Source organism: Muscardinus avellanarius (assembly GCF_963383645.1).
Source record: "Muscardinus avellanarius genome assembly, chromosome: 9".
Classification (NCBI taxonomy): Eukaryota; Metazoa; Chordata; class Mammalia; order Rodentia; family Gliridae; genus Muscardinus; species Muscardinus avellanarius.
Genome location: NC_137795.1, coordinates 47,199,490 through 48,137,515, shown reverse-complemented (window position 1 = coordinate 48,137,515; position 938,026 = coordinate 47,199,490). Strand labels below are relative to the sequence as shown.

The window sequence follows — 938,026 nt, the reverse complement described above, 5'->3', positions numbered from 1 at the left end:
CATCATGCCGGGCTCTATTATTACCTGTGTGTGTGTGTGTGTGTGTGTGTGTGTGTGTGCGCGCGCGCGCGCGCGCGTGCGCGCGCACTCGTGGGAATTGAACCTACGGACTTTCTACTTCCAAGCTACGCTCCCAGCCATTTTTATTTTTTGTTTTGAAATAGGGTCTTGCTATTGTTGCAAGTCTCACTGAATTTCTGAGACTGGCCTCAAACCTGCGATCCTCCTGTAACGGCCTTCCGGGTATTGGGGTTCCAGTCATGCGTCGTCACGCCTAGTTTATTATTACCCTTTTAATCAATCGGACAGTTACTTCTTTCCACCTGTTTCTTTCTCAAGGCCTCAGATCTTAATTTATCCATTTGTTCATTATAAATCTACGGAGTCTCTACTTCCATATTAGGCTATGACATGTAAATTGTCTACACTTAGATATCAACAAGTTGTATTTTGTGGCCTCAGGAAATCTGCCATCTGACGTCTGAATCCATCTACTTACTTCTTCCTGGTGGGTCTCGTGAAATAATGGAGCACTAGGAGAACACCTAGGAGAAGCTGTGGGGATGGGACTAAAAGATTGTTGGTGAGGAAACATCAATGTTTAGGAAATGAGACCAAGAGCATTCAGTGTATAAAATGTGTTACTATTTTTTCTTACTGCTATAAAATTAATATAGACCACTGTGGGAATATGGAAGTGTATTTTTCTACTTCTCTTTCCTTTTTGCGGTACTGGAGATGGAACCCAGGGACATTCTACCTCGGAGCTATAACCTCAAAACTACTTTTTTTTTTTTTTTGGTGGTACTGGGGTTCCTGGAAACCCTTCTACCTCCAGGCTACACCCCCAGAAACCTATTTTTTATATTTTTATTTGGAAACAGGGTCTCTTAAGCCAGCTAGGCTGGCTTCGAACCTTCACGATCCTCCTGTTTCCGCCTCCCAAGTGCGGGGATTACAAGCGTGCACCACCACGCCCGGCTCAACCCTACATTTTATTCTTTATTTTGAAACAGGGCCTCACTAAGTAGCTGAGGCTATTGGCAAACCACGATCCTCCTGTCTCAGCCTCCCAAATGTTGGGATTATAAGCGAGTGCCCCCACACCCTGCTAGGAATGCATTTTTCTATTCATAAATTATACATTTATATTACACATTTTATATGTATATCTATACATATGGATGGTATATTTACATGGCTGAGATGCCGTCAACATTTTCTGGTTTTAAATTGTTTTTTCATTTGCTAGGTGTGGTGGCATACCTCTGTAATCCTAGTACTTGGGAGGCTGAGACAGGATGATTACAGGTTTGAGGTCAGCCTCAGCCATTTAGCAAGACTCTCAGCAATCTAGTGAGACCTTATTTCATTTATTTTTTTTTAATTTTAATTTTAATTTTTTTGCGGGTCTGGGGATGGAACCCAGTGGCATTTGACCTCCGAGCTATAGCCCCTGCCCTATTTTTTATTCTTAATTTTGAAACCGGGTCTCACTGAGTTGCAGAGGGCCTCACTAAGTAGCTGAGGCCGTCCACGAACCGCAATCCTCCAGTCTCAGCCTCCCGAATGCTGGGATTACAAGCGTGCACCACCACGCCCGGCTTGAGACCTTATTTCAAACATAAATAAATAAATAAGTAAAAATTTAAAAAGGGCTGGGGGTATAGCTTGGAGGTAGAATGCAACTGAGTTTGATCACCAAGTACCACAAAAAATTGTTTTTTTTTCACTTAACATTACATCATGAGCATTTTTCATGCCATTGAAGACCTTTATAAAGTTGCATAATATTTTCTAAAAAAATATATATTCACACACACACCATCATTTAGTTAACCATCCCTTATTATTAGGTACTTAGGCTGCTTTCAACCTTTTGTTATGATAAGTGGGGTTTATTTTGATTGGTGAGCTTATATGGGTTACCATAAAAATAGTTCATATTTAAACAATGCAGATACTGATTACAAGTATTGGGTGACTTATAAGGTAAGCACATTACAACAAACTGACTTCAAATAATGAGAGTAACAGACATTGATATGTGTTTCTTATTTGTCATAGTAGTTAACACTTATTATGACTGTAGTTAAAGACCCATGGCACCAATGGAAGGTCAGATGACATGGCTGAGCCCTGACAGAGATGTCAGCTGGGAGTGGAATTTAGGTTTGTTCTTATCCTATTCTGCCTCATGAAAGGTGTATCAAATTAGTTATGTTAAAAAGTTCATCTACACTGGGCGTGGTGGCGCACGCTTGTAATCCCCGCGCTTGGGAGATGGAGACAGGAGGATTGCCTAGGTTTGAAGCCAGCCTTGCTGGCTTAAGAGACCCTGTTTCCAAATAAAATATAAAAATAGGTCTTGGATGTAGCCCGTAGGTAGAAGGGTTCCATCCCAGTACCACCAAAAAAAAAAAAAAAAAAAAAAAAAAATTCATCTAGCCAGGCTTGGTGGCACATGCTTGTAATCCCAGTATTTGGGAGGCTGAAACCAGAGGATCGGGGTTCGCTGTCAACCTCAGCTACTTAGTGAGGCCCTCTGCAACTTAGTGAGACCCTGTTTCAAAATAAAGAATAAAAACTAGGGCAGGAGGTGTGGCTCAGAGGTCAAATGCCCCTGGGTTCCATCACCAGACACCCCCCTAAAAAAAAAAAGTTCATCTATATCATATGAATTACCAGCATACATTACCTGTCAGGCTATACTCCCAGACCTATTTTATATTTTATTTGGAAACAGGGTCTCACTAAGTTGCCGAGAGCCTCACTAAGTAGCTGAGGCTGGCTTCGAACCTGCACGGTCCTCCTGTCTCAGCCTCCCAAGCGCCGGGATTACAAATGTGCGCCACCACGCCCGGCTAAGATACTGGACTTGAAGGAGCTCTAGAATAATGGATAGAAAGCAAATGGGTGGATGTGATTGTTTACACAAGTGTAAAGGTAAAAATCAATGAGACATAGTCATGGAATACCCAAAACACGGGTAGAAACTGCACTTTCCTACCACTATTTCCTTGCTGGTCACAGGAAGTGTGGGTGAAACTGGTTAGGCTGTGTAATATCAGGTCTTGGAGGACTGTATGAAGCAGTGGCAGGTGCCAATCTGAAGTCATATGCTCTTGTTATTTGACCATATCCCAATCCTCCTTTGTTCTAAACAGAACTGCTGATCAAAAACACCCTGCCACGAAGGACTCATTTAATTCTGTTTTAAAAAATTGAATCCCTTCTAGCACTAATTTGCTGTGACCCTACAAGCTGATAAATTACAAAATGTATTTCCTAGCCAGAAACACTTGAAAGCTCATTATTAATACACGATAGATTCGAGAATCTTTTTGGGGTTAAAAACTCAGTAATTCAACTTGGTGCTTAAGGCTGAATGATAGATACTCTAATAAGAAAAAGTTTTCTGAGTGAAAAATAGAATCGACTGGTTGACTAGTCATTTTTTTGTTCTATACTAATAACTTTTAGTCAAAATAATATAGACATGATAACATTTCTAGGCAGGGCTAATAATGAGAAGCAATAGTTTTCCATCCCACCTCTCCCCAGCTCTAGTTCCATTTAGCAATCACTTTGTTAAAATCGTGCTTTATTATTAGATCTTCTGGTAGGTTGATTTTCAAGACTAATTCAGCAATTCTTAAGAGAGAAATTGGCATTTAGCCAGGCATGGTGGCGCACACTTGTAATCCCGGCGCTTGGGACGCTGAGACAGGAGGATCGCACATGTTCGAAGCCAGCCTCAGCTACTTAGTGAGGCTCTCAGCAACTTAGCGAGACCCTGTTTCCAAATAAAATATAAAATAGGTCTGGGAGTATAGCCTGGAGAAAAAAAAAGAAACTGGCATTTAGGGTGGTATTCATGTTGGTTGTGTGGGATTGTTCTATACATGTAGCATCTCCGTTCTTGACATTAAATATCACTACCACCCCCACATACCTATGATACATTTCTAGAGCTCCAGTAGATGTATTAAATTATGTATCGGTCTCTCATCATTCCTAGCATATTTATGTGACCTACACTCCCAGCCCTTTTTATTTTTAAACGGGGTCCCACTAAGTTGCTGAAGGCCTCACTAAATTGCTGCAAGCTGGCCTTGAACCTGTGATCCTTCTGTCTTAGCCTCCCGAGTAGTGGGAGTACAGGCAGGTACCACTACACCTGGTTTATCAACTATATTTTTAATATAGAACATGTAGATGTGTGGAGAAAGATCGGAAAGCATTTTCCAGTCTCTGGCAAACGGAGATTGTGTTTGATAATAGAATTTTAGGTAATTTTATCCCTTTTTTTTTTAACGGGTTTGGGGATGGAACCTAGGGGCATTTGACTTCTGAGCTACACCCCCTGCCCAATTTTTTAGTCTTTATTTTGAAACAGGGTCTCACTGAGTTGCAGAGGGTCTCACTAAGTAGCTGAGGCTGTCCACAAACAGCAATCCTCCAGTCTCAGCCTCCCGAATGCTGGGATTACAAGTGTGCGCCACCACGCCTGGCTCCATTTTTTGTTTATCTGTATTTTCTAGGATTTCTACAGTAGATACAATTATTTTAGGAATGGACATAATAAAAGTAAAGTGCATGAGCCGGGTGTGGTGGTGCACACTTGTAATCCCAGCATTTGGGAGGCTGAGACTGGAGGATCGAGGTTCTCGGACAGCCTCAGCTACTAAATGAAGTCCTCCACAACTAAATGAGACCCTGTTTCAAAATAAAGAATAAAAAATTGGGCAGGGGGTGTATCTTGGAGGTCAAATGCCCCTGGGTTCCATCCCCAGATCCCCCCAAAAATAAAGTGCTAATAACAAAAGTAATAGGTACAGGAGACCTTTGGCATTTGAGATGAAAAGTGGGTATGGTAGTGCACGCCTGTAATCTCATCTCTTCAGGAGGCTGACACAGGAAGCTAGCAAGTTCAAGGTCCACCTAGACTCTATCTCAAAAGAAAATAAAAGAGCCAGGAGTGTGAGCAAGCTTATAATCCTGGGGAGGCTGAGACAGGAGGATCCCAAGTTTGATGCCACTTAAGTGAGTTTCTCAGCAAGTTAGTGAGACTCTGTTTCCAAATAAAAAATAAAACAGGGCTGGAGGTATAGCTCAGAGGCAGAATGCCCTTAGATTTAATTTCTAGCAAATAAGATAAGATGATAAGATAAAATAAAATGACTGTGAGGGTGTAGCTCAGTAGTAGAGCGCCCCAGAGTTCAACCTCCAGTATCACAACAACAACAACAACAACAACAACAACAACAACAACAACAACAACAACAGCGTGAGCTTTAGATCAACAGACTACTGGATGAGAATTCCGAGAACTACTGCTCATGGAGAGGAAATACAGGCGAGTTGCTTGACTGATTCAAGCGATTCAGGATTATGTTTATTCTTACACACTTCACATGCCAGAAAGCAGGTCTACTTTCTCCACTGCCAGTCAAACATCTGAGGCCCCTATAAGAAGTCAGACTGAAGTGGACCAGGTGGGTCTGTGTCTACTGCAAGGCGGGTTCGAGCCAAGACAGCTGCTACTCAGCTCTTGCTGGATTTCAAGTAACTACCATCTCGTACTCCATTAAGATGTATGACTACAATGCATCAATAAAAGGAAAAAAAAAACAGAAAAAATAAAATAAAAAATTTCTTTTCTTGCTGGGTGTGGTGGTACATGCCTGTATTCCAATATTTAGGAGGCTGAGACAGTAGGATCACAGGTTTGAGACCAGCCTCAGCAACCTGGTGAGACCCTGTTTCCAAAGCAAAAAATAAAAAGGGATGAGCTAACTCAGAGGTATTCTAGAATGTCCTTGGGTTTAATCACTAGTATCACAAAAAAAAACCCATTTTTTTCTTTAAGCAGTCTTCAATAAACGGTGTTGGGAAAACTAGCTATTTACATGCAGAAGAATGAAATCAGATTCCTTTCTTACACCGTATACAAAAATCAACTCAAAATGGGATTTACATTTAAGACCAAAAGCTGTAAAACTACTAGAAGAAAGCAAACGGGGACAGTTCCATTGCACTAGTCTGGGCAATAATTATTTTTGGACATGATCCTGAAAGCACAGAAACAAAAGCAGAAATGGACAGAGCAGCAGCAAACTACACAGCACCTGTACAGCAAAGGGAACACAGTGACGAGAGCCCGCGGAGGGAGGAAGACATTTGCAAATTATACCTGCAATAAGGGATTAATATCTAACATACACTCAAAGAACCCAATCACAGGAGAAAACATGATTAAAAAACAGGCAAAGGACCTGAACAAAAGGCGTACTCAGAAGAAGACATATGGGTTGGGATGCAGCTCAGTGGCAGAGCACTTCCCTTGCAAGTGAACCACCATGGGTTTGATCCTTAGTTTGAAAAGAAAAGGAAAGGAAAGGAAAGGAAAGGAAAGAAAAGAAAGGAAAGGAAAAGAAGTTCCCCAAAATAGCCAGGCAGGGTGGCACATGCCTGTAATCCCAGGGTGGCGCATGCCTGTAATCCCAGGGTGGCGCACATCTGTAATCCTTTGGAGGCTTAAACAAGAGGATCACAGGTTTAAAGCCAGCTTCAGGAACTTAATAAGGCTCTCAGCAAGCTAGGGAGACTCTGTTTCCAAATAAGAAATAAAATCAGGCTGCGTTATAGCTTGGAGGTAGAATGTCTTTAGGTTCAATCTGTAGTACAAAAAAAAAAAAAGACAAAAAGATAGCCAACAGGTAAATGAAAAAGTGTCAGCATTACTAATCATTGGGAAGATGCAAATTAAACCCACAATGGACATTGTCTCACACTTGTTAGAATAGTTTTCATTAAAAAAGAAAATTAAGAGCCAGGCATGGTGGCGCACGCTTGTAATCCTAGCATTCTGGAGGCTGAGACAGGAGGATCGCAGTTCGTGGACAATTTCAGCTAATTAGTGAGGCCCTTTGCAACTCAGTGAGAACCTGTTTCAAAATAAAGAATAAAAAGGAGGGCTGAGGATGTAGCTCGGAAGTAGAATGCCCCTAGATACAACCCCCAGTACTGCAAAATAAGTTAATAAACAAATAAAATAAAATATTAAAGGTAACAAATGTTGGTGAGGATGTGGGGAAAGGAAATCTTATACATTGTTGTCAGGAATGTAAATTAGTATAGCTAGTGTGGAAAACAATATAACTACCACATAAGCCAGTAATCACACTCCTGAGAGTTATCCACAGGAACTGAAATCAGTACATCAAAGGGACACCTGCACTCCATGTTTACTGCGGTGCTATTCACAATAGCCAAGACATAGAAATAATCTCTTGTCCTTCAGGAGATGAATGGATAACGCAGTATATATGCGCAGTGGAATGCTATTTACCCTTAAAAGGAAGGTAATCTTTTCATCTGTGACAATACAGTTAATCCGAAGGGCATTATGCAAAATGAATAACTCAGGCATAGAAAGAAATACTGCATGATGCTATTTATTCTTGGAATTTAAGAAAGCTAAATTCCTAGAAGCAGAGAATTGCTGAGGCTATCCTTGAACCAGTGATCCTCCTGTCTCAGCCTTCCAAGTACTGGGATGACAGGTGTGTGCCACCAAGCCTGGCTTCAAACACTCTCTACATTGATCTTCTATTTCAATATACTGAATTTATAGATCCACATATGGCTTAATGAGTTTTTTGGTGCATTTCAGGCTACTAAAAATAGAACCTTTTGTCATTCAGAAATCTCTTGTCAATCCCTACCATATCAGTTCTAATTTCTATTGCCATAGTTTTTCATATTCTATAACTTTTGTAGGACATCTGTTTTTAAGGAGAACTTGCATTTTTATAAAAACTCTGTTTTTTTTTTTTTTCTTTTTTTGGTGGTACTGGGGTTCCTGGAAGCCCTTCTACCTCCGGGCTACACTCCCAGACCTATTTTATTTTATTTTATTTTATTTTATTTTATTTTTTATTTTATTTTTAGAAACAGGCTCTCTTAAGCCGGCACAGCTGGCTTTGAACCTGCGTGATCCTCCTGTCTCTGCCTCCCAAGCGCGGGGATTACAAGCGTGCGCCACCACACCTGGCACTCTCTCAGTTTTAAATGCTAGAAAGCAATAGTGATGATGATGATGGTGATGATGATGATCTGGTACTGGAGATTGAGCCCAGGAGCATTCTACCTCTGAGATACACCCCAGCCTTATTTTTATTTATTTTGAAACAGGGACTCACTAGGTTTACGAGAGTCTCACTACTTGCTGAAGCTGTCTTCAAACCTGAGCTCCTCCTATCTCAGTCTCCTAAGTCCTGGGATTACAGGTATTTTTTGTGGGTCTGGGGATGGAACCCAGGGGAATTAGACCTCCAAGTTACATCCCTTGCCCTATTTTTATTTTTTATTTTGAAACAGGGTCTCACTAAATTGCAGAGGGCCTCACTAGGTAGCTGAGGCTGTCCGCGAACTGGGATCCTCAGGTCTCAGCCTCCCAAATGCTGGAATTACAAGCGTGCGCCACCACACCTGGCTTCAATAGTGATTTTTAGTGAAACAGTGTGCAGACCCGAAACACAGAGGCTAACCTCAATACAACTAAGACTATTTTGTACTAATTTATTAAAATTTCTCTCATGATTCCTGGCTTGGGCACTACCTGTCAGTTTTTATTGCTTAGTAATTAGGAGCACATTCCTGTTCTTTTTGAAGATAAGGTATCCAGACTTAATGGGGAACCAGAAAGCCCACCCCACAGCCAGCACGTGGGGAGGAAGCACAGGGGAGACTGGGAATCGGCTGCTTGGGTGGGAAGGAAAGGCCAGGAGAACTTCAACGGTGCGACAGAAAGCCAGGGCTGCTGTTATTTTCAACAAAAAGCAGAAACTCCATCCTCATGACACTTTACAAGAATCCACAGCCAAGGCCCTACCAGGCCCCTGTGTCTTTAGCGCCAACCCAATCCCGCCCGCCAGCCGCCTTCCCTGCCCACTTCATTCTATCTACTCCTCACAGCCAGCTCCCGCCACAGGGGCCTCGCTGCTGCTCTGTGACTACACCAGGCACACGGCCCGCCTCGGGCCTCTCCATGGCCTAGAACACTCTACTCCCAGCGGCCACGAAACTTTCTCCTTCACACCTGCCAGCTCAATGACACGTTCTCACAGGAAGCTTTTTCTGAACGGCCTACTGTAAAAATTGTACAGCGCCACCACTGCTCTCAGCCAGCTCTGCCCTCCTCTTGAGAGCTTGTCCCCATCTCACCTACGCTAGGCTTTACTTCTTTCCTTTCTATTTTCCCTCCTCCCTTTGTGAGCATGGAAGCTACTTGAGGACACGCAGTAGAATGCATTAGATATTTGTCAAATGGATGGATGGATAAAGGAAAGAAGGAAGAGAGGAAGAAACGAAAACCCCTGCTACCTTTGGGGGTTGTTGCTAAAAGCATTCAATAAAACAGAGCTGAGTGGAAAAAATGCAATGACTTCTAATTATTTGATGGTGCTTCATTGTTTTGAGGAAGTAAAGCTTTTCTTTTTTCTTTTTATGGTACTGGGGATTGAACTCAGGGCCATCCTACCCTCTTCCCCTTTTTATTTTTTATTTTGAAACAGGGTCTTGCTAAGTTGCTGAGGCTGGCCTCCAAACTGCAGTTCCCCTGTCTTAGTTTCCCAAGCACTGAGATTACAGGTGTGTGACATCATGCTTGGCTGAGCGAGTAAAGATTTAAAAAGCAAACCAAAGATAATTCTAAGCAAAACTCTGGCTATTCTTACTATCTTAAAAAATAAGATGTGTAGGAGAACAAATGTTTCCGTTTAAAAATATGAGTCTATGAGTTTAGTAATAAGTTTTTCAATAGAGTTAAGATTATGACAACAAATCTACCTTTTCCTAATGCCTTTATTACTATCTTTATTCATTTAAACAAGTAGGTAGAGATTAAATTAGGAAATAATAAAACAGCATGTGCCCAATAATGTAAAATCACCGGGAATAATAATCAGCAATAAACATATAAAATAGACCCAATCCTCAAATTTTATTTTATTTTATTAATGGCAGTAAGTACAAACACCTCTACTGGAAGGAGAGGTGGAGGCTGAACTGTTTCTATAGGTCTATACATAAGTGTGTGTGTGTGTGTGTGTGTGTGTGTGTGTGTGTGTGTGTTACCAGGGATGGAGCCCAAGGGCTTCTACCTCTGAACTATACACCAGCCCTATTTTTTTCTTTCTCTGTTTGATTAATGTTTTTGTTTTTAAAAGAGGGTCTTACTAGGTTGCTGAGAGTCTTGCTGAATTGCTGAGGTTACTCTTGAACCTGTGACCCTTTTGTCTCAGGCTCCCAAGCACTGGGATGAGCAGGGTACAGCACCGCGCCCAATTCTATTAGACTCTTAGCATCAGTAAGGGGCAGCTCTGTGAGACAGAGGTTCAGAACACCACAAGCAGTAGTTTTCCACTCTAGAAGACAGTATTCTCCAACCCAAGATATCCTTTAGAATTAAGCCAGGCCCTGGGATTGGTCAATGCTGGGTTAGAGCATGTGTGTCCAGGCAGCCAGTTCACCCGTGGAGCCGGCACTCCACGCGCTGGGTGTGGAAGAGAACTGCAGGAGACCTGCAGGAATCATGGGCCACAAGGCCACATCAATCAACACACACAGGTAGGATGCAATGATCAGCCTCCATCCTAGAAAGCGAGAGAACAAACTTGCAGCAGGCCAACAGAGAGAAAATAAACGCAGGTTGCTTTAACGCCTCTTCCCTGCTCTGCTTCCTCCCTGACGCCTTCCCAGGGTTTCAGCCACTCATGACTCTGATCTGAAGGTCCCACGTGTACACCGTTCTTTTGTCTTTTAAGTATTTTAGGACATAAAGGGTTGAAGGGGAAATAAAGAGTGGAATAAATAAATAAAGATCACAGGCCACACTTTTATAAGTTATATCTTGAAGTCTAAGAATAATTTCCCAACTGTGAACGTCTGCAACAAGACGAGTAAACAGCGTGCACGCCCTGCCCTCTCCCGCCTCTGGTAACTCAATCGTCTTTGACTACTTGAGAAGGTGTGAGGATCATTTTTTGATCTCAGCTTGAACACAAGAGCTCGCATTTCAGCTGCCATCAAGATGGTCATGCTTATCCCTTGCTGACACCTTTCTTCCCCACGTCCACAAGTCACAGATCTACTTAGAGGAGGCGACTTCAAAGAGCTATTAAACACTGGCATGGATACCCAGAGAAGAGATGCAATCATCCCTGGGGACCTTCTGGAACAGCTGATCATCTTGGATAGGCAGAGTTACACCTCATTCAGCTCATCAGAACAGACCTGGAACTGAGAACTGCAGGGCATTGTGGGAGTGAGAGAAGGTGGAAAAGATGCAGCCCCTGCCTGAGCATGCCGAAATGGCCGGGCCTGGGCTGCTTCTTAGAAGGGCACGGCCAGGCTTGGGTTCCGCTGTGTGTAGGTGATGCCAGACAAGGTTATGTAAAACAGTACATAACTGTTTTACATAACAGTACATTACACTGTCCTAAGACGACACAATCTCAGAATCAGTACTTTGTGATTATTTAATCCAGTGATTCTTTCTTTTGGCTAGACATTAGTGTTTCCTGGGGGGGTGGGGTGGGGTGGAGCTTTTAAAAAAGTAGAGATGTCTGGCCTACTCTAATCCAATCAAATAAAAATCTCTGCTGGGGATTTTTAAGAATATACTTTATTGGTGCATTGTAATTACACATCATAATAAGATTCAGAGGGATAGGAACATACGCACACACAGCACTTGGTGTTTTTCTCTCCAGATCCTACCCCACTTCCTCTCCCTCCCTGTACATGCTATTGAGATTGGCATTGGTCATTTCATATATGTACATAGCATTATTTGACCTTTTCCCCTCATCCAGTTTCCTCTCCTCCACCTCCCCTAGGCCTCCTCCATCACTCCACGGGGTCTCTCCTCTATTATCTGAAGTCCCTTTTGTTTTTACCTTTGACATATGAAAGAAAACATACTACCCTTCATTTTCTGAGACTTTTCTGAGACTGGCTGGTCTCACTTAGCATACTATTGTCTGGTTCCATCCATTTTCCTGCAAATGACATAATTTGTTCTTCTTTATGGCCGAGTAAAGTTCCATTAGCGTATATACCCAGTTTCATGATCCATTCAGCTTTTGATGGACCTGGGCTGGTTCCATTATCTGTGAACTGTGCTGCTACAAACATGGCTATGCATTTAATCTATGATCTGCTGGCTTCCGTTTCTTTGGAAAGATATCCACGAGTGGAATAACTGGATCCTATGGTGGTTCCATTCAGCGGAGAATTAAACAAACAAAACTCCCAGGCAATGGGAGTGTAATGGAACTACAGAGTAGTCGTTGAGAACCACTGGTGCCACATGCAATCCTACTTTAGAAAGACAAAAGTCCAAAGAACTTAATGGACTTGTGACTGGCCTGAGATCACGTACCTGGTTAGGAGCAGAACCTGGATTAAAACCATGATCTCCAAGAATTTATTCACCCAATAAACACCTATGAAAGATACTGCAGAGTTTCTTACCAGTCAACTTAGTTGCCAGTCAAGAATAAAGTCAGTCAAAACTGCAGGATACCAAAGGATCAGTTAGGCGGTGCTTGATGGAAACCAAAAGGTGAGAGTAAGGTAAGGTGCATCCGGCCTTCTGTCTTACATCTTCTTCCAAATAGTGGCCGAAGATTCAGGCCTCTGGGGATTTTAAGGATTCCTTTGCCCCAGGTAAAATCTGTCACTACCTATGACACACTATCGAGTTTTACTAGTTCCAGGAGGCCCTTTACTTACCCAGATCCAAGGTACGGCACAGGGGTAGGCGACAGGACTCCAGCTCGGAGCTTCAGTGCAGATCAGTGAAAGCTTGATCAGTGGGCAGAGTGGAGAAGGGAGAGCTCCCTCCTCCCCTGGGTAAAGAAGACAGGAAGTTAACCCAGAGATCGCTGGCCTGTTCTTTGAAAGAAACTATGTTTGAATATTTCTTCATGTTGTTCATTCATTCTTTTTATTTGGTGATACTGGGGCTTGGAAACCCTTCTACCTCCAGGCTACACTCCCAGACCTATTTTTTTACATTTTATTTGGAAACAGGGTCTCTTATGCCAGTAAGGCTGGCTTTGAACCTGCGCGATCCTCCTGTCTCCGCCTCCCAAGCATGGGGATTACAAGTGTGCGCCACCACGCCCAGCTGTTCATTCATTCTTGATACCAACCCAGTCCCTCCTAAAACACAGCTACTGCTATCCCAGTGGTTTACAGAAAATATGGTATTGCCAGGCGTGGTAGCACACGCTTGTAATATCCGTGCTTGGGAGGCGGAGACAGGAGGATCGCAAAGGTTCGAAGCCGGCCTTTCTGGCATAAGAGACCCTGTTTCCAAATAAAATGTAAAAAAATAGGTCTGGGAGTGTAGCCTGGAGGTAGAAGGGTTCCATCCCCAGTACCACAAAAAGAAAATATGGTACTTATACAATAGATCACTCAATCAATCTTCTTAAAGGTGACCTACTAGGGTGTGTGCAAGACAGACCGTTCTATTTCTGAACTCAACCATCCCCATACATAGTAACTCACAGGACGAAATCACGTGTGAGAAACTGTCAGTACTAAGAGCAAGTCTCAGAAGCACTTTTTTTTGTGTGTGTGGATCTGGGGATGGAACCCAGGGGTATTCAACCTCCGAGCTATACCCCCTGCCCTATTTTTTATTCTTTTTAATTTGAATCAGGGTCTCACTAAGTTGCGAGGGCCTCACTAAGTAGCTGAGGCTGTCCAGGAACCGCGATCCTCCAGTCTCAGCCTCCCGGATGCTGGGATTACAAGCGTGCGCCACCACGCCCGGCAGAAGCACTTTTCTTGAAGAGCAAGAACAATGGAAAAATGAGAGAGGCTCATAATCACAAAGAAAACACTGATCTCGCTCAGTTAAAAAAAGTTAATAGGACTAACTTGTCTTTCATTTTTCACAAACAATGCCAATATTACTTCCCATTCACAAAATACTCAAGAGGCCAGGCATTTATTTCAGGTAAAAGTAAATTAAATTGTATCCACTGGGTCTGTGGATTTATCCACACCCCTGATTCATTTCCATTTCCTTCCATCTCTCTGCTCTCTGATTATTTTTTCATTCTTATTTATTTATTTATTTATTTAGTACTGGGGATTGGTCCACAGGGATATTCTACTTCTGAGTCACAGCCCTGCCCTAGTTTATTTTATTTATTTATTTATTTATTTTTATTTATTTATTGAAACAGAGTCTCACTAAATTGCTGAGGGCCTTGCTAAGTGGTTGAGGCTGGCCTTGAACCTGCAGTCTTGTCTCAGCCTTCCAAATACTGAGATTACAGGTGTGAACCACCACACCTGGCTCGCCATCCCATTCTAAAGCACGGTCTTTTAATATGAGCACAAGGAATTCTCTGTAAGGTATACAATATTTTGGGCAGGAGTGCATTTTTTTGGGGGATGGATAAGGTCCCAAATGTTGGCTAGATTTCGCAAGAGACCTGTCCTCTTCTTCAAAGTCCCCTAGACTACAATTGATTTTCAAAGGTGAAAATGGGGAAAAGATAATAATATTGATGGTTGTCCATATCTGCAATGAAAATTTTGATGACATTGGACGCTGGGGCTAATCTTCAAAAGAAGGATTAAAAGTTTTCATAAAATTGCATCCATCGCCTGAAAGAACGAACTTAAATAAAAGATAGTATGGGAGGCACCCGTGGATTAAATTTATCCATGTTGACTCAGTCTTCTTTCATGTGAGATTTCACTAGTTTGAAAGCAAAATAAAGGAAAATGATAATTTCCTTACTTTTCTTGTTGATTCTATTTATTTACTTATTGGCTCTGGGATTGAACTGACGGGTATTCTACTTCCCAGCTACACCCTCAGTCCTTTTTTATTTTATTTTTTGAAACAGGATCTGGCTAAGTTGTTAAGGCTAGCCTCAAATCTGCCATCCTCCTGTCTCAGCCTTCCGAGTACTGGGATTACCGGCGTGCGCCAAGATGCCTGGCTCCTCTTGATTTTTTTTTTTCCCGGTACAGGACATTCTACCTCTGAGCTACACCCCCAGCCCTATTTCTTATTCTTTATTTTGAAACAAGGTCTCACTGATTTGCAAAGTATCTCACTAAGTAGCTGAGGCTGGCCATGAAACCAGGATCCTCCGGTCTCAGCCTCCCAGATGCTGGGATCGCAGGCTTGCGCCACCACGCCTGGTGTCCTGTTGACTTTTAACTGTATGAACTTAATGGTGCAAATACCAGGCAAGATGTTTACTTTGAAATGACTAAAGCACAGATGACCTGCAAGGGTAGTACAATCACCCCATGATTAAGGTACGGGGATATGAAAGGCACTGAGATGAGGTGAAAACGCAACCGATTCTGATTTTCAATCAAAGAGGCAGTGACGACCGGGGTCTCCCTCCACCTTACAGCTCAGCTCGCTGTTGTTTTAGTTAGAAAACCCCCAAGCTCCATTCTTCTTCAGTTCTCAGCAAAGCACCTATGCAGGGAAAGCGCTCGAATCCTTCTTAGATTGAGCCGATTCTTTCAGTATCACTCATAAATTAATGAGGAGCGTGTAACTCTGTATAGTTTCAGAGTAGTTAAAGGGAGAGAGAAAAAAAAGAAATGCTACGAGACAGAATTGGGGCTTCAGGTGTTACCTAACGGCCGAGAAAGCTTTCCAGCAGTGCACTTAAGATATCAGCCCTAGCAACCTTACCCAGGAATTCTTCACCCTAAGTTTTTTCTAATGCAAATTAGTTTGAATTTCTTTTCCCTCCCTCCCGTGTCCCTGGCCTAATGATGAAGGGGTACCATGCTACGGGAATCAGAGGGCTCAACCCGCAAAAATTGTTTCCATAATTTCTCATCCAACACAGTGGGAGGATGCCTGCACATGCTTGGCCCTGAGTTCAATTCCAAGCACAGGAAAAAAAAAGAAAAAATTTCAAATTTCACTTCCAATTGGGCTTATATTTCCTATTGCATATTTGAACCCCCTTCCACTGCCATGCTGGCTTGGCCCCTAAGTTTACTTTAGATAAAACATTGACATAGAATGCACATTTCCTCCCAGTTTTCAGATAAGAAAAAAGCTGATTCTCACTCCCCCCCCCCAAAAAAAAAATAAACCCATATGGAACCCGAGGCTCCATACATGGTAGCCGAGCACCGCGGGACCGCGGAGGGCAGCGCCCTCGCTTAAGTGTCCAGAAGGCAGGAGGTTCTGCGGGCAGGAGGCCAATACCAAGCCTCAGGGCAGGCCGCCTCCTGGCCACGCATGAGCCGAGAGGTCAAAGCCACAAGCCCAAGCTTTGTTGGGCGGGGAGCAGAGGGCTCCCAACCTGGGTATTTTCGGTTCAAAGCCAGCAGAACCCACCATGGGAACTGGAGGTGCTGGTGCCAGGGAGAACTGCTCAGGGGGGTTCTTCTGTCAAAGTGTGTGTGTGTGTGTGTGTGTGTGTGTGTGTGTGTGTGTGTGTGTGTGTGTTTCTGGGCATTGAATCCAGGGGCGTTCTCCCTTTGCTTTACACCCCAGCCCTTTTTATGTTTTATAAGTTTGTAAGTAGAGGAGGTGGACCTCGATCCTGCGATCTTCCTGCCTCGGCTACCCGGTACTGGGATGACAGCCGTGCGCCACCGCGGCCAGTTCAAGCTGGACTGTGATACAGACAGGCTGGCACTAAGAGGGGCAGTGGCCAGGTGTGCTGGATGAGAAACTACACAGAAGTGTAAGCAACCCAAGAACTCCCAAAGGCAGCTGGCTAGAAAAACATCGCTGTTGCCGGGCGTGGGGGCGCACGCTTGTACTCCCACCATTCCAGAGGATCCGGGTTCGCGGCCAGCCTCAGCTACTTAGTGAGGCCATCTGCAACTCAGTGAGACCCTGTTTCAAAATAAAGAATAAAAAATAGGGCTGGGGGTGTAGCTCAGAAGTAGAACGCCCCTGGGTTCCATCCTCAGCACCAAACCAAACCAAACCAACAAAAAACAAAACAACAAAACAAAACAAAAAAAACCACCCAAACAAAAAAACATCGCTGAGGGACGTTTGGGGGAGCTTGGCAAAGAAAGCCTTCTGGGGATGCCGCATCTGGACCCTAGATCCCTAGTTTTAGAAAGAAAGAGACCTAGATTTAAAGCCCGAGGCAGAGGCAGAGGGACAGGCCACCTGGAGGGGGACCGCGGAGCGCCGGAGCCCCCCGCCCTGCCGCCCCGCCCGACTCACCGGCCCGCGCTGCCCGCGCTGCCCGGGCGGAGCCGCCGCGCCGACCGCCGCTCCGCGCTCTGAGCTCGGGGCGCTGCGGCGGAGCACTGGAAGCCGAGTCCGCCCGCCCCGCCCCGCCCCAGGACTTTCTGAGCTGAGCTTGGAAATTAACACCTGGGGGGGGGGGGGTGACTGCGGGGAGACCCGCGCTCCTCCCCAGCGCTCAGGACTTCTCCAGGGGCACTGGGGGCTGGAGATGGAAAGTAACAGACAAATGTAGAAGCTCGAGGCCGGAGACCAGCAGTGAAGGGCAGTCGTATTCAAGTGGAAAGCACTGCCGATTACCATTCAAATGAAGACACCCTAACGGATTTTAGCCACTTTGTTTATGTGTGTGGTACTGGGGATTGGACTCAAGAGCATCCGGCCTCTGAGCTACACCCCAGCCCTTTTTATTTATTTCGTAACAGGGTCTCCTTTAAAGGGCACTGGCCTCCAACCTGAGATCCCCCTGTCTCAGCCTCCCATTCGGAAACAAAAACTAAATGGCAATTTGCACTTTTTTATCTTACTTTTTTTTTTTTTTTGGTGGTACTGGGGGTGGAACCTAGGGGCTTTTCTACTTCCGGGCTACACTCCCAGACCTATTTTATATTTTATTTGGTAACAGGGTCTCATTAAGTTGCCGAGAGCCTCACTAAGTAGCTGAGGCTGGCTTTGAACCTGCGCGATCCTCCTGTCTCAGCCTCCCAAGCGCGGGGATTACAAGCGTGCGCCACCACGCCCGGCTCGTTTTTCTCTTTTAGACAAGCTTCGATGAGCTGCCCTCAAACACTTCACTTGCAAGTAGTGGCTATTGTGCAACAGCGCAAGGTGTGCCACGGTATTGTGCAGACATTAGAGTTAGAATTTACAAAACAGCCTTTATGTTTCTCAAACCAAAGTAACAGAATCCCTTCTCCTTCTTCCCCTCCCCTCTGGGCTGAACCCAGAGGGTTTCTACCGAGGTACCACCCTCGCCCGATTTTATTTTTATTTTAAAATACTATCTCACTCAATTGCTGAGGCTGGCCTTGAACCTGAGACCCTCCCGTCTCAGCCTCCCAAGTACTGCACCACCATGCCCAGCAGCAGAGCCTGTGTCTTAAGAGAAGGGAATAGAAATGAAAGGAAGACGGAGAAAGGAGAAAAGAGAAGGAGAAAAGGAGGAGGGAAGGAAGCAGAGTTTATTTTGTTTCTAACAACTAGAATTCCAGAGGGCTGCGACCAGAGCGCTGGGATCCAGGAAGGCGCGGGTAAAATATGATTTCAGCTCACTTTCCTTCCTCTGGTCTTACTGAGCAGCAAGGACTGCAGATGGCTCTTCAGGAACATTTTTTTTTTTTCCCCTGTGCGTGTACACTGGAATGACATTTGTGATAAGCCATCTATTTGGCAGCTGGTTTTATTTATTTATTTATTTTTAGAATAAATGACATAAAAATTTATTAGCATGGAAAGATGGTAGCAACTAAGAAAATAATACAATAAATTGTTCTGCAATATGATTTCATGTTACAAAGTGTGTTTATTTGTATGCACACACAGAAAATATCTAGAAACTCACATAATTTTACAATTAATTTTTTCAGGGTACTTGAATAAAAAGTTAATACATATGTTAATATATCTGTGTGTACATATAAATGTGTATGTGTGTATTTGTATATTTTTTTAATTAATTAATTTATTTTTTAAATTGGTGCATTGTAGTCATATATCAATCACATTGGAGTACAAGACTTGAGAGGATATACAAGCACACATCATCCAATTAGCCCTCCTCCAGCCCCCATCCCATTCCCTTCCCCTCCCTCCATCCCACCTTCTTTGGTGATTTACTTTGATACATTTGTTTATGTACCTCCTGCATTTTAAAGAGGCTCCATCCTCCACTATTACATACCCTCTGATTGGTCACATTAGTTGCTTCACTATAGGGCCCTTTCTATAGCTCAACCTCTTCCTGTTGCCCCTTTCCTCCTAGTTATTGCTGATTAAGAGAAGCGTCTGATTTATATTTTCTGCGATATTTCTCTGTGCATGCTGCGTTGCAAGTACCGATCCCACTCTTGACGGCCCCAGTAGTGGCCTGGCTACTCAGTGGACTGATCCAGACCTCGCTGGCTCAAGCAGAGGCCTTGCCTCATGGGAGGCCCCGGTTCTAGTCTCGCTGGCCCCTACACTGGCCTAACCCCTCAGCTGGCTTTGGTCCTGGCCTTGGAGGCTGCCTCACGCCAGGCTCCGATGCTGGCCATTGGCCCCTGCACCGGCCTAACCCCTTGGCAGGATTCCAATCCCGGCCTTGGAGGCCCCAGCCCCCGCCTAGCCTCACGGCAGGCTCCAATGCCGGCCTCGTTGGCCCCAGCACCGGCCAAACCCCTCGGCAGGTTCCGCTCCCAGCCTGGGAGGCCCCAGCACTGGCCATGCCTCACGGCAGGCTCCGATGCTGGCCTCGCCTCATGGCAGGCTCTGATGCCAGCCTCGCTGGCCCCAGCACCAGCCTAACCCCTCAGCAGGCTCTTATCCTGGCCTCGGAGGTCCGATTATGGGCCTTGCCTCATGGCAGGCTCCGATGCTGGCCTCGCTGGCCCCAGCACCGGCCAAACCCCTCGGCAGGTTCCGCTCCCAGCCTGGGAGGCCCCAGCACTGGCCATGCCTCACAGCAGGCTCCGATGCTGGCCTCGCCTCATGGCAGGCTCTGATGCCAGCCTCGCTGGCCCCAGCACCAGCCTAACCCCTCGGCAGGCTCTTATCCTGGCCTCGGAGGTCCGATTATGGGCCTTGCCTCACGCCAGGCTCCGATGCTGGCCATTGGCCCCTGCACCGGCCTAACCCCTTGGCAGGATTCCAATCCCGGCCTTGGAGGCCCCAGCCCCGGCCTAGCCTCACGGCAGGTTCCAATGCCGGCCTCGTTGGCCCCAGCACCGGCCAAACCCCTCGGCAGGTTCCGCTCCCAGCCTGGGAGGCCCCAGCACTGGCCATGCCTCACGGCAGGCTCCGATGCTGGCCTCGCCTCATGGCAGGCTCTGATGCCAGCCTCGCTGGCCCCAGCACCAGCCTAACCCCTCGGCAGGCTCTTATCCTGGCCTCGGAGGTCCGATTATGGGCCTTGCCTCATGGCAGGCTCCGATGCTGGCCTCGCTGGCCCCAGCACCGGCCTAACCCCTTGGCAGGCTCTTATCCTGGCCTCGGAGGCCCCAGAACCGGCCCTGCCTCACGGCAGGCTCCGATGCCGGCCTCACTGGCCCCAGCACTGGCCTAACCCCTCGGCAGGCTCTTATCCTGGCCTCGGAGGCCCCAGTACCAGCCTTGCCTCACGGCAGGCTCCGATGCCGGCCTCGCTGGCCTGAGCTCCAGCCCAACCCCACGGCAGGCTCCGATCCCAGCCTTGGAGGCCCCAGCACTGGCCATGCCTCATAGCAGGCTCCGGTGCCGGCCTCGCTGGCCCCAGCACTGGCCTAACCCCTCGGCAGGCTCTTATCCTGGCCTCGGAAGCCCCAGTACCTGCCTTGCCTCAAGGCAGGCTCTGATCCCAGCCTCGGAGGCCCCAGCACCGGCCCTGCCTCACGGCAGGCTCTGATGCCGGCCTCGCTGGCCCCAGCACCGGCCTAACCCCTCGGCAGGCTCTTATCCTGGCCTCGGAGGTCCCAGTACCGGCCTTGCCTCAAGGCAGGCTCCGATCCCGGCCTCAGAGGCCCCAGCACCGGCCTTGCCTCACGGCAGGCTCCAATGCCGGCCTCGCTGGCCCCAGCTCCGGTCTAATCCCTCGGCAGGCTCCAATCCCGGCCTCGGAGGCCCCAGCACCGGCCCTGCCTCATGGCAGGCTCCAATGCCGGCCTCGCTGGCCCCAGCACCGGCCTAACCCCTCAGCAGGCTCTTATCCTGGCCTCAGAGGCCCCAGTACCGGCCTTGCCTCAAGGTAGGCTCCGATCCCGGCCTCAGAGGCCCCAGCACCGGCCTTGCCTCATGGCAGGCTCCGATGCCGGCCTCACTGGCCCCAGCTCTGGTCTAACCCCTCGGCAGGCTCCAATCCCGGCCTCGGAGGCCCCAGTACCGGCCTTGCCTCAAGGCAGGTTCCGATCCCAGCCTCGGAGGCCCCAGCACCGGCCCTGCCTCACGGCAGGCTCCAATGCCGGCCTCGCTGGCCCCAGCACCGGCCTAACCCCTCAGCAGGCTCTTATCCTGGCCTCGGAGGCCTCAGTACCGGCCTTGCCTCACGGCAGGCTCTGATGCCAGCCTCGCTGGCCCCAGCACCGGCCCAACCCCACGGCAGGCTCCAATCCCTGCCTTGGAGGCCCCAGCACTGGCCATGCCTCATGGAAGCCTCCGGTGCCGGCCTCGCTGGCCCCAGCACCAGCCCTGCCTCACGGCAGGCTCTGATGCCGGCCTCGCTGGCCCCAGCACCAGCCTAACCCCTCGGCAGGCTCTTATCCTGGCCTCGGAGGCCCCAGTACCAGCCTTGCCTCAAGGCAGGCTCTTATCCCGGCCTTGGAGGCCCCAGCACCGGCCCTGCCTCACGGTAGACTCCGATGCCAGCCTCACTGGCCCCAGCTCCAGTCTAACCCCTCGGCAGGCTCCAATCCCGGCCTCGGAGGCCCCAGTACCAGCCTTGCCTCATGGCAGGCTCTGGTGCCGGCCTCGCTGGCCCCAGCATCAGTCTAACCCCTCGGCAGGCTCCAATCCTGGCCACGGAGGCCTCAGTAGTGGCCTTGCCTCACAGCAAGCTCCGATGTCGGCCACTGGCCCTGGTGCCCGCCTCAGCAGCTTCCGATCACTGTCTCTGTGGTTATTATTTCAAAGGTGCCAGGTGTAATGTATCAGATGTCTGCTTCCCCTGTTTACTGGCCACTGCCTCCACCATTTCAAATCCTTCCCAGGCTCTTTTTCCACTCTGAATGTTGTCCAGTGTTCCTAAGCATGCGTGATGGTAGCATTCGACATTTGGTGTAATTTCTCCAAAAAAATAAGGTTGGTAGGATCCGGTTTCTGCTTCTCCTGAATACAAGTCTCCACCACCATCGCGGAGACCTCTTTCAACACCGCCTTTCTCCTTGGTCTCCGCTAAACTCTCTCCATACAGGTGATGTCCGAGATTCTTAACAATATAGAGAAATAGCAGTCCTCCTTCACGGGGAATTTTTCCATAAGTTCCAGTGCATTTAGATAAGTTTTGTCTGCATCTCCAGTGTTCTGGCATCCATAACGGCTTTCTTACCTCCTCTCCGATATTTTTCTTTTACTTTTTCTGTTCTTTTTTTTTTTTTTTTTTTTTTTTTAATAAGAGAAGACAGTATATGTGGTTTGAGGAGGTAGTGGGATCAGGCACTCACTCAGTAGCACTGTAACCCGGTCGGTTTCCCCACGGGTCCAGAGTGATCCGCACTACTCCGCTTGGGGCCCAGGATCCTGTGACCCGGCTGGCTGGCGTGCTCCGCGAGACCCCTGCCCGGAACCCAGGGTACTGAGCCCGGTTTCTCCAGGGGTCTGGCGTGTTACACGCAGTTCGGCCTGGGGCCCAGAGTCTCTCGACCGGGCCCTGGCTGGCGTGCCACGCCTGACCCCTGCCCGGGTCCCAGGGTACTGGGCCCGGTTTCTCCAGGGGTCTGGCGTGTTACATGCAGTTCGGCTGGGTCCGGAACCCGGGCCACAGCTGGCGTGCCCTGCGCGCGACCCCCGCCCGGAACCCAGCGTCTTACTGGCTATTTATTTATTTATTTTTGCGGTATTTTGGTTGGAACCCAGGGGCATTCTACTTCTGAGCTACACCCTCAGGCCTGTTTTTAGTCTTTATTTTGAAATGGTCTCACTGAGTTGCAAGGGGCCTCCTTAAAGAGCTGAGGCTGATCCTCCTGTCTCGGCCTCCCAAATGCTGGGATAACAAGGGAGCACCACCACGCCTCGCTTAACAGTTACTTTTTTTTTTTTTTTTTTTTTTGGTACTTTTAAAGCTGAAAAAGCGCCTGGAGACACCAGGGGTTTTTGACCCAGGCGCCCAGGGCGCTGGCGTGTCATTCAAGAAGGGCTGCAATTCCCACTGAACTCCACGAGAGGGCGCTCTCCTCAAGGGCACCGGAGCACTGCGCGTCCTGTATCTGGGTGCGGTGTAAGAAACGGTATTTGGCTTTTCTTCAGGCTTTTGAAGGATCTCTGAACAAATCCTAACCGGCGTTGCTAACGAGGAGTTGGGCTCCCGGGGCATGCATTTCTGGTATCTTTCATTTGTTACTTGGCCTGTGCCATCTTGAGACCACTCTGTTGCATACAGGTCCTGCAGCCCAATAGTTCTTAAACTATGATGTGCACGTGCTTCTTGTTCTGATTCAGTGGGTCTGGGGTGCGGCTCGGCAATGCTGATAGGCTGGTAGAGGACTAAATTTGAGCAGCAACACTATAAACAAATGGTTTACAAATTACCTGGAGTAGCACCCGGGCACTGATGTAATAACACAATAATAACACTGTTAAGTCCCAAGTTTTCAATTCTCGTAATATTTTAATAAAATTGAATCAAGTGCATTAAAATAGGTTGGAAGTCATAATCTAGAGCCTATATATATTATTGTGTTATCTGATATCATATTATAACACATTACATACACTACATAATTTATAAGTTGTTGTTGTTGTTGTTGTTGTTGTTGTTGTTACTGGGGGTGGAACCCAGGGGCTTTCTATCCCCGAGCTATACTCCCAGACCTATTTTATACTTTATTTGGAAACAGGGTCTCACTAAGTTGCCGAGAGCCTCTCTTAGTAGCTGAGGCTGGCTTCGAACCTGCATGATCCTCCTGTCTCAGCCTCCCAAGTGCTGGGATTACAAGCGTGCGCCACCACGCCCGGCTTATACTGTAAATTTTTATATGTGTTCCACATTTGGGATGAAGGAAGCAAATAGGTTAACTACAACAATTTTGTGAGTTGGGCGCCGCTGTTATTTCTAGTTCTGAGATGAGTTTACTTTTTTTCATCCCCTGCCCCACCTCTTTCCCATCTTCTGTGGCTTCTACTTTTTCATTTTGTAGAACAGGATTGAAACCGTGAAAACCACACAAAAGCAGACCCAGAGAAGTTACTCCCTCCTTCGTTCCTTCCATTCTGCTCAATTCTCTGCGAGTAAACGCTTCCCTGGTTTTCTGGCTTACCCTTCTGTGTTTCTTTTTGTGGAGGTGATAGATGTATGTGTCATTTATCTGCTACTTTCTTATACAAAAGGTGAAATGCTGGATATGCTTTTTCTTACTTTCACATAAGATGCCTTAGGGAAGTGCAGAGATCGTGTGTGTGTGTGTGTGTGTGTGTGTGTGTGTGTGTGTGTGTGTGTTACTGGCGATTGGACCTAGGGGCATTCAACCTCTGAGTTACACCCCCAGCCCTATTTTTTTTTTTGAAACAGAGTCTCACTAGGTTGATGAGAATCTCACTATGCTGAGGCTGTCCTCAAACCTGTGATCCTCCTGTGTTAGCCTCCCAAGTCCTGGGATTCCAGTGTGGGCCACCATGCCTGACTTCCTCATCCTTTTTCATAGCTGCCTGGCCCACTGTATACACATTTAATTGTGAGTGGGCAGCATAGTGTGTTCAAATAATCACTGGTGTTTGGAGTGTGTGTGTGTGTGTGTGTGTGTGTGTGTGTGTGTGTGTGTGTGTGGTGAGGACAGAACTCAGGGGCATTCGACCTCTGAGTGATACCCCCAGCCCTATTTTTTTATTCTTTATTTTGAAACAAGTTCTCACTGAATTGCAAAGGGCCTCAATAAGTAGCCAAGGCTGTCTGCGAACCGTGATCCCCGTCTCAGCCTCCCAAATGCTGGGATTGCACCACGTCCGGCTTGGAAATTTTTGAGGTTTCCAGTATTTTGCAGATAAATGATGTTGCAATTAATAACCTTGTGCACGTATGCTTTTACATTTGTGGAGATTATGTGTAGGGTAAATTCCTAGAGTGGGATTGCTATTTGCTGGGTCACCAGGTGATCAATGAATATGCAGGGTTTTTTGTTTTGCTTTGTTTTGATATTGGTTTTAGCTCTTGCGGTACTTCTTTCCCTAGAGCTTGTCATTTTGCTTTCCCGCCCAGCAATGTCGAGAGGGCCCGTATTCCACAGCCGTTTGTAATCTGATGAGTAAGAAATAGTATTTCAGTTACCCCTGTCATCCCAGTACTTGGAAAGCTGAGACAGGAAAACTGCAAGTTCAAGGCCAGCCTCAGAAATGTAGCAATACTCTCAACAGCCTTGAGAGCCCCATCCTGTCTCAAAAGAAAAAATAAAAAGGAGTGAGGGAGTGGCTTGAAGGTAGAATAGCCCTGGGTTTAATTCCCAGCACCAAAAAGAAGAAAGAAAGAAAGAAAGAAAGAAAGAAAGAAAGAAAGAGAGAGAGAAGAGAGAGAAACAGTATTCCAGTGAGGTTTAATCTAAGTTTCTATTATAACCAGTGAAGTTGAACATCTTTTTTTATATTTAAGGGCCATTTTTATATGTTTTTCGTAATTATCTATTCATGTTCTTTACTCATTTTTTTCTATAGAATTTTTGGTTTATTTCTGCTTACAAGTTTGAAAGATCTTTGTGTATTAGGTATACCATCTCTTTACCTCTTATAAGAGTTCCAGACATATTCTCTCAGTTTATTATTTGTATTTTGACTTGAAAGCATCATTTTTTGCCTACAGGAAAATTGCAGCCATTTACAAATGTATTTATTCTTGTACATACACATATATGTAATTTAATTGTGAGTAGTTAACTCTCACAATAGCTCCATAATTAGATGCTATTTCTCCTGTATCAAGACTAGCAGGCTAATTTAAGTGACTTGCCCAAGGAGTTAAGGCTAATAAATAACACAATTTTGGAAAGTACTAATATATCCACTTCTTGCTGTAACAACTGTCAATTTTTAAAACACCGTGTAGCAGGGCACGAAACTATCATGGTAACTGTTCTCCTGATATTTACAGCCCAACAAAAGAGAGGACAGAGTTTGATGAACTAATCACATCAATAAAAGTCTAACTGTAAAATGAGACAAATGCTTTAAAAGAAAAAAAAAAAAAACCCTCACAGATATCTGAGCACATTTAAATAAAATCTGAATCCAGATGGGGAAAGAGGAAGCGTCAGACATGGGAAGACCCAGGTGGGGGTGTGGGAAGGAGCCAGTACTGCAGAGGCCTTAAGTGGAACTAGCCTGGCACACTGGAGGACAGAAGCAGCAGGAGGCCTGGAGGAGAGGGGTGCGGGAAGGCGGGCTGGAGCAGGGACCCTGCTAGGTCATGCGGGGACTTTACTTTTGCGTAAGAGCGATGCAAACTCTTTGAAGAGTTTCCGTACAAGGGGCCAGGATCATATTTGTGTTTTGCAAAGATGAATCTAGTTACTGCTTAGGTGGATGTAGAGGGGAACAAATACTGGCTACTGTAGGAATTCCTGTGAGTAGATAGAGAGGCTGATAAAATACACACAAACAGGAGGAAAATGAGGAGAAATAAGAGGCGAGGGCGTCACTAGGCTGGATGAGAGACAGAAGGACGTGCCTCTCGAGGGATGCCAGCTATAGAGAAGGCGCATCTTCTGGCTGAGACATTTCTACAGGGGCTGAGCGGGGCCGACGACAGGGGCTGTGCAGAGTCAGCTCCCCAGGGCTCCCCCAGGCCAGCTGTGGGCTGTATGTCAGCCCGCACCGCTGCCTAGAGCAGGCATCTTGGCACAGCATGAACTGGTTCATTGTTCCTGGAAAGAGAAGAGAATGTAACCAAAAGGAAGATCAACAGGGTCAAAGCAAAGCTGTAAGAAGACTGACCGATGTTTACTGGATCCAGATCATGGAGATCACTGGAAACCTGGAACAGGATCTTTTGTTTTGTTTTTCTTGTGATACTGGGGATTGAACCCAGGGGCATCCTACCTCTGAGCTACACGCCAGACCTATTTTATTTTGAAACAGAATCTCACTAAGTTGATGAGGACCTCACTAAGTTTCCAAGGCTGGCCTTGAACCTGTGATTCTCCTGTCTGAGCCTCCCAAGTACTGGGATTAAAGGTGTGCACCACCACATCCTGCAAGGATCTGTTCTGGGTGATGGTAATAAAAGTCAAATTGGAGTGGGTCAAGAATCAGATTGATAGAAGCTGCCGGGCGTGGTGGCGCACGCTTGTAATCCCCGGGCTTGGGAGGCGGAGACAGGAGGATCGCGCAGGTTCGAAGCCAGCCATACTGGCTTAAGAGACCCTGTTTCCAAATAAAAATATAAAATAGGTTTGGGGAGTGTAGCCCAGAAGTAGAAGGGCTTCCAGGAACCCCAGTACCATGACAAAAAAAAAAAAAAAAGATAGAAGCTGAGCATGGTGGCGCACTCTTGTAATCCCAGCATTTGAGAGGCTGAGACAGGAGGATCGTGGTTTGCGGCCAGCCCCAGCTACTTAGTGAGGCCCCTTGCAACTCAGTGAGATTCTGTTTCCAAATAAAGAATAAAAAATAGCACTGGGGATGTAGCGCAGAGGTAGAATGCTCCTGGGTTCCATCCCCAGTACCACACACACACACACACACACACACACACACACACACACAATCAAATAGATGGAGAAGAAGGTGCTACTTTGTGTAATTAAATAAAGCCTGCAAGGGGTTTGGTTGGGGAAGGAGACCTGTGATACAGAGGCAGAGTTATTTACTTATCTACTTATTTATAGTTGGGAGAGACTTGAAGGTATTTAAATGTTGATGAAGTAGAATAGAGTTTATACAGGAGAAATCAGGGATGGCGTACAGAAAGCGCTGGCAGACACTTCTCCGTGGAACTTTCACGTTCTGCACATCTGTGGTATCTGCTCCAGAGGGGCCTTTCAGGGATGCTTGCATAGCTAACAGTCTTGGAAGACAGAGAGGGTGTCTCCCTTCAGAAACAGAGGACACATATGTTTTCTAACAGAGATAAGAAAGGTTTCCTTCCAGAGTCAGTACCACAGAAACTAAACTCCAATAAAATATACATCCCTTGAGAAAAAGTTACAGGGTTATTCTATATTAACAATTTTTTGCAGGGATGACTATGTAAATGATTATTACAGTGTCTGATGTTTAGCACATCTAAGCTCCCTGTGTCTCTTCAGAATGACGGGTAGTTTAGCTGTAGGACTGGAACTCAGACTGTTTTTCTGGGTATGGAGATTCGGGCAGGTTCTGATTGCGTGAGAGTGTGTCTTAGGGAGGGAGGTCTAAAGAGATCTTTCCTCCTTTGCTGTTTTACCAAGCTCCAACCACAGAAGATACTAGAATATAAATATTCTGTTCGAATACTTATTTAGAGGAAGACCAAAGAGCCAGTGTCAAATCACTGAAAATACCAATGCGGAAGAAGCTAGCAGGGATGGGACTATTTTTAGCCTTATTCAAGGGGGAGGTTTAGTTTCTGCTAGGTGATCGTGGAGGTATTCAAAACGTCTGACCTGTCACAGCGTCTGCTCTCTATGGGTGGCAAAATTAAGGGGCTACTGTCATAACGGTTACAAGTTAGTTTCCTGTCTCTAGGTTTACTGAGGCAATATTTCCTACACACATTTCTGTGCCTTTTTTATTATTCACTTCAATAACTCCACATATCATGCTAGCAGAACTTGCTCCATACAACGCTAAATTTTCACTCCTTCCCCACTCCCTGGCCACCCCTCCCCCTGACACAGAGCAGTCCTGTGTTGGCGCCAGCAGCCATCGTCAGTGAGAAATGAGCTCGACTCCAACTACGGCGGGGCTGGGGAGACCTGAGAAAGAACAAGACGCAACTGAACGCCTCTGTGGAGGCCAAAATGAAATGGACTAATGAACAAGCCAGCGAGGAGACGCTGAAGTGTGACAGGAGCCGAGCTAAGGGTGCGCGCCTGTAATCCCAGCACTTGGGAGGCTGGGACGGGAGGATCGCAGGTTCAAGATCAGCCTGAGCAACTTGGCGAAATCCTCAGTAATTAGGGAAATCCTGCTTCAAAAAAAAATAATAAAAATAAAAGCTAGGCATGGTGAATATGTCTCTAATCCCAGTACTTGAGAGACTGAGACAGGGGGATTGCAAGTTTGAGACCAGCCTCAGCAACCAAGTGAGACTGTTTTAAAACAAAAAGTAAAGAAAAGGACTGGAGATGTAGCTCATTGGTAGAGCCCTGGGTTCAATCCTCAGTATAATAAATAAATAAATAAATAAATAAATAAATATATAAATAGCAGGGTGTATTTCAGAAGTAGAATGCCCCTGGATTCAATCCCTCAACTCCCCAATTTTGGAGTAATAATATTTGTGAACCAGCCACAAGTGTGTGTACTGCTTGGGAAGAAAATGAAGAGGTGATGTATTATTTGATCAAAGTTGAATTGAAAGAATTTGAAGATGTAAAATCAAGTTACTGAACAGATTTTTATTTTGAAAAAAATGCCTCCTCCTCCTCCTCCTGCTCTTCTTCCTCCTCTCCCTCCTCTTCCTCCTCCTCTTCCTTCTCCTTCTTCTTCTTCTTCCTGTACTGGGGATTAAACCCAGGGGCATTCTATTTCTGAGCTACACCCCAGCCCCATTTTTTATTCTTTATTTTGAAACAAGTTGTCATTAAGCTACAGAGGGCTTCACTAAATAGCGGAGGCTGGCCTCGAACCTGCAACCCTTCTGTCTTAGCCTCTTAGGTGCTGGGATTACAAGCATGCACTACCACGCCCAAATGAAAATCCTTACTTTGAAAATAAAAGTTTTCTCCAAAGAAGTGTCATCAGAGTGAGAGTGGTGATCCGTTGTAGAAGTCCACTGAAGTTAAACAGAAATCTGGAAAGAATTCGACAAAATGTTCAAGTCAACCAAGCAAAATGAAGCCGTTGGGGAGGCAGCGTGGCGAGCCGGAGCTTCTGTAATTGTTCTTCAACCATCCGAGCTCTGGTGCAGCTGAGTTAGGGAACACCATCACAGATGACATCTGGCCAATCCACTGCAGTGTGCCGGGAATCCTCATATGGACGAGGCAGAAGAAGAAGGAAAAGAAGATGATGGGGAGGAGGGTTTGAAGGTACTGATGATGAAGGGGATGAGGATGGAGGGGAAGACAAAGATGCTGAAGGGGAGGAAAGAGAGGAGGATGGAGAAGATGGCCAGTTGAACACTGACAGATTCCAATCTCCTTTTTCGTGGTACTTAGGATTGAACTCTGGGATGGAACCCAGGGGCATTTCGCCTCTGAGCTCCATCCCCTCCACTCGCCTTTTATTTATTTTTTATTCTGAAACAGGGTCTCACTAGTTTGCTGAGAGCCTGAGTTGCTGAGGCTGGTCTTGAACCTATGATTCTCTTGTTTCAGCCTCTCAATTACTAGGATTACAGGCCTGCGAAGCTTCCAATCTTCTTTTTTTTAAAAGTTTCTTCAGTACCTGAGAGCAAGTTTCACCCTCCACACACACATCCCGCTGCCCTTCTCAAGCTCAGTCACGCTGTTCTTGAGGCCTCCTTTCTCAGCACCATGGTTCTTGACTTGTTTTGGGGGCAAATGGAGAATACCTTGAACAGAATACAATGGGAAAAGAAGCTCTAGACGACCCTTCTGTTCTAGATTCCTTTTTATCCCTCCCCATTTTTTGCAGTACTGGGGATAGAACCCAGGGGCATTCTACCCCTGAGATACATCTCCAGCCCTATTTTTTATTCTTTATTTTGAAACAGGGTCTCACTGAGTTGCTGGGAACCTCACTAAGTAGCTGCGGCTGTCCTCAAACAGCGATCCTCCTGTCAGCCTCCCAAACGCTGGGATTACAACTGTGTGCCACCACGCCTGGCTCTTTTTATACCTTTGTGTCTCAACAGAACTGTATGGAATCAATGTCCAATGTTCTGTGGGAAAGGAAAGCTCTGCTGGGAGCTGAGGGCACTGGGCCTCTGCGCAGCAGCGCATAGCATTTCACGTTTCCGTTTCCCTTCTTTCTTTGTGTATTGGGCTTTGAGATTATACTGTGTCTCTCTGTGAATGTGGACAATCAGCACTTATAAACATGTATCTGGCCGGGCGTGGTAGCGCACGCTTGCAATCCCTGCGCTTGGGAGGCTGAGACAGGAGGATCACGCAGGTTCAAAGCCAGGCTCGCTGGCTTAAGAGACCCTGTTTCCAAATAAACATAAAAAACAGGTGTCTGGGAGTATAGCCCGGAGATAGAAGGGTTTCCAAGAACCCCAGTAACCACCAAAAAAACAAAAAACAAAAACCAAAAGAAACAACAACAACAAAAAATATGTACCCGTATATTTCATCTTGTATAACAAAAGAAAAAAGTGGGATGATCAAAGGTCAGTAAAAGCCAGCTTTGGGATGTTTGGGTGGGTTAAGTGAGTGTTTTGAACACATGCCTTCTTTCTGACATATTTAATTGTGATGACCCGAGCATGGTGACACATGCTTATAATCTCAGTACTTGGGATGCTGAAACAGGAGGATCACGCAGGTTCAAAGCCAGCCCCAGCTACTGAGTGAGGCTATCAGCAACTTAGTGAGACTCTGTTCCCAAATAAAGTATAAAATCGGTCTGGGAGTATAGTCCGGACGTAGAAAAGCCCCTGGGTTCCACCCCCAGTACCACAAAGCCAGCCTCGGCTACTTAGGCTCTCAGCAACTTAGTGAGACCTTGTTTCCAAATAAAATATAAAATAGGTCTGGGAGCATAGCCCGGAGGTAGAAAACTCCTGGGGTTCCAGCCCTAGTACCACAAAAAAAAAAAAAAAAAAAAAGACACGTCTACATTTCACTTCTTTCCTAATGATGACGAACGCTGCCTATCAGTGAGACAATCAGCAGAACCTGCAGGGTCTTACTTGGAGCTGACATTCTCTGATGTAATTTTGCTTGTTCATTTTTTAATTTCTTTTTTTGTTTTCACAAAAAAAGGAAAGGAAAGGTGGTGCTCAGTTTTAAACATTAAAAGCATACACGTTCCTTCGTAACAATAAGATTACATGTGTGCATGGGCTCTGCTTTCCAGGGTTAGCGGCTCTGTCTGCTGTTCTGGCTGGAGCTGAGCAGTGAGTCAGGCACAGGAGTGGTAGTAAGGGCGCAGCGGCCGGGCACAGCTTCCCACTCTTGTTGCACAAAGTCTGTGAAGACAGCATCAATTTCCATACATGTTTGATTAAGAAAGAACCCCAACAACTGTAAAAACTCATAAGTTCCCAAAGGACCACATGAAGATGTATTAATAACAAGACCCTCTCACCTCTGAACTGGAATTCTTTAAATAACAGCGATTATTTTATGTTATGTTTTCTTCTGAACAACAAATAAATGCATACTTTTAATCTCTGCAATTGTGTTTTATAGGTGAGCAGTTTCTGGTTACTCTGGGGAAGTGTGAATCCTTACTAAGGCTTTTGTCAGATCATTTAAAATGGTTCCTCAGTTGCTGTCCCAGGCCCATCTATCTATTAATTCTAGTTTCCCAGCTTCTTAACTTATTCCAACTATTCTTTGTGTATTGGTCAGAGTAGACTCATGGAAGGGTATCTGCTTAAAACCCTCTAAAGGCTTCCCATTGACTGCCCTTGTTAAGGCTGAATTGGGTTAATATGAGCAATCCCTCCTGCCTCTCACTCCTTGCTTCCCGGCAATAATGGGCCCTGATCAGAGCCCTTGACAGTACATGCCCGGCTGCTCCTTGGAAGTCCCTCAAATCCAAACGACTGAGAGTACCCCAAGGAGCCAGCTATTTCCTGACTTTGCTTTGTTTGTGTGTGTGGGGTGGGTACTGGGGATGGAACCCAGAGGCCTCCTCCTACCTCTGGGCTACACTCCCAGACCTATTTTATATTTTATTTGGAAACAGGGTCTCACTAAGTTGCTGAGAGCCTCACTAAGTAGCTGAGGCTGGCTTCAAACCTGTGCAATCCTCCTGTTTAGCGTGGGGATTACAAATGTGCGCCATGACGTCTGGCCTAACTTAGAATTTTTATTTATTTATTTATTTATTTATTTATTTATTTATTTTGTGGTACTGGGGTTCCTGGAAATCCTTCTACCTCCGGGCTACACTCACAGACCTATTTTTTTATATTTTTAAATTTGGAACCTGCTCGATCCTCCTGTCTCTGCCTCCCAAGCACGGGGATTATAAGCATGGGTCACCACGCCCCTTTTGACTTTGCATTTTTGCACATTGCTCTTTTTTTTTTTTTTACAGTATATTTCTCCACTGGATCTACCTGACAAATCCTAATTATTCTTTTTTTTTTTCTGGCTACAATATTTTTCACATGAGAATAAAGAATAATAAAACACTTTTATTGTATGCATATAATTCATTTAATATTAACATGTTCAGGCCAGGCGTGGTGGCGCATGCTTGTAATCCCTGCGCTTGGGAGGCAGAGACAGGAGGATCGCGCAGGTTCAGAGCCAGCCGCGCTGGCTTCAGAGACCCTGTTTCCAAATAAAAAAAAATATATAAAAAAAATAGGTCTGGGAGTGTAGCCCGGAGGTAGAAGGGTTTCCAGGAACCCCAGTACCACCAAAAATAAATAAATAAATAAATAAACATATTCTGACTATTTATTTTGACTTTTTTTGGTACTGTGGATTAAATCAAGGGGCATTCTACCTCTGAGCTATATTCTCAGCCCCCCCCCCTTTTTTTTTTGGTGGTACTGATGATGAAACCCTTCTACCTCCGGGCTACACTCCCAGACCTATTTTATATTTTATTTGGAAACAGGGTCTCTTAAGCCAGAGAGGCTGGCTTCTAACCTGCGTGATCCTCCTGTCTCTGCCTCCCAAGCACAGAGATTACAAGCGTGCGCCAGCACGCCCGGCAGCCCTTTTTATTTTGAAACAGAATCTTACTAAATTGCTGAGGGCCCAAGTTGTTGAGCCCTCAAATGAACCTGTGATCCTTGTTTCAGTTTCTCAAGTCCTGGGATTACAGGCATGCACCTTCCTCCCTCTTTTCTTCTTTCTTTCTTTCTTTCTTTCTTTCTTTCTTTCTTTCTTTCTTTCTTTTTTCTTTCTTTTCTTTTCCTTTCATTTTTCAGTACTAGGGATGAAACCCAGGGGCATTCTACCTTAGAGCTACACTCCCAGCCCTGTTTTTTATTTTTTAATTTTAAAACAGGTCTCACTGAGTTGCAGAGGGCCTCACTAAGTAGCTGAGGCTGTCTGAGAACTATGATCCTCCTGTCTCAGCTTCCCAAATACTGGGATTACAAGTGTGCGCCACGTGTCCAGCTGAAACATTTTAGATAGGGTGATGTCTTCCATATACCTATTTATCATCTTATTTTCCTGCCTAAGATAACCACTATCATGAATTGGTACTGCTTATAACATCTGCTTGCAAATTAAAATCCGATAAATGACTCATATTTGTAATTTTGCAATTGTTTTGATGTTGATAGGTGTCCTCTTCATGCCATATAGTAATTTACCATACAAATAATTTATCTATTCTCATACCAAAGCATACTTGTTTCTGACTATTTGCAATTATTCAAAATGCTTCTGGGAACATTCTTGTACATATCTCCTTGTATATGTAACACACACACACACACACACACACACACACAGACACACACACACACACATCAATCCCAGTTATAATAGCTGTAAAAATACCTACAAATAATTTTAACAAAGGCAGTGAAAGATCTCTATAAATACAAAACAAAAATTAAATAAGATGAACAAAGGCAGTCTATATTCATGGATTGGAAGAATTAAAATTATTAAAATGTCCATACTACCCAGTGGTCTAAAGATTCAATGCTATCCCTATTAAAATACCAATGAGCTGGACATGGCGATGCACACATGTAATCCTAGTACCTGGGAAGCTGAGATCGAATCAGGTTTAGGATCAGCCTCAGCAATTTAGCAAGGCCCTCAGAAACTTAGTGAGACTCCGTTTTAAAATAGAAAATAAGCTAGGCGTGGTGGCACACGCTTGTAATCCCAGCATTTGGGAGGCTGAGACTGGAGGATCGTGGTTTGCAGATAGCCTCAGCCCTCCACAACTTAGTGAAACTCTGTTTCAAAATAAAGAATAAAAAATTGGGCAGGGGGTGTAGCTAGGAGGTTGAATGCCCCTGGGTTCCACCCCCAGACCTGCAAACAAACAAACAAATAAAAATAAATAAATTAATAAATAAAATAGAAAATAAAGCAGGGCTAGGAGTGTAGCTCAGGTAGAACTTCCCTGAATTTAATCCCAGTACTGCACACACACACACACACACACACACACACACACACACACACACTGGCTTCTTCATGGATATAGGAAAAAAACCCACAGTATAAAACTACAAAATTCCCCAGTAGCCAAAGCAACCCTGAGCAAAGAGAGCAATGCAGGAGGCCTCGTAATTCCTCACTTAAAAATATACTTCATGCCGGACGTGGTGGCGCACGCTTGTAATCCCCGTGCTTGGGAGGCAGAGACAGGAGGATCGTGGAGGTTCGAAGCCAGTCGCACTGGCTTAGGAGACCCTGTTTCCAAATAAAAAGTATAAAACAAAAAATGGGTCTGGGAGTGTAGCCTGGAGGTAGAAGGGTTTCCAGGAACCCCAATACCACACACACACAACCCCCCGCCCACTATATATATATATACTTCAATGCTAGCAAAACTGAAACAGCATGGTACTTACAATAAAACAGACACAAAGACCAATGGAACAGAACAGAGAATCCAGAAATAGATTCATATACTTACAACCAACTTATTTGTGACAAAAGTGCTAAGAACATACACTGGCGGGAGGACTGTCTTTTCAATAAATGGTGCAAGGAAAACTGGATATCTATATGCAGAATAAGGAAGCTAGACCCCTATATCTGACCCTAAGCAAAAATCAACTCAAAATGAATCAAACACTTAAATGTAAGACCTGGAACTTTGAAACTATTATAAGAAAAGATAGAGTAAATGATTCAGGACATTGGCAAGGACAAAAATTTTTTGGATAAGACTTCCAAAACATAGGCGATAAAAGCAAAAATCGACAAATGGGATCATGTGAGTCAACTTTCTATCACCGTGACAGAACACTCGTGATGAATCAACTTATAAGGAACAGACAGTCTAGCTCACTTTTTAGGAGAGCTGCTGGCCTCTGTCGCTCAGGCCTGTAGCAGTGCATCACTTCAGGGCAGGTGGACTCAGGGAGGAGGCCCCTTCACCTCAGAAAGGCCGGGAAGCAAAGATACAGGAGGAGCAGGGTCCCCATATCTTCTCTAAGCTGTGCTCCAATGACTCAACTTTCTTCCTGAGACCCCACCTTTGAATGATTTTATCTCTTCCCGGTATCATCACAGGCTGGGGATCAAGCCTTTAACACATGGTCTCTTGGGGGACATTCTGTATTCAACTACCCTAGGCATTGTTATTGAATTGTTTTCAATATATTTCTTGCTTGTCATGTGGGGCCTTACTGATTAGGGAGAGGCTGCCTTTCCCAGGATTAGCCAGTTCTTAGAGAGAGCAAGGACTCACTCAGGAGTGCATCTTTCATCTGGTAACTCAGCAATGCCAATGCAGAGTCCATATTCTCCACGCGTCCTGTCTAGCTTTGACATTCCAGGAAGCAACAGTCGTCTGCCCTAATCACCCCAGAGCTAGATGCCAGGCAGAGACAGCCCTTGACCTGAGAGCTTGCAGCAGCAAGTCAAAGGAGACTGTCCTTGTCTGCTTCCTCTGCTCGCCTTTGTCCTGGAAACAAAATCACAACAAAGGCCTAGGCTCCTGTCTTCTTCTCACTCCTGCCTCACGATCAATGCTGCTGCCCCTCCGTGGTCTGAGTGGCACGACCTGGCTCTTCCTCTTACAAGTGTGAGTGATAAACTTTTCATTTCTCTTCCCTCCCTCCCTCCGCCCGTCCCTCCCTCCCTTCCTTTTTCTCTTCTTTCTTTTCTTTTTTGTGTGATGCTGGGGATTGAACCCAGGAGCATTCTGCTTCTGGGCTACACATCCAGCCCTATTTTATTTTTATTTTGAAACAGGGGCTTGCTAAGTCGCTGACGGTCTCATTGAGTTGCTGAGGCTGGCCTCAAAACTTAAGATCCTCCAGTCTTAGTCTCCCAAGCACTGGGGTTACAGGTATGTGGTACACTACTCCCAGCAACAAACTATCTTCTCAATGGCTACCATGTTCTGACCCGTCAGCCTCACCATACCTGAATAATTATAACTCTTTTGTCATTCCAGTGTTTTCTTCTGTAAACGTTCATTTTATTCTTTGTCTATTTAAAAACATTGTTTTCTTCTTCTTTTTCTTTTCTTTTGGATTGGGTATTGAACCAGGGGAACTCTACCATTGAGCTACACCCTCAGCCCTTTCTAAAAAGAATTTGAAACAGGGTCTCACTAAGTTACCATGTACTGGTCTCGAACCTATTATCCTCCTGTCTCAGCCTCCCAAGTGCTGGGATTACAAGTGTGGGCCACTCTGCCTGACAAGAAGTTTTACAAATTATTCCATTCAAACTACAAACCAATATCCCCTTAATTCTTCCTTATGGCATGTGTATTTTGTGTCATGTTTAAGTAATTATCCTTTCCCATGACCACATAAAGATGTTTTCCTCTAAACATTATAAAGTTTTACTTCTCTCATTTTTGTCTTGTGTGTGTGTGTGTGTGTGTGTGTGTGTGTGTGTGTGTGTGTGTGTATGTGGTACTGGGGGTGGAAACCAGGGGCTTTTCTACCTCCGGGCTATACTCCTAGACCTATTTTATATTTTATCGGGAAACAGGGTCTCACTAAGTTGCTGAGAACCAAAGTAGCTGAGGCTGGCTTCAAACCTGTGCGATTTTCCTGTCTCAGCCTCCCAAGAGCTGGGATTACAAGCGTGCGCCACCACGCCCGCCTCATTTTTGTCTTTAATCCACGTGGAATTTGTTTTTGTCTTTAATCCACCTGGAATTTGTTTTTGTGTGATGTTATGCCCAGGGATCTAGTTTTACTTTTTCATTTAACAGTGAATGTCTTAGTAGCACCCTTTCCCCACTTACTACACATAAAGCTCGGTGACTACAGTGACTATGTGCTTTCATTGCTCCCAAGTACATACCTGTGTGCGGACTAGTGGCATCAGAAAGTAGGTGTCTGGGCTGGGCCTGTAATCCCAGCATTCAGGAGGCGGAGACAAGAGGATCTCTGCAGACAGCTTCAGCTAATTAGCAAGGCCCTTTGCCACTCAGTGAGACCCTGTTTCAAAAAATAAAATAAAACAAACAAAAAAAAAAATAGCACTGGGAGTGTAACTCAGAGGTAGAATGCCCCTGGGTTTCATCCCCAGTATTGAAAAAAAAAAAAAGAAAGAAAGAAAAAAAGAAAGCAGGTGTATGTTTAGCATTTTAGCACTGCCAAACTGTTTCCTAAAACGATCTCCATGGCTGTACATGCTCCTCAGCAGTTTGAAGAGTGCAGATTTCCACATCTTTGCCAGTGCTTGTCACTGTTATCTTTAGGTTTGCAGCGGTATTTCTAGGTGGTTTTAATTTGCATTTCCCTTGTGACTAATGATGTTGAGCATAACCTTGTTCTTATTTTCCCTCCTAGTTGTCCTTTGGTGAAGTGTGTGTTCAAATCTTTCCCCCATTTTTATTTTTATTATTTTTTGGTGGTACTGGGGTTCCTGGAAGCCCTTCTACCTCCAGGCTACACTTCCAGACCTTTTTTACATTTTTATTTGGAAACAGGGTCTCCTAAGCCAGCGCGCGTGGCTGGCTTCGAACCTGCGCGATCCTCCTGTCTCTGCCTCCCAAGCGCGGGGATTACAAGCGTGCGCCACCATGCCCGGCCCCCCCATTTTTTTTATTGGGTATTTTTTAATTTATGAGTTTTAAGAGTTCTTTATATACTCTTGGTACAAGGACTTTGTCAGATGTAAATTTGCAAACATTTGCCCTATTCTGTGACTTATCTTTGGTTTAAGTGTTTTACAATGAGAAAAGGTTTTAATTTAGCTAACATTTTAATTTGTTCTTTTTCTGTGTAGTACTGGAGATTGAACCAAGGGGCACTGTACCTCCAAACAACACCCACAGTCCTATTTTTTTTTTTAATTTTGAAACAGAATCTCGCTAATAGCCTCAAGCTTGTGATCCTCCTCTCCTGGCTTCCTAAGTATTGGGATTACAGGCATGTGTCACTGCATCTAGCTAAGTGATTTTTCTTTCTTTCTTTCTTTTTGGTACTGGAACATTCTACTTTTGAGCTATACCCCGACTTTTCTTATTTTTTAATTAATTAATTTATTTTTAATTTTTAATTTTTTATTGAACATAAATGGTATACATTTAAACTATACTTGGTGCCCTCCCCACCACCCCCTATTTTTTATTTTTGAAACAGATTATTGCTAGGTTCCTGAAGGTCTAGCTAAATTGCTGAGGCTGGTTTCAAACCTGTGACTCTCCTATCTCAGCATTCCAAGTACTGGGATTATAGGGGTGTGCCATAGTGCATGGTGGAATTTGTTCTTTTTTTTTTTTTTTTCCAGTGATACTGGGGTTGCTGGAAGCCCTTCAACCTCTGGGCTATACTCCCAGACCTATTTTATATTTTTATTTGGAAACAGGGTCTCTTAAGCCAGCGGGGCTGGCTTCAAACCTGCGGATCCTCCTGTCTCCGCTGCCCAAGCACAGAGATTATAAGCATGCACCACCACACCTGACTGAATATGTTCTTTTGTTGAAGAAAGTTTATGCGTTTTTGATACCATAGCTAAGATCTCTCCAAACAACTCAAGGTCTAGCTTTCTCCTAGAAACTTCACATTTCTAGCTTTTAAAATTTCAATCTATAATCCATTTAGAGTTAATTTTTATATATGATATAAGATGTAAATGTAATTCTTTTTGCATGTGGATATCCAATTGTCTGAACTTTTTTTGTTTAAAAGACCATTATCCTTTCTCTATTGAATTATCTCTGTACTTTTGACCAAAAAAACAAAAAACAAAAAGAGTTGCCATGCATCTGTCCCTGGACTCTGCTGTTTCATTGCATGATCTGTGTGTCTTGATGCTGGTACTATATTGTCTTGATTACCAGCTTTACAAAAAGTCTTGAAAGAAAATGCTGTCCCCAATGTTTTGTTCCTTCAAAGTCATTCAGACTGTTCTTAGGCCTTTACTTTCCCTAAGACTTTTAGAATCAGTTTGTCCACTCTATAGCCATTTGGGAATTTCGATTAAGGGTGCATTAGATGTGTAGATAAATTTGGGGAAGAATTGGCATTTTTTTTTTTTGTATTGGGGCATTATATCTCTGAGCTACATGCCCTTTTTTTTTAAATTTAGAAACAGGGCCCTGCTATGTTTCTGAGGTTGGCTTTAAATTTGCAATCCTCCTGTTTCAGCCTCCCAAGTACTGAGATTACAGGCATGTACCACCACACCTGGGTAAGAGAGTTGACATCCTGATGATATTGATGCCTATGTGTGATCACAGCATATGTCCTCCATTTATTGGGTCTTTAATAGATCTCAGTAACAATTTGAAAGTTTTCAGTGCATAGATCTTACACATAAATTTTCAGGTTTATCCCTATTTTGCATTTGTGGTATTATTATAAGCTGTATTTAAAAAATATCATCTCACTTAGAGTGTAATCTCAACAAGTCAAACTTACAGAAGAGGAGAATAGAAAATGGAGGTTTCCAGGGTGAGGGGGAAACAGGGAGGTGCTAGTTAAAGGGAATGAAGTTTCAGTACAGCAATGCGAATGCAGACAGTAACAGGCCATGTACTTGGAATGTGCTCAAGAGACCCTAAGTATTCCTATCCCCAAATAACGGTGTGGAAGCTACTTGGTGAATGAACGCAGAAATAAAATGACTGCAGTAGGCCATCGCAGGAAGAATCATCTGACATCAAGGTTGCATCTTCCACATTTAAATGTTTAAAAAGACACGGATGTGCCGGGCGTGGTGGCGCATGCTTGTAATCCTCGCGCTTGGGAGGCGGAGACAGGAGGATTGTGCAGGTTCGAAGCCAGCCGCGCTGGCGTAAGACACCCTGTTTCAAAAATATAAAATAGGTCTGGGAGTGTAGCCCGGAGGTAGAAGGGCTTCCAGGAACCACAGTACCACCACCAAAAAAAAAAAAAAAAAAAAAAAAAAAAAGACACAGATGTATCCTTCAAAAAAGCACTAATTCATTAATTGTAGGTATGTTTAGGCTCAACGTTAGCAGCGTCAAAATCTTGAGTTTATCACTGTGTAAACCTGCACATGGAAGCATTTCCCCAAGAAAATCAGTAAATTCAGTCACTTCAACATCCTCTTTATTTTTATTGTTTTGTTTTTTTGGGTGGTACTGGGGTTCCTGGAAGCCCTTCTACCTCTGGGCTACACTCCCAGACCTATTTTTACATTTTTATTTGGAAACAGGGTCTCCTAAGCCAGCGCGCGCTGCTGGCTTCGAACCTGCGCGATCCTCCTGTCTCTGCCTCCCAAGCGCGGGGATTACAAGTGTGCGCCACCATGCCCGGCTATATCCTCTTTATTTTTAGATGGTAAAAGCAAGCAGGAAACATGAGCGAATCACCATTTTATCTTCAACACTGAGCACAATGGCAGACACGTTTGCTGAATGGCTCACGAGCACTTAAGAGCCGGGATCGTGTTTGAAGATAACAAAACTCTTGTTAGCTAAGTCATTTTCAGAACCCTTTATCTGGATAATTGCTGGATGGTTAGTAGCAGAAAAAGAAAAGAATAAGAGAAAAAAATGACTAAATTGAAAATACCGCTTCATAATTACTATTACTTTTTTCTTGTACTAGAGACTGATCTCAGGGGCATTCTGCCTCTGAGTTACACCCCTGGCCCTATTTTATTCTTTATTTTGAAACAGGGCCTTCACTAAGTTGCAGAGGGCCTCACGAGTTGCTCGTGAACCAGTGATCCTCCTGTTTCAGCCTTCCAAGTACTGGGATTACAAGTGTGCACCGCCATGCCCAGCTCATAAACCCAGTAGATAGACTTGACATCTTATTTTCCAAATCTAACAAGGCTTGCAAGATCTGAATACAATTTAAATAAAAGTAAGTGAAGACACATAAACTTCAAGTGGCTTTTGGACATAATTTTATTTAAGCATGGGCTTTAGCTTGGTTTGCCCCAAAGGGCAACCTTCAGTTATGCTAGTAGAGCATTCAGGGCTACGGGGCCATTATATAACGTTGCTGGTGTTGGTTCAGCTTCATCTGAAGGTATGAATATGACCCAGAGGAAAACAACCCACGAAGAGAACACAATAAAAACACCCACTGTTTTACAAAGCACTTTGTTACCACAGACACAAAATGGCAGTTACTGTTAGTAAATCAGCCACAGAACACTTAAAAAAAAATCTGTAGACGAGGAAATGGGAATTTCTTTGTAGGAGTGAGGGTTTTCATCCATGATTTTTAAGTAGAAAATATTTCAAGGTCAGGCATTTTTTTCTTATCCACAAAACAATGCTAAATCAACATACGTTTTAAGGAGTATATTAAAGGAGATACAATATCTTTACAACTATCTTCTCGAATAGGTATTTCAATTAACTTTCTGCAGAATATAAGTAGATCAAAAATCAGCAGCAAAATATTGCAACATAATCAGCAAATACAGTCTCAATGTGTTATACTGGAGGAGAGGATACATAAAGGACAAACAATGATAATTTAATCATATAAAACATGATACAAAGCTGAAATACAGTCCACTTAAATAGCTTTGTGACCGAGAATGTTAAATACTGTGCTAAATGCCGTTTTAAACATAAAATCTCTTAAATTTTTGTGCTTAAAATTTTTTTCTGTTAAACTATTTCTTATTTGTAATACTGCCACTGTAACTGATATTACAACAGATCACAATTTTCACGGACACGTCAACATGAAGACATTTACTTATGAGCAAATAAGTCACTTGTCGTTAGTTCACAGTGTGGGAAAGTGGTATACACTTGGTCTTGAGAAGGGCTTTCAGGTAGCCACCAAGTCCTTCGCAGATACTTCCTGATATCAGATGCAGTGAGAGGTTTAAAGGAACGGGGAGCGACACGTCACAGGTTCGAAGGAAAAGTAAGCTTTATGATTCTTCATGGGTATCGCCTAAGTGACCTTCGTCTTCTGTTGTAGAAGTGCCTGAGCCCATGCTGCCGTGAAAAATTCATCATGTAATTTTGTTTGCGAGTGCTGTTAAAATCAAGATGGATACGGGCAGGGAGGGAAAGGAGAAAGAGCATGTAAGTCCCGTCACTGAACGTGTCATCTACTCTCTAGGTCCTAGGTTACTCTGGTATTTATGCAGAAATCTTCAGTGTCCATAAGTCATGGTGACATTAGCACCAAGGAACAGAGTAACTAAAGGCTGAGCGACGCTTGCATTCACTGCCTTTGGCCCTGAAGAACTCCTTTTCTTTTCAGAACCAGTAAAGGATCAGAAAGGAGAGAGAGAGAGAGAAAGAGAGAGAGAGAGGGGGGGGGAGGGTGGCAAAAGCAGACAAACTATTTCAGATTTTTAACTTTAATTTTATTCTTTAACTCCTTCTGAATGAACTCGTATCCACTATGCCCACTGTCTTACTTATATCTCTAACAAGCAGGTAAATAATTTGGTTACTCTATTAAAGATTTTCACTTAAAGCTTGAAAAAGCAAAACTATGGAAGGAAAAACACTAACATCAGCTGGTGAGCCTGACCTTCCTAATTTATGCAATCTCAAGTGAGTTTTTCTTAGAATGTGGGCTCCATTGTCTTTCTCAAATAATAAGGGGTTGTATTCCATAACCACGAGCTTATGATGAAAGAGACACTGTACTAAAAAGGGGTCATGAATACTGAGAAGGTATAAATTAAATACATAACTGTACATATCTCCCACATATAAACACATATACACATTCATACATACACATTATATGTGATGCTGATGAAAATACTGAAAAAGTCTATCAGAAGCCTGCGTGAAGTTGAACAATATCGATAGTGCTGCTAGGGTTTTGGCATGGCAAACAAATTTTTTTTTTTTTGGTGGTATTGGGGATGGGACCCTTCTCGGGCTACACTCCCAGACCTATTTTTTTTTTTTATATTTTTTAAAATTTGGAAACAGGTCTCTTAAACCAGCGAGGCTGGCTTTGAACCTGCGTGATCCTCCTGTCTCCGCCTCCCAAGCGCAGGGATTACAAGCGTGCACCACCACGCCCGGCAAACAATTTTTTAAAAAGACCGTGATAAAGGATGAAAATATACAAATAAAAAGCCCATGATGTATAACATCACTAAAAAGAATCGTCCTCTCACAACTACCCTGAATGATAACATGTGTGAAATCAACACGTGGTTTATGAGTGTGAGCCTATCAGTATTTTCCAGATTCACGGATTTCTTGAACACATGGTTCCAAAGCCTTTCCTCCTTAATTTTATGGAAACAAATAAATGTAGGGTGAGGTACATGGAGTGTGGTCCCACCATAAAGGTCATTATTATACAAGCTTAGGTTAGGGTAGAACCAAGGGAAAGGATAATTTTGCCCTGAGAAGTGTAATCTGGGTTGTTAATCATCAGTATATTAGCAAGGTATTAAATGGTGCTGTTTTTCCTAGTATGTTATACTTAGGCATATTACTAGTACTTGTGAAATAGAAGAAATTTTTAAGCTGGGCATGGTGGTGTAGGCTTATAAACCCCGCGGTTGGGAGGTGAAGACAAGAGGATTGCATTGGTTTGAAGCCAGCCTCTCTGGCTTAAGAGACCCTGTTTCCAAATAAAAATATAAAATAGGTCTGGGAGTGTAGCCCAGAGGTAGAAGGGTTTCCAGGAACCCCAGTACCACCAAAAAAAAAAAAAAAAAAAAAAGAAAGAAATATAAGAAACTTTTAAAATGAGCATCTTATAGTTGTTTAATTATTAGAAAACAGCCGGGTGTGGTGGCGCACGCTTGTAATCCCCGCGCTTGGGAGGCAGAGACAGGAGGATTGTGCAGGTTCAAAGTCAGCCGCCTGCGCTGGCTTAGGAGACCCTGTTTCCAAATAAAAAAATGTAAAAAATAGGTCTGGGAGTGTAGCCCGGAGGTAGAAGGGCTTCCAGGAACCCCAGTACCACCAAAAAAAAAAAAAAAAAAAAAAAAAAAAAAAAATTCATAGTAAAATGTCTCAAAGAAAAACACATAGTTCAATTTCATGTATAATAAAAATCAATGGCATTGGTTAAAAGGTAGATATGAAATTGACATGTGTTTTTATGAAATAAAGTGCTAGTAACTTTCCTTTCTGGATTTCTGTATTATAAAAATGACAGAAACTATAAAATGAAAACAAATAATATATTCTGAGGACATTTCAGAGAAAAAGACACACACACACACACACACACACACACACACACACAATCAGGTTTTGTCCTTGGGTAGCCTCCCACCCATCCCCCTCTCCCACATGACAATATGACCAACCAAGATGACCAGGTGCAAGGTCACAGTTGAAGGGTACAACAAGTGTATACAATATTTATCAGATGCTGTAAGTATTAAGGCTGCCTATGTAAAGTGGTGTCACTAAAAAAGACAAGGGGCGTTATAACACACAGCACTAATCAAACACCAGGAGAAACGATCCTGCTACTTCATTGTTCATAGACTCTTGAGTCTGGCCCTGGTCATCTTCCCGCCAGGGTCCTACATTACCTCGCAGTCCTTCGATTTCCCTGAGCTATTACACTGGCCCCTAAACAACTCACTTTATCTCAGTTCTCTCCCCTTATGGAACCAACTCCACTGAGAATCTATGAAGCACAAAATAATATACTTTAATACATAACTGCATGTTGAGTGTGTGTGTGTGTGTCTGAGCGTGTGTGTGCATGAGTGTGTGTGTGTGTGTGTTTACTGGGTTTGAATCCAGGGGCATTCTCTCTGAGCTATACTCCCAGCCCTATTTTATTTTATTATTATTATTTTTTATTTTTTCAGTACTGGGGATGGAACCCAGAGTCATTCATTCTACCTCTGAGCTGCACCCCCAGTTCTAATTTTTATTCTTTACTTTGAAACAGGGTCTCACTGAGTTTGCAAAGAACTTCACTAAAGTGGCTGAGGCTGTCTGTGAACCGTGATCCTTCTGTATCAACCTCCTGAATGCTGGGATTACAAGCGTGTGCAACCATGCCTGGCTCTATTTTTAAATTTTGAAACAGGGTCTCACTGAGTTGCAGAGGGCCTCACTGAGTTGGTGAGTCTGCCACGAACCTGTGATCCTTCTGTCTCAGCCTCCCAGGTACTTGGATTATAGGCGTGTGCCACCACACCCAGCTCTTACAATGGACTCTGCACCCCAGTTTCAGTACACTTTCCCTGGGATGTTGGCTTCACCGTATTTAAAAATCATCCCTAATTTTCTCGTGTGCAGAACAGCATCTAAGCCATCTCAACCAGCTATTTCACACTCTCTTCACGTTTAATCCTGTCTCTCCAGGGCTTTTCTTCTATTACATTCCTACATTAAACTTGCCTTTGGGTCTTTTCTGCCTTCCTCATTGGCCAACCCCCGACACATCACTTCCTAATTTTCTACTTGTTGCTCAAGTATCACATTTTCTTTATTGTTCATTTTCCCCCTCCAGAAGTGATTTTTTTTCTACTTTAAACTATCATGGTGTTCATTTCCTGCTCTGAATAGAGTTTATTTGTGTTCCTATCTTGGCTCCTCATGTCTAACCTTCATGGGGCCTGCCCCCCCACCCCACCACCAAAGGCTAAGCCCCTGTCTGACCCTTGGGTGGTCAAGGCATATTTATTAAACTTTTGGTGACTTACTGATTGGATTCCTGTTGTAAATCATTACTCTTTAACTATAAGGAATAATTGCAAAGTTAAAGCAATGAAATTATTTAGCTGAAAACATGTTTAGAGATATGAAGTACTCATAGAGATTTTAAAAAGTTAAAATACTCTACATTAAAAAAGATAAAATTAGAACACTCAGATATTTAGTTATCTAAATGCAACCTAGATTGTCATGGAAGTTACCTCAACATATGTGAACAAAGGAACATTTTAATTTTAACAAAAGTTGATATGAATGTTTAAGAGCTTGAAAAGCAACTTCTGCATGTAATTATTTGCTTATAAGGAAGCTGATATAAATTTTCCATCTGTGTGTGTGTGTGTGTGTGTGTGTGTGTGTGTGTGTGTGTGTGGTATTGGGGATTTAACCCAGGGGCATTCTACCTCTGAGCTACACTCTCATCCCTATTTTATTTTTTATTTGAAAGAGGTGTCACTAAGTTGTGGAGGGCCTCCCTAAGTTGCTGAGACCAGCCTCCAACCTGTGATCTTCCTATTTCAGTCTCCCTAGTAGTGGAATTACAAGCATGCACCACCACACCTGGCTAAATTTTCTGTCTTTATATATGATAAAATATATATTAGTAGGTTTCAGATCTTTGATGCCCTATAAATCAATCCAAGGTAATGGTTTGCAACTAATTAAGCAGATATTTTGATTCATGGGACATTCATAGTTTTTGTAAGTTTATGTAAAAGGATTATATATTTGGATTCCTGAGAATATTGATATGCACACAGTAATGTGTCTGCTTTAGATGTCTAGTGTTTGCATAGCCATATTAAAAGTGCCCACACTTTTAAGGCATCCTTGAAACTAGCCAACGATTTGGCTCTGTGAAACATAAATATCTCTTGAGTCAGTTAGGAATCTATTGAGATGGTTTTTTCTGGTTCATAAACTTTTAAAAAATTACCATGAGGAGTTATGACAAAATGCTGTCTGATTCTAGGACCACTTAATAAGCTGATGTGATTATTAAATAGTTATTGTGCCTTGTAAAATGTCTAGCTTACAAGATCAAGTCTTAGGGAAGTGTTCACCAAGTCTAAAGATTTTTTTATTTCTCATTTTTTGATGCAGCCTCTTTTTGTTTTTGATACATGTATAGTTACAGAACACCTCAGAAGTAATCATAGGTGCAAAGGAGTCTTTAAGATTTATATCTTTGTTGCGATTACAGGGGAAAGTAATTTCTATTATAAGTTCAATGAAAGCCCAGTAATAGCCATTCCAAGGCACATTATGCAACTTGACATATCAATTTGCTTTGGTCGTGGATAGAACTAGGTCTATTTTTAAAATTTCACATTATGAGTAAGTCATTCGAAGAGGGGAGAACAAACATCAGTGGCTTCTTGGAAATGGTGATTTAAATTTCCACTATTGCTGAGAGAAATACGAAATTGAGATGGTATGTGGAATTATAAAATGTGTCTCTGTTTATGCATAGGAAATATGGATATCACAAGATCTTTAAAAAAACTAGTGACTGTTCTTTTGAACCATTACTCTTCATTGGAGTCACAATCTTAGCTCATTTATTATAGTGAAAAAAATCGACTGATTTCTTAATGGATCCTAAAGCAAATGGGAAAGAGCGAATTTGAAGAATTTGAGCTCATAAAAATTTAGACTTTTTTTACTGATCAGAAATTTATTTTTCAACAAAATATGTTAATTTTTATGAATGCCAAGATAAGAATCCAATGGGCTATTAGACATAAGATGAAGCTGACATTCAAACCAACTCATGGGACTCCTGGCACGGAGCAAGTGTACATTTGACTTTCAAGACAACGCATCTTTCAGACGGCTACATTTAACAAAGTTTAAGCACGGACGCCTCACACATACTAAAGACTTGTTTTTCTCTTTTCTGCTAAATGGAGATGAGATTATCCGATAATGTGCACTTCAGGGAGTTTTAAGGATTAAATGAAAACTTCTAGCTCCATATATAGGTGTTCAACAAATGACTGCCACTTTGCTCTTGTAAGTTTTGAAGTATCTCAGCTAGAGGACAAATGCAAATATATATTAAAGGTGGCCAATCTTACCTAAGGACAGGACCTAGAACTCACAGGTATGTTGAATAAACTCACTTCCTTCTGCTAATTGATTTACTAACTTACATTAGAATTGAAAAGCCAAGGCACCTTGATGTTTTTCTAGTAAAATAAATCTTTTGAAAGACATTTCATTTAATCAAGGCCATAGATCTTTTGCATATTCCTGTATTGTCACTTTCCTCATAGCAAATTTGTAAACTGAAGGACATCTAATATAGTGCCAGGCATAAAGGAGAACCCAAGTCAGACCTACAGCGGGTAAATCCTGGTGTTGGGCTGAATATCGGATGTATTGGACACTTCTCTCAATTTGGCTATCTCTGAGTTTGCATGGGTCCAAGTTTCACATGCTTCAATGTATCCCAATATCATTTATAACTGTTTTTGTAGATGTTTTTCTCAGTTGCTTAAGTCTTCTATGAAACTTCCCAGTTAGCTTTGGTAACATCGATGAAACTAATAGTATACAGTTCCCCAGATTTAGTGAGGAGGACTTACCTTACTCTAGTGGAAAACCAATGACAGCAAATAATGAAATATAACACAAGTTAAAAAATGCCTTTCAACGCATGCAGCACTGTGATTAGTCATAAAAGTCTGATCAGGTTTAGACGCAATATAGGATTTTTCATCTCTTTTGAAAATAAAAATTAAACAAGTTATTTCTTATTCTTCTATACCAAATAGATACATACACTTAACTTTTTAGTGTAATGCAACATGCAGTATTTGCTCATAACCATATGTCAAGGTACATGTAGCTATAGTACTACATTTGGCATAAATGTTGCATAAAAAGTATAAACATTGAATCAATTATTTAATAGCTACAATTAATTTTATCTGATTTTCAAATATTGACATTTTGAGAAATGCTAATTCCTGAATATATATTAAGGAATGGGTTCTTAAAATGCAGAAGTCCCCTACATCAGACAATGCAGTCAAATTTAATAAAAGATAAATATGCTTTGCAACAAATGTAATATGCTCATCTCCATAAATCATTTGTGCCAAAAATGTGACAGTATCTTGATGATGAATAGCATGAGGGATGGTCATGATGGAACTCATATTAAAATCTGATAAATGTGCTGAAGGCCAGAGCTGGCAACACGTTTTCAATTCTCCATACGTATGGTAACAATTCATCATTTTTTATTAAGTCGTTTCGCAAAGGCCAACTTTTTATTGAGTGATTCGCTTTCAAGGTACACATGCAAAAATTGGCCCACTTCATATACACATGACGAGCTGTGACGTAGACAGGTACACAGGAAATGAGGTGTGAATGAAACGCGGAGTTGGGTGAGGGAGGCTCTTAGGATAGAAGTCTGCACGCCCGGTAAAGGTTCGGACAGCGAGTTCTCTCTTATCCTAAGAAGAACCCCACCAGCATGGATCTTGTGAGGGATCTGCCCAAATGTATTAACAAACATGTACTGAGAGATAAATATGCTACGCTAGCAAATGAATCCAGAGAAATTAGGTTTCTGACTTGTCAACGGTGATGTTGTGCTTCGTCGTTTAAACTTTAGGGAATGAGGCCTTTTTGTAAGCTAGTGAGGCTGGAGGAAAAATGGTCTGTCAATTTGGTTTATGTTATGTGGCAGATTAGCAGAGGCTAATCATCGCAAAGCATTTTTCATGTGCAGGTTTTATTGGAAAACATCATGAGAGTGGGAAGCTTATACTCTCAAACAAGATAAGTGGCTTTGTTACATGCTAAAAGGGTGGTTTTTATCTTTACGATCAGGGGCTTGTCATTCCGTATATCTATATTTGTGAAATGAATTCTTTTCATGTGTGACCTTTTAGAATTAAACCATTAGCCTAAAAATATATTACGGCTCTTGTTCATTTAGAATGTGCTCCCAAGCCCTGAAATATTTTCAAAAGCGCTGAATTTGTTCTCAACAAACTCATACATCCTTTGGATAACATGGGCAGTGTGGACATTGAACTCAATGTAAGATACCATGCGTGACCACAGTTTCTCTTTCTAGGGGTTTTTAGCATGTGTCCTTGGTGCACATGCACAAAAGCGAAACTATGATAATAAAGTTAGATTAGGGCCAATCTTTACTTAGAGAAGAAAATTTATTCTTAAAAATTCTTCACTGAGATGTTTGCCTCCAACCATTAGTTGCAAAAACATATTAGTAGCCCTGCTTGCCGTGTCCAACCAGGGAGGGCTGGCATTTCCTAAGGTGTGTGCTGCTGGTTACTTCTCCCCTTCCACCCCTGAGGAGTAGACATTACCAGCTCCTAGAACTAAATGCTCTGCTACAGATCGTGTAGCATTGCTACAAGAAGCGTATCTAATAGGAGAATATTTGCAATGAATTGTGCTTTATGAGGACATTCTACTTAATTTTTAAATATATCTGTAGCAAAATTATAATTACTAGCATTTATGAATCATGACATGAGTCCTTGTGCCCTGTATGGTTGAAAGACACTGGGAAGTTTATTATATTCTATTTTTCTGAATTCTCTGGAGCTTTCTATTTATTTTATGCTCATCAAATGAATGAATTATGCTGTAGAACTACTAAGTGCATATCAATGAATGCCTTAAAACATTTTGTCATTCTAAGAAAAAAGAAGTACTTTGAAAGGGTATAGCAGCATAGAAATGTTAAATCATAAGAGCAGAGCAAAACATCAAAACAGTTCTGAAAATTCTTTAGGACTGTGTTCTTAAAAAGTAATTCATTTATTGAACTCAGCTTTGTGAGGCATTTCTTCTTTTTCAAAAAAGAAGGTAAATAATGCAACTCCTATAATTTAAAATTTTTTTGAAATGTTATTAAATAGATAGCATTGTTATAAAATTATCTGTATAATATATGCAATATATTTAAAATAAATGAAAGTATCTAGAGTAATGGGATGGGGTTAGGAGGAACCACAGAAGAGATGCTGTCTGCATATATGAATAATCTTGGCATCTTACTATGATGTATCATTATATTGCACAAATTAAATTCTAAAGAAGCTGTTTGGTAATATATGTAGAGTTATAATCTCTAAGTGATTCACTGAAAGAAAATTTGGAATGGAACAAACTGCAACTCCACTGGTGTGTGGTAATGCCCTTTTCTCACTTGAAACATTTCAGTTCCCTGAGAGTGTGCAACAGTCATATAAGGTAAGAGCAGACAGGTGCCTGGTCAGTGATGGTTTCTTCAAAGTATTACAGTTCTGGAGACTGAGTAAAAACAAAGGGTTACAGATTATAGCTCCAGAAAAATATCTGAATTTCACCCGTGTGCTAGTATAATGATGCTGGTAGTTTTTTTTATAAAAATGAAGACCAACAGTTCTGGAAGGTTCTCTGGGACCTGTGTGGTGAGGCTTTCTGCTGGGGTACTAGGAGCCTCTGAGGCCACAGGTCAGCAAAGGGATCCCAAGTTCTGAGGGGCTACTGTTACTTTACACCAGGGAGGTGACCTGCTCTTTAATTTCAGTCCAAAGGAGGGGATTTTTGGTGATGACATGTCTCTGAAATTCAAAATTCAAAAGAGATAACTATAACTATTTGTTTGGGTGGGAGGAGAATATCTACTCAAGGGTTGAGATTGATAGGTTGAGATTTCTTATGTCTATCAGGGGCAGAATGAGTATCCTGCCTTCCTTTGAGGACTGACAAGTTTTGAACTTCCCATAGGAGTTGGTTCTATTTTGTCAGGCACAGGAAGCCCCATCAGTGCAAACAGTCTTGGCAAGAGACTTGAAAGATAAGAAGTGGTTAACTCTAACTTGGGTCTCAATCAATGTATTAGAATCACCGGGGGTGCTTAGAAAAGGATGCTCAGGTCCTACTGAAGATCAGCTTACATCATCCACAGGGATGGGTTGGGGCATCAAGGACATTTGTTTGTGCTTTCAAAAGCTTCCCCAGTGAGTCTGATATTTAATCAGATTCAGAGTCACTGCTCTATCAGGAAAACTGCCAGCACAAAAGGGCTCTAGGATTGAATTTTCATCTATTTGGACATCTTTCTATGTCCTCAACATTGAATATATATAAAATTTCATTTTATAGCCCAAGTTATTCTATTCTCTTGGAATGATGTAGTCTGAGGAAATTGATAGCTAAGTAAAACGTCAGCCTCTTGTTTAGATTGCAAAGTCTGGACTGTTACTTTCAACTTCAACTTTGTCTGGTGGAGGCAGAGCCCAGCAAGTTGTCCAGAAGCAGCAGAGCGCGCAGTGGGGGCTTGTGTGGGACCGGGGTGCTCTGGATCAGGGGTTGATATGGATGCCATGCAAGCAGGTGCCTCAGTGAAAACTAAGACGAGGGCTAGCTCAAGACTGAAGAGTTCAGCTCATGGCTATGATAGAAAGAAAACAAATCTGGTAGTTGCCCTACCAGTTCATCACTTAAATTTGCTTTCAGAATGACTGAAATCAGCCGCGAGACTGATTTCACTTTGGGTTTGGTAAACAGAATGAACGTTTGAACCTATCTACCGAGAAGATTCGCCTCTCCTTGCCAACCACCTGGAGCCATCAGTTCGAACCCGTCGAGACATAGGCATTCCAGTTCTACAGGAACTAGATTGTTAGAGAAAAAGCAAGTCATCTCTCTGTGAGGGAACAGTCAACCCGGCCAGGGGGAAGTGGTGACAGCCCTATCATAGGGGATGGGGAGCCAAGGAGCAGCCTTAACCCCCCGGGATCCGTCTGGAGGACTCCGAAGCCACAGAGTCTCTGCTTTCTTGTGACCAAGTAGTTAGGTGGAGATGCCTCAGGCAGCCGTGGTCAGGACAGGCATTCGTAATGGGCACATTTGCTGCTCACAGTCTGTATACAGACCAGTCCCGATCCTTTCCCTTTTAGGATGTCATTCTATTTTATAAAGCAACCAAGATCTGGCATAAGACATCATTTCCCGCTTTTCCAATTTAACCAGTACTATCAATCATTAAATACATGTTTTACTTAACTGAAGTTTTTTCCTAAAGTATATTAAATTACATTCGGGGCTTTGTTATTTCTCTGTTGACTTAAGCTATAGCTTGTAGCTGCTGAAGAGTGTAAGCCACAGTGGTCCTGTGGGGACCTCCTCCTCATCAGGAACAGTCTTAAGCAAATTGAGGAGTGTGCCAGATCAAAGGAATTTCAAACCTTTCTGAAACGAACATTCGAAGCCAGGTATCAGATACTCACAGAACAACCTCCACATGGTCCAAAGCCCACTGATCATGACCTGTTCCATTATGGCGCGGTTGCCACCAGCGCAATAAAACTCCTTTCATCCGTGCCTCCCTGGGTCACAGACAGAAAGACAAAAAGGTTAAACATGAGGAAACATCCCGTACTGACAGGTGACTTGCAGGCTTCAGAAACTGTAGTCTCATGCCAGGCATGGTGGCGCATGCTTGTAATCCCTGTTCTTGGGAGGCTGAGACAGGAGGATCATAGTTTGTGTACAGCTTCAGCTATTTAGTGAGGCCCTCTGCAACTTAGTGAGACCCTGTTTCAAAATAAAAATACAAAATAGGACAGGAGGAGTTCAAGTACCTCTGGATTCATCCCTAGACCCACAAAAAAAAAAAAAAAGAAGAAAAAGAAATACTGTTAAAAGGAAGAGGAACATTCAAAGAGTGCCTCTGTATTGAGTTACTGTTCTCTATTCCCTCTTGTCCTAGAAGACAGGAACTTAGCGTGCGTGTGCATGTGTGTGTGTGTGTGTGTGTGTGTGTGTGTGTGTGTGTATGATTAAACTCAGAGGCATTCTACCTCTCAGCTATATACTCTCAGCCCTATTTTTTATTTTGAAACAGGGTCTTACTAAGTTGCAGAGGGCTTCACTAAGTAGCTGGGTTGGCGATGATCCTCCTGTTTCAGCCTCCAAGTACTGAGATTAAAAGCGTGCGCCACCATGCCCAGCTAGGAACTCTGCTTTTGAAATCTAGGTTGGTCTTGGTTTGGCCACTGCCTAGTTTTATGGTTCTGGCCCAGTGGCTTCTCGCAACTTCCACCTCACACTGTGATTCCCATGTATTTCTGTTCAGGCTACTTACAGGGGGACGTTGTAGGACACTCTCTGCGCCTGCGTGAAGTCCTTCGGCTGATGCTGAGCGATGACGTGCCAGGTGATGCCATTGTTGACGCTGTACTGCAGCAGCACCGCCTTGTCCACGGCGTGGGGGCCGCTCAGGTCACTGTTGCAGCTGTCTGTCTGGGCCGTGCTCCCAATTTGCAAAACAAACATAATTTTGCTGAAAAATACAGGGGAAATAACATTCAAACAAAAGTGAGGATGCATTAAGGGGGGGAGCTATACTTGTGTGTGTGTGTGTGTGTGTGTGTGTGTGTGTGTGTAGGTGTGTGTATATGTCTGTTACTTGGGATTGAAACTAGGGGCACTCTACCTATAAGTTATACCCCTCAGTTTTTTTTTTTTTGAAGTACTGGGGATGGAACCCAGGCACATTCTACCTTTGAGCTATACCCCTACCCTTAGTAGGGTACTTAGTGAGCCTCTCTGCAACTTAGTGAGACCCTGTTTCAAAATAAAGAATAAAAAATAGGGCAGGGGTTGTAGCTCAGAGGTCAAATGCCCCTGAGTTCCATCCTCAGACCTGCAAAAAAAAAAAAAAAAGAAGACTGCTTTTCTACACACAAGAAACAATTTTGACTTTCAAAGATGTGTCCTCTTTTCATGATGTTGAAAAACATTTTTTGAGTGTTTCCTCTAGTCTCTGAATGGTAACGCAGGTTAAATGGGCAGATGAGGACACAGGGAGGACGAGGAATAAAATCACAGTATTTATACTATATGCTTTTTACAAATAGCTGGGAGCTGAAGAGCATCTGGATACGGATAAATCATCGCGCCTATTTTAGGAAAGGTTGTCTGGAGATCAGAGCGGAGGGAAAACTAAGTCAGAAAAGCAGGCTCTGGCTCACATCTGCTCCGTCCCTCATGCCTTTCTGCTTCTTACAGGCATCCTTGCCTTTCGCAGATACAGCTTTCAACGGAGGAAATGTATCCCCAGAAGACTTCCAGTGATTAAGAGTGGCCCCATGTGGAGCAGGGGGTCAAACCAAGAGCTAGACTTGAAATTTGTATCTGCATACATAAGTTAAAATGAAGTCCCTTTACAACAACGTGTGACTGTTAACCAGGCACTTAGATGCAGCTGTATATGGGGTCAAGGAAGACATCAGGTTATCCCTAGGTTAACTGTGTATTTTTGATAGGGAATACTCAGGATGGGTGGATATAACTATTAGCATCTTCACAGTTGTCATACAGGGATTAATTTTATTACATTTTCACTGTTTATCGGATTAAGGGCCTGCAGTCCTGCCTTTCTGCCTCTGAAAATACATTACTAATATTTTCCAAAGTGAAAGGTTTCAAGCAAATAGCTCCCCTTCTCTTTAATCAAATGTCTAATTCTCAAATATCTTTGTAGTTCCTGAACAGTTGTTAGCATTCAGTGAGTGCTCTAGTCCAGTATTTTATGGCCTTCTAAAACCCTGGGATTCTTTTCTTAAATCACACAGGTGAAAAACTGTTTGCTCTGGCAAAAGCAGAAGGCATGGGAAGGGCAGGGGTGGGGGGAGAAAGAAAATTCAGCTCTTGGGGTCTCTTTTTCTTGGGGTCACTTCCCTAGTTTATTTGTATGGTTTCTGGTTTGATCTATTCTATATTAATCTCTTAGTTTCTATAGCATGTGAATTATTATTATTATTGGTAGTGGGGACTGAATTTAGAAACATTCTACCTCTGAGCTATACTCCAGCCCTTTTATTTTTATTTTGAAATAGGGTCTCGCTAAGTTGCTGAGGGTCTCATTAAATTACTGAGACTGGCTTTGAACCTGAGATTCCTGTCCCAGCTCCCACCTGGGATTATAGGTGTGTGCCACTGAGCCTAGCTGAATGTGAGTTATTAAAGATCTCCTCTATCCAGCCACCATTCCTATTTATTGAACTTATATATGCTAAATATAGGTACATGTTTGCATTTCTACAAGTCTTCCTGTCCATTTTTATACTTACATACTTGCCGGTGGTCAACATTGTTATCTATATGGCTTGTGTGTGCATGCGTGCATGCGTGCGTGTATGTGTATGTGGTATTAAGGACTGACCCCAGGAATGTTCTACCTCTGAGTGACACCCCCAGACATATACACACACACACACACACACACACACACACACACACACATATATATATATATATATAAACAGATCTCACTAAGTTGCTGAGGACCTTGTTAAGTTGCTAAGGCTGGCCTCAAACCTATAATCCTTTAGTCTCAGCCTCCCCAGTACTGGAATTAGAGGCGTGCACCAGCTCCTAGCCAATTTTTTATTTGGCTATTTCCCAGTTTATGTTTATTTCATTACCATATACCTAGTATGTGCGAAGAAACGCAAAGTGATTCTACAATAAATGTAGAATCATAGTTCTGGGTTGTTAAAACATATAACATGTCCTTGGACCAAATTCAAGCAATACCACTTGAATTAGGTTTCCACTCTTAGTGAAAACTGTTCCATGAAGTTCATGGCAGAACCAACAGACAGTGGACAATAAATGGCCTTGCCACTAATTTCTGGTCTTGCTTGCAACACTGGGGTTTGGTTACCTTGCACGAGTGAGATCCAGAGGTTTGGTAGCAGCTTGCCGTATCTGACAGCCATTGAAATACAGTGAGTCCCCGTGGGCATAGGGTGCCAGCTGCCCACAGCCACTGCCTATCGTGCCTCCTTGAATGGTCTCCCAGTTGGCCTCTGTGACTCTGGCCGATTCAAAATTATCTTTAATATAGCTGGGAAGGTCGTGACTGAACACAGAGCAATCATCACCTGGGGGAAAGGAATAATCGTAGAAATCAGAATTGGCTAGAACAAGCAGAATCATCAGACTAAAGTGTTCAATTTTAGATCAGAACCTTTATGTAAGAAATACCAAGGAGATCCAGACTTCTCGACATAAATGTTTCTCTTCTGTGTGGGCAATCCTTGGCTTACATTGTTGAAAAAGATCCCATTATTTTTGAGTCTGTGTTCATTAAAATTTAGGTGCTCATGTACTTAATTCTTGTGTAAATATATTATGTAAATACCACAGCATCTGGCCAGGTCTCGCCTGTTTACTCACATGGATCTCAGTAGGGAACGCTCACCCGGGTATGAGAGGCCAATCTCATTTCTTTTTTTCCCAGCATGAAATTTTGTAGAAATGTCATGTTTTTGTTCTCCTTCCAGCTCTACACTTGACTCCTGGGTGCAGAGTCTGTATCTTAATTCATTGTTGGACTCTAGAACCTAGCGCAGTACTTCCCAACATATAATGATACTGGGATACATAAATAATGAATACACTGCAAGTGTCTTTCAGAGAACACTGAGCTGAAGTACTGGCATTTAAATAAGATGCTATATTAGCCAGTTTTTATAGTCTTACATTTCTTCTTGATTTGAACAGTACACCTTTTCTAAATGTCCGCAATGGTTCAAAATCAAAAGGCCGTAGTACTGTTGGAATCAGGGAGAAGGCAAATTCCAGCCATCTAGGACCTCTTGTGAGACATTTGATTCATTAGTTTGTCTAAAGTTAAAATTCTTCAGCTAATGCACAGACAGAACCAGCTGGTCTCCGCGGCAATGATAACCGGAGAGAAAAGAGATGGCTAAGTAATTTCCAACACTGGAGATGTGCAGCAGCCTACATTAATCATATTCATTTCATCTGGAGGCCAGGAAATAGCATCAACCAAGATATCAAAATAGATCCTACTCCAGAACTCAAATATATGGATTCCATCATTACAGGCCTCGGGGAAGTTGAATGGTTCTGATCCTATTTGGATAAATCTCTCATCTCTGAGAACTTGGTGAGGCTGATTGGGAAGAATAGTCCCAGTTCTGATCTTCTCTCCAACTTTCGCTAGCAGTGGGTCTTTGGCAAGTCACTTAACTTTCCTGGATCTCAGTTTCTTTATCTATGGGGTGGGAATGAGTATCTTAACCACAAGTAATTTATGGGGATGTTATGAATACTAAATTACTTTGAAGAATATAAATTGGTATATATTATGTAAATAATAAAATATAAGACAGTGTAAAGATCAATTCAAAGAAGGCTTCTTAGCTTGGCTATATGCCAAGTGTTGGCTATTAGAGTATAATAGTAATTATGTAAAATGAACTTTGTATTGACAGACTGAAACATGTTAAAGATATTCACTCAAAGGCAAGCAGGACTCCAGGCCCTTTTAGCAGGCAGACAAAGATTTTCCTATGGTGTAAAGGGCTGAACAGACTCATTGTCCTAGATACAAACTTGGTCTCTAGATAGCCATGCAGTATAAAAGTATGTATTTGATTCTTTTTTTTTTTTTTTGGTGGTACTGGGGATTGAACCCAGGGTTACACCTGTGAGCTACACCCCCAGCTCTATATTATTTTTTATTTTGAAACAGGGTCTCATTAAGTTGCTGAGAGCTTCACTAAGTTGCTGAAGCTGGCTGTGAACCTGTGATCCTCCTGTCTCAGCCTCCCAAGTACTGGCATAGCAAGCATGCACCATTATGCCTGGCTTGTCTTCAAGTCTTTTGAGTAACAAAGTGACCTGGGAAGAACAACTTGAGTTGTCAGCTACATCTTGGAAAGACAGTGGCAGCTGCTATTGGAGGAGGCTGAGGAAGGATGGATACAGGCAAGTGCACACTGGCAAGCAGATGCTGGCAAAGTATTTATGGATGGGCACCTAGGCCAAAAAGGAGAGAGGCCCAGAAGTGGACATTATATGTTTGGGTGTGGATGAGGTAAGGAGTTGTAGGAAATATACGGAGTATGAGGTCCCTCAGATTCTCTTAAGTGGATTTATCTGGATCCAAATTTACTTATACATTTGCACTTATAGTATATCTTGAGCAGATTTAAACCTGTATTTTAAAAATTGCTTTCAGGAGATGAGTGTGGTGGCACATGCTTGTAATCCCAGCATTCGGGAGGCTGAGACGAGAGGGTTGCGGTTTGCGGATAGCCTCAGCTACATTGTGAGGCCCTCTGCAACTTAGTGAGACCCTGTTTCAAAATAAAGAATAAAAAATAGGGCAGGGGTTGTAGCTCGGAGGTTGAATGCCCCTGGGTTCCATCCCCAGACATGCAAAAAAGAAAAAAAAATTGCATTCAGGAAGATAGCATAAAACTATGCTTGATAATTCACTCCAGAGATAACTCCACAATCAAGGAGCATTTTATCCATCTCTAACCCCTCAGTCTGGAATTTCTATGAGTTTCCTCGTAGCCCACTGTGCACATGTTAAGGTGAGACCCCACAGTGCCCGATGTCAACAACAGCCCAGGGTTCAGACCTTGAAAACTTTCGTCGCAGATGCAGATGGCGCCAGTGGTGCAGTACCCATGTCCACTGCAGAGCTTGGGGCAAGCCTCCCCAATGTACACGTGGTCAATGGCCCAGCTTTGCTTCTCAGTTTCTTCCCCCTTCTGGATCCAGCGGAACTGTGTTGCACTGAAAAAACCCGAGAGAACAGAAGAGAGCAGGTGGTCATTTACCCTGGCTGCACCCAACCTCTGCCTCTGGGAGGGGGACCTGGGAAAAAGGACTTCTGACTTCTCCAGAAGTCCCCCCAAAACAGAGGTGAGTGAATTCACGCCTCACAGACTCAGGGAGTGTATCCCAAAGTAACCTTCTGGCAGTTTTTTTCTTCACTGAAAATTTTACGTGAGTTTCTTTTTCTATTCTGTAATAATTCTGTGTCCATTTTTTCCTATGGAGGAGAATCATTTACACATCTTAGAGTTAATGAATGCTGCTCTAGAAAGAATGCACACCATCGAGCTTCTCTCAGCTCTGTGCAAGCCGGCAGCCCTGCACCCCAGGGTGTGTTTGTATCTGGAAGAGAAGCACAGCAGACCACCAGGGGGAGCTGGGCCCACTCCAGTCTTTGTTGACAGTCTGTCCTTCAGGGCTCATGAGTGAGTTTGGCACATGCGTGGTATAGAGTTAAAAGACAGTCTGAGATCTGGGAATCATTTACAGACAAGCTCCCATTTCTTTTTATTTTTTTTCCTTGGGTCACACGATTGTCTTTTGGGAGCATGGGATGGCTCAACTAAAATTCTGGCCTATACCAGTTGCTCTTAGTTTTCTGTATGAACTCTGTAGAGACTTCCGGGCAGTTCCACCAAATTTACCTTCACATGCGGCTCACCTGGAGGAGACGTGGTCAGGCAGCTGGATGGTGATCCTCTTCCAGCTGGAACTGTTGACAGCATTGTAGATGGTGGCTTCATGGAACTGGAAGGGGGAGCAGCCAATGCTGTTCGAAGAGGAGGGAAGGCATTGGGTCTGAACAAGCTGCCAGGAATCAGACCTGCAGAAACCGGAAGGAGTTGCATTATAAGAGAAATATATGATAAATCGCATGTCAAGGTAATACTTTGGGGTAGGGTTAAATTATTTTTTGTGAATATCCTGTTTCTTAAACAAATTAGAGACCATAAAAATAATTTTTTTTTCCTTTGGTGGTACTGGGGTTCCTGGAAGCCCTCCTTCCTCCGGGCTACACTCCCAGACCTATTTTATATTTTTGAAACAGGGTCTCTTACACCAGCACGGCTGGCTTCGAACCTGCGCGATCCTCCTGTCTCCACTTCCCAAGCATGGGGATTACAAGCGTGCGCCACCACGCCCGGCTAAAAATAATTTTTATTAAGCCACTTACTTTCTGTCATTTTTTTGATACTGAGGATTGAACCCAGTGATGTTCTATCTTTGAGCTAGACCTCCAGCCCAATTTATTTATTTATTTATTTATTTATTTATTTATTTATTTATTTTTGAAACAGGGTCTTGCTAAGTTACTGGGAGTCTCGCTAAGTTGCTGGGGCTTTCCTCAAACCTGTGATCCTTCTATCTCAGCCTTTCAGTTCTGGGTTTACAGGTGTATACCACCATGTTTAGCTTATTCTGATTTTTAAAAAGCATATCAATAAGTTCACAGACAACAGAATACAATAATAGCATGTATGACAATGAATTCTAGCCACTTCTTCCCATTAGTATTGTGACTAGGAACATAACTAAAGTCAACTGACCAGACTGACTCTTTACCAAACTTAATTCAATATACTTAATTTTTGAAAGTAGTAGTAGGAGACAGGGCGATCAGCAAGATAAATGTGCCTTGTTGCACTTTTCTTAAGTATTGCTGACATGCTTTAGGAGATGGGACTCTGGCTGAAGCATATTTGGATGACTCATTGATCAAAATTTTTCTTATAGTTGTTTGAAAATAAGCAACATAAATAAAATGGCTCTATTCTGAGGTCGAATTTAGTGTCTTGCTAATTTTAAAATATAAAGTGACATAGCTACTGTCTAGTATGAAAATTGCTTTTTCTTGGTTTGAAGGAAAATTGTGAAGACATACATAAATACACAATTGAAAGCAGTATGAAAATTCACATGAACTTCTGCTTTAATACATAAGATGGCATCTCTATACGCAGTTGACTTAATAATAAGACCAGCATTTGAACTGTATTTAAAACTGGAAAGTATGTAAAATGTCATTTCACCAACCTTGCATCCTTAGTGTATTCCAACATTACAGAATGAAGGTCTCCACAGGAAGTGGCTTCACAACCCACCACAATCTAAAACAGAGAGAAGCAATCTATACACAGGCAAGACTCAACGATATCTAATATCATTAATTAGAAATCCCATTTCTCTCTGTTGTGTCTCTGACAGGTAACTGAGTATTCAGAGGTTCTACAGAGTAGCGTGCCAGAACACCGAGAATGCATCCTATTATGTTCTATTAAAAACATGCAATTTTCCAGGAAGATGAGAACTAAGGCTTTATAAGGTACTATTTTTATTAATTTAATTATTAAAACATATCACATAAATTTGGGTAAGGTAATTTGTTAAAACGGAAGTAGTGTTAGGAGATTCTTCTATCCTTTTCTTCTTTCCTTTAAACCCAGGGGCACTCTACCTTCAAGCTACACCTTCAGTCCTATTTCATTTTTTAGTTTGAAACAGGGTCTTACTAAGTTGTTGACAGCCTCACTAAGTTGCTGATGCTAACTAACCTCAAACTTGTGATCCTCCTGTCTCAGCCTCCAAAGTGCAGGGATTACAGGTGTGCACCACCACATTCAGCTACATTAGCAGAATTAATGGGAAGAAATTGAAAGTATAACTGGTTCAAAAATTTTCACTGATATCTTAACATCCTTGATGGTACTTTAAAGTTTCCATTAGGAACTGAAAATAGCAGGTTTTTTTTTTTAGCTTTCTCTCTCTATGGATAAAAGCTTTCCATATTATATGCAACTAAGAATTTGAATCATTAATAATGCATAAATGCTACACAAACTTGGTGATTTAAATTTAAGTCCAAATCATCTATTTAATCAACAAGACCAATTTCAGTGCGGATACTAGGGAAGGTTAGTGCAAAAAAATGACAGGCAATACACTCATGAATAAAACAACTCTGAATTCAAAAGAAGAGTAATAAGCATATTCCAATGATGGTAGTGGGAATCATAAACGATATAAATAAAATGCTGTAGTGTTTCACAGGAAAGGGAGATTGTAATTGACTAAGTGGTTTAGAAGATAATTCGTCAAATTGGGTACGTGTGAGCTGCTCCTTGAATAGGAAGAGTCTTAGAAGTAGAGACAAGAGAAAGATACACTGGTGAGAGGGTGTGAGAGACACAGGGCTGCAGGGCACAGCATGCCGGATGTTTGGACCCAAGTGGCGAGTAGGTGGAATACACGGGGAAAAGGTTAGAAAGACCAGCTGAGTTCTGCAAATTATGAGTTGCATTGTCAAGTGTCTGATCTGAGTTTGGCAAGTGACAGAGAGTCATTGAAGGTGTATGATGAATTCAGAGCTGTGTTTTGCAAAGCCGATCTGACTGTGATGTCAAAGTCGGATAGGAGTGTAGGGAGAGGCTGGGGTGGGAAAAGTACTTGGTGGCTAATTGACTTGATTAGAGCAAGAATGGAGGAGGTAATAATGCAAAAAGGGGTACCATTTTTTGGTACCATGGAAGCCAACAACACTGGGAATTAGAATGAAAAGGGCATAGGAACTGATCAGATGCAGAAAGTGAAAAGTGACAAATTAAAGACTAATATTTCAAGCTAGTTGCTAGGTGAACGACAGTGCCATCAATAGAAATAGCTAAATCAGAGTGGGGAGCTGGTATGGGGAAGGGAGAGATTAAGTTCACTGTTAGACATGTTAGCTGAAGTACCAATGAGCAAAGGCAGAAAAGTGTAGATGCTATTAAGAATATTGAGCTGAGGATGCAGGCCAGTGGTGGAGCTTGGCTACCAGATGCTCAATCCCCAGCTCTGAGAAAAAGTTGAGTCCTTGTTAGTGCCCTATTACCACTTCCATCTGGCTCCAATTACGTCACTTGTCCACTAAGTGCGTTCCCACCTGACACTGACATCACAAGGCTAGGTATGCAGACCTGAGATTTGCTCTCAAAGATATGATATGTGAAGCTAGAGGATTGAATAAAACTCCCAATCGTGATAATATCTATGGAAAAAGAAGAAATCCGAGACACACTAAAAATGCTGACACTTAGAGGCGTAGGGAAGAAGAGTAAAAAAGGAAATAAAAATAGGTATCAAATAAAGAAGAACCAGCAGAAAATTCCGAAGTCAAGGAGAAAGGTATTTTCTAAGTTGGAGAGGGTGAGGACAGCAGTGTCAAGTGGGTCCAAAAAAGAGGAAGGAAGGGGTGTGGGCGGAAGCTGCTGGATAGAGTAGACATCCCACGGGGAGCAAATACACTTTTACTTCTGCTAATAAAGAGTTTTACTATTAATCACCATTGTAATGTATCTTTCTTTTTTATTATTTTTGAGTTATTGGGGATGAAATACAGAGTCATTCTACCTCTAAGCTAAACCTCGAACCCTACTTTTTATTCTTTATTTTGAAACAGGGTCTCACTGAGTTGCAAAGGGCCTCACTATGTAGCTGAGGCTGGCCGTGAACCCCAATCCTCCTGTCTCAGCCTCCCAAATGCTGGGATTACAAGTGTATGCCATCATGCCCAGCTCTCTTTTTACTGTTAAATTTATTTATTTGGTATTGGGGATTGAACCTAGGGGCATTTCTACCCCCCAGATACACCCCTAGTCCTCCTCCACTTCTTATAAAAAATTTGAAACAGAGTTTCACTAAGTTGCTGAGGTTGGTTTTGAACATGTGATCCTCCTTTCTCAGCCTCCCAAGTACTGATGTTATAGGTGTGTGCTACAATACCTGTGGTATATCTTCTTAAATAAGGGCATTAGAATAACTGATGTTTTTAAAATGATCTCACACACAAGGTTTTTTTTTACCCCATTATTATGTATAAATACAACACACCAATAAAAGAATTGAAAAATAAAATGATCTCACAATAAATGGCATTTCTATAAAGCATTTTTAATGGAAGTATGTTTTGCATTAGAGAGACATCAATTGATATTGCTTTGCTTTTCTTTCTGATTGGTTATTAATTGCCTGTAATGCCTTCTCTTCTATCCTTCTATGCAAATAAAATGCGCAGTTTAAAAGATTCAAAGCTGGACATGGTGGCACACACTTGTAATCCCAGCATTCGGGAGGCTGAGACTGGAGGATTGTGGTTCACGGACAGCCTCATCTACTTTACTTAGTGAGGCCCTCTGCAACTTAGTGAGACCTTGCTTCAAAAAAAGAAAATAGGGCAAGGGGTGTAGTTTGGAGGTCGAATGCCCCTGGATCCTGGGTTTCATCCCCAGATTCGGAAAAAAAAAAAAAAAAAAGATTCAAGAGTCTCCTCTAGTTCTTTGAGGGTCTGGGAAGTTCCAGCCAGGCATTAGCACAGGTTGGTGAAGTCAGAAACAAAGGATAAATGAGACATCTACTGAAAAAAGATAGATGAAGAAGCAAAGGGTTTGATGCACATACAGGTTTAGAGTAAAAAAAAAAAAAGAGGAGAAGGGGGTGGGGAGTTAGAGAGGTAGAAGCAGGCAGAGGCACTATTTGGGCTTTTTATTTATATGGTTTGGGAACTTGAAGTCAACATTACATATGTCACAATATGGTGACATTTCTTGCTGTGTCCCAATATACTTAGAGATTTTATCTATACCATATTAATCACACTTGAACAGGCCTTTGTGAAAGATGACCTCTTTCATTCATTCATCAGATACAGTAATCTCTTTTGAGGAAGGAAATCAATCAGTACTTTTTAGTTGTCCAAATAAAGATTCTTCCCCCCATCCCCAAATATCACACTGCATTCTGCTCTGAAAAGCCACTTTCCCTTACTTTAAACTGCATCATGTATCCAGGCTGTATGATGAGCTCTCGGGAGGACAGAGCGTTGTGAGTCTTGTCCTTCTTTTTATTTGGCCAGTAGAGGTGGAAGGATGGATTGCCGCAGAATCCTGCTGTTCTCACTGCATTAGGGTAAAAACTCCAGTTTTCTTCATGAGAAGTGCCTTCTGTTAAGGGGAATTGGAAGCAATGTGGTGTGTTATTTTCTTGAACTGATTCTTTTATTGTTGAACTATATATTTCTGTTCTAGCTGTGTGTGTGTGTGTGTGTGTGTTTTACTGGAATCGAACCCAGAGGCATTCTACCTCATAGCTACACCCCCAGACTTTTTATTTTTATTGTTTTGAAACAGGATCTTACTAGATTGCTAAGAGGTACGCTAAGTTGCTGAGACTAACCTGGAACCTGTAATCCTCCTGTCTCAGCCTCTCAAGTACTAGGGTTACAGGGGTGCACCACTACACCCAGCAAGCAGCAAGCTTTGAAGATTAATAACCACTGGGTACAACAATAGCAAATATTTTTTGAGCAGAACTTTGTGCCAGGTACTCTGCTAAGTGTTTTTCACGTAGTAACTCATCTGAAGACAAATCGCTTTCAGGGAAGAAAACTATCCAACGCCTTGGTTCTTACCATCATCAAATGTGTCTACCAGTTGACTGGGGTTGATTTCTGCCCCACCAATCAAAATGTTGTCTAGTGCCCACTGAGCGCGCTCCACCCCAGAGACCACGATTCCATTGCTGATCACGAAAGGCTGCCACCAGCGAAGTCGAGTCGTGTTAGTGAGGGCCTCCTCGGGAAGAAGTATGTAGTCGTGCCGGACAGAAATGTATTTCTGGAAATCCATCTCATGGAGCAAAGTCCAAGTAATTCCTGGAAAAATGAATATACCAACACAGTAACATACTCCGAAAACAACCCATGAACCATCAGTATATTACTATAATAACCATCAGTATATTATATATAACCATCATTATAGTACTATAAGCTTTCTCAAGTAATCTTCAATCGGGAAATGAATACTAATTTTATTGACTTTAACTTAAGTATTCACTACTTGTAAGCATTGTTTCAACATCAACTCATGATCTGAGGAAGGACATTTAGAAATACTGGGCCAAATGTATCAAGTAAAAATAATATATTTTCTGCTCTTAAAATTTAATTCTTGATTCATAATCAGCATTATTTCTCATAAATTATAAGATGCACCCATGTTCCTATGATAATAGCCTCTAGTATTTAAAAACCACAGCTATTCTAAAATTCTAGGCAATCTGTAATTATTTGGACTAGTATGAAGTTTTTCTCTTATTGTTTGGTAAATCTGCAGATGAAATGTTTAAATGACTTGAGAAAACCTCTTTTGAATAGGCTAAAGTGTTTTACATTCATCTATCTTTCAGCAACTATAAGGAATGATATTTGTTTGCTAAAACATATTTTTAAAGATTTAATGTTATACTGGCCCATTATTTAAGTATTCCAAAATTATAAAACAGAATTTTGTTAAAGTATTCTACGACTGACTCATGGATTCAGAATATTCTTCATCACAATTAATGAAGTTTTTTTGTAGATTCTCTATTGCATTTTTGTTAATACTAAAGATTAAAAGCTTCAAAATGTTTCTAACTTATCTTTTACTTGGAAAATCATAAAATTTTATAATTATATTATCTGCAATCAATCTCTCTCTCAAGAGAGAGAGAGAGAGAGAGAGAGAGAGAGAGAGAGGAGGGAGCGAGCGAGCACATTTTTTATTCAAAAAGTTTGGAGTTTATTTTATTTTTATTTAAAAAGATATATACTTTTGGTACTGGGAATTGAACCCAGGGCACCCTACCTCTGAGCTATACTCCACACCTTTTTATGTTTTGTTTAGAAACAGGTCCTCACTAAGTTGCTGAGGCTGACCTAATACCTGTAATCCTCCTATCTTGGCCTCCTAAGTACTGGGATTACAGGCATGTGCCACCATACTCAGCTTGGAGTTTACTTTTTTATTTTTTGGTGCACTGTATTCGTACATCTTAATGTAGTACAAGATGGTGAAGGCATACATGCATACATGACCCAATTAGCCCCTAGCCAATTCCCACCCCATTTTCCCCCCTCTCTCCTTCTCATGTTTGGCTTAGTGATTGAATTTGATATGTTTGTGAATGTACATCATGTACATAAATGTGATTCTTTCTTGATCCCTTTTTTGGGTAGATTTTGCCTAACATATAGAAGTCACAGGTATGGAACGTGTAACGTGAACAATATCTATAGCTTTTCTTTGTGACTTTTATTGTTCACACTGTCAGCAAAGCTTTGCAGAGATGCCTCTAAGGGGTGCTGGGTGGAATTTGGGAATCTGCTCCAAGGCTTGGCTTTCTCCCTGAAACATGCCTCCATCTGTAGAGTAGTCCAGCAGCACGCCTTCCTTCCGGCAGAGGGGCCGATGGCAAGAGGTCATGTTGTTTTCACTACCAATTCGTCCCCAGTATTGCAGGAATCTAAATGCAAACACATATTCTCTATCAGAAGAATTCTGAATAATAAGTTCTTCCACACAGGTCTGCTTGCTTTGGGGCCAAGTTGCTATGTTGCAATAAATAAAATCTTGACATACTTTGCACCTCTGAGATCCAGATCTTGAGTGATAGCTTGTCTTACAGTGGAGCCTCCAAAATACAGCGCAGTGTTCTCAGCAAGAATTCCACACTCAGTACAGGTACTTCCACCTTCTAAGGACATCCATAAGTCAGGCTTGATTTCTTCACTGTCAAAGCGTTCCTTCAGGAAAGTCTGGGGAAAAAAGTGAGATATAGTTATAAATAACAATTTCAGATAATAAGTATGGGCAATACAGAGTTAACTGAACTGAAAACAAGTAATGTTGGTGTCACTGCTCTTCCAAAGATATTTTAAAAAGCCAGAAGGTAATCTCCTCAATTTTCTTTCCTATCATTTATTGATATCATTTAAACTGCCTAAATAATGCTTAATAGTTAGAATTTGAAGTCTAGAGGAAACATTAAAAATTAAACAATTATAAAGTCCACTATAGTAATACTCCTATTTGTAAAAAGTACTTAAGTATGTATTCTTAAATATGTATTAATTTATATAACATATAAAAGTACTATTGTAAAAAAGTACTATTTTATTATTATATTATTAAACATGAATACAAAATAATTGTTTAAAGGCTTCCAGTAAAATATAAGTAGACTTGCCAGGCGTGGTGGTGCACACTTGTACTCCCAGTACTTGGGAGGCTGAGACAGGAGGATTACGCAGGTTCGAAGCCAGCCTCAGCTACTTAGTGAGGCTCTCAGCAACTTAGTGAGACCCTGTTTCCAAATAAAAATATAAATTAGGTCTGGGAGTATAGCCTAGAGATGGAAGGCCTCAGAATTCCATCTCCAGTACCACAAAAAATAAAAACAACAACAACAACAAAACATAAGCAGACTTTCACATTTTCCTAATATTTCCAATGGACTGTCTTGGAGGTGTGCCCCCCTACTTAAATGCCCTTCAACTTCCAGCACAGAGTGAACCTACAATGTTTCTACGGTTAGGGAAGGACATTGAAAATTAGAGCTTTCTGTTTAAGGTGACAAGAAAAAGAATTAGAAGGCACTGAGCCAGTGTGGTGGCACATGCCTGTCATCCCAGTACTTGGGAGGCTAAGACAGGAGGACAGTATGTTCCAGGCTAGCCTTAGCAATGTAGCAAGATCTTAGCAACCTAGTGAGACCCTGTTTTAAAATAAAAAATAAAAATAAATAACAAAAAGATATACTGGGTTCAACCCCCAGTAGGAAAAACAAAAGAAAAAAAAACTAGTCTTTAACCCATACAGCTTAGTTTATTTTCTGAATTAGGTGAATTGTACCAGAACTTGATCTTAATATACTTGTATATAAGAAACCTAATCCATAATTTTTTTAAGGGTCTACTCAAAGCATTTATTTACTGGACTGGGACAGGGCAGAGCCAAAGGACCTTATGATAGATTATTAGTCTTACACATAAATTGGTTCCTAGGCATGGTTTATAATGCAAATAAATGCTCTGCCAGGGGCTTTTACCTTCAGAGTGTGAGTCAGAAAGCAGTTTGGCCCGGAGTATCCCAGATCACAGATGCACTGTTCCTTTAAGCAGTCTCCATGACCCCGGCAGTTGTCCAAACATCCAGGGCCCAGGTAGAAGTTATCAATTGCCCACTGCATATCTGAGTATTTCTGATAGAACCTAAACCGTACTGGACTATTGACAAAACAAAAGCAAAGGAGTGAAAAATCAGAGTTAACTTTATTCAGGTTCATTTTGCTGCATGTGTATTTAGTACTGAAGAGAAAAAAACATTTAAGATGCTCTCGCTAGATAAAATATGTTATGTAAAAAATGTTTTCTAACCACCATTATCTTTCTAATTTTAGTAATGGAACCATACATCCAGTTTCAGGTAAAATTTATAATAGCTGAGCAAACTTTCAAAACCAGAGAAAAAAGTCAGTGGAATCTCTAGTTCAAGCAATAAGAATATTCTAAAATACACATCTATAACTTTCATAAATTAATTTTTAAATGAACTGGAGTTCAGTACTTTCAGGGCAATTTAGATTCACTAATTACACTTCTGAAATTATCCAGAAGGTGAGTGAAGCCGTTCACAGAGCCGCCTCAGCACACACACAGCCCTGGGGCGGGCAGGAAACAGCAACTTCTGAATTCCCTGAAGACAGTCAATACTCTCGGAGTAACTAAGCTAATTAGAAAACGAATTCAAAAGGGTTATATTAAAGAACAATTTCCCCAATATTTTTAATTTCATCATTGTTTTCTCTGTCTTCTGGGGTAAAAAAAAAATACAAAAAAACCAAGGCTCATCATTAGCCTTATATTAAAATAAGCCACATGATTTTGGAATAAGGAGTATAAAGTGCGCGGAGTAGCTTCCTGGGGCAATAGAAAGGTTCTGTATCTCATTTTATGGGGTGGTTACATGGGTTACACAATAGTAAAAACTCACTGATCTGAATAATTCAGATGACTGCATTTTACTGGATGTGAATTAGACCTTGTTGGGGAAAGAGAGAATGGGAGGGGGAGTAGTGGTGGTTCCCCAGCGTCCATTCACCCCAAATGATTCATAGGACATAACCATTAGACTATAAATCCTCTAACTAGTGAGTGGCTCCAGAATGGGCTAATTTGTAGCAATGGGGTACAAGGAGGTACTTGTCTGGTCTCTTGGAAAGAAAGGCGACTCTCTTTCTCTTTCCCTGGACACAGCCAAGGAAGCATTCTGCTTCCCTTACTGTTTGGCTGCAGTCTGTGCTCAGTAGTGAAACCAACCCCAGGGCTGAGCACAACAGCAATGCTGTGGACAGAAGAGTAAAGAGTAGGAGCATGAGAGAGACCAGTGCCCACCAAGACACCGCTGGGCTTGCCAAGCAGCCAGCCCTAGAGTCTACTTTTTTGGGGGATTCTTTCATTACAGATAGGATCAAGTTCCTTTTTAACTGAGCCATATTGAATTGAGCTTTTGTTACCCACAGCTGAAAACATCCTGACTTAGATTCCTTGCCTGTTAATGGAATAAGCTCTTCAGATTTATTCCAGAAAACTGTGAGTGATCATATAGTTGAGTGGTATCTACAGGACCCTGGAAAAGCTGTGTGTACACATCTTACTCAGAAGGCCTGTATGTTCTGTATGTTCTGGATATATATATATATATATATATATATATTATCATCTCATTAGAAGGTTTTTCACTTGCTGGACTATATGATTAATTTAGAAGAGGTACACTTTACACTTGTTTTGTTTAATGTATCTCTTGTCTTAATTTTACAGAAGAAGGGGAATCTTTTGAAATCACCTCAAATTAACATCCCCACAGTCTTCCCAGAGCCTAGTTTAATCTCCCTGGCTCGCCACTGCTCTGGTAATTACTTTTCACTGCAGGTGCAGAACATAATGTTTTGAAAAGACGAAAATCAAACCTTTGAGCCACAGTTGTACAAATAGCATGAATAGTTAGCATTTGTGCAAATAGCATGAATTAGGATTGGCAACTTGCATCATGGCTGTAGAAAGCACATGTGCATGGTGGATTACCATCTGTAAGGCCAGTAAGTTGACATACACCTTTTCCCCTGGCTCCAAAGCCATCACTAATGCTCTGTTCCCACTCGATGACACTGGGTTGTGGAAAATGGAAGAGCCTGCTGAGGACCAATTTCTCAAGCCTGAAGATTACAACTTGAGATCTCCTGAATCAGCACATCATGGAAGTCACCAATTGGAGTCTCCCCCGAGCTAGGGAGAACGCTTTACCCGTAATTACACGTAATTTCAGACTTGACAACAATGTCCCTAATCAACTTCTGGATGCTTGGATTCAGGGTTTATTTTAATTTTTCTACTTACTTTCCTACTAAGCTTTCGGGAAGTGGGTAGGTGATCCTTTTCCACCCTTTTGTTGGAAAGAATACAGATGGCTGAGAAACACTTCCAGAGCATTTTGGGTCAGCAGGTAAGCACTGAGGGACTAGGTAATTCCAGCTCACACCGAAGTCAGTAGAATACTGCACATGAATTTGATTCTGGGCAATTTTCTCAGACACTTTGCATCCAACAGAGATCTAAGAAGCAGAAAATTAAGATCATCAAGGCATTGAAATTATATTACAGAAAGTTAAAAACAAACTATGTTACATGTTTCTGCTCTAAGGCTGGAGGAAAGTCACTGGTCACTTGCTGTGCACCTTCCTGAATGTTCAAGTTCACTGTTTGTTCTGCTCTTGGACAGGGGAGGTGGACATGCTGCCCAAGGTAACAAATTATAGAAAGTGCCAAATACATTGTGTAGGGGTTTGGAAGGAAGCTGAAACCTGTGCTTCTGCCATGCTGGCTGACTGCCTTCTGCCTGGGCCCACTCTTACAAATCGTTTTGTTGATGGTCTGGCATTTCTATTTGGCAGAGTACTTGACCAAGAAGGATTGCTAACAGCTTTACCTATTTTATTATTTTGTCATAGAATTTATGACTCTCAATAAATCATTTTCAACTATAAGTAAGATGCAATAAAGGATAATAGGAGTTACATCTAACAAAGCACAACACTCTTTGTCGATGGAGATAACCATAATGTGACTTTTTTTTTTTTTTTTTTTGCTAATACAGTGGTATCTCAGTAGACAGAATACATCAACTGACATAAAAGCTTGGCCAAAATTTTGGCCAGAACTGATGTTGGCATAAATCCTAATCATGCTTTTGTGTTCTATAATTCCCTTTCTCTAGAAACATCCAAATGTTCTTGTAAAAGAAAGAAAGAAAAAAGAACCATTACACTTCTCCTTTTAAAGAAACAATTTGCCTAAATTCTTCTATCTTTATTTTCCATATTTTTCTTAACTATTTAATCTTGAGTGGAAACACATTTGCTCTTATAAAAATTTCACCTTGAAATAGTTAAGAAATAAAAAACTTTTAATCATTAAACAATATAAAGGGCCAGGTGTGGTGGTGCACGCTTGTAATCCCCCGCACTTGGGAGGCAGAGACAGGAGGATCGCGCTGGTTTGGAGCCAGCCTGTTTCCACATAAAAAGGTAAAAAAAAATAGGTCTGGGAGTGTAGCCCATGGGAGTGTATCCCAGAGGTAGAAGGGCTTCCAGGAAACCCAGTACCACCACCACCAAAAAAAAAAAAAAAAAAATATATATATATATATATATATATATATATATATATATATATATATATGTGGTGTATGTTACCTTAACATTAAATTTTATTCCTCCAGGTATATATTAAGTCAATAAAATATTATCTTTGTCTCTATGATTGTTTTTTTTTTCTGTGGTACCGGGGGTGGAACCCAGGGGCTTTTCTACCTCTGGGCTATACTCCCAGATCTATTTTATGTTTTATTTGGAAACAGGGTCTCACTAAGTATCTGAGAGTCTCACTCAGTAGCTGAGGCTGGCGTCGAACCTGTGCGATCCTCCTGTCTCAGCCTCCCAAGCGCTGGGATTACAAGTGTGCGCCACCACGCCCGGCTCTATGATATTTTTGACTGGTTACATTGCTAACATAGTTATTTGTGTCATCGAGATATAATGTGTTCACCTTGAATTGCATAATCCAGCCTTCGGTGGGAGTGAGGTCGTGGGTCACTGCATACACCTCTCGTCCATCGTGACTGCCACAGATCATGACTCCATCAGGCGAGTCACAGAATCTTTCCACTGTACAGTCATCATGGAATAGCCAGTGCTCATTCACTGAAAAAAAGACAAAAATCCGATGACAAAATTATGCCAAAAATATTTCCAGCAAAATTTTTAGGTAGAAATCTCTCTTACATACACCATGTTACCTATAACCCACACTATGGTAAACATATTGTTTTAGGAACATAGACAATAGGATGACTAAGATATACCTACCGTACTTGGTATACACAAATACAGATGTTAGTCTATGCTTGGACAAAAAGAGTGGTTTTATTGTATGCATTTTAAGTAGAGATAAAAGGGAAATGTCTACCTAGGATTTTGATAGATATAAAATTTTTAAGCAGCATCTAAAAAAGAAAAAGAAGTTTTAGTAACATTATGGGGAAGAAAGTTAGCTACTTCTACTTGAATTCTGTTAGTATTATCTGGATAGTTAAAGAGCTAGCAATAGCCGGGCGTGGTGGCGCACTCTTGTAATCCCCGCGCTTGGGAGGCTGAGACAGGAGGATCGCGCAGGTTCGAAGCCAGCCGCGCGCGCTGGCTTAGGAGACCCTGTTTCCAAATAAAAATGTAAAAATAGGTCTGGGAGTGTAGCCCAGAAGTAGAAGGGCTTCCAGGAACCCCAGTACCACCAAAAAAAAAAAAAGAGCTAGCAATAAAAACTTTCTATAGCTTTATTGAGGTATAAATGACACTTAAACATTTCATATATTTTGTATGATAAGTTTGAAGTTTGAACATACAAATACATCTATGATACCATCTCCACAGCCAATGTACTAAGCATACACATTACTTTCCAAAATTTACCTAGTATGATATCTACCTGCAACACATTTTAAAGTGCACAGGATTGTATTTTGTGTGTGTGGTATTGGGGATTGAACTCAGGAACATTTTACCTCTGAGCTACAGCTACAGCCCTATTTTATTATTTTGAAACAGAGACTTCCTAAGTTGTTGAGGGTCTCACTAAGTTGCCGAGGCTGGCCTTGAACCTGCGATCCTCCTGTCTATGCCTCCCATGTGTTGAGATTATGGGGATATGCCACCACACCAGGACCACAACATTATGTATGTGTGTATGTGTATGTATATATATACATATATACACACACATATATATACATACATATAAATATACATACATACATATATATATATGTATGTATATATATACACATATTTTACTTCTTTTTAAAAATTTGAAACAGGGTCTCACTACGTTGTGGATGGCCTCATTAAGTTGCTGAGGCTGGCCATGAACCTGTGATCCTCCTGTCTCAGCCTCCCAGGTACTGGGATTTCAAGCATGGTCACCACACCGGGCTGGTATTCTTTTTTATTTTTTAATGGGATATTGTAATTAGACATCTTAGTGAAGTTCGGATCGACAGAAACATACATGCACACAGTATTTGCTGTAGGTTTTCCTCCAAGTCCTTCCCTACTCCCTTCCTCCACAAATAATAATATTTACATTGATACAACCTCATATATAAACAAATGATTATTTAATTATTTAATCAAATAATTAAATTCATCAGTTCTCCCCTTTCTCCTCCCATCTCCCTCCCTAGCCCCTCCGTCATCCCACTAGTGTCTCTGTCATTGTCATCTGAAATCCTTTTTGCTTACCAGTTTCCCACACATAACCCTTCACTTTCTGTGACTGTCTAACCTCACTTAGCATAATATTTTTGAGTTCCATCCACTTTCCTGCAAATGACATAATTGTGTTTTTTTATGGCTAAGTAAAATTCCATTGTGTGTATTTACCATAATTTTGTAATCTACTTGTCTGTTGACACCTAGGCTGATATTCTTAATAGTAGGTATATGTTGTACAGCAGATATTTAGAACTTTTTTTTTCAGTACTGGGGATTGAACCCAGGAGTATTCTACCTCTGAGCTATATCCCCAGCCCTATTTTACTTTTTATTTTTAAAGAGGGTCTAAGTTGCTGAGGCTGGGCTGGAACCTATGATCCTCCTGTCGCAGTCTCCTATGTAATTGGGATTACATGGTGCGCACCACCACATCTGGTTTAGAATTTACTCATCTTACATAACTAAAACTTTATACCCATTGAAAAGTTTCCCATTTCTTATTTCCCAGGTCCTAGCAAGCATCACATTTAATTAGATAAACTGTTTGAGAAGTCAAGAAATTATTATGGAATAGTTAATATTTTGCCTTATGAATTTTGTTATAAAGGCAACTGTGAAGTTGCATTTAATTTGGAAAAATCAAGAAATTATTTAATAAATAGACTGTCTTTAAAAATACTATCATATATTAAGGACTTCCGGGAATATGGCGACCGAGAAAAGCGGGGCTTAAGAGCTCCGCTAACAACTAATCTCCAGTACCACAAAATCAGCGCCTTTCATAGCCAGAAAACACCATCACCAGAGAAACAAAAAAAATCACCAGGCTCCAGAAAGAAAGCGGACTGAGAACAGAGCTCAGAGCCACAGAGGAGATACACCGGCCTCACGCCCGAGGACGCGGAAGCAGCGCTTTACTGCCGGCGGCAGCGGCGAGTTCACCAGATGGCTACAGCAAGCCGAGGTGAGCCACTGCGGAACAGCCAGGCGGGATTTCTCGGTGCAGGGAGCATCTAAAGCTCCCAGTGGCTGAGCTCAGCACACGCTGCAGGGATTCAGAGTGGAACTCAAAACCAAGAAATATGCCAGCCTCAGGGCCGAGGGCGTAGCAGCAGCGCCATATTGCCACCGGCGGCAGCAGCAGCGAATTCACTGAGTCCAGTACAGCTACATCTGCGAACTCAAGAACAGTGAGTCAAATTGCGGGCCACAGAGGAGAAATCCCAGTACTGTACTCCCTGGGACTTGACCCAGTGGGGGAGTGGTGGTGGCAGAGATATCACATCATAGGAGAACGTGCAACCTGGCACCCCCCCCCCCACAGTCTAAAGCAGCCTCTATCAACTCTCTGGGCCGGAGACTCTGTGATAAAACCCAGTAAAGGAGTAGTGGGGTCTGAGATACTACTGACTCGAGATCCAGAACACCTTAAGTGAAGTCATAGTGACCCAAGGGAAGAACCCAGAGAAGGCACAAACTTCCGAAATCATGGGAAAGAGGAATAACACTGGAGCAATGAATGCCCACAACCCCACAACATCAGAACCCGATAAAACAGAAAATCAGAGATTTCTAGAAGATCAAATCAGGAAAATAACTGTAGAAATAATAGAGGTGCTTCGAAAAGAACTCAGAGAGAGCCAAAAAGAGATAAAGGATACAATTAATGAAGTAAAGGCCTCAATTCAAAGCACAAACAACCGATTAGAGCACATGGAGAACAGAATCTTGTTCTTAGAAGATGATCATTCAAAAAATGAACGCATAGTTTCTAATCTAGAAAAAAATAACCGACAGCAGGAATCTGAAATCGAAGAAATATGGGCCCATTTTAAGAGAGCTAACCTAAGAATAATTGGAATAGAGGAGGGAAAAGAAAGTGAAACCAAAGGGATCAACAATCTCTTCAAGGAAGTAATAGCAGAAAATTTTCCAAACATAGAGCAAGAGGTTGATACACAGATCCAGGAAACGTATAGAACTCCCTTTAGACAGGATCGGAGAAGAGGATCCCCACGCCACATAATTGTCAAAATGACCAATGTGGAAGCCAAGCAGAGAATCTTAAAGGCAACAAAAGCAAAGGGCCAAGTGACATTCAGAGGCAAACCAATTAGAATCACTCCAGACTTCCCAAATCAAGTCATGAGAGCCAGAAGGGCTTGGAGTAACATATTTCAAACTCTGAAAGAAAACAACTTCCAGCCAAAAATTTCCTACCCAGCAAAACTTTCTATCAAATTAGATGGAGAAATAAGAAGCTTCCATGACAAACAGAAACTGAAGGAATTTATGTCTTCAAAACCAGCGCTAGAGAAAATACTCAAAGAGATTAACTACAAAGAAGAAATAGGTAACACACACCAGAACCAGAGAAACAAGATTTTCCATCCAACAGACAACTAAGATTGGTTATCTGTGGAGATTCATTATTTATGTTAGTCTTTTACCTATCTCTAAGTTGTATTGTTTGCCTTTATTGTTGTTAATTTTTAGGATTTCTAGTTGGAATATTAATATACCTTCAGATATAGCATTTGGAAATATTTTATCCCATTCTATTAGTAACTTTTAACTGTTTACATTGTCTTTGGATATACAATATTTTTTTTTTATTTTTTAGGGAGTTTGTATACTCTTCTGTTGCCTGTGCCATTGAAATCATATCCAAGAAATCACTGCCAATTTCAATGTTGTGAGGTTTTATGACCCAAATTTTCTCCTAAAAGTTTATAGTCTTAAGATTTATATTTAGGTCTTTTATCTATTTTGAGTTAATATTTGTATATGGGATTAGGTAAGGGTCCAATTTTATTCTTTTCCATGTAATTATTATTTTTCAACAATATTTAGTTAAAAGATTATTATTTCTACCACCAAATGTTCGTGGAAACCTTGTCAAAAATAACTTGACAATATAGGGAAGAATTTAGCTCTAGGCTTTTATTTAACTCCAATGGTTTATGTATCTGCCTTTAGAATAGTACTACACTGTTTCAATTATTGTAGCTTTATATGGTTTTAAATCAGAAAATATATATCTTCTAGCTTTGTTCTTTTTTGAGATTGTTTTGGGTATCTAGAGTCCATATTCCATATTAGGATAGATTTTTTTTTCTGAAAAATAAATATATAAATATATGATAGTTTCACCTAAAAAAATAGAGAAAAAATATTCTCTGGTAAGAAAGAAAGTAAAAAAGAAATATTGAAATGTTATCTTTAAGTCATCAAAAGCTTGGTATCAGACAAATGAAACTGTTATGAGAGATTATCATTTTTAATTTTGGATAAATTGCTATAATACTAGATGTCAACCACTAAGCCAAGCATGGGAGGGAGGGATGGGGAGAGAATGGGGTGGGGATCGGGTGGGGGCTGACTGGGCAATGTGTGCATATATGTCTACAAAAGTTTGTATCCCACTATGATGTATGAATATAATACACCAATAAAAATAAATAAATAAATAAAATACTATCATATTTATGTTAGTACTATTTTTACTATTTTACTATTTAGATATAGATATTTAAGTATTCAGTTAGATATTTCTCTTAGTAATTCTTGACTTTTCTTCTAAACCAGATTAATAATGTTTGAGGAAATATACTGAGCAAAAATCTACTGATGGGAAAGATTTGGAAAACTATAAAGAAAACTTTAAGCAGCAAGACCTAAATTGATTAATGCAAAGCACACTCTGTGTTAAGTCACACACACACACACACACACACACACACCCCACAATCCTCTTCCTCTTCTGGAAGAAATGTTTTTACAATCATGACTTTTATTCAAGAAAGGTTAAAATTAAACATATTCGTAAACTGCATAGAGTTCATGATACACTTTGATATTACAGGCCCAGCGTCTCTCTAAAAGCTTCCTGGTCAGCCCCCGTGTATGGTGGAGATGGACAGTTGTGACTGGGGGCTCGGGGCCAGTGTACAAGCAGCAGGGTTGGACAAACGCAGAGAAGCCGGGAGGTGACCAGGCCGTTTCTTTGTAACTCAGGCTTCGCCCGTGGTGAGTCTGTTTGGTTTTGTCTGAGTATAACATGGCGCCAGTAGAACAAGCTGCTTATCTCTGGGATTCAAATGGCGACCACAACACCATTATCTGTGTCTCAACTCTGAGGGATCTGGAGCCATGTTTAATCCTACATTACAGATAATGAACTCAAAAGGCAAAGTGCACAGAAATTTAAATTCCCATAAGCATATTCTGAGCCAGTTTATTCTATGGTATATATTTCATTTTATGCTGGAACTCTGCAATTCTGATGAAAGAGGATTAGTCAACTAACTCAGCAATCTCTTCTGCAGCATCAGTAACTACTTCTGTAAGTAAATGTTTCACTCTCTAAGAATGCCATTTTTGTGAGACAGACAGGAGCCAGAAAATGTATTCTCTCAATTTTATATCACCAATAAAGCCTAAAGTAGAAATCAGTATTTAGGTACTTGAAACAATAATCTGTATTTGCTCTTATGTATTTATTGATTGATTGATTGAATTGATTGATTGTACTGGGGATGGAACCTGGGGCATTCTACCTCCAAGCTACACCCCTGCCCTAGTTTTTATTCTTTATTTTGAAACAGGGTCTCACTGAGTTGCAGAGGGCATCACTAAGTAGCTGAGGCTATCTGCGAACCGTGATCCTCCAGTCTCAGCCTCCCAAATGCTGGGATTACAAGCGTGCGCCATCATGCCCAGCTTTTATTTGCTGTTATTAATATTCAAGTTGTGTTTAAAATATTCTCAGATTGAAAGTAACTTATGTAAATCATTACACAGGGCAGAATAAATGAGATGTTTAAGCTATATTTAAAATATAAATTATTTTAGGTAGAAATCCTTCCTATATACAACATGCTATATATAACTCACACTAGTGTAAATATAGTTTTACACTATGAACTGGGATGATTATGATAAACTGTCTTCTTTAATAACACACAAGTATAAATACTAGTCAACACTTGGAAAAAAGAGTGTTTGTATTGTATCCATTTTAAGTAGAAATTAAAGGGAAATACCTTAATTTCTTGACAGATATTTAACTTGTTTAGCTACACCTAAAGAAAAATATTTTTTGGGGGGGTACCAGTGACTGAACCCAGGGACATTCTACCTCCAGCCTGTACCTCCTGCCCTATTTTATTTTTTATTTGAAACAGGGTCTCACTAAGTTGCAGAAGGACTCACTTAGTAGCTGAGGCTGGCCACAAACCTGCGATTCTTCTATCTCAACTTCCCAAGTAAAAGGATTACAGGCACATGCCACCATGCCTGGCTAGAAAAATAAGTTTTAGTAATATAATTCGGTATCGTAAAGTTCAGATATGGAAAGTTCTGAATCAGATCTATGTAAACAAATCTTAATAAACTTAAGGGAATAATTTGATTTGGTAACGATGAGGGACATTTTAAGATTTTTTTTCTATTCACAAGGGTGGTTTTAAGATAAATATCTGTAGATATAGCATTGTGTCACATGATAGACAAATAAATGAAACAAAACTAATTAGCCTGAATATTGAGCAATATAAAATAAATTATGATGAAACATATAGCTGTTAAAATTTTAATTTTAAATATACTTAAGGACATAGAGAAAATCAGGATTCAATTTTAAATTTTAAAAAGTGGGTTGTGAACTATATATAATTAAGATTATAATTGTGCCAAAAATGTGTTCATATAAAGGCATAAAAAGGCCCTAAGAAAATATACCAAAATATTGACAATTCTATCACATGGGTGATATTTATCTTCTTTCTTAGGATTTTCTGCGTTTTCTCAATTTCACATGCATTTTATTTTACAAAATAGCTACACACACACACACACACACACACACACACACCACACACACACACACACACGGGATTGAACACAGGGCATTCTACCTTCAAACAACATCCCTAGCCCTTTTTATCTTTTATTTTTTATTTTTTATTTTTTTTTGGTGGCACTGGGGTTCCTGGAAGCCCTTCTACCTCCGGGCTACACTCCCAGACCTATTTTTACATTTTTATTTGGAAACAGGGTCTCCTAAGCCAGCGCGCGCAGCTGGCTTCAAACCTGCGCGATCCTCCTGTCTCTGCCTCCCAAGCGCGGGGATTACAAGCAAGCGTGCGCCACCACGCCCGGCTTTTATCTTTTATTTTGGAACAACGTTTTACTAAGTTTCTGAGAGTCTCAGTAATTTGCTGAGGCTGGCTTTGAACCTATAATCCTCCTTTCTCAGCTTCCCAGATACTAAGATTATAGACATGTGCCACCATGTCTGGCAATAATTATTTTTAAATTACTAAAATCCCTCACATTTTAGATTTTGTCCCACAATACACCATTCCTCTGGATGCTTCTTAAATTTATTATTGCAAAATTATCCAGATTTTATTTTCTGTCAAAGATGCTAGAGTTTGGTGTGGCACACTACAGTGGTATATTTATGTATTTTTACTGTTTAGATACATTTGCAGTGTTAGTATGAAATATATAATTAAACATCACTATTTTATTTGAAGACACAATGTTTTATATAGTATATCTAAAAATGTGGCATGGTAGACACATATTTAATATGAGATTCACTTTGAAAAAATTACCAGAATAATATCATGAAATAAAAAAATAGTAAACATGAGAATAGTATGTAGCGGTCCTTCCTAGTTTTCCAGCATCACAGAATTACTCCTATTGAGAAAAAAAGACAATAAACAAGACCTAGGATAAGCAAAGCCTGGGAGAAAACTGAAACGTGAAATGCCATAGCAAATGTGCCTGACTTGTAGCAAATACAACATTTTGCCTTTGGATATTTAAACAAGTGACTGTGGCTGGGTGTGGTGGCACATGGCTATAAATAATCCCAGTACTTGGGAGACTGAGACAGGAAGGTTGCAGGTTTGAGGACAGCCTCAGAAACATAGTGAGACCCTTAGCAACTTAGACCTTGCTTCAAAATACAAAAACAAGGTAACTGAGGGTGTAACTCCGAGATGCCCCTGGGTTCAATCCTGAGTCACACACACACACACACACACACACACACACACACACACACACACGACACCACCACCACATGACTAAAAAATGTTGGCTTTCTAGCCAAAGTAGAAATAGAAAACACAGAAATGGAAATAATCTTAAGAAAAGAACCCAGGCATGGTAGTACATGTTTGCGTTTGCTATCCCAGTACTTGGGAGGCTGAGACAGGAGGATCACAGGTTTGTGGCTTGCCTCAGCTACTCAGTGAGGCCTTTAGCAACTTAATAAGATACTGTTTCAAAATAAAAAAAAATAAAATAAGGGTAGGGGTGTAGCTCAGAGATAGATTTTGGGTTCAATCCCGGTACACCACACACACACACACACACACACACACGCACACGCACACGCACACACAACAATCACATTAATAAAATTATAAAATACTATTTATTAAACACTAGCTGGCTTGAATGAATGAAAATATTTAGTTACAATATCAACTGAGAAAGTCGACAGGATAAAGAGTGACGCTGTTCTCACTGGACACCATCGGAGCCTCTGGTGAGGGTTCACCTTTGAGAAGACCTACGGCACAGGACTGCTTGTCCGCAGAACAGCTTACCTGCGGTTTTGTCCTCCATGAACATGTCAAAAGCAATTCTCCCCACAGGGCCGGCGTCTGCGGGGGAGCGCTCGTGCTGGGGCACCGGGGCGCTGCTGAAGGTGTCCAGCATGACTGTCCTCTGATCAGCAGAGCCAGAGATGAGGACATTGTCGATGGCCCAGTCGTTCTGATCCAGTCCGTCGTGTCTCGGCTGCCACCAGCGGAAGCGAGTGGCAACCTCTTTAGCATCGGGAGGGAGAAGGATGTTCACGAATCTGTAAAAAAATGATGGGGATGGAGTGGATGAAGGAGACGCTTCAAATGAGGCTGTGTACATGTATGAAACTATCAATGTCAATCTCAATATCTTGTGTGCATGGGGGAGGGGAGGGACGAGAGAGGGAGTGGGAAGGGAGAGCTCACCAAGTGCTGCAGGCACATATGTCCCTATCGTCATTATGTGTGATCACAATGCACCGATATAAAGATTAAAGAAAGTGATGGCGGTGGGAAAAACCCTTGTCAAAGATCTCATGTGAGTAAAAGATGTGAACCAGTGGTAAGATATTGTATGTCACATGGTAGATGAGGGGAGGACAGTAGCTAAAATAATTTTTTAAAAGCATGAATAAGAGCCGGGCGTGGTGGCGCACGCTTGTAATCCCAGCATTTGGGAGACTGAGACAGGAGGATCACAGTTCACAGACAGCCTCAGCTACTTAGTGGGGCCCTTTGCAACTCAGTGAGACCCTGTTTCAAAAATAAAGAATAAAGCATAGGGCTGAGGCATAGCTTGGAGGTAGAATGCCCCTGGGCTCCATCCCCAGTACTGCCAAACCAAACCAAACCAAACCAAACCAAACCATGATTAACTGGCTTGTAGTCATTAAATCCAGGAAGTAGAATGTGAACAAATGCAAGCATCCTGGAACTTCCCCTGGTCCTGAAGTGTTTGTGGCAGGTCTCGCAGGGACACCACCACTGTCTGCATACCTAAATATGCACACTTTGGTAGACATAACCAATATTAGCTTTTCCCCTGTCACCAAGAGGTTGGTTTCATCTGTCTCTTTCCCTTGGCATCTTGTTTCCACACTAATCCCTTAGGTGCCAGTAACATGGAATGTGGACCTGGATTGTGGCAGGTCCTTTGGGTTTTCAGCCTGAGGCACACTCTCAGTTGTCTATGGTCGACATTGCTTTGCTTATATGCTTTATTGAAACATTTGATTAAGAAATACAGAGTGAGAAATGAAACAACAAGCCCAGCATACTCTCCTTGACTTAGTCACTAAGAGCAGACAGAAAAACATGGCTCCATGCTCCAATAGGAACCTTTTGTTAGCTAGAAAAAGGTTTAAATTTTTTAAAATTATGCATTAAATCCCAGGAAAATATCAAACTCTTCTGAATTTATATTCACGACTTGTAAGGTCTTTTGGGAAACTAATTTCCTTAGGTAGATATCCTCTGAATAAACTATCATCTTTTTTATCTATGCTAATCTACCTCTCTTTACTTTTAAGGACTGCCTCTTGGAGGCAATGCTCCTGGGCCAGCCCAAGTTCATCTCTTGAAGAGCCCTCAAACCAAGGGCTTCAGTGACAGTCCCTTGAGTGTTCCTTTCACATTAAGGAGGTTTCATTATTTTAGTCTTGTTTATATGGTATCTCATTGTTTATTCTTCCTTCTTTTCTTTATGTCTCCCTCAAGGTTATGTGCCCAGAATAGTCGGCAGTATTCCCGTTAGGAATCAAGCATTCATTCAAAGTAGGATACCAAGTTTACTTGGGTTTCTAACACTTAGATCTAAAATACTTTCTTTCTCTTATGCCTATCATTTTGTGCACTCTTTGGGCCATGATCATCCACTGGGTGTTGGTTTTAGGGAAGGGAAGTGTAGTCTGCGAGTCCTGGACCCTCACACGTTCTTATTGCCAGCGTGGAGGCCATCGGCCCGTAGGCCTTCTTCTATAAAGTTCATTCCCCCATGCGTCTCAAGTTTCGAATCTCACCTGCCTCCTCCTCTCTTAGTATGTACACCTCATTACATCTTCCTATAATTTACTTGCACTAATTTGGCACATTTAATTAGCATTTAAAATACATTAAATAGTATCAGAAATCAATCAGTTTCTGGAGGGAGGTACAATCATGCATCTTCACCCAGGGCGATGAGCTTTTATCTCTGTTTTTCCTTTCCTATTTCTAAATCAATTTTCTTTCTCTGAGTTTTAAAATCCTTGGAGTGGAAAGTTATCTCAGGCTCCTTGAAAGTCTAAATAAATTATGACCTCTGTTCCTGCCTTGGTCGATCTGTTTCTCCCTCAGAGAACTAAAGTAGATTAGACAGTTGAGCTTTTTACCACTTACAGACACGTAACTCCCATCTCCCTGTATATTATGCTCTTAAGCGTTCATACTTGGGAGTCTTAATAAATTCCTTCACAAAGACCAAGGGAACCGTTTACTTGGCTTATGTATTATCTCCCATTAGCAGGTGAGTACATGTTTTACACCATTACATCATGTACAACTTGGCTTCGAGCTGGACTCCTTTTTAGTCTCCAACTTTAATGCAAGTTCAGGATTTATAAAAATACTTGCGAGTTCCTAATTTGAATTTTTTATTTGTAGCAGATGACTGTTATTTCCTCGATTGGCGTTCTCTTTTTCTACCTTTGTGATAGGAATCTATCTTTTCATCAGTGTAAGTCACCCAGAGTAAAGACAAATCTAGCTTTCCTTGCATCTGAATGTGGCTATGTGACTAAATTCGAGGAATAAAAATGGAAGTCTGTGCAACTGTTAGGAAGCAGCCTTGAAGAGGCGGCACCTCTTTCTTGCCGCCCCTCCACCCTGAGGGCGGGAACAGGCGGGCGCTAGCTGCCTTTTGGACCATCAGATCCAAGGAACCTAACTGGAACAAGACAGAAGAAATCTGGTTCTCGGATGCTATGAAGCCACTGGCATGGCTCTGGGATACTGTTTTGGAGGTTTAATTTACATGAAAAAAAAAAAACAACTTTTAAGTTATTTTGAATTTAAATTGTCATTTGTATGATTATTTTTATTTTACTCAATTTTCTGCCTGCACCTAGCATGTCATGCACTCAGAACTATCTCTGTTTTCTTGATCAGAGTATACTCCTTTCCTCCTGTCCTTTTCTCCTATTTCCTTCGTCTCCTACTCTAATGAATATGCCTTTTTCTTCTTAGCAACCTCTTTGAATTTTATAATTGATCACATTGCTTGCTTTTAGCCCTTCCATAATATTTTTTCAGTGATATGTACATTGTGTTTGTTCAAATATTTTTAGTAAGGGATTTTAAAATAGATTCTAGGCTTCTTAAGGATATTTATGTCTTGCTGTTGTTTTTTTTTTCCTAGCCCCGAATTCTCTAAAACAGAGCAGACATTATATAAATAAATGTTTTTCTGTTTCCATTTTCCCAACATGTTGTTGTTGAAATTAATTATCATATACTCGCTAGTTTCTATGGATTTTTGCACTGGGTTTATTCAGCGCTGGCATTGTGAAAGCATGTGAAAACTAACCGTTCTTCAAATAAAATCCAAACCAGCTATTTGTTCATCTCAGAAACCTTCCTTCACAGAGGCACCCTCTACAGATGAATAGAGTCCCCTGCTAGCCCCTGAGACTGATCATTGGTAGCCTTATCAACTATTTTTTTAAGAAACAGTTCAGTTATTAAAGATAAAATATAATACAAACCCAGGTTTACTGTACTGGTCATAAAAAATTTCCATTAGCAGGATCCAGGTAATGCCCCCATTGACGGAATATTCCAAGAGAACGCCTTGGTTACGGTTGTTTGGTGTAATCAGGCATCCATACATGAAGTAAAACTGGATAAACTCTGCATTAGTGAGGTTCAGATCCACAGTGACTAACAATCGACTACAACCCTAAAGAAAAGAAGTAGAATAAGGAAAATTTGTATTGATAGGTATTTCTTAGTTGAATATACATAGAAATTTAGGTCACTTGGCTGGGCGTGGTGGCACACGCTTGTAATCCCCACGCTTGGGAGGCGGAGACAGGAGGATCGCACTGGTTCAAAGCCAGCCTTGCTGGCTTAAGAGACCCTGTTTCAAAAGAAAAAATAAATAGGTCTGGAGTGTAGCCCATGGGAGTGTAGCCCGGAGGTAGAAGGGCTTCCAGGAACCCCAGTACCACCACCACCAAAAAAAAAAAAAAAAAAAGAAATTTAGGTCACTTTAGGTGAGTTCCACCTCAGGTAGGGAGAGTATCCAAACACTGCATTCTAAGTCAGTGTTGATGATTATGGAAATTCTATAACAAGCCCTCTTGTTGCTCTTGGGCTAAAATATACTGAATAAAAATAATATACTTCATTTGCACCAGCAGAAAAATAAGGAGTTGATGATTGTGAATTTTTTAGTTCTAAAAAATTAATTTGCCAAGCCAGCTGTGGTGGTGCATGCTTGTAATTCCAGTACCTGCGAGGCTGAGACAGGAGGATGTGGGTTTGTGGCCAGCCTCAGCTACTTAGCCCTGCTGCAATTTAGTGAGATCCTGTTTCAAAATAAAGAATAAAAAAATAGGGATGTGGTCTAGCTTGGAGGTAGAATGCCTCTGGGTCAATATCCAGCACCTCTCCAAATTAATTTGCCTATATAATCATGGTATTGGAGCAACAATATTTTTAAACAAAGTCATTTTTGGCAGCAAAGTAAAATGATTGTAAAATGTCTCAAAGACAGTTCTCAACATTGCTGCTGCCATTCAGAAAATAATATGCTACAAATATAAATTTTTCCCAATTAATAATTTTCCTAATTAATAATTGACAATTATTCTTTCATGAGTAATGTCAGAAAGGATTAATTGTGGTTATACATTCAGGAACCACCCCAAATCTGTTGTAAGCTCAAGCTTTTCAATTACAGTTTCATCCAGATAGAAACCCTTCCCCTCACTGTGAAGTGCTCTCTCTTCCAGGATGGAAATCCACTTAAGATCATTACAAATGTGTGCTTAAATATTCCCTACCCCGTGTTTAAAATTGTTTCAGCTGATTTACGGTGGGAAAATACTGGAAATAATTGGTATTTTCTGATTTGTATAAAGTTGCTAGATCAGATCAGAGCTGAACATTCTGATTTGTATAAAGTTGCTAGATCAGATCAGAGCTGAACACTTAGGTTAACTAACTGCATCTTGGTTTGCCCATGAAATTTCTGAGGGAATCTTATTAGAGGATATAGAAATAAATAACCAACAGCTGAGCCCTCACCCCACTGAAATGGAGAGCCAGCCCCGAAGCCACAGCTCCGCACACAGTACTCAGCTTCCCCCCGTTCACAGTCAGCCAGTTCTGGTTGGAGGGAGCGCGATTGAAGTTGTCTTTGAGTTGGGTTGGAAGGAAGGTCTCAGGTTCATCACAGTACAGGCCTCCCCACTGCTCATCACAGCTGGATGTGGAGGAAGAGAAAGGAAAAGTCAACATCAAACAAAGTCCCCACAAGTGTATCCTCCCATTAGCAAAACCAACTCTTCTATCTAGACCGGAATGATGAAAGGTCATTGACTTTCACAGAGCTTGCCAGAATTCACCTGCTCTCCTTGAATAATGCTTAGGATAGAAGCCAGCTGTGAATGAACTACTTCTGAGCTCTTCTACAGCAGTGACTTTGGGGGTTACAAGTGGAGAGAAAGAAACAACCTCAAAGAATGCCAAAGCTCTGTCTTTATGAGACCCAGCTCTGGGTCGATAAACAGTTACAGCTGCCAAACTAAATTGGGGGTCCTAATAATTTATGAAATTTCTCTAATGGAGGCTTTGGGTCAATAGGAACCCAAGAAGCTGTGCTTTAAGCAGCAGAAGATACTTTGGACTTCTCTGACCAGAAGTTCCATCTCTGACCAGAGGACTAACTCCCTTGCTCAGGAAGGAGATGCGTAGGGGTCTCCAGGGCCAGTCTGAAAATGGGCTACAATCATTAATCAAAGTAAAGACCTTCCAAGGGTGTGCAGAAGGGACTAGAACTTCTCCAGCAGTATTTTCACTCATATCCCATCAAACAGAAGAATCTTTGAAAATAAGCACAAAGGCTTATAGTGCAAATATGCGCACACACACACACACACACACACACACACGCATTCTCTCTCTCTCTCTCTCTCTCTCTCTCTCTCTCTCTCTCTATCTCTTTATATTTTTCCAAATATGTGAAGGCTTTCTAAGAATACACTAGGCTTCTTTGTTAAGTATGCTGGGTAAATTGACCAGACAATTATAGACCTTCTTAGACAAACAACATGGGAATACCAATTAAACCATGACAGATGTGTACCACTACACATATTCAGACTAAGTGAGAAGAATACCTATGATGAATTATTTTTGGTCAGAACATACTGAACTCTTGAACTTCTTCTAATGACTTCTTCAAGGCTCAAGTGTATCGAAGGAACACGGAAAGAAATAAAATATAGTCAATTAGAATTCAGCCTTCCCCTGACAAGGTAGCTGGTGTTCAGTTCCTAATCTCTAAGCAAGAATGAAGATACAATATCCGTCAACCCCACAGTTAGCTCAATCCTATATTTCAGGAAAAATGCATAACCTAAGGTAGCTTGGGAGTGATTCAAAAACAAGTTTCAAAAAAATCTAGATGGAATGTGAATCAGTTTTTGACAGAAGAAAGAAAAAAAAATCTACTTACACACAGTTTCCCTGGATGCACCTCCCGTGGCCACTGCACATGTCTATACAGCCGTCCCCGATATAGACATTATCTATCGCCCACGTCTGCTGTTTGTCAAAAGGAGCTGGCTGATGCCAGCGGAAACGAGTGGCTTGGGACCTTGGAAGAAGAAGAGAATCACAATGAAGGATGCAATAGAAAAGGTAATGTGTTCCAGTGAATTTGAACAAGTGTACGGAGGAGAGTAACACAAAAGCATTCGTGTTCTCCCTCACAGAGAGCCTTCTCTGTCCAATATTCTATGCAAGACTTTAACCAAACCACACCAACTGCACTGTGGCAGCTTCATGATGTGTTTTGCCCCCGTGATCTTTCTGGGCCTTGTAAAAGTAGATTAAATCAGAAACTACAGTTACCCAGAAGCCTCAAGGGAGCAATGGAGCTCTGAATTGTGTGTGGTAACCATTGTGGAGCCACACCAGGGATGTAGCTAACTTAGACCATTACATTCAGAAAGGATGTTTGCCCTTGAACAGCTGCAAGCCCTCTGCATTCAACCTTGGAATGGAATACTGGCTGGACTTTCCCTCACGCCCTAAAGCCAGATAGGGGGTGGGTGGGTACTGGGATTGAACTCAGAGACATTCTTTTTTTTGCGGTACTGGGGATGAAACCCGGGACAGTCTACCTCCGAGCTTCACTCCCAGTTCTATTTTTTTATTCTTTATTTTGGAACAGGGTCTCACTGAGTTGGAAAGGGCTTTACTAAGTAGCTGAGGCTGTCTTCGAACCGGGATTCTCCTGTCTCAGCCTCCCAAGTACTGGGATTACAAGTGTGTACCACCACACCCGACTGAGGCATTCTACCTTTGAGCTAGACCTCATCCTTGTTTTATTTTTTGTTTTGAAACAAAATCTCTCTAAATTGCTGAGACTAGCCTTGAACCTGTGATTCTCTAGTCTCTGCTTCCCAAGTACTGGGATTACAAGCCTGTACTACCATGTCCAGCCAAGGCCCGATATTTTTGTATACACTGGTCAACCTCACACAGCATTTCTGAGGATTCTCCCAAGGAAAGTCTTAGACACAGCATGAATGTAAAACAGAGGGGCCAGAGAAATCCTAGATAACTTTACAGAGAAAGGGACGAAGACTTATTTTATATTGATTTAAAAGCAATGTGGAGCCAGGTATGGCGGCACATGCTTGTAATCCCAGTACTTGGGAAGCTAGGACAGGAGGATCGCGCAGGTTCAAAGCCAGCCTCAGCTACTTAGTGAGGCTCTCGGCAACTTAGTGAGACTCTGTTTCCAAACAATATAAAAATAGGCCTGGGAGTGTAGCCTGGAGGTAGAAGTCCCCTGGATTCCATCCCCAGTACCAGACACACACACACACACACACACACACACACACACACACACACACACTAAATAAAAGCAATATGGAGAACAGAGAGTCTCTATTCCAGAAGCAGAAATGTACTTGCTCATTCACAGTTTGGAGAATGTGTTGTACGCAGAAACAGAAATAAGCATATATTTTCAGAGACACTAGAGGGCAGTAAAATCCAAACAATACTCAAGGATCAACTGAAGTGAAGATTAAAAGACTGGCAGAGAAAATCAATTATGTTTGCTGATCCCTATATGTTTTGGTGTTTGATAGAGGAATGTGTGTTTTAGGCAGGACAAAAGAGCAAACAGTAGCAAGGATCTTGTATTTTCTAACTGAAAACATTTATATGAAAGTTCAGAAAGCAGAAAAGAAACAAATTAGAACTAAAATCTGCATTCTAGAAAATAAATGGCTCAGGGCCAGGTGTGGTGGCAAAAGCTTGTAATCCCCGCGCTTGGGAGGCGGAGACAGGAGGATCGCGCAGGTTCGAAGCCAGCCAAGCTGGCTTAAGAGACCCTGTTTCCAAATAAAAATATAAAATAGAGGTCTGGGAGTGTAGCCCAGAGGTAGAAGGGTTCCATCCCAAGTACCACACACACACACACACACACACACACACACACACACACACACAAAGATATTTGCAGCTAGGCATGGTGGGGCACACTTGTAATCTTGGGAGGTGGAAACAGGAGGATCACAGATTTGAGACCAGCCTTAGCAACTTAGCCAGATGCTCAGCAACCTAGCAAGATCCTGTTTCAAATAAACAATAAATAAATAAATAAATAAATAGGCAGGCTAAGGGGTGTAGCTCAGAGGTAGATGCCCCTGGGTTCAATCTCCAGTACTGCAAAATAAATAATTGTTTCATATTATTCTCTCATAGCAAATTGCTCTTTCCTTTATGGTTTCTAGCATAAGCATTTTATGGTACTTGCACATGCATCTGACGGCTATCTGCCTCCTCCTCAGGACACTGAGTTGTGAGGGAGTGCTCACCGCACGCCATGGCGCAGCACCTAGATGGAGCAGAGCGCTCTGGGTACAGCGAGTTGCTCTCCGGGGCTGCCGGCCTCACAGAAGGCAACGTTGTGAAGATCTTTCCCCACCCTGAGTTGTGCAACTCAGTGGCTCTGCCATTTTTGATGACTAAATTTATTAACAGCTGTGTTTGTTTCTGTGCAGCAACATCTTGCAAGTAGCAGAGTGGAACACCATATTTTCATAGCTCATAGTTTCTTGTACTCTGATAACTAGTCAACATTAATACCTTTATTCCATCTTTATTTTGGACTATAAGATTCTGAAGGGCAGAGAGTATCTCTGTAATCCTTCAGGGAATATTGTTTAATACCCTCACTGCATAGAGATAATAGACTCCCTCTGTTCCCCTCTTATCATATACACATTTTCCCACAGCCCTTATCCTTATATTTAAAGTGCCATTTATATGCATTTTCCTCTGGAGATTATCCTTCTTATTTTTTTTTTTATTGTTGGTGACACCTAAGATGGGACATCTAAACACTTACTGAAATAATAGTAAATTGATAGAAATAAAAATGCCCAGAAAAAGAAGTGAAATGAAAGACACCTTGCAGGGTGGCTGGGCGGGGCCGGAGCAGCTGTGTGGGTGGGGCAGCAGCTTGGTGGCAGCTGAAGGCCAGGAGAGCCCTCAGCAGTTGTGAGAGCCCTGGCTGCCTCGCAGGTGGGAACTTTCTGATCATGGCTGTGTTTAATCACTCTCTGAGCAACAGTGAGCAGAGAGACTGGGCAGAAGTTTCAAGGGCCTGATGTGTTACAGGTGTAGACAGTCTTTGTGGGGACTTTCGATCCTGACACTCAGTTTGTACAACTCTCTGGAGTTGTATGGGAAAGAAGACAGCGGGAGGCTGGGTGAAGAACACACAGCAGTGGGACCGGCATATGTGAGCAAGGGAAAGTGAGGGCTCCAGGCTGTACTCATAAATAAATATATGCTAGAAAGAGGACTCTGTCCATGGAGAAACTCAACATACATAAGGAGGGGGTTAAATTCAACAACTTGGGTGGAACCCAAAGGCTCTTCTACCTCTGGGCTCTACTCCCAGACCTATTTTTTAATATTTTATTTGGAAACAGGGTCCCTAAGTTGCTGGGAACCTCACTAAGTAGCTGAGGCTGGCTTCGAACCTGTGCGATCCTCCTGTCTCAGCCTCCCAAACGCGGGGATTACAAGCATGCGCCACCACGCCCGGCTTTAAATTCAACAGCTTCTAAGGCCCCTTTTCAGATGTGATGATTTTATCTTTTTAGGAACAACTACACCTAATAAATATATGCCCACAAAACAAGGGTACATATATTATCTGATACTATTTTGTAAGAAAAGGAAAACACTTTCATTAAGGGAAGACCTGGGATGTAAGTTAGTGAGAACCAGCAAGTTGGATTCAACATGGAAAGCCTTTCCATAAGACTTCTTATTCCCAGCACTGTCACAGCCTCGCTATGTAAAGGGGCCAAATCACTTATGTTATATGCTGACACTCCCCATCTGTAGACCTAGAAAAACACTACTTCCTGCCTCACAAGGGTATTGTGAAAATTAATTAGTTCATGTACACCAAGACCTACAAGTGTCTCGGTGTATCCCTTGGCAGGTGTCATCCCTTATCTTGAAGGTTCCTTATAATGATGGCCATCACCAGCTGCTGCTTCTGGAGTCGGCAAAAAAAAAAAAAGTCCCAGAGCAGATTTCTCATTTTTATGTATCCTTGAAGTCTCTTTTTTGCTTCCTTCCTGAATTTATGCCATTCCCAGCCTACCCAAAACACATTTCAAGTGCTACATAGTGTTATTTAATAAACGAACATCCATTTGTGCCACCCTTACAGAAAAAGAGGACGGCAAGGACACCATGTCCCTGGAACAGCCCTTTGAGTTCCCAGGGGCCTGGCCAAGTCAAGGGAAGAAAGAGTGGCCAGAACATCTAGATGGCATTATCTTGAAGGGCACTGACTTCCGGTTATGTATGCTGGGAACTAGGGCAAGTCAGTGTTATCGTAGAAAGCTGCTTTTCTGCACGTACGCTAAAATAGCTGCTCCTTGGGGGTGCTGGTCATTAAAGGAACTAGGAAGTTAAGCAAGTAATGATGATGTCACTGCTTCTGCACCTAGTTTATAAAACCCCTCTCACTGTGGTAGCTGGTGTGGAACTGAGGGCACTGGAAAACGATGTGTCCCTCATTCAGCTGGCTGCCACTGAACATCATTCCCTGGGGCACTCTTGTGAGGAGCGGAGGAGCTGTCTTTTTTTGCTGTTGCCACTGAACACTTCCTGGAGTAGAAATGTAAGGGACAGGAGGTGCCACTCTGGAAGCACCTGACAGCATTGCTTTGTTCAGTGGTTGTCACTGGACCTTACGGTTTAATCTCCAGTCCAGCCTGTCCACACCGGATCTTCCCTGAAAGCATTTCCCAATAAACCTTGTTTTTCACCCCTTGTTTTTGGGTGTTGTTTTTGGTCTCTAGCAACCTATCCCACTGTCCTAGCACAACCGGGCTGTGGACACTATATCATTTGTGAGCAGTTAAAATGTTACTGCCAATTGCATGGTTCCCATCACTGGCCTCACCCTCTACTGTTCCCCACACTACCTCCACACCTTTCAGTAGATTCTGATACATATTTCTGAGTATTTGCTTCTGCTTTTTTTTTTCTTCAAGGTGACTCCATCTACCCATGGAAACCCCATTTTTTATCATCACCATCATCATCATCATGAGAAAAAGTTCCTTGAGAGGAATCAAACATAATATTTTCTTTTTTTTTTGTAGTACTGGGGATGGAACCCAGGGGCATTCTACTTCCGAGCTATACCCCCAGTCCTATTTATTATTCTTTATTTTGAAACAGGGTCTCACTGATTGCAAAGGGCCTCACTAAGTAACTAAGGCTGTCCGTGAACCGTGACCCTCCTGTCTCAGCCTCCCAAACTCTGGGATTACAAGTGTGCGTCACCATGCCCGGCTAAACATAATTTTTTAACCTTCTCACTTTCCCTTAACATTTCCTTTACTCCCAAAGTGATATATAAAATATGTAGGCCTAAAAAATCTAGATCAAGCCTTCTACTCTTCTACTGAAGATGAGGCCCAATGCTTAAGTCACAGACTGATTCATTCATAAAACTGAGATGAGGCAAAGATCTCTTGGTTCATTATTGCTTTGTATTCTCATTAAGTAAATCTCTTAAAACATCACTGCATACAACCTCTAAAAAGTTGGAGTTAGCAAATGAAGAATTTAAATGAACCAACCCACATGGGCTTTCTGTATCTCTTGGTAGAAAACAAATGGAGATCTTTATAACAATCTTGGTCCAAGCACTGACTGTGTGAAGTTGGAGAAAATCTAATAACCTCTCTGTGTATTATTCCTCTTCTACAAAAGGGAGGCAGAGGATCAAGAGGTTAAAGGCGATTTAAGAGACATTTTGTCCAATTATATCCTGACATGAGAAAAATCTATGACATATTTTTTGAGATGTTTAAATCTAAACACTGGATACAGAATAAAGATTGAATTAAAATTGCCACTAATTTTTAAGTATAATAATGATATCAGATTTGTTGTTTAAAAATCCCTTTCTGTTTGGGTGTGGTAGCACATGCCTGTAATCCCAGTAGTTGGGAGGCTGAGACAGGAGGATTGAAAGTTTAAGGACAGCCACAGCAAGTAGTGAGACTCTCGTCAACCTACTGAGATCTGTTCCCAAATAAGAAATAAAATGGGGTTGCCGGGGGTGGTGGCTGATGCTTGTAATCCTCGTGCTTGGGAGGTGGAGACAGGAGGATCGCATAGGTTCGAAGCCAGCCTTGCTGGCTTAAGAGACCCTGTTTCCAAATAAAAAATATAAAATAGGTCTGGGAGTGTAGCCCAGAGGTAGAAGGGTTCCATCCCCAGTACCACCAAAACAAAACAAAACAAAAAAATGGTATTGGGGGAATAACTCAAAGGTATAATGCCTCTGGGTTCAATCCCCAGTACCACACACACAGTTCCTTTCTTCTAATGATATATACTGTACTATCTACAGTTGAAATGATGTGAGATTTGCTTCAACACAATATGGGGGCGTGGGGTAGAAGTGAGCAGTGCTACTTATAGAACAAAGTTCATTGGTCATGAGTTGATAATTGCAAAAGCTAAGGAATAGGTATATGGAAGATTGGTAAACTATTCTCTTTAATTTTGTATATTTAAATTTTAAATAGACAAAAATATAAGCCAAAGATAATCTACAGCCCCTTTATTTTATTTTATTTTTTGAGGTACTGGGAATTGAACCCAAAAGCATTCTACCTCAAAGGTACACCCCCAGCCCTATTTTTTATTTTTTATTTTCAAACAGGGTCTCAGTAAGTTGTAAAGGGCAGCACTAGGTAGCTGAGGCTGGCCATGAACCTGCAATCCTCCTGTCTCAGCCTTTCCAGTATTACAAGCATGTGCCACCATTAAAGCCCCTTTAAAATTACAATAAAAATCTGGGCACGGTGGCACACGCTTGTAATCCCCGTGCTTGGGAGGCCAAGACAGGAGGATCACACGGGTTTGAAGCCAGCCTCAGCTACTTAGTGAGGCTCTCAGCAACTTAGTGAGACCCTGTTTCCAAATAAAATATAAGAAAGGTCTGGAAGTATAGCCCGGAGGTAGAAAGCTTCTGGGTTCTACCTCTAGTACCACAAAATAAATAAATAAATAAATAAATAATAAAATTACAGTAAAATGTTCATTTGAGAATTACAAATAAAAGGTAACAGCTGTCACTTTTAGAAAAATTAATTAATTTTTGCAATACTGGGCACTGAACCCAGGGCACTCTACCACTGAGCTACTTCCCAACTATTTTTAATTTTGAGACAGGGTCTTACTAAGTTACTGTTGCTTGGCTTGAGATAGCAATCCTGGGTTTACAGGCATATACCACTGTGCTTGGCTGACTTTTATTTTTGCTGATGATTATATTTAGTAATGATAATAAAAATAACATTATTCCAAGTAAACCCACAAAAGGGTTTGGATACAATGAACTAGTCATCAAAAAGATACAAAAAATTTCCATTTATTTATTTATTCTTTTTGCGGTACTGGGGATGAACCCAGGGGCATTCGACCTCAAAGTGATATCCCAGCCCTATTTTTTATTCTTTATTTTGAAACAGGGTCTCACTAAGTCGCAGAGGGCCTCCCTCAGTAGCTGAGGCTGTTCACAAACCTGAACTTAGGTCTCACAAATGCTGGGATTACAAGCATAAGCTATCACACCCAGCTTCCCATAATTTACAAAATATCTCCTCAATGAGGAGTGACTTATATTTAATCTTGAAACCAATCTTAATAATCCATATATACTAATATGTGAAAAAATATGGCCAAATCTTAAATTCAAACAATAAGGTTTAGAGGAAACACAGAATTTAAGTTATTGTTTTTATTTGCTTTTATAGTAGAAGTATAAATATATTTAATTTGTTTTAGCAGAGTGCCCAAAATATATTAATATAGTATGTGAAAATCAACAGTAACATGACTTATATAATTTTCTGTCATCCTGAAAAAAACAGCAAAATTTTTGTAAATAATATAAGTGATGTTCAAAGTATCAACATGATGCATGAGGATGTAGGAAAGAGAAATTTAATATTTATTTGGCTTGACTGAAAGTTGTTAACAATATGTGCAGCAATACGAGTGCTTGCAAAAAGCCTCTCAAAGGTTGCTGTCGTGTTGGAGGTAATGAAGAACAGAAATAAAGAGAACCTAGGCAAGTAGAGTCTCCCTGAAAAAGAATCAGTTATTCTCTTAAATATCTGAAGAATCCAACAATAGTAAGGTTAGTTAGTTTTCACAGGATAGAATTTTTTCATAGAATTTTTTTTGCTGCAATTATATGAGTAGAAAAATCCTCCCTCTCAACATTTATCAGGCAAAAAGCTCTAACCACCTTCATCCCCATCCCATCATGCCTTGCCTTCACAATCTCACCCTATCTTGTGCTTCCCACCTTTCTTTCCTGCAAATGTTAAGTAGTTTCTGTGCTGCGGCTAAAACCACTCAGCTTCCAAAGTGCAGTAGTTAATCTTTAAAGAAGGCGGTATCAGCAGGGTCATGAGGGTTAGTAGAAGAATGGATCACCTTCAAACTGTGACTTAAAATAGCCACGTCACACCTGAGCCTTCCCGTGGCCACTCCATTCCCCACTTTCTCAGTGGATTTGAGTTACCTGCCCTTCTATCGACTCACTCTGGTTCTCAGGTGACATTTCAAGAACCCTTGCCATTTGAGCCACCTGTTATTTTTAGGTCGGGGTTAGTAAAGAAAGAAGAGGCAGATTCAGATTAGGGGCTATGAAATTGATTTTGGCATCTGGTCTTGTATCTTCTTTTTCAGGCTTTCCCAAGAACTCTCGGCATTCTTCTGTTCCCATTTCTCCTAGGACCGTATCTCTTAGGCAAGCAATAAAGGAGCTGTACTAATGTAGTGTTTAAGCCCATGGGCCCTGGGGCCAGACAACCTGTATTTCTTTTCAGTAGCTTACTGAAACTGTTCTTTTGAAGGTCACTGATTAGATCCTAATTTTAAAAAATCCAGGAAATTTGTTGTGAAACTTTTTTCCCCCTGACTACTCTCTGTAGCTTATGTCACTAAGAGGACCCTTGGTGTTAACTGGAAACTCCTATGCTTTCCTGGGCCCATGTCTAGGGATTCCTGTCTTGCTCACCTGGTTCCCTGATTTAGGATGTTCTTCCCCTTACCCACCTAATTCCTCACCGTCCTTCAAGGCCAAGGCCCATTTCTCCCATGAAACCCTGACTCTGGCACTCAGTGCTGTCTCCCGTTTCCCAGCATCTATAGCACTTCTAGTCCATTCCTCATGGGGCTCTAAATTATAGACGGAGTGAATTTCTTGAAAGTCATTTCTCAGAGATACTTCTCATTGTCCTCCAACAAGCTGTTACCACCTCACAGCGTCCTGCATCCCTACGGGCTCCTGCTTATTAAGCTATACCGGGACGTAGGGAGTATTCTTAGTTTGAAGTTGAAGTCCGATAGAGTTGTGCTATGCACAAGTACAGTTATATGATTCGCTCATAAAAAGTAAAAATAACCTATACCTTTGTAAATCCTTAAAATGCTATAAATGACTCCATGCACAATTATTTTATTTTTATATTATGTTATTTTGTGTTTTTTATATACATTCTAATTTAAAAAGTCTCTCTGATTTTTAGATAAGAAAACTGAAGTCTAGTGACATGAAATGACTTGCCTGCAAGCTGTAAAGGTGGAGCGCGCCACTGAACTGCAATGCTTTTCATTCATTATGTTTTCTTTTCTTTTCTTTTCTTTTTTTTTAGGAAGATGTAACTTAACCAATGTGTAAGGCAAGGAATAAAAATTATGACTCTCAGCTGAGCATGGCAGCAGATGCTTGTAATCCCAGTACCTGGGAGGCTGAGACAGGAGGATCTGGGTTTGCGGACAGCCTCAGCTACTTAGTAAGGCCCTCTGCAACTTAGTGCGATTCTGTTTCAAAATAAAGAATAAAAAGTAGGGCTGGGGGTGTAACTTGGAGGTAGAATGTCCCTGGGTTCAATCTCCAGTACAAAAAAAAAAAATGCCTCTCTGCCACCTGATTATTTAGGTTTTAACACAGCAATGATGGGAGCAAGTGCGATGTATCTTGTGTTGAGTCTCAGTATCTCCTTCCCAGTGAGAAGCACCAGCATCTGTTCAGTCCTGAAACCTGGAAACCAGGAGTCACATCCAACACGGCCTTTCCCTGGCCTCCCAAGCCTGTGTCTTCATCAGGCTCAGTCAACTGCAGGGCCTCGTTCCTTGGCTTTTCTTCACACCCACTGCCAGCACCTCAGTCCAAACTACCGGCCCTTCTACCTCTGTAGGAGCCCCCTACATTACTCTCATCTTCTCCAATTTGTTCTCCAGTTAGAATAAGCGTTTCTGAATGCAAATCTGATCATGTCTCCCTATCCCTGGCCATCTTTATGGGCTTTTCAGTATTCCTATAATAAACCCCCAAATCTTAATAAAACCTCTTCTCCTTGATCTGATACCACGTCACACCTCACTCTGCTCCTCTTTCTTTGAGTCTGATCCTTATGTTCAGCATCTCAAATATGCCTGCTTTTCTTCCAATATAGGCCATTATCTTTGTTTGGAACATTCTTCCCCTTCCTTTTTGCCTAATTAACTTCTATTCCCTTTTCTCAAGAAAGCATTCTTTATTGGGTCAAATCTCATTATAATATTTTGATATCTAATCTTACAGCATCATGTACCTTTTCTCCATCACTTATCATAGTTGAATTTCATATTTGCTTCTGTGATTACTGGCAACTTCTATTTTTTTAATGTGTGTGTGTGTGTGTGTGTGTGTGTGTGTGTGTGTGTGTGGTTCTAGGGATCGAGCCCAGGGACCCTTCCATCCCTTCAGCCTTATTTTATTTTTATTTTGAAGTAGGGTATCACTAAATTGCAGAATGCCTTGCTAAATTGCTGGGGCTGGCCATGAACCTACAATCCTCCTGGGGCAGCCTCCTAAGTACTAAGATTATGGGTGTGAGCCACCACACCTGGCTTGGTGACTTCTAATTAATACCTCTGTCTTCTATCGAACTATAATTTCCTTGAGACAGGAATAAGTATAGAGCGCTCTTAGGCTTTGCACATAATTAAACAGCTCAAAAAATTTGTCTAATGAATGTCTAAATGAATGAATAATTGCTACCGATGATGACTGGCCATTTCAGTCTGGTGACTGGTTTGATGTCAACTTGTGGATAACCAACTTGAGCTGACTCTTACCACCTCTGTGCCAACAATGCCAGAGTCCTAGCTTTATGGCTATGTGATGAATGAGAAGATAAAGCTGAAATTGCCAGATGGTCACAATCCTTCCTAACCCCCTGCTTAGCACACATCTTTCAATTGTCAGTATTATGTTTATTTCTAGCAAAGAGCTACAAACTGAAATTCTCAATTCTAGCCTGGTGGACCACATAAACATTAACATTTCAATACATTTCCCGGCAACGGGGTGGTAAGTTTAACTTAAAACAAAGAAACACCATATTTAACGAGTAACTAGATTAAGGGTAGACAGAGTGTAAGTATGTTAATGTGTGTTTGAGATAAAGTGCTGAGACCTGCATCTTGTTCTAACGATCTGATTGTGGCACAGCATGATAAGAAGTGGGTCTGGCTGGGCCTCCATCCATGTTTATTTCGTTCTGAATGACACAAAGGGCTTTGTTATAAGGCAGTGGCACCTTTAAGACCATTATACACGAGCCTTGAGAGTAATACAGTAAACAAACTGCGTGCCTTCAATACGATAACAGGAGGTAACAGAAGTAAATCTGTTTTTCAAATATCACTTGAAAGGGTCAAAATTCTTGTGGGTATGTGCAAGAAACAATTAAAAGATAGATTAAAAGATGAGGAATAATTACTTTTCTTGAGTAAAGGACTCCAGGGTACAATGACTAGCTGAAGTAAATCTTAGAATGTCGCTTATTTGCAAAATGCTGCCAAGTAGCTAGGTAATAATTCATAGAATTCATAAAGACTTAAAAGACTGCTGCCTTAATGGAGTTTTTTTTTCTATTTTACTTATTAAGATCGCCTTAATAATTCATGCATGGCAATACCTTTAACAAGCAACAAAATCTCGCGTATCTCATTTAAACTTGGCAACTCTGCTGACAGTTAATATAGTCTCGTACCTCTGAGCCAGCAGTTGTAAAGCAGCCCTAGGCTGTTAGTAACCTAAACCATCCCATTTATGATAATCCCAAGAAAAGTTATGTCCAGATGAACGGTTGAATTTTATGGGCCTTTGCTAGGAAGATTTATTCATTCTTCATTTGTGGGGAGGTGACAGAACAATAATGAGCCCAAACTATAACTCCTGTTCTCCATGCTGTGTTGGTTACTTTGCTTCTTTCTTAACAGCAGCAACTGATCACCATTTTCTTGGAGTGAACAGAGTTTCTACCAAGATTTTAAACTTTCCTATGATTAGCATCTACTTTAAATGGTCATATAAGACTATCATTAAGCAAAGTTAATCATTTGCTTCACTCAAACTGGAGCATAAATGCACAGACAAATTAGATTCTTCACCAGCATTTACCAGACAATGTTCTTAAGCCATAGTCATTTCCCGTAGGCACAATGGATGGAGCATTTACAATTGTTTTTCACAGAAGAGAATGCTCCGGGTGATAATTCTCAAGATACTGTTCAAAACTGAATTTCAAAAGCAGATGCTAACGTCAATATACATTTCTTTGCTAAGTCCATTTGTCTGACAACATCACTCCTGTATTTTCAGCATTATGATTGGCAGAAGATAGGCTCAATTTAAATCTATTTTGTATCCAATCGGCCTATTTCAAATGACTTGTTCGTGGCATCTCTGAACAAATTTGGAAAATCTGGGTAATACTGCTATTTTCTTATATAGGAAATTCTTCAAAAATATTCGAGTTTAAAGTCAGGAAAGGTCTGGACTTAGGAAAAATACAGAATGACATGACTATAAAAACTGGCTTCCATTTTTATTATTAAGTTAGGCTTAATTCTATAGGCATGGTGGTACATGCTTGTAATCTTAGTACTTGAGAGACTGAGACGGGAGGATTGCAGGTTCAAGGCCAGCATCAACAACTTAGTGAGATCCTGCTTCAAAATTAAAATGATGATGATGATGATGATGATAATAATAATAATAATAATAATGAAAAGGGCTGTGGGTGGAGCTCAGAGTAGAATGTCCCTGGGTTCAATTCCCCATACCCAAAGCTACAAGATAGCTTTCACTCATACATAGCAATACTATGAACAAGTAACAAAATCTCATGTTTCTCATTTAAAGCTGCTGTGCTAAAATAGCACATGTCAAATCTGAACACACATGGGTTCACTATATGTAGAGTGGAAGCATCCATACCTGGTGTAAGGAGGGAGAGGCAGAGTGATTCTGGTCCATTTGTTGAAAGTATCTGAAACCAGGATCCGCTGCAGATGGTAGCGACTGCATTCAACATTGGTCGGTAGACAGTCCCTCACCAGTGGGTGCCATGACAGGCCAAGATCCACTGAGTATTCCAACTCAATAGCTGAAACAGAGAGCAGTATTTTAGATATAGGCATGTCTGCAGACCCAGGAACCACAGCTACTTAACATGGTTTATTTTCATCTCTCTAGATATAGATATATAGATAAAATAAATATATATTTATATATCTAGATATATGTACTGCAGATTATATATATATATATATATATATATATATATATATATATATTTGGTTTGTGTGTGTGTGTGTGTGTGTGTGTGTGTGTGTGTGTGTGGTGCTGGAGATTGAACTAAGAGGCATTCTACCTCTGAACCAAACTTCCAGCCCTATTTTATTTTTTATTTTGAAACAGGATCTCAATAAATTGTTGAAGGCCTTGCTTAATTGCTGGGGATGTCTTTGAACCCATGATCTTCTTGTTTCTCAAGCACTAGGATTACAGATGTGCACCAACCACACCTGGCTATGTTTTTATATGTTTTAATTTCAATCAATATAAATTTGATTTCTCCCCTGTATTTATTTTTCCTACTTTGAAATGTTTACTAGTCCTATATTTCCCTTTGTACATTAGTATTTTAAAATTTTCATATTGATATACTTTTTCTTTTGAGGGGATATGATCAACGAAACATAAAGTAAATCTTCCCAAATCACTCTTTATAATAAAAAACTTTCAGAGTAAACACAGAAAAATCATTGTTTCATATACAGTTAAATATATATCAGTTACTATATTTGTAACAAAATAATAGTGATGTTATATAAATATACAATTTAAGTACTATATAAATTAGTATAATAATTATACAGTAATATATAATATTAACTGAATGATTATCATACAGAGAACATGTTAATTATATAGTTAATGACTACTTTTTAAATGATTAAGAAAATTTAGCAGCATTCTCAAATTTTGACCATCCTATAGGAATTGTGACCAATGTCAGTTTTGCTCCTGGTATAGGTGGGACTTCTTAGAAATTGTAAGATCATTACCCCATTATGATGTATGAATACAATGCACCAATTAAAAAATGGGCAAAAAAAAAAAGAAATTGTAAGATTGCTTTGGCTCATGTATCTTGCTCTGCTATGCAATGAAATCAGAGAAGCAAAAAGAGGCAGATGAAGTTCACAGAATTTGGGCCAACGCGCAGTCAGGTTGTGGGTCCCTAATTCATGAAGCTTCCTTACATTTGGGGGACATTATTCGGAGCATCCTGTCTTAGTTTTACTCTGACTCCTTTGCTAACTAGCTCAGTTTTGGGAATTCAGTCTCTGTTTCTGGCCTCCTAAGTCTACATGTATACTATTAAGGCCCCAAATATTATCTCTGTGCCCAAACTTCCCAGTTTAATGTCTCAAAGTTGATTTTATTCACTCAACAAATGTTTCTTAAGCCTAGGACTGTGTCAAATGTTTGGAATACCATGGTGAATAGGACAGATGAATCTCCTCCCTAAAGAATCTCTTCACCTAAACTGGACGTGGTGGCGCACGCTTGTAATCCCAGCATTCGGGAGGCTGAGACAGGAGGATCACAGTTCGCGGACAGCCTCAACTACTTAGTGAGGCCCTTTGCAATTCAGTGAGACCCTGTTTCAAAATAAAGACTAAAAAATAGGGTTGGGGGGTGTACTCAGAGATAGAATTTCCCTGGGTTCCATCCGCAATACAGAAGAAAAAAAAAAAAAAAAGGGAGCTAAATATGGCAACCTTTGCTGCTCTCGTAAAACTGCCAGATAACGACTTATCTTCTAAAGCATTTGTGACACAATTTTCTACTTCTGGCAAGAGACAATGATTTAATGACCCAGCCTTAACTCTGTAAACCTGCAGTAAAAGGAAGAGCTGAGTTTTACTTGGGTACTTTGGCTCTTGCCTTGTCTCCCTCTCATCTGAGACCAGGAATAAAGTCTCAAGAGCATTTTTTTCATGGTGTCATCCCGCCCTGCGGGCACAGAGCCAGACAACTCTTCTCCTTCACCCTGTGTTTCCCGTCACCTCGCCCTGAGGTTGCTGCTGCCCCGCTGCTCACACTGTGCCGTACACAGTTACCCGTTCCATTTCTCCTCATGCCACACGGTGCAAGTCTGCATCGTCTGCTGCAGAGATTACCACCATGGTGCATCTACCAGGATTCCCTCCTACTTACCCCCATCAGCCCCCGAGCTAATGTCCCCCCAAACGCCTCACCATACCCTGCTGCACATGTGGTCTCGTGTTCACAACTTTGCCAAACACAAATGGACATGATGGATGTCATCATGCCTCCCTTTCAAGTCCTTCATGACTTGTTCCCAACCCCACTTATCATTTCCTCTTATCATCTTAACCTCTTGTAGAAGGTTATCCCGGCTTTGGTGAGGAAGCACGTGCCCCTGGGCTCCTGATGGCAGAATTTCAGTGTTGGTGCTGCCGCAGGCCCTTCTTGGGCTCTCACTGATGGGGCTCAGGGGTCAATGGACTTAAGGTCTATTTCTGTCTTCAAAATTAACATTTTTTGCTCTCTTCCATTAGATGCAAATGCCGGCTGTCTGGGGTGGTCTTTTCATGGCTTCCCATGGATCAAGAGAATCTTTTCACCTTTGCTGCCAACCCAGTCTGGGGTGTTCTCTCTCCTCCACCCACCCTTAAAACCCACTTCCACTATTAGAGCCAATTGGGACATAGCTCCTTTGTGAATGTCCTCTAGTTCCTTGAATCAGCAGCCGTTGGTCACGCATTTCTCCTCTGAGTGCTCGGTAGGTTTTGTATTGGCACCGCTCCATAGAACATCTGGTTTGGTACTTACTGAACTCTAACCTTTGAGGCATCTCTTCAAGCAGCACATAACTATTGAAGACAGAGTGTGCACAGAGTGTGCTCTTCGTGCCTGTCCATCTCTTTTTCCAAGTTCTACCCCCAATGACTAGTCTAGTGATGACTGATTATGTCTGAGGAAGAAAGAGCCTTCTGGGATTTCTCCTGAGACATGTTCATTAAATTCAAAATAATGTAAATTTTTATCTGTATTCTTCAAGAACTTGGAAGTAACCAATTTCCTCAAATGCTACTTTCCCAGAATGAAAAACAGAACATGTCTCTTTGAACATTCTAGTTTGGATCTTTTATTTTTATTATTTATTTATTTATTTATTTATTTATTTATTTATTTATTTATTTTTTGGTGGTACTGGGGTTCCTGGAAGCCCTTCTACCTCCGGGCTACACTCCCAGACCTATTTTTACATTTTTATTTGGAAACAGGGTCTCCTAAGCCAGCGCGCGCGGCTGGCTTCGAACCTGCGCGATCCTCCTGTCTCTGCCTCCCAAGCGCGGGGATTACAAGCGTGCGCCACCACGCCCGGCTAGTTTGGATCTTTTAAAGAAAAGTGATGAAAGATTAGGAGACTCCCCCAAATCCTGTCAGGTCTATAAGTTCAGATGAAGGGTCCAAATATGCAATGACATCAGTTTTTATTTCTCTGAAGATAGCGTGTGTGTGTGTGTGTGTGTGTGTGTGTGTGTGTGTATGCATATATACACTCAACCTACAAGATACAAATTGGTCACAATGAACGTGCTCCAAAATGTGTCATGCATGACCCATGATAACAAAAAGTATAAGGCAAAATGGAAATAGCAAAATGTCATGATTTCAGGGACATGAAAAGGACACAATACTGGACTCATCCAAAATCCTGTGATTTAGAATCCACAAATATACAAGTATAAGTAGAAATTATACTGCTCACTCCTGGCATTCTGTACATTATGAGAGTCTTTAAGGAGAAAAATACCAAGTTGTATCCTTTATTCTACAAGTCTGATTTCTCAAAAATATGGATTTTCTAATTATTATTATCTATTACTTACTTTAAAGGGAAGTCTCCATGTACATATGCTTAAAAATAAGTTTATATTCTGATACTTTTAAACACAGACTTGTAAAACTCCATCTATATAAAATATCTTCATGAATATAGTTAATATATACAAACTACTTTTAAGAAAATTTCAGTATTTTCAAACATATTTTGAGAACTTAAAATGCACTTGTGTATCACTCATGGGCTTATCAGAGGTTCTGAACAGTCCTGCAGGGATGCTCACATGTCTGTCTGTCTGTCTGTCTGTTTGTCTGGACACAGGATACTTACCATAGCAAGAATCTGTGACTGAGCAGGAGGCAGCAAAATCTATCTGTAAAAATGAGTCCTCATTCACAGCGATGTCTGTGGTGACGACGTAACGTGTGCTGGCCTTTTCAATGAAGACCAGGGCATCACCTGTAGAGCCACACACGGGCATCTTGGTACCTCCTGGGTGGAGCAGCCATTTCCTACTATCTAGAGTTGTGAAGTCATCTTCCAAGACCGTATTGCCAGAAATATTTCCTCCAATAAGAATCTGAAAAAGTATTTAAAAAAAAATCAAATTCTCAAGTTGGTTTTAAGGTACGGGAAAGTTCAGCCTGTTTTGTTTGTTTGTTTTCATCTCTCAGCCTGCTCAGAACTGGCACTCTCTAGCTAGCATCCTGCGAGGGGCCTTTCAGAATGCTCTTGTTTCTGTGGTCTGCTTGCCCATCTGGCAAGAAGCAACAGAAAACAAATCAAAGCACTGACAAAACCATTCACAGTCTTCATGGGCCAAACTGTGCCTTTGGAAACTACATCTACCCAAGCCGAGAAAGCAAAATTTGGCTCACGTGCGACTATTTTCCATGTACAATTTCTATTTAAGGGCAGTTGTACCCTGCAGCGTTTTAGTTCCAATTCTTTGCGTGGGTTCTACTGTGTGCTAACAGGTTCTGTGTGTTCTGTTTGGTACATTTGATTATGCATGCAGATCCTTTAGAGAAGCCCATAAAGACATTAGGGAAATTTATTTATTTATTTTTCTGCGAAGGCCAGGAGAAAATATTTGAGGGCAACTGCTTGTGGCACCAATGCTAATTTGCACATTTTCCTTTTCAGAAAATCATAACCTCATATCACGCTTGATAAAGTCCCTCTCTCCATATGGCGGCATCCTCTACGAGGAAGACCCAAGCCTTCTGTTGCATAGTTTCTTTTTATACGTTTAGGCAATTGAGGAAATAAAACTGAAAGGAAGCTAATGCCCTATCTAATTTAGCTGTGTGCCTTTGGGCAAGTCATTCAGTTGTCCATTCCAGGCTTCCTCTACTAAAGGGGCTAAACTAAATGCTTTCTAAGGCAACATTCAGCTCAAGTGGTAAAATTTATAATTGTTAATCCCAAAGGACTGACCTGATCGATAACCCAGGGGCTATAGAAGTGCCCATTTTCTGATGGCTGCCACCAGCGGAGGCGGGTAGAGCTGGAACGGGCTTTCAAGGGTATCTCCAGGGCAATGTATCTGCCCACGTTGCTGGAGTTGCTGAAGAGGAACTCTTGCAGGAGACTCCAGGAAAGGCCGCCATTGAGAGAGTACTGCAGAAGCACAGGCTGGCTCCTGGGGTCTGGAACACCTTTACCACAGCCAAGTCTCATGAAGAACTGCACGAATCTGACATTAGTAACCTTTACTGTAGACTTTGACTTCAATGAGAAATCCCTATCATTAACAAGACACAAGCACCCAGGGTCCTATGGGGGAATGAACAGCTTTAAGGAACATGATGATTTAATGAATGTCCAAAGCAATCACTTCAAAGTGTGATTTTCCTCTTTAATGTGAAAGGGAGTTAATTAAATGTGAAGTGTGAAAAATGACAATTCTGTGCACATATTTGGCCCTTGAATTTCTCCTTGAAGGAGATTCTGAGGGAAGCGAGCATTTTTTGAACCTGTTGGCTACTTCACAACATGGGTAAAAGGGATCAAAGCCTATTCAAATAATAATCTAAATGAATTAGATCCCCGTCTTTAGTATCTGAAACTAGAATGTAACTAATGTTGATTGTGCCACATTATCAGAAAAAATGATCCACTTGCAGGTTTCACGAGGAATTGTGCAGATCTTGTATTGTTGGTTTGGGGAGAAACATTTGAATGCAGCCATTGTAGCACCTCTTTGCAAATGGCCAGACATCTTTCACAAGAGGTGTGTCCAGCCTGGGCCTCTTTTCTGTCTTTTGTGCCAGGGATGGGGAGCAGGAGTGTGGGTGGTTGGTGGTAGCAGTCTGTGCTAGCTTCTGGCCGTTGCTGGGTCTGGGATGGATGATGCTGGCCACCGGGCGCTGTGGCGGCAGGCCAGTGGCAGCTTTCCTAGCTGGCAGGGAGGTGGACAGAGCGGTAGCATGCAGCTGGGTGCCAATGAAAATTAGCTCACATGTTATCTTTGGCAAGCAAGCTGCTGGTGCCTGATCTGGCCGGTGCACTAGCTGGGAATACAGACTAAATTTCTTGTGGAACTCAACACATATACCCAGTAATGTATGCAAGCCAAACACAGGAAATATAAGGGGACTTAAAATAAATGTGATCAGTACCACACATACTGCCATTCAGTTCTCACAGTTTTTTTTTTTACCCCTCCCCCATTTATTTATCTCATTATCTGAAAAAAAAAACAAAGGATCTTATGTGGAGCATTTTCAGGTCAATATATGCAAATCCTACACAGCATGTAACTGAGATGAGCTATATAATGGAGCTTTTATCACCAGATTAATGAAAACATATATGGTTAGTGCCTCATGATATTTATATTTATAAGAATATTTGCAGACAAAAATTTCAGCATACTGTTTTCTTGTACTGGGAAAGTGTTTATGTTAATTTAGTGATACTGTAACTACCAAATTATGAAGAGTGAAGAAAAACCATATGAGAATTATTTGGAAAACCTAAAATCTGCATTAAGAGAACTCAGCTGCTAGTGAAAGTGTGAAATAATGAATATCAAATTAATCTACAGGCATTAAACTAAAATAAAATTAATAAGAGCTTGCTTTCTATAACTGAAAATTATTATCTCACAGAACTATATTTTCTATGACTTATGATAAGATTTATAATCAATAAATGAAAGGGGGACAAAGATGTTAAGACGTATTTTAAGATACTGTGAAATGTTTCAAGAACTAGAAACATGATTTCTTTGTTCATTTGCAAGAAATAGGTCAGGGTTCCATTTTATCTGTGTTAAACTGCCTTTTTTATTTCCCTTCTTAAGTTTTTGGCTCATCAAATGATCAAGGGATACACATTTTGACAGGACATAATCCTCTGAGCCATTTTAAGATGTTTGTTTCTGAGTGACTGTGCTCAATTTAGAAAACGACTTCTTAGGATGCGTGAGCAAGTCATGGAAAGATGCTTACACAGAATAAGGTTGTGCCTCACACGTTCTTAAGCAAAATTGCTAATGGAGATACAATTAATCGTGAATAATTGAAGGCTGGGGTGCATTTCAACTAAGCCTTTTACCAAGTAAATGTACATAATTTCTACACAGTCCAAGTGCAAAGGAAAAGTGTAGGTGAGAAGGTGGATAAAAAATGCAGCAATATTTTCTCAAAGTAAAAGTAAATGAAGCAATCCTATATTCTAGTCTCATTTGCCAGTCTCAAACTTATAACAGGTATTAGCTTTTTTTTCTATTTAGTAGCATTTCATTTCTGATGCAGTTATTGAACAAAACTCTTAGGGCTGGACTGGAAATGACATGAATTGTGTCTTTTTTTTTTAAAAGGTCCTGGGGACTGAAGGGGGGGGGGTTTCTACCTCTGAGCTATACCCCTAGCTTTATTTTATTTTTTATTTTGAAACAGGGCCTTACTAAGTTTCCCAGGTTGTCTTCAAACCTGTGATGCTCCTCTCTCAGCCTCCCAAGTACCTAGATTATAGTCATGTGCCACTGTGCCTGGCTGTGCTTGGGGAAGAGAAGACCCTGTCCCGTGAGCTCTCTGCTTCTTTCTGATTGGTGTTCACTTCTGTACATCGCAATGTGGTAATTTCAAGAATTACCTAGCATGTGACAAGTCCAGGTCCCGTGTCATCAACATGCGCAGTCCGTCCTCATTGAAAAAGAGGTTGTTTCCGCTGGAAAGGATCCCACACTTCCGAGATGGTTTTCCACCACTCATTAGTAAGAATCTATCAGATTCTAGCTGGCCTGAAAAAAGTGGAAAATGTGGTTTACCTATGACCCCAAATACAATTCTATGACATTTATTTATTTATTTATTTATTTATTTATTTATTTATTTATTTATTGTGGTGCTGGGGATGGAACCCAGAGGCTTCTACCTTTGGCTACACCCCCAGACCTATTTTGTATTTTATTTGGAGACATGGTCTCACTAAGTTGCTGAGAGCCTCACTAAGTAGCTGAGGCTGGCTTCAAACCTATGCGATTCTCCTGTCTCAGCCTCCCAAGCGCGGGGATTACAAGCGTGCACCACCACGCCCAGCTCAATTCTATGACATTTTAAAAAGGAATATGCTAAATGTATTATGTAATTTTATGTTATTTATTTTGCAGTCTTGGGGATTGAACCTAGGGTCTTGGACATGCTAGGCAAGTTGTCTACCACTGAGCTATAATTCCAACTCCATTAGTTTTAAAATATAAAGTCACAAATATTAAAGCATAGCTTGGGACAAGAGGCTTCTTCAACATATTAGCTTGTGTGAATTGTTTAGCGTTGGCCAGTTATAATCTAAGGGTGCATATGGCACAAGGAGGCGTCTTGGATTGCGTACTATAGTTCAACCAGAGGGGTCCTCTCCTTCTACTCCATACTGCTGGTTAGTCAGAAAGTAAGGCAGGCTAGAAGTAAGGGAAAATGTGTGGCTTTCCCACCAGTCTCTTCCCTGTGTCCTTTTTAAAGCAAGGATGAAACCAGGAAGGAATAATAAAAGATTTTTTTAAAAACGTGGTTTTAACAGAAGCAATTTTAGTGTAACTTAACAGTTCCTAATAAGTAATGTCTTTAAAAGGCAGCTCTCAAAACTACTCAGATACTTAGATTGTTGAGATTTTTTTCAATATAAAATACACAATTCAACTGCATTTAGTACATTCGTGGTGTGCAACCACCGGTGCTAATGAGTTCAACTTTCTCATCATTCCAATAGAAAAAACTTGAGGAGACTTCCGGGAAGATGGCGACCGAGAAAAGCGGGGCTTAAGAGTCCCGCTAACAACCAATCTCCATTACCACAAAAAGAGCGCCTTTCATAGCCAGAAAACACCATCACCAGAAAAACAAAAAAAAACCACCAGGCTCCAGAGAGAAAGTGGACTGAGAACAGAGCTCAGGGCCACAGAGGAGACACACGCGCCCGAGGACGCGGCAGCAGCGAACTCAACGGACAGCTACAGCAAGCCAGGTGAGCCGCTGCGGAACAGCCAGGCGGGATCTTTCGGCGCAGACAGCATTTAAAGCTCCCAGTGGCTGAGCTCAGCACACGCTGCAGGGATTCAGAGTGGAAATCAAAACCAGAGAAGAAAAAATACGCCAGCCTCATGGCCGAGGGCGTGGCAGAGGCGCCATATTGCCACCGGCGGCGGCAGCAGCAGTGAATTCACCGAGTCCAGTACAGCTACATCTGCGTACTCAAGAACAGTGAGTCAAATTGCGGGCCACAGAGGAGAAATCGCAGTATTGGGCCTCCTGGGACTTGACCCAGTGAGGGAGTGGTGGTGGCAGAGATATCACACCATAGGAGAACGTGCAACCTGGCACCCCCCATAGTTTAAAGCAGCCTCTATCGACTCCCTGGGTCGGAGACTCTGTGATAAAACCCAGTAAAGGAGTAGTGGGCTCTGAGATACTACAGACTCGAGATCCAGAGCACCTTAAGTGAAGCCATAGTGACCCAAGGGAAGAACCCAGAGAAGGCACAAACCTCCGAAATCATGGGAAAGAGGAATAACACTGGAGTAATGAATGTGCACAACCCCACAACATCAGAACCTGATAAAACAGAAAATCAGAGATTTCTAGAAGATCAAATCAGGAAAATAACTGTAGAAATAATAGAGGTGCTTCGAAAAGAACTCAGAGAGAGCCAAAAAGAGATAAAGGATGCAATTAATGAAGTAAAGGCCTCAATTCAAAGCACAAACAACCGATTAGACCACATGGAGAACAAAATCTCGCTCTTAGAAGATGAGCAATCCAAAAATGAATGCATAGTTTCTAATCTAGAAAAAAATATCCAACAGCAGGAATCTGACATTGAAGAAATATGGGCCCATCTTAAGAGAGCTAACCTAAGAATAATTGGAATAGAGGAGGGAAAAGAAAGTGATACCAAAGGGATCAACAATCTCTTCAAGGAAGTAATAGCAGAAAATTTTCCAAATATAGAGCAAGAGGTTGACACACAGATCCAGGAAACCTTTAGAACTCCCTTTAGACAGGATCAGAGAAGAGGATCCCCACGCCATATAATTGTCAAAATGACCAATGTGGAAGCCAAGCAGAGAATCTTAAAGGCAACAAAAACAAAGGGCCAAGTGACATTCAGAGGCAAACCAATTAGAATCACTCCAGACTTCCCAAACCAAGTCATGAGAGCCAGAAGGGCTTGGAGGAACATATTCCAAACTCTGAAAGAAAACAACTTCCAGCCAAAAATTTCCTATCCAGCAAAACTTTCTATCAAATTAGATGGAGAAATAAGAAGCTTCCATGACAAACAGAAACTGAAGGAATTTATGTCTTCAAAACCAGCACTAGAGAAAATACTCAAAGAGATTAACTACAAAGAAGAAATAGGTAACACTCACCAGAACCAGAGAAACAAGAGTTTCCATCCAACAGACAACTAAGATTGGTTATCTGTGGAGATTCATTATTTATGTTAGTCTTTTACCTATCTCTAAGTTGTACTGTTTACCTTTACTGTTGTTAATTTTTAGGATTTCTAGTTGGAATATTAATATACCTTCAGATATAGCATTTGGAAATATTTTATCCAATTCTATTAGTAACTTTTAACTCTGTTTACATTGTCTTTGGATATACAATATTTTCTTTTATTTTTTAGGGAGTTTGTATATTCTTCTGTTGCCTGTGCCATTGAAATCATATCCAAGAAATCACTGCCAATTTCAATGTTGTGAGGTTTTATGACCCAGATTTTCTCCTAAAAGTTTATAGTCTTAAGATTTATATTTAGGTCTTTTATCTATTTTGAGTTAATACTTGTATATGGGATTAGGTAAAGGTCCAATTTTATTCTTTTCCATGTAATTATTATTTTTCAACAATATTTAGTTAAAAGATTATTATTTCCACCACCAAATGTTCGTGGAAACCTTGTCAAAAATAACTTGACAATATAGGGAAGAATTTAGCTCTAGGCTTGTATTTAACTCCAATGGTCTATATACCTGCCTTTAGAACAGTACTACACTGTTTCAATTATTGTAGCTTTATATGGTTTGAAATCAGAAAATATATATCTGCTAGCTTTGTTCTTTTTCAAGATCGTTTTGGGTATCTAGAATTCATATTCCATATTAGGATAGATTTTTTTCTGAAAAATAAATATATAAATATATGATAGTTTCACCTAAAAAAACAGAAAAAAATATGCTCTAGTAAGAAAGAAAGCAAAAAGTAATATTGAAATGCTATCTTTAAATCATCAAACGCTTGGTATCAGACAAATGAAACTGTTATGTGAGATTATCATTTTTAATTTTGGATAAAATGCTATAATACTAGATGTCAACCACTAAGCCAAGCATGGGAAGGAGGGATGGGGAGAGAATGGGGTGGGGATCGGGTGGGGGCTGACTGGGCGATGTGTGCATGTATGTCTACAAAAGTTTGTATCCCACTATGATGTATGAATACAGTGCACCAATAAAATAGAAAAAACTTTACCCACTAAAAAGTCATTTCCCATTTTTCTCACTTCCACTAGCCCCTGCAAGCCACTACTTTTTCTTCTGTCTCTATGAATTTACCTATTTTGGATATTTCATATAAATGAAATGTGCAATACATGGCCTTTGTGTCCTGCTTCATTCACTTAGCACAGTCTTTTCACCCAGGTTACAGCAGGTGTTGATATTTCATATCTTTTATGGCAGTATAATGCTCCATGATATGTCTGTCTATTCCTAAATCTAGGTTTAACATGTATTATTATTTTTTTTTTTGGTGGTACTGGGGTTCCTGGAAGCCCTTCTACCTCCGGGCTACACTCCCAGACCTATTTTTACATTTTTATTTGGAAACAGGGTCTCCTAAGCCAGCGCGCGGGGCTAGCTTCGAACCTGCGCGATCCTCCTGTTTCAGCCTCCCAAGCGCGGGGATTACAAGCGTGCGCCACCACGCCCGGCTAACATGTATTATAAAACTATCAAGAGCTGGGCGTGGTGGCGCACGCTTGTAATCCCAGCATTCGGGAGGCTGAGACCTGAAGGATCGCGGTTCGCGGACAGTCTCCTCAGCTACTTAGTGAGGCCCTCTGCAACTCAGTGAGACCCGGTTTCAAAATAAAGAATAAAAAATAGGGCAGGGGGTGTAGCTCGGAGGTAGAATGCCCCTGGGTTCCATCCTAGACCCGCAACCCCCCCCCAAAAACAAAAAACCCTATCAATATATAGTTTTGCATAAAACAAAAATATTTTATCTAATTATCTTACTATATAGAGCTATTGTATATGAGCTTCTAGGAAGGTGCTTATCCAGTTTGGCATGTACTACAACTTAGATGTTTTTTTCCATCATTACAGCATATGCACTTTTTGTGGTAAGATTATCTTTGCATGTAATGATGCTAGAATCTAGCTATAAAAACTAAGCTACTGAAATTGATGAGAAGCTGTTAAATGAGTTGGTGGAAAAAATAACAGGGTCTTAGATTTCTGAAAATTAGTTTCTTACATCCAAGATTAACCACTCTAGACTCGGAAATCACATGTGGCATAAAAAAAGGCAAAACTAGCCTTAGTTTTTCTCAGTTCAGGTCTTGCTCTCTCTCGTTGACCATTGTTTCAAAAAATAGAACCCTATAAAATTTCAAAACTAAGTAAACCTTTTGATGTTAACAACTGTAATGATATTGATGAAATAAGAGAGAACTTAATGTTTAATCCTCTATCACAGATTGTGTCTAACACAAAAGTTCTTTCACAAAGATACACAGAATTTATGAGAAAAGAGCACCTTCAAAATCATCCTTGAGAAAATCAGGGTTTTTGGTACTTATTTTGCAGGTTGGGCCCGAGTAGCCAGGGTCACACATGCACTTGGTTCCATTGATACAGCTGCCATGTCCGTTACACATCTCTTCACACTGGGGTCCAATGTAGACATTGTCGATGGCCCAGGTCACTGGCTGAGAGCCAGCGTGGTAAAATCCTTGGTACCATCTGAAACGTACAGATCTGGAAAAGAGGTACAAGTCTTTCAACAGCTAATCAACAGAACGGTATACTTTTAGAGTAAGCACATCTGATCGCTGAACGGTGGGCAGTTGCTACCTGTGAACGACCCCCGAAAAGTAGAAACCGTGATTTGTCATTTCAAGAACACAACTCTATTCTTCAGACTCTAGGATTTTGCCAGTTTCCTGTTTACATTCCCTGTTTCCTGTGAGCCTTTCCCAAACACCTGCCCTTCCTACCATTTTTCAATATTGACTTTTTATTTTTAGTACTGTGGAGGGAAACCTGGGAAATTCTACCTCCAAGCTAAACCTCAACTCTTTTTTTTTTTTGGTGATACTGGGGTTCCTGGAAGCCCTTCTACCTCTGGGATACACTCCCACGGGCTACACTCCCAGACCTATTTTTTAACATTTTTATGTGGAAACAGAGTCTCTTAAGCCAGCAAGGCTAGCTTCGAACCAGCGCGATCCACCTGTCTCCGCCTCCCAAGCGCGGGGATTACAAGCGTGCGCCACCACGCCCGGCTCTTTTTTTGTTTTAAAACAAGGTCTTCCTATGTTTCTGAGGGTCTCACTAAATTGCTGAGGCTGTTCTCAAACCTGATATCCTCCCAGTTTAACCTCCCAATACTGGGACTATAGATGTGTGCCACCATGTATAGCCAAAATCAACTTTATTGATGAAGATGTCTCCATCCGTATTATCTATACTCTGCATAATTGATCTTTTAAAATCAAAGTAAAGCCGGGTGTGGTGGCGCACGCTTGTAATCCCCGCGCTTGGGAGGCAGAGACAGGAGGATCGCGCAGGTTCGAAGCCAGCCGCGCGCGCTGGCTTAGGAGACCCTGTTTCCAAGTAAAAATGTAAAAATAGGTCTGGGAGTGTAGCCCGGAGGTAGAAGGGCTTCCAGGAACCCCAGTACCACCAAAAAAAAAAAAAAAAAAATCAAAGTAAAATTAGTAAAATATAAAAATAACCAATAGCCACAGTTCAGTGGCATTCATAATGTTATCTCCCATTCATAATGTTATCTACCTGTTCAGTTCCAACATATTTTCATCACCCCAAAAGGAAACCCCATATCTATGAAGCAGTCACCCCCATTTCCCCACTTCCACCAGGCCCTGGCAACCATTAATATGTTTTCTGTCTCCCTGGATTTACCTATTTTGGATATTTCATATAAATGAAATATAAAATGTAGCTTTGATGTCTGGCTTCATTCACATGGCATATTTTCGAGGTTCAACCACATTGTAGCAAGTATGAGAATTTCATTCAAAAAATTAGATTTATTTTTATTTTACTGTTTTTCCCCCCTTGTACTCGGTTGAAACTAGGGGTATTCCACCTCTGAGCTATATCTATAGCCCCCCTTTTTGTAGTACTGGAGATTGAACCAAGGAGGGCATCTACCTCCAAGCTATACGCCCAGACCTATTTTTTTTATTCTTTATTTTGAAATAGGGTATCACTAAATTGCAGAGCTGAGGCTGGCCACAAACCTGTGATCCTCCTGTCTCAGCCTCCCTAGTCTTGGGATTACAGTACTTCGGAGGTGCCACCTCACCCGGCTCTCACATATAATTTTAACCTTAATTTCACTGTTTATATCCAGACTCCAACTCTACTAAGCTGCCCCCAAAGTGCCAACTCATAATTAAATTTCATTTTCAAATACTTGTCAGAGTTTTGTCGTGGCAAGAAGCACTTCTTACCTTTTGAACTTTCAGACTGCTGAGCTGAGGGAAATGGCTTGAGTTTTCCTTTGAACAAAAGTCTACATGGATTTTTTTTAACTTCTTATTTATTCAAATGTTCTGCATACAAATGAACCACCTTGGCTGGGTATTTATTGTTGTTCACCTGCCTTGACAGAAACCGCAGGCACTATGATGAATGGGCTGAAGGGGTTGGTTTCGCTGTGGTTCTCGTCTGTGGAATCTCACTTTGAAAACTCCTCACAGCGTCCCTTCTTGGTGGACGTCAGCACCTGCTCTCCCAAGCCAGCCATGTTCAAAGAGTCGTTTTTTAAAACATCAACTTAAAATTTCAAGCACACAACACTGCCTCTATCAAGCAGGGGTTCTGGTAAACTCATTATGAAACCGCATAAAGCAAAAGCAATTAGAAAGTTTTAAAGACAGAAAAATAAGACTCGACTAAAAGAACACAAAAGTGGTGTGAGTAAAATTAGATGGAAACTCAATATTTATGTTTTGAATGTAAATTCACAATATGCAGAGGCAGAAAAATATGGCCATTTGGATCCTGAAAACATTTGATATCCTTTTTTTTGGCATGTGTATCTAGTCACAGAGAAGGGTAACTAAGATATGGGTTTTATATATTTTTTAGCAGCTAGCTTTTGTGCCATTTTTATGTACCATGCTGAATACAAACCAAGGAATGGTTCACTGAGTTGGAGAAAATTTAGCTTTTGCCTTCCAGCAATTCATGCCCGTGTGGGTTTTAAGAACAGTGCTAATTCTTTTCTTGAAACAAGGACTAGACAACACTGTTAAGGCAAATTTTTCCTCTCATAGAAATGGTTGAAGGCAGTTTGAAAGGTAGGTGTAAACCATTCTGAGGGTGGGCATGCCGCCTTTGTGGAAATAGAAATGACACGGAACCCAAATAATATGATAGTCTAAGTTCTGTATGTTATTATGGGAGTGTGTGTGTGTGTGTGTGTGTGTGTGCGTGTGTGTGTTTTGGTGGTACTGGGGTTCCTGGAAGCCCTTCTACCTCTGGGCTACACTCCCAGACCTATTTTTACATTTTTATTTTGGAAACAGGGTCTCCTAAGCCAGTGCACGCGGCTGGCTTCGGACCTGTGCGATCCTCTTGTCTCTGCCTCCCAAGCGCTGCTCAAATTTCCAAAGAAAACTGTCACTCTTTATGAGCAAAGCGCGGTGGACACCACCAAATCCTAAGTGGGGCGGCCACCATGATGCTATGGCACTGTCCTGGCGTAGGTGTCTTCCCCAGTTGACAGATCTCCTTTAGATAGCGTTATTTCCATGTGGGAACTTGCTGAAGCAAGTCTCAGTTGTTAAAACAACCTAAAACCATGGCCTGCCCCTATCTTTAGTGATGTTTTGTATTAATAATTATTTATCTTATTAAAAAAATTTTGGGTACTAGAGACTGAACCCAAGAATGTTCTGTCTCTTAGCTACACCTCCAGTCTTTTTTATTTTTTTTTATTTGGGAACGGGGTCTTGCTACATTGATGTTGATCTTGCTAATTTGCTGAGGCTGACCTTGAACCTGTGATCCTCCTGTCTCAGCCTCCCAAGTACTGGGATGACAGGCATGAGCCACCAGGCCTGGCCCTATTGAATAATTCCTAACTGGGCAATTAAAGGAAATTGAAGATCCACAAAAGAGAAGAAAGAGAAAATCTGGTGCTTCGCAGCAATACGACAAGGGAATTTCTTGGAATGCTCTCATCACAGGCGGCTGTCTTAGTCTCTTTGGATGGCTATAACAAAGTAATATAAACTGAGTGACCTATATACAGCAGAAATTTGCTTCTTTTAGTACTGGAGACTGGAAGTCCAAGACCAAGGAGCTAGCACGTTCAGTGTTTGGTGGGGGCTCACTCTCTGGTTTACACGGGGCTGAGTTCTCACACGTGTAAGAGGCAAGGCACATCTCTGAGACCTCTTTTACAGGGAAGTGACCCCACTCATGAGGAATCCATCCTCATGACCTCGTCTCTTCCCTGCAGGACCCACTTTTTTGTTTTTGCTTTTTGTGGTACTGGGGATTGAACCAGGGTCATTCTACCTCCAAACGACACCATCAGCCCTTTTTTATTTTTATTTTATGAAACGGGGTCTCACTAGTTTGCTGAGAGTTTCACTAAGCTGCTGAAGTTGTCCTTGAGCCTGCAATCCTCCTATCTCAGCCTCCCAAGTTCTGGGATTAAAGGTGTGGGCTACCATGCCCAGTTTGCAGGTCCCTGTTTCTAATACCATCACCATGGAATTAGATTTCCATGTGAATTCCTGTGTGTGTTGGGGGGTGGGGGGTGAGCTTTCAGACCATAGCAGTGCCTAAGTGATTTGGTATCCAGGCCTGACCCTTGTCTACCCAGCCCACAGGCGTGGTCTTTGAAGACTTATGCTCCAGGAACAACATGATTTCTGACTGTAGCTGACTATATTACTTGATTCTTAGAAAATTTAGAATTAAGAACCCCAGAAAATGAGAGCTGTGGTTTGCTGAGTGATATTAATGTTAGCATGATAAAAATAGGATCACAAACTCCTTACGCTTCGGAGTAAAGTTTGTGCAGGTCCTCAATATCTTTCCAGTAAATTCTTCCAATTTCTTGGTAAGAAATTTTATATTCCTTTTGGCAAATGATTTTGTGCATGCAGGTGTGCTGGTAACAGAGATTGAACCCAGGGGTATTCTACCTCTGAGCTACACTCCCAGCTTTTTTTTATTTTTATTTTATTGTTTTTATTATTTCTTATTTCTTTTTTTTTCTTTTTCTTCTTTTTTTGGTGGTACTGGGGTTCCTGGAAACCCTTCTACCTCTGGGATACCCTCCCAGACCTATTTTTATATTTTTATTTGGAAACAGGGTCTCCTTAGCCAGTGTGGCTGGCTACGAACCTGCGCGATCCTCCTGTCTCCGCCTCCCAAGCGCGGGGATTACAAGCGTGCGCCACCATGCCTGGCTTATAAACAAGGCCTTTCAACTAGGAGGAGTCTCCTGGCCATGCTGGCTGAGCTATCAGCTCCATTGATTCCTAGGAGACCTCCAGTGACTCCTTCTCTCCTCTGTCTAGCACTTCTACTAGATCTAGAAGACATTTTACTTAGTGATGTTTACCTTAAAAAAAAAAAGTGGATTTGGCATTTGAATAATGTCCTCATGTAACAGCAAGATTAGTCAGTGATATAGTCAAGAACAGAAGACATTTAAGTCTTTAGCAATCAAATTATGAGAATTGTGCCCGTCAGATGACGAGTGAATAGATTTATGTCCAAAGGGAATCAGACTCTGGAAAAGTCACTTTTATAATCTTGGAAAAATACTAAGTATTAGTAGTTTTGCTTGGAAGACCTAAAGCTTCTAATTATGCTCAGTTTCACATCAGGAATATGAATCTATTTCCATCTTGAAAGTATGATGTTACTACTTTCTTCTTTTTCTTTTCTTTTTTTTTTGACAAACTCTGAAAGAGTAAATTCTTTATTCTGAAAGAATACACAAAAACTCCGAGGCAGGCGGCTTTGTGGGCTTCCTCCCTTTGTTCACGTATATTATTAGTTTTGTTTTTTGAACTTGACTCTTCATTTCATTTCTATTAGGGTTGAAGTCTTTTATCTCCAAATAGCTTTTTAAAAGAAGAGTCAAATACATGTTACAAGAATGCTGAGAGAAGTTGAAAAAGTAGGCATGCCTGAGGGAGAAGTGGTAAGGATTTTTTATGAGACACCAGGAATCCACGGGCTGCGTGCGGCTCAGGGAGAAGTTCAAATGTACTCAATCCTGGCCGCATTTGTATGCTGAGGTGGGAGCCAGGTGCAGCTCACTGAGCGCTCTGAAATCCACCTAAATTGTAAAGTAGTCATTTATCAGTCTAGGTCCTAAGTTTTAAATATCTATTGATCCGCTTCAAGTGAGAACTGAGAAAGAAATAGGAGGTGAAATTTCTCCTCTGATAAAGTAGCAAGGAACACTGCTGACTTCACGGACAAGCTATCAGAGAGAGTTTCCATCAGTAAGAGTTTCCATCTTTTTTTTTTTTTTTTTTGTACTAGGGATTGAACGCAGGGGCTGCCTACCTCTGAGCTACACCCCCAACTCCTTTTACAATTTTTGTTCTGAAACAGCTTCTTGCTAGATTGCCAAGCATCTCACTGTGTTGCTGAGGTTATCCTCAAATCTGTGATCCTTCTGTCTCAGCCTCCCAAGATCTGGGATTATTACAGAAAAGTCTGTGTTACCAAACCCGGCTCCCCCTTCCATCTTACAAGTCCTGTGTTACTATTTTCTTTTTTTTTCTGACAGACTCTGAAAGAATAAATTCTTTGTTCTGAATTGGGACCGAGCAGGACGTGGTACCCGGTCGCAGGCCCTCACCCGCAGAGGTGCAGCTTCCCGAAGTGCACGACTTCCCTCCTCCAGCCCTGGGTGGTCCCTGCGTAGTAGGAGCTGCTGGGGTGGTGCTCCGTGGAGCACAAGGAGCTGACGTGGCTGCTGCTGTGGTAGCAGAGGGGGAGCAGCAGGTGCCAGGTGGCCCCGAAGTCCCTTGAAAACTCCAGTCTGACCGGATCAGCGGATGAGCTATCAGTGGAGCATCCTACGTTGATCTTGGGAGAAAAGAAAAAAATGATATAGATTACCTCGGAGCAGCTAGCCTTGAAATAATTCAGCACTTCATTATTTTCCAGAGTCCATTTTCCTGGGAGCTGCCTTCCTGAAATATTTAACACTGTAAGATTCTGTTTTGCGCCGGTGATATCAGATATTACCTTTAAATTACAATTTTTCATAAGGAACCTCAAAAATCCTCATGAAACATTTATTTTCTCTCATTTTATGAGAAACTATAAAGTGGGTGAGGCCAAGGCTGGAACGATTCAAAATTTTACCCTTCGTCCATTTATGTAATCAAACCAAGTAAGTTGTAATGAAAAGTTGAAAAGACTGTATTTTGTTTGCTTTTTTTTTTTTTTTTAAATTTGGTCCTGGGGATTAAACTCAGAGACATTGTACCTCTGAGCTACATTCCCAGCCCTTTTTAATTTTTATTTTGAAACAGAGTATTGCTAAATTGCTGAGGCTGGCCTCGAACCCTGACCCTACTGTCTTAGCCTTCCAAGCACTGGGCTGTTCCCTAATCCTGATTTTAGGGAGGAAGATTTCTAGTTTTCCCTCTTGTGATAGCTTCCACATAATCCCCAAAGCCTTACATATGAAAGATCTTCAACACATATTAAGTATCAAAATAAGCCTGACCACGATCAGTGTTATTATTTCCCTGGCACAAAGAAAAACCCTTTTAAAAAATTATGCCAGCCATGCCTGGTGGTGCACTCTTGTAATCCCAGCATTCGGGAGGCTGAGACCGGAGGATCGCGGTTCGCGGACAGCCTCAGCTACTTAGTGAGGCCCTCTGCAACTCAGTGAGACCCGGTTTCAAAATAAAGAATAAGCCGGGCGTGGTGGCGCACGCTTGTAATCCCCGCGCATAGGAGGCGGAGACAGGAGGATCGCGCTGGTTCAGAGGCAGCCTCACTGGTTTAAGAGACCCTGTTTCCAAATAAAAAATATAAAATAGGTCTGGGAATGTGACCCTGAGGTAGAAGGGCTTCCAGGAACCCCAGTACCACCAAAAATAAAAAAATAAAAAATTAAAAAATTATCCCTATTGGAAGGTGGAAAGATGCTGTTTTGAGACAATATTCTGGTGGTATGTGTACTACTAGAGTTAAGCAAGTTAGCTCTGCTCCACTTCCACAGTTGCCTTCTCTGTGTGTGTGTGTATTGTAAGGACACCTAAAATCTACCCTCTTAGCCAGGTGTGGTGGCGCACGCTTGTAATCCCCGCGCTTGGGAGGCCGAGACAGGAGGATCGCACAGGTTCGAAGCCAGCCTCAGCTACTTAGTGAGGCTCTCAGCAACTTAGTGAGACCCTGTTTCCAAATAAAATATAAAAATGGTCTGGGAGTATAGCCTGGAGGCAGAAAGCCTTTGGGTTCCACCCCCAGTACCACCTAAAAAAATAAAAAAATAAAATCTACCCTCTTAACTTGTTTTCAGTATGTGATATTTTAAACTTAACCCTCACACAGTACATTAGTCTGATTTATTCACTCTACTTTTGATCTGCTTCTACTTCCTCTCTTTCCCACCTCGAAAAATCACTGTTCTACTCTATGTAAAGACCTCTTCAGCCCTTAGAGAAACAACCATTTCATTCCTTTTTCCAGGATTCCATATGTACTCATCTAAAACCTTAATAAATTATTTCTTTGAAAACATCTTCCCCTTCCAATTGGGATTAACATTTTCTTGTTGTTATGCCATTGTAATATAAAGGAACTGGCGATTGCTTGCATTGTGCATGCGCGTGTGTGCATGTGTGTGTGTGCATGCACGCGTGTGTGCGTGTGCGTGTGCATGAGCACGTGTGTGCGCGCGTGTGTGTTTGTAGTTGCTCCTTTTACCTTCTGATGAGTAAATGACTGCCACTTGATAAATTTTTCGACTACAGGAAGTTGTTTCTGCCTGAATTCTTTTGATAACAGAGCTCTTCAAAGAGATGAAAGTGGTACCTTTTTATTAGCATTTAAAGCATAAAATAAAACTGAAAAATATAATAGATCGTTACAAATGCAGAATGATTTTTCTACTTAGGAATCACTTAGTCTTTAACTTTTGGAGTTGCAAGAGATAAGGCTATTTCGGCACGGTGGCCCAGGCCTGTAATCTCAGTACTCGAGAGGATGACACAGGAGAATCGTAGGTTCCAGGACACCCTCGGCAATGTAAGGAGACTTTCAGCAACCTAGTGAGACTCTGCTTCAAAAAGAAATAAAAAAAAGGGGCTGCAGTGAAGCTCAGAGGTAGAACCAGGTTCTATCCCCAGTCCTCCCGCCCACATACAAAAAAAGATAACTCTAATTTAGGGCATGAAGACAGATAATGTAGAACAAATGTTCAAAGTTATGTTGATGCATTGAAGTGCTATTTCTTTTTCCTTTTTTTTTGTGGTACTTGGATAAAACCAAGGGGCATTCTACCTCTGAGCTACACCACCAGCCCTATTTTATATTTTTAAATTTTATTTTGTATTATTATTATTATTATTATTATTATTATTATTATTATTATTTGGTGGTACTGGGGTTCCTGGAAGCCCTTCTACCTCCGGGCTACACTCCCAGACCTATTTTTACATTTTTATTTGGAAACAGGGTCTCCTAAGCCAGTGCGCGCAGCTGGCTTCGAACCTGCGCGATCCTTCTGTCTCTGCCTCCCAAGCGCGGGGATTACAAGCGTGCGCCACCACGCCCGGCTTTATTTTTTTTAATTTTAAAACAGCGTCTCACTAGGTTGATGAGAATTTCAGTACTTGCTGAGGCTGGCCTCAAACCTACAATTCTCCTGTCTCAGTCCCCCAGGCTGGGATTACAAGTGTGTGCCACCACGCCCGGCTAATGCACTACTTCAAAGAAGTCTGCTGACTGGGTGGTACAGACTCTGCTATGACACATTGCCATAAGACACTTTTTGTGTGTGTGTTGCTGGGGATTGAACCAGAGTGTTCTACCACTGAGCTACACCCTCAGCCCTTTTTATTTATTTTGAAACAGTCTTGCTAAGTTTCTGAGGCTGGCCTCCAACTTGTGATCCTCCTGACTTAGCCTCCTAAGTACTGGGATTATATGTTCAGCTCATTATACACCTTTGGCTCTGATGACTTTATCTAAGTTTTTGAAATATATAAAAGTTTTTATGTTTCTTTCTTGATAAATATAATGAATGAATAAATGAAATGAAATACACAGAACAAGTATATTTAAAATTATGAAACTGTAGAATTATTTTATCTGTAGAATTCATGGCATCATGATAATGACAGAGACACTGACCTGGGTCCTAAGAAATTTCAAATTTCACATGAAAATGCAAAGAGCAATACCATAATAATATGATAGTTTTCATTTTTATAATGTTCAAAACAGTTTATTTCAACAACTTATCATGGTAGGTGGAGAAACTATGTCATAAATAAAGGATAGAAATGCAGAAATGAACATCACTATGATAAAATTGATTTTACTAATTAAAGGGAGGTATGACCCTAAAATCTCTTATGTCCTTCCACAAAAATGGGAAGTCATAATCGATGAGATTATCTAAGGGCTTCTTTTTTTCTCAAAGCTTTTGTGTGAGGTAAAATTTAAATTTTTTTTAATAATACAAATTTAAGTACCTCAAATTGTATGATGGTGTTCTCATTGACATTTAGGTCACGAGTAGTAATGGAATGCTCCCCAACTTCATTTGAAACAAACACCATAGCTGAATCTTCTTCACTGTTATCCAAGAGAAACAAGGAATCCATTTAGGCAAAAATTTAACATGATTTGTACAGAGCAGTGGTCTTATTTTTAGCTCCTCAATTAAATACTTACGGTGCTCCCTTTGAAGAATATGGGCAATAAAGACCGATGTTACCACCGGGATAGAAAAACCAATTGTCTTCTCTGGGCCCAAAGTCAAATGTATCCAGAAGCACCACAGGGTTGTTCAGATTATTTCCATCGATAATGAAGTCATCAACAATCCAGATTTCTTCTTTCTTACCTAAGGCATTTTTGGGATAAAGCAAGTTTTTCCAAAGATAAGGAACATTTTTTCTCATTGGAGAAAAGTAAAGACTAGAAGGAATTCAGTACAACAACAGGTCAAACGCATGCCTTCTAGACCAAACTCACAAGCTCCATAACGGTGTGCTAATAGTGATCAAAGTATGAGCCAGTGTGGTGGTGCACGCTTGTAATCCCAGCATTCGGGAGGCTGAGACTGGAGGATTGTGCTTTGCAGAAAGCCTCAGCTACTTAGCAAGGCCCTTCACAACTCAATGAGACCCTATTTCAAAAAATAAAAAGACCAGCCGGGCGTGGTGGCGCACGCTTGTAATCCCCGCGCTTGGGAGGCGGAGACAGGAGGATCACGCAGGTTCGAAGCCAGCCACACTGGCTTAAGAGACCCTGTTTCCACATAAAAAAGTTAAAAAATAGGTCTGGGAGTGTAGCCCGTGGGAGTGTATCCCGGAGGTAGAAGGGCTTCCAGGAATCCCAGTACCACCAAAAAAAAAAAAAAAAAGACTAAAGTAAATAGGGCAGGGGGCGTAGCTTGGAGGTATAGTGCTGCTGGGTTCTATTCCCAGTACCACAAAAAAGTGTGAAAAAAATTAAGCTTGCAACCATTATAATAAATCGACAGCACAGAACTGCCTCCGTGATTTCAGGGGCTTTAACACACAGCTTGTGAAAACGTGTTGTCTTTCTGATCACAGTGGTGTTAAGCAAGAGTGGGGTTGAGTTGTGTTGAGTGGTTTGTGGGAATCAGTAAGATGCCTGGTCGGTGAGGATGGGCAGTCAGTGGACTTAAAACCAAGGTTACATTAACCAGCAACTCAACTTTGAGGGTCAACTCATGACTTAGCGTTGTGTTTAAGTCAAGTTGAAGAAGAGGGCCATCAAAACTGTCTTGATACATAGTACATTTAATTGCTTTATTTATTTCATATAGAAAAAATAGCCTATGATATATAATACTTAATTTTTCCTCTTAATGCTTTTTAAAACCTCCTGTGTTTATCTGAAGATCTGTGAGAATATATAGAATGAATATGTATGAATGAAATAACTTCTTAGACTATCACCGCATTTGACGTGGTGACTTAGGTCAGGTGTTTAAGGAAGACGTTACAGAGCAGAAGAGAAAGGAAAAACCAAGCCCAGGCTGCCCTGCAGACCACTGCCCGAGCTGACCCTGAAGCAAGATGAGGAAACCATGCCAAGCAGGAACCTCAAATTCTCGAGGTTGCTTCTTCACTAATATCTAAATTTAGTATAACTCTCACAAAATATATAAAGGGATATTTATTTATTTATTTATTTATTATTATTATTCTTGGTACTGGGGTTCCTGGAAGTCCTTCTACCTCCGGGATACACTCCCAGACCTATTTATTTTTATTTTTTTTTTATTTGGAAACAGGGTCTCTTAAGCCAGCGAGGCTGGCTCCAAACCAGCGCCATCCTCCTGTCTGCGCCTCCCAAGAGCGGGGATTACAAGCGTGCGCCACCACGCCCGGCTATAAAGTGATTTATAAACAGGAGCCTATAGAAATAACCTGATGCTTTAAATGCAATCTATCTCTACTACTTTCTAATTCCATTACTGTTCTAATTCTAGTAGCATTCTCTCATTTTCTTTTTTTGGAAGTGGTTGGTGAATATAATGAAAAAAATAATCATGTCAGCATTCCAAGAACAATATAGAGAAAGCCACCTCCTGGATTTTGAAACTGGTTATAGCTCTCTTTTAGATTTTATTTGTTAATTACACAAGATATCTATCTATATCTATCAATATGTGTGTGTATATATGTAGTGTGTGTGTATAAAAGAACTCATTTAGGCAAGAATTCATCATGGTTTTTTTATATATATATGTATGTATTACATATATGTACCCATATGTAGTTGGCAATAAATCAAATTTTTATTTTAAGTTTTTACTTATAAAGAAAGTTATGAAAGAAAAATACCCAGGTTAAGTTTTAGAGATGCAAGTATGTACTTCTTGTTCATTTCTGTTACCTCCGTAAAGAATTCTGCTTAACGTGGTACCTCTGTTTATTTAGGTGATTAAATACAAGATTTGTTAAAATTTGCTCCTTTATGACCAAAAATTAATAGAAACACAGGAAGCAATAAGACATTCAATTTGTAAAATCATTTTCTGTAACCATTTGAAAATGCATTAAATAGTACATTCATTTTAACTTATCACTGAAAGGAGTGTGTGTGACAAGATATTTTATAAGGTGGCTTACAATCTGCTTGATCTAAGTCCCTCTCATTTTGATATGAAATTTTGCTCGACTGTTGTTCTATTTTGCTAGTAAAATTATACTCAAAATCATGCATTCTTTTTTTAAATTTTTTAAATTTTTCTTTTTTGATAAAATCATGCATTCTTAAATTAATTTTACAAAAATGTGGTTACAACTGATGAGTACCTAATGATCATGCCAGATTATGTTTAAAAAAAATCTTAATTCTGTGCCAGGATTCCGCTATATTCACATCATCAAGAGAACGTACTAGTCCGGGCGTGGTGGTGCACGCTTGCAATCCCAGCATTTGGGAGGCAGAGACCGGAGGCTCTTGGTTCGCAGACAGCCTCAGCTACTTAGTGAGGCCCTCCACATCTTAGTGAGATTCTGTTTCAAAAAATAAAAAATACTAAAAAATAGGACCAGGGGTGGTGTAGCTCAGAGGTAGAATGTCCGTGGGTTCCATCCCCAGTACTGCAAAAGTAAATAAATAAATAAAAAAGAGGGAACCTACTAGTCAAGTATGAAGAAATGGTAAAGATTATATAGCAGCTGGGCATGGTGGCAAATGCTTGAAATCTCAGTACTTGGGAGGCTGAGACTGGAGGATCACAGGATCGAGACCAGCTTCAGCTACTTAGTGAGGCCCTTTGCAACTCAGTGAGATGCCGTTTCAAAATAAAGAATAAAAAATAGAGCTGGGGTTGTAGCTCAGGGGTAGACTGCCCTAGGTTCAATCCCCAGTACCACATACACACACAGAAAAGATATATGAAGTTAAATATTGAGACTAGTCAAAAATAAAGCATGCATCATATGTGCAGTGGACAGCCAAGGCCCTCAGTTGACAAATGCTTCCTCCACCCCACTTAGAATCACATACTTAGAGGGTACCAAGTACTGTGTTTATATATGCCATTGTCAACATGATCTACATTTTAACACATCGCAGTCAGTTACGGCCATGGGAGAGCACATGAGGTTTTACCATTATTATAAGGTTGCCAGAGTCTGAATCTCGTCGCGTTGGTTTGGGCGCTGTGCGGCAAGGGAACATTGATGAAGAGTATGTTGGTTGTTTGAGGGAAGTAAAATTCATCCATCAGTTGCCAGGTGATTCCTCCATTGATAGAGAATTGCAGCAGAATAGAGTGAGACCTCTCTGGAGTGCCTAGGAAGAAGATAACGTGGACCTGAGACGTATTGTGACAAGCACGGGGACACAGGATGCTCTCAGTCTATTCTTTCGGCATCGGTGCGTGAGCTGATTTATAGTTATACAGAGGCTTCACAGTCCAAATGCTTTAGCAGCAACTGAAAGTGATGACGGGCTGCTTTATTTTATTTTATTTTATTTTATTTTATTTTATTTTTTATAAATCTGATTGTATCTCAAGAAAAAAGCCACCAGTCTTAAATGTCCACACAATTCCCTTCTTTCTCTTTAAGCTATGCATAGTATTTAGGAAATGTTATTTAAAAAATTTCTGACTCTAAAGAAGCCAAAGGTGAGTGTCAGAGCCTCTTCTTACTCTGTGCTTTTCAACTTCTGTTTCTGACCTTGTACATGGTTGATAATTTTGCATTTCTACCACCAGCAGTCACTCTTGATTATTCCCAGTATGTAGAAATGCATGTGCCTGTGCTTACATTTTAATTTGTATGTGGATCATATTGAAAATGGCATGTATTCACACAGTGCCCGGTGCCCTCCCCCCTTCTTCTTTCCCCCTCCTAACACTGAGTGTCCAGGTTGACCATGCTACATTCACACTTGTACACCTATTTGAATGTAGTTCCTCCTTCAATTAACCTCAGCCTTCTTCCTCTCCTCTCCTTTCTTTCTAGTGTGGCCTAGTTTGTAATGTGGGGTTATACTTTACCATAGATTTCTTGGGAGGGTTAAAAGGTGATATATAGATACAAAAATGTTCAAATTCAAATAAACTATGCTGCACTCTTAAAAAAATTTCTTACTCTAAATGGGCATGGTAGTATGTGCTTGCAATACTAGTACTTGGGAAGCTGAGACAGGAGGATCGCAGGTTCAAGGCCAGCTTCAGCAACTTGGTGATATCCTGTTTAAAAAAAAAAAAAAAAAGGTCTGGGGATGTATCTCAGAGGTAGAATGCCCCTGGGTTCAATTTCCAGTACCACAAAAAGAAAAAAAATTTTTTTACTCTATACTGGCATCATAAGAGTTAAACATTTAATCTTGGCATATAAACAAAATTGCTTATAAATTTATTATATCCCAAATAACATTATTTTTAAAGAAAATTAGTTAAGCATGAAAAGTTATACCAGGTGAACACTTATGTACATCAATTTATGTTAGCTCTTCCATTTAAAAAAATTTATGGTCCCATAAATCCACTATTTCTTTGTGGATGAGGAATTGTACATGGGAGAACTTTTTGAAGGAAAACAATGAATTCATACCCATAGAAATAGCTTACCTTTTGCTATAAATCGGAGTGAAAACTGGACATACATAGTATTTGTACAATCCAGATCTCTTGAGATAAGCATCCTTAGTCCTTCCTAAAAACAAAAACATGTGTTAAAGAGCCTTATTTTGAGCCGGTAGTGGTGACAAACACTTGTAATTCCAGTACTTGAGAGGCTGAGACAGGAGGATCACGTATGTTCGAAGCCAGCCTTAGCTACTTAGTGAGGCTCTCAGCAATTTAGTGAGACCCTGTTTCTAAATAAAAATATAAAATAGGTCTGGGAGTGTAGCCCAGAGGTAGAAGGCCCCTCCCCAGCACTACACAGAACCTTACTTCATTTGCGAAATTGTTTTCCTCTGATTTTATGTACCTATTTTGCATTAGGTAAGTAATAGTTATATCTAATGATCAAGAACCAATCTTTTGCCCAATTCAAAAGGAAAAACGGAATGATCCCTATTCCCCTCTCTTGATGGCCTTCATTTCCTGTGCCTGAGTAATACAATCCCATTGTTTTCCCTCTAAAGCATAAGTTTGCTGCAACTTTTGTAAATAGTGGCACAAAAAATGATAGCATTATATACCTACAGGCCTTTTTAAAAATAGTTTCCTTTGATCACACCCTGCTGTGAGAGAAATAAGGAGAAAAAGCAGATGGAAAATGTGCCAAGTTCTCCTGCTGGAGGCAGGGAGCTAATAGGTAACTTTTCCAGGATTCCAAGGAGTCTTAGAAACTCCGCCTCCTTGGGTGGCTCTGCCAGCCCCGGGAGCTCTCATTCAGGCTGGCACGACATCCCTTCAGTTGGTCAAGTTAAATAAGGCATAAATAAGGCAGGTCCCCATGCCGAGGCTGGAACCATTCAGGCAGAGAAGAAGAGGAATGAGGGAAGAGAGAGCACATCAGCTTTAGTAATTTTTTCTGCTAATTAACTATTTCTGGTTGACAGTTTGAAAGGTTGTTTTCTTCTTGTGTACATAGTATTGTGGTGGCAGTCAGCATGACAGATCTTGCTATGCAAATGTCCCAAGGCTCACAGAGGCCTTTTAGTTTCTCAGCTACAACTTCTCAATGAAGTGACTCCCCAGAGGTCTACAGCTGTGATAGAGTGGACGCTGTCAACTGATTTCTTAATTATCAACTAACAAATGCCAGAGGTAATATTAGCTAGAAAGAGTAAATTTTTCTTCTTGTTCTTAATATTCATTACATATATAAGTCTTCAATAGCTGAACGTGTGTGTGTGTGTGTGTGTGTGTGTGTGTGTGTGTGTGTATTACTGGGGATTAAACCTGGGGAATTCTTAGCTATATCCACACTCCTATTTTACTTTTCATTTTGTAACAAGGTCTCACTAAATTGCTGAGGGCCTCCCTAAGTTGCTGAGGCTGGCTTTGAACCTGCAATTCTCTTGTCTCAGTCTCCCAAGTACTGAGAATAAAGGCATGCACTACCATACCCAGATGAAGATTTTAAAATAAAGATACTTTTACAATAGCAAGTATATATTTGAGTGCCATTGACATTCTGGGCTCTAAAATGGACACACATTTAAAGCACCTAAGCACTACTAAGAGAAAGATATTATTCTCATGTTGCAGATAAGGAAACCAAAACAAGAGAGAAGAGAGAGAGAGAGAGAGAGAGAGAGAGAGAGAGAGAGAGAGAGAGAGAGAGAGTCAAAATTACAGTATGTATATGATAACGGTAGGATGTCAGATTCTGAAACTTATACTCTATCCTTTATAAGATACTAGTGTTTTGACTACTACACCATCCTTGGTTTGAAAAGAAAAAAAATCCAAATAATGTTAAACTTAGAATCTGAGATCTATTTGGTGTTGTAATGAAAAGGCAATCATATTTATTCCTACCTCTTAATTGCACACACCATAGATTCACACATTGGGATTAAAGGTTGCCATGGAAAAGCCGTGTATTTCCAGGCTTTGTTTTATATTTATGCCTAATAGTTCACTGCCTTGCTGGGTTCGTGATGCCTAAGCAGTGTCTTGTCTTTGTATTTCCCTGTCTATTCCTTCTTTCTTCTATACCTGTAAGCAAGAAGCCATGGATTCTTTTACAGCTCAGTGCCCTGTGGAGGTTCAGGTCAAGAGGAAAGGTGACTTTCTTGGCTTGTAATGAAAAAGCTCTGAGATGGATATTTCATAGATTTAACTAATGAATAGAACTTGTTAACATCAAGACAAAGAAATATTATCATTCTTCCCCCTTGATTGTGAAATAAAAGTATAAAACTGTTCCTTTAGGCAAACAGAAGTCACCCATAAAAGGACCTAGTATATATATTTTGTAGGAGCAATTATGTTGAAAGTAAACCTGATCTGTAGTCATGGAAGCATACTTTTCTCATAGGTGCAGCATTTTGCCATAGTTTAGCACATGCTATTGACATTACGTGGTGAAACTGTCAAGCCCTGCTGCCACACATATTTTGGTTCACACAGCTATGTTTCTTTCTTAGTTCTTTTTTCAGGTTCTGCGTTCCTTTTGGGCCCAATGTGAAGAATTCTTTTGTAACCAACAAAAGCCAAACCAACCAAAAAAAACAAAAACAAAAACAAAAACAAAAAAACAACAAAAAACAAAACAAAACAAAACAAAAAACCCCAGCTGTTTTGTTCTGTATGTTCAGTACATTCTATACTGGTTTTTTTTTTATCTCGTACTTCCTATAGTATTTTCTATACAGTACTATAGTTGATAGTACTTCTGAATCTATAACCATTAAAAAGAGACTACCATTTCCTCTTTCACGAAAGGATGCCTTTCTAGGTCAAACTGCACCCTACTGAATGGCACATGCAGAGCCCTCTACAGCTTGCAGAGCTAATAGATAACACGTCTAACACATATGATGCTTGGTTGCTCTTGCATTTGATGCCTAAAGGGAAAATATAAAAAAGACTATGTGTCTTTCTAATTTGTAGGCTCTAAGGACCGGGTTAATTCTACTGCTTAGACATTTATCAGGCAAAGGTCTGAATCATGAAAAGCCACAGGGCCTCTGCTCTTTGGGCTTGCCAGTTGCTTCAAATAGATCAGACGTTAGTTAGTGGTAATGAGTGCTAAAGCTTTAGACGAGACTAAAACCAAAGCCAAACCCAGACAAACAAAAACAAACACCCCAGGGGTTTCTATTCTTCAGTCTTTCAAAACTCTTAGGACCCTGTGAATTTCTCAGGTCCCCCCCAAATTTTTTTTCTCATCTAAAACTCAAGAAGAATTTGCATTCAAACAACATTGATAACTGGTATCTATTAACTATAATTGAAAAAGTTCCAGGGTGTCTAATTTTCTGAGTGTTAGGTATTAGTCATTAAGGTTGTATAGAAACCCATGTGGATTTTCATCGATAATTTATTTGCACACCTAGATTAGTCAGTTCCCCCGTGCTGGGAGGGATGGGATGTAGCATGTATTTGTAAATGAAGATGTGCCAGCTGAGCACAGAGTTTCACTCAGTAGCTTAACATTTCTCTGACCAGGGATATAGGATGAAATACAAAAATATACTAATGGTATTTGGGAAGGCTATTGGACTCGACTTAAATATTTGGTTTTCTTAAAGGCACTACCTTTAAGTAGTTCTACTGGCAGAAAGAAAAGGAAAGAAAAAGAAAAGATTTTTCCACAAATTCCTTTAAAAATATTCCATGCTGAATATTTTAAATAACAAAAAATGCTACATTCTAGAAACCTAGTTTCTAAATATTTGATGCATATACATTTTTATATACAATCCCAGCAGGAAGTAAGGGAAGTCGGATCACCAAAGCTAAGTAAAATTTTGTGCCCTGAGTCAGGCACGGTGGCACATGCCTGTAATCCCAATGTTTGGGAGGCTGAGGCAGAAGGATCAGTTTTTTTGAGGCCAGCCTTGGGAATGTAGTGAGACCCTGTTTCAGAATAAAAAGGCTGAGGGTGTAGCTCGGTGGTAGAGTACTTATGAGTTCTATCCCTGGCACCATACACACACAAAACATTTCTACCCTAATGATCATAAAAATAATTACACTAAATAGAAGAAGAAACATGGCTTGGACTAGAAGCCAGTAACCATGTGCAAAGTGATGCGGGATCTGAGCAGACTGAGCATTGTGTGGAACCGTGAGCAAACACGAGAATGACTAAAGCGGCTAGCTATAGCACAGAGTAGAATCTCATCTGACCCCTTTAAAAATGAGGGACGTTCCAGATTTGATGGTTTCACCATTCAGGTTCCCCCTCTCTGCACCATAGACTTCAGGCCAAAGGTCAGGATGCAGGTTCCCATTGAAATCATCTTTCAGGATCGAAGGGAGAGGAACAGCAGGAACACAGTAGGGTCCGCCAAAGCCGCGGTCACACCTACGGAGAAGATGAGCGGGGAGAAGGCATTGTCGGTCACGAGTTCATCTGGCCAGCTTCACCGCTGCATTGCAAAGAGAGACTCCAGTTTTATCAACTTACACACAACGTCCAGCATCACAAATCCCTCGTCCGGAGCACATCCAAGGGCACCCCGAGGCCAGTACAACATTGTCGATAGCCCAGGAATCGGCTCCAACGGTGTAGTTGGTCTGAATCCATCTGAACCGGGTCCTGGGAGAACTAACCCAGAAAACATACGATTGGTTTGATAAGCAATCTTGAAAGCCCAGGACATTTATTTCACTTTCCTTTTTCTTTTAAAGTGCCCTCTGGATTCCAGGGTCCAGTTCCCTCTTCTTTAAGACACTTTATTCTCTTCTTTCTCTCTCTCTCTCTCTCTCTCTCTCTCTCTCTCTCTCTCTCTCTGCAATACTGGGGATTGAACCCATGGGCATTCTACCTCTGAGCTACACCCCAGTATTACTTTTTATTCCTTATTTTAAAACAGGGCCTCACCAAGTAGCTGAGTGAGGCTGGCAGTGAACTGTGATCCTCCTGTCTCAGCCTCCTAAGTACTGGGATTATAAGCATGAACCCTCACACCTAGCAAAACATTTTATTTTTATACTAAGTTAAGAAAGATGTTTCTCCTTGACCATAAATAGGAAAATAGGAAGCATACTATTAAATTTTTTTTTACCATTTCCTCATGTTAGGTCAAAAACATGTATAAGGTGGATAATTTATTTTGAACTAATGACTTACTGTGTTTTTGAAATATGTGCAGAATTTAGTTTTTGCTTTCAAGGCTTTACTGCCATTCAGTACTGGGAAAGAGATGGAAAGTGATAAAGACACGAGGAAAAGCTGGAACTTACAAAGTTCTGGCTGTGAGGTCCCCTGTGCTCCTGGTCTGAGTGGCTTCTGAGAGCGCACGGGAGCCCTACCATACTTCTGCCCTCTGTCTGGGTTTGTCGTGTTCTTGCGTCTGAAGCTGATGCATTTCCACATTTCCTATCCATTGTAATCTGTTATTTGATGGTATATCGGTTCAGAAGACCACTTAACCCAGAAGCAGAGGCAGTTTTACTAAGCATCAATACTAGTCTGTCTTTGAGGAATGGACTGCCAAGCTGAAGACTGCTAGCTGTTTGGAATATGGAGCACAGTGCGCCTGAAATTGGGTTCCAGGTGCATCATTTCAGGTACTGTCCTTTCTCTGTACAAAATCTCCTTCAGTGCCCTTTGATGGTTTCCTGACAGCTTAAGATGCCATACGTGGCCCCTCCAGCATCTGCCCTTTTCTCCAACTTCAATCTATTGTTATCTGTTTCACAATTACATTCCAACAACACTGAATCCTTGAATTTCTCCATGGTTCATATTTCTCCTGGATTTTGTTCTAGCTTACAGCAGCATAGGTGCGCTCCTGTCTTCACACAGAGTCAGCTGAGACATCAGCTCCTCCCAGAAGCTTGCACCAGTGCTTCCAGCTGAGTTAGGTAGTATCTTTCATGTTTCAGTGATGGCCCTGAGTATTATCTCTGGTATCATTTTCTCTCACAAATAGCTGCTTAGATGTCTGTTATGCTAAATAGTATATTTAGGTCCTGGCATCAGCCTATGCATTTAGTATCAGAGTACTTAAAACACAACACTCAAGCCAGGCATGGTGATGCATGCTTGTAATCCCAGCATTTGAGAGGCTGAGACAGGAAATTGTGGTTCCCAGACAGCCTCAGCTACTTAGTGATGCCTTTTGCAATTCAGTGAGACCCTGTTTCCAAATAAAGAATAAAAAATAGGGCTGGGGGTGTGGCTCAGAGGTAGAATGACCCTGGGTTCCATCCCCAATACCATACACACACAACCCCCCCACAACATTCAATACATGTTTATTGGATTTAAAAAAAAAAACAGATGAATGGATAATGAGAACGTGATATATACACACAATGGAATTTTACTCAGCCATAAAGAAAAACAAAGTTATGTCATTTGCATAAAAATAGATAGAACTAGAGAATATAATGCTAAGTGAGATCAGCCAGTCTCAGAAAGTCAAGGGTCATTTGATTTTTTCTTTTATGTGGAAGCTAGGGAGAGAATAGGAAACAAAAGGAACTTTAGACAAATGAGGAAAGAGATCAATAAAATAATAGAAGAGAAATGGGAGAGGGAAATGGGGAGGGGAAAAGGAGATCTGAAGAAGGAAACAGGTCAAACAATGCTATATTCATATATGAAAGTATCACTAACCCATCTCACTAATGTATGGGGCGGGGGTGGGGGCAGGAGGGTCCAGAGGGAAACAAGTTCTGTGTGCATGTATATCTGTGTCACTTTGAACCTCACTGTGATGTATAATTACAATACACCAATAAAGTGTAAAAATGAATAAATAAACTTCAAGCAAGCAGTATGGAAAGCTCCAGAGCCCCAGTATTTCAGGCCAAACACTATTACCCTATGTTTTCCTGCATTTTCCCTGTCATTTGTGTATCTTTGATCAGAATTGAACCAGGAAAATAGAAACCACTGAAAGCCCTTAATGCAGAGAGGACTTAATGCAAGGTATTGGATGCATAGTTGGTGGAAGAGTTCAGAAAACAGGAGAAGCAGTGAGGAAATCACAACTGGGCAAAATTAGGATATCACTACAAATCAAGGCTGGAGGGACACAGGAAGAGACACTGCTGGTGCTCAGGGGCCAGAGACACATGGTGGGCCACTTAGCAGCCAAAGATTTTGGCTAAGATGCACTTGAAGGGGAAAGGAGGAGGGAAGTTATCACTATTTTCAGCCTTCCATCTCTTGCCAGTGTCTGTTACTGTCACTGGGAAGCCAGTGGATACAAGAGTCTGGAACCTGCAAAGGCCAACTTCCTTGTAAGTCAGAAGAGAGAGCAGGAAGAGGAGGTGAAGATCTGAGGGAGGGGTAGTCACAGGATGGCACAGTCTTGAAACAACCATTAGGTACTCATTAATACCTAGAGAGATCCTCAAAGTAAACACAGGCCTACATCTCAGAGGTGGGAGTCTGATATAAGAAAATACAACTTTTTTTTGGTACTAGGGATTGAACCATGGGCATTATACTTCTGAGCTACACTACCAGCCCTTTATTTTTTATTTTATTTTTTGTTTGTTTGAAACAGTGTCTTACTAGGTTGCTGAGAGTCTCGCTAAATTGCTGAGGCTGGCTAAAAACCTATGATCCTCTTGTATCAGCCTCCCATGTACTGGAATTGCAGGTTGTGGGCCACTGTGCCCAGCTCAATACAATTCTTGAATGTGATCTGAAATGTTGGGGAGGGCAAGGGGGATGCAAAATGGGACGAGCATTCCAAAAGGGATCCCACCTTTTACTGACAAAGTGGTCCTAAGATTAGAACCCAAACTAAAGCAAACCAAAAAACAAACCCAGAAACTCAAGGTACTCTCCTGTATGCAATCATTTCACATTGCTTTGTGTGATTAAGGATCAGTCTGGGTTGTAGGTAGAGACTTTTTGTTGTTCTTGCGGTACTGAGTATGAAACCCAGGGGCTTTCTACCACTTAGGTACACCCCCAGCCTTATTTTTATTCTTTATTTTGAAACAGGGTCTCATTGAGTTGCGGAGGGCCTCACTAAGTAGCTGAGGCTGTCCTCGAACCCGGATTCTTCTGTTTCAGCCTCCCAAATGCTGGGATTACAAGCGTGGGCCACCACGCCCAGCTTAGAGACTTAATTTTACAATAGTGTACAAACTAAATCTGATGGGCAGACATCATGGTGTCAAAGAACAGAAAAATCTAGCCTTGTAAAACTTCTGGAATTCCCTTGCCACCCTACAAAATCACAGCCCAAGGCGCTTTGTACTTTTCTTCTCCCTGGCACATTCCATGCATAATTATCATGAAGAGTAATAGAATCCCCAAGTGGAATCACAATTATTTTCAAATTAGGTGACAGAAACCTAAGGTTCTGACACGTAGCCAAATGGCAATTCTCACTTGGTGGAGAGTGGAAGGTAGACAGTGATCCGCCTCCAATTCTGGAATCTTTCCGAGGTGTAAATTGAACTTTCTGTGTAGTGCAGACAGCCAATGGTTGGAGGAACACACTCTTCGGTGACAAGATGCCAGTCTCTGCCGTTGTTCAGAGAATACTGGAGCTGGACGCTGTGGGAGTCGCTGAAGGGCTTGCTGCAGCCCATACTCATTTCAAACTGCAGGAAGGTAGATGCCGACACGTGAAAGTCCCAGGTCTCTGCAGAACGAGGTTTTCCTACCAAAAAGAAATACACAAGAAACAAAACTTCAGTGAAAGCATGAGGTTGCATTCTTTTTTTTTTTTTTTAATTTGGTGTTTGTGCTTCTTGCTAATATTTTCAGTAGCAAACACAAATCATGGCTTCTCTTTAGTACTTTCTATGTGTTTTTGTTTTTCTTCTTACATTTGCTGTTTTTATGTGGTTACTATACATTTGGAAATATGGAAGGCTGCTAAGCTGAAAAACTTTTACCACCTTAATAAGAACCGAGATAGAATCTTAAGTCTCTAATTTTGTAGACTGTGAAACATAGGAATGTTTTCATGCAGATATTTTTGGTTCTGCCTGTAAGAAAGCTTTCTCAGAAGCAAGGTGTTGTGGCATGCCTATAATCCCAGTACTTGGAGGATCCAAGAGAAGCACAGATTTGAGGTCAGCCCGAGCAATTTAATGAGACCTTCAGCAACTTAGTAAGACCTTTAAAGCACATGATGTACTTAAACATACCAAACTCAGTCACTAAGCCAAGCATGGGAAGGAGGCATGGAGAGGGAACGGGGTGGGGATTGGGTAAGGGCTAATTGGGTGATGTGTGCACAGTATGTCTACACAAGTCTTTTATCCTATTCAGATGTATGACTACAATGCACCAATAAAAAAATTTTAAAAAAGCAAAAAAGAAAATAGGGCTGGGGGTATTGTTTGGAGGTAGAATAACCCTGGGTTCAATCTCCAATAGCAAAAAAAAAAAAAAAAAAAAAAAAAAAAATTCTTCTCATAACACCATGTTATATGAAAGACAATTTCACCAAAAGTGAGACACTGGGCTCACCAAGTTATTTCGGAGGACAATACAACTTTTCCCCTCAAGAGTCTCTCTCAGCAAAGCAAGTTAGCTACATAGTTTTGTATTATAGAATTTTCTTTTGAGTTTTAGTCAGTTTAGTACCTCTAGTTAATCAAATCTCCTCCTTTTATTTTGTGGTAATACATACCTATGTTTTCAGTGAATATCAGAGCAGTATCCATAGAGAGACAGTCAATATCAACTTGACCTCCTTGGATTCGATACCAGTTGGCTTGCAAATCTATGGAGCCATCAAATTTGTCTTGAAATCCAGTTTGAGAGCTGTCATTCATTCCTATAAGGACATCATCCAAAGCCCACTGGGCTGAATGCTTCCCTGCAATCAGATGAATAAAGGCATTTTGGAGAAGGTTCATTATATAAGCAATATGAATATCCTTGAGAACATGACCTAAAATCAAATTGTCTAGGAACTGGCAGCAAATTAAGAAATGCAAAATACAAGGTGGCTATGGATGCTGCATGAACTAAAAGCTCCCACAAAGCTGGGTGTGGTGGTGCACACTTGTAATCCCAGAGCTTGGGAGGCTGAGACAGGAGGATTGTGCAGGTTTGAAGCCAGCCTCAGCTACTTAGTGAGGCTCTCACCAACTTAGTGAGACTTTGTTTCCAAACAAATATAAAATAGGTCTGGGAGTGTAGCCCCGGGATAGAAAGCCCCTGGGTTCCACATCCCCAGTACCACACACACACACACACACACACACACACACACACACCCTCCCAGAAAGGTGGTTGTGAGTAGTCACTTACCATGTTGTGGTTGCCACCATCGAAAAGCTGTTGCAGGCGTCTTTGCCTCCCGTGGCAGGTCAATGGAAATGATCTGTGGCTCCAGAAAGGACATGAAGTCCAGCTCCCGCAGCAAATGCCAGACAATCCCATTGTCATTTGAATACTGAACAACAAGCCCTGAGTTATGAGACATAAATTCAGTTACCACGACAGCTTTCCTAGAGGCAAGAAACGGTATTTTTTAAATGGCAAACCCTCAGCAACTTCAAACCGAGTCTCACAGAATGAGGGCACATCCATCTAACGCCCAAGCAATGAATTAGGAGACCTGAAGGCTCATCAATTTCTTGACAGTTTCTAATGCACTGACTCCCGGTAAATGGACACAAAAAATACAAAAGCTCTTTTAAAGACCACTCAGCTTTGTATGAGTGATGAGTAGTTGGTAAGGGGAACATAAAAATCCGCTCCAGATCATGGACTTGAATTTCAGATTTTGTCCTGAAGATTATAAAGTCCCCTGTCATTATTATAAACTCTGAAGAAACATCTCAATCTCCCTGGCACAGAATCAAGTAGCACTCTTTGCTGCCAGAGTGACAGGCAGCCAGCGTTGCCCAGTCTGAAATTGTATTAAGCAGAAAACCCTTCGACCGGCACTGTCAGGTCTTGGTTAGTGAAGCCTGCATGAGGCCAAAGTATTTAACAGCAAAGCTGACTCGCTCCTATCAAAGCAAGTTCTACTCTCCTTTCTCATCACCATTCTGCCCCCGCACACACAGCCCACCTGCCCGCACTGCTCCGGCCGTCACCAGGGCAACATGATCTAGGCAAGTGCACACTAGTGCCAAGGAACCTCCTGTGCTGCCTCTGCTCTGGGCCCACACACCTTCCCCTCCCTCACTCCTTACAGTACTGAGGATTGAATCCGAGGGTCCTGTACTTCTGAGCTACACCCCCAGTATAATTTTATATTTTACTTTTGAAACAGTGTTAGAGAAATTATGGAGAGCCTCACTAAGTTGCTGAGGCTGGCAGCAATTGTGATCCTTCTGTCTCAGCCTCCTAAGTACTGGGATTACACAGGTGTGCCACCTTGCCTAACTCCCAGAAACAGTGTGTGTGTGTGTGTGTGTGTGTGTGTGTGTGTGTGTGTGTGTGTGTGTAGGATACTAGAGATTGAACTCACAGGTGCTCTACCACTGAGCTATATCTCCAGCCCTTTTGATTAATTAATTAATTAATTAATTTTGCAGTACTAGGGATCCTCCTGTCTCACAGTTCGAGGACAGCTTCAGTTACTACTCAGTGAGGCCCTTTGCAACTAAGTGAGACCCTGTTTAAAAATAAAGAAAAAAATAGGGATGGGGATGTAGCTCAGATGTAGAATGCCCTTGTGTTCCATCCCCAGTATTGCAAAAAACAAACAAACAAACAAACAAAAAACAACCACTAAATCATTTATATTATATATAGTATTTTACTTTCCCTATTATTGAGTGATGAGAACTTCTCACTTTATCATGTTAGATAATAGTTTACTAAAATAATTTTCAAGAAATATTATTTTTAAAAATATTATTTTCAAAAGAAAGTTGTTCAATGCTGAGAGTATGGAATTATGGTTACCAGATCTGACAAGGGATAATAAAGGGAACAATAATGAAGAATATGTTCAAAATTAAAAATCTCAAGAAAACTAAACCTTGTCTACATTAGAAGCCATGACATTGAATGAAAGGGTAAAAATAGGTTGGCATGCAGGACCCGCTGGGTGACAATGGGCTGGATACAGGTGGGGAGTAGGGCTTCACTTGGTTGGGTGAGGTCCATGTGTTGGGGAAGAGAGAGAGTCACATCGAGCTTCATGAAGAAAGTGAAATTCAAGCCATTTGTAGTGTTTAGTCAAGTTGAGGGTTACCTGGTAAAAAGTTCTTGTCTTCAATCTTTAATAATTGTTTAAATTATGTGTAATAGTATAAATATAACATGGTTAACCTGGACACTCTTTATTGGGAGGAAGGAAGGGAAATGGGGGGGAGGGGGCACGAAGCACAATCTAAATGTACACTGTTTTCAATATGTTCAACTTATAAATAATATAAAATATGGAAGAAAAAATAAATTCTTCCTTCCTTCCTTCCTTCCTTCCTTTCTTCCTTCCTTCCTTCCTTCCTTCCTTCCTTCATTTCTTCCTTCCTTCCTTTCATCCTTCCTTTGGATTAAACCCAGGGTAGTTCTACCTCTGAGCTACATCCTAGTTTTTTTTTTTTTTAATTTTGAAACAGGGTCTTGCAAAATTGCTGAGCATGGTCTTGAACCTGTGATTGTCTTGTCTCAGCCTCCCAAGTACTTGGATTATAAGCAGGCACCATTGCTCCTGGCTTCCTATTGGCTTTTTAGTGTGATGGATGGCTGAGAGTTTAGACATTTCAAAATTTAGTTTCTCTTGTTATTGTTAATTTATATTAATTTGGTTTGCATTTAATAAGATGAGAAAGAGGACAGAAGCAAGAGAGAATAAAAATTATTAAAGTGATTATTTGGGGCTGACCTATTTAGACAGTTGATTACATCATAAGAATAAAAGCAGCATGAGAATTAAATCTCCTTGATTTATCCTTTCTAGTACTTTCTACTCAAAGTATGGTCCGAGACTGGCACCTGTTATTACCTTGGAACAGACTGTGTCTGTGGTAGTTTTTAAAATATGTCCCAGATTCTTTGATATAATATTTAAAGATACTCATTTAAAATAAAAGTTTTTTGAAAAAGCTCTATTTGAAAATGGAGGTTTTATTTATTTATTTTTTTAGTTAGGATGGACTTAGTAACTTGCTTCTAATGATCAATATATGGTAGGAGCCACAGAGTGTGACTTTTGAGACTGTGTCATTAGAGGCATTGCATTTGGGGCTGGGGTGTAGCTCAGAGGTGGACCACTTCCATCCCCAGCAGCACATCAAACAAACAAACAAACAAACAAGCAAAAAACAACATAAAAATCAAGGTGTTGCAGAATCTTCTGCACTGTCTCAGATCTCTTGCTCCAGAGAAAGCGAGCCTACATGTACTAAGGACATTCAAGCGACCTATGGATGGGTCTATAAATCTAGAGTCCAAAGCCTCTTGCCAAAGCCAGAGCTGAAGCCTTCTGCCAACTGCCGTCCTGGTTGTAGCTTATCCAGCTCTGGCTGAGCCTCCCAAGGACTATGCTCAGCCTGCCCTTTACCTTACCTGCAACCTCATGAGATTCCGAGCCAGGGGCCCCGGCCATTCAGCTAAGCCGCCCCCACATCCTGACTCACAGAAACATAAGATAGCAAATGTTTGTTTTAAGCCTCTCAGCTTTAGGAGAAGTTGTCATGTAGCATACTGCCCCGCTCCCACCCAATCAGAATTTGCACTTTAGCACATGCAAATCCCAAATGATTTTATGTGTAATTAAAATATGAGATGCAGGCTCAGGAGGTAAAGCCTCCATTTGGTTTTTGCTCGTTGCCTTTCTCCTCACTCGCTTTTTCAGGGATGTCAAGCACACCTTCAGGTAGCAACCAGGTCTTCAGAGATGATAAGTAGTAGGAGACAGGGAAACAGCAATATCCATATTTCCTATCAGTTGCCGAGCCTCATTAGCTGTGTCATCTAACACATTGTGCATCTGCATAAACCAAGCCATTTTAGCTCATCTACTGAGTGTTTAAGGCATGTAAAACATTTCTCTTTTTAAACTACAACTCCATCTGCATTCTGCCTCATTTTATTGAAAACAGCCTAATTTTGACTTTAATTCCAAATATGTAAATTGGTGCTTCAGCCTGAGTAAGTGAAGAATCCTCACTTTCATCACTGGAAGAGATTTGTTCAAGGGTTTAGGCAGATTTACATGTTAACAACCGGTTTTCAATAAAAGACTCAGAAATGCCTGTGGGATGTGAATTACACGGCCAAGATCCAGTCTAAGAAAATGGCAGAGGACTAGCTGAGAACAAGTTGCTTCTTCCTGAAGGGATCCTAAGGGGAATTCGCCCCACAAGGAAGACAACAGCACTTGTAACTGGAGGTAAAGTGCACAGCAGGGCCTCATACTTATGATAAATAGGAACTCTGCACTATACTATATTCAGGGTCTTTTTTGCATATATACAAATAGGGGTACAGAGCTGTAATTTTTAGAAGAGTCATGCATTGCAAACTTCCTTTGAGTTCAAATTTATTAATTGTCACTTCCTGGCTGAGTCTCTAGCCAGACTGTCTTATCAAAATCAGTACACCTTCCCCTGAGTAAGTTTCCTTTCCACGTTTCTGTCTAGCTCTTACAATCTAACATTTTCTTGTTCGTTTCTTTTCTTCATTGTTTACTATCTGACTCCTCTTACTAGATTGTAAGTTCCTTTAAGGTGCTCATTAGTGCTACCCTGGCTCTTCCTGCCTGGCACATGGTAGCTGTCTGCTTCTTGTCCCCTTCACCATTTTGTTTTTCCCTCTGTCACGTGGCTGGCAACATCCAGAATCTACCCACCAGATGCTCACTATCTTGGATGCTGAAACGAGGACCTCAGATGACCCATGAAGAAAATGCACCATCAGGGAAAAAATATTTTTTGGTTTAACTCACTGGTATTTTAAGGGTTATTTGTCATTGTAGCATAACTTAGCTCATCTGTCTTTTAGTGACATGTATCTGCAGTATCTAGAATAGTGTCTGGCTTAGGATTGATCCTTAACAATTATCTGTAGAAGAGATAAAAGAACGCAAAGTAGTCTAGAAAAGTTTCTAGACTGCTACTTCAGTAAATAGATGATTTGGATTATTACTGGAGTAAAGTACTGAGATTCTCAGAGGAAATCATTAAAGCCTTCGGTTAGTGATGCTACAGACAAAGACATTTAGAGTTCAGGAGCAAAACAGTAGTTGGAGTTGACTGACGGGTGCTGTTTAAGCTGGTATGTTTTACACGGGCATCCCAGGCATAGCAACAAGCTTAGATAATAATCCTGTTAAACTCTTTACATGTTGTTTGCGAGGCCCCGGTTTAGAAGAAAGGCCCATGGGTTTTGTTCTAGAAACTATTTCAAATCTGTTACTTGACCTCCTTCTACATCTGTAAAATATACTTAATAATGGTACCTATGGCAAAGGGAAATTATGGAGGGAAAACAAATTAATGCTAGTAAAGCCCTTGGACACAGTGCCCTGCCTGTAACAGGTGCTCAGTAAAAGTGAATACTCATTGTTACAAGGAACTGTTCCTCACACACACTGATTCCCTCAGAATTTTTAGGGGCAGAAGTAGAGTTTGATCTACATTCAGCTTTGCCCTATGCAGATAAGGTGTAGTCCTCACACTGAATGCAAAGTCTCTGCTATTGTTTTTGATCCCTCCCTGTGGAGAATGATGTTGAAACAGAGTTCCCTGAAAGGAATGCCTTCCATCCTGCCTGCACGCAGAGGAGGCACAGTGCTTTTCAGCCTATGGATTTGGATGAGAAACTGTAGGGATATGGTTCCACGCAGCCACTCTTTGGATGAAGGATGAAAGAAGACAAGGAATGATTGAGGATAATATATCAGTTTGCAAAATACAGGCCAAATTTTGGGCAGAAAAAGGACTAATTTGCCAATAGCAAAGGTAATTTCAATGGAAATATTAGCAACTTACCTTCATTTCTAGCCCTTGGTTTGATGCAGGTAATACCTGAAGTTTTGCTTCCAATTTGGATATAAAACTGAACGAGTCTGGGGGAAAAAATAAACCCTTCAGTTTACTTAAAATATATTACTTTAGAAGAGCTGTATTTTGATATAGAAAGGGAAAAACCCTATGTAATTATTAAGTACTACTTTTAAACTCAAAGAATAAATGATGGGCAGAAACTATGTATATTGTAATAAGTAGTTAATTAATTCTGTAATCATTTAGAAAAGGCAATTAATATGACCATTCATTTATAGTGTATAATGTTCTACAAATCCATTGAATCCAATGTCACAGTGATAGTCTGATATAATCTAATGGAGAATTCCTTAAATACAGATGATGGCATTCTTGGAAACTTAGAGAGAAAGAGAGAGAGAGAGAGAGAGAGAGAGAGAGAGAGAGAGAGAGAGAGAGAGAGAGGGGGGGGGGGAGATATCTAACACTAAAATAAGTTGAGCACTATAGTTGTTGTTATTATAAATAATAATGCATCTATTAATAATTTTTTTACAGCTGACTGTCAGTTTGATGTAAATCATGCCTCTGTCCATGGTAACCAGTAGAGACTGCCTGCTTGACAGGCACACTTTTGAGAAAAGAATGCAGAAGAAAAGGGAAAGCAATTGAAGGGAGAAAATAAACATGAAAGGGAAGCCTAGATTTTGGTGAGGACAAAGTATAATAAATTTCAAACAGTTTTCCATTTCCTTCCTTCCAATTCTCAAATAATTTAATTTAAAAAAAAAAAAAAGCATGGTTTAGGTGTGCTACTATTTTATTAGACTTAAAAACAGTTCTTTATTCTACCAGTAGGTGTCAGCCTAAGTTTTTTTTTAATTTTCTGGGGTAGTTTTCAGTAAGTGATTTCAAATAAAGTTAAATGAGAATGCATCATTTCAGACACAGAATTTAAAGATGGAAAAATCTTTGTCTCATCAGCATACATTAGCAACAATATCAAAGACTTCATAGTCATAGAACTTCAGGAAACCAAGATGAACAAGGCATTTGGGTCTTGGTGATAACTGTATGCTGATTAAGGAACTGTGATGTGATTTTTTTCAGAAACCATTTACTTTAGTATAGAGCTCAAGTTATGCTTCATTTTTACATATCAGAATCTACATATAGAAACATTATTACATAATCTCCATTGACACAGAATGTTTTAGGTTGGACCACAGGGTGTGGTTAACACTATTCATAGAAAAGTATACCAGTTCACAACTTACCTGATATTCCTGGTGTCCAGAGGGACTGTCCTCGCTTCCCTCTTCCCAGGGCCGTTGAAATAGAGAGACCTGCCGTCGTTCAGCGTGCCACAGCCGGTTCCCACTAGGCCCCCAGTGATCTTGTACCACAGAGGGCTGAGCTTCCCCTCGAACCTGTCGAACATCTCACTGGGATTAGGGACATTCGACACACAGGTTCCCTGTGAAACTTCAGAGAGGAAAAATATGTTGGATAGATGCTTGTTGGAATCACTAAGTATTAAAAGGCATTTTCAACATATGGGCAAAGGGAGAATTTCCTCAGGAATTAGGAGAAAGGAGTCATATAGAAATTTGATATCTTATAGCGGTCTGCCTGAAAGATAGTCATTTCTAGGATCATAAAACATGCTATTCTGCCTCTCTCTCTCTTTTTATAAAGAGAGATGCCAGGGATGCTGTGTTTCCTAAGTTCTTGCTGCTCAGAGGGTCTATGTGAACTGAGAAGTAGATTTTTGTCCACAATAAAATTTGTCCACTTGTTCTTCTGTTAGAGGATCAATAAGGGAGGTCACTTCTGGATTTTAAAAGTGTCATCCTTTAAGCTACAAGTTGCAATACTCTCTGCAGAAGGCTTACATGAGAGTGTCTGTCTCTGATTATGTGCATTGATAAGATGGGGAAGAGCCTTTTGAAGGTGCCTCCAGGAAAAACTCAAAAATGATTCTGAAGCCAGGCATGGTAGCTCATTCCTATAATGCCAGTACGTGAAAGGTTAAGAAAAGAGGATCACAGGTTCATAGGGTTCAATGACAGCTTCCACAATGTAGTGAGACTCTCAGCGCTTAATGAGACTCTGTCTCAAAATAAAGAATAAAATAGGGCTGGTGGTGTAGCTTAGAAATAGAATGCATCTAGCACTTGGGTTTAAACTTCAGTCTCTGTCTTTCTGTCTCTCTCTCTCTGTCTAGCTCTCTCTCTCTCTCACACACACACACAATTTTGAAGCTCATATTTTCTCCAATTTTACTCTTGAATCTCAGCTCCCTTTAAATTTTGCATATAGTAACATCAAAAGTGATTGTGGTAGCCGGGCGTGGTGGCGCACGCTTGTAATCCCCACGCTCGGGAGGCAACGACAGGAGGATCCTGCAGGTTCGAAGCCAGCCGCGCGCGCTGGCTTAGGAGACCCTGTTTCCAAATAAAAATGTAAAAATAGGTCTGGGAGTGTAGCCCGGAGGTAGAAGGGCTTCCAGGAACCCCAGTACCACCAAAAAAAAAAAAAAAAAAAAGTGATTGTGGTAAAAAAATCCTTCTCTTGTAAAGCTCTTTATCTGGTAATCTTGGACTTATAGTTTCCTAAATTCAATTTAAATTTATTTTTATTTATTTTTTGTGGTAGTGGGAGTAGAATTTTGTGGTACTTGGGCTATACTCCCAGACCTATTTTATATTTTATTTGGAAACGGAGTCTCACTAAGTTGCTGAGAGCCTCACTAAGTAGCCGAGGCTGGCTTTGAACCTGCGCGATCCTCCTGTCTCAGCCTCCCAGGCGCTGGGATGACAAGCGTGCGCCACCACGCCCGGCTTTCCATTTAACTTTAAATGCATAAAGTTACACTTCTATTTAAAAAGGCAGTAGAAAGAACTCAGGGAAACTGCAGCCCCATGCTGAAGAGCTTGGGCTTGGGCTTTAGAGAATGACTGTGAGTTTGAAGTCTGGCTCCAACAACAACCAGCCGTGTGACTTGAGAGTCATTAAACCTCTTGGTGCCTCAGTTTCTCCAATTGTAAGTCGGGTGTGCAGTACTGTGGTACAGGGTCACTGTTAAAATTAAACGATATGAAATAAAAAGCACTTACTTAGTCCTCAGCATGAAAGAAGGCGCCCAGCAATTATCATTAGGATTGCTATTAATAATAAGCGAGTTCTCTTTAGGGAGCTAAATTTATATTATCATCTTTTCTTCCTTAAGCAACTTGAAACTACACAATATCTTAGCACTTCTGGTGTCTGGGTGGCAAATTCCTACAATTCTCGGACTTGAAGAATATATGTGGCATCTACTCCTTTAAATAACTTGAGCCGGGCGTGGTAGCGCAGGCTTGTAATCTCAGCATTCGTGAGGCTGAGACAGGAGGATCGTGGTTCGTGGACAGCCTCAGATACTTAGTGAGGCCCTTTGCAACTCAGTGAGATCCTGCTTCAAATAAAGAATAAAACTAGTTCTGGGGATATAGCTCAGAGGTAGAATGTCCCTGGGTTCAATCCCCAGTACAAAAAAAAAAAAAAAAAAAAAGAATAACATGAAATATAGTAACTAGAAGCTGAAGGTGGTAACACATGTCTATAACTTGGGAAGCTGAGACTGGAGGACCACAGGTTTAAAGCCAAGCTAGGTAATTTAGGGAAACCCTCAGCGACTTAGTAAGACCCTATTTCAAAATAAATAATAATAATAATAATAATAATAATAATAATAATAATAACAAGGGCTGGGGTGTAGCTTGAAGATAAGATTCCATTGGAAAATGGTTGCAGTGTACTACAGTCTGGGTTCAATTCCCAGTATCTTTATATATATATGTATATATGTATATATATACAATATATATAACATGTCATAATATATATCATATTATCATAATATATCATATATGTGATCACATATATCATATAACTCATCACAGATATATGACATATCATATAATAATATATTATCATAATATATATAATCATATGTATGACATATACTATATATTAACTACAGATGAACATTTTACACACAAACTGCCATGACACACATATTCTGCCTTACCAGTGTACCCCAGGTCACAGAAACACACGCCTGAGATGCAGTCCCCATGGCCACTGCAGTAACTGGGGCAAGGTTCAGATATGTACACTCCATCTAAACCAAATGGAGGCACATTCTTCTGTGAGTTGCTCTCCTGAATCCACCGGAATCTGGTTTTACTGTTGAGGGAAAAATACTGTTGTTCTTATGTGCATATCTCATACCAAAGCCCTGGAATACAGAGCACACTCCAGAGAGAGTTAATATTTATTTGGATGTCATGACTGCTTGATTACGCACTTAGCCTTCATAAGTTGTCTCTCTCAGATCTTTCTCAAAATTTCTTGATTTCTTCTTCATCATAAATGTTTCAGTTACCAGGCTGATATCAGGCACAGAAGCCCTACATTTTTTGTATAAGGCTTTTAATATTACATGCTTTACATATTATAGACTTTCACTTGCATATTTTCCCACTTTAGGCTCTTTTAGTAAAAAATAAAAACCAGAGATAATTTTTCTCTCCTCTTCCTCCTCCTTCTCCTGCTCCTTATTCCCCCCACCCCTTTGTCTCTGTCTCTCTTTCTTATTCTGACCATTGAACCTAGGGGTGTTCTACATCTGAGCTATGCTTCCAGCCCTATTTTATTTTTTATTTTGAAACAGGTTCTTGCTAAATTGCCAAGGGTCTTGTTAATTGCTGAGGCTGGCCTTGAACCTGTGATCTTCCTGTCTCAGCCTCTCAAGTATTGGAATTATAGGTATGTGCAACCATGCCTGGAAATTTTTTGTTTTGAAACAGTCTTGCTAGGTTGCTGAGAGTCTTGCTAAGTTGCTGAGACTGGTCTTGAACTTGTGCTCCTCCTGTCTCAGCCTCCTAAATACTGAGATTATAGGCATGGGCTACCGTGTCTGGCTGGCAATCCTTTCTTAATATGTCATCCTTTCATCTTGCTAATTTTATGGCTATTTTCAGAAGAGGCTCTTTGGGAATTTCTGAGACTATCAATGGAATGTTCTTTGTTAGATCACATAAGAGGACTCTGGCTGTTTGCCATTGGCATGACTCAGGGGTACAGTTAAACTTGTACTGACAGCTATTCTTTCAACTGTGACTTCTCCTTCCTCATCTCTCATCTTTAAATCTCCAAGATGCTCATTCCATGAACTCTTATCAACCAGCTGGGCTGCCACTCAGCCCAATAAAAAGCCACTGAACAACAGAGGAACCCAGTCCTAGGACTTCAAAACCCTGTAACACCAAGGGGCGGTGCAGCTGCTCAGACTTTCTTCCTCTAGAATGATAGTTCTGAAGAGTGAGGGGGGAACTCTGTGTACAGATCCCAAGACTTCTGTCACCCAAGAAGCAGAGTGTACTGTTCAGTGACTTGAGAAGACGAAGGACCACAGGGACTCAGTATTAAGGGATGCCTATTTAAGTAAAGGATGGATAGTCGTTTGGTGGAGAGGGTGAATCTAGGACACAGAGCATCACAGTTGAAAGTCCTGGATAGAAGATTGCTTTTTAGAGTGAAGGGCAAAAGACAGTGTCTCTTTTCTTTCTTTTAATTTTTGTAAGTTGAGCCAGGAGTGGTGGTGCACCCTTGTAATCCCTGTGCTTGGGAGGTGGAGACAGGATGATCACACGGGTTCGAAGCCAGCCTCGCTGGCTTAAGAGACCCTGTTTCCAAATAAAAAGGTCTGGGAGTGTAGCCGGAAGGTAATTTTTGTAAATTGTCCTGTAGTTGGAAGATAGAAATCAGAACAAGAAAGGTGTTACTGGCTACAATGTAAGCACGTTGTTTAATTTCCTTTGCTTAATTTCCTTTTCTTCAAGTGTTGTCAGGTTTTCTGAAGCCTGTTGCTACTCTGTTCTCAGTGCTGTAACCTTGAGTTCAAACACAAGTAATTTTGTAACTTCAAGCTTGTTGGAATAGGAGTATTGGTAAAGAAGTCATTAAAAAAAAAAACTAGTTAGAAGGAGACCATCTGAAGAGGGAAGGAAATAAGCAGGCCAAAGTTAAGATAATAAGAATGTCTAGATTCTACTTATTTAAAATAGAGGAAATCCGGGCGTGGTGGCGCACGCTTGTAATCCCAGCATTCGGAAGGCTGAGACCGGAGGATTGCGGTTCGCGGACAGCCTCAGCTACTTAGTGAGGCCCTCTGCAACTCAGTGAGACCCGCTTTCAAAATAAAGAATAAAAAATAGGGCAGGGGGTGTAGCTCAGAGGTCAGATGCCCCTGGGTTCCATCCCCAGACCTGCAAAAATAAAATAAAATAGAGGAGATATAGTTCTTGCATCTGTTAACATTATCAGTGTTTATGTGCACATGTGCATTTCTTGCTTTCCCAAAGAGAAAGAATAATGCAAAGCAACGATTTCCTGCTAAACATAATTAAATTCGTTTTGGAAAACACATAAGAAAGGAAGGCGTCTCCACTGCAGTTTGTTACTATCTGGTCTTTATTGCTCATTCAACATCCCTTCAGTTAAGCAACACTGAGCACGCACGCACGTGTGAAGTTGCATGGTGCCAGGCCGAGCACGCCTCGGGGAGCAAAGCCTGCACTGGCTTCCTGTCTTCATGTGCCCCACAGTTAAGTGAGAAGACACGCTCATTGAGCCTGTACAAAGTTATGTAGAAAGCAACACAGATTACCATCATTACTAACGCAGAATTTCAGAGAGCATGTAGTAGAATTTTTTAAAATTTTTGTTTGTTCTGAATGATTCTGCTAGGTTGTTGAGAATCTTGCTAGTTTGCTGAAGCTGTCCTCAAACCTGAAATCCTCTTGTCTCAGCCTCCCAAGTATTGGGATTAAAGGTGTGCATCACCATGTCTTAGAGATCTTTGACTTGATAGCCAGGAAGGTCTGGGGAGGAAGTGACGGTTGAGAAAAGAGAATTTAATCTTATGTAATTTTACTGCAAATAAACCACCCACAGCTAGAACTTATGAACTCATTCAACAGAACTTCCTCTTCGTTTTGCATGTTTCAGGTAGGCATGAAGGAAGACTCTATATCTTCATCCCCTCTCCCAGTGTTCATCTTTGTTCAAAGAATGTCTGGGTGAGTAGGAGAAGTAGTTTCTACTTCTCACTCTTCTATCTCCATGCTACTCGGAAATGTCACTTCTGCCTCTCAAACCAAGAAGGGTCCCATGCCCCTGCTTGGCCTGTGCAGAGAGGCACGATTGCTTAGTATTCTAATAGAATAAGAAGAAGCTGTATATCTACCCCTGCCCACGGAGTCCCATTTTGGAGCAGGCTGCCCAGCATGCCATCTGGATGGGATGCCGCTGAGAGTGGAGAGATGTACTGACACCAGTGCCTCTGCTCTGTAAGCAAGAGCTAGGTGAATTAACATGAGCACAAACTTCTCCTTTGGGAAAATCAGCTTAACATGATTTCCGAAAGAGCAATGTTCTAGTAACTATTATAAGTATGTTGCCTCCATGGCAAAAGAGTTCTGATTTTTAACAATTTAACACTTAGAATTCTCAGCTTTGAAACACGCGTTTGGAGATATCTGCATTTAACATATTGCAGAAGGCACAACAACAGCTCATTTGCTTGGGCTAAAGTAGAAACATATTTACTATTCTTTAGCAGAGGGCTCTTCATCACAAATGCCATCAACCAGCAAGCTGGATGGTAGCCAAATGAAGCTAGAAGCTGGATTCCAACAGAGAAGATTATTCTTCCAAAAGCTGAAGCCCAAGAAAATATTGATACATCGGGAGCCTCAAAACATTGGCTCACTTTGTGATGTTCAAGACAATATTTTTCTACTTCTCATATGTGACTGCCAATTGGGTTATTCCACCCAACATCAAACAAAGTGGAGTCGCGGATTCAGCTATATATCATTGGGCTTTGGAGAAATCAAGGCAGATTTGTGTTCATTGGCTCCTGGTTGTCACTATCTGCTTGTACAATGATGCATTCCCAAACCTGCTATTCTAGTCATTGTAGCGAAGATGTACCAGTCCATGCTCCTCAGGACACTTGTCTATTTGAATGAGCGATGGCTGGGCTATGCCTTCATAAAGGCACAGGGGAGGAAGGCAGTGGTGGAGGTGAGGAGCACAGGGCTACACTGTCAAATGCACAGTTAGAGATGGGCAGGAAGCAGCAAAGACAGATGTAAAGGATGGAGAGGGAGTGATGTCTCAGGGTGGAGGGGGGAGAGATGGAAGCAAAAGCCGAGAACAATAGACTAGGGATTCATTATCCTAATCCCAGGGAGAATTATCCTAATCAAGGAAACTTTCTTATCCTGGTCATTTCTCTGAGAGGAGGGAACCCTAGTACTAAGACTTGTTTCCTTCTTTTTATTGGTGCACTGTAATCGTACACCACGATGAAGTGCAGAGTGATAGAGACGTACAAACATGCACACAGCACTTGGTGAGCTATTCCCGCTCCCTGCCCACTCCCCTCCCCTTCCCATAGGTGACACTGAGATTGGCATTGATAATTTTGTATAAGTATATTTTGTTGATTGTTTTCTTCAGCTCTCCCTAGTAACAAGATTTTTGCTGGCTTTCAGAATTCCTGTGGGCTAGTGACTGCTCTGTTATCCTCCCTCCCTCCCTCCCTCCATCCCTGTGTGTGTGTGTGTGTGTGTGTGTGTGTGTGCTTTTGTCTTACTTTTTGAGTGAGTATCCTGTCACTGTCTGATTCTTTTATTTATTACTTATTTTAACTTTTGGAACTAGAGATTGAACCCAGGAGCATTCTACCCCAGTCCTGAGCTACATCCCCAGGCCTATTTTTTTTTTAATTTTTTTTTGTTTTGAAACAGGGTCTCACTAAGTTTCTGAGGGCCTCCCTAAATTCTGAGATTGGCCTTGAACTTTCAATCCTCCTGTCCTATCCTCCCAAGTACTGGGATTACAGGCAAGCGCCACCACGCCCAGCTTCACCCATTAATGTCGGGGGTGGAGTGTGGGGTGAATAACTTGCCTTTGCAGACATCCTGATCTGATTGATGTAGGTCTGAAGACCAGAAAATGAGTTCCTAAAACTGTGATGGGTCTTGTGCCTTTCGTGGTTCTTGGGAGAAGAGTGAATGCATTTTGCATGTGAGTTACTGAAGGCAGGACAGATGATAGCGGATTGTCATGATAACGTCCCCAATTAATCACACCTTTCGTACATGCTCCCCTATAATGCCACTTTTATGCACTTTCCATCATAAAAGGGAGTCTATTTTCCCACCTTATGGATACTGAGTGATTTTGTGACTTGCTTTGACCAATAAGATGTGGTGACTTGGATAAGGCCTTGCGCTATTTTTTTTCTCTCGGGACTCAGGAACCACCTAGCTGTGAAAAATACTGGTAGAAAGACCCCATAGAAAGGAAGGTCCAGCTGATCCCAGACACCAATTCCTTAACTGAATGCAGCTACGTGATAGAGGACAGGAGAGCAGCAGATCTACTCACACAATCCCACAGACCATGAGAGATAATTAATCATTGTTGTTTTAAGTCACTAAGTTTGGAGAGGTGTGTTGCAGGACACTAGATAGCTATAGGAATATTATTCTAGGCTCAGCTAAGAAATTAAACAAAGTAGGGCAATTTTTTTAAAAAAAAGTAATACACCCATGCCTCCTTGACTTTCTGAACCAGTTGCTTTGGATGCAAAGATGGAAGTAAACACGTTCAGAATGGCAGAGCTGACTTGTCAACTCTGAGTTGCTCTGCTTGGGACCATGATAAAAGAAAGAATGAACTAACTTGTTTATACCTTGTTAAACATTTGAGTTTCTCTTCAATAAACTACAAAGAACACTGACATGTGAAGACAATAAATTACTTATAAGTTGACTTGGATGCACAGATGGAAAAAGCTCAGTAGATATTTCTTGAAATAGCTGATGTCTAAAGATTATGTTCCAAGGTTTGTCAGACTCGCACAGAATGTTTTTATCTTTGACCAGAGAAATGCCTTCCTTATCCAGGAAGTCTTCCTACCTGAACAGCTGTGGTGTCACCTTTTAAGGTATGCATATGTAAGTAATGATAAAGGTAAAGAACATGACCAGCTTGTCTAGCTAGATGATACATAGTAAATTTGGTGATCAATTAGGTGAAAGATGTCACAGAACAGTCTCTAAAAACTTTCTGAGTAAGCCAGTTTTATGGGTTGCTAAGCATTTACCATTATGCTAGTCAGGATGAAATAGGTTATGCTGTGGTAAAAAACAAAAACAAAACTCCCATTCTTGTGGTTTAACCCTATGAAAGTTTATTTCTTGCTTAATTTATATGTTCAGTGTAGGTTGACAAGGGAGTCTGAATATTGTAGATACTCAGGGGCCCCGAGTGATGTAGTCTTCATTTCAGTACTGCTTCCCTGAAGGAGGGAGTGTGGCAAAATGCACACGGCCTCTTGAAGTCATGTTTCATGTCCACTGGTATTTCATTAGGACATGCCTAACTTTAAAGGAAGTGGAGAAAGAATAATCCCGCTTTGGGAATACTGTTGAATGACATTGAGTATTCCAATCATGTCTTACATCATCAGGAAGCAGACTCCTTATATCATCTCAGCTCTGAACCCAAATGCCTTGACTCATAATCAATGTTATGGTGCAGGATTCAATTAAGAAGTTTCCACTTGAAGAATGCTTCTTTATCTTATGTAAAATGTTATAGTTAAAAATACTTATTGCTGTTACCTCTTCTAACTGGAGAAAAGATGCTATAAATTTATTCTGGAGTATTGAACCTGGAAAAAAGTATTCTTTTCTTTTTAAAGAGCAGAATGTATCTGCTTTCTTTTCTCCATTAAACAATGAGAACTAAATTAACCTATAATTTTCCCCTTTGTTCTGGCTGCCAGAAAGCTAAGAGTTAAATTTGTTGCCCCATTAGTGAAACTGGTTCGCTTCAAATTCTCTGTCCATTCATCTCATCCCTCTATCAATTGATTTTTAATATTTCCCTCTATTTGTATTATTATTTGTTTTAACAGTAATTTAAGAGGATCATTTATATTGCAATACACCTCACTTGTCCATGTAAGGAGGCATTAAATCATTAAAAACTATATATGGTAAAAGCTTGATATAATAATGTCATAGATCACTTAGCCTTTAATATCTTTTGTTCACTGCTGTGTGCTCAGTGCCAAAAACAGTACTTGGCACAGATGAGTGTTAAAGAAATATTTGTTGAATGAACGAATGGACTCACAATTGTGTATATGAGTAAGTGTGTAGCATGCAAATGCACATAAGTGTGCATGCGCGCGTACTCACGTGCACACACACACTATTTTGTAATTTTTGTCCCAGCGTTCTTTTCTACAAGAATCATTACTTGGATATGAATAGTCAGGCTATAGGAATTATTTTAAGTTATTAAAATATTTGAAATATAGATATTGAGATAACGATGTATCCTAAGAAATGGCAGCTACAGCACATGATAAGAATAGTTAATTTACCTGGATGCAAGAGTCCTTGGAATGATGATAGTGATTCTCGTCCACTCATCAAAGTCCCCTGTGTGATACACAGTGGGCTCACTCAGCTCTCGGGAGCTCCCTTCGCACCCTTTGCCTCCAGAAGCTGGAAAACAGCCTTCCTTCACCAGAAACCAGGACATCCCAGCATCATGAGAATACTGAAGAAGAACGGGGGTGGTGCTGCTGAACTGATTGGCACATGCGATATTTAGCTGTTAAAACAAAGGAGAGAATTATATGAGGTTTCAGTTCCAAGACATCAGTCAGCAAAGTAGGTGCAACAGCAGCCAGGGCCTCTTGCAGGGAGTCTGCATGAAGTCGGTGTACAGTGTCAGGAGCTGTGCTGCGCAGTCCCAACCAAGACCCTTCCACAAACTCTGGAATTCTTTGATCAAGTAAGCAGCGGGCACTTTTTAACAGCAAGCTGGGCAAGCTACCCATGTTGTGGATTTCTTGGGATTAGAGAAGAGAGAAGTATAGTTATCTGTGGTTTTGGAGTCCCAGACAAAACATCAGAAGTCAAGACGCTGCTTCCTTCTCCCTTCCAGAGGGAAGACAGGAAGAAGATGAAGAGGCAGCTGGTCTCTTCAGAACACGAAGAGAGGGCTGCCCCCTTGGCTTTCATGGAGTGAACATCTTTTTTCCTGTTTTCTTGCCAAGGTGACGTAAGGAGTCAGTGTCAATGTAGATGAACAAACTACACTTTTGCCACAGCATCAATTAAATATCACCTAGAAATAAAACCATTGCTATTCTGTACACTTGAGTATTGTCATCATCACAGGACTAACAATGTTAAAATGAACTGTAAGAATTGCAACCTAAATCCCATTACTCTAGGACAGCTGTTTTATTTATTCTGTTTTTCTTCCTGCTTTTTATATGGAAGAATATATTTTGGTTATGTAGTTGAAACTATCACAGTTCTAGAACTTTCCTCCCACTTTCAATTTGACATATTATTTTATTATTATTATATGCAGCATAGCAAAGAATATATATTTGTCTTGAGTTGATTTGTTATTGACAGATAGGAGTGAAATTAGTAAGTCAAAAATATAGTAACACTTGAAGTTTTCTGGTTGTATGTATTCATTTAGTATGATAGTTTAAGACAGTTTTTTTTCTGAATTAATAAATGTATAAGTGAATTTAATATTGCTTTAGTTTATATTTTTAATAGCTGTAAATATCAGACTTTTCACCTCTTTTATTTAACTAATCCAGTCTTAGACAAATGGTCTATTCATATCTTATTTGGTGGCTGGAGATATGATAGGGTTTTTTGTATGAGACTTATTCAGTAAGAATAGTGTAATTTAGAAGAAAAATTGAAGTAAGGAACAAAAAGAACATGATCTGACCAAAGAATAAAGAATGATATAAAAGTAGGGCGATAGGCCAATAATAATATTGGATCAGAGCTCATGGGGCAAACCAGTTAGTCATCTAGTCTGGGTAGTTTCACCAAGTAGTAGAGACGTTATTGAGGGCTGAACCCAGGGACATTCTACCTCCACGTTACACTCTAGCCTTTTTGTTTTATTTTTTAATTTTATATACTTTTATTGGTGCATTATAGTCTCACATCATAATGTAGTTGAGAATGATAGTGATATACATGCACACACTAGGTGAGCTCCCACCCCCGCTCCCTCCTACCCCCTCCCCTTTCCATACAGCATATCGATATTGGCCCTGGTCTCCTCACATGTGTCCATAATGTCAATGGAAGGGTTTTCTTTATTAACCCCCTCCCCGTGCTTCCCCGGATCATCTCCCCTGCCCTACTGGAGTTTTACTCCATTATCTAAAATGTCCCTTGTATCCCGATTACACCCTACCTTCCATATATGAGAGAAAACATATGACTTTTCATTCTCTGTAATTGGCTAATCTCACTTAATATAATGTTCTCCAGGTCCATCCATTTTTTTTTTTTGCAGATGACATAATTTTGTTCTTTATTGCTGAGTAAAATTTCATTGTGTGTATATCCCATAATTCCTGTTAGTTTGCCATCCATCCATCTGTTGACAGACATCTAAGTTTGTTCCATAATTTGGCTATTATGAATTGTGCTGCTGTAAACGTGGATATGCATGTGTTACTATGATATTCTAATTTTAGTCCCCATAGAAAAAACCCAGGAGTGGTAGAGCCGGATCATATGGTGGATCCATTCTCAGTTTTTGGAGGAATCTCCACACTGATCTCCACAGCAGCTGCACTAATTTGAAACAGGGTTTTACTAGGTTGCTGAAGGTCTTGCTACATTGCTAATATTGTCTTTGAAACTACTCTCTTCCTGTCTCAGCCTCCCAAGTAGTGAGATTACAGGTATGCACCAGAAAATTCCATATCTTCCTCATTTCCCTACTCAGAGCTAGAAAAAAGAAATCTCTCAGGAGGATTTATGGTTTTGGTAGACTTTAATTAAGACTCACTTATTCAATTTTATGTAGTAAAATGTTGAAGTTGTGATTTAAGATTTGACCCTCTTGAATACACGATTAAATTCTAGCACAACATTCTTTTATTGTACTAGCCGTAAAAATGGTTTTTGACTGGGAGTCATATTGGGCACACATAGTTAGCCTTTTCTTTTGACTCCTATGATTCTTATTAATTCTAAAGTGGAAATGATGGGAGTCTAGTTGGCAAGGTGTTAGAACTTTTAGTTTTGTGACAAGTTTGTGCTTTAGAAATCAGGTAATGAGGTGGGATAGACATACTCCGAGGTCTATTAAATATATTGTTTACCTTAAACTTTCCATTCAGAACCTTCTCATACATATATGAAGCATCTGTTTACTTGGAAACTTTGTAAACATCAGCTATATATTTTTAAGACTCTCCTACCTTTCACAACACAGAAAAAGAAAGTTAAATATTCTCTCTGATTTTGGGGTCTGCCTTTAACTGCACAGCTAAACATATTGAAAGGCCATATTCACTGTGTAGATTCTTTTAATCAACACTTTCAATCCATTTAAATTGATTTTTACAGTTACGAGGACAGTGAAATTACCAAGGAAACCTCCATCTAACTAAATCCAATGGAAAAAAATTCATCCTTATTTTACTAGATTCTATCCCTCCTGGCGCTATCAACCACTTCTTTTTATTGACTGGTTAGCGTGCCTTTTAAGTACTGGTGTTTTAAGAACTGGTGTTTTCTAGGATTCTGTTTTGTTTTGCACACTCCCAATCTCATTTGCAAGTGTAACTTCGAGTTCCTTCTGAATATCTGTGACTCCTAGCTGTAGTCTGTCACCCAGCCAGTCACCAGCACCTGTGGACTGTCTCCTTCAATCTCTCTTGGACTGGCCCTTGTGGTTTCTAGAACATTTTCGCAAACACTCCCACCTGGACGCTCAATGCTCTTTGGTTGCAATGCCTGGAATGATCTTCCCTGAGTGGCTGCATGACACCCTCCTTTAGTTTCCGAAGGCTGTGGCTTAATGACATGTCTTAGGGAGGCCAACCTGGCAGTGTTTTATAAAATGCTCACCCCCTTTATCTCTCTGCTCCATGCTCTCTGTTTTAGATTTACTCCTACAGTGTGCAACAGTGTCTGGAGCATACAGACTTTCTAAATATGTGCTGAGTGAATATACTTGCCCCTAATTTCCCCTTCTGTTAGGTCCATACCCACACTGATGCCAGAATGACCCTTTTAAAATACAGTCTGATTCTGGCACTCAATGAATTAGAATCTTTGTGGTATACACACGATGGGATTTTTACTCAGCCATAAAGAAGAACAAAATTATATCATCTGTGAGAAAATGAATGAAATTTGAGAATATTATGCTAAGTAAGATTAGCTAGTCTCAGTCTGGATTTCTTCTCTTTCTGTTCTTCAGATGGCTAAATCTCTGTATTTCCAGAAACTTTTCATTGCAATTCATTCACCCATCCCATTTATTTTTCCAACTTAGAGAAAGCTTTTTTTGAGCACCTGCCACAGGTCAGGCACTGTGCAGGGCACTCTCAAAGCATCCAGAGCCCATTTCTAAAGAACCCCTGGACTGGGCTGGACTGTGACTGTTTACACTCTGGCTCATTCCCTAGTCTCTGAGCACCTTGAGAGCTCCGGCCATACTTATCATCCGTATATTTCTGGCACCCAGGGCCTGTTAGATGGAAAGCAGTTACAAAAAAAAAAAAAAAAAAAGCACTAGCATTCTCATACAAATGATATAAAAATTATTGCATAGAGGTTTCAAATATACAAAAATCATTAATCTCCAAATAACCTATATCCTATAGCTACTACTAATTAGTGGCAAAAATCAGTAGCTTTCTTCTCATGATGCAAAAAATAAGATTTTTCTCTTGCTCCTTAAGTAATTGAGATATTTAACAATTTTTAAAATATTATTTTTTAATTCCAGAATATCACCTTGCAGAATTTAATGTCCACACTACCATGATTCTGTGAGTAGTTAAACGAAAAATGAGTTAGATGAGAAGCAGCATAGTATTTTGAAAATATATTTCCTATTAATATTGTTTTATTACTATTGTATTACTAACAAGTGAATGTAGATTTGTAACTGTTACTAATGTTTTTTTTCATTGCAGTTCAGCATCAAAATCTAGACAAGCAAGGATAATATTTTACAAGTCATATTACTTATGACTAACTTCCTTGTTTACAGACCTGTGGAAATTATATTTGAAGAGCTGCCTATAAACACCTGATCTCGTTTATAATTCCATTTGTAAATTATTTAGCATCTGCATCCTGCCGTTATGTAGAGACCATGTAGTTGTGCTAGCTCATTAAAACTGCATTACTTTCGACCCCAGAATTCACCGATGGGATTTTATTATAAACACAATGAAATTTTGATTAGGGGTCTGAGACATGAGCTTGTCAAAGTAAATACTTGCTATATATGTTGATATGTTACCACAGTGCTGAAAACACAGTAAGCTTTTAGGAGACCGGTTACCAGTGGAGTAAAAATGTACTGAATTAAAGGAAGAGAAGTTGTTGGAAAATTCTATAGTAAAATCAGAAAATAATCCCAAAGTCTAAACACCACTAGTAATCTGAAAAGGAGAAGGCATCCAGCTTCCTTGCAAAGCACGAGATTCACTAAGTCATAATCAGGGTGCAGTCTTCAAAGTCCACTTTATTATCCATTCATTCATTCATTTATTTATTTACTTATTTTTGGCACAGGGGATTGAAACTAGGGGCATTTTACCTCCAAGCTACACCCCCATATTTTTTTCTATGTTGAAACAGGGTCTCGCTAAGTTGCCAAGGCTAGCCTTGAACCTGAGATCCTCCTGTCTCGGCCTCCCAAGTACTAGGATCACAGGCATGTACTACCATGTCAGGCTCCATTTTATTTTTGATTATGTATGAAAGAGTTCCATGAATACGTAAAGAAATACAATGATGCATCTATAACTCCTGAGCCTTCTTAAAAATGGATAAACTGCTTTCCTTAGAAGCAGAGCTTTTGAGCTTGTTGTTATAAGATTGCAGAAACTTCATTAAAGCAAGACCCTTCTTTAACTGTATAGGAATAATTCATTCTCTTTTTCAGCTTTGCTTATAAATCTGGAACATATATATATATTTTTTTTGTTCCTTAACTTGCTCTGGGAAGACATTTGTGCATGCGTACCTTGAATTGTAACACATATCCAGGTTTAAGGGTCAGATCTCGAGTTACTGCGAACCGATCTCCATCAGATTTTCCAAACACCATGGCTGAGGGCGTAGCAGCACAGAAGGTTTCGTTTTTAACCATGCCTTCGTTAGCCAACATCAACCACACACTCATTTGATTCATGGGGTAATCAAAAGCTGGCTTCTCATAAAAGTTCTATAGAAACAATGCAAATAAAACAGAAAAGCAATTCGATACCTTTGAAAACAAGAAAGGAATTTTCATTCATGACATGCTGGGCTTGTAGAAAAATATAGAAGAACCTCTAAATTAACTTTTTTCTTTTACAAAAAAAAAAAAAACAACCTGCCATTAACGTTTTCTCTTGATGATTTAACAACCAAAAACATCTTGCCACTGTAGAGCTAATCAATTTATAAGCACAGTAACAATTTTGCTTGAGGACTTGGCCAAATTTCCTAGGCTTTTTCGCACGTAAATAATCTGTAAACCAGTAGCCCAGACAGTAACAGAATAATTAATTTACACTTAAATTTATATCACATAATTTACTATCTCTGAGTTATACCCCCAGGATTTAAAAAAAAATTAATTTGAAACATTGGCTACATTGCTGAGGCTGTCCTCAAACTGGTGATCCTTCTATCTCAGTCTCCCAAGTACTGAGATTACAGGTGTGAGCCACCTAGTAATGGTGTTGCTGATAAGCTGTTCTTTATCTCATCTACTTTTACAATCCTCTGCTTCTTGGAGTCCCAACATATGAAAAATACCTGGGGCAAAGTTGGGTTGACAACTGGAATAACCTGCTTCTGCTTCTCTGACAGAATGATGATGTCATCGACTGCCCACTGGTCATAGTCCTCCCCGGAGAACACCGGCTGCCACCAGCGGAACCTGGTGCAAGGGGTCTTAGCAGCCATTGGAAGCTCCAGGTAGACAAACCTGCATAAAAGCAAATCATTTATGGCTGGGGAAGGAAAGTTGTGTTTTCCTAAAAGCTAATAAAACTACAAGTATGCCAACAAAAGAAAGCTGAGTTTTAGTTGATTTTTTTTTTTTTTTTCGAATCTGGGGATGGAACCCAAGGGCATTCGACTTCCGAGCTACAGCCCCTGCCCTATTTTTATTCTTTATTTTTTGAAACAGGGTCTCACTAGGTTACGGAGGTCTCACTAAGTAGCTGAGGCTGTCCGCGAACCATGATCCTTCGGCCTCAGCCTCCCAAATGCTGGATTACAGCGTGTGCCACCATGCCCGGCTAGTTGATCTCTTGATAGTTTTATAATTTCTAAATTTGGACAGATTAGACAGAGGTTTAATATAAGAAACTTTGGTCCTGGTTGTGTTTATTTCATTTGGAATTGTATAGTTTTTGTATGTGTGTGATACTGGGGATGGAACCCAGGGGCATTCTATCTACGAGCTACACCTCCAGCCCGATTTTTTATTCTTTATTTTGAAACACGGTTTCATTGAGTTGCAGAGGGCCTCACTAAGTAGCTGAGGTTGTCCATGAATCGCAATCCTCTTGTTTCAACCTCCCAAATGCTGGGATTACAAGCATGCGCCACTATGCTTGGTTCTGGAATTGTATCTTTTAAAGAACCTATTTCAACTGAGTTTGATGGATAACTTATTTCAATTCTTTATATTAAGATAGCCGGGCATGGTGGCACATGCTTGTAATCCCCTCGCTTGGGAGGCGGAGACAGGAGGATTGTGCAGGTTCAAAGCCAGTGCAGGTTCAAAGCCAGCCTTGCTGGCTTGAGACCCTGTTTCCAAATAAAAATATAAAATAGGTCTGGGAGTATAGCCCGGAGGTAGAAGGGTTCCATCCCCAGAACCACCAAAAAAAAAAAATTAAGATAAGACTTCCTTTGTATATTATTATGTTAAAATAACATTTTAAAAGCAGTTTTTACTCATTATGAGAAAACAAAAATATGTTTTCAAATGAAACATAAATCATTCATAAGGTACTGTATGGAGTTTTCCTTTCTTAACACTCTGATGTATATCATCAGCCTGTAATCAATTAAATAATTGAAGTATTATATGTGTAATTTTGGTGTCCTACATTTAAAACCTTAACATTGTATTATAAGAAATTTTCATGTCAGTAAAATTATTTAAGATCATTTTAATGTGAATCCAAATTTTCATCATACAGACATGTGGTATTTATTTCCTCTTTCCCTATTATATATAATTCTGTGGTGAAAATCCTTATGCATGAAACTTTATCTATATTTCAGTTCATTTCTCTAGGTAAGATTCCTAAACATGAAGCTGTTGGGTTAAATAAAATGGCCATGTTTAAAGCTCTTCATTTCTTCAATTCTTTCCTGGAAGGGCTGTAACAGTTTACAGTAGTTTTCAGGCTGACACCAACGTCCAAGTGGGAAAACAGATAAAGGAATGAGTAGACGCTACAAAAGAAACACATATGTTCAATAAAATGTGACTTACAATCAACTTCTGAACGTTGGTGCTTCTCTTAATAATTTATATAAACCCTTTCTTATATTATCATTGTTTTCTCATATTTGCAGTTTGTTTTCCTTCTTTTCATTTTTAGGTTTTCTTTGATGCTTTTTTTTTTTTCCCATTTCGGAGCACTGAGGATTGAACCCAAGTACACTGAAATAGGGTCTCAGTAAGTTGTAGGAGGCCCTGCTAAGTTGCAAAGGCTGCCTGAGCCTGTGATCCTGCTGCCTCAGCCTCCCAAGTACAGGGTTACAAGCGTGCGCCACCACACTCAGTGGTCTTCTTTAACATACAGATCTTACATGTGCATATAGTTCTTACGTTTGCATGTTGTGAAGTTATACGAAAGTAGTCCTTTTTTTGGTGAATTCTTTCATCAAATTTGCGTTGTTTAGTTCTTCTTCCAAGATCAGATAGTGACCCGTTACTTAAATGTTTAAATGTCAAGTCAATCTCTTAAAGACTATGATGATATAAAGTAATAACCTAAATAGTTTCTAAGTGCCTATTTATGTTTTTTCTAATACTGCATGATTAAATAATTAGCTCATTAACTTTTTGACCTGCCATTTTTCTATGTAAGTTCTTACATATCTCTGAGTCAATTTCTTAGTTATCTATTTGGTTTCATTGCTTGTTTAATTTGTGTACTAATATAATTTCAGTTTAAATATATATATGTGTGTGTGTGTGTGTGTGTGTGTGTGTGTGTGTGTGTGTGTGCGCGCGCGCATGTAGATGCTTAGCTGGGGATTAAACTGAGGGACATTCTACCTCCAAGCTAACAGAGTCTCACTAGGCTGTTGAGAGTCTTGCTACATTGCTGAGACTGTCCTTAAACCTGTGAAACTCCTGTCTCAGTCTCCAAAGTACTGGGATTATAGGTATGCACAACTACTCCCGGTTTATAGGCTTTATAATAAGCTTTAATATGAAAAGGGCATTCCCTTTTTTCTTTCCCCAAAAGCTATTTTTGTCCTTTTATATTTAGTTTTATGCATGTATAAAAATGTAGCCCATTATTTTGTACAATTAATAATGTGCTAATAGGTATAATTTTAAAAATAAAAGATTTTGGGGGTGCTTATTACCTTTAACTCCAAAAATAATATGTTCCAGGCACTGCTCTGTTTTGTGAATTTGCTCTTATTCAAATTTTAAAGATATATATGTATATATGTGTGTGTGTGTGTGTATATATATATATATATATATATATATATATATAGTATGTGTGTGGGGGTGGTACTGGGGATGGAACCCAGGGGCCTTCTACATTTGGGCTACACTCCCAGACCTATTATTTTATTTATTTATTTATTTATTTATTTATTTATTTATTTGGTGGTACTGGGGTTCCTGGAAGCCCTTCTACCTCTGGGCTACACTCCCAGACCTATTTTTATACTTTTTAAAATTTGGAAACAGGGTCTCTTAAATCAGCGCTGCTGGCTTCGAACCTGTGTGATCCTCCTGTCTCCGCCTACCAAGCGTGGGGATTACAAGCATGCGCCACCACACCCAGCTTTATTTTTTATTCTTTATTTTGAAACAGGGTCTCACTAAGTTGAGGAGGGCCTCACTAAGTAGCTGAGGCTGTCCTTGAACTGGAATCCTCCGGTATCAGGCTCCCAAATGCTGGGATTACAAGCGTACAAGCATGTGCCACCACACTTGGCTTCAATAATATATTTTCAATACAACAAGGCTCAGTTGTAATATGCAAAACAGGGACATTAATATATTAAGGCTCGATAATTACTAGCAGTCAACATTTATAAGAAGAATGTTGTCTTTGAATTAAAGTAGAAATATAGAGATTATAAGGAGAAATACTGTAAAAGTAATATCCTGAGTAGAATTTAGTTGTTTATATAAAACACAAATATAAATAGAATTTCAAAATATTGCAAAACTATAAAAGTAAATTTAAATACACACACACACACACACACACATATACATACACACATTGATTACCTAATACAGGTACTACCATTATACATAAATTGTTTCATCAAACTTTTCAATGGTTGTCTGAAATATATATATGCCATATATAATATAATTATAATATAATATGTATTCCCCATCTATCAAGATAAAGAGATATCCAGTGAAAATTTTTACAAAATCAAGCCAGGCATGGTGGCTCACGCTTGTAATCCTAGTATTCGGGAGGTTGAGACAGGATGATTGTGGTTCAAGGACAGCCTCAGCTACTTTGTGAGGCACTTTGTAACTCAGTGAAACCCTGTTTCAAAATAAAGCATAAAAAATAAGGCTGGAGGTATAGCTCGGAGGTAGAATGGCCCTGGGTTCCATCCCTAGTATTGTTAAAAAAAAAAAAAAAACTTACAAAAAACTTTACAGACTGGTTCACACCGTTTATGACTAGATCTTTACGTTGCCATTTAAAAACTTGTGTGTGTGTGTGTGTGTGTGTGTGTGTGTGTGTGTGTGTGTGTGTGATACTAGGGATGGAACCCAGGACTATTCTCCTTTCAAGTTACACTCTCATCTCTATTTTATTTTGGAACACGGTCTCACTAGGTTGATAAGAGTCTCACAACTTGCTGAGACTGCCCTCAATCTTGTGATCCTCCTGTCTCAGCTTCCCAAGTACAGGATGATAGGCGTAATCACACACCCGGCTACCACTGAAAACTTCTAACAAAAAGTCCATCTTGTTGTTCCATCTAATAGCTGAGTATATTTTGTATAAACATAAAAACAAAAACAAAAGCCTCCAAATGGAAAAAAAAGAGCTGTCACACACCTGTATCACACCCTTTCCTTGGGCAGACAGTGGCCAATCATTTTGCTTTACTTCTATTGACAATTTCTTTATTTAAAATCTTAAAAATTCAAACATGAATATAAATGGTTTCTGTCCGGTCCCTTAAATGAAATCTTTATATGCTGGGCTATCATTGGTGTTAAATATTTATGAGTCTGTCTATTTTTGCAACTTTCAACATTTAAAATACACCTCAACAGCAATTCAGTTTGTCCTGGACATGGGGAGGACACGGCGCTTACCTGGGCTTGCTGAAGTCTGAGAAGTACATCTCCGCCAGCAGGTGCCACTGGATGCCCCCATTGTTGCTGTACTGCAGGAGCACACCCTCCTCCCTGCTGTCGGGCTTGTTGCATGCAGCACTCTCTCCGCCTATCTGGATGTAGAACTGGACAAAGTCCACCCAAGAAGTATCCAGATCCCAGCTCACCAGCTGTCTTTTCCCAGCCTTCCAAAAAATAAAAAATAAAAATCAGAGTCAAGCTTCTGGGAGCTCATTCCCATTCTAACTCTCCAGCTTTGAATTCATATCCTAAAACTCTGTGGAGCTGGTTTTTATCCCCAGTTGCTGTTGAGAGGAGCCACTTACACCTGCTCATTGCTCTGCTTTTGCGATGATAATTGTTCTTACACGTGTACTAATTTCTTCATCATGGATCCCCAGACAGACTTAGGAGTGTCTCATTATACCAAAGTTCTAGAATGCTTTTAGAAAATAAAGCAAGCTTAATTTTAATTAAAACAATCCAGGCTTTGCTTTGTAAATCTCCTCTGACCAGAAGAAAGGAGAAGGAAGACCAGATCCTTTGAAATCGGTTAAAACTGGGTTGGAGTCTCAGCCCGTTATTCACACTGGCAGTGTGCCCTTCCAGAACTTTTATTTTCCTCAAAGGTCCAATATGGGCAATAATACCTTCCTTATAGTGTGTTGTGACAATTAGGTGAAGCAACATGTGACATGTACGTTGACTAGCACACTACACGTCTTCTTGAGGAAGCATCCTTTCCAGGTGGTGTCTCTGACCCCCCTTTCCTGTGAGAATTAAAGTGAAACAGGCAAGAGAGAAATTTCCAGACACACAATTTGGGCTTGTTAAATGTGCATTTTAATTTTTCTCATTTTTTTAATCTGAAATATTGTGAGAAACACCTCAGAGATACTAGTATTTTCATGCCCTCAGGAATATTACAAGAAAATGATTGTCAGAAGAAAAACTACAGAACCTAGCAGGTTAATTTCAATCTAGGCAAACTTCTCTGAAAACCTTGGCATGTGGGAAGGAGCCAGAAGGATAAACAGCTAAGGTGAGGAGAATTATAAAAATCCAATTATCACAATTAGCTGATTGGAATGATGTTTCTATTGTGAAACTCATGGGATGGGGTTGTTTATTCCAGGAGATGAGGGTGTTAGTCTGCGGAGGTTTCAGAAGAGTGTTTTGTGGGATTCTTCATGCAAAAGCTTAGTTTGGCACAGAAAGTGTTTTTTCCTATAGAATAGCACAAATAATTTTCTTTTGTTCAGTGACCTGAAATGCTGAACATTGTTCAAAGGCAGTAAAGAGAGAAAAAAGAAAGGAGAAAGAAGGAAAGAAAGAAGGAAAAAGGAAATGGCTCATGGTAAAATTTTTGTTGGGGTTTAGAATATGATGTCAAAGGTCTTTGAATTATTTTCTATTACACTATGACTAATGGACTTATGTATATGTTGACACATGTGTACATGTAATGTGTGTGTTTGTGTGCACGTGTGTCAGAAGTAAAAGCATCTCCTCATTCCTGGATTGTGAAAACTACCCTTCAACTTCATCTCCAAATACGGGGCTAAATGATTCATTACTTTAAGGGGTTAGCGAAAATAAAACAAGTTTTAACAGGTAATGCTTTTAGGACTAGAACTTTTACCACAGAAAACTTATAAAATACTTCATGAATCTGTGCCTTTTGCTTCTCATTAAAATTTCTTTAATCAAATGCCACTCAAAATTAAAAATTCTATTATATTTGTTTTAAAATAACTATTTCTTTAGAAATTTTTCTTCAATCCTTTCTCAACTTCCTCTTTTCCTCTTCTCCCTCCCTCCCTCCCTTCCTTCCTTCCTTCCTTCCTTCCTTCCTTCCATAATGGTACAAGGCAAACATGATTTCATGGAGTCCATGATTTGTGGCAGAGACAGTAATGACAATTAATGATTAGAGCCCGAGCCCCTCACTTTGGTCACATGATCACTTAATTCTCGGGTCTATCTAGTCCTGAGTATTTAATGTTTTCTATCATTCTCTGTCTTTATTTTATTTGCTGATTCTTTGTTCTGCACCTGCATCAAAACAAAACCTATACCTATTTTTGCACTTGTATAAATTAACTTGTCTTGGATTTCTGCCTAAACAGATTCAGCTACTGCCTAGTATATGGCCTGCATTTCAGAGCTGAACACAAAGGCTAAAATTCGGCTCAGTGGACCCTTGCATTCCTTCCAGCTACTGTGAGGGTAAAAATAAAAATATAATGCAATTCTAAGGATAGAGAGGTTGGTATAGTTTGCCTAGCTCCCAAAATCTTCACGGACACAACAGGCTTTGAGTGGGAGTAACAGGGTTATGTGAGTACCGAGGTCATGAAAAGTGTTAAAGGGCAGCGACAATGGAGTCAGCTTCCTGGAGGACAGCTTCCTGGAGTCAGCAGAGGATCCACGTTTACAAAATAAATATGAGGTATGCCAGTTGGGCAGGAGACCTTCCTGGGCTTTTGTGAGGGTAAAGGGAGAGGTTAGCAGTATGTTTTCAGACCAATTAATCTATGGTGGTGTATGCATGGTCTCAAACTGGGTTACTGCCTGTTCTCTGCTTCACGATGCTTATTAGTGGGCATGGCTCACCTCTTTACTCTACCTTCCTGCCACACTAGTGAGCACAGGAGTCTGGCTCTTTCTATGTGCCCAACATTATTCTTTGTTCTTTGCATTACCTCACTTTTACTCCCAATAGGACATCTTACAGACAAGAAAACAGTTACAGAGATGTTATAACTTTGCAAGGTGAAACATCTGAAGCAAAGACACAAACCCGGGTAGTGTGATTCCAGTGACTGTCTTGAATTAAGTGGAAAAAAATATTGACAAGTAACCCAGAGCCTTTATATGGCTGAAGTGTGTGTGTGTGTGTGTGTGTGTGTGTGTGTGTGTGTGTGTGTGTGTGTGTACAGGTGCAAACACTTATTGAGGTGTTCAAATACATACTGTTAAAAATATTCATAATCTTATTTTTAAAATAATACTTATAGAAAGCACAACCTTCTCATTTCTGCACAATTATACAGCAATTCAGATCTATACAAGGTATACTGATAATTTACTGTTATTTTTAACAATAACTATCATGGGACCTTAGATGTCAATGGATAGGAATCCATCTCAGGTTTTCTATCATTCTCTGTCTTTATTTTATTTGCTGATTCTTTGTTCTGCACCTGCATCAAAACAAAACCTATACCTATTTTTGCACTTGTATAAATTAACTTGTCTTGGATTTCTGCCTAAACAGATTCAGCTACATATCACCCTATGGTATATCACCCACACCTGTCTACTTGTTACAGGATGTAAAGTAGGATGCTTCTAATTGCCTCAGAATTTGGTGGCTGTAGTCCCTTCTGGAGAGAAGCAGTTAATATTAAGAACTTCATATTCTGAAAAGAGCCTCCAATAATATAATTAGGCATGTTGCTCAGACTGGAAACTGGACCTGTACTTGTTCTAGTCCCTTTGAAGATTATATAAGGAGGGGCATTGGAGCAAGTGGGAAAGAATGTCCTACCTAGGCTGTAGCAATAGGCCTTGGGAGTGTTTCAAGAGAATCAGTCTTTGTAATTCTGCCTATGACTTCAGTCCCTGGTTGCATTCTACCAGTTCACAAGCCTAATCTGGTAGCATCATAGAGAAGCTGAACACTGCAAGAAAAACTTTTATGTAGAGTTCTACACATCAATAGATGCCACCAGCATCCATTAAACTGAATCAGATGGGACCTGAGACATCTGCTCCCCACGAATAGTTCTCTTGGAATAGTTCTGCACACCCCTACCCCTATTATCTGACTTCTTCATCACTGTGACCAAAATGCCTGACAAGAATGACTAAGAGAAGGAACTTTTTTTTTTTTTTTTTGGCTCATGGTTTCAGAAGTTTAGTCCAATGACAGCTGGCTCCAAGGCAGAAACCTCACGCAATGCATGACAGCGAAAAGAGGCTCAGCTCATGGAAGCTGGGAAGCAGAGAGAGGGCGACAGGGAGGGTCCAGGGACCGACACAGTCCTAGAGGCCTTGCCCTGGTGCCCTTTCCCCAGCCATGCCCCACCTCTGAACCTTGCTGCATTGGAGACCAGGCTTTCAACACGAGTTTTCTGGGGGGAACATCCCAGACCCAAACTATAATGCCTACCATTTTTATTCCTCTTTCTTCTCATCAGAGTTCTGAATTAATGGATTGACAAAATCAGTAAACACTTTTGGAATTGCTTCACATAGAGCTTCTACAGAACTGCCAAATACCAACTCATTTAGTCTACACGGTAACTCTAGCGAGGAAGACTCTTTTATTGTCCCTACTTTACGGAATAGGGGGAGCTGAGCACAGGAGTCGATGTGCTCAAAGTCACAGCGCTAGGAAATGATAGAGGAGACCCGCTCATGAAGTCTGGCTCCCGAGGTGCTGCACTTAATCTCTCAGCTCCTACCCCAGGCCCACACCTTTACTCACCCAAAGGCCAGGGTGAGAAGGGGCCAAGAGCCTTCCCCACCACCAAAGCTTCAAGACACAAGTCTGCTTGGCATGGGAAGAAAGGAAAGCAAGGGGATTTAGGTCAGGTACAAGAGAGCAGGAAATTTAAAGTGGCCCAACCTGGATTTGTAGTAACCCAAACCAATCATAAAATCACAAGATTTTCCCAAGATGTAGGGAAGGAAAGGAATTTGACCAAGCCCAGTCAAAAGCAGGAATGATAAAAACATTTCATATACGTGTGGGGCCAGCCACATACTAAATTAGCTGCTGTACCGGTGAGCTGTCCCAGCTGCTGGCCATACCTTGCTGAAGTAGAGTGATGACCCAGAAGAGATGACCCCACATCCTTGTTCTGGCTTTACAATTTCTCCTCCAATAACTTCTTGCCAGTCAGATTCCCAACCATTCTGATTCTCAAAATCCGACATGATAGTGGAAGGAAGCGCAGCTTCTGGGTGGCACTCGGTGCCCTGGTATCCTTGGTCACACCTGTGAGACAGCGGGACCAGCAGCCATGTCATCAGCTCAGAGGCAACGCCGTGGCCTTCTTACCTACCACACCTCAGACGTCTTGCTGCTCCTCCAGTTTATCACTTACATTAGATTTTCTCCTAAAGCATTATTCTGTATGTGTGGTGTGGTATGAAGACTCCTCAGTTTTTTCATGCTCCCCCAATGGACAGAATCCTTTCTGAAAAGATGTCATGCTATTATGGTAGAAGTTAGGCATCAAGTAATAGTGGAGAAGGACAAAGGTACTGTGTGTGTGTGTGTGTGTGTGTGTGTGTGTGTGTGTGTGTGTGAAGAAATAGTAGGATTTCACTGCGACCTTAAAACATCACATAGAAATGTTTGCTCAATCAACATGTAACTCTGGCCATGCTTTATAGGGGTTCTTTCTAATTAAATCATGCCTCTTCTAAAGTCTTCAGGTATTCAAGTGTGTTTCCCTCTTGTTCTCAATAGTGGCAATCCCCCTCTCCCTGTGTGGACAGTCATGAACTTCTGCGAAAGCGGCACAGGAGAGTGTGTGGCAGTGTTTGGTACTGTAAGACTGTCGGAGAGAAAAGGGAAACGACAAGGCTCTTTAATAAACTCTAAATTTTAAACCCAGCAGCCTTGTCCTTAGGATATATGACTTTATGTATGTGTGTATATTATATACATATATTTTTTTCCAGTACTGGAGATTGAGCCCAGATGTGCTCTATCACTAAGCAACACCCCCAGACATTCTTTTTTATTTTATTTTAAGACATGGTTTCACTAAATAGCCTGGCTGGCCTCAAACTTGTAATCCTCGTGTACTAATGTAACAGTATCCTTTACATCTAAAATAAGACCAGAAAGGAGGTGACAACTGCTCAGATGTCAACTGCTGTTGTATTTCTACAGGTACAGCAAATCTGGAGCAGATAGAATGGACTACACTCTCTGGGGCACGTACCTGCACATGCCATGGTCACAGGAGCCATGCCCACTGCACATGTTGGGGCACTGCTGCCCTATGTAGATGCTGTCCAGAGCCCACTCGTCCTGGGCTGTGTAATAGCTCTGACTCCAACGGAAGCGGGTAGCACTGGACCTAGAAACCAAGTACAATAATAAAATAGTGTCTCTGCCAACAAGTGGTGCTCTAGAGAAAGAATGCCAAGTTCAACAGCTTCCAGAAAACTCTGAAATTTGGCTAGTCATCACCTACTCCACATTTTTCTTTAGCCTAATTTTCCATTCAATTATTGTGCAATACAACAATTCTATTATGAATGGAAGTTTAAAAGAAATCTGTCTATATCAGATACAGATCTTAGTTTGGATTTCTTAATTCATTTGAGATATTTTAAAGGAAAACATAAATATCCTATTTTTGTTGTTGCTTAGAGATTCAATGCTGGAAAAGGAAAGAGGATATATATTATATATTTAATATGCATATTAAATAAAAGATATCTATAAACTGGGCCTGTTTTCCACTGAAAATGTGAGATGTTTTAACCAGAGTAATTTAGGTTCTTAGGCTAAACATATTAGAAGCCTTTCAGATAGTTCTCAACATAAACACAAATTTTGGAGAAGAGTATTTTATTTTGAATAGAGAGGGCATACTAGTATCTTATAAGAAAGAGCACTTGGATTCTAAGTTCTGCTCATTCCTGAAGCCCTATCTTGCTTGAGTTTCACGCACTGGCTGATGGTAAGTGGAAAAAAAAAGTCGAGCAATACATTTCACAGTGTAAAACACTTGGGACCTTAATTCCTGTAAACCAGAGAGAAAGTCCAAAGGAGAAGATATTTTGAGGACAGTGTCAAGAAGGCTTCCAGTCACTGACTACTTTAAAACATTATTTTCAAATTATAGCACATTTTTCATCTGTAGGAATCTTCAAGGATCTGTCATTAGATGTTTTTTTAAACTAAAATACTAAACAAAATAGCAAGAAAAGGACTCTCAGGATCATCGTGGGTGCTCAGTTGCATTGATTGAATCATCCCGTGCATGCCCCTGCACACACACATGAGCTTAATGGTTTTGAACAATCCATTCAGGTTTTCTGCATCAGTTACACATATTAAGTACTCCCTATGTACATAACAGACTGCCAAAATCCAGACTATGCTTTTACTGTTTATTTTGCCAATGATCTGTTGCTAAGAGGTTGCACTTTCATTCCTGGTAGGATTGACTGAGGTACCAGCAGCAGGCTCAGATCTGCTTGCCCAGCAATGCTTGTCATAGAACATAAAATGGATCAGACGCACCACCTCCTCTGTGTAATAGGTTTATGTTTGTAATTAGACACCCAAGATAATTTTCATAGTTCCATTAATAAATGCTTATTTATTTATTTATTTATTTATTTATTTATTGCAGTATAGGGGATGAAACCCAGGGGCTTTGTACCTCTGAGCTACACCCCCAGTCCTATCTTGTAATATTTTTATTTTATTTTATTTATTTATTCTTTGGTGGTACTGGGGTTCCTGGAAACCCTTCTCCGGGCTACACTCCCAGACCTATTTTATATTTTTATTTGGAAACAGGGTCTCTTAAGCCACCAAGGCTGGCATCGAACCAGCGCGATCCTCCTGTCTCCGCCTCCCAAGCGTGGGGATTACAAGCGTGCGCGACCACGCCCGGCGTTATTTTTATTTTTTGAAAAAGGGCCTCACCAAGTTGCAGAGGTCCTCTCTAAGGAGCTGAGGCTGTCCGTGAACTGTGATCTTTTGGTCTCCACCCCCCAAATGCTGGGATTATAAGCATGCAGCACACCATGCCCGGCAAGAAATGCTTTTTTAGAAAAGCCCCTCTCAGAAACAAAAATTTTAGTGCATACTGCCCTACAGAGTAGAGGCAAAGAGAACTCAAGCGGCACTGTCATCATGAAAAGGAGAGCTGACTCTGTTCTTTAAAGATTGTTTATCTTGGAGTCAAATCCAGGGCCATAGGCAACTAGACTGTGAGCTCTTTTGGAGACAAGAAAATCTTTTGTCTCAATAGTTTACACAGGAAAAGAATAAAGTAGGTGCTAAAAAAAAGTGTGCTAAAAATGAGTCAATGAACAGGTCAGGAAAGGGCAGACTGTTTCTCACTTCTGTAGGTAATGGAGAGATGAATGTACTGGGAGTCTGGCACAAGATCCCCAGGACCTTGGTTCTCCAATTTGTCAGCCTCGTGACCTTCAGTGAGTGATCTACGCCTTCAGGGGTTTCTGGTTCCTCACCTCTCAAATAAAGGGTTTAGGCGATGTAATTTCTAAGTTCTTCCAAGTGGCATGTTGACAAAGGTGACAGTTTATTTTCTTTCCAGTTACATGCCTCTACAAAATCTATGGCATAACTTATTATGAGATTTTGCTACTTTCACTATTCAAGTGAGATGCAGGAGGCTCCGAAACCTTCCCAGTTTATTTATGCTTTCAACAGCTACAGGCAGATACATTCTAAATTCTTTTTCTAAGTAAATGAATCCATACACACCTCTTATAAACTCTTGGAAAAGAAATTAAGATAAAAAGCTTAAAGTGGAGTATTCCACTTAAATGCAACCCACAGTTTCATGTGCTGATGTTAATTAAGTGAAAAGTCAGGAAAAAGTGCTTGAATATTGGCTTTATTTTTAGTGAGAAAAAAAATTAGTTGTGTGAGCAGTCTCCAGCTGGTCACACGTAGAAAGACAAGGTGTGATCTCACTGATTTGCGGTTGCACCATGCTAAATACTGCCCTCGGTGCAAATATTTCATTTGCCAACTCTTTCAACTATCTAATCTTAGGAAAATCTTAACATATGCTGGCTTGAATCTCAATGTGGAGCTACTGCTGTGTGGGTTAGGAAATAAAGTTGACTTTCATTTAAAAACCAAACTCCATAGACTCCCCAAAGCAAGAAAAATTGAGTCTGGAGTTAAATTTTCCCCATATAAACTCCAAGACTAGAATAAAATAGCTCTGAGTCATCTCTTGATAGTTGGATAGCCTGAGGAATCAAGGTAAAGGAAGACTGACTAAATTGTATTTTCCACCTTTAGAGTTGCTGTAATTACATTTACCCAATTATTCTGAAACTCATTCAGTCATTATGTGTTGATTTGTTTATGGAGTCGGCAACTGACAGCTGTTCGGGTCTCATTAGGTCCTGTTCTTACAGAAAATCCTCTCATAAAGATGATATTAATTTTCATTGGGTAACAAACATTCAGTTCATATACAATATGATTTCTCTGAGCAGGTGTATCTATTTGATATTCCACTGTAAGTTAGCTTATCTAGTACATTTTCTTGACATTAACAGATCTTTAATAACTCAAGAATCACATTTGCTATTATACATTCAGTTTATATTTCCATGTTTGAATCAAAACAGTCAAACAAAGATTGGGCCAACATAATAGTGCTCCAAACTAAACTGCACTCCTTTCCCTCAGTGGAATATTATCTGCAAAAGTTTGAAATGAACATAATAAAGTTATTGAAAATGCTAAGAAGAGTAAATGTACTCAGTCTTCACAGAGGAGCCTTTAAGCATTATAAATCCAAAAACAATGACAAAAACCAGTTGAACACTATTTCTAAAATGTAGCAATAATATGTAGTTTAAGTATTAGTCAGTAGGAATGCTAACGTAAATATCCTACTAAGCTATTGGTTTTTATTTATTTTTTGGAATGGGGGATTGAACTCAGGGGCATTCTACCTCTAAGCTATACATGTAGCTCTATTTTTTATTCTTTTATTTTGAGACAGGGTCTCACTAAGTAGCCAAGGCCGGCCAGGAACCTGTGACCCTCCTGTCTCAGCTTCCCAAATACTGAGATTACAAATGTGTGCCACTACACCTATCCTATTTTTTTAAAAAATATTTTCACAAGCCAGGCATGGTGGTGCATGCTTATAATCCCAGTACTTGGGAGGCTGAAACAAAAGGATCACAGATTTGAAGCCAGCCTTAGCAGCTTAGTGAGGCTCTCAGCAATATAGTGAGATCCAAATAAAATATAAATGGGTCTGGGGTCACAGCTCAGAAGTAGAAGACCCTTGGGTTCCATCCCCAGTAGCACAATATTTATATATTTACTTTCTTTTCCTAGGGCTCTGAAGAAAAGTTGGAAAAGTAGAATTAAATTATTACAAGTGCTTAAAGGCAATGGCCAACAGAGTAACCTAGTAGATTATTGTTCTTTTGGCAAAATGAGATATCTGATAATAGAACATCTATAGTTCATTGAATTAAAATTCTATTTAAAATAAAATTAAGAGCCAGGTGTGGTGGCTCATACTTGTAATCCCAGTACTTAGGAGGCTGAGACAGAAGGATCCGGATTCCAGGACAGCCTAGCTATTTAGTGAAGCCCTCCACAACTCAGTAAGACCCTGTTTCAAAATAAGTAACAAAAAATTGGGCTGAGGGTGTAGTTCAAAGATAGAATGCCTCTGGGTTTAATCCCTAGCACCACACACACACACACACACACACACACACACACACACACACACACAGAGAGAGAAATAAATAAATAATAATAATAAATAAATTAAAAATATAATCAAATAGAATCATTAAAATTCTATTTAAAATAAAACATCTCTAGTATACCGAATTAAAATTTTTTTTAAGCACCAGGCCTGGTGGTGCATGCTTGTAATCCCAGCATTTGGGAGGCTGAGACAGGAGGATGGTGGTTTGTGGACAGCCTCACCTATTTAGTGAGGACCTTTGCAACTCAGTGAGACCCAGTTTCAAAATAAAGAATAAAAAATAGGGCTGGGGTGTAGCTTGGATGTAGAATGCCCCTGGGTTCCCTCCCCAGACCACACACACACAAAAAAAATCATTTTAAAATCCCAACATTTACTGCAACTATTAAATGGCAGGTACTATGTTGAATCTAGAGTTTAAGGGTCAATATATTTTCTTCAGTGTCTAATTAACACTGATTACAGGGCCGGGCGTGGTGGCGCACACTTGTAATCCCCGCGCTTGGGAGGCAGAGACAGGAGGATCGCGCAGGTTCGAAGCCAGCCGCACGCGCTGGCTTAGGAGACCCTGTTTCCAAATAAAAATGTAAAAATAGGTCTGGGAGTGTAGCCCGGAGGTAGAAGGGCTTCCAGGAACCCCAGTACCACCAAAAAACAAACAAACAACAACAACAACACTGATTAGAATGAACCTTTTCTGAGTGTGCTAAAATTTTCAACTCAGACATAGTAAGTTTGGACTAAGAAATAATAGCACAACATACAATTTGAGTGTAAAATAACCTGTAAATTGTTTTCTAATGTGGACAATATTTTTTGAATATTCCTGTATCTATAATAAATACCACTAATAACTCATCATGTTTCTAGGGATGAAAACAAATCTCTAAAACATATTATCAATAGTATTTTATAAGCCAGGTGTGGTCGCACATGACTATAATCCCAGTACTAGGGAGGCTGAGACAGGAGGATTACAATTTGAGAACAGCCTCAAAAACATAGTGAGACCCTCAGAAACTTAACAAGACCTTGTTTCAAAAAATAAAATTGGGCTGAGAGAATGGCTCAGAGATAGAATGGCCCTGGGTTCAGTCCCCAGTACCACAAACACACACACAATAGTATCTTATCATTATAATTTTGAAATCATACCACACATATCAATGAATAAAATTTGACGATTTTTGCGGGATACTAGGGAATTGAATCCAGGGGCATTCTACCTCCAAGCTACACTCCCAGTCCTATTTTATCTTTGGAAAAAAAAGTCTTGAAACAGTGTATCACCAGGTGTCTGAGGGTCTTGCTAAATTGCTGAGGCTAGCCTAGAAACTGCAACCCTCCTGTATCAGCCTCTCAAGTACTAGGATTCCAGACATAAGCTACTTACTATCCTCCATTAAAAAAAATCACAGCCGGGCGTGGTGCCGCACGCTTGTAATCCCCGCGCTTGGGAGGCTGAGACAGGAGGATCACGCAGGTTCCAAGCCAGCCTCAGCTACTTAGTGAGGCTCTCAGCAACTTAGTGACACCCTGTTTCCAAATAAAATATAAAATAGGTATGGGAGTATAACCCGGAGGTAGAAAGCCTCTGGGTTCCACCCCCAGTACCACCAAAAAAAAAAAAAAAAAAAAAAAATTCACACACACACACACACACACACACACACACACACACACGAGACTGGGGATTGAACCCAGGGGCATATTTACCTTTGAGCTGCACCCTCAGCCCGATTTTTATTCTTTAACTTGAAATAGGGTCTTACTAAGTTGCAGAGGGCTCAGTAAGTAGCTGAGGCTGTCATGAACTTGGATCCTCCTTGTCTCAGCCTCTCAAGTACTAGGATTACAAGCATGTGCCACCATGCCTGGCCTAAAAATATTTTTTAATGATAGAAATATATTTGCTTGTGAAATAATTTAAAAATACCTCAGTATCTCTACACCAAGTATAACTAGTATTTCCATTGTTGGAAGTGTTTTGTATAAACTTCTATTGCTATATAAGGTTAGAATGTCTTTGAAATTAAATAGGTTTTGATTATATTTCTATCAACAGACATAAAAACGTATATATTGTAGAAAATAACATCATACAAAGCATCAATAGAGTGTCTAGGAAATGGCTCACAGTTGGACATAAAAAATCTGTACAAAACGGCTGGGCGTGGTTGTGCACGCTTGTAATCCCCACACTTGGGAGGTGGAGACAGGAGAATCGTGTAGGTTCAAAGCCAGCCTTGCTGGCTTAAGAAACCCTGTTTCCAAATTAAAATATAAAAATAGGTCTGGGAGTGTAGCCCGGAGGTAGAAGGGTTTCCAGGAACCCCAGTACCACCGAAAAAAAAAAAAAAGAAATCTGTACAAATGAAATCCCAATCATTTTATTCCAATGGACACAGTAATGCAGGCTTAAAAACAATCAAGGGAGCATTCTTAGATAATGCAGTAATTCAATCTTTAGCAAAAGGTATTCAAATAATTCTAGGTTGCCACCTAATCAGTTGTTTTTGTGTGGAGCATAACTTTTATATAAAATAATCTGAGAAGAGTTTATTTCAGTTTTCTTTTCAGAAAAAGGGTACTGAAAGACAGATATCACAGAAAAATATAGCCCTTGTCTCTCTTATACCTTTTCTTCTGTACCCATCCCAGAATTTTAGAATTCTAGGACTGAGAGGGACCTTCAGGATAATCTAATTAAAACATGTCTTTATATTCAGGAGGAACTGGCCTTGTAGAAGTTGCCGACGGTAAGGATCACGTAGTTGATCACTGACAGAGTTGTACTGAAAATTCAGACATCTAAGTTCTAGTTGGAGGCTTTTTCTTTGGGCAAAGCTCATCCTGACTCAGGGATTTAAATGTTATTTATAGTACTTAATTCTTCAACCACCATCACTAAATATTGCATTGTTTTGATTAATAAACCTAAAATAAAACAATGCACTATCTGGCGGAAACTATTGTACTTTCTTGCTTCCTTCTCTTCTCCGGTCTCCCTGTCCTCTCTCCCCTCCCCCTCCCCCTCCCCCTCCTTTTCCCCTCCCTCATCATACTGGGGATTGAGCCCAGGGGCATTCTACTTCTGAGCTACACCCCCAGCCTTTTAATTTTTTAAAAATTTGAAACAAGGTCTCACTAGGTTGCTGAGAGGCTTGTTACATTGCTGAGGCTGTCCTCAAAGCTGTTATCCTCCTGTATCTGCTTTCCAAGCACTGGGATTACAGGTGTGTGCCACCACACCTGGATATCTTTCACATTATCATATATTCTTTCTTCATTGATTACTGAGGCTTCTGCTTACTGGGGGATGATTTTTATTGTTACTGAAAAAAATGTGACTTGAGAAAAGTGGGTGTTAAGCTTTTAATACAAAAAGCAGAGCTCTGAAATAAGAAAACAAAGTTGTAACTTAAACTGTTTGAACTTTTAGATTCCTGTGTCATTCTCATCTGTATGTTGAACCTGGAGTAGCTGGCTCTTGAGTTCTCCCATAAAAAGAAGAAGGTGAGATATGAGGGAAGTCAGAAGCAGCTGGGATATGGGAAAACATTATCGTATTTTTCTTTAGCTTTCTTTTTCAAATATTTTCAGTACAAAAGAAAGATGTGGGCCTTTGGATAGTGAAAAAATAAGTATCTTGCCATTGTGCTTAATTCAGCTCACACTAACAGAGATAGTAAAAGTTAAAATGATAGCCATATATAAAATGCTGCCTCTTACCACGTCTTCTGTGGAAGGAGCACTATGACTCTTCTCCACTGTGTAAACTCACTGGCGTGGTACACACTTGCTGCTGTAAATTCTTGACAGCTTGGCATACTTGGAAGGCATTCCTGAAAGACAGTCAGGCAAAATCAGACTCAACTTTTCCTTTTCTTCCAGAGAAAATATGTTTACTTATCTACCATAAATGGAAAAGGCCTTATAGAAATTTAATGTCGTAATACTAATGATTGGTGATAAAGGATACAATCTATGATTTTTTTTTTCCTTCTGCAAAGCAAACACGTTTGGGAAATAATTGTGAGATGGTATAATGGAATCAAATTCCCAGTTCTCACATGTACAAATAGAAATGGATTAGGAGTCATTTTTTGATCTCTTATTAGCATTTGGTAAAATTATTCTATTTATTATGATATTTATGCATTTAACACAATGCCAGATTATCAATGCATGTAGAAAAAAATTAAATTTTATTTCAAGAAACTGAGTCTATGTTTTTTTTGTTTTTTTTTTGTATATAAAGTCAAGAAACAGCACATTCTTTTATTTTGAAACAGAGTTTCGATAAATTGCTGTAGCTGAGTTCTAATCTATGATCCTCCTGTTTTAGCCTCTGGGATTACAGGCCTGGATCATCACTCCTGCCTCCATATTCTTTATCTAGTCTACCTACAGGCAAAGAGACTTGGGAAAGGAACAGGTGAAGACATGGTATTGTTGTGCCCAATTCCTTTGTCCAGGAGAGACCACCAAGGAGACTGTCACTGTATGTAAAAGCAAAGAGCCTTTATTCAAGCTTAAGCTTGGGTGCCCGACATAAAACGAAACAGTGGTTCAGAACGGGAACCCGATCAGATTTTGGTTTTTACTTTTATACCCTTTTAGACAAAGAGCCGCTATTGATTGGACAGTTCTCATGACCTTTACCGTGATTGGCTTAGAAGATCTATAGCATTAGCTGTTCACGGGGGATTGGTTACTATGTTTTTGGACAACTATCTCAAGGCTGAGGTGATACTTTTCTTAACTTTCAGAATATTACCACAACTGCTAGCCCACAGAATGTCATCTTGACCTGGTCAGGGAGGGACCAACAGACCACCAAGGACATCCTATTTTTAGCCCTTGGGCAAGGGGATCAAAAATAGCCCTTTTAGCCATTTTCTTCAGCAATTTTTACTTAACTATTTAACTGCCATTTCACTATAGGAGAGAAGAGGCATATTTATAGAGAACGAGGACAAAAGAAAATAATATTCAAAACATCATTTGAATGCGCCCAGTCTTAACAATTATTCTCATTTATTTTCTTATTTCTAAATATCCTTTAGAAGGTGATAGTGAAGAATGTGGCATCATTATAACCCATTCCTGACATTAATTGACCCATTTACTGTCAATTCTAAGTTATGAATCACACTGTTTCTTTTTAACCTAAAACTTTAGAATTTTAATTGCTTTCCTGCAAAAAAGGAAGAAGCTATCAATCACAAGCCCTAGAGAAGATATACTTACTTCTTGGACAAGATGCCAGGTAAGGCCGTGGTTGGTTGAGTACTCCAGCTTCACCTGGTTGTCCATGTGCGGGGTATATTTCTGGCCACATCCCATCACCAGACTGAACTGAATCATATAGGAAGCCCCTATCTGCATCGACTGTGTTTCCACATAGCGCATGCTTGAGGCAAGTTTAGAGTCTCCTGTAAAACTGAAAGAGACAGAGGTGGAAATCAGAGCAGTGTAAAAAGCAATGCCAGATTAACAATGCATATATTGCGGAAAAAAATAAGCCCTTTACCTTGTGCTGTATGCCAAAATAGTTTCATTTTACTTGGTTAGGCCTTGCCAAGTTCCATAGCAGGTTTCAGTCAATCTAATAGATGTGATTTTAAACAATCTATCAAAGTAGCAACTTTTTAAAACAGTTTATACCTACAGTTGTCAAATGTATCTGAAATTGGATACTGACTCATAGAGTGCTCTCATTAATTTCAGCTCTTGGAATCAGGAAGTAATTCTAAATTCAGATACTTTTATAAAAATGCATTACAGAATTACTTATAATAGTAATTGGTAGCACTCTCATTGGCTAAGTAGAGGGAAAATGGAAGGCTTAAATAATCTGGCATAGCCACCTGGAAGAATATTCTCCATGTTTTAAATATGTATAAAGATAACATAATCATATTAAAATGTATTTTCTGAAATGTTTCAAAATATCCACAAAATGATTTAAAAAGGAAGTTGAACAGAATGTTTGCAGTGGGAAATTTGGAAATTTACAAATTTTCTTTTTTGTTTTTATTTTATTCAAAATAGTTTTTAATACTCAGGCATTATTAAACACTGAAAATAGCATAATGTAATTTTAATGGTTGTGCTGCAAGTCAATAAAATTCCCATGTTTCGCCAGGTTCCAACTGAATGCTATGCGACTGTAATTATAAATTTTTGAAGGTAGGCAAAGTTAGTGTTTTTTTTTTTTTTCCTTAGAAACAGCTCAAGGAATTTGTAATCCATCAGGGTTGAATAAAATACAGACACATGTGCAGCATGGTTCCATGGGTTCACTGCACCAGGGTTGATCCACACCATGACTCCTGTTCAACAGTAGCCCCATCAGTCAGTGGGCGTAGTGGCTGCAGACAAAGAAGCTCATGTGATGCTCTGTGAAATCTGTGATGCATTGAATATATTTTCCTAATTATCTTTTGTGGGTTAGCAAAATAAGGAGTAACTATTATGACTTGCTTCTTGCAGACATTAAGATATTTAAAAATGGAGCCATGTGTGGTGGTGCTTGCCTGTAATTCCTTTATTTGGAAGGCTGAGATAGAAGGATCATAGGTTCAAGGCTAGCCTCATCAACTTTGTGAGACCTTCAGCAAGCCCTGTTTCAAAATGAAGTAAGGCTGGGGGTGTGGCTTGAAGGCAGAACACCCTGTTAAATCCCTAGTACCACTACCACACACACACACATAGAAAAAAGAGAAATATTGTCCATGTATAGAGTCACAAGGAACTTGAACTCACGGTTACAAAATAGATGAAGCTTTTTTTAAAAAAAAAGTGATAACTTTTTTTTTTTTTGTGGTACTGGGGATGGAAGCCTTCTACCTCCAGGCTATACATATATATATATATATATATATATATATATATATATATATATATATATATTTGAAAACAGGGTCTCTTAAGCCAGCACGCTGGCTTTGAACCTGTGCGATCCTCCTGTCTCCGCCTCCCAAGTGCAGGGATGACAATCGTGTGCCACCACGCCCGGCATGGGTGATAACTGTTTTAAACCAAGATCTTACACTTGAACGATGGATAAAGAAACAAAGTAGAAGAACCTAATCTCTGCCTTAGTAGAATGTTTAATAAAGGGAAGCAAAAACTCATAATCACTACTGCTGGTCTTGCAAATCCAATCAAGAAAGAGCAAGTACCACAACTTGCTTAATGTTATAATAATGGTGCCCGTCATGTTGGGTCTAGGCTGAGTCTTAAGAGTGTGCTCAGTTTAATACTCATATCATCTCATTTAGTTTCATCCTTACAGTAATTCTATATAGTGAAAATAATGATTTCTTTTTAACAGAGAAGGACGTAGGGCTAGTAAGTGGTGAGAGTCACTGAGAAATCAGCTTTGCCTGACTTCCAAGCATCTTAACCAACACATAACTCTTTGTCTTTCTATTACTCTAAGATTGGGAGAGAATAACATTGAGATTTGAAATAAATTTTGCTTCTAGCTAACTCACAAATCAGTAACTTTCAGTTATTATGCAATGATACTGTGATGGTGTAGATGTAAAACCATGGTGGCTATTATGCACTAGAGTATACAGAGTAAAATACAAAAATATAGAGAAATGTAGGATACAATTTTTAGCATTATTGGTAAAACAAATCAACATACAACGAAAATAGTATTAAGCCCTGCAGGCACAAACGTACCATTTGCATGGGCTTAAGGCAAAAGAATTTTCCAAAGGTTTTCTTCTGTGAGAAATAAATGCTGATTTTAGCTTCAAGGCTTAAATGCCCTTTCTAGTACCTGTTAAGAGGAAGGTAATTAGAGAAAGCTACTTTGGTTTCATTTACATTGCTTTTGTCTTAAAGATGTGCCATGATATATCCATCTCCTGGATATCCTGGGAGAAAACCCCACAGTGCAATTTGGCACCAGGCCTGATGGTTATGTGTAAAGACAAGGTACAGTTTCCATACTGAAAAAATGGTACTAAAGAAGATAAAGTGGGTACTGTGTTTAGAACAGCCTTAGGACTTGGTGTAGACTCAGCGTTTTTGTTTTAAAGATGTGCCATATCTCCTGGACATCTTGGGAGAACCCCCCCACCCCCAGTGCAAGATGGCACCAGGGCCGTGGGGTCTGCGGGTGACACGGAGCCGCTAGAACTGCAGTCTACCAGGCGTAGCATTTCCCACCCTGGCATTTTTGAAATAATGTAAGATTATGTATCACATCCAGCTTCTAATAAATTCCTTCTTTCTGAGCCAGGTTAGTGTCCTCAGAACTCCCTAGAGACATGGAAGGAAAGGCTGGGTTTTACACAATCGTGCGTACCTTGTCTTTGCATGGTTACAAAGGTAACTATGAAATCTGTCGAAAAGCTGGAGCCTGCAAACTCCAGGTGCAGTGCGTGGCCTGTAAGCTGCTTTGATGATAACAGATTTTAAAGATGCCAAGAAATAAATAAGATAAACATTATAAAAAAATAACAGGTGAAATGAGCAAAATGAAGGCAAACAATGACAACAAAATCCAGCTCAGCGCCTCTGTCAACTAGGAGACAGTTGTGCGGAGGGTCGGTGCTTCTACTGCAGCAGGTCTTTTGGGTATAATTCAGCTAATTCAGCTGCAGGCCACAGTCTCCTCTCCCTGTCACCTTCCAGTGACTGGCCCAGATGTGGCCATATATCCACCAGTGAGTTTCCTCCAACGAGATGTAAGTGAAAGATGCTAGGTGGATTCGCTCGTTTGACTTTCATTATTATAGCTTTTACAAAGAGACTGATGGAACTGGCTGCTTTCTTCTTTTTCTATCGTGCTAGGGATTGCATCACACGTGCTAGGCAAACTCTACCACTGAGAGCTGCATCCCATCCTCAGCTCTACTGCCACACCTTTTTTGCCTATGGCTTGTGGTAATATGGGAACTAGCGTGGGGGTGGAGACCTTCCTGCTGGAATGTGGAGCCTGGGTCCTTCATGGCCTTGTGAAGGTGCTCACTGGCCTTGGACTGTCTATTTGAGGACTGCTTGTTAAAAATGAAAAGGTACCCCTGGAGAAACCGGGCCCAGTAAGATGCTGGGTTCTGGGCGGGGGTCGCGGGCGGGGCACGCCAGATGGGGCCTGGGTCGCGGGACTCTGGGCCCCAGGACGAACTGCGAGTAGCACGCCAGACCCCTGGAGAAACCGGGCCCAGTAAGACGCTGGGTTCTGGGCGGGGGTCGAGCAAAGGGCACGCCAGCTGGGGCCCGGGTCGCGGGACTCTGGGTCCCGGCCGAACTGTGCATAGCACGCCAGACCCCTGGAGAAACCAGGCCCAGTAAGATGCTGGGTTCTGGGCAGGGGTCGCGCGCGGGGCACGCCAGCTGGGGCCCGGGTCGCGGGACTCTGGGCCCCCAGCCAAACTGCGAGTAGCACGCCAGACCCCTGGAGAAACCGGGCCCAGAACAGAAAAAGATAAAGAAAAATATCGGAGAGGAGATAAGAAAGCCGTTATGGATGCCAGGACACTGGAGATGCAGACAAAACTTATCTAAATGCACTGGAACTTATGGAAAAATTTGCCGTGAAAGAGGACTGCTATTTCTCTATATTGTTAAGAATCTCAGACATCACATATAAGGAGAGAGTTTAGCGGAGACCAAGGAGAAATGCGGTGTTGAAAGAGTTCTCCGCGATGGTGGTGGAGACTTGTATTCAGGAGAAGCAGAAACCGGATCTTACCAACTTTATTTTTTTGGAGAAATTACACCAAATGTCGAATGCTACCATCACGCATGCTTAGGAACACTGGACAACATTCAGAGTGGAAAAAGAGCCTGGGAAGGATTTGAAACGGTGGAGGCAGTGGCAATGCCAGTGGCCAATATTCGGGGGAGGCAGAGATCTGATACATTACAACTGGAACCTTTGAAATAATAACCACAGAGACAGTGATCAGAACCTGCTGAGGGGTTAGGCGGGCGCTGGGGCCAGTGGCCGACATCGGAGCTTGCTGTGAGGCAAGGCCACTACTGAGGCCTCCGTGGCCGGGATCGGAACCTGCAGAGGGCTTAGACCGATGCTGGGGCCAGCGAGGCCGGCATTGGAGCCTGCCGAGGGGTTAGGCCGGTGCTGGGGCCTTGAGGCCAGGATAAGAGCCTGCCGAGGGGTTAGGCCGGTGCTGGGGCCAGTGAGGCCGGCATCGGAGCCTGCCTTGAGGCAAGGCCGGTACTGGGGCCTCCGAGGCCAGGATAAGAGCCTGCCGAGGGGTTAGGCTAGTGCTGGGGCCAATGAGGCTGGCATCGGAGCCTGCCGTGAGGCATGACCAGTGCTGGGGCCTCCGAGGCCGGGATCAGAGCCTGCCGAGGGGTTAGGCCGGTGCTGGGGCCAGTGAGGCCGGCATCGGAGCCTGCCTGAGGCAAGGCTGGTAACTGGGGCCTCGAGGCCAGGATAAGAGCCTGCCGAGGGGTTAGGCCAGTGCTGGGGCCAGCGAGGCCGGCATCGGAGCCTGCCGTGAGGCAAGGCCGGTACTGGGGCCTCCGAGGCCGGGATTGGAATCCTGCCAAGGGGTTAGACCGGTGCAGGGGCCAATGGCCAGCATCGGAGCCTGGCGTGAGGCAAGTTCACTCCTGCGGCCTCCAAGGCCGGGACCAAAGCCAGCTTAGGGGTTAGACCGGTTCAGGGGCCAGCGAGACCAGAACTGGGGCCTCCCATGAGGCAAGGCCGCTGCTTGAGCCAGCGAGGTCTGGATCAGTCCACTGAGTAGCCAGGCCACTACTGGGACCATCAAGAGTGGGATTGGTACTTGCAACGCAGCATGCACAGAGAAATATCGCAGAAAATATAAATCATACGCTTCTCTTAATCAGCAATAACTAGGAGGATAAGGGCATAGGAAGAGGTTGAGCTATAGAAAGGGCCCTATAGTGAAGCAACTAATGTGACCAATCAGAGGGTATGTAATACTGGAGGACGGAGCCTCTTTAAAATGCAGGAGGTACATAAACAAATGTATCAAAGTAAATCACTAAAGAAGTGTGGGATGGAGGGAGGGGGAGGGAATGGGATGGGGGCTGGAGGAGGGCTAATTGGATGATGTGTGCTTGTATATCCTCTCAAGTCTTGTACTCCAATGTGATTTTTATATGACTACAATGCACCAATTTAAAAAATAAATTAATAAAAAAAAAGATAAAAAAATGAAAAGGTAGCGGGGCATGGAGGTGCGTGCTTGTGATCCCTGTGCTTGGGAGTTGGAGACAGGAGGATTGCGCAGATTAGAAGCCAGCCATGCTGGCTTAAGAGATCCTGTTTCCAAATAAAAAGATATAAAAAATAGGTCTGGGAGTGTAGCCCGGAGGTAGAAGGGCTTCCAGGAACCCTAGTACCACCAAAAGAGAGAGAGAGAGAGAGAGAGAGAGAGAGAGAGAGAGAGAGAGAGAGAGAAGAAGAAGAAGAAGAAGAAGAAGAAGAAGAAGAAGAAGAAGAAGAAGAAGGAGGAGGAGGAGGAGGAGGAGGAGGAGGAGGAGGAGGAGGGGAGAGGAGAGGAGAGGAGAGGAGAGGAGAGGAGAGGAGAGGAGAGGAGAGGAGAGGAGAGGAGACCCCTATTTATTTTTGTTCATGCCTTGGTCATTCTTGTTTTGCAACCTGGAACCGAATGAATTTTGCCCGGTGACACTCGCCACATTTTATATTACTCTGGGATATCTGTCCAGATGCCTTAATTGGAAATGAAATAACACAAGAACAGTGCAGATGTCCCTGTTTTAAGCCCTAGCTCACTCACAGCACAAGCTCACTTGACTGTTTCTGATTTAAACAAGACTCCCTGGGAGCTGGTAATATTGGGTCTGTTGTTTCCCTCCAGAATGTTTTTCATTCAGTTTTGGAGCAAGAAATGTCACAGGCTACGATACTGTAATTCACAGAACTGCTCCTCTTTGCTGCTTACTGAAATTAAGGTCAGTTTATAAAGGCAAAAATGAAACTCAACTTTTTTTCTGTTACAATCATAGGAACCGAAAAGAACAGCCCACTTCAAGCATTTTGGGGAGAAATTCTGGAGACAGAATGCATTGGGAATCAGACGGGCTTAGCTATATTCATGTTAACTTGCAAGAGTGCCTCAAATAATAACATAATAATAACAAAAAGCTCCTGTATCTAATTACAAGATTTAATGAGAGACTGGGCATATCCCTTTCCACCAGGACACAATTACCTCTGTCTTCATTTCCACCTCTAAGAAGGTGAGGATGCGCTCTATTCTGACACTAGTCAAATGATGAACATTGTCATGTACCGTGAGTCTCTACAGTTCTACAGCCAGTTTGTACTATGGCGCCTTCACTCCCCTCCTCCCTTGCTCAATCTCATATATTGCTAAGGATCTGTTTTCCTGCCCAGGTCAGAAGCCTTCCTACAGAAAGGGATTACGACTACTTATTCATCTCCACATCCCTACGATGCTAAACCAGATCTGCACCTCCCAGAAGCACACTGCTAGACACCGTGGCTTTTCCATGGCTGGCTTATCCACTAGGGATCCTTAACACTATGTAGAAGGGAAACTAGGAGGTGGAGACGCTGGCCCCAGGGTCACACAGTTCCAAGAAAGCTAGAAATTAGGCCTTCTGATTTCTGCTTTTCAGTTTTGGTACTAGGAATTGAACTCAGAAGTATTCTACCCCCAAGATACACCCCTAGCCCTTTGTATTTTTTGATTTTGAAACAAGCCCTCACTAGGTTGCTGGGCCTCTTGCTAAGTTGCTGAGGCTGGCTTTGAACCCATGACACTCTTGTCACAGCTTTCCAAGTACTGGACTGATTTCTACCTTGAATCCCTTTCTACTATTCCATGCCTATGGGAGGCTCTCAAAGGATGTGTTAGGTGAAATAAGCACGCGAGTGGGATCTCTCAACTGGGAGCAGACAGATTTCACGAAATTATAGTTAATTAAATACTGTAGTGAACACAGTCAAAGTTCTGAAGTGACTTTCACTTAATGAAATCACTTTCTGTTTTCTCCAGAGCCTCTCTTACCCATCTCTGGCAGGGGTGGGGAGCCTCTACTGTAAGAAAGGCAGATACACATAAAGAGTCGGGGGAGAACACAGAATATTTGGGTCAAATGATTCCTTAAAAGAAAATTTATGTCAAGCAGCCAAATCACCAGAGACAACCATTTATGACAACTGATCTCATCTCTTTAAGAATATATTTTGGAGCCGGGCATGGTGGCACACGCTTGTAATCCCAGCATTTGGGAGGTTGAGACAGGAAGATCACAGGTTCAAAGCTAATTTCAGAAACTTAGGGAGGGTGTCAGAAACTTAGTGGAACCCTGTTTCTTTCTTTCTTTCTTCTTCTTTTTTTTTTTTTTTGGTGGTACTGGGGTTCTTGGAAGCCCTTCTACCTCCGGGCTACACTCCCAGACCTATTTTATATTTTTTTTATTTGGAAACAGGGTCTCTTAAGCCAGCGCGGCTGGCTCTGAACCTGCGCAATCCTCCTGTCTCCACCTCCCAAGCGCGGGGATTACAAGCGTGCGCCACCACGCCCAGCAAACCCTGTTTCTAAATAAAAAATAAAATAGGGCTGGAGAGCAGCTCAAAGGTAGAATGCCTCTGGGTTCAATCTGCAGTATGAATATTAAAAGGAGAATATTTTTGTTAGATAGTTAATATGGTTGAATAACCATTATTAATGTTCTATAAAAGAAGACACTGTATAAATATTTGCATTTCTTAGAAACCTGAGCAATATTCCATTACTTTCAAGTATCTCACAGAAAAGAACAGATTCACAGAACTCTTTTCCAGAGAATAGAAGAGTCACACATGCTTTGTTTGATACTCTTCAGAACTTCTAGTCATCTTCAGATGTGAATGAATCTAAGCCTCTCAAATAGCCTTTTTTATTATATTTTTATAATAATCAAATATATGTCCAATAAATTTGACAGAATACCCTGTTGATATTGTGTGGTTAGAGGTGGCATTTTAATTTAGTTATTTCTATAATATCATACTTCAAAATAAATAACCATATTATTTTAATGGAATTAATATATTTTATACTTATTAGATTAGAAAAAAATCTAAAAATGTAGAAGCATTTTTTTTTTGGTGGTAACTGGGGTTCCTGGAAACCCTTCTACCTCCAGGCTACACTCCCAGACCTATTTTATTTTTGGAAATAGGATCTCGTAAGCCAGCGCGGCTGGCTTCGAACCTGTGCGATCCTCCTGTCTCCGCCTCCCAAACGTGGGGATTACAAGCGTGCGCCGCCACGCCTGGCTAGAAGCATTTTTAAAAATATTTGTTTACAATTTCACTATCTAGAGATGATCAGTGTTAACATTTTTATATAAATATTTCCACTGTTTTAGGCTTATACAAAGATACACATACATACACACTCACCTTTTTCCTTTTAAAAATAATAGCCAGGTGTGGTGGCACACGCTTGTAATACCAGTACTTGGGAGGCTGAGAAAGAAGATCTGGGTTCGTGGCCAGCTTCAGCTACTTAGTCAGGCCTTCGCAACTTAGTGAGACCCTGTTTCAAAATAAAGAATAAAATAATAAAAATCAGTCTAGGGGGTATAGCTCAGAAGTAGAAAGCTCCTGGGTTCCATCCCCAGCACCACACGCACACATAAAATAAATAAATAAAATTGTGAAATCATAGTATATCTGTCCTTTCTTTTTTTGTGTGTGTGTGGTGCTGGGGATGGAACCCAGGGGCATTCTACCTTCAAGCTACACCCTCAGCTCTATTTTTAACTCTTTATTTTGAAACAGAGTCTCACTGAGTTGCAAAGGGCCTAAGTACCTGAGGCTGTCTGTAAACCAAGATCCTCCTGTCTCAGCCACCCAAATGCTAGGATTACAAGCGTGCACTACCACCCCCAGCTTGTCTTTTTCTTTTTACAATGATTTCATGGTTATTTTCCATATTGAAAAAATATGGTGAGACATTGTTATTTTTAATGAATAAGGCCAATCTCTAAGTATGGTAACTTGGAAAAGTTGTTTTTATCCTTAATTGCTATAAATAATGCTTCTATAATATGCATCCTCGTGTATATTTGTACACTTGTCTAATTATTTCCTTAGGATAAAGTCCTAGAAGCAGAATTGCTTAAAGCAAACACACATTGTAAAAGTTGACATTTACTACCAGGGCCGCCTTCCAAGAAGATTGTACTAAGTTACATTTATCAAGAACATTAACAATGACTGAGGTGCCAGTTCTTACCACTTGTCAGTACTTAACATTGACAATCTTTTTTCATTTTAGCTATTTTATGTGTGTAGTTTCTCCCCCCCCTCTCTTTTTTGTGGTACTGGGGGTGGAACCCAGTGGCAATCTACCATTGATATACACCCCCAGCCCTAATTTTTATTCTTTATGTTGAATCACTAAGTTGCAAAGGGCCTCACTAAGTAGCTGAGGCGGGTCTTGACCTGTCTCTGCCTCCCAAATGCTGGGATTACAAGCCTGTGCCACCACATCCAGCTACTTTATGCCTGTAGTCTCTTAATCTGCATTTTTGACTATTAGAGAAGAGCTATTTGTGATTATTGTCTCTTTGTATTTTTATAATGTGTGTAAGTAGACTTTTCATGTACTTTGTCCATTTAAAAAAATAGGCTTAAACAGCAGGTGTGGTATGCATATGTTATCTCAGTACTTGGGAGGTTGAGAAAGGAGGGTAACAGGTTCAGGAACAGCCTGAACAAGTAGTGAGACTCAGCCACCTAGTGAGACTGATACAGAAACACACACACACACACACACACACACACACACACACTGGGTGGGCTTGGGGTGTAGCTCTGAGGTAGAATGCCCCTGGGTTCAATTCCCAGCACCACCAAATAAAAAAAAAAAGTTAAAAAAAGGATAATCTTTTCTTTATTGATTTGCAACAGTTCTTCGCATATGGAGAATGTAGAGTCTGTCATATACATTAAAAATATTCCCCAGCTTCCAATTTGTTGTAACATTTTATTTTCACGAAAGCTTTTTCTTCCCCAAACACAAGTTTAAAATTTTTAAGTACTGACTGGAATTTTTATGGTCCCAGATTTTGGTGTTAGGGGCCTCTGATTCTGGTGTTTGGTGAGTTTTATTGGTATCTCCTAAGATCGTCTCTGAGTTTAGTTCATAATCATTTTTTCCAAATATTCAATGGACACTTGAGAGGAATAAACAATTTTTATCTGTAGGGAACAACTCCTCCAGCTCTTCCTTCTCCTTATTTTTCTTTTCCTTCTTCTTTTGTATGGAGATTGAACCCAGGACCATTCTTTCTCAAGCTACATCCCCAGCCCTTATTTTTTAGTTTGAAACAGGGTCTTACTGAGAGTTGCTGTTGGTCTAAGCTGCTAAGGCTGGCCTCAAATATGGGATCCTCCTGTTTGAGCCTCTCAAGTACAGGGATTACAGAAGTGCACCACCATATCTGGTCAATTTTTAAAATATATTACATTTTGCTTGTTAATTACCTCCTTACAGATGTCTAGGCCTTCACTTTTTGTTTATTTCCAGTCGTGATCTATAGAGGATTAAAGCAACATATTAAAGCTATACTTTGAATTAGGGAGGCTGGAATTTTCCCTTTGCAATTCTACCAGGTTTGGCATTTGGCCACACTCTTTGGTCTGTCTTCTTGGAGGCCCCGCTGTCTCCATTTCCCCGTGGGCCTCTCCCTCTGTGGCACTCCTGTTATCAGCCTCTGGTCTCAGCTTCGGTCTGGAGGGGGTTAGGCCAGGGTTGACGGGCGGCTAAGCTCTTTCTCACCCCGCTCTCAGCACACTTTCCTCTAATATTGTTTCCTTCAGAAGCTCACTCTTGTTACGGGTTCCCCAAATGGTACAGCATGTCCTCTGCTGGTCTCGTTCCTTGTCAGAAGAGAGTAAAACACCACATGCCATCTTTGTGTGATAAACGGGCTTATTAATATTCCCCTCATTTTTTGTTTTTGCTTTGTTGTGGTACGGGGGATTGAACCCAGGGGTGTTCTACCTCTGAGCTACAACCCTAGCCCTTTTTAGTTTTTATTTGTAACCCCAAGTACTGGGATTACACATGTGCACCACCATGCCCGGCTCTCCTTGGCTTTATCACTATATTTTCTCAGCCAGTTTCCCAAGCAGACTAATTATCTAAGTACCTGTGTCACCTGCAGACCCAGACCATTCACCCAACATCTAGATGGCATTAGCTAACTCTAGTAACTTAAAAAAAAAAAAAAACCTGATATTAAAGTTCCAAGAAACTTGTTGGTGAGTTAACAATTTTGAGGATTTCTGTCAGATTTCAGTTGATAGTTCTTCATTTTGCTCATCTAATAGCACTTTCTGGATGGAACCCAGGGGCATTCGACCTCTGAGCTACACCCCCTGCCCTATTTTTTATTCTTTATTTTGAAACCGGGTCTCACTGAGTTGCAGAGGGCCTCACTAAGTAGCTGAGGCTGTCCGTGAACCGCGATCCTCCTGTCTCAGCCTCCCAAATGCTGGGATTACAAGCATGTGCCACCATGCCCGGCTAGCACTTTTTTTTTTTTTTAAGGATATGTTCATCAGCTGGAGTAAATTGTGGCAGAAAAAAGTGACCCTCTGCTGAGTAGCAGGTAGAGGGGCCTTCATAATACACAGTGGTGTGTGTGTGTGTGTGTGTGTGTGTGTGTGTGTGTGTGTGTGCAGGAGGACTGGTCAGGCATGGTGGTGCACACCTTTAATTCCAGTCTTGGGAGGCTGAGACAAGAGGATCATAGGTTCAAGGCCAGCCTCAGCAACTTAGTGAGACCCTCAGCGATTTAGCAAGACCATGTTTCAAAATAAAAAAATAAAGGCCGGGCGTGGTGGCACAGGCTTGTAATCCCCGCGCCTGGGAGGCGGAGACAGGAGGATCGCGCAGGTTCGAAGCCAGCCACACTGGCTTAAGAGACCCTGTTTCCAAATTTTAAAAAAGTATAAAAATAGGTCTGGGAGTGTAGCCCAGAGGTAGAGGGGTTTCCAGGAACCCCAGTACCACACCCCCCAAATAATAAAAAATAAATAAATAAAAAGGACTCTGGTGTAGCTTGGAAGTAGAATGCCTCTGTGTTCAGTCCCCAGTACTCCAAAATATAGTGTGTGTGTGTTGGGAGGGGGCTAAAGACCCAGAGGAAAGTAGCTCCTCACAACTCTTGGGGAGCCTGCTTATTTCTTTGCCTGGAAGATGTGTGTGTGTGCATGTGTATGCATGTGTGTGTGTGCGTGTGTGTGTGAACAGACACAAGCATGAGGTGCCAGGGCCCCCTTTTGGCTGCAGTCCTTCCTTGGCATCGATGAGGGCTGAGGGGATCAGTGAGCTTTCCCTGTCTCCAGCTCCTCCTACTTCTGCCACGATTCACCCCATATCTGGCCTTTGAAAGGCTCTCCAGAGCCTTCCGACCCCTGTCTTTTTCCTGGTGCATTCACAGCGTCCCCAGGATCAGTGTGGGCAGGAGTGAACTCGCCTCCTCCACGTGACTCCTTTATCATCAGGAACTGTCTTGCCAGCGCCCACTGGGCTTCTTTCTACTTCTTCCCCTTTCGATTTCCTTTTGCCTCCTGTCCTTTCAGGAAGGAGCACACTGGCCCCCGCACTTGGGCCTGGCAGCCCTGGCTGAAAACAGGGGAAAGAGGTAAGAGAAGAAGGAAAATATATGAGGGGATCATTGAAGTGCTCCCCCTCTTTTCCCCTCTATCCATGAATAGCCATGTGTATTAATTAGGGAATATTTATGTGAGACCATATAAGACTTTTATCAGACCTTGATACTTTTAATTTTGGAAGCTTCATCCCACATCACAGCAAACGTATTAAGATGCCTGACATTAAATTCAAATATTTTTAGTTGCAAAAAGTTTCCAAGTGGATTACAATTTGTGTTTAAAATTTATTTGGCTACAGTAAGGTGGATGCATTGAAGATAATCTGACTGTAATTTCTTAGCCTACTCAGGAATCTGACCAAAAAAAAATATTTCCAGCTGGGCATGGTGGCACATGCTTGTAATTTGGGAGGCTGAGACTGGAGGATCGCAGTTCCCGGACAGCCTCAGCTACTTAGCGAGGCCCTTCAAAACTCAGTGAGATCCTGTTTCAAAAATAAAAGAAATTGGGTAGGGGTTAAATCAGTGATGTGTACATGTATGGACACACAAGTTTTTTACCCCAATATGATGTGTGAATATAATGCACCAATAAAAAAAGAAAGCTAAAGAACAAAAAATAAATAAAAGAAGACAAAATGCCCTTGGATTCCATTCCCAGTACTAGAAAAAAAATTATTTCCAGTATCATGAAATGTTGTACATAGTAAGCTTAGTAATTAATGGAGTTTAACGATCTTTTTAATAGTCTGTAAAAATCTAAGTTGCTAAAACAACAAAAATTGGCAAAATTTCTATATAAGTGATAGGCTGTTGTTGCAGGGTTTTTTCTTTTTTTCTTTTTTTGTATTGGAGATTGAACTCATGAGTATTCTACCTCTGAGCTACATCCCCAGCTCTATTTCTTATTTGAAACTGGGACTCACTAAGTTGCCAAGGCTGGCCTGGAACCTTCGATCCTCCGGTCTCAGCCCCCCAAGTACTGGGATTACAGGTATGTGCCACCATGCCCACCTTAGTCGAATGTTTAAAAAAATTCTAAAAATTTTAGTTGGCTATTATTTTTATTCTGCAGGTTGATTAATTTTTTAAAAAAGATTGTCAGTAATATTTTCCTTTATAATCTAAGGCATCAGGAATGTGTCTTAAGTTTTAGCTAGGTACCAATCTCACTTTTCTTTTGTCCATGTTTATAAACAACACAATCTTTACATTAATATCATGTATTTATGGAACTTTAGCAAGTTTCATAAAGACCAGTACAAAGAAATAAAAAATCTACATATGGTAATTTCTGTGACTGGTTCAAACCCCATTAAACACATATTCTAATTTTTAAGTTAACCGAAAAGTAGCAAGAGGAAAGGAATATCTAATTTAAAAATGTGTGGCCCAATGCTTGCTAAGTGTCTGACAAACCCTAGCGTGGGCATGAGTTTCTCTATGGATGCGTGTGACATCTATACAAACATGGTATTGGCTTGAAAATCCTTTGGGTTACCTATTACCTTGCATTTTTGTTGTTTCCTGATGGTCCTTATAACCGCGAAGAACCTTAACAACTTAACAGCCTCTCTCATATGTCTTAAAATTTCACTCATGATTCAGATATGTTATGCTATTCTATCATTAGTATACAATGCTAAATTACTGGTTTTCTTTCAGTACTGATAGAGCCACAGTCCCATTTTATTACTCATATAAAGTGAACTATATTTAATTTATGTTATAAGATAAATGTGTACTTAGCATCTTGTTTAGTCTGAGAATTTTGTCTAGGCAACTCCTGCCCATAGATACCCTACTGATATATGAACACACTTTTGCATGTCCTGAACACATAGGCATTTGCCAGTTCCTTCTGACGTGGGCTATCACGCTGCAACTGTTCTATTTGTCTTAGATCTACCGCTTCCTACATTTCCAGGGTGAAACACGCCACCCCTGGCTGGTGTGAAAAGTTAGGCTTCAAGGAGCAGCTCATCACGTTATCACATGACTCCCAATGCTACCCTCCCCCTCGCATCTTTGTCATCCACAGTTAACTGCGCTTCTTACATGCTGCTCCTTGTCTTTTTCTCTACTTTCACTACTGTTCTAGGAATGTTTTATTTATTTATTTATTTATTTATTTATTTATTTATTTATTTTGGTGGTACTGGGGTTCCTGGAAGCCCTTCTACCTCCGGGCTACACTCCCAGACCTATTTTTACATTTTTATTTGGAAACAGGGTCTCCTAAGCCAGCGCACGCGGCTGGCTTCGAACCTGTGCGATCCTCCGTCTCTGCCTCCCAAGCGCGGGGATTACAAGCGTGCGCCACCACGCCAGCCGGAATGTTTTATTTTTAAAAAGTGAATCTATTCGGGCATGGTGGTGAATGCCTGTAATCCCAGCACTTGGGAGACTGAGACAGGAGGATCACAGGTTCAAGGCCAGACTCGGCAATTTAGTGAGACCCTGTTTCAAAATATAAAATAAAATGGGCTGGTGCTGTAGCTTGGAGGTAGAATGTACTTGGGTTCAATCCCTAATACTAAAAACAAAAAAGTTAATATAACATGACTAGTGCTAATGATTTACTTGTGTAAAAAAAATAAAATTTTAATTAAAATAACATTAGATGCAAGGAATGAATATTTTTTATCTTTAATGCCAATGAAAGTACCCAAGGGTCTCTTTTAATGTTTCCACAAGTCATAGCTATTGTTAAATCTTTTAGTTAAAACTGATTTTTTTTGTAAGCACTATTAATGATAAGCAAAACTAGCTTTTCTTATCCCATCTTAATTTTACTTCAATTATTAACAGGGTCACAGTACTTTTTTGTACTTTTGTGTTGCAAATGGACCATGTTTAAGGTACATTATGAGATTTATAGGCTTTTATAATCTTTTATGTTTGAGATTTCATGGTAACATAACCACCCATGATTTACAAAATCTAGTCTCAACCCCAAATATGACATATTTGGTGTTGCTAGAATATAATCCACCTACACAGAGTCGGCTACTGCTATTTAGATGGGAGGATACTAACAAAAATAAATATGGCCTCAGTGATCTTTTCCTTGCACAACTCTCCAGCCCTTTCTGCAACCAAGTCTAGTTTATGTAAGAAAAAAAAGTCTTAAAAGGTCTATTTTTAACTCTTAATATTTCAGAGACATGCTATTTTTCATTACTCCAGCCAAATGACGTTTTTACAATTCAAAAAATGATGCCTTCACAATTCAAGAAATGACGTTTTTACAGTTCAAGAAAGTTCTCATGACGTGCGCCTAAATGCAAAGGTACAGACACCAGTGTTCTTCCCTTCAGGGAGACAGTGAAGGGCATGGAAATGGCAGGTGTGTTCTGTGACCTCACCTAGTCTTTACAGCAATCTTGGAAGTAGGCATATTGCTTTCATTTTACAGGTGAAAAGCTCGGTTTCCGAGTAGCTAAAAACATTCCCCTGAACTTGAACTGTTACTACTTTGATATGGAGATATGTTTGTAATTAAAAAATGAAAACATTAAAGTGCCATCTTCTAGAAATGACAAAAGAATGTGCATGACCGTTGTTCTCACTCTATGCACGGCTGCTAGCCCATTACTGGGGTTGGCAAGGGATGGAGGATCAGGATTAGGGCAGTGGGTAGAGCTGGAGTAAGGGTTAAAGACACCACTAGGTCATGGAGGAGCTAAAAGGCAGATTGGGCAAGAGATCAGGAGCTGGAAGTCAGCAATGTCTGCTGCACCTTATTTAGTAATAATACTCAGGATTTTCCTGTTTTCAGAGTTTCTTTGATACAACCTTTTTTTTTTTAAATCAGCTCAATCAAAATACACTTCTTAAAATTTCATATTAGCTAATATTACCCTGCTTTCATTTCCGAGCTTCTAAGTGGCGGTGCCAGGGTTTGAACTTAGGTCTACGACCTCAGAGTCTAAGCTTCTACCACAACATAATTGCTAAAAACAATGACCAGTTATGGTAGGTTATAACAACTATCACCTCACAATTGTACACATTTTTAAAACCTCAAACTCTATATGACAGCAATGTCCTTCCCACTTGTTACATCTAGCTAGTTGATTAGATAGGACAATCTGTTAATGCTCCTTGGTATTAACATTAATAGTATTAGTTGGATGCAATCTTTAACAAACCTCCATTAAAATCATTCCCTCAGTGATATTAAAAATACATATTTTATATAAGTATAAATAATTAATTGGGCATGGTGCTGCATGCTTGTAATCCCAGCATTTGGGAGGCTAAGACAGGAGGATTGTGGTTCACGGACAGCATCAGCTACTTTCTAACTCTGTTTCAAAATAAAGAATAAAAAATAGGGCCAGGGGTGTAGCTTGGAGGTAGCATGCCCCTGTGTTCCATCCCCAGTACCGCAAAAATTATAATTCTATATTTATATAATTAAAAACCTTACATATATTTTCACTGTATACTTATATAATTTTCAAAACCCATACATGTAACTTTTATTTATATATTTTACATATAACTTTTGTTTTTTACATGTATATATTTATATATAACTTTTGTTTTATATATGTATATATACATACATAATTTTTGTTTATTTTCTTATTTTTTTTGTACTGGGGATTAAGCTCAGGGCGTTCTACCTCTGAGCTACATCCTAAGCCCTTTTTATTTTTTGTTGGAAACAGGGTCTCACTAGGTTATTGAGTCCCGCTAAATCACGGAGGCTGTCCTTGAACTTGTAATCTATCCTGTCTTGTCTTCCCAAGTAATGGGATTACAGGCATGTGCCACCATGCCTGGCTTGAAAATTACCTTTAAAACTGAAAGCAGAGAGAGGTTTTGATTCAGATACTATGTACGGAAGAAAGGAAAGTACCACCAAGAATTAAAAACAATTCATTTCTCGACTGAAAAAAAGTGCTCTAGGATGACATGCAGTAAAGTGATTTACAGCATATTGACTGCAGTTCCTCTAATGAAAAAGCAATTGTCTAAGTCTTCCCTAGAGATGACTCTCAGGAACAACAATGCATGCTCATGGAGAGTCACGAGTTAGAAAATGAGAAGCAAATGAACTCACAGTTGAGACGAGCTGGCAATAATTAATTCAATACTAGCCATTTGGTAGTGACCATGTCTACATGTCCCTTGAGAGAAAGAAGGTCCTTGAAGGGCAGAGGCCACACATTTAAATATGCTTAAAGAATTTTTTTTTTTTACTTAGTAAGACAATATGCGTCAAGGATTTTACATAAAAAGAATAGCCTTTTTAGGATGAGAAGTTATACTGAGTATAAGTAGTTGGTCAACATCATCACTTGGATGTATCATAACTAGTGTTTCTGAAAAACATCACCAAAGTGACTTTGCATTGGCTTTTGGACAATACATTCCTCAACAGCAGCAGCAGAGAGAAAATAGTGTCATTAAAAGGGCTTTTATTCTGAATCACTGGCTAAGAAAATGGGAACAGTTTGAGATCTTCCATATTATTTAATTTAAATGAGTAGTGAGCATTTTTCATGTCCTTATTAAGACAGTTGTTGTGTTTTTCTAGGCTCATTATCACTGCCAGAGAATCCTCTCTGTTGTTTCATGACCAAAACATGTTTCAGAGATGATCAGAAAGACAAACCTGATTGCTCGCATGTGGCTGTTAATAAAATCCCTATGGTGCTGCTCAAGGTGCCCATGGGGATTGTACAATTATTTACATTTTCTTAGGGTTTTCTATAATTACTGTGATTGTGCTCTCACAAAGTAAATGTATCTCTACCAATTAAAGCAGTGGTGGGTTAAGAATATTCATCAGACTTGTGTGAAAGGATATTGTTCTTAGGGTTTTGATCAAAGCACAGAAATTAAACTGCTGTTATCGTGCATTCAACCCAAGTGTTAAATTAAAATGCTCAGCAACTTTGGAGTTTATTTGAGCAGATGTTAACTATCTATGTAAATAAACATGATACAGGACTTGCATTCGTGATAGGACTCTTTGTTGTATTAAAAGTGCTGGAAAAAAACCCTTAATACATAAACTAGTGGGATACGGTTTATGGTATGTGCCCAATTTGAATTACTTTTGATTCGGGCCAATTTAACTTTTCCTAAGCACAAAATTCTAATAAATCTTATTTTTATCTATCTGCATTTTTATTTGCATGAGTTCACCCTTTAATTTTCTTTGAGGCTACAGGACTAAGAAAGAGCATCCATCAAATAGAAAACATATGATATAACCTTTCCTACGTTGTTGAATAGAGATCCCCTTCTATCTAGTCTGACATGCTTGCAGCGAAAGTGACCAGCTGTACTTCCATTCCATTAGCTGTCATTTTGATGCTAGAATTTTACCCTGCTGTGTGCGAGATGTGACTGTACATGCACGATTCCCATCAAAGGTAATTTTCTGTGCAATGGTGTGTAAAATTTACCTCTAATTATGATAAGGTCACTGATGGGTCATTTATGATATGTTCTCTAGAGACGACGATGGCGAATAGCTTTCAGAGTGATTCATCTGGAGGAAGTAAATTGGTCTGGCCATGACTCAATAGAAAATAAAAGTCTTTTAGAAAATTATTCTTCAATCATGTTTAGAGTTCTGAAGGAACCTAGAGAGGGGCACTAGGCACTGTGTGAAAGCTGTGGGTTTAGGAATCCTGCAGACCTGAGTTTTAACCCAGCATCTGTGGGCCTCAAAGACACTACATGAGCTGGCCTCTGAACATCTTGGTCTCCAACCTTGACAAGTCTTCTCTCGATGTCTGGGCATGAGTTCCCCTTCTTCCTGGTCCTCGTACATGCCATGGACATTCTTGCTTGGGGTCTTTGCACCACAGAGTTTCCTGAAGTTGTAACTCTCTTCCTCCAGATCTCCACATGGCTGGAACCTCTGTGTTTCCACTTTCCAATCAGAATAATGTATCATTTCAGGGTCTGAACTATTCCAAAGTAGTCTCCTCTGAGAGACCTCTTGGGAGCTTCCCACATTTGGGATCCAACTCCTCACCCCAGGTAATCACTGTTGTATCATCTGAGTTATGTTAATAAAGTACTAATTATTGTTGATATTTTTATTTAACGTTTGTTGTATAATTTAAAAATAGAGAAATAAAGGGTACCTTTATTAGCAATATTCCACAATCTTGATACTCCACTGGCATTAACTATATGAGTCACTGATTCAATGTTGCTTGATAAAATGGACTAAAGGGAAATCTTGGTTAATAGATCAGGCCTGAAAAACCTTCCTGGACTTTATGTAAGACAGCCTGAAAAGAGAACTTCTCATGAGAACTTTTATTAAAATAGTAATTAGAGTAATTTTATGGTTCACTATTATCCTCATGGGCCTCTAGGAAGGGAGAATATGATGGTCATTTTAACTCTTAGGGCTTTTTGAAGAGCTTTTTTTATATGTAATTGTGGGAAACAAGAAAATTGAGATTAATAAATATGAATTATTTAAATCTACTTATATTTTGTTTTCAGTCTTCCTGCCCAAGAAATTTTACTTGCAGATATGATTTTTGACTTTTCAAATCATTTGTGTTCACTACATACTTCTCAACAGGTGGCAAAATGCTGAATGAAAAGTAAGATCATTCTCATGTTCCAATCTCTAATGAAATTATAGCAACAAAAACAATGAAATACTTACCAAAGGGTCCAGTCATGGCCACAGTACGGCTGAACATTTCCAAGATAGAATCCCAGAGACTGAGTGACCTCCACAAGATTGGTAAAGTCAAGACTAATGCTGTTGAATAGGACAGAAGTCATGATAATTTCATCAATGGCCCATACATCTTCCCCCTGGGAAGAATGATATGGTTGCCACCATCTGAATTGAATTCCAAACTGTCTGGCATCATCTGGTAATTCTACAGAGATGATTCTAAAGAAAAAAAAAGATTTAGATTACTTTGTTGTCTTAAAATATAAGTATTTACAGCAGGATAGTTTCCCCCCTAAAGTATAGTATTAAAAATAGTTCTAGCCAGGCACGTGGTACCTGACTGTAACCCCAGTACTTGGGAGACAGACGGGAGAATGGCAGGCTTGAGGCTAGCTTAGCAATTCAGTAAGGTTCTCAGTAACTTAGTGAGGTCTTGTTTCAAAATAAAAAGTAAAATAGGGCCGGTGGTGTAATTCAGAAATAGCTGATATTGAACAATCTTGGGTTCAATCCCCAGTAACAACCCCCCACACACATACTTCTATTTCAAATATTCTTTTGTGATGTCTGATTTCTTGTCTGACTCTAACAGTGTCTTAAAACACCCCCCAAAACATGACTGTGCTTCCATTCATTTGCTCACAACAAAGCTAACTCAACAGAACATAGCTGTCAAAGAGGCAGGATTCATCACAGTCTGCTGGAGGATCTCAGGCAGCTTGTTACACATTTACAGTTTGGGGCTGGAACCACATACTTTCTCATTCCCAGGAGTTTAGCAAAGTGCACATAGGTCACTTGCTGTGTCACGGCAGCTATGACAACAAACCTGCATCTGACAAATGGGGAAGAAAATTAAGAATAATATCTAATTTCTAGGAGCAATTACTGTACACAGCAGCAGGAACCATACATTAATTGCCACTGCAATGACATCTGCTTGAAAGCTCCATAAATCACAGTACCATGCTGCTCACATCCACACGCAAGGTGAGACGTGACACAAACCGCGGTGGAGCATTTGTCTCCATCAACGTGCAATTAAACTCCAGGAGAGGGCTGGTACTGAATGAATGCCGATGGGACTCGGGCTTTGTTTACTTTTCTCCTCTTAGCAAGCCAAGAAAAACTTGCTAACCCAAGTGATTAGTTGGGAAAACTTAGAAATAACTTTAATATCCAAGGCCATATTTCATTGACAAATTGGGCTGATGATATTTTCATTGTATGAAAAAACATGTTAAGCCTCATATATAAAAGCTAATGTAGTATATATTGAAATTTCTTAAAATAATATATATTTTCCTTTTAAGTAAATTTGTACATGGATACACACGCACAAATGTATATGGTGTAGAATCATCATTGGTGATACAAAAACTGGTCAAATTTTGCTACATGAGCAAATGCAAACACACACACACACACACACACACACACACACACACACTCTCTACTTTTATGTGTGTAGTATTGGGAATTGAACTCTGGAGGAGTTTTACCATGATATCCTCAGCCCTTTTTATTTTGAAACTGGATCTTGCTACATTACCATGAACTGGCTTTGGACCTACAATTTTCCTATATTTTCACCTCCTAAGTACTGAGATTATAGGTGTGTCCCACCACACTTGGCTCATAGTTTTTCTTTGTGGTGCTGGGAATTAAACACAGGGACATTCTATGTCTGAGATACAGCCCTAGCCCTATTTTATTTGCTTTTTGGAAATGGGGTCCCACTGACTTACTGAGGGCTTTCCTAAAATGCTGAAGCTGGCTTTGCATCTGTCGTCCTTCTGTCTCTGCCTCCCAAATACTGGGATTACAGGAGTGTGACACACCTCCCTGCTTTGGAAGGCATATGTATATGTATACATACACACATATACATATAATTTTATATGCATATATATATGCAATACTGGGGATTAAACCCAGGAGCATTCTAATTCCAAGCTATACTCCCAGCCCTATTTTTTATTTTGAAACAGGGTCTCACTAAGTTGTGGATGGCTTCATTAAGTAGTTGAGGCTGGCTGTGAACCTTCGAACCTCCTGTCTCAGCCTCCTAAGTACTAGGATTACAAGCGTGTGCCACCATACCCAGCATTGACTGATAATTTTTAAATAGTGAAAAATCAATTTGCAAATAAAGAAACATAAATTTCAAAACATCTCTTAACCTAAACAGACTTATCTACATATATTTATGATTTTTAAGTACTTTCCACAGCCTAATGAATTTATTACTAATGGAATTTATTAGAGAAGTAATTTAAGATATATATCAGGAAACTAAATAATAAGCCAGTTAAAAAATGAAAGCATCGATTAACTCCATGCTATTAGAAAGTTATAATTCTCCTTTTCACAAATTAGTAATAATTTTTAAACAAGCTAATATTTTTTCTGATGAAAATAAATATAATTAAAAAATAACAACTGAAACTAGAATTTCCAGGTAAGTTTATTTATTTATTTATTTGTTTATTTATTTATTTACTTATGGTGGTACTGGGGTTCCTGGAAGCCCTTATACCTCCGGGATACACTCCCAGACCTATTTTTACATTTTTATTTGGAAACAGGGTCTCCTAAGCCAGCGTGCGCAGCTGGCTTCGAACCTGTGCGATCCTCCTGTCTCTGCCTCCCAAGCACGGGGATTACAAGCGTGCGCCACCACGCCCGGCTCCAGGTAAGTTTAAACAAAGTGCATAAGCATGTGATAGCAGTAAAGTGACTTACAAGAAGTTAGAGAAGTTAAGACTTGTGGGTCTGTAATCAGACTCTTGGATTAGAGTTGCTTATTTGTTTGTTTATTTATTTATTTGCGTGTTGTACTGGGGTTTGAACCCAGGACATTCTACCTCTGAGCTATACTCTCAGCTCTATTTTATTTTGAAACAGGGTCTCATTAGGTTGATAAGAGCCTCACTACTTGCTGAGGCTGTCCTTGAACCTGTGATCCTACTGTCTCAGCCTCCAAAGGAGGCTTACAGGTCTGCACCACTGCCTGGATAGAGCCCATTTTGAATCCTAATTATATGGTGACTCTGCAACCATAGGAAAGATCCTTCCATATGTCTTAGCATCCTCATATGGGAAACTGTGCTTATAATATCTTTATTTCAAGGGTCTGACACTTTTCTTGCCCATTTTCCACTCATGTCTTAGTACCTAAAGCAGTTCCTATCACTTAGTAAGAACTCCACAAATCTTTACTGCATACGGTATTACTATCAGTATACCCCTAACATAGATGCAGATAATAGAAGATTCTAGGTGACAGTGCCAAGATTTGGACCTAGGGAACTTGGTTCTCGAGCCTTGCTCTTAACCTTTGCATCATATCTTGGGGTGGGGTGGGAGTTTGTTATTTCACTGTTCTTTGCATATTGTAGTGACTGGTTAGTTATGCAAAGGCTTGATTAGAATATTACTAGATGAGAAACCAGAGACTTAGATTACCTTTCTGTCTCAATGTCCCTTTTGTGGTTAAGTACTAAACTCATAAATTTCTTTTTAAAAGCTAGAAGTTAAATGTCTTATGGATAATTATATTTATTATGGTAACAACATGAAACAAGAAGGAGATCAAATGCAATACTCATGATATAAATAAACGAAGATTTAATTTAGTAATAACTTTAGAATATAAGATACCCATAATTAAGAAAAAACTAGAATAATTTCAATGTCAACAGCAATATAATATTTTACATCGAAAACATACCAATTAGTTCACAAGACAGCCTAGTCAGTTTGAATTAAAACGACTAACTTAGATATATTAGTATATTTAAAATTTTATAAATAGCAAGCAGATAGAGTTCTTTTATTTACTGAACGGATCATAGCCAAGCAAATTATTTGAAACAGTCTAGGAGTAATAGCAGTTAGCCAACTAGCATATCTAATTTATGGATCATGCTTCATTTTCAAACAATCATAGCATAAAGGAACAATAAGGAATTCACAGCAATTGTACGCAGCAATTTATACTAAAAGAAATGCAGCAAATGGCTAAAGGCATCAAGATATATATAACTTTCCCATGAAGAATCTCCATGGTTTGTATTATTTATCACATGGAATATAATTTAGTGTCTAGGATAGATCAAATTCTACTCCTGCCATGTCACCTTTTATTAATATTTGAGAAGGGGGAAGATTCTCATGTACAGAGGTCCATATATAGAAAATGAAAGTGTTTTGCTACCACTACCACATTTTCCTTTAAAAAGAAATCTCCATTGCAATCTTAATCTTTCAAGCGATGCACATATCTAATATTGAAAAGCCACCTTGATTCTTAGAAGAAAAATGTTGCTGTCAAACGGCAGGCAAGATTAAACATACCTTTGAAATCGCACATTAAATGTGTAATTATTTTTCATATCAACAAAGATTAATTAAATCTTATGATATAGATTGATTGCTGAATTTTGTAGCAGTTCATCCTTGTCAGAAAAAATATTGGGCTTTAGGCCAAGCTAAGTTAGGATTCTGATATTTTCTTCATGCATTCATCATCTTCTTTATTTTTGCTTAATTTTCTTTTAAAGTTCACTATAGAGAGTCTATAAAATGTTTTTTTAGGATTCATGTATCTCTTTTGAGTGAGAAAGCTGAATTTAGCCCTACATTTATACAAATACAGGGAATATGTACTCAACACAGCTGGTGCATTCTTAAAATTTTATAATGTATAAAATTTAGAAAATAAAAGTTCTCATTTATTTGCAAATACTTAAACACAGGAGTGGCTCTAAGCAAAATTGTAAAATATGTCAAGTGTGTTATAGCTCTCTCTCTCTCTCTCTCTCTCTCTCTCTCTCTCTCTCTTCTCTCTCTGTGTGTGTTTGTGTGTGTCTGTGTCTCTGTCTGTCTGTCTGTCTGTCTGTCTCTCTCTTGAATCCTGACTTTTTCCATGGTGCCAATGCAAAACTGAGTGACGAAAGCCCTTTATCTTCACATCTCTTATGATGAAGATAAAAATTACTTTCAAGAAGGGAAATTATATGAGTCACTCCCTCCCCACTCTCCATATCCAGTTAGTTCTTTCTACATGATGTGAGTGTAAAACCTTACTCACTGCTTCTAATGGTATTTTAATTTTATACCTTAATTTTGAGACTTCTTATCAACTTTCTTTGCTTCTTTAAAGGAATTTTAATGAGCAACTCAATAAGTCTGATAGCAGGGGAGAGTGTAATTAAAACATCTGTGAAATTTTATCACTCAAGGTGGTTACTATTATGTTAACATTGAAGGATGACCCCACCCTTCGGGTAAAGCTTAAACCTGACAATTGTGTCTATAGGTAATGAAATACATAAGCTATAGGAAAATAATAGAAACAGAAAACAATAGGAACAGATAAAAATGCTTTGTCTCCTTACACTTCACCTTTGCCAAGGACTTTATGCATGCTAAAACTATCTTTGTATGCATTACTTAATTACATTACAGGCACAATTTAAAACCATATAGGTTGGCTGGGTGTGGTGGTGCATGCTTGTAATGCCAGCATTTGGGAGGCTGAGACAGGAGGATTGCGGTTCTTGGACAGACCCAGCTACTGAGTGAGGCCCTCTCTACTCAGTGAGGCCCTGATTCAAAATAAAGAATAAAAAAAATAGAGCTGGGGATGTAGCTTGAAGGTAGAACACACTTGGTTTCCATCCCCCATACTGCAAACATAGGTTATCAGATCTTATGAATCATTATATATTCTATCATAATATATTGCTAACAAATATTTGTTAACAGTACTTGCAATTTATGCCATAATAAAATCATATATAATCATTTATCTTATAGTTGAATAAGGAAGATCGTGTTAACATTTTTTCCTAAACATCAAAGAACTTCCTTTGGATGCACGTTTAATAATATTAGAATAATTTTCTCCAAATCATCAGAACTCAGTAGGACAAACTTAGATTAGAAGAATGGGGCTGGCTGGTTTTTCATTTCAAGATACATAAATCTTTGTCCTTTCCACCCCTCAATGTAAAAATATCTGGAATCTGCCACTTTTTGCATTATGATTTATTTTCCTCGGAAGGAGAGACCACCATAGCCACTTGCTCTCCAATTGCTTCCGACGTACCTGGGCTCGTGGTAGTTGAGATATGAATAGTGCTCCAAGAGTTTCCAAGTTATCCCATTGTCATACGAGTAATGTAGTAACACTCCTTCACCAGGCTGGTCAGGGGCTCTGCACGTGCTCAGGACAGACTTGCTCCCCAGCCTCAGCGTGAACTGGAGAAACCTAGACATGAATTGTCTATAATCAGCACAGGCATAAATGCATAACCATTTTATCTGTAATGCTCATTTTGATTCTTAGGAATTTTAAGCCAAGTTAAATGAAGGACCTAAAAGCTGAATGCCTCCACTCATTATTACTCTATTATAAAATCCAAGTAACTTCCCTGTGAGATGTATAAATATGTGGGAAAGATGAGGTGAAGATGTATGTTTATATATAGTTATACCCATAAAAGTATAACTGTATATTCATACATACTTGTATACTATGTACTTGTGTACACACACTTAAAATGCCAATCACTCCTTTACTGCATTATTTATCAGGCACCGAGGGAAGGGAAGATGTGGGGTAAATCTAATCAGCCTCTGCAAGCTGTCAAATAAATAAAACTACATGAATAATTAACTAGCCCTTGGCTTAAGAATACAGTGTTGATGCAAACATCTCATGTTTTAAAAAATCCGGTCAGTCGTTAGTATCTCAAGTTCATTGGTGAGCATTCTAATTTATTAAAAGCTGGAGCACATTAACCCTAAATAAACTGCGATCTCCTTCCATCCTGGTTAAAAATCAGAAGATGGATATATCAACAAATAAAGAAAAATAATACAAATTGAAAATAGTTCTAAATTCTACATTAGTAGCTGGTTTCTGCATATATCAGAAGATGGATATATCATCAAAGAAAGAAAAATAATACAAATTGGAAATAAATCTAAATTCTACATTAGTATCTGGCTTCTGCATATATCCTACCCCACTTTCACTCACCTGGATTGTGAGCTGTCCAGAAAGGATGTAATTAGCTGACGCCTCCCATCTTTGTTGAAAACCAGAGCCTTTCCACTGGCTAAGACCCCACAACCAAAGCTGACTTCAGCACCACGGATAGAGTAAAAGTTGTGGTAGGAGGAGAGTCTGGAGCTGCCAAAGCTTTCAGAAATAAACATTGGGAATGTCTGGGATGCCATCTCACACGCTGGGCCAGAAAACCCGGGGTCACACCTGAAAGAAAGAAAGTATAAAACTTAAATCTTAAACTCTTGGTCCTTTCAGAGGTTCTTCCTCTTTGGGGAGGATGGAATTCAGAAGCCATGATTTGATTATACCCAAATTAAGGTTCATGAGTCTTTGCAGAATATTGAATCTAATAACTTGATAAGAGCTGAGTGACTATAAAAAATTCCAGAAGAATACAGTCCTTGTATGGTCCTTCTGTAAAAAGCTTGTGATTCAAACAATAACAACATGTACTTCCAAATTAAAGCTAGCAGTTTATCTAAGATGCATTGTGTGTGTGTGTGTGTGTGTGTGTGTGTGTGTGCACGCGCGCTGGGGACTGAACCTAGGGAATTCTACCTCTGAGCTATACCCCAGCCTTATTTTATTATTATTATTATTATTATTATTATTATTATTATTATTATTTTGAAAGGGGTTCTCACTAAGTTGCAGAGATCCTCACTAAATTTCTGAGGCTGGCTGCAAACTTCGATCCTCCTGTCTCAGCCTTTCAAAGTATTGGGATCACAAGTGTGCGCCACCACACTCAACTCTAAAATGCATCTTTAGTCTGCACATTTATAACTTAAAATCATTCTAAGGACATAAAATACATGAAGTTTTATTCATAATGATATTCATCGCATTACTAAAAGAAACAACATAAGTAAAATGCTTTAAATAAGATAACTGGAATAAGTTTCCTCTAAGAGCATATACATGATGTGTAAAATACATATTATGATAGGAATTATTTTAAGTATTTGGAAATTAGTGGAAAACAAATCTAACTAATTCAGACCTTGACTGGCATTATGAAGAGACTGTGTACATCCCTGACCGGCCTGGAAGTCCTTAGTGGAACTGAGTTGCTTCTCTGTGGGCTTCTAATCACTGGTGCTTTAAGAAAAAGCAACTATCTTCCTTGTTTCCAACCTGCCACCAATGAACCGCTCTCCATATTTTTTTGATCTCACTAGAATACGAATTGAGCTCTTGAGTCTTCTGTCAGTTAGTAAAACCTCATCACAGATGAATCAATAATTGACTATCAGAGCCAGGGTTGGCGACACACACCTGTAATCCCAATACTTGGGAGGCTGAATGAGGAGGACATTTAAGAGCAACCTCTGAAATGTAGTGAGATTCTGAGCTACCTACTAATACCCTATTTCAAAACCAAACCAATAAATAAATAAAAAGAGCTGGGGGTATGGCTCAGAGGTAGAATGTCCTTGGGTTCAACCTCCAGTACAGAAAAAATTCAGGAACTTCTTATATTTTAAGGCGTTTACTCATCAGAAATTAGGTTCAAACTCATTATTTTTGCTGCACTATTTCCCAGTGGACTTACAATGTTGCCAATTATAAAAGTAGTGTCTTTTTTGGGTGGGGGATTCTCCTGACGTCTGAAACAAGCCTTTTATAAAACAAGTGTCCCAGTGAAGTGATATTCTGGCATGACTCAGAGGAAACTTCTTCGGCAATGGCGGTGACACCGGGGTCCTTCTTGGCTTCCTACAGCGTCCATGAGACATGTGAACATGGTAAAACTGAATGACAAGCTTTATACGTGCGTTGGATTTTCTGGGTGGGGGGGAAGGTTCACATATTTCACCAGATTATCAAGGAAGCTCAACCCTAAAATGCCAAGAACTATTACAGAATGAAGTCTGAGAGCTGCCTTGGCATCTTAAACAGCATTATGGAAGGAGGATGGAAAAATCATTTATTGAAAATATAAATGAGCTTCAAACAGCTTCTTTTGCATGGTATCTTATGGACATAGACTCTGAATAGCCAAGTGATTTAAAAACATGATAAAAATCAGATAAATTGGACACATGTTAAAGTCAGGAAACCGAGTGTAGTTTACTATAATGATTAACTGGAATTTTTGCTCCCAAATAAGACTATTACCAAACTATGTATTTCAGGGTAAGTGTGGTTTTGTGTATCTTACTTTGTTTGGTTGTTTTTAGGACTTAGGGGATTGAACACAGGGGTGTTCTATCTCTGAGATATACTCTCAGGCCTTTTTATTTTTTTACTTTGAAACAGGGTCTCACTAAGATACCATAGGCTGGCTTTGAACCTGCAATCTTTCTGTCTCAGTCTCCCAAGTACTGGGATTACAAGTAAGTGCCACCACATCTGGCTAGTGTTTTTCTGTACTTTTTTTCTTTCTCTTTCTTTCCTTTTGTGGTACTGAGGATGAAACCTAGAGGCATTCTATGTCTGAGATACAACCCCAGCCTTATTTTATTTTTTTATTTTGAAACAGGGTCTCACCAAGTTGGGGAGGACCTCACTAAACTGCTGAGGCCGGCCTCCAACCTGCAATCATCTGGTCTCAGCCCCTCAAGCACTAGGATTACAAGCCTGCACCACCACACCCAGTTGTTTCTATGTACCTCAAGTGTAAGCCCGGTGTGGTGGTACATACTTGTAATCCCAGTACTTGAGAGATTGAGAAAGGAGGATCACCGGCTTGTGGCCAGCCTCAGCTACTTAGTGAGACTCTCCACAACCTCAGTGAGACCTTGTTTCAAAAATAAAGAATAAAAAATAGGGATGGGGGTGTAGTTCAGAGGTAAAATGCCCCTGGGGGGGACTTTTTAGGACAAGTGATGGGGAGAAATTGATGACCACTTAGAGATGAAGTACACTGGACTCAGTTATTCTTTAGTGGTTCTGAAAGTTTACTTCAATAAAATATTTTAAAATTGGGAGAGATGCTGATAAGAATTCCACTTGTATTTAAAAATCACACCAACCAAGCCGGGTGTGGTGGTACACACTTTTAATCCCAGTACTTGGGAGGTTGAGACAGGAGGATCACAGGTTCACAGCCAGTCTCAGCTACTTAATGAGGCCCTCTGCAATTTAGTGAGACCCTGTTTTAAAATAAAGAATAAAAAATAGGGTTAGGGGTGTAGCTCAGAGGTAGAATGGCTCTGGGTTCAACCCCCAGTACTGCAAAATAAGTAAGTTAAAAATAAAATTAAACCAGCCACGCAAAAAATCTTTGCAGCCCTTGTTTTCCAGCAAAGTAGTAAGATTGCATGCACTGGTGATTTTAGGCTTCCTGACTCCAAACATGTCCCTTACTGGTTCTTCTGCCTACTGTTATTTGTTTGCAATCTTATTGGTGCAATATAGTTTCACATCATAATGCAGTGATGATGAGCGGGAGTGACAGACATGCTCATAGCTGGCTTCTCCCCGCTCCCTCCTCCTCCCCACTTCCCCATACATGACGTTGAGTCTGGTACCCTCACATCAGTATGTAATGTCTAAGGAAGTGTCTCCTTCATTAATTTTCCCATCCCCACCTTCCCCAAGCTTCTATCTACCTTTATTTTTATTTTTTATTATTTAATTTTTTGGTGGTACTGGGGTTTTTGGAAGCCCTTCTACCTCCGGGCTACACTCCCAGACCTATTTTTACATTTTTATTTGGAAACAGTTTCCTAAGCCAGCGCGCTGCTGGCTTCGAACCTGAACGATCCTCCTGTCTCTGCCTCCCAAGCGCGGGGATTACAAGCGTGCGCCACCACGCCCGGCTTTCTACCTACCTTTAAATGTCACATTATATTCACCCTGTGTGTCAGAACAAAGGCCCCCACTGTTAAGCTACCTGGAGACACTTGTGGAGGAAAGTTTCCAATGCTCTCTCCCCATCAGCTCCTCTAACAGGGTTAGGGAACTGTCAGTTTAGAAACCCAGGCCTGGGATTGGACACGGCAGGGAAGTGTTAGAGAGCAGGGAGGGTTAGAGAGCAGGAAGGATCCTGGTAGCAAAGAGCAGAAACAGAAAGAAGAGCAAAGTGGGGAGAGAGACAGAAGCTGCAGAAGCCCCAAATTCAAGGATCTGCTCAAGGGAAATAAGTGGTCTTGAATATGAGTTTTTTTCCTGTGAAATTTTGTTCAACAAAGCACATATCCCTGCAAAGAGAGGCAGTGGTCAACTGTTTAGACCAGCTGCAAATGAACAAAGCCAATGAATATTACAGAAAGCTGTCACCACAGGGAAAACCTCCTAAATTTCTAACTGTCAAAAATATTTTATCCAACTTCAGAAAGGGGAAAGGCTTTAATTATTTAGGTAATGTACAGTGTTATAAAAATGACATACAAAAGCACAATACTACCATTCAGATTTCTCTTGTGTCAATTTTATGTGAAATGCATTAAACAAGTGGTTGGCCTGGTGATGGATAATGGATGAAGAAGACAACGGCGGAGAAAACACCAGCCAACATCCCACAGATCTAAGCGACTCAGCATTTTGGAGTGGAAGTTGGCTGTTTTATTGAAGTTGATTGTTTTATTTGAAAGTACAGACACGCCGGGCGTGGTGGCGCACGCTTGTAATCCCCATACTTGGGAGGCAGAGACAGGAGGATCGCGCAGGTTCGAAGCCAGCCTCGCTGGCTTAGGAGACCCCGTTTCCAAATAAAAAAATATAAAAAATAGGTCTGGGAGTGCAGCCCGGAGGTAGAAGGGTTTCTAGGGACCCCAGTACCACCACCAAAAAAAAAAAAAAATACAGACATTTACATTCAGCTTTGAAATAAGAACAAAAACTTTTCAATTTTTCATTTTCATTGTGCAGAGTGATCTCTTTGTTAATGAATCTCATTGAAACATAGCTTAAAAAGTTAACCTGCCAAACAAGTCTGTTTACAAATATTTGCCTTATGCATATAATCGATAAAAGACCAGGTTCAAAGTCTTTTTATAAGTTTTTCATTCATTAATTACCCAATTAATTGATTCTTGTTTTTTATTTGGAACTATTGAAAACTTATCTGTATATCAAAGATGGCATTTGGCTGTGGGAATTCCTGAGATATTTTATAATTAAATATTAATACAGAGATGACATAATAAATGTGAATAACTTCTTGTTATAAACAAAACACAATTCACTAATGGTGATTAAATATTAAACTATTAATGTATAATTTCAGATTTCAAATTCAGCATCATTGTCATGTAAGATACTTTATAATCATTCTGAAGATCCAAATGACTTTTAAAAGTAAATAAGATTGTAAAGTTATACTTAAAGATGATAAACTTAATCAAATCCTTTAGCATTGGGTCTATGGATCATTACTAATTTTTATCATTTGCCAACTATGCTAGGAATTAAAATATGACTAACGAACATGAGAACGAGTTTATGGAAGGGAATGTAGCTACAGACAGGAAAGGCAGTCATCCAGCTATGAGAAAGTAAATTTTTTCACAAATTTACATGAGGGATACTAAATTTGTTCACAATTTAGCCCCAAATAAATTTATTCGTTAATATTCACTTATAAGATGCATTTACATACCCTAAATTCTATGTGGAGTACCCTATTTGGAGTAATAAAACTATCTCAAAAACCTGAGAAAGGATATTAAAGTAAGTTAAAATGACTCTGGCTCAATATAAAGTAAACATCAAAAAGGAGACGCATGCGTATTATTTTCAAATGCTTACTTGCAACCATGTCGAGTGCACTGTCCTCTGCCAGAGCAGAATTTGAGACATGATGGACCGATATAAACTGCAGAGAAAAAGGAACCAGGTGAAAGAGGGCAACAGAATTGGACAAGCCAAGAACACCACCACTACAATTCTGTGAAGCAACACCCATGAACTATGGCCGGTGCTATGCATGCTGGGTAACAGGAGTGCAGGCTGCCATGCAGAGGGCTATATGGCAAGGTTAAGTGTATAGTTATAAATCTGGCTGGAACTGTTTTAACTCCCATAGATAATCCTTTCAATATTTTAATGTTTCATACCTACGAATTCCTTATTAGGGCTTCTTCTGCTATAACAATTTTAGACAGAATAGTAGTGCTTGTGTTTTGAAGATTTTATAACATTTATATTGTGTGTGTGTGTGTGTGTGTGTGTGTGTGTGTGTGTGTGTGTACACACGGGTATGCGTGCTTGTTACTAGGAATTAAAACTCAAGAGGGTTCTACCTCTGAGCTATAACTCCAGTCCTTTTTTATTTTTTATATATTTATTTTGTGTGTGTGGGGGTACTGGGAATGGAACCTAGGGGCATTCTACCTCTAAGCTACACTCCCAGCTCTATTTTTTATTCTTTTTTTTTTTTTTTTTTTTGGTGGTACTGGGGTTCCTGGAAGCCCTTTACCTCCGGGCTACACTCCCAGACCTACTTTATATTTTTATTTAGAAACAGGGTCTCCTAAGCCAGCGCGCGTGGCTGGCTTCGAACCTGCGCGATCCTCCTGTCTCCGTTGAGGAGGGCCTCACTAAATAGCTAAGGCTGGCTGCAAACCCGGATCCTCCTTCCTCAAATGCTGGGATTTTAAGTGTGTGCCACTGTGCCCGGCTCCTTTTTTATTTTTTAAAACAGGGTTTTACTAAGTTTCTGAGGGCCTCACTAAGTTGCGATTACTGGCCTCAAATCTTCAATCCCCCTATTTAAGCCTTCCAATGGGATTACAGGTGTACATATCTACACCTAGCTAACATTTTTATTCTTTAGATAGAAATAAATAATTCATGAATAATTTAAAAAATTGGCAGTACTGGGGTTTGAAGCTAGGAGTGTTATACTTCTGTGCTACACCCTCAGGCCATTTTATTGTTAATAAAATAAAATATAATAAAAAATATAATAAAAAATATATATAATAAAAATATATAATATATAATGATATATATAATATATATAAATATAAAATATATATAAAATTTAAATATACATATATATAATAAAAAATATAATAAAATAAAAGCCAGGAGTGTTCTACTTCTATGCTACACCCTCAGGCCATTTTATTTTTATTTTGAGGTAGGATCTCAGTAAGTTACTTTGTACTGGCCTTGAATCCTCCTGTCTCAACTGTCCTAATACTGAGATGACAGGCATGTGCCACTCTCCCTGCTAATTTCCATTTTTATTTGTGGAAAATCTACAACGCTGCAAGTGACTGTCACGTATGTATACTTCTAAATATTTTAATTCATCCTCCCTGGAAATGATAGATAAAGAATCTATTGTTGAACATAAGGACCATACTGCAGATTGTCTTCCTAAATGCTGGGCTTGACTGACAATGTGATGTTACACATTCTAATCTTTGGAATGCTGAAAAAGGCTTCTCATGGTAAGTCCTGAGGTAATCAGACTCCAGTATATTTATAGTCTTTTGTAGCCAGCATAATCAATAACACACGGTGCAGCATAAAAGTGGGATGGAACCGATGAGGACTGAAGTGCCGTGGTTACTACACCCTCACATATTCAATATCAGGCATAAGCACATTTACCGTCCATTAACACTTCTGTTCTGTAATCATGTCAAAATATTTAAACAATTTAGTTTTAAAATAAACTTTTACCTAGCCTATGCTCTTAGAAGCACATAATTCCTAAAGCCAATTAATAGAAGCAAAAATTCAAATGAGATGCAAAGCAGGCCAAAAGGAAGAAAATGTCTTGGTGAAGGAAACTGCTGGCTCAGAAAAGATTGGATAGTGAGCTGTCTTGCTAAATGTGTTGGTTTAAGACATCAGATAATCCTGGATTTATTTTTCTGGATTCACCTGGGAAGTACTGGATTAGTGATTTATCTTGTCTAAGCCTCAGTGTCTCCATACTTTAAAGTGGGATAGTGATATCCCCGGAAAAGAAAAAAGACTAAAATGTCTCATGTGTAGCACAGTGCATGGCACAATATGGATATAATCATCATCACCATCCCGGGTCAAGTACCCATCACCGCCCTCCTGCCCTATTGTTTCAGAGGCTTTGCTGTACACCAAGTGCTGAGGAACAGAAAGGTGCCCCGTTCTTTAGCCTGAAAACACCAAATGAATCATCTTCCCAGCACACAGAATTTTATGCAAGGGGGAGGACCTGCCCTAGTTTCTGTAAGAGGTCCACTGTACTTTGCAGGGTTTCCCTGGAGGCTGTCCTATAGTGTACTCATGTCATAGTTCAAAAAGCCTCCATTGTAAAAAAAAAAAAAATCCAACAATAACTTAAGATCTTCCAAGTCCATGAAAATATAGCAATTAAGAATTTGCCATTCCTTCATACTAAATGGAGTCATCAAGACTTACGGTACCCATAAGTTTATGGACTCCTTTTCCATAAGGGTGTGGAAGGCACAGATTACTTTTCCTCACTGTTATTGTTAATATAATACAGCTGGAAAAATAAAAATATGACGACAAACATAATTTTCCCTAAGTCTTTCCATTTTGTTAAGATTTTCAGAAAACTTTTCAAAGTATTTTCTCTACAAATAGTAGGAGCTGGCCCTGTTGTGAAGGGAGGGAATACTTAATAGAATTATAATTTTGACCTATTTTTTGTTTCTTTCTATCTACATAATTCTAGACTTTCATAGTAAGATGGGGGAGATTTCAGGGGCAGTTTTTTCGTGGTATTGGAGGTTGAGCACAGGGGCTTTCTACCTCTGAGCTATATCCTCAGTCCTGTTTTATTTTTTATTTTGAAAAACAGGGTTTCTCTGGGTTGCAGACTGTTTCACTAAATCGCCGAGGCTGACCTGGAACTGGCAATTCTCCTGTCTCAGCCTCCCTAGTACCTGGATTACAGGTGTGTGCCACATGCCTGGCTAGGGGCATTCTTCAGCACACATTTCTTGTGGGGAGGAGTGAGGCATGTCCTCTTTCTGTCTTGTGAAGAAGCCAGAGACCGATCCCGTTTTTGTGGGAGACACACAAAATGAGAAGAGAATTGAAGGGACTTGGCCCTGGGTTTTGCACTCAACCTACATTGCTAAGCCTGTGCATTCTCTGTATCTTAACTCCTCCCATTTTACTAAAAGTATGTTGGTAGGAACCCGGAGATGGGTAGTAAACACTTCCTGCCCCCAAACAAGTGGTAACAACTTTCTTGTTTCACAGGCTTCTCTTTCAATGTACTCTTGGTTTCCTCATATATTTTACTTTGTTTAAACTTTAGTTTCTAAAGTTCTTTTGTGATGATTAAAGCAATAAAGGTTCATTATAGAACTTGTAAACAGTATGACAGCAGGAAATCCCCACTCACATCCCATGACCCAGAGGCACATTCTTATTCCCCTGAGTTTATTAGCGGGTGTGGTAATTAAAATGTTAAGTAAAATATTCTACCAACGGAGAAAGTCTATTTTAACAAATTCAGCTTTAGATGTTTTGCTTGTGTACTTGTAACTCATGATCTTTGAAATGTGGGCCTTTTATTGGTTTTGAACAATTGGTTATTGGTTTATTGGTACTGTCTAAATTATTCAAAAGTAACAAAGAGAAGATTAAGATAAAGAAGCTCGACATTAAACAATGGTGTGGGTTTCACCACACGTCTATGTTATTTGCTTAAGTACTGACATTGTGTTCTTCCTTCCCTTCCTATCTTCCCCCCTGTATACTTCTTTGTAGTATAAATCTTCAGTCAAATATATATATATATATATATATATATATATATATACTCTGAGTCAAGAGCAGCGGAGCATACTTGTAATCACAGTACTTTTTTTAAAAAAAAATTCTAAGTCTTTTTATTTTCACTTATTGTGTTCCTCACAAATTCTCATGGCATTTTTCTAATTGTAATTAATGCTGGTTTGAACTAAAAATACAATTCTAACTTACTAGCCCTAGTGTGATCATCCTTAAAATGAAGCATCATATTAAGTGTGAAAACGAGAATATATTTAACACATAAATAAAATTTCTGGAATGAAATATTTTGGGGTAGCTCTTTCTAAAGGGTTTTTCCAGTTGCTTAAAAAAGCACGTGGGAGGCTGAGACAGAAGGATCACAGGTTAGAGATCAGCTCATGATATTAGTGAGATCCTGTTTCAAAACTAAACAGAAATGGGGCTAAGTGATATAGCTCAGAGATAGAATGTTCCTGGGTTCAATCCCCAGTCCCCCCCTACCCCAACACACACAGAAATTTATGTAACTGAAAATAGAAAAACCTAAGAATCTATCTGTAACAAAAATAGGAAATCAGTTGGGAGTAGAGATATATGCCTGTAATCCTAGTACTACGGAGGCTGAGATGGGAGGATCATAGGTTTGAGACCAGCCTCAGCAACTTTGTGACACCCTGTTTCAAAATTAAAAGAAATAAAATAGAGCTGAAGGTGTTACTCGGAAGTAGAATGTCAGTGGGTCCAATTTCTAGTGTAACACACACCCATACACACTCATCACATATAGAGAAATGGCTATTAAATGGCTAATAAATATAAGAAATGTAACCCAATGGCTTGAAATATCTTCTCTCATTGTGTGCCTGCCATAAGTGATGTTGATTTTAAAATGATGCAAAAATATCAACAATTCACCAAAAAATTTTATGCATACCCAAATTTTCCTTACACTATTTTCTGAACAGGAGGTAGAAGTTTCACTAGTATTTTAGAGATGATGTTTCCTTCTGTGTAGTGTCTGCAACTGAAAGATAAGCTTCCAGATGTTGTGGCAGTTACTATGAGAAGAATGGGTCTTATTTAAATACATGCAGAATGATATTTATGTTAATTTTGCATAAAACGTTCAAAGAAAATGTTAGGATATCCCTTGTCATCAACTATGAATTTGAGTTTTAGGGCTTTAAGCATTTTCAGATTATGTATGTTGGAACATTCTAGCATCTAATATTGCTGACTACACAGCCCCCCCCCTCTTTTTTTCTGATTGCAAATCCCTGGGCTTCTAATGGAATGCAAAGGAGAAAAGGAAGAAAGGGTGTTTGATGAATCACAAGACCACGACTTAGAAATGTGATTAAGTCTGTGCGGATTGACAAAAGCCCAGGACGGCTCGACATCAATGGCGTGTGATTATGACAGGCACAAACACTAACCATTATCAATCGCCCACATGTTTCCAAGGATCGGTCCCGTTTGTCTCCAGCGAATCCTGGTGTCTCGGGTTAGCGCTGCGTTAGGGAGGGGAACTGTTATTCGGTTCCACCTGAAAGAAATTTAGCACAAAACCAGCTTTACAGCTATGTTTACATCTTCTGAATCATCACATGCTCTGGTGTTCCTGTTTCTGTGTGCTTGTAATAATACTACTAAAGTTTGTCCATCAACACTACATTTACTTGAGGAGTTTATTTATTTATTTATTTATTTATTTATTTATTTATTTTGCAGTACTGGGGATGAAACCCAGGAACACTGTACCTCCGAGCTACACCCCTGGTCCTATTTTTCAGTCTTTTTAAAATTTTTGAAACAGGGTCTCACTGAGTTGCGAAGGGCTGTCCGTGATTCTCCGGTCTCCACCTCCCGAATGCTGGGATCACAAGCATGTGCCACCATGCCCGGCTTGTTTATAGTTTTAAAATAGATACATGGCTTGTGAAACACATCCGTTATCATGCTAGAGTTTTTTTTTTATTTTTTTTTTTATTTGTGGTACTGAGGACTGAACCAAGCGGCATTCTACCTCAGAGCTATACCCCCAGTCCTATTATATTTTTTATTTGGAAATAGAGTCTTGCTAAATTTCCCAGGCTGGCTTCAAACCTGCAATTTTTCTGTCTCAGCCTCTTAAGTACTGGGATTGTAGGACATGCACCAACATAGGTGGCTCTGGATTTGTTCTTAGCAGCAATAATATCTTAAAGCAAAATATGTTTATTTTGCTTTAAGATATTATTATAGGCATTTTTTAATTTTAGTTTTTAATTCATTTTTAACTGACACATACAATTGTACATATCACTGGGGTACCACATTATATTCCCATATACATACACATTGCATAATGTATAAATCAGGTCTTACACCAATACTCAGGCCTTAGATAGTATTCCATGGGACGTGCCTGTGCAGACATGGGGTTCTAACAACTACTTTTTATTTTTTTTGCTACTTCTTAGCCCTTAAAAAAGGGGGGCTAAGAAAGAAAACAATTCCCAATTTAATTTTGATGTCTTTTTAAGTGTATTTACTATGTATATAGTGCATATTCTGTTAAGTGGAAAACATTTAAATAATGACCTTTAATTCTACATTAGTTCACAAAATGGTTATGTAGTTGTTCTTAATTTGCATAGAAAGAAGTGGTAAGTTAGAATAAATATTACATGGATCACAGGTGGCAGAATAAGATCTTAACCCAGTCTAATTCCAAAACTCTACTTTCCTCTCTTTCTCTATGCTGCCTTTTCCCATAAGTAGGTAATTTGGCAATAAGCCTTTTGGTAATAACCACAGGATCATGATATAGAATTTAAATTTCTGTCATTCAAAACATAAGTCAAGTACATGAAGAATAAATGACCTTATTTATTGTGATCTTGCATCAGATTTAGTAAAAGTATTTTTTTTTAATGATACCACTCTTAAGGAGAAGTCAGGTTCATTAGCTATTATGGAGAAAAATGCCATAGTCTCAGGATTACTCATTGATTTTCATTCCACAACATGGATTCACGCCTTTCCACATGTTGGAGAGAATTTACTCACCCACTGTAGTTCTCGGAGGAGTAGATGGTGCTGTGGGGGAGGTGAGGACCAGCGCAGATCTCAGGTAGGCATTCAGTGTGGAGGAGGGACCAGGAACGCCCATGGTTGGTAGAAAACTCTAAGTTGACACTAATAACACCAGAGCAAGCACAAGAAAAAAGGGGGCAAAGATAACAAAAATTTTTAAAACCTACATTTTTATCTCTGGCTCAATACACTAAACATCTGTAATACTAGTGTGAAATTTCCTAAAGACTAATGTTTCTTAAATGAGTGCTTACTCTTTCAAGAAAGTCTGACCAGCCTCCAAAGGGCAAGCAGTGAAATCACTGCTATAAAAACAACTATGTTTGAAAGACAACAAATGGTAACTTCAGTTGGTGCTCTAGAATCTGATAGATGGCGAGGCAATTACCGTGTCTCACACTGTCACTCCATCCTGTGAATGTGAGACCTGACAAAATTCTTAGGAAGGATGCTAGCAACACTTCCACAGGGAAACTGAGAAGTCTTAGCTCCTGAAGTGTTAATTGATTTCCATGCCTATTATTAGGGGTTCACTAGTCAACAAGAGGTCAAGCTTGTTTTCAGTATCTTTCAGCAATCTGTTGTAGTGGATGGCTACCACCTAAGATCCAGTTCTTAGAATGAAGCCCTTCCCATTGCAAATCTACCCAATCATACCTCACATATTAACTGAGGGGCAGGACTCTTTGGGGGAAAATGTATATTTTATCAAAAACCCAGGTAAAAGCCTCCCGAGAAATTATTTTTGATTCGGTAGCTAAGTCCATGTGTTATTTTAAAAGTCAGAACCCTCACAAAATAGCTCTTCCTACCTGTTACCAGGTTGATGGGTTCCACATCCCAGATTAATGGAAAACTGGATCATATGAGACATTGTAGAAGGAAGGACAGGTAAGACATGGAAAAAGTCAACAGCCCAGACATTCCTGTTATGCCCTTGATGGTTCTTTTGCCTGAGACAAAATTTGGTAGCAGGAGTCTGAAGTTCAGGATTGATGACCACAGAAACCAAAGATGGAACCTTCCAAATGAAAGAAACCAAATTCACTCATAATCTTTTCTTGTTAGTCAATGTGAAGTCTCCCAAATTCTATCTAGTAATCACTATATACATAACTGGCAACTATTGAGCATCAGGCAATGTCCCTTGTGGTCTATTTGTTATTTCATGTAGAAGATGCTGCCAAGGAGTATTGGTTTCAGTGACTAAGAGTTCCTCCTTTGCACACTGGAGGGTCTCCTCCTTTAAGACTGATCAGGCTCACTCTACCTGAAGATAAACTAGCCTAAGTGCTTTAAAAGTTATCAAATTATGTGTACTCGCATTATTTACTTTAGCATAAGGTGAAGGGAACTTGCCCTTTATCATTAGTACTTTTAAAAGTGGATTTGTATAGAATCAATGGTTTTCCAAAGTAGTATTCTAAAAATAGGACTCTAAGCAAATGCAGTCAGAGCCACTGTAGAATAACTTATAAAACTGATTTGGTCTGAGCCATGCTGATGTAATGCAGAGCGGATGTAACAACACCAGGCCACAACTGGAAACATAGCTCATTATGAGACCTCTAGAAGTATAATTTGGGTTACCCTCACATATAGAGCATGCTGACTTTCCCTGGTTGCTCCCCACTTTGGCTGTGTTTAAGCTCTGTAAAGTGCCCCAGGTGACATCAACGTGGCAAGAAAGCTAACTAATAATGAGGTTGTGGGTATAATCTTAGCACAGATAAATCTATTCTAATGAAAAATAATTTGACACCCTATGACAAACATCTCATATGATTTTGAAGCAACAACCAGAGACAACATGTGTCCTATATCCAAAGGGCAAAGGCAAAAGGTCAACTTCAGTCACTCTAGTTAGCAAAAGAGAGAGCAAAGAGAAGAATAATCTGTACCACTAGAGTGTATTCTGCCTGGGAACCCTCCCAAGGCTGGGTAAATACTCATTATGCCCGATAGCAAGCCTGTGAGGCTGCATAATTAAAGTCACTTTTAAGAGCTTTCTTGGGAACAAGGATAACTGACAGTCAGAGTATTGGGTTCCCCATTATTGTTGCTGATGGACTGTAATTCTTTCTTTTTGACAAAATCTGATTTTTCATTTGTATCAGAAATAAGAGCGAATGTTAGAATGTCCATGTCACTTTTTTTTTAAATTATTCTTTATTTCGAAACTGGGTCTCACTGAGTTGCAGAGGGCCTCACTAAATAGCTGAGGCTGTCCGCGAACTGCGATCCTCCAGTCTCAGCCTCCCAAATGCTGGGATTACAAGCGTGCACCACCACGCCCGGCTTTGTCCATGTCACTTAAAAAAAAAAAAATCCTGGTAATTTCCTGGGCTGCCAGAAAAGAGACTCCTTCATCTGTCTTGGGAATTCTGAGGTGAGCCATTTGGCACAGGGATTGGTATTTGTACCTTATATGAGGAATAGGAAAGCGTATCCAGTACAATGTGTTCTTTTCTTCCTTCAGTCTTTGCATACAATATGATATCATTTTCATGAGAGTTTCCAGGGTCACAAATCCCCCCTGTACCAAACAAAAATTTTATGTTGTTTGTACCAACTTGCATAAAAACCTCCCAAATCCCCAAAACCAACATCATAAAATACAATGTTTCAGAATAAAATTATAGTACCCAGATATCACTTAAGAATAGCCTTAAAGATAACCAGATTCAAAGAAATAATTTATGAATATAGTTCAGATAGACCATGCTAAAAAGGACATTCACAAAGGTCAATAACTATTTGCCTAATGGGATTACTCAAATTAATGTCTGAGTCGAGAAGTGACTACATGTCCAAGTTTCAACCCATGTTAAAAAGATGTGCTCTGCTTTTCAATAAACCATTGCTTCCTTATATTTGAGATTTTTATAGTCAAAGTTCAGAATCTATTGATTATATTTAAAAACAAGTTTCAAAGTCTTCTGAAGTGGTGTCATTCAGACTGTTATAAAGTAACATCTATAGTATTTTAGCATATATATTTGTATTTTAAGCACAGTTCATTTTCCAGTTTTCATTTTTATGTTTGTTTTTTTCTAGTTTCAGTATCATTCTTATATTTAGTACCCCATTTACTTGTTGGAAGGTACATGTTACTTCCTATGATGCTACTTTACAGTCACACGAAATGACATATCACTAGAACTGAAAGACAATTAACATCATTTTGATGATGAAAGTGACTTCTTAGTCACTTAGGAATCTGAAGCTCAAGGTCTTTAAATAGTTGGGAGTTAAGACATTATCAGATGTTAAGTCTTCTACCATTTAATCTTCTATTCTTTCTACTGCTATGCTTGGTCAATAATTCTTTCTCTTTCTAGCTTTTATCTAGTGTCTGTATAACCTGGATTTGAGAGGATATCAGACCTAATAAAAGCTTCTTTACCCCCACTATTGTCCTTCATAATAACCTCAATCATACCATAAAGATTGTGGATATATACATGCATTTACTAGCAAACAACCTAGCCCTAAAGTCCAAAGTTTGTAACATTAATTTTTTCTTTTATTATCTTTCTAAAAATTCATTTAGTTCTTTTTTAAAAATATTTTATTGGTGCATTGTATTCATACATCATAATGGGGTAAAAAACTTGTGTGTGCATACATGTACACATCTCCCATTTAGCCCCTACCTAAGTCCCACCCCATTCCCTCCCCATCCCTCCTTCCCATGCTTGGCTTAGTGGTTGACTTCGATATATTTAAGTATATTGTGTGCTTTAGAGAATTTCCTTCTTCCCCCTTCCAATCTCCTCATTTAGGTCATCTTGTTTGCTCCTCTATGGGATTTCCTTTTTTCATCTAGAGTTCCTCCTATGACCCATTTCTCCTTAGCTTTCACATATTAGGGAAAGCATCCAATTTCTTATATTTTGTGACTGACTAATCTCACTTAGTATAATGTCCTTCAGTTCTATCCATTTCCCTGAAAATGATATAATTGTGTTTTTTATGGCTGAGTAAAATTCCATTGTGTACATATCCCACAGTTTTATAATCCATTCATCTGTTGATGGACATCAATCAACCACCATCAATGTTAAGTTTCACCCATAAGCAATTGCTATTGCTAATTCACTATCTGGAATTAAAGAAACCAAGAAAGTGTCAATTGTCTATAACTGTCTGGTTCAAAGTCCATCTGGGTAATTGAGTCTGATCTCAGGAAGAAATGTCTGATAAATGATATTTAAGCAAGAAAGCTAGATAGAATATAATAAACACAAGGAATTTCATGGTAACTAAAGAAAAAGAGAGTTTCCTACAGCAAGGCTTTGATAGGACGACCATACATTGGACAGGAATAGAGGTGTTCTTAGTGACCAAGGCAAGTCTTGGGGATTCATCTGGCAAGATGTATTCTGCAGTGAAGTTATCATAGTTCTGGAACCCTTGCCATTAAGATGACTCAGTTATAGGTTTATCTGATACTATAAACAATGACTATTTCTTCATGTTTAGCAGTTAAATTTTTTTCTAGCCCATTAATGAGAATAATGATCTGTCCTTGAGGCTCCTCTGAGATTACAGCATGAGCCAGTCTCTGAGGTACCACTTCTAGATTATGAAGAAAACTGATTTCCTGAATCTATAAACCTGAGACCAGCCCCCACTAAGGCCCCACTAAGGTCACTGGAGGCCATGCTAATTGGAAAGCTGTCTTGTTTATATATCCTTATTTCATCTTCCCAAATGCAATAATGTTCAATACACTAAACTAATAGCTTAACAAACGACTAGCATGTGGCTTTGGGAGTGCCCCACTGGAATTGTATTGTACAGATACTCTCAATTCTCTTAGGTTAATTATAAAATTATTTGGTATATCTGAGCAACATTAGTGGACACAACCCAAGAAGTTGGTTTGATGGCAGGGCAGAGAAGTCAGGGTCTAGACTGAACACCAAGCTCATTTAAGACAAACTGGAGAACTCTAGGAATGAGCTTGCTATTTTCTAGCAGAGCCAGGAGAGGAAGCTCAGCATATTCCACTCCATTGCTGAGTTCCTAGCACAGCCTGGGAGTTTGTGAGACAACAGGAAGTTACACGTGGAGCTGTTGGAAATGAATTTCCACGTTGTTGAAAAGTTTTGGGGAGGAGATTGAAATTCCAGCTCGGGACACACTATATTTATTTTTGAATACCTTGTGAGAAAATGTGCCCGACAGTTTACTCTATTCTCATGGAGGATGGAATAGATGGATTCAGGGTAGGATGACAGAGAGGTGCTCTTCGGCAGAGGGAATGCCACAGGAAGGCTAAGGGGTGAGAGGCTGCCAGGGACTTCTGAGAGCATTCCCAGTATGCACAGCCTGAAAAGCCAAAGCACATGGACACACACACACACACACACACACACACACACACCTGATAGATATAGGAAAACTCCTTCAAGAATTTCACCAGCAGAGTTAAGAAAAAGGAGTCTGGATCTTGAGGAAACTGCAGAACCCAGGGAAGCTACTTATGGCTTTTCAATTTCATAAAGAATTCATGTTGCTAACGGTGGCAGGCACTATCTGGACCAAGGCTTCTTTTGGACCCAACTCATGGAGCATTAATAAAAGTGATAACATCGATTTATTGAGCAGTTGTCACGTGCCATGCAACAGGTAAAGGTAAATACAAATATTATCTTTTTTCATTTCAAAATAGCATTTTCCAGTAAGTATTAGTATGTATCTACATTGCTGAGTGAAAATGAGGTCAAGAGACATGATATAATGAACCCATTGTACCAGAGTTAAGTCTGTTTTCTTTTGTTTGTTTTTTGTTTTGATAACAGTCTTGCTGAGTTGCGGAGGGTCTCATTAAGTTGCTGAGGTTAGCTTCAAACCTGTGACTCTCCTGCCTCAGCATCCCAAATACTGGAATTACAGGTATGCACTACCATGTCTAGCTGTAGTCTGCACTTAATGTTACTTTTTTTAACTTCAAACTTATATTACTAGTTAATTGGGAAGCCTTATATGAGCCTATTTACAAAACATTAACATTGGCGTGCTACATATGATAGGCATATGTAAATAGGAATGTAATGGATATTTACTGGATTAAGTAAGGTACATTGAGAACAGAGAAGATAGACTGATGACAGGGTCTCATCCCAGTGAATGTGTATTGTTCAAAGGCAATGAGCGGTAGAGAAAGTCTAAGGACTTTAACATTTGCATCTTTTTTGCATTTTATTACATTCTTCACTGTTTTGATAAAGACTGAGTAAAGCCATTATAAACGATGGTCTCTGGGGGAAAGATACATGTAAAAACAAAATTTCTTTTTGAAAATCAGGATTTTTTTGAGTGCTGAACACATTTAAAGAATCGATCACACACACACACACACACACACACACACACACACACACACACACACACACGTGAAAGGTCCCGGGCAGAATGGGTTTAGTGCACCATCACTAAAGCCATGGGCCCTGAACTATCCAATCCCTATAGTTTCATTAGCTTCTTCCCTGCGTTCTGCATTCTCTCTGCTTTCCCAAGAACAGTCTGTGAACTGTATCCCTTTTCAGAGAGAAGGGAAACTCAAGCAGGAGCCTCCCCCAACCCAGAATGTCAGAAGAAGAAAGTCCAAAAGGAGCCGAGATGTTAAAGTGATGACAGATGCAATCTGAAAGCTCCCTCGGGGGGCAATTTACCAGTTCTGTGAAATCTCAGTGACAGCGACTCCTCCAGAAAAAAGTGGATTCCTCCTTCGCTTCGCAGCCTTTGAGGCACTGTGGAAACTAGTACTTAAGGAGCATCTTATACAGCACGAAGGCACAGAAAGACTTCAATAGAAGCTGCTGGACGGCCAGTTTAAAAGTATTTCACGTGCTCTTTTACATAGCATTTGGGATACTTACTTATATCCAGAAAGTGGCTATTTAAGTTTGACTATTTCCAGGTCATTGAGCTGGAAGGGAAATATTTTCCCTGTCTGTGGTTTTGCTTTCCATGGCTTAAACATGGTCTGAAAGTATTAATATTTATCTTGATGTGGAACTACTCATATAAAGAGAGGAAGATCACATCCACATAACTTTTATTGCAGTTTATTTTTGTAATTGTTCCATTACTACTAGTTGTCATTGCTAATCTCTTATTGTGCCCAATTTATAAATCAAACTTTATCATAGGTATGTATATATAAAAGACAGTATATATAGGGTACTGTACTATCTGTGCCTTCAGGTCTCTACTGGAGATCTGGGAACAAATTCCCCAGTGTTAAGGGGGAACTACTTATATAAAAGAATGATAATTAGCAGTAAACTGTACTGTGCTGCCATAATTTCAGTTAAGATCAAAGAAAAGAAATAAATGTGTGAGTTCAAAAAGATGAACACAAAGTAGCTGCTCAGTAATTTTTATTTTTATTTTGGCAGGTCTAGGGATGGAACCCAGGGGCATTTGACCTCCAAGCTACACCCACTGCCCTATTTTTTTATTCTTTATTTTGAAACAGGGTCTCACTAAGTTGTGGAGGGCCTCACTAAGTAGCTGGGGCTGTCTGTGAACCACGATCCTCAGGTCTCAGCCTCCCGAATGCTGGGATTACAAGTGTGCGCCACTACGCCTGGCTTCAGCAAGTGTGTGTGTGTGTGTGTGTGTGTGTGTGTGTGTGTGTGTATACATATACATATGTATCTATTTTTAGGAACAATAAATAGTTGAAGTGGTGCCTGTTTGGTCACTGCAGTCTTGTTTACTACATTCTGGCTCTAAAAATGGCTCTGAATACTGTCCCTCAATGAATTTGTGTTGGTTAAATGAATGTGTGAACAAAAGAAGTAGACTTTGAACTGAACTCCAGAAGTTGAGCAAGTTTCCTGGAAGCTCTACTCACAGAAATCTGATAAAACCCAGGATAGAACACATCACTGAAAAGGACCTGAGAGGGAGGAAGTTTGACTTGGTCTAGATGAATAACTAGCCACTGATTTATCGAAGGTGTCATATTTACTGGGGGTTTACTTCTGCACTCCTTTTAACTATGTTATCTTAAATTTCTTTCCATATTGCTTCCTTTGATAGTCTTTTCTTTAAGGTCTGGTCTTATCTGATCCCACCTTACCATTACCTCACCCTTTTCTATCCATCCTATCCTGTGCTGTCCTATAAGTATCTTCCCGAAGTGCCGTGGTTTTCTCAAGATGCAGACCTCATCTCATAACTCTACTAATGAAATTCTTCAAGTATGGCCCCGTTTCGCTGTTGTTTGTCTTTGTGGCACTGAGGATCAAACCCAGAGACGTTATACTTTCAAGCTACTGTCTCAGCTCCTTTTCCAAATTTTTGCCTTGAACCATTGTCTTGCTAGGTTCATAAGAGTCTTGCTATGTTGCTTAGGCTATCTTCAAACCTGTGATCCTCCTGCCTCAGCTTCCCGAGTACTGGGATTACAGGCTTGTGCCACCATGTCTGGCCCTGTGTGTGTGTGTGTGTGTGTGTGTGTGTGTGTGTGTGTGTGTATTTATAAAATAAACATATGTATGTTTATATATAAATATATAATTTATATGTAAGAATATGTATAATATATATATATATATACACACACACACACACACACACACACACACACACACACACATTTAAATTCCATGTACTTTGGCTTCCTAGCATTATATATTGGAAATGCTCTCTATAAGTCCCTGATGGCCACTCAGGCCTTATTCTGGTTTCTCTTTGTGGCAGTCCCTCTATTGCAGATCACCTCTCTTTCATCCACTCTGAATCACTCTCGCCTATCCTCCTTCAGGACAAATGACACCTTCCTCCAACTCCCTTTGCCCTTTCTTAGTCCCTTTGCCTAATCTTTGCCCTTCTACCTACATCTGGCAGAGGCCTCCCAGCAAGAATTTTTCATGTCTTAGGTTACCTGTTGCTTGGAAGACACAGCAGTCTATCCCAGTGCTCTAGTTTTCACCTGTGTGGGGATGATTTCAGATCTGCTCCAAACCCTGACTAGAATTTCTATCACCACATGGCATTCTAGAGACCTCAATCTTAACATATCTAATATCAAAATCATCTCTACACTTGTCTCCTTTTTTGCCATTTCCTATTTTATGAAATAGGGCCATTCTTCAAATCACCCAGAAGTGAAATCTGTGTCCTCTCTAGTACAGTTCTTATAATCCCCAGTCTCTGGGCACCAACTTAAACTCAGTTGGTTTTGTTTCTTCAGTTTTGCCAGCGGAGCCCCCTCCTTTCCATCACATCACTGCCTTGATTCTTCCTTGGCTGGACTAAGGCAGTAGCCTCCTAACTTAAGAGTTGCCAGATAAAATTCACTGCATGGAAAATGTTTGTCCCCAAAGTTACTGTTTATCTGTTATACACATTCAACTGTGCTGTAGTTTTCTTTCCTTCTTTCTTTCTTCTGTTTTGTTTGTTTTTGATGAATTTCAACAGCCCTACCCTAACTAGTTTATTGTCCTCTAGTTTCTGTTTGCCTCAGTCTTTCTTTCAAACTCAGGCTAGAATTATCTTTCTAAATCACAGGTGAGCTGGGCGTGGTGGCAAATGCTATAATCCCAGCATTCAGGAGGCTGAGACCAGAGGATTGTGGTTCACAGACAGCCTTAGCTACTTTTAGCGAGGCCCTTCACAAATTAGTGAGACCCTGTTTCAAAATAAAGAATAAAAAATAGGCAGGGGGTGTAGCTCGGTGGTCGAATGCCCCTGTGTTTCATCCCCAGACCTGCAATAACTAACTAAATAAATTACAGGTGATCTTACAGATCTAAAAGGGCCCTCTGATCGTTCCAGGCTATTTAAAAAGAAATTACCAAACTCCTCAGTATAAGATTAAAGAAAATCTTTATCATGGCTCCCATTCACTTTTCTAGCTCCATCTTACATGCTTCCATTTATTTATATTGGGAAAAATCACCTAGCCCCAAATATATCACATACTTTCATTTTCATGCTCCCCTTCTTTTCCCCAAAATGGCTTAGCTTGGAATTCTCTTCTTCCTTTAAATGTAAATCAGGCTGGCCTTCAAGACTGACTTTATCAAGTTTCACCCTATCCCTGTACACCTGCAGATGCTCAGAGCTTCCCCTCTGCTTCCACGGCAGCTTTATTCCACTGAGGCATGCCAAATTTTATATATATATATGATATATAAATATATATAAATATATATATAAATATATATATATATTATATATATATTCACATCTCCTTAGGTGTTTCATGTGAACAGGGGCTTTGTCTAATATTTATATCAATGACAAGAAAGATACATAAGTCTCTTATTAGTCACTCTTCCAAGTGATCTGCATGTATTTACCCATTTGCAACTTGGATTTAAGTGGCATTATTCTCCCCCTGTATTCTCCATATATTCTAGCTCAGGACTCGAAATGTTATAGACATGTCTTACTCTTTCAACTGAATGGGGATGATTTTATTTAGGATAAAGTACTTCTTTGGGGGGCTCATTCAAGTTCATTTTTCCTGCAGAGTCAATACTATTGAATTCAAAACTTGATTATCTGCTTTGTTTTAGAAAGAAGGAAAAATAACTCAATGTCTCATAGATGGGCACTTACATAGAGGAATTTATTTAGCAACAACTTAACATTGTGTAGACACACTCAACTGGGTTGTTTTTACTATGAAATAAAGAGAAATCAATAATTTGAATATATTTTACCAAAAATGGTAAAGAAAAGGGGAAATAAATTAGACTGGCATACAAGCCATTACAGCTTTTATTTATTTGTTTTGCTTAAGGCTTTCCAGAAATCACTTAAAACAGGATGAACACTCATTATTTAAAAGAAATGAACTCTGGGTCTTTCATGTGCAAGCCATTTCAGAAAAGGTAAGGACTCCCTGAAAAGTGAGACTGTACTATCTCATATCCAGGACCTCTATGTTATCAAACAGGTCATTTTTGGAAACAAGGCAATGCCATTACTGAAATGTGCTGAAGAGCATGGCAGAAACTTGAGGTCTACCATCCAATCAGGAGCTATGTGATCACGAGCACACAAGGTGAAGTGAGGAGTAAACAGCCCCCGAGGAAGCCTAGACTCGGGAGAGCTGGCCGTCCTGATGAACTGACATCTTTGCTAGTAAGTTCAATAATGTTTGTTTCCTGTTTCACTTGCAGATGTCGCCTGTGCTTTTCCACCCTCAACAAAAGAAGACATGTGACACCCACCCACACTTCTGGGATGACATCAGTGGAAGAATTTGTCACTGTGGCTCTTGTTGACTAGCAGAATGAATTAGAGAGGTCACAAATTCCAACCCCCTGATCCATCTTTCTTTACTTCCCCAACTTTATTTATTTGCTTTGCAATAACTTTGAAGAAAAATATGTCTTATGAACACTTCTTGATGTGTTTGTGCTCAGAAAGTAGAAAATATTATTACAGTATGACAAATATTAGTATTCTGTTTTTTTTTTTTTTTATCCCCCAGCTTTCCACATCTGAAGAGTTAGGCAATGCTGAGATATCCAGGAAAACAGATGACTCACCTTGAGGACTGGTTGAGTGAGGTGACAGGCTGTGGACAAAGGGGTTGCTTTGCTCTTAGCTTCTCTCCCGTTGCCTTTTCAGCCATGACCATGGAGGGAGAGGTGGAGGGAGGAGGGAAGGTGTTTTGGCATTGAGTCTGCAGGCCTAGTCATGGTATGCCCAAACCGGCCGTCTATAAGAAGATGCCACCAGGCTGGTCTGAAGCTGGATGAGTGCCACAGGCCTCTTCTGGGTCCCCAGAGTTCATATTTAATGAATTTTTTTATTATATATGGTATATAACAAATAATCTTACTTTCTCAGGAACAGGCACTGATCTGGAACCTGCCCTAGAGTCAAGGGGTTTGTTCAGAGTGTACCTACCCATCACGAAGTAGAACCTCAGGTTCCCAGAGCCGGTAGTGTCCATGTATGGAGTGCATAACTTCCTCTCTCCATCTTTGAGGAAGACGAGCGATAAACCTGATTCTACTGTTCCACACTCTGTACCAATAAGAGCTCCCAAGATGTCCCATCTTGAGAGAGAGAGAGAGAGAGAGAGAGAGAGAGAGAGAGAGAGAGAGAGAGAGAAATCAAGTTAGAATATATTAAGTAAAAAATTTACCAAGTATAACTTTTATTTTTTTTTTGACAGTATGGGATGGAACCTAGGGGCATTGTACCTCCGAGCTACACCTCCAGCCCTTGTTTTTTTTTTTTTTTTGAAACAGGGTCTCATTGAGTTGTGAATGGCCTCTTTAAGTAGCTGAGGTTGTCTGCAAACTGCCATCCTCAGGTCTCCGCCTCCCAAATGCTAGGATTTAAGCATGAGCCACCATGCCCGGCCCAAGTATAACATTTTTTAATGAAGAACATTTACTTAGAAATGAATAATTCTGAAATAAAGATGTGGTATTGCAGATTTTAGGCAATCGATACAATTACATATTCCATTCACTGTTGAGGTTCTTCTGTTTTTTATTTGAAAACATTTAATAAGTACTATGCCTAGTTTGTCTAAAGTGGGCAGAGCCAGCGCTAGACCAAGACAGTCTTTATGCTTAAAGTACTTAACTGAGTTGGGGAACCAAAATTTTTTTTGTGTGTGTAGTACTGGTGTTCCCGGAAGCCCTTCTACCTCCAGGCTACGCTCCCAGACCTATTTTTTTTCTTTTTTTTTTTTTTGAAACAGGGTCTCTTAAGCCAGCGAGGCTGGCTCCAAACCAGTGCTATCCTCCTGTCTTAGCCTCCCAAGCACGGGGATTACAAGTGTGCGCCCGGCTGGGAAATCAAATTTGAACTAAGAAAATTAATTCTCTTTTAATTCTTTTAATTCTTCTTAGCTCTAACTTTGTTTGTTTTTTTGTACTTCGGGTTGAACCCAGGGTATTCTGTCTACAAGCTATACTCCCAGACCTTTTTATTTTTTATTTGAAAAATAGGGTCTTGCTAAGTTACATAGAATCTCACTAAGTTGCTGAGGCTGGCCTCAAACCTACAATCCTCCGTCTCAGTGCCTCAATGCTGGGATTATAGGTGTGTGCCACTGTGCTGACTCAAAGCTCTATTTTTAAAACTACATAGTAAACCAGGCATGGTGGCGCACGCTTGTAATCCCAGCATTTGGGAGGCTGAGACAGGAAGATAGCGGTTCCCAGACAGACTCAGCTACTTAGTGAGGCCCTTTGCAACTCAGAGAGACCCTGTTTCAAAATAAAGAATAAAAAATAGGGCTGGAGGTGTAGCTTGGAGATAGAATGCTCCTGGGTTCTGTCTCCAGTACTGCAAACATAAAAAACAAAAACAGCTACATAGTGAATATTTAATTTATTTTGTGTGTGTGGTACTAGGGATGGAACCCAAGGCATTCCACCTCTGAGCTACACCCCAGCCCTATTTTTATTCTTTTTTATTTTTGAAACAGGGTCTCATTGAGTTGCAAAAGGCCCCACTAAGTGGCTGAGGCTGTTGGCAAACCTGGATCCTCCTGTCTCAACCTCCCAAATGCTGGGATTACAAGGATGTGACACCACACCTGGCTTGTGAATATTTAATTTCCATGACCGTACTTTTCATTTTTAAAAGTTCTGTTTGGCGTTTTTAAACATCTACTTTAAAAAAAAAACGTTTTTCATAGTATCCCTTCTTTCAAAATGACTTAAGATTCTTAAAGGCTCTTTTAAAATCATTTACTTATTTTATATCTCCCTCATGTTTCTCTTTTCTCTGAATCGCTGGATGCACTTTTCTCCTGTTTGCATATTTGCTGACTGTCCTTTTTGGTGGATCATAAAATCATGTACAATTTCTTACTGTGAGTTCAACTTACATGGATTTGCTTCCATTGTGAATTCCACACACGTAGTGCAGTAGAACTCTGTCTACTGAGGGTTTTTGCATTTGTGTTGGTGAGTGCCTTGGAGTTTCCTGAATTCATTTTTACATTAATTTCTCAGTTTAGAATTTTTTCATCAGCCAGGTGGAATTAATGTGCATTTTATATTTGTTTAGGGTTTCCATTCTCCTGGGAGATTTCCCACCCCTGAATCATGGAGGAGAGCTATTATCCTAAGCATTTCCTTATGGAGAAAGGGCTTCTCAGATGTCTAAATTTAAACAAAGATGTCAGTTCTAGCTGTCATCTGCCAAGTACCCTGTGTGGGTATTCTAACCCTAAACCTGTGCTCCAAATTATATCCAGGTGTGGTATACCTTGAACTTTCTAAGTTTAAGCTAAAAGGCTAAACAGCTAACCATTTAGGTTGCAACCTTTGATTCTGGCACCTGCTCATTTCCTTTCCCTCTCCTACAGTATGTATAAAGAAAATTATCATATTCTACCCCAACATTTCTGTGGTCTTGCAGAGGGAAGGGGACTGCCTTGTAACCACAGTTTCAAAATTTTCAGTGGGCTGATACTGTTAATAACAATGAGAAATTAAACAAAATAAGCCAGTTCATTTTAGGCTCTCATTTAATTATATCAGGGGTATCAACAAAATGAACTAAAGGACTATGTCATCTTTCAGATCTGTGGGCAGCTTTTTCCGAGTTAAGATTCAATTTTCAAAAGTGTTAAATAATCAAATTCTAAATGTAACCTGGTTATTAATTCTTCTACTGATCTTTAAACACTCAAATTACATACTTTGTATCCTGTTGACTTTATTATAAAGGAAGCAACTTCATAAGTAAAAATAAGCAAACAATTGTTCCTGAATATTAACAGTTCTCCTAAGGTATGAAGATTTTTTTCTTGTAAGAAAATAAATATAATGATTATTAGATATAATTTCTCCATCCAAAGCTTATAAGATTTTGAAAAGCCTCTTTTAGCAAGTATTTAAGCTACAGGCTCATCTCTCACTAGATAGACATTAGTTCCATTAAATTTATAAGGCAGACAAACTCTGCTGGAAATGTGCAAACAGAATTATAGCTGTTTTTGCTAAAATGTGTTAACCATCTGGGTTAACGAGAACATGATATTTTAATTCCTCTTACAAAATTCATCGACTAAAATTGACTGCTTAATTCTATTTTCAAATCAAAGTCCATCCATCCATGGAAATAATTTTTAGGTACATACCAAAAAAAAAAAAAAAAAAGAATAGCATATAACTACAATACCACGCATTTGGCAACAGCTACTGAAGGTCATGTGTAAATTTTTTTTTATTTTTTATTTTTGGTGGTACTGGGGTTCCTGGAAGCCCTTCTACCTCCGGGCTACACTCCCAGACCTATTTGATACTTTTTATTTGGAAGCAGGGTCTCTTAAGCCAGCAAGGCTGGCTTTGAACCTGAGCGATCCTCCTGTCTCTTCCTCCCAAGCGCGGGGATTACAAGCATGCGCCACCACGCCCGGCTCATGGGTAAATTATTAAAAGAATCGTATTATATATAGTTGTGTGGATAAGTTTATAATTTTTTCTTTTTTGCAGGTTTGGTGATGGAACCCAGGGGCATTTGACCTCCGAATTTTTAATGGCTTATCTTAGGAGAAAGTTTAATATTCTGGACTTTAAGGTAAAATTTTAAAATCCTAAATATTTAAAAACTAATTTCTTTTTAGTAGTTGTTTCTGGTCATGTCTAAGTGGCCATTTGTTATTCTCACAACCAACTTGTCTATAAATGGAGGAAACCAGGACACACACAGGTAAGTGCTTGCCTGAGGCCAACTGGCTATTTGGCTCTAAAATTGATGTCTTGTGTTTCTCAGTTTGCTGCTATCACAGTAGTTATGGTTCTAAAGAAGGTACTACACCAAGATGATATGTTAAACCATACCAATTTATAATAGATTCAGGACCAAAATCCTAGAAAATGCTTTTTAAATACGCATATTTTAACATTATATCAATCATCCCAGTAGTACAAGTAATGGCTTTTTGTTACAGCTCTTCATGGAACTGGCTCACTTGCAAATGAACCAGGAGTCTCTCTTGACGCATACATGAAAAACTTCACACTGGTTCATTGGTCTTTTACTTGCTCCATTTATCCCAATTAAACCACTCAGCCGACTGATCCACAAAGCAAGTTAAGGTTATAAATGATGCAGGTGATGACTCCTTTTAGACATCTATCTGCTTTAGAGTATTCTTAAAGTGAAAAATTAAATGGAAAATGATTGAACTGTCACAGACTGAAAGAATCTTCTATTTGAATGAAAAATGAGGTTAGTAGTTGTTTTTCTCTTGATTATTTGCTATAAATGAATAGCTTTCCTAGATTAATCTTAAATGAGTTATTCTCACAACCTCTACCATAAAGCTGCGTGAGATATAATCAGAATGTACATGTGTTTTCAGTCTTTATTTTAAAGCCCCAACACACCCAATTTTATTATCAATCGGTCTTTATTTTTCCCACCACAACTGTTGGAAGATAAGAAAAGTGAGACTCATTGCTTTAGAAATATTTATAACAAGTGGGAGAGAGAGCTTAGTCTGATTTGAAGAGAAAGAAGTGGAGAGAAATCTGCTTTTCTAAATTTTTACAAATGATGCCTTTTGTAAAAGTCCTATTGCCTTGAATAAATTACCCTGCACTTATTAAAAATTCAGTAGGATCCTGCCATAGCCAAAACACATTCTTTTGTGAATTTATATAAACAATGGCCGAGGCATGGTTGGAGGCAAAATCTCCTTGAGTGGATCCCGAGTTCCCTCAGCTCCCAGGAGCCTCTTTGGACTTCAGACAAAGTTGTGATACAGGAAGTAAAATTACAATATGATCAAATCTTGGAGGCCAGTAGTGGTTATTTGAGTTTTAGAACTATCTCAGATGGCACAAGATTTCTCTCAAAATGAGTATTGCTTCATTATGATTTAAATTGTTTTCTCCAAGGAAATGATCTTTGTGAACTGCATTTGAAGGAATGCCCGCCTAAGGGGGTGAGCTCTCTACAACACAGCAATTTATATTTATTCTTTTATGATTAATTATAAAATAAAAGCCCTATCTTATTTATTATAAATACATTGATATCTATTATTTATTACAAATAGAGAGAGGTGATGTTGAAGCACAGGGAAACAAAGTCTCCTATCAATAAAATGCCTGAAGGCAACTTTGTTCCTCAAAGATAGCAAGGTCACAATGATATTTAATTCATATCTTTAAAATAAGACTTTCTATTTTTTTGTGTGTATAATAAAAGAGCAATATTTTAGTAAGCAAAAATAACCTGAAAAGTTTCTTAGCTGGCAAGCAGATGGTCCTCTTTGTCAGCTGTTTTAGAATGCTTTATGGGTAAGAGTGTGTTTTAATCAGCTAGCACTTCCGTGTTTTTAAGAATAATATATTTTTTGAAGGGCAACTTGGCATTAACTATCAACACTAAAATTGCATACACACATACATACATATGAATATGTACATACACATACAAATATCGTATTTCCCTCTTATATTTTAGGAATTTACCTTTTAGAAATACTTTAACAACTACACAAGAATTTTCATTACAACAGTCTTTGCTTAATGGGGTTCAGTTAGATAAACAAGTACACTGCCTTTTTGAAATAATGAAGATTTATATTTACTGACTACAAGAGGCATTCATAATGTTTCTAAGTTTTTAAGAAACCAAGTTGAAGAATAATATGGAAAATGTGGTCTTAGTATTGTTGTTTTGGTATTATAATAGAAAAAAAATTTCTGAATATATGCTAACACTTTAACAGCGAGGGACACAAATTAGCATGTAGGTGCTTTTGGTTTTTACTTTACACATCTGCTTTGCCACAAGTAAATAATTTCCAGAAAAAAAAAGAAACAAGAAAGACATTCAGTTTATATATGCTATAATTCATAATAAAATTTAAATAATCTCATTATAGATGATGGGTATATTAAGACTATAAACAAAGGAAATAGAAGTATAATATTTTAATAAGATTTTACCCCTACTAATATTGGGATAAGGGGCAGTAGTGGTAATGGAATATTTCGTATTATATATGTAAATGTGTTTCATCATAATCTCCAGGATATATGAAACCCCATAAAGGTGACAACTTTAGGTATGAGCTAAGATACAGAATAAAGCCTAGGTGTAAGATTCTATGTTTACCAAATTTATAAGTTTTTAGGAAGTCATATGAATTCTCTGGGGTTGAAAAAGTTCATCACACTCATATGGTCTCTATTTGGGAAATATCCTCTGCTATTTAATGCGGGATGAGCCATAGGTAAAGATGCTGGCACATTCATTTTTATTCATGAGGTTTATCTGCAGTCCTCTGAAGTCCAGCAAGGTGTGTCCTTGCACTTTCTTTTGCCACCTTCATGGCATTTCCAAGTTTTCTCTCTACCTCGCAGCTCAGCGAAGGCAAAGGGTGAGCTCCATTGGAAGCCTTCCCTGCATGCACTGCATTGCAGAGATTCTCAGCTTCAGCTGGTTCCCTGGTATTCACTCCAATTCAATTTCGTTTTAGTTTTTTATTACATGCAGCATGCTTGTTTACACTCTGGTTGGAATAACACTAATAAAGAATATTAGTTTCAGAATGGTTAGAAAATACACAGCTTGCTCATTAGTCAGACAATAAAATAACCTTGCCTGGAAATTATTTAGAGAAAGTAATGTATTAGAAAGTAATGTATTAGCTTGGGATGTTGGAGAGTCTCAACAAAGGTTACTTTCTTTTCCTTCTTCTACAAAATGTAGTGATATTTTTCTTTTTAAAATAAGGCAAAGTGGTAATTCAAATGAATTCTAAATTATGATGAGTTTGTTTATACTAGAATTAACAGTACAATCTTGGATGACTTTGCAACACGGCATACAACTTGTTATTGCTAAGACAATCCTTAATCAAGGACATACTTAGTTGAAAGAAAACATGCTTGCACTTTATCTACCCATGAGTCTTTTGCACTGTTAAAAAATTTCTATGAAGCCGGGCGTGGTGGCGCACGCTTGTAATCCCCGCGCTTGGGAGGCCGAGACAGGAGGATCGCACGGGTTCGAAGCCAGCCTCAGCTACTTAGTGAGGCTCTCAGCAACTTAGTGAGAGCCTGTTTCCAAATTAAATATAAAATAGGTCTGGGAGTATAGTCCGGAGGTAGAAAGCCTCTGGGTTCCACCCCCAGTACCACCAAAAAAAAAAAAAATAAAATAAATTATATGAAGAAGTGTCAACTTGGGCGTAGTCACTCACGCCTATAATCCCAATACTTGGGAGGCTAAGGCAGGAGGATTGCAGGCTCCAGGCTAGCTTCAACAACTTTGTAAAGTTCCTTAGCAACTTAGTGAGACCCTGTTTCAAAATAAAAATTAAAAAGGGTTGGGGGGTGCAGCTTGGAGAAAGAGGGCCCTGGGTTCAACTTCTAGTACCAAACAAATAAACAAACAACAACAACAAAGAAACTGGTCCTAGAACAATTTGATCACATGAAGATTTTTTTCTGTCATTAAAAAAATGGTTTTCTTTCTAAAAATATAAAAAAATTTCTTAAAAAAGAAAACAATAATTAAACCAATAAACTAGAAAACTAGAAAAAGGAAAAAGTGCTACATGTCTTTTTATAGCTTGTAGCAGTTTACCCTCATCTATCTGAGGAGCTGGCATGGTCTTTAAACATATCCAATTATTGTTTCCAACTAATTTTTTTCTCCATGATATATTTACTTGCATATTTAAATGACAATTTATGTTTCTCTGGCCTAATTAAATTTGTGTTTCCTCTTTCTTTCTTTTCTTTCTTTCTTTCTTTCTTTCTTTCTTTCTTTCTTTCTTTCTTTCTTTCTTTCTTTCTTTCTTTCTTTCTTTTTTTTTTTTTTCCCGGTACTGGGGATGGAACCCAAGGGCATTCTACCTCCGAGTTACACCCAGCCCTATTTTTTATTCTTTATTTTGAAACAGGGTCTTTCTGAGTTGCAAAGGGCCTCATTGAGTAGCTGAGGCTGTTCACAAACCACGATCCTCCAGTCTCAGCCTCCCAAATGCTGGGATTACAAGTATGTGCCGCCTGTTTGTATTGCTTTTATATCTTATTAATTACTACAAGAATGATTTTCCCTCAAACACTGTTTTGGCCATAAAACAGTACTGATAGTAACTATGCTTGGAATAGCAACTAATATTTTATATACTTTATTTTATGATTATGTGGATCATATTGAAAATGGCATACATTCACACAGTGCTTGGAGCCCTCTGCCCCCTGCCTCCCCTTTTCCCCCTCCCAACAATGAGTGTCCAGGTTGACCATGCTACATTCACATTTATACACATATTCGAATATAGCTCCTCCATTAATCAACCTCAGCCCAGTAATGGAGGGGAAAACTCAGATTAGCAACTCATCTTTAACTTAATTATTTACTGTGTTCCACGTATTGTTCAAAGTCCCTTATAAAATACATGCATGTTAGCCCTTGTAATGCTTAAGAGAATAGAGAATTAATTCTATTTTGTCTAGTTGAAGCCTGACTTAATGCCTCTCTTGTTACCTTTCAAGGTATATTATTTTTTCCTTGAGTTTTTTTTTTTTTCCAGTACTGGGAATGGAACCCAGGGGCATTCTACCTCCAAGCTACAACCCCAGCCCCATTTTTTTATTCTTTATTTTGAAACAGGGTCTCACTGAGTTGCAAAGGGCCTCCCTAAGTAGCTGAGGCTGTCTGCGAACCATGATCCTCCTGTCTCAGCCTCATAAATCTTAGCATTACAAGAGTGCGCAGCCACGCCCTGCTCCTCCTTGATTTTTAACTTTGTGTGTTATTTTCATTTTAATCTCTAATAAAGAGAAAAATATGACTGAGATTTTTTAAAATGTTGTAAGAATCTCATTTAATAGATGAATATAACTTGTTCAAATATTTTGCATTTCTGATATGCCTGGTTTGGCTACTGACAAATTGTTTTCTGTTTTCTACTTACCCAGTTCTTTTTTTTTCTCTTCTTTTTCTTTTTGCAGGTCTGGGGATGGAATCCAGAGGCATTTGACCTCCAAGCTACTTCCCCTGCCCTGTTTTTTTATTCTTTATTTTGAAACAAGGTCTCACTAAGTTGCAGAGAGCCTCACTAAGTAGCTGAGGCTGACTGCTAACCACGATCCTCCAGTCTCAGCCTCCCGAATGCTGGGATTACATGTGTGGCACCACGCCCATCTTACCCTGTTCTTTATTGTCTACTTTTTTTCACTCTCCCAAACCATCCTGTTTGTTCCATGTCAACCTAATGCTGTACAAGTTATATAGCATATATCTGTCTGGCTTATCTACTTTTTCAACATACATATTTCTATTTATACCCATAGTTTTCTATTACATGAAGAGTTAAGCAAAATCTATATCTCAGCTCTAAGCAAGTTAGGAGTTTTCCAGCATTTTAATTCCTTATTCGGCATCTCATCAACCACCATCTGTACTCTTGTGCTGAGGTTGTGCAGGTTTCAGTTCTAAATTTTCATCAAAATTTTAAAATAATCAATACATATTCAGATCAAACCACACGTTTTACTCTTCTACTTGCTTGTTATTCTTCCTTGAATCTCTCAAACTTATCTTGGATTAGCTTACAGGAAAACATCTTCTAGAATTCTTTCAGAGAGAGTTCAAGGATGCTAAACTTTCTAAACTCTGTGCATCTGAAAAGTTTTTTTATTTTTTCCTGACACTTGGTGATATCTAGTAAGAGAAAGAATTTTACACTGTATATAATTTTATTTCTGAACTTTAGGATAACTGCCTCCTTTAAAAACAATTATGCTTGATGCTACAAAAAAGTACAGTGAATTTCATCTACAAGTTTTTAGAGTTTCCTTTTTTATCAACAATCTGAAGTTCCTCCCTGTTGGTTTAAGACTGGGTAGTTTTTCCATTCATCTTTCTAAATATTTTCACTCATGGGAACTATATATTTTCTTTATTCTTCTCCTTTTTCTTAATCTTGAGAACTTTCAAAAATATGTATTTGAATATCTCATTTCATATATTCCCTTTGACTTCTGAAATTCACATTATTTCTAAGACTTGAAGTACCAATTTTCTCCCCACAAGTAACATCTCTTTTCCTATATTTAATGATAAAAGATTTCAAGGTTCAAATTTCCAGCTCACTAAATTATTCTTCAGTTATGCCCATTTGATAGTCCTCCTATATTCAGGGACAATATCAGTATTCAGGGGCAAATTTGTTTCAAACATCATATATTTTCATTTCTCACATCTCTAGTTGCTTTTCCTCATAACTTTTCTCTAATTTTGTAATTGAACCTAGGATATTTTAATTCGGAGCTACACCCCAGCCCTCTTTATTTTTTATTTTGAAACAGGGTCTCTCACTAATTTGTTGAGGCTGGCCTTGAACCTGTGATCCTCCTGTCTCAGTCTCCTAACTAATGGGATTATAGATTTGCACCACCACATCTGGCTGAATTATCCTTCTTTCACAGTCTACATTTGTTCATTATGTTAATTCCACTAACCAAACTCTTAGTTCTTTATTGAGCACCTTGTTAACAAAACAAAGTTGACTTTTCTCATATTTGGTAACTCTAGGATCTCTTAGTTTAAAGGCCCATTGACTGGTGAGGATGACCTTGGGGCCACCGCTCAGCTCCTCCGTGCTCAATGCTTGTTCCTGGAGGCACAGGCCTGTGCTTGGAAGGGGGAGTAGCAAGGGGCTTGCTCACTCACCAGTCTCTGCAGTAGTAACCCATGATCCCATTCTGGTTCCTGTGGCCAGCCTCCTTGACTGGGAGCAGCTCTGAGACCTCACAGCATCTTATTCAAGGTATATTTTGGAATATAGTTGTGTGTGTGTGTGTGTGTGTGTGTGTGTGTGTGTGTGTGTGTGTGTGTTGTGTAGTGCTGGGGATTGAACCCAGAGATATTCGACCTCTGAGCTGTACCCATAGCTTTTTTGTTTGTTTGTTTTTGAAACACGGTCTCTCTAGGTTGCTGAGAGTCTCACTAAATTGCTGAGGCTGGTCTTGAACCTGCGATATTTCTGTCCCAGCCTCCCAAGTACTGGGATTACAGGCTTTGCCACCACTCCTGGCTTGATTTAATCTTTTTCTTTTTTTCAGTACTAGGGATGAAATCCAGGAGCATTTTGCCTCCAAGCTATAACCCAGTCCTATTTTTTATTCTTTATTTTGAAATGGGGTTTCACTGAGTTGCAAAGGCCTCATTACATAGCTGAGGCTGTCTGCGAACCACAATCCTCCTGTCTCAGCCGTCCAGTTGTTGGAATTACAAGCATGTGCCACCATGCCTGGCTTTTGATTTAATTTTTAAATATTCATTATGTTTGTGGAATTCCTCTTTAGCACAAATATTCTGGTAATGCTAAGGACCTTGTACATTCTTTTTTTTTTTTTTGCAGATCTGGAACCCCGGGGCATTCGACCACCGAGCTACATCCCCCTGCCCTAGTTTTTATTCTTTATTTTGAAACCGGGTCTCACTGAGTTGCAGAAGGCCTCACTAAGTAGCTGAGGCTGTCCGCGAACCGCGATCCTCTGGTCTCAGCCTCCCGAATGCTGGGATTACAAGCGTGCGCCACCACACCCGGCTCCTTGTACATTCTAGGTAGGTGTTCTACCCCTGAGCTACACTCCTAGCTCTAATTTTTGAAAGGTATTTGAATAGTAAAATATATAAGTGACACTTACATTTAGGATACAAGCAAAATATACAATTGCACATCATAGCATATGTTGTTCTACAAAGTCCCCTCTTACTTCCACCTAAAGATAGTTCCAGCTAGGTGAGATACGGTAGTTGTTAATTGTTAAGCCAAAGTTTAGCAAGACTCACATAAATTACCAGTATATCTATTAAAGTTTCTCTCCTGCTGAAGTAACAGATATATCTTCTTTTGGACAACAAAACAAAACAACAACATCAACAAAAACCCAAACCTTTCAAATCCTGCTGAAAACACAAACCTCTCCACACTCATGGGACACTTAGTGATGGTGAAGGACCAAGCCTCTTGCCTCCTGGTCTTCTGAGATCAGATATTTTGATTCAAATGGTAGAAAAACACGGATAACTGGGAAAGTGGTTTTCAAATAAAACTGCAATGAGTTAGTGGCTTTCTCTTCTTCTTTGCCAAGAGTGATATTGTGAAGATATCATTAGGGTAGCATTTTATTTTCCCCCCATAACCCTTATCAGAGGAAAACACATGAAAGTATTCCTAATATTGTCATATTAATGACTTAATTTAAAAATATTAAAAAAGTAACCTCAAAGCAACTGGCCATTCTTGGATACAGTGAAGATTCACCACCTATGTTTTCTATCTCTTTTAACAGGTGAGCTCATAGCAACAATAAGTTGGCTTTGTGGATGGTGGTGGTTGAAGGGAAGAACGAGACAAATATTTAATAAAGTTGGCAGAGAAAGAGAATACATCAAGCATTCCCTGCCAAACTCCTATTCTGTTTCTCCTTGTTAGTTCTTACCCTAGGTAAAAATACTTCACATTATTTTGATTTTGTGAAAGAATTTTCAAGAATTTTCTTTTCTTGAAACTATAATTTTTAAAAAGATATATCAGAATTCTTTCTTAGAACGGTAAAGCAACATTTGGTAATGGGTGGGAGTGGGAAATCATACCTTCTAGGCCTCTCAAGTACTGAGATTACAAGCGTGCGCTACCACACCTGGCTCTATTTTATTTTTTATTTTGAAATAGGATCTCACTCCTAAATTGCTGAGGCTGGCCTCAAATCTGTGATCTTCTGATCTCAGTCTCCCAGGCACTAACATTACAGGTATGCACGACCATGCACAACTTAAACCAACATTTTTAATATTGCCCCAAACACAGACGTTCCTAAGTCCTCTCATTAGTTTTTTATACCCTCATAGCATGATGCCAACCTCATAACTGGGCCGCCGGATGGGAGAATGAGGGAAGTAATTCTGGTAGTATGGCCTGATAGCCTAGGAGCAAAAGCCCAAATAAACCCAAGGTGAGGTTGCAAGAATAATTAAACCACTTTTAGGATTCAGCTGAGCTAGCTGCATGGTCATGAGGGTGACACAGGTGCCTTTCTGGCGTACATTATTAAGCATGATCAGAAGAGGCTCTGCTGACAATGCCGGGGGCCGCCCGACAGCACGAGCTTCCTAACTGCGGCGGAGCCCGAGAGCTCAAGCCACTGGTGGGTGGACTTTCCTCTGATGTTGCTCTGTGTCCTTACTGACTGCAGTTCTTTTATTTCAAGCACAGTTACTTTCAGTTCTTTGTTTTGGAAAAAGATGGATTTTTTTTATGACAAAAAAATCTCTTACATCATTATTGCTCTGTGAAAATGTAATGTCTGATCTGTAAATATATATGTGCTTACACATATACATTTATTATGTATATGACATATCTTAAAAATAAATATAATATTTCCAGGTTTATCTCTGGACAACCACATTAACTTTCCTTTTAGTTTTAGTTTTATTGATGTATTATAATTATACATAAGTATAGGATTCATTGTTGTATATTTATATATATGAACAGAACATAATTTGGTTAACTGCATTCCCCAATACCTCCCTTGTTCCTCCTACCACATCAATTTTCTTAAATATTTTGGTTTCTTTTAGTATCAGGTTAATACTTTTATAAGCTTAATTCATAAAGAGAATTTCTATTTTTGAACCAAGTTATCCTAAATATGATTAAGAGATAGAATATTTGTCTTTCTACTAAAGCATTTCTTTTTATTTTTTAATAGACAGGCTTTGATACAACAAGTTAATGACATAAGAAATTAAAATGGGAGACATTCAGAGAGAGGGAATAGCTGGCTGAGAAATCCATAGGCAAAACAAATTTTGTTACTCCTCAGAAGTATAAAAATACTGGGCTGGGGGTGCAGCTTAGCATGTTCTCAGTGGTAGAGCACATGCTTAACACGCACGAAGCCTTGGGCTCATTCTCTATGTCCAAAGAAAGAAGAAGAGTAGTAACATTTAAAACACTGAGTTTTACTGAAAAGACAAGCAGAGGGATAGAGAGAAAGAGAGAGACAGAAAAAGAGAGAAATAAGAATTTATGTGTGTATCAGAATGTTATTCCTAGAGATTGCATTTGTGTCTTATCTCTGTTTTTTTTTTTTTTTTGTGGTACTGGGATGGAACCAAGGGCATCCTACCTCTAAGCTACACTACACCCCCAGCCTTACTTTTTATTCTTTATTTTGAAACAGGGTCTCACTAAGTTGTGGAGGGCTTCACTAAGTAGCTGAGGCTGGCTGAGAACTGCGATCCTCCTGTCTCAGCCTCCCAAATGCTGGGATTACACGTGTGCGCCACCACGCCCGGCTATCTCTGCTTTGGGCTGGTACACTGGGAAGTCATTGGAGTCTCACTGAAGAGGATGACTCCTCACTGACCGTGGATGGTCCTGGCTCAGAGGGATGAGGAGTAAGGTTAGTGAGTCTCGTGGGCCTCCACACTGGGGCTCTGCTCATCGGCAGTCTGGCTGCATTACCAGGAAAGGGAGTTGAGCTGGCCTTCTATATCAAGGGGCAGAAGGAAAGAACTGATACTTTGGTGATGGTTCCTTTATCTCCAGCAGATAATAAGCCCCTGTGCCTTCCCACAGCTCTGGGCTCCATGAGTGGTATCAGTGTCCTTCAGAGGCATACCCTGGTCTATGGCAGAGACTGGACTTGATAGACTCCCCCAAAGCAGGAGCAGGCTTAAGACAGAAATACAGTGTCTATCAGGGGAAGATCCCGGGGTGGCCGCAAAGGCTCTAAGCAGCAGCAGTGGTGGCTCAGGCTGCTGCTCAGACTTCCCTCTTACTGGATCTGAATGAATGTCTTGGACAAAGCACAGAAAATGAGGAGACCAGGAGACAATCCTGGCTTGCCTACTGCTCGGAAGCTCAATGCATCTTCACATAATTTGAGATCAGAATGATGCAATTACACCTCAAATGTCAGTGGGTTCTGAAAAAGTTCTTCGCCATTCATGATTAAATTATTGTTCTATATCATTGTGAAATTAAATGCTACAATAATTTCTTCACCCTCATCAGAGTATTAGAGAATATGCACTAGAAAATAAGGACCTGGTATTCTGATTACATGTGTTTATTGCAAAAGGAAAAGTCAGGAGATTTCTAGAATTTCCTTCCACTATCCACTTCCTCCTACTACCTTATAGACATTGATTCTCTGAATATATTAATTTTTTCCAAGTTGAACTTTCAAAGTACCATTCAATGAGTAGGAGATATCTTGGGGACCCTAGAAACCAGAAAAAGGTACACAGAACAAAATGGCAATGACCAAAACACACCCACTGCTCCATATCTCCTCTACCTCAATCTCAGCCCCCAATTCCTCCTTTATAACCACCTCAAAGATGAATTTTATCCTCTAAACAACTTTTATGGATCAAAAAGACATTCCAATGAAAATCAAGTAGGAGCACATATAAATCTCAAGTCCCAGGAAGACAACCAAAAATCTCACTATAATCATAGTGGGGAGATTTTTATATTCTACAAACATTGGAAAATTTCAATAAAAGCTGACTAAGCTAAAATGAGGTAGAAGGGATTCAAGCAAAGTTAAAAGGTATTTGTAATCACCAATTTTTAAGATGCATAAAAGTAGTTGATTACTTAATAAGGAATCTTTAGGATAACCGTACCCCTTTTGGCTTGTCTATGATAAGAACCGTCAGTGTTGGTTTAAGTATGCTTTTGCTATTTAACAAATATGCATTTAAAATATATCCAGCAGGATAAATGCAAGTGCTGTACACAGCATGGGAGATAACAATTACTTACCCTGTAGGCTGGCTCTCAAATTCTTCTGACCACTGCTCTTGGATATCCTCTGTAGAAAGATCTACGTCCCGGGTGGTGGCAAAATTGAACTCACTGCCTTCATTTCCATGGAAATAAATGGAGTTCCCATCTGACTGACAGCTATGCTGTAGATAAAAAAGAAAGCATGGGGTGGCGGTAGAATTGGTTTTGTAGCTGTATCTGTCTTACTCGTGTATAATTAGAGTTTTTAGAAAAGTCATTATATTATTCTCTCTACAATGGACTCTCAATTCAAAAGGGCTTGTTACCTTCTTTTTCGCCTTGTTTAATTCAATTACAATTTCTTTCTAACTTATTAAGTTATCACAAAAAAGGAGTCAAAAGGGCATTTGAGCTTTGCCACCTCAGTCTGCAGTATGAAATAAGAATATTTTAATTGGAATGATTTCCCATCTTTACCAAAGCCCTTGTTGTGGGAATTAAGTCTGATAATGACTTGTCAGATATTTAAAATTCTGTGGTTATAGGCTAAATCACACTGACCTTTTCAATATTCCATATATTTCTGGCTTGCCATTCAAGTCTTTCACAATTTGTCTGTAAATGGAATATGAGTAGAATAGCCAGCTAATCAAAACATGGAATACAGAAAAGGTCAAAGTAATCCCAGATATGAGCATATATTCTCAGCCAGTGTTTGAGTAAGTTTCTGACCAGACCTAAGAAGTGCATGATGACCACAATGAAGAGATAGAAAACCACAAACCTTTGTTACCTTCCAAATGAACACTTTCAAAGAATAAAGAAAAATAATTTCTTGTGATTTTTATTTTGTGGTAGTGAGGATTTAACCTTGGGGCATTCTAACTCAGAGGTATACCCCCAGCTATTTTACTTTTATTTTTAAAACAGGGTCACATTGCTTAGGGCCTTACTCTGTTGCCAAGGCTGGCTGCGAACCTCAGTCTCCCAAGTACTGGAATTAGAATTGCAAATGTGCACTGCCACACCTGGCTTCTTGTGTTATTTATTAACTTTTTTTCAACTTGAAGTGAATAGTCAAAGGTAAGAACAAACAGTGGAGCCGAATAAAACATTTTAAAATTATAAGAATACGTTACTCATATTTTTGGAAATAAGTCATGTATAGAGAAATGTATATTTATACACACATCCATATATATTATATATATATGGATGCACACACATATAAAGACCAAGCATGCTTTTAGTTTTATATACTTTTAAGATGAAATAGAAATGAAGAGAAATAGCTGGACAAGCATATCCATTAGGCCCACTCACTCTAAATTTTGATGGACAGGGACCATCAGAATTCTAGGTCTCAAATATTTGCTGAATAGTTAAATAAATAAATATTTGCTGAATAGTTAAATAAATAAATGAATAAATGACACCACTCTGACTTCTCAGGCAATCAGCTATTCTTTCATGGAGAATTCACTCTGTAAAAGGCATCAAGTAAGGTCCTGGGGAGGAGTAATAATACATAATCTTTTCTTTCAAAAAACTCAGTCTAGTTGATATATATTAAAGGTAGAGCCCAATTCTGGAAAGCATATTGCCATGTGCCAACGAGTGAGATAAGGTGGCAACCACTACGTCTAGGGCTGGTGTAGACACGCAGGCTTCATAGATGAGCAGGTCTTCAACTGGCTTATGGAAGGATGAGTAGAAATCCAAATAGAGATGAATTACAAAGATGATAACTGTGCATGATTTGAGAATTAGACTGGAGCCTGACTAAAGGATCTTGCATGATAGTCTCATCTCTACACTACCCTGTTGACACTGGGGTTCTAGAGCAGGAGAGAGATTGCAATGACACATATGACAAACTTCTCGAGGTGAGAAAGCCAGCTGGGTTGGAATCAGGCTTGTTACTAGACTGAAAGAATAACCAGTTTCCAGGAGTAGGTGCATCTTATTTTACGGAGTCATCTCACAGCACTGAAGTACAGCGTACCCTCAGGGCTCTGCCTCATTCTAAGGGATTCTGTGAGCTGTGCCACGTGTCAGCTGCTCGAGAACTTTCACACACAACGAATACAGATTATTCATGGATGCTAAACTGAGCTCACTCTGTGTATTAAGCCAGACATATTGAGAGCTAGAGTTCAGTTTACTTGAGAGGAAACAGAAACCACCGAGTGATGACAAATCTAAAAACCCTCTTTTGCCATGCACACTGTAAGGACAATCAATACTAAGTAGAATAACAAAGATTATTTTCCTAATAATAAACACACTGAGCTCTCAGTAAAAGTCTTCACAATTATCTCCACAATCTAGAGTCCTGATAATCTGCGGTCTGTGTTTATCTGGAATTGATATAAAGACTTAGACATATATACCAATATCCAAAGAAATGATGTACATGAAATAGCTATATGTGTGAAGATTTATTTATTTATTTATTTATTTATGCTAGTGCTAGGGATCGAACCCAGGGCCTTGCATGTGCTAGGCAAGCACTCTACCTCTGGGCTAAAGGATGACTCACCTAACATGAAACTGTGGTCATTTCTGGCTAAATATCCCTTTAATTGTTTTAAGCTTTTCATTTACCTCTTAATTATGTATTAATATTTTAAAATTCCATTTAACATATTTTTTCTACCCTCATCCAAGATTTGTGTTATTGACATACTTGATGCCAATTTTATGGTTAGTTGAGGTATAAAATTTATGTAAAAAAGTAAAATCAGTATAATACTGGAGCGCACATTGTTAAGCTAGTTCACAAAATAAATTGATATAACAGAAAAGTGAAGGCATGTTTTAAAGGATATTTTTGTTAGTTGTTTTGTTGTTCAGATTTTATTGTTGAACAAACCATTGCAATTGTTTGCAACTACTGGACAATAGTTATCAAATAAATATCTAATCACGACAACCACAATAGAACCAACATAGGAAATACAAGTAATATTTACTACAGTAAATATGAAGAAAACAATTTGAAAAAATATTAATGCTCACATTAAATGAGTATTAACCAATTTCCATATTAGTAGGGCCTAAAAATAGTAGAATTTTTCTTTTAACAAGTTTCTATGAAGAATAGAATGGTATAGATTTTGATATAGTTTAAAAATCTCTATAGAGCTGTTCTTTACCAATTTAGTGAAAGAACAATATTCAGTACCAAAGCAAAATTCAAACAAATGAGTTAGTGCTTTGTAATAGTCAGTTTTATCATCTGCCCTGAAATCACCCTCATCTTGTCAAATTAAATGGGATGTTCACAGTTAGTTCCATTCTCTTCTCCTAAGCGAGCCCAATGTCCGTTGGAGAGTGGAGAGGGGAGAATTACTGCTCTTGGCATATTCTTTTTTTCAGTCTTAGTACTACAGTCTTAGTAGTCTTTTAGTACAGTGACATCTTAAAAAAGTGAGTTCATGACACACAAACAGCTACCGCTCAGCAGGAGGTGGCTGGCTCCCCTCCCCCTCCCTTCCCATCTCTTTGCAGGATGGTGCTGTCATTTTCAAGGTAGCAGGGACTACAGAGGCAGAAAATACACACAGCTATGGATGGCTTACTTTGTCCTCCTCTATCCTGAGGAGATCAGGATATGATTTCTCTTGGTCATGCCAAGAACTCAGTGTTTTCAAGGATTGGAGTGACAGTAAGATACTTCCTTTAAACAAAGGAGCAGGGTAATAGTGGGCCCATAAAACAGGGGCGGTCTGTGTGACACTGGTGAATTCCTGAGCTAACTGAGAGCAGCTGGAACAATGAGCTGCTCTTTTTGTCTACAATGTTGGTTATATAAAGGCTTTGTGTATATAGGAGTCCTGGGCAGGGTGGGGTCTAGTTCTGGGTTCTCATTCTGAGGATTCCTAAATCAATTATAAGGCAAATTAGAATTTTATCTTAACTCCCTTTCGGGTGTGTCATAGGGACTCAATGTCTTGGAATTGGTTTGGTTTCCTAGATACTCTTCAAACTACATTGAGATTAAGATAGAGTCCCTGGGCCTCCTCCTGTTTCCTCTTTCCATTGCTGCCTCTACATGGGAATCCATGGCCTGCTTGGTGAGGGTCTGTTTGAACTTTCCTCTAGAGCCTCACTTAATTAATTCAGTACTTACATGAATCAAGAAAATTGAGATTGGAAAAGACCCAACTACTAGAAACCTGAAACAAACTAATCAAAAGGATGAAGAATGAAAACTTAGTTAACATCCATCCTTAAAGAGTTTAGCAATTAGACTTAGAAGGTATGTTTAAATTCATTTTCTCTGCTTAACAGCTGAAGTTTTTCACAAGTCACTTAATCACCCTCAGTTTCCTAGGCTGAAAAATAAAATCAGTAATATGTATTCTCTGGAGATGTTTTTAGAAGCACAAATATAGGAGAAAGTGCTTTTTGAAATTTGTGAGTGCTATAAAATAATCATTATTTGTGAACATGAACTTTAAAATATCATAATCTATCACTTAAAAGTAGATGATAGAGAAATAGAATATTTAAGTATATTTGTTTCTGATCAGAGTAGTCACTAAAATTCCTCAGATTCAATTAAAACCTTCAATAAAATGTACAAGAATATATTCCACTATAGAATATGGTAAAAATACTGGAAACATTCATGCATGAACAGGACGGAAAAATCCAACTATTAAAGTTTCAAAAGCCCTTCACATTTTGACAGATTACCAAATATTCTAACACAGAACAACTCAATAATATAAAATAGCTGCTACCACTTTTCTTACAGATGACCTTGCATCATGTAACATCGAACTCCTGTGTTAAAAATCCCACTGAAATGTGCATTGAAAGTATGAGAAAAATTCCAGGATACTGCTTTCAATTTTAATACCCAGCTATTTTTGTTCAGCATCTACCCAAACTCATGTTATTTATATGCAATAACAATTAAAATCAAAACATCTTCAACAAACAAATGTCTGATTTTGTAATCTACATGAGTTCTCAATATGAAAAAATCAAGAATATTTTGGAATTTAGGACTATTTGATTTTGAACATCATGAAAATTTATCAGATTTTCTTGAGCAAGTGTTTATATACCACTTGTGACTTTCTGAGGTATAACTTTGACTTCTATCGGGCATATGTGAGGTAACTGAGCATTTATTTTCGGAGTAAAGTAAAAGGAGAAATTCTTCAGGTAGTTCTAAATTTTTCTTCTCTGTTTAGCCCTTCTAGTGTACATTGATTATTGTGTTAATTATAATTACTTTTACTTATTTCATTATTTTAGCACTGATCAATGAAATACTTCATATTTCTAAGTATGAGCAGATTTCCAATTTATAAAATCCCTTCGTATAGTCTTCCCATATTTCTCTTTGTAGATCACAAATATTTTTCTACTTTGCTGCTAAATGGATTTCCTTTGCTTGACAAGCAGAACACGGTGTTAACTAAGTGACAAGAATTTGCCATTCAGAAAAGTATCAACAGGAAACATCAGTGCAAATTCCTCAGTATAACAAGTCCTTGGCCATAATTCAGAATAGCATTTTTCTAAGGTTGCTCCCTATATTTTGCTGAAAATGTCAATGACTTCACCTCTGTACTTATAATAGTACTCACAGTTGCCTCCACCATTGTTTAATTAGGTTTTCATCAAAGATGAACACTGAGGTGCCTCTTAATACCATCTCCCCAGGGTCTAACAGCCCCAGTGATGCTTTCAGGCATCTTTAGACTTACAATGTATTTTTTGACGATATACTTTTTGTTGGAATGGTAGACTGGGCATTTGGGCAGAGTCAGCTTGCAGAGAGCTGGTAGCAGATGGAGTGAAATCTGCCTAGTACGCCTTCCCCTCCACATGAGCAGAGAGCCATCCATTTCCTCCATTAAGAAGTTGTCACTCAGCCCACCCAGCTGGAAGACCATTTTTGATAGCCAAGCTGGCTGGTGGCAGACAATTCAGATACAAAGTGCACTTTAAAAGGAAGCTAAAGCATCGTTTGTAGGAAAATTGAAAATGCATGGCTTCCACCACCGCCAATTTTTTAATGACTGTAATATTTTAAGTGATTATTTTTGCCACTTCAGATTGCTCCTTAGAGAGGAGAGGTTTTTTTAATTAAAATCTAGGCAATGCAAACAGATGAGATATGAGGAGCCGAGGAAAAGAGAAATAAAATGAATAAAATTAATTAAAATGGCATTGTTGGCACAGCCATAAATTAGCCACTGTCTGGCTGGAAATGAAATATGTTTGGTATAGGAACTTCTGGATTGCAGTGAGGTGTGCGCAGGAGTGAGTGGGAGTTGGCTGACTTACAGCGTAGGTGTCACTGTGCTTCTTAAGCCTTTTGCTATGCTACGGCCATTATCATAAAGGAATGCATATTTCCCAAATCCTCGTTCAATGGCCTTCAAAGGCACAGACTTTCATTCTACAAAAATAATTTGAAAATGGGAAGAGGATTATTTCTCTCATGAGGCGAAATGAATTTTGAACATTTTCCACACATTCGATTTCTAGGTAATTTAATGCCAGTTAAAAAAAACAAAACAAAAAAAAACCTGAAAACTTGGCTGCAGACGTCGTCCAGGTGCAGATGGGTTGAAGTGCATCTTCTGTAGTCAACACAATAGATTCAACCATGGTGAGTGAATTTTGGGGAGCTCAAAGAGTGTTTTCTTCTCATTATTTTCTGGACTCGTTAAACATTTGCACTGGAGCCACTTTGTACTAAGATTTACAAAGATTCCATTTATAGTATATTTTGTGACAAGTGTATAATTACTTGGCGATAGTTAGGACAACTCTTAAGTGACCACAGCAACAGATCTGAATTGGAGGAACGAGAGGAAGAACACCAATATAAAATTCCACGGGGCAGTTGTTAAGCGTGTCTTAGGGGATCAACTTGACTTTCACAGTGTCTGACTGAGGCTTTCAGACCTGCCTCCTCAAACCAAGGCCAAAGACGCCAGCCCCAGCTGCAAGGTGGGAGGCTGCAGGATGGCTTGGAAGGGAAGGGCCAAGTTTTGTAGTAAAACAGACTTGGCTTCAAAACTCAAAGCCATTTGGCATCTCTGAGCCTCTGTTTTTTCATCTGTGAAATGGGGATAATTATAAGGATTAGAAGAGAGACTGCAGGGAACGTGTCTACCCTAAAGGTTGGGAATCTTAGAAAATCCATGAATGCTAATTTTCTCTCCCTCTTTTTCTTGTGCTCTCCATCTTCATTGATTCCACTAAGAATCTTTAATGAATATCACTGTGCAAGTTGTGATGGGTGCTGTGCTAAGTACAAAGAGGAAGGAAATGTTTCTGCATTTTAAAGGTTCATATGGAATAACATAAGTTTCCCCCATTGAATACTGTGTCAATTCAATTAGTGATTAGACGTGTCAGCTTCAGAGTAAAACAAAGCAAAAACAAAAGGTGCATTAGGCAGGGAGGCTCTGGGGAGTTGTTTGAATGGTTATTTTCTGTAGGATTGATCAAAATTAGTTGTTCCTGTGTTACTGACGCTCCTGTCATGGTGATCTGGCTCGTTTCCACGTTTCACTAATGCTATTCCACATTAATTACTGTACAAATCGTGTGGGGAAATTGTGAAAAGCACACTCTTATATTTAACCCTTCATCCCCAAAGTGCTCTTATTAGCCTAACAAATTATATTCTGGCCCCTTCTACAATATCATATATCCACCTCTTGGGGGAAACGGGGCAGTAAGGGCAACACAATCCGGAGTGAAGAATATCCCAAGCAAAGGGAATTTAGGTAGACAGCGTGCAATTAGCCAAGCTGGAATCTAGCCAGAAACATAGTTAACATTCTGATTCTTAATAGAAAAAGACATGGGAACATGGGCTAGCCACAAGTCTTACTGGGCTCAGCTTCATCCTCATTAGAAAGCCAGTGCTCAAACCCCTGAAGTTTCCAGTACACATAGTTTCCAGTACAATGACCCAAAAAGCACCTTTCTGAAATGCAAACCTCATCCTTCCTATTTTGTCTTTTGTACTCTGAGAAAACAAAATAATCATCGGATGTATTGTTGAAATCTTTTTCTGTGGTGCTCTATGGCTTCTGGCATGGGAAATAAATTGGGTATAATAGTAGGCATGCATTGCTCTGCCAGGGTTCTACTCTCAAAAAGTGGGTTTAAAAATAAAGTGTACTCTGAGTATGATCTTCCCTTTCACACTTTGTCTTGCATTTTCTTCTCATTAGTCTCAATTTGTGTTAAGACTAATTTTTTTTTCAGACAAATTAATTTACAAGGCTTCCAAATTGGACATAATGACCTTTCCCCCCAGTGAGGATTCAGCAATTTGTGACAATAGTATTAGACAGGAGGTAGCAGAAGCTTCAGTTCTTATTCAGGACTGGAGACTCGCCTACTGTCCACTGGGACAACGAGTTTGGCAAATGCGTAACGTACAAGAGCGGTAAGAAGATTAATAGACTCTCCTGTTCTGATTTACTGCTTCCTTTAATGGACTGTTGATTTATCTAATGGCTGTTGTCTTCATTAGGGTCTTCTGGTGTTTGCTAAACTAGGAAAATTGCCATTATTGGATATTTATCAACCATAGATGTGGTAAAGAGGAAGCAATCAAACTCAAAGGAGTATGAGGGAGAAGATCCTTCTTAAATTCTGTAAGATAGTTACTCCAAAACCTTGGTATAAATGTGCAAATTTTAATAGATTACTTTTTAAGGAGTTTTAAGTACATGCGATCCAATCACAGCCGATTGTAAAGGACAAATCTTCCAACAGAATCTGTGACATTCAGTGTTGATTTACTTCCCAACCCAGGTTGGCATAAATGTGCAGAAGGAGTAATCTGGAATTCGCTGTGGTCTGCACAATAAACTATAGGGCAATAAATAGAAAAAGATTAGCAGGTGTGGGCACGGCCATTGGAGCGGGAGAGTTTCTTAGAAATAAAAAATAAGGGGAATGACACCTATCTTACAGTGATCTGCATTTAATCTGCAGGTCAATTCCAGAGTGAACAGAAGCCAGTAATTTATGTCTCTGCAAGCAGAGGGTAAGTGGGCTAGCTGAGCAGATAGAAACATGTATTAACATTGAGTGAGCAGTGCACGCTCCTTCTCCTTCTCCTTTCTTTCACACACAGACACCAAGGAGTCTTGGATGATTCGTGCTTTCCAAACGAAAACTTTGGCTGCCACCATCCTAGGGAGTAAATAAATGAGCAAAATAAGCAGCTGCCAGACCAACGTTCCCCTCCATGGTGCATTGATCCATTCCAAAATCCTGCTTCATGAAGTCCTGTTAAAGATGAACAAAACAAAAAGCAAAGCCAGCTCCGGCTCTTCCCAAAACAAATCACTTGTGCCGGGTTCTCCTCGCAGTGCTTCTTTCTAAGTGTAGGGAAGGCAGGCAGCCACAGCAGCTCGAGGCTGACCCTCCAGAAACCTACACTTAATACTTTTCTCTGAACTTGAGATTGAGAATTTTATCAGATTGCAGGATGCGTGCTTGAAGAATTGGAAAGAGATGACTTTGATGGACATGTCCAGATGTTTCAAAAGTGACCAACCCGCACTGAACACTGAGCATCCAGGGTCTTTACAGGCCCCCAGTGTTCACCTACCCTAGAAATAAAACTGATGACTGACCAGGGCTTCCACAAAGCACTGGCACCTATGAAACATTCATTAAGTGCTGTCAATACTATCATTATCATTTTTACTATTATGTATCATCACAAGTATCATTCCTGGATGGGAGAATTCTACCTTCGATGTCTGTTTTAAATGGAGACCCTCATAAAATTCAGTTCATATCCTTTAATCCTTGATGGCAAAACCAAGACCATTCTCATCTTTGGTACACCTTGCAGTTACCTTGAGATGAACCATTCCCCCACATCAGGTGGGAAGAATGTGCTTCTTTCTCTCTTGATTAAATACCTCCAGCAACTGGATAGAGGAGCTGCCTGGAGATGGTAGGCAGGGTAGCAAGAGCTATTCTAGAAACTGCTGCTGCTGAACTGATTCTGCGTACCCCCTATCTGTAGGATAGGATCAACTGACACCAACTTTTGAGCATTCTAAAGATCATATACAAACTTTTTTTTAAGAACACGATGTTCCAAAAAAGAAGGCAAAAGTCTTCGTAACCAATAATTATGACAGGTGACTTAGCATTGAGTGGGTTTCAGGCTCCTTCCCTTGCTGAGTGCAGATCTGCTTGCTGTGGGAGACCGATAATGAGGTGGTGCTCTGGGGAGCTTTTGCACTTGCAGCACTGTTTTTACTGGCATTTAAAGCCTCTCATACTTGGTAGTGAACAAAGGGCTGCTTAGGGATTCGTGGGAAATAAAAAAAAAATGATGATGGTAATTAGGAGCACAATAGAATGCGCTGCAGCTTTTCTTTCACATGGGAAAGTTGTTGAGGCAGACACTGGAAGATGAGTCAGGCAGAGGTACAGACATGGGAGGATGGAGGAGAAACACAAATGGCTCTGCTAGAAGAACACACGGAGTCTGAAACCGCACAGAGTCCTCCTCAGCGGCTGACTCCAAATAGCGAAGCCCACCAAACGTAAGGCCGGGGTCTACAGTGAAAGCTGTATTCTTACATATCTTCCTCATATTAATAACTAACAAGCCAATTTAATAATGGCCATTTATTAACTCATGAAAGACTTATGCCTATAACTGCAGTTCTCCAGATGATGAAATAAACAAGGATGGGCTTATATGAAACAGAGTCAATAGTCTCAGAGAAACGGAAAAAAGAAATCTAAAACAGGTAAGAGGAAGGTCTACTGTGAAAGACAAAAATTTATTTTTATCTTTTCTGTTAGACCTGTCACCCTTAAACATTGTTTTCAAGATCAGTAGCTGATAACCAGGTGTGGTGGCACACACCGAAAATCCCAGCACTTAAAAGACTGAGCCAGAAGGATCACAGGTTGGAGAACAACCTCAGCAACTTAGCAAGGCTCTTGGCAATTTACTGAGACCCTGCTTCAAAATTAGAAATAAAAAGGTTTGAAGTATAGCTTGAAGGTAGAATATACCTATATGCAGTCCCTGGTAACAAAAAAAAAATTAGTAACTGGACAGTTTACATACTCAGTACTCAGTATTACTTTACTAACGGCAGCACTTGAAACACATTTGTAGTTAATGATGAAAACTACCATTAGTATTTTTACATGAACAGCACTGAAACAATTCTAATGAGAATCATTTCTTATTTTATACTATGGGTGATATTAATTAATGGATTTTATCTATATTTTGAGATAGAGTCTTGCTAAACTGCCCAGCCTCCTGAGTAGCTGGGATTATAGGTGTGCACCACCATGCCTGGCAATGCATCTGATTTTGATATTACTTTGTGACATATACAGATGACATACTTGTGAGGTCCTTATTTTTCCTCTCTTATTATCCCCTTCTTCATAACTGAAGATGTCAGCTCAGTCCTTTGCCTTCTGTTTATTTTCATCTATACATATTACCTCCTTATAGAGCTCATTTCTTTTGAACGTGTGTGTGTGTGTGTGTGTGTGTGTGTGTGTGTGTGTGCACGCGCGTATGTGTAGTACTGGGGATTGAACCCAGGGGCATTCTACCTTTAAGCTACATCCCCAGCCCTATTTTTAATTGTTTATTTAGAAACAAGTTCTCACTAAGTTGCCTATGGCCCCACTAAGTAGCTAAGGCTGGCTTCAAACCTATGATCCTCCTATCTCAGCCTCCCAAGTACTGGAATTACAAGCATGCATCGCCATGCCTGGCTCTTCTGAACATGTTTAATAAGAGGGGACATTTATTGAGTCCTTTCAATGTGTGAGGCACTATTCTAAGTGTTCTGTGTGTATTTTATTATTTAATAATCATAACATGAGGTGGACACTATCATTACTTCTGCTGTAGGTAAAGGCATGGAAAAGTTAAATTACCTTAGACCATATGGATAATAAGTGGTTAGACTAAGATTTGAGCCCAGGCAGTGAAGCCCATTTTCTTTTTCTCTTTTGGGGGAAAGATGTTGGGGATTGGACCCAGAGGTGTTTCACCTCTGAACTATACCCCTAGCATTATTTTTTATTTTATTTTATTTTATTTTTGGTAGTACTGGGGATGGAACTCAGGGGCCTTCTACCTCCGGGCTACACTCCCAGACCTATTTTTTATATTTTATTTGGAAACAGGGTCTCTTAAGCCAGCGGAGGCTGGCTTCAAACCTGCGCAATTCTCCTGTCTCAGCCTCCCAAGTGCGGGGATTACAAGCGTGCGCCACCACGCCTGGCATTATTTTTCATTTTAAAACAGGATCTCTCTAAGTTTATGAGACTAGCCTTAAACCTGTGCTCTTTCTGTCTCAGCCTTCCACATACTGAGATTGCAGGTGTGTACCACTGCGCCTGGCTCCGTTTTCTTTATGTTTGTGCTATATCTAGTCCTACTCATAACATTTTCAGTATCTTTAAGAAATCACTGAATAGAAATTCTTCTTCCCTTACAAACTAGATATTCCTAATGTTTTCCAGCTTTTCATAAATATTTAACAACAATCTATCATATTCTAAGCACTGGGGATTCAAAACTGGTTGGAAAAAGTCCCTGAGTTTCAGAAAGTGTGTGTGTGTGTGTGTGTGTGTGTGTGTGTGTGTGTGTGTGTATTAGGAATTGAAGCCAGGGGTGTTCTACCTCTGGGCTATACCCCCAGCCCTTTAAATTAATTTATTTACTTACTTATTTGCTTACATTTGTTTGTCATGGTACTAGGGATTGAACCCAGGGGTGTTCTACCTCTGAGCTATAACCCTATCCCTTTAAATTTATTTATGTTTTTATTTGTATTTGTTTACTTGTTTGTTGTGGTACTAGGGATTGAGCCTAGAGGGTATTTTACCTCTGAGATATACCTCCATCTCTATTTTATTTTTGGAACAAGGTCTCACTAAGTTGCTGAGGGCCTGGTTAAGTTACTAAGGCTGGCTTCAAACCTGTGATACTCCCAAGTGCTGGGATTATAAGCATGCACCACCACATCTGGCAGATGTTAACATCTTAAAAAGGAAAACAGAAGGCTAAATAATCATAAAGCAGGGTTATAAATGCTATTGTAGAGGAATATATCCAGTGTAACACAGTGTTCAAATGGAATTAGTTTAGCCACATATTTAGTTGAAGAAAATAGGTGGTATTCCTCCACATGCCAAAGTGAGGCAACCGATCAGCTGCAGCAGCCTGGAGAATACTGGTAAGATGGGCTGGTCACTCGCTCGCAAGGAGGGTTCGCTGCCTGAAGCTGAAGTGGGCAGGAAGCTGGACAGGAGAGAGTTAGTTTCTTTAGAGATTTTGGTGGGCAAGGATAGCCCTTCTTTTCGCATGGAGCCCAGTGCACGGGGCCTCAAGGACAACACCTGGAAGGCACACTGCTTGTCCTGAGGTGTATGTACATCAATGCCTGGAGCTGCTTGGCAGGTGCCTGTGTAAACAGGGGAATACACTTACAAGTTACTGTTCGCCTCCTGCTGAGACTTTCAAGGTTTACCATAGATCATGCACACAAAAGTCAGCCTAGGTTGTCTGCCCTAAAGAGCCTCAAGGAGGGGTTAGGAGCCCTCAGCACAAGAAGACAGTGCTTATTACAATCAGAGGCCCAATGGCTAACCTGCCTGAGACATGCTTTGGGAAATTGCAGGTGAGAGAATCCAGGCTTTGATGGTGAGTGGAAATGTTTCTAAAAACCTACTGGCAGGCTGGGCATGGTGGCACAAACTTGTAATCCCAGCATTTGGGAGAGTGAGACAGAAGGATTGAGGTTCTAGGACAGCCTCAGCTACTTAGTGAGACCCTCTGCAACTCAGTGAGACCCTGTTTCAAAATGAAGAAAAAAAATAGGGCTGGGTATGTCGCTCAGAGCTAGAATGCCCCTGGGTTCCATCCCCAGTACTGCAAACAAAACAAAACAAAACAAAGAAAACCCTATTGGCAGATTCAGGAAGGAGTCAGCTTTGATCACCTGTCAGGTCCTATGATCAACAATTGACAGCTTCCAATATTACCTGCTTCTTTCCCCTTCTTTCTCCAGACCCAGCCTGGAGGGTATTTATTTTTATTTATTTGGTGGTACTGGGGTTCCTGGAAAGCTTTCTACCACTGGGCTACACTCTCAGACATATTTTTATATTTTTATTTGGAAACAGGGTTTCTTAAGCCAGCGAGGCTGGCTCCGAACTAGTGCGATCCTCCTGTCTCCACCTCCCAAGCGCGGGGATTACAAGCATGTGACACTAAGCCTAGCCAGCCTGGAGGGTTTAGAGCCTGGAGGTGGTGAGGAGGAGCTGCCCACTCTCCTTGTTCCTACTGCGGCGGGCCTAAGCTGGAGTGGGGACGGGGAGGAGGAACTCTGATTGAAACTTGGAGTATACCCCATTGTAATGAATGGATCTTATTTGATATTGAACTGAGATATTTGGTAAGCTAAAGTAACTGAATGACTTTTCTTCTGGTCTAGCATCACATTGGGAACCTCTTCTAGTTTTTGTGCAAAAAGTTAGGGAAAAGAGAGCTGTCCACATGAGTATGGATGACCACTGCAAAAAGAATGGCATCGTTTCCTGTAACCAGACCCCACCCCAACAAGTCCTGCTTGTTCAGCTAATGGTGTGCCTCAGAGGGGAGGGAGACATTCACCACGCCAAACAAACTTCACAGAGAACTGGGCCATGAAAGATGCAGGGGAGGACTTCCGGGAAGATGGCGACCGAGAAAAGCGGGGCTTAAGAGCCCCGCTAACAACCAATCTCCATTACCACAAAATCAGCGCCTTTCATAGCCAGAAAACACCATCACCAGAGAAACAAAAAAATCAACAGGCTCCAGAGAGAAAGCTGACTGAGAACAGAGCTCAGAGCCACAAAGGAGATACACCGGCCTCAAGCCCGAGGATGCGGCAGCAGCACCATACAACCGGCGGCAGCGGCAAATTCACCGGACGGCTACAGCAAGCCGAGGTGAACCGCTGCGGAACAGCCAGGCGGAATTTCTCGCCGCAGGTAAAATCTAAAGCTCCCAGTGGCTGAGCTCAGCACACGCCGCAGGGATTCAGGGTGGAAATCAAAACCAAGAAGAAATATGCCAGCCTCACAGCCGAGGACATAGCAGCGGCGCCATATTGCCACCGGCGGCAGCAGCAGAGAATTCACCGAATCCAGTACAGCTACATCTGCATACTCAAGAACAGTGAGTAAAATTGCGGGCCACCTAGGAGAAATCCCAGTACTGTACTCCCTGGGACTTGACCCAGTGGGGGAGTGGCGGTGGCAGAGATATTACACCATAGGAGAACGTGCAACCTGGCACCCCCCACAGTCTAAAGCAGCCTCTATCGACTCTCTGGGTCGGAAACTCTGTGATACAACCCAGTAAAGGAGTAGTGGGGTCTGAGATACTACTGACTCGAGATCCAGAACACCTTAAGGGAAGTCATAGTGACCCAAGGGAAGAACCCAGAGAAGGCACAAACTTCCGAAATCATGGGAAAGAGGAATAATACTGGAGCAATGAATGCCCACAACCCCACAACATCGAACCCGATAAAACAGAAAATCAGAGATTTCTAGAAGATCAAATCAGGAAAATAACTGTAGAAATAATAGAGGTGCTTCGAAAAGAACTCAGAGAGAGCCAAAAAGAGATAAAGGATGCAATTAATGAAGAAAAGGCCTCAATTCAAAGCACAAACAACCGATTAGAGCACATGGAGAACAGAATCTCGCTCTTAGAAGATGATCATTCCAAAAATGAACGCATAGTTTCTAATCTAGGAAAAAATATCCGACAGCAGGAATCTGATATTGAAGAAATATGGGCCCATTTTAAGAGAGCTAACCTAAGAATAATTGGAATAGAGGAGGGAAAAGAAAGTGAAACCAAAGGGATCAACAATCTCTTCAAGGAAGTAATAGCAGAAAATTTTCCAAACATAGAGCAAGAGTTTGATATACAGGTCCAGGAATCTTATAGAACTCCCTTTAGACAGGATCGGAGAAGAGGATCCCCACACCACATAATTGTCAAAATGACCAATGTGGAAGCCAAGCAGAGAATCTTAAAGGCAACAAAAACAAAGGGCCAAGTGACATTCAGAGGCAAGCCAATTAGAACCACTCCAGACTTCCCAAACCAAGTCATGAGAGCCAGAAGGGCTTAGAGTAACATATTCCAAACTCTGAAAGAAAACAACTTCCAGCCAAAAATTTCCTACCCAGCAAAACTTTCTATCAAATTAGATGGAGAAATAAGAAGCTTCCATGACAAACAGAAACTGAAGGAATTTATGTCTTCAAAACCAGCACTAGAGAAAATACTCAAAGAGATTAACTACAAAGAAGAAATAGGTAACACACACCAGAACCAGAGAAACAAGAGTTTCCATCCAACAGTCAACTAAGATTGGTTATCTGTGGAGATTCATTACTTATGTTAGTCTTTTACCTATCTCTAAAGGGTATTGTTTGCCTTTATTGTTGTTAATTTTTAGGATTTCTAGTTGGAATATTAATATACCTTCAGATATATCATTTAGAAATATTTTATCCCATTCTATTAGTAACTTTTAACTGTTTACATTGTCTTTGGATATACAATATTTTTTTTTATTTTTTAGGGAGTTTGTATACTCTTCTGTTGCCTGTGCCATTGAAATCATATCCAAGAAATCACTGCCAATTTCAATGTTGTGAGGTTTTATGACCCAGATTTTCTCCTAAAAGTTTATAGTCTTAATATTTATATTTAGGTCTTTTATCTATTTTGAGTTAATATTTGTATATGGGATTAGGTAAGGGTCCAACTTTATTCTTTTCCATGTAATTATTATGTTTCAACAATATTTAGTTAAAAGATTATTATTTCCACCACCAAATGTTCGTGGAAACCTTGTCAAAAATAACTTGACAATATAGGGAAGAATTTAGCTCTAGGCTTTTATTTAACTCCAGTGGTTTATGTATCTGCCTTTAGAATAGTACTACACTGTTTCAATTATTGTAGCTTTATATGGTTTGAAATCAGAAAATATATATCTTCTAGCTTTGTTCTTTTTTGAGATTGTTTTGGGTATCTAGAGTCCATATTCCATATTAGGATAGATTTTTTTTCTGAAAAATAAATATATAAATATATGGTAGTTTCACCTAAAAAAATAGAAAAAAAATATTCTCTGGTAAGAAAGAAAGTAAAAAGAAATATTGAAATGTTATCTTTAAGTCATCAAAAGCTTGGTATCAGACAAATGAAACTGTTATGCGAGATTATCATTTTTAATTCTGGATAAATTGCTATAATACTAGATGTCAACCACTAAGCCAAGCATGGGAGGGAGGGATGGGGAAAGAATGGGGTGGGGATTGGGTGGGGGCTGACTGGGTGATGTGTGCATGTATGTCTACAAAAGTTTGTATCCCACTATGATGTATGAATACAGTGCACCAATAAAAAAAAAAATTAAAAAAAAGATGCAGGGGAATTACCAAGCAAAAACAAGGAAAAGTTAGCATCTTACCAAATAGAGGAATAATTTAACAAAGAAATTACATACAGTTCAAATAAACAACTTTTACTTCTAGAACTCTAAATCACTTGGCAAAAGCAAATTTTTTTTATCCTAAGATATTTGAACCAAAAATTAAATGGATGACCATGCGGATGAGTTAAAGGTCAAATTCTCAAAGTTTATTATTGCATTCATTTGAAGTTTTAAAAAGATATATCAGAGAAAGATTTCTATCTAACAGTCATCTCAAAGATAATGACCATCACCACAACGATTTTTTTCATTAGTAGACTTAAGTCACCTGGCCAATCTCCGCTAGTGATTATAAGCTTATGAACAGGATGAAGGACCAGAAAGCAAAAGCATATTCCACCTAAAGCTATAATTTAATTAAAATGCCTACTGAAGCAAAACCACACTTTATGCATTTTATCGTAGGTAGTGCCAAAGCACACGCATTAAGAAACCAATAGCTAATTAGATGAGTATAACAGCTTGTAAAACGAGGCAGACAAAGCGCTGACGATTCTGAGACCAAATGACAAACAATCATCACGAGAAAAGGATGGGAATCCCAGGCTCCAAGTCTCCTAGGTTTATGCATCTGCTTGCCAGAATCTAAGCAGAAGCTCCTCTTATAAGTGGCAGTGGGGTATCATAGGATATCCTGATGAAAGTTCTTCTCTAAACCCAAGCAAAAGGAATGTGTGAACGTTTTCTAAAGGAGCCATGGCTTTTAGATCACAGATTCTCACACTTACTGGCTTACCCGTTCCCCCAAATACAACAACAACAATAACAACAACAACAACAACAACTACTACTACTACTACTACTACTACTACTACTACTACTACTACTCAACACTCCCTGGGTCCCTGGGCACTTCACTAACCCCCTAATTTTATTCAATGCCTCTCAACTTGCACCTGAGGCTACTAATGCCCCTACCCCCTTCCAGATGGTTCCAGTGCCCAGGGAACAATATCACTGCCTTTGGGAATCTGTGCTTTGAGTTTAAACCCTTTGTCAATAAAAATGTTCTGTAAGGTTTATGGGATGTTTTCTGAAATTGAGCAGAGGATGCCTGTTTCTAATAACGGTTAACTGGTGTAATTTCATTTTGAATTAAAATGACAAGGGTTTGATTGATTAAGGAAAAAGTTATTTGTGTCAGGAGAGTTCTTGTGTTAAGAGTTCACCAAATGGCTTGCAACCTTTTTTCCAGTACTAAAATAAATTGCTAAAAGGAGGTGAGCATTTTTGGATCTTCACATTCTACTTGCTACTCTTCCAGTGATTTCACCTCCATCCAGCACAGGATTTTATTTCCTTCCTTCCTTCCTTCCTTCCTTCCTTCCTTCCTTCCTTCCTTCCTTCCTTCCTCTCTCCCTCCCTCCCTACCTTCCTTCTCAAAAAATATTTGTTGAATGAATAAACCAAATTGTTTTTAATAGTGATTTTTCATCCTTAAAAGGTAGGTACGAGATGGTTCTGGTGGCATATGCCTATAATTTCAGCACTTGGGAGGCTGAGACAGGAGAATCAAAAGAATCAGCCTCAGCAACTTAGTGAGTTCTCAACAACTTAGGGAGCCCCTTTTTCCAAATAAAAAAATAAAGCAGTGCTGAGGGTATAGCTCCGAGGTAGAACACTCCTGGATTCAATCCCCAGTGGCCCCCCAACATGTATGGCATGAAAAATTACAAATGTTAATTTTGCTTTTAGTCGTGGCTTTGATAAAATAGTTACCTTTAAAATTTTTGGTTTATTGAATCCTAGGCTTCAGAAGGAAGAATAAAGAATGTGAGCGCAAACCTTAACTGTTGCTCCTGGGAAGAAGAGCCAGTTGCCTGTGTCCACTGGGTCGAGACTGTCTTCTAAAACGACTTGTCTGTGGGCTGAATTGATGACCAGGATGTTATCCAAGGCCCAACAGGCTTCGTACACTTCACCTACATGCAGACTTTCCTGCTTCCACTGAAACTGGACGTTCTCTCCTTTGGCGTCCTCAGGAAGGTAGAGGATATGGATGATGGTGCTGATGTTGGAAGGGGCCCTGAAACATATAGAGAGACGGTGAGCTCGACAATATCCACTTCTTTCTTATAGATAAATTTGTTTCTTAAGATTGCAGTTTCTGTATCTAAAAAATGTTATATCATTACAGGTTGAACACAATTCCATCATCCTTGAATCTCTCAATATCTACAGGTGACTGATCACTCAATTTTCATATTGAGTGATGACAGGTTAAACATTAAAGGTCTTTAAGAGGTTTACATTTAACACAGGGCGGACACTAAGTATAGTCAAGTAAGCCAATAAATGAATAATTAAAGTAGAATACATCGCTATGGTTGAGTTAAAAAAAAAATCAATGTGGAGCCAGGCACGGTGTTGCATGTCTGTAGTCCTAGTACTTGGGAGGCTGAGACAGGAGGATCACAGGTTTGAGGACAGCTTCAGCAAGTAGTTACACTCTCATCAAGCTAGAAACATCCTGCTTCAAAATAAAATAAAATAGTGCTGGAAGTATAGCTCAGAGGTAGAATACTCTTGGGTTTAATCTCCAGTGTGTGTGTATATATATATATATATATAAAACAACATGCATTCAGTACAGTTTGTGTACATAGTAGATATTGAATTTAAAAACGTTGACCTGATAATATGAAAAAAAAGTGAAAAAGTAGAAAATTATCATCTTAATGTTGATTCTTACTTTGAAATTATGCATCTGTTAGATGTCTTTGCATGCAGTGTGCTCAATAATCAGTCTTTATGTAATCATTATTTTATTTCTGTAATCAGATACATTTTCATATTTTAGCCCCTCTAAAATATGAGTTTTGCCATGAGAATTAACTGTACGTATTTAGAAGTCTTTATAATTTCATGCAGATCAATCTTCCAAAAATATGATATAATTTAACATGATTTTTATATTATATCAGTTAGGAACTGGATCTTTCAACTATATAATAAAGTACTTTTATTAAACATTTTATTTGACCAAAGTAGAAATCTGCTGCAGTAAAAATGATCACCTTAGCTAAGATTAAAAATGGTACTAAAATGCAAACTAGTGGTATCTTGAGCCTGCTATCAATCAGTCTTGGAAGGACTAGAGAAAAGTCGTATTTTTTACTCACAGATGAAGCACATATATATCTGTAGAAGTGTCAGTGTGGGTTATAGATGGTGTACCTTACCTTTAGGTATAATCATTTCCCTTCTATTTTAAAAGATTTCAAAATGACTATCTTTTTAACTTGGAACAGAATTTAAGCTGTTAGGAGAATGTATTTTGATTTTGATAGTGACTGAAAACACTTTGATGACCAATGGCAAGGGAAATTTGCATTAATAAGCATGACAGTTGGGTAAATGGACTAAGATAAAAAATGTCATCTAGTGAAATGAATGGACTCAGCTGTAATCTTTATATGTTGCAATTAAATGTGAAGTTTTGTTATTTTATATATCTGTTTTACAAATGTATAGTTTCATTATTTTATTGTTTTCCAACAAGGAGCATGTTATAATTTACTGAAACTGATATATAACATACTACAAAAAATGTGGAGATATAGGTAAAATTCCCAATTTTTATGCAGCCTTGCTTAAATCTATTTACATAAAAAGTGTTTAATATGAATATAGTTTAATAACTGCTGGGAATTAGAACAGCAAATGTTCTGCTATCAAATTGGCATAGCATGTTAGAGCTCAGATTGTACTAAGGTACTTGTAAATTTTATTGTTGCTGAGGAAGAAAATTTATTAAAATTCTTTGAGTTAGAATTACTTTATTCAGTTTTAGTTAGACTTGAGCTAAAACATGTAAAGTTTTTACTTCATTTTTTAAAATACTATCAGAAATTTTATACAAATTGGTTTAACATTAAAAGCTGTGAACTTAATATTTATTATTTTCTAAATAAATCGTGTTCCTTTTAATGTGAAAATAAATTATGGAAAGCTGCTTTTGGAAAAAGAAAAACTATCAGAAACCTGGTGGAAAATAATTTACTTAAGATATGTTAACTTAAGAACTAAGCCAATCATAATAATCACTTCTTAATGGTTCGAGGTATTTTTCCTTTAAATATCTTGTACACAAAATTAAGCATCTATTTTGAATTTTGTGACATAAACTCTGCAGAAGTGGTAAACATAATTTGAGCTTTGCTAATTTAAACAAAATCTTTATGACATGAATGAATTTCTTCTTCAAGCATTCAACCTCATTTTTTATTAAGGGATTTCCTAAAGAAAATATATGATTATAAGTTGCATCACAATTATACACACACACACACACACACACACACACACACACACACATATTGGGGGTACTAGGGATTTAACCCAAGGGGCATTCTGGCTCTGAGCTATACCACCAGTCCTATTTTATTTTTTATTTTGAAACAGGTTTTCAACTAAGCAGAAGGCCTCACTAAATTGCTGAGACTGACTGCAAACCTATGATCCTCCTATCTCAGCCTCCCAAGTACTGGGATTACAGGCATGTGCCACTGTGCCTGGCTACAAATAGATTTTTAAATGTACTTTAGGGAAATGACAGAACTAGAAATGAGATGCAAAAGGTCCAGTGGCTCTGAACTCCATATTTTCGCAGACTAGAAGGGATGTAGGCAGTCACCTGAGGTGCTTCCAGGCCTATTTGCCAGGCCAGACTCTGCAGAAGGTGGTGAGGCTATTTTGTGGAAGATGCTATCATAAAGGTTATAATCCAAAATGTTCTTTTACCTGAGTTAGTTTTGCACAAGAACTATGAACGGTAGGAAATTCTGAATGAAAAATGACCCTTCTCACAATATCTTTTTTAAATAGGAATAGGTCATAATAGGTATACTCACTGAATCAACACACTTAACAACTGGAGTACTTTGAACCATAAAGAAAAAGTCAAGTGTACAAAGAAGGTGAACACAGAAGTAGAAATCAATTTACATTAGAATTTATGAAAATAATTTATGAAACAAACCTAATTTTCTCAAGCTGAATCCAGTCGCCAGTATTATTCTTGGTATATGACACAATGATGCTGGGGTCTGAGTAACTAAAGCGACATGACCCTGATCCTGTAAATAGCAATGACAGTCAAAGATAAACACAGTGTATTCACATATTATCCTTCCTGACAAACATTTTTGACAATTTTAAAAAATACTTAGTAATTAGATGAAATAGTACCTAAGTCATTAAATTGAGAAACAAAATCACCATTCTCTTTGTTATACATTATCTAAATGATGAGACAGTATGACAGGAACTAAAATACTGTAAAGAATATTCAAGCACTGAATGAATGATAACTATTAGAGATGCAATATTACTCTGCTATAGCCCGACACTAGATACTTAAAGATATGTCCCATCGTGACTATTTGGCGATTATTTCTCATCATTATTTCCAATATTAGAAATATGAACACCAAAGAAAGTTTTAAAACTGATTGAGGCCAGGTGTGGTGGCATGGTGGCACACACTTGTAATCCCAGTACTTGAGAGGCTGAGATAGGAGGATCACAGGTTAGCAGCCAGCCTCAGCAATTCAGTGAGGCTCTCCACAATCTAGTGAGACCCTGTATCCAAAAAAAAAAAAAAAAAAATAGGGGCTGAAGGTGTAGCTCAGAAGTAGAAAGTCCCTGGGTTCAATCCCCAGTGCCCCCCCTCACAAAACAAAACAGGAAAAACTGATTGAGAAGTTGTTTCTACATATTCAATGGACTCATAATAAAAAATAGTATGACTATAATTTCAAAGGTCTCAGAAAACTCAAAATAACCATGACACATTTGCTAAAATTTTACTGTAACTAATGTAGCAGAATTTTTCTTCATATTACGTTAATAATAAATGAACAAACAAACAAAAAGAAACAGTGCAATTTGCATTTAACTTACACCCATCTGCTAGAGGAGCCTCGGTGTCGACACAAGGCATCTGTTGACCGTTTTACACTTGCGTTGTTCCCAGCTTCCAAGCTTTCATCAGACCATTCATTTTATTTTATTTTATTTTATTTTACTTTATTTTATTTTTTTGGTGGTAATGGGGTTCCTGGAAGCCCTTCTACCTCTGGACTACACTCCCAGACCTATTTTATATTTTTATTTTGAAACAGGGTCCCCTAAGCCAGCGCAGCTGGCTTCGAACCTGAGCGATCCTCATGTCTCCACCTCCCAAGCGCGGGGATTACAGGCGTGCGCCACCACGCCCGGCTAAGACCATTCATTTTATTTCAGTGGTGTTTAGTATAAAACCAGTTAGTGTGTAATTGCCAAAGTTGGCAATGGGCTAGAAGGCCAAACAGTAGTTTCCCTAGATTTTTTCCCAGAGCCAAAACACAGGTGAAGAAGCATGGAAGAAAGGGGTGTTCAAAGGAGAGCCCCACAGCAGCTCTGGTCTCACAGGGACACCCACCTCACCACTGTTGTTACTGCTAAACTCTACTTCTGTGTGCAGCTGCTTAAAATAAGTGGCAGGAAATGGAAATGGGGAGGATCTGTGGGAAGAACTTGAACACAAACAAGAATGAGGTCTGGTGGGGAATCTGTTATTTTGCAGGGAAGTTCAAATTAGCCTAAAGATTTAAGTGTTGTTATGTGCTTCCTTTACTTATGTCTCAGTTGTCCTAAGCACTTACAAGAAATGGCATGAAGCAAACACTCGAAAAAAGGGTAGAACTAACTAGGTAACCAAAATATTTCTTACAGGCTGTAATTTTTTGAAAATTATTTATAAATTGAAGCCGGGCTTGTAATCCCCGCGCTTGGGAGGCAGAGACAGGAGGATCACGCAGGTTTGAAGCCAGCTGCACTGGCATAAGAGACCCTGTTTCAAAATAAGAATATAAAATAGGTCTGGGAGTGTAGCCCGGAGGTAGAAGGGCTTCCAGGAACCCCAGTACCACATAAAAAAAGTATTATTATTTTTTTGAAAAATAATTGTTTATTGTATTTTTTATTTAAAAAATTTATTTATAAATTGAGAGAAGGAAAACTGATACATATTGAAATAAAGAGTGTGTCCATTGCAGACTTATGACAAAGGATCTCTCTGCCCAGTTTCCTATGTACCGTCTCAGTGTTATAAGATTACATTGATTATATACCTCTAAAACAAAAAGCCATTTGGCAGGTGATTTAATTTTTCATTGCTGCTTAGTCGTTAATTTTTCTCATATTTAAAACATGAGCATTCTTTTGTGGTCCTGGGGGTGGAACCCAGGGGCTTTCTACCTCCGGGCTATACTCCCAGACCTATTTTATACTTATTTGGAAAGAGAGTCTCACACCTCACCCAGTAGCTGAGGCTGTCTTCGAACCTGTGCGATCCTCCTGTCTCTGCCTCCTGAGCACTGGGATTACACGTGTGTGCCACCACATACAGCTCAAAACATAAGTATTTTGAATCCGCCTCCTCGTCACCATTGTCAAGGGACCCTCGTAGCTTTTGCCCCGTTGCTGCAATTGTGATTATGCGTTCTCCCTGTCTCCAGCCTCACCTGCCTTCACCCAGTGCAGTGTCACAGGGCTCTTGCTTCCTCCTTTATCGTACATCTCCTCCTCTTCCTCCTCTTCCCCCCCCCCCTCCTCCTCCTCCTCCTCCTCCTCCTTCTTTTCTGGAGATTGAATCCAGGAGAATTCTACTTCCTAGCTATATCCTCAACTTTTTTCTCTTTTATTTTGAAATAGGATCTCAACAACTAAGATGCTGGGGCTGTCCTTGAACCTGTGATCCTCCTGTCTCAGCCTCCTAAGTACTGAGATTACAGGTGTGTGACACCATGCCCAGCTTGCCACTGCTCTTTCTGAAAGAGAATCAACTCTTGTGAGTCCCTGGTGTATAATCTTTCAGTCATTCTTCAAAACCAATTCACTATGAAGCCACTACATCTCTTCCCTCAGTGGGGTAAAGGTACACGGTTTAGCCAGGAGAGCAAATGTGTGCTCTGCAGAACAGAACTGGCTCAGGGCTATCTTTAAAGGTTCCACATAAAAAGATGGCTGAAGAGGCAAAGGGCCCCTAATGAAAAGCTAGGCACCTGGAACACCATGTCTATGGGTTTGAGCTAAAGAAACTGGGGTGGTTGGCTGCCAGCCCTGGAAGAAGCATCAGGCCTTGGGTATCTGCCTCTCTCAGTGGCAGCTCCCAAACTACCCATCCAAATGGACCGGTCTACTGAATGAACAATTCTCCACTCCTACAGTATAGCTAGACAACTCACATAAACCTTCTAGAGCACAATCCCACTTTCACATAGATTTCAGTCAACAGAGTGAGATTTGCTGTTGCCCAGACTGAACACAGTTGCTTGACTCTGTCTGAGGGACAGGAGGACAGAGTTAGTCATAGTTCACTTCTTTCTTGCATGCCTGGGTATCTACTGCCATGCCCGATGTCCTGTATCCAGATGCTATGTGCAAGACTATCACATTCCCCAAGGCACCTCTCACAAAGTGAAGTGACAGTTATATGTTAGCACCACATATAATAAGCCTCTTTATTTTCTATCTGAAATAAAGGATATTTAATTGCCAAGTCCAAGATGTAAATCCAGAAAGAATCAAATGTCAGATGCAGAATACCATCTCATTTATTTGCACACACACTTCCCCTTTTTTATCACTTCCAATGAGATCCTTTACCCTAATGGAGCAAGTTCTCAAGGGTTTAAAGAATTATTGATGGAGGTAAGAAAGTTCCCTCCATGAGAACCATGAGAACTATGGCCTGAGATTCATCAATGGACTCAAAACTGGTCTAAAGACAAGCAGTTTTCTTTGGCTGTAATAGGCAAGCAGTGAAATTCTGTGCACTTTTAACAAGGACACAAAGTGATTAAGGGTTCCTGCAGCTCGATATTCATAAAAAATTAGTGAACTTTTAGAATGTACTGAAGTTTACTATGACATTTGAGTTTACTAAGAATTTTTTCCCAGGTAGTCTTGGTTGTCAAATCTTGATTTTAAGTTGATAAATAGATTGATAAATGATAAATAGCCAATTATAGCAACTGTCATTTACACTATTATTATAGTTGACCCTGTAGTGTATAATGTTTTATCAACATTTCTGGCTTATTATTATCTTGTCATTTGCCTTCTGGTGTGGGACATATATCCAACACAATATGAATAAACACCATCTCTACTCCTGTGCTAAAGTGTCAAAACTGTCTTGCAACAAACAATATTTCATTCTTTATTGTGATGCACCAAATTTGAACTACTTAATTGACGGCAATGAATCTGTACTATTTTAATAACTTTCCAGTCATGGCTGGGCCCCAGTTAAGTACCAGAACTGGTCTCCCAAGTTAAGTACCAGAATACTGGGTTATCTGTACAATTTCTCAGCATTTTAATGTAAAGTCAATGTCTAACTGCATTCTTCTTAGGTTAACAATGCAATGTATATAGTTAGAAAAACAAAACACATAAATAACCCCCAAATCTACCTGTACCATTCTATCCATCAATATCAGTATTTTCTGTCTTCCCCATGTTACAGTTGACTGATGCCTTCTATCTAACTGAAACTTTGTACCTTTAACTAATATCTCCCTGTACCCTTGTCCACAATCTTCCAGCCTCTGGTAACCACCACTCTACTTCCTACCAGACTCATCTTGTTTTAATGCCTTTCTCCTCTCTTAACTGCTTTGACCCTCTTTAAAAATCTTACCCAGTTTCAAGGATTTGAATAACATCTGAAACAGATAATATCCAGGTTTGTGTCTCCCATGAGAGTTACACTTATGGATTCAACTGCTACTGGCCATTTCTAATGGACATCTTATTTTACTCTAAGTAAAAATTAGAGTTTGGTTTTCTAACTCTAAATATTTGGTTGAGTCTTTTCATTTCAAATCAGACCACTCTAGATGCAAATAAACATATAAATAAATAATGATAACAACAAGAATGGTTGCCATTACTGTTCGCATTTTACAAGTGTGGAAACTGGGGCTCAGAAAGAGTAAGGCACTGTGGGTTCTCAGCTGATTTCCTTAGTTCTTGTGAAAGTAGTTTGGTTTGTGATTAGCTATTCAACCTGGTGTGCTGGTGGGGAGATGATCATCAGAGAATCTTACTCAGCCATCTTGCTCCACCCCAGATGACTCCTTGTGCTTTGGGCTATTTCTCTACTGTTAAGTGGAAATACTGTAAGTTCAATGAGGAAATGCAAGATGAAACACAAATGAATAGCTCATTTTTTAGAAGCACTGGCAAATATTTTAGTAGGGGGAGACAAAAGCATACTTGTAAAAAAAAAGTTTTAAGAGTAGGATAGTAAGACAAATCCAAACAAAGAGATCTATTTTTTAAGGTCTATACAATTGCTAGAGTGGAGTTGAAAATTTGATTTTGCAGTTCTTAGCCATCAGACAGATGCAAATCAAAACTACGCTGAAATTCCATCTAACCCCAATCAGAGTGGCAAGCATAAAGAAATCAAACAAGAACAATTGCTGGCGAGGATGTGGGGAAAGAGGAACTCTTTTACACTGTTGGTGGTAGTGCAGAGTAGTTCAGCCACTATGGAGATCAGTATGGAGATTCCTTAGCAAACTGGGAATAGATCCGCCATTTGATCCAGCTATACCACTCCTGGGTATCTTCCCAAAGGGGTTGAAATCAGAGAACTACATTAATATATGCTTACCCATGTTCATAGCAGCACAATTTGTAATAGCCAAAATATGAAACGAACTTAGATCTCCATCAACAGATGAATGGATTGCAAAATTATGGGAAATACACACAATGGGATTCTATTCAGCTATAAAGAAGAATAAAATAATAGCATTTGCAAGAAGATGGAAGGAACTGGAGAACATTATGTTAAGTGAGATTAGTCAAGCACAAAAAGAGAAGGGACACATGTTTTCTCTAATATGCCCAAACTAGGGAGTAGTGGTAATACCAGAGGGACTCCAGATGATGGAGAGGAAATCTCAGCAAAGCTAGAATGGAAGGATAGGAGAGGAAGAAAGCTGAGGTCGTTCAATGGAGGAGCTACATATATATATATATATATATATATATATATATATATGCGTAATAGTATAAATATAACATGGTTAACCTGAACACTCTCTATTGGGAGGGGGAAGGGAAATGGGGGGGAGAGGGCACGAAGCACAATCTAAATATACACCATTTTCAATATAATATATTCCACTTATAAATAAAATAAATTATGGAAAAAAAGAAAATTTGATTTTGCAGTTCTTAGCATCCAAAGGAAACAGAAAATCTGAGCAGTCAGAATTTTAGTAATACTCATAAAGAAATTTTTTTTCACCAGGAACTCAGTAGAACAGTTATAGTTGCTATGAGCATGTAGACAACACTGTCAGCATTCCCACTCTACAATCAAGGTAAAGAGGATGAGAAATGTATTGATGCCTACCAACAAATGTGATTCAGAACTGGGCAGATCAGAACCCATGCCTCTAACCAACCACTTGACTACTGCAATCATATAGTCTTCTGTTTTTCTTTTACTTTTATTTGAAATAGTGCTATATTTTCATATGATCAGAACATACTGGGACAGGTTTCTGTGCTCCTTCTACTTAGGTTCATGACTTTGGCCATAAAGTCATGGTTCTTAATAAAGACATAAAAACCTAAATAACTGGATCACCTTTAAGTACCTTGTTAGTCAGCACCTCTGCTTTCCAGTTTTACCACAGGTGGAAATCATGGTAGAACTATATGAAGAGGAAATACCATGTTTACCTGGGCATTCCCTGCCCATTCCTCTCCTTTCCTTGCCCCCAGAGCCAGTTACTGACCCTGTGGACCCTCTTCCTGCATATTTCTTGAATCTACATCCCCTCCTTAGATAATCTATTAGCCAGGTCCATGTGCTGACCTCTTAACTGGGTTTAGAACAAATACACAAATGGTTAATTGTCAAAGAATTTTTCCTTACTAGTCATTTGCTTAAAAAATGAGAAGCTATTTTAAAGAGATTTTAAAAACAATTTATTAAAAAAAAAACAGCAACATGCTGACATTTCCTAACTCAGATCATTGTAATTGTGTGAAAAGTGTTAATCTGGTGTTAATCTGATATAATATTACAATCAGGATTAAATTTAAGACAACAGGTTAATCCACATTTGTATTCTAATTAACAAATTCTATTACTGGTTTGCAAATCTGTTTCTGAAATAACCACTTTACCATAAAGCAATAATTAATATTCACATATACAAAACAGTACTCAATACTTATTATAAAATGAGAAAATACCAGCAAAGATTATTTCAATATAGTTGTTTGCTTTTACTGTTACATTCATCACTATAATTATATACATACATTTTTTTTATTATAAACTTGGTCTGATCTATCACTTTACTCAATAATGAAAACAATGGAAATAGCCATCAACTATTACCCCTGGTTCTTTTGTGTGTGTGTGTGGTGGTGTACTGGTGATTAAACCCAGTGGAGTCCTACCTTTAAGCACACCCCTAACCTTATTTTTTAAATTTTATTTTGAAACAGGGTCTGGCTAAGTTACCATGTGTTAGCCTCCAACCTGCAATCATCATCTCAGCATTCCAAGTACTGAGAGTACAGGTTCATACCACCACGCCCAGGCCCTGGTTCTATTTTAATAGCACCCTTTCTACTATAATTTAGAAAAAATAGACAAGTTTCCACTTTTGATATAGGAAGCCAGTAACTTTTCCTTTTGTTACTAGACACACACAACCTTCCTTAATTGAACCAAGAATATATAGAAAATTTAAACCAACCAATAGCAATCAAAGAGATTGAGGCAGCAATAAAGAGCCAACCATCAAACAAAAGCCCAGGACCAGATGGTTTCCCAGGTGATTTTTATAAAACCTTTACAGAAGAGTTAATCCCAATACTCCTCAATCTATTCCATAAAATAGAAACAGGACTCTCCCAAATACATTCTACAAAGCCAACATCACATGAATACCAAAACCAAATAAAGATAGCTCAAGGAAACTATATCATTATATATATATCACTATATATAGGCCTATATCATTGATGAACTTAGACACAAAACTGCTAAACAAAATACTAGCAACATGCATTTAAAACCATGTCAAGAAAATCTTGTAGGGTTCATCCCAGGCTGGTTCAACATATGGAAAACAATCCATGTAATTCATCACATAAACAGAACCAAAGACAAAACTTACATGATTATTTCAATAGATGCTGAAAAAGCATTCAACAAAATCGAACACCAAATATGCTAAAAGCACTGCAGAGAACTGGAATAGAAGGAAAATACTTCAACATCATAAAGGCAATATACAAGCTGGGCATGGTGGCACACGATTGTAATCCCAGCATTTGGGAGGCTGAGACCAGAGGATCGTGGTTTGTGGACAGCCTTAGCTACTTAGTGAGGCTCTCCACAACTTAGTGAGAACCTACTTCAAAATAAAGAGTAAAAAATAGGGGTGAGGGTATAGCTTGGGGGTAGAATGCCTCCGGGTTCCAGCCCAAGACCTACTAAATAAATAAATAAAGGCAATATACAATACACCCATGGCTAACATCATATTAAAAAAGGAAAAACTGTAAGAATTTTCTTTCAAAACAGGAACAAAGATGTCCGTTATCAACACTTTTTTTCAATATAGCACTTGAGACTCTAGCCAGAGCAATAAGGCAAGAGAAGAAAACCAATGGAGTTTCTTTGAAAAACTAAATAAATAATTAAAACTATCTCTATTTGCAGATGACATGATACTATACTTAGAAGACTCAAGAAACTCAAAGAACAAGCTTATAGAATTGATCAACAAATTCAGCAAAGTATCTGGATAAAAAAAATCAATCTTAAAAGATTAGAAGCTATCTTGTATGCCAACCATAAATCCACTGAAAAAGAAATCCATAAGACATTTCCACTCAGGTTATTCCACAGAAAAACATTTAGGAATAAACCTAACCAAGGAGGTAAAAGACCTCTACAAAAAATTATAAAATATTAAACACAGAAATCAAAGAAGACCTTAGGAGATGGAAAGTTCTTGGATAGGCAGAATAAATATAATCAAAATGGCCATTATTGCCAGGCATGGTGGCGCACGCTTGTAATCCCCATGCTTGGGAGGCAGAGACAGGAGGATTGCGCAGGTTCAAAGCCAGCCGTGCAGGCTTAAGAGACCCTGTTTCCAAATAAAAATATAAAAAATAGGTCTGGGAGCATAGCCCTGAGGTAAAAGTGCTTCCAGAAACCCCAGTACAACACACACACAAAAAAAAATGACCATTATTCCCAGATCCAACACTATACCCATTAAATTACCAAGATCATTACTCAAAGACAGAAAAATCAATCCTTAAATTCATTTGGAAAAACAAAAATCCTAGAATAGCCAAACTAGTTTTCAGCAACAAGAACCATACAGGAGGCATCATAATACCTGACTTTAAAGTACTCTACAAAGTCATAGTAATAAAAAAGTATGGTATTGGCACAAAAAAGACACATAGACCAATGGAGCAGAATAGAAGACTCAAAAAAAATTTGTACACTTACATTCAATTGATTTTTTTTTTTTTTGCAGTACTGGGGATGGAAACCAGTGGCATTCTACCTCTGAATTATACCCCCAGCTCTATTTTTTATTCTTTATTTTGAAATAGGGTATCAGTGAGTTGCAAAGGGCCTTGCTAAGTAACTGAGGCTGGCTGCCAACCATGATCCTTCTGTCTCAGACTCCCAAATGCTGGGATTATAAGCATGGGCCACAACACCCAGCTTATATTCAGTTGATTTTTGACAAAAGGGCCGAAAACATACACTGGAAAAAAGATAGCCTCTTCAACAAATGGTATTGGCAAAACTGGTTAATCATACGCAGAAAAATGTAAATAAACCCTACTTTATCATCCTGCACAAGAGTCAACTCAAGATGAATCAAAGATATGGAAATCAGACCAAAGATCTCGAAGCTCCTTAGAGAGTGCATAGGTCCAACACTTCAACACATAGGCATAGGTAAAAACTTTTTCAACAAGACCCAAAGGCACAAAAATTAAAAGGAGGATCAATATGTGGGATTGCATTAAACTGAAGAGCTTTTGTACAGAAAAGAAGTTATCAAGAACCTCAACAGAGAGCTGACAGAATGGGAGAAAATTTTTTACCAACTATTCCTCTGATAGAGGATTAATATCTAAAATATACAGAGAACTCAAGAAACTCACTGCTAAGAAAACAAATAATCCAGTCAAAATAGGCAAGTGAACTAAATAGACACTTCACAAAAGAAGAAATTCAAACAGCCAATAAACGCATAAAAAATGCTCAACATCATTGGCAATCGGAGAGATGCAAATCAAAACTACCCCAAGATTTCACCTAACTCCAGTTAGAATGGCAATCATTCAAAACACAAACAACAACAAATGCTAGCGAGGATGCGGAGAAGTGGGAACTCTAATACATTGTTGGTAGGATTGCAAATTAGTGCAACCACTTTGGAAAACTGTATGGAGGATCCTCAGAAGAATGGTAATGAACTTACCAACTTACCATATGATCCAGCAATACCACTTCTGGGTATCTACCCAAAAAAATGAAAACCAAACTACCAAACTAATGCATATATATCTATGTTCAGAGCCTCACAATTCACAATTGCCAAACTATGGAACCAGCCAAGATGTCTATCAACAGATGAATGGATTATAAAATGATGGGATATGTATACGATGGAATTGTACTCGGCAATAAAGAAGAACAAATTTATGTCATTTGTGGGGAGATGGGTGAAACTGGAGAACATTATGCTAAGTGGGATTAGTCACAAAAAGTAAAATAGCAGATGCTCTCCCTAATATATGAAAGCTAGGGAGAAAAAGAGTCATAGGAGGAACTCTAGATGAAGAAGGGGAAATAATAGATGAGCAAATAAGGTGGCCTAACTTAGGGGGATGAGAGGAAGAAAGAGGAAAATTCCCTAATGTACATGATGTATATTCACAAACATATCAATGTCAATCACTAAGCCAAACATGAGAAGGAGGGAGCAGGGAGGGAATGGGGTGGGAATTGTGGAAGGGCTAAATATGTGATGTGTGCATGTAGGCCTCTACCATCATGTACCCCATTAGATATATGACTACAATGTACCAATAAAAAAATTAAGAAGAAAGAAATAGGTACTGAGAGCTAAGTACCTTCACTGTCTGCCAGGCACCATTCTAGGTACTGGAGATGCAGATATCAATTAAAAAAAAAAGAAAGAAAGAAAGAAAGAAAGCCGGGCGTTGTGGCACATGCTTGTAATCCCAGCATTTGGGAGGCTGAGACGGGAGGATTGTGGTTTGAGGACAGCCTCAGCTACTACTTAGTGAGGCCTTTTGGAACTCAGTGAGACCCTGTTTCAAAATATAGAATAAAAGCCGGGCGTGGTGGCGCACACTTGTAATCCCAGCGCTTGGGAGGCAGAGACAGGAGGATAGCGCAGGTTTGGAGCCAGCCTCGCTGGCTTAAGAGACCCTGTTTCCAAATAAAAAATTATAAAATAGGTCTGGGAGTGTAGCCCGGAGGTAGAAGGGCTTCCAGGAACCCCAGTACCACCAAAAAAAAAAAAAAAAAGAATAAAAAAAATAGGGCTGGTTGTATAGTTTGGAGGTAGAATGCCTCTGGGTTCCACCCCTAGTACCGCAAAAAAAAAAAAAAAAAAAAAAAAAAAAAAAAAAAAAATTAGCAAGGACAGACCCTCAGAACAGCCCTTCCCACTTCAGAGATAAAACACAAGGCCTTGTGGCAACGTGAAACGTGATAGCAGAATACAGGGCGCCACGTGGCCTGGTCCTCCTGCTGGGTTCCCTGTTACACAGTTCAGGCCTCTGCTTGATGGTTATACTCTCAGAGGGTGTACCCTGGCCACTTTTAATAAAATGCTCTCCCTAGCACTCGCTGACTTCTGCTTTATTTTTTCCACTGCACTTATTAATCTCTGGCATATTCATGTATTTGATAGCTGTCAGCTCTGCCAGAGCAAAGATTTTGTTTTGCAAATTCTAACTTCAAGTGCCTTAGACACTGCTCACACTGAAGAGGAGTTCAATGAACACTTGTTAAATGAAACAGATCTTTAGTCAGTTAAACCCGAGGACAGGAGTCTTTTGGAAATACATGAACAGCACTGTTGTTACATTGGCTCCTTTGTGGCCCCCTTTCCTGCAGGGGAGAGATATGCTGTGATGTATAGCCTCTGCCAACTCGCATGGAGACTGACACTCTTCTCAGGGAGCAGCACACTGGCTTCTCTCAAGCTGATGCTGAGGATTGTCTGGGTCATAACATCACATGTTTTTCTGATGCTGTGTTTCTTTTTCTGATCTTTCTCTGGTGATGATGAAATAAACTATAAATATAAATGAACTATAGTTGGCTTAATAAATATATGGCAACTACTATCATATTTCTTGTGTAAGCTGCCTTAACTAAAACAGATAACATGATAATCATGTTTCCAACAATATATTCCTCATCAACTTATGATAGGTTCATTCTTGTCACCCTGTTCTAAGACAGGACCACAGTGAGAAGACATTTTTGAGCTCATGAAGATGAACAAGTTGCCGAGGTGTAGACAGGCTCTACCCATCCATATACAATGTTATGTGAAGTTCAGTTGGCAGAAATTCCCCCATCCACCACTTCTTTCATCTCCCCATTTATACCAACAGTCAAAGTTACTTATCAATATATATGAGTAATAATTTCTCATGCTGTATAATATTCTGAATGCAAAAATATCTATGGCTTCAAATACCTGCATCAAATACGAAGTATTATTTTACATTAATATCATGACTTATCAGGAATCAGAATACTAAGTACAACAGCATATAGAAATTTACATGGCCCTTTTTATGACTATGGAGACAGACAAAAGCAATAAAATGTTAAATAAAGGGAGGATGTTTGGATGCAAGTGGAATTTGAAAGGGAAAATTGAGGCCTTTTGCAGGACAGCGTGAAGAGTAAGAAAGTGACAATAAATTTATTAGCAGAATTTAAACATATATGTATCAATGTAACATATATAAAATGCAAGGCTCAGTTCTAACATGTTTAATGTAGATGGACTGAATTTACCACGAATCTGATTGAGCTTAAGCTTCAGGGCCTTCACATGTCTGAGCACCTTCCACGGTCTGGGAGAGGTTCTAGTAAAGTGTTTTGCATAGCCATGTTTTGTAGTCCTTGCAGTTGGTTTTGATGCTGTTTCCATTCTGAACACTCCTCCTCAGGTCTCCACCACATCAAGGGGTGTTAAAAAAGACCTGGCTACTTTGGGGATTAGCTAAGGAAAGGCTGAGTTGAAGATACACTTATTTGGGGTTGGTATGACATCGTCCAGTAGCCAATGCCATTTTAGAGTGCAGTTATTCTCAGGAAAGAGGTACCAGGAAGTCCTACCACCCACTGTGCTGACGCACCAGCATCATGACTCAAAGACAATGACACACTGTGTAATGAGTGACGTCAATCCAAAGAATAGTTCAGATTAGTCACTGCACAAGGAAAGTTAAAATGCCTTGAATTCTAAATGAGAGATTGTTTCCAGTTTGATAATGATTCCAAAAATCTAAATGACATATGAATAAGGGGTTGGGATGATAAAATATTAAACACATAAAGAAACAAACTCTGAATCACAAGCTAGAGGCAGAACTATCTTTTTTCTCTACTAGAAATATTACAAAGTTGTTTTCATATGAAGAAAACAGCTTAAGAGTATGCAGCTGAAAGACTATAAGAAAAAATGTACTGTAGGGAATTTTAGGCATTGACAAAGATGTTTTACTTCCTTATTGTTTGATATGTGTAGTACTGAGAGCTTCTGACACTTCATACTTTGTTGTGACTTCTTTTCTTTTCCTAAATAAATACTCATATTTGCAACTAATTTTGATTGTGTAGTTTGTATATTTTTTCCTTAGTGCAACCCTAACCCCTATCGACATTGTAAATGCTGCAAAGGTGAATCTGTAAAACCTAAACCCACCCTGGGCATGGATTTCATGCATGTCTTAAATCAAAAGTCCCAGAGCAAAGAAATCCATACTACAAACTTCATTTTCTACTTTGCTTATCATAGCACCATAAATCGAAATTATTTGTCAACATATGTGAGTAATAAAGACAACAATAAATAAGAAAACAATAAACAAACAATAACAAAACACATACTTTAAAGAGCTAGAGTAAGTCACTCTACAATGTATATATACTTTATTTTTAATTTTTTTTATAGTACTGGGGATTAAACCCAGGGGCATTTTACCTCTGAGCTACACCCTCATCCCTATTTTTTATTTTTTATTTTGAAACATGGTCTCACTAAGTTGCAGAGGGCCTCACTAAGTAGCTGAGGCTGGCCACAAGCCTGCGATCTTCAGCTGCCCAAGTACTGGGATTACAAGCATGCACCACCACATGCCCATCTGTATATATACATGTACACAACATGTATATATGTTGTACATAAAATGCATACTATTTTATCTATCGATTTAAAATAAATATTTTTAGAGATTGAAAAGAAAAATAATTTATGAACTTTAAAATTATTTTCTATTACTCAAGGTGGGATTGGCACAATTAAAAAATTCCTATAAAGAAATGAATCCTGTTACATTGGAGTTAGGATTGATAAAAGGATTTGTGTGTGTGTAGTACTAGAGATGGAGTCCAGGGGAATTTTACCTTTTAGCTACACTCTTAGCCCTTTTTTTTTTATTTTGAAACAGAGTTTTCATAAGTTACTGTGCACTGGCCTAAAATCTGTGATCCTCCTATCTCAGCCTTGTATCAACGCCAGGCTGATAAAATAATTTTAAAGCAATTGTTTACACAAGAAACATACCATTCACTTTTGGGCTGAATTTGGAGGTGAAACTGAATAAAACCTACGCTGACACTCATGAACCCCTCTATAACTACATATTTTGGGGTTCAACAAAAACTGGAGAAATGCTATAGCTCCCCAGGCTTCTCACTGGAATGCTGCTATGCCTTGCTGGCTGGGAGAATGCTACAGAGTTATCAGCATTTATACTCTTAAGAGTACACAAACACAAACAACTAGCAATTATGTGCTACTCAAATGAAGCCCATCTACCTGGGTGTGGTGGTGCACACTTGTAATCCCAGTACCTGGGAGGCTAAGACAGGAGAATCACAGGTTCGAGGACAGCCTCAAATCCTTAATGAGACCCTTCACAACTCAGTGAGAACTTGTTTCAAAAATTAAGAATAAAAAATAGGGCTGTGAGTGTTGCTTGGAGATATAATGTCTCTGGGTTCAACCCTCAATTTCCTCCCCTGCAAAAATGAAGCCTTTCTGTCTGTGTGTGTGGGGGGGATTTACTTGGGGTGGAACCCAGAGACCTTCTACCTCTGGGCTATCTTCATAGCCCTACTTTAGTTTTTATTTTGAAACAAGGTCTCACAAGTTGCTCAGGCTGGCCACAAACCTGTGATCCTTCTGTCTTGGTCTCCCAAGTACTGGGATTATAGGCGTGCATTACCACGCCTACTCATTGTGTTCTAGCCTACTTAACATAATGTGTAGTTATGGAGGGGACTGGGAATACCTCCTAGAATCAGGAAGGTTCTAAAATTCACAAACTTCTTTCTTTCTTCTAATCTCTTTTAGGTGGCTTAAAAATAGTAACTTCTAGCCGGGCGTGGTGGTGCACGCTTGTAATCCCCCCGCTCGGGAGGCGGAGACAGGAGGATTGCGCAGGTTTGAAGCCAGCCGCACTGGCTTAAGAGACCCTGTTTCCAAATAAAAATATAAAATAAGTCTGGGAGTGTAGCCTGAAGGTAGAAGGGTTTCCAGGAACCCCAGTACCACCAAAAAAAAAAAAAAAAAGTAACTTCTAAAGAAAATCAAAGAGTTACTTCCTTCCTTGAAATAATAGCCATACAAGTCCATAATTGCTTGAGGTTAGATGAATTTCAGAATTCAAGTAACCTAATCAATTTATAGACTTTGGAAAGGTAATATGGTGTGTATGCCACTTACCATGCAGCATTTGCAGCCAAGCCCAAGGCCATACTCCCTGATGGAACACAATGATACTTCTGTGGTGAAATGCATGAGGTTTCACATCAAGAGTAGAAATAAAGATTAGAAGGAGGCTTAAATCATTTGAGGTCAGGTCTTGCTGTCAGATGGATTCTGGTCATATCAGGCTTTGCTGCCACATTAAAAAAATAAATGGCTTGTGATGTTTCTGAGTTTTTATGTTTTATTTTTGTAATATGGAATTACAGATTAGGGATTGTGAGCCTGTACCATCAAGAGCCTCCTCTATTTCTTTTTCCTTTTATAGTAGAAAGATAAATCATTTTGTATTTAGTTTCTTAAGGCCTGGGGGTTTTGTTTTGTTATGCCCTTTCTCACTAATCCCAGGACTTTCCAAAGTAAATCAGAGCAGAACACAATAGAAGGAGTTATTGTTCTCTTGGGGATTGGTAGCGGTTGTTGGGAGCAGCCTCTTTCCCCAAATTCCTGCCTTAATAACAATATGCCTTTTCAAATGTAGCATGGTACACCCAAGGAGGCAAGACCTGAGCTCCTGGAATTGATAGATGGGGAAGAATGTGCCAGAAATCATGCATCTAGGTAGCACAGCGGGGCCCATAAATACTGCAGGCTCAAGGAGCGTGTGGACAGAAGCCTGTGGAGGATTCCTGTAGTACAAGTGCTGCTGTTGCCATTCCTCAATCTCGGTCCTCAGAGACCGGCCCGATTCTAGGAGCTGCATGCAAACAACAGCATTTGATGCAGAAACATCATAAAGTTTATGGAACGGCGCAGTCTGACTGCTTAGAACTCCTTGCCATGGCTGCAGCAAATCTTAGCAGGATCAACCCGCCCTTTCATCTTTTCAAGATAGATAAATGGGGGACAGCACCACTAACTCAAGGTTGCAGTGAGAGGAAAGAAAGAGATGAATAGTGAACTTTGGGGGAGGCTTTTAAAAGGCCAAGCACTGTCACTCCCAGGAGGTTTTACATATTACTCTAAGCTAAGGCACTCCAGAAAGAGGCTTGCCTTGTTCTACCTTGAAATGTGAAAATCAGCATGAAGATATGGGGAGAATAAGCAGTTCTGACAATTATCTATCTCTTTTTCACTGAGTGATTTTCGAGACGAGTACTAGTCACTAGGGAGAAAGTACTCTCGCTGTACCTCGAAGCATCAAAGTGCACAGTAAACGGTCAATTTGCCACCTTGATACCCTTCAGAGGACTCTGCCCCAGTCAACACCATGGCTATCCAGATGATCCACTCTTTGATAGTGCTTCAAATATCTGCTTAAATATTTCACTGCAGGCAGCTGTGCACACTTAATTCCTCCTAAAATAATAATGTAGAACAATGATTATATTACTCGGATTTTGGTTCCCTTCTTTACTGAATTTGCCAGAAAAATCCTAAGAGCATTAGCTCACCTGGCCTATGGTACCAAACTAATTCACTGTGTATAGAGCAATGTCTTGACAATATAGCAAGTCTAGAAATACTAAGAAATGGTACCTCAAGTATGACTCCCAGTTTTAAGCATATGATGCTACCATTCCCAGGACAGCTCATTGAATGCTTTTTGGTTTGTTTAATTCCTCTCCTACTATACAAAATTTATGCTGTATAAGATTTTATGTATCCACTCACTGTTTAATAATGCGACATATCTACACAAATTTCCATTAATTCATAAACTACAATATAAAGTATAAAATGTAATTAGGTTTGTTTTCTAGAAGTGATCTAGCTTCTTGGCTGACACTGATCAAAGCAAATTGTTTTTATTACTCCTATTATCTTACTGTGCATCAGTTATCTATAGAGTACAGAGTTAAGTCAAAAGGGGGATCTACCTGAAAAGATGGAATTTGCTCCTAAGTAGGTTATTTTACCAATTCTCAAATCATGGGTAAAACAAATACATAAGGAATGATTACAAAAGGGAAGCTGGTTTTGGCAGAGCCACGGCCTCCCTCCATTCAGGGCGGCACACACTAAGCTGTTGTCCCCCGTGTCTGACGGTGTGGGTGCATTCTAACATACAGGGCAGCTTCTGGCTCTCACGCATTGAGGCTGGGTCTGCCTGTGCTGTGCCTGCACAAGGAGGTGGCAGCTTATCCCTTGGTAAATTCAGGGGCTTTGGCCAACGGAGTAGCAGTTTGATTCATGGGTAAAAAGCTGGGTAGGGGAGAGAAAAAAAAAAAAAAAGGTTACTGTGTTAGATGATGCTTTGTGGCAGCCCAAGCAGGAAGTGTCCTGGGGCTTTTCCATCCCAAATGACACGAATGGAAATCGTGACTGAAAGGAGCCCACAGATATTACTTTAATTAAGAATGGTTCCATTCCGCACGAGAGAAAATCCTTAAATTATTCTTGCATCTGTCAAGAGCAAATGAGCTCAATTTTGGTAAAATATGATGACCACAGTTGAGATAAATCATTATTTCAGTAACAGAAATGATCAGTCTAGAGCAATGAATATATCCAAAGTCTTTGGTCAGCCTAAATTATCAATTAAGCAATTATTTAAATATGGAAATCTAGAATTTATTTCTACATTTCTGTCTTGCCCACTAGAAATATCTCTGGGGAAACTTAGCATATTTGGATCAGAAGAAACAGTTTTCAAGGAAGGACTATTACATAGGAGAAACATTTCCAGTTTAGACATTTACTAAAACTGATAATTAAAGATTAAGAGAGGTCAAAAAAGTAGAATAAACACCAACAAAAGTCCTCAAAAACATTATATGCTGGCACTAAAAAATTCTTCCTTTAAACCTGAAAGGCCTCTTTCATAAAATGTAGAAAAAGCCAGGATTTGGAAGCAACTTTTCTTCACCTTCTGTTTTACATTCGTTTCCTTTCAAAATGAGGCTGCTACTGCAGAGTAATCACTTGTCTTGACAGACTTTGTTAATGAGCAGGCTATTGGATTTGCAAGCCCTTCTTTCTGCAGAAGCGTAACAGTGTGATTTACTGTACTCAACATTTTGTCCCGTGGTCACTTCCCTGGCTGAAACTCTCAAACCACATTAGGGGACTTCTTCCAGTTTACGGCAGATGGACAGTGACCGCAGGATATAAAATGAACAGCTGCCCTCCTCCTCTTTGTGCATCTCTCCCTCCTAGTCCCATCCCCATTCCCTCACTTTCATAGTATTGGTACTTTTTCAATACTGCTGTCACTCCTATCGCGAGTTAGAGAAGGATGAATTCTGTCTCAATGTATGGAATTTAACCGCTTCCAGGTGCTTGCTTCCCTGTAGAGAATTTTGCCAGAGCCTATGTTGGAAGAAAACACTTGGGAGAGAAATGTAAAATGTGCAGGGCTTTGCCAGCTTCCCTGCCAGGCAGTCCTCCTTCCCCCTGGGCCCACATAACCTGCCTGAATGCTAGAACCTGGCCCATGTTTTAGTAAGACTAATCTGCCTTGGGATGAGTGGTAAGGACCTCCCTCCCCCCACCAGCGCATTAGCATTCTTCTTGGTCTGACCTTGGTCCCCAGTACTTTGGATGGCCCCAGCCTTGTTCTCCTGCGGGGTGCCGTCCCCCTAATCTTCACCGTGATGGGGACTTTCTGGGATGATGCCATGCCGGCTCTTGTCAATCTCCCTCCCAAATGATAAAGTCTGACCTCTGGCCTCCTTCAAGTAAAGCATGCACTTAACCTCATAAAGCATGGGTATTAACTAATTTTGCCATTAAAATTTTCTAAACTTTTGTTTTTGATGTATGTTTTGAATTTACACCATCAGAAATTTTTGTTATTCTGATACAGATTTCCATATTTCAGAAGAGATTTTATTATTTCATAATAAATTCCCCAAGGTTTTACCAAGGAGAGTGACTTGAAATGAGAATCTAATTTGAAATAGATTTCAGTAAGTTCATGAAGGAAATAAGCAATAATTTACACTGAGATGTGGAGGGCTCAATTTCTCCTCCCCCTGAATTACCTGCTCTAAAAGAGATGAGAGTTTCTCTACTGAATCAAGTTCTGAGTAATTAAGATGTTTATGAATTAGGCTCTAGGGAAAAGAGAACTGCTTTTTTTTTTATGCTGCATGAAACATAATAACTCTCGCAAATGACACTTTATTTCTTATATCTATTTAGGAAAAAATAATGCCAGATCTCTCTTCTTTTAGATAGCAATATTCCAATGTAGCTCAGGCTACCTCTAACTTTGTAATTTTCCAGTTTTTCATTTTGCAAATACATTCATACAAACTAAGTACCTCTCATTTATCACGGTAACTCTGTGGCACACAGTATAGAAAGAGAACAATTCAGGCCTAAGAACATTTTTATAATATGTAAATATAAAGCATTTATGCTTTAACGACTTTCCTCTTTCTTGGGTTGATAAAAGCAAATTAAAACACAGAAAAAAAAAATACACACAGGAACACAAACCTGACTCCCACACAAACCCCTATAAATCTTTAGGATAAAACTAAAGAAAGAAAAAAAAAGGCCGGGCGTGGTGGCACACACTTGTAATCCCTGCGCTTGGGAGGCTGAGATAGGAGGATTGCACATGTTCGAAGCCAGCCTCAGTTACTTAGTGAGGCTCTCAGCAACTTAGACCCTGTTTCCAAATAAAATATATTAAAAAATTAGGTCTGGGATTATAGCCCAGAGGTAGAAAGCCTCTGGGTTCCATCCCATTATCATCAAAAAAAGAGGTGCTAATTCTATAAATTATGAACAAATAATAGACTCTAGTTAGTTCAGTAATTCCATACTAATGAAAATCTGGGTATATATTTCTGCCAATTTGATTTGCTTAATGTATAATTTATTGGTGGTTCTTAGCTTCTTTCTGGATCATCCTTTTCAGTGACAGAGGTCCTCAGGTCACCTCTCCCAGCCCACTTTTGGCTTGAAAGGTCAGAACCACAACAACTTAGCACTTGGCTACAGTTATGATGTTACTGTAACAGTCACTTGTCACTCTGACAACAGATATTTGTGGGCATGTACTTAGTGTAAGTCCTTGGGTTAGGAGCTGAGGATATTATGATATGCAAGACATATCTGCCTTTCAAGACACACTATTTGTTCTTCATAGTGACTGTTTTCAAGTGCTTTACCTTTAATCTTCATTTGGAAAAATTAATCCTATGATTGTGAAGAAAGAGCTGGGCAAAATCGGGTAAGCACATCGTTTGGTCAATGTTTGTAGTGACTCAGTGCAGATTTATTTCAAGAAAGTAACAAGTCTGCTCTTAAATTCAATATTGCTAATAATGAGTAAGAATTCGTTTCATTATATTTTCTTATTGTGCATGAGAGAAAGAGTTCCTTTTGTAGACCTCTATCAAATAGGCTAGACAAATAACAATTACATAGCTTAAACAAATTAAATGAGATAAGATTCCCAATGATCCCCCTATTAAATAAGTTAAAACTCCCAGTTGATATAGGTTAGTTCCTCAGATAGACTCGATTTAATCTGACATTGCTCACAGCTGCCCAGGCCTGTCCTGGTCTAGGAGGGATCTCTTGTTTCCCTCGTGTACCCTGCTTCTGTTCACTTCATCTCCTCACCTGGAAAACCTTTCTTTTCAAGTGTTCGGGTTATTGGCTACCAGGGGTACCCCTGGCCGAGAAGGCTCCCTGCAGGTCCTAACGGAGCCCTTAAACCCTAAGACTGGTACATAGCCCATCCATTTATAACCATTTGACATTGTTCTGAGAGTTCATGCTCTGAATATATTCGGTGCCTTCTACTACACTGCTATGTGCTCTAAAACTATCTTTATTCCTCCTCTCTCTCCCTCTTTCTCTTTTTTGGGGGGTGGGTCTTAACATAGTTAAAGTTAACTCAAGACAAGCTGAATGTTTAGTAAAATTCTGTTAAATTAATGACAGCGATAAAGCCCTAACTACATTTCCCCTGGACCCAGACCCTGCCTAGAAAGACAGAGTGTGGAGGCATCAGGAAGATAATGGTTTGCAAGAGCATCCGCTCAAATTTTTCTTCCTATCCCAGAGGAAATCTAAAGGAAATGGGTAAATGCTCCTAAGGCTACAACCATAAATTCTACAAGTCGAATTGAATGAATCAAGTGAGGATTGTAGCAAATCGATGGCTCAGCATAGAAACGGATATAAGATCTTTCATTGGAATGGAAAAATGAGAAGTTCTTCTAGGAATATTTTAGGACACTTTCGAAATGATTTAGCTATTGATAATCTGATAAATTTCAGCTTGCAAAACTGGGTTTTCAGGATGCTCTAACTTTAAAATTAATTTAGTTAGGATACTGTATATGTTTGCTTAAGTGTGTCTATGTATATACACAGAAGCATAATACACACATGTAATATTTACACATATGAAATATGTATATACTCTATATATTTTGTATGTATATGTGTATATATATATATATATATATATATATATATATATATTAGAATTGGGACAACACAGCTGCTAAACATTGGCAAAATTAAATTCATTTGAGACATCCCTAAATAATTTTAGAAATTTCTAAGTACATGTATCAGAGGTAGTTGAGATTCTTTCTGATAATATCTGTCACATAATTGAAAATGTTTACAAAGCAACATCTAACACAATGTCTCCAACTGTGGTTATATATGCCTAATCACAAACATGATTCATCAATGTTCATAATTATTGAAGCCATAAATAATCATAGAATCCCCTAGAAAATTATCTACATAATTTCTAAATGATTGTGCTCTACAGTGAACACTTAATGCCCTAAAGGGATTTCTAAGAAATTACACTAAAACTAACTGACCATATTGAATCATATTAGTAGCATTAATTTACAGAATTCCAAAATATGCAAAGCACTGTAAATGTTGAACTGCCAACATCTATTTTTATAATACATTCAATATAACTTTTGAACTGAGCATAAATGAAAATGTTACCAAACAGTGGTTGCTATTTTGGTGCTTGGTTACTATGGGCTTGTAAGGCCATATGAATACACACATTTATAACTTCTCTAGAATGTGGTGTGCATGCTCCAGTCTAGCTCGCATACCATCCATGTAATCAGAGTGATGCCCTTTCTTCCAACATATAAATGAATGACAGTGATACAGAAACCATTTCTGGAGAGCTCTGCCCATAATACTATTTCTTTCTTTCTTTTTTTTGGGGGGGTGGTACTGGGGGTGGAACCCAGGGGCTTTTTCTACCTCCGGGCTATACTTCCAGACCTATTTTATACTTTATTTGGAAACAGGGTCTCAATAAGTTGCTGAGAGCCTCACTAAGTAGTTGAGGCTGGCTTTGAACCTGTGCGATCCTCCTTTCTCATCCTCCCAAGCACAGGGATTACAAGTGTGCGCCACCACGCCCAGCCCACAATACTATTTCTATCCGCCATATAACATCATACAGAATACAAACCATGGTTCACTATCTCATTGTTTCTCTGCCGCCTTAACTCTCCTTGGCACCCAAGAATTATTAGTCTCAAATGTAGCAAGTACATTTCTTGATAAAATTTCTAAATAAAAAATATTTCTGTTTTATTTTAAATGGCAATAAAATTTCACTTTAAATTCTCAAACTGTCACCCCTGAAATATTTTAAAATATATCATTAGAGCCGGGCGTGGTGGCGCACGCTTGTAATCCCAGCATTCGGGAGGCTGAGACCCGAGGATCGTGGTTCGCGGACAGCCTCACTTAGTGAGGCCCTCTGCAACTCAGTGAGACTCGGTTTCAAAATAAAGAATAAAAAATAGGGCAGGGGGTGTAGCTCAGAGGTCGAATACCCCTGGGTTCCATCCCCAGACGCACACACAAAAAATTAAAATATATCATTAGATAATAAACTTGGGATTTCTCACTCTCTCCCCATCCGGCTTTCCCTTCTGTTATCTACCTACTACCTACCTCCCTTCCTACTTGCCTGCCTCTTCCTAACTCATCAGTTTTGTTAATCTCGTCTTCAAACTCAGTATTCAAATCCATGCTTTAAATGATGCAAGCTGCACTGCTGGGTTGCAGCTCTCTGGCTTGTGGGGAAATCTAGAGTTCTTATTAAGACATATGTTTGGGTCTAGTCTCAAGACCTTAACATAGTGCTTTTCTGAGTCTCAAGTACTAAACCCTGAATTTTCTAATTAACTCGACTTCAGGTCCTTTTTCATCCTGTAATTGATACTGTAATTGGTGTGACTGAAAGGTAAGAAAATAGGGAATCTATGCCAGACTAACAATATATTCTTTAACAGTCACAAAAATAGGCCTTTAACTAGGCCAAATAATAATTTAATTGTTGCTGAATTTTTCTTTCCTTGAAAATAGTATAAATTCTATTTATACTAGATTGTATAAATTGTATAAATTGAAATTGTGAGATACACAGTTTAAAATAAATTCTTTTGCAATCTTTCATTGTCTAAACATAATGTCTGAAATTAATGTTTATTGTCTAATAAAAGTAAGAAAAAGTACTAAGAATACAAAGAAATTATAGTCATCATTCAGCTTACTTTACCTATTAATAGCATAATGAATCTAAACACATTTGTTCTGGTTAAGAATCTTGAGATTATCTGTCATGCTATAGTTTTAAAAATTTATTTTTGTTACATCACAATGTAAAAATTAAATTTTCTTTCTTTCTGGTTATTAAAGCATTGCATGTTCATTATAGTAAATTTAGTATATATATTGCTACTAAATCAAGACCTTTTTCTTTTTACTCTATTTTGCCAACTTAGTGATTGAACCCAGGGTCTTGAGCATGGTGGGGAAACTTCCCCACAAAAAAGCTAAATTATTTTTGTTTTGCCAACATTTCTTATGACCACAAATGGAATTTTGAGTTGTCCGTCAATTGTTAAAAGTAATACTACTGATGTGAGAAGAAGAAAGCCCAGACTTTAGCCAGGCAGCTTCACATAATAACTACCCAAGCTACAACCAGGAATACAGATGACTACAGGGCTGGGAGAAAATTGCTCTGAACCACGATTAACCACAGTGGATTCTGAGCTGGGGAAAGTTGTCTTGTAATTTGGAATAGAAGGCTACTGAGTAAAACATCCTTTTGCTAATGGTGGATCTTCAAAGATACAAGGGTGGCAGTGGTAGAGACTGGAGAACACCATCTCAGAGCATGCCTGCAAGGCACTAGCAATTCTCACAATAAAGAGAGGGATCAGTGAAGCTGGGCCCCATCTAGAAGACAGGATCTTTCTTCCCCAAGAACATTCTCTTTGGAAATTTGTATTTTACTGTATGTGCATATATGCCCCTACCTTTGAAAATTAAAATTGGACAGAATAGAATAGACAGTAAAACTGCAAATACGTGATCAAAAGGCATCTTATTCTTATTCTACCAAATGCTTAGGGTAGAAACCTTCAGTTTGCATATGAAAGCACTTAAATGAAATATATCCAGCTACCGTCATTTTTTTATTTAAGTCAAAATTAAACAGATACTATGTCAAGTGTGCAGCCTTCATTGCTTTCTTTCAGCTACCAATAATTATCTCTTTTACAACCAGTTGATATGAGTTCAGGAAACTGAACATTTCAATCTTTAATCTAAGTAAACTATAACTACTAAGTAATTCTCCTGTAATAGAATACATAGCCAAAATCATATACAAATCATTTTAAGATGTTTTGAATATTCACATTTTTAATAGCACTCACTATTGGAGATAAGTGGGAACAGAATATAATATCTAAAATATTTAATTTGCCGGGCGTGGTGGCGTACGCTTGTAATCCCCACGCTTGGGAGGCAGAGACAGGAGGATCGCGCAGGTTCGAAGGCAGCCGCGCGCGCTGGCTTAGGAGACCCTGTTTCCAAATATAAAATGTAAAAAGAGGTCTGGGAGTGTAGCCCGGAGGTAGAAGGGCTTCCAGGAACCCCAGTACCACCAAAAAAAATAAAAAAATAAATAAAATAAAATATTTAATTTTACTTTTTAAATATTTGAAACTATTTACTGCAAACTTAAGGCTTACTATTCTATAAATCCAAAAGGATTTGGGAGTACAGCTCTGACTGTACGCTATCTCTAAATTATATCGTTGTAATTGCTAGAAACACTTACCAATTGAGAACTGCAGGACAGAAGCTGTTGTTGTATTTAGGCCTGTGGTAGTCTAGGAAGAAGAAAAATACACAACACTAAGACAAGATAAAACAGAAAACAAAGCCCAGCGTGGTGGCGCACACTTGTAATCCCAGTATCTGGGAGGCTGAGACAGGAGGATAGTGGTTCCTGGACAGCCTCAGCTACTTAGTGAGGCCCTTTGGAACTCAGTGAGACCCTGTTTCAAAATAAAAAAATAAAAAAAATAGAGCTGTGGGGTGTAGCTCAGAGGTAGGATGTTCCTGGGTTCTATCTCCAGTACTGTGTGTGTGTGTGTGTGTGTGTGTGTGAGAGACAGAGACAGAGAGAGACAGAGACAGAGAGACAGAGACAGACAGAGACAGAGAGAGAGAGAAAGAGAGACAGAGAGACAGAAAAAGTTGTTGGGGATCATTGAACAGGGGCATTCTACCTCTGAGCTATACCCCTGGCCCTACTTTATTTTTTATTTTGAAATAGGGTCCTGCTACATTGCTAAGGGCCTCACTAAATTGCTGAGACCTTTGATCCTCTTGTCTCTCCCTCCCAAGTCCTGGGATCACAGTTGTGTTCCACCATGCATGGCTTGTTCATTCATTTTTATCAATATTTCTGAACACAGTTCTATTTCTTGTCCCTCCACAGGGAACAGAATGTGAGAACCTGACCTAGACATGAATAGCAAATTTCTCAGAGTGCAATCAAGACAGATTTTAAAGCAATGTACCAGGGAAATTTGTGAGGGTGTTTACTAAAGCCCTCTCTACTCACCTGCCGCCCCCCTCCCTCCTACCATAGGCTGGGCTGGAATTCGAAGGGAATGTTATAAAAAAAAAAGCTACAAACAAAAAAATTGTGAGGCAAATTAAGAGAAAATGACTAGGATATGATTATTTTAAAAATCAGAACTACAACGGTTAAAGGGTGTGGAATTTCTTTTTCTTTTTTTTTTTTTTTGGTGGTACTGGGGTTCCTGGAAGCCCTTCTACCTCCAGGCTACACACCCAGACCTATTTTTACATTTTTATTTGGAAACAGGGTCTCCTAAGGAGGCATGTGCGGCTGGCTTTGAACCTGCGCAATCCTCCTGTCTCTGCCTCCCAAGCGTGAGGATTACAAGCATGCGCCACCACGCCCGGAAGGGTGTGGAATTTCTTAGAGGGGATGATGAGAGTGTTCTAGAATTAATCATGATAATAGTTGCATAACTTTTTGAAAAGATGCAAACCTTGAATTGTATACTTTATATTAATGAGTCATAGAACCTGTGAATTATTTTTCAACAAAACCGTGGGGAGATTTAAATTATGGACCTAAATAGGCGTCGCAAAACATTTCTGCTACATTTCTTAGTTTCAAAAGAAACTTGTAATCCCAGTACCTGGGAAGCTGAGACAGGAGGACTGCAGGTTCCCGGCCAGCCTCAGCTACTTAGTGAGATCTTGTTTCAAAATAGAGAATAAAAAATAGGGCTGGGGGTGTAACTTGGAGGTAGAATGGCCCTGGGTTCAATCCCAGCACCACAAAAGAAAAAAAGAAAAAAGAAAGAAAAAGAGAAACTTCTTAACCTATTTCTCCCCATCAAAGTGAACAATAATACATAATTTTATTTTAAAATTGTTACACATACACTTTTCCCCTTTTGGAGTAGAGAATAAGCTCAAATGGGATGAAAATTAAGGTTATAATTTTTGTTGGGTTCCCATGTCCCATGTGTTATATTCTGAGATGCTGCACCTGACTCCCATCTCTAACACTGAGAGTGTGTAACTGATTTTGCTGTGGCTGGAGCAGTAAGTTCTCTTCCTTTTGCTTTATTTATGCTTTGACATCTTTAGATCTATCCCTGTCCTTTCTGAGCCCCCATGTGACAGAGTCAACTGCTCTGCCAGAGTACCCCTGTCAAGCTGAGATACAACACATGACACAAGGCCTACACCAGGATTTGGAAAGATGACTAGGGGTTGGCCTTAAACACATGCCTTTACAATTCAAATGGAGGAAGACAGGTAATACAGAAACAAGAGGTATATTTTATACGTTATCCAGCTAGAAATGTCAGCATTAACTAATACATTTTATTTGACTTGTGTGGTACTGGAGGGTGAACCTAGAGGCATTCTACTCCTCAGATATACTCCCATCCCCTTTGTTATTTTTGTTTTGAAACAGTCTCGCTAGGTTGCTGAGAGGCTTGCTTAAATCCTGAGGCTGGCCTTGAGCCTGTAATCCTCCTGTCTCAGTCTTCCAAATACTGGTATTACCGCCACTTTATTTTAAAAACAGCAAAAATCGTTAGTATTATGGTGAAAGAAAAATTCTCTCTGCATTTAGTTTGAATCTGTCCACCATGCCCATCCCTCTGTTTTCTGTTCCCTTTTCCCCACCAGAGTTATCAGAGGAAAATGTACAATAAAATTGCTTAAAAAAAAAAAAAACTGTGTTCTTTTTTAAACTCCAGAGCTTTTAGAATAAGTTTAACTATCTGTCCTCATAGGTTTCCACTTAGATAATTTGGTCTTAAAATCCAAAGAGTCACAATACCAGGCAGAAAATTTTCTTTTAGTTTTCCATAAGCTGAATGATTTTTTTATGCAGTTGAATAGATTCCCAGATGGATTATGAAACACACCGGAATGTAGGTTCTTTAAAATAATGGCATTGTATAAATTAAAAGCACCATGGTTATTGCTACTATCAGTGCATTAAATATACAAGAGGATCTTCAATACTAATCCTGGTGGTGCAATAAATGATGCTGGTGTCACCTGTATCATCTGGTCTGCCACTGTGACCTCTGCTATTGAACTGCAAGTTGCATGAAATATTGCCAAATTTCAAATTACATGGCCTAACTGGCAGTGACCCTAGGCTTTGATTACTCATTGATTCTATGTATTTTTTCTTCCCTAGGGAAGCTCAGGACTGGTGCAATGATTGATTCTCATTTCCTAACCTTTACCTAATCACTTTACTAGTAAATTTGTCAACTATAAGAAAGAATAGGAACGACAAAGAGACAAAAGTTACAAGAAGCACTGCCTATAAAATCTATTCATCTAGATAGTTACAATTTGGTATTATAAATTATTTATTAATCTTGAGTTTCTATGTGTAATTTTAGTCTGCAAAATTATTAAGCCTTTATCACTGACATTCTGAAAACAAAAGAGCCTTTTGATAAATAATATAGCAATTATGAATGTCTGATGGGAAACTTTTTTTTCTACCAAATCTCGGTGCTCTTAAGTAATCAAAGAAATTTCAGACTATAAAAAATTAGCATGGCAACTAAATAAATCTGAAGAATTCATTGTGGGCTCAGCTTGCTCATTCTGTACTTCTTCCCTGAAAATTTTTATTTGGTTTAATTCAGTAAGTAATTTCTTCTTTTTTTTTAAAAAAGTAGGGTTTAGCTGGGGTGTAGCTCAGCTCAGAGGTAATGCTTGGTTAGCACCTATAAGGCCCTAGGTTCAATTCTCAATCCCTCAAACAAATAAAAATAAACATCAAAAGAGAGGGTAACAGTTGAGCATGGTGGCACATGCCTATAATGTTAGTATTTGGGAATCTGAGATAGGAGGATTGTAGATCTGAGTCTAGCTTCAGCAATTTAGCAAGATCCTGTTTCAAAACTGAAAATGAAAAGGGCTAGGGGTTCAGCTCAGAGGTAGAAAGCCCTGGGGTCAATTCCCAGGACCAGGAAAAAAAAAAAAAAAAAAAAGGAAAGGTAACATAACTATATAACTCTTCTTTATTTATCCTCTCTCTCCTCCCTCCCTCCCTCCTTCCCTCCCTTCCTTCCTTCCTTTTGTGTGATACTGGGGCTTGGACCCAGGGCAATTTACGTCTAAGCTATATCCCCAAACCTATTTATTTATTTATTTATTTATTTATTTATTTATTTATTTATTTATTTATTTATTCATTTATTTGTGGTACTGGGGTTCCTGAAAACCCTTCTACCTCCGGGCTACACTCCCAGACACCTATTTTTTATATTTTTTATTTGGAAACAGGGTCTCCTAAGCCAGCGCACCTGGCTTCGAACCTGTGTGATTCTTCTGTCTCCACCTCCCAAGCGTGGGGCTTACAAGCGTGCGCCACCACACCCGGCTTGGCTTATCCCTTTTATTTTGAGATAGGATCTTGATAAGTTACTGCACACTGGCCTCAAAACTATAATATTCCTGTCTTAGCCTCCCAAGTACTATGATAACAGGTATGCATCACCTGGCTATCATAACTCTTTTCACTGTAGATTCTGAGAGCACATTTTCTCTTAAAAGACTGGGTAAATTAATTCCTCTTTACCTGCATAAACCAACCAAGTGAATAAAGTCCAGTGTCACCATCTAAATTTTGGCGACTTCAAAGAGTTAGACAGAATTTATCTATAGGCACCACAGCACAGCAGTCATGGAAACCCAAAGTCCTGGAATAGCAGAGGACATCTCTGACCTTGACTTTGACTGACATGAAATGACAGCTTATCTAAATTCACAGAATAAAGATTACCAGGGTATCTCTTTGCCTTCTGAAAGAGGACCTCCATTTTTCTTCTATGACTAGTTATTCCTTTGACTCATTTCTTCTCCCCAGTTTATCTCTAATTCCAGGAATGGAGAGCTCTGAAGGCAAACACCTCATGACCTGGAACCCAAACTGCTCCCTATGTGGTAAGGAGACCTTGATGTCAGCAGGACCCTGACATCCTGAATGTCAGCATGACCAGACTTGAGATAAAGATTGGCCTGGTTCCAACTGGAGCAAGATGGCCAGCTTGCTCACAGGCTCCCCTGTGCCTGTACTCTTCCTCATAGACTCCTGTGGCTATTGTCAGCGCCTCGAAGGCAGTTCCTAGGTCACTCGACCTCTGCCCTTCATGGGTTGAATTTCTTTCCTGTTCCACTACCACTTAACCTCTGCTGTTTGCGTCCTTTTTGCACAAGTGGCCAGAACTAATCTGCTGGGACCCTCTGGAGCCAGGCCTCTGGCCGAGGACTCTGTAACACAGCTGCTATTTTTTGGCTTTTTAAAAGATGAAGGCTTAGTCTACTAAGGTTCTTTGTCTGTAGTTCTTTGCTTTACAACATTAATAAGAATAATAAGATTTATGAAAAAATAATAAGGCATACTGTTTAAAAGTGATGTTTGGAAGCTGGTATTATTTTTTTAAAAAACTGGAAGTTGAAACCCATGACATTCTTCTTTAGAGCTACACCCCTAGCCCTTTCTAATTTTATTTATTTATTTATTTATTTTTTTATTTATTGTATTGGGGATTGAACCAAGGGGCATTCTACCGCTGAGCTACATTCCCAGTCCCCCTTTTGTTGTTGTTCTTTATTTTGAAACAGGATCTCATTAAGTAGCTGAGGCTGGCCGGAAACCTGGATTGTCTTGCTCAGCCTCCCAAGTACTGGCTTCTTTTAGTTTATTTGATTTTTTTTTTTTTTTTTTTAGTTTTAAAACAGGGTCTTGCTAAATTGCTCAGAGGAACCTCCTGTCCCCGCCTCACAAGGGATTACAGGTATATGCTGCCATGATTATCTGGCAGTTGGTTATCTTTAATCAGTCCCCATGAACAACAGTTTTGACAGGATTCAGTTTTAAAATACTATGCAAATGTTTGAATTTTAGTAAACATGTTAGTTGAAAACTGAATCACTCACTTTTCATTTGATCCAGTTGCTTTCTATAAATATAACTTGGATATATGTATTTGTTTCTGGTTTACCAATACAATATAAAAACCATTGGAAATTTGAAGTTGCTAGTATAAAATGTGGATGCCATGTCAACCTTCTCAGTCTATCTTCATCCTATTTCATTTGAATTTATAGTATAAATTCATCTTGGGTAAATACTTATGATGGGAATATAAAATGGGCACTTTTATTTCTCAGATAAAGAAAATTATTTTGAATATTTTCCTTTTCAGCTGAAAGGTCAATATCACATTTGTTATATTAGCCTACTAGGAAATCAACTGTAATGCCAAGAAAAATGGGAGATAGTCAGACAATCAGGATTAAATACTCATGAGATGAAACAAACTAGATATCTCAATTTCTATGTTATGGAAACATGAGTTCTGTCATTAAAGGTAATTATCCTAAGCTCAATTAACTATGATAAAACTTCAATTTTATTTTAAAGTTTATAGATAATTAATTTGGTCATGGTACATTATTTAAAATGTACTAGCAAGTCTATTTTTTAGGAAGAATTTCACTACCAGAGTCACACTGACTGCAAGAATATTCTAACACCTTGTGATTCTTGAATTAACAGTACCTATTATTTTAATTACATTAAATTAATTCTGTTTGTGTTCTAATTTCAACTACAAACTCTTCAATTCATCAATGCTCTGAAGCTCATATATTTAATAAATTAAATGTATCTATTGCCATGAAAGGGGTATTCCAGCAGCATAAAAGAGAACCATGTTGAAAAAATGAATTGGCTTTCACATTTTAATAACTAAATCATCTTTTAATTGCCTATCTAGCCCCTCTCTTCTACTCTTTACTATGGAAGACAGTCTTTTGGCAACTTTTAAATTTAATGATTTTTAAACACACTGTGCAACCTATGGGGGAAAAATAAAACCCTTTACTAAAGGCCCCAGAAAAAGGAAGATATGGGAGGAAAAAAAAGAGAACAAGCATTGAAACTCAACCTGAGAAAGCAGAAAGGCAGAGCACCATGTGCCAAAAGAGCCATGGGGTCACAGAAGTGAGCCCAGAAATAACCTGGATAACCAGGGCACAGCCACTGCTTTTATAGCCTTTTTTAGGAATGTGGAATGAATGTAATCTTTATGTCAGAAAAAAGTACCCAGTACAACAAAAGGCTTATGAGCCACATGATGGCCAGTGGTTGAACTATTTTAATTTAGAATGCACATGTTCCATTTTACATAGGAATCAGGAAATTATGTTTGGCAACAACAGCTAATCAGTCTACATTAAGGAAAAGTAGCTTACTCTTTAGCAATTTGGCCTAACCAGATTTTTTTTCTAACCAGATTTTTTTAAAAAACTGGTTTATTCAAAGTGCTCTCTCATTTAAAAAAATCTATCAAAGTTATGTATGTTAAGAAGCCAAAGTTTAAAAATAATGTAATAAAACAGAACATCTAACCTTTACTAGCAGAGAGAAAATAAGGACAATTTTAGCCATAAATTGTTGATAAAATATTATACATATAGTATATATCATCCTAGTTATATTTTTAAAAACATTTAATGACGATGATGCATCATGTTTAATGAGACCCAATGATGCTGCCCATTGTATTACTGTATTCTTTATTTTTGGATTTGAAAAATAAGACCATAAAAATCATTCCTCCCGATTTTGAGATATGTATAACAGGGTTCATAATATAAATAATAATTCAAAATTTCATCTGAACTGCAAGAGCATGAGAGAGCCTTTTGTTGGCAAAAGGCTCGATAAACACTATAATGGAAAATTGTACATAAATAGCATATACTTACCAACTCTCGTGGACCATATGGCTCACAGAAGGTGACAGCGTTGCCATGCATAATTACACCACACTGTTCTCCAGTCTCACAGTTGTTACATTCAACCCTGCAGGAACACAGAATGCATTCCCAGTCTGAGAACGAAGTAGCACGAGGTGGTTTAGAGCTCAGCTAAGGAAAGATGTACTAGCTACCGTTATTCAGCCCAAGCAATCATTCCACAGATGGTAATGGTGTTTTGTATCATGACAAGGTTCAGATGACCTGGAACCAGAAAGACTTGAACATAAATCCCAATTCTTTTAGTTACCTGAAGTGGTGGGAAGTTACAAAAATACTCCAGTTTCACTTTCCTCGCTAGTAAAATGAGAGTAACAATGCTGGTCTCAATAGCATATTGTTTTTGTGAGGATTAAATGAGAGTAAATGATAAATATTTACAAGCATTAAAAATAAACATCTACTTACCTAATGAACTAAAAATCTGTCTCTAAAATCAAAAGATGTTTTACAAATTTTAAACCATTTTTATATGGTCAGTGTAAACATTTAAAATAAATGTCCTCAAATAACTTTGCATGTATACATCCCACTATGCTAAAAATGATGGATTCTGCCGGGCGTGGTGGCGCACGCTTGTAATCCCTGCGCTTGGGAGGCGGAGACAGGAGGATCGCACAGGTTCGAAGCCAGCTGTGCTGGCTTAAGAGACCCTATTTCCCAAAATAAAAAAGGTCTGGGAGTGTAGCCCAGAGGTAGAAGGGCTTCCAGGAACCCCAGTACCACCAAAAAATAAATAAATAAATAAATAGATCCAGATGTTATATTTAATCTACATATTACTGTGAAATATACAAATTCTAATCTAATCACATTTGAATACTGAGTATATAAACCTTGCAAATAATTTAGCTATTCTATTACTGTAAAGTTAAGTGGTTAATGAGTAATAAATCAGGAAGCTTGATGAAGGAAGTAGTTATGTTCATATATGATATCATCAGTACCAATTTCAATATTATTTACAAGTAGGAGGAGGAACTGGGGTGAGATCCAGAGGGAAGCACACTGCCTGCTGTGTGCATGTGTTTCTATCACTGTGAACCTCATGAAGATGTATAATTGCAATGTACCTAAAACAGGATCTCAAAAATATGTTTATTCCTGTCTATCTAGTAAAAACTGATGTTCTGCATAGTCAAAATATGTATTGGTTCTACTTTATGTATTTGCGGCAATGTGTTTAATGCCATTTTGTGACATTTCCACCTACAATCATTACACACATAACATGTAGAAAAGAAAGATCTATGTTTCCCCTGTCAGGTCCTCAAACCACATGAGAGCTGTATTTCATGCAGAAAGAACATTTTCAAAGACTTTCACATTCCAGGTGCCAAACTCTGTGGAAAGGGCACTATGCCCTTTGCTTTAGAGATCACTGTGTTATCCCTTTCAGCTGTTTGCTAATTTCAGAGAGAGGGAGTCTGAACTTGCATCTATGTAGAATGACGACAGTGTGAAAAGAAATAAGGTAGCTCAGAAAGCCAAGAAGCAGAAGCACAATAAGTACAAACTTGGCAAATAAGTGTGAGTACTTTATATACATTTTACCATATCAAGTAAATGACCAGCATTATTTTAATCTTTTCGGCTTAAAAGATAGACAAGATCAAGAATGTTAAGGACGTTTAGTTTTTAAAGAAGAAGCAGAAAAGCATATCTACTATGGAGTTTAAAAAGTATCTTATAGCATCACAAATTTTAGGAGGAGATTGAGATCTCTTGATGACTTTGAAGTAAGACTCTAATAAAATGTCCTTGCCATCAGAAGGGACGCCATGGTAGCTTTGGAAAGGAAACACACCTGTCTCTTGTTCTTCATTTATGGAACATACACTTATGGTAAACAGACTTTGAGTGAATAAATGAATATACGACAACTTCATTAACAGAACTAGTATTAAGACCCGAAGTCTCAAGACATTATAATAGTGCCTGGCACATAAGAATGATGTGTTAGCCATAATAATTATATTAACAAAATTTTAATCTCTCATAGATTTCCCCACTTTCATCTACTCCAGAACTGATATATTTGACCCCATCATGACCACATGGAAAAACTCTTGTATGAACTTCATACTACTAGTTTTCTAATTCTTTTTTTTTTTTTTTTTTGAGTGGTGGTACTGGGGTTCCTGGAAACCCTTCTACCTCCGGGCTACACTCCCAGACCTATTTTATACTTTTTATTTGGAAACAGGGTCTCTTAAGCCAGCGCGGCTGGCTTCGAACCTGCGCGATCCTCCTGTCTCTGCCTCTCAAGCGTGCGCCACCATGCCCGGCTAGTTTTCTAATTCTTTAAAATGATTGTGATAAAAGAATAGAGAAGTAGCACAAAACTATAGTGGCCATCTTACTTTTGTGATAGGTGAGGATTTTTTGGTTTCAAAGTCACTGTGAAGTACACTGAGAAAAATATCAACTTTAACAGAGAAAATCAAAAAACTGCTCAAACCGCCAGAATGATTATCTGCCATCAGACTCCAAGGATATTTTACCTCAGGGCATCACTGTGTGGTGATGCCTTGAGGCCTGCTGTTTGAATTTCTACAGCAATCATTCTATCTTTTATATTCATCAGAAGTCCCAAATAAAACACATATCACAAATAATCTCTCTACAAAATACACATTATAGGTATTATAGGTATCCCCTCCAGTAGTTTTGATTAAGTAAGGTCCAGGTGAACCTGGATGTCTATAAAGTAGAGGTGATTCTTCGGACATACCATACACCTATTGTTTATTCACTGGTCCTTGAGTTCCAGACTGTAGGTCATCTACATCAGGACCACCTTTAAACAATTGTTTAGTCTACTTTGTAGACTATAGCAGGGATTTAAAACATAAATGCAGCTGGGCGTGGTGGCGCACGCTTGTAATCCCCGCGCCTGGGAGGCAGAGACAGGAGGATTCCGCAGGTTCGAAGCCAGCTGCGCTGGGACCCTGTTTCCAAATAAAAATATAAAAAATAGGTCTGGGAGTGTAGCTCAGAAGTAGAAGGGCTCCCAGGAACCCCAGTACCACAAAACAAACAAACAAATAAATGCAAAAGAAAATCAGTTACAGCCTTTCTCTCCATTTGGTTTATAAACCCCTCTAGATCTTTCTTTTCATCATTGCGCTATTTTGTATCTCTAGAAATTTATAATAAAATTTAAAAGGACATTGGTACCATATTTGGGAAACTTAACAATTTTCCCTTACCAGATATTATCTACTGGGTTGCTAATTGGAGAAGCAACGACTTCACTAAGAATTGAGGGTGCGAGTGTGTCAGCTACCTGCCAAAGTCTTTTAAATGTCCTTTGCTTGAGTTTCTCACAGTCTGACTGGGTTTGTCAACATAATTTATTTTAATTTACCTTGAATGCCCATCCCTCTAGGTCTGTCAAATCCAACCCTCTCTTAACTGCCAGTGGTGTTATTTATTAATTCATCGCTTAATAATTCATTCTTATATTTAACAGATTTATATTGAGGACTTTACAGGCAATATACTGTCATTTCCCACCCCCACCCCAGGAGTTCACATTCTAGAGGGACTAGGAGAGAAATAAACAAACAGTTACAATAGAGGGTGTCCATGTGACAATAGCTATTTGTGGTATTCTATTATGTGTTAAATATCTTAAAGTTCATTTAAAGCTTTCAACCTCTGTCTAACAGAAGACAGGTTATCAATGTCCTCATTTTACTAATAAAAATTCAACTTCAGAGGGGAGAAACTTTGTTCAAGGTCACAGAGGTATGAAGCTAAAGACCCAGGGCTTGTTAACCCCCACACTCATGACATTTCCCATCATCCCTCACTCCTTATTACAGGAATACACAGTAATTGTGGTACTTCTCCTAGACTAAAACGTCAGAGAAAGCTTCCAAAGGAGGTGGCCCAGAACTGGTCTTGAAAGGGAAATAGGAGTTCCTGGACCAAGAATAAAAGGTGAGTGTGTAGCAACACAGATAAAGCAGAAATAATAAGAAACAAGCTCAGTGGGTCTGTATGTCTGGAACCATACTGGTACATCCAGAAGGATGGCAAAGAATGGGGCTAGAAAATAGAGGGCTTCCTGTACCATTTACCACCTGATAGGTACTGTCCTAGAAGCTCAGCAAGGAATCCCTCAATTCATACAAGCCGGTCTCCCTATAATTAGCCATACTTAGACGGTGCTAAAGCTGAAATTTAGAGATCTTACTGTTCAAGGTTACACACCTAGAGAATTAACAGAACTAGTTTCAAACTCCTGTGATTCTGTTTTACAAAGTCATGATACAAATACAACTTTGAGGAAAATTATTTGACCAAATAATGGACTGGAAGTATAAAAAACTGAGGGCTGTTGATACAATCCAAGTAGGATTAAGAATGCTGCCTTCAAGCCGGGCATGGTGGCGCACGCTTGTAATCCCTGCACTTGGGAGGCAGAGACAGGAGGATTGCGCAGGTTTGAAGCCAGCCACGCTGGCTTAAGAGACCCTGTTTCCAAATAAAAATATAAAAAAATGTGTGTCTGGGAGTGTAGCCCGGAGGTAGAAGGGTTCCCAGGAACCCCAATACCACACACACACAAAAAGACTGCTGCCTTGAAATAAGCAAATAATGGACTGGAAGTATAAAAAACTGAGGGCTGTTGATACAATCCAAGTAGGATTAAGAATGCTGCCTTGAAATAAGGTGGGAATGAAAAAAAAGAGGAGACCCCTTATAAAAAATTAATGTGAGCCACATATATAATTTTCAACATTTTAGTGGCACATTAAAAATAAGGGAAACTGCCGGGCGTGGTGGCGCACGCTTGTAATCCCCGCGCTTGGGAGGCAGAGACAGGAGGATCGCGCAGGATCGAAGCCAGCCGCGCGCGCTGGCTTAGGAGACCCTGTTTCCAAATAAAACTGTAAAAATAGGTCTGGGAGTGTAGCCTGGAGGCAGAAGGACTTCCAGGAACCCCAGTCTCACCCCCAAAAAAAATAAATAAATAAAATAAAATAAAGGAAACAATACACACAATGGAACTTTACTCAGCTATAAAGAACAAAATCATGTCATTTGCAAGAAGATGGAAAGTCCTGGAGAGCATTATGTTAAGTGAGATCAGTCAAGCACAGGAGAAGCTACATATGTTTCCTCTAATATGCCCAAACTAGGAAACACAGAGGATACCAGCGGGACTCCAGATAATGGAGGGGAAATATCAGCAAAGTTTGAATGGAAAGATAGGAGAGGAGGAAGGCTGATCTTGATTAATGAGGGTCTACATCTGAATATGTGTAAAAGTATGAATATGGCATGGTTACCCTGGACAATCATTGGTGGGAGGGGGGAGGGAAAACAGGGGTGGGGGGGGAGAGGGCACCAAGTACAGTTTAAATGTATACCATTTATATTCAATAAAAATTTGTATTAAAATAAAGGAAACATAAATTAATGCTAATAATGTTTCAGTTAACCCAATATATTAAAATTGTGTTTCACATATAATTAATATAAATTATTAATGACATAGTTGATATTCTGCTTTCATACTATGCCTTCAAATTAAAGGGTACATTTTGTACTCAGTATATTTGAATTCAGACTAGTTATACTTCAGGTATAAGCTCAGATGTCATCTAAGACTAGTGGTCACCATGGAAGACAATACAACTTCAAAGAATCAGAAGACTTGGATATTGACTGCTCTCTGATTGTGCTGACAATTGGGGACGATTAGCTGAACTTTCAGAACTTTATGGGACGGACACAACAGCTTAGGATATGGTTGAAATCTCGAGAATGCATACTTTTAGGGGAGAGGAGAGGATATACAAAGAAGAGAAGAGGTTCCTGGTTAACAATCTGTTTGCCCCTAGTCTGGTTTCTGGAAAGCTCAGACCATCATTGGGGCCATTAGGTCTGAGTCCATCCAAGACCATCTATCTCCCTTTACTCTTTTTTTTTTTTTTTTTTTTTTACTGTTCTGGTAGACCAATTTATTTATTTATTTTTTTTATATAACAATTTTTTTATTGAACATAAATAGTATACATTTACACTATATTTGGTGCCCTCCCCCCCCGCCCACATTTCCCCCCACACACACACCAATGGTTGTCCAGGTTAACCATGTCTTATTCATAATTTTACACATGTTCAAGTGTAGACCCTTATTAATCGAGACCGGCCTTCCTCCTCTCCTATCTTACCATCCAAACTTAGCTAGTATTTCCCCTTCAATATCTGGAGTCCCTCTGGTATTCTTTGTGTTTCCTAGTTTGGGCATATTAGAGGAAACATATGTATCTTCTTCTTCTGTGCTTGGCTGATCTCACTTAACATAATGTTCTCCAGGGCTTTCCATCTTCTTTCAAATGATATAATTTTGTTCTTCTTTATGGCTGAATAGAATTCCATTGTGTGTATTTCCCATAGTTTTGCTATCCATTCATCTGTTGATGGTGATCTGGGTTGGTTCCATATTTTGGCTATTACAAATTGTGCTGCTATGAACATAGGTATGCATATGTTGCTGTAGTTCTCTGAATTCAACTCCTTTGGAAAGATACCCAGGAGTGGTATAGCTGGATCATATGGTTGATCTATTCCCACCTTTCTTAGGAATCTCCACACAGATCTCCATAGTGGTTGAACTAGTTTGCATTCCCACCAACAGTGTAAAAGAGTTCCTCTTTCCCCACATCCTCGCCAGCATTTGTTGTTATTTGATTTCTTTATGCTTGCTACTCTGACTGGGGTTAGATGGAATCTCAGTGTAGTTTTGATTTGCATCTCCCTGATGGCCAGTGATGAAGAACATCTTTTCATGTATCTATTAGCCCTTTGTGTCTCTTCTTTTGTGAAGTGTCTATTTAGTTCATTTGCCCATTTCTTGATTGGGTTGTTTGTTTTGCTAGTGTAGAGTCTTTTGAGCTCTTTGTATACTCTGGATATTAGCCCCCTATCAGAATGGTGGCTGGTAAAGATCCTTTCCCATTCTGTAGGCTTCCTCTTTAGGTTATTGATAGTTTCCTTTGATGAGAAGAAACTTTTTAGTTTGATGTTATCCCACTTGTTTATTCTTGCTTTAATTTCCTGAGCTTTGGAGGTTTTGTTGAGAAAGTTACTGCCTGTGCCAATATGTTGTAGTGTTGAACCTATGCTTTCCTCTACTAGCTTCACAGTCTCAGGTCTAATTTCTAAGTCTTTGATCCATCTTGAGTTGATTCCTGTGTTTGGTGAGATATAGGGGTTTAGATTCATCTTTTTACAAATGGTTAGCCAGTTCTCCCAGCACCACTTGTTGAAAAGGCTGTCTTTTCTCCAGCGTATGTGTTTGGCCCCTTTGTCAAAGATTAATTGACTAAAGATGTGTGGGTTTGTTTCTGTATCTTCTATTCTAATCCACTGGTCAGTATATCTGTTTTTGTGCCAGTACCATGCTGTTTTTACTACTATTGCTCTATAGTATAGTTTGAAGTCTGGGATTGTAATGCCTCCTGCGTGTTTCTTGTTATTGAGAATTGCTTTGGCTATTCTAGGTCTTTTCATTCTCCATATGAAATTCATGATTGATTTTTCTAGGTCTCTGAAGAATGTCACTGGTATTTTAATGGGAATTGCATTGAACCTATAGATCAGTTTTGGCAGAATGGCCATTTTGATGATATTTATTCTGCCTATCCATGAGCACGGGAGATCTTTCCATCTTCCAAGGTCTTCTTCAATTTCTTTCTTTAATGTTTTATAGTTTTTGTTGTAGAGGTCTTTTACATCTTGGGTTAGGTTTATTCCTAGGTATTTTATTGGTTTTGAGGTTATAGTGAATGGAATTGTTGTTTTTATTTCTTTCATTGTGGATTCGTTGTTGGCATAAAGAAAAGCCACTGATTTCTTTAGGTTGATTTTGTAACCTGCGACTTTGCTGAATTTGTCAATCAGGTCCAGAAGTCTTTTGGTTGAGTTCTTTGGGTCTTCCAGATAAAGGATCATGTCATCTGCGAATAAGGATAATTTTAATTCCTCTCTTCCTATGTGAATTCCTTTGATTTCCTTCTCTTGTCTGATTGCTGCAGCAAGAGTCTCAAGGACTATATTGAAAAGGAGTGGTGATAGTGGGCATCCTTGTCTTGTTCCTGACTGTAGCGGAAATTCTTGCAGTTTTTCCCCATTCAATATAATGTTGGCTTTGGGTTTGCAGTATATTGCCTTAATGATGTTGAAGTACTTTCCTTCTATCCCAATTTTTTGCAGTGTTTTTAACATAAATGGGTGTTGGATTTTGTCGAATGCTTTTTCAGCATCTATTGCTATGATGATGTGGTTTTTGTTCTTGGTTCTATTTATGTGGTGAATAACATGTATTGATTTGCGTATGTTGAACCAGCCTTGTTTTTCTGGGATGAAACCGACTTGGTCATGATGTATTATTTTCTTGATATAGTTTTGAATGCGTATAGCTAGTATTTTGTTTAGAATTTTTGCGTCTATGTTCATTAAGGATATTGGTCTGTAGTTTTCCTTTCTTGAGGTATCTTTATTTGGTTTGGGGATTAATGTGATACTGGCCTCATAGAAGGAATTTGGAAGAGTTCCATCTCTTTCAATTTCCCGGAACATGTTATGCAGTATTGGTATTAGTTGTTCACTGAAGGTTTTGTAGAATTCAGCTGGGAACCCATCTGGGCCTGGGCTTTTCTTTGGTGGAAGAATTTTTATTGCCATTTCTATTTCTTTGGTTATTATTGGTTGGTTTAGGCTTGCTATGTCCTCTTGGCTAAGTGTAGGAAGGTTAACTGTGCTTAGAAATCTATCAATTTCTTCCAGGTTTTCAAGTCTATTGGAGTATAAATTTTTAAAGTAGTTTCTAATAATATTTTGAATTTCTTCACTATCTGTGGTGATATCTCCTTTTTCATTTCTAATTTTGATAATTTGAGTTGATTCTCTTTTTCTTTTGGTTAGGTTGGCCAGGGGTTTATCAATTCTATTAATCTTTTCAAAGAACCAACTTTTTGTTTTATTGATTCTCTGAATTGTTTTTTTGTTCTCTATTTCATTTATTCATTTATTTCTGCTCTAATTTTGATGATTTCTTGCCTTCTGCTGGCTTTGGGAATAGACTGTTGCAGAATTTCTAGATCCTTGAGCTGTGTCATTAGGTTCTTTACTTGGTGGTTCTCCGTCCTTTTTATGTGGGCACTCAATGCAATAAACTTTCCTCTTAGTACTGCCTTCATGGTGTCCCATAGGTTTTGATAGGTTGTGTCTCTGTTTTCGTTTGTTTCCATAAATTTCTTTATTTCTTCCCTAATTTCTGCTCTTACCCATTCGTCATTCAATAGTGTATCATTCATTCTCCATGAATTTGAATACTTTCTTTCGAGTTTCCTGTTGTTGATTTCTACTTTTATTCCGTTGTGGTCTGAAAAGATGCAAGGAATTATATTACATTTTTTGAATTTGCTGGTATTTTCTTTGTGTCCCAGGATGTGATCAATTTTGGAGAAGGTTCCATGGGCTGCTGAGAAGAAAGTGTATTCTGTAGTTCCTGGTTGAAATACTCTGAAAATGTCTATTAGGTCCATTTGGTTTATGGTTTCCCTTAGTTCTAAAACGTCTTTACTCATCTTTTGCCTTGAAGATCGATCCAGTGGTGTGAGAGGCGTATTAAAGTCTCCCAGAATTATTGTATTTGGGTCTACTTGGGATCTTATGTCCAGAAGGGTTTGTTTTACAAATGTGGTTGCACCCATATTTGGGGCATAAATATTTACTATCATTATATCTTCTTGGTATAGTGTTCCTTTTAGTAAAAGGAGGTGCCCTGATTTGTCTCTTTTGATGTGTTTTAGTTTAAAGTCTGTTTTGTCGGATATTAGGGTTGCTACCCCTGCTCTTTTTTGGTCACTGGTGGCATGGTATATCTTTTTCCATCCTTTCACCTTCAGCCTGTGAATGTCTTTGGCTGTGAGGTGTGTTTCTTGCAGACAGCATATATTTGGATTATGTTTCCTAATCCACATTGCCAATCTATGTCTTTTGATTGGTGAGTTAAGTCCTTTGACATTAAGAGATATTATTGATATATGATTTTTGTTTTCTGCCATTTTGTGTTCTGTCTACTCTTGGGTGGTGTGATCTTTCTTCTTTACTTAAGTGGCCCCCTTATTAACTTCCTCTCTTCTCTGATTCTGAAGTCTGCTTCTTTTTTCTTCCTTATGGTTTATTTCTTTAAGAATTTTCTCTAGTGTTGGCTTTGAATTCATGAATTTTTTGAGATTCTGTTTATCGTGAAAGACTTTGGATTCACCATTGATCTTGAATAGTAGTTTTGCTGGGTAGATGAGCCTTGGTTGGAAGTTATTTTCTTCCAGGGTCTGAATCACATCATACCAGTCTCTCCTAGCATTCATGACCTGGGTTGTATAGTCTGGGGTGATTCTTATTGTTTTGCCTCTATATGTCACCCGTCCTTTTGTTCTCGCTGCTTTTAAGATTCCTTCCTTGGCCTCTATATTGGTCATTTTGGTTATTATGTGGCGTGGAGTGGTCTTTCTTTGGTCCTGTCTCAGTGGAGTTCTGTATGCCTCCTGGACTTGAAGATCGAAGTCTCTTTCCAAATTTGGAAAATTCTCTGAGATTATTTCCTTGAAGATATTACAGATGCCCTTGGTCTGTACCTCTATCCCTTCCTCAATGCCTATTATCCGTAGATTAGGGCACTTCATATTATCCCATAATTGCTGGATGTTTAGGTTTTGTTGCTGTAAAGATTTCTGTATATCGCTGACTGTGTTTTCGGTTTGGGATGTACTGTCTTCTAATATTGATATTCTGTTTTCCATTTCATCTAATCTTCCAGAGTTTCTTTCAATTGCTGTCTTCATTTCACTTATTGCCTCTTTCATTTCATTCCAGACCTCTTTCTGATTCTTTTTTAGTGTTTCTAATTCACCTTTAACCTCCTCTATACTTGTTTTGAATCCTTTCATCATATTGAACAACAAGATTCTGAACTCCCCTTCTTGCATTTCTAGTAGGTCAGTATTCGTGATTTCTGCTGTCTCTTCGTAATTCCTGGTTCTCATATTTGTAGCGTTCTCTGTCCTGTTTTTCTGGTTTCTACCCATCGTTCGTGAGTATTATGCTTAGTCAAATCTTAATATTAGGAGTTGGGGTATCGGCTAGTCAGCAGAGCCTTTCCAGTGTTGAGGGTGGGTGATGTGGGAGGAGCTGGGGTGATTAGTAAAGGAGTCAGATTAGGTAGAGGATATGTTTAGGTTGAGAAAGACTTTGAGTATCGTAAGGTGAAATCTTGCTAGGAATGAGAGAGAGTTAACTACTAGGACTCTTGTCGTTCGTGGAGTAATTATGAATGTAAGAGATACTTAGAGTATTAGACCAGGAGGTATATTATGTGGAAAAGTTTTGGGGGGGAAAAGTATGTAGGGTTAGTGTGGGAAGGTTTGTAAATAGGGGTGATGGAAGGAGCAGACAGACACAAAAAAAGAATAGAAAAAAAATCCACACAAGATACCAAGACTATTATGTAATCCTAGAAAAAGGGAGGAAGACCAATCAAAGGAGGAGAATGAAAATAAAGGAAGGAAAGAGGAAGAAAGAGGACAAAAGAACAAGAATAAAATAAAAGGAGCTAGCAGCTGTGTGAAATAAAAAAATAAGGCAAACTATCCAATATATATATATATATATAAAACAACATGTGAAAGTAAGAGAAGTATGGGGTGAAAGAAAAAAAAATAACACAGCAATAACCATACCAAAACAAAAGCACTGTAAAAGCAATATAAAACAAAACATCCACATTAAAAGTAAAATAAACAGTCCTCCTTATTTACGCATATGGGGTCAGGCCTATATAATATGTGCGTATGTGATTGCTTTAGTAACTTTCAGAATACCATCCAATGTCTCTTAGTTTTCTTTGTACTCTATTTTTTTATCTTCTTAGGTCACTCTGGGTGTTTGGACACCTTCTCTCCTTTAGCTGCTTTAGGTTTATGTGTCCGGATGTCTGGTTTCACTGTTATTTGATTCTATACAATTCACAGGTTCTGCGAAATTCTAACCTGTGGTCAGTACCTCTGCACTCACCACCCTAGACTCCAGCCTGTGCTTCCCTACGACACGGGTGGAGCATGACCAAGGTATAATTAGAACCTCCCCCTGAGGTCCTGTGCAGATATTGTGGCCCGATGGATTTTCCTGTGTCTCTGGAAATTCCAGCTGGGTTAGCCGGTGTGGTCCCAAGATGTACCCTGGGCAAATGGGTGCTGGTTCCTGGGTGCCCACGCTTGCTGCCAGAGCTCTGCCTATTCCAAGGGTGCAGGCTGGGTGTGCTGCTTTTACTGGAACCAGGAGTGAGTGGATGCAGCTGTCTGTTGCTGCTGGTATGCTCTTCCAAGGTGTATTGAGCTGAGTTCTCGTTCTCGCTTAGAGTTAAGCCTCTGGCTAGCAGGAGGGTGGGAACACCCAGCGGTGGGCCAGGAGTGCAGGATAGGTGCTCAAGGATCCAGTGCGTGGTGCCCAGTAAAGGCCTCTGCCTCCCGCGGGACGTAGAAACTGGGGGTGCCCCAAGGAGATTTCCAGTTTACACAGGGCTTTCGCAGCCTTGAAGGCAGTCTCTGGCAAGGTGGCGGGGGGGGGGGGAGCTAGACACCCAGGTAGGCTCCAATTTAGTGGAGAGAGTGGGACAGGCAATGACTGCTAGCAGGGAACCGGGGTGCCGACAAGGTGCGCAGAGGGGAGTGCTCGGGTCTGAGGCTTGGGCGTGCTGGGGGGTTGGAGTGCAGCGCACGCTAGGGTCCGCACTTCCCGTTGCCCGCAGGTACCTGTCTTCCTTGGTCCAGGATTCGTGGGAGTCTCTATGCTGTTGTGATCCAGTCGCTGGTGGGCACACAGAATTCTGACGTGGGAGCTGCTCGCTGTTTTCAGTCCCGGATTATCTTGCTGCGGGACTATCGGGGCTATCGGGCAGGCAGCTCCGCGGGCCCGCGAAAGCAGCCCGCGGCCGCCGATCAGCGCGTTTGCAGCTGGTCCGGTGTCCGGGTCTATGTTCTTCTTCTTCTTCAAGTTCAGAGTTCCCCCGAGGTACCAGGATTTGTTTTGGTTCCTGGTATGTATTTTTTTTTGTTGATTAAGACACAGCTTTCTAAGTATCTGAAGTTTTATTTGCTTCAGCTACTGAGGAGTACTGTGTCCCTCAGTCGCCATTTTGAAAAAAAAAAAAAAAAAAAAAAAACTCCCCTTTACTCTTTCATGATTATTAGTCGTATCATTTCTGTTCCTGATCCTAACTAACCTGTGAAGGCCATCAAAGTGAATTTCTTGATAGTGAATCTATAACATGATCTTCCTGAAAGTTTTTATATCATTAATATTAAGCATTGTTACTTCTACACATATGAATGCCATTACCAAAAAGAGCGTGATGAATCATAATTTTATGATGGGCACCGTGATCCTGATAGAGACCAGATAAGATAGTGCAAAGAAAAACTGGCGGTCCTGGCTTCTCAAAGAACAGTGACCCATGTCAGAAAGATAAGGTGAGGATTTAAAAACTTACAGATGTAAATAAACATGTGAATTCCAAAAAGAATAACGCCTGGCTCGCTAAAGAAAGTGAAACAATACAGAACTGCTAAGTGCTCATTTGCCCTATCTTCCTTACCATGTCAGAGATCTTTATGTTAATGATTTTTTAACCTTGGTTGAGTGGATTTAGGCATTTAGCTCCAAAGGGTGCTCTGTGCAAAGACCCCTGGAAACTTGAAATTCTACTCTTCCATTATGGAAAAATTCTAAAAGTTTCTAAGAACTAAGGGTCCATTTGCTGGGTGATGACCGGTCCAATTTTCTTTATAGGCTCGGGGAGGGAGGGGAGATGCTGCTGTTTGTTGAGATATTTAAATCTATGGCCTCACAACTGATCTTCTTCTGCTTAACTCATTCTGAGAAAAATGACGAGCCTGTATAAATTTAGGTAACATTATTCTTCAGAGATGTGTGGGAAAATTTAAAATAATCTCAATTAAACAGACCTTTGTTTTTCAATTTAAAAAGGATTGTGACCCGCCAGGCTAAAGATTAGAAATGGATTGCTTCTCTACTGAATAGTAAAATACTGATTGTTTCTCTAATCTAAGAAACCTTTTCTCCTTTTTTGTTCTATTTCCCAATATGCAAAAAGAGATAAGAATCTGACAAAAACCATGGCACATCATATAAACTGCCCACATCAAAATATATTACTCTGTGAATGTGGTTAAAAGACAGTTTTAAAAAAAATGCTTGCAATTCTGAAAGACCATGCAAAGCCTGAATTTATTAAACTCTCTCTGAACCTATTTATCACACACTTAAGGTTCCATGTGAGCCTTGTCAATTACTGGAGTTCACAGATCATCAAGTTAGAGCGGACCTGCGACATCAATGCATCTCATTACACCCTCATTTTATAAATGGTAACACAGGACTAAAATACAGGTTCCCTAAGTCCTTGCTCAATATTCATCTCACTCTACCCTAGTGCAGTCAGTAAGAGAAAAGAATTCCAGTCCAACAAGTAAAATATAAAATAGGTCTGGAAGTATAGCCTGGAGGTAGAAAGCCTCTGGGTTCCACCCCTAGTAACACACACACACACACACACACACACACACAGTATAATTAGCAGAATGCTTCTTGGTGAATCTGGTCAAAGAATGCTTGTCCTTCTTACCATGAAGTTTATTTTGAAAATCTACAATGACTGCTCTTAAAAATTGATTTTTTTCAATTATAGGATAAAAGGCCTTTGCATTACTAGTAAAAATGTACAAAAATAAGAGAAATGGATTTTATAGAAAACAAGTGAATTCATTGGACTGAAGTATATAAGAATCAAATTTAGTATTTCCTTGGCTTTATACATCTTTAGATAATTCATGAACATCTCTTTTATGTGTACACTATCTTTTTTTAACCAAGAAAAACATAAGAGAATCAGTAAATATAAAGTACTTGGTACTTGCTGACTAATAAAAACAGGGTCAAACCATAAACATAAAAGAAACATAGATGCTTTGAAGTAGGGTCTTGTTTCTACTGTAGCAAGCTCCTTGGCAGTCTTGGCAGTCTTCAAGCTTGTTATTTTGGTATCAGTTCCCTTTATTTCTTTATATTATAATTTAGATGGTGCTCTTGTCTTGGAACACAGAATTATATGTGATATGCATTAGAGACGTAGAGAAAATATTCTATTGTTGTTTTGTTTTATGGTACTGGGGATTGACTTTAGGGGCATTATTCTACCTCTGAGCTACAACCCCAACCCTATTTTATTTATTTATTTATTGTTTTGAAACAAGGCCTTACTAAGTTGCTGAGGCTGGCTGCAAACCTGCGATCTTCCTGTCTCAGCCTCCCAAATACTGGGATTATAAGCCTGCATCATCGCACGTGGCTTAGAGAGTATACTTCTAATGGCATAATTATCCTTTTTAATCCTATATTTAAATGATCAGGCATGAAAATACACTCAAACACCCTGGTGATAAGCACAGAGGGACCTGGAGTGAAATGTGCCTGGAGACCAAGGTCCCCACACACTGCAGTGACGCAGAGAGCTTTCAGGATGCAGGGGCGAGGAGGAGGAGGATTAATGAGAACACTGAGCGCCTTCGCACCACTGGAGATTTATGAACGCTTATGGTGACATCATCCTGATAACAATAAATAAATAATTGAAATATTATTTTCCCAAGAGTAGTCTACTGACATGACTCATTCCTCTTTTTTAGATCAGAGTGGAATCACTCAGCCTTTAGTCAGGCACTCCGCTGAAACAAGTTAATCACCCGGAAGCTCACTGACAAGCAGTTATCATCGAATTCTCATTTGAGATCCATGTCATTTGTCCCCACGACCCAGGACATCGTATTATCTATCCCTAATTTATTGCTTCTGAAAGGGTCAGTGTCTTACACTCAGCCCTGCAAGAAGCAATGTGACGTTCTATGAGCATGTATTGTCTATTCTCCAGCACTTCTATACAAAGATGTTAAAATAATTTTGACATTAGTTATGATTACAAAATGAGTCCTTTAAAACTGGAAAGCAAAAAAGAGAAATGTCTCGTAACTCCCTGACCCAAAGATAACACGTCTCTGGCCCCAAATATAGATTGTTGTGTGTAGACAAAATCTGATGTGTGAATTTCAAGGCCAGGCCAGGTCAGGAACTGGTGAATTCACCAAATTATAGAAGATCCTGCAGCCCTTTTGGTAGCTGGGTAGTCAGCCCACTGCTTCAGAGACAGCAATGCTTCTCCTACTTTCTATTCATGCCTCAACACCCAGTATACTCCGCTTTTGACCATATTTTATAATAAAAAGACAATGTTGCATAATAAAGAGGTCCCGCCCATTTGCTTGTAAGCAATGTATGTGATCCTTTTCAAAAAGAAAATCAAGCTTAAAAAAATAAATTGGAAAAAGAATCCCACTATCTTTGTAAATGCAGAATATTTTTAGAAAAACACCAAAGAAAGTTCACTCTGTAAGGCTGAGAATAATAGCACCTTCAACTATGTCATTGCCTCTTCTTCTAAGGAGTTAACACATGCCTTAAACGTGAAAATGACAAACTCCATTTATAGTTCATTCTTCTCGTTACTTCTCACTGCAGAAGGCAGGAGAACTCTTCTGATTTCACTAGGGAGTTTAAAACTTTGATCTCGTTAACAGGTACAATGACAAATAGGTTAAAAATAACCCCTCCAAATTCCTACTACTGTGCACGATAGGTCTCCTACTATGGTGAATTCCACGACATGCTGCTTGAAGAAATATTTTCTCACTTGTTTCAAGTGTACTTGACATTTAATTCCATTGAGTGAGTTCTCGTTTCTGTCATCTGAAACACGGATTAAAGAAGGAAATAATAAGACTTCAGATTCCTACCTATTTTATTAGTGGGACGCCTTCTGGTTCACCTTTCTATTATACATGAAGCTTTTCCCCAGAGCAATTACATCATGATAAAAAAATAAGAGGAAGGGGGAGGAAGCAAGAGAGGAAAGTGAGAGGAGAGTTTTGTGAGAAGAGAAAAAATTATGAACAAAGAGAAGAGTGGAGAGATCATGGGAAGAGGTGAAAAATCGAGGAAGAGGGACAAAGTAGGGAAAGATGAATGTAAAATGGAAACACTGCACCAGGAATCTCTTAAATATCAAATTATAATTCAAAGCCCCAAAATGCTTCAATGTATTGGAGGTTTGGGAGAATCCTTATGTTGGCTACTTTTCTCATGCATTCATAATCTCCTGCAGCCACTCACTCTTAGAAGAACTCCAGGGTTGTTCTCTCCTCTCACCAGGCTGTCTTCCCGGCTGTCTGCCCACGGGGCTTCCTGACATTGAGCAAATGTCTGGCAAACTTGGACAAAGGGATTTTATCCAACTTTTTTCTCAGATATTACATCATCAGTCTTACTTCTTCCTAAGTACCTGGACATCCCCCCCCCCCCACACACACACACTTGTCATCCTCATGCTTGGCTACTAAATGGTGCATTTTCCCTTGTTTTTGTTACTTTTGGAGAGGGATAGAGCTCCGGAGTACTAGTGACATAGGAAGCAGTTTACTGTCTGCCTTTTTTTCTAAAATCTAGGTATTTCCATAATCCGTGTTCAGACAATTATGTTTCATAAAGGAAAAGAACTTTAAGAAGCCAAATCAACAACCCTTTTGCTCCATTTTATATCAAGTACAAATTAGTATTTTCAAGAAAATACCAAGATTCTATGATCTTTTAGATGTAAATTGTGGGGCTTTCTGCATCATAACCAACTGATGCAGGTTCTCCTGTACACAGAATCTGAAATAAATGGATGCCTTTCCTCCTGATGTCCCATCTCCTTGTTGGCATCACTACTTACTCATCTAAGATGCTTCTTCTGAGAAGCAGCTCCTGTTTTTCCCTGATCTCTGCTGAATAGGACATATTTGCTATTATCACCGTTCTCTCATTGTGCTGGAGGGGAAACATCTGTTGTCATCTAGCTGCCATCTATCATCGTACTATTTAATAGTCCTGTGTTTCCCTCTAGAACATCAGTGATATTATAGCTCCGTATGCCTTCTGTAATCTTCAGAAAACAAGCATTAAAGGAATAACTTCAGCAAAACAAAGATTCCTCCTTGAATTTGTAATTGCCTGGAGGGTAAAGACACTTCTTAACAAAACTTGATGGGTTTTAAGAATGTATTCACTTTTTAGTTTCTTTCTCTTTCTCAAGTTATAAATCAGAAATTTACCCTATTTCTTACTTTTTCTTATTATTCTACTTCCTACTTTTCTTCTTATTAACATTGCTTCCTGAATCCAATTTACACACAGTAGAATTTCATGTAACCAACACCTTCTCAAGATACATACAACAAATCACTTCCAAGCAAGGTCCTTCTGCCCCATCCCAGTCAATACTCAATTCTTCAAACAACTACTGATCTAATTGATGTCACTTTGAGTAATTATCTCTATTCTGGATTTTATGTAAGTGTAAAAACTCTTTTAAGTCTGGCTTCTTTTCATCCCAAATATTTTTATTTCATTCATAGTTTTTTACATTTACTTATTTTTGGTTCTGGAGGCTGAACCCAAGGGCACTACCTCCAAGCTACATCCTTAGCATTATTTAATTTTTTATTTTAAGACAGGGTCTCACTAAGTCTCTGTCTCACTAAGTTGTTGAGACTGGCCTCAAACCTATGATTCTTCTGTCTCAGCTCTCCAATTACTGAGATTACAAGTGTCAACACACTTGGCTTATTCATATTATTTTCAATATCAGTAATTAATTCTTCTTATTGCTGAGTAAAATTCTATTGTGTGGATGTTTCACTGTTTACCCAAGTTTCTGTTGGTGAACACTGCAGATAGTCCAGGTTTGAGCTCTTAGGTATATATATATTTTTAAAAAGATTTCTCTGTAATAATATGAAATACTGGCAGGGTTTACATCATAATAAATAGTTTAATTCATAAAAACCCTAAAAGTATAATTGATGCACAGTATCTGCTTAAATGAAATGTTAATAATATAAAGCATACTTCTTATTTCTATATTCTTCTAAGTTTAGTTCACGAGGTTTTTCTTCCCATTTTCTGGAGGAGGGCGCTGGTTGCTGCCATATGACTATGACATTACTGATCCCTTCTTAATCAGGAATACAGTTGAGCACATTTGCTGATTGACACTGTCTGCAGCACTAATAAATTTGTGTTGCTCCATAGCGTTTCATCTCCCCTTGGGTTTGATGGCTTCTTGGGTTTGGTGGAGATAATGTTGTGGTCCAGAGGAAAACTTCTGTGTGGTCTAGCATCAGGGTAAAGTTAAAGTAGAGAACTCCCTCTCCTCAAGCCTGAGCTATTGCTAAATTGATTTGTTTGCTCTCTTTGTTTGAAAGTTTACTTCTCACCTCTCATTTGGACAAGGCAACAGAAGAGGCTGGTTACTGGAGAGATAAAGGACCATTTCCCTGGTGAAGTCCCAGGGGCAAAGAATTGAGGGACTCTCTTGTCTCAGGAGGCAGAAGGACCAAACACAGCCATAACACAGCACTGCAACGATGCCATGGCCCAGGTCAGGGGCACACAAGGGTTTCCATGACCTCAAGCAAGATTCAGAACAAGCCAGGCGTGGTGGCACATGCTTGTAACCCCAGTATTTGGGAGGCTGAGACAGGAGAATCACGGTTCATAGACAGCCTCAGCTACTTAGTAAGGCCCTCTGCAACTCAGTGAGGCGCTGTTTCAAAGAATAAAGTATAAAAACTGGGAATGGGGTTGCTGCTCAGATGTAGAATGCCCCCGGGTTCCATCCCTAGTACCACAAAACAAACAAACAAACAAAAAAAAAAACAAAGAAAGAAAGAAAGAAAGAAAGAAAGAAAGAAAGAAAGAAAGAAAGAAATATTCACAACAGAGATGGCCCTAGAAGACAAGGACAAAGGCGATCTGTGTGAACCAGTCATTAAGGACTAGAGGGGAAATGGAAGAATCAGTGAGTATCTGCAGGAACATATGTTTGGGGCCCAGAGGTACATCCCTATCACCTGTTCCTGCAGTAATAAGCCCATGAAACTTAACTTAAAAAAAAAGCCAAAATGAGAGAGGGCAAACTAGAGTTGAATGGAATTAAGTTTCTACCAACCTGATAGATGGGAACAATAAAAAGAAATTAAATTGGGTTATGGAAGAATAAAGAAAGAAATTTCTCTGACCCCCTGGTTTGTGTACAGACTTCATAGCTACACTTGCCAAGCATAAACAATTTCCAGAAGGACTCATAATAACTGTCACCTCGGTTTATGCCTCCGGAGAAAGAGAATACAGATCTAATGTAGAGAAAAGGCTTATTTTTGTTTATGATTTTCTATTAACAACTTTTCAACAAGTAAAATTATTAATTTTTAAGTCAATTCAGAAGTGGTATTGCTAGATCTTATGGTAGATTCTTTCCCATTCTTCTGAGGATCTTCCATATTGTTGTCCAAAGTGGTTGCACTAATTTGCAACCCTACCAGCAATGTATTAGAGTGTCCACTTCTCCACATCCTCCTCAGCATTTGTTGTTGTTTGTGTTTTTAATGATTGCCACTCTAATTGGAGGTAGGTGAAATCTCAGGGTAGTTTCGATTTGCATCTCTCTGATTGCTAATGATGTTGAATAGCAATACCACTTCTTGGTATCTACCCAAAAGAATGGAAACCAAACTACCAAAATAATGCATGCATATCTATGTTCTTAGCTGCACAATCCTCAAATGCCAAACTATGGAACCAACCAAGATGTCCATCAACAAATGAATGGATTACAAAACTATGGGATATGTACACAATGGAATTTTACTCAACCATAAAGAAAAACAAAATACATCATTTTCAGGGAAATGGAAGGAACTGGCAGACATTATGCTGAGATTAGTTGTCAAAAAAAAGTAAAATCTGGAGCTGGGTGTGGTGGCGCACGCTTGTAATCCCCGCGCTTGGGAGGTGGAGACAGGAGGATCGCGCAGATTCGAAGCCAGCCTCGCTGGCTTAAGACACCTGTTTCCAAATTAAAATATAAAAAATAGGTGTCTGGGAGTGTAGCCCGGAGGTAGAAGGGCTTCCAGGAACCCCAGTACCACCAAAAAAAAAAAAAAAAGTAAAAACTGGGATGCTGTCCCTAATATAAACTAGGGAGAAAAAGGGTCATAGGGGAAACTCTAGACAAAGAAGGAGAAGCCACAGATGAGCAAATAAAGCGACCTGAGGGGGATGGGAAGGGAGAAAAGGGGAATTCCCTAATGTACACAATGTACATTCATAAACATATCAAAGTCAAGCAGTAAGCCAAACGCGAGAAGGAAGGAGCGGGGTAGGGAATGGGGTGGGAACTGCGGAAGAGCTAAGTGAATGATGTGTGCATGTGTGCCTCTACCATCTTGAACCCCATTAGATGTATGACTGCAATGTACCAATAAAAATGTTAAGGCCGGCCGGGCGTGGTGGCGCACGCTTGTAATCCCCGCGCTTGGGAGGCGGAGACAGGAGGATCGCGCAGGTTCGAAGCCAGCCGCGCTGGCGTAAGAGACCCTGTTTCAAAAAATATATATATAAAAAAAATAGGTCTGGGAGTGTAGCCTGGAGGCAGAAGGGCTTCCAGGAACCTCAGTACCACCAAAAAAAAAATAAATAAATAAAAATGTTAAGGCCGGGCATGGTGGCACATGCTTGTAATCCCAGCATTTGGGATGAGGAGAGCAAAGGATAGCGGTTCGAGGACAGCCTCAGCTACTTACTGAGGCCCCTTGCAACTCAGTGAGACCCTGTTTCAAAAAAATAAAGAAAAAAAAATTAGGGCTTGGAGGTGTCGCTCAGAGGTAGAATGCCCCTGGGTTCCATCCCTAGTACCACAATAAACAAATAAATAAATATTAAAAATAAATCAATTCAGACACTTAAACTGTGTAATAGTATATTCAAATTGCATTGATGTAAATTTTTTTTCTCGGTTTTATTCCAATTGCCATCAAATACTTAGAAGAGGAACTTAGCTACTACCTTTATTCATAATAATAGTACTACTGTTTTCTGTTCTTAGCTATAGCCATTTGTATATGAGACAATCCACTTGGATATTGAAGGAATCACCTGAAATACAATGTTGATTTCCTTAGGTGAAGTTAATGGAAGCAAATAAGCAGTGAATGATGATTTTATTTATTTATTTATTTATTTACTCATTTATTTTTACAGCACTGGGGATTGGATCCAGGGGTGTTCTACCTCTGAGCTACATTATCAGCCCTTTTTTCTTTTGAGACAGGGGCTTTCTGAGTCACTGAGGCTGCCCTCAGACTTGAGCTCCTTCTCCTCAATCTCTCCCACGGCTGTTAGCCATGAGGGTAAACTGAGCCCAGAAAGTTCTGACTCCTTTCATTTGATTTGTTCATTCAACAAAGATCTATCAGGCACCTAGTTTGTTCCAGTTGCTTCCCAAGGTGACTGGGGAAGCAACAGTCAAAAAAATTAAAGTCATTGATCCTAGATGCCCTGGGCTGACCTCATTCCAAAACAACTGTGATGGAGCCAGCCATACCATCGTCGGGAAGCCTGGCTCCTTAATGCAAAGAGCAGAACACACCCTCCAGCTCCTCAGTCCCGTCTCAGCGTGATGCAGGCCCTCTTCCCTATCAGTAACGTTCTTCCAGTCTCATCTGAGGTTGCTGGGATTACAGGTGTGTGCCACAAAGTTCAGTTGCATGAATTATTTAACTTTATTTTTGTGGTAAAGGAAGCTAGGGGCCTTTTACCCCTGAGCTACAGCCCCCGCCTTTCTTATTTTTTTATTTTGAAACAGAGTATCCGTAAGTTATTGCACTGTGGCCTCAAACCTGTGATCCTCCTGTCTCGTGTTCCCAAGTACTGGGATCATAGGCATGCACCACCACACCAGGCTCATATCTGAATTTAGAAAAGATAGCTACTCCATTGTGCAAATACATCACAGGAGGAAGGGAAGGAGCGGAGAAGAAAGAGAGAGGAAGGAGGAAGAAAGGGAGGAAAAGAGGAAGTAATGAAGGAAAGAAGAGAGGGAGAGATATTAGGGAGGAAGAGAGAGAGAGGAGGGAAGGAGGAGAGAGGAGGAAAACAGGGAAAGAGGGAAGGAGAAGGAAGGAAAGGGTTTAACCAACATATTGAGCACCTATGTTATACCAAGGCATGGTGCTAGACATTTCCATATTTATCCAACTTTAAGAGAAGTCTGTGAGGACAGTATTTGCCCCATTTTTACTACAAGGAAATAGAACTCGGAGAGGGGAAGCAGTTTTTTTAGTTTTCCCAGGGTACCGGGTAACAAGCGGCTTGCTCAAGTGTCAACCAGACAGGCCTTTCCACCTTTGCTTCAACAGTCATCCCTCAAGTAATCAGAATGTTAATTTTTTTCTTTAATCTTAAAGAGCATAAGTCAAGGTGATTGTAAGAAATAAGAATAAAGTAAAGTTATTATGAAGTATCTTTGATAGAAAACAAAAACACTTAGCTTTTTAAGGTTTAAAATGTTTTTTTTTTTTTTTACAAAAGTAGAAAAAAACCCATAGCTTAAATGGAAGAGACACAAAATCCATAAATTTGGTCAAGAAAGCACATATCAGATCAGTCATGAAAATAGGTGAAACAAAATCAATCACATTTTATTGATTTAAAAACCAACAGAATTTGAACCACATAAAAGTCACATTTTGTATTTGTCAAGAAAACTCATTGAAGACCATGAATTAGTGTGACAGAAATAAACTTGACTTGGAAGAAACAAATCATTTGATAACATCTATTTTAATGGGTATAAAAAACCAAATGTCAAGATAGAGAATTTTTCCTGGGTAAAAAAAATGATGCTTAGAAACATATATTTTTGTCTTTTCTTATCAAAGATTTTAATTTATTTTAAGAAATTTATATTTAGGAAATATTTATAGAGGTCTGTTGACAGACTGTTTCCTTAAATGGCATAAATTATGAGACTTTATGACTCCATAAATGGTATATAAATTATAAGACTTTATGACTCTAACAATACTTTGTTCTATATTTATACTATCTGGACTTATATTTCTTCCTAGAAAAGACATAAAAGTTCCTTGCCTATTATTAAGCCCCAGTACTATCTCTGTGTCATATTTGACTACAGTTCAGGGACCACTTTCTCCAAAACCTTCTCCCAAAGCCACCTTTCTTTTTTTCAGATTTCCACAATATCATATTTCTTTTCCTCTAATTTCTATTCTAGATGACAAGATTGTGTGTGTGTGTGTGTGTGTGTGTGTGTGTGTGTACAAGGGGTTAGACCCAGCATCATTCTAACTGTGAGCTATACCCTCAGCCCTAATTTATTTTTTTATTTTGTAACAGGGTCTCACTGAGTCGCTGGGACTGGCCTTGAACCTGCAATCTTCCCGCCTTAGTTTCCCAAGAACATCACAGGTGTGTACCACCATGCCTGGCTACAATTTTTTAGCACATACATTTTTTGTGGAGTTTTTTTGTTTCTTTTTATTGGTGCATTATAGTCATACATCTTAATAGGGTATAAGATGGTAGAGGCATGTATGCACACATCACCCAATTAGCCCTTACCCAATTCCCACCTCATTTCCTCCTCCTCCCTCCTTCTCATGTTTGGCTTAGTGATTGACTTTGATATGTTTGTAAACATCATGTACATTAGGGAAGTTCCCTCTTCCCCCCTCCCATTCCCCTCAATTGGGTTGCCTTATTTGCTCATCTATACTAATACATTGTTGGTGGGATTGATTAGTGCAACCACTTTGGAAAACAGTATGGAGTATTCAGAAGAATGGGAACAAATCTACCATATGATCCAGCAATACCACTTCTGGGTATCTACCCAAAAGGACAGAAACCAAACTACCAAACTAATAAATGTGTATCTATACTCATAGCTGCACATTCACAATAGCTAAACTATGAAACCAGCCAAGATGTCCATCAACAGAAGAATAGATTACAAAACTATGGGATATGTATTCAATAGAGTTTTACTCAGACATAAAGAAGAACAAAATTATGACATTCACAGGGAAATGGATGGGAATGGAAATCATTATGCTAAATTACATTAGTCAGTCACAAAAATAAGAAATAAGATGCTCTCTCTAATATGTGAAAGCTAGAAAGAAAATGGGTCATAGGAGGAACTCTAATGAAGAAGGAAAAACTACAAGTCTTTTTGAAAACATGTTTCTAGTGTCTCCTCTACTGAATTAATAGCTAGTTAAGAAAACTGTATCCCTTCTAAATTTCTATGTAAATAATTACTGCTAAATATTTGTTAAAAACAGTGAAACAAAACCAGGAATGAATATTATATGCTGACACTCAAGGATGAAGCAGCGATTCTCTTTTTACTCTTTAACGTTTTCCTTGGTTTTCCATTGAAACTTGAAAGTTTACATGAGAGTTCTTTAATTCTTCCTTGTCCATACAACATCAGATAGAAACACAGAAAATCCAAATTCAGATATTTCTTCCAAATTATACAGACTGATTACAGCCCTGGATTGATGGATAATCTATTCTATCAAACCAGTAAACAAACAAAATGGGGTCAGGGATGTAGCTTAGTGGTAGAATGTATGGCCTTGAGTTAGTAGAGTCTCAGAACCATGAAACAAAGCAAAAGCAAACTGCCAACAAATACAGGCATCGATTTATGTATGAAGCCATTTTTAATGAGTAATTTTGAGCTCATTATTTCTTCACCTTCAAAAATTCCATGGAATTTTCACTTAAATTGCCTTCTAAGGAAAGACTGGAGAATAAGTAATGAGACAGGAGGATCACGCTGATTTGGAGCCAGCCTGGGTGGCTTAAGAGACCCTGTTTCCACATAAAGTTAAAAAATAGGTCTGGGAGTGTAGCCCGTGGGAGTGTAGCCCGGAGGTAGACGGGCTTCCAGGAACCCCAGTACCACCAAAAAAAAAAAAAAAAGTTTTCTTCTTTCACTTAGTATCAATGTCATGATTAGGCATGTCACAGCATAATATTTTCTTTGTAAAGATCTTATGAAACTGAAAAAAAAATTTCTAACTACACCCATGGCTTTGAGAAACACCTAGATTCAGTTCTTAAAGAAGTCATGAAATAGACGTTATGTAGGTCTACATTAAGCCCATTCCATAGTTTAACAATTCCCACTGATACCTTAGCACTAAAGAGCAATTTAATTTTAAGTAACTGCTCCCCTAGGGAGCAGTTAGCAGCGTTTTGTGCATTAAACAAACCAAAGTGAGGCATATTCCTGCAACTTACCATATATTTGGATTTAATTCTTGCTGGCTGTAGGAGTCAAAGTCATCTCGGAGGATAATGCTGTCACTGTGTATTTCAGCTAAACGAAAAAGAAAGTATTTAGAAAAGAACTATATTACGACAGTAAAGCAGGCTCAACAAAAAATAACAGCATACATTTTTAAAGACTAATAGTATTTAAAATTAAAACTGATTTTTAAAAGAGCAATTAATTGTATTTGCTTTGTCCCTAAACTAGTAAGGGACAAGGGTGAAGGTTTTGCTGTTTAGACCCCTCGAAGTCTAGAACCCAGAGCCTCCAAAGAGAACCCTACTAAACTGCACGGGCAGGAGGAGGCAGGAAGGCCCACGAAGAGAGGCCACACGGCACCTGCCTCTCATACCTTGATGCATATCATCCATGTCTTACAAGACATAGTGCAGGCACTTCCCATATTCACTTCACTTTAAAGCACCAAAAGGGATGGAATAGTCCAGCTGTTTACTGTCAGCTAAAGCTGCTGGTATTTACTCATCCACTTTCTCTTCTCTTCCTTACTATCCCTTTTGCCTTGGCTTGTTTTTTCATTGCCTCCAATCTCTTGATTTTTTAGTGTGCTTCGTATTACCCTCCCCTTCTGCCCCGCAACTGCACAAGAGAAGTCACCTCTATAATGATAAGTAAAATCTCCCCCCAAAAAGTCTAATTTAAAAGCCAGAAAGAATGCCAGAGAACCATCTATGATTTCTGTTTTGTTTTTTTGTCTCTGTCTGTACTGGGGATTAGACCCAGATACATTCTACCTCCAAACTACATCTCTAACCCATTTTATTTTTTTAATTTTGTCTCACCACTTTTCTGAGGGCCTCGCTAACTTGCTGAGGCTGTCCTTGAACCTGTGATTTTCTTGTTTCACTGCCTCAAGTCGTGGGATTATAGGTATGTGCCCAGCCATCTATGGTTTTAAATATATCATTGCTATCTTTGAAACTGTGTTAAATATCCAGTTTTAAGCTTTAGAAGAACTTTGGGCATGCCAAAATCAAAGAATGTTTTCATCAACTATGGAGTATGTATTTTCACTGAAGAAAGGGTGGGCAAAGAAAAAAAAAACTTTATAGCCAACTGTCATGCATGTGTGAGCAATTAAAATACTCCAAATATCAGGAAGCATAATTTCAAATTCTCTTTGGTGACACCCAGCTATGTCAGTCCTGACCCCTTTAGACCAGGTACGCCAGCAGGCAGGCCCATAATGAAGTCAGAGAGAGCAGTGAATCAGCATGTATTGAGCACGCTCTCTGCTCAGACTTCAAGCCCGGGGCAGGAGAACAGGGAGAATATGGATACACACTGGAGGGAGTGCTGTGATGTGTTCTGTGCATGGGGGTGATTTAATGATTCCTCTGCACCATTCCACGCAGAGCCTGAAATGCCTACAGGGTATGGCTCTCTCACATTCCCAACCTGGCGACACTCAGCTGCGCCACGGCGGGTCACCAGCCTGTCTTCTGTCTTGGCTGCCAGGAGGCATGCTTCTAAGCACTTATGTTCATCTGCCAAATAAGAGGAGCCCCGAGCTGTAGCACTACATAAAAGTCCAGCTTCTCGAGGCAGCTTTTCCAAAGAGAAAAATAAATTAATTGGGTTTATAGGTTGAAAGAAAAAGCCCAAGAGACAAATAACTGGCCTTCCTGGAAGGCACACAGGGAGATGCATCTGAAAGGGCTGGAGGTCACTAAGATGGTTTCTTTTCAGTCTTATTAAATTGTATCACATAGGAAATTGCTTTTAAAACAAGTCTTCACTGACACGCAGGAGAGCTTTAACTCTTAAAGATCCCTTGTCTTACAGGCTATGGTTGTGTTGCTGTTTTTGTTGTTGTCCTGTAATTATTTATTTCCAAACATTATCATATCATTTACTATACATTTTTCAAATTATTTAATCCTCATGTCAACACCCTATGAGGTAGGTATTCTTAGTAATCCCATTTAACAGATGGGGAAACTGAGGCACACAGAAGTTTAAGTAGCTGGTTCAATACCATGTGGCTAGCAAGTGGTAAAAGTGAGATAAGTCTAGGCCATGGGCTTTAAAATCTGTACTTATTTATTTATTTATTTATTTATTTATTTATTTTCTGGAGCTGCTAGGTATAGAAACCAGGGGCTGTACACCTTAGGTGCTTTGCCAGTGAGCTATATCCCATTCCCAAATTCTGGACTCTTAATCCCACCTCAAGAACTGTGGGCCACTTAGTAGATGGCACTATGAAAAAAATTGTGGTACCATTTTATAAAGCAGATAGTTAATTAAATAGCCTCCTATCAATTTTTAAAGAAATGGCTAAATTATTTCTCTTTTTCAACCTACTGATTGGAGCAGAAATCTCCAATCTGAACAGACCTCAGTTTCTCCTCCTTGTGCTCACCTCACTCACTGCCTCTGTGCTCACCTCACTCACTGCCTCTGTGCTCACCTCACTCACTGCCTCTGTGCTCACCTCACTTACTGCCTCTGTGCTCACCTCACTCACTGCCTCTGTGCTCACCTCACTCACTGCCTCTGTGCTCACCTCACTCACTGCCTCTGTGCTCACCTCACTCACTGCCTCTGTGCTCCTGTGTTTATGCTGGGAGGGAGTCTTGTGTAAGACCCATTGTTCCAACATACAGCCATAGGTGACACTGAACAGGACCCCAAGAATGAGCATATGAACATATAAAAGTTCCTGTGTGAATTGCCAGGTGAGCAGCATGACTGTGTCCTTGGAGAGGTTCTGTTTTCAAGCCCAATTGGGACCTGAATCTAATTTCAGTAAATTATCGGAGAATCAGGGAGAGCTGAGACTTTGCTTGCCTGTAACACCTGCCCAGCTAGAAGCAAGCACCATGGTTAATGACATCAGGATCTTAAACACTTACCTAGGTGCGGGTGCGTGGTGGCCTCCGTGGGAGCTGGACCAAGAAAGGGAAAAGAAAACATGATTGATCAGTTACAAGAGTAAAATTCACTGATGAACAATTATAAGTGCAGTCACAAAACTTGGGTAATACCAAACAAACAAAATGGCTATAAATTTATTTAGTCTCTTTAGGAATAAAAAATAAGAAGTCTAACTTTCTATTTAGTGATTATATTTACAAGTAATGGACTCAATGGGACACAGCAATATATGACTGTAATCCCAGTACTTGGAAGGCTGAGACAGGAGGATCACAGAGTTGAGGATAGCTTCAGCAATTTAGCAGAGATTCTCAGCAACTAGGAGAGACTCTGTTTTAAAATAAATAATAAAAATGGCTGGGGTATACTCAGAGGTAGAATATTCCTGAATTCAATTCCCACTAGCAAAAAAATAAAAAAATGTCGGTCCTCAAAAAGTCTACTATCTAGTGAATATAATTGTAACTGTGTGTAAAATAAGTGCCATATGGTGTTCAGAGGATGCTGAATGAGGTGGGCAGGAGGAGGGGGATGAGAGGGATGTTACATCCAGGGTGACTAGGAGAAGTGGAGTGTGAACAAAGGTCTCCAGAGAAGACAATTTTTCTGCTGAGTTTTAAAAGACAAATAGGAGGACTATAGGCAGAGACAAGGAGGGTAAAATTGCTTCTTTCTGAAGAAAAATTGGAAAGGCAGAGAGAGCTAAGCGAGAATGGCCTTATGGTGAATCACGAATTCAGCATGATGGAATGAATATGTGACTAGAGAGTAGAATGGATGAAATTGGAAATGCAAGATCATGGAATTGAATGCTAAGAGCTTTGGACCTCACCATGAGAACATGATGATCCTTGAACATCTACAAGAAAGGATGGCATGTTCGCATGAGCATTTGAAGGAAGAGCGCTCTGGAAGAATATGGAGGTGCAGAATACTGCCCAATTCATACTTTATGTTTTTTCCCCCAAAGGATTTCCCAAGCTATGGAGAAGCATCAATTCACTATTTAAAAATTATAATTTGTGACATTGATATATGTTTAAATCTTTTATCTGTCAAAGAAGAATTTCAGCTAGGTATAAAAATTAGTTTATATCACAAAGACCAGTACTTTGGTTGTGTTAGATTAAGATTCCAGATTTAAGAGCCTTTTAAAAAGAAATAATGCATGTTTTGTTGTTTCATGCTAACATATTATACTTACTAAAAATCTTGTGCTCGGTTTTTTAAGGCAAATTCTATAGAAAGTATAATGGACATAGTTGTTAAAAACTTTTTAGCATAGCCAGGGTTGGTGGCATATGCTTGTAATCCCCATGCTTGGGAGGCAGAGACAGGAGGATCATGCAGGTTCAAAGCCAGCCACACTGGCTTAAGAGACCCTGTTTCCAAATAAAAATATAAAAAAAAAGTAGGTCTGGGAGTGTAGCCTGGAGGTAGAAGGGCTTCCAGGAACCCCAGTACCACACACACACAAAAACCTTTTAGCATATATATGCAAATGCTCTGAATAATTACCAGTTTTTGAAAATAAAGATCTTGTATTTTGTACCAATGCTCAGTGGCTAAGTTTAGGAGAATTTCACAAAGATTTAATGAACTGTTGGCTTTAATTGAGATTTTCTTGAAACAAAAGGAATTCTTGACAGTTTTACAACAATCAAAGACAAAAACATGTCACAACAATGTATGTTTGCTCACCAGCATAACATTGAATATGAACAAGTTAAGTTGGAAGCTTCGAGGGAAGAGTTTATTTGAAAACTACTAGGAATAGTAAGGGAATTTGTGTTGATATTAAAACTTCTAAAATGCACATATATAATGACTTTATACATTTTCCTAACATAAATCAATATTTAGAAGGATAATTAAACTGCAAAAGACTGAGAAAATGTTGAAGAAGTTCTTACTGATATTAATTTTGGAATTGCCTTTCTATTTTTGCAACACACTTGTGATTTACATGTTAATAATATTAGATTGACTCAAGAACATATGAATTTGCTTGGACATAGATTTAAAATTGATATAGCCATGTGTGGTAGGGCACGCTTGTAATTCCAGTACTTAGGAAGTTGAAACAAGAAGATCTCAGGTTTGTAGTCAGCCTCAGCAATTTAGTGAGGCCCTCTGCAACATAGTGAGACCCTGTTTTAAAATAAAAAAATACATCTTTGGTTAGGTTTATTCCTAGGTATTTTATTGGTTTTGAGGTTATTGTGAAAGGAACTGGTTTCTTCATTTCTTTCATTGTGGATTTATTGTTGGTATATAGAAAAGAAACTGATTTCTTTAGATTGATTTTATATCCTGCAAATTTGCTGAATTGGTTAATCAGCTCCAGTAGTCTTTTGGTTGAGTTCTTTTGGTCTTCTAGATAAAATATCATGTCTTCTGCAAACAAGGATAATTTTAAATCCTCTTTTCCTATTTGAATTCATTTGACATCCTTATCTTATTGCTGTGGCAAGAGTCTCGAGGACTATACTGAAAAGGAGTAGTGATAGTGGGCATCCTTGTCTTGTTCCTGATTTTAGAGAAAATTCTTGAAGTTTTTCCCCATTCAATATGATGTTAGCTTTGGGTTTAATGTATATTCCCTTAATGATGTTGAAATATGTTCCTTCTATTTCAATTTTCTGCAGTGTTTTTAACATGAATGGGTGTTGGATTGTGTCAAATGCTTTTTTAGCATCTATTGATATGATCATGTAGTTTTTGTTCTCAGTTCTATTTATGTGGTGAATAACGTGTATTGATTTGCATATGTTCAACCAGCCTTGCTTTTATGGAACAAAACCCACTTGGTTGTGTTGTACAATTCTCTTGATACACTTTTAAATGCATATAGTTAGTATTTTGTTTGTAATTTTTTCATCTGTGTTCATCAAAGATATTAGGCTGTACTTTTCTTAAGGCATTTTTATTTGGTTTTGGTATTAATGTGATACTGGATATTAAAGTAAAATGATTTTTTTGATACTCAAGTCAGTTTTCAGAAAACCTTTAAGTAGGCATGGAACAAGCAGGTATGTGAAGCTACTTTTCAACTATAATTTTATGAAATCTTAAACCAGACTAAGTCTTCAATACTTAAAATGCACTCTAAGCATAAAATACATACCAGACTTTGCAAGTCTTAGTTAAAAAATGTAAAATATCTCAATAATTTTTTGTTAACTATATTAGAGTAAAATGCTTAATGTTTTATATATCCGGTGTTAAGTGAAATATAAAATCAAATTATATCTGTTTCTTTTTGTTTTATATGACAATATAAAATATATATTATATTTAATATATAATATTAAATATAATATTTAATATTATAATACTATATATATTATAAAACTATAATATTTAGAATTACTCATGGGGCTCACATTATAGTTTTATTGGACAGTGTACTAGAGCTGAGAGAGAACTGCACTACGCACCAATTAAGGAATCATTGTTAAACAAAAGGTGGAAGAGTCTTGGAAGACAACCAAACAACTCAGAGGTAATGTAGATTATGAGGAGAGAAGCAAAATTTGTTCATGTTTTTTCAAAAATTGAGCCTTCCAGAATCTCATGAAACCACAGCAGCCTAAAACAGACACATTGGGGAAAAAATGAGGTTGCATTTAACTCCCTCAAAGGTTATTCTCCTAACAAATGTGTGTTCCTTCTAACTGACTTATTTTATAAAATACAGTAGTACTGACAAATTTTAGCCAACATGTTGAATAAATTACTCAGTGCAAACGATTGAGATTTCAATATGCTGGGTAAAGAAAGGAAAGAATGACTAAAAACAAACTGAGAGAGTTAATGAGCTTCACGTTAATATGATTGATCGCTTTTACAAAAAGCCTTTGAGTCAGGTAAGCACTGTGTGTGAGTATATTTATCCATATATGAACTCATATATGTACATATGAGTTAACAGGCAATTTTTACAAATACAGGTATTATGTTACAGAACTATATCTCTTGGATCATTCTGGAATTCAAAGACCTTAGGTAGTTTTGCCTCAGGTATCTCTTCACCTAATTTGAAATTCAAATGTATTAAATTTCCAAAGCTAAATATGACAAATTAGACATGGTCTGTGAAGTTAGTATTTAATGAGCTACGAACCTGGACTTTCATCTCCCCAGGAATAATTTCTTTATTACTTTTTGTATTTTATTGCAATAAAACACCGTTTGACCTTCAAGTATGATAATTAAGCTTCCAAAAATGTTATAAATTTAGAGTGAAAATAGTTCTCCCTGTATTCAGGAATATACTTATGATCAGTATAAAAGATTACTTAATTTTTAAAGATAGATAAATTATACACAGAACCTGCAACATTAGAAATTATTATTCTCTTGTCCCTCTCCCATTTCCCACCTCAATTAGATTTGTGTTTTTTAACAACTTATCATCTTTCATATTCTAAAATAAATGGAATAGAAGCAAAATAAAAATAGAGCTTTATAACCTATGACTGGGGGACAGAGCGCACTTTCTGATGAAATTTATTCTACTATGAGCTGTCAGTAATTAGACCTTTATGACTAAAATTTGTGACTCATTGTCTTGCCATGACTATGTCCCCACCTTTTCTGGGAAGAGAGCCATACACTTTAAAAAACTTTGCTTATGGATATGCATAAAAATTTTGAGGTAAAACCAGAACCCCAAATAATATGCCATTTGAACTCTTGTTATATTTTAAATAGTGCTGAGTAATTTTTTTTTAATTCTAGACCTTTGAGAACTTAAAGAAATGCACTTCATAGATGGGACAGATGAAAGGAAATATAGATGTAAGTTGACCTGAAGCAACAACACATATGGCTTTTAAATAATACCAAGAGGTAGTAGAAAGGAGGAGGAGAAAGACACAGAAAGAAAGAAGAGGAAGAGAAGCAGGAATGGTCCAGAAAATGCCCTGAAAACTGGATTATAAACTAGAAGTAAATTAGAGCAGATAAGGATTTCAGGCTGGAAGAAACAGGATGAGATTCGTTTGCATCTAGAAGCAATTTAATGGCTATGTGGAAGGCCTGAGCAACAAGAGAAAGACAGTAGGTATGACGAGAAAAAAGTTGGTTTAAGAGATATTAAGTAAGCTGCTCTTAGACACATTGGGTATAGGGGCAGGGAAGGCAGAAAGGAATGAGCATAAATGCTATCTGGGTTTTGTTTAGTGTCTGGGTTGATTCTGAAGTCATCAGCCAGAACTGCCATAAAGAAATGCAGATTTGGGGGAAAGTGCAGTTTAGAATTGAGTTTAGGATTCTAAATGGAATTGAAATCTAAGTGCCCAGTGATAATGATGATAGTAACATCTATAAAGGACTTTTGTGTGCCCTTCACTAGGGCGTTTAATCTTTACAACTTTATTACATTCCTTTGGGGCATAGATTATTGCCCCAGGCTCTTGGGGATGCTACAGGATGACCAAAAAGGTCAGTTCTACAATTTTTTCTATTTCTTAGATGAGGAAATTGAAACTCAGAATGATTACATAGCCAGAAAGTGCTGGAGCAGAAACTTATACACAGGGATAGCTCTAAACTGCATGCTCTCAACCACTGTGACTTAGTGACTCTGGGTCAGCACCAAGCAAGTGGACAGAGCTCAGGAGATGAAAACCACAGGCGTAAGTGAGATCACCAGAGACAGTACAAGAGTGTGATTAGAAGCTCCAGGACAGCATCTGAGCCAGCCCCAGAATGCATGACTTTGGGAGAGGACGAAAGGCAGCTGAGAAAGAGCAGGGAAGTTAGGGAGACCCAGGACCAGGGTCCTTCCATTGGTCTGCATCCTGGTGGATTACTGGTGACCTTGAGAGTGTCAGTTTCTAGGGCGCACCTGCAATGGAGGCCAGATGGCTGCGTTGGGAGCAACGTCCAGGAACACGCAGTGCTCTTCCAAGAAGCTGGAATGCGAGGGGGAAACATGGCCAGAGGGTACGTGCAGTCCAAAATGACATTCTTATTCCAAGCAGTGATGGATTTAGTGTGTTTAAGTGCTAAGAATGAGAGGGGTCATGAGTGGCCAAGATATTGAAGCTACAAAAATGAGAGGGCATCCTATGGGGAGATGAGAGTTTATACTTTCTTTTCTTTTCTCTTCCTTTCTTTCTCTCTCTCTCCCTCTCTTCCTTCCTTCCTTCCTTTCTTTTTTTCTTTCTTTTTTTTTTTTGCACTACTGGGGATGGAACCCAGCGGCATTCTACCTCCGAGCTATACTCCCAGCCCTAATTTTTATTCTTTATTTTGAAACATGGTCTCACTGAGTTGCCAAGGGCCTTGCTAAATAGCTGAGGTTGGCCACAAACCCAGATCCTCCTGTCTCAGCCTCCCGAATGTTGGGATTACAAGCATGAGCCATGCTTTTCTGGACATGTGTTCTGATTGTTCTTTTCTGGGCTTGGACTAGTATGATTATACTATAAGCTGTGTAAAACCTATCTTATCTTGTCATACAACTTCACTGCGTTGTCTGGGAGAGTGTTCTACACATGCCCACCGGGAACATGTCACAATATGTGCTTATTAATATTAATAAATTCCAATTCTTAAAAACTTGATTATAAAAATCTATATTAATTATTACATTTAATAGCCAAATTCTCACATGTACACTAAAATAAGATTGGATTCATAAGTGGCATGAGATACTATATCATAAACCAGATGAAAATCATAATTTATGTGTTGACAATAGCTCTTTCTCCTCCTCTAAGTAATTAAATAGATCTAAACCTAAGTTCTGTTCTTTGAAATATAATGGAATCAAACAGATTACACAACAGCATGTTTGGAAAACATACTTCTATGGGCATTCAAAAGAATTCAATGTCAAATCCTTCTTGAACATAAATCTTGGTGTTTTGACTTTGGACTAGATAAAGCTGTCAAGTGAGAATGTATACAGCCCTCAGAACTGGACAGAACGGTGTTGAAATCTATGTTCAATCACCTTGGAATAAACAGCCTCAGTCCAAAACACCCTTCTTCAGGAAATTAAAAAGTAGCCAGAACCACCCTGGGCCAGTAGCAAGAAATTCCTTTATGCTCTGTGTGTCAGGTCTCTCTCATTCCTCTTAGGAACACTCTTCGACTGCCATTGCCCCAGGAGGGCTTTAATTTCTTCTCTTGTTGGGTAGTTTGTGTGACCTTGAAGCAAGATTGCATGGGGGGGGGTTCCCTGAGATTTTTTTATGTGCAAACTACCAAGCTTAGGGATGGCAGGAACAGGAGCTGTAATTTGCTAAACTGAAATTCAAGCTACAAAATGACTGTAGGGAAAACAAATATCTTTTTCTAACAAGTGCTTAACATTGAGAAAATTCAAGTGAAGCACACTCTATTTTTCCTCTCATCAGTTGAAATAGGGTAAAACCCAATTCTGACTATTAGAGAGAAATGAGACTGATTTAATAAAGGCTTTGCCTTTCAGGTACTGACAACACAGTAAGTAATATAAGCTATTGAGTAACAAGGATGTAGCCAAAGGAAGATTTCAGTAGATTTGATTTATAATTTATATAATATTTGGGTTTAAAAGGTCCATTTTAAAAATAAATTCATTCATTCATATTTTGGTTCCGGGGATCAGCAGAAGGGTTGGGAGCAAAGCCTTGGATCGGCTGCAAGGGCTCTATCATATAGCCCTTTTTAAAGGTACGGATAAACATCCCATTCACTTGATGGATTTGCTTATTAAACTTTCCCCTTCCCCCTATCTCATAGTTTAAATAAACTTTGACCAATCCTTAACACAAACAATTTTAAAATTCCAAGGAGTTTGGGGTCTGAATGAAGTACACCGCCTATCATCACCACCACCAAGTCCCCAAGAAACACACCCACACTTCCTACTGCTCAGTTTTGAGATGATGAACAGTAGTAAAAGGCTGAGCGGGCAGAAGGCAGCCAAGGTTTCCTGCAGCAGCTGTAAGCCTGACTCCTCTCTTCCTGACATAAAACATTTGCCTTTGGTTATAGCCACTTCCATCAACCCAACAACAGAGAATTCCAGCGTGGTTTGTAAATGGCATGCACCCTTTGGGGGCACTACAGGGCATGACTGCTGTCAGGCCGCTAAGCTTGCCATCTGGCCTTGCTAAATAATCGATGTGTGTGTTTAAAGAGGGTATGCCAAGAAGCTCAGGAGCCATGAATACACACACACACACACACACACACACACACACACACACGCACACACGCACGCACGCACACACACACACGCACACACACACCCATTATCCTTCCAACCTTGACTGTAGATTCGTGCACATCATTACAGGAGCAGCAGCAGCTATATCCATGTGCTCACACCAGCTTCACACTGGACACTCGTGCCTTACACCTGTGAGCTTATTTGTAAGGGGCTCCAAAGTGTGCTGATTCTCTTCTAAATTTTCAGAGAATTTAGGTAGTAGTGATGATCTTATTTACTAAGGGTTTCTAATGTTTGATTTTTTTAAGTTTGAGAATGCACTGGTATAATGGAATCAACACTGAGCTCGGACTCCAGAGATTTGCATCTTACCCCTGCCACCTATGAGTACTGTCTGTTTTGTCAATTTAACTTTCTTGGCATCATCATACCTATAAATGGTCTGTGTTTCAAGAGCATTAAGGGGATTCAGGAGAGTTCTCAAGAAAACCTGTGAATAATTTTCAGTCTACAGATAAGAAACCTGCAGCTCCATGATCAGAGCATAAATTAAGATATTATTAGCTACCCTCAATCGACAAAATCACACTCCTTATTGAAATGTTCGACAGTGTTCATTTTATATGATATGAAGGGATGTGTCTTTGATCTGCAGCTCCTTTTAGATTGTTCAGTAATAATTCCTGTAAAAGAATGATCTCTTCTAGTTTCTTTCAAGGTTTTGTCTCTTCTGAAATTTCCTCTAGTCTTTTATTTGATAATCTCTAAATACTCCACTACCACCTTGCCTTTAAAATCTTATAACCCAAGCAGGGCATAGTGGCGCACGCTTGTAATCCCCATGCTTGGGAGGCAGAGACAGGAGGATGACACAGGTTCGAAGCCAGCCTTGCTGGTCTAAGAGACCCTGTTTCCAAATAAAATACAAAATATGTCAGGGAGTGTAGCCTGGAGGTAGAAGGGTTTCCAAGAACCCTAGTACCACACAAAAAATCTTATAATCCAAATAATAATGACATTTTGGACAATCCTGCAGATAGCCACTTAGCTAAGTTCTTTGACCTGTCTTGGGTTTGCTCCAAGGCCACCTTCTCAGTGACCTCCTGCCGCCCTATTGAAAATTGCAATCTACTTCTTCCTGTTTCACCCAACTGTGTGATCTTACACCACCCCATCTGCAGTTGATATTTTTTCTATAGCATTTGCCACTTTCTAACATATTGCCACAAGCACTTATTTAAAAGTCTCATATTCATTGTCTATCTCCTTTGCACTGGAATGTATGCTTCATGACAGCAGAGATTTTGCTCTGTTCATTGATGTATCTCAAGACCTAGCCTAGAACAGAGCCTGCCCCATAATAAGTGTTCAGTAATCCTTTGTGAGAACTAAAGATTGAACAATCTCTTTTACTGGCAAGACAATCGAGAGTTTACAACATATCACGTGAGTGTGAACACATAAACACATACACTCCATTGGCCCCAGAATACAGATGAGAATACTCTGCCTCCTCATCTGCATTTTGACATGTTAATAGAACTTAGCTACACATTGTTTACAATTACTCAGACCCTCAGAATTCAAGGTAAAGACATAAAAATCCCTGAATCTAGTCTATGTTCCAAGACCACTAAGGGGATTCATTAGAGTTTAAATTAAAACCCGTGAATAATTCTGAAAATTAAAAAAATAATTTTGGTACTGGGGATGGAACCCAGGGGCATTTTACCATGAAGTTATACCCCCAACTCCTATCCTTTTTATTTTTTTATTTTGAAGCAAAATCTCACTAAGTTTCTGAGGGTCTTGATAAATTTCTGAGCTTGGACTTAATCTATGATTCTCCTGTATCAGCCTCTCAAGTGCTGGGATTATAAGCATGTACCACCACATCTGGCAATTTTCAGAATTTTTTTATGATGGTACATATATTTTGCAACCTGAGATTAGTGTAAGGAACATTGGTTGCTTTGATAATTGCCACACTCCTTACAGCATTCCATAGTAAAAGTTGAGAAAGAAAGATTTTTTAGAAAGGGTTTTCAGTTGTAAAATGTTCGAATCAATTGTTGATAATTTATTTTAAAGTGCATGCTTTATGCCAATCATTACTCCATGTTAAGAAAAACAGAAAAGTTAAGCCACGACTCTTGCTTTCATAAAGCTCCCATCTGGGAGAAATGAGCATTTAAACAAATACGTATGACCCAACAAAGACAGACCATGTTAAGAGAGTTGGGCAAGTGGGTGGTCTCACGGTCGCAGCCTGGGAATCAGGTTTAGGATTTCCCTCTCACCCCTGAGAAGTGATTCACTCTACCTGACAAAGAACTGCCCCCCTCCTGGTAAAGTAAAATCCCATATTAGTACTTTTGGGGGAAACTTGTGTTTTTTTTATAACCCAAACAATATGTTTACTATAAAAATTAGAAAATATACTCCAGGCGAGGTGGCACATACTTGTAATCCCAGTATTCAGGAGGAGGAGACCGGAGGATCGCAGTTCACGGACAGCCTCAGCTACTTAGTGAGGCCCTTTGCAACTCAGTTAGACCCTATTTCAAAAGTAAAAAAGACTAAAAATTGGGGCTGGAGGTGTACCTTGAAGGTAGAACACCCCTGGGTTTCATCCCCAGTACTACCAAAAAAAAAAAAAAAAACCAGAAAATACAGATAATCTTAAAATTAACGGTATCATTTACATTCTCAGCACACTGATCAGCTTACACTCTTTATCTCAGCCCAGCTGGCCTTGCTAAAAACCTTTTGCTCCATCAAGAACCCTTCCCTTGAAGATTTACGGAGCCTGCCCTCTGTGCCAGTGTCTCTGGGGAGTAAGGTCACACAGGCAGAGCCTGGTCCACTTCTTTATGATTCAAAAGCCATCTATTGTAAAGTCTGAAATCCAAAGAAAATGATGGCTCACAGCTTTTCTCTCCTCAGCTTGGAAAAGAAGAAAAGTGGCCCCTCACTTCTGGGAGCTGGCCTGGTTTCCCCAGCCGGGCCTTGGTGTTCTCCTACCGAACATAAACAATCTCTCAGAAACGAACTTCAGACAAGGCCACCCCGTGCCCTCGATGAATCAAGAGAGAAGCACTTCTCCATCAAGCCTGAACATAGACACGACTTGAACACTGTCCAAGTCACAATGTACCAAGCAGCTTCTCTCCCGGCTGGCAGGGGGAGATGTTCAAGCAGGGTTTGAAAGCCTATGTGAGCCGTAGCGAAGGACATGAAAGGTTAGTCAGGCAAAGAAAATTTGGAGCGTGTAGGGTGCGAATAACACTTGAGGGGTAGAGCGAGGTTTATTCAAGGAGTTTTAAGGTAGAAGCAAGGAATGACAAGAAATAAGGTAGGGGGGTACACGCTGAAGCCAGATTGTAAGGGATTTTCCTCAGCTGTTTGATAAGTGGTAGGAATTTTACTCTGAAAATAAACTATGGCTTCTAATTGAGACACAGAAGGATATTAAGCAGGAAGATAATAGAATCATTATTTCCGCCTTAGAAAGCTTGTTATCGCAGTTCTGTGTAGGAGCCAAGACAGTGGGAACAAGGCAGCCAGGACGGAGGAGAGTAAGTAATGCCCAAAGGTGGGATGTGGGCAGAGTACAGCTGGGTCAGCTGGAAAGAGGAGATGGGTGAGCCTGCCTCTCCTCTGTCTTCAATAAACCTGCTGACCTTTCAGGATGAGCTCCCTGGGCTGCCTGGCCTAAGGCTCCAGTAGTCTAGCTCCCTCTGTGGCACCAGAGCCTGTGGGTGGAGAACAGGAAACAGGAAACGGATCTCTTTTACTTCCAGGCCCTTGCATTGCACTGTGAGCTAGGAAAGTCTTGCCCATGCTGGACGCATGTTTGCACAATAGTCTTTCAGGAAAAGGCACGGTCTTCTGTGTGTTCTAATACAATCTTCTAATAGCTGTCCCTGACCCAACTCCACAAAACACGACTTGCTTTGTTTGGACTGTTTTTAATTAAAAGCAACACACCTACTCGATATGTTATCATTGAAAGCCAATGTGCTGTGGTATGCAGTAATTGCCATTTTTTTCTCCAATAAATACACCAGATATTTCTCATCTAATGCATAGAAAAATCATTACATGCTCAAATTATGTTATTTTATTTGAGGAGATAATTAATGTTTTAATTAAAAGTAGACAGGGCCAAAATAAATACATAGTTTATTGCACCAATTATTTTCCCTATTATTTCCTGACAGCAGGAAGCCATCAGTCTTGTCAGTATTTTTTTTTTTCAAGCCATCTTTGTTAAACTGACATGATTTTGATGAATCAGGAACCACTGAGGAACACAGTGCTTTCCTGGTCTGTACAGCACTTTTTTCTTTTTTTTCTTTTTTTTTTTTTTCGGTATGGGGATGGAACCCAGGGGCATTGCACCTCCGAGCTACACTCCCGGCCCTATTCTTTTAGTCTTTTAAATTTTTGAAACAGGGTCTCAAAAAGTGCTGTCTACATACTGATCCTCTGGTCTCAGCTTCCCGAATGCTAGGATTACAAGCCTGTGCCACCACGCCCGCTGTGTACAGCACTTTTAATAACAGCCACATATGCCATCATTTAAATCATATTTATGTAGAATACTACTATAGAAGGTATTTTTGTGTCCCTCACTGGTTCAGAATTATTTTCCCACTGATTTTTTTTTTGGCTTTTCATTTCATTTTAAAGGAACCAACCCAATAATTCATTTATAATAGAAAAGATTCCAAAATTCAAAGCTTGAAAAAAATTAGTTTGTAGGCAATGATAAATGTTAATAGAATTAGACATTTCTTCTGACATTACACATTTTTAGGATATTAATGTTCACCGATAGGCAGTATTCTATATTTTTAGCATTGTGAACATTTTTATAGCCTGGGAAAAGATTTATATTGTGACAGCATTCTTGAGCTTACTTACAAAGATATATTTTTATTTTACATACAAAGATATAGTTTCATTTTTATTTATTTATTTATTTTTGCAGCACTGGGGATTGAACTCAGGAGCATTCTACCTTCAAGCTACACCCCCAGCCCTATTTTTTATTCTTTATTTTAAAACAGGGTCTCACTAAGTTGTGGAGGACCTCACTAAGTAGCTAAGACTGGCTTCAAACCTGCAATCCTCCTGTCTCAGCCTCCCAAGTACTGGGATTACAAGCGTGCACCACCACACCCAGCTTACAAAGATATATTTTTAATACTTGCATTATCAAAACCCACAGAATAAAAGTCTATTTAGCCAAAGAACATTGATAATATGTCTGAAAATAGTTTTCTGATTCAATAATTACGTATGTTTACTTATGTAATTTGTCAGAAGTTTGTCAGCAATAATCATCAAAATCATATTACTTGGATAAATTCACATTAATTATATATATATATATATATATATATATACAATAAAGGGCACTTTCCTAGGATTTTTGAAATTCAATGGAATTTTTCTCATAAACTTTTAAATGTTTTTGATCAAAAAGATATTTAGTAGAAACTTCCTTTAAATTCAGTAATCTAATTTTAAAGTTAAGCAATTCCCCCAAATATTCTAAACAAATCAATCCTACATCTGTGACGATCGGTGAAAACAGCATGACATTTCCAAAGACTGGCTTCAAATGCACTCATTAAGATACCTAGTGAAGGGATGTAGGTAAGGCTGAGGCCACCTTATAATACCCAATCTAGCAAAGATTCTGGAGTGACCGTTACAGTCCAGACACTGTGTCAGCTTCTAGGGAATCAAAGGTCATTGAGAGCAGGGCAGGTGGTGCATGTCTATAATCTCAGTTACTTGGGAGGCTGAGACCGGAGGGTCGCAGGTTTGAGATCTGCCTCAGCAATGAGCCCCTCAGCACCTAGTGAGACCCTGTTTCAAAATAAAAGAATAAAATATGACTGGGGGTGTAGCTCAGAGGTAAAATGCTCCTGAGTTCCAATCCCAGTATCAATCAACACACACACACACACACACACACACACACACACACACACACACACACACCATTGAGGCACAGCCTCTATACTTGAGAAGCTTAGTTCCAGGGCCTCATCTAACACTTTTGAAAGGAAAATGCTGTATGAAGAAGTGGTTAATGATGCAATGGAGACACTAAGTTGGGTAGAAACTCAAGAGGTAGGAGGAACAAATTAAGGTTGTATTTCTGGAATAACTAAAGATGATTCATTATTAAAAATTATGAAAACAGCATATACTTTCTCTTGGATTATGTTTTCAAGACTTAATATTTTTAGAAGCCTACAGATCTTTACTAATAGTTACAAAACAAATTATTATTAAGGATGTACAATGGTAAATAATTCAATTTTGAAAGCTTCCTGACCAAGTAATAGTAATGAAATGCTTGCTTTGTACATAGAACACAGGACCTTCCATGAGTAATTTGAGCACAACCAATACAGACAAGTCGACCATGACGCTTACCTCCTTGTTCACACAACTGCTGTGCTAACGCATCCTTGAAAATGACCTGGCCCCTGTGTGTTGCTGTAGCCCTGGAAATGAAGAGAGAAAAAGTTTATTTCAAACACTGCAGTATGTTTGTGCTAATGTAATTTTTAAATTAGGTTTAAATTAAAAGTATTTTAATAAACTTTATTATTAAAAGTTTACTTTCCAATTATAATTTTTTAAAAAGTTCATATGAATAGGGATATAAATGGACAACAGAGTGAAAGCTTAAACCAAGGCACCTAGTTGCCAATTAGCTTCTGCTCTTACTTTACAAAGATATTGTTAACACTTTTGTGGATTTATTTTGAAAACAGCAAAGCCTGGATGGAAGAAAAATTATGGAAAGGATGATTCTTAAATATTCTTTTTCAGGAGATGTTGATATAAAGTGTTTTGTGGACTAACAATAATAGTACTAGAAATAGATGCTCTTAAGGTACTTTTTTCCCCAAATAATCACCATAACACAGAGAGTCAAGGCAAAGAATTACATTTTTAAATGTATTTTTAAAAATGGGCTATTCAGAGCTTTCATAATAAAATCTTCCAGAATAAAACACCCCCTAACCCCACTCCCACTGGGTTTAATTCCCCATTTGCAGGAGATGTGCATCTTTTCCCTCCTCTAATCAGAGCTGTGCACAAGGAGTGCTGAAAAAAAGAACATCCTTGCAGCAGGTGTGTTATTCAATGGCTATAATAGGAAATGTCTTATTAAAAGAAGAATTATTTGTGCTTTGTAAATGAAATGTTTTCCTTTAAAAGTAATTCTTTTGGTACAAAACATATTATGAAAATCAAGTTAGAATAGAAAATTATGTTTAAGAAACTCAATTTTAGAAATTAAGTTAAAATGTTTTACTGAAAAATTAACATTAAATCTTGACTTTACTTTTTTACCCAAATCACCTTTGACAAAAATAATTCAGCCATCATTTTCCGAAGACAGATTATGTACATCACACTGTGCTAGCTCTTGGGAGGGCAAAGTTTGGCCTCTGCATTCCTTGTCTCCAAATAACCTTCAGTCAATATCTTTTTGTGTATGTGTGTGGGGCAGTTTACCTCCGTAAACATGGAGCCATAAACATATGCCTTACTAAGTTGCCAAGGGTCTTGCTATATTGCTGAGGCTGTCTTTGAACCTGCAATCCTCCTGTCTGAGCCTCCCAAGTACTGGGATTACAGGCATGAGCCATTGTGCCTGGCTATACCAACATGGTTGAAACATGATGAGGAAACTGATGACCTGATTTACCAAAATGTATTCTTCATATCAATCAAGCCAAATGCTTCTGAGACCACATGCACTTCTAAATAGCAACATGGAGATCATAAATGTAGAATTTTAATATAACATTTGTTTTGAAGAAGAGATTATTTCTAGAAATCACTAACCACCACCCAAACTCCTACAGTGTACAATGTTTAAATAATTACATATTTTCATTATCTTCTGATTGTAAGCATGTAACGTTCCTATCATAATCTTTCTTGTTGGTCCACAAACATAGTTGTCTTTGTGCGGGCTTGTGCTCCCCAGGAACAAGATGAGCTAAAGTGTCAAGATAAAATATGCCTACCAGGGCCAGGCGTGGTGGCGCATGCTTGTAATCCCAGAATTTGGGAGGCTGAGACAGGAGGATCATAGTTCCCAGACAGTTCAGCTACTTAGTGAGGCCCTCTGCAACCCACTCAGACAAAATAAAGAATAAAATATAAGGTATAAGGTTGGAGATGTAGCTAGGAGATAGAATGCCCCTGGGTTCTATCCCAGTACTGGAAAAAAAAAAAGGCCCAACAGAAGTTTCCAATTTTCTGTTTCAGAGATATAAAAAATCTTGTCAGCTGGGCATGGTGGCACACGCTTGTAATCCCAGCGCTTGGGAGGCAGAGACAGGAGGATCACTCAGGTTCGAAGTCAGCCGTGCTGGCCTAAGAGACCCTGTTTCCAAAAATAAAATAGGTCTGGGAGTGTAGCCCAGAGGTACAAGGGCTTCCAAGAACCCCAGTACCACCAAAAAAAAAAAAAAAAAAATCTTGTCTATGTTGGTTTTCCATTACTCAGTTTTCTCAGATTTACAATTTGTTGCTTTCCTTCATATACTTATTTCTATTACTTTAGTTCAATGAATAAATTTCATGAGAGGTATAAAATAATTGAAACTGAAGAAACCTTTGAGTTTCTCTAGTCAGAATTTCCTTAGCAGTGGTACTCATTCTGCAAACAAAGACGGATGTGTAACATGAAAACAGAGGAATCCTGATTTTTGAAGTTGTGGGCTTCCCTCTCCTCATCCAACAAGCTCCCACCACCCATTTTCCACATCTTTCTGGCACATTATTCAGGAACTTTCAGGGCTTTAGGGAGGTTTTGGGAGCCGGTGAACTAGTCTAACTCTTATAGAATGTGGATCAGAAACCTAAGGCTCACAAGTGTATTAACCTGTTGCAGGTCACATGGCCTGTTTGGTTTGGTTTGGTGGGGACTGAATGCAGGAGTGCTCTCCCTCTGAGCTACACCCTTCCTCCGACTTTATTTTTTTTATTTTGAAACAGAATCTTAGGCTCTCACTAAGTTCATGTGCACTGATTTTGAACCTATGATCTTCCTGTCTCAGCCTCCCAACACCAGGCAGATTAATAACAGTTTAGCATTTAAAAACTGTCTCGAGTAGCACTAGAGAGCATGTGCCCACTGCCATTACCTCAAGTTGTTTGCGTGAGGTGGGAAGGAATGGGGAGGGGACTGGGGAAGGGCTAAATGAGGAATGTGTGTATGTATGCCTCTATCATCTTGTACCCTGTTAAGATGTATGACTACGATGCACCAATAAAAAATTTTAAAAAACAATAAATTAGGGCTGGGGATATGGCTCTGAGATAGAATGCCCCTAGATTCAATCCCCATTACCACAAAAAATATTATTAATTTCTTATATAACCATATGTAAGAAGAGCATAATAATAAATATGAAGGGAAGTAAAATATATTTTTAGTAGGCTGCAAGACAAAATTCACCATTATTATTTTCCAATCTCCATAGAGATTAAAATTAAAGTATGAATTAATATTGCATAATTCTGCCTACTATAAGAATAATATAATTGGCGTGGTGGCGCAGGCTTGTAATCTCCGCGCTTGGGAGACGGAGACAGGAGGATCGCGCAGGTTCAAAGCCAGCCACACTGGCCTAAGAGACCCTGTTTCCAAATAAAAATATAAAATAGGTCTGGGAGTGTAGGCCGGAGGTAGAAGGGTTTCCAGGAACCCCAGTTTCACCAAAAAAAAAGAAAGAAAGAAAAAGAAGAATATTAAAAATATAAGCAAATAAATTTACTTTTAGTGTATAGTCATAGAAACTTAAATAGTAAAGTGAAAGACTGATTCACTCTTTTAGTGGTTCAAGACTGGGACACTAAAATTACAAAAAAAAATTTTTTCTCATTTTAATCTATGTTTTTATTTTTATTTTTAATATGCCTTTATTGGTGCATTATAATTCACATCATAATGTAAATTATATTGACAGTGACAAACATTAATGCAGCCTTTAGGAAATCAAAATTTTGAAATGGAAACTTTCACTCATTTATTTAAAAAATTTCAAGGAAAAATAATACATTGAAGCAATTACATTTTTTTTAATATAAAAAGGAAAAGTTGCCGGGCGTGGTGGCGCACGCTTGTAATCCCCACGCTTGGGAGGCGGAGACAGGAGTATCGTGCAGGTTCAAAGTCGGCTTCGCTGGTTTAATAGACCCTGTTTCCAAATTTTAAAAAATATATATAATATGTCTGGGAGTGTAATGTGGAGGTATAAGGGTTTCTAGGAACCCCAGTACCACAATAAATAAATAAATAAATAAATAAATAAATAAATAAATAAATAGGAAAAGTAGAAACTTTGGTAATTGTAATATGGTTCGCATATACTACAGATGTTATTTTTCTAACACCTATTATAAATCAAAATTTACCCCTGGCTAAGCACTGTTATAAGGCTCTCCATAAATCAACTGAATACTGACAACAGCCATGCAGAGTTAGGTGCTACTCTCCCCATTTTCCTGGGACAAAGAGCTATTGCATGATTTACAAATGTCACACTGGAGGTAAAGTCAGAATGCAAACCCAGGCAAACCCATTCTACTTCTGAACTAAACCCCTAGCCCTTTCCTTTTTTTTGTTGTGAACCAGGGTCTTACTAGGTTATCGAAGCCTCACTGTGTTGCTAAGGCTGTCTTTGAACCTGTGATCTCCTGTCTGAGCCTCCCAAGTACTGGGATTATAGGTGTGAACCACTCTGCCTGGTTATACCAACATGGTCAAAAGATATGAGGGTGGCTTTCCATCTCTTTCAGAAGGAATGCCTGCTTTCTGGGCCTGACTTTTAAAGTCTTATCTTCCCTATTTTCTCTGGCTTGTGCTTGCTATTCCATCCCTTCTGGTTACAGCTAAGCCCTTTTAATTAACCTCCTTTGGATAAACACGCTTCCTTTCTGTTACTTGGAAATTTGGCCACATGGCCAGCAGCACTGTGGGATTTATCTTTAAAATGATAAATTCTCTCATTTCTCTTGATTCTTTCTCCCACAGTGTTCTCTGAGTCCGTCACCTTTTAATCAGCTCATTGCAGTCCCTTTCAACTCTGTCCCCTTTCCTCTAATAGCCCCCTGACCCCTCCCTCACTTCTCTCCTGTTCCCTCACAGACATGAGAGCGCTGGCTTCATTCTCAGCCACACCACTGACCAAGTCTTACAGGGAGCTAGTGCACATATGCATGTGGGCAGATAATCTTCACATGCACCACTTTTTTTTTTTTCAAACCTTTCAGTCCCTCAGATAACATATAAAAATGTCCCACTCTATGGTAGGTGCCTCATTAGTAGTTTTTAAAGTCTGCATATTAGAAGCCGGGCGTGGTGCCATATACTTGTAATCCCCACGCTTGGGAGGCGGAGACAGGAGGATCGCGCAGGTTCGAAGCCAGCCGCGCTGGCATAAGAGACCCTGTTTCAAAAATATAAAATAGTTCTGGGAGTGTAGCCCGGAGGTAGAAGGGCTTCCAGGAACCCCAGTACCACCAAAACAAACAAACAAACAAACAAACAAACAAACAAATAAAGTCTGCATATTAGTATGCTGTTATTGGGAGAGGAAGAAAGAGAAACCCAGATGACCAGCAGGAACACGTTTCAATGCTTTATTCTATGAGATATCTGCTTTGCACTCCCCCTCACCCCATGAGATTAATGTCAATGATACCAAGTCTACTTCAAACATACTTATAACCATGACATCATTCATCATAGTTTACCTGAAGAATCACAGCATTCATTTCAATTTTTCTATGGAAAGATGTATTTAATGTATATATGTATATATGTTTATATACATACTTGTGTTTATATACATACATATATATATATTAAAAATGCTAAAAGCATAATGACTCAGAATTAAAAGACTTTAGAGAGGAGGTCCTCCAATTTTCAACCCTTAGTACATTCTTCCTATAAGAAGATATAGCTATGGTATATTGCTATAGGCTTTATTCATTTTCATAGTTATTATTGTATATAATTTATAGATCTCTTTTGGGGAAAGTCTATCAAATGTATAGTGGTAATAACTACTTTAGTACCATTTGCCCTGAATTTCCCATAATCAACAGTAATTTTTTTCAGAGGAGTTCAGAAGATACCCTCATTGTTTACTGTTTTGGATAGTAAACCACATTTCTCAAAAAATTTCTAGTAAGTGTTTATCATGCGCCTCGGAAGACACAATAGATCTCCAAAGCAGACCTTCTAACAAGAGTTCTTATTAAATAAGTAATTTTAAAAATCACTTTGTGCCGTAATAACCTATAATTTGAAAAGCTCTATGATTCCCCCAAATGATGAAAACTCATTATGATCACCATATTTAGTGCTTGAAATAGCCTTGCTGTTAGGATTCTAAAAGAACGTGTGATAGCTTCATCTCAACTGAACTAGAGCAACTGTCTTCTCAGTGCATTTAAGAATGGAGTGTGCATTATGCTACTGCCCAGGACTGACGCTTAGTCTCTGCAGTGAGAAAGACCACCACATGACTTTGGATATATGAAGTGGACAACATCTGTAATCATTCGAGACTTAAGATTTCCTGTGTGAGGACAGGGATAACTTGAAATAACTATTACTAAAAGATACTAATATTCACTTTTGGGGTACTTAATCTGTCAACCTGAATAGGGTTCAAGCTTCTGAGTTAGTTAGGAATCATTAATTAAAAAGAAAGTATCCCCCATATGGCATTAGTCATAATGACTTAAACATAAGGAAATCAAAATTATTCATATTTTTTCAGTTCAGTTTTGACTCCCAGTGTTCAATATTGCAACCCAGTTTCCAAACAGGAATATAAAAGGGTTTTAATATAACTGTGATAATGCCTAAGTGCGCGAGTATATTGTTTATTTATTTAATGAACTGACTTGCCCACAGATCCACGTGAAGAGTTGTCTCTGCTGTTTCATCTTAGTGCCTAGGACAATGTGCTCTACCCCCACCTTTCTCTACTGCTTTACTCAAAAGCTCTGGTAAGTTACTGGGTATTATCCATTCACAGCTAGCAGGGCGTTCATTAATCAGAAACTATGTGGAATGTGAGTAAAGAAAGAGGTGTTCTGAGTTTGGTTAAGTTTGGTTTTCAAAGGAATCATATTTACTTGTAAAAGTTCCTGTTCCCTTGTCAAAAGCAAATTACAGTATTTTCTAATTTGGGAATACTTCCTGATATTTATTAAATAAAACCCCCACAAATGCTTTAATGTATACAAAAAGGAGTAATGAACAACTTCAGGGAGACATTGTTTTTATATTAAACTTTTCATTTCAACTATGCCACGGCCATTGCAGAATGAGTAAAAGTTTACACATGCTCTCAATGTTTTGCTTTTCAAAACTTTATTGCTCTTAGCCAGGCATGGTGTACACACCTGTAATCCCAGTACTTGGGAAGCTGAGAGAGGAGGATTGCAGGTTTGAGGCCAGTCGCAGCAACTTAGCAAGACTCTCAATTAGGTAGCAAGACCCTGTTTCAAAATAAAAAATAAAACAGGTCTGGGGTAGAGTACCCAGAAGTAGGATGCCCTTGGGTTCAATACCTGGTACAAAAAATAAAAACAAACAGACAAACAAAAAACCAACAACAGCAACAAAAAAGAGAATGAGAAAAAGAAGAAAAAAGTAACAAAAAACTTAATTGCTTTTATTATTTTTACAATTGCATCTTTTATTCTGAAATTAGAAAAATTTTTCCTTCTATCAAATTTATAAATACTTTCTGTCCCTGAAAACAACACATTTTATCATTAATGGTAATTATCTAGTGATCACAATGTCTATCTGTCCTTAAAGATCACTAAGTACCTGGCTTAACCCTGATTTTGATCAGAGTATAATTTTATTAACAAGAGAAAGAACAGATGGATACGATAATTGAAATAAGAAAAATAAGCCAATGGTTAATGGTAACTTAACTTCCAAGTGAATCAGCAACGTTAACTACTGAAATTGAGATGAAGGGTCTATATTCTTCATCTGCTATACACAGTTTATGTTTATCTGAGAGTACAGGTTGAGCATCATTGTTCCAAAAATCTGAATCTAAAATGTTTCATAATATGGCACTTTTAAACACCAACATGACACCACAAGTGGAAAGTTTCATATCTGACCTGATGGTTCAGGCCCCAGGCAAATGTACTGAAAATGCTGTATACATTATTTTCAAACACTGTGCATAGGTTGTATACAGAACATAAGTAAAGTTTGTGTTTTGACCTGGGTCTCAACTCCAAGATAGCTCATTATGTATATATACATGCAAATATTCCTAGATTAAAAATCTAAAACATTTCTTGTCCCAGGCATTTCAGATAAGGGATGGTCAACCTGTTCACTCATGGGGCACAAAGGTTGTGGAATAGGTGAAGAGTTAGTCTGTGTTCCACTTAATATAGAATGTTAAATGCTTTAATAACTAGCAAGTGATTGCATAAAAACACTATGAAGAAGATAGATGATAATATAGATGTTTAAGATAAACATAAGTAAGATTTATTTTGGACCTCAGTTAACCATAAGAACAGTTAAGAGTAACAGTAACGGATACATTTGCTTTACTACTGCCACACATTTTCTGCATTTAACATCTTCCAGAGTATTCTTGAAACAACATGCTTCAGAAATGCTTTCTAAACTTCAAAATAAAAATTATTTTCATAACATCTTTTTAAATCACTAAAAGTCATCAAAGAAAGCTACTGGAGTAGCTCCACTATTTAAAATACCTTTTAACAGTGTACTTAAGGGAATTTACCTCAGAGGCATCCTTGGGCAAGAGAAGGACAAAAAAAAAAAAAAAAACAGTAAAAAGCCCCCAATTCCAAAAGAAACACTCTGTAACATTATGTGAGCCACTAAATAGTGAATTCAAGAGTCTGTACTTGTGTTGAAAGCCCATACAAAGTATTTAGGTCTTACTCTGAGTGGACTAAATAAAAGAACACCATATTCAGATACCTAAGGATGGGGGGGGAGGTTTGTTCTAGGGTCTGGTTCCACCATAAAATTTATATCACTTAGCTCCTATGTGTCTCCTTTTCTTAACTTATAAAATAAACTGACTTCACTGGAAAATTTCTAGGGTTCAAACAATACATTTATAATCAGAAGACATACTTTCGCACCATGGCTCAATGATTTATGTTGACCTTTAGACCAGTGTTTACTTTTAAAGACAGATCTAGAAAATCCATGCTACTCATTTATCAGGAATATAGTGAAAAAGAGATGAACTCAACTCTGTGAAAAGGTAAAAATTGCAAGAAATTATGGTAATGATATTCTGATTAATCATTTCAGAAAATGCTACCATAAAATTGAAAGAAAATTAGAGAGATATCTTAAATATATCAAAAGCCACTTTTGATCCTAAAATGGAGAAAAGAGAAGACCTAAATATTATATGCTTGGGAGAAAAACCAATAATAGTTCAAATAAAGGCAATCTCTTATTTTATTTATTTTTCTTTCTTTGTTTTATTCTTGTGGTACTAGGGATTGAATCCAAGAGCATTCTACCACTGGGCTGCATCCTTAGCCCTATTTATTTATTTATTTATTTTGGTGGTACTGGGGTTCCTGGAAACCCTTCTACCTCTGGGATACACTCCCAGACCTATTTTTATTTTTATTTGGAAACAGGGTCTCTTAAACCAGCTAGGCTGGCTTCAAATCTGCGCGATCCTCCTGTCTCTGCCTCCCAAGCGCGGGGATTACAAGCGTATGCCACCACGCCTGGCTTTATTTATTTTTATTTTATTTTGAAAGAGACACCCACTAAGATACTGCACAATGGCTTTGAATTTACTATCCTCTTGTCTCAGCCTCCCAAGTACTTGAATTATAGGCACCACATGCCCAATTATTAAGGATATAATTTCTGACCTAGTAGATCAAGCACAACAAATTGGGATAATACTCTTGCTTTCATACAAAGAAACCCTTCCATATTACATATAAGAGTAATTTCGAAAGAAATGAAAGAAATAAGTTACAGGGTAAAAATCTAACATAGGATATAACTGAATATTTTATTTTATAAAAATTTATATTATCGCCAGGCGTGGTGGCGCACGCTTGTAATCCCCGTGCTTGGAAGGCGAAGACAGGAGGATCACACAGGTTGGAAGCCAGCCTCGCTGGCTTAAGAGACCCTGTTTCCAAATAAAAAAGTATAAAAATGGGTCTGGGAGTGTAGCCTGGATGTAGAAGGGTTTCCAGAAACCCCAGTACCACCAAAAAATAATTTATATTATATTTTTAAGATATAATGAGAAAATAAAGTTATTCATATTAATGATAAGAAGAGATAATCAGTATTAATATTTTAGTGAACTATATACTCTGGTAGTTTATAAAATTAATTTTTTTGTGTGGTACTGGAGATGGAACCCAGCCCAATTTTTAACTCTATTTTGAAACAGAGTCTCACTGAGTTGCAAAGGGTCTCACTAAGTGGCTGAGGGTGTCTGCAAACCATGACGCTCCTGTCTCAGCCTCCCAAATGCTGGGATTACAAGCGTGCACCATCACACTCAGCTTAAAACTAATGCTTAAATCTAAAGGTTTTTTTTCACTTACACATGTTCATAGAAAGGGAGCTAGAAGAATTCTATGAGGATAGAGGTCTTTTCAACAAAAGATGTTCAGTCAAATGGATATTAACAGGTCAAAGAATGAAGTTAGACCCCTCCCTTAGGCCCTATACAAAATTAACTCAAAACAGGTAATACACTTAAATATCATAACTAAAACTATAAAAAATTTTAAATAAAACAGGAATAAATAATCAAGACTTGGGATTTAGTAATAATTCTTCTTCTTCTTCTTCTTCTTCTTCTTCTTCTTCTTCTTCTTCTTCTTCTTCCTTCTTTTTTTTTTTTTTTTGCAGGTCTGGGGATGCAAAAAAACCAGGAGCATTCGAGCTCTGATCTACACCCCCTGCCCTATTTTTTTTTTTTATTCTTTATTTTGAAACAGGGTCTCACTAAGTTGTGGAAGGCCTCACTGAGTAGCTGAGGCTGGCCACAAACTGCAATCCTCTGGTCTCAGTCTCCTGAATGCTGGTATTACAAGCTTGCACCAGCATGCTCAGCTAGTAATATTTTCTTAAATACAACATGTAAAACACAACAACAACAAAATATAAAAGTTCAAATTCAAAATTAAAGACTTTTGTGGAATGAAGAATACCATCAAGCAAAAAAATGAACCACAGAATGGGAGAAAATATTTCCAAGTCTGGTATCTGATAAGAAACTTGTGTCTGATATATATTCAAGACTTGCAAATCAAAGATGAATAACCCAATTTTAAAACAGAGAAAAGGCTCGATAGACATTTACCCAAAGAAGATATATAAATGTTCAATTAGCACATGAAAAGATGCTCAACATCATTAGTCATTAGAGAAATGAAAATTAAAACCACAATGATATGTTATTCCTCACAAAGTAAAATTAAAAAGATAGACATTAGTAGTGTTAGTGAGGACGTTGAGCTATTAGACCCTTCATAAATTGCTGGTGGGACTGTAAAATGGTGTAGTTAATTTAAAAAACAGTTTATCAATATCTCAAAATGCTAAGCCCTGAGTTATCCTATGAACCAGCAATTGCACTTGTAGGTATATGCCAAGAGAATTGAAAACATATGTTCAAACAAAAAATGAATATACAAATATTACTAGGAGCATTATTCATAACTGACAAAAGTAGAATCTAAATGTCTCTCAACCGATGAATAGCTAAATAAAAACTGTATGTTTGTAAAATAGAATATTGTTCAGTGATAAATTATTCATCCCTATTCACAATATAAATGAACTATGAACGTGTGTTAAGTGAAAAAAGTCAGTCATAAATGGCTACATACTGCATGATTCCACTTATATGAAATGTCCAGAATAGGAAAGTGCATGAAAACAGAAAATAGATTAGTGGTTTCCAAGGATTTGGGAGATGGGAAAATGGAGAGTAACCGCTAATGGTGCAGGGTGTCTTTGGGGTATGATGATGTAATGAAATTTTTATAGTGATTGGACAACTTTGTGGTTGTAAAAACGACTTAGCTGTATACTTTGAAAGAGTAAACTTTATGCCATATGAATTATATCTTCATAAATCCATTATTAAAATAAATTTGAAACTATCCTAGAAGGCTATAGATAAGTTAATAGGACGTGGATAGATAATCATCCCCACTAAGGACAGTCAGGTGTGTGTGGAACGTCTCTAACGTCTTGAGGCTGATGATTGGATAAATAGAAGTGTTCTGCTGATTGAGACATCCAGAAAACTGAGCTGCATATCTTTTTTCTGTTGTTGTTTTGTTTGGTGGTACTGGGGTTCCTGGAATCCCTTCTACCTCCGGGCTACACTCCTAGACCTATTTTTACATTTTTATTTGGGGTCTCCTAAGCCAGCGCGCGCGGCTGGCTTCGAACCTGCGCCATCCTCCTGTCTCTGCCTCCCAAGCGCGGGGATTAAAAGCGTGTGTCACCACGCCCAGCTTGAGCTGCATATCTTTTAAAGCTTATCCTTTAGTGCTTATTAAAAAGAATTCTGTAGGTGGACCAAGGAAACTATAAAGCCTCAAATGACAACTAAATTTAAATTAAACCAAAGTTTAATATCTACATATGGCATGCAACTTTGAGCACAGGGAGAGAACACTTTTTCTTTTGCAAAGTTTAAGTGGTGGTTTTTCTTATAAGGACACATTTAGATGAAAGAAAACACATTAAATTACTCAATTAATCATTCAATTAATTAATAAATCATTTAATTAATGATTAATTGAAAGTCCCCTTAAATTATTCACCATATATATATCAAATCCCTTTGGCCCCGCTCTTGCAAAACTACCACTCTTCTGTGTACATTCAAAACAGTCGTATGTATCCATTTTTGATAAGTTATAGAATTGAAATAATCAATCTGAAGGTCTAGGATGCTATCTAGATGAAAGTTGTTTTTTTTTTCCTGTGTCTTCCTCACCTAGAAATTTGCTTTCTGAGGTTTGTACAGAACCAAGATTAAACTGTACTTCAGATTTCTTTTCTTTCTTTCTTTCTTCTTCTTTTTTTTTTTTTTTTTTTTTTTTGGTGGTACTGGGGTTCCTGAAAATCCTTCTACCTCTGGGCTGTACTCCCAGACCTATTTTATATCTTTCATTTGGAAACAGGGTCTCTTAAGCCAGCGCGGCTGGCTTCAAACCTGCGCGATCCTCCTGTCTCCATCCCCCAAGCGTGGGGATTACAAGCGTGCGCCACCACGCCCGGCTGGACTTCAGATTTCAAGCAAACTCCAGTATTGCCATGTTGCGAGAGCATTCTGGTGGGATTCCTGGTGATATCACCAGTTCTGCCACTAGAGAGTTTAATTTTGAAATAGTACAAGTCTCCTAAGAGCTGCTTACCAGCCCAATAAAAAACATGCAGTGACCCCGGGAGAAACTATGAAATTTCTCCAAGGGTAATTCTCAGGCAGGTGCATTTTCAGGATAAGTATGGGGCATAGGAGATGGAAAAGAATAGTTAGAGTGGTACAGGGAAAGTATGGGGCATGGGAGATGGAAAAGAATAGTTTGAGTGGTAATGGTCACCATGGGTAGGTAGGACAAGGGAATATTTTGCTAGATAGAGTATTTTTTATTTTAAGGATATTTATAAGGCTTACTCTAAATCTAGAAATAGAAAAGTTAAAAATATACAAATTGCCAGGCTCTCTCCTATATCAATTAATTCAGAATCCTTGGGCATGGGATTCAAGCATATGTGATTGTACCCAGGCTTGAAAACTACTGGTCTGAACAGGTAAGTTGCTATCCATTTTCCCAATGAGTCAGAAATACATCACCCTCCCTCTTAGCACCATCTTCCATTCTCATAACAACTGTTACTATGCTCAAATTGTTTTATTCCTTCTTTCCACAATAGAGGTTTTTTAGTAAGGGGTAAAGGTATCTTGTTGGTTCCATTCCACTTGACTTTTCATTTTCTTTGATAGAGGCGAATCTCATGTTTATCTAACTCATAACACCCAGAGAGAGTGACTTTTCAATAAAGTGGTATTCTACTATAAGCCTAAAAGGATGCCATGAAATTATAGATTTGCAAAGTGGTCTCTGGTATAGGAATTTTTTTTCTTTTGGTTGTACTGGGGATGGAACCCTTCTACCTCCAGGCTACACTCCCAGACCTGTTTTATATTTTTATTTGGAAACAGGGTCTCTGAAGCCAGTGCGGCTGGCTTCAAGCCTGCGCAATCCTCCTGTCTCTGTCTCTTGAGCACGGGGATTACAAGCGTGTGCCACCACGCCCAGCTCTTTTTTTTTTTTTTTTTTTTACAAGCCAGTATAAGAGCAGAGTTTCCTTTTCTATTTCAAATAAAAATTTCAGATATTTGACTTTTATTGGTCATAGTGAGATTCAAAGTGACACATACATACACACATCATTTGATGTACTTCCTTCTGTATACCTACCCGCTCTTCCCTTTTTTCCTCCCAAACATGTTAGTGAGATTGGCAGTGAAACCTTATATGGACAGAACCTCATTTGAACTGTTCCCTTCCCAAAGCCTTGTTTTTCCCCTTCCACCATTCTCTCGCCCTCCCCTTCTACTATGTTACTGGTTTCTTCACTTACCTCAAGCCCTTTTTGCTTCTTATTTTGTTCCAGCTTCCACACGAGAGAAAACATATGATCTTTCACTTTCTGAGACCCACTGGTCTCACTTTTCTTCATCTTAACACTACCGATATTTGAGCTGGATAATTCTTTGCTGTAGGGGTGCCCTGTGCATTATGAACTATTCAATAACACCTCAGGTCTATACCCACTAAACACGAGGTACGACAACAACAATAAAAACAAAAATGTCTCCTGTCAACAATGTTCCCTGGGAGCACAGGCAAAATCACCCCTGGTTCAGAACTACTGATGCATAGGTTTGAAAGAACCAGTCCATATCAGAACTGTATTTTACGCTGAACCTACTTTTTAGCATATTGAATTCCATGCATTTTGACAGATAGGCTATGAGAATTATTTCAAACTTGGCTCATGTCTAAAAGCTTAATTATATATAATATCTCCCATAGCCAACTAGAATTTTTTACTGAAGTCAATTTTTGAAGAACAGTCATCACTAGCTTCGTGCATTGCTTTGGGCAAAAAGAAAAGTAAGATCTGACGTCCACTTTCTGCAGCAGATCTCTGTATAAATGGTCCTTGGAGGCCCAAGTTAAGTCTCAGCTTTGGGAAAGTTGTCTTGCCTGACTCATATTTTCTCTGAACTTACTGAGTAACACAGCCCTTGGGGGCAAGAAAGTTGAAGTATGTAGCCTTTTGTTTAAAAGGCCTTTTCTGAAATTGAGCACAATGTTGTTAGAGAAAACCCCTTGTGGATAAATGGGAGTTAATGAAAATAAAAGGTACAAACTTCAAAGTTCAAAGTCAAAATCAAAGGCCAGAGATCCCCTAGGAGAGCAAAGGAGGCCGAGTCAATCAAAAATTGGATATTTTATTTTTTATTTATTTTCGTAGTATTGGGAATTGAATCCAGGGACATTCTACCTCTTGAGCTACACCTCTAGCCCTATTATTTATTTATTTATTTATTAACTGGCTTAAGAGACCCTGTTTTCAAATAAAAAATATAAAATAGGTCTGGGAGTGCAGCCCAGAGGTAAAAAGGCTTCCAGGAACCCCAGTACCACCAAAAAAAAAAAAAAAAAAAAAAAAAAAAAAAATTTTAAATAGGGTTTCAACTAAGTTGTTGAAAGCCTCCCTAAAATGCAAAGACTGTCATCCAACTTGTGATCCTCCTGTCTCAGCCTCCCAAGTACCGGGAATACAGGTGTATGTGATCATACCTAGGAAAATTAGGTCTTTTAGCTGAGCGTGGTGGTGCATGCTTGTAATCCAAGCGCTTGGGAGGCGGAGACAGGAGGATTGCGCAGGTTTGAAGTCAGCCACGCTGGCTTTAGAGACCCTGTTTCCAAATAAAAAGTATAAAATAGGTCTGGGAGTGTAGCCCGGAGGTAGAAGGGCTTTCAGGAACCCCAGTACACCACACACACACACACACACACACACACACACACACACACACACTTAGGTCTTTTAGAATTAAATTACCTACTATATGAATTTTTTTCCTCTCTTCTGGGAACACATGCACAAATTATCCAATTTTAGGAACTTCTCTACTTTGCCAAAGAAAGCTTTAGAGCAAAGGCAGGTGATAGAATGTGTAAAAGTGGGAATAAGTCACAGAAAGAATCTGTTAAAATTCCTGTGTAACTGTGAGGCTCAACCTCTTACTAAGAGCAGGAGTATGCTTGCCCAGCACCACAATGCTGCCCCAGTGAACAGACCCTGTTTAGATTCCATCCTACAAGGAAGGCTGTTTTGACAAAGGTTGGGCTCTTGTAGTGGCATTCTCTGCCTTCGTGTAAACATTCCGTTATTTTTTATAATGGCAAAGAAGTCACATTTTCATTTTTCTGTAGTTCATTATGGCTCATTACTGTAGCAGCAACTGCCAAACTAGTCAATTTGTATAAATAATAGAATGCATGTGTATTGTTTCGCAGCTGACACGATGCCAACTTGTCGGGCTATCTATTCCAAAAGGGAAACCATTATTTTAAATTCTTATCTAATTTCAATATTCTTGTGGTTACGCACAGTGAATTCTTTGGGAATATGGGACTCAGCGTATGTGTTCAAGCACTTCTCCCCTTCAAAACCGGGTCACATGAAGAACACTGATTTCCACGGTTCCACTAAAGGAAGAGCAGACCCTACATGGGTATTTGAAGCCCAAAGGAGTTTGTTATTCTTCTAATATTTCAAAATAATAGCAATATAGTGACCTTAGTCCTCCAATATCAGTCATCCTTCAGCACATCAATTTGTTTGCCTAATTCTGAATTCTAGAATCTGTTGCCTTTCCCTGACAAGGAAAACATGGATATACTTATTTTTCACATTCAATTCAAACTTTGTTTTTTGTCTTTCTGCATCATTTATTGAAGTGAGAAGAATAGACACAATATTCTTAGAATTTGTAGCATCCAAAATTTATAAGACTAGAAGATATTCACTGATTAACTGATCTAAGCTTCCGTAGAAAGTAAATGAGTCCAGAGATACAGGAGTAGCCTTATATTCTTGTAAGGTATGACCTATATGCCTAAAATTTGTTTAGTAATTTTTTTCTTTGGAATATTAATTGATTCCTCCATAAGGGCCATTGTTATTTAATTTTTTTGCAGTACTGGGGATGGAACCCAAGGGCATTCTACCTCCAAGCTACACCCCCAGCCCTATTATTTATTCTTTATTTTGAAACGGGGTCTCACTGAGTTGCAAAGGGCCCCACAAGTAGTAGCTGAGGCTGGTCATAAACCATAGTCCTCCTGTCTCAGTCTCCCAAATGCTGGGATTACAATTGTGCACCACTACACCTGATTCCATTTTTTATTTTAAATATCTTATTTTGAGCCAAGCATGGTGGCATATGCATGTAATCCCAGTACTTGGGAGGTTAAGACAGGAGAATTGTAGGTCCAAAGCCAGCTTCAGCAACTTAAAGAGGCCCTGTTTCAAAATTATGAAATAGAACAGAACTGGGGGGATAACTCAGAGGTAGAATGCCTCTGGATTCCACCCCCAGTACCACACAAAAATATCTTATTTTGGAATAGCTGTGTATTGATGGAGAAGTTGCCAAGGCAATATAAGACTGTTCCCTATATACTCTTTGGTGAAATTCTAATGTTAACATCTTACATGACTATTGTTTATTTAATACTAAGAAATTAACATTCAGGTTTTACTAGTTTTTTTATAACATCCGCCCACTCCATCCCAGTTTCCATGCCAGGACACTACAGCACATTTAGTGAGATTCCTTTTGTAAATATAAAAATGCCCAGGCCATGTAATTTATTAAATTACCAACCAACCCTATTGTGAACTGGTTTATTACATTAATTTTCTTCTGGAGGGAAAAGATAAGGGCACATGAAAATCCCGGGCATGTGTTGGTAGACAGGCAGAAAGGGATTGTGAAGGGAGGAAATGCTGCCAAGAAGGGAGGTAACGAATCAAAGCCAAAGACATTCAATTTTGCCTGGGGCAGGCCTTGTGTAGCTATGTGTAATTAGCTTCCTCAATTACTACATCTGACAAACTAATTTTCATGTGAGAGAAAACAACAAATCATTAATTATGGTAATAAGTCATGGATTAAAATCTTTGAATGTGAATTCTCCACCACTGTGATTTGTGCCCTTGGTCAGCCAATGTTTGGCTTCCTTAGCCTTTCCCAGTTTTACACGCCTGGGAATGTGGTCCCCATGTAACACTCATTGTCTTTGCAGGACAAATTCAGAGCCAGTTTGCTATCAGATCTGTCTCTTTATTAGCTGCAGTGCAGTGTTGTTCTCATAACACCTTGAAGGCAAAGATGGATTATTTATTTATTTATTTGGTGGTACTGGGGTTCCTGGAAACCCTTCTATCTCCGGGCTACCTTCCCAGACCTATTTTATATTTTTATTTGGAAACAGGGTCTCTTAAGCCAGCAAGGCTGGCTTCGAACCAGCGCCATCTCCTGTCTCTGCCTCCCAAGCAGCCTCCTTGGATGTCTGCATCGCCTTGGGAGGCAGTGATGATTCCTGAAAGCCAGTGTTGTTCTCTACATAGCTCAACCACTGCTCTGCAGGCACAGGGTTTTCCAAAGGGCATCCCTCGGGCACTCTTCCTCTTTCTTCCACGTGGTCTCAGTGTTTAAGATTTCTGCCTAGGCACCTGCTCCCAACATCTACTGGTTATAATACTGGCACTCATTGTAGGCACTGGGATAAAGAAATGAATGACTAGAAGATATTTTGTGTCAACTTAAGAAGTTTACACCATGGCCATTACCAGCCACCATCTAGAGGTTCAGATGCCAACCACCCTGCCTCCAGGTACACAGGGTCCATCTCCCAGATTCGTTTTTAGGCTCCAAGCAAGGGAAACTCCAGAGTCAGTGAAGTTTGGCTTGTGCTGTCCTCCGCTTGGCTTACGGCCTCTGACCATTCTTTGCTTAGAGTCTGCTCCTAGAGCACGGGTATCACAACTATTCCCCCCCTTTTTTTTTTCTCCTTCCCATGGGCCATGGGTTATCATTACCACCACATCTAGTAACGATTTACAACAATAAGAAAAGCTCATGGAATCACAGTCTTTCTAGTACTAATAAATTGAAATGATACCAGAAGTGTCTACACTAAGTAACTGGTTTATAGATTCAAATACTTGATGCTCCATATCTCTTCAACCTAGGGTGGGGAACACAGAGGAACTCACCTAAGTACAATATAACTAGTTAAAAAAATAATGCATTATCTGTACATTATCTGTATCTTTACACAAATAAGTCTAGTTACATGGATGCTACCATAATTAAGATCAAGGCAAGCTGGTCCTAGGAAGGCTAAGATAGAAGGACAACAGATTTGTGGACAACCTTAGCAATTTTGCAAGGCCATATGCCGCTTAGTGATACCCATTTAAAAATAAAAAGTGAAGCCAGGTGTGGTGGCGCACGCTTGTCATCCCCGCGTTTGGGAGGCAGAGACAGGAGGATCATGCAGGTTCGAAGCACGTTGGCTTAGGAGACCCTGTTTCCAAATAAAAAATGTAAAAATAGGTCTGGGAATGTAGCCCAGAGGTAGAAGGGCTTCCAGGAACCCCAGTACCACCAAAAATAAATAAAAAGTAAAATAAAATAGGTCTGGGGGGTATAGCTCAGTGGTAGAATGCCCTTGGGTTGATCCTCAGCACCACAAAACAAACAGAAATATCGAGGCAAAGTTATATGTTCAACAAATTATGCTTCTGTGAGGAGAGACCAATGCTTCTATACTCTGTGTTTCCCTATTCTTCAGTATTCTTTCATAACCTACTGGATTTATAAATCAGCACATGCTTCCAATCTCTCTAACCACCTACCCATTTCCTACCTCAGGACATTGGCATGTACCGTGTAATGACCTTTGGGGAACTCCTCTTTCCCTTGCCAAACTCTAGTCATCCCTGAGGTCTCATCTTAAATGTCTTTCTCAGAGAGGCCTTTGTTATTTCCAAGACTAACTCAAATTCCTAATTATCATTTCTCACCATATCTTTGACTTCTTTTTTATGACATTTGTCACAAATTAATGTATTGCATTTGGATAAAATATGGTAGACTGGTCACGAACACAGGTTCTGGAATGTGAGGATTTAAGTCTGGATCTGACTTTGGTACCTTACTGGGGTAAATCATGTAAATAAATGACTTAACTTCTTCCTGTCTCATGGATCATAGTATCTAACTCAGAGAGCTGTGGTGAAAATTTCAAAACATTTCCCACATAAAACATTTAGCCTTCCGGGTATGCTGGTGCATGCCTCTAATCCTAGTACTTGGGAGGCCGAGACAGGAGGATTACAGGTTTGAGTCCTTCCTCAGCAATTTAGCAAGGCCCTCAGTAACTTAACAATATCCTGTTTCAAAACAGTTTAGCCTGACATATTATCATAAGCTCTCAGTAACTGTTAGCCACAATGATAATTATTATTTAACAAATAATAATAAAACTATATGAGTACAAGGACTACTATCTGTATGTTGATACATACTTTCAGGGCTTGATATAATCCCTGGAAAACAGTGGATGATCAATAAATATTTCCTGAGTGACTAAGAAACAAACACAATGAGGTTTCCTCTTGTCAGTTTACTCTTGGGATGGGGGTGAATTTGTTCACTCATAAATTAAGTAATTAAACAAAGGTAAGAATAACCTGAAAAATTAATAATGCCTCCAAGTTCAGGAGGAAAACATAAGTAATGTAACTTGATAAGATTTGAATTTTAGATAAAGGGCCTTGAAAAACTCTTTAGAGGGAAAAAGGAAACAAAAGTAATTAAGCTATTAAAATTATAATTTTCAGCAACAAAATATAATTTAGATGTGTGTGACAGAATAAACAGAAGGTAAATAGTTATTTGCCTCATACAACGCAATGTACCTACTCATAAAAAGATGTGCCGGATAATTAAAATAGTAAATGCACAAGGGGAAACTGCTCATTAAAAGAATTAGTATTTTTAAAAATTTTTAATGCTCAAATTGGCCTTTTTCTATAATCTTAAATTTTCATATATTGGATTTACTTGCAAGACCAGAGCTCACAAGAATTTAAAATTAAATCTAAATTTGATTTCAGTGGAAATCACATAAATTCAAGATACCCAAATGTGAAAAATTGAGAAGCATTGTGTTTAGTAGCAAAGGACAATATTAACACTGTGCATTAAATCCCTGAGAAAATAAACTAGATGTCTAAGTACCAATATAATTGCAAGTCTCTTTATGAAATAAGAGTACCAGTTTCATTTAAAGGCTCAGACTGGCTTCTGGGATAGGTATATAACTACATCTGAAATATTCAATCAGGGATTTTAAAAGTGTACCTTTCATATAAAACTTACATATAAAATATTTCTACAACACTTGTCTTACTGATGAAAACATAACAGGGTCCTAAGTACCCACGGTCACGCTATAAATCTGCTTTAAGAATATTAATGCTTTTAACATCCAGTAAAGCCACAGCATATGATTCAAAAAGTGATATATTCTATGTGTTATTTTCTTATTTCCAATCAAAATGTAAGATAACCATTCCCAGGCCCTGTTGAATTTATTTAGATCAAATAAAAGTGAATTTATTTGGATCAAATGAAATCACTCACATAAATACAAGAAAACCAGCATTGGTCTCCACTGTGGCCAACATTAAGCTCACTTCCCTCCTAAAACCCTGCCCAGCCTTATGACTGAAATGCTAAAACACTCCATTTTTATTTCTACTCAAACTCCCACTTACAAACGTACTTAAAATTGCTGCTTTTTCTCCTGCCCTCTCACTGTGGGAATCTATCTTTTATTCACATGAATGTGATCACAGTGGTCATGACTGAAACACCTTAACATTTTAATCTTGCAACTTTAAATAAATGTATCTCAACTCATTTATTTAATTCATGGCCTTTATTTAATCCTTCTTCATCTGTTCCAGGTCTTTGGCATCCTTAATGTTCTTTCCGTAGATAGTAATAGAGGGCAGGAATCCAGTGATTAAAAAGACAACTGACTGGAGTGATGATAATTGAAAATGGTGACAGTAACCCCATGACTTTGCCTAGTGCTCCGATGATGGACTCAACACGTGCTCTTTGTCACCTTCTAAATCTACGGCTTTATGCTACGCTCGGTAGGGGAGAGACACCCAGACCTTGTTATCAAATTGCTTAGAGGCTGCAGTTAGATATTCAGCTTCCGAGGCTAGAAGAAAGTTAAAGACTTTTAGAATGAATTTTCCAGGCACTCCTGCACATTATAATGGGTGCAGATCATTATGAGAGTCGATGACAACCTTGACGACTACATTTCCAGAACAACAGGGACCGGCAGGGTGATAGATCTCAGGATGCTGTCATTTTCCCTCCTGCTCCTCTCCTAGCAACAGCCGCAATTACAGGGGATGCTTTAGAAAGTGGGGTTCACTCGCTGTTTTAAAAAGTGGAAAATTTTATAAAGGGTGAAAAATAGCACCCAGAAATATCTCAAGGCTATGAAAACCACTGAGAATCTTCGCTTTCTGTATTTCGGATCTTCAAATGATGTGTAATTGGAAAGGAGGTCTCCATCATGTAATTAGCTTCACCTTCACCTCTGCTCAGAGAGATGGAGTTGCTATCATACTCTTCCATTTCCACATCTTAGAAGGGAAAAAAATTCTTACCATTGGTGTTTTTAAAAAGTATCCATATCTTTATCTTTGGGACTTTTATTTTTTGATGGGAAATTGTATATAAGTTAATGTCGTTGGTGTGAAAAAGGGAATCTATTTCGAGTTTATAGAAGGGTTATTCCAAATGAGGTCTAACTTGCCTGCATGGTTGATAACAAAGCGAAAATGTTAATGAAGAGACATCTCAAATTTTGTCTGAAGTTGGTAGAAATCTTTTCTATTTCAAACAGAATGGTACTAAATAGTGGTCTGAAAAGAAACCCATCACGTATTCTCTAAATGTCTGACAAATTAGGAGTAATGCCTGTTATACTATTCAGGTCTCAGCCTGTCAGGTAAGCGTTTCTCTCCAGGTGGCAGCGACAATGCATATATTACCTATGTAAATGTGAGATAGTTTCCAAGTTATCACAGGCGTCAGGAAAAATGGGCATAAATAATGTGTAGTAACACTGAACCTGATTCTGCTGTGTCTGGGAATCCACAAATTATTTATAAGGAATAGGAAGCAAGATTCTTTAGACAGATCTAATGAACTCACATATGTTATCTCTAAGAAATACTGTAGCAAATAGCAGTAGGTTATTTCTTGGTAACAAACTCCTAAATCTTACCTATGAGCTGCAAAAGTAAGTTAGAAAATGGCCTGGGAACAACAGCTGGCTTGCCTATTTCACAGGTTGTTATAAGAAATGTCAAATAAAGCAATGGATATGAAAGTATTTTACAAGCAGTAAAAGATGAGATACGTGTAGAGAATTAAAATCCAATTTCTCTAGATCCTTTTTGCCATCTCTAGACATACACATGTTCATGAAATATGAGCACATGTATGTGGTCACATTCATGCATAAAAACATACAAAAGACAACTATGTATGTTTCCAACTTCCAGATTTGTAAACCTCATCCATATTTGAACTCTGCCCTATTTTCAATGCTCTAGTCCTCTGGTATGAACATTTAAAAAAGTGTTCTAGACCATGTGCTGTGTTTCCCTCCAGGTCCCACCCCACTCCCTCTCTTTCCTTGTACATGTCATTGAGATGGCATCAATAGTTTCATATACGTACATAGCATTATTTAAACTGCTACCTTCGTTACGTCTCTCTCCCCGCTCCTACCTCCCCTAGATTCCCTCCACTGCTCCTGGAATCTCTCTTCCCACTTTCTCTCTAGCTTCCACACAGGGGAGAAAACACACAACTCTTTGCTTGCTGAGACTGGCTAATCTCATGGTTTTAGACACGCAGATAATTTTCACCCATCTTGGAAAAGAATGTTTCTACATGTTGGGAAGGAAAATAAATTATGCTGCTTTTAGTGAAATCTAAATAAAATCACCTTAAAACCTTCAGGTGAGCAGTGCATAATGCCACATTATGTACTGAAGAAAACAAACCAAAGACCTCACTGTTAAGTAAGTTAAGTGCTAGATAATGACAGTATCTGTTGATAATTACTGGGCAAAGGGCAGAGAGGAGTTTGGTCTAGTCCACTGATTAAAGTAATTATTCTTCCTTGAGGGGGAACAGCTCTCCCTACAAATGCTTTCTTACAGGCAATAATTTCTTCCTCTCACATTGTAAAAAAGAAGAAAAACACACAGTGCATTGAGTAACCATCAAGAGAATCTGAAAAATAAACTCCTAAAAATTCAGTGTATCTTCTTGTCTTGGCCTTCAAAATCATGGAATATGACAACTAAATCTCCTCAAGATAGATTAATCCAGGAAAGGTATTTTTCCTTAGTATCTCCAACACCCATACCCATTCAGTCAACAAGGGCATCCTGGGACCCTGTTGGAGGCTCCGTGTAACACTAAAGATGGGAGACATCACGCTGCTGTCGAGGTGAAAAGGAATGTGGTTAAGTGTAAGACAACACGAAAGGAGGACTCCAGATCTCAATGGGAGGACCGAGAGGAAGCATGAGCTGAGGGTTCAGTGGTTCTGAGAGCTTTCTGGGTTATACGACGGTGGATTCAATAGGGTAGAGATAAAGCATTTTTAGTCCCAAAGCTTTCATCTACTCTTAAAAGTCCCAAGGGATGTTCTTTTCCAAGCAAAAATAACGATGACAAAACGGAGAGCAAGATATATAGCCAAGAATATCAGCAATCCAAAGCAGGAGAAAGGTAGACAGAGATCCCACAACCAGCTGTGCAGTAGCTTGGAGAACAGCCTTCCAGGGACAGGCCGAAATCTCCACAAGGGATTTCTCAAGAGGTTTAAATGGATGAAAACCTCCTGCTTTTCTGGATTTGAATCTGTCAAAAGCAATTTTATGCAATTAGGAGAGGGAAAAAAGTTAGAAAACAAAGCAAATGAAAAGCAAGGCAATCATTAATTCCAGGAAAAACAAAAACTTGGCCTGGAAAGGAAAAGAAATTATAGCACTCAGTTGTGAATGACATCTATATCACCACCATTGTAGACTGTTAGTATTGACCCAAACAAAATTACAAAAGAACAATATAACTGTCCATTCAGGAAAGCCAGTAGATAATGCCTAATGCCTAAACTAGAACAATCAAGAACTAGAAAGAAGAGCATGTTATTTAGAGATATGTTAGAAAATTCTGAAATAATCATCAAAAAGAAAAGCCCTAACTAGACATGGTGGTGCATGCCTAAAATCCCAGTACTTGGGAGGCTGAGACAGGAGGATTGCAGGTTCAAGCCAGCCTCAGCAACTTAATGAAACCCTGTTTAAAAATAAGAGATGGGAGTGGTGGCACACACTTGTAATCCCCGTGCTTGGGAGGCAGAGACAGGAGGATCGCAAAGGTTCGAAGCCAGCCTCGCTGGCTTAAGAGACCCTGTTTCCAAATAAAAATATAAAATAGGTCTGGAAGTGTAGCCCAGAGGTAGAAGGGTTTCCAGGAACCCCAGTACTGCCAAAAATAAATGAATGAATGAATGAATGAATGTGAGACATTAATGACGTTTGAGGTGAATAAAGACAGACTTGGAATTTTTTTTTAAGGCACTAAAAGTCAGGTTTTCTCTTGTGCGTCATGGAACCTATTCTTAAAGAATACAAATTCCTGGAAGCAGATTCTCTGGTTGATAACTGTTTATAGAAACTCTATTTGTAATACATTCTTTACTTTTAATTAATCTTATGACTCATATCAAAAGGAGCCACTTCAATTATCTTGCTGTTTCCACTACTCTTCTGTAGCAATTTTTCCTCTCCAAGGCCCCTAACACTTTCGCTCTTACTTTCTCTTCTCTCTGCAGCCATGCCCGGGGCTCCTTCTGCTCTCACCCAGCATTCACCATGCCCCTTGCCCCCAGCATTATGAAATCAATTACTTATCACCATACTAAGCAACGCCATTTCCTCTCATCTCTTTGTCACTTGGGTCTTGAAAGCAATAGCTCATCCATCTTCTTTTCAGTGCAGCGGCTCAATAACAAGATCTTAAAATCATCACGACCTAAAGCTGGGTCTAATCAACTGGAACCAGAGGAAGGAGGAGTAGACATGTGTGTCAGTTTCTTGCATATGTGGGAATCATTTTCTTTGGCAGAGACATGTCATATTCTTTTTTTGTGACAGTCAGCTGAGCTGATCACAGGACTACACTGTGGGCCAGTCAACCTGGCAATCTCGCTATTATCCCCAAACCCCTCGTTGCAGCACTGCTGGAGGCAGATTATCCTTCTCACCAGAAAAAAAAAAAAACACTTGCCTCTTCTGCATGGATTGCAGTGCACTCAAACAGTATTTGGTTCAAAGAATAAATTTCAGTCATTGTAGCAGTGATAACAATGCCAGAAAAATTATCTTGATATTAGAAGAACTTATTTTTACTCTCCGTTTTCTTAAGAAAGATAGATAAATATATCTTGATTTCTGTGTCCGTAGAGTTGTTTGCTCCCAAACAAACAAGAAACTGACTTTCTGGATGTACATTGAGCTGTACCATTTTCCTGTTCTTGGACTGGACTAACAAAGAAAGATAACCAGGCCTAATTCTCCCACATTCGGTATGCATTTTTAAAGTTATTATGAAAAAGAATTTTTAAGGCTTAAAATAAAAGCAATTTTTTTTTACTCAGGCATTAGTGTTCAATTATTCTATTTTTAAAAATAGTATACAAAAATTTTCAAAAATAGTCATTACCGATGCATATTTACTTAAAGAATCTGTAAGGAACTGCAAATTTGAAGTAACTACTCTCCATTATACTTCTCTCATTGTTACTTTCTAAAATATATCCTGCCTGAGAAATGACAATAGAAACCAATCAGACTCAAATGAAAATAAACTGCATTTATCTGAAAAATGGCAAAGTGTAGAACAACCTATTATTTTCACTTGGTGCAGCAAGTCGTGTAGAAGGGCTTGGGTTTAATCATGAGGGGTACTGTAAAATACATCTGTGACATCCCTAACCTAACTCACACCTACGTGAGAGATTGGTACATCTTATGAATTAAACATAACTCCTGATTTATGTTCAGTTATCCCTCATATCAAAAACTACAGTAGCAGAGCTGTGTCACTGTGAATTCATTTAATGATATTGATGAGACAGCCTGCGTAGAGACCGCAAAGTAACCACCCGTGCATAGCACAGCCCTATAAATCACTTCTGCAGAGTAGTTAAGCCATAAATAACAAGTCATTAATTCACCGTAAGTTATGCTAAGAAGCTTAAACTACATATGTACCAGATTGTAAATAAATGCCTCTGGTACGATATTTGAAACAGGCAATGTTTGGCATGAAAACAATTTTATAAGAGGAAAAATCCATTGAGTAGAATTTATTGTGGTTTTTCCTTGGCAGACATAAACCAACACAGACTTTTTAGAAATTGATTCCCAAAACTTCTTTTTACCCAGAGGGAAATACATATCAAATGTTAAATCCAGTGGAATTTTTTTTAGGTCCAAATTATGAATCTACCCAGCAAGTGATTTAATGGTCTGGCCATAAAACCCTTTATTTAACAAATCCCAGCATTTGGGAGGCTGAGACAGGAGGATCACAGTTCACAGACAGCCTCAGCTACTTAGTGAGGCCCTTTGCAATTCAGTGAGACCCTATTTCAAAATAAAAAATAAAAAATCGGGCTGTGGGCAGAGCTCAGTGGTAGAATAACCCTGGGTTCAATCCCCAGTACCACAAAATAATAATAATAATAATAATAATAATAATAATAATAATAATAAATTTAAGAGCCTGTAAAGAACAAGCTGAGGAGAATGGATCTAGTTATTCAAATAATTTTGACTTGTTGCAGCCACAGAACCTGTAGAAAACAGGCAACTGAGGACATAGTCATGTTGTTTTCTTATGTGAATAAAAAAAATTCTGACCAGGCATGATGGCACATGCCTGTAATCTCCACTTGAGAGGCTGAAGCAGGAGAATCTCGGGTTTGAGGACTGCCTCTGCATGTAGCAAGATTCTCAGCAACCCAGTGAGACCCTGTTTCAAAACAAACATTAAAAAGAAAAAAGAAAAACATGGCTAGGCATGTTGCTTGGAGGTAGAATGCCCCTGGGATCAATCCCTGTTGGGGCAGAGAAAAGAAAACATTTGCTTTCCAGTAGGTTATCTTTTAATCAGCACTCCCAACCCCTCCTTCTTCCTTAGGCCCTCAGAAACGGAATGCCTAAAGCTGCCCAGGACTACACCACATGGCTCCATCTGGCCCTAGCTACCTGTGCAGATACCAGGCACGCATCCCCCTTGACCTCTCTGAGTCCTTCTTTCATCTCCACAGAAGATCAGTGGGCGACTGGGTCTGAAAGCAACCTGATGGAAAGTGATGACTCTAAAGAAAACGACCTCACATATTGCTTCAGACAGGAAAGGGGGATATTTTGAGGGAAAGGGTCCTTTCAGGGCAGCTTGTAGCAGGCTGGCATTGGATTTCCAGGGCTGTATGATATTGGCATACATACGACAAAGACTAATCTTTTCTTTTTCTTTCTACTTTGTTGCATCTAGATTTAAGACTTGCCTGAATTAATCTGTAATCAAGGAACTCCAAATGGGCTCTCATTAGCAGTATTTATCAGATTCTTCCTGTGGAATCTGAATACAAATGTCCTAAATATACCAACATTTTAACAATATTGCATTTCAAGCCTATATCTCATTTCCTGCTTGCTATTACCTTAAGCTCCTTATATCATCATTGTTCTATAATCATAATTTATTTAATATTAGTGTTTAAAGTTGTTTCTTCTCTAGATACATTTTCTGGAATTTTTAACCTTTTATTTTCTACCATTACTGACCATCTCTAGGGAGTTTCTGGATTTTGTTTTATTTCTCATTGGCATTTTTTTTTTAACAAACATCTCTTCATTTAACAACATTCACTTCACTTTGTCTTTTCCCTCTGCTGTAGGTCAGTGATGAAGAGGGGAATGGACATGCAACATAGGTCTCGCTGAAAGGTCACTAGAAACCTTTTATACATATGTGGTCAATTTTCTTCTTTTCTTTCTTTCTTTCTTTCTTTCTTTTCTTCTTTGTGGTCAATTTTCTTTCTTTCTTTCTTTCTTTGTGGTCAATTTTCTTTTTTTCTTTCGTTCTTTCTTTGTGGTCAATATTCTTTCTTTCTTTCTTTCTTTCTTTCTTTGTGGTCAATATTCTTTCTTTCTTTCTTTCTTTCTTTCTTTCTTTCTTTCTTTCTTTCTTTCTTTCTTTCTTTCTTTTTTTCTTTCTTTCTTTCTTTCCGGGTCTGGTGATGGAAGCCAGGGGCATTTGTTCTCCGAGCTACACCCCCTGCCCTGTTTTTCATTCTTTATTTTGAAACCGGGTCTCACTGAGTTGCAGAGGGCCTCACTAAGTAGTTGAGGCTGTCTGCGAACCGCGATCCTCCAGGTCTCAGCCTCCAGAATGCTGGGATTACAAGCGTGAGCCACCACGCCCAGCATAGTCAATTTTCTCTTGTGATCCTCTGGCCAGTTTTTCACCCATTAAATAGTATACCATATCTTTATCAATTTAAAGCTCCTAATTAACACTGCATGAAACTGAGAAATACACAGCTACAAGAGATGGTCTGTGTCCTTATATTTCTAACACCCACAGTATCAAGATGGTATACACTTGAGTAATTATGATTTTCTCTAAAATAAATTAGTTAAAACCCAAATAAAAGTAGCTACCTTCACATGGAAAAACAGAGGCTGAGAAGTCAGTTTTATATATTTATTTATTTTGTAGTACTGTGGGTGGAACCCAGGGGCTTTTGTATCTACGGGCTATACTCCCAGACCTATTTTATACTTTATTTGGAAACAGGATCTCACTAAGTTGCTGAGAGCCTCACTTGGTAGCCAGGCTGGCTTCAGACCTGTGTAATTCTCCTGTTTCAGCCTCCCAAGTGCTGGGATTACAAGCGTGTATCACCACGCCCGGGGGAAAAGTCAGTTTTAGATGCTAAAGTTCATAACTTTACTAAGTCAACTGACTACGTTTACCTTATACTTATTTTACAGGGATGATATTTATTATTTTAAAAAATTAAGCATGGAATATGTTCAATAATGCTTCATGAACTGGATTTTCTGCATGAACAAATTTTCTAAATGAGTCTAGAAAACTAAAACTTTGTTCCATGGACATAGCAAGAAAATCTTAAACATGGGGTACGAGTACTATATCTGGAAGATACAGTATTTAATTTGAGCTTGTTCCAGAAAATCCAGAATATAAGGTCACGGTTTACATAGATTAATAAATGCAAATGAGACCTCGTCATCTTCATCAGTATCAAGGATCTGTGTTGTGATGGTGGAGGGTTATCCTTCACTATCTTCTTTATGTTAATGTTACCTGAAAGTAGAGGGGTAGCAGAACCACAGAGCTCAGCCTGCCTTGCCCTCTGAGGCAAGGCCAAAAGGTCCACAGGGCATGGTGAGCAGGGAAGTAAAAGCCTCAGGCTGTCACCTTCTAGCTATGTGAGCGAGCTCACCTCTCTCAACTCAGTTTCCTCATCTTTACAATGAGTTTATGTCTTTCTGGGTATGGTTGGAGTCTGAAGTTATGCCAGGCCAAGAGAACTTTGCTCTTATCAGAACACTTACTTAGTGATGTTTCTAAGCAGGTACCATGATCCATGTTAATTTATACATCCTTGACTTCCAACATCAATTAGAAATTGAAGAAGGTACAGAAAGAAATGCAAACAGTCTTGGAAATAACAGAGGTGTGCTGGGAAGTTTTGTGGGATGATTTTCCACTCTACTTTTAGCTGCCCAATGGTCATTTGAGCACTTCATGTACTAAAAATATTTGCTCACGAAAATGATTGAATTTGTAGAAATGCTGACAATACAGAGATATTTCTTGGCTCAATTTTGCTATGGATTTTTTTCATTTTCAAATATTTCAGAAATTCAGCTTTCAGCCATATAATCATATATTTGAATTTTTAAAGTTTTACTCTTTCTAAGCAAATAAAACTAATCTTTACCCAGGTGTTGAGGTTTCAGAGGCAGGCAGCCAGGTGGATGTTTTCAAGATGTGATTTTCTTCAGATTTAAGGTTAATGTTTGGCCTGATTTGATGCATCAGGCAGAAAGTAAGTTATCCATGGAAATTTAAATGTGTCACTAAAATATCTCCTGTAATTTTATTGTTTTTCACATGACCCAGACACAGCCTCTCAAATATTTTGTTTTTATACTTTTATTGGTGCATTATAGTCCCATGTCATAATGTAGTTCATCATGATATTGACATACGTGCACACAGCACTTGGCGGGCTTTTCTTGAGCTCCCTCCCCACTCTCCTTTCCCCATACAGCATATGGAGATAAATATTGGTATCCTCACATATGCACATAATGTCAGTGGACACGACTCCTTAATGCTCCTCTTCCCACCTCACCCTCCCCTAGACCAGCTGCCTGGTTCCACTGGAATTTCTCCACCATTACATAAAGCCACTCTAGTATCCCAATTATTTCCTAGCTTCTCTATATAAAAGAAAATATATGACCCTTTATTTTCTGTGACTGGCTAATCTCACATAACGTAATGTTCTCCAAGCCCATCTGTTTTCCTGCAAGTGATATAATTTTGTTCTTCTTGATTGCTGAGTAAAATTCCATTGTGTGCATATTCCATAATTTTATAATCCATTCATCTGTTGATAGACACCTGAGTTGGTGCCATAATTTGGCTATTATGAATTGTGCTGCTATAAACATGGATATGTACGTATCACTATAATATTCTGATTTTAGTGCCTCAAAAAAAAGACACCTAGGAGTAGTATAGCTTATGGTGGGTCCATTCCCAGTTTTCTAAGAATCTACTTATCTCCATAGTGGATGCACTAATTTGCAATACTACAAATAGAGTTCCTATTTCCCCACATCCTCGCCAACATATATTGTTGTTTGACTTTTTGATGCCTGCCATTCTGATTGGGGTTAGATGAAATCTCAGTGTAGTTTTGATTTGCATCTCCCTGAATGCTAATAATGTTGAACATTTTTTTCATGCATTTATTGGTAATTTGTGTTTCTTCTTTTGTTAAGTGTTTATTTATTTCAATTGCTCACTTCTTGATTGGGTTATTAGGATTCTTAACATTGTCTTTTAAGTACTTTGTATATTCTAGATATTATTATTATTCCTCTATCAGAGGAGTAGCTGGCACAGATTTCCTGTTCTGTAGGATCTCTCTTTAGACACTTGATGGTTTCCTTGATGAACAGAAATTTTTTAGTTTAATGTCATCCCATTTATTCTTATTTTAATTTTCTGAGCTTTGGTGGGGTCTTATTGAAGAAGTTTCTACCCGTGCCTATATGATAGAGTGTTGGACCTATGCACTTCTCTAGTAATTTCAAAGTCTTTAATCTAAATTCCAGGTCTTTGATCCATCCTGAGTTGACTCTTGTGCAGGGTTAAAGGTAGAGATTTAATTCCATTTTTCTACAAATGGATTTATAAATGAATGATTAGAGACTAAGGCAGGGAGATATCCAAAACAGACACCAGAGGATTTAAACACGTGTCTAGCCTTCTGTGTTTAATGTCTAATTTAGCAAAAGCAGAGGTGAGAGTGAAAAAGACCTCTACTGCCATGGCAATTTCATGCAGATCTTGAGAAAGCTCGATCAGGGGGTCTGCAACGGTGTAGATCCCCCATGAAGTATGTCTGGCATTTCTTTCTTCAAAAAAAATTATTTTAGGATTATTTGGATTAATATGTATAATTGGAATTTTATGTATAAACTTTATAACTAAAACTGATGGGGAGCGGCTTGTGAGAGACTCAGGCGGCAAAGATATCTTCCCAAGGATAAAAATATTGGGCCAAATATTAAGTTCAAACTGACCTTAGTTAGAGCCACTGTATACAATTAAGTTTGAGACAGCCTTGTGAAGTGAGACAAAATATATCATGTCCAGCACCCTTGCCCTAAACTTTATAACAAATAATAATTTTTACTGTCCTTGGCAATCCTGCTTGCATGACTATGCTCTTGCTTTTTGCCAAAAAATAAAGTATAAAAGTTGTAACAAATCCTGAATAAAATGGAGAAGTTCGAATCTGGATCGTGTGTCGTCTTCTCTCATCGGCCTCGGTTTTTCCCCCTCACCTTCACACGAACCCCGACTCTGCTAGGGCTGAACCCTGGCACTCTACCCAGATGAAAAAGAATTTAATGATGCTTCTAGATAGTATAAAATTATTAATAGTATGTTCATATTTGTTTGTATAATAATCATAATGTATAGAAATAAGTCTATAGGATTTACTTGGAAGAAAAGTTTGAAGATATTTATGGTAAGAATTTACTTTCTCAATGATAACAAAATAGAATATGGAAGAAAAATAGAGAAAAATAAGCTGGGTGTGGTGGTGCATACTTGTAATCCCAGTACTTGGGAGGCTGAGACAGTAGGATTGCAGGTTCGCAGCCAGCCTCTGCTACTTAGTGAGGTCCTCTGCAACTTAGTGAGACCCTGTTTCAAAATAAAGAATAAGAAATAAGGCTGGGAGTATAGCTCAGAGGTAGAATGCACCCGGGTTCCATTCCCAGTACTATGAAAATAAGAAAATTAAACAAAAATAATATAATAAAATAATATTAATAAGTAGAAAAATGTTTGCCCTCACCGGTGACAATCTATTTTCTAAAATTACTTTATTTGTGTGTGTGTGTGTGTGGTAATGGGAATGGAACCCAGGGTCATTTTACCTCTAAGATACACCCTCCAGCCCTATTTTATCTTTTTATTTTGAAACACAGTCTCACTAAGTTGCAGAGGGCTTTACTAATTTGCTGAGGATGTCCTCGAACCTGAAATCCTCCTGTCTTAGCCTCCTAAGTACTGGGATGACAGGCATGTGTGACTACACCTGGCTCTTAAAAAGACTTGTTTTTATTTTTGGCCAAATAACTAATACAGTATACATACAGAACTCTCATAATTAGGACAATTACTTAAAACATGGAAGCAAGCAAAATGTCCACAAATAAAAATCTGGCTAATATAGGAAAGCTATGTAATAGAATTCAATGTAGATTGATAGTTGGTGCGAAAGCATTCATAATATTAAGGTCTTCTTTATTTTAAAAAAGCTATATCAGAGATAGGTGCAGTAGTACATGCTTGTACTACCAGTACATGGGAGGCTGAGACAGGAGAATCGCTGATTCAAGACCAGCCTCAGCAACTTAGGCTTCCGCAACTTAGCAAAATTGTTCCCCCCCAAAAAAAAAAGATAAAATAAGTGTTGAGGGTCCAGCTCAGAGCTAGAATACGCTTGGATACTCTTGGGTTCAAACCACAGTACCTCAAAAAAAAAAAAAAAAAGCTAGACTAGAAACTAGAACCTTAATATTGTTTTTTTGTTTGTTTGCTTTTGGTACTGGGAATTGAACCCAGGGACATTCTACCTCTGAGCCATACCCCCAGCCCTATTTTATTTTTATTTTGAAATAGGGTCTTACTAGGTTGATGAGAATCTCACTACTTACTGAGGCTGTCCTAGAATCTGAACCTCCTGTCTCAGCTTCGTAAGCACTGGGATTACAAACATGTGCCACCATGCCCAGCTCGAGCCCCATTATTTGTAAAAGCTGAAATTGAATGCACATGTGTCTAGAGTGTATACTATACATAGATGTATATACTGTATATAGGTATATGTGTATATTATATATACATAGAGAGACTTAGACACACATGTATGTATATATATGTACAAGTATATGCCTTAGATACTGTTCTAAGTTCTGGCAGAGTAAAAATGTGCATATGCATGTATACTTGTCAGTGTGAATGCATGTTTCCACACAGACATAGGTATTTGCTTAGCAATGTTTTTAATTAAATAAGCATTGCTTTCATAATCAGAAAAATAATTTAAAACATACTTTAGAGGAAGTTTTATTTAATACTAAGTCTAAATGTGAAAAAATCTATTGTGGCATACATTTACCTAATATATACCACTAATTTGGTATATATTTAGTTAATATTATTCTTTTAAACTATTAATCTAAATTATAGTCTTTTTTTATTCAGCCCCAGTCAGGAGAAACAGAAATCTAAAAAAAAAATTTTTTTTCCTTGAAACTTTTTCCAAAACCCAAACTCAGAAATACAGAATGTCTAAAACAAAGAGCTGGTACTTAAATTTAAAAACTTACTAAAAAAGCTTGAGAGTTACCAAAATATAATATGGAATTGAAATTATAGATTAAATACTCTTTAAGGGAAAACTGTGATTCCTCTTAATACATACATACATACATATACATTATATACATATATATGTTTATAGATATACTTATATATTATATTGGTGGCAATATATGTGTGCTATATATAGGTAATATATATTGATAATATATAGATATATATTGGCAATATATATGTGTGTATATGTATATATATGTATATATGTGTGTGTATATATGCATATATACATACATATATATGTGTGTGTATGTGTGTATGTGTGTGTATATGTATACATATATATGTATATACATATATACATATATACATATATATACACATATATACATATATATACATATATACACATATATACATGTGTGTATATATATGTGTGTGTGTATATATATATATATATATATATATATATATATATATATATATATATATATATGGCACTGAGGATGGAACCCAGGATCATTCTGCCTCCAAGCTAACCACCAAACCTATTTTATTCTTTTTTTAATTTTGAAACAGGGTCTCATTAAGTGGTGGAGGTTCTCACTAAGTAGCTGAGGCTGGCCTCAAACCTGCGATCCTCCTGTCTCAGTTTCCCTAGTACTAGGATTACAAACGTGCACCCACCCACCTGGCTTCCTCTTGATATTCTGAGATCATCTGGTCATGCATCAAATGACTCACTGAGAAATCTCCCCTTGCCATATATTTGTATGAAATTTCTGATTGCACAACAAATTTGAGCTTTAACATATGAAATAAAAGAACTTGTGTCTTAAAAGCAAAATACAAAAATTTTAAATTGTGATTTTCCTATGATAACTTAGTGCAGTTATTTATACACTTAGTTTCCTTCAAAAGGCACCCATTTTTCCTTAAGTCCATAAATATTGCTTTCACTGCCAAAATCCAAAATCTTTAAACAGTACTTTAAACTCTTCTCCTATTTATAAGTTCTGTTGATATGTATAGATAATACAGGTTAAATTATTCATCTACAATAAATTTAAAACTCAAAACTCTATAAAACTATCTAATTCAACATATATATGTATATACTTTAGAGGAAGTTTTACTTAATATATATTTATATATGTAAATATATAAATATATATTTTTAAGAATACAGTGTGGCATTTATTATAAAGAGGAACTATCACATATTTCAACATTTCAGGCTTAAATACTAGCATTTTAAATTTTCCTATATTATTCTTATTTCTTTATCAAAGTATAAAATATTAATAGCATTTCATTTTAATATTAGAAAATAATGAATTCCATAGTTGGTATAATATTTAAAAGACTTGATGTTTTCACCTAAAATGAGCGTGGGTACATTTTTCTATACCACCTTTCTCTCCTCCACACAAAATCATTCCATGCCAAATCCCTTAAATGCCTCTTTTGAAGTTTAAAATTAATTCCCATGTTTTTTTCTTCTATAATCCTCCATCTTTCACAAAAGCAAAATATGCTTATACTTTTTAGAAATCAGATGGGATTCCAAATATCCTATGTGAGTATGTGCTACACTTTTATATACATTCACTCTCAAAAACCTATCAAAGAGTCTGATTCTCCTGTAATTCATAAGAACAAGGTTAAATTCACTTTACATGTCCATTCATGATGTGAAATCACTGTCTTAAGAATGTTCATCAAACTACACAGGATATCCATTTTGGTTCTAAGGGAAAGTCATTCTGAGCAGCAGTTTCACAACTAATGGCAAATGAATTCTTAATAATGAGGCACTTGATGTGTTATCCAGAACTAGAGTTGACAACAAAAGTACTTAGCGTCCCTTTCTAATAATCTAAGAGCAAGTAACTGATTGAGCACATATATTTTTCAAATTGGAAATGGAAACCTTAAAATATGATTATAAGCCCTTTTAATTTAAACATTTTGTATGGGAAATTAAAGTGTTTCATTGCTCTGTAATACACACACACACACACACACACACACACACACACACATGAATTGTAGACTGAACAGTGCTGCACTTTTTTAATATTGTCTGTTTCCGATAGAGATGTGTCTCAGGTTCTGCTCTTTTCTAAGTTCATCTTGTCCTTCCCATTACCAGTCATAACAGCAGATGTTGCATAATTAAAAACCTATCACTATAGACCCTTCCATCCCATCACTGACTAGGAAAATGAAGGCAGTTTATGAGTGTCCTTGTCTCCCTTCATCCACCTCTTCGTGGTTGACGTGTAGGCTTTAATGTGCATCCTTGCACCTCTCCTTCGGCAGGAAGCCCGTCTCTGGGGATCACTTGCAGAAAATAGGACATTGAGTCCATAATTAAAGTAATCTCTTCCCAGGCAGATGCTGCAGTTGGCTCTGTTATCACATATTACAAAAGGCATCTTGAGGGTTATAAAATGTGCAGCAAATAGCTTTGGAGATGAGAAACAGCAATTTTTCATCTAATTTTGATCCATAGACATGTAAGTACCGTATTGCTACTTTTTGGTTTTGAGCCAAGTAACTATTATGGTGCTGAGAAGAGCCGGGGAGTAACCAAAATTAAAGAATACTTTAGCTTTTATCCTCAAAGTGAGAAAAGCTCTTTTATAACCATCTTTGCACTTAGCAAATAAGGATGCCATCTCAAATCTTAGTATTAGTGCCTGCAGGCGGATTTAGAAGAAAGGCTTATGTGGCTTAGCTTTATAGCCATACTTTCAATATATTTGCTTAAGTTAAAACCAGGGTTTGATTAAGGGACCTTCCATCCTAGCTCCTTTGCAACTACAGTGCACATTTTTAATTAGAAGCCTTTTCACTGTTTATCTTTGCTATAAAATTTAGAACGTTGCTCTTTGAAATATATGTCATCCCAGATAACTAATATGCTTATAATATTCATAAGCCCTTCTATAAATACCATCAGAGAGAATAAATGGAAGAAATTTAACTAATACTTTCTGTTTCCAGCTTAGGACTTGTCAATGTTGGTAACCAAAACCTAACTTTGATGTTGCAAGGTGCTGCAATGGACATGGAATGTTTTTGTTTAATATGTATTTCTCAAATGCTAAAATGAGGCGACTTATCAATATATATTGACTTAACTTTTAAAATGTTATCTTAAAATTTCAAAAAATATATGGTTTAAACTTTTTATTTTTCCCAAATTAAAAATAATTCTAACACCATGCTTGGGAGGCAGAGACAGGAGGATCACGCAGGTTCGAAGCCAGCCTCACTGGCCTAAGAGACCCTGTTTCCAAATAAAAAATATAAATAAAATAGGTGTCTGGGAGTGTAGCCCAGAGGTAGAAGGGTTTCCAGGAACCCCATTACCACCAAAAAAATAATAATTCTAACAATATAGTTTTAGGTGAACTTGGACCATTCAATTTAAAAATACTCTTAATTTTAACAGTATTTTGCTGTTACTAATGACTGAATTTTGTATTAGTCTAGCATTCAAAAATGGAAAAATCTCATTTAACTTAATAAACAAGAGAAATATTTGTGTTCCAGTGTGTTTAAGCCTTCAGAATTAATATTTGTTAGAATTTATGCAATTTCCCTTGAATTATTACAGGAAATAACTTCAAATCAAAATTTTAATTTATTGCTGGGCGTGGTGGCACACGCTTGTAATCCCCGTGCTTGGGAGGCAGAGACAGGAGGATTGCGCATGTTCAAAGCCAGCCACGCTGGCTTAAGAGACCCTGTTTCCAAAAATAAATAAGTATAAAATAGGTCTGGGAGTGTAGCCCGAGGTACAAGGGCTTCCAGGAACCCCAGTACCACCAAAAAAAAATTAAGTTATTAATAGTTTTATTAAATTATCAAATTGGTATTTCTATAGCACCTAAAATATCATACTATAAAGCCATCTGTCACTAATGTATGCCTGGATATAAAAATAGCACAGTATAGGCTCTAATTCACAAAAATAATCTCTGACATAATCATGCATTTTTCACTTTTCATTTATTTATTCATTATTTATTTAAAATTAATACTAGTTTTGACTGACATCATAATTGTATTCATGTATGGGTTATAATGTGATTTTTTGTGTCTGTATACAATGCTGTCTGAATCAATTAAACTAATTAAAATATCCATCACCTTGTATATCACTTTTCATAATGAGACGTTTGAAATGTACCCAGTTATTTTGAAATATATAATACATAACTGCCGACTATACTTACTCACCCTACTGTGTAACAGATTTCAAAACCTATTCCTTCTTTCTGAAATTTGTACTCTTTGACCAACAACTTCCCCTTCCCTCCATTCCTATATCTCCCTCCAGCCTCGTAACCATTCTTACATACTCTCCATTTCATATTTCAGTGTTTTAGAATCTATATAGAGAGAGGTCAGGTGGCATGTATTCCTTTGTGCCTGGCTTATTAGTATAATTTTCTATAGATTCACTCATATCACAAATGACAGGATTCCTTTTTAAGGCTGGATAGTATTCCATTGTTTATATATATACTACATTTTTCCTATCCATTCATCCACTGATAAACACTTAGGTTGTTTCTACATCTTGACTATTTGAATAATATAATGAGTGTAGAAGAGTACAGATCCTCTGTCCACTGAAATCCCGATTTCAGTTCTTTGAATATATACCCAGAAGTGGGCATACCAGGTCATTTTGAGAAACTGCCAAACCATTTTGAACAATGGATGCAATAATTTAGATTCCCATCAACAATGTATAAGAATTCGCTGCATCCTCTTTATATTTTTCATATTTTTAACAAGTAATTTTAAAATTTTTTCATCCAAATAATTGTATGCTATTTGCAATTTAGATTTAAAAAAATATACTCAGTACTCTGTCACCTAAAAGGCAGTTTTCAGTTTTTCATGTTTCTTTCAGCTTTGCCTATTTGGCTTTTGTTTTGTTTTGTTTTGCTTTATTTTGTTTTGCGGTACTGTGGATAGAACCCAGGGACATTCTGCCCCTGAGCTACAATTCTAGCCCTATTTTTTATTCTTTATTTTGAAATAGAGTCTCACTGTGTTACAAAGGGCCTCACTAAGTAGCTGAGACTGTCCGCAAACCTGGATCCTCCTGTCTCAGCCTCCCAAATGCTGGGATTACAAGCATGAGCCACCATGCCCAGCTACAGCTTTGCCTATTTGCACGTCGTTTTGTTCTTAGGTACTTATTCTCTTATCCTAAATACTATTAATTTCTTTACCTATTTTTCATATATTAATGTAGCAACACTGACTTTAGGTTAGTACTTGCCTGTATGTCTTTTTCCATCTCTTCACCTTCAACATCTTTGTTCCACTATGTTTAGATTTGTTTCTTGGGAGCAATAAATTGCTAGGTTTTAAAATTTTCATTCTGAAAGTCACAGTGTTTCAACTAATAAATTTAACCTGTTTACATTTATTGGAATTAAGACTTATTTATATTATCTTATATTAAATTTTATACTTCTGTGATTTTAAATATTTTTCATTTTATTCTGATAGATTAAGTGTTCTTTAATCTTTACTTATCCCCTTTCAATTTTAGAAGTTTTGATTTTCTGTTCTTTGTATTTGTATTTTTAACAACCATTTTAATTAAATCTAAAACCTTCTTTCAAAATTTATAAAAGGACATTTAGTATCCTTTTTTTTCCTTTCATTTATACAGCAGTGTTGCTTAGTATATAGTTTTACACTGCCTTAAAATGCTACCTTAAAATAATTATCAGTGCATATTTTATAAGTTTATTTGCCTATCCAATGTCTATTTAGAGTTCTAAGATGTTTACCAATTTGTTTGCTCACCAGTATTTCTGCATCGTGCCATAAAATTTTTTGTATCCTATACTCTTCTTCTGAGTTTTTTTTTTAACTGAAGCATGAGATAAAACATGTGGCCTTTGACTTTCTGAGTATGGATCTTACTTTGCACAATAACTCTCCAGTTCTATCCACTGTCCTGCAAATGACATAATTTTGTTCTTCTTTATGGCTAAGTATAACTCCACTGTATTTACATACCACATTTTCTTCATTCCTCGGTTGAGGTACACCTATGTTGGTTCCATAGCTCAGGTGTTGTGGACTGTGTTACCATAAACATGGATATACATGTAACACCATAGAAGTCTGACTTTAGTTCTTTTGGAAAGATACCTAGGAGTGGTATAGCTGGGTCTTATGGTAGCTCCATGTCTAGTCTTTTCAGTAACCTCCACACTACTCTCCACAATGGTTGTACTAATTTATAATCCTACCAACAGTGTAATAATCACTCCTTTCCCCCCACATTCTCACCAGCATTTACTACTGTACAAACATATTTTAATATGTTTGAAACTATCACAGACATACATGTGTCTATGCTCTTGTTTTAAGCATTTCCCAAGTTACTAGACTATCTTCATAAAAACTATTTTACAAGTGCCAAAGGACAGTAGTATAGGATGATGGCTAAAACAAGTACTAGATCAAATAAGACTTATCTCTGTGAGCTTTTCAAGCAATTCCTTCAGTGATTTGGGGAGAGTAAAAGAACTTAGGTGGCCTGGTTACACAGGTGCTCAGAAAACAGAAGTTGCTATTTTTGCAACTACTCCTGCTACTGCTAATACTACAATGATTAGTGTCATAATAAAATGGTATTTTAAATTTATCATTCTCATATTAATGATTAGCCTTTTATACAACCTAATTTTAAGTATGAAGCATATGACAGTAAGTTTCCATGGGGCAAGAGCATATTTGAAAAAGTACAGAACCTAAAACATTGTGACTGAGGGTAGGAGGGGATTGGCAGATGGGAGCAGGAACTGAAGTCTACCAGTGGGTACAGGATAAGATCCTTAGCACAAGGCCGCCAAGGAGTGAGCACTAAGTCCAGAGCACTGTAAGAGAAGGCGACCAGAGGCCACTCTCACCCCTAGCGTACCAGTGCCCACAGTTGTCACGCTTAGCTGGCCAACGCCTACAGTTGTGGTTGAAGACCATAGAAACTGCTTTACTAACAAAGAAAACAAAAATGAAAGAAAGCAAAAATTATCAATTAGACAATGAGCTTTTTGTATAAAAATGCTCTACATGATGATTAGAAGACATGAAAGTGGAAGTTTCCAGGACAATTGCAAAGGCTAGTTTTGTTTCCTTCTACATTTCCTTTGAAGTATGTGGTTACCTTCTATAAATACCAAGGTAATATAAGATGAAAACATAACTCAAATGATTCTCTAAATATTAGAACTTTCTGTAGTGGTGAAAACGTCCTAAAACTCTACTACCGATATAATAGTCCTCAGACCCTATGTTGCTACTGAGAACTTGAAATGTGCCCACTATTGCTGAGAAACTAAATTTTTTTTATTTTTACCTAATCTTAACTAATTCAATAAAAAGCTACACGTAGCTCATAGTTGCTATATAAGAACATACAATTTCAAACACATTTTAGAATATATGTGTATGTATATGTGTATATGTATGTATACACATTCCAAATTTGGATATATATATATATATATATATATACATATATATATATATCCCCAAATAAGTCATTGAGAACAAAATACATTTTAAAAAAATCGTATCTGGCTGGGCATGGTGGCACACACTTGCATCCCCGCGCTTGGGAGGCGGAGACAAGAGGATTGTGCAGGTTCGAAGCCAGCCCCGCTGGCTTAAGAGACCCTGTTCCCAAATATAAAAAAAAAAATAGGTCTGGGAGTGTAGCCCAGAGGTAGAAGGGCTTCCAGGAACCCCAGTACCACCAAAAAAAAAATCGTATCTGGAGAAAACAGTCAAAATTTTATATCTGTAATAATGCCTTTATATTCAAATATTTTACTAAGAGTTTAATAATATACTACTGATATCACATACTACCCAAGTGACTATATTGGCAACCATGGAGTTGTTGCTGCCATGGGGAAAAATTATTCACCTGTTTCTCAGATGTCATTATCATCTCTACTTTTTTTACTATGTAGTCAGTGTGGGGGGTAGGAGGGGTGGGGCACCCACACTTAAGGCTTCTAGAGCTGGTTAAAACAATTCTAGTAACAGAAATAACAAAAAGCTCTACCCATATCTCATGTAGAGCATTTCTGTTAAGATTCAGATAACTTCTCAGAATTGTTAACACATAAGAATTACTAACTTTGGTCTTCTTCCTTTTTAAATGTTCCCTGTGGTTTCAAGTAAGAAGTGCAAAGTGCAGTAGTAACCCCGCCTAACTAGACCACAAGGCCTTGTAACAAGGGGCTTCTTGTGGCTTCCAAGCCTCGGTCCATTTACTTAAGTGCTCTCTAAACATTCTCACACCATCACAGGAAAGAAAAAGAAAAAGAAAAAAAATGGACTTTTTTTTGCATTTTTGTGATTCTAGATTTAACATTAGAATAAACCACTCTTTCTGTCTAAAAAGATAAAAAGCAGAGTTTTTTTTTTTTAAGAAACTGAGATGTGCTTTCCTAGAAGCACAATCATCTTTAAACCCAGGTTAAAAACATGTTATTACAGAAATAGAAAAATCTCCCACTGAAAATCATCCCACTTTTCCACTGGTCTCATAATTTTGATGTAAAGAAAAGCATCCCAGTAGAGAGTCCAGCTGACTGCCCTGTAGAAACAGTGCTGTTTACGCTGTGACTTTTTGCAAAACTGAAGAACAGACACAGGAAAGGAGAAAGGAGAGTGGGAAAAATGAAGGGAATGGTATTGTCTTTTAAATACTTTTTAATTTTCTATAATATATTATATCATTAATATAACAAAAACAATTTATTCATGCCTTCTTGGAGACTGATAGAAATGTTTTATCTCAACCATACTCACTCAAATTAAACATTAAATCCCCTGGAAACATCCTGGCTTCATTTGTCAAAGGGTAGATACATAAGAACACACTTTAGTCCCTGAATTTAGAGTTTCCCGTCGAAGCTTAATTGGCTATGTAACTCTGATGAAGACCAGAGGCCTGTGGGAAAGTGAGAACTATCCATTAGGCTCCTAGCCATTTACCTTAAGAAGAGATAATATATTTTTAATCCTGTCACTCAAAGATATGTTTTTGAGCAGCACTAACATATTTGTCTTGTATTCGAAAATGTCTTTAAGAAGAAAAAAAAAACTAGACCATTAGAAAAAAAAAAGCAGTATTGTAATTTAGGAAATATAAAATTCTTCCTTCATAAAATGGCATATCTGACTTTATCTCAAAGTGTGAATATAATCATTTCAGACTTACACAAGAAGTAATTTATTTTTGTGTCTATATATAATCTTGAAAGTAAAATAGAGCTTGTAGGTATCCAACATTGGCGCCCTTATCTGTAGGTCTGAATGCACTCCTAGTAGGCACACTCGTGGGGGCGGTGTCCCTGATCTTATTCCAAATATTTAAGTAACAAGGCAAATACATCTGTGATGTTTTCTTCTGATGGATGGAACTTAATGGGCAACTACATTATATTTCCTGAAGAATTCCCCAGACAGGCTGAAATGGCTCTCATCAAAAATTAAAGGCACCTGAGATACACTCAAGACAGCACTTCATAGCTCCGCATTTGTAGTATTTCAGGCCTGTCAGGTGTTCAGAAACTGCTAGTATCTTCAATTTTTCCCCCATTTTATTTTGTCTTCTTGTTTAGTGCACTTTACCAAAATAATTTCTCATTTAAACCACACAAAGCTCAAATATGGTCCTCCTGTGTTCCTCTTGGCTGACCTGAGTACATTCTTTATCAATGTTCAGGATCTTAAATGAAACGTTGCTTAGCTCATTCTGTTGTAAGTATCAGTGTCTCTTGATATTTGAATGAATTAAATTGCTGTATCTCACACTGAGACAGGTTTCAAAATAAATAGAAAAACACATGTTGGCCACTTTCAAAAGAGATTCTGATGTCACACTGATTCTTTTTTTTTTTTTTGTACGGAAGATAAACTCAAAGGCATTCTACATCTGAGCTGCACCCCAAGTCCTATGTATTTTTTTTTAAATAAGGTCTTAGTAAGTTGCTGAGGCCTCACTAAGCTGCTGAGGCTGACTCAGGATCGCCAGGTTTGATAGATATATATAATAGGTCTGGGGGTGTAGTGCGGAGGTAGAAGGGTTTTCAGGAACCCCAGTACCACCAAAAAAAAAAAGTATAAATGTTATCAACGGTTATTATAAAAGTAATAGTAAAATTATTTTAGCCGGGCGTGGTGGCGCACACTTGTAATCCCCGCGCTTGGGAGGCAGAGACAGGAGGATCGCGCAGGTTCGAAGCCAGCCGCGCGCGCTGGCTTAGGAGACCCTGTTTCCAAATAAAAATGTAAAAATAGGTCTGGGAGTGTAGCCCGGAGGTAGAAGGGCTTCCAGGAACCCCAGTACCACCAAAAAAAAAAAATTATTTTAGTCTATTTTGTCCATTTCAATGTGTAAAGCCAACATTTTATCCTCAGAACATCCTCATATGCTCTCGCTCTCTCTCTCTCTCTCTCTCCCTCTCTCTCTCTCTCTCCCTCCCTCCCTCTCCCTCTTTCTCTCTTTCTCTATTTTTAACATGAATGGCAGTAACAACCCAAGTGAGTATGTGACTAAGTGTTTTTCCTATAAAACATGGTTCATTCAGACAACATGCTACTTACTCTTCCTTGGGAATGGCACATATAGTATATTATACAATGATCTTGAATTTCAATTCAAATGTTCTATAATTATTAGTATAAAATTTTTTAAAGAATGTTGAATATGTAACTTGGTTTTAAAATAAAGGAGTTTGCATAATACATTGGCTATACTGAGATTACAAAACTATACCCACAGTGTCAATTCAATTGCCAGCTTTGGAAAGAACAGGTCCATGGTAAATGATAAATGTCAGTTGCCGAATATCTTCAAGCCCAACATACCATACATTTTAAGACATTAAGTAATAAAATAAATGCTTCCAATTATAATCATGGTGTCATCAAATATCAAATACAGCCCAATTCAGAGAGTCTTCTATTCTTCAGATATATATATATACAAATATATATCTGTATTTTAGAATTAGTAAAATGTTATTAGCTATTAAGAAATATTTATCAAGAAAGTTCTATTACCTACAGTTTAGTGTTTAGAAACTACTAGGTTTAGTCCCTGACCTTAGTGAGATTTAAAATCCAATTAGAAAAAGAAAACAAATGTGAAATTAAATAACAATAAGACAAAGGATTAATATCCAGAATATGTAAAGAATGCAACAAAACATCAAAATAAATAACCCAATCAATAAATGGAAAAATGAGCTGAATAGATACTTCTCAAAGAAGTACAAATGGCCAAAAACTATGAAAAATATTGAACATTTTTAATCATTAGGGACATGGAAATCAAGATTATACTGCAGTTCCATCTCACCCCAGTAATCAAGAACACAAATAACAACAGATATGGTGAGGATGTGGGGTCAATAAGGACCCTTATATACTCTTTTGGGAAATGTAAATTAGTATAGCCACTATGGAAAAACATATGGAGGTTCCTCAAAAAACTAAAACTAGAACTACCTTATGATCTAACTATACCACTCCCCTTTGGTTTAAATTTGAAGCAATCAAAATCAGAATACTTTAGAGATACAGGCATACTCATGTTTATCATGACATAATTCATAATGGCCAAGGTATAGAATCAGCCTAGGCATCCATGAATAAATGAATGGACTAAAACGTGTATATATAAACAACGAAGTATTGTTCAGTCATAAGGAAAAAAGAAATTATGTGATTTGTAGGAAAATGGATGGAACTGGAGATCACCATATTCAACACAATAAACCAGATTCAGAAAGACAAGTTCCACATGTTTTCTCTCATATGTGGAATATGGGGGGGTGACAAGAAAGTAGAATGGAGACTGTTAAAGAAGAGGAGGAGGTCTAGGCTGGTAGAGGAGTAGTAAGGGAGGGTAACAGGGTGACAGAAATGGTCAAAATAAGTTATATGTACGCATGAATATGCCATGATAGAATACAATATTCAGCATACTTAATATGTACCAATAAAAAAGAATTCTTCCTACCTCAATAAATGAAAACTTTAATTTCTGAAGTTAATCATAAAAGATAGACTCATGGTATATGGTATATTTACCTTCAAGTAGCATAGGTTTTTGTGTTATTTTGATTTTGTTTAATGAAATTAATGTTGATTACTAGAAATCACCTTCAAGTATTGCTAGACATATACTAATTACAGATACTAACACTTGGATGTAGTTCTAGTAAATAAACAAAAGCATCTTGCCACATAAGCAGCAGCTACTGTAAGCCAGGCATGGTGGCATATGTATATAATCCCAGGGCTTGAGAGGCTGAGATGGGCAGATAACAGGTTTGAGGCCCGCCTCAGAAACTTAGTGAGACTCTCAGTAACTTAGAACCATCTTCCAAATTAAAAGGGCTGTGGGTATACCTTTAAGAAGAATGCCAATTTCCAGTACAAAAGGAAAGAGGATGATGAGGAGGGGCTGATGTATATAACATTCGACAATGTCATGCTTATGATTAAGGGGCTTAACTATCTATTAAGAATGATAGAAAGTAAGAGTCACATCTTCTAATTTTTACTGAGAAATACAGGTGAGTGTGAATTTCTTTTAGCCTGAAAAAATTACTTCTGACCAAATAGTATTTTTCTGACAAACTAATAAGAAAATGCTGATTAGAGTTAAGATTTAAAGTGCCCAAAGTGAAATCACAGGTGATCAAATATTATTTTTGAGCAAATTCAATTAAAAATATAAGTTTTTTGGAAGCAAGCAGTTCTGTATTGCTGATTTTAAAAAAGTTTTGACCTCTTTTGACACCAAAATTAATAGCTTAAATTAAGGTCAAACCTATTCAAATCTATCAAAATAATGTTTTAGAATAATTTTCCAATTGAATCTTCCTGAAAAGTTGTAAGTGTTCTTTCTGTCGCTGTCACAGACACTTTGGGTACTTACATGAAATTCACGCAGCCTGTGCCCGCCGGGGGAGCGATCCAGACGAAGCTGAGGTTGGTCGTGGGCAGATGACTCACATGAGAGGCCACCACACTGCACATAAACTGGTTACCAAACTGGTGGTCAGACATAATCCCTGAAAGACAGAAAGGAAAGAAAGCTGTTACCATGACAACAAAACAGAGCCCTTCTTATCACGGCAGAACAATATTTCTGGATGTTTTATTTTTCCTATAATTTTACTGGTGCATTATAATTATACATCACAGTGAGGTTCAAAGTACGTGCACTTTATCATGCGCTTTATGTTCAAACATTCATGGACTTTATCACTTGGCGTATTTCCCTCCACATTGTCTTTTATGTTAAGATCTATGATCCCATTTGGCTTCCGTATATGTTATATAATTTTCTTCTTTTCATTTCTGGAGGAGAATTAATCATTTAAAACATTATTGATAAGGATGACCTACTAAAATCATTGCTATCCTAAGTGCTCGGCTTTGATTCTGTTGATAGATCTAGATCTTTGCTATCAACAAAAGACACCAGGATGGACCTAGAGTTGAACAAGCTTGAGTTTCTGGGAACTGACTGCAACACAAAGATCAAAACTCCAAGGATATAAAAAATCAAGAATGGACCCTAATATAAATATGGACTTGGGACGATAATGGTATGTCCATATAGGTTCATTGATTCTAACAAATATACCACAATAGGACAGAATGTGTACAGTAGAGAGTTCTTTCTAATGTGTGGAGACAGGGGAACCCTCTGTACTTCTCAGTTTTGTTGAAAACCTAAAACTTCTCTAAAAAAAATAAATGTTATTAATGAAAAAACTAATAAAAACACTGCCAAGAGCGGGAACTTAAATCTAAAAGTTCTCTCATTTATTGGCTTTGTATCCTTGGGCAAATGATTTATTCTTTCTGCCATCTAGTTCGCTTCTCTGTGAAGTGGAAATACTATTCCCCTATATCTTAAAACCTGTTGTGAGACTTATATGAACTTATATGACCCAATGCACACAACAACACCTGGTAGAGTATCTATTAACTGTAGGCTCTCAATAAATACTAATTTTCTTCTTGTCCACCAGAGTGATCTTCCTAAAATATGATTCTATTAACACCATTTCCCTACAAGAAAATTCTCAGTGACCTTATATTATCTATATCTGCATTGTACAAAATAGTAGCTATTAACCATTGTGGTTATTTAAATATACATTAATCCGATTTAGATAAAATTAAATATTCATGTCTTTAGTTACACCGTCTGCATTTTGAGTACTCTTTAGCCAGCCGCATGTGGCTAGTGGATGCCACAGTGGACAGCAGAGACTAGAATGTTTCCATCATCACAGGACTCTTTATTGGACGGTGCTGGTCCATAGGTTAAAATTAGACCCTGTGAGTCGGCCTCATGCCTCTTTTTTAACCTCAACTTTGGTGCTTCCGGCCTATCCCCTTGCACTTTACACAGCCCAGGACCAAATGCATCCTTCTCCACCTGGGCACAAACTGGACCCGCTAACTAAAATACTCTCTCCCCAGCTGCTCTCAACCACCCAACAGATCCTACACTAGGATTTAACTCATTTTCCTTTTTGTTGAGCCACTCCTGTCCACCTCCAAGTAAACTCAGGTCATCCTTCCCGAGTTTCTGGCTGGATGTTTACTTGACTCCAACATAGCTCTCAGCCCAAGGCACTTTGAGTATTTCGCTCTTTTATCTTTTAACACTTATAAATTTCCTTAAAAGCACAAATCAGGTCTACTAGTCTACCTTGTTCTAGCATCTAGCTGTCAGTGCATTAGTCAATATGTTATTCACAGATATCCCTGGGCTTTGCCCTCATGCTTTAAAACTCCTTCACAATCCTCAAGATCCAAAAGAAGAAAATCTCCTATATTTTCTTTCTACGAGTCTGTTTTATCATTACATCTTTAATACTTCTGAGTTTTAATTTTTGTGTGATACAGATAAGCGTTTAACTTCTCTCCCCTAAATTGTTCTCGGTTTCATTGTTTTCCCCCTGAAGCCATGAATGAGTTATCTAATTAACATAGATCAGATACATTTGTGTCTTTCGCCAATGTCAGAATTGGCAGAATGACAATAAATTCACAAGCAACGCCACTTGCATTGGCTTTAGTTCACCCAAAATACTCAAGGTTCACTTGGTGTCACAACCAAGGCAATCACAAATTTTTTCATTCCAATGCAATCTTTATTTTTCTTTGTGTGTGTGTGTGTGTGTGTGTGTGTGTGTGTGTGTGTGGTACTGGAAATTGAACCCAGGGGCATTCTACCTCCAACCTAAACCCCCAGTCCTATTTTTTATTTTTTATTTTAAGACGGTGTCTCACTAAGTTTCAGAGGGCCTCACTAAGTAGCTGAAGCTGGCTGCAAACTGTGATTCTCCTGTCTTAGCCTCCCAAGTAATGGAATTAGAGGTGTGTGCCACCATGCCTTCCTCAAATGCAATTTTTTTTTTTTTTTTTTTTTTTTTTTGCGGGTCTGGGGATGGAACCCAGGGACATTCGATCTCTGAGCTGCACCTCCAACCCTATTTTTTATTCTTTATTTTGAAACCAGGTCTCACTGAGTTGCAGAGGGCCTCACCAAGTAGCTGAGGCTGTCCACAAACCGCGATCCTCCAGTCTCAGCCTCCCGAATGCTGGGATTACAAGTGTGTGTCACCATGCCCGGCATCAACTGCAATCATAACTACTAATACCTATAACACTCAAGTTACATATCACACTTGACTTAATGGGCACCTCTGCTGCAGAAAGGCTGAGAAAAGGGTCAGATGGCCAGAGGGGTTCAAGAGGCCTATCTACCAAAAGCAAAGGCAGAGAAGAGATATGAGTGCAGAGAGTCACTGCAGTGGTCAGATAAAGTTATCACCCAGAGCGGTCAGGGCCGGAATCCATTCTAGGCCAGGTCAGAATGGACAGTAGAAGGCAGTTTAGAAGTGGGCGGGGACAGCCGGGCGTGGTGGCGCACGCTTGTGATCCTAGCATTTGGGAGGCTGTGACAGGAGGATCCTAGTTCAAAGACATCCTCAGCTACTCAGTGAGGTCCTTTGCAACTCAGTGAGACCCTGTTTCCAAATAAAGAATAAAAAATAAAGCTGGGCGCCGGGCGTGGTGGTGCACGCTTGTAATCCCCATGCTTGGGAGGCGGAGACAGGAGGATCTTGCAGGTTTGAAGCCAGCAGCACTGGCTTAAGAGACCCTGTTTCCAAATTAAAAATATATATACATATGTATATGCATATACATGTATACATATACATGTATACATATATACATATATATACATATATGTACATGTATACATATACATATACATATATACACATATACATATATATACATATACGTATATGTATATGTATATATAAAATAGGTCTGGGAGTGTAGCCCTGAGGGATAGGCTTCCAGGAACCCCAGTACCACCAAAAAAAAAAAAAAAAAAAAAAAAAGGCTGGGTATGTATCTCGGAGGTAGAATGCCCCTGGATTCCCTCCCCAGTATCATAAAAAAAAAAAAAAAAAGAAGTGGACCGGGTCAAGCAGGGAGGGGAAGCCAGCTAAAGCTTCCAGGACAGAGATGGTTCTAGAGTCTGCCACCTGTCAGCCTTGTGAAGCTGTCCCTGCATGGTTTGATGATGGCTTGATGTGTGGGGTGAACCATCTTAGGTGCCCTTCCTTGTATGTGTTTCAGGTGAGAAGGTTGTATCTGCTAAAATTGATAAGCTCATGGGCGTGTTTTCTCTTATAGGGTTTGATACACCCACACATCCATGTGCTTCTGATTTAATTCAATAAGTTCACATGTCATTTTTTATTAACATAATTAATTTATCAGCTTGTCTTATGGCTGTGCTGTGTGGATGGTGGGTGTTTACTTGTACAAACAGGGCATAGAGGCATTTGTGCTCAAATTGAAGTAACTCATGAAAAACTACCTTAAAAATGAAGTAATGTGGGGCTTGGTCCAGCCTGAAAACTACAGGTTAGCTCAGAGGACAGCACAGCCTGCTCTCCATACTGGGATTTCATAATGGCTCCTTAGTGATTCCTTTGTCCCATCCCACTCCTCTATTCTACCAAAATGACTTCTCTGAAAGGCATGTATGATCATGTCAATCTCCTGAAAGGTCTCTCCATTGTATTCTAGAGAGATATAAACAAATTATTATTATTTATTTATTTATTGGTGGTACTGGGGATTTAATCCAGGGCCATTCTATCTCTGCGTTACACCTCCAGTCATTTTGTCTTTTATTTTGAAACAGGGTCTTGCTAAGTTGCTGAGGGCCTCCTTAAATTGCTGAGTCTGACCTTGAACCTGCAATTCTGTGTCTCAGCCTCCCAAGTGCTAGGATTATAGGTATGCACCACCACACCTGGCTCCCAGAGAGATGCAAAGTCTTTAGCATCAGTTATGAAGCTCAACACAAGCTGCCTGCCCTTCTCTCCCTTCCCGTCCTTTGTGTCCTCGCCACAGTCCTTCTCAAACACTGGCAGTTGGGCCTCCTTCACCCACACCTCTACACATGCTCCTCCTTTGACACGGGCCCTACACTTTTGCTCTCTTCCAATGCATCTCTGCTAAGCTAACTCCTATGTGCTTCTCAAAGCAAGGATCAATCTGGCCTTGTTTGACACCAAACACTGAGACAAACACCAAATACCTACTGTGCCGATGATAGAAAAATACATCAGACACAGCCACTGTCTCAAAGACTTCCCTCCCCACTCAGTGCCCCTGCCCAATGTCTGGATAGGTTCCCTTCCTACATGTTAGAACAGTTTAAGAATGTTTTCTAACTAGATGCATGAATAACTTTAAAAATAAAGACTTCAAAAATTATAACATATGTATTACATTAACTAGTGGAATAGAATCTTCTACAATAGAAAGTTGTCCAAAGTCTCATAAGTGGCCTAAGGAATAGAAATACAAATCTACATTTGACATGTCCAATGATGGACTTCTTCACATTCAAAGTTTTCTCTTTTATTAAGCTGCATCTGAGACAAAATTCATCAAGCCAGAGAAACCACAAGACCAGGGAGGCCAGGAGACTCCCAGGGAAATCAGAGTCTCAGAACAGACACGCTAGCCATGACTCAGGATTGCCGCGCCCCTCTGTGCAGGCTTAGAGCCGGGACCCAGAGTGAGAAAATGACGCACTGCAGCAGACAGCCTGGCCCAAAAGGAAAACAGAAGTTCCAGTCCACAGTCTTGTGGGAGGGGAAATGAATAAAAGAAAATAAGGTTCCAGAGCCTTGGTAACAGGACTCATGGTTGAATAACTCCCCATTCCTCAAAACCCTTCTTAGAAAGTGAGTCAGTGTCTGGGCACATATTACTTGACAGAATTTTAAAGTCTGCCCTGCCCAAGGTGAACAGCCATAGAATGACTTTCTGCAATCTGACAGTCTAGCACAGTAGTTCTCCAGCTTTGCTACACAGTGGCACCACTGGAAGAGACTGTATAAATACCGGTACCCTCTATTTATTAAACGTGGGTATCCAGAGATTCTGAGTTAGCTGGCATGTAGAATAGCCCGGGTGTTGGGATTTTTAAAAGCTCAACTAACAATTTAACTGTGCAGCCAAGAACTTGCATTGAGGGAACACTGGGCAAATCAGTGAGATTCTATTTCAGCAAAAAAAAAAAAAAAAAAAAAGAGCAAAAACAAAAGCCCAGCTGGGGGTATAGTTCAATGGTAGAGTGCCCCTGAGTTTAATTCCCAGTTTCTTTCCCTTTCTCTCTGTCTCTCTGTCTCTCTCTCTTTCACACACATACAAGTCTTGGTAAATGTTGGCTAGTTTCCAGGGCTTACAGTTACAGTTTATATTGCTAGTGTACCAATATACAATTAGAAAATATCAGTGTCTTGATATTTTCAAACAGTGCCTAATGACTCTAGTAATAATGCAAAATATTTTATCTTATCACCCACTACTCCTAAAACCATCCCAAGCATGTCTCCTCTGAACCTTTTTAAGTACCTTAAACCATTAGGAGTATGCAGTGATCTTTGCTTTTTTTTTTTTAGAACACAAAACACTGGCAAATAATATTGTTTCCACCTTGTAATCGGCATTTTCTCTTAAACGCCAGCCATAGTTAAAATTATGAAAATTCCATGTATCTAAACTATCTAAATATCAGCCAGCAGAAAAAAAGCAGCATGTACGGAATTCCTATTTTGCATTAAACATTGCATTAATCCTTGGAGGTATGTAAAAGAAATGCAAGAGATAGTCTCTGCCCTGAAATAACTTGAGCTGGGAAGAGAAAACTGAAATAAACTAACATTCTAAATCAACTCATTAAAAAATAAGTATGTGCTGAGTGGTATTGATAAAAAAAATACAAAACGGGCAAAAAATGATTCAGATGAATTAATTATAATAATGCTAATTAATGCTTATTGAACATTTACTATGACCTGGTACTATTCTAAGTGTTCATGGATATGGACTTCCTGAGGAGGAAGGAATTTTTGTATTATCCATTTTACTGGAGCACCAATGGAGCGCATAGTCATACAGTGGGCAGAGGAGCCAAGATTGCAGCCATTGCTCTTGCCACACAGTTAGACACAGTGCTACTGAAGTCTAAGACTAAACTAAGTCTTGAAGGAGGAGTTACAGTCTCCGTATTTGCTGTGACTGGTGTGAAGCAGCAGAATAGAACTGCGCGCCTGTCCCCTCAGGGCTCTGTGACCTCTGTCAGGATGCACCCTTCTCCAGCTTCCTCCTGACACCTGTGAAATGCCAGCCCACAACCTCTAAAGCTCCAAAGCTCTCTGAGTGTAGTTTAAATGAACAGAAGAAGGATGGGAGGACACTGCACAAAGGCAAACATAATGAGCAGGGATGCACTCAGAAAATGAGAAGTAAGAGAATGAGAGCAGTCAGAACTGGCTTCCATCATCCACAAAGCACAATTTACTGCATCCACCGCAATGATCTCCCTAATGCCTTTTGTGTCATGAAAGACATATACCATTTAATTAATATATGTGAGCTGGAGTCCCATTCTTGAGATAACTGAAATTCAAATATGATAAGGGATTTAAATTTACATTGGTGGTTTCCCCACTGCATGCTGGGCAAGAAGATACATGTTGACATGTTGAGGGTTTTTTTTTTTTTTTTTTGGTGTTACTGGGGTTCCTGGAAGCCCTTCTATCTCCGGACTACACTCCCAGACCTATTTTTACATTTTTATTTGGAAACAGGGTCTCCTAAGCCAGCGTGCGCGCGGCTGGCTTCGAACCTGCGCGATCCTCCTGTCTCTGCCTCCCAAGCATGGGGATTACAAGCGTGCGCCACCACGCCCGGCTTGAGGTTTTAATATTACTTGGAAAGGGAAAACATGATCCATACTAAAAAATTAATTACACTGTGTTTCTCAAGAAGATATGTACAAATAAGATATACATATTTGTTTGTGTGTGGTATAGTTATAATAAATGATGTTTACCTTAATTGTTGTGGATATGTATAAATTGTCATACAAAAAAAAATGTTTTTCATGTAGAATTGCTTCCCTAGAGAAAGTGACCAAACTTTTCCAAGAGAACTGGGCTCTGATCTAACTATACATAAAATACTTAGTTCATTTTTCAAACTATGAAGTTCTATGAAATTAATAAATATCCTTTGATTTTAGCAAGATTTTAAAGTATATGAGGAGAAAATAAGGCAACCTAACTGAGGGGGTGGGAAGGGGGAAGAGGGCCACTCCCTAAAGCACATGATGTACTTAAACATATCAAAGTCAATCACTATGCCAAGCATGGGTAGGAGGGATGGGGAGAGAATGAGGTGTGGGCCGGGTATGGGCTAATTAGATGATGTGTGCATGTATGTCTCCACAAGTCTTTTATCCCATTAAGATGTATGACTACAATGTACCAATAAAAATATATATAAAAAGTAAATTGAAATTAAAAAAAATTAAAGCATACATGTTAAAAAATTTTTACTTTTGAATATTGTATATATACATTTTCACAAACTAGTTGTAACATGTTTAGCAACAATACACAATTCTTTAAGACAAGTAGTGTGTGTGTGTGTGTGTGTGTGTGTGTGTGTGTGTGTTGCTGGAGATTGAACCCAGGGGAATTCTACCTCTGAGCTACACTCCCAGCCTTCTTTTATTTTTTATTTGGAAACAGGGTCTTGCTAAGTTGCAGAGGGCCTCATGAGTTTTCTGAGGCTGGCCATTAACTTGTGATCCTCCTGTTTCAGTCTTCCAAGCACTGGGATTCCGGGTGTGTGTCACCATGCCTGGCAAGACAACTATTTCTTTAATGAAGTGTGGGTGTTTCAAATTCATAGTCATACAAGCCACTAGATTGCTAGTATACAAATATGTATAATTAACATTGTGATAGAAGGATAGAAATCTATAGCAGTTTTCCTTTATCTACATTATACTTCTGCAAGATTAGTTTCACAATGTCTTTAATTATTCTAAAGTTGCCTCCATGATCCCTTTTAAGACAGTGACACATATTTCCGTGCCTTCCAGGATGTCATTTTTTTGACAAGTCTTCAGTTATTTTTAAGTTTGTGACTAAACCTTGTATGAACCCATTTTCCCTCAGGAATACTTCTCTCTGCTTTTAATGTGCACACCTTGGGTCTTCAGAACAGTAACTAGAAGTTCTATGATCTCCCATTGTTAAAATAAAATGTTCAACATATAATAAAAATGAAGCTTATTCACCTTCAAAAACACAATGAAGGTCGGGCGTGGTGGCGCACGCTTGCAATCCCCGCGCTTGGGAGGCGGAGACAAGAGGATCGCGCAGGTTGGAAGCCAGCCGTGCTGGCTTAAGAGATCCTGTTTCCAAATAAAAATATAAAATAGGTCTTGGAGTGTAGCCCAGAGGTAGAAGGGTTTCCAGGAACCCCAGTACCACACACAAAAAAATGAAAATTTTATTACCAAAGATGACCAATCTAGTCAGAAAATTACATAATTCATATTGGGCTTATTCTATATTTATAGGTTAAAGATGTGGATCACTCAAATCTGTTTAGTTTGTAATTTTCCATGGTTAGTGTTAAAGTGGATCATTTCTTTCTTTGTTTTTCATGGATTTTAAAAAGTAAGACATCTTAGGATGGGGTATCACCAAAGAGAAAGTACATTTAAACTACAGATTTCTGTTCTGTGAAAATGTAACTGCCATATGTAAAAATGACCAAATATTAAAATAAATAATATTTTATTTCAAACACTTTGAGGAAGCTTGATAGAAAGTTACATCAGGGGGTCCAATAAAGTTATTGATTTATGTCTACACAAGAAGGGTCAGGAGAGAATGACACAAATATTTAAGACACTAACAATATAAAAGTTAGCATTATGTATAGGGAAGGAGAGGGTTCAGGGTTGGTCCTGGATGGAAACACACAGTGCTGTGTGTACATATATTTTTATCAGTGTGTTGCCCCCCAAGCCCCAAATGCTTTGATTTCTCATCAGCTACTGGATACCCTTTGTTCTTTTGACATATATATCTCTGAGTTACATACAAATGTGAGTAAGATATCTTTAACTAAAAGTAATTGCCTTACAGGGCAAAGCCAACCAGTTATACCGGGGTCTACATAGCCACTGGGTTTCACAGAGCAGCAGACTTTGCAATGGGTGATGTCAAGTCTGTTTGGCCTTTCACTAAAACTCTCTGATCTACTGGTTCAAAGTTTATCCCTTCTGCTTTCTCTCAGAACATCATAAACTCTCCCTCCCTCCTTAACAGCTGCTTTCTGGTAGATAAAACTACACACTGCCTGCCCCAGCCTCTCCCCAAACCAGCTGCCTGTCCAGGGCCATGTTCTGCCTCACCGCCCAGTGCCTGCTGCTGAGACCTGCCTTGGTTTCTGCCAGACTCACAACCCAACTTGCAATTTAGAAGTTGGATGTTACATATATACAGACCAAAGGAATCAAAGAGGAGGAATATTTAGATATACAAACCCAAGCCATGTAGGAGGCAGAAGAGAGCCTTCTGAGAGCTTTCTTTAAAAACAGAACTAAGAACTAGAAACTGTTGCCTTTTTGGAATAACTCCAGACTCTCAAAGTCACCTTCAATATATTTTTTTGTGTGTGGTACCGGGGTTCCTGGAAGCCCTACTACCTCCGGGCTACACTCCCAGACCTATTTTTACATTTTTATTTGGAAACAGGGTCTCCTAAGACAGCACGCGCGGGGCTGGCTTCGAACCTGTGCGATCCTCCTGTCTCTGCCTCCCAAGCGTGGGGATTACAGGCGTGTGCCACCACGCCCGGCCACCTTCAATATTTTTAATCCTCTCTCTTTCCCCCACTCCTCCCTACCAAAAAAATGCCCATTTGACCCATCTGGAAATTTACTGCAATACCATAATTACTATTGAGTATCTTGGTTTAAACCTCACCTATCTCATTTCAGAGAGAGAGAGAGAGAGAGAGGAGGAGGAGGAGGAGGAGGAGGAGGAGGAGGAGGAGGAGGAGGAGGAGAGGATGATGATCAGGAGGAGGAGAAGAGGAGGAGAGGGGAGGGGAGGGGAGGGGAGAGGAGAGGAGAAGAGAGGAGAGGAGGAAGAAGGAAGAGAAGAGAAGAGAAGAGAAGAGAAGAGAAGAGAAGAGAAGAGAAGAGAAGAGAAGAGAAGGTCTTGGACAACATAATAAGATGGCAGTTTCTGATTATTTAATGACATAGATAAGGTTCTGTGTTTTACAAAAATTAACTCATCAACTCACAAAACTCCTGAGAAGTGTTATCATTATTCCTACTTTAAAGAAGTTACATTGTGCAAGTCACTAGTCACTTGACTCACCACTAGTTACTTGGGATCCAACCCTCTAACATTTTGGTGGTTTGAGCTCAAGCAAGTTACCTAAACTCTCTAGGTCTGAGTATCATTGTTACTTGGGTTGTCCAGTATATAGACAAAAGTAATATATAATAAATAGAACTGTGGAAATAATTAAGAGAATTCTCAATGTAATGATTAAAAGCAAAACTGCATGTAAAGTGAGCAGACAGTCTTTATTAAAGGTTGGATTTTTTAAAATAAATTGCTTATTGCTGAATTTTCCCATTAACATTATAGACAATTTAAAAAAAAACTGAAATTTTACGTTATTAAGAGCCCAACAGTTAACCACACTTTATTTTAAAAGTACAAAAGTGATATTAGAAAAAATTTTAAAGATAAGTATATGATCTAACAGAAAAGAAATATCAACCAGACAATGAATGGCACAAATGTATCACTAAAGGAGGAATCAGTCACCACCCAGAAGGTGGTGTTTAAAATTTAGTTTACAGGATTAAAAAATATATCTTGGTCCTTCTATTTCTACTATACTCACATTAAACATTCCCTTTAAATAAGTACACGAGCTGCAGATTACCCAAGATGAGAATAAAGCCCTAACCAAAATGACATCAGGAGGTGTGGCAACCCTGGTCTAGCCTCAGAAAGGCTCTCCTAGTAAAAATGGGACCTGATTATTGTAACTCTATCTCCAGATTGGCTGACCTAAAAGACTGTTCCCAGCAAGGCTAGTTCAAACCAATCTGTGACTGCTGCCATATAGACACATCTCCAGGTCAAACTGTTTTATTAAATATTTTATGTTTGTTAAAATGAATAATCCCATAGTCTTCAATATTCAAATGCCAAACATCTTAGAGGCACAGTGACTCCTCCTTTCTCTCCTGTTTTGGTCATTACACTGCTGCTGTAGTATCTGAGAAAGGCCCACATAGTCTATGACAGTACTTCTCAATCTTTTCAACCTTTCTGTAAAAAAAAATATATAACCCTCTAACAAGCTGTTTGGGTGGGGAGTAACTGAGGATTGAAACCAAGAGTGTTTTACCACTGAGCTATCCTCTCATCCCTTTTTATTTTGAAACACAGTCTCACTACCTCAGGAAGTACTTGCCTTGAACCTGTTACCCTCCTCTCAGCTTCCCAAGAACTGGGATTACAGTCATGTGTCACCGCACCCAGTTTATAAGCCCTTTAATGTATCTGTGTTTATTTTTCCCATGATTTTTACTTTGCTTGTATGATGCTGGGGATTGAATCCAGGCATTCTACCTCAGAGCTATACTCCCAGCCCTATTTTATTTCTTATTTTGAAACAGGGTCTCAATAAGTTTCTGAGGGCCTCACTAAGTTGCTGAGCCTGGCCTCAAACCTGAGATTCTCCTGTCTCAGCATCCCAAGTACTGGGATTACAGATGTCTACCATCATAGAAGGACCCCATGATATTTTATATGAAATGTAATATTATATAATTGAAGTCCAAAGTATATCTAATGACAGTCTCATAGAATACCATCTTAACTAATTTAAAGAATCTTATAGCTACTACATAGCTTCTCTGCGAGGGCCAGAGAGTAAACTTGAATGTTACAGGGCAAGAAGTGATGTTCACCAAACATGGGAGTAGTCCAACATAAAAACAACACCTGCTACTGCCCACTCCTTGACGTCAACTATATTTTTACTGAGATAATAGACTCTCTATCTCAGCTAGTTCTCCAAAACATGAAGCTTCTACTATTGTATGTAATAGAACATTGGACTCCCCATTCTGCTTCCCACCTCATATTATACTTTCACTACCCAACAGTGAGCCTAATAGGTAGAAACTATGTTAAATGCTTTCATCTTAGAAAGGAAGGACCTGTAGGAATTCTATTTTGGTAAGGTGGGACTCACAATGTAAGCAACTAAAAGGTTAGGCCATCATGTATAGTATTTGTCCATTACACATGCAAATTCAAAGTCTATAAAACCCTGAATTTTTTGTTTTGGTTCCAAAAGCTTAGATAATTGATCATTTTCAAAGTCCATGGCTTTTAAGATTATTCATGAACCTATACATTGGGTTCCTTACCTTTATTCTGAATGGGCACTCTGCCACAGGAAATATATTGCTTATCACAGTTGTTTTACTTAACAGACAGCAACAAAAGCTCCCACACCCTTTCTGGGCAGCCTAACAGATTTCCCAAGGAGTCACATCAGGTCATGAAATGTGTCTTTGTTCTCTCATTCCAGATGGCATGACTCTGGACTAATGGCAGAGACTGTTTTACCAATGAATTCCTTCTAAAGAATGAATATAAATGAGTTAGAAGAATATTTATTATTTCAGTGAAGTGATGCTGTCTCATCTAGGAATCATTATTAACCACATAGCCCATCCCAGTTAGTCAGTCATCGAGTCCTTCTGATGCTACCTTGAGATTTTCACATTGGTGTCCCCTCTCTTTCCTACCCCTCCCACTATTGCCAGCTGCTTCAGGTTTTCATTATCTCTTTTCTAACCACTGCCCCCAGCTCCATAATTGGTGTTTTTGAGTTCAGTTTTGCCTCTCATGTTAATTCCTAAGATAGCAATCTTTCTAAAATATAAATATGATTTAATCATTCCACTGAGTTCAACATTCCACCAGATTGAAGTCCACCAGAAGCAAAGCATACTTAGAAATTAGCTCAAAGTTCCTTAACATTAAATACTGCCCCCTATCTACATCTATGGGCTCATTTGCCATGGCTCTTCTTCAGTATTCATGTTCCTTCAAGGACAAATTGAACTTGGAGGCTGAGTCAGGAGGATCACAGGTTCACAGACAGCCTCAGCAATTTATCAGGGCCCTCTGCAACTTAGTGAGACCCTTTTTCAAAATAAAAAATAAAATAGTGCTGGGTGCATATCTTGGAGGAAGAACAACCCTGGGTTAGAGTCTCAGTATCAAAAAAAGAGCAAACTATATATAGTTAGTTGTATGTACACATCTGTTTTTTCTCTTACACTATCTGACTAGACCAGGGGTCAGCAAATTATAGCCCTCGGGTCAAATCTATACCTTAATTTATTTTTATAACCCTTGAACTAAGGATAGTTTTATAGTTTGAAAAGTTGTAAAAACAAACATAACCCAAAATAATATGCAACAGAGACTTGTCATATACAACCTGAAGAGCCTAAAATATTTACTATCTGAATAAAGTTTGTTCACTCTTGGCTTAAACTGTCCTTTCTCTCTTGGGATTGGCCAAACCCCTACTTATCACTTAATACACATAGGCTATCATAAACCATCCTTTCCAAGAAATTTTCCCAGGCAAATCCTTTTTGTAACCAAGATTAGTGTTAAGAACACCATTATGTTGCCATAATGCCCAGTGAATTGTTCTGTCATTGAATGAACTCATTGCATTAAAAGGAGTTGTCTTTCCCAATTAGACTGTCAGTTATGTGTTGTGAATTTTTCTGTCCAAAGGAATCTATTATAGGCAAATAACGAATGTTTATGAAATAAATTTGCTGAAAAGACATTATAATTTACATCATACACTATCAAAATAGTGACAATGATGGGAGCTCTCCATGGTGCTGAAGAGTCTCTGTTATATCTCCTGCCCACAGGATGCCCAGAACCTGTGTTTTGCATTCCTCAATTACCTTTGCTAGCTTCTGTCAAGACTTTTTCTGCCACTCTCCAACTTCCTGTATGATCCTAACTGGCACTTTTTCAGAACCCATCCCATTTCAATCGACTATACATACTTTTGGCAAGGCATTTACTGCTCACCAAATATGTCCCCCCACATTTTAACCCCTTTGCAGTTCAAGGGGGCCATGAACCAATGGGATATGAGCAGGATAGAAGTGTCTGGTTTCCTAGTTGAAGCACAGAACAGAGGAGGTGAGTTTCCTTTGCTTCTCTATTCTCTTGTAGCAATGATAATGGATGTAACACACTGAGACAGCACAATCACAACATGAAATAGACTCAGCTGCTGAGTTCCTGCAGACGACAACTGCTCTGAAAAGTCATCTGGTTCATATGACAATTGAGATAAGCTGAGATTTATACTGAGTTTGTTACCACAGCATAACTAAATTTATCTGATTAAAACATCCTTTAGCTGGGCACAGTGGCACATGACTATAATCTGAGAACTTGGAAGACTGAGACAGGAGGATCACAGGTTTGAGGCCAGCCTCAGTAACTTATTCAAAAATAAAATAAATGGGAGTGTATCTTGACCATAGAATGTCCCTGGGTTCAATCCTCCATATCAAAACAACCCCTCTGAAATCCCTTTAATAAAATTGTCATAGTTCACTTAATTCCATTCTCATGGCTAGATTATACATTTCTAAAGATAAGTGGTTTTCTCTTATTGATTTTGAAAAGCATCACTCAATAATCATTTGCTGAAAGAATGAACAAACCTCTTTAGTCCACTTTTCTTTTCTCAGTTATATGCATATTTTAAAATAACAACCTATTTATTTTATAGCAGTCAAATGAAAAGTATATAAGTGTATAAGTGTATAAGCTGTACAGTGTATAAGCTGTACAGTGGTGATTGATAATATGATCCTAGAGTTAGCAGCCTGAGTTCACATCCCTGTTTTACCATGGATGAGCTATGTATTTATGTATGTATGTATGTATGTATGTATGTATTTACTTATTTATTTATTTATTTATTTATTTATTTATTTATTGGTGGTACTAGAGTTCCTGGAAGCCCTTCTACCTCCGGGCTACACTCCCAGACCTATTTTTACATTTTTCTATTTGGAAACAGGGTCTCCTAAGCCAGTGTGTGCGGCTGGCTTCGAACCTGCGCGATCCTCCTGTTTCTGCCTCCCAAGCACGGGGATTACAAGCGTGCGTCACCATGCCTGGCTTATTTATTTATTTATTTATTTATTTATTTATTTATTTATTTGTGGTATTGGGCTTTCTACCTCTGGGCTACACTCTCAGACCTATTTTTTTTTATATTTTATTTGGAAACAGGGTCTCACTAAGTTGCTGAGAGCTTCACTAAGCATCTGAGGCTGGCTTCAAACCTGTGCAATCCTCCTGTCTCAGCCTCCCAAGCGCAGGGATTACAAGCGTGTGCCACCACGCCCACATGAGCTATGTATTTAGAAAATTATGTGTAAACTCTCTGGACCTCTGTTTCTTTGCCTGTGAAGTACATAAAATAATTAGTGGCCACTTAATAGGCTTACAAAGTTAACAGTGTTCAGAACAATGTCTAGCACAGAGTACATACTAAATACATGCTGGCTAGTCACTACATCACTAAAACTTTTCAGGAGACCTAAATTTTTAACCATGTTCTTAATGACTTACAAAATCAATAATTTATGAGGGGGGTAGAGGCACTTCATTTAATGTTAAAGAATATTAAATAACATAAAATATCAAAAACTACAGTGTGAATCATGCATTATGTTATAGCTATTACAAACACTTTATTCACAGCATGGTGACAGATTATGTACAATGAGAAAGTAGTAACAAGGAATAAATTCTGATGATGAGAGGTATTGTATTGTATTGTACTTTCCATTTTTCTTATATACTCTCCCACATTTTCCAGTCCCACATTATCAAAATACTGCCTGGATAAGAAAAATAACATACCATTTTAAGAGACAAAGCACAAGAAAAATGATCCTTCACATGATGTATATTTCCATTTAAGCTTATTAAAATTCATACTCCATTGAGGCAATAATTAGAATATTGAATCAGAAAAAAATGAGTGTTCTATACCCCTTGAAGCTAAATGATTACAATTGTGTCTTAAAAATTCTTAAGTTCCCTTTGTATTTAAAATAGATTAGAAAAATATAGTATAGTTCTTTGAGAAAACTTTAAGAATTTATGAATTTGAAGTCAGAGCACAATGGTTTGACTAAAAAAAATACAGACAATATTTGAGCATACATTCACTTGAGACACTGCAAAACGGATTCTTTAAGGCAAGTTATTTGTTGAAGGTAAATTTAATCCCAGCCATAATTTTCATTTATTTTTAATAAATAATGGCTGGCTGTGTGAATCCTTTTAAGTGTCTTTCTCATTCAAATGCTGTCACTCCAATCATCAGCCCCAACACTCATATTTATAATGTATGTTTTTAGGCTTTATGTATAATATGTAATCCTTACTATAAATAAATGTCATACATTGCTTCTTATATTATTGCTAAAGTTAATATCATTTTAGTACATATTCTTTGGAAGAAATAAATTTAGTTTTACATTTGAGATTATTTTACAGTGTCTAACTAAAAACACATTCACCCAGACACTTTTTAAAAGAATTAATTCATATGGCTTTTTTAATAATTGGAAAGATTATGTTAGAACTTTTATGTTTTAGTATCAAATTTATATATCCTGTATGTTAATATATTAATACAGAAGTATACATAAAGAGCAAATAAAAAAGCAAATAAGGCAAGTCACAGTATACATAAAGAGCAACTATAAAGAGCAAAAACAAAACTATAAAAATATACAAACATGGCAAATTTTACTAATATATACAATTTTGTCAATTAAAATTTAAATTAAATTAAATCAAAAATATTACAAACAACAAAAATAAGTAAAACCTGCTTTGCCCCTTTTAGGAGAAAAAAATGTTACAAGTAGAAGAAAACAATTTTTTTTGTTTTCATTATTGGGGATGGAACCCAAGGGCATTTATACACCCCTATCCCTACTTTTTATTCTTTATTTTGAAACAGGGTCTCACTGAGTTGCAAAGGGCCTCACTAAGTAGCTGAAGCTTTCCTCAAACTGCGATCCTCCTGTTTCAGCCTCCCAAATGCTGGGATCGCAAGAGTGGGCCACCGCGCCCAATAAAAGAACACAATTCTAAAAAAAAAAAAATGTCTGGCTACAATTAGTTTAGAGACTTCTATCCCAGGTCAGGGATGAATTGAGGAATTAAGAGACTTAGTATGAAAAATCATCTCCCTTGTGACTTTCTAAGATCTAAGAACTGTCACGTTCTTAACTTATTTCTCCAGTGGTCAGTGAGAAGATACCAAGTATAACACCAATGGGAGTAAGAACAAAAACAGGCCTTGGCTTGAGTCCACTGCTGTACCTTTCAGGAGAACAAAGGAGAGAGCATGCTCAGAGAAGCACAGCAGAAGCCAGGAACTGGCAGAGCATGTTTCACGTTGGTCTGCTATGGAATTATGATCTAGCCTGAGGAGGCTGGATTTCTGCCAACAAGAGTTGAAGATGCCCTGAGGGCCTAAGACAACGAAAGACTGATGCACAAATATTGATATTGCAAAGCAAATTACTATATGCATCATAAAGGAAGTATGGACTATTTTGTGAATCTAATACACATTACGGCAACATTTCAGACAGGTCTTAAAAGAGGAGTCAAATTCTCTTGGGGAGTATTCTGTAAAAGAAGCGCCATGCTTGAAGTGGAAACGGGCTGGTCACATTGAAAATGTGCAAGGCGGCTGGAAAACAACAGTGTACACAGAAGCGGTAGAGGGAGAAAGGGCTGGAAGGGCAAGTGGCCTTGGAATGCCTCGCTGAGCAATTTGTATTGCGTCAGACACAAGTGAGGAATGGTCACTGGAACTATATATACATAGAAGAAAAATATGAAGATGGTATCAGCGTGTGAAGTGTATGGGTGCAGGCATCAAGAACAGTGCCTAGGAGATTACTGCATGAGACCAGGCAAGGCACACGAAGGGTTTGGATTCGAGTGTTTGGAGGAGTGCCTTGTATTAGCTTGGTAGGGCTGACAAAACAACATACCACAAAATGGGTGGCTTAAAGCACCAAGGATTTATTTTCTCACAATTCTGGAGGCTGGAATTCCAAAGTCAATGTATGTGCAGGGTTGGTTCCCTAGATAGATAATCTATTCCATACTCCTCTCCTAGCTTGTGGTGGGTAACCCCAAGCAATCCTTGGATCACAGGAACATCATTCCAGTCTTACATCATCACATGGCACATTTCCTGTGTCTCTGTATCTTCAGAGGACCATATTCTTAGAAGAATGCCAGGCATACTGGATGTGAGTACCAGAGGTTAGAACTCAACATTTCTTTTAAGGTGGACACAGTTCAACCCATAACATGCCTCAAGGAAATGAAAGGGACACAAGGAGCCACAATGTTCTTACTAAGAAATATGCTTGCATTATGAAAAATAGGGCACATCATGAATCGGTTAGGTAGAAGGGTTATTCTTTATTAAGATGTTATCAGCCGAGTGTGGTGGTGCACACTTGTAATCCCAGCACTTGAGAGGCTGGAACAGGAGGATTTCAAGTTCGTGGACCGCCTCAGCTACTTAGGCCTTCCACAACCTAGTGAGACCGTTTCAAAATAAAGAACAAAAATAGGTCTGGGAGTGTAGCTCAGAGGTAGAATGTTCCTAAATTCAATCCCTAGTACCAAAAAAAGATGTTGTCATTCAGGCATGATGATGCACACCTGCAATCTCAATACTTGGGAGGCTAAGACAGGACGATCACAAGTTTGAGGACAGCCTCAGCAACTTGGCAAGACCCTCAGGAACTTAGTGAGACCATATTTTTTTACTTGTGTGTATATGTGTGTGTTTGGTACGTGGGACTGAACACATGAGCATTCTATATTTGAGTACCACTTCTAGTTCTTATAATTGGGTTTTTTTTTTTTGAAAAAAGGTTTCACTGTGTTTTTGAGAACCTCTGTAAGTTGCTGAAGCTGGTCTTGAACCTGTGATCCTCCAGTCTCAGCCTTCCATGTATTGTGATTACACACGTCTGGTTGAGACTCTGTTTCAAAATAAACAATAAAATGGGGATGAAGGTATACCTCAGAGGTAGACCGTTCCTGAGTTCAACCAGCAATAACACACACACACACTCACACCACACACACACACACACATACACACACACACACATACACACACACACACACACACACACACACACCACATTATCAAATAGAAATAACTCATTTCCTAAATGTTGTTTGGTTTTAGAATTCAAACTTATCTAGAAACAAGATGTGATGGAATATAATACCACATAAAATAATAGGAAATAAGTTAGAAGCATCAGAGTAGGGAAGTATAGATATTTTATGTCAAAAAGCTAATCTGCTAACAAATTCTTCTAGAAAAATTTCTAACTTTGTTATTGGGAATTGTATTCAGGAGTCAGAATGACGTTTTTAATTAATACGTACCTTTAAAGGAAAGTAACCCATTATCTCTCATTCTTTTTTAAATATTGAAAATCACTTGCTAAACTCTGGAAGAACTTATAAACATTTATAGTATAAAGATCATTAAATTTGTCATTTAAAGATCCCATAACTTGGTGTGGTAGAAATGCCTATAGTCTCAACTACGCATGAGGCTGAGGCAGAAGGATCCCTTGATCCTGCAAGTTCAAGACCAGCCTGAGAAGTAGTGAGACCCATGTTTGAAGAAGAAGAAAAAGAAGGAGGAGGAGGAGGAGGGGAGGGGTGGAGGAAGAGAAGGAGGAGGAGGGCAACGACGATGACTACTTTCATATAGGAAGAAATCATTGTACCTAGCAAAAACTTTCAGTAAAAGCTATCCTGATTGGTTATTTGCCAACTCAGTTAACTAGATTATCTTTCCCATCAATATTACTGATGTCAACAAAACTTTAGGCTTACATTGCAATAATACAGTCTTAGGAAGATGTGACAAGGAGTGATTTTTCTGACTGCATATCTAGGAAAAACAACCATTTAATCTATGAACATTGAGCCTGGCATAATGGTGCAAGGCTTAAAATATCTGTGCTTTCAAATCCTAGTGTAAAATCAAAGCCAACCTCAAAAACTTAGTGAGGCTATCAGCAACCTAATGAGACCCTGTTTCCAAATAAATAAAATTAGACTAGGAGTATAGCTTTGAGGTAGAATGTCTCTGGTTTCAATCTCTAGTAACACACACACACACACACACACACACACACACACACTATGAACATAGATTTTAAGAAATAAAAAGTCCTTCATAATACTGTTTAGTTAAAATTGCCTCTGTTAAGCAGATTGTATTTTATTCTCCATCCAATGTATGTGGGTATAATATAGCCTCACCGAGTGTATAGGAATTTGCAAAATACAATTCCAATTTCAAGGAACAGGATTTGCACATGTAAGGGCTGCCCAGATTGCTACATTCATCTCCTAATTTGCAATGTTTTCCCCAAAGACTGAGCACGATTCTGCCCACATATGGCAAGTGTGGAGAATCCTATGCCCAGTGTACCAGGTGGCAGGTAGCGAGCTCACGGTCAAGATGGCTGAGCAAATGATTTACAGAGGATGCCTAAAAGCTCCTTAGAGAACCGGGGAGCACTTCACTAAACACCACCCATCAGGCAAATCCAGTCGTGGTAAACAGGCTTGGCATTAATGACAGAAATAAAATATGCTAATCACTTGTTCTACTCCAGGAAAACAAGTCACTAGGGAAGGAGAACGGGAAAGCCACATCATTAGGGCTTTGCTGAGGTTTTCAGTTAATTCTGCACATTTATCTGTAGCCACTACTTCAATGGTATTTCTAATCTATTTGCAATATAGTAATATTTGATATAAATACCCCCTTCAGTGGTCTTTTTGGAAATATTCAAATCCCCTTCTGTGTGCCCGAAGTTAACGGTGGCATTTAAAATAAATATAGGTATATAACACCTAGTAAAATATATTACAAGCTACATAATATTGTATATATTATATAACACCTATTATTTTTCAATGTTCTCTACGGGGTAGAATATAGTGTAATGAGTAGGTACATTAGGGCTGGGACTGGGAAGACTGGGTGAAAATCCTGCCTCTGCCACTTAATAGCTGTGTGTCCTTAGTTACTTAAACTCTCTAGATTTCATTTTCTAGATAATTTTCATGAAGGTGTGGAAGATTTGCTTTGGGGAGGGGCAGGGATAAGCATAGAGTTACAGATCCTAAACATCCCCAAAGGCAGATAGTATGTGATCGTACCTAGTATATGATGAAACCCTTTCCCTTCTGACCTGCTCTATCACCTAGATTATTCATTGCTATGGTACACAAAACACTTGCTGCACTGATGCTCCAACAGCTTGTATTCTTACGCAAATGTTGGCAATGGGATGCAAATTACATTTACTATTTAATTGACTGTATTTTAGCTAACCAGCTTTAGGAGTGAATGCTAGCCCTATTTGAAGGCTGGGGAACCCTGGTACATTTTATTACACATATGAAAATATTGGTACAGGCTTGCCTAGAGAAGAGAGAGAAAGGAGACTGGAGGTAAAAGATCTCTGTCTGCACTTTCAACTCTTCATGACCATAGGGCAGACATTAGAAATTGTGGCAAATCTTTGCTCCTTTTAGCTCTAAAAATGAAGGAATTTACAAAGCGGTCAGGTGAGTAGGGAGAAACAGAGAAGATACTAAAAATTATCGGATTAGAGTTAACGGGCAAACAATACATCTTTTGTGCATTTTTTGAGAGTGTGTATAGCTGACCTTAATCAAACTCAAAACATGACCATTTCAGTTTCACCAGGATAATGCTCTGCACATTTGGTATCTTTAAATTTTTCATATTTTATCTTATGAATACTGGATTTCATATAAGTAAAATGTTAAATGGGTTTTTAACAACATGGCACACAGAATATCCAACTTCATTTCATTGTCCATACTGGAGCAATTCCATGACTCTTGAACTTATCTTCACAAAACCTAACCCTAACTTTGCATTTTTTCAAACTTTAGCACGTTTCCAAAAAACCTGAATAAGTAGAGGACAAAACGTAATGACAGCAGTTTTAGGGTTTGTCTGATTTGTCATTACTTAGAAAAGATTACACAGAGAAGCAAAGATAATCAATTATGTCAACAAAACCACTTCAATTTTTAAAAGAAAAGTGCACACTGACAACAATTAACATTCTTTAAACCCCATGAACAAAATGTCCACTCTATGTAAGTGAAACACTAGACTTCATTCCCCCAGGGCATTAGTACAATTTCTTGTTTTATTGACTGTCCACATGCAAGCCTAGACACAATAAACCAAATTGGACATATGTCATTCATTATATCACAACTATAAATGGGAAATTTAAAAATTCTCCAGGTGTTTCTATCAATAGCTATAGGTAATTAATGACAAGACTAAAAAAAAAATTTGAAATCTCTAAAATAAGCCGGGCATGCTGGTGCACCCTTGTAATCCCCGTGCTTGGGAGGCAGAGACAGGAGGATCACGCAGGTTCAAAGCCAGCCGCGCGCGCTGGCTTAGGAGACCCTTTTTCTAAATAAAAATATAAAATAGGTCTGGAAGTGTAGCCCAGAGGTAGAAGGGCTTCCAGGAACCCCAGTACCACCAAAAAATAAAAAATAAAAATAAATAAATCTCTAAAATAACTTTACACTGAACTCTCAAAGCACTTAATATTCATTATGTCGTGAATTTTGTGAGGTAAATGCATTCATACTTCTTTACTACATTCCCTAAGGGATCAAAGTATTTAAGTTTTATTTTAATTATAATGTGCAGCAAGCCGATTATTATATGGAATACGGCAGTGAATGGGATCGCACTGCTTTATGAGTCCTTTGGTAGTACTGAAAACTGAGAGTTTAGATGCAGGAAAATGTGTAATGAGCAAGAACTTGTTGGAAAATTCTAAAAGAAATTTCATTAGATTAAAAATAATAAAAACAATAAGAGTCCCCCCCTTTTTATGGTACTTGCCATGCCCGGGGAATTCCCATGTTTTAATGCTTACTATATAACCTGTGCTTCCCCTCCCTTAAAGAATAAATCTCAAAACAACCCTGTGAAATAACAGCACAGGTGCACTGGAGCTGGTTCATCTGGCTAGTGGAGGCTGAAGGTGCACATACATCTCTTCCCAGTTCTTAACTCAGCGGCATCACACTGGTAGTTTGAAATTGGAGCTGTGTGGGAGTATTTCACCACAGAAATTGACAGACACTACATATCAGAATTTGTTTTTCTTCTCGAGATTTGGTTCTTAAACATTTGCCTGCACACCTTTGGATACAGGTATGATTTCATTGTCCATACTGGAGCAATTCCATGACTCTTGAACTTATCTTCACAAAACCTAACCCTAACTTTGCATTTTTTCAAACTTTAGCACGTTTCCAAAAAACCTGAATAAGTAGAGGACAAAACGTAATGACAGCAGTTTTAGGGTTTGTCTGATTTGTCATTACTTAGAAAAGATTACATGCTACATAGAAGGCAACTGATATTTAGCAAGATGAAGTTATTTGACCAAGGCCACACAATTAAAGGCTGAGATTTCCTTCAAAACAGTTCAGGGAAGAGAGGGAAAATAGGTGAAGAATTCAGAAAAACAAACCTGGGGCTGACCTGATAATTGTTGAAACTAGGTGACAACAGCATGGAGGTTCTACTATTATATCTAGTTTTCTATGTGATTAAATTTTCACAACAAAACCTTTAAACCCACATGCACACACAATACTGACACTTGAAAAAAATCAATCCCACATCATAATGATGTATTGAATCAGAAGTTGGAGAGGTAAAGTTCAGCCATTTGTTTGATGCTAAAAATTAATAACTGTTGTCTCATAACACTATTTTTAGAACAAAACTAAAAACAACCTATAAGATCATTAACTGAGGGTTGGTGAATAAGTATGGTACACACAATGAAGTGGGTGTGCCATGAAAACAGGAATTGGAAATCTCTCCATATACCACTACTGATCAGTTTCCTACAAATATTAAAAAATGAGTGATGAATTACATGCAACAGCTCTGTGATATCAGTTCCAACAACTAAAGAATGGAATAAAAGGGAATAATATTCTATTCATACATATAAAGTATAGCTTTCTTTCCATCACTCTTCTTAAATAGTTTTACTGAGAGTTAATTTACTTTCCATAAAACCCATTTTAAGTGCATGGTTCAGTGATTCTTAACAATCTTACCAAGTTTTATAACCATTAATACAAATCAATTTTTTTGGTGGTACTGGGGTTCCTGGAAGCCCTTCTACCTCCGGGCTACACTCCCAGACCCATTTTTACATTTTTATTTGGAAACAGGGTCTCCTAAGCCAGCGCGTGCGGCTGGCTTCGAACCTGCGCGATCCTCCTGTCTCTGCCTCCCAAGCGCGGGGATTAAGCGTGCGCCACCACGCCTGGCCAAATCAATTTTAAATTACCCTCAAAGGTTCCCTTATGCTCATCTTTCCCCTGACTTCTAAACAAATTTCTTCAAAGAGTAAAAACTTTGAAAGTGCCATGATTTGGTGTTGGTTCTCATACTAGTGTCTATATTTTTTCAAAGTAGCCACCAGTCACATTTCCAGAGTAAAGATCCAGATAATGCTTGGATGTAACACTCATTACTTCACAATAGCAATTAAAATTCTCAGTTGAGATTTTAAACTTATATAGACTATTTTACTCTGGTGTTTTTTTGAGATAGCTGGTTATCTCCCGGAAAAATGTATCAATCTGAATTCTAAAACAAAAATATCATATAGAGTACTATTATAAAAATAAAATATAGTGATTACTATTTTCATTATTATTATCACAAATAACTTATTGACTCCTAACTACCACAAAGTAATCAACAACCTAACTTTGATATGAAAATTCATAGTACTCTGAGAATAATCCTCCTATACCTAACATTGTAAAAAGGTAATGTCAGGAGTACAGACATAAGATGCAAATAATTTGATAATCGTATCCTAATTGAGATATACTAGGAGACTAACAAACATTAAAGCATGATAGAGAAGATTAATGATAACTTATAAATGTTATGAAGCAATATCAAAGTAGGACATAATCTTTTCTCCTTTTGCATAAAGTGAGGAGTGACTGCTTAAACAACAGGAGATAATATATGTGTTAGTGTTTTATTTGCCATATTTTTACACTTTTATTGTTCTATTATATTCTCATATCATAATAAAGTTCACAGTAATATATATGTTTGGATGTAAACAGTTATGACTGAAGGTGCTGTAAGGTTCCTAGAAGTTTCTTAGAACTTGCTTTCAATTCTCTGGAAACTTTTTTATCTCAAAGGAAATGCAAAAATTTTCCAAGTTAAAAAAATTTTGTCCCCAAATTCCTAGTATGCTGATAGGATACTGGGGTTCACATTTAAGAATACAATACATTATAAATTACTGCATTGTAATCAGTCCAGGGGTGAGGAAGGAAGAGGTAGGACTTTAAAAAACTGTAGGTTGAATCACAATATTTGGAAAGAATATGTTTTAGGTAACTTAGCAATGAATATTTTTTAGTGAGTGGCACTTTGCCTGACAATATTTAAGTTAACATGTAATCACTGTATTAAGACCAATCACAAAGAATCATAGAAACTCCAGCTCACTAATAAAAAGAACAAAAACCCATTTACACTCTAAAACAAAAAGAGAAATTCCAGACAGGAAATGACTCACGGTGTCAGAAACTGTCAAGAGACCAGAAAAGATGAAAAATTAAAAACAGGCCATTGGATTTGGCTAACAGAATGTCATTTTTAACTTTTATGAAAGTAAAATCAATAATATGAAGGGCAAATAAAACGTTTTATAGTAGTGTATTGAACTCTGAGGATGTAAAACTAGTAATTGTGTTCACATGAAGTGTGTCAAGAAAGAAAATCTGGAAGGTGTGTTAATAAAGGGTTTATTTATTTATTTGAATTTAGTTTTCTGAGCATGTTTATAAGCTGAAAAGCAGAAAAGAGAAAGAGACAAAATAAAAATATAAAAGCGTGCAGAAATAAAGCTACACTTTGCCAGTGAAGGGCTCCTGAGTTAATTCAGTGACCACCCATCAAAGACAACTCACTTTGGTCTTTATGCCAATCTATCTTGGATATGGTCAAGATGTGGGAAATCTAAGAAACAAGGTGGAATAAAACAACCGTGGATTTTGAAAGTAAAGATGGAAAAAAGTAAGTTTATTTGGGTCGTGCAAAATGGCTGACCTAATAGTACACAACACCTAAAATACCTGGCTGAGAGTGAATTTGGAATACTGTAGATGTTATCTGAGTGTTAATACATGAATAGAGTTGATATATGTTCATAGATTTGGGTGGATAAAGATGGTGATAGCTGAAAATTAACTTGCAATACTGACTTTGGCTATCCTATTATAATACTGGTCTTTTACATTTATGCCTTTATTCATCTACCTATCCCCTTTTTCTCCCCATGACTGCTTACTGCTTGCTCCATATTTCTGTCCCTTTCATTCTCATATTCTCTCTCTCTCTCTCTCTCTCTCTCTCTCTCTCTCTCTCTCTCTCTGTCTTACTCTCACTCTCTCAAATTTTTCCTATTTCTCTTTTAGTGTTTCCATCTGTCTTATTCAGCATTCTCAGTATTGTAATCCAAAACAACTAACTACATAGAGGAAAGAAGATTTATTTGCTCATAGTTCTTGGAGATTTGAGAGATTCTGTCCATGTCAGGCCAGGTCTGCAGAGCTCAGAGAGGGCAGGAGGCAGAGAACAAGGGCCCTGCTCTCACATTTTGGAGGCCAGAAGCAAGAGAAAGAACACTTGTAGGAGGGATCTTGTATAATTCCCAACGCCACATCCCCAATGACCCCTCATTGGCAACCAAGCCCCACCTCCAACATGGCTGTCTGATATCCATGCAGGCCAGGGAGACATTCTGTACCCAAACCATTACACCATCTTTCAGGTCCTCTAACTTATGGCCCCCATTTGTATCATCAGTGTATAGCACATAATGACTCTCACTAAATTTCTCCTGAAATAAGAATTTAAATTTCATTTTACAAATTTCTCATCTAAAATCAAACATATGTAGTAATTCCTAGACAAGGGTCTAAGGGCAAAAGAGTAAAACCCTGAACTCTTAATGAAAACATTAATTTAGCACTCATATGTGATATCTGAAAGCCATGACATCTTGGTCAATTTACCCAATCACTTGATTTCCATTTCTTTTCCTGAATAATAAAGTTAATATTACCAATCTTTTACTGATGGTATTTATATGACTTGAATGAAAAAAGATCAATTAAAATACTTCATGAACTAGAAACTATAATAAGAACTAAATAAATGGTTTTTTAAAAAAATAGTTCAATTCCTATCTTGGAATTGAACCTGGAAATGTGATAACCCCTCAGATTATCACTAGAAGCAAGCATGAGTTCTATTTCATCATGTACAAAAGAGTATTATGACTTTAAAACAACAACAAACACTGGTTATAGCTGAGAAAAACATCAGAACAGATTTGCTTTGCCTTTATGGGTCTCCCAAATTAGGTTAAGTACAGTTTTAGGGCTCACTTCAGGGAATGTCTGACAGTGTACAAGCCTGCTCCATTTGGAAATGGATGTAGCTTTGGTAACCCAATTTATGAATTGTATAATTCATTCTGTATTTTTAAAAAGTCTAAATATTTGTGATTTTACTTCCAAAACTACTTATGGCCCAGTAAATCATTTAGGTAACCAGATGAAATAAGTTACTAAGTCGTTTTCTTCTTATTTTTGTAGTTTAAACTCAAAGGAAAGGCATTTAATTAGGAACAACAATTGGACATCCCTACTGGCAGAATATTATTTTAAAAGATGTACCCATTATGTGTCTTTTATATTTTATATATTTTACATCTGTATTAAAAATGCATATTTATATTTTATAGATTATATATTCTCTATGTAGCATATATAATATAATATGTGAATAAAATATACAAATGACACTCATATTTTTATATATTTTGTTATTTATATTTTACATATTTTATTTTATAAAATAATCTACTCACTACTGTACTATGTTATATAGATTAAAAATACCCCAAATTATAAATAATAAAAGGAGAAAATAATTATATGTCAAATAATACATAATGAGAAGTTCTAATATTCCCTCATATTACTCGATGGATCACTCTGCCCTCTATGATGTCTGCATGACTTCCTGTACCCCTCATACACACACCCTTTAGCATAGAACCAAATGGTGCTTTTTTCAGTGATCATTTAGAGAAAGAATCATTAGCTATCCCTAATTATTGCCCTAATAGACCACTATAGATATTTCATATATTTAAAAAACAGAGATATGTAAAATATAATTATACAGTTTAAGATTAATTCTACCCCAAAGTGAAAACTGGTAAGAATAAAAATAGATTGCTTCAAGTTCTCAACCATAACTGAATAGACACTACACAAATATCTGCACCCACTGAATAAGTGACAGTTAATATTTACCTGGAACACTTCAACTAAGCCTTTCTGTGTGCATCGTGTTACAAGATAAATGTTATTTATGTACTCTTACTGCAGCACACAGTGCCTTCAACCCATGAGGCCATGTCTTCATTTAAAAAGAGAAACTCTATAAACCAGACCATTTATATTTCCCAGTTTGATAATAGTCCCCCCAAATGTCAGCCCTTAAAAGAAAGATTAGTTCATTATATTGCCTTAGCAAGAAAGGAAAATATTCACACCTGGGTTTCTTATGTGTCCTTTGGGCATGAAAATAAGAATTCATAGAAGATACTGTGCTACCTTTTGTATTGAAACATCTATTACAAACCATTTAAAGGGGCTTGATCAGAGTCTCTGAGTTTTCTATGCAACTATTATACTTAAATAAGAAAAGAATAAAAATTTAACTGGGACTATCCAAAAATATTTTCTAGAAAAAAAATCAATATTTCTTCAACTGAAATATCTAAGTTAATTTTTGGCTTGGAATTCTTACCTTTCAATTTGCCTTTAAAAAAAAAAGTCTTTGGTGTTGCTCCTGACTTGGCTTCTTTTCCTCTGTGCCATCCTGAAATTTAACCTCTCCTTGACTGTAGAAGGCTATAATGTTTAGTAATTAAATAGTAGATATGCTCTCGATTTCATTTTACAAAATAACAAGAAGGGATAAAATCTATCAATTTTGCTTTTGTGATAAAACAGTGTATATCAATCACAAACTGCCTAATTCATATTCTAAACCAGAGCAGACCCCAGGCAACGCTGTGAAGTCAGCCAAATCCATCCACTGTGTCCTCCCACCTCCCTTTTCAAAGCCTTTTTTCCTCCTGGCGCCAAGTGCCCTCCTGCTCTGTCCAAGTGCTTGACAAAATTCAAAGCTCTATTTTGAAAAAAAAAAAAACTTGGCCCTACCCAAAGGCACCTCTAAGGCCACCTCCATGCGTGAGTGGGATAGTGCTCCGTATGGACACAGATACAGAGAGAGAGCTGACATTTCCATAATGAAATGCCACGTGCATCTCTGTAACCTGAAATAAATTGTTAACGAGATCAGTATTTTAATCACTAAAATAGGATATAGGGAATCAATGTGAGAATTCAACTTCAAACTGATCAAGCTAAATATATGTTGAACCGTAAGATAATCAAAGGAAGCTTAGCTGGGTGTGGTGGTGCAGGCTTGTAATCCCAGCATTTGGGAGGCTGAGACAGGAGGATCCAGGTTCGCAGCCAGCCTCAGCTGCTTAGTGAGGCCCTTTGCAACTCCGTGAGACCCTGTTTCAAAATAAAGAATTAAAAATAGGGCTAGGTGTGTAGCTCAGAGGTAGAACGCCCCTGGGTTGTATCCCCAGTACCAAAATCAAAACAAACAAACAAAAAACAAAGAAAGCTTCCAAGGTCCATTGTTAATCTTTAATCTTTTTTAGGTGTCTCAAACTCTACTGATATGTTGAAATAGATCAAAAGGCAAAATAATGTTTTCTAAACCTAACTCCACAATAGGAATGAATTAAATAAATTTAACATTTTTATTTTTATAGACATGGATATGAATGTTATAAAAAATAAAATTCAGTAGCACAATTCACAATAGCCAAATTATAGAACCATCCTAGGTAGTCATTACTAGATGAACGGATCGCGAGTGTGGTATATACACACAATGGAATTTTACCCAGCCATTAAAAAAAATTACGTCTCTTGAAGAAAAATGAATGGGACTGGAGAATATTATGCTAAGTGAGATCAGCCAGTCACAGAAAGTAAATGGTCATATGTTTTCTCTCATATGTTGCAACTAGAGAGAAATTGGGAAACTAAAGGGACTCCAGATAAAGGATAAACCGCAGTGGAGTGACAGAGTGGGTTTAGGGGAAGGACATGGGGGTAGGTGAAAGACTTGATAAAGGAAACACTTCAAATTACGCTATGTACATATACAAAATTTCCGGTACCAATATAAATATCATGTATGGGGAAGGGGAGGAGATGGGGTGGGACTTGGAGGAGAACTCTCCAAGTGCTATGTGCACATATGTTTTATCACTCTGAACCTCATTATGATATATAATTACAATGTACCAATAAAAGTTATACTGAAACGTTTTGTTTTCTAGAAAATGCAAAACAAGAAACTCAATTTGAAGGTGGCTTTTTAATCTAAGACATTGTCCTTAGTTAAGTATCTGTGTTTTAAGTCACTCCCTGAATTTAGTGCTAGAGAAAGTCCATATCTCCTACCAATCAAAACTAATAACAATTAGACTTCTTTTTTCTTTTTTTGTCCTGGGGATAAAACCCAGGGCCTCATACATATTAGGCATGCACTCCACCAATGAGCTACATCACCATACCCTTTCAAAATTTTTATTTTAAAATAAAATCTCAGCCAGTCAGGAGGGGCAGAGAAGGAGGAGGGGGAGGGGAGGAGAAGGAGGAGGAGGAGGGGGAGGAAGAGATGGGGGAGGAAGAGAAGGAGGAAGAGAGGATCATCTCTATGTGTTAAACTCACTGTACCATGTTTTTATTTAATTTTATTTTGATATGGTTTAACATAGCATGCCTTAGTTCTTTGTACATATTTGTAATATATGCCTTTAATGTCATTGTTAAATCTATATTGGAGTCATCTCAAAATTGTTTTTTATTGACTTCATCATCATCCAAACTCAATCCTAGAGTATCTCTATCAAAGATTGGGGATGCCAAAGGATGTCTTACTCTATCTAGATCATGCCTTTATTCCTAAGGCATGGCCTTTCTGTTGTCTCAGATAGATGTCCAAGTGTTTTCAAGGTACATTACTTTTTATTCTGGCAAGACAAGATCTCTAATGTCTTCCAGCCTGCACATACTCTATTATCTTTACTTTGTTCTTAGCCCTGTAGAAACTGCTGTCTAAAAAGCATCGTGTGATCTTGTCACACACGTGTGTGTTCTGCCCAGTCCTAAACCAAAACCAAGCGACAGATCTCCACAAAGACCTCTCTCTAAGCAACTCCCTCCTAATGCCCTGTCCCACAGGTATTTGCCAATTCACCTGCCCCAGACTCTAATGTTTGCCTTCTCAGGATGTCTCAGGAAGACTATGGTACTATTATCAGATTCCCATTCACTGCTTCACAGACAGAAAACTGTCTCCAGGAAGAAAACTGGCAGATCATGAGGCTCACCTTCCCTAAACAGCCTGTTATCCACTAGGTAAAAACAATGTCCACATATATTTTGCCTAATTTTAAGATACAGTACGTTAGCTAGTCAAGTATGAGCACTCCATTAAAGTAATTAACTCAAGAATTAAGATGTACTTTATCTGCTCCTCCCTCTTATGAGAAGGAGGAATTGGAGATTGAAGCCAAGGCATCACACCTGTTAGGCAAATGCTCTACCACTGTTATGCATCCACAAGCCTTTATTTATTTATTTATTTGCTTATTTTTGAGACAGAACCTTGGTAAATTTCCCAGGCTAGTTTTGAACTTGTGAGCCTCCTGCCTCAGGTTCTTGAGTAGTTGTACCTGGCCTCTTTTTTAAGTGGTTTCTTCCTGTTCTTTACTTTATAAATTCCTTTTTAGAACTATTTTATATTGTAAGTAGTCTCAAATTATTTGCACAAGTAGGGATTTATAAATTCCAAGTAAATCCTAAGAAGCAAATACATATTTTACTGCTTATTGTACAACTGTTCTTAGTGGTGCACACATGCACCACCAAGAACTTATTTCCAAAGCAAAGTTATATTTAGCACATTAATGTAGATCAGTAAAACAATATCTATGGCTTCAACATAATCATGACCACTTTGTCTCAGTGACCTGAACTGTGGAGCATAGGGGGGTAGGGGTAGAAGTGGGTGGGATGTCCTATCAGGCTGGCAACAGCAGAGGTCACAGAGAACTCATGTGGAAATTAATTTTTATGTGAGGCATTAGTTATAAAGTAAGAACAGACAAGGATTGAAAGGATAACGGAAAAGCTAAACAACATTTATTTTTTTACTTTTTTACTTTTTTGGTGGTACTGGGGTTCCTGGAAACCCTTCTCTGAACTACACTCCCAGACCTATTTTTTATATTTTTATTTGGAAACGGTCTCTTAAGCCAGCGCGCTGGCTTCGAACCTGCGCGATCCTCCTGTCTGCGCCTCCCAAGTGCAGGGATTACAAGTGTGCGCCACCACGCCCAGCGCTAAACAACATTTTAGCAAACACTATTTTAACTAACATTTGATCTTTGAAAGAAAAGGTGATCCCTGCTTGATAGTCTGTTTACTCGTTGGTACATTTCAACGTTTCTATGTTTCTGGAGAGCCGCCAGAATTCTTGAAAGCTTTAGTAATATTGCACTAACCTTTACTATTATTAAATAATTAACTCTATGATATAATGCTAATTATTCACATGATCACTTACAACCTGACAATGATAAATGAATACATTTGGGAGAGGGGTAACTGGGGATTGAACTCAGGGGTATTCTATGTATGAGCTACACCCCTAGCACTATTTAATTTATGTCTTTTGAAACAGAGTCTCACTAAACTGCTGAGGGACTCTATTAAATACCACGGCTGGCCTTGCACCTCCTTTCACAGCCTCCCAAGTACTGAGATTAGAGTGTGCACCATCACACCTGACTTTATGAATATAGTTTTAACAGAAAATTCTGAATTCCTTGGCATTCCACCTTATGAAGTATTGGTCAAGCATTACATATAGGTTAGTACTATACTTAATAGAGATTTACTGTGTTATCACTCCAAAGAGATACTAGACATCAATCACAAACTAAGCAAACATGAAATGTCTTGTTAAAACTACAAAATTTATACAAACCCATGGCTTACTTCTTAAATTAACATGGCAAAAAATATACAAAGACTTAAACATTTTTTTCCAAGCAGAGTCTGGTAATATATCAAAGACTGAAACTAGTTAAAACTCAAAATCCTGAATCTCTCTTTTATAATTGATGAATGGAAATCACCTTGAGACCTGCTAAATGAAATTTCCTTGGAGTAAGATGATTCTGAAGAGATTCAAGAGACTTGGGGCAAAATTCATATTTCAAGTACATGTAAGAGACAATTCCCAAGAGTTGATCCAGTATCACATAAAAGCTACTTTCCAGCAAGCAATCTGAGAAAGCATTCTAAAGAAAACATAACACAAATCCCACAGTGACCATGACAGTCTTGTTGCAGGATAGCTAATTCTTTGTTTGATTGTGTACTAAGAGACTACTGATTCTAGTTCCTGTGTTTCATTTTGTCTACCACTTGTCATTACTGATACCATTTTAGGATTAGCTTGAACAAAAAAAAAAGGAAGAAGGCATTTCATTAAGAGATTCAATTAAAATGAATGATAGAATATGTGTGTGTGTGTGTGTGTGTGTGTGTGTGTGTGTGTGTGTGTGTGTGTGTTACTGGGGATTGAATCCAGGGGAATTATACCTGTGAGCTACATCCCCAGCCCCATTTTCTTTTTTCTTTTGAAACATGGTCTTATTAGGTGGCTTAAGTTGAGGCAAGCCTCACTAAGCTGCTGAGGCTGTCCAGGAACTTGAAATCTTTCTTTCTCAGCCTCCCAAGTACGAGGATTACAGGTATGTGCCACCATGCCAACTAAAATATGTATTTTTGGCCCCCAAAATATATATTTGCTCATCCTTTAAATACATATATGGATATGGCTATGGATATAAACATATATCTATGAAAGGCTATAAATAAGGGGAAGTTCACAGAAGATAAAGATACAGAGTATTAATTTTGGAATTTACTATCTTGTTGAAAGCTCAGAACAGAGCCGGGTGTGGTGGCGCACGCTTGTAATCCCCGCGCTTGGGAGGCGGAGACAGGAGGATCGCTCAGGTTCTAAGCCAGCCGGGCTGGCCTAAGAGACCCTGTTTCAAAAATATATAAAATAGGTCTGGGAGTGTAGCCCGGAGGAAGAAGGGCTTCCAGGAACCCCAGTACCACCAAAAAAAAAAAAAAAGTTCAGAACAGAAAGTATGTAAAGTACTATTTTCCTTAATCACAGTTACCTTCTGCCCCTCCAAAGTAGTTTTCAGACTATATGGTCATACTTAAATGAATATAGAAGTGCAAAATACTACAAAATATGTTATTACTATCATTAATATTTTGTTACTCTTTATTTTCACTATAGGCACATGTGACCTACTAATCTCCATCTATAAAGTCTAACAGTAAGTGATCTTTTCAGACAAATACTGTGTGTTGCTTAATGCTCTCTGAAAAAAAAAAAGGATTCAAAATATGAAAAAGTTATCAAATCACATAGTAGAACTCTTGCTGGGTTTTTTTTGGCCCTAGGGCTTGAACCTAAAGTTATTTTATCCCGAGACCTGTATTGAATTTTGAAACAGGGTCTCACAAAGTTGGAGAGGGCCTCCCTAAGTTTCTGAAGCTGTTCTCAGAAACTGGAACCTTTCTATTTTAGCTTCCCAAATACTGGGATTACAGGTGTATGCCACCATGCCCGGTAAACTCTTGCTACTTATATAAATATCCTTTGTAAAAACATCATTCAAGGATTAAAATTGTTTTTAATTAGTTACTTTCACTTATTGCTTTACAAAAGAAACTAACAAGGTCCACCAACAACCTCTAGGCTGTAAAACCCTCTGGATACCCTTCAGGCTTTATTTCACTCCATTGCTTTAACCTGCTAACTTCCTTGCCCTTCTGGAAATGATTTTTCCCTGGGCTCTGGGATAACTACTCACCAGCATGACTGACTTTGTTTGGCATCCAGTGTCAAGAGCTCTAACACCTGTCCTTTCTCAGACTCATCTGTAAATCCCTCTTACACCAGTCCAGTAAGTATTGGTACAGCTCAGGGCTGAACGCACACCTCTCTTCTCCCTTTTCCTACAGGTTGATCACATTTACTGCTATGCCTTCAACTGCCATTTATTGGAAATAGCTCATTCCCATACTTATAGCTCAAGCCACTGAACTCCCCTGAGCTCCTTGCTGCTGCATATTGGACACTTCCATTTGAATATCTCAACTTGTCTGGCTCCATTTATTGTCCTTGATATCTTCCCTATTGAAGTAAAGATCTTCTGTCCAGGCCAGAAATCTGGGCATTATCTTTCTCCCATTATTTTCCCTTAACCCAACTTCCAAACTTGGGAATTTTATTTCTCTAATCATTCTAAAATATATTCACTTCTCTTCACGCCTTCCATCACCCCCTTAGCTGAGCCTTAGCATTTCTCTCCTGGATTACTGCCAAGGGTCTCTCTGCTTCATTCCTGACATTTTCTAATCAAACACCACGTTCTGAACCCACAGCGATTGTTCTAAAGTGCCACCTGGAGCCAGGTGTGGTGGCACACACCTGTGATCCCAGTGCTTGAGAGGCTAAGACAGGTGGACTGCGGTCTCAGAAACTTAGTGAGAGCTTGTTTCAAAATAAAAAATAAATATAATGAAATGAGACTGGGAGTGTAGCTTAGGGGTTCAATCCCCAGTACCACAAGAAAGAAAAAATGAAAGAAAGAAAGAAAGAAAGAAAGAAAGAAAGAAAGAAAGAAAGAAAGAAGAGGGGAAGAGAGTAAGAAAGAAAGAAAGAGATAGAGGGGGAGGGAAGGAAGGGAGGAAGAAAGGGAAGGAGGGAAGAAGGAAAGAATTGGTGATATGACTTTTTGGCTGAAATAGCCTCAAGTCCAAACTCCATACTATGGCCCATAAATCCCATTAGGGTCTTACAATCAGGACCTTATCTTCCAACTCCTCTCTAGCCTTAATAAATGTTTAATTATTCAAAAACGCCATGCTCTCTCCTGCTTCTAGGACTTGCCACATACTGGATCCTCTTTTTGAAATACCTCTGTCTTCTCTGACCCCTTAAAATTGAGCACCCACAGTTAAAACCCTTTGTATCTTAGCGAGGAAGAAGTTCAGTTCCTCTTAGATGCTTCCTTAGCATTTCTACTTACCCTGATGATGTTTGCAATTTTTATTTATTCAACACTGTTTCTTTGGTGTCTACTTTGGAAAATGTTTATCAAATTGTTAGAAACATATCAATTTCAGATCTTGCCCTCCTCTCAAATTTTTGGTACACATGTCTTAGAAGTGTTCTTGAGATATGACTCATCCAGTGATGTGATAGAGTCACTGCCCACTCTGAAAAGAAGAGTAGCCTTTCCCAAAGACTCCCCTGAGTTCTGGCTAGAGGCGGCTGAGTGGCCTCCTCCGCCAGTGCCTCATGTGGATGAGAATGAAAAACCACATTTCCTGCTTCAAAAACATTAGCTCCAATGAATAAACCAAAATTATATACAATCATTTGTGCCCAGGATGCGGGTGTTATATTTAAATACTAAAATGCAGTAAACAATGAGTATCAGGTTTGTTTTCCTATCTCCAAATAAGGCAGATTCTCAAAGTTCTTTTAAAAACATCTCTCAGTGTCAGCTTCTGACAGTATCTATGTCTCTGACTGCAGACTGAGTCCAGGCTGATTTTCCATCATCATCATCATCATCATTATTATTATTATTATTATTATTATTATTATTATTATTATTATATGCTGAGGATTGCACTCAGGAACATTCTACTTCTGAGCTACCCCAGCCCTAATTTATTTTTTATTTTCAAAAAGGGTTTTAATAAATTGCTGAGGTTAGCCTCAAACCTGAGATCTTACAATTTGTATGTTTACAAATAAAGATTATCAGCCAGGTGTGGCGCGTGCTTGGGAGGTGGAGACAGAAGGATCCCGCAGGTTCAAAGCCAGCCATGTGTGCTGGCTTAAGAGATCCTGTTTCCAAATAAGAAAGTATAAAAAAAATAGGTCTGGGAGTGTAGCCCGGAGGTAGAATGGTTTCCAGGAACCTCAGCACCACCAAACAAACAAACAAACAAAGATTATCTACCTGTAACAATATTGCTACTTTTGGGGGGTCTGGGAATTGAACTCAGGTCATTCTATCTTCATGCTACACCCCCAGCCCTTTTTTTTTTTTTTTTGCAGGTCTAGAGATGGAACCCAGGGGCATTCAACCTCCAAGCTGCACCCCCTGCCCTATTTTTTATTCTTTATTTTGAAACCAGGTATCACTGAGTTGCAGAGGGCCTCACTAAGTAGCTGAGGCTGTCCGCGAACCATGATCCTCCGGCCTCAGCCTCCCGAATGCTGGGATTACAAGTGTGCGCCCGGCTTTTATTTTTTATTTTTAAAAAATACTTTTATTAGTGCATTACAGTCTCACATCATCCTGTAGTTCTGAGTGATAGTGACGCACATGCACGCAGCTGGTTCTCCCCTAGCTCCTGTCACACTCCCCCCTTTCCCCATGGGGAATGTTGAGACTGACGTTGGTACTCTCACATGTACATAATGTCAACGGAAGTGTTATCTTCATTAATCCCCCCCATCTTCCCCTACACCACTTCTCTGGTTCCACTGGAGTTTCCCCTTCATTATCTAAAGTCCATCTGTTATCTTGATTGCTCCCTAGCTTCCACATATCAGAGAAAACATGCGACCCTTCACTGTCTGTGTCTAGCTAATCCCACTTAACATGATGCTCTCCAGGTCCATCCATTTTCCTACAAATGATATAATTTTTTTGCTGATGAGAATTTCAGTGTGTGTATATTCTATAATTTGGGGTGTATATTCCATAATTTTGTGATCCATTAACTTGTTGATGGACACAGAGGTTGGTTCCATAGTTTGCCTATTGTGAATCATGCTGCTATAAACATGGATATGCATGTCTGACTTTTACTTTTGGAACAGGATCTCACTAAGTTGCTGAGGCTGATCTCAAACCTACAATTCTCCTGTCTCAGCCTCCCAAGTGCCATTTCTTCCTCCTGTGTTTGTTTATTTATTTATTTATTTATTTATTTATTTATTTATTTATTTTTGGTGGTACTGGGGGTGGAACCCAGAGGCTTTCTACCTCCGGGCTATACTCCCAGACCTATTTTCTATTTTATTTGGAAACAGGGTCTCACTCAGTTGCTGAGAGCCTCACTAAGTAGCTGAGGCTGGCTTCGAACCTGTGCGATCCTCCTGTCTCAGCCTCCCAAGCGTGGGGATTACAAGCGCGCGCCACCACGCCCAGCTCCTCTTGTGTTTTAAACATCAGGCAAAGGCAACTGAAGTTCGAGAGGATGGAGAAAAGGTGTTGGTTCTTTATGTCCTGATGTTTTCCTTGGGTGTTATGAGATTGCCTGCCATTGTGAGAGAACCCAACCATCCTTCCATATTCTACTGTGAGGATGGCACATCATATGCAGTCCCCCTAATGCCAAAACATTTGTCTCATTTTGATTCAAAGACAAGAGGATGACCTGCCAAAACAACAACTATGCTTCCTGCAACATGTGAATTTATCTGACAGGTGTCTCCATTCCACACACTGACCAGGCCAGCAGTAGCTGGAACAGATGGTCCATCTGGCATCGTATGCTGTTTTCATTACTGTGCAGTTTCTCACCAGTGCTGGGACTAGGTGGGATAACTTGGTGTTTTCTACTGTTTTTATAACCTTGACTGCTGTCTTTGTCATGGGCCATTGTATTTTGGACATATTTCTAATGTTTAATAGTTGACAACTGAAGACACTTGTCTGAGAAAATAAAAATGTTTCTCTAAAAATGGAACTTCCACGCATAGAATCACACAGCTGGCCCCGTCCCAGCCATCCTTAACTTCCCTTCCCTTGAGCCACTTTTCTCACCAACACATCATCGCAATGTGTATCAAAACGTCACAAAAACTGCTCGTAAGCATTTTCCACACGCTGGGTTGAATACTTTAGTGTGTTTAAATAAGACATTCTCCTTTTGCTGAAATGAAAAACTACGAAAATATAATTATTGCTGCCCAATGATAGCCAAGGCTGAGCCCACTTGTTCTTCATTTGTGTTACTTCTAGATGACAAACAGATGGTTAAGTTAAGAAGCAGGCAATTTTAACATCTACCTTCACAAGCAGAAAGGTGGCATAGCACATCTAAGTGGAAAAGCTTACACATGCTAGGTGTGATTTATAAGGAACTTTTATTTAGAAATTGAAAAGGGATTAAAATACAGAATGGGATTTTATACATGCAAAATAATTCACCTGTGTTAAAGCTATTTTGTTATTCTTTCAACTTTAACTCAGCTGTGATTGAGATCACAAATCATCACAAAGCTACTATTTTAAATGCAAGAAAATTAAGGCATCAATAATTATAGCTTATATATAGACAATGAGCATTTCATTATTTGATGGGAAAGTCCCTTCATCATCATCATTCTGAACAGAGGGGAAGAGCAGAGGGGAAAGGAGCATGAGCTCTGGTACGTGTGGGCCTAGGTTCAAACCCTGTTCCTTCCTTCCTAGCTTCATGACTGGCAATCTCTTCTCTAAACTTCAATTTTTCATCTAGGAACATAATAAGCACTCCAATAAATGTATTTTGACTTAGTAAATAAATGTAGTTGTTCTTAAACTACACTTTTATTTATGGAGTAGAGTGTGATACTCCAATATATGTATACATATATAATAATCCGATCAGGATAAGTAGCATATCTGTCATCTCAGAAATTCCCGATTCCTTTGAGTTGTAAACACTCAAACTCTCCTTTACTCGCTACTCTGGAGTATAATCAATTTTTAAACATAATATAGAAGTGCGTCAAGGCCTCTCAATCTTAAACCAACAAGCCAGCTCTCTTTATCCCCCATCTTCCTTAACTATCGTTCTCTTTTTCTTCCCGTCCATTACCTTATTTCCCATTCAGTGCCCAATCCATTGCAATCTGGCTTCTGCTTGTAGTAAAATGGGTCTTACCAAGGACACCTACCACCATTTCTCATTGCTAAATCTAATGGATGCTTCTCACTCATCTTCCTTCGTCTCACTGGAGCGTCTGATCTTCCTGCTCATGCAGTCCTTCTTACAACCCTCTCCTCCTTTGATTTTAGTGATAATCCTCTCTCCTGGTGTTCTTTCCTACTTATTACGCCTATTCCTTCTCATTTCCTGTAAACTCTTCTTCCTCAGTATCTTAAGCAAAAGAGCTTTAGATTCTTTCTGGTTCAACAAACATGACCCTTTGTAATCTTGTCCCTAATTGTTTCTGTAGACTCAGCTCTTATAATTAATCACGTACTTTTCTATATCTCTCCTCCTTCTTCCTTGGTCCTTAATGTCAATGACCCAAGTTCCTGGAATGCATCACATTGTATCCTGCTTCTTCGCCTTCTCACTGACACTCCTTTTTCCTATGTTCTTTCTTTGTTTCCCTCCACTTGACATCTCCATCTGCCCTTCAAAACTCAGCACACACATCACCTTGTGCTGCAGCTGCCCCAGCAGAAGCAGCAGGTTTGTGAGTGAATGAGTCGCACTGGATGTTCTATCCTTAGCAGACACCTCATAGAATGGAAAAAGCCTCATCACAAAGCCCTGCCCAAATTAGAGAGTCATTAGAAAACAAATAATGGTTATTGCTTAAGTGACTAAGTTTTCACTGGTTTGTTAGCCATACAGACACAAAACACACTCCAACCAACTAGATTTTAAGCTCTAAATTCAAATCAAGACATTCACTAGTACAAGGAGTTCCCGTGAAGGAATCTGTCAACAACCAACCGTCAGCCAAGGAGCCAGTCCATCAATCATAGCCCTCTGAACTTAGTCTTTTTCCCTTTTGTCTTAATTTTGTAGTACTAGGGGTTGAACCCAGTGATGTTCTACCACTGAGCTATATCTCATTCCCCCATTTTTTCCTTTAAGACAGAGTCTTGCCAAGTTACACAGACTGAAACTTTGATCCTCCTGCCACAGTCTCCTGAGATAATAGGTATACACCAGCCATCCCAGTTTCTCTTACTTTAACTGAATCCTTTTCTGAACCAAAGCATAAGGAAGCCAACACAGTGAAATACAGGAAGGAATAGTGAAAAAAACTAATGCTATGCAAAGTCATGTTCATTAGAGCTAGATCTAAAATACCGGCTCTGATCTGCTCCTAGAGCTGCCGTCTCGCTTGTACTTCCTACTACCTATTTCCTCTTAGGTATGGCTCCCTCTGTTATCTCAAACTGAATGTCTACAAACCACCAAGCCAGGGCCCTAATTTTATCATTCTGGCTATATTGCCATCATTTTTCTCTCTCTAAATCTCAGTTATCTTTGACACTTTCAATTGTCTTCTCTCCCTCTCTCTCTCTCTCTCTCTCTCTCTCTCTCTCTCTCTCTCTGTCAGCATTTCATCTCTTCTTTAAAATCTTTCAGTACCCATCCTAATTCAGACTCTCATTACCCTATTTCTGTATTACTGTAATGCCTTTCTAAACATCTTATGATTTTTTATGTCTTACAATTAAAAGGATGCCTTGAGACACTTACAGTTATATTTCCAAGAAAGTGTATCCAAACTGGTCTTTTTTATAAGTAAATATTTAATGTTACCAGGAATGTTAGTTCACACCTGTAGTACCAATACTTGGGAGGCTGAGACAGGAGGATCACAGATTATAGGACAGCTTTAGCAACATAGTGAGAGTCTTAGAGACTTAAAAATTCCCTGTTTCAAAACAAAAAAATTAAAAGGGCTGGGGGTGTAGCTTGGAGGTAAAATGGCCCTGGCTTCAGTCCCCAGCACGGAAAAAAAATGTCAGACTAATTAGGTCTTTGAAGAAAATGGTGATTATTTCAATAGTATTATTTTCTTCAAAAATTATATTATTTGTAAGAGTGAAAATAGAAAAGTAAATAGATCTTAAAACTGAATTTGATAAAATGAGTGTATTTTAAAATTTTTTCCTGAACAGTGCCAAAAAATAAGTGGTAGATGATGAATGCAATAAGAAAGCAATTTAAACATTTTATTACTCTTAAAACCAAAATGAAGGCTGGTGGGGGTAGGATTGCAGGTAGCTCAGGTGCAGAGTGCTTGCCCAGCATGCACATGTCCCTAGGTTCAACCTCCAGCACCACACACACACACACACACACACACACACACACACACACACAGTGGGCAAAAAGGGGAATAAAGTAAAGTTGGGATCCCATCTCTTTGGTATACATGTGTTCAACCTTTGTTAATAGGATGGAGAATTCATTATTCATATCAAGGGGAATGGACAAACATTTTATGCCTGATAAGATTTTTTCTTTATGCATCAAATTCTTTAAAGGTTATTCAACTGAAAGACAGTTTTCATCATGGGAAGTTTGGAGGAGGGATTTGTCCATATGCTAAAATCTATCAAAGCTATTCATGATTTTGTACTAACAGAAGCTAACCCCAATTAGCCTCTTTCAACCAAGGGATTATCTTTCATGTACAAATTAATGCACATCTTGATTTTAAGCTATGGTGAATTATTTGTTTTGTAGGAACATGAAAGTCATTTCAATAATCGGAACAGAAAAAAAATAATTCTAATTAAGCAAACCCCATAATGTTATAATCTTATCTATGAAACAGCTATGAGATAAGGATGGCTGTTTGTGAACTAACAATTGTGATAACAATTAAGGTCACTTCAACTTATCAATCCCTAATGAAAAGTCAGATTTTCCAGTCACTCTAAGGATATACAGCACTGATAATTCTGTACCCACAATGTATCTTTTTATGTTAGGTGCTATGGAGCTTGTGCTTTTAGGCAGCTGCCTCCCTGAACTCATTTGCTAGCAATCTCATGGAAATATAAAATAGACAAGGAGGAATTAAGATCAGGAATGAACCAATGAGTTTGTGCAGCAGTACAATATACAAAAGCAAAACAATAAAACAAAAATATGAGGAACAGTGCAACATGATTTTTCTATTTCATCAAAATGTTATCTGTATCCAGATTATTACTGAAATATGTTTATTAAATTAACAGAATAAGCTGGGCGTGGTGGCGCACACTCGTAATCCCAGCACTTTGGGAGGCGGAGACAGGAGGATCACGCAGGTCCGAAGCCAGCCGCGCTCTCTTAAGAGACCCGGTTTCCAAATAAAAAAGTATAAAAATAGGTCTGGGAGTGTAACCCAGAGGTAGAAGGTTTCCAGGAACCCCAGTACCACCAAAAATAATAACAATAATAATAATAATAATAATAATAATAACAACAACAACAACAACAGAATAAGCCAGGCATGGTGGTGCACACTTGTAATCCCCACGCTTGGGAGGCTGAGACAGAAGGATTGCACAGGTTCGAAGCCAACCTCAGCTGGCTTAAGAGACCCTGTTTCCAAATAAAATATAAAAAAATAGGTCTGGGAGTATAGCCCAGAGGTAGAATACCCCTGGGTTCCATCCCCAGTACCATCAAAATAATAATAATAATAATAATAATAATAATAATAACAACAACAACAACAACAACAACAACAACAACAACAACAGAATAGCCGCTCCAAAATCATTACCTGTTCCCATCCCTGGATTAACCTTGGCAAATTAGTTGCCAAAGATAAAGCAATTCACCTTAACAAAAAGTAGCTGCTGAAGAGCTGAAATGGAAGGATTCAGAATCTACTTCCTTCACCAACCTCAACACATGGCACTCCACCAGCCTCCCAACTTACACCAAGCCCGGTGTTGGCTGATTAACAATTAGGGAGTAGTGAGGACTTGTTGAATACCCTGTAATGGGTGGATCCAAGTTAACAGAAGCAAGTTGCCTAGACATTGGAGCTCTGCTAAAGTTTGAATACGGTTTGTCTCTGCCAAATCTCATGCTGAGGCTCAGTTCCCAATGTCACAGGGTTGAAAGGTGACTGAATCATTAAGAGGGAGTATGTTCTCATTCTAGTAGAAATGGATTGGTTTCCCTAAGAGTGTGTGGCTATAGAGCAGGCCTGACATGCTTTTCCTCCACACTTGTGTGTTTGTTTTTGTCCATCTGTCTGTCTTTGTGTTCTCTCTCTCTCTCTCTCTCTCTCTCTCTCTCTCTCTCTCTCTCTCTCTCCCTCCCTCCCTCCCTCTCTCTCTCTTTCTCTCTCTCTCTCTGCATCTGCTCACTAGCTCTCCCACCTTCTGCTAGGACTTGAAGCAGTGTGAGGCCCCCATAAGAAGCCAAGCAGATATCAGTGCCTAGGCGTTCTACAACATCCCAGCCTCCAGAACTATGAGGTAAATAAATATCTTTTCTTCATCAGTTACCCAGTTTCGGGGATTATGTTATAGCATGGAAAAGCAGACCAAGACCACCAAAAGGGCACAGAATGAGGGAGTCTGCTCCTGGCACAGCACATCAAGACTAAATCAAAAGGAGTTATAGGAGAGAAGGAAGGATGGAGGGATGGACACTGACTCGAATGTCAGCCAGAAGGAAATGATACAAGGAATATCCAGAGTGCTAAGAGAAGACTGGCTGTCCTACACCACAGAAAGTCAAAAGGAAAAATGAGCGGAGGGTGGAGCAGGGTCATGCCTTGTGGTCTGCTTCAGCCGTGCCAGCTGGGATGGAGAACTAAGAGTTGGAGGTTGTATGAATAAGAGGTTTTCATGGTCAGACATGAGGTCAAAATAGTCTAGACATGAAGGATATTCAGAGAATGTCACATGGGAAGGAGGTGCTCTATGCTTGCTCTAATTAAAGTGTTTTAGTGTATACACAGATGTCATTGGAAAGGAAGATGTGTGGTTGTATTTAATGAATTCACATCAGAAAGTTCTATAGAACTTGTGAAAATTCTATTTCCTTACCTCTGACATTTTTCAGAACAGTCCTAGGAAGAATATCTTTACCTCCCATTACACATGTGCATAAAATGGCAAAATAACTAGGACTGAGTTAACCTGGGGAATCTTAAAAAAAAAAAAACTAGAGGCATGTTATCAACTGAGTTCCTTTTATGTCAAGAATTAGTGGAAAAACAGTAACTAACCTGAAGGCTTTATTCTGAACCATGGAAGTTTTCTATTACTTCCAGATATCCCAGATCATTTGTAAGAGTTCTTATTTATTTGTTTGTTTGTTTGTTTGTTGCGTGTGGTACTAAGGATTGAACCCAATGCCTCACACATGCTAGGCAGTGCTTTACCACTAAGCTATATTCCTAGCCCAACCTCATGAAATTTCAAAGCTCACCCTCTATTTTGTCTTCAAATCATATAAATCTTATTTTCTTTTTTTTTTTTTTTTGTGGGTCTCGGGATGGAACCCAAGGGCATTTGACCTCCGAGCTACAGCCCCTGCCCTACTTTTTATTCTTTTATTTGAAGCCGGGTCTCACTGAGTTGCAGAGGGCCTCACTAAGTAGCTGAGGCTGTCTGTGAACCACAATCCTCCAGGTCTCAGCCTCCCAAATGCTGGGATTACAAGCGTGCGCCACCACACCCGGCTTAAATCTTATTTTCTTTAAATAAAATTCCCTGGTATTCCAAACTGACATCTAGATCTGAATTCTCCTATATCATCTCATTTAAGAAAACTGAATAAGTAACCTGAGAACTTGGAATCCAGCAACCATTTATGGAGCAATTATATAGACAGACATAGCAGGGACTCTGCTGCTCTCCCTCATCTCACCAGACCTCGGTATCCTCTCCCCACAGACGAGACTTGGACCAGGAAGCTGAGACTGGCCACTGAAGGCATAAAAATCCCAAAAGCTGAAGCACAAACCGTGTTTGCATATATCACTCCTCGATGTCAGTTAACTGTAATCGCACTTACAAGTTGATATATGTGAACTTTGTTCAAAAGTTACACATGAAGTTTGTGGTAGCATCCTCAAAAGAGAAACAAGTGACGGGCTTCAGCCTTCTGTTTTAGTGCTCTCAGTGTGTGGAACTGGCTACCTCTTACTACCAAGAAACCAGAAAGCCAGGATGATAAGGGCAGGCCAGTAGGAGTCATGCAGAGAAGCAAGAGAAGAGGCAGAAGCCTGGGGAGCAGAGCTGCTGCTGTGCAGGGCACCCCATAGTTTGTGCATTTTAGAGCCTTTCTGGTTTCTCTGGTCCTTGCTATCAGCATGTGCCTGACCTAATCACCTCCTCAAAGAGTGAGACAGAAAAGCAAGAGTCATGTCATTTCTATGACATGAACAGATATTGTTTTCACTTTTCATAGCAGTTTGGGAATCTAACCATTAACGGTCTGAAATGTTCTCTAACAACCATTTATTTAGCATCTTGGCTAAAGAGAAGGCCTCAGAGTTCAGTAAAGATGTTCTGGCAGAGCCACTACTAGCCTAGTCTTGGCCTCTGTAGAACCATCCACCCCCTCTGGATGGGTGAAGTCCCATGACCCACAATTGGTAATCCATGGACCCTTCCTCCTGGAAGACACAGTCCTGCGCTAAAGTCACAAGGCTTGGCAAAGCCCAGCAGGAGCCTGATTTCAGACCCATGTGCCAGGAGGCTCTAAGATAAACGAACTTTGGGCACTCTGCACAGCAGCAGCTCTGCTCCCCAGGCTCCTGCCTCTTCTCTTGCATCTCTGCATGACTCCTACTGGCCCGCCCTTATCATCCTGGTTTTCTGGTTTCTCTGGTCCTGAGAGTGTCCTGACAATGTCACTTGGCTTGCTGGCCAGTGATCCTAACCCTTGACCTCAGCATGCCGAGGACGCCCCGAGTCATAGCCCCTGCTTCTGACCCCTGGTTTGTTTCTGACAAGAGAGAAAATACAGAAGCTGAAATGGCCAATTATACAAACTTCCCCTTATCAACAGTGATACTGTCAGGGCAGAGAGACAGTTTATACCATCTTTCCACTAAACTAAACACTAAGATCCCAGTCGCTTTAGAAGGCGAAACATCATCTATTCCTGTCATGCAAATGAAACACTCTTGGTTTCCATCTCACACCTTGAGGAGGTGATTAGCTTTGCCAGGGTTGGGTCTCCAGGTACAGGGGAATGTTGGTAGCAAGAGGCAGCCAGTTCCACCACCAAGAGCACTAAAACGAGGACTAAAGGCCTGCCACCCCCATTCCTATTTTGAGGATGCTACCATGAACTTAATGCGTAACTTGTGAGCTAAAGTGCACAACTCAAAGAAAGTGTGAAAAGCCACATCAAATTTTATACTTCTGAGAGTCGAGAGGGCTTAGTGCAAAAGGGCTGGAATAAGGCTAGAGAAGGAAACTCTTGCTTTTCTATCACTGTGGATAGAAACAGGCTTAGATGGAGTCAGACACCGCTCCTAAAGATACTATGTCATTTCAGGGGTTATGCTATTTTTTCCCTACCTGACAGAGAAAGCTCAAGAACTTAGAGAGAGGGAATGAATGAATGAATGAATGAATGAATGAATGAATGAAAATGGCAGGCAGAGACACTGAAACTATAAATGGGGATGATACTGTCAAGATTAGGAAAGCTTCTGTGAAACAGGTAGGTTTTCTGTAGTTAGGTAAGATTCCAATGCTTCCTTTTTTTTAGAGAGGGATCAGGCTGGGCATGGAGGTGTACACCTATAACCCTAGTACTAAGGAGACTGCGTCAGGAAAATCACAGGTCCAGGACCAGCTTCAGCAATTTAGCAAGACTCTCAGCAACCTAGCAAGACCCTGTTTCAAAACAAAAAACAAAAAAGGGCTGTGGATGCAGCTCTGTGGTAGAATGCCCCTGGCTTCGTACCTCTGTACCACTACATAGACAAAAAGAGAAAGAAAGCAGGTGCTTTAGAAGCACCAACCACAAAATCCTTGCCTAAAAGTCCAGCACAAGAAACATGTTCCCAGCCGCCTCCAGGCAGGCAGCACAGCACAGAGTCTGTGCCAATAGAAAACACGACTGCTCCAGCACTGACTGCTGGCACTCACAGTGTGGCCTTGTCTGCGTTCTGGCCAAATAGTCACCACCGATTCTATTCTCTTTTCAGTCCAGTGACCTTTTTGTTAATGCGCTCCTCTCTGTGTTGCCCTGACTTCAGTCCTTCCGGAGGTATCTGGCTTGAGGGATTTTGCAATCTGCTGGCCCTGTACCTCTGGTTTCTCCTCCCATGACTTTTATGCCTTCAGCATGGGTATCATAGCTTACTTGTGTTTCTTGTCTACTTAGACACTTAGAACTGTTCACAAGGTTATCTTTCCAGCTAAGCAATGCTGTTGTTTCCTCTCATGACAGCTCTAGAACATCGTGTCTACCAAATGGCCAAAGGCTGTCTTGGGAGTCACACTATGAGATGCTATTATGGGGAAAATTAAGTCCCTTTGGGCATTTAAGCAATCAAACTCCCTATATAGAGAACCAAATAATACAGAACATGGTGTGACCCTTTCTCTGAATCAGAAAGTGAGTAGTAGAAATTCAGTCCCATCAAGTCCTTATTTATTAAAAATAAGGAATGAACAGCTGATATATAAATGGGTCAACCTTTATTTGTCTCTAGAAAGTCTTCCTCAACCATCTGTCTGAGCTAGAATAAACTGTTTTATCTTAAAAACAGTACTATGTTCAGTTTTGACACTTTGAGGCTTCATGGTCACTCAAAGTGACTGTGGGAGCCTTATAAAGACAGCAAAACATCTGTCCCTGAACACCTGCATGGAGCAGAGCCTCAGGCCAACCAGAAACACCAGGATGGACTGATATGCCAGTGAGGGGACAAATCCTATTGTTTTAAGCCACTGAAATTATACATGTGTATGTGACAGAATCTGTTGACTTCCAAATAAACCTGAAGGGTGAAAGAGCAGAAGAAACTTTTTTTTCTGAGTATGTGTCATATGCCAGGTAGTTTTCCCTCTCTGCTGTTACACATTCTCATCCAGTCTTGAAAAGATGTATACTGTTTCCAGATGTGCATAAGAGAATTAATGTAACTCTTTATAAAAGCACGACCAATTTCTGCACAGGTTTGTTTTGAGGTCTTTAATTTAAAATTACAAAGGGCCACTACATTTGTGATACTTCGTATTTTGGGATTTATACTAATCTTTAAAATTTTAAAGAAAAATTACGATTATGAAGTATAAAAGCCTTATTTAAGCATTTAAGATATACTTTAAAATATTATTACTTGGTACTAGGAATTGAGCCCAGGGCATTCTACCTTTAAGAAACATCTCTAGCCCTATTTTATTTTTTATTTTACTAAGTTGCTGAGGCTGGCCTTGAACCCATGATTTTCCCGTCTCAGCCCCCCCAAATACTGGGATCAGAGGTGTGTACCGCCACATGCAGCTATTTAAGTATATGTATATTTTTCCACATGAGGACCAATCACTGAGAAGAGTTTGTAATTTTAGTCTTTCACCTACAGCCTCCATTGCTCTAGATAACTCTCGGTAGGAATTAATAGGTTTGCCCTGCTCCTGATATATTATAAACATAAGCCAACTCCCCTTGATTAGTTAAATGTACCAGAAACCTTTGGATGATCCAAGTGGGCACATTCTAGACCAACAGAAAAGATGAGCTGAAGAGAAGAGGAAACAAGAGGAGAGGGACAAAGATAAATACAGGATAGAACGATGGATAAAAAAGAACAGAGAATTAAGACGAGTGAGTAACCCTCTGGTGGGCTCTTTAAGATTATAACTGTATTGTTTTGTTTGAGACAGGTCCTCACTAAATTGTCCAGCCTAGTCCCAAATGTGAGCTCCTCTGACCTCAGCTACCCCACCCCCAAGTAACTGAGATTACAAGCATGCATCACCATGCCAGCCCTTTTTTTTTTTTTTTATGTACCAGAATACAAATTGAGTAGTGTCTGGTTCAAAACTAAAATTACTAGGTCTTCGCAGCATAAGTCTGTCTTTCCTAGTACAGATTCATATTATCCTTTTGAAACTAGGATCACAGTAGGAAATTACTGGATGCCTGTAGGAAATAACATATTTCAGAATATATGCATTATGATATATAACAGAAAGCTGGTAGCTTATCCAAAGGGGTCTTTAGTGCTGAGCCCAACACAGGAATTTTGAAAGAGAAGAAACAGGGTTGGGGACATGTTTCTGTAACTGACCAGGTAGAGAGGGTCTTTCTTTTTTTTTTTTTTTCCATACTAGGAATTGAACCCAGAAGCACTCTACCTCCGAGCTACACCACCAGCCCTATTTTTTATTCTTTATTTTGAAACAGGGTCTCACTGAGATGCAAAGGCCCTCACTAAGTAGCAGAGGCTGTCCTAGAACTGCGATCCAAATGCTGGGATGACAGGTGTGTGCCATCACGCCCGGCTTAGACAGGGTCTTAAGGTGGGGGGCAGAAGAAGCTTCATGTGTAGTCCATCTCCATGAGCAGAGGAGAAAAAGATGTTGCACATGGAGAAGAGAAAGAAATTAAAGTTTCTCTTTCCTGCTCTCCAAAGCTATGTGTCGGGGTGACCATATGCAAGGATGAAATATAGGGGTATCAGCACTCAGCTGAGGACACACTGGTGGCCCCCAGGATTCCCAAAGGATGCTAAGCACTGAAGTGGGGCTCACGAGGTTAGAAAACAAAAAATGTAAGCATCCAGGTCAAGACTCTGTCCTTCCATGCCCATCTCTAGTTCTAACAGTTGGCCTTCTCTGTAGGCCAATTTTCACAAAGATGAGGCTCTTCTTACTTCCTTACTGCATGAGAATAATCAGAGAAACACAAAACTGCATTGAAATATGAATGTAAAGAGGCCACTCACTGTCTCAAAATGTGCGTCATTCCAATGTGTGCTTTAAACAAACAAGTTAATATGTGGCTTCTGTACTCTGAGGAAAGCTACCCGTCACTGAAACTGCAAGTGTTAAATATCACATGACGCCGGGCGTGGTGGCGCACGCTTGTAATCCCCGCGCTTGGGAGGCAGAGACAGGAGGATCGCGCAGGTTCGAAGCCAGCCGCGCGCGCTGGCTTAGGAGACCCTGTTTCCAAATAAAAATGTAAAAATAGGTCTGGGAGTGTAGCCCGGAGGTAGAAGGGCTTCCAGGAACCTCAGTACCACCAAATATATATAATCACATGACAAGGATCTAAGGATCTAAAGTACAGAGATGTCTGAACTTAAGTGTGAACATGTGGAAACAACCACAGAGTACTTACTGGAGGGACCTGAAAAGAGAGCAGATGATATAGCAAGAGTGTCCAAATACACACTCGCGTAACAAAGCAGTCCAGGAAACAAAACTTATCAAAACATGACATGTTTAGCCGGGCGTGGTGGTGCACGCTTGTAATCCCTGTGTTTGGGAGGCTGAGACAGGAGGATCACACAGGTTCGAAGCCAGCCTCAGCTACTTAGTGAGGCTCTCAGCAACTTAGTGAGACCCTGTTTCCAAATAAAGTATAAAATAGGTCTGGGAGTATAGCCCGGAGGTAGAAAGCCTCTGGGTTCCATCCCAGTACCACTAAATAAATAAATAAATAAATAAGCAAATAAACATGACATGCTTAAAATTTGTTGTTGTTATTGTTGTTTGGGGGTTTGTTTCATTTCATTTTTGGTTCACAGCACTGGGAATTGATTCCAGGGACATTCTACCTCTGAGCTACACCCTCTGCACTTTTCATTTCATTTTATTTTATTTTATTTTATTTTATTTTTTTTTTGGTGGTACTGGGTTTCCTGGAAGCCCTTCTACCTCTGGGATACACTCCCATGGGCTACACTCCCAGACCTATTTTTTAACTTTTTATTTGGAAACAGGGTCTCTTAAGCCAGCGCGGCTGGCTCCGAACCAGCGCGATCCTCCTGTCTTCACCTCCCAAGCGCAGGGATTACAAGCGTGCGCCACCACGCTCGGCCGGCACTTTTTATTTCTTATGTTAAAACCGGGTCTTCCTAGCTGCACATGGTGGTGCATGCTTGTAATCCCAGTGCTTGGGAAGCTGAGACAGGAGGATTACGGATTTGCAGCCAGCCTCAATTGCTTAGTGAGGCCCGCTGAAACTTAGTGAGACCTGTTTCAAAATAAAGAATAAAAGTTAGGGCTGGGAGTGTAACTTGGAGGTAGAATGCCCCTGGGTTCAAACCCTAGTAACACACACACACACACACACACACACACACACACACACACACACAAACAGGTCTCATTAAGTTGCTGAGGCAGGTCTTAAACCTTTGATCCTGCTGTCTGTTTCCCAAGTACTGGGATAGCAAGGCATAAACCTCCATACCTAGCTGTATTTAAACATTAACAACACAGTCCTCAAAGGCCAAGAACCAGTAAGAAGGAGGAATGTATAATGAATCAGTAAATTGCTTACGTGGTTCCCATCATCAGAAGGGTAGACATAACATAAAACAATCATACAGCATGATTCTCCTTCCATTGTTCTTTGAGGGACTACTCTTAGGTAGAGTCAAGAATGAAATATAAGAGAATATATTATAACTTATCAAAATCCATACTTTGATAACTCCTCTAGAACTCCATTGTGTTAAATATGTATACAATAATTAAAATCTTTCTACTCTAAATTTTACTTTGTATCTTCATTTATTTCAAAAGAAACTAGCAAAATTAATTTTTATTTCTAATGAAATCTATGAACCCATAGTTTCACCAAGTATTCTATCTACCACCTTTCCATCTTTGAACAATTCAGCATTTTATTAAAGAATTCTAGATTCTATAAGGTTTTTTGCTTACAGTATATACTTCACTTCCGCTCAAAATTTGCACAAAAGTTATAAAAAGTATGCATTTGTACAGAAATCAAGTTTAATTTTTGCATAGTAGCTTGTGACGGGCCCCGCCCATCAGCCAGTAAGTCCGAGAGCTAAGATGGCGCTGAGCGGAAATCTTCCCCAGAGCACTTAGGTGGTAAACAGCTTTCAGGAAGTGACGACAAGAGCATGAGATACACGGGAACACCGCATGCCATAGGGCAACAGCCAATGGACTGGCTGTTGCCATGAGTTGTGCACGTGAACAGTCTGCTGATTGGCTGTTGGGCTCTATATAAGGGGAAGATTTCTGGGGGGAGAGAGAGAAGAGAAGATTTACGGGAAGAAGATTTGCGGGAACTGTACAAGAACCTGGGGTAATAAAACTGCTTGAGGAAGATCGTGTAAGAGTCGTCACTGCGCGCGACAAGTGGTTGGCCCGTACGGGGACCTTCGCTTTGATCAGAACCTCGGCAGTCCAGGGCAGCCGGCTGGTAAGTACTCCTTGACTCCGAAAAGGGAGGAGGAGGCTCCGTTTACGGAGGGTTATTTTCCCCGATCAAAGGGGGCTCCATTAAGGAGGATATTTAGTAAATAAGGCTCGCGGATAAGCGAGGCTCGCGGAAAAGCGAGGAACAGCGCTGTATTTTCCCCGATCAAAGGGGGCTCCATTAAGGAGGATATTTTTTAGTGTAAGTAAGTTAGAGAATCGGGCTGGTCCTGATTCGACAAGATGGGAAATAGTCCATCTCACCCATTGCATAAAGCATTGAAAGCTTTGTTGAAAAGTAGAGGCCTAAAGCTTAGGGACAAGACAATACAAGATTTTCTCGAACAAATAGATAGGGTAGCCCCATGGTTTACAGTATCAGGGAATCTTTCTTTGGCAAGCTGGGATAAATTGGGAAGAGACGTAGAACGCGCCGAAGAACAAGGTATTGTCACAGGAGGGACTCGGCCGCTTTGTCGGCTGATTCGTGCCTGTTTGGAAGAAAGGCGCTTTAGAAAATTTGTGCAGGAGGGCCAGGCAGCTTTAGACGGTGTAAAAGAGGAACGTTCAACTTCCTCTAAAGTGGCCAGTGAGGAGGATTCAGAGTCAGAGGGGGAGGATGAATCTGAGGAGGAATTAGAGGCCATTTGTAAACAAGTGAAAGCTTTTGAACTGATTAAAGAGGAAATTTCGCCTCCTCCGTATAACCCTTCTGCGCCCAGAGCAGGAGAAGGTGTCTCTTTTAGTAGTCAGATGTGGAGAGATGCGGGAATTTTTTTAGCAAATCAAGCTTTCCCAGTTTTCCAGCTGCAGGAGGGGGGAAATCGTTATCATGAGCCTTTGGACTTTAAAGTAGTTAAGCATCTCGCAGAGTCAGTTCGCACATATGGGTCGTCAGCTGCTTTCAATATAGCAATAATAGAGAGTTTACATCGCTATGCCATGACCCCAGGAGACTGGCAAAATTTGGTTAGGGCCACCTTAAATCCTGGCCAATATTTGGATTGGAAAGCTTATTATATAGAATATGCCACTGAACAAGCTGCACGTAATCGAGCAGCAGGAAATTCAGCCTGGGATATAGACATGCTGATGGGCCAAGGACGATTTGCTAATCAACAGCTTGGGTATCCACAACAGGTGTATGAACAAATCAACAGACTCGCTACCCAGGCCTGGAAGGCCCTCCCTAACAAAGGAGAGGTATCTGGTAACCTTACAAAGATTACTCAAGGATTGACTGAACCCTTTTCAGACTTCGTTGCCCGTCTAGTAGAGGCTGCGGGAAGAATTTTTGGGGATTCTGACGCGGCCATGCCGCTCATTAAACAATTGGTCTATGAGCAATGCACTAAAGAATGCAGACAGGCCATCACTCCTTACAAACATAAAGGCCTAGAGGTGTGGATGAAGGTGTGCAGGGAACTCGGAGGACCCTTAACCAATTCAGGACTTGCTGCAGCCATTATACAGGCCTCCGGACAACAAAGTAAGAATAGTACCAAAAATGGCAATTGTTTTTCCTGTGGAGCGACAGGACACTTAAAACGAGATTGTCCTAAGTGTAGGGCGTCCCAATCTTATCCTTCTCCTCCTGAGTATTGTCGTCGATGTAGAAAAGGAAGGCATCCTACTTTTGAGTGCCGTTCGGTTAAAGATATCGATGGCAACCCCTTGCCCTATACTGGAAAGCAATCATCAAATACTCAGACAAAAAACGGGAGGGCGGGCCCTCGTTCCCAGGGCCCACAAAAATATGGGAACCCTCAGGTGTATGGGGTCATGGAGACACAGCCACCTCAGTGGCCCAATTTACAGCCTCCGGAACAGTCCGGCGAGCCACTCCAGGTTCGGCAGGATTGGACCTCTGTGCCACCTCCAGGCTGGTATTAACGCCACAAATGGGGGTTCAAATTATTGAAACAGATTTTCAAGGTCCTCTGCCACCTAATTCTGTTGGCTTACTTTTTGGAAGGTCTTCCTCTACCATGAAAGGACTTGTAGTCCATCCGGGGGTTATAGATGAGGATTATACCGGTATCATCAAAGTGATGGTTTCAGCGCCCCGGGGTATCGTTGCCATTTCCCCTGGGGATAGAGTGGCACAGTTACTTTTGCTTCCCAGTCTACATGGTATGTTTCCTTCAGCAGAGGGACGACGCGGTATTGGTGGGTTCGGTTCTTCAGGAAATGAGTTAATATCTCTTGCCTTTGATATGGGAACTCGTCCCTTGATAACCTTGGACGTGGAAGGCAAGCAAATCCTAGGACTTTTAGATACTGGGGCAGATAAAAGTGTCATCGCCTGTAAAGATTGGTCATCTTCATGGCCCACTCAAAAGGCTACCGGAGAACTTAGAGGTTTGGGTTATGCTAAAACCCCTGACCTCAGTGCTAGGGCTTTACATTGGAAAGATCAGGAGGGACATAAGGGGCAGTTTGAACCCTATGTGCTGGAGCTGCCAGTTTCCCTCTGGGGAAGAGATTTATTAGTGGACATGGGATATTCCTTACAAAATACATCTTATTTCCCCCAAGCCCATAATATTCTCCTTCGCCAGGGCTACCACCCTTCCTACGGGCTGGGAAAACACCTCCAGGGACGTAAAAGCCCAATTCCTACTAAAGAAAAGAGTGGTCGCGAGGAACTGGGTTTTGTGCAGTAGCCACTGAGGAGGCAATTCCCATTACCTGGAAGACGGGAGATCCAGTATGGGTTCCTCAGTGGCCTCTCTCCCGTGAAAAGCTTGAAGTAACAAGGAAATTAGTACAAGAGCAATTACAGTTAGGCCATATCCGGCCATCCACCTCTCCTTGGAATACCCCGATTTTTGTGATAAAGAAAAAATCTGGAAAATGGAGGTTATTACACGACCTCCGAGCCATAAATAGCCAAATGCAGATTATGGGGCCAGTCCAACGAGGGCTTCCACTCCTCTCTGCTATTCCGAAGGAGTGGCCACTTATCAGCATAGATATAAAAGATTGTTTTTTCTCCATCCCTTTAAATCCTGCGGATACTCCTCGTTTTGCTTTTACTGTTCCCTCTATTAATCAAGAGGAAATTGACAGTAGATATGAATGGGTGGTCCTCCCACAAGGAATGGCCAATAGCCCTACCCTCTGTCAATTATATGTAAATAGTGCTCTTGAGCCCGTAAAAACCAAATTTCCAGAAATTCGGTGTATTCATTACATGGATGACATTTTGTTAACCACAAAAAATCCCTCCATACTTGAGGAGGCTTATTGTCACCTTGTAAAGATTTTGGAAACTCATCAATTATTCATCGCCTCAGAAAAGGTACAAAGAGGAGAAAATATACACTTTCTTGGCAACATTGTTCTCCCCCATGCAGTCCTGCCTCAAAAATTAATCATCCGCACTGATCAATTAAAAACCCTCAATGATTTCCAAAAACTGTTGGGAGACATTAATTGGGTTCGACCCTTTTTACAAATTCCTAACCATGCCTTGAAACCTTTATATAATCTGCTCGTAGGCAATCCTCAATTAGATTCTCCTCGCGTCCTTACCGATGAGGCCCGCCATGCGTTACAATTAGTAGAACAAGCACTTACGAAAGCGTCTCTCCGTCGAGTGACCCCTGGACAGCCATTATGGGCTTGTATCCTGGCCACTGAAAAACAGCCTACTAGTGTTCTTTGGCAACAAGGACCCCTTCTTTGGATTCACCCCAAAGTCTCCCCTCAAAAGGTAGTTGAATATTATCCCACCAGTGTAGCAAGCCTTGCCCTTAAAGCCATTCAGCAGTGCATCCAACACTTTGGCAGAACGCCCGATAAGTTGGTGGTACCGTACACTGCTCTGCAAGTACAAACGCTGGTAGCCACTATTGATGATTGGGCTATACTTATGTGCTCTTTCAGTGGTGAAATAGACAATCATCTTCCCAAAGATCCATTGTTACATTTTGTTCTGGAACATCCTCTCATTTTCCCATTGGTCACTAAAAACAAACCTGTAGCTAATGCAATTAACATTTTTACTGATGGATCCAAAACTGGTGTGGGGGCCTACCTAATAGAGGGAAGCAATCCTGTTGTCATCCAATATTCACATACCTCTCCACAACTGGTTGAATTAAATATTGTTTTAGAAATTTTTAAGAGAGTTTCTTCTCCTTTCAATTTATTATCAGATTCACAATATGTGGTTAATCTGGTTAGATCGCTTGAATGCGCGGGTCAACTCTCTTTACATACTCCTATTCATTCTATGGCTAGCCAAATCCAGATTTATATACATTTAAGAAAGACACCATTCTTTATCCAGCACGTTAGGGCACATACTGGATTACCTGGCCCTATTACATATGGAAATGATCTAGTAGATAAACTCACCAAGATACATATGATTTTTTCTCTTACTCAAATGCAACAGGCACAGGCATTTCACCGTCAATATCATGTAAATTCTAAAACATTACAACAGCGATTTAAAATCCCTCGACATCAGGCTCGGGAAATTGTAAAAACCTGTAATGCCTGTGCCCCTTTTTTACACCCCCCACATGTGGGCATTTGCCCACGAGGCTTGCTCCCTCTACATCTCTGGCAAATGGATGTAACTCACATATCTGAATTTGGAAAATTGAAATATATCCATGTTTCCATAGATACTGTCTCTGGAATTATTCATGCATCTGCTCATGCCGGGGAAAAGGCACATGACGTCGTCAATCATTGCCTTGAGGCCTGGGCAGCATGGAATATGCCTAAAGAAATAAAAACTGATAATGGCCCGGCTTATACTTCCCAAAAATTCACATCTTTTTGTTCACAGATGGGAATAACTCTAAAGCATGGCCTTCCGTACAACCCTCAGGGACAGGGTATTGTGGAACGCGCCCATCGTACTCTTAAAGAATGCTTGATAAAACAAAAAGAGGGAATTGGAACCAATATGAAACCGAAGCAGCGCCTATCCTTAGCCCTTTTTACTTTGAATTTTTTGCAATTAGATGTCAATGGCAAGACTGCTGCCGATCGTCATTTTGCCCCCTCGGGTACGAGCCAGGGTTTCGTGCGTTGGAAGGATGCCCTCACAGGGCAATGGAGGGGACCTGACCCAGTGCTCACATGGGCCAGAGGCTCTGTTTGTGTGTTTCCACAGAACGGCGCCGATCCTGTCTGGGTTCCAGAGCGGCTGACTCGTCTGGTGAAACAAAAGGATGATGAGCCATCGACTGATTCTTTTGGGGACCATGATACTGTGGAATTCCAAGGATAGGAAGTGATCCACAATGGGGGCTTTTGACTGCTTTTTCTTTTCTATTGCCTTTGAGTCATTCTGCTCAAGTTCTTCCCCGCTTAATCCTTTTACCTTTTCCCCTTAAAATTGGCACAGGAGCAAATTCTACTTTTGCAGGTTATAATTTTACTTATTAGAGCCTGACCATGGCCTTTCATTCTAACCTATTTGATCTGTGGCTTCTTTGTGGGATAAATGGCAGTTGCACGGATTTAGCTCCCCTTGTCATGATTAATGATAATGCGTTTATTGCCGCTAATCTTTCTTGCGAGCTTTCTGCATATCCTACAGATAACCGGTCATCGAAATTTGACAATTTGACAAGACGGTTGCGGTTGGAGATCATCAAAACCAATACTACTCAAGTTGACCCGGTGATGGCCCGCACCTTGATGTCCTGGATCCAACAAGCAGCTCGTCATTTAAAAGAGTGGGCTGGACTGGGTGCTCTTGGTCTTTGTCTGGTCTTACTGTGTATCTTATGTCTCTACTGTCTTAGAAAACTAATCCGTCAGCGCGCTACAGATCAAGTGCTCATAGCTCAGGCATTTGCAGCCATGGAGTTGGGACAATCCCCTCAAATATGGCTTGCGGCGATGGGAAAGTCTTAATGACAGGATGCCAGCTAGGACTGCACTCGGGACCCCGGGAGGGTGCATCCCGAGGAGGGCATGCTCAACTGCATACGGGTTGCCACTGATTCTTGTCCCGTCCCTGGCAAAAGGTGGTGGGCCTAGAAGCCCCTTCCAAACATACAGGGGTTGAGTCCTCTGTCCTCTCCTGTCTGAAAAAACAAAAAAGGGGGAACTGTGACGGGCCCCGCCCATCAGCCAGTAAGTCCGAGAGCTAAGATGGCGCTGAGCGGAAATCTTCCCCAGAGCACTTAGGTGGTAAACAGCTTTCAGGAAGTGACGACAAGAGCATGAGATACACGGGAACACCGCATGCCATAGGGCAACAGCCAATGGACTGGCTGTTGCCATGAGTTGTGCACGTGAACAGTCTGCTGATTGGCTGTTGGGCTCTATATAAGGGGAAGATTTCTGGGGGGAGAGAGAGAAGAGAAGATTTACGGGAAGAAGATTTGCGGGAACTGTACAAGAACCTGGGGTAATAAAACTGCTTGAGGAAGATCGTGTAAGAGTCGTCACTGCGCGCGACAGTAGCTAAAAGACTCCCTAGACAAATATAACTGTAAAACACTTAAATAACTAGTGTATATTAAGTTCCTAACAATATTCATTCACTTGTTAGTCTAAACAAAAAAAATCTATTTTATTTGCTTGTGTGTGTGTGTGTGTGTGTGTGTGTGTGTGTGGTACTAGGGGTGAAACCCAGGGGCTTTCTACCTCTGGGCTATACTCCCAGACCTATTTTATACTTTATTTGGAAACAGGGTTTCACTAAGTTGCTGAGAGCCTCACTAAGGAGCTGAGGCTGGCTTCAAACCTATGTGATCCTCCTGTCTCAGCCTCCCAAGCACTGGGATTACAAGCGTGTGCCACCATGCCTGGCTTAAAATAGATATTTTTTAAAAAACATGCTATTCTTTAGTCAAAATGTGTGTGTGTGTGTGTGTGTGTGTGTGTGTGTGTGCGCACGCGCCTCACTAAGTTATTGAAGCTGGTTTCAGCCTTGTAAGTACTGTGATTACAAGCATGCACCACCATACCTGCCAAAATGCTGACTTTTTAAAAATGGCTTAAAGTGTGTGTGTTCTCAAATGCTTGAAAAATAACAGAATGGCAATCCCTGCATTAACAAACACAAAGAAAACTGGTAGTTGAGTCTTATTTTATGTGTGAATCTCTAGCTACCCATTTCATGCACTGGAGTCCTAATTCCAATAAACAGAAAAACACAGCGAAGGTCGTGGCCCAATTTCATGAGGAAAGCTTAAGGCTGAGAAAGCCCATGCAATTATTAGGATCAAGAGAAAAGCAAATTAATGAAGCCTCAAATCCTATATATCAGCAGCAGAGTTGCTACCAGCAGTTGGTGTTTTCAGTACGCAGAGCCAAGGAAACGCAGCTTCTTTAATATAAACCACGTGGGCTTTCAGCGCTGGAACGCTAAGCCGAAACCACACAGGCTTGCCCTGCTCTGGCTCAACAGCATAATCTTTACATAGAGTGCATATTTATGTATTTATTTGACAGGAGAATTTCATTTGTAAACTTTCTTGACCAACATCGACTTGGCACAAACTCATCAGTTAATTAACTATCAACAGATTCTTCTAGATATGACTGTTACATGGATATTTTATCTTCTTGTTAATTAGTAATTATGCACTGGCAAGAAAAACAGTAGTTCTTTCCAATTATCCCACAACTCAGTGATTATTTAAACTTGGCTAATTAGCATTAGAGGGCTATACATCTTCTGGGCAAATTGTGTTTGATAATCCTTATTAAAATATACATGGAGGTTGTTGACTTGTAACAGGGAGAAAAAAGTGGCAGTTCAAAGGGTATTAGATACAGCACAGGGCAAATGGGGGCCCATTAAAATTTCCCCAACTGCTCTAATGAGAATGCCGAGGGTCATTTCTGCCTAGTTTACCATCTGTTTGGTTTCTGGCATGCGGCTCTGGTGTGAAGGGAGTGTCCCGAAGCCCATTTGGCTTATCACAGACTAATCCTGGGTCTGAAGCAACTGCAGTGGTTTATGAAGTGGCGCATTAGTGTTAGAAGCTTTTGCAGGTGGAAGTCAAAAACTTTGCGGTGTAAAAAGACGTGGCACAATCACAAGGGTTTTTATTCTAACCCAGGAAGACAACTCTTAAAGAGAAATTGTTGCAAACATGTATAATAACCCCAGTACCTGCCTTCCAGTCACCCAAAGGTTGTGATGAATGAAAAGTGACTGCCTTTCAGTAGTTAGGCTCCATCAGCAGAAGCACACATTAAAAACAAGAAAAGATTTGCACTGAGACTGGTGATGGCTTTCCAGACAGGATACAGGTAGTAATAACCATGCAAAAAATAAATCAGGATGTATAAAAAAAATTAAATTTCTACTCATCATAAGATATAATTGAGAAAAAGGCCAGAGAAGCCATGAATGGGCATATATATTCATAAAATATATCTGATAAAAGGCTAGTACCCAGACGATATTAAAACTATTATAACTCAGCCAGGATGGTGGTACAGGCCTATAATCGAGTGCTTGGGAGGCAAAGACAGGAGGATCACAGGTTCCAGCCTCAGCAACTCATCAAGATGGTCAGCAACTTAGCAAGACCCTGTTTCAAAATAAAAAATATAAAAGGATAGCTCAGATGTAAAATGCTCCCGGATTCAGTCCCAGTGCCCCCCCCTCCAAAAATTCCAACTCTCCTTCTCTCCCAAAAACTATTATAAATCAATAACAAAGGGACAATTCATTATCTAAAAATAGGCATATGATCTGGACAAACACTTGATAAAACTGCCCAATAAGCATGTGAAAAATTGATTAGAATAATTAGTCAATTGGAAAATGCAAATTAAAACCACAATAAGACACCGCTACACACACATCCAAAAGATAAAAACTTAAAACACTGACTGCTATCAAATGTTGAAAATGCGGAGCAATTGCAACTCTAGTACTATGCTGAGTATAAAAAGGGATGAGTATTTGGGGGAAAAGTCTATTATGTATTATAAAACAAAACCCAGCAACACCACTACTAAGTATTTACCCCCAATAAAGAAAATAAAACATATGTTCACAAAAACACTAAGAATGTTCCTAGCAGCTGTATGCATAGTAACCCCAAACTAAAAACGCCCACGGTATCCAATATTAGGAGAATAGAGAAACAAAAGACTACTACTCAGCAATAAAAACAAGCTATTGCTACAAACACTAGGGATAAATCTCAAAAACATTATGCTGAATGAAAGAATACAAAGAGTGCAGGCATAGTGGAGCATGCTTGTAATTCTAGTACTTGGGAGGCTGAGAAAGGAGGATCACAGATTTACAGCCAACCTCAGTTATTTAGTGAGGCCCTCTGCAACTTAGTGAGACCCTGTTTCAAAAATAAAGAGCTGGGTGTGGTGGCACACGCTTGTAATTCCAGCATTCGGGAGGCTGAGAAAGGAGGATTGCAATTCGAAAACAGCCTCAGCTACTTAGTGAGGCCCTCTGCAACTCAGTGAGACCCAGTTTCAAAATAAAGAACAAAAAATAAAGAAAGAATAAAAAATAGGGCTGAAGATGTAGCTCAGAGGTAGAATGTCCCTGGGTTCAGTCCTCAGTACCATAGATGATAGATGATAGATAGATAGATAGATAGATAGAAGATAGATAGTAGTTAGATAGATAGATAGATAGATAGATAGATAGATAGATAGTAGATAGATAGATAGATAGTAGATAGATAGTAGATAGATAGTAGATAGATAGATAGATAGATAGATAGATAGATAGATAGATAGATAGTAGATAGATAGATAATAAGGGCTGGGGGTATAGTTTGGAGGTAGAATGCCCATGAGTTCAATCCCTACTATCCTTCCCAAAATAAGAACCTATATTTTGATAAGGTTCAGATTACCCAGGTATAAACATTTATAAAATCTAGCCTCATATGTCCTTGCAATTTGTATATATCATTGCATATAATCCTGCCTACATAATAGATACTGACTACAAAGTTTTTTCAACTCTGATGTACTTAAAAATTTTCAGCTGAGCGTGGTGGCGCACGGTTGTAATCCCCGCACTTGAGAGGCGGAGACAGGAGGATTGCGCAGGTTCGAAGCCAGCCTCGTTGGCTTAAGAGACCCTGTTTCCAAATAAAAAATATAAAAATAGGTCTTGGGTGTAGCCCACAGGTAGAAGGGTTCCATCCCCAGTACCACCAAAAAAATTTTTTTTTTCATAATAAAATGCCAAAAGGTAAATTGGTATTGCTTCAACAAGTCCTTATCCCTAAAATTACTTTAAAAAATAACATGAGTTCAGTTGGTGAGTACCTGCATGTAGCATAAAACCATGCAACTCTTAACTCTGACGGAACATCTCTTCACCAGTTCCTTTGGTCACAAGGGCCTTGCACACAAAACAGCAGGTCCCACTGCTTTTGTGTGTGCCCTTTGCACTGCCTCCGTGGTGCTTATCTGGTGTGTTCTTATCTGTGTGCTTCTGTGGTGTGTCCCCTCCTAATCTCTTCATTCCCTTCAAGCCTGTAACTATCCTAAATGAACTTCATTAAACAGCCTATCAACGGATGAAAACTGAATCCTCCTAAGAAAGAGAGTTGTTTCTTATGTACAAACTCACTTGGATATTTCAGAAACACTTGATTTAGGAAGCTAAGGAAATAGTTTTTAAATTATAATGGAAAAGGGATAACTATATTAAAGATTGCAAAATAAAAATCAGAAACATCGCCGGGCGTGGTGGCGCACGCTTGTAATCCCCGCGCTTGGGAGGCGGAGACAGGAGGATCGCGCAGGTTCGAAGCCAGCCGCGCGCGCTGGCTTAGGAGACCCTGTTTCTAAATAAAAATATAAAAATAGGTCTGGGAGTGTAGCCCAGAGGTAGAAGGGCTTCCAGGAACCCCAGTACCACCAAAAAAAAAATTAAAAAAAATAAAAAAAATCAGAAACATCTAAAATTTCATACTCAGACTTCTCTACAAGTCTGTTTAAGCTCTTATACCATTCTAAAGAAATCAAAACTTAGAATTGCTTTACAACACCGTAGTGGAACTCAAGTCTGTTGACCCAAATTGAAAGAACATTTCTCAGCTGGCATCTGAAAAGAAGCAAATGTATGACCATACCATCTACTTAACATCAAAACCTACACAATTCACTCCCAGCCACCCCTCGTCGACCCTCCTTCCTTGGGTTGGCTGCCTTTTAGCAAGCTAATTAAACTGCTATTGAATAACTGCTCAATACTATTACTAGTTCAAAAACTAACTGAACTGTCATTCAAAGAAAACAAGCATATATGTCTAAGCAATTAATTTAAATTGACTCAGTACCCGTTCTGATCATGTCAATAACAGGCATCTATATTTCATTAGCATGTTATTATGAATGTGAGTGGACACATATTTCTCCAAATATGTGGAAAATATATAACAAGGTGAATTTGTAACCTTGGTGTGCGTGTATGTGTATATTGGAATTGTTTTTATTTTTCATTGGCGGATATTTGTACATATTTAAGGAACACGGTATAATAATTTGGAGCAAGTATGCAATACCTAATAATCAAATTTGCTTAATAAGTATTTCCATCTCTGCCGACATCAACCTTATATGTTGGAAACCTTGTATGTTTGTATCTTTGCTTCGATTATGCTATAACCATGCTATCATGCCATTAAAGTTTATTCAAAAATACAATAGTAATGATAGCATACCATTCTTTTCCCTTGGTATTCCAACGTATTTAATCATTCCTTTATTATTAGGCACTGATATAATTTTCATAAATTTCCTATCGTAAGTAGTGCTTTGGTGAACAACTGCATACATGGGTTTTATTCATATTTGTTTTTTAAAAATTATAATAGATCCCCTAAAAGAAAACAGCTATGCCGTGTGTGTGTGTGTGTGTGTGTGTGTGTGTGTGTGTGTGTGTGTTTCACTGGGGATTGAACTTAAAGGTGTTCTACCTCTGAACTATACCCTCAACCCTAATTTTTATTTTGAACTAGGTCTCACTAAGTTGTGGAGGGCCTTGCTATGTTGGTGAGGCTGGTTGCAAATCTGCAATCCTCCTGTCTCAGCCTCCCGAGTACTGGGATTACAGGCAGTGCAGAAACATTTTAATGAACATTTACAATTCTAAATCACTTTTAGATAACTAAACCAAATATAATATACATCCATATCAATAATAAATACCTATTTTCTAATGCTAGTGCCAGTATTGAGTGTGGATGATTTTAAGTATCTCTGCCAAATATTTTTTTTTTTTGGTACTGAGGTTTCTAGAAGCACTTCTATCTCTGGGCTACACTCCCAGACCTATTTTATACTATTTTTGTTTATATTTGGAGACAGGTTCTCTTAAGCCAGCCACGCTTAAGAGCCTGCGCAATCCTCCTGTCTCTGCCTCCGAATTCGGGGATTACAAGCGTGCGCCACCACGCCCAGCATGTTCCAAATATTTTTAAAAAGTGGTATTTCATACTGTTGAATTATGCATCTTATTAATAATAAGTTGAATATTTTGCTTATATATATTAGGAATTTGTCCTTCTGTAAATGGCCTGAGCTTTTGATACTTTTCTATTAGAGTATTGGTTGTTTTTTTAATGTTTTTTTGGTTGTATAAAGTCCTTTATACCTACTGTACGCAAAATAACTTATACACAAAAATCTTATACATGAAGATTCATAAGATCATTATTTATAATAGCCAAAAACGGAAACAACAAAATGTCCATTAACAGATTGAACAGATACATAAAACAGGGGCTATCCATGCAATGGAATATTATTCAGCCATAAATAAGAATAAAGTACTAATACATGCTATAATGTAGGTAGCCCTTGAAAACACACAAATGAAAGAAGTAATTCTAGGGTGGTAGAAACGTTTCTAAACTAGCGGTGACCGTTACATAAAATACTGCATATACTAAGAACTATTACTGAATTGGATGCAAAATGCTAAATTTCATGTTATGTAAATTATGTCTTAAAACAAAAACATATTGAAGACTCTAAGAGGTTCTATTTAACTTTGTTTAACCAGAATATTTCAAGATTTTTACTACTGCAATGCTCTTTTTCCATGCAGGACCTACCTGTTAATCTAATCATAAGACACTAATGTTGGCAAGAAGCACGGTGTGAGAAAGTAGCTATTGACAGAACATTTTAAAATTCCTTCTAAGATGTGGTTGATATCAGCTTCTTGTTGAAAAGCAGACACACGAAAAAAGAAAAAGGTAAATAGGGGCAGGCTAGGGATATACTTCATCAGCCTCACGATTATGCTGGAGCTGGCCATTCACCATATTCTCTAGAAACAGAAAGCCAAGCCCAACTAAATTCTTCCTTATTAGTAACAGATTTTTTTCCCCATTTTTTGTTTGTTATTACTGTTAGAAATGCTTCCAGATCATATAGGTTAAAAGTCAATTTTTAACAAAGATTCTTCTCACAATAATTATTTTACAAAGAAAACAGTCAAACAAAAAGCAACATATCTTCCCCAAATATGACCTCTGATAGCTACATTTACTTTACTTTTAATTTGCTATTTACAACAGTTCATAGGGGGAGGAACTCTTCCGAAAGGGAACCAGAAATAACATAATTAACTAGATAATAGCAACAACATGGTTCTGATGTATGAAAACATGTAGGAAGAAAAGCGGGAGGGGAGCTCAAGCTGAACTTTTACCAAAATATTAACAATTTCTGCTATTCTGTTTTCCAAAATGGCAACTCCCACACAAACAAGTATCTTTCCATTCAGGCAGTCAAAACCCTGAAAACAGTAATTTAGCTGTGAGCTCGCCTCCGAGAGCAGCCTACAAGTCTATTAGACTAAATGCAAAACTAAGCCTCGGAGGGTTGAATACCAACTGCGGGACAGAAGAGGAGGATGAGAGCTGAGCCCGTGTTTGGTAAAGTGCCTCACTGTGCTCCTACATCTACTTTCAAATTCAGACATGTGTCCTCAACTATTTCCTAGGAAATTCCAGGAATTCACGCTTGCTACTTCTTTTTAAATATATTCCAAAGATAATTATCAGAATTATTTGGAGGAATTGATAACATTATGAAATTATTTTAAGTTCTTCTTAGAATTAACTGCCAGAAAGGAGGCAGTCAAACACATCCAAGAATATTTATAAAACAAGTACTGTGAGTATGGAACATAATCCCATTTATCATTATCTGGAACCAGAAAACAAGGATGGGAAAACCTCAAGAGTAAACCACATTACAAGTAAATTGACTGCTGGGTCGGAGTCCGCCTTTGAAGTCAGTTCCTGAAACATATATTTGGATCCTGTCCGCTATTAACGTGGGTAGTCTAGTACACTGTGAAGAGGGTTGCTCTTCTAGAAATCAATACTACTTACCAGCAAAGATTCATGATTCCTCAGTGTTTCTTAGAATTGTTATTTGAGAAACAGAAAGAACAGTATCCCCAACTCTGGTTGCATCCAATGTGGGAAAGGACTATTTACCAGAACTTATTTCCCAGAATTCTTAAACAGCTTGGCATGTGAGACAGTGCCCACAGAATGACCCACTGCTCAGTCCTGGGGCCAGTGGCTTCTTAACAACAGAACTTAGACTGTACTTTGCCAAGACAGGAGAAGCTCTTCTCAAGTAAAATTTTAATCCTAACAGGCAAAATTAAACCTTTTCAAAAACCATAACTTATTAGGCATAGCAGGAACTTCTATCAGAACCAGCTCTAAAAATGTACATTTCTTCGCCAGGCGTGGTGGTGCACACTTGTAATCCCCACGCTTGGGAGGCGGAGACAGGAGGATCGCGCAGGTTCAAAGCCAGCCACACTGGCTTAGGAGACCCTATTTCCAAATAAAAAAATATAAAATAGGTCTGGGAGTGTAGCCCAGAGTAGAAGGGCATTTCCTTGTATTCCTTTTTATGAATAACAAATTCACTGTGATTCTGAACATATTCATCTGAGCAGGAATAAGGAAGAGAAAGAAACTAGAAGCACTGCTCTTCTTTAGGGATGTATTTCTAAAGTACCTACAATGTTTTGTGGGTATGTATCATATTAGGGCTAAATTCCTCTTTCTAAAATCTGTGAAGGGTCCAGAGAAAACTGACAGATCATTATGAAGCGAGGAAATGGACCGATCTTGTGTGGAGTGTTTCAGGTGTTGTTGTTGTTGTTAGTTTTTTGCCCTAAAGAAGAAAACAAGTGACTTACTTTTTTAACAACACTATTTTCAACTATACAAGAAATTAGGTGAGAAAGGTGCTGAGGTCAAAGCAAGGGAGTAGAGTTTTACACAGTGGAACCTTCCTTCGTCTTTTCACTTGACATAATCCTAGAACATGTTCCCAAGGTGTTGTAGAGGTGCCTTTTTCTGGAAGATGTAACAGATGAAACAAGACCTATGATGCATCATTAAGACACTGACCTACCCTAAGATACCAGGGTGGACTAAACAATCTCTTGAAGTTCTTTCTAGCTTCTTAATTATATAGAAGACACTTCATCAATCACTGTATCTGAGAGTACTGGAGCCTGTCCTCCAGGGGAGAGAGGGGGACAAGTGGTAGCCAGGATTGATAAGATTCCCCAGAATCTTTGATAACGAGATTAACATATGTTTGTACAGTTTTAAACTCGTGTGTAGATGAGTCTAAATATAGACTCAGAAATATTTTTGAACCTAAAGACAGTAAAATACTTTCTCCGCACACCCTCCTTCTTGTCTATACTCACATACTTATGTTTCTATCCACATTACTAATTGCAGCTCTGGAAGCACAATACCCTGCAACTCTTCAAAGATTTTTATTGGTTCAATTAACGTGTAATGAGCTCTTGTTATATGTTATGTAAGTAATGACTAGGTCATTTCCTCATTCTCAAAAAGGTAAAAGGGAGTGTGTGTGTGTGTGTGTGTGTGTGTGTGTGTGTGTGTGACTGGAGATTGAACCCAGGGGTATTCTACCTCTGTGCTACATTCACCAGGCATATATTCTTTTATTTTATTTTATTTATTTTAGAACAGTGTCTTACTAAGTTGCTGAAGGCCTCCCTAAGACGTTGAGGCTGGCTTCTAACCTGAAATCCTCCTGTCTCAGCTTCCCAAGTATTGGCACCACAAGTATACACCACCATGCCCAGCTGGTAAAAGATATTTTAAACAAGTAGATTCAATAGATTGCTAGAGGAGGCTGGTGGAAGTCAGAGAAGAGGTGAGAGGACAGGGTTCCTAAAGAAAAGAGGTTATAATCGCTCAGTGGAGGGGATAAGTCCGGACAGAGCCCTAAACGATGCCAGGGTGCTCGTCTGCAGACAGAGCCAGAGGAAATCAAAGGGACACACTCAGGGGCCTTAGAGGTTTCGGTCTTGGAATTGTGTGTGTGTGTTGGGGGGTATTTTGACTGAAGCCTTGGAGTCTATATGTGAATATGGTGAGAGTAGGTGTCTGAAAGAGTGACAAAAAGCTGGGAAGAAATGGGGCTTAGGGGCAGGCAGGAACAGAGCAGAGAGAGCGCCTTCTCAGTCCAGGTTCATTTGGTTGAAATAGAAATCAACTCAAGCTCGCATGGGCTGCAAGGGAAGCTTAACATGAAGCAAAGAGCTGAGTCTACGTCTTTTCAACTTCTAAGCAAATGTGACCTCGGGCAAGTTACCCTATCTGCGCCTTGCATTCTTTATCTACCAAATAAGGAGAAGGAGACCAGGATTGTTGTTTTAGGATCCAAAGGGTTAATAATCTGCAACGCACCTAGTATATAGCAAATGCGACGATGATAGCTATTTTTATTATTGCTTCTTAGATTCTGAGATTGTCTGAGCCTGGTAGAAAGGAAGCTTAAAATAGGATCCTGGAAAGTTCTGGCCCCTGAAGCAGCATCCTGCCTCTCCTTCCTCTCTCCCCTCACGTCTCTGAAGATGTCACCCGCTGCTCCTAAATGTCCATGTTCCCTGGATCCAGCTCATGAAGAGCTGGACTGAGATTGACGAATCTTGATTTCTTGTGCTAGAAAGTATGACTGATCAGCTTGATTTGTACCTCAGGGTTTAAATAAAGGACAAAGGGTTCATTGAAAAACATGCTACAGTGACCTGTCTTCAAGGGCAGGAAAAGAGGGCAAAGAAAAATTCATTTTGATTTCTAGGTTTAGCCGTTTTCAGGTCAGAGCCATAGAACGGGCTAATTTTAATCCTCAGAGGCTTTAGAGTCACTGATGAGTAATTAAGGAATTTGATGATGCTACTATTTTGCATCCTCCTTAAACTTTTTTGTGTTTCTTATTTCAATTCACACTACCTTAATTCTCTTTAAGAACCTGGTAACCACTAAATATCCACCCACTAAATAAAACTACATATATTCATACAATGGAATGGTATTTATTTATAAACAGAAGAGCATGCCGACTCATCCACCACATGATGAAAACATCATGCTAAGGAAAAGAAATCAGGCACAAAAGACCATTTACTGTAGAAACTGGAATCATGAGTTGTGAATATCCCAAACAGGCAAATCCATACACTCCAAAAGTAAAGCAGTTGCTGTGGAGTAGGGGGGAAAGAATGGGGAGTGCCTACTAATGGGTATCTGTTTCTTTTGAATGTTACTTAAAACATTTTGGAATTAGATAGTGGTATCAGTTGTACAATCTTCTGAATACATTACATATCAATAAAAGGCGTACTTTAAAATGGTAAAATTTAATACCTGGAGTGATGGTGCACACCAGTAATCCTAGTACTTGGGAGGCTAAGATAGAAGGATTACAAATTTAAGGCCAGCCTTAGCAATTCAGCAAGACTCTCAGAAACTTAGTGAGATCCTATTTAAAAATAAAAATATACATGTATATATTTTTTGACCCCATTATGATGTATGCATACAATGCGCCAATAAAAAAATGTTCAAAACAAAAAAATATAAATAGGGCTGAAGGTGTAGCTTGGAGGTATAACACTCCCAGTACCACAAAAATAAATGCTGCTAAGATTTAAGATGGGCATGGTGGCACATGCCTAAAACTCCAGTACTTAGGCTGAGACAGGATTGCAAGTTCAAGACCAGCCTCAGAAACTTAGTGAGGCCCTCAGCAACTTTGACCCTGTGTCAAAATAAAAAAATAAAACAAAAATAGGGCTGGGGATATAGCCTGGAGGTAGCATGTCCCTAGGTTCAATCCCCAGTACTAAAAAACAAACAAAAAAGGCAAAATTTATAGAATGTGAATATTATTTGTTAAGTGTCTGAGAACTGGATATGATGCCAGAACACCTCATACTTACATACTTGTACCATGTAATAGCCACCACTTCCCATCCCCCAAGCCTTGCTTCCTGTCTATCCATCAGGCGCCGGGGCTGAGCCAGGCTCTACTGGGGATCTACTCTGGCTCTAAACTCTATGGGTAAGAAACAGTGCACCTGTTGCCCTTCTCAAAGAAAGAACTCTCATTTCCTACCATCTTTATTTTTATTTTTTTATTTTCTTATTTTTTGGTAGTACTGGGGGTGAAACCCAGGGGCTTTTCTACTTCTGGGCTATACTCTCAGACCTATCTTATACTTTATTTGGAAACAAGGTCTCACTAAATTGCTGAGAGCCTCATTAAGTAGCTGAGGCTAGCTTCGAACCTGTGTGATCCTCCTGTCTCAGTCTCCTAAGCAAGAGCTGGGATTAGAAGCGTGAATCACCACACCCAGCTCTTATGGTCTTTGAATAAGCCTTGTTTTGAGCATATAATGTATATTAGGCACATGACTCAATAATCTCATATAATCCATCCAACAGCTTTGTGAACTGGGTTCTGATGTCATGCTAACTTTCAAATGCAGATACTGAGGTTTGGGAGAGGTAAATATGTTAACTATGTGAGTTGACCATGTGAGGGCCGGTGTAGAACCTGAGCTGCCTGACTCCAGAGCCAATGCAAGAAGCCACTGCACAGAACCACATTTCTCCATTCACCCATCACTTTGGTCCAAATTTCGTGCACATCTATATTAGCGATTTGTTGACTGCTTGCTTCAAACACTTTATATATATGTATTAGGTCCACTATTCTAGTAAGTGATTATTTTCAAGCTAGTTATTCAGGAGTTGAAAAAGAGCCCTGAATTCTTTATCATCTGTCAAATACAAACCAGATGAAATTATTTATTAATGATGGTAATGCCAGCATACACAAATGGAATGAATTTAAGTTAATACCCAGCAAATAGGAAACATTCATGGTGATAATCTCTTGTCAGCTCTGCTCCTTATACACTGACTAATTTATTTAATCTAGAGTCTTCTTGTTAATTGCAGGTCATTTACCATATGCAATAAAAGGTCACACTTTTGAATTACACAAGTATCTTTAAATTGCATCTACTGTTGCCTTTCTTTGTAAAGAGAGACAAAATGAATTTAACAAGATCATTCTGCATAACATATTAGGTTAATTCAGGCTAGTAAATAAATATAACTATACAGGGCTCTGGTTAATGGAGTTGCTAGTGTCTGCCCCATTTTTATAAAAAAAAAAAACTAGAAATGTGCATGCATCTACAACGTGTATTTCATAGTCAGAAATAAAACATCTAAGATTGAACTATGGCTAAAATACTGAAGCGTAGAGTCCTGGTAATAATCAGCCACGTTGTTACAGGTTCTACCTAGTCTTAATGTAAAGGAAAATCAAATGTTAGCTTACATAGACCCTGCATTTTTATTTTTAGTGACAACAAAACAAAGTAGAACAAAAATTTGCATCCTGGCAATGAAATTTTAATATGCAATCTAAATCTACTAGTGAAGTACTCATTTTTATTAACCTGACCAATCTTAAAATATTTAAATAATTTGCTTTTGTGTGTGCAGTACTGGGAATTAAACCCGGGAGCACTCTAGCACTAACCTTTTTTTTTTTTTTTTAAATAGAGACAAGGTCTCCCTGAGTCACCCAGGCTAGCCTTGAACTTGCAATCCTCCTGTCTCAGCCTCCAGAGTCACTGGGATGATAGGCCTGAACTATGATGCTAAATAATTTGTTTTGTAAATATACTTCTATTCAGCTAAAATTAGTATCAAATCATATAAAAATAAAAATGTTAATGATATTTTAAAGAATGCTGGAAATATTTTATGTTAACTGCTTAATATCTATTAAATATGGTTCATTGTTTAAGAGAGAAAAAACTAAAAAGAAAAAAAATTCAGATCTGTTCATTAGATTTTCTTCCTAAAATAGGAACCTATCAAATCTTGACACTTTGAGTAATTGTAACTAATTATTGGATCTAAGATGCCTCGTAAGTACAGAAAAAAGACATAGAAAATTAAACATAAATATAAGTACAAAGCAGAAGAAGATTAGGAACTTTAAAGTACAAAAGTTTAGTGTATACAATCTGAAGTGTGGCAGCTATTCATCAGATCTGCAAACCTGAGTCTCAAGGTTTTGAGCCAGAATATCAAAAAGCAGCTTTTAGAGCCAGAATATTAAATATTGAGTAAAATGCATTTCAGCCCTGGAAAAGAAACAATTTTGTATGAAAGGATATTCAAATGGCCCTTCATTGAGCGACCACAATAAGCCTTGAAGATTTACATGATTGAGCTGGAATTCAAAGCCAAAGACAAGAGAAGCATTTTTTCCCCCAGGGATGCACAAAGAGATATCCATAATTAACATCACCCTTCCCCAGGGCAGCTTGTTTTCTTATACTGACAAGCAAAATGTGGTATTTCAAATCAGACATGGCTGGGCATACTGTCATCCTTTTGCATAACTATTGTTTTAATGTATTTCTGGCTATTAGGCATTTGTCTATTTTTGGTCAGTGAGGCATGCATTTTATTTAAAGAATTCTGGTTTTGCATCAAAGACTGTAGTTATATTAGTGGAAATAATATTTCTACAATAGTATCTTAAGAATGATTATAACCTTATTTGGGCTGGTCATATGCACATTTGAGATTCGAAAAGAGACCAGCTATAACTTTTGTGTAATGAATATAATTACAATTAACTTTAAGTAAGAAAAAACTTTCAGAAGTACTTATTTACACTCAGCTATGTGCTTCCTTTTTCTTGTTTGTCACAGCAGTTGAAATTTTCACACACTAATCCATGATGTGGTGGGAAAATGCCAAGCAAATCATGTTTGCTTAACATTCCATCAAAACAGTCAGAGAAAAATGATAGATTATATATTCAATAACTCTTTTGTTCCACATCAAAGAATAGCACATTACTTCATCCTGATCCTACCATAAGTGCTGAACTACCAGAAGCAGCAATTCTCTTACACTTTATCTTCTCTAAGTTGCCTCTACTTTCCTACCTGCACCCTAACCAAATGGAATTTTTTCATTTTGTCTTTAAGTTGTATAAAGTATATTAAACCTAAATCAAATGCCAGAAAATGGTGATTTTTTTTCTGAAAGTGATTCTTTAGTATAAGATAGTTTACAAAGTGTAACTGCTCACAATATCAGACATTATTAAATTTCATTTCGAAAGTTACCATTATTGCATAAACATACATAAAATTATTTGAATACTATTGAAATTTCAAGATGATCTCACCTATCTCTCCACCTGTATGAAAATGCCAGGTGGGAGACTTTGGTGTTTGCCTATAGAAGTCTACCCAAGTTCAGAAGCCTCTTTGGACCATCAAACCAATAATACTGGGTTCATGGTGATATAAAGGCTAAATGCAACTTCTTCTGCTAATCAAAATATATTCTAATTCAAGTTAAAACTACCTCTTAATAGTTCTCAAAGTCACTACAGAAAATGAGATGAAACCTGAATTTCGGAAATAATTTCTAACAATTTTATTCCTGGTTTTATTATTGCTTTGCTAACTAAAATCGGAGGCAATATGATACGTATTTTTATTTTCATGTATGCTGGGCAAGCATTCTAGTACTGAACTACACCCCTTGCCTTTGATAAATGCATTTGATATGTTCTTTCAAAATGTATTGACAACGAGCCAGGCGTAGTGTCCCACACTTGTAATCCCAGTACTTGGGAGGATGAGACAGGAAGATTTTGGTTTGTGGCCAGCCTCAGCTACTTAGTGAGCCCCTCTGCAACTTAGTGAGACCCTGTTTCAAAATAAAGAATAAAAAATAGAGCTGGTAGTATAGCTTGGAGGTAGAATGCCCCTAGGTTATCACAAAAAGAAAAAAAAAAACGTGTTGACAACAAACTTATGGTCTTTCATGACTTTTCTTATTCTATTGCCTCAAATTGACAAATTATATTTACTTAACTAAGCCAAGTCATCTCAAAGTATATATCCCAGATTAATAACACTTCAGAGCTGTTCTTTGCATCCTGCAAGAAGTACTAAGAAGTGGGATGTTTCAGCCACCAAGACTTATAATTTGGAAACGATAGTTTATTGGGTGTTTTCTATACGTTCAGAGTTTACATAAAACGCCTCCTTTAATTCTCAGGGCAACTCAACACATTATGAAACAGGTTTCATTATCATGACCACTCCACAGATGAGGAAAATAAGCTTAGAGAGTCAAGCCAACGTAGCTGAAGCCAGTGATGCCAGTCCACACCTGACTTCCCACACATCGGCATCTTTAACAAAAGAATTGTCTTTCTGAGTGCTGCCGTGTGTTCTCCATTTGCCCCCAGAGTGATCTCTTTAAAGTGAAAAGTCAATCGAGTGACTCTTCAGCTTAAAACCCTCCACGGTTCTCCCTTCTCTTAGGATAAATCCTGAAAACTCAAGATACCCTGCATGGTCTGCCTCTAGCCTCCTACCCAGCCTTATCACTTTCCCTATTCCCAGGACCAGCTCCTCCCAGGTTTTCTTTCAAACCCTAGAACCTAGCCAGCCTCCTCTCACCTCAAGACCATCACACCTGCTATTCCTCCCTTTGGATATGTTGTGCCCCACCTGCCACAGACCAGCTAAACATTGCTTCTCCTCCAGATGCTACCTCAAAGTCTAATTTCTGGTCCACACCCTTTTCTAGCAAGGCTTGCTATCATATATGTCTATGGTCCTTTAATTACTATCTTTCTTTCCACTAGATTAGTGGCTCTAGCACCTCAGCATGCATCAAAATCACATTAAGTGTTTATCCTTAAAACTAACCACTGGGGTTCCACCCCTGGAGCTTCTGATTCACTTGTCTGGGGTGAGTGACTCTGGGAGTCTGCAGTTTTAACAATCCAGCCAATACTCATGCTGCAGGACTGGGAACGGATCCAGTACAACCCCGGATGAACATTAGAATCACCTGGAGCACTGTAAAAGCTACCAATGCCCAAGGCCTATCTCCAGGGCTTTTTATTCAAATGGGCTAAGATGGAGCCCTGAAGTATAAATACTATATGCATAGGCCAAAAAATACCATTTATCTAAAATTCACACATTTTACCAGGTGTCTTATATTTTTGTTAGCTGAATCTGGCAACCCTACTTATAGGTTTTACTATAACAAAATTGGTAGTGTGTAATATACTTATACACCTACATTATGGTTATGATTGTTAAGCTGACTCTTCATCTCTGCAGAGGACAAAAAGGATGGGGCTATTTAGAAGCAAGAAAAAAATTTTTCCTGAGGTTTACACCTTAAAAGTAGTTACCAACAAATAATAAGATAATATCCGGGATCTTTTAAATGTAGAGCAAGTTGTTGTTTAACATGATGATGAAATGACTTAAATTTCTTTAAACTCTCAGGCTGTAGTCCTTATCCTGGGCCGCAGAGTGGTGATGCAGGGAGACATTCTTGTTCTGAAGTCAGTCAACAGATTACCACAGCAAAGCTACTGCTGGGACCCCACACAGAGCAGGGACCCTTTAATGCATCAAAAGCAGGTAAAAATTATGTCTAAAAAAATCATAGCAAAATCTAAAAGGCCTAATACATGGCTGCCTTTGACAATGCATTTCTAACTTTCTCCCACCAATACAAGAAGCCCTATGCAGTTTTCCAATTTTAGAGTAAGATCAGCGATTTCAGTCTTACATAAACCAATATATTAAATATGCATTTTTGATGCTGTAAAGGGTCTACTTAATCCCAGCTTGGCATGTTTACAGCATTATGGGTAAACTAGAGATTTTCAAATCGAGAATCCTCTGGGATTAGTGGCCATCATGTAGCCTTCTGCTTCTCCACATAAGTAATCTGCTAGGTAAGGACAAAGACTTCATGTAAGTCTCTTAAATATTAAATGGCATTCTTTTTAATTATTTTAACAGTTATTACTATATCTACTTTAAGGCTTTCTTGGCAAACTTAACACTTGTTACTCACCACCAGATTTTTAATTACAGTTCATGAGAACAAGTTTCTGAACAACTGCATGGGTGTCAGAGGGAATTCCAGAAACCTAAGAGAGAGAACTTGGGAATTTACATGAGTCCCATGGACCTAGTATAAGAGTGGCAGGAGAGAGAGAGAAGGAAAGAGCCACAGGGCAAACTCATGGCTGGCACGCATGCACAAGACACTTCATCTCACCCCATTTTAAACACACACACACACACACACACACACACACACACACACACACACACACACTGAATTATTTTCTCTTAGGCAATAAATTCCTAATACTTTTTTAAACATATATTTCCAAACAAAACAAAACAAAAAGACTTGCAACTGCCTAAAATAGCCACAATCACCGTTTCACTTTCGTCAGGATAGCTTACCAAATCCAAAAGCATTAGAACCGCCAATGCTCTGTGAAGCCTGGACACTTGTAGAGGTGTAGAGTCCTGTCACCAGCAAGCCGTCAAAGAAGGTGCTCGTTGAAATTGTCACTGAAATAGATGAGGAGAGGGGGATAAAAAACCTCAATAAATAGAGTCAGAATAATGAGGTGCATTTCTGAAGCTTCAGACTTTGTCAAAACAATCTTTAGTCATTATTAATAAACTTTATATGCTATCCTCAGTGTGTGTGTGTGTATAAGTAGTCACAGATGAAAAAAAAAGCTGAGAATTTCAATGCCTATAATTGCTTGTTCTAAACTTAGCACATCAGTCCTACCTTTTTAATTCATTTATACATTTCCTGGCTATGTGAAAAATCTGAAAATAATGTAGTATTGAATAGATGGTATCCCCACCTCCACTACCACCTATGAAGGCAGTCAGAGACATGGCTGGAGTTGGGGCATTATAATGTAATCCCCCTTTTTAAAGTATTTCATACTGTGGGAAACAATCTTAAATCAGCGGAAAGAAGAGCAATAAGAAGCACTGAGTTTCTTATTGTGAGTCTACATTTCAATGATGAGTTCCCTGAAGTTTTTTAACAAAAGCAGGCTAATTTGCATGAAGACAGTCAGCTTCTTCCTCTTGTGAACAAGAAAAGAAGCCACTGGGCACTGTAAGTTACAGAACAAAGTCTACAGAAGGGGTCCAAATGGTTTCATAACCAAAAAAAAAAAAAAAACCCAGGATGTTCCTGGGAAGAAAATTTTCAAATTAAATCTGTTTGCTACTCAGGTTCGGCTTCCTAAAATTTTATCATGCTCACCAGCCTAAAACCTGATCATAATCTCCTGTTGACATAATAACATTTTGTCTTGCATAGACTATATGAGATTGAGATGATATCATTTATAAGAAGCAGCGGGGAAGGCAATGACATTATTTTCTCGTGCACAGAATGAGGTTATCACCATGTTTGCTGGCAATGAGGAGAATGGCTGGCGTCTCAGTAACTTTGATGAGAATGTTTAAGTTAAACTCCAGGACACTCAGTGAATAGGGCTGAATGGCCTGACACAGCCACATCATAAGCATAAAAAAGACACATGTATCAACAGAATAGCCTGACATCATGCTACCCTCCAAATGGCCGTGGGTGTTGGAATTCATCACCTTTCCATCTTCTAATAAGAGACACTAGCTAATATTTTTGAGTTCTGGCATGTATATCACCCAGCTGGGCTCTGAGCTAAGTAGTTTGCATATATTATCTCATTTAACTGTCAAAACATATCTACAGAGGGAATACTTTTATTATTCAAAGCACACAAATGAGAAATTTATGGCACAGAACAATTCAGAATCTGGCCCAGAACCAAATGGTAACCAAACATTTTTTATGTTGTTTACTTGATTCTCTCCTGCTTTTTCTCTGCTCCCCTCAGATCCCAAAGTGGCCAAGTGACATGACCAAACCCTTGCTTCATAGCCCTTTTCCCAGATCGTTTATGTGCATAAAGAATATTTCTTTTCCTTTCCTCATTTCTATTTTTTTGTTTGTTTATTGTTTGTTTGCTTGGTGCTGGGGATGAAACCCAGAGGCATTCTACCTCTGAGCTACACCCCCAGCTCTTTTACTTTTTACTTTGAAACAAAGTCATAGGTTGCTGAGACTGGCCTCAAACTTTTGATTCTCCTGTCTCAGCCTCCCAAGTACTGGGATTACAAGCATGGGCTATCCACCTGGTTCATGAAAAATATTTCTAAAAAAGGAAAATGAAAGTCTCAGGAATGATGCTACTGCTATCAGAGGGCAAGAGACCCACGAGCTACAGGGACATGACTCCTGGGCTTGTGGCTAAAACCCAAGGAGCGATAGGCCCACCTCTGCGATCTGTTGGCTGGGTGTTCTTGGGCAACCCACCTCATCTCTCTGAGTCTTTGCTCCTCTGTGGAACGTTATCCTAACCATCAGTCCACCCACTCCCAGTGTGCTTTCTCCAAGTCACCACGGTTGGCCCTACTGATGCCTTCCTCCTTGGAATCACTAGATTAATCTTGACTAAACTAGAAAGCGCTTCAATTGCCCCGTGCCCAGCTCTGTGGGTTTTTGAATTGTTACCTCCTATTAAGACGGGCTTACTGGCCATCAGTCCTCCATGCAGTGTTTCAAGGTATCCCTCGCTGTCAACAGCACCCAAGCTGGTGTTTCACTTTGGATTCATGTGGAGCCACTGTCCCCCACTCACCATGTACTCTAGAGCAATGCTGTGCTGACTCACCACACAGGCCCCTGTGGATTCCTCTTGTTCCTTTCTATTTCTGCTCTGGTTCCTATATCCAAAATTCTACAAAATCTGAGTGTTTTATACATTTGGGAGTTAGGCAAACTTCAGTTTATGTCTTACCTATCTCTGCCTATGACTAGTACACTAGGGTGGGATGTTCTGGATTCCCCATTTACAAAAGGAAATGGTAATACTATAAGGTTTACCTTAAGAATTAAAATCAAATATATCTATTTTATATCTCTCTATCATGTCTACCACCTGAACACATTATCAAGCATACAATAAATAATCCAGTTAGTGCTTACTGGGCATGGTAAATAATTTAGTTAGTTCCCTCTGGGCATGGTAATGAATGTTTGTAGTAACAGCAACCTGGGAGGCTGAGGCAGAAGGATTGCAAGTTTGAGGCCAGCCTCAGTGCCCTGTCTCAACGTATGACAACAAAAAAAAGTTGGTTTCCTTTTCTGGCCCTGAAGCCCTGACTTGTTCTTCCCTTCCTGAGAACAGGAGCCCTAAACAGACTTCCTGGCATTTACCTCCCCAGAGGCCTAGGAACGTCCAGTCACTGGATGCTTCTGAGTCCTGATGTCTGCGAGGATTCTCTATCGACCCTCTTCACCCACTACGGCATCTCTAACCACAGTCCCACCACGTCTGAGCCATGATCTCAGTGGGTCCAAGGCAAGTGAGAATCCCCAGCTTATTATTAATCTCTCCTCCCTTCCAAAAGGCAGTCCTTAAGTACCTGCTCAGTGTCTAAGACAGAGGCTAAATACACCTGGAGAAAGGGCGAGAATGAGAAGAGCCATGGGTGGCAGCTCTCAGTGTTTCCTCTGATGCCCTATCAACTCTGGTTCCAAATGGGTATGCCCACCCAGCAAAACTAAAGCCCTGCAATGTTGACCACGACATTGATTAATTAAATTTCCTGAGAGTCTGTCCATACTAGTGATGTTTCAATTTCTTGGAGACGTGCGTCTAGGAGGCTGCCTGGCCAGCCTGTGACTCATCTGGTTACGGAGGTGTCGGGATCTGCTTTGCCCTTTGCATGTCCATCTAGGCTGTCAAACCCAAACCAGACGTGCTGTTGCCTGCCACCAGTGCCTGCCCTGCCCCCGAGGATGAGCATATTATAATTTTTAACCCCTCGCTGGGCGTGGTGGCGCATGCTTATAATCCCCCCGCGCTTGAGAGGCTGAGACAGGAGGATCACACAGGTTCGAAGCCAGCCTCAGCTACTTAGTGAGGCTTTCAGCAACTTAGCGAGACCCTGTTTCCAAATAAAATATAAAAGAGGTCTGGGAGTATAGCCCGGAGGTAGAAAGCCACCCCTAGTGCCACCAAAAAAATAATAACAATTTTTAAACCCTCCACACATCAAAGTGCTTGTTTCACATCAGATCTTTACATGGATTCTCAGGTGTGGAAGCAGCAAGATCTACTCAGTAGCCCAACAGTAAGAGGGCTGGGTTTTCTCCCAGTATGAATGTTAATTCATCTTGTCAGATTGGGCAAGTTTTTCTCTCTGATTCTATTCCTAGTAGAGATGTGAATACCTGTTACTGCTAAGTCTATTTAAATATGTGAGAAATCATTCTGAAACACTGAATGTTTTAGAATAAAAATTGAAGTGCTAAGAAAAACATTTATGACTCTTAAAGTCTCTGAGGTTTGAATGCCATCCGTAAGCTAACTACTCCCAAATCCCTATCTTCAGTTCAGACCTCTTTCCCAACTCCAGGCATATAGCAACTTGGTACTCAATAACTCCACTTAAATACACAAAAGTCATTTCAATTTCGACATGACTATTTCTCTACATCTGCCCCCACACAGACACTCCAAATGACCCTGCTTCTTCTGAACTCTCCCCAACTCAGTTGATGACAATATCACCCTTCCTCTTATGCAGGCCAAAACCGCTGCTTCAAATTTGGAATCACCTACATCCACGTCCTACATCCAATCCATGTCGATCTCGATGGCTCTGCCTTCAGATTGTATCCAGGATCTGGCCGTTTGTCACCGTGTACTGTCTCTCCAAGTACTGTCTCTCGCATGGATCATTTTATTCGACATCAATCTGGTCTTCCTGGTTCTATCCTCATCTCTCTACAGTCCATTTTTATTAAGAGTCAAAGGAATCCTTTTAGAACATACATCTGTCTGGGCACAGTGGCACACACCTATACTTGGAGGTTGAGGCAGGAGGATCACAGATTCAAGGCCAGTGTTGGTAATTTAGCAAGACTCTGTTGCAAAATTTTTTAAAAATGGGCAAAGAATATAGCTCGAAGGTAGAACATCCCTGGATTCAGTCCCTTACACCATATATACATATGTATACATACAAGTTCATGTCACTCTTCTCCTTACAGCTTTCCAACGGCTGTTCATTTGGCTCAAAATCTTTATGGTGGTGTATAAAGCAGAACATGCTCTGCCTCCATCCTCATTCATATTCTCATTCATATTCTCATTCTCTCCCTCTCCTCTTCCCTTCTCTCTCTCTCTCTCTCTCTCTCTCTCTCTCTCTCTCTCTCTCTCTCTCCTCTTTGCTCTTCTGTCTCACTACACTCTTGGCATACTCTTAGAGTGGAGCCCCGTGTGCCAAGGGTCTCTTGGCTGAGACACATCAGGCTTTCACACTAGCCATTTTCCAGACACCAAAGGGCCAGTTCCCTCATCTCCCTCAAGACTCAGCTCAGATACCACCCTGTCAACAAAAGCTGTCTTGGCTGCTCTATTTAAATGTGCACTCAGCTCCCAGTCTCCTTAGCTGGACTCTACTTTTCTCCCGTTTTGTTCTAAAGTAGTTAGCACTACCGAATACAGTGGACTGATACATCTCTTTGTAATATTTATTGATCATTATATTTATTCTCAGTCCCATTCTGTAGAATGCAATCTCCTCCAGAGCAGATTATCTAGAATCGTCAGTGCTATACCTCAAGTGACTAGAACAATTCATGATACTTTTAAGTGCTTGCTAAATATTAAGTAAATTATTATTATTGTTATTATTATTATTATTATTATTATTATTATTATTATTTTGGTGGTACTGGGGCTCCTGGAAGCCCTTCTACCTCCGGGCTACACTCCCAGACCTATTTTACATTTTTTTAAATTTGGAAACAGGGTCTCTTAAGCTAGCGAGGCCTCCAAACCAGCGTGATCCTCCTGTCTCCTCCTCCCAAGTGCGGGGATTATAAGCGTGCGCCACCATGCCCGGCAATATTAAGTAAATTATTAATGAATAACTCATTCACATAAAAATAGGGTGAGGTTGTCTTATCTTCAATTTGTTTCCAGAGGAGAAGTTCGTTGTATATCCTAGACTTTATATGTCATATGAATTCTACTTGGAAAAGCCACAGGGCAAAAAAGGAGACAGAGAAAAGTTGGCTACTTATGTATTTAAAATGTTTTGCAGAGTGCAAGACAGATTAATGCAAAAAGAAGCTGAGTATAAGACCAGCCCAAGACATTTGTGGAAAAGGCAGGCCAAGTCATTCATATACTTATTAAATGTGCGTTCTCACATGCTGAATGTTTACATAAACCATCTAAAGAAAATGGTCCCTTGTTAGAAACAAATTGATTGTGATCTATTTCTGTTTGCTACAGTTGGAATTTTAAAGTATTCTTTAGAGGGGAAAAATGTATTTGCTTTTGGAAAAATGCTATTCTGTTGACAGCGTGGAACAAGCATTCCTTTTCCTCCTCCAAACAGATGTAATGCATAATCCATATGGGAGCTGCTATTTCTTTTTAAGAAAGAGGAAATGCTGCCCTGACTCTTAGGGGATTTTAGACATACCTTCCTGATCACCAAGCTCCCTTTTACTCAAGAAGATAATGGATTCAGTTTCTGCATTTAAAAAAAAACATCAGATCCAGCATGGACTCCCTGTTACAGTGTAGGAAATTTCAGGATGTCTGCAGCCCGCATGCTGTTCCTGGAGGCCAGCCGTGAACACAGGAGCACTGTGAGCAAGTACTGCGAGCACTGGACACCATGCACTGGGACCCTGGAACTGTCAGGAGCACCCTTCTTCTGCCCCCCTTCCCCTCTCACTCAAATGCTTCCACTACTCTCTACTCGTGGCTCCTGGTGAATTTGCTAAGGTTTATTAAAAAGAAACAAAAAAGTAAAAGCACAAAAACAATTGTCTCACATGGAGGCCACTCTGGCTATGGTCTGAGTAGCTGTTGTTGCCTGCATAATTCTGCTTCATCAGCCTGTTCAAGTTTCAGTGTTCCTTGAGGCCTCTCCGCTCCTGGCCCTCTACTGTCTTCCTGACTTCTATACAGCTTTATCTGGCTCCCACGTGCACTGGATCTTTCCATCCCATGTGCCCTGACCTGACTTGCTTCCCTCTAAGTTCACTGGGACTCACTCTTCATGTACGACTTCAGCTCTACGCTTGGCTCATCATTTATATCCACAACCTGCTGCCATTCAAACCATGGATATAATCCTCTTGAAAGCCAGAACGTGAATTCTGATGAGTTAAAGGGACAGCTGCCGGGCGTGGTGGCACATGCTTGTAATACCCGCAGTTGGGAGGCTGAGACAGGACAATCGTGGACTCAGCTACTTAGTGAGGCCCTTTGCAACTCAGCGAGACTCTGTCTCAAAATAAAAAATAATAAAAAATAGGGCTGGGCATATAGCTTGGAGGTAGAATGTCCCTGGGTTCAATCCTCATCCAGCAAAAATTAATTAATTAACTCAAGGAACAGTTTACCACACACAGTTCTAATGTAGTTTATGGTGAAAGAATTAAAACCTTGAAGTTCACATTTGTTAGTGTAGAGTTATTTCAATACAGACATGAACTAAAAGGAAAACTTACAACTTCCAGAGTCGGCATGATATTTAGCCCATTGATGAAGCTGATTAACTGAAGAAAACAATTACTGTTGTCTACTTCTTTATATAAGTATACATGAATCATGATTGTGTGTGTGCATGCATGTGTGTGTAAATATAGGTAACTCATTTGCAGAGTGCAAACTACATTAGTCCAACTTCCGACTAGAGATATTTTTGTAATTTCCTGATGCTCTGATTTAGAATGTTCTAGTCCCAAATCATAGTTTAAAATGTTCCCAGGATATTGTCATATTAAATTTTTTCCTTTAAAATATTCATATATGAGCCTGGCGTGGTGGCACACACTTATAATTCTAGCATTTGGGAGGCTAAGACTGGAGGATCACAGTTCACGGACAGCCTCAGCCACTTAGTGAGGCCCTTTGCACCTCAGTGAGACACTGTTTCAAAAATAAAGAATAGAGCCAGGCGTGGTGGAGCGCACTTGTAATCCCAGCATTTGGGAGGTTGAGAAAGGAGGATTGTGGAGGTTTGAAGCCAGCCTCAGCTACTTAGTGAGCTCCTTTGCAACTAACTCAGTGAGACCCTGTTTCAAAATAAAGAATAGAAAATAGGGCTGGGGGTGTCGCTTGGAGGTAGAATGCCCCTAGGTTCTGTCCTTAGTACCACAAAAAAAAATTTAAATACTCACATATGAAATGTCTTTATATAAGTAAAAGCTATAGTTAAAGATATAAGCTTGGGTACCTAAGGGTAAGGAAGAGTTGCATATGTATTTGAAATACCTTTAGGATAAATATATGTTGGGCTTCATATGTCTAATAGATAACTAACTAAGCCCAGTTAATAAGCAAACACTTCATGCCCTTTCCAAGATTATCAGCCAAATGTTTTGATGTTAAGATAGGAACAAATATTAACCATGTATCAATTCATTTTTAAAATTTATTATATATGAATAACTGTTGAGTCTAGATGATGGGTGCACAGGTGTTTATTGTACTGGTTTTTTAACTTTCATTTTATTTTATTTACTTATTTATTGTGGTACTGGGGATTGAACCAAAGACATTCTACCACGATTCACCCCTATACCCCTATTTATTTTTTATTTTGAAAAAGGATCTCCCTAAGTTGCCCATGCTACCCTTAAATCCATGATCCTCTTGTCTCAGCCTCCCAAGTACTGGGATTATAGGCATATGTCACTGTACCTGGCTTTAACTTTTATTTTAGAAAAAAATTTATAATAAAAAGTTGGAGAAAATAAATTTATTATAAATGCACTTAGGATGAGCAAACTAATTCAAACAATAAAATGCACTAGAAAATATATAATACATTCAAACATTAAGAACTAAACAAGCTATATTGCTCTAGTTTGAATATGGCTTGTTCACCCAAACTTATGTAAGAATTTAATTCCCAAATTATGTTAGTGATATTAAAAGGGTGGAAGTTTAATTTAATTGTGGCTTTAGAGGTGGAGCCTTTGGAAAGTGATTATGTTTATTTAAGGTCAGTAGGAGGCCCCAATTTAATTTGGGTGGCTTTACAAGAAGAGAGGCAGAGACCAGACACAGGGACATAAACACGTACCCCCCCGTCTCTCTACCATGTACCAGCAAGAAAGCCATCTACCAAAACTAGGATAATGACAGTTCTGTGCCCTTGAAACTCCAAAACTGTGAGCTAAATAAACATCTTTCCTTATAATTAGCTTCAGGTATTTCAGTATAGTAACAAAAAGCTAGTATCTATATACAGAGATAACTGAATCTATGAGCCAAGAACTCTGTTAGGGTTGTAATTTCAGTTTTATTAACCAGAGAAGCAAAAAGATATTGATAACTACAGAAGTTCCCCCCTGGCTGTTTATACTTATAAACTGTATCTTACATCCTATTTATTCCAACTATTTTGTGAAAACTAGCACAGACTACTCCTATGAGATTTTCATGGTAAAATAGGTGAAATTCTTCCCCAGGAGACTTTTTCCCCTTGGAGTCAATTTTTATATATCTTATAGGTTTGCATCAAAATGTTGTATAAAACCAGCTATGTCCAATCACATAAAAAGAAATACAGAAAACACTTCCACTCAGAATATCCCACACACAAAAAACACTTAGGAATAAACCTAACCAAGGAGGTAAAATACCTTTACAAAGAAAATTATAAAACATTGAAAAAGAAATGAAGAAGACCTTAGATGATGGAAAGATCTTCCATGTACTGGATAGGCAGAATAAATATCATCAAAATGGCCATTCTTCCCAAAGCAATCTACAGATTTAATGTAATACCCATTAAATTAATAAGGTCATTCCTCACAGACATTAAAAAATCAGTCCTTAAATTTATTTGGAACAACATAAAAACCCGGGATAGTCAAGGTAGTTCTCAGCAATAAGAACCATGCAGAAGGCATCACAATACCTGACTTCAAAACTCACTACAAAGCCATAGTAATAAAAACAGCATGGTACTGGCACAAAAACAAACACATAGACCAATAGGTAAGAATAGAAGACTCAAACAAATCTGCATACTTATGGCCAACTGATTTTTGACAAAGGGGCCAAAAACACACACTGGATTGACAGCCTCTTCAACAGATGGTATTGGCAAAACTGGTTAATCACGTGCAGAAAAATGAAAATAAACTCCACTTTCTCACCCTGCACAAGAGTCAATTCAGAATGGATCAAAGACTTGGAAATCAGACCAGAGACATTGTAGCTCCTTGAAGAGAGTATAGGTCTAACACTTCACCTCACAGGCAAGTAAAACTTTCTCAACAAGACTCCAAAGGCACAAGAAACTAAAAGGCAGATCAATACGTGGGACTACATTGAACTGAAGAGCTTCTGTACAGCAAAGGAAATTATCAAGAACATCAACAGAGAGTCAACAGAATTGGAGAAACATCTTGCCAACTATTTCTTCGATAGAACACTAATATCTAAAGCCGGGTGTGGTGGCACACGCTTGTAATCCTCGCACTTGGGAGGCTGAGACAGGAGGATCGCACAGGTTCAAAGCCAGCCTCAGCTACTTAGTGAGGCTCTCAGCAACTTAGTGAGACCCTGTTTCCAAATAAAATATAAAATGGGTCTGGGAGTATAACCCGGAGGTAGAAAGCCTCTGGGTTCCACCCCCAGTACCGAAGAAGAAGAAGAAGAAGAAGAAGAAGAAGAAGAAGAAGAAGAAGAAGAAGAAGACGACGACGACGACTAATATCTAGCCAGGCGTGGCTCATAATCACTGAGCTTGGGAGGCAGAGACAGGAGGATTGTTCAGGTTCGAAGCCAGCCTTGCTGGCTTAAGAGACCCTGTTTCCAAATAAAAATATTAAAAAAGAAGACTAATATCTAGGGTATACAAGAGAACTCAAGATACTCACAGCTAAGAAAACAAATAACCCAATCAAAAATTGGGCAAGTGAACTAAATTGACAATTCATAAAAAGGAAATTAAAATGGCCAATAAATGTATAAAAATGCTCAACATCATTAGCAATCAGAGAGATGCAAATCAGAAGTACGCCTAACTCCAACTAGAATGGCAATCATTCAAAACACAAACAACAGATGTTGGTGAGGATGTGGAGAAGTGGAAAGTAATACATTGTTGGTGGGATTGCAAATTAGTGCAATCACTTTGAAAAACAGTATGGAAGATCCTTTGAAGAATGGGAACAAACTTACCATTTTATCCAGCAATACCACTTCTGGGTATCTACCCAAAAGAATGGAAGCCAAACTACCAAACTAACACATGCATATCTATGTTCATAACTGCACAATTCATCATTTCCAAACTATGGAACCAGCCAAGATGTTCATCAACAGATGAATGAATTATAAAACTATGGAATATGTACACAATGGAATTTTACTAAGCCATAAAGAAGAATGAAATATCATTTACAAAGAAGTGGGTGGAACTGGAGAACACTATACTAAATGAGACTAGTCAGTCAAAAAAAAGTAAAAAATTGAATGCTCTTCCAAATATGTGGAAGTTAGGGAGAAAAGGGGTTGTAGGAAGAACTCTAGACAAGAAAGGAAAAAGCATAGATGAGCAAATAAGGAGACGTAACTGAGGGGAATGGGAGGAGAGAAGAGGGAAATTCCCTAATGTGCATGATGTGCATTCACAAACATATCAAAGTCAATCACTAAGCTAAACATGAGGAGGGAGAGGAGAGGGAATGGGGAGGGAACTGGGGAAGGGCTAAATGAGTGATGTGTGCATGTACGCCTCTTCTTGTACCCCACTAAGATGGATGACTACAATGCATCAATAAAAATGTTTAAAAAGAAAGAAAGAAAAGGGAATTTAGTATTTTAAACATGGACATGATAAGCTTTATACAGAACCAACACTTTATTATTTCCTCTTTTCAAAGTAGACATGAAAATCCCACTGAAGTATCTCATTGCAGGCTACATTATTGCACTGCATTGGCGGGAGAAGGGTATGCATTAGAGGAAAGACCAACGAAGCCTTCTACCTTACTCGATGAACACCTACTAAATGAAGAGTCAGCAAAAGAAATCATGGCAGTGCTACTTTCCAAAGATGTGCTAACTTGCTAAAAGTTACTATAAGCCTATGGTGATCAAGGTAGTATAGTACTGGTATAAAGGTAGGCAGATATGTTAGTGAAACAGAATTGATAGTCCAGAAATAAGCTAATGTTTGTGGCCAACTTTCTATGAAGTAGTGAACACACATCAGTGGAGAAAGGACAATCAACAAATAGTCTTGGGACAACTGGATATCCATATGCCAAAAAAAGTGAATTTAGATTCCTTACATTGTATGCAAATCTTCACAGTAACATTATTCACAATGGATAAAAGTTGGAAACAACCCAAATGTCCATCAACTGATGAGTAAACAAGATATGGTCTATCCATGTAATGGACTGTTGTTGAGACATAAAAGAGTGACACATTCATGCTACAACATACATGAATCCTGGAAACCACACCAAGTAGACGAAGCCAGTCATAATAGGCTAAATGTTGCATGAGTCCACTTATATGAAGTGACCAGAAAAGTCAAATTGGTGGACAGAAAGCAGACCAGGAGTTGCCTGAGACTGGAAGTGAAAGTGAGGGCTCAGTGCAAGTAGGGAACTTTGTGGCAAGCCGCAAACATTCTAAAACTGCATCCTGACAATGCACACTACTATAAATTACTAAAAACGTTCACCATACTCTTACAGTGGATAAGGTTTTCTGATATGCAAAATATATTTCAATAAAACTATAAAAAATTATTAATTTCAACAAACCCCATCTATGTTAATTATAGAAAAATATAGAAATTATAAATTGCAAATAGAATTTTGAAGATGTCAGTACCTTTTGGAGGGTAAACAAAGCATTCATATTATTACCTATCATCAGAAAGCAAACATGTCTTATTTGATCACATAATTTTTTGCTCAACAAACATCTCTAGCTTCCTGTCACTCATAGATTAAAGCCCTAAGTCTTCATTGTGGTTTCAAAAACTTTCAGGTCATTGCCATGCCAAATAACTCCAGTCAAATGCCCCCATTTTGATGGAAACTATACTTTGATCCAGTTAGAGCAGTATGTGTCTTTTACTTCCCTGTCAGCCTGGGGATTGAGCCTAGGGATGTTCTATTTCTAAGCTACCCTCCTAGCCCTGTTTCATTTTTAGTTTGAAATAGTCTCACCAAGTTGCTGAGAGCCTCACTAAGTTGCTGTGGCTGGCCTTGAACTTGTGATCCTCCAGTCTCAGCCTCAAAATACTGGGATTAGGCTTGGCGTGGTGGCACATGCCTGTCGTCCTAGCGCTTGGGAGGCTAAGACAGGAGGATAGAGGCCAGCTGAGACCTTCAGGAACTTAGCGAGGCTCTCAGCAATTAGTGAGGCTCTCAGAAACTTAGTGAGACCCTGTTTCCAAATAAAGTATAAAATAGGTCTGGGAGTATAGCCCAGAGGTAGAAAAGCCCCTGGGTTCCACCCCCAGTACCACAAAAATAAATAAATAAATAAATAAATAAATAAATAAATAAATAAATACAGGGATTACAGGCATGTACCACCATGGCTGACCCTGCTGGCCTTTTTATAGCGAGTGCTCTTACCTAGAATGATTTCCCCATAACCTTTTGTTAAATCCCACTCCTTTTTCAGCTGCAGGATTGGAAGCCACCTGACATGAAGTCTGCTCTGACCCCCGGGGACAACTGCCTCCCCTCCTCAGTGATCCCAGAGCTCTCAAAAATTAGTGGGGTAGGGGGACTGCTGGCTGAAAGAAGTTCAATTGTAGTATTGAATTCAACCATACAGATGCATTTGTTAAAACAAAAAGTACTGTGTAATGATAAAAAAAAAATAATGGAGCAAGAGTAACTAAAACTGAAATCTAAATTTTCTTTTATAGGAAAATAGAATAAAATATAGTAGAGTTTCACTATATTACTAAAAAGTCAGCAAGATCTAAGAAATTTTTGGTTAAACTGTACATTTAACCATGGCAATATCTCTTTGGCACATGTGTACTTCATGTGTGACTATATATACATATTTCACTTATATACCAAACTAAACTGATAATTTTTGTCGCCAAGGTACCTAATACCATTATCCTCACTCCAAAGTTTCCACACAATTTTCTTAAATGAAAAAAAGAAGGGATCAAAATGCTGAGAAGGCTATACATATCTCCCCGACATCTGTGTCACACTGGCAAAGAGCTTAGCACTGGGAGGCTATGAATATGGATTACTGGGTGGTGACGGCGGGACGAAAACATGATGTAGTGACACAATTCAGTTCTTATCAGTGGCTCAAAGAGTACCTCTGTCTCGAAATGAATAATTACAGTTTTTTATCTACTAGAGCTCCTATTAAATGTCCCCAACAAGACCCTAATACCATTCTTGCAGAAAATCACTGTAAGATGCAAGTCTGAAAGGAAAATAAATTTAGACATTAAACGCTGTGTGCATCTCATCCTGAAGCTTCTAGCCTACAAATAAATGCTCTATGGTCTATTAAATTTTGATCACTTCAAGTATATTCTACCACTGTTTTATAGAAAAGACCTTTAATGTGTGCAGAAAATAAACATAATATTTGAAATGATGTTTCTATCTTTTCTCAAACATCAGAGGACAACAAATTGAAAAAATATTGAAATTATGTTTCAGTATTAGTGATCATACCCTGATTTCAGAGTTCTCATCTTTTGATTTTATATATTTCTAAAATGAAGAACCAGCAAAATCTAATATTGCCACTATTAAAAATCTTTGCCACATCTTGCTTTATGAATGGAAACTTGTTTGCCTTCTGAATGCAGAACAAATACCTTGAGGAACAAATATATTTCTCTCAAAATGAAATAAACTGAGTTTATTTGCCACAAAATTTTATAAACATGGTGTGTTCAACTATTGATTATTCTTTAAAGTGCTACTAGCTCTGAAAACAAAAGAAAAACCATTGAAAAATACATTGTAACTTCCATTCAAAATCTATAAAAGCAAGATATGGTAGTGCACCCCTGTAATCCCAGTACTTGGGAGGCTGAAAAAGGGAGATGACAAGTTCAAGACCAACCTCAGCAACTTACTGAGCCCCTCTTTCAAAATAAAAATAATAAAAAGGGCTGGATGTATAGCTTGGAGGTAGAATACCACGGTTCAATCCCTTGTACCAAAACAGGGGTTGCGTGGGGGAGGTAGATCTTAGAAGTAGACTATTAGTGGGTTCAGTCTCCAGTACTAGGGAAAAATGATCTAAAAAAAAATTTTTTTTTTTTTGGTGGTACTGGGGTTCCTGGAAGCCCTTCTACCTCCGGGCTACACTCCCAGACCTATTTTTACATTTTTATTTGGAAACAGGGTCTCCTAAGCCAGCACGCGTGGCTGGCTTCGAACCTGCGCGATCCTCCTGTCTCTGCCTCCAAGCGCGGGGATTACAAGCGTGCGCCACCACGCCCGGCTAAAAAAATTTTTTAAAACAACATTTCCAAACCAAAAATTCCAGTAAATATATGTTTTAAAAAAAAGGGCAGGAAGTCACGATTCACTGAGAGAGGATATGAATCCATAGCAGTGAACTGAACACAAGGATCTGAAATAATCTGACCAGGAGCGGGCTCTGGTGAGCCTTCCGTGAGTAGGGAGAGGTCATTCCTGCCCTACTTCATTCCAATGACTAACTCTAGGGGCAGGATGGGAAAGGACCTGGCTGCCCACCTCATGCAGCCTCCTGCCTTGCATCTCTGGAGAAGTACAGCCAAGTGTGCCATTGGTAAGCATGCCGTCCTCCTTCCATAACGCTAACAGATGGCTGGCTGACCTACACCACCTCTAAGGGCTCTTTACCCTCAGATTTATACATGCTGCCTTAGTTAAAAAAAAAAAAAGCTACTAAAATAAGAGCTAAATAATATTTGAACACTATATGCCGGCTACTTTTCTAAGTTTTTTATAGGTATTGCTTAATGTTTTCCACAACCCCTTGAGCTAAGTACGATTATTATACCCTTTTGCCCAGGAGATAGCTGAAACAAAGGGAGGGAGAGAGTTAGTAGCCTGTCTTAACTGGCCTGAAAAATATGACCCTAAGAAATGGAGGTTGCACTCTTCATTCCAAATAGACTGCCTTACATACCGCAGCAGGAAGGCAGGGGCTGATCTTCTTTGGGGTGCTCCCAAGCTCCAAACACATGAGGTAGCAGCCTGGGAGTGTGCCCAGCAGGCTGCTTTATAGAAAGCACTTAACCTGATGCCTGCTACACCAAATATTATTACAACCATTTATTATCCTTATTATTACTCCTATTTTTCATTTCATATGGATCAATACTATTCCTTGGGGGAAAACGGGAGCCAAGGCATGGCCCCCTGGGAGGACTAAATGTATAGTGATGGAGGACTATGCTGAAGATCAGAACAATACGGTCAAAGAGCCCAGCATCAGCCCACTTCTGAAAGAAGAGAGAGACTGCCCTGGCAAACACCCTCCACCTTCATCTCCAGCTGAAGAGAGCAGGAAACCCAAGCGTGAGCCAGGAACCTGGCAGGTGCATAGCACCCACTGGCTGTAAAATTTAATGACACATTGAAACGCTTTCTAGAGGCTGGGGAAATGCTCTTTGCTGGCAGAAAAAGGGATCCAGCATCTGTGAGGGAGCCCTATTATCATATATTTATTTGAGATTCAGAGATTTAGTCGACCCACATGTAGGTGCTCTTTCTTATCTTTGGCACCACCAGTAATAAAAGGGAGATCCACTGAGAATTTTCCTTCCTTTAAAAAGTTCTTCTTAGCACATAAAATGGGTAAAGTCAAATGTGTTTATGAGTTTATTGTTTTAAAATCATGCCCTTTGGAAGGAAGTTTAAACGCCAGTGTCTGGTGAATGTGAATCTGTGTCTCTGTCCCTCTCCATTGCTTTGTGCTCTTCTCTATGCCCCAGGTCTGTCTGTCTTTCTGTCTCTTTCACATGCATACCCACACAAGCTCGCTCACTCACATACACTCACTATTTCTGAAAATAATAACCTTGGGGGAAAATCTCACACTTTATTCAGGTAAAACCTCATCTCTAGGCTTGGAGCTCTATGTCAGAAAAGGCACCTGGTATGAGGTCTCTCCCAAACAAAATTTTTTTAATTTCCTGAAGACTGTCCAATCTATCTTAAACACATATTCCTTATCTAGCAATTTCAAATAGAAAGAAGAAGAAAAATGTAATTTTAAAATGCTCTACTCTAATTCTGAACTTTAAAGAGATTTTCTAAAAACAATGATAAAATTGTTTAGCTTCTAGAAACAACAATATCTTTTTAAAGTGATATTTTGTTATTTTAATTTAGAGAACAGCAGCCAAGAGTTGTTGGTATTTGTGGTTTACCGCTGACCTTATTTTTCACATTACTTTTTATACAAGACTGGATGATACTCATACATGAAAATTTCATACTGTTGGTGCTGCACTCAATAAATTATTAAAGTAATATGAATAGGAATGTTGTGTTTAGAGTTTCAGCAATGTTTATCCCTTTGTTCTTTCGTTTTTAAAGGAGAGAATATCTTGTCTATAACTCATCATAACTTTGTAAAATTAAAGCAAATATTAGCTTTAAAAGAAATCATTTTGGGTGATTTATTACCCCCATCTTCTATAAGAACTTCTAAGAATGTTTTTCTTTTGAGGCATAGATGTTAATTAAGTTTTTCTAGGCTGAGGGGAAAAATCCTAGTAATTCTCATAAGCACATATGCAGGCAAATATGTTATAATAAAATGCACAGATGCCTAGAGAATAAATACATGTGTGATTTTTTCTAAGATGATCAGATGTTTAATGCTTTTTCACAGTCAAAAAGCCCTATAATTGTCCTGTTTCTAGTACATTTTCTTGTCTTTCTTTCTTTCTTTCTTTCTTTCTTTCTTTCTTTTTTTTTTTTTTTTTTGGTGGTACTGGGGTTCCTGGAAGCCCTTCTACCTCCAGGCTACACTCCCAGACCTATTTTATATTTTTGAAACAGGGTCTCTTACGCCAGCGTGGCTGGCTTCGAACCTGCGCGATCCTCCTGTCTCCGCCTCCCAAGCGCGGGGATTACAAGTGTGCGCCACATGCCCGGCTTGTTTTTATTTCTTTCTTAGCATGAAGTATCTCCCCCATCTCCAAAATGTGGTTTTGACTGAAGATAAGAAAATCTGAACTCGTGTTACAAATTATATTGCCATGCCTAAGAGTGCCAACGTGTTCAACTCCATAAATATGTGCTTTTGATTCTAGTTCAACATATGGATTTAAAGCATTATGAATATTTAAAATATTTTCATATGTTTAGTAATTGCGTGTTTAAGAACATGCCAAGGGTAACATTGCTGGTTCTCCTGTCTATGTCATGCACCTTTGTTGCATTTGTAAAAATGACTAAGCAATACCACTGAGTTAAACTGAATGTAGTTGGATTATGCATTCTTAATAAGGGGTTTTCTATAGAATTTTCTTTGGGTACTTCCATATATTCATTTTAATATACTTAAACTATAAGCATCTGCCCTAAAATCAAAGAATTCATTTAAGTATTTACTGCCTATATTGCATGTATAACATTATCACATACATAAGATTGAACTAACTCTAAAACTCTAAACAGTAACTGATTTATTTATACCAAACAAATAAAAAATTTCTCATGTACTTTATGATTAAACTGTATGTGTCTATGTGTGTGGTGTGTGTTGCTCAACTCATTAGTTTATTAAATAAAAATTTATAAACCATTGCTCCTGATAATGGACATATAATGGGAACTATCTCTGTTGTTTGCAAAAATAACATGGATAATTGTTCTTGTCACTAGTAGAATCTTCATTCTGTGTTTCAAAATTCAATGCATAAATCTAAAATTGCCCTTGCTAACACTGAAATTTGCAGAGTAACGTTAAATAATAATATGACAGAAGATGTCAGGTACTAGCATATAGCTAGTTGCTCTTTTACTATGCTACAACTTAATGCTAAACTTAATGTCTAAAAGTTTTAGGTTAGAATAACCATTAAATAAGAATATAATTCAAATAAAATTTACATTGCTGGGTGTCCTCTGATAGTTATTTGGTAAATGACGAGAGAAGGAATAAATGCCTAGCTAATTTGTGTAATATTAAATTATGATTATATAAAATATTCTCTTGTGGGTAAAATGAACAATGCTGCACTTTATATTTTTTAGCATAGTACTTAGTACAGTGAGTCTTAAAATCTCCTTCTTAAGATGACAAAACCTCTTGCTGTTAAGTATAAATTTGCATCTTCAATACAGCCATAAGATCATTTTTCCAAGGATAAAGAAAAGCTCCAGGTGTGACTAATCATCAGGAAATGTCTTAAGGCCTAAGAGTAAAGGAAAAAGTTACGTGATTGGTTACCTAAAGACTATTTAAATGAAAGGCTTTTACAAAGGATGAAGGATGCTTTGCAGCTATGATAGTCCTCATATTCTGAGGGTACAGGATTTCTTTGTGTGTGGGGAAGTACTGGAGTTTGAATCCAGGGGCATTATACCTCCAAGCAATACCCTCACCCCTTTTTAATTTTGTTTCTAAAACAGGGTTGCTGAGAGGCTCATTACTTGCTGAGGCTGTCTTCAAACTTGAGATCCTCCTGTCCCAGCCTCCCAAGTACTAGGATTATAGGCATGTGCCATGCCTGGCTCTGGTACAGAATTTCCAAGCAAATTTCAATCTAGCTCAAGCACATATTTGCTATTTGTTGTGTTTTTTTTTTTTTTTTAGAAAATTGACCTAAATTCTTAAATTGAAGATTTGACATAGAAAACTAGTGCTGAACAGAAAGCAAAGTAACATATAGATATATTTTATACATACACATCTTCCTTGTAACAATTTGTATACAGAAATGCTTATTAAAGATATAGTTCTAAATAGAATTCAAAATATCAATTAAAATATTTAGTCAACATAGATATTCTTTAAGTGCTAATCTGATAAATAAAATTACTTTTTGGTCAAAATAATGAATATTTTGTAGAAACTTCAATCAAGTAAATTCATCCAAAGATAATTTTACCTTTATAACTACAATTTCCCTTCATTTTCCAAGCCTGTTAAAATTCACAGAGATCCCCTCAGAGATCCAGGTTCTGTAAGACTCAGAAATCAGCATGTTTAACAATGTCCATCTTGGGTAGGTTTTGCATAGGTGGGTCCAGGAAAGGCCAATACTTTTTCTTACAGTGATAAGAAAAGCCCTTGACTAAAAGCTACTGGAAAACAGGATGTCCAATGAAGGCAATCAGTGGGACTGAAATTTGTAATTGAATTAAACAGAGAGGACATTAAGAATTTCACTGCAGTAAAAGGCCATTTTGCCTTTTATTACCTTACAGTTTCCTCCCAGTGCAAATGATGTTTAACAAGATGGAGAAGTAATGGGGCACCTGTTCTTAGGAGACCTCACGTGTGCCAGCAAATTTCCTCCAACAGATGAGGACTGAAACAAATCCAGAATGAGGAGGAGCAGCCAAGGTTGCAATGAATTTGGGGTGAGAGCTAAAGAGCAGTGTCGAGCCCTGCAGCGATATTCTTGGCAAACAGGGACACTGTACGTCCTAACTGCGCATTAATAACAGGGAAAAGAAGTTAAATGTTTCAGGAATCTGGCAGGTATACCTTTGAAGAACACTTAGCCAGTGTTACATATATTATAGTTTTGATAACAGAAACCAGTATTAAGAGTGAGGAAATGAGGTTAAGTTAGCACAGCCTGTCATGGGGGGATTTTTGCTGGATGCCAGGGGCATCCTTCTCTTCTCTGTAGGTAATCAAAATTTCTAGAATTTGCTAGAGAGCTGGCATCAAGTTAAATAGCGTATGGTTCCTGGAATATTTATTGTAGTACTTCTGTTATCTAAGAAACAGAGAAATAGTACCCAGTGACCGTGTGTAAATTTTTCAGGATCATGGACGAAGGACTAAGCATCCTACCAGTACTTAAAGAATCTCACTGGCCCCATGGGCTTCGAGCCTTCTCCAAAGCTACAAGTGCTCTGCACTTCTCATCCGGAACAAGCTTTATGATGGAGGAGGCGAAGACAGATCTTAAATGGCTAGATTTCCCCATCACCACCCATCATCGTGCACTAGACCGCATTGTTTGTAGTACTCACATTCTCTAAAGTCACCATGAACACCAAGTGAACTAATACTAAGCTACTGCTCCTGGGGCACCCACAGAGCTAGGTTCCAGTGAGCCTCTGGCCACACTGTCATCAGCTGATGGATACATAACCTGGTTTTCTATGGCTTTTTGATTAAAGGTGCCTTGTTTAATGTACACTGCTGATTCATGAACAGTGAACTCACAGCCAAAAGCACTGTAACTCACATCTGAACACAGCCTACCTAACAACTCTATTTTCTTCAGAAAGAATATCACAGCTTGGCACTTCAACACTATACTTGGGGGCCGTGTTGAACAGTGAACACACACACACACACACACACACACACACACACACACACACACAAATTTGGGGAAAAGGGCACTACAGACTGAGAAAAGGACACTTGTCCATGGTATAAGAGTAAACCTTGAACCTGAGCTAGAAAAATGCACATCTGGCAATCCAAAATGTTCACTGTTCTGTATATTCCTACAAATGACTCTGAAAGGGTGGTATTGATCTTGAGGTTACAAATTAGTCTTTGCCAGGAAGTAAACTGGCAAATACTGAACCCGAGAACAATGAAGACCACCCATTTCACTTCTGCCAAGCCAAAGGCCCCATCTCATGCCATGGAATAGCATGGAGTTGTCCAAGTGGACTAAGTATCAGTCTACTAGGTCAGCCATAACAAAGGACTACAGACTAGATAGCATTCAGAGCAGAAATTTATCTTCCCACACTTCTGGCGGCTGGAATCTGAGATCAAGGTGATCCAGGTGCCCGCAGATTTGGTTTCTTCCAAAGTCTCCCTTTCTCCTTGGCTTGTACACATGGCTCCTCACCCTGTCTTCCTTCTGTGCACACTCATCTGTATCCAAACTTTCTCTTCTTATATATCCAAACTGAATTAGGGCCACTGTAAAGACGTCATTCCCAACTTCCTTGCCTCTTTAAAAACCTTACCTCCATAAAAATTACATTCTGAAGTCGAGGGTCAGGGCTTCAATACATGAGCTGAGGGAGGGGCACCATTCTGCCCATAAAAGGCCTTCCTATCACATGCTCCTCTCCCTCATGCCAGTTCACTGTAGGCATATACTTCTAAAAGCATTCAAGTTCTGCTTCTAGATGGTGTGTACTTCTCTCTCCTTTTTTCCTTCAATTACTTTTTATTGACAAAAAGTATCTGTGTACATTTATGGGGTACAAGGTTTTGATCCATATATACAATGGAGAAAGATTCAAGCTAATTAAGATACCTGTCACTTTACCAACATTTTTTGCTTATGCTTATAGTGTTCAAAATCTATTCTTTATATCCTCTTAAAATGCCTTCTGAAATCCAAGCTGATTACAGCTACCACCCTGTATTCTTCAGCATTAAAGGTTGTGATATGAAACTAGAGTTGACGGTTTAGGCACTCTTCCCTCTTTAGCCTTATAATTATTTTTGGAGCCCCAGATCAGGAGATCAGACCCATTATCTAATTTCTCTGCATCCTAAGTACTTACTGCATTATTAGGCAACGTATCAAGAATTCCCGAGAATCCCAGACAATCCTCCACTGGCTTACACGTGCTTTTCCAGGCTTTCCTCCAACTCCATGCTCCTACACGCCTCCCTCTGTCTGTGAACATGAGTACAGAGGCTGTTTTCCCAGTGTCAGCCCTTTGTTCTCACCATCCTCTGCACCCTGAATTCTCTCCTCTCCATCCCTCTCTATTGAAATCCTTCTAATTCCTCAAGGTCTCATCTAAATGTCATGCTTTCCTTTCCTCTTCCCAAGAACTACAACCACTCTCAGCTCCACAAACTTTCCCACTTCCTACCTTAAATATTTGTGTATGCAGATAATACGCCATTGCGTCTTCATGTACACATGATCGGCGGCTTATCTTCATCACTCCAGCCCAGCCCACTGAGCATGACCCCTAGCAGGTTATTAGTAAAGGTTTTATAAGTGCATGTCCTCTACTTTCAGGAGAATTTGAATTAGAATTAGATGAACATAGTTGAAGTTCTTCCTGATTGGTCTATCTTGCTTTCCTGCCAGTTTTGTGACAGCTCTTAGAAAACTGTCGCCCATGGCTGCCATCTGTCTGGCTGGTTTATTGTTGATTCCCACAGGGTATCATTCTTCTGCCTCTTTCCTCAACCCTACCAGAAAGTTCTCCAATATGCTTCAACATCCCACTCAGCACTGTTCTCCTCCTTTTCAAACAACTCTCTTGGAGGCAGACCCCAAGGCGAGGTAGAGAGAAAGCCAGCAAAGAAGCTGAAGAAGTGATAGAGGGAAGAAAAGACAGCCAGTATAGAGTAGAATACGGAGATGGGGAGGGAAAAGGAGGCCTGATAGAGGAAACAGTTCAATAATGCTACATCCACATATGAAGGTGCCACCACCAACCTCATTCACGTGTACAGGAAGCAGGGGTGGGGTCTGAAAGGAAACACACCAAGCTCTGTGTGCATGTATGTTTGTATCACTTTGAACCTCACTGTGATGTATAATTACAATGCACCAATAAAAGAATCTAGAGATAAGAGTGCAATATGAAATGCCATGCAACTGAAATTTAACCTCGTGTACAAACTTTGGGGAGAGGCATACAACATTCACCTCCAAATTATCCCACTTGAGGATGAAGGGGGCTAGGGATTTTATGCCAATCCTTCCCTGTTGAGGGCTACTCCTGGAAAGGAGTTCATTCCTGCCTACAACATGCAGGTCAGGAATAGAGCAAGCTTCAAGAAAAAGTCCCTTGGCACAGAGATGCAGATGCTAGCAACGAGATCACGTTGGGGCACAGTATTGTAGCCAAAAAGGACACGGGCAAGCCAGGTGTGGTGGTGCATGCTTGTAATCCCAGCATTTGGGAGGCTGAGACAGGAGGATCCAGGTTCTCAGATAGCCTCAGCTATATGAGCTCCACAACTTAGTGAGACCCTGTTTCAAAATAAGAACAAAAAATCGAGCTGGGGTTTTAGTTCAGAGATACAATACCCCTGGGTTCAATCCCCAGCACCACAGAAAGAAAGAAAAGAAAAAAGAAAGGAAGGAAGGAAGGAGAGAACTTTATGCTGGTAAAGGTGCAACCACTGCCTCTCTGGGAAAAGGGCTTCAGGCTGTAGTACTTTATACTCCAAGCTCCTATGGCAGCTTATTTCAAGCTTCCAGATGCTACCTCACTGGAGAGTGAACTAGAATGAGGGGCACGGCAGAACCCAATGTTCCACCATAGAATAACAGAAATAGACATTGGAAGCATACGCAATAGAAAATTTGGTAAAAAAAAAAAACACTTAGGAAATAAGAAGTGTTGAGTGCATGCTTCTTTCACAAGGGTTATTTTGGGTTTTTTTGTAATGCTGAGGATTGAACACAGGGCTCCCACCTCCTAGGCAAACACTCCACCCCAGCCCAACAACACTGGTTTCTGACTACCTAGCTGCAAGTAGACTGATTATTCCCCCAGTGTCTAGACTGTGTTTTTTTCCCCACTTGTTCTATAAAAAGGGAGAACCATGCAATAGAGAAGAGTCCCTACGCAGAAATGCAGACCCGCACCAAAGGTTCTGCAACACCCTGGTCCCAGCCTACCTCTCCAGAGGAAGAAGACAAACAGCCAAAGTCTTCTATTTTTCTTGCTTCTTGCTCTTTAAGTACTCCCAATATTGCCTGTTAATCCATACATGACATTGTAGAGTATGTCTCAGATTTTCTCAGGACAACTGACAACCACAAAGAAACCCATTTTTGCAGGATACTTCCAAATCTCAATAATAGCTAGGAGATAAATTATTGTTGTATTAAAATTTCATATTCACCCTGGTTATTTTTTCCTCTGTAGTTCTTTCTACTTCACATCTGGTGTTCTCTGTAATTTTTTTGTGTATGTGGATTATCTGGCATTTGTCCCCAACTCCCTCATATTCAATGAGGAACTGCATGCCTGCCAAATTATTTCTTGTCTTCTTGAGATATCCTTTATCCTTTGCCAGGAGCCCATTATTCTCGAAGCTTAAGCCATAGCCAGAGACCTAAATCCTGTTTTTCAATACTTATCTATGTAGCCAGATGATTGTATCCTATATTGCCCCACCCCGCCTTTCTCTTCCAAATTCAGCTTCCAAAGTCAGTCCAGTCCCCAGGCTCAGAACCACAGCCTCAAAGGTGACACAGAGAACCCATGTAATCATCATGTTCATCAAGCACCCTGTGATAAAAATATACTGTGCCCACACCTTGACAGATATCAGTATCTCCTCCTGTTGCTAGGTAACTATGCTGATTGGCAGCACAGGCTCCTTTTATTCCATCTTGTAGTAGAGGCAATACCTATTCTCTAGCTCTAGAGTCGAAATAACTGACAGAAGGGAAGAGGGCCCTTAACCAACTTGAGATTCCCATTTACCTAGAGGCATAACAGGACTTCAGGACAGCAATGAGAAGAATGTTTGCTTCACCTGCAGTCTCTGAACAATCAACTATATGGAGAGGGATCCCAGGCTGAACAGCATTTAATCCATATGCATTACTAACCTTTTAACATATAACTACTTGTAGCTAATGTGCAGAACTATATACATCTCTAATCACAGTGGAGACACACACACACACACGCACACACACACACACACACACACGTCAGTGTGGCACAGGACCTGACACAAAAATGCTTAGTAAATGTCTGGTGATACTTGGAAGGCTGATACAAGAAGATCTCAGGTTCAAAACCAGCCTCAGCAACTTAGAAAGACTCTCAGAAACTAGCAAGACTCTGGTTCAAAACGAAAAAAACAAAGAGAGGGCCATGAGTATAGCTTGGAGGTAGAATACCTCTGGGTTCAATCCCCAGTGCCCCTCAAGTCTTTGGTGAATACATGAATGGAATTTGTAGACATCCAACTAGTTGTGTTTTACTACATTAGAGTTTCTTGAATGTGCTGAGTTTTCAATCAGCCTTCCTTTTTTGTTTGTTTAGAAACAGTCTTGCTAGGTACAAAATCCAAGGACTGGAATCAACTTTAGTCTCTTTCTTTCTTTCTTCCTTTCTTTCTCTTTCTCTTTCTTTCTTTTCTCTTTTTTCTCTTCTTTCTGCCCCTACCTCACCACATTCATTCCTAATGCTCCCAATTTTATTTCTTAAATATATGTAAATTCTGCCTAAACCTCAAATCTATTCCTCTCTCCTACCATCTCTTTATTCTAAGATTTTATTATCTCACAAAAGTTGCTCCCCTGGCTTCATGGCTGGGCTTTCAGCATTCACTCTAGTCTGCCTCTCCATGTAACAGGCAGAGTGTGTTTCCATGGGACCCTCCTTCCCCACTTCTACTCTCCAGGTAAAACCTGTTAGTTTCCCTTTGGGTACATGATGAAATCCTAAGCAATAGCCTCAGTTACTATTCAGCCTCTGCTTGAATCCCTGTCTAATCTAACCATTTACTTACTCTTCTTCCCATCAAAGAACCTAGATACCTACTGTTTCCTTTACTGATAACATACTCTTGCACACACACACACACACACACACACACACACACACACACTCCCTCACCTCCTCCTAGTAAAATTCTATTTCTTCTTCAGACTTAGCAGATAAGGGTTCCCTAACTCCCCCTATATTCATTCAGTTCATAACTATATTTTTGCTTTGAATTCCAATAATATCTGTTAATCAATGTCTTCAAAAGTCAGCCTAGACTACTTCTAGACAATCTTATAACTAATTTATTTTCCTTTTCTTTTTTATTTGACTTCCATTTGCCATCCTACTCTTCTTTTAAAATTGCATCTTTTTTCTCCCATGATTTCACATATATTTTTATCTTTGTCTTCCTTACAGATATGTTAATGTGTATATTTGTTGTCAATAGTCTCAAATCTGTCTTTGTGTAGAGATAACTCTACACAATACATTAAATAATATAAAAACAATGAAAGTGGGTACTCAAAAGATATTTAATTAATAAGTTCATTGGGAACCAGAAAACTTGGTCTCTAATCCCTCCTCACACTAACTTTACCAAGAAGATCAATTAATTTTTAAAATGAAATTACAAAGACTGCAAATTGGAAGCCTGTAGGTCAACTGTGGCCCATGGCCATGCTTATTAGGGCAGCATAGTGATCCATCAGCTTTTGAACTTATGCCTGTGGGTGTAGGGCCGCCATCACTGCCTGCTATCTTTCTCTTGGTAACTTCAAGAGAAGTTACCAAGAGGGCCTGCTATCACAGGCCCTAGCTGTTATTTGTTTTGAGGATCAGAAGGCCTGCATGATCTCTAAAAAGATGTCTTTCAACTGTAGAACTCACTTATGACATTATGTTATGGAAAACAGTTATTTATGGGGGAACACAGAAGAAAACTGGATTTTCTTGACATCAAATGCAGAGCAAAGAATAACAACAGGTAAAGCTCAAAGTTCGCATCCAAATACTCTGAGGTACAAAGTGTATTCTGGTAAATGGATTTCTAAAAGAGGGAAAGAATGGTTTAGTCCTTACATCTGGAGATCAGAGTTCTAGCATAGGGACTGAAACAAACATGTTAAAACGGGCGCATCCTGGTAGGCTCCAGACTGTAGGCTGTTTGTCCTTATTACATTAAAAAATAAAAATCACAACACAATCTGCCAATCCTAGAAGCCTCCATGCAATAAAGAGGCGCAGGGTACAGCGAGAGGCAAACAAAGAAGCATATGGCAAAAAGACAGACCTTTCACTCCATCCCACTGACTCTAACTTTTATTTAATTTTTTTGTTTTGTGTGTGTGATACAAGTGATTCAACCCAGGGGCATACTACCTCTGAGCGATACCCCAGTTCACCCCTCCTTTTTTTTTTGATAGCACTGGGGATTGATCCAGGGATTCTACCTCTAAGTTACACTCTCAGTACTATTTTATTTTATTTTGAAATAGGGTCTTGCCAGGTTAGTGAAAGTCTCCCTATTTTCTGAGACTGTCCTTGAACCTGCAATCCTCCTGTCTCAGCCTCCCATGTACTTGGATTACTAGCATGCACCACCATGCCTGACTATATTTGCTTTGTGAAACAGGGTCTGACTGGGTTGTTGAGAGTCTTGCTAAATTGCTGAAGCTGGTGTCTAACCTGAAATCCTCCTGTCTCAAATTCCCAGGTCTGGAATTACAGACATGTAACACCTCTCACTTGACACTTTTGTGAATGAATTCTTTTTTATTTTGTTAAAATTCTACCACCTTCAAGCAAAAGCTACTTTAGAATAGCCATGTTCTTTATGTCCTAAAACTTCCTATATCCTATGCGTCTCCAAGATATGTTTTTAAAAACTGAATTTACATTTAAAGCCTGAAAATCAACCACAATATAAAAACTTTTTTGTGACCTGAATAGCCAACTATAAATCTTTAGGAATATATCATTTTAATTATAATTTTACTTATAATCTTCCTTAAGTTTCACTCATTTCTCAAAAAGTAAAAAACTATCTAAAACTTACCTCAATCTTATTCCACAAACAGGAAGTATAGAGACTATATTTCTAATTATAATTCAATTATTTGAATAGGTGTGTTTCACCTACTCAAATACTGTCTTCCAATTTTTCTCTTTTTAGATATAAGAAAAGTAGTTTACCATTCTTGGAGAAGTCATTACATAAATCACAATAATTTGTGAGTCCATAATATATAAACTAGTTTAAAAGAAGCATGTTAATTAAGACTCAAATATCACCTTTGTCTTTGGAGAGCAGTTTCTGGCAATGAGACATATTTTCCTCAAAAATAAGTGCTTTGAAAAATATGATTAAGCCGGGAGTGGTGGCACACACGTGTAATCCCAGTATTCGGGAGGCTGAGACCAGAGGATCACGGTTCGCGGACAGCCTCAGCTACTTAATGAGGACCTCTGCAACTCACTGAGACCTGGTTTCAAAATAAAGAAAAAAAAATAGAGCAGGGGGTGTATCTCAGAGGTCAAATGCCCCTGGGTTCCATCCCCAAGCCCTCAAAAAAAAAAAAAAAGAAAAGAAAAAAGAAAAGTATTATTAAGAAGGAAAAACTTATTTCACCAACTTTAGCCTAGAGTTTTGTTCTCCTAAAGAAAATAAGAAGTAACTTTGCAGTTATGCATTAATTTTCACATTAAAAAATAGACAAATACGACTTCCAGGAAGATGGCGACCGAGAAAAGCAGGGCTTAAAAGCCCCGCTAACAACCAATCTCCATTACCACAAAATCAGCGCCTTTCATAGCCAGAAAACACCATCACCAGAGAAACAAAAAAATCACCAGGCTCCAGAGAGAAAGCGGACTGAAAACAGAGCTCAGAGCCACAGAGGAGATACACCGGCCTCACGCCCGAGGAAGCGGCAGAGCGCCATACTGCCGGTGGCAGCAGCGAGTTCACTGGATTGCTACAGCAAGCCGAGATGAGCCGCTGCGGAACAGCCAGGCGGGATTTTTCAGCGCAGGGAGCATCTAAAGCTCCCAGTGGCTGAGCTCAGCACACGCTGCAGGGACTCAGAGTGGAATTCAAAACCAAGAAGAAATAAGCCAGCCTCACGGCCGAGGGCGTAGCAGCAGCGCCATATTGCCACCGGCGGCAGCAGCAGCGAATTCACCGAGTCCAGTACAGCTACATCTGCGAACTCAAGAACAGTGAGTCAAATTGCGGGCCACCGAGGAGAAATCCCAGTACTGTACTCCCTGGGACTTGACCCAGTGGGGGAGTGGCAGTGGCAGAGATATCACACCATAGGAGAACGTGCAATCTGGCACCCCCCATAGTTTAAAGCAGCCTCTATCGACTCCCTGGGTCGGAGACTCTGTGATACAACCCAGTAAAGGAGTAGTGGGGTCTGAGATACTACAGACTCGAGATCCAGAGCACCTTAAGTGAAGTCATAGTGACCCAAGGGAAGAACCCAGAGAAGGCACAAACTTCTGAAATCATGGGAAAGATGAATAACACTGGAGCAATGAATGCCCACAACCCCACAACATCAGAACCCGATAAAACAGAAAATCAGAGATTTCTAGAAGATCAAATCAGGAAAATAACTGTAGAAATAATAGAGGTGCTTCAAAAAGAACTCAGAGAGAGCCAAAAAGAGATAAAGGATGCAATTAATGAAGTAAAGGCCTCAATTCAAAGCACAAACAACCGATTAGACAACATGGAGAACAGAATCTTGCTCTTAGAAGATGATCATTCCAAAAATGAATGCATAGTTTCTAATCTAGAAAAAAATATCCAACAGCAGGAATCTGATATTGAAGAAATATGGGCCCATTTTAAGAGAGCTAACCTAAGAATAATTGGCATAGAGGAGGGAAAAGAAAGTGAAACCAAAGGGATCAACAATCTCTTCAAGGAAGTAATAGCAGAAAATTTTCCAAACATAGAGCAAGAGGTTGATACACAGGTCCAGGAAACTTATAGAACTCCCTTTAGACAGGATCGGAGAAGAGGATCCCCACGCCACATAATTGTCAAAATGACCAATGTGGAAGCCAAGCAGAGAATCTTAAAGGCAACAAAAACAAAGGGCCAAGTGACATTCAGAGGCAAGCCAATTAGAACCACTCCAGACTTCCCAAACCAAGTCATGAGAGCCAGAAGGGCTTGGAGTAACATATTCCAAACTCTGAAAGAAAACAACTTCTAGCCAAAAATTTCCTACCCAGCAAAACTTTCTATCAAATTAGATGGAGAAATAAGAAGCTTCCATGACAAACAGAAACTGAAGGAATTTATGTCTTCAAAACCAGCACTAGAGAAAATACTCAAAGAGATTAACTACAAAGAAGAAATAGGTAACACACACCAGAACCAGAGAAACAAGAGTTTCCATCCAACAGACAACTAAGATTGGTTATCTGTGGAGATTCATTATTTATGTTAGTCTTTTACCTATCTCTAAATTGTATTGTTTGCCTTTAATTGTTGTTAATTTTTAGGATGTCTAGTTGGAATATTAATATACCTTCAGATATAGCAGTTGGAAATATTTTATCCCATTCTATTAGTAACTTTTAACTCTGTTTACATTGTCTTTGGATATACAATATTTTTTTTTATTTTTTAGGGAGTTTGTATACTCTTCTGTTGCCTGTGCCATTGAAATCATAACCAAGAAATCACTGCCAATTTCAATGTTGTGAGGTTTTATGACCCAGATTTTCTCCTAAAAGTTTATAGTCTTAAGATTTATATTTAGGTCTTTTATCTATGTTGAGTTAATACTTGTATATGGGATTAGGTAAGGGTCCAATTTTATTCTTTTCCTTGTAATTATTATTTTTCAACAATATTTAGTTAAAAGATTATTATTTCCACCACCAAATGTTCGTGGAAACCTTGTCAAAAATAACTTGATAATATAGGGAAGAATTTAGCTCTAGGCTTGTACTTAACTCCACTGGTTTATATATCTGCCTTTAGAATAGTACTACACTGTTTCAATTATTATAGCTTTATATGGTTTGAAATCAGAACATATATATCTTCTAGCTTTGTTCTTTTTCAAGATTGTTTTGGGTATCTAGAGTCCATATTTCATATTAGGATAGATTTTTTTCTGAAAAATATATATATAAATATATGATAGTTTCACCTAAAAAAATAGAAAAAAATATTCTCTGGTAAGAAAGAAAGCAAAAAGAAATATTGAAATGTTATCTTTAAGTCATCAAAAGCTTGGTATCAGACAAATGAAACTGTTATGTGAGATTATCATTTTTAATTTTGGATAAATTGCTATAATACTAGATGTCAACCACTAAGCCAAGCATGGGAAGGAGGGATGGGGAGAGAATGGGGTGGGGATCGGGTGGGGGCTGACTGGGTGATGTGTGCATGTATGTATACAAAAGTTTGTATCCCACTATGATGTATGTATGAATACAGTGCACCAATTAAAAAAAACGTTTAAAAAATAGACAAATACATTAACATGTCAAATAAACCTATAAAATATCTTAACCTCACTAAGAATGAGAAAAAACTCAATCAGTAGTCCAATATCAATTTCTGTCTAACAAAACACCTTAAATATCCAGGCATAGTGGTGCACGCCTGTAATCACTGTACTTGGGAGGCTGAGACAGGAGGATTGCAGGTTTAAGACCAGCCTTAGTAACTCAGTAAGACTCTGTTTCAAAATAAAATAAGGCTGGGGGTATAGCTTAATGGTAGATCACCCTTGGATTTAATTCCCAGTACAAAAAAAATAAGCTATACATTAATATTACTTGTTATTTATATATATATAATCTATATCAATAAAACATTTGTTGAACGCTGACTTATAATGTTTTATACAGATATCCAGTGCAAAAATGAAAAGAAATGTTAAAAAAATATATTTTATTCTCCCCAGTGTTTACCTTGCTCCTTTTCTGGAGTTAGAAGAAGGCCTATGTAGAAAGCAAATGGAGCCGGGCGTGGTGGCACACGCTCATAAGCCCCACGCTTGAGAGGCTGAGACAGGAGGATCGCACAGGTTCAAAGCCAGCCTCAGCTACTTAGTGAGGGTCTCGGCAACTTAGTGAGACCCTGTTTCCAAATAAAATATAAAATAGGTCTGGGGATACAGCCCGGAGGTAGAAAAGCCCGTGGGTTCCACCCCCAGTACCACCAGGGGGGAAAAAAGCAAGATGGCTTCAAGACGTAGTTCACTGCTTATGGACTCAGCTGCCTGGGGCTACATGACCTGAGTTTCACTTTCCTTATCTGTAAAATGGGGTTGCCATGACTTAGTAATTAAATGAAATAATTTATATGAATTATTTAGACTAGTATAGGCAACATGTTATATGTTCAAACTTTGCATTCTTAAACTTTAAAATCAACATTGGACAAAACTCAGATTCTTACTAAAAATGAAATTATTGAAAGCAATCATTTAAAAACACAAATTTGGGGAGAATATTACATTGTTATGTCCTCTCCTGACGCACAATTATCACTGTTTGTCCTCATTTCCACACTTCCCTCCCAGTGTGGACCTCCAACCTCTCGTTCCTTACAGCACTCACTAGAGCTCCAGGGCTAGTCTGGTCACAAACTTCTTATTAGACACTGATGAAAATAACCAAATCTTCAACTTTTTGATAACCAAATTACTAATTAAAGCAACTGCCTTCAGATTCGATGAAATCACTTAATCTGGTGGTAGATGGCCCAGTCGTTGATGAGATAATGGATCAGAGAAGAGAGATCTGAAACAAAAATCTCCCGCAATTGACTTTGTTAATGAAGCAATTTTACAGGATATCAGCTGTGGTGCTGTGTTCCTTTCTTTGTTAAGCTTTGCCTACTATCTAACACTTTGAAGGACACTTTGGGTTCAATCCAAGCAAGCAAACTTTACTGCTAAATTAATAATAACCTCTGTTTTCAAAGGTCAAGGATGAGTTGAGGTTACCTCCTACTCAACAAACATTAGAGGCCCAAATTCTGCTGCATGGATGAGATCACTCCTTGTCATCTTCCCTCCTCTCTTGTCCCTATGCCATCAGCCCCAAACTAGACTCATACAACTTCTTTAAGACATACTATCTTCTTGGAAGAGCTAAGTGTCATCTTGAGAGAGTGCTCATGAAGTTTAAAAAGAAAATGTACTGAAGCTTCTACTAATTTACTCTGACCATAAACCCACGGCTCTCTGGTATGTCCTCTAAATAGTAGCTAAAGCTGGGTGCCTGTGATCCTAGTATTTAGGAGGTTGAGGCAGGAGGATCACAGGTTTTAGGCCAGCCTCAGAAATTCAGCAAGACCCTGTTTCAAAATAAAGTAGGGCTGAGGGAATAGCTCAGAAGTAGAACATACTTAGGCTCAATCCTCAGTACCACAAAAATAAATAGATAAATAGTAGCCAAACATTTTGAGACAAAGTGGAATTTTTATCTTTTTAAAAGTTTTAGTGATTCTTTCAAAATTTTTAGAATGAGTAGGCATCACATTTGTAATCAGAAAAACGTGATTTAGTTTAAATAAGTGAAAACTGTTTTTTACCTGACTCGGTACGATTGAAGATAGAGACTAAAACTAATCAATAACATAAAATTAAAAGGAAATAAGCCGGGTGTGGTGGTGTATGCTTGTAATCCCAGCATTTGGGAGGCTGAGACGGGAGGATCTCGGTTTGCGAACAGGTTCAGGTACTTAGTGAGGCCCTCCGCAACTCAGTGAGACCCTGTTTCAAAATAAAGAATAAAAAATAGGGCAGGGGTGTACCTCAGAAGTCAAAATGCCTCTGGGTTCCATCCCCACCTGCAAAGAAAAAAAAAAGAAAGAAAAGAAGAAATCATCTCTACTTAAAGGTTTGTTGACTGGTAGCTATGTAGTAGTAGCAGTAGTGATTTTTATTAATAAATATATTAATTAACTAATAACCAACCCATAGTAATACCTCTGATTTTGTTTCAGAGAACTAGAGCATGGTAGACAGTAGTTGGACAGTGACTGAGATTAACAGGCCAGATTTACAACACCCAACCCACCCCCCACCCAGTGCAGGAGAGAAAGAATGCTTTGACACTAAGTTCAACCAGGGAAAAACAGTACAGTTGATCATTTGCCAAAAGGTGGCAGAACAAGATGCAGCGGCCCAGAAACAGCCAAGTCCAGTTCAAGTTGAGGGCGATGTAAATTGTGTACAATACACTACACTGGATTACACCATGACCATCAAGGAACTCTCTGACTTCTCACTTTTGGTGACACTTAACCATGGCTGAGAAGAAAATGGAAGGATGCCCATTCCTACTTGCACATGAGGTCTTAGAAGGCCAGCTGTGCTATGGCTATGCCTCTGTCTCCTGAAGATTAATCCCCGACTCAAAAAACTCTGGCAGGTCCAGAAAAACAGGTTCCTGAACCACAGACTTCCAATGTGGCAAGGTGCACTTAAGGGGTGAACATCAGCTCTTCACCCCCAGTGATTAGTAGAGTCTGATGGGAGTGAATAAACCCCATCACTTAGCACCCACCCAGCTAAGTTTTGGGTGCTGAAAACAGCCCTGCATTTGTTTAGGTTTGAGATGAAAAGGCTGGCCAGTTCCCATATGACTCCCCTAATCCATCTCTTCACTGAAGACATCAGACTGGAAATGTGAACACATCAGACAGGAACACATAGTTGCTCCCCCAAAAAATAAAAAGTCCCAGCTCTCAGATCTTTTTAGAATTCTACAAACCTCTTTGCAGCTCCACTCATTAGTACCTCCAATTCACCCCCAAAATAAAATGACAAGAGTTAAGTATGCTCACACAAGAAGACAAGCCACAGATAGTATGAACCCTTAAATTACATTGTCATACATCAGGAGCTCCCAATGTGGTTGAAGAGCTCTCAAAAGGCTGAACAGAGGAAAGTACCATAGGAAAAGAAGTGATTGATGTAAAAAAAAAAAAAAAAAAGGTGCCCCTCCCATCCCCAGCCTAGCATCACTCTTGATTGTGAATACTCAAAATCCATTACCACAAACTGGAATTACCCTGCTGCTTCTCTAGGGCCCTCAGAAATGTTCCAGTAGTTACTCCTCATCTAGAGAGAGTACCAGTTCTCATCTGTAATGCTGTTTTGGACTTCGATTCTGATTCAGTTTACTTTCCTCCCAAGGACTGATGGACCTCTCTGCCCAGAACACACTTGCTCCTCCTGACCAACAGTTCCTTGCCTACAAACCACATCATAATTGCTTTTCCTCAAGGAAGATTTCTCATAGGAATCCCACATTTTCCCTGCTTAGTACTTGCAATATTGTAACTAAATAAATATTTGAGTAAATTATTTGTTCAATCGCTAAATCCTTCAATAACCCTTCATAATCCTTCATGAAGCAGTGATGGTGCCTTGTTCATGTTAATATTTCCCCAGGGCTTAGGCAGATAAAAAATAATATCTACTAAATAAATAATGGGTCACTTAAAATTAAAATCAAGTTAGTTATCACTGTGGCATTTTTGCTTTATTAAGGCTATGCCAACTTAACCTAAACTATTATACTATTATTGTTAAATATTATAATGGTTCAAAATGTTTAACAAAACATATTTTGTTAACCATTAATTCTTTCATTTTGCTCTAGCACAGGAAACAGTGAACCACAGTTAGTAAGACGTTCAAAACAATATTTACCTAAAGAAAGACAAATCGATTCACAAAGTGGGCCTGTAACTAAAAATGGCAACTAAGTAGTGCTACAGTGACCTGGACTTCAGTTAAATAATATCCAATCAAGGCAAGATAAGGGTATTAAACATGCATGAGCTGCGCAGAATATTATGAATTAATCAGCACTTCCTCATTTAAATGTTTAATATTTAATGCTAGTGCTTCTCTGGTCTCTTGAAAGTATTATACTCTACTACACCTCTTACAACAGAATAACAATGGAATTGATATATATCTTGGAATCCTGGTTATGCGATCCACAGTGATCTGTATATTCAAGGAAAACACCATTGTCGTGCATTAAGCTTTTGATGCAATTCTCAACACATTAATCTCAGATGCAAAGAGATAACAACAAAAGAAAGAAAAGGTATGTGATATAATCATCTTTCATCTACAATGAATTATCTGTAGATGTAGGCTAAAAATTTTGGATTTCATAAACTACCCTAGACTAATTAATGTAAGTGACATGTTATAGGAATTTTAGGTAATATGAAGTATTAGTGCTTGCATGTTAGCCTAGTAAATCCTCTAAACACTAACTGTGGAAATAGAATAATGACCCTCCAATGGACTCATCTATTCCAAGTCATCTCAGGCACCTTAAAACTAATGTTGCATTTAAAAATTCAATAATAGCCATAATGCTTTATTCTTACATATGCTCTATCATTCAGAAATCTCAAGGAAATTAACTGTGACTCATTATATCTTACAACATATTCAGTTCCTTTAACACTAAAAGGGCCGAACCTCTGGGCAGCACATACAGAACAATGGCGACTTTGGTTGGCCGAGTTGTGCCCCCACACACACACCAAACAAGTCATTTGTCAAAGTCCTAGTCTCCAGTGTCTCAGAATGTGATTATATTTGGAAATGTCTTCACAGAGGTAGTCCAGAGAAGGTCATTAAGATGGGTTCTAATCTAAGAAGACTAGTGTCCTAATAAAAAGGGGAAATTTGAATACAGAGACAGATGCAAATAAAAGGAATACAATATGAAGAAAAACATGGAAAAGACAACCATCTACAATCCAAGGAGAAGCATGAAAGACAATTTCTTCAAAGCCCTCAAAAGGAATCAGCAGTACCCTGGGGATTCAGACGTCTAGCCTCCAGAGCTATGAAACAGTACGTTTTTGTTATTTATGCCATCCAATGTGAGATATTGTTATAGCAGTCCTGGAAAATGAATGTGGTGACATAGTAAAATGCTATGCCTTGCTCCAACACAAATATTCCATTTATAAAATATAAGCTCTGTGCTTCCCAGTGTATCTGCAATTTGACTCTACTGCATATATTAACAAGAATAATTAAATCTGTATTATTAAATGATACTTCCTAGAGTGTCAATGGTGCTTAGAAGAGTTATTATTGATATGGCTTTTATTCCTCTCAAATTTTAATATTTCAAAAGTACATAGATTTTTGGTGTAATATGGCATTTTTTTTTTCAAAATAAACCAATTTCTTTCTTTTTTTTCTTCTTTTTTTTTTTGGTGGTACTGGGGGTGGAACCCAGAGGCTTTCTACCTCCGGGCTATACTCCCAGACCTTTTTTATATTTTATTTGGAAACAGGGTCTCACTAAGTTGCTGAAAGCCTCACTAAGTAGCTGAGGCTGGCTTCGAACCCATGCGATCCTCCTGTATCAGCCTCCCAAGCGCAGGGATTACAAGCGTGAGCCACCACGTCCGGCAAAATAAACCAATTTCTGCCTACATATGTAGCAAAACTAACCACAGCAAAGACTAACATATAAAACATGGGTTTTTCAGCTGCAGTGAAACACCTGTTACCTTTGTCCTTTGGAGACTGAGACAGGAGGATCACAGGTTCACAGTCAGCCTCAGCAATTTAGAGAGGCCCTCAGCAACTTGGTAAGACACTGTTTCAAAATAAAAAATAAAATAGAGCTGTAAGTGTAGCTCAGAGGTAGAAACCTCTGGGTTCAATCTCTAGTAACAACAAAAAATAAAAATAAAAATGAAAGTAAAGCTCTGCTTTGTGTGTATGTGTGTGCGTGTGTGGGCATTTGTTTTCATCAGATGAATCATATCACATTTCCTGCAAAAGGCAAATTCATACCTTACACAAAGGCATAATAAGTATATTTATAAATATTAATGTCTAACACTGTTGATTCCCATAACAATTGTAATCGCTAATAGCCTAAGAATATTCAATAAGATTTGAAACATTTTTATTTTTTTTTATTTATTTATTTTTTTTTGGTGGTACTGGGGTTCCTGGAAGCCCTTCTACCTCCGGGCTACACTCCCAGACCTCTTTTTACATTTTATATTTGGAAACAGGGTCTCCTAAGCCAGCGCGCGCGGCTGGCTTCGAACCTGCGCGATCCTCCTGTCTCTGCCTCCCAAGCGCGGGGATTACAAGCGTGCGCCACCACGCCCGGCTGAAACATTTTTAAACACTTAATATTTGCATATACTTTGTTTACATTATTTGTTCTAGAACTGTATTTTTGTGACTGGAATCACATTCTAAGTACTCTAAGAAATCTTCCATGTAAAAGAATATTTGGTAAATAAACATGTATTTTTAAATTTTTCATCTTATCTTTATTGATATTTTCATAATTTGGGCATTTCACGTCAAGTTTGCATAAACTGAAGGATGCTTTTTGTAAGTACTGGTCCTAATTATTATTAAGTGAATATGAGTTTAACAGCTCTTGTTGAACTGCAGCACTTTCCACTGTGCAATACTTACAATAGCTATTATATATTCATTTCTAGTTAGTTTACTAAGTTGTAATTCTCAAAATGCCTATGTATGAAAAATTCAGAATGGAAAGTGTTATTTATAATATGAACTCTCAAAAGAAAAGTAATTTCCTCAATACTGTATCAGTTCAGAGGCCAAATCTGGACCAGCCCATTTCTAGGAACTAAATGCCTATGGCCTGCTAACCCAAGCCCCAAATGTAATGGTATTCAGAGGTGGGGCATCTGGGAGGTCACTGAGTCATGAGATTGGGACCTTCATGAATGGGACCAGCGCCCTTGTAAGAAGAGACACATGGATATGGGCTCTGGCCTTATTATAAGGTATTTCCCTTGCTGGCCCCTTGTTAAGTGAAGTCTTAATCTGCTTTGATGTCAGGGCCACCATGGCATTCACCTCTCAGTATGCCTTCTTTTTTTTTTAGCTGTATTTTTTTATTTATTTTTACTTGTGCATTGTTGTTGTACATCTTAATGGGGTACAAGATGGTAGAGGCATACATGCACACATCACTTATTTAGCCCTTCCCCAATCCCCACCCCATTCCCTCCCCCCTCCCTCCTTCTCATGTTTGGCTAAGTGGTTGACTCTAATACATTTGTGAATGTATATCATGTACATAGAGAATTTCCCTCTTCTCCCCCTCCCTCCCCCCTCAGTTAGGTTGCCTTATTTACTCATCTCTGCTTTCTCCTTCTTCATCTAGAGTTTCTCCTCTGACCCATCTGATATTTTTACTTTTTGTGACTGACTAATCTCACGTAGCATAATGTTCTCCAGTTCCATCCATTTCCCTGTAAATGACTTAATTTTGTTCTTCTTTTGACTGAGTAGAATTCCATTGTGTACATATCCCAGTTTCATAATCCATTCATCTGTTGATGAACACCCTGGTTGTTTCCATAGTTTGGCAATTGTGAACTTGTGTGGCTATGAACATACATATGCATGCATTGGTTTGGTAGTTTGGTTTCCATTCTTTTGGGTAGATACACACAAGTGGTATTGCTGGGTCATATGGCAGCAAATCCGCACACTTACAAACAGAGTGCCTTCTTCTGGGGACCATCCACCAATGCCTGGACTCCTCCCTTACTTTCTTGTGCACTGATCCGCAATCCCTGCTGAATTCAAAGAAAAGCTTGCTCCAAGATGGATACCATAGGGAAGAACCTCAGGGCAAGGAAAGGCTTCCAAGGAAGATGAACTCTTGAATGTACCCTAAACTCACACCTATTGCAGTTTATTGTAAAAGCTAACATATCGTCTCCCTGAAGCTCACAATAGCAAGAAGGGTTTGTTGGTGTGTGTGTGTGTGTGTGTGTGTGTGTGTGTGTGTGTGTGTGTGTATAAGGGTGGATCCACATGCATAGCTTATTGCACTCTTTCCCAAAGAGTATTAAAAAGACTCAGAGTCATGGTGGCACACTCTTGTAATTCCAGAACTTGGGAGACTGAAACCGGAAGATCACAGGTTTGTCGCCAACTTCAGCTAATTAGTGAGGCCCTCCACAATTTAGTAAGATCTTGTTTCAAAATAAAGAATTTTTTTAAAAATAGGACTGGGGTGTAGCTCGGAGGTAGAATGCCCCTCGGTTCAATCCCTAGTACTGAAAAAATAATAAAAAAGAGAAGATGAAGAGGACTCAGAGCTCAGAGCAACTTTAGAAAATGTGATTCCATCACTAGCAGCATTCAGTTTTTGCCACAGTTTCACTAAAATCAGTTGGAATGTACTCTTGACAAATCATATTTTGGCAGTGCTGATATTTTTTGAGGCACTGGAAGGGAAAATACACACACTTTTATATAAAGAATATTAAATATGCCAATCTAAACACCAAATGGGAACATAACCTCAACTAGCAGTTGTAGTGAATTTGTTTTGCTAAAAATAAATGATTGAAACTCACCAGCTTTATTTAATTCATACCCTGCTTCTGTCTCTCCTTGCTGTTAAGTACAGTTGCCAAGTATGCTATGGCGACAGGCACCTACCCAAATGCTTTGGAAGAAAGTGTGTGTGTGTGTGTGTGTGTGTGTGTGTGTGTGTGTGTGTGTACGCACGAGCGCATGAGTTACTTGCTCTCATTTTTCCTTTATTGGGAAAAGACTTCAATAGCTTTTCTTCACACATGCTTTCTGGCCATATCTTAAATACATCCCAACTATAACCTCCTGGTACAAAAAGAAATATAAGAAATACTAGAAATCACAAATACTCTTTAGAAAAAGTTCCATTATGGAATCTATGAAATTTTTGACATAAATGATATAAAATTAATATATCACAACCTGATTTTTTTTTGTGTGTGGTACTGGGGTTCCTGGAAGCCCATCTGCCTCCGGGCTACACTCCCAGACCTATTTTATTTTTGGAAACAGGGTCTCTTAAGCCAGCCCGGCTGGCTTTGAACCTGCGCGATCCTCCTGTCTCGGCCTCCCAAGCGCAGGGATTACAAGTGTGTGCCACCATGCCCGCCACAACCTGATTTTATAATTAGATTATCAAAATCTTAAATGTAGGCTTAAAATGTGAACATATAAGGACTGATTTTTGTGTTCTGATAAACTAAGACAAATGAATTAATTTCAATACATAGACAAAAATAGAGGTTTCCATTTTTCTTTTATACTGATTTGTTTTTTAACACTGGTGATCAAATCCAGAGACATTCTACCACTGATCTACCTTCCCAGCCCTATTTATTTTTTTATTTTGAGACAGGGTCTCATCAAGTTTCCCTGGATGGTTTCAAACTTGCAATCCTCCTACCTCAGCCTCCGAAATAGCGGTGTATGCTACCATGCTGAGTCTTTTATGCTCATTTTTAAGAATGGCAGCTTAAAGAACCTCAGAAAACATAACTAACAAGAGTAATATATGTGTGTGTGTGTGTGTGTGTGTGTGTTGTACTGGGGATTGAACCTAAGGGCATTCTGCCTCAGAGCTACACCCAACCCCCGCCCCTTTTTTTGGTACTCAGTATTGAACCCAGAGGTATTCGACTTCTGAGCTACACCCCCAGTCCTTTGAATTTTTGTTTGTTTGTTTGTTTTGAAATAGGGTCTTGCTAGGTTGCTGAGGGTCTTGCTAAATTGTATGAACCTGCAATCCTGCATGCTCCACCATACCTGGCTGATTAGTTACAAAGGAAAAGAAAGCCTTCTCAGCTAAAGAACGTCATGAACCATCCTTTATAAAACAAGTTTTAGCTAATGCTAAATCATTTGCTCATTATAAATAGAAAAAGATACCAACCAAAACTTCAGGTCAAAGATAGATTCAACTGGAACCAACTGACTATATTTTCTGAGTATATTACTCACCTTAATCTTAAATAAACAATGATACGGCAGGAATCCTGGCTTCTAGTACTTAACTACTACAATCAATTTTTCTAGACCTCAATTTAATAAGTCATAGCACAGAAGCAGATACAGTGTCATATAAAATCTTTCCCAGTTCAAAAATTTTTATTGACCCTATGGCATTATTAGATGCTTTAATATTTTACCATGAATAGGTTTGAAATTCTTTTCTCTAGGAGTTAAAAATTAGTAAAAATAATCAAATATCTTCCTGCTAGAGCTTAAGGTTATTTTCTTTGGCAGCAGAGGAATGGGTATGATTTGATAATTAATTGTGATACTGTATCATCCAAAGTAATCCAACCCAGTGATAATCAGGGTGTATTTTCAATCATTCTGTATTTCAAAACTTTTAAAGACTCAAAATGTTGACCAGTTCTAGAAAATGCTCTGCTATTGTCCCTCTGAATGCTGTGCCTGCCTTCTCTGCTGCACTCTTTCCTCCCCCATGTGCTACCACCATTAGTTTTTTTAGCTCAGGTTTCTGACAGTGAGCCACACACATTCAGGCCCGATCTACACGTAAAACACTTTGAGTTCTGTTCCTCTCAGTGAACTTTTTTTTTTTTTCTGTCCAAGAACTAAGGCAAGAAGCCTACTTCCATGTTGCAAGGCAATTCTGAAGGGCAGGAATTTTCTGGTTCTCATGCAGGAACTGGAAACCCTCATTCCAGCTTCAAACCAGAAGCTAAGAATTCAGATTCCTCTTTGTCCTGGGTATACGGGCCTGAGATTTGGTTCAGACATTAAAACTCTTAGCTCCCAGGCCATATTTTAGGCCCAAATGCCCCTATGGGCCTCTCTAGCTTTCATTTTATCTATTTACTTGTTTGTTTATTTGTTTGTTTTGGCACTGGGGATAGAACTCAGGGACATTATACCTACTAGCTAAACCTCTAGCCTTTTAACATTTTGAGTGACATTACACTGCTGAGGCCGGTCTTGAACCTGCAATCCTCCTGTCTCAGCCTCCCAAGTACTGGAATTATAGGTATGTGCCACCACACCTGACACCTCTGTTCTTTTTAAATGCTATGGCTTTTCTAGATTCTTCCTCTTCTCTAGTATGTAAAGATCTCCCCTGATTTGATTTGAGCTCAACTGCACGCTTTTAGATGATATCTGTAATAGTTCACCCAGTATTTAATATGTTTGGAATTATATCAGGGTTTTCTCATGTTAGTTCACCCTCCGCCTGCTAATCTATTTACATTCTTCAAAGACCAGGAAGTGCTACATCCTAAGCAGTCACTCCCATACATTCAAAGATTCAGTTGAGGCTGGAGTGGCAGCAAACACCTGTAATCCTAGTGCTTGGGAGGCAAGAGACAGGAGGATCAGAGGTTCTCCACCAGCCTCAGCAACTTAGTGAGACCCTCAGATATCTAGTGAGACCCTGTTTTAAAACAAAATTTAAAAAGTAGGACTGGAGATGTAGCTCAGAGGAAGAATGTCCCTGGGCTCAATCCTCAGTAACACACACAGACAAAAAAATTCAGCTGTTTGGTCAGCTCTACTTAGTATGGAGGTGTCAGTTAAGAGAGTCCTCTTATTTCTAGAAATGCTACAACATAAAACACATAGCTTCCCTGGAAGATGTGCTACTGTAGTAAAACTGATGGTAATGCTAAAAGTTTTCAATAAGGAAAATAAAATAACAATAGTACTAAATTAATTTCCTACGAGGGAAAGAAAAGAATAGGATAAAGCCAAGCAAATTAAGAAATGTGACAAGAGATGTGTGTTCTAATCAGCATGACACAAAAGCACTTTTTTTACAGCGCATTTCTGAGTATAATACAAAATAATCTCATGAGAAAATCTCTCCTTGGTGCTCATTTCCAAAACTTTTAATTAGGAATCACACTGATATACTATAATCTTCGGATAGAAGCTTGGTTACCAAGAAGATATGAAAGTGTGTGAAACTAAAATGCCATGCTTACATCTTCTCCCAGAAGAGGCTATTAGTAAGAATTTAGGAAGGTTTAGAAGTGCTAAAACTGCAACAAAGACTTGAAAAGGTGATGGATAAGATAAAAATGAAGGTATAGATGGCAAGCACTGTTGTCCTAAACAAATAATAAAGAATGGAGATTGCTGGAGTGTTAAAAGAGAACAGTCCTGGCAACTTTACAAGCTGCACTTAAACGTGACAGTCAAACCGAGCATGGTGGCACATACTTGTAATCCCAGTTCTTGGGAGGCTGAGACAGGAGGATTGCAGGTTCGCGGCCAGCCTCAGCTGCTCAGTGAGGCCCACCACAACTTACTGAGACCCTGTTTCAAAATAAAGAAGAAAATTTAGGGCTGAGGATGTAGCTCAGAGATAGAATGCCCCTAGGTTCCATCCCCAATACTAAAAAAGAAGAAGAAGGAGAAGGAAGGAAGGAAGGAAGGAAGGAAGGAAGGAAGGAAGGAAGGAAGGGAGGGAGGGAGAACATGAAACGGAAAAAAAAAAAAAGCAGGAGCAGGGTGAGTGGGTGGTTTTGGTGTCTTGGGATTACCTAAGCCAAGAAGAAGATTTACACTTCATATTTGGAATTTAAAGCATAAACACAAGTAGCAGGAGACTAAAAATTTTGCCATAAAGAAAAGAAAATTGGCAGTATGCAGGGAGAATAAATGACTCCTATGGAAAAGATATAATTGAAGGGCCTAGGTGTGTTTGCCTTGGTTCCATTTTGCCATTCTCCTTGGAAATGTCTCTGAAACTCTGTTCTCTTGAGAGGGAGGGAGGGAGAGAGAGAGAGGGAGGGAGAGAGAGAGGGAGAGAGGAAGGGAGACAGAGAGAAAGGGAGAGAGAACACAATATACCGGAATTTGTCTCAAGCAAAAAAAAATTTTCAACTTGTCTCAGCACCCCAGAAGAGTATTACTATATGAAGTAAAACAAAGTATTCTTTTTTAAATCTACAGTTTGCTGAACAAAAATGAGTGGTTTCTCAATAATTACCTCAGAGACTGAAACTAGAAAAATACATCCCCTGGTTTTTAACTATAATAAAAAGTATCTAATTCTAAGAGGGTTGATTCCATCATAATAGCAGTTCTTAATATATGTGTAACATTCTAAAAAACAGGGTTACATGTCTAATTTAAGTTTCATAGCAATCTTAGAATATAAAGAAACCAGAGATGACTTGTCACCTCTTTGTGAATCAAGGCCCAAGGAGGTTAAATCACTTACATTATTCATATTCTCTCTCCCCCTCCCTCCCCCCTCCCTCCCCCCCCTGTCAACAGTAGGGCCTTGTTAATATACCTGCTCATTCCACTTGTGGCCCCTGCCCAATACAGGGGCCCTTTCCCTGAACGCATCTGTATTCATTTTATATGCATGTGAATATTTTCAGATGAGGCTTTTTAGATTCCACAGTCATTCCTGGATTAAGCAATGCTCACATGTCTCAGTGACAGAGAGGAAACACATTAAATCTGCAGAAAATCCTCATAAAGGCAAAATGTGTACCTTAATAGCGGATTTTAAAAAGCATTAGGGATAACAACATATTGCCCAGTTGTCTTTGGCATTAGAGATACTGGAACAGAACACACCAAAGGAAATGTGCCAGCTACAGACTCAGAATCTCTGAGGCAAAGCCTACCTCTCCTAAAGTTGGCTCGCCTCACCTGCACACAAAGAATACAATGTGTGTCATGGGACAGACAAGAGACGAGAACTTTAAGACCTGTAGAAGAGCTTAGTGCCTAACTCCTAACTACCAACCCCAATGCAATCTACAGCAAGGAATATAAGTTGCCTGCACCTCAGTCCTCTACCGTACAACAGGCAGAACATCACCTGCCTCCCCATGTTCATATAAGAGTTCACTAAAGCAGGACAGTGTGCATGACGCACCCAGCAGTGCTACCGTGCCACGTGAAGTGAGGTGCCCCACATCTCCCCCTACACCGGTAAATTACAGTGTGCACGCAGACAGGACTCCGTGCCAGTCGTTATTCTGAAACTTTAACAATATGTCTAGGTTCCACATAAGGCTTCAACTATGTCATGGAAAGGCCATAAAATCTATGGGTTTAGATTCCTGAAGCAGGAAGGAGCTAGGATCTCATTTGTGACGGATGTCCCACATTTGAAAAAAAGAAAACTACGTGTACCACAAGACTCTCTTTGTACAACATGAATGAATGAAGCAGCCTCGTAGGTGGTTTTTTACCATTCACTGTTCCCTTTGCCATCTTTTCACTGCCAAACTGTGAGACAGCACATTGGGCAAAGTCCTCTAGCACAGAGTTCCCATATGCTTCTGATCTCTCTCTCTCTCTCTCTCTCTCTCTCTCTCTCTCTCTCTCTCTCTCTCTCTCTCTCTCTCTCTCTGCCTCATGTGCGTGTGTGTGTGTGTGTGTGTGTGTGTGTGTGTGTACACTTTTAGTTAGAGCTTGTGCTTACAAAAAGAATAAACTAGGGTCAAAATAGTATCTCTCATTAGCCATAGCCAGATACAAAATTTGCATTGATTCTCGGAAATAGTTTTACTGAAATGAGAATAAAGTACCTGAGCTTTAGCCGGGTGTGGTGGCATATGCTTGTAATCTCCACACTTGGGAGGCTGAGACAGGAGGATCACACAGGTTCAAAGACAGCCTCAGCTACTTAGTGAGGCTCTCAGTAACTTAGTGAGACCCTGTTTCCAAATAAAGTATAAAATAGGTCTGGGAGTACAGCCCAGAGGTAGAAAAGACCTTGGGTTCCACCCCCAGCACCACAAAAAAAAAAAAAAAAAAAAAATTACCTGAGCTTCTCCATTGCCAAACTAAAAATCTTAGACTTCATATATTATTAGTTGTAGTACTGGGGATTGAATCCAGGAACATTTACCTCTGAGCTACACCCTCAGCCCTATTTTTTTTATTATTATTCTTAATTTTGAAACAGGGTCTTACTAAGTTGAAGAGGGCCTCACTAAGTAGGCTGAGGCTGGCCAAAAACCTGCAATCTTCCTGTCTTACTCTCCCAAGTACTGGGATCACAAGTGTGCACCACCATACCTGGCTAGACTTCATATTTTAGAAATGACCAGAGCCCCCAGAGATCATCTAGTTCTAGAAAAAGGCTCTCACTTCCCCATTCTGCAAACAAGAAATTCAGCCCAGGAATAGAGATTTTTGTTCAAAGCCACACAAGCCTCCAAGTCCAGTCATTTCTTCATTCTTACATGCTGCTCCGTTTCCTCCAGCATTAATGAATAAACTCCTGTGGCCTTCTTTCTTCTAACCACACTCCTCCCTTGGGTTTCATTTACATGCAGGTGACGCTCACATTTACATCCTCAACCCAAACTTCTCCCTACAATCCTGAACTTCTTCATTCAACTGCTTATCAGAAATCCTCACATGTCCAATAGTTCCCTGGAACTTATCAAGTCCCCAGCTGAGTTCCTGATGCCCCATTAGAACCTCCTCCCCCTGCGGCTCTTCCCAGGGCAGTCTATGAGAGCACCCTTCCACACGCCGCTCAAGCCCAACTCTCCCAACCCAGGCGCTTCCTCAACAAACTCCGCTCTGACACCACTGGCTCAGCTCATCGCCACTGGACAACCATAACTGGTCTCTCCGCTTTCATTCTTCTCACTGCACCCCCTCGCCCAGCAGCCAGGACCATCTTCTTAAAAGGAAGACGTTACCTGATTTTTGTTTCTTGGTGCAAAACACTTCAGAAGGTTCCCTTCTACTCCAGTCCTTAGGAAACTCCACAACTCGACGTTGCTGGCTGGCTCCTTCCCCCATCCTCTTCTGGCCCCTCTAGATACACCATCCACCCTTGCTGTGACCCAAACCCAGAGGCAGGTCCCCATGTGCTCACTGCTGCCTCTGCTGGGAAAGCTCTTCCCCCAGAGGGCTGCTGGCCCCACCCCTGCCCCCTTCTCACGCCCACCTACATCCCCTTCAAGTCTTTACCCAAAAATCTCCTTTGGTGGGGCATGAGGGCTTCCTCCCCATTTCTGACTCCCTCCATCTTGGTTATAATATAAAGGCATCTCGGAGGCTGAACAAACAAATTAATGAATTGATAGAATCCTCTCTAATAAGGCTGTCTGCCAAAGAAGGATGAGAGGGACAGCTAAGAAAAAACCTGAGGTTTATGTTAAATGGGCCTATATATCTTTATTTATGTACATGTGCATGCCTGTGTATGCACAGATGTGTATTTTCGGTGAAGTTTCCTGTGAAGTAAAATTAGCACTTTGATCAGGCTCCTCGAATTCTTCTCTCTTGTAAAGTTTCATTATTCACTACTTACATTACACTTTTCGTTAACCTAAGGTCTCTCTTTTGATTATCCTTCCAATTTTATTACTAGAACATTATCTTTATACCAGATACTGAGTCTCCCTGTTACATAGTCAAATCCTTCTTTAGACACAGAAAGAAAAGAAAAATCCTGAAAACCTGCTTTCCAAAGAGTACACATGGCAAGGCCAATGTAACTAACAGGGGACACTGCTGTAAGGTGCTTTTCTCACATATAAAAGCTGAATTTACTCTTCAAAAATCACTAACAAGCGCAGGCAAGTTTTTATGGATAGCCAGCAATTTTTGGTAGTATGTGCACAAAGGGGATGTGTAAATTTTAAGGCAGATGAATGTCTTTACTATGTGTTTGGTCAGCAAAGTGCTAATGAATGGGGATTTAAAATGTTGCTTGTACAAGAAATACAAGAATAGAAGACATGCCTGTTAAAGGTTCCTGTATCCTTGGCTAACTATGGTAAGGGATGACAATTATGAGAGAAAAATAAACTATAAGATACTCTATGACTATTCTTTTAGGTCCTAATTTTTTTAATCCATTTTTCCTCCAAACTGTGCCCCTTTTGTACCCTTTAAATAATAAAAAAAAACCTCAAAACTAATTTTTAAAAATTTGTGGTTGGCAATAATTATCTCAAAAATATTTTTATCTTTTTTTACTTTATCTATAGAGCAACTAAAATTGAAGCTCAGAAATCAACAGGCTGATGAATTTATGTTTTCACTAGTTGTCAATCATTTATATTTTTGTGGCAGCTGCTAAACACTAAAATCAGGAATACAACAAACATAAAAAAAAGAAATAAAATGAGTAATTCACTCATCAGGTAATTCACTCGTGTATAGTGGAGAAATGAGTCTTCTAAGCTCAGAGCAAAGCACACACGAACACCGTGCTTTGCTGAGCTGGTTTGTGTAGTTTGTTCCACTTTTCATTAAGAGACTAGAACATCAAAGGTAGCTCTTCATCCCATCAGTTTGAATTCCACCCTGCCACTTATGGCCTTGGGAAAGTTATCTAATTCTCTTTTTGCCTCACTCTTTCTGTCTATAACACCTACATTAGAGTTTCATCTGAAAGAGTTGTAAGAATTAAAGGTACTATAGATATAGAGAGATAAAGAAACATATTATATATGTAATATTTACACATATTACATATATATATAAAGCTGAAGTAAATATTAGCTACTTTTTAGTAATGGTAGCATTTAAATTCTAAGTCCCAACAAATGCTGGTGAGGGTATGGAGAAGTGGGAACTCTTAATACACTGTTGGTAGGATTGCAAATTAGTGCAACCACTTTGGAAAACAGTATGGAGGATCCTCAGAAGAATGGGAACAAACCTACTGCTTTGCTATAACAAAGCAATACCACTTCTGGGTATCTACCCAAAAGAATGGAAACCAAACTACCAAACTAATGCATGTGTATCTATGTTCATAGCCACATAATTCACAATTGCTGAACTATGTAACCAGCCAAAATGTCCCTCAACAGATGAATGGATTACAAAACTATGGAATATGTACACAGTGGAATTTTACTCAGCCATAAAGAACAAAATTACATCATTTACGGGGAAACGGATGGCACTGGAAAACATTGTTAAGGTGAGATTAGTTGGTCACCAAAAGTAAGAAATCGGATGCTCTCCCTAATATGTGGAAGCTAGGGAGAAAAGGGGCTATAGAAGGAACTGTAGATGAAGGAGGAAAAAACCATAGATGCGCAGATAAGTTGACCTGAGGGGGATTGAAGGGAGAAAAGGGAAACTCCCAAATGTTCATGATGCTCCTTCACAAACATATCAAAGTCAATCACTAAGCCAAACATGAGGAGGAGGGAGGGGGGGAAGGAAGGGAGGTGGGAACTGGGGAAGGGCTACAGGAGTGAGGTGTGCGTGTATGCCTCTACCATCTTGTACTCCACTAAGCTGCATGGCAACAATGCCCCATTTAAAAGGAGAAAAATAAATAGTGAGTTTCCAAAAATGCTGAAGGAAGGGGGCCTTTTGCCTCTCTCGTTATCACCACAAAATAAAAATAAAGCTCTTGTTTTAAAATTTGTGGAGGCTGGAGCCAGGTGTGGTGATGCACAGTTGTAATCCCAGTGCTTGGTAGGCTGAGACAGGAGGACTGCAGGTGCGAGGAGAGTCTCAGCCTAGTTTAAGACTCTCATCAAAGTAGGGAGACTCTGTTCCAAAATAAAGATAAAATAGGGCTGGGGGTGTAACTTGGAAGTAGAACGCCCCTGGGCTCAATCTCCAGTACCAAAACAAACAAACAAACAAACACAAACTTGTGAAGTGGGAGAGTCTTCTCCAAGTTCTCTTATTCTTGGTGACTATTTCTTTTCTTTTTTATCTTCCTTTTTTCATGTTTGGGTTGTTTTATTTAACCCTTAACATTAGTAGCTACAGCTGGTTACAGAAAGCAGTATGAAATAGGCCACACCTCCTAGTCCCTATGCTGGCCTCCATTCCTCTCCCCCACACCCACGACCTGAACTACCAAGCAGCAAACCTGCCCCTCCACTGGCCTCAGTACTCGCCTCTCAACACCAATGTACGTGCACATGAGCAAACACATTCATGTGATCACACACACACTTCAGAGTTCATGGGGCGCTTCCCTTTCTCTTGTTATGGGAGCACCCAGTCTCCCCTGCGACCTTCCCTTTCTTGTGCTCTGTGTCCTTTGACTGCCCTTCCAACCACTACCTGAATGAAGGAGCCACAGCTCTGTGCCACAGCACCACTGCTCGAGGCTCCTCACCAGAAGGAGATTCCAGCTCCCAGAAACACAAAGGAGAAAACTAGATTCTGCCCAGATGAAATCAGAAAGGCATTTCAGAGCAGACAACTTTGGGTTCTCCATTCAAAAGATTACACATGTGTGCACATATATGCTTGTGTGTATAAGTACAACATATAATGAAAAATAAATTTATGAGTTTGCTATTACCAAAACAAATCATAACTTGTCTCAATGTCCCACAATATATTTTTGAAATGACAACCTAACCAGAAAGGTTTAGAAAAAAATGAAAATAAAAACTTACGACTTCATTTTTATAATAAAGAAGACTATCATGATGATTTTAGCTGATAAAAAATGTTTTACAAATAGGGTAAATCAACCATAATATAAAACTTCATTTATATTGTCTTGAACATGGTACCCAAGCCAGAAAACGACAGTGGGGCAAGGTTAAAAAAGAGTCAAACTTTGGAAGCCCGGGATGGGAATAGTAATATCATCTGAAGACGGCTGGGCATGGTGACACGCTCCTGTAATGCCAGTACTTGGGAGGCTGACACAGAAGGATGGCAGGTTCAATACCAACCTCAGCAACTTCATAAGACTCCATTTCAACATAAAAAATAAAAAGGGGTGGAAGTACAGCCCAGAGGTATTGAAAGCCCGTGTGTTCATTCCTAGTACCAAAAAATAATAATAATCTGAAGAGACCAAGGCTGCCTTACACAGGCTCTCTGGTTCTCTTTTTCTCTCTTTACCCTCTCCTTCCCCCTGTCTTTTCTGTTTTACTTTACAGATTACAAAGTTTTGTCACAAACAGGATCTATGATTTTAATCCCCAATACATAGATAAATAAACAAAGGCTTATCAAAGTTCACTTCAGGTATGTAGGTAGGAGCTTTTGTTAACATTGTCTTTTATCATAAAAATAACCTAGCAGAGAAGAGCTTCCTGCAGGATTTTGGCTCTCCCTAAGCAGACTGGGTGAGTTTGGGTGGAGTAGCATTGGGTTGGGGAACAAAGTAGCTTATACCTATTTCTGTTTTTTATTTATTTTTAAAATGTGGGGAAAATATGGCAAGTATTAATATTTGTTACATTTGAGGGCGATGCTCAGGTGTTAAAGCATACTTTTTGTTTCCTCTATGTTTGAAATATTTCATAAGGTAAAAAAAGAAAAACTAACTTTGTCAAGTGGTTATTAACATATACTGTTTCAGATGAGTAAAATTAGATATAAACAGGTTAAGTGAATTTGCTTTCCCCTTTTATGATCCCCCTCAAAAAAAAAAAAAAAAAAGTAAACACTGGGCACGATGACAAACACCTATAATCTCAGTACTTAAAAGGCTGAGACAAAAGAATTGCAGGTTCAAGGTCAGCCTCCGCAATTTGGTGAGATTCTGTTTCAAAATAAAAAATAAAGTAGGGCTAGGGATGTAGCTCAGATGTAGAACGTCCCTGGGTTCAATCTCCACCCCCCCAACACACACACATACACACACATACACACACACACACATACACACACACACACACACGATAATAATATTGCCTCATAGACTGTGAGGAATACAGCAGCAATAAAAATATAAAGCAATATTTATAACTGAAAAGCACTATACAAAGCAAAGTATTATTATATAGAGAAATGTTATCAAAATCACATTTTCATGTGAACTCACTATGCTTTATAAACTTATGACCAAAGAACCTTTATATCTTTCACAGACCTTGGGGCCAAGATTTTTTAAAACTTGCTGCCTTATGATATCCACTTTTAAATCAAAATGATAAGGATTTTTAAAATGGTGTCTGTAAATATATTCATAGGCTACCTAGCACAAAGTGCATCAAATAAATGTAATAAATTAATGTATCATAATACATGCTGGAAAGAACTCAGAACTCAAAAATCAATGAAGTGCTTTTGTCTACAAGAAAGGAAATGGTTGCCCTGAGCAATTGCATCAATGCAGTTGGTAAAAAAATACATTATAGTGAGGCCTTTTAAAATGACAACCAAAATAAATAAAACTGCATATTATCACATTATACTCATAAAAATCATGTACTTGAATGGAAACAATATAATGAAACCATCATTTTGTATTTTTTAAGGACCCTGTCACATATTTTGATTCTTGGTCCCCTCATATCTTGGAAGCTAAAATTCTATTCTAAAAATATCCATTTTGGCATAGAAAATTAGGGTTGATACTAGTGGCAATAATAACAAATTTACTTGCATATTTCTCTGATTACTGGCATGGATCAACCCAATCCCCAGATCTTTTCTATTTTTGCCAACACAAGGTTCTTTGTTCATATAATATAAAAATCTAGAGCACTTACATGAACAGTATTCAATATTTGAAAATATTTTATTATATACTCAGAAATCAAAATGTAAAGCTATTTAAATAAGGATTTATCAAGAACTTATCTACACTAAACCAATATTCTTTGTTATTATCCTGTTCCTAACTCTTGAATTATTTCTACCACATCAAAATCTTAGACTTAAAACTTACTAAGAAAAATTAAATAATTTTTGCACATACAACATAACAATAAGGATATAAACTGTGAAGAAATATTGATTCTGTTTTATAAAATAGAGTTGAATGGCTCAAAATAGAGATAATTATACCAGAAACTAGTGCTAGAAGCTATAAACGTGCCAAAAGTTAGGCTATCAAGTTTCCTTTATTTTCTACCTACGGCATTAAATGAACAAACCAAACAAGATGCCCATTCTTTTTGTGTGTGTGTATGTGTGGGTCTGGGGATGGAACCCAGGGGCATTTGACCTCTGAGCTACACCCCCTGCCCTATTTTTTATTCTTTATTTTGAAACCGGGTCTCACTGAGTTGCAGAGGGCCTCACTAAGAAGCTGAGGTTGTCCGCGAACCGTGATCCTCCAGGTCTCAGCCTCCCGAATGCTGGGATTACAAGCGTGCGCCACCACGCCCGGCTAAGATGCCCATTCTTAACACTTGCCATCCTAGATAACTCACACGCCTTTTCCCTGAAAGAACATAACACACCAAATGGATGCATAACTTCACACAGGTACCTAGGCATCTTTCCATAACCGCTCCCCTGCAAACCACCACCCTTCCCACCGTTTCTTCAGTAACTCAGACGCTAGGAGTCACTGATTAATCAGTTCTGCTTTGTTCCTATATTCAATTAGCCAAACCCTACCTACCCTCCCTGTGCAATGTTCCCCACGATGCTTTGAGCTCATCCTCATGGCTAATGCTCTAGTAGCGGCTAACGCTGACTAGTAATCTGGTTTTCCTTTCTTAGGTATCTGCACTCCAGTCCACTGTACACAGTTCTTTGAGAAATTCAAACACTTTCCATGAACATGGAAGGGGTCAAGGGGAATTGTGCCATCTTTATTTCACCGATCACCAGTAGTGAAGTTTTCTGTATTTTCCAGAGCAACCCCAAGGCTGCACACCTAGGGTCCAGATGACCATGAAGCTGGAAATTAAAAACAGCCTCTCAACACGTAACTGCCCAACTGATAACCTCTGGGTGGCTCCTGCCATCCACAGACTAAAGGAGCCTTCCTCTGTCTTACACGCAAGCCTCCATCCTCAGACCCAACCAGCGGGGACCAGCCATGTCCTTCGCTTTCTCCTAAGCTGTTCTTCAGCTCTGTTGAGCTGATCACTCACTGATCACTGAACCTTTCCTCTGAGTCTGTCCAGCCCCACATGTATGGCATCTTCCAGGCTTACAGCACCCTCCTTCCTTTCCTCAGAATCCTAAGCTTTAAGGGATCCTCCTAAACCATCTCCCATAGACCAGAGGGGCATGAAGCACTATATATAAACATACATGAAACACTATAGATATATAAAGCACTAGACTGTTATGCGCCAGTTTATAAAATGGAAACAGAACTCAGAAGAAGACATCTGTTTAAATAATCATCCCAAAATGCTAAATGATGTTGAATTTTTACATGCTGCCTAATAACTACAAAATTATGAATAAAACTTTATAACATTTAAAAGAATTTGATATGAGTTCTCATGTTTTTAATGAAATATGAAAAATCAGTAAATGCCAAATTCAGTTAAAATTTCAGAGTAATGCAAAAAAAAACCTATTTAACATGACATTTTATATTTCTCTGTGCCTCCATTAACTCAATTGTAAATTTAAATACTACTTATACTACTTACATCTAAAAGTTCTCCCGAGAATAATGAGTTAACTCCGCAAAGGGTTTATAGAAAGGTCTGGTGCATGACAAAAGCTCCACTGATGCTGCCATTTTTGTCATCATTTCTGAGGTGCATATTCCTACCATCCTTGTTTTTCATCCATAAAATGAAGGGTTTGCAGTCACAAAAGGCATGCATTTATGATTAACAAACCAAGCCGGGTGTGGTGGTGCAGGCCTCTAATCTCCATACTTGGGAGGCTTGAGACAGGAGGATTGCAGGTTCAAGGCCAGCCTCAGCTACTTAGTGAAACCCTTGGCAACTTAGTGAAACTGTTTCAAAATTAAAAATAGGGCTGGGGGTGTAGCTCAGAGGTACAAAGCCCCTGGGTTCAATTCCCAGTTTCTTCCCCCCCCCCCACACACACACACGAAAGATTAACAAACTGTCCAGGCACAGGCTTCTCAGTACCTTACTGAGACCTTATTTCAAAATTTAAAATTAAAAGGTTCAGGATATAGCACAGTTGTAGAACCGTCTTTGGTTCAATACCAGTACCTCTACACACACACACAACACAAACACAAAAGGTTAACAAACTGTTTTTTTTTTAACTCCTCTAATTAAGGCATTTTAAAATTCCATATCCTAATGACCCACTAGAATTGAACTTTATTCAGGAACATGTAAAATTAAGTTTCTGTGGCCCCTTTCTGTTTGTCTACAATCTATCCTTTTCCTTCATCTTACTCTAGTCATTGTGAATGCTTCAAAAGTATTTCCTACAATTAGAAGAAACCCAACTTAAAAAAGCATTTGTAGCCGGGCGTGGTGGCGCACGCTTGTAATCCCCGCGCTTGGGAGGCTGAGACAGGAAGATCGCACAGGTTCGAAGCCAGCCTCAGCTACTTAGTGAGGCTCTCTGCAACTTAGTGAGACCCTGTTTCCAAATAAAATATAAAATAGGTCTGGGAGTATAGCCCGGAGGTAGAAAGCCTCTGAGGTCCACTCCAGGTACCATCAAAAAAAAAAAAAAAAAAAAAAAAAAAACATTCAGAGAGTTCAGTGTCTAGATACAAAATATTAAAAAAGAAATAATATAAATATATACTAGAAATGGCCAGTTAGAAGATACACACTTGTACTATAGAATAGAATACTTAAAATTAGAGGAGAAAAGACAATCTTTGATAAACAGCAATGAAAATCTGGCAGAACATATCAGAAAAAAATTACATCAGGCTTTAGGGATGCTGGCACATGCTTGTGCCTGGTGCTTGGGAGGCGGAGACAGGAGGATCACGCAGGTTCAAAGCCAGCCGTGCTGGCTTAAGATACCCTGTTTCCAAATAAAAATAATATAGAATAGGTCTGGGAGTGTAGCCCGGAGGTAGAAGGGCTTCCAGAAACCCCAGTACCCCCCCAAAAAAAATTACATCAGTATCATTCTTATTAGATATAAATGAAATCCAAATAAATTTAAGAGTTAAACACAAAAACCAAACTTTAAAAAAGGATAAGGAGAAAGGATATGAATATATTTCTGTAATCTCAGGGCTCAGCAGAAACAGAGCCAGCTTGTTAAATACCAAGAACACATTATTTCAATTACTTATTGTCATGTTGCTTTGCTATGTCTGCAGTTTACATATAAAGAAAGGGGACTTGTAGAGGTTAAGTAATTTTAAAGAAAGGGGACTCTGGCTAAGTAACTTTATCATTAGTGTGTACATTGCACACTCATTAACAGGTTTTTTTGTTTGTGAATTTATTTGTCATGTCAAGATCAATACTCACAGTGCTCTCTTGGCCATATGTGGACATGTACACAAAAAGGAGAAAAAAAATTTTGAGTGTCCCAACACAAATTCCCTGCTGAGCTCAAGCCTTCTTTTATAAGCTTAGATGTAATAAAGAAGGGTTCTTTTGACAATCTATTTAGTATCAACATTTTTTTCCTACATTTGTGTGTTTTTCTTGATAATTTCACCTTTGAAAATGGCCTCCAAGCATGCGGCTGAAGTGCTTTCTAGTGCTCTTGAATACCAGAAAGCCGTGGTGCGTCTTACAGAAACAATCCACTGAGGTTTGTGCTGAATGAATTCAGTTGTGTGCTGCTGGTCATGAGTTCAATATTAATGAATCAACAATATATATCTAGTAGGGTGCCTTTAAACAGAAACACACACAAAACAAGATTATGTCTTGACCAGCTGATGAAAATATGACCAGAAGCTCACGGGAACCTAGCTCTGTATTTCCTCTAGGAGTAATTCAGTATTCACTCATTTAGTGTTTATGGAAATTTTATGGACTATTACTATCATGAATAATGTGAATTGGCTATTGAGAAAAAAGTAGCAAGGCCAGTACTAGAATTCAGACATGTCTGATTCCAAAGACCATTCTACTAACACAGCGTCATGATTATTCTGTAAAGGAAAGAGTAGGTGGGTTTGGTTATGTAAAAAACAATAAAGAAAAAACTGGGGTAAGCACTTACAGCATATATTACAATGGGCTACTAACATTAAAACAGAGTTCATCAGTCGATACTGAAAAGGGGAACCTTTTTAAAACTGAAATATAAGCAAAGGATTGGACAGGTAAGTGAGGTCACTGGCTCAAGGCTGCACAGCTGAAAGTGGGAAGCTTGGCGACGCGCTCTCAGCCAGCCTGCTTCCAGAGCCTGTGCACTATTCACCAACAGCCACCCCATGAGTTACATCTCCTCTGAAGTCAAAGGGTGATAAATTGAAGTATCCAAATATGTTATAAGTAGGGATTTTTTTTTTCTTTCTCATCGATATTTGAGTGAGTCTCACTCACAACATATCCATGGTGGTATCCACAAGTGTGGATCTTTTGATCCTCTCAACTCCTGAGACATCAGCAAATGAAATTAAGTGAAGATACAGATTTCTCAGCAGCAGTCCCTCCGGACACTCACCACTGCCCAAGTAGATTTCTCACAGAAGATGAATTCTTTGCAGAGATTTTTTTTTTTTTAAGTTACCATTATTGAGTATTTTCTATAAGGTTACTGCATATCTGTTAAGGATGGAGCCAAACTATTTTAGATTCTGTCCTTATCATTATTTATTCCCATTCAGATGAAAATTTAAATGCAAACTAGCCTCCCATTCATCAAGACTGCTTCCAATGTATTTATGGTACAGCACGAAGAAGCTTCTGGGAATAAGAACTCAAGATCTATTATAGTTTCTATTAATAATTGTAGTCACTAATTGCTATGAGAACTCTTTTGGATATGATAACATATATTTAAAGCCAATTCAATGAACTACTATAAAAAGCTTTGCTTAATCCCATAGAAGTCATGAGAACTTTCTAAGTTTAGAGGGTGGGAAAGTAGGACTGTGGTTTTCAGATTAAAACACTGTTATTAGAGATTCAAAAGGCCAAAACTTATTAACTATATTCACAAGTCATTCTGTATAGATTATCCTCTTGGTTACTATTATTTTGGAGTTATCACTTTCAGGCTTTTTTTCCTTGGTCCTGGAATAAAAACAGGGTTTTGCCAAGTTGCTAAGGCTGTCTTCAAACCTGCAATCCTCCTGTCTCAGCTTCCCAAGTACTGGGGTTACAGACATGGATCTCCATGCCCTACTTACTTTCAGACATTTTAACTATAACTGATATTACACAAAGAGCCCAAGTGCTACTTTTGTTCATAATCCATTAAGTTGCTGAGGTTGGCTGTGGACCTGTGATCCTCCTGTCTCAGCCTCCCAAGTGCCTGCTGTGTGATAGGCACTGTAGAAAGAGAAATCAATCAATCAGTAGGAACATGAGGACTAAGAAGAAAGGGTTGGCAGCTTTAAAGTGTGTCAGGGAAGGCCACACTGGAGGTGACAGTTGAGTGCAGACTTGAATCAGGAATAGAATACAGATGAAGCCACCTAGGAAGGGGCATGCTACACAGGGCAATCACAGGTGCAAAGGCCCTGAGGTGGGACTAAGCTCTATGACATTTAAAGAAAAAAAGGAGCCCTTATGGTTTCAGTGGAGGATTACAAGGAAAGCAGTAAAATATGAGGTCAGAAAAGGAACAGCAGGGCCATCTCAAGGGCTTTTAACTGGTTTTGTTTTGTTTTGTTGTTGTTTGTTTCTTGTGCTAGGGATTGAACCCAGGGGCATTGTACCTCTGAGCTATATACCCCAGCCCTTTTTATTTTGAAACAGAGTCTCTCTAAATTGCAGCGGCTGGCCTAAAACCTGTTAGTCCTCCTGTCTCAGCCCTCCAAGTACTGGGATTACAGGTGTGTGCCACCATGCCTGGCTCCAAGAATTTTATCTTTTCTTCAAAGTGAGACAAAGAGGAACTAAAGGTATAGATACAATTATCATATAATTTGTTATTCAGATTTTGATGATTTTGTTGGTAGAAATGATAAAGTAATAGGGGAAAAACAGAGGAAGATGAGGGCTAGTCCAGGCAAATTAAAAGAATGATTACCTAAGGTATGCAGCAGAGAAATGGCATGGTGCTGGTTCTAGGCAGATCACTCAGGTTACTGTTTCAAGACTAGAATTAAGGCGCAGAAGCGGCGGGGAAAGTGGTGAGGAGCCTGCTGCCCAGTCCAGAGGAGGGGTGGTGGCAGCAGTGGCAGATTCAGGTTTGGTGCACATGAGTGTGTACGCGTGCGTGTGTGCATGTGTGTGCACGCACACGCACACTTGCATATGTGGTGCTGGAAAGGGAACCCGGGACATTCTGCCTCTCAGCTACACTCCCAGCCCTTTTGATTTTGAAACAGGGTCTCACTAAGTTGCTGAAGCTGGCTGCAAACCTGAGATCCTCCTGTCACAGCCTTCCAGGTATGTGCCACCATGCCTGGCTCAGAAAGTGATTTTTAAAGATGTGATTGATCTATGTATGAAAAAATAACCGCACAAAGTTAAGTGCAAAGAAAATGTTATGAGCCTGCCATGCTGGTGCATGCCTGTAATCCCAGTACTTGGGAGGCTGAGACAGGAAGAAAATAGGTTCAAAGCTAGCCTCAGCAACTTAGCAAGGCCCTCGGCAGCAACTTAGTGAGATCAGTTCTGAATAAAAAATCAAATAGTCCTGGGGTGTAGCTCAGAAGTAGAATGTCCCTGGGTTCAATCCTCAGCACCACACACACACACACACACACACACACACACACACACACACACGAAGCCAAGCATGGTGGTGCACATTTGTAATCCCAAGCGTTCGGAAGAGGCCCTTCGCAACTCACTGAGACCCTGTTTCAAAAAATAAAAAAGACTAAAAATAGGGCTGAGGGTGTAGCTCGGAGGTATAATGCCCCTGGGTTCCACCCCCAATACTGCAAAAAATAAAAAAAAAAGGAAATGTTGTTTTTGATATCACTGAATGAGTAAGACTTAATGTACTGAACGGGTCAGATATTGCAAGAAACTCTAAACTATCACCAGGGAGTTTAACCCTATGCTACGTCACTCAATGTCACAGGCAGATAACACTTAAAGAAATTTCCTAAAGAAAGGAATATATTACAAGTAGATGAACTTCAATGAAAACATTGTAAAATGTCCTTCTCCATCTAAATTTTTAATGCTCCTCTTATACTCAAGTCCTATTTAAGTTCTACTAGCAAGGCAAAAAAGATCTATTTATAAGATGGTAAAATCTTAATAAAGTCATATTCTTAAACCGTTAAAAGGTGAACAAAATTTGAAAATCACTTTTTTGTACTTGTATCACCCTACTTTGATGGCATGTTAACTCTTTCAGGACAGTATGTACCAAATGATATGTTGGCTCGTTCCATATCTGGAAGACATTTAGTCAAAGAACCAGAGACTTAATAAACTCCAGCCTTGTTTGACATAGATATCAGCTTTCTGGTTTGACTTTGCAGTCTTAATTTTCTTTTTTTTTTTTCTTTCCTTTTTTCCTTTTTTTTTTGGGGGGGGGGAGTCTGGGGATGGAACCCAGGGGCATTTGACCTCTGAGCTATACCCCCTGCCCTATTTTTTTCTTTATCTTAAAACAGGGTCTCACTGAGTTGCAGAGGGCCTCACTAAGAAGCTGAGGCTGTCCGCGAACTGTGATCCTCTGGTCTCAGTCTCCTGAATGCTGGGATTACAAGCATGCGCCACCACGCCAGCCAGTCTAAATTTTAAATAACAAAAGTAGCTTTCACTTTTTTTGTTTCTTCTTTCTAAAATGACTTTTATTACATCTCATTATTTTCCTTTTCCTCAATTAATCATTGTTTCTAAAACAATGTAGAGAAGTGTGGTTGCTGCAGCCACACCGAATCTTTGTTACCTTAGGCAGAGCACTTACCTCACTAGGACTCAGTTTCTACATCCACAAAACAAGAGATAAAACACCTACCTTGTGAGGCTCATGTGAGGTGCACGTGAATTAACATATGTAAGGCATTTCGATCAGTACCTGGCACATATTAAGTGTTACCTTAGGGTCTGCTATTGTTATTGTTGTGGTAACTGATTATTCAGACATCTCTGAGCTGCCTTTTTTTAATTGGTGGTGGTGGTACTGGGGTTCCTAGAAGCCCTTCTACCTCCGGGCTACACTCCCAAACCTATTTTATTTTTGGAAACAGGGTCTCTTAAGCCAGCGCGGCTGGCTTCAAACCTGCGCGATCCTCCTGTCTCTGCCTCCCAAGCGTGGGGATTACAAGTGTGCACCACCATGCCTGGCTTCTGAGTTGCCTTTTTATTTTTAATTTTTTTAGGTGCTGGGACTAATGCGTGGAATGGGAATGTGAACCCATTTATTTTTTAAAGCTGAGCATCAACTCATTTCCTTATATTGCTCCATCACAAACACTGAACCAAACATTTTTCCCAGGATGAGAATGCAGGAAGTGTTTATGCAAGAAAAGGAAGTGTGAAAAGAACTGGAGCTAGATTATAGGATGTCTCCACATTCACAACAAAGGTGGCCTAAAATAAAAGAGTGCGTGTTCAGGTAAGACTGCATGTCTGTTTCCTCTGTCAATATATTACAAGCAAGAGAAATGACAAAGTTGGATTTGATCCGAGAGACTGAGCCAGCCGTAACAAACAAGGTTAAGGTTGGGCAAAGCTCACTTTTACAGCCATGTCGCATATCTATGTATTTTGAATGTCAACAGGATTTATATATGGTGACACTGCATTTTAGAGAGATAGGAGGGTCAGGAAATGAAGTTTAGTGAAGGAAACTAACAAGCATAAATTCTCAGTACATAAGAAACTAGAGGTCAGGCACAGGTTACCTTTCCAAAACATTAACTAGAAAAGTTAACATAAAATGTACTATCTTTGTTACCTGCAGAAGTAGCATGCCTTAGGGAATATTTTGAAAATATATCGTTAAACATATCTTAGGGAGCCGGGCGTGGTGGCACAAGCTTGTAATCCCAGCATTTGGGATGTTGAGACAGGAGGAGGACCATGGTTCAAGGACAGCCTCAGCTACTTAGTGAGGCCCTCTGCAACTCAGTGAGACCCTGTTTCAAAATAAAAAATAAAAAACAGGGCTGGGGGTGTAGAATGACCTTGAGGTCCATCCCCAGTACTAAAAAAAATTTTTTTTAATATATATCTTAGGAAACATCTTTGTTCCATCAAGTCACCAAAATAAATTCTGTGGGAGGACTCAAGCAATTCAGACCTTGATACTAGACTTGTAACTGATCAAAAAGACAAGGTTAACAGGATCGTTTGTGTTTAGAAAAACTTTATATTTAATTAGAATTACACTGATCTGCAAATAAAATAAACATGAGTTAATAGGAGTAAATTTTCTTACAAGAAATCCAAAAATCATTTCAGGACTGGTATAGCTATGTAAGAATATAAAGAAAAACTCATATTTTCTCTAAACTTCTGACCCACTCATCTGTAACATGTGGTCATTATTCTAAAGGTTACAAAATGGTTGTATCACTTCCTAACCAAAAGAAATAGGTGAGGAGGCTGGGTGTGGTGGCACACACCTGTAATCCTAAAACTTGGGAAACTGAGGCAGACGGATCACAGGCTCAAGGTCAGCCTCAGCAATTTAGTGAGACCCTGTTTTGAACTAAAAACTAAAAAAAAAAAAACTAGGGGTATATCTCAGTGGTAGAATGTCCAGTATGAAAGAGAAAGAAAGAAAGAAAGAAAGAAAGAAAGAAAGAAAGAAAGAAAGAAAGAAAGAAAGAGAAAGAAGAAAGAGAGAGAGAAAGAAAAAGAAAGGAGAAAGAGAGACAAAGAAAGGAAAGAAAAAAGAAAGAAAGAAAGAAAGAAAGAAAGAAAGAAAGAAAGAAAGAAAGAAAGAGAGAGAGAAAGAAAGATAGATAAGGGAAAAAGTGAGTACCTGCTGAATATTTAAAAATACCCTTTATCAGCTGCGTGTTGTGACACACCTTGTAATCACAGTACTTGAGAGACTAAGACAGGAGGATCACAAGTTCATAGCCAGCCTGGGCAACTTGTTGACACACTGTTTCAAAAGGTGCAAGCTTGTAATCCCTGTGCTTGGGAGGCTGAGGCAGGAGGATCGCACAGGTTCAAAGCCAACCTCAGCTACTTAGTGAGGCTCTCAGCAACTTAGTGAGACCCTGCTTCCAAATAAAGTATAAAATAGGTCTAGGAGTGTAGCCCAGAGGTAGAAAGCTCCTGGGTTCCACCCCCGGTACCACCAAAAAATAAAAAATACAAATAAAAAATAAAATAAAATAAGGCTGAGGTTTATCTCAGCACTATTACATTCTCAGATGTAGAATGCTCCTGAGTTCAATCCCCTGGTACCACAAAAACAAACAAATATAAAATCCCTTTTATCAATTCTATCAATAACTTCCCAAAGACTTAAACCAGGAGACTTCCACTTTCTGAATTATGTGGAACTACAAGTGGCCTTGGAGGCATTTTAAGCTAGGCTCATTGTTGATCTAAACAAAATAAGAAAGGCAGTTCTAGCAATGACTGAGTAGACAAGATTCGTACAGACCATGGAATGAGGCACTGCAAGTCTTCCTCCAGCACTGTCTAGGGAAGCCTGCCAACCAAAGCGGCTGACACAGGTTGAGTGGAATGAAAAGAAGCCGGCACCACAGCGCATGCCTGTGATCCTGGGAGGCAGAGGTAGGAGGACAGCACGTTCAAGGCCGGCCTGGACAACTTGGGGAGACCCTGTCTCAAAATAGAAATTAAAAAGGACTAGGGAAGTAGCTCAGTGATAGACCACTTGTCTACCACACACAAGGAGTTGGGTTAAAACCCCAGGATCACAAAATAATAGCAATATAACAATAATAATAGAAAAACACAGACTTATGAAGCAGAAAGGGAAAGCAGAGGCCTGTGACATGGAGTGGGAATGAGAAATGTGAAAATTAAGGGAGAGGAAGAGAGAGACCAGGACAGAAAGTAGGCAAGAACGGGATGGAAGGAGGGGGCAGAGCAGGAAAGGCAAGAGACCCTGAGCGTGACACTTAATCAGTCTCTCTCCTCAGGTCCCTTGGTCCCAGTGCTACTTCAAATATTCACCAGCTCTCCTATAATTTGAGAATCCTTTATTCAATAAAATTGTATTTTGTAAGCCGGGCGCGGTGGTGCACGCTTGTGATCCCAGTGCCTGGGAGGCTGAGTCAGGAGGATCGCGTAGGCTGAAAGCCAGCCTCAGCTACTTAGTGAGGCTCTCAGCAACTCAGCGAGACGTTGTTTCCAAATAAAATATAAAACTGGATTTTGTTTTCATCATAAAGTTTTACTTTTCTAAGGAAAGCTGATTTAATAGTAAAGGATAACCAGGATTTTAAAAGATTTACTTTGGAAACTCAAGAGTGCCAATAACTCCCTTTGTGAAATTCAAAGCTATCTAACTACCTTTGCTTTGTTTGTAGAATGATTAGGGCTGCCCAGTGCCTCAAATCAACATCTGTACCTTTGTACTAACCCCCCCCACCTCTCCAAATCCTACCAAGGCTAGCATAACAACGGGACAAGGCATATACCATTTTAGAGAAGCACAATTTAAAAATAATTGGCCAAGCAACAGGCACAGCATCCAATGCCTCAGAAGCTCTCTCTCTCCAATAAGAGGGGCATGGCAGGCGATCATAGAGAAAATTACTCTTAAGCCACACAATTGACACCAAAGGGAGATCATTTTGTGGGGAAGGTCCTAACAGCCAAGCATTTTTTTTCCCTTAAATACATTTCTGTTTAATCAGACATGTGAGATCTTCATCTTTGAAATTCAACCTCAGTTTCTGAAAATATGTCTGAAAACTGGTGAGACTGAAATAATGTAGTTTCATTTGTTTTTTACATGACTCTAAAAAATCAGGTGGAGGGGTGGATTAATCAACCTACTGTCTTTTGAAACAAAAACTTAGATTTATTTCCTTTTTCATGCTTGTTATGTCATTACTCAGACATAGTATAAACCTCCCTCTGTTCATAATGAACCTGCCCATTCCCACCCAAGCAGTCTGCCTTCCTCCTCCTCCTAATGGAGCACGGGGAAATCCATGTTTTCTCTTTCTGTATGACATAAAGAACTAGGTATTTTTACATGACTATACATAAAATATTTTAAATGCAAATATTCAAAAAGCACTGGTTCACTCTATTTTTGCTTTTCAAATGTAAAGGTATTTAAAATAAGTGGGTTATTGCATGAGCAATGATCTATGAACATTAAAGACAGCAAATTTTAATGTGGCACTTAAAATAATCAGAAAAATGATTAAACTATTGTGGTTTAATATACAAACTCTCCTATATAATTAATGACATAAGGTTCCCAGATCATTCCTTAAAGTTGACCAATTTTCACAAGGAAGATGAATTTTAGATATTTTCTATTGAATAAAATTACTTTACAAAAAATTTAGAATATTAGTTTTTAAATCTAATTAATCATCTTTCATTTAAAGATAAATAGAAATGAACAAAATAAGGCAGTTCTGTAAAGTATTATACTCATTATTATTATTATGCATCTATATTATTTAACATTTTTAATGAAAAGAAAAATAATTCTTTAAATTTTCACAAAAATTGGAGGGAATAATTCTAATTAAATAATGTCTAGTAATGTAGTGCTATGCATGAAGTAAAATTTTCTGGGTAAATGAGATTTTCTGAATTATGAAGACTGAAATTGAAACATATGCAAAAATATAAATTACATGAGGCAAGGTCTATCTGATTTCAGAAACAATCTAAACTATATCAGTCCAACGTGTTTGGAATAAATTGTAGAGAGTTAGGTGAAATATGTGACAAGTAGAGAAAAATGCTTTAAAATGCCCCCATTTTCACAGACATATGCTAGCAGAACACAGTTGCAATTTACTTATAAATTGCACTTGATCAATGAGTCTAACTGTATAAATGTGCAGATTCCAGAATCATAGAAATGTAAAGGATAAACAACCATAGACCTGACCAACAATTACTTTAGCCATGGAAATTACTTTAATTCAAATAATAAAATCATTCCTTTTAAAGGAATAAATCTGGAGCATATTTGCAATACATGTGTCTGACATAAGTATCATTTCTGTTTTTGAAAGGTCATTACAGGCACTTTACTTGATCTGTGACTTTGAAATAGCAACCAGTTGCTATCAGAACACAGATATGGACAACAGTAATACCATCAATTGTTATAACAAAGCACCCTCAATACTTTATTCTAATTAACCCTTTTTAAAAACAAATGCTAAGTTTTAGCAGTAGGAAACTGGCTGTCCTGCTTTGCCCACAATATCATATAAAAATGATATAAAAATAAAATATATAAAAAAGAAATGTAAAAAGATCTGACAGTGATGTTGAATTTATAAAATACAGTAAAATCCCTCCCTTTTTAGCCTAATACTCTATCACCAATTCATCTCTGCTGTAGACAGTTTGTTTTTTTTTTTTTTTTTTTTAGTTCAGTAGCTATTTCAAAGCATACGTCCCACTGTTAATGAATACTCCCCCTACTTTATACCACTGTGATGACGGGGATTCTAGTCCATGCAGGCATCTGGATAAATCAGCTCACTAAAGCACAAATGTTTAGGGCAGACTCCTTTACAATGCTTGGCTTTCATATACAAGGTTTTTCTAATAGCTGACCTGTCCTTTGTGATGGTGACTAAGTAAAGTCCATTGATTTCACAGATACCTAAAAGGTCTTCATTCCAAAATGTATTATCTGTCTTCTTGGTGATACTAAAGTTATCTTAAGCAAAAAGAAGAAAAACGTCTTTCTAGAAATGCAAGTAAAATATGGGAGAGCCTAACACTGACAAGTCACATTCACTGTAGATTGACTGCAGGGCAGGGAGAGGCGCTGTAACAGAAATGGCAGGTATATGCCAGAGAGTGAGGGTGAGGATGGATGCGGACTTAACTTAACCTTCACATATTTCACAACACTAAACTTGTCCCTAGGAGAAGCCTTGAATGGCTGGGAAGAGACAGGGCTACCAGACTGGACCATCTAGATTCCTGTTTCCTTGTCTCTCCTCTTTTGCAACTTGCTTTAACACACACACACACACACACACACACACACACACACACACACACACTCCAGATTTGGAGCCTGGAAACCACATTGAAGAAATTGACCACATGTTAGGATTTGTGCCCCCTTAAATTCTAGAAAAAAGATGTTTTGACTCTTATTGAGGCCTAATTCAACATGATGCGTATGACACTTCTTTTTGCCGAGCTCCTACATTGTGGGTATTCATGGAAAAATATCATAGTTCATTGTGACTAACAATTCCATCAAGAGGGTCACATACAACAGTTTAAGAGATACAGGATGATCAGAACAGAAATATCGAATGACCACATCTCATTAAGAGATAAGAGCCCATTAGACAGAACCTCACACTGTGTATAGAGCTGCCGATACTGCAAATAGATGGACATACAATTTAATGTTAGAAATCTGTGACAATTCTGGTTTGTCTTGAAAGCTTCAAATTCTTTAGTCCTATACTTTTGTCTTTGTTTATGCACAAGATTTTCAATGAAAATCTTTAAAATAAATGATACATACAGGGATCTATAATTTAAAGTCACTTTAATTCTAGACTGTCACACAGCCCGTGTCTCAGAAGGCAGCTGCCTGAACTGTAATAATGGTCTATATTAGGTGTTGTACACACACCTCTATCTCAATGCATCTTTCTCAGTAAAAAAGTTCAAGGCATCGTCTCTCTATCCCGAATACCATTCGTCCAAATGTGGAGCTCAATGAAAAACATGAGTGAGGTTGATTTTTCCTGATACAATTGCTACATTGTAAAAATGTAAAAGGTTGGAAATAAATTCTCAAGCTAACATGGTACAGACTTCTTAGCTTAAATAGACTTTTTGGCCAAGTGACCCTCCATTTTTGTCATGTATCAAAATGAGTCCATCACACATGTACATTAAGTTTTCCTATCGGCAAGTCTGTTATTACAGATGCTATATGATTAATATTTAAAATTGATTTCTAAAAGTCTAAAATAAGAGATACATTAGTATCATTTCAGTTTTTAATGTTTCTTCTACCTGTGGAACATTTTTTTTTGGGGGGGGGCTCTTACTGAAGGCCTGTATCTACATTTAGTTCTTAAATCTAAGTATTTGATAAAACAGTAATCAGTACTTACAATTTAATATTATTCTCAACACTTTAATAATCTGACCTTCCAACTTAAAAATAAAATCTCTCTACCTTTTCTGGTGGCAAAAAAGAGGTGGTAATTGGAACCCCCCAATGTCTAATAAAAGTATTACACTTTATTCTTATTTAGTTATATAATTATAGTCAGTCAGGTCACTTTGCCAACTTAATAGCAAAAACAAAGACAATAGCATATTTTGGTGTTTCAGTAAGTTTTCTATACTGACCCCCTACAAAAGATGTGAAAAAGAGGGGGGGGAGGCTTTAAATCAACACATAGTGTTCCATCACAACTTAGCAGTCACACCATTTAGATGAGCCTTGGCTCGATGACCTAACATGCTCACCACTAATAACGGGTCAACACCTTTACTCAGGGTCACACTCCTTGATGACAGGCTCAATCAATCAGTGTTTGGGTTAGGGCTGGATTGCCATCATCTTGGCTGGTCTTCCAATTTAAAGATTCCATGGCCATAGGAAAGCACCAGATTATTCTTGGCAAGAGAGTGCAGGAAACACTTTTATTAAAGAAGGGACTCATTTCAGAAAATTAATTTTTCCAAAATTAATTCTAAAATTTCCTATATAGGCTGCCACCATGCCACAGGAAACTGTAAAAACAGTTTTAAACCTCTAGAAAGCATTTGTTTAGGCTAAATCTATTAAGCCAAATATAACTGATTTTTCTAAAAAAAAAAGAACACTTAAGAATTTTTATAATTTTCAAATACATGTCTTTCTGACATGCCAGAGCCCCCACAGATTACCTTGTGACATGTCAATACCTGTTTGCTTAAGCAGGAAAGAAACAATGGAATGAGCTTACTAGACAATAGTTTCTATTTGGTTGGGTGTAAATACTTTTGCGTTGAATTTTTAATTAAATAGTGCCTGTTATGACTTAAAAGCTCCATAGAAGGAAAATGTTCCAAAGTCCCAGCAGGGATAAAGAAAATAGACAATACGGGACTCGTAGCTTAAAATATTAAAAATACGTATACTACGTAAAATTACATTTCTTGGAGCTAAATTTTATTTCTTCAGTAATATTTAACCTTGATGCCTAAGGACCGCATCATGATCCCTAAAAAAAAAAAAAAAAAAAAATTGATCTTTTTATAAGAGGCTTCCAACCTCTACCTGGAAACCTAAAGCTGTGTAGATAAAAGGCAAAGTCATTAATAAACATCACAAAGACAATGCGAACAAGAATCACCACGTGAAAAGTAAGAGAGAAATCAGAAAAAAATCATCAATTAATTACTGGCATTTTAAAGGACACTTTAAAAGAACGGAGAGCTGAAGCAGCCGCTCTGCTCGGGACCGCCTTCGGACACTGAATGGCCCGCGAGGGGCCGGGGCTGGCGGGCAGCTGGAACTTTGCGGGCGGCGGGAGCCGGACCCTGGGGTCAGTCGCCAGCCCGTCCGCAGGGCCCGGCGGCGGCCCCCAGCCCACCCGGGGACCCGCCGGGGGGGCGAGGAGCGGGACCGAGGTCTGAAATTCAAGCGAGGGAAGGAAACCAGACGTGTGGGTTCCCTTAGACGTGCCGGCGGCAAGACCGAGGAGTGGGGGGGACACCGCCCCGCCAACTCTCGGGCACCGCTGAGCGCGGGGCGGTGTGTCGACTGTGCGCGGGGTGGGGAGTGAAATCCCAGCCCGCGACTCCATCCCCCGCGAACTTTGTTTGCTCTCCGGCCGCGGAGCGCGGGGCCGGGGCGAGGGCTGTGCGGGTCTGGTCTGAATGGCCCTGGGAGGAGGGGGAGACCCGGAGCTGCGCTCGCGGGCGGCCGGGGCGGCGGGAGCGCGGGAGCTGGGGTACCTACCATGGTATTCCTGTCCCGGCACGTAGTAGGTGGGGTTGCCCGCAATGTGCAGGGAAATGAGCACCTCGCCCTGCTCCCCGTCCCCTTCCAGCTCCCCGTGGTGGGTGCACAGGAAAAAGAAGGGCGAGAAGCGGGGGTAGTAGCCGGCCGCGCGCGCGCTCAGCGCCGCCCGCAGCAGCAGCGCCAGGAGCAGGGTCCGCGGCCCGGGGCCGCCGCGCGCCATGCCGCCGCCGCGCCCCCCGCGCATGCAGTTTTGGAGACGCCGGGACGCGGGAGCCGCGCGCGCGAGGGCGGGAGCGGCAGAGAGCCGGGGCCCCGCCGGGAAGTTCGCGGGGGGTCGCGGCTCCCAAAGTTACTTTGGGCCGCGGAGCGCGGGGCCGGGGCTGCGGGCGCCGGGAGCGCGTCCTGCCGCCGCCTCCGAGCGCCGCCGCCGCTGCTCCGCGGACGCCCCTCGGCCGGCCTGGGAAGCGCCCGCCCCCTCCACACCTTCTTAAAGCCCCGGGCGCCGCCCCCCGCCCGCGCCACACGCGTCCCGGCGCCCCGCCCGCCCCGCGCCTCCGCCCCCGGGCTGCGGCGGCTGGAGCGCGGCCGGGGCGCACGGACCCGCCGCCCGGACTCCGCGGCCCGGGGCGCTGTCGGGCTCGCGGGAGGGGTGGGCGCCCCCGGGGACGGGACCTCGCGACCAGCCCCGGAGGAGGCCGGCCCGCAGGTTCGCCCCTTTTTGCTGGGAGGATGCGCGAGCGGAGGAGAGGACCGCGCGGCGCCGGCTCTTTGTCTGTGCCGCCTGCGCCCCGCGCCCCTGGGGGCCCGCGCCTGGCAGCCCGCAGCCCGCGCGGGTCCCGGGGATCCGCCCGCAGCCCCGCGTCGCCGGGTCCCCTGCGCCCGCGTCCCGGCCAGGGCTGCCGTCCCTCCCGCGGGGCCCCGCCCGGCTCAGGGCCACGGCGCCCGAGCCTCATCTGCAGCCGGGTTTAAAATGACATTATGCGAAAGTGGAATTGGCAGCCTCCAGAGGCGCCTGCAGAGGGTGATGTGCGCCCCCGACCGTGGGCAGGTGCGGGGAGGCGCCCGCGGAGCCCGGGCCGACACGCGCTCCGCGCTGCCCGCTGCACACCGCTGCTGGGCGCTTCGGGGTGGCGATGGCGGGAGTGATGGTTTAGACCCGCGTTTATTTCCTTTAAATGTTAGTTATGACCGGTGCCCCCTGGGTGGGGGGAGGGGAGGCCGCTGGCAGGGCGACGGAGCGGTGGTAATGAGCGGCCGCGCGGGAGACTGCGGGGACGTGAAACCGCCCAGAAGCGCGTTTCTATCGGAGGGCGGCTGGCGGGAGCCCTGCGGCATCCGGAGACGTGGGAGCCGCGTTGCCAGGTTTTAATGCCTCTCCCCACCCGTCCTGGGCTTGCCACCAAGCCCAGATAAGCCCGCGCTACAGAAATGAGGAGGCGACAAAATCGGAAAAAGATGTTGTCTTTGCCTGCATGGGTCCGGGGGATGAAAAGCTGGACCCAAGTGGAGACCTCTGCAGTTACTTTGTTGCAAAAGCATGAGATTGATTTTCCTTCCTCTTAGCCAAGCAGAGTTTAGACGGGTAAAAAGGGGCTACTTATAGCTATCTACTGGTCCCCTTTACTTCAAAATCCGCAATGGGTCAACTGATATATATATATATATATATATATATATATATATATATATATACACACACACACACATATACACACACATATATATACATATATATACATATATACACATATATACATATATACATATATACACGTATACACATATACACATATATACACACATATATACACACATATATACTATATATATAATCTAGTACATATAACCTAACAACAGTCATTACCCTGGACCTCTGTGCTGGGCACAGCCTAAATTGTGGGTCCTTAACCTTGTGTAATCCTAACACCAGGTGGAGAGGGAAAAATTATCCCCATTTTACAAAGGAAGAAACAGAAATGGTAATAACTTGCCCTAGATCAATGGCAAAGCTTGGTCGGCTTCAAAGGCTCTGGCCCTGCAACTGTCCACCACTACTACCATCTGCTTGTAATAGGCCTCTGAGAAACCTTGCCTGACGGACCTCCCGCACACACACCCTAAATTAGGTTCGCTAGAACTGCACCAATCAGGATGAGTCCACCAGTTGCATCAATCACATTTCTAGCGTCCAATGGCAACATGTGACTAGTAGGTAGTATATTGGTGCAAACTTATACATTATTTCCATGGCTACAGAAACTTCTATTAGATAGCACTGTTTTCTACTGAAAAGATGAACAATGTTCAGTCGCTAACACATTCATTCAAACAAAGTTATGCGGGATGCCGTGGACAGTAGTGAATGAAACCAATACAGAGCCCGCCGTTCCCGTGGAGTTTACAGTCCATGGGGACAGACGGTAAGCTGGTAGATAGGACCAGATAATTTCTCACACCTGGTAAATGCTATGAGGAAATAAAACAGGATGGCGTGGTAGAATGTCTTGACAGGGAGGTCACTTTAGATTGGAGAGTCAGAGCCTCTGTGGAAGAGTAAAATGAAAGTTGAAACTTCATGAATCTGGAAGAGCCCATCAAGCCAGGAAGGAGAGAGTGTAAAGGCTTGAAGCGGCACCATGCTGGGGGTACTCTGGTTCCGCAAAGGCAGCAAAGCAAAAGGGAAGAACAGAATAGCATGGTGGTGCACCCCTGTAATCCCCAGGGACTCTGGTACTGAGGCAGGAGGAGTACAAGTTTGAGGCCAGCCTGAGCAACTTAGGGAGAACTTGTCTTTATACACATTGTTAAAAGGGCTGATAGCTCAATGGTAGTGTGCATACCAACTTGCCTAGCACACCAAGGCCGTGTTTAATTCCCAATGAGCTACACCCCCAGCCCTATTTTTTAGTCTTTACATTTCTGAAACAGGATTTCCCTGACTTGCAAAGGGCCTCACTAAGTAGCTGAGGCTATCCTCAAACCTTGATACTCTGGTCTCTGCCTCCGAAAAGCTGGGATTACAAGCGTGCACCACCATGCCCTGCCTTGCAATACTTAAATTTTATATTTGACTTCTTTGTCTCAAAATTATGTTGTGAATTTTTGTGTTGCTGTATGTAGCAAGAATTCATTCATTCTAATTACTATATAGTAAATGCGGAAATCACTATCCATTATTAGTGGAAATTTTGTCTATCTTTAGTTTGGAAATAATTTTGAATTTTTGCTATTATTAATAGCAATTGTGGTTAAAAATTACTCTTTTAAATGCCTTTTGATGAACACATGAATACACTGCAGTAGAAGAAGGTGTGTTAGATCATGGGACAGGGAGAACTTTAGTTTAATTTGGGTACTGGGCTTTGAACCCAGGGCATACACTTTCAAACTATACCCCCAGACCTTTTTATTTTTTATTTGGAAACAAAGTCTTGCTAAATTGTTGAAGACCTTGCTACATTGCTGAGGCTGGCCATGAATGTGTGTTCCTTCTATCTCAGCCTCCCAAGTACTAGGATTATAGGTGTTTGCCACCTAGCCTGGCAGGGAGAACCTCTTTTAACATACTAATTAGTTCAGCAGAACTAGGAAGAAATAAAGAGCAGTCCTAGAGGTCAAAACCGAAATGAAAGCAGGAATCCAGAGATAAACAGTGAGTATCCAACCCACCCAGCACTCTGAGACATCTGCCCATTTCAATAGTCCTTGCATTTCGACTTTGATGGCCATCTGGGGTGTGGAAGCCAGAGATAAAGCTTAGGGCCTGCCCCCCGGGTGGGAAGAATGATAGGACTGTGCTACTCAAAGTGTGGTTTGCAGATCAGTGTACACACTAGCTGGTGCCAGTTCACATGGAGATATGTACAGGAACTGAGTGTTTAGAAATGTATAGAAACCATCCAAGTGAAATTCCATTTATTCTAGTAATTCATCTTGATTGTACTTTATATACGTATATGTCTGTGATGTTGTGAAGATTCTACGCAAAAGACTGTGATAGGATATTCATGCATATACAATCTAATCCAAATAATTAGACCCTCAATGATAGAGTTAAACTAGGAATAAATCTTCATATACATATATACGAAGTAATATATATTAAGTATATGTGTACATATTAAGTACATGTAAGTACTTAAATATATAGTAAGTACATAAGTACTAATATAGTTTACTAGCAGTCAATCTTCATATACATATATATTTAGTACATCCTTAATCTGAATCTTGAAAGAGAGTAGTAATTACAGGAAAACTGTCACTTTTTTGTGGTGGTGATATTGGGGATTGAACTTAGGGATGCTCTATCCCTGAGCTATACCCATAGCCCTTTTGTATTTTGTTTTTAAACAGGGTCTCATTAAGTACTGCACTCTGGCCTTGAGCCTTCAATCCTTCCATCTCAGCCTCCCAAGTGCTGGGATTATCAGCATGTGCCCAGCTCGTCTCACCAAATTTTAAACTACAATCTGTCTCTCAAAAATTTCTAGACTAACTGTATGTTTTCTCTTACATGTAGAAGTTAGAGAAGAAAGAGTTAAGGAAGTCATGAAAAGGAAAGGGATGAGGAGGAAAGAGGATAGAAGGGAAAGGGGTGGAACTGAGAATAAAAAGGAATAATAATACTCTATTTTTGGCTTGCAATTTGAGAAGAGAGTTTGTAAGTGTCCTTAACACACACACACACACACACACACACACACACACACACACACGGTAACTATATGTGGATGCGGTGAAGGATGTATTCATTTGGCCATTTGACTGTGGTAATCAGTATATAATGCATACATATATCAAATCATCATGTTGTATACCTTGAATCTGTCAAAATCTTAATTTGTCAGTTGCATATTTAAAATAAAATGTTTTCGTACAAGGACATAAGAAAGAGTTTCTGACCTAAATCCATACTTCTCTTTGATTTGAAAAGCCTCAAGTCCAGAATTATCTTTAAAGTGGTCCTGGGTTGAACATGTTCCCATGCACCAGGCAGAACCAAATCAAAACCACCTCCAGGTAGGACAAAAAACAAGAACTCCTTGAAGCCAGGCTTCAGAGAATCCCAGCAGATGAAGACTCATGCAACACACACAGTGAAAACATCACTACTGCTGTGAGAAAGCAGAGCCTGTGACTACTCACAAATACTCAAGAACTGGAATCAATGCACAGAGGCTGCAGAGATTGAAATCATCAGCCACACAATAGAAGATGTGCAGAGTTAGCACATGTAAAAAAAAATTACTTAAAAAACATAACAAAGAGCCGGGCGTGGTGGCGCACACTTGTAATCCCAGCATTCGGGAGGCTGAGAACAGAGGATCATGGTTCGCGGACAGCCTCAGCTACTTAGTTAGGCCCTCTGCAACTCAGTGAGACCCTGTTTCAAAATAAAGAATGAAAAACAGGGCAGGGGGTGTAGCTCGGATGTTGAATGCCCCTGGGTTTCATCCCCAGACCCACAAAATAATAATAATAATAATAATAATAATAATAATAATAACAACAACAATAACAACAACAACAACAACAACAACAATGGATAAAAGAGTATCAAACATGTCCAGACATGCTCAAAGTGAAAAATATGATACGTAAAAAAATATAAGTAAAAAAAAATTTTAACTGAAAGGACAGAGGCTTGCAATTTTGGCAGTACAAACTGCAAAATATTTTGGGAAGCCTCCTGTAAAACAATTGGATCCATTAAGAAACTTAATTTTCTAGAATTTTTGGGCTTATGGAAAGTAAAAGAAATCAGTTACACACATGTCTGTAATCCCAGTGGAAGGCTGAGACAAGAAGATAGCAGATTTGTAGTCAACCTCAGCAACTTAGGCTCTCTGCAACTTAGCAAGATCCTGTTTCAAAATAAAAATAAAATAAATAAAATAGGGCTTTGGGTGTAGCTCAGTGGCAGGATGCCTCTGGTTTCCATCCTCAGTACAAAAACAAAAAGGTTAATATAGAGAGATATTATATATATATATTATATATAATATATATTATATTTATATATTATTATATATAATATAATATAATATAAATTATTTATATATAAAACATTTATATATTATATTATTATTTATATATTATAAACATATAAATATATTTATATATTATATAATATATTATATTTATATATTATTATATTATATAATAATATATTTATATATAATATATAAATATAATAAATATATATAGAGAGAGATATATTTACCTTTTTGTTTTTTTACTTTTATATAGAAAGATATATGGCAACTATGAAGGAAAACCAGACCAGTACGTGTAGTGAGTACATATGAGTGTGGGTTCCCAATTATATGAAAATTCAATAAATGGCAGCTGGCAGTGCAGATCAAAAGAGGAAAAGCAGACTTTCCAATAAATGCGCTGGGACAATTGGTTATCCAAATAAAAAAACAATAAAGTAAAACCTCTGTTTCCGAACAAGGGCTGCAGACTTCAATATAGCACCTTTCACTTTCAAGGACGTCTTCCAAGGCCCTGAGAGAGACCCAGAAATGGGTTCACAAGGTCATAGATTTTGTAAAATTTGAAAAATAATATATTTGTATTATACTGTTCCTATCTATCCCGTTACATTGCTCCTTGTGTAGACTAGACACTAATGTCATTAGAGTGACTGTGGGCTTTTCTTTTTTTTTTTTCTGCCTTATGTTGTTCTTATATGGCTGGAAGTAGATTTGGAGATTCACTACATTCAGATTTAGTTGGGTATTTTTTTTTATTGGTGCACTGTATTCATACATCATAGTGGGATACAAACTTTTGTAGACATACATGCACACATCGCCCAGTCAGCCCCCACCTGATCCCCACCCCATTTCCTCCCCATCCCTCCCTCCCATGCTTGGCTTAGTGGTTGACATCTAGTATTATAGCAATTTATCCAAAATTAAAAATTCATTTGTCTGATACCAAGCTTTTGATCACTTAAAGATAACATTTCAATATTTCTTTTTACTTTCTTTCTTACCAGAGAATATTTTTTTTCTATTTTTTTAGGTGAAACTATCATATATTTATATATTTATTTTTCAGAAAAAAAAATCTATCCTAATATGGAAAATGGATTCTAGATACCCAAAATGATCTTGAAAAAGAACAAAGCTAGAAGATATATATTTTCTGATTTCAAACCATATAAAGCTACAATAATTGAAACAGTGTAGTACTATTCTAAAGGCAGATATATAAACCATTGGAGTTAAATAAAAGCCTAGAGCTAAATTCTTTCATATATTGTCAAGTTATTTTTGACAAGGTTTTCACGAACATTCAGTGGTGGAAATAATAATCTTTTAACTAAATATTGTTGAAACATAATAATTACATGGAAAAGAATAAAGTTGGACCCTTACCTAATCCCATATACAAATATTAACTCAAAATAGATAAAAGACCTAAATATAAATCTTAAGACTATAAACTTTTAGGAGAAAATCTGGGTCATAAAACCTCACAACATTGAAATTGGTAGTGATTTCTTGGATATGATTTCAATGGCACAGGCAACAGAAGAGTATACAAACTCCCTAAAAAATAAAAAAAAATATTGTACATCCAAAGACAATGTAAACAGAGTTAACAGTTACTAATAGAATGGGATAAAATATTTCCAAATGCTATATCTGAAGGTATATTAATATTCCAACTAGAAATCCTAAAAATTAACAACAATAAAGGCAAACAATACCATTTAGAGATAGGTAAAAGACTAACATAAATAATGAATCTCCACAGATAACCAATCTTAGTTGTCTGTTGGATGGAAACTCTTGTTTCTCTGGTTCTGGTGTGTGTTACCTATTTCTTCTTTGTAGTTAATCTCTTTGAGTATTTTCTCTAGTGCTGGTTTTGAAGACATAAATTCCTTCAGTTTCTGTTTGTCAAGGAAGCTTCTTATTTCTCCATCTAATTTGATAGAAAGTTTTGCTGGGTAGGAAATTTTTGGCTGGAAGTTGTTTTCTTTCAGAGTTTGGAATATGTTACTCCAAGCCCTTCTGGCTCTCATGACTTGGTTTGGGAAGTCTGGAGTGATTCTAATTGGTTTGCCTCTGAATGTCACTTGGCCCTTTGTTTTTGTTGCCTTTAAGATTCTCTGCTTGGCTTCCACATTGGTCATTTTGACAATTATGTGGCGTGGGGATCCTCTTCTCTGATCCTGTCTAAAGGGAGTTCTATGAGTTTCCTGGATCTGTGTATCAACCTCTTGCTCTATGTTTGGAAAATTTTCTGCTATTACTTCCTTGAAGAGATTGTTGATCCCTTTGGTTTCACTTTCTTTTCCCTCCTCTATTCCAATTATTCTTAGGTTAGCTCTCTTAAAATGGGCCCATATTTCTTCAATATCAGATTCCTGCTGTGGGATATTTTTTCCTAGATTAGAAACTATGCGTTTATTTTTGGAATGATCATCTTCTAAGAGCGAGATTCTGTTCTCCATGTGGTCTAATCGGTTGTTTGTGCTTTGAATTGAGGCCTTTACTTCATTAATTGCATCCTTTATCTCTTTTTGGCTCTCTCTGAGTTCTTTTTGAAGCACCTCTATTATTTCTACAGTTATTTTCCTGATTTGATCTTCTAGAAATCTCTGATTTTCTGTTTTATCGGGTTCTGATGTTGTGGGGTTGTGGGCATTCATTGCTCCAGTATTATTCCTCTTTCCCATGATTTTGGAAGTTTGTGCCTTCTCTGGGTTCTTCCCTTGGGTCACTATGACTTCACTTAAGGTGTTCTGGATCTCGAGTCTGTAGTATCTCATACCCCACTACTCCTTTACTGGGTTGTATCACAGAGTCTCCGACCCAGAGAGTCGATAGAGGCTGCTTTAGACTGTGGGGGGTGCCTGGTTGCACGTTCTCCTATGGTGTGATATCACTGCCACCGCCCCTCTCCCGCTGGGTCAAGTCCCAGGGAGTACAGTACTGGGATTTCTCCTCTGTGGCCTGCAATTTGACTCACTGTTCTTGAGTACGCAGATGTAGCTGTACTGGATTCGGTGAATTCTCTGCTGCTGCCACCGGTGGCAATATGGCGCTGCTGCTACGCCCTCGGCCGTGAGGCTGGCGTATTTCTTCTTGGTTTAGATTACCACTCTGAATCTCTGCAGCGTGTGCTGAGCTCAGCCACTGGGAGCTTTAGATTTTACCTGCGGCGAGAAATCCCGCCTGGCTGTTCCGCAGTGGCTCACCTCGGCTTGCTGTAGCCGTCCGGTGAAGTCGCTGCTGCCGCCGGCAGTATGGCGCTGCTGCTGAGGTCTCGGGCATGAGACCGGTGTATCTCCTCTGTGGCTCTGAGCTCTGTTCTCAGTCCGCTTTCTCTCTGGCGCCTGCTGATTTTTTTGTTTCTCTGGTGATGGTGTTTTCTGGCTATGAAAGGCGCTGATTTTGTGGTAATGGAGATTGGTTGTTAGCGGGGCTCTTAAGCCCCGCTTTTCTCGGTCGCCATCTTCCCGGAAGTCTTAGTTGGGTATTTTATGTGGCTCTCAGTCACTTTGTGTTTACTTATTTTATTAAAAGAACAATTTCAAGAAATACTTTTATTGTCTGCTATGTTGACCTAACTGGAGTCATGGCATGTAGGTGTGGATTAGTGATTCTATTTTAGAATGCATCCTATGAGCCCTGGCTCCAGAAACATGTGCACAGGGGAGGGGTAACAAGGTATGAAATGTGTACAGCCAGAAGCTAGCCTTTGGAAAATACTTCCGTTCCTAAGATATTTTGCAACTCATCCAAGTTCTCATCTGTCAAGAATATATAAAATAATTCAGAGTTTATACTTGTAACAATATTATAAAGTATCACCTGAAATATAATTTAACTGAACCAGAACTCCTGTATCTAAAGGGCACAAATCTGCAGTACTGCTACAAACAGCCAATGCATCTACAAGTGAAATCTCTTGACTCATCATCCCCAATCTATTGAATCACATATTTAGTATCTCTAATACGCCTTGCTCTGATAGTCTGGTGCCTTCAGAAAGAATGGCATACAAAAAGTCCAACAATGCAGGAAATGGCCTGAAGAAACAAAGGTTCCAGTGACCAGTCTCCCAAACACATGCATGAGGAGGACCAAGTGTGCAGTGTGAGCGTGAGCAATTTGATGATACTGCATTTGATTGTCTGCCTTTTCTGAGCATCTCATATAAATAGAGTCATAAAAGATGCAGTCTTCAGCCGGGCGTGGTGGCACATGCTTGTAATCCCCGCGCTTGGGAGGCTGAGACAGGAGGATCACACATGTTCGAAGCCAGCCTCAGCTACTTAGTGAGGCTCTCAGCAACTTAGTGAGACCCTGTTTCTAATAAAATATAAAATTAGGTCTGGGAGTGCAGCCCAGAGGTAGAAAGCCCCTGGGTTCCATCCTCAGTACCACACACACACACACACACACACACACACACACACACAAAGTTGTAGTCTTCTGTATTCGTCTTATTTGCTTAGCATATTTTTTAAATTCCTCCATGTTGTAGCACATAACATTAGTTTCTTTATTGTTATTGTTTTGCCTGCAGTGCTGGGAAGTGGACCCAGGGCCTAATGTATGCTAGGTAGATACTCTATCTCTGAGCTATATACCCCCAACCCAGTAGTTGTTTTTCATTGCCAAAATATTTCTTTGTACTAGGATTTTAAAAATATACTGGGCATTATTTCTCTGAGCTACACTCCCAACTCTTTATATTTTTTGTTTTGAAATAGGATTTTGCTAGGTTGCTGTGTGTCTCTCTAAGTTGCTAAAGCTACACTTGAACCTGTGATCCTACTATCTCAGCCTCCCAAGTATTGGAATTTTAGGTGTGTGCCATCATACCTGGCTTAAAATGGCGTAGATAGACTTTTTGCTTTCATGAACAATACTGCCATGAATATTTATATAAAAGTCTTTGTGTAAATGTAAACATTCATTTCTCTTGAGTAGATATTTTGGAGTCAAATTGCTTGGAAGCAAAGATTCTTAACTTTGTGAAAAGGATCTCTCAGCAGTCTGAAGAGGCCTATGGAGTTCTTCTTAGGATATTTAAACATTTTAATGCTTTTATATAAAATATATAAGATTATAAAGACACAAATTATACTGAAACACAGTTATCAGCATACTGAAACCACAATATGGTGAGTTATCTCTGTTTTGTTTTGTCTTACGTTTTTGGTACTAGGAATTGAACTCAGAGGCATTCTAACCACTCTACCTCTGAGCAGCACCCCCAACCCTTTTAATTTTTATTTTGAAACAAGTGTCACTAGGTTTCTGAGAGTCTCACTAAGTTGCTGAGGCTGTTCTTTTTTTTTTTTTTTTTTTTTTTTTTTGGTGGTACTGGGGTTCCTGGAAGCCCTTCTTCCTCCGGGCTACACTCCCAGACCTATTTTATATTTTTGAAACAGGGTCTCTTACGCCAGCACAGCTGGCTTCGAACCTGCGCGATCCTCCTGTCTCCGCCTCCCAAGCGCGGGGATTACAAGCGTGTGCCACCACGCCCGGCTGCTGAGGCTGTTCTTGAATCTATGATCCTCCTGCCTCAGCCTCCCAAGTACTGGGATTATAGGCGTGTGCCACCATGCCAGCTAATATATATGTTTTATTAACCCACAAATAAGATAGTAGCAAGATTATCAATTAATAATTTCAAAGTAATAATGAGCCAGGTGGTGATGCATGCCTGTAGTAAAAATAAAGAAAAGCTATTCATTTCAAATTTATTTTCAAATGAACTTCACAAACATATTTTGTTTAAAAAGCAAATTAAGAAGAAAAAATACACTACTACACCATTTATATAAAGCTTAGATACATGCTAAGTAATATTATCTGATATTATTGTTATATTCATATATTATATATATGAATATGACTTATGGGAGGCTGAGACAAGAGTATCACAGGTTCAAGAACAGCTTAGCAAGACCTTGTTTCAAAATAAAATAAAACAGGGCTGGGGGTGTATGTGGAAGTAGAATACCTCTTGTTTTAATCCTTTGCTCAGAGAAGAGAAAGGAGAAGAAGGAGGAAAAGGAGGAGGAGGAGGAGGAGGAGGAGGAGGAGGAGGAGGAGGAGGCCTAGAAGGAGGAGGAAGTGGAGAAGGAAGAGGAGGAGAAAAGGGTGACAACTTATGAAAATAACAAAGAAACTGGTAATTACCAATAGGAGAGAAGGGGAGATTTGTCAGGATGGGATTCAGGGGACTTAACTTACTTTACTTCTTATCATATACTTCTTTGGTACTGGGGATTGAATCCAGGAGAGTTCAACCACTGAATTATACCCCTGGACCTTTTTTAAAATTTTTAATTTTAAACTGGATCTTTCTAAATTGCCAGGGCTAGTCCTGAACTTGCAATACTTCTGCCATAGCCTCCTGACCTCCTGAGTTTTGGGGTGCCACTGTGTCTAGCAAATATATATATATATATATATATATATATTTCTTTTAACAGAAGTACAAAGATTTGATTCCAGCCAGGCATGGTGGCGCACGCTTGTAATTCCTCTGCTTGGGAGGTGGAGACAGGAGGATCGCACTGGTTCAAAGTCAGCCTCGCTGGCTTAAGCGGCCCTGTTTCTAAATAAAAAAGATAAAACAGTTCTGGGAGTGTAGCCCAGAGATTGAAGGGTTTCCAGGAACCCCAGGACCACAAAAAAGTTTTTGATTCCAGTCTTTTTTATTTTTTATTTGGAAATGGAGTCTTGATAGGTTTCTGAGGCTCTCACTAAGTTGCTGAGACTGGCCTCAAACCTGAGACCTTCCTGTCTCAGCCTCCCAAGTACTAGGATTATAAGTCTGCATCACCCTGCCCAGATAAAAGAAGTGTCATTTATTAACTAGGATAACTAAAAAGTCCAAAGGAAGTTCTCTTTAAGCACAGCTAAAATATTGTTGCCAGGACTCTCCCCATATCTTAGCTCTACTCTTTCTTGCAGTGATGTCATGCTCAGGCAGGTCATATCAGCATGGTAGCCTTTGGCAAGTCCAGGTGTATTTTATCATTAGAGGACTGAGTCTCATTGGACTAGCTGAGAATCATATGCCAGTCCTTGAACCAGCCCCTATCTTGGAAATGATGATTGCCCCATGTGCGGCATGTCTCCTAGTCTCCTAGCACCTAGAGGGAGTAAGAATAGAATCAGATCCACCAAACCACATGCATGATGAGGGAAGAGGGGGCCAACCACCAAAAGAAAAGGTACCAGAAAAAGGGAAACTGCATGCTAAGCAGAGCAAGCAACCAACACATGTCCACTTTGTCAACTAAGGATGCAAATGTCCTTCCATTTTCAAGCAGTGGGGGTTCATCCTGTGTCCTGGTATTCCCCAGTAGCTACAGACTATCTGGCAATATGTTTGAATACATTCATCTTTAATGATGAGTGCTGATTGGGGCTGGTTTTCAAAAGTGGCATTGACAGTAAAGTGAATTTTAACTTGCTTTTGGTTTTGGTGTCCTCCCCCCCCCCCTTTTTGGTGGCATTGAAGATTAAACCTCATGCATGCTAAACAGATATTCAAACACTGAGCTATAGCCCCAGCCCAAGAAAAGTCTGGGTCACTGTAAAATAGAGACCAGAGTTTCCACATTCTCTAAAACTTAGTAGCATTAATAGTGCTTGCTATTTGGGTCCTCAACTTGATACTTTTATGATAAAGACCTATATGAATAATATATAATTCTAAGTTTTCCAGTATAGTTAAATAAAAAAGAAGGATTTGCTTAATATTGTGGGATTCAATGCTGCATATACTGATGTAATGGGAAAATTATTCAGAATCATTTCATTCTTGAGAATATACTACCCACATTATCAATGCCTTGGCACACCTGGACTTATAAAAACCACAATTTATACTTTCTGAGCATGTGACCTTGTTGGTGACTTTTCACCACAAACCAAAAAAAACCCCTGATTTTGAAATTCAATAGTTATTAGAACATAAGTTTTCATAACAGACAAGAATGAAATTATAGATTCACCCACTATCTTTCATAGTATTCAAATAAATTTTCTGAGGATATTCTCTACTCCTATTGAAATAACCAGAATTTTGCCTATGAGAGGATAGACAGAGGCAGGTTAATAAATATAAATTTATTATTGTTTGCCTACTGCATGCCAGGCACCATGTTACGTCCTGGTGATATGAGTGAGGAGAGATGATTTACACTTTCAAAGACTTTACAATTTAATGGAGGGAATATAATTATCATAGTTATAAATAATATAACTAATAATATAGTTATAAATAATATAAATAATAATATAGTGTGACAAGTGCATCAATAAAATGGGTAATATGCTTTGTGGTACTTAAAATTGAGTGTCATCAAGGAAAAGAAGGGAGTGAGAAGGCAGAGGAGATGGGAAATGCTTTAATGGTGAATAAATGTCTTAGGGGAGACTTGGACTAAGTTGTAAGGACTTAGGAATTACCCAGGTATGGGGAGGTGGTACAAATGGGAAGGACAACCCAAGCAGAGTAAACAGAGAAGCAATCATAGCATGCTCAGTTAATTAAAAATAAGGCTTAAAGGGAAGATGTGCAAAGCTGAAGACATAGACACTTGCTGGTAGTACTGGAGAAAGTCTCTACAAAAAAATCTATAGCCAGGAGTGGTGGTGCACACCTGTAATTCCAGTACTTAGGATGCTGAGATAAAAGAATTGTATGTTCAAGGACAGCCTCAGCAAGTAGTGAGACTCTCATCAACCTAGAAAGGCCCTGTTTTAAAATAAAAATAAAATAGGGTTTGGGGTGTAGCTCAGAGGTAGAATGCCCCTAGGTTCAATCCCTAGTACCACATACATATACGAAAGAAAGAAAGAAAGAAAGAAAGAAAGAAGAAAGAGAGAGAGAGAGAGAGAGAGAGAGAGAGAGAGAGAGAGAGAGGAAGGATGGATGGATGGATGGAAGGAAAGAAGGGAAGGAAATCTGTCAAGAATCAATTGAGTTTTTTTTTTTTTCTTTGTGGGTCTGGGGAAGGAACCCAGGGTATTCAACCTCTGAGCTACACCCCCTGCCCTATTTTTAATTCTCTATTTTGAAACAGGGTCTCACTAAGTTGTGGAGGGTCTAAGTAGCTGAGGCTATCTGTGAACTGCAATCCTCCGGTCTCAGCCTCCCAAATGCTGGGATTACAGGCATGCACCACCATGCCCGGCTTCAATTGAGATTTTATTCATGTAACTGTAATTATTTTGTCTTAGAAACATTTTAATAGGTTAATATCTTTGGGGATGGTTACAGGAGAGAACTTAATGACTGTCTTAGGGGAGATTTGAGCTAAGTCATAAAGACAAGTAGTAACTATACAGGTGTGATAAGAGCCCCCTCTAGTTTAGTCAGTTTGCTGCCCTAATAGTCTAGATTAGAGGTCAAAAAACTTTTTCTATACAAGGCCAGATGGAACATATTTTGGGCTTTGCAAACTATCTTAGTCTGTTTTATATAACTATAACAGAATACCTGAGACTAAGTAATTTTTAAAGAACAGGTTAACTACTACTACTACTACTACTACTATTATTATTATTATTATTATTATTATTATTATTATTATCATCATCATCATCACAGTTCTAGAGGCTGGGATGTCCAAGGTCAAGGCATTGGCATCTACTGTTTGGTTAGGGTCTTTCAAAATTGTGCCCTGAAAGCTGCATCCTCTGGAGGGGAGGAATGCTCTTTCTTCTACAACACAAAAGCAAAAGAGAGCAAACTAACTCCAACGAGATGTTTCATGAGGGAATCCATTCATGAGGGGTCTGTTATGATCTGAACACTTCCCATTAAGCCACACCTTCTAATGCCATTAAGCTTCTGACACATGAAATTTGAGGAATGAAAACATTCAAACCATAGCCCAAACAGAGTTTTTGTTATAACACCTCGACTCAACTCTACATTTGTATTATGAAAGCAGCCAGAGGTAGGTGGGTATGATTATTCCAGTATAAGTTGAATCACAAAATAGAAGACTTTTCCAAGGTATCTACCAAGTAATGGAGCTATGAAATGGACCAAAAATAGTGTCCCTTATTAACCACACTGACCCAAACCACAGACCCCTCATCTGGAAATATCTGCCTGGGTAGCCCTTACCTCATGCTCCCCAACCCCCATACACAGCCATACGAGAACTTCTTCCTCCCTTTGGAGAGAAAAGAGTCTATTCCTGCTCGATTCACCTTCTGCCTGGGAGAGGCAGGCGGGAAGGAATCCTACACAGCTAAGCAGTTTTTTGTTTTTGTTTTTGTTTTTAAGCATCAGACTTCCTGCCCTCCTTGCCAACATGGCTTACACATGACATACAGGTGTGCGCAGAAGTAATTTGGGCCATGTGCGGGAAACACTGCTTTCCAGCTTTGAATTTATTTCCCTCTCTTCACATTCTCTACCAAATATGGTAAATCATAATTAAGGGTTATGCCCCTACATAAAAGCCATTTAACACATTACATAGCTGAAATATAGCAGTAGTGTAAAAAGTTATGTCATGTTTAGTGAATGTGCGAGACCATGAAACTCATTCTGAAAGGAATAAAAATATTCAAGAACTTGGAATGCCAAGTTTTTTTTTTTTTTGAGGTGTGGGTAGGGGGAGCTAACTGACTACCTTTAATAATCTCTCACATTCTTTATTCTCATTTGAATTTGAGAAAATCTTTAAGGCTTAGAGGGGACTTGTTCATTCCAAACAATTTATCTCTATGAATTCCTTTTTTGTGTACTTTACATGTCAGAGACACACAATAATGCAACCATTACTTGCCAGTTGTGTGAACTTTGATCTCATATGGGTCATGGGTCGGTTTCAAACAGAGCACTAAATGTGAAATGATAGGCGACTTCCATGCCTATGATATTACGAAATTTTGTTTTTCACATAGTGAATACAATGTAACATTTTTGTCTTTATTTTTCATTTAATGGTTATAATATGAACGTTGCTTGAAGTCATCGACAGGTCTAGCAATTCTGTTAAAGACTTAAACTTCTAAGCATCACAGAGTCTAGTATTATATTATCTTTTTTCCAAGTAGATTAATGAATAATTCCTTGTTCATTAATATTAAAAGACTTAATAAGAGAAAGGCCACTGACAATGCCTGCCTTACAATTAGTCTAACACTTTAAAAGTTATAAAGCTAGTCACTGTTAAGACCTGATTGCACAATTTGCTGTCAGTACCACAGGTACAATTGCAAGAAAGTAATAATTTTTAAAGCCTCAACTTAGCTAAATTCTCTATAATTTATGTAATTCATACAAGAATATGAGAAATATCACAAGTTTGATACTGAAATGCTAAAGATGTTTACAAGACCAATAATATAGCTCCAGTGTTAAGTGTAAATGAATTTGGAGCCATGACTAAATGCTCTCAAATCCAGGTGGTTTTGTAAATAATTAAGTGGTACAAATGATAGTACTCTAGCATTCAAAATTTTGGATTGTATTCAACTGTCTCTAACAGAACTCCAGTCATTTGTATACACTGCTAACTTTCAGTGGTTCTGGTTATTCTAAAAGGCTTTTGTCTTTTGTCTAATAAAAACCTACAAACTTATCAAGTAACATAGTCCTAACTCAATGTATAAGTCATGTAATTGTAAGTTATACGCTCAGTTACTAGAAATAGTAGTTATATTGATTTGAAAAATAATTTTAGTGCTTTATGAATTACATAAATAATAGTTTGACTAAATCGAAGTCCTTAAAATTATTACCATTATTAATTTGCACTAGTATGTGTAATATAAGCAGCAAATGCTTGCAACTCCATCTTAACAGTGATCAACTTACAACTTCTTTTTGCTTTTGGTACTAGGGATGGAACCCAGGGGCATTCTACCTCTGAGCTACACCCGTCCTATTTTTTTTTTTTTATTATTTATTTTGAAACAGGGTCTCACTGAGTTGCAGAGGGCCTCACTAAGTAGTAGCTGAGGCTGTCTGTGAACCGCCATCCTCCTGTCTCAGCCTCCCAAATGCTGGGATTACAAGAGTGTGCCACCACGCCCGGCCAATTTAAAACTTCTAAACTCTTAGTTTCTCAAGCATAAGAAAGATTTTGTTAGTGGCTCTATTAATATTAAATTCTTTTAAATAAAACTAACAAAATTATTTATGGCATTGTTCCTCCTTTCTGGCAAAAATCCTAGTTCACAAACGACTGCCTGCAAAGTGAGTTAACAAGTTATCTTTTTTAACTTTTAAGTGTTGACCATTCCATTTTTAATTTAATTTTTATTGATACTTTGTAATTATACACCATAGTGAGACTCAAAGTGATAACACATATATATGCACACACCATCTCTTGGTGTGTTCCCTTCAGTCCCTTTACCCTCCCGTCCTCCCTGTACAGGCTAGTGAGGTGGGTAGTACCACTTCATGTACACTTTTACTTGTAAATGTTTATTCTAGCTAGCCTTAATCTGAAGCGTTTTTGAAACAGATATAGAAAACCTAAAAAAATCTCCTTCCATTTCATAACAATTTATAATTAGCTCTAAGGCTCAAACAATAATGTAAATTGCTAACTGCTTATCTTTTCAGTAAAGGTATAATTCAAGTCAAAGTATTTATAATTGTTTTCTCTCTTTAGTATGAGTGATTTTACATCTTTAGAGTATCATAAGCTGAAAAGACTGACAAAGGGAATATAGTCCATGTTCTGCTAAAGTATGCATCTCAGATATTGCACTGAAATATTCTCAGAGTTAAATATCCGTTCATTTGAAACTGACCACCAAATGTCATTTTGTAACAAAAGGATTGATTTCCTAACTCTCCTTTTATTAAAATACCATCCAGTCACCCTGCAGTTTTAGAGGGGAGAACTGGAGATTGAATCCAGGAACATTGTACCCCCAGGGTATGTCCCCAGCCCTATTTTCTTATTTTTCTTCTTCTTTTATTATTATTTTTAAACAGGTTCTCACTAATTTGATGAGAGTCTATCTCACTAAATTGCTGAGGCTGGGCTCTGACCTGTGATCCTCCTGTCAGACTCCCAAGTACTGGGATTACAGGCATGTATCACTGTGCTCAGCCACCCTGTATCATCATCATCATCATCATCATCATCATCAGTAGTGCTGGGTATTAAACTGATGGGAATTCTATGTCTGAACTATGCCTCCAGCCCTACTGTTTTATTTTTTATTTTGAAAGATCTTCTGAGGCTGGCACCAAACCTGTGATCCTCCTTTCTCAGCCTCCCAAGTACTAGGATTACAGGTTAGTGTCACCTGGCCCAGTTTGCATTATTTTTCACAAAGCCTTCTAGTAGGCGAGCTATGGTTTTTCCAAGAGTCACCCAAAGTACCCAAGAAAGGATTTTATCCAAGAATAAGACACCAGGGGCAGGATGTCCAGTAAAGGTGGCATGCCCTATGTCTAAGAGATCTATGCCCTCTGACTGGATGGGCAAGTCAATGCATACATAACTAGAATTACAGGCCATGAATTATGTGGGGTCAAGAGTTGTTAACTAATACTAAAACCCCAGACTTTGTAAGCTAATAAGCTGAACTTTCTGAGAACTCAGTAGTGGGCTTCTAGGACAACCCTACTCTCCAATTCTGTTCATCATTGAGCTCTTTTTTTTTTTTCTGAATCCGAGAATGAGTCATGGCTGTAACTCTAGGGCAGCCTGACAAAGCTTAGAAACCAATGGCCTGCCCTGTGATTTCCAGGTCAAAGGAAAAGAAAAAAGGGAAAATGATAACAACTGCCAGTTTAAGAGAGGCATGTGAAGGGTGTCACTGTTGAAAAATAATGTTGACCTCAAAATGACCTTCAGGAAAACAGTGCTTGTGTTCAAAGATAAACTGAGCCTAGGCTAAGGTATAATCAGAATGACTTTCTTTTAAAATTATTTTATTGTGTGTATTCCATTAAGATGCATGACTAAAATGCACCAATAAATTTTTTTAAAAAACAATTAAGTGTGAGCTGGGTATGGTGGCACACACTTGCAATCCCAGCATTTGGGAGGCTGAGACTGGAGGATCAGGGATCGCAGACAGCCTCAGATACTTAGCGAGGCCCTTCGCAACTCAGTGAGACCCTGTTTCCAAATAAAGAATAAAGCCGGGCGTGGTGGTGCACGCTTGTAATCCCTGCACTTGGGAGGCAGAGACAGGAGGATCACGCAGGTTCGAAGCCAGCCTTGCTGGCTTAAGAGACCCTATTTCCAAATAAAAATATAAAAAATAGGTCTGGGAGTATAGCCCAGAGGTAGAAGGGCTTCCAGGAACCCCAGTACCACCAAAAACAAAACAAACAAATAAACAAAGAATAAAAAATAGGGTTTGGGGAGTAGCCCAGAGGTACAATGCCCCTGAGTTCAATCCCCAGTACCACAAAATAAATAAATAGATAAATATAAAAATTATTTTATTGTTATTATGATATAAACATGATGCTATGGCATAAAGATAATAAAAATGTTACCATAGTAAGTCAAATTAGCATAGTCTTACATAGTTACCCATTTTTGTTGTACAGCAAAAGATACTAAAATCTACTACTCATTTAGCATGAATCCAAGACAGTATATAGGATACATTTTATTATCTATGGTATCCTATATATTATATCTCTAGACTTATTTATCTTACATATATGCTACTTTTTTCTATCACATTTTAATTTTTGCTAATATTTTATGTAAATGAAAATATATATATATTGGGTCCTTGAGGTTTAAAATGAATATGAATGAGTAATTCTCTAAGAGAGAAAACCTAATCTAAACCCCCAATATGTTGAAGTACTTGGATTAGTGACTGCATCACCCAGTATTTACTATTGATTATGGTAGGAATGATTCACTGACTTGGAGCTAATTAACAACATTATTTTGTTATTTTGTTAGTTGATTTAGGCATCCAAGTGCTGGTAGTCTTCGAAGAGTTTGAAGTCAAAATGAGAGTATTTTATGGCCAAATTAGATACAGATAAGATAATCTGAATTTAGGGAAGAAGAAAATTACATTTCAAAGATTCAATAATCAGAATAATCTTCCTTATTATTCTAGCAGGTGAAAATTTAAAAACATAAATTAATAAAAATGTTAAATTAGATCAGCTTGTGGTCAGATGTTTTTAAACCTAATAAGTAAATTAGGAAAAAAAAGTTGAAGTTCAGGGACTGAGAAGCCTTGAGGTTGTGTTTTACTATGCTTCAGTAAACTACATAAGCTGCCTCAAATCCTAATGAGCAATCCATTGCTGCTGAAATCTATTTTCTAAATAACTTACTATTTAAAAAGGAGAGTTCTACCTTCAGGCTCTCCAGGCATGCTGCTTGTCTCCTCTTCTTTTTCTATTTCTTATTAATTTTATAATAAAGACTTTTTGAACCTACAAAGACAAAAATAAAATGAAAAAAGGGCCAGGGAAACAAAACTACAGTGTTTAGTGGATGATTTAGCAGTTCAACAGTCTAATTTTTGTATAGATTCAGCCCATAAATTTTACATTTTAATAATTCTATAACTGAGAAAATGTTTGCATGCAAAAACGCCCTTTTATTTAATGTTCACAATAAACTCATATGGTTGTTACTGCCATTTCACCCTACAGAAGCAACTGGGGAGGCTCAGTGAGTTTGAGGCACTCAGTAGAGTCACTCAAATGATTATTGGTCAAGGCCTAGAATGTGCCAGAGACAACTAGTAAGAAACAGCCAAAATGTGAACTCAAATACTACTTCTAACTAAAGCCTTTAACAAAGCATGATTTCAGTTATCTTTCTCAACACAGAGAGACAGGCAACAGTTTCCTATTAGAGTTGCCATGCTGGCAAAAATCTCTACTTTTCAGCACTGTACCAGGCTGCCCTGAACTATCTGTTAGCTAGAAAGTACTGACTTTACAGCCTAAAGTACTCACTAATTATGGGCAAAACTGTGAGATGAGCTGAGAGGCAACTATCCCCTCCTACGTGGGCCTTCTCTGTCCTGACTCTCCTCTCTGCCAGAGTTTTGCCCTTCTCACTTCTATTAACTCCTATTTGAAAAGCAACATAAAGCAAAAGCAGGTTCAAAAAAAAAAGAAAGAAAGAAAGAAAGAAAAAAGAAAAAAAGAGCTAAGCCTAATTAGAAAAAAAAAGAAAGAAAGCAAAATATACTTTTTTTTAAAAAAAGAGATTTAACTATAGATATGAAAAAGATTATACAAACTATTGAGAAAATATGTACAACTTTATGTTAATAAAATTGAAAATCCAGAGGGAAGTAATAATTTCCCAGTAAAATATAAATTATCATAATTAGCCTATGAATGGAAACCTAAGTAGACCAATAATTATAGAAAATGTCTAAAAGTAGACCTACAGCCAGTGTGGTGGCGCACGCTTGTAATCCCAGCTCTTGGGAAGTTGAGACAGGAGGATCGCACAGGTTCGAAGCCAGCCTCAGCTACTTAGTGAGGCTCTCAGCAACTTAGTGAGACACTGTTTCCAAATAAAGTATAAAAAAGGTCTGGGAGTATACCCCAGAGGTAGAAAGCCCCTGGGTTACACCCCCAGTACCACCAAAAAAAAAAAAAAAAAAAAGGATAGACCTACTTATTTATTTATTTATTTATTTATTTATTTTTTCACTATTGTTTTATTTTATTTTATTTGTATGTGGAACATACTGAAAATGGTATACATTTAAACTGTACTTGGTGCCCTCTTCCCCTCCCAACAATGAGTGTCCAGGTTAACCATGCTTTTACACATATTCGGATGTAGCTCCTCTATTAATCAGCCTCAGCCTTCTTCCACTCCTATCCTTCCATTCTAGCTTTGCTGAGATTTCCCCTCCATTATCTGGAGTCCCTCTGGTATCTCCAGTACTTCCTAGTTTGGGCATATAAGATAAAAAATATGTCCCTTCTCTTTCTGTGCTTGGGTGATTTCACTTAACATAATGTTCTCCAGATCTTTTCTCTTCTTGTGAATGACATGGTTTTGTTCATCTTTATAGCTGAATAGAATCCCATAATTTTACAATCTATTCATCTACTGATGGAGACCTAGGTTGGTTCCATATTTTGGCTGTTATGAATTGTGCTGCTATGAACATAGGTATGCATATGTTACTGTAATTCTCTGATCTCAACCCCTTTGACAAAATACCCAGGAGTGGTATAACCAGATCATATGGTGAATCTATTCCCAGTTTTCTAAGAAATCTCCACACTGATCTCCATAGCGCTGAACTAGTTTGCACCCCCACATATAGTGTAAAAGAGTTCTTTTTCCCCCACATCCTCATCAGTATTTGTTGTTATTTGATTTCTTTATGCTTGCCACTCTGATTGGGGTTAGATGGAATCTCAGTGTAGTTTTGATTCGCATCTCCCTGATGACTAATGATGTAGAACGTCTTTTCATGTATCTATTGGCCATTTGTATCTCTTCTTTTGTGAAGTGTCTATCCAGTTCAGTCGCCCATTTCTTTATTGGGTTATTTGTTTTGCTAGTGTGGAGTCTTTTGAGCTCTTTGCATATTCTGGATATTAACCCTCTATCCCAGTGGTGGCTGGTAAAGATCTCCCATTCTATAGACTTTCTATTTAGGTTCTTGGTGGTTTCCTTTGATGAGAATAAACTTTTTAGTTTGATGCCATCCCACTTGTTAATCCTTGCTTTAATTCCCTGCACTTTGAAGGTCTTGTTGAGAAAATTAGTGCCTGTGACTATATGTGCATATATCCTATGCCCTCCTCTAATAACTTCACAGTCTCTGATCTAATTCTTAAGTCTTTGATCCATCTTGAGTAAATTCCTGGGTATGGTGAGAAATAAGGATTTTTGTTCCACCTTTCTACAAATGGGTAGCCAGTTCTTTCAGCACCATTTGATAAAAAGGCTGTCTTTTCTCCAGCGTATGAGTTTGGCCCCTTTGTCAAAGATTAATTGACTATAGGTGTGTGAGTTTGTTTCTGTATTTTCTATTCTGTTCCACTGGTCAGTATACCTATTGTTGTGCCAGTACCATGCTATTTTTACTACTATTCCTCTATAGTATAATTTGAAGTCTGGGATTGTGATGTCTCTTGCCTGGTTCTTATTGCTGAGAATTGCTTTGGCTATTCTGGGTCTTTTCTTTCTCCATATAAAATTCATGACTGATTTTTCTAGATCTATGAAGAGTATTGTTGGTTCTTTAATGGGAATTGCATTGAATCTATAGATCACTTTTGGCAGAATGGCCATTTTGATTATATTAATTCTGCCTATCCATGAGCATGGAAGATCTTTCCATCTTCCAAGGTCTTCTTCAATTTCTTTCTTTAATGTTTTATCATTTTTTCTGTAGAGGTCTTTTACATCTTTGGTTAGGTTTATTCCTAGGTATTTTATTGGTTTTGAGGTTATAGTGAATGGAATTATTTTCTTTTATTTCATTTATTGTGGATTCATTGTTGGCATAAAGAAAAGCAACTGATTTCTTTAGATTGATTTCTGATTCCTGTAACTTTGCTGAATTGGTTAATCAGCTCCAGTAGTCTATTAGTTGAGTTCTTTGGGTCTTCTACATAAAGGATCATGTCATCCGCAAACAAGAATAGCTTTATTTTTTTTCTTCAGGTAGTGTGGATATTTTAAAAATATTATTTTTTCTTTTTTATTTTAATTTTTATTTTTTATAAGTGGAACATATTGAGAGTGGTGTACATTTACATTGTGCTTCATGCCCTTCCGCCTCCCTTCCCCCCCAATAGAGAGTGTCCAGGTTAATCATGTTGTATTTATGCTATTACACATATTTGTATGTAGCTCCTCCATTGAACAACCTCAGCTTTCTTCCTCTCCTATCCTTCCGTTCGAGCTTTGCTAAGATTTCCCCTCCATCATCTGGAATCCCTCTGGTATTACACTACTCCCTAGCTTGAACATATTAGAGAAAACTTATGTCCCTTCTCTTTCTGTGCTTGACTAACCTCACTTAACATAATGTTCTCTAGTTCCTTCCATCTTCTTGCAAATGCTATTATTTTATTTTTCTTTATAGCTGAATAGAATTCCATTGTGTGTATTTCCCATAATTTTGCAATCCACTTATCTGTTGATGGAGATCTAGGTTGGTTCCATATTTTGGCTATTACAAGCTGTGCTGCTATGAACATGGGTATGCATATGTTAATGTAGTTCTCTGATTTCAACCCCTTTGGAAAGATACCCAGGAGTGGTATAGCCCGGTCAAATGGTGGATCTATTCCCAGTTTTCTAAGGAATCTCCATACTGATCTCCATAGTGGCTGAACTACTTTGCACTCCCACCAACAGTGTAAAGGAGTTCCTCTTTCCCCACATCCTCACCAGCAATTGTTGTTGTTTGATTTCTTTATGTTTGCCACTCTTATTGGAGTTAGATGGAATCTCAGCATAGTTTTTATTTGCATCTCCCTGATGGCTAGTGATGTTGAACATCTTCTCATGTATCTATTGGCCATTTGTATCTCTTCTTTTGTGAAATGTCTATTTATTTCAGTTGCCCATTTCTTGATTGCGTTGTTTGTTTTGCTAGTATAGAGTCTTTTGAGCTCTTTGTATATTCTGGATATTAGCCCCCTATCAGAGTGGTGGCTGGTAAAGATCTTCTCCCATTCTGTAGGCTTCCTCTTTAGGTTCCTGATGGTTTCCTTTGATGAAAAGAAACTTTTTAGTTTGAAGAGATCCCACTCCACTTATTAATTCAACAAGAATAGTTTTAATTCCTCTCTTCCTATTTGAATTCCTTTGATCTCTTTCTCTTGTCTTATTGCTGTGGCAAGAGTCTCAAGGACTATATTGAAAAGGAGTGGTGATAGTGGGCATCTTTGTCTTGTTTCTGATTTTAGAGGGAATTCTTGCAGTTTTTCCCCCATTCAATATGATGTTGGCTTTGGGTTTATTGTATATTGCCTTAATGATGTTGAAATACGTTCCTTCTATTCCAATTTTCTGAAGTTTTTTTTTAACATTAATGGGTGTTGGATTTTGTCAAATGCTTTTTCAGCATCTATTGATATGATCATGTGGTTTTTGTTCTCAGTTCTGTTTATGTGGTGAATAACATGTATTGATTTGCATATGTTGAACCAGCCTTGCTTTTCTGGGATGAAACCAAATTGGTCATGGTGTACAATTCTCTTGATATGCTTTTGAATGCATATAGCTAGTATTTTGTTTAGAATTTTTGTATCTATGTTCATTAAGGATATTGGTCTGTAAATTTTCTTTCTTGAGGTATCTTTATTTGGTTTGGGAACTAATGTGATATTGGCCATGTAGAAGAAATTTGGGAGAATTTTATCTCTTTCAATTTCCAGAACCAGTTGTGAAGTATTGGTATTTGTTCTTCACTGAAGGTTTTGTAGAACTCAGCTGGAAACCCATCAGGGCCTGGGCTTTTCTTTTATAACAGGATTTTTATTGCTATTTCTATTTCTGTGCTTGCTACTTGTTGGTTTAGGCTTGCTATGTCCTCTTGGTTCAGTTTAGGTAGGTTATAATTGCTTAGGAATCTAACAATTTCTTCCATATTTTCCAAACTATTGGAGTATAAATTTTCAAAATAGTTTCTGATAGCTGGACATGGTGGTGTGTGCTTGTAATCCCTGTGCTTGGGAGGCAGAGACAGGAGGATTGCACAGGTTCAAAGCCAGCCTTGCTGGCTTGAGACACTGTTTCCAAATAAAAAATATGTATATAAAATAGGTCTGGGAGTGTAACCTGGAAGTAGACGGGTTTACAGGAACCCCAGAATGAGAGAAAGTTAGATAGTAGGACTCTTGTAATTAGTAGAGTATTTAAGTATGGAGATATGAAATACTTTGAATATTAAACAAGGAGAAACAGTAAGGGAAAAAAGTTTTGAGAGAAGAGACTAGATAAGCTAGAGTGAGGAAGTTTATAAAAGGAATGGGAGGAAGGAGCAAACAAACACAAATAGTCCTACTAATTTACCAATTTAAAAATATGGGGCTGGACCCATATAATACCTGGATTTCTGATCACTGTGGTAGCTTCTGGAGTATATTCCAATGTCTCTTATTTTCTCTGTACCCCATTCCCAGCTTCTTAACCCACTCTCTGAGTGTCTGGGTCCCTCTCATGCCTCTGACAGCTTTGTGTTTAGGTGTCAGGGTGTTGGGTGTCACTGTTAATGAGTTCTGTGCAAGTCCCGAGTTCTGTGTATTTCCAGCCTATAGTCTGTGCCTCTGCACTCTGCACCTGGGCTCAGGTCGGTGCTTCCCTACCTGCAGGGGCAGAGAGTGTCTAAAGTAGTCTTGAAGTGACCCCCTGTGGCCCTGTGCAGGTATTGTGCTTTGAACACCTTTCCTGTGTCTCTGGAGGTTCTAACTGGACTAGCCTGCTGGGTCCCATAGTGTACTCTGGGTGCACACAGTTACCCCCGGGTCCCAGAGTGCATGCTGGGTGCACATAGTTACTGCTGAGTTCTGCGGCTCATGCTGGGCACACATAATTACCACAGGGTCCTGGGGGTGCACGCTGGGCACACATAGTTACCACTGGGTCCCACGGTGCATGCCAAGTCCTGCGGCTTCTCTGGGCGCACACAGATACCTGGCTGCCTTGTTTGGAGTCTCTGTGCCACTGTAGGTGCCACCTCTGGTGAGCACATGGGCTTCTGGCTTGGGCGCTGCTCACCGCTTAAGATGTTGGAGCTCTATGATTTCAAACTTTTGGGTTATTTTTTCTCACCAGTGTTAGTTAGTCAGGGCCAGGAATCGAAGTTTGGGCCCATGACCCACAATGGCGCTGGTGGCCAGTTGGCAGCCAGTTCATCCTGCGCTCCAGCTTTTTTTTTTTTTTTTTTTTGCAGTTGATCTCACAGTACAGAGTTACTGGATTCCTTCCACCATGGTTCCTAGGTCTGTTTTGGTTCATGAGATATATTTATTCTGTTTGTTAAGATGCTGCTTTCTCAGTAGTTGAACTTTATTTATTTTAGTTACTGAGAAGTGCTGTGTCTTGTAGTCACCATTTTGAATCTCTCCCTATTTAATATATTTATTTTTATTGTACTGGGGATTGGACCTCTGAGCCACACCTCCAGCCCTATTTTATTTTTTTATTTTGAAAGAGGATCTCACTAAGTTGCTGAGGGCCTTGCTAAGTTGCTGAGACTGCTTGTTAACCTGCAATCCTTCTGTCTCAGCTTCCCAAGTACTAGAAAAGTTAAACATTTAAGGAAAGATGCCGGGTGTGGTGGCGCATGCTTGTAATCCCTGCGCTTGGGAGGCAGAGACAGGAGGATCATGCAGGTTTGAAGCCAGTCTTGCTGGCTTATGAGACCCTGTTTCCAAATAAAAAATATAAAAATAGGTCTGGGAGTATAGCCTGGAGGTAGAAGGGTTTTCAGGAACCCCAGTACCACCAAAAAAACAAAACAAAGAAACAAAGAAAGCTACAGGCCCAGGTGGTTTTATAGGATATAGCCTTTAAAAACTGATAATCCATGTCATTTAATATACTCTAGCCCTCATACATTCAGCAATCCCCATTTTTGCACCCAAAACCACATTATTGACCAAACCCAGTATATAGCACAAACAGGAAACTTTAAGTCAATTTTGCTTATCAACATATATACAAAATTCTAAATAAGATAGTGCTAGTCCAATCTGGAAGCATATGAAAAAAGCAATAATTTAAGTTCATTCTAGATATTCAAGAACAGTTCAATGTTAAAAGTCTTTCAAGATAATTCATTATGCAAAAATTGAATTGAAAATGAATATTGTTATCACTACAACAATAGTAGACAAAATGGGATTTGTCAAAATTCACCATTTTTTATAATTTTAAAAAATTCCTAATAAGATAGAAATGGAAGAAAAATATGACAGATTATTTGGTTTCATTCAAGAACCCACATCAAATTAAACAGTAAGGTGCTGAAGCCATTTCTCTTAATAACAGGAAGAAGGCCGTATTCTCACCTCATCATTTTAGAGTTAATACATTCAACAAGAAAATAAAATCTTACAAGCATTGGAAAATTTTAGAAAATAAATAATAAAATTATTATTTTTGCAGGATGTGATTATAAATATAAGACCCCATGAGATTAGTTGAATAAAATAATAGTATATAAATGAACAGATTTGAGGTAATATATAAAAATATTTATCTTTATATTTGCAATAATTAATAGAATAATATATTAACAACCAATAAAAATAGAACACAGGGGGCGTGGTTGTGTCCCTAATAATCCTAATGACTCAACAATCAAGGAAAGGTAAAGTTGGTGATTAGTAGAATACTTTGAAAAGCCATTTGTAGGTATTTAACTTTATGTTGCTAGCAGAGAGTAGACCCTGATCATATAAAGCAGGAGAAGGTAATATGGCAAGAATAAATGTTTAGCTATTGGGTTACAGGTAAGTTGAGCAATTATAATAATTAATAAACGAAGAGATCATTTACTTCTACATGAATTGGTTGGATATGAGGAGCACAAGCATTTAAAAGTTATTTAGAGGTTCTGAAGTTCTATTTTTCTCTTTATATTGCCTTAATAAATCTCACAAATAAACACAGTTGGAAGTAAAAAATTAGAGGAAAGTTGAATGTCAGATTGAGTAGGAAATTTTAATTGGAGAATCATAAGCCTTATGGGTTTAGATGAGCTTATAAGTGAAGTTATCACTTCCTCTCTCCAACCTCAACTCCTAACACAAAGTGATAATTGCCTTAAAGCAAAATTGTTCTGAATGCACCAGTAGGTATTTTTTCCCAAGAACTATAAGTAGCAAATTTCAACACCTGATGAATAATGTTATTTCTCATCTCACTTAACAAATTCTAATAGGAAACAAAAAATTTCCTGCAGGGATTCATTTATCTCAGTACAAAAAACGTCTGAGGTCAAAATCTGGCCCAGAAAATGGAGCAGAAAGATCAGGAAGCAGAAATTACATAACTGTCATCACAAATAATATTCTGTTCTTCTGGACTTGAATAATAGCATTCTTACCATAAATCCTTATATTTGCTTCTCAAGAAAAATATATTATCAAAAACTTAGAGCCGAGTGTGGTGGCGCACGCTTGCAATCCCCGCGCTTGGGAGGCGGAGACAGGAGGATCGCACAGGTTTGAAGCCAGCCGCACGCGCGCTGGCTTAGGAGACCCTGTTTCCAAATAAAAATATAAAAAATAGGTCTGGGAGTGTAGCCCGGAAGTAGAAGGGCTTCCAGGAACCCCAGTACCACCCCCCAAAAAAAAACCCTTAGAAATCTAAATAATAAATAGACAAACATTAAGTCTCCTAAGTGAACTCACTGTGAGTTTTTTTTAAGCATGACAAAATACCACATCAAGGGTTCTTTTGTTTTTTTTTTTTTTTTACAGAACTGGAATAAACACAACATTCATAAAATGGACAGAAGATAATGTGGTCAATTATATTATACTCCTACTGCTAAGGAAATATCTCACAGTACAGGAAATGCGTTCTGAGATCCTTCCTGTATGTGGTAATATGTCCCAGTGAGCCTTATTGTCTATTAAATGCCCTTCTTTCACATAATCTAAGAGTGAATATGTATTTTTATTGATTTTAGCAACACACCTTTTGTTCTAAAATGGACTTAGGTAATTTTAAAAGACAAAGTGTAACACGACCTAACAAATTAAAAGTGTGAGTAAAAAAGAAAAATGTGAGTAGGAGCCAAAAATAAGTCCAAAAAAGACCTATTGTAAGAACCTCTTGCTCTTGGTGAGCCACAGATTTTTTTGCAAAGCTTTCTAGCAGTGATTGAGAAAAGGAAAACATTGAACTTTATAAGTACATCCCTGTAAATAGAAAATATTGTGATGATAGCTTAAGTTATTTTATTTGGTGAGTGTGTGTGTTTTCTTTTTTATTCTGGGGATTAAACCCAGGGACATTTTGCCTCCCAGCTACATACCCAGACCTTTTTCTTTTTTAGTTAGAAAGTCTTGATAAATTGCTGAGAATCTCACTAAGTGGCCGAGTCTGTCCTTGAACCTGGGATCCTCTGCCACCACATCCAGCTAAATTATTTTATTTGTAATAGTAGTAAAAGTATAGGGAGCAGTTAAAGCAGACCTAACTCAGAGTGCTTACTTTAATTCCTGGAAATTTTCTGAATATATTACATATATTAAAATTAGTTAAGCCTCACAAATATGTAATCAAGAAGATAATATAATCATCTGCTTTTTATAGATTAGGACAGAGTGGAACAAAGAAATAGGTAACTTGCTCCCAGTAGGGGAGAAAGCTGAAATGTTATTAAGTGTGTAGTTAGATAAATAAGGTATAAACACTATGTGCTTGGCTTTTATATAGTCACTTATCTGAAATAAATTTGATTAAATATGAACAAAACCTACAAACAAGCCAAGATAACAACTTTAATTGATATAAATCATATTGTTTGAAACTAAGTCCTGTTTGCAGCACTGACATGGAATTGAGCACTAAGATGAAAGTTCATTTAAGCTTGACGTGCTAATATTGGATAACTCAATTCTCCATCTATTTTTCCCTAATTAGACTACAGGGACACCTGGTTCACAAGCCTGTTGAGAGGCCGGTTGGCCTTCCTCAGTGTGAAGACATCCTGAGTGTATCAAGCCCACCAGTGTTCTTTTCTCATTACCTGGCAACAATTTAAGAAGTATCACTTGGCATGGACTCTACTGGAAGCACAAACATCAACTCAGACAAGAAACTGTGGGCCAGTTTTAATTATAAGATGCAAATGATCCAGAGGATGCTTAGATTAATTTGTTTTCTAGAATTTCATGTAAAGAAAAACTCAAAGTTTATTCTTGTAAAATAACTCTCCAGTCCCTTTTTTGGGGGAAAACGCTTTTTTGGGGGGAGAATTTGATAACATTCTTCATTTTAAATATTAAAAAATTCATGTACTACTGTTTTGTTTGTTGCTGTGTTTTTTAGTAACACTGGGGATTAAATCCAGGGGTATTCTACTTCTGAACTACACCCCCAGCCCTATTTTATTTTTTTATTTCAAACAGAGTCACTCTAAATTGCTGAGGGCCTCCATACATTGCATTGCTGAGACTGGCTTTGAACCTGCCTCAGCCTCCCAAGTACTTGGCTTCACGTTTTACTGATCTTCATACTAAAAGACAGAGATTTCTCATGGAAAAAGAGAAATATAAAGCACAATATGAAATTAAACTAATAATGGATCTTAATGATATCACACTAACAGTTATTTGAACAAAAATAGTCCTGATGATAACTTTTTATTGATTCTTTTTTTAAGTGCTTAGGTTCAAATCTGGGGCCTTGTGAATGTTAGGCAAACACTCTATCAAACACCAATGCAGTCAACCCCTTTTTGAGGGTATATTTTTGTTGTTGTTTTGGGGGGCTCCTGTTATATTATACCTCCAAGCTACACCCCCAGCCCTATTTAATTCTATTATTTTGAAACTGTTTCTCTAAGTTGCTGAGGGCCTAAGTTGCTGAGGCTGACTGAGAACCTGTGATCCTCCTGTCTTAGCCTCCCAAGTACTGGGATTACAAGTATGCACCACCATGCCGGGGTAGAGGGTACACTTTTAAGCAAGGGAAAGTCAAGCTTTGGGGAAAGGCACATGTGGCAATAAACTCAGAGACACCAAATAGTAGAATTCAGCAATTATATGTTCTCTTCAAGGCTTTAACATGACCCATGAGCTTCAGTATCAAAAGCATCTTATAATTCTTATAAAAGAATAATATATATATATATATAAAGAACTTGAATCTGATTAGACACATTGCATTTCCACCTACAACTGGGCTGAGAGAATATTCTTAGGAAGTGTGCCACCCAAGAATGTATATTTATATAATGTCCTTAAGCTTGGAAATATCTTAAAAATTTATTATTTCCATTTGTTCCCACCAGTGGTGTTATCAGGTTGCTTTCAAACTGACTTAAGCACTAATAAAATATATTATCTCACATAATAAAGGGCCCAACATAGATGTGGCTTCTGCATTGGCTGCTGCAGGGCTCAAACTAGTCCAGGCCCACATCTTTCTATCTCACTGCTTTTTTCTCTCCCAGTGTGGCTATCTTCCTAAAGCAAGTTTCCCTAGGAGTCAAGAGCATGTTTTACAGTAATAATCAGGTACACAATTCCTCATCCAGCAGAGAGCAAATGAGTTTCTCCACCAATTACACAAGAAACTTTCTTAACAAAAATGTCCTAATATTCCATTTAAAATTGTATTTCTAGGTGGGGCGGGGGTCACACACACTTGTAATCTCAGTACTTGGGAGGCTGAGACAAGAGGATCACAGGTTTGTGGCCAACCTTAGCTACTTAGTGAGGCCCTCTGCAACCTAGTGAGATCCTATTTCAAAATAAAGAATAAAAAATAGGGCTGGGGTGGAGATGAGAGGTAGAATGCCCCAGATTCCATCCCTAGTACTACAAAAAAAAAAAAATTGTGTTTCTATGATGTCAACCCTTTATCCATCTTCTTCAGGCTCCCCTACAAATATTCAATAAACTGTATTGTCTTCATGCACTCACACACAAAGGAAAATTTCCTTCTTTTAATCTGATTGGCCAAACATAGGTCCCACTGCCAACGGAGTGCCACCATAAGCTGACTGCTTATGCCAAGTTAGCAACTGATCCAGGCAAGAGACCTGAAATAACTGTGATGGCCGTAGACTAGCTAGAGCCCACCCAGGCTGGGGCTGGAGTCACCGTCCCTTCAGTCACATGGGCTACACTTTGTAGATGTCTGCATAAAACCTGAGTTCCACATGAAGGAAGAAGTAAAGCTTTGGAACTGGGCTTGTAGCTCAGTGGTAGAGCATGTTCTCAACATGTGCGAGGCCCTGGGTTCATTTCTCAACACATACACATGCATGCCTACACACACACACACACAGAGAGAGAGAGAGAGAGAGAGAGAGAGAGAGAGAGAGAGAGAGAGAGAGAGAGAGAGAGGCAAAATTAAGGAAAACGATTTTGTACTGTGCCGCAATATATCTTGGATGGGCTATAGGGGGCAATAGTGGCTCAGTACTCAAGGAAATTCTGCTATTTTGTAGTAAGAGACACTTCCTTAGATGGTGTTTACTATTTTTAAGGGATCAGAAATCACTTGTTATCAATAAATCATATAAACCATAACAGTTATTTTCATCAATTAAATCACAGCTGCTTGCAAATGAGTGCACAGAAATAATGGCTGGTTCCTTTTCTCAGGATTTCACATAGAGCCTTACTGTACCTTTGACTCCACTCACAGAATGACTCGAGTTAGCAAGAATTATTTATATATTCTATTAGCATATTTTCCTCACCAGCCAATTGCCTGCTATGTACTGTAAAATAGGTAGACCGGCAAAAGGTATTTAGTGTATTTAGTTTGTGGTTAGTCCACATTCTATGAACTCATTCTTTGAGAACAGTAAAGTTAACATTAAACTCAGTAGAAAGCCGGGCATGATGGTGCATGCTTATAATCTCAGTACTGAGACAGGAGGATTACAGGTTTGAGGTCAGCCTCAGCAAGTAGTAAGACTCAAAGCAACCTAGTGAGACTCTGTTTCCAATAAGAAATAAAATTGGACTGGGGGTATAGATTAAAGGTATAGCTCAAAGGGAGTATAGCTCTGGGTTCAAACACACACACACACACACACACACACACACACACACACACACACACTCAGTAGAAAGATAAGCTAATAAACTGCCAACTACTGATTTAATCAAGAAGACTTCTTGGATGAGTTAGACTCTTAGCAGAAGCAAATGAAAGGGCAAGATAGAAGAAAGGTTTTTCAGATAATTAGGGTCCTATGGATAAAGAGGGCTAAGCAGGCTGGTGAGTCTGGAAAAATGGTGGGGATAGGGGAAGATAGAAAGGACCATAAGGAGCCAAGCATGGTGGTGCATGCCAGTAAGCCCAGTATTTGGGAGGCAGAGACAGGAGGATCTAAGGTTCAAGACCAGCTTCAGCAACTTAGCAGTATTCTCAGAAACATAGCAAGACCATGTTTCAAAACAAACAAACAAACAAACAAACAAACAAAAAAAAAAAAACAATTTAAAAGGGCTGGGGGTATAGCTCAGAGGTAGAATGTCCTTGTGTTCAATTCCCAGTACCGTACAGGAAAAAAAGTGAGAGGGTAGAACCGTAAGACTAGTGCACTTGTTGGAGTATGAACTAGAGGGCAATAAAAAACTTAAATAATGAATAGGAATAAAACTAACATTTGTTGTCTAAAATGTACCAGAAACCATATTGAGTGGTTTATATGTTTATTTTATTTATTTTAATAACCTAGCAAAGTAAGAATTTATTATTATCATTTTGTTTCTAGGGTTAACAGAACCGAAGATTTAAGATGTTTAGTAAATTTTCCAATATCATACAACTAGGAATTGGCAAGAGAATTTTAATCCAAGTCTGTTTCCTACGGATTTGAACTTTTTCCCACTGCCCAAAATAGTCTCCTACTAGAGAGAAATGGATGATTTGGCAAGAACCTTAGTGTTCAGAACTAACCGTGATCTGAAGAAGGAGGCCCTGAGAAAGGATCTGCAGTAATCTAATGAGATGTGGGTAGGATGGCAGACAGGGCCTCTGTGCTTGATTATGGAGGAGCAAATGGGATAATGTACATTTACTTGCAAACAATTCAATATGTGAGGCAAAGGATTCTAAAGTAACTTCAGAGTCTATACTAGGTTCAGTGATGAAATGGCTTCCAAAAAAATATATAGAAGATAAAATTTCAGGAGTTGCTGGTTCTTGCCACAAAGGATAATGACCAAGCCAATTGTGGATAATATTTTACCTATCTCTCATTTAGGAACAGCCAAATTTCAAATTTTCTTAAAATGGCCTTAGGGCCCAACTCACTTGGAATTTGTTCTACTTTTGAAAATGACTGAGTTAAGCTGGGCGTGGTGGCGCACGCTTGTAATTCCTGCACTTGGGAGGCAGAGACAGGAGGATTGTGCTATTTCAAAGCCAGCCGCGCTGGCTTAAGAGACCCTGTTTCCAAATAAAAAAATATAAAATAGATCTGGGAGTGTAGCCCGGAGGTAGAAGGGCTTCCAGGAACCCCAGTACCACCAAAAAAAAAAAAAAAATGACTGAGTTAACTATTTCTTTTTCTTTTATGCATTAGTGATGTAGTAAATATATCTTAAAATATAAAATATGTTTAAAGTCTAAACAAATTCAGTATTATTCAAGGCTAATTGATAGAACAATCTAGAGGGTGACTATTCATGTGAAAATACAATTCTCAATAGCACTCCACAAAATAGCAAGTTCTCCTGGTTAACTTCAAATATATGTTCTGCACACACATTCTAAAGTCACATTTCCTTTTTCTAAAGTCCATCTCATTTTGATTGCATATATTATGACTGACATCAGTTGACAGTTCTCAATAGGGAATTCCAGGGCAGTGATCCCATTACTCATCTCTTAAGAAAACATCAGTGACTGAATGTAAGAGGTGCATGGTAAATGCCTTTTGCTGTATCACCTCAAGTTCTTTAACATTCTGACTAGATGGCAGTGGTGCCTATCAGTCAACTTAGCTATGGAGATTAAACATAATAATGAATGCAAAGACACCATAATAATACTACTTATTATACTATTTATTTTATAATTTTATTGCAACTATACAAATATTTTAGCTAGAATTATGTTAAATCATGCCATCAGGTGGATACTGCTCAATTACTATGAGTATTTGATTTTAAGCAAAGGATCATCCTAATATATTTTGATTTTAAGCAAAGGATCATTCCTAATATATTCTATAACCCAAATACATGTCTTATAAATTCAGACTGGCAATTCTCAAAAAATTCCTTATTTCTCCTGAAATGAAATATAATAATAATGAAATTTTTTTCCTAGAAAAGGAGCTAAGAATTAATATATGCTTTCCAGAATATCTGGGCTTTCCTTCTCTTTCCCTCAGCTGCTGACATCCCCTTGAGCAAAGAAGCAGAGTATTTCATTAGAGTCTTGCAGCCCATCCACTCTGTACAACTCAAGTCAGTGATCATGTAACTCCCAAGTGACTTGAGTGAGTTTTATACTGAAAACAAATGTCAATGTTGAGAGTTCAAGAAATCAGAAAAGGCTCCACTGGGGGAAGAGCTGGAGGATACACACAAAGAAGAATGATGAGGGCAGAAGAATGAGAAGGCTAACAACTGTGGTTTCAGTCTTGCCTTTGAAAGTTTGAGGGTAGGAGGGAATAGAAATCTTTTGACAGCCTCTAGCAACTGTCCCTGCCATAAATCCAAACACCATGATTATCTCAAATACAGATGTGTCTTTAAACCTCCACTCCTCTCCGGTGCAATCTAAGAAGGTATTGTTTAGATATTGCCTACAAGAGGTATGATGATGTTGGATAACATTAAATACAGAATGAGCTCAAAGGCCAATGTTTTCAAATAGCTCTAGGCCAGACTGAAAAAATCTTTGCCCACAATATTGTCCTGAATCCTGTTCAACAGACACAGTGAAAAAAAGGGGAAGAAGGGAAGAGTAGGAATCAGGAGACTTGATCACCTTGGTCCTGAAATCAGTAGCTTTTCTACCATTCACAAATGAAATGCAAGTGATTTTTTAATAAAAGCTAGAAAATTGTATCACATGTTAGAATGATTCACTGAAGACCACCTTTGGGCTTAAAAGGTTTTTACTGAGGGGCTTCCTCTTCTCTCTTTCCTCATACCTCTCAGTTCTTGGAGAAGGAATCTAAATGGGGTAGATTATAAGAACTCAAATTATGGAATCATACAGACAGGAGATTAGATCCAAGTGCAAATGCTTATTACATGGTAGTGCTCAGGAAATTATTCCAACTCTGCATGCCTCGGTTTCCTCATGGTAAGTAGATTTGATATTACCTGCCTCATAGAATTACTGGAAGTATTGCTGAGCTGTTTAATAAAAAAAAATCTTTAGTAAAGATTCAATATGTGCTACCGATCAATATCAAACATATTTCCTTTTAACAAAGGCCTTGCCTTTAAATGGTATACCTGCATTGGGGACACAAAGAAAAGATGGTGGACCCCTATCAGTCATTGCTGGATGACTTACATCTGTTACTGAAAATGGATATAGAAAACCACAGCCCCACCATTTTCCCCCCAAAGGGCAAAAAGGCCACAGTTTTCCCACAGTTGCACTTATCTGAATAAGTATTTATGTGAGCAACAGATTAAGCTTATGGTTTTTGCTTTTAACTTTTAAAGCTTTTGAATAACTTCTTTCAAGTGAGCTTTAGGAATTTGGGGCCAACTCTTGCCTGCTGGGTGGGCAGGGTTTGAAGAAAGGGAACTCTGGACTTTGGGACTTGCTAGAACATTAAAGGGATTATACATCTTTCCCTGTATGCAACCCTCAGGCAGGGAAGATCATCTCTCATTTTTAAAAGCTTTCATTTTTCAGGGGCCCTTGGCTCCCCAGATCATTTTATATCTGAGTTTTATACTGCAATTTATTTATTTTGAGGGGTAGCATATATTTAACTGTTGTATGTTTTCCCTTTGGTCTCTCTTTTCAGGTATTGTCTTTTGGGAAAAATACTGAGTTTTATGTATTAAGAACAAAAATATCTTCTGTGAGTTTTTAGAAATTGATGTATAATACATAAGCAGACTAAAAATAGTTTTAAAAATGGTCTTTAAAAATTCTTTTTAAGTGTTAAGAATACCATTTTTTAAAGTGACCACTTTTAAAAACTATTTTAAGTGTTAAGGATCCATTTTGCAAGAAGGGGTCTAGTTATTCAACAAATATAATTTAAGGATGACAAGAATCTGGGTGTGGTGGTGCATGCCTATAATCCCAGTACTTGGAAAGCTGGGACAGGAAGACTGAAGGTTAAAGTCAGTCTCGGCGACTGACTCTGTTTCCAAATTTAAAAATAAATAAATAAAAATAGGGCTGAGGTTGTAGCTTGGGGGTATGATGCCCTTGGATTCAATCCTCAGTCTCTCTCTCTTTCTCTCTTTTCTCTCTCTCTCTCTCTCTCTCTCTCTCTCTCTCTCTCTCTCTCTCTCTCTCTGTCTCTCTCTCTCTCTCTCTCTCTCTCTCTCTCTCTCTCTCTCTCTCTCTCCTCTCTCCCTCTCTCTCTCTCACACACACAAGAAATGATAACATATAAGAATTTGTATAATGTGCTTTTATCAGTTCATTATAGTCTAACATCATAATGTAAATCATGTTGACAATGACATACATGCTCACAGCACTTGGCGTCTCCCCACACCTTCCCATTGTCCCTCTTCCTAATACAGAGTACTGAGACTGATGTTGGTATATTCACATATGTACACATAGTCGATGGTAGTATTTCTATTAATGAGCCTCACTCTTTCTGCTCCCCTTCCCTTAGACCGCCTCCCTGGCTCCACTGAAGTTCTCCTCCATTTTCTGAAGTTTCTCTGGTATCCCAATTACTCTGTATCTTGCACATATTAGAGAAAAGATATGACCATTCATCTTTTGTGACTGGCTAATCTCACTTAACATAATGTTTTCTAGTTCCTTCCAATTTCTTACAAATGACATAATTTTTATTGCTGAGTAGAATTCCATTGTGAAGCTACTAGAGGAGGGCATAGCTTCAACACTCTAACATATAGGCACAGGTCAAAACTTCCTCAACAAGATGCCCATAGCTCAGGAAATTAAAACAAGAATTAATAAGTGGGATGCATTAAACTAACAAGTTTCTGTACATCAAAGGAAACTATCAAGAGTCCAAAGAGAAAGCCCACACAATGGGAGATCTTTGCCAGCTATCCCTCTGACAGAAGACTAATATCTAGAATACTCAAAGAACTTAAAAGACTTTACACTAAAAAAAAACGCCCGAGTCAAGAAATGGGTAACTGAACTGAATAGACGTTTCACAATAGATACACACAAAAAAATTCAACATAATTAGCAATCAGGGAGACGCAAATCAAAACTTCACTGAGATAATCTAATCCCAATCAGAATGGCAATCCTTAAGAAGTCAAACAACAATCAATGTTGGTGAGCATGTGGGGAAATAGGAACTCTTCTACACTTTGGTGGGATTGCGAACTAGTTTAGCTGCCATGAAGATTAGTGTGGATCTCCTCCACACTTTCTCCTTAGAAAACTGGGAATGGAGCAATATGATCCAGCTATACTACTCCTTGCTTGAAACCAGAGAACTACAGTAATACATGCATGCCCGTGTTCAAAGCAGCACAATTCACAGTAGCCTAATTTTGGAACCAACCTAGGTGGCCATCAACAGATGAATGGATTACAGAACTATGGGAAATATACATATAGGATTTTTAAAAGCTCTTTATCTGAGTGTCTCTGTGTGAACCTTTATTGTGGAAACCTCACAGGTCCAATTTATTATGTGGGAAATCGAGGTCCAAATAAGCTAACAGAATCATACAAGGTCTTTAATAAATCATAGCCAACCTGAATGCAGAGTCCAGGACCCTTGGCCAGTACAGTATCCTATATGCACATCAGAATGACTAAGGAAGGACCTTTCCGGACATGGAGGTTCCCCAACCCAATGAGTCCATTTCAGGAATGTGAGAAGGGACAGGAATACTCATTTGAGGGTAATGTTCCAAGGTCCCTAGGGTATACCTAAACCACAGACAGTACTGAACCCAATGTACAAGCATCGTGATGCTACAACAGTCAATCTGATGAACAAGACAGCTCCTAAGTGACTAACAGGTAGACAGCAAGCACAGCAAAGAAGGCTGGCCCGAGAGTTGTCCATTTCATAAAGGAGCAAGTGATTTGATAGGAGATTTCCTAGTGCCTCCTGGAATGAAGTATAATTTAAAAGATATGACTTATTTATTTCTGGCATTTTTTATTTAATATTTCTGGATTGTAGCTGATTGCAGGTAACTGAAACCACAGAAAGAGAAACCTCTAATAAGACGTAACTACTACACATTATTTTATTATTATTATTATTTAGTGCTGGGTATTGAACCCAGGGCATTTTGCCTCTGAGCTACACCCCCAGCCTGATTTTGTATTTTTTATTTTGAAACAGGGTCTCACTAAGTTGCAGAGGGCCTCACTAAGTAGCTAAAGCGAGTCACCAACTGGAGTCTCCCAAGTACTGGGATTATAAGCATGTGCACCATGCCCCGGCCCACATATTATTTTTAATAATCTCAAGATAGGTGGTTCATGGCCCATACTTTGAAAACTACATCCTAAAATCTAGAGCTCAAAGCAAGTGAGTCTCAAACTTTTTGGTATTAGGAATCAGTTAAACTTTAAAAAATTAACTATGGTCCCCAAAAGTTTGTTTTTGTGGGTCATATCTATCTATATGTATTTTACTAGAAATTTGAACTGAGATGTTTTTTAAATATTTACTTATAAATTCATTTAAAATAATAAATCTTGTATGTTAACATAAATAAAATATTGGTATAAAAATAGGTATATCTTCCAAAACAAGATTTAGTGACATAAATTTTGTGGGGTTTTTTGCAGATTTCTTTAATGTCTTGATTAATAGAAGACAGCTGGATTTTCATATCTGCTTCTGGATTCAATTTGTTGCAGTATGCCACTTTGGGTTAAAGTATATGAAGAAAATATGGCCTCACACAGATATTAGTTGGAAAAGGAAAGCCAGGCATGGTAGTGCACACTTGTAATCTCAGCATTTTGGAGGTTGAGACTGGAGGATCATGGTTTGTGGACAGCCTCAGCTACTTAGTGAAGCCCTTTACAACTCAGTGAGACCCAGTTTCAAAATAAAGAATAAAAAATAGGGCTGTGGGTGTAGCTTGGAGGTAGACTGCCCCTGGGTTCCATCTCTAGTACCTAAAAAAAAAAAAAAAAGTTGAAAAATGAGAGGCAAATAAAACCCATTTTTATTTTTCTTAATTTTGAGACAGGGTCTCACTAAGTTGCCCAGTAGCTTAGAATTTTCGATCCTCCAGTCTAATCCTCCAGAGTAGTTGTGATTACAGGCATGCACCACCATGCTCAGCAAGGGGAGGCTATTTAACAACCTTTTTATATAATTGTGGGTATTTTTATTGGCACATTAGAATTATACAAAATAGTGAGTTTCACTGTGATATATTCGTACATGCATATAACATAATTTGTTCTATTTCATTGCTCAGTACCTCCTTCCCTTTCCCTTCTCCTCTTCCTCCATCCTCTACTCATCTTTCTATTTTCATGAAAATCACTCATTTGCCAAGTGTGGTAGCGAAGCTTGTACGTACTTGCGAGCTGAGACAGGAGGATTCATGGCCAACCTCAGCAACATCTTAACGCCCTCCACAATGTAGTGAGACCCTGTTTAAATAAAACATAAACTAGGGCTGATGGTATAACTCAGAGGTAAAATGTCCTTGGATTCAATCCCAAGTAAATACACACACACACACACACAAAACCTCATCTATTTCTCATTTTTCTCTCTTAATTAATCCTGGGTATTTTTAATACTACAGCAAAACTCAACCAGTGGAAGTTTCTTAAAGGTTGACTACAATGTTTCTTAAAGGTTGACTACAATGTAGAATATGAAACATTATCAATGAACTTTTCATACTTTGTTACGTTAAATTCATTGGTATCACTTCTACTTTAAACACTCTTTTACCCATTCCTGATTTTTTAACAATGTAAGTTACTTATTTGGAATTTTACCCAGCCATATTTTACTTATTTATTTTACTTATTTGGAAAATAATGTTTCACTTAATTATGCAGATCTTCCAACTTTGGGCATATTTTATGCTTCAATATTTAAGAAATCTTACTCATTAATATCACCAGAAAAGTCTTGAGAGTCTGTCAAGTTCATGATGTAAAATATGAACCTTCCAAAATTCTATCTGCATTTGAAAGCTTGAACGCTATCCTTAGCAACAATATATATAGGTTTTTTCTTGAGACAAGCTTCCTAGGTTAACTTTTGAGCTGCCTAAAAAGGCATATGCTAAATGTCAGTTCTTTCAAATTAAAACAGCATTCCATGAAAACAAAAGGTGGCCAGCTCAGCCTGCAGCCCACACTGCACTACCACTTTCCCTGGAGACAGCCACTGAGTTCTGGAACTTGATGAGAACTTCCTATTCACACAGACTGAAATAACACATTCTCAAGATTGAGACTCCATACAGCTAATCTGTATTGTGTTGTATGAAAAAAGGTTATACCCCATTGCCAGGGATGGCAGAGGCCCTTTGGCCTGACGATACTCATGGTTAAGGCATTGCTGCCTATTTTGTGACATTCAGACATCCTTTTGTTTAGTTTTAAAAACAAGTTGGGTGAACACTGGAAGATTCTGGCTCCCTATTTGGAAATGAAAGACTCAGAAATTAGGGGCAAACAAAGTGTGATAGTGAAGACATGAAGAGAGAGCTAAGTCACTCCTTGTTGCCTGGAGAGATGGAGAGGGAATACTTGGGACACTTGACAGTCTGATCAAGGCACTCAGCAAGTCTGGACTTGTAGAAAGCCTGACTAATAACAATGAGACAAGTCATTAGCTTACTTCTTTTTTTCTTCTATATTAAAACTGTGATAAGATTTTGTTACCAAGCAGCAGTTGATAAGAGGTCTGCTGGCTTTTAGTAAATAATAAACATTTTGATAACAACAAAAAGTAACTTGTATTGCTTTACCAGGGACTTTCTTAAGTAGAACAAGATTTTGTCTATGTAACTACAAGTGCATGATGGTGATTAATACAATGACTATTAGTTCAATTAGGGGCCACTGCCTTGATTTGTGCTGAAGGAGTCAGCAGTTCCGTAACAAGGCAAATATCAACACTGAAAAAAAGGCAAACAACTTGTTATTATTATTATTATTATTATTATTATTATTATTATATGACTTTATGAGTTTGATCTTACAGACATTCTGAAAAGGTCGTGAGGCATCCCAGGATCTATGGACCACGTGTGTGTGTGTATGTGTGTATGTCTGTTTTTGCTACTAAGGATTGTGAGGACTGAGCCTAGGGACATTCTACCTCCAAGCTATACCTCCAGCCCTAATTTTTAAAATATATTTTTATTGGTGCATAGTAGTCAAAAATCTTAATGGAATAAAAAACTTATGGAGATATACATGCACACATCACCCAATTAGCCCTTATCCAATCCCCATCCCATTCCCTCCCCGCCCCCTCATTCCCTTGCTTGATTTAGTGATTGACTTTGATATGTTTAAGTACATCATGTGCTTTAAAGAGTTTCCATCTTCCCCCTCCCATCCCCTCAGATAGGTCACCTTAATTGCTCCTCTATAGGGCCCCTTCTTATACTAGAGTTCCTCCTATTACCCATTTCTCCCTAGTTTTCACATATTAGGGAAAGCATCTGATTTCTTATTTTTGTGATATTTCCCTGTAGATGCCATACTTTTGCTCTCTTTTATGGCTGGGTAAAATTCCATTGTGTACACATCCCATAGTTTTGTAATCCACTTATCTGTTAATGGACATCTTGGCTGGTTCCATAGTTTGGGAATGTTGAATTGTGCCTCTGTGAACATAGATACTCGTGCTCTGGTTTGGTAGTTTGGTTTTCATTTTTGGGGGTAGATACCCATAGTTGGTATTGCTGGGTTATATGGTAAGCTCGTTTTCATTCTTCTGATGATCTCCCATGTCTTCTTTCAAAGTGGCTGCATTAATTTGCAATCCCACCAACAATGCATTAGAGTTTCCACCTCTCCACACCCTATCAATTACAGTTTATCTCTTCCTTGGAAGTCCTACTTTTATTTTCCACACTATTTTCCATGTTCAGGAATCATGATATCCAGAAGTTGAGTGACTTTAATGAGATGATCCACTCATACCCAATTTTTTAATACAAGTTACTTGGATCTGGAGATCTGCTGAGAGATGGGGTGAGAATGCGGCATCTTCAAGTGCTTCCTAACCGCAAGATTTCAGGGACCCGCTGGCCCTTTGCTGTGCAGCAGGCCATGGTCCCGGCCTCACTACATGGCATGCTCCGATCTCGGCCTTGCAGGCCCTGGCACTGGCCTTGCTGTGCGGTATGCTCCAGTCTCTGTCACTGTAGGCAGGTCATCTACAGAAGATCACATATTTTCTTTCATAATTTTTTTAGTAGAAGAAAACAATACGTGTCTTTTGCAATAGCTGGGAGCCCGAATACCTAGTAGCAATGAATTTTGTTTCCCTTCCGAAGGCAGAGGTCCACAGCTTTACCACAGAGAGTGCATTCTGCTGCTCCAAGCACACCCTGGCCCCCAGTGATGTGCAGAGGAGTGGGGGCAGCCATGAGTGCCGTTGTCTCCCAGGATGTATGGTGCACTGGCCGGCCAGACTATGTGGGGCTCCCTCTGACAAGCCTTGAACATTTTTCTTACATAGTATGTTCTCCTGTGTTCCTGAGCATGTGGGGCGGGAGCAGTCTACTTTTGGGGAGATTTCTTCATAAGTTCAGGGTGAATTGGATTGGCTCTGTCTGCCTCTCCCAAATACTGGCCGCAGCCACTGCTGCCATCTTGGTTCTCTCCCAAACATATTTCTTACATAGTATGTTGTCCAGAGTTCCTGAGTATTTGTGGCAGAAGCAGTCTACTTTCGGGGAAATTTCTTTAAAAATTTAAGATGGATTGGATTGGATCTGTCTGACTCTCGCGAATACTGGCCGTCGCCATCACCATCTGGTCTCTCCTCTTCGATATTTTTTAATAAAAGAAAAGAGTACATGTCTTTTGCAGAGGTTGGGAGCCCAAGTACTTAGCAGCAATAAATTTTATCTCCCCACTAAGAGCAGAGGTCCACAGCTTCACCACAGAGAGCAGTATCTGCTGCTCCAAGCACACTCCCAGCCAGGAGTGCCATTGTCTCCCAGATCTCAGGGCACGCCGGCTGAACCAGCTATGTGGGGCTCCCTCTGACGTACCCTGAACATTTTTCTTACATGGTATGTTGTCCAGAGTTCCTGAGCATGTGGGGAAGGAGTAGTCTACTTTAGGGGAGATTTCTTCAAAAGTTCAAGGTGGATTGGATTGGATCTGTCTGCCTCTCCCAAATACTGGCCGCCATCTTCTTTTTTTTTTTTTTTTGGAGACAAGATCTTACTAGGTTGATGAGAATCTCTCTGCTGGCTGAGAATATCCTCAAATCTGCAATCCTCCTGTCTCAGCTTCCCAACTACTGAGATTACAAGCCACACTTCGAAAAACACTGCTCTAAAATATCATTTGCTATTGTTTTAATATAGTCTGGCCTAGAAAACACAAATTTAGAAGACTGTCTTCATTTTTTTTGCAAATATGTTATGGTTTGAGATGATATGGTTTGGGGGAAACTGTCCCTGGGGACCCCTGTAAGGGTCCCGGACACAATTTCCCTCAAAACACACACAAAAAAAACCCAAAACAGAAAAACAGAAAAACTGTGGGTTCTTGTCCTGAGCTAAGGGTAAATACACTTTAGCCCAGACTCTTACTGAAGATTTAAAGAAGTTTATTAAAAAGATAGAAATACAGAAGATAGTTACATCCCCATGCCAGAATGGAATGGGGGGGGGTGGTTCAAATGAATGCCCCACCCAAGATACAGCACGTGGACCAGAATTTTTATACCCATGACCTCCATCTTGTTTACGTAATTCTGACTAGTAAACATCCCTGTAAGTGTAGATCTGTCTTTTAGAAAGAGGAAGCCCTAGCTCCCCTCTCCTATTGACTTGTTAATTACTTTTATCTAAGTCAATTTACATTGGAATAGTTGCCTGCTTTTGGGCAGAAACCAAGTTCTTTCACAGATTTTTGAAATATAGTAATCATAGCTTTCTCAAATCTTTCTAGGTCATTCCCAATACTGGTACACTATCCTCTCTAAAAAAAAAGGTAACACATAAATAAAATTAATTAGCCCATTATTCTTTTGAAATAATTTCTAAAAAGTAATTTGTTTATATTGAGCTGGCAAGCTGGGAATACATAACCTGAGATATCAACTTAATACCATTTATACAGAGAACGAAAACCCATATATCAAACAATGGCTACAAATATCAGGAGAGTCCATATCTTACTGTTTTACTCTTGACTCAATACAAAATCAGTGATTAAAAGAGAGTCTAAGCCCAGAATGGTGGTGCACTCTTGTAATCCCAGCACTTAGGAGGCTGAGATAAAAGGATTGCAAGTTCAAGGCCAGCCTCAGTGACTTAGCAAGACCTTATCTCAAAATAAAAAAGGGGGGCTGGGATGTACCTTGGAGGTAGAATACCCCCTGAGTTCAATCACTAGTACCACACACAAAAAATAAAATAAATAGCTTAGTATAGAGTTTATCTAGAATGCACAAGGCTCTGGGTTCCATTGCCAGTACAGAGACAGCAAAGAGAGTGCACATGTGTATGTGTTTGGGGCAGGTTTAATTGATAGTGGCTCTCATGGCTGCTTCATTCCAAAGGAAAGCAAATATATATAAATATATATACATAAAATATACTGGAGACTGAATAATAAAAGGGTATTCCACCTTCCAGCTACAACCCTGCCCTACTTACGTTTCAAATTTTAAACAGCAGCCGGGAGTGGTGGCACACGCTTGTAATCCCAGCATTTGGAGATTGAGACCAGAGGATCACAGTTTGCGGACAGCCTCAGCTACTTAGTGAGGCCCTCTGCAACTTAGTGATGTTAAGTAAAATAAAAATGTGAGTCCGGCAGAGTGTGAAAAACACGAGAGAGGTCCGGTACAAGTGGCATTCACTTTAATTGCACGGCTTTCCCGGGATCGGGGCTGGGCAGTTCCATGGGGCCTGTGCACCCTTCAGAGGCTAGAAGAGGCAGGCTCTTCTTTTTAAGGTATGCATCTCGGGGGGAGAGGTTTACTCATGGGAACACACACTTCTCGCGAGATGCTGCTCTTCTCGTGAGATGCTGCTCATGGGGCAGAGTGTGGAAGGGACCCCAACCAATTATCCCGGCCTTTTGGTGATAATGGGCAAGAATCGACCCTCAAGCTGCTTTGAGCTGTCAAGGGGCATTGTAAGGGGGCCTCCCTTGGCCAGGAGAGGTCGGGTCCTCCAGAAGTGGGCAGGTGGAAGTGTGGCTGCAGCAGGAGTTGGAGGTTACCCTGGATGTCTTGGTGATATGCGTTCGAGGAGACTTTAACATGAGGAGCTATTAAAGAACAGGCTATTAAAGAAAAGGCAAATCATGAGAGCAGTTGGGTCAGGAGCATCAGTAACAGATTTTAGGGAGTTTAATACTTATGGCTGTTTGCCATCTGGAGAGGGAGAGTATCATACTATGTAAACAGTGGACCTGCTAAAATAAAAACATCAAAGAGAATTATGCTGAGAAAAACGAAGCTTAGTGGGCCCCAAAACTGTGCAAGACAATTTGTCATGAGGCTGTTGTAATGGAGCCCTCTGTAGATTTTGCCTAAGCTTCAGGCAGAGCAATTTTGTCCTGTAAAAGAGGGCGTGTAGTGCGTGAGCAGGAGAGCTTGCCGTCAATCCCCTGTACTGAGATTGGAAAAGGAAAACTAGGACCTGAAAAGATGGAAGGACTGAACAGGCAACCAAAAAGGAGATTGGCTTACCTGCTACCTGGAGATTTACCCTGGGCTGGCAAGGAGGATGGAGGTTGAGGGATCCAGAAGCTGTCAGTCTGTGAGTAGGGCCAGTGGCGAGGCCTTGTCTGGAAAGGTGGTCCCCCTCTGCTGAGGCCCTGGGGCTCACCGCTTTTCCAAGGGCACTGTTCAAGTGGCCCTCCTGGCCACACACTGGGCACAGTCTGATTGGTGGGCGTGGCCTTGCCCCACTTTGCAGGCTCCTGGAGGCAGTCGTCACTGCTGTCCTCCACCGCTAGGTGGCACTCCAGAGAGCTAAGTGGCCACCGCCAGCCGAAGGGCAGCTACCAGGGATCTGCCTTTTGGTGAAGTCGAAGTGTACACTCCATCTCCGCCCGTTCCTCACTGGAATTAAAAGCTTTAAATGCCATGTTAATCAAATCTCAGGGGTTTGAGGACCATCCTCAGCCTCTCTTAATTTTTTGAAAAGCCTCCTGAGTTGATTCCTTAAGGGAGGAAGGCAGGGGGAACAGAGTGGGTTAGAGTGGGAGGCTGTCCTGGGATAGGATGGTGATGGTGTGGTGAGGAGAGAACCTATAAGTCAATGTCTGCAGAAAGCAGCACCTACAAGCCAGCCGGGTCGGATGCTGACATCCACATGTCGCCACAAAATGTTGACTGTGCCTGTGACTCAGCAAAATTGCAGGCTGGAGCAGGCCAAGATGTCAACTGAGTAAGGTCACATGGTCACAATTGTGCAACAACACAAGATGGTGGCCAAGATGGCGACCGTGACGTCACCAGGCAGCAACTACTCGCCATCACAAAATGGCGGCTGGCGGAAAAATGGCAGCTGATGGGGGAGAGCATTTGGAGGGATGAAATTCAGGGAAAGAAAAACCTGGAGATAAAGACTTCCGACCATTTACCAGACCGTTTATAAAAGTTCTTAACTGTTCTTGGGCCACCGTAACCCATTTCCCAACTCGTATCAAGTCCAGACAGGCGCTCAGGGTATCTGCTAGTTTAAAGGTTCGACTTCCCATAACTGGTTTGCGGGTGAAAATGACAAACAGGAAATAGGCATCCCCATCTTCCTGATCAATCGTTCGGAAACGGAGGTTAAGAGATTGGGAAGGATGTCTCCATCCCTTCTCAAAAACCGGAGGATGGCCTGGTCATCTGGAGGGTGGTCCCAGTGGACCAGGAGACAGTGGGTCACCAAGCGCTTGGATTTCGGGGTCCCAGTGGACTGGAAGACCCAAGTCTGGAAACCGCTAATCAAGGGAAGCCTAAGAAGTTTACCGGAGTAAAATGTTGCTGGCCAGCGCTGGCTGCGGCAGAAGTGCTGAGAAGCTTCTGGGGGCGCGGTGGAGCCAGGGGTGCAGGGCGCCTGTGCCTGGTGTTGGCGGCACTGGTGGCTGACGGAGGCAGAATCAAACGGTGGCGCACAGGTGGCATGGCTTGCCGGGTCTGTGGCATGAAAACAAAATGGCTTCCAGGTGCAAGGCAGACACTGAGGCTGAGCCATGGGGCACACTGCCCAGCAAGCCTGGCTTGGGGACGGGTGGAATGGAGTGGCAGCAGCCAGTAGAGCTACACCTGCAAGTCAAGCCTGGTGTGGGTGACTGTAGCGGACGCCGAAACTGAGCTGTGTGCCACCCAACGAGCCTGGCTCCGGGTAGATGGAACAGAACAGCCAGAGGTCCCAGCAGTGACCGGAGCGCTGAGCCAGAACGGCAGTTGTGGGAAGTCCAAGCAGCATGCAGAGGTCCTGGCCCATGCAGGCGATCGGCAGGCTTAGCAGGCGCCAGCAGTCGCGGGGCGTGCACCCCCAATGAGCCTGGCTCAGGGCGGGTGCAACCGGCAGCCTGGCGGCCAGCAGAGCCTGCACACTGCAGCAGCCATGGCAGCAGCAGCGGTGATGGCAGTGGCGGTGGGAGCAAAGCCTGCAAGTGGAGCGCTGGTGCAGGACCTCGCAGTCAAGCTGCTGGCGGATTGGAAAGTCCAGGGCTCAAAAAGAGAAAAAAAAGAGGGAAAAAAAAAACAGGAAAAAAAAACCCCAAACTTCTCCTGGGGTCAGCACAAAATGCTAAATAAAATAAAATTGTGGGTCCGGCAGAGTGTGAAAAACACAAGAGAGGTCCAGTACACGTGGGGTTAGTTTTATCCTACTGATGATGTGTTGTTGCCATGGTAATCCTGCTCAGTACTAGAGGAACCGCAGGTTCAGACATTTGGTGTATGTGCTTGGCTGAGGAGCCAATGGGGTGAAGCTACCATCTGTGGGATTATGACTGAACGCCTCTAAGTCAGAATCCCACCCAGGTGGAACGGTATGGCAGCACCGAAGGAGCCTCAGTTGGCCCCAGATAGCTGGTCCCCCATTGTCCCCGCCGGTGGGACGCCCTGCCGGGTCCTCCCACACGGGGCACCCCCCACCGCATGCCGGGACCGGGGTCTGGTGCGGAGAGCCCTTCGTCCTGGGTTTCAGCACCAAATGTTAAGTAAAATAAAAATATGGGTCCGGCAGAATGTGAAAAACACAGGAGAGGTCCGGTACACGTGGCATTCACTTTAATTGCACGGCTCTCCCGGGGATCGGGCTGGGCAGTTCCATGGGGCCTGCACATCTGTCTGAAGCTAGAAGAGGCGGGCTCTTCTTTTTAAGGTATGCATCTCGGGGGGAGGGGTTTACTCATGGGAACATACGTTCCTCGTGAGATGTTGCTCACGGGGCAGAGTTTGGAAGGGATCCCGACCAATCAAGTGAGACCCTGTTTCAAAAGAATAAAAAAATAGGGCGGGGAGTATAGCTCGGAGGTCAAATGCCTCTGGGTTCCATCTCTAGACTCGCAAAAAAAAAAAAAAAATTTAAACAGGGCCCCACTAATTTGCAAAGGGCCTCACTAAATTGTTAAGACTAGTCTCAGACCTGCGATCCTCCTGTCTCTGCCTCCCAAGTACTGGGATAACAGTCATGTGCCACCACACCTGGCAGGGAAGCATATTCTTTAGCTAAGAATACAGTTTTATACCATAAATAATACACAAAGAAAAATAAAACTTACACCCCTGGGCACAAGTGTTCTGAATGCTGGGAGCTTAGGGAAGGACTATTTAAAAAACAATGCGTTGCCAGGCATGGTGGCGCTCTCTTGTAATCCCCCCCTTCAACCTGGCCCGTCCCTCCACCCCCGGCTTGGGAGGCCGAGACAGGAGGATCACTCTGGTTTGAAGCCAGCCTCCTTGGCTTAAGAGACCCTGTTTCCAAATAAAAATATAAAATAGGTCTGGGAGTGTAGCCCGGAGGTAGAAGGGTTTCCGGGAACCCCAGTACCACCAAAAAAAAAAAAAAAAAAAGAAGAAGAAGAAGAAGAAAAAAAAAAGAAAACCAATAACAATGTGATAAGATGATGAGCTTCTCTCGGCCCCTCAGGCATTCATCTGCCACTGATTGGATTTTGCCTTTTTGCCTTTCTCCCTTAAGTCACAGAGTTGGAATGGTGCTTGGAACTGAGTAAATCTGAATAGGCCAAACCACTGCCTTCTGGCTATCCCTCAGTGCAGCCAACACCACTAAGAGCTTTGGCATCCATTCCCCGTGACACAATTCACCATGACCAGAGAATTCTCATTTGTACTTTAGAAACTGAGAAATGTTTTACTTTGTAACTGGTTGTCATTTCTAGCCTTTGGTCCAATGGCCACTGATTTGCCAAGAAGGCAAAAGCCCTGGGGGCCAGTGATTTCTCATCCCCTGCACGGCCAGTTGCCTGACTTGAGCAGGCCTCCAATCTCCCACCTCAAGAGTGAGAAAGGGACTAGACTCGAAACTCTAGAATGTACAAAAGCCTGGAGTTGGAGGACCTTAGGAGAAGATGCTTTCAATTCCTTCTTAGAGCAAAAAATAGCCATTACTAATTTCCCCTTTACTACAACTATAATCCTGTTTTCTATTATCTCAATCACTGGCCTTATGAGGAAGACAGTTACTGACATCACAGGAAGTTCTGCTATGACATGGTTTATGCATTCCTAAAAATTATGCTCTCTGCAAAATCACACAATTAAAGCACAGGTCTTATGGGGAAATGGAGTTGGGTATAATACTCCAAAACTTTCCAGTGGTATTTTTTTTTAAAGTTAGAAATCTAATAAAAGAGGTAGTGTCATTTTACACATGTAAAATATTAAAAAAATAAATAATAGTTATAGTAAATAGGGTACTTTACCTGGAGAAGGAGCTGAGGCTGGCTCCTGGGCGTGGCCTTCTGTGGTCCTGCTGTCCCACCCACCTGATGTGTGGAGGCTAAAAAAGGAAAGCTAAAGGAGAAACATATTCAAAATAGCTCGAGGGGAAAGAGAGAAAATCTAAAGGGAAGAGTGAGGGGCTACAGGTCTAGGCACACTGCTTGCAAGTCACAGGGAAATAGCAGAGACTTAGAAATCAGAAGGAAAATTGTAATGCCAGTTGTGGATGAGCCTGTGTAAGAACAGCCAAACCATGGAGTATGTGGCGCTTCTATGTCCACTCTAGGTCCTGGAGACAGAGGCCTCCTACTTGCTGCTGCTGGAATAAAGCCATGTCTCATCCCCTGGCCAGGGTCTTTGTAGGGAGGGACAAACCGATGTATGAACAGACCATTTCAGCACAGTGGAGGGCTGGAATAAAGCTTTCCCAGACACTCTGGAAATGCAGAGGCACTCTATGAATCCCGAGGATCAGGGAGGTTCTCTGAGAGACAGACGATGTCTACAGCAAGGCTTAGAAGAAGTTGATGAAGAACAAGAAAAGTGCAGAAGTGAGAGCAGCAGCATCACTCTTGGGGCAATGTCTATGCCTCAAACATTTCTTCCTTATCTGCATCCAATCTGTCATTACATTTTATGAACTGAATGTTTGTATCTCTCTGTAATGCATATTGCTAAATCCTGATCTCCAAGGCGATGGTATTAGGAGATGGGAGGCAGTGTACCGCTTGATGGCGGAGTCCTCATGAATGAAATTAGTGCCCTTCTCAAAGAGAAGCTAGGAGCTTCCAAGCCTTCTTTCTATCTTGTAAGGAGACAATGAGATGATGGCAGCCTGCAACTCAGAAGTGGACCCTCACCAGAACCCAGTATGCAGTCTGATCTTGGAATTCCAGCCTCCAGATATGTAATAAATAAATTTCTGTTGTTTGTAAACCACCCAGTCTATGGTACTTTGTGTTGGTAGCTTAAACTAAGACACATGAAAGTGTACATTCCTTTTAAAATGTCTTAAGAGTTAGATGTGATGGTGCACACCTGTAACCCTAATACTTGGGAAGCTGAAACAGGAGGATCATAGGTTTGAAGCCAGCCTCAGCAAGGTGAGGTTGTCAGCATCTTCACAAGACCCTGAAGAATTAACCTAGGTGTCCATCAATGGGTGAAGGGATTACACAATTGTGAAATACACACACAATAGAATTTTACTCAGCAATCAAGAACAAAATTATTTGCAAATAATTTTGCAGAATAATAAGTGGATATGGAGAATATTAAGTGAGATTATCCAGTCACAGAAGTAAAGGTCATATGTTTTCTCTCACATGCGGAAGCGAGGGAGTAATCAGGATATTAGAGGGACTCCAGATAATGGAGGAAAAACCCTAGTGGAGCAAGGGAGGTGATCAATGGGAGGGTGGTGGTGGAGGGATGGAGAATTAACAAAGGAAACACTTCCGTTGATGTTGTGAAAACATGTGAGAATAACAATCCAACCTCAATATCCCGTATGGGGAAGGAGGGAAGTGTAGAGAAGTCTGGGGGAAACTCACCAAGTGCTGTGTGCCTGTAGGCCACTTTCACTCATTATGAGATAAGACCACGATGCACCAATAAAAGTAAAAAAGAAATAAAAAGTGACCTATACCAAAAAATAGGGGGCAGTGCATGTAGCTCAGAGGTAGAATACCTTTGGGTTCAATTTCCAGCACCACAAAAATAAAATAGTGAAATAAAATAAAATGTTTTAAGAGCCAGAAGCAGTGTAGATGCCTGTAATCTTAGTACATGGGAGCCTGAGACAGGAGGATTGCAGGTTTGAGGTCATCCTCAGTAACTTGGCTAGATCCTGTTTTAAAATAAAAATAAAAAGGTCTGGAGATGTAGCTCAGAGGTAGAATACCCGTGAGTTCAATTCCCAGCAACAATAATAATAACAACAATGAGTAACAAAATAAAATCTTGTTTATTCAGTATGGTGACTTGGTTAATAACAAACAACAAAAGGTACAGAAAAGTTCTATAGAACTGCTGGACAGACAAAGAAAGGGCAGTGTGTAATACAACTTACTAAACCACGTAGACGTTGTATGGAAGACGTGGCCCTGCCTTGCTGCAGCACTCTCTCATTGAATCCTCACTCCATTCAGGCCTGGCAAGCTGAAAAGAAGACTTTCAGTTTAAAATTTTCTCAAACATTTATTAAACTTCCATTATACAGTGGGGTCGTGAGGTATAAATTAAATCAAAGTGATTCTTATCTTTTAGAGTCATAGTTCTTTTTTACAGCTCTTTCCTAAGAGCTGTAAAAAAAAGTCCCCAGAAGACTTCCCCTCTTGTCTCACAGACCTGGAAGATATTGCTAATTCTAAATCAGTCGCTGTCAGGGGACTTATGTGACTATGAGCAGCTCAGACTAACTCTATGGGTGGGATAGATGTTGGAAAGTTAACCATGCTTATTACCAAATGCAGCAGTTTTCAGTAACATTTAGTATATGCACTTTCTATTGTGCTAGGGCCTGAGCTAAATCCTTTCCATGTATTATATCATTTAAAAATAAATCCAGAAGGTATATATTGTATTGCTTTCACGTTGTACACCAGAAAACCAAGGGTATGGTTGATGATTTACTTCAAATTAAACAACCAGTAAATGCCGAACCAAAATTCAAGCCTAAAGACAACCCCAAAGCTCAACTCACTCCAAAGCTCAGCTCTGAAGACCACTCTACTGTCTAGAGAGAGTACATGTAAAATACTTTGCAAATTTGAAATGTATGATTTGAATATCAGGACTATTATTCAGGTGAGCAAAGCAGAAACCTTAGCAAGGAGGCAATGAAATGAGGGGACAGAAGCCACTAAGTAAGGATATATTTTATTGCTTTAAATGCATCCACATTTTCAAGTACTAAAAATTGTATCTTGAAGAATGGAAAGAATCTGTGCATGTGACTATGTCTTTGTGATTCCACGGGAAAGGAAAGAGGAGCCATAAATGGGAGAAAACAAAGTCCTGCATTCTTAAGGCATGAAAAAGAGTAGGTTGTGAGTTGAATGTGAAGCCAACATTTATTGAACGCTTCCTCTATGTCTGGGATTTTTCCAACAATTCTGTGATGTAGAATGGTTATTTTCTGCATTTTGTAGATGAAATATGGAACTCCTGGGGTTTCTAAAGAGGGTCAAGCAAGTGGTTAAGTAACGATTCCTTGCACATACTCCATAAATATAGGTTATTATAGCTACAGAGAAATCAAAATTCTTCTCTCTACACTTACAGTATGACATCTTTGTTTTAGGCCAAGTTACCATTTATAGCTGTCATTTGATTTTCTAATTAATCCTTTCTAAATAAACATTTTATTAGTAATATTTTCCGCAATGTTGTATATAAAAAGAGTACAACGTTAGCCAATTCATTTTGCAAGTAAATAAAAAAAAAAACAGTCAAGTAGATTAAGCACTTCATGTGAGATTCTGTAATTTGGTTAGTAGTTGTAGCAGGGTTAGCACCTCTAACAGCAGGCCAGAGGGAGATGAAAGCTCATATTTCTGACTCACCAGTTTCAATGGCACCTGAATCTAGCCTCTTCAGCAATCTGGGGTCTGAGAGTTGAATTCCTCAGCGGAGCTTAAATCGCTGATCTGTTATTTACTGAACTCTTCTTTTTTTTTTTTTCTCCCCTGTCTTTGTGTTTCTGGCTTTTGTCTGGAAGTGGTCATAAAAGTTTCATATAATGACAGGTAAGGGACTTGGAATAGATGCAGGGATATGAAGTCTGACACTCAAAAGATGCATTTGTCTTGAGATAGGCTCCAAGCAAAGCATTTTTTAAGGTTTCAAAATAATAACAATGAAAGAACCCTGCACCTTCCAACACTAAATTATTTTGGCTCAGGAGTCATTTTGTTCCATAAATGACTCATTTTTCACATAAAACTAGGTGTGAGCTTAGTTATACATGCTTACATTTTTGGAATATCTGAATAGTTTGAGAATAAAAATTTTCTAAATTATAAAGCATGAGGACAATGGGTTCCTCCCTCTCGCCCTCCATCCTTTCCTTCCTTCCCTCTTTATTTGGGGAGGAATTGAGACCTTTGTATTTGTGGGTCGGTCTTATTGCTGTACCATCCCAACAAGATGGCTGCAGTAAATCTCTGGACATATATTCTATCAGGAGGAATGGACTATGAATCATTAGCTTTCTTTTTGTTTTTTTTAATTTTTTCTATTACTAGAGATTAAAACCAGGGGTGTTCTCCCTTTGAGCTGCACCCCCAGTCATTTTTTTATTTTGAAACAAGATCTTGGTGAGTTCCTGAGAATCTTGTTTAGATGCTGAGGCTGACCTTGAACCTGTGATCTTCCTGTCTCATCCTCCCAAGTACTGGGATTCAGGCAAGTGCCATCACATCTAGCAAATACTTTTTTGTCTAAGATTCATAAATTATTAACTTTCTACATTTCTCTGGGATATTTATCAAGTGGTGATGGCATTTAGGAATTTTTATGAAATTATCAAATAATTATTCTCTTCCTACTGGTAAAAATATTAAATTCATTTCCCTTCTTCTAGTTTAATACCATACTCATCTTTTCCCTAAATGTGTTTGTTTACTGATGTAAGCAAGGATCACCTCCTAAAACAACCTATACATCTGATCCCTAAATATATGGAAATTGTGTGTTTATCATGAAAAGGCATTGAAACTTATCAGATACTTTTTCTGCATCTGTATGAATAATCATGTTGGTTTTGTCCTTTAGTTTATAATTCATTATATTTTATTAATTGATTTTTGTATACTGAGCTTTCTTGTTTTGCTAGGATAAATCCTTCTCTGTCATGCTCTTTAATCTTTTTATATGATTCGGCCTGGTATTATTTTCTTTAGGATTTTTAGTTCTATCTTCCTGAGGGATATTTATTGATATTTTTCTTATGACTGGTTTTGCTACAGTATAATACTTGCATAATTAAATTAGTTAGGAAATGTGCTTTCTATATGTTAGAAGAGTTTGTAAATAGGGTGAATAATTTCTTAAAGGTTTAGTAAAATTGAACAATAGGCCTGACTCAGTGGCACATGCCTATAATCCCAGTACTTGGTAGATTGACTCAGGAGGATCACAGACTTGAGACAAGCTTCAGCAATACCCTGTTTCAAAACTAAGCAAATAAGTAAAATGGGTTGGGGGTAGCTCAGAGATAGAATGATCCTGAGTTCATATCCCCCACTTTTTTTTTTTGGTGGTACTGGGGTTCCTGGAAGCCCTTCTACCTCTGGGCTACACTCCCAGACACCTATTTTATACTTTTTTATTTGGAAACAGGGTCTCTTAAGCCAGTGTGCCTGGCTTCAAACCTGCATGATCCTCCTGTCTCCGCCTCCCAAGTGCGGAAATTACAAGTGTGCACTACCACGCCCGGCACCCCCCACTTTTTTATATTTAAAAAAAAGGCCAATGAAACCAGGCGTGGTGGCGCACGCATGTAAGCCCAGCATTCGGGAGGCTGAGACTTGAGGAAGATCACGGTTCGCGGACAGCCTCAGCTACTTAGTGAGGCCCTCTGCAACTCAGTGAGACCTGGTTTCAAAATAAAGAATAAAAAATAGGGCTGGGGCTGTAGCTTGGAGGTCAAATGCACCTAGGTTCCATCTCCAGACCCACAAAAAAAAAAAAAAAAAAAAGGCCAATGAAACCATCTGGGCCTGAGACTTTTCTGTGAATAGTTCTAAATGATAATTTAATGTTTTGTTATATGTTTTCTCAGATTTTCTATTTCTTCTTCTTTTTTGATAATTTGTGTCTGTCTACAAAATTTTCTATTTCATTTAGATTGTGTGTGTGTGTGTGTGTGTGTGTGTGTGTGTGTGTGTGTGTTGGTAGGGATTGAACCCAAGAGGCATTCTACCTCCAAGCTACACTCCTAGCTTTATTTTGTTTTTTATTTGGAAGCAAGGTCTTACTAGCTTGCTGAGAGCCTTTTAAGTTGCTGACACGGTCTTTGAACCTGTAATCCTCCTGTCTAAGTTTCCCAAGTACTGAGATTGCAGACAGGCATGTGTTGGGATATATATATATATATTTCAGCAAATCTGAATCCATGCAGGTACTGATCTATGGGAATGAAATTATTTTAGGCAAAGAAAGAATTTAAGACTATAGTATAAAGGTGATCATCTTCCTGGCTACAAAATTGTTCATTGACTCATTCATTCAACAAACATATTACTAAATGTCTTTTGCATGCCACGCACAGTTCTAGGCTCTAAAATAAAAGAGATGAGCAAAAGAGAAAATGCCTTGCCCTTATGTATCTCATTTTCTTTGGGTTTCCCTATGCTGAACACAGTGGCACACACCTACAATCCCAGTACTTGGAAGGCTGAGACAGAAGGATTGCAAGTTTGCCAGTATACCACACACAAACACACACACACACACACACACACACACACACACACTATATAGGTGCTTCATAATTTTTGGCTTTATATTCTTCAGGCACTATCTATTTTGAGGATGGTTTCACTGACCTCAGGATTGTCCGTTCAGCTGTTGATTTTGTATTCCTTTTATCTTCCATGAAGCAAATAGAATTCTGAGTATAATGTGCTAGTATAAATAATTTTAAACAGCATAGTTGAATTTTATATTATTGCTACAATTACCACACCGCAAAAAGAGACTTATAGGGGCTTCACTTTGCAATTCTTCAATCAAAACTAATGTCTAGCCGGGCGTAGTGGCACACACTTGTAATCCCAGCATTTGGGAGGCTGAGACAGGAGGATTGCACAGGTTCGAAGCCAGCCTCAGCTACTTAGTGAGACCCTTTGCAATTCAGTGAGACTCTGCTTGAAAAGTAAAGAATAAAAAATAGGGCTGGGGGTGTTGCTTGGAGGTAGAATGCCCCTGGGTTCCATCCCCAGTTCTGCAAAACAAAACAAAACAAAACAAAACACTAATGTCTGCATCTTTTGTAATAAGAAGGTTATGTTTGTATGTCTCTTTTGTATCTAACATCTAGGCTAGTAGTCTTTAACTGATAATAAGTAGGAATAAAGGTAATACACCAGTTGCTTATTTGGTCCTTTGATAAAATTATATCATCAGAAGACAAACTCATTAATGAAGACATTTTATATGTGTCTTATTTCAAAAATTAAAGTGTGTTCAAAAATATATTTATATATACTCAGCCAAGTAAGATCACACATTGGGGGAAAATACAAGCAAGTCAAAGAGACAGTCTACTTAGGTGGCTAGTACTTTGAGTGATATTAAAATCTCATCATAAAACTCATATGAATCAGTTTCTCAGAGGTTGTATTTCAATTTAGTACAATGATAGCTCACTTGAACCTAGCCTGATTGAATGGAAAGCCATGTATTTGACAGACGTTGAGGAAGTCATTTGTATTGTTTGTACTGTGTCATAGTCTAGGATTCAGAGCTCATGTCAGGACCTTGGACAGCGCAGGCTACATGCAAAATTACCATTAACTTTATTAATGTGGCATTGGAGATTAAGCCCAGGGGCTTTACTGCCTCTAAGTTTTACTCCAGCCCCCCTGTTTTCTTTTGAAAAAAGGGCTCCACTGAGTTTTAGCACATTGGCCTCAACGTGATACTCTTGTCTCAGCCTCCTGAACAAATACCAGGATTACAAGCATGCCCCACTGCACCCAAAAAATTAACTTTAATTGCAAAATTATGTTAGATTCTTTATGAAGACAATCTTAATATTCATTACAATGACACTGGGAAATGCACATTATATTCCTACCTCATAAATGAAAAAACTGAAGCTCAGAGACAAAAAGTTACATAGCAAGTAGTTGGCTGGATGGAATTAGACCCAAAAACTTTGATTCCAACCAATATATTTAACTTCTATATTCTCCTGCTTCCCTAAGAAACAGAAACATGTCCTTTGTCAGTTGCATGTGGCTAATGTCACCTTCCTTGGCATATATTCATTAATGGAAAAGTATGAAAATGTAATCTATATAAAAAAGTTTATGGCCATAAAGCTATGAATTGGTCAAATTAAGACAATTTATTGGGAGGAAAATAAAGTTCAAAAACCCTGTCTTCTGCCTAAGCTCCTTCTTCAATACTTGGGCATCCTTGTACTCATCCTCAGAGGTATCAACATTTTCATGGACTTCGCAAAAAGGTGTATGAAGCTGTAACTTGCAAGGAACTGAAAAGGCCTTGAAGGTAACAGGTGAAGCTCAAACTCATTAGCTACCCCTCAACCTGCAGATAATCTATATGAATTTAATGGTACCCTACCTCTCTTCAACAACCACAGTAAAAAATCATCATATTTTCTCTATTTTTTTAAACTTAGAGGGGCATTCTACCTCTGAGCTAAACCCCCATCCCTTTTTATTTTTAATTTTTAAATAGAGTCTCACTAAGTTTTTAAGGCTGGTCTAAAAACTCACAATTTTCCTGTCTTAACTTCCCAAATACTGGGATGTGTCACCATGCTCAACAGCTTTTCTCAATTAAAATGTAATCGAAATTGGAAAGACTATATTTTACTATCTATATTATATAAAATAAAGTTAAAAACTTAAAAGTTACTTAAATTATGTGCTTGTGAATTTACATTATATTATATTAATTTATACAATATAAATTTACATATAGTTATACAATTCTTTGTTAGTGGTTTTCAGCTTCTTGACAACAAATATGGGGGCAGCTAGAATATTTCTAAAACAATTGAGAATATTCTTGCTGAAGACGAGTACATTTTTGTTGCTTTTATTTTTTGGTCAATCCCTGGGCAATTGAAACCAGGGGCATTTTACCTCCAAGCTACATCCCAAGCCTTTTTTACTTATTTGACATAAGTTCTCCTTAAGTTGCAAGGCTGGCCTAGACCTTGCAATCCTCCTGTCTCAGTCTCCCAAGTACTGATATTACAGTTGTGTGCCACCACGCCCAACTTGCTCTTTTAACAAATGCAAAGTCTTTTATAACCATAGAGAGGCAATAATTTCTTTAAAATATTGTGGAAATTACTCTCTTCAGGTTCTACTGGTAAGTAAATGAAGACAACCTCAAGTACAAAACTTTAGTACCAAAGCAAACTGGACAATCTATGATAGGCTGCTTCTTGGCATTCCTATGCTGAGAAACTTACTTCCATCACAAAGCAAATTGAACAGTATGTATTGTGCTTCTAGGGTCAGTATAATACATGATTACCATAATAGGGTCACTGAGTTCCCTGGCTGCACTATGATGAACCCTCTGATGAGCTTGTGGGAAAATGTTCACAAGCACCATCAGTCATTATCTGGAGATTTATGATCCATGTAGAAGATCCACAGTCTGGTGCATGCTGATTATTTTACTGCTGAGTGGCACCATCTGTCTCAATAGAGAAATCTTAAAGATTTCTTGAACAATGTTGTAGGTTGATCTTCTAAGAGGCATCACTAATGGTCTTCCAATGCCTTTCAACTAAAGCAAAATTTGTTAAAAGAGTGCATCATAAAAATTAAAGGAGTCATTTAATGAAAATATTCCATGCATAAAAATAAGAATTTTCTAATATGTTTAGCAAAGGGCACAAGGTACTCCAGAGTATCTGAAGATTAATTTAATCATACCACATCCATTGCTTTTAAGAATTTAAGATATATCATTTGAATGCAGTAGGGCTGCCTTGCTAAAATAAACTACTTCTTTAAAGTATGGCCTGAGAATCACACTTGACTACAGTGACAGAGACTGTTTACCAAGTACCCATCTACTCTCTGCATGGGAGTGCCTTTAAAAATTACATAGCACTTCTGTGTGCAGTAGTACACATTTGCAAGCCCAGTGCTTGGGAGGCTAAGACAGGAGGATCACAGGTTCAAGGCTAGCCTCAGGCAATTTAGTGAAACACTGTTTCAAAAAAATTGTTTTAAGAACTGGGGATGGAACCCAAGGACATTCTACCTCTAAGCTACACTCTCAGCCCTATTTTTTAATTCTTTATTTTGAAACAGTCTCACCAAGTTGCAGAGGACCTCATTAAGAAGCTGAGGCTGGCTGTGAACATGCAATCCTCCTGTCTCAGCCTCCCAAGTACTAAGATTACAAGTTTGAACCACCATGCCCAGCTCTCAAAAAATTTAAATATATATATAATTATATATAAATGTATATAATTATATATAACTATATATTTATATATTTATATACATTTATATATTTATATATATAATTTTAAAAGAGTTGGGGTGTAAAGTCAGAGACAGAATACCTTTGAGTTCAATCCCTAATAACACACACACACACACACACACACACACACACAGCACTACTTGAATATTTTTTCCTAAATATCAGCTTGTACTTTCATTATAAATTTCCCATTCCCTTTCTCAGATAGGTTGGACCAGACTTACCAAGGGTCTCTGAATGTTTTCCTTTCAGGCTGGGGCAAGTAGAACATGGAGTGCCTTCTCCATAACTCTGTTCCCAGAGGAGGAAAATTTGGAAATCTGGTGTTCCAGATGTTTTAGAAGATGGAGGTCTGCCTGGCCAAGATTGGACTGTCATAAGAGTGAGAAATAAACTTTCATTGTGTTAAACCCTAGAGGTTTCAGGGTTGTCTGTCGCAATTAATTACTCTGAATAATGCAGTCACAATTATCAGATGGCATTGAGATTTCTCACCACTAAGGACAAATCTCATTTTCACTACCAAATTGGGCATGTCAGGATAGAAGTTTTACTTTTATCAAAGGAGGAAAAGAATTCTATACTTACTATATAGTATTGTCTTTAAAAATGATGCTGGTCATTTGAGCATAGTGGCACACACCTGTAATCCCAATACTTTGAAGGCTGAACACGAAGATTTCAGGTTCAAGACTGGCCTTAGCAACTTAGTGAGACCCTGAGAAACTTAGCAAGACCTTTTTTCAACATAAAGAGGGCTGAGAGTATAGCTCAGAGGTGGAACATCCCTGGGTTCAATCCCCAGTGTCAAAAGTAAAGGAATGATGCTGGGCACAAGGTACCTGAATAATATTTTCTCAAGATCAGCCTATACCTTCATTATGTTGATAAATATACAAAACAAACATTTCTGCCCAGTGACTTTTATTCCAATCTGATTAGTAGGCTGGAAGTACAACATATAATCCAGACACCCTGTGCTAAATTTCCAAATAACACCCAGGCTGTGGGAAGCCACCTCTCCTGTAAGAGCTTCGATATTAAAACAGTCATGCATTGATTAATAATGGGAATACATTCTTTAAAATGCATTATTGGGCAGCTTCTTCATTGTGGAACCATCACAGGGTACACTTGCACAAACTCAGATGGCTTTGTCCTCACTAGGCAATATATTCTTAGGGGATCACCACTGTATATTTGGCCCATTGTAGAAGTGTGTGTGTGTGTGTGTGTGTGTGTGTGTGTGTGTCTTGGGATTAAACCCAGGAGTGCTTTAACACTGATCTGTATCCCCCTCCATTTTCATAGTTTATTTTGAGACAGGGTCTTCCTAAGTTGCAAGGGCTAGCGCCATGATTCTCTTGCCTCAGCCTTCGAAGCAGCTGGGGTTGTAGGTGTATATCACTGTTGTGGTTAGATGTAGTATGCCCCTTGAAGAGCGCACTGATATTCAGAGTTGATGTAATTACATCAGGAGGGTTGTAATGCATTAGTGTGAAAATCTGGAGAGGGTGTGGCCTTAGGAATGTGCTGTGTCTTTGAATCCACTTGCTGCCTTGCTCTCTTGCTTCCAGCTTCCATGATGTGAGAGCAGAGCCTTGTTCTTCCTCTCCCTGCTTCCTGCTGCCATGTCCTGAGCTCTGCAGATGTAACCCAGCCTTACATGAAATGAAACTCCAAGAGCTCCAAAAAACTGTGTGCAAATAAATCTTCCTTCCTCTAAGCTGTGTGGTCAGTTGTCTTGTATTATATCAGTGAGAATGTTGACTAAGACAACCACCATGCCCAGCCGGCCTGTTCTTGACTGAGACAGAGTTATTTGGTGTGTGACTGAGTTTCTTTGGCCCATTTTCATATGGGAGTGCATATTAACTGCCCAGACTCAAATGCTCCATTAAAAGGGTGGTCAAGATAGATAGCAGAGGAATCCAAACATTTAATGAGCTTCTGTCTGTGCTATTTGTCCCTAAAGAATGACTTATGGGAAATTGCACTGTTACTCCAGGGGGAATCTGTCATATTACCTTAGCCATAATGGGTGAGATGCAAGGAAGTGGTCCTTTGCAAGAAGTCCTTGACCACACGCTACAGTTTGATGACCCAAAATTGATTGCAGTATTGTAAGAGAGGTAATATCCTGGGGTATATGTAAAATTACTGCCAGCAACTTATCAAAGAGACGTGACTAAGAAGTTTTGGTCAGGAATATAAGTCAAGTCCCTATATCTACTCTAGATAGAAAATTTACTTTCCATTTTTCCCCCTCTCTCTTCCTTCTTTTTTTCTTTTTCTACTGTGGGTTGAACTCAGAGCATTCTATCTCTAAGCTACACTCCCCCATCATATTTTTTTTTATTTTGAAATTGTCTCACTCAGTTGCTGAGGGCCTCACTAAATTAGAGGCTGACATTGAACCTGTAATCCTCCTGTCTCAGCCTGCCGATTACCAGGATTACAGACATGCGCCACCACACCTGGCTGAAATATCTACTTTAAAAGATGTTTCAAGCCGGGCGTGGTGGCGCACACTTGTAATCCCCGTGCTTGGAAGGTGGAGACAGGAGGATTGCGCTGGTTCGGAGCCAGCCTCGCTGGCTTAAGAGACCCTGTTTCCAAATGGAAAATATAAAATAGGTCTGGGAGTGTAGCCCGGAGGTAGAAGGGCTTCCAGGAACCCCAGAACCACACACACAAAAAAATTAAAAGATGTTTCAAGCCAGACATGGTGGCGCATGCTTGTCATTCCTGCACTTGGGAGGCAGAGACAAGAGGATCGCGTGGGTTCGAAGCCAGCCTCGTTGGCTTAAGAGACCCTGTTTCCAAATAAAAATCTAAAAATGGGTCTGGGAGTATAGCCCAGAGGTAGAAGGGTTTCCAGGAATCCCAGTACCACCAAAAAAAAAAAAAATTTAAATCTTTTTCTGTTATCAGCTGAGTTCCTGTGTGTCTTTTTTCTCTAGTAATAGCCTCGTGGCTGCATTAGAGTAAACACAGGGAGGTTGCTGCCTTCGTGTGCATGGAGCACACAACAATGACCAGGGAATCCACAGTTCTGCCAGGCTCCAGGAGGACTCCCCTCCCCAGGGTGTCCAGTAGCATAATACTTCTGTACTGTCTTACCTGGATTTCATCCCCAGGAAAGGAGGACTGCCTTGCCTGATGAGTACACCTTAGAACAGTCACTCTGACAATGAAACTTGGTCCTTCTTCCTTCTCTTTTTTCTCTGAGATTTGTCTGGTTGTAGAGAGCATGTACCATTGTTTCCTCTCAACCACAGGTAAGTTTAGTGATAAAGACTCTGCCTTTCAGGGAGAGGCCCCAACTTTCCTGTGTTGCCTGTGATAATAGATATATCGGTCAAGTAACAGGATTGAGCATTAGAAAATTCTCTCTTATCTCACTCCCAAATTACACTTTCCAATTTAGCATTAATCAGCTAAAAGGCTGATACTTCTATCTTTGTTTGCCTGAATCTTTTAGTTCTCAGTTCAGAATTTAGTATGGGGTGAAAAGTGAGACAATTCAGGCCAGAAATCCATCATCCCAACTGTGGGAAATTTTTATTTTAGCAGATAGTTCATCCATGAAGTATTCATATTCTCTGCTAGTTCACCCTGCCCCTCCCTTCCTAGTACTGAGAACTGAACCCAGGGGTGCTCTACCACTGAGATACAGTCTCATTCCCTTTTTATTTTGAAACAGAGTCTTGTTCAATTGCCCAGGCTAGCCTTAACATTGTGGTCCTCCTGCCTTAGTCTTCCCAGTCACTGGGATTACAGGTGCATGCCACTGTATCCAGCAGGGGGTTGGGGGGAAGAAGGAGGGGAAAAAAGAAAGAGAATGGACAGGTTTATATGAGGATGCAGTGATGTCTCATTCTTCGTTGCACTCAGGGCAACGCTGTTGGATCTCAGAAGGGAACTAGAACCAGGAAATGTGAAGCCAGCTAGATTCTTTCCACCTTGTCTTTACATCTCTGTACCAGGCTTCACGCTTTTCCTTTTCTGCAGATGGTTGTGGTGGTACATGCCTATAATTCTAGAACTTGGAAGCTGAGACAGGAGGACTGCAGGCTTAAGGCCAGCCTCAACAACTTAGTGAGGTCCTCCACAACTTAGTGGAAACTCTGTTTCAAAGTAAAAAATTAAAAAGAGCTGGGGTGGAGTTCAGAGGTAGACCACTTCTGTGTTCAGTCCCCAGTACCAGACACACACACACACACACACACACACACACACACACACACTAAAATTATACATATAAACAGAGTATTATGTTATGTTTCAATACATGTATGTATTGCATAATGCTTAAACATGTAAGTATATTTATATTCTCATTTTTCTATTTTTTATGGTAACAACTTTGAAAATCCTTCTACCTTTTTGAAATGTGTACTACATCATTGTTGCTGTGGTCACCCTACTGTGCAATAGCACACCAGGACTTCTTAAGTCTAACTGTCACTGAATGGCCATTGATGAACATTTTCTCACCCTTCACTCATCCTTGCTCTCCTTGGCCTCTGGTAACCACCACTCTACCCCTAACTTCCATGATGTCAACACTTTTAGATTCCATAAATGGATAAGATCACATGGTACCCATCTGTCTGTGCCTGGCTTATTTCACTTAACATAATGATCTCCATGTTGTCACAAATGACAGGATTTCTTTCCTTTTATGGCTGCAGAGTATTCTGTTGTATATAGGCACCATGATTTCTTTGCCTGTTCATCAATTCATAAACACTTAGGTTGTGACACTTTAATGTCTCCTTGTATGTTTGTCCTGTTATCTAAAACTTCTATAAACTCATTAATAACTTCTAAATTTCTGAAATATCTTTTTTCTATTATTTTTCCTTTCACATAATAGCTTTTTAAAATTTATATGTATATTTATCAGTGCATTAATTCAATATCAAATTAAATAGCAATACATGCTCTTGAGACAAAACTAAGGTAAAGAAATGTATAGTGAAAAAGATCTTATAAGTAATAAATGTTTAATGTATTCTTTCAGAGATGTTTTTTTTTTTTTTTTGGTGGTACTGGGGTTCCTGGAAGCCCTTCTACCTCCAGGCTACACTTCCAGACCTATTTTTACATTTTTATTTGGAAACAGGGTCTTCTAAGCCAGCGCACGTGGCTGGCTTCGAACTTGCGTGATCTTCCTGTCTCTGCCTCCCAAGCGTGGGGATTATAAGCATGCGCCACCATGCCTGGTTCAGAGATGTTTTAAATAAAAGCATGCATACACTTTAAAATATATTCTTGACTCTTTTATGTTAGTTAGCTTTTCATTGATGTGACTAAAATATCTAACAAGAATAACTTAGAGGAGTTTATTTGGCTCATGGTTTCAGAGGTTCAGTCCATTACCAGCGGGGTCCAAGGCAGACACTGCATGGAAGCAGGAGGTGGTAAAGGAAAGCTGCGCAGCTCATGGTAGCTAGGGAGAGTGAACAAGCAAGAAGAGGGGGCCAGGGACAGATATAGTCCTCATGGCCATGTTCCCTGGGACCCTGACATAGTCCACCTCTGAACTTTGTAGCACTGGGTGTCAACCTCTGAGCTTTGTGGGGGACTCTCCTGATCCAGACCACAACATCTTTGAAAATACAATTTTTCAAATTGAGGATTTTATTAACATGGTAGTTGTCTTTGTTACATGTGCACACACTCACACTCAGAATGATCTGCCTGGGGAAAGAAAAAGACTATGCCTAAGGGAAAAATGAAAAGTAAAAAAAATCTTGTAGGTTTTTAGTTTTGTAGGCAGTTATGTCCACATCACTTGCAAAGCTATTGGCAAATCTGTCCAAGAAAGCAGAGTTTGAAAGGGGCAAGTAAAATCATGGGAAAAATTTCATAGTGACATAGCAGAGCTCTCAGTATGAGAAAGCTGACATAATGTGGACTTTTCCTGTGAATTTTCTCTTTGCAAAATATGGAGGGGGTTTGTCAATGGGCAGAAAATAAGAGAAGGTGGTGTGAAGTGAGCACTTGAGGTTAAAAAAATATGGAACACTTCAGGAATCTGCATGTCATCCTTGCACAGAGCCCATGTTAATCTCTGTGTAGTTCCAATTTTAGTATATGTGCTGCCGAAGCAAGCGCTGAAAATACAATTTTAGTTTTGCTTTTTTTTTTTTTTTCTAATTCTCTTGCCTTTTCTAAATTCCCTCATGATTTTGTGGATCAGATATTTTCTCCCTCTTGGTTTTTCCATTTCATGTGTCTGCTCTTATTCATGAGTTGTTGTCTATTTCCATGTAAACATGGACTAGATTACTTTTCCTAGGTATCAGATACGGATTCTCTTGCATAGCCTATAGGTATAAATATGTTTTCTTGCCTATTCTTACTCTGAGTAGAAAAAACTGCCCTGCAGCTGCCTGTTTGTATATGACAATGATGGTAAAGAGAGTGGAAGGATCCAGCATGCTGATTATATATATATTCTTGTATTGGTGCATTGCTGTCTCACATCATAATATAGTTCAGAGTGATAGGGACATACATGCACCTAGCTCTTGGTGAGCCTCCCCCAGCTCCCTCTCCACTCCATCCCCTTCCCCATATATGCTATTGAGATTGGCACTGGTGATTTTACATATGCACATATCATCAGTGGAAGCAGCACACTGTTTATTCCAGAATAAGTGGTGACCTAATGTTGGGCAGATGAATAGAGAGGACAGAACCCATGGCAGGCCTTGAACCCCTTCCGGCAGTTCTTATTGTCTTCCAGTTCCAATTGATGCCATGTTTTCTTACTCCCACACTCTGTCCCTGCCAGCCCCAAGTCTAGAGGTCCTCTTGGGTTTGCCTGGCAGCTTGGCAGCCTCCGTACTCCTACTTTGCATTTACATAGGAGTATTCGCAACCACCGCTCCCAAGATTTCAGAGTGGTCATTAACATCTCTCATTTGCTGATAGTTCCTTCCAATATATTATTTGTTTTTCAGAAGGTTCTAGACATTGGCAAATAACCCAATGCAAATACTCCATACTATCTTATTTTGACATTCATTTAGTGGTTACTATAAAAGGATACCCCATGGTGGGGCGGGAACTTCTCCACAGAAAAATATTAGTTAAGAAAAGAGGATTGTCACTCTGTCCTTTCAGGTTGGAGACAGGTTTCTGGGGAACCCTAAAACAGAGGAGAGATTTAAAAATGCTATTTGTATTAATTAGTTCCTACATATTCTCTCCACTTCCCATCTGGAAGATTGTTACTTTCATGAGATACATCTGGCAGCGCAGTCTGTTCCAGAATTTTTCATGAATAGAAATAAGGAAAATGAACCACAGTTATTATTTCTTCCTTACAAAAACAGCATCTTTCAATGGTAAGAGCATTTTGGAATTGTCATGGCTTTAACTCTCATTTTCTATTTTGAGGTATGTTGTTTTTTTCTTCTGATAGAAGGAGTTTCTAGAAACATTATGAAGTCTGAAGGAAAACCTTCAAAAGTTGCAAAACAGGTGATTAACAGTAATGCCGTGGCCTTATTAAGTTAAGGGATATCACGCTGTTTACCCATTCACACATGCTTATTGATTTAATGTTTTGTAAATTTAGCTTTCTTCAGTCTCAGCTGATGTGTGGGTGCATATTCCAACCAGACTGATATTTATGCCATAAGTGAGAAATAACTTGATAATTTATGAGTGGTGAAACCCAAAGTCAAACAGGTTTTCCCTCTGGAAAGGAGAAAACACATGCAACACATTTTAAACAATTCTCTTCTTAGGTTCTTCCATTTAATTCAAGTATGTACTTTTTGGTTGTGTGGTCAAATGGGGTGGTTGTAGAGAGGATTATGTAATCTGATTCTCCCATATCTTCTTCTATAAACCATATCTGAGGATAGATTTTTATGTACCTTAGTAATAAATTTTTCTTTGCTTTTTCTCTGCATTTGCAAAGGTGGAGCCTATGCTAATGAAGAGGATATTTGAGAGTTGCGTGCTTGCATGGAGGATGCTTAGGAATCATTACTAAGTGACTGCCCCATGGAGATACCATGGTAAGGGCACAAGGAGTAAAACAGGTCTTCTGTGTTGTCTGAGATGAGCGCTTCTCTTCTATGCTTCTGTGTTTGAAAGTAAAGTTCTCTCTCTCTCTCTCTCTCTCTCTCTCTCTCTCTCTCTCTCTCTCTCTCTCTCTCTCTTAAACAAGAGAAGTAGAGTTTGTTACAAAGGGGCAAAGTCCTTCAAGTGGAGAGAAGGATTTATAAGTTAGGGAAGAGTTGCCTGAATGTCCTCTTGGAAAGACACCTAAACACATCCAAGCAACTGTCCCCTTAAGTGTCTGGTTGTTTTGGAAGCTTTAATCCCATCAGAAAACTTAGGAAGTGTGTCAGTGGTCCCACTTTAAATTAGTGAAAGTGATGGCCTTATTACACACACACATACACACACACATTCTCTCTTTCACACATGTGCACACACACACACACACACACACACACTCACACAAATACTGATTCTCTAATGTACATACTCAAAGATAAAGATGGGGAATACTAGAGCCAAGCAATGAAGAGTCAGTTTCCTCCCCCTTGACCTTTGCCTTCTTGTTTTTCTCACATTTGGAGAAGTGATGGGGGACCCAGGAGCATCAGAGCCAGAAAAATTGATCTGAAGCACAAAGTCTTATGCAAAAAAATTGTCTTACCCCCACAGCAGCCTGAATTCCACAGAGACCATGGGCTTGATGTAAACCGAAGCTGCTTTGACTTATTTTCCCATCATACAGGAGAGAGAGAATTAGGAGCCAGGAAGTTGACACAAAAGTTGAAATAGGGAGAAATTCATGGATGGAACACAGCATTCACTGGTCTATAGAAATTCTAGAAAACATTCAGGAGCATATATTTTTTCTTTTTTTGCTTTTAATTTAATTTAATTTTTTGCTGGTCCAGGGGATTGAACCCAGGAGCATTCTACCTCTAACCTATACCCCCATTCCTATCTTGCTTTATTTTATTTTTAAACAGAGACTCCCTAAATGGCTGAGGCTAGTCTCAAATCTGTAACCCTCCTTCCTCAGACTCCAGAGTATTGGGATTACAGGCACATGCCACCACGCCCAGCTGGAAACATGTTAAATTTCTTAAATAAAAGCCTAATACTGTTCCTTGGGAATGATGCTCTACTGTTCTTGGTTGTTTGTTAAAGTTGACAATAAGTTTAGTCCTTCTACAAATGAATTTTTAAAAGAGGCACAACCTCAAATCTTTAAAGGAAGCTCACCTCTCCCTGGTGTTACTAGGAATAAAAATTCCACCACTCAGCTCCAGTAAAATTTGAGAGACAAAGGTTGATGAAGAACATGGGTTTATTCAAAGCCAGTCTTGAGGAAGATAAAGAAGACCTTTTCTACATATCTTCAGGGGGCTTAGGGACATGAACAGCTTTTATGAAAGAGAAAGGGGGTTCAATGGAACAAAAGACAGATAATCTATGGAACTCTTTCTCCTCTTAAAGCATTGCAGCCTTGTCTGCTTTTCTCTTCTCTTGGTTTAAGCGGTTTTTGCCTCCTGGTCATCTCAAAGGGAACCTCAACCTCCTTGGGCTGCATCTGCACTTTCTTTAAATCGACTCCTTACTTTTTGAGCTAAGGAGAGGCAGTGCAAGGAGCAGAGGGAAAGGTTGGGAGGAGAGGAGGAGCAAGTAACTGTAAGAAAAACCTTTTTTGCAGGACATGGTGGCACAATCCTGTAATACTAGTACTTGAGAGGCGGAGACAGGAGAATCATAGGTTCAAAGCCAGCCTCCACAACTTAGTAAGGTTCTCAGCCACTTAGTGAGTGAGACACTGTTTCCAAATAAAAAATAGAGTTAGCTTGGAGGTAGAATGTCCCTGGAACCAGTCTCCAGTACCACGTAGACAAAAAAAGAAAAAGAAAGAAAGAAAGTAAGAAAGAAAGAAAGAAAGAAAGAAAGAAGGAAGGAAGGAAGGAAGGAAGGAAGGAAGGAAGGAAGGAAGGAAAAGACAAAAAGGTCTTCTCAAAAGAATTGGGCGTGGTGGCACACACTTGTAATCCCCGCACTTGGGAGGCTGAGACAGGAGGATCACACATGTTCAAAGCCAGCCTCAGTTACTTAGTGAAGCTCTCAGCAACTTAGTGAGACCCTGTTTCCAAATAAAGTATAAAATACGTCTGATAGTATAGCCCGGAGGTAGAAAAGCCCCTGGATTCCACTCCTAGTAACACACACACACACACACACACACACACACACACACACACACACGAATTGGAGGAAATAATTTCGTTTAAAAAATGCTTCCCCAGCTGGGTGTGGTGGTGCATGATTATAATCCCAGCATTCGGGCTGCTGAGACCAGAGGATTGCAGTTCCCGGACAGCCTCAGCTACTTAGTGAGGCCCTCCACAACTTAGTGAGACCATATTTCAAAATAAAGAATAAAAAATAGGGCAGGGGGTGTAGCTTGGAGGTCAATGCCCCTGGGTTCCATCCCCAGACCCGCAAAAAAAAAAAAAAAAGCCTCCCCAAATTGCTTTATTATACTTCTCTGAAGGAATATAACATTATCCAGAATTTAAATTTTCTCACCATTTTTCATAATCAGTGCAATACCAGTGTTTGAGAGGCTGAGATGGGAGGATCTCAGGTTCAAGGTCAGTATCAGCAACTTAGTGAGATCCTGTTTCAAAATAAAAAATAAAATAAGGCTGAGGGTGAAGCCTAGAGGTAGAATGCTCTCAAGTTCAATCCCCAGTAAGGAACACACAGACACACTCAAAAGTGGCTCAGCAAGGCAATTTTACTCTTTGCAAAAAGAGATCCTGCCACCAGTAGAATCAGGTGTGCAAGAACACTATGCCAGCAGCCCACTGAGTTTATTATTGGTGGGAGCGTGGCTTCACATCCTTTACGCTATTGACTGGAGGGAATGCCAGGAAGGGGTTGGCACCTGCAATTTCCAAGAAATGCTAACTTTACAAATGAACATGAGTGCATACAAGGTTAACAAAATGGTGAAGCTATTCCTTTGATGGAAAAGATCTAATTATATTCACATACACACATGCTCAACAACAACAACAAGAAGAAACATTGGGTATTTGAGGAGATAGGCCTTAACTGAAAGCCAAGATAATTAACATATGTAACTGTTCATTGTTTTGTCTGATAGTTAACAGATACAAACATCAAAGTAAGCTTAAGGAACTAAAAGAGCAAGCTAGAGAATTTCATTAGAGAAATGAAAATTTTAAAGGAAAAATGAAGCATATACTTTAGCTGGTAAATCTTACTGTTAATAATAACTGCTATTAAGTACTCAAGAATAAACACAGCTAACCTAATTGTCATATAAGAACAGTATACCCAACAAATGAACCTACATGTAGCAAAATGGAACACATAGGAGCCCTAATACCACTTTCCCAAATTTTATAAGATTAGCACTAGACACCACAGTGGAATTAAGACAGACATCAAGAATAGTGCTCTCCCCAAACAGAAAGTCCCCATGTGTTCACATGCTTAAAATAACTCCTGAGACCTACAAGAAATGATACTGGAAAAAGTATATGCTTAAACTGAGTAATAATGAAAGCAGTACACAACAAATTTTGTGTGATGAAACTAATGCAACCCTACTGAGAAATTATGTAGACTTTAACATGTATTAAAGATGTAAAGGTACCTAAGTTCAGTGATCTAGGTATCTATCTTAGGGTGTTGCAGAGATAAAGTCAAATGAAACACTGAAGAGAGAGAGAAGAGAGAGAGAGAGAGAGAGAGAGAGAGAGAGAGAGAGAGAATAATTGTAAGAGCAAAGCATTATCAAAAAGAACTCACACATACACAAGAAGAAGGATAACGTAGATAAAAGTCAATACCTAGAAAAGACTGCTACAACTTATAAAACTCTGGTATGATCGATCAATGGAAAAGAAATAAGGCCCAAATAACTAATAATAAGTAAAAAAAATGTATGTTACCACAGACCTTACTTACTATAAACATTTAGATGAGGATATTAAATTTATGATAGAAGGTTTGAAATTTCAGGTAAAATAGAAACATTCCCAGAATGTACTTACTACATTCTGGGAATGTAGTAGAAGTTGGTTAGTAGAAGTTGGTTAGTAGAAGTTGGCCAACTGATTCTAACATGTATATGGAACTAGAAAAAATTAATAAGAGCTGAGATCATCTTGAAGAAAAAGAGTTGGAAGAACCATACCACAAAATATTAAGACCTATTATACAGCTAGTACTGATAATCAAGAGGGTGATATTTATACAGGAATAGACTGATAAAGAAATGGAAAAATAGGATTCAGTAAAAGACCTACCCACATATAGACATTTGATTCAGGTGAAAGGTGGTGCAACAGAGAAGAAGTAAAAGATATCCTTGTAACTGATGATGCTGAGTCAATTGGATATCTAAGTAGAAAGAGAAATGAAAATAAAATCTGACTAATATTTCACTGCTCCCAGGGTCATAGTAGGAAAGAAGTCTAAAAAAATAGTAGAATGTTTTTTTTATCAGGTAAAGCTGGAAAGAATATCTTAAATGGGAAACAAAAAGAACTAATCTAAGAACTAAATTAAGATGGAGCTGAGCATGGTGATACACACCTGTAATAGCAGTGCTTAGGGAGGCTGAGATAGGAGAATTGCAGGTTCCCAACCAGCCTCAGTAAGTTAGTGAGGTCCTAAGCAACTTAGTGACATCCTATTTCAAAATTTAAAAAATAGGGCTGGAGGTTTAAGCTCATGGTAGAATTCCCCTGAGTTTAACCCCCAGTAACACACACACACACACACACACACACACACACACACACACACTTGAAATAAGTTTTAGGAAATACTGTTTCTAAATCAAAAGACATCAATAAAAATTAAAAGGCAAACCACAAAGGGGAAGAAGATATTTGAAACACATGAAACAGACAAAAAGTTTATATAAGGAATAGATAAAAATAGCCAAATGAGGTGGCACATAACTATAATACCAGTACTTAAGAAGATTGCAGGTTTGAGGCCAGCATGTGGTAACTTAGTGAAATATTTTTTCAAGATAAAAATAAAATAGGGCCTGGGGGTAGCTCAGAGGTACAATCCTCCTGGGCTCAATCCCCAGTTACAGAGAGATAGACAGACAGACAGACAGAAACACAGACACACAGACACACACAAACAAACACATTGCATACACATACGCACATATTAATAGATAAAACTAATTTCTATAAATCTATAAGAAAAATATAGACAACCCTGTAGATGATCTTATGTTCATGGTTAATCAACATATGAGGAGATTCTCATTATTTTTACTTAATCAATAACATGCAAACTTAAACCAGATACAACTGTTCACTCATCCATATAGATAAAAATAAAAAGATGGACAGCCAGGCGTGGTGGCGCACACTTATAATCCCCGCACTTGGGAGGCGGAGACAGGAGGATCATGCAGGTTCGAAGCCAACCTTGCTGGCTTAAGAGACCCAGTTTCCAAATAAAATATAAAATAGGTATGGGAGTGGAGCCTGGAGCCCGGATGTAGAAGGGTTCAATCCCTGGTACCACCAAAAATAAATAAATAAATAAATAAATAAATAAATAAATAAATAAAATAAAAATAAAAAGACTGACAATATCAAGTGTAAGAACATGAAACAAATGGAACTCAGGCACTGCTAGTGAGAATAAAACTTTTGCAACCATTCTAGAAAAAATTCTTGGCAGTATCAATGAACATTACACACATGTCTCATATATATGTGTGTGTCTTATGTCCTAACTAGTTCCTTCCTAGGTTTACAATAAAAAGAAAATATGTATATGAACCATAAGACATATACAAAAATATAGCACCATTATTTATAATAACTAAAATAAAAATCATTTTTAAAAATGGTATCAATTGCCAAATGATAAATACTGTATAGTATAATCATATACTAAAATAGTTTATTAGCCATGAGAATGAATATGGTATGCCACACATCATGGATAAACCTCAAACATAATTTTTTTTTTTTTTTTTTTTTGGTACTGGGGTTCCTGGAAGCCCTTCTACCTCCGGGATACACTCCCATGGGCTACACTCCCAGACCTATTTTTTTACTTTTTTTAATGTGGAAACAGGGTCTCTTAAGCCAGCGAAGCTGTCTCCGAACCAGCGCAATCCTCCTGTCTCCGCCTCTCAAGCGCGGGGATAACAAGCGTGCGCCACCACGCCAGGCTCAAACATAATGTTGAACAAAGTAAGCCAAGATTCCAAAACATACATTATGTGAGTCTGTTTTACATAAAGTTCAAAAGCAGGTAAATTTTATTGTCTCCAGCAATATTCTCACTGCTATAATTCCAAATGACTGACCACTACACAACTTAGAGGAAAGAAGATTTATTTGCTCACAGTACTTGAGACTTCAGAAGTTCAGTCCATTTAAGGCCAAGTTTCCAGAGCTCAGAGAATGGCAGTGGGAAGAAGATAGAGACAGAGAGAAAAGGAGAGAAGAGATGAGAAGAGAAAAGAGAAGGGGCTCTGTTCTCACATCATGGAGGCCAGAAACAGAAAGAAAGCAGGGAGAGGAAGGACCTTATATAATCCCCAAGGTCCTCTTCCTGGCAACCATGCTCCATTTCCAACATGGCTGCCTGGTTTCCATGAGGGCTAGAGGGCATTCTACATCCAAACCATTACAGTCATCATAAGTGGTTATCTTTGGGGTGGATGAAAAAAAAATAGAGATTGAAAGGGAATCTTTACCTAGATTCCTAAAGTTTCAGTCCATACATAGAATATATTAAGTATTCAGCCAAAGACCTGGGGACCCTGTGCTAATCTCCAGATATTTCTTTGTGCAATTTCTGACCCTGTGATATTTCAAGCCACTTTCACTTTCAGGAACCCCACAGTGAGAATGCCATGGTCTGGATGTTTGCAACATGATAACACTAATGGGTAGAGTCTTGGGAAAGTGATCAGGTCACCTTTAATGAGATAATCATGTCGTAGTCAGTATTAGTACCCATATAAAAGAGGCTTGGGATGTTCCTTTGCCCCTTCTGCCTTGTGAGGATACAGCCAGAAGTTGTTGTCTACGAGCAACAAATCACCAGAAATTGAATCTTTTGATGCCCTTGATCTTGAACCTCCCCGCCTCCAGAACTGTGGGAAATAAATTATTTTTATTTATAAATTAACCAGTCTGAAATACTTTTAGTAGCAGCAAGAATTGACTAAGACAGAGACCCGTAGGCTCTGTTTCGGTCCTCCTTTCTGAGCTCAGGCATGAGATAGCCCCAGGGAGTGGGCTAGAGTAACTGAAGTGCCTACCTCACTGCTGGTCCTCTTTCATGGGTCTTGGTCTTGCCTGGCACTTAGCCAGGCAAGACCAAATGATGTGTGAAAGCCAAATGATGTCTGAAAACCATCATTTAAATTTTTAGCTATTTATAGCCTGAAAGCAATATTAAAATTATAAATATTTGGATACCATTCTTGAAAAGTCTGATTTATTAAGTCCAAGGTGAGGTCCAGCATCAGCATTTGGAAAACATATGTAAGGGTGATTCTGGCAGAGCACTTACCAAGTTGCTTGAAACCAAAAAGAGGCTGTCATCACCAACTAACAGCTGGTGTTTCCCTACTTGCAATATTGATCAGTATTCTACACACACACACACACACGCATGCACATACACGGCATATTCAATTAGCATATGCTATAATTTCATTTACATATATATATATATATGTATATATATATATAATTTTAACTACACTAGGCATTGTGAACTACAACTTTGAATTCTAAAGTGAACATAGATTTACTTTTTTTTTTTTGCAGTACTGGAGATGGAACCCAGGGGCATTCTACCTCAGAGCTATACCCCCAGCCTCATTTTTTTAATTCTTTATTTTGAAACTGGGTCTCACTGATTTACAAAGGACCTCACTAAGTATCTGAAGCTGTCTGCGAACCATGATCCTCCAGTCTCAGCTTCCCAAATGTTGGGATTAAAAGCATGTGCCACCACACCCAGCTTAGATTTACTATTTTAAGGTACAAAGTCGAGCTGACTTGGCATGGATGCCTAAAAAAGTAACATTAGCTATCTCTACAAATGATGCCTCTTTTCAAGGTTTTTAAAGATTTATTAATCTTTTAAGAAAATTGCTGAACCTATTTATATTTGGGTTCTGTAATCTGTAGAAGTTTATAGATTGTGCAAATATAACATCATAATTTCATGTATATGTCAATATTAAAATAACATAATTAATATTTATATTGATTTTATCATTTGAAACTCAAAACTGTAAAATGTAGGTCTTGCCATTATCTCCTTTTATAGAGGTTAGCATCTTGTCCAGTGTTAAGGGAAATAATAGTGTTGGAGCCACAAAATCAGCTCAGGTTTTTGTAATCCCAAACTACACGCATGTTAACTATGTCACAAAAACACATGGAATCTAGAAATACTTATTTCAAAACACTTTGAAATTGGAAAGTAAAACAGTGAAGAAATTTGAGCCAAACATTACTTTCTTAATTTAAAAAAATCTCATTTTTTAACATTTAGGGAATTTTTTATATCTTATTTTTTAATTTTTATTTTATTGAAAGTAAATGTTATACATTTAATCTGTATTTGGTGCCCTCTCCCCCCCTCGTTTCCCTTCCCCCCTCCCGATACTTAATACCCAGGCTAACCTTGCTATATTCGTACTTTTACACCTATTTGGAAATAGCCGCTCATCAATCAAGTTCAGCCTCCTTCCTCTCTTAGTTTTCCATTCAAACTTTGCTGAGATTTCCTTTCCATTATCTGGAGTCCCTCTGGTATCCCCAATGCTCACTTGTTTGGGCATATTAGAGGAAACATATGTCCCTTCTCTTTCTGTGTTTGGCTGATCTCACTTAACATAATGCTTTCCAGCCCTTTCTATCTTTTTACGAATGATGTGATTTTGTTCTTCTTTATAGCTGAATAGAATTCCTTTGTGTGTATTTCCCATAACTTTGCAAACCATTTATCTATTGATGGGGGCCTAGGTTGTTTCCAAATTTTGGCTATTACAAATTGTGCTGCTATGAACATAGGTATGCATATGTTGCTGTAGTTCTCTGTTTTCATCAAGAACCTAAAGAGGAAGCCTACAGAATGGGAGAAGATCTTTACCAGTCACCACTCTGATAGGGGGCTAATATCCAGAATAGACAAAGAACTCAAAAGACTATTTTTGAGCTCTAGCAAAACAAAGAACCCAATCAAGAAATGGGAAATCGAATTGAATAGGCACTTTACAAAAGAAGAGATACAAATGGCCAATAGATTCATGAAAAGATTTTCTTCATCATTAGCCATCAGGGAGATGCAAATCAAAACTACACTGAGATTCCATCTAACCCCAGTCAGATTGGCAAGCATAAAGAAATCAAACAATAATAAATGCTGGCGAGGATGTGGGGAAAGAGGAACTCTTTTACATTGTTGGTGGGAGTGCAAACTAGTTCAGCCACTATGGAGATCTGTGTGGAGATTCCTTAGAAAACTGGGAATAGATCCAGCTTTACCAGTCCTGGGTATTTTTCCAAAGGGGTTGAAAAATCTCATTTTTGAAGAAAAGTAGGGTAAAAGTTTCACAAATGGAAATTTTTCTCATGAAAACTATTTTTCCTCATCTAAGCAATGACCTTTCAAGTCAATATTTACTATGATGGATTTAAATATAAACATACAGTAAGTCCAAAAGAAAAGGAAGTTTTTCTTCTATCAAAGAACTTTGATGCAGATAAAGAAGAAAATGATTAATCCTGGGGAATCAGAACTTTGATCTCATGTTTGCCCTCAGGTGAGTGGCAGCAGACATGCACCCGGTTCATTAAAACACCAGTGACTTCAGGACTCTTTCATTCATACACAGCTCCCCCTGTGTTTGTGAAAGCTCATTTGTCTCTGTGCAAACTGGATGGATTTTGTTCAGACATTTCACAATAACTGATATCCCCTGGTCATTAAAGTCACAAAGGCTGAACTCTGGAAAGTTCAGCCATCAGGTATTATCTTGTCCCCAAACCAGCTCTTTTTTTTTTTTTTTATTAACTTTCTCTAAAAACTCTTAAGGCAGTCTATGCATATGTGTATCAAAAACTACCAAAAAAGGAAGAACAGAGGATATTTTTCTATTACACTTGTTTTTTTTTTAAATACACATTCCTTTCCTCTTTCCACACCTAGAAGCATTTGCCTATTTCATGAAATCACAGTTAAAGAAATTTGGGCTAATGAACTGTACATGAATATAAATGACATCCAGGTTTCCACAGTGAACATTTAGGGTTGTTCAGCATCTCCACCCTTTACTGCAGTTGCCAGGGGAGAGTTCTAACATCCTGAAGGTCTAATGAGCACCTGTTTCATTTACTCATAGTTTGAGCTACTGCAAGAATTGCTTTTGCAGAAAAGATGAGAAATAATAAACAGGTACCTCTTCCCAGAGGCCTAGTAACTTATCCATACCTATCACTCCATAAGCAGGCTCAATCCAGTTCTTATCTTTTTCTGTCTCAGAGGAAGGCAGTACTTGCCTTGGAAACAGGGAAACATATGCTGGGGCCTTGACTCCTTGGGTTTGGATTCCAGTACACCACCAGCTGTGTAATCTTGGCAAAGTCATTTAACCATCCTACCTATCTTGTAGCATGGTTGTGAGGATGAATAGACATTTTAATACAATTCAGCTATTGTTATTTTATTGCATCCATGGTTTCCGCATGACAAAATTCTCCTAAATATATATTATTCTCCTAAATATTTAACTATCTTATTTGAAATGGGATAGACCATATCTAGTGGAGTTAAGAAATCTCTAGATTAGGCACATCTGCAATATATCATAGCTAATTCTATTCATCCTCAAGACCGGCTAAAACTTCCAACGGCCAAGCCCACCACAACCTCCAGGGATTCAGAGGGGATTTCAAAACCAGAAAAGAAATCCACCAGCCTTACAGCCGAGGGCACTGCAGTGGCGCCATTTTGCCAGCGGAGGCTGAGTTCACCATACCCGCCAGAGTTCCAGACCAGCACCCACCAAGATCGTAAGTGAAACTGCAGTTCCTGCAGAAGAAATCCCAGTGCTGTGCCCCCAGGGACTTGCACACTTTGATAAACTCCCTGGGTCTGAGGTCTTGCAGTTCAACCCAGTGAAAGAGTAGTGGTGACAGAGATTACCACACCCTAGTCACAGTTCCTAGTAGGAAAATGCCCAGCCCGGTGACCCCAGGGTCTCATGCAGCTGCGAGTATCTCCCTGGGTCTGAGACTTTAAGATACAACCCAGTAAAGGAGTAGTGGTGGCTGAGATTACCATACCCTCCAGAGATCCAGATCACCATAAGTGAAGTCATGGTGACCTGGAGAAGAACCCAGAGAAGGTGGGAGTGGGATCTGCTGTTGATCAGATCAGAAGCTCAGACAGACTCGGGCTCTGATCAGTGGAAAATGTGTGTCTTGGGGGGAGAGTCTTATGCTTAACATTAAACCCAATGAGTAGGATTTCTGAGATCACCACAGACATCCCAAATGTGGCGAATAGGGAGAAGTCAGACTAGCCTAGCCCTAGCTGTGGAGAACAGAGTCTCTTACATTGAATTTGGTCTCAGAGGCATACACTACCAACAGAGGCAGGGAGAGATCTAGACTCCAAATCTGTGGAAAGTGTGGAGGGTGACCTTCACTCAATATTAAATCCAGCCCCATTGATAACAACCATCTGCTTAGACTGAGAAGACTCAGAGAACCAGACTCACAGAGGGAAAGATGCCAGTGGCACTTGGTATCTACACAGAGAGAGAATATAGAGGATCTATCTGCTGAATAGTCATTTATTTGTAGAGTCACAACAACAACCAATGTCTCAGCAACAAAAATCATGTAGGATAAATCACAATACCTGACTTTAAACTATACCACAAAGCCATTGTAATAAAAACAGTATGGTACTGGCACAAAATCAAGTATATAGACCAGTGGAGCAGAATAGAAGACCCAGAAACTAATCCATACACTTACAGCCAATTAATTTTTGACAAAGGGGCCAAAAACATACACTGGAAAAAAGATAGTTTGTTCAACAAATGGTGTTGGCAAAACTGCATAACCATATACAGAAAATTGGAAATTAATTACACTTTCTCATCCTGCACAAGAGTCAATTCAAGATGGATCAAAGACTTGGAAATTAGACCAGAGACCTTGAGGCTCTTTGAAGAGGGCATAGGTCCAATACTGCAACACATAGGCACAGATAAAAACTTTCTCAACAAGACTCCAAAGGCACAACAAACTAAAAGGCGAATCAATACATGGGATTGCATAAAATTGAAAAGCTTCTGTACAGCAAAGAAAACTCTCAAGAACCTCAATCAAGAGCCAAGAGAATGGGAGAAGATTTTCACCACCTACTCTTCCGATAGAGGACTAATATCTAGAATATACAGAGAACTCAAGGAACTCAACACTAAAAAAAAAAAAAAAAGTAAAAAATGGGCAAGAGAACTAAATAGAATACTTCACAAAAAAAATTCAAATGTCCAACAAATGTATAAAAAATGCTCAACATCATTAGCAATCAGAGAAAGGCAAATCAAAACTACCCTGAGATTTCACCTAACTCCAATTAGAATGGCAGCCATTCAAAACACAAACAACAATAAATGCTGGCAAGGATGTGGGAACTCTTAAACATTGTTGGTGGAATTGCAAATTAGTGCAAACACTTTGGAAAACAGTGTGGAGAATCCTCAGAAGAATGAGAACAAATTTACCATTTGATCCAGCAATACCACTTCTGGGTATCTACTCAAAAGAAAGGAAACCAAACTACCAAACTAATACACATGTATCTATGTCCATAGCTGCACAATTCACCGTAGCCAAACTATGAAACCAGCCAAGATGTCCATCAACAGATGAATGGATTACAAAACTGTGGGCTATGTACACAATGGAATTTTACTCAGCCATAAAAAACACACACAATTACATTATTTATAGGGAAATGGATGAAACTGGAGGACATTATGCTAAGTGAGATTAGTCAGTTACAAAAAAAATAAGAAATCAGATACTTTCCCAAATATGCAAAAGCTAAGGAGAAATGGGTCATAGGAGGAACTCTATATGAAAAAGGAAATTCTATAGAGGAGCAAATAAGACAACTTAACTGAGGGGATGAAAGGGAGAAAGAAGGAAACTTCTAAAGCACACGATGTACTTAAACATACAGAAGTCAACCACTAAGACAAGCATGGGAAGGAGGGATGGGGAGGGAATGTGGTGGGGATTGGGCAGGGGCTAACTGTGTGATGTGGCATGTATGTCTACACAAGTTTTTTTTTTTTTACCCCATTATGATGTATGAGTACAATGCACCAATGAACAATTTTTAAAAATTAAAATAAAACATCAAGGAGAAAAGAGACCAGATGTCTCTATAGCAAAACTGTATAAAAGAAGTACATAATCTCTTTAAAGAATGGAAAGAAAACAACTTTTATTCTTGAATTTTGGGGGAGAGGGATATTGAAGATTGGACTCATGGGCACGGTACCGCTAAGCATCATCCTCATCTACCACTAAGCTACATCCTCAGACCTTTTTGTGTATACATGGAGTATGGGGATTGCACTCAGAGGCATTCAACCACTGAACCACAAACTCAGTCCTTTTTATTTTTTCTTTTGAGATAGGGTCTTCCTAAGTTTCCAAGGCTGGCTTTGAGATTGTGATCATTCTGCTTTATCCTCCTGAGTTGCTTGCATTATAGGTATGTACCACTGTGCACAGCCTCAATCTTAAAGTTTATTATCAACTAATCTATCATTTAAATGTAATAATGGAACCAGGTGTGGTGGTGCACGCTTGTAATCCCAGAGCTTGGAAGCTGAGACAGGAGGACCACACAGGTTCAAAGCCAGCCTCAGCTACTGAGTGAGGCTCTCAGCAACTTAGTGAGACCCTATTTCCAAATAAAGTATAAAATAGGTCTGGGAGTATAGCCTAGAGGTAGAAAAGCCCCTGGTTTCCACCCCCAGTACCACACAAAAAAATGTAATAATGGGATAAAAAATATTCTCGGGTATACATGTCTTAGAAAGGTTGTTTGAAAGCTCACAGGAAAATTTCCTATTGCTGGATTTAATCTACTTGGCCATCCCTTCATTCCACAACTATTTCCTGAACACATAGAATGTTCCAGGTATGGGGTTAGACTCTGGGGATTAATTGATGAATCAAAACAGACCAGTTTATTCTTTGAACTTCACTCTAGAGGTGGAAATAAATAATTTTCTTCCTGCCTTTTGAACTTTAAAGATGCTATTTTTCACAAATGCCTGAAAAAATCTTTAGATGAAAGCTTCCTTCTGAAGCTCCTGGTTTCATTTAAATGTCACCTTGCCTGTCAAGTTGCCTGTCCTAGCAACTTGGTCTAATGTAGATGTCCCCCGTGTTGGCACAATGCCCCTGTCCCTGCACCTTGCTCATATCTTCATAGCACATGTCACTATTCTCACTTTTGTTTATTGACTTGCTTTGTTCAATGCCGAAAGTGTTCAGATGGGAAACTGAGGTCTAGGGAAGTAAGTCGACACGCAGAGCCATTATCAGAACCAAATCAAAACTCAAGCTACCTGACAACGTGAAAATTCTTATACATTATATAATTTCCTTGAGTCTCAGGATACACACCTGTAAAATGTAGTGAATAATCTATCCTGTCGTGGGAATTAAGTAAGAAAAAGAAATGAAAAGCATTCATATTTTAAAACTATCCCTATTTGCCGGGCGTGGTGGCGCACGCTTGTAATCCCTGCGCTTGGGAGGCAGACAGGAGGATCACGCAGGTTTGAAGCCAGCCGCGCTGGCGTAAGAGACCCTGTTTCAAAAATATAAAATAAGTCTGGGAGTGTAGCCCCGAGGTAGAAGGGCTTCCAGGAACCCCAGTACCACCAAAAAAATAAAAAAATAAAAAAAATAAAACTACCCCTATTTTATATCATACAGGTGGCATGGTCTAGAGAAAATTCTGAGGAATCCACACATGGAAAGAAGAAAAAAAAACTATTATAGCTAGTAAGGTCAGTAAGGTTTCAGTATATAAGATCAATATACAAAAATACAAAAAATCATATTTATATTAAGTGAATAATTTAAAAAGAAATAAAAAATAATTCTATTATATAAGCATCAGAAGAATAAATTTAGGAATAAATTTAACAAGGAATAAGACTTGTATATTACAAGCTAAAAAATACTGTGACAGGATTAAAAGAAGATCTATGTAATAAAAAGACATTCTGTGATCATGAATGGCATACTATATTATTTTAAATGGCAAATCACAAATTCAATTAATGTACAGATGTGATACAATACATATCAAAAACTCAGTTGGCTCCAAAAAGATTTTGAGAAAAACAAATTTGGAAAATAAAGAATTGCCATTTCAAACCTTATTATAAATAAGTCATCAGAGGCTTGATACTCTCCCAAGTACAGATGTTTAGATCAATAGAATTGAATGTTCAGAAATAAACTTATGCGTTTATGGCCAATTGACTTTTCACAAGGATGCTAAGACAATTCAATAGGGGGGGGTAAAATAATAGGTTTTTTTTTCTTAAAAAAATAGCACTGGGACAGCTGAAAATTTTATATACAAAAAATGAAGTTAAACATCACACCTTATACATCACATCATGTAAAAAATTAGCAGAAAATGGATCATAGAACCTAAATATAAAAGCTAAAACTAGCCAGGAATGGTGGTGCATGCTTATAATCTCAGCATTTGGGAGGCTGAGACAGGAGGATAGTGGTTTGAGGAAAGCTTCAGCTGCTTAGTGAGGCCCTTTGCAACTCAGTGAGATCCTGTTTCAAAATAAAGAATAAAAAATAGGGCTGGGGGTGTAGCTCAGAGGTAGAATACCCCTGGTTTTCATCCCCAGTGCGGCAAGCAAGCAAGCAAGCAAGCAAAAGCTATAAAACTCTTAGAAGAACACATAAAGGTAAATCTTTGGAACCTAGGAGGAAGCAATCCTTTTTAGAAAGAAAGAAAAAAAGTAAATTGAATATTATCAAAATTAAAAACTTGTGTTTCAAAGAATAGCATTAATAAAGTAAAAACATAACTCACAGAATGGAAATATTTGAAAGTCATATATAGAAAAGTATTTAATACCCAGAATATAAGAATATATATATATATATATATATATATATATATATATATATATAGCCAATAAATACGTGAAAAAAATTTTTGTGGTACTAGGGATTGAACCCAGGGGCATTCGACCTTTGAGTTACACCCCAGCCCTATTTTTTTTTTTTTATTATTTTGAAACAGGGTCTCACTAGATTGCTGAGGCTATCCTTGAACCTGTGACCCTCCTGTTTCAGCCTCCCAAGTACTGGGATTACAGGTGTGTCCACTGTGCCAGGCTCATGGAAATAGTCTTTGCTTCATTATCATTAATGAACTGCATATCGAAACTATAATGAAGTTGGGTGTGGTAGCACATGCCTGCAATTCCAGTACTTGGGAGGCCAAGACAGGAGGATCATAGCCTTTTTATTTTGAAACAAGGTCTTGCTAAGTTGCTAAGGGTTCTGAGTTGCTGAGGCCAGCTGTGCATCTGAAAGCCTCTTCTTTGAGTTTTCCACATACAGGGATTGCAGCTATGCACCATCATGCTCGATTTATGGAGGAACTTTGAAAACATCATTATGCTAAGTAATGGAAGCTAGTAAAAGAAGCCAGACTCAAAAGGTTATACATTGTATGTTTCCATTTGTATAAAATGCCTAGAATAGACAAACCATAGAGATGGAAAACAGACTAGTGTTTGGTAGGTGCCAGAGCCAGCCAGGAAAAGTATGGGTTCTGAAGTGAGGCGTGAGGACAAAGAGAATTCAATTCAATGAATTTTATTCAAAGAATACGTAATTCTGTCATGGAAGGAAAGCCAGTACACTCCCGGGTCGGTATCTCTACTGACCGATCCTGGGTTTATCACTCCCGTCCTATTTATACAGCTCCCGGTCAATCAACCCTCCTGACGTCACCACCTGTGCGCTTAACAGTCAAACCAATCAATCCCACCTGAGTTTCTCTCAAACCTTGAACTTTCCATGACCCCAAACCTTATTGGCTCTGGACAAAGGACAGTCAGAAGTATTCTTAAAGGGGAAAACCTTAATGGCTCTCCACAGGTAGGGTCTCAGGGAGGGGAGAGAGACAAGAGACTGCTAATGGATAGGAGGTGTCTTTGGGGAGTGAAACACATGTTTTAGAATTAGGTAACAGTGTTGATTACACAACCTTATTAATATACTAAAATCCACTAAATCATATATTTGAAGAGGGTGAGTTTATGGTACGTAAATTATAACAACAAAGACTTTTAAACATCTTTCCTGTTGTAGCCAGGAGCAGCTCCCCACTCTCACTCTCAAACTTCCCTCACACTCACCCTCACATCCTCCACCACCATAATCATCTAACACTAACAGATGGCTCATGTCTTTATTAACCCGCCTTCCTAGCATCTATCTATTATTGATCCTTATAAATTTCTAAAAATCAGGATCCCTTTCCAGGATTTCAAACGTGGGAACATATAAAGAAGCATCTCATGGGTGAGCCAGTCTACTGAGAGGCAAATTGGGCTGATCTCAGAAAAGGCAGAAATGGAAAACAACAGGCCTATCCCAGGTCCAGCCAAGTCCTGATTCTAGAGTTCCTGAACGTCAGAGGCGCCTGGGTCTTTCCCAGTTTTGGTTGTCCAGCCTCCCCTCAGGTTCCCGGAGTCAGCCCATTGCCTTTCTATTCCTGCAAACACACGAATCTATCTCAACACTGCAAAGATGATTATCATAACAAATGACAAAGAAGAGCTAATATTTGTAGACATTTTACTCTTTGTCAGACACTGACTTAAGTGCTTTCCGTGACAACTCAGTCCTCCAAACAATCTTATGATGATTGCTACCATTCTTATACCCATCTTACTGATGAAGAAACTGAGGCATGGAAAAGTTTAGAAACTCATCCAAAGCCACAGACCTTGTGTGTGACCTTGAATAAGTTTGCAATGTCAGTATTAGCCACACCACTAGCCATAATCATCATAGTATGCTAACATATGCAGAGTAAAACACTGTACTTACATAAAGCAGTATCACTTGGAACAAAATGACATAGAGTATCCATGTTGTTATGTTTAAACAACTATTTTGAGGTGTGGGTTTCCTCTAAAAAGCAATATTCCACGTAGAAACTTTCAAGAACTAGGTGTGATATTTGGTACCTATGATTTCAGTTTTCTGCCTTTGAACACTTCTTATTACCTAAATCCAAATGAACTTACACAGTGGCCCTAGTTATCATGGATGCTTGGTAATAGTATTTCAGTTTACACAGAGCCACATGTAGTGTCTTTCTGTTATTTACCCAGAGGGAAAAAATTGTTCATACCCTGATATTTTTATTTTCAGGAGTCATTAAATGATCTACACAGAGTTCATAGTAGAGCCATTGAGTTTGACAGAACATGATCAAATCATCTGAAATGCATGCAGGATCGGAAAGACACTAGTGCTGCCTGGTTTTCCTTGAAGGGTGTCTCTAAATTCATGTTAAAACTCCTAAGCTGCTTTCTTGAGATGACTAGCAAATCGGATTCTGGTCTCTCAGTGCTTACCCAGTTTATCCCAAGTGGAGATTGGAAGTAGTACATTAAGCTTTTCTGTCCTTCTCAGCCCCCCACCACCTGCTGAAGGATGTGTCAACTTTTTGTTAAAAAGAAACATTCAAGGACTAGGGATTTAGCTCAGTGGTAGAACAATTGCCTATCATGCTTGAGACCTTGGGCTTAATTCTCAGTATTATAACAAACAAACAAACAAACAAACACCAAAAACTCACTCAGGAGAGAGACTTTTTTCTCTGGGCTCTGCAGTCCCTTGTGTTTAATTTCCTACAGAGTGATAATTATTGGTGGAAACCTGTTAGATGGAGTTGGTGTACTGGGAATCTTTGTACAAGGAATAGGAAATGAAATTATCACTTCATTTCACATAAATATCAAGTATTCATCAAGTAGGCAAGAGCCAGGGCCAACTTCAGATGTGAATTCATGAGTCCTAGGGAGCATCCTGGCTTTGGCCAGGAGTTAAGTAGGGAGCCGAGGAAACCAAGCTGGCCCGAAGATACCTCCTTCTCATGCAGGGCAATGTCTGAAATTCCATGATTTGCATTTTGCTCTTTAAGACTTTCCTGGGTTATTTAACTAAAAAAGAACTAAGGAAAGGAGACATTTAAATCTAATCAATTGTTTCTATCTTACTGTAAATGAGTATCAGATCCTATTCTGTGTATGTTTTAGGAATGAAAAGAGTGAAGAACAAGAACACAGCTCAGGAAGGAAAGGCAAGAGGCAACATTTTAGCACAAGTCCAAACTGGCTGAGGCCTGCCTTTCTGGGCCATCTCTGACTCATCACTCTGTTGCTGGACTATTCAGTCACCAGAGTTAAAAGGAAACCACAAGGGCCCCTGCCACTTCTTAGGAGGAACAGTGAAGAATTGTGTCATAGAAAAGAAAGTTCAGCGGGCCTTGAGTTAACACAAAGAAAAAGGGAGAACTGGGTAACAACTAATTAGGTCATGAGTCAACATAGAAAACAAAACAAAACAAAAACCAATGTGGAGCAACAAGACTGATAGCACAAATCAGTAAAACAAGGCAGAGTATGGAAGTGGAAGTTCAATCTGAACAGGATTGGCCAGAAAATGCATTTTGCAGAAGAGATCTGAGACTCACCAGCAGCTAATGTCAGACAAGTTAGCTGAGAACACTTCTGGGAGGATGTTTCTGTTTGTTTTTGTTTTGATTTTGTTTTGTTGTTTTTTTTTCTTGTAGCTACTCAACATGCACACATGAGGGTAGACATTGGTTATGCTCACCTCAGTTACCTTAACTATTAGAGAAGGCACTTCCCCAACAACAACAACAAAAAAGCCATTGCTGTAGTCACTGAAAGTACTAGTACAATAATGAATTGCATCTTTAAAAAGTTTTTCTAAGTCTCCCTTCCTCTGTGACCTCCTGCTACCAGTACACATCCCTCCCACTGTACTTGCAATATTATGATAGTCTGTTTTGGCTGTTTTCCTCAAGAGTTATTTATTCTAGTAATCCAGATACCAACACAGAGTATGATATACAGGTGGCATTCAATAATACTCATTTAACCAGTATTATTTTGGCACCTGCTATAGGCCAGGTGGGATAGAGAGATGAACAAGATAGATGGGACTTGGGATAAGAATATAGCTTAGCAGTAGTGTACTGTGTTAGTATGCCAGAGGTCCTAGATTCAGTCCCTGGTACCACAAACAAAACAAGACCCCAAACCAACTGGCTCTCATGGAACTTTCATGCGGTATCAGTCAGTGAATGGGGAAGGGGGTGAAGAAGCAAATATGTATATGTTTGTATATTCAGGTGCTTTAATGCTGCTAGGATATTATAAGGTCTGTATGGCCCTTCTTACCTCTCAAAAAGGATAAACTGCCTTTGTTGTGAATGTCCCTTTGTCCTATCAGTAGGATGTCTACAGAGATCCAAAGTTTCCCTCTCCAGGAGAAAGCTTCGTGGTTGGGTGGGCTGGAAAGCAGATGCCCTGGCAGGATGACAGGGTTCAGGATAAGTCGTCCTTCATGGGCCTGCGCACCAAGAGAGCCACTTTCTCAGTGTTAAAGTGGTTTACCTATACAATATTTTTCTTAAGCTCTATTCTCACTAGTTCCTGATTCACTAAGATCATCAATCCTATTTACAAGATGTCTCATTCTTATTTTACTGTTCTGCTCAGGAGTCCCATGATGTGTATTTCTAGCCAAGTCTGATGCTTCGGGTTTTACTCTCTGAAGTTTGCCCTGAGGCATTCTTTCCCAGGAGCTTGGAAAATAAAGATGGCCATCAGAATAATAGGTGTTAACTATTCATCACCTAAATAGTCCTGAAATTTTTCTAGCAAGAATTCAGATGTAAAAGAAAAGCATGTCTTACATTTATAAACTATTAGAATGAGAGAGGAAATATGATTTATCCTAAAAGAAGTTTTGGATTTGTTACAATTTATTGGTGATTAACAGTCTAACTTCCAAAAATGCAGTTATGAAAATTTTTCAAATACATTAAGGTTGAGAGAAGAAGCTCATTATGTATTTGTACCATTATATACTTGTCTACTTGTATAAAAAATATTTAGATTTGCTGAGTCATTTGAAAATAGGTTGAAAACACCATAAACTTTATCCTTAAATATTTCAGATGCATCATTTAAAAATAATGGCATTCATTGCTGGGCGTAGTGGCACCTGTAATTGCACCTGTAATCTCAGTATTTTGGAGGCTGGGATAGAAGGATCTTAGTTCATGGTCAGCCAAAGCAACTTACTGAGGTTCATCAATGTTGTAGAATGTATGATTATTCCATTTATTTTTGTGGATTAATATTTCATTTTAAGGATATAACACATTTGTTTGTCCATTCACCAGCTTATGAATATTTGGTTGATTCCACTTTTTTTCAATACTGGGGATTGAACCATGGGGTGCTCTACCACTATGCTACGTCCCCAGCTCCCCATCCTTTTTTTTTTTAATTTGGAAATAGGGTCTCTTAAGCCAGTGTGGCTGGCTTTGAACCAGCGTGATCCTTCTGTCTCCGCCTCCCAAGTGCGAGGATTACAAGCGTGTGACACCAAGCCCAGCTCCCCATCCTCTTTTTAAATTTTGAGGCAGTGTCTCTCTTAATTGCCCAAGGTGGACTTGAACTTGCGAACCTCCTGCCTTAGCCTCCTGAGTAGCTGAGATTATAGGCATGCATCACAATGCCCAGGTTAATTCCACTTTTTTACTGTTATGAATAATGCTGCCATCAACATTCATGAGAAAATTTTTGGACATGTTTTCAACTCTCTTAATATAGTAATAAAATTTCAGTGACATATGTAACTTTTCATTTAATATAATAAGAGATTGCCAAATAGTTTTCCAGAATAGCTACATTATTTTACATTCCTACCAACAATATATGGGAGTTCCAGTTTCTCTACATCTTCACCAACACATGTTATTGTGGATCTTTTTGAGCATAGCCTAATGTTTGTGACATGGTATCTTACTGCATTGCCCAATAAGTAATGAAGCTGAAAATTTTTGCAAGTCTTTATCAACCATTTATGTACATCTTTGGAGAAATATCTATTCAAATCCTTTGCTTCTATTAAAGTTAGGTTATTTTTCTTTTTATTGTTGAGTTGTAATTTTTCTTTATATATTCTGGATATCAGATCCTTATAAGATATATGGTTTACAAACATTTTCTCCCATTCTGTGAATTATGTTTTTACTTTATTGATGCTGTCCTTTGAAATACAATCTTTTAAAATTTTGATAACATTCAATTAATCTATTTTTTCTTTTAGTATCATATCTGAGAAATTATTGCCTAATCCAAAGTCACAAAAACTCACCTTTTTGTTTTCTTCTAAGAGTTTTATAGTTTTAGCTCTTACATTTAAGCTTGTACATTTTGTGTTAATTTTTATATCAGGTATGAAGTAGGGATTCAACTTCATTCTTTCCCATGTGAATGTCCAGCTTTCCCAATTGAATTATCTTGGAACCCTTGAAAAAATTAGTTGAATAGAAATTTACTCATGGACTTTCAATCCTATTTATATGTTTATTGTCATACCATTTTATGCTTGTCTTTATTACTGTAGCTTTGAAGTAAGTTTTGAAATTGGGAAGTAAGCATCCTCCAGTTTTGCTTTTTCTTTTTCATGATTTTTTTGGCTATTCTGGGTCTTCTGTATTTCCATATGAATTTTAAGATCAGCTTGTCAATTTCTGCAAAACAAACAGCTAGGATTTAATAGAATTATGTTTAATATGTTTATATTTCCAAAGAGTGACATTTAGATGATAACAAATAAGCTTTTCTAAGCAAAGAAATTTTCAAGGACAATAACTTTTTGTTCAATGGACTAAATGTGCTGGGTGTGGTGGTGCACGTTTGTAATCCCAGCGCTTGGGAGGCTGACACAGGAGGATCGCACAGGTTCGAAGCCAGCCTCAGCTGCTTAGTGAGGCTCTCAGCAACTCAGTGAGACCCTGTTTCCAAATAAAATATAAAATAGGTCTGGGAGTATAGTCTGGAGGTAGAAAGCCTCTGGGTTCCACCCCCAGCAACACAAAAGGACTAAATGTGGGGTGTTTATTATTTTTAAATAACATCATTCACTTTGAAGAAAAATTACATTAAATACGTGCAAAGCTGAATTTCAAAGAGTGTTCATGAATAAAGATGTGTGCTGCCAAGTAATCTACAACCGTCTTACCAGGAGCCAGTGCTCTTTAATCAGCAAAATTTTAAAGTTTTCTTGCAAGGGATTTTTTTTTCCTTTTGCAGAAATCTGATGGCTAATTATTAAAAAGAGGACTACACATCTTCAACAACTGAGAAATGAGAAACAGACTGAAAGATGAATTTTCAGTGAATGAAAATTCAAAAAGTAACAACCATCCTTCAATCTGTGGGTATAAGCTCTTAAAGTTCCTCTTTATGGAAGTCTGATTGCCTAGGATTTCAGTTAGTGTTACTGTCAAAGAAAAATATTTTAAGATGCTTCTTCCGTGAGTTTGCATGCCTAAGTCTTGTGATAGTCCTTCCACTGCTTTCTTCTTGCCGCCTAAGTCTACCTCCTCTTCATCAAATGCTTTCTTCTTTAAAAAATTTCACGTTTGGGTTTTAAAAGGTATCTTAAAGTAAATCTAAAACATCCAGGTAATTAAATAATTGATTTTCTTACATCCAGGTCATTACTGACAATTCTATATCAAGCTCTTAAGTTATGCCCTAGAAACATGGCAGGACTCTGGCTGGGGAGGGTATGGGTCAGTTCAGGCACACATGCTCGTGTATGTGAAGTATGACACTATCCACTTGCCCACTAACTCTACACTAAGATCAACTTAGGCATAAAATTTTCTAATAAAAAGTTTTTCGTATTTTTTTTTTTTTTTGCAGAACTGGGGATTGAACCCAGGGCCATTATACCTCTGAACTACATCCCCAGTCCTATTTTTTATTCTTTATTTTGAAACAGGGTTTTACTAAGTTGCAGAAAGCCTCACTAAGTAGCTGAGACTGGCTGCTAACTAGCAGTCTTAGCCTCCCAAGTATTGGGATTACGTGTGTGTGTATGGGTGTGTCACAAAACAATATATATAATATATTATATATATATTATATATATGTGTGTATGGGTGTGTCACAAAACAATATATATAATATATTATATATCATATATAACATATATATATATATATATATATATATATATATATATGCATTTTGTTTTTTTGGTACTGGGGATGGAACCCAGGGGCATTCTACCACAGCCCTATTTTTTATTCTTTATTTTGAAACAAGGTCTCACTGAGTTGCAAAGGCCCTCATTAAGTAGCTGAGGCTGGCTGTGAATCGCGATTCTCCTGTTTCAGCCTCCCCAATGCTGAGATTACAAGCGTGTACCACCACACCCAGCTCGTGCACCACCATGATGAATTAAAAAGGGTTTTTTTGTTTTTGTTTGTTTGTTTTGGGTGGTACTGAGGGTGGAACCCAGAGGCTTTCTACCTCCGGGCTATATTTCCAGACCGATTTTATATTTTATTTGGAAACAGGGTCTCACTAAGTTGCTGAGAGCCTCACCAAGTAGCTGAGACTAACTTCAAACTTGCACAATCCTCCTGTCTCAGCCTCCCATGTGCGGGGATTATAAGCATGTACCATCACACCCGGCTTTGTTTTTCTAAGACAGATTCATTTCAATAGGACTCAAGTTTAAATATATCAATTAAGTTTTTCTTTATGGCAAATACTATGTAATAAAGAAAATAATACTCAGCCGGGCGTGGTGGCCACGCTTGTAATCCCAGCATTTGAGAGGCTGAGACCTGGAGGATTGCGGTTCGCAGACAGCCTCAGCTACTTAGGCCCTTTGCAACTCAGTGAGACCCGGTTTCAAAATAAGTAATGAAAAGTAGGGCAAGGGGTGTAGCTCGGAGGTCGAATGCCCCTGCGTTCCATCCCCAGACCCACAAAAAAAAAAAAAAGAAAGAAAGAAAGAAAGAAAAGAATACTCAAATATGTATGTCATAAATGTGAATTTTCTCAGTTGTAAAATCTATAAATTATAGCCGGGCGTGGTGGCTCACGCTTGCAATCCCCGGGCTTGGGAGGTGGAGACAGGAGGATCGTGCTGGTCCGGAGCCAGCCTTGCTGGCTTAAGAGACCCTGTTTCCAAATTAAAAAAAAAAAAAAAAAAAAAACATATAAAATAGGTCTGGGAGTGTAGCCCAGCGGTAGAATGGCTTCCAGGAACCCTAGTACCACCAAAAAACAAACAAACAAACAAACAAACAAACAAAAAACTATGTTATAATAGCCATTCTGTGGATTATATGAGGAAAGTTTTAATACTCCAATGGCAATTTTCAATCACTTGTTTTGTTTCTGAGTCATACACCTTTTGCCATGGTCAGAGAAGGAAACCCATTTTGATTCAATTGTATATTAGATATAAGTCATGAAGTAAACCTAAGAAAAATCAACAAGCATTTTCCAAAAATAAATCATTTTTCTTATCTATTATTTTTAATTCCCAGGTCCACTAACCTTCCATGTATTATCCCAGATTACCAAAAGTTTAACCTATGCAGATTTAACATGTTTGAGCTTTTTGAAAAGATAACATGTTGAGTCAAACAGACCCCCACATAGACAAATTTCACTTTTATTTTAATCTGCCAGTTAGGTGCAGTTTCTGAGAATATCTTCATTTAATCTGGTTTGAAACAGCTTAAACATGGGATCTTCTTTCCAAAGAAAAACCGTGCACAAAATTTTTATAATATACTTTTTCAAAACATTGGAACTTTTTAATGCCTCCATATATTTTTAATTTGTAATTTGGTTGCATAAAAGAGTATATTGTACTCATGACAGTAGCTTTGCTGTGTTTTGTGATCCAGATAAGAACACATTTTACCTTATAATTCAGCACACAGTATCTGTGTGCTTATGTATGAGTGTGTGAGTGTAAAACAACAGAAGTTGTATGAAACAGTACTTACTACATGCAATACACTCTATTTGATATTTCTTATTCTGCTTTCATTCAGAAAAAGTGCTAGATATTCTTCCCAACTGACTTCACAACTCTAATGGTTCCCAATCTGCAGCTGGCTAAACACTTGTTCAGAGAAAGAGTCTTGTCATATCAGAGATTTGCAAGCCTAGAATCTCAGTTTGTTACCTGATAACTCTAGCTTTGACTCAGCTGCTACCCACTGTGAGTAACCTCAAAGACTTGTATTCTTTCTAGTTTTCTTTCTTCTGTAATAGAATCAGATGTTACCTTCTGTAGATAAATACAAACATGCCAAGAGATAAAACAGCAACCCTGTAGCATCAGTCATTGGCTTAAAAAAATCCATATCTTAAACATAACAATCTGTGAAACTAATAATAATGATTGATCTCAGCAATCAAGAGAAAGGCAAATATTGTAGGAGAGATGATCCCCAAATTAAAAGTCATAGTGTTAACATTTTAAAATCTCCCCTCTCTAGACTTGTTTTCTTTTTTTTTTTTTCTACTGTTCTCCCTAATGTCAATTATTTTGCTCAGTGGGTAGAATACAGTTGCCTTCTTTGCCCTGATGTTTGCTTTCTTTCCCAGAAAGTTGCTTTTCTCTTAGACTCATGGCAGTCTTCCATGCGGTCTCTCCCCATCCTTCCCTAGCCCTCTGAAGAATGGAAGCTCTTTTATTCAAGCCAGGGCACTAGCTCTCTCTTGACTCCTTACCCACTAATCAATCACTCACTGCCCAAGGATTCCCAGTAAACTCTGGCTCCCCTTCCTCCCCTGCCAGAACATCTTTTCAGCTTTCATCAAACAAAGGCACATGATTACATTGCCTACCCAGACAAGAATAATACACGAGAAAACAGGGTTTAAAAAATTGTTGACTTCATTCCAGAGTACAGAGGATTCTACTGGGCAAGTATTCACGCTATCTACCCAGCATAAGATAAAGATTTTATTTGATTCAACCAGGAATTAGGTGCAATTAATTAAGCAATAGGGAATTCCTGGCCACTGGTCTGGCTAGAGGAAATTTCCTTTAGTGGCCTTGGCCTTTCTGTTTAGCTGTACCTATATGAACTTCTATATGATCATTCATGAATTTTGTCATTACTTTTAGTTTTCCTACAATGCATCTTTTTCTTTCTTTTTTTCTGTTATTCAGATGCCTTAACTAAAGAATGAAGCTTGTAATCTAGCATGGAGTAAAATTATATCATCAGTTTCTTGTTCAAGACATGTTTCAACATCTGCCATAATGTTATTTGAAAGCTATATTTTTATTGTATAATTACATCTAAAAAATATTGGCTAGGTATCATGTAATATCAGGTGGATATAACTCATTTAGAAGAATAATCTGTTTAACTTTTTGCTTTATCATTTTCCCCATAATTTTTACTAATAGATATCAATATTCATTTTTTGCAGTACTGAGAATGGAACCCAGGGGCATTTTACCTCCAAGCTACACCTCAAGCGCCATTTTTTATTCTTTATTTTGAAACAGGGTCTCACTAAGTAGCAGAGGGCCTCACTAAGTAGCTGAGGCAATCCTCTTGTCTCAGCCTTTCAAATGCTGGGATTACTTCTTATTTATTTATTTATTTTATTTGGTGTTACCAGGGTTCCTGGAAACCCTTCTACCTCCGGGCTATACTCCCAGACCTATTTTAGGCTTTTTTAAATTTGGAAACAGGGTCTCAAGCCAGTGAGGCTGGCTTTGAACCTGCGCGATCCTCCTGTCTCCGCCTCCCAAGCGTGGGGATTACAAGCGTGCGCCACCACGCCTGGCCCAAATGCTGGGATTACAAGCATGCACCAACAGGCCCAGCTAACATTCATTTTTTTCTTCAATATTATATAAGGATACAAGAATAAAAATAAAATCAATTATTTCACCAACTAGAAAGAACCATTGACAATATTGTGGTATATATCTATGCATACCTATATACATATATATTTGGTATATATCTGTGCATATGTATGTATATAGGCAATATATTTTTCATATGTTTCCTCATATTTATGCAGTATTTTAGAAAATCTCAAAAGCAGCTGCCTTTGGGTGATTGAGGCAATTTTTTTTCTACTTCCTTACATCTTTCTCTGTTTTCCACATTTTAAATAATGCTTATCCCTGCAAGTAACAATAAAAGTCAAAAGTGAAAAAAGAGTCACCAAGAAGCCATAATGAGGGCAGAGGTCATCTGGCTGGCAGGGCAGATGACTACTGGGGCAGATAGGACTTTGGGGGCACAAGGAAGGAGTGCAGGTGGGGTTGGATCTGCAGAAGAAGTTTCAACTAGTCATATCTAATTATCAGTTCCTGCTAATTTTTCAGAACTTTCACACTTGAAAGCACCATCATAATGATTTTCAAATACATGCTTATATGTTCCAGGACTTCAGCAAGAGTTGATTAAAACATGAACAACAACAATAACAACACCCTACATCTTTTGCCAATGTCAAGAAGTGAGGAATAATTTATAAATATTTCCTTAACTTCTACTGTTTGAATCACTATGAAAAATCCCACTCATAGCTAGGATGTAGCTGGCAGGAAAGATGTGATTATTATCTGAGTTCCTGCCATCAGGCAGTGAACGGAGGAAGTGCACACGTCTCTACAGGGCTAAGACTGACTCCCCATAGACCACTATTTCAGTGCAACTCTGTTAAATTACACTCCTTTGCCAATCCCAGGAAACACCTCTCCCTAATGAAGCATTCATCATCATTTCCACACTGAATCTGCAGCCTATTCCCTCTCCTGCACCTTCATATCTTGGCTCCATCCATCTCTCCCTTTTGTTTCACTTTGGGAGGGAGGACTTGTTATATATTGCTTGTACAATGCTTTAATCATGGACTAGGAGTTACTTTACAGCTCCCCAAATGCCTTGGTGAGGTCTCTATATAAATAAAATTATTATTATTAAAGTCAATTAATCAGAGGCACAATTCACTTTTCAGCATCTGACATCCAGAACACTTATGGATGCAGAAAAGCCTTTTTTGTTCACCTCCACTGTACCGACATTTTTAAGAATCAATAATACCAAACATGATACTATAGATTTTTAAAATTAGATTGTAATTTGTACATACATATAGATGTGTTGACCTGTGAAAGATCAGTGATTGATAAACAGCAAAATAAAATATGCTACTGAGTAATTATGTTTAGGAAGTGCTGGTGAGGCTTCTTATATAATTTGCAAGCAATTTTAATTTATACTCAGCAAAAGAAGAGAGAAGCAGCTTCTTGTATAATTAGGCTCTTATCTACTTCAATTTCTATTGATAGGTTCTCTGTCTGGAGTGGCTAATTATTTCTTTGTTTCTTTTCTTTTTTTTTTTCCTCTTAGTAAATGTTTTGTTGAATGATAATTATATATAACTATATATATAACTATATATATAACTATATATATATATATCAGCACAAGCCATAGTTTTATGGCTCAATCATTTTTACAAAGAATGACCATTCAGATCCAGCAACAGAACCTCACCACTCCTCAGAGGCCCCACCTACCAGCACCTTCTGCCCCTCCCACTCGGGAGCAATCCCGACTCCCATCCCCAGGATCCTTCTGCCTGTTTTGTAACGTGTGTGTGTGTGTGTGTGTGTGTGTGTGTGTGTGTAACGGCTCTAATTTATTCTCTTCCAAAAGACCAGTCAAGTAAAGTGATCATAACAATAACTTTATTGTCTTCTCAACAAAAGATGAAGCTTAGAACTGGATCACTTGGCCCTTTCTCTTATCTCCTCCCAGTTCAAAATGCTTGCACCTCTTAATAGCCAGCATTCTCTTTGATCTGCAGTTGGGCTCAACACACTCAAGCCTCAACACAATCTTCTTCGTAGTTTTGGCCTTTTTCCGGAAAATCGGCTTCTTCTGCCTGCCATAGCCCCTCGGCTTCTGGTCATACCGCCGCTCCCTGCGCGTACAGAGAGTCCCTGCCCTTCTTGTACTGGGTCACCTTGTGGGGCTGGTGTTTGCCACACTTCTTGCAGAATGTCCAGCGGGTTTTAGGGACGTTCACCATGCTGGCGGCGGCGTTGGCGGCGCGGGCTGTTTTGTAACTTTCCATACATGCAGTCACACATAATGTGTTCTCCTGTGTCACTCAATGGTTTGTTCTTTATGATACTTGCGTTTTCTATTTATTAAGTACCTGCTATGAAACAGGAATCATATTAAGGGCAGGAACTAAAAAGAGCCATTAGGGATAATTTCACCACTGATAATTGTTCACTCCAGGGGGACAAACAGACAAGGTACGATGGGGTCATGCAGATGTTAGGGTTCTATAAAGACAGTAGGACTTCAAGAAAACAGGGCTCAGTACCATCGGAGCATAGTAGGTAGATAAAAAGACCTCCGAGACAGCTGTCTTGATGCCTATTGTGTATCTTAAAATTCTCTAAGGGCTTGAAAAAAAAGGATAGATTTAGTTGGACCAAATTATTCTGAAGGGCCTTCCAGGTTGTTGGGTCCCCCTTTTTCCCCCCTTTCAGCTCATTTCCATTCTTCTCTCAACTGTCCTCCTCCCTCTCTCCTCTTTCCTGATCTCTTTCCCATCAGAAGCTTCAGATCTTCCCCTAGTCTCCTCTGGGTCCTTCTCTCCTGAGTGACCCTTGATTTAACAGTGAGAAGAGACAGGAGCTCTAAGCTGCCCACTCACCCTCCCACTTGAGTTTTCTTAGGGATCGCGGCCTACAGCCTCCTGGAGGGTGAGGGCTGAGCAGGCAGAAGCAACAGATAAAAGAAACTATAGACAGGATGAACATGGGGGACCAGTAAAACCATTTCAATGAATTTTTTTTGATGTCCCACTTTGAGTCCTGCAGTCAGTCAAATTGAGTTTGGTTGACTTAGTATTTATTGTGTTCCTTGTACCATGGCCAAGCACTATTCAATTTTGGATATTGAGATGGAGTGGATGCAGTTTTGTTTTGCTTTGTCTCCAGCATATCCATCCTTTTTTTCTGAAAACCCAAAAGGTGGTTTGTGATGATTGCTTGTCCACTGAGAGGACACTGCTCTGGTGTCTCCTGCCAGGAGGATGCTCTGTGTTCAGTGTCAATAGGAGGCCACTTAAAACACCAGCAAGGGACCTGGACCTCCTGCTTCTGCATTATGCCAAGAATCCCCAGCCTGTCTTTTTTTTTTTTTTCCATCTGATTCCAACAGGGTGGTTTTTGTATCTTACCCATTGGCTGTTTAAATTGGAGAGTTGGCTGAAAACGAACTGGCTGAAGTTCAATCCAGACAAGATGAATGCCCAGGGTTGGTAAACTATAGAAATTGGAAGACATAGTCTGGATCCCCCTTTTCATAGGATTTTGCACAAGTGGATTTTGGAGTTTCAGGGGACAGAATGTGACTATCATTTGGCAGGTGTTAGCTTCTATTAAGAGCCAGGGTAGAGAGTGGGTGAACGTCTAAGAGCTTTGAACCAAACAATCCTGCCTACATTAACTATCTGGGTGATGTTGGGCAAGTTGATTAAATAAACTTGAAGTCTGTTCACCAGTCTGTCCTTTGGGATGCTATTGCAGGCCTCAAATCCTCAGGCTGGAATACTAAGATCATGCTTTGAAAGAGTCCCCTAAGAGCTGTATCTCTATCACTTCTGGGTGGAATTCTGTTTTAAAACCAGAGGATCCTCGAAGAACACAGGAGCTTGCTGATGTCAGGGCACTGTGATAAGAAACATTTTAGAGTTCAGACTTCAGAAGAGGCATGGTTGAAACAAACAAACAAACAAACAACAAACAAACAAACAAACAAACATGTAGCTCTCCAGTGTGCAATTTTAATGAGCTGATCCAATGGAGTGCCAGATAGAAGTTCTGCTGATTCCTTTAGCTTTTCCAAAGGTTGTAGCTTTGTAAGAACCTTTTTCTATTAGTGATCTGCCATTAGGGTCCAAACCCTGACCAAGAGGGGGCTGGCTGAGAGATCTGTTAGAGGCTTAAGGTGTTATTGTTAAATACAAGAAAGGCTTGATTTATATGGTGTGGAAGCTCCTCAAGAAGTATGTCCCTGTACCTTTTTAAGCTGAGAATTCCAATGAAACCAGAAAATACAACTTAACTAATACAGGATTTTGAATATCCAAGTGCTATCCAGAGATTTTTTAAAAAAGTGAATAGGACCTGGGTGAGGTGGTGCACACTTGTAATCCCAGTACTTGGGAGGCTGAGACAAGAGGGTTGCAGGTTTGCAGCCAGCCTCAGCTACTTAGTGAGGCCCTTCACAACTTTGTGAAATCCTGTTTCAAAATATAGAAGAAAAAATAGGGCTGGAGGTATGGATTCAATCCCCAGTACTGAAAAAAAGTAAATAGGAATCAGTGTCACTTAGATTCTGATAAAGATATGTAATAGACAGTAAAGGATGGTAGGATGCTGGGATTATTTGCTGATTAATATATCAAAGTATCTATGAGAGAAATGCATAAATATTTCTTGCATGTAAATTAGAGTGTAATTTCCTTTTTATATCATAAAATATTTATTTAGAGCCTGTTCTGTATCTGGAATCATGACTTATGCTGGAGTTAGTTGAGAAAAGGTTCTGTTTCAAAGGAGGCAGTAATCCATCATTTGAATCTAAAGCTCCTGTCTATTTTCATACATTATTATGGAAAAATTCTCTGAGGAAGTGCATCACTGCAGTTATCATGGTAGAAAATAATAATTGAGATCAAAATTTTTTTTACATGCTGCATACAGTGGGTCAGGAAATACTGTGTAGCTCTACTATGCAAATATAACCAGACTTTACCCATGTCTCACCACCTTTCCTGTGATCTCCAAACCATGCCCGCCTCATCTCCCTTGGAATAGGCTCCTAACTGGTCTCCCACTATCCTCTATTCAAAACAGAACTGTCCAAGAGATCCTTTTAAAGAGTGATACCCCTATACTTAAGGCTCTTTGCTCTATGGTTTACTATTTCACCAAGAGTAAAAACCAAAGTCCTTACAATGGGAGGCCCTAAAACATCATGGCTCCCATTCTCTCTCTGACCCAACTCCTCTCACTTTTCCTTGACTATTCAGCTCTACTTCACAGGCCTCTTTGCTGTTCCCCAGCCCCATCTCCCCAGCTATGCTGCCTCAGGGCCTGTGTACTGGCTCTTCTCCCAGCCTGGACCAGTTATTCTCCCATAAAGGAACATGACTAATCTTTTATTAAAATGTCACTTTCTCAATGAGACTCACCCTTCTCACAGTGTTTTACATTATCATCCCCTACCTACCATACACACAATTCTGGTACTCCAGTACTTTTAACGTCTACATTTCTCTCATTGTCTTACTTAGTGCTCTACATTTGTGTGATTTACTTGTTTATTATGTTTATTGTTTCTTCTTTGTCTCATTCCAGAATAATGTAAATTTTAATTTTGCTACTTATTCATTAATCTATTCTAAGCATGTGGAACATTTGACACTACATATTCACTAAATGAATGAGTTAATCACATATCAGGCTAGGAAGATACCAGAGAAATAGTCTGATCTCCAATATCTTCATAGTCTTGGGGATGCTAATATATAAACTGAGGGCAATTTTTTAAATTAACTTTTTAAAAAATTTTATTTATTTATTTTGGTGATACTGGGGTTCCTGGAAGCCCAGACCTATTTTTATATTTTTGAAACAGGGTCTCTTACGCCAGCTCAGCTGGCTTCGAACCTGTGCAATCCTCCTGTCTCTGCCTCCCAAGCGCGGGGATTACAAGGGTGCGCCACCATGCCCGGCTGAGGGAAATTTGTACTTCTATATTTTAACTTCAAGTCTACTAAGACTGAACTCTTTGGCAGTACATTTACTAACATAGTTTCTGTCAATGCTTTTAAAATTATTTGTAGTGAAAGACTTTTATGTGTATATGTGTTATTGGGGATTGAACCCAGGGGCATTCTACCTTTTAGTTACATCCCTAGCCATATTTATTTTTTATAATATTTAAAAACGTGAAACAGGGTCTCACTAAGTTGTGAAAGGCCTTGCTAAGTTGCTGCAGCTGGCCTCAAATTTTCAATCCTCCTGTCTCAGAAGTACTGGGATTAAAGGCAATGTGCACCATGCCTGGCAGTAAAGGACTTTTTACAAAAAAGTTTCAGTCTATACTGAAGCAAGAGTTTCACACATTACAATATTAATTACTAGAAAAATTAAATTTTTAAATAGACTAAAAATTAATAACAGAATAAGATGTGCTGGGTTCACAGAAATATAACTATTTCATCAAATTGCTGAGAAAGTTGAAAGACTTACTTTCAATTTCTATCCTCACAGCAAGGTGGGATAGTAACAACAGGTGGGGAAACACTGGGAAAAGCACCTGTCTATACTGGGCTTGCCTTTCCTCTCCTGCTCTGACTAGCCTTTTAACATCCTCTCCCAGTCATCCCTTCAGCTTAACAGGGTGCTTTACAAATTGGGCTGTGCACAATGTCTTTCTGGAGAAGGCTTCTAGAGGCTACCTATGGAATTTACAAATTCCAGTTGTACAGGAGCCCAAAGAGTTGACCTTTGGAATGTAGAGATAAAGCCTTATCTGTGTGTGTGTGTGTGTGTGTGTGTGTGTGTGTGTGTGTGTGTGTGGTGCTGGGGATTGAACCCAGGGGCCTTCTATCTCTGAGCTATACCCCCTAGCCCTAATGTTTTTTTTTTTTTAATGTGGAAACAGGGTTCCACTAAGTTATTGCCAGCCTCGGTAAGTTGCTGAGGCTGGTTTTGAGTCTGTGAGCCTTCTGTCTCAGCCTCCCAAATACTGAGATTACATGTGTGCACCATCACTCCCGGCAGGCCTTATCTTTTCAAAGTCTTCTATTCTGTCAGGGAACAGCAAGCCCACTATTTTTTTATTTATTTTATAATTTATTATGCTGACTTATTAAAAATGTATTTCTTAAAATGCAACATGCCTAATAGAGTTTGCATGCATGATACCTGAGAACATCTAAAAATAAATCTACAATTTTATAAATATGTTAGGATAGAGTAGAAAATGTTTCTCTTATTTTGTAGCATTTGAGTCTATTGTGTGGATACAATAACAATATGGATAGCACTCATGAAAAAAGATGTGTCTGCTTAATGTTTTGGGGGAGGAAGTTGAAATATAATTTGGAAATAAAAAGCAGTAAATTCATGTTTCTCAAACATTTAAAATAGATGATGTATGCAACAAAGTGCACATTTTTAGCATGCTACAATTTCTCCCCTTAACAATGTCCTGATCAAGCTTTTGTAATGTTACCAGACATTTGTTTTCAGTTTATGTATGGGATTCTCCATGGAGATGTGTCCATAACATGAAGGCATCCAATATAGAAAATGACATGCAATGCCTTTATTCTTCCAGCTTAATTAATGCTGTGACAACCACTTGGCAGAGACTACAGTGGAGAGGAGGCCTCTGTAGAGAACTGCAGGTTATAAGCAGTAAGGAAACTGTCAAACTGTTACTGAGATCCAACATATCAAACCCCAAATCTTTCTTTGTGGCATCACCGGAGAGAAATTACAAGGAGAACAAACAGCTCAAAAAATTGGATTGTTCAGTCTAGCAAAAAGAAAGTTGATAATGGCAGAAGGTGTAATTTTTAATTTATCTCAAATTTCTATAAAATGGCTTCCTATCTTTAGAAAAAAAATAAACAAATCTTAAGCCTACCCAAGTTATATGTGTTCTCAATGCCCTAAGCACTTTGCTTGAGGAATTCAAGATTCTTTCTTTTCTTCAAGGGTAACTTATTGAGCTCCAAGTCTGTACTGCGTACAGTGAGTGGTAAACAAGACAAACTTCCTGCCGCTACGAAGTGAGCCAAGGGGTTGAACAGTAAGCAAGTTGTCAGATATAGAATAGGTGGGTGACAAAAAAGACCAGGATGGGGGATAAAGACTTCAGACTAGAGGATGAAATGGGAGTGTCATTGCAGAAAGGGGATCAGGGAAAGAATGAGCCCACCTGGAAGGGATGTTTCAAGTAAGGGGGAAATGAGTGCGAAGGGATGATGCAGAAGCCTCTTTGCTGAGCTTGAGAAAAAGCAAGAGACCAGTGCAATGAAGCAGAGAGAACGTGTGGAAGGTGGCAGCTGAGGAAGCGAGGGAGTTAAGACTCCATTGTGCACGACCTCATATGGGATCTCGATTCTGTGAAACAAAGTGCCCTTTGGAGAACAACAATTTTCCAGTGGTCTTTTTACTTTCTTGTAATAAAATGTTGGTAATATAACCTTTGTTAATAGTTTAGAGATACTAATATAATACCTTAACCTCAGGAAGAAATATAAGGCCAACCAATAATAAAATAAATATTTGTTAGCCACACCAAAGACTATAATGAATTAGTACTCTACTTGCACCTTTACACAAAATCACGAGTGTGACAATGGGCTGATACAGCTGCACTGCCAATTTAACTAGTGTAACACTGCTGTCAGTGTTGATATTTTCTGAAATGGTGACTAGTGCTTGAAGAGTTTTGAACAAAATAAACATTAAGCATGTTTTGAGGTACAAAATGGCTGCATTCTTAGATAATTGTGTAGTAAACCCTATACAGTTAGTTTGTGTTTATGTGTGAAACTCTGTAAAGATTAGTTTGTATTTATGTGTGAAATGGCCACTAAATGACTGTAGCAACTCCACATATTTTCCATCAGCCCTACCCTCTACTAGAGAATGCCATCTTCTTGTATAACCATTGTGATTGGTCATAATTATGACAGAAAATTTTATGAAGTGTGGGGAAGTTTCAAGCATCACTATTGGCCAGTCCTATTCCATGTAACTTTATGTAACAAATCAAGATGTTTTATATCTACCATGTTCAATAAAGTAGCCACTAGGAATGTGTTGATACTAAGCATGTGAAATGTCCTAGTGACACTGAGTAACTGAATTTTTAATTTTAAATTAAGTTCAAGTAGCTACATGTAGCTAGTGGCAACCATACTAGACAGTGCAGTTATGCACTATAAATATAAAACTTCTACACCTTTTTATCCTGTTGTAGTTGTTTACTTCTTTTTTCTTTCAAAATCATTTCTTTCTGATTTTGCTGATTTATCCACATTTGAAAAACAAACTCTTTGGGATAGTTGGACTTGGGGCATTGTACCAACACTTAACTAAAGGCACGATGGTTTCTTGGGACCTATTTCATTCAACAAATAAATATTAAGTAGAACCTGGCTATAAAGATATTGTCTATAAGTGATATCCCTGAATTAATCAAGAGCCTGGTTGGATGATTATTATAGTAAGTGATATAGAAACACTCTGTGATGGGTACCATTTTTGGTTTGTTGTCTTTTTTTAATGCTCACCTTGGTAGTTATTTATTTTTATTGGTTATTTTCTACCTTGATAATCTCTCCTGTCCATTTATAATTTAGTTTTACTGCTTCTGAAACTCATTTACGACCAGAATAATTATTAAAAGTAATTAATACATACAGAAACAAACCCACATACTTTTAGCCAATTAATTTTCAACAAAGGTATGAAACAATTTTGTTAGAGAAAATATAGCTTTTTCAACAAATAGTGTTGGAAAAACTGGTTATTCAGTTGTATAAATATGGAACTAAATCCTTACCTCTCACCCTGTACAGGGGTCAACTAGAGATGGACCAAAGACCTGGAAAATTAAACCAGAGACTTTGAAGCTACTAGAGGAGAGCATAGGTCCAACATTACAACATATAGGCACAGGTAGAAACTTCCTCAGTGATCCCCTTAGCTCAGGAAATTAAAACAAGAATTAGCCTGGTGTGGTGGAGCATGCTTGTAAACCCCGCACTTGAGAGGCGGAGACAGGAGGATCACGCTGGTTCGGAGACAGCTTTGCTGGCTTAAGAGACCCTGTTTCCACATAAAAAAGTAAAAAATTAGGTCTGGAAGTGTAGCCTGTGGGGGTGTAGCCCGGAGGTAGAAGGGCTTCCAGGAACCCCAGTACCACCACCAAAAAAAAAAAAAAAAAAAAAAAAAAAAAAAAAAAAAAATTTAATAAATGGGCTGCCATTAAACTGATCATCAGAGAAAATTTTCAAGAGTCTAAAGAGAAAGCCTACCAAATGGGAGAAGACTTTTCCAGTGATCCCTTTGATAAAGACTAATATCTAGAATGTACAACAAACTTAAAAGGCTTTACAATAAAAAAAAACCCAATCAAGAAATGGGCAACTGAATTCATTAGACATTTCACATAAGAACAAATGGCCAATAGATATATGAAAAAATATTCAACATCAATAGCGATCTGGGAGATGCAAATCAGAACTACACTGAGATTCCATCTAACCCTAATCAGAATGTCAATCTTTAAGATGTCAAACAACAATAAATGATGGTGAGGATGTGGGGAAAATGGAATTCTTCTACACTGTTGGTAGGATTGCAAATTAGTTCAGTTGCTATGGAAATCAGTGAGGAGATTCCTCAGAAAACTTGGAATGGATCTACCATATGACCCAGCTATACTACTCCTGGGTATCCAAAGGGACTGAAATTAGAGAACTACAGTAATATATGCATATTCATGTTTATAGCAGCACAATTCACAATAGTCAAATTATGGAAGCAAACTAGGTGTTTATCAATAGATGAATGGATTAAAAATTATGGGAAATACACACAATGGAATTCTACTCAGTAATAAAGAAGAACAAAATTATGTCATTTTCAAGAAAATGGAAGGACCTGGAGAACATTATGTTAAGTCAGATTAGCCAGTCACAAAAAGTCATAGATTTTTAAAGTTATATCTTATGCTCATTACACTTTCTCCTTGTCAGCATTTAAAACAGTCATATTCCTGTGAAAACTGAACCCCATGGGGTACCCACTGGCTGCTAATGACTTGCTGAAATACTAAAAGCTCAGTTGAGATTAAAATTAGGATTACAAGCTTTAGTTCTAGCCCCTCACCATGACTCAAGAGCATTTGCAGTTGGGGAAAATCATACAGGCCTACAGTTTTCTTGAGCTATCTTTTTTGTTTTGGGTAATAATGTGATGTTGGTTTTGTAGAATGTATTGGCTTCTACATTAGTCATTTTGAATATTACGTGGCATGGTGAATCTTTTCCCTAATATTGTTTAAAGGGAGTTCTATAAGTTTCCTGTACTTGTGTATTGACTTTTTTTCTATGCTTGAATAATTTCCTGATATTATTTCTTTGAAGAGATTGTTAATCCCTTTGGTTTCACCTTCTATTCTCTCTTCTATGCCTATTATTCTTAAGTTAGCTCTTTTAATATGGGCCCATATCTCTTTGATGTTCAATTCATGCGGTTGAATTGTTTTTTCTAAATTATATACTATGCATTCTTTTTTGGTGTAATACTCTTCTAAGAGTGAGATTCTATTTTCTATGTGGTCTAATCTATTGATTATAGTTTGTATTTATGCCTTCACTTGAATAATTGCATCTTTCACTTCCTTCAGAGCTTCTTTCTGATTCTTGTTCTAGATGTCATATTCTTTATTTGCTTCTTTCTTTCAGGCTTTCTCTAAATTCTTTTCAGAAATCCTGCATTATTTCTACTGTTACATTTCTGATTTATATAAAATATTTTCTAATTTCACTGTGATTTCTTTTTTGACTTATAGATTGCTTAAAAGGTTTTGCAATCATGCAATGAATATTTTCTGCCTTTGTACAATTAAGCTATGAAAATAAATAGAAAATAAAGAGAAATCCCTAGTTGTTTGGACTAACAGACCTATTGTGTCAATTATGCTCTCCCAGTCTGTGACTTGTCTTTTCATTTTCTTAAGAGTGTTTTTTAAAAATAAAGTTTAATATTATCTGGGATTGGTGGCACATGCCTGTAATTCCAGTACGTTGAAGGCCAAGAGAGGAGGATTGTAGTTCCAGGCTAGCCTCAGTAATTTAGTGAAGCTCTGTTTCAAAAATAAAATGAGTGAGGTAGAATGCTCCTGGGTTCAGTCCCCACTTTGATTGTGATAAAGAGCTTTTATTCTTACATGGTTTGTGCTTTTTTTTTTTTTTGTGTGTGTGTGTGTGGTACTAGGGTTCCTGGAAGCCCTTCTACCTCCAGGCTACACTCCCAGACCTATTTTATTTTTGGAAACATGGTCTCTTATGCCAGTGCAGCTGGCTTCGAACCTGCTTGATCCTCCTGTCTCCGCCTCCCAAGCGAAGGGATTACAAGTGTGCGCCACCATGCCCGGCATGGTTTGTGCTTTGTCTTAAAATAAATCGGTTCTTTTTACTTAAATTATCAAATCCAGAAGCAGAGCTCCATGTGTCTCATCCAATGAGTGGAGACCAGTAACAGGGGCAGCAGCACCATCGTGGTCAGGTGGCACCAGAGCTGGCAGCTGCCAGCACTTCGGGTCCCAGTGACTTTCCAGAAAAAATCTGGACTATTATGAAGCCAGAGACTACAAATCATAATTGAAAGTGGCTGGCATTTTGTGCCACACTCAGCATGGACCTCCTGGACCAGATGACCAAGATGGACCCTGTGTCTGCAGCTGAACCCATCTCTTCAGGCAGTTTGATTCAGAGTGTACTCACCAAGACTGAAAATTAACAAGCTGCTCACTGGGAGACCACCCTTCACAGCTATGGAAACTTGTGTAACAAGAAAATAGACTCTCAGGGTCTTACACTTTGCAATACATCCCTATGGAGGTGGGGGTGGGGATTACTATTAGACAGAGAAAAAATGTGAATCAGCAGACAGTCCCTAGAGACATTCCAGTAGAAGGCAACTACAATCTGTGGTCAGCCAAGCCCTTGTAGGGTCTCTAGGGATCACTGTGGGACACCGACCCATGGTGTCTGGAGAAAATAGCTCAGCTCCTGAGTTGCAGGCTCAGAAAGCAGTGATCTTGTGTCTGGCTGTGTTTAGGTACTATAAGCACCAGCACTGGAGACCAGTAATGTCTCTTATGATTGTGGCTGTACAGGACAGTGTTGATGTCCCCGAGGCTAAGGAACTAAGCCACTCAAGCCACCTTGGCTTGGAACCATGCAACTTCTCCCTGCCAGACCTTGAGCTTTGGGTAGAAAGCAGCAGCTGCTTCATCTTGGCCAGGCCACACTGAGAGGCAAGGGCTCATCAGTGTTTGACTTGATTAGAGCTACAAGCTGGTAATTCATGACTCTACCAGCAGAGTTTGTGTCTGGCATGCATACATGCTAGTGACTGATAGTACCTCACATGATGATAACAAACAGATTTGGAGTGGTATCCCAGGGGCTATCAGAGCTCAGAGAGTTGGGCCATTAACTTGAAACAGCAATCACTGGCTTTGCTGAGCCTAAGCCCACTGGTCACAGAGGTTGGAGTCAGCACTCTACAGTAACATGGGCTCAAAATCAGCAGAGTGCCAGAGGTATTTGGATGCATTAAATCCCAACCAGCAGGCTATAGGCTCTGAGCAGAACATCATAGTCTATATCCCTGTGGATTTTGGCCCTGTAAAACACAGTGGTCTGCAGACAATCAAATATTTTTATTTGTCTCCACTAAGAATTATATATTTTTAAAGGCTTTGGGGAACAAACTCAAAAGTTTAATTACATAAGTCAGATTAGTAGAGGCAAACATGTACCCTAAGCATATTATAAAGGGATAACAAACAGGATTCACACACAAAGAGGAAAAAGATACCAGGACAACAGGAACACAAACTTGAGCACTCTGAAAATATAAGAATGAGAAACTACAAGAAAACAATAAACTTTTACAAACCAACAACAAGGGATATTACCAATACTGATTAGCAGAAAATTCAGAAGAAGAATTTCATATTTTAATCTTCAATATAATAAGAAACCTCAAAGAAAGTGTACAGAAAATGAAAGAGGAAATTGAGGCTTTAAGAAAGAACTAGAAAGAGGTTTAAAACAAAATGAAGGAGTCAATAAATGAAATAGAGACTGCAATAGAAATCAACTCTGACAGGCTAAACCACATGAAAAACAGAGTATCACTATTGGAAGACAGTGTATTCAAAACTGAAAGCACAGTCAACAGTATACAGAAGATATCACAACAACATAACCTAAATATCCAAAAAATATGGGACAATACAAAATATCCTAACTTGCGGATAAAAGGCATTGAAGAAGGTCTAGAAGCACAAACCAAGGGTATCATAGACCTCTTCAGAGAAATAATTTCAGAGAATTATGAAACATTAAAAAAGACTTGGAGGCTACTTCCGGGAAGATGGCAAATAAGAAAAGCGGGGCTTAAGAGCCCCGCTAACAACTAATCTCCATTACCACAAAATCAGCGCCTTTCATAGCCAGAAAATGCCATCACCAGAGAAACAAAAAAATCACCAGGTTCCAGAGAGAAAGCGGACTGAGAACAGAGCTCAGAGCCACAGAGGAGATACACCGGCCTCACGCCCGAGGCCGCGACAGCAGCGTCATACTGTCGGCGGCAGCGGCGACTTCACCGGGCGGCTACAGCAAACTGAGGTGAGCCGCTGCGGAACAGCCAGGCGGGATTTCTCCCTGCAGGTAAAATCTAAAGCTCCCAGTGGCTAAGCTCAGCACACGCTGCAGGGATTCAGAGTAGAAATCAAAACCAAGAAGAAATAAGCCAGCCTCACGGCCGAGGGCATAGCAGCGGCACCAAATTGCTACCAGCGGCAGCAGCAGAGAATTCACCGAATCCAGTACAGTTACATCTGCGTACTCAAGAACAGTGAGTCAAATTGCGGGCCCCAGAGGAGAAATCCCAGTACTGTACTTTCTGGGACTTGACCCAGTGGGGGAGGGGCGGTGGCAGAGATATCACACCATAGGAGAACGTGCAACCTGGCACCCCCCACAGTCTAAAGCAGCCTCTATCAACTCTCTGGGTCAGAGACTCTGTGATACAACCCAGTAAAGGAGTAGTGGGGTCTGAGATACTACTGACTCGAGATCCAGAACACCTTAAGTGAAGTCATAGTGACCCAAGGGAAGAACCCAGAGAAGGCACAAACTTCCGAAATCATGGGAAAGAGGAATAACACTGGAGCAATGAATGCCCACAACCCCACAACATCAGAACCCGATAAAACAGAAAATCAGAGATTTCTAGAAGATCAAATCAGGAAAATAACTGTAGAAATAATAGAGGTGCTTCAAAAAGAACTCAGAGAGAGCCAAAAAGAGATAAAGGATGCAATTAATGAAGTAAAGGCCTCAATTCAAAGCACGAACAACCGATTAGACCACATGGAGAACAGAATCTCGCTCTTAGAAGATGATCATTCCAAAAATGAACACATAGTTTCTAATCTAGGAAAAAATATCCGACAGCAGGAATCTGATATTGAAGAAATATGGGCCCATTTTAAGAAAGCTAACCTAAGAATAATTGGAATAGAGGAGGGAAAGAAAGTGAAACCAAGCCGGGCGTGGTGGCGCACGCTTGTAATCCCCGCGCTTGGGAGGCGGAGACAGGAGGATCGCGCAGGTTCGGAGCCAGCCGTGCTGGCGTAAGAGACTCTGTTTCCACATAAAAATGTTAAAAAATAGGTCTGGGAGTGTAGCCCGTGGGAGTGTATACCGGAGGTAGAAGGGCTTCCAGGAACCCCAGTGCCACCAAAAAAAAAAAAAAAAAAAAAAAAAAAAAAAAAAAAGAAAGTGAAACCAAAGGGATCAACAATCTCTTCAAGGAAGTAATAGCAGAAAATTTTCCAAACATAGAGCAAGAGGTTGATACACAGGTCCAGGAAACTTATAGAATTCCCTTTAGACAGGATCGGAGAAGAGGATCCCCACGCCACATAATTGTCAAAATGACCAATGTGGAAGCCAAGCAGAGAATCTTAAAGGCAACAAAAGCAAAGGGCCAAGTGACATTCAGAGGCAAAACAATTAGAATCACTCCAGACTTCCCAAACCAAGTCATGAGAGCCAGAAGGGCTTGGAGTAACATATTCCAAACTCTGAAAGAAAACAACTTCCAGCCAAAAATTTCCTACCCAGCAAAACTTTCTATCAAATTAGATGGAGAAATAAGAAGCTTCCATGACAAACAGAAACTGAAGGAATTTATGTCTTCAAAACCAGCGCTAGAGAAAATACTCAAAGAGATTAACTACAAAGAAGAAATAGGTAACACACACCAGAACCAGAGAAACAAGAGTTTCCATCCAACAGACAACTAAGATTGGTTATCTGTGGAGATTCATTATTTATGTTAGTTTTTTACCTATCTCTAAATGGTATTGTTTGCCTTTATTGTTGTTAATTTTTAGGATTTCTAGTTGGAATATTAATATACCTTCAGATATAGCAATTGGAAATATTTTATTCCATTCTATTAATAACTGTTAACTCTGTTTACATTGTCTTGGGATATACAATATTTTTTTTATTTTTTAGGGAGTTTATTTACCCTTTTGTTGCCTGTGCCATTGAAATCATATCCAAGAAATCACTGCCAATTTCAATGTTGTGAGGTTTTATGACCCAGATTTTCTCCTAAAAGTTTATAGTCTTAAGATTTATATTTAGGTCTTTTATCTATTTTGAGTTAATATTTGTATATGGGATTAGGTAAGGGTCCAACTTTATTCTTTTTCATGTAATTATTATGTTTCAACAATATTTAGTTAAAAGATTATTATTTCTACCACCAAATGTTCGTGGAAACCTTGTCAAAAATAACTTGACAATATAGGGAAGAATTTAGCTCTAGGCTTTTATTTAACTCCAATGGTTTATATATCTGCCTTTAGAATAGTACTACACTGTTTCAATTATTGTAGCTTTATATGGTTTGAAATCAGAAAATATATGTCTTCTAGCTTTGTTCTTTTTCAAGATCATTTTGGGTATCTAGAGTCCATTTTCCATATTAGGATAGATTTTTTTTCTGAAAAATAAATATATAAATATATGATAGTTTCACTTAAAAAAAAGAAAAAAATATTCTCTGGTAAGAAAGAAAGTAAAAAGAAATATTGAAATGTTATCTTTAAGTCATCAAAAGCTTGGTATCAGACAAATGAAACTGTTATGTGAGATTATCATATTTAATTTTGGATAAATTGCTATAATACTACATGTCAACCACTAAGCCAAGCATGGGAGGGAGGGATGGGGAGAGAATGGGTGGGGATAGGGTGGGGGCTGACTGAGCGTTGTGTGCATGTATGTCTACAAAAGTTTGTATCCCACTATGATGTATGAATACAGTGCACCAATTTAAAAAAAAAAAGACTTGGACATTCACAAACAGTAGACATACAGAAACTGTTAAGATCAAAGAAGGACCTCTCCACATTACATAACAATCAAAATGACTTATATAGAGGCCAAAGAAAGAATCTTAAAAGCCGTGAGAATAAGTACAGGTGACATTCAGGGGCAAAACAATAAAAAATCACTTCAGAATTTTCAACTCAAGTTATGAATGCAAGAAGAACTGGTATGAAGTACTCCAGATCTTGGAAGAAAACAACTTCCAACAAGACTGCTATATCCAGCAACAATAAAATTCAAAATTGATGGAGAAGTAAAAACGTTCCAAGACAAGCAGAAACTTAATTAATTCATGACTACCAAGCTAGCACTAGAGAAAATACTTAAGTAAATCATAAAAAAGAAAAAAGAAGCAAATTCCAGAACCAGAGAAGAGTCAAACTCCACCAGGTAGGCAACTAAGCAAAGAAGAAATAATACTACTTCAAACAGAAAATAGAACACAAAAATACAGGAAACAAAAGTCATATTTCAATAACACTGAGCATCAAAGGACTTAAATCCTTAATTAACAGATATAGACGGGCAGGGTGGATTAAAAAAGCATAACCCAACTATATGCTGCTAGTAAGAAATTCACCTTACACCCAAAGATATCTATATGGTAAAAGTGAAAGGATGGAAAAAGATATATCATGCAAATGGAGACTGAACACAAGCAGGAGTAGCAGCACTCATATCCAACAAAACAAACTTTAACCTAAAACAAATTAGAAAAGACAAAGAAAGAATTTCTTATTATTAAAAGGAACAACTCAACAAGAAGATATAATGATTGTAAATATTTATACCCCAAATATGGGTGTACCTATGTTTGTAAAACAAATTCTTTGGGACATCAGGTCTCAAATAGACCCAAATACAATAATATTGGGATACTTCAACACACCACTCATGCCACTAGATTGGTCTTCCATACAAAATATGAGTAAAGACTCTTCAGACCTAAAGAAAACTATAAACCAAATGGAATTAATAAACAAATACAGAATATTTCAATATGTAGCACCTGATTACATATTCTATTCAGCTGCTCATGGACCCTTCCCCAAAATATATATCCTGGGCCACAAAGCAACACCAGAAAATTCAAAAGATGTAATATACCCTGCATGTTTTCAGATCACAATGGAAAGAAAGTAAAAATCAACTAAAGGAAGACCAAAATAAATTATACAAATATTTGGAGATTGAATGATACACTCCTGAATGAGGACTGGATCAGAAGAGAAATAAAGGGAGATATAAATAAAATCCTAAATTAAAAAAAAAAATAAAGACATGACATACCAAAATCTATGGGACTCTTTGAAGGCAGTGTTAATAGGAAAATTTATAGCAATGACTGCATGCATAAGAAAAACAGAAAGTCACCAAATAAACAACGAAATGATACACCTCAAAGACCTAGAAAAACAGGAACTGTCTAACTGCTAAGCCAAGAGAAGTCAGAAGATAATTAAAATTAGAGCAGAAATCAATGAAAGTGTGAATAAAAAATACAAGGGATTAACAAATAAAAAAGCTGGTTCTTTGAAAAGATTAACAAGATTGACAAACCCCTAGCAACCTAACCAAAAGAAAAAGAAAATAAAATTATTAAAATCAGAAATGTAAAAGGAGACATCACTATAGCCAGTGGTGAAATTGAGAGGATCAACTATTTTGAAGCCAGGCATGGTGGCACACACTTGTAATCCCAGTGCTTTGGAGGCTGAGACAATAGGATTTGGGTTTATGGCTACTAGCCTCAGCTACTTACTTACTGAGGTCTCTGCAACTTAGTGAGACTCTGTTTCAAAATAATGAAAAATAGAGATGGATGTGTAGCTTGAAGGTAGAATGCCCCTAGATTCAATACTCAGCACCACACACACACAAAAAGAAACTATTTTGAAAATTTATATTTCAATTACTTGGAAAACATGGAAAAAACCCAACAGATTTCTAGACACATACTATCCACCTAAATTGAACCAAGAGGATATAGAAAACCTAAATCAACAAATAGCAAGCACAGAGATAAAAACAGCAACAAAAAATCTGCCATCAAAGAAAAGTCCAGGTCCAGATGGATTTCTAGCTGAATTCTACAAAATCATTAAAGAACTAAATCCAATACTTCCCAAGCTAGTTTGTAAAATTTGACATGAGATTCTTCCAAAGTCCTTATAAGAGGCCAATATCACATTAATACTAAAACCAAATAAAGATACTTAAAGAAAATTACAGACCTATATCACTAATAAAGACTGATGCAAAAATTCTAAACAAAATACTAGCCACGTGCATTCAAAACCACATCAAGAAAACTGTACACCATGACCAAGTTGCTTTCATCTCAGGAAAGGAAGACTGGTTCAACATACATAAATCAATACATGTTATTCACCACATAAATAGAACTAAGAACAAAAATCACATGATCATATCAATAGACACAGAAACAGCATTTGACAAAATCCATTACCCATTCACATTAAAAACACTGCAAAAAATCAGAATAGGGGGAATGTATCAACATCATTAAGACTATATAAAATAAACTCATAGCCAACATCATATTGAATGGGGAAAAACTGTGGGAATTCCCTTTAAAATTAAGAACAAGACAAGATGTCCACTATCACCACTCCTTTTCAATATAGTTCTTGAGACTCTTGCCAGAGTCATAAGAGAAGGATATCAAAGGAATCCAAATAGAAAAAATTAAAATGATCTTCATTTGTAGATGATATGATCCTATATCTAGAAAACCAAAAAAAAAAAAAAATCAACAAAAGATTAACAAATTCAGGAAACTAGTAGGATACAAAATTAACCTTAAAAAAAAAAACCAGTAGCTTTTTTATATGCAATCCACGAAGACAAAAAATCCAGAAAACAATCCTATTCACGATAATCTCAAAACCAACCAACCAAACAAACAAACAAACAAAAAATGCCTAGGAATACACCTAACCAAAGAGGTAAAAAAATCTCTACAATGAAAGCTATAAAACACTAAAGAAAGAAATTGAGGAAGACTGGCAGAATAAATATTATCAAAATGGCCATTCTGCCAAAATACCAATGTCATTCTTCATAGATTTAGAAAGTCAGCCATAAATTTTATCTCAGAAACAAAAGATCCAAAATAGTCAAAGCAATTCTCAGGAATAAGAATCATGAAGGAGGCATCACAATTACTGACTTCAAATTATATACTACAGAGTTATAGCAATAAAAACAGCATGGTATTGGCACAAAAATATGCACATAGACCAGTAAAACAGAATGGAAGATACAGAAAAAAATCCACACATTTTTACTGATCTTTAACAAAGGGGAAAAACACATAAGCTAGAGAAAATAAAGTCTTTCAACAAATGGTGTTGAGAAAACTGGTTATCCACTTGTAAAAAAAAAATAGAACTAAATCCTTACCTCTCATCTGCACAGGAGTCAACTCAAAATGGATCAAAAGCTTGGAAGTTAGAGACTGAAAAGCTATTAGAGGAGGGCATAGATTCAATATAGGCACAGGTTGAAACTTCCTCAACAAGACCCCCAAGTCTCAGAAAATTAAAACAAGTATTAATAAATAGAACGACAAACTAAAATGTTTCTGCTCATCAAAGGAAATAATGAAAAGTCTAAAGAGAAAGTCTACAGAATGGGAGAAGATCTCTACCAGCTATTCCTCTGACAGAGGACTAATATCTAAAATATGAAAAAAAAAACTGAAAAGGCTTTACACTAGAAAAACAAATAACCCACTCAAGAAATGGGCAACTGAATTGAATAGACACTTCATTAAGGAAGAGATACAAATGGTCAATAGATACACACACACAAAAAATGTTCAATATCATTAGAAATTAGGCAGATGTAAATAAAAACTACACTGAGATTCCATTTAACTCCAGTCAGAATGTCAATCATCAAGAAGTCATATAACAATAAATGTTGGCAAGGATGTGGGAAAATAGAAACTCTTCTACACTGTTGGTAGAATTGCAAACTAGTTCAGCCCCTGTGGAGTTCAGAGTGGAGATTTTTTAGAAAACTGAGAATGGATCCATCATATAATTTGGCTATACCACTTCTGGGCATCTTTCCAAAGAGGTTGAAATCAGATAATTAAAGTAATATATGTATGTCCATGTTCTTAGCAGCACAATTCACTATAGTCAAATTATGGAACCAACTTAGGTGTCCATCAACAGGTGAATGGATTACACAATGATAGGAAATACACATAATGGAATTCTACTCAGCAATAAAGAACAAAATTATGTCACTGGCAAGAAAATGGAAGGACCTAGAGAACATTATGTTAAGTGATATTAGCTAGTCACAGAAAGTAAAGGGTCATATGTTTTCTCTAATATATGGAAGCTATGGAGTAATAGGATACCAGAGGGACTCCAGGTAACAGAGGAAAAACCTCAGTGGAGCCAAAGAAGTGGTCTAAGGGGAGGGGAGGAGGAAGATGGAGGTTCATTAATGGAAATACTACCAGTGAATATGCAAATATATGAATGTTAATCTCAGTACTCTGTATTGGAAAGGGGAGAGTGCACATGGAGTTCCAGGGGGCCAACCTAGTGCTATGTGCATGTATGTCATGTCAATATGATTCACATTATAATGTAAGACCAAAATGTACCAATTAAAGCACACAAAAATAAACATAAATCCAAGATCTCAGCCCATATAGAATAAATCTAAACTTTTTGTAATAGCGACTATGAACCTGCATGAAAAAAAATATTGTCAGGTATGGTGGCACACACTTGTAATCCCAGTACTTGGGAGGCTGAGATGGGAATCTTGCAGGTTCAAAGCCAGCCTCAGCTACTTAGTAAGGCTCTCAGCAAATTAGTGAGACCCTGTTTCCAAATAAAATATAATTTAAGTTTGAGAGTGTAGCCCTGAGGTAGAAGGCCTGGGTTCCATGCCCAATACCACACACACACACACAAACACAAATTCAAGGGTAAAGAACTGCTTATAATATTTCTTTCTAAATGACTTTTATTGGTGCTTTGTAGTATCACATTATCTTAGTCAGCATTCTCACTACTATAATCCAAAGACCTGGCCATGTAAGTTAGAAAAAAGATGTATTTGGGCCGGGCGTGGTGGTGCACGCTTGTAATCCCCGCGCTTGGGAGGCAGAAACAGGAGGATCACGCAGGTTCGAAGCCAGCCGCGCGCGCTGGCTTAGGAGACCCTGTTTCCAAATAAAAATGTAAAAATAGGTCTGGGAGTGTAGCCCGGAGGTAGAAGGGCTTCCAGAAACCCCAGTACCACCAAAAAAAAAAAAAAAAAAAAAAAAAAAAAGATGTATTTGCTCATGGTTTCCTTGGGTATTTGAGGGTTCAGACTATGTGAGGCTGGGAACTGCTGATCTCAGGGGATGATGGCCATGGGAAGCAGAGAAAGGGAAAATGAAAGGCTTAACTCTTACATCATGGAGGCTGGAAGCAAGTAAAGGCAAATACACAAGGGGAATAAAAAACACAGAATCCCTAAGGCTATACCGAGGGATGCACCTCCTCCAGACACATCCTACCACCCTACCAGTAATGGATTTATCCATTGATGAGATTACAACTCTCACAACTTAACTAATATCAACATTGAGCTCTTGACATGAACTAATACATAAACTCTTCAGAGAGTATTCTGTATCTAATCATTACATACATCATAATGTATTTTAGATAGTGACAGTGACATATATGCACTTGGCACTTGGTGAGCTTTCCCCCCTCTTCATTCCTTCTTCATACATGCAATTGAGCAATATTCTTCTTTAGCCGGGCATGGTGGCGCACACTTGTAATTCCCATGCTTGGGAGCCAGAGACAGGAGGATCTCGCAGGTTCGAAGCCAGCCGGGCTGGCGTAAGAGAACAGGTTTCAAAAATATAAAATAGGTCTGGGAGTGTAGCCCGGAGGTAGACGGGCTTCCAGGAACCCCAGTACCACTCCCCCCCCAAAATTATATATATATATCTCTCTCTATATATATATTCTTCTTTGTTTGTGTGTGCGGGAGGGGGGGGGAATGGCGTGGTACTGGGGAATGACCCCCAAGGGCATTCTTCCTAAGAACTACACCTTTAGCCTTCTTTTTTTTTTTTTTTGTGATACTGAGGATGGAATCCAGCGGCATTCTACTGAGCCACACTCCCAGCCCTATTTTTTTAAAATTCATTTTGAACCAGGTTCTCACTAAATTGCAGAAGGCCTCACTAAGTAGCCGAGGCTGTCCGCAAACTGCAGTCCTCCTGTCTCAGCCTCCCAAGTGCTGGGATTATAAGCATTCAATACCATGGCAGGCTCTTTTGATCTTCTGTCTGTAGAATCAGTGATTATGTCCTTTCTGTTATTCCTGATATTGGTAATTTTTGTCTTTCTCTTGGTCAAACTGATCAGAGGTTTACTAATTTTACTAGTAATTTCAAAGAATCAGCTTTTGATTTTATTGATGTTTCCCTCTTGTTGTTTTAATTTTATTAACTTTATTTAAATATTATTTCCTCTTACTTATTTTGAATTTAATTTGCACTTTTCTCAATTGCCTTAAGGTAGAAACTCTGGTTATTGAGTTCTGAATTCTGTTTTCTTAATGTATGCATTTAATACTACACATTTCCCACCTAAGCAGTGCCATAGCAGCTTCTCATAAATTTTAGTGTGTTGTATTTTCACTTTCATTTAGTTCAACATATTTTTAAGTTTACCTTGAGGTTCTCAATTTGGTGTTATTCAGAAATGTTTAGTCTAATATCCACATATTTGGTAATAATAGACCTACAAAGTATTTTTAGTTGAATTATCATCAGTGTGTGATAACCAGCATTTACCCCAGGCAAGCATATGTTTATGTCCTACCTTTCTTTGATTTCAAATCATCTTTCCTTAAGATTTCTAGCTACTTGGTTTTTTATTGTATTAATCATTACATAGACCTCTCAGTTTCACCCTATTCTACTTCTGAGTGTGACTGGTTACAGTGAGCATTAAGAAAAAGATTTAGTACAAATGAGTCTAACAGTGGGAGCCACAAATCTACTGAATGTGATTCAGTGACTCAGTGGTGGATGCATCACGATTAGGATGAAAGAAAAAGAAAAAAAAAACTAACACCAACAATAGATGGATTTTTTTTCTGATGGGGGCGGTAGAGTTCAATATCAATAACCAAACATTCCATGCTTAAACTTACCTAAAGAAAATATTTGTCATTCATTCATTCATTCATTCATTCATTCATTCATTCATTCATTCATTCTGTGGTACTGGGGATTGAACCCAGGAGCATTCTACCTCCAAGCTACCCATGCAGTTCTATATTTTTATTTCAAAATAGGGTCTTACTCGCTGGGCGTGGTGACGCTTACTTGTAATCCCTGTGCTTGGGAGGCTGAGACAGAAGAATCACACAGGTTCGAAGCCAGCCTCAGCTACTTAGTGAGGCTCTCAGCAACTTAGTGAAACCCCGTTTCCAAATAAAATATAAAATAGGTCTGGGAGTATAGCCCAGAGGTAGAAAGCCTCTGGGTTCCACCCCCAGAACCACCACCACCAAAAGAAAAAAAAAAAAAAACAAAAAAAACAACAACAACAAAAAACAGTCTCACTAAGTTGTTGGTGTCTTACTAATAAGTTGCTGAGGATGCCTCAAATCTGTGATCTTTCTATCTTAGCCTCCCAAGTACTGGGATTACAGGCATGCACCACCAGGTACAGAGATTCTGTCTCACTTAAGATCATCACATTGGTGATTAAATTTCAACATGTGAATTTTTGAGGGACATATACATTTAAACCAGAGTAGATACCTAAGAAATTTCCTACTTACCGTGCATATATCTGGACCTCCAGTCTTAATCTTCTTCCCCTCAAACTGGTTTTCTGGTCTCCTTCATCTCAGTGGAAGCCAAGTCAGATGATTAGGTCAAAAACTTGGATTCTTTCTATCACAACTAATATCCAGTTAGTTAGCAAGTCTTATAGAAGCTTCTTGTTATATCCAGAGTTTGACAACTTCCCACCACACCGAGACTATTCACACTTATGTGAGCCATCATTTCTCACCTGCATTATTATAACAGCCTCCCTTCAGCTGCCTACAGCCTGTCCTTAATGTAGCATTCAAAGATCCTTCTCAAAACCTAACCAATATCATGATTCCTCTGCTGAAACTCTTTGGTGCTCCTGAAGCACATACAACTTGGATCCCAGGACCTCATTAATTCCCTTCGCCTCTAGCCAGTGTCTTTCATTTTGTGTTATAATCACATCAGCCTTTCCGTAGCCACTGTATCTTGGAAGCAGTTAGGAAAGACACAGTGGTAGTGGTGGTCGTGTGGCAGTCTTCAGGTTCTTCTTTGCTACTTCAGATTCTGAGATGACAAAACATTTTATGCATTCCATATAATATTTTTAGTCTATCATGTGCTATATGGTGATTTAAACTATGTCTGCAGCTGGGTGTAGAAGAGTATGTCTGCAGTCCCAGTACTTAGAGTATGTCTGCAGTCCCAGTACTTAGAGGATCACAAGTTTGATGAAGCCTCAGCAATTTTGCAAGACCCAGTTTCAAAATAATTTTTTTTCTTTGCGGTACTGGGGATAGAACTTGGGCATTCTATCTCCCAATTATACCCGAGCCCTATTTTCTCATTCTATATTTTAAAACAGGGCCTCACTGAGTTGCAAAGGGCCTTACTAAGTAGTAGCCGAGGCTGTCCTTGAGCCGCAATCCTGTCTCAGCCTCCCAAATGTTGGGATTAAAAGCATGCACCACCACGCCTGGCAAGATAAAAATTTTAAGGGGTTGGGGAAAGCTGGGCATGGTGGTGTACAACTGCAATCTCAGTACTTAGGGGGCTGAGACAGGAGGATCACAGATTTGAGGACCATCTCAGCAAGTAGTGAAACTCTCGTCAACCTAGTGAGATCCTGTTTCCAAATAAAAATAGAAAAGGTCGGGGGTGTAGCTGGGAGGTAGCATGCCCTGTGTTCAATCCCCAGTACTCCAACCCTCTAAAAAGGTAAACTGGATGTGGAAGTACTCCATAATCCCAATACTTGGGAGGCTGAGGTAGGAGGATCGCAGGGTCAAGGCCACCCTCAGCAACTTAATGAGGCCCTCAGGAGCTTAGCAAGACCCTATTTCAAAATAAAATAATTAAAAACAAAAAGCTGGGGTAGAGCTTGAGATAAAACTCTCCTGGTTTCTATACTCAGTAAAAAAAAAAAAAAAAAAAAAAAAAAAAAAAAGTATGCCTGCCAATTATTTTAAAACTCTTTTCACCAAGAGGTGGGTCTACTTTTTTTTTTTCCTTCTAAAATATAGGCAGGCCTTTATCACTTCCTCAACAAAGGGAATGCTGCAAAATTGACACTACATGACTTGTGAGGCTAGGTTAGGAAAACCGGTGCAACAATCTGCTTTCTCTTGGGATGCTGCCTCTCTAGGCCTCGACACCGAGTGTAAGGAAATAGCGCATATGGAGAGACCAAGTGACCATTCTCCGTAGAACTTAAGACTCTAACCAGGTTAGAGTTTCTTTTGGACCATATACAGTAAACAGGGTTAGCCAGGATTTTTTTTTTTTTTTTTTTTTTTTTTTTGTGGTACTGGGGTTCCTGGAAGCCCTTCTACCTAGGGGCTACACTCCCGACCTATTTTTATTTTTGGAAACAGGGTCTCTTAAGCCAGCGCAGCTGGCTTCAAACCTGCGCGATCCTCCTGTCTCCGCCTCCCGAGCGTGGGGATTACAAGCGTGCACCACCACGCCCGGCTAGCCATGTTTCTTATTGCCATTTCATATGCCGAGGGAATGGAGGCTGTAGGAATAGTGGAGAATTGTAATTTGAAAAAATACACTGTAGTTTTTAAAAGAACATTGATAACCTTTTATGTATTTTTAACTCATTTCAAGATGTTTTCTCCTTCACCAGGCCTCGAATATTACTCTAAGACGTTAAATCACTAAATAACTGCCTCTATCCTGATGATGGCTATATTTATTTATGAAACAACTCTGATTGCCAGCCTAGACTTAACTACCTATCTACTTCATGTTCCTATTTAAATTTTACAAACACCTCATGGACAGTATGTCTAAAACTGAATCATGATCTTCACCCCACAGATCAAGTTGTCCCCTAGGACTGCTTACTTCAAGGAATGGCTCTACCAACACTGACAGCACCTTTTATCCAGACCAGAAATGTTTCTTTTGTTCACGGTTGTATCCCCAGCACTTAACACAATGCCTGACATATACCTGGTATATGGTATTTGAGGAATGAATACGTCATTAAATCAGACCCTTGTTTCCTTGAAGGATCAATGAAATGAATTATGGTTTATCCAAAACCTAAGCAAATCTTAAATGTCTCTAAATCTCAGGCTCTTTCCAACATGCCAAAGCTACCACTATTTACTCAAACAGTTGGAATGCCTTCTAAAAGTTCCATCATTACTGTGCATCAACATGCAGTTAAATGAATGAATTGATTATAATTTTCTCTGCTCTACCAAATTTCTACTTTCATACTGTGCCTCATGAATGTGTGTTACTGCTGGGAAATGAGCAATAACGGTGTATTCAGGGCATTTAACGGCAAATTTGACGAAATGTTGCTATCTTGATAGGAAAGATTTCTTTGAGCTCTACTAAGCATTTTTTAAAGCAAATTGTTTCAGCAGACTAAAATTACATGCAAAATTATTTAAACTATTCACATATGATAGGCAGTTCCACTTTGTACTAGATGAAGCTTTCACAATGTAAGAGATGAAGCTGAATAATACCAACTTCTTGTGTAATTACCTGCATTCCAAGTCTCTGACCATGGCTAAAGATTTGCATAAAATTCAAACAATTATGGTACATGATAATGTGAAACTTCAGGTACCAAAGGAGGACACTCAGCTTTGATTGCAAACATGGGGTAGTTTTTGTAAATCATCTGCTCTTTTTGAGACTTACTGAGTACTTATTGTGGTAAGGGATGCATGCATTATTCCCGAATATGGTCCACTACTTTTTTTTTTTTTTTTTTTTTTTGGTTCTGGGGACTGAACCCAGGGGCATTCTACCTCCAACCCCAGGCCCCTTTTTGTTTTAGGGCCTTGTTAAATTTCTGAGGCTATCCTCAAACCTGTGATCCTCCTGTCTCAGTCTCCCAAGTACTGAGATGACAGGCATACATCACCATGCCTGTTTATTTCTTTGCATAGCACAAGCAGAATGATGCATACTTTACAGGGACTTTACGGGGACTGAGTAGGTTTCTTACTGTCTTGAGTTTTAAACATTAATTACATTAGTTGTTGTTAACTAAATCTGTTGGAGGCAGGCCACTAATTGCTCAGCCACCTTGAGGGCAAACAACATAAGTTCTCAGTCACCTGGTCACTGATTTGATAATTTTAAACCATTCTTTGACTATCCCATAGGATTCTGAAAAATAAGTAATGAATTCTGCATATGGATTAGACTTCAGTGAGTAACTCTTCAGTTTTAAAAGAAATAAAAATACAAGGCATTCTGACCATTTGAAGAACTCTAAAATTTTAAGCAAAAAAATAATTTCCCTATGATACTCCTTTCTATGCCACGAATGTATACTTCATGTTAACAGTAACATTTATTAATCCTTAAGTGTGCTAAGTACCTTACATAGATCAGGAATTCTCAATTTTGGTATAATTGACATTTTAGATCAATTTGGGTATGGGATTTTTTTTTGTATATTCGTATCCAGTGGTGATAACCCAAAATTTCTAAATGTTCCCTGCTGGGCAAAATTGCTCTCCCCTTGATAACTACTGCTTTAGAAATATCAATTTATTTAATCTTATATACAACTCTATAATGTAAATTCTATTCTCTGATAGATATGTGTATTAGTGTAACACTGCTATAACAAAATACCTAAAATGTTTAACAAGAAAAAAGGTTTATTTTTCCTCAGCTTTGGAAGTTTCAAGTCAAGGTCAGATGGCTTTGTTGCTTTTGAGCCTGTGGGGTAGACAACACATCACTGAAGCATGTGGTAGAAGACCTGCTCACCTCATGGTAGCCAGAAAGTGAAGAGAGAGAAGGGCTGGGGTACCACTATTCCTTTTAAGGGCATGGCCCAGTGATCTAACTTCTTCCCACTATGACCATATTCTAATGTTTCCATTACCAATAGTGTCACAGGCTGGTGACCAAGCCAGTAACACATAAGGCTTTAGGGGACAATTTTATTTGAGAAAACAGAGGTATTAGAGAGGTTTAATAACTTGTGTAAGGCCACATAGCCAGTAGTGATATAGCTGGTAAATGACCCAAGAAGGTGACTTCAGAACAGCAAGTCTTAACTGCTACCCTGGTATTGAGACTTGAACCATTTGTGAATTTAAGGCTTAACAAAATGAGGATCGAGGATCAGAATCCCTTCTATAACATTCCTTCTATAAAGGAATGACTTCATCTATCAAGATTGGTCCAGGGATTGATGATTGAAAATGACTTAAAAGAGAGAGTTAAGGTCTTTACCCATGTATACTTGGCTAATGGTAATTGAAAGATATTTGTAAAATGGAAAGTTGTCTACATATGAATAATCTTTTTATTTTTTGTGGTACTTGGAATTGAATATAGGGGCCAGCTACCTCTGAGTTACATCCCCAATCCTTTTTTCTTGTTTGTTTTTGGGCATTTTTTCTTTTTCAGTACTGGAGATTGAACCCAGGGGTATTTTACCTCTGAGGTACATCCCCAGCCCCCGTCCCTTTTTAAAAAATTCTTTATTTTGAAACTTGGGTTGTTCTCACAAAAGAGAGGGCCCTTATTTGTGGAGGGCCTAAGTGGCTGAGGCTGGCCGCAAACCTGCGATCCTCCTGTCTCAGCCTCCCAAGTACTGGAATTACAAGCATGCATCACCATGCCTGGCCCCTAATCCTTTTTTAATTTTTGTTTTGAAACAGGGTCTCGCTAGGTTGCTGAAGGTCTTGCTACATTTCTGAGGCTAATCGCAAACTGTGATCCTTCTGTCTCAGCTTCCCAAGTACTGGGTTTACAGGCATGCACCACCATGCCTGGCTCTAGACCTACATAGAGTAGATACTTAGTTTAATTTAAGTGCTTGCTCTCTTGAAATATCTAGCCCACCAGCTGGTATAATTCTCATCATTAGATTTGCTCCTGTAATTGGAGATTTATATTTTCCAATTAGAGCATTCCATTTGCAGATGACCCTTGTTAAAATGCTAATATCCATATTAAGCTCTCTTAGTCTTCATTTAAATAAATTAATCAAATTAGTGAGACACTTAGCAAACCATTAGAAAGTAAATTACAAATAAGCAAAGTTCTCATGGCCCAGTCAGGCGCAGGGAAAATATGCAGGGAAGTCACACTTGAGGCTAGCCACAGTGTGGAGTGTACAGGACAGGAAATGTGCTAGGTAGGTGACTGGCAATGAGGAAGGATAGTCACAGGGAACTCTGCCCCTTTCTGTCCTTATCCCTAGATTCCCATGTTACCCTCCCTCCATATCAGTCTTTGTCTCAAAACTCAAGATTGGTTCATGACAGCTGTGTAGCAGGCACGTGTACACAGAGCAGGACATGAGGGGATGAAAACTACTCCACTGGCATTGCTCTTCCTTGCATCACCTACCCAAACGGCTTTCTCCTTTGATGATGTAGGGATGGCTATAATGCAGGGAACCTAAGCCTATTCTACACATGGCTATTCCCTGGTCCCAGCTTCTCTAAACATCTTGTAAAACATACAATATCACCATTTTCTATGAGAAAAAAGAAACTCAGAGTGGATGTACTATTTGCTAGTTGCAGATGCCACCCTCTGGGCTGGAAAGTTTTTCTTTAGATATCTATGTAGGGAGAAAAAAGGAATTTCATTCCTTTTCTTAATACTCATTAACCATAAATAAAAATGAGTAGAAAACTACTTGTTATCTTTGAACAGACAGTGTTTGACAATCATTACATAAAAAGACGTCCTATCTAGAAATGCAGACTCTAAGATGTTTTTTCTTCAAAAAAGGAACAAAGGAATAAAATGCCAATAAAATGTAAACTAGAATCTATAATTAAGTACATTAAACCAGCTCATACAATCTTTAAACATTCAAATGTTAACAGAAAATTTCTTTAAAAATATGAACAGATGAAAAATCAGAACCAAGGTTCACAACAGATAAAAGAGGATAAAATTTTACTGTGGAACTCTTAAAGGCCTACAACAAAAGAAAGAAAGAAAGAAGAAAGAAAGAAAGAAAGAAAGAAAGAAAGAAAGAAAGAAAGAAAACCATATGCTGATAAAATGCTAGGTTGAGTGGTTAATTACAAGAAAGTGACCAGATAAACTTACACACACACAGTGAAGTTATTTTACAGGCTTGGAGAGAGAAAGGTGCTCTACATCCAACCAAACTACCTTTTGAGAAAATAGAGGTGAAAAGAAAGGAATATATAAGCTTGGGACTTTAAGAAGAACTTGTATTTATATTTTGCAACTATGATCTTTTAAAACGGTGGCCTCAGGAAATCTGCTTTGGCAAGCAACTGCAGAGGCTCCTGTGGAGAGGAAGTGAAAAGACTGGGCACATGAACAAGGGCTGCTGGCACGTTCAAAGCGCAGGGGATAGTTCACAGAGCAAAACGTAGTCCTAAGTAAATGGGTTTCAGGCAATTTCAGTGTTAAGATAACATCATTAAGAGTAGAACAGATTGTGCTCAAACCCTGCTGTTTATAATTAACACGTTGCTTCCAAATACTCCAGGGTCCCTGGTAAATAGTCTTCTGCTCACATTCACTCAGACCAATCAGAACATTTTCATCAGATTCCATGCTGGGCCAGCACCTGTTTGGACAAATCCAAGAGAGCCAAAGAACTCCTCTCTCTGGCCAGCTAAGTAGCTGGATGAACACAGCTTGGCTTAGTCATTGTCACAGTGTCCATATGGCTTTGAAGCTTGTTTTCACAAGAAATCATACAAGTATTTTATTATGTCAAAGTTCACCGTCCTATAAACAAAAACAAACAATATGTTAGAATCCTCATCTTTAGATTGCTCAGCTTTGTATGGCTCTGGAAACACAATGCAAAATAATTACAACGAATGCTGTCCTATAGTAGCAGTAAACGCACCACACAGGATTGAGACTAGTTTTTTAAAATGTTGCTAGAAACAGAATTTCTTTAAAAAGTTTTCTTGTTTTTTGCCATGCATAAAGTTTGCTTTTCTAAGAAAAAATAAAGTTAGAGTTAATCAACATTCAGTATTTCAATTGTACTACAGAAAGTTTAGATTCATTTGAAAGCTATTTGCTCTTTGTCTAATAATCAGAATAAAGTAATTAGAGATGCAAAAGTATTTAAATCATCTTTGCTTCTCAACAGTGTTTATCTTCCAAAACACCTGTTTTATCATTACACAAATGCATAGCTTATCTGTCCTCATTCTTTTCAGTCTTTAGCAGTGGTTGACCTGTATGCATATTGTAACTAAATCTGTATGATCCAAGAATACGATTCAACAAACAGACTGTGGATGTATATTTTTAAACCCCAATGGCAGGCAGAATAAAATAGCAGAGAGAGAGAGAGAGACATATAATTATTTTCCTTTCTCCAAACTCATTCTTCACTATAAATATTCAGACTGGAGGCTTGTTATTTGAATAAATGGCCAAAATAATTAGATATAATGATCTAGCAATAAGTATAAAATTAAAGCCTTAAGTATTCAATTCTGCAAAAATAATCATCCATGTGAGAACAGCCTTTTAAAGATTCACTAATTGCATGCTCTAATTTATTAAAACCATCATCAATTAATGTTTTTGTCTATCATTTTATAATACACTTTCTAAAAAAGTTTCTAAGCAAGTGACTAACATATCAAATATTTTTTAAAATTTGGAAGGGGAACTATAGACATTGCTTATAAAAACTCATTTAAAAATAGCTCAAATTAGATGCTGTCACTGTTGTACTAATACTGGACTGTTTCAGTATAAGGGTGCTTCTCTGAAGAATACTAACCTTTCCAAATGGCATAAAAACACTGCCAAAACAACCCTGTTATCATTAGCAGTGATAAACAATTAAAATTAGTTACTTAAATAAAACATATGCAGAAAGCCACAACAGATACGGTTTATTAAATCATAACGCTATTTTATTTTTGTGTTTTTCTTTCATTTAACTCTTAAACTCCCCAATTTACTGGCAACAATGTATCATAAAAATGATTTAAAAAATAATCAGATTGATTGAAAATATATTTTAAAAAAGGATCTAGAAAGGAAACAGACATAGTAGGCAACTGTGCATGTACCAATGACCGGGCTATGGCAGACGCTGAGAAACAGCAGCTCCCATGCAAAAATCATAGGATTGCTCTGGCCCACTGTATCCACTGCAGAGCTGTACCTGCAGAACAGCCTCCAGCAACCACAGGGCCGTTATTCTTTATTTTGAAATAGGGTCTCACTAAGTTGTGGAGGGCCTCACTAAGTAGCTGAGGCTGGCCATGACTTGTGATTTTCCTGTTTCAGCCTCCCAAGTACTGGGATTACAAGCATAGGCCACCATGCTCAGCTAGCAGGTTACTTTTAATAACTGACTAAAAAGGAAGTGGAATTTATACATCTCTCTGGACAAATTTTCTTGCAGTGACTTTAGGTGATAAGATTATAAACCTAAAATGACAAGATAAAATAGACTTAATGTTATTCCATTATTGTATTTTTAGGGGGAGAAGGATTTGGGTGAAAGCAAAATGTTTACAAGTAGCTAAGGTGAAAACAACTTTATTTCAACATTAGGGGAATTCCTAAATCACAATTCAATGGAATATTACATAACCATACAAAATGATCAATATGAGGCCATGTCTACAATATGAATGAAAAAAACAGAAAACTGCAACTATGATGTGATAGTTATGATGAAATTTTGTGTAACAGACTAGAAAGGAGGGCACAGACAAAACTGATTTGTTTATGGTAGGTCTTCTTTATATATATATTTTAGTATCTGTCTTATACCAGTTTGTGCAATACAATTTTATTTAATAGAACGAATTGATTTTAAACCCTAAGTAACTTAAATATATTCATTTCTGAAAGCTTCACTATATTCCATTTATTTTATTTAAATAAAAATAAAATGAGTGAGGCATGGTGACACATGCCTGTAATTCTGGTACTTGGGAGGTTGAGACAGGAGGATTATAGGTTCAAGGATAGCATCAGCAACTTAGCAAAATCCTGTTTCAAAATAAAAAGTAAAAAAAGGCTGGGAGTGTAGCTTGGAAGTAGAATGCTCCTGGGTTCAGTCCTCAGTACCAACAATGAACAAACAAAACCTAAATTGAATATGTAAGCTCATTCTTTTAAGAAACATTACTCAAGATATTCAACAACTCTCCCCACCATTTCTCTAGGCCTTAATATAAATGGGCGATTTGCTGATCAATCCAGAGATATTCTTCTAAAAGAATTCAGAATTGGATAGAATCATAAATTATGTCACATATTCCAAAGGCAATTTTGTGCTTTAAAGAGCACTCTGCTCTAAAGGAAGTTTCAGCTCATAAAGAAAGTTTTTTGCTTTGCATTTACTTTCTCTGGCATTTCATGGCTTTAGATGTATATTAGATTTTTAGATGTATATAGATTTTTAAGATTTTGGATAACTTTATCTAGTACAGATAATTCTATCTCCCTTGGAACACAAATCAATTATTATCCAAAGGAAGTAAATAAGATAAAAACAAATAATGATGTCAATTTTCCTAGGAGTGATTCTCAAATCAGAAGTTAAAATAATGCAAGTTAATTATGACATATATTTAAGGATTGAGTCTTATCTATATATTTTATTTCATTTTGCCAATTCTTTTATTTTATATTGAATTTTTTTCTCATAGAATGCTACTTTATTTCTGTTTACTCTTGTAGGCCACTTGAGTTTCTTCTGACCATTTTTCCATTCCTAAAGCCTTAAGTTGCAACCTTAAGTTATCATGCAACATCTTCCCATTGATTATGGAGAAAAAACAAATAGCTTCCATTCAGGTAGAAACATTCCAAGAACAATATTTAATAAGCTCCTCAATCACATGTCATCTGTTTTCTCTCATATTCTGCCTATATATTCTGTGTTTCTTTTCTGGAGCCAGTTTTCTACTGCTTCTCTGTTCAAACCTTTCCACTGTTCCTTGGTCAATAAAGTTGTCTGTGTTATCTTCAATAAAAAATTTCCCCTCATCTGGACTTAAATAAAACTTGGTGCCCCATCAAAAACAGTTTTCCCATCGCTCTTCCTAAGGAAGGTTCAACTCTCTATTGTATGCTGGACAGCTCCATTAGGTGGGGATGGTGTCCTTGTACATAGTACTCTGTCTCTGATACCCAGCCTGTTCCGGAACTTCACCACCCTCTACCTGCCTGGTCACCATATCTTAGTCACTGAAATTTAGCATCCAGCTCAGTTTTTCTTTCCATCCTAAGAAATGCATTAGCTTAGCAATTTCATTGTACATTTGTTTTTTTCTTGTCTCCAATGACTTTTTCTATTCTCATGATTACATTCAGAAACATTCACCCTCTAAAAACACAAATTCAGTCATTCTTCCTCCTCCTCCTCCTTCTTTTTTTTTTTTTTTTTTTTTTTTTTTGGTGGTACTGGGGTTCCTGGAAGCCCTTCTACCTCCAGGCTACACTCCCAGACCTATTTTTACATTTTTATTTGGAAACAGGGTCTCCTAAGCCAGTGCGCGCGACTGGCTTCGAACCTGCGCGATCCTCCTGTCTCTGCCTCCCAAGCGCGGGGATTACAAGCGTGCGCCACCACGCCCGGCTCATTCTACCTTCTGATCCCCAATTAGTTCCATTCAAGCTCTTTAAAAAGCTTGGGCCAATCAGTTCATAAACTCCTTCACTTTTTCCTGATGTACAAATATTATTTATGGACCAGACATTGAACTATTAGCTCCTGGCTGGATTTACTTCCTTCTTGCCCAGCTGAGACTCTATGATTCATCACTTCAAGTGCTCACTTGCTAACATCCACTGAATTCACCTGGCAAAACCCCAATACTATGTGATATCAATTATAATTCTTCGCTGTCCTAGTCTCTAGCATATGGAATGCTGTTGGAAAAGATGACAAGTCTCACAGACTGGTGCCACTGTAAATTCAAGGTCAAGAACTTCAACCCTCCCAGCAAGCTGCTTTCCTCGTCAACAGTTTTTTTCTACTCTCCATGGCAATTATTTCAAACATGACACATTCGCTCAAACTGCTGCTATGGCTGCCTTTGGTCACAATGATCTCTTCCTTCAAAAAGAGAATCGAAGCCATCAGAAGATGAAATGATACAGGATGGAGGGAAAAAACAGAAGGTTAAGTCAGTAGAAAAGCACTACAAAATATTACTGGATTGTGAGTGTGGAAGAGGGTAGATATGCAAGAGTGAGGTGCTTGTTCTTTGGAAACTGCCCATGGGAAGTGGGCAGAAGTAAGAAAGCAGGCAGAAGTTAAGAAAATGAGTTAAGAGTTCCATGGCAAAATTGCAGTTCTTGTTCCCTTCTGAGTTGGTAAATGGAAGTGAATGTCTTTGGGTTTAGATTAACAATACTGTGCATCTATGGATTAAGTAATACCAAATTCAGTTTGGCTCAAGGCATATTCATTACAGTAGGGACCCACAAACCTCTGTACTACACATGCTTATGATAGGGCACAATTCAATGCATTCAGAGCAGTAACAAAATCCCTGAAATAAACAGGCTTCATTCCAATGTGTGTTAGATATAAAGGTTCCAATATCACTGTTTAGAAAAATTAAATTCTTGATTTGCAATGATACTAAATACATCCAGAAAGTTTCTGCTCAATTTTCTCTGTGTAAAAGTATTCTCTATGTAAAAGTTTTATCACAACAAAACATTAAAACCCTCGTTTCATGTTTTAGGCTCTTTATGCCATCAAAATGTGGCAAACACCTGCATCATAGCATCACAGAACTTTTACCTCAGAAGAGACTTCAGGGCAGAGGCTGTCAACCTGTGGACTTCAAAACCTCAAAAAGCTGTAGAATTCATTGAAGGGGATGCAGAGATCCAGACACAGGTAGAGGGCTGGTTTTAGGTAAATAAATAATGTCTCATGCCTACATATTTTGAATTTGAAATAATTGTAAATACTTCCACAATTTGTTTAATAAGGATATTAAAATGGAGTCTTATTTATCCAAAAAAGGTTGGGAATGCTCTATGGAGTGCCATGTTTAACCGGCCAATCTATACATGCATTACCTCTTCCACTACAGTCTTGAGAGATCTTTATCAAGCTGTGGCCAGGGAACAAAGTCACTTATTCAAAAATATCAATGTCTCCAACACTTTCCATAACAGTGAGAACATCTTTTTTTGAGAGTAAACTCCTTACATTTCTTTCTCTTATATTTCAGTCAGGAAGGCAACACAATTTCTTACTCTTCCACCAGGACTCCTTATGTCCTTTTAGCAGGTACTCATTTGTAAATGCCCCTCTTAAAATTACAGCTCTGCACACCAGATTTGATGTACCTGAGGCAACAAGTAGAATGAATATACCCCAAGAATGAGTGTTACCTAAGTCAGGAGTTTTAACCTCTGTAGTCAGCTAAAATATAAGGACTTAAGGACTAAAGCCATGTCACTATCATCTTGTTTGAGTATAAATAAGTTTTTTGTAGTCAACATTCCATTAAATCCCACCTGGCTACTATGGGACCATTATTCTAGTCTGCTAATGTTTTCCAAAACTGATTTTTGTCATGTAACATATTAGCTACTGATCCTAATTTTATGTCATTGGTAAGTTTTTTTTTTATGTGTGGTTTTTTTTTTTTTTTGCAGGTCTGGGGATGGAACCCAGGGGCATTCGACCTTTGAGCTACACCCCCTGCCCTATTTTTTATTCTTTATTTTGAAACCGGGTCTCACTGAGTTGCAGAGGGCCTCACTAAGTAACTGAGGCTGTCCGTGAACTGCGATCCTCCGGTCTCAGCCTCCTGAATGCTGGGATTACAAGCGTGCACCACCACGCCCGGCTTCACTGGTACAGTTAATGAGAGAATTCATTCTACAGTGGAGCTTATTCATTCTTAAAACTTGAATAATTTTTCTTAAGTAACTAATGACATATTAGAATATTATTTAGTATAAATAACAAGATATTTAACAGGTATTAACAGGTATTCTACTCTTACCTTGCAATAGCTCTAATGAAGTCTAGCGAAACTGTGCATTTATATTTTGGTCCTTCAAGTTGATCATCATGGCCAACCAGGGTTAACAGTTGAAGGGTCACGAGAGAGGTAATCTAAGAATGAGAGAATGTTTTTGTGAGAAACTGCTTTAATAGGATTACATGATGTCCTTTCACTGAGACATTTTATAGTACCACTGATAAAGATATAAACTAAAATCCAGAAAAACATCTGCAGAGAATATGACTTTTAAAATTTGAATTCACAAATTTATATATATGTTTAAATCCTAGTTTATAAATAGGAGTATAGTTGTTAAAAGGAGTTACAATTTAATACCTGATTCAATCTAAAAGGCCTTAAGGGTTCCATTTAACATATCTTTGTTTCATTAATAACTCTAACACATAACTTGCTAAAACCTTTAAAAGCTACAAATAAGCCACATTCTTTCTCTAAATAAGGGTTTTTAGTGTCCTTCTAAATATCTCAGAATAGTAAATCTATACTACCTTAGGATCAATTAAAATGTAGATTTGGGCTGGGTGTGGTGGCTCACTCTTGTAATCCCTGCTTGGGAGGTGGAGACAGGAGGATCATGCAGGTTCAAAGCCAGCCTTGCTGGCTTAAGAGACCCTGTTTCCAAATAAAAATATAAAATAGGTCTGGGAGTGTAGCCCAGAGGTAGAAGGGTTTCCGGGAACCCCAGTACCACCAAAAAAAAAAAAAAAGATTTGGGCTTTTATTTTTTTGACTTTGGCAGCTGATTAGGTGAGAGATAAGAAATGTATCCTGATGTGGGCTAATTTATTACTGCTCTTACTGCTCAGGTATACAGGAAAATACTAGAACAATAATAATGGCAAAAGCAAAACTGTATTTTGACAGGTCAAAACCAATGAAAAAAATAAATTCACATTTGTGTGAATTTATTCAAATAAATGTATTAAGTGCTCTGAAGTTTAAAGAAAGTCAAAGAGCTGAAATTCTTTAAGCAGATCACTGTCATCTTCCTATTTTATCTTTTATTTTCATCTCTTCTAAGTCATCAGAAAAATGAGCCAGCAATAGCAAGAAGAAAAAATTTGGAGACCTGGTAACATATAGTTACTTATATAAATTTTTTAAGTAATTAATTAGTTTTGGTTTTAGGAATTAAATCCAGGGGTGTTTTACTATTAAGCTACATCCCCAGATGTATATATGCATAAACACAAGAATATTCAGGATGGGAATGCTACTCAGTGGTACAGTACTTGCCTAGCATACATGAGGCCATGGGCTAAATCCCCAACACAACAACAACAACAACAAAAAAAAAAGCCCTTTCTTCTCCATTATCCAATTCTTAAATTATTTGAATTCAACTGCATATTTATGAAACTCTTGAGGACTTACTCTACATACTGTGCAAAGAAATAGGATCACAGAAAATACTTATTTTGTTTACTTCCTTGCTCAGCTTTAAATGTTCATGACACTATGGCAAATCCGGATCTCCAAGCTAGCACTGATATTTAAGTAGTTTGAACTGGTCAATGTGGATAGACAGAAGTCTCTAGAGAGTGAAGGTACTCAGACTCCATCTCAGTTTGGTACGTATGCACAGGCATGCATAAGGCAGAGGTGGAGATAGTCGTTTTCATCCAGCTACTGAGGATTCAATAACAAAACTGCCACTCAGAGAAAGCATATATAAGAGTCATTCCTGTTGATAGGTTCCTAAGTACAGAAAGTGATTTATATAGTCTCTAGTTTCGGCAAAGAGAATAAATTAGAATATTTTGGAAGCCAATAAATTAATAGCTTAGATTTAACTTTTGTTGAGAAAAAGCTTTCTACATAATAATAGTAAAATATACTGTCCTTGAATATTATGTAATATTTTAGCACGGTAGAATTTATAGATGGCTTTTCATTCAATTAAACTTCGAATTGCCCTAAAACATATTTCATAATCAAATTATTAACAAAGAGTCTAGACAGAGGGTTTAGAAAATATACAGAGCTTCTAATCCAGACAGGATTGCATAAAATTATATTTATTGCTTTTTCCTGCTAAGTATAACTCTAAGTCCTAGAAATAATATAAGGGTAACCAAAGAAGAATTCCGAGAGGTAGAAAGAGGATGGTGAACCACGTAGGGAGCCCAGGTCTGGAGAAACAACGCAGAGGCAAGGAGTCTTACAATTCCTCACCAAACAGCAAAAAATGAGCCAGGCCCAACACTTCTAATCTGCAATCCAGCAACAGAAGGCTATCCAGGTAGATTCATTCCTCCCCTGGACTGAAGAGAATATGACCAAAAAGAATGCTAGGTTTGCCAGGTAATTCTATACCTGGCAAACCTAGCATTCGTAAGTGAAGTGGAAATAAAGATATTCTTAAGTGAAAACTAAAGAAACTGTCACTAGCAGACCTACTTTTAAAGACTGGCTACCGGAAGTTCTTCAAAGAAAGAAAGAAACAAAATAACAGAAGTTATCTTGATCAGCAAAAAGGAAAAGGAACAATGAAAAGAGTATATATCTAGACAAATACAATAGAATATTTCATGAGTCGCCGGGCGTGGTGGCGCATGCTTGTAATCCCCGCGCTTGGGAGGCGGAGACAGGAGGATCGCGCAGGTTCGAAGCCAGCCGTGCTGGCATAAGAGACCCTGTTTCAAAAATATAAAATAGGTCTGGGAGTGTAGCCCGGAGGAAGGAGGGCTTCCAGGAACCCCAGTACCACCAAAAAAAAAAAAAAAAGAATATTTCATGAGTATTCTAAATCTTATTTAGTTAAAAAATTATAATACCATCTGACTCAAGACTTTTTCAAATACTCAAGGTATTTGAAAAGTAAAAGGGCCAAAATGGAAGTCAGGTTCGCACACTTCACTGAAAGTAAAACACTGATACTACCCATAAAACTAAACATGCAATTACCATATTATCTAGAAACTTCACTCCTAAGGCATTTATCCAAGAGAAATGCATAGTCACACAAAAACCTGTACATGAATGTTTACAGTAGCTTTACTCATAACTGGGAAGAATTCAGATGTTCTTCAGTGACTTAATGGTTAAATAAACCTGGGTACATCCATATCATGGGATACAAATTAGTAATAACAAGAATTAAACTGTTTACATGAAAGTCTATATGAATTTCAGAATTATGCTAAATCAAAAAGCCAGTTCTCAATGTTATATGACTGAGCTTATTTAAATTCTTGAAGTTAAAGATATAGGGGTAGAGATTAAGACTTGCAAGAGATTGTGGAAGCGAAGGGAGCAAAGAGGTATGGTTATAAAGTAGCAAAAGGAAGAATCCTTGATATGATGGAATTGGTGTGGATCTTGATTGTGGTGGTGGATATGCAAACCTACAAATATGATAAAAAAAATCATGCAACCAACCAACCAGAGATATAGACAAAAACAAAAACATGCAGCTGCTCAGTGGTAGAGCACATGCTGAGCATGCGAAAGGCCCTGGGTTCAATCCTCAGCAAAAAAAATAGAAAAATCAAACCAGACCACCACCAAAAGAAATACATATATGCAGATTTAAGAAAATCTGAATAAATGTCTGTATTAATGCCAATTTCTTGGTTGTGCTATTTTATTATAGTTTTGCAAAAATGTTATCAACTGGAGGAAACTAGTAAAGGGTACACAGGAAGAAAGAGCCCATATTAAGCTTAACTGTAGATGAATCTATAATTATCTCAAAAAACTAATTATAAAAATAAAAATACTAAGCTGGGCATGGTGGCACATTTTTATAATCCCGGCATTTGAGAGGCTGAGACAGGATTGTGGTTCGAGAACAGCCTCAGCTACTACTTAGTGAGGCCCTCTGCAACTCAGTGAGATCCTGTTTCAAAATAAAGAATAAAAAAAAGGCTGGAAGCTGGGCGTGGTGGCGCAGGCTTGTAATCCCAGCATTCGGGAGGCTGAGACTGGAGGATTGTAGTTCACGGACAGCCTCAGCTACTTCATGAGGCTCTCCAACTTAGTAAGACCCTGTTTCAAAGTAAAGAATAAAAAATAGGGCAGGGGATGTAGCTCGGAGGTCAAATGCCCCTGGGTTCTATCCCCAGACCCACAAAAAAAAAAAAAAAAAAAAAAAAAAAAAATAGGGCTGGAGGTACAGCTTGGAGGTAGAATGCCCCTGGGCTCCATCCCCAGTACCACAAAATAAATAAATGAGTAAATATGCTGATAAGAGTACTCAAAATATAAAGGGCTTGGAGAAAAACTTTATAAAGGTTCAACTTTATTTCAAAATGTTTAAGTATGTATGAAGCTATAAATATCCACTCACAAAAATAAAATATTTTGACAATACTTGTAAGTATTTTTATAAGACCACTTGATGAAACATGGCTTAAGTGGGAAAACCAGAGAATGTTAAATTTTCAATATTGATATGCCACTGGGTAGGTTTTTAAGTGTTTATAGATTTTAGATATTTTTCTAATTAAAGGCAGATAATTAGTTTTGACTTATGGTCATCTCATAAGGAGGATTTGTAGCCACAGGTTTTATGCTTGAACCCATAAGAATCATAGTTGCCACAAATCTGAGGCTAGTATAACTTATTTTTCTATAGAAGAGTAGGACTATGGCAGAATTGCTATTATATATTAAGTCTCAACCTAAGTGTCCTATCTTCCAAAATTCTTTTTATTTTTCTCTAAATGATGAAAGTTGTTTCTGTTTGGGGGCTATAAAAAACAATTTCATTTTAAATTTATTAGAAAGTAAAATTTTCCAACATAAAAATAACTGCAAAATAAAATTCTGAGCTAGCCCATTAGGACTGGAAACCTTGAAGATCAATGTCTCTTTTAATGGATGAGAAAATATAAAAGGATGACTGGTATTATCAGTTCCTAGTCAGTCACCCCAAACTAATATGCTTCACAATTATTTAATGTGAAAGTCCCAGAGAAAAAGAATACAACATACATGCTACACTAGAGGTTTACTAGTAAACATTTTAAAGTTGTAACAAGAACTTTTAAGTGAAGCACTTAATTTCAAGAATATCGCCGGGCGTGGTGGCACAGGCTTATAATCCCAGCATTCAGGAGGCTGAGACTGGAGGATCATAGTTCACGGACAGCCTCGGCTACTATTTAGTGAGGCCCTCCGCGACTTAGTAAGACCCTGTTTCAAAATAAAGAATTAAAAAAAATAGGACAGGGGTGTAGCTTGGAGGTCAAATGCCCCTGGGTCCCATCCCCAAAAATGTAAAAAAAAAAAAAAAAAAATTAACACATTAAAAATATTTAGCCAAAACAATGCCTTACTTTGGATACTGATGAATAGTGATTACTATTATGAAAAAATTAAGTATTATTTTATATACTTTTTATTTTCTCCTCTACTATCTTTCTAAATTCCAAATGGCATAGATGTAAATTGGTATTCTCCTTTCCTCAGGTTTTAGCAGAGGACAAAATATGGGGTGGGGGGTGGGAGAACCTATGGGATCTAGTTAATAACATCAGTGACCATGGATAATTAGTGGTGTCAAGACTGAAATTTATTATTGTGCCTAGGATTTATGATAGACATTGTGCTAGGCACTCCAATATCTTCAATTCTCACAACCCTACCCCACCCCATAATTAGGTACAACATATAAATCTCTCTTTTCCAGATGAGGAAACAACCTCAAAAAGGTTAGTAAATTGCTCAAGGTTACTGAACTAATAGTGGTAAGAACAGCACAGGATTTAAATCCAATCTAAATCCAAAACCCATATTCTTTATATTACTCCAAATAGGAAGCTGTAAAATACAGGGGAAAAATAACTTTGTTGGGATAGATTAAGGAAAGCTTCATGGAAGGAAAGTGAATAAACTGACAAATCTGCCAGCATTTCATACTGAAGGTACTTGAGTATTCTGGAGGTTAGAAACCCAGGAGAGCAGGCACTCCAGATAGAACAGGGGAAAACCTTAAATGAAACTTTAATAAAGAAGCATCTGAGAATAAGCAAATGTCTAGTGGCATTGAAAATTATGAATCAACAATCCTGTGTGCAAAATTATTAGATATGTAGTGTAAATTATTGTAGAATTTACTTAACTTAGTGACATGTAAACTTTCCATAAACCAGATCTGGTTCTATAAACCAGATATTATATTAGAAGTAAACCTAATGTTTTTAAGAACTGTTAAAGATAATTTAAGATGGGAGAAAAGCATGACTTAAAAATCTGAATTATTAGACAATAATGAAAAGCTAATTTATATACCTGTGATTTCAAGATCATATTAAAAAACTCAATCTCAGTATTTGTGAGACAGGAGGATCACAGGTGTAAGGCCTACTTTAGCAACTCAGTGAGACCCTGTTTCAAAATAATAATAATAATAATAATAAATATGGCTGAAGGTGTAGCTTAGAGGCAGAATGCCCCTGGGTTCAATCCCCAATATAAAACAAAAACAAGAAGACGACTTCCGGGAAGATGGCGATGGAGGAAAGCGGCACTTACAAGTCCCGCTAACAATCCAACTCTACTACCACAAAACCAGCGCCTTTCAGAGCCAGAAAACACCACCAGCAAAGAAATAAAAATGGTAAATACAAGGGACATAGAAAAAGGGCTGGAAAAACAAGACACCGGAAAAAAAACCAGCCCGAAGTGCCGTGCCCGCGCGGTGCGGAGCGGCCAGAGCTGCAGGAGTGGCCAGACCCGCGGTGCAGAGCAGCCAGAGCCGCGGTTCAGAGCAGCCGAGCAGAGCGGCCAGAGCAGCCGAGCGGAGCGGCCAGAAGAGCCGGAGCAGCCAGAGCCACAGCGCGGATTGGCTGGAGCGGCGGCGCGGAGTGGCCGGAGCCGCGGAGTGGAGCGGCTGGAGCAGCCGGAGCGGTGCGGCCAGAACAGCTGAGCGGAGCAGCCAGAGCAGCCGAGCAGAGCGGCTAGAGCAGCCGGAGCAGCCAGAGCTGCGTCGCGGAACAGCAGGAGTGGCCAGACCCGCGGTGCAGAGCAGCCAGAGCCGTGGTGCAGAGCGGCCGGAGCAACCGGAGCGGCCAGAGCCGTGGTGCGGAGCAGCCAGAGCCACGGCACAGAGCGGGCGGAGCGGCGCGGCCTACATCTCCCCTAGCAGCACCAGGCTCCAGAGAGGAGGGAGACTCAAAACAGAGATCAAATCCAGAGAGGAGGTACTCTGGCCTCGCGGCCTAGGATGCAGAAGCAGCTTCTTACTGCTGGCGGCAGTGGTGAGTTCACCGGACGGCCCTAGACCAACCCACTCAACCAGCCACCAGGAGCCTGAGAGGAGGGGTGGACAGTGAGCCGAGGTGAGCAGGTGCTGAACAGCCGGGCGGCAGTCAGCAGTTTTGTTGGTGCAGGGAACATCTAAAGCTCCCAAGGGCCAGGCACAGCACAACTGGCAAGGACTCAGAGAGGAGTTCAAAACCAGAGAAGAAATACGCTGCATCACGGCCGAGGGCATGGCAGTGGTGCCATATTGCCAGTGGCGGCAGCAGCGAATCCACCGAGTTCACTACAGCTCCATCAGCGCACTCAACAACCATGAGTCAAATTGCGGCCCCTAGGGGAGAAATCCCAGTACTGCACTCCCAGGTACTTGCGCAGATAGTCTCCCTGGGTCGGAGATTTTAGCAGTGCAGCCCAGTGGGGAAGTGGCAGTGGCAGAGATATAATACCATAGTCACAACTCCCCACTGGAGAACGCCCAACTTGGCACCCCCCACGGTCTAAGCAGCCTTGATTGACTCCCTGGGTCTGAGACTTTGTGATACAACCCAGTAAAGGAGTAGTGGTGACTGAGATACCACAGACACGAGATCCAGAGCATCTTAAGTGAACTCGTAGTGACTCAGGGAAGTACCCAGAGAAGGCACAAACTTCCAAAATCATGGGAAAGAGAAATAACAATGGAGCAGTGAATGCCAACAACCCCACAACATCAGAATCTGATAACAGAGAAATCCAAAGATCTCTAGAAGATCAAATTAGGAAAATAACTTTAGAAATAATAGAGGACTTTCGAAAAGAATTTAGAGAGAGTCAAAAAGAGATAAAGGATGCAATTAATGAAGTAAAGGCCTCAATTCAAAGTATAAACAACAGATTAGACGACATGGAGAATAGAATCTCGCTTCTTGAAGATGATCATTCTAAAAATGAACGCATAGTTTCTAATTTAGAAAAAAAAAAACCTGACAGCAGGAATCTGACATTGAAGAAATATATGGGCCCATTTCAAGAGAGCTAACCTAAGAATAATTGGAATAGAGGAGGGAAAAGAAAGTGAAACCAAAGGGATCAACAATCTCTTCAAGGAAGTAATAGGAGAAAATTTTCCAAACATAGAGCAAGAGGTCAATACACAGGTCCAGGAAACTTATAGAACTCCCTTTAGACAGGATCAGAGAAGAGGATCCCCACGCCACATAATTGTCAAAATGACTAATGTGGAAGCCAAGGAGAGAATCTTAAAGGCAACAAAAACAAAAGGCCACGTGACATACAGAGGCAAACCAATTAGAATCACTCCAGACTTCCCAAACCAAGTTATGAAAGCCAGAAGGGCTTGGAGTAACATATTCCAAACTCTGAAAGAAAACAACTTCCAGCCAAAAATTTCCTACCCAGCAAAACTATCCATCAAATTAAATGGGGAAATAAGAAGCTTCCATGACAAACATCAACTGAATGAATTTATGTTTTCAAACCCAGCGCTAGAGAAAATACTCAAGGAGATTAACTGCAAAGAGGAAATGGGTAATACATGCCAGAACCAAAGAAACAAGAATTCCCATCCAGCAGACAACTAAGCAAAGAAGAATAAACAGTATCTCAAACAGAAATAAGATCTTAACATGTTGGGAATTAAAAATTATCTCTCTATAATCACACTGAATGTAAACGGCCTCAACTCCCCAATAAAAAGACATAAAGTGGCAAAATGGATTAAAAGCCAGAATCCATCCATCTGCTGCTTACAAGAAACACACCTTACAAGTAAAGATAGGAACAAACTCAGGGTAAAGGGCTGGAGCAAGGTAATCCATGCTAAAGGTACTCGAAGACAAGCAGGAGTAGCAACTATGCTATCAGACAAGTTAGACTTCAAAACCAAACTTATTAGAAGAGACAAAGAAGGTCACATTTTACTGGTAAAAGGAATAGTCCAGCAAGAGGAAATAACAATAATCAACATCTATGCCCCAAACATAGGGGCAGCTACTTTCATAAATCAAACTCTTTGTGACATGAAGTCACACATAAATCCCAACACAATAATAATGGGAGACTTCAACACACCTCTCACAATACTAGACCGATCTTCCAGACAAAGGGTCAGTAAAGATGTCTCAGAACTAAAGAACACCATTAACCAAATGGACCTGTTGGACAAATATAGAATATTTCACCCAACTACAGCAGAGTTTACATTTTTCTCAGCTGCTCACGGAACCTTCTCCAAAATAGATCACATCCTGGGACACAAAATGAGCACTAGCAAATTTAAAAAATGTTACATACTTCCCTGTGTCATTTCAGACCATAATGGAATGAAACTAGAAATCAACTATAAGAAGACCCAGAGAAACAACATAAACATGTGGAGACTGAACACCACACTTCTGAATGAAGAATGGGTCATAGAAGATGTAAGAGGTGAAATCAAGAAATTTCTAGAAACAAATGAAAATAAAGAAACAACATATCAAAACCTCTGGGACACTTTGAAGGCAGTATTAAGAGGAAAATTTATAGCACTGAGTGCTCACATAAGAAAAACAGAAAATCTTCAAATAAATAGCCTTATGACACACCTCAAAGCTCTTGAAAAGCAGGAACAATTGAACCCCAAAGCCAGCAGAAGACGGGAAATTATTAAAATTAGAGCAGAAATTAACGAAATAGAGAATAAAAAAAATACAGAAAATCAACAAAACCAAAAGCTGGTTTCTTGAAAAAATTAACAAGATTGATAAACCACTAGCCAACCTAACTAAAAAAAAGAGAGAATCAACCCAAATTATGAAGATAAGGGATGAAGAAGGAGACATTACTACTGACAGCGTAGAAATCCAGAGGATTATCAGAAACTACTTTGAAAAACTATACTCCAACAAAATGGAAGATCTGGAGGAAATCGACAACTTCCTAGATAAATACAACCTTCCTAAACTGAGTCAAGAAGATATAGAACACTTAAACCAACCAATAACAATCAAAGAGATTGAAATAGCAATAAAGAGCTTACCATCAAAGAAAAGCCCAGGACCAGATGGTTTCTCAAGTGAATTCTATAAAACCTTTATAGGAGAACTAATCCCAATACTACTCAAACTATTTCGGGAAATAGAAAAAACCGGGACTCTCCCAAATACATTCTATGAAGCCAACATCACACTAATACCCAAACCGAATAAAGACGGTTCAAGGAAGGAAAACTACAGGCCTATATCTCTGATGAACTTGGATGCAAAACTATTAAACAAAATACTAGCAACACGCATTCAAAACCACATCAAGAAAATCATTCACCATGACCAGGTAGGGTTCATCCCAGGGATGCAAGGCTGGTTCAATATACGAAAATCAATGCATGTAATTCATCATATAAACAGAATCAAAGACAAAAACCACATGATCATCTCAATAGATGCTGAAAAAGCATTTGATAAAATTCAACATCCATTTATGATAAAAACACTGCAGAGAACTGGAATAGAAGGAACATATCTCAACATTATTAAGGCAATCTACAATAAGCCCACTGCCAACATCATATTAAATGGGGAAAAACTTCAAGAATTCCCCCTAAAAACTGGAACGAGACAAGGATGTCCACTATCACCACTTCTCTTCAATATAGTACTAGAGACTCTAGCCAGAGCAATAAGGCAAGAAAAGGAAATCAAAGGAGTACAAATAGGAAAAGAAGAACTTAAGCTTTCACTATTTGCAGATGACATGATACTATATTTAGAAAACCCAACAAACTCAACCAAAAGGCTTATAGAACTGATCAACAAATTCAGCAAGGTATCTGGATACAAAATCAATCTTAAAAAATCAGAAGCTTTCCTGTACACCAACCATAAATCCACTGAAAAAGAAATTCAGAAAACACTTCCACTCAAGATCTCCCACCAAAAAATAAAATACCTAGGAATAAACTTGACCAAGGAGGTAAAAGATCTCTACAAAGAAAATTATAAAACACTGAAAAAAGAAATCAAAGAAGATCTTAGAAGATGGAAAGATCTTCCATGTTCATGGATTGGCAGAATAAATATCATTAAAATGGCCATTCTCCCAAAAGTGATCTACAGATTTAATGCAATGCCCATTAAACTACCAAGATCATTCCTCACAGACATAGAAAAATCGGTCCTTAAATTTATCTGAAATAACAAAAAGCCCAGAATAGCCAAGGTAGTTCTCAGCAACAAAAACCATGCAGGAGGAATCACAATACCTGACTTTAAACTATACTACAAAGCCATTGTAATAAAAACAGCATGGTACTGGCAAAAGAACAGATATATAGACCAATGGAGCAGAATAGAAGACCCAGAAACAAGTCCACACACTTTCAGCCAATTGATTTTTGACAAAGAGGCCAAAAACATACACTGGAAAAAAGATAGCCTCTTCAACAAATGGTGTTGGCAAAACTGGTTAACCATATGCAGAAAATTGGATGTTAATCCCACTTTTTCACCCTGTACAAAAGTCAACTCACGATGGATCAAAGACTTGGAAATTAAACCAGAGACTTTGAAGCTCCTTGAAGAGGGCATAGGTCCAACACTACAACACATAGGCACAGACAAACATTTCCTCAACAAGACCCCAAAGGCACAACAAATTAAAAGGAGAATCAATACATGGGATTGCATGAAACTGAAGAGCTTCTGTTCAGCAAAGGAAACTATCAAGAATCTCAGTCGAGAGCCAACAGAATGGGAGAAGATTTTTGCCACCTACACCACTGATAGAGGACTAATATCTAGAATATACAGAGAACTCAAGAAACTCAACACTAAGAAAACAAAGCATACAATAACAAAATGGGCAAATGAACTAAATAGACACTTCACAAAAGAAGAAATTCAAATGGCCAATAAATGCATGAAAAAATGCTCAACATCACTGGCAATCAGAGAGATGCAAATCAAAACTACCCTGAGATTTCACCTAACTCCAACTAGAATGGCCATCATTCAAAACACAACAACAACAGATGCTGGCAAGGATGTGGAGAAGTGGGAACTCTAAGACATTGTTGGTGGAATTGCAAATTAGTGCAACCACTTTGGAAAACAGTATGGAGAATCCTCAGAAGAATGGGAACAAATCTATCATTTGATCCAGCAATACCACTATTGGGTATCTACCCAAAAGAAAATAAACCAAACTACCAAACTAATGCATGTGTATCTATGTTCATAGCTGCACAATTCACCATAGCCAAACTATGGAACCAGCCAAGATGTCCATCAACAGATGAATGGATTACAAAACTCTGGGATATGTACACAATGGAATTTTACTCAGCCATCAAAAAAAACTCAATTACATCATTTTCAGGGAAATGGATGGAACTGGAGGACATTATGCTAAGTGAGATTAGTCAGTCACAAAAAATAAGAAATCAGATGCTTTCCCTAATATGTGAGAGTTAGGGAGAAAAGCGGAGCAAACAAGACAACCTAAAGGAGGAGAAATGAGGGGGAAGAGGAAAATCTCTAAAGCTCACAATGTACTTAAACATATCGAAGTCAATCACTAAGCCAAGCAAGGGAGGGAGGGACGGGGAGGGAATGGGGTGGGATTTGGGTAGGGGTTAAATCAGCGATGAGTACATGTTTGTACACACAAGTTTTTTACCCCAATAAGTTGTATGAATATAATACACCAATAAAAAAAATTAAAAAATAAATAAATAAAACAAAAACAAAAAAAAACAAAATCATGACTATCAATTTTACAAAGTACAACAAAATATATAATGGTTGAATGTACTAAAAGCAATGGAAAAGTCTTTCCTTAATCATTTTTAAGAAAAGTCAATTTAATTATCTAAATAAACTTTAAAATTATGGGGAAATTTCTTATTCTTCTTCAGATTTCTATAACTTATGAAGACATATTCTTTTGCAAATAATGTTCAGATTTTAGGGGAGTACCTAATATTTTCCACAGCTGCTTTTCTTGTCTATTTTGTAAAGCTCAAAGTTGAATGAATAAAATTCAAATGAGTTGAAAATTAGCCTGGGGAGTAATTTTCTTTTTCAAACTCAGGACTAAGATTTCATGCTGGAAAATACAAAATAAAATCTTTGGATTCTGTCTTAAAATAAAACTAATTATACTAACAGTCAGTAATTTTACCTCTAATTTTTACAAGTAAGTTTTTAGTTGTATGTCTTCACTGATGTTTCCCATCAAAATAAAAATTCTTTTAGTCCTCAGTTTAAGAATAAACAAAAGAAATCCCTACAAATCTGAAAGATCTTATCATATAAAAAGGATAGTATTCCTTTAGCTTTCATACATTAGCAGCATTTTGACCATTCATAAAGTATTTCACCTTAGTTAAAATAATCTGACCCAAAAAACAAGGTACAAATTCTTTGTCTTTTCCCTAGCTATGTCACAACTGACACATTCACAAAGAAAAAAAAAAAAGCTATATATACAGTATTTTTACATTTACACTGTAAATGGGGCCATGCAATATTTGCTTAGTTAATCTTTGCTCTGTGAATTATTATGTTCTTTGTTTTCATCCATGCAGGGGATGAGCTGATTATTTATGTCTTAACAATAGGAGTTCATGTACCACCGTGAGGATTTTTTTCCTCTTAATCTGAGAGGCAGTCACTAACAAGCTTCAGCTGGAAATGCTTGATGTAAAAACAGTGTGAATCTGTTCTGGGCTAATAAACTGTTCTTTCTGCCAACCAAAGGAAATCAATTTACAACTGTAATTAATTTTTAACATGCTCATTATTTTTATGGCATTTATGTCAACTGATTTATGAAATATCCTATCCTACTTGTCCTGGAGAAGCTTTATGACCTGAAGTATATTAATTTACTTATATAAGCAAACTTAATATATAAAATATTAGTGTATGCGTTCCACACAATCCAATAAGCACTGCATTTAATCTGATATCAGATAATGTGATGGTTCATAGCATATATCAACAGTTCAATGGACATTTTTACACACGCAAAATAAAGAAGGTAAGTGCGGCACATTAAAGAGAGAGGCAAATGCTGTCAAAGTACTTCAACTTAAAATCATCACCAAGAATTTTTATTCCTTTCCTCAAAAAGAAGGCAAATTGTCAAATCTTCAAATATGCTCAGATGAACAAAAAGATCCATGCATTTTTATATGCAGAAGAGCAAAAGATAGTGCCTCTGATCTCTGGAACTTTTGTTTAGCACACAAATGACTGTGAACTTTATAGTAGTCATGAAGGCGCTAAGTGCATGTTATAAGAATGGCAGGTTATTCATTTCATGAAAGGTAAGAACATAAATCTTATGTTCATGGAACTGTACAAAAGACACAAAAGTGAAAACACAATGCTATACCCTCAAAGAACTCAAGGGAGAAAAAAATATACAATAAAATGGTAATAACACTATGAATGCTATGCTAGCAGTAAGAGTAAACAGAGTAATCTGATTAAAGAGAAGGTAATGAACTAATAGTAAGGGAGACAAAGCGTGGATTAACTGAGAAATGGTATTTGGGGGATGGAGCATGAAGCACAATAGAGCTAAAAATGGTATAGTACATGTAACAATACAAAAATAAAAAAAATTTGTATGCTTTCAGAGAAGAAACAGCTTATTATGAAGGTATATAGGATAAATGAAGGAAGTAGCAAAAATTGGGCAGACTGAGAAGGGCCTACACGAAAGGCTATAGATTGTAGAACTGGTTCTGCAGACAATAACTCATTAAGAACATATACGCAGAAAAATAAGAATTTTTTTTTAGGTTAATGCTGATGCCTAAATGGAAGATTTATTTCCTAACTCATTCTTAAAACCCCTTTTGTCATTAAAACAATTTAGTCATAAAGCTCTACCAGCCACATATATATGTGGCATTCAGGTATGATTCAGGTTCAGCTGGCAATTTGGGTGGAGAAGTAGAGAATAAGGAAGAGAAACACAGAATTCAAAAGCCATTAGTATATAGTAAGCATTTGATGCCAGGGAAGTAGGTAAGAGAGTTCTGGATAAGCCTGGTTCCCTTATCCTTAACTATAAAGGCACGATTACTTTCTATTCTAAAAAATCAGCTATCAAGCACCATCTGGATTGACTCAAGATCCTAGGGAGCAATCAGGTTCTAAAAGTGACTTGGGCCTAAGAACTCTACCTTTCTTTCTTTCATTTTTCTTTTTTTCTTTTTGGTGGTATTGGGGGTGAAACCCAGGGGCCCTCTACTTCTGGGCTACACTACCAGACCTATTTTATATTTTATTTAAAAACAGAGTCTCACTAAATTGTTGAAAGTCTCACTAAGTAGCTGAGGCTGGCTTTGAACCTGCGTGATCCTCCTGTCTCAGCCTCCCAAGTGCAGGGATTACAAGCGTGCGCCACCACGCCCAGCTCTACATTCTCATCTAAGGGAAAGAAAAAAGATTTTTTTGATAGCAAAAGTATATCCATGAATGGGTAGATGTAGTATGCTTATTAATGGGTAGGTATGACTAATATCCTCTAAAAATATTCAATTAGTTGTATGCTGACAGGCTGCTACCGACATTTTCTTTATCCTCCTTTTATAGAAGTATTTTAAATATAGCACATATGTCCATAATGGGGACTTTTCCCAAATAATTCATCTCCTAACCTGTTCACATTAAAACCTCTTTTGTCACTAATCTAGTCATAAAGCTCTACCTAATGTATGGATTTGCATATAGAGTTACTATATTAACGTAAGTCTTTAAAATATGCATTTGCAAGCCAGGCATGGCACGCTTGTAATCCCAGCGCTTGGGAGGCTGAGACAGGAGGATCACACAGGTTTGAAGCCAGCCTCAGCTACTTAATGAGGCTCTCAGCAACTTAGTGAGATCCTGTTTCCAAATAAAATATAAAATAGGTCTGGAAGTATAGCCCAGAGGTAGAAAAGCCCCTGGGTTCCACCCCCAGTACCACAAAACAAAACAAATAAAATAAAATATGCATTTGCAAGCATATATCCATGCAAACGTTTTTGTGTTTTCAGCCAAAAACGTGCTAAGTCAAAAAATTTACTGATGTTGAATACACTCCCCCCAATATGAAAAATGGATATATATTTGGCATATTTATTGAAAACAATAGTAGGCTTTGAGAAAGGTAGTTATACAATATTGCCTACAAAAATAAGGTACCAATGTATCTTTTTATATAAAAGTAGAGAACATAATTTATGCATTTTTATCCCTTCGGCAGTATTTCACATGTCACCCTTAAGCAATAATTCCATTTTTCTAGTATTCAGTAAAAATGCCTATTGCTGGACTGATATATTCACAGAGGCAAAGTGGTTACTCTGAAGAATTTAATGCCAGATTTAAGGAAGCCTTCAGAAAAATAAGGGGAAACAACGTTCTTTTACAAATGAGAACAAAAACATTGTACCCTGGGCAAGTAGAGTAAAATACACTATGCTTTTTATTATCCTTGGTAATGAGTAATATTAGTATTCTTTCCAATATTAGTTAGTAGAAATCATAGATCAACTTTATTCTTTTCTATTATGAAGCATCCCCAGTTTTTTTAAAAAAAATCTCCTGAAATGAGTACCTACTGCAGAGTAGTATGATGGCACAACAGTAATACATCCACACCAGGGGCAGTAGGAGATTTGAGAATCTCATTTACTGCACCAGTGGAGGCTGAGCATCATGGCGGTGATGCTCTTAGCTGCCACAGAAGAGCCGGCCTCTTTCAAACAGCATCCCTGCTGACCTATTCATCAGCGAAGTAAGCATTAAATAAGACTCCTTCACCATTTTTGGAATGGAATGCCTCACAATCTCAGTTGTAATAAAGAAAAAAACACAGTAAGATTATTAGAAAATGTTAGCATTTAATGTTTTTCTTTGGTTTCCATATAAATTATGGAAAATTATCTTAATAATTTAAGATATCTTAAAGTATCTTAAAAGCCAGCATTAAGTATTATGGTTGAATATTACTGATGCACTGAAATGCTGGTACACGACAAATGAAGCAAAGAGAAATTACAAAAAAAAACACTTGTTCACATTTCTAATACTCTTATTTTAGGACAAATGGTCCAATGTTCAAATTAATACATAATCAATATATGTATTAGCATTTTTTCAACTATTATTTCTAATGTTATGTGACTAGCATTAAACATATTTTTTGAAGAAATACTAACAATACCATAATACTATATATTATGCAAATTAATTTTCTGGAAAAATGTTTTATAATCCTAAGTAAAATTTTCATAAAATTGATTTATTTAGTTAAAGTGCTTTTGGTTAAAATATTTAAGACTGGTATCACAATGAGTATAATTTTTATTATAAAGTATCTGAAATACAGCAATATAACTTTATTTAAAAAGCCATTCAGATAGTTTATAATAGGGTGTGCACACTACACTGCTTATCTATCTATAACTTAACATGTTCCAAGTATTAATTGAGATTGTATGATAATGTCATAACTAAATTCAACTGAATAATAATAAAAGTTATGACAAATGAATCAAACAATCACTGCTTCAAATACTAAATTTAGGCATGTCAAAAGGATATATTCAAGGAACAGATTTGTTACCACTTGGTAGAAGACAGTAAAAATTTTTATTTATTCACTCTTAAGAATATTAAGTATCAGGTAGTTAGTTTTGGCTTTTAAATATTTAGGTATTAGTTCCCTCAGCACACACCTGTCCTCAGAGTAAATACACATATACACCATTAACTCTAACACAAGCTGGACACTGGGAACTACACCAGCACAAATGAAAGGCAACGAAAGCCACAGACACATTTTTTTTCTCTTTATCCAGAAGAGTGCCTGGATAAAGTTAAGTGCCTTAACAAATACCTGTTAAGTAAAAACTTAAGAAAGAAAACTTTAATTTCATGAGCAAGAAAAAAATGCTGACCGAATTTGAGTTCGATTAAAATATTTTCACTTAAAAATGCCTTAGAATTCAATATTAACATTAAATATTAGCATTAATATTATTTAAAAACCTGAAAGAAAAAAGAAAAAAAGAAAAACTCAGAATTAATGTTCCATATGTTCAGACATACGGATAGAAAAAAAAGGTTATACAATTTGAACTTATCAAAACTATGGTTTTAAAATTTTTAAGACTATTTTTTCATTCTTACTCAGTTTTTACCTTTATTACAATTTTGCAGTCATTATCATAGGTTATTTTAACATTTCTGATTTGATAAGTTCAGTAAATCTGATCATTAATATAATTTAAAATGTGAACTGTGCTCATTTATGAGACTGTTTTTGAAACATTGAGTAAAATATATATAAAATTCAATAAAGATAGAAATTCAGAATATTAACTATAATATAACTAATATCATGAATTTCATTATTATCTTCAGTTGAAGTTTAAAACTCTCTTAAGCTAATACTTTATAAATTCATTACAAGGCCAGGCGTGGTGGTGCACGTTTGTAATCCCAGCATTTGGGAGGCCGAGACCAGACGATCGTGGTTCGTGGACAGCCTCAGCTATTTAGTGAGGCCCTCAGTAACCGAGTAAGACCCTGTTTCAAAATAAAGAATAAAAAATTGGGCAGGGGGTGTAGCTCAGAAGTCAAATGCCTCTGGGTTCCATCCCCAGAGCCGCAAAAAAAAAAAAAAAAAAAAAAAAAAAAAAAGTTCATTACAAAATAGATTTAAGTGAAATATGTGAAATATAATAAAAATAAACTTTTTTGCTTCAAAATAATTTTCAATGTATATATCATATATGATCACTATTACGTGTGCAAAATTTTAGAGTAATTATAAGTGGTAAATTAAGCTGCAAAATACACATTACTATAAAATAAATTCTTCATATAGCTTTATGTGAACTAAATGAGTAAAAAATAATATATTATTATTTTAGGTAGACACATTATAACCCATTAAAAATAATTTACTTCCTGGTACCACATATTCATTCAACACAGTTCCTTACCAATATTATTTACATTTTCATAAGAGTATATATATGCATACACATACATTTTAAAATACCTTCAGGCAATTTCATTTTTATTCAAATAAACCACTATGTGTCAAACTAAAAACTTAGTTTAAACCATAGTAACAAGTTAAAGCTAGAATGCAACAATACTGCCATCTAGTGTTCATATGATATAAGCATTTCCAATACAAAAATACAAATTAGGTGGTGGTTTTTTTTTTTTGTGGTACTGGGCTTCCTGGAAACCCTTCTACCTCAGGGCTACACCTATACTTAAATATTTTATGTTTTTTTATATTTATATTTTATATTTATAATTTTTATATTTTTATTTGGAAACGGTCTCTTAAGCCAGCTCGGCTGGCTTCCAACCTGCATGATCCTCCTGTCTCCACCTCCCAAGCGCGGTGATTACAAGCATGCGCCTGGCCAAATTAGGTCATTTGTGTTAGAAAATTAAGTCTGTATCAGTTAAATGCAAGGTGTAATTTCTATGATTATGGCACAGTTGTTTTGTGTTATTTCTTGTGGCACTGGGGATTGAATCCAGAGGCATTCTTCTCTGAGCTATACCCCTAACCCTTTTTTTCTGCTTGTGAAACAGGGTCTCACTGGGTTGCTGAGAGTCTTCCTAGTTGCTAAGGCTGTTCTAGAACCTGTGATCCTCCTGTCTCAGCCTCCCAAGTACTAGAATTATAGGCATGCACCAGCAAGTCTGGCTAAAAGTATAGATGCATAAAAGAAAGAATAAAACTAGAAAAGGTCACTGAGCATCACCAGGGGAAAAGACAGGCACTTAATGAGGATTTCAAAAGTGGTTTCTGTTCCCCTACCTCTTTTTGTGCAGTACTATGGATTGAATCCATGCCAAGCACTTTATCACGGAGTTACATTCCCAGCCTCATCCCGCCCTTTTTTTTTTTTTTTTGTACTGGGGATGGAACTCAGGGTCATTCTACCTCCAAGCTACTCACCCAGCCCTATTTTAAATTATTTATTAAAAACAGGGTCTCACTAAGTTGTGGGGGGTCTCACTATGAGGCTGGAGGCTCCTGTCTCAGCCTCTCAAGTATTGGAATTACAAGCATGCTTATACCACCACGCCAGGCTTCCTTCCCCCTCGTTTGAGACAAGGTCTTGCTAAGATGCTTGGGCTGGGTCTAACTTGTGATCTTCCTTGTCTTGGCCTCCCAAATAGCTGAAATTACAGATGTATTACCTAAATCTATCCCTACATACTTTCCAACCCTTTGTATCCCAGATGGGAATGACCAAGATCTAGTACTTAAGCTTATTCAGTGAGCATAAGAAGAAAATCAGCCAGACATGGTGACACACACCTGTAATTTTAGTACTTGGAAGGCTGAGACCAGAGAATCATAGGTTTGAGACCAGCCTCAGCAATTTAGTGAGACCCTGCTTCAAAACAAAAATAAAACAGTGTTGAATCAGAGGTAAAACACCCCTGGATTCAATCCCCAACACCAATAAATAAATAAATAAATCATTTTATTAAGTGTTAATAAGAAAAGATAAAGAATAAAGGGATAAACCTCAACTGCCAAGATTGAAAATAATTTTTTTTTGTGTGTATGGTATTGGGGATGGAACCCAGGGGCATTCTACCTCTAAGCTACACCCCAGCCCCCCTTTTTTTTATTCTTTATTTTGAAACAGGGTCTCACTGAGTTGCAAAGGGCCTCACTAAGTAGCTGAGGTTGTCTGTGAACCATGATCCTCCTGTTTCAGCCTCCCGAATGCTGGGATTACAAGCGTGCTGCGCCACCACACCTGGCTGGAAAAGAATGGTCAAGGTGTTTCTTAATTACATTACTTGCACTGGTGAAACCATAAAAACAAAACCAAAAAAAAACTTTTTCATCATAGTAAAAACCCTCGCTAAGTGAGTAAATCTCTAAATCAGAAACCTCCTGTTGTATTTATATGTTATTCTTACCCCCAGAGGGCAAAACTGCTAGAGTTTATTTCTACAATAAGCAAAATGCTCTACCAATCTAAGATACAGTATGTTTGAGTACCAACAGCCAGTTGTGACTGTGGTGGAGGCAGCATTACTAGGACTACTGACACCAGCCAGCCAATACAGTCACAATATGATGACCACCACACAACAAAACCCAATCCTCTTCCACCACTTGGAAGTTCGCAAGTGTATCCTGTTCCTTAGTTTTATACCTTTGATCTCATTATCCTCTTTCTAAATCTCTAATTTTAAACCTGATCTATTAAAAATAGGTCAGCTGGTTTTAATATAGTTTCCCTTTTATTTACCCATTTTAATTTTGTACAATAAACAGATGTCACATATGTAAATTAGAAATTTAAAGAACATGCTGGGCGTAGTGGTGCACACTTGCAATCCCCACGCTTGGGAGGCGGAGACAGGAGGATCACGCTGGTTCGAAGCCAACCTCGCTGGCTTAAGAGATCCTATTTCCAAATAAAAATATAAAATAGGTCTGGGAGTGTAGCCCAGAGAAGGGTTTCCAGGAACCCCAGTATCACCAAAAAAGTAAAGAAAGAACAAAAAAATTCCACCTTACTTATTCTCAACAGCAAAACTTCATTTTTCATACTATGAAGTCTTTCTTTCATTCCACCCAATCCAGAAATAATCCTTCTGCCCTACACTTCTTGACAACAATATCTAGCATTCATTTATAGCTTTATAATATTATTTTTATCTACATTTATTTTTTTCCTAGAATAAGGTGTAAGTTCCCTAAAGGAAAAAAAGTATCCCTCTTTGGGTCCTCCTCAAAGGTTAACTTTTGGAAACCTGAAAAATATAATCATATATGACATTCTTCTTGCTCTGTTTAAAAACATACCCTGCCTCACTTCCTTAGGCTTTAATCCTCAAAGATTTACTTGTATCATACTGTTAAAGTCATTTCTCTCTATTGTAAGGCTCAATTATTTATAATAAATATTATAGTATGTGCTGTCCATTTTAGTTAGTGCACAGCAGAAACAAAACAAAAACAACTTACATATTATATGTAAAATGCTACTTTGTGTGTATATGTATGGTTCTGGGTACTGAACCCAGAGACATTCTACCTTCAAGCTATACCCCCAGCCTGATTTTATTTCTTATTTGAAAACAGGGTCTCACTAGTCTTATGAGATTCTCACTACTTGCTGAGGCTTGAACTTGAGATCCTTTTGTCTTAAGCCTCCCAGGTACTGGGATTACAGACGGCTACCACCACACCTGGGTAGAAAGCTACTATTATTAAATTTGACTAAAAACTAATTTCAGACAAAGCATTTTCTTAAAAAAAAAAAACAAAAAAAACCACTCCCTTTAACATAGAGTAAAACAGAATTAAAAATTTAAAATTGCTAGCATTAGAAATCTACCTACCTATCTAGTGAGCTCTAAAAGAATAATAACTAAATGGACTTTAAGAACACAATAGATGTAGGTACAATTTTCTCTATGCGTTCAATTATATAAAAATTATCTCAATAATAAGTGTTGAAAACATTAAGATATTGTTCTATTTTTGTTATAAGTTTTCTTTAAATGAAAAATGGAGATACCACCACATAATGCAATTGATTACAAAGTTAGACAACCATTCCAGGACTAGATTTATTCATAGTAATTCTGAATTCATTTTAATCATGAATTAAAATGTAAATTTTATTATTTCTATATTTCTCAATGAAAATACATATACATAAAATGTTTACTGCAAATCATGACATGACTTTTGCTTCGATAAATGCTAGTTACATCATTTTGCTTTTTCTTCTATTTATATCATGTACTGAATATTGTCTTTCTTAACTACTTAAGAAATCTACTGTGACTATTTTTTTAATAGATTTTTCTTAAAATGCCAACTAAAAAAAACCCCCTTGATTACTTTAAAAAAAAATATCATCCCAGGTACAGTGGCACACCTACCCAGTAGTAATTCCAGCAATTCAAAAGGCTGAAGTAGAATGGTCACAAGTTCAAAGCTAGTCTGGACAACTGAGTAATCCTCAGTTTCAAAATAAAAAAATAAAATAGAGGACTGAAATGTAGCTCAGTGGCAAAGCAACCCTGAGTTCAATCCCTAAGCACTGTTAAACAACAATTAAAAAACAAACAAACAAAAAAAACCCTTATTTTCTATTTTTATGCTTCTGCTGCCACCTAGTGAAATTTTCAGTAATTATTTTGGAAAATGGTTAAAAAAGAAAAAAGCATGTCAACCTGCAAAGTACCTATCTGAGAAATAAGGATACTAGATTACTTTCTTACAAATAAATTTTTAAATTAATTTTAAATTAAACATTAATATTATACCTATATAATTATCAAGCACATGTTTATTTAATCAGCAAGGTAAATTTTAAAATTCTTTTTCTAAAGAAACAGAGCAAGAAACAATATCCCAGCATTTGGGAAGCTGAGACAGGAGGATCATAGTTCACAGACAACCTCAGCTACTACTTAATAAGGCCCTTTGCAACTCAGTGAGACCCTGTTTCAAAATAAGGAATAAAAAAATGAGGATATAGGAGTAGCTCAGAGGTAGAATGCCCCTGGATTCCACCCCCAGTACCACAGAAAAAAGAAATAGTAAATAGCTTTTGTCATTATTTACGATAGTCATCCTTTATAGTATCCTCAGGGTACAGGTTTCAGGACAACCACAGACACCAAAATCTGAGGACGTTCAAGTAGTATTAGATTATGTAGGATAGCTCAATACAATGTAAATTATATGTAAATAGCTGTTATGTTATAAAGAACAAAGAAAAAAATCTGTACATGTTCAATAAAGAAGCTATTTTTTCTCCAATTATTTCCAAGTTGTGGTTGATTTCATGAATTTAGAACCCATGGATAGAGAGATGACTGAATTTAACAAGAACAATGCTCATACCACATTTAAAATAGGAACATATGATGGCCAAAAGTCTCAACGCCTACAGCTATAATTATACTACCTGAAGAAATGCATAAAAACGATAGATTAATCTATGATTAACCTTACCTGGGAAAAGATATTTGCTGTTGGAGCAACTCTGCTGTCCACAATACTATATAATATGGCTAATAATCTGTCTAACGGAAATGGTTTTGGTCCAAGGAGATGATTGCTTGTCTTAAAACAAAAGAAAAATCCACATGAATTTTCTTATTTCAGATCATTCGTTTTCTCTACTATAAGTTCCCAGTAGCAATATATTTATACTTATCACCCTAAAGATGTTATCAAATTGACCTGCAGTCTATAAGTACAGACTTTACCTAATATAATCATGATTTACCTTTTAGCTTATGATCCAATATTTTTAGTATATTTACCTATTCATTTATTTATGGCACTAAGTTCGAACCTAGAGGCATTCTATCTTTTTTTTAGCTACATATTCAACCCTTCTTATTTTTTATTTTTAAGTAGTCTCACTAAGTTGAAGTCCCTATAAATCTAATCCCATTTTGTCTTCCCCTTTCCTTTCCTAGAAGTAATCACTATCTAAAATTTTATGTTCTTATCACTTTCACATTTTTTTTTAATAAACTGAGGATTAAACTCAAGTATATTCTACCTCCAGGCCACCACCACCTCCCAGCCTTACCTAATTTTTTTTTAATTTTCAAACAGGGTCTTGCTAAGTTGCTAAAACTGGCCTTAAACCTGCAATCCTCCTGTCTCAGCCTCCCAAGTACTAAGATTGCACCAGCTCATGAAGGTTTTTATGTGTCTAGTGCATATGTACCCACAAACAATAGACAGCACTGTCTGCATGATTTTAAATGTTATATAAATGATGTCATTTGTTCATATCATTTTACCAAATTGCTTTTGACCTTCAACATTATGTTTCTGATATTTATCCATATAGATAAAAGTAGTTCTAGTTCACACATTCCCTAAATGGGAGATAACATTCTCTGGACTGTGTTCCATCCCCAGTACCACCAGAAAAAAAAAAAAAAAAAAAAGCAGCTAGAGAAAACACAGAAAACAAAAAAGGGGAAAGATTAAAAATATTTTAGCAGCAACAATGATCGTAAAATAATATCTTCAAAGTCCTGAGAAAATACTATCCACTTAGAACTGTATCCTGTCTGACCTTGTGGCACATGCCTTTAATCCCAATACTTGGGAGGCTGAGACAAGGGGATTGGATCACAGGTTCGAAGTCAGCCTCAGCAACTTCAGGAAACCCCGTTTCCAAGTACAAAATGAAACAGGGCTGGAGGTGTAGCTTGGAGGTACCGTACCTCTGGAAATCTCCAGCAAAATACACACACACACACACACACACACACACACACACACACACACACACACACACACAGTATCCTGAGCAAAACTACTTTTAAGAATGAGAGGGAAAAACAACTCCCAGCTTCTATGCTTCTATGGTGCAAACTCTACAGGTCAAGAGTGTCCGTCTTCTACCAAGAGAAGCAGCAGTTTAGACATACAAGGAGGAATAAGTGCCTTGAACAGCCTAAATGTTCTTTTACCCATTTAACCTCGCCTCACATTCTTACTTTCAAAAGCACTTAGTACTTTTAATTTTTAGGCTTTTCCAGATTTCCCAGGTCACACCAGCTTGGTTTTGGTTTTAGCCTCCTTCCTCTGTTCTGCTTAGTGACCTGAATATTTCATCTACTACATAATTTCAAATTTTGTGAGCCTCTCATATGTTTAGGCCTTATCAATTTTGTAGGTGTTTCAAAGTGGAAAAGAGAAAAACATCCATATTCAGTCAGCTGTTTTAAACAATCCAGGGTAATTTTTTTTTTTTTTTTGGTGGTGGTACTGGGGTTCCTGGAAGCCCTTCTACCTCCAGGCTACACTCCCAGATCTATTTTTTTTACATTTTTTATTTGGAAACAGGGTCTCCTAAGCCAGCGAGCGCGGCTGGCTTAGAACCTGTGTGATCCTCCTGTCTCTGCCTCCCAAGCGCAGGGATTACAAGCATGCACCACCACGCCCGGCAAGGGTAATCTTTTTCATCAACTAAATCACAAAAAATTTTGCCAATTCAGTTTTATGTCTAGCATCAGCTCATGTGAATGTGCCTTCAATCACTGTATACAACATAACAAAATTCTATTAGAACATTTAATTGTACCCTATGAACACAAATAAGTTCTCATATACAAACAACTAATACAAATGTATATCTATCCATTTCCTATATTATCCTAAATTCCTAATTAGATAATTTAAAATGTCAATACCTTTTCATGTTTCTTTAGAAAGTTGGTTTTCTTGATTTTCCCATGATGCTGCAATAAGAGAAACAATTTTTAAGATTATAAGAGTACTCCACAAAGCCAGAGAATATAATTTCTTTAAAACATGGCATACATAATACTAATTTATGTATCTTAGACTTAAGTTTTATTCTACTATCACCTTTTGTATTTTAGACTTCAATAAGTTTTAGCTGACTTGATTTAGATTTGAGCTGAATGTAAGATTACTTTTGTAGGCAAACAAAAAGGTTTTGAAATAAAATAGTAATAATTCTTAAAAGAATTTATTGCATTGATTTAGTAGTACATATTTATTGCCATAAAAACATAATTTCCAAAGATAAATGAGTTTTTATCCATCTCTTAAGAGAGGGTGGCATTCACAAACTAAACAGTGACTGAGAACATCTTCGGCATTCTGAATTCAACAGTGGGAGTCTGACATGGTGGCACACGCCTGGGTTCCCAGTACTTAGGAGGCTGAGACAGGACTGCACTTTTTTTTTTTTGTTTTTTAGTTGGTACTGGGGGTGGAACCCAGAGGCTTTCTACCTCCGGGCTATAATCCCAGACCCATTTTATATTTTATTTGGAAACATGGTCTCACTAAGTTGCTGAGAGCCTCACTAAGTAGCTGAGGCTGGCTTCAAACCTGCGTGATCCTCCTGTCTCAGCCTCCCAAGCGCAGGGATTACAAGCGTGCGCCACCACGCCCGGCTCATTTGAGCCCAGCCTCAGCAACTTAGCAAGACCCTGTTTAAATTGTTAAAAAAAAAAAAGAAAAAGAAAAAGAAAAAAACAGAGGTGGGGGTATAGCTCAGAGGTAGAATGCCCTTGGTTATATCCCCAGTACCACACACACACAAGGAATTCAATAGTGGGGAGAAAAAAAAACCCAAAAAACCAGAAGTGGTCCCTGCCCTCTTGAGACTAAAAAGTAGTAGAACAGATGACAAAAATAGAAATGTATTACAAACTGTTACAAGTCGTGAGAAAGAAGAAAGTATCCTGTGAGACAGGAAACAATAAAGGAGACCTACTTAAAAAAAGGCTGTAGAGGGAGAAACACTCTGAGAAGGCAACATTTAAACTGAAATCTGAGGAGTGGGGAATAGGAAAGGAACATTCCAGGAAGAAGCAACATGTACAAAGACCCCAAGAGGTAAGAATATTCTGAAGTTCTTAATTTACAACATATACCCGATTCCTCTCTTCTGTAAAACTACTTACCTTCTCCCAAACTTTAGATTATGATCTTAATTTAAACCTTTAGCAAATGAGTCTTAGGTATATGCATAGCAATCTTTTATTCTAATCTCTTAGAAATTTTAAGTGTTGAGAAACACATAAATACAGTCATACCGTAGTATCTGTAGGGGGAAATGAGAACTCCCCACAGATACCCAAATCCAAAAATGATCAAGTCCTTTATATAAAATGGTATACTAGAGCCAGGCGTGGTAGAACACGCTTGTGATCCCAGCATGCAGGAGGCTGAAACCAGAGGATGGCGGTTAGCAGACAACCTCAGCTACTTAGTGAGGCTCTTTGGAACTCAGTGAGATCCTGTTTCAAAATAAAGAATAAAAAATTGGGCTGGGGGGTGTCGCTCGGAGTTGGAATGCCACTGGGGTCCATCCTCAGTACCGAAAATAAATAAATAAATACATAAATAAATAAATAAAATGGTATACTAGTTGCATTCAACCTACCATGTACTTTAAATCATCTCCAGATTACTTATAATACCTAACATAATGTAAATGCTATGAAAATAATTTATACTATATTGTTTTAGGGAATAAGGACAAGAAAAACATCTGTACATGTTCAGTATAGATGAAATTTCTTTCTTTCCTTTTTGATCCTTAGATTGTTGAACCTGCAAATCTAGAACCTTGGATTCAGAGGTCATTCTTAGATCTTCAAAAATAAACTGAAAAGAAATATGATAGGTACTACCTTAAGGAAGAACCTCTTGTCAGTTCTTGCTGGGTTGTATGAAGCAAGGTATGCAGCAATTAGAATAAACTTAGAGTAATATGGAAGTTCCACATGAGTGTATGCTGAGAGACCTATTCAAAACACAAAAGAATACAAACTTTCATGAAGGTATTTATCTGGCTACTGTTAGGTTTTTGTTATTTATTCACTTCTTTTTGTGGTACTGGGGAGCCCCAGCTCTATTTTTTATTCTTTATTTTGAAAGAGGGTCTCACTAAAATGTGGAGGGCCTCACTGAGTAGCTGAGGCTGGCTACGAACCTGTGATCTTCCTGTGATTCTCTATGTACTTATTCTAATGAATAAGTGAATAAAACAGAAACGAATCTTAAGGGAAGAAAAGGGATCTGATATTTACTGAGCATTTCCTATATGTCAGACCCCATGCTAGGTGCTTTATTTAAGGGTAACTTCATTCATTCGTTCGTTCGTTCATTCGTTCATTTAGAGGTACTGGGGATGGAGCCCAGGAGTATTCTACCTCCAACCTATACCCTCAGCCCTATTTTTTATTCTTTATTTTGAAACAGAGTCTCACAGAGTTGTGGAGGGCCTCACTAAGAAGCTGACGCTGGCATCCAACCTGTGACCTCCTGTTTCAGCCACTACTCCTGGCTTAAGGGCTACTTTAAATCCCAGTAGTAACTGAGGGCTACATGTTCATCTCATTTTACAGATGAAGAAACTCAGCTGGATTCAGGGTCACATAAGGAGTAGTGCACACCAATTACTGAAGACTTTTAAAACTTAGTCATTTTTCTTCTAACACAAAACTGGAGATTTCCTGTAAATCATCTGAAACATTCACAAATGAAAACAAACAGAACAGAATCTCAGTATCACCATTTCATACCATTTTCACAGCCATCAGCCACTGATATATATATTTTTTAATGCTACTGAAGAAAAAACCCAGGACATTCTACCTCCAAACTACACCCCCAGACCTATTTTTTGTTCTTTATTTTGAAACAAGGTCTCACTGAGTTGCAAAGGGCCTCACTAAGTAGCTGAAGCTGGCCGCGAACCGTGATCCTCCTGTCTCAGCCTCCCATATGCTGGGATTACAAGCGTGTGCCACCACACCTGGCTACCCACTGGTATTTTCTAAAACCAAGATCATTTTAGATATTTTCTCATTTTGGACTCCAGAGGTACTAGGGATTGAGCCCAGGGTCATTTTACTTCTAAGCTATACCCCCAGCCCTATTATATTTCGAAACAGGGTCTTGTTAGGCTGAGGCTGGCCTCAAACCTGCGATCCTCCTGTCTAAGCCTCCCAAGTACTGAGATGACAAGTATGCACAATCATGCCCAGCTTCACTCGTTTTTTTAAGAAACCTAGTTGTATTTGGGATAAACCCAAAGTAATCACTTTTTAAATAAAAAAGCACAATGCTTTGAAAATCAGAGATATATCCCTAAAATAAGTTATAATAAAACTGGATTTTAGCCCATAAAACTCAAGAAATATACACCTACTTACATAAAATTGTATAATTGAATTTTTTAAATAAAATTTTAAGAACTATAAGTTGCTTAACTTTCATAAGATATAGCCCAACATTTAGAAAATTTAAAAAACTAATAAAAACCATTAATCAAAATATCATATAGCTGAAAAAGTAAATTCTCTTATAACAACACTATTCACTGACTGAATGCTCTTTAGTATGAATTTTAGTATCAATAATTAAAGAACTAGCCGGGCGTGGTGGCACACGCTTGTAATCCCAGCATTTGGGAGGCTGAGACCCGAGGATTGCGCTTCGCGGACAGCCTCAGCTACTTAGTGAGGCCCTCTGCAACTCAGTGAGACCCAGTTTCAAAATAAAGAATAAACAGTAGGGCAGGGGCTGTAGCTCAGAGGTCAAATGCCCCTGGGTTCCATCCCCAGACCCGCAAAAAAAAAAAAAAATAAATAAATAAAAATAATAATAATTAAAGAACTGCAACTTAGATCCTGTTTCAAAATAAAGAAAAAAAAAATAGGGCTGAAGGGGTAGCTTGGAGGTAGAATGCCCCTGGGTTCAATTCCCAGTACTACAAATACAACAACAAAATAATTAAAGAGGTATCTCTGGTAACTGTCTCAACACTGTTTTTTTTATACCTTTTAGTTGTCCTGGATCGGTGTCATCTTTCTGTAGCTTTTCCCATTGAGAACTGAAGGAAAAGAACATAAATGAATTGAAAATATTTGAAATCAACTTAAAAAAAAAGTCCTAAAGAAACTAACTTAATTTTTTATTGATGAAATAGAAAACAAAAAAGTAATACCTACATGCAATTTACGTTTGTACCAGTACAAAATCATTTTGTATATACTACAATATAAATTTATAAAGCAATATTCAAATGTGAAGTTTTTAGTATCTTTTTACTTTGATCATAACTGCAAAACTATCAAATAGCACCAACAAAATAAATACCACCTACTATTCAGTAAAACTCCCAGTGTTCTAGTTCTACTATTAGACACAATTGTTAAATACTCTTTGAAACTCTATAAAATCCTTTAAAGAATGCATGATTATAGCAGAACACTGAAGCCCAAAGTTAAGCTGTTTAAGAACACTCAGATTAGCCAAGTGTGCTTAGTGAACGCCTGTTATCCCAGTACTTGGGAAACTGAGACAGGAGGATCACAGGATCGAGGACAGCCTTAGGAAGTAGTGCCTCTCATCAATCTAGTGAGATCCTGTTTCAAAATAAAAAAATAAAATAAGAATAGGGCGATGTAGCGCAGAACTGTAGAACGCCCTTGGGTTCAATCCCCAGTACCACACACACAAAAATAAATAAGTAAAAAATAAATAAATAATGAACACCCAGCCAGTTGATAGTGGAGCTAAGGGATAAATTCGTGTAGAATGCCTGTAAGGCTCGTGTTATTTGAATTGCTTTACCTGCTATTAAAACAGTTAAATAGCCAAAATATTAAGAATATAAAGTGATTATGATATGACAAATTCATAAAAAAAATACTATGATAAAATGAAAAAATATTGCCCTAGGAAGACAGAGGTTTTAGTCATATGACTGAATCAATATTTTTAATCAAAATCTAAGCTTGTGAGATACAATAACATATATGGACCACACCAATTCTAAAACTCTTATTGGGCTCTTAAAATGGTAATTAAAAGCCGGGCGTGGTGGCACACACTTGTAATCCCAACCCTTGGGAGGCCGAGACAGGAGGATCGCACAGGTTCGAAACCACCCTCAGCTACTTAGTGAGGCTCTCGGCAACTTAGTGAGACCCTGTTTCCAAATAAAATATAAAATAGGTCTGGGAATATAGCCTGGAGGTAGAAAAGCCCCTGGGTTCCACCCCCAGTACCACACACAAAAAAAAAGCTAATTTAAAGTAATGCCAAATTAGAACAGTAAACACCTAAATCACACTGCATATTTTTGTTTAAATCTGCAGGCTTGACTGAAAATTCTGAGAATAAAACAATACAGGAAACTTTAATGGACTATTAGAATATTGTTGAGAGATAATTTCTTCCACTTTACAAATGAATGCTGTGCTTCACAGATTTTAAGGCATTGTCACATTTATTACTTCTCTCATAAATGCATATAAAATAATGATTAAATTGCTAAAGTTTCCTCCCTTCCCCCTCCTTCCTTCCTCTTTTTACTGGGTATTGAACCCAGGGGCATTCTATATTTGAGCTACACCTACCTTTTTATTTTTAATTTTGAAACAGGGTCTTGATAAGTTGCTGATTTGAACCTTTGATTCTTCTGTCTTAAGCCTCCCAAGTACTAGGATTATAGGCATGCAATACCATGTCTGGTAGTAAGATTTTCTTATGTATAACAATTGCCCATTTAATGTGGTTGTTATCAAAACTCTCAAAAGACAACTAGGTGAAGACTTCCCATCTTCAATAGGAGATTAACATACATCCTATGAACCCAGTTAAACACCCCACAAATTTATGAGAAATAAAATGTCATATTCCCAGGAGGGTGTGGTGGCACATGCTTGTAATCCCAGCATTTGTGAGGCTGAGATGGGAAGATCATGGTTGACTACCTCCGAGCTACACCCCCTGCCTTATTTTTTATTCTTTACTTTGAAACCGGGTCTCACTGAGTTAGTTGCAGAGGACCTCACTAAGTAGCTTAGGCTGTCCGAGAACTGCGATCCTCCAGGTCTCAGCCTCCCCAATGCTGGGATTACAAGCGTGCACCACCATGCCCGGCTCAAAGATCCTTTCTTAAAAGAAGAGATGAAGCTGGGCATGGTGGCACACCTTGTAATCCCTGCTTGGGAGGCGGAGACAGGAGGATCACGTAGGTTCAAAGCCAGCAGAGCTGGCTTAAGAGACCCTGTTTCCAAATAAAAAAGTATAAAATAGGTCTGGGAGTGTAGCCCGGTATAGAAGGGTTTCCAGAAACTTCAGTACCACCAAAATAAATGAATGAATGAATGAATGAATGAATGAATGAATGAATAAATAAATAAAGACATGAGGTCAGAGAGAAGAGAAAATGCTACACTGTTGGCTTTAAAGGTAGAGGGAGGAATCACAAGCCAAGAAAAATTCAGGTGGCCTCCAGAAGTTAGAAAAGCAAAGAAACAGATATTCCTCAAGAGCCTCCAGAAGGAAGGCAACCGTGTGGAATCATTTTAGAATTCTGACACCCAAAACTATAATATGATGAATGTGTTTTAAATCACTAAATTTGTGGCAATATTCTACTGTCAACAGACTAGTATAGTCTCAGAGTTGACCATTCTAGATTAACTGAGAAGATGAACTTTTTTTGATGTACAAAGTCAGGCTTTCTTTTACTTCTAGAAAGTTTTCTTGGATTCTAGTTTTACATCTATATTCCAATCTACAGTTTCCTCTCTCCAGGAACTCCAATTATACACATTAAATCTCCTTTGCCTGTCATTCCACTTGACTAATTTTTACCTCTTCAGTTTTATCCTCTTCACTGTTTTCATTCCTCTCCAAAATGTCCTTTCTTATATTCTCAGTTGTGTTTGCTTTCCTTTGGATATCTTATGTTATTTTTATTTTGATTATCATTTTTGCTTGAATTTTATTACTGCCCTTGATCAACTTCTGATTCATATCCTCCTTTGTGCATTTATTTTAGGATGCTGAGTTTCTAACTAAAAGTATTTTTTATATATAACAGTATGTTTTAAAATTTTTAAATCAGATTGTGATGCGTCCGTTTTTATTCACATATTCTGTTTCTTCTTACAATACCTCTTTATAGCTTTTCTAGTCTGTCTACTCTTCCTTTTGAATGCCTACTGTTGGCCTTGATCAGCAGTAACAGATGTTGTTATCAATCAATGCAGGGGTGAGGATCTGGGGTGGTTTGGGGGAGTTAGTTCTCAAGTGTCCTAGGAATAATGAAGTACAGCTTCTTTAATGTATACTGCATTTTAAGGAAGAGTGATTGGCTTATTTTCTGATATTTTTGTTTGTTTCTATCTGCAAGAATTCTTGATTTCCACTCCTTTCATCACCAAGCCTCTAAGAGATATCATGTCCTTCCATATCAATTCCCTGCTTCCCCTTGAAACAGTACTTTTCCCAAGACTGCTGAGCTAACTGGTCCTGCATATTCCTGGAATGTCCTTTGGATTCTCTAGGAGCTAGCATTCTATCCTTTGAACCTCAGACTTGTTTATATCTTTTCTCACTTGGGACTCTTTCTGGAGGTGATTATGTTTGCAACCCCACTGGTCACCCGCCCACTGCTCTCCTTGTCCTTTCCTCTTTGCTTGAGTTTTCATTTGAGCATGGGCTCCAGAGCTTGCTCTGTGGTTTCAGTTGTTTACTTCACTGCTTCCAAATGAATCAAATACTGTAGCACTCTCTAAATCCTTGTTATGAGGCAGAAAAAGGTTATAAGTGGTTTTATTTGTTCTCCTTATTGATTCTGTGGAGAGAACTGAATTTAGGTGACCATAATTATCCTACAAAAAATTAGAAGTCCTTTCATGATTATGTGAGAATCTTCTTTTTTGTTTTTTGGTGGTACTGGGGTTTCTGGAAACACTTCTACCTCCGGGCTACACTCCCAGACCATTTTTTTATACTTTTATTTGGAAACAGGGTCTCCTAAGCCAGCGACCCTGGCTACGAACCTGCGTGATCCTCCTGTCTCTGCCTCCCAAGCGCGGGGATTACAAGCGTGCGCCACCACGCCTGGTGTGAGAATCTTTTTAACAAACACACAACTTTTTCTACCTTGAGAAGAAAAGACTACAAGCATTTTCCTTCTGTAACTTCCAAAAATTATCATTAAATGAATTTTTTTTTTTCTTTTGCAGGTATGGGGGGTGGAACGCAGGGGCATTCGACCTCTAGCTACACCCCTGCCCTAGTTTTTATTCTTTATTTTGAAACCGGGCCTCACTGAGTTGCAGAGGGCCTCACTAAGTAGCTGAGGCTGTCTGTGAACCGCGATCCTCCAGTCTCAGCCTCCCAAATGCTGGGATTACAAGCGTGCGCCACCACGCCCGGCTCATTAAATGAATTTTATCTTTGAAAAGAGATGAGGAATAATAGTATCTTTGTAGTATTGTGCTTGTCCAGAAACTATTATATATTTTACTCAATTTATATTCTAATCAACTAATTTAAAAGAAAACAAATTTCGTAGTTACAGAATAAGACATTTTTGAGGGAAAAATTATAACAAAATCAACTAGAAAGTTATAAAAGCAGATAGCATTGATCTTTTTAAATTTTCTGCACTGCTCTGTAATCTATGCCCAATCTAATATATATAATATACTTTATTATCCACAAAACATTTTCACATATATTACTTATATATTCCAAGGATTGTTAGAAGAAGGCCTAGAGGTTTTAGGTGACTTGGTAAAAATAAGACTGAAAAAAAATAATGGCAGAGCTAAAATTCAAAGTCATGCTTTTCCCACAAAACTGTGTGCCATCATATCTGCTTCATTCTGAGTAGTTTCATTACTATGAAGTTCTAATAAAAGCACATGTAGATTTATAATGATTCTATATATTTCCTTTATAATAAAATTTTCATTATACAATTAAAATATTGAGCATAAATATTGAAAGCAAAGCTAATGGTGATTTTCTTGTAGCCTTCCAGATTAAACAAAAAGCTTTATTTCAAATTGTGTTAACTTATTAGTGAAAAATTGTTTGTCCTTCCCTAAATAAGAAATGACTGAAATCTTCAAGAATTCATTTCTTTTACTGATGTAAAGAAGGCAAAAGAAAGCATTTACACTTTAGTAAATATCTCAAAGGTACAGAAATACAGGTTGAGCATGCTTTGTCTGATAATCCAAAATACAAAATGTTCCAAAAACCAAAAGCTTAAAGTTCTGACATGACATTTACAGAGTTTCAGATTCTGGAGTATTTTAAGTTCAGATTTTGGATTAGGGCCACTCAACCAGTAAAGACTATGCAAATATTATAAAATCTAAGATACTTCTGGTCCTAAGCATCTTAGATAAGGCATATTCAACCTGTAGTATGAGATATTCAACCTGTAGTACACACACTAAATAAAGCATAATTACCTTGATATTTCCCTGAGATAAACGGTCTGCATGGCTTTCTTCAAATGGGGCTCAATATTTCTCCAGAGTTTACGAGTATCACGTTCATTTGCTACTCCACGGAGAAAAAAATTTAAGTAATTTAGATCTTAGAAAAATTTTTCTCAAAAGAATATTAATAAACAAAATTATATAGTTACCTTCTCCTTTAACCACAGGTTCACAATATTTAGGAAAATTAAGTACTGCCTGTATATCAAAAATAGAAAGGAGAGACAAAAAGGACAGATCACAATTGGGAATTAAGTTTCAAATACAAATTTTTATATTTCAAGCAATTTTATCTAAATACAATTGCTCAAAGATGTTATTACAGCTTATTGTTACCATGAAACAGCAAAAGTAATAACGATAGTACAACATCAAAATATTATTTAGAGCCGGGTGTGGTGGCACACGCTTGTAATCCCCGCGCTTGGGAGGCTGAGACAGGAGGATCGCGCAGGTTTGAAGACAGCCTCAGCTACTTAGTGAGGTCTCAGCAACTTAGTGAGACCCTGTTTCCAAATAAAATATAAAATGGGTCTGGGAATATAGCCCGGAAGAAGAAAGCCTCTGGGTTCCACCCCCAGTACCACCAAAAAAAAAAAAAAAAAAATTAATGGCTCAGTCCTACCTAATATGTTAGGCTCTGAATATAAAAAAACAAAACATATTTGTACTTCTGGGTCATAATGATATACTGTAGGATTATAAAATGTTTAATAATTAAACCTCAAGCCCAATGAATTATTATTTTCCAGTCTGGACACTGTCATAAAGTAAACATCTAGTTCAGGAAGACTCAGTATTTGGACAGGTAGCACTACCTGATATTGTTACCTATGCAAGTTCTTGGCATCATGCCAGGCATACTAAATCTGAATCTCTGAGGTGAAGACCAGGATACTATATTTAAAAAACTCTCTAGAAAGTCCATGTATTCTAAAGTCTGAGAAAAACTAACTAACCATAGCTATTTTGAAGTTTTCCATGAATCAACACAGGAATTCTACCGAAAAGTAGTTTGAGTGTGTTGGTAAAAACATACTGGTGTCATTTATTGATATTGTCTCAGGTATTTTATATTAAAATAATTCAATGAGAGAGGAAAGATACACATAATGTGCAACTACATGATCTCAAATTAAGGAGAAAATATTAAGATACTAGTAAATATAGAGAAAGGGGGTGAAAGAAGTTTTAACTTCAGTCAACTCTTTTCTTTTGTCTTTTTTTGGTACTGGGGGTGGAACCTAGGGGTTTTCTACCTCTGGGCCATACTCCCAGACCTATTTTATTTTATTTGAAAACAGGGTTTCCCTAAGTTGCTGAGAGCCTCACTAAGTAGCTGGGGCTGGCTTTGAAGCTGTGCGATCCTCCTGTCTCAGCCTCCCAAGCACGGGGATTACAAGCGTGCGCCACCATGCCTGACTCTTAAGCCAACTTTCTTACTTTGTTTTAGATTTTAAGATTTAAGCACTGGTTAAGAACATGAAGGTATTATAATGTTAACACAGGTAAATAACTTACCTAAATTAAAATATATTGCTTTTTAAAAAATGCAAACATGAAAATACATGTTAAATAACTTACAAATAGTAAAAAGGTAATAAAATAAATTTAAGAAACCCCTCACCAGTTTTAATAAATTACTGTGGGAGAAAAATTAGTATTTCCTCATGTGATTACAAAGAAGCTACTGAATGTATGAAACTGCATTACTGTAAGAATACTTTAATTGTCCAAATATAATCTCTATAGTTAAGTGAACCTATAAAGCCTAGTTTTTACTAACAAGTGGAATTTTAAAAAGAATCTGCCTAGCTCGGTGTAGTGGTGCACACCTATAATACCAGTATTCAGGAAGCTGAGACCAGAAGGACTGCATGTTTATGGCCAGCCTCAGCAACTTAGCAAGACCCTGTTAAAAAAAAAAAAAATAGGACTGAGGTTGTAGCTTGGAGGTAGAATTCCCAGGACTCTCCCCCCCACCAAAAAAAAGGTATCTGCCCCAAATACAAAACACTCACAATTTTCACTATTTAAGTACACTCTCCAACATTATGCCTTTTTCTCCTATATTAATTTTCAAAGATAAGCAAATTTCTACTTCTCTGTATTAGGGTTATCTACAATATAATCTAAACTTAAGCCCATTAGAATCTTAAGTTTTCATTCCAACTTCCCAGAGAAAGATAACAGAAAAACAGCTAATAGAAGTACAAAAATTATTTCAAAACCATGCAGATATAAACTTTGGATTACTTTTTGACATTATGATTTTTCACTCCCACTGCACAACTTTCCATAAATTATTCCATAATTTTAGATATACAGTTTACTCTTAACTAGTTGCATTACTGAAAAGGGAGGGAAGAGGACTAACAGGAAGAACAGTTTCCTACTGGTAAGAAATGGCGATATGCTCAGTGAATACTCAGCTCATAACAGTATCAGAAGCACAGTCATCAAGAGCTAATCAGTAGCTGAGGAGACAGAAGCGAGGCCCAAGCTAGCCAGGTGCATGGAGATTCTACTGCCTGAACTTGACTGTCAGTCTGCAGAATGGTAATTTATCTCTAAGTCACTAAAGAGTCACCTTATCAAAGCCTGATTTAGGTGGAAGAGAGGGCATTTCCCTTATTTTGTGATGAAACACTTAAAAGGCAAAACAATCTGAATACTGAGTAGGCTGCAAAAGGCAGGACAGGCAAATCAGAAGCTTCTCCATGCTTCCTCAGTGAGATTCTCAGCAAGCTTTCATTAGTGTATTTGAAATTATATATGAGAATATGATGCTTTATGTAAATTATAATAAGCAGAATTTTATGCCTCTAGACTTTATACCTTGATGTACAAATATCTTCTCCCAGTTATTCAATCAAACACGAATTTAGGTGTTGCTGGCAAGGGATTTTAGGGATGAAATTAAGATCTCAAACATTATGCTATTAATGGGAAAGTTAAAATGGGAGTATTATTAAATGAATCAGATCTCAACACATGAGCCCTTTAAAAGAAAATTTTCTCCGGCTTGGTGACAGAAGTCAGCAATTGTATGAGAAAGATTCTATGTGTGATTGCTGGCTTGTAGCTGGAGATGGGCATGTGGCAAAGAATGTAGCTGCCTTGAGGAGGCCTAAAGCCTAGGGCCAACAGGACCTCATTCTCACAAGCAAAGGAAGCAAATTCTGTCAACAATATGCATGAGCTTGGCAGCAGACATTTTCCTGGAGCCTCAAGATGAGAATTCACACTAGCCAAAACTTTGATTTTGGCTTTGTCTAAACAGAGAATCTGGCAACACAGCGCCTGGATTTCTAACTTACAGAACTATTAGATAAAAAAATGTGAATGGTTTTAAGCTATTAGTTTTAGTAAGTGCAAATGCAGCAATAGAAAACCAATACACAGCCAGGTGTGGTGGCGCACACTTGTAATCCCCGCACTTGGGAGGCTGAGACAGGAGGATCGCACAGGTTCAAAGCCAGCCTCAGCTACTTACTGAGGCTCTCAGCAACTTAGTGAGACTCTGTTTCCAAATAAAAATATAAAAAAATAGGTCTGAGAATATAGCCAGGTAGAAACTCCCTTGGTTCCAGTACCACCACCACCACCAAAAAAAAAAAAAAAGTAAAAAGAAAACCAATACACATATTGAAGCATAAATCTAAAAACATCCTAAAACCAACTAGGTATAATTTTTGAAGTGTTTTACCTTTTTTTAAAAAAATATATATCCTATTTCCTAAACCTTGCAGGAACAAATATCAGAACTGAAAATATTTGTGTTAACAAATTATCAGGTCAGACAGGCTGTGATAATCACCCTGTCTTAAAATAGATATCCTAAAGCCAGGCTAACATAAAAAAATTTATTTAAAATTCTGATAAAGTAGAATATAGTTACAAAATTTAAAGATACATTCCCAAAATGCATATTGCAAAAACAAAGACATCACACCTTAATCAAATGATCATCATTAACCCTGGGTTCAAACCCCAACACTGCAAAACCATACAGAACAAAGTAAAAAGCAGTCAAATAATGGACAACTGAAATCCTCTGCCCTGAATAGATGGCAGGAGAGGACAGCACTTTTCTGAAGCATTCCCTTCAGATGCAAGACCTAGATCTAAGCTAGACCGATTCAAATTAAGGGGGAGTCTATAACACGACTAGTCTGTCAATGTCATAAAGGCACAAACAGGAACTATTCCAGATGAAAGTAAGTTCAAAAGACATGGCAATTCAATGTAGTATGTGATTCTGGACCTGATTCCATTATCCTGAAAGGGACAACTAACAAATCTTGATTAGGGTACAAAACAATCAACTTTTGGACTGTGATTGTGGTACTATTGTTATGCAGGAGTCATCATATGCAATGCCCACTAAAGTATTCAGGAATAATGGGGTATCAGGTACAATCTGACTTTCGGATGGTTTGGGAAAAGATGGAGATATTTTTATTGAATTTATAATTCTTTTTGTGTGTGTGTGGTAGTGAGAATCGAACCCAGAGGCATTCTACCTCCGAGCTATATCACCAGACCAATTTTATTTCTTATTTGGAATCAGGGTCTCGCTAGGTTGGTAAGAGTCTCACTCCTTGTTGAGGCTGTCCTCGAACCTGTGATCCTCCTGTCTCAGCCTCTCCAGTATTTGTTCTAAAAATTAAAAACAAAAATGAGCCGGGTGTGGTGGCGCACGCTTGTAATCCCCGCAAGATTGGGAGGCAGAGACGGGAGGATCGCACAGTTTCGAAGCCAGCCGCACGTGCTGGCTTAGGAGACCCTGTTTCCAAATAAAAATGTAAAAATAGGTCTGGGAGTGTAGCCCGGAGGTAGAAGGGCTTCCAGGAACCCCAGTACAACAACAACAAACAAACAAACAAAAAACAAAAATGAGAGACCTTTTCCAGCCACCACTCTGATATAGGCTAATATCCAGAATATACAAATAACTCAAAAGAGTCAACGTAGCAAAACAAACAACCCAATCAAGAAATGAGCAACTGAAATGAATAGACACTTCACAAAAGAAATACAAATGGCCATAGATACATGAAAAGATGTTCGACATCATTAGACATCAGGGAGATGCACATCAAAACTATGCCGAGATTCCATCTAACCCCAGTCAGAGTGGCAAACATAAAGAAATCAAACAATAACAAATGCTGGTGAGGATGTGAGGAAAGAGGAACTCTTTTACACTGTTGGTGGGAGTGCAAACTAGCTACTATGGAGATCTGTGTGGAGATTCCTTAGAAACCTGAGAATGGATCCACCATATGATGTGGCTATACCATTCCTGGGTATTTTTCCAAAGGGGTTGAAATGAGAGAACTACAGAAACATATGCATACCTATGTTCATAGCAGCACAATTTGTAATAGCCAAAATAGGGAACCAACTTAGGTCTCCATCAAGAGATGAATGAATTGCAAAATTATGGGAAATACACACAATGGAATTCTACTCAGCTATAAAGAAGTTAAAAAAAAATCATGTCATTCACAAAAAGATGGAAAGTCCTGGGGAGCATTATGTTAAGTGAGACCAGCCAGGCACGGAAAGAGAAGGGACGTATATTTTCTCTAATATGCCCAAACTACGGAGTATTAGGAATACCAGAGGAACTCTAGATAATGGAGGGGAAACCTCAACAAAGCTAGAATGGAAGACACAGCCGGGCCGCTAGCACAAGCGCGGGTTGCTGGCCCAAACCACAATCCCTGGACCTGCCCTGACACCAAGTGGCAAAATAACCCAAGAGAAAAAGTCTTTCTGGGACCCAGGGAGCTGAGCTGTCACCGCGCCAGGCCACCCGCTGGCCACTCAGGGCCCGAGGAGGCTCTGGCTCCACTCTGCCCGGCGCCAACCCAGCTGCTGCCGCCTCTGGCCCCAAGCCTTAGCCTGAACCAGCATGTTCCCACCCAGGCGGCCCGAGGCCCAGCCACGAGAGAGCGCAGCCCAGCCCAGCCCAGCTTACAACCCCAAACAGACTCTGGAATACTGTGAAAGAAATCCAGTAACTCTGACCCGCGAGATTCATCCCAACACACACAAAAAAAGCATAAGCAAGCTGCAGACACCGTGGTGGTGGTGCCATATCGAGCCACTGGCCCAAAAAGGATTTTTTGGGCGCTGCAGTCCTGGCAGGCCATAGAGCTCTAACATCTTAAGCTGCAAGTTCAACCAAGCACCTGAGCGGCACAACTGTGCACCAGAGGAGGCAACTGCAAAGATGCTGAGAGACCTTCAGGGACCCAGACCCGGACCTGCCGTGCCCCCGGAGAATCAGCATTATATGGAAGAGCTGCCAGCCCTTCAGAGCCCCAGATTGGGCTGCCAGGTAACAGCATGAGCTCAGATGAGCCACTGGAGCCAGCGGGCACACTGTGAGTGCCACCAGACATGGCAATAACTGAGGGCACCAGTGTGCACCCAGGGGAGCACCTTCAAATCCATTGACACAGCAAGGGTGCTTAAAGCATAATACCTGCACAGGGCCACAAGGGATAGCTCCAAGCAAATACAAGACATTGGCATATACACCCTATATTAGTAAAATAGTAGGACTGTTTCTTTTCCTTTCTTTCTTGGCTGATTTTTGTTTTACTTTCTTATTTTGGTTTTTGGGGTGCTTTGGGTTTTTTTGAAGATTTTTTTTTCTTTTTTTTTTTTACTTTTATTTGGGTTGTTTGTTTGGATCTTTCACTTCATATCACATGGCTGTTAGTTTGTTTTATGTTTATCCTGTTTATTTTCTTAACCCTTTTTGTTCTCTCTTGGTGGTCCATTTTTGTTTTATCGATGTTGTTGTTTATATTTGATGTATAATAGTCTTTCTACCTTATTGTGTTACTTTATCAGTTTGTGTTTGCTCTTTCCCCCCACTCCCTCTATAAAAGTCTACAATTTAGACTATCTACTATCTTCCCTCAAAACTTTCTTTGTCCCCTACCTGGATCTCTTTGTTTAACATACAAAGTTTCTCACATCTCCATACTTAAATACTGTAATAAATACAAGAGTCCTACTATCTAACCTTCTCTCATTCTCAACCTGATTCAAACTTATTATAGTTAAATTCTTCCACAACCTAATTATATGCTCTACCTTACCTGACTCCTGCACCCAAGCTACTCCACCATCATCACTCGAAAAAGTACTGCTTAACTGTTGACTCTTCTAAATTCCTACTACTAAGACTGGACTAAACATAATACCCACAAACGATGGGAAGACATCAGAAAAACAGGCCTGATAACTTTGAAAATATGAGAACAAGGAATAGTGGAGAAATAACAGAAGTCACGAATACTGACCTATAAGAAATGCAAGAAGGGGAGTTTAGAATCTTGATCTGAAATATGGTAAAAAGATGTAAAACAAGTCTAGAGGAGATGGAAGACAAGTTAGAAACACTAAGAAAGAATCAGAAAGAGGTCTGGAATGAAATGAAAAAGTCAATAGATGAAAAGAATCCTGGACAATGTAAAAGGTCATGAGCTGGGCATGGTGGCACATGCTTGTAATCCCTGCGCTTGGGAGGCTGAGACAGGAGGATCGCGCAGGTTCGAAGCCAGCCTCATCTGGCTTAAGAGACCCTGTTTCCAAATAAAATATAAAGTAGGTCTGGGAGTGTAACCTGGATGTAGAAGGCCCCTGGGTTAAATTCTCAGTACCACCACCAAAAAAAAAAAAAAAAAAAAAAAAAAAAAAAAAGGCAGGAATAGAAAGAAATTCTGGAAGATTAGATGAAATGGAAAGTAAAATATCACTGTTAGAAGACAGTTCATCCAAAAAAAAAAAAAAAAGTCAACAGTATACAGAAGTCATTACAGCAACAAAACCTAAAAATCCAACAAATTTGGGACAACATGAAGCAACTTAACTTACGGATAAAAGGCACTGAAGAAGAGATAGAGGTACAGACCAAGGGCATCCGTAATCTCTTCAGAGAAATAATTTCAGAGAATTTTCCAAACATGGAAAGAAACTTGGATCTTCATGTCCAGGAGACATACAGAACACCATTAAGACAAGATCAAAGAAGGACTTACCCACGCCACATAACAGTCAAAATGACCAATATAGAGGCCAAGGAAGAAATCTGAAAAGCAGTGAGAACAAAAGGACGGGTGACATATATAGGCAAAACAATAAGAATCACCCCAGACTATACAACCCAGGTCATGACTGGTACGATGTGATTCAGACCCTGGAAGAAAATAACTTCCAACCAAAATTACTATATCCAGCAAAACTACTATTCAAAATGGATGGAGAAATAAAAGTGTCTTAAGATAAACAGAATCTCAAAAAATTCATGAATTTAAAGCCACCACCAGAGAAAATTCTTAAAGAAATAAACCATAAAGAAGAAAAAAGAAGCAGACTTCAGAACCAGAGAAGAGAGGAAGTTGATGAGTGGGCCATTTAAGTAAAGAAAGACCAAACTACCAAACACAAGACAGAACACAAAATGACAGAAAACAAAAATTATAGTATCTCTTAATGTCAAAGGACTTAACTCACCAATCAAAAGACATAGACTGGCAATGCAGATTATAAAACATAATCCAAATATATGCTGTCTCGCAAGAAACTCGCCTTACAACCAAAGACAATCACAGACTGAAAGTGAAGACATGGAAAAAGATATACCATGCTATTGGAGACCAAAAAAGAGAAGGGTGACAACCCTAATATCTAACAAAACAGACTTTAAAACACATCAGAAGAGACAAAACAGGGCACTTCCTTTTATAAAAAGGAAAAATACACTAAGAAGATATAATGATAGTAAATGTTTATGCCCCAAATGTGGATGCAACCACATTTGTAAAACAAACCCTTGTGGACATCAGATCTCAAATAGACCCAAATACAATAATTCTGGGAGACTTTAATACACCTCTCACACCACTGGATCAATCTTCAAGGCAAAATATAAGTAAAGACTCTTTAGAACAAAAGAAAACTATAAATCAAATGGACCTAATAGACATTTACAGAATATTTCAGCCAAGAACTACAGAATAAACATTCTTCTCAGCAACCCATAGAACCTTCTCCAAAATAGATCACATACTGGGACAGAAAGAAAGCACCAGCAAATTCCTTGCATCTTTTCAGACCATAATGGGATAAAAGTAGAAATCAACAACAGGAAACTCAAAAGAAACTATTTAAATACATGTAGATTGAATGATACACTATTGAATGATGAATGGATAAGAGCAGAAATTAGGGAATAAAAAAATTTGAGGAAACAAAAACAGAGACACAACTTACCAAAATCTATGGGACACTATTAAGAGAAAAGTTTATTGCATTGAGTGCCCACATAAGGACAGAGAATCACCAAGTAAAGAAACAAATGACACAACTCAAGGACCTAGAAAGACTGCAACAATGTAATCCCAAAGCCAGCAGAAGGCAGGAAATCATTAAAATCAGAGCAGAAATAAATGAAATAGAGAACAAAAAAACAATTTGAAGAATCAACAAAACAAAAAGCTGGTTCTTTGAAAAGATTAATAGAATTGATAACCCCCTGGCCAACCTAACCAAAAGAAAGAGAGAATAAACTCAGATTATTAAAAAATCAGAAATAAAAAGGAGACATCACCACAGATAGTGGAAAAATTCAAAGGATTATCAGAAACTACTTTAAAAATTTATACTCCAATAGACTAGAAAACATGAAAGAAATTGATAGATTTTTAAGCACAATTAACCTACCGAAACTGAACCAAGAGGACATAGCAAGCCTAAACCAACCAATTGCAAACAAAGACATAGAAAAGCGAAAAAAATCCTTCCATAAAAGAAAAGCCCAGGCCCAGATGGGTTTACAACTGAATTCAACAAAACCTTCAGTAAAGAACTAATACCAATAATTCATAACTTGTTCCAGGAAATTGAAAGAGATGGAACTCTCTCAAATTCTTTCTACGAAGCCAGAATCACATTAATCGCCAAACCAAATAAAGATACCTCAAGCCAGGCATGGTGGTGCACGCTTGTAATCCCTGCACTTGGGAGGCGGAGACAGGAGGATCGCACTGGTTTGGAGCCAGCCTCGCTGGCTTAAGAGAATCTGTTTCCACATAAAAATGTTAAAAAATAGGTCTGGGAGTGTAGCCCGTGGGAGTGTATACTGGAGGTAGAAGGGCTTCCAGAACCCCAGTACCACCACCAAAAAAAAAAAAAAAAAGATACCTCAAGAAAGGAAAACTACACATCAATATCCTTAATGAACATAGATGCAAAAATTCTAAACAAAATACTAGCCATACACATTCAAAACCATATCAAGAGAATAATAGACCATGACCATTAAAAAACCAACGACATTCTTCACAGACCTAGAAAAATCAATCATGAACTTTATATGGAGCAAGAAAAGACCCAGAATAGCCAAAGCAATTCTCAGCAATAAGAATCACACAGGAGGCATCACAATTCCAGGCTTCAAATTATACTATAGAGAAATAATAGTAATAACAGCATGGTACTGGCACAATAACAGGTATACTGACCAGTGGAACAGAATAGAAGATACAGAAACAAATCCACACACCTATTGACAAATGGGACAAATTATTAAAATCAGAAATGAAAAAGGAGACATCACCACAGACAGTGGAGAAATTCAAAGGATTATCAGAAACTACTTTAAAATTTTATACTCCAATAGACTAGAAAACATGAAAGAAATTGATAGAAGATACAGAAACAAATCCACACACCTATAGTCAATCTTTGACAAATGGGCCAAACTCACACACTGGAGAAGACAGCCTTTTCAACAAATGGTGCTGGGATAACTGGCTATCCATTTGTAGAAAGATGTAACTAAATCCTTACCTCTCATCATGCACAGGAATTAACGCGAGATGGATAAAAGACATAGAAATTAGACCAGAGACTATGAAGCTATTAGAGGAGAGCATAGATTCAACACTACAACACTTTGGCACAGGCAGTAACTTTCTCACCAAAAACCTCCAAAGCTCAGGAAATTAAAGCAAGAATTAACAAGTGGGATGGCATCAAACTAAAATGTTTCTTCTCATCAAAGGAAACTAGCAAGAACCTAAAGAGAAAGCCTACAGAATGGGAGAAGATCTTTACCAGCCACCACTCTGATAGGGGGCTAATATCCAGAATATACAAAGAGCTCAAAAGACTCTACACTAGCAAAACAACCCAATCAAGAAATGGGCAACTGAACTGAATAGACACTTTACAAAAGAAGAGATACAAATGGCCAAGAGATACATGAAAAGATGTTCTACATCATTAGCCATCAGGGCTGCAAATCAAAACTACACTGAGATTCCATCTAACCCCAGTCAGAGTGGCAAGCATAAAGAAATCAAGTAACAACAAATGCTGGCAAGGATGTGTGGAAAGAGAAACTCTTTTACACTGTTGGTGGGAATGCAAACTAGTTCAGCCACTATGGTGATCGAACTGTATGGAGATTCCTAAGAAAACTGGGAATAGATCCACCATATGATCCAGCGTACCCCTCCTGGGTATTTTTCCAAAGGGGTTGAAATCAGAGATCTACAGCAGCATATGCATAGCTGTGTTCATAGCAGCACAATTCGTAATAGCCAAAATATGGAAACAACCCAGGCCCCCATCAATAGATGAATGAATTGTAAAATTATGGGAAATACACACAATGGAATTCTACTGAGCTATAAAGAAGAACAAATTATGTCATTTGCAAGAAGATGGAAAGACCTGGAGAGCATTATGTTAAGTGAGATCAGCCAAGCACAGAAAGAGAAGGGACATATCTTTTCTCTAATATGCCCAAACTAGGGAGCACAGGGGATACCAGAGGGACTCTAGATAATGGAAGGGAAATCTCAGCAAAGTTTGAATGGAAAGATAGGAGAGGAAGAAGGCTGAACTTGATTAATGAAAAGTCTACATCCGAATATGTGTAAAAGTATGAATATAGCATGGTAACCCTGGACAATCATTGGTGGGAGGTGGGGAAGGGAAAACAAGGGTGGTTAAGAAAGGGCATCAAGTACAGTTTAAATGTATACCATTTATTTTCAATAAAAAATGTATAAAAAATACAAAACAAAATCATCTTTAAAAAAAAGCTAGAATGGAAGGGTAGGAGAGGAAGAAGGCTGAAGTTGATTAATGGAGGAGCTACATCCGAATAGGTGTAAAAGTATGAATACAGCATGGTTAACCTGGACACTCATTGTTGGGAGGGGGGAAGGGGAAGCAGGGGTGGTGGGAGAGGGCACCAACCACAGTCTGAATGCATGCCATTTTTAATATGTTCCACATAAAATAAAATAAATTTTTTTAAAAACTGCCTCAAAAATTCTAAAATAAATTTAAGTACTCAATACTTTATCTTGTAAATAATATATTGAATAAAATAATTAGAGCAAATTACTAATACATCAGTACCATTAAATAGTTATAAGCTATTTTAATATTAAGTCCTCTCCTACTATTTATACTTCAATTATTTTAATATTCTTAAGTCACTAAGCTACTTCATTGAAACTAGCCACAGGGTAGTTCAAACAAAACAATAAAAAGCAGATATTAGGAACTTGGCAAATTTTAAAAGACTGCTAAGCAATTCAATCTTTTCAAATTCCTAAGAATTCTGAGGATACAGAATTTAAGTATGACAGATGTTTACAAATTATGTAACTAAAGTTAAACAAATAAATTTTTCTTTTTAGTATTTATATGAGCATAAAAAGAACTTCCTCAGCCGGGCGTGGTAGTGCACAATTGTAATCCCAGTACTCGGGAAGCTGAGACAGGAGGATCGCGCAGGTTTGATGTTAACCTCAGCTACTTAGCAAGGCTCTCAGCAACTTAGTGAGACCCTGTTTTCAAATAAAATATAAAATAGGTCTGGGAGCATAGCCTGGAGATAGAAGGCCCCTGGGTTCTATTCCTGGTACTACAAATAAATAAATAAATAAATAACTTCCTCAACTGACCTTTCTAAAAATTATAATTACTCTGTTTAGGACTATGGTAAAAATTATCAGAGAAAAAAATTCTACATGAGTATCCAAAGTAGGACTTTATTTTCTCCAGTTCTGTACTACCTACAGATCTTGCTTCCAAATAATACTTAAAGAAATATCAATATCTAAATCAAATTTTTATCTTCAAAAAAGATACCTGAAAGAATCTTTTGTAGGTGATTTGTAAAACTTTCAAGAAATATGCCACTTACAAACTCTAAAACAAGTAATAATATCCATTTGAAGGAAAAGAGGAAAATAAATATCTTTATTCTCCTATATTCTATATATGAAGTATTATGCAATTTTCATTCATTGCTTAAAGATGTTTATATTTATTATTATCAGTAACACACTACAAAGGCTAAATCCATACTTCAAGTTTATGAATACGATGTTAAATAAAAGCTATAACCTCATCCTTAAATATATTCTTCAGTGAAACCCAAAGGACCTTAAAAGTACCATATTTAAATATCCATTTCCTCCCTTTACATTTTATTTTCCTAAATATATTTCCTTAGTTTTTCCTTATTGTACTTTATGATGTACTTTGAAATGGCTGCCAGCACTATTCCCACAGGAAGGAAGTGCTGAGAAAGGTAACTGCAAGTTACCTCCTAGGAAAGACAAAGAGAATTAGCTCCTGAAGGTGCCCTTCACCTCCCTGGTCTCCTCTCCACGTCCCTTCTGCTGTTACTTCTCTTGGGCATCATGGATCCCAAAGGCATTCAATCTGCAGGGCTGTTTTGTTATTGATGAGCTTGCCCCAAAATAGCTTGTTTGTTGTTTTATCTCAACTGAGAAGATGACTGAAATCCACAAATAAATCACAAGAAACCTGAAATCTAAACTTCCAAAAACATAGTAAATGTGAACACAATTTCAAATGGTCATCTCTTCCTATATAAGAGACACACATTTAAACACACAGTGAATCTCTTTAAGTACTACTTTTCAAAGCAAAGAAAGGATAAAAGCAGAGCAAAAAAATGTGCTAGGAGATACAGAATTATTACTCTGAAAATACTTTAAAAATAATTAAATGTAGCCAGGCGTGGTGGTACACGCTTGTAATCCCAGCATTCGGGAGGCTGAGACCTGGAGGATCACGGTTTGTGGACAGCCTCAGCTACTTAGTGAGGCCCTCTGCAACTCAGCGAGACCCGGTTTCAAAATAAAGAATAAAAAGTAGGGCAGGGGGTGTAGCTCGGAGGTCAAATGCCCCTGGGTTCCATCCCCAAACCCGCAAAAAAAAAAAAAAAAAAAATTAAATGTATTACTATTTGTTACATGGAGAATAAGCTCTTAACCATTAACTGTAGGTTTCTCAAAGGGAGACCAGATATCTGTCTCTTTTTTTTCACATCTTCATGATTAAAAAGCAAAGTAGTTCAGCCACTATGGAGATCAGTATGGAGATTCCTTAGAAAACTGGGAATAGATCCACCATTTGATCCGGCTATACCACTCCTGGGTATCTTCCCAAAGGGGTTGAAATCAGAGAACTACATTAACATATGCATACCCATGTTCATAGCAGCACAGTTTGTAATAGCCAAAATATGGAACCAAACTAGATGTCCATCAACAGATGAATGGATTGCAAAATAATGGGAAATACACACAATGGAATTCTATTCAGCTATAAAGAAAAATAAAATAAAATAATAGCATTTATAGCATTTGCAAGAAGATGGAAGGAACTAGAGAACATTATGGTTAAGTGAGATTAGTCAAAAACAGAAAGAGAAGGAACATATGTTCTCTCTAATTTGTTCAAGCTAGGGAGTAGTGGTAATACCAGAGGGATTCCAGATGATGGAGGGGAAATCTCAGCAAAGCTTGAATGGAAGGATAGGAGAGGAAGAAAGCTGAGGTTGTTCAATGGAGGAGCTACATACGGATATGTGTAATAGCGTAAATACAACATGATTAACCTGGTCACTCTCTATTGTGGGGGGGGGGGAGAAGGACATGAAGCACAATGTAAAAGTACAGCACTCTCAATGTTCCACTTATAAAAAAAAAAAAATAAATAAATAATAAAAATTTTTTTAATTAAAAAAAGAATCAAAGTAAAATTAAACATGATCATTCCCCAAACTGCTTGTGAAATACAACTGATAGGATATTCAACCTTAAAAGAAAATTTTTAGACCTAGGCGTGGTGGCACACTCTTGTAATCCCAGCTTTTGGGAGGCTGAAGTGAGGCCCTCAGCAACTCAGTGAGACCCTGTTTCAAAATAAAGAATATAAAATGAGGCAGAGGGTGTAGCTCAGAGGTCAAATGCCTCTGGGTTCCATCCCCAGACGCCCCCCAATAAAAATTTTTTAGAAGATCCTTTTACACAAATATTACTAACTCAAGGTCAGAGATCAATGAAGAACATGCAATTAAAGCTTCTCACTACATTCAAATGTAGAGTATAGGCCAATCATTATATACATAAAACCTGGGGAAAATGTGTCATAAAGATTTTAACAAGGAGATATAAAATTGCCGGGCATGGTGGCGCACGCTTGTAATCCCCGCGCTTGGGAGGCGGAGATAGGAGGATTGCGCAAGTTAGAAGCCAGCCGTGCTGGCTTAAGAGGCCCTGTTTCCAAGTATATATATATATATGGTCTGGGAGTGTAGCCCAGAGGTAGAAGGGCTTCCAGGAACCCCAGTACCACCAAAAAAAAAAAAAAAAAAAAAAAATTGCTTAAGTTTTACATCTTTCTGTTTTTTTTTGTTTTGTTTTGTTTTGTTTTTCCAGTAATAGGAATGGAACCCAGGGGCATTCTACCTCCGAGCTACACCCTCAGCCCTATTTTTTATTCTTTATTTTGCGGAGGGTCTCACTAAGTAGCTGAGGCCGGTCACGAACCCAGATCCTCCTGTCACAGCCTCTGAATGCTGGGATTACAAGTGTGCGCCACCACACCCGACTTCTTTCTGTTATTCTTCATTTTTATTTCATTGAAATTCATTATTTCCTACAACTACAGAAAAGAAGAAATATGTCACATTCCTAAGAAAAGTGAAAATACAACTATAAATGTAAATTTTCTCATCAGGTGAAAGCATGTACTAACCAACAGACATAAATCTTTTTATGGTATATTAGCTACCAAAGGCCATATCCAAATTTTCAAGACACATTTTCAGTTTTTACACTCTCATAGCATCTCTATATAAAGAAATATTTAAATATATATCTTTATATTCAATTCAGTTTAGAACTGAACTGAATTGTCATTTGGTGTCCAGACAACTAGAGAATTAGTTGTTGGGTACAGACAGGTGTGTGTGTGTGTGTGTGTGTGTGTGTGTGTGTGTGTGTGTGTGTGTGTATCAAAGTGCTTACTTACCAGATGTCTCAGCTCCTTCAAATCCCGACAAACAGTGTAAAAAACTCCAAGAAGAATATTAATGTAGGCAGCATAAAAATCAGCTGAATAGTCTGGAGGATGGTCATGGGATAGGATCTTCTGAAGGTTCCCTGTTCATAGGAAACAAATTAACATGGTACCCTAATTGTATCTTCTAGCATTTTATAACAAAGGTTTAAAAATTTAAATATCCAGGCCTGACAATAATTAATAAATAAAACTTAGAAAATTAGATTGAAGAGTTCAATTTGTGATAATAATAATAAATGTTTATCTTTGTTCTCAGTTCCTGGCTAAGCTTCCAAAATCCTTTAGAACTGCATGAGTAGAAGAATTGCCTGAGTAAGGAAAGCACCTTTCTTAATTCATAGTAAGTTCCTTTCAAATATACCTGAGTTTATGTTAATGAAGTGAACCTTAGTGGGCTCCTAGACAGTTATAAGATGGGAACTTGTTGCCAGAGGCCCCATCCCTTATCTCCAAAGAGAAGACAAGGGCTGGAGATGGAGCTCACCATCAATGGCTAATGATTTAATTAACCACAACTATACAATGAAAACTCCATAAAAATTCTTAAATGAAAGTTCAGAGAGCCTCCATATTGGTGAATGCATCCACATTCTGTGAGGGCAGCACATCCCAACTCCACAGGGACAGAAGTTCTTGTGCCTGGGACCCCTCTGGACCTCATACTATATACCTCTTCATACGGCTATTCATTTGTGTCCTTTATCATAAACAATAATAGTGAAGTGCTCTCTTGAGTCCTATGAGCCATTCTGCCAGAATACTGAACTGGAGAAGCAGTCATGAGAATCCCCAACTTAGAGTCAGGTTTCATGCTGGGTGTGGTGGTGCACACTTGTAATCCCAGCACTTGGGAGGCTGCGATGGGAGGATCACACAGGTTTGAAGCCAGCCTCAGCTACTTAGGCTCACAGCAACTTAGTGACACCCAGTTTCCAAATAAAGCATTAAAAAAAAAAAAGTCTGGGAGTATAGCCCGGAGGTAAGAAAAAAAAAAAAAAGCCCCTGGGTTCCACTCCAACAGGCACCCCCCCACACACACACACAGCCAGTTTTCATAAGAACAGGTATAAATTTGAGACTTGCAATTGAAGTGTGAGCAGTCTTCTGAGACAGAGTCCCTTAATCTGTGAGGTTTGTGCTAATTCCTGGTAATATCAGAATTAAACTGAATTGCCCATTTCGTGTCCAGACAATTGGAGAATTAGTTGTGGGGTGGAAGAAAAAAAACCCACACAACTGTTGTCAGAAGTGTTATGAGTAGGAACAATTTAGAAAAAGTAACGCAAATTTTAAAAATGAAGTATAAAAAGCTACTAATGATCTAAAAAATTATTACATGTTGCTTAAGACAAATATAAAACAATGACATCTGAAGAAAATCTCAATAATCTTTTTTTTTTTTTTTTCGGTACTAGAAATGGAACCCAGGGGCATTCTACCTCTAAGCTATACCCCCAACCCTATTTTATATTCTTTTTTTTTTTGAAACAGGGTTTCACTGAGTTGCAAAGGGTCTCGCTAAGTAGTAGATGAGGCTGTCCGCGAACCACAATCTGCCTGTCTCAGCCTCCCAAATGCTAGAATCAAGAATCTTATTGTTGGCAAAATCAATATCCTGGATGACAAATAACATGAACTCCAATTTATTTTTTGGCTTATTAAGTAAACCAACTAGGAAAAAGAGGAAGTAGTATACCAACTACCACCAAGCTAGAAAATGATATTTTTCACAAAATGAAAAGTATTCATTAAAATTTTTAATACAGCCGGGTGTGGTGACAGACGCTTGTAATCCCAGCGCTCGGAAGGCTAAAACAGGAGGATCACACAGATTAAAAACCAGCCTCAGCTACTTAGTGAAGCTCTCAGGAACTTAGTGAGACCCTGTCCAAATAAAATATAAAATAGGTCTGGGAGTGTACCCCAATTGTTCCCAATTCTTACTTTGTCAGTTCCCCTTTCCTAAAACATGTTTTCTTCCTACAACTTTGATATCACCATTCTATTTCTCTTTCATTCTATCTGAGGCTCTTTATATAATATTACATGCTTAGGGTCCTAACCTTATATTTTATCCTGCTGAAAATATATTATAAAAGCACAGTTAAAATTAAAGAGAAATAATCTGTCATTCAAAATTGCCAAGTCATAGCACATGAATCAATTAGCCATTCATCCCTCAATGCAATATCCTGACTTCATAATGCCATCATCTCCTTAATGTTTTCAGTTAAGTTTAATGTTTTAGTAGTCCTGAGTAGGACTACTATTTTAAACCTCGTTCCAGAAGGTACAGGTCTTTCCAATAATTTTAGGTAAAAATGCTTCTAAGACAGTTGACAAAAAACATTTTCAAAGCCTTGTTTCAAGTTTAGAATATTATCTTGAGGGGCTACTATAGAAGATTGTTATTAAATTTGCATTTTCTATCAAAATTAATGAAAACAATTTCATAATCAAAAACTGACTTTAGAAGCAATGTACTTTTGCATTCTGATAGCAATCTTAAAATATAATGTCACTGTACTTTTTTAGCATACTTTTTATTGGTGCCTTGTATTATACATCATAGTGAGATTCAAAGTGATACAAACATAAATACACAAAGCACTTGGTATCCCACTCTCTGAACATATTAGTGAGATTGGTAGTGGTACCTTCAATGTCACTATATCTTTTAAAATTATGCACAGGAAATTATTTAATACACTGAAAATTTCTAAATAGTACCTTAAAACTTAGAAATAAAGATATTTATATATAAAAGCCAACAAATAACTGGATAGATAAAAAGAGAGAAATCTGCAAAGCACGCCGAGCGTGGTGGCACATGCTTGTAATCCCCGCACTTGAGAGGCTGAGACAGGAGGATCACGCAGGTTCAAAGCCAGACTCCGCTGGCTTAAGAGACCCTATTTCCAAATAAAAAATATAAAATAGGTCTGGGAGTGTAGCCTGGAGGTAAAAGGCCCCTGGGTTCCATCCCTAGTACCACCAAAAAAAAAAAAAAAAAAAAAAAAATCTGCAAAGCAATTTTCCTCACGTATTGGTTAATCTGTGTATGTATAGGGTAAACTCAAAGGCCAAACAATAACAACTTTTAGGACAAAAAAAATTACTGAAGAACTGTAGGTCAAACAATTCCCAAAGCTCACAGAGAGATGTGAACTGCTGATGCCCAGAATAGAGGCCATGCTGAATACACGGGGCATTCAGTAGAGATTCTAGAAGGGAGACCCTTATAAGAGGTAAAATTAGCCCCAGAATAAAGGCTACTCTAGATCCCTTTTCCAAAAAAAACATTAACAATTGCCTCAAAATAATCAAAGTTATCTTCAAGTAATTATAAACACCAGAAAAAAGTACAACACATAACAACAAAAAAGTCTATATTCAACAACAATTACTAGATAAATAGAGGCATAATGGATGCCCAAAATAGAGAAAAATTAGTCAGTAGAAACACACCCAAAATAAAAACCAATGGGATTAATAGACAAGAACACTGAAACAACGATTATAATATGCTCATACGCTCATGGATTAAAGGAAAATAAAAGCATAATGGGATCTATAGTGAAAAACTCTAAGGATTAACTTCAGATTAAAAATAGAAAAAAGGTCAGTGAATTTAAAGACTCTTAGAAACAAAAACTGTACCAAATAAAACACAGAAAAGAAGGTTTTAAATTTAAGTAAATGAAAAACTTTCAAATGGGTAATATCAAATAGCCTAACATAAATATAATGTAGTCTTAGAAAACAAAAAAGTTGGAAGGTTACAAATAAAAATTTGAAGAAATAATGGCTAATTATCTAAATTAAACTATACATTCATAGATTCAAGAAACACCAAAAATCCTAAGCAGATGAATAATAAGATATTTTCTTTGTTATCTATTTCATTAAAGCCAAAATAATAAAATGAGATTTATAATCAATAGCATTATGAGATTTGTAATACAGGTAAAAGTAACATATAGCACAAAGGCTGTGAGTTGGGAAATTTAAGTCATTGAACTTTTTAGATTATTAGGAGAACTTATTAGGAGAACGTCATCACCTATCCTGACAGACTTAAAAACCAAAAATGTAGTCAAGTACACTATAATCTATCTAAAAAATAGCCAGGCATGGTAACTCACGCTTGCAAACCCAGCATTTGGGAGGCTGAGATAGGAAAATCTCAGTTCACGGACAGCCTCAGCTACTTAGGCCCTCTGCAACTCAGTGAGACCCTGTTTCAAAAAATAAAGAATAAAAAATAGGACTAGGCCTATAGTTCAAAGGTCGAATGCTCCTAGGCTCAACCCTCAATACAGCAAGAAAAAAAATATATATTCCTAAAAGACAAGTAGTCTGCTTGTGGCAAACACCAAAAAACAAGACTTTCAAATTGGGTTCTTAGCCACAAATGCTGAGGAGCGGTGTTCTTAACATCAGACACCATGACACGAAAGATCAAGTTGGAATAGTCAAGTTAGTATGATTGGATGACACTACCACTAAGATCATTTCTTTGCCCTGGTTCCATACTTGCTTATTCTAACCATAATTTAGCTTATCAGCTAATGTTTTCTTCTTGAATTACTTTTTATCTGATTATAGTGCTTATGCTTTTTTAAAAATTTTGATATATAAAAGAACTAAAATTTAGTACTCAGATCTAAGTTGGCTCCATTATGCTTTTCAAAAATCTATTGATCTATACTCTTTAAAATTAGAAAGATTAATTTTGTTCTCAAACCACATATATACACTTTATCTTCAGAAAATATTTAATCCAATTCTATAATTAATTACATCACACTTTAACTTCACTATGATAAAGAAAATCAACATTTTTAGTAATTTTCCTAATTTTTAAACACCTTTTCAGTACTTGAGAATAAGACAAAAATTTAAAACAGTGATGACATATATACATACATATATATATATATATATATATATATATATATTTTTTTTTTTTTTTTTTTTTTTTTTGTGGTACTGGGGGGTTCCTGGAAGCCCTTCTACCTCCAGGCTACACTCCCACGGGCTACACTCCCAGACCTATTTTTACATTTTTATTTGGAAACAGGGTCTCCTAAGCCAGCACACGCGCGACTGGCTTCAAACCTGCGCAATCCTCCTGTCTCTGCCTCCCAAGCGCGGGGATTACAAGCGTGTGCCACCACGCCCGGCATGAGCATATATTTTTAAATGAACTTCTCTGATTTACCCCTTTTCTTATTCTTTTTTACCTATTTTGTAGTTTTTATGGATGAGAAGCTATTAAAAAATAGACTCCCTTCATCTATTTTTGGTTCCTTTTTTAAAATTTCAGTTAATTAGCTAAAGCAGTACGTGTTATTTGGCTGCTGTTCTTGTGAAAACAAGCAGAAATGTGTCAATCTTAACAACAAATGTTTACAGCTGACTAGTTCAGAGGGATAGTGTTAATGAGCCTAAAGTCAAGAGAACGCTTTATTTTTTCTCTCACAGCCTGATAATCACTTTATGCTTCACAGTTATAATCGCTGAATCATAAGTATCAATTTGTATCGTGACAGTCCAAATGTAATCTGCAGAGCTATTCAAACACAAAGCACTACTGTGTTCTTCCAGAGACAAAAATCATCAGGACTTATAAAATTTTAGATGAAATATAGCCCTCACAAAGCTAAGAATCATGGGGCTATCTATTCCAAAGAAAGAGTTACAGTAAGAAAAAGATTTACAAAATCAAAACGTATATTCCACATTTGAACATTCCGTATATTCAGTATGAACATGCTAGCTTAATTTTTCAAATAAGAAAAACTATTTACTAAATATCATTTTACAAAAATATGTGTAAAAATTTACCTATGCTATAATCAGGAAAATACAAGACAAATGGCTCAAAGCATCCAGTATTTGGACGAAACTTTTCCCAAATTATTTCACTGAGGAAGATAACGGTCACATTTCTGTCTGTCTGTAAAAGAAAAGACAAATAAAAGTAACTTTGCATTTAAAAATCAGAGCTGTAATCCCATTTGTATTTTTCTTCAAACAAATCCAGCAAAACTCTAACAAATAAATTATTTGCATAATAAACTATATTTAGAAAACTTAATCAAGGAGCTCAACCATTTGCAAATTTCACGTGATTACTCAGAATTTCCATAAAATTTGTAAGTTAATCAACATTTCAGTTCCCATGAATACTAGGACAGTCACACAGGATTCATTTTCTAGAAAATAAGAAGCACATTTGCTTGAAAACTTCAGACAATCCCTTTTAAAAGATTTTTTAAAAATCGTAAGCTTTCAATTGATAAACAAAGAAGCCAAGCAACATTTCTCATTAAAAGGCAAGCCAGGCATGGTGGCACATGCTTGTAATCTAGGCTTTGGGAGCCTTAGGAGACTGAGACAGGAGGATCGCAGGTTTGTGGCCAGCCTCAGCTACTTAGTGAGGCCCTCTGCAACTTAATGAGACTCTGTTTCAAAATATAAGAATAAAAAATAGGGTTAGGGATGTAGCTCAGAGGTAGAATGCCCCCTACGTTCAATCCCCAGTACTGCAAAACTTAAAAAAAAGAAATGAAAATAAACACAGCAACTCAGCAAAGAAAATAAGGAGTTGAAGTTTATATGCCATACTATAAAACCTTATAGTAAAAGAAAAATTTGTTTTCTTAAAAATTATTTTCACACATTATTAAAGTACAACTGATGTTGAATTTACATTAAAAATACAAACTATGAGTATTCGTATCTAAAAAAATACGCTTAGTAAAACAGGTATTTTTTAAATATATTTAGAAATAGAATTAGTATACTCAGATTTTTTTTTTTTTTTTTTTTTTTTTTTGGTGGTACTGGGGGGTTCCTGGAAGCCCTTCTACCTCCAGGCTACACTCCCACGGGCTACACTGCCAGACCTATTTTATACTTTTTTATGTGGAAACAGGGTCTCTTAAGCCAGAGCAGCTGGCTTCAAACCTGCACGATCCTCCTGTCTCCGCCTCCCAAGCGCGGAGATTACAAACATGTGCCACCACGCCCGGCAATATACTCAGATTTGAGTAATGTATCTGTGAAAAGGGGGAACTTCTCTTAACACTACTAACAATTTTCTAATAATCATTTTACTTAATACTTTAATATATAAATATTTAGTAGATAGGAAAAAACTATACTCATTATAAAACCAAAATATATCTATAAATAAAAACTATAAAAATCAACAAAATTTAAAATAGTATTAATTGAAAATGTTGAATACTGGTTTGCTTAAACGGTTCTTTGCTTCCTTTATGACTATAGTCCTAAACAGGAAATAGCCCCAGCTCTTTTGAGTGAAAGGATTCCTATACTAATGTTGGTGAAAAGTGAATTCTCTCACTAATTTGCTTATTCAAACTATCCAAACACTGTCTTCTCCATGACATTATCATTCACCTGACAAATACGCATATTAAGTCTATTCCTTCTTTTTTTTCATTGGGCCATGACAATTATAGCAGTACACAATAGTAAATGAAATACAAAGCTGCATTTGGACACTGTGTGGCCATAAAATAGTAATCCAGATGATCCAGAAGAGCCATAACATTTTTTTTAAGATTAAAGGAAAAAAAATTAAAAACTTCTTGTAGAGTTTTTAAAATACCTTGTAGAATTCAAAGTTTAGCCCTTGCCATTTACTCTAGCAAACATCTAAAATTCTTTAACAGAAAAGTTACTTTATAATTATAAATAAAATCTAAATTAAAGAATAAATGTTATTAATTCAATACTATTATCAATATCAAATGCTACCAATATCATAAATTACTTTTACTATGAGAAACACTGAACTTTCCCATAATAAATGCAAATAAATCTATACTATATCAATTCTCACCTATTAGATGGCAAAATTAAAAAAAAAAAATGTGACTGGGGAATAGATCTATCAATATACTGTGAAGGAAAAGCACTCACAAATGTTACTTACCAATTCTTGTAACCTAAGAAACCCAGGCAAAAGATTTGCTTCCATATCTCTTAGATATTCTGCTTTATCTAGAACCTTAAAAAAATACAGTGTCAAAATCAATTTAGAAAGCCCTTTACAAAACATTTATATAATAAACAGCAAAGCTTAAAAACTAAATAAAATCACTTCTGAATTAACTTTAAAAATGCTATTTACATTTGTAAAAAAGACATGTCAAGTGGATTATATAGGTTAAAAAAAAGACTACTTAAAACACATTTTTATCCAAATGTCTAAATAGAAGATGGGTCACAACTTCATTAAGGTTTATTTTACAGGCATACTACTACTACAAAAGATAATGGTCTGAGGGTGTTTTGTTAGGTCTGCAAAAAATACAAACATGTGTGTTTTTCATTGCATTTGAAAAAAGATAAATGTCTAGTGTGTACCAAATATCACAGGTCTCTATGACCCAAGAAAGTCAGAAGAGAATTTTAAATTTTATTATATAAAATTTCTCTTGCTTGAACTTTGTAACTGCATGACACCTTATTTAACTAATGGGTAACTGGTCATATTAAGAAAGATTAATTTTTTGCCAGTGTTATAATGCTACTGAGATTTTTAAAAGGTCCTTATCTTCTACAGATATACAGTGAAGACTTCTGATACAATTCGGGAATAGCAGAATTAATATAGATGACACAAGTTTGCCCACATGTTAATTATTATTGAAACTGAGTGACAGGTTCATAAGGATACATTACACTATTCCTTGGACTTCCCATAAGGTCAGTTTTGTTTCTTCTATAACCTCCTCTACATATCCCCTCACCAACTTGCTGTATTATTCTAAAACAAATTCCAGATATTACATCTATAAATATGTTAGTATTCGGCTTTAAGAAATGAGGAATTTTTAATCAAAATCACAGTATTGTCATATTTAACAAAATGAACAATGTTCCTTAATATCTTCTAATAACAAGTACTCAAATTTCCCTACTATTCCCATAAATGTCTTATTGCTAGCTTGTTTGATTCATCATCCAAAAAGGTCCGCATTTTACTACATTCTGATTATGTGTCTTCCAAGCCTCCTCTGTTTCATGTAGTTAAGTCTCCCTTTTCTTCTCTTCTATAATGACACTGAGTCCTCCCCAATAATCTGGGTAAATTTCCCATTTCAAGACCCTTCACTCAATTATACGTGCATAGATCCTTTTTCCAAATAAGGTGCCATTCATAGGGTCCAGAGATCAGGACCTGATAGCTTCAGGAAACATTATTCAGCCTTCTGTAGTGCCCTAGTAAATTAAACTCCCAAAAGAACCAATGAGTTTTGTGCCTTTTATATATTTGTTTATGAATGAATGGATTTTAATATATTTAGCATATTTCCCTTCCATTTAATTCATTATTTTTGTCCTGTCTTTGGTCAATGGGATCCCTTTCAAATTGATTTTTGTCTTTTTTAAATATCCCTGACCGTCATTCATAGTTTGCTAGCTTTCTAATATGGCAAGATGGCCTATGTATATCTTATGCATTTTCTGCCCAGAACTAAAATCATACTTTCTTTAAAAATAGTTGTTTTTATTTCCCAAATATTTACACTTTATTAATAAGTCTTACTATAAATTATAATAAAATAAATCAGTAATAAAATTAAAATGCAGGAATATAATAGTTGCCCTGGATAATCCAAATTGCTTTATATCTATGTTATTAATAGACAGCTTAAAATAAAGTATGAAAATAATCACTTAAAATATTTTGTTCCTAATTAGTTCAGACAAAATAAAACTAACATTACTTATTGCTATAAATTTTTATAAATTAGTTTCTCCATCATGCATTCCCATTATGAAAATTTCCCATCAATCTTCATTCAGACAACTCTCTAGTCTGGGATACAGATTAATTCAAATAAGTTGGTCTATTTTTATGCCCATTTTAATAAAAAGCAAACAGTAAAGAGTTCATTCTTCTGATTTGACAATTAACCACTCTAATGATTTTATGCTATTCCAATTATCTTTCTTCAAAAGCTACCATCAACTAATATTCAGAGAAGTAAAAATTTTAACTCAGATCCTAATATCCCAATATTTGTCTTAATAATTTACACTAAAGTATTCTAATAGACTCTTGATTTGTAAGCTAGTTTACTGATGAGAAAAAAATTTTTAGCAACCTTTCTAGATTATTTCCTAAGTATCAGAGCTTAATAATTTTAATGATTAGATAGCTAAACATTCCATAAATTCTTTTTCTTTTTTTCTTTTTTTTTGCATTACTGGGGGTGGAACCCAAAGGCATTCTGTCTCCGAGCTATACTCCCAACCCTATTTTTTATTCTTTTTTTTTTTTTTGAAAAAAAAAATTTTGAAACAGGGTCTCACTAAATTGCAGAGGGCCTAAGTAGCTGAGACTGACTGCAAATATGAGATCTTCCTGTCTCAACTTACCTAGTACTGGGGATACGCATGTACCACCATGGCTGGCTTCTATAAATTTATTCTACAACATAGCTTGCTCCTCACTTTCTTTATGTTTTAGCTCAAGTGTAAACCACTGAGACCTCCTCTATTTAGGAAAATAACTATTGTCTTCTTGATTCTCCCTTACTCAGTCAACTTTATAAATAATATATACACCTGACATCCTATATGTTAACTTGCTTATTATCTATCTTCCTCAATTAGACTGGAATAAGTGACCAGACCTTTTTTTCCTGTTCTATCTCTAATAGCTAAAACAGTATCCCTAGTATATAGGTAGCTCTCAATAAATATCTGTTGAATATATAAATAAATTAAATATAGAAAGAAATGTATGTTTTATACATTGTAGGAGATACAAGAATACATAAGATTTGATGATCCCTTTAGTGAATTTATAATTTAGCCATTATATCAAAATTTATTTCAACTCCAGTGATAATCACTTCTAAAGTATTGCCAAAAATTCACTAATGTGTTGGCCGGGCGTGGTGGCACATGCTTGTAATCCCCGCGCTTGGGAGGCAGAGACAGGAGGATCGCGCAGGTTCGAAGCCAGCAGCGCTGGCTTAGGAGACCCTGTTTCGAAAAATAAAATAGGTCTGGGAGTGTAGCCCGGAGATTGACGGGCTTCCAGGAACCCCAGTACCACCCAAAAAAAAAAAAAAAAAAAAAAAAAAAATCACTAATGTAAAACACATTACAGTAATCCTCTTATCTATAGGTTTGCTTTCTATGGTTTCAGTCAAGGTCAGAAATAAACAACTCCTAAGTTTTAAACTCCATGCCATTCTAAGAAGCATGATGAAATCTCTCATCACCCCACTCTGCCCTACAGCAACATGAATTACTCCTTTTGTCTAGTGGATCCATGATGTACACACGACCCACCCATTAGTCACTTAATAGCTGCTTCAGTTATTATACTATCATGGTGTCAAAGTGACTGTATTCAAGTAACTCTTATTTTAGTTAATAATTACTCAAACATGCAAGAGTAGTGATGCTGACAATTTTTAGATGACAAAGAGAAGCTTGGAAGTGAAAAGGTAGAAGGAAATACAATAGGATATTTTGAGAGAAAGACACCACATTCATTTTATTACAGTATAGTGTTACCATTGTTCTATTTTATTATTGGTGTTAATCTCATACTGTGCCTAATTTATAAGTGAAACTTTATCATATGTATGAATAGGAAAAAATATTTTTATCTATAGGGTTTGGTACCGTAAATGATTTTACTTGAAATATATCCCCCTCAGTTGGAGGGATTATTATACATATTTTCAATTGTCTACTAGCCATCTTCCCCTTTATGTAACAACTACAATTCAAACTTAGCCCATCTAAAATCAAACAATTCAGTTTTAAAGCCATCTAAAATCAAACAATTCAGTTTTTAGCACAAACCCACACCATACACAAGTGACAGGTTTATGTAAGTGACAGGTTTGACCTTCACTGTCTTTTCCATTTGTTTGTTCTTTCAACTTCTGTCCAACCTCTAGTACAGAGCCAAATTTCCTCCCATAGAGTCATGATAGCCTCAAAACCACTTTTCCAGCATTCAAATCTTTCATCCCCCATCCAATCCATCAATTCACCAATTTAATACGCCTTCAAGTAATCTTCTTAAGGCATACTTTTTGCTCTGAAGTCTTTACTATCTCCTTTCACTGCCTAGGAAATGGAATAAAGTGCTGTTATATAGTTTTCAAGATGCTCTATGACCTAGCCCCAATTTGCCTTTGTAGTCTTCATTTTTTCCCTTTAGACTGAGTGTGTGTGTGTGTGTGTTCACACACTATAATAGGAATTGAACCCAGGGCCTTGCACATGCCAGGCAAGTGCTCTACCACAGAGCTACATCCCCAGTCCTTCCCTTCCTACTTTATAATCCACTAAGCTAGACTACTTAGCATGCTTTGCACTCTATCTCAACCTGTATGCCTTTGGTTACAGAATTCCCTCCATTTGAAATTTCTCTTCTTCAGGTTTATCTCAAATGCTTATCACCTCATGAAGCTATACCAGATGCAACTTCAGTCAGTACTTTGCTCTTATGGCTATCACTTATCATATTCTACATACAGTCGTATGTGAATATGTTATAACTTGTTAAACAAAGCTCCTTTCAGATAAGAAATAATTCTAACACATTTTTGCATCCCAAAAGCACTTTGCACAAAGCACTATACAAAATGGGACTCAAAACAAATACATGGAAACTGAACTCTAACAATTTTCAAATAAGAAATGATATAATAAAATTAAATTACTTACAATATATACAGTCTGATCCTTGAGACTTTCAGCTTTGGTTACTTGTTTAAACAAGCGAACAAAGTCATTAAATGTTTCACAGGTTATTTCAGTAGAGCATCCCTCCTCTGAAGAACTAAGGTGACTTAACTTGCTTAAAATTTGTTCCAAAAGCAGCCTCAAGGTAAAACATTCAACACAATTCACAAAAACATGTGGGAGCTGAAAACAGAAACAAAAAATGTATAAATAAAAAAAAATAAAAAAAAAATATACACACAATAAATGCTCTGCTGGATAGTCTCCATTTGTTTTTTCTTTTTTCTTTTTTTTTTTTTTTTTTTTTGGGTGGTACTGTGAATGGATACCAGGGGCCATCTACCTCTGGGACACACTTTCAGACCTATTTTATATTTTATTTGGAAACAGAGTCTCACTAAGTTGTGGAAAGCCTCAGTAAGTAGCTAAGGTTGGCTTCGAACCTGCACGATCCTCCTATTTCAGCCTCCCAAATACTGGGATTACAAGCTCATCTGGCTCTCCATTTGTCTTTCTAAATCTAGATACTAACCGAGCCTATGCCCCAAGAGCTTGACCACTGCGGACTACATCATACAGACTACATTTTCTAGATTCTCTTATTTTCCATCTCTGGTTACAGAAACCAATGGTAAGAAGCAGAAGTCAGGACTAAAAGAGGGTAGAAGAGAGATGTTGGGTATTTATTATCCTTGACTATCTTCTCCCCACATTCTTCTACCAAGGCTCTGGCTACAATTGGAGCTGTAGCCTCTTCTAAAGCTACAGCTCTTATTGGGTTCTGGTAACTGTTTCTGTCTAAGGTCCCTTGAAGTCTAGGAGTAGTAAAGGCCTTGGTTTGTCACCATTCCTTCTTGGTTCTCTTAAAACTTCCTCAACCTTTGTAAGATATTCCCTTCATTAAAATCACCTCAATGATTTCTTTGAGGTGGCCATTTGTTTCCTATAGGAATTCAAAGCAAACCTGTATTTTTCTGTAAAGAATCCTTATTTAAAAAAAAAAAAACTTCAAGTATATTTGAATGTTAAAATTCTTAGTAGGAATTTTCCTATTTATAATCTTAAGATAATACCTTTCATGATGAATGAGCCTAGGTCAAAAAAAAATTTAAAGAGTTAGAAGCCATAATAATTCTATGAGAATTTTAAGAACTTACTCTACATTTAAAGAACTATTAAAAGGAGGCAATTCTCAAGAAATAAGTAAACAAAACAAATATAGGGTGCTTTAAAAATCATAAAAATAATGCTAATCATTGAGAAAAAGATAAATTATGAAAATGAAAATAATGAAATCTGTAACTATTTTTAGTGATATTCTATAACCTTCATTAGCCAATAAGGAAGAATTTCTTTCTGAGGGCCAATGTAAAGGCTACATTGTATTTACTTGGGCAGTTTCATCAATATTTGCTCATCTAGTACCTATATGAGGTTACACTAATTAAGTAGCAAAACTTTATAAATGTTTTAAGAAATGAAATATAGTCCTTAAATATGAAACTCCCTTAATGGATTTTTATGCTTTTATTCAACATGTATTTTCTGAACACTTTATACATGAATTCTCAAATGAGAATGCCTGGGCCAGGATCTTGTACATTCAAGATTCCGAAGCATGGTATACAGCCCAGTCAGCACTGTGCTCAGCACTGTGTCTAGTGCAGGGGATGATCTTAAGAAACTCATAACTAAAGCAAAGGAAACAAAAAAAAACCACAGTTGAGAAAGCTAAAAATTAAGAGAATTAATCTGAGAATGTTAAGGCTACAGAACAGAGGGACGTATAACAAGGCCTAGGAAGTAGGAAAATGCTTCCCAGAGTACAAGTAGAAGAATCTGGCAAAGTAAATTAGCATTTGTTAAGCAACAGAGTCACAGAGTAAAAGCAAGTGAATATTGGAAAGAGGGAGCAGCATGTGCTGAGGTTGAAAAACAGCACAAACCATAAGTAGTTCAGTATAACATCCTAAACATGCATGTCAGAGGTAGAGTAGCACTAAGGTTAAGTTAGCAAACCAAAGCCTGTGGGTTGGCCATCTGTTCCTGTAAAGAGAGGTACTGTGGAACACAGCTATAACCATTCAAATAAGAACTGCCCACTCCTGGCTTAAGATATGAAAGCAGGTATGGTAATACTCATAATAGCTAAACGTTGCTATCTAGTAAGTTTTGTAGAAAGCATTTTTTTATGTAGCAACATACAATTATCAAAACAATCCCAAATGTTGTGACTATTTGCCTTAGTTTGCAAAAGGGAAAGGAATTAAGTGGTAAGTCTAGATGAGGAAGAGGAGTCAGCCAGACTCTATATTCCAAACTCCTAACCATTATATTATGAAAAAATTCACCTTTACATGTGTTTTTCCCCAAATATGATCACCCAGTGAAAGAGAGAGGAAAATCTGGCTCAACTTAAAAGATAACTTTCTAAAGTCAAGGTTCAATATCTAAAAATTAATAGTTTTTAAAGTTTACACTCACTGACAGTATTCAAAAACAAAACTTGATCCAAAATGTTTTATGTACAAGATATTCCTGCAGAGAAAAGTATATTAAACTAATCTCTCAGATCACTTCTATTTCTAGGAGTCTATGAGTAAAAATCAACTAACACTGAGTTTAGGGTTGGTCATTCTTACCTCTAAAGTTCTCAACAAAGTTTGTGTTACGTAAGTCTTTCCGCTGGCAGTATGGCCATAAATAAAAATGGATGGAAAACTGAAATGATGCCTCTAGGGGAGAAAAGATAAACATCAGTCTACACATAAAAAAAAAAAAACTGTCAACTTGTGTTTTATGATACAGTAAAATTTCTAGTCCAAACTATTTCAACAATGACCAGAGTGTATGCATTATCTCATTTTGAACTTAAATTCAACTATAAGCGCTTTCTCAATTATGAAATTTGTAACATTATATTAAGCATATTTTATAAGATAACATATGTGATACTTTTATTATTGTACAGGTTTATATATACAAACTCTTATATTCTTAACTTTCTAGGGGATTTAGAGATTTTTCCAGGATAATTTTATCTACAGTCCATATTTACCTTAGTCCTTTTTAAAAAATCTAATGCCCTTGCAATCTTCAACTTCACTGTACACTTTAGTATTTGAAACTAAGCATATGTAACTATGGAGTTAGAAGACTTCCTGGAGTCCTCAGTCTTAAGCAATTTACACAATACTAAGTTATACATATTCATTGACCTTGGCATAAATATATATATTTCATCAAGTCAAATACTGATAAAATCTGCATAGCATATATTTAAAAACACATACTTTTTTTTTTTTTTTTGGTGGTACTGGGGTTCCTGGAAGCCCGTCTATCTCCGGGCTACACTCCCAGACCTATTTTATTTTTGGAAACAGGGTCTCCTAAGCCAGCGCGGCTGGCTTCAAACCTGCACGATCCTCCTGTCTCTGCCTCCTAAGTGCGGGGATTACAAGCGTGCGCCACCATGCCCGGCCAAAAACACATACTATTTTTAATAAGACTGTAAGTCAGTGGTATAGCCCTTGCCTAGCCTGTATGAGGCCCTAGTTTTGAGTCCCAGCACCACAAAATAAGAAATACATATTCCCAAGATCCTTCTATAACACATAAGTCAGCAGCCTAGAAAAAAGTGCACACTGTCAAAAGCCCCTCTATTGGTCTAGTTAACACTGCAAATATCTTTCATTCATTCAATGAACATTTATGTCTCCTAAATGCTGAAAACCTTGACACACTCAAGAGTAGAAGTATCAATACATGCAACATCTACTTTGAAGAAGTTTACAGTGAAATGGGGAAACATGCATTTCAAAAACAATTATAAGAAGCTGGGCGTGGTGGCGCACACTTGTAATACCAGCATTTGAGAGGCTAAGACAGGAAGATTGTGGTTTGCGAACAGCCTCAGCTACTTAGTGAGGCCCTTTGCAACTCAGTGAGACCCTGTTTCAAAATAAAGAATAAAAAATAGGGCCAGGGTGCAGCTTGAAGGTAGAATGCCTCTGGGTTCCATCCCCAGTACCTCAAAAAAAAAAAAAAAAAAGAAAACTGGATGATGCAACTTCCACAAGAAAGTTTTGTCTGATCATGATCTACCTAGTAGAAAATGAGACTTGTAGTCACAAACCTGACATTTTAGCCACTAGGAAAAACATTTCCTTTTATAAGATAAAATAGGAACTCAGATTTATATAGGGAAGCTTTCTAAATTGCATATATTTATGGCAAAAGAAGCCCAACTGCTAAAAATAAAACTTACTAGATATTTTAATACCCAAATTCTCAAGTTTGCATGTAACAATCTTATAAATTAACTGGTTCAAAACCTCTGTTTCAAGAATTAAATGTATACTGCTGAGCATTTCTACTACCCAAATACCTTTAAAGAGATGTTCAAATCATGCTTCAGGAGTTTTTCTTTTCTTTTTTTTTTCCCCAAGCTACATTAAATCTCACATTTTCTGGAATCCTGCCATACTTGTCTACATTCATTATTTGGTGCCTAATAATATCCCATCTTTTAACATCTTGTCTACTGTTATGTTAAATTATAGTGAACTCTTACATGGTTACTTAACTTTTCACTTTTAAAAGCCTAACAACTATAATAAGCCAGGATCTGGCACAGTGCCTGGTTCAGCAAATATTTACTTGTTGACCAAATAAATGAATCTTGTTATGAACACGAACTAGCTTTGGTAGCTCTTCTCTAAAAGTTTTTTTTTAATTTCCCACTCACAAAGTACCTTGTAGAATAGTGATTAGTTTTGCTAACCATGGTTTACTAAAAGCAAAAATAAAAACCCTTTTCGTGATTCATTACTAACTCCATTATTAAATCAATACTACTTATTGCTACTTGCCAATATTATTTTTCAATGGGAGCACTTTGGGTTGGAGTAATCCGTGTTTATCAACTCCAGGGAAGGAATAAATAACCAAGAAAATAATTCAGTGATAGCATGAATAACTATAATTAAAAGCATAACTAGAAAACTAAGGATGCAGCTGTTGACCTCTTATTTCCCTAACAGTGCGCTTTTTTATGAAGGGTGGGGCTTTCCCACTTATACTTTGAAGGCCACCACAGACATCCAAAATTTCTAGTTAGATGAGATTACATCCAAAGAGTAAACCAGAACAGGTTACTTTTATTTAATCTCCTCACAGATAAGATCGAAGTCTGGTTACTTTAAAATCTAATTAATAAGCCAAAGCAGGAAATAATAAAAAGTAGATTGAATGTGAATTAGTGAATGCCAACCTCCCACCTATGAGATGGACTCCCTACCTGTGTCTATCCAAAGAAGTCAGCTTCTCTTCTAGGGCATCAATGAATTACTAGTCAAGGAGAGAAGCATAAACTAGATCTCTTCAGGAATCTTAAAATTCTGGAAAAGCTGCTGTATTTTTAAGGCCTGAAGCACTGCTCTGGTCCTGAAAAGTATTACCTCTCTACACTTGACTTACATCAACTACTTCACTGAAACCTGTGAAAGTATATTTGAATAACACTCTGCTAACACACCTGTCATATAAAATCCTGTCCAGTGAGGATAAAATAATATGTAACTTCTATTAGTTACTCTGGGCTAACATCATCTCAAAAGCGAAGCGTGTGTAAAATTCCACGTCTTAGTCCAGGTCGGCCCTCTAGGGGTAGTCTCTTTGAAAGGGACTAACGGGAAGTTACTTTAGGGTGAAAGTGGGTGTCAGACCTTCGTAGGACAATTAACTCAACGTAAAGATGGTCTCACCGCCCCCCAAAACACGCCCACCCACCCCTATATTGGGACAGAGAAGTGTGTGCCTATGGGATTTGGAAAGTAGTTTGGCCCCAATACCTCTCCAAACAAGGACTGCAGGGTGGATACTTGCGACTCGCGACAGAGCACCAGGTTCTCCAAGTGAGGCTTTTTGAAAGGAAGCAGTGAAGAGGGCGACGCCACGAACTGTAGACCAGCCCGCAGCATCGCTGCACCTGGCGACCCGGGATCCCGCCGGAAACCGAGTCGCTGAGGTGTGGGCGGGACCAGAGCGGCCGTGCGTCGGCGTAACGTCAGCACGTACTGAGCGTCGGGGACGCTCTAGTCTTCCACGCCCGAGCCGCCGACCTCTATTGTTTTCTGCGCCTTGGGGCGGGGCGGTGTCCTGTGGCTACCTCCTCGGTTGCAGCGCTTTACCGCCAGGGGCTGACAGAACGAGGGAGGGATGGGCAAAGAGAAAAGGGGTGAAAGGAGGTAAGAGGAGCTATGGTGTCCCCATAACCCACTAGCCCGTGTCTTCAGTGTTCCCGCCTGGAGGCCCCAGAGCCGTCTTCTTGAGTGGCGGGAAAGGCAGGCCCTCTCCTTACTTAGGGAGGCCTTGTGCAATTTAGACCTAGTTTCATAATAAAATAGGGCTGAGGATGTAGTAGAGGTAGAATGCCCCTGGGTTCAATCCCCAATACCCCACCACCACACACATTGCTATACTTTTAATAGCATTAAAAATTATTACAAGCCGGGCGTGGTGGCTCACGTTTGTAATCTCAGCATTCTGGAGGCTGAGACCGGAGGATTGCAGTTCGCCGACACCTTCAGCTACTTAGTGAGGCCCTCCGTAACTTTGTGAGACCCTGTTTCAAAATAAAGAATTTAAAAAAAGGGGGGGGGGCAGGAGGTGTAGCTCGGAGGTCGAATACCCCTGAGTTTCATCTCCATACCCGTAAAAAAAAAAAATTATTACATACTTAGGAATAAATTTGACAAACTACATACTGGAAACTACAAAATACTTATGAAATATAGGACATATTTTAAAAACAGAAACATCATTTTGTAAATTAGAAGACTCAAGCAAATTCCACTCAAAATAGTGCTGTAGTTTCTTAAAACGTATACTATGACACAACCATTTACCAGAAGTTTAAGAGAAAATAAAACATGTTCATAACAAAAACTTGAATACAGACTTTCTTCATAGTAGTTTTATATTAAATAACCCCAAATTGGAAACAATTAAAATTCCATCAAGTAAATAAATTGTGGTATATTCATACAAATACCTTTCAACAATAAAAAGGACTCTATTCAAAGACATGAATACACTTCACAATAATTGCTCTTAGGTGAAAGAAGCCAAATTTCTGCTCCCTCCAAAGCCAAATTTCTGCTCCCTCCAAAAATGAGTACAAGTCTGTGTGTTCTACATCTGTGAATTCAAATTTGGACTAAAAATAGTTGGAGGTATATGGGAGTATCATTCAATAGTAGGGTACATTAGCATATGTGAAGCCCAGGTTTGGTCCCTAGCATCATAACAACAACAACAAAAGTGTCTATACTGAATAAATACAGACTTTTTTTCTTGTCGTTATTCCCTAAACAATATAGCATAACAACATTTTATAACATTTGCATTGAATTAGCATAAGTAATCTGGAGACAATTTAAGATATATATGAGTATGTGTGCAGGTTATATGCAAATACTAGGCCATAATATATAAAAGACTTGAGAACCCACAGATTTTGGCATCTCTAGGGGATTTTGGAACCAATCCCCCCATGACATTGTATGTTTCCATTTTTATAAATTCTAGTAGACACAATCTGTAATTAAAGAAAATAAATGTTGGTTGCCTGGAGATGGATATCTTGGTCAGAAAGGAGGGATTATTAAAAAGAGAGCCCGATGCCAGGCGTGGTGGCGCATGCTTGTATTCCCTGTGCTTGCGAGGCAGAGACAGGAGGATTGCGCAGGTTCGAAGCCAGCCTCGTTGGCTTAAGAGACCCTGTTTCCAAATAAAAACATAAAAAATAGGTGTCTGGGAGTGTAGCCCAGAGATAGAAGAGTTCCATCCCCAGTACCACCAAAAAACAACAAGAGAGAGAGAGAGAGAGAGAGAGAGAGAGAGAGAGAGAGAGAGAGCGCTTCGCAAACTAAATAAAAATAAGACCAGGTCGTTAGTATGAGCCTTATTCCAATAATACTAGTATCTTTATATATTTAAAAAAGACCATATTAAGACAGACATGAGGAAAATGCCATGTGAAGATGCAAGTGGAGTTTGGAGTGATGCATCTATAAGCTAAGGAATGTCAAGTATTACAGACCTTCACCAGAAACTAGAACAGAGGCTTTGAGCAGATTCTTCCTGAGAAGAAATCAATATTGCTGACACTGATTTTGGACTTCTAGCCTACTGTTGGGGAATAAATTTCTGTAATTCTAAGCCACTCAGTTTGTGATACTTTATTACAGCAGCTGTAGGAAATGAATACAATAGATACGTTCATTATTTGTTGTGATGCATTCACTATGCACAATATTTTAAAACATCAAATTTTATAGTTTATTTTTTTTTTTGTTGGTCTGGGGATGGAACCCAGAGGCATTTGACCTCCGAGCTACACCCCCTGCTCAATTTTTAATTCCTTATTTTGAAATAGGGTCTCACTGAGTTGTGGAGGGCCTCACTAAGTAGCTGAGGCTGTCCGCAAACCGCGGTCTTCAGGTCTCAGCCTCCCAGATGCTGGGATTACAAGCATGTGCCACCATACCCAGCTCAAAATTTTATAGTTTAAATATGTACAGTTAGCTGCATGCCAATTACGTCAATAAACCCGTATTTAATTAATTTAAATAAAACAGGGTAATGCATACTCTAATGATAATATATTATCTATGAAACTGATTAATCCAATTCTATTCCACTGATACTCATTTAAAAAACAGAAAACAATCATCTCTTTTTAATTGCCTTACTTGCTGTCTCCAATACATAGCTATGCTTTCTCACCTGTTCATTATTTTGTACCATCTGCATCCAAATTTGATAAACTATTCACCAAATGAATTGAGTGACCTCCCTCAAATAAAATGGTAATCATGAGGTTTATATTCTTATCTGCCTGTACCTTTTGACTCAGTTTGAACCTTCCTAGTTCCACTTCTGTGGACCACAAACAAATGTGTGGGGAAATGATGGGCCCTACCTTCGTTAATCACCATTAACTAAACTGAAAAGTATATCTTCATCGGAAGATTCTGGTCCTCCCACCACTTGCACAAATGGATGGAGTGTAATGCTGCAGGTCATCAGCTCTTCCATCCTAAGTAGCTGCTAGTTACTTAGCCCAGAAGTGAGAGAAAATAACTTCCTAGGGAGTTTATTCCCAGTGGTAGCAAGTTTAACTAAAAGAAGCAAAGCACTGTAGGGAGATGAGCAAACACATTTCCTCTCCTTATCTCCACACTCTGACATGGATAAATGTCATGGATGTTTCTCATGATCAACTTCGAGAGACTATCCTTGCAGAAGTCTAGGGAAATGCCACATGATAAGCAGATCTACCTACCATGAATATGTATGGCTCATTGTGGAACAGAGGCACTTCAGCTTATTTCATACATTTGTCTGCTTCACTTGTATTTTTCCTCATGCTTGCTGCCACTGGTTTGAACTTTTCAGTTGAAAGTAACATTTTCATGCTTGCATTAGTCTCTATTTTCTAAAGAATACAAGCTAAGAAAGTGTCTTATCTTTTGCAGTGGTTAAATTTATGTGTCAACTTGACTGGGCTAAAGAATACTCAGCTGGTAAAACATTTTTTTCTGGATGTGTCTAAGAGGGTTTCTGGAAGAAATTAGCATTTGAATCAGTAGGCTGAATAAAGAAGATTTTACCCTCACCATTGTGGATTGGCTCTATTCAATCTATAGAGGTCTTGGACAGAACAAAAAGGCAGATAAAGGCAAATAATTTTGTTTCTTCTGGAGCAAGGGTCTCCATCTTCTGCCCCCAGATATTGAAATATAGGTTCTTAAGACTTATACCAGTGGCCCCCTACATTCTCAGGCCATTGGCCACAAGCTAAGAGTTATACCTTTCACTCCCCTGGTTTTCAGGCCTTCATACACATACTGAATTACACCATCATCTTTCCTGGTTCTTTAGTTTTTAGATAGCATATCATAGTGAGGAGATAGAAAGGAAATAGGCAGATAGGGAAGAGGCCTCCATAGAAAAAACTTAATTTCCTGAGGGGCAACGAATATCAGCTCTTCCAAGGTTCAGAGATAAGAAGGACCAAAGCTTCACAAAACCATCTTTTTACTAATCAACAAACCCAGGAGACATCACTAGAGCAAGTATGACACTCCTACTGAAAGGAGACTCTTCAAAGGACATGCAAATACCCTATGCTAATTCTGAGAGTTGCTTCCCAGAATTCCCAGAATCCCAAACTCACCACAACCAACAGAGGACATGCAGACATATATAAACCCCTAGCACAGCCACCAAGATGAGTTTTTCCCTCTTAGGGAACCCCTCCCCTTTAGGGAGCTTTTCTTTCTCTCTTGCAGGTCGTATTAGCCTTGAGAGAAGGCGGAGTGCAGTGAAGGCATTTGGCCCGGGCTACACTTGGGTAGTGACCTGAAGGCCTCTGCTGGACATCAAGGCCAACCAGGGCCCCTAGGGGTGACCTGCACTTCTTTTCTGGCAGATCGCGCGGACTATGGGAGAAAGGAGTTTGCAACGGACATCACGTGGCCCGGGATACAGTCAGGTAGTGACCTGAAGGCAGCTACTGGACACCAGAGCCCTGACAGCCTTAGAGGTGTTCTGCCACTTTACCTATTCCTTTCTGGCAGATCGTGTGGACTCTGGGAGAAAGCAGCTTGCAACTGAAGGCATTCGGCTTGAGCTACATTCAAGTATTGTCCTGAAGGCAGCTGCTGGACTTCAGAGTTCCGACGGCCCCTTTGGGGTGTTTGGCCACTTTTCCCTATTCCCTGCTGCTTCCAATAAACCTTTTTACTCCCCTTCCTGCTGTCTGCGGGTGTCATTCTTCGCTCTCTGCAGACAAGAATCTGGTAAGGAAATGCCGAGTTTCTTCTCAAAAATCTCCGTTTCATCTTTGATGAAATGCCAGGTTTCTTCTCAAGAAACCCTCCATTTCATTTTGGGGGCTCAAAAGAAACCCCCATTTCAGCTCCAATTGTGTGAGCCAATTCCCATAATAAATCCCTAATATCTATCTATTGTATCCTACTGTTTCTTTTGCTAGGGAACCCTATTACATCTTTCTTTTTAGATTCAAATTCATTGAGGCATAATGCAAATTCTTCATTTTCAGTAACAGTTCTACAATTTCAATAAATACATATAGTCACATCCCCACTAAAAAAGTCAAGATATGGATAATTATATTACTCTCCAGATTTTCCTTTGCTCCTCTGTAGTCAATCTCTGCCTCCTTCTTCCAGAACCTGACACTGATCTTTTTCTTTACTTATGATTTTGTCTTTTCCAGAATGCCACACAAATGAAACAATATAGTATGTGGACTTCTGAGTTTACTTTCTTGCTCTTAACATAAAACACTTGAAATGTACCCATGTTTTTTGTATGTATCAATAGTCCATTCCTTTTTGTTGATGAGTAGAAATCCACTGCATGGATGCATCATAGTTTATTCAACAAATTGAGGATATTGTGTTGACTTCATGTTTTTAGCGATTATAAATAGGTATTATAAACATGAACTCTGTGTGTGTGTGTGTGTGTGTGTGTGTGTGTGTGTGTGTAAGAGAGAAAGCACACAAGCATCAAACATACATGTTTCATTTTGTCATGGGTAAACACGATAACTTTCGTGTGTTCTTGGCTTCTTTGGTGAAAAGAATTGCAACAAGAGCCAGTCAGAGAAAAAGGCAGAGGTTTTAATTCAAGTAAAGCAAAGATATACATTCAGGGGAAATGCTGGCCATCTCCAAAACATGAGAAGCTCAAGAGTCTGAGAGGCCCCGGGGGTCTTTAGGATCCTTCTGTTATAGAAGTCCTAGAGCACCAGGCATGGTGGCCCATGCTTGTAATCCCCTTGGGAGGCAGAGACAAGAGGACTGTGCAGGTTTGGGGCCAGCTTTGCTGGCTTCAGAGACCCTGTTTCCAAATAAAACAGAAAATAGAAAATAGGTCTGGGAGTGTAGCTCAGAGGTAGAAGGGTTCCATCCCCAGTACCATAAAAAAAAAAAAAAAAAAAAATGAAAGAAGTCCTAGAGCATGGGGTGACTAGGGACTTGATTGGGGGTCTGGACTTTCACCTCCCAGAATCAATGGGTGGTGGCTGGGTGACTTTGTCCCTCCTAATGGATCCTTTGTTTACAAGGCATCTCAGGAATCTCAGGTGGGAAAAAGGGCCATCATGACTAAGGGTGTGGGCTCATCCAACTTCTGCCTAAGACACGCCCAATGGGAGTTATACATTATGACTGGTCCAGATTTTAAAACTATATTTTTCTTTCCTTCCCAATTCGTCTCTTTTCTAACTAAAATTTTATTTCTTCTAGTCTACCTCAGTTTCACTTGGACAAACATTTAGGAGTGCCGGGCGTGGTGGCGCACGCTTGTAATCCCTGTGCTTGGGAGGCTGAGACAGGAGGATCGCACAGGTTCGAAGCCAGCCTCAGCTACTTAGTGAGGCTTTCAGCAACTTAGTGAGACCCTGTTTCCAAATAAAATATAAAAAAGGTCTGGGAGTATAGCCAGGAGGTAGAAAGAAAGCCTCTGGGTTCCACCCCCAGTACCACCAAAAAAAAAACCAAAAAAAACAAAAACACTTAGGAGTAAGATTGCTAGGTGATATGGTAAATGTATGTTTAACTTTATAAGAAATTGCTAAGCTGTTTTTCAAAGTGATTGTACTAGTTAGCATGAAACTTACAGATGCTTTATATTCTCATCTTTTAGTTTAACTTGCTGTTTACTATAGTTTGAATGCAGTTGTTCCCCAAATGTTCATGTGATCAAAGTTTTGTCCTCAGTATGGCAATATTGAAAATGTAACAAATTAATATAGTTATCATAGAATAGATTGTTCTAAAAGAGTAAGCCTGGCCCTTCCTTGTCTCTTGTTTTCTCTATGGCATGCATGCCTCTCATGTATGAGATTATTTTTCTTTTGGGATTGTTTTTCTTTTTTGTTTAACTGCTATACTGTGACACAGCTGAAGTGGCTGTGTCACCATTATGTCATTTGTACTTTCTAGCAATCAGAAGTATGAGTCAGATAAGCCCTTTTTTATATCTTGCTTAGTTTCAGGCATTTTGTTATAGCAACACAAACCAGACTGTGTTCTATTTTAGAAGGGGCTTCTTGCAAGGGATATAGGTCAGTAGTAGAGTGCTTGCCTAGCATTTGAGGTCCTGGATTCAATTCTCAGTCACACACACACACACACACACACACACACACACACACACACAGAGGTTTCTCTTAGTGGTAATAGATTCATCCATTCAGAAAATTTCTGTTTTTTTAATTTGTGGATTCAGATCATTTATATTTAGTTGTTCAGATAGTTGGGTCAAATCTGTCATTTTACTAGTTGTTTTATATTTGTTTCATCTGTATTTTTTTCTTTTTCCTCTTTTTTCTTCTGCTTTTAGATTAATTGAGCATTGTTGAAAAATTATATTTTGGTTCTATTATTTGTTACAGTGGAATATATTACGAGTGTGGGAGTGTTATGGTTTGGGAGAAACTTTCCCCGGGGACCCCTGTTAGGGTCCCAGACACAATTTCCCTCAAACCACACCAAAACCCAAAACACAGAAAAAAAAAAACAAAACAGAAAAACTGCGGGTTCTTGTCCTGAACCAAGGGTCAATACACTTTAGCCCGGACTCTTGCTGTAGATTTAAAGAAGTTTACTAAAAAGATAGAAATACAGAAAATAGTTACAGCCCAATGCCAGAATTGCATGGGGGGTGTGGTTCGAGCCAGTTCACCACCCCAAAGATATAGCAGGTGGACCGGACTTTTTATAACCATGACCTCCATCTTGTTTATGTAATTCTGACATAGTAAACATCCCTGTAAGATACCTCCCCAAGCAAGGTGTGGCAAGGTGTCTCCTTTCATGAAGGTCAAGGCCTATCCTAGCTAGATTATCTAATCATATAGATCTGTCTTTAGAATGAGGATGGGGAAGTCCTAGTTTCCCTCTCCTATAGACTTGCTAATTACCTTTAGCTAGGTTAATTTACATTGGAATAGTTGCCTGTTTTTAGGCAGAAACCAAGTCCTTTCAGAGATTTGCCCCTCACCCAATTTTTGGAATATATTAATAATCATAGTTTTCTCAAATCTTCCTAGGCCATTCCCAATACTGGTACACTATTGGCATATTTATACCAGTTTTTAAGTTGTTTTAGCATTTTTTCTTGGATTTATAATATATATGTCTATGTATCACCATCTATCTTCAAATACACTTTTTCAGTAATTCTGTAAGAACCTAAAAATAGTATACTTTCACTTCTCACTCCCATCCATGTACTTTTGTTCTTATACTTTTTACTTTATAACATGATATAAACCCAAAATATATTGCTACCATTTTGCTTTAAACCAGTGCTGCCCAATAAAACTTCCTGCAATAATTGAAATTTTTTGTTGTGTGTTTTTGTTTTTTGTTTTTGTGTGTGATACTGGGGATGTAACCTAGAGGCATTCTATATTAGCTTTACACCCCCAGCCCAATTTTCTTATTTGGAAATAAGGTCTCACTAGATTGATGAGTCTCACTACTTGCTGAGGCTGTCCTCAAACCTGCATCCTCCTGTCTCAGCCTTCCAAATACTGGGATTAAGGCACGTACTACCACTGCCTGGCTTTGAAAATTTATATATATTTAATCCAATACAGTATCCAATGGTCACATGTGGCTGTTAAATACTTTAAATGTAGATAGATTGAAGTTTTTACTTTTATTTTTGATTAATTTGAATTGTATTACTACCCATGATTAGTGGCTAGTGTATTACACACAGATGTAGATAGTTAAATATATTTTAGAATTAATAAAATAAAAAAGGCATTTATAGTCAGGAGTGTAGGCACATGCCTGTAATCTCAGTACTTGGGAGTCTGAGACAGGTGGATTGCAGTTTCAAGGTTAGCCTCAGCAACTTAGTGAGACCCTTAGCAACTTAGCCAGATCTTGTTTCGAAATTAAAAAAAAAAAATAGGACTGGTAGTGTAGCTCAGAGGTAAAATATCTGTGGGATCAATTTCCAGTAACCTCTACACACACACACACACACACACACACACACACACACACACAGGCATTTATATTAACCTCCATCTAACTATTTCTAGAAAATTTTATTTCTTTATGCAGATCCAAATTTTCTCGGTATTTTTCTTCTGAGTAAAAAACTCCCTTTAGTATTTCCTTTAATGCAGGCCTGCTGGTAACAAATTCTCTCAACTTTGGCTTGTCTGAAAAAAAGATATTTTTAATTTATTTTTCACTTTCATTTCTAGCAGATATTTTAGCTGAGTTTAGAATTCTGAGGGGATGATACACACACACACACATACACATTTAAAGTTGTCATTCTATTGTCTTTTGGTTTGAATAGTTTTGGAAAGAAATTTTGTTATAGTTATTACCTTTTTTATCTTCCTCTTTATGTAATATGCTTTTTTCTTCTGGCCACCTTCAGATATTATCTTTATTTGGTTTTCGGCTGTTTGACTACAATGGATATAGATTTTTTTTAAAAATAGCAACAGGCCAGTTTAATAGCAGGAATAAAACCCAACATGAAATATAAAACAAAACAGGTGGTTGGGCATCACTTGAATTTTGGTCTTGGTTTCTCTCTGGGTGTGTTTAAATTCTATGTCTAATGTCTCCAACATGTGGCTCATCTGAGCCATCCTTTAGTAGTGGCTTTTTTCTCCTTATATAAAAATTATATGCCTTATATTTTATTGAATGTACACATCATGTCTGTAATAGTAGAGATTGGAATAAATAATGTTTATGACTGAAAATGCCTCTTTTTGGTGTTTGTAACTGTCCTCATGAAACTTAAAATCTAGAGGAGAAAACAGAATATGAATATATAATTAAGAGTTTATTGAGCTCTACAAATGCCAAGTCTCATTAACTAGTTATTAATGTGAACATTATAGAATCAATGAGTAGTTGAATAAATGTGTGAATAGTCCCTTTTCCACAATTACTTCCCTCACTTCTTTATACTACCATTAACCTAAAATGCAGTATGTCTTATGTTCCCTATAACATGATTTTAGAATTTCACTCTTTATAGGCCAAGGAAACATTTTTCAAAATGTTTTCTTTATTGTATAAATGATCAAAAGTAGCTCTTAGTATTGTTTTTTTATTGCAGAATCACAGTTTTCAGTGCTTAATACTCTCTGAGAGCTACAAGCATATATTCAAAGTCTTATATAATATTACCTTGAATAGAACAAATATTTTGACATTCATCTTAACTCAAAATTATTTCATTTATTGCAATGAAATAGATTTTAAAATTGTACCACAAAAGAAAAAAAAGCAATAAGGGAATGTAATAAAACTACATTCAAAAGTGATTTATGTGGTGAAATATTAGAAAATTCAATATCAGAGTGAGATTAAATCAATATTAAGTTGAAAAAGCAATTCAGTTAGCTTTTCTACTGCAATAATGAGATCAACCAGTTTTTACATAACTTCTTTTTAAACTTGGAATATTGCATGTATAAAGAAAATTTATTGGACAGGCTAATGTAACACTTTTTAAAAAATATTTTAGCCAGGTATGGTGGTGCACACCTATAATTCTAGTACTTGGGAGCTGAGACAGAAGGATTATAGGTTTAAAGCCAGTCTCATCAATCTACTCAAAAAAGTAAAAAAAAAAAAAAATGTTGGGGATAGCTCAGAAGTAGAATATTCCTGGGTTCAAATCTCAGTACCAAAAAAGAGATATATTTACTTTTTCTCATAAATATTTATTGTACTTTATTATTCAAAACTGTGAATTTATTCTCTAAGTCCTGGTTTCTCCATCTGGTGTATGTGTGTGTGTGTGTGTGTGTGTGTGTGTGTGTGTGTGTGTGTATAAAAATAATGTCTATCCCATATGGTTGATTGGTTAATATCTCTGTGTCACCAGGAAAAGATTTTCTCCACCCAGGTCAAGCTTCCTCAGCATCCTAACCCTCCTTCATTAGACTGAAAGCACGATAGTAAAAGGCAGGTGTTTTTGTTGATTTTGTTCACTATTGAATCCCCATCTTCTGGAAGAATGATCAGTACATATAAAGTATTCATTTAATATATAGTGAGTTGAATGTATATGATGTTCTTGCTATAGTGCACAGCACATGGGAAATACAAAATAAATATTTTTATGATTTTTAAAAAATTAATTATACTGACCAAGAACCAAGAGGTTCTTGACCTCCTGACCCCAATCTTTTCATCTTATTAAACTGGCATGGTAGAGCTGAGAATGGTGGTACAGACCAGAATCCCAGCGCTTGGGAGACTGAGACAGGAGGATCACAGGTTCAAAGTCAGTGTGTGGTTCTTTGACAAAGGGGCCAAACACATACGCTGGAGAAAAGACAGCCTTTTCAACAAGTGGTGCTGGGAGAACTGGCTAACCATTTGTAAAAAGATGAATCGAAACCCCTATATCTCACCAAACACAGGAATCAACTCAAGATGGATCAAAGACTTAGAAATTAGACCTGAGACTATGAAGTTAGTTGAGGAGAACATAGGTTCAACACTACAACATATTGGCACAGGCAGTAACTTTCTCAACAAAACCTCCAAAGCTCAGGAAATTAAAGCAAGAATAAACAAGTGGGATAACATCAAACTAAAAAGTTTCTTCTCATCAAAGGAAACTATAAATAACCTAAAGAGGAAGCCTACAGAATGGGAAAGGATCTTTACCAGCCGCCATTCTGATAGGGGGCTAATATCCAGAATATACAAAGAGCTCAAAAGACTCTACACTAGCAAAACAAACAACACAATCAAGAAATGGGCAAATGAACTAAATAGACACTTCACAAAAGAAGAGATACAAAGGGCCAATAGATACATGAAAAGATGTTCTTCATCACTGGCCATCAGGGAGATGCAAATCAAAACTACACTGAGATTCCATCTAACCCCAGTCAGAGTGGCAAGCATAAAGAAATCAAACAACAACAAATGCTGGCGAGGATGTGGGGAAAGAGGAACTCTTTTACACTGTTGGTGGGAGTGCAAACTAGTTCAACCACTATAGAGATCTGTGTGGAGATTCCTAAGAAAGGTGGGAATAGATCCACCATATGATCCAGTTATACCACTCCTGGGTATCTTTCCAAAGGGGCTGAATTCAGAGAAATACAGCAACATAGGCATACCTATGTTCATAGAAGCACAATTTGTAATAGCCAAAATATGGAACCAACCCAGATCACCATCAACAGATGAATGGATAGCAAAACTGTGGGAAATACACACAATGGAATTCTATTCAGCCATAAAGAAGAACAAAATTATATCATTTGCAAGAAGATGGAAAGCCCTGGAGAGCATCATGTTAAGTGTGATCAGCCAAGCACAGAAGGAGATACACATGTTTCCTCTAATATGCCCAAACTAGGAAACACAAAGGATACCAGTGGGACTCCAGATATTAGAGGGGAAATACTAGCTAAGTTTGAATGGTAAGATAGGAGAGGAGGAAGGCCGATCTTGATTAATGAGGGTCTACACCTGAACATGTGTAAAATTATGAATAAGACATGTTTAACCTGGACAACCATTGGTGGGAGTGGGAAGGGAAAACGGGGGCGGGGGGAAGAGGGCACCAAATATAGTTTAAATGTATACTATTTATGTTCAATAAAAAAATTGTTAAAAAAAACAAAGTCAGTGTGTGGTAACTTAGTGAGACCTTGTTTCAAAATAAAACATAAATAGGGTGTAGGTGTAACATGGAGCTAGAATGCCCCTGGGTTTAATTCCTAGTACAAAAAAAATTTTTGCATGGTACTTTTCCAATAATGCAAGCCAAAAATTTTTTTCAGTCATATTTATTTCTCTTTTCCCTAAATCTTTCAGAAGTCCTGGACCTTCCTTGAAAATATTGTTGCACACAGTGTTTCATGGGTCTCTTATATTTCAGCATGTCTTGTGAGTGAGGGCTTGACTGCCCTTTTTCAGGACTATGTTTTCCAGTTTTGGAAAGATAGGGATAGTGTCTTTCTTTGGAACAAAGGAGCAGGCATGCATTCCCTCCAGTACAACAAAAATGTCTCTCTCAGGAGCAGACATTTTTTCTGCCTTTTATAAAAGATTCAGGCTTTCTAAACTCAGAGTTTTTTCTCTTAGAACAAAACCCACTGCATGTACAAGTGTCATCTGGTCTGTTTTCTCACTCTGTGGGAATTGAAACTTTGGGAACTAATACAAAAATACTCATATTGGGACATAGAATTATGTCCCAATATGATCATGAAAGACTTCCTAGAGGAAACAATGTCTGTTATGTACGTGCAAATACAAGTTAAAATTAGGTGAATGAGAGAAGAAAGTACAAAGATCCAATGCCAGAAAGAGTATGGGAACATTAGAAAAGTTGTGTTTTGTGGAACCTGAGCATTTGGTACAAAATAGAAGAAAATGGAAAAATGCTGGAGAAGAGTGTCAAAAAAGTTGGAGAGGTAAGAGTGTCCTGGGCATTAAAAATTGTGTATGCCATGGCACAGAGTCTAGATATGATTGTGAAGCTTCTTAAGGATTTTAAGATTAAGTATTAGCATATTGGAAAGATCAGGATGGTGACAATATTTCAAATGTTTCAAGAGCATTGAAACAAGCAGGATTGGAAACACAGAGGCCTTTTAAATCTCGTATTAATTAGACTAGTTTAGAATTTATAAATAATTCAATCAGGAAATGGCAAAACAGGGTTAAAAATTCAAATATTGCAAGGAATATGATGTATTCAACTCTCTCTCAAGCGTACTTCAAATACAAACTATATTGAGCCATAAAAATAATTGCAAAAGTTCAGTTCTGTTCCTATATTTTCTTGTTCTTATATATGTTATGTCAAATATAAACTTTCTTGGTATATCAAATTCTTTTCAAATTTTTCTTGTTTGATTCTTAAAGTTTTAGAGAAATTATTGGTCAAAGATTAAAGAACTTCTCTTCCTTGTCAGTGTATCAACTAGTTATCTGATTTGAAAGACTCAACTTTAAGAGACTTTTTTGTTCACCAATATTCAGATTATATCTAGACACTGTTTTCTTAACATTCTACTGGTAAATATTCTTTTTGGAATGGTTTCATAATTCTAATAGTGAATACCTCTCCTGTTTTGAGTAGCTGATGTTTATCTACAGTTAAATTTAGTGGACATGATTGGTCTCTGTTCCTCAGGAAGTACAGGGTGGTGGTGAAGGTACAAATTACTGCCTCTCTTTTACACCTTTATATATGAAATGAGTGACAGTGAGAATGTCTAAGCACAATTTTTCCTTTCTAACTCAGGGAACTTAGAGGTAGGCTTCTGTACTGTTTATATGGCAAAGTGACAAGTATGCAAAAATTCCCATGACTGAGCAAGATAAAAAAAAATTATAAAACATCTATGTTTCCATTCCTTCTGCTTGTCTTAATGTATCAATTATTTTGGGGAACAGAACAGTGCAGATTTTTCAGTATTAGAGTCTTCCGATGGCCACTTATCAAATTCAGTTTTTAATTTTTTTTATTTTTATGTGGAACATATTGAAAATGGCATACATTCATTCAAGACTATGCTTGTACCCTCTCCCCCCACCCCCGCTTTCCCTCCCCCCCAACAATGAGTGTCCAGGTTAATCACGCTATATTTGTACTTTTACACATATTCAGATGTAGCTCCTCCATTAATCAACCTCAGCCTTCTTCTTCTCCTATCCTTCCATTCTAGCTTTGCTGAAGTTTCCCCTGCATTATCTGGAGTCCCGCCAGTATTCCTAATACTCTCTAGTTTGGGCATATTAGAGAAAATATATGTCCTTTCTCTTTCTGTGCTTGGCTGATCTCATTTACATAATGTTCTCCAGGTCTTACCATCTTCTTGTGAATGACCTGATTTTGTTCTTCTTTATACCTGAGTAGAATTCCATTGTGTGTATTTCCCATAATTTTGCAATCCATTCATCTGTTGATGGAGACCTAGGTGGGTTCCAAATTTTGGCTATTATAAATTGTGCTGCTATGAACATGAGTATGCATATGTTAATGTAGTTCTCTGATTTCAACCCCTTTGGAAAGATACCCAGGAATGGTATAGCCAGATCTTATGGTGGATCTATTCCCAGTTTTCTAAGGAATCTCCACACTGATCTCCACAGTGGCTGAACTAGTTTGCACTCCCACATACAGTGTAAAAGTTCCTCTTTCCCCACATCCTCACCAGCATTTGTTGTTGTTTGATTTCTTTTTGCTTGCCACTCTGATTGGGGTTAGATGGAATCTCAGCGTAGTTTTGATTTGCATCTCCCTGATGGCTAATGATTTAGAACATCTTTTCATATATCTATTGGCTATTTGCATTTCTTCTTTTGTGAAGTGTCTATTCAATTCAGTTGCCCATTTCTTGATTGGGTTGTTTGTTTTGCTAGTGTAGAGTCTTTTGAGCTCTTTGTATATTCTGTATATTAGCCCTCTATCAGAGTGGTGGCTGGTAAAGATCTTCTCCCATTATGTAGGCTTTCTCTTTAGGTTCTTGCTGGTTTCCTTTTATGAGAAGAAACATTTGAGTTTGATGCCATCCCACTTGTTAATCTTGCTTTAATTTTCTGTGCTTTGGAGGTCTTGTTGAGAAAGTTACTGCCTGTGCCTATATGTTGGAATGTTGAGCCTATGCCCTCTACTAATTCCACAGTTTCTGGTCTAATTTCTAAGTCTTTGATCCATCTCAAGTTGATTTCTGTGCATAGTGAGAGGTAAGGATTTAGTTCCATCTTTCTACAAATGGATAGTCAGTTCTCCCAGAACAATTTGTTAAAAAGGCTGACTTTTCTCCATATATAGTCAAAGATTGACTATAGGTGTGTGGGTTTGTTTCTGTATCTTCTATTCTGTTCCACTGGTCAGTGCTGCACCTTCTTCTCAGTCTAAAACTGAGCAAGGCGCGTTTTAGCAGGAATGCTGCACGGCAGACATTTCCTGGAACGGGCGTGCAGCATCTCCTTCTGGGGAATAGTATTAGGCATGGGATTTTTTGGAATTGGCCTTGTTACCAGAAAGATACTTGAGACTTATGTTATTAATGGCTCCAAATTGTTTAAAACAATTCAGGATTTACTCCCTGAAACTGTAACATTTATGTATGAGTTGCACCTAAATTTCCAAATGACCATTCTAACAAGAATTCTATGAAGACTCAGACAATAACAAGCAGAACAAGCCTTAAAGGCAACCGATCCTCCCCAGATTTTTCCCAAGCAAATATTAACAACACACCTAAAACAGAGCCAAGACAAGTTGTTCCCACTGTCATGAATTCTAAAAAGCCAACATATTTAATCAGAGGTAGGCTAGGGTAGAGTGGCTACTGACCCCCCCAGTAACCCTACCCCTTTGGGTTGTACAATGGGTACGTGGACAGCAGCAGAATAGATGGTAGCCAGGCACAGCCTTGCGACATGGGAAAGTATGAAATGTTCCTCTCCTCAGTAGTGCCTATTGATTAAAAAACAATGATGTATATTATTAAGAGAGTATAATGCTTAACATAGAATATTATTTTGCTATTATATTGGTAGTTAATAATAAACTTCTGATCTTTTTTATGGTTGCTTGTAAGAGAAAATATTCCCTTGAAAAAGAAACTGGCCGTCTGTCACCTTGCCTTGATGTATTAGTTCTTTGGATACTTATTGATGTATTAATTCTGAAAAAATGTTTTTTTGATTTTTTATTGGTGCACTGTATTCATACATCATAGTGAGATACAAACTTTTGTAGACATACATGCACACAATGCCCAGTCAGCCCCCACCCGATCCCCACCCCATTCTCTCCCCATCCCTCCTTCCCATGCTTGGCTTAGTGGTTGACATCTAGTATTATAGCAATTTATCCAAAATTAAAAATGATAATCTCACATAACAGTTTCATTTGTCTGATACCAAGCTTTTAATAACTTAAAGATAACATTTCAATATTTATTTTTGCTTTCTTTCTTACCAGAGAATTTTTTCTTTTCTTTTTTTTTTAGGTGAAACTATCATATATTTATATATTTATTTTTCAGAAAAAAATCTATCCTAATATAGAATATGGACTCTAGATATCCCAAACGATCTCGAAAAAGAACAAAGCTAGAAGATATATATTTTCTGATTTCAAACCATATAAAGCTACAATAATTGAAACAGTGTAGTACTGTTCTAAAGGCAGATATATAAACCATTGGAGTTAAATAAAAGCCTAGAGCTAAATTCTTTCATATATTGTCACGTTATTTTTGACAAGGTTTCCACAAACATTTGGTGGGGGAAATAATAATCTTTTAACTAAATATTGTTGAAAAATAATAATTACATGAAAAAATAAAATTTGACCCTTAACTAACACCATATACAAATATTAACTCAAAATAGATAAAAGACCTAAATATAAATCTTAATACTATAAACTTTTAGAAGAAAATCTGGGTCATAAAACCTCACAACATTGAAATTGGCAGTGATTTCTTGGATATGATTTCAATGGCACAGGCAACAGAAGAGTATACAAACTCCCTAAAAAAAAATATTGTATATCCAAAGACAATGTAAACAGAGTTAAAAGTTACTGATTGAATGGGATAAAATATTTCTAAATGCTATATCTGAAGGTATATTAATATTCCAACTAGAATTCCTAAAAATTAACAACAATAAAAGCAAACAATACAATTTAGAGATAGGTAAAAGACTAATATAAGTAATGAATCTTCACAGATAACCAATCTTAGTTGTCTGTTGGATGGAAACTCTTGTTTCTCTGGTTCTGGTGTGTGTAACCTATTTCTTCTTTGTAGTTAATCTCTTTGAGTATTTTCTCTAGTGCTGGTTTTGAAGACATAAATTCCTTCAGTTTCTGTTTGTCATGGAAGCTTCTTATTTCTCCATCTAATTTGATAGAAAGTTTTGCTGGGTAGGAAATTTTGGGCTGGAAGTTGTTTTCTTTCAGAGTTTGGAATATGTTACTCCAAGCCCTTCTGGCTCTCATGACTTGGTTTGGGAAGTCTGGAGTGATTCTAATTGGTTTGCCTCTGAATGTCACTTGGCCCTTTGTTTTTGTTGCCTTTAAGATTCTCTGCTTGGCTTCCACATTGGTCATTTTGACAATTATATGGCGTGGGGATCCTCTTCTCCGATCCTGTCTAAAGGGAGTTCTATAAGTTTCCTGGACCTGTGTATCAACCTCTTGCTCTATGTTTGGAAAATTTTCTGCTATTACTTCCTTGAAGAGATTGTTCCCTTTGGTTTCACCTTCTTTTCCCTCTTCTATTGCAATTATTCTTAGGTTATCTCTCTTAAAATGGGCCCATATTTCTTCAATGTCAGATTCCTGCTGTTGGATATTTTTTTCTAGATTAGAAACTATGCATTCATTTTTGGATTGATCATCTTCTAAGAGCGAGATTCTATTCTCCATGTGGTCTAATCGGTTGTTTGTACTTTGAATTGAGGCCTTTACTTCATTAATTGCATCCTTTATCTCTTTTTGGCTCTCTCTGAATTCTTTTCGAAACACCTCTATTATTTCTACAGTTATTTTCCTGATTTGATCTTCTAGAAATCTCTGAATTTCTGTTTTATCAGGTTCTGATGTTGTGGGGTTGTGGGCATTCATTGCTCCATTGTTATTCCTCTTTCCCATGATTTCGGAAGTTTGTGCCTTCTCTGGGTTCTTCCCTTGGGTCACTATGACTTCACTTAAGGTGCTCTGGATCTCGAGTCTGTGGTATCTCAGACCCCACTACTCCTTTATTGGGTTGTATCACATAGTTTCAGACCCAGGGAGTCGATAGAGGCTGCTTTAGACTATGGGGGGGTTCCATGTTTGGTGTTCTCCTATGGTGTGATATCTCTGCCACCGCTACTCCCCCACTGGGTCAAGTCCCTGGGAGTGCAGTACTGGGATTTCTCCTCTGGGGCCCTCAATTTGAGTCACTGTTGTTGAGTACGCAGATCGAGCTGTAGTGGACTCGGTGAATTTGCTGCTGCTGCCGCCGGTGGCAATATGGCGCCACTGCTACACCCTCGGCCGTGAGGCTGGCATATTTGTTCTCTGTTTTTGAGCTCTGCTCTGAGTCCCTGCAGCGTGTGCTGAGCTCAGCCACTGGAAGCTTTAGATGCTCCCTGTGCCGAAAAATCCAGCCCGGCTGTTCCGCAGTGGCTCACCTTGGTTCGCTGTAGCCGTCTGGTGAATTCGCCGCTGCCGCCGGCAGTAAGGCGCTGCTGCCGCGTCCTCGGGCGTGAGGCCGGTGTATCACCTCTGTGGCTCTGAGCTTTGCTCCTAGTCCCCCTCATCTCTGGAGCCTGGTGACCTTTTTGTTTCTCTGGTGATGGTGTTTTCTGGCCATGAAAGGCGCTGATTTTGTGGTAATGGAGATTAGTTGTTAGCGGGACTCTTAAGCCCTGCTTTTCTCGGTCGCCATCTCCTGAAAAAAACTTTTTTTTTTTTTTTTTTTTTTTTTGGTGGTACTGGGGTTCCTGGAAGCCCTCCTTCCTCCGGGCTACACTCCCAGTCCTATTTTATAATTTTGAAACAGGGTCTCTTACGCCAGCACAGCTGGCTTCGAACCTGCGCGATCCTCCTGTCTCCGCCTCCCAAGCGCGGGGATTACAAGCATGCGCCACCACGCCCGGCTGAAAAAAATTTTAAGAGTAGAATGTAGGCAAAAAAGAAAGTATAAAATGCATGCCAAAACCAAAAGTAGAGAGAGCAAAAATGTAAAGTAAATAGAGCAGCTTCACTCTCCATTGAGTCAGTGTGCTGTTTCTCCACCGTACTTCGCCAACTCCTCACTCCACTGCTTGTGGACCCCCTACTCTTGCTAGGGCTGGACCCCAGCAGGTCAGTCTGCCTGTTGTTGTGCCAATGCCATGCTGTTTTTACTACTATTGCTCTATAGTATAATTTGAAGTCAGGGATTATGATGCCTCCTTCCGGGTTTGTATTGCTGAGGATTGCTTTGGCTATTCTGGGTCTTTTCTTGCTCCATAAAAAATTCATAACTAATTTTTCTAAGTCTATGAAGTATGTCACTGGTATTTTGATAGGAAATGCATTGAATTTGTAGATCATATTTGGCAGAATGGCCATTTTGATGATATTTATTCTTTCTATCCATGAGCAAGGAAGATCTTTTCATCTTCGAAGGTCTTCCTCAATTTCTTTCTCTAATGTTTTATAGTTTTTGTTGTAGAGGTCTTTTACATCTTTTGTTAGGTTTATTCCTAGGTATTTTATTGGTTTTGAGGTTATAGTGAATGGAATTGTTTTCTTTATTTCTTTCATTGTGGATTTATTGTTGGCATAAAGAAAAGCAACTGATTTCTTTAGATTGATTTTTGTATCCTGCAACTTTGCTGAATTGGTTAATCAGCTCCAGTAGTCTTTTAGTTGAGTTCTTTGGGTCTTCTAGAAAAAGGATCATGTCATCTGCAAATAAGGATAGTTTTAACTACTCTCTTTCTATTTGAATTCCTTTGATTTCCTTCTCTTGTCTTATTGCTGTGGCAAGAGTCTCAAGGACTATATTGAAAAGGAGTGATGATAGTGGGCATTCTTGTCTTGTTCCTGATTTTAGAGGAAATTCTTACAGTGTTTCCCCATTCAATATGATGTTGTTCTGGGGTTTATTGTATTTTGCCTTAATGATGTTGAAGTAAGTTCTTCCTATTCCAATTTTCTGCAGTGTTTTTTTTTTCTTTCTTTTTTTTTTTCTTTTTTTTTTGGTACTGGGGTTCCTGGAAGCCCTTCTACCTCCGGGCTACACTCCTAGACCTATTTTATATTTTTGAAACAGGGTCTCTTATGCCAGCATGGCTGGCTTCGAACCCGTGTGATCCTCCTCCTGTCTCCACCTCCCAAGCGTGGGGATTACAAGTGTGTGCCACCACGCCCTGCTCTGCAGTGTTTTTTTTTTTTTTCTTTTTTTCTTAACAGGAATGGGTGTTGGATTTTGTCAAAGGCTTTTTCAGTATCTATTAATATGATCAGGCGGTTTTTGTTCTCAGTTCTATTTATGTGGTGAATAATGTGTATTGATTTGCATATGTTGAACTAGCCTTGCTTTTTTGGGATGAAACCAACTTGGTCATGGTGTACAATTCTCTTGATATGGTTTTAAATGTGTACAGCTAGTATTTTGTTTAGAATTTTTGTATCTATGTTCATCAAGGACATTGGTCTGTAATTTTCCTTTCTTGAAGTACCTTTATTTGGTTTGAGAATTAATGTAATACTGGCCTCATAGAAGGAATTTGGGAGAACTATATCTCTTTCAGTTTCCCAGAACAAGTTGTGAAGTATTGGGGTTAGATCTTCACTGAAGGTTTTGTAAAATTCAGCTGGAAAACCATCAGGGCCTGGGCTTTTCTTTGATGGAAGAATTTTTATTGCTGTTTCTATTTCTTTACTTGCTATTGGTTGTTTTAGGTTTGCTATGTCCTCTTGGTTCAATTTAGGTAGGTTATATGTGCTTAGAAATCTATCAATTTCTTCCATGTTTTCCAGTTTATTGGAGTATAAATTATCAAAATAGTTTCTGATAATCCTTTGAATTTTGCCACTGTCTGTGGTGATGTCTTCTTTTTCATTTCTGATTTTAATAATTTGAGTTGATTTTCTCTTTCTTTTGGTTAGGTTGGACAGGGGTTTGTCAATCTTATTGATCTTTTCAAAGAACCAGCTTTCTATTTTGTTGATTCTTTGAATTTTTTGTTCTCTATTTCATTTATTTCTGCTCTGATTTTAATAATTTTCTGCCTTGTGCTGGCTTTGAGATTCAACTGTTGTAGTCTTTCTAGGTCCTTGAGATGTGTCATTAGGTTGTTCACTTGATGACTCTCTTTTCTTCTTATGTGGGCACTCAATGCTATAAACTTTTCTTTTAACACCTCCTTCAAAGGGTGTCATATATTTTGGTGTTGCTTTGTAACCTATTGTCAGTTTTTGAACCCACTCTCTAAGTGTTTGTTCCCCTCTCTCGCCTCTGACAGCTTTGTGTTTAGGTGTCAGGGTGTAGGGTGTCACTGTTAATGAGTTCCGTGTAAGTCCAGGATTCTGTGTTATTCTATCCTGTGGTCTTTGTCCTCAAGCCTCTGTGCTCTCTGCTCAGAGCTCAGGCCCTCTGCTCCGAGTCTGAGCTTCCCTACCCACACCAGCAGAGGGCATCCAGTGTAGCCTTGGAGTGACCCCCTGTGACCTTATGCAGGTACCAAGCCTTGTGCACCTTTCTTGTGTCTCTGGAGGTTCTAATTGTACCCACCAGGTCCCATGGCTTCTCTGAGCAGTATTCTGCTAAGTTCCGAGTAATGCAAATGGTTACCTGGCTTCCCTGCTCTAGGTCTCTGGAGAGCTTGCTGCGCTGCTGCAGGTGCCGCCTCTGGTGAGCGCATGGTTTTTGCTGCATCCCTGAAGCATGATGCTGGTCACTGCTTAAGATGCTGGAGCTCTGTGGCCACTTTCAAGCTCTTGGATTATTTTTCTGGATTTCTTGGGTCAACATACCTCTCACATCACTAGATCAATCTTCAAGGCAAAAGATGAGTAAAGATTCTTTAGAACTAAAAGACAGTATAAACCAAATGGAGCTAACAGACATATATAGAATATTTCAACCAGGAATAGCAGTACATACATTCTTCTCAGCAGATCATAGAACCTTCTCTAAAATAGATCATATCCTGGGCCACAAAGCAAGCACCAGCAAATTCAAAAGAAGTAATATAATTCCCTGCATCTTTTCAGACCACAATGGAAGAAAAGTAGAAATCAACAACAGGACCACCAAAAGAAACTGCCAGGACACTAAATAGAGAGTAACCATCTCTGAAGTTGAACATACTAGGGGGAATAATTTTAGGAGAGGGAAAATGAGTTCTGTTTCAGGTAGGAAGAATTTGAGGAGCCCCAAAGACATCCAAATGGTGATGATCAGTTGGCTAAATGGTTCTAGGATCTAGGAAAGTCATTTGAACCAAACAGGCATTTTTAAGAATCATTAACATTTAGATGTTTTCTAAATTTACATAATAAATGAAATCACTCAAGGAGTGTGAGTGGAATGAAAAGATAGGAGAGTATGGAAATCAGTACTCTAGTTAGCTGAATCTGGGACATCTGGGTTAAATCAGGGAGACTAAAAGAGGGGTGAGTAGATAAAAATCAGTAATGCCCCCTGATTCTGGCAGAAGCAAATGGATATTCTTTGTAGAGAAAAGCATCTATTAGCAGGGAATCCATAGATTAAGATCAACCAAGTCCAGGATATGCTATTGCAGGATAAATTGCTGGATTGACCAGTGGTGGTAGTAGTGGGGAAGGGGGGCTTTGCTTCCTATTCTTGAACAGTATAGGTTGGTGTAGAGGCACTTTCTCTGAGCCTGAGGCTGCACCATCTGGAGACAGCTTGCCAAATTAGGAAAATCCCTAGATTAAGTGGAGGGGTTATCAAGGAGAGTGATGAGCCGCTGGGTCTGAGCCAAATTCCTTCAGCTGCAGGGAAGTGAAAGAAAAAGCCAGATGACTGATAATAAAGACTGACCAGATCTGCAGAAATTGCTGGGGCTTGGTTAATAGGAAACAAAAAAAGCTAGGCCTATTATTTATAGGGAAAAGAAAACCGCAAACCTTTTGGAAGCTAGGTAAAGAAGGAAGAAAGCCATGGGAAAGGAGGTCCTGGGGTTGGAGAAATTCTATTCCCTTTAGGGATTAGGGCCCTTTAAGTGCCAGAAGGTGAGAGCATTCCACCCACCCCTCTTCTTGGTCCCCACCCACCAAGCTTCAGAGCTGCTCTGCAAACCAGGGCTAGCAGGGCTCCTCATGCTGGTGGGGTCTGTTTAGTCTAGAGTGGAGGAGAGTACATATGTATGTATATGTATATATACATATATAGCTTATTTGATTAACTTTCAGTGTTGTTTAAATTGTTTTTTATTTTTTAGAGATATGTAATAAGTTTAAAAAATTTTATTGATGCATTGTATTCATACATCTTAATAGGATAAAAGATGGTGCAGACATACATGCATACATCACCCAATTAGCCCTTACCCAATTCCTGCCCCATTCCCTCCCCCTCCCTCCTTCTCATGCTTGGCTTAGTGATTGACTTTGATATGTTTATTTAAGTACATCATGTACTTTAGAGAATTTCCCTTTTACCCTCTCCCATCCCCTCAGTTAGGTCACCTTATTTGCTCATCTATAGAATCTCCTTCTTCATCTAGAGTTCCTCCTGTTACCCATTTCTCACTAGCTTTTGCATATTAGGGAAAGTACCCGAATTTTTATGTTTTGTTACTGACTAATCTTTTTTTTTTTTTTTTTTTTGGTGGTACTGGGGTTCCTGGAAACCCTCCTTCCTCCGGGCTACACTCCCAGACCTATTTTATATTTTTGAAACAGGGTCTCTTACGCCAGCACGGCTGGCTTCGAACCTGCGCGATCCTCCTGTCTCCGCCTCCCAAGCACGGGGATTACAAGCGTGCGCCACCACGCCCGGCGTTACTGACTAATCTTACTTAGCATAATGTTCTCCAGTTCCATTCATTTCCCTGTAAATGACATAATTATGTTTTCTTTTTTTTTTAATTTTATTTTATTGGTGCACTGTATTCATACATCATAGTGGGATACAAACTTTTGTAGACATACATGCACACATCGCCCAGTCAGCCCCCACCCGATCCCCACCCCATTCTCTCCCCATCCCTCCCTCCCATGCTTGGCTTAGTGGTTAACATCTAGTATTATAGCAATTTATCCAAAATTAAAAATGATAATCTCACATAACAGTTTCATTTGTCTGATACCAAGCATTTGATGTCTTAAAGATAACATTTCAACATTTCTTTTTGCTTTCTTTCTTACCAGAGAATATTTTTTTCTTTTTTTTAGGTGAAACTATCATATATTTATTTTTCAGAAAAAAATCTATCCTGATATGGAATATGGACTCTAGATACCCAAAACAATCTCGAAGCAAAAACAAAGCTAGAAGATGTATATTTTCTGATTTCAAACCATATAAAGCTACAATAATTGAAACAGTGTAGTACTGTTCTAAAGGCAGATATATAGACCATTGGAGTTAAATACAAGCCTAGAGCTAACTTCTTCCCTATATTGTCAAGTTATTTTTGACAAGGTTTCCACGAAGATTTGGTGGTGGAAATAATAATCTTTTAACTAAATATTGTTGAAAAATAATAATTACATGGAAAAGAATAAAATTGGACCCTTACCTAATCCCACATACAAGTATTAACTCAAACTAGATAAAAGACCTAAATATAAATCTTAAGACTATAAACTTTTAGGAGAAAATCTGGGTCATAAAACCTCACAACATTGAAATTGGCAGTGATTTCTTGGATATGATTTCAATGGCACAGGCAACAGAAGAATATACAAACTCCCTAAAAAATAAAAGAAAATATTGTATATCCAAAGACAATGTAAACAGAGTTAAAAGTTACTAATAGAATTGGATAAAATATTTCCAAATGCTATATCTGAAGGTATATTAATATTCCAACTAGAAATCCTAAAAATTAACAACAATAAAGGCAAACAATACAATTTAGAGATAGGTAAAAGACTAACATAAATAATGAATCTCCACAGATAACCAATCTTAGTTGTCTGTTGGATGGAAACTCTTGTTTCTCTGGTTCTGGTGAGTGTTACCTATTTCTTCTTTGTAGTTAATCTCTTTGAGTATTTTCTCTAGCGCTGGTTTTGAAGACATAAATTCCTTCAGTTTCTGTTTGTCATGGAAGCTTCTTATTTCTCCATCTAATTTGATAGAAAGTTTTGCTGGATAGGAAATTTTTGGCTGGAAGTTGTTTTCTTTCAGAGTTTGGAATATGTTACTCCAAGCCCTTCTGGCTCTCATGTCTTGGTTTGGGAAGTCTGGAGTGATTCTAATTGGTTTGCCTCTGAATGTCACTTGGCCCTTTGTTTTTGTTGCCTTTAAGATTCTCTGCTTGGCTTCCACATTGGTCATTTTGACAATTATGTGGCGTGGGGATCCTCTTCTCCGATCCTGTCTAAAGGGAGTTCTATAAGTTTCCTGGACCTGTGTATCAACCTCTTGCTCTATATTTGGAAAATTTTCTGCTATTACTTCCTTGAAGAGATTGTTGATCCCTTTGGTATCACTTTCTTTTCCCTCCTCTATTCCAATTATTCTTAGGTTAGCTCTCTTAAGATGGGCCCATATTTCTTCAATGTCAGATTCCTGCTGTTGGATATCTTTTTCTAGATTAGAAACTATGCATTCATTTTTGGATTGCTCATCTTCTAAGAGCGAGATTCTGTTCTCCATGTGGTCTAATCGGTTGTTTGTGCTTTGAATTGAGGCCTTTACTTCATTAATTGCATCCTTTATCTCTTTTTGGCTCTCTCTGAGTTCTTTTCGAAGCACCTCTATTATTTCTACAGTTATTTTCCTGATTTGATCTTCTAGAAATCTCTGATTTTCTGTTTTATCAGGTTCTGATGTTGTGGGGTTGTGCACATTCATTACTTCAGTGTTATTCCTCTTTTCCATGATTTCGGAGGTTTGTGCCTTCTCTGGGTTCTTCCCTTGGGTCACTATGGCTTCACTTAAGGTGCTCTGGATCTCGAGTCTGTATTTTCTCAGACCCTACTACTCCTTTACTGGGTTGTATCACAGAGTCTCCGACCCAGGGAGTTGATAGAGGCTGCTTTAAACTATAGGGGGGGGCCAGGTTGCACGTTCTCCTATGGTGTGATATCTCTGCCACCACCACTCCCTCACTGGGTCAAGTCCCAGGAGGCACAATACTGGGATTTCTCCTCTGTGGCCCGCAATTTGACTCACTGTTCTTGAGTACGTAGATGTAGCTGTACTGGACTTGGTGAATTCACTGCTGCTGCCGCCGCCGCCGGTGGCAATATGGCGCCTCTGCCACGCCCTCGGCCATGAGGCTGGCGTATTTTTTCTTCTCTGGTTTTGATTTCCACTCTGAATCCCTGCAGCGTGTGCTGAGCTCAGCCACTGGGAGCTTTAAATGCTGTCTGCGCCGAAAGATCCCGCCTGGCTCTTCCGCATTGGCTCACCTCACCTCGGCTTGCTGTAGCCGTCCGCTGAGTTCGCCGCTGCCGCCGGCAGTATGGCGCTGCTGCCGCGTCCTAGGGCGTGTGTGTCTCCTCTGTGGCCCTGAGCTCTGTTCTCAGTCCGCTTTCTCTCTGGAGCCTGGTGTTTTTTTTGTTTTTCTGGTGATGGTGTTTTCTGGCTATGAAAGGCGCTCTTTTTGTGGTAATGGAGATTGGTTGTTAGCGGGACTCTTAAGCCCCGCTTTTCTCGGTCGCCATCTTCCCGGAAGTCCATAATTATGTTTTCTTTATGACTGAGTAAAATTGCATTGTGTACATATCACACAGTTTTGTAATCCATTCATCTGTTGATGGACATCTTGGCTGGTTCCATAGTTTGGTAACGGTGAACTGTGCAGATATGAACATAGATACACATGAATTAGTTTGGTTTCCTTTCTTTTGGGTAGATACCCAGAAGTGGTATTGCTGGATCAAATGGTAATAAGTTTTGAAATAGTAAATATTTATAAACCATCATCACAGTCTCCATAATAGACACACCTATCACCTTCAAAAAGTTTGTCATGAAGCTTCCTAATTCTATTCTCTTGTATCCTATCCTGTCTCAAAGTTACCATTGATTGATCTGTCTTTTTCACTACAGATTAGTTAACATTTTCTGTAAGTTGACATAAATTTATTCATGAACTATATAGTCTCTTTTTGTCTGGCCTTTCCCATTAGCATAATTATTTTCAGTTTCATCAATGTTGCTACTCATCAAAACTCTTATGTTATAAATATTAGTCTGTTTCTATTATATATAATTCAAATATGTTCTTAGGCTTCTGCCTGTATCTTATGGATTTTGTAGCAACTCTTTTTCATTGTAAGTAATATATTTTGTATAATAATCTTGCATACAAGGCAAGTGCTGTACCACTGAGCTATATCCTCAGTGTTTTTATTTTATTTTTATATAGAACTTCATTAAGTTTCCCAGGCTGGCCTAGATTTGAGATCCTCCTGCTTCAGGATAGAAAGTTATTATGTATTTTTTATTGGAGTTATATTAAATTTATAAAAAAATTTGAGAGAGAACAGACACCTTTAGAATATTGACTCTTGCCATCTAGTAGCATGTTTCTCCAATCATTATTATATTCATTTATATCTTTCACTAACATATTATAGTTTTTTAAAATATAAGTTTTACCTGGGTGTGGTAGCAGATGCATGTAATCCCAGCATTTGGGAGGCTGAGACAGGAGGATCTTGGTTCGAGGTAAGCCTCAGCTACTACTTGTGAGACCCTTTGCAACCCAGTGAGATCCTGTTTCAAATAAAGAATAAAAAACAGGGCTGGGTGTGTAGCTCAGAGATAGAATGGCCCCTGGGTTCCATCCCAGTGCCACAAAAATATATATAAGTTTGCTCATTGTTTAATTTATTTGTTAAAAGTATAAGTTTAGGGTAGTTGTGAATAGGAGAGTTATAATTTTTAGACCAGTGTCAGCAACTTAGTGAGATCCTATTTAAAAAAAATAATAAATGGCTGGGGGTATAGGTAGAATCCCCCTAGGTTCAATCTCCAGAATCTTCTGCCCCCTCAAAATTATGAAGAATAATGAATTCAGAAAATTTTATCCATTGAGGTTTTGGAAAGATGATTGTGGAACCATATTTTGATCTTACTGGCTCATGAACAGAACAATTATTCCAGTTAGACCCCTCAAGTCATTGTTTCCAGTGGCAGGGAAATAAAATATCCAAGCAGAGGTGCATGGTAATAACTCTTGAGGTTAATTAACCTGGAGTCCTGGTTTCTTTTAAGGGCAGACAGGGAACAGTGAATTGTGAGGAGGGATAGCATGTGTCTGGGGCTCCCAGGCTCTCTATGTGGTATGTAAGTCTACTAGCCAAGGAAGCAATAAATTCAGGATAGGGGTAACTCCTTGTGGAATAGGCTTTATTCACACTTTGGAGACTGGCTCATGCACAAAAGAAAAACTAAAAGGGAAGCTGAGGCTATGTCCTATGTCTCGGAGATGGAGGTGAAGAGTGGAAGACAGGAGCCAGGAGCACGCAGTTGCTGTGACCCAGCCTGCAGCTAGGAAGTAATCTTTCAGGACTTAATTCTGGAATATAATTCCAGGTCTTGCAATTTACCAAGGGGGTTTTCAGGAAGAGACCACAAACATACTTATTAGATACTAATTGTATATGAAAAAGAAGATGTAGTTAGGAAAAAGAAAGCAGTAAATAAAGTAGAAATGTGCTTCAATAAGAAATGGTTAGTCTGGCGTGGTGGTGCATGCTTGTAATCCCAGCATTTGGGAGGCTGAGACAGGAGGACAGCCTCAGCTACTTAGTGAGGCCCTTTTGTAACTCAGTGAGACCCTGTTTCAAAATAGAGTTAAAAATAAGGCAGGGTGTGTATCTTTGAGGTAGAATGCCCCAGGGTTTCATCCCTATTACTGCAAAGAGAGAGAGAAAGAGAGAAAGAGAGAAAGAGAGAGAGAGAGAGAGAGAGAGAGAGAGAGAGAGAGAGAGAGAGAGAGAGAGAGAGAAAGGGTTTATTTCAGACTGGAGCTAATACTGAAAGAGGAAATTCTCTAAGAGGTAAAGATGCAGACAAAAATCCAAAAGAAAAAAAAAAATCAAGAGGAAAGGTACTGACATATGTGGGCCTCCTCGTACCTGTTTCACAGTGTGGAAAGACATCCTGGGTTATTTCCATAGTTTGAGAAAGATTCTAAAATGTGAAGACATTATTTTATAAGGAAGCATTAATGTGCACTGATTAAAATGCTTTGGTGAACAAAGAAGGCATAAATAAGTACACAAATATGATTTAAAATTATCTACTTTAGCCGGATGTGGTGGCGCATGCTTGTAATCCCAGTTCTTGGGAGACTGAAACAGGAGGATTGCACAAATTCGAAGCCAGCCTCAGCTACTTAGCGAGGCTCTCAGCAACTTAAAGAGACCCTGTTTCCAAATAAAATTATAAAATAGGTCTGGGGGTATATCCCGGAGGCAGAAAGTCCCTGGGTTCCACCCCCCCCCCAGTACCACAAAAAAGTTATCTACTATAATATATAAGAAACATTCTTGGAGATTTTCCAGTATGTTTCTTATGTAATACTATCTCTGTGCACTTTAAGGAACTCACCACAGGAGTTGACCAGCTTAAAATATTTCATCACCATTTGCCACTTGGAAATCTATCTGTCCTGTAGAGATCCTTGTTAACCATATGTATTAGGATGATGTTTGTTCTATTGTGCACATTTTCATGAAGCAGCCGGAAGAGCAGTAGAATTGTCACCATCTTATTTACTTAACAGATCAGAGTAAGATTAGGAAGATTCTTATTTTCCTATCTAGAATATATATGTAGCATGGCATACTTCCACTCCAATATCTCCCAGTGGTCCATTGGCATGTTTCTAACACAAGCTGAAGAAGGAGTCCTTGACCTGCTTTCATATGCTGCTGGGTTCTCATCTGACATTGTTTCTATTAACTTGCTAATTGTCTTTATTTTCAGCTTTTGTTTCCTCACTTTTTCTTGAATGCCTCCTGAGATTACATTCTGTTCACCCTTGCATTGTGATTTATTCCCTGCCTTTGGAATATCATCCAACCTATTTGCCTGGTTCTCATCTAGGTTCATCTTTGGCTAGATTCAGTATACCTCAGCTGCTCAGCTCTCTCACTGAGAGATGCTGTATTTTTTTCTTTCTTATAAGCCTCCTCGCCGGGCGTGGTGGCGCACACTTGTAATCCCCGTGCTTGGGAGGCTGAAACAGGAGGATCACACAGGTTCGAAGCCAGCCTCACTTTCCTGAAAGCCTCACTAAGGGTCTTAGTGAGACCCTGTTTCCAAAAAATATATAAAAAAAGGTCTGGGAGTATAGCCCGGAGTTAGAAAGCCTCTGGGTTCCACCTCAAGTACCATCACCCCCCAAAAAATAAATAAGTGTCCTCCTTCTAAGCCACACTGTCTTACCCAGCCTCTCCACCATTATTTACACATTTACAGACCCGAAACTGCCATATTTGTCTTAAATTCTACATAATGCCTACTGGGCATGTAATTGCTCATTGAATATCAATCAAATTAGTTTTCTTTTCTTTTTTCTTTCTTTTCTTTTCTTTTTTTTTCTTTTTTTTCTTTTTTTCTTTTTTTTTTTTTTTGTGGTACTGGGAGTGGAACCCAGGGGCTTTTCTATCTCCAGGCTATACTCCCAGACCTATTTTATACTTTATTTGGAAACAGGGTCTCACTAAGTTGTTGAGAGCCTCACTAAGTAGCTGAGGCTATCTTCGAATCTGTGCGATCCTCCTGTCTCAGCCTCCCAAGCGCTGGGATTACAAGCATACGCCACCATGCCTGGCGTCAAATTAGTTTTCACACTATTCATAACCAGTTGTGGTCTTTGAGAATACTTTGATATGTCAAAGACTATTACTCAAAGGGAATATATATATATATAGATATATAGATATATAGATATATAGATATAGATATATGTATATGTATATACAGTAGAATTTGAGATAATGGAAAATATCAACATGCATTATATTATTTTGTAAAACTTGTGTTTGACAAAAATTGGGAGTCACAAGATAAAAACTTTGTAAATAGTGTAAATTATGGCTAAAAGTTTTAAGAATGCCATCAGTTAAATTGCAGTTAGATAGATAAACTAGATATTTGTTGTTTTTCTACACTAACTCCTTTTTCCAGCCATATTTCTGGCAATAGAATTAGTCTATTTCATACTTCTTGGATAAGGCTTATAACTATCCTCCAGCTTAGGTCTTGTGATTAAAGTACTTCATACCTTGGTTACAGTGATTGGCTGAGGCAGAGACAAGTGACATAAGCTAGTCAGTCAGTCATCAGTAACCTCGTGTGTGTGTGTGTGTGTGTGTGTGTGTGTGTGTGTGTGTGTGTACAAGAATAACAGAAACAAGCTTTTATGTCCACTGGAATTGCTAAATATGAGTTTAAAACTACCATAAGGATATTAGAGAAAGAGGTAATAGCCCTTGTCCCAAGTGTTATTCCTGAATTGTTTTATTATGTGAGGCAATAATTTCATTTTTGGCTTAAAGTAGTTTAAATTGTATTTTTGCTTTTCACAACCAAAAGAATCCTGGACAGTATAAAAGATCATGAAGTAAGAAATCCGAACATGGGATTTAGGTCTAACCATGGCACACACTCGATGCATTGACTCTTGGAAACACTTCAGGCACTTTATAGTATCCTGTTTTCTCCTCATTTGAAATAAGAGCAGATCAGATTTGTAGTTCACATCAGAATCCCCTGTGGAGCTTTAAAAAATACACGTGCTTAAGCTCTACACAGATTTTCAGCATCAAAATCTACAGAAGTGTGGCTTAGGTAGGCACTTGTAAATTTTTTAAACATTATTATTATTACTATTTTGTGGCACTAGTGATTAAACACAGGAGCATTCTAACTATAAGCTACACTCCCAGCTCTTTCTAGATTTATTTTAAACCGAGTCTTGCTAGGTTGCTGGGAGTATTGCTAAGTTGCTGAGGCTGGTCTTAAACCTGTGATCCTCCTGTCTCAGCCTCCCAAGTACTGGAATTACAGTCATGAGCCACCATGCCTGGCTGGCACTTTTAATTTTTAAAGTGAGTCTAATAATCATTAGCCAATTAGGTAAGTGCTAAACTAGATAATCTGCAAGGAGTTTCTACCCCCAACACTCAGTGATCTGTGATTCCTCAGAGATCACACACTCTGATTTAGTTCTTAGCAATTATCATAGTGACAAGTGTGGAATTTGAACTCACCCTTTTTTTGTTGACTGGCATAGGATAAATGATGTAGTATAAATGGTAATAATGAATGGTATAATCACTATTCTCAATTTTCCTTATAGAAAATTAACATTCACTAACGCATCAAAAAATTTTTTTTATTTCAGACACCCATAAGATGGTCTACCACCATAACAAATTCTCTTTTTTCTAAGAAATAGGAAGTTCAAGGGGGAAAAGTGTGAATAGCTATGCAAAAAGTAAATGTAAGAAAGTTTGATGATGAGATTTGCTTTGTGTCCTTATAGAGATTTCTGGTATCCAGAAGTGTCACGTTTCTGGTGTCAGAGCACAAATGTAAATTAGACATATTAGACAAGTGATAATGCAAAGGCTTTAGTAATCTTTCTTAAGAAATTTTCTCTTGCCTCAAAACATCATTCTGTATTTTTTTTTTTTTTTTTTGTGGTGGTACTGGGGTTCCTGGAAGCCCTTCTACCTCTGGGCTACACTTCCAGACCTATTTTTATACTTTTTAAAATTTGGAAAGAGGGTCTCTTAAACCAGCACGGCTGGCTTCGAACCTGCGCGATCCTCCTGTCTCCGCCTCCCAAGCGCGGGGATTACAAGCGTGCGCCACCACGCCACCACGCCCGGCCTGAAATATGTGTTTTTAAAAATACAGAATGAGCCAGGCATGGTGGCGCACGCTTGTAATCCCCGCGCTGGGGAGGTGGAGATAGGGATCGCGCAGGTTCGAAGCCAGACGTGCTGGCTTAAGAGACCCTGTTTCCAAAAATAGGTCTGCGAGTGTAGCCCAGAGGTAGAAGGGTTTCCAGGAACCCCAGTACCACCACCACTAATAATAATAATAATAATAATAATAATAATAATAATAATAATAATATAAAAACACATATTTCCATCATTAATTAAAAATAAACTCAAAAGATAAGTTTTATTATCCTTAAAAATCTGTGTCTATTTTCCTCTATGTTTCAAGATAACTTATTACTTGTTCATTGTTTTTCACAGGAACAATAACAAGACAGGAAGTCTTGAAATTCTTTGTCTAGGACACTATCTTGGTAAATTTTCATTATGCTCCTCTCACTCCTCCCCTTTGGTGGAAAATACAGTGAGCAATGGGATACCTGCACAGATGATACACAGCTATCAAGTGCACATGCTCACCAGTGCAGAATCCTGGAGACTCCAGGGCAGGGGCCATGGCAGAAGAATGAGTAGTGTCTATTCTTGAAGACTGGTGAATATCTTTGGGAAGGAGAGAGTAGGATGCATGGGGACGATGAAATAGGCAGAATAGGGGAGGAAAGTGGAAGGCATTTTTGTACCTAAGAAAAAACTATTTTTTTGAAATATTAGAGTAGCTTGTCATCCTTGAAAAATTTTTTTCCAGATTCCCAGGAAACCAGAGTGAGTAATTACAAGCACTGGCTGTCATTGTCAAAAGAGATCTGTAATTAGAGAAACACAAAATATGTCTCACTTAGAGACACCTCAAATAGAACTACTGGGGCAGGCATCACTTAGAAAAGGTTAATAAAGTCAGAGCAGTCAGATGATGGTGAAGACTGTAGCAAATGTCCATGATAGAATAGAATGTTCTGTCCTTAAAGCATGGAATCTCCTTTAAGACAAACCTAAGAAAGAGCATCTGGAAGGAGAAATTGGTCCTGAATTTGCAGTAAAATTGACAGGAGAGCAGAAAGGAAAGTATGACCAAGCTTCTGCACATTCACTGGTCAGAGTTTTAAAATCCTAATTGCTTTCTAAAGTTAATAGAATAAAATATGCTTCTGAGGGGAGGAGAAAGATTATTTCTATTGACTCATAGTTAGAATCCATTTTCACTCACCTGTGAATTTCATGAAATAATGTAAGCAAGACAGCTTTCTGTATAAAGCAGTCAATGTTTTAATAAGCAAGGAGTAAAAGTCTTAACTACCTCATAATTTGAAAAAACAGGAACCTTCATCCATGAAAGCGTGCAGAAAGCAAATACATGTGAACTAGGATGCTTTTTGGAGGGAAATAATAATTTATTTCATAAATAGGAGAACTAGCTGGATGTAGCTGCCTTCAGGCATCTAGTCCAGATTTATAGGTGCCAAAATAGACATTCTGAATCCTAACTAAGGCATGTAGTTGGAATAACTGATTTCATAGACAGTCTTGTTGTGTATAGTTTTTCCTTTTGTTTTTAAATTTAGAAATATTCTTCTTGCCACACCAACAATAAGCTTAAGAGACATATCTTTAGCTTTTTATGTAATCATATGAACCATTTTAATGATTCTTGGACTATAAGGACAATCCAAGGAAGCTCAGATTCTCTATAAATCCAGATAACAATCTCTGTGTCCTTCCTTTTTCCGCTGTCTTTTCCTTTGTATCTTATATTTAGGATATGAAGTCTCTCTAAGCAAAATGTGAGAACCATGTGAAAATTAGGATAAAATAAATTTTATTTCAAGGAACAGTCACAAATAGATGTGATATTTGAATATTAACACTATATCTTAATCTGCATATAAAAATAATGTTAGAGGTCAGGGTTTTGTGTGTAGGTAGGAGTACTAGGAATTGAACCCAAGGATACTCTACCACTGAGCTATACCCCCAGCCCTTTTCATTTATTTTTTATTGTGAGATAAGTTCTCACTAAGTTGTCTAGGCTGGACTAGAACTTGTAATTGTTCTGCCTCAGCCTCCAGAAGAACTTGGATTACAGGCATGCATCATCCACCACTCCCAGCCTTAGAGTCAGGTTTAAAAAGAAACCACATTTTTAAGATTTCAATTGACTAAAGATATTTGCTCCTGTATGTAACTTTTATCATCATTTAATATTCACTGGAACAATATGCACCTTTCATTCTATGTTTGAGCCAATGATATAGCCAGTACTCAACTCTATCCAAGGATTGTGTAACTTGCTGGTAGGTCCATGGGAAGATAGTTGAACAGTACTGAAGACAAAATGATAGCTGTGGGTTTGTGTGTGTGTGTGTGTGTGTGTGTGTGTGTGTGTGTGTGTGTGTTACTGGGAATGGAATCAGAGGCATTCTACCTCTGAGCTATACCCCCGGTCCTACTTTTTTATTCTTTATTTTTGAAACAGGGTCTCATTGAGTTTCAAAGGGCCTCACTAAGTAGCTAAGGCCGTTCATGAACCCGTATCCACCTGTCTCTGCTCCCAAAGGCTGGGATTACAAGCGTACGTCACCATGCCCAGCTAGTTGTGTGTGTTTTTTGTTTTTTAAATAAGTAGCTAGAGTTTCAACTGTTGAGGCCCAGTGAGTAGATTAAATTTAACATTTCTGGCTCAAATATAAATGTTAATTATTTGCAAAAATGGAAGTAAAAAATGATGTTTTTTTTTTTTACAATTTCAGTCTGGTATAGGAATTGCCCTTTGCAAAAAATACCATTGGATATGTTCTATTTCTGTTGACTTTCCCATCTAGAAGCTTGGAAATTATCTATCTATTGCTCAATATAATTTCAAGGTTCCCATGTATAAATATGTTACAAATATTCTTTTATTCCTCCAATTTTATTTGGGATACTGACATAAAGATGCTGAGGAAAGTAAGATGAAGGAGAGATGATCTTTCTCATCAAGAAGCCCCAGATTTAGCCAAGAAGAAAGGCATTTACAAATCTACGGAAGTTAAGTTCAGATTTGGAAGTATGTCTAAATATTGAGGCTGACTTTGCAAGACAGAGTCCAAAGAAAGCCTCAGAGAGCATATGGGTTGTGAGGGATGATTAGAAGTCTCACAAGCAAGTAAGTGCTCTGGAAAAATAAAGTGTCTCTGCAAAGACGAGAATGTTTAAGAGAAGGAAGTAGTTGAGTTTGGTTACAATATAGAGATTAAAGGATTAAAGGTTAACTGAGGAAAAAAAGAAAAAAGAAAAAAGATGGATGAAGATTGGGGGAAATGACTGGTGATTCTTAACTTCAGTAAATGCACACATATGAAAACACACACACACACACACACACACACACACACACAAATTAACAGGTTTGTAGATTTTCACCACATCTTCTGCCCTCTACCAAAGTCTTTGGTTAAGAACTACTAAACTGCTAAAGGCTGTGGAGATTATTCAAGTATTTTAAGCAAGAGACTGCTAAAAATAAAATGCATGTTTCAGAAAGACTGTTCTTAGGAAGGCATGGAGACTATTACTTGACAACTTCTCATGTACCAGATTTGAAGAGAGGCTGACTACAGGCTACAAGATCCACTGGTACCTCATCCAGTTCAGTTTCTTTAAAATCTGGCTCCCACTCCCACAGGTAATAAAAACACAGGAGAGAAACATTTGGGGCTACTCATGGCATGTGTGCAGCTCTGGTTTCTAGTCCAGCGTTTCCCATCTGTCATACCAATTGACTTTCTCCCTAACTTATGACCATTTGATCCACTGCTATTCTGATTAAGATCTTTTGTATGGCAGGAAATATCACAGAATAATAATTAGTTGCAAACCCCATTTTGACACAGCAGTAAGACCTTTTGCATCAGTGCATCTTTCTCACAGCCTGTTCATACCAGATTTTCTCTAGTCCTGTAATCTACTTCTAGCCAGTAAGGAGGCTAATGTCATTCCAGGTGAAAGCTCATGAAAAGCTAAACAAAGATATGGCATTGAAAATAAGGATATATCCCATTTAAAATTAATAGAACTTAGATACCAATTGGATGCAGAAGATAAAGGTGACAATTGGATACATTGATGACTTTCAAGTTTTTAACTGGAGAGAGTGATATTCTTGGTAAAAGATAAAACAGAAGAAGGAAACAAGTTCACTTAAAGGGAGATTGAGTTTAATCTGGACCAGCTTATTTTGAGCCTTCTCTAATTTATTAGATTCAATAGGGCATGTCCCTTCTGTCTATTAAATGTTGATGAATCTTAAGGTTTGATTCTTGGCTTGCTCTTGCACATGGGAGCTGCATGATTTGATTTGTTCTCAAAGCCTCAGTTGCCACCTGCCTGTATCCTGGTCTCTCTGCTATTCTCTCTCCATTTCAGCTGGACAATAGAAATTCAGTTAATATTCATTGAATACATGAATTATGCCTGAATGAATCGGTCACTCAATAATGCCTCAACAGTTCTGATTCTAAAATGTAAATATAGAGTTCAGGATCATGATTACTCTGGAACTGAGGTGCATTAGTATAGAATTGATGACTGAAGTCCTGGCAATGGATGAGTTCAATCATGGAGAATAAATAGAGAAGAAAAGATAAGAGGATAGAGCCTTGGATGTCAACATCACTTAAAAATTAAGCAGAGGAGGATTGGAGATGTTGCTCAGTGGTAGAGGAATCATCTAGCATTCATGGGGATCTGGATTCAATTTCCAGAAACCCTCCCCCAAAAAAGAATTAAATAAGAATTAAATAGAAGGAAATGAATCAGAGAAAGTTGCTGAGAAGTTAACATGGTGGTAGGAATAAAACAGGGGATCTTTCTATCTTAGAAGTTAGGCAAGGAAATACTTTATACAGAGCTCTCATGAGTGAAGTGGTCATGGTGCTAGGGATTAAGGATATGGATAGGCCTAGCATCCTGGCAAAGAGGTGTGGTGTGGTGTGTGTGTGTGTGTGTGTGTGTGTGTGTGTGTGTGTGTGTGTGTTCTAGTACTGGGGATTGAACCCAGAGCCTCACACATACTAAGCAGTTCTACTACCCAAGGCTGTTCTAGTTATTGCCTTTGCTAACTAATCAACCTTCTCTCAACAAAATGTAACACTGAGCTTCCTGTATATTATCACTTCCTGAAAATGCCACTGATCATTTGATGGTAAGATGACTACACTGGACTTCTTCCACTCTGGAGGAGCCAGCAATTCATTTGGACAGTTGTAGACTATTTTGGGATAGTCTACAATTTTTCTCTTTTTCTCTTTGCAAGGTTTCAGCCTTTTCTCTTTGCAAGGTTTCAGCCAGAACCACTGTCCAAAGGTTTATAGAATGTTTGATCCAAAGACACTGCATCTCACATAATATCTTTTTATATAAGGGATTCACTTTGTAGAAAGGCAGAAGTGGGAGCAAACCTATTACTATGGGTTCTACTCTTCCTATCATATTGTATCATCTAGAAGTTAATGGCCTGATAGAGCTTTGGAACAACCTATTAAGGGGATAGCTGACATGTAAGCTTGGTCACAATACTTCACAATGATTAACTAAATCAAAGAACTTAATAAGGTTCTGTGTTCCTAGTAAAATAATAGGTGGGTCCAAGAACCAAATTGTACATGCAGGAGTGGCTGTGCTTGGCATTACTCCAGAGTGACTGCCATCAATTTTCATGTGAGGGGTTAGTGCTTCCCATCCCCACAGCTATGATCTCTGTAGATTTAGAGGTACTGAGGGGGAAATATATCCACCAGGGAACAAAGAAAAAAAATCCTTTTCAGTTATAAGCTATGACTCCCACCTGGGTATTCCATGGACCTTGTGGTAGGTAAAAAGGGAAGTCACCATCCTGGCAGTGGTGACTGACTCTGATTATCAAGAAAAGCAGAGCTGCACAGTGGGAGTAGGATGGAATATGTCTGAAACTTAGGTGATCCACAAGGGATATCACTTGGTACTTCTATGCCCAATTTTTATGATAGATGGAAAGGTAGCAACTTCAACTGGAGTGATGTAGCACTGAGATCAGCATAGGTGCTAGCTGAGGAGGAAGGAAATCTAGAATGGATAGTGTGGAAGGGAGATGATGGAATCATTATCAGCTTTGAGACCAGCTGGAGTAACAGGGCCATAATTCATCTCACTGATTTCTGCTAAATTCCCCTATGAGGGAGAGTCCACGAGAACCAAGAAGGACTGCTTTGGGGATATAAATGAAGAAGTGTATCCAAATGACACGACTTGTTCACTGGAGCAGATGTTGTGAGGCACTGCCCCAATCCCTCTTTAATGAAGGACTTGTTGCCCTGGTTAGTTAGAACATTTTTTGCAGACAGCCTTCAGCTCTCAATCCTTCCAGAGATTGCCTCAATTGCCCAGAGAAGCTTGATTCAAGGTCACGCCCATTTCCAAATTTCACTTCTGATAATTGATTGATGTGGAAGTATAAAAACTTGGGAATCCTAGCCCAACTTGGGATAACTTTGAAGGACTATTCTAGTTTCAGGGTTCCCCCTGGGGTTATCCAAGGCTGATGTTAGACCTGCATCACAGCCCCAGTTATTCTTCTTTCCAACCCTGCTTTCTTCCTTTCTTACCAGTACTAATGTCAAAGATTCTTTTTAATAAGTATCCTTAGTGCTGCACTCAGATTCTGCTCCCTGGGTATCCCAACCTGTGATACTTACCCAATAACTAACCACACATTATTTCTGGGTGAGGATTTTCTTCACATCACTGTTCATCATTTCTTGAGAGCTGGGATACATGTGTACTTTAGGGATCTCAAGTGTTGGTTTCAGCTCATGGGATTCTTTGGTCATAGGAACCTCTCCTGGGGGAGGTCCATCTGTCTGATTAACACTGTCACTTAGCCAATCCCACATTTTCTCTGGCATTACTGCCATTAGGAAGTGGAACCTCAGAACACCCCGTTACTCCATCCAAGGGTTTCACTGCTCTCAGAACATACCCAAAAAAAAGGAAATCCATTTCAATTCATGTTTATTGAACACTAAGCTATCATCCGGGTATGTACAAAGATAAATTAAGTCTTTTCTCCAAAGAACTTACAAAAATGTGCTGAACTAGCAATTTAGTTCTAGGAACTTTTAGTTCCATCACAGATTATATGCTTCCTTGCTTTTGGAGCTCAGATACTGCTGTGAGCTTCAATAGTAACATTCAGAAAGGGTGAGTGAATGCATCTAGACTATATGCCCTTTATTTTCTCAGTCACATATAAGAACTTTATACTTGGGTCCAGAAACAGACTAAACACCACAATTTATTATTTGTTTATTTATTATTATTATTCTTATGGAATAGAATGAAAATGATTATATCAACCAGGGCACTCAAGGACTAGTGCTAGTCACTGAGCTAAAATCTATATGCTAAGTAATTTCTTAAGGATGCCTGGCCCTAACAGGCTATTTTCACTATTTAAGCATGGTACAATTAAGAAGGTCAAGGCCCAGAATTCTGGCTCTAGGTAAGTAAGATCACAATCAGCAATGTATATTATTATACACATGCTCTCCTAAAATAATGAACAAGTTGCTATACTGATATATACCTTAGTTTATTTTATTAGAAAAACAATCGCAACTTTACTCAAATGGATAGAAGGAGGATTATTATCTGTTTACTTGTTGGTAAAATAAGCATACTAATGCCTGTCCAACCTGCCTTATAGTTTCTTGAGCTGGTGAAAAGAAAACATATGAATTTACTTCATAAAAACTAAAGCAATGATCTTAATCACATAGCCCAGAGACATATTTGGTTTGAGAAAACCATGTTTGAAATGTTTTTAAATTTGGGAGACCTTAGATGAATGACAGTCCCTAAGAAGTATAACTCTTGTTGGGCTTCATTAATTTACATAGCTGCTGGACCTTGGAGACTTTTGAGTTTGTACTCTTGCTTAAGCAAATGAAAAGTAAATCCATGCTTTAAAAGAAATATATACAAGCCGGGCGTGGTGGCGCACGCTTGTAATCCCAGCATTGGGAGGCTGAGATCTGGAGGATCGCGGTTCGCGGACAGCCTCAGCTACTTAGTGAGGCCTCTGCAACTCAGTGAGACCTGGTTTCAAAATAAAGAATAAAAAATTGGGCAGGGGGTGTAGCTCGGAGGTCAAATGCCCCTGGGTTCCATCCCCAGACCCGCAAAAAAAAAAAAAAAAGAAATATATACTATTAAAATAGTACATGTATCATTAACAGTGTTTAATAAATTATAGGTAGATCTCTTTCTGTATAGACTGCAAAAAAACATTTGTCTGTGAACTTACTGAATATTTTAATATCACAAAACTTAGGATAGTAAATGCTCAATAAATAGTTTTATGGCCCTAATTAAACTAGATGGAAATGAACATGGGCTATTACAATAGAGTAGATGTTGAGGAGGAGAACATGTAGATACAAAACAAAACAAAAAATCCCCAACTAACTAAAAGTAGCATGAGTGAAAATGAAATAACTGGCCAGGTAGAAACTGGGCTTCACCTTATTAAAGAGAAAAGTATCTGGGGCGGTCAGATAAACAAGTACTGGGCTAGCTGGAGGTCATCTGCTAAATATATGGGGTGCCTGATTAGGATTATGATATCAGGTGTCTCTGCTGCTGGCACAGATGCCTGTTTCAAGACTATGATATTCAGCCTGTCTCTACTCTGTAAGCAAACTTCCTGAGTTTGTCTTATGTTACCATATCTGGCCTGCCTTGCTGTTGGCAGCCTAGGTGGCCTGGTTAGGATCTATCAGCCTGCAGTCACTGAGCTACGTTCTGTATGCTAAGTAATCTCTTAAGGATTAAGGAATTTCTCTTTTCTGTAGCTTCATGTGCACAATTCTTTAGGGCCTTTGAATCCTTCAATAGAAAGCCTCAGCCTTGACTAGAGTATAGACTTTCAGCTCACTGCACCTGAACTACTGATTTAAATGATTTTTGGCTTCCAGACTCTAGCTCCTTCTTGCCTGTATGCTTATTACACTTTATTTGTCCAGGACCCCAAGTTGTTTTTCAAATTGAATTAAAATTTCAATTCCAAGGATTCATTTTGTCACACCATAGAAACCTCCTGATGTATTTTTACTTATGCAGGCCCCATCTGCCATTAAGACTGCTTTTGATACCCTTATACTCCCCTTCCCCTGAATCTCTGTTCTCTATTTTCCACTTGCAAGGACTTCCCCACTTTATTATCAATATTTGTAACTCTAACTTACTGTTTAAATTTTTTAAATTTTTTATTGGTTCATTGTAGTCATACATCTTAATGAGGTACAAGATGGTGGAGGCACACGTGCACACATCACCCAATTAGCCCTTACCCAATTCCCATCCCATTTCCTCCCTCACCCTTCTTCTCATGTTTGGTTTAGTGATTGAAATTGATAATGTTTTTTATTTTTTTTTTTTTTTTTTTTTTTTTTTTTTTTTTTTATTTTTAAATATATTTTTATTGGTGTGTTGTAATTACACATCATAGTTAGGTTCAAAGTGTTACAAATATACAATGAAATGCACCACTTGGTATATTTTCTTCTGGATCTTACCCTGTACCCCCTTGTTCGTACCCATACACATTAGTGATTTTGGTAGTGATGTCTTCATATACGAACATAAACATTGAAACTTCTTAGGCCGGGCGTGGTGGCGCAGGCTTGTAATCCCCATGCTTGGGAGGCAGAGACAGGAGGATTGCACAGGTTCAAAGCCAGCCGCGCTGGCTTAAGAGACCCTGTTTCCACATAAAAAAGTTTAACAATAGGTCTGGGAGTGTAGCTCGTGGGAGTGTAGCCAGAACCCCAGTACCACTGAAACTTCTTTCATCCTCAATCAATGCTCTTTATTCCTTTCCCACATCCTTTTCCCAAACTTCTTCCATTATTCTACTAGTCTCTGTCCTTATATATAAAGAAGTTAATTTGAGACAATTAAAATGATAAAATTTGTTTTCAAGGCTTGAGTCCTCTCTCTCTCTCTCTCTCTCTCTCTCTCTCTCTCTTTCTCTCATTTTTTCAGTACGAAAAGTCAAACATATTGAGCTAAATTCTCAGCTCTGTTTATTTTTTCTTTTTTTTCTTTTTTTTTTTTTATTTTATTTTATTTTTTTTATTTATTTATTTTTTTTTTTATTGAACATAAATAGTATACATTTACACTATATTTGGTGCCCTCTCCCCTCCCCCTCTCCCCCCGCCCTCGTTTTCTCTCCCCCCCACACCAATGGATGTCCAGGTTAACCATGTCTTATTCATAATTTTACACATGTTCAGGTGTAGACCCTCCTTAATCAAGATCGGCCTTTCTCCTCTCCTATCTTTCCATTAAAACTTAGCTAGTATTTCCCCTCTAGTATCTGGGGTCCTACTGGTATCCTTTGTGTTTTCTAGTTTGGGCATATTAGAGGAAACATGTGTATCTTCTCCTTCTGTGCTTGGCTGATCTCACTTAACATGATGCTTTCCAGGGCTTTCCATCTTCTTGCAAATGATATAATTTTGTTCTTCTTTATGGCTGAATAGAATTCCATTGTGTGTATTTCCCACAGTTTTGCTATCCATTCATCTGTTGATGGTGATCTGGGTTGGTTCCATATTTTGGCTATTACAAATTGTGCTGCTATGAACATAGGTATGCATATGTTGCTGTATTTCTCTGAATTCAACCCTTTTGGAAAGATACCCAGGAGTGGTATAGCTGGATCATATGGTGGATCTATTCCCACCTTTCTTAGGAATCTCCACACAGATCTCCATAGTGGCTGAACTAGTTTGCATTCCCACCAACAGTGTAAAAGAGTTCCTCTTTCCCCACATCCTCGCCAGCATTTGTTGTTGTTTGATTTCTTTATGCTTGCTACTCTGACTGGGGTTAGATGGAATCTCAGTGTAGTTTTGATTTGCATCTCCCTGATGGCCAGTGATGAAGAACATCTTTTCATGTATCTATTAGCCCTTTGTATCTCTTCTTTTGTGAAGTGTCTATTTAGTTCATTTGCCCATTTCTTGATTGGGTTGTTTGTTTTGCTAGTGTAGAGCCTTTTGAGCTCTTTGTATACTCTGGATATTAGCCCCCTATCAGAATGGTGGCTGGTAAAGATCCTTTCCCATTCTGTAGGCTTCCTCTTTAGGTTATTGATAGTTTCCTTTGATGAGAAGAAACTTTTTAGTTTGATTTTATCCCATTTGTTTATTCTTGCTTTAATTTCCTGAGCTTTGGAGGTTTTGTTGAGAAAGTTACTGCCTGTGCCAATATGTTGTAGTGTTGAACCTATGTTCTCCTCTACTAACTTCACAGTCTCAGGTCTAATTTCTAAGTCTTTGATCCATCTTGAGTTGATTCCTGTGTTAGGTGAGATATAGGGGTTTAGATTCATCTTTTTACAAATGGTTAGCCAGTTCTCCCAGCACCACTTGTTGAAAAGGCTGTCTTTTCTCCAGCGTATGTGTTTGGCCCCTTTGTCAAAGATTAATTGACTAAAGCTGTGTGGGTTTGTTTCTGTATCTTCTATTCTAATCCACTGGTCAGTATATCTGTTTTTGTGCCAGTACCATGCTGTTTTTACTACTATTGCTCTATAGTATAGTTTGAAGTCTGGGATTGTAATGCCTCCTGCGTGTTTCTTGTTATTGAGAATTGCTTTGGCTATTCTAGGTCTTTTCTTTCTCCATATGAAGTTCATGATTGATTTTTCTAGGTCTCTGAAGAATGTCACTGGTATTTTAATGGGAATTGCATTGAACCTATAGATCAGTTTTGGCAGAATGGCCATTTTGATGATATTTATTCTGCCTATCCATGAGCACGGGAGATCTTTCCATCTTCCAAGGTCTTCTTCTATTTCTTTCTTTAATGTTTTATAGTTTTTGTTGTAGAGGTCTTTTACATCTTGGGTTAGGTTTATTCCTAGGTATTTTATTGGTTTTGAGGTTATAGTGAATGGAATTGTTGTTTTTATTTCTTTCATTGTGGATTCATTGTTGGCATAAAGAAAGGCCACTGATTTCTTTAGGTTGATTTTGTAACCTGCGACTTTGCTGAATTTGTCAATCAGCTCCAGAAGTCTTTTGGTTGAATTATTTGGGTCTTCCAGATAAAGGATCATGTCGTCTGCGAATAAGGATAATTTCATTTCCTCTCTTCCTATGTGGATTCCTTTGATTTCCTTCTCTTGTCTGATTGCTGCAGCAAGAGTCTCAAGGACTATATTGAAAAGGAGTGGTGATAGTGGGCATCCTTGTCTTGTTCCTGACTGTAGCGGAAATTCTTGCAGTTTTTCCCCATTCAATATAATGTTGGCTTTGGGTTTGCAGTATATTGCCTTGATGATGTTGAAGTACTTTCCTTCTATCCCAATTTTTTGCAGTGTTTTTAACATAAAGGGGTGTTGGATTTTGTCGAATGCTTTTTCAGCATCTATTGCAATGATGATGTGGTTTTTGTTCTTGGTTCTATTTATGTGGTGAATAACATGTATTGATTTGCGTATGTTGAACCAGCCTTGATTTTCTGGGATGAAACCGACTTGGTCGTGATGAATTATTCTCTTGATATAGTTTTGAATGCGTATAGCTAGTATTTTGTTTAGAATTTTTGCATCTATGTTCATTAAGGATATTGGTCTGTAGTTTTCCTTTCTTGAGGTGTCTTTGTTTGGTTTGGGGATTAATGTGATACTGGCCTCATAGAAGGAATTTGGAAGAGTTCCATCTCTTTCAATTTCCCGGAACGTGTTATGAAGTATTGGTATTAGTTGTTCACTGAAGGTTTTGTAGAATTCAGCTGGGAACCCATCTGGGCCTGGGCTTTTCTTTGGTGGAAGAATTTTTATTGCCATTTCTATTTCTTTGGTTGTTATTGGTTGGTTTAGGCTTGCTATGTCCTCTTGGTTGAGTGTAGGAAGGTTAACTGTGCTTAGAAATCTGTCAATTTCATCCAGGTTTTCAAATCTATTGGAGTATAAATTTTTAAAGTAGTTTCTGATAATATTTTGAATTTCTTCACTATCAGTGGTGATATCTCCTTTTTCATTTCTAATTTTGATAATTTGAGTTGATTCTCTTTTTCTTTTGGTTAGGTTGGCCAGGGGTTTATCAATTCTATTAATCTTTTCAAAGAACCAACTTTTTGTTTTATTGATTCTTTGAATTGTTTTTTTGTTCTCTATTTCATTTATTTCTGCTCTAATTTTGATGATTTCTCGTCTTCTGCTGGCTTTGGGAGTGGACTGTTGCAGAATTTCTAGATCCTTGAGTTGTGTCATTAGGTTCTTTACTTGGTGGTTCTCCATCCTTTTTATGTGGGCACTCAATGCAATAAACTTTCCTCTTAGTACTGCCTTCATGGTGTCCCATAGGTTTTGGTAGGTTGTGTCTCTGTTTTCGTTTGTTTCCATAAATTTCTTTATTTCTTCCCTAATTTCTGCTCTTACCCATTCGTCATTTAGTAGTGTATCATTCATTCTCCATGAATTTGAATACTTTCTTTCAAGTTTCCTGTTGTTGATTTCTACTTTTATTCCATTGTGGTCTGAAAAGATGCATGGGATTGTATTACATTTTTTGAATTTGCTGGTATTTTCTTTGTGTCCCAGGATGTGATCTATTTTGGAGAAGGTTCCATGGGCTGCTGAGAAGAAAGTGTATTCTGTAGTTCCTGGTTGAAATACTCTGAAAACGTCTATTAGGTCCATTTGGTTTATGGTTTCCTTTAGTTCTAAAGCATCTTTACTCATCTTTTGCCTTGAAGATCGATCCAGTGGTGTGAGAGGCGTATTAAAGTCTCCCAGAATTATTGTATTTGGGTCTACTTGGGATCTTATGTCCAGAAGGGTTTGTTTTACAAATGTGGTTGCACCCACATTTGGGGCATAAATATTTACTATCATTATATCTTCTTGGTGTATTGTTCCTTTTAATAAAAGGAAGTGCCCTGATTTGTCTCTTTTGATGTGTTTTAGTTTAAAGTCTGTTTTGTTGGATATCAGGGTTGCTACCCCTGCTCTTTTTCGGTCACTGGTGGCATGGTATATCTTTTTCCATCCTTTCACCTTCAGCCTGTGAATGTCTTTGGCTGTGAGGTGAGTTTCTTGCAGACAGCATATATTTGGATTATGTTTCCTAATCCACATTGCCAGTCTATGTCTTTTGATTGGTGAGTTAAGTCCTTTGACATTAAGTGATATTATTGAAATATGATTTTTGTTTTCTGCCATTTTGTGTTCTGTCTACTCTTGGGTGGTGTGATCTGTCTTCTTTACTTAAATGGCCCACTTATTAGCTTCCTCTCTTCTCTGGTTCTGAAGTCTGCTTCTTTTTTCTTCTTTATGATTTATTTCTTTAAGAATTTTCTCTAGTGTTGGCTTTGAATTCATGAATTTTTTGAGATTCTCTTTATCCTGAAAGACTTTGACTTCCCCATTGATCTTGAATAGTAGTTTTGCTGGATAGATGAGTCTTGGCTGGAAGTTATTTTCTTCCAGGGTCTGAATCACGTCGTACCAGTCTCTCCTAGCATTCCTGACCTGGGTTGTATAGTCTGGGGTGATTCTTATTGTTTTGCCTCTATATGTCACCTGTCCTTTTGTTCTCACTGCTTTTAAGATTCCTTCCTTGGCTTCTATGCTGGTCAATTTGGTTATTATGTGGCGTGGAGTGGTTTTTCTTTGGTCCTGTCTCAGTGGAGTTCTGTATGCCTCCTGGACTTGAAGATTCAAGTCTCTTTCCATATTTGGAAAATTCTCTGAGATTATTTCCTTGAAGATATTACAAATGCCCTTGGTCTGTACCTCTATCCCTTCCTCAATGCCTATTATCCGTAAATTAGGGCGCTTCATATTATCCCATAATTGCTGGATGTTTAGGTTTTGTTGCTGTAAAGATTTCTGTATATCGCTGACTGTGTTTTCAGTTTGGGATGTACTGTCTTCTAATATTGATATTCGGTTTTCCATTTCATCTAATCTTCCAGAATTTCTTTCTATTGCTGTCTTCATTTCACTTATTGCCTCTTTCATTTCATTCCAGACCTCTTTCTGATTCTTTTTTAGTGTTTCTAATTCACCTTTAACCTCCTCTATACTCGTCTTAAAACCTTTCATCATATTGAACAACAAGATTCTGAACTCCCCTTCTTGCATTTCTAGTAGGTCAGTATTCGTGATTTCTGCTGTCTCTTCATAATTCCTGGTTCTCATATTTATAGTGTTCTCTGTCCTGTTTTTCTGATTTCTACCCATTGTTCGTGAGTAATGTGTTTAGTCAAATCTTAATATTAGGAGTTTAGGGGTATTGGCTAGTCAGCAGAGCCTTTCCAGCGTTGAGGTCGGGTGATGTGTAAGGAGCTGGGGTGATTGGTATAGGAGTCAGGTTAGGTAGAGGATATGTTAGGTTGAGAAAGACTTTAAGTATGATAAGGTAATAACTTGCTAGGAATGAGAGTTACCTACTAGGACTCTTGTCGTTAGTAGAGTAGTTATGGATATAAGAAATACTTTGAGTATTAAACTATGAGGTATATTATGGGGAAAAGTTTTGGGGGAGAAAAGTATGTAGGTTAGTGTGGGAAGGTTTGTAAATAGGGATGCTGGTAGGAGCAGACAGACATAAAAAAAGAATCCACACAAGATACCAAGACTATTATGTAATCCAAGAAAAAGGAAGGAAAACCAATCAAAGGAGGAGAATGAAAGAAAAGGAAGGAAAGAGGAAGAAAGAGGAAAAAGGAACAGGAATAAAATAAAAGGAACTAGCAGCTGTGTGAAATACAAAAATAAGGCAAACTATCCAATGCATATATATATATAAAACAACAAGTTAAAGTAAAAGAAGTTTGGGTTAAAAGAAAAAAAAATAAAACAGCAATAACCATACCAAAACAAAAGCACTATAAAAGCAAAATAAAACATAACATCCACATTAAAAGTAAAACAAACAGTCCTCCTTATTTACGCATATGGGGTCAGGTCCATATAATATGTGCGTATCTGATTGCTTTGGTAGCTTTCAGAATACCATCCAATGTCTCTTATTTTTCTTTGTATTCTATTTTTATCTTCTTAAGTCACTCTGGGTGTTTGGACACCTTTCTCTCCTTTAGCTGCTTTAGGTTTATGTGTCCGGATGTCTGGTTTCACTATTATTTGATTCTGTACAGTTCACAGGTTCTGCGAAATTCTAACCTGTGGTCAGCACCTCTGCACTCACCACCCTAGCCTCCAGCCTGTGCTTCCCTACAGCAGGGGTGGAGAGTGACCAAAGTGTAATTGGAACCTCCCCCTGAGGTCCTGGGCAGATTTTGTGGCCCGATGGATTTTCTTGTGTCTCTGGAACTTCCAGCTGGGCTAGCCGGTGTGGTCCCAAGATGTACCCTGGGCAAATGAATGGTGGTTCCTGGGTGCCCACACTTACTGCCAGAGCTCTGCCTATTCCAAGAGTGCAGGCTGGCTGCGCTGTTAATACTGGACCCAAGTGAGAGTGGGTGCAGCTGTCTATTGCTGCTGGTATGCTCTTCCAAGGTGTATTGAGCTGTGCTCTCACTTAGAACTAAGCATCTGGCTACCAGGAGGTTGGGAATACCCAGCAGTGGGCCAGGGGTGCAGGGTAGGTGCTCAAGGGTCCAGTGCACGGTGTCCAGCAATGGTCTCTGCCTCCCGCGGGACGTAGAGGCTGGGGGTGCCCCAAGGAGATTTCCGGGTCACCCAGGACTTTCGCAGCCTGGAGGGTAGGCTCTGGCAAGGTGGCAGGGGTTAGCCACAGAAGCAGGCTTCAATTAGGGGGGCAGTGTACAGGGACTGATTACTAGTGGGGACCGTGGTGCAGGCAAGGTGCGCTAGGAGAGTGCTCTGAGGCTTGAGCCCGTGCTGGGGGGTTGAGACTGCGCACACGCTAGGACCCCAGTTTACCAGGGCGCCCTCAGGTACCTGTCTTGGTGCAGGAATCCGTGTGAGTTTCTATGCAGTTGTGATCCGGTCGCTGGTGGGCACACAGAATTCTGGTGAGTGCTGCTCGCTGCTTAAGATGCGGTCCTAAGTCCGTTTTTAGTCCCGGATTATCTTGCCGTGGTAATATCGGGCAGGCAGCTCCTTGGGCAGCTGCAAACGCAGCCCGCCGATCGGCGGCGTTCAGATCAGCGTTCCGAATGTATCTGCAGCAGGTCCCGTGTCCGATCTTTGTTCTTCTTCTTCAAGTTCAGGGTTCCGCCGAGGTACCAGGATGTGTTTTGGTTCCGAGGCGCAGGGGCTGGAGGTGGTGCTGGGGGTGGGCGACCGCTGGACCGTGACCAGAGCCATCTAGGCGCTGCTGGGCTGCTCCGGGCAGGGCATCCTCGTCCTGAGCGTGGGGGCGGGCGGGCACCGATAATGTTTTTTAAAGGATATCATGTGCATTAGAGAATTTCCCTCTCCCCCCTCCCCTCCTCTCAGTTAGGTTGCCTTATTTGCTCATCTATAATTTCTCCTTCTTCGTGAAGAGTTTCTCCTATGATCCATTTTCTCCCTAGCTTCCGCCTATTAGGGAGAGCATCTGATTTCTTATTTTTTGTGACCAACTAATCTCACTTAGCATAATATTCTCCAGTTACATCCATTTCCTTGTAAATGGCATAATTGTGTTTTTCTTTATGGCTTAGTAGAATTCCATTGTGTACATATCCCATAGTTTTGTAATTCATTCATCTGTTGATGGACATCTTGACTGGTTCCATAGTTTGGCAATGGTGAATTGTGTAGCTTTGAACATAGATACACATGCATTAGTTTGGTAGTTTGGTTTCCATTATTTTGGGTAGATACCCAGAAGTGGTATTGCTGGATTATATGGTAAGTTTGTTCCATTCTTCTGAGGATCCTCCATACTGTTTTACAAAGTGGTTGCACTAATTTGTAATCTCACAATGTATTAGAGTTTCCACTTCTCTACATCCTCACCAGCATTTGTTGTTGTTTGTGTTTTGATTGCCATTCTAGTTGGAGTTAGGTAAATATCAGGGTTGTTTTGATTTGCATCTCTGATTGCTAATGATGTTGAGCATTTTTCATGCATTTATTGGCCATTTGAATTTCTTTTTTCATGAAGTGTCTATTTAGAAAGATGGGCTCATTACACGGCTGTGAGTTTCCCTCATTTCTTGTCTCCCCAAAATAAAGATTTAATTCAGGGGAGAAGTTAAGGTAGACAGGAAAGAGTTTAAGGGGTAGATTCCACAGATAGCTCACAAAGCTGGCTAGCCCAGGATCAGAGTAAAGGAGAGCAGGATCCAGTCTACTGTATGGTGAGTCTCCTCATACTATCCAGAAATTCCACCCCTTCTCATGTATAGTAATTTGGGGAGATTACTTTTGAGTTTTGCACCATGGATTAGTGCAACTGTATACGTTGTATTATGTGAGAAATCTAAAGCTGCAATGTAATAGGCTGGAAGTCTTTGACTACAGCTGGGCATGGCAATTCCTGTGTCTCCTTTCAGGAAGGCTCCTCTCTGTCCTTTTCCCTGTCTTGCTTATTTATAGCTAGCTACATAACAGGCTTATTTGTAGTTTTATGGAAGTACTGGCATAAGAATGCAGTGATTCAAGAAGCTAGTGACCCAAGCATGGCTTATTTATCTGGTAAGGTGGGCTAATCACCCTGTGGTGAGGAAGGAAAGGAGGCCTACATATATTAGCACATGAACCATCAACTGGAGGGCAGATGTCACAGCAAAACAGGGGCCTGCCAACTACAGTAAGTCGGCCAAATCTAGCCTATTGTCTGTTTTTGTAAGTGAAGCTTTAATTAAACACAGCCATGCTTATTTGTTTACACATTGTTTATAGTTGCTTTCATGCTATAATGGCAGTGTTGAGTAGCTGCAACAGAGACCATATGGATTGGAATGCCTAAAATGAAAATTCAGTGTCAAGCCTTTTACAGAAAATGTTTGCTGACTCCTGACCTAGAGCTTTCTTGTTTACTTTAGCCTGTCTGGTCTGCTCCATTAGACTGTAGCCCACTTAAGGTTGTGTGCATGTTCCCCTACTGTAACTTGTAATGTATTTTATACAAAGAAAGCATTGGATTTCTGATTGAATGGCAGGCATTTATCCAAGAAAAGTTTTTAAGTGCACCAGATAAGCAAAATCTAAAGACTTATGCATTATGTGATAGGCTATTTTTACGCCTTTTCTTTTATATACATTTTTTCAAGTTTTACTCCACAATGACACTATAGAAGAAATATCTTAAGCTTTGTTAAAGATGTTTTGAAAAGATCTAACCTTTTATGTGGAGAGTAACTATAGTTCCCTGCTGCAGCCTACTGCAGGGCTTGACACACAGGAGATGCTCAACAGATAGTAGTGGAATGAATGCTGAATAAATGAGCTTCCTATTTTGCTTGAAAATAATTTTATCTAAAATATGTTGTTTGAAAACATATGTAAACTTGAATTTCACAATATTCATAGCTCCATGGTTAATTAAATAACACCCAGACATATGTTTGTTTGGAGAATGTCAGCATGTTTGCAGGGAGATCATCTAAAAAGCAGACATTGATAAAAGGAGCCGATCAGGGTAGTTCTGTATATGGTGAAGAATCTACCCTCCCTCAGAGAAGATGAGTGCATATAGCCTCCATTTAAAAAGAAAAACAGGCTATGTTTCAGAATATCATTTGCAAGGAAAGACTTTGACCTACATTTCTCCATAGAAAATCAACACAAGGGTAGTTGGGATAATTAAGTGTGAAAATGTAACAAACTGACTTTCACTGTGGTATATCACACATGTATTTTAAATTGCCATTTTACTAGGCATTGATGAAGTTTATATTTAAAATCCCTCCTTCCTTTCTGCATCTTATGTCCCTCTAGTACCCTCTACTCTGTCTGGGAGCTCAGTGACTTAAATAATTTTCTAGTTCTAGGTCATTTATCAAAGTACTCCAGGTCCCAAAATGCTTTAAAATCTCTCCTTTCAATGTATTTGATCTTACCTACATGTGAGAATATGACTAATGTTAATATCTTGACTTTCCTAAAATTGTTTTATGTTTTTAAAAGGAATGCTAGGTCACCCACATCAATCACTGGCAATCAAGTTGAAATGCAGGCAGAGGAGAGAGAGTGCCATTCCATTTCTCCTCTTGAAATACTCCTCCCCACTTTTTTTTTTTTTTGTAGGTCTGGGGATAGAACCTATTTTTATTCTTTATTTTTGAAACAGGGTCTCACTAAGTTGTAGCGGGCCTCACTAAGTAGCTGAGGCTGTCAGTGAACACCAGTCCTCAGTCTCAGCCTCCTGAATGCTGGGATTACAAGCGTGAGCCACCATGCCCAGCTCCTCCTCCCCACTTTTCACCTAAGGGTGGGCTGGTCCTAAGAGGCTACTGCTGGAGTCAGTTCTTCCAAGCCTGAGTTTCTGTGGATAAAAGGTCTGGAAAAACTTAGAAGTATGTGTGAATAAGCAGAATTGCTGTTTTTTATTTGCTTGTTTGTTTTCATTGTTGTTGTTTTGATGAGATAGTCTTTAGATTTCATCAGATCCCATGACTCCAGAATAGCTAAGAACCTCAGCTCTTGGCAATAACTGAGTCCAGTGTCCCTCCTGCTTATACCTCTGAACTCTGAGATTCTCTGAATGCTTTGCTTCTGACCGTCTTCAGGCACCTGAGAACTTTTAGTGGCTGAGAGAAAGGGAAAGGCAGGCAGGGTATGAAGAGCACTGGCTACTTTCTCTGTTGAAAAATATTTTTAAAGTATGTGTTTCATTATGAAAGGTGAATTGTCTATTGTTTGCCTTCTGTTTTTTTTTTTAAATTTTACTCTATAGAAAATGTACAAACTAAGAACAAATAGGAAGCAGTAATAGAAGAAAGTCACTCATATTTTAAGCACATGTGCCAGTTAGTAGCTGTTGTTGGCCGGGCGTGGTGACGCACACTTGTAATCCCAGTGCTTGGGAGGCTGAGACAGGAGGATCACATGGGTTTGAAGCCAGCCTCAGCTACTGAGTGAGGCTCTCAGCAACTTAGTGAGACCCTGTTTCCAAATAAAATATAAAATAGGTCTGGGAGTATAGCCTGGAGGTAGAAAGCCCCTGGGTTCCACCCCCAGTACCACACACACAAAAAAGTATCTATTGCTAAAAAAAAAAAATTGAAGTTTCTTCATTTTTAAAATGAGTATACTGATAGTATTTACAACATATTGTGATTATTTCAGTGTTGAATAGCTTTTGGCATATAGTTGGCATTCAATAACTACTTTGTTACTCATGGATGTGGGTTTCTTTGTATATAAATTTGGGTTTTCTACACTCTTAACACCATTTATTAAGAAATTCCTTTCTTCCCATTTAGATGGTCATTTACAAAATGAAGGAAGACTTAAGAAGTAAATATCACTGGCACAGTTTTAACTATGGAGGGTTCTGAAACTAAAACTTTATTTCCAGAGACCACAAGTATAAATATCTGCAGGATTAGGCAGGTAACCCAACATCCTGGGTGACTGTGGTGGGGTTTATAGCAAAACAGAGAAGCTTGTTCTTCTTAAACACTTTCAAATTCAAAAGGCTTAATCTCTCCTTTTTCTTTTTGGGTGGAAGAAATAAGAAAAATAGGACCTCCAAAACCTCATTTGCAAAATTTAGGCATATTTTGTACTGGGAAGTATAGAAATCTATATATTTTGAGAATAACAATTTTTTTATTTTAATTTTTTGCGGTACTGGGGATGGAACCCAGGGACATTTAACCTTCAAGACATATCTCCAGTCCTATTATTTATTCTTTAAATTGAAACAGGGTCTCACTGAGTTGCAAAGGGCGTCACTAAGTAGCTGAGGCTGTCTGCGAACCACACTCTTCCTGTTATCCCAAATGCTGGGATAACAAGCGTGTGCCACCACACCCAGCTAAGAATAAAAAATTTAAATGGAGGGTTTTCTTGAACTCTCAGTCATAAAAGATGTCAAGGATTCTACATCCTATAGGTCACAAATATGCCCAACCTGAGAACCTGAACTGATTGGTGAGTTCTACCACTGGAGTCTTCAGGCCCCTGAGATTGCCACCCCGTCTCCCTTCTGTCTGTCCCACCAGTTCAAATAACTTTCTAGAATCTGTGCTTTGGAAAAGAGAAGATTGTGAACATGAAATTTCTGATTTCCAACTTTGAGCCACACCTCTCATGGCCTGTGTTCCCTGGTAAGCTGGACCGATCCAGTCACAAAGGATAATGATGAATTTCTACCCTTATCCAACTGGTCTGTGCATTATCCCTGAAATAAAAGAGAGGGGCTTGTCATGGCTTTACAAGGGTCAAGTAATAAGATGTTATTAATGGGATAAATATAGAATGTGAAAAAGAAAACCACCACAGGGAAAACAACTTCAAATGGAAAGACCAAAACCTGGAAAGAAGAACACACGAACCAGTAACCCTGTTGTTTGCTGATATTATAGGGTTATTTATCTGATAGAAATGCTTAGGCAAGTTCCTTTCTTCACTTACTCATCCAACAAGTGTGTTTTGAGCTTCAGTGACTTTCCTGGCTTGTGGCTGGGAGATAAAAATGAGAAAGTGTCTAGATTTTTCTCTTTAGGTGGTAAAAATCTAACTGGAAGACTGACAGTTATCAGATAATACAATCATAGTTTTATAGAGACTATCTCAAGATGTGCTGGGAGTTCAAGGAAGGAGCATCTAATTCTGACTGGGAAATGGTAGAAGCTTTGGCAAAGAATAATGTTTCTGTGCTAATACTTAAATAAAAAATAGGATGCTATTTCTGAGTTCCCAATGACTTGATACATGTGAAGCCACACACCAATTATTAGCAGGAAATGATTGCCTCACTCCTTGACCCTGAATAATCCCAAATAATCAATACTTCAGTGAATTTCTTTTTGTTTATGTATTATTTTTAGAACTGTTTTATTTTATATCAGAATGTGGCTGGTCATGGTGGCACAACCTGTACTTGGAAGGATGAGACATGAGGATTGCAGGTTTGAGGCCAGCCTCAGAAATTTAGTGAGACCCTGTTTCAAAATTTTAAAAGGGTACCAGGAAAGGAAGGAAGAAAGAAAGGAAGGAAGGAAGGAAGGAAAGAAGGAAGGAAGGAAGGAAACTAAGATTTACTTTAGCTGCATATAACAAGCTAAATCAAACAACATATCCAGTTTAAAATTATACTAATGGCTTAAACAAAATAGGAGATATTTATCTTTCACTTATTTTTCTTGAAAAAGAAGTCTAGAGGTTGAAAGACTAGGCTGGTATGGCACATCCATGGTCGTCTCCAGAATCTGGGTTTCTTCTGTTTTGCTGCTATATCATCCTTAGTATATTTTTTCATGATTCAAGATAGCTGTCAGAGTTCCACCTATTATATATGCATTTTATCCAGTAGGAAGAAGTAAGGGAGAGGGAAGGAGAACTTTCTTTTTTTTAAGCATATTTCTGAAAAATCTAGGACAGTTCAGCTTACATTTTCTTGGCCAGAACTTAATCACATGGTCAGAACACATGACAAGGCAACTGCATCTTTTGGCTGACTGTTAAGATAACCTGAGCTTATTACTAAGGAAGAGGAGTGATTGGATATCAGGAGGCAAACAATCATATTCGCCGCAGATTGTCAACTCTGGATCTGAACACGTGGAGTACAAAGAACCAAGAATTTCCTAATTTCTTCCTCCTAACATTTCTGTCACTCATTTGACTTATCTACATGCTATAATCATATAATCTATTATTACTATTATTAATTGGCAAATAGTTATTTATGAGATCAACTAACAATAAGAAAATAAAAGATTTTAGTTACCTTAATATATTTTCTGATGTTCTCTTCCTTTCTTTATGTAGATCTGTGTTTCTGACTTTTATTCTTTCCCTTTTCTTTGAACAATTTCTTTTAAAATGTCTTGCAAAGATGGTCTACTGAAAACAAATTTCTTTAATTTTTTTAGTCTGAGAAATTTTTAATTTCTTCTTTCTTTCTTTCTTTCTTTCTTTCTTTCTTTCTTTCTTTCTTTCTTTCTTTCTGTACTGGGGTTCCTGGAAGCCCTTCTATCTCCGGGCTACACTCCCAGACCTATTTTATATTTTTTATTTGGAAACAGGGTCTCTTAAGCAAGCAAGGCTAGCTCTGAACCAGCGCGATCCTCCTGTTTCCGCCTCCCAAGCATGGGGATTACAAGCGTGCACCACCACGCCCGGCTTGACCTTCACTTTTAAAGGGTAATTTCACTGGATATAGAATTTGAGGTTTATTTTTTTCTTTCAATGTTTTATTTATTTATTTATTTTTAAAATTTTTTGAGGCACCAGGATAGAACCCAGGGTCATTCTACCTGTGAGCTACACCTCCAGCCCTATTTTTTTTTATTCTTTATTTTGAAACACGGTCTCATTGAGTTGCAAAGGGCCTCACTAAGTAGCTGAGACTGCCTTTGAACCATGATCCTCCTGTCTCAGCCTCCCAAATGCTGGGATTATAAGCGTGTGCCACCACGCCCAGCTCTTTCAATGTTTTAAACATGGTTTCTGATGAGATCAATGTAAGTCTTCTCTTTTTTTCCTTTTCTATTTTAGCTAATGTAATTTTTATCTTTGTTCTTAAACAGACTCCCTCTCAAATGAACAACTTTCTGATAACTTTTTTTTTTTTTTTTTTTTTTTTGGTGGTACTGGGGTTCCTGGAAACCCTTCTACCTCTGGGCTACAATCCCAGACCTATATTTATATATTTTTATTTGGAAACAGGGTCTCTTAAGCCAGCGAGGCTGGCTTTGAACCTGCATGATCCTCCTGTCTCTGCCTCCCAAGTGCGGAGATTACAAGTGTGTGCCACCACACCCAACTAACTTGATATTTTTGTATCCTTTATTGCCTTATACTGAGAATAAAGACTGAAGCCCCCACCTCCCATTCTGCCTCCTGATATGTGCCAAGGAAACTAAGACTAACAGGTTCTCTGGCTATCTAAATATGCATATATTATATATAGTTATATAAATAATTTCATATATATATATATGTATATATATAAAATTTCTTGGTTTTTGTCCATTTTGTTGCTGCTTCTCTTTTAAAATCTGTCCTGTACCTCTGACACTACAAAGATAAATATTTCAAACAAGAAAGTTACCTTTATCTTTCTTCAAAGATGGCTTTGAATAAAACCTATTTTCCAAGCTGGGCATGGTGGTACATGCCTACAATCCTAGTACTTGGGAGGCTGAGTCAGTAGGATCACAGTAGGTTTGAGGACAGACTCAGCAAGTAGTGAGATTCTCATCAACCTAGAGACACCCTGTTTCTGGCCCTAAGCCAGATGCCTAACTCTAGAGTTCCAACAAATCAGGTCCATTCACTTACCCAAAACACCAAAGAGAAAAGTAATTGGTGGAAAGCAGAAAAGAAACTTTAATCAATGTGGCCATATAGGGAAGCCAAGTGAGATCAGTCCTGTCTTCATGGGTACTGACATGAACTTTAGTATTAAACAGAGAAAAAAATGAGTGCAGTAAGAGCTGTGTATAGCTAAGGGGTCTTGGTCAAATTGTGGACTAGTTGATCATTACTTCTGTTCTGGCTCTGTGGATGACTACAAAGAAGTCCTTATGAAGGCGCAGTCTGGCTACCATGAGATGATTGTTCCTGGTTTGGGGATGGGCAGCCTCAGTTTCTGTCACAGGGTAATTGCTCCAACTTAGCAGGTGATCTCATCATGAGGTGATCTCTCTGCACAACTCCACTTTTCCTGGAACCCAAGGTAGCTGTAGGTTTAGGGTAGTGACTGCAGACTGTTCGGTACTGCTCCAGAGGATCAGAAAAAGAGGTTATAAAAACTGGCTTTAAATATCCATTCCTGCAAATCTTGAAAATAGTTATTCTTATTTTGGTGTGCTCAGTCTTGAGGAGGGGAACAAGATAGATTAGATTAAATTTAAGGACCAGTATTTAGAGGCTGCCTAAATGATTAACATATCTAGCTGCAGAGCTGAGCAAAAATCTGTCCCAACATTTAAGGTAATAAAGGAAACAGAAGCAAAATGAAGGCAGAGATGTCCAGTTTTATCCTGTCTTTAGTTACTCATCGAGCATCTGCAGGCCCAAGTGAGGAGTCAGTGCTTTACCAAGGCTTCAGTTTTCTGGTTTTTCCCCTTCCCTGTTGTCTTTCCTAAGAATTATTTCTCAAATAAAATGCATATTCTGCACTTCTTTCAGTTGTAACCCACTGTTATTCTAGAGCCCTGTGGATGTGGTGGCAAGGTGTCAGGGAAAGGAAGTATTCTATAATATTGTGATTAAATATCAGTCTGTTAGTAGGTCTGAGTTCCTGGACTGTGGCATTCAGAAGTGTTTCTGTCATTTTGTTTTCTTAGGAAAGACTAAGAGGGTGCTGCATTTAGCTAATTTCTCTCTCTCCTTTTGTAAAATGTATTACTTTGAGTAAGGGTCTTTTGTTTTAGACTTTGGGTATCTTAGAAAATGGTTATTTTTACCCTCTGTTGAAACAGGAGGGGAAAAAAAATCTCCCTGCTGAAACAGGAGGGGATTTTTCTTGAAACTCATTAACCTTGTAGAGTTCCTAGAGGTACAACCTATAGTAGTGTGGGGGTCATTCTAATACTGGCCTCCAGAAATTTCTCATACTCAAGGTAATTCATGGTTAGTCTTCAGAAATATATCACAATTGCCATTTAAATATTCCTGTCAGCTTACTGTCCCAACAGATCCTGCACCACATTAGCTGATCTTGGTTGTGATTCCCTGTATTTGCCTCTCTCAGATTTCAGGCTGCCAGCTTGCCCTGTGGCCTTCATTCTCTGATGAGCATTTTTCTGATGAGCATTGTTTAATTTTTCTCATTGTAAGGATGGGAGTGGTAACTTCCAAGTCTGTGCATGTTGGAACTGAAGGAGGCAGCTTACCCTAAAAGAAATCTTGCTCTATTGGACTTTTTTTCAGTATCCTCCAGAAATCCTCTCCTCCTCCTCCTCCTCCTCCTCCTCCTCCTCCTCCTCCTCCTCCTCCTTCTCCTCCTCCTCCTTTTTTCTCAGTATCCTCCAGAAATCTCCTCCTCCTCCTCCTCCTCCTCCTCCTCCTCCTCCTCCTCCTCCTCCTCCTCCTCCTCCTCCTTCTCCTCTTCCTCCTCCTCCACCTTTTTGTGGCACTGGGGATTGAACCCAAGGGCATTCTACCTTTGAGCTACATCCTCAGCCCTACTTTTTTTTCTTTATTTTGAAACAGGCTCTCACTAAGTTGCAGAAGGCTTCACTAAGTACCTGAAGCTGTCTGCAAACCAAGATCCTTTGGTTTTAGCCTCCCAAATACTGAGATTATAAACATGTGCCACCACACCCGGCTACTGTCTTTCATCTTTTTAGATGGAGCATAGTTAAGGCCATTATTCTATGTTCTCCATCTATTCTTAATCAATGTATCTTCTCATCTTACTTTGTGCTACAAGTTTCTCATACGTTATTACAAGTTGATTTTTAAATAAGTTTAATTTATAATTTTCCATTTGTCTTATGTTCAAGAATACATTCACCTACTTCTTTTATTTCTATCCTTGGAATGAAATTTTTGACCAAAAAAAGGTATTGTTATAGTAGGGAAAAATATTTTTAATGCAGCAATACTTTAAGGAGTGCTCAGGAAATATTATCAATGAGATGTTCTGTGTATATCAAGTAGATGTACAGATATATTATTGACTTTATATAAAATTACTCTGAAAGTTACATAGTTGTCCAGATTTTTCTGGTTAAATTTTTAATATATTAACTCTTTTACTCACTATAGTTTTAAAATATTTTTCTTTCTTTAAAGCAGCTAGAAAGTAATATATTCTATGTGTATAGATTATTACTGGCTGAAATTGCATGAGTATAGAAGTGTAAAATCATGTCTTCATCTCCAAAATAATCTGTTTCTACTACTGTCATTCATTAAAAAAGGAAGAATTAGAGCAAAATATTTTTAAAATTGCTTTGCATAGATAATAAGTAGATTTTACTATAGAGCTTAATCTGTAAAGCCAAAAGAATAGAGAATGATGATAGTAGTCCAGGAACAGTTGATTAATATTCATAACAACCATTATATATCTGTAAAATATTACTGATTTTTATAGCTAGTATATAAAATCCAACTGACTTCCTCAGGATTAATAGAGTGATGTCTTCTAGTCTGAAAATCATGTTACAAAACTATAATCATACTGGCCTAAATAGAATGAAAATTTGCCCCATAAAAATGAATCTATTTACTTCTATTTTGTTTTTTTCTGAACTCTAATATCTCCTATTTAAATTGTACAGCATATAGTTCTATCAGAACTGTACAAATTTATTAAAATTGGGAGTGCTTATTCAGGTGCCATCTCCAGGTTGCTATAGAATATGCAGACTAGTACTGTAGGAATATCTGCTTAACAAGAAACCAATAAGAAACCTTCTGGATGCAGGACAAGTAGGAACAAGTTCTCAAAAGGCAAAAAAGAAAACTACAGATTTGAAGGAGATAGTTAATTACTATTTTTATGTTGACTGTGCCTGGTTGGAGTAACTGCTCATTTCAATCAATGAGCTTCTATGCTCATTTATATTTGATTTTATAGCTTTCTTTTCTTTTTCTTTTTGCAGTACTACAGATGGAACCCAGGGGCATTCTACCTCTAAGCTACACCCCCAGCCCTATTTTTTTATTCATTATTTTGAAACAGGATCTCAATGAGTTGCAAAGGACCTCACTAAGTAGCTGAGGCTGTCCATGAACCACAACCTTCCTGTTTCAGATTCTTAAATGCTGGGATTACAAGCATGCGCCACCACGCCCAGCTGATCTTATAGTTTTCTATGCATCAAATCATATGAAAAAAACTTACTGTGAATAAAGTATTTTCTGCATTTTAACTCATTCTGTATTTTATTTCTTTTGGTATATATTTTTGTATATTTTATTCTTTTTGTATTTTTTTATACTCCAAGAAGTATTTTACTAAAATTAAACCACTCAAAATAATGAGTTAAAAGAGGTCTGGATTCAAGTGCAAGGAGAACTTAATCAGTTTTATAATCTTGCGTTATTATGATTGAAACTGGGTGCTGGAGGCCAACTCCTGGATTCAAATTTTCTCCAATTATTCTTACTCTAGTGTCTTGATTAACATTCTCACTGGGTGTAATCTAAAAATGACTGACCACAAAACTTAGAGGAAGGAAGATTTATTTGATCTCAGTCTTAGAGGTTCTGTCCATATGAAGCAGGGCCTGCAGAAGTTAGGCATGGCCGCAGGAGTGGAGAGATGGAGAGTACAAGGGCTGCTCCTTATATCATAGAAGCTGGAAGGAGAGAGAGAGAGAGAGAGAGAGAGAGAGAGAGAGAGAGAGAGAGGGAGGGAGGGAGGGAGGGAGGGAGGGAGGGAGGGAGGGAGAGAGAGAGAGAGAAAAGAAGAAGAAGAAGAAGAAGAAGAAGAAGAAGAAGAAGAAGAAGAAGAAGAAGAAGAAGAAGAAGAAGAAGAAGAAGAAGGAGGAGGAGGAAGAGGAGGAGGAGGAGGAGGAGGAGGAGGAGGAGGAGGAGGAGGAGGAGGAGGAGGAGGAGGAGGGAGGAGAGATCATATATAGTCCCTGTCAGGTCAAAGAGAACACAGCTTGTTAGCAAGGAAAAATTTTATTCAGGAATAAAACCTAGAAGGAGGCAACTGACCAGGAGGAAATCCATAAGTTTCAGAAGCCCCCTTCCTTACAGACTAGAGGCTTTTATAAGGAGGGAAGGAGAGCAAAGCAGTTGTGTATTTCTCCAGTTGGTGGGATTAATACCAGAACAGAGAAGGTAAAATTATGGGGCTGAGGGCAGGAGGATAGTTTATTTTTCTTTACTTTCTCACAATTTCCTGGGGTTCTGTTTTTTTTTCCTCCTTTCCAGCCAGACCTTATGGAAGATCTCACAGTGCTCACACTCCCCAAGGTCACACACCAAGGGAACCCTCCTTAGCAACCAAGCCCCACTTCCAACATAACCTTGTTTCCGTGAGGGTTGGGTGTTGCATTCTAAATCCAAACCATTAGGCCTCGTTTTACCCCCCTCAGGATCAGATGGCTATCTCTTCCTTGCCTTATTTATTTATTTATTTATTTTTGCGGGTCTGGGGGTAGAACCAAGGGGCATTCGACCTCCGAGCTACACCCCCTGCCCTATTTTTTATTCTTTATTTTGAAACCAGGTCTTGCTGAGTTGCAGAGGGCCTCACTAAGTAGCTGAGGCTGTCCGCGAACCACAATCCTCTGGTCTCAGCCTCCCGAATGCTGGGATTACAAGCATGCGCCATCACACCTGGCTTTCTATTTTAATTTAATTTTTGCAGCACTGGAGATGGAACCCAGGGGCATTCTACCTCCAAACTACACCCCTAGCCCTATTTGTTATTCTTTATTTTGAAACGAGGCCACACTAAGTAGTTGAGGCTGGCTGCAAACCACAATCCTCTTGTCTCAGTGTGTCAAGTTCTGGGATTACAAGCATGCACCACCACACCCGATCCTTGCCTCTTTTTCTATCAGCATATCCTTTAACTTCTTTCCTCTCCCTCCTGCTTATTTATTTCCTCCACCTCTGCACTTTATTTTTCTCCTTTTTTGGCATCAATTATTGTTCTCCCAGTCTTTTCTGTTTCTGAAAGACATTCACAAAGCATGTTCTTTTCAATCATCTACAAAATGCTGATAAAATAGCTTCCTAGGCATGGTTTCAGTCTTACACTGATATTACTATCTTTTCATTGTTATTGGTATCTGTCATATTTTTTGTCTACCTGCTCTATTTTTAACAACCTTGCTAATTTAAGGAAGTTGCAGCTTATATATGAATTCAATGCTCCCTCTCCAGCTGCCTTTGGAGCCAAGGAATAGGTATATGACTTAGATTCCAGATGGAACTCACTCACATGAGATTCAGATTTGCAAGAGAGCAACTTAGAACACTATTATGCTGGTAAGGCAAGGTGAGAGAGGTGTGGCAACCACAAGAGTGCATACATACATGCCTTCTGTTGGTCTTGGAATTAGATTATTCCTGCTTTTCTATGTCCTTGAGATGTTTCATTAGGTTATTTATTTGGCAACTTTCTATTCTTCTTATGTGGGCAGTCAGTGCCATAAATTTTTCTCTTAATACCACCTTCAAAATGTCTCATAGATTTTGTATGTTCTGTGTTTTTTTGTTTAATTCCAGAAATTTTTATTTCTCTCCTATTTCTTATTGGATCCATTCCATATTCAAAAGTGTACCATTCAATCTCCATGTATTTATGTAATTTCTTTTGATCTTCCTGTTGTTGATTTCTTTTATTCTGCAGTGATCTGAAAAGATGAAGGGAATTATATTACATCTTTTGAGTTTGATGGTGCTTGCTTTGTGGCCCAGGATGTGGTCTATTTTGGATAAGATTCCATGGATAGCTGAGAAAAAAGTATACTCAGCTGTTGCTGGTTGAAATATTCTTTATTTGTCTATTAGGTCCATTTAGCTTATAGTTTTTTTTAGTTGTGAAGAGTTTTTACTCATCTTTTGCCTTGAAGATCAATCTAGTGGCATGAGTGGTATGTTGAAGTTTCTCTGTATTACTATAATTGGGGGGTATTTGAGACCTGATGTCTTAAATAGCTTTTTTCATAAATGTGAGTACACTCACATTTGGGTCATAAATGTTTACTATCATTATATCTTCTTGCTGGATTCTTTTATTAATAAGATGTGCCCTGTTTTGTCTCTTCTGATGTATTTTAACCTAAAGTCTGATTTATTAGATATCAGCATTGCTACCCCAGCTTATTTTCAGGCTCCATTTGCATGTATATATTTTTTCCATCCTTTTACCTTTAGCCTTTGGATATCTTTGGCTATAAGGCGAGTTTCTTGCAAGTAGTATATAGTTGGAGTATATTATTTTGTGTGTGTGCATATGGGTCTGGGGATAGAATGCCCAGGGGCATTCAACCTCTGAGCTAAACCACCTGCCCTATTTTTTATTCTTTATTTTGAAACAGGGTCTCTCACTAAGTTGCAAAGGGCCTCACTAAGTAGTAGCTGAGACTGTCTCTGAACCGCATCCACATTGTCAGTGTATATCTTTTAATTGGGGAGTTAAGCCCTTTGGCTTTCAGTGTTATTATTGAAATATAATTTGTTTCCTATCATTTTGTGTTTTATATTCTGTTTGATGTAGTGTTATTTCTCCTTTGATTAGTTGACCAACTGATGGAATTTGCTTCTCTGGTTCTGGAATTTGCTTCTTTATTCATCTTTATGATTTATTTCTCTAAGTATTTTCTTTAGTGCTGGCTTGGTAGTCATGAATTTTTAAAGATTCTGCTAATCTTGGAATGTTTTTATTTCTCTGTCAATTTTGAATAATGTCTTTGGTGGATATAGCAGTCTTGGTAGGAAGTTGTTTTCTTCCAGGGTCAGAGTACTTCATACCAGTCCCTCCTGGCATTCTTGAGTTGTAAAGTCTGGAGTGATTTTTCTTGTTTTGCCCCTGAATGTCACTTGTTCTTTTATTCTCACTGCTTTTAAGATTTTTTCCTTGGCCTCTTTGTTAGTTATTTTGATTATTACATGTGGGGAGGTCCTTCTTTGATCTTTTCTTAATGTGTTCTATATGTCTCCTGTATATAGATGTCCAAGTCTTTTTTTATGTTTGTAAAATTCTCTGAAGTTATTTCTAGAGATTATGCATGGCCTTTGTCTGTGCTTTTATCCCTCCTTCATTGTTTTTTATCTGTAAGTTAAGATGTTTCATATTGTCCCATAATTGTGGGTGTTTATATTCTATTGTTGTAATATCTTTTGCGTACTTTCAGTTTTGAATGAACTGTCTTCTAAGACTGATATTTTATTTTTCATTTTGTCTAGTCTGCCAATATTGTTTTCTATTGCTGTCTTCAATTCATTTATTGACTCCTTCATTTCATTCAAGGCTTCTTTCTGATTCTTTCTTAAAGTCTCAATTTCCTCTTTCATTTTTTGTATACTTACTATGAGGCCTTTTGTCATACTGAAGATCAGAATTCTTCTTTCATTTCTTGTAGATCATTATTGGGCATCTACCTTGTTAAGTTGTGGAAATTTATTGTTTCCTCATTGTTCCTTGTTCTCATATTTTCAGAGTTCTCAGGTTTGTGTTTCTGTTGTCTTGGTATCTTCTTTCTCTTTTTGTGTGAGTCATTGTTGATAGGTGCTGCTCCAGATGACTGCTAGAAGAGATGGTTTCAGCTGCTACTCACGCTTTGATACTAACCCTGAAGATTGTGTTTACTATCACTTCACTGTTGTTCTACCTGTAGATAATCAGTACTGGGTTGCTTTGGGATTCCTTTTGCCCATTGCTATGTGGTATTGATGGGTTGCAGGTGTTAAGGTCAAGTATTCTGTTTGTCACCGCCTTTATAGAGAGTCAAAGGTGTGAGCAGAACAGTTTGTGAGCTGTGTGTGTTTATTAAACCTTGATGCGAAGCTGTTGGGCATTTCCTTTTATCAGCTGTGATTAGTTTATCTTTAGTGTTTGGCAGTTCTTTTCTTTGGCTCACCTATCTGGTCCAATCTTATCCATAGAGATTTAAAAGTGTCAGCAGGTATATAAAAGCAGAAGTTGTGTTGTACTCAATGGTGAAGGATGAGCGGGAAGGGGGAGAGGACCTGGAGTGATGGATGCAGAAATAGAGTAAAGTAAAGGGTATGATCAATTTGAATAAGAGTTTAGGTGTAGTAATGTAATATATGGTATAGATGAGAGATAATGAATATATTGGGAGATTCTTTTAGTCAATGTAGAGTATTTAAGCATAGTGATATGAAATGGATTGAATATAAGACAAAGAAAAAAGTTTGGATAGAAGAGAGTGGACAGGAAAGAGGGAGGAAGCTTGTAAAAGGAATGGGGAATAGAACAAAAACATGCAGAAAATAATAAAACAACCAACAAACAACAAAAATAACAACAAAAAAATAAAACAATTCTGCAAATATACAAGTGCAAAACCAACCTGGCCTCTGCAATCCTTCTGGGTTTGCCACTATATTTTCAGCCTTTTGATGTCTACTTGCTCTAGTAGGTTTTCGAGCATGTCCCAAGAGCCCTCATTTGCTCAGTAACCTATAGTAGTAATGTCATTTTGCAGCCCCACTTTTGGGTCTCCTGCAGTAATTAGGACCCTGAGCTGGTATCTCATAGTCAGCACCAAGGTGCCTGAGCCCCACTGGAGCCTCTCTCTGCTGAGTACTTGGGTCTCCAGGCAGCCAGTGTCCCTGTGAATAGACCTTGTGAAAATGCAGGGGTTTCCAAAGGCTCCATGTCTGTGCCTCTCTACTCACACTGCTGTCAGTTGTCAAGTGTCCAGTGTAATCTCAGAGTGACCCCTGTGTGGGTACTGTGCCCTGGGCACTATGAACTTCTCTACATCTCTGCTGTATTAGGTAGCAGCTTCTGACCTGACCTCCTCAGGGATATACTGCCAAGTCTCTAACCAGTAGGGTCCCAGCAGCCACTCTGGACAGTCTCCCATTGAGAACTGCACTTAAACTACTGCCATGAGTGGCTCTGGGTCGCTGGAGGGCAAAGTGTGCTGCTGCAGGTGTAGGTTCTGGCTGAGTGAGCGGATTATCGGATCTTTGTCATACCTCAAGTGAGGTACTGATTGCTTAAGATGCTAAAGATCTGCTGCCATTTACTTCACATCAAGTTGGTGGAGAGAAATATGATAAATGTAAGGGAAAGGGGAAAGCCTTTAGTTATCCCAAATACTTTCTGAAGCATAAAGGGAGTCATACCAGAGATAAACACCATGAATGTAAGCAGTGTGGGAGAACCTTTAGCAGTTCCTGTTACATTAAAACCAATAAAAACACACACTGAGGAGAAATCCTTTGAATGAAAGCAATGTGGGAAGCCTTCAATTGTTTCAGTTCCACTTGAAAACATGAAAAAACCCACACTGTAGAGAAGCCCTATGTATGTAAGCAAATGTTAAACAATGTTGTAGACTTCAGGGATCACAATTACACTAGAAGACATGAAATAATTCACAGTAGAGAGAAACTCTATATATGTAACCAAAGTGGGAAAGCTTTCTATGTTTCCAACTTCTTCAGAGAACATTAAAAAAAAAAAACCCTCACACTGCAAAGAAAGAATGTGTTTGTAAGAAATGCGGGGAAGCCTTTGCAGACTGCAGTTCCTTTCTAAGACATAACAACTCACAGTGAATAGAAACCCTGTGTATGTATGCCATGTGGGAAAAGCTGTATTTCTTCCACTTACCTTCAGATACATGAATGTATTTACACCATTTAGAAACCCTATATATGTAAGCAATGTGAGAAAGGCTTCATTTCTTCTAGTGACATTCAGATACATAAAAGAACTCACATTGGAGAGATACTTTATGTATGTAAACAATGTGGGAAAGCCTAGTATGCTCCTAATTATCTCAGAGTATGTGAAAGAAATAACACTGGAGAGAAACCATATGTATGTTAGCAATATGGGAAAGCCTTTAAGTTTTTTTAAATTTATTTTCAGGTGGATGAGTTAATTCATTCTTGTGAGAAGCCCTATATATGTAAGCAATGTGAGAAAGCCTTCAGATTTTCCATTTTTTTTGTACAGACATAAAATAACTCACACAGGAGGGTAAGCCCAAATATACACTGGTAGGAAGGCTTCACTATCGCGGAAGAACCCGTAATTGAGAGTGCATCTATCAATGTAAAGCTTGGGGGAATGCCCCTAGCAATCTTAGGCCAATTCACAGATATAAAAGAACATAGTATAGGGAGAGACAATGACTGAAAGAGATGTGCAAAAGGCTTCATTTGATCCACATGCACAGGTACATATTAGATTAAAACCTTATACATGTTAAAAGTAATTATATGCATATAAGAAATCTTTTATTAGAAGTAACTGCAGTATAACATGACAGAAAATAAAACCTAAAATTTGATTCTCTGGTGGCTTCATTATATTAACTGAATTTACAGCTGAGCCTGTTTCTTATAAGAAAGTTAAGGAAAATAATGGGACCCCAAGAACTGGCATGGGAACCTATCGAAGGATTTAGTGACAGAATAGTACAAATTCACATGCTTCCCTTAAAGAGAAGCATCACCTGTTTCTCTGTATGAGGAGGCCCCTCCTGCATTGCGGTGAGATAAGGATCTTGCTGAGACAGGATCAAGGCCATCCTCAGCAATTTTGCAAGACCTTTAGCAACTTAGTGACCCCCACTAAAAAAAAGTGCTAAGGGTATAGCTTGGAGGTAAAATGGCCCTAAATTCAATACCAAGTACCGTAAAAAAGCCAAGTGTGGTGGTGCACACCTGTAATTCCAGAACTTGAGAGGCTGAGACAGGAGAATCAAAGGTTCAAGGCCAGTATATAGTAAATTAATGAGACCATGTTTCATTAATAATAAAAGTGGCCTGAGGGTTTAGCTCAGAGGTAGAGCTAATCCCTAGTTTAATCCCTGGGTTTAATTCCTAGTACCACAAAACTAAAATAAAACAAAAATACCTAACACATCAAAATAATTCCAAGATTTTTCCTAATTTGTGTTGATGGATGGATGGATGAAAAGAAGGAAGAAAGGAAGGAAAGAAGGATGGAATATGTATAGCAATAAACTCTAAAGACATAAAGGGGATAATGTATAATTTTAGAGTAGCCTAAATTTGTTGATATGAGTATACTTATCAGTTTATAAATTACTGTTTGAGAAAATTAGATTAGTATTGCTTGGTTGGTTGGTTGACTGAAACCTGCTGTGAATGCTCACCAAATTCCCCTCTAATTATCCCTCAGTTTGGCAGGTGACAAGATAGCCCATATTGAGGCCAACAGAAACTACTTTTCTCATTTCATCCCAGGAAAGCAAGGCTGGCTCAACACACACAAATCAATACGTGTTATCCATCCACCTATATAGAAGTAAGAACAAAATCACATGATCATATAAATAGATGCTGAAAAAGCGTTAGACAAAATCCAACATGCATTCATGTCAGAAAAACACTGCAGAAGCCGGGCGTGGTGGCGCACACTTGTAATCCCAGCATTCAGGAGGCTGAGACTGGAGGTTTGCGGTTCGCAGACAGCCTCAGCTACTACTTAGTGAGGCCCTCTGCAACTTAGTGAGACAATGTTTTAAAATAAAGAATAAAAAATAGGGCAGGGGGTGTAGCTTGGAGGTCGAATACCCCTGGGTTCCATCTCCAGACCCACAAAAAAAAAAAAAAGAAAAACACTGCAGGAAATTGGAATAGAAGGAATATATCTCAACACCATTAAGGCACTGTACCAAAAACCCAAAGCCAATATCATTTTGAATGTGGGAAAACTATGGGAATTCTTTTTACAATCAGGAACAAGACAAAGATGCTACTATCACCACTCCTTTTAAATATAGTCTTTAAGACTCTTGCTTGAGCAATAAGACAAAAGAAGGATATCCAAGGAATTCTAATAGAAAAATAATTAAAATTATATTTATTTGCATATGACATGGTCCTATGTAGAAGACCAAAAAAATCAGCCAAAAGACTACTAGAGCTGATTAACAAATTCAGCAAAGTAGAAGGAGACAAAGTCAACCTAAAAAAAAATCAGTAGCTTTTCTATATGGCAACCATGAATCCATGGGGAAAAAAATACAAAAAACAATTCCATTCATAATAACCTCAAAACCAACAAAATACCTAGGAATAAACCTAACTAAAGAGGTAAAAGACCTCTACAATGAAAACTATAAAACACTAAAGAAAGAAATTAAAGAATATCTTGGAAGATGGAAAGATCTTCCTTGTTCTTGAATAGGCAGAATAAATATTATCAAAATGGCTATTCTGCCAAAAGTGATCTACAGAGTCAATGCAATCCCTATCAAAATATCAATGTAATTTTTCATGGACCTAGAAAAATCATCATATGGAGAAAGAAAGGCTCAGAGTAGCCAAAGCATTTCTCAGCAATAAGAACCATGGAGGAGGAATCACAATTCCTGGCTTCAAATTATACTACAGAGATATAGTTATACAAACAGCATTGTATTGGCACAAAAATAGGTACATAGACCACTGAAAAATAATAGAAGATACAGAAAAAAATCCACACACTTAGAGTCAATTGATCTTCGACAAAGGGGTCAAACACATACGTAGAAGAACAGAAAGCCTTTTCAACACATGGTGTTGGAAAAATGGGCTATCCATTTATAAAAAAGTGGAACTAAATTCTTTCTTGTCACCATATGCAGGAGTCAACTTGAGATAGATCAAAGATCTGGAAGTTAGACTGGGAACTGTGAAGCTATTAGAGGAGGCCTTGGTTCAACACTCTAATATATAGGTAGGAACTTCCTCAACAAGACCCCCAAATCTCAGGAAATTAAAATAAGAATTACTAAGTGGGATGACTTTTAACTAAAAAATTTCTGTACATCAAAGGAAACCATTAAAAGTCTAAAGAGAAATCCCACAGTAGGGAAAAGATCTTTACCAGCTATCCCTCTGACAGAGAACTAACATCTAGAATATGCAAAAATCTTAAAAGGCTTTACACTAGAAAAACAAATAACTCAATCAAGAAATGGGCAACTGAATTGAATAGACACTTCAAAAAGCAAAGATACAAATGGTCAATAGAAAGCCAGGCGTGGTGGTACATGCTTGTAATCCCAGCATTTAGGAGGCTGAGACCGGAGGATTGGGGTTTGCCTACAGCTTCAGCTACCTAGTGAGGCCCTTTGCAACTTAGTGAGACACTGTTTAAAAATAAAGAATAAAAAATAGGGCAGAGGATGTAGCTTGGAGGTCAAATGCCCCTGGGATCCATCCCCAGACCTGCAAAAGAAAAACAAAAAACCCAAATGGTCAATAGATACATGAAAAAATGTTCAACATCCTTAGCAATCAGGAAGATGCAAATGAAAACTACACTGAGACTGCATCTAACCCAAATCAAAATGGCAATCATAAAGAAGTCAAATAACAATAAATGTTGGCAAGGATATGGGGAAATTAGAACTCTTCTGCACTGTTGGTGGGATTACAAACTATTTAGCCACTCTAGAGATCAGTGTGTAGATTCCTAAGAAACTAGGAGTGGCTCTACCATATGATATGGCTATACCACTTCTTGGTATATTTCCAAAGCGGTTGAAACTAGAGAACTACAGTAACATATGCATACCCATGTCCATAGGAGCACAATTCACAATAGCAAAATTGTGGAACAAACCTAGGAGTCCATCAACAGATGAATGGATTACAAAATTATGGAAAATATATATAATGGAATTCTACTCAACAATAAAAAAGAACAAAATTATGTAATTTTCAAGAAAATGGAAGGACCTGGAAAACATTATCTTAAGTAACATTAGCCAGTCATTGAAAGTGAAGGGTCATATGTTTTCTCTAATATGTGGAAGCTAGGGAGTAATTGGGATACCAGAGGGACTACAGACAATTGAGGAGAAACCTCACTGGAGCCAGGGATGTGGTCTAAGGGAAGAAGAGGAGGAATAATGAGGGTCATTAGTAGAAATAACTACCATTGACTATATGTACATATGTGAATATACCAAAGTCAGTCTCAGTACTCTGTACTGGAAAGTGGAGAAATGGGAAAGTGGGGGGAGGGGACAACCAAGTGCTGTGTGCATGTATGTTATTGTCAACATGATTTACATTATGATGTGAAACTATAATGCACCAATAAAAGCACATTAAAAAAAAGAAACTACTTTTCTCTGCCAGTTTAAAGTCTAGTGACCTCATGGAGAACATAAATAAGTCAGCCAGAGTCATATTCTATTGTTTGTAAAGGACAACTCTTGACTAATACAACATGTATCTTTCATTTTAAAACTTAAGCACCAGGTATTTTAGAGTCCTCCAGAAAAAGAAGCATTAGGATCTGTGTGCATATTTAGATGATTATTTCAAGGACTTGGCTTGGGTATTATGGAGTGTGACAAATCCAAAATTTTCAGGGTGGGCTGGGAGGCTCAGAGACTCAGAGAAGGCCAATGTTACAATTCAACTTTGAAAGCATTTTCTGCAGAATTCTCCGTTCATGAGGGGTTACCTTTTAGAAGGTCATCAACTAATAGGATGAGGCCCACTCACACTATGAAGCCCAATCTGCTTTACTGAAAGTTCACCAATTTATTTATTTACAAATAAATAATTTATACTAGGAATGGAACCCAGGGGCATTCTACCTCCAGTTACACCCCCAGCTCTATTTTTATTTTTTTATTCTTTATTTTCAAACAGGGTCTCATTGAGTTTCAAAGGGTCTCACTAAGTAGTAGCTAAGGCTGTCCATGAACTGAGATCCTCCTGTCTCAAGCCTCCCAAATGCTGGGCGTGGTCACAAACCAATTTAAATTAATATGGCCTCTAAGCTGCCTCAGAACAACATCTAGAATAATGATTAGCCACATATTTGAGTATCATTATTCAGCCAAGTTGACATATAAAAATAACCACCACAGCCGGGCGTGGTGGCGCACGCTTGTCATTCCCGAGCTTGGGAGGCGGAGATAGGAGGATCCTGCAGGTTCAAAGCCAGCCTCGCTGGCTTAAGAGACCCTGTTTCCAAATAAAAAAAAAAAAAAGTATAAAATAGGTCTGGGAGAGTAGCCTGGAGGTAGAAGGGCTTCCAGGAACCCCAGTACCACCAAAAATAAATAAATAAATAAATAAATAAATAAATAAATAAATAAATAAACCACCACAGTGGATAAATAATATTCTTTACCAAAAGAATTCTGAGAATTTGCATTATATATGAATAATGATTTCTATTGATTGCTATATTCTGTTTTTTGTGATACAAAAAGCAAATGACTAGGACTATATAACATAAGTCCAATTTAAAATATTGGATTTAAGCCAAGTGTGGTAGCACACGCTTGGGGAGGCTGAGACAGGAGGATTGCACAGGTTTGAAGCCAGCCTCAGTTACTTAGTGAGGCTCTCAGCAACTAAGGGAGACCCTGTTTCCAAATAAATTATAAAATAGGGCTGGGGGTGTAGCCCGGAGGTAGAAAGCCCCTGGCTTCCACCTCCAGTACCACCAAAAAAATATATTGGATGTAAGTGTTATAGAATTCCCTACTACACATTTTTTAAATTGCTTGTTTTAATGATTAACAGTTAGGGTTGGAGAGCACAGTTTATCATGCTTCTTTCAATTCTTTTTTTCTCAGTCAATATGATTTATTCCAAGATTCCAAGCAGGTAAACTTAGTATTCACAGCACAGACATAAACAGAAGCCTGTGAAAGATAATGGATAAACATTAAAACTCCAAAGTTCTGATCCATGGAGTCATCAGGCTATTGATCTTGCTTGTTTATATTTGTCTTACCAATGGAAATAATAAGATATGCCACCTTACTGTGTATTACTAGACAATACTGCAAAATCAAAGCATAGATCATACACCTCAGTGAGAGGCAAACAGATAAAAATGATTGAGCTTGAGAGAACATATTTTCTCCAGACAAATAGAGATTTAACAATGAAAGCATATTCCTTTAATTCAGTCAAGGTTAGTGTTTCATGATGTTAGGGTGATAGAGGCCATATAGATAATATTCTTATAAAATTTTCTTTGCCAAATATGCACATTCAAGTGAAATACAAAACGAACCAGTGAATTATTCTGTTGAAAGCAACTTTATTATAATAAAAATCTGCAGAAAAATGAATTAACTTTATGTACTATGATTTAATTATTTGACCTCCATGAACTGAGAATTTCAAGGATTCTGAAAACCAAACCAGAAAATCATTTAGTTTTACTGAAGGCTTTTTAAATGTACCCTATAAGCCAAGCATGAATTCAATGCTCATGGTGATTATTACTTAGTGACTCACAACAGATTCTTGACCACTAATGGGAGAAGTATACTAAACACTGGTTGTACACCAGGAGTCCCATGTCAGAACTCACTAACACTCTTCAGTTCTGCATTTGAACAATTGTAACTACTCTAAAAGCTATTTTAGAAATATATATATATATATATATATATGAATTTACCCTTCATGGTATAAAGCTTCAGAATAATACTTAAGTATTATACTTCAGATTAATACCTAAGTATTATTATTATAATCTTCAACAGTTCTGATATAGGGGAGTATGGCAGGTAAGACATCTCTGTTCCCTTTCACAGTTCATAAAATGCCTATGCCATTTGTGGCTAATGCAGTAGATGGCAGTGTTTTAAAGCTTCCTTCATTTACAAAAAAAGGTAAGTTGGATGATTATCTATATCAGGCTATTTATATTATACACAGATGAATCTATACAATATATACATGTATTAAGACATCATATGGTAACTTATTAATATGCACTTATTTTTGCATTTATTACTTCCTGTGAAAATGCTGAAAGGCAATGAACTTGAATTTACAAACTATCTATCCACTGGAGTGTTGCCAAATGTTTCTAAGGAGTACATGACATTCCCTAAGTCATGTAGCAGGAAAAGTCAGGGTTAAGTTAGGTAAAGAATGGTCATCAGCAGATACTAATAGAGCTATTAAATGTATTTTTTAAAAGCCCAATACTGAAATACAGGTATCTATTCCATACAAATACCAGTCATTTATAACTTTAGAAAAAGTGAAATTATTATCTTCATTGAAAAAACATCTCTGATGCTCAGAATTGGAAGTCTTTAGCATAGGTTTTTGGTTGAATATTGTGCAGCATCACTAATATGTTATTTATTTTAATTTACTATTATGGAAATATGTGTCACTGGCTCTTTCCAACTGCGCCTAGTAGCAATGATTTAAGTTTTTTCCTCCACCATCTTTTTTTTTTTTTACCAGATAACTATAATGAAAATAAAATATTATTCATTATCCCTACAAATGGGTTAAGCTTTCTGGAGGGATTTTGTAGACATTGCTCCTAATTAGGCATTTTGTGAAATCCATCTTTCTCTAGTCTGGCATTTTATTCTCCTCCAACACTGCCTACATGCAAAATACTAAACATTTTATCAATCCATGAGTGGTGATTCTAGAAATTCTACTTCATTCACACCCAGAATGTGTTTTTCCTGTTTAAGATCAATCCGTGTGTCATTCTCTTAATCCTACTTCCTATTGTTTTTTTTTTTTAGAGTTTTGCAAAAATCCAAGTATGACTGTTTTGTATAGATTCATCTATGATTTTAGAGTTTGCCCCCTTACCTTTCTTGTCTTTGTCTTTCAATCTTTCTATACTCATGGGTTTCTTCATCTCAGCCTAGAAGCATGCTCAGTTTTGCCCATCCTAAAACAATAAATAAATTAAAAGTCTTTCTCTTGGCCCATAATCTCATTTTGGTTATTGACTTTATTAGTTATATTGGACTGCCAAAGCAAAATATCATAGACTGAGGTCTTAAACAGTAAAATGTTTTTTTCCTCACAGTTTTGGAATCAGGAATTCTGAGATTAGGACACCAGCATAGTTAGTTCATGATGGTGTTTCTTGTTGTGGTTTGTGAATGCCCATCTTTTTAATTTTTTAAATTTAAATTAACTTTATTTTTAGATGATATATAAAATCATAAAGTATGTGCATATTAATAAGTTACCATATGATGTCTTAATACATGTATATATTGTATAATCAGGCTAAAATATCTATATCCTTGAACACTGATCACTTTTTTTTTAAAGTGGTGGTGGTATTGAGGATTGAGCTCAGGAACACTCTACCTCTGAACTACACCAATATTATTTTTTTATTTTGAAACAGGGTCTTGATAAGTTGCTGAGGGCCTTACTAAATTGCTGAAGGTGGTCTTGAACCTGAAATCCTCCTGTCTCAGCCTCCCAAGTACTGGGATTATTGGTGTGTGCAACCACGCCTGGCTCATTGATCACTTTTAAATGGTGAAAACATTCAAAATCCTTTCGTGTGTGTGTGTGTGTGTGTGTGTGTGTGTGTGTGTGTATGTGTGTATGTGTGTGTGAGAGAGAGTTACTGGAGATGGAAACCAGGGGTATTCTACCTGTGAGCCACATCCCCAGCCATTTTTTATTTTTTAGTTTGAAATGGTCTAAGTTGTTGAGGGCCTTAATAAACTGCTGAGGCTGGCTTTGAATTTGAATCTTCCTGTCTTAGCCTTCCAAGTCCTGGGATTAGAGTAATGAGCCACCACTAACAGATTCTTATAACTTTTTAAGATATATAGTACACAATGATGTCTTTATTCACTCTGTGTGTACCCATTGACCTCACAAGAGTACAGGGGTAGAGAAAGTCAACAATTTCTCTCCCTCCTCTCTCCTCTCTCCTCTCCCCTCTCCCCTCTCCCTTCTCCCCTCTCCCCTCTCCCCTCTCCTCTCTTCTCTCTCTCTCTCTCTCTCTCTCTCTCTCTCTCTCTCTCTCTCTCTCTCTCTGGCTTCAAGAATAATACTGTTTTCTATCTCCTCCTGATTTCAGAATTGCTCCTTCTCAGTCACCTTTCGATGGTTTTCTTCAGTGTCCCCAAAAGGATTCCATCCTCAGTGATCATCTCTTATTACTTATGTCCTTTCCTTCAAGTCCTTCCCAAGTCTTAATGTCTGACTATGTGCACTGTGGTAAGCATTTCTCAGATCTACTCTGATGCAAAGGGAGTGTCCTCCCATACCAGGCAAACTGTTCAAGTTATTTATGTAAATATTTTCTCAGATGGAATTAAAACCTACCCTCTTACTGAATCTCTCTTTGTTTTTGTCATTTGTGGCAATACAAAACAAATTTCTCACTTCCCCAGAACCACTTAAATATGTATTTTTTTGCAGGTCTGGGGATGGAACCCAGGGGCATTTGACCTCTGAGCTATGCCCATGACCTAGTTTTTATTCTTTATTTTGAAACAGGTTCTCACTAAGTTGTGGAGGGCCTTGCTAAGTAGCCAAGGCTGTCTGCGAACCACGATCCTATTACAAGTGTGTGCTACCATGGCTTAAATATGTATTTTTACATCTCGGTGATGGGCCAGTCATGGTGGCACATGCTTGTAAACCCAGCATTCAGGAGGCTGAGACTGTAGCACCACAGTTCGTGGACAGCCTCAGCTACTTAGAGAGGCCCTCTGCAATTTAGTGAGGCCCTGTTTCAAAATAAAGAATAAAAAATAGGACTGGGTTGTCACTTGAAGGTTGAATGCCTCTGGGTTTTATCCTCACACCTGCAAAATAAATAAATAAATAAATAAATAAATAAATAAATAAATAAATCTCTGTGATGGACTTGCATACTTTTGTCTATGTTAAGCAGTATGTTCTCTTCTACTGATCTTCAGTTGTATGATCTACAGGCTGCTCCAGTCACAATTAGATACTTCACTTTTTGTCACTGTCTTTCTTAAAATGGCCTGCTAAAACAATAGAGTATAATACCCCAGATATGGACTGCTCAACCTGAGGAAAGCCAAGGAACTATTAGTCTCATGATCTTGACACTAGTTTTTTAAAGGTAGATTGATGTTCTGGGGCATATGTACATTGCTTAATACTGGCTCATATGAACATTTTCCCCATAATAAACAATCTGCTTCCAAGTCACATGTTCAAGATTCAATTTTTTTTAAATAGAAAATATTAAGTTTTACTCTACAGATTTCAATCCAGTGTTGTTTGTAGGTCATACAGGTCATACTGTATAGAGGTCATACTGAGATACTGAATTTATAATCTATTGCATATTGCATGATTTATTTATATTTCATAAATCACCATTCCTAATTTTACCTCTGAAATATGGATCATCTTGCTTTCTGGTATTGATTTAAGTCACTGATATTGCTGAACAGGATGAAGTTAAGGATGTAACTCTTAACACATTATTAAAGATGCTGTGTGCTCTATTCAAGATTCACTCAGTAAGTAAGCTGACAAGCAATGACACTCCTAGTGCTAAGTGATTGTGCAAACTCTCATGACAAACCAACAATGCTGGCATATCGACAACCCAGTATTGACAGATGATTTGCTGCCATAAAAATCATCAAATATTTATTAAAAATCAAGATACATCAAATATTTATACTGTTTCTATGTTCTACCAAACCACAATTCTTATTAAAAAAATAAAAGTTTACTTTTATATGACTATTGTTACTGAGCTCACTTTTTGTGTGTGTGTGTGGGGGGGTCTGGGGATGGAACCCAGGGGCATTTGACCTCTGAGCTACAACCCTGCCCTATTTTTTTATTCTTTATTTTGAAACAGGGTCTCACTGAGTTGCAGAGGGCCTCACTAAGTAGCTAAGGCTGTCCTCGAACCGCGATCCTCAGGTCTCAGCCTCCTGAATGCTGGGATTACAAGTGTGCGCCACCACGCCCGGCTCTGAGCTCACTTTTAAAGCCAATGAGCACTATGCTTTTCACTACTTACTTTTATCATTTGGGTCAAATTATTTATTTTATCTTGATTTAATTTAAATTTTCAGACAAATTGTAATTTGCCTTTCTCTTTGCTTCCTCATTTGTTTGCTTGCTTTAATAGTTAGGCTGGGTCGCTGACCAGAGAGAATTTCCTTGTTAAGAATTACTTCATTGCTGGGCTTGGTGGCGCACACTTGTAATCCCAGCATTCGGGAGGCTGAGACTGGAGGATCACGGTTTGCGAACAGCCTCAGCTACATGTTCAAGATTCAAATTATTTTTAAATGACAAATATTAAGTTTCACTCTATAGATTTCAATCCAGTGTTGCTTGTAGGTCATACAGGTCATACTGTATAGAGGTCATACTGAGATACTGAATTTATAATCAATTGCATAGATTGAGATCCTCTGCAACTTAGTGAGACCCTGTTTCAAAATAAAGATTAAAGAATAGGGCAGGGGGCGTAGCTCCGATGTTGAATGCCCCTGGTTTCTATCCCCAGACCTGCAAAAACAACAACAAAAAAAGAATTACCTCATTGTTCTAAGGTATTTTCTGATATAATTGTGCAACATGGTTCATTACAGTGATGAGAAAATCCCCAGCTGGGCGTGGTGGCGCATGCTTGTGATCCCAGCATTTGGGAGGCTGAGACTGGAGGATTGTGGTTTGTGGTCAGCCTCAGCTACTTAGTGAGGCCCTTTGCAACTTAGTGAGACCCTGTTTCAAAATAAAGAATAAAAAATAGGGCAGGGGGTGTAGCTCGGTGGTCGAATGCCCCTGGGTTCCATCCCCAGACCCGCAAAAAAAAAAAAAAAGAAAAGAAAGAAAATCTCTATAACCTAATGTGGATTTTCTATAAATGAATGTGGACTCCTTCTCTTGAGTAAGTCTTACCACTATGTCATACAAGAATCTCTCCAAATGTAAAACCTATGTTTTTATTGTCCTTTGCATAGCAGAACCTCCCAACTATGATAGTAAAGTTTGGAGTGCAGTTTTCTTTCAGTATTTTAATCTCAAACGTATTGAACATAAAGCATATTTTAGGAAACTCTGATTAGCTATATTATGGGTTTGCATCACACTCTGTTACAACATTCCAAACACTTTAGAGTATAATCCTTAGCCTCAAGATTATCTTCCATATTTCAACATATTGCCTCAAAATTAACGGTTGTAAATTCTTTCTTGGGGTTCTTCATTCTAAAAAATCTTAGTCAAGCAAATACACATTCACAAATGCCACCTCCTTTTAGTTTTGTACTTTCTCGACCTCTTCTGCTCTACTCATCATTAAGCTTTTATCCAAAGAAGCCAACAACACTAGCTGCTCTCTAAACCTCTTGTGACCTACCGTGAGCTGCCTTTCCCTTGGGACTTCTTCCTTACTGTCTCTTCCCCATCACTGACAATGCCCATCCCCACTATTGCCCATCGTTCTCTCTTTCCAAAGCCAAATAATCAATACTCACAAGAGGCATTTGCAGTTAGAGTCTCTTGTATACTGAAGTGTAAATCTTCCAGGTGTTTGCTCTTGATTTATAGTTGTTCCAGGTGTTTGCACTTGATGATTCCTGTGAAAAGAATTTCAGGCTTTGATTAGCAAGTTGGAGAAAGTTTTGCTTTTTTAGGGGAAGTTTCTTCTTCTTTCTCTAGAACCTAGGCATAATAGATTATGCCTAATGCTATCCCAGAAAGCAAAGCTTCCTCAGTTACTTCATCAGGTCATCTGATAGGAAGCTTGCTCAGAATGGACAGTGGAGATTCTGGGCCAGCGCCTTAAGGCAACCATTTCGAGAAAACTACAAAGCAAATTTTCTGAAGAAAAGAAGGACTTTGGATAATGGAAGATAAACCCCAGTGGAAGGAAGGGTTGGTCTAGGGGAGGATGGGGGACAGAGAGGGAGGAACAATTGTGTACCTATATGAGAATGCTAACGCCAATCTCAACATCATTTACGGGGAAGGAGCCAGGAGAAAACCCACCAAATGTTGTATGCATGCATGTCACTATCACTATGAAGTACCATATGATTATGATATGAGACTATAATGTACCAATAAGTGTAAAAGTAAAAAAGCACAACACTCCCTCTTCTCTACTTTTGCCATATGTAGAAATAATTTGACCAGTTATATAATTCTTGGATTCACAGTTATCATAATGTATAGAGAGGTTCAAAACAAGAAATCATAAAAGTTCTCTAGGATGGTGAGAACTACAGTCACCATCCAACCTCTAGAATAACCTAAAGAGAATCAAATACAATCACAACAGTATCTAACACAATTTTAAGATTACTATTTCCTAAGAATTATATTAAAATTATAGTTTTGTTTATAAACCTAGTAAGTTGTAATAAGTTATTGAATAGTCCAGTAAGCAGCACTTGGGTGAGTTTATGAAAGAACAAGGGCTACGTGAGGTCAATTGTAACTTCTAATAAAATTATTGTCGTGGCTTTTAGAGAGGTTGTTTGAGACAGGAAAATATTGGTCTTTGATAATATTGGAGGTCAAGAGATAATACTTCCAGCCCCAAATTAGGGTTTTACTGCAGTGTTCTATATGTTAAATAACCATTGATGATTCTCCAGGCAAGACAAATATCATTATAGAAAGAGAAATCTAGGAAATATGAGAGTAATCTTTCTTTTATAAAAATTAGTCTATTGCTTATGTTGATTAAAATCATGAAAATACAGTATTTCATTTGGAAAAGTCAAATGTAAACCTTCATCATTCAACATGTTGAAGGGGTGGTATATGAGTAAGTCTGACGTTAAAGCAAGCAGAATTACTTTTCTCAGACTCTCAGTCTCTCAGATATAAAAAAAAAGGAAAAAAAGAACATGTAAAGTATTGGTATAGATTTTTACAGACGCAGGAAGGATCCATAGCTCTAACATGCTATGCATGGGGAATTGTAGCAACTTGAAGTATACTATAGTCTTATTAGACAAGAATAACTGGAAAGTTTATGTTTGTTTGTTTGACTCATTCTTGTTAATACAATAATTACTAGACCCTGGAATTTTAGAATTTTTAGTGGCACTCATTAAATTTTTCTACTCAGACATTTTGCACAAATAAAACATAGCCTCCCCTAGAATGGTAGGGAGGCACTGCATATATAGATATATTTATTTTCATTCATTTATGTTGGTATATTATCAAGGAAAATGAAAGCCATTATGTAAATAAACAAGTTCAGTTTTTAGTGAAATTTGTATTCTGTCAGGAGGTTGTCTAGTGACCAAATGCAGATGAATGAATGACTTGCTGAAATATCTAATTTCACTTGCATAAAGTAGATGACCTTCTCAGGTCTTTCATTATCCCTCAGTTATCCTCCTCCTGAACTAAGATTAATATTCACAGATTGAAAAGATGGTGGACCTCATAAACTGTTTCACTTGTTCTTGTATTAGCTTTTGCTGTGTTTCTCATAGAAGCCCATAAATAAGTTTAGGAATGAGTTATATATCCCTATAAGGATAACTAGATTTAATTCAATAGAGAAATTGAAGAGTCTTGCACAACATAAGAAAAACCCTGTGCCAGCAAAATCAAGTGATCAAGGAGTGGAATATGAATATTCTTCAATCCTAAATATCATGGGAATATCTGGGTAAATATTTTCATGTTTGGCTTATCTAAAATAGCACTGAAATCAGATACTGCTCATTTTGCTTAAGAATTTGCATTGTCTTCACACAAAAGCTGTATCTTATTGGAGAACAGCAGCAGGAGGGACCACATGGGGGTAGGAATCAGAAGAGTATGAAAGATTTTAGTAAAGGCAGACCATGAGGCAAGGAACACATATTTTATATGTCAAGTTCTACAAACAACAGTCTTTCCCAGGGTAACTCTTGTCCTGTGGGGAAAGAAGGACTGATCACAAGTGAACATTTTCAGCTCCAGCTGGGTTCAGTCACTCAAGAGGTATCAGTAACAGGCAGTAGCTGTGGCACTAGTATGAATGTGTGGATTTGTGTGATGGTGCCTGTATGTTATGTTATTTAAACTTATTAAAGAGATATATCCCTAGTTGTATGTGAGGCTTATATACAAAAAAGTGCTGTTACAGGCATATTTTATCTTTCAACAGTCTGTGGTCTTCTGATTTTAAAATGTTCTAGTCCTCTCAGTGAAGATCTGTTTTTGCTTGGTAAAGGACCAAATTTGCATTAAAAGTATAATACGGTTCATCATGACAACTGATGAGAAGAACAGACTAGGTTGATCCCTAACTTCTGAAGGCATGGAAATCAACATTTTTACCTCTTGAAAGGATAAAAGGAATATATATTATTTTTCAGCAATATTCTGGTATTTGCCACTAATTGTAACTTAACCCAGTTTTATATTGAAGAGTAGTTACAGTCCTTCAAGATTTATGTAACACCTTCAAAGATTTATGTAACACTTATAGCAGTATGATTTATTTACAAAGAGCTTCTTTGATGTTCTCTTTGAAATAGCCCAGTAAAGTCATATGTCTTTCATCCAAATAATATTTGATTTGAATTCCAAATTCAGTTCTAGAATGAAATGCAGAGTCAAGTACATTTGCCTTGGACATGAGCCATGTGCAAATCCCGTGTCAGCTGATTCCTTTGGACAAATAAGCCTCTCCAAGACTACCTTCTTTAACAGCATGGTACCTTGAAGTTAGCAGTGACATATACTCCAATTTTTTTTTTTCTGCTAACATCCAGACGTTGTTTTCTGTTACTTGTGTCTCAGTTTTGTTCTGGAGGACTACCCCTATCTCCTTAACTAAATACATACTTGATGGGTAGAAAAATCAAGATAATCCCTTAGCCTAGGGAGATGTCCTGCATTCTTTAACACAGAGTGACCCAATCGAGGTCAACCAAGACTCTTTTCTGGGGATTTGACTCTTGAACCAATGTATAGGAGAAACTGACTCATTCTAATGAAAATAGTCTTTGAAGAAATTGTCTGTTAATTCTTGATCAGTTTGGAGTGCCCAGACTTCTCTGGACCCTTTCCTAATGACACATTTGCTTTTTGAATTTGCAAGTCAACCCAATATTGTTCTTCCTTCCTTTTTATGATTAAATTGGGTATTTTTCTTGCTTGCTTGCAAACAAAAACCCACCAGCCATTGTGCTATCCCAGCCAATAGAAACTTTATTTTGAGAATACTGGTCCCTATAGCCAATCTTCTCCATTTACTCCACTCTCTTCACAATTTCTAATTGTCACTTGATGAGTGGTCTGACGATTGGTAAGTAGTGATTCTTCAGGAAACTATAACAGAAGAAGAGATAAATAAGGATATTAGTAACATATATTTAATATTTTTTTATTTTTAGTTTTTGGTGGTACTGTGGCTCCTGGAAACCCTTCTACCTCCGGGTTACACTCCCAGACCTATTTTGTTTATATTTTTATTTGGAAACAGGGTCTCTTAGGCCAGCGAGGCTGGCTTCGAACCTGCGCGATCCTCCTGTCTTCGCCTCCCAAGCACAAGGATTACAAGCATGCGCCACCATGCCCGGCTTATACTTAATATTTTTATATCAATTCCCTTTTTTCCCAAAGATTTGACTTAGGAAAAAAGTTTGGTCTCTTATACACTTGTCTTATACTTCTGAACCTGACCAAAATTTTATCTTATCTCATCAGCAATTCAAATCAGATGTTCATTATTGACCATCAGCAATTCAAATAAGCACCTGGCACACCACTAGAGAACTCTGCATATCCCTGCTGCTCTCCAAAATAGCTCCTGCCTATACTGTCTGGAAAATTGTGCTCTGTTCGGGCTTAGGTAGTAGAGTCCCCATCAGATATATCTTGGAAACCATTTTGGTGGGTCTTACAACATACCTCCTCAAAGATTCTGCATTCCTGCCTTTTCTCCCATACTTCCTTGTTCTTCACATTCTTTCTGCTCCCAATTCCATGATCACTTTCTCATGCTCTAGACTTTTGCTTTGGGGTACAGAGAGCTGGTAGGAGTCTCTTTATCCAGAAAGATTGTTTCTCATTAACTTCTAAATGCCCTTCTCCTTCTCCCTTCACCCTTCCCCTCCTCCTTTCTCTTTGCCATTCAGTATGTTTTCTGACATTATTAGAACATAGTTACATTTCATCATATTGAAAATTAAGAGTATATATATCCTTATTGCAAACTCTAAGGTAACACTCCTCAAACTATAGGCAAAAATGCATTGGTCGGCTGTGAAATCAATTTAGTAAATTGTTTCCAGGACTTTAAAAAATAAAATTGTATAGAATTGAGAACTGAATAGAAAATATCAGGATACCTCTTTTATAATAAAAGTAAAACTTTTTTTAAGCAAATGTTTTGTTTCAGCGATGTATAATTTATAGTTTGGTCTTTTTGACTAGGTCAAGACCCAATTCAGATGCCTGACTGACATAATCTCTTCTCATTTTCCCCCCTTTGAAAGTACTAGTCTCTGCCACATCACTCTCCCTCTCCTAATCCCACAACCACCACCACCACCACACAGCCTTTTGACTGTGTTGAAGGAGACAGTACACCCTCTACATGTTGGAAAAACATTATGAGCTGAGTCCTTCAAGTTTAGTAATAGACCTGCCAAAGTAGAGAATAACGAAATTTATTTTCAAGACAGTAATCTGGCTAAAAAGCTATTGTCTCCTTGGCTAATCTTAGTTTGCATGTCAAAAGCTGAATCTCACAATGTTCTTACTCTGCATTCCCTCTGTAATCCTCCTAATCTCTCAGGCATACCTCTCAACCCACATTTGTATAACCAGGTCAATGGAATGAAGAATAAGTAGTCAGGAAGGGAGAAGAGAAAATTATATTAACTTAAGAACTTTGACTAGGTTACACATACATATGCTTCATGCTACTATGCTCATAGTGTTATGGTTCTCTGAATGACAGCTTTGCCTTGATGGCCTCTATATTCCTGTTCAACTCAAGATTATGTCATTTTAAGAAGATATGTGTCATTTCCTCCCACCTACAACTCTAACCACTTTTCCAAGGGCCCAGGGCCCTTTTGCTATTCTGTTGGTATTTATTCCTTTGGCCAATGCCTCATTTTTAGTTTTCCTGCTCCCCAAGAAATTTTTTCTAGTCTCTCTCTTAAAAACAATTTAGATCTCTGTACAGCTTTGGCCTCTGTTTTTAAAGGCCCCACTAGCTGATGGGATAAATTAATCTATGGAAAATTGCTCTTAGTTTTTTTTGCTTTGTTGATTCCTCTTCCTTATTCTTGTCATACTACTCTTCTTACCTAATATTTACATAATCATCAACACCTCCCTTCCTAAATTCATGAGACAGCCTTGAATCCTATCTTACTGAAGTCCCTCCTTTCATCTAAAAATGTTGAAATAGCCAAGGAACTTCTTGCTGTTTCTATCCTTCATTTATTTATTTAATTAGTTAGTTATTTTTGCAGAGGCATTCTACCTCCAAGCTACACCCATAGCCTGATTTTTTTATTCTTGATTTTGAAACAAGTTCTCACTAAATTTCTGCAATCCAAAGGAGGACACAGGCCTTTGAAGTAGGGCCTCACTAAGTAACTGAGGCTGGCAGTGAACCCACCATCCTCCTACCTCAGCCTACCAAGTACTGGGCGTACAGTGTGTGCCACCACACTTGGATTTCCTCTCCCTGGACTCAAAGGCTTCTGTTTCCTTTGTGTGCTCACTGTCTTCCGCTCTAGCTACTTCCTCCTCCCTGTCTGTACATACTAATAAAGACTATCCTAGAAAATTGTCCTTTATAACTACCCTTTTTTTATTCACTCCTGATTTTTTGCCATAGGTCATTTACACTCTTCTCCATCAATTTCTTCTCAATTTAGAATGTAAACCACTGAATTATGGGCTTTTAAGACTATTTGATAATTTGGTAGTCCTTTCAAGACATAAATTTGCAGCCCAAGGGATCTTCCACAGAACTTAAGTAAGTGGAATTTTTAGTGGGGGGAAGGGAGAATTGGTTTGGGGCAGGAGAACATCTAGTATTCCCTCTTGCCTCCATTCCCTGCATTTTTCTCTCTTCATGCTCATATTAGTGGAATAGGCCTGATCTCTAGTAGAAAAAATATGTTAGCTCTATTTAGCATCTTTTTACAAGAGCCAGAGCGCAGTTCTGTGTTAAGCAGGTGTTAAGAACATACCCACTGATTAAACAATTTAATTGAAAACTTTTGGCTTTGTAAAGAAAAAACTAATGTGTATTTTTATTGTACAGTCTTCAGTTGTTGGCTTTGTTTCACAAAACATCTTTTAAGAAAAATAATCCTCCAAATATTTTTTATAAAGGTAAATATCATGTTTTAATATTGATGTGAACTTGTTTTTATCTAAATAGACTTGAAAGCATTTTACAAAAAGATTTATTACCTATGTAGTGTGTTGAAGTCAATTAAAGTAAAATTCAATTAAAAAGCAACCACCTTCGAAGTAGGACACAGCAGATGTTTAACAGCTCACAGCGACACCTCATAGCAGTGCAACTTAAGTAGCAGTTGACGAACGAAAATGAAGAATTCCATTTTCTATTTAAGCCACAGGAGCAACAGAGAGAAGCAGAATGTAATTATCCAAATTAGAAATTTTCTGTGACACCCAGGTCATCCTCTCTGCTATTCACATAAGGGAAGAGGCATCTTTATTGATCACATGCAGCCAAGAATACTGCTTTATGTTTCTTCTGATGGACAGCCCCCTCAGGCACACAGTCTCCCAATGCACCAGCAATAAAAATTCACAACAAAGCAAGGAATGCTCCTGAGAACTTCAAAAAAAAAAAAAAAAGCAGTCTTTTATTTCTTATTCTCCTATCTCTCTACTCAAAAGAGAGTTTGACTACCAGAATTTCTACCAAATGATACAAGTAGAATGCAGTGTGTAGATGCACATATTGTATCTTTGTGTCCAGTGTTGTAGTGATTTTATTAGTATTTCAATAGACTCTGAGCCTAAATGAGGTAGAATACAATCCAACCACTCTGTGATTTTCATGTTCATTGCTACTAAAGGCTAAGTGATATTGGAGTGGGTCAGTTTCTTCTAACTGTACAAATGTGATTTGAAGCATGACAGTACTTTATCAAAGTAGCCTTACAAAGAGTAATAAAATAAAATAAAATAATTTCACCTCTTATTGAAAAATGCCTGATGTATGTTTGTTCTGCATCTATAAACTGGTTTGATTATTCTGCATGTGCCAGCTTTGTGCTTATCAAGTTTAAACGCTAGATAGACTAGATGTCCACACCGAGATGAAAAAGTAAAGCAGTTCTTCCTGTAACCCCTTTAGCTGCATTCATTTTCTTTTCTCAAACCTACAACCTCTTGCATGCTAAGCAAGCCGCTTACCACTGAGCTTCATCTCTAATCCCTGAGAGAAGTTTCCTTAAGGAGATTTGACCTCCTACCTGTGGGCTTGGCTCCTTTTACATAAATTCTCCTGCAGTACTGTAGGTGTTGTAGATTCTCCATCACCATTCCTTCTCTTTCCTTTAGGAGAAGGCTTTATGACTTCACATTGTGGCCTGTCCTTTCATTGTTTTTCATTCCCTGTTGTTTCCCTTAAGCTTGGGCAATACCTTTAAACATTACCTCAGGGCTGGGCATGGTGGCACTCACTTGCAGTGACAGTACTTGGGAGGCTGAGACAAGAAAATCTGGGTTTGCAGCTAGCCTCAGCTACTTAGTGAGGCATTCTGCAACTTAGTGAGACCCTGTCTCAAAATAAAGAATAAAAAATAGGCCTGGGGATATAGCTCGGAAGTAGACTGCCCCTGGGTTCAATCCCCGATATTGCAAATACATACATACATACATACATGCATACATGCATACTTTGGGGAATTTTGTTATCATGTGAAACTATAAAAAATTTAAACAGTTGTATTTACTTTCTGTAATGGAAATAGGCCAAATCCTAGTTTCTATGAAGTTGAAATATAGCATGAATTTGGTAACACAAGGCATCATCACTATGTGTCATAAAATATATTACATGGTGCCAGTCATGGTGGCGCACGCTTGTATCCCAGCATTCAGGAGGCTGAGACCAGAGGATCGTGGTTCGCAGACAGCCTCAGCTACTTAGCGAGGCTCTTTGCAACTCAGTGAAACCCTGTTTCAAAAAATAAAAGGCTAAAATAAAATAGAACTGGAGGTGTAGATCGGAGGTAGTATGCTACAAAAATTATTAAATTGTAAATGTACTTTTGCCATATTATATAGTAAGAATTAAAATTGTTAAATAAGTGAAAAAATATACTGGTTGTGTATCTTCATTATGTGAAATGGAATTGGTATAGCTTAAATGAAATTTAATTTTATTGAGTTTCTACAATTCAAGTTTTTATTGGTGCCTAAAATGATAACTAATAGTGAGATTTAGGGTGACATACCTGTGTTCAGTTTATTATCTTATATCATTTTATTCATTATCTATTTGTGTATAGGTGCTGAATTTTGTCAGGGGCTTTTTCTGCCTTTATTGAGATGACTGTGCAATATTTGTACTTATTTTTACTTATGTGATAAATTACATTTATTGAATTGTATAGGTTGAGCCATCCTTGTATCTCTGGAATGAAACCAAGTTGATCATAAGGCACAATTTTGTTAGTGTGTTGTCCAATATAGTTTGCTAATATTTTATTAAGTATTTTTGTATCTATGTTTATCAAGGATATTGGTCTGTAGCTTTTTTTCTTGATGTGCCTTTATCTAGTTTAATAATCCAGATGATATTGGCTTTATAGAATACATTTGCAAGTGTTTAAAGAGCATTGGCTTTAGTTTTTCTTTAGAGGTCTAGTAGAATTAATTTGAGAATCCATCTGATCCTGGGTTTTGCTTTGTTGGAAAGCTTTTTATTATTGCTTTGGTTTCATTGATTATTATTGGTCTTTTCAGATTTTCTTTATCATCTACGTTCAATGTTAGCAGGTCATATTTGCCTAGAAATTTATTCATTTTGTTTAGATTTTCAATTTATTGGAGAATAAGTTTTCAAAATAGTATCTGAATTATTGTGATGTTTGTGGATATATCTCCATTTTTATACTTTTATTGGTGCATTATAGTATCACATCATAATATAGGCCACAGTGATAGTGACATATATGCACTTGGTGAGCTTTCCCCCAGCTCCCTCCCCTCTCCCCTGCTTCCCAAGACAAGACATTGGGATTGGCACTGCTATTCTCACATATGTACATACTGTCAGTGGAAGTGTTTCCTCCATTAACTCTCCTTCTCCCCAACTCCTAACCGCCCCCAAACCATCTCCCTTGCTCCACTGGAATTTATCCTCCATGATCAAAAGTCCTCCTTACATCCTATGTTATTTTCTAGCTTCCACTTCTGCAAGAAATCATAGGACTCCTCACTTTTGGTGACTGGCTAATATCACTTAACATAATGTTCTCCAGGTCCATCCATTTTCCTGCAAATGACATAATTTTGTTTCTTATTCCTGAGTAGAATTCCACTGTATGTATCTGTTGGTTGGCCCAGCTCCTGGGTTGGTTCTGTAATTTGGCTATTGTGAATTGTGCTGCTATCAACATGGATATGCACACATTCTGACTTCAGTCCCTTTGGAAAGATACCCAGGAGTGGTATAGCTGGATCATATGGTGGATACATTCCCAGTTTGCTGAGGGATCTCCATGCTGATCTCCATAGCAGCTGCACTAATTTACAGTTCCACCGACAGTGTAGAAGAGTTTCTATTTCCCTATATTCTCACCAGCATTTAATGTTGTTTGACAATAAATGTCGTTTGTCCTTTTTTTTTTTTTTTTTGATGGTGGTGCTGGTGATGGAACCCTTCTACCTCCAGGCTACACTCCCGGACCTATTATATATTTTATTTGGAAACAGGGTCTCTTAAGCCAGTGAGGCTGGCTTCCAACCTTTGCAATCCTCCTGTCTCCGGCTCCCAAGTGCGGGGATTATGAGCCTGTGCCACCATGCCCAACTGCCTTTTTTTTTTTTTTTGCAGTACCAGAGATGAAATCCAGGGGGATTCTACCTCCAAGATACACCCCCAGTCCTAAGTTTTTATTCTTGATCTTGAAACAGGGTTTCACTGAGTTGCAAAAGGCTTCACTAAGTAGCTGAGGCTGTCCATGAACTGCAATCCCCCTGTCTCAGCCTCCTGAATGCTAGGATTAAAAGCATATGCCACCATGCCCAGCTTGTTGTTTGACTTCTTAATTGCCATTCTAATTGGGGTTAAATGGAACCTCAGTGTAATTTAATTTGCATCTTCCTAATTGCTAATAATGTTGAACATTTTTTCATGGATTTATTGGCCTTTTGAATTTCTTCTTTGTGAAGTATCTATTTAATTCAATTGCCCATTTCTTGATTGGGTTATTAGTTCTAAGCCTTTTAAGTAATTTTTATATTCTAGTTATTAGTCCTCTATCAGAGGAATAGCTGGTAAAGAACTTCTCCCATTCTGTAGGTTCCCTCTTTACATGCTTGATGGTTTCCTTTGATGAGCAGAAACTTTTTAACTTAATGTCATCCCATTTATTAATTCTAGTTTTAATTTCCTGAGCTTTGGGGTTTTATTTGAAGAAGTTTTTACTTGTGTCTCTATGTTAGAGTGTTGGGACTATGCCCTCTTCTAGTAATTTTAAAGTCTGTGGTCTAATTTCCAGGTCTTTGATCCATCTTGTGTGGGGTGAAAGATAGAAATTTAATTTCATTTTTTCTCAGCATCATTTGTTGAAAAGGCTGTCTCTTCCCTAACACATTTTTGATAACTTTGTCAAAAATAAATTGGCTGTAAGTGTATGGATTTGTTTCTATATTTTCTATTATGTTCCCTTGGCCTATATGTTTGTTTTTTGTGCCAATACCATGTTGTTTTTAATTACTATAGCTTGGTAGTATAATTTGAAGTCAGGACTGTGATGCCTCTTACATAGTTCCAGTTGCTGAGAATTACTTTGGCTATTCTAAGTCTTTTGTTTTTCCATATGAGATTTATGACTGATTTTTCTAGGTCTATGAAAAATGACATTGGTATTTTGGTAGGAATTGTACTGACTCTAAGGAGGAAAAACTGGGAGAATTCCCTTTAAAATCAGGAACGTTTCAGCTGCCCATTTCTTGACTGGATTATTTGTTTTGCTTAACCTTATGTTTTTTTTTTTAAAGTTTTAAGTTTTCTTTGAGCTATTATTATTATTATTATTATTATTATTATTATTATTATTATTATGGGTCTGGGGGTGGAACCCAGGGGCATTCGACCTCCGAGCTACACCTGCTGCCCTATTTTTTATTCTTTTATTTTTTTTTAATTTTATTTTATTGGTGTGCTGTATTCATACATCATAGTGGGATACAAACTTTTGTAGACATACATACACACATCGCCCAGTCAGCCCCCACCCGATCCCCACCCCATTCTCTCCCCATCCCTCCCTCCCATGCTTGGCTTAGTGGTTGACATCTAGTATTATAGCAATTTATCCAAAATTAAAAATGATAATCTCACATAAGAGTTTCATTTGTCTGATACCAAGCTTTTGATGACTTAAAGATAACATTTCAATATTTCTTTTTGCTTTCTTTCTTACCAGAGAATATTTTTTTCTTTTTTTTAGGTGAAACTATCATATATTTATTTTTCAGAAAAAAATCTATCCTGATATGGAATATGGACTCTAGATACCCAAAACAATCTCGAAGCAAAAACAAAGCTAGAAGATGTATATTTTCTGATTTCAAACCATATAAAGCTACAATAATTGAAACAGTGTAGTACTGTTCTAAAGGCAGATATATAGACCATTGGAGTTAAATACAAGCCTAGAGCTAACTTCTTCCCTATATTGTCAAGTTATTTTTGACAAGGTTTCCACGAAGATTTGGTGGTGGAAATAATAATCTTTTAACTAAATATTGTTGAAAAATAATAATTACATGGAAAAGAATAAAATTGGACCCTTACCTAATCCCACATACAAGTATTAACTCAAACTAGATAAAAGACCTAAATATAAATCTTAAGACTATAAACTTTTAGGAGAAAATCTGGGTCATAAAACCTCACAACATTGAAATTGGCAGTGATTTCTTGGATATGATTTCAATGGCACAGGCAACAGAAGAATATACAAACTCCCTAAAAAATAAAAGAAAATATTGTATATCCAAAGACAATGTAAACAGAGTTAAAAGTTACTAATAGAATTGGATAAAATATTTCCAAATGCTATATCTGAAGGTATATTAATATTCCAACTAGAAATCCTAAAAATTAACAACAATAAAGGCAAACAATACAATTTAGAGATAGGTAAAAGACTAACATAAATAATGAATCTCCACAGATAACCAATCTTAGTTGTCTGTTGGATGGAAACTCTTGTTTCTCTGGTTCTGGTGAGTGTTACCTATTTCTTCTTTGTAGTTAATCTCTTTGAGTATTTTCTCTAGCGCTGGTTCTGAAGACATAAATTCCTTCAGTTTCTGTTTGTCATGGAAGCTTCTTATTTCTCCATCTAATTTGATAGAAAGTTTTGCTGGGTAGGAAATTTTTGGCTGGAAGTTGTTTTCTTTCAGAGTTTGGAATATGTTACTCCAAGCCCTTCTGGCTCTCATGACTTGGTTTGGGAAGTCTGGAGTGATTCTAATTGGTTTGCCTCTGAATGTCACTTGGCCCTTTGTTTTTGTTGCCTTTAAGATTCTCTGCTTGGCTTCCACATTGGTCATTTTGACAATTATATGGCGTGGGGATCCTCTTCTCGGATCCTGTCTAAAGGGAGTTCTATAAGTTTCCTGGATCTGTGTATCAACCTCTTGCTCTATATTTGGAAAATTTTTTGCTATTACTTCCTTGAAGAGATTGTTGATCCCTTTGGTATCACTTTCTTTTCCCTCCTCTATTCCAATTATTCTTAGGTTAGCTCTCTTAAGATGGGCCCATATTTCTTCAATGTCAGATTCCTGTTGTTGGATATCTTTTTCTAGATTAGAAACTATGCATTCATTTTTGGATTGCTCATCTTCTAAGAGCGAGATTCTGTTCTCCATGTGGTCTAATCGGTTGTTTGTGCTTTGAATTGAGGCCTTTACTTCATTAATTGCATCCTTTATCTCTTTTTGGTTCTCTCTGAGTTCTTTTCGAAGCACCTCTATTATTTCTACAGTTATTTTCCTGATTTGATCTTCTAGAAATCTCTGATTTTCTGTTTTATCAGGTTCTGATGTTGTGGGGTTGTGCACATTCATTACTTCAGTGTTATTCCTCTTTCCCATGATTTAGGAAGTTTGTGCCTTCTCTGGGTTCTTCCCTTGGGTCACTATGGCTTCACTTAAGGTGCTCTGGATCTCGAGTCTGTATTATCTCAGACCCTACTACTCCTTTACTGGGTTGTATCACAGAGTCTCCGACCCAGGGAGTCGATAGAGGCTGCTTTAAACTATGGGGGGTGCCAGGTTGCACGCTCTCCTATGGTGTGATATCTCTGCCACCACCACTCCCTCACTGGGTCAAGTCCCAGGAGGCACAATACTGGGATTTCTCCTCTGTGGCCCGCAATTTGACTCACTGTTCTTGAGTACGTAGATGTAGTTGTACTGGACTCGGTGAATTCACTGCTGCTGCCGCCGCTGGTGGCAATATGGCGCCTCTGCCACGCCCTCGGCCATGAGGCTGGCGTATTTTTTCTTCTCTGGTTTTGATTTCCACTCTGAATCCCTGCATCGTGTGCTGAGCTCAGCCACTGGGAGCTTTAAATGCTGTCTGCGCCGAAAGATCCCGCCTGGCTGTTCCGCATCGGCTTACCTCGGCTTGCTGTAGCCGTCCGCTGAGTTCGCCGCTGCCGCCGGCAGTATGGCGCTGCTGCCGCGTCCTCGGGCACGTGTGTCTCCTCTGTGGCCCTGAGCTCTGTTCTCAGTCCGCTTTCTCTCTGGAGCCTGGTGGTTTTTTTGTTTTTCTGGTGATGGTGTTTTCTGGCTATGAAAGGCGCTCTTTTTGTGGTAATGGAGATTGGTTGTTAGCGGGACTCTTAAGCCCCGCTTTTCTCGGTCGCCATCTTCCCGGAAGTCAACCTTATGTTGAATAGTGTTTGTTTCATGTAATTAGGTATACCCAAGTTTGGAGCAAAAGTATTTACTACTGCTTGATCTTCTTATTATATTGTTCCCTTTGCCAGTATGAAGTGACCTTCTTTGTCTCTTCTAATTAATTTTGGCTTTATTGAATATAAAAGTAGCTACTCCTGCTTGCTTTTGAGCTCCATTTTCCATTTTTCTACTTTCTGCCCACATACATCTTTGCCTGAGAGGTGTGTCTCTTACAGACATATTTATCCTCTCCTGAGCTCTGCTTTTTTCTATCCTCTCTATGTAGGATTTGTTTAAGAATCTTCTGCAATGCTGCTGTAGTAGTTATGAATCCTTTAACTTTGTATTTATCTCGGAAGGTTTTTATTTATTCTCTTCTGAAGAATAGCTTTGCCAGATGTAGTAATCTTGGTTTGCTTCTCTTTTCTTTCAGGGATTAAACACATCATTTCATGACCTCCTGGATTTAGATTTTTCAATTGAGAAGTCAGATTTTATTCTGATTGGTTTACCTCTAAATGTGACCTAATGTTTCTCTCTTCGGGTTTTAAAAATTCAATTTATTTTCTTGCAAATAATGTAATTTTACTCTTATTTATGGCTGAGTAGTACTCTATTGTGCCAATTTCTTTATCCATTTACCGTTGGTGAGCATCTAGGCTGATTTCATAAGTTGACTATTATAAATTGTACCATGATAAACATGGGTATGCAGCTATCTCTATTGTATGTTGACTTTTTTTGTGTGGTACTGGGGTTCCTGGAAGCCCTTCTACCTCCGGGCTACACTCCCAGACCTATTTTTACATTTTTTATTTGGAAACAGGGTCTACTAAGCCAGTGCATGCTGCTGGCTTCGAACCTGCACAATCCTCCTGTTTCTGCCTCCCAAGCGCGGGGATTACACCACGCCTGGCTATGTATGTTGACTTTGATTTTATTCAGGCATATGCCCAGAAGTCATGTAGCTGGATCATATGATAGTTCTAGTTTTAGGGATTTGTGTGTGTGTGTGTGTGTGTGTGTGTGTGTGTGTGTGTGTGTTATATGTTTCTGGGGATTGAACTCAGGACCTTGCATATGTTAGGCAAGTACTCTATCACAGATCTATATCCCCAGCCATATTTTTAGTTTTTTGTCCCATTTTTATTTATGTGTGTATGTTTGAATTAATTAATTAATTAATTTATTTATTTGTGCTAGAGACTGAACTCAGGGAAATTCTACCTCTGAGCTACACTCCTGTTTATTTGACAACAAGGTTTCACTAAGTTTCAAGGACCTTGCTAAATTACTGAGGCTGACAAGAAACTTGTGATATTCCTGTCTCAATCTCCCAAGTACTGAAATTATAGGCATGTGCCTCCACACCTGGCCCTCATTACTTTTGTAAAGCTGATTGACATTCCATCATATGACATAGTTCATTCAACTACTCTCCTCTATTAGGTCATTGTAAATAATGCTGCTATTAAAACTAAATGTATGTATTTTACTAGTGCTAGAGATATGTATTCAGAGTCAGATTAGAAGTAGAGTTCTTCAAAAAGTTAAATGGACCAATAACTCAGAAGTGGAGCAATAATTTTATATACTATATTTATATTTGCATATGAAAACTATCATTACATTGAAAATATTATAAAACATTGATTTTTAAATTATTTCATGTTTACATATCTATTTTCAAATATCTTAAAACAGTAACTAGAACTTCTTAGTTGAATAGAAAACACTATTGTGCATGCTACAACTTACATTTAAACATATTTATAAATAATATGAATTGTTTAATATTATAACATGATCCTTTCTCACCATGTATGGTAGTGGCAAATACTGTACTAGTCCATGAATATTTCTAGAATCACAAATGGAAGTATAGAAGAAAAACACAACAATAAATATCCTGCATTATTGGAAATTACATTTTATTTGTGAAAGATCTATTGCTCTCATGCTAGTTGAGAGAAAATATTTGACCAGTAGATTAGTTTGCTTTTCCTCTTAACCACATAACTCCTGCACTTTGAAGCCATGCCCATCACTGATGTCAAACAAATACAACTTAAATTAAACCCAGCTGCTTTCTGTTTTAAGGCTATAGGACAGGAGATGTGGGAAAGCATTTCCCTTAGAACTACGTCTTGTTAGTCACAAGAATGCATGTTCAGAGTTTAGGATTTTGTTATGCTAGTGTGGAATACTTCCTGACTTCCAAATGACAAGTGCCCTTCCTTGTGCTCTTTAAGAAACTGACTTTTGTGAGATGGTGATATGTGGTGTCCATAGGCTTTAAAGGGTCCACAGCAGGACTTGCCTACATCTAAAAGTAATCATTCACAGAACTGGGAATCTAGAACACTACTCACTACTCGATGTCCCAGTGAGCCACACAGTCAGAGTGTCGCTTCTCTGCAAAATTGATCTCCCCCCCTTTCTTTCTTTCTTTCTCTCTCTCTCTCTTTCTTTCTTCCTTTCTTTCTTTCATAAGCCGGCTTTCTCTACTTTTTGTGGCTGCTATGCAGCTACCTTGTTGCTGCATAGCAACAAGGTATGCAGCAACATACCTATAGTATGGAATGGCTCTGATCCTGGTCTACTGAATTTTTGAATTTAAGTTCCCATTGTCATTTTAAAGAACCTTAAGGAAAAAAAAGCAAAAAGCAAATTGATTCCCTTGTGTGTATTTCCCATAATTTTTCAATTCATTCATTTGTTGATGGAGGCCTAGGTTGCTTCCATATTTTGGCTATTATGAATTGTGCTGCTATAAACATGGGTATGCATGTTACTGTAGTTTTCTGATTTCAACCCCTTTGGAAAGATATCCAGGAGTGGGATAGCCAGATCCTATTGTGGATCCATTCCCAGTTTTCTAAGGATTCTTCACACTGATCTCCAAAGCAGCTGAACTAATTTGCATTCCCACCAACAGTGTAAAAGAGTTCCTCTTTCTCCACATCCTTGCCAGCATTTGTTGTTATTTGACTTCTTTATGCTTGCCACTCTGATTGAGGTTAGATGGAATCTCAGCATAGTTTTGATTGCATCTCCCTGATGGCTAATGATGTTGAATATTTTTCCATGTATCTATTGGCCATTTGTATCTCTTCTTTTGTGAAATGTCTATTAATTCAGTTGTCCATTTCTTAATTGGGCTATTTGTTTTGCTAATGTAGAGTCTTTAAAACTCTGTGTATTCTGGATATTAGCCTTCTATTAGAGTGGTGGCTGGTAAAGATCTTCTCGCATTCTGTAGGCTTTCTCTTTAGATTCTTGATGGTTTCCTTTGATGAGCAGAAACTTTTTAGTCTGATGCCATCCCACCTGTTAATTCTACTCAGCAATAAAGAACAAAATAATGTTATTTGCATGAAAATAAAAAGACCTCGAGAATATTATATTATGTTAACTGAGATTAGCCAAGCACAGAAAGAGAAGGGACATAGGTTTTCTCTAATATACTCAAGCTAGGAAGTATTAGGGATACCAGAGGTACTCCAGATAATGGAGGGGAGACCTCAGCAAAGCTAGAAAGAAAGGGTAGGGGAAGAAGAAGGCTGAGGTTAATTAATGAGAAAGCTACATTTGAATATGTGTATACATGTGTTATAACATTGTTAACCTGGACACTCAGTATTGGGAGGGAGGGAAAAGGAGAAGTGGGGGGTACCAAGTACTACGTGAATATATGTCATTGTCGACATTGATCCACATTATGATGTGAGACTATAGTGCAACAATAAAACTAAAAAAAAATTGATTGTCCCAAGTTAGATCAAATGTCTACCTCTAGTTTAGCTGGACTAAAAGGAGCAAAATACTGGGTGTAATGTCAAACTTATACATGAATCTTTTAAAAATTCAGAGTTGATGACCTATAGGCAATTATAATCTTCTTGTACCCAGGAATAATATACTATTCTAAAAGCCAAATATTTTATTTGTGCCTTACTCTTTGAGAAGTAGATGTTCTAATGTTGAACAAATGATAATTTTGAAATTTATAAAATTAATTTATCTCTGTATGTGTAATTCTATATATCAAGGCAGTGGTTTTACTATTCTCATTTTTGTATTGCCAATGCTATACATTAAATAAATGAAGATTAAATTAATGATTAATTTATTCTATATTACATCAGATGTGTTAGATCACATTACATAAAGAACAAGGCCTTAGAAGACATTATACAAAGAATGAGATCTATGATGTCTACTGCTAACCATATATCTCCTGATAGGTCATTTACTCTTGTCTTTTTACCCTAAAAAGGTCAAGCTCTTTTTCTTGTTTTAATATTTATTATCTGCCTAGACTGTTCTTCTCAATGTTTTACATCCATTCATTCTTAAACTCCTGCTATGTGGTTGATCCCAAACTTCTCTAAGACACTCCCTAACATCTTCATGGCTTTTTAGGTATCTATTCTCTTTTTATGTTAGTTATTACATTTATTTATAATAATTATCTAAATATATTTTTATTATATTTGTCTAGTTTTTTTCTTTTCACTATAATAAAAACTCTGATGGGCATGGTGGTACACACTTGTAATCCCTGTGCTTGGGAGGCAGAGACAGGAGGATTGAGTAGGTTTAAAGCCAGCCCTACTGGCTTAAGAGACCTTGTTTCCAAATAAAAAGATATAAAATAGGTCTGGGAGTGTAGCCTGGAGGTAGAAGGGTTTCTAGGAACCCCAGTGCCACCAAAAACAAAACAAAACAAAAAACCTCTATATTCAAATATCTAGCTATAATCTGAATATTCAGATATGATTTAACATATAAAAGGTCCTAAATACTATTTATTCACTATATGGGTTAATTACAAAGCAAAAAGGCTGAACTGGGCCTTGTTGACCACAGTACTAAAATAGGCTATAACAGAGCTGAGATAAGACAGAAGAAAACTTCTGCTAACTTCAGGGTGGAGATCTCTTGATGAGGAGGATAAGGTTTACAATGCAAATGACACATGATCTCTATGTTAAAAGATGAGCAAATTTGTTTTTCCAGACAGGTAAGAAGTGAAAGATGTCTCTGGCAGAGTTCTGCAATGGTTAGTCACCGAAGGGTTGTAAAGGGTGAGGCAAGATGCATGAAATTCTCAACATACTAACTAAGCTATTCCTCTTCCCTACTCAAAAGAAGTTTTAATGTAATGAAAGCAAGTGAGAAAATGGTTATTATTAGTAATAGTGTCCTCTGCCCTACCAAAAAGGAGTAAATTATCTATAGAGCTGTATTTTATTGTGGAAAAGACATGAATTATAACTTCAATATTTAAAAATACTTTTACCAACCAATCTCTAAAATTATCCTAACTCTATCATGAAGATTTATATGACAGAAGGGACATATGTTTCCTCTAATATGCCCAAATGAGTGAGCATTGGGGATACCAGAGGGACTCCAGATAATGGAAGGGAAATCTCAGCAAAATTTGAATGGAAAACTAAGAGAGGAAGGAGGCTGAACTTGATTGATGAGCAGCTATTTCCAAATAGGTGTAAAAGTACAAATCTAGCAAGGTTAGCCTGGGTATTATGTATCGGGAAGGGGGAAGGGAAGCAAGGGGGGGGGCACCAAATACAGATTAAATGTATAACATTTACTTTCAATAAAATAAATAAAAAAGAAGTTAAAAAAGATTTAGATGACAGAAGAATGGGGTTTTTTTGTATCATTGCAACCTCTTTCTCATTTCCACCAACCACTGTGCGCTCTCTCTCTCTCGCTCTCTCTCTCTCTCTCTCTCTCTCTCTCTCTCTTTCTCCCGCTCTCTCTCTCTCTCCCTCTCTCTCTGTAGCAGCAGGGGAGGAGTAACTGTGTATTGAAGCCAAGAGAATTTTACATTTGAGCTATACTCCCAGCCCTTTATACTTTGTATTTTGAAGAGCCTCACTAAATTGCTCAGGCTGGCCTCAAACTGTGATTCTCTTGTCTCAGCCTCTCAAATAATGGGATTGCAAGGTACACTAGCACACCTGGCTCTTTTCTTTTTATGTATCTTGCAGATGTAAGATAAATGATAGTAAGAACCTCACTGGGGCAAAATGGGGAATTCATGACACCTAGTTTGTTACCTAAACCGGAAAAAAAGTGCTAAGAGCTGTGGTGGGTCAATAAATTACCACAATCTCCATATCAGAGATTGAAATTTGGTTTTTATGTTACATAGTAGGTCTCCAAGACCTGGCACCCAACAGAAGAAAAGCTGTTTCATCCATAAGTTCCTGGAACAAGTAGATCTGTCATTAAAATCTCAATAGCAATAAAGCCAAAGAGTAATTTTAGTAGAGGCACTTAGCTTCAACACAGGGAAATGAAGCCATGGCCACAAATTCTCTGCAACCCTGATCCAATTTGCTTAGATCCCAAAAAGAAATGGAGAGAATGTAAACTTGATAAAGCCTATTTTCACACTAAGAAAATGATTCAAAGGTTATATCAACAACTCAGTGATTCATTCATAATTTAGATAGAAAAAAGAATGTCCGCTGGAATATATTTAGTCTAAAGATCAGAATTCTATCAATGTTAGCCCCAGGCTTTAGCAATTTCAGTATTGTCTTGTACTTTTCCATAGTCCCAAGATGAATGTTTTTAAAAACTCACTCTAATAATGCACTAATTAGTGGGAGTGGGGCCCCTGGTACAATTATTATGCCTTAATAGCTTGTCCAACACACTTTATCTACCAACAGACATTCTCAGTTCAATCTTATCAGTTTCCCAAAGAAATGATCTTAGATTTGATGCTGAAACAGCACTTCTCAAACAGGCAGCAGCTGAAAATAGTCCTATGTATACAGGATAATGGAACCAGAATAATGACATGTTTTCCCACACTCTTAACCAGATTTGAAGGCTCAAGCTTCAAATCCAAACAGACTGTTTTCACAAAAAAACTATATCAATATAGGCATTTTATATTCATGTATCATGTAATATGCATCATTTTATATTAGTTTTACATAGACTACACTAGAAAAACTCTTCATTTAGTTAGCCTTACAGAGGAATTTTACCAAAAATTAAAGCTTATCATTTTAAATACCAACAACCATTCTCTATAAGGTAGGGATGATGATAATTCAATAGAGTATGTATAGGAGGGTTGGTGTTGATTTTAAATATGTTGACTAAGTACCTAGGACAGTAGTTCTATAATAAAAATTAGCCCTTATTATAATTTGTGGATGTTCTGAATGATGTAGTGATTTCTTATGAAAGTTCTCTGTGATTTATTTAATCAAATCGTGAAATGTTTGTGCTGGAAAAAAATAAAAAGTCATCTGGTCAGATACCATAAAACCCTCTTCACAGACCATTTTTCCCCATACAGTAGTCAGATTAACCCCAAATATTATCAAAGATTCACTACTCTCAAGGTAAAGACCAAACTTAGGCTACCTGGTTTAACACTTTAGTTAACACTCCCCTTCTCTCATCAGTCATCAACAATTTGAGTTTCTGTTCTGAGGAAATCTCTTCCAGATTGAGGTTTCTCAGGAGAAGCTGCTTCTGTCTGAAACATTTTTTTTTAGACATTTCACTGTTTTAACTACTACTTTCTTAAAGAAACCTCCTATCAGCTCAAAGAGACCTACTGTACTTTTTTTTTTTTTTGGTGCCTATCACACTAGATTGTAATTTTCTCTTTGTCTGTGTCCAGCTTCCTACCCTAATTCTGAGGGAAAGGACCATCTCTATCTTCTCTATAGCTTTATCATAAAGATCAACTTCAGTGCTGGGGATGTAGTTTAGTAATAGAGTACCTGCCTTTTTGTGTGCAAAGCCATGATTTTCATCTCTGGCACCTCAAAAATAAACTAACATTTTTAGTGCATATAGTAGCTGCAAAATTAATATTGTTTTACAATCAAATACATTAATGGCTTTTTTCTCCCAGGTTACTGAGGTCACAGATGGGCTTAGAAGTAAGATCTTTTCTCTGCAGACATTCTCTGAACAAAATGGAAAGGAAAGGCTTTTTTCAGCAGTCACTGAAGTTACCAGAAGTTAATTTTTTTCAAATACCAACACAAACACTCTTATCACAGACAAAAAAGCACCAAGGTTATTTTTTCTTGCTCTCTTGCTTCTGGACTCTGTGATGTGAAAGCAGAGCCCATGTTCTTCTGCTCTAGGCTTCCTCCTGCCGTGCCCTAAGCTCTATAGATATAATCTGGCCTGACCTGAACTGAAACTGTAAGATCTTCAAAAAAACATGAAGAAGTAAATCTTTCTTTCTCTAAGTTCTGTGGTCAGTTGTCTTGGATTAAACCAGTGAGAATGTTGACTGAGACACCTGCTCTTAGAAATGTGTTAGAAGTTTTAAGTTAAGCAAAGACGGCTTCTTCTGTATACAAGGTTGAGGAAGGAGCCTCAGAGCTCAAGAGCTCTGTCGTCCAGTATAAGACCAATTATCTTGGCTTTTGTATCAGCTTTGGCAAAGGGAAATGAGACCCCAGAAATCTGATTTTTTTCTGACTGTGCATTTACCTATCTTCCCATCTTTGGGACAGCTTCTTCTACCTGCTATTCTTTGACAATCTCAGGACTAATTAATTACATCTGTTCTTTTCCCCTTCTTGCTTTCGTGACTAGTGGAAGCCCAAAACACCAGGTCACCTTTCTTCCATTAGTCCAATCCCTAAGCAATTCAGCATGTCCTCCCTGGGTATTATTTCATTCCTTTCTTTTTTTTTAAACCACTTCTTAGAAACACATGTTCTACTATCATAGTTTCCTCAATCTTCTCTGAACATTTACTTTACATGTGTGTGTGGGGGGGGTGGGGGAATAAATCCAGGGGCATTTTACCTCTGAGCTATACCCCCACCCCAGCTTATTTTTTTAAATTTTTGAATCAGGGTCTTTCTAGGTTGCTGAGAGTCTCACTAAGTTGCTGAGGCTGACCTTAAACCTGCAGTCCTCCTGTCTCAGCCTCTCAAGGGCTGGTATTATGGGTGTGTGCCACAATACCTGGTTTCTTTCACCTTCCTCCCCTCATTAAACAGTTGCAATCTGTTCAGGATTCTAAAGTGAAGGCTGTTTTCCCCCCCTTATATTCCTGTACAACTGGAATTGGATATAATTATTGCTTTTCATTGCCACCTGTACACCATTCTTCTTTCCTTCCTCCCACAAAATGTCAGTTAAGACTGAGTCATCAGAACTTGCCACCTACTTCCTCTCCTAGTTGATTTCACCTACTAATGCCCTTTTATTATCTAATAATGTTACCTTAGGCCTATGAAACAGACTCTGTGTGGGATATTTGTGTGCCATCTTATAGAGGAGTATGCTATGAAATAACATCTATATAGTAATTAATAAAGCCAGATTAGATTGAGGGGAAACTGATATCTGAAATAGCTAAAAAAGGGGCTCAGCTTAGCCCATGGGAATGCTGGAGTTAGAATGTTCCTTCAAAATTGTCCCTTACTGACAGAAGGAGACCAAGACTTTGTACTTCATCATCAAACTTTTACTTTTGTTACTTTCTGGAGTATGTGTGTCTTGTCAAAGCCTGAAATACACTTACCATTTATTTCTCAAGCAATTTAATTAACATAATCTCATTAAAATAGTGAAATAATGTGATATTCTATAGCATGTTCAAATGTTACAGGTCCTTCAAACTATGACAAAGGATAACGAAGTTAATATAGCCCTGGATCAAGACACAAATGTATACTGTTGCCTATGCCACATTAATACAAATTATTCCCAAAACTCTTTACTGATAAGGATAAAAATAAATGCATTCATCAAATCAATGGATGTATACCATATACCTAGGCTATATTAATCCTTGCTGGAAAAGAAACTACATCCAATACTGCAACCCCTATTTGGTTGATTTCTTGTAGTCTACTTTTGTATACAGTAAATGTATTTATTTTTTAAAATTCCATTGGTGCATTGTAGTTACATATCTTAATGGAGTACAAGATGGTAGATGGTAGAGGCATGCTTGCACACATCACTCATTTAGCCCTTTCTCAATTCCTACCCTATTCCCTTCCCCCTCTCTCCTTTTCATGTTTGGCTTAGTGATTGACTTTGATAATGTTTGTGAATGTACATTAGGAAATTTACCTCTTTCCCCTTCCCTTCTCCCTCAGTAAGTTGCCTTATTTGCTTATATATGGTTTCTCCTTCCTGGTCTATAGTTTCTTCTATACCCCTTTTTCTTCCTAGCTTCTGTATATTAGGGAGTGCATCTGCTTTTTACTTTTTGTGACTGACTAATCTCACTTAGCATAATGTTCTCCAGTTCCATCCATTTCCTGGTAAATGAAATAATTTTGTTCTTTATGGCTGAGTAAATTTCCATTGTATACATATGTCATAGTTTTGTAATCCATTTATCTTTTGATGGAAATCTTGTCTGGTTCCATTGTTTAGCAATTGTGAATTGTGCAGCTATGAACATAGATACACATGCATTAGTTTGGTAGTTTGGCTTTCATTATTTTAGGTAGAGACCCAGAAGTGGTATTGCTGGATCATGTGGTAGGTTTGTTCCCATTCTTCTTAGGATTCTTCATACATATTTCCAAAGTGGTTGCACTAATTTGGAATCCCACCAACAATATATTAGAGTTCCCACTTCTCCACATCCTCACCAGCATTTGTTGTTTTTTATGTTTTGAATGGTTGCCATTCTAGTTGAAGTGAGGTGAAATCTCAGGGTAGTTTTGATTTGCATCTCTCTGATTGCTAATGATGTTGAACATTTTTATACATTTATTGGCCATTTGAATTTCCTCTTTTGTGAAGTGTCTATTTAGTTCCCTTGCCCATTTTTTGATGGGGTTATTTGTCTTCTTTGCCTTGAGTTTCTTGAGTTCTCTGTATATTATAGACATTAATCTTCTATTGGAGGGATAGTTGGCAAAGTTTTTCTCTCATTTTGTTAGTTCTCTGTTGAGGTTCTTTGCTATAAAGAAGCTCTTCAGTTTCATGAAATCTCATGTAGTAATCATTCTTTTAATTTCTTGTGCCTTTGGGATCTTGTTTAGAAAGCTTTTACCTGTGCCTATCTATTGAAGTGTTGGACCTATGCCCTCTTCAAGGAGCTGCAAGGTCTCTGGTCTAATTTCCAAGTCTTTGATTCATCTTGAATTGACTCTTGTGCAAGGTGAGAAAGTGGGGTTTATTTCCATTCTTTTGCATATAGTTAAGCAGTTTTGCCAACACCATTTGTTGAAAAGGCTATCTTTTTTTTTCAGTGTATGTTTTTGGCCCCTTTTTCAAAATTCAATTGGCCATAAGTGTGCAGATTTATTTCTGAGTCTTCTATTCTTGCCCATTGGTCAATGTATCTGTTTTTGTTCCAGTACCATGCTGTTTTTTTTATTATAATGGCTTCCAGTAATCTAATTTTAGCCAGCAGGATATATCTAGTTTTATGAGCCATACTGCTGAATGACATGAGGATATGGTGGGCTGAAACATTTATATCTGTAGGGGCAATACTAATGTTTGCCATTGCCTCTTGGATGTGATATACTTTTTATTTATTTTCTTGGCTTGAGGAGGTGAACTCCTGAAGGTTTAGTCCTTTTGTTATCATTGTTATTGTCAACCTTCCAGCACCTCCTCCCATAAAAAACCAACTCATGTTTGTTCTCTGTGTGGAGGTCTGACTGTAAAATCTCTTTGTCCAGAAAAATAGTCATTACAGAAGTAGTACTGAAGTAGTTAATATTGAAGTCTCAGCCACAACTTCATGACAGATAACCTACCATGGTAGGTGTCAGCAATGGTGAGGTCACAGTCTTTTTGAGTTATCAGATTTATGGATTTAGCATGGGTAGGGAGATAAAACACCCAACTTGTGGAGGACTTTAAGAAATTATAGGAGAGTTTATAATTGATCCACTTCATATTAGGAAAAATTTTGAAAACTTTTGAGAACAATAACATGGTGAAATCAGGGCTTCATAGCATCAATATCTAAGCCATGTAATAGATGAAACATGGCAAAGATCTGGACCCAGAATAATGGAAACTAGTAGAGCTAGCACAGGCATGAAGTGACAGGGTTGTGAACTAAGCTGGCTGCTGTGAGAATTGGAATAATAAAGTAGGAGTAAGACTTTTTTTTTAAAAAAAAAGGATTCAAAAATGCCTTGATAAAAAGATTAGAATAAGGGAATGGAAGAGAAAAAGCTATCAAAGGTGATTCTACATTTGCACCCATGGGCAATGGAAGAATGCTACTCTTTCAGGTAATTCAGAAATGGGAAAAGAATATGGAGAAGAAAAAAGAAAAATTTAAAAGAGAGGATAGTGAATATGAGCTGATGGTAGAATGGTATATTGGAATTGTCCCTTAACAATTGTAAATGTGAAATTATAAACTCAGATGAGCATTCAGAAAAACTATAAAAATTTAAAGCTGGAAAAGATCCCTTTTAAGAGACCAATTAGAACATGTTCAGGTGCTTCAGTGGAGGATGACAGTGGTGGTTTTTAAGAAGCTGTAAAGTGTTTGTGAAGTTTATGCCTGAATAATATTTAGAGATGTTAGCTCATTTCTTTCCCCATAGTATTTTCCTGTCCATTTCCTTCTATTAACTCAGCAGTGAATTCTGTGCTGCATTGCTTATGAGAGAGTAAAGGATAAGCAAAGAGTCTAAAAATAGTCTTTAGGACCCACAATCTCTAAAAGCATATGCCTAATAGAAGAAGTTTAAAGAAGAAACAATAAACTGGAAGAAGCCAAAAAAAAAATGGAGACTTCCTCAGAAAAAAATAGATACCTTCTGAGGCTGAGGAAAAGCTGAGATATCCAGGGACAGTAGGATTTTGTGGTTTGTTTTCTGATAGCATCTGGAACTATTGAACCCCGCAGAGAAATAATTGTATCTATTGCCCAAAGCAACTTTGATTGTACATTAGATGATCTGAAGAATACACACACACACACACACACACACACACACACACACACACACCAATGCTGATGTCTAACTGTAAATATTTGATTTAGGTGATCTGGTTTGGGCTCAGGAATATGTATTTTGCAAAAGTCAGGTGATTCTTATGGATAGTCAGATTCATTGGTCTAGGACAGAATTTCTCAACCTCAGCACTATTAGCATTTTTGGTAGAAAATTCTTTGTTGGGGGATGCTCTTTGCATTGTAGGATATCAGTAGCATCCCTGACCTCTACCCACTAGACTCTATTATCTTTCTCCCACTTTTAGTTATGTCACTCAAGAATGTCTCTGGTTATTGCCAAAATTGTTCCTGTTAAGAACCACTGGTCTAGATAAACTATAGACTTTGAGCTTCCTGGACTCACCTATAAATGGCAACAACAAAAAAAGGCTCAATAAAGAGCTTATGAACATTGCAGAGATAGAAAAACAATAGAAAATATATGAAGACTACGAACTATATAAAACAATAACTATGATGGTCAGAGTATACTCTTTCTACTTCAGAAACCTATGGGTTCTGAGGTCTTATGAACACTTGAGGATGACTTGGAGAAAAGCTCTAAAGTAACTATTAGAATTTTTCTGTTGTGTGGGTTGTGGTGGCACATGCTTGTAATCCCAGCACTTGGGAGGTTGAGACAGGAGGATCATGGCTTGCTACTTAGAGACCCCCTTTGCAACTCAGTGAGACCCTGTTCCAAAATAAAAAATAAAAATAGGGCTGGGGGTGTAGCTCAGAGGTAGCATGCCCCTGGGTTCCTCCCCCTAGTGCCACAAAATAAATAAATAAGTAAAATTTTCTGTCAGTGTGGCATTTAGAATTAAAAATGAACTATTAAGAGAGGTGGGGCAGAAGAGTGACACTTCTTGTACACCTGAGTTTATGCTTGATGTTTATGCCTTACCCAAGTTCATATCTCATTTCTTTAATAGTTATTAGAGATATATTACACAGAGGTCTACTATGCAGACATGTCCATGCCAGTTCTGTAGTAGACTAGAAAGCCATAGCAGATTGGCTAAAATATAAGCAGAGTAGCTACACTGAGTGGCTGAAAAGTCCAAATAACAGATTAAAGTTAAAAGTCCAAATACAGATTAAAGGTGTAGAAAAGCTGGGAACCTGTATCAGAGGAGAAGGTGGCAAAAATATCTCATTCTGTTGGCTCTCAGTTGAGGTTCTTGATAGTTTCCTTTGCTGTACAGAAGCTCTTCAGTTTAATGCAAGCACATGTATTGATTCACCTTTTAGTTTCTTGTGCCTTTGGGGTCATGTTGAGAAAGTTGTTATCTGTGCCTATGTGTTGGAGTGTTGAACCTATGCTCTCTTCAAGGAGCCTCAAGGTCTCTGGTTTAATTTCCAAGTCTTTGATCCATCTTGAATTGATCCTTGTGCAGGATGAGAAAGTGAGATTTATTTAAATTTTTCTGCATATGGTTCACCAGTTTGGCCAACACCATTTGTTGAACAGACTATCTTTTTTCTAGTGTATGTTTTTTACCCTTTTGTCAAAAATCAATTGGCTCTAAGTGTGAAATTTTGTTTCTGAGTCTTCTATTCTGCTCCATTGGTCTATGTATCTTTTTTTGCCAGTTGCATGCTGTTTTTATTACTATTGTTCCTCTGATAGAGGACTAATATCTCGACTATACAGAGAATTCAAGAAAATCAGTACTAAGAAAACAAATTACCCAATCAAAAAATGGGCAAGGGAACTAAATAGACACTTCATGAAAAAAGAAATTCAAATGCATAAAAAATGTTCAACATAATTAGCAATCAGAGAGATACAAATCAAAACTACCCTGATATTTCACCTAACTCCAACTAGAATGGCAATCACAAACAACACAAACAACAACAAATGCTGACGAGGATGTGAAGAAGAGAGAACTCTAATACATTGTTGGTGGGACTGCAAATTACTGCAACCACTTTGGAAAACTGTATGGAGGATCCTCAGAAAAATGGGAATGAACTTAGCATCCTATCCAGCAATACCACTTCTGGGTATCTACCCAAAATAATGGAAACCAAACTACCAAACTAATGCATGTGTATCTATGTTCATAGCTGCACAATCCACAATTGCCAAACTATGGAACCATCCAAGATGTCCATCAACAGATAAAGAGATTACAAAACTACGGGATATGTACACAATGGAATTTTACTCAGCCATAAATAAAAGCATACATCGTTTGCCGGGAAATGGATGGAATTGGAGAACATTATGTTAAGTGAGATTAGTCAGTCACAAAAAAATAAGAAATCGAGCCGGGTGTGGTGGTGCACACTTGTAATCCCCACGCTTGGGAGGTGGAGACAGGAGGATCGCGCAGTTTTGAAGCCAGCCGTGCTGGCTTAAGAGACCCTGTTTCCAAATAAAAATATAAAAATAGGTCTGGGAGTGTAACCCAGAGGTAGAAGGGTTTCCAGGAACCCCAGTACCACTAAATAAATAAATAAATAAATAAATAAATAAATAAATAAATAAGAAATCGGATACTCTCCCTAATATGTGGAAGCTAGGGAGAAAATGTGTCATAAGAAGAACTCTAGATGAAGGAGATACTATAGATGAACAAATAAGGCAACCTAACTGAGGCGATTGGAGGGGTGAAGAGGGAAAATTCTCAAGTTCATGATGTGCATTAACAAACATATCAAAGCCAATCACTAAATCAAACATGAGGAGGGAGGGTGGAATGGGGTGAGAATTGGGTAAGGGCTAATTAGGTGATATGTGCATGTATGCCTCCACCATCTTGTACTCCATTAAGATGTATGACTACAATGCACCAATAAAAAGTTAAAAAAAATAAAATAAAATAAAAAAGAAAAGCTGGGGACCTTATTAGTTAGTGGTGCTGGGGCCAAAGAGATGTGGAGCTTAAAGTAAGGTCAACAGGTAGCATTAGAGCCCAAAGTTATGCTGGAGCCAGAACTGAAAACCTGATGTGAGTAGGTCACTAAACAGCAGCAATACCCACCCAGTAGAAGTTAAAGCTGGTATAGCACAGGAGGTAAGAGTCACTTTCCTTTCTAACTAGGGCCACCATTTATGTCTCTCACCCTTGTGCTAGTTGTCCTACCTAGCTCAGTTTTGGCACCTACTGGGAAAACAGTGAAATCTAGTGGATCAATTAAGTATTTGGAGTTTCCCTTCCAAGCACATTTGTGTCTTATAGTAGTCTCTTTATAGAATTAAACTCTTATTCAGACTCACTATCCTCAGACTTCAAAATAAAAATTCAGATTTGAAAACAAAAAATGAATAAAACTATTAAATATTTAAGCAATAAAAATGACAAAATATTGGAGAACTGCCAGGCCATATTCTGAGAGAAATCCAGATTCAAGGGAGGTAAGAAAAGAAATTGAATGCCAATGTTGCCATAAAGGTATTTGCCAATATTAAGACAGATAACAGGAGAAAAGCTGTGTTCAGCAGCTTCAGGGATAAGAGGATAGAAATCAAGTCCTTTTCCATAAACTTCTACTTAACATTCAGTGATGAAAAAATTCATTGACGAAACTAACCTGGCACAATATCTTTCAGAGGATAAAAAGAGGAAAAATTTCCCAACTCTTTTATGAGATTAGCATATCTTTAATTTCAAAACTAAAAAAGAAATTAGGAAGGAAAAAGAGAGGGTAATCTCAATATAGGAAAATAGTTGAAAAAAACCAGGAATATGAGATTGGGTTAACAGTAAAAATGAACTAAAATGTAACTCAACACTACTCATCACTACAAAATCATGACCAAAATCATAAATCATCTTCACCATTTATCTTCTTAGAACATAAATCATGTGGTCAGCTCAGAAGATAAGAACATTTCAAAGTGCAAGTGTCCATCAGTAATAAAATGGAATATTATATAGTGTACTGATCATAATTAAATGACACAATATCAATGAATCTTACACATATAATGTTGAACCAAAGAAGCAAGAATTAAAAACACCTATAGCATGATTCCATTTGTATAAAGTATTTAAAATAGACAAAATATGATTATATTGCTTAATAATACATTATAGCTATGACAACTATAAAGAAAGGAAATAGTTACTGTAAATATCTGAAGTGATATGACCTCTGGGTAAGTGGGGAAGGATTACGAATTGAATAGAACACATGGAGTTTTTTTTGAGAATGCTTTCAATATTTTATTTCTTGATTTAAGTGATGGTTACTCAGGCATTCACTTAGCATATGTTTTATTTATTAAACTTTATGGTCTGAGCGCCTTTTTTGGTGGTACTGGGGCTAAAACCCATGGGTGTTCTACCTTTGAGCCACACCCCCTGCCCTATTTTATTACTTTTTAAAACATTTTTGAAACAGGGTCTCTGCAAGTTGCTGAGGGCCTCAATAAATTGCTGAGACTGGACTTAAACCTGTGATACTCCTGTCTTAGCTTCCCAAATAATGGAATTATAGGCATGAGCCACCATGCCTGGCTTGGTCTGTGCACTTCTAAATATGTATCTTATACTTCACACCAATTTTTTTAAGAAACCTTATAGGAGTCAGATATAAGGTTAAGTAGTGGTATTTCAGGTGCTATGTCTTATAAGCAGCAAGATATCTTTAGTTCAGGTGGGAAGACATAGTCCTTCCCACCGCTCTAAACACCTAACTGTATATTCTGCTACTCATATGGCCACCTTGCCTTCCACAAACTACCTAACTCAGACAAGAAAGCTTGATCCTAGTCATTTATGCAGCAGTCTATAGATCTTATCATATTATTTTAGAACCAACCAACATTATGATTAGTTCAACAACGGAAACATATAAATTTAAAGTGAAAGCACAGTAATTATTTTTACGTCATTATTATTATTATTATTATTATTATTATTATTATTAGTCTGGTGATGGAACCCAGGGGCATTCGACCTCAGTGCTACAACCCCTGCCCTATTTTTTATTCTTTATTTTGAAACCACGTCTCACTGAGTTGCAGAGGGCCTCACTAAGTAGATGAGGCTGTCCACGAACCGCGATCCTCCGATCCTCCTGAATGCTGGATTTACAAGCGTATGCCACCATGCCCGGCTATTTTTGTCTTTAAAAAGTCTAAATTAGCTGGGCGTGGTGGCACATGCTTGTAATCCCCGTGCTTGGGAGGCGGAGACAGGAGAATCACGCTGCTTCGAAGCCAGCCCCGCGCTGGCTTGAGAGACCCTGTTTTCAAATAAAAAAGTATAAAAATAGGTCTGGGAGTGTAACCCGGAGGTAGAAGGGTTTCCAGGAGCCCCAGTACCACCAAAAAAAAAAAAAAAGTCTAAATTAGCTTGGCATGGTGGTACAGGCTTGTAATGCTAGTACTTGGGAGGCTGAGTTAGGAGGATTGCAGGTTCACGGCCAGCCTCAGCTACTTAGTGCCTCAGCTACTTAGTGAGGCCCTCTGTAACTTTGTGAGACCTTGTTTCAAAATAAAGAATAAAAAATAGGCTTGGGAGTGTAGCTCAGAAGTAGAATGTCCCTGGTTTTCATCCCCAGTACTGAAGGAAAAAAAAAAGTCTGAATTGCATAAACCACTGAATGTGATTCCAAAGCAACTAAGATGATTATTCGTGTCATGTAGTTTGCAAGGCTACGGGTCATAAAAAATAAGAAACAAAACACACTGAAAAAGTCAATGATAAAGGTAAAAACACAAAACTTACTCTTTTTTTTGAATGATAGTTACAGCTCACAGGAGAAGAGCCTGAAGTTGTCATGGCAACGGTAATAAGGAAAATAAACCTCTAGCTTCCAACTCTACTTTTTTTCTCTTTCCCAGTCTTGGCACTAAATAGTAAAGAACCATCCCAGATGATGTGTAAAGCCCATAATGTTTATAAATTAGTCTCAGTCAACACATACAACAACCTTGAGTTTTTAAACAAATGACATTCTGATGAATGTTAAGAGGGTAGAAACATCTTTGATGAATGCACAATGCATCTAGATCCTATAAAAATAAATAATATGGCATATGGTTGGTTTTAAGGATGGTCTTTTCATATCAAATCTGAATAGCATCATATGCATTATTAAGGCTAGATTTTGTGCCATCTTTATGATACTTTACTAAAATAGAACTGATTTCAGCCATAATCTCTAATCAGCATTCACTTGTGTAGTATAACATACTGCTTAAAATGTGGAATTTGGGCGAGGCATGGTGGCACATGATTGTAATTCCAGCATTCAGAAGGCGGACACCAGAAGATCGCGGTTGGTGGACAGCCCCAGCTACTTAGTGAGGCCCTCTGCAACTTAGTGAGACCCTGTTTCAAAATAAATAATAAAAAATAGGGCAGGGGGTGTAGCTCGGAGGTCGAATGCCCCTGGGTTCCATCCCCAGACCCGCAAAACAATGTATAATTTGGGACCAGATATACCTAATTTAAAATTAAAACACTGCCATTCCTTTGCAGGGAAATTGTAGGTGAGTTACTTAATATTTCCAAACTTCAACCTTCTAATCTATAAAATGGAGATAACTGTAATCACTTATCACTTACTGTAATCACTTATCACTTACTTTGAAAATAAGAGGAATAAAAGATATAAGTATGTCATGTCTGAGAGTATTGAAAATGGAATGTTGAGTAAGAGCTGGCAAAAATTAGTACAGACAGAGCTTGGATAAATCTAATAAGGAAGAATACGTCTTATAGAGTAGGTATGAGAGTTAAAGGAGGTAAAATAAAGGCATGTAACACAGTGCTTACTGCATCTTAAATCCTCCAAAATATTAATTTATCACTATTAAAAATAACATATGGACTATGGCCTATGTTCATAGATATTTCAAGGTTTTGAAAACCACATAAAAATTAAAGTTCTCAGAATTATAATTCTCAGCCCCTCTATACTACTTGTTTCTGTTCTTGATTTATAGTGCTTTATTTCTCAGTTAATACTTGGAAGCCCTATCTAAAGACCATTCTACCATCCTCCTTTTAGTGCTCTTACAAAAATTTTATTATGCTTCTCACAGGGCCCCAATTGCAATCACCATCAGGAATAGTCGGCTTGAAAGACAAAGCTCAGCTTAATCTCTATTTTGTCTATACTTTGATAAGTGAGAGGGATAAAAGATATCAGAATATCATGTCTGGAATTATTAAAAGTGGGACATTGAGTAAGATGGCAAAAATTTTGAATTAATGAGAATATGACAGAGCTTGGAAAAATCTAATGAAAAGAGTAAGACTATATGAAAACTAATTGTTTCTACCCATTCTAGAAAGCAAAGAAAGGTCATTACTATCCACCCAGAGCCACCTTTACTCCCTGGTCTGTGGGAGTGCAACAGAGAAGAATTTGGAGAATCAATTTGTATGATTTTCTTGATCCTAAAATAAAAATTGACACCATTAGTTACAAGTCTGGATTAGAAACATAGATGAATCAGGCTACATACCTTCTTCTTCCCCTATATTAAAGTACAGCATACACAAAGAAGCACAGTTCTTTTTTTTATGGTACTGGGAATTGAACCCAGGGTCATTCTGCCTGTGAACTATACCCCATCCCTATTTAATTTTTGTTTTACTTTGAAACAGTCTCACTAAATTCTTGAGGTGAATATCAAACCTCTGATTCTCCTGTCTCAGCCTCCAAAGTACTAGGATTATAAGTGTACACCACCATACCAGCTGAAACATAGCTCTTTTCTGTACAACTTGATGAATTTTCAAAGAGTGAACACACTCATGTATCTATTTCCAAGATTAAGAAATTGATTTTTGTTAATATAACAGAAGCCTTCCTTAAGTCCTTTCTGGTAGTGACCATTTTCCTATCGATGCCTAATAATTATCTATCATTATTAGTTTTGTAAATTTTAACTATATCCATTGTATCACTATAAGATGGATCCTGTGTTTAGTTTCTTTTTGTCAACAATACGCCGTGAGACTTTCCTATAGTGTATATAGTTGTGGTTTGTTTATTCTTGTTGCAAAATACAATTCCATTGTATGAATATATTACAGTTTTTCTTAAATTATTTGTTATTTATAGACATTTGGGTCATTTCCATTTTGGGAGTCTTACAAATACAATAAACATTCTTGTAGGTCTCTTTTCATATACATTTATATAGAATACAATGCATTTCTGTTAAGTTATATGCCTAAGAGTAGAAATACTGGATCATATAGTATACAAATATTTGGCTTTAATACATACTGGCAAGCCTATATCTCCACTTACACAAAATTGTCCTTCCAAATTGCATCCCCTCCATACCAGCAGTATATAAAATTCTCAGGGGCTTCTCTTCCTCACTGATACTTGGTACATCTGTCTTCTTAATCTTAGCCTTTCTGGTGGGCATACAGTGGTATCACTATTGTTTTGATTTTAATTTCCTTGGTGAAAAATGAGGTTTAGCTTATATCCATGTATTTATTAACCATGTGTTATCCTCTCTTATAGTGTCCATCCAAAACTTTTGTGCATATTCTATTGTTTGTCTTTTACTATTGATTGGTAAAAGTGTATTTTAAAACACAAATAATCTCCTGGATATGATTTCTTTGCTGGATAAAGATATTCCAAATATCTTCTCTCAAACATTTCTTAGTTTTAACTTTTTTTTTTCCAGTGGTACTGGGGTTCTTGGAAACCCTTCTACCTCCAGGTTACACTCCCAGATGTATTCTTGTATTTTTTATTTGGAAACAGGGTCTCTTAAGCCAGTACGGCTGGCTTCAAACCAGTGTGGTCCTCCTGTCTCTGCCTCTCAAGCGCAGAGATTACAAGTGTGCACCACCACGCCCGGCTTAACTTTATTTTTTAAATTTTTGCTGTACTGGAGATGGAATCCAGAGGTATTCTACCTCAGAGCTACATTCCTAGCCCTACTTTTTATTCTTTATTTTAAAGCAGGGTCTGAGTTTCTGAGTGAAGCCCTTTAAATAAGTTGCAAAGGGCTTCACTAAGTAGTAGCTGAGGTTGTCCAAGAACTATGATTCTTATCCTCCTGTCTCAGCCTCCCAAATGCTGGGATTACAAACCTGCACCACCACACCCAGCTTTTTTTTTTTTTTTTTTTCTTTTGGTGGTACTTAGGTTCCTGGAAGCCCTTCTACCTCTGGGTTACACTCTCAGACCTATTTTATATTTTTATTTGGAAACAGGGTCTTTTAAACCAGTGCGGCTGGCTTCAAACCTGCGCGATCCTCCTGTCTCCACCTCCTACGCGCAGGGATTACAAGTGTGCGCCACCATGGCCTGCAAGTTTTAACTTTTTTAATAGTGCCTTTTGAAGAGCAGAATTTCTTAATTTCAATGCAGTCCAACTTAACAACAGCATAGGGGCTAAGGAAGGGTTTAAAGTTGGACATATATATGTTAAAATTTCAATTCTGAATCTTAATCTGTGTTACTTGAGAAAACTATTTTACCTCTTTAAGCCAATTTCTCCATTTACAAAAGGTGAATAGTAATATGCTCTTTCTTTATCATGATTCTGCTATGAAGATTAAATAAGATCATTCGTGTGAAGTACTAAGAACACTATGATATGCTCACACTGTTATTTTATACCATTCTAGAGCACTATCAAAGTGCTATTCATTATTTTATACATGTGTTAAATGTATGTATGATAAAACTATTATTAATGGGCTCATAATATGAGGTAAAAGACTTAATTTGTTAATACTAACTAATATAAAAGCATGCTTTGTAATACTGTTTTGAGATTGTGTTAAATGCCTGGATCAGGAAGCACAGTTGAAAGGAAATTCTTTTTTTTTTCCAGAATCTACATGACTGGAAAGTATTTGATTTATCAGAACAGTTGATTTTGAATTTTTAGTGGTCTTAACAAATTTTTACATTTAATCATATCAGTTATGTCTTAATATAATGACATTCCACTGCACTACACAGACAAAGACTTTTTTTTTGGTGGTGGTGGTACTGGGGTTCCTGGAAGCCCTTATACCTCCGGGCTACACTCCCAGACCTATTTTTACATTTGTATTTTGGAAACAGGGTCTGTTAAGCCAGCAAGGCTGGCTTCGAACCTGCGCGATTCTCCTGTCTCTGTTTCCCAAGCTCGGGGATTACAAGCGTGCACCACCATGCCCGGCTTAGACAAAGACTGTAAAAGAGGGAACATACTAGCCAGGAATGGTGGCGCACGCTTGTATGTAATCCCAGCATTCGGGAGGCTGAGACCAGAGGATCGTAGTTCGCGGACAGCCTCAACTACTTAGTGAGGCCCTTTGCAACTCAGAGGCCCAGTTTCAAAATAAAGAATAAGAAATAGGGCAGGGGTGTAGCTCAGAGGTCAAATGCCCCTGGGTTCCATCCCCAGACCTGTGGGGGGAAAAAAGAGGGAACATGCCAGGCGTGGTGGCGCACGCTTGTAATCCCCGCGCTTGGGAGGTGAGACAGGAGGATCGCGCAGGTTCGAAGCCAGCCTTGCTGGCTTAAGAGACCCTGTTTCCAAATTAAAAAAAAATATATAAAATAGGTCTGGGAGTGTAGCCCGGAGGTAGAAGGGCTTCCAAGAACCCCAGTACCACACACACAAAAAAGGGAATATACTACATTATTCCCCCCTTTCAGCTCACTAGAAATTCTAATGATAATATTTAAATACTCGTTAACCTAGATATATCTGAAGCTTTATTAAGTAATTTACTAGAAATAAGGTATAAATGTCTAGGAATTTGTTGGAAATATTACAGTATTATTCAGTGTACCACATACTTAATTTGATAAATGGCATTACCTAGTAACTTGGCTTCCCAGGTTATTAGAGTAAACTGAGACTTGTCTTTTAGCTAAAGTATCTGTAATGCAATTGCAATGAATGTAAAGGCAGGAACAGAAGTAGAAAAGGGAATGGATAGTTTAATATGGTGAAAGATAGATTGAAATTATAAATTGATTATTTTTTCAAATTTCTTTCATATACCATTTTGTTCATAAAAGTCATGTAAAAAGTCATTTATAGCCATCTATAATGAAATGGGAATCAACAAATCATTAGATGGAAGCAATGTAAGTTAGTATTTATTGGGCACTTTTTATGGCTATGCATCTGCCCAATGTGTCATGTGGATTAGCTTTTTTTTTTTTCCACATCTTGGGATGGAACCCAGAGGCATTTGACCTCTGAGCTACACCCCCTGCCCAATTTTTTTTTGGGGGGGGGGGATTACGAGCATGCACCACCATGTCCGGCTGTGGATTAGTTTATAATACAACTGAAAAATGATAAGCCAGGCTTTAGACCTAGGTAGCTGTACCTAAGATCTGGCGCTCTTTATCCACAATGTACTATGCTTTGTTAGCATCCCATCAGCAGTCAGTTAACTTTTCTGGGGAGATTGGAGTGGTTTGTCAAGGTGTATTCTAGGGAAAGATTTGTTATATAATCCCCTACTTTACTACTATATAAAGTTTACACGCTTAATCAGCAGCTATGCTACAGTAAATCCAGAAAGCGTTTTGGTTTGCATATATCCAGTAAGACATATGTGACAAAGCATGCAAAAGTAAAACCAAGAGTTTGACCCATACAGACACTTTGGTTTAGAGGAGTTGTCGCTAAAAATTCCTTTGGTCGATAATATCCTTACCTCATTCTTTTAAATTGTTTCTTTGTCAATTACAAAATTATCATCCTCCCAAACCTTGTACTATGAAGATTAAAAAGAGACAAGTTAGTAGATTTAAGTATCAGAGTAGTGGGAAATGAAGACAGGAAAGGAAGACTGAAGATGAATAAGGGACTGGGAAGCAGTAAAGAATAGAGTTTTGATTTTGACTGGGTGAAAATGCACAAATATTTTATATTAATAAGATTTGTGATTATTTAATGTACTGTTTTGATGGTTATTTCCCCTCTGTTAACTACTGAAATGGTTAATTAAAAAGCTCTTTAAGAGTATCCAAATATTTAAACTGAACTGGTGATCTTGATAAACTGACCTGGATTTTTGTCAGTTAAGTATTAATCTCTTTCACTATGTGTTCTAGCTCTCTCTTGCCATGTAACAAACCACCCCAAAACTTCATGGCTTAAAACAATAGCAATAATTTATTTAGAAACAGGGCTTTGCTGAGATGGCTCATCATGCTCCATATAATATTAGCTGGAACGGCTCAACTGGGGTCTGAGATTCCATTTTTATGGTGGCTCATAGACATTGCCCCAACATGGTGCTCTTGTCAGCAAGGAGTTCAGCTAGGGCTACAGAATGGTGTTCTCAGTTTCTCATCTCATGGATTTCTCTATAGGCTACTTCTACTTCCTTCATGGCACTGTGGCTAAGTTTCAAGAATAATGATCTCCACAGAGCCACACATAAGCTATAGCCTTTTATGGCTTGGTCCCAGAAGTCACATAACATAACTGTATTTACAAGCCTACCAAGAGTAGCAAGATAGTTCCTACCTCCCCAAAGGAGGATCATTAAAGTCCAACATTAAAAATAGCATACTGAGTAGGAGATACTGTTGTGAAATTTTTAGAAAATTTAATCTGCCATACCATATGTGTTCATTGAATCATTCAGCAAACACTTATTTGGCACTTCATTAAGGACTAAATTTTTATCAGTGAGGAAAACTATAACTTATTGGTATAATTTGGGGAGAGTGGGCATTATTCAAATAGTCACATAAATAGAAATGTAATTATGCCAACGGTAAATGTTGCAAATGAGATGTCTATGGTGCTATAACGGAATATAAAGGGGTATAAGAGGTCAGTAAAAGTTTACTTTCAGGAAAAAATAATTAATTTGCTATATTAAGGGCAGCTATAGTATGCAGGGTTCTCTAGAAAAAACAGAACTAGTAGAATATAATAAGAGGTTTATTAGACTGGCTCACATGATCAAAAGCTGAAAAGTCCCAAAATAATCATCTGCACCCTTCAGAACCAAGGAAATTGGTAACTGCTAAGTCCAATTAAGGAGCCTCAAAACAAGGTAGGAGCCAATAGTGAAGATCCAGTCTGATACCAAAGGCCTGGAAGCCTCCCATAGAGCCACTGGTGCAAGTCCATGTTCAAAATCTGAAGAATCAGGAGTTTGATGTTCACAAGCAGAGTTGCAGTTTCACATTCTATTTACAGACCTACATGCAATATTCTCAGGAAACACCCTCACAGATACACCTTTACCAATTCTATTTGAATTCTTCAATTTAGTTGACAACTAAAATCAACCATTGCATTGAGTAAAGGTAAATTTCTCAAAGAACATTCCATACACAAGAAACGGCATGAAAGAAGCCCTATGGGGGAAGGTATGAATGTAGTGAGCATTAAGACTCACAGAAGGCCACATGGCTGGGGAAAAGAGGGTGGGAAGAGATAGTATAATGAGTTGGAAATGGAGAGCTGGTAGAGATATCCAGAGCAAAAAGGACTATGCTAAGGCATGTGCTTGGCCTTTATTTAGTCTAAGAGCATTCAGAAGACAATGAAGCAGGGGTAAGACATTATCAGATTTATATTTTTAAAATTCTCAGTGTGAAGTATAAGAAAGGGTGAAAGCAAGGATAATAATGGTATGGCTACTGGAGTAATTTTGAGAAGAGGTGATTAATAACTAGTTCAATGGTAAAAATAAGGAGAATTGAACAGATTAAAGAAATAGAAACAATTATTAATGAACAAAATGGGTAATCTAAAAGTGATGGGTAAATGCTTAGAAACAGAGTGCATATCAAGACTAAATCATGAGTTGGGCATGGTGGTGCATACCTGTAATCCCAGTACTTGGAAGATGAGATAGGAGGATAGCAGGTTTAAGATGAACATCTTCATCAACGTATCAACATGTTATTTTAAAAAAATCAATTAAAAAGGACCAAAGGTGTATCTCAGAAGTAGAAGTCCCTGAGTTCAATCTCTAGTACCACAAAAAAACTGAATTATGAAGACATTAAAAAATAAAATCTGAGTATACCTATATATAGTAATGAAACTGAAGCAGTAATAAGGTATCTTTCCAGCAAAGAAAAGTCTAGATTACTTGGCATAAATGGAAAATTCTATGAAGCATTTAAAGAATTAGTATTATGCTTTTTCAAATTCTCCCAAAGGACTGAAGAGGATGTAACACTTGCAAATTCATTTATGAGGCCAGAATTATTCTGATATCAAAATAAGACAAACAACAATAAAAGTACCAATAAAACAGGCCAATTATCCTTTATGAATGGTGTTGCTTTCAAACTGAACTCAATAGCACATTAAGAGCACTATACTCCATGACAGTGGAATTTATGTCTTGAATGCAAACACAGTTCAATATATGAAAATCAATCATTGAACTATGCCACGATAACAGAATGAAGAGTAAATCCACAGAGACATCTTAAGTGAGGCAGAAAAAAAGTGAAAACGCTCAACAACGTAGGAATAGAAGGAAACCACCTCAACATAATGAAAGCCACTTGTTAAAAATCCATAGCTATAGCATCATACATATTGGTGAAACCCTGGAAACTTTTAAGATCAGAATGAAGGAAAGGATGTCTACTCCTACAACTTCTTTTCAACCTAATATTAGAAATCCAAGCCAGAGCAACTAGACAAGAAGAAGAAATTAAAAGCATCCAAATTAGAAAATATGTAAATTTATACCTGCAGATGACATGATCTTAATGTGCAGAAAACCTTGACGATTCCACATATACACAAAAACTTGTTAAAACTAATGAAAGATTTTGACAAAGTTGCAGGATACATGATCAAAACACAAATATAGGATATATTTGTATATGCTAACAACAACCATTTTGAAAAGGTAAGTAAGAAAACAGTACAATTTACTATGGTTTTAGAAAGGATAAAATATTTAATGAGACTCTCAGCAAACTAGAAAATTACAAGACCTTTTTTCAAGGCTGTAGGTATAGCTTAGAGTTAGATGACCATCTTCATCAACGTATCAACACGCTATTTAAAAAAATAAAAATCAATTAAAAAGGGCCAATCAATTAAAAATTAAGCCCCTGGGTTTAATTCCCAGTATCACAAAAAAATGCAAAAAATAATCTCATGCTCATAAATTAGACTTAATTCATTAAGTCCCAAGTTTTTATTTTGAAAATATTGCAGAAAAATTAACACAGGTACATTAAATAGGCTACAAATAATAATCTAGACCTTAAAATACACACACACACACACACACACACACACACACACATATGTGTATATATTGCAGTACTGGTGCTTGTACCTGGAGTCCAGCACATACACAATTAAAACAGTTAAAATTAAATTTTTTGTGTTTTTTTTTACTACAACAAAAAATAAAGGAACAAATAAGAGGTTTTACATTATTTAGTTCTCTTCTGATACATTGAACTCTGGTTTTTCTAGAGCAATAGGAGTCAAATCTTAAACTTTGAATTGATACTACTTAAACATTTGAAATTTAAGAAATAATGAGTATTTTATGTTGGAGGGACAGGACAGATTTATGAGAATAGACACACCTGTTGTCTTAAATTGTTTTCTAGTTTTTTCTCATCTTAGTGCCTTTGATAGTACTACTGCCTCTTGTTATAACTTCTTCCCTACTCTTCTCACCTCTATCCATGTCCTTGGCAATCTGTCTTCATTAACAGAGCTTTTGTGGGTCTCAGGATAGTTATATGGATGTAAGAATTTACCACACAATATCACAATACTTGATTCATCTGATTGTGTAAGCTTTTTCAGCCGGGGAGACAGTGTCTCCATCACATCTATAATCACAGAATAATTTAGCACAGTATACATCCTAAAGTAGGTACTATTTTCTAATTAGTTACCTCAATGAATCAGGAAATTATTTTACTAAATCTTGAAAAATGTGGATAATTTGTCTTTTTGATCTTTTCTCAAATACTAGATTTTAAAAATAATTTTATTGGTGCATTGCAATTACACATCATAGTGATACTCTGACATATTCATATATGTGCACATCAGTTGATATATTTCCCTCCTCATTCTGCCTAATCATCTCCTCCTCCCTTCTCATACATGTTAGTGAGATTAGTATTGATGTTTTTATATATGAACATAACATTATTTGCTCTGTTTCCTTTCTTAACCCTCCCTTTCCCCATCTCATCTTTTCCCCCATCCCCTTCACTGCTATTCTAGTGAAAACAGGAAGGAAAAGAAACTTCAGATCAAACACAAATTTTTTAAAGTGAGATTTGGGGAATAAAAAAACTTGCAGAGTTCCCTGAAAAAACATTCAAATGACCATATAACCCAATTCTATATTGTTTGTTAATCAGAATTCTATGTGCAAAAGACTCCCAAATTCAGGAAATTTAGGAGTGCAGCAAGTGTTTCTTCCTTCCATAAAGGAGTATCTACTCTTGCTTCTGCCTGGGATTGGGCCAGAAGTTTACTGTTGAACAGCCTTCATTTTCCTATCATCCTCTCTAATGCATACCCCCCCCCCCATGGACACATTAAAATCTATTTTAGAAAAAGGTTATAGGACTTCCGGGAAGATGGCGACCGAAAAAAGCGGGGCTTAAGAGCCCCGCTAACAACAAATATCCATTACCACAAAATCAGCGCCTTTCAAAGCCAGAAAACAACATCACCAGAGAAACAAAAAAAATCACCAGGCTCCAGAGAGAAAGCAGACTGAGAACAGAGCCACAGAGGAGATCCTCACGCCCGAGGACGCGGCAGACACGGCAGCAGCGCCATACTGCCGGCGGCACCGGCGAATTCACGGGACGGCCACAGCAAGCCGAGGGGAGCCACTGCGGAACAGCCAGGCAGGATTTCTCAGCGCAGAGGACATCTAAAGCTCCCAGTGTCTGAGCTCAGCACACGCTGCAGGGATTCAGAGTGGAAATCAAAACCAAGAAAAAAAAAAAAAAAACGCCAGCCCAACAGCCGAGGGCGTAGCAGCGGCGCCATATTGCCACCGGCGGCAGCAGCACCGAATTCACTACAGCTACATCTGCGTACTAAAGAACAGTGAGTCAAATTGCGGGCCACAGCGGAGAAATCCCAGTACTGTACTCACTGGGACTTGACCCAGTGGGAGAGGGGCGGTGGCAGTGATATCACACCATAGGAGAACGTGCAACCTGGCACCCCCCACAGTCTAAAGCAGCCTCTATCGACTCTCTGGGTCAGAGACTCTGTGATACAACCCAGTAAAGGAGTAGTGGGGTCTGAGATACTACTGACTCGAGATCCAGAACACCTTAAGTGAAGTCATAGTGACCCAAGGGAAGAACCCAGAAAAGGCACAAACTTCCGAAATCATGGGAAAGAGGAATAATACTGGAGCAATGAATGCTCACAACCCCACAACATCAGAACCCGATAAAACAGAAAATCAGAGATTTCTAGAAGATCAAATCAGGAAAATAACTGTAGAAATAATAGAGGTGCTTCGAAAAGAACTCAGAGAGAGCCAAAAATAGATAAAGGATGCAATTAATGAAGTAAAGGCCTCAATTCAAAGCACAAACAACCGATTAGACCACATGGAGAACAGAATTTCGCTCTTAAAAGATGATCATTCCAAAAATGAACGCATAGTTTCTAATCTAGGAAAAAATATCCGACAGCAGGAATCTGATATTGAAGAAATATGGGCCCATTTTAAGAAAGCTAACCTAAGAATAATTGGAATAGAGGAGGGAAAAGAAGGTGAAACCAAAGGGATCAACAATCTCTTCAAGGAAGTAATAGCAGAAAATTTTCCAGACATAGAGCAAGAGGTCGATACGCAGGTCCAGGAAACTTATAGAACTCCCTTTAGACAGGATCGGAGAAGAGGATCCCCACGCCACATAATTGTCAAAATGACCAATGTGGAAGCCAAGCAGAAAATCTTAAAGGCAACAAAAGCAAAGGGCCAAGTGACATTCAGAGGCAAACCGATTAGAATCACTCCAGACTTCCCAAACCAAGTTATGAGAGCCAGAAGGGCTTGGAGTAACATATTCCAAACTCTGAAAGAAAACAACTTCCAGCCAAAAATTTCCTACCCAGCAAAACTTTCTATCAAATTAGATGGAGAAATAAGAAGCTTCCATGACAAACAGAAACTGAAGGAATTTATCTCTTCAAAACCAGCACTAGAGAAAATACTCAAAGAGATTAACTACAAAGAAGAAATAGGTAACACACACCAAAACCAGAGAAACAAGATTTTCCATCCAACAGACAACTAAGATTGGTTATCTGTGGAGATTCATTATTTATGTTAGTCTGTTACCTATCTCTAAATTGTATTGTTTGCCTTTATTGTTGTTAATTTTTAGGATTTCTAGTTGGAATATTAATATACCTTCAGATATAACATTTGGAAATATTTTATCCCATTCTATTAGTAACTGTTAACTCTGTTTACATTGTCTTTGGATATACAATATGTTTTTTATTTTTTAGGGAGTTTGTATACTCTTCTGTTGCCTGTGCCATTGAAATCATAACCAAGAAATCACTGCCAATTTCAATGTTGTGAGGTTTTATGACCCAGATTTTCTCCTAAAAGTTTATAGTCTTAAGATTTATATTTAGGTCTTTTATCTATTTTGAGTTAATATTTGTATATGGGATTAGGTAAGGGTCCAATTTTATTCTTTTTCATGTAAGTATTATTTTTCAACAATATTTAGTTAAAAGATTATTATTTCTATCACCAAATGTTTGTGGAAACCTTGTCAAAAATAACTTGACAATATAGGGAAGAATTTAGGTCTAGGCTTTTATTTAACTCCAATGGTTTATATATCTGCCTTTAGAATAGTACTACACTGTTTCAATTATTGTAGCTTTATATGGTTTGAAATCAGAAAATAAATATCTTCTAGCTTTGTTCTTTTTCAAGATCGTTGTGGGTACCTAGAGTCCATATTCCATATTAGGATAGATTTTTTTTCTGAAAAATAAATATATAAATATATGATAGTTTCACCTAAAAAATAGAAAAAAATAGATTCTCTGGTAAGAAAGAAAGCAAAAAGAAATATTGAAATGTTATCTTTAAGTCATCAAAAGCTTGGTATCAGACAAATGAAACTGTTATGTGAGATTATCATTTTAAATTTTGGATCAATTGCTATAATACTAGATGTCAACTACTAAGCCAAGCATAGGAGGGGGGGATAGGGAGAGAACGGGGTGGGGATCGGGTGGGGGCTGACTGGGCATTGTGTGCATGTATGTCTACAAAAGTATGTATCCCACTATGATGTATGAATACAGTGCACCAATAAAAAATAAATATGAAAAAAAGGTTATATGTTAGGAAATTATTCTTTCAGAAAATCTTTTTTGGAAGATTATCATCAAATACTAGACCTTACGTGCTCTAGACTTATTTAAATAGAATCTAAACATCATTTAACCTTTTGGTTTAAGTACTATTTTACTCAGGGCAATGAAACACTAAAATTCTAAATTTGTTCTTAAAAGATTCTTAGTCTAGTGAGACCCTGTTTTAAAATAAAAATAAAATAGGGTTAGTAGTATAGCTGAGAGGTAGAAGATTCTTTGCAGTCAAAAAGCAAGAGGACTAGAAATCACTCATCATTTCAGTTAAATTTCATTTGAAAATGTCTTGTTTAAAGAAAAATGTGTTATCCATATACAATGAACTATGATGTTATTTCAGCAAGTAGTATTATTGGAGAAAATGCTATTCTATGAAGAACTGTTTAGAAAAGATAATACATGGTTGTCTTTATTAGATTGTGATGAGTGTACTAAAATAAAGAAATAAAAACAGTATATTTTATATGGAAAAAAAATAAAATCTATTTTAGTTTTTAAAGTACATACCTAGCCGGGCATGGTGGCGCATGCTTGTAATCCCCGTGCTTGGGAGGCTGAGACAGGAGGATCGCACAGCTTCGAAGCCAGCCTCAGCTACTTAGTGAGGCTCTCAGCAACTTAGTGAGACCCTGTTTCCAAATAAAATATAAAATAGGTCTGGGAGTATAGCCTGGAGGTAGAAAGCCTCTGAATTCCACCCCCAGTACCACCAAAAAAAAAAAAAAATAATAATAATAATAAAGTACATAGCTAAAATTTCTGTTGTCCACCAGAAGATATGGTAGGAATGAATTGGGGCCTGAAAAATATTTTTAAAAAGCAGGTGTTTTCAACAAAAATTAATAAATAGAATAACCTTCCCAATAGAATAATCAGTTGAAACACTATTCCATGCTGTTAACAAGAATACTAATAAAAATAATTACTCATAAAATTGAGAAAGATTACCAGGTGAAATATATAAAGAGTTAGGCCAGTGCTTCTTAAACGGATATCCACACAATATATTTTCCACATTTGTGAGTACTCAAGGAAAATTTTAATTTTATTTGTGATTAAATGTTAACTTACAATTGACATAAATATAGTTAAAATTATTGGATATATTTAATGTTTTGTGGGGAAACAGGTTGAAAAACAACACTGACCAAAAAAAACCCTTAAGAACATAGAAAGATGACATATTTATGATTGCATTAATACTGAGTGACCTATCAAATGGTTTCATTTTTTTTTTGAACTGGGGATCAAACCCAAACACATTCTGCCTCCAAGCTACATCCTCAGCCCTATTTTTTATTCTTTATTTTGAAACAGGGTCTCACTAAGTTGTGGAGGCCTCACTAAGTAGCTGAGGCTGGCTGTAAACCTGTAATCCTCCTGTCTCAGCCTCCCAAGTACTGGGATTACAAGCATGCACCATAATGCCCAGCTAATAGTTTAGTATTTTTATTTGTAGTTTATTTATTTATTCTTCTTTTTAAATACATTTTTATTGAAAATAAATGGTATACATTTAAACTGTACTTGGTGCCCTCTTCGCCCACCCCTGTTTCCACCCCCCAACAATGATTGTCCAGCATAGCCATGCTATATTCATACTTTTACACATATTCGGGTGTTGACCCTCATTAATCAATTTCAGCCTTCTTCCTCTCCTATCTTTCCATTCAAACTTGCTAAGATTCCCTTCCATTATCTGGAGTCCCTCTGGTATCCCCTATGCTCCCTAGTTTGGGCATAATAGAGGAAAGATATGTCCCTTCTCTTTCTGTGCTTGGCTGATCTCACTTAGCATAATGCTCTCCAGGACTTTCCATCTTCTTGCAAATGACATGATTTTGTTCTTCTTTATAGCAGAATAGAATTCCATTGTGTATATTTCCATAATTTTGCAATCCATTCGACTGTTGATGGGGGCTTGGGTTGGTTCCATATTTTGGCTATTACAAATTGTGCTGCTATGAACATAGGTGTGCATATGTTGCTGTAGTTCTCTGACTTCACCCACCTTGGAAAAATACCCAGGAGTGGTAGAGCTGGATTATATGGTGGATCTATTCCCAGTTTTCTAAGGAATCTTGACGCAGATCTCTATAGTGGTTGAACTAGTTTGCACTCCCACATACAATGTAAAAGAGTTTCTCTTTCCACGCATCCTTGCCAGCATTTGTTGTTATTTGATTTCTTTATGCTTGCCAATCTAACTGGGGTTAGATGGAATCTCAGTGTAGTTTTGATTTGCATCTCCCTGATGGCTAATGATGTAGAACATCTTTTCATGTATCTATTGGCCATTTGTATCTCTTCTTTTGTAAAGTGTCTATTCAGTTCAATTGCCCATTTCTTGATTGGGTTGTTTGTTTTGCTAGTGTAGAGTCTTTTGAGCTCTTTGTATATTCTGGATATTAGTCCCCTATCAGAATGGTGGCTGGTAAAGATCCTTTCCCATTCTGTAGGCTTCCTCTTTAGGTTATTTATAGTTTCCTTTGATGAGAAGAAACTTTTTAGTTTGATGTTATCCCACTTGTTCATTCTTGCTTTAATTTCCTGAGCTTTGGAGGTTTTGTTGAGAAAGTTACTGCCTGTGCCTATATGTGGTATTGTTGAGCCTATGTCCTCCTCTAATAACTTCACAGTGTCTGGTCTAATTTCTAAGTCTTTGATCCATCTAGCATGGATTCCTGTGCATGGTGAGAGGTAAGGATTTAGTTCCATCTTTCTACAAATGGATAGCCAGTTATCCCAACACCGTTTGTTGAAAAGGCTGTCTTTTCTCCAGTGTATGAGTTTGGCCCATTTGTCAAAAATTAATTGACTGTACGTGTGTGGGTTTGTTTCTGTATCTTCTATTATGTTCCACTGGCCAGTATGCCTGTTATTGTGCCAGTACCATGCTGTTTTTACTACTATTGCTCTATAGTATAATCTGAAGTCTGGGATTGTGATGCCTCCTGCGTGATTCTTATTGCTGAGAATTGCTTTGGCTATTCTGGGTCTTTTCTTGCTCCATATAAAGTTCATGATTGACTTTTCTAGGTCTATGAAAAATGTAATTGGTATTTTAAGGGGAATTGTGTTGAATCTATAGATAACTTTTGGCAGAATGGTCATTTTGATGACATTTATTCTGCCTATCCATTATCACAGGAGATCTTTCCATCTTCCAAGGTCTTCTTCAATTTATTTCTTTAATGTTTTATAGTTTTTGTTGTAAAAGTCTTTTACATCTTTGGTTAGGTTTATTCCTAGGTATTTTATTGGTTTTGAGGTTATAGTGAATGGAATTGTTTTCTTTATTTCTTTCATTTTGGATTCATTGTTGGTGTAAAGAAAAGCCACTGATTTCTTTAGGTCGATTTTGTATCCTGCAACTTTGCTGAATTGGTTAATCAGCTCCAGTAGTCTTTTAGTTGAGTTCTTTGGGTCTTCTAGATAAAGGATCATGTCATCTGCAAATAAGGATAATTTTAATTCCTCTCTTCCTATGTGAATTCCTTTGATTTCCTTTTCTTGTCTTATTGTTGCGGCAAGAATCTCAAGGACTATATTGAAAAGGAGTGGTGATAGTGGGCATCCTTGTCTTGTTCCAGGTTTTAGAGAAAATTCTTGCAGTTTTTCCCCATTAAATATAATGTTGCCTTTGGGTTTATAGTGTATTGACTTAATGATGTTGACATATGTTCTTTCTCCTCCAATTTTCTGCAGTGTTTTTCACATGAATGGGTGTTGGATTTTGTCAAATGCTTTTTTCAGCATCTATTGCTATGATGATGTGGTTTTTGTTCTTGGTTCTATTTATGTGGTAAATAACATGTATTTATGTGCATATGTTGAACCAGTCTTGTTTTTCTGGGATAAAACAAACTTGGTCATGGTGTTGATGATATGGTTTTGAATGTGTATGGCTAGTATTTTGTTTAGAATTTTTGTATCTATGTTCATTAAGGATATTGGTCTGTAGTTTTCCTTTCTTGAGGTATCTTTATTTGGTTTGGGGATTAATATGATACTGGCCTCATAAAAGGAATTTGTGAGTTCCATCTCTTTTAATTTCCTGGAACAAGTTATGAAGTATTGGTATTAGTTCTTCACTGAGGGTTTTTTAGAATTCAGCTGGAAACCCATCTGGGCCTGGTTTTTCTTTGATGAAAGAATTTTTATCACCATTTCTATTTCTTTGTTTGCTATTGGTTGGTTTAGGCTTGCTATGTCCTCTTGGTTCAGTTTAGGTAGGTTAACTATGATTAAAAATCTATCAATTTCTTTCATGTTTTCTAGTCTATTGGAGTATAAATTTTTAAAGTAGTTTCTGATAATCCTTTGAATTTCTCCACTATATGGTGGTGATGTCTCCTATTTAATTTCTAATTTTAATAATTTGAGTTGATTCTCTTTTTCTTTTTGTTAGGTTGGCCAAGGGTTTATCAATTCTGTTAATCTTTTCAAAGAACCGGCTCTTTGAATTATTTTTTGTTCTCTACTTGGTTTATTTCTGCTCTGATTTTAATAATTTCCTGCCTTCTGCTGGCTTTGGGATTAGACTGTTGCAGTCTTTCTAAATCCTTGAGTTGTGTCATTAGGTTCTTTACTTGGCGATTCTCTGTCCTTCTTATATGGGCACTCAATGCAATAAACTTTCCTCTTAATATTGCCTTCAGGGTGTCCCATATATTTTGGTAAGTTATGTCTCTGTTTTCATTTGTTTCCATAAATTTCTTTATTTCTTCCCTAATTTCTGCTCTTACCCATTCATCATTCAATAGTGTATCATTCAATCTCCATGTATTTGAATAGTTTCTTTTGAGTTTCCTGTTGTTGATTTCTACTTTCATTCCATTATGGTCTGAAAAGATGCAAGGAATTATATTACATCTTTTGAATTTGCTGGTGCTGTCATTGTGTCCCCAGATGTGATCTATTTTGGAGAAGGTTCCATGGGCTGCTGAGAAGAATGTGTATTTTGTAGTTCCTGGCTGAAATGTTCTATAAATTTCTATTAGGTCCATTTGGTTTATAGTTTTCTTTATTTCTAAAGAGTCTTTATTCATCTTTTGCCTTGAAGATCGATCCAGTGGTGTGAGAGATGTGCTAAAGTCTCCCAGAATTATTGTATTTTGGTCTATTTGAGATCTGTAGTCCAGAAGGGTTTGATTTACAAATGTGGTTGCACTCAAATTTGGGGCATAAACGTTTACTATCATTATATCTTCTTGGTGTATTGTTCCTTTTAATAAAAGGAAGTACCCTGTTTTGTCTCTTCTGATGTGTTTTTCATTTAAAGTCTGTTTTGTTGGATATTAGGCTTGCTACCCCTGGCCTTTTTTGGTCTCCAATAGCATATTATATCTTTCACTTTCAGTCTGTGAATATCTTTGGCTGTAAGGTGAGTTTCTTGCAGACAGCATATATTTGGATTATGTTTTTTTAATCCACATTGCTAGAGTATGTCTTTTGATTGGTGAGTTAAGTCCTTTGACATTAAGAGTTATTATTGAAATATGATTTTTGTTTTCTGTCATTTTGTATTCTGTCTTCTTTCTGTTTGGTAGCTTGTTCTTTCTTCTTTACTTTAACAGCCCACTCATCAGCTTTCTCTCTTCTCTAGTTCTCAAGTCTGCTTCTGTTTTCTTCTTTATGGTTTATTTTTTATTTATTTCATTAAGTGTTGGCTTTGAATTCATGAATTTTTTGAGATTCTGTTTATCTTGAAAGACTTGTTTCTCCATCAATTTTTGAATATTAGTTTTGCTAGATAAATTAGTTTTTTGTTGGAAGTTATTTTCTTCCAGGGTCTGAATCACGTCATACCAATCTCTCCTAGCATTCATGAACTGGGTTGTATAGTCTGGGGTAATTCTTACTGTTTTGGCTCTATATGTCACCTATCCTTTTGTTCTCACTGCTTTTAAGATTTTTTCCTTGTCCTCTATGTTGGTCATTTTGACTATTATATGGTGTGGGGAGGTCATTCTTTGATCTTATCTTAATGGTGTTCTGAATGTTTCCTGGTCATGAAGATCCAAATCTCTTTCCATGTTTGAAAAATTCTCTGAAATTATTTCTTTGAAGAGATTATGGATGCCCTTTGTTTGTACCTTTATCCCTTCTTCAATGCCTTTTACCCATAAGTTAGACACTTCATGTTGTCCCAAATTTATTGGATATTTAGGTTTTGTTGCTGTAATGACTTCTGTATACTTTTGACTGTGTTTTTGGATTTGGATGAACTGTCTTCTAGCAGTGATATTCTACTTTCTATTTCATCTAATCTTCCAGAATTTCTTTCTATTGGTGCCTTCATCTTATTTATTGACTCTTTCATTTCATTCCAGACCTCTTTCTGATTCTTTCTTAGTGTTTCTAATTTGTCTTTAATCTCCTCTAGACTTGTTTTAAATTCTTTCATCATACTGTAGATCAAGATTCGGAACTCCCCTTCTTACATTTCTTGTAGGTCAGTATTTGTGACTTCTGTCATTTCTCCACTATTTCTGGTTCTCATATTTTCAAAGTTCTCAGGCCTGTTTTTCTGATGTCTTCCCATCATTTGTGGGTATTATGTTTAGTCCAGTCTTATAGTAAGAATTTAGAAGAGTCAACAGGTAAGCAGTACTTTTTCAAGTGGTGAGGGTTGGGTGATGGTGGAGTAGCTAGGGTGATAGGTGCAGGAGTCAGGTAAGGTAGAGGATATAATTAGGTTGTGGAAGAATTTAAGTATAATAAGGTTGAATCAGGTTGAGAATTGGAGAAGTTTAGATCGTAGGACTCTTGTATTTATTAGAATATTTATGTATGGAGATGTGAGAAACTTTGTGTGTTAAACAAAGAGATACAGTTAGGGGACAAAGAGAAAGTTTTGAGAGAAGATAGTAGATAGTCTAAATTGTAGACTTTTGTAGAAGGAGTGGGGGGAAGGAGCAAACACAAATGGATAAATTAACAAAATAAGATAGAAAGACTAACTATAAACAACAACATCGACAAAACAAAAATCGACCACCAAGAGAGAACAAAAAGGGTTAAGAGAATAAATAGGATAAACATAAAATGAAACGAACTAACAATCATGTGATATGAAGTGAAAGATCCAAACAAACAAGAAACCCAAATAAAAGTTAAAAAAAGAAGAAAACAATCTCCCCCAAAACCAAAAACCAAAAAATAAAACCCAGAAACCAACAAAACAAAACAAATCAGCAGACAAATAAAGAAAGAAAAAAAAAAAAGAAAGAAAAACAGTCCTACTACTTTACTAGTATATGGTGTATATGCCAATTATTCATATTTTCTTGGAGCAACCCCTTGCGGCCCTGTGCAGGTATCACGCCTTAAGTGTCCTTTCTGTGTCAATGGGGTTGAAGTTGACCTCCTAGGTGCACAGTGGCGCCCACAGTTATCGCCGGTTCTGGTGGCACTCACTGTGTGCCCGCTGGCTCCCATGGCTCATCTGAGCTCATGCTGTTTCCTGACAGCCCAGTCTGAGGCTCTGAAATGCTGGCAGCCTTCCATATGATGCTGAATCTCTGGGAGCATGGCAGGTCTGGTTCTGGGTCCCTGAAGGTCTACCAGCACCTCTGTGGGTGCCTCCTCTGGTGAGTATAGGGTGCTGCTCAGGTGCTCAGGTGAGCTTGCAGCTTAAGATGTTAGAGCTATATGGCTACTTTCAGACTCTTGGACGATTCTCAGACTGCCAGGACTGCAACACCCAAAAATCCCTTTTTGGGCCGGTGGTTCAATATGGCGCCGGTGGCTACTGCATCTGCATCTCGCTTGTGGTGTGTGTGTGTGTGTGTGTGTGTGTGTGTGTGTGTGTGTGTTTTGTGGTGATTCTCGCAGGTCAGAGTTAACTGGATTTCTTCCACCATAGTCCCCGAGTCTGTTTTGGGTCATAAGCTGAATTTAATTTTGTTTATTAAGAAGCTGCCTTCTCAGTAGTTGAACTTAATTTGGTTCAGCTAGTGAGATGTGCTAAGTCTCTCTGTTGCCATTTTCTCCTCCCCTCAATAGTTTAGTTTTTAATGTGATAGTAAGTATATTCAGCTGAACTATATATCCTAAAGAAAAAATGATAACACTTCTCCAACTATCATAAAACTCAGTAATTTCAAAGACAAAACAAATACAAAACATTTTTGCATTGCTAATTTGTAACTGAAGATCATTTTTATGGAATAAGATGTTATTTTCTTATTCAGAGACTATAATACCATCATTTAAAAATGATATAAAAACTGCCGGGCGTGGTGGCGCATGCTTGTAATCCCCTCACGCTTGTAATCCCCGCACTTGGGAGGCTGAGACAGGAGGATCGCACAGGTTCGAAGCTATCCTCAGCTACTTAGTGAGCCTTTCAGCAACTTAGTGAGCCCGTTTCCAAATAAAATATAAAATAGGTCTGGGAGTATAGCCTGGAGGTAGAAAGCCTCTAGGTTCCATCCCCAGTACCACAAAAAAAAAAAAAAGAAAAGAAAAGATATAAAAAAGCTGGTGAGGTGGTGCACACTTCTAATCCCAGTACTTGGGAGGCTGAGACAGGAGGATTGCGGGTCCAAGGCCAGCCTCCACTACTTAGTGAGACACTCCACTACTTAGTGAGACCCTGTTTCAAAATAATGAATAAAAAATAGGACTGGAGCTAGGCATGGTAGTGCATGCTTGTAATCCCAGCATTTGGGAGGCCGAGACCAGAAGATCTCAGTTCCTGGACAGCCTCAGCTATTTAGCAAGGCCCTCTGCAACTTAGTGAGACCCTGTTTTAAAATAAAGATTAAAAAAAATAGGGCTGGTGGTGTAGCTCAGAGGTCAAATACTCTTGGGTTCCATCCCCAGAACCTCAAAAAAAAAAATAGGGCTGGGGGTGTACCTAGTAGGTAGAACACTCTGGGTTCAATCCCCAGTATCATGAAAAAAGATATGAAAATATAAATATCAAATTATTATTGTGAAATAATAACACATACGAAAGTGAGTTTTCTGTGTCAGTGCACTCATTCTTTCTTTGGGTATCTGCAAACTTTCATGTGCTGTTCTATGTTTTGGCCTCACAGACTGAAACAATTTATTCCCACAGAGCTTATATTTTATTAAAAGTCAGCACCAAAGCAAATTATAGTCCAACTCTGCAAAGTCAAGTTTTGTAGTAGTTTGAAGGGAGCAAAGTGATGAGAGTATTGAGTTGCCGAGGAATGTTGTGGTCTAGACATTGTGTCCTCTAAAATATCTTGTGCCAGATGACCCAAGACCAAAGTCATAGCCAGAGATTTATTGAGTTGATCTTGTCTTTATGCATATTAACTGTGCCATTAGCATAGGTGAATAAAATGCAATAAATGTGTTTTTGTTAGGTCATATCTTTAACTTTCTCAGTTATACTCTGGAAATATTAACTTGAATCCTATTAGTTAGGTTGTTTGACTTACATTAAATTTATAAATTTCCTTGGAGTTGGTAATTCCACAGGTAGGGTTTATAAGAGGGAGGTATAAGTATTAGTTTAAATTTAATTTTATAAACTTTTATTTATGTGTAACTTACATGCCATACAATTTAAACATTGTCAGTATAAAATTCAATGATTTTTTTTAAGCAAATACGCACAATTTTGCAACCATCACCACAATCCAATGTTAGAACATTTTTCTTTCCTCTAAAAACCCTGTTGTTCCTACTTAAGTCGATGCCCACTCTAATCTCTAGCTCCAGGCATTCATTGACCCTCTGTCTATAGAGATTTCCCATTTTAGAAATGTCATATAAATGGAATCTTTTGTGTCTGGCAGCTTTCACTTAGCACAGTGCTTTGTATTAGTACTTTTTTGTATTTGTGGCTGGAGAAATTTGATTGTACAGAATAAGCACATTTTATTTATCTATTTTTTTACTGACTTATAGATATTTAAATTGGTTTTTTGCAAACTGACAATTTCTGTATTTTGATTGGTGTGTTTGGTCCAGTAACACATTTTTGAAGTTTGTAAATGTGTATAATGTTCATTTTTATGCATAATTTTTTTTGGGTGGTACTGGGGTTCCTGGAAACCTTTCTACTTCTGGGCTACACTCCCAGTACCTATATTTATACTTTTTTATGTGGAAACAGGGTCTCTTAAGCCAGTGTGGCTGGCTTCGAACCTGCGTGATCCTCCTGTCTCCGCCTCCCAAGCACGGGGATTACAAGCATTTGCCACCATGACCGGCATGCATAATTTTATTAAACTTTTTATTTTGAGATAATTATAGATTTACATACAATCATAAGAAATAATATAGAATGATTCTTGTGTATTGTTTAACCCAATTTTCCCTAATTGGTAACACTTTACAAAATTGTAGTATTATATCACAATTAGGACACTGACATCAATATGATCAATATATAGAGTATTTCCATCAAATCAAGGACATCCTCCATTTTGTCTTTTTATAGTCACAATCACTACATTTCCCCCTTACTTGACCATTATAGCTGTTGATCTTTTCCCCATTTTTATAATTTTGTTATTTAAACAATGTTATGTTTTAAAAATCCTACAATTTATAAAGTTTTGGATTTTTTTCTCACTTGGAATAATTGTCTAATAAACTATCCAGGTTATTTCTTTTCCTTTTTTTTTTTTTTGCAGGTGTGGGGATGGAACCCAGGGGCATTTGACCTCCAAGCCACATCCCCTGCCCTATTTTTATTCTCTATTTTGAAACAGGGTCTTACCAAATTGCAGAGGGCCTCACTAAGTAGCTGAGGCTGTCCACGACCCGCGATCCTCTGGTCTCAGCCTCCTGAATGCTGAGATTACAAGCGTGCGCCACCATGCCCGGCTTTATCCAGGCTATTTCTTGTAAAAATAGATTGTTTCTTTTGAAAAAATTGCTAAGGGATATATATTCACTTTTTTTTTTTTTTGGTGGTAGTGGGGTTCCTGGAAATCCTTCTACCTCCGGGCTACAGTACCAGACCCATTTTTATATTTTTATTTGTAAACAGGGTCTCTTAAGCCAGCAAGGCTGGCTTCAAACCTGCGCGATTCTCCTGTCTCCGCTTCCCAAGTGCGGAGATTACAAGCATGTGCCACCACCCCGCATCATATATCCACTTTTGAAGGATTTTCCTGTACAGAAACATTTTGGTTTATAATGTTTCATTTTTCTGCACATTGAATATGTTATGCTAATGGCTTCTAGCATCCACTGTTTCTGATGAAACATTAGCCATCAATCGTGTTGGTATTTTCTTTTCCTATGAATTGTTTTTCTCTTGCTACTTTCAAGATTTTTCTCCTTATCTTTAGCCATAGGAGATTAACTAAGATATATCTAAGTTAAAATCACTTGTGTTTATTCTACTTGAGGTTTATTGACATTCTTGCATCTATAGATTAATGCTTTTTAAATTAATTTATCAACTGTGGGAAGTATTAGTCATTATTTCTTGAGATAAACTTTACAGAACTTCAATTGTACATTTATTGGTGTAATTAATATTGTTCCAAAGGTCTCTAAAATTCTGGAGTTTTTTCATTTCTATTTTTTCAGATTGGGTAATTTCTATTATTTCTCTTCAAGTTCACTAATACTTTTTTTCCCAAATCAAAATTTGTACTAAACTTATCTGAACAATTCTTCATTTCAGTATTGTACTTTTTAGCTCTAGAGTTTCTATTTGGATTTTTTTGTAGTTTCTCTTTATCCATTGAGATTCTCTACTTGTGGAGTGATGGTTATCATGCTTCCTTTCAAGTCTTTAAACATAGTTTCCTCTTACTTTTAAGAATAGATTTTAAATAACTGCTTCAAATCTTTATAGGCTAAAAGAAACAGTTGAGTCTACTCAGAGTCAATTTCTACTGAATGAGTTCTTCTGAGGAAAGTGATAATTTTCTTATTTTATTGTTTTTTGTTTATCTCGTAATTTTTGTTGAAAACTAAACATTTTAGTGTATAAGTGAAAGCAACTGTAGATTTAATTTTTTTTATTTTTATGCAGATCATATTGAAAATGGCATATATTCAGACAGTGCTTGGTCCTTCCCCACCCCAGCTTCCCCTTTCCCACTACCAACAATGAGTGTCCAGGCTGACCATGCTACATTCATACTTTTCCCCATATTCAAATGTAGCTCTTCCATTAATTAACCTCAGCCTTCTTCGTCTCCTATCCTTCCATTCTAGCTTTTCCGAGGTTTTCCCTCCATTATCTGGAGTCCCTCTGGTATCCCCAATACTCCCTCGTTTGGGCATATTAGAGAAAACATATGTTCCTTCTTTTTCTGCGCTTGGCTGATCTTCTTGCGAATGACATGATTTTGTTCTTTTGTTAGCTGAGTAGAATTCCACTGTGTGTATTTACCATAATTTTGCAATCCATTCATCTGTTGATGGAGACCCAGTTTCGTTCCATATTTTGGCTATTACGAATTGTGCTGCTATGAATCTGGGTATGTATATGTTACTGTAGTTCTCTGATTTCAACCCCTTTGGAAAGTTACCCAGGAGTGGTATGCTATACCAATTTGGTATCATATGATGGGTCCATTTCCAGTTTTCTAAGGAATCTCCACACTGATCTTCATAGTGGCTGAACTAAATTGCACTCCCACCAACAGTGTAAAAGTGTTCCTCTTTCCCCATATCCTTGCCAGCATTTGTTGTTATTTGACTTCTTTATGCTTGCCACTCTGATTGGGGTTAGATGGAATCTCAGCATATTTTTAATTTGCATCTCCCTGATGGCTAATGATGTTGAATATTTTTCATTGTATCTATTGGCCATTTGTATCTCTTCTTTTGTGAAGTGTCTATTTAATTCAATTGCCCATTTCTTGACTGTGTTATTTGTTTTGCTAATTTAATGTCTTTTGGGCTTGTGTATGTATATTCTGGATATTAGCCCTCTATTAGAGTGGTGGCTGGTAGAGATCTTCTCCCATTATGTAGGCTTTCTCTTTAGGTTATTGATGGTTTTCTTTGATGAGAAGAAACTTTTTAGTTTAATGCCATCCCACTTCTAATTCTTGATTTAATTTCCTGCTCTTTAGAGGTCTTGTTGAGAAAGTTACTACCTGTACCTGTATATTGGAGTGTTGAGTCTATGCCCTTCTCTAGTAACTTCAGTCTCAGGTCTAATTTCTAAGTCTGTGATCCATCTTGAGTTGATTCCTGTGCATGGTGAGAGATAAGAATTTAGCTCCATCTTTCTGCAAATGATGGCCAGTTCTCCCAGCACCATTTGTTGAAAAGGCTGTCTTTTCTCCACTGTATGAGTTTGTCCCCTTTGTTAAAGATCAATGGACTAGAGGTGTGTGGGTTTGTTTCTGTATATTCTATCCTTTTCTATTGGTCTATACCTGTTGTTGTGCCAATACCATGCTGTTTTTACTGCTATTGCTCTGTAGTATAATTTGAAGTCAGGGATTGTGATGCCTCCAGGATGGTTCTTGTTGCTGAGAGTTGTTTTGGCTAATCTGGGTCTTTTATTGATATAAAATTCATGACTGATTTTTCTAGGTCTATGAAGAATGTCTTTGGTATTTTGATAGGAATTGCATTGAATCTGTAGGTCTTTTAGGCAGAATGGCCATATTTTTTTTTGTGTGGTACTGTGGGTGGAACCCAGGGGCTTTTCTACCTCTGAGCTATACTCCCCGACCTATTTTATTCTTTATTTGGAAACAGGGTCTTACTAAGTTGCTGAGAGCCTCACTACGTAGCTGAGGCCTCCCAAGCACTGGTATTACAAGCGCGAGCCACCATGCCTGGCCAGAATGTCCATTTTAATTATATTTATTCTGCCTATCCATGAGCAAGGGAGATCTTTCCATCTTCCAAGGTCTTCTTCAATTTTTTCTTTAATGTTTTACAGTTTTTATTGTAGCAGTCTTTTACATATTTGGTTAGGTTTATTCTGTGGTATTTTATTGTTTTTGAGGTTATAGTGATTGGAATTGTTTTTCTAATTTCTTTCATTGTGGATTCATTGTTGGCATAAAGAAAAGCCACTGATTTCTTTATATTGATTTTGTATCCTGCAACTTTTCTGAATTGGTTAATTGGCTCCAGTATTCTTTTTATCTTCTAGATAAATGATCATGTCATCTGTAAACAAGAATAGTTTTAATTCCTCTCTTCATATTTGAATTCCTTTGATTTCCTTCTCTTGTCTTATTGCTGTGGCAAGAGTTTCAAGGACTATATTGAAAAGGAGTAGTGATAGTGGGCATCCTTGTCTTGTTCCTGATTTTAGAGGAAATTCTTGCAGTTTTCCCCCATTCAATATGATGTTGGCTTTGGGTTTATTGTATATTGCCTTAATGATGTTGAAATACATTCCTTCTGTTCCAATTTTCTGCAGTGTTTTTCACATGAATGGGTGTTAGATTTTGTCAAATGCATTTTTAGCATCTATTGACATGATCATGTGGTTTCTGTTCTCAGTTCTATTTATGTGGTGAATAACATGTATTAATTTTTGTATGTTGAACTGGCCTTGCTTTTCTGGGATGGAAACAACTTGACCATAGTGTACAATTCTCTTGATATGGTTTTAAATTAATATAGCTAGTATTTTGTTTAGAATTTTTACATCTATGTTCATCAAGGATTGGCCTGTAATTTTATTTTCTTGAGGTATCTTTATTTGGTTTTGGGATTAATATGATAATGGCCTCATAGAAGGGTTTGGAAGAATTCCATCTCTTTCAATTTCCCAGAACAAGTTGTGAAGTGTTGGGATTATTTCTTCATTGAAGGTTTTGTAGAATTTAGATGGAAACTCATTAGGGCCTGGGATTTTCTTGGATGACAGAATTCTTTTTTATCAGTGTTTCTATTTCTTTGCTTGTCATTGGTTGGTTTAGGCTTGCTATGTCCTCTTGGTTCAATTTAGGTAGGTTACATGTGCTTAGAAATGTTTTTCAGTCTATTGGAGTATTCAAAATAGTTTCTTATAATCCTTTGATTTTTCCACTGTCTTTGGTGATGTCTCCTTTTTCATTTCTGATTTTGATAATTTGATTTGATTTTCTCTTTCTTTTATTTAGATTGGCCAGGGCTTTGTCAATTTTAATAATCTTTTCAAAGAACAAGCTTTTTTGTTTTGTTGATTCTTTGAATTGTTTTTTATTCTCTATTTCATTTATTTTGGCTCTGATTTTAATTATTTCATGCCTTTTGCTGGCTTTGGGAATAGACTGTTGCAGTTTTTCTAGGTCCTTGAGATATGTCATTAGGTTGTTTACTTGGTGACTCTCTGTTCTTCTTATGTGGGCACTCAATACTATAAACTTTCCTCTTAAAACCACCTTCAAAGTGTCCCATAGATTTTGGTAAATTGTGTCTTTATTTTCATTTAATTCTAAAAGTTTCTTTATTTTTTCCTTATTTCTAATTGTACCCACTCATCATTCAATAGTGTATCATTCAATCTCCATGTATTTATTTATTTATTTATTTATTTTATTTATTTATTTATTTTTTTTTTTGGTGGTACTGGGGTTCCTGGAAGCCCTTCTACCTCCGGGCTACACTCCCAGACCTAATATATATATATATATATATATTTGGAAACAGGGTCTCTTAAGCCAGCGAGGCTGGCTCCAAACCAGCGTGATCCTCCTGTCTCTGCCTCCCAAGCGTGGGGATTATAAGCGTGCGCCACCATGCCCGGCTCAATCTCCATGCATTTAAATAGTTTCTTTTGGTGTTCCGGTTGTTGATTTCTACTTTTATTCCACTGTAGTCTGAAAAGATGGAGAGAATTATACTGGTGCTTGCTTTGTGGCCAGGATGTGATCTATTTTGGAGAAGGTTCTATGGGCTGCTGAGAAGAATGTGTATTCTGCTGTTCCTGATTGAAATATTCTGTATATGTCTATTAGGTCCATGTGGTTTATAGTTTTCTTTAGTTCTGAAGAGTCTTTACTTATCTTTTGCCTTGAAGATCAATCTAGTGGTATGAGAAGCATGTTTAATTCTCCCAATATTATTATATTTGAGTCTATTTGAGATCTGATGTCCTGGAGGGCTTGTTTTACAAATGTAGGTGCACCCTTTTGTGGCATAATCATTTACTATCATTATATCTTCTTGGTGGATTATTCCTTTTAATAAAAGGGAGTGCCCTGATTTTCTCTTCTGATGTGTTTTAGCTTAAAGCCTGTTTTGCTGGATATCAGTGTTGCTACCCCTGCCCATTTTTGTTCTTTATTAGCACAATATATCTATTTCTATCCTTTCACTTTCAGTCTGTAAATGTCTTTGGATATAAGGTGAGTTTCTTGCAAACAGCATATATTTTGATTATGTTTTTTCACCCACATTGCCAGTCTATGTCTTTTTATTGGTGAGTTAAGTCCTTTGACACTCAGAGTTATTATTGAAATATAACTTTTGTTTCCTATCATTTTGTGTTCTATGTCTGTTTGGTAAAATGTTATTTCTTCTCTACTTAGATACCCCGCTGATCAACTTCATCTCTTCTCTGGTTCTATAACTTGCTTCTTTTTTTTCTTTTTGGTTTATTTCTTCAAGTATTTTCTCTAGTGTTGCCTTTGAATTCATGAACTTTTTTTTAATATTCTGCTTATGTTGAAACACTTTTGTTTCTCCATCAATTTTGAATAATAATTTTGCTGGATATAGTAGTTTTGTTTGGATGTTGTTTTTTTCCAGGATCTAGATCACATCATACTAGTCTCCTGGCATGCATGCTTTGGATTGTATAGTCTGAGGTAATTTTATTGTTTTGTCCCTATATACCACCCATTCTTTTGTTCTCACTGTTTTTAAGATTCTTTCCTTCCCAGGCATGGTGGTGCATGCCTGTAATCCCAGCATTCGGGAGGCTGAGACTGGAGGATTGTGGTTTGACAGCTTCGGCTATTTGGTGAGGCCCTTCATAAATCAGTGAGACCCTGTTTCAAAACTAAAAAGACTAAAAAAAAAAATAGGGGGTACCTCATAGGTAGAATACTCCTAGGTTCCATACCTGGTATCCAACAAAACAAAACTTTCCTTGGCCTCTATGTTGGTCATTTTGATTAGTACATGGTGTTGGGAGGTCTTTTTTTTTTAAATCTTGTCTTAATGGTGTTCTGTATGTCTCCTGAATGTGTATGTCCAAGTCTCTTTCCATATTTGGAAAATTCTCTGAAATTATTTCTTAGAAGAGATTATAAATATCCATGGTCTGTACCTCCATCTCTTCTTCAATGCTTTTATCCCTAAGTTAGGACATTTCATGTTATCCCATAGTTGTTGGCTGTTTAGGTTTTGTTACTGTAATGACTTCTGTATGCTGTTGACTGTGCTTTTGGTTTTGAATGAACTCTTTTCTAACAGTGATATTCTATTTTCCATTTCATCTAATCTTTCTGAATTTCTTCCTATTACTATCTTTATTTCATTTATTGACTCTTTCATTTCATTCCAGACCTCTTTTTTTATTCTTTCTTAATGTCTCCATTTCTTCTGTCATTTTCTGTACACTTGCTGTGAGGCCTTTTATCATAATGAAGATCAGGATTTGGAATTCTCCTTGCATTTCTTATAGGTCAATATTCATGATTTTTCTTATTTCCTCATTGTTCCTAGTTGTCATATTTTCAGGGTTCTCAGGCTTGTTATTCTGATGTCTTGGCATCTTCTCTTTTGTGTGTGAATCTGTGAGTATTCTGTCTGATCCATTCTTAGGAGTAGGAATTTAGAGGTGTCAGCAGGTAAGTAGTGCTTTTTGCAATGGTGAAGGTTGGGTAAGGGGAGAAGCTGGGGTGAAGGGTACAGGAGTTGGGTAAAGTAGAGGATATGATTAGGTTGAGTAAGAATTTAAGTATAATAAGGTAGTATCTGGTTGAGAATAAGAGAAGGTTAGATGGTAGGACTCTCATAGTTTGTAGAATATTTAGGTATGGAGATATTAAATAGCTTGAATATAAAACAAGGAGATACAGTAAGGGAAAGAAGAAAAGTTTTGAGAGAAAAGAACAGATAGGTTAGAGTGACAAAGTTTATAAAAGGAGTAATGGGAAGGAGAAAACAAACACAAATAAAGTAACAAAACAAGTTACCAAAACTAACAATTATAAATCAAAGACAAAAAAACCCACAAAAAAGGAATAAGAAAGAGAAAAAAGAAAGGACAAGAATAAAATAAAATAACTAGTGACAGTGTGAGATAAAAACAAAACAAAATAAACAACCAAAAAAGACCCCCAGCAGCCCTACTAATTATGTATATAGGGCCAGGCCTGTATAATATCTGTCTGTCTGTTCACTGTGGTACATTCTGGAGTATTTTCCAATGTCTTTCATTTGTTCTGTAACCTATTGTCAGCTTCTGAACCTACTGTATGAGTGTGCCTCTCTTTCACCTCTGACAGCTTTGTGTTTAGGTGTCAGGGTGTCAGTGTCACCATTAATGAGTTCCGTGTAAGCCCCCTGGCCCTGGGCTTCATTCTCAGGCCTTGTCCTCTGTGCCTTCCTACCCTGGTTCTGCACCTCCCTACCCACACCAGCAGAGGACATCCAATGTAGTCTTGGAGCAACTCCCTGTGATCCTGTGCATGTACCATGCCTTGAACACCTTTCTTGTGTCTCTGGAGGTTCTGACTGGACTACCTCTGGGATAAGTTGCCTGGTTTTAGCCCACCAGGGTTCCATGGCTGCTCTGGGTGGTCATCTGCTGAGTAATGAGTAATGCAAGTAGTAACCTGGCTGTCCTGCTGCCAGTTCTCTGGAGGGCATGGTGTGCTTCTGGTGAGTGCACAGGCTTTTGGATATTTTTCTGCATTCCTTTAACATGGTGCTGGTTGCTTAAGATGTTGGAGCTCTGCTGTCGCTTTCTGTACTTCAAGTTGTTGAATTATTTGTTGGAATTTCTTGGGGCTGCAATGCTGAAGTCAGCAGTGCTGGACCAGCACCTGCGGTTCAGGCCAGTGGCCTGAGATGGTACCTGCATCCAGGCTGGCGGCAGCACGAAGTCAATCTCATGCTTGAGCTTTTTGCATTGGATCTTGCAGTTCAGAGTACTAGATTCCTTTCCTAATGGTTCCTGCTTCTGTTTTGGTTCATGAGCTTTGTTTATTTTGTTTGTCAAGATGCTGTAGTTGAACTTTATTTGTTCCAGCTACTGAGATGTGCTGTGTCCCGCAGTTGCTATTTTCAACAGCCTAAAGTAATCGTAGATTCTTATTTCTTCTCCTGAGGATTTTTTTCCAGTAATTCACCTGGACTTTATCTATAGATTCTATCTCCTTTGTGGTATATAGCTGCTAATGTCTCTGTTCAAGTTTTTTAAAATATTATTACTTTAATTACTCTTTTTTTTTTTTGTGGTACTGAGGTTCCTGGAAGCCGTTCTACCTCCGGGTTACACTCCCAGACCTATTTTTATACTTTTTTATTTGGAAACAGGGTCTCCTAAGCCAGTGCGGCTGGCTTCGAACCTGCGCGATCCTTCTGTCTCTGCCTCCCAAGCGCGGGGATCACAAGCGTCATCACACCCGGCTCTTTAATTACTCTTAATATTTTTAATTTATCCTTGCTTTCTGAAGGTTTTCTTTGAATTGGTATAGCTTAGTGATGAGTCAATGGTTTAGTAAGATATTGTGCTTAAATACATCATACCTGAAAGGCTTCCATCTTCTGAGTGGATTCAAGCATTTCTTATCTTCCTCAGGGTTTACTTTATACCACCAAATTATCTTTTTTTTCTCTCCTAAACATGCATATCATTCCTCAGTTGGCCAGATATGTGGAGAGCTTATCTAGCATTTTTGAAGTTTTCTCATTTTCAGGGTATCCCACTAATTTTTGATCAGTTTACTACTTGTCCCGTCTGAGACCTCAGACTAGCAGAACTCTGGATTTTTCATACCAATTTCCCATGAGCTTGCTACTTAATGTTTTGGGGATGAACTTTTGTCCTATGTTCCAATCTAAATATTCCCCTTTTGGAAGGAGCTGATGGTTTTCATTGCTTTCCCTGGCCAACTAAAACTAATATGCTAATTAAGGTAAGGGTGGATAGGAAGGGAGCCACCAAGGCAAAAGATCACAGAACTCTATTTTTCTATCTAAGTTCCAGCAAACACCTCTCAATTTGTTGTTTGCCTTTGGTCAATATTCAGAGCCCAGAAATGTCTGTTTTGGTAATTTTACCAGTTTTACTTGTTTTGAGGGAGAAGATGCATTGACTCTTCCTGCTGCCAAGACTGAAATGTGATTAGATTATAATTTAATCTTTGATATTTTTCCTGTACTTGTAAATAGCATTACAATAACAATTTAAAGCCATTACTATAGGTCTACTATGGTTTTATTTTCTTTAAAAGGATTCACATTTAACTTTGGAACTCACTGTATGTTAGCCCCAAGAATTCAAAAGGTAGTATGTTTTTCTCCATTTTGAAACTAAATGACACTTTTATAATTTACACTTTAACAGGAAAAATCATATATATTGTCTATTTAAAAATTCAGAAATATATTATGAATGTAGATTCTCATTGGCTTTTATTCTTCCATTTTGTGAACTTTTTCTTTAAAAAACCCAAGAAGAGGCACATTATTCTGTAAAAGAATGAGTGTGATATAATGGATAATCAAAATGAAAAATTCCAAAGCCTCTAAACAAAACTCATATGTATATGCATATATATATTAGATATAGTCATACTAATATATATGCTATATATATGTATATGGTGTTTCAGTAAATATTTGAAAAGTAAATTTGTATTAAAGTTTTACTAGAGTGGAAAGAGAAAGTGATAGATTTTATTAAAGTTCTTAATTTTCCACTTAGTTCTTTCCTATAAGAGGATTATATATCTCCATTACACCGACTTTCAACTTCTTCATGTGATATGCTTTGACCAATGGAATATGATATACCAAGCTATATGCTACATTTGAGTAATATTTTTAGATACACTTTACCTGAGCCTCTTACATATCTGTTCTATGCTGCAAAACAACATGTCTCAAATAGGGACTTTTGTTTTTCAGCTTGGACCTTAGAGTGAGAAGATGAGATCTGCAGTCAGAGCAAGGCCATAGTCAACTATCATATGATGTGGGTAGGAGAAGAGGAAGAATTAGGTTCATCAATAGAAATACTACCATACACTATGTGTATACATGCAAATATACACCAGCATCAATCTGGGTACTCTGTATTGGGATGGAGGAACATTGGGGTGGGGGGGGGCCAAGAAGTAAATGCCTTATGGTTATAAGTCAATGAGAGTGAGTAGCTTCTGCAGCAAAAGCTGACTAGTATAGTCATAAAAATATGTCTCTACAACAAAATCACCAAATTAACAAGATTATTGTTGTTGTGTTAACTATGGCAATAAGCCAAAACATCTGGATAGGTTTTCTTCCATTTTGAGAGTTTTAAAACTATAAAAAATATAGGTTATATGGCTTGAGATATTCTAAAAGAGGCTGGGTTTATGGTTTGAGAGATCCAAGTGATTTCTAAGTAGAAGAGGTAAGCTATGCAGACAAAGATGCCACGCTTTGTGAATTAAAAATCCAAGTAGTGCTTTCAAATATGAACCCCAAGTTTATGATACAAGGGTAAGTAAATGTTCCAAATGGAAGGTATAGACTTTTTTTTTTTTTTTTTTTTTTTTTGGTGGTACTGGAGTTCCTGGAAACACTTCTACCTCCGGGCTACACTCCCAGACCTATTTTAAACTTTTTATTTGGAAACAGGGTCTCGTAAACCCGCAAGGCTGGCTTTGAACCTGCGGGATCCTCCTGTCTCCACCTCCTAAGTGCGGGGATTACAAGCATGCGCCACCACACCCAGTGAAGGTATAGCCTTTTAATGAAGTTATACCTTGAGTGGGAAACTCCATGAACCATGTTCAGGATGAGTAACTGTTTTTTTTTTTTTTTTAAGCACATAAAGGCCAATTAGTGCTAGATTAAAAGAGAATAGAAACTCCATTTTGAACTTTAAACTTTAATGTAATACTGCTCTATAGCTGGCCCTTTTGAAAAAAATCACATTTCAAGTGATGGTTATGATTCTATTGTATTTTATCCAATAGAAGTCACTATCTTCAGACAGAAGCACTCTGAAATCATAAAGAGCTCAAAAAGGTTAATAGTGAGATGGTTCTTTTAGCATAGCTGTAGAGTTGGTCAGCTATAGAGGTTATGAGAAAACAACTTCTCTTACCTGGATTCTGGAAAAATGATAAATACTTTTAAAATTATACAGAATTCAATTCAATTCAATTCAAAAGCGGGTGTGGCCCAAGGTGCAGTGAGCTCAGAGTCCCATGATCAATTTGATCTTGATTTTCACAGAGTATTGAAACACTCAAGTCATCTGATCACCTCTGTTAACTCAGTGATTGATTAACTAAGAGATGGTTTCTGATTTCTGAAAATTCCTAAAATGAAACTAAAGGGGTAAGGGAAGCAAAGGAAAACCCTTAACGAATAAAAAGAACTTCATTACTAAAAATCTTCGTATTCTTGAGTGAAATTTAATAGTGACCTTGGTGATAAGTCTAAATACCAATTAAATAACTGATTTTAGAAATTCTTTCTCTATTATCCAAGGTCACAGTAATGACTCATCTAAAATTTTTAAGCATCTATTGCTTGCAAAATTATACCTAGGTAATTTCAGAGAAAGCTTTCAATTTTAAATAAAATGTCTTTTTTGACGGGTGTGGTGGCATATGCTTGTAATCCCCATGCTTGGGAGGCAGAGACAGGAGGATCACGAAGGTTCGAAGCCAGCTGCATGCGCTGGCTTAGGAGACCCTGTTTTCAAATTCTAAAAATAGGTCTGGGAGTGTAGCCCGGAGGTAGAAGGACTTCCAGGAACTCTAGTACCACACACACAAAAAATGTCTTTTTGCCATAGTTTGGTATCTTTTCTTTAGGTTTTGTCTAATTTTTCTCCCAAATACTAGGTTTTATCTCTTTTTAAACTTGTTTTCAAATTCATCTTGGAATAGTCTTTGTAGAATAGAATTTTACTATCAAAAGCGATCTTAGAATTCATCTTCTGTCCCCTTTTTTTTTCTCAGCAAATTCTATAGAAGAAAAACAGTCCCGAATCTTGGTCTTTTATAGTTAGGCAAAGATGTTACTAGATCTGGATCTCAAATCAATTACCCTTCAAAACTTTTTGAAATCTCTAAAACTGTATCAAAGTCACTGTGATTAAAACAGCTCTTTGCCCAGGATTTGTTTTAGTAATAAGGTTACACAGCCCAACTACTGTTCTATCACTTTCTCTTTTATAGTCCTAACTTACATTTATTGAGACACAGCTTGTGAGAGAATGGATCTCACTACTGACCCTTTGTGGCAGTAAGAGAAAAACATTTTTAGCCGTGAAGCTTGAGACTTGAGTGTTCACTGTTTCTAATTTGATGCTGTCAATGACACTGAGTCCTACTAGTTATTTAGCACATATGAATCATGTTATAGTTTCAAAATACTTTTCTATCAATAGCAACTTCTTAATGTGAATCAGGCTAGTTTTATTATTTCCTTCTCTGCAAGAGAGCTTTCCTGGCCACATAGATTTGGTGAACACAATGAATTGCCTAAATGCTTAGCTGTCTGAAGCCTTAAAGTCTACACGGTACAAGCCAAAAAGTTCCAGTTCGAGGGTGGAGGCAGTCTTACCTGTGGGATCCCTGGTTGGTAAGAACAAGGTTGGGGAATGGTAACATGGTCTGGGAAACTTTGGTGCAAATTTAAGTTTACAAGTGTTGTAGCTTATCCCTAACTCCCGAGAGTCTTGAAGGACACTTCTTCAGACTGCTATTCTTCTCTAGTGCAGGACAGTGTGGAAGTGAAGAGAGTGGAGAGAAGAGTCATTGGCAGGGCCCAGTTCATCCCTAACTGAACCTAACCTCAAGGAGCAACAACAAGTTCTCAGGGGGAATCCACAGGAATACTTTAGATTAGCAATACACCAACACTGGACTCTTCCAAGTTTCTGTTGACAAGAGTAGATACCTTGAATGTGCTTCAGGCTATAATGATTCTGAGCACGAACCCAGAGGCAATTCCAAACCTGGAATAAGAATAAAACTCTCCTTGGGCATGACTTAAATAGAAAAGCTCTTTGAATCATAACCTTCGAATCTGAGTCACTTGCCAGTCTTTTCTTTGTCCTGCGAAGGCAATTTAAGCATTGAGGTCTAAACCGGGCATTTTGATTCTCAGCAACCTCCCATCTCAACCACTCCCCTGGGAACAATAAGATTTTTTTTCAGGCATTTATTTTAAAGAAAGACCACTTTACACAAGCAGGTTTAGGGGATTTGAGGGTTTCAGAGAGTCACTAGAAATTACTGCTAGTTCTTCCCTTAAAGATACCTTTCTCCCTAGGACACATGGCCTGCTAAATGGCCCCATAAATCTCACTGCCCTCACCTTTCCTCTTCCTCCTTCCATGTTAAAATTTTTCTAATTTATCAACAGTTTTAGAAGATTTCAAACAAATGAAACCTAATGGAAGTCCTGACCCTTCACTGCCACCAATACATACTGATGATGCATAATCAAAAATTATATATTTTAGAGACTTGCAAGCATTATTTGGGCTGCCATATTAAGGTCATCTTTCTTAGCTCCCTCAAATCCCTTTGATATTTTAAAGTCCTTCCAAAAGCCTACAAGCACTTTTGCTAGAGTCTTACTAGCCTAACTTACATGTCCTGTGCTACTGTCTAATTCTGTCTTCTGTTGGTTTTCAAAGCCCTGTCCAATGGGCCTTAAGTATAATACCTGAATGTCATGTCTACAGGAAAGGCTAAGTGTAAGATTCTGGAATACTTTGAAATTTTTCTTAGCTGCAATAGCAGCTCCCCACGTAATCTCAGATCTTCAGGAAATCAGGTGAATAATTAATCTTCATCACTTAGGATAAGGCTCCTCTTCATTGAATAGTCATATATATAGCCAATTCTATCAAAGTTCTCTTCCTTTGCTCAGAGAATTAAGTGACTATAAATTATTTGTTACCAAAACCTATTTGGTTGCCAGAATGCTATTAAGTATTCTGGCTTCACAGCTTTGAAGGGAGTTACATGTTTTTTTGTTTTTTGTTTTTGTTTTTGTTTTTAATATCAGAGTCACAAATAACCAAAAGAAATAGAGAAATGTCTTTTTTTTTTTTTTTTTTTTTTTGCAAATCTGAAAGACAGGGACTGTTAAAAGAGCAGAATAAAGGCCATGGGGGTGGGGGACGAGGCAGGGGAGGAGAGGCTAAGTAAACAACACAAGGTACCGGTGCCCCATGAAAATGTAAGGGATCATATATGAATAGTACAGGTGAAATTACATTGAAAGCAACTCTAGCTAATGGGAGTGCTGGGTTGTAGGGAAAGTGTAAATACGTGGACAATTAAAACATCATCTGTGGCCATCCTCTTTCTATCATTAGCTGCCAATGATTATTAGTGTAATTAATGGAATGCTGGCCAAAACAACCCGATGTGTTCAAACAAACTATAAAATTTTGTGACAGTCACTTCGTGCATACACAGGGTCCATCTATGGCAAGCTTCGAGGGGGGAAAATGGCCTGACTTAAAGCAAAGTGTAGGTCATCAATTAGCCATAGTTCATTTGGCTGCATAAGCCAAGGAAACCACCCTTGAGGTTTGTCTTTTTACATTCTTGTCTACCAGGCTCCCGCCCAACTTCTGCCTCCGTTGGCCGACCTGAGGCAACCGAGAAGTTAACTGGGAAGGAGGACAGTTCTGTGGTAGTAACAGGGAAGTCTCTGGCGGGCACTGGGTCTCCTTCTGTCGAGTGTCTCCCTTCTGCACCTGCCGCGCGGCCCCCGCGCCTCTGCAAAGAAGCAGAAGTCCAAGCACGTTGCTGTGCGGTGGTGAAACGCTTCCAGAATCAGCCTCTGGAGTCCGGCCCCTTAGGCAGAGGGGTCGTGTTGGTGCCTCGAGGATCCCTGTGGGTGCTCCCGGCTGCTCGCTACACCTTCCTCCCCGGGCCCGTTTATCCGGCTCGTGCTGCACTTGAGGGGCATCCCGGGGTCGCCGCGGGTCCCGGTTCCCCCGGCTCTGGCGGCCCTGGCCGGGTGGGCTGGCCGGTGCAAGGGAAGCCAAGCAGGGGGCGCGCGGGATTTGCCGCCTTTCAGCTGCAGCAGCTGCAGCGGCGACGGCGGGAAGAAGGGTGGAGGGTGGCGAGGAGGGCCGGAGCCCGGGCCAGGAGGGAGGGAAGAGGGGGGGCCGGAGGCTGCGCCAGGCGAGCAGAGGGGTGCTCCGCGCTCCCCCGCCCTCCTTCCGGGAGCGGGGATGCAGGCTCCGGGGCTGGAGCTGCTGGGCTAGGCGGAGGCAGGGGAGTTGCAGCGCCGCTCGCTCTCTAGCTCGCTCGCTCGGCGAGAGTGTGTCCTGCGCGCCGCGAGGCGGGGGGAGGCGGAGGACCGGAGCGGCGCGGGAGGAGGGGGAGATGCCCGGAGCCGCCGCCGCCGCCGCCGCCGCGATGCTCCCGGCTCAGGAGGCTGCCAAGCTGTACCACACCAACTATGTGCGGAACTCGCGGGCCATCGGCGTGCTGTGGGCCATCTTCACCATCTGCTTTGCCATCGTCAACGTGGTGTGCTTCATCCAGCCCTACTGGATCGGCGACGGCGTGGACACCCCGCAAGCCGGCTATTTCGGGCTCTTCCACTACTGCATCGGCAACGGCTTCTCCCGGGAGCTGACCTGCAGGGGCAGCTTCACGGACTTCTCCACGCTGCCCTCGGGCGCCTTCAAAGCCGCCTCCTTCTTCATCGGCCTCTCCATGATGCTCATCATCGCCTGCATCGTTTGCTTTACCCTCTTCTTCTTCTGCAACACGGCCACGGTGTACAAGATCTGCGCCTGGATGCAGCTCACCTCCGGTGAGTGCGCGCTCACCTCCGCGCGGCGGGGACCTGCGCGTCCGCCCGGGAGGGGCCGGGTGCGAGGCGGCAGGGGCTGTGCAACTCAATCCTCCCGGGCGGCCGAGGGGGGGAGCCCTGGGCGGCCGGAACCCCCGGGGTTCCCCAGCCCCGCGCGACGCGGGTCCCCAGGCTCCCGCGAGTCTCCCGAGTGCGAGGGGCGCCGCCCGGAGAGGACGCGCTGGAGGCAGTGTTGTTGGGCTGAGCCCGCTCAGAACTAAAGATTGGGGGGGGGGGGCGCCCGCTTAAAGAAACGGGGGGCGTGCTGAGGGGCTGAGGAGGACCGACACACGGGGGTGAAAAGCGGATTTGGAGACCCTGTCGTGGACAGAGCTAGCCTGCTGGCTCTGACCCTCGCTGGGACTATTGCTGTCATTGCTTCCTTTTGGGGATGGAGGGAGGGGGAAGTTGGAGTGAAATTGTTTCTCTCTGTCCTGGGCAGTCATAAATATTTTATCATCCATCTAGAGATGAGTAACCCCTAGTTCTGTTTTTGGCTTCACCCTTTTAAGAAAAATGTAGCTTAGAGGGTTTCTTAGCAATTCCCCATGGCCAGTTCTTCAGTTTGCCTCCTTGTCAGAGCAAAGGCTTTTCCTCGTCTGTACACAGACAGAGGTCATGAGGGAATAAAGATTTCTCAAGATCTCATTTTGGGAAAGTGATGGTAAGAAAGTGGGCAAAGAGAAAACCCTGTTTCATTAGTATCTCTGATAACTCTGCCTGCCGATGATAGATTGTCGCCAGCTGGAGAATATAAAAGTACTTTTTTTTTTTTTTCCCTCTGAGCATCAAAGTTACTTTTAACCCAAAAAGGATGAGTGCATTTCCTGGCTTTGAAGAGTTCTGAAACAAAATTGGATCCTTCTGTACCTCCTCTGATATCATTCTCTCGCTGCCAGACACCTGGCATGTCATTCCTTCTAAAGTCAAGGGTCTTTGGATCCTTGGCACCTTGCTAAGGTCCTTTTGATTTTATGGGTGATTAGGTTATGGAGGGATATTGAATGCCTCAGGCAGCCAACTCTTCTCATTTGTATTTTGTTTTGTTCTTTTCTTTAAGCATCTTAGTTTTGAGATCTTGCTGTTTATTCTATTGCTGGGAAGGGTTTTCTGGGAAGTAGGATGTAATTCCTGAGTTTACCACAACACCATGGAATGATTAAATCTTTAGTGGTGCTGGCCATTAAGGGTCATGATCATATATCATTAGTTTGATGTAAGAAACTTGTGGGAGACTAGTAGTGGAGCACTTGTTTTGTGTTAAGTGTGTATTGGTTGGTTTTGAATTGCATTTACTCTGAAAATCATATGTGCAAAGCAAGAAATGAACACCAGCAGAGACCCACCCCTCCCTCCTGCCCTTCCTTCCCGAAATGTGACAGTTCACCTTCTCCTTTAGTCCCTTCATCCCCAATTCTTGAAGAACTCCCCCATTCTGTGTTTCTATATCCAATCTTAGCTTTTATGGATGGACATCTCAAGAACAGCATAACTTTGAGATTTAGAATAAAATCATATATTATAGTTGTCTTGACAGCTTCTGTTTGACTTTGAAGAGAATAGGACAAACAGGATGCAGATGTTTTAGAAAAAGGATTGACCTGCACAGCTAATTTTAATTTTTCTAAGTTAAATGACCTATTTAGACTCGTGATTCAAATGGGATTGTTTTTCAGAGCTCTGAAAGTAATTTGCAGGTGATTTCTCAACAGCATATTATCAGATGTTTTATATTTTCTGAAGTGTCAGACTCTAAACCCACATTTTTAAATAAAAGGAAAAACTATCTTTGGGAAAGAATTACCACCTTTGAAATTAGTAGAAACTGTAACCATTGCAAGTTTTTTTTCTTCCCCCATTCCTTTTCCTGGAATAGAGCAACAAAAAAATCATTTATTCTGGGTAGTGACATATAATGTGATGTTTTAAATAATTTGCTATAAATACAGTATTCTAGTTTCCATATCATATAAAGTGTGATGAAAGCGGTATTACAGAGGATATAAGGACATATATTTCCTTTTGGAAAAGTACAGTTCCTTAAGTGGAATACTTAAAAAAAAAGCCTTTATTGCAAATTGTTTACTTCCAGTCATTTTATTTATTAAATATATTAATAAAAGAATAGATTATGATGATGGGTCAAATAAAAATTAAAGTCAATTATATTCACAGATTTAAAAAGAGATCTAGACTGCATTTATGAAGAATGTCACAATTAACATAGTTTCAAGTTTGTTTGTTTTTAAGTCTCATGACACTAAAAATAGGAAATTTAACATAATATACTGAAATTTCTTTGAAAGTTTAGTTTCTAGCTTTTAAACTGTTCCTCTTTAATGTTACATAGGAATCTCATAGTTTAGCTACCTATGCTAATGACAAATGTAATTTGCTAGAGACTGTTTAATCTTCATTAGAAGTCAAATAATTAATTTAGTTATCTAAGCATTTTAGTATAGTAACATCATAAATCAGAGCCAGGTAGAATGTAAAATCCTATATGAAATGATAGATTAAAATGACAAACCAGGAGACCTTGCGGCACTTTAAGAATTACTTCTTTTATGATTCCAACAATGAATCAGAAAAATTAATTTTTTGGATCTGGAAATGATGTTGCTCTTCTATCTAGATGTACGATGCACATATAACAGTTGACACCATTATGAACACCTCGTCTTTTCCCTTTACATCATCATCAACCTCAGGGAAGAGAAGCGAGGAAGCAGAGTATTGGGAGCTGATGTCACATGGCCTTTAGATGTAATCTTGCACTTGTAGATTATGCCTAACATAAAGACTGAAGGCATAAAAATGGACACAAAATAAATAATGACAATCAGAAATACAAAACTCTGCCGGGCATGGTAGCACATGCTTGTAATCCCCACGCTTGGGAGGCGGAGACAGGAGGATTGGGCAGGTTGGAAGCCAGCCTTGCTGGCTTAAGAGACCCTGTTTCCAAATAAAAATATAAAATAGGTCTGGGAGTGTAGCCCGGAGGTAAAAGGCCCCTGGGTTCCATCCCCAGTACCACATACACACACACACACACACACACACACACACACACACACACACACACACACACACCTCTCCCAGATCCACAGATACACAACTTCCTCAGAAGAAAAAAAGAGAAATCCTTATTTTCTGTGTAATTTCTCTAATACCCAAAGTAGGTCTATAATTAGTCAAGCAGGGTAATAGAGTCTAGCTTTTTTTTTTAACCCCTTAAATGAAGATAGAAAGGGAATTTTGTCCTGTTGGGAGTTGGCTCTCTGTTTCTGTGTTCTTATTCTCTTTAAAACAGTATTTCTGAGCCGGGCGTGGTGGTGCACGCTTGTAATCCCTGTGCTTGGGAGGCTGAGACAGGAGGATCACATGGGCTCAAAACCAGCCTCAGCTACTTAGTGAGGCTCTCAGCAACTTAGTGAGACCCTGTTTCCAAATTAAAAAAAAAATAAAATTATATATATAGTCTGGGAGTATAGCCCAGAGGTAGAAAGCCTCTGGGTTTTACCCCTAGTACCACCAAAAAAAAAAAAAAACCCAAAAAACAAAACAAAACAAAAAAAACAGTATTTCTGTCTGTCCTCAAGTCTACAAAGAGTTTTACTGATAATAACCCATATATACATCAAATTATTTCCAGAACTCTACAAGTTCACTATTTCATACCATATGTATATATATTCATAAAAGATTTCAATAAATCATATATATATATACATATGCTATATATATATGTGTGTACATATATAAATATTAAGGTAGAAGTTAAGATTTTGTATACACCATGGATTTCTTGGTGGAAGGCAGCAGATAAGAAAGTACTCACTTTCATCAGTGAAGAAGCAGCATTTGACCTCAGTTGAATTTTCTCATTAAGAATGGATAAGAAAAGAAGTGAGTTATATTCCCCAGTTTCTGGGCATACAAAAAAAAAAAATGACCACCAAGATGGCAAGGCTTTGTGGCAAGGGTTAAGAACTTAGTTAACTGCTTAGTTCCTTTCCAGCCTTAGTTTTCCCCCAATTCTCCCTAGCTTACTTTCTTAAATGTTTAACTTTGTCACTTAGGAGAGACGAGAGTCCCTAAAGGTCATCACTGCATTTCTTAAGATTCAAGAAGAACCTTTGCAATGTTATACCATCTTCTCTCAAAGCACTCAGTTCTTTTCATATAGATCTCAACAGCATTTGGAATTGCAGCTATTTGTGTTCTTATTTCTCTAGTGCTCTGAAACTTTACTAAGGACTTTCATTTCTTTTCCTTTCTTTATTCCCCTGCCTTTTTTTTTAAATACCATAGAACTCAAGAGCATGGATAGTATATTTCAAAGAGGCAAATTTGAAGCCTGGCACTGACACTATGTGACCTAAAGAATTAATCTTTCTATATGTCAGTTACTCGCCTGCAAATAGCCATGTGCTTGTACCTATTTCAGGAGATTGGTGTAAGGATTAAATGAGCTAATGTATGTAGTCACACATGGTTCATAGTGAGCAAGCACTGCATGACTGTTAAGCATGGCTGCTCTCGTTGTCTTATTAGTATTGCTGTGTCATCCCGGCACATAGTAGTGTGTGTTTGTCTGGCCCAAGTACATATTTGGTACATTTTTGTTGAGTAAATGAATGAAAAAAAAGAATGATTCGTGAGATGAAGAATGAAAGGAGGAGGAGTGATCTTAAATTCCCTACATATTGTTGTGAGAAGGGAATGCTTTGTACTTTACAAGTCATGACACTTATCTCTTCTCAGAGGCATCAGAGGTGACCAAATGGAAAGAACTCTTCCATATTCTTTGATGACAATGGTGTTGACTTGACAGCTTAATTTGTGATGAGATTTTTCACAATATAGGCTTTTCCAATGTATAGATAATGATCTTTATTACAACACCGGGAGATAATGATATCTTAAGCTTTAGACATTTTTCCCACACCATTTAGTTTCTCATGAAAACAAAATAATAACACTCAATATGTGGTCTTTTTATGTTTGAATATTTTTATAATGTGCTTTTATTGGTGCATTATCATCTCACATCATAATGTAAATCATGTTGACAGTAACATACATGCATATAGCACTTGGTGCCCCGTCCACCTCTCCATTTCCCCTCGTCCCAATTCAGAGTACTGAGATTGACGCTGGTATATTCAAATATGTGCACATAGTCAATGCTAGTATTTCCATTGATGAATGTCAGTCTTCCCCCTCCCCTTCCCTTAGACCACTGGCTCCAGTGAGGTTTCTCCTCCATTATCTGGAATCCCACTTGTATCCCAGTTATTCCGTAGCTTCCACATATTAGAGAAAACATTAGACCTTTACTTTCTGTGACTGGCTAATCTCACTTAACATAATGTTCTCCAGGTTCTACCATTTTCTTGAAAATCACATAATTTTGTTCTTTATTGTTGAGTAGAATTACAATGTGTGTATTTCTCATAACTTTGTAATGCATTCATCTATTGATAGATCACTAGGTTGATTCCATAATTTGGCTATTGTGAATTATGCTGCTATGAACATGAGTGTTCATATATTACTGTAGTTTTCTGATTTTGGCCCCTTTGGAAAGATATCCAGGAGTATAGCCAGATCATATGATAGATCCATTCCCAGCTTTCTGAGGAATCTCCACACCAATCTCCATAGCGGCTGGAATAGTTTGCAATTCCACCAACAGTGTAGAAGAGTTCCTGTTTCTCCACATCCTCATCAACATTTATTATTATTTGACTTCTTGATGATTGTCATTCTAATTGGGGTTAGATGGAATCTCAGTGTAGTTTTAATTTGCATCTCCCTGTTTGCTAATGATATTGAACATTTTTTTCTGTGTATCTATTAGCCATTTGTATCTCTTCTTTTGTGAAGTGTCTATTCAACTCAGTTGCCTATTTCTTGATTGGGTTTTTCTAGTGTAATACTTTTAAAGTTTTTGGTTATTCTAGATATCAGTCCTCTATCAGAGGGATAGTTAGAATAGATTCAACACTCTAACATATAGGTACAGGTAGAAACTTCCACAACAAGACCCCCAAAGCTCAGACATTAAAACAAGAATTAATAAGTGGGATGGCATCAAACTAAAAGGTTTCTCCATGTCAAAGGAAAACATCAGGAGTTGAAAGAAGAAAATGTGGTTTATATGAGAATCAGAGTAGGTTTTCTTTCAGGAAGAGCAGGACCTGTTCCAGGTTGGATTTCCTTATGTCTCTTAGGAATAATCAGGACCAAGGAAGAGGGTGTGTTTTCTAGGCTTCCCATTTCTTCTTACTGGGTGTCAGTGCAGATGCTCTTCTCTTGGACTCCCAGAGAACCAACCTACTCAGATAGGGTGCTGCTGTGTGTGCAGGGGTCTGGTGTGCTGCTCTGAAGAGGAGACAAGTTTGGGATTTATTCAAGTGTGATTAGGTGTTCAGGACAATCACCAGTCCTTACTATTTGACTAATATTGAACAGTTTGAGGAAGGGAGGTCATGTCTCATAGAACTGCTAATCCATGCTTAATTCAATATTGTGGAATGTCCCTAAGGAACACTCCCCCTCACTCAGAATTGTAAACATTCTTTCAGGTACACAGGGAACAATGTGTACTGCTAATGAAGGAAGGTTTCTTTTTTTTTGTATTTTCTAACAGTACATTCATGCTATACATAATAAATACTGTAAAATTATCTGTCATTTAAAAAATTAATTTAAAAAGTATTTTGTTTACCAAACCAAACTTGCAAGAAAGCAATTAAAATAATTTTAAAAACATTTTTTTCTTTCTATGTAGCATGATAAGGAATGTGATAATTAAAAAGATGTTGGAAAATATATTAATGTGAATGTCAAAACAATTTTTATAACATATAGATTTTAAGTGAGGATCTGTGAAAAATAACAGGTCCCATATGACTCATATGATATACTGTTCAAAGTCCCCCCCCCCCCTTGGTGCAAGTCTCCATATTTAACACTATAAAAATGTTAACAAAAAATGTTCGTATGTCTATGGAAAAATAAAGTATAATGAAATAATAAATAAAGCATAATAAAAGTAAATAAAGTACTTACAAAAGTACGAAATATTAGATTTGCCCAATGTGAAAACACCTATTTGGTAATTGCTTCTTTTCTCTGGAAAGAGTCCAGATAATGAGGACAGTATATTACACTTACATATATACCTCAAAAATCTTTCCAAGTGAGCCACATTTTAAATAAGAAGAAAAAAAAAACACAGAGCATATTTTGAGAGTTGCAGTATGTGGTTCAGTGCACTTGTGTGTGGTGTGAGGAGATAAACTATGGGAAAGAAGTAGAGAGAACTTCAGATCATCCTGGCGTGAAGCAAAGAACACTCCAGAAGAATTCTAATTGGGGGCTTAATAGCATTTAACTGAGCTAGTTTTAAAGTACAATTTCCATAACCTATTTGAACTTTAAGTGTCAGCACCAGCTTTAATTAATGTGAATTTTATTTATTATATTGAGTCGACTGTAATTTTTATTTGATATAGAGAAAGACTAAGAAGTTGACCTTTATTCTTAATAATAACAAGAAGATATTAATGACAGAAAGTAAGAGACAGCTTCACATAGCAAACAGTAGATAAGTTATTTGATGACTTAAACATAGTGCTGTTAAGAAATGTCACTAGAACATTTCAAAGAAAGAAATAAAAAAGACTTCTCCAGAATCCTGAATATTTCACAATTAAAATCATAATAAAAAACATAAACTCAGCCGGATGTGGTGGCGCACGCTTGTAATCCCCGTGCTTGGGAGGCGGAGACAGGAGGATTGCAAGATTCGAAGCTAGCCTCTCTGGCTTAAGAGACCCTGTTTCCAAATAAAAATATAAAATAGGTCTGGGAGTGTAGCCTGGAGGTATAAGGGTTTACAGGAACCCCAGTACCAACAACAACAACAAAATCTTAAGCTCTCAAATGATGGCTATGGTTCTGTGTTGCTCCCCTGGCATGAGGTTCTGGTATCATTTATAGTTTAACTTGTACTAAATGTAATCTTGGACATCTTCTCACCTCTTCTGCTAAATTAAAACAGAAAAACAAGTAACTTGCAAGAGGCAGGTGCACATTTTTTTTGAGTATAGAGATGAGCCATATCTGACTGCTACAGGACAAAATGAAAAAAGAAATCAGTCCTTTCTGAAATAGATTTGCTGAAATGGAATTATCATACTGGGGTTCTGACATTTTTCTCAGTCCAATGAAACCAAAATCTTCAGCAATATAGAGTATCTCTATAGGAAAAAATATCCTCAACAGGAGGAAATATCCTATATGAAAATCCAAGTGAAGTTAGTCTTCTAGTGGCCTGATTTATTTTTTAAGATTCAGACTTATCAATGAAAGGCCTAATGGAAAAGTAGAGAAAGATACTGGACAGGAATGATAAACAGTTGTAGATCTGAAAAGAGGCTTTAACTCAGAAGCAGATATATAGAATTGAATCAAGAGATTTATTTGCATTTTTTGCTCTACTAGAAAATAATGGCAGAGAGGAGTATGAAGAAGATTCAACTTTTTCTTTAGCATAGAATGTATCATTGGGCCATTTATTTAAGAGTCTGAAGACACTTTTGAAAATACGCTGGGGAGGGGAGAGAAGGAATGTTCCGCATGGTTCTTAGTTGGTCTCAGTGAAGATCAAGAGTAAATGGTGAAGCCGGGCATGGTGGCGCACGCTTGTAATCCCCACTCTTGGGAGGCGGAGACAGGAGGATCACGCTGGTTCGGAGCCAGCCTGGCTGGCTTAAGAAACCCTGTTTCCAAAAAAAAATTATAAAATAGGTCTGGGAGTGTAGCCTGGAGGTAGAAGTGTTTCCAGGAACCCCAGTACCACCCCCCCAAAAAAAAAGAGTAAATGGTGCAAAATTGATAGAAGGCTCAGTATTTGAAAAACAAAAACAGATCCAGCTGTGAAGAATGACAGGGACGTAGAAGAATGACACCAAAATAAATGAATAGAAAAGAAATGATGCTAGTCAAGGCTAAAAGCCTGTGGGATTTGATAACATCAAAAGCCTGTCAAATTTGACATCATTAACAACTTAAAGGTGTATTGGCATAGAAAAAGCAGTGAGTAGAAATATGCATTTATGGTGCAGAACTGTGTGCAACTCCCAGTTACCAAGAAAGAAAACTGATGGCTTTGTCCCCCATCCAGGGAATTATTAAGATCAAGCTGATCACAGGTCGAGATGATCAAAACTTCATGTATGGTGTATGGAAATATTGAGAAAGATTAAAATAATCCAACCTAAGAAAGAAAAGGTCATTGTAAAAAAAAGTTGTGTGTGTGGTAGTGGGCATTGAATCCAGGGGCATTCCACCTCTGAGCTATACCTTCAGCCCTATTTTTAAATTTTTTATTGGTGCATTATAACTTGTGTGTACATACATGTACACATCACCGATTTAACCCCTACCCAATTCCCACCCCATTCAGCCCTATTTTTATTTTTATTTTGAAACAAGGTCTCACTAAGTTGCAGAAAGCCTTGCTATGTTTGTTGTTGAGGCTGGCCACAAACCTGGGATCCTCCTTGTCTCGGTCCCCCAAGTACTGGTAATACAGCAGTGTATCATCATTTCTAGATCACTGTAATATTTGAAGAAAAGTGGCCCTACAGTTTCTTTTTGAAAAATCTAGTTACAGATTGTGAGGCTAAATTAATTTCTACAGTATCTTCACGGGAAAAGGGAACTTAGTGAACATTTAGTTGGATATATTTACAGAGCATTTTAAGAACATTAATACACAAGTTCAAGTCATCTAAGTTTCAGATTATAAATAACCAGTGATAATGTCAATCTGTGTGATGCCACCTAATAGTTAACCGAATATTTACATTTTTATACCTTTATTGGTGCATTATAGTCTCTTATAATGGAGTTCATAGGATAGTGACATATATGCACACAGCACTTGGTGGGCTTCCCCTGGCTCCCTCCCCACTCCTCCCTTCCCCATGCAGGGTACTGAATTGGCACTGGTATTCTCACATACCTACATAATGTCAGTGGAAGGGGTTCCTTTGCTGATTCTCCCTACCCCTCCACCTCCCCTAGACCACGTCCCTCAATCCTAGAGTTTCTCCTCAATTATCTAAAGTCCCTCATGTAGCTTGATTACTCCCTAGCTCCTGCAAACGAGAGCAAACATATGACCCTTCACTTTCTGTGGCTGGATAATCTCATTTAATATAATATATAGGCTAATATACAGATTCCCAAGTCCATCCACTTTCCTGAAAATGACATAATTTTGGTTTTTTTATTGCTGGGTAAAATTCCATTGTGTGTGTATCCCATAATTTTGTAATCCACTCATCAGTTGATGGATACCTGGGTAGTTCCATAATTTGGATATTATGAATTATATTGCTGTAAACATGGATATGCTTGTATCACTATAATATTCTGATTTCAATCCCTTTGGAAAGATAACCCAGGAGTGGTATAGCTGTATCATATAGTAGATACATTTCCAGCATGAATATCTTGTGTGTGTGTGTGTGTGTGTGTGTGTGTGTGTGTGTGTGTGTGGTACTAGGGAGATAACCCAGGGGCATTCTACCTCTAAGCTACACTCCAGCTTTATTTATTTAATTTAGTTAATTAATTTATTTATTTTATGGTGGTACTGGGGATGGATCCCTTCTACTTCCGGGCTACACTCCCAGACCTACTTTTATATTTTTTTTATTTGGAAACAGGGTTTCTTAAGCCAGCAAGGCTGGCCATGAACCTGTGTGATCTTCCTGTCTCTGCCTCCCAAGTGCAGGGATTACAAGCCTGAGCCACCACGCCAGGCTGTCTTTTTTTTTTTTTTTTAAACAGAGTCTCACTGACCTTACCGAAGTAGCTGAAGCTGTCTGTGAACAACTGTGATCCTCAGGTCTCAGCCTCCCGAATGCTAGGATTACACGCATGCATCACCATGCCCAGTGAATATCTACTTTTTAACCAGTTGAGGCGACCCAGAATAATAGTAAACATTTGGTAGGTTACAAAAGCCTTCAATATAGAAGGCAATGTTGTACCATAATGCTTTAAAAAACATGGTTTTTAATGTTTATAATATCAGCTAAGTGAAATATGATCAACATTGGAACTTGAATTAAAATAAAACAAACTACAGACTCTAGCCAGAGCAATAAGGCAAGAAAAGGAAATCAGAAGAGTACAAATAGGAAAAGAAGAACTCAAACTTTCACTATTTGCAGATGACATGATACTATATTTAGAAAACCCAACAAACTCAACCAAGAAGCTTATAGAACTGATCAACAAATTCAGCAAAGTATCTGGATACAAAATCAATCTTAAAAAATCAGAAGCTTTCCTGTACATCAACCATAAATCCACTGAAAAAGAAATTCAGAAAACACTTCCACTCAGGATCTCCTACAAAAAAATAAAATACTTAGGAATAAACTTGACCAAGGAGGTAAAAGATCTCTACAAAGAAAATTATAAAACACTGGGAAAAAAAATCAAAGATCTTAGAAGATGGAAGGATCTTCCATGTTCATGGATTGGCAGAATAAATATCATTAAAATGGCCATCCTTCCAAAAGTGATCTACAGATTTAATGCAATGCCCATTAAACTACCAAGATCATTCCTCAACAGACATAGAAAAATCAGTCCTTAAATTTATCTGGAATAACAAAAAGCCCAGAATAGCCAAGGTTGTTCTCAGTAACAAAAACCACGCAGGAGGAATCACAATACCTGACTTTAAACTATACTACAAAGCCATTGTAATAAAAATAGCATGGTACTGGCAAAAAAACAGATACATAGACTATTGGAGCAGAATAGAAGACCCAGAAACAAGTCCACAGACTTTCAGCCAATTGAATTTTGACAAAGGGGCCAAAAACCTACACTGGAGAAAAGATAGCCTGTTCAACAAATGGTGCTGGCAAAACTGGTTAACCATATGCAAAAAATTGGAAATTAATCCCACTTTCTCACCCTGTACAAAAGTCAATTCAAGATGGATCAAAGACTTGGAAATTAAACCAGAGACCTTGAAGCTCCTTGAAGAGGGCATAGGTCCAACATTGCAACACATAGGCACAGATAAACACTTTATCAACAAGACCCCAAATTAAAAGGCAAATCAATACGTGGATTGCATGAAACTGAAGAGCTTCTGTTAAGCAAAGGAAACTATCAAGAATGTCAATCGAGAGCCAACAGAATGGGAGAAGATTTTTGCCACCTACACCTCCGATAGAGGACTAATATCTAGAATATACAGAGAACTCAAGAAACTCAACACTAAGAAAACAAAGCATCCAATAACAAAATGGGAAAGTGAACTAAATAAACACTTCACAAAAGAAGAAATTCAAATGGCCAATAAATGAAAAAATGCTCAACATCACTGGCAATCAGAGAGATGCAAATAAAAACTACCCTGAGATTTCACCTAACTCCAACTAGAATGGCAACTATTCAAAACACAAACAACAACAGATGCTGGTGAGGATGTGGAGAAGTGGGAACTCTAAGACATTGTTGGTGGAATTGCAAATTAGTGCAACCACTTTGGAAAATAGTATGGAGAATCCTCAGAAGAATGGGAACAAATCTACCATTTGATCCAGCAATACCACTGTTGGGTATCTACCCAAAAGAAAAGAAACCAAACTACCAAACTAATGCATGTGTATCTATGTTCATAGCTGCACAATTCACCATAGCCAAACTATGGAACCAGCCAAGATGTCCATCAACAGATGAATGGATTACAAAACTGTGGTATATGTACACAATGGAATTTTACTCAGCCATTAAAAAAAACTCAATTACATCATTTTCAGGGAAATGGATGGAACTGGAGGACATTATGCTAAGTGAGATTAGTTAGTCAGAAAAAATAAGAAAGCAGATGCTTTCCCTAATATGTGAGAGTTGGGGAGAAATGGGTCACAGGAGGAATTATAGATGAAAAAGGAAATCCTATAGAGGTGCAAACAAGGCAACCTAAAGGAGGAGAAAGGAGGGGGGAAGAGGAAAAATTTTTAAAACACACAATGTACTTAAACATATCGAAGTCAACCACTAATCCAAGCAAGGGAAGGAGGGATGGGGAGGGAATGGGGTGGGAAATTGGGTAGGGGTTAAATCAGTGATGTGTACATGTATGTACACACAAGTTTTTTACCCCAATATGATGTATGAATATAATACACCAATAAAAAATTTAAAAAATAAAATAAAACAAAGTTTGAATACAGTGCAGATAAGGATTTTATACATACTTATATACATATATTTTATAAACACATATATGTATATACATATATGTATGTGTATGTACATGTATGTATATATTTGTGTGAATTAGACTATGTAAAATGCATTGCTTATTGTTGGCTTTAGTAAAAATTCTTTCAGAGAAAAGATGATTTAGTATGAATTTTTTTAAAAAAATTAACTTTTCTTTTCTTTTTTGGTGGTACTGGGGTTCCTGGAAACCCTTCTACCTCCGGGCTACACTCCCAGACCTATTTTTTACATTTTTTAAAAAATTTGCAAACAGGGTCTCTTAAGCCAGCGAGGCTAGCTTTGAACCTGCATGATCTTCCTGTCTCCCCCTCCCAAGCACAGGGATTACAAGCATGAGCCACCACGCCTGGCTAAAAAAATTAACTTTTTCTTTGGAAAATTGTGAAAGATTTATACCACTCATAAGTAATTTTGTGTTAGAAGTTAGGTTAGAGAAAATATACTTGACCTAAGCACTTTTCTTCATATCCTTTATTTTTTTCTTTTCTCACCTTCATTTATTACTTTTATTGCTAATGTACATCAATTAGATAATGAGTTGTTTGAAAATTAGAATTATTTTTCTAGATGTGATTTGATTGACCCTGTGTGCTATAAAAACTGATAAGGACCACCCCTGAGCAACAATATAGCTAAAAATTGAATTGATTAACTGTACCTAACTTAGCGCCAAATGGATATAGACTTATAGATGCTTGGAAGTTGGAGAAATATTAAAATTTATTCAATTCAAAGCAATCTCCTCTTTTATTAAAAAAAGTATAATGGTGTGTACTAACTATGGAGCAGCTACCATTTGCAAAATCTTTATTAGTTCTCACAACAATCTCACAAGATTACTATTACGTCCCCTTTGCAGATGAAGAAATTTAGGCTTAAAAATTGTTGAGGGTCACATAGCCAATAAGTGGTTTGAGCCAAAATCAGAACCCTCATGCCCATGCATATTGCCCGAGTCAGAGAATTTGAGTCCTGCTAAAAATACTCCTTGATAAAATTGAGATTAACATCCATCTGATTCTCAGTACATGTACCATTTCTACCACTTTCTTTTGCCTCTCTACCTAATGTGCATTTTTTTTTTTGCTTAAGTCTTCTTCAGTATGCATTTTCACCACTTGGTATCATTATAAAGGGAAGGAGATTCTATATATAGAAAAATAATTATATTTTTACCAAACTTTCCTCTTCTCATACTTAAATGTGATGAGGTATTCCTCATCACATCCTCTTTATTTCTCTAATCTAGAACCTGGGGTGATTATTTCCCTGTAATTTCCCCTTGTTTATACTTCTGATATCATTGGGATTAATTTTAGGCTGTGAATTCCTACTAGCTTAGTGCCCACATTACTGGCTCTGTATCATCCATATCTTCCCTGCATTAAATACAGCAATGTTTCTGATAGATCCTCTTCTAGATAGTGGTGGTGTAGTGGTGATGCTGGGCAAGACTGCTGAGCCACAGACCTAATTCCAGAGGACTTGAGCCACTTTAGAGGAATCAGGGTGAGGAAGGGGACTCAGAGTGTGATCAGAATGTTTACATCTTGACTTGGCAACCTTTGGGTTAGATGGCTTTGGGCAAGTCATCTATTTCTGACTTTTCATTTTATTGAGTTTAATTTTCTAAGACATATACAATTTTATTCCAAATACCAAAAAAGCAATGACAAGTTATGGACATTAAAACTGTATCATCTATACTTGGAGCAGTGGTATACAACTGTAATTCTAGCTACTTAGAAGACTGAGGCAGGAGGATTACAAATTAAAGGCGAGCCTATGCCAATTGAGTGAGATTCTTTCAAAAACAAAGAAACAATAGCAATAAAAACACAAATTAAAAATTGGTGAAAAAGGGGGGAGGGAGCCTAGGGATGTAGCTCAGTGGTAGAATGCCCTTAGATTCTATCTCTAGTATTGCCAAAAAATAAAACACCCTCTATTATCATCTTGTGAATGTGCAGACCTGCACTTCCAGCTACGTCAGAGTTGAGGTGGGAGAATTAGTTGAGGTGGGAGAATTACTTGAGCTCATGAGTCAAAATAAAAACAAAAAAACCATATAATCTGCTAACCAAGTGTGATTATACATTTACTAAGGAAGTAAATACTAGGAAAACCATTAAAGATAGGGTACAATTAAAGCAGAAAGAAAATAGGGGACAGCCCTAGGTCAAGAGATAGGTGTCCAGAGTTAGATTTTCTGAATCTAATGAGACCTTAGAAATATCTATCTTCTATGTTCTTAGGATTATTGGATTAGTACTCATAAAGCACTCGAAACTTAAATTATCACATGGTAAGAACTCAAAGTACTAGCTATAATTACTGTGTTATTACTACTGCTAAAATGATCCGATTTGGAAGAGTGGTTTGGTATTCACAAAACTTAGAAGACAGAAAAATTGAACTCACAATGTTCAACCTAATGAAGGACAATTTAGTATCATAAACTGTATTATTTGCTTGATCTATCTTGTTCTGAGGACAAGAAAGATAATGGTTGTGGCTGCCTTTTTTTTAATTTATATTTTATTTTTTGTGGAAGTAGGAATTGAACCCAGTGTCATTCTACCTCTCAGCTACACTCCCATCCCTATTTTTTATTCTTTGTTTTAAAACATGGTCTCACTAAGTTGTAGAGAGCCTACTAAGTAACTGAGGCTGACTGTGAATCTGTGATCCTCCTGTCTCAGTCTCCTAAGTACTGGGATTACAAGTGTGTGCTACCACACCTGGCTTGTGACTGCCTTTTATTAACTTCACAGTGTTATTAAACTACCATTGTGATTCCTATAATGAATTTTTGTATATTAATAACAAAATGCCATATTTATTTAAGACTTCAATTTTGTGTTAACATTTCTAGCTCTTTCCATTTTATTTGTCTGGAGCAATGACTCAAAGTAACAGGAATGTATTTTGGGGATTTTAAAAACTTTTATAACTTTAACTGAACGAACTTGAAATTAAGGAAGCCACATTTTGAAACCTCCATGGACCAACTTTTGTAATTGTGCCAAGACCCAATAACTTAGATATTCTTTTAAAGTTCCTAAAAATTATAGAGAAATACTATCAAGATTAACCCTAATTATTTCCTCTTCACAGAAAAACACAACTGAATAATTTTAATATCTAATAATATCTTTTAACAAATTAGGAAAGTACAGAATTTTTCTTTGCTATTTTAAATATAGATATAATACACTGAAAATTAGGTATCTCAATATCATACCTACAAATTTTTATTCTTTCTAGACATAGAAGGAAATATATTCAAATGAAAATTATGTTGTTCATTTTTTCATTAGAATGTTAATTCTTTGCATTTCTTTAGTTTACCTTAAATAAAATTAAAAAATTGTTTTTATTAATGTTTTTATTTTGTCTTAATGTCATCAGGTTATTATAAAATTAAGATATCAATTTGCTATTAGTTGATCCAAACCACTACATTGAACAATGAGCAAATGAATGTTCTCTATTCTGCCTATTTTTTTTTTTTTGTGGTGGTGGTACTGGGGTTCCTGGAAGCCCCTCTAACCTCCAGGCTACACTCCCAGACCTATTTTATACTTTTTTTTATTTTTGGAAACAGGGTCTCTTGCTGGCTTCGAAAGTGTGTGATCCTCCTGTCTCCGCCTCCCAAGCGCGGGGATTACAAGCGTGCGCCACCACGCCCGGCTTACCAAGATCTTTTATGGTGAATGTCCAGTGTTGATGTGGACAAGAGAACTTAATAAATTAGCATACTCAGATTCTTGGCATCTGACGACCCAATGAACATTCATGAACAGTCCTGAAGGAAACAGTGAATAGCTTTAGTCTTCTGGCAAAGAAGACCATCTTTTGGAAAAGGTTCTCCAGTGAGATGAACTAGGATGGAAAAAGGCCATGATCCACTGGACCATAGTTTACTTTACTCAAGACCCCTTCATTGACCACAGGATGGGCTCTAGAGGGAGCTCCAGCCCTGTCATCTTGTGTTTCTCAGAGCTTTGCCTTTTACAGGGTCAGGTCCAGAGTCATTTTCTCACTGACATTACTTGTAGAGTAACATTTTAGGGGATGGAAGGTAGAGGATAAATTATGAATGCTGAAAAAGAATAAGAAAAAAGATTAATCAGAATGTATGTAGTAGAAGGGAAAGTTACTTTATTGGCAAGGAAAAGCCAACTGTCCCTGGATATTTGTATCCCCTTGCCTTGATATAAAATTCTTTGAAATCACTTTCTATTATTTATTTGAATTTTGAAAGAGCTGTTGTGATTTCCAATAGCCTAATTTTTTTTGGAAGACTCATTGGCATGATCTTCCCTCATCAGGATATTTTGGCTATTGTTTTGCTTAGTCTAAAGTTGAACAAGAGAAAATAATTTGGGCAGGTCACTGGACAATTGACTGACTGAGGAATCCAGCCTGTGAACAGGATTCTGGCCTTGGTGACATAAGCTGTGCATTGCAGTTGGGCCTCTGCAGTATCCTTAAACATATTTTGAAAACCCAAATCAGGGTTGGAAATTACATTTCTTGGGAAACTTTAGGGACTTTTCAACTCAGGTAAGCACCTACCACTGAGCTACATTCCTCACCACTTTAAGGATTTTTAAAATTTCTAAATAATATTTAAATAACTCAGAACACGGATACTATCCATATGCAAATAATACTCCACATATTCAGAACAAACAACTTGGCACCTGTTTAATTACTACTTCTCTCTTATATATTCCAGTCTCCATTCCCTTAAACAAAACAAGAAAAAGAAGTGAGTACCTACTTTCTCTGTTGGAAGCCACACAAAGGAAATACATGCACACATCAAACACCAACATTTTAAATGTGATAGATAGTATTCAGAAAATAGAATGTCTCACATTTAAGTGTTGCTCTCCTAGTATAATGATGATATGAGCAGTTTATTTTGTTAAAGTTTTGCCCAAGTTTAGTATAGAAATAGGACATATAAGAAGTCAATCTTGAACTTACACAATGCAAGGTTTTCAAAATCTCTCTTGTAGTTATTATGTTATTTAGTCTAGCTATTGTTCTGGTTTTGTTTAACCCTTGAAGGAATGAATCATTATTTCATTTCATCTGTAGACATGCTATGAATAATCCATTTTATATTTGTGTTTATGTGTCCATGGTATGTGATTGTATGCTTATGTTTTAAAGAATAATAAAATGACCATTTGTGTACTTGCTACCCAGTCTCCTGATAATATACTTTTCCCACCCAGAAGCAGTTACTTCCTTAAGTTTTATGTTAATTTTTACCTCATATTTCTTTATAGTTTTATCAATAATGCATATTTTCCAAATATATTGTTTAATGTTATATGTTTCTGTTTTGAAGGAAAGCAATTTAATATTTTACCACTCACTGTCATGTATAATGTAGAGTTTATTTTTACTGCTTACAAATACTACTTATTAGGTTAAGGAAGTTCCCTTGTATTTTTCCATTGATATTAAGTTTTAAAACTATTAATTTATGCTGAATGAACTTTCTGCATCTTTGAGATAAGATTACTTTTCTGAATCAATATATAGTTATGAGATTATTTTTAATACTATTCTTTCTAATGTTAAAGCAATACTGCATTTAAAAATAAAGCCAGCTTTGCCATATATCATGAGATGCTGTCTCTAATATTTTACTACTTTTCATAGTATTTTCATGGGTAAGATTGGTCTCCCTCTCCACATTTGTCATGCTATATTTTTTTTAGTTTGGGCATCAAAGTTATGTAAGATTCATAAAAGTTGAGATATCTCTTTTCCTGTTCTATGATAGAATTTATGTGTAATTGGAATAATTTTTGAATGCTTAATAGAATTATTTTGTAAAACTATCTGAGCCTCCTTTTACTTTGTAGGAAGATTTTGAAAAAATGGTTACATTTTTCATTGTTATAGAATCAGTTTT

General features: G+C 38.6%; 3 protein-coding genes and 1 pseudogene across 4 annotated transcripts in view; 1 reads left to right on the top strand and 3 right to left on the bottom strand.

The window, feature by feature from the left end:
• Window positions 1–43,384: 43,384 nt before the first annotated feature.
• RELN (reelin) lies at window positions 43,385–554,141 on the bottom strand (the record flags this gene model as incomplete). The annotated part of the gene is made up of 64 exons (XM_080701477.1): window positions 43,385–43,481; window positions 54,385–54,483; window positions 55,242–55,439; window positions 57,828–58,047; window positions 60,564–60,721; window positions 61,425–61,586; window positions 62,798–62,871; window positions 66,563–66,738; window positions 67,206–67,448; window positions 68,976–69,082; window positions 69,199–69,374; window positions 70,667–70,844; window positions 73,017–73,231; window positions 74,724–74,878; window positions 84,076–84,332; window positions 87,795–87,988; window positions 89,341–89,518; window positions 90,773–90,913; window positions 104,177–104,345; window positions 108,456–108,705; window positions 109,566–109,824; window positions 112,230–112,377; window positions 117,398–117,618; window positions 123,731–123,960; window positions 127,593–127,695; window positions 127,795–127,966; window positions 131,221–131,403; window positions 132,692–132,776; window positions 136,877–137,054; window positions 137,157–137,297; window positions 141,054–141,327; window positions 142,309–142,497; window positions 142,935–143,093; window positions 148,580–148,656; window positions 149,851–150,058; window positions 152,649–152,806; window positions 160,095–160,327; window positions 165,767–165,967; window positions 166,546–166,717; window positions 171,305–171,510; window positions 176,147–176,333; window positions 177,292–177,429; window positions 185,551–185,663; window positions 187,072–187,264; window positions 208,109–208,345; window positions 214,242–214,403; window positions 215,178–215,411; window positions 220,905–220,971; window positions 226,283–226,392; window positions 227,898–228,026; window positions 228,737–228,945; window positions 230,348–230,460; window positions 239,817–239,968; window positions 255,712–255,857; window positions 275,046–275,286; window positions 278,242–278,338; window positions 304,428–304,479; window positions 311,960–312,056; window positions 338,381–338,459; window positions 341,288–341,320; window positions 355,942–356,012; window positions 404,125–404,260; window positions 483,038–483,148; window positions 553,919–554,141. 64 exons carry the CDS (start codon window positions 554,139–554,141, stop codon window positions 43,385–43,387), a joined length of 10,374 nt encoding a protein of 3,457 aa, XP_080557603.1.
• Window positions 554,142–655,116: 100,975 nt separating this feature from the next.
• LOC308267044 (large ribosomal subunit protein eL42-like) lies at window positions 655,117–655,432 on the bottom strand (annotated as a pseudogene). The gene has a single exon. The product of its transcript is annotated as a large ribosomal subunit protein eL42-like (transcript).
• Window positions 655,433–685,681: 30,249 nt separating this feature from the next.
• On the bottom strand, window positions 685,682–763,247 carry ORC5 (origin recognition complex subunit 5; the record flags this gene model as incomplete). The annotated part of the gene is made up of 14 exons (XM_080701186.1): window positions 685,682–685,727; window positions 691,970–692,082; window positions 716,225–716,335; window positions 718,435–718,482; window positions 720,415–720,527; window positions 722,569–722,621; window positions 728,020–728,110; window positions 728,199–728,247; window positions 744,451–744,581; window positions 750,352–750,463; window positions 752,474–752,548; window positions 757,249–757,449; window positions 759,909–760,001; window positions 763,119–763,247. 14 exons carry the CDS (start codon window positions 763,245–763,247, stop codon window positions 685,682–685,684), a joined length of 1,365 nt encoding a protein of 454 aa, XP_080557312.1.
• Window positions 763,248–918,266: 155,019 nt separating this feature from the next.
• LHFPL3 (LHFPL tetraspan subfamily member 3) overlaps window positions 918,267–938,026 on the top strand; it is a gene marked incomplete at both ends in the record, with an annotated part of 433,916 nt that continues 414,156 nt past the window's right edge. The window contains one exon of the mRNA XM_080701185.1: window positions 918,267–918,702. Coding sequence (XP_080557311.1) covers window positions 918,267–918,702 — 436 coding nt within the window. The remainder of the gene's footprint in view (window positions 918,703–938,026) is intronic.